At 37.8% G+C, this 1,153,433-nt stretch overlaps 10 protein-coding genes, 1 non-coding gene and 3 pseudogenes across 29 annotated transcripts in view; 9 read left to right on the top strand and 5 right to left on the bottom strand.

Annotated features, from left to right (window-relative positions):
* KIAA0825 (KIAA0825 ortholog) overlaps nt 1-79,476 on the bottom strand; it is a 362,939-nt gene extending 283,463 nt beyond the window's left edge. Inside the window, exons 1-5 of the mRNA XM_032846384.1 lie at nt 79,368-79,476; nt 54,625-54,756; nt 41,373-41,541; nt 37,689-38,358; nt 1,932-2,093 (exon numbers count right to left, since the gene is read on the bottom strand). Coding sequence (XP_032702275.1) covers nt 1,932-2,093; nt 37,689-38,358; nt 41,373-41,541; nt 54,625-54,755 — 1,132 coding nt within the window. The 5' untranslated portion in view covers nt 54,756; nt 79,368-79,476. The remainder of the gene's footprint in view (nt 1-1,931; nt 2,094-37,688; nt 38,359-41,372; nt 41,542-54,624; nt 54,757-79,367) is intronic.
* Nucleotides 79,477-102,652: 23,176 nt separating this feature from the next.
* LOC116860396 lies at nt 102,653-103,452 on the top strand (annotated as a pseudogene).
* A 10,890-nt stretch (nt 103,453-114,342) lies between these two features.
* Nucleotides 114,343-189,066, top strand: SLF1 (SMC5-SMC6 complex localization factor 1). The gene is made up of 21 exons (XM_032846392.1): nt 114,343-114,460; nt 123,622-123,735; nt 123,892-123,967; nt 125,121-125,361; nt 130,769-130,931; nt 136,971-137,114; nt 139,514-139,660; nt 140,503-140,649; nt 141,742-141,864; nt 143,649-143,702; nt 144,717-144,875; nt 146,480-146,643; nt 154,962-155,093; nt 156,132-156,297; nt 162,947-163,094; nt 180,680-180,825; nt 181,815-181,978; nt 182,747-182,877; nt 184,819-184,911; nt 185,312-185,494; nt 188,084-189,066. The coding sequence occupies exons 2-21, from the start codon at nt 123,622-123,624 to the stop codon at nt 188,563-188,565; spliced, it is 3,177 nt and encodes a 1,058-aa protein (XP_032702283.1). The 5' UTR covers nt 114,343-114,460; the 3' UTR covers nt 188,566-189,066.
* Nucleotides 189,067-199,532: 10,466 nt separating this feature from the next.
* On the bottom strand, nt 199,533-719,432 carry MCTP1 (multiple C2 and transmembrane domain containing 1). 9 transcript variants are annotated; one of them, XM_032846299.1, is made up of 23 exons: nt 718,698-719,432; nt 488,098-488,212; nt 443,582-443,724; nt 434,265-434,344; nt 430,046-430,157; nt 420,538-420,576; nt 411,872-411,931; nt 406,191-406,268; nt 400,553-400,723; nt 397,481-397,611; nt 380,918-381,104; nt 375,625-375,718; nt 356,423-356,525; nt 354,541-354,643; nt 354,099-354,200; nt 353,643-353,717; nt 351,502-351,621; nt 292,886-293,005; nt 271,227-271,280; nt 215,708-215,817; nt 211,624-211,733; nt 201,758-201,855; nt 199,533-200,705 (listed from the first exon to the last, which is right to left on the bottom strand). In XM_032846299.1, the coding sequence occupies exons 1-23, from the start codon at nt 719,415-719,417 to the stop codon at nt 200,634-200,636; spliced, it is 2,997 nt and encodes a 998-aa protein (XP_032702190.1). In that variant the 5' UTR covers nt 719,418-719,432; the 3' UTR covers nt 199,533-200,633. The 9 variants fall into 9 exon arrangements, 8 of the variants coding, with proteins under 8 accessions (XP_032702190.1, XP_032702253.1, XP_032702206.1 ...); XM_032846362.1 differs by lacking the exon at nt 718,698-719,432 and adding an exon at nt 544,613-544,871; XM_032846315.1 differs by lacking the exon at nt 354,099-354,200.
* Nucleotides 700,883-701,161, bottom strand: LOC116860337 (annotated as a pseudogene).
* A 70,602-nt stretch (nt 719,433-790,034) lies between the features above and the next one.
* On the top strand, nt 790,035-790,724 carry LOC116858814 (annotated as a pseudogene).
* A 14,123-nt stretch (nt 790,725-804,847) lies between these two features.
* On the top strand, nt 804,848-855,379 carry FAM81B (family with sequence similarity 81 member B). The gene is made up of 10 exons (XM_032843719.1): nt 804,848-804,972; nt 805,414-805,511; nt 808,365-808,429; nt 820,160-820,403; nt 825,041-825,159; nt 833,033-833,162; nt 843,083-843,189; nt 851,393-851,519; nt 853,182-853,377; nt 855,079-855,379. Exons 1-10 carry the CDS (start codon nt 804,963-804,965, stop codon nt 855,210-855,212), a joined length of 1,230 nt encoding a protein of 409 aa, XP_032699610.1. The 5' UTR covers nt 804,848-804,962; the 3' UTR covers nt 855,213-855,379.
* A 3,145-nt stretch (nt 855,380-858,524) lies between these two features.
* TTC37 (tetratricopeptide repeat domain 37) lies at nt 858,525-947,136 on the bottom strand. Of its 5 annotated transcripts, none has more exons than XM_032846285.1 (44): nt 947,073-947,136; nt 941,750-941,816; nt 938,809-938,972; nt 936,959-937,049; nt 934,750-934,893; nt 933,376-933,467; nt 932,863-932,938; nt 932,182-932,322; nt 929,526-929,624; nt 929,309-929,417; nt 922,919-923,059; nt 921,236-921,337; nt 920,286-920,425; nt 917,903-917,989; nt 917,536-917,639; nt 916,946-917,072; nt 915,894-916,073; nt 915,458-915,582; nt 913,316-913,569; nt 912,059-912,161; nt 909,810-909,986; nt 909,576-909,720; nt 909,328-909,406; nt 909,182-909,243; nt 909,013-909,069; nt 907,348-907,416; nt 905,327-905,401; nt 904,552-904,693; nt 901,621-901,714; nt 898,935-899,012; nt 895,734-895,858; nt 894,752-894,875; nt 893,684-893,905; nt 892,573-892,645; nt 890,828-890,881; nt 890,527-890,638; nt 887,048-887,176; nt 883,555-883,676; nt 881,613-881,771; nt 876,200-876,352; nt 872,409-872,539; nt 870,271-870,394; nt 868,314-868,390; nt 858,525-858,546 (listed from the first exon to the last, which is right to left on the bottom strand). In XM_032846285.1, exons 4-43 carry the CDS (start codon nt 937,046-937,048, stop codon nt 868,316-868,318), a joined length of 4,695 nt encoding a protein of 1,564 aa, XP_032702176.1. In that variant the 5' UTR covers nt 937,049; nt 938,809-938,972; nt 941,750-941,816; nt 947,073-947,136; the 3' UTR covers nt 858,525-858,546; nt 868,314-868,315. The 5 variants fall into 5 exon arrangements, with proteins under 5 accessions (XP_032702176.1, XP_032702167.1, XP_032702145.1 ...); XM_032846276.1 differs by lacking the exon at nt 858,525-858,546 and adding an exon at nt 866,445-867,077; XM_032846254.1 differs by lacking the exon at nt 858,525-858,546 and having other exon boundaries at nt 866,445-868,390.
* A 147-nt stretch (nt 947,137-947,283) lies between these two features.
* On the top strand, nt 947,284-990,070 carry ARSK (arylsulfatase family member K). The gene is made up of 8 exons (XM_032846245.1): nt 947,284-947,515; nt 950,654-950,783; nt 956,495-956,654; nt 972,386-972,668; nt 975,249-975,420; nt 978,762-978,986; nt 987,030-987,254; nt 989,599-990,070. The coding sequence occupies exons 1-8, from the start codon at nt 947,378-947,380 to the stop codon at nt 989,904-989,906; spliced, it is 1,641 nt and encodes a 546-aa protein (XP_032702136.1). The 5' UTR covers nt 947,284-947,377; the 3' UTR covers nt 989,907-990,070.
* A 10,540-nt stretch (nt 990,071-1,000,610) lies between these two features.
* On the top strand, nt 1,000,611-1,002,137 carry GPR150 (G protein-coupled receptor 150). Its single transcript, XM_032846235.1, has one exon. It carries the CDS (start codon nt 1,000,745-1,000,747, stop codon nt 1,002,041-1,002,043), a length of 1,299 nt encoding a protein of 432 aa, XP_032702126.1. The 5' UTR covers nt 1,000,611-1,000,744; the 3' UTR covers nt 1,002,044-1,002,137.
* Nucleotides 1,002,138-1,020,285: 18,148 nt separating this feature from the next.
* Nucleotides 1,020,286-1,030,443, top strand: RFESD (Rieske Fe-S domain containing). The gene is given in 6 exon segments (XM_032846222.1): nt 1,020,286-1,020,313; nt 1,020,316-1,020,385; nt 1,020,387-1,020,542; nt 1,027,881-1,028,056; nt 1,028,181-1,028,215; nt 1,029,749-1,030,443. Coding segments are annotated over 6 exon segments (729 nt in total). The 3' UTR covers nt 1,030,013-1,030,443.
* Nucleotides 1,030,444-1,032,548: 2,105 nt separating this feature from the next.
* SPATA9 (spermatogenesis associated 9) lies at nt 1,032,549-1,066,831 on the bottom strand. Of its 7 annotated transcripts, XM_032846201.1 has the most exons (7): nt 1,066,518-1,066,831; nt 1,065,149-1,065,270; nt 1,063,866-1,063,960; nt 1,054,941-1,055,029; nt 1,047,175-1,047,402; nt 1,038,165-1,038,260; nt 1,032,549-1,032,949 (listed from the first exon to the last, which is right to left on the bottom strand). In XM_032846201.1, the coding sequence occupies exons 4-7, from the start codon at nt 1,055,004-1,055,006 to the stop codon at nt 1,032,662-1,032,664; spliced, it is 678 nt and encodes a 225-aa protein (XP_032702092.1). In that variant the 5' UTR covers nt 1,055,007-1,055,029; nt 1,063,866-1,063,960; nt 1,065,149-1,065,270; nt 1,066,518-1,066,831; the 3' UTR covers nt 1,032,549-1,032,661. The 7 variants fall into 7 exon arrangements, with proteins under 7 accessions (XP_032702092.1, XP_032702101.1, XP_032702087.1 ...); XM_032846210.1 differs by lacking the exons at nt 1,063,866-1,063,960; nt 1,065,149-1,065,270; nt 1,066,518-1,066,831 and adding an exon at nt 1,056,385-1,056,403; XM_032846196.1 differs by lacking the exons at nt 1,063,866-1,063,960; nt 1,065,149-1,065,270; nt 1,066,518-1,066,831 and adding an exon at nt 1,055,368-1,055,394.
* A 31,392-nt stretch (nt 1,066,832-1,098,223) lies between these two features.
* RHOBTB3 (Rho related BTB domain containing 3) lies at nt 1,098,224-1,151,093 on the top strand. The gene is made up of 12 exons (XM_032846150.1): nt 1,098,224-1,098,841; nt 1,099,019-1,099,244; nt 1,103,988-1,104,174; nt 1,114,066-1,114,220; nt 1,117,713-1,117,824; nt 1,120,247-1,120,612; nt 1,128,771-1,128,883; nt 1,131,790-1,131,910; nt 1,136,339-1,136,512; nt 1,138,687-1,138,853; nt 1,144,069-1,144,165; nt 1,149,503-1,151,093. Coding segments are annotated over exons 1-12 (1,836 nt in total). The 5' UTR covers nt 1,098,224-1,098,839; the 3' UTR covers nt 1,149,619-1,151,093.
* Nucleotides 1,140,391-1,140,543, top strand: LOC116863985. The gene has a single exon (XR_004381887.1). It is a non-coding gene; the product is annotated as a small nucleolar RNA SNORA62/SNORA6 family (small nucleolar RNA).
* Nucleotides 1,151,094-1,153,433: the final 2,340 nt, after the last annotated feature.

The following is a 1,153,433-nucleotide window of genomic DNA, read 5'->3' as shown; positions in this document are numbered from 1 at the left end:
GGAAGACATATATCACATGGGGATGATTTAGTACTTAAGACATTTCTTATACCTGTGCTTTAAGATTCCTTCCACGTACATTGTTCAATAACCCACAACTATATTTCTATAATACATTCTTATTAATATGAATTTGAAGTTACTTTTATCTGCCATGCTGCTTATATAATGATAAATCTGGGTAAGGCAATATATTGTAGCATAATTATATATTTTCTCTGTTGGTTTTATTCAGTAATGGTAACTATTTCCCTCAAATATATAGCATTTGTAAGTCTCAGCATCGTTTGATCTTAATCTGAATGAGTTGAACCAGTTTTTTCTTTTTCTGAAATCAGTATATCAAACCTTTGCTTCAATTGTTGGTCATTTGAGTTTTGTATTTTTATAATACTTCTCTCATACAATTTAATTTTCAACCTATGCTGCCTTTAAAGGAATAAAGTTCTTAAAATTCACCTAATTTCACTAGAGTCTAGTCTAGGACCAAAACAATATAAGTTTCAAGAGGTAAGAGTCTAGATGTGTTGTGGTCTGCTCTGTTTCTTGATCCACACTTCAGAAGAGAACTGCTAGAGATGTGGACGGGAGACACAAACCCTTCACCAGGCATGATGGATGTTGAGGAGCAAAACCAAGTGTCAACTGCTTGAAACACCAACATGTCAGTCAAAAATTAGGATGGCATATTTATCCCTTCAACCCAGTCAGTTTAATCTAGAAGACCCTCTAGGGTTTGCATTATCTCCTAATTAAATCTACTTTTCCATTGTCTTGTAATTTTCATACTTTCTTATATTTTTATTATTTTCTTACTGGACTTTTTGACAGCTTTAGAACCCTGAAATCCACCTTCATTTTTTCTTCAAATTATCTCCAAGTTTGAGAAAAATGATCCACTTGATAACTTAGTAGTGCTACTTAAACTTAATAGGACACCTAGAAGGCCAGTAAGCTATGCTTAATATAAAAGAAACTTCAAGTCTTTAACTTTTTCAACATTATTTACTCAGGCAAAATAAATAAGGAAATACAAAAGTCAACATAATAAAGTAAATGTAATTCCTTACTAAGAAATCGGGTTTTAAAATTTTCTGATTGTTAATCATTCGGTTCCCTCACTTCATTTTGTAAATGCAGTCACAAGCTGTATTTATTGTTCTTAAATTGATACATGATACCATGTAAAAGAGAACTTTGTGTAGTTCATTCTGATATAGATGAAAATATCTGTAAGTATAGATATGAACACAGAGAACATATTTTAACTGTTATGCCTCTGAATTCCACCTATGGCATAGCTTTCTTCAAAAGGATTTTGTTAAGATTAACTAAACTTCAAACAACATATTATATAATTTGAATTGCTTTTATAAAGCTCAAGTTTATTGCTTGTTACCTACTACCTACTTGTTACATTCTTTTAAATACATACACTAAATTGTTTAATTCTCACAACCTTACATAACATACTGAGATTTGAAGCACATAACAGTAAAAGAAAACAAAGAGAAAGTTAGTTTAGTCCTACACCATCATTTTGAAGATGAGTAAATGGCGTCTAAGGAAACTAAATATTTTGCCCAAGGTCATCTGGCCGCTAGAAGCAGAAGAAGAGCTACTAGGTCATCCAGTCTGCTTGTTTTCTTCCATAAGCCTGGCTTATGAATTAAATGAATTAAAAAAAAAATTAATCTGATTTTATCTAAAGATTATTATCCAGAATTGATTTATAATGATTTTTCCCTTGGAATTATAGAATTTGCCATATATAAAGGATGAAAATGTAATTTTATGGTGTGCATTATAGTCAACATTTATTTAAGGAATTCTATCTTTTTTTTTTTTTTCCAAGTAATAGTATAGATTCAGTGGCAGGAAGTGAAAACACAGAGAATAGGTATATAAATTTAAACAAAAGAGCATGTTACCTGAAATATTTCTGGGTGTTTTGAGAGATACTAATATTTCTTCCAATAATTCTTCAACATTTTTTTCCAGCTTCAAGAAGGATTTTATGAGTTGTGATAAGAATTTGAGTTTATCAAAGGAGAGGAAAAAGTTTCTTCCTTTCTGTGGGCATTCAGGAGTTACTGTGAAAAGAGAAGATGAATACTATTACATTTGTACATTTTATTTGTTTTCTCAGTAAATACTGAAATAATCTATGTGATTCCATAAGCCATCAAAACGAATAAAATCAGCAATTAAACAAAGTTTATTCTTTAAGAAATACATATAAAATCTCCTATGAGTTTCTTTTCTTTTGGGAAGCTGGAGATGAGTATTCTGTTTAATACAAATATGACAATTAAATAATTATATTGATTCTCAGAGTTTATAAACTGGTAATTGATTTGTAAAATCACATCTTCTATAATTCTATTTTTTTAAAAAGTCTGGGACAACTTTAAAAAGTCTGGGAATCTAGTCACGAGAAAACATCAGGCAAACCCAAATTGACAGAAATTCTATAAAATAGCTGGTCTGTACTCTTTAAAAGTGGTATGTCACAAAACACAAAGATTAGGAAATGTTCTAGTCAAAAGGAGTAAAAAAAGACATGACAACTAAAATCAATATATGATTGGTATTTTATTTACTTTATTATAAAGACTGTTATTGGGTTAATTTGGTGAAATCTGCATAAGGTCTACAGTCTCATGCTCTTATTTCATGATTATTTATTTTCTGATATGGGTAACTATACTGCGATTATTAAAGAGAATGCCCTTGTTTGTTTTTTATCCAAAGTCTACTGATTTTTTTTTTATTTTATTAACATATAATGTATTTTCTTCAGGGGTACAGATCTGTGAATCCTTGGTCTTACACAATTCAAAGCACTCACGATAGCACATACCCTCCCCAGTGTCCATAACCTTGCAGGGGAGAATGCCCTTGTTTTTAAGAAATACACACTGGGAATGTCTGGGTGTCTCAGTCAGTTAAGCATCTGCCATCAGTTCAGGTCATGATCTCAGGGTCCTGGGATCAAGCGTCACATCAGGCTCCCTGCTCAGCAAGGAGTCTGCTTCTTCCTCTCTCTCTGTCTGCTTCTCCCTCTCCCTCTGCCTGTTACTCCCCCTGCTTGTACCTTCTGTGTCAAAATCTTGAAAAAAAAAAAAAAGAAATACACACTGAAGTATATAAGAACAAATATATGTAATCTACTCTCAGTTCAGGAAAAAAGTGGTTTTCAGAGAGTGAATGCAAATGTGGAAATATGGTAAAATATTAGTATTTGAGGAATCTTGATGTTTTTTGTTAGTCTGAAATTAAAATAAAAATTTAACTTAAAAGAGAAAATGACTAGACAAAGGATATGAGTTTTTAAGGTCTTAGAAGCATTCCTCCTATAGCATTAAAGAGAAGCAACTTAATTGTTGAATCTAGAATATATAATTCATGAAATCATGTTTAAAAATAACTTCTATCTAAATAATTGTGATATCAGTTTCTTTCAGGAGAACAAAAAGAAACTTAAAATAAACAAAGATTGATTTTGCTTTTATAATTAATGTTTTTTCTTTTAAAATTGTAATATACTACCATTTGAATATAGAAAAATATCTTACACTCTAAGCATGTGGAGAATAGAACCAACCTCACCAAATGTCACTTGGGATGAAGTTTTCAAGAATTTAAGGAATTCATCCTTTATTATTGTCACTTCTTTAAATATGTATTTAAGAACTACCTTGAGGCTTAATGACAAATTGGAAAATTCGTAAACTCTTATCAAGTAAGCACAAAGTGCATTTTGTGAGAAAATGCTGAGAATGCCACTTAGACAAAATGTAAGGCCTGGTGATTCCTTGTGAAAAAAACATTACCTTCATCACATGGATTTAAAAAGAAGTTTCGAAAAAACAAACCAACTTAATGGGCAATCCACTTCACCTCAGTTAACCTTTAAAATGTTGGCATCAGACCTGTAACCATATGATAGAGGTTTTAAGTGACGACCACAAATTTGAGAGAGATCTGTCAGACAACTTAAACTGTGGAATTGAGTCCTATTCTTAAAGAGTAAAATAAGGCTTAAAAAAAAAATTCACAAGTACCTACAAAAACTCTATTTCATCTCTAAATTGATGTTAGGCCCACAAACATTAAAGTCTATGTCTAAACAGCCCTGCTCACACCCATCGTTCTTCCACAGGTGTGCCACAGAATACAAACATACATAATCAGTGTATAACTAAGGTTTGACCATGAAAATCATGACCTAAAAATGAAAAGAAAAGAGAATAAATATATTGTGTTTATTTAGTTGTTGCTTGATTCTCATTTTGCCTGTTTGATTTCTTTTAAGCTCTGCTCATATGGTTGGAGGGGCTAGTATAACCTTCTAAACCTTAAAGATGTCCCTTTGAAACTAAATATTTATAAGCCGAAATTCTGGACTTTGAGAATTCTTCCTCATTCTTGAAGCAAACCATGAGACTCTGGACTCCAGGAAACAAACTGAGGGTTACAGAAGGGTGGCGGGTAGGGGAATGGAGTAACCAGGTGATGGGTATTAAGGAGGGTATGTGTTGGGATGAGCACTGGGTGTTATATGCAAATAAGGATTTGTTGAACATTTACACAAAAACTTATAATGTACTATATGCTGGCTAACTGAACATTAAAAAAAAAACACAAAAAAGAATTCTTCCTCGTTCTTTAATTGCTTAGCTAGAAATTAAGAAGGCTTTGTGCATCCCCATTCTAATACAAGTACTGTATTTATAAAGCAAGCAAAGAATCAAAAAATCTTGGAGAATCAAAACAGTGTAATCTAATAGAGCTACTTGTTTAAAAATTATGTAGGGTCTGAGGATTCTATATGAAGAGGTCTTACCTTCATGACCTGGATTTAGAATAATCTTGTATTCCAGAAGTGTAACAATATTGAATGGTAAATCCATTTCAATTCAATGCATCTTTATGACTTAATAATGAAAGAGGACAGAATAATATGTATGACCTAAATCTAATCATTTTTGTTCAAAAGAAGCAATGATTATGGTAGAGGTCCATTAATTAGCAATCCTTATTTCCTATTAGTATTAGCTCAGTGTTCTCCCAAGGGCTATTGTGAAGGTTCTTAATTTATGGAACAATAATTCTGTGATAAGTTCATTTTTTGAAAGTCCAATTAAAGCAAAATTAAACAAAAAGGATGAAATAGCATAGCCCAAACTTGTCTTATTTCCCCCATAGTATCTCCCAGGACTAGAGTTCTAATCGTCACGTCTTAGGTCACTAATTCTTATTTGCCTACACATAGCTATTTTTCTGTTCCTTAGACTCTGAACTGTCAACCAAATTAGGAAAAGATTTCCCCTTTTACTCTTGCTTTCACTCAATTAATCTTTCTTTCCTTCTTTCACCATTCTGTTTATTCCTCTCTTCCAACTCATCTCCCCAGAAAACCTGATCTGGATACAATCAATTCACCTTCTCCTCTAAACTAATCTGGTATCTGTTCTTTCCTAAACACTGTGCAAAGTGTCTTCTGTCAGGAAATTTTGGACACACAGGCTTATACACAGGCGACTGTGTTTAGCTGGCCACCAATTACTGCTATAAAAGACCTGAAATAATGATTATCACTCTATTACATAGGATGGGCTCGATGTTTCTTAGGAAATACAAAATTCCCCTAAATCCTAATAATACTATAGATAAAAGTTAAACTGACATTTTACAGTAAGTCTTCAATTTACCATCAACTAACAGAATAAATCCATGTTGAGGGTCTCCCCCATATTATTTTAATAAAAATGTTTCTAAAGTACAATATAAAATTCTCTGCTTTCTTATTTAGTGTTTAGAACAAAATTTAATTTTCTTCATAACAGAGTTATGCTAAAAGTTACTTTTTATATGCTGCACTGAAAGATGATTATCTGTCCCTCAGCAAAGGGCGTTTCTCAAACTCATTTGAAGAGGATTTTATGATCAAATAGGTTTAGGAATCACTATATACTAAATACTTCTTAAAGTGACTCACAATGCATATTAGCATATTAAACTCTCCATTTAATTTTATAATACTGTAAATTTTTAAAAAACAATGTTTCTCAAGCTTTTTTTGACCAATGAACACCAGTTTACTAACAAATCTATTAACTTCTGGAACTTTCTCAAAGAGCAGTGTTGTTGAGGGCACCCCGCTCTAGATGACAACCCTACGTGAGTATGTCACCTTGTAATTCCCCCCCCCCATTGTTAGACCTTCAGTTGGCGGGGGGGGGGGGATCTTATTGCTGGCTATGTGACTGATTTTACCAGTATTTGCTTCTGCTTGTAAACTACTGTTCCTAACAGCATTATAGTATTCTGCTGACCCCTTTGAGAAACTAATTAAAGCCTTCTAAATCCCTATAGACCCTCTTTTTGAAAAAAAAAATCTATGCAGTCATAGATTCAGGGCTGACCAGAGCCATCTGAAGTCCATTATGGCTCTCATTGGGCACTGTGGTCCAGGACCATCTGAATGGTTAAAAATGCATAATCCTTGCCTTCACCAGACCCTTTTTAAGCAAGCGCCCCAACTGAGTTCTCTGCCCTCTGGAGTTTGAGACCATGACCCATGGGGCCCATGAATTCTAGTTAAAAACTGTTATAGTAGATTATGGACATTGGGGAGGGCATGTGCTATGGTGAGTGCTGTGAAGTGTGTAAACCTGGCGATTCACAGACCTGTACCCCTGGGGCTAATAATACATTATATGTTTATAAAAAAATTAAAAAATAAAAAAAAACTGTTATGGTAGAAATTACTCTCTGGGCATTAGAAAATCTGGGGATTTTGGTCTTAGGAAGTCAACCAAAGAGGTGCTGTTATGTAAAATATCAATAACTTCAAAAGGAAATGTTCCTTTTTTTCCTCTGATTTCTGTTTTTTTAAGAAATTTCTGGAAGAAATATGGAACAATTGTAGATAATTTCTAAGAGCAGATCCTACACATTTGCCCTGGGCAAAAGTACTGCTCCCAGGAAAACACCCAAAGAATAGCTATAGTTTTATAGGCACATTCATCAGAAATGTGAAAAGATTTCCATGAGGCCATACATTATTTCTAGTGTATTCACAATAGTATGTCAAGAACACACCATAATTTCTTACACAGAGTGGGCACTAAAAACAAACAACAACAACAACAAAACTGGTTAAAGAAATAAATATATGAAATCCCACAGGTCCTAGAAATAGCTAGGTTTGGCTCAGAACAGAGAAAGATTTTACACCTATTCCTAAGATGAATTCTTCAAAATAAGAAATATAGATTTAAGTCAATGAATAAGTAAACACATATATAAATAAATACAGTACTATACATTGTTTTTAGTATGTAGTTAGACAAAAGAAATTTGGAGATTATTTCTAAAATAGAAAATGTGTGCAAAAAATATGAAATCAATGATGAACTGGGGATTTGATAAAGCATGTTGATACAACTGACTTTAAAATAGGATTTTTTGTGTGAGTTTAAAAAAATAAAATTATACTTCAGGTAACATTATTGTAAACTATACTCAAATTAAAAAAAGAGTATACTTTAGAAATGTATTTCACTATGAAATAATATGCACGGATATTCATAGAACTAATGTTCTAAAATTAAATGAAACCCTTTCTCTTCTCTCTCCAAATATATATGTATATACATATTCATCATAATATACATCCTTATGGATGTATCACTCATAAATAATATAGACTACAGACTACACTGAAAGGTGTTTTTCATCTCAGGACTAATAGTTACAATATTAACTCTATTCTCTTGAGCAAAATTAAGGACATTGAAAATAAATCTTGAGGGACATTAGGGCTCCTCACATTTGATCCACAACAAAACAGTATTTGGAATAATTATCAAAGTCCAGCTAAATCAGACAAACCATAAAAGTACAGGTAGTTGCTGAAAGCACACATATTATTTTTCAAAACCATTAGCAACAGAATTCTTGTTAATAATAGCATTAAGATACAGGAGAAAATGAGAAGCTCGAAAATCAGATAATCTGAAGGTGGTAGATCAGTATAATAGGATAAAAGGAACGTATTTTCGTTTTCCCAAGAAAAATGAACACTAGCCATTCTGTTATTGACTGTAAATGGATCCATCTTCAGTGAGGAAATATTCTTGGTGCTACCAGACCAATGATGTAAAAAAGAGGTAATGTGCAAAAGCTATTGGAAGTCTCATTATTCCAGATGAAATTCATGACATAATCAAATGGAATATATTTCCTCCAGTAGAGAAAACTATTAAACAACATTACAATAAGAAGTCAGCAGGGACCACACAGGAACAAATAATAAGCAGTACTTTTCCCAGTACCCAAGTCACTTCCTGAGAGCAGGTAGGGCTTTGGAGCACACTGCAGTGTTCCAGAAGCCCAAAGGAAGGCTATACCTCCCCTCAGTGCCAGCTTCCACAAGCCACATACCTGGGGAAGGAACAGAAGGAAAACACTATGTCCCCAAGTGTGTAAAGAACCTTCTTTATCATGTTAGCCTAGTAAGTACACGGAGAATCATGGACAACCACAGGCATTGCTTTTTTGTCACATTAAGAAAGAAACTAAAGCTACTTCCCCTTTTTTCTTCAGCATTATCTGGGTAACTTTTAGTTATTTTTCAACAACTGAAATTTTTAAAAAATATTTTTCAAGTATTTTTCACATATACAGAACTAGAAAAGCATTTGAAGTAAAACTATGAAAGTAGCATTTCCACCTTAGTTTTCAAAGCTGAATTTATGATTTCTTATCTCTAGTCAGGGAACTTCCATAGGTAGGACCTGAATCAGATGGGGTAAAACTTCAAAATTAACCGAGTAAACGAATGAGGGACAAAAGAAATTATTGAAAGGATGAAGTGTTTATCTTTTTTTTAATTTAAGATTTTATTTATTTATTTATTTGACAGACAGAGATCACAAGTAGACAGAGAGGCAGGCAAGGCGGGGTGGGGGGAGCAGGCTCCCCGCTGAGCAGAGAGCCCGATGCGGGGCTCGATCCCAGGACCCTGAGATCATGAAGGCAGAAGCTTCACACACTGAGCCACCCAGGCGCCCCAGGTGTTTATCTTTGAAGTGAAAATGCAACCCAACAGAAGCTGAGTGTGTGGAAATTTAGATGCCCCACTGACAAGTGTCAGGACCCCTCTTCTATATGATGAGAAAATGGAGAAGGAACTCTAGGGAAGGCTGAGCCTCATAAAGGTTCAGGGATCTGGGGCGCCAGGCTACTTCGGTCAGTGGAGCATGCGACTCTTGATCTCGGGGCTGTAGATTTGAGCCTCACCTTCGGTTTAGAAATTACTTAAAATCTTTTTGTTTTCCTTTTTAGATTTATTTATTTATTTATTTGAGAGAGAGAGACAGAGACAGAGACAGAGAAAGAGAGAGAATGAGCACATGAGCGCACAAATAGAGGGAAGGGGCAGAGGGACAAGCAGATTCTGGGTTGAGCAGGGAGCCTGACAACGAGGACTCCATGGAGCTGGATCCCAGGACCCTGAGATCATGACCTGAGCCAAAGGCAGACACTTACCTGATGGAGACATTAAGGCACCCCAAAATTACTTAAAATCTTAAAAATAAAATCTTGTGAAAGTTAATGAATCTGAACTTGAAATCAGAGAACATTTAACTCTTAGAAACTGGATGTTGGACTACTCTGCGTCTCTCTGTCTCTCCCCACTTCCGTTTCTCCCGCATGTTTTATTATATGGAATACTGTTTATAGTTAGGCTACCTGAAGCACAAGAGGTGATAGAGTAGAGAAGCTAACATGTAGAATTATGAGCCATATGGCATGGGTTCAAATCCTGCCCCTCCTCCCTACCAGCCATGTGACTTGGGACAGTTACTTAGTCTGTGACTCAATAGTGCGTAGGTTGAACTGAGTTAACATATTAGAGCAGTAATTGAGAGGCAGTAAGTGCTATATAATTATTAGATATTATTACCATCTTCTCTGAGAAGCCTGCCCTCAGATCCTAGGCCAACTTCGTTTCCTATTCTACATGCTCCTTCCTATTTTACCTCACACATAGCTTCATTTTAGCACTAAGTAGGTCACATTGTAATTATCAGTTTGGGAAATGTGTCCTTTAATCTCCTAAAGGCTGAGATCCTTTTTCCCTAGTACTGCATTCCCACTACTCAACAGGATGGTTACATGAATGAATGATTTCAAAATGATACATATGGCTTAGTGTCAGAGACAAAACCAACTGCTTTTAACTCATTTTATTTTGTTTTTTCTCTTTGCCATAAACATATGTCTTTAGTAAAATACTAATACTAAAAGAGTTTAACAGTTATTTTATGCCAATTTGAACAGGAAATGTTTGGGGAGAAAGAACTATAAACATATCAGAGATCTTGATTCACTATAAACCACTTTAAATATTACTATTTTTTAATGGACTCAGCCATCTCTAAGCTTAAACACTCACAAAGTTGCATGTAGACCACTCTAAGACCTTTCACTGTTCCTTTGCTATATGGATCCTTCAAAGCATTGGTTTTGCTTTTGTGTGGGTCATTTATCTTTTCTTTTCTTTTCTTTTCACATCTAAGCTATGCGCCCGTGTTCACAGAAACAATGTTTTGAATATAACTCTGGGAGGTTCCCAGATCCTTTAGGCCTTATGGTTCTACTGATCATCAGCTTGAAGCCCTCTGCCTGTCTGCTTGACTTTATGAGAATAGGCGTCACAGGTCTCCCTTCCACTATGAAGAGCTGTAGCCCCTAGAAATTCTACTTCCCTTTGCAAGCAGAGTAGGTTTAGTCCAGTTTCTACCCTACAGTCTCCTCTTCACACTTCACATGTGATAAAATAAAAGGTCTCAACATTTACAGACAACAAACTCTCTTGCCTACCACGACATAGGCCTTAGGCAAGGTAAGGAGAGAAACTGAGGAATAACTAATACTCCATCCTTTTAGGAACTTAGACAAACACGCAGGTCATACTAACTGACCACCGTGATGATAGGGGAACATGACAACCAAAACATTCTATTATAAAAGACTGAGTTGCTAAGCATATGCTTCATCTGCATTTTTAAAAAGATTTTTATTTACTTATTTGAGCAAGAGAGAGAAAGCACAAGTGGGAGGCAGGAAGTGGCAGAGAGAGAGGGAGAAGCTGATTCCCTGCTCAGCAGGGAGCCCAAGTGCGGCTCAATCCCAGGACCCTGAGACTATGACCAAAGCCAAAGGCAGACACTTAACCGACTGAGCCACCCAGGCGTCCCACTCTGCATTTTTTAAATCTTCTTCCTTTGAGTGTTTTAGGCCAAGATAATTGTTATACTTAATTTTGTGTCCACTGATAGGACCATAATTCCTGGTCTAAAGGCAGGTAGACAGGGGCGCCTCGGTGGTATAGTGGGTTGAGCATCTGACTTTTGGTTTCAGCTCTGGTCATGATCACAGGGGTCATGAGATCGAACTTAGCGCAAAGTCTGCTTGAGATTCTCTCTCCCTCTGCCCCGCCCACTCTTGCTCGTTCCCACCCCTCTTTCTAAAATAAATTTTAAAATCTTTAAAAATAATAATAATAAAGGCAGGTAGACAAACGGACAGAGAGAACTGCTGCATTTGGAATAAACCCTGACAACCCAACAAAACCCCCACATGACAAGGTTTGCTCACACAAGAAACACATCCTTGCTTCACATAACAAGAAAAGCCTAACCGATGAAAGAGGATGGAGGCACGTTGAAGCTATTCTTCTAGGTCAGTGAAAAAACTGAAAAGAAACTGCTTCTTTGATTACCTTTATGATTCCCAGGCCGACACTGGCTCCACTGGATGTCACCTAAACGTACGGCTAAATGATAACAAATTCTCCCACACTCCATTCCATCTTCTTTGGCAGAAGCTGGCTGTATTACATTAACAAGGGATCAGGCTTCTTGTTCATTTGCCAAGGGCTTAATGCTTGTAGCCCTCTCCTATTTTCTACCTTTCTAATTTTGTTTTCTTTTGACTGAGAACATGAGAGAGGATATCTGACTCATGATGTGGCCACTGTTAGTTGAAGATGCTAATCAAAGAATTTGATTCCAGCCAAATTTGAATCCACATTTGAATCCAGCCAAAATTGAGAACCGTACCCAGGGCAAATTTCTGAATATTTTCTCAGCTGGCTTCTGTTTTATGCTGATTTAACTCCTAGTAATAAATACTTAGATATGCTGACCCTTTCAGGGAACATCTTAAATAAAAAGACATTTCTAGTGTAATGAAATGAGGTTTGAATTCTAAGTACTGTATGCTAATGGCACATTATTAATGAAGTATCTTCCTAATATCCCTTTCTTAGCCTCAAGTTTTGCTAAAGTTCAGATAATTGTATCTTTTATCATACGTGTTACTTTCTATCATCATGACCCAAAATTAACTAACAGAAAAAACTTAAACTAAATTAACAATTCATTTTTACTACAGTCTAAGGTTGTATCTGAGAATTGATATTTCATCTTTAAAGGAACGTACCATGACAGAGATGTTACATTATCGGCTCTTAATATAACATGTTAGAAATTAATTTTAAAAATATAACACTGGAATAAAAATAATGCCATCATCAAAAAGACGGATATAAGTTAAGACACCTGCTGAGTGTGTGTGCCTCCTAATATATTTTCTAATTAAATCCTAACCTTTCAAAAGAGTTGAACATTTTTCCTCTTTTATACTAAAAAATAAAAAATAAAAAATAAAGGATTCTCTTCGCACTACCAGGTAGGCAAATTATAATGCCTATGAATATATGTTAAAATTAATATGAAAAGAGATAGCCATGGTGATAAGTGCAATCTCTCATACTAACCACAGGAAGCTGTAGTCATGAGCTCATTATTGTAACAGAGACTAGGGCAGATCTTAGACTTTGGGAAGCCATTTCCCAGGCGTGACAGCACCTCACACAGCAAATTTTATGGTTAATTTTATCCTTACAGCTGCCTTCCTCATCTAAGAAATAGTTATTCAGACATAAAGGCAAAGTTATATTTCCTTCAAACTTCAAATAGGACTTTGGAGAATCTTGGTGGCAGATATCATCTTTTAGTCTTCCCTCAAGACCTATGAGCTACAAAAACCACCTTTAAGTGGGTTTTGCTTGCTAATTCGACCAAAGATTTGCCTTGTGCCTACAATGCACAAGGTACAATGCAACTTATCACTCACGATAACTGATAATCAGAGGAACAGAGTGAGATCCCAAAGCAAGATGGGAGTGACTAACACGGGTCATACCTCAGACCTGTCACCATCAGCTCCGGTGGCCCTTCCTGTCTCTTCAGAGTAAATTCATCTCCCCTTATTTAAGTTCAGGCAAGAAGAAAAACACTAGGTTCAATATATAAGAAAAAATTAGAGCTAAGACAAGTCCATGGATTAAAAAACTAATTGAAGAAATTATCAGAGTTGATGGGTCATCCTATTTTGATATAGATGGTCAATGCTGGGCTCTGTTTTCCTGTTCATGTTTGTTTCATGGGAATATTTTCTAACTGAAAGTAAAAAATATATGAAAATCAAACAACTGGATTTAGTTTTTTTGAGTGTGCAAATCTTAGATGTATTTGATTTGGATATACTAAAAACCATAAAATTGTTCAATAAAAACAGTATTTTAGAATTCAACTTGCATTGCATTTTGGGTCCAGGGTTACTAGTGACTGAGCTGTGTCACCAGTCCTTCCTGAGGAAGGAAGGGAGACAAGAGGAGCTGGAAGGAAAGACAGTAAGACATTAGCAGAATACAGTTTCCTCAAACAGTGGCTGGTGTATTATAGTTTGTGGACAGATTTGGCCCATAGCCTATCTTGGATGGTCTGTGAGCTAAGCTGGCACTTTCTTCATAAACGGATAAAGGAAAAGTCAAAAGAAGGAGAGTATTTAATGGTACGTAAAATTATATGAAATCCAAGTTTCAGTGTCCACAAATCAAGTTTCGTTAGAGCACAGCCACGCTGATTCACTTAACTATTGTCTGTGTCTGTCCTGAGCTACGATGCGTGGTGAGTAGTGGAGACACAGGCTATACAGCCTGCAGAGCCTAAAATATTAACTTTATCCCTTCACAGAAAGGGACAATTCAGCCCTGGAGAAGTAGGAAGGATGTGAAAAAGAGCAACAGTCACAGACAAGTTGATACACGAAGGCAGAAACAAGGTTAGAAAGGGACAGGCAAGATGAAAATGGTCTTCTAGGTGGATTCTTTATATACTTCTTTCCGTTAGGTAATCTTACCTACTACACAGGTCTATTTCTTCAACACTTTCCTCAAGTTACTTTTCTGCTCTAAAACACTTAACAAGAATCATATCTAATTTAAACATCAATGACTGTTTTTCAAGACTATGTAGTCTGTCCTCATGCTACGCATCTCATCATTCATTCAATCCACCATTTTTCTGGCATCTTAATTTTCATCTGCCCAACAGTCTTTGTCCCCTTCTTAACAAGCTCAGGGTTCCTTGGCCAATCAGAGGCTTTCCCTAGACTTTTTGAATTGAAGTGGGAGGGAAGCAGGAAACTCTAAGGGTGCATGTACTTCAGACACTGGTCTGAGAACAAAGTCACCATATAGGAAGAAACCAAGATAACAGATGATGAAATACACTGGAAAGCTAAGTTCCGGCTGCTCACATTTCCAGAAATCCTCCAATTCCTATCTTCCTAGAGGTTTAAATGTTTAGCTCTTTCTTCTCTCATGTAAACTACCACATTCTTTTTAAATAAGTGCTTCTCTCTCTTTCTCATTTTCTCTCTGCATAAGAAACAGAGATGAGGTGGCGCCTGGGCATCATAGTTGGTTAAGTGTCTGACTCTTAGTTTCAACTCAGGTCATGATCTTAGGATTGTGAGATGGAGCCCTGCTTTGGGCTTCCACGTCCAAGTAGATTCCCTTCCACAGCAGGGAATCTACTTAAGACACTCTCTCCCTGCCCTCTGCCCTTCACCCTCACCTCTCAAATAAATAAATAAATCTTAAAAATAAATAAATAAATAAATCTTTAAAAAAAGAAGCAGCAGCAGCAGCAGCAGAGATGAGGACTGGAAAAACAAAGCTGTCATTTGCAAGTTCAGAGTCCTGGCTAATGCCTTCATCAATGATATATAGAATATCTCATATATCAGACACAGTTATCTTCACTATCTCCAACAGTAACCTCTACTATACTGCTCAAATGCAAGGAAACCCCTTTCTCCTTCCATCTGCCTACACAAGGTCTACTCATACTTCAAGGCCAAATTCAAGTCCATATTCTTTTCTTTTTTTTTTAAGATCTTATTCATTTATTTGAGAGAGAGAGAGAAAGAGTGGGGTACAGGGCAGAGGGAGAAGCAGACTTCTCCATTGAGTAGGGAGCCTGACGCGGGGCTCTATCCCAGGACCCCAGGATCATGACCTGAGCCAAAGGCAAACATTCAACCGACTGAGCCACCCAGGTGCCCCCAAGTCCATATTCTTCATGTAGTTTTTCTAGCTTGCTCTCCCTTATGTGAAAACCTCCCTTTTGTGAATTCCTGATATATTTAAAGACTTAGACAAATTAGTTGGTAATTAATTTAATACAGTATTAAATGATTTTTTCCCTCTCATATGGCTTTGTGGGTTAGTCTTTTTCAGCCCTAGATTTGAAAGTACTTGAAGACACCAAGTAACATTAGATTTTAAATTGATTTCAAACTTCAGAAAAATTTGCCTCGAGGAAAGTAGGCATTCTCAAAAGAAATATTATTAGTTGCTCCAGAGTTGAGCTGGGGGTGTGAGTGGGTGGTAGAAAGTAAAAACAGAGTAAGGTATCTTGTCAGAATTTTTGGGATGGAATAATGAGATGGGAGAAGCCATAAGACCTGAGAAACCAGGCCCTGGTTTTCTTGTGTTGTGTCTTCCAAATAAACCCTCTATTCTGTATACATCCCCTACTGTGTGTTATAGGAAAGCACCAGAAAGTGAACAGTGGTTCACCTCTTCCCACTTTCTCCTTCTCCAGAACCTGTCCACCCTGCAACCAACAGAATTCCATTTCATCTTCATCACCCTGGACAGCAGAAGAGGCCCCCACCTGCTGGAATCCCTCTCTCAGAATTCAGCAACTGCTTGTCTGCATAACTTCCAGCAGCTTTTCACATATTCATATTTTATTTCTCAATCTAATAGAAAGTAAGGTTCATATACTTTTTGGAATCCCCATTAATCCTAGCACAATATTTTTAAAATATTGTAGGGGCTCAATTAGTAAGTTGATAAGTGGGCAACTACATTATACCTCCAAAGACTGATTTATTTCGAGAAAATGATGCAGTTAAAAAAATATTCATTGAACTCCTGTTGTGTGTTAGGCAGTAGATTGGGTGCTGGGGAAAATAAATAATACTTGCCCTTGAGGTGCTTAGAGTCCATATGGGGAGACAGACCCCTAATTAGATATTTTAATAGAATATGCTAAGAGCTTTGAGAAAGGCATACGGAGATGCTGCGGGAGCATGGATTAGGGGATCTAGCTCACAGAAAGCATCCTGGAAGAAATAACACATGAGGTGTCATAAAGGATAGATGGGAATTAGGCAAAGAGGAGGAAGAGGGTAAGGAGGTGAGAGCACAGCACGAGCAATGGTTTCTGTCAGTTCCGTGTTACCAGAGAGTGAAAAATATAAGGTGTGCAGAGGCATGAGATAAGGCTGAAGAAGGCAGGTGCTAGGTCTCAACTTCGTTTCTAATACTGAGTGTTGCTGGGGCTTTATGCCAACAGTGGTGGGGAGCCACTGAAAAGCCTAAAAAAGGGGAGTGGCATGTTATCTTGTCAGAATAAGGGTAAGGATCCAATAAAAAAACAAAACAGAAAACTATTTTATGAGTCCAAGTGAGAGATAATAAAGTCCCAAATTGGGTCTTGATGGCAGAAAGGGACAAGGGATAGACTTGAAAACATTTAGGTGGTGCGGCAAAACAAACAACCTTGGTGATTCTTTTGATGGTGGGGAGGTGGGCACAACGGGAAAATGAGTCACGGTTTCTGCTTGAGTGATTATTAGTGACATTAACTTTGGTTGGGGAAGAGGATCAGGGATCAGGGGAAGGAGGAGGAGCTCTGTTTTATCCATGCTCTGTTTGGACTATCTGTGGAATATCCCATAGACCAGAATAAGCAGGCATTTAGCTCCAGAAATACTCAAGTTCCAGGGTGGGATCAGTGTTGGACCTACATCTGGTAGTCATTCAAACTCAATGATGGCTGGAGTCAAAAGGATAAACAAGACAATATCTACATGCATCTCTTATTTTAACTTAGTCTTATTTCATTATTATTGTTTATTTTTAAGTTGAAAGAAATTAGTATAGCACTTCCAGGGAATATCATATAAACGATTCTAAAGATAAAATATTCAATGAGAAATTGATGAAAACAACAAATAACCAGCCCTTTGTCATATACAGGTATTCAAGAACACCATCTTAATATAGGACAAGTCACCTTTTTGGTTTAAAGCAATGTATATACATAGTATATGTTTAAAATCATGGTAACAAAGTGCATAGTTTGTGCCAAACACTATGTAGGATATCTATATTAATACTGAGGCACTATGAGATGGGTTTTATTATCATCTCCATCTTACAGATTAAATGACTGACACTAAAAGAAGATAAGCAACCTATCCAACGCCAGGTAGCTGCCCAGTAGTAAAGCTGGAATGCAAAGCCAAGTCTGTGGAGCTACAAAACTCTTACAAGACCTTGAGCATTAAACACCGCCCCCCTTTACCCCCTTCCCTTCACCAAGGGCCTTTGTCGGCAGCAATGAGAGGACAGCTGACAAGACAGCAATAGCCTTGATAATCCAGAAGGAGGCAGGCAAGCACAGAAATTTTAACACCTGAAAAAAGTGGTTTATAATGAATAGATGTTTAAATGAATTAACGCATTAATTTAGATATTCATGCTTCTGAATAGTTGTAGTTAAAATCCAGTGAGTGTATTAATTTTCGAGGACTATTTGAGTTCACATACCAAAATTTAATCAGCTTACTCTCTGGCCCAGGGATCTCTTCCGAGAAAAAAACTTTAAAAGATATTCACATGAGCATACAAAAAAGAAAGAAAGAAAGAAAGAAAGAAAGAAAGAAAGAAAGAAAGAAAGAAAGAAAGAAAGAAACTGGGAAAACCCCAGTACCTATCAACAGGAAGTGGTTAATTAAATAATGACATAATCATACAACCCAGTAGGTTATAGCCCATGTGTATATATGTATATGTCTTTATATAAAAGTGGGCACGTTGCTTCTGGGAAGACAAAAATTAAGATTTTCTAAACCCAGTGAGTCAACAACCTGATGAGATCAATTTAAATTTAGTCACATGCAAATAAATCATGCTACATCCCTATTATGGGATATTTTCAGCGCTGCTGAAAAGAATGCCAGACCAGATTGCACTGATGTGGGAGGAGGTCATGAAATAGTAATTGAAAAAAGCACATTGCAGAATAATATGTCTAGTTTGATCTCATTTTGAAAAGTACAAATTTGTATATTAATTTTCACATGTGCGTAAGGAAAATTCTAGGCTGTTCAACAAAGTGTGAATGAGGATTGGGGAATGGGGATTAGAATTGGGAGGGAAGGAAATGTGAGGACCCTGACTTTCTTCTTAATATGTATTTTCTGTTTTAATTTTTATAATGAAAATTCATTACTCTGATAATTTTTTTAAGGACTAAGAACATTGCTAACAAAATACAGCCTTAGCAGTGGATTAGTGGATCGCTTTATTTCCACTTTATTTCAGAGCTTAAATATTTGGTATCACAACATGCACAACTGTACCCTAGAAAAAATTTGGATCCATAATGTTTATGAAATACATAATTTAGCATAATTTTTCATGTTTAATAGTGCACTAAAGACTGATTAAAATGTAAAAATACTCTAATATATTTTCAAAACCTCAGTTTCTCTCCTTCTTCCCATTCTCACAATATAAATCTAGGCAGAAATGTCCCTGGTGTTCAGTTTGGATGTGGAGCCACCTCCCCTCTGGTCCCACCCCCCCCTTTCTGAAAAGGTACAAATTTAACTGGCAAGACCCCTAGTGAGACCCTCCCCCGCCCTGCCTTAGAAGTCAGGATGCATGTCCTTCTCACTTCTGTTCTATCTCTTCCCATACTCTTCCCTCACACTACTTCTCCATTATCTGACAGTCTCATTCCTGACTCTGAGCTCTTGCTCGTCCCCTTAAGCACTCTTCTTCTCCTTGGTTATCTTTAAAGACCAATTTGAGAACCTCTCTGATTTCTCGTAAAGATTCGGAAAAAAAGTCCTGCCACTTGAGAAGCAAACATGTGTATCTTGCTAATAATGAGGAATCATCTACTCTGCTTTTTCCAACCTCTGACATCCTCCAGGGAGCCAGATATCTCAGAGCCAGACTTCATGACCTTTAGACCACCGTAGCAGAGTGCTGCAAGGCCATGATGTGGAAGATGCCTAGGATTCTAGCCTGTGTACCAACGATTATGATCATGAACATGTACCTGAATTCAAAGGGGCCCATGGAAGAAAGACCTCAATCAGATTAGCTTATGAACCGCCCTGCTTTTAACAAATAAGAAAGAGAGTATTGTTAAGAGTCCTTTAGATATCTTACCCAAGCCATTTGTTGGAAAGATTGTAGTTCTCCAAGGTTTTTGGTTACAAGTAACATTAAAGTAAATTTGAACAAGAAATGGGAAAATACTGTGTAATCTCAGAGCTGTCCTGTGTTCTCTGTCTCATATGGGTCGAGACAGAATGGACAATCAGCTGGAGGGAGAGTTGTAAAGTCCCTCTCTTAATCCTCAGCTGAGTCTGCTTCCACTCATGCCAAGCAAGATGATCGGAAAGCAGCCATTTACAGTTGTTGGGAGAGCCAAGATTTCCAGTTTGCCAAAGTGAGACTTATATGCTTGGAATTCACTTGGAGGCTAGAAGGCTCCAAAAGGCTTGTGATAAATTGGGGAAGCAGCTGTGCCCCTTTGTTTTTATCACAAAGTGGCATGAGTGATTCCAAAGTGATATTAGACGAACAATCTTATTTTTGCGAGTGATTCAACATGGAGATCAGATTTTATCTCAGTGTGTGTAAACTCTAACTATTGAAAAAATACAAATCTGTTCTTTCTCTGAGAAATCAAAATCTATATTAGCAGAAGCTGGCTTTTTAGAATTCACTTATATTAATTACAAATCAAATTAACATTTAGAATTATGTCTACCTGATATTTAAAAGTTAGTCTCAGTATTCAAATTTTTATTTTGTGTAGACATCAACTTAAAATATCTTAAATGCTAATTTTCAAGAAAAAATCTAAATTACGGCATAATAACTAAGAACATAAAATATGTCAGCTCCACCACATCACCAACTAAAGATTAGATGCTTCAAATTGTGAAAAACAGGGACGCCTTGGGTGGCTCAGTCAGTTAAGCATCTGCCTTCAGCTCAGGTCCTGATCCCAGGGTCCTGGGATCAAGTCCCACATCGGGCTCCTTGCCCAACAGGGAGCCTGCTTCTCCCTCTGCCTACAGCTCTCCACCCCATGCCCCCATGCTTTCTCTCTCTCTCTGACAAATATATAAATCTTAAAAAAAAAAAATTGTGAAAACATAAATAACTTAGCAACTCTCATTTGATGACTGTGAAAGCTAATATCCTTCAAGTTTTTTTTTTAAATTAATATAGAGGATGACATATATCCTCTTTTCAAAGATTTATCTTAAATAAATAAAAGGAAATAAAACTATAACTGAATAGAGACTTCAAGATCTTGAAGGAAAATGCCAAATTAATGATAAACATGCTGCATGTAAACAAATAATCATGCATAGGAAAAGCCCTACAATAACACTAATTTAGCAGAAAATTCAAATTTTATTACAAGATTTCGATACAGAAACTTTGCTATGGAGTTGAGCAACCTCCTGACATTTAGTATGACTTTGCGGGATTTGAGAAATACAATTAGTTATCAGCAATCAATTTGTTGACTCTATTGTCCCCAGATAGCCTTTGCTACCAGTGGGAAAATACTGCTTACGCTCTCAGTACTATTGTACACTTCATAACCTGCTAATTAGCACTTAATTTTCCCTTTGCTTGGGGAATAATGATTATTGCTTTCACCTAATACAACAAGCGCTACCTTTAACAATCAATTTTTTAAAAGTAGCTAATGATCCATAGACAATACCCATCCCCCAATGAGTGCCTTCCACATTCCATCAGGACAGAACCACTACGATTTTTCAAGCTCTGGTGAGAGATAGTTAACTTTAATGCTAACATAAATGCAGAATAGTCGCTTTGATTATTTCAGGAACAATAAACCTCTGAACATTTGACCTTTGGTATGAAAATTTCGGTCATAAGTTTTAAACTTGAATACTAAATGATTAGGCTGTGATTTAAAATATTTAACATGAGTGGGCAAGAATGAGACGTTAATTCCTGTCCAATAGAAGTTAAAGAGGCAAAGCACAAACAACTGAAGCCAAAGCCTTTCACTCTTAAGTTCTTTAAATTTGTAGAGGTATTTGGTAACATGTGACTTTGGTAAAGGAAATAATTATAAAAGGTGAAAGCTGACTTCTAAAAGTTGTCTATGGTTTTCAATGGTAGATTCTAATCTGGAGACAAAATTTTGCATTGAAAAGATATTTTCTTAGTGTTCAATGTTATTTCAGTTTTACTGAATCATATACATGTCATAATAGAATGGATGAATAAAGTTAGTTCTCTCACTTTCGATAGAATATATACTTTAAAAAAACATACACACTTAAAAAACACTTCTCTAGTTTCTAATCCTCAAAACATGCTGTACCTTCAATCAAACAAGTGAGTTTTAAGTGCAAATTTAAAAAATATGAATTGTAATTCGGATAATGATGAAAGCATCAAAATCTAGATATTCCAGGTGATAACAATGAATTTACAATGTACATATAACTTGTGGCTGTATGTATATTACCACATATTAATTAATATCATACACAGGGATGGAAAGACAAATACATGAATATGCAGGCAAGAAAATGAAGTCAAGACACTTTTTATAGCAATAGGAGTATGAAAGATATGATTATCCAAATTTCCAAATTCTTAATTCTTTTTAGATTTATTTAATAAAAAATACGATAAACTTAAAAAAAATGTTAGTAAAGTAATTCAGACAAGTGAAATAGCAAAATGATTGCCAAAAAAAAAAATTGAAAAATTCACACCAAAGTCTTAGGACATACAAAATTTTAAAAAGACAAGGGAATGTAAATCTTGACTAAGTAACCCAATCAAACAATTCCCAAATTTTATTTGTGGTTTACGGTAAGCCAACGAAAGATTGACAAAAACTAATGGAAAACCTTAAGATTTAATGCTTATAAGTAAAAACAGAAGAAAACAAAAAGAGGGTTAAATCAGATATGAAGTAGTTTAATAAACTAAAAACAAAGCAACTTAGCAATTGTGTAGGGGGAAATTTCAAGGAGTAAGTTTTCGAAGTAGTGCATGGGGAGATCTATGCCTAAATCCTATCAGTAATAATGTGCTCCTCGGATCTTGGCGATACTCACTTTTAAGTGATACCATAACTATTGTAACAATCCTGCATTTATGACAACATTCATCTACTCAGTCCCTGAAGACAGTGAACTTAAAAGTAGTTATTCTTTCCTTTGCACTTACTAACAATATATTTAGTTTTATAGGCACTAGTCACAGATCGACCCTTTTTTATGTCTCACTGTGGTGTGTAAATTTTTTTTAATAACTGTATGTTTAAAATAATTAGTACTGCTGGATATAATCACTAATTTCCTAAAACTGCAAAAGGCAACTTAATATTTCTACATAGCAGCTGTAATACACAATATTGCACAGAACTAAATTATTACAAACATTGCCAGCAGTTTTCTATACACAGTACTTAAGATAATTATAAAAAATCATCTTCATTACTGCTTGCTAGCATTTTTTTAACAGTTTAATTTGGATAGGTTACAAAATACATTCAAATCACACAGATATAATTACTGTAAACCCAAGAAGCTATAAAATGTTCCCAACCAAATCCCTTTGACCCTGTTAATGTCTGTTCCTTGTTAATCTAAGGCAAACATTGTTTGTAGTGTGCATTTGTTATAGAATATAAAAAAAAGAAGGGGGGGGCTAGGAAATCCCTTAAGGGTTGTTATTGATTCCAGCATTTACCGACTGAGAGTTAAGTGCTGTTTACAAAACAGAACAGATGCAGATGCTGACAAAAAGGTAAACAATTGTTGCATGGCTTCCTGCCAGATTGTGAACCGATATATTAAACTCCAAGTGAAGCACATTTCCCCTATGGATTGCACTTATTGCCACTTCATTTCCTATGTGCTCCATCTCTCTCTTGCCGTGCCTGGCACTAAGCTATTTCCAGTTCTTTGCTGACCCCTGAGGCCTGGTGCTACCACACACAGCCATTAGAGAAGGGAATTGCATGTGTCTGACACGGCCTGAAACCAATTATTTGATATTTTCTTCAGAATGATGCCTAACTCTGTTGGGAATGAGCAATCATGAAATAATTTACCTCCTGATTTAATTTTTTCCTGCACAAATTAGTTGTAGACTGAGCTGGCTATACACAGATGCCTCTGACATGGCTGTCTTATCAAGATGATACTTGAAATGAAGCAGGGGGGTCTGAATTGAATAGGTTGGGGAATCCTGCTTTAAAGAGGCATTGACAAGTTTATCAGATATACTGATCACACGTACTCTCTGTTGATTGAAAATGACAGAACCTTAAAGAACTATCAGGATAGCAGAGAAAACCGCAAGGATGCAAACCTTACCAGAGTATTTAATGTTTTTAAACATCTGTCCAATTTTTGGTTTCCTCTTTGTATCCCAGAAACCTTGGCACATGATCAAAATCTAACAAAACCAAACCAAACCAAACCAAACCAAAAACTCACTTTGGTTCATGACTGCATGATCTTAACCAAATTTAGTATTCATTGATTCTGTTTTTAGATATACCCATAATGTCAAGAAACTATGCATTTTTCTGTAAGTCAAATCCCTACAAGTGCCTTTCATAAAAATATAAAGGATGTGTGCTTTATAATTTGTTCTCAGTATGTCACAGAAACAAGGCCAAACACAAGATGATCACTTATCAATAAAGAGAAAGCTTGTATAATTAACACAGGTTTAATCTGAATAATGAGATATTGAGGCCAACTGCTCGAGCTCAATAAAGACAACACAAGTCTCTTTATAGAGGAACTCACTGAACATAAAGCTTTAACCAAATATGTGTGGTAATAGCTTGTCCATAAAGTTGGGCAAAGATTTTTCTCACTTTCACATACTGATTCCACATTAAACCTTGGCCATCAATTCTTAAAGGGACTGTGATTGCTGCATCTTCCTATCTCTTTTCATGGTTCAGGCTTTCCTAATTAGATCACATACCAATAACTGTGAACTTTATAGCTTTTGTAACCATGACTAGGAAAAACTATAAGAAAAATGTCCATTAAAAGTATACCCTCTTAAGGGGCGGCTGGGCGGCTCACTTGGTTAAGCGTCTGCCTTCAGCTCAGGTCATGATCCCAGGGTCCTGGGATGGAGCCCTGCATCAGGCTCCCTGCTCAGGTATTAGTTGGCTTCTCCCTCTCACTCTCCCTCTGCCCCATCTCTTCCCCCTACTCAAGTGTACTCTTTCCCTCTCTCAAATAAATTAATCAATCTTCAAAAAAATATATTTTTTTCAAATAGCTGAAGGATCACTGTTTTATTATGCTACAAAAACATCAGTAATGATGATCATAAGTGATTTCTATACAGTTTGGAAAAAAGATAAAGGCACTACAAAACAATTTTACAATATAACTTTTTCTGACAATGATCATTATAAAATGTAGAAGTAATTTCTCTTTTTGGGACAGACTATTTTGCAAACCTGGGTATCCACTCCAGTAATTACTACAAGAACTAATACTGTGTGGCTTCTGCAATGGAAATGCTAATACTGAGTTTTAAACTTAATTTCTGGGTGCCTGGGTGGCTCAGTGGGTTAAAGCCTCTGCTTTCAGCTCAGGTCATGGTCCCAGGGTCTAATGCCAGCTATTCTAAAATCAATTCAATATGATCATGTTATAGAGGTCTAGAAAATCAAAACTTCAAAATATTTAGTCTTTTATATTTCACTGGCATGATAATTACAAAGGCAAAGAGTATTGGGGCACCCGACTGGCTCAGTCAGTTGAGCATACAATGCTTAATTGGGGTTGTAAGTTCAAGCTCCACATTGGGTGTAGAGATTACTCCAAAAAATAAAATCTTTAAAATGAACCAACCAACCAACCAACCAAACAACCAACCAACCTATCTTACCTTTTAAAAAAATACCACACACACAAAGGCCAAGATTATTATCTCTCATTAGTACTTATCTGTTAACTTGGTACTTCCTACTGTTGTTCTATTACAGAAGAGATTAAACTAACAATAGGGTAAACTACACTTTTCTAAATAACAGACATAGGTTTTTACTCAGGGTTAAAAGGATTTACAAAAACAAACACTGACTTTGCTTTTGAGATTTTTCTTCTGAGGCAATATACTGTCCTTCATTTTAAATAACTTTTCATTTCCTTACATGAACAAATTTAGATCTCCATTTAGATACCCGACCATCAAAATTCTTATGAATGCTTTGGTAACAGTAGAAGAAAATTAAAAATATATACATAAACAAAAACAGAAATTCAATTTTAAGAATGATGGAGGCAAAAGAATTTCTGACTGGAAATCCATTAGGACTTTAAACATTTTACCAAAAGCTAAGGATTGATTGTTCATTTCCACAATGGGAGATTAACTGGTCTAACACTCAAAGCTACTAGCAGTTTCTCCTTTATAAATCCCTACACAGAGATCCGCCCATACTCGAAAAACGCTACTTCAGACAAAGAATTTTAACAGTCCCAAGTGTAAAAGACAGATTTCTCCTGAGTTCAAAAAAATAGGTGGAGATGTTAAATAATGACTGCTTTGAGGCAGAAATAAAATTTTATACCAAACACCTGACTTCACAGATGCAACACTGATGGTCAAAGATTTTCATACATACATATATAAATACTGAAAATGAAAATGTTGTACCATAATGAACATTTTTCAAATTGAATTTTATGATAAAAGAATAACTATTAAAATTTTCAGTTGTTAAAATGATTACATCTTAAAGGAATGCTTATTAAATGCTTATTAAACTTTACTTACTGAACATTTATGAAAAATAATGTGTTGGATACTCATAACCAGAAGTTACCTGTTACATTTTCTGAGAACCTGAGAAAGAAATATGTTAATTAGACAAAATTCAACATTATAATAGTCCACTGGAAAATGGACTATTTTTAAACAAAATTTAGGGATTTATGACCTATAAATGTAAAATTTCACAAATGTTTTCATATAAAACAATACAACTAAGCATTCACATTTACTATTATGTTCATAAAACAAGACAGAGAATAACAAATAATTTCAGCAGGGTAAACATAAGTTACAAAAGTTTTAGGAAGATTGCAAAGTGAGTTAGCAACTCACTTTTTATAGAATATTAATTTCTGGCTTGCCACAACCTCATGTTTATCACTTTTATATCTTTGCTCAATATAAAATAGCTCCAAAATAAATTTGTTTACTTTAGAATAATTTTGTTTTAAACTTTGCCATGATTTTTTTTTAAATTATTTTCACCTTGTTCCAAATATTTCACTTATATTTTTAGTTAGAAATTTTATTTTTCCAAGTACAAAAATGAGTGTTAAAATTTCAATGTTTTAATCTTTGGGTTTTTTTCTTTCAGTTTTTAAAATGTTACTGAATGGTTCGTAAGGCATATAAATCTGAAACTGGCTTATGACTGTTCATGAGAAACCAGTAAGTCATTTCATCTCTCATCCTTAGTATTTGAATGTCATAATTAGAGGACGTAGCAAGTGAAATATTCTTTCCATTCTTTGAAAAACACACAGGTGTTCCATGGAGGGAGGGAATAAGAATAACAGTGAGTGCTATTTTGTACTTGCTAATTGTTGCTGTATGAAAGCAAAATTACTAAAACAATCTATCCACGTTCTCTCTTACGGAATATACTTTCCATCTTTGTTGCCCTACTCTCTTCAGAACAAAGACTCAGAGGTCTTAGAACATTTAACGGTGAATAATGGGTCAGAAAAACTGATTCCATGCAGCAGAAAACATGTTTAAGGTAAATAAAGATAAGTAGGCATAAGCCACGTAACTACCCTTCACTCATATACCTACATATCCAGTCATTTTTCTTAGTTCTTCATCAAATAATTTTCACAGATGATACAACCTTCAGTAGGAAGAACTGGAAATAAAAACACCATCATTTCCTCAGGGAAGAAACATCCTGGTGCCGAGCTTTTCATTTATTTTCTTACGAGGCATTGAGATACGATGGGAAGACTCTTCTAATCTTAGTTCTGTTTCAGAATTGATTTGCTAACCAGCCAAAATGACTTGATTTTCACCCAAAACACAAGAACTGAAAATATTGCACTAATTTCAGAGTAGCGATGCAGCAAAGATAACAAAAAACAGAAAACAAACAAACAAACAAAAACACCGAGGAAGCCACTTGCAAACATAATGCTAACTAATGGTATTGTTATTAATTAGTCCAAAAAGGATCTCAAACCTGCTAATAACTGTTTCCATGTCTCTTTTACTTTTAGCTTAACTTTGACAAAAAGCTTAAATGTAAGCAGCTTAATTGCATCTCTATGAATAAAATGAGAGTCTCCTTCTAGACACATTAAAAAATATATATTAAGTAAAAAATCAGTATAACTTTCCTTTTCATGTGTTATTATGTAAAGTCTTGGGTAACTTTTTTCTTTCCAAATCTTTCCCATAGAGAAAATCTAGTGATACAGATTTGTACTCTACTACTTTGTTCCTTCCAAAACTCAAGTTTGTTTAATTTTACATGTAGAGAAATAAATACATGTGTTGCAAATCCAGAAAGTTCAGAACAGAAATCAGAACTGTGGCTAAAAGGGAATTACTCTTCAAATTACACATAAAAGGATTATTTATCTTACAAAGGAATCCATTTAGCAAATGACAAAAATTACAGTAGTTGAAAGAGAATGAGTTTAGTCATGATTCAGAAATGGACTTGAATACCAGCTCAAGTAGTTCCTATAGTGGGACTTTTGGCAAGCTACTCAACTTGTCCAAACTCCATTTCTTTATCTATAAAATAGGGATAATAACTAATTTTTGAGAGATGTTGTATAAATGGCATATCAGTATATAAAGTCCTTAGCACAGTACGTGATAAACTAGAACTTATAACTTAAACTTCTGACTTTATGTATTTGTAAACAGATAACAAGGAAGAGTGAAAATGATCAATAGAGAAATACTAATGAAAACTAATGTTGAATTCACGTTCTGAGTAGCATCCTTTGCCAAGTATCTACTTTATTCAAGTATTTCCCACAGAATAGATCCTAAGTGATATGTGCCTTACCAAAATTCAAGAATTAGCATGGCTGAAAATGACTTTTAAACACACAAAACACAATCTTAAATTGCTTGAAGAATTTGTCCTATTCTGGCTCATACATAAAGGATGAAATTAAAATGAAATTGTTCTAGTTTTTACCCTCACCCTGATGGATTACCTTGTATACTTCTACTAAGGAAAGATCAACAGTACAGAAAGAAATTAGGTTCAATGGAGAGAGAATGCCCTCCTGGCTCAGAAAAGGGGAAGACAAGCCCCAAACCCCCTTTTCTCAGCTGCCCTAGCATATTCTAGAAGTCTCAAAAAGGCACTGAATATGCTATGTAACAGAATTGGCTGCAGCAAAGGCTTTAGGATGAGTGATGCCAAAACCCAAATCATCACTTTGACATTCTTTACATGTGGAAAAAAAATACTGAAATTATTTACAAAAGTTTAACATGTGTAATAGTTTCATTATAGTATGGCTCATCAAATTTTTACCCACAGACTTTTAGGACAAGATCACTCTTCTATGCCTTCCAGGCTTAATTCTGAGGCTTTCATTTTGTACTTATATAAGGATTTGTATGGAAACAGAGAGGTTTTTAGTAAAAAAGTATTGTCCATGCCTACTGTCTGTAGCTTTGCAGAAATGAGCATGTTCTTCCTCGGAACACCACCCCCAACACCACCAACACACACACACACACACACACACACACACACACACACACACACAAGCCATTATTAAATCCCTGCCTTGTCTGCTTTAAATACATGCCAGAAAAAAGGAATAGGGATTTTTTTTAAATCGACAGTACAGAATAATAATTGCATTTCCAGTTCTTGCCTGTGATCTTAATTTTCAACTATCTGACTAAAAATGCCCCTGAAGTAAATAAATAAATAAATAAATAAATAAATAAATAAAAGAAACTAAAAATAAAACAAATAAAAACACTTGATTGTGGAATCAAAGGGGGAACCCCCAAAATAATTACTAGGAATAGCTTCAGATGTTAGCTGGAAGAAGAGACTCTACTTCTTCTTTTTGCTTAACTACCTACTGCCCTCTTCACCATTCCATCCAGACAAAAAAATACAAACATAGGAGGTGGGCAGTTTTTGTATTGTTATTTTCAAGTTTCACTTGAGGAAGAAAAATCGTATAGATAAATATCTAAAACAAGTTTTTGTATCTGCTTTTGTGGCAAACAAAACCATATCCTTAGCCAGTTAACACATCTGTACTGTCAGCAGGGAAATAAATGTGGCAGCTTCCAGTGACAAATTGTAGGTATAAAATCTGGGTGTGGAATGATTTCCATGACACTTAGTCAGAGAAAATGTAGACTTTAGACACCACCTAATATAACCCTTTAATTTTATCTATTGCAAGAATTTGAAAAGGTTAAATAACTTACCTAAGGCCACAAAACAAGGGGGTGGGAGATGTAGGACCACCATCCTTGAATCCCAGTAAGCACACTTTTCACCTTCTGAGAGCCAAGTTCATTGTAAATAAGGAATGCACCAGTATTTCATTAAAAAATGGTATTCATGATAAAGCAGTGGGGAAAAAAAATTGAGCAACAGTATCATTTTCTAGAATTCAACGATGCTATGAAACCTGAGACTACATTATTATTTTAAAGGAACTTGTAATAACTGAATAAACCTATTACTTTCTCTTATGAATTCTTTTTGCCCATTACTGTTTTGTATTATTTGAAATTTCAGCTTCTACTAGTGTGGAATTAGAAGGCATAATTGTCATTAGAGATTTAACAAAGCTCTTCATTTCTGCCTCAGAAGCACATGACAGGGTGAAAAGATGCGGTGTCCTTCCAGAAGGCTTGGAATCTTCTCTAACAATATTCATACAAATGCTTCTTTTTGTACACATTTTGCATGCTGATCTCAAGATACTTCATCTTTCCTGAGTGATCTTCATCACTCAACTAATCAGAGCTAGTGGAGGAGCACGAGAGAAACTGGGGTGAATTTAACATTGGCCTACTTTCCAACTGTGATCTGAGCCTCCTTAGTCGAGAATTTCTACCTTTATTTGGTTTCAAGGTCTTCTTTACCCTGAAGGATTTTTTCTTCCCTTGAAGGATTCTGTTTTCCCCACTCTCTACCTTCCTTAAACAAAATAGCAAGGGACTATGAATGCGAAGTGGCCTTAGATGCCACTTAGTTTCAACCTCGCACCCACTATAGATCTTTAGACACCTTCCAAATATTCAAAGACATGTGTTGTATTCTCTTATGTCTTTCCTTTTCTAGCTAACAATAACCTTGAAAAAATTCAGAGTAAGATATACAGGGACCAGGAAATTTATCCTATGAATAAAATCTCCTAATGTATCATTGCATAATAAAATACAGAGGATTGATATGCCTGAAATTTACTACACATAAACAAATCCTCTTTTTTTAAACATTGAGAAAAATGGCAATAATTTTCCTTAAATATAAAGAAAATACAATTTTAAAAACTAAAAGTAATTTGATCAATTAACCACTCCAAATGTAGATATAAAAAATGTTTCAATATAAGGAGGGGACTATTTTGAAATATGGATGACACCCATACATGAGTAAATATGGATCTGACATCCCAGATAATGAGCTATCAGGTTATAATAAAAATGCTGAAAGGTGGATTTCTAGCTTTATGAAAGTTGTTTGACTTTAAATGAAAATTTAAAGCCTTATAAATTAAATGAAACAACACTATTATAGCATAAATTGTTATAAAATAATTGATAATTTTCTCCAAAAATTGTAAGAGAAACTATGAGAACACAGATGAACAAAATCAGAATTATTGAGGAAATCTTGGTTCTTAAGTCATTTTTGAAACACTGTAAAAGAATATCTGAATAAATAATATGGTTCTTTTCTAGACAGATCATCAAATCACAAAGATTCAATAATATGTATATTAACATGAATTCATCATTTTCTTCAAATTGCAAAACATACAAGCTATATACTTTAAAACTTTTTTAAAATTTTATTTATTTATTTGACAGAGAGAGAGACTGGGCAAGTGGGAGCAGCAGACAGAGAAGCAAATTCCCTGCTGAGCAGGGAGTCCGAGGCAGAGCTTGATCCCAGGATCCTGGGATCATGACCTGAACAGAAGGCAGACACTTAAGACTGAGGCACGCAGGGACGCAAAGCTATATACTTCTAAATGTATTATAATACTAAAATAGCAAATGGTCTCAAAGAAATTAAAATTACAAACTCAGAGGAATATCAAGGAGAAAAAAATGTCAAGAAGTGGAATTCAAGTCAAGGGATTAACTTATTCAACGTAAATTAAGTGTCTGCCTGGTACTTTGTCTTTGGAAAATGGCTGGAGAGATTGTTACTGTATTTTAAAAGCATGTACCAGAGAACTTGAGTCAATACCCAGCTGCATGGTGCAGGTAGAATTTACTCTGCGGTGCTCAGGTGAACACCAAACCACCAGAAAGGCCAGCTGGTAAAATCAAATAAAATAGCATAAAAAGTGCCTCTCGTCATTTTCTAAGTTAATAAGCACATGCAAATCATGAGTCAGTTATGAATCACTGTTAATTAAAAAAGAAAAGCAAAAAATTTGAGTGTAGAACACAGGAATGTTAAAATAAAAAAGAAAATATGAAAGTGCCTGGTAAATTATTTTTATGCTAGTTGCCATAGTGCTTTATGCAGTTTTTGCCATGGAATTTAGCAACATATCAAAATAATATACCAAATAACTGCAAACAACAAAATTCTCTTTCTGTGGATTTTTAGAAAATAATTATGTGAGGCCTTAGAAAATAGTTACCTTTATAGTCTCAGTTTTCTCACATTTAAAATATGAATAAGGTTCAAAGGTTAAATGAAATCATATATGTAAAACATACATAATAAAAAGCTGTAATTATTTTTGATACTCAAGAAATGTTATCTCTATATATATATCCATATTACAAATACAGATATAAATATACATTGATTTATATGTACACATAAATAATTTATAGATCATTCTGGGGAAAAAACAACCAATCCTCAATCTACCTAGAAAAATCAAAGGTGATTAAGGATTCAGTAGATCCAAATTGCCTTAGCTCATCAAGTATGTAGTAGTATATGCAGAAACAGATAGCACATCAGTTCATTAATTAGCTGATTAAAAACTGAAGAGAAGCAGCACTCTCAAACATAGCTAGCAAGGCCAAACATTAACAGATACTAAAGCCAGATAAGGACACTACATGAAAATAAAATTACAGGCCAGTATTCTCAATGAATATAGATGTAAAAATTCTAAACAAACTATTAGCAAACTGAATTTAACACCATATTAAAAGGATCATACACCATGACCAAGTGGGATTTATATCTAGGATGCCAGGATGGTTTAATATATGCAACCAACATGATACACCACATTAATAAAAGATAAAAATCATACGATCACTTCCATAGATACAGAAAAGGCATTTGACAAAATACAACATCCTTTCATGATTAAAAACTTGCAGCGAATTTGGTGTAGAGGGAACATACCTTAACACAGTAAAGACCACTTATAACAAGCCCACAGCTACCATCAAACTCAAAGGTAAAAGGCTGAAACATTTTCCTCTAAGATCAATAGGACAAAGATGCCCATTCTCACCACTCTTACCAACATATACTAGAAGTCCTAGCCAGGACAATCAGACAAGAAAAAGAAATAAAAGGCATTCAAATGAGGAAAAAAAAAAAAAAGAGTGAAATTGTCTTTGCAAATGATATGATCTTATATAAATAATTCTAAAGATTCCACTAAAGAGCTGTTAGAATTAAAATCAATGAACTCAGTAGTTTCAGGATATAAATCAACATACAGAAAGCAGTTGCATTTCTTTATACTAACAATGAAATATCTGATAAAGAAATAAAACAATCCCACTCACAACAGCACCAAAAACAATAAAATATTGAGCAATACATTAAACCAACTGAGTTAAATATCTGTATACTGAAAAATGTAAGAGTTTGAAGAAAGAAATGAAGAAGATACAAATAAATGGGAAAATACTGGATGTTCATGCATTGAAAGAATTTAAACTGCTAAAACTCCATTTTACCCAGAGCCATCTAGATTCAATGCAACCTCTATGAGAATTTCAGTGCAGGGGTGCCTGGCTGCTCAGTCAGTAGAGTGTGCAAACCTTGATCTTGGACTTATGAATTCAAGCCCCATAATGGGTGCAGAGATTACTTAAAAAAATAAAATTAAAAATAAATTTCAATATGGTTTGTCACAGAAATAGAAAAAAATAATCCTCAAATTTGTATGGAACTACAAAGAATTCAAATAGCCAAAGCAATCTTGAGAAAGAACAAAGCTAAAGATATCACACTTCCTGATTTCAAGCTATACTGCAAGCCTATAAATCAAAACACAGAGACCAAGGAACAAAATAGAGAACTCAGAAATAAACTCTCACGTGTCTGGTCAACTAGTATTTGACAAGAGAACCAAGAATATTCCATGGGGAAAGGATTAAATAAATGGTGCTGGGAACACTGGATAATCACATGCAGAAGAATGAAATTGTACCCTATCTTACAACACTCTTAAAAATTAATTCAAAATGGATTAAAGACTTAAATATAAGTTCTGTAAAACTGTAAAACCTTGAGAAGGAAGCATTGACACTGGTCTTGGCAATGATTTTTTAGATATGACACCAGAAGCACAAGCAACAAAATAAAAAATTTTCATATATATATATATAAATATATATATACATATATGATGGAATATTATTCAGCCACGATAAAGAAGGAAATCCTGCAATGTTCAACAACATGGATGGACCCTGAAGGTATTCTAAGTGAAATAACTCAGAGAAAAGACATGTGAAATCTAAATAAAAATGAATTCATAGAAATTAAGTATTATGGTGTTTACCAGGGGATGGGGAAAGGGGGAAGTGGAAATATGTTAATCAAAGGTTACAAATTTCTAGTTAGATTAATAATTTCTAGGGATCCAATATGAATATATCTAACAATAGTATATGATACACTTGGAAGTTGTTAAGAGAGTAAATCTTAAATGTTCGCACCATAGTGAAGTAATGGTAATTATGTGACATGATGGAGATATTAACTAATGCTATGGTGGTGGTGGTGGTGATTTTATAAAAACATATGTATATCCAATCAATACAATGTACATTTTAAATTTACATTGTTAAATGTCCATTATATCTCAATAAAGCTGGAAGAAAAAAGGCTCCTATACACACCCCAACTGCTAAAGATACATCTGTAGATTACAGGAATCATAAGCAGGACACTTTCAAATTGGTATTACATAGTCATCAGATGAGAATAGGATGGGATAATTTTGAAAAAAGTAAAACAACGACTACACTAGAGTTAACAATACAGAGGATTCAGAGCAGTATTTTGTTTTGTTTTAAGATTTTATTTCTTTATTTGACAGAAAGATAGAGAGCACAAGTAGGCAGAGCAGCCGGCAGAGCAGCTGGCAGAGGCAGAAGCAGGCTCTCCGCCGAGGAAGCCCAATGTAGGGCTCGATCCCAGAAACCTGGGATCATGACCTGAGCCGAAGGCAGACGCTTAACCAACTGAGCCACCCAGGCACTTCTGGAGCAATGTTTTCAATAGAATGAGCTATTTCTATCCTGTTCTTTCAGGCAGTAGAGCACAGCAATAGAGTAGAGGATCTGCAGTCAGACAAACCTCAGTTTGAATCCTGGCTTCACTCTGTAACCTTGACCAAATTACTTACTATCTCTCTGCCTCAGTTTCCTCACTGTATAATAGAGATAACAAATAATGGCACCTACCTTGTTGGTTCGTTAGAAGGATTAAATGAGATAATGCACATCAATGTTTGGTGCAATGAATGTTAGCTATTGTTACCTAATGAAAATCTTTTCTATGGTTTCAGGCAAAATACTGGAAGACTTGGCGAACATAAAAACACAGATCTATACTAAAGATAACATAATGTACAACCCATTCAAGTCAATGTAGATTCATTATAATAAGAATATAAATTATTATACTTGTATTAATATTTACTATTAATACTATTATGCTATTTCACCATCTCAAACTGTATTTCCTTAGTAAATAAAATTTGGTCACTAGGTCAAATATTAGTGGAAAGTATGGTGGATCCATTAAGAGTTAGTTTAGCAGTTCTTGAAAACAGCAGTTATTCATTTAGTTTTCCTTCCCTTACCGCATCTAGCTCAGTACCTTAAAAATGGTAGCTGCTAAATCCCTTGCCTGTGGTAGGTGCACAATAAAGCTGAACTGAATTGATTTTCTGGTAGTCTGCCTGAAAAGTGCTGTTTGAAATTTCTTTTGCAAGTGACAAAGCACTTTATTCTACACCTTAAGACAAGGTCCACTACCATGATAATTAAATTCATCGGTCTTGGAGACATAAAGACCTACATATGAATCCTGACTCTGTACAACATGACCCAGGGCAAGTTAATGTTTCTAAGCTTCTGTCTTTGTTTATGAAATTAGGGTAGTAAGAAAAAGAATGTATATGGCACAGTGCTGGCACATGGAAAGCATTCATTTAACAAGTGAGTCATACCAACATTTAGATAAATGAGCTTGAGAAAGATCAGTGCACCTAGACTTGTAGAAAATGTTTCAAATTTTGGTGTTAAAGCCTACACACATAGTTTTCTCTCACGAATGAGAAAACACCTCAATATCAGCCCTAAAGACTCCATAGCAACTTACACATATTTTCAACCATATGGATCTTTTCTTCTGTTATAAACTATATTTAGCATATATAAAACTTTCATGTTGAAAACACTTTACAAGTAAGCAGGAATTATTTTAGAGACTATATTAGAAAATAAGTATACTCATGAAATGCATTTAAAATTTATGTAACAATTAAAATGAAAATCTATTTGCTTTGAGCAAAACTGTAATGTTCCTAAATTAACTTTTTATTCTGCCATAACCTAAACTTGGCTGATGCATGTCTGTTCTGTGATGTGATATAGTTTCCAGAGGAAAATAAAAAATATAAAAGAAAATAACAAGCTATTTGAGAATTCATGTATCCTAGTATTTTGGTATTCTGGCATTTTATTAAGAAAGGTATGTAAAACTATAGTGAGCTATGGAAATATTTATAAAGTGATCATAAATTCAAAGATAGCAATTCACCAAATGATAATTTTCAAATGCTTAAAAATATAGCTTATGCACCCATTTAGAAATATACCTCAGAGTTTTTACATAAAAGCATGACTAATAATTTTCAAAAATATTATTTCCTACCTTGATTTTTCTCCACTAGTAGGAAATTAAAATGGTGACAGGAGAAATTTTATTATATCACAAGAGTTTCTTTCTTTTTTCCTTTATCTTTTAAATAAAATTAGAAACTTTCAAATCACTTTTTCTTTGTGTATATTCTTATAGAAATAATACTAGAGAAGTTCCTCTAAAATCATTTATAGCTAAAATGTTATATCTATGAGCAATTCTAATAATATAGTTGCCATTTCATAATAGCTCTTTATTGGATTTGGCTGACAAAAGGAATACAATTCTAGACTTCCAATTTCAGTTCATGCAAATTTCAACAAATTTCTAGCAATTCTTTTTCCCTAATAAGGTTTCAGCTTTGGAAGTTACAATTAATTAAAAACTATCCTTTTCTGTTACATATATATGAATATTGGTGGATATATTCATATATACATACAATTTCACAGGGTAACTCATGCAATCAAAAAAACCAAAACTTTTATTGGCAAACTTTTGGCTTAGGTTTTTCGGTATCTTTAATAATTCAAATAACAGGGACTAAAAAGCTCTTCTACTAATGTACTTACAGAAAAAGAAATGCAGAAGAAATGTGCACTGCAAAAATTACGTAACATTTATTTTCTGATTTCAAGTTTGCAATTAAGTCTCACCAAAAAGAAAAATGTTAGAGAATTAAAGATATCAAAAGGCTTAAATTGAACCAAACAAATTTAAAAGCTCACTAACCCAAAGCATGCACTGCTCCTCTATGCCTGCTGGAGCTCTTGCTTGTTCTAATCACGGGGACAGCACTTTCTTCAAACTGCAGCTCACAAAAACTTTCAAGAAATTTTGCCATTTCTTCTGTAACAGTATCCAGGTAAGTTTCTTTAATGAATTTCACTGTTGAGGTTGGAGCTAAAATTTCATGTAGTGTGTTAAAATCCTCTTTTATCATCGCATATAACTTAAGCATCATACTTTGGTATCCATGAACCATGTCGTCCAAATTTGATTCTCTGCTGTAAGAAGGAAAATAGTTCTGCAGCAGTTTGGCCAACACTTTATTCTGTATGCTTTGGTACTTGACTATAACTTCTGATTCTGGATAAAGAAACAAGAGTTGTTGTATGCACTGATTTTTCAACCAAATCTTGTGCTGTGAATGGCTTATTTCATTAAGGCTTTGTAATCTGTTCACTAAGAAGCGCCGGAGATGGAGTCTTATATTATCCCAGAGAGACTTTACATCCATAGAGGAATAATCTTCGACAGAATGGAGAGAAGTCCTAGAGAGGAAATGGAAAGACGCTCCACTTAGCAGTGATGGGAATGAAATGCGGCTCTGGCAGGAGAGGTCCCAAAGTAAATCCAGTGTCATTTCCTCTTGATTTAGTTCACTCTTCAACAAATCTTGCTAATACAAGTAAATTATAACATTAGAAATGGTATTAACTGTAAGAGGAAAAGAAAAAAACATTTCTACAGCCCCACAATTTCACAATACCTCAGGTCTATTTAGAACCAACGCTCTTCAAGTCTTGTTCTGTTTTGTTTTTGCCTTTGGAATGTAATCAATTTAGGTATTTTAGAAGGTTAGTTTTATGATCTGTTAAATTTTGTAAACCCAGGTGATGATCTGTATTTTCGGTTAGTTTTCCAGACATAGTCTAGCTTCCAGGCCTCATTGTTATCCATTCCCAATACAACCTGAGCTGCAGCTTAAAAATTCTAAACAAAAATGTGTTACAAACATCGGTTGAAATGTATTACTCAGACAAAATAAATTCAAGACCACGCCCCTAAGTAATTCCTGGTAGAAAATCTTCATGTCTGAATGAGTACATCTATTCTTAGAGAACCCCAAATGAACATACAAAAGAGAGACCTTTAAATAACAGTATGTGCCTGGAGGTTACTAATAGCTGTCATCCTGAGGAATAAAATTTAAGACATTTAAAGAATTTAACTTTCATTTAAATTCCTTTTTGAGAGGCACGTTAAGAAAGATTTTACCTTGGAAACTAATCTGAGAATATTTCAGTGCTCTCCAAAAAGATAACTAAGTCAACATGGGGAAAAATACTCTCAGAATCATTTCCCCAAAAGATGATATGAAATTATTCCTTTTTTCTTTCTGTGCTGACAGGAAACAATGGTGGCTATAATTATGAATAGTAAAGGGACAAAAAGTTACTTTCTTTTTGGACTTTGTATTACATGCACACATTCTCCTTACATGCTGACTTTCCTAATTATGTCTCTTTCAGCTAATACTGAAATTAGTTCATATTCTCTGAGTAGCAACAAGCTGATTGTAAGAAAACTGGAAGCAAAATTCGGGTGGCATAAAATCAGGCTGGCTTTGAAATTTCTTACTGACAGAGATATCAGAGGTATTATCTGTGATTCAGAATTATAAAGAACTCCTAGGCAAATTCCAGGAATTTGCTCTCAAGTCATTCTAAGCATTGTCATGTCCATTTTAATGTTCAATCTGTAATAAATAATATTCAGTATCTATATAGTATCTTATTATATAAAAAGCACTTTCCTAACAAATTTATTCATAATAAAAACTCTGTGACATAGATATTTAAAAACTCAATTTACAGATACGGACACTAACGTGCAACATGTTTAAGCTACCTTCCAAATGCCATGTACATTAAGCACAAAACCAAGAATGAATCCCTGGTTTCCTTCTTCTCATCCACGTTCTTTCTACTAGACTCCAGAGAGCCACAAAGTGCACTGATCTTTCTGAAACTTTCTCTCTCTCTTTCTCTCTCTCTCATCCCCCTCTATTTAGCTCTCTTGGGACTTCTGGAAAAGAAATGTCCTTACATAGAATTCAGAACGCCAGCATTATGGTAAATATTATGAAACAACCAAGTCATATTTATGTCTCTATCTTCGTTTTTTTAGATCAGTCTAAAACTGTAAATATTTGATCAAGCAAGATTTAAAGGATAATAGGTTACAAAAGTTTAAGACATGTGTTTACTATGACTACTTAAATTTAAGAATAACTTCAGTAAAAGTGCCATAATGAGGCTCTCTTAAGTATTTACATAATTAATAAATAAAAATGTTTCTATTAAAAAAAGAGAGCTATGAAAAATGACTGTTAAGATTGACACTTTTAGCATGTGAAAACTTGATAATAAGGTTGGTTTAATCTGAATCTGTTTTAATAATGTGGTTCTTTTCCTCAAAATAACGTGATCAATTATGTAAGAAAACCTAGGTCTGGAACAACCCTATCAGTCTAATGAATTTGAGCAAAACTAAAGTGGCCTTTGCCCTGCAGTGAATAGAGAATGACTTATGTGTGACAGATTAAAAGATAATTAAAAGCTTTTGCTTTTAATTAAATGAGAAAGCATTATTACATCAATATTAATGAAATTCAATACACATGGCTCTTAATAGAAATTAAAGGAATAACTATATCCATATTTATTCTTCAGGGCTGCACCTTCAAGAGATAATGGGTGAGAGGATTTTCTTGAAAGAATAAGGCTTCAGGGCGCACAGGCTTCCTTTCTCTTCCTTTTATTACTTTGCAAACATTAAAGAGACATCTGCAATAATAATGATAGCCAAGAACTTTCCATCTGATTCTGTCATCCTCAGCCATCTACAACCTCAAGATATTTTCCACATCTGCCTTTGTCAATGTTTGATGTTTAGACAAAAACAGTGCCTTTTCCCCCCCAAATTAAATTAAAACCATAGCTACAGGCCTACTGCTTTCTAACAATTGTGCTGCTTCTCTGGGAAACTGTTGTTGTAAGCTAGCTACCCCTCGTAGATGCAGGTGTAACGAAGTAAGCGTTTCCACTGAAGGCTACTAACACATCCCTCACATAGAGAGTGGGCAGTATCAAAAAATGACCCATGTAGTAGTTCTCCATCAATTAAGAGTGGTCTTGTAGAAATTACTGACTTGATTGAAAACAAAACAAAACAAAACAAAACTGGGTATGCCGGCAGCTTGGGAAAGCAGGGAATGATAGACAAGGAGACTTAAAACATATAATCAGTGGTGATCTTTTTATACTTAACAATAAGCACAGAGAAAAGGAGTAGTTGTGAAGGGGAGAAAACACAATAAATACGAACTTTTCTGGTAGACAAAGTGTATGGTACATATCAATCAACACACTCTGGAATTAGAATATTTAATCTCCATTTCTATAAAACTACTTTTTATTGATATAACTCATTATAAAAAGTAAAGACAATAGCCCACTAGATTTCACTGGGGATATATAAACAAAACAAAAGCCCAGCCCCTAGATATGGCAGGGCAATATGGACACTAAAATAAATATTTACATATTTACATATAGAAACTGAAGAACTGTATTCCTGTTTACCCACCCCACTTTGCTATAAAACAAGGATTATTATGATTTTTTTTACCAGTGTTTTGAGGAATTTTATCAAATCTCCATGGGGAATGGACGGTGACTTGGATGGATTATAATTATAGTTATCTAGCCATTCAAGGCAGTCAGTTGTTGTTCGCAGCTGCACATCTGGACACTGTTTGTTAACTTCATACTGTATTTTTTTAATGCAATGTTCTATGCTATAAAAAAGAAAAGAAAAAATTACTTTGGTAGGAAATAGGTAATGGTTCCACCTCCTAATATTACAGGCCCTGAGATGTTTATATGTATTACCTGGTTGCACACAATTTAGAAAATTATAAAAATTTTTTATGACATAAAAACAATAACAAAGAGACTACATATTTTCATTCATAATTGAAAATGGAATGCTCAGATTTCCTGGCAGTTTCCTTTCAAATACAATGGAGGAAATATAAAATATCTAGCTACTCTGAGATGAATTAGAAATCATTCTGCGTTAAAACAAAAATCAAGCATGGATGCAATAAAATGATGGTCCTCTCAACCGGCAATAGCTGGAAAGCAGAGATAAAATACTCTTTTTTTTTTTTTAAGATTTTATTTATTTATTTGACAGACAGAAATCACAAGTAGGCAGAGAGGCGGGGGGAGGGGGGCAGCACGCTCCCTGCTGAGCAGAGAGCCCTATGCGGGGCTCGATCCTAGGACCCTGAGATCATGACCTGAGCAGAAGGCAGAGGCCTAACCCACTGAGCCACCCAGGTACTCCAGAGATAAAACACTCTAAAAATAATCTTGATGACTGATGATCATAAACATACATTGTCTACCAATAGGTGAATGACTATATAAATTATGGAAAACTTCGATCAATGGAACATTAAAATGTCACAAAGCAGTTACAAAAACCTTGTATTTTCAAAAATTGTAAAAGACAGGTACACGCTGCATGTACACTGTTAACAACAGCTAAGTATCTTTTCTTGCTATAGAACTCCACTCCAAAAAGCAAAAACAAAAGCATACTTAACATTGCACATTAAAAAAAAAAAAAAAAAAGCCTGGAAGGAAATGAAACAAAAGGTTAATAGCAATTATCCTTGGGTAATGAAATTTGATGTTTTAAATTTTACTCTTCTATAATTTTCCAAATTTTTAGAAGGTATATAATACTCTTACCAAAAACTAAAATAAATAAATAAGAACAGAAAAAACTTGCCCAGTTGAATCTTCCAATACGTATCTGTTTTAAAGATTATATACAAAGTAACCTTAATTCTGATACTAAATGGATATACTATGTTATTTTAATTTTCATATGAAAATCTGTGGATTCATGGTCATAAATCTTTGTGGGGTAAACTGGTGACCTTAAGCAGCATGTCATCTGTGGAGCCACATGGATATGACATATTACTACCACCTGATGGCAGCATATCTAAACTGCAAGAAAGCTTATAAACAGGAAAATTCTTTTGAAGCTGAATGCCCTCATCCAAAATTGACAGCTATGCATTTGCTCCTTAATGGTATTAAGAAATAACTGTTGCTAAAAAGCCTACTACTGTTTTGAAAACATCACTGCTATTAAATTATATATTCCATGTGACAGAATTATTTAAGCTTTGAAAACTAAGTTCTGATTATTCAAACTGATGTCATATGAATGACTCTTCAAAACTCATCAGGTGTGAGTTGCCTATAAAACATACACTGTAAACTTTAAGGAAGGCTTTTCAGGACACTTCTGAGCATGAATGAATTCAAACTGAATTACCTTGAAACAAATACATTCTGAGAATCAAAGAGCCTTTTCATGAAAACAAAGAACTTACAAGAAAAATAATACCTCCTTAGGCTACAGTCCACGCAATTTCCTGATGGGACAGTCTTATGCAGGAATACCAGTTACCAGTTCTAAGTCTGACTTGAGATTGGCATATATTTTTTTAACTTATGTAAGCATATCTATGCACTAAGAAACATGACACCCAAAGCATACACCTTGACTCGAGGGACCCTTTATCAAAGGTTTTTATTACAGCATCCTCATGTGGCTCATTCAGTGAAACCTAATAGATTACAGCAACGTGAATTGGAAAGGCTCAGTGCTGTGTCTACTTAAATCTGTTTCAATCAGGACTCAGCTTTTAGGCTAATCTCTAACATCTGAATCTGGGTAGAGGCCAGTAACTACAACTTATAAATAGGGTAAAGCCTTCAGAGGGTTAGATATTTTTAGTAATTTGTCCAAACGCTGATAAAGGGACTGTACAGTTGCATTTCAGACAACCTCCCTCACCAACACAAACTAAGACAGTTGAACTGGCTTTTAAAATCTGATTTTTGTCACAAAATTTTAAATGTCGGAACTCCTGATTTTGTTTTTTTGGCTAAATATCTTGTCATTCTGCCATCCACCACTGTCTATACACCTTGCTCTAAAAGAGCAAGAGTTTGAAGTCTAGAGAGTTATTGCCCGATTACTATTACAAAGGTATTATTTTCCAAATTTAAGATCAAAGTCAGTTTGGTATGTTACCTGACAATTTATCTTTCTTAATTGAGGTCAAAGTTAAGTTCAAAATTAATTTTTAACATCAAAAAGGTAACATTATTTTCATATATGTGTAGTGGCAATAATGCTGATGGGCATAGTAATTTTGGGTGAGAGGAGGTCTATTAACTTTAGAGGTAGATGATACAAGATCCTAGTCTAGGTTTTCTGAAATAACCTGAAACTTGTCTTTATTCTGGTTTAAGTGTCTTCTGATTAACTGTAAGATGCTTCAAATATTCCTTAGAAGCAAGGTCAGTCATGAGAAAATAACCAAGATAATTAAACAAATAGAAATCCAATTAACACATTTATTGTTCGATCCCAAACATTAGGCTAAAAATGTAAACATTCTAAAAATAGATGCAGAATCTCTTCCCTCAACAGTTTAAATTCCCAAATTTACACCATTAGTTGGATTAGCAAGAAGTTTCTAAAGCATCTTGTTAGCTTTATCCACTGAAAACATCTAACATTTCTGTCAACAGGAAAATTATTAAATAGTTAATTCACTAAATGGAATAGAGCTATGAAAATAAAGGAGAAATACAGTTATCAACATGAAAGAATCGAACAAATATACCTGTTGAGGGCAAAAGGTACAAATGAATATACACAGTATGATATTATCCCTGTAATAGTTGGAAAATATGCAATACAACAGTACATTTTGTTCAGGATTACAAGCATGGGTATTAAAGTGTAAGAAAATGTCCCCAAATGACCAACATCATGAAATCCAGGGTGGAGATGAAAGTGGGATGAGACAGGACAGGTACGTAATGAGCCTTAGCAGTACCGGTACTGTTTTATTCCTTAAACTGGGTGGTGGGTACTCAAATGTTTATCATAATACACTATATGCCTTTTCATATGTCTCAATATTTTTTAATAAATTTGAACCCAATGTGCTCAATTATAATGACTCTGAATTATCCAACTTAACGATGTGTACAAGTAGATGCACTACTGACAGGCTGTGTGTAAATCAATTTATAAAAACCATTTTTATAATACAATATGCAGTATGCTTTTTTTAAAGGATATCTGTGGTAATTTTCTCATTCAACATTCACTCCTGGGTACCTTTGAGTGTACAAATGACTTATTGAATGAAGGCATGTTCGATAAACATTAACTGAATGCTGACTATGTGGCAGGTACTGTGATATATACTCGGGAACCAAAGGTGAAGAAGACACGGTCCCATCCCTAAAGGAATCTGTCTAAGAAGGGACAGACCTGCAAATTAAAAACTACTTTACATTAAAACTTGGTAAGAGATGTGTACAGTGCTAAGGGAATACACAGGCGCAATCTGCTAAGGGATCTACTAAATGTGTCTGTGGGAGGTATAGAAAACTTTAGAAAAGGAGATTATATGCAAGGATATTGATGCTTTAAGAAAATGAATGGAATCACTGTACTTAGAATTCCCTGACACCTGACTTGTGAGAATTTAGGGCCGATCATCTAATCTTACTGCCATGTCACTTTAAAACTATATTGATTTGAATAATAAAAAATAGGAGTTTATTTTTACAGTCACAAGTATATTTATGCATGTATGTAGGTGTGTATGTATATATGCATTATTTTACTTCCAAAAGAACTGAGGTGTCCTACAGTTAAACAGACAGCATTAAATACCAACAGCACAAGAGTCTATTGTTATCAGGCTGGTGCAGCCAAAGACAGGAAGAGGAACTGAGAAAAAGAGAAGAGAATATTTATGACATAAAATCTAGAAACCAATTTTATTGTATTCAAGATTTAAAACACACAGTCCCCATCGCTTCTCAGCCTTTTGGCTAAGATCAAGTGTAAAACACACAGTCCTTATTATTCCACCACAAAACAGTTCAAATGAAAAAGAGTATGTTTCACTGTGAAAAATTATGAGAACTGTTTGATGTTAAGGTTGTAGAAAACATTTATATATGCTCTCATAGAAAGCTAGAATTTCTTTAAAAAAAAAAAAAGGAAGGTTAGAATTTCTATTTTTATTTTTAAAATCAGGGTAGAGGTATCACAGTAGAGATTAAGAACTTTTTACAGTATGGGATAGCTAAACATCAAGAAAATTTTTAATTTTCTATTTTTGATGCTCTTATTTATACTATATAAGGAACATAAATTCAAAGTAAGGAAAATGCTTTTGTAATCAACTATTACAATTTTAAAAGCACAAAGAAATAGTTGTGAGATAAATAGTTTTCCAATTTTTAGGTTAAGTCCAGCTTATCTAACTAGATTACTAAAATTCCCTGGAATTAACAGATAATTAATGGGGATGAGGGCTGATGTATAAAAATTAGTGTGTAGGGGCGCCTGGGTGGCTCAGTGGGTTAAAGCCTCTGCCTTCGGCTCAGGTCATGATCCCAGGGTCCTGGGATCGAGCCCCACATCGGGCTCTCTGCTCAGCAGGGAGCCTGCTTTCCCCCTCTCTCTCTGCCTGACTCTCTGACTACTTGTGATCTCTGTCTGTCAAATAAATAAATAAAATCTTTAAAAATTAGTGTGTAATTAAAGTATAAGTTAGCCATGAAATAAAAACTTATTTTCTTAAAACAAATATATTTATGGATAGTGTTTTTTAAAAGGCTGAGAAAAGGATTCATAGAACAATTACTTTAATGGCTAAAAAGTACAGTAAGAAATTCAACATTTATGCCAAACTGTCTTTTTTATTTCCAAGAGTTTTTGGTCCTTAAGTATACTTTCAAGGAAAAAAAATCCTCAACACCAAATCCTGTTGACACTCTCTTTCAATCTTTCTTAAATAGATCCTCCCCTTTCCATTCCAATTGTGAAAGACTGGGTTCAGGTTGTTCTTATCTTTCATATGAAATATATTAATAGCCTCCCAAGATGCATGTCTATTGTTAATCCACCTTTTGTTCATTTATTCTATGAGGAAGATAGTAAGCAAGAAACTTCTGAGTTAGAACCCTCTGTTATTTGTTGCTTTATACACCAATCCTCATAACAGCAGTTCAGAGAGGCTCTTGAATGGTCCAGACTGCTTCAAGAAAGTTCAGACCCGAGGTAGGGGATATGCTGACTTAAAAGTCTATAGTGCTTTCGAAAAACTTCAGATGTGAAGTATTCGCCCAACTTCCAAGCCAGACAATAGGTTTGACTAGACCTTACAAAGTGAAGGTTTTAAGAACACTGACGGTCATATTGTGAGGAGGCAGGACAGACAGCATGCCTTCTCATACACTGCCTACGGGAGAGAAGACAGTTTTAGCATTGCAGGAAAACAACTCTGCAACAGCTAAGTGTACAAATTCTATGAAATCATCTCATAGATAAACTCTCATAAGGAAGGAAGAATATACACATGCGTGCATGTATGAAGTAATGGCAGAAAGACTGCAAATAATGTAATGTTTATCAAGAGAGAATTGGCTTAATAAATTGTTGCACATCCACACCAGTAAAATCTTAAAGATGAGATATAATCACATGGAGAGATTTTAAAAATATATTAAGTAAAAACATCTAACTGCAGTATATCATTTAATTCCCATTTATATAAAAAAGTAATATAGTTTTGGGTACATGCATATCTATGCAGAGACTATTTCTGGATAGTTATGCAATAATTTATGAACATAGGTTACCTGTGAAGAATAAAACTAGGAGGGTCAGCGGAGTACTGTTCCTCATCTCTGCCCTGCTGTGCTAAACTCTTCCTCACATATGCCTTTCTCTACTGTCAGAAATTTTATGTATTACTTTTATTAAATTTATGTATTACTTTTGTAATGTAAAAATAGTCAATGGAAAAGAAAACTAGCATTTGATAACAGCTTCTTCTATCACATTCTACTCACCTAACTTCACAGTAGCTAAAGATACAGCAAACAAAAGACATGCCTAACAAGCATGCCCAACACACACTTATTGACTATCTTCTAACCTACTCTGTGCCAGGACTGTTTAGGCAGTGTTGAACGATTCAAGTCTTTAAAGTAAAAATGAAGGAAGTAATAGTCCCAGCTTTCAAATTCCCTCCACCCACCCCTCAGCTCCCATACCATCCCAAAGAAGGATATTCTTAGTCATGACATTCTAGAATTAGGACTGTGATTAGAAAACGCTATGATGTTAGTGACTCCTTTTTTTTTTTTTAAGATTTTATTTATTTGTTTATTTGACAGAGATCACAAGTAGGCAGAGAGGCAGGCAGAGAGAGAGAGGAAGGGAAGCAGGCTCCCTACTGAGCAGAGAGCTCGATGCGGGGCTCGATCCCATGAACCTGGGATCATGACCTGAGCAGAAGGCAGAGGCTTAACCCACTGAGCCACCCAGGCACCCCCAGTGACTCTTTTTTTATTTAAGTTTATTTATTTAAGTCATCTCTACACCCAGCTTGGGGCCCAAACTCATGCCCTGAGATCAAGAGTTGCACGCTCCTCTGACTGAGCCAGTCAGTTGCTCCTCTTGGTGACTCTTTTTAGACAAAGTGCTGTCTCTGCTAAATCCCTAAGGAGGCTCTTTTCCAGGGAAAACTGGCATGGTTGGGTTAGATCTCAAGGTATTAACTATGTAAGAGGAAAGATGAGCCAGCCACAGCATGCGCATCTCATTACCATCATTCAGTTCTCTTTTAGTATCTGCTTCCTTCCTAGTATCTCCTTCTTCCTCTCAGAGTTGGGCCAGAGCTTCACCAGGCACCCCTGGTTTTTACCTTAAAAGTGAATCCCTCCCAAGGGCCAATTAACTATCATCCTTCCTGGGAAAGAATGGCCTAACTATGGTTGGCCCAATCTTACCAGGTGTGGTTTTTTAGTATACTATTATTCACATTTATAAACAGGCAGACACTTGCTTCCCTTTATCTCCCACGGAAAGATCATTATAATAATATTCTTTAAAAATATCCTCAAATAAAAATTTGTTATTGCCTTATACATATTTGAGCAAGAACGGGTGAAGCTAACACAAACAAAAATAAAAATTACACTTTAAAATAATGTCAAACACTTATAATACCATTATATATTAGTTGAAACAATCATTTTATAACCATCTAATGGCACTATTGGCCCCAAAATTTACCCTACTACTCACCCTCCTAAAGCAGACATTGAGGGCACACAACACAGGACTATGGAGAAAAGAGTCAGGAACACCACAGACATTCAAATTGTAGAGCTAGTAGTGACAGAAAATGATGAGAAGAAAGTGGCTCCATAGGCTACCACGAAACACAGGATGACCCCTCACCTTCTCCTTTACCTCACTTCTACCTGCATGCATCACAGAACTGCAGGTGGAAAGCTTCAGTGGGAGGTCTGCATACATTTAAAAGGTAGAAAATGTAAATGGGGTGAGGCAAAGTCTAAGGCTGCTGAGCTGCTGAGGCCCAGGATGCTGTCTGTCTGCTTGGAAGCATTATCAATCCTGAGGAGGACAAGAGTAGTGAGGAGGGCCCAGGTGGGGGAAACTGGAAAGTACCTATTTAAGTCTTACTTTGGTTTCAAGGACAGATGGGGAAACCTTCCAGGTTTCTTTCCATGTAGCCTAATCATGTCCAATAATTTAGGAGAAGAGGTAGGAATTCTATCAGATGAAATATAGAAGAATGGAGAACACAAAAGAGAATTAACTACACACACTGAAGTCTAAAAAGTATTAATTTGCGGGCCCCCTGGGTGGCTCAGTGGGTTAAAGCCTCTGTCTTCGGCTCAGGTCATGATCCCAGGGTCCTGAGATCAAGCCCCACATCAGGCTCTCTGCTCAGCAAGGAGACTGCTTCCCTTCCTCTCTCTCTGCCTGATCTCTGTCACTCAAATAAATAAATAAAATCTTTTAAAAAGAAGTATTAATTTGTATCCTCTTGTTATTACTAAATAAGTGCCAAAATAATGCCAGAAATAATCATACTCCACTCAGTCTGAAATGACTAATTTTCATTTAATATAATTTGCTATGGCCATAAAATATATTAATGTGAATGTGTATGTCCACTGGCATGGTTCTACCATGACAAGCTCTAAGTTGATAGATTATCTGAAGATTTCTTTTGGTTACTTCATTCATAACTTTAGGCCATCATGTGGAAAACCCCCCCAATTTCATATATAAATACACACAAAAATAAGCATTACGTGAAAAGTAAATGTAATCTATGGAATATGTATCCTCTGTAAATAAGCATGATCAAATTTATAGAAACCATGTATCCAATGTTCTGTGACAATTTCATGCCTCTCATCCTTGCCCCCATCTCCTGGATTAAGACAAGTCTTATCCATAACACTTTCTATTCTTTCTTTGGGTTAAAAAAGGGAGGGGCAGTAATCCTGTACCAATAACAGGAAAAACTTAGGTCTTGAGGGACACCCATAGACTGTCTATATTTAGAAAACAGAGGGGCACTTGGGTGGCACAGTCATTTCAGTGTCTGCTTTTTTGTGTGTGTGTGTGTGTGTTCTTTGCCTAAGAATGCCTATTTTTTAAAAAATTTTATTTTATTTTATTTTATTTTTTATAAACATATAATACATTTTTATCCCCCCACGGGTACAGGTCTGTGAATCGCCAGGTTTACACATTTCACAGCACTCACCTTAGCACATACCCTCCCCAATGTCCATAACCCCACCCCCCTAACCCCCCTCCCCCCATCAACCCTCAGTTTGTTTTGTGAGATGAAGAGTCACTTATGGTTTGTCTCCCTCCCAATCCCATCTTGTTTCATTTACTCTTCTTCTACCCCCTTAACCCCCCATGTTGCATCTCCTCTCAGTGTCTGCTTTTGGCTCAGGTCATGATCCCAGGCTCCTGGGATGAAGCCCGACATTGGGCTCCCTGCTCAGAGTGGAGCCTACTTCTCCCTCTGCCTCTGTCTCTGCTCTTCCCCCAGCTTGTGCTCTATTTTTCAAATAAATAAATAAAGTCTTAAAAAAAAAAGAAACTTTAAATAAAATCTTAAAAAAAAACTTTAGAAAACAGAAAGGTAAAATAAACTTTTAATGATATAATTTTATCTAACTGAACATTAAGAGAAAATCATTCTATGTCATATAGTGATCCTAGTAAAACTTATACACCTCAGTATCTTGTTCAACTATTAAGTTCCATTTAGCTCAAAATACATTTCAATGCCATGTGCAGTTTTCAGTTACTGAACTAAGTTGAGTTTGTGGCTACGACATACATAGTATCCCTCTTTGGCAGGTTATTTACCTTCCTGTTACCAATTCTGATATGTATTAGAAGTAAATGATTCACCATCACTGAGTTCCACAGTCAGACCCAAGCATCACCCAGCTCTGACTTGAATGGAAATGACGGTGTTAAAGGGAAAATGGTCTGAGAGAAGGACAGCCTCTCTTGAAGGGTAAGGGAAGGTTCACTGACCTCTGGGCACTCTACTTCATTGTGGTGAATCACTGCTTTGGGGAAGCAAAAGACCCTATGGCCCATAAAACCTGATGATATTAAGAAGAGGAAAGGAATTTACACTTAGAATCCAGGGTCACTGCTAGAAATACAACTTTAAAAATTCAAGGGTAAGGAAAAATACTATATTTAAAAATGAATTACTAATGTTCTTTCCTTTAAAAAGTATCTGGTAAACCCAAATCATACAGATGTTTATTACTTATTCAATGTACACCATTGAGAGATAAATAGAACTGTTAGAATACAAAAATGCCAAGGGTAATTCAACTATTGCAGTGTAAGTGTGGCATAACTGATTCGTCATGACATACAATTTTCTAAAAGCTGTTCTGTTAGAAGGCAATAAATGAGTGCATAAATGATTTACATTCTTCTGAACCATGGTTATTATTCAGTATTTTATTCTTAAAAATATATACACCCTCTACTATTATGTTTATTCTCTAGAGTATAATAAAAACATAATTGAATTTGATGAAAAATAGACTTTATTCTAAATGTAGCATAGCGCACATACAACTACTCCCTTATTTTATCCCTCGTGAAGATCAATGGTCACTTGAGGTGGTTATGTTCTAGGTTTGTTTTAATATATGGGCAATAAAATATCTTTAATTTAAAAATTATATCCTTATATTCCATGTCATATTTTCTTTTTAATAACATCTGAGTTTTGACCTAAATAACAACTTACGAATGCAAAATACAATATTTTAATCACTGTTTTACTTCTAAGCATGATTTCTTATTGACCAGGTAGGGCAAGAAATTAACTATAGATGGTTTAGCAAATAAAAACGAAGCAGTCTATAACAAAAGAGTCAGAGTTCAGTGATTTGTTTTGTTTTGAAAAACCCTAAATGCTATTATGAAGACAGATTACCTCTTAACAAATATTTAAAATTTGTTTTAATATAACCATTTCTGGAATTTAGATAAATGACTTGTAAATATATTTAAGCTAGTATTACTTTCATTTATAAGTTTCTTTGGGTTAAGAATTGTGCCATAAAATATATTAATATATAATATATAAATTATATAAATATCCAATTTCACTAAAGTTTAATACAGTTATTTATATATAAATTATAATTCATAGGCTATAATATGTTAAATCATACATATGCTATCTTTATAAAAACATACATAAACACACATGTGTATGTACGTATGTGTGTGTGTGCATATATATATACATATATATGTATATATATAGACAATGCAAATGCAAATTCAAAATAAGAGGCTTAATTCTCCCTGTTGAAAATAAGGGAACAGATTTCTCTTTCTTCCTTTTTCTTAAAGTATCTTAGAAATCTGTAATTTTAAGAATTTTTTCAACTCTATGAAATGTGTCCCTTGAAAGACTAGAGAGACCTTTCATCAGCTTTCTCAGCCAGGACTATATTTCCTAAGAACCTAAAAGCCATCTTTTCGAAATGCAAACAACCAAGGGAGACGGTTCCCTGGCTCCGAATTCCTACCCAAGAATAGGAGCCTAACTTCAGTACATGCTTTGTTCAAAGCTGCAAAATCACATCTTGTCACAAGGATATGAGAAGTGTGTTTCTTCTCAGGATAAAACCAATTAGCTAACACAGGTATCCTTTAACCCAGGTAAAGTTATAATGAACTATGCATGGAAATGTGCTACCAAATCCTCCACTTGAAGCCTAACTATCACTTAGCTCGAAACCATGTTTGTAATGAGTTGTACCTACTAGGTTATATAAAGGGGTGAGATTCCCAGCTCTGTCTTTGCATTCTCTTAGCAGAATGCCTGTGATAGGCACTGCACCCTAGTTTAATTCCTGTTGAATAACAGCAGTGTTTTTGTTCTCTTCTGCCTTTTTGGAGAGAATATCTGGGATGGGAGATTTTGTTTTTAATTATAATTCCCCAACATTATGCTTTCTTTTGAATTTAAGTTATTTATGCCCTTTGTTATGACAAAAAATTGACTGCATTCTTAAATAAAACATAAGGAAAAGAAATCACAGGAACATTTCACTTGCTTGGTTTAGTTTCTTTGACAATTCAATACAACTAGTCCTTAAATTTTAAAAAAGGAAATGCTATGAATCATTCTACACTAGAAATTTTTACTGTAGTTTGCATATTTATAATCTACACGAGGTGACTTATTAGAACATTTAACTAAAAGGATTCAAATAAGTGAACTGACTTGACTGATTCTAAGATCCACAAACATATAAAGACAAAGTCCTTTCTGTCAAAAAACATATACTAATGGCAAACTCCTTAGCTGTCCTTGCCACACTTAGTGTTTGGTAGCACTAACTTTAGGAGCAGGTGATGAAGACTAACCTTGCATACCAATTCCCTGTGGGGTCTCTAGCCTTCCAAGTGAAAAAGGGACTTACAATGACAAATGTTACATAAAAATAATATATTTTTCATGTTCTGTTTTCAACAACTCAAGCAATCCATGGCCTTATACTAAACCATTTTATTTTAACACCTTAATTTCAAATTTTTAATTTCTATGCTTATCTCTCAAGTGAGGATGCATAATGCTAAGCATATTAATGAAAATCCAGGCCATCAATATCGGCAAACTCTAAGAAATTAATAGAAATTCAATAAACTTTAATTTACCTATTTGAAAGCAGTGCCTAAAGTTTTGAGTCTGAGAAGAGTAAATGAAACAAGTTGGGATTGGAGGGAGACAAACCATAAGTGACTCTTAATCTCACAAAACAAACTGAGGGTTGCTGGGGGGAGGGGGGTTGGGAGAGGTGGGGTGGGGTTATGGACATTGGGTAGGGTATGTGCTATGGTGAGTGCTGTGAAGTGTGTAAACCTGGAGATTCACAGACCTGTACCCCTGGGGGGGAAAAATATATATGTTTATAAAAAATAAAATTAAAAAAAAAAGATATGAATAAAATGAATTATATTTGAAGTAAAAAAAAGTACTAAGCAGTTGGTTAAGTGTCCATCTTTGGCTTAAGTGGTGATCCCAGGATTCTGGGATAGAGAGGGGCTCCCTGCTTCTCTCTCTGCCCCACCCCATCGTGTGTGTGTGTGTGTGTGTGTGTGCGCGTGTGTGTGTGTCTGTGCTCTTTCTCTCAAAAAAATAAATAAAATCTTAAAAAAAATAAAGTATTAATCAGATAAAGAAAAATCATGTTAAATTCTTGCGGGGGGAGGTTTAATCAATTTTTTTTCAGGAGAATTAATGATACTAAACCTAAAATGATCTAAAAGTAGTTAACACTAAAACTAGACTAGATAAAAGTATGTGTGAATGAAATATGAAACCAACTTATTTTAAGTAATTAGCAGTATTTACCTTGTAGCATTTTGTTCTATCTTTTCATCAATGTCACTGAAGATCTGCTTAAACTCCAAGTCTCCAGGAAATGAATCTAACAGACAATGTAGGTCAAAAGAATTATGGGAATATTCATCTCCGCAATCCATTCTGAGGAATAAGAATAAAAAACACGTCAGTTCCTCTAAAATAAAGAAAAAAGAAAAAAACAACCCTCCAGTTGTGATACTAAACCAAAATAGAAATTTCTACTTATAGGTAAAAAGAAATATAGCAATAGGAAAACTAGGGTACTATTAAACTAGGCAGAATGTTTGGTTATTTAATTTTCATGAGGTGTGACCTAATTTTCATACCCCTCTATGGTTTGAAAGCTGTACAAAACAGCACCCCTCAGAGTAATTAAGCATCCTGCTGCTTCTCACTGTAAACAAGAGCTCCAAAGGAAATCATAAAGCCTCCTAGACCACTGTGACCAAGGGTGGTGGCAGCAGAATTCAACTTCTTCCCTCTACTCTTATTGAATACTGACTGACCCGAAGTCTTAACTTCAGAATTTTAAGTGTCATCCCCTAGCCCTGTTTGTGTGTGAAGAAGGCAAAATTTTCCTTGAGTTCCTCTATCACCCCTGTCAACCTAAATAACTATAACTAACTAAAACTTACATATGCCACTCTTCCTAGAGAGAGATGCATTTTTCCACTATGAGATCATTCAGTCAGTCAGTCCATATATACTCTTGAATGCTTGATATATAAAAGGCACTGCTCCTGAAGCCAGGATAGAGTTGTAACAAGTCAAAGCCCCTGCCCTCATGGAGTTTTTAATCTGTTTTAAGAGCACATAAGCAGGGGCGCCTGGGTGGCTCAGTGGGTTAAAGCCTCTGCCTTCGGCTGGGTCATGGTCCTGGGGTCCTGGGATTGGGCCCGCATTGGGCTCTCTGCTCGGCCGGGAGCCTGCCTCCCCACCACCTCTGCCTGCTTCTCTGCCTACTTGTGATCTCTGTCTGTCAAATGAATAAATAAAATCTTTAAAAAAAAAAGAGCACATAAACAGATATACTTCATAAAAGATCACATGGTAAGAAGTACTATGAGCACAAGTAGAGCAGGGCAATGGGACAGACTAAAAATAATGGAGATGGGGCAGAATGTGAACCATTTTGTTTAGGAATATGTTATTTTTGGACATAAAATAGTGCTTATAAGTTATGTAATGACTGATGGTATAAATGAATAAGAAATTTAAACATTACATCATTAAAAATATACAAGGAATAAATATTAACAAGATAAAGGCCAAGGGGATGTGGTTTTAGTTGGATAAATACAAAAATACCTGAAAAATTATCTAAAAAATTTTACAGAGGCTAGCTACAACACTAATGGGCTTCCTCATCTTCAATTATTTAATTACAACAAATTCAGCTAATTTATTATCCTATAATGAAATAGCTGAAGATTTCTCATAGGCATCATCTGGAACTTCAATGAAGTAGCCTTGGGGTAAAGCTTTTTTTTTAATTTAATTTTTTTAGAGATTTTATTTTAAAAGGAAAATATCCAACCAAAACATTTTAATATAAAAGCCTATGGCATCACAAGGTTTTTCATTTATAAACTCAATTAGTTCCAAAAACAGAATAATCACAAAAATAAAATATCAAAATTTTCATACATTTAGATCATCCTACACTTAGATCATCCTTTCAAAATATTTTGCAGTACAAGGTGTAATATCTCATTGTGAACAAATAATTACTTATAATGTGTCATAATAAATACTAATTTGAAAACAGGCTAAAAAATAGCTAAAAAATTATAAGCTAAATGGTAGAATACTGTATATACATCACAAGTTCTACATCTTGAGTGGATAATATATTTATATATAGATATATGGTATATATATACATAAATACATACATAGATATATCTATAGATACATATATAGATACATAGATCTATACAGAGACACATAGATATATAGAGAGAGATACATATATAGATAGTATTTATATAAATATAAATACTACACAGCCATCAAAAACCAAAATCTTGCCATTTGCAACAACGTGGATGGAACTAGAGGGTATTATGCTAAGCAAAATAAGTCAATCAGAGAAAGACAATTATCATATGATCTCACTGATACAAGCAACTTGAGAAGACATAGGATCTTAGGGGAAGGGAGGGAAAAACAAAACAAGATGAAACCAGAGGGAGAGAAAAACCATCTTTCTCAGGAAACAAACTGAGGGTTGCTGGAGGGAGGGGGTGGGAGGGATGGGGTGGCTGGGTGATGAACATTGGGGACAGTATGTGCTATGGTGAGAAAATAAATAATAATAATAATAATAATAATAAAAGAAGAAGTTCTACATCTTTAGGGCACCAAAATTTCAATACTTCCATATAACCAATGAGTCTGAGATCCTCTTGTCTCCCTAGCAGCTCAACTAGTTACAGCTATTATCATAATATTTTCTTTATACTAAATCCAATGGTCAATATTACTAATAATGAGTTCAGCTTCTATGTTTGCATATTTTTAATCTCTTGGGGTAGTTAAGATGATGAGCCATTCAACAATTGTTATAAGAAAGTAAAACCTCACTTTTGCTATGAAAAAAATTGATTGGCTGAGGGCTTTGTAGGAAACTCAAACTTAGTAAACACGTTGTAGCTAGCCTCTCTAATAAAACCAGGTGCATATCAATACTCTGTTCAGACTTGTCTTAATTTGTCAATACTATAAAGCCCCATTAGTTCAAATTCTACATATTCAAAACAAGAAAAAAGGTATAGATGTCAGCTTAAGTATAAGAGCAAAATAGCAATATGATTGATTATGTATCTACTATGTACAAAATAATATACATCATCTTCTTTACTCCTCATAATAACTCTATAAAATAGTTATTATCCTCATTGATAGGGGAAGGAATGTGAGCCCAGAGATTGACTAACATGCACATGTTTCATAGCAGCTACCTAGTGTTAAGAGTAGAATTTGAATGGGTCTATTTGGTTTTAAAATTTAAGGGTCTGGTTTCTTGAGAAATGAATCACTTACTGCATACAAAACACAGTTTTGTAGAAATATTAGCCAAAATGTTAAAATGGTTATCCCTCAATATTTAGACTACAGTTGATATTTATTTTCTTCTTAATACTTAGCATTTTCCTATATTTTGGCAGTAAGTACTTATTTTTGCATGTTAAAAAGTAAAATTCAACCAAGTGAATTTGAAGATCTAATTCACTTTGCTAAATGATGACTCAGCAGCACCACATCTAGCAAATAGAGAAGGATTCCCAAGAGTTGTACAAAATGGAAGGATTTTATTGAACAGGGTAGGGGCATAACAGTAATTAGTAAAAGAAAACGACTGTTCCAGACCAGGCTGTTTTCTAGGGGAAATAGCAAGGGGTTTTATCATGCAGATAACCTACTCTTTCTTTACGGGATGGAGAGGACACAGGTGACGGGACTTATTGGCACTGATGGAAAGAAAAGCTTCCTGATTGACCAGTTAAGGCCACATTTCTGATGGAAGTTGAAATTGCAATTAGATTGGATATTAAACCCCAGTTTGGGAAGTTGGTCTGACAGACATCTTTTTGGGCCTGTGGATTTCTTTTTTCAAATATGTAATTAGGAAAAATACTTAAAGGATGAATTATGCCCGCTCTCAAGGGGCTTTTAATCTCTTATTTTACATTTTGTCTTCATTTGAAACATCTTCCAATCTTAAAACCTCTCTTGCCAATTTCAGTTTCATTCCTCTCGAAATCTAACTCAAAACTCACATAATTCCTAAATACCTCTTGACTAACTGTGAATATTTCACCAAACTTCTCGTATTATTTTGTGGGTTTTGTGCTTGCAAATGCTGTTAAAAGAAATCTGTTCTTCTGTGTTATTGTGGTATTAAATGTGTGTTATACCTTTCATTGAAATGAGTTCTGGAGTAAAAACAATAATGGGCTGAAACATGTTGAGCATTCAGATGGGGTTTGGGACATGATTTTGAAGGATACCCAATATATACAGTTGTGTGATTTTCTCTATCTAACCTCAGTAGAGAAGTTAATCAATAAATACAACGAATACATTAAGGGAATGCCATTTGACAACAGAGTACCAGAATGAGGATGGTTCAGAGCTTTCACATGACTAGCATCCACCTGTGATGTTTCTGTATTTAAGGATACCGTTCTAAGGTGATGAAGGACAATAGAAAAGTAAAGAGGTAAAGAGGCAGCAGGTTTAAAATCCTGTGTGATAGGATAAGAGAAAACTTCATGGGCAAAATAGAATAGGATGAGGAAATTAACCAGAATGAAGAGAGATTCACAGGACCAACAAGAGAAATAAAAGGGGAAAGTAGGCTGTGGTAAGTAATGCTCAAGTTTGAACTTAAAAGTTCAAACTTGAGTGATAGAACAGAATTGCAGTGATCCCTGCAGGACTGTGGTGACAAAAAGCACACACTGAATGGGAATGAATACAGGCACTAGTCCTCTCACTTCACCCCATGCACTCCATGGTGTGACACTGTGCCTGGGCATCATGAGCGGGGCAGGGAGGAAGGAGGAGAAGAGGGAGATTGGATAGTCTCTCCTCTAAAGGAGTAGAGGCAGTAAAGAAAAATAAGGCAATAAGCAAAGGAGCCAGTAGAAAGAGCACTGTTATTCTCTAAGTAAAAATAACTATGACCTTCACAACAAAAAAGTGAATAATTAAGGGACTAACGTAACTTGACAATTATCTCAGTGGTACGTCGGAAATGCAGAAAAACCTTCAGAAAATTTGGAGGGGAGGGAAGGAAGTGGCTGTGGAGCTGTGGGTCAAGATTGAGCTTCACGTTCTGTTTATGTTTCTGTACTACTATTATCCTATTGTCATAATGAATGAAGTCTCTTATCCTAATCCGTGATCAACCAAAAATGGGAGTTGAAACTTAATTTAAAGTACAGTAACTTTGTTTTTGAAATTATCATCCCACACTACTATTTTTAAATATTCATTCTCCTGTAATGTTTCTGACCATTTTTAACATAAGATTAAAAAAAAGTGCTTAATATTTCAAACAAGTATTAATAGCCAATCTAATATTAATTATTGCCTTTTAAAAATGAGTAATGTTTGAAGAATTATATCTAAGCCAAACATCTGCAAATCAAGTTTCAGCCACAGGCAAATTGTAACAGTTGAGTTATAAATTCCTAAGAACAGTGACTATAATAAAATATGTACATATTATAAGCACAGCCAGAAAACATTAAAATAAAGCAATAAAAAAAAGTCAAACCTCATGTGATCAAAAGAAAGCCCACAAAAGTAATTTTGGAATATCACTTGTCTTTTAACATATTTTAAGATGATACCTTTCTAACCTAGGGTCTCTTTTTCATTATTTAAACACATATAATGATTAGAATCCTCATTTTATCTTTTTTTCCCCTGTGTCTTCAATAATAAATATCCAGAGTGCCATGTTTCTTATAACCAACCAAATGTATGCTTTCTCTTAATCATCTATACACTTAGAAAAAGTGAAAAAAGATAGACCAACCATTGGGAAAAAATCCACACTGCAAATGAATTAGTAAAGGGGAAACATTAGGACCACGTGACTTCTCCTCCATGGAAAAGCCCAGAAAGGAAGGTTTCTGAAAAGCTGCCTTTTCAGACCTATGCACAAACTGTGGACTTAATCTGTCCACCAGCTCTAGTTTACCTTAAGTCCTACTGTCTAGCCTAAATAAACACTTTTAAAGAGCATGGTAAGGAAATATTTTAATTAATTAAAAATTTATGTTCCACATTTAACTAAACAAGTTTCAAAATGTTCCACGATACTAAAAGACATTTAACTCTAAACACCACTGAATCAAGAATCAATAGATTTGAGTTCTGATCCCAGCTCCGTTAATGTGACTTTAAATCACTTGATCTCTCAAGAGGGACAGAGCTCACATTCCTCATTTATAAAATGAGATGGATGGATTTATTAGGCTCTGAGGTTTCTTCTAGCTATAAATTTGCTGTATTCTATAAGGAATGGTAGGAGGAGGAAATATTTCTGAACCCCCCCAAATTAACTCTTCCAATGGACTATTTCAATCATTAATACTATCATTCTTCCTGTGTCATGCACTCAGAGCAAATTTTAATTATTTCCTTTTCCCTTCCCCAGGACTGTTACATGAAAAGCTAACATTGAATCTATAGCTTAGCAAGAAATAAGATGTGAAAAGAGGAAATGTGAGGCAGCAAGTAATAGATGCTCATACTGATGTTTCACCCCAAGCCCCCAGATTTCTAAAATATTCTAAGAAGCAGCTAGCCCATGTTTCTGAGCTCCCTTAACTTGGCATACTCTTTACTTAACAAAAGATGTATAAGACCAACTGACTTTGGGTATTACGCCTCCACAAGGAACAGGATGACATTAGAGAATCACACCTTCACAGACATCACATATCCCTGACCTATTATTTTTTGTATTTTTTTTTAATTCTTTGTATTATTATTGCTGGTTTGATTTGAGTTGCTGGTTTGAAGAAAAAAAAAAGCAGACTGAAAACAAATTTTGTCCAGTTTTTTTCCCTCTAGTCTGGCTCATTTTTACTTTTCCATCCATACCTAGTCACAAAGTAGTTCTAAATCATTCACAAAGTCCTGCCAATATCATAAATATTATAACTTTGCTAAAAACCAGTATCATAACTTTCCCTAAGTCTTGAAAATTTCATCAGTGTATTCATTTATTGAGACATGGATTAAAGGTATGGTGGCTAAATAGTGATCTTAATGATAATTACAGCTGACTTTTACATAGGATTTTTATGGACCATAGACTGTTCTAAGTACTTTATATGTATGAACACTTTTAATTCTTACCATAATTCTATGGGATAGGTACTATTATATTCTCCACATGAAAGATGTACAAACGGAGGCACAGAGAGGTTTCTTTGAGTCGCCCAAGATTACTTGGATAGGAAGTGGCAAAGCTGGGATTCCAACTGTTTCAAATGGTGTCCTTAATCCCAATGCTATAAACCGCCCCCTGAATAGACTTGTACTTTAAAAAAAAATCATTTTACATCTTATATGTATTGACTTATTTACCATCATATGTATTTGACAGCTTTCCCTAGGACCATTATAAATTTCCTTCATTATGAAACCAATTTCCAAAAATAAATTTTTAAGGCAATATCTTCCCCCTGTGATACTTCAAAGTCACCAGAAATTTATTTCTTTTCATCAATTACTAGAAGTTGAAATTTTAATGTTTTAGCCTCTCCAAAGACTGAGAAACAACCCAAATGGATCTCAATTTGTTGATAGTCATTTAAAATACCTTATGCATTAAAGTCTTATATTAGGAAATATAGAACTTGATATTCTTTTCTTTATTTTCTCAACTTTCATCTATGTATTAGGATTCCTACCACAGACTGGTGTGCTTTCTATTAATAATTATGCAAATTCTGATTAATTAATTAATTAATTTAGTTGTATGAGTGGGACTGTTAATATTCATCCAATAAGTAAGCATATTAACATGTTATGGCTATTAAAATCCCCTTTGTAATTCCCCTGTAAGTAATTTAAATATGTGTATGTATGAGGTAGAAATTGACAGGATCAGTCAGAATACACTTATTGTAGCTTGACAAGCAAACAGAATTAATTGTCATATGTTTTACCCACAAACCTGACACTACTTTATTTTTTAATGCACTTCTCTTTCTAGAAAATATTTTTATTTATTAACTCTATAATCTTTAATATGCAATCCTAGCTATCTCTTGCTTTAATCCAACAGTGAAACCAAGATAATGTGAAACCAAATTTTAATTTCCACATTCTTTTATAACTTAGCACTCACACATTTCACATCAATTAAAAGTCATAAAGTTATTATATATTTTTAGATTAGACCTAAAGATAGTCACAAATCACGGGGTTAAGGATTAACTAATGAATTTCCAGGCAGAGTAAAAACCTTATTAACTTGGAAAGTAGTACAGTAGAAAGTTTAAGTTATGGAGTACTTTTAAAAAGGAACTGTACTGCATATCAACTAGAAATAATAAAGACAGCTTATAAGATGTGTTGATTACATTTTTAAGGAATTTTCTTTGAATAACTAGGTAAGAATGATTTGAACTTAGTATGCACTTTGTATTTAAATTGGTTCTTCAAAAGAATGTAGGTCTTAAAGTATGTTCCAAGGATTTAAGAATTTCTCCTAAAATGCTGTTAATAATATTAATAGTATTACTAGTATATTCACTAACTAGTCCTCTGTCATCAATATCCCTTTCGTCTGCCTGTAAACATGTTCGTTTCTTGCTTTTTAGAAACCAACAAAACCTTCCCTAGAACCGCCTTCTATTCATAGCCCAACATCTGCAAACAGTAGCCCATATTTCTTCATCTTTTATCTCCTCTCTTATTCACTTCTCAATTCAGAGCAATCTGGTTTCTGCCTCTATCCTTGCACTGAAAGTGACAAAATATTTTTCCATTCCTGTCATACTTAATCTCTGCACTATTTGGTACAGACAGCTACTCCTTCCTTGACATTCCTCTCTTGCCAATCTTCCTAAGTATTATGGCTTCCTAGTACCTTTCTGGTCCCTTACACATTAATTCACAGGCTCCTGGTAGGAGTTCCCAATTTAGGTAGCTGTCCAGCTCAAGTTTCTCTTTATAATCTGATAGACAATTCAGGGATATAGAATGGTGGTCAATTTCTATGCTAGAGGATCCAGCTTTCCTGTCATAACTAATTATCCAAGATTAGACATCTGACCAAACTGAACCATCAGATGCAAAGAAATCCTGAAATTTAGAATAAAGTGTGGAACAGGGAACCATTTAGTGGTATACCAACCAAGTTAAATCCAGCCTCCCAAGAGAAAGTACATGGATTTTTTCCTGAGGGCCTGTAATTGCCCACTTCCTTTCCTTCTGAAATTAAAAGTTCATATAGTTGCTTTGGGGGTTTTTTTTTGGTTTGATTCTGTCAGAGACACACAATAAATCTATTCCACTGAACAAGAGCCACTGTTTTTTTCTTTGCTTAAATTAACCAGACTAGTTTTGTGTGATATTCACAGAGTTCTCTCTAGAATCTGCTTCTCATTTTAACTACTTTCCCTAAACATTCTTCTTTCAAAACTACTGTTTCTTTTTGATTTAACCAGAGTAGATTTTGTTTTTTTCTAAAGTATTTTAATTTTTAGATAATCTGTTTTACTTTTATTTATTTGGATTTTGTCCTTCTCAAATCTCAAAAAATCGATTCCTATTATTTCTCAGGCTGTAGTCTTCCCATATATCCTTAATCCCCTTGTCTGATGTGGGAAAGAAAATACAGAAAGTTTTCCTCCCTTTCTCTTCCAGTCCATTTCAGGCTGGAATCTTCTTATTCTACATTTTTTTTTAATTGATTAACCTCATCCATCTATTTTCCCTATGCTGAAAATTTAAAGTCTATATCACTAACCTAGTTCTTCCTCCAAAACCTCAACACATAATTCCAAACATTTGTGAGGCATATTGCTATTTCAAAGGTCCTTTGAACACAACAAGTCCAAAATTTAATATAAAATATTTTCTGTAAACTGGCTCCTCTTCCTATATTACAGGGTCACTGCCTCCCCTAATCTCTCTCCTCTTCCTTGCCTTACTAACTTCAATCAGGTGTCAGTCGAGTATAGCACCGTCTGTGTTTTCTATGGCCAGCAAACTATGAATGGTCTTTACATTTCTAAAGAGTTGTAAAATTAAAAAGAAACAAAAAGAATATGCCACCGTGGCCAAATGCAGTTCATAAACCCTAAAATATTTACTATCTGGCTCTTAAGAGAAAAAGTTTGCTGACTTCTGTCTCAAATGATCACCAAATTCTTTGACCCTTTCAATTCCCTAATATATTAAATGGTAACCAAATGCTCTCAAATTTGATTTCTTCCTCTGTGTGGATCCAGTATCTTAAATCTGACATTATTTCTTGCTGAAAAAAAGGAAAAAACCTCCTATCTGGCATCCAAGACTCACACCTTGTGGTTTAATAAGAAATACATATTTGGTTATTGCTCCTTTGTCTCCCCCTACCTCCCACCTCACTTTTCTAAGGATCTCTTCCATTTGGCCCTTCCTGAGTTGCATCCTTTCTAAAAATATTGTAACCAGAACTACAGCACTTTCTTGAGTTCTGTGAGCCATTCTAATGACTTACTGAACCTGAGTAGGGGGCTGTGGGACCCTCAAATCTGTAGTCGGCGGGGCACAAGTAGGCATCCCTTGGAGATGCCATTTGAGGCTCTCATGTAATGTAGGGGCAATCTTGTGGGACAGAGCCATTAACTTGTAGGGTCTGTGCTAACTACAGATAGTGTCAGAATTGAATTAAACTGAACTGTAGGACACCGAGTTTGTGTCCAACATGCATATCAGCATTGAACTTTTTGTCTTATGAACCAAACTGGATCATTTCACTACCTGGCTTAAATACCACTGAAGGTTTCCACAATGTGTAAGACAACTCCAGGCATTTTACTTTGTTTACATATATAGTTCTTCATATTTAAATATATTTTTCTGCCATAATAGTCCTTGATTAGCAACTTGAAATAGCATCCTAGCTGTAACTCCCTCTACTAAGGACATTTTCAGTAGAAAATTATATTTATGGGAGGTATTTACTTCATCAGTGTCCACAGTATTATTTATAGGCCACTAGTATTATTTATAGGCCACATATAAGTATAACATAATTTGTTTATGATCTTTAAACAAAAAAGTTACCTACCATGGTGGCTTAAACCATTTTTAAATGATTCTCAACAATTTAAGCCATTTTTTTAAAAATTGTGAAGAGGTAAGAAAATATACTAGTGAAAAATCAAGATTCAACATTTAAGCTATCAAATAATATTTAAATATGATACTCTTTCCAGTTTCCATCTACAAAAAAAAAAAAAAGAAATTAGATGAAAATTATCTTTAGGGACCCTTTTAATTTTAAAATTCTATTATTTTAATCATGTGATCTATTTCTCTAATATTTAATCTTCTATTTTATTGTCTTTGCAGTTTATTTTTTAATTCTATAGTTTAATAGAAAGAAAATTTGTTGTCGGTTAAAGCAAATTCATATCAAATGACCTGAAAAGCTATTTAAAAAGCAATCAGTGAAAATAAATATAGGATTTCTTCATGTTAAATCTGAAAATCCATCACTATACCTGCTTTTTACTTTATTTGCTGCTTAACATATCTCAACAGTGAATCTTTCATATCAACATAGTCATCATGATCCAAGCTGCAAATAATAGAGAGTGTCAGTGTCAATTTTCCTTTCTCACACTTGCTTCCCTTCAGTTCATCTGATTTTAATAATCCCTGTCAAACCACAAACAGTCCAAATTACCTTCATGACACAGAAGCTTTCAAAGAGCAGACAGAATCTCAACTTTCATTTAGCAACTACAAAAGAAAGCTGTCCAGCTGGACAAATATTATTTCCACACTTGACAATCTCTACAGTTGAGCATGCATTTTAATTTTAACTAAACCTGCCAGGAGTTTGATGTGAGCTTCTTGTTTTGTGTAGATTGACTCACAGGATTATCAGACCAATGACTGTAATTGTGATGAAAGAACCCAGTATTTTTCTACTAAAAGAGAAATCATATACCAAAGCTGAAGGATCAAAATGAACATGTAAGATATAATGTGGCATACATTACAGGAGGAAAACTACTTAAATTAGATGGTTTAATCACTAAATAAAGTGTATACATACAGAATACATTTTTTTTTTTAATAGTAGGCTCCATACCCAATGTGAGGGTTGAACTCACAACCGTGAGATCAAGCATCATGCGTTCCACTGACAGAGCCAGACAGGCACCGCCAGAATATATTCTTGATATAATTTTAAAAAGAAAACGCTAGTAAGTAAAAATAAAATGTAAGAAAGTTAAAATTTTGTCTATGGATAACATTGAAAAACAGGTTCTAAGAATAAAATAAAAAGAGATTTTTAAAATTGTTTTGGGCTGACTCAGTGAATATTTATTTATATAATAAATATAATATTTATATTTATATATTATATATTATAATAAATATAATAATTATATTTATATTAATATATATTTATTTCTAGAACAGGTCTATGTATCAAATTATTTAATAGAACTGATGTTCTTGGCAAGATATTAAGAAGTCCACTCTAAACTAATTAACATGTCCTTGTACAAGATAAAACTTTAAAAAAAGTCACCGTAAAAATAAATAAAGATACTGAGTTTGTAGAAAAGTATTAAAATAAAAGTTAGAGTATACAACTATATGAAAGACTTATATCTTAGAAGTTTATTAAATTTAAGTATAAAAGTTTCAAATGTTAAACTATTTCTGGGAACTTTTCCTGTCTCAGCAAGGCCTAAATTCCTCCTATAGCTAATCCACTGATTATTAGAGCTCTGTTTCTCCCTCAACTCTATCTTGGACAACACAGCTGTTTTCTTTACCAACTCCTCTCTTTTTCTCTTCCTGTTAGTCTTTGTACTGGACAGATTAATCCACATCCACGTCTTCTGCTACAATGTGTATGCTGGAGCAGCTGTTCTAACCGTCCAACTCCATACTGGGTAACCTCGGATGTTCCACAGGTACCTCAAACTCAACATGACCCCAGAAAATCTTATCATCTGCCCTCTGAAACTTCCTTTTTTCCTTGAGGTCCCTATGATAGTTAACAGCACCACTAGCAACTCAGGTATTCATGTCACCGAGTGGGAGTCATCTTCCACATTCTAACTTTCTCTCACTAAGTGCACAGCCAAATAAATGATCAGTTTTTTCTGTAATCTCTAGTCATCCATTTCCTACTGCTCCTGTGTAGTTTCAAACTCCATCATCTCCTTCTACTTCATTTTCCATCCTACCACTAGACAGATCTTTGTAAAACAGAGACGGAAGTCAGTGTTCACAGCAAGATTTTAAGTCTACAGGACTGGGAGAAAAGTCATATTCTTAAGAGAAAGAAAAATCAGAAGGAATTAATTTGTAGAGTAGATCACCCAAACCAGGATGTGTTTTAGAATAAAACAGTTAGTGAAAGTAACTAAAATTATATCATTTTTCAAATCTTATTAACCAGTTAAATGGTTTTATTTTATCTGTGGATCTACATAATATTTAAAAACAATTTTCAAAAATAACTTATTTTCAAAAAAATCTTATAGCTGTGCTCACTAAAGTAAAAAGCCTATATTCTTTAAATATTAAAAGTATACACAGATTCATTTTCATATACTTTTTAAAAATATTTATTTATTTTAGAGAGAGAGAGAGAGCACACATGCTGGGGGGGAGGGGAGAGAGGGAGAGAGAGACAATCTCAAGCAGACTCTTGGCTGACAAGGAGCCGGACTTGGGTTTTGATCTCATTAGCCTGAGATCATAATATCATAACCTGAGTGGAAATCAAGAATTGGATGCTTAGTTGACTGAGCCACCCAGGCATCCCTCATTTTCATACACTTTAAACAATTTCTTAGTTGTATCTGTCAAAGATATTTTTCTGAGGAAAGTAGTTTTTTATGATTATATTATTTTTATATTTTTCCAAATTGCACTTCAGGGTTAGTAAATCTCATTTTTTTTATGGTAGCATTGACTTTTTTTTTTTTTTTTTAAGATTTATTTGAGAGAGAGCAAGAGAGCACAAGCAGGCAAGTGAGGGGAGGGGCAGGGGAGAGATAGAAAATCCTCAAGCAGACTCCCCAGAGTGCAGAACCCCACATGGGCTCAATCTCAGGACGCCAAGATCATGACCTAGCCAAAACTAAGAGCTGGCTGCTTAACCAACTGAGCCACCCAGGCATCCCAAGGGCAAGTAAATTGTAGATTGTTGACACCTATATCGTCTTACTCAGGTGTTAAGTTACCTGGTGAATTTATTAAGTTCACAGCAAATTTTGCTAAATGAAGAATATCCTCAATTTTAATTTTTAATAATAAAGTATATGAATATTTAACCCAAGTATTCTTAAAATTACTAGTTTTTGGTTTTTTTGTCTCCAGGCAGAGTGACTTTTTTTGGACCAATAATTAAAAAAAAAAACAAAAAAACATCAAATACCTATAAATTAAATTTCTGAAATTAAAAAAAAATCCTCATCAAATATTTATAGTTATTTTTTAATGTTTTGCTAAATTTAGATGCTGCAGAATTATAGGACTTCCCAGTGCAACTTTACTCTGAACTAGAATATCAATTTATACAATTTTTAAAAATGTAAGCTCCATGAAAAGATTTTTCTCATAAGTCTATGTATTTCAAAACACAATTACGGAATTCTACAACTAAATCTTGTACATGGGGCACCTGGGTGGCTCAGTCGTTAAGCCTCTGTCTTTGGCTCAGGTCATGATCCCAGTGTCCTGGGATAGAGGCCCGCATTGGGCTCCTTGCTCAGCGGGAAGCCTGCTTCTTCCTCTCCCACTTCCCATGCTTGTGTTCCCGCTCTCACTGTGTCTCTCTCTGTCAAATAAACAAATAAAAATCTTTAAAAAATAATAAAAAATAAAAGAAAAATAAATAAATCTTGTACACCATTTGAGTTCTCATCATTTAATTTGTTCAGTTTCTCTTTTAATTTCATGGGGATACATTTCAAGGTCTTCCTATATGTGAGCTTTGTTTTCAACAATTCCCTAAATGTTTCACATAAAATGATTTTTTTTTTTTTTGCCCACCATTTGTTCAACACTTTCATTAAAGATTTCTAACAGATTTTGAAGACAGTAACACAAAAAAATTGAGAATAATTTTACAAGAGTATTTAATACTGGGCACCCGAGTGGCTCAGTTGGTTAAGTGTGTATCTTTGGCTCAGGTCATGATCCCAAGGTCCCGGGATGGAGCCCCATGTTGGGCTTTCTACTCAGTGGGGAGTCTGCTTCTCCCTCTTCCTCTGCCTTTTCCCCTGCTTGTGCACACTGTCTCTGCACACTGTCTCATGCTCTTTCTCTCTCTCTCAAATAAATAAATAAATAAATAAAATCCTAAAAAAAAGAAAATTTAATATCATAATAGGTACTTAAAGTCAATTTTAAAGTACAGTAATTCTTCAACGTTTCAAGCATTTCTAAAATCCAAAAAGAAAAAGTATATATTACCATGCTTAAGTTATTTCTGTTTTCTTCAAAAGCAGTCTAATAATAAAAAGTTAAGGCTGGGGGTGCCTGGGTGGCTCAGTGGGTTAAGCCGCTGCCTTCGGCTCAGGTCATGATCTTGGGGTCCTGGGATTGAGTCCCGCATCGGGCTCTCTGCTCGGCAGGGAGCCTGCTTCTCTCTCTCTCTCTCTCTCTCTCTCTCTCTCTGCCTGCCTCTCCATCTACTTGTGATCTCTCTCTGTCAAATAAATAAATAAAATCTTTAAAAAAAAAAAAGTTAAGGCTGGTTATCTTATGTACATAAATCTTATGTACATATAAATCTTATGTTCATATAAATATTTATACTTTTTGACAAGCACATCTCCTAGTTAGATTGGTAGATTTTGCAGATTTGGGGGGTGTAATTACAAATTATCATGTCATCACAACATATTTCAAGTGTAATTCTCTTCATAGGTTCTATTTAAAAATTGTTATGACGTTATGTTCCACCACAAGATTTTTTAATATCACCAAGACTAAAAATTTATCATATTGCAGTTTGGAATTCAATTTGTAATAGCATCCATAATAATGCCAAGTAGTTCATCTTTTTACAAAATAAACTTCTAAATGCTTTACACTGATTCCATGAATTAGACATGAAACTTGAACCATTATTGGAATTAATTCCTTTTTTATTAGAAGTATCCAAGGATACTGATGTAAAACTGGCATTATCTAACTGCTGATAAAGTTCTATTAATGGAGCCAATACATTAACGGCTATTGATTCACCTTTTATATATGAACAAGAAAACTCATAATTGCAAATGAGAGAAATTAATTTAGAACAGCCACCAGATCTAAGTGAAAAGTAAAGTTTCACAGAGTGGTACACAAATGTACCTTTTGCACCTAAGTATTAAAGGTAGCTTTTTCAGGCACAATCTTAAAATATGACTGTGCAAGAAATGTTGATTCTTCAACAGATAGACATCTTATTTTCATGTGATCAATGATGTTATTATAGCTCCACTGTGTGAGTTACACATCAATTCATTTCAGCAATTCAAAGGAAATTCAGTGCTTTGTGTGTGTGTTACTCAACAATAAACAAGTAGCTGTAGATTTATAATACATGATAAAGACCTCATAGTAATAGAGTTTAGACTGCATTTACTCTATGGCAAGACTGAACAAAGGCTGGGAAACATTGTGCAGGCCAAAGGCAAGGGCATGGGCATAGCACAAGTGGCTGACACGTTAAGTGGTGAGCAGAGGTAGCAGCATCGAATACTTCTGCCACCAGCATCACCCAAGACTTGGAAAAGTTAGCTGTACCTAAGTGCTCATGCCAGAGTACACTCACTTTATCAACAAACACCCTCCTGCTGCCCTTGAGAAAGATGTGTTAGCTATTATTACTTCCGGAATGGATCTGGAAAAGGGAAATGGGCTATTGCCAATTTAACCATATGTTAAAGTGAGAATTCTGTTTATTACACTGGCATCTCAAATATGATATGATGTCAGAATGTAGAAGTACAAAATGAAGGTCTTCCTAAACCTAAGCTTGGTTTAATGACATGCAATTATTAAGTAAGACTTCATTCAAAAATGAAAAATCTGAGGGGCACCTGGGTGGCTAAGTGGCTAAGGGTCTGTCTTTGGTTCAGGTCATGATCCCAGGGTTCTGGGATCGAGCCCCTCATCAGGCTCGCTCCTCAGTGAGGAGTCTGCTTCTCCCTCTCTCTTTCCCCACTGTTGCTCACTCCCGCTCTCTCTCTCAAATAAATAAAATCTTTAAAATATAAAAATAAAAAAATGATAAATCTGAGAGAAATGCTAAGCCAGATGAAATATGACAAAAGAAAATGATACTATCTTGGGCAAACTGGATATATGATATGATATCAGAATACATGATATTTCAAATAAAAATATAACGTAAATAAAATGGACCTCATGTATACATAAAAATGGTAATCCAGCCCTGTATGGCATGACATGAAAATATTTCCAGAGAGCTGTATTATTTCATTAAAAAAAATAAGTTATAGAACTATATACACACCATGATACAGTAAAATATTTTTGAAACAAACAAACCAACCCAAAATATTAGGAAGGAAATTTAACAAACTATTAGTGCTAATCTGTGGGCAGTGGAACTAAAATGGCACAGGAAAAAAGGAAATTTTTACTCTTAATAACTTCCTATATTTATTTGAACTTAGTATAATGAACATGTCTTAATTTTTACACAAAAGGCAAAAACAAATATAAAAAATACAAAAAATATTATAAGACCTCAACTAATTTAGTATCCTCTGAGTGGTATAAGTAACAAATGACCTAGAAACCTGCAATGGGAACTTCCTTCAAGGCAGAGGAAATCGAGACAGCAAGCCACCCAGAAAAAGAAAGATGAATGCGTTCCTAAAGGGAGGAGCCCAGCGATCTCCAAAATTCATAGCCTCAAGGCCCCACAGTTGAAGACATTTAATCTCTCACTCTACGTAGGTTCAAGCCCTCTGCTATTCTGGGAATGATCCAACAAGTAGTGAAGAAAAGACACTGGAAGCCTCGGCCGGATAGTAACTTGAGAAGTGAATAATGAGTTTGGCTCCTGCTTATGTCTGTCCTCTTCCACAACCTGGGCTCTTACTAAGTTGCTTATTACCAGTATACAATTACATCTCCATCTCGAGATTTCTTTGTATGCACCGGGATCCCACTCTTAAACCCCAGCCACAGCTACCAGCTCCAGGTTTATGAACCACCACCAACGGCGGACCATGGTAAGGAAAATGGTGAGAACATCTCTAGAACACAGATGGGATTATTTGGGGGAGGCAGAGCAGAAAACTCATGGATGAAAATAGTGAAAGATAAAACTGAAGACATATGGGGCAGTCGGCTGGCTCAGTCCATACAGCATGCAACTCTTGATCTCAAGGTTATGAATTCAAGCATAATGTTGGGCTTAGAGCTTATTTAAAACAAACAAAAAAACTGAAGAGGTATGCTATGGATTATTTAAAACAAACAAACAAACAAACAAAAAACTGAAGAGGTATGCTAAAGCCTTTTTTCCCTCTAGAAAGAAAATATTTGAATTTTATCCTATTCAAAACAGTGAGTCAGAGTTTTTGGTTTTTGTGTTTGTTTTACTAAGGCAATACTAACTAATGTTGTAAAAATGATTTTCAAATGGAGTGTTAAGAAGGTTTGAGATAACAGAGGTAGGAAGATCAATCGGGACAGCGAATTAATCCACATGAAGGTGATGAAGAATAGGAAGAGGATGAGCCACAAGAAAAGGAAAGATGGCCTTTGAAATGACTTTCCAGAATATACGTAGCTAGGGATTATTGAATGAAGAAGGCAATCATAGTTGAAAGAAAACCAGGCAGGTGTTACAAGTCCCAGGTATACATAAGCTTTGATTTTAAACCCAGGTGATCAGAGAAACCAAATAGGACACCTTGAAAATTATAAAGTCACCCTAAGAGAAAGGTAACTTGTGGATGTGTCATTAGAAGCTGGCAAAGAGTGAAGCCAAGGTGTGGGGTCTTCCTGGGCAATAAAACTCAGTGGAGGAAAAGACCAATTATGACAGTGGCTAAGAAAGCGAGATGGGCATCATACAGAGCAGAGCATGCTTGTGGTCAGAGGCTCCCAACAGTCTTGCTGAGGCTGTTAGAGATATCATTCAGTGCATGTCCACGCTAGCCTTATAGAAGCTAGCTGAGGAGTGGGTTACTAGTACAGTCCCCATAAACTTGTTTGCTGGTTAGGGCCTAAGGACAGAACAGGGTAGTGAGATGAGGCTACATGACAGTTTATGTAAAAAGAGCTAATTATTACAAAGGAAATTCTGAAAGTTTCATCTGGATGACAGTTATGAGTAGATTTTTTTTTTTAAATATAGGAGTTAAATGGTGACAGGACAGCATGGCAAATGCAGTTTTACACAGATGATTTTGAGTGTATTATACAAATGAAAATGTCTGGGATAGAGATGGAGGCAATATATAAGGGGAATGCATGAGAAAACATATAGTTCCTAATGTCACACTGAAGTTCAAAGGCCCAGGACTCAGAGAGTATCTTTCAAAATTTTTAGACTATGACCTATGGTTAAAAAGTGCATTCTAATCTCATGTATGTGTGTACACACCTATCTTCAAAGTTTCATGAAACATTGCTTACCCTTAATGCTTGCTTTGATATTTCCTACTCTACTCTATTCCTTTTTCTTTCTTCTTTATTTTTTAATGCACCCACAGCCTCTAACTTGATTTAAGCACCTGCATTTTGGCTTAAATTATTTAGATTAAAAAGAGGCCCCTGTGATCATTATGTAGAACCATCTGCAAAGACATGACTAATAAATCTGGAAGAGATGTTTTTGAGAAAGGGTAAAAAAATTTTTTTTTTTTAGGGACTGGCATGGGACCACTAACAGAGAGTAGGGAGTAAGACCAAGGAAGATAAAGAAAATGGAAAAAAACTGCATCAAATTCATGTCTTTGTCTTTACTGCAGTGTTTCTCAAAGTCTACTCCAAGACCAACTGAAGCAGAACTACCCTCCCCACTGTTAGAAATTCAAATACCTGGGCCTCATCCCAGGCCTGGTGAAGAGAACTCTCTACGTGTGGGTCTTGGAATGGGCAATTTAAAAGTTTTTCAGGGCATTCTTTTCACCAACTATTTTTATCTCAGTGCCTTTCACGAATAAGCTTTCAAAATGGCACTTACTTTCCAGGAACATGCAATCTCACTTCACACATTAGATATACTCTTGAAAAGTTAACTGAGTACTTCCCCTAAAGACTACAATGATTAATTTCAGAATTATGTGCACCCAGAAGGAAACAAAGAAGCTACTGGAGCACTCAGTCTTTAAATAAACATTCTTTATCCACTTAATTTTTCTGTATTAATTATGCAAGTGGCTAGCCAAATGGGCTTATAATCCTTATTATCTTTATTCAGTTTAAAAGCACATATATTTAAAAATTCAATACGTTAACACATTTCATTATAATTTTGAATTGATTTCACTGGACTTAACTGGTTAAGTACCACAATCAAATGGCATTTAGCAGTACTCACAGGCCAGGAAATGCGTCAGTGAGACATTTTTCAGAAAAACACAAATACTGAAGTTTATGGTTTGGACTCTTAACAGCAAAGATACCCCTTTATGTGGTGAGTTCTGCTAACAAGAATATTTGCCAATTTTTTACCAATTGACAACCAAGAAGTATGAGATATAAATCTATTCTAAGATGGAAATGATAGCTAACAACACTAAAGTATAGAAGCTAACGTTTATTCACTTGCCTCATATCAGACTCTGTTCTAGATCCTTTGCATGGCTTACTCATTTCATCTTGACTGTAATCCTGTGTAGTAAGTATCATGTAGGCCTAATATCCCCAGTGATGAAGCTGAGGTACAGAGAGCTGTTTAACTTTCCTGAGGTCCCAAAAATTAGAAATAGGAGCTGAAACAGGCAGCCAGTCTCTAGAGTTCATACTCACTGTGCTACACAGGAATTTAGGAGTTTCAGCCCTTGAAGAAGTTAGCTGCTTTGTGGAGAGAAAGACTTCCTGCTGTTCACACTCTGGAAGGTTTCCCACCCTACTTGCTTTTTTTCTTTCTCTTTCGCTCTCTCTCTCTCTTTCTTTCTTCCAAGAGACAGAGAAAGAGAATCTTAAGCAGGCTTCACGCCCAGCTGGAGCCTGACATGGGTCTCCACCTCACAACCGTGGGATCATGACCTGAGCCAAACTCAAAAGTTGCATGCCTAACCAAATGAGCCACCCAGATGCCCCTCCTATTCTTTACACAATTGATTTTAAGGTAACTTGGGTCTACATAGGATCCCTGCTCATATATACTTATCAGATTTCATTATAATATACTTTATATAGGATAGGAATACCCCAAATAGTATAAAGATGACAATTTAGCATTACACTGCAGAAAAAAGGAGCAATCAGTTTTTAAAAAATTCATTCTGTATATAAGGGCAGGAGAGCATAGTGGTTTAGAATCATGCTCTCAAATGCAATGAACCAATAACCTAGAAATCTTATTAAAAATGTAGATTTTCAATAGGTCTGGGGTAGAGCTTGAGATTTTCCATTTCTAACAAGTTCCCAGGTAATGGGTCCCTGTGGCCCAAGGACCACATTTTGAGTAGTGAGGGTTTAGTATGCAAGCTTTGGAGTCACCCTGCTGGTGTGTGACTTCAAGCTGCATTGCTTACTAGTTTTGCAACCTTCTTGTGAGCCTCTACTACACCTGTAAAATAGCAAGGTCATTAAAGTGTTGTTATGAGGATTACATGAGATAATCCATAAATAATATGTAAAATAGTTGCCGGCATATAGAAAGCACTCAAAAAATATTACAGAAAACTATTAAAAGTGTATACTGCAACTCATTAGAAAGTCATTTGTAGAACTGACTGATCCAGCAGAAACACTAAATAAAATTTCATCATTCTTTCCCAGGCAGTCACTAGAACATCACTGTTCACTGAAGGACATTAAATATATAAGTTAGATCCACTACCTAGCTTTATTAAATACATAAATCTGAAACTGCTCTAAATGAATTTGCATATGAAGCTGGCTTGGCCTATAATATTTAAAAAGAATATTTTGTTTCTCTGCCAGAAAACTTTTTTATATCGCAGGTATACAGTGAGTTCTAATTCATTTATTTGAATAGCTTCCTCTGAATTTAGAAACAGCCATTTTTGTTTAAAACTTTTCATTTGTATCAAATCCAAGTCAGAACTAGTATTAGTATGAATAATAGTCATGTTTTCAAAACATGTTCACAGGTGGGTGGCTGTTTCATGTTTCAAAACACCTGTTCACAGGTGGGTGGCTGGCTCCGTTGGTGGAGCATGCAACTCTTGATCTCGGGGTTGTGAGTTCGAGCCCCAGTGTAGGGTGTAGAGATTACTTAAAAATAAAATCTTAAAAAAAGAAAAAGGACCACTTTTTATTCTGGGGGGAAAAAAAGTTGTTCAAACAAGGGCACTAGTAGAGTTTCAATGAGTTTAAAGGATTTAGCCCAAACCTTCACAAATGTATACATTTCAAACCATTACACAATGCAGCATAATTCCCTCTCACTGTTGAAGATGGGCTTAGAAAGAATATTACTTGTCAGAATTGTGATGATTTAATAATGATGTGACATGGGAGGGTCCAGTGGGTAGGAAAAGTAAAATTAGGACTAGAAGTGAAGATAACATTCCATAGCATCATCCCAAATGAAAACTATTAAAAATTTCTAAAATTCAAAACTGCTCAACAAATAGAGTTAATGGAGTGGAGTACACTAGAAAAGAAAGATTAATGTTTGTTCAGTCACTGCTAAAAACCAGGAAGGGTAAAACCTGGTGGTTCAATCAAGGAGGAGTTGAGACTTAAGTGGTATTTTAGGTTGGTCAGTATCTTTGAGTCAGCAAGAAAAGATCCATAGGTAATTTGCTTCTCTTTTAATCTTTCGTATCTCTAACTGAGGTGATGAAAAAGACAACTATGAGACAGATTCTAATATGTTTATTTTTCTAAATCAAAACTAGATTCAGCATAGAGGTGCCTGAGTGCTCAGTTGGTCAAGCATCTGCCTTCGACTCAGGTCATGATCCCAGGGTCAGCAGGGAACCTGCTTCTCCCTCTCCCCTTAGCTCGCCAGCTTTCTCTCTCTCTCTCTTTCTCTCTGTCAAATAAATAAATAAAATCTTAAAAACAGAAAACAAAACAAAACAAAAAGCTAGATTCAGCATAGACATTGCAGACCTGAGCTGTGAGATTATGACAGTTAAGAATCCAGGAAAAGAAAGGAATGTGGGTGAATAGATGATTGTTTTCCTCCTCTCTCTTTCCTTTTGCTCTTTCCGGGCAGAATGCTCCTGGTTGCCCCTTTAATGAGTGGAGGGGTAATAGAAAATTTTTTAACACACAATACAACATACCAGATTTTACTTTACATTTTACTTTCTGTAACAAGTTACTTTTAAAAAAAAGCAAGATTTTGCCCTCTCCTCTAGAAAATCTGCATAGAAGTCTTTTATAGAAAGGACTTCCACATGAAGTTTTAAGGCAGGCTTTACATATACTCACATACACTGAGAAAGGATTGTTCAAATGAAATAACCATAAAGCTTAACTCAGTACTTTTAGTGAAAAAAACATTAAGCGTGGGAATTGTGATTTTCAACATCTAGAGAGGTAATAAACAACAAGATGGGATGGGTTAGGATGAGAGGTACAAGAAGAACAGATTGTGAACAGAATTATATCAACAGCTCATGTTTTGTTATTTCAATCTATACTGGCCTGAATCAAATTCCTGGGAAAAAAAAATTTACTAAAATGCCTGAGCTAACTTTTCCACTTACGAGGCAGGTATAATCTGTCTTTCAACAGCAGAGAAGCAAGGAATTCCACTTCAGTGTGACCTATTTCTGCCTCTTAGATTTATCATATGCATTTTTTAATGACCCCAAACCAAAGGAAACGTAGAAACCTATTCGAAAAGCTGACATTAAGGTTGTGACACCAACAAAACAACAAGAGAATTTAAAGGTAAATTGACACACAATCCCCAAATGAGTTTGTTGCACTCCTAATTTAAAAAGCAGTTTCTGTGTGAATATAGTGATGGCATGTCAGTGTCTGCTTTGAAACTCTGGAATTTTGTCATTTGGTGTTTGTGTCACAACCTTAATATTATTTAAATATACTTTTTAATATCTATTATTTAAAAAATATCTTTGAATTGAAGATATTCCTAAGGCTTTGAAGAAGCCAACCTCAAAGCACCGCATTCCAAGCATGCCACTTTTATTAGAAGTGGTGCATAAAACATTTGCTGTTGACAAATCTAATTCATTAAAAGGTGAGATGGATGCATTTTAAAATAACTGGCTGGCATCATTATCTGCAGCACCTTTTATAAATTATTCCTCTTTTCCCTTCTGACTGAACTTGTCACAGTTCCCTTTCAGAGTCTGAATGTTATGCCTTAGAGTCAATGCTTTCAACATGTTTAGACAAGTCATAACTTAAACAAGCAGGGGTACTTTATTTTCTAGAAATGAGAAAGAGGAGCAGAAATACTTACAGATTATTTCATTCGATTCATTGATTTTTAACTAAAGACAAATAAAGTCAGTTAGTGGTGGTTTTATCTCACACAAAGGATTTAAAAATAAAACTATGCTGGCTTGGGTAGAAGGCAGGATTTCAAAGAAAGGTACATAAAAAGAGATGCTGGCAGCCTTGTTGCACTGTTGTGCAGAAGACTTACTTTAAAATTGAATTGTGCTTCCCCTGACACGGGAGATCAGGTACATCATAAGGCTGACAGCTGGCTGGCATGGTAACTTCCTCAAGGAAAATGCTAACTGTATTTCTCTTGGAGGCCAAAGGAAAAGAAATAGAGAAGCCTTCAAGGAGACAGAGCAGGCAGAGAACAAATTATTCAAAATATGAAGAAAAACATTTCTTACCTAATTTTGTTTCGGAAGATTCTGAGAATGAGCTGGTCTTCTAATCCCAAATAAGTGGGAAATTATTTCCTTCCAAGTGGTCAGTAGAAGAGCTGCCTTTTCTTTATTATCTTCAATTGAGGTTTTTTTTTCCCCAACATATATAAAATATACCTATAAAATAATTAAATAAAACTTAATCACTGTCACAATGGAGGGTACAGAGTCACAATACTTCTCTACATTGGTAGTGACAGTACTATCATTAAGTTCTGACATACAGGCAGGAGTTGAGAGTTGCTGGAAATGTATAAAGACATGCTAAAGTTGGAGTACCTAAGAAAAGCTTATTAACAAGAAGATCCATAGATTATAGGCACATGAAATAACAGAGGTACCTAGGAAAATGTACATTCAAAACATCCATTTTCACTGATTTTTCAAATGTTCCTCAGTAAATGTAAATTATATAGAATAAAGGATGGATGCAGTGCATAAAACAAGCAATGCCTTTCGATATAATTCCTTTCTTCCTGTTTAGTTACCAGTTTAATTTCCAGAATAGTTTATTAAAATCCATTTTTTTCTCACTCTTCTGGATTATCTTATTAAAATAGATTCTAATTCAGTTGATCCGTGGCTGGTGCCTGGGATTCTGTATTTCTAAGAAGCCTCTAGGTAACGCCACCAATGCTGAGGAGCTATGGACCACTCTTGCCAATCTATTTGTCTTTCCCTCCATCCAAGTACACTGGCCTTTTGTCTTTCCAGGTAATTTTAGACTCTATTGTCAAGTATTTTAGACTCTATTGTCAAGTATTCCCCCTTCCCCACCATATGAGACAGGAATTTGAGACTGTGTTGATTAAACTGAGCATCTGCAAAGTTGAGTTTTGCAAACCATGTCTATGGTGTATCATTTCACTTCTGAGTTCTTATTGTCCCACAATAAAGCTTTACTATGTTCCCCACGGGAGTTTCATATCTCTCTTGTTATGTCAGATATATTCCTAGGGACTTCATATTGTCAATATTAGTGTAAACATTATCTCTTTGCAAAAGCATTTTCATTTTTGGTTTAAATAGGTATTTATATAATTTTTGTATACTGATGTTCTTACCCAGGATATATGCCCAACTCTTATTCTTGTATTTTTTCTCTAAATTTACATCATGCACAAATAGCTTTACTTATTTGCTTGAAAACCTATGCTTTTTATTCTTTATGTTGCCTCACCAAAGGAAAAAAGTTAAACAATAAATGAATTGCTTAATAGAAAAGACTATTTTGTTATCTTTAATCTGTAAGACTCATCTCTTGGTTAGGCCTCCATTAACCAGAAAACTGCTATGAAGAAGCTCCCAAATGTTTCTTTTGACATTTACTGACTGCCCTCATACTTCTTGCCTTTCTCTGATGACTAATATGCAAATGGGTAAGTGTTACTAACACCCACTATCCCAAACTGACTTCCAGTTGTTATTACATCAGAAACAAACACCCTCATAATCAAAAGAACCACTCTAGGAACTGCATTTGAACAAAAGGGGAAACGGGAATTATAAAGAGAGAAATGGTTCAGTTCCATCTAAGAATTAAGATGAAGATGCCAAGCTAGGATGCCATTAAAGAGATATAACATGTCATCTGCATTTCATAGCCGAAATCACAAGATTTCTTGGAAAACCCATAAGTAACTGAAATTGCCTTTTTTTTTTAATCTTTTTTTTTTTAAGATTTTATTTATTTATTTGACAGAGAGAGAGATCACAAGTAGGCAGAGAGTCAGGCAGAGAGAGAAGGGGAAGCAGACTCCCTGCTGAGCAGAGAGCCCGATGTGGGGCTCGATCCCAGGACACTGAGATCATGACCTGAGCCGAAAGCAGCGGCTTAATCCACTGAGCCACCCAGGAGCCCCTGAAATTGCCTTTTTGATGTGATGTCAGCCTGTTCCAGATCAAATTGCCCTTCTTGATAGCTTTCAGCCAATCAGCTTGACCAAAGGAAAAAAATTAAGATTTCCTACTTCACAAACTGTCAATGTTGTTATCATTGGTTACCCAAGGAAAAGTAAATGGCATGATGGCAGGATGCAGAAAAGGGTAAAGAAAAGGAGGTAGTAACTAAAATATAATCATGTAATCATGAAAATACCACAAACCGCTTCTTTAAAAATGTGTTCAAATTCCACTACAAACAATAATTATAAAGACTTATGGCAATGTAGAAAATGCTTAAATGGTGAAGTGAAAACAGGACCCAAGAGAGCATGTACGCATTCTATTGCAACAGTTTAAAAATATGTGGACAAGGCATGCCTGGCTGGCTCCATCAGTTTAGCATGGGACTCTTAATCTTGGGGTCCTGAGTTTGAGGCCCACACTGGGGTAGAGTTTACGTTAAAAATTTTTGAAAAAATATGGACAATATTTTTGTTTAGGAAAGTCAATCAGCATGCATTTTCCCTCATCTCCAAGAGGCCGCCTTAAAAGATAATAAAGGTATGTGTTGGTTGGGGGAGAGGATGTAAACCATTGAGATGAAGAGACTGAGAAAGTCATTACTACAAATTTACAGAAAATGACAGAGGTAAGAGCATTCATGGAAGAAAGACAGTAGGAAAAGTCAAACCCTAGAAGGTGTGCAGAGTGCTGCAATTAAAGGAATGACTTGATACCCCTGACAGAAGTGGTGACTGAGAAGTGAAGCTAAAATATCCTGAATCTCCCTCTCTTACCTTTTTGTAGGAGCAGCTATGTACTTTGTCTTTTACTTGCTCATAGCTAAATATAGGACTATGAGAAAAAAAAAATAAGTAGATGGGAGAAGTACTGTTTTTGAAGAAATGATTTGACAGTCTAGAAAATGAGGAAAAGCCACATGGGTAAGGATGTCCCCAAAGAAAAGCTGGCCTCATTCAGGCCTTTAGCTGACTTCCAGCATGCTTGAATTTCTCTTTTCTAGCAGGAATGTACAGTCAAGAACCATTGGGCATTTGAAGAAAACCTTTTTTTCCCCCACACTGGAAATCAATTTAAAACAAAATTTACTCCAAGAAAAAGAGAGACAACACAATTAACATGTAAATTTTCCATCACTGTAAGGAAGTAAAGGAAAAAAATGTATACATAATACAAAACCAGAAATAGGACTTCCAGCTATGGCTGAGTGCAATCTGCAAATATTCTTCCAAAATGAAACTAAAGAGCCAGACAAAATTGACAAATACAATCACTTCAGTGCTCTAGAAATTAACCAAAGGGATATAACAATTCGAGAAGCATGTTTATTTGAAAGACTGCTAATTTTTAGATAAGAACACTAGGACATTGTCACGTTCTGGTCTGGCCTCTCTCATCACCATCAACCACAATTCAGTCAGTACGGAGGTTATTCCAGGATGGGAAGATCATTAAGACTGTAAACATCTGGGACTCTGGGTGGCTCAGCTGACTAAGTGTCTGTCTTCAGCTCAGGTCATGAACCCAGGGTCCTGGGATCAAGCCCAGCATCGGGGAGCCTGCTTCTCCCTCTTCCTCTAGCTGCTGCTCTCCTTGTTTATGCTCTTTGTCTCTCTCTCAGTCAAATGAATGAATAAAATCTTAAAAAAAAAAAAGACTGGAAACATCTTTGTTGTGGTCAAAGATGGGGTAACTTGAACTTCAGGGGCAGGTTATGCCCATGTCTAGCAGTGTTTCAGGGGAAGTGATGATCTTAGAAACTGGCAAGCAAGGAGAGTAAACAGCTCCATTAGTCCAAGGTCATGGTCATAAATGGGGCAGACATATTCTTGGCTAAGGTTGAGAGAATGTGCAAGGGAGACCAGAGAGAAACAAAGCTAGTCACATATTCCCGAGGCCAAATAATCACATACATAGAGCAAATGTGAAAGAGGCCAGCAGAGACTGAAAGCCAGAACACACCTGAAAACTATGTAAACTTTAAATGCATTCTCTACAGAGATCCATGGATAGATGACAGAAGACTTTATGACTCTATGTATTTAAACACAAGCAGTGTCCAACAATCAGTTCATAATTTAAGATATACAGACACAGGAGCAAGTCCTAGAAAGCCAAATGCAAAACTCAAACCAAAATATTAAAACTCGAAAACCAACCCAAACGAAAACAAAAAAACAGATTTTATCAGTGTCACACATCACAAGGGAGACAGATGCCACTGTACTTAGTTAGGCAAATTACTAAGCCAAGAAACAAACAAATGAACGAAGCAACAACAACCTTAAGAGGGGGAAAAAAATCAGAACCCAGAATTCCTATAATAGGTGATCTAATATACCCAGTTTTCAACAAGAAATTATGAAACATGCAAAGAAATAGGGGAAACCATTTGAGTGTCGCTAAATGTTAGATTTAAACAAACACCTCAAAGCAGTTATTACCAATATATTCAAAGAACCAAAGGTGATCTTACTTAAAGAATGAAAGCAAGAAACAATAAATAAAAGAGGTTCTCAACAAGGAAACAAATTAAAAAAAAAATCAAATGGAATTTTGAAGTTGAAAAGTACAATCAGAAAATTCACTAGAGATGGGGGACTTTGGGTGGCTCTGTCAGTTAAGCATCCAGTTCTTGATTTCTGCTCAGGTCATAATCTCAGGGTCATGGGATTAAGCTCTGTGTGGCATCAGGTTCCAAGCTCAAGTTTGCTTGAGATAATATCCCTCTCCCTCTTCTACTCTCCCTCCCCCACTCATGCTCTCTCTTGCTCTCTAAAATAAATAAATCTTTAACAAAAAAGAAAGAAAGAAAACTGACTAGAGGGGAATGACAGCAGATTCAAGATAAACTGATGAAAGAATCAGTGAATCTAAGATAGATAAATAGAAAAATAGATAAAAAAAACCTTTTTTGTTTTTGTTTTTGTTTTTTGTTTTAATAAACAAAGACTCAGAGACATTTGGGACTATCAAAACCATATAATGAAACATGTAATGAGGGGCTCCTGGGTGGTTCAGCTGGTTAACTGTCTGCCTTTGGCTCAGATCATGTTCCCCAAGGTCCTGGGATAGGGCCCTGCATTGGGCTCCCTGCTAAGTGGGCAGCCTGCATTTCCCTCTCCTCCCTTCTCCTGAACTCTGTCAGTACCTCTGTATGTATGTATGTATGTCAGACATACATACATACATACATACATATAATGAGTATCCCAGGAGTGAAGACAGAGGGATAGAAAAAATACATGAAGAAATAAAGGACAAAAACATACCAATTTGAAGCAAATTAGTCTACTTATCAAAGAAATTTGATAGTCACAAAGTAGGACAATTATAAAGAGATCAATATCTAGACATAGCATAATCAAACTACTGAATTACAAAGACAAACAGAAAATCTTGGAAGCAACAAAACTAACTCATCCCATACAACGAAGTACCAATAAAACAATGGAGGCCAGCAGTCAGTCACTGAGAAATTCTAAATGGTCAGAAAAAAAAACTGCCCACTATATATTCCATAGCAAGAATAGATATCCTTTAAATCGAAGATGAAATAAAGCGATCACTTTAAAAACTGAAGATGAAATAAAGACTGAGACTTTGTTGCTAGGAGACCTGTATTAAATACTAAAGGAAATTTTTCAGCTTAAAGAAAATGACACCACATGTTAATTTAAGTGCAGAGTAGGAAATGGAGAGGTCCGAAAATGGTAAATATGTGGGTTAATATAAAAGACTGCCTGGGAGGCTCAGCTAGTAGACCATGTGACCCTTGGTCTCGGGGTTGTGAGATCAATCCCCATGCTGGACATAGCACTTCCAAAAACATCCCCACAAAGCTAAAAGTATTACATTTATTTTCATTGATTGCATTAAAAATTATAACAATACATTGTTCAGTTTATAACATGGCATATGTTAATACATATTACAATAACAGCAGAAAAGATGAGGAAGGAATAGAACTATATTAAAATAAAGTTTCTATATTTTATCAAAATTAAGTTGGTAGGATCTGGTTGGTATTAAGTTGGTTGTGATAAATTAAGATGTACATTATATTGTCTAGAGCAAACATGAAGAAATTAATTAAAATGTAAAGTTACACTAAAAATAAAAATGTGCATTTGATTTCTTTAATACAAAAGAAGGCAGCCAAGGTAGAAAAAAGAAATTAAAAAGACAGAAATCACTTCCAAAAAACTATTAGAAGTAATAAATTAATTCTGTAAAGTAGGAGGTTACAAAATTAATACTCAGAAATCAGCTGCATTTGTATACACTAATAATAAAGTAGCAGAAAGAAAATTTAAGATAAATGTACCTATTACATTTACATTCCAGTTATAATTCCACCAAAAATCCAAAAACAAAACAAAACAAAAAACCTAAACATACCAAAACCTAGGGATAAACTTAACCAAGGAGGTAAAAGACCTGTACTCTGAAAATTATAAAACATGAAGAAATTGAAGAAAAAGATATCACATGCTTATGGATTAGAAGATTAATAATGTTAAAATGTTCGTACTTTTCAAAATGACCTACAGATTTAATGCATGCTCTATCAAAATACTAACAGCATTTTTCACAGAACTAGAACAAATACTACTAAAATCTGTATGGGACCACAAAAGACTCTGAGGGGCCAAAGCAATCTTGAGAAAGAAGAACAAAACTAGAAATAGCAAAATTCCAGATTTCAAGATATATTACAAAGCCATAATCAAAACAATATGGTACTAGCACAAATATAGACACATAGATCAATAGAACAGAGCAGAGAGCCCAGAAATATACCAACAATTATATGGCCAATTAATCTATGGCAAAGGAGGCAAGAATATACAATAGAGAAAAGACAGTCTCTTCAACAAATGATGCTGGGAAAACTGGACAGCAACATGCAAAAGAATGAAGCTGGACCACTTTCCAACACCACATACAAAAATAAACTCCAGATGGATTAAAGATCTAAATGTGAGACTTGAAACCATAAAACGTCTAAAAAAAAAAAAACTATAGGCAGTGATTTCCTTGACATTGGCCTTAGCAATACTTCTCTGGCTGTATCTCCTAAGGCAAGGGGAACAAAAGCAAAATTAAACTATTGGGACTATATAAAAAAAAGCTTTTGTACAGTGAAAGAAAACATCAACAAAACAAAAAGGAAACCTACTGGATAAAAGAAGATATTTGACAAAGGGTTAATATCCAAAATACGTAAAGAATTCATATAACTCAGCACCAAAAAAGCCAAATAATCCAATTAAAAATGGGCAGAAGTTCTGAAAAGATATTTTTCCAAAGACATACAGATGTCTAACAGACCCATGAAAAGATGCTCAACATTACTCATCATCAGAGACATGCAAATCAAAAACCACAAAATCATAATGAGGTATCACCGCACACCTGTCAGAATGGCTAAAATCAAAAAGACAAGAAATAAGAAGGGTTGGCAAAGATACGGAGAAAAAGGAATCTTGGGCATTGTTGGTGGGAATGTAAATTGATACAGCCACTGTGGGAGACCGTATGAGGTTCCTCAAAAAACTTAAAACAGAAAAACAATATGATCCAATAACTCTACTCCTGGGTTTTTATCCAAAGAAAATGGTAACACTAATTTGAAAATATATATGCACCCCTGTTTACTGCATCATTATTTACAATAGCCAAGATATGGAAGCAGCCCAAGTGTCCATATAGATGAATGGATAAAGAAGATGTGGTATATACATATATATATACATACACAAACAAACACATACACACACACACACACACACACACACACACAGAGTGGAATATCACTTAGTCATAAAAAAAGATGAGATCTTACTCTCTGCGACATCAATGGACCTATAATGCTAAGTGAAATAAGTCAGATAGAGAAAGACTAATGCCATATGATTTCAGTTATACGTGCAATCTAAAAAAACCAAATGAATGAATAAACAACAATAAAAGATGAATATGCAATCAGACCTATAAATATACAGAATAAAATGATGGCTGCCAGAGGGGAGAAGGTGGAGGGATGGACAAAATGGGTGAAGGGGAGTGGGAGATACAGGTTTCCAGCTATGGGTAAGTCAGAGAAATAAAATGTACAGTATAAGAAATATAGTCAATGGTACTGTAACAGCACTGCATGGTGACAGATGAAAACTACACTTATGGGGAGCATAACATAATGCATAGACTTATCAAATCACTATGCTATACACCTGACAGTAGCACTGTGTATCAGTTATAATCCAATTCAAAATAAAATAAAATGGGCTACTGGGTACCTGGGGGGACTAGTTCACTGAGCATCCAATTCTTGGATTTGGCTCAGGTCGTGATTTCAGGATCCTGGGATTGAGCCCTGGATGCAGCTCTGCTCCCAGCATGGAGTCTACTTAGGGTTCTTTCTCTCTTTACCTCTGCCTCTGCCCGCAGCAATCACACACTTGCTCTCCCCCTATTGCTCTAAAATAAATGTATCTTTAAAAAATGAAATAAGCCCTGGGAGTAGGAGGTCTAAATATCATCAGGCCCCAGGGGTTCAGATAGTTACCAAATCAATCTGAAACCCTGATAAAAGAGAAGAAGAGCAGCAATTCTAGGAACAGAAAATTGACCACTTTCCAGAAGGCAGGACGTGCAGAGAAGTGATTCCGAAGTGATGTTCGGGAAGAGAGACCACGGGGGGAGAGGCCAGCTCCCAGCAAGCGGTAGAGAAGTGGAGCACAAAATTGGAAATTTTAGAAGTCTGCTCCACTAAGAAAGGTCACTCTAGTGGTTAAACAGGGGTGGAACCCTTGTGGGCACAGTGTGGTCTTAGGACCCTCAGGGTCACAGAAAGACCAGTGCTGCCTGAGTGTGGCAGAGCTCCCAGGTATCAGAGTGGGGAAGCAAGCTGAGACGGAGCCAAGGAGGGGGCGCAGAGCTTGGGGTTACCTTAAACTGTGATCCAGGGACAGTCAGACCACTGCTCTTTGAGCAGGAACCCCACACGTGGCAGATCCAGAGAGACCCCCTCCTTCTTCCATTGGGATGAGTGGTGGAGGAGCATACTGCAAGAATCTGCTGGGTTTGGAGATTCCAAAGGGGACTGTGAGCCAGAAATAAAAACTCAGGCACAGGCTGGGTGAGCTCAGAGTGCGGCTGGAGACCAGGAAGATGGGAGGGATTGAATGCTTTTCTCTGAGGGCACACTGGGAAGTGGGTCCATGAGCTCTTGGCTCCTATGAGGCCCGAGATTGGGAGGCCACCATTTTCATTGGCATCCACGAAAGCTGAAAAGAAAGCATTCAAGGAACAAAAGCTATGGAGAGCAAAACAGAAAAGATTACTTAGGCCGGCCCCAGGCAAGGGCAGTGTAATTCCACCTCAGGCAAAAACATTTGAGAATCACTTCAACAGGCCCCTCCCACAGAAGATCAGCAAGAACATCAGCCAAGACCAAGTTCACCAATCAAGGAGAACTGCAGAACTCTAGAGCTAGAGGAATACAGCACACAGAATTCATGGATTTTTCACACGATCCTTTAGTTTTTCAAGTTAATTTTTTTATTTTATTTTTTTCTTATTCTATTTTTAAAATTTTTCCTCTCCTATTTAATATTTTTAACTATTTTATCTTATCAATACTTTTTTTTAAATCATTTTAAATTTTCATTGTTATAGTCCTATTTTATCCCTACATTGTATTTAACCTTACTTTTTTGATACATATAGGTTTTCTTTTTCTTTAAAATTTTGGGATACAGGGGCGCCTGGGTGGCTCAGTGGGTTAGGGCCTCTGCCTTCGGCTCAGGTCGTGATTTCGGGGTCCTGGGATCGAGCCCTGTGTCGGGCTGTCTGCTCAGCGGGGAGCCTGCTTCCCTTCCTCTCTCTCTGCCTGCCTCTTTGCCTGCTTGTGATCTGTCTGTCAAATGAATGAATAAAATCTTAAAAAAAAAAAAAATTTGGGATACAGTTTCTTCTAATAGATCAAAATATACCCTAAATCTAGAACATGGCTTTGTTCTAGTCTCCAGCCTAATCACATTCTTTCCTCCTTTTTTCTTTAACCAACTTCTTATCTTATCAATTACTTTTTTAGAATCTTTTTTAATTTTCATCTTTACAATCTTTTCCATCCCTTCATTGTGTTGAACCTTATTTTTGTATATATAAATAAGTTTTTCTTTCTTTAAGATTTTGGGAGGTAGTTTCATCTAAGACAAAAATACACCCAAAATCAAGTGTGCATGTCTGTTCTATTCACTAGTCCTATATATATATATATATATATATATATATAATGTTTTATACGTATAATATATATAATATTTACATATTATGTATCTATTTTTTTTCTTTTTTCCCCTTCTTCTCCCCCCAGTTTTGGGTTTCCTCTGATTTGGTTAGTGTGTATTTTTCTGGGGTCAATGCTACCTTTTTACTATTTTGTTCTCTCACTCATCTATTCTTATCTGGATAAAATGAAAGTGAGTTTTTCACCACACACACACAAAAAGAACAAGAGGCTATACCGACAGCTAGGAACCTAATCAATATGGACATTAGTAAGATGTCAGAACTAGAGTTCAGGATGATGATTATCAAGGTGCTAGCTGGCTTGACAAGACATGGAAGATACTAGAGAATCCCTTTATGGAGAAATGAACTCCCTTTCTGGAGAAATAAATCTAAAATCTAGCCAAGTTGAAATAAAAAAAGCTGTAAAATAAATGGAGGCTCTTACTGCTAGGATAAATTAGGCAAAAGAGAAAACTAGTGATATAGAAGGCCAAATGATGGAGAATTAAGAAGCTGAGTAAAAGAGAAAAACAACTACTGGACCAAGAGGGGAGAATTCGAGAGATAAGTGATACCATAAGACAAAACAATATTAGAATAATTGGGATCCCAGAGGAAGAAGGGAAGGGGGGCAGGAGATAAATTGGAGCAAATTATAGCAGAGAATTTTCCTAATTTGGCAAAGGAACAAGCATCAAAATCCAGGAGGCATGGGGCGCCTGGGTGGCTCAGTGGGTTGAGGCCTCTGCCTTTGGCTCGGGTCATGATCCCAGGGGTCCTGGGATCGAGCCCCACATTGGGCTCTCTGCTCCACAGGGAGGCTGCTTTCTCCTCTCTCTCTCTGCCTGCCTCTTTGCCCACTCATGATCTCTGTCTGTCAAATAAATAAATAAAATCTTAAAAAAACAAAACAAGACAAAATCCAGGAGGCACAGAGAATCCCCCTCAAAATCAATAAAAATAGGTCCACACCCTGTAATCTAATAGTAAACTTACAAGTCTCAGTGACAAAGAGAAAATCCTGAAAGCAGCTCAGAACAAGAGATCTATAACATACAACAGTAGAAATATTAGATTGGCAGCAGACCTATCCACACTGACCTGGCAGGCCAGAAAGGACTGGCATGATATATTCTGAGCACTAAAAGAGAAAAATATGCAGCCAAGAATACGATATCCAGCTAGACTGTCACCGAAAATAGAAGAAGAGATTAAAAAGCTTCCAGGACAAACAAAAACTAAAAGAATTAGCAAACACCAAACCAATCCTACAAGAAATATTGAAAGGGGTCCTCTAAGTAAAGAGAGAACCTGAAAGTAACAGACCAGAGACAATATAGAGTAACAGTAACCTTAAAGGCAATACAATGGCACTAAATTCATATCTCTCAATAGTTACCCTGAATGTAAATGGGCTAAATCCCACAATTCAAAGACACAGGGTATCAGAATGGATAAAAAAAACAATACGCATCGATATGCTGTCTACAAGAAACTCATTTTAGACCCGAAGACACCTCCAGATTTAAAGTGAGGGGTTGGAAAACAATGTACCATGCTAATGGACATCAGAAGAAAGCTGAGGTGGCAATCCTTATATCAGATCAATTAGATTTGAAGCCAAAGACTATAATAAGAGATGAGGAAGGACACTATATCATATTCAAAGGGTCTGCCCAACAAGACCACCTAACAATTTTAAATATCTATGCCCCTAATATGGGAACAGCCAATTATATAAACCAATTAATAACAAAATCAAAGAAATACATCAACAATAATACAATAATAGTAGGGGACTTTAACACTCCCCTCACTGAAATGGACAGATGATCTAGCAAAAGATCAATAAGGAAATAAAAGCCTTAAATGACACAATGGACCAGATGGACATCACAGATATATTTAGAAAATTCCATCCCAAAACAACAGAATACATATTCCTCTGTAGTGCACAAGGAACATTCCCCAGAACAGATCACATCCTAGGTCACAAAGCAGGTCTCAACCAGTACCAAAAGACTGTGATAATTCCCTGCATATTTTCAGCCAACAATGCTCTGAAGCTAGAACTCAATCACAAGAAGAAAGTTGGAAAGAACGCAAATACAGGGAGGCTAAAGAGCATCCTACTAAAGAATGAACGGGTCAACCAGGAAATTAAAGAAGAAATTAAAAAATTCATGGAAACAAATGAAAATGAAAACACAACTGTTCAAAATCTCTGAGGCACAGCAAAGGAGGTCCTGAGAGGAAAGTATACAGCAATACAAGCCCTTCTCAAGAAACAAGAAAGGTCTCAAGCACACAACCTAACCCTGCCCCTAAAGAAGCTGGACAAAGAAGAGCAAAGAAAGTATAAACCCAGCAGGAGAAGAAATAATAAAAGATCAGAGCAGAAATCAATGAAATAGAAACCAAATGAACAGGGACGCCTGGGTGGCTCAGTGGGTTAAGCCTCTGCCTTCGGCTAAGGTCATGATCCCCGGGTCCTGGGATTGAGCCCCGCATCGGGCTCTCTGCTCAGTGGGAAGCCTACTTCCCCCCTCTCTCTGCCCACCTCCCTGCTTACTTGTGATCTCTCTCTGTCAAATAAATTAATAAAATATTAAAAAAAAAAAAAAAGAAACCAAAAGAACAGTAGAACAAATCAACGAAACTAGGAGCTGGTTTATTTAAAGAATTAATAAGATTGATAAACTCCTGGCCAGCCTTATCAAAAAGAAAAGAAAAAGGCCCCAAATTAATAAAATCATGAAGGAAAGAGAAACGATCAAAACCAACACCAAAGAAATACAAACAATTATAAGAACATATTATGAGCAACTATATGCCAGCATATTTGACAATCTGGAAGAAATGGATGCATTCCTAGAGACATATAACCTATGAAAACTGAACCACAAAGAAAGCAAACCTGAACACATAACCAGTAAGGAGATTGAACCAGTCATCAAACATCTCCCAACAAACAAGAGCCGAGGGCCAGACGGCTTCCCAGGGGAATTCTACCAAACATTTAAAGAAGAATTAATACCTATTCTCCTGAAACTGTCCCAAAAAATCGAGATGAAAGGAAAACTTCCAAACTCATTTTATGAGGCCAGAATTACCTTGAACCCAAAACCAGACAAAGACCCCATCAAAAAGGAGAATTACAGACCAATATCCCTGATGAACATGGAAGCAAAAATTCTTTTTTCTTTTTTTTTTCTTTTATAAATTTTATTTTTTTAAACATATAATATATTTTTACCCCCAGGGGTACATGTCTGTGAATTGCCAAGTTTACACATTTCACAGCACTCACCATAGCACATACCCTCCCCAATGTCCATAACCCCACCCCCCCTCCTAACCCCCCTCCCCTCAGCAACCCTCAGTTTGTTTTGTGAGATTAAGAGTCACTTATGGTTTGTCTCCCTCCCGATCCCATCTTGTTTCATTTACTCTTCTCCTATCCCCTTAACCCCCCATGTTGCATCTCCTCTCCCTCATATCAGGGAGATCATATGATAGTTGTCTTTCTCCGATTGACTTATTTCGCTAAGCATCATACCCTCTAGTTCCATCCACGTCGTCGCAAATGGCAAGATTTCATTTCTTTTGATGGCTGCATAGTATCCCATTGTGTATATATACCACTTTTTCTTTATCCATTCATCTGTGGATGGACATCTAGGTTCTTTCCATAGTTTGGCTATTGTAGACATTGCTGCTATAAACATTCGGGTGCACGTGCCCCTTCGGATCACGACATTTGTATTGTTAGGGTAAATACCCAGTAGTGCAATTGCTGGGTCATAGGGTAGTTCTATTTTCAACATTTTGAGGAACCTCCATGTTGTTTTCCAGAGTGGTTGCACCAGCTTGCATTCCCACCAACAGTGTAGGAGGGTTCCCCTTTCTCTGCATCCTCGCCAGCATCTGTCATTTCCTGACTTGTTAATTTTAGCCATTCTGACTGCTGTGAGGTGATATCTCATTGTGGTTTTGATTTGTACTTCCCTGATACCGAGTGATATGGAGCACTTTTTCATGTGTCTGTTGGCCATCTGGATGTCTTCTTTGCAGAAATGTCTGTTCATGTCCTCTGTCCATTTCGTGATGGGATTATTTGTTCTTTGGGTGTTGAGTTTGCTAAGTTCCTTATAGATTTTGGACACTAGCCCTTTATCTGATATGTTGTTTGAAAATATCTTCTCCCATTCTGTCAGTTGTCTTTTGGTTTTGTTAACTGTTTCCTTTGCTGTGCAAAAGCTTTTGATCTTGATAAAATCCCAATAGTTCATTTTTGCCCTTGCTTCCCTTGCCTTTGGCGATGTTCCTAGGAAGATGTTGCTGCGGATGAGGTCGAAGAGGTTGCTGCCTGTGTTCTCCTCAAGGATTTTGATGGATTCCTGTCTCACATTGAGGTCCTTCATCCATTTTGAATCTATTCTCGTGTGTGGTGTAAGGAAATGATTCAATTTCATTTTTCTGCATGTGGCTGTCCAATTTTCCCAACACCATTTATTGAAGAGGCTGTCTTTTTTCCATTGGACATTCTTTCCTGCTTTGTCGAAGATTAGTTGACCATAGAGTTGAGGGTCTATTTCTGGGCTCTCTATTCTGTTCCATTGATCTATGTGTCTGCTTTTGTGCCAGTACTATGCTGTCTTGATAATGACAGCTTTGTAATAGAGCTTTAAATCCGGAATTGTGATGCCACCAACTTTGGCTTTCTTTTCAATATTCCTTTGGCTATTTGAGGTCTTTTCTGGTTCCATATAAATTTTAGGATTATTTGTTCCATTTCTTTGAAAAAAATGGATGGAACTTTGATAGGAATTGCATGAAATGTATAGATTGCTTTAGGTAGCATAGACATTTTCACAATATTTATTCTTCCAATCCAGGAGCATGGAACATTTTTCCATTTCTTTGTGTTTTCCTCAATTTCTTTCATGAGTACTTTATAGTTTTCTGAGTATAGATTCTTAGCCTCTTTGGTTAGGTTTATTCCTAGGTATCTTATAGTTTTGGGTGCAATTGTAAATGGGATTGACTCCTTAATTTCTCTTTCTTCTGTCTTGTTGTTGGTGTAGAGAAATGCAACTGATTTCTGTGCATTGATTTTATATCCTGACACTTTACTGAATTCCTGCACAAGTTCAAGCAGTTTTGGAGTGGAGTCTTTTGGGTTTTCCACATATAGTATCACATCATCTGCGAAGAGTGATATTTTGACTTCTTCTTTGCCGATATGGATGCCTTTAATTTCCTTTTGTTGTCTGATTGCTGAGGCTAGGTTGTACTATGTTGAATAGCAGTGGTGATAATGGATATCCCTGCCGTGTTCCTGACCTTCGTGGAAAAGCTTTCAGTGATTCTCCATTGAGAATGATATTTGCGGTGGGTTTTTCATAGATGGCTTTGATAATATTGAGGTATGTGCCCTCTATTCCTTATGTCCCACAGATTTTGAACCGTTTGTGTTTTCATTATCATTTGTTTCCATGAATTTTTTCAATTCTTTACTTTTCTCGTTGACCCATTCATTCTTTAGAAAGACGCTGTTTAGTCTCCATGTATTTGGGTTCTTTCCAAATTTCCTCTTGTGATTGAGTTCTAGCTTCAGAGCATTGTGGTCTGAAAATATGCAGGGAATGATCCCAATCTTTTGATACCAGTTGAGACCTGATTTAGGACCGAGTATGTGATCTATTCTGGAGAATGTTCCATGTCCACTAGAGAAGAATGTGTATTCTGTTGCTTTGGGATGAAATGTTCTGAATATATCTGTGATGTCCATCTGGCCCAGTGTGTCATTTAAGGCCTTTATTTCCTTGTTGATCTTTTGCTTGGATGATCTGTCCATTTCAGTGAAGGGAGTGTTAAAGTCCCCTACTATTATTGTATGATTGTCGATGTGTTTCTTTGATTTTGTTATTAATTGGTTTATATAGTTGGCTGCTCCCACGTTAGGGGCATAGATATTTACAATTGTTAGATCTTCTTGTTGGACAGATCCTTTGAGTATGATATAGTGTCCTTCCTCATCTCTTATTATAGTCTTTGGCTTAAAATCTAATTGATCTGATATAAGGATTGCCACTCCTGCTTTCTTCTGATGTCCATTAGCATGGTAAATTCTTTTCCACCCCCTCACTTTAAATCAGGAGGTGTCTTCGGGTTTAAAATGAGTTTCTTGTAGGCAACATATAGATGGGTTTTGTTTTTTTATCCATTCTGATACCCTGTGTCTTTTGATTGGGGCATTTAGCCCATTAACATTCAGGGTAACTATTGAGAGATATGAATTTAATGCCATTGTATTGCCTGTAAAGTGACTGTTATTGTATATCGTCTCTGTTCCTTTCTGATCTACTACTTTTAGTGTCTCTTTGCTTAGAGGACCCCTTTCAATATTTCCTGTAGAGCTGGTTTGGTGTTTGCAAATTCTTTCAGATTTTGTTTGTCCTGGAAGCTTTTAATCTCTCCTTCTATTTTCAATGATAGCCTAGCTGGATATAGTATTCTTGGCTGCATGTTTTTCTCATTTAGTGCTCTGAATATATCATGCCAGCTCTTTCTGGCCTGCCAGGTCTCTGTAGATAAGTCCGCTGCCAATCTAATATTTTTACCATTGTATGTTACAGACTTCTTTTCCCGGGCTGCTTTCAGGATTTTCTCTTTGTCACTAAGACTTGTAAATTTTACTATTAGGTGACGGGGTGTGGACCTATTCTTATTGATTTTGAGGGGGGGTGGTTCTCTGAACCTCCTGGATTTTGATGCTTGTTCCCTTTGCCATATTGGGGAAATTCTCTCCAATAATTCTCTCCAATATACCTTCTGCTCCCCTCTCTCTTTCTTCTTCTTCTGGAATCCCAATTATTCTAATGTTGTTTCGTCTTATGGTGTCACTTATCTCTCGAATTCTCCCCCTCATGGTCCAGTAGCTGTTTGTCCCTCTTTTGCTCAGCTTCTTTATTCTCTGTCATTTGGTCTTCTATATCGCTAATTCTTTCTTCTGCCTCATTTATCCTAGCAGTGAGAGCCTCCATTTTTGATTGCACCTCATTAATAGCTTTTTTGATTTCAACTTGGTTAGATTTTAGTTCTTTTATTTCTCCAGAAAGGGCTTTTATATCTCCCGAGAGGGTTTCTCTAATATCTTCCATGCCTTTTTCGAGCCCGGCTAGAACCTTGAAAATCGTCATTCTGAACTCTAGGTCTTACATATTACCAATGTCTGTATTGATCAGGTCCCTAGCCTTTGGTACTGCCTCTTGTTCTTTTTTTTGTGGTGAATTTTTCCACCTTGTCATTTTGTCCAGATAAGAGTATATGAAGGAGCAAGTAAAATACTAAAAGGGTGGCAACAACCCCAGGAAAATATGCTTTAACCAAATCAGAAGAGATCCCAAATCGTGAGGGGGGAGAAAGGGGATAAAAAGAGGTTCAGAAAGAAAAAAAAAATGAGACAATTAAAAGAAAATGAATAAAGAAAAAATATAAAAAGGAAAAAAATGTATATATATATTAGATAAACTAGTTAAAAAACGTTAAAAAAGAAAAGGGCAAAAGTTAAAAAGAAATTTTAGCAGAAGAAGAGAGAAAAAAATTGAAAAAGAAAAAAAATTAAATTAACTGCAAGGCTAAAGAATCATGGGGAGAAAGCCATGAGTTCCGTGCTTTGCTTTCTCCTCCTCTGGAATTCTGCTGCTCCCCTTGGTATCGAAACTGCACTCCCTGGTGGGTGAACTTGGTCCTGGCTGGATTTCTTGTTGATCTTCTGGGGGAGGGGCCTGTTGTAGTGATTCTCAAGTGTTTTTGCCCCAAGCGGAGTTGTACCTCCCTTATCAGGGGCCGGGCTGAGTAATCCACTCGGGTTTGCTTTCGGGAGCTTTTGGTCCCTGAGCACTTTCCGTAGAGTTCCAGTGAACAGGAATGAAGATGGCGGTCTCCTGGTCTCTGGCCTATAGGAGCCGAGAGCCCGGGGCCCCACTCCTCAGTGCGTCCTCAGAGAACAGCGCCCAATTACTCCCGTCACCCTGGCCTCCGGCCGTGCTCCAAGCTGACCAAGCCTGCGACTGGTTCAAGGTAACCCCGAGCTTAGAGCTCACTCCTTGGCTCTGTCTCTGTAGCCGGCTTCCCTGTTCTAATACCTGTAAGCTCTGCGACACTCAGACACCCCCGATCCTTCCGTGACCCTGCGGGACCTGAGGCCACGCTGACCCCGCGTGGGCTTCACCCCGGTTAAGCCTCTGGAGCGATGTCCCTCAGCGGGACAGACTTTTAAAAGTCCTGATTTTGTGCTCCGTTGTTCCGCCGCTTGCCGGGAGCCGGCCCCTCCCCCCATGGTCTATCTTCCCGTCGCTTTGGATTCACTTCTCCGCCAGTCCTATCGTTCAGAAAGTGGTTGATTTTCTGTTTCTAGAATTGCTGTTCTTCTCTTCAATCTCCCGTTAGATTTGTAGGTGTTTGCCATCTTTAGATAAGGTATCTAGCTGATCTTCCGCTACCTGAAGTAGTCTCAGCCTGCTACTTCTCCACCATCTTGACTCCTCCGGATGCAAAAATTCTTACCAAAATACTAGCCAATAGGATCCAACAGTACATTCAAAAGATTATTCACCATGACCAACTGGGTTTTATTCCTGGGCTGCAAGGTTGGTTCAACATCCATAAATCAATCAATGTGATACAATACATTAATAAAAGAAAGAACTAGAACCATATGATACTCCCAATAGATGTTGAAAAAGCATTTGACAAAGTACACCATCCTTTTTTTAAATTTTATTTTCATTTTTATTTATTTATTTGACAGAGAGAGAGATCACAAGTAGACAGAGAGGCAGGCAGAGAGAAGGGAGAAGCAGGCCCCCTGCCGAGCAGAGAGCCCAATGTGGGGCTTCATTCCAGGGCCCTGAGATCATGACCTGAGCTAAAGGCAGAGGCTTAACCCACTGAGCCACCCAGGCACCCCTACACCATTCTTTTTTGATCAAAACTCTTCAGAGCTTAGGCATAGAGGGTACACACCTCAGTATCATCAAAGCCATCTATGAAAAACCCACAGCGAATATCATCCTTAATGGGGAAAATCTGAGAGCTTTTCACCTAAGGTCAGGAACATGGCAGGGATGTCCACTATCACCACTGCTATTCAACATAGTACTAAAAGTACTAGAAGTACTAGCCAAAGCAAACAGACAACAAAAAGAAATTAAAGGCATCTGAATTGGCAAACTCTCACCCTTTGCAATGATACGATACTTTATGTGGAAAACTCAAGAGATTCCACTCTAAAACTTCTAGAACTCATACAGGAATTCAGTAAAGTGTCAGGATATAAAATCAATGCCCAGAAATCAGTTGCATTTCTATACACCAACAGCAAGAAAGAAGAAAGAGAAATTAAGGAGTTGATCCCATTTGTAATTGCTCCCAAAACCATAAGATACCTAGGAATAAACCTAATCAAAGAGGCAAAGAATCTGTACTCAGAAAACTATAAAGTACTCATAAAAGAAAATGAGGAACACAAAAACAAATAGAAGAGTGTTCCATGCTCATGGATTGGAAGAACAAATATTGTGAAAATGTCTATGCTAGCTAAAGCAATCTATACATTTAATGTAATCCCTATCAATTTACCATAAATTTTTTTCTAAGAAATGGAACAAATTATCCTAAAATTTATTTGGAATCAGAAAAAAACCCGAACAGCCAGAGGAATGTTGAAAAAGAAAGCCAAAGTTGGTGGCATCACAATTCCAGACTTAAAGCTCTATGACAAAGCTATCATCATCAAGACAGTATGGTACTGGCACAACAACAGACACAGAGATCAATCAAGCAGAATAGAGAGTCCAGAAATAGACCCTCAACTCTATGGTCAACTAATCTTGGACAAAGCAGGAAAGAATCTCCAATGGAAAAAAGACAGTTTTCTTTAACAAATGGTGTTGGGAAAATTGGACAGCCACATGCAAAAGAATGAAATTGGACCGTTTCCTTACAACCCACACACAAACATAGACTGAAAATGGATGAGAGACCTCAATGTGAGACAGGAATCCCTCACAATCCTTCAGGAGAACACAGGCAGCAACCTCTTCAATCTCAGCCGCAGCAACTTCTTCCTAGAAACATCACCAAAGGCAAGGGAAACAAGGGCAAAAATGAGCTATTGGGACTTCATCAAAATAAAAAGGTTTTGCACAGTGAAGGAAACAGTCAACAAAACCAAAAGACAACTGACAGAATGGGAGAAGATATTTGCAAATAACATATCAGATAAAGGGCTAGTATCCAAAATCTATAAAGAATTCATCAAACTCAACACCCAAAGAACAAATAATCCAATCAAGAAATGGGCAGAAGACATGAACAGACATTTCTGCAAAGAAGACATCCAAATGGCCAACAGACACATGAAAAAGTGCTCAATATCACTCAGCATCAGAGAAATACAAATCAAAACCACAGTAAGATACCACCTCACACCAAGAAGACTAAAATTAACAAGTCAAGAAATGACAGATGCTGGCGAGGATGCAGAGAAAGGGATCCCTCATACACTGTTAGTGGGAATGCAAGCTAGTGCAGCCACTCTGAAAAACAGTATGAAGGTTCCTCAAAAAGTTGAAAATAGAGGTACCTACGACCCAGCAATCGCACTACTGGGTATTTATCCTAAAGACACAAATGTAGTGATCCGAAGGGGCACATGGACCCGAATGTTTATAGCAGCAATGTTCACAATAGCCAAACTATGGAAAGAACCTAGATGTCCATCCACAGATGAATGGATAAAGAAGATGAGGTATATATACACACAATGGAATATAACGTAGCCATCCAAAAAAATGAAATCATGTCATTTGCAATGACGTGGATAGAACCAGAGGGTATTATGCTAAGTGAAATAAGTCAATCAGAAAAAGCCAATTATCATATAATCTCTTTGATATGAAGAATTTGAAAGGCAAGGCAGGTGGTCGTGGGGGTAGGGAAGGAAAAAATGAAACAAGATGGGATTGGGAGGGTGACAAACCATAAGAGACTCTGAATCTCATGAAACAAATTGAGAGCTGCTGGGGGATGAGGGAGGAGGGATAGGGTAGCTGCATTATGGACATTGGGGAGGGTATGTGCTATGGTGAATGTTGTGAAATGTGTAAGCCTGATGATTCACAGACCTGTACCCCTGAGGCAAATAACACATTACATATTAATTTAAAAATCTAAAAATAAATAAATAAAATAAAATAAGCCTCAAAGAAAAAAACACAGGAATCATTAAAAATATAGCAAAATGGAAAAGGTACACCAAACCATACTAATAAGTATATTAAATATGAATGGTCTAAACACCTAAATCAAAAGGCAGAAATTATCAATGTAAGAGGTGCCTGGCTTGTTCAGTCAGTACAGCATGTGACTCTTCATCTCAGGGTTGTGAGTTTGAGCTCCATGTTTGATGTAGACATTACTGAAAAATAAAAATCTTAAAAAAATTTAAAATTAGGGTCCCTGGGTAGCTAAGTCACATAAGCGTCTGCCTTCAGTTCAGGTCATGATCCCAGCGTACTGGGATCAAGACCTCCATCAGGCTCTCTGCTTAGCATGGAGTCTGCTTCTCCCTCTACCCCTCACCCCCTGCTTGTGCTCTCTCTCTCTCATACTCTCTCTCAAATAAATAAAAAATAACTTAAAAATTTAAAATTAAAATAAGAAAGAAATCATCAAAGTAGATAAAGAAGCAACATCCCACCATGTGTCATCTACAAAGATGTATCTTACATTCAGTGACAAAAAACAGATTCAAAGTAAAAGAACCGAAAAAGGTATTCCATGCAAACAGTAACTTTATTATAGCTAGAGTTTCTGCACTTATATTAAACAAAATAGGCTTTAAAAAATAGTATTTGAGGGGCACCAGGCTGGCTAGTTGGTAGAACATGCAACTCTTAATTTCAGGGTCATGAATTTGACCCCCACATTGGGCCTGGAGCCTACTTAAGAAGAATATATAAATTTTTAAGAAATGGTATTTGAGAAAAATAGTATATTTCAAAATGATCAAAGGGTTAGTACATCAGAAAAAAATTTAATGCTTATGAATATGTATGCACCTAAAACAAAGCATCAAAATCAGTGAAGCAAAAAATGACATAACTGAAAAAAGAAATAACCCATTTAGCAACTAGAGTTGGATATTTGAATAGTCTCCTATCAAAAACTGATAGAACAGAAAATAAGCAAGAGTATTAGAAAATATTATTCACCTACTCAACATAACTCTCATATAGTCACTCAGTCAGATGGCACAATACATATTTTCTTTCAAATATCAAAAACTATTTTCTAAAATAGACCATATACCAAGTCATAAAATAAGTCTAAATATATTTTAAATAGGATCATAAGAAGTATATTCTATGAGTACAACACAATTAGAGGGGCGCCTGGGTGGCTCAGTGGGTTAAGCCTCTTCCTTCAGCTCAGGTCACGATCCCAGGGTCCTGGGATGGAGCCCCGCATCGGGCTCTCTGCTCAGCATGGAGCCTGCTTCCCCCTCTCTCTCTGCCTGCCTCTCTGCCTACTTGTGATCTCTGTCTGTCAAATAAATAAATAAAATCTTTAAAAAAAAAAAAGAACATAATTAGAAATCAGTAAATGAAAGAAATTTGCAAAATCCTCAATATTTAGAAGTTAAAGAATACACTTCTAAAGAAGTCAAAAAAGAAATCACAAGGGATTGAAAAAAATTTTACTGAATGATAGTCAAAACACAACATGTCACATATCATGGGATACAGAGAAAGCAGTGTATAGGGCATCCTGACACAGAGCGGATTGGTGGGAGGCGCAGCTAGCGGGTTGGCGTGGGTACCCAGAGGGGGTGCTGCTCATTTCCCACCATCCCCAGTCCCCTCCTCCTCTGGCACAAGCCCTGCCCCTCTGGAGGCCAGGCTCACCTGGCAGAACTATTCTCTGTGGCACGGTGACCCCAGAGTGTGGGCACGCCAGCAGAATCCCCCATCATGGGCAGCCAGAACTCCAAGGCTCCCTGAGGCAACGTGACCACCAAGGTGGCAGCAGGCGTTCCCCACCTAAGGCCAAAGGACAGGAGAATGACCAGGTGAAAAGCAATAGAGACTTATACCCCAAGGGTGTAGGGTAATCTCCCCCTGTGAACAGAGCAGTTAGCCAGGGCCACTGGTGACATCATCCAGCCAGCAACCCCTAGCCAGGGTGCTGAAGTCAAGGGGGTTGCCCCTGCCAAGAACACCCTTGAAAGAAATTCTCTTTCAAGAAGCCTTTCAAGGGCACCTGGGTGGCTCAGTGGGTTGAGCCTCTGCCTTCAGCTCAGGTCATAGTCTCGGGGTCCTGGGACGGAGCCCCACATCGGGCTCTCTGATCAGCAAGGAGCCTGCTTCCCCCTCTCTCTCTGCCTGCCTCTCTGCCTACTTGTGATCTCTCTCTCTCTCTGTCAAATAAATAAAATCTTTAAAAAAGAAGAAGAAGAAGAAGCCTTTCAAATTGAGTACTCTGTCCTTTAAGAGAAATCTGAAGTGTGGAGGGGGGGTGATTTGTGTGCTTCCTCACCCACAGAGGAAGAACAGGAACAGGGGAGATCGGTCCCTGCAGTGAAGAAGTCACAGCCCAGGAAGGGAAGGCTATTGTCACCCATGAGGGCCAGGAGCCCCAGGCCAAGGGGGTAGAGGCTAGTGTTGCCTCCAAGGGAGGGGACACAGAAGAGGTAGGGCCCCACGCTACAGAGCCGTCCACTCACTCCAGGCAGAAGAATGGCCATATAACTGCCAGGGAGCAGAAGGAGTAGCTGGGTAAGGGCAAGTGGGTGATCTCTAAGCTTCAAAGACTGTGCTGTCCTTGTGAGGTCACTGCCTGCACGTGGTGCAATACCCTTTCATGGTGAAAAACACTCAACAAATTAGGAATAGAACCCACAGTTGACCTCATACTTAATGGTAAAAGGCTGAAAGCTTTGCCCTTAACATCAGGAAAAAGACAAGAAGGTCCATTTTTAACTCTTCTATTCAACACTGTCCTGGAAGTTCTAGTCAAGGCCATTAGGCAAGAAAGTAAATAAAAGGCATCCAGATTTGAAAGGAAGAAGTAAAAATATCTTCATTTATAGATGACATGATCTCATATGTAGAAAAATCTAAGGAATTCTTTTAAAAAAAATCCAAAATACTGGAATTAAATACATTTAACAAAGTTTGTAAAACATCAGACTAATAAACAAAAATCAATTTTATTTCTATATGCTAGCACTGAAGTGAACTGAATTTGAAAAAGTTAGGAAAACAATTTCATTTACAACAGCATCAAGTAGAATAAAATAGTTTGGAAAAATTTAACAAAAGGGGTGCAAAACATTCATTTCATAGTACAAAACCTCATTTCAAAAACCTGACATAGACCTAAATAAATGAAAAGTCCATGTCTTATGGACTGAAAGATATAATGTTAAAGTGGCAAAACCTCCTAAATCAACGTACAGAATGAATGCAATCCCTATCAAAATCTCAGCTGCTTATTTTGCAGAAATTAACAAACTGGTCTTAAAATTCAGATGGAAATGCCCGGAACCCAGAATAGCAAAAACAGTCTTGAAAAAGAACAAAGAGAAGTCACATTTCCCATTTTTCCAAGCTTACCATAGAGCTGCATAATCAAGACTTAAGGAGAGACATATAATGAATGGAATAGAATTTATAGTCCAGTATTAAACCCCTGCATGTCCAGTTGACTTTTTATGAGAATTTCAAGAAAATTCAATAGGAAAAGGTAAGTCTTTTCAAAAAATGTTGGTGAGACAACTAAATATCAACATCCAAAAGAACTGTCAGACTCTTCGATCACAAGGTATACAAAAATTAACTCAAAATTGACCAAACACCTAAATATAAGCACTGAAGAACAGAAAATTTTTAAAAGAAATCACTGGTAAAACTCTCCTTGACCTTAGGTTAGGCAATGGTTTCTTAAATAAAACACCAAAAGCAGAATCAACAAAAGAAAAAAACAGGTAAACTGGATTTCATAAAAATTAAAACTCTGTGCTTCAAAGGACACCATCAATAAAGTGAAACAATAATCTGTAGAATGGGTGAAAATGTTTGTGAATCAAATATTTGATAAGGGAATAGTATCCCAGGACCTCCAAAGATTATAGCTCAACAATAAAATGACAAGTAATTCAATTTAAAAAAGGCAAAGGATTTGAACAGACATTTCTCCAAGGATATAAAAATGGCCAATAAGTAAGTTAAATGATGCTCACCATTATTAGCTAAAAGTAAATTGAGACCACGAAAGATACCACTTCACAACCCACTAGAACGGCTATAATCAAAAGAAAGACAATAACAAGTATTGGGGAAGATGTGGAGAAACCAAAACCCTCAGAATCTGCTAGTGGGAAAGTAAACATCTCTCCCTCATCCTGTCCGTGGGAATATTTCCTTAACAGCACTTTGAGTTTTGTAATTATTTTTGTAATATCTCCCGTTAAGACTGAAAGTACATGAAAACTCTTTACTTCACTTAAGTGTACTAGTTAGGGCGCCAGTCATTCTGTGCTATCTGTAATCACTGATTTGCTTACAACTCCCAACCCACTAAAGTGAATCTCTTTTTTAAGATTTTGTTTGAGAGGGGCACCTGGGTGGCTCAGTGGGTTAAAGCCTCTGCCTTCGACTCAGGTCATGGTCCCAGGGTTCTGGGATTGAGCCCTACATCGGGCTCTCTGCTCAGTGGGAAGCCTGCTTCCTCTTCTTTCTCTGCCTGTCTCTCTGCCTACTTGTGATCTCTGTCTGTTAAATAAGTAAATAAAATCTTTAAAAAAATTTTTTGTTTGAGAGAAAGAGAGCACCAGTGAGTATGCGTGTGCTTGCATGAGTGAGGGGGAGGAACAGAGGGAGAGAATCTTTAAACAGACTCCCCAGTGTGTGTGTGGCGGGGGTGGGGGTGGGGTGCACTGGATGCCATGACCCATGAGATCATGGCCTAGCTGAGGCCAAGAGTCTAACACTTAACCGATTGAGGCACCCAGGTGCCCTTAAACTGAATCTTCGTAAGATCGGACTGTGCCATCTTAATTTTTGCATCTTAGTACCAAATCAAGTGGTACACAAAGGAAGCACAAAAGAGAAGTTAAAGTGATGCTAAAGTGTGGTACACAGATTTTTGATGGAGTCCCAGTATTCTTTCATGGGATTCAAAAGTTCAAAACTGTTTTCATAATAATACGACATATGCCATTCACTAGGTTTGACATTTGTACTAATCATGCAAAAGCAATGATGCCCGGGCCCAGACTGCTATCCCCAAACTGTGTTAGTTGTATGTTTTCTATTGCTGTTATAATTACTTCCCACAAATTTACTGTCAGAAAACCACAGAAATACATTATCTTACAGTTCTCTAGGTTAGAAGTCTTAAAATGGGTCTCACCAGGCTAAAAGGAAATGGTCAGGAGAGTTGCATTCCTTTTGGGAAGCTCTGAAGAGGATGCATTGTTTCCTTGCATTTGTAGCTTTTAGAAGCTGCTCTCCATTCCTTGGCTCATGGCCCACTTCCTTCATTTTCTATTTAGCTCTGTGGGTTGAGTCCTTTTCATATTGGATTACTGTGAATTCCTCTTCAGCCTCCTTCTTCCACTTTTGAGAACCACTGTGATTACACTGGACCGATTTGGATAATCCAGGATAATCTCAATATTTTAAGGTAAACTGATTAGCATCTTAAATTCAGTGTAAAATTGTGCTATAACCTAACATAGTCACAGGTTCCAGGGATCAGGATGTAGGCATCTGGGGGCAGGGGGGGGACATTATCCTGCTTACCACGTCGTCATATTTTTTCACAGCTATAATAAAAAGCAAAGCCAGGTTTACTTAGCAATGTCTTCAATGAGGCAGTAAAAATTAGTAATGTTATTAGATCAACCTTTGAGTACACCACACATTTTTTTCAAAATTAACCAATTTGAGCTCTCACTTCAAGGAAAACTTTAGACAGCATTTGTTGTCAATCTGAAATTAGTTTTCAAAGCAAAAGTAAGAAGTCTGGAAAATTCACATATTGTCAGATGGACAGATTCCTAATATTTTTAAATTTTCCTGATGAGACTGCAGATAATATCAATAGGATTTTTTGATAACATAATGAAATGTATTATGATTTGGAAGATCAGCTTACCTCAATGAATCAGTATTTGCACATGGCCAGTGCATTATATAACAAAAATCACATGATTGTAAAAGAGTCATTAAAAATGCAAGATGGACCAAGGACATTTTAAAGTTACAGACTACAAAAAGTTCAGTGATAGGGTTTCAGATATCACATTGTAATTCAACTTTAAGAAACCACCACTTAGTAAATTTAGGTATAGGATCAAAGAAAAACATTCCACAATTATCTGAAAAGGCCACTAAAATACTCCTTCTTTTCCAACTGCAGTCTGTATATGGTTGGATTTTGTTCATTTACTTCAACTCAAAACAACATATCACAACAGTGTGAATAGAAGAGCAGATCTGAGAATTCAGCTCTCTTCTTTAAACCAGACATTAAAGACAACGCAAAAAACATGGAATGATGTCACTCTTCCACAAAAACTTTCTTTGGGAAAATATTATCATTTTTTAAAAATGCTCTATATGTTAACACATATGGCTTTATTTATTTGAATTAACTACTTTTTAAAAAGTTAATGTTAATTTATAATATAATAAAGGTAAGTAGAAAGAATTACATACATAAAAACTCTTTGAGGTCAATAGTAATTTTTAAGAGTGTAAAAGCCTCCTAAACTAAAAGTTTGAGAACTGCTGAGGAAGACAAATGATAAAGTCCCAGAAAGGTCATGATCAGATAAAAGCTCATCAAAGGAATAAGCTTAGGCAGCCTCACTGATACCAGGGTAGAGAAGGTCACGTAAGAAGAGGGCATGGAAAGAGGGCTCCATACACAAAGAGCCCCAAACTCTTTTCTAGTCAAATCTGTGATTAGCAGACAGAGTTCACCCCTGAGGAGCTAAAGAGCCCACAGGCATTTTTGAGAGCAGTTATGAATAGAAAATGAAATAATTGATGCTTTACCAAATTACAAAGGAATAAATCATCACCTGGATTATACAACAAATTTCCATTTAAAAATATTATTTAGTGAACTAAAGTCTAAAAAAACAAGGAACATGGGTAAAGAATGTCATGACAATGAAACAAAGAATAATATTCACTGGTATTAGTAAAACCGAAGACTTCTTCAGTGGAATGCACCTCAAAATAGCTCGTATCACTCCTCAGTTTATATTAGGTAAACTTCAGACTTACACTGTTGGGATTAGCTGCGGTCCCCAAAGGGAACATGGAAAGTAATTTCAGGTGATATGGCATGGCTGCTAACTGCTAGAAACAACTTCAGCTGTACAACCTCTGAATGGTCAGAGTCAGAGAAGAGTCTTTTCAGTAAATCTTAGCAAGCAAATAATGTAAGTGACAGAAAAGGATCGCCATATTAACCAACTAGAAAATAGAGTAATTATGTCCCCTAAATAGAGCAAACAATAAGTCTTTTCTTGGAAGCATGATGAAAAAGAGCCCTAAATTTAGATTCTTAAGACCTTTTGGCTCAAGACACGTTTCCTGAGTTATCTGGTCAAGTTAAAATACCTCTTTAATCTTCATTTCCTCGTGTAGGGTATGAAAGTTAGTCTAAATCTCTTGCTTTAAAATTCAACTCTAATTCACAGTAACAAACACATTTTATATTCAAGTCCTAAAGCCACTTTATATCTAAAATAAAAATGCAGGCTAGTAGTCACCAAATTGATGGATTATAACCTGCCATTTGAAAAGCACCGAACTGACTGATGTCTACAGTTGCTTATTAAGAACAACAAAAGAGTATAGAGGTGACCTAGTAAAGCATAATATCATGATCTTTTTAACCACAGAAGTATCTTTGGGGAGGAAGAAAAATGGATATTCACATTTGGGCTAATGTTTAAACTATGGACATTAACATTACTCAGGTTTTGGGGATTTTGTATTTACTGGCTACCTGAATTTAGAAATGTAAACAGCATATTGTCTACCCCATGTCAAAAAATCAGTTGCTTAGGTAATGTTTTATTTCTAACTGTTATTTGGAACCTTTGATTGCTTAGCTGCTCTCTGGCTAACAAAAGTATACTACAAAATATAAGAAGTTGTTCATCTAAGAACATGTGCCTCTGAGACTGTACCTTTCTTAGAAGTTGGGGCAAACCCTAAAAGTCTAGAGTTGAAATTTAAACACACCTGTGAATGTTAGCATGTGACAACTACTAGTTATTTTTACTAACAGCTATCATCATATTGAGCACTGTGGAAGCATGGGATTCCTCTAATAGATGATTTTGGAACACATATTCCCCATTGACCCACTGAAGCTTTTCTCGAATGGTGTGGCAGTTTGACATTCTTTTCACTTTCTTTCCACCTCTCCCTTTCTCCTTTCCTGCTCTTCTTCACAGGTTGTCTGACCTGCCTTGAGGCCTGGAGGCACTTCCATCCTGCTCTTGCTCCCTTCTCTTTTATCCTTCACAGGCCTTTTCCCCAGTAAGCGTCTAGCACATCTAATCCCCTCTTAGTATCTGCTTCTCTGGGAATCTGAGTCAACAAAGAAAGCGTTTACAACACCAACCACCTTATTAAACTGTATGCATCATTATTTAATCTTCACACAAGGCTTATGAATACCTTATTACTATTTCCATTTTACAAATAAGGAAACAAACACTAAGAGCAAAACGTAACTTTCCCAGAGTCTGTCACAACTAGTGACAAATATAGGATTTGAATTGTTTGACTTCACAGTTGGAGCCCCAGACCTTATTTTATTTAAGTAGCAACTATACCCAGTGTGGAGCCCAACACGGGGCTCAAAATCACGACCCTAAGATCAAGTTCTGAGCTAAAATCAAGAGTTGGTGACTTAATCGACTGAGCCACCCAGGTGTCCCCCACCTTATTTTAAAGTAATTAGGTTATATTAAACCACAACAAAACTAGACAAATCCCTAATAACATTTTTCTGATGCCTGTGTGCTTTCACACACTATCACACTTAATTCTAATAAATTTGTAAAGTTGATATTACCACTTGACAAATGAACAAATTGGGGCTCAAAGAACGTAAGTAACTCTTCCCAGAACATATGTAAGTCCATGAATTTGAGCTTATATGCGTGTCTTCTCTGAATTCAGGTACTTCACATTGTACTGCTTTCCCTAATTAATCAAAATGACACTGTCTTTTGTCTGTTAGTTTTAGCTAATTTTCTTGAGGATGTTATTCAGCAAAGAATCCACCAAATGATTTAAACAGCTAGGTATGTTTCATAGACGTACACATTACAGATACACTATTAGCAATTTATTTCCTGAGCCACCTCTCTCCTTATCTACTTGTTCTTTAACCAAAATTTATAAGGAAATAGCTGGAGCACTGTTTCAAAACCTGTCTCCAATAACATATCAGCAGTTGAGCCTGGGAGACAGTGTTCTTTTCATACTTCCGGAGGCTTTTTAATATTACTATGCTGATTTTTACCTTTATCCTTGATTCAACTGCAGTCTTTCCACTGTACCACTCAAACACTTTCCTTAACCAGAATCACCTGATGTGATGAGGTGAGTCAGAAGTCTGCAGATTCATCACTTCTAATGATTAATTCCTGGTTGTTTCCCAACTTCTAATGATTAATTCCTGGTTGTTTCTCAGCCTCTAAAAAGGAACAACAGCCTCGCAGTAGTGGGCAGTATGTCAGTCAGAGCCGGAGGTCTGGAGTAACTCAGCGCTGTTCTCAAATACTGAAAGGCAGGTGAGGCATTTGTTTGTTTGTTTTCGTGGTGTTGTTTGCTTTTTTTTCCCTGTAGATAAGGCACGTGGAAGATATTTCCAGAAGGGGCAATACTGGGAATCTGGGCACGAGCAGGTCAGGAAGAGGAGACCCAGGACTGACCCCGTCATGGAGGTCCTGGAGCCACTTGTGGGAAGAGAAAGCCAAGAAAACCAACCTAATCCACGGTGTGACTTCAGATGGGGAAAGTGGTGCTTAGAGAGGGGCAGGTAGCTGTTCGGAGTCACAGAAAGGGACAGGAGCCATGGAGAAAACAAGAGGACCTCACAGCCCAAGAGAATCCCCACCCCCAGAAAAACCAAAACCCTAGCGCCATCTCCACTAGGTGTCAGTGCCCAGCCCCCACCTTATCAGAACAAGGTGTTTATAAACCAATCCCCCATTCAGCGATGTGACTCCACGTCCTCTCAGAGTGGAGCCCCAGAAATAGGAAGCTAGATGGCCCCTCACGGTCTCTCCTAGTTTTGATTGGGCCTGAACCCTGAGTCACAGGCGTCCATTCAGTAGGAAGGAAAGGATTGCTCCCTAATCAGATGAACAGACTAGGGGGAAGGCTAGTAGGCAGGTGCTGGGCTGTGGCTGGAGTAGAATCATGGGCAATTTTTCACTTCTTTTTCCTTTTAGCTTTGTATATTCTCAAATTTTTAATCCATAATACCTTTAGGGTTAGATTCTATAAGATCCCTTCAGGTGTAAAATCCTCTGACTTTAGCTGACTCTCAAGTATTACTCTGAATATTTGAGAAATGTTCCTCAGAAAAAATTTCCCTGAGTATACACCTAGTTAGATGAACTAGGATTAAAATTCATTTGGAGGCAGTATAGCAGAGTGATTATGATAGTGGCCTCTGAAGTGAACAATGGTTGACATCATAGCTCTGGCAATTAATGACTGGTAACAGAATGATTTACAAAGTGTATCTTTTCTCATCTGTAAAACAAGGATAATAATACCCTATAGTTCTGTGAGGATAATATAACACTACATAGCAGAGTGTAAGCAATAATCAATACTAGGTATTCTCTTATCTCCTATTTCACTGTCTAGTTTTCCTTGCAGGTGACCACATACCATTTTATGGATGACTATAGAGTGGACATTACATTTCAGCATCAAAGTGAGTAACGATAAATAAGTATGCATTGATTTATATAAAACCCTCTTTAAAAAGTGCATGTACAAATACTTCTCTATGGGTAAATAACGTTTTAAAAAGTAATCATCATTCCTTCAATTTATGTTTATTGAGCCCCTACTACATGCCAGACACAGAGCTAAATGCTAGATATGAGATAATGGACAAAACAGATACAATCTCCATCTTTATAAGCAGAAATTTGATTGAAAACAAAATATCCCTGAGATCTACCCACGGGAGAGGTAAAGCAAATATCTTTCAGATAGTGAAGTTGATAAATGTAAAAAACAAAACAAAACAAAAAAAAAACCACATCGATGTTTGAGACTAGCTATACATAATATACTTGTGTCTATACAAGATACTCTTTATAAATTGTTATAATACACAAATAGTATGTATTTTAATGAAATTTTATTCTCATTTATTCTCAGGCAAAGTAATTCCCTGACAATTAGACTATTTCTATTTCTCTACATAAAATAGAATACTGAAATGGGTATGTTTAATTAAGAATACTCCTTAAAACGTGTGATAAGCACCATCTGTCTGAGGGTTACAAGAATGAAATATAACAGTTTTGCTAATAACCAGTAAATAATAATTCCTTACAGGCATTACGAAGTTCAATTTTTATTAAGTTTGTTCTCATTCACTCATTTTTTTCTTTTTCTCCATACACATCATACAGGTGTGTGTGTGTGTGTGTGTGTGTGTGTCCCCTCATGTGCGTGCAAAGCTGACTAAAGAGACCTCTGATATTCTGGACTTAGAGTCACCTATATACACTGATGGTCTTGAGATTATTTATATTTGTTTGAGTGATGATGATAAAACTGGCCAAGAAAAATTGGATTACTCATATGTCAAACTTACCCTGGTAATATCTTAAATACTTATCACATTCCTTAATTCTTAATACATTAACTTAAGGAATTCCTTAACCCATTAACACATCCCTAAAATTACTTAAGTTTTGCTATACATTTGACTTTTGAATGTGACCTATTACCTATCCAGTTTCATCTGTGTGAAAAGAATGATTCATGTTAGGGATATTTATGAGTATAAAGAACAGTAAAAAGAGCCAAAGTTTGGAGTCCGGTCGACTGTGTTCAAATCTCAGTGGTGTCACTTAATTATATAATTTGTTAAAATATCTTTCAGTCTCAGTCGTGTCTTTGAGTCTCAGTACAAAATGTTTGCAAAATAGGGGTAACGTGATTTTTCTTATAGGACAGTGGTAACTTTAAGGAATGTAAAGTGCCTGGCAAACTGCAGCTATATTTGTGGTATTAGTCGTTGGCTGTGTTAATTTGAAAGAACAAGAATCAAGAGCAAGAATACAAAACAAAACAAAACAAAACCCTGTCTCCCTTAAATTATTTATAATCCTTTCAACCAGAGAAATAACACAAGATTAAATAAACATGGCAAAATTGGGACCAAAGGAGATTATAAAAGTTGGCTGAACTATTATCCAACAAGATTAGAGTATCAATGTGCTGTCCTCAGTATGCTTGCATTACTCAAAAGGTAATAAGGAACTGGACTAATGCATCAGGGGCTTTAAACTGAACACACTCCATTTTTCTTCATGGTACAGTAATTTCGAGAACTCTTTTGGAACTGGCTTTTTGGGGATCAAAATGAGCTGCCTTTGAAGGGGACAGTGATGATTTTAATACAAGGTGGAGTGGGAACACCACCTGAAGAAACTGCATTACACAAGAGAAATAGCTACGGTTTCCTACATCGCTTAAATCTTCGTTTGAAAGAACACATTTTCTCACATTATTCTTCCATCCAAAGCAATATTCTCTATAAAAGTATTGTGGTTACCTCAGACCTTCCTCCCAAATTCTCCTGAATCCTTCATTAGCTAGGAAACCTGGAGCAGAGCACAAGCACTCGTTCTGAAAGCACATCTACTTCTTGACCACAGGTTTCCAAAAGCTAAAACGTGTACGTAAAGCCCCTTAGCTCAGGTAGTGAGGAAAACAAAGCCCCTTCTTACCCAATTCAAAGAGCGGCGGGAACGTTTAATTCTAAACATGAACGACTCCCTCATCCCACGTCTGAAATGTTTGTAAAAGGTGCGACCCAGGTCAATGGAAACAGTACTCAGGACAAGGATGGTAAAGTAGCTCTCGGGAATCAAGGGTGACTAAACCCTGCCAATGGGAGAGTAATGACACTCCTCGAACACTGGAAAAAAGACTCGGTACTACAAGTCGCGGTATACGTGGTCTTCGCCTCACTTGGGGATCGGACGTCGAGTTCCAAGTTGGAGACAGACAATGCTAGTGCAGAAGGCGGTAAGCCGGAATCCTAGGGCCTTTTCCAGCAGCAGTGGGTCAAGAGCCATGGGGTTGGATGCAGACTCCTCCCGGTTCAACCCTCTGCCGTTCACTTCTTGGTCCGGCCAAGACGCTACACGGCGCTCCGACCGGCCGGAAATATCAGGCCCAAGAGGCAACGTAGAAAAATCACTTACCAGTCTCCCAAGTCTGGCGCAGATCTGCAGGAGCCTGGCCCGCCCGCCAGAATCCAACCAGGCACCCGCTCAGACCACCCTGACGACGGCTCGAGAGCGTCACTGACAACCACCCGGAAATGGTCCAATAGCTTCCGGGGCCGCCTAGCGCGCGGCGGGAAATTATTTCCCAGAGCCCGGATTAGTGAGGCTGCGAGTGCTGCAGCGGCAGTCATCTCCCCAGTCACCACCGCCACCCGAGGGAAGCATCCCAGACTCTCCGGCAGGGAAGGTAAAGGGCCTCATCTTGGAAGACAACAGTGTACCCTGACTTTCTCGGGTTGTTTCCTCCATGCCCCCAAAGTTTCTGCGGCTCCCGGTTTTGAGATTGGGAAAGGGTTGGGGTTGAGCGCCGGCGGTGCCCGCTTCTCCTGCCTTCCCAGCCACAGTTCGTTCCCACTGGCCCGGACTAGCTGAGCTCTGCGCCCGCGTTGGTGGGCTGCGGTCGCAGACCCCGCCCCGCCCCGCCCCGCCCTTGCCGCGGCTGGGACCGCCGCCGAGCGTCTCTGCAGTGCGGGCTTGAGCGGCTTCCCCCGCCTCCTGTTTGCGCAGCTCCGCAGGTCGATCTCCTGCCAGGAAGGCGCTAGGCCACCCGCGTCTCCCGTTTCCATAGAACCGACTGGGACGCCTCTCGCGGAGTCTCTTGGCTGCTTTACATAATTTAGCGTCAGTGCAGGTGGCTGGGATCCCCCAGGCCCACCTACCAGTGACGGGGAATATAGTGTCATTCTTTTCTCCCTAGCAGATTTTTTTTTTTTTTTTTAACATACCCAAGTGGTGATGATTATATCTCTGCGGCTACTGTATGCCTTTAAACATAAACGCACTCTTTTCCTTAAAGAAGGGTGTATGCTCCTGGGGATTATAATGTACCAGCTGCCTGAAGGCAGGGAACAAGACTAAGTGATTATCCTGAGATTTCTTTCGTTTCCAAAGCCTCTGATTAAATATTGAAAAAAAAATTGTTTTGTCATGGATACTCCCTATCAGGATTTGACCCAGAAATGAAATGGAGCTTGGTTTTGGAAGCGACAAACTCTTTTTTAGACGAGTGACTATCCTATCCCTACTCCCCAATTTTTTTTCGCTGAGACCTTAAGAATGAATATTTAAACTGAATTTACAGCATCCGTATCTTATGACAGAATGCCTTTAGAACTTTTTGGTTTATGTCGCTATGTTATGCCTCAGTTCCTTGAAGTATCTATTGATGTGCAAGATGTTCCCGTTTTAGGGAACATTGCAGGTGTTTGGAACATAAGTTGAGTGTTGGGGTGGATTTTTATAAGGGAATTAATTTGATTATGTTTAACTTAAAGAGAATTCTTAATTTAAATGAGCCAGGATGTTTTAAATACTTGAATGTATAAGTTGTGGAGACAGCCTTGGATAATACGAATGAGCCCTCTTTAGATCTGATTTACATTTCCTAAATCCCTATTTTTTTTCACCTTACTGACTTGGGTTCAGTTGTATGATTTGATATTTTCTTGCTTCCTTAGAGTAGAAAGCATAAATCATGTGAAACAGCCATTGAAACTGTGGTTAAAGGTGGTTACTTTTCATAAACAAAATTCAAACCTTTTATGATTTCATAACAGTATGCACAGTCTTTTTTTCTTTTGGAAACCAATAGTATAGCATTATTAACTAGACAGTTTTTCCGATTAATTATTCTAAGATAGTCTTTTCAGTGCTTAAACAATAATTGTTCATAGATAATGTTCATAGACTGAATAAAATCTAAAGAAAGCGAAGAACCCTATTTCTCAATAATATAACTATAATGGAATATTACGTGACTCTTATTGACTCTCCAAAAATATGTTAATGGAGAAGGTATGCTGCACAATGTAGTATGTACTATTTTTTTTTTTAAGATTATTTATTTATTTGACAGACAGAGATCACAAGTAGGCAGAGGCAGGCAGAGAGAGAGGAGGAAGCAAGCTCCCTGCTGAGCAGAGAGCCCGATGAGGGGCTCGATCCCAGGACCCCGGGATCATGACCTGAGCTGAAGGCAGAGGATTTAACCCACTGAGCCACCCAGGCGCCCCATATGTACTATTTTTAATCTGAGGATGTGTTACTGCTTTAAAGTAAAATATCACTGAAACTTTTTTTTTTTTTTAAGATTTATTTATTTATTTATTTATTTGACAGAGATTACCAGTAGGCAGAGAGAGAGAGAGGAGGAAGCAGGCTCCCTGCTGAGCAGAGAGCCCGATGCGGGGCTCGATCCCAGGACCCCAGGATTATGACCTCAGCCGAAGGCAGAGGCTTTAACCCACTGAGCCACCCAGGCACCCCTATCACGAAAAGTTTTAAGTCAACTTGGTTTTTACTTTCTTTATATTGAAATTACTTTGATGTAGGCTGTTTTGTTACTCTTGATGAAGTCCATATGAATTAGTCTAATGAGTAATTCACATAAGATGCATTTTGAGGGGAAAACAATGAAAATTTCCTTTTTTTTCATAAGAAATGGCAGTCTTAAGATAATTCTTAGAAATACTTTGAAATTTTAGACATTAGTTAATTTTATAATGATGCTTAGATATTTTCAGTAATATTGCTTTTCTAAATATCTCCTCACCCTCATAGTAGATCCCTTTACCTGCAGTGTATTTTTCTCTTGCATTAGCTAAAAATAGATTATTTAGTAAAATTATAATATGGTTAAAAATATTAGACTAAATTCTGAAATTTAAGTCAAAGTGATATAGAAAAGGCATGTAACTTTTGCAGAAACAGACAGGTCTTTGCACTGAACCTTGATTTCACTATTTTGCTAGCTACGTTTCCTTGAGCAAGTTTCTTAATAGCTAAGGTTCCCCAGTATCCTCATCTGTATAAGAAGGGTAAACACTTAAATTGTCTGTAAGGAAGCAAACTAACATGTATGCCTAGACCATAGTAGGTCCTCAATAGAAGTGAACTCCTGCTTTTTCAACCTTACATTCTTATGCTCCTACGAAGTAGTGAAGTAATACAGAGTTCCTAATACAAACTTAAAGCAGATTTGACTTTCATCCCCTATGGCTAACCAACATAGACTGTCTAGCCATTCTTTTTTCCCCGAACATTTTGTTCATATTGCTTCCTTAAGGGACCCTTTGTCCATAAAAGTAGCATCTCCAGTTCAGCCTGTTCATTGTATGTTCCTGCATAGATTGAACGCTTCCATAAGTCCTCTTAGCCTGTGTCATTTTTTCCTTACCACAGTCACTTGGCTGCAACTGCTCCATTTCCTCCCTCTGCTCAAAGAGACTGAGCATGACTGCTCCTTCCCCAAACAAATAATGCCATTGAAGTAAGAGCATCCCTCAGGTCTCTCCACTGGAGACCCCAATCAAATAACTATACACACACACACACACACACACACACACACACTCCGTGTTTTTAAAGGATGAGGCAGGAAACGGACACTACATCTTTAAGAAAAAAATTCCAAAGTCCAGCTGAATGAAATTAAGCCAAAGGCCTAATTTGGCTCCTAAGCCAGGAGGGTACAGAATTCCTAAACTCCACCTGCTGTTTCAGCATTCAGAGCCCCCAGTTTACTCAATATGAATATGGTGATTTGTATCTACCTTTTGCAATATTGGGTAAAACAGTGATCCAACACTTTGACCCTTTTCATTTATTTACTTTGCCAGTTAAATGCTTTAGATAAGAGAAACCATGAAAATCTTAAAATTCTTGAATTCAAAGCAGCATATTGATTGTATTTAAGGGTTGATACATCTTTTCGATAAAAGGGAATTATTAAAGGTGATTTTCTTTAGACTTAAAATCAAGGTAGGAGTAGGTTTAAAATCAAAATAGTTCACTAGCATAACATTAGAAACCATTAGTTTTCAACCTGGTGACCTTGAAACAATGAAGAATATTCACTGGAATGGAAAAATGATCACAGTGTAATTTTAAATAAAAGTAAGATACAGAACTATATAATAACTTCAATTTTGTGATATATATGTGTTTTCACACACATACATAAAATGCTTAGGTCATACCCTTCCCCCTGCCCCCAGATGTTAACAGTGGTATTAATGGGTGCGGGGATTACAGGTGATTTTAATCTTTCTATATACTTAGTAGTATTTTTTAAATTTTCTATAATCATGGATTAATTACAATTGACAGTAAAAGTTACTTTAGGGAAATTTTTAGTTCTTAAATGCAAATAAATAATTTTTTCAATAAGTCCTTTATTTATCTTAGTTATCAGCATACAACTTATAGGGTGCATTGTGTTTTCAAAGTCCTGTGAAGCCCTATGGCTGATCATAAAATCACTTGTAATACAGAGTAGCATTTCCTACCACAAACCTTGTTAAGCATCCCTGCTCCTGTTTTTTGCAGTAGTTTCTTCTTGCAGTCAGCTGTTAGACCCTGTTCTTTTATCCTCCCTCCTGAACCAGACTTTTGCATTCATCTCTATTCCTGCCTCTACTTTTCCCTGACTTCTCTTTTCAGCATACTCTGTGTGTCATATTCAAATACGTTCCAGCTCTGTGTCATATTGTAAAGAATTCATAGGACCTAAAAAGCTAGTACATAATAAAGTGTTCTTAATTATGATGAGTGCTATAGGTTTATTTGCATTTCTAACTAGCACCAACTGCAGAGGAATTTCAGGCATCAGGGATAGGCCCATGTGGGAGATATTTTGGGAAAGTCCACACCACAGAAACAGTTGCTTTCTCTGCATAAATGCCAGCTCTGTTCACAGTCATTATATCCTTAGTTGTATTATATGGTTCGAGGTAAGTAACTAAATATTTTTTTAATTACTACAACATTTTAAAAATCACTACAGAAGCATTTTCTTGTAACTAAGAATCTAGTATATAATTTTTCACTTTTTGACAGTAAAGATAAAACCTTTAACTTTAATTGAATGCTTTCATTTTTGTTTTCCTTTTGTTGTGCTAGATATGTTCTGATGAATGCCTGAAGGAACGCCCCCTACAAGTTTTAAAAAAGTTAGAATTGCCCTAGAAATACCAATGATAGAATTAAATTGCAGTGTTTTTACTTACTTTCTTGTGCTAGAAGAGTTCTAACCGTTAGCCCTTGATCCCCATATCCCAGAATACATTTACTACAATAAACGTAGTAAGTAATATAAATATGGTTAAAACACTTGTGTTCCTCTGATAAAAGTGGCTTTCAAGAACTATAAAAACAATTAGATTGCCTTTCCATTAGAATACCAAGATATTCACAGATATGTTGAATTTCACTTATCTTTTATTTCTTGAAAGACCTACCATTTTATTTTTTAATTCTTTATTTTCTTAAATGTTTTTATTTAAATTACAGCTAACTTACAGTGTAGTATTGGTTTCAGGTGTACAGTATAGTGATTGAGTACTTCCATACATCACCTGGTGCTCTTCAAGTGCACTCCTTAATACCCATCACCTATTTAACCCATTTCCAGATCCTTTCCCTGTAGTAACCAACAGTTCTCTATAGTTGAGAGTCTTTTTCTTGGTTTGCCTCACTCTTTTCTTCTCCCTCACCCCTTGGCTTATTTATTTTGTTTCTTAAATTCCACATATGAGTGAAATCATATGGTATTTGTCTTTTTCTGACTGACTTCTTTCACTTGGCATAATGCTTTCTAGCTCCATTCATCTCATTGCCAATGGCAAGATTTCATTCTTTCTGATGGCCAAGTAATATCCCATTCTGTGTGTGTGTGTGTATGTGTGTATTTATATATTTCTATATATCTTTTTGTATATATACCACATTCACTTATCAGTTGATGGATACCTAGGCTGTTTACAAAATTTGGCTGTTGTAGACAGTGCCGCTGTAAACATCAGGGTGCATGTATCCCTTTGAATTGGTATTTTTTTTTTTAATTCTTTAGGTTAATATCTAATAATGTGATTCCTGGATCATAGGGTAGTTCCATTTTTTACTTCTTGAGAAACCTTCATACTGTTTTCCACAGTGGTTTCACCCATTTCCATTCCCACCAAGAGAGCAGAGGTTCCCCTTTCTCCACATCCTTGCCAACACCTGTTGTTTCCTGTGCTTTTTATTTTAGCAATTCTGACGGGTGAGGTGATATCTCCTTATAGTTTTGATTTGTATTCCCCTGATGATCAGTTCTGTTGATGATCTTTTCATGTGTCTCTTGGCCATCTGGATGTCTTCTTTGGAAAAAATGTCTATTCATGTCTTCTGCCCATTTTTAAAGTGGATTATTTGGGGGAGTATTTTGATAAGTTCTTTATATATTTTGGATATTAACCCTTTAACCTATATGTCATTTGCAAATGTCTTCTCCCATTCCTAGGTTGCCTTTTAGTTTTGTTGATTGTTTCCTTAGCTGTGCAGAAGCTTTTATTTTGATGAAGTTCCAATAGTTTATTTTTAGCTTTTGTTTGCCTTGCCTCAGGAGACCTGTCTAGAAAGAGGTTATAGCCTGTGTTCTCCTCTAGGATTTTTATGGTTTCAAGTCTCACATTTAGGTCTTTAATCATTTTGAATATTTTTGTGTATTCTATCAGAAAGTAGTCCAGTTTCATTCTTTTGCCTCTTACTGTCCAGTTTTCCCAACACTGTTTGTTGAAGAGACAGTCTTTTTCCCATTGGACATTCTTTCCTGCTGTGTGGAAGATGATGTGACCGGATAGTTGTAGGCTTATTTCTGGTTTTTCTCTTCTTTTCCACTGATCTATGTATCTGTTTTTGTGCCAGTACCGTAATGTTTTGATCACCACACCTATGTAATATAACTTGAAGTCCGAAATTATGATTCCTCCAGCTTTGCTTTGGCTTTTCAAGGAGGACCTGCCATTTCTAAAGGAAGTTTGCTTAAAGCATTTATTTATATCCCTAGAATTAATACAAGCAACATTTCTCCCTCATATGGCCTTATGACTTATAACCCACTTGTGGCTTTATTGTATATGTGTTAATATGTGCTCTGCATCAGACTAAATCCTTATTTCAAATAACAGCATATTCTTTGTAAAGTTTTTATATATTACCAGTCTATATTAATGGATATTATCATTCAGGATATATGTCATATATCCCATAAAGTTTAAAAAATTTGATGATTAATACAGGAAAGAATTCCTTTTGCAAGAAGCCACTCAGCATTTTATGTACTGATGATAGAATTTTACATGAGTGATTTTTCATAAGATGCCAAGCTCTGTTATGTACGTTTTATAATTTTGTATCAGAATCTTTTGACTTTTATTTTTTTAAGATTTATTTTTTTATTTAGAGAGAGAGAGAGAGAGAGAGAGAGAATGCGCTGTGCCAACAGGGGAAAGGGCGGGAGGAGAGGAAGAGAGAATCCTCAAGTAGACTCCGTGCTGGGTGTGGATTCCCAACTCAGGATTCAGTTCCAGGACCTTGAGATCATGACCTGGGCCAAAATCAAGAGTTGTCTGATAAAGCAACTGAGCTACCCAGATGCCCCAGAACCTTTTAACTTTAAAAAAAAAAAAAAAAAGTTTCATTGAAGAGTCTTATCCTTAAAGACTCTTTATGTTCTGTGCCTTCAAATTTTAGGATTTTAGAGGGTTAATGCATTATATCCCTTTCCCTCTTTTGGAGCCAATAGAGAAATAAGAAAGTCTGATATTTTGGGTCAAAATAACAGCTCTTTTACTGAAAAAAATTGGTTTGGACAAGGTAGCTTTATGCAACTCCAGTGTGCTCCTTAATACATAATCTCTGAATTCATTTACCCAAGAGCCTGCAGGACTGCTATTCTTCTTAGGACATGTCAGAAAGCATTACTATGAGCTGTCTTTGCAAGTATGCAGCTCTATCTATCAAAGCATATCCATTTAATGTTCTCAGGTAACTTCTCCCAAATTGAGTGATGAAGGGTAGAGAAAGCAGATATACTGTTAGCTGATGTTACTCCTCGTAGAAGCCTTAAGGAAAGGAAATAAAGTTCATCTTAACCCTGAGTAATGCTTTAAACTGTTCATAGTGAAACTTTCATTGAGGTTTTACTCAAAAATGAATCTTAGTTTTTACATAAACACATATATGTATGTACTTCATATGTTTTTTGTATCTATCTCTATATATTTGGTCTTTGACAATAGAATTTCTGTAAAGAACTCTTTATGAACTTGTCTGGTTCTGTGTTAACACTTGTCACCAATTGTCTGTTACAATTCCTGAGCTCAAACAGGTATGGTTTTTTAGTTTCATTTTAATTACCTTTAAAGAGGTCAACTGCTTTTGCTCTTTAACATTAATTAAACACTGTTCTACAGCTGTAATGACAAAATTGTTAGAGAATGGAAAATTACCAATTTCTGAAGTTCCTGTTTTCCCAATCTATAAAAAGAAACTAGATTTTCTTTAAAATGCTATCAGTTCTGAAGTTCTAATGTCATGTGAACAAACAAAACCCTGTATTCTCATTAAAAATACTGTGAGGTGTTGTCTTTCTTGCTTAATAAATGTGCCAGTTCAAGTACAAGTGCTTTATGAACTACATTTGTATATGGATTAAGGTCTCTATTTACATAAATTTGAAAACTGATTTTTTTTCAGTCTACTTTATAGGTGATAAAATTAACGTATAGCAGAGTTAAGAAATGTAGATTGGGAGTAGAATCCAGATTCATTAAGTGCCTCATATCCTAAGTTATTTGGTGTAAATGCTTTGGGAATAGGAGTTCTATCAACTTCTGTAATGACTTTTAGGTACTCTTCAATATTTGTCCATATTTTAAAATTCAGTGTTTTAAAAATTGTTATAAAATTTGATTAGATTTCATTGTCCACAGTGTACTTGTTTCAGAAGCTCTTAGCAAAAAGGTGCTTTTAAAATGAATTTAGTATTACTATGCTAATATTTATGTAAATAATCCTTTCTGAAGAATTGTATTCATCAGTGTGTTTTAGTGTCAAGTAATAGGAACACAAACATTCAATTTTAAAACCACCAAAAAAATCTCTTTACAGTCACATTTTGGGAAGATAACTTTATTTTTTTTTTTAAGTTTTATTAATTTTTGAGAGAGAAAGAGAGCATGTGAGTTATAGGGCAGAGGGAGAGCGAAAATCCTCAAGGAGAGTCACCGCTGAGTGGGGAGCCCAACTCAGGGCTCAATCCCAGGACTCTTAAGAGATCATGACCTGAGCTGAAATTGAGTTGGCTGCTTAACTGACTGAGCTACCCAGGCACCCTGGGAAGATAACCTGATAAACCAATTTCTATTGCACATAAGCAGTCTTAACATTGGTATTTACAATAAAGCCTTATATGTTTAATTCATTAATTTTTTTTTTTACTTTTAATACTCATTGTTAAGAAAAAATGTCAATCCTGTGAATATTACCTTTAACATGTGTTATCTTCTTTATGTGTATTTATGTTAGATGGAAGATGGTGCTCCAAAGCATATCATCCAAATGACAGGATTTAAGATGGAAGAAAAGGAAGCTCTAGGCAAATTGCTTTTAAAACTAGATTGCACTTTTATTAAGAGTGAGGTGAGTACAAAAACTTATAAAATATTCACGATTGACTTGAAAAATAATACTGGTCCAAGAATGATAAAATACCCTCTTGATATAAGAATAAAGTAAATGTGCTGTAAGGAAATCTTACCTTAGTAACATTTTTTTCATTTGCATTTTTCCTTCTAGAAGTACAAAAATTGTACACATCTTATAGCTGAACGCCTGTGTAAGAGTGAAAAGTTTTTAGCAGCTTGTGCAGCAGGTAAATTAACTACCTTTCTCCTTTGGGGGAAAAAAAAAAACCTTCATGTTAAAAAAGAAGTACCTTAATCTCCTAAAGATAGATAGTATTATTATTATATCAAACATAAATGTGGTTTTATCTGAATATATTTCTGAAAATATTTGTTACGAATTTTTTGTCTAAGTTTTCTAAGTAAAACTTTAACACATGAAAACTTGCCAAAGAGCAGGAATACTTACTCAACCAAAGATTTAATGTAAGTATTTTATATCAGAAAAAAATTTTTAACAGAAAAGCTGGGTACAACAATGCCCCCCCTTAAAAAAACTGCTTTAGCCAAAATCTCAGCTATTCTCAGCAAATTTGCTTTCTTTGATCTGTCATTGGAAAGAATCTGTTTTTATTCTCCTTCTACTGTATCCCTTCCCATACATGCTATGAAGCTGTGATCACCCTATTGTGTTTTTCTAAGATTTTAAATTCCATAAACCCAGATAAGGACTTAGTGTCTTCCCTTCTCTGTCACCCTTGATGTTTCTTTTATAGTTTCTTCTACTGTGATTGAGCTAGCATATCATTAGTTCACTGTTTGTCCAAAAATACATATATATGTTTAATGCAGTAAATTTGTTATTTTTTAGAGTAATATGCTAGAAAGATACTTGGATTTATTATTATTTCCACAAAGAAAAACATATATTGTCCCTGCTTGAGAAAAATTAGTGATTCCCAGATAAAGGAACTACAGAATGTCATTAGATATTCTGAAAAATTCCCTAGCTCAATAAACTTGTTTTACAAAGTGTAACATTGTGTAAACATAATTACAGTTGTTAGCATAAGAAGAATAATATAAATCTTAGCCAAAACTATAATAATAGTAGGCATAGCTTTAGTAATACCACATTTATTTTAGTAAGTCTTAAATTTGTATTTAGGAACGTTTAGATTTAGAATCATTATGGGAAAGGTTACATACAATGTTCAGTGACATCATAGACCTCTACCAAAAATTTGGGGAAAAAAAACATAATGCCAAGATAATATTAGCATTGTAGCCTAAGAATCTCATGATGATGAAGGTTAAACTTTATTTGATATTTGGTCTTTATTGTTGAGCATTCATTAGGACCAAAATTCTTCTGTGACTGACAGGTGATTTACTTTCTAGGAAAGTGGGTACTAACTAAGGACTACATAATTCATAGTGCCAAAAGTGGCAGATGGCTTGATGAAACAACTTATGAATGGGGCTACAAAATTGAAAAAGACTCCCATTATTCTCCTCAAATGCAATCTGCACCTAAAAGATGGCGTGAAGAACTGAAACGCACTGGTGCCCCAGGAGCCTTCCACAAGTGGAAAGTTGTTCTCCTTGTTAGAGCTGATAAACGAAGTGATTCTCTTGTAAGGTAAGATGAGATCTCATAAAAGCTAAGCAATGAATAGAAAAAAAATTTTTGGTTTACTTGAATACCTGTCTTTCTTTGAAATTATTGATTTCATCCAAATGAGCCATGGTGATTTGCTCTAATCTCTAAGTGATTCTGTACTTAATTAAGTATATGTGTCTAATAGAATAAAATCTACTTTATAGTATTGCTTTAAATTATTCTTGGGTCTCTGTTTAACTTTCCATGTTAATTCTTTTGGCTAACTCAAGAAAAATAAAAACTTGGAAGATTTTTGTTTTCATTTTTGAAGCAATTTTAAATTTTTATAAGTATTTATCACAAAGCCTTTCTTTCCCAGTTCATATGGTGCAGTCTTCATGATTCATAATGCTTCCTTCATTATTTCATTTCTTTCTAAATTTTACATCATATTTTTAAAATAATTATTATTTGGTAAACTATATTCTGAGACTGCAATGACTTTTAGGGGGCTGCAAAGGCCCTTTGTCACCTTTATAGAAGTATAATTTATAGGCAAGTAAAATGCACATATTTTAACTATACATTTTGATAAATTTGAACAAATTTATATGCCTGTTTTACCACCCCCACACTACAGTCAAGATCTGCAACATTTATGTAATCTTACAATGTTCTTGTCATTACACATTTACTAGTGCCTACCAATACAAGACAACCATTGATTTCCTTTCTGTCACCATACAATAGATTTATCTTTTCTTTAAAGTTCATGTAAATGGAATTATTCTGTATATACTCCTTTGATATAGTTTCATTTGCTTAACTCATTACTTCTGAGATTCATCCAGGTTATTGTGTGTTTTAGGAGTTTGTTCCTTTTTCTTGCTGAGTAGTATTCCATTTTGCAGATGTATCACTGTTTATTCACCCATTGATAGACATTTGTTTTTTGTTTTCGTTTTTTTGTTTTTTTCTCTTATGCTAATATAAATAAAGCTGCTCTGAACATTTGAGTACAAGTCTTCATGTATATTTGTTTTCCTCTTTCTCGGGTAAATACCAAGAATGAAATTTCTGGCTCAGATGGCAGTTGTGTATTTAACATTATAAGGGAATGCTGAACTGTTTTCTGAAGTAGTTGTACTATTTTACATTTCCTCCTAGCAATGTGCAAGATTTCAATTGCTATGCAATTACTTTGGTGCTATTGTCCAAAAATCACTTGAGCATATTTGTGTGGTCTATTTCTGGGTTTCTTACTGCATTGGTATCTGTCTACCTTATACTAAAAGCACATAGTTTTGGTTACTATAGTTTTATAATGAGTCTTGAAATCTTATAGGTTGGGTGAGCCTCCTAACTTTGTGTTGTTCAAAACTGTTTTGGTGATTCTGGAATTTCTGTATTTCCATATACGTTTTAGAAGCACTATGTCAATTTCTACAACAAAGCAAGCTCAGGTTTTGATTGCAATTGTATTGAATCAATAGGTCAAATTGGGGAGAATTGAGGTCTTAACAATGTCAAGTTGTCCTATTTATAGACTCCTTTTATCTCTTCAGGTCTTTAATTTCTGCCATTAATGTATTAGTTTTCACTATATAAATCTAGTACATATTTTGCTAAGTTTAATACTATGCACTTCATGTTTTAGGATGCAATTATAAATGGATTGATTGCTTTGAATGTTTTTATGTGCATCTGTTGAGATTATTGGCTTTTCTCCTTTATTCTGTCAATATGGTAAATTATTTTGATGAATTTTAAATGTTAAACAAAACTTGTATTCCTGAGATAAACTGTACTTCATCATAGTATATTACCATTTTTAATAATTACAGATTCTGTCTGCAAATATTTTGTTAAGAATTTTTGTGTCTTCAGTCTGAGCAACTGACAACTGTAAAAATATATAAATTTAATATCATGGATTGTTTTTTCTTCCATAATTAGGAATTAAGAAATGGTTGCTCGCTCTGACCTTTTCTTTTTTTTTTTTTTTTTTTTTTAAGAGAAAGCGAGAGCTCCGGTACTTGAGGGTGGGGATCTTAAGCAGGCTCCACCCCTGGTTCAGAGCCTGGCATGGGGTTCAATCTCAAGACACTGAGGTCGTGACCTGCGCTGAAATCAATAGTTGGACACTTAACTGACTAAGCCACCCAGGTGCCCTGCACTCTAACCTTTTCTATTCAGCATTTTACTAGAGGTACTAGACAGTACAATAAGGCAAAGAAAATAAATAAGAAACATAGAATTAGATAGAAAGAAATAAAAGTAATTATCTTTATTTCCAAAAGATATGGCTAAATACTAAGTAATTTATCCAGAAAAGCTATTAGAAGTAATTATTGATTTCAGCAGGATGGCAGAGTAGTAAGTCATTACATAAAAATTACTGTTTTTTATATGCTAGTAATGAACAATTGGAAATTAAAATCTTAAAAACAAGATATTGGGGCGCCTGGGTGCCTCAGTGGGTTAAAGCCTCTGCCTTTGGCTCAGGTCATGGTCCCAGAGTCCTGAGATCGAGCCCCGCATCGGGCTCCTTGCTCGGTGGGGAGCCTGCTTCTCCCTCTCTCTCTGCCTGCCTCTCTCTCTCTCCCTGCCTCTCTGCCTACTTGTGATCTCTCTCTGTCAAATAAATAAATAAAATATTAAAAAAAAAAACAACCAAGATATTACCTGTGGTTTTTAGCAGTTTGATAATGTATCCAAATGTGTGTGTGTGTCTTACGTATTATCTGTTACTTATTTGTTCATGTTATTTGCATGGAGTTTCTGACCTTGGATGTGTGGCTTTTTATCTTTTGTTAATTATGGAACATTCTCAGCCATTATGTTTTAAATTCTATTGTCTTTTTCTTGTGCTCTATTACCTGTGTTTTAGGCCAATTCTTTTCCACAGTTTTTGTATGTTCTATTTTGTTTTGTTTTTAACTTTCTTCCCATTTTTTGTTCCAGTTGGATAATTTCTATTGACCTATCATTAAGTTCATTGATTCCATCCTCAGTTGCATGTAGTCTATTCTTAAGCCTGTCAAAGATTATTTGTTGATATCGTAACTTTTATTTCTACCATTTTTATATACTCAGTTCCTGATCTCCTTTTTTTTTTTTTTTAAATATTTTATTTATTTATTTGTCAGAGACAGAGGGAGAGAGAGTGAGCAAGCACAGGCAGACAGAGAGGCAGGCAAAGGCAGAGGGAGAAGCAGGCTCCCCGCCGAGCAAGGAGCCCGATGTGGGACTCGATCCCAGGACGCTGGGATCATGACCTGAGCCGAAGGCAGCCGCTTAACCAACTGAGCCACCCAGGCGTCCCAGTTCCTGATCTCTTAATGCAATTTATTCAGTTTTTTCCTTTGTATCTTCAAACATTTCAATCATAGTTATTTAAAAATCACTTTCTGATAATTTTAGCAAATGTGCTTTATATTCCTCTATCTCTTGACAGTGGTTTGGTTTGGTTTCTTCCCTTTTGTGTATGTCTTGTATTGTTTTCTTGCATGTATAGATTTCACATTTAGATCAGTGGAGGCTCAAATAAATATTTATGTCCAAAAATGGGCTTACTTTTTTTCTTTAAAGCAGTTAGTTGAGTTAATCTTGTCAGTTTTTGAGCAGGTTTTGGATTTTGTTAGTGCTATAGATACCTTCAGTGCATCCTTTCTGGTTACTTCTGCAGTTGAGTATAGTTTCTTTTTGCTTGGCCTGGTTCTTGTTTTTTTTTTTTTAAGATTTTTTTTTTTTTTTAATTTATTTGACAGACAGATCACAAGTAGGCAGAGAGAGACAGGAGAAGGAGGCAGGCTCCTTGCTGAGCAGAGAGCCCGATGCGGGACTCGATCCCAGGACCCTGAGATCATGACCCGAGCCGAAGGCAGAGGCTTTAACCACTGAACCACCCAGGCGCCCCAGTTCTTGGGGTTTTTAATCGATGTTTTTGCTTCACTGTCAGCTTTCCGTAGTCCCTGCATGGGTGGGTCACAGGAGGACTGTCTTGTCATTCTCTTCCTCTCTTGCTTGTTACTCCTCTCTAGTTTGAAGCTAAGAGTAAGGTGTGTTTTGGTTCTGCTGGTAGACTTCAGTCTTAAACATTCTTTGTGTTCTTGTTCTCTGGGGTTGGCACTTTCTCAGTACTTGTGTCTCAGTTACCCGTGACAGCCAAATTCTGCTTTGTATCTGTGGGCAGGGTTTTGGCAAGAGACCGTTTCCAGCCTCTGCCCCAGTGTTAGATTTCTGCTTTGTATTGATGCAGAAACCTATGTTTGAGTGGCATTTCTTCTGCCCCTTGTCCAGGGACAGATGGATTTTGCCTTTATCCCTCGTCCAGAAACGGTATATCCTTTTTCGGGCGATGCAGCAGGAGGTTTTCCTGCCCCTTTCTCAGGGCACGTAGATTTTACTTATGTTCTCCCAACAGAAGCAGTGCATCTTTTCCTGGATTCTAAAAGTATATTAAGACCTTACCCAAATAACTTAGGACATTTTCTTCATATGAGCGAAGGATCCAAGGAAGTGGACCAGGTTTAATGTCTATCTCTTGGTGGGCAGCTGGTCCTCACTGGCCCACTTGTGCTACCCAGTAGGGAATCTTCTCTGCCCTTAATCTTTTTCATGACTACTAAGGCAAAGAGGTTTCAAGTGAGGGCAGACTTTCCTTGAGTCAGTGACTCCCAGATATTATAAATGGTCATGGTACTTGCCTTTGGCCCTTATATTTGTTACAGTTTTACCTACTTTTATGATAGCTACTTCTCTCCTGCACCCTGGCAAAATGAAATAGTTTTTTGAGTATCCAGTCTCTTCACAAAGGGGCTTATCATTATCACTCTTACGGAAGTTAAGTTTCTTGGTTGGTTATTATATTTGTTCTCTGATGGGTTTGTGAAAAGTTTAGATATTATAGATCATTTGGCTTTTTCTTAATGTTAAGTGATAATAGTGTTCTCTAGTGACTTTCTAAATCCTAAGCAGCCACAGAACTTTCATGAAACTTTTGGGATGTCAAAAGTTAATCAAGAATTAATTTTTTATAAGAATGCTGGCAACTGTAGTTCCTTTTCTGTAGTTTAGAATGATTTCCTTGGAGGTGGTTGCCTTCTGAAGTAGCTACTTTCCTAAACTTCTTTCATTATTCTTTTGGCTTATGGAGGTGATTTTTTCCTTAAGGAATAAATTCAACATGCTTGATTCTTAAAAAGTCTTTCCGTATCAAGAAATGGGTAAACAGAAGAGCATGATTTCTTTAACATCTTCTCTGAGCAAGTTATAATTTAAGAAATCACTGCAGTAGTTATTCTCCATGGCACTCAACCCAGGGGGACTTAATTCTTTCAGAAAGTTCCACGCCTACTCCTAGGAAGTAATTGATTTAGATAATTTGACTGAATATGCTTTTTTTTTTTTAAGTACTTTTTGTACTCTTTACATTTTTATTTAGAGTTCTGGAGGCTGGAAAAGCAAATGTTATTTTACCAAAAAGTTCACCAAGTGGAATAACTCATGTGATTGCCAGTAATGCAAGAATCAAGGCTGAGCAAGAAAAAGACCATTTTAAGGCTCCATTTTATCCAATTCAGTATCTAGGGGATTTTCTTTTAGAGGTAAGTAAAATAAGTAAAAAACAATTTTTAGTGTTTATAGAATATCCATACTGTGAAATATGTTAAAAATTAAAATATGTTCTAAAGTTTAAAAATGCAGTGATTAGAAGTATAGTTGACCTTTGAACTGTATGCATCCACTTATAAACAGATTTAATAATTCAGTACAATACTGTCAATGTATTCTCTTTTCATGATTTTCTTAGTAACATTTTCTTTTTTTAAGCTTACCTTATTATAAGAATGGAGTATGTAATCCATATATAAAATATGTTTTTCAGCTATTGCTAAGATTTCTGATCAACAGTAGGCTATTAAGTTTTGGGGGAGGGCTACAAGTTATATGTAGATTTTAGACTGGGGGTGGTATTGGTGCCCCAATCCCCACGTTCTTCAAAGGTCAGCTATAATTAAAGTGACATATTTTTAAAGGCAGTTGCTTTCAATTATTTAAATATTTGAGAATATTTCTAATAAATATGGAAGAAGCTTGCTTGTTGAATTTAAAATGTCTTATTTTTGAGTCTCTATTTTAGTTTTCTATGTTTTAGTGATGTTTACTACAAACTAATTTTAGCATTTTATGTCAGACTATAAATAAAATAGCAGTGGACCATGATGTGATTTAAGAATTTGTAGGTATTTTTCCCATGGAAAAAAAGATTTAGAAGTAAGTCTTTCTAAATCTTTTTTGTAAGGATTTAGAAATATTTTCCTGTCCTGTTCCTCTACCTCCTTATTCCCATTTGGTACAAAGACCACTTAAGTTGTTTGAATGGGAACAGTCCTAGAAGAAATTCTCTGGAAATAAAAGAATTTTTAAGAAGGGTCACTCAAGGTAGAGAAACCTTAGTATGTCTAAAAATGCCACCTTGATCTTGTAGGAAAAACTGACTCCTTAAATGTTTCCATCTCAATAGATGCTATGACCTTTTATCTAACTTATGTAGAGACCTGTTAATAACTCTTGAAACCTTCCTCTCCCTTATTCCCCACATTTTGTCAATCAAGTCCCCTTGATTTTATCATCTTATATACTACTCAAATCACAGTGCTTCCCTCTTCCTGTATTAACATCATACTGAGTTCATCATCTTTCCTCTGCCCTCCTGAAATAGACTCTTAAGTGCTCTCTACCTTTTAACTCTTGATAGTGTACTAATTACTCTTACCTTTTTCTTCTCTAGTCTATTCTGCATCATTCAGAAGGAGTATCCAAAATGTTCTGTGCAAAACAATTCTAATCTTATCACTGTCCTACTTAAACTCTCCAGTGGCTTCCCATTGCTTTTAGGATAAAGTCCTAAACTTCCAACATGGCTTTAAAGTTCCCCACAGAATTCTTGTCAGTCTTGCCTTTCGGGTATATCCTGCTCAATTTTTTTCTGTGCTCAACTATAGTGTAACAAAACTGCCTTCTCCCAATTTCTTAAACAGGCTAAGTTACTTCCTATCTCAGTGTCTTCTCAAAAGCTGATTTTTCTCCCTGGAAAGATCCTCCCCAGTACTCTCACCCTCTGTGCCTGCCTGCCTTCTGTTCATCATTCAAATTCCAGTTATAATGATGCCTCTTCAAGGAATCAACTGGCTGATTACGTGGTTAAAATCTGTTTTCCCCATCTAAACCAAAAGGACTGTGTCATGAGGATGATACCTCTCTTTTCCATAGTTATATCTGAATAATCTAGCGTAAAGCCTGGCACATGAGTTCTCATTTTGTGTTAAATTAATAGAGCAATTATGAAATTTCTTTGAGTCTTCTAAGAGTAGGTATAATACATCGTTCTGTAGTTACCTTTCCGTACTGAGTAGCAGCAATGTAGATTGGAAATATAACCTTATTTCAGGGGATGGATCTGCTTGGACTACAGAAGATCTTGTGCCTTTGACAACGATGGGTCTTGGAATGGGCATGTCAATCAGTTCTGATCTGTGGGAGATGAAGAGTAATATGTAAGAAGTTCTGGGAAGTTTCTTCATCCTTCTGATGAGATAGCCTCTGGCAGCCTGGCTCCTATTAGATAAGAACATGGGAGAATGTAATCTAAATTATTACTAGCAGCCAATTTTTGACCATAAGGGGAAGCATCCTCAAGATGAAACCAACCCTGTAAATAAAAAATGTAGACACACAATGTGAATCCTTGCAAAGATACTTAGCCAACCCTGAAACCTGTCTTAGCACTGGACCACATTACCATGCTGTGAGGTAATAAAACATCCATATTATTTACATTACTTTGAGTTGGTTTTCTATTACTTGCTGCCAAAAGCCTCTGAACAGTTTAACTGTTAATAGAATGTAATGAATAAAATAGTATGTAATGAATAATAAATAGAATGACTCGATTAGTAAAAATATCTGAATTTTCTTTTTTCTATGGAAACAAATGAATAAAGTATAAACTATGATATACTTTATCCATAGTCTTATTTTATTGTAGTAATTTGATGGCATTCAGATTCAGTTGCTGAAATATTGGAGGGCAGCAATAGTATATCAATAAAAGCAGATACTCTATAACTTACATTTGTTTTAGAATACATTGTTTTATGAATTCTGGATTAGGCAGCTGGGAGTTCATAACTACATTCCAAATAAGGAAGGCATTTTGTGATAACTTCTGAGAAGAAAATAGTTAACTTTATGGTAATGTCTTTCTTTTCTTTTACCACTTTGGCATATAGCATATCACATTCCTCATTAGATGGATTCTGAAGTATCCTCTGAGAGTTGCTGTATAAGATGACAGAGTTAAAAATAACAAGCAATTGTTTAAAAAAAAGTTTTGTTTAACCTGCTTATACTCTTTTTTTTTTTTTTTTTTTTAAGAGAGCTCCTGAGTAACAGAATTAGGAATCTATTCAGGTTTATAGATATTTATTGAAGACTTTTGATGTACCAGGCACGATGCTGTGCACTAGGCAAAATGAGTAAGACCACATGTCAGGCTTCAAGGTGCTTACTATTTCGTGGTGAAAACAGAACACAAAAACTTAATTTAATGTGTATTGTGCATTGGCAAATTCAAATGTAAGGTACAGGAATGTAGAGGAACAAATGACTAATGTATCTCAATTGTTTGGCCCAAGGAAGGCCTTGCTCCCAAAAAAAGGAGGATACTTAGGATTACTGAAAACTTCTTTTGACTGTCTGCCTAAGAAAGAAAATTAAAATTGAACTGCAGAAACGTCTTAAATACAGTAGGAATGATAGAAGAAAACATTCATTTTTTTAATGGCAGATCAACTGATTTGTGACCCAGATTTATAATTGATTAGTTTTCTGAGCACAGGAAAGTCCTCTATCCTGAGACTGAATTTCTTCCTTTGTACATAGAAGCTAATACTATCTTACTTTGGTTGTTGTGAGAACTATTACAATTGTTACTGTGGACTAATATTTATTGAGTGATTACTATGTGCCAGGCTCTCTGCTAAGCATTATGCACCCTTAATCAATCTCTCTGTTTACTTATGTTTCTTTTCTTTCCTTTCCATCCCACCCTTCTGTCCTTCCTTTCTTTGTACACCCAACATGAGGCTTGAACTCACATCCCAAGGTCAGGAGTTGCATGTTCTCCCGATGAAGCCAGCCAGGCACTCTTATATACCATTAACCTTACTTTAATAAAACATCATATTCCTGTGTATATGTATTATAGCCTCATTTTATAGTTGGTAAAATGAAGTACAATCAGCTTCAAGTATTTGCCCATGTTCCTGTAACTGACATGTGTTAGACCAAAAATTTAAGGTCAAGTACTGAGTAAAATTTAAGACTTCTCTCCTCAAATGCCCTTTCCTAAACACATTTGGTTATTAGTAGGTAACCTTGCGTTTGTAGGTGTATTAGCAGGTAACCTTCATATTCACCTGGTCTCTTTCTGGGTAGTTAAAAATACCTAATGCTGTTAACAGTGCCATAACTAGTAGTAAATCTTAAGATCTTCAGATACCATTTAAGAATCAGGGTATGGATACTAGCTAAGAACCATGTAGAGCACTCTTTGCTTACCTCTCTGATTTTGTATCCTGTGTCATGAATTGTGTGGTGAATGCCATGGCAGAATCAAGGAAAAAGACCCAGGGACCAGAGTCTTTCTATACGTAGTGTAAAACAATAAACCCCATCAAATATCTGAATCAGAAGCCAGGCCGACTGTCATTGCCACGCTATGCTACTCTACTCCTAGATGATAGAATAATTTACTGAATAAGTAGGCTTTGGTCATCTATTTGGAACACAAAATTTCACTATATAAGAGAGACTAGACATGGCCTTTTCTTCCTAGGTCATATAGGAGACAAACACTTAACACAATGCCTAGTATATAGTTGGCACCAAAGAAATATTTATAAAATGCGGAATAAGAGGGGTGCCTGGGCGGCTCAGTTGCTTAAGCAACTTAAGCCTTAGGCTCAGGTCATGATCCCAGCGTCCTGGGATCGAGCCCCACCTTGGGCTCCCTACTCAGGAAGGAGTCTGCTTCTTATGTTTGCTCGCTCGTGTGCTCTCTCTCTCTCTCTTTGAAATAAAAAAAAAATTACAAAATTTTTTTTCAAAGAAATAAGGAATAAGCAATGAATATTTACAGATAAAGAAAATAACTTCCTATATATTTCATTAAAGTATTCAATTAGAGTATTAGTGATTTGGAGAAAAATACATATCGATCATTTAACTCTATAAAAAATATATTCTAAAAAGCTTCCAAATGTCCTCATTTGTCAGGTTCTGGTTTTTAATTAGTTAATTTATGTAAGGTACTTGCTTTGTACATTTTATTTCACAGGTCAATATCTAACATCTTGAAATGGATATATAAGTAAATATATCTAAGATTAGAAAACAGTATGTTTTGCCTAGTTAATGATAATGGAATGTTCTTTTGCTTTACTGGGTCATAGTAGATTACTGAAATCTATGTAGGATTAATTCATCCTGTATTTTAGACCTTTCTTAATGCTCTGGGCTGTAAGGATTTATCCTCCCATTGTCCATCAGTTTTAAATTTAAAGCTAGAAAGTCACTTTTATCCCACTTCAAGTAGTCCTTAACAATAATTATGGTTTGTACATTCAGAGTAATTCTTTCTTTGATGCCTGGAATAGGAAGAAGGAAAGTTCTTCATTTTTCATAGTTTTCAGTTTTACTTTCTTGAATAAAAAGAAAGTCAGTCAAGTACTCTCAGGAATTGTTCTTTGATTGGAGGATTGCAGCCTGCTAAAAGACCCTCACATCACATAGGAATCCCAGTACAGGTGAAAGGGAACCAAAGATGACACCATAGGCCTTACACATTTCATTTTATATCATAACTGTTCCCTAAGAGGACAGTGATTCTCTCATTTCTTTGTAAAGATAATGAATCTCTGAATACCATTCCTTAAGTGCATTGTAGTATATGTCATGAACTCATTTTTATTTCCATCTCTATTTTGCTGAACTTTTAGAATTCTATATATAGGTACATATGCAGATGTCTTAAACATCATTAGTAGGTGGTTTAGAATTCAGTTTGTTTTTCTTGGCAAGAAAAATTTAAATATTTGAGATAGAGTTAGGCAAAAATAATTGTTTATTGCTATTCAAGTAAAATAAGAGCTGTGAATTCTTCTTTTAGGCCTCTTTTCCTCTGTGTATGTAGTAGACATACAGATGAGAAGTCTTATCGGTAAAAACCTGAAAAATAATCAGAAGTACTCTAATCTGAAACTTACTTTTATCTATATTGTGCCTTTAACTTGGACTGGAACGAGGTAAAATATTTCTGTTCATGATTATTCATGAAAAGGCTTGATTGTTACTAGGCCAACAAAGCATTATATTTTTTGAAGATACACAGAAATCACTTTGTTATTCAGGACCTTTGTTTTGAATTATTTTCCTTGAAAGAATTTGCTACCATTTAATAACTTTATTCAGGAGGAGGAATTTTACCTTCTTTTGCAGTTAGATAATGTTGGATAATGTAAAGTACATGTTGTTAATATTATACTTAATTGATTGTCTGAACCATTTATATATACATACAGAAAGAAATTCAGAATGATGAAGATTCCCAGATCCATTCTGTTTGGAATAAACACAGCAATCAGGAAAAAAACAAAGATTTCTGGAAAGATAAGGGATTTCTTAAAATGAAAGGTGCCTTAAAAGAGACCATGTGTAGGACCCAGGTAAAACTTTATGGGCAAAAATAAAAAAATGTACATTTCTGGTTCTTACATCATTATTTTGGGGGAGCATATGGTAGAAATTACACAAATTTTGAAATCAGAGCTAGTATTTGAACCCAGCTCTGTGTTTTTATTATCTGTGATTTGAGCTTGTTCAAGATATTGCCATATGTCCCAGTTTTTGAGACTTTTATTAAAATAACACATATATGCATATAAGAACACACAGTTCCTAATGTGTAGTACGTTTTCAACACATGAGAATTACTTATAATTCCCTTGATGTTTAACATAAATGTATTTCTTATAAAGGATTCTTCTCTTTCAGCAATTATGTATATTCATGATTCATGATCTAAAGTCTAGTATTTTGCTGCATATTGAACAAATTTTTTAAGTGATACAAATGAATTCTATTTTGATTTAATAAGAAAAACAAACAGGAAGGACTTTGAACTTGAACCAATGAAAAGTAGATTAAGAAAGCATATATGTGGCTCTTGTATAAAACTTTTCAAATAGCAGCAACCAAAAAAAGGCATTATTACTTCTACCCTAGAATAGCTAATGTTTAATTATGCTCAATTTCATACTGTGCTTTATGAAACAGACTATTTGATTTACCAGATCACTGGCCTATTATTATTACTTAGTCTAAACTAAATATTTTTTTTAAAGATTTATTTATTTATTTGACAGACAAAGATCACAAGTAGGCAGAGTGGCAGACAGAGAGAGGAGGAAGCAGGCTCCCTGCTGAGCAGACAGCCCGATGGGGCTGGATCCCAGAACCCTGGGACCATGACCTGAGCCAAAAGCATAGGCTTTAACCCACTGAGCCACCCAGGCGCCCCAAACTAAATTTTTTTAAAGATTTATTTATTTGAGAGTGAAAGAGGGCACGTGAGGTGGGGGGGCGGGGGCAGAGGGGAAGGAAAAGGGAAACTAGCAGATTTCCCGCAGGCACACGGTGACTCTGAGATCACGACCTGAGCTGACCTGAGCTGAAACCAAGGGTCACAACTGAGAGTCAGACCTTTAACAGACTGAGCCACCCAGCTTAACAAGAGGCTTTTTGAGCTAATCTGTCTGAGAAAAATGCATCATAAGCCACAGTATAAAAATTTGACTTTCAGAAAGGAATGTAAAATAATGGGAGTTACTAAAATAAACAGTTTTTTTTTAACATGGAAAAAAGAATCAAATGGAGATTACACAAAAGATACGGGAATTATGAAAATACATCAATTTATATTGTATAACACTAAAATTCAGGTACAAATTTCTATTTTTAAAAATCAGTTTCTTTGTACAAAAAACCAGACTCCTAATCATAGAGAACTGATGGTCACCTGAGGGACGGTAGGGGGGATGGATGAGGTAGGTGATGGGGATTAAGAGTACACTTACCATGATGATCACTGAGTAATGTATAGAATTGTTGAATCACTATATTGTATGCCTGTAACTAATATAATACTATATATGATATATAATGCATATATAATTTTGTATAATGAATAAACAGTATGGTTTTAATACTCCTTAACCTTATTAAAATTTTATGTTCTGTAAAAAGATTTTTTTTTAAGCTTTCATTTATTTATTAGAGAGAGAGTGAGAGAGAGCGTGAGAGGGGAGAAGGTCAGAAGGAGAATTAGCCTCCCCATTGAGCTGGGAGCCCGATGCAGGACTCAATCCCAGGACTCCAGGATCATGACCTGAGCCAAAGGCAGTTGCTCAACCAACTGAGCCACCCAGGCCCCCTGTGAAAAGATTTTTTGAGATGTTTTTATCTGATATGTCTAATAATCACAAGATTCTATTTGGCCTACAGTCTAAAACTATTTTTAGAAATATTTGGAAAAATAGGAGCACCTGCGTGGCTCAGTTGGTTGAGCATCTGCCTTTGACTCAGGTCATGATCTTGGGATCCTGGGATTGAGCCCCCCATTGGGCTCTCTGCTTAGTGGGGAGTCTGCTTCTCTCCCTCTGTGGTCTCTCTCTCTCTCTCGATCTCTCTCAAGTAAATTAATAAAAATCTTCAAAAATTTTTGGAAATTTTGGAAAAATAAAAACCAAATTGTGTTTTTGACTAATCGTATGACAAATAGCGGGGGGGAAAGTAGAGATTCCAAGAAAGATTAATAAAAGTACCTACATGAAATGTATATGTGAACACAATATAAACCTTCCTGAACAAAAATCTACATTTCTCTGCTTCATTTTAATGTAGCTAAGATGTAATACAATTTCAAGGCTCTTTACTATAGTTAATCTTGTATGTATGTTTTAGAAAGCCTACCTTCCTGAATGGGTTTTTCTGTTGTGGCTTGCATTGCTTGTGTTAAGGCTATGTTCATTCATAGTCTAATTCAAGTTTTCTTCCATACATGTAGAAAGAAATGAAAAATCATGATGAAGATGTTAATGTTAGTTCTCTTTTGACTGAACATCACAAAAAAGAAAAATTCAGGGATTCCAGTAGAGATTTGAAACTGGTTAAAATGAGAGATACCTTTAGAAGGCACACATGCAAAAGTCAGGTAAGACCTTCCAAATGAAAAATGATTTATATTTTTCAGCCCTTTTCTAAGTCTATCAAATGTAATGATATTCATAACATTGTTCCTTCTGAATTACATTTACAGAAATGTTTATAAGGCATTTGTGTACAATTTTAAAGACTATAAAAGAGTGTTATGTATGCACCAGCTAGGTTAAGAAATAGAGCATTACTAGTTTAAGAGCCTACTCTGTCCTCTCCAAACTATCCTCTTTTTATCTCTCTTCCCATGGGTGACCTCTATCTTGGCATTTTTGTTGTTTTCTTGTTTTTCATTATAGTTTTGCCGGCAATGTCCTTATCTCTAGCAATATATTGTTTAGTTTTGCCTGTTAACGAACTTTTTGTAGTTGATGGTGTTCATAGTCATGCTTTTTTTTTTTTAATGGCATATATAATCTTTTATCCATTGATTTGCAACTATATCTTTAACCGTTTTACTTACTGATATAAGTAAATTTGGATTTCATTTTCTTGGTTTGTGTTTGCTTGCTTGGTTTTTGCAGTTATGAATAGTTGTGCCATGAACAATGTGAACGTTCTCTTACACGACTCTTGGTGCACATATACAAGAGTTTGTCTAACTTAGGATATATTCCTTAGGGTGGATTTGCTAGGTTGTAATAGGTAATGCCCAGCTGTGTTCCAAAATGTTTCACTAATTTATACCAACTTTAACAATGGATGAGGTTTCGTTTTTGATAAAACTATTATTTTTTAACGTTGTATACTTGTGTTGTAAGTCATATTCTTGAGGTTTTTTTGGATTTTGTAACATCTGTCATTCATGTTGAGATTTAATGGTGTTCTGAATACTTGTAGAAGGAAATAAAGAAAAGGGATGAAGATATCCAAAGGAGTTACACTTTGAGGAAAAAACGCAAAAAAGAAAATGAAAGAGATTCCAGGAAAGACATTGAACATAACAAACTTAAAAGTACCTCCAGAAAGCACATATATAGAGATCAGGTAAAACTTTCTAAGCTAAGCTAAACAGTTCATTTTCTTTGGCTTCCATAATATAATCTAGACATAAAATCTTATTTTATAATTGCTTGCTGTGTCAAATATAACCTGCACACCTTGAAAAAAATGGTTTTCAGTTGATCTGGTGTGATATTCATAACTAATGTTGTAATTAACTTTAGTTTATAAAGACCGTATTTTTTACATACATACACAAGGAAATTTAAATTAATAATCAGGATATTCAAATATATTATGATTTGCCTGAATGTCACAAAAAATGAAAAAGAAATAAAGGTTCTGAAAAAAGAGGCTAAAATTCCTAAAATAAAAATCCCTTAGGACTGCCTGTGTATGAAAGTTTGGGTAATACATTCTAATCTAAATTTTAGTTTTTGTCTTGTTCTTCCCTGGTATAATACAGATCATTTTTAATAAGATAGCTTGTCTTTTGGTTGGGATCCTTCTTGAGTTAATTATTCTAGAGTATAACTTGATTTTATCTAAACCACAGCATGTTTATATGCATATATCCAGAAGGATCTTCAGAAAAATGATAAAGGTAAATAAATAATGAATCATGTAATATGTGACCATGGCAACAACAGGGTTGAGGGAAGGAAAGTTTGGGATTGAAAGGAAAATTATCCTAGGTAAAACTTTCCAAATTAAAACATTTGCTTTTTTTTTTAAACTTTTTATTTCCTTGTATAATTTTTTTTTTTTTTTTTTTTTAAAGATTTTATTTATTTTTTTGTCAGAGAGAGAGAGAGCATGAGAGTGAGCACAGGCAGATAGAGTGGCAGGCAGAGGCAGAGCGAGAAGCAGGCTCCCCGCTGAGCAAGGAGCCCGATGTGGGACTCGATCCCAGGACTTTGGGATCATGACCTGAGCCGAAGGCAGCTGCTTAACCAACTGAGCCACTCAGGCGTCCCTCCTTGTATAATTTTTATAAAGTATGATTATAAGGATCTTTGTTGAAGTTAATGCTGCATGAATGTGTTCTTCTTGTATTCTGTTGTTTATTATGATACTTAACATTTGTGGTAATATTGTCTTTAGTACACTGTCTAAAATACTTCTACATGTATGCAGAAAGAAATGAAGAGTTCTGTTTTTGCTGATCGTGCCAAAGAATCAAAAACCAAGGATGTCAGAACAGATGTGGATATTGCTGAAATAAAAAATGAGTTAAGGAAGCACATATATAGAGCTCAGGTAGAACTTGGCATACTGAAATTTTCTGTAGTTTCTTATTCTTCTCTAGTAGAACCAAAATATAACAATAACAGTAATGACTCATTATGATGTTTAATGTGTCTTAAAATTTTCTCAATTTATTAATTTGTTATGAACAGAAATGTACTTGTACATTTAATAAATAAGCTGAATTCTCTGCTGTTTATAGCTCAGTGAAGCTACAGATAAATTAGGTGTTTATAGACTGCTGTATCTTTTTTTTTTTTTTAAGATTTTATTTATTTATTTGACAGAGATCACAAGTAGGCAGGCAGGCAGGCAAAAAGAGAGAGGAGGAAGCAGGCTACCTGCAGAGCAGAGAGCCTGATGCAGGACTCGATCCCAGGACTCTGATATCATGACCTGAGCCAAAGGCAGAGGCTTAACCCACTGAGCCACCTAGGTGCCCAACAATGATAGCTAATTTTTTTTTTAAGTTTTTATTTATTTGTCAAAGAGAGAGCACAAGCAGGGGGAGCAGAAGAGGGAAAGGGAGAAGTAGGCTCCCTGATGAGTAAGGAGCCCCATGTGGGACTCTATCCTAGGACCCTGGAATCATGACCTGAGCGGAGGCAGACACTTAACTGACTGAACCATCCAGGGGCTCTAGACTGCTGTATCTTAGTGCTAAATGCTTGCTAGCTTGGGGCGCCTGGGTGGCTCAGTCTGTTAAGCATCCAACTCTTGATTTCTGCTCATGGTTGTGAGATCAATCCAAGAGAGAGATTTTTTTTCTCCCTCTACTTCTCCCTCTGTCCCTTACCCCTCTCTCCCTCCCTCTTGCTTTCCCTCTCCCTCTCTTAAAAAAAAAAAATTAATAAAATTAAAAAGAAAAATAAAATGCTTGCTAGCCAGATATTTGACATTGGGGCCCTTTTATGATGTCCTGGGTAAGCCTCAGTCTTATGCAGCCCTTTAGGGTTGGGGGGCGGGGGGGACTTTCTCAGTGATCTTGCCCTGCCCCCAGTGGTAGGGGATTGCTAATGCTCTGGGACCATGATCTTTTCTTTCCCTTTTCCAGGGGTAAAGATTTTGTTTTCCATTCCCTTACCCTTACAGAGGGTTGTGGGTATTTGCTTCTACATCCTAAGTGGAAGCCAGAGCTTTATTGTTGTTCTAATTTGTATTTCCTTTGGCAGTAGTAAGTTTGAACATATTTTATACCCTCACTTGCCATTTGTATGTTTCTGTCTTTGTCACCTGCTTACTTATATTCTTTTTCAGTTTTCCATTAGCTTATTTTATATCATTGTATCTAGAACTCCTTATATAATCAGAACATTGTCTCTTTTTTTATTGGTTACAAATATTTTTCCAGTATAATCTTTTAAGTAAATACACAATTATAGGTATTTTAAAACAATAGAGGAAGATTCCACATGTTATTATATAGAAAACATGACCACATGTTTTTCTTCTGTCGACTTTTATACAAAATGTTCTCCTTGTTTATATTTCTAATTATTAAAATACTAAGGACAGTAGACCTCCTCAGGTCTTCAAAATGAAAATGACTTTATTTTTTAAGTTAGTTTAGAAAGAGAAAATAGACAATGTTCACACACATGAGTGTGCTATTACTTGAAAATAGTGGAAGATACTAATCTGAGTAAATGTGTATCAGTATCAGATCAATTATGGCTATTAAAGTGCTCCTGAGTCTATTATGTAATTTTGCCCAAGGTTTTATTTTTTGTACACTGAAATGTAATTTTCTACCTAAAAAGATGCTTAATTTTGGTAATATGGTTGCTGTTTTATAGGCTATCAGATACAGCTGCATTAGAATAGATAAACAACCAGTGTACAATATTGAGGTAAGGGGCTTGGACTAGGGTGGTGATGGAGTCAAAAAAATAAGCTTTGTGTTTTGATGTTTTTAGTTACTTTGATATAAAGGAATGTGTTGTCTGCATAACAGAGCCTCCTATCAAATTTGAAATGTACTTTCTCTAATCAGAAATGAAAAAGAAAAATAATACTCTATCAAAGCTCCAAAAAAATTATATATGGTAGTACAAACTGATAACAAGAATTAAAAACTTACCTTGTGCTCATCATGGATGAGTTATGTACCACTGTTACCACATTTTGTAACTTTCATAATTACTACTTCTAGATGAAAGTTTCAGTATAATATTTTTAAAAGTATATTATTTCCTTTGTATCATTTGTCTTTCCTTTAAGATTTGTTTCATGTAGTCTTTCAGAGTATTTTAATTCTCTGCTAGTTTAATGTAGTTATTTTTGCTGTTAAAAATACTTTGACCCAAAAAAAAAAAAAAAAAAACCTTTGACCAAGGGGAATGTATTTCATGGAACTCTTAGAGTTTATATAATGGGCATCCTCAGAGTGACTCTATGACACTATAGCAGATATTGTGCTTGATGACTTCTTAATATATTTAGTATATCTTAATGGATATAGTTAGCTTATATGTTTAAAAGAAAACCAAGAAATAATTTTGCCCCTAAAGAACTATGTATAATCGTAGCTCTGCCTAAGGTCTCCTCATTGTCAGGCATACTTTGCAAATGCCTTTTCAAATTTTCTTTTAGTGACAGTATTTCCCCTTACTATTTGGGGCAACAGAGAATAATACATAAATCAAGTAATAATGTGTATTTTTGTAGTGCCCTGTAGCTATAAAACACATTCGTATAAATAATCTTTTTGTGAACCATATAACAATCCTATGAAGTCGTGAGGACAGGAATTACCTTCATTTTACAGATGAGAAAATTTTAAATCTCCTTACTAATTTAAAATTTACTCCCAGAGTTTTTTTTTTCTTCTTTGAGTCATAGAATCTTTATTTTTTTTTTTTTAGGTTAAAAATGCTGAATTTCCCAGAGGTATATTAAATTTAATTGAAAGTCTCATAGAAGGGCAGTTTTTTAAAGAAGCAATTGAGGAACTTTCCTCTTTACAAGCACATTATATCCCCCCTGTATGCCTTCTTCATGCTCTACTAGAGAACATTCTACAGGTAAGAGCAGTCTTAAGAGGTTATGATCTTTAAGAAAATGTTAAAATATGAACATTCTCATTTTTTATATATTTACAGTTAATTTCTCTTTTCAGTATTTTTTCCCTTGTTTTAATAGGAAATGCAGTACCCACTTACAATTTCTTCTTTCTTTTTTAGTTTTTTGTGGGTTTTTTTTTTTGTGTATTTTGTATTTGGAGTTACTAGAGAACATTTACTAAAAATTCACAGTTTACTAGATAGTTGTCATAATACAACTAACCCAGCAATGAGAGACAAAATGGGACCTTAATGAATTTATAGGAATTTGAAGTTACACAGTGGGGACTGGGTGTCACAAAAGCAAGGATTGATTGAGTGCTAAAGGATCATCTCACAGGGTTATTTGTCTTGATGAGATCACCAGGATCTAGTCCATGGCCTTCAAGTCTTAGACGTCTACAGCCTGATCTTGGTTGTGTCCCAGAATTCATCCAAATTCAGGAGGTGAAATTATGCTGATTATATGATAAGATTTATAAAACACAATTACCTGGTGCAGGATGTCAGAAAAAGCAGGGCAGCATTGTTAGTAATCTTCCTTGTCTTCACTGGGTGAACTGTTTTATGAATGCACGAGGAAACGGAGTCATTCTGCAGTCCCTCGGAGGCTGGTTTGGAGTGGAAGAAGTATATTCTACTAGTACTCTGGAGGAGGAGGGTACATGTTCAGGACGGTTGATGAAGAAGAAGATACAGAGGGGAGAGGAGGACTACCCCCCCATTAGGGGTTCATTCTGAATAATCCCATTGTGGAACTAAGAGCCAGTACTTTTGTGAAAGCCTGTTTTCCTGTGTGTGTCCAGGTGGGAGCATGGATCTCCCCCCATAATGATTATGAGACTGGGCATCAGCTCTCTAGGGGGCCCCAGTGAGGTCAAGACCTTAGATGCCCATTTCTATTTTTAAATTATTTTCTAGGTGCTACTCTGATTTAATTTATTTTCTTGGAATCTCTAAGATAATTTTCTCTTGGGAAAAATTTATCTGATTTTTTTTCTGTGGCAGTAAATTATTTAATGTAAAAACCTGACAACAGTGATCTAGAAAGGCATTCATACAGTGATAATTATTTTTATTCACAGTATACACAGACAATAAACATTCCTTAAACTGTGAAAGCTAGTAAGAACAGCTTTTCAAAGGTAGCTTTCTAATTGTTTTCTTTATCACAGTGCCAATTTGAAGAAATAACAGGTGGAAGCTATGTCAGACTAATGGTGATAACTAGCTTATTACATGAAATCTTCATACCTTTAATTCCTTTCAGGTCACATTTGAGAACTCTTAATCTCACTATAATCATGAAAAGTAAAATGGACATTTCATGTAAGTCTCAATAGCTGGGATTACCTAAATGTATAAATACATATTAAGAATGTGCCTTTCTCAGTTGTAGTATTTCACTAAGTAAATATGATAACTTCCATTGATCTCCTTTGTTTAAACACACATATTTGGCAAGAAAGTTAGGTCAGAGTTACTACAATTTTTGACTAAAGTAACTCGTCAAAGTATACTCTTAGCTATACTGTTTTATTTGTTTGTTTATTTTTAAATCATAGGATAACATAGATACATTCTCTGGCCGATACTTTCATATATTGTCAGCTCTTCTTCACCTGCATCCTCCTTGGAAGTCCCCAGCCATGTCGCGATATTACTTAGAGCTGTTTCAGTGCCCAACTTGCATGAAAGGAGCATGGTCTCTAATAGAAGTGCTTATCAGGTAAGGAATTTGATGTGTGAGGATGTTAAATTTCATCTCCTAGTTCTGCTGTGTATGTTTTAGATATAAATGAAAGAAGTAAATTCCATTTTAGAAAATGTGTGTGTATAGTATGTATATTGTATTTATTTTAAAACTCATAAAAAAGGGCCAAGTCTAGGGGCACCTGGATGACTCAGTTAAGCGTCTGACTGTCGATTTCAGCTCAGATCATGATCTCATGGTCAAGCCCAATGTTGGAATAGGCAATGAGAAATAGTTTAGTCACTGGGTACATTTGGGAAAATAATGAAGATGAAAATGGAGACACATACAACATCTAAATCATGAAAAGTCTTACATGTTTTGCTAAGGAATTTCAAATGTCTTTTACGCATGGTGTGTAAGTTAACTGAAAACTTTCATCTGGGAAATGACAACATCACTTTGGAAAGGATGTGGAGCCTGCTTGGGATTCTCTCTCTCCCTCTACCCCCTGCTTGTGTGTTCTCTCCCTTTCATTAAAAAACAATAAAAGAAAAAAGAAAAGGCCAAGTCTAGATTGGTCATATTTGTCATTTAGTTTTATTTGCAAAAAAAAAGTTTAATGAATACATGAAATAAACAGGAAAGCCAAATCATTGTTTTTATTTTTTATTGTTTTTAGTTAATGATATCTGTGCATATTAAAATCTAATTAACATTTATTGAATATGGCTATCAAATTTTGGTAATCAAAAGTATAGACATTTATAACTATATATATTATCTCATTTAGTGTTTTTTTGTTCCTTTTTTTTTTCCAGCTAGAAATCAGAATTTTGAAACGATTTCCTAAATATTCATTCCATTTGTGTCTCTTTCTGCATGTCATCTTCCTAGATTTTTTCCTTTGTCTTGAAAATGTTTCTCTGGAAGTCCTTTGTATTGCTCTTTCTACCAAATCCACAAATTGTTTTTCTTCTCTGATAACCCTCTGTATCTGACAGAACCTGCCTTTGCCCAGAAGGTACTTTCTTTTTATCCAAGTGCTCAGTTTTAAGGCTCCACAGTAGTGAGAGAATGGATACTTGACGAGCCAGGCAAAGGCTAGTCCTTCAGTTATCTCTGAGATCCACATAGATTCATTTTCTGTCTTAGTTGTGATATATTTGAGATGAGCTAATCATCTAGATAGTATGCATTTATTCATTCTTTCAGCAGTTGTTTATTGAGACTTATTGGGAGCCAGGCACTGTGCTACACCCTGGGGATAAAATGACCAATAAAAAGCAGTTCCTTTACTTTTGTAGGCAACCAATATGTAAACACAATTCTAAAACAACAGTACTAGCCCAGCATTGGGCACAGAATATGAGGATATATGGGTTATGTGGCTGACATGCTTTCTAATTTCCAAATCTGCTTCTTTCTTTACTGTCTGTCTTTCTTTCCTGTCATCAAGCTTTCATTGCTCCTTAGGTAAATGATTGCAATACCTGCTTTATTGATCTTGATTCTGCTTTTTTCCCTTTAACTTATCTCCCAAAGTACCTCAGTATACTCTTTCCAAAGTGATGTTGTCATTTCCCAGATGAAAGTTTTCAGTTAGCTTACACACCATGCGTAAAAGACATTTGAAATTCTTTAGCAAAACATGTAAGACTTTTCATGATTTAGATGCTGTATGTGTCTCCATTTTCATCTTCATTATTTTCCCAAATGTACCCAGTGACTAAACTATTTCTCATTGCCTATTCCTTTGCTCTTATGTTTTCTCTGTCTAATATATCTCCATTCTTACATCCTATGAATACCTGGCCAACTCCTAATTATACTTTAACTTGTAACTCATGTCACTACATAATTTTTGACCTTTTCAGTTCAGTTTGTTACTCATGTCAGCTTCTTAGTTTCTGAAAAGTACTCTTTTTTTAAGTTTTTAAAAATTCAGTTATAATTAATATACAGTGTTCTTTTAGTTTCAGATACAACAATATAAGGATTCAACAATTCTGTACATTACTCATTGCTCCTCATGATGAATTTTGCTTTAATTCCCATCACCAATTTGAGTCATCCTCCTCTCTGGCAACCCCCAGTTTGTTCTCTGTCTTTAAGAGTTTGGTTTATTTTGTCTCTTCTTTTCTTTATTTTGTTTCTTAAATTCCATATATGAGTGAAATTATGTGGTATTTGGCTTTCTCTGGCTTATTTCACTTAACTTTATATCCTCTAGCTTCATCCATGTTGTCACAAATGGCAAGATTTTATATTTTTTATGGCTGAATAATATTCCTTTGTGTATATCTACCACATCTTCTTTAATCATTCATGTCTGGATGCATACTTGGGTTGCTTCCATACTGTGGCTATTGTAAATAATGCTGTAGTAAACATACTGCATATATCTTTTCCATTTAGTGTTTTCATTTCCCTTGGGCAAATGCCCAGTAGTAAAATTACTGGATCATAATTTTTAGTTTTTAATTTTTTTTGAGTTATTAATTTTTTGAGTAACCTCCATACTATTTTACACATTTGCTGCACCAGCTTGAATTACCACCAGTTTCATGAGGGTTCCTTTTTCTCCATGTCCTTGTGAAACTTGTTTCTTGTGTTTCTGGTTTTGGGCATTCTGATAGGTGTGAGGTGATAATCTCATTGTAGTTTTGATTTGCATTTCTCTGATAATTAGTGATGTTGAGCATCTTTTCATGTGTCTCTCGGCCATCTGGATGTCTTCTTTGGAGAAATGTCTGTTCATATCTTCTGCCCATTTTTAATGAATTATTTGTTTTTTTAGCTGTTTAAGTTCTTTATAATTTCGGATGTTAGTCTCTTATCAGATACATCATTTTCATATATTTTCTCCAATTCGGTAGGTTGTCTTTTTGTTTTGTTGATGGTTTTCTTTGCTGGACAAAAGGATTTTATTTTGGTGTAGTTCCATTAGTTTAATTTTGCTTTTTCCTTCCTTAGGAGACATACCTAGACAAATGTTACTCCAGCTGATGTTAGATATTACTGCCTGTGTTTTCTTCTAGAAATTTTATGATTTCAGGTCTCACCTTTAGGTCTTGAGTCCATTTTGAGTTTATTTTTGTTTATGGTATAAGAAAGTGGTCCAGTTTTGTTCTTTCTCATGAAACTGTCCAGTTTTCCCAGTACCATTTGTTTAAGAGATGGTCTTTTTCTCATATATTCTTGCCTTCTTTGCCATGGATTAATTGACATATAATTGTGGGTTTATTTCTGAGCTTTCTGTTCTGTTCCATTGATCAATGTGTCTAATTTTGTGCCGGTAGTATACTGTTTTGATTAATGTAGCTTTGTAATACTATAGGATTGTAATGCCTCTAGTTTTGGTTTATTTTTTAAGGTTTTACTCACTTATTTTAGAGAGAGACCGAGCATGCAAGTGAAGCACAGGGCAGAGGTGTAGGGAGAGAATCTCAAGCACACTGTGTGTTGAGCCTGAATTCCAGTGCAGGGCTCAGTCTCACAATCGGGAGATCATATCTGATCCAAAACCCAAGAGTTGGACGTGGGACTGACTGAGCATCCAGGCATCCTGGGATATCTCCATATTTTTATTTTTCTTAGGATTTCTTTGGCTATTTGGGGTCTTCTGTGGTTGTGTATAAATTTTAGTATTTTTTGTTCTAGTTTCAGGGAAAATGCTGTTGATATTTTGATAGGGATTGCATTAAATCTGTAGATTGCTTTGAATAGCATGGACATTTTAACAAAATTAGTTCTCCCAATGCATGAGCATGGACTGTCTTTCCATTTCTTTGTATCTTCTTCAGTATCTTTCATCAGTGTCGTACAGTTTTCGAAGTACAGGTCTTTTACTTCCTTGATTCAGTTTATTCGTAGCATTTGAGTCTTTTTGGTATGTTCCGAAATGGAGTTGATTTCCTAAGTTTTCTTTCTGCTAATTCACTAATAATGTACAGAAATACAACAGGTCTTTGTATATTGAATTTGTATCCTACAACTTGACTGAATTAATTTATCACTTCTAACAGTTTTTTGGTGGACTCTTTAGGGTTTTTTGTTTTGTTTTGTTTTTTGTTTTAAAGAAACCTTTTTGTCTTTTTTTTTTTTTTTTTTTAGATTTTATTTATTTGACAGACAGAGATCACAAGTAGGCAAAGAGGCAGGCAGAGAGAGAGGAGGAAGCAGGCTCCCCGCTGACAGAGAGCCCAATGTGGTGCTCGATCCCAGGACCCTGAGATCATGACCTGAGCCGAAGGCAGAGGCTTTAACCCACTGAGCCACCCAGCCGCCCTCCTTGCCTTGTTCTTGATAATAGAAGTAAAGCGCTCAGTTTTTCACCCTTAAGGATGATGTTAACTGTGGGTTCTTCATAAATGGCCTCTATTATATTGACTTATGTTCCTGCTAAACCTACTTTGTTAAGGGTTTTTTTCCATGAATCTATATTATAATTTATGAATGCTTTTTCTGCATCTATTGAATGAGCATACGGTTTTATCCTTTCTCTTGTTGATGTAATGTGTCATGTTGATTGATTTGAGAATATTGAACCACTCTTGTATCCTGCAGATAAATCCCATTTGATGGTGAATTGTATTTTTAATGTACTGTTGGATTTAGTTTAGTAGTATTTTGTTGATAATTTTTACATCTATGTTCATCACTTACTGGCCGGTACTTTTTTGTGCGTGTAATATTTTGGGTTTGTTTTTTTTTTTAAGATTTTATTTACTTGAGAGACAGAGCATGAGCAGTGGGGAGAAGGCAGAGGGAGAAGGAGAAGCAGATTCCCCGCTAAGTAGGGATCCGGATGTGGGGCTCAATCCCAGGCCCTGGAGATCATGACCTGCCCCCAACGCAGAAGCTTAACTCACATTGCCACCCAGGCGTTCTATTTGTGTGTTAATCCAATTTTGGTATCAAGGTAGTGCTGGCCTCAGAATGAATTTGGAAGCTTTTTTTCCTCTTCTATTTTTTGAAATAGTTTAAGAAGAATAAGTTTTTTTGTTTGTTTTTTGTTTTTTTTTTTAAAGATTTTATTTATTTATTTGACAGAAATCACAAGTAGGCAGAGAAGCAGGCAGAGAGAGAGGAGGAAGCAGGCTCCCTGCTGAGCAGAGAGCCCGATGTGGGGCTCGATCCCAGGACCCTGAGACCATGACCTGAGCCGAAGGCAGAGGCTTTAACCCACTGAGCCACCCAGGCGCCCCTAAGAAGAATAAGTTTTAAATCCTCTTTAAATGTTTTGTAGAATTCACTGGGAAGTCATATGATCTTGGACTTGTTTGTTGGAAGATTTTTGAATACTGGTTCAATTTCATTGCTAGTATTCATTGTGTTCAGATTTTCTCTTTTTTCCTGATTCAGTTTTACATGCTTATACATTTTAGGAATTTATCCATTTCTTTTAGGTTGTCCAATTTGTTGGCATATAATTTTTCATATTTTCTCATAATCCTTTGTATTTCTGTGGTATAAATTGTTGTTTCTCCCCTCCTTCATTTCTGAAATTGAGTCCTCTTTCTCTCTTAAATGAATCTAGCTAAAGGTGTTTCAGTTTTGTTCATCTTTTTAAAAAACCAGCTCCTGGTTTCACTGATCTGTTCTATTGTTTTTTTTAGTTTATCTCATTTATTTCTGCTCTAATCTTTATTATTTCCTTTGTTCTATTGGTGTTAGGCTTAGTTTATTGTTCTTCCTCTGGCTCCTTAGGTGTAAGGTTAAGCCCTTAATTTGAGATCTTTCTTTCTTGAGTTGGACCTGTATTGCTCTAATCTTCCCTCTTAGAACATCTTTTGCTTTATCCCAAAGATTTTGGACCATTGTATTTTCATTTTCATTTGTCTCCATGTATTTTTTGTTTCCTCTTCAATTTTTTGGTTGACCCATTCATCATTTAGTAGCATGTTGTTTAACCTCCATGTATTTTTATTGTTTCCAGATTTCTTTTTGTGGTTGGTTTCTAGATTTGTACTGTGTGGTTGGAAAAGATACATGATACGATTTAAGTCTTTCTCAATTTGTTGAGACTTGTTTTGTAGCCTAATACGGGATTTGTTCTGCAGAATGTCTATGTACGTTTGAGAAGAAGGTGTATTTTACTGGTTTTGGATGGAATGTTCTGAATATACCTGTTAGATCCATCTGGTCCAATGTGTCATTCAGTGACACTGTTTATTTGTTGATTTTCTGTCTGATCTATCCATTGATGTAAGTGGGGTATTAAAGTCCCCTGCCGCTATTGTATTACTCCCAATTTCTTGCTTTATGTCTGTTTGAACAGTTGCTTTATGTATTTGGAGACTCCTATGTTGGGTGCATAAATAATTATAAGTGTTAAATCTTTTTTTTGGAGTATGTCCTTTATGGTTATGTAATGATCCTTGTCTCTTGTTGTAGTCTTTGTTTTAAAGTCCATTTTGTCTGATAGATGTATTACTCTCCCAGCTTTTCACTTCCATTTGCATGATAACTGTTTTTCCATCTCTTCACATGGTTGCTCAGTTTTAAGCATCTCTATTCTCAGTGCTTAATATAATACCTAGACCATAATATATGTTTAGTAAATATTTGGGTGAATTAATGCAACAGGAGGTAGAATTAAAAGTAAACTTAAATAAATAGAAATACCAAATTTCATGCCAAAATAATTGGGTTCGTTGGGAGTCAGAGGTGTCTAGGGAAGTGGTAAGCATATATATGAGCTGGATAATATTAGTCTACTTTCAAACATATTTGAAATATTCCATAATATATTGGGTTTTTTAAAGATTTTATTTGGGAAGGAGAGAGAGAGAGAAAGCACAAGTTGGTGGAAGACAGAGGGAGTGGAGAAGCAGACCCCTGCTAAGTGGCGAACCCCACATGGTGTTCATTCCCAGGACCCTGAGATCATAACCCAAGCTGAAGGCAGACGCTTAACCGACTGAGCCACCCAGGCACGCTGTTCTATACACACAGACACACATACATACATATTCATATACTTTTTTTTTAATAAAAAATACTATGGTATCCATCTCTGGCAGTTTTCAGAGAGACTACCTATATAGACATAGAACATCCTCTAGAAGAGATTTGGGTATTAAATATTGTTAAGTTTAATAGTCATTAAGGACCCTCCTAACCTGACAGTGTGTTACTCAAAAAGAAGATGGGAAAGATGGAGACAGAAGTAGAAAGTTTCAAGTATACTGTTTATATAATTGGTAATAAAATTAGAAATTATTATAAAACATATTGTTACCTAGAATTTCTTTCTTAGGCCTAGACTTCTGAGTAATTTGTATGTTCTTTAAAAAAAAAAAAATAATATACAGCTTTGCTATCCAACCCAGTAGCCAGTAGCCACATTTGACAATGTTTAAAAAAATTAAAAATTCAGGGTGCCTGGGGGGCTCAGTGGGTTAAGCCTCTGCCTTCGGCTCAGATCATGTCTCAGGTCCTAGGATCGAGCCCCACATTGGGCTCTATGCTCAGCAGGGAGCCTGCTTCCCGCTCTCTCTCTTTGCCTGCTGCTCTGCCTACTTGTGATCTCTCTTTCTCTGTGTCAAATAAATAAATAAAAATCTTTGAAAAAAAATAAAAAATTCAAGTCCTTAGTTATACAATCTACATTTCATGTGTTCAGTAGAACATATTCGTCATCACTGAAAGTTCTGTTGGACAGGACCGCTATAGTAGATGGAAAGAAAATAAATATTGAATTTTTTAAACTCTTAGAAAATAGCCCTAAATGGGGTGCCTGGGTGGCTCATTTAGTTAAGCATCCAACTCTTGATTGACTCAGGTCAGGATCTCCATCATGAGATTGAGCCCCATATCAGTGTCCATGCTGCGTATGGCGCCTGCTTGGGATTCTATCTCCCTCTCCCTCTGTCCCCACCCCAACATGCTTGCTTGCTCTCTCGCTCAAAAAAAAAAAAAAAAAAAAAAAAAAATAGAGCCCATAATCACCTTCATTTTACTAAAAAAATAGTGACCAAAATTTTTGAGTAAGAAGAGGACTATAGAGAGTATTTATAAATTCAGTGTATAACTGGTAACCTCAAATGAAAGCATTTAATGTAATAATTTTTTTGTTCTTTGGCAGTGAAATAATACAAAGAGTGCCATTAGGCTATTAAACATTACAGTCAATGAAAAAATAGAGAAATTAGATCTGTATTGCTAAAAATTCAATGTCATGAGATATTTTCTTTTTAAAGAAAATATATTGATAAGATTTTGTTGGTTAGCTTTATATTTTGTTGAAGGAAATTTCATTAGAATCTAATATCCTGAAAGAGTATTCGTCCACAGAATATTCATTGATTTGTTTGTATGTCACAAATTACTGGGTTCATGTTTTTCAGGTCTTGCCTTTACAATGAAAGTTTTTGCCATCAAATTTCAAAAAATATTATTGGCACTAAGGTGCTCCACCTGACCCTGCTCAAATTTTTCTTTAATTTAGTGGAAAGTGAAGTGCGACATCTGAGCCAAAAGTAAGTTTAATCACAAAGAATTTTTCTATGTTTATATTGTTTCATGTACCATTTTTCTAATTTATTTACATACTGCTAAGGAGTCACCTTGTTTTCCGGTTTAGATTTATGTTTTGTTTTGTTTTTAAGATTTTATTTATTTGACAGATTGCTCAAGAGAGCATAGACAGGGAGAGCAGCAGAGGGAGAGGCAGAAGCATGCTCCCTGCTAAGCAGGGAGCCTCATGTGGGACTGGATCCTGGGACTCTGGGATCATGACCTGAGCTGAGGGCAGAAGCCCAACCGACTGAGACACCCAAGTGCCCCTAGTTTAGATTTATTTTTAAAACACAGTTGCAGGGGCGCCTGGGTGGCTCAGTGGGTTAAAGCCTCTGCCTTCTGCTCGGGTCATGATCCCAGGGTCCTGGGATAGAGCCCCATATCGGGCTCTTCGCTCAGCGGGGAGCCTGCTTCCTCCACTCTCTCTGCCTGCCTCTCTGCATACTTGTGATCTCTGTCTGTCAAATAAATAAATAAAATCTTTAAAAACAAAACAAAACAAAAAAACACACAGTTGCAGACATAGTTCTTCAGTGACAATGAAGTTTTTTGTGTTCTTTTTGTGTCTTTAGTCCACATGTTTATTTTTTACTAACTTAGACATTTGGATAGGTAAAATTACGTTACATTTTTCAGGGTTTATGTTTTTTTTTAATTCTTAAGTAATCAAATAGTTAAGTAAAAGTTCCACTAGGTTTTCTTTTCCCCCACTAGGTTTTATAACATTGAATCTGTAATATCCATGATAAATTTTGTGTATGCCCTAAAACATGCAGTTAGATTACTCTGTGTGTGTATTTGTTGGTCATTAAATTGAATTGTGGCCTTTTTTATATTTTGTTCTTTATTATAACTGTACATTGTAATATTTATATATTATGGCCTTTCTATATTTAGAAACCACTAGATCTTTTTGTATTATGGCAAGAGATATTATGTCTAATAACTATAGGGATCTAGTTGGCATAAAGATATACTTTGATTCATATTTTCATTAGGTTGTATGACTGGTCAGATTCTCAGAGTCTGAAAATAACAGGAAAGGCAATTCTTCTTGAAATCTTTTGGTCAGGAAATGAGGCCTCTGGGCTTTTGACCAAACCAGTAAATATGCTTTTGGAGTGGACTATATATTCTCACAAGGAAAAATGCAAGTCTAATGATGTAAGTAGCATTGATTTACAAACGAATAATTGCCTATGAAAAACTACATTTTTGAGTTATGCTTCTTTTGTGTTTATTCTTTGAACAATTTGAATAAAACTAATATCTACCCAAATGTATCATTGTTTTCTGTTTAGTTTATTAAGTTTTATTGTAAAAGATCCTTAGAGGGTGGCTTCTTCATCAACACATATTTGGATATAGTAGCTAGGGACAGTTATTTGATCATTAGTGCTAAGAAATCTGTATTCATTTATCATTCTAGGTTTTTTACTTTTGTACATTTCAATTCATAAAGAACCTAGGATTTTAAAAATTGAGTCCATCCAGTTTTTGTGTATATAAATGAAATGTTCGACTTGTTTTTAAAATTGCCTTTGGTTGTTAGCAGTTATTTCTTCATAAGTGTATCTTGCTTGTCATTAGAAATTTAATGTACAGTGATTTTAGTGTATTACCTACCAGAGGGTAGTTGGGAAGATTAAATGCACTGAAATATGTAAAGTGCATAGCAACATACTCTGCCATGTTTTGGGTTTATAATTACTACTAGTCACCTTTCTCCTCTTCAAAATAATTGCCTTTGGGACTTTATTTTCTGCTTTTTTGTGTTCTATCATTGTTTTTAATTCTTTCATTTTACTTTTATGTCTTGATCATTTGGATCTTTTTTTCATTTTAATCTTTATTTCTAATAAGTATACTCAAAATAAATTGCCTTTGAATACAAATTGAGATTTATGTACAGGTTTTGATACCTAAATCTCGTGTGCTATTTATGTTTTTTTTCAACGTTTTTTATTGTCACTTAAGAATTCTCCTTTGATTCAAGAAATACTTTAGGATGTTTTAAAACTTCTAAATGAGTGTATTTTTGTTATGATTAATGGATTTTGTTTGCCTATGCTTTTTTAAATTTCTAATAGTAAATTACATTTTAAAGATGTGCCCTATAATGATTTCTGCCTTCTGAAGTTAACTGAACTTTCCTTTTTGACTCCATGTGTGGTTACACAATGTGTTTTCTCTGTTTTACATTGCTTTCTATCATTTTTTAAGAATATTTATTTGAGGGAGAGAGAGAGCATGTTTGGGGAGGAACAGAGGGAAAGAGAGGGAGAGAAACAGACTCGATCCCAATACCAGGCCTGATCCCAGGACCCTGAGATCATAACCTGAGCCAAAATCAAGAGTCTGACGCTCAACCGACTGAGCCACCTAGGTGCCCTACTCTCTGTCATCTTTTATGACAGGTTTAATAATTGAGATTTAGTCAGACTCTTAGGAATCTACTTCATGAATTTATCCTCCTCCCTTTTTTAAAAACCATCTGTACTTTGTATATAGTAATGCATGGCGTTTGGGTGGAGAATTCTGGTGTCAGATGAGCCATAAAGTATTCCTTGTCAAGGAAAATCATACATAGTTTATCTTCTCATATTTCCTCTGATCTGTTTTCTCTGCTTGACTTTTTTTAGTTCCAATTAAACTTATGTTACAACTTCTCTTTTTTACTCTGCTTTTCCCCCCTCTCATCTAGATTATCAGGGTTTTTTCTATATTTGGAGCATTCTGGGTAGTGTCTTTTCATTTAATTTTTAGTTCACTAGTCTCTTTTCAGCTGTATCTAATATGTTATTAAACATGTCTGTTGCGTTTTTGCCAGTTTTAGACTTTTTTACTTCCTAATTACTAAAGCATGTTTTTTTCTGGTTTCTTGTTCCCTACAAAATTTTTAAGGTTTTCTTTTGTCTTTTTATGTGGCAGTAATAGTTAATTTATAGTTTATGTATGACTGTTTCATATTTGAAGTCTTTTGAGTCTATTTCTGTTGTTTCTCCTTTTTCCTTCTCTTGTGTTTTTTATATTCTCTTACAAGCTAGTTACCATTTACTGTATGCCATAAATTGCATTTGAAAAATTATTTGTACAAACAGTAACATGGCAAATGTGCTGAATATCTTTCTCTAGAGAGAATTTCTGTTGCCAGGTTTGAGGGCCCCTGGATAGTCCCATGTGAAGTACAGGGCTACAAATACATGTTTTTTTCTATTGTGTATTAGGCCTTGGACTATGACTTTTATACTCCTTTTCCTCTAGACTCCAAAAACCACATTTTGGTCTCTCAGCTCTTTCTTTGTGGTCAGTCATCAAGTGTCCTTAGGGCAAAGTCAGCTAGTTTTGAGTGCCTCATTTGTCTCCTTACCTTCTCCTAGGTCTTGGCTTAGCAATTCTTTGTAACTTTCCAGAAGTTATGTTTTACATAACAAGTTATCTTTCCAGAAGATGTTTTACATATTGTATTCAACATCTTCAGTTTTCTTTTATAAGGTCATTTATTTGAATTAGTTAAGCCTCCATTATCAGAAACAGAAGCCCTTGCTGGCTTAGGGGGTGCCTGAGGCTAACAAAAAGAAAATTCTTTTGAGTGTCCTAATTTTTCTTTAACTTGGAATTAAAAAGGGAGAATTATTTCTGGGTATAACTAGTCTTTGTGTTCAAATAATTGTATAATGTGGCAGTAATCAAGTGAGTAGTGATTATTTTGTACATGTGTCTTATTTAAAAAGAAATATGATTATACACACGTGTAAATTGAAAATACTCAACATAAATAAAACTATACTTCATTGCCAGTTGGGTTTAATACTTGTATAATACTTCTAAGATAAAACTAATATTCTTATTAATTAAAATCTCTCTATTTATGTACTTTTTAGACCATAGAATCATTGGGGATAGAAAAAGTTTTCTCATTATGGAGTATTTCTTTTTTATCCATTTGATTATATAAATGAAATTGCTCATTTATAACTGAAAACAATAATAAAACTGACATTTTCACAATTTTACTAAATCACCAAAGGACTGTCAAAGAGAAGAATTTACTCAGGAAATACTGATGTAAATAATAACAGATTTATCCATGATTAACTTGAAGGTTTTTGTTCAAATTTATAAATAAATTAAACATATTTTGTAAAGCAATCTGTAATAATTGTAGCATCAGTTGTAATATTAGAACCACCTTAAAACTTAGCAAATCGGTATTTTTATTAAACATTTGAATTGTGTAAATTCATAAAAACGGTTTTGTGTCTGTGTGTGTGTATGTGTTACCTTATCTGCTAGAATTCATTCTTGTACCTAATTAAATCTTTTTGGCAGTTTCCAATTTCAAGAATTCCATGCATGTTCACAGACATCATTTTCTGTACCGTAAAGCATTTGTTTCTTGATTTGCTGAGTTGAAGCATTCAATTTAAGTCATTAGCTAAACAGAAGTCCTCAGTTTATGCTAATATTGTTTTGTCATAATGTCAATCAGCAAGTGTTGCAGAGTGACACAAAGGCAGTGAATTTCATTGTCATTAATCTGAGAAAGCTTTGGGCTTTCCTTGGCAAAGAGCAGAGGTGAGCTGTGTCAAGGTTATGAAGGAGGTACAAATTTTGCTAAGCTTGGTGGTTAGTCCTGTTTTTCTTTGTGATGTCCTTAAGTGCTATTTAATGATAACCCTACAAGTGTAGGTAGAAATGGAAGTTTCTTTGTATTTAAAGATAGGAAAATTGAGGCCAAAGAATTTAGTCAAGGTGTCACACCTTGTTAGGGTAAAGCCTTGCTTAGAGGCCAAGTCTCCACTGCAGCATACTTGCTCTTGTTTCAAATGCCAGTGTTTTCAACAGGAAGAGGCACGTTGTGTGTATTATGTTTGCATCTTTCTGACAAGGGTATAGCAGAGCCTTGTGTCATCTGTTGCCGGGGATATTGCTTAAAGCCCTAACCTGGAAGTCTGAAGGCCCAGATCGTAGTTCTGCATTATATACTAGTCAGTTTTTGGAAGATCACGAAATTTATTAAATGGAGATTACTTGTACTGGCAGATAATAGAGAACTATATCGACAGAATGTCTGATAATAGACTCTAACACATTAAAGAGATGTTCTAATGTAAATATGTGTCATGTGTGCATCATGTCTCTGATTTCTTTAATTCTCAGAGTTTTCTGTTCTTTCAGCTTTAACATACTTTTCAGTATTCCAGGAAAGCTTTTCTCCCTTCATGGTTTATTTGCCATTTTCTCACTAATCCACTTCTAAATCATAAATATATATATCTACTATGCAAGAAACGGTAGCATTATTTATACACTGTTAAATTCGCAGTGAGTACAATCCATAATGCAGGGTCTTGGCCTTGTGGTTATAGTGAATAGTAGATAAGAATATATCATAAAAGGATCCAAGAACCTAATTTGAAAATGTCTTTTTATATAAAATTTACTATATGAATATATGGTAGTATGGAAGTATAGGAAATGTCACACAGATAAGAATAATTTTGATGTATCTTTATCAAGATAAGGAGGCTGTAGTCATTCCTTGAGAGTACTGTAAGGGCTACGCATCTCTGTTTAATAGTCATAATATCAAAGTGAGTTGAATAATAGGCAATATTGATTTTAATTTGTGGTATCAGGTGTGTATACATAAATTTGTGTAAGGAAAGAGAAAGGTCCCAGCTGGTTGATTTTCTGAGATTATTTTTTTAATTGTTGAGGTATTGGATTGTGGTTTATATGAAGTTTAGCTCTATGGGCTTAGCTCCTTTTTCCCTGTCCAGAGCCTTGGGATCAGGGATCTGAAGTGCCTGATTTACTCTACTCTCAGGTTGGGGAACATTTCGAGAAATCAAAATTTACTAGTCTCTTGCATCCTTCTTGAGTAGTGTCATTGGTGATACTCAGATATATATGTTGTTGCTAGAAGCATTTTGTGGTGTGGATCTTGATAGGTTCAATTTTTAGTTTAAATGTAGCTTTTCACTCTACTGTTTTATGTTCTCTTGATAAGTTGAACCATAAGAAATAAAACTTTCTCAAAGCGACTGTCTCCTTTACGAAATAAGAATTTTACAAAGTAAGAACTTGGCTTCCTGCAGACTACTTTGAAGACTAGCTAAGACTCAATGCTTAAGGGAGTGAGTTCTGGTCAGTTGATGGCTTTGATCCTACCAGAGTACTAGGGGAGGACTTGGTACTTTCCCAGCCAGCTGATAGAGCCAGTCCTGCTGCTGCTTCCCAAGTCCGAAAGCTGCACTGGGAAGACTTAAACCCAGCTCTCTAATCAGGGTGGGAGACAGGGTGCTGCTGATGCCCACTGATGAGTCCTGACCTGGCAGGATCAGGCTGTGGTCAAGTTCTGTATCATAGCCCCTGATGATATTAGAGGAAAGGCATCCCTATTCGTGCCCCTTAAAATCCCTCCAGCCCCATTCTTCACAGTCTCTCAAATTCTAATGTCCAGCCCAGCCTTAATGCAGTGTATTGCCACACAGTATGATAGAGCAAGGGGGAACTTGTACACCTCAGCGTCCTGACTCTAGGTTTTTTCCTTGGTAAAAACTATTTCAGCAGCAGGCCTGACATATGTGCTGCTTGACAATTTACCCTTGTTTGGACAACAAACCAGAACTAGAACTTCAGTTTTGAAATCACTTAACTAAGAGCTTCTTCCAGTAAGGAATGATGATGCCCTCATGAAATATTGTATACCATAAGAACCTTGTCTGCTGAAGGTAGAAGAAAGAAATCCACTAGTCACTGGTGGTTAGAGATTTCTCTGTCCCTAATCCCACATTAGGCATAGTATGGTTGCAGAACATAGCACTCAAAATCTATTCGGATACTATAATATTTATTGATTATAACCTTTTCACATGTTTTCTACCCAGTTGTTAATTTGATGATTTTTCACGTATCCAACATGCCTAAAAAACAAATAACAAAAATAAAAGAATTTCAACTAGTTTTAATGTCTTTGTAGAAATGTGAAGTAGTTTTAATGTCTTCATCAGAGGTGTTTAAAAAATATTTTTTTACCTCTTCACCTTCATATTTATGGATTAGAAAGATATTTTCCACATTAAGGTAAAGCACACTTACTATAATTAAAACTTTGTATGCTTGCTATATTTTCTATGAGAATTTAATAATGTTTATTGTAGAAGTGATGATAGAGAACAGTATTCGTTCTCTAAAAATTAATCTTTATACATCTCTAAGTTAGGTAATGGCATTTGATATAATTTAATAATTACAATTTGATCCAACCTGTTTCTTCATTTACAACAAAAAGGACAGTTACCTGCTAAAATTTTTATTGAATATGCCATTTGGATAAATGTAAAGGTTAATTTTATATATAAACACTAGGTGTGGCGAAGTCCATCTTTTTTTATAATCCTGTATTCCTGTTAACAGAAATCCACAGAAGCCAGATACTTCCTCATCGGTGTGATGGAATTATTGCCATACTGAAGCACTTGACACTACTGAATAATGTTATTTCAGAAGTTTATTATAAGCTATCCATATATTAAGTCCTGGAGGTTTTGTTTTATTAACTGTTTTCATCATGTGGATGTAAATATGTAGGTATGGATGGGGGAAGAAGGAGAAGAGAAAGAAGGAGAAACAGAGAATAGAGAGATGGAGTTAACTTGCTAGGGTTCTCAGGAATACCTTTTAGTATGAGCATACCCCGTATTAAATAACTAAGCTTTGTCTCAACAAGTATTCAAAATAAACACTGATTAAAGAAAAGATAATTTAATATGTTTTACTAATATTTCTCCCATCTTAATGTTAGGTCTTCAAACACGAGCTAGCTTATTTATTGACTGGAATTCTTGGAGCAGCGATAGATTATTGGATCTTCCTTGGTCTTAAGAGGGGTAAAAATGTGATGCGACACATGACTGATGACTTAGGAAGTTATGTTTCCCTTTCGTGTGATGGTAAGTGCATCTGTACTGTGTTTTTCATAGACCTATTGTGTGCTTTTCCTTTAGGCAGTTTGTAATCTTCAACATACATTCATATGAAGTTTTTGAAAAATACTTACATATACACTTACTTATGTAGGTATATATACATAGATACACATACATGCAGATATATGTATAAACATGCATACACATGAGTATAAAGTAGGTAAAAATTACTCATAATGAATGCTCTCATACAGATAAACACTTTTTCATCATTTTCTTTCTAGTAATTTCTAAGTATTTTTACATAGTTGAACTCATGTAATTTGTATTCTTATTTCCTTCTTAATATTACATGAGCATGAGCCTTCACCCCATACACATCATTTATTATTCAAAGTATTATTTTGATGATGATTTCATAAAAGTTGAGTTACAAAAAATAGTTTCTGGAAATAAATCATTATATATATACATATAATAATATTGTTTTCTTTAATCCTATAACTAAAATTATAGGTAAACTACCCTATGCAAGTAAACATTTAACTAGACAAATTTATTTATTTTTATTAACTAGACAAATTTAAATCTGTTCTCTATTCATTGAAGAAATAGTTTAGCTTTTTAGGTATGGTGTTTTGGAATCTTATATGGTAAGAACTATTTCTGGTCCCTTTAATACTTGTAATCATTCGGGGCGCCTGGGTGGCTCAATGGGTTAAAGCCTCTGCCTTTGGCTCGGGTCATGATCCCAGGGTCCTGGGATCGAGCCCTGCACCAGGCTCCTGCTCTGTGGGGAGCCTGCTTCCTCCTCTCTCTGGCTGCCTCTCTGCCTGCTTGTGATCGCTGTCAAATGAATAAATGAAATCTTTAAAAAAAAAAAAAAAAACTTGTTATCATTCGACTAGAAAGCATTATCTTTTATATGGGGCAGGAAGCCCAGTGTAGGACTTCTCAGGTCTCTTCCTGCATAAATACTTAAAAAGAGACAATGAAATTCATTGACTCAGAATACTTATGTTATAAAGCCACTTGGATTAATTTGGGTTATATCACTATTTAAAAAACATTTGGGGAAAAAAAAATTTGTCCCGTGTACCTGTTGCTTTATATTTTCCTTATTATAAAAAGCTGCTACTATTTCCCATTGAGTCTGGTGATACAGAAATGAGCGTGGAAAAAGCAAAAATAAGTAATTTCTATATAATTTTCTCACTCTTTCTCCTCCCCTCCAATCATCAATTCTGATTTTATTTCCTTAGAATAAATGGGTGGAGGAGTATTATTTAGGCAGTGTGATAATAGAACTCATTTTCATGTGCTTACCTTATGAAAGGTTCTGCTAAACTCTTTTGGTTTCCTAAGTGAAGAGGGCTTCCAAAAGACGTAAGGTACATTCCTGAACTTTAAAGTCAGTTTGGGAAGCTGTGAATCTTTTTATTTCTCTCTCTCTTATATCCTAACTTCCTAAAATGAACGTGTTGTTTAAAACAAGTGAGTTTGTGGCCCTCCAATATAAAAGATCATTTTCATATACTTTAAAAATTTTAGATTGTTAATCTTTTTTGTTACACTTGTGTTTCAGTGAATCTAGGTTTTATGTAAAAGAAAAAATTCCTGAATATGCTGTCAATCACTTTAATGCTTTGAAGAGAGATTCTAGAATAGGAATCGAGGATTAAAACTAGGTTCAGGATTTATTCGATGATGCCCTCTGCAAAGAGAGGTCTCTTTTTATACTACTGAAGTTAGAAGATTTTTTATCTAAAGCATTTTATCTTCTTTTTTTTTTTCTTTTTCATTGAGCTGAGGGGTGATTACTGTTCCTTTTGTGGAGTAGCTGTCCTTTGTTGAATGACTTTTTAACATTTCTTAGCTCAATTCAATTTTCCTTTAGAATCTTTTCTTATTATTTCTTTCACACAATTCCTACTGGGTGGTTCTTTTGTTACTGTTGTTGTTTTAGAAAAGCAAATTTCTGTCATCATTTGCTAGCATCAGAACTAAACATTCAGCTAAAAGGATTCCCCTGCTTTTATTCCATAATGAAACTTCTTTGAGTTGGGGCACCCAGGACAGGATTAGCAGTGGCTTTATAGACTTCAATGACTTCAGAGTCAGTATATTTATAGGTGTTGTTTCAGGTATGTATTTGGTCACCTTTACAGAAATATAATTTATCTTGTAGTTTAGCCAAATGCAGGAAATACAAGCCTATACTAATTGAGTTCTCCATACATGAGCTTCAGTGGTTGCTTCTCTCATATTCTGAATTTTCCTTTACTTTAAAGCAAAGTATTGTTATCCAGTCTTATTTTCACCTTTCATATGGCAAGTTTAAATCCAGCAAGTTTTAGTCTGACTAACTTCAGCTAAATCTAGAATTAATGTTACCGTTACAATTCTTCTTTTCTTCCTTTTAAGAATTTATTAATTTATTTTTGCAAGAGAGGGAGAGTATATAAGCACACATGTGCTTATGAGCCCAGGTTAAGGGGAGGAGGGACAGAGGGAGAAGCAGACTCCCACCCAGGGAGTGGGGTTCAATCCCAGGATCCTGACCCAAGCCAAAGACAGACACTCAGCCTACTGAGACACTCACACTCCCCACCATTGCAATTCTTTCGACATACTGAGCAATGACTTTGCTTCCCCAGATACATTAGATCATTTAACACTCTAATTGAGATTTAAACTATATCCATGTTTGAAATTATTTTTTTTTATTTCTTCTCAAAGCACATAAAATTGGTCCCTTAGGCTTCTTAATTTAGCTACAGGTAGGTGGTTTTAAAAATTTATTTCTAAAATGGTTCAATTTACTATCTTTATAATTTTTTGTTGTTAGTATGTCTTGATTTTTTACCTTTGTCAAGAGAAAAATCAGGTGAACAGTTTGTCTTTAAGAGAGCAGTAGCTTTTCTATATAATATGTAAAATTAAAGTGTTTATTATAGACTTTATAGTATAATACTTTTATCTGCACAAGTGGACCAGGTATTCTAATAATGTCTTTTTTTGTCAGCATGTTGATACTTTGGTGAAGAACCATTCCTTTTTCTCTATTGCTACCCCTGCCATCCCACCCCCCCCTTTTTTTTTTTTTTTTTTTTTTTTTTTGGCTTTTTTTTTTTTTTTTTTTTTTTTCCTAAGATTGATTGATTTGAAAGGGAGTGAGAGTCCCAAGCAGACTCTGCAGTAGCTGGGTAGCCTGACATAAGGCTCAATCCCACAACCCTGAGATCAGGACCTGAGCTAAAACCAAGAGTTGGTCACTTAACCCACTGAGCTACCCAGGTGCTCCTCTTTGCATTATTCTTTAGCTCAGTTACTATTTTTTGCTTTTCCTAAGTCACTAGTAAAAATGTTATAGTTTGACTGTTACATGACATCCAAATGAAGATAATGGTCCATCTTTCTCATTTATGGCCAAGAGTACATTCTTGGGTTGTTTTCTTTGTTTGTTTTTAATTTAAATTTTTTTTCAGTGTTCCTAGATTCATTGTTTATGCACCACACCCAGTGCTCCACACAATATGTGCCTTCCTTAATACCCACCACCAGGCTCACCCAACCCCGCATCCTTCTCCCCTCTGAAACCCTCAGTTTGTTTCTCAAGAGTCCACAGTCTCATGGTTTGTCTCCCCTCCAATTTCTCCCAACTCACTTCTCTCCAACTCCCAATGTCCTCTGTGATATTCCTTATGCTCCACAAGTGAAACCATATGATAACTGACTCTCTCCGCTTGACTTATTTCACTCAGCATAATCTCCTTCAGTCCCATCCATGTTGATACAAAAGTTGGGTATTCATACTTTCTGATGGAGGCATAATACTCCGTTGTATATATGGACCATATCTTCTTTATCCATTCGTCTGTTGAAGGCATCTTGTCTCTTTCCACAGTTTGGCGACTGTGGCCATTGCTGCTATGAACATTGGGGTACAGATGGCCCTTCTTTTCACTACATCTGTATCTTTGGGGTAAATAGCCAGTAGTGCAATTGCAGGGTCATAGGGTAGCTCATTTTTGTTTTTCTTAGTGCAAAAGTATAAAATTCATATTGTGATGCTACTCAGATTCAAATCTATTAATTTTAGTTTAGTAAAACTGTTGTTAGTTTTTGTAGAAAATTAAGGCAGAAGATCTTTCACTAGGTAAGTAAAATCCTTTCTCCTTTCCATCAGATCTCATGTCTGTCAACCCACATTGACGCCATTCTCTTTTATTTCTGAACACTTTGAACAGAAAGTTTTCTTATCTCCTTTTCTGTATTTTAAGATAAAGTGATCTGAAAGGGGTATTTTTATGGCTAATTGAAATTCCTGGTAAATTGGCTTAAACTAAGGGTTTGCAAATTTTTGTGTGTGTGGTAGCACATAGTAAGTATTATTGGCTCTACAGACTCACAGTCTATCCTCAGCTCTGCAGTTGTAGGAAGAGCAGCCATACACAATATGTAAATGGACATGGCTGTGTTCCAGTAAAACTTTATTTATAAAGATAGACAACAAGACATTGTTTTCTAACTTAAACTTCTCCTGTTTTTAGTGGAAAGAAAACATGTCATCACAATCTACAGTAAGATTTTTGATATCTTTAGAGAACTTTAATAAAGCTTCCTATGCCCTTCTCCATCTACATCATTATCCTGATAGTTTTTCAAAATCTTTATTCACTTTCATTTTTTAAATCTCTATTATAATCCCTCTGCATGCTTCAGGCCTCTTTTCATCAGTATTTTTTCATAATTTTACTAAGGATCTCATCAAAATGTTTCTATTCTCTTCATTTATTCAGCAATTTTTTATTTCCACTCTACCAGGTGTTGGTCTAAATGCCATGTACACTGGAAGGAGGTGAAACAAAACATGGTTCTTAAATTTTTGGAGCTTTTGGTGGGAGAAATAGACTACAAGTAGATGCACATACATCATTTAAAAATGCCAAGTGAGGGGCACCTGGGTGGCCCAGTGGGTTAAGCCTCTACCTTAGTGTCAGGTCATAATCTCAGGGTCCTGGGATCAAGCCCTACATCGGGATCTCTGCTTGGCAGGGAGCCTGTTCTGCCCCTTTTCCCCACACTGCCTCTCTGCCTATTTGTGATCTCTGTCTGTCAAATAAATAAATAAAATCTTAAAAAAAAAAAAGCCAAGTGATTCAAACAAAAGCCAGGTGTTGAGATGAGTGAACTTACACTTTATACCAGGTAGTCAAGGAAAGCAGTCCTACAGGATAAGTAGGAGTTGGGCAGAGTCAGGGAAACATCTCCCATTAGAAAACACATTTGCCAAAACTGAGAAAGGAAAAAGTGGGGCCTGTGTGAAATCTTACAGTAGCTGGCTGTTGGCAAGATGCAAGGAGAAGAGTAAATAAAGGCAAAGAAAGAGTTAGAAGCCATTTTAATGAGGAGTGGCATGATGTGATAAACTTTTGAAAAGATGATCTAGGTTTTGCTCTCTACAGTTATTGGTCTCTGCCATTCATTCATGCATTCAAGTATCTTTCAAATACTAAATGTTTGTTATCTGCAAGTCAGTGACCTATAACCTGTAAGGGATTCAAAAATGATCCTGTCCTTAAAGGGCTTACAGTCCTGTGGCTTAGTTTCTTGTGTTCTATTTTTCATCTATTTATTAGTCCCTTTAAATGTATTATCTGGTAAAATGTGGATCCTTTATGATTTTAGTGTTTTCTGTTTTGTTTTTTTTTAAGCTATCAAATGCTCTTTCTGGATGAATAATTTCATTTGGATTATCTCTTTTGAACTGTACAGTGAAAGTTATTTCTACTTTCTTTTTGTCTCCTCTTAGAGGTGATAAGTTAAGAGATCAATCAATTGGTTGTAGTAAAGGCTATGATGATAGGCTTTTTAAAAAAATGTGTAACCAGGGACACCTGGGTGGCTCAGTTGGTTAAGCTGCTGCCTTCGGCTCAGGTCATGATCCAGGTGTCCTGGGATCGAGTCCCACATGGGGCTCCTTGCTCAGCAGGGAGCCTGCTTCTCTCTCTCTCTGCCTCTCCCACTGCTTGTGTGCTCTCCCTCTCTTTTTCTCTCTGACAAATAAACCAATAAAATCTTTAAAAAAAAAATATGTAACCAGACATTTTATGTTCAAAAGAATTGTTTCAGAATAGAAAAAAGTTTTTGCGAACCATGTATCAGATGAGGGGTTATGGGGTATCTAGGTAACTCAGTTGTTAAGTATCTGCCTTCGGCTACTGTCATGATCCCAGGGTCCTGAGATCAAGCCCTGCATTGGGCTCCCTGCTCAGTGGGAGGCTGCTTTTCCAAACTCTCTCACTCTCCCCACTTGTGTTCCCTCTCTCACTGTCTCTGTCAAATAAATAAATGAAATCTTGAAAAGGAAAAAAAAAGTGAGGGGTTAATATTCAAAATATACAAAGAACTAACAAAACTTAATAGCAGACAAACAATCTTTTAAAAAATTTGGGCAGAGGAGCTAAAGAGACATTTTTCCAAAGAGGACATCAAAATGGCTAACAGGCACATGAAAAGATGCTCAGCATCACTAATCATCAGGAAGATGCAAATTAAAATGACAGTGAGATAACGCCTCACCAGTTAGAATGGACATTATCAAGAAGACAAGAGCTGATGTGTTTAAAAGGATGTGTTTAGGGGCGCCTGGGTGGCTCAGTGGGTTAAGCCGCTGCCTTCGGCTCAGGTCATGATCTCAGGGTCCTGGGATCGAGTCCCGCATTGGGCTCTCTGCTCAGCAGGGAGCCTGCTTCCCTCTCTCTCTCTGCCTGCCTCTCTGTCTACTTGTGATCTCTGTCTGTCAAATCAATAAATAAAAAAATCTTAAAAAATTTAAAAAAAAAAAAAGGATGTGTTTAATAAAAGGAGGGGAGACCTTTATGCACTGTTAGTGGAAATGTAGAATAATCCAAATATAATGAACGATAATATGGAGGTTCCTCAAAAAATTAAAATTAATCTACCATACAATTAAGCGATACCACCTTTGGGTTCATACCCAGAGGAAGTGAAAATAGCATTTTGATGAGGTTTATGCACACCCATTGTCACAGCATTATTCACAATAGCCAAGATATGAAAAAACCCAAATGCCTGTCATTGGATGAATGGATAAAAAAGATGTGGTGTACCTACACAATGAAATATTATTCAGCCATGACAAAGGAGGATATTCATTTGAAACAACATTGATGGACCTTGCGTGCATTATGCTAAGTGAGATAAGTCACACAGAGAGAGACAAGTACCATATGATACTGCTAACGTGCAGGATCTTAAAAGTCAACCCTGTAAAACCAACACCACCGCCTAAAACAACAACAACAAAAAGAGTGAAATTGATATGGTGTGATGTTGGGGTGGCTGGAGCGAATGGTCCAGAAAGAATTCTTGAGACCTCTTCGGTGCAAAAAGATGTTTCTGTTTTGTTTTGGTTTTTTTAAGCACAGGGATCTTAACCTTGGACAGAAGGCGCTTCCCTGGGGTTATGAGGAGGGACTGATTTTGTAGTTTTAAGTTGGGAGGGGTTAAGGATAGGATTTAAGTCTCTAAGGAATTTGGAAGCAAGGCTTTTAGGACCTTGAGGGGCTAGCTGTTTATAGGAAAAGGTCATTCATTTACTACAGTCTATTAAAACCTTGGTCATGAGACCCTTCAGAGGTTTATCAGCGAGCCATATGTTTGGAGGATGACTGCTAATATACATCTTTTTTGGGAGGATAGAGATAAAGGAAGTTTCCAAAGGGATTTTGTATGTTAAAGAATTACAGGATCCTGGAAGTTGGGCTAATGTCTAGCTAATGTTGTCTTGAGCCTCTGGCAAAGCATTAACATTGAGGCAATTGAGTTCCTTGAGGAAGGTCACTCTGCCTATCTCAACTACTTGTCAATGGGCTACAAAGGAAACTTAATTTCTCTTATACATTTATTTTGCCTTTGTTCTCCACCTCAAAATGGTGTACTATAGGATGGGAAGTGGGAGGTAGGATTGATTTGTGTTTAGGGGTACAAACTTAAAAAGAGTAGTAAATAAGCCACAGAGATCTAATATACAGTATAATGAATACAGATAATATTATACTATAATGATGTTATATAATGTTACTTCAATGGCAGTCATGTTACAGTATGTAAATGTATCAAAGTGACTTGGCTGTACATCTTAAATTTATAAAATGTAACATTTCAAGGTGATTAAAATCTTCTGATTATCATTCTTCAGTTCACTGCTTATACAGTTTCAGTAATACTTATAGTCTGGTAGGTTGTGACTAGTCAGTTGTAACAAAAGGTTATAAATAACTCCTTTCTATTTTCCAGTTGTTATAGATTATATTGCAGTTGAGGCCATTTTGGAAAGGATTATTTGAATTCATCAATCTCCTGTCTTTGTGGGACTAATTGGATCTGCTTAACATCTGACTGGAGCCATTTGCCCAGATGGCAGTGTGCCTCAAGGCAAGAACGTCAGGTCTTTAGGCAAGGCAGAGTTTCTAACTTAGCCTGGGCACTTTCTATATTTTGGGCTGAATAATTCTTTATTGTTGGGGACTCTCCTGTGAACTGTGAATTATAGGGAATTTAGTAGTTTCCAAGGCTTTGACCACTGGATGCCAGTAACACCTCTTACCCTTGTTGTGACAACCAAACCTTGCCAAATATTCCCTGGGGGGAAATTCTCCACCCACTTAGTCCATTCTTTTTCATTGCTCCCCCTCTTTTACCCTCCTCCCCCCAATTGAACAGATCAAACAATCAAGGAATGTAAGGATACCATCCCTTAGCCTTTTGGTAAAGCGTCTGAATAGGAAAGAACTTTAATTGGTTGTCAGGTGTCTTTTCAGCCTAAAGAAACTCAGCCCCTGACTACAGAGGTCAAGTTTTATGCTTTATATTGATAATTAGTTTATCATTCTCTTCAATTTTTAAAATGCATTTAACCTGTTATGTTTATTTTGCTAATTTTATTGACTTTTCCTACTTCTTATTTTTCCAGTGTTAGTAGTGATAGGGGAACCGAAGATGATACTCCAAAATGTGCCACCTTGGCACGTGGATTAATTTGAGCTAAAGACAGTTGAAGACCAATAGACTTCAGGAAGAGCAAAAATTTTTCCTCCCCTACAGTTGACCACAGAGAGAGTAATTTTACTGCTTCCTCTGGGGCTGCTCATGCTGAGATCCTGGGACCATTGACAGAAAGCCAGCAGAAGGTAAGAATTCTTACCATGTCAGTGTCCCAGATCTCTGCCTATGTGGTCCGGTGGAAACAAGAATGGTGAGAGTCCTTTTTTTCCTTTTCTAAATACAGATTAGCGGGAGGAAGTATTTGTGAAACTAGTTCCTTGTGTATAGTGACTCTGTTCAGGGTTTGTTATGAGTAATCTTGATTTTTATTGATCATTTTCCTCTCAGAGATGGTCACTGTTTTTCTTTGTCTTTCTGCTTTGTCGTTGGTCATAAGGAGGAAAACCATAGGGTATAACACAAGCATAAACCCCATAAACCTACTTTTTTGAACCACTGGCCACACGGACTGGTGAGTTCATGTTCTCATCAAACGGTGTATGTTTAGACAAACTTTGTTGTGCATCAACATGCACATAAAGTAAAGTCAATGCAAAATTGAGAGGCACAGGTCAATCATTTAAAGGCTATTAGAGTGCCCATTGCCTAATTGAGGACTCTCATATTAGGATAAATTGCCCTAGAGCAGGTTAGATTGAAACTAGGCCACCCACCAACCTCAAGGCAATTTCTGTGCCATGAGATACTTGGTAAAAAAAACACGCAATTCCCCGAAATGAACATCCCTATGAAGTGTTACTCTGGCTCTGAGAGACCCAAGTCTCAGTTAGTGTACATGTAAGAGAACCTGGATGAGGTTTTCCTTTTGTCTTGTTCTATGTCCTGAGAGCTTGACTCAAGTGAGAATATTCTTCCATTGTTTCTGCCAGCTGGAAGGTGCACATACCAGCATGCCGATTGGTGGCCAGTTGAATAGACTAGGGTTCCAAGACATGAAGTCATAAGTAGCACTCCCTTTGTCTGACTGTGCAAGCTGTGAGGAGAGTTTGTCATGAGAGGCCCTAGTCCAGAAGAGGCCTTGGTCATCTCAGCCTATGTTGTTTTAGTACTGCTAGAAAAGTCCCATTCCAGTAGTGTCTGCCCATTTTCACAGATTAGCATGTCTGTGACTGGAGGCACAGTTTTCACTATACCTTTTTTACTCTTAACAACCAAGGTAGACTCTGAATGATCTTGGATCATAGGGGCTGCATCTTCTATACCTTGCCTCTTGTGTCCATGGTAAAGATTGACTCTTTTTTTTTTAATGATTTTATTTATTTGACAGAGAGATCACAGTAGGCAGAGAAGCAGGCAGAGAGAGGGAAGAAGCAGGCTCCCTGCTGAGCAGAGAGCCCAACGCGGGGCTCGATCCCAGGACCCTGAGATCATGACCTGAGCCGAAGGCAGAGGCCCAACCCACTGAGCCACCCAGGTGCCCCGTAAAGATTGATTCTAAGGATGTTTTCTTGATCTTTCCACAAAAAGGTTTACTGGTTTGAATTGCTATTAAGATTAGTATAAGATCCCTCATGTCAATGGACAGGCAATAAATCCTTTGTAATACAAAAATATACAATTGGTTATATATAAAAGGAAAAATTTTAGAGAGCTTTTTTGTCTTGTTGGTACCGTGTAAAGACCAGATTTAAAAAGAGAGACCCACAAGAATATAAAAGCTAACCTTAGGGACTCCCTTAATAAGATTAAAGAAGAGAAATTCGAACAAAAATTAAAGTCCACATCCCATATAAACTTCCCATCTTAAATTCCAGCCCCATCTCCTCAGCAGATTTCTTTAACTTCCCAAATTGCCCTGTCTTCCCCCAAAATTCCTTAAACACCCAGGAAACTGCATTTCCTTCTACTAAAAGATTTACCTACAACTTTCCAGCCTCATCTGCAAGCTCAAAGTGTACTGGTTAATAGTGTAAATGCTGAAGGCTAAGAAGTAAATTTAGACAGTAGCACCTGTTATGAGTAGTAGGCCTCCTTTGCAATTTCTTAAAATTCCGCCTGCTTCACAGGGGGTCTGTAATCAGCCCCTGCTAGCTTCAGACCTTCCTGTGCAGTGTCCCTTGAGGATGTTCCTGACCCATGAACACCAGTAAATCTTTAACATAATAAAGCCCTCTTACCTCTACTTTCAAAAGACCTACCAAATTTAGTGAACAGAAATATTAGTGGCCATTCATAACTCCACTAGGGGGGACCTTGATTAGCTGCAAAAGAGTATTCACCAGACCCATAGTTGTGCTGTAGTTAACTGACGAGCCAGATGGATCCCTTAGGAAAAATCCATCTCTCTGAGGAAACAGGACCAGAGTATCTCTTAGACTCTCTTAGAAATGATCAACTGACGGCCTAAAGGCTAATGTTCATGGTCTCATAGAAGCAACAGTAGAGGCTTTTTCCCCTAAGATGAATTGGTCCAAGGTTGGATTGTGCAATCAGAAGGCCTTTGAGTTTTGAAACATTACAGAAAATTTACCAAGGGTATATTGCACTAAACCCTAAAACTGTAGATACAGAAATCCTTAGGTTTCTATCTTAGTTGGAAATCTTTTCCATGATATCCTACAGATCTTTGCAAAACCAGAAATGAAGTCCTAGAAAAAATTACCGTCCCCCAGATCTTCCCTATAAATCTTAAAATGCTGGTAGATATGGTAAAAGATCGGAACATTGAAAATAGAATTGACCTGCACTTAAGAAAAGGAAAGAAAAGTTTGAATAGCAATCACCCTACGTTCCTGACAAATCATAGGCACATATGCCCCAGATCTCCATTCTGGAGAAAACTTGGATACTTGGTGTGTTTGCAATATAAGTTTTCAACAGCCACATACTCTAAGACCTAAGGTCCATTCTTTGAAATGTAACCTTTAAGGAGAAGTTCTTTTTATCTGAAGGAATAAGCAAAAGAACTATTTGGAAATAAAGCTAATAAAAAATCTTAAATATCATCTCCATAAATACTGAAGAGCTTTAGTCATCTGAGCAGGTGAATTTAACTTATTCCAACTGTCAGAACAAAATTTGGATCCAACTGCTCTTTTATCAACTAATGAGTTTTACATTATCATGCCTATCTCCATGACTAAAAATTTAAAACAAAACCTGTGAGGGCTGTTTGCAGGTGTGTGGGGGCGGGGTGGGGCAGCAGGTAGATGTATAATATTATTCTACCTCTGGATAGTATTGCTAAAATTATAAATACTCTAAATAATCTTAACATTCTCAGAAATACATCCGACTAATGCAAATGCCTTTAAGGTCCACATCATCTGGGAAAGTATTTAGTATTAAAGCTAGTTTAAGTTCACTGGTTTAATTACAATAAACATGTCTTTAAAATTGCCAACATTGAATATAATGCAGACATATAATTTTTACTCTACCTGACTTTATTAGTGAAATAAGTTCACATTATCTTTTAAAAAAAAGTTGTGAGCAAGAAAAATAGGTTGGTTGATGCCTGGCTTTGTCTAATGTCTTATGACAGTTTCATGGGTAATCTAAACATAATTGTTAGGAGCAAGTGATTTAGGCAGATGTAAATGGGATAAGAGTTTTTAGGTGAGTTTTTTCTACAGTAGTTTTGTTTTATGGTATGTGTAATTGAATAGCTTTTCCAAATCTCTTTGGTAACTTCTTAAACCCTTAGAGTTTTGCTAAGTCAAGTTAAATGATAGCAATTCATTGAATACCTAGATCATTTCTAAATTGATGAAATAGTGAAACATAAATTACTGTTTAAAGGTTTTTCCACTTCTGGTTTCCTTTTACAGAGGAACTAAAGATATTTGGTGTGTTAGTGAACTTGTCTTTTGTCTCTTTGGCACATTTACTAAGAGGAACAGTATACTTCCAGAGATTGTAGAGTGTACTCAGAATTTATTGGTAATACCGCAATTGTCTACTTCCTAATTTTCACAAGAAATTAAATATTCTGAGAGTTAAGAATTGTAATTAATATATGTAATTAAAAACTATTGGAAATAATAGGGGAAATAACTGCATGCAAGGAAAGTAAGTTGAATTTTTTACTAAAAGAAGGTAAGAGGTATGGAGATGTGGTTTTGGTAAGGAAGAAACAAATAGTTTTGTCTTGATTGTTTCATAATCTGAAGGAGAAAGAATTTTTACCTTGTGTGCGCAAATTGGCTAAAAGTAAATGTATTCATTGTCATTTTTCTAAATAATCTTTTTTTTTTTTTAAGATTTTATTTATTTATTTGACAGAGAGAGATCATAAGTAGGCAGAGAGGCAGGCAGAGAGAAGGGGGAAATAGGCTCACTGCTGAGCAGAGAGCCAGATGCAGGGCTCGATCCTAGGACCCTGAGATCATGACCTGAGCCGAAGGCAGAGGCTTAACCCACTGAGCCACCCAGATGCCCCTTAAATAATCTTTGATATCAATAATGTACTTTATCTTTAAGTAATACTAAAAGTATTCTTAAATCTGCTAAAAGGACAATGTTTTCATGGAAGATCCATTTGCTTTTGATAATATAAAAGGTTTTTTTTCACCTTTAAAATAATCTGCCTAGAAAACAAAGATTCACTGTATTATCAAAATAATTTCTTACGTTGTCTTTGTCAAGTCTTTGATTATGTAAGAAAATAGTCTTCTCTTAAGAGCTAAGGTTTTGTTTTTTGCTTTGTTTTTTTCCCCAGCTAAATTTCTATATTTGAGTGCAAAGTTTTTGTCACTTTTGTGAAATTATTTCACAGTGGCTTATGATCCTATTTGACCAAGTGTTGTAAAATCTTTTGATATTCTTGACAAACTCCCCCAAATCAAATTCTAAATGAAATCTTTTTTTACTTTGAATTAAATTTGGGATTTTGCAGAGGATGTCTAGAATATTATAAAAGGTCTGTTCTCTCTCCTTGTCAAATGAGCGATTTTAAACTAATTAGGTTTAAATCACATGGGGAAATATTGTCAAATAAGAAGTAATACCTAAGCCTTCTTTATGTTGTATTTATATAGGTGTATGTAAGTGTTCCAAAAATAATAGAAAATTCCCAGATATCTGATACGCCCTGGTATATGTTATCACTTGTAATTCTAGCTATCATTTTCAGGAGTATGCCACAGGAGTAACTACATTTTCTTGTTAATTGAATTGTAATGAACTCTTAACAGACCCTTTTTAAGGGTCTTAAGCCATTTTTAAGTCTGTTGTTTACAGAATGTTATTGCTCTTCTCTCTTGCCTCTGCGAATACATTTCATCCTCCAAGAGATTCATGGAAAAGACCCTGACAAATACTCTAGAATACATGTTTCTGATCATTTTAAGATCATAACATTTAACTGGGTAAGAATTTGCACAACTCTGATGAAGAAACATAGCTTCATAAAACTGCAAAGATTAAGATCAATAAGAATTAATTTTATGAGACTGAATGAACTACTGAGAATGGTAATTTTTATGACTTTGTTTGCAACATTGCTGGGTAAATGTTATGTTTTTCCACTTTTAAGGAAACTTTACAACAAATTGGTAAAGTATACTATCCTTTGTAAACAAAGATGAAGTGCGTACTTTCCTCCCTACCCGATCTCTCTGGAAGTCAGAAGCTTCTTAGCATTCTTATTTTCATGGCAGTATAGCTATTTGCATAAGTTCAATAAGAGTCTGTTCTCCTTAAAACAGGACACAATTGGAAACATTGATTGTATTGCCAAAACTTTGGCTGAAATGTCATATTTGAGAATGTGCATAGAATCAGATATGACCAGACAGCTTTAAGGAACTAAAGCTGACTTCATGGAGCCATTAAATCCCCTTGGAAAAACAGCCAAGGGTTCCCAGCAGCCATACCAGGTAAACAAGGTCACTTGCTGGCAGGCTCAGAAATCTGGATGTTTGGGAGACCTCAAGAAAAGAGGAGTTTATCCCCATCTGTAGGTATAACAGACAAAATCTGATGACAGGACCTTGGCTTGGCTTCCTATTCTCAAGATCTTCTGAAAATTCAGTCTGAGGGGTGCCTTTTTGGCTCAGTTGGTAGGTCATACAACTCTTGATCTAGGGGTCATGAATTCAAGCCCCACACTGGGGGTAGAGATTACTAAAAAAAAATACACAAAACTTAAAAAAAAAAAAGTTTAATCTAAGATTCATTATGAAAAGTTCCAACAAAGCAGATTTAGAAGAGCCTGTATGATCAGTAACTATTCTTGCTGCACTTATGTAAATAATCAGGCCAAGTTTACTGAAACTGAACTTAATTTTCAAATGACTTAGTCTTACTGTGGTTGAAATTGATTAAATGGAGGGGACTGTAGAGAGAAAAATTGTTTCAGTACCATACACGTTTATGGATATCAAATTCTATTGCCATTCATCGTCTTTGAAGTCTTGTTTTCTGCCCATAAACTGGACTAGATCCTGAATTCTTCTAGTGCCTCCAGTATTTGGCTATAACTGTTCAAACGGACACTTCTAAATTTTCTTCCACCTTTCTGACTTGGAAACTCTGAGAACTGAAACTCCCCTTTTCCAGAAGCTGTGCAAGCAAAAGCTGGACAACTAGAGAAATTACCACAGCAGCTTATGCATGGACTGTCTTTATGCCTCTTGCTGTGTGGCCCCTCAGAAAACTCACCAGAGACAGTGAAACTGCAAACCATGAAAATCTTTCAGATTACCATTGCCTGCCCTTATTACATCTGAAGATGTTTTGAGCCAGACATGTAGAAATCCTGACTGGCTGCCTTCAGAACTTAGAGATTTAGATTATAGTCTGCCCCAACCATTAGCATTTGCTATTCTTTTGTTTCCATAGCAATAACTCTTAGTAGATTCCTGATATTTTGTACAATGTGGACCTAACTTTGGGAGCCCACCAGCATCACTATGTTCTGAAAAGAGACACAGCTCTTTTAATTGAGCTGACCCTTTCTCAGGGCTAAGATACTGGTTCAGTGAGATGGAGCAATCTACCAACTCAAATTCTACAATGTGAAACTTCTTGGGAAGTTCCAAAGGCAGAAATGAAGGGAAGCAGAATGTGCCACGTTAGCATGTGGGTTATTTTGAGCTGAAGACAATCAAGGATCATAAGACTCAGGAAGGACTCTTCGTTACTCCCTAAACTGCCTAAAAGAATTTAGATAGAGGGACTGGTACAGGAAGAGAGCCACCACCAGAGATAACTACAAAATGTATAAGATAGATGTGGTAAGCTCGGTCAAGTTTGGCAGAGCCTGTTTGTTCAGATTACTCTCTGTGTTTCATTGTATTTTACATAGCATGTCAAATACTTGTTAACCAAACATTTGCTTTTCTCATCTTCCTAAAAATTGTCTTCCTTTCCTTTGAAGCCCCAGACTCCAACTGTCCTTCTCCTTAACTCAGGAGGGCATATAAACTTCACTTACCTGTCTTTGAACCTTTCATGTCTATAAGGGTCCCATATGAAAGGAATCAAATTTGTTTTTCTCCTATTAATCTGTCTTATGTCAGTTTAATTAATAGACCAGCCAAAAGAACCTAAGAGGATAGAGGAAAAAATTTTTCTTCCCTCTAGTAGTGAATCTGCTGTGCTGTATAATAACATCACAACTTTTTTCTCCTGTTTTAGTTTTAGCTCTTGTAGTGTCTTGTTGATTGGTCTTATTTATTCTTTATAGTCCACTTTATCATCCATTCTGTTACTTATGCAGAGAGTATCAATGGAGAATTCATAACAGCAAATAGATTATTTTATGTGACAAATAGTCATTCCAGTTTTTCATTACTTTCAGTTCTTTCGTATATGCAGAACTTGAGGTTTTTGGAAGAAGAGATTTAGGCTCTTGGGTTTTTTTGGGTTTTGTTATTTAAAATTTTAGTTCCCTCCCCTTAATTCCTGTAGTAGAGTGGGTACAGACTTCTAAGGAAGTCCTTATACATTCTCTTGTCTTAAATTTTCCTTTCCTGTACATTTATTCCTCCTCTGCAGTGATAGGATTCATGGATGTTGTCAGGGGAAAGGGTCTAATTTCTTTCTTCTTTTCAGCTCAAATTAAATAACATGTGTCCATTAAAAAAACTAAGTATTTGTTGGCAAAAGGCACAACACTTTGTGGGAAAAGATCTTTAACATTAATCAGAAAATACAGTAATACACAGACTTGTACCCCTGGGGCTAATAATGTATTATATGTTAATAAAATAAAATTAAAAAGTTAAAATTAAAGAAGATACAGTAATTAAAACCTCATACCTATCTATTCATATATTATCTATTGATTCATGTGTGTATGTATCTAATGTCAAGATTTCTATTTAAAATAATAAAAAGAAATGATTGTTTCGAATATGAGAATATGTGCCATAAATTTTTTTTTTTTTTTTTTCTTGAAAGGCAAGGAATAGGAGTATTAACCCTTATGGGGGTTGAAAATTATGGGGCTGAATCCTACTGGTATAAGAATCATCATTTGAATGAATAAAAACCCATGAAGAAAATATTCTATAAACAGAACTTTTATAGGGTATAGCTGTAACTATATTTACTTTTCTTGTTTTGTCCAGACTTTTCTTCACAGGAATTAGAGATTTTCATTTGTTCCTTTTCCTCCTCCTGGCTTCAAATGTTTGTTGCAGAGGCAGTCTTTAAAAAGTTGTGTTTACAGAGTTCCATCAGTGTTTCTTCTGAGCCACTCTCTCTTCAGAAAATGGTAAGACCACTCTATTCTTCTAATTGCCAAGAAGTGAGTTCATAAATTCAACTTTCAAATGTGTTTTGTGATTTCTAATAATTGGACAGAAAGTGTTAACCTTAAATCTTTCAAATTTATGTAAATCTTTGTAATCTTTCAAATCTATGTAAGAGTGGTTATTTTTCAACACCCAAAATGAAGTGTAATTAGTGATAGAAATTTTAATTACTTGAGAGTAATTAAGGCTTGATATCAGAAAAACAATGCAGAAACTTGGTTTCCTAATCATTTGCCGTAGCACATAAGATAATTATTTTGAAAAGATCTAGATCCAGAAAATTTTTATGTAGTATTTAATGGTATTCAAAAAGCAAAATTTGTAAATGATGCCAAAGGTTATTTGTTTTTATCTTTATATACACATATGTAAACTGCATGTGACTCAAAGTTTTCCAGTTTTATCTTGGCCATCTTTGATTACTATCTACTGTCTTCAGCAGTTTCTTCAACAAAAGAGAAATATGCTTGTTCATTAATCGGATTGGGCAAAAACTGTTTTGCAGCAATCTTTTGTCCTTAACAACTTTTGCTCTTCTTAGTCCACTCATTCTAGACTTGTTTTCTGTCAAAGGAAGGCATTACCAAAATGGAAATGACAAAATACAGGTTGTACATAAATCATAAATATTTAAAATATGCAAACAAACCATAACAAGTTGGGCATTAGACTAATCCAAATGAGAACTTTGCTGAAAGAGTATCAAAAGTGAATTTGAAAAAATAATTATTTTCAAGAAGATATTTTTCTTTTTGTATCTGTCATGTTAACGACCTGGAACTAGAAACTTTCTTATTGTTCTAGCATGTTCAAATGAGAAAGGATAACAATGGTGATAAAACCAAGAAAATATAACTGATTGTAATGTTGAAATGAATCAGGTAATTTCTTTTGACTGCTTTCCAGGTCTTCATAGTTGAGAAAGCAATATAATACTATTTTGCAACAGGTATATTCCTATTTGCCAGCTTTGGGGAAGACTGGTGTGCATGGGATTGGAAAGACGCAGATACCAAAGAAAATAGGACAGCGGCCTTGCCTTGAATCTCAGAGAGCCTTATTAATGCTGAACGGTGTGAAACAGAAACAAGTTGAAGGGCTGCCAGAGTTACCGTAAGTGATGCTTATATATCAACTTTTTTTTTTTTAAAGTACAGTCCTTTTTTGGAGACATTCCTTAAACTTTATACTTACATTGTCTGAATTATACTGAGTAGCAGAAAACTGAGTTTGAGACTTATTAAAAAAATACATATGATCAACATTATTGCTTTAATTCAAGGTACCTGTTTTCTTTGTGTTAAGACCAAGTGCTTTCCAAAAGAAATACAACTGTTTTTCAGATTCTTTCACACTATTTTTGCCTGTGTTTTAAATCACTATTTGTATATAATAAAGATTGGTTTTCAGAATGCATACGCATGTAAGATACTCTGAATTGTTGCAGTAGCTTCCCCCACATGCAAAACCTTTTCTAAAAGTATGCTGTAAAAATTTCAGAAAACCTTAACATGTTTTTAGGAAGAATAGGATCAGAATATGAAAATAAGAATGGGGAGCAGGAGCCTGCATTTGGAGCTTAGCATTTTGCTTTTTTATCTTTGCCAAATGTAGTTTACTTGGGCTCTTCCTCTGCAAGACATTCCATATTCATAAACTTTTCAGTGAGCAATTGGGGGTACAAGGTTAATAAAAATGAATGCATAAAAATTTGTTTCAGCACATTTGGAATAAATATAAAAAGCAAGCAATAAAGGTTTGAGTGAATAAGGGGGTTTAAATGAACAGGAGGCTAGATTTTAAAAAGTACTCACTATGTAATGTACACTGCCATGCCTTGGTGAAAAACAAGCTTTGATTTTTTTCTTACTTTATTTTCAGAGAGCTGAACCTTGCTAAATGTTCATCGTTAAAAAGATTGAAAAAGAAGTCAGAAGGAGAATTATCATGTTCCAAGGAGAATTGCCCCTCTTTAGTTACAAAGATGAATTTTCACAAGACTAATCTGAAAGGTATTGCAAGTATCTAAGTTAATTTATGCTAAGAACTTCTCATGGTTGTGGTCAGTATTTATTAAGTTTTACACACTGGCCCCAATGAATCCTTGAACTTGGTATTTTGTTCCGGAAAATACCTTCTTCGTTGGAATATTAGTTTTTTTTTTTTGAACTGTCATGTGTGCAGAGAATGTGATTATTTAATATTCAGTATAATAGAACATTCCCCCCCCTTCTTTATCCCCCTCCCCTCCAGATATTAGCTCATATTGAGCTCATTCCAGACTTGCCCGCCTTACTTTTCTATTCCACCTCAACCTGTGCAGCTTGGGATTAGAGTCTTTTGATTTGAAAGTATAATTCAGTCTTCATCTCTTTTAGTCCTAGACATTTTGTGAACAAAGAATGAGGAGTAGGCTATGTTACATAGCTGTGTTAAGCATATGGACTCTTTTCTCCTAGGCATTGAGCCCAGACTATGAAATGTGTTTGGCTTTTGGTTCTAACTATACTGGAACCTAAGTACCTAAAGGATGGAGTAACAAGAATAGTGCAGTAATAATTCACTTCGGCACCTCTTTTGCTTCATAACCTCTTAACTCACAAATAGAAGTTACCTTCCACAAGTCTATACCTGACCAAAGGAAGTTACGGAATCTCTTGTTAATGAGCGGTATTGCACTTTTAATACAAAAATTATCATTGGGACACCAATGTAAACAGAAGGAGTGACGCTCTTATAATCTCTCCACATGATAAAAGTTCATAATTGGCATTTGATGAATTCACAGTAGCTGCCCATTTAGCTCAAAATGTGAAAAATGTATTAAAGTGGAACTCTGGTATTAACTACACGAACAGTGTCCTTTTTCTTTGTTTATTGTGTCAGAAAGTAAAATGAATATGAATGACTTTAGCCTGAACAGCAGAGGGAACTGGGAGGGAGGAAGAGAACTGAGAAACAGTAGAGAAAAAACTTCAAAAGCCTTTCCCTGCATGTAAAAGAAATGTTTTGGTAGAAGTTACAAAGATAATCTATAAAATTGAACACTGTAAAAATGTGCTACTTAGTATGTTATAGCAAGAAAGGGTTTGATTCAGTATTTCATTTGTTTTCTAAGCAATTGCTTATTGTAAGTTTTTTTAAATTCCCTTTACATCACATTATCACTTACATCTTATTAATCTTGGTTACAACAGAGATGGATATAGACCCTTTTAGCCAACAGGCACTAATTGCATCCCTCCTAGAAAAAACTTTACCATTTCATTTGTCACTCTTATTCAGCTTTAAATGGTACTACATTTTTCCCCCGTGTGCGTGCGTGCGTGCGTGTGTGTGTGTGTGTGTGTTTATATTAAGATTCCCCCATTTCTCCTTCTCTGTGCTGCTGTAGCCAAGCCAGACAGCCTATTGAGAAGCAGCAAACCATCTGTTAATGGATTTGAAGTTCTGAATTATACTTGAGTGTGTAGAGGCACTCGTGCTTAGCCAGAAACATTCATTTGAATTAAGCTATAAATGCTGTATAAAAAAGAGCCATACATTTAACGTAGGTTCATGAATAAATTTAAGAGAGGGCAATTGCACTCTAAACTTTTATTGCTTCAAAACCCAGTATTTTTGGTGTTCTCTGATCATTTGGGGCTTTTATAGCGGGATTGAAGCCTTAAACCTTGAACTAGGGGGAGACAATGCCTGTATTAAACCTTTTGCAGTAGAATTTCATTGCGGAATTGCTGATAGAACAGAAGCTCCATGGATTGGTGGGTATCCCTCCCCCTCTTTTTTTTTTTTTTTTTTTTTAATGCAAGAGATGTTTAAACCAGTCAAAAGGAAAACTCAATAAATAATTTTCTGGCATGTGGCCAGATCTCCTAGTTCATGCCCTTTGATTATTTTCTTTAGTTGATATCTTGTCTTCTCTGGAATAATCTATTAATTTTTTATGGCAGGAGAAACAGCCCTCCATAGAGCTTGCATAAATAACCAAGTGGAGAAATTGATTCTTCTTCTCTCTTTGCCAGGAATAGACATCAATGTTAAAGGTAAGTTCTGTATTTTTGTAGTCTGATCCAGTGTCTTAGTGTTTGTGGTATTAGTGTTATGTCAACATTAAGAAAAATCATTTAAGTATATTTACCTAACATATCTTTAGAATATTACCAGTTACAAAACCAGGAAATCATCATATAGTGATTTGTAACTAATAGCACAGAAACATTTTTTTGTCCATATTTTGATAGATCTCAAAATCATTATTTTAAAATTGTTTTAATTTATTTTTCTTACAATTAGAAATATGACCTTAGGCATTTTTATCAGAACATGCTATTTCTATATGAAGCACCTAGAAAGTCACACTGATAAAGGAAGTAGAATATCAATACTTTACTGCCAGAAGTCCTACTTTTGCTATTTTAAAACTTGCCTTGGTTTCTAATTTAGACAATGCTGGCTGGACGCCTTTGCATGAAGCCTGTAACTATGGCAACACAGTGTGTGTCCAGGAAATTTTGCAACGTTGTCCAGAGGTAGATCTGCTCACTCAAGTGGACGGGGTGACTCCTTTGCATGATGCACTGTCAAACGGACATGTAGAAATTGGCAAGCTGCTACTACAGCATGGGGGTGAGTGCATTTATGCTAAACGGGTTTTGATAAATTATCCAGTTTTTTGATGAATTCCCTCAGAGGTAGATAGCATTTTATGTTTAAGGTCTGTAAGGAAAAACACCCTTATTTCATATTAGTGAAAAAGATTAAAAAGTCTCCTAGAATGAAAGCATTTTATTTAATAGGGATACCTTTCCATAATATGTAAATATTTATTTATTCATTTTCATTAATTATAAAGCCTATTTAGGTTTGTGTATGAGAGTGTATTTTGAATTGAGTGGGTTGGTTTTAAATATTAATCCTCTTAAAGTGTGTAATGTCTTTGTGAACCAGCCATTTCTGAAAGCTTATTAATAAATGAATGTAAGTGTTCCATTGTAGTTACTTGGGTTTTCCATTCTTGTTTCATTTCTTATATGTAACTGTTAACTCGATTAATCTTTTTTTTTAAATGAGTCATTTCTTTACAGACTACAAAAAGATATCCTAGAATATCTCCATTCACATTTTGCAGTCAATTAAGTTATAGTGGAAAGATTTTTTCAAATGGTGGTAACTGTTGTGCAGGGGTTTTGTGATGGAGATAATTTGAACTTAATATTTATCTGCTGCTTTTTTTGATTTTTGATCTCTTTATTTTAGAAAGCACCCCCACTCCCCTCTTCAGTGCCATTCTTCTTACATGTGAACTGAATAATATAAATTTTATGTTAAATTTTGCTGATAACTGATTTGTGTTTTAGAAGAGAAACAAAGGAAAAGTGATGACTAGTTTATAATGCAGAAATAAAAATTTGTGTATATTTCCTGTTACTTTTATTTGTCCTGATTTTAACTGGAAATTTAAAATTATTTTCTCCTGTAATTAAAGCTGTTTCATTCTGCATAAAAATAAAATGCAAATTTTCTTTAGCCCTCCCCCTCCCCCCCCATATATATACATATGTGAAAGGCTGTATAGCTTGGTAGCAGAAGCATTTTGGTTATTTATAGTCTTCTCCTGCCCCCTAAAGGCCTTAGTGTGTCTGTTTTACTGACACCATTTCATAATCAATATATTTTTCAGTTCTACTTTTTTTCATATTATATGTTTACTAAACCATAATGTTCTGTCTCCTGTGTTTTATTTTTCTACTCAGTCATGTAGTGACATTTGAAGCCTATATTTGGCCTTGCTTCAAATGATCTAAGCAATATAAGAGCCATTGCTGTATTAAGTCCAACTCTTTAGAGAGTGGGATTATACTGACCAAAGTGAATTTTTCCAGGGCTCTTGTTGGAGAATAGTATGTGGGTGAGTTCATTGTCGTAAAAGAAGAAACCTACTTGCAGTTGAATTTACTGAGGTCCTTTGGCAACTGTACAGCTTAAGCTTTGCCTTAGTCATATTCTGTTTGGACCTGTCATATCGTTTAACATTTAACAGCGTCATTATAGTAGCTACATCATTCTTCTTTGTGAGTTACTCAGACTTGAAAGAAGTGATATCGGTTATTTATGTCTCTAAAACTTTTGTTTACTTTTGGTATCTTGTCCATAATTTTTGTTTGTTTGTCTGTTTGTTTTTGTAAGAGGAGTCACTTGGTACAACTTTTTGAAATATAATGAAAAGAGACCTAGTTTTAGAATTTTATTTTTTCCCATAAAATTAAATTACATATTATCAGTCATTGACCTTTTTATATTAAACATATTTTATAAACTAGGCCTTTACATATGTTGCATCAGCTTCATCATTAGGAATTTTTGCACCTATGATGTGTTTTCAGACAGTATCTCTTATGTTGTATAGTAGGATCTTCTGATTATGTCTTCTAGTACAAAAAATCTTAGATCTTTCATAACATTTTTATGGCAGAGTACATAAATAATGACAGGACTTGACAGAGGGGTAAAAATACTCAGTGCTATGTGACCAAATACTGAGTCATTGTTGTTTTGCCCCTCCCATATTATCCTTTACTACCTAGGGGATAAACTCTTCAGTGTTTGCTATGTATATAAATTAGATTTAGCTAGGACAGAAAGATGAAATCTAACTTTTGACTCAGAGCAGTTAACATTTAATTTTTTGTAAATCAGTTATGTATGCTAAAAATTGAACATAAGCGAAGGTTAATGGAAAGTGTGATCTATGTCTGTGCATGGTTTTATACTCTGTTCTGTCACAGTCACCTGTTAGCAATGGAAGGAGATAGTGCTTCTTTCCCCTTGGTGAAATTATAAGATACATTTAAGACTTGTATACATATTGAGGAAGAACACATTTTGTTAATATCTTCTGGGAACACTGAAATTCTTATTTCAACATGACAATTTATGAAGTTTGATATGCTTTTTTAAAATTTGTAATTACAGTATTTATTGAACTAAGGCGTGTGTTTTTAGGCAAACCTAATTAGGTATTGACTAGAATTCTTGGTTTTTTTAGTGTACCTTTATTAGGCAGTCAATATGTATGGCCAGTTAATTTTGTCAACATGAATTTGTACAAAATATGATTGTAAACAAGAGACTTGGGTGCTTTGGAGAAATAGAGAAAACAACTGTTCAGCTGCCAAAATAAAAATGTTTTGACATTGTGCATTTTCTTTTTCACAGGCCCAGTGCTTTTACAGCAGAGGAACTCTAAGGGAGAATTGCCCTTGGATTATGTGGTATCATCTCAAATCAAGGAAGAACTATTTGCTATTACAAAAATAGAAGATACAGTGGAGAACTTTCATGCCCAAGCAGAGAAACATTTTTACCACCAGCAACTTGAATTTGGCTCATTTTTACTTAGTAGGATGTTGCTAAATTTTTGTTCAATTTTTGATTTATCTTCGGAGTTCCTCTTAGCTTTCAAAGGGTTAACTCACCTAAATGAGCTGCTTGTGGCTTGTAAGAATTATAAAGAAACCACCAGTGCTCATACTGACTGGTTATTGGATCTGTATGCCAGAAATATAAAGACATTGCAGATGCTCCCAAATATTCTGAAGGAACTGCCTGAGAATTTAAAAGTGTGTCCTGGAGTGCACACTGAGGCCTTATTGGTGACATTGGAAATGATGTGCCGTTCAGTCACAGAGTTTTCATGATGGTGCCAAAAAATATGAGTCAACTTTCTAACACACTTAGCTTGCTTTGTCTTTTCTTACACACCTCATAGCTTATTAACAAATATTAATTTGATTTATTTATTGACAGAATTTGTAGCTTTGCTAACTTTCAAAAGCACTTAAAGAACTTCTGCAAACCTGTAATGTAGGCTTCTGTCTTTTTCCATGTTCTAGAATTTGACTCAAAAGTAAAGAGTTTCATTTGGTATGCACTGCTTTCCTTAATCTTTATTATTTCTTGATCTGAAAGTGATATTTATTTATATTGTACATGTAAAACATTTTAATTTAAATATTTTTTGAAATCAAAATGTTCTGTCCTCTCTTCCAGGGATTTAAGGTCTTAGAATCATGGCAAGGATATTAATGCAAATGTGCAACTACAAGCATGTAGCTCCCTGTTTATTCTCTGTAGGCTGTTGGACTAAAATACTCATTTTAGTTTTATGTGTTTGTAAAATAAACATTTCTAAAATTTATAATAATAACACTGTTGGTTTTTAAATGCAGTGAATGTGCCAAGTTTGACAGTTTGATCCTTTGATCTACTTTAACAGTTCACGTACAAAGTTTATTTCTACTCCATGTAACCACTGTTCTGTAAGCAAAAACATACTGCTACATAGTCAGTTTTGCCAAATATTAAGATATAAGTGGTAACTAATAGATTTGAGATTATCTAAAATCTTAATGTGTAGTATGAATTTATGTTTCAATTTGCAGGTTTTTTTCCTTAACAGCAGTTTATAGTAAAACTAAAAGAAAGGGTATGGCTAATAACCACTTTTGAAATTAGAGTTGCTTTCCTAGTGGGAATAAGTTACATTGTGGTACAGCTGGAAAAGAATCATTAAAATTTCCATTTAGCTTTTATGTAACTAAAGTGATGATCTCACAGCAATTAATCTGCTAAAGAAGCACACTTTAGTTTTATCTTGGAAATAGATCTTTTAACAAGATACAAATTCTGAGTGTTTTATTACTGGGTTTATAATCTAAACTGAAAACTGCTACATTAGTATATCAGTGCTGAATAAAAATCAAAGATTTTTTTTTTCTTGGTAAGTTTTTATACACACTGTAAGAAATATTAATTGTTTCTAGTTAGCCTTCAAATGTGAAATCCTAAAAGTCTCGGTAATACATACTTAGTCTTAAAGAGTATCAGAGAAACCATGACGTAGCAGAGACTATCTAAGGAACGTTAAAATGCTCAGAAAGAGTCAGTAAAGTGTTTCCCAACATGACAAATGAGAACATTTTTATTCTGAACAATAGCCCCTTTACTTCACTTGTGAAGGCATTGAGAATAATGTTTACTAGGTTAACTAATACAAACTTAAAAACATAGTTTTGACATCTAACAGGCACAGTTGTGTCTAACTTCTGATTAAATTATAAAACAGGTTCGTTTCTGAGCTTTTGCTTTCTTACTTGTCAAATGGAAATAACACCGGGTATTATCTGTGCCAGACTTCTTAGCCTGTCACCTTATATAGCACTTAAATAAATGTTGCTTCTTTTCTAATTCTTACCTCCTCTTTTTAGTTATAACAAATTATTTAAGCAAGAGAGTAATTGCTCCAGTTGGTAATAATTCTAAGTTAATAAAATAACCAACATCATGAGTTAGGGTTTTGCACTGCTAAGAAAAGTAGTTTTCTAAATTAAATGTTCTTAAGGAATATTCATCTAGTTGCAATTAGAATTAATGTTTCATAACTGTTCTATCTGCCAACTTCTACAACTCATGATGGTAAGAAGTATTAAACACTAAAAAATGCCATTGAGGTCCCTGCCTATTTCAGTAAGGTGTCATTGTAGTTTTGCATTTATTCAAAAGTGCCACTTAGCAAGCAGATTACTGTGTTCTGTGTCCTAGTTAACAATAGCAATATATGTACATGAATTTAAACAAATGTATATGAAATTTAAACCTTCAGTGAGAAACTTTTTTTTCTAATATTATTGCCTAAGTTTTATTTTAGAAAATATAATAATTGCTTCAGATTGCTTAGAGGTAGGGGAAATAGAAATATTAATAAATAAAATTCATAGGCTTTTTGAGTCCTGGCTTTTAGTTGTAAATGGCTCAGAGTTCCAGCAACTGAAGGCAAGGCTGAGTTATGCTATTTTTTCTTGTACTTTGCTAGATTTCATATCTGTAGCTCAGTAGATCTGTTTTGTTTTTTTTTTTTTTTTAAAGCCCAGCAAGGCCTTTATTACAAATGTAAATAAAGGCTGGAATAAGATTTCTTAGCTGTTAAGATGCAGCTTTCCACATATGTAATCCATAGAAATATTGGGAATATAAAAGATTTTAGAATTTTTACTGGCAGCTCCTTAGGAAGGGTCTTTTCAAAGTTAAGAGTTTTCTAGCTTGTTATTAGTTTTCCTATGCAGAATAAAGTGGTCAATTTATATACATTTTCTGTCATTTCCTTAATTCCAAGATGACCAGGAAAACATTCTTCCTTGTATAAATAAAATGCGAAATCGGTGTTTTTATAGTTTCTTGAACACCTACTATATTCCAGGTGGTGTGTGGCAGGCTGATTACGATAAAAGGAAGAGCTTACAGTCTAGGGAGGTAAATTAGATTGAAATATTGTTACTCTGATTTCCTTCTGTATAGGCTATTGAAAAAAAATTCAGTTTTATGTGTTTCTAAAATTTACAGTAATAATTGGTTTTCTGTTTTAGTTTTTAAATGTGAATATTAAACAGATCTAATAGTTTACTTCTTTGATCTTTATGATTTTCGCAATTATGTTTCAGAGAGAGTAGAATGCAGGGTTTGCAGTCTTTGCAAACTAATACGCATTCCCAGGTAGACACAAATGCCTTAATGCTAGGATACTTTATATAAATGCCAGGAAGCATTTGCCATTTTTGTCTACGCTGTTACAGAGTTAAATGAATACCTTCACATGAAAACACTATTGCTGGAATGTGCAATCCATATGCCTTTACACACCTTTCCAGTTAAGTTATGAACTTGATGAGAGCCTGTCACTGTTGCTCCTGAAGCAGTAGGAAGGGGTCATCTTTGAGTGACATGAGGCACTCTTTCCCTCAGGCATTTATCACGTAGCTTCCACACCAATCGCTGACGTGGAGCTTGCAAAGTTCTGAATGATAATTGTTTTTATAACAAATGTGGATTGAGTTAGAAAGGTCAGCAATGGCATTATTGGAATTAGTCTGTGCCTGGTGTTGTCAAAACTGCAGACATCAGTTCCATGGAAACATGGAATGGTTAACTCTTTCCTGTAAATCAAATTATGTTATCAAAAAATTCACGCTGTAGGTTGGAAGGAATTGTGGGAGGAGGATATATTCTGACAATTATTTCCTCTGATGCAGAATTAGAAGTTACTGGACTAACTTAATGAGAAAATGTTGTGGTATTGTTTTTGCTGGTTCCAAAGCCTGTATCTTTCAAGGTATTGCAAATTTTACAAAAAGACCTTTTCAGATGAAATAAACAAAAGATAATTTTAACATCATTGATCACTAGATTTTTTTAAGTTTTTCCTCTTAAGTAAATGCTAGTCTTCATATAGTGCTTTCCAGTTTATGAAAGCCTCAAGCAATGAAGACTTATAAACATGAATTTATGTGAATTGTTAGGGGGAAATAGATTAAATTACTTGAAAAAGAGGCTTCTTAACATTTTCCAATCACAAATCCAAATGATTCACTTTTAGGGCAGTTGGCTATTTGGGAGTACTTTGTGTGATAAGCAAAATGATAATTTGTATATTTGATATACAAGTTATTTTCCAATATCTTATATATTTGAATTCATTACTATAAGCCTTTTTATAAGTATAGATATGTACTTTTTGATATGAATTCATTTAAACTATGTGTTTTAAAAAAAAAACCTAAACTATAACTCAGTACTAGATAGAAGTGATTTTTTTTCAAATATTGTCTTTGTACTGTTAGATATATATTTATGTTTTTCTTTTTAAAAGCAAATATTGTGAACTTTTCTGGATTTTTAAACTACTTCCTGAATTAAGATCCAATAGTATTAAATCAGCAAAGTAACCAACAAATTGTTATTGAAAGAATTTTAAACAACATTGTTTTGTTGTTATAAAAACAATACTTCTAATAAAACAAGTATATAGTATTATTTATATATGTAATTTGTAACATATAATATTGCCCTTAACATAGACCAAAAAATAAAAGTTCCTTATTCAAGCATTTACAATTAGCCTTCTTCAGTTAGAATTGAAACAAATATTTCCACCAATTTTTACTTTTATTATGGCCCCCAAATCTTTTTAGAATAGTAAACCCAGATTTGGTTATTCTGATCTTCCTCTCAAAAGCATCTGAATTGGAGCAAATGAAAATTTATGCATAGTGGGTGTTAAACAGTAATAGAGAATGGCTAACTACTCTTTGGAACATAGAATTTAGTTCTACTGAAGAAAGGAAGTTTTTTAAAAATTTGCTTAGCAATTCCAGTAGGTAAGTTGCACTGAACAGAAAATCTGGAATCAAACTTTGAATTTACACCTATTATACTATCATTTATCTTAATAGTAGATGAACTAAAATTCCAATGATTCTCCATTTTTCTGTCCTCAAAATAGTCATGTTGAAAAAAATCATTAATCTTAAAGTGGTGACAGATAAAAAGAACTTAGTTTGTTGTCAGTACTTCTCAACTTAAAGGTTAGGTCAGCAATGGTTTATGTCATGACACTGATAAATTTTTCTAATGACCAGAATAGTTTGATTTATAATAGTTTTTTGTTTTTGTGTTAGCAAATATGTATCTTTGGTATCTGACTTCATCCCAAAGATGCATTTCTGTTTTGCATTTTTTCTTGTTTTTCCTACATAGAGATAAAATTACAGAGCAATAAATAATACTCAGTAAAATTAAAATGAAACCTTACAAGCAGAATTACAAAGTTGAAAACTGGGCAAAGGGATGAGGGGGAAAATGCTTAGGGGTCATTCTAGTTTAAAAAATCAAGAGAGTTATTAATAGCTTGATTGAAAAAAGTTAATGAAAGTATACAAATCAGACAAAAGGCATATAGGCAGCTTCTCTACTCTCACAAATAAACTTTTTGAAAGTTTTTTATAATGTTCAATAAACCAAATGGTTGAGATAATTGTTTTATGGAAGGTTTTTTAGTTGAAACTCAAAAAGAAGAATAAAATTACCGGTTTTACTGGTATTTTCAGAAACAAACTATGGGACCAGCAGTACTCAGTCCTTCCCTCAAGGTTAAGCAAATCTAGTTTCCTTCTGCATGACTTTAGTTCCCTTATTCGTTCTTTCAAACAATGTGTAAGTTCATACAAAGTCATGTTATTGGAGGAAATGGGCTTAAGGAGAAGTTAAGAGCCATTTATAAAAAGTGGTTAGAGTGGGTTTCCCAAAGCTATTTTTATTGACTAATTTTAGTTCTTTTTTAAAAAATGGGATGTAATTAAAAATTACTTAAAATATAATTACATAGTGGGAAAAATTATAGGCAAATACATTGCTAATAGTGATGTATTTATGATAGAATTTCGAATAGTCACTTCTCCAAGTTTCTCTGTAACATGATTTATATTTATAATGCCAGTAATTCTTCTTTTTGAAAGTAGTGCTCGTAAGAAAAATGTGAATCAAGTCTTGAAAATTTTCTAAAGCTCTATTTAAACTGACATATAACTGGATTTTTAAAATATAAAGTACATTTTAAAATATGCCATTTTTCTTCAGGGAAGGTTGTAATTAAACATAGCACCATCTAATGCGTATCTCTAAAATATATACCTGCACTATATGCCCCCTCCTTTAAGAGTGAATCTGGCTCATCATTTTACTGGCAGGCTTCTTCAGTCTTCTTTTTAACCGCCTTCCAAGTAGTGTGTAACCGTGTTGGGGTCATTGCTCTAGGAAGATTCTTCAATTACCAAAGATGAAACTTCCTCCATGTAATTATCATGGGGAGTCATGAAAACATAGCTTCACTATTGGCCTTTTAGCATTTTAGAAGTATTCGTAGGACCTAAAGAATTGCTTGTCTGATTTTTTTTTTTTTTTCCAGATTCGACACCAAAATGCAGGGAGAACACTCAGATTGAATAAAGGCTACATTTGAATCTATTTGAAGAGAGGTTGCTACTGTGTTACCAAGAATTTTTTTCTTATATCATCACAGACCTGGAAAAAATTCCCTTTTTTACTATTGATTTTATTATTTACAACACTATGGCAGATAAAGGCAGCCAGTTGTTCACTGAGAGAATTCTGAGTGAAAGTGTCTTGCCACTATTCTCCAGAGCATATTATTTGGCACCTCTTCTGTGAAGGCCAGGAAAATGGTTTCTTGTAAGGTATTGTTTTAAGGAGTACAATTGAAATAGAATATTTTAACAATGATTTTATATAAACTCATTGGATACCAGTAATGTAACTACAGTACACCAGGGAATATCACATTAATGTGTTTGAGGGGGGAGGATTTCTCACCTGCTTGTTGGGGGGTTGTCACAGTTATGGGAGATCATGGAGTATCAGAACACTTATGTGTTCTCTGCATTAACATCATAGTGCCACAAGAATGGTGTGTACCTGCTGCCCCACCCCGGGAGAGTTGGTGTGCCTGACTCCTGGTTATCAAGTGCCAGATGTTTTGTGTTGACCCTCCCCCCCCAAAAAAAAGGTTTTCTCTATTATATCTGAAGATGCTTTTTTTTTTTTTTTTTTTTTTTTTTGCCTAATCCTACAGGGAAATTTTTAAAGTAATGTTCAACTTCAAACAAATAAAACGGACCACCACATTGATCTATTTTAAAAGTAGGTTTTCAAACGAAACAAGTATTTGACTTTTCCCAGTGGGTTCCCAGGTGCTTCAAAGACCCTGCTGTAAGTTTGCTAGTTCTCTATGTTAACAGAATCTGCTGTGTAAGAGTTCCAGATCAAAGGTAAGGGGTAAGAATACCATTGTGTAAGGTCCAGTCAGAACTTGAGTTAGTTGCCTCCCGTGATACACAACAGTCAACAAAAACACAAACATTATCCCTCTGTATAATAGATAATAGACACTTAAGTCTTGATCAGAGTTTTTCAAGAGTTTATTCTTGACTGAAGTAAACTATTTTCCATGATTTCACTATTATAGTTTATACACAGATTTGGGCTTATAATTATCATCATTGCTATACAAAGGAGGGATGTTTTGAGGGAATTATGTCAAGTTGAGTTGTAAGGTTTCTAATAAAGCCAAGAAGTGATACCCTTCCTCTCAGCTCCCTTCTGTAGTCTAGCTGCCTCTCTAATTACTGTTGACTTGTCTCAGCTGGGTCTCCTGTGATCAAGAGCTGGTAAGAGTGGTTGGGGCCAAGTGTGCTCCTTTCTTTATGCAATCGGCATTTCCCCAAAACTTGTTACTATTTGAATTCTAGCAATATAAAATGTTGCCTCATGCCATTGTGAAGCTTGTCTTTAGTAGGAACTGGAACTGAGCCTATCCTGCCGTCTTGCCACAGTAGCAGTAACAAGCCAGGTCTTAGGATCTCTAACGCATTCCTCCTGAGAAGATGTGCTTTGCAGGTTTCTTCACTGACTCAGGTTGGTTGATCCTTTTCTCTTGAAGGAGCACAGGAAAATCTTCGGCATGGGAGAATTATGTTGCATGTTTACTTTTGCTATAGACTGAGAAAACTTTGGCAAAGCTACTTACCTATTTCTGTTTTTAATACAAATAAAGCTTTCAGCTTAATATAGTCATGCTATTAATTGCCTAGAAGAGAACAGCAGTGCCTCTATTTTTTTTTTTAATGGAGTTTTATAATTGTTCGGTAACGTGTGAAGACACAAGCATCATATAAATAAAAAAGCCTGTCTACAAAAATACAGCTTGTGCATTTGAGGGACCACTTCTTTGTTATTAATTTAGAATGTGAAAAAAGGAAGATCTCAATAAATTAAAGCTCATTTGAGACCATTTATGTACTTGTTACACTTATTTTGGTTCTTAGCACAAATCCCCTAGGGAAAGTGTATACATAATCATTACCTTCCAGCAAACCTTTCACAGTGGTGTTAGCTTCCGCGGCACGTGACCACTTTGTACATTTACTGTTTTGGGAGTTTTTTGCATAGGATTCTTACATAATGAGACATTTTGTTTAGTGTTTCTTAAATCTCTAGACTCAGCTGATATAAATTCTACAATGTGACTGCCACTGTACAAACGTAGAAACTAAGGCATAAGATCTAACATTTTCACCCCAAAAAAGGTTTTATGTTTTTTCTTTCAGTGAGTTACACCAGTCATCCCAGGGAAGAGAAGTATAATTGCAAGGAATGACACTATTGTAAGTATTCATTACATTTTTTATGTGGTTTTAATTCATACTTGACTGAACAGTTAGAAAAGGCTGATTCTGGATACTGTAATCAAACAAATGAATTGGCATCTGTACACATACACATACTCACACTCAACATTTAAAGCCCCAGAATTTAAATAAGCATTCCTTTAACAATACCTGAAGCTTTTGTAAGAAGTTTAACAGTCGATTTCTTTACTTGTCTGGAACATCAATTGCCTGATAGTAGAGTTTTTTTATTTGCTTTTAAAGATGAGTACAAAACTTAGAAATACTGAGGGTACATTTAATAAGTGTATAAACTGAAATTAAAGCCTCTGAATAAGACTAGTTAACACAAAATTAGATCACTTACAGCATTACAGACATTTGGATATTAAGGTCAAAGTGGGAAAAAAAAGTTCCTACGGTCCCTGAATAAGAGAGCTTTCTACCGAATTTTTTTTCACTTTTATATATAGAATAAAATTCTTAAATAGTGCAGAGAGCCTACTCTTGACTCTGGGAAACAGAGTTGCAGAGGGGAGGTGGGTGGGTATTAAGGAGGGCACGTGATGTGACGAACACTGGCTTATACGCAGCCAATGAATCAATGAATACTACATCAAAAATTAATGATGTATTACTATATGTTGGCTAATTGAATTAAAAAAATTTTAAATTATAAATTTAATAAATTGGGCTACTCAGAAAAAATAAATAGAATAAAATTCAATAAAGGATACTTTCAAAAACCTATTGATTAAATTTTGTTATTATACTTTAGCTCCAGATTTGATTTTAATATACTGTCACTGGTTTAATCATTGCCTGTGACAGGGCAAGTCATATTCAATAAATCACAAAGCAAAGTCGTTTAAAAAAAAGTCTTTTCAGTTTGGGGTCCTGGCTGGCTCATTCGGTGGAGCATGAGACTCTTGATCTCAGGGTTGGGAGTTCAAGCCCCACTTAGGACATGGAGAGCACTTCAATTTTTTTTTTTTTTTAATCTTTCAGTTCAGATTATCCTAGTATTTAGTATGGTTCAAATATAATTTGAAATCCATATAGCATCTGTCAGCTTGAATCCAAAATGAGCAAGTATTATGTTTTTTTGGCAAATGAAAAGTTTAAAATATGCCTTGCTTAGGAATTACCACAATTAATAGCAACAATAGTACTTTGTCATGTGAATTTACTCACTGAAAGACACTGAGGAATATATTTAATAGTTGACAATATTACCAGATTTAGCAGTCTCACACCTATTTGTAGTGACATTGAATCTCATAAAGATCTCTTAAAATATTTAAATGGAAAATCTTTGAAAACTAAATCAAGGTAAACAGCTTTCAAAAGGCAAAACTGTACCTATGTGAAAAGGGAAAAGAGTTAAAATTTTATTAGACAGTTTCTTTTCAGCCTGTGAATATAGTAGTTTTTAAAACAGCAAAGTTTCCTCTGAATATCATTTCATGCCTCAAGATAGTTCTTACTCTTCTATCAACGTCATTGCATGCTCACTCCTTCGAAAGTAGTCCGTTTCATACGATAGTCAAGGTTTCAGAAAAGGCTTTTTTTGTCCAAACAAAACCTAATTTCTCAAGTGAAGTATCATTTATAAGAATATACAAACAATCCTCCAGCAGGTCTCTCTCAAACCACTCCCACCCCCACAAAAAAAGGAAAGGAAAAGAAAGGAGTACTGATTATACTTAGAAAAGATTTTTTTTTTTATTTAATGCAGTGAATGTAGGATCAACATTACCACTGAATTTAACATCTGAAAGTTGGTAGAATGAAACAAAAAAATTAGGCATCTGTTAATGGTTACTATGCACTAGGTACATCTGAGGTTGTACAATATCAGGCTTGTAGACATTTGAGTAGACACTGTCAGCACGGAACATAAATCTCACACAAGGTATAATCAAAAGGTATTTCAAACAAATTATCCCATCACTAAACTTTCTCTGGTAACATCAGCTTCATGGAGTATTATGTCTAAGCCACAAACAGTGATGGTATGCAGATAGAAGCATGTCATTATAAACACGGTGAGCTAAATAGAGCATATTGAGGTCAAACCCTTTCTGTAGAAAGGGAATTTCATTGACATTCTCTTTCAAGCATAGTGTATAAACAGATCAAAATAGTTCTATCATAAGAAATAGTATTTAACAACGTTGCTTTAAAATAAAAATACTTTAAAAATTAGCTTTGATGAGATTAAATTTATTTTTAAAGTCTCTTCCTTTAGAGTGAAATATATATTTCTGGCTTCTGGCTTTTCTATGTTTTTCCATCATAACTCCCCCCTTCACCCTTTCCCAGTCTATTAATAAAGTAGTGCAAAACATTTTCTACAGCATTTTCAGCCAAGCTTAATCCCCTACCCAGTCAGGGAAGTAAAACATTCTTACCGAATTATTTCTCTCTCCAGAGGTATACTCCCTTGATTTATCAGGGAGCTAGGTACAAAAACTACCATAAGTCTTGGGAATGCAATTTTTAAGTATAGATTCTCTGGTAAGTAGTGAAACGTTTTTTTAAAGGCAAACTCTCCCCTCCCCATAAGCAGTTTTGTTTTTTGGTTTTTGTTTTTTTTTTTTTTTTTTAAACAAATTAGGTTTCATGCATTCATATTATCAAGAATGATTAGTTTTTCTATAAATGAATGTAATGAAACACTGGCATATCACTTAGCACACTAGCATTCTTTACATTAAAATTCACACTAACAAAAATCATACTATGCATTAAAGCATTTCAGTAATCTATGAGAAAGAAGATACTTTTTTGTGTGTGTGATAACACTTGAGTATTAAGTATTTTTAGATGCATAGAGACACCAAAAGCAACACGGATTTAGTTTGCTAGTATTCTTGACAACTGAACGGGGTTGCTAACTTGCTAACTCGGTACAAATTAAAGAAGTGGTAGGTATAAAAATTCAGATAGGCAATCATTTATAAACCTGGCAGTATTTATGTGTAATCCTGTGGAGATTTTAAGGTTTTAGATGGAATGATAGAAGGTTTGAAAGTTTTCTTTGTAGAGTGTGGAAGATTATCCTGACAGAGTGAATGTACCTTCGCTCATTAGCTTAAAATAAGCCGAGTCATATCTCAGTAATTTGCACGGGAATGAAAGTCAGAATCTGAAGTCAGCATCTATGTTAAATTGAAATGCATCTGTTCCATAATTCAGATTTTGGGATTCCCCCTTCGCTTTTGAAATGTATAAAACATAGAAAACTGTAATGGATTACTTTTCAGATAAAAAATAGTCACATAAAAAAAAAACTTTAAAAATCAAATTGACATTTACATTTTATGTAGATTTAATCAGAACACAGCTGAGCATTTAATGTAATATTCTAGTGCTTCTACTCGTAATTAGAGAAGTACATATCTCCCAATGTTACCATTCTTCTGTTTGTTGTTCCAGTGTGTTATAATATTATCCGCAGCCAACAAGGCTTTCACACAGCAACAGCTAAACCTTTATCAAATTGAGTCTGTACAATGGAAGTATATTTTCAAAGACATATGCCTTTGTACACTATTTACAAATTCTCTCGATCATGATAAAAAGGCAAAATAAATAAAAAGCAGGAAGAAAGGAAATGCTGCTGAGGCTGAAGGCTTTTTCTTTTATCTTCCCAAACAGATGCTGGTCTCCTCAGTGCTGGGAGCTGGCTAGCCAAGATTGTTTTTCTTCCTTTTACATGGACTGTGAGAAGGATCTGGTTTCAGTTCTTGGTATTGCACCTGTTTAAACAGAGTTCAGAGAAAGACTGGTCAGGTGGTCACTTTCTGGCAAAGGAAGGAAAAGCAAAGGAATGAGAGACTGCTTGGAGGCAGGGGTGGGAAGAGCACTCACCCTGGAAGGTCTATGGGATCTGCAGCTGGGATGCAGAAAACAATAGAATGATAGAGCAAGAATCATAAGGGAAATCCTGCCAGAAATTACGTGAGAGCACTGCTGTGAACATTGGTAAGAGGCTGCCTCTTCACTGTCAGTAACACATTAGATTAAAAGCAAAACCATCTTAATTTGAAAGGCTGAATAATGGTTCTTTGCAATTTACTGTTTGTTTAGTTTAGGCTTAATCTCCCTCCAGCCTATGCTCATGTCGGGATACCAAATCAAAAATTCAGCTGAAACAAAGGAAGAAAGGTATTGCTCCAACATAGTGTCAAGATTTTGATAAAAATATTGCTCATTTATTCAGAAAATAGCTGATGACTAATGGGCATGAGTAGTTAACCTCAAAGAATTTTGAAAGACTGAGATGTGCCCCAGTCTTGAAAATGCAGTTACTCTCCACCCTGTCCCCTAACGGTCTCCAAAAGCTGCATTTTTAAAATTCACTTATTTCCTGCAAATTATGCAAAGAAGTGTTTTTGTTGTTTTGGTTTTTTTTTTTTTGGTTTTTTTTTTGTTTTTTTTTTTCAGATGTTCACTGGCACCGTTTGCTTTCATCATCTATATTCCCCTTTCCTCTCTTCAGGTAATGATGACTTCCCTTCACAAATCAGGTGAACCTTCCTTGGAGGAAAATTGCCCTTTGAGCTCTGGTAGGTTCTTGATGCAACCCTCTCTCATTCTCTATTCCCCATGCTTTATAAAAGTTCTTCTTGGGTAACACCCCAAGTGGGCTAAATTCCTGAAAGGCAAAATCTGCTACAGCTTTAAACTTTAAGTAGCTTAACTTTTTAACTTTAACTGGCTCTTCTAAAACCTTTGAAATTAAAAGGATAAAAAGTGAAAACCCAATTCCATTCTTTGTTAAATAAGAGTAATAGTGAAACCTACATACCACTTGTACATCTGAAGGGACTCTGGAAAGGAAGTCAAGTAGTTCATTGTTATCAATTGCATATGGACTCCGAAGCTTTTTTGTAAATTTATTGATGCCTGAAAAAGTGATCGGTCAAACATTATTGAAACTCCAGAGTTAGGAATTACAAAAATCACATACATTTCCATATGTTGCAGTGATTCGAAGATCTAGATTAGGCTTCTCTTCAGTCTCCACTGAATGAACCAATACCCTCTGTTTCCTCCCTCTCCCCTTTCCTGTTTTTCTCTCTCTCCTTTCCTTTGTCCCCTTCCTCACTCCATCCCAACACAATGGCAGATCTAGTTTTCTCTCTGTACTTCAGTGGCTTCTTCCCATAGGAAAGGCTTTTTATTTGAGAAACAAACCTGGCAAGGATGTACAAGGTTGTGTCTTGCTTTGCCACTCAGTGTCATATTACTTAGAAGGCTTGCTTTAGTATTTCATCTGTGATGAAACTTTTCAAGGCAAAAAGTCTGATTTACTGGTTTTCCCTTTTTCAAAAGAGAAACGGTTCTGTTTTTTTGGAGTGGGGGGAGGTGTTAATGTTATGCAAACCGAATGTTTAGAAGACAGCTGTCCTTGTGGGGTTTTTTTGTTTTTTGTTTTTTTTAATGACCTGAAGTGAGAAAGAGTTTACCACCAGCTTTAAAAAAAAATAAATAAACAGCTTTAAAGATGGTGACGCAAGAGGATCCTGAACTCTCCTCCCACATATCTGGTGCTCAGGGAAGTCTCACTCTGAAGCAGGTAGGAGAGGCTGGGACCTAAACTCAGCATCAACCTTACTCCCAGTGTGGCAACCAGGGTCAGGAGGGAACTCAAAAGCTGTAGCTTCTTGAAGAGTGAAGGGTTTGAGCCCCACATCAGGCAGCCCCAGCTTTTAACACGTGCACCTATGAGGGGACTCTCCAAAATATCTACCTTTGAAAAGCAATGGGGCTCAGGTCCACAAGACCCGCAAGGCTATGGTGATCTGAGAAATGGTTCTTAAAGGACTTGTGTGCTTGGCGTCACCCCAGGACCCAACATAGAAACAGTTAACTGAGGGTTACCTGGACTTCAGGAGAGACTCATTTGCTTGTCTTGGAACATTAGCCTGAGGGATGGGCCTCTGGTTAAACATACATTCAAGGGACTGCTGGAGTGCTCTCTGGAGCCAGAGACTGGGGTGCCATCTCTGCACTTTCCCTCTGCCTTGCTCCAGCTGGTGCATGCTATCTCCACATGCTCCCTGTGCCACACTCCACAGATGGTCAGCATCTCCCTGAGGGGAGACTTGACATGTGTATGGTGCCCCAGTTTTATGTCTGGTTTTACATCTAGGAGGTGGCTCAATAGGGCAAGGTAGGAAGGTCTTGAGCTCACCTCCTCCCATGTATACACCAAACCTGCAGCTACATATGGAACAGTTCCCTCTGAGACAGACCTGAAAACTAGCTGAGTGACTTCACGTCAGAGAAACAAGCAAAAGGCCAATGGAAGGGAGTAGGAGAGGCTGTGACAAAAGCTCATTATAAATCCTACCCCAGCAAGACAACCCACGATTACAACGTAACTCACAAACATGGAGCTTCTTTCTGAAGAGCAGCAGGTTATACCCTCCATCAGGCACCCCAGCTTTTAAGTCCTGCACCTGAGGGGTGAGCTGGCTTTGAAAATCATGACATAAAGAGCTGTAGTGAACTGAAACATGGCTCAGAGGGCTCAGGTGAAAACTCACTTTCCCGAGGGTACAGCACAGAAGCAGCCATTAGAAAAGCACCCAGACTTTAGCAAATGAATCTCTTTCATATACCCTTAAAGCTTCAGCTGGAGGGGCCGGGGCCTACTAGGATACTCTGCTCCCTCTATCTGCCTTGTAAAGCTGGCGGTGCCATTTTTACCCTCCAGCTGGCAGGCACCAGTTCACGCTGTCCCTCTGCCATGCTTCAGAGCACCAACATTTTCTGGAGGGGAGCTTTTATGCACATCTAGTGCTTTGGTTTTTGTGGCTGCCAGCAAAGGGACACCCCTCGATTGCTGGGCTCAGTAGGCCAGGGCTGCTTCCATTCCTGAGTTGCACGGGACTCTAACACTCAGACCATTCTTGGCAGACTGCCATCCCCAGGACACTGTACAGATAGACTGTTAGACACCCCCACTCTTTCTGAGAAAGAAGCCGATTTGCTTATGGAGGAGTTTTGAGCTGCTGCTCAACCCTCTGGTCTGGCACATTTTAAGAGTTTATGGGCTTCTCAGGGAACAGAGTCTGCTAGATACAGTCTTTGCACTCTCTGCCTCACTATAGCTTATAAATATCTCCCAGTACTGAGCTTCTGTCCTTGTTTGATACCCCTGACTTTTGTAGCTGCTGCTGGGGGACACCGGTTTATCACCTGGCTGTGGTGGCTAACGTGGTTATGCTCACAGGTCCCACAGGACTGTAACCAAAGCAAAAAGAGTTTTTAAATAGCCACAACCCTGAGGACATAGCTAGAGGCAACAGACTCAGATGCTCAGCCTTTGTCACAAACCCCTAAGCTCACCATCTCAGTTCTTGCCTAAGGGGCAGGCTTCTAATTAAACACACATGTTAGGGCTGACTGTAGACTTCTCCAGAAACCTTGGTGAGCAGGCTCTATTCCATGCTCTGGAACAACAGTCTCTCTCAGAGGGGAGGTTTTACATATCCCTGGTGCCCTGGTTTTTACAGCTGCCACTGAGGGAGTAGCCCTTGATCTCCGAGCTCTTGTATTTCAGGGTCCCACACGACTGATAACAGTTACAGAGAGAGTTTTTGGAAGGCTCCCACCCCCGGGGCACTGCACAGACATTAGGCTAAAACACATCCACAGTCTGTGAAAGAGACCTATTAGATTGTCCTGGAGCTTCAAGCCTGGCACACATTTAGAGGCTTAGGAAAGTGCTCTGAGGAAACGTATGCTGCGGGATACCATCGCTACACCACATTGACATCTCCTTGAAAAGAACTTAGATACTCAGGAGGAGCCCCCCAAATATAACTATAGTAATTAGTTAAGGAATTCATAAGATTAAAATATGTTAAATGTAACCTCAAAAACAGAACATGGGGGGTGAAGAGTTAAAACGTAGAGCTTTAGAACGCAGCCAGCCTTACATTGTTACCAACTTAAAATGGACTATTACAAGTTCTAATATGTAAGCCTCCTGGTAACTGTAAGGCAAAAACCTAATCTAGATACACAAAAGATAATAAAGCAGTCAAAGCATACCAGCAAGGAAAGTCATCAAATCACAAAAGAAGAAAGGAACACAGGAACTACAAAACAGAAAACATTAACAAAATGCCAATAGGTACCTACCTATCAGTAATTGGTTTAAACAAGATAAATTCTCCAGTCAAAGGTATCAGATGGCTGAATGTATAAAAAAACAAGACCCATCCACCTGTCTGTCTATACTGCCTAGAAGAGATGCACGTCAGATGCAAAGATACACAGACTGAAAGTGAAGGAATGGAAAAACCTACTCCATGCATATGAAAACTAAAAGCAAGCTGGAGTAGGTAGCTATGCTTACATTGGACAAACAAAAACTGTAATAAGAGACTAAGAAAGGTATTACATAATGATAAAGGGGCCAACCCAGCAAAAGGATGTAATATTTTACAATATTTATATAGCCAACACAGGAACACCTGAACTTACAAAGCAAATATTAAAAGACATAAAGGGAGAAATAGCAATATAATACTAGAGTACTTTAAAACTTCCCATCACCACCTAGATCATCAAGGCAGAAAACCAGTAAGGAAACATCAGCCTTAAATGACATGTTAGACCATATGGACCTAACAGACATTGATAGAACATTCTATCCAAAAGCAGGAGACTATACATTCTTTCCCAAGTGCACATAGAACATTCTCTAGGACAGGGGCACCTGAGTGGCTCAGTGGGTTAATAAGCCTCTGCCTTCGGCTCAGGTCATGATCTCAGGGTCCTGGGATCGAGCCCCGCATTGGGCTCTCTGCTCATCAGGGAGCCTGCTTCCCCCTCTATCTCTGCCTGCTGCTCTGCCCACTTGTGATCTCTCTCTCTCTCTCTGTCAAATAAATAAAATCTTTAAAACAAAAACATTCTCTAGGACAGCTCATATGTTAAGTCACAAAATAGGTCTTAATAAAGAAGACTGAAATCATATCATGCATCCAATGGAAGGAATCTAGAAATCAATTACAAGAAGAAAACTGGAAAATTCACTAGTATGGGGAGACTGAATAACATTCTACTAAAACCAATGCATTAATGAAGAAATAAAAGAATACCTTGAGAAAAATGAAAACAGAAATACAACATACCAAAATGTATGGAGTACAACCAAAGCAGTTCTATAAGGTAACTTTATACCAATAAATGCCTACCTCGATAAAAAAAAAGAAAAAAGATGTCAACCTAACTTTTTATTTCAAAGAAATAAAAAAGGAACAATAAACAAAACCCAAAGTTATAGAATGAACAGAATAATAAAGTTCAGAGCTGATTCTTAGGAAAAAAAATGAGTAAATGGCAAACCTTTAGCTAGAGACTTGCCAAGAAAAAAAGATTCAAATAAAATCAGAACTGAAAGAGAGGATATGATAAACCTGAAACCACAGAAGTGTAAAGGATCCTAAGAGACTAATATGAACAATTACATGCCAACGAATGGAAACCTAAAAGAAATGGTTAAGTTACTAGATATATACAATCTTCTAAGACTGAATCATGAAGAAATAGAAAATTTCTATTCAGACTGATTACCAGGAAGGCAGCTGAATCAGTAATCAAAAACCTCCCAACAAACACAACCAGACAGCTTCACTGGTGAATTCTACCAAACACTCAAAGAAGAGCAATTTTTCTTACTCTTCCAAAAACTAGAAGAGGAGGGAACATTTCCAAACTCATTTTATGAGGCCAGCTTTACTCTCTTTCCAAAACTTGACAAGGACACCACACACACACACACACACACACACACACACAAATATAAGCCAATATTTCTGATGAACAGAAGTGAAAAAATCCTCAACAAAATATTAGTAAACTGCATTGAACAATTAAAAGTCTTGTTCACTTTTATTCCAGGGATGCAAGGATGGTACATCACCTGCAAATCAAACATGGTGATAACACCATGTTACGAAAATGAAGGATAAAAATCAGGTGATCATGTCAATGGATGCAGAAAAGCATTTGACAAAATTCAACATCCACTGATGACAAAAACTCTCCACCAAGTGGATACAGAGGGGACGTACCTCAGTATAATAAAGGCCATACATGACAGCCCATAGCTAACATCATACTTGGTGGTGAAAAGCTGAAATCTTTTAACATAAGTTCAGCAACAAGACAAGTATGTCCACTCTCACCATTTTTATTCAACAGAGTCCTGGAATTCCTAGCCTGAGCAATCAGGCAAGAAAAAGAAATAAAAACACACAAATTGGAAAGAAAAATTGAATATGTGCAAATGACATCATGTTATATATAGAAAACTCTAAAGATTATATACACATACACAAAGGAATGAGTGAATTCAATGAAGCTTCAGGATTTGAGGGAAGAGGTAATGGAGAAGATTGGAGGGGATATCACCTATGGTTGACCTGGTTGCTGAACTCTGGCAATTAGAGGCTTCTCACACTTTGGGTTTTGAAATATATATTCTGCTCACAGTTCCCACAGTGGGAACTGCTCCAAGGATGTAGCCTTGAAAGAGTAAGGTGTTATTAGGACCAGCTGAACAGTTTATGGGACTGAGCCCAGTTAATTATTCTATGTAAACTTTTAGATTTTGGTGGGCAGGGGTGGAGATTTACTTGCCTGTAGCCACCCAAAACAAGCCTCATAAGTAAGTTCCCTTGTATATTAAATCTGTCACCTACCAGTCTGAAATGGTCTGCCTCTTTCTTCAGTCTATGCACTTTGTGTTTGAGGGCCAATTTGCAAACCAAGGATACAAAATCAATAAAAATCTGTTTTCGTTTCTATATACTAATAATGAGCTATCAGAGAAATTAAGAACAGTACCATTCATAATCAAATAAAAAAGAATAAAATACCTATGAATAAATTTAAAGAAGGAAGTGAAAGACCTATACACTGAAAACTATAAGACATAAAGAAATTGAAGACAACACACATAAATGGAAAGATAGTCCATGTTCATGGATAGGAAGAATCATGTTAAAATGTTCATACTACCCAAAAGTAGTCTACAGATGCAATGCAATCCTTATCAAAATTTCAATGGCATTTTTCACAGGAGTAGAACAAACCAACCTAAAATTTATATGGAACCACAAATGATCCCAAACAACCAAAGCAATCTTGAGAAAGAACCAGAAAGCCAGAGGCATTACATTCCCTGTTATCACAGTATGATACTGGCATTAAAAACAGACACATGGATCAATGGAACAGAGTAGAAAGGGTGGAAGTAGTAAACCCACACATATATGATCAATAAATTTATGACAAAATAAAACTATACAATGGAGGAAGGACAGTCTCATAAATGGTGTTGGAAAACTGAACAACCACATGCAAAAGAATGAAAGTGGACTACTACCTCATATCCAAAAATTAACTCAAAATGGATTAGAGATTTGAATGTAAGACCAGAAGCCATAAAACTCCCAAGAAGAAAATAAAGGCAGTAAGCTTCCTGACATTGGTCTTGGCAACATTTCAGATTTGACCCCAAAAAGAAAAACAAGAAAAGTAAAAATAAACAAGACTACATCCTACTAAAAACCTTCTGCACAGCAAAGGAAACCATCAATAAAATGAAAAGCAACCTGCTGAATGGGAGACGATATTTGCAAATCTTACCTCTGCTGTGGGCTAATATCCAAAATACATAAAGAACAATACAACTCACTAGCAAAAACAAAAACAATCCACTTAAACAGGCAGAGGATCTGAATAGACATTTTTCCAAATAAGACCTACAGATGGCCACGTGGATTGTGAAAAGATACTCAACATAACTAATTATCAGGGGACTGCAAATCAAGAACACCTTGAGATATCACCTCACACCTGTTAGAATGGCTGTTATCAAAAAGACAAGGAATACAAGTATTGGCAAACATGTAGAGAAATGGAAATGCTCTTTCACTATTGGTGAAAATGTAACCTGGTGCACTATGAAAAACAATGGACAGTCCTAAAAAAAAAGAAAAATGGAACTGCCCTATGTTCTTGCAATTCTTTTTCTGGATATTTATCCAAAGAAAACAAAAACACAAACTCAGAAATACACTTTCCTGGCCCATGCCCACTGCAGCACTGTTTCTAATAGCCAAGACACAGAAACAACCTCAGCGTCCACTGACACATGAGCGGATAAAGGAACTAGGGTGTATGTGTGTATGTACACACAGTGGGCTGGCAACCATGAAAAGCAAGGAAATCTTGCCATTTGCAACAGCATAGGTGGGCCTTGAGAGCATTACGCTAGCTGGAATGAGTCTAAGACAAACACCTGAAGACCTTACTTGTGTGTGGAATTAAAAAAAAAATAATAAGCCAATCTCATAGATCCAGATTGGTAGTTACCAGGGGCCGGAGGTGGGAGTAATGGAGGGATGGGTGAAAATGGGTGAGCAGCTCCACATTTTCAGCTACAAAAGAAGTGATGGGATGTAATGTGCAGCATGATTATAGTTAATATTACATTGCATTTCCTAAAGTTGCTAAGAGAGTAGATCTTAAAAGTTCTCACAATGGGGGCGGGGAGGGAGGGTAGGGGCATGAAATGTTTCCATTTCTACAGCTCTGGCATTGAGATTTTCAGGAAGCAATTTCCTTTTAAATTACACAAAATTTAAATGTAATGCTTGCAGAAGATGCTGTGATTGATTTACTTACATCACTTTTGGAATAGAACAGCCAAGAACCATTACAGATGAGCCATATCTACTCATACTAAATTATTCAACAGTTAATCCTCTATAGTACCTGAAGAGTACATGTGGTTGAAGGATAACTGCAGGTGAAATTAGAGCTATTATAGAAACAAAAAACTTAATGAGCTAGAAATGTCGAGACAATGTATAAAAAACCAGAAGTACCTATTCTGCATATTCTATTAGAGAGAATTTCAATGGGATAAGTCTACTCTTCAAAATTTATCTTGCACTTAATAAATGACCAACATATTCATATATACGAAGTAAATTAACAGCTTTATAGGAAGTCAACAAACTTGTAAAAACTGGGCCATAACTTAGAACATCTTGGCTCTTCTTCAGGAAGTTCAGCAGAATAAACTTTCTTTTGCATTCTTGATTTTGGTCTGTCTCCCCATGTGAGACCCATGTCTTAAATTTCCAGTTAACATTTCAGCAATCACCTAACACTACAGAAATACTGTTCTTGTTTTATTTCATTTGATGAAACAAGAGGCCCAAACACATTCTCTAAGAATTACGTGTAAGACCGAGCCAGTGAGGCCACCCCAGGTTACCGAGCCAGATGTCTGCCATGGGTTCCAGTTTCTGAGAGCCCTGGGAAGCCATACCGAGAGTCATCACCTATCACAACCGAGATGGCAGATCTGACCCTAAGAAGGTTAGAGATAATAAACTGCCACACCTCATGCCCTACCCTAATTCCTTCAAGAAAACAGCATCTGTTTTTTATATCAAAGGAAGGAATGAAAGATGAGGGCTTGAACAGACAGAGGAAGAAAGGCCTCTCTCCCTGTGTAGTGCAAGTACTATCTTACTTGAAATTGTTTAAATTATAACAAGGGGAAAAAACCATCATTCCCCCATCCTCTCCTCCCTACCCAAGCTGTAAAGGTAAGCAGAGTGACGGTAAAGGGTAAGAGGGCTTACTGAGGATCTGGCAGGACAGACCAAAAAAAATAGGGAGAAAGGAATCTTAAGACCAGAGGGTGTGGGGATCTCAGACCTCTTTGTCACTTTTCTAAGTCTTAAAATCTTTTTGCATTTAGTGTAAACATGTGTTTTCTGGAATCCGTACCCATTTTGGTCCTTTGCATTTTGTACATGCTTAGTAATCTTAAGTGTGTGCAGGCCAGAGGCAAGTAGAGAATCCTATGTCTCCCCAGTCTTGTTTAATTATATCATAATGTAGTTTTATATGTGAGTGCACCGTAGAGACTGACCGTTTTTCTCAGGGCACGGATTCTCTCAGATAAGGAGTAGAAACCCTAAAACAATGAAGAATCCTGAAACTATCATCGAAGTGCCATTTAGGGCCGTAGGAACGGTTGGCATGCAGCTTAAGGGCATTACAAAACGAGGACTGGAAAATAGCACCTTTAACGTGGATTCTTGCAGAAGCGCTTTTGTTTAATACACATAAAGCAGGTTTCTTATTCCTAAGCAGCCTGTCAGGGCCAGGGACCCTTTTCCTGCATCCTAAAGGTGACCTCTTAAACAGGCGGCCGAATATAGTCCCGTGTTTACAGACGCTTCCACGAGATAAAGTACCACAGCACAAAAGCATATTGTCCTAAATGCAGCGTATGGATCGAAATGCCTCTGTTTTCGTATAAGTGGTGAAAATAAATCAGAATGATATCTAGGCAAAGCTACACTTTGATAGATGAAGAATCTGCACAACTACATGTTTACAGGATGATGGAGCCTATGGTGCCAGATAAGAGAAATGCATTTTGTAGGTAGACCTAAATCTTTATCCTGTTGCGATTTTTAACTGACCTCTTTTCATCATGGAGTAGCTTCATGATCATAAATACAGGGAACTACCGACAGTATAACTCATCCCTTAAAAATAGTTTGTTCCTGGAATATCTAAGACCGTTTAAAAAAAAAAAAAAAAAAAGGCTTTACTTACCCCAGACAAGGACAATGTATCTCAGTGGAATGAAGTACAGGATGACTGTGAACACACAGAAGGCTACAATGGCCAGCCAGCTTAAGAATGGGACAGTCCAGTTGAAAGTACTGAATGAGAAATTAACACATCAGCAATCGGAGCACTTCATACTCTTTTCAAACAAAGGTTAAAATAAATGTGGTTCTGACTCAGACTCTGGACGAGGGATCAAGTAAGACTGCATTTCTCTCTCGAACAGAAGGCGATTGTAGTGAGCCTATCAGAGGACACAGGTGAGTCACAATGTGCTGAGTTTCACGAAAGCAGGGCCCACGAAAGCAAGTCTTGCCTCCAGCCCTTCCAGATGGTCCCAGGTGACTCCAGCATCTGAAGTTGCACTAGTTGGGGGACTCCTTATGTGGTTATAAAAAAAATTTTTTTTTAAATGTGTTTTTCTACTTCTAGAACAAGTAGCCAATCTTGTCTTTTCCCACTTTTCATAGAGGAGAATGCCCCTGGGCCTGACATTGTTTTCTTCTGTCAACTCACACTGGATTCCAGACACTAGAAATGAAATGTCAGCAACTATCTGTAGACCTGACTCTTACACTGTTGTGTAAATCCTCCCTGGTTTAGAATTCCTTTGACGAATACTCCCTTTTCACTTCTGTTACATTTCAAATGGATCTAGAGGTCGGGAAGGGGGAATAGAGTTGTCAGCCTTGTAAAAATTCACCTGCCATCATTATCCTTCCCAGAAATAAGGAGATAATTAAGAAATAAAGTCAGTATTGACTACTGTTCTCCCTGTGTTATTTCTGGCGAAGGAGAGCACATGGTGGATGTGTTGGAAAGACTGAAAATAGAGTGTAAGCTGGCCAAGTGGGTTAGAGCAGGGCCTGGCTCATGGGGCCACAGCGTTCCCATACTGCAGATGATCAGTAATGCAGGTGGTCGGGGAAGGTGGCAAGACTGCCTGTCGACAGGGAGGGAACATGAGAACAAAGAACAAAAATAGGATCAGTGAACAGAAGTGGGGGAAGTTACCAAAAAAGACTACTAAAGACGGGAAGGAACATAGTGGGACAAAAAGAAAAATGAAAGAGAAGGTTAAAAAAAAAGGATGTAGAAAATCAGGGAAATGGAACATGGAAAGATTGTAATCATTTAGGGGGTTTTGTGTAGAAATTCTGTAGTGAATCTCATACTTTATACGAGGGGATGTCAAAATAATAAAACAGAAGCATTGCATGGAGTCGTCAGTGTTGGGTATATAACTGTTACCATTTAACGGGCATCCTGTTGCCTCAACAACCAGCCTCTGAGCAGGACCTAACATACACCGCTGAGGGACACTTGAGCACAATTTAATGAAAAGAGTGAAGAAAGTATCCAATCTCCATTCAAAGCCTAGATTCTGCCATATGACTTCAGAGGAATCAATCTTGCTATATACCTCACCTTCCATGTTTAAAAATGAGGACAACTTTTATTGTTTCGAGGCGGACTGGTAGAGATGGTAACACGTGAATCAAAGCGAAATTTTTGGAGCTAAGTCAACTCTGGGAGTCTGTTGCTATGACAGTGGCCTCAGAAACACCTCAAGAAATTGTGAAATTATATGTGAGATGGATAAATGTGAATATTTTTAATTTTCTCTCATTTCCTGGTCATGTATGTTATGTGCACCTGGGGTGGGGTTTGTCCTGGGCCATTTTTGATCCAGTAAAGGATGATTAAGAGATTTTCTTCCTATATTTTGCTTCAGCTTAACACCTAGGAGTGAATCCTTACCTTTGTGGGCATATAGCTTGCCTTTTGTGTCTGCTTAAGGTCCAGTGTTCTCTAAAACTATTTTTCCTAATAAAAGACCCCAAATTAGATCAGTCTCGTTGTCTTGTTTTCGGTAACTCTTGGGGGCTAGCTTTTCTGTCTTTTTCCTCCCATGGCCAGAGTGAGTGCCCTGTTTAACTGATACCTGAGAAAGGATCATGCCTTCCTTCCTTCACTTGACACTTGTGGAGAAACAGAAGGCTGTGGGTCTGCTTGCTTTCCTGGGGCTCAGCTCAGAGCCATCCATCAGCACTCCTCACTGTGCAAGGGCACTGGCTCCTCAGTCAGAAAACCCTTTTATTTTCTTTTCTTGGGGCAGCCTCCTTGAAGGGCTCCCTGTGTTCTGCTTTTTCCTCTTAGAAGAATAAATGGCAAGGAATCCTTACCAATGTAGCTAATGTCAAAAAGAAGACTGCCCTTTTCTATTTCCACAGTGCATCATGAAAACTAAATCTAGACTATGATCTTCCCCCCCAAAAAGATGCAATTCAAGAAAGTTCTGGAATGATTATTTAGTAACGAGATGTAATTATAGAGGCTTTTCACTTTGTAGTTAATGATTGCTTCTGAATTTGCTTTCTGGTTAGATGCATTTTAATCTCATGCGACCCCAGGAGACTTTCTCGATTTTAATATTTTTAAAATTGTGCATAAAAGATGGGTCCTGTAAGACTCAGTGGACACTATTCATGTTTCTATACCTCACCCTATACCTATACCTCTGTCTATACCTGTGGAAGGTTTTATAAAACTCAGTTTTTCCCAAGGCTGCTCCACAGCCAGGATCTGGCCATATCCTTCAACTGACTATGATGTCTTCTGACCAAGCACCTAAAGTCCTCTACCACTCAGAAAGAAGCTTATGAAGAAGCTTCTTCTTCTCAGGCATAAATTTGCCTGACCTCAGCGCTGACCCAGCATCTTATGATATAAATGAGATACTTCCATCAGGTATCAAAACACAGTGTACCTCAGAGAAAGGACAGCACTCAAAAGGGAAATGCCCTATTTAGGACTTCACACAATGCTCCAGTAGATAGGGTGTACAGAACAAAGGAACGTTCTTAGAAATGGAAATAACGTGAAGAGGAAGAAGAAAAAAGATGTAGGAATCAGTCTTCAGAAGTCTGAGACTGAGGGCTGCTGTACATTTGGAGTGAGAGGGAGGCTGTTCTAATATGATATTTAAAAAATGGAAACTCAGCACCTATGCGTATGTGGAAATATATTAAAAATTATACAAAGTAAAATGCATTATTCCCTGAAACATGAAAAGCATTAAGTAAGTGTCTCACACCTTTAGTTTAAATAATTTACTCCTTTTAAATGTGTATGCCCAAATATTCAAATCTGTGGAACACTTTTGGTGAAGAATAATATAAATAATAAACAATGAATTGATACATTAAACAAGGAATATGTAGGCTTATCCGTATATATCGCACCTGTCTTGACTTGACTACTGAGCAATCATTATGTAGCCCATTTTCACATGCTTTAGTAGTATGGGGCCTCAATATATTTTTAATGGATCATCAATACTTGTAAATCCACCGTATCGAATTTACAGTTTTTTAAAGTTCATTAGTAAAGTTATTTCAGGTAAAATACAAGTAATGCAAAATTAAGACTATATACTCATGAAAAATATTCTTAAGAATATTCTTGTATTCTTAATTTTACATTAGCTTTCAGTGAAGCTATATTTTAAATTAGGAAAGGGGATTCCTTTTTTTAAATTATTAAAAGTGCATTACTTTAGTTCATCTGTAACTATGATTTTCAACTAAATACATAAATTTGAAAAATTTTACAGGATGCTACATAAAATAGGATTTTTTAAAAAAATTTAAGAATTCCTCAATGACTGTATAAGACAACCAGTAATAAAATGAAGATATGTCTTGATTACCTGAAATTCTCATCTAGCTTGGCTTATTTTTTTCGTATCACGATTTCATATTCCATTTAAGAACAAAGTCTTTCACATGGAAATGTGCTAAAATTTAGGACGGTGTTATTTCTTCAAAGCTACAAGTAGGACTTCTTTCCAACCAATATGTTCTAAATTTCAGGAAGCAAATTGACAGAACTTTTCATAAAACCAAAGACTGACAGAAACAAAGTAAATAATGAAGAAACTGAGCAATAGATCACCCAGAAGGAGTCTCCCCTGCCAAAAACAATATGGCATTTCACCCTCTGAAAAACAAGTGGACACTCTGTCCCACAGAAGGCCAGGGCTCACATGTCAGCATCACTCACTCACTTCTTTATCCTTTCGCCAAAGGAAGCCACTTCATCTAGGATGTTCTGGACACTGATACAAACCTCCTGGATGGCATAGATTTTATTTATAAATCCCTTTTTTTCACTGTCCTAAAATACAATTAAGAAAAAAGAGAGATTCTGTGTGAGTAAAGGTATTCTTCAGTGCTTGAATTCTTGAATTGTCCCTCTCACATTTTTAAACCTAAAGTTCATCTGTGTGTATGTGTATATGTGTGTATACACATACACACACACTTGGAACCAATGAAAATTTCAGGATATACAGGGAGATGGAGGAGAAAGGGCACACAGCATCATGGACCTCTGCCAATATAAAGGCGGTTGCAAAGTACCAGACTCAGATTCTGATGATATTGCCCTGATGAACAATGACATTTTAGCCAGAGTTGGGGGGTGGGGAAGCATGTAAAGGCGTAGGAGAGAGGGCAGGTCTTGGAATGACCAAATCTGGAATACCTGTGAGCAACGAAAGCTGAAAATGAAAAAAAGAAAAGAAAGGAAGGAAAAAAAGAAAAGACCAGGTCAACTGAAATCCGTTAAATAGACACTTCCTAAATTGTAGTTTAGGAAGATCAGATACAGTGTAAGCCTGGCCCACCTCTTCAGTGTAACAGTCACATAGTTGATAGAATAGCATAGGCTATTTTAGGATTCTAACTAACCATTTTTCTCTTGGTCCTTAGTTCTTCATTTTAAAACTTGTCCTGGATTTAAGCAAAGCTGGTGTGCTCCAGGGAATGGGTGGGTGGGATTGAGTATAAAGCACCCAGAGAATGGTGTGAGCCTGGGGGAAATGTGCACATTCTGTAATTTTAGACCCAGAGGAAGAAATAGTGGTGGCCTTTCACGATTGAAATTTCTGCTTAGTAGCCTGGCATCACAGGCACTTGCCTAGGCTGTTTGGTGGAGACCATCCAACCCTGATTCCATGACTCCATTCCTCCATGCCAGCTTGAATCTCTATGGAAATGTAGATCCAATTTCATTACTTTAACTTCTTTTGAACACTTCCACACTGTGCCAGAACACTTGAGACCTCATGTGGCAGTCAGTGCTTGCTGAAAGCAGCCAGAAAGCTAGAATAATAATGTCGTCATGTTGCACATTTACATACTGACTTTCACTTCAGAAAAGTCTAAAGCACTTTGCACTGTGGGCACGGCTGGGCGTGGCATCCTGCCACCTTGGAAACCAAGGGCAAGTGAGTGACAGGTGGATGTGCAGCCTCCAAGAGCAGGGTACAGTGGGGCTGAAGACATGGAGGCCAGTTCTAAACATGACCTTTAGGTAGAAGTTACTTAGAGCCTTCATTTTAAATATAATTCTTATGGGAGACAACTGTCAACATTATTCATCTTGCTTATAAAAGTCGGACTGTCAGACAATGAGGTACAGGAGATGCGAAGGCTCAGAGTATATAGAACAATTATGTACTCTCAGGGTCCCTGCTGTCTCCAGAAGTCACCCTTCACTTGTCATTACGGACATGAATGCATCAATTTCTTGTTTTTTTTCCCTCCCCAGCAATAAAACAAAGTGCATTAATTTCACCTATGCAGTTGTACTCTTAGGAAAAAAAAAAAAAAAAAAAAAAAAAGGATATCCAGTGCCTCCTTCTGTTCTTTCCTAATTATAAAGCTGGTCTGTTCTAATCATCTCCATGGCCTTCAGTGTCTTCTCTCCCAAGCGTGGGCTAAATTCATTTATGTCTATGAAGTAAAGTGCTCTTAACAGATATTTTTCTGCATACAGAATAAATCAAGCTGGACTTGAAGGGGGCTGGTTATGCAATCAACATTCATTGAGAATACTATCTTACCAGTTTGAAATGATCATGTGAAAAAATATTTTTCACAATAGCAATAAAATCTAGACTCGCTTAAGCATAGCCTTAATAAGAAATGTACAGAATCTACATTAAGGAAATAGAGATATGGTGTCTCTGCACTGGAACACTGATTATTAAAAGAATGTATTCTTTTTTTCTGTTGAACGTACAGGTTTAGTGCATTTTCAAGCAAATCCTAATGTGTTTGGAGTGCAGTGAAATGGGGAGAATTTGATAAATTTGTTTGGAAAAATAAATTGAGAGCTATAGCCAAGAAATTTTTGCAAAATAGAAATAATGAGAAAGCATTTATTGTACCAGATATTTAAGTAATTAAAATATGAAAGATGAACATTTAAAGAGAGCTTGTTTTATGATCAAGCACCATCATAAATCCACCATACAGATGAACGTAGTATGTTACTGGGTACTTGTGTTAACTATTTGCAGAAAATTATGTTAAATCCTACCTAAATAGACTCTCAGATCTATTCGAGGTAGCCCGATTCTACCTCAGATCTATCTTAAATACATAGCCCCAAATACATTCTAGGCTATTTAAAAAGCAAAAAACTAAAGGTGAATTATAAAAACAGAAGAAAATATAGATAAGTTATCTAGTGGCCTTGGAATAGGAAATGGCTTTTTAAACAAAATGAAGGGAGTCACAAAGGAAAAAAATTGATAGCAGGAGTTACATAAAATAAAAAAGTTATGGTGTTAAAACTTATCATAAATTTATAAGGGTGATAGGAAAAACTTGCAACAAATATGACAAATCAAGAGATGGGATTTCCAATATATTCAATAAACATCTGAAAAAACTATTACTGCAGTTTTGCTTATAATAACCAAAAAAAAAAAATCACTGACATGTTGGGTGGAATTAATTATGGTACGTACAACTGATATACTATAATGAAATTACAAAGTATTATTTAAAGAGAATAATTAATGACAACAAAAAACCTTATTATCTAATAGAAACTGCGGCGGGGGGAATGTAAACATGAGATGGGGTATAATCCTAACTTTTTTTTTAATGGGTAGGCTAGAAAATGAATGAAGAAAATGTGTCAAAATATTAAAGGTAATGGAAGTTTATTTTCTTCTTCATACCTTCCTATAATATAATTCTTTGCAATTAACAAGTTTCATTTTTGTCACCAGATCATTTCCCTGATTTTCTCCAATATTATTATTGAAGGAAACTGAGAAGAAATAAAGGAATTGGTACTCGTTGATCATATTAGGTGGTTTATCTATCTCTTTCTTATATTTTTGTATAAAAGCCTATTTAAAATTATTTTTAGAAAGCAGCATATAAACACTCATTAAGCATTATAACGTGCATTTCACGTGGTTCATTTGGTCTTCACAACCATCCTAAAATGTAGTTATTTTTCTGTACTCTCCAGAAGAAGAAACATAGGATCTGAGAAAAGTGACAGCTTGGATTAGGACTATGACAGGCCAACTCCAGGTCTATCCTTTCCATAATATACCATGTTACCTTACTGTCCTAACCAGGAAGCTTTCCGTTCCTACCCAGAATCCCTGCGTGATCAACAAGAACAACAGACTTGAACATTTAGAAACTTACATTGTAGGCACCACAATCAGCAAGATAATAAAATCTGGAAACTTAATTTAATAGTAGAAATCACCAGATGTAATGTCAATAAGCCAGTATGCGAATATCAAATACAAGATATTTGTTAGTAAGGTGTGTCCCTGAAGGCATCTACAAAAACTATTTTTAGTAGATACTTTAAAATCTATGTGCTGACGATGTTCGATTACTAGCTAAGGAATTTAAAAAATTTTCTCACTCTTAATTTTCTATTTCTTTTGTACTCCCACTCCACTACCCAGCCCCTCACCCCCAAACACCAAAAACCAAAATAAGATGGTCTGTAATGTTGACAAAGTTTTGAAAAGCAAATGCTTTGGGATAAAATTTTTATTTTAAAATATCTTTCATCAAATCCTATATTCCTCCACTGTGGTCCCCAACCAATGAAGTAATTACTCTTTATATACAGTATATGACCCAAAACTGCAATGGGTAATGGAATTGCTCTGTGTTGCATTCCAATATTTCACACTTTTTTCACTAATGTTCAATACTTTATTAGTAGAGAATAAATTGGTACATTTCTTTTATTGTCGTTTTTGCTTTCCTTTATAAACCAGCTTGGATGAAAGAAATATCATAGGGTAGTTAATCATCCAAAGGCTTGGTAGTGACACTGGTTTTTTTTTTTTTTTTTAATGCATTATTAAGGTTTCTTTTGAAGATGTAAAAAAAAAAAAATACCCATAAAAAAGAGCTATAACTATAAATCTGCGAACATGTGAGATTTATATCATACAACTTTTTCTAATGGCTCTATATAATTTTTAAAAATCTTATTATGTTTTAAATAGTCCACAAAACATCAATAACTGCAAACTTGAAATACAGTGATTCTTTCATATTCAGCTATTTTACAATCACATATCACAACAGAAAGTTAACTGGATTTTTCCAAAGATCTACCTCCCAGCTTTGAAATATTTAGGAAAAACTAAAGTTCTAAGGAATTAGTAGGAGTACCTTCCATATCTAGAAAATCCTGTCCATTGACTTTCAAACCCAAGTGACAAGTGTCCCATTCATTGGTTCTGTTCTGAATGGGAGCGAGAACTCAAAGTGATAGGTGTCAGGGGCTATGCACTGTGTGGCTGGGTTCCTCGGGCATCTGGCTGCATCCCACTCCAGTGACAAATGCAACTTAAGGGGCCTTGCCGAAGTAGTCACTGTCAGCCCTGTTACATGATAGAAAAGGGGTCTGTTGGACACCTGTATTGTATCGATCACAAGTATGTAGAATATATTGACTCAAAATATTTGTTCTGGAATTAATATTTCTGTTACTTTCTAGAGTGAGAGAATGTCTTAAGAATGCAAGGGAGGGGGGAAAAAAGATGCAAGGAAGCTCTTAGGCCAGGAGAAGCATAAAGCAGAACTGACCATCAGACCAGGGCATATGATCACTTTATTATTTCCTGAAGGAAGCACTCAGATTTTCCACCCCAAAGAGCTATTCTTGATTATAATTTTGCTTTTTCTTTAAAGCCTTGATATGTAACCTCTGAAAAACCATAAGCAGTAAGATTGATATTTGCTATGAGACATAATTGGTACAGTTTACTATTGACTATAGCTCTTCTGTGAGTAAATATAGTCTCGCATAGCACAGAGTGTACAATTGTGTTTGGAATATGTCTATGTTTCATGTGATTTATTTTTTATGCTAAAGATGGTTTTGGTGTACAACTTGCTTGGTTCATTCAGTAAAATGCCTTGCAAAACAAACTCCTCTCAGAGCTATACTTCTAACATATGGAAAATATATTAGATAGGAGCTAGAGATTGAATAAAGGCACACAAAGTGATGAAATATTTTCTCTGTGCCAATACTCCTTTCTTTTTCAGATCGAGAAAATACGTCTCAGAATACTGAAACTCTCACAGCAGCTTGGCAAGTCACAGAGTCCCTTGACTACTGAATGGTATCTCCAATCTTACTCAGTTCTTAGGATATCAAATCTCACCCAGGTTACTTAACGCCTTGGTTCTTCTCCTCATATTAACCTTAAGAATAAGAACCCTCCATTGAGACATTAAAGGATTCTGAGATAATATTTAAGGTTAAGAGGGCAGATGTACACCATTTCAGACAGAATATTTTTCTCTTAAAAAGTAAACAGATCTCTAGAACCTTTACATTTCAGAGTTATAAAGCGGACCAAATTAAGTAAGACACATAGAGCTCTTAGTACAATGCCTGGTACAAATAAACCGTCTATAATTAGTAGTAGTAGTAGTAATAAAATTATGGACATAGTTTCTTATTAAAAGAATTCAAATTATGTTTATCTATTTTTGCTTATATTAAAAACAAAACTTCGAAATATTAGGCAGAATTCCCCCAAAATATGCAGCCTTCTTATGCATGTTTAGTTATGCCCCAGAGGACTTAGTGTTAATTTGTCAAATTTCATTTTTGAAAATGATGGTAGATTCTTTATAATGTTACACTGAGAAGATCTACCCCTCCACCCGCTCCTGCTGACTCCGCACATGTTTTTCTGCCGAATGAGCATTTACCTGGTCTTAATTTTTTTGCTTGGTAACCCTGGGCTTTTCAGTATTCGTTTTCTACGGTGCAACTTTTAATCGCATTTAGTTGAGCCTCGCTGTGTTCGTTAAACGTTCTACATTTTGCATGGATCTATAAAAGTGACTGTAAAGTAGCAAATTTGGAGAGAAATGGCCTCTGGGCGAAGCAATGTAAACAAAAGGCATTTTAAAAATGGCAACTGGTGCTCCTAAAAATTATGACAAAAGCCAGGAAGGAAAGGAAAGGAAAAGGAGGAAAGGAAGAGAGAAGATAGCAGGGGAAGAAAAAGAAAAGCAAGAAAAAGAAGAAAGAGAGAGGAGGAGACTGAGGGGAAGAGAAAGAAGAGGGACTCAGAGGTGCCTCAAGGCCCTGAAGGAAGCTGGAGCATGGGGACCAAGAGCTCCTGGGCAAACATGAAGAAAGGAAGGGAAAGATCTTCGATTATCAACAAAAATGACCTAAAACCAAAGCACAATCTGTCGACTGTGTTAATTTCTAATTAAACAATCAAAATATTTGTCAAAGTCTGTACGTCCATGTTTCAATTCCATTCCACACCAATGTAAATAAATCTTACAGAACGCACCCAGGAATGCGTGTGTACCTGTGGTCAGGAGGGAGACTTCCCTGGACCCCAACTGCTTGCTACTCCCAACGGTCATCAGCAGGACCTAAGGGACGTGCAAATCTCCCTCTTCCTAATGATTTAAGAAAACTCCTTATAACTGTCCTGCTAGTGCTTGAAAGCTCTTAAAAGATTAGGACCATATATCAATATCAAAGCCTTTGACTTAATCTCCTTGCCAGCAGGCAGGAAGTGCACTTTCCAGAGAGTGGCTTTATAGATCATCCCATCTCAGGCTCTGGTCCTGTGGGAAGTTCCGTTTTCAGACGAACTCCCCAGTGAAAGGGCCAGAAGGCCTAGCTCCAGGCTAACCTTCACGGGAGCCACATCAGAAACTGTGAGGTTGCTGTTCCCAAGGAACCTGATGGGAAAATACGCGACGAGGGATCCTTTCACCCAGAAGAGTAACAACACAGGTTTTGAGAGAAGAATCTGTAGGCCTCACAAGGTTTTCCAGCAAGGTCAAAACCAACAGACCGTGGAAAGGTTTTGAAAACACAAAAACACGCTCAGGATTACAGTGGCCCAGGCCCTGTCCTTAGACCTTGTGAAATACGATAACACAAAACAAACACCACCCCCACTCCTGCCCCCCCCCCCCAAAAAAAAACTGTTCAATAAAACGTGTCCTAAAATCCCTTCTGGTTCCAAACAAGCCATTTTACCGAGAAGATAAGGGCTGTGGAATCGCTTCTGCCCCTCAGACCCATTTGAAAGCTAACGTGAGGAGCTGGCTGGTGGCTTGGATTTCTCCTGATCCATGTGTGGGCTCCCTGGTGGGAGGTTCTGTGACAACAGGGAACAGAAACACCCTGCTTGTTTCTGAATCCAGACAGCAAATGCTGGGCTACTTTGTCTTTACCTTAACTTGTAATGAAAAGTTGGGTGTCCATGTGTGTGTTTAAAAAAAAAAAAAAAAACTCTTGTCAAATCGTTTATTTTCAAATGTGTGTTTCAGGAAGGTTGGAATTCAAATGCAGAGATGTGAAGGCAAGCTGAGAATTTAGAGAAGCTGTGAGCTCTCTTTTAATCTACTCGCCTCCAGTCTGATTTAGAAGATGATTAGATTTCTAACTGGCTCTACTGTTAAGCCTGGTTCAAATCCTGCCTCCAGTATTTCCTTAGCTATGTGCTTGTGAGCAATTTACTGACCTTCATCTGTAAAATGGGGGTAATGATGGAACCTACTTTTGTGATGGTTATAGAATTAAATGAATTTAATCCACTTAAAGCCTTTACCACTCATGTCTGGAACACAGGAAGTGCTCAATACATGTGAGTCATTAATACTATTACCCATTTGAAGAACCTGACAAAATACTATGAAACTTCCGAATGTTCAATTGTATTAAATCTTCATGAAGATGACAGGATTTTCTCCCTACTTATTTATGATATGTTTCAAGAATCCTGTGTTTGTACAAATTATCTAATATAACCATAGATTATCTTAAACGGATCACCCTGCAAAGTCCTTACGACAGTCACACAAGGATGATGGGTATTATGGTTTTCATTCCCTCTACATGGAAACTGAAGCCCAGTGGTCTACCATCCCAACTCAGACTTCTATCCCATTCTGTGCTCACTCCCCTCTGGTGCCTGCAGCCGTATCTGTTCTCATCGAAGACAGCAGATTTGAAAAATTAGCCGAAAGTTGACCAGTCTACAGTATGTCCTCCCCACTGAAAGTTATGCATCCTCCAAAGGCCAAAGCTAGTCATACCCATGCAGGACACACGCCTTTTCCGTCATGTGATTTTTATCTGTTGGTGTTTATGCAGGTAAAACTTCCCTGAGAATCAGTGATTAGCTCCTCAACAAGCTTCATGGCTCAATCAGAGTCAGAATTTATTACTTCATCTTAAACAGCACAAGCTTCTGTGCTAACCTACCTACTAGTATAGCTCTTGATAATAATTTGAAGTTTCCTTTTATTATATATACAAAGGGGCATATACATAAAGGTGTGGAACCCACGAAGATTTTTTTCTTGAGTAGATTTGTTATGAAAATACTCCTGGACCTTTATCTAGGACTTTATGGTTTAGTAAGCATTTTTAAATATATCTTCCCACTTGGATGGCAGGGGTAAGTGAATTCCTCCATTTTACAGATAAACAAACTGAGGCTTGGAGAAGTTAACAATCTCATTTTTTGTTAAAAAGTGTTCCTAGGACTTTAACCCATGTCTCCTGACTGAAATCGGGCTCCCTTCAGGTCACTGTCTAAAAGCCATCAAGTCACATATGGTATTTCTTCACTACACTGTTTTAGATATTTAAACTTGACTCTTCCCAAACACTAATCTTGAGTTATAATCAAATTGTGTGAGAAAAGAATTATATTAGTACTATAAAAACAATGCTCTTTGTGACATCTCCAAAACCAAGCGAGGATTACTTTGTGAAATCCGGAGGCTATTTTTCTTTACAAATATTTTACAAGACAAACTTGTACCTTTCTAAAAAAGCACATCTGTTGCAAATTACACCCTTACCGAAACAGAGAGAATCACCATCCTTTCTTTCCCATCTGAGTTTAAAAGAGATTTGTTGACATACTCAAAGGCCAGTATAGACAAAACAGCACAGGAAAGAGGAGGCGGTCAGCAAGACCAGGGCTCGGCTTTGCTTAAACTAATTCCACATGCCCCATGAACCATTAGCTGTTTTTTATTTCCTGCTCTAAAGATCTCTAGTGAAAATAATCTGGGGTAGGGAAAAGCTGTTCTTATTATTTTTTTTCCCCCAACAAGATGCTGTGTTAGCAAATAGAACATATGAGCCACCTTCAGCAAACCAAGGTCTTTAATAATCCATTTTTCAAACACTACTGGTATTTCCTTTCCAAACAAAGATGGACTGTAACTGGAATCAATTTCATTATTTGTATGGTACAATTGCCAAGTTTCTGTAAATAATAGCCATTTAAATACTGGATAATATTTTTTATATGAATCCAACAACAGTTTTATTGCTATTTAATTTCCATGATTTGTTTGTTTGCTGTAAGTTATCAGGGTTCTGAGAGCACGATGTCTGGGGATAGGGAGAAGCCTTTCAGAATGGCTCAGGGAAAAAGCAATGTCAGAGTCATGTTAAAATACTTGGCTCAATGAAACAAGGGAAATAATAAGTTGGAAAAAACGATTTGCTCGACCATTTTGGGCTTTTCTCCCTCAGTTTCCCTATACCCTGCGTAGTATAACATCACCCACCATCTTCAGACCTTGGCATAATATAGGAAATCAAGGACAAGACTGAGAACTCGCTTATCCCCATTATGAAGAGAATGGGGCTCTTCAATGAAATCCGACAAAACAGAGGCAATGGTACAAATAAAGGCCTGGTGACTTTGAAGGGAATTGGGCCATCTTTCTCTATTGATGCCATATGTAGCACATACCTGAATAACAACTTCATGCTCTATGGGAGGCTGCTGATATATGGGGTGGGCCTATCCCCTGAACCCCTTCCTTACTACAGATTAAATCACTAAAACAGGCTCATTCTGAGGTCAACCTGGAAGAAAATGTCAGTGGCCTATTTTCCGGAGCTGAGGGCAATATTTTTATTTACTTAGTGGTATGGCTCCTGGTCTGCCTTTCGACTCATTGAGCGAGGAGGCGGAGGGAGTAGGAAAGGCAAGAAAAACTTGGGAATCGATTTGCAAAAATATCTCAAATTCCTTCCCGGGGATGGCCATGGGGTTTAATAAGATAAAATAAGCGGTTCAGAAATGGTTTACATATCTGCATTTAAGTCTTGTGCATTTAAACTAGTTGTAGGACGGGCACGGGTGGAAGCTATGATGTACTTTCCTGGGCTGGTCCTACCCGACACACTGTGGGCTTGAATCCTGTTGTACATTTTACAGCCTTGTGATCTTGTAGAAGTTCACCGCTCAGATGCTTAGTTTTCCCAACAGTGAAATGGGAATGTCTCTCCTCGATAGTGCTGATGTGGGAACAGAATGAAATCATGTATATAAAGCAACTGGCACATTAGTGGATATAAAAAATAAATATGTTTTTTCCCTACTAATTATCTCTCTTGCCAAAGGGTAACATTTTCCATTTTTGCCTAATTTTCCTCTCTTTCTCTCATACTCCTTTCTTTATCATGGATTTTGTAGAAGTCTGATTATCATTCATTTACATCACCTCCCCATTTAAGTAATGTTTGGTTTAGCCAAAACTCAGTCCACTCTTCTTATTCATTTATTTAATAAATATTCACCAAGTGCCACTTATGTATCAGACACCATTCTAGGCTCTGGAAACAGCACCACACAAATATATAAATAAAGAAAAATTAGCAGAAAATGAAAAGGGCAATGAAGAGACTCAGAACAGGTACGTGTGCTGGCGAGTGACCCCAGGGGTCAGGGAAGGGGGCTCTGAGGATGATCTTCGTGGCTGAGAATTGTTTTGGTCAGAAAGGAAGAAGCTGCTGTGGGTATTTCATGCAAATGAATTTAAGACCCTGAAGTGGCTATGGTGGTGTTGGAAGCACCCAGAGAGGGAGAGACAGACATTAGCAAGGCAGGAAGCTGCTCCCAGAGGAGGGGGCGTTCCTGCGGCCCAGAGCCTAGACCACACAAATGGACTGGGGCAGGAGCTGGAGCCGAAGGACAGGGCTGCTCGTCAGTATTTGTGATGATGGTGGACAGGCTGCCTCTGTGTGGTGGGCAACTGAACCACTGAGGCGAACGAGCACCCAGTCACCGCTGGGAAATGCCCCCAGAAGCAGAGGTGGGGTCGGGGGAATGAAGAAAGGCAAGCACAAAGGGGAGGAGAAAGAGGAAAGAGAGTGAAAGACATGGTTCCATTTTTTTTTTCCTTCTTCCCTCCTTCCACCATCTCCCATTGGGCAAATCCCCCAACAGCCATCATTGGGGAGCTGGGAACTGTGGCTTGCAGGAGAAAGGTGGGTGGGGATCAGCCTGGAAGCCAAAAGGCAGTAAGTAGAACACGGTGCACACCCCCACAAGGAGCTAACCGGGACGAGATCTGGGAAACCGATACAGGTAATGCAAGTGCTCTACTGGAGAAAACATGCCGGTTCACAGCAGCCAGGTGGAGGGGAGAGCTGCCCAGGAAGAGGTCGAAGGAGCAGGCAGGGCCAGAGGGCCTTGGGAACCAGAATCGAGTGCGAATTTTATTACAAGTGTGATGGGAATCCAGGGACATAACATGATCCAGTTGACATTTTTAAAAGACCATTTAGGCAAAATGGATTGTCAAAGAAAAGATAAGAGGTTATTGTGGTAATTGAAAGAAGAGTTGTTAGCTTAGACCACACTGGCCATAGGCAGAATATTCTGTAAGGAGAGTCACCGCAGGCAAGTGAATGGACGGAGTTCTCTTTTTCTCACCTCCCAGATACGAAGACCTGCCTACATTTTTGGCTTGAACCACTAGGTAAATGAATGCTGGTGTTACTGAGCTACGGAAGAGTAGAGAAAGAACAAGTGTGGGCAAAGAGGAGATGAAGAGCTGTCTTAGGGCCGTGAAAAAGCAGGAGCCGCCTCCTGGCCATCAGGAGTCACTGTCCGCAGGTGGACGGATGGAGGGGTCAGGGCTGGAGCTGCAGATGTGAAAGCCCTTGGCGTTTAGAAGACCCTTAGAGACAAGGGAATAGAAGGAGTCACATGGGGAAAGAATCCAAAGGGGGGCAGCATGGAGCCCCAAGGCACAACAAAACTTAGTAGCTGAACGGTTAAGGAGGAGCCAACTAAGGATACTGAAAAAGACAGGGGGAAGAAAACCTAGGAAGAGGCCTCGCCAAAGTCAAAAGGAAGGCGTTTTAAGAAGGAGGGAAAGATAACCTCTCCAAAACTCTGCTGTGAGGTCAAGAAGTACCGGCGGATTTGGCAAGTAGAGTACACGGACAAGAACATGGGCAGGGCAGTGTGGGGCATAGAAGCTTTGGATAGACTGAGCAGGGAATTTCAGGGAAAACTGGACACACTGTCTGCAGCCCCCCCTCACTAAGCGTTGCTGTATAGGGTGGCCAAAGGGAGGGAGAGAAGGAGGGAGGTGGGGTGGGAAGGGAAGGGAAAGGTAGGGTAGGGCAGGGTGGAGAGCAGGGATGTGAAGTTAAAAGAGGGGATTGTTTATTTAAACATGGAAAGTACAGCCTGAGTCCTCCAATAATGATCTGCGTTTTAACAAGATCCCTGGGCACGTTTGAGAAGGGCTACACCTTAACTCACTCTTGGAATGATCAAGGGCAGAGGACGGACGGAGGGGGCAGAAAGAGGCACTACCTGTCACAGCCGTGTGTCTGGGAAGAGGTGGGACAGAGTTTGGGAAGTGGAGGGGAGAAGCAGGGACACCTCTTCCCCCCGTGACCCAAGGGAAGGCAGGAGAGCGGTGCAGATGGAATTAGGTCTTCGATCTGGCAGAAGAGAGACATGAAGATGTGCCAGTTCCTAATGGCTGCTGTTTTCTCGATGACGCAAGAGGCAAAATCACTGGCTGAGAGCGAGCAGGGGCTGGTGGAGCAGGTGTGAAACTGTCTTGTCACTGGGACAGACGTCGTCCAAGTGCTCGGGTCTGTTCACATGCCTGCAAGGGTGATTTAGAGGATCTCTGCACTGTCCTACTTGCTATTGATTTTGCATTTCATTCTCTTTCTCTGCCTTAATAAAATTAAGAATTTTCCCAGCTTGCCTAGCCAGTCTTTTATTTAGCTCCTTTTTATAAAGCTTAAAAGGATGCCACATAACCTACTGTTAAAACGCCTTAACCAGAATTGTGTTTAACAGGTATGATTTGCTCCTAAAAGGAAAAAAGCAAAAAACAAAACAAAACAAAAAAACCCCCCAAATCAAAAAAACCCTTTTTCTGGACAAAGACAACCTCTCCAGGCCCTGCCCTGGGAGACCTGCCTTGCACCTGCGCCAAAAGCGTGCCCCTGAGGGCAAGAAGCTATTTTGGTTTCTTTCTCACTGATTCCTGCTTCTGGTTCCAGGCTCTTTGGCCTTCTAAGGGACACCACAGACATTCTCTGCTAAGTGACTGGATAAGCAATCTAGAAACAATCTAGAACTTAGCCAGGTTGCGGGTAATTGAGGTTGGTTTCATGATGCTGGAATGGTCGGCAGAAAACCAGTCCCTCACGTTGTCTGTCAGGGAAGTGTTTGCTGTTGGCCTGAGAGATCTCTGTGGACCTCTAGGCGCGTCTGCACGCAATTGCTCAGAGTAAAGAAAACCCACCAAACAGAAAAACAGTTATGACCATGCCACCACGAGATGCTCGGGTTTGAGGGAAATGTGCTATCCCTGTCCAGGTTCTTTAACCAAACATCCATCAAGGCAAAACTCAGAGAACCTTTCAGCCCAGTCTTGTTCGTGCCAGAGATTCCAGGATCAAGTAAGGAGGAATTGTTTTCACTGTAAACTGGCAAGATTTGGGGCCAAAGGAGGCCTCGCACATAGGTGGTGACCCGGAGGCGAGTTTCCAAGACATCCTGTGTAGGAGGAGCAGCTACCTGGGCATCTCACCAACGTGCTCTTGCCAGCTGCCTCGAAGCAGCTCTCGTGTCACCCCGGGACGTCTGCTCTTCCCTGCCGCCCCCATCCCCAAAGGTTTCAGAAAGGAATTAGAAATTGATGCTCGCCACCGTGTGGGAACCTGAGCCAGAGAGTCAGAAATGCTGAGTTCTGGACTACGGTTAATATTAGCAGCTCCGGGGGCCCCTGGGTTCAGAGGGTTAAAGCCTTTGCCTTCGGCTCAGGTCATGATCCCAGGGTCCTGGGATAGAGCCCCACATCGGGCTCTCTCCTTGGTGGGGAGCCTGCTGCCTCCTCTCGCTCTCTGCCTGCCTCTCTGCCTACTTGTGATCTCTGTCGAAAAAATAAATAAAATATTAAAAAAAAAATATTAGCAGCTCCGGCCACACATACACACCTAAGTGCTGGAGAAGTCGACCAACATGAAATCAAATACCTGTGTCACAGATGTAGGAAGGAAGCCTCCAATGGGAAGGAATCCGGACACGGTGGCAAGGCAATGGACTTCCAGCACTTTTTGTTGAGGACGCATTCCAGAAGGACAGGGAAAATCATTTTCGGTAGGTTTGCCTGCACAGCTTAATAAATCGCCACATACTTTGGTGGATTTAAAACTGTTCTGACCTTAATCTGATAAATTAATCCTGAATTTGTCAAGCATTCTGCCTGCTGCTTGGGATATAGTGAGTTCTCAAAAATGTGACTTATTTATCATTTAAATATTTTTGCTACCATTTTTGTTCCTCTCACGGAGTGGTGGAAGATAGAGGATAATATATGTTGACTGCCCCTACCTGATTTTTTAGGTTTCTGGGATATCAGATATACACAAACATTTAAATGCCTCTGTTTATGAATGTGTTCTAATTGTAAGCACGAGAGTTACAACAATCTGCTCTTCCTCAAACACGCTATGCAGAGTTGATAGAAATTATTTTTAACCTTCTGGTTTATGTGACTTTTTGGCACATCTACCAGTATTATGAATTAGAAATTTCATCTGAGCCAAACTGCTGCTATGCAAAAATACAAATAGAAGGAGCATTCCCCAGAAAGACAGAGAGCTGGGGGAAACACACAACATGAGTAATTAATTGATTTTTAAAAGAACCTATTATTCACTTACTTAGTTCAAATGCTGACATTTTCCTTCTAGTTTCTGCATTCCTGTTTTTCTATTTGTGAGAATCTTTAAAATACTTTTCTAAAAAAAGTGAATAGGCATTTACTTCTTCTAACTCAGCAGATATAACCAACAATACCAATTTAAAAAGTAAGATTAGTGATGCCAGGTAGCAATGGAAGGTCGTATTGTGGAAGAGCCCCCTAGTGGCAGGCGTCTGGTGTTTCACCAGTGTGGCGGGGGCCCAAATTAGACTAGCTTTGAGAAACAAGGTTTTAAGAAATAGTAAAAGGTAGTGTCATCACTATACAGAAGGATTTGTTGCCAGAATATTTTTTTTAAAGATTCTATTTATTTGACAGAGAGAGAGAGAGAAATTAGAAGTAGGCAGAGAGAGGGGCAGAAGCAGGCTCCCTGCTGAGCAAAGAGCCAGATGTGGGACTCGATCCCAGGACCCTGAGATCATGACCTGAGACGAAGGCAGAGGCTTAACCCACTGAGCCACGCAGGCGCCCCAACAGAATCTTTTTTACATTGCTGATGGCTAGGATTTTTTTTCTGCCAGCGTGAAATGTTCACCCATCTACAAGTTTATATATTTCTCCTGTCTACACACCCTCAGCTTGATCAAGAAAGTTAATCAACATTAAAAAGTTAGATCATCCAGGTATGGCTTACACAATGGTTTTTATATATGAACATTTAACTATAGCATTGGCATTTAAAGTTGAATTTTGCATAATTACCTATAATTTTATCTCTTCCAAATACAAACTTGTGATCATTCTCATCTATTCTGTTATTTAAGAAAGTGTCTTGTGTTAGAAGGTGTTGCAATTACTTGGCACACCCAGTGAAGAGTTATTTTGTGAAATTAATATTTAAAAAAAATGTCTAAGGCAATTGAAGTCGGAAAGCAAGAAGGAACAGAGAATTTTCCATTAAAAATCCTGCTTTATCTTATTTGCGGGCATTATATGAGTGATGAGGAATTTCTCAGGGCTGGAAGGTGGACATCAAAAGGTTTGTGGCTTTAGGCAAACATCCAAAACCCATACTAATGTAATAAGTTCTCCAGTGTCCTCAGGCACAGCAATACGATCAATAGAGGATTTCCATCTTCTTTCCTTAGAACAAATTCTAGAGGTCATAGAAAAGCTCTGTGTATACTGTGTATCAGCATATCATAGGTGCTAATCATTAGGATGTCAGGATGGTCCCAGCTTCTCTGGCAATACTCCCCCTCCATGAGTGAAAATGGGATGATTCTATCTTAAAGGAGCAACGGCAGGATTAAGAAGAATGTTTGCTTAAAAATTTAGTCCCTTCCCCATTTCAAAACCACCTTTTTGCTCTTCATTCACATGCGGACACACTGACAAATGTGGGAGAGGCAAAGGCGGGGGGGAGGGGGGGCATCCAGAGAGTCTAACTGAGCTAACGAGGCTCCTCACTTGTGTTAGGAACACACTTCATGAGCAGCCCAGCAAAGACCAGGCTCTTCGCCTCCTCTTGCAGATGGAGATAGATAATCTTAGAAAAATCACAGAGTGTGTAAGTGGCCGGGTGGGGACTAGAACCTAGAACTGCCTCTAGTCCAAAACAGGGGAAAAAACCAAGAATCAGTTCTAATGTTACAGAAGAGATCTTAATGCGTATTTAACTCTGTTCAGTTGAATAACTCCAGCCCCAGTTCTCTGATCCCTCCTAAGTACAGAGTGATATTGTAATTAGCATTCAAATTATCCCCTCATGCACCTCCAATACTCACTAAATGTACCAGCTGCCACTTACACACCACTACCATCCTTTCCAGAATTTCTGTAAGCACTGCTGAGCGAATGCAAACACTCACTAGTACTCATTTCAATAGCTGTTCGTTCCTCCACTGATAGACATAGCATGAAAAATCTGAATTTCTTTTTGGGATGCAGTCTTACCACACTTATTGTATTTCTTTCCAGTCATAAAAATAGTACATGTTCATTGAGGAAAACTTGGAAAACAAAAATCTCCAGTAAACGTTGTCAAAATTTAAGGGTATATCCTGCCAGCCCCCCCCTTTTAATTGCTTTTTCTATAATTATTAACCATGTGATTGTTATGTGTCAAGCATTGTGTCAGACATGTGGATCCAATGAACAAGGCAGACTGCTCTTAATCCATGATGATGAACATAAAAATGTGTTGCATTTTACATAGGTGTGCACTGTGCACACTTAGGCATTTATTTCTTGCCTTAAGTTTCCAAATGCAAACATTTTATTGAATATCCCCTATTTTACCATTATAAATAGTGATGCAGAGAACATCTTTGGACACAAGTCCTTGGTAACTCTTTCATAGTATCCTCAAGCTAAAGTCCTAGATTTTGAAATGCAGGATTAAAAGATATACATGTTTTGTGAGGTACCTGGGTGGCTCAGTTGTTAAGTGCCTGCTTCAGCTCAGGTCAGGATCCCAGGGTCTTGGGATCTAGCACAAGTCCTGCTCCTTGCTCAGTGGGAAGGCTGCTTCCCCCCTTCCTCTGCCCCTACCCCTGCTTGTGTTCCCTCTCTCACGCTCTCTGTCAAATAAATAAATAAAATCCTTTAAAAAGATTAAATAAGAAGATATACAGATTTTTTAAACATTTTAGAATTAAAATAGGTTTTTTTTTTCAAAGAGATTTTGTTCATTTATCTGACAGAGATCACAAGTAGGCATAGAATCAGGCAGAGAGAGGAGGAAGCAGGCTCCCCACTGAGCAGAGAGCCCAATGTGGGGCTTGATCCCAGGACCCTGGGATCATAATCTGAGCTGAAGGCAGAGGCTTTAACCCACTGAGCCACCTAGGTGCCCCTAAAATAGAAGGTTTTTAAGAAGAGAAAATATATGTTTAAATGTACAGAAAAGCCTCTTTTACTCCCTGGGTCCCAGGCAGTTTGCTCCCGTCCCTGGACATTTAACAGTGTTACCAATTTCTAGTATATTCTTTTAGAGATTATTATATGCATAGTCAAGCAAGTAAAGTCATGAATAGGTGTGTGTATTTTTTGTTTTCCTTTTTTTTTTTTTAAGATTCTATTTTTAAGTTATCTCTACACCCAATGTGGGGCTTTCAACTTTGAAATCAAGAGGGGTATATTCTACTGACGGAGACAGCCAGGCACCCCTGCTTCCCTTTTAAGACATAAATAGTATCTTCTTCTTCTTCTTCTTTTTTTTTTTTTTAAGATTCCATCTATTTAGTTGAGAGAGAGAGCGCAAGAGTAGGGAATGGGGGAAGGACAGAGGGAGAAGCAAGCTCCCCACTCAGCAGGGAGCCAGATGTGGGGATCCATACCAGGTAGACACTTAACTGACTTCGCCGCCAGGCGTCCCTAACTTGTACCTTCTTATAACATTGCCATGCCCTTTTTTCCTACTTAAAAACAACAAAAAATATATATACATAATTGTTTCTTATCAGTGCTAAAAAAACTTCCTCACTCTTACAGCTGCATGAGAGCCCACTGTATGGATGTACTGTAATCTATTTGATCAGTTTTTCTTTAATGAATGTTTAGGTTTTTTTAATTGAAGTATATTAACATAGAGTTCCAGGTGTACAACGTAATGATTCAGTGATTCCATGCACGATGCTCAGGTTCCTTACCAATGTTGTGCTATTACGAGGAAGTAAAGCAAAGAATACCTTGTGTACATAACCATTTTACGCCTGTGTAAGTGTATCTGGAGGGTAAACTTCTAAAAGTGGAATTGTTTGGGCACAGGATTTGTGTTTTTGTAATTTCGATGCCTACTGCCAAACCGCCTTCCAAAAGAGATTGTATGCCTTCCACTCCCACCAGGAAGACATAGCCGTGCCCGATTCCTTGCCAGTCTGTGTCAGAGATACGCTTCCTCTCTTCCCTGAGCTTCCAAGACTATCTGGAGACCCAGACTAGTTGTTGTGGGGGCCCCAGAGGGTCAGCTTTTACTTTTTTGCCAAATATTTGTCTACATTATCTTTTAAATTAAGTGATCATTGCTTTGATTTATAGGATTATTGAGTCCATAGGATATATTAGACAAGAGGACAGTTTCCCTGTAGCTATGCAAATGACCAGACCGGTGGAATATTTTGCAGTAGAAGAGGGTCAGGAATAATTTCCAAACGACTAGTAAGCAGAGTTTTTCTTGCTAAATGGCAATTTCCACAAAAACGGATGAACTGAAAGAGATTTTAGTATTATTTACATATTCTGTCTGAGGTATATAACCCCGTAGGGATGTTTGAAGAAATAGTTTTTTTTCCCACTGCTTTGTATGGGTTTTCAAGCAGGAAAATTCAACACAGTAACGGAGACAGGAAGCAGATCGCATCCTGGTGAAGGATGTAGGCTGTGTTGCCAAACAGCTCCAGGGTTGGACCCCGGTTCGCTAACTACATGTCCCCGTGTATCTAATTTATCCCATCTGAGCTTCAGCTCCTTTAGCTAGAAAATGTGGCTCATAATACTGATTATTGCAAATATTCAGTGACAAATACAAAATACTCAAGAAATCGCTATTACTACCACTTGCCATACTGCTGTGAAAGCAGAGTTCCAAATCCAAGCATTCTATCCCATTGTGAGATGTGTTCCCACACTCCTAAAGATAAACAGAAGCAATAGAAATACCGTCACCCGAAGAATTAAGCGTAACAAAATCATAATCTTGTTGAGTTAATCTGTTAATCAAGAAAGATTAATGCCAAAGTACCAGGACCCTTCAACACACACACACACACACACACACACACACACACGTACGCACGCATGCGTGTCCACGTGAACATTTTAAATGAAACAATGCAAGTGACAAAAGAACCCCTGAAAATCTTTGTGTGAACTTATTTTGAATCATTCTCAGAGAATAATAGAGGTAAGCTCTGATTGCCTCATTGGCAACAATATCCTATGCAGTTGTATTTGACTTACGGAGATCAGGTGAAAAGTCCTCTGCATTATTTTTTCGACTAGCAGAAAAAGTTCATTAACTTCCTGAGGGTCTAGTCGGTGCGTGACACTGTACTGGGCACTGGAATGAGTGCTAAGCCCAATAAACACGGTCCCTGCCTTCCTCATGCTTACAGTCAGTAAAACGTCCTGAAGGAAACAGTGGAAGCAATAGACACTCTCAAGGAGCTTCCTGGTAATAGCAGAAGTGCTGTGAGATAAGGGCATTATGTAACACATTAGTAACAGCTGGGTAGGAAGGAATAGGCTGTAACCCAGAGGAATGAGCTCAGATATTAGAATGGGGCACAATTTCCAAATCCCTAAACACCCAAATAGTTTGGTGTCATTCATTACCAAAGATACCTTGCTGCTACTTGAATACTAAGTGAGGAAGTTTTCCGAGGGGGCAACACAGTAGAAAAATTAAAATAAAATGGGGACTCCTGCAGGAGTCTTATTTGGATAGATCCAGTGTTGTACACAGGTGGTTATATGCCTGACGTAACCACCGCTGAGTAATATTTCAATTTCCTCTATCGATTAATAACCAGTTATAGGAGTTATAAAAGCTCTATTTCACTAACAGAAATCGAATCTGACTCAATTAGAACTTGAATCCTCAAAATTAGCAAAACCCGTTTCACCAGAAGGGAAGCCAACGACTAATCTAAAGCTTCGGATAATGCACGTTCACCACCTAGCGGCCCCTTCAGCAAACTACAGGCACCTTCCGCTAAAAACGGTTTCTTGGGCTAATTCGACTCAAGGGTAACGTCAGAAACTTTACAGATAACTTCTGTGTTGCAGGTCATGTATGATGTTTTGGCCCCTAGTGGTGCAGACTGACTTCTCTTCTTACTCCTTCCCAATCCCCGCCACGCGGTCTAGACCAGATAATGCTCACCTTATCCTGGCATTGTGGTACGAGCCACCTCACTAAATTCTCCAACCCCTTTAAAACACTGCCCTTCATAACATTCCTCTGCTTAAGAAATAAGAACAAACTCCTCTGTAGTACGTCCAGTAGAAGCACCTGGGCCTGATGCAAAGTGCCCGATTTTGAACTTGCGCCGCAAGGTGAATTCCAGCAAGCGGTTCAAGTGTGACTGTTCGGTGAGCACACATCTCACACAGCTTCCAGGCTGTCCCCTTCCTGAACTCACCACCTGAGGCCTCTTCCCTCCCTGCCCTCCACCTGGAGAATTCATGTTCTTTCAAGATTTAGCTCAAAGCCTCGTGCCGGCAAAATGCCTTTCTCCTTGACTGCAGTCCATTCGTCTCTCCCGTGATGACTTTTAAGAATGATCGTCTGTGGCCTGAGATTTCCCTTTGACTGGTTTTTGCTGCCCTCTTATTAGTGTCCATTCTATCTGTGGACTAGTAGACGAGACAGTTTCTCTACTGACTTGGAAAACATCTTGCAAGCAGAGATGATTGTTCTTTTGTGATTTTAAAGACCCCCGTTCTCCCACTGCCCCCAGCTCAGTGAAGAACACAGAACTCAATAAATACTGAGGTTACGTCCGCCAATCCATACGAGCATTTCATTATTCTGATCTGTTAGGCTACAGATGACTCCCAGGTGTGGCTTCTGATCAGCCTGTCATCTTTCTCTGTAGTTAAAACACATGTGATCTTTTCAACAGCAGAGGCACCTTCCACGTCAGGCATCTGCATATCCAGGGAGGAGGAGAACCGGCATGATGTTTCCTAGTAATTTCGGCCACAAGAACAGCTCTTCTTTGATTATGTGGGTATTTAAGGTAAAGTTAGGGCTCCTATTGGCAAGGATTTGTCTCATTTATTCATTTCACTTTGTATTTGCAGGTTGGTTGTAAGTGATTTATGAATACCTTTCAAAGGTCACTATCCATCTTTAAAATACATCCATCTTCAACAGCAACCTTCCACTTTGAAGAAAGAAACTTACTGTTTCACAAACACGTTAGATGAGAATGTGGTCTGATCAACAGGGCACAGGACTCGTGAAATCAACATTTATTCACATGACATCACCTGAGGCAGCCAGGACTTCTGGTTCTAATTAAAAGTACTGCAGCAACAACGGATGGATCTAGGAGAACACTTTGTTCTTAAATTAATTTAAATATATCCTGGAATAACAAAAGGCATTGCACTTTGCCACATGTGCCCTCCATGACATGGCATTCGAATGAGAAGACGCGGGTCTTAATCAAATGGAGAATCCAGGGAGAGCACAGCCAGCCCCCGGCATCTCTAACCTCCAGTTTCACCCTGGAGTCGTGAGTGTACAACAGGATCTTAATGTTCTTTAATTTAGAGGAAGGTTTAAGACCGTTTTAAATACATTTTTCTAAGGCTCAAATCTCTTCATCACATAAAGCGCTGCAGCAATTACTTGCCAGACACAATATTTTCTTGAATCATACACATATTGAAAATATATGTATATGTACATTACAAAAAATAAAATTCATGTTGACTTATCATTCCTAAAATAACTCTCTCTACTCATATCCATTTATCTCTAGACAGTCACTGAAAATATGATTTGCCAAGGATTTGGATTTGTGTATCTACAGGCTGCATATTCTTATAATAAAAAAAGTAGGAAAATCAACTTACATGCCTTCAGTTATCTTTGTTGAATTTGATGTTTTAGATCTAAATAACCAAACTCTCTCGGTGTAAGCCTGACACCGATAATGAGTATGTTTCAGATGGCAACAGGAAAACATACCACCGCTGCAATTAAATGCAAATGCTTGGAGAGTATGCAGTTTTAGAGTCAAGTTTAAGCCCCTGAATGAGGGAATTCAAAAGTTAAGTGGTTCAAAAGGAATAATTTAAACCTGCTGAGTCAGGTTTTCCCAGTGAACAAGCCGCCCTTCGGGAGCATATCTGGCGTGGCCCTGTATGATAGAAATTCTGTCTGTTGGGTTCCATAGTTTTCATATAAATGAAGAGGTTATTCCTGGTATCTCGGCAATTTTTATGCAAAGCCCTTAGGGCTTTGGTTTGAACGAGGCCTTGCCTCTGTTTATTGGTCAGTCAATCCGTACATCCTGAATACCCATGGTGGGTACAGTGTCACAAACCCAGCATTCAGATAGATACTGGACTTTCGTGCCCTCGAGGAGCTGAACAGTCCATACATGAAAATGCCTTTAAATATGTGAGAATGCCAAATCCATTAGCTCTAGGGGGAGTGATTCATCAGGTAGGTAGGATTAATCAAAGAAGACTTCAAAGAGAAGGTGAAGACACAGAATGTGCAAATATATAAGTTACTGTATGATGAAGAGACATCAGTGTGCTGAATTCAAGCTAAGAATCTCTGTCAAGGAGAACTGAAGGGAGAGGAAGGTGGTCGGGATGCTGCCCAGGACACCTGTTCAGCCATCTCGGTACCATCTCCTTCCTCTCTGAAGTTCACTATCTCCGATATGTGCATCACACGAGAGAACGCTGATAAATAAGTTCATTGGGGTCTTCTTTGTAACTCTATTGCCCAAAGTTTCACAGAAAATACTTGGCTTCTGGAGACACTTTCACATAATACCTTAGCAAATAAAATTATTAAATTAAAAATAGGAAATAATGAGTCTCAGAATAGAAATATAAAAATGGAATGCTGGTTTATGCATTTCTTTTTTCTTTTTTAAAGATTTTATTTATTTGACAGAGAGAGATCACAAGCAGCAGAGAGGCAGGCAGAGAGGGAGAGGGGGAAGCAGGCTCCCCGCTGAGCAGAGAGCCCGATGCGGGACTGGGGCTCGACCCTGGGATCATGACCTGAGCCGAAGGCAGAGGCTTTAACCCACTGAGCCACCCAGGCGCCCCTGGTTTATGCATTTCTAATTGTACTTTGCTTCTTAAACCAAAGTATGAGAGAAAACATTATGGGACAGTCTTGTTTCCAACAGTCTCGAGTCCAATACAAAACAACCCTAGATGATACAAAGGAAATCGTGCAAGCTTGAAGATTTTGCTAATGCTACTCTGTGCCTAACTTAAAAATGAATTTAATGTGTGTCTAGCTTCCTCTCATGTACTTCAGTCAGAGTTGAGTAACAGCAGCCCATGTCACCTAGTTAGCAGCCTCCTTTGGTAAGAGCCAGCTGCATTTTCTGGATGGGGAATTTCTGCAAAGCTACCCATGAGCAAAGAATGCTGGGAGAGCAGAGGAGCAAATGCTTGCATGGCTTGAACTGGAATTCCACTCTGTGGTTTTACCAGGTGAGACTTTGAGTTCTTTAACCATACTTAAACCTCAGCTTCCTCAAATGTAAGATCTGGGTTAATAGGAATACGTATTCCTTAGGGTTCTCGTAAGGATTAGATATGATGATCCAATGAGGAGGCTTGCCCCAGGGTTTGGCCCACGCAGCAATGCTCCATCAATGTTAACCCTTAGTTTATTTCCAAAATGTTTAAATGACATCACATAAGCTGCAGAGTTCAAGGCAAAAAAATCTTGAGTGTCAGTAAGGAAGTAAAATAGCCAAGGGAAAGCCCTGGAAAGGGGAGAGCTAGGACTCTGGAGCACTTCTACTGTAGCCCAACAGCGGAAAAGAAAGAGAAGGTATGTCTTTTTTTTTTTTTTTTTAAGTCAGTGTCAAATATTTCTACTGACTTTTAATTTCTTGGGCCCAGTGATATGAGGAAAACGGAGTACCATGGCTGTCATTTGCTTTGGTCAATGAAGTCAGAGCTGGACCAGGAAATGCAGCTGCTGACAGATCAAACATCCAGGCCCTCCACGGGGTCTCAGGGCTGGCCCCCAAAGGCCACGACAGAAGCACAGGCTAATGAACCCAATTACTGCCTGTGAAGACCGCTTCCAAAGAAGAAAGAATGAGTAATTGCTGAAGCCTCTTGATTTTACCAAGAATTCCAGAACAACATATCCCTTTGGTCTTCAAGAACTTCATGTTAAAATTTTTAACTGGAAAGAAGTATAAAGGAAAATACTATATTAAATTATCAATACCATTGATTAACTTGAGGAAGTAGTGCCAATGACTCTTCATGTCAGACTTAAGAAACTTCAATTGAGATCATCTATCTATTGTGCATGTACTTCAGGCAATAATTCAGTCAATGAAACCGTATCGAACACCTATCACATGCCAGTCAGTATGCTGAGTACGAGAGGTACGAAGATGAGGAATACTGAGTCCCTGCCAGGAAGAGAGCCGGCGAGTTAACAAATCCTTAGGGTTCTATCTGAGAAATTCTACACTAGAGGCATAGAAAGGGGAGGACATGGCTAACTGGTGGAAGCAGGGATGACTTCCCAGGGAAAGCAAAACGATTTCATCATCTACCAAAGAGCACAATCAAAAGCAAGGATCTAATGAGAATCTGATGAAAACATCAAGGTAATGCAATGTAAAAAACAAACAAAACCAAAAAACCTCAGCATTATTCAGTGGTTTTTCACTCATACTACTTTCTACAAGTGGGATGAAGTGAGAGTTGACTCTACTAAAATTAACTCAAAAGTGGTATTTATCTATTTATTTAAATTTAGATTCAATTAGCCAACATATAGTACATCATTGGTTTCAGATGTAGAGTTCAGTAATTCATCCAGCTGCATGTAGAATCCAGTGTTCATCACATCATGTGTCCTCCTTAATGTCCATCACCCAATTACCCAATCCCCCACCCACCTCCCTTTCCACAACACTCAGTTTGTTTCCTACAGCTAAGGGTCCCTCATGGTTTATCTTCCTCTTGGAAGACTTCCCATTCAGTTTTCCGTTCCTTCCCCTATGATCCTCTGTGCGGTTTCTTATATTCCACATATGAGTGAAACCATATGGTAACTGTTTCTAATTGACTTTTTTGCTCAGCATAATACCCTTCAGTTACATCCATGTCGATGTAAAAAGTATTCATCCTTTCTGATGGCTGCATAGTATTCCATTGTATATATATACCACATCCTTTTTATCCATTCATCTGTTGATGGATATCTTGGCTCCTCTCACAGTTTGGTTATTATGGCCATTGCTGTTATAATCATTGGGGTGCAGGTGCCCCTTCGGATCACCATATTTTTATTCCCAAAAGCTGTATTTAGAGAAGTATTCAAAGTTGGGTTTATTAGTAAACCTGCAAACTTGCCTCTATTCAATTTCATAAAAAGGTAATTGAGGTTTCACAACATGCCAAGCACTGATTTCATGCTAGAGAGAGAAAACACAGAGTAAAGAAGACAGAAACAAAGGGGAAGGCTTGGAGACTCAGAAAGGTGGAATGAGTTAAGGGGAATATTTGAAAAATGCTCTATGACCGGTGCCAACAACGTGCTATCAGGGACACAGACTCATATGGCTGCCTCGGCCAGACTAAGTGAGAGTCCAAGTCCTACATGGAGGGGCACCTACGACCCAGCTCCCCGGTTCACAGCCATGTGGGAACCCCCCGCCAGTGTTGCCAGAACTTCCTCATTTTCAAGGGAAGTTCAAAATCCAACATTTCTGATCTTCTAATTTTGGAAGATAGTTTTCAAATCCTCTCCATAGCTGGATTTAACCCCTCGGCTGCCGGTTTGTAGCTTCTGTGCCTCAAAAATGCATCAGGAGCAATTACAGTGGATGACAGGATAACAGCAGGCAGGGTGAGGGGAGCGGCTTTAGCACTGGATTCAAATCCTACCCTGCCCGTGCCGTGCAAACGCAGGCAGATCCTTAAAATGGCTCTGAGTTTCAGTGTTGCTATCTTTAAACTGGGGATAAATACATCTGCCTCCTAGGGTTTTTGTGAGAAGGCAATGTGAGCTAGCACAAAGTAAGCTCTCCAAAAAACTGACATGTTTATTATTATTTTTAGAAAAGCCTTCACGGAGGAAAGTTCTCAAGGGAGAGGTAGGATTTAGGACTTGGATTGGCAGGGAGGGCCTCCAGGGCTTTTCAGGTATTCCAGGGAGAGGGAGAGAAGGCTCAGACACTGGAAGGAGGCACAGAGATTCTGTCTTGGAAAAGCAATGCCACTTGGTTTGGTTGGAACAGAGAGTAGATGACAGAATGCAGAGGGATGAATGCAAGAATGTCAGACTGTCACCCAAGTTCTGGAGCTCCTGAATGCCACCCCACGGGGGCCTAGACTTTATACCATTGGAAATGAGGAGGCAATAAGGTTTTAGTAGAGGACAGAAATCAGATCAGGTTGTTCTGTGTGATGCATTCATCCAACCACGGTTTATCGAGGGCTAACTATGTGCTAGGCATTGCGTTTGGTTCTAGGAAGGCAATGGGGTACAAGGCAAAGGAACAAGGTCCCTGCTCCATGGATCTTACACACTAGAGGACACAAGAAGCAGATGTGGGTTGGATTCAAGAGCCTGGAGTTGAGGAGACTAGCAATGAGGTCATTGCTATTTCCAGCAGGAGGTCGTGATGGCCTAATTTAAGGCAGAGGCAGTGACGTGATCCAGGAGGAGAGGAGTCCAGAGACGGCAGGGAGAAGGAAGCACTGTAAGTTGTTGGTGGGACTCAGGGTCCTGAGCTGCAGTGACAGGGCAGTTATAATGACATTAGCAGCAATGAGAAAGACAAAAGGAGACACTGGTGTGCTGGCAAGAATGAGGAGTTGACTTTATCCTAGCAGAGTTTTGGTAAATGGCTCACTAGTCCGTGGCTGTCCTCATCCCTACAGCATCTTAGCCACATGATCATTGCTGAAGCAATTAGGTTTTCTTACCAGAAGCTAATTGTTGATCGGATTATATTCAGAGATTGGATGCTGTTTGTTACTATGTTCAGCTCATTTCCCAAAATACAATTTCAAAAGGAGAGACCGAACCAAAGCATTTCCTGTCAGATAACCTTTGCTTTTAAGATGGTGAAAAACGAGATGAGAAGGAAGACTTCAGAGCATTCTTGTGATATACTCCCACCTGTGTAGAATAAAAACATTCTCCAGCCACATCTCATGCTTGTGGATTTCTTTTTGCATAAGTCCCAGCCAGGCAAGGATCAAGAGGGAGTTTAGGGGCTCCCACTTAGTGACCACCTTTCTTATGGGGAGTAGTATACCCACACGTGAACTAACCTTTTTCCCAAATGGGTCTGTTACAATGTCTAGATGAAGAACCCACAGCCAAGCTAGAGCTCAGAGTGCGCTCTTTGGGCCAAGATATGAGGTAGAATAAACGAGTTGTATTGGCTTTCTTGACCTCTTCTTACAGCATGGTCATTTCTTTCTATTTCTTCTGAGGGAATGCAGAGAAGGCATGTATAATACATATATTCCTCAGGCCTCCTTTTCACTTTTTGTCTTTTTGTTTCTTTTTTTTTTTAAAGATTTTATTTATTTGACAGAGAGAGCACAAGCAGGGGGAGTGGGAGGGAGAAGGAGAAGCAGCCTGCCTGGCTGAGCAGGGAGCCCAGTGTGGGACTCGATCCCAGGACCCCACGATCATGACCTGAGCCAAAGGCAGATGCTTAACTGACTGAGCCACCCAGGTATTATTTTTGTTTCTTTTGCAGGAAAAAGATAGAGAGAAGCTAGAGTGATATGAAAGATAGAGATGGACAGAAAAGAGGCCTTCTGTTGTTCTCCACTTGAGTATCTTTAACAAAATTACCAGGTATTTGTGCACAGTGGAATTAAGGGTAGAATCATTCTATTTGTAATCCTAGCCTCTCGCACAGTGCCTGACAGATACTAGGTACTTCAAAGTACTCGAAGAAATACAAGAGTTAAATAAATAAAGAGTTGCATAAGTGAATAAACACAAAATCAACTTTTCTCAGTGAATCTTCTAGCATTCAGCTGTTTGCAACAGAATATTCAACTTTCAGTAGTATAGGTCATAGAACAAATTTTCCCATAAAATAGGAAGTGCAGAAGTCAGTGATTACAAATGTTGTTCCAGACGTTCAATGATATCATTGGGGCCCCAAAAACTTTCTATCTTTTCATTCCATCATCTTCTTTTATTGCCTTATGGTGGTAGGATGGCTGCCCCAGCCCTAGGCATTGCATCCACATTCAAGACTAGATAGAGGAAGAATGGAGCCAACAATATCTGTCCTCTTTTATCAAGACAGTAAAAAGGTTTTCTAGAAATATCCAGCAATGTTCTCTCTCAGATCTTTAGTCAAAACTATATTATAGAAAACCATGCATAGCTGTAATGAAATCTTAAAAAATTAATATTTAGCCAGGTTCTTTGCTGTTATACATAACATTAGCCTTCTACTAGCAGGGGAAAAGGGGGAAATGGGCATTGGGTAGATAATTAACAGTGTCTATGATGCTTTTATAGCCCATCTTGCCCCGTGCTCCTTTTGAATACTCAAATCACTTATGGCATTTTATTTATGTCACTTATTTCCCTTCTAGATTGAGAACAGAATCCATGTTTTACTCATTTTCCCCTATCTTTAATGCAGTAGGCCCTTCTTAGTAAGTATTGTTGAATAAATTGAAAACATTGCAAATTTTTTTTGAAGTACATGTAAAATAATGTTTTTTAAGTAGCATTTTTAAAGAAAAAAATATGAATTCATTTTTACATTTGTGCATTAGCTACAACTCCATTTTAAACACACTAGGTAAAGTAGGGTTAAGTGAAGCTTCAGAAAAGGAATATAAGAACAAACAGAAACAACAAATATAAAACATTCTGATAATTATAACAACAATGCAGACAAAACCGTCATTGATCTCTATAAAATGAAGTTAATTTCCTATTTCTTTGTCCTCTAATGCATTCTATACTACCAAGATACATTATTCTAGAAGCACAAATTCAGGTCCAGAGACCTTCAGTGGATCTCAATACACACAAAAAAAACTCTCCACATTCCTTGCTCCAGTGGTCAAAACTTTGTACGCTGGTCCCAACCAACCTTCCTGGCCCTGCCACTCAAAATTCTTGTATCAGAATATGTTGTTCCAACTAAATTTTTCTACTCACTGCTCCTCCTGCCTCTTTGGCATTCAACTCCCCTCACCCTGGAATACCTTCAGCTCCTCTCGTGGCTAGTCTTAATCATAGCCTTCGAAGGTTGGCTTAAGAGTCAAGTAGATATTTACATAATGTGTGTTTCTAGAACTCTTTAGGCTAGAAATAGAGGTTTCCTGTGGCCTATCTTTTGACCATGTTGGGTTTTGTCACCCCAGCTGTCCCAGAGTCACATGCCTCAACTGCCATTCTTTCCTTTCCATGCAGTATCTTCCTCAGAGCACTGCAGCAGCAACTGTTTCTTCTGTAATAGGAAACTGCTAGAATTCTGAGAGTGATTATGCTCACCACTTAATTAGCACTGATATAATTATGTTAGTGAACATTTACTAAAAAGGAATTGTATTAAGAACTATCATTTGATTCTTCTAATCTTACAAGGTACTATTTTTATTTCCACTTCGCAGACGAGGAAAGGGAGGCTATAGATAGCTTCCAACCTAGGAGTTAGTAAATTTTTCTGTAAAGGGCTGTATAGTAAATATTTTCAGCTTTACAGGCCATATGGTCTCTGCTATAACTACTTAACTCTGCTGTTGTAGCATGAAAACAGTCACAGATACTAAATACGTGAATGGATGTAGTTGTGTTCCAATAAAACTTTATTTACAAAAACAGGCAGTAGGCTGGATGTGGCACATTGACTGTTGTTCGCTAATCTCTGTTCTAGTCCAAATAACCAATTTATATATTAGGCCAAGAGAGGTAAAGCCACTTGCTCAAGACAGCACTAGAGGCAGATCTAGAATACAGGTCTTCTGATTGGTTGTTTAACAGTCTTTAATATTAAATGAATTGGGATAATTATTCTGTAATAAATTGAGACTTTGAAGCTGTAAAGTTGACCTGATACTACTGAAAAACTAGATTATTTTCACCCAGATGATTAGATTCATGTAATTGATGGGGACTTTATTCTATCTACTGGATCTCCTAAAGGTGTATGAATGATAAAGCCAGTTTCCTTGTTTATCTTAGAGAGGAAAGTGTTTTCCAGATCAGCTGAACACATGACACAACTGCATGTAGAGTTAGGACTTAGTATGTGATGAAAAGCAGGATTTGGTGGGTTTCGAACTACTGAAATGTCAAGACAGAATTCCTTTGACAAGATTCCTCAGAATGCTTCTGAATGTACATGGCACCCTGCCAACTTTTTAATTCAGCTTCCTATTTTGCCAGGGGACATTCTGACATGGTTAGAAGCGGAAGGGACAAAACCCATGACTTCCCGACCTCCTTAGCCCCATGCCCTAAGAAATTTAGTTCTGCGTTGTTGATTCAGATCTGTGATGGGAAATAAAACTTATGTGGGGCAAGCTGCTATTCTGTGACTTTCATTCCTTCCATTAATAGCCTTGTAATATCATGGAAAATATAGTTAACATCCCCTTGCACATCTACTTCTCGAGCACTGTTATCAGCAAAGTAAATATGAGAGGTGATGCTGTTACCCTGCCTGTTCACAGTAGACTAATCGTTGGCAGACTGGCCAGCCTATTCAGGAGCACTCAACACAATCTGAAGGCTGCAAGATGAGCTGACTCTACAAGGTCAAGTACAGGTATCCTTCATGCTTCTGCTGTAATTGTGGCCCCACAGCGTTCTTGTCCTTGACTTATGTCATGACCTAGGGTTATGTTTTGATTCTCAGCCTCCGTGTCTTATTAGGTTATGTGCATCATATTTAAATACTTAGATCGACCTTGAAAGAAATTCAGAATCCTCACCAGCCTATGTAATTCTTGTAGTCCACTTTACCATCAAGGTGACTAAAGAAAAAAAAATTGAGTGACAGAAGTATTTACTGTGGATGACTGGTCAAAAGATACCTACAAGTCTTTCTTATTTATTGAGACCTTCTAGCACTTCAGATGTACCCTGAAACCTGATTTTGAAGAATGAGGAATATTTAAAGTATTTTATCAAAGCAATGGAAAATGAGTGAGTTTCTCCCATTTTCAGAATCTTTAAGTATTATATTAAAATAAATATAAAAAAATTATAAGTGATCTCATGTTATGGATAACATTTATGGAGTCTTGGGCCAAGAGCTATGAATATATTTTATCCATGCTATGAAGTAAATACTATTATTATATCCATAATGCAGATGAGGAAACTGGGGCCATAGAGAGGTGAAGCAATTTATCCAAGGTGTTTTTTTAAAAAATATATTTACTTATTTTTTAAAATATTTTATTTTTAAGTAATCTCTACACCCACTGTGGGGCTTGAACTCACAACATGATATCAAGAAGGGCTTGCTCCATCTACTGAGCCAGCCAGGTGTCCCTATCCAAGGTCTTTTAGCTAGTAAATGATGGAGCTGGGATGCAGATTGAGGAAGTGTGACTTCGGAGGCTGAGTAAACCATTACTCTAATGGCACCATCACCTGGTAAAATCTAGATCCCTTGGTGGAGACTTGGTGAATGAGAGAAGAGCAGAAAAAGGAGACCACCTGTTCTAGTTGCCGTATTGCCCAGATCGCTGCTGATGTATTACAGAGAACATCCCACCTTGTGCTCCTGTCCCTGCCCAGGCTGTCATAAAGGGAGATACCAGCGACAGGACTCCGTGATCAGATCTTAATATTGCTGTTTCCCAATAACTACCAAAGTCTGTGCCTTGCTTTTGTAATGTTACTGAAGTGCAGGGGGGAAGCACTAAATTCTTAATGGTTCAGATTACATATGTTTGGGTAGACATTTTTTACAGTCATGTCTTTCATTATTTTAGGCTCATGAACCTACTGGACTCTTGTAGTAATCATTAAGGCCATGCACAAATATTCTGGCTCTCTCTTTTGGGCCTGCAGTAGGATTGCACTTTTCCAGCTACCGGAAGTGATTTGCTTTGGCCAACGAAAGGTCAACACAAGTGGTCTATGTTTCTTCAAGGAGGACGCTTTAAGAGTCAATGTGTGCTTTGCCAACTTTCTTTTTCAGGGAATTGGTAACTGGCAATATTCCAAATAGTGGCTGCTCTGTCAGCCTAGGGCTCAAGGTGAGGGTGACGGCAAAGCTCCCTGTGGGCTAAGGTGGACAAAGATTATAAAGAAGAAATAAAGCCGGTGGTTTTAAGCTACCAAGATTTGAATTCATTACTGCAGCAACACCTTGCCTATTCTGACTGGTCCACTCTTACAGAAAATATTAATGCCTACTTCAAAGCAGCAACATAGAGAATATGGCAGAAGAAGGGGACCGGAATCCTGGCTGCCATGAAGACCACCCCCAACAGGAAATACCCAGGCACTGCCAAAACCAGTGGAGATGGAAGTACAGAAAGAAAAAGTCCTCATCATCCAGGACTGAAACCTGGTCAGGGTTTCTTGAGACGGAGAAATATGGGAATTTCCAGTTCTTGCAACAGACCTGAACCATCCGGGGCCCCCAAGGAGCCCATCTTTCCCATGTACCCTGATGCCTGAATAAGCACACAGTGAAAGTGACATGGAGTTTTCACAAAAAAAACTGGCTAGGCTGGAGGAACCACTCGGAAGCACACTATTTTAACTTTCCTGACAGATAGGATCCGTCAGAAGCGCAACCAAGGGCTTTTCTCTCTCCTTTTCTCCTTTCAGTAATAAGCGAAAGAGCGATGCTGTGAGTTAGAGGTTTAAACAGAAAGAAATTGAAATCCGTGACAGTGATGACTTAATAATACTGCAAATTATAGTTTTTAGTTCAGGTAATTTAGCATACCAAATCACAGCTTAATTTCTTTCTACAGAGCCCAGGCACGCAGGATAGTGTACGGGAGAAGGGGCAAGGTGGGTGGGAGGAGGGGGCAAAGATGAGAGTGATGAGAAGACATCTTGAGACCCCTCAAATGCAGGTGCCCTTGAAAGCCTAATAAAAATGATCCAGGGAATGTAAACGGCAGTCGGTTAATAAGTGCAACTGTCGGGAGCCCTGATCTTTGGGAGGCCAAGAGTCCTTGCTTCTCTTTGTGTAGGTGCCTGCTTCCCCTGCTCCGTGGAATGGAGCATCAACTGCCCAGAAGGAAAGCATAACGTGTGCAGAGCCCTGACAGCTGCAAAAGCAAAGAATGACTTTGAGAGTGTCAGCAAAGCAGAACGGGCGGGTTGAATGGCATGTGTCCTTGACTGCGCACAGCACATTGCCTTGGGGAGGAACAGGCTTGGGGGTGGGGGCGCTGCTTTGCTTCCCAATTTGCTTTTTTGTTCTAGGATCCACCTTCCAGAAACAAACCACGATTCAATCCATACTCACCATTCACCCTTAACAATATTCAAAATACCTTCCTCGCGTTTGCCTGTTAATTCACCTGGCTGAAGCAGCGTCTGTGTGCTTGACCAGAGAGACTCAGAAAAGAAGTCTCCCAGTGAAACTTCCTCTGAAATGATCACCTGAGTTCCAGGCACGAGAAGGCACTGAGGACAAGCCCTCCGCACCAGCTTGCGGGGGGGTAGTGGCTGTTTCAGCCCGTCAGCATTACCTAGCTAGACTGCCGCTGACAAGCCTGACCTGATGTTCACCCCGGTACCTGTGGTAGCTATGTCCCCTTGCATGTACCCGAGTTCGGAATTTAGGGGTCAAATAGCCAGGCTGAGTTTGTCGGTGCTTGATACCGAAGTACCTGAGAATTGACCCCACAGTACCTGAGAATCACCTAGGTTAAAAAACAACAACAACAAAAGATTCCTGCGAACCACCCCGTCCTTACTGAGCAGGAATTTCTTGAGGTGGACCTGAGGAACCTACATTTTAATATGGATCCTAGGGTTTCCTGACGAAAAGGAGGGTCTTTTTATTCATCTCCTCAAATTTACCTGAATGGCTAAAAAGAAAAAGTAACGCCTCATGAACACAAAAAGTACAAACACATCGGAAGAACTCATGTAAGGAGAGAGATCATATCCTTTCTCATCCAAGGCAAGACACTTCTGAAAGCAAAACTGGGCGATGTTAATAATCACAGCAGGATAACAGCTAGACGCTGGGACTCCGCTAGGCAAACCAGGACTCATGGTTACCTGAATTCTAAGACTCATCTGACAGGAAAGCTGGTTAGGATTTAGGCCACTAGCCCCACCTAAAGCCCTCATCCAATCTTGAAGTTTAGCAATCACTGCAAATATTTTAATAGGGAGGGTTGTATAAGCCCTAAACCTAGAGGATCTGGTATAGAGGCCTGTACGAGCTTGGACAGGTTGGATGAACCCTCAGGTCCCAATTACACAGACTAGGAAGAGACCAGTAGACATCTTGACCTCCCGGTGGAAGAGTGCATACAGCGGTAACATTTATCCACAACTTGGGAAGCTAATCTCATGAAACATAGAGGATTATTCCTCAGAGGCAAAGAGGAGGAGAAACAAACCAGGCATTATTCTATTCGTTACATTCATCTTACAGTTTCTAGGAAATACCTTTCCCCCAAGTTTTTAGTTTTACTCTCACGTGGTCAGCACAAACCACCTAACAATTACTGTCACACGGATTTCCTATGACTTTCTTCCTGGGGGAACTATTGCAGTATTCTTGGAGGACAAAGGAAGAATGGGTTGTGCATTTTCATTATTCAATCTGTGCAAAGAAATCAATGTGTAAAGGATGTTTCGGAAGTACAGACTAGCTAAATGAGAAAGCATTTTTTCCTAGGAAATTTCATTTGTTTCTTTGGTTTTCATAATGATTGTGGTATATAGTGGCTTTGGCAAATAATTACCGGGGTGTTATTGCCCATTTCCTTTCAGATATTCCATCCATTTTTTAAGACAAGCTCAAAATACAGTGTTCATTCAATTAGGCATCTCTTAGCAAAAGAAATTTTAAATCCTCCTCTTGTTCTATGGGCTAATGCCTCAATATTGAAACTCCTTCTTAAAATGTGAAAACCAAAGAAGTTGTACATGAAGAATCTGGATCTTAAAAGTAACTTTTCTCCTAGAAATTATATGTAGGGTAGGCTATGACTCTTCCATGTAGAGTTACCAGTGCATGGAATGGAAGGAAAGCGTAATTGGTGTGCTGGTCCCTGAGAGAAAAGCAGTATCTGAGGAAACATTGAAATAATTACTAAATATGTGTATAAAAGAGGCATGGTGATAGTTACAGGAGAAGGGAAAGAGAAGGAAAGGAAGAGAGAAATCGTTCTTAGATGATTATAAAATATATCTTATTTACCTGAGAGAGTTAAAGTGCATTGGCTATGCTTTTTAAAAACTGGTCTTAATTACCCTCGAGACCAGAATTCCATATGAGGTAAATATGTTTTTAGATAGTTTTCTAAAATATGTATAATTTACTCAAGGAAAAAAGGACTGTGTCCTCTGGAGCCAATCTAGCCTCACAGGTAAATACAAATTTAAGTAGATTCCTAAGAAGTATATTATGTACAGTGGCTGATGGAGTGGGATGTCTATGAAGAAGCTGGGAAGGTCCGTCAGTTAAGTACATAATAAAAATGTATTGGAAAAATACATCATTTTCTCAGTGGACTATAATTGGCTATGCATAGTAAAAAGTCTTATTTTCAAAAATGTATTCTGCATCCACAGAGTTTTAAATCTCAATAACTGTGTTATTTTTAAAACTCAGAATGCTAAGGAATATTAGGGAGAGTGACAGAAGAACTGCATGGTAGATGTCATTCTATAATTTACAACTCTTTTTGACATCTTTTTTTTTTTTCCTTCTTCTTCTTTTCAAGCAGGCTTTGTCTAAAGCCAAAGGTGAAAAGTTAAAGAAGACGGAGAACAAAATTCCACTTTCCTTATCAAACAGTTTGACTGATGCCTTTGGAAGTGTCCCTGTACATTCACCTTTAAAATATATCTCTTTTTTATTATCTGGGAAGAGTTTTCTATTATAAACAAGATGAGAATTAAGAAAGAGAGAGAGAAAGAAATAAAGAGGGAGGGAGGAAGGAAGAGGGAAGGAAAGAAAGAGAAAGAAAAAGAAAGAGGGAGGGAGGGAAGAAGGAAAAGAAAGGAAAGGAAGAAGAGAAAGAGAGGGAGGGAAGAAGGAAGAGAAAGAGGGGAGGGAATGTAAAGTGTCTTGAGTAATGCAACAATTTAGTTCTCTCACTTACATCTAAATTTGGTGGGCAAGCCTTTCCTATCCTGCTGATTAAGAGGCTTCCTCCTTCCAACATCTCACCATTCCCCCAGCCCATCAACTCAATTCTAGCTTCACTTGTCATCTTTCTTTGTAACTTGTCCTATGTCCTTTCTGTTTTATCCAGTTTGTGTACAAATCACAGTTGTTGAGCTGTGAACTGTTGTGTTTGTTACTACACACTCATGTTATGTCACGTAGCCTGAGCTGAGCCTTCACTGTTAACTTGACCATCTGGTCATTCTGGTGTTGACTATCACATTCCTTTCAACTACTCTTTCAAACTTCCTCCCTTCTCCAAAGTCTCCTTCATCTCACAACAGTGACCATTTCTCCTACTTTGCTGAAAGAGAGAAGCCACATGTGCCTCCTCAAACCTGCCGTTCCTCCCTGAATCTCACCATGGAATTCCATCCTTTCTCTTGTGTTCTTCCACCCACCCTATCTCTTTTGAGACCTTCTAGCATCTTCCAGCTCTGCTCTGTAAACCCAACTTCCCCCACTTGTTCCTTCTAAAATATTATGAACTCCCATGACAAAAACAAATTCCAAGTTCCTGCCAACACCCTAAGTTCCTGTCCTTCCCCCTCTCCCCTTTCAGAGTTAGACCACTCTGAGGGCAGTCCTTACAAGCTGCCTCTGGTGTACCCTGTGCTTTCTCTGTCACCACTCTAGGGAAACTACAAGCAGTGGGGTCATGACTGATTGAATCGTCAATGTTCATGACTTTTTTCCCTCAGTTCTCATCTTCCATGAGCATTTGCCATATTTATTCTAGTGTTACGTTTCCCAAAACTCTTGGTTCCCATAACAGCAACCCTTCTGATTCCCCTCCTACCACTCTTATGATTCCTTCTCAGCCATATGCTCTGTTCTTCATCCTGTCTTGCCCCTTAAATAGAGGCATTCTCCACAGAACTGTCCTTGGCCCTCTTCCCCACTCTCAACAGCCTCCATCTCAGTAATTACTTTAATCTCTAATTAGTACTGCTCAAATTTAACTCTCTGGCCATAACCTCTTCTTTGAATTCCAGATTTATATTTCTAGTATCTACTGGAATTCCTCATTTGATGGCCTGGTGACATTTCAAACTCAACATGTTAGAACAGAAGCAATTTCTTCCCCTCTAAAATCTATCCCTATTTAGACTCTGTTCCATTTAGTGACATGACAACCTTCCTGGTTGCCCATGACTGATTCGTGCTGCTGCTGCTGCTAACAATAATGATAATACCACTCTAATACTGTTATACGTATGAAATTTGTTCTGTGATATAGACATCATTCTAAGTTTTATACATATTTACTTATATTATTCATTTAATTCTTTTAAGGAAGGAACTATCACTACCCCATTTACAGATGAGGAAATAGAGGTATAGAGGTGGAGTACTTTGCCTAACATCACACAGAGGCCTGGTTCAAGAACTAATACTCTTAATCATTAAGCTACTCTGCTTCAAGAAATCTAAAGGGATTTCTGAAGGCATTCGTAAGAATGTGTTACAGCTGAGAGTGGCTGGAAGGTGACTCATTTGAGGTGTGGGGTACTTGAAATCAAGTGGTGGTTTTAGGAATGGATAGGAGAGCGACTGAGGGCAACTCCCTGGGGCTCGGTGATGACAGGAACCGCACTCAGCTCTGCATCATCTAAGGCACCACAGGCAATGACTGGATTTCAGAGACCAGTGAATGGGGATAGGAGCAAATTCTATGAATAGGGAACAGAAAGTTTTTTCTATTATACTGGCAAAGGTAGTTCCAACTCTGTTTCCATATGGGAAGTGTGAATGTTAGACAAATGATCAGAAAGATATGGGCAAAGTGAAGATCATATGACAATCACATTTCTTTTGCTAAGTACTATCCAGTATACAACATAGCTAGTTGGAGTGGTTGTGGCACTCTGACACCTGAATTGCTGTTTTCCATTCATACACATATAGCTTTCTCTTCATTGAGTATTTAACCAAAAGCTGGTATAACATTGTGCATCATGTGTATCATACTCCTCAGTTTTTGTCACTAGAGTTTATAACGTTTTTGTGGAGACAGGACACATTAAAATTGAATAAGATCATGAATTAATAATTAATATGTAAATGTCATAAGATTGTGGCATAATGGTTTAGATCATGGGCTTTGGAGTCTAGACAGAAGTGAATTCTAGTTTCAGTCTTTATCTGTGACTTTGGACAAGTCACTGAGCCCAGCACAGTAGATGATAGAACCTATTTGACAGTGTTGTCATGAACAAGAAATGAGATGATGTATGTGTGGTGCTCAGCATAGGGTGCGTAATTCAAAAGAAAAAAAAAAGGAAGGGAAAAATAGATGAATATTAACTGAGGAGAACAAATACATTATTCTATGTTTTGAAGTACAGTTCACTATTAGCTCAAGAGTTAAATGGCAGGATGCAGGGAGGGGAGTGTATTCCAGGTGCATTTTAAAGGGCGAATGGGTCTTAAATAAGCAGGAAGGGCATTTCATGTAGATAGCAAGATAGAGCACATCAAGAATCTGAGAGGAAGATACAAAGTAAGGAATAGCACACCTGCCCTATCTATGGAATTTTTATTACAGATTAGAGAAACCACCAAAAGATGGTTTGAGTTTTTACACCTTCATAAGATACTATGCTACTGCCAGAAATCTATTAGCTACAAATGGAAGCTATTTTGAGAGGAAGAATACAAGTTCAGATTGAAATATACAGAGTTAGGGTTTATGCTGAGACAACTTTTAGTGTACAAAAGTGTGGAAAGACACAATAGACTTGGGACAAAAGTCATAACCAGAGAGGGTTAGCTCCTCAAGTAGTGGAATTAGATCTCATTTCTTTTGGTATCCTTCAGAGACACATAGCATAGCACTTTGAATATTATGAGTACATAATACTTGTTGCATGGATGACTGAATAAGTGAATGAAAGTAAAGATTTTGGGGTTATGCTCCCTGAAGGGATAGTTAAAATTGTGGGCATAGATTTTTTTTTTTTAAAGATTTTTATTTATTTGAGACAGAACTTGAGCAGGGGAGGGGCAGAGGGAGAGAGAAAGAGAGAGAGAGAGAGAGAGAGAAGACTCCCCATTGAGCAGGAAGCCCAGACATGGGGCTTGATCTCAGGACCTGGAGATCTCAACCTGAGCCTAAGACAGATGCCTAACCGACTGAGACACCCAGGTGCCCCCATAGATTAGTTTTGTAAGAAAGAACAAAATAGGGAGATACCCAAACATTGGAGACAAAAGATGAAAACCAAAGTGTTAGAGTAAAAAAACCCTGAGTGCGCAGGGAGATGGAAGAGGATATTAAATGGTGGTTAAGATAGCACTGAGCTAAATGCTCTAAGAAGGTAGAAGATCCAGTGAAGTTATTAATGTCTTCAGGGAACAAGTTTAGTACAGTGTTATAAATGGAAGCCACGAAGGGAAGAATTAAGATTGAACAAGAGAGGGGAGTAAATGGAGGCAACAGATGTAGAGCGTGTCTCAGATTGATGGTGAAGGAAGGAAAAGTAATCTTACTATTTTTTGAAAATGTGTCCACATAGGATGCAAGAACAGACATTTGCCATAGGTACACAAGTATTTATTACGTGCATGTATGCATGACTATGGGAGTGAATGAATGAATTCCATGAATCATTCATACTGAATATGAGAAAAATACCCTATCTTGATTCCTTTTTTCTTAATCAGAATATTTCCCCCTTCACTTTTGTGCTATGAGTATGCGTCTAGATGCAAACACACTTACAGGTGACAACGCTGGTCCACCCTCATAAAATGAAAACTGATCTCTTTCTAACATATTACTTTCACTTGTTATGGGAAAAGATTCACACAGGAAGTCCTATCGTTATGATTTAGATTGTAGGAAGGGAAATATTTAGAAATAAATACAAGGAATTTTAATTGTCACATCACTTGTTCTAGTAGAAGCTATAACTTTCCAAGTGTTCCCATCTGGATAGTCTCTTGTATTAAAAACTAATTGTTGGTGTGCCTGGGTGGCTCAGTGGGTTAAAGCCTCTGCATTCGGCTCAGGCTTAGGTCATGATCCCAGGTCCTGGGATCGAGCCCCACATCGGGCTCTCTGCTCAGCAGGGAGCCTGCTTCCTCCTCTCTCTCTGCCTGCTTCTCTGCCTACTTGTGATCTCTGCCTGTCCAATAAATAAATAAAATCTTAAAAAAAAATGAATTGTTTTGCAGGTTTGGAAAATGCCCAATTTTATCATTATGGAGAAAAGTCTGCATAATACCTTTATAAAATAAAACAAACAAACATGACTTATGGAAACAAACAAATAAACAAAACACGTGAAATCAGTAAGCATCTATTTACTTCATATCTATGAAAACAGGTATCAAGAAAAGATTTTAGTTACGGGTTTACCTTTTTTTAATGCTATAAAATTCATGCCGAGGGGAGAAAACTCATGCTTGATACATTCAACTTATAGTACATTTTCAAGGTGAATTACTAAATCCTCAGAACCTGACCTTCTAATGAAGGCACTGAAGCAAGCACAAGTTGGTGAAGAAAACCACAAAGATATAAAAATGCATAGATATATGATCAACTAGGGACAAATTTTGATGGAATTATCACCAGATCTCTACAGACAAGGTCTATCTATCAAATATGCCTACCATAAGCTTTGATTCCATTAATTTCCTGAGAAAAGACATCAGGTAGAGTTCTGGATACCAGGTGTGTAAACACTGCAAGATTCTGATATTATGATATCTTTCGTGTAGAAACCCACACACAACCCAACCAGATGCAGAAACGAGTTTTCCATTGGGAAAGCAACCTACCCTTTCACTACAGATACCATTATTTAAACGTTTAATGTAGGAGAAACTGAAGGCCAAAAAAGAACATGCTTGCACTTAATTTCAAGTGACAGCTCACACAGTGTATTAAAGGTGTAATACTATACACATGGTAGTTATATATAAATAGTAACATTAAAAAGGGGTTACAACATCCCTAAGACATCCTAAGTCTAAAACACTTAAAAAGCATATTTGCAGTACAACTTCTCTTAAATTATTTTAATTGGTTTCAAGATGACTTCAGATTAGGGATGGGCTTTGATTTTTACTGATTATAAAAGAGAAACACAGATGAATGCTTTTTAGGCAGCCTAATATCATTCCAAGGTAGACAACCACCTAACCTGTGTTACTTAAATGCCATTAACTATCAACGAGTGTTATTTTTACATAAGTGTTTTATGTAAATTTTGTTTTCCTAAAGTTGTTAGTTCTCTTAATAAATATAGCTAATGCAAATAATTTTTTTTTTTGTTTTTTCTTTGCACTCATTATCCAGGAACTTTTTCAAAAAAGAAGAGGTGGGGGTAGGCAGAGTGACAGAGTTTGAATACTTAGCAACCATTTTACTGTTAAGAGTCTTTTTTTTTTAATAGTATGAAAAATAATCCAGTTATATTCTTTAGCTTGATTACTTACAAATAACCTATCTGAAAAAAAAAATCAAGTAAATCTGTCAGTTGTGGAAGTTTATTCTTCCATGTGTTATCTAGAGATAAGCTAGCCCATACTATTAGATTTCCACTGACATAATTGTGCATGCATTTTGATCTGATTTGGTATTACATGGTGCAAAAGGTGACACATTTTCTCTAATATACCCCATTAGAAAGGAAAGAAATTGCCAAAGTATGAAATCTGAGGACCTTGATTCAGAAACTATGTGGCTTTGAGGTCAGCTCAGTGGAATAAAAAGAACTTGTTCAACTACCCCAGGCACTGAAGGTTGTGACAAGCAAGCCTAATATGCAGGGTGGTTACTCTGTTGGATAATCAATAAAATCTTACATTATCAGACTGCAACAGCTGTATATTCGTTTATTATACTACCTTGTACGTCTCCAAAATATTCTAGTGTGGAATTGCAGAGAATACAGATGCTGTCCCCATTCCCAGATCATTGCTGATCAGAATACATGGTCAAGATATTGGAACCAGGAAACAGTATATATGTGCATAATGTGCTGAATATTGATTTTAATATCCACATAATGCTGCCTCACTCCAGCAGAAAAACATTAGCTCCAGCGGTCCTGGAAAAGAGTGTTGACTGAGCTACTTAGAGTTTGTACATCAAAATTTTTAGAGTTATTAATGATCTTTTAAATCCCCTGAGAAATGTCCTTGAACGAAATAGTAAAATACCAGATGTGAACTGTTCACAATTTCGAATTACATTTTCTGAAAAGGAGAAAACCCTATGTTTTAAGAAGGAAGTATTCTGCAATCTCCTTTCCTCACTTGACTTTTTATTTTTGGCAGCCAGTCAGAGCAAGTACAGACTGACTTCTAGGACACAGGACAGTGGCATCTTGTCCTCCTTCCTTGGTGGAGGACAATGGATGCCCATTACGGTTTGAAGAGGAATTAAAGAAGGATTTTTTTTTTTACAACTCCTTTCCACCCACCAACTAGCTTCCATGGAGAGTTCAGCTAGATGGTGGAATTTCTGGACAGAATCCTTATCTATGGACAAAGCAGAAGAAGGGAGACTTTAGGTTGTATAATTTTGAGGTTTTAGTGAAGTGGAGATGACAACTCAGTCAGTCCTTTGTTTCTTTTCAATTTGCAAATCAAAAACAAAAAGTGAAGTAAGTAAGTAAATAAAAATATTTGGATATACCTGGCCATTTGAAGGTGCTTTGCTTGTTTAATTTTTGAGATAACCTACTCAAGTACTATGTGCTGATAAACCTTAGATAAAGAGATACTCTCCTGTTAAAGCAACAGTGTTCACATTCCTTAATGCTACAGGATGTCTATTAAAAGCTTTTCTCCTTTAGAAATGGAGGCTGATTTTATTTTCCAAAGATGGCCGCATAACGTCTCCCATCCCTTATATTCTTATGCAATAGGACCCTGACACTCCTGAGTAAGAGGTAGAGCTAAATTCATCCTCTCCTTGAATCTGGGCTGTGCTTAGTGACTTGCTTGACCAACAGAACATGACAGAAGGGACATTCTTGGACTTCTAAGGCTGTATCATAAGAAGCCTTGCAGCTCCTGCTTGGTCTCTTGAAACCCTCACTTTCGGATCTCTTTTCCCTGTCAGAACTGAGCTGCCATGTTATGAGAAGCCAGCAACAACCTCCAGTCTTCTGATTGAGCCATCTTGAATATCCAGCCCACGTCCACCCTTAAGAAGACCAAAGCCCCAGACATCTGGCTAGACCCACAAGAGAGATTCAAGTAGGAACTGACTAGGTGAGCCCAGTCAACCCACTGAATAATAAAGAGTGATAAACATTATTGCTTTAGGTCACTAAGTGGGTTTGTGGGGGGTGTGTATGGGGAGACTGTTATACAGTCCAAAATGGTGGACTTTGGATGCAGACAAAAGTTTGGAGTCTGATTGTTTCACTTCTTTTGTGACTTTGAGTGAGTTACTCTATGTCTCAGAGGTTTCAGTCTTTTGATTTTAAAAAATAGTGACAAAAGAAAGGGCTTCTCAACTGACCCATGATCCTCCTGCATCATAGTTTCCTCAAGACTTTCAGATCAAAGCCAGAATCAGCATGGTTACTATATTCCTTTCCCTCCGAACCAGCTTTTGAGGTATCAAAAATATTTTGCCTCCTTGTACATGGATACTTCTTGCTTCCACATTGGATCTGTGTTTACTTAGTGAAAGCACACTGAATGGGGAAAAGGCACTGAATATGGACCTGTTACCATCATTTTCCAAACGTTCTCTCTTGAGAACTAGTGCCCAGGGAGAGGACAGCTGGGCAGGCACAGATGACACTCTCTGTCTATACTGACCAGAACAGGTTATGACTCTGCAAAACTGCATACCAAGTGACCTAGGTGTCATTTCTAGGTGGGCCAATGGGCTTTGCTACAACATGACCAGAAGAAAAGTTAATTAGAGGGTTTGTTTTCTGATCTCAGTTTCTTCTTCATTAGGCAAGTTACCTAATTCCTAGACTTAGCTTCTTTTTGGAGAAGTTAACTTTTTAGGCTCAACTACTTTCCTATTGTAGTCACATTATCTGGTTTCTAATCTTAGCTACTTCCCCACTAGCCAAGTTAATCTTCCCGATACTGAAGCATGGGAATGATACCTGATAAGCCAATACGCAGAGTTATTGTGAACATTAAATTAAGGTACGGGAGGGAAGGTACTTTGAAGCATTTGAAGTGCTACACAAATACAAAGATATCTCAACCAGGCATCTTCTAGTTTTCCCTTAGTCTATACAACATAAATTGTTTCAATAATCTTACTACATTTACTATTAAAAAATCTCTCAAATTTGTTTCTTTCTGATTATCACAATTGCTGGTATAGCACAGGCCGCCATTATTTCCTGCTGGGGCGACCAGGGCACCTCCTAGCATACTTCTCTACTTCAAATCTCATTTCCTTCTTATTCCATCACCTGCCCCTTGCCAGAGTTTTCTTCTAAAAGCACAAATGTCATCATGACAATTCCCTATTTCAGAACTGCCTCTGAGTCCTCACTGCTTGAAGATAATTCAGATTCCTTAGAAGATGGCTAAAGCCTTCACAGTCTTAAATTTACCTTTCCCAGTGTCATCGTCCTCTGCTTCATGCTCCCACTGTCCCACATTCTCCTTGACTTTACATACCACACTTCCTTCTATGTTCTCATTCGTCCCTCAAGACCTAAACTAAATGCCACCTCCTCTGTGCAACATTTGCTATCAATTCTGGGAAGATGGTCATCTTTCTGTTTTTCCCAAACTCTTTTTAACTTTACTGTAACATGTTTCTCACCGTATTATAATTATTAGTTTACATAATCAAGGGTCCCAGCAGACAGTGACTCTTGAAAGGTCCATATTCTGCCTGATTTATCTTTGTCTACCCTCACAGTGTCTTGTCCTCACTATAAGCTTACGGGGAAAAAGAAATCAATTTCCAATGAGAGAGCCCCAACAGCAAGTTGGTTCAACCTGTATCTGATAGTGGGCCTCAAGGGCTGTGGATAGATCTGTGCTTTTAGGAAGAAATAATTATTCTAAATTTCCCTTTCTGAGACCCTGATTAGTTTTACTAAAAAAACTCATGTTTTATTTCAAATTATAATATTAGCACATTGATTCACACAGAGTAATATGGGATGGAGGCTGTATGCAGCAGCCTGGACGAAATTATGTTGCAGCAATGAAGACCTCAAAATCACAAAGGCTCCTCAAAACAAGGATTGGGTTTATTTTTTGTTCATACCACATGCCCTTCTGGGTTGGCTCCACATCATCTTTATTCTAGAACTCAAGCTAAAGAAGGATCTCCTGTGTGAATGGTTACAGCTATGTTTCAGAAGGAAAAGAGAGATGGCAGAGCCAAGGATAGTTCTTGAGCCTTTGGCTGCAACGTGGCACAGGTCAGCCAGAGTGAGTTACAGGCACAAGCCTGAGATCAGTAAGCAGCAAAGAATATTGTGAACAGAGAGCAATCTGCTATTGAAGGTAGACAGGTAATGTTGTCACTGCCATGTTAAGACCCTAGCATAGTCTGCTTTTGAGAGGAATCTGAGAAAACACCCCCTGCTAACATGATTATAGCCATACATCTTTGTTTACTTTGAGTCTAGCTTAAGTTGGAAAATTTCAAAGGAAAAATAAATAATACCATAAGGTTTTCATATCTATTGATTTTCTATTAATTCTGGAGTGTGATGGAACACAGGAAGTGCAGGATTCTGGCCAACAGAAGTATGCAACCAATCCCATTAAAGGGAGTAGCTCAGGCTGCCTACTCTGAAAATCTATTAGACATTGTGGATTTTTTCCTTTATATAAAAATATCTTGGTTATTAAAGACTGGGACTTTACCTGGTTTTGGATTTTTCCCCAAGGGGGAAAAAAAAAGACTTGTATTAAAATATTTTTTTCGGTTCATCATACCACCACACAAAATAACCCACGTCACTGGAAATATTTTGGTGAAGCTACACAGGTCTTCAAGTTGTGTTCTCATCCAGTGAGGTCAACATTACAGAATTCCTGACATTTCTCTAATATCTCTCTTTGGCATGTCACAATTCAAATTGATACCTCTGTTTGCATAGCCAACTCCTGTTGGCAAGATCTTATAATCAAAGAAGAATTCCTCTGTCGTGAACTTCTTTTAGAATCTGCAGAGTCAATGCCTCTAGCATGGTGAAGAATTTCTTTGCCAAACAAATTTTCAGGCAGAATAAAAATCTTGGCACTCTGGGCTCTGATAGAGCATCTGTGATGCTTGGCAACACATCTGGTTCTGCTGCTTTGGTGAAGAAACCTGCTCCTCGTCTCAACATGCAATGGTGTCAGCCAGTGTCAACGATTCTGCCAGGGAGCCTGAAAAAAGCGTGTCTATTTCTATGAACGTTGTCAACCCCTTGAGAGCCAGGGCTGACACACTATTTCAAGAGGTTTTGTCAAGAAATGGAAGTCTAAGAGTAAGTTCGTTGCTGCAATACAGACGTTAACTAGTTTTCCAGAGGACCTGTCTCAAAACATGTGATTGACTTTCAAATACAAGTTCTGCTTTTCTGAGGCAAAGGAAATCCAATGACTAGAAGAAAGCAACAGGAAAGAGTCCGTTCACAGTTTGCTTTACCTGATGGCTATCCTTGTCAAATGATCCAACTAAATCTTTCTATTTCAATTCTTTTCCCTCTAACTGCCATGCTGGAAGGGCATGTTGGGGCACTTATGTACACATTCCAAGGCTGGAGAAGTGCTTCTGGAAAGGAACAAGGAGTGACAAAGCTTTCCAATTTGTTTACAGGTAGAAACCCACAGACAGTTGGAATCATTATAGAACTCTTTAAAAGCTAACTCTGTCTCCCATGACTTCACAGGACTGTGACCATCTAATCCTTTTTGTTTGTTTTAAATGATGAGGCATTAATGACGCAGACATGTTAAAAGATGATCTACTCAACACAACAGAACATAAATTCAACCAGGACTTTGGAGAACTGGAGGAATTCCTCTGTGCTTAACCCTCATCGAATAAAGCCACAGCAGCTCCCATTCTGTTTGCTACTGTTTTCTCTTGCCACGTCGGTGTTTTAAGCACGTATTGCCATGCAACTGAAAAGTCATAGTCAAACAGATGTCAAAAATAACAAGCCTACTGCTATGTCAAAAACCACTCACAATTTCAATATCAAAGCCAAACATCAGCCTTCTTGTAGAGGCTTACTTCTGAGCTGAACTGAACTTTATTTTTACTTGGAAAATTTGCATTTATCTCCGGTGTTTGAAGATACCAGGCATTAATGTCAAGAGGAAGGTAGTGAGAGCCACAGAGATAGGACTTTATAAAGAAATTTTATAGTCTCTGTAAAAATCATTCTATTTCCATTGCAATAAAAAAGGCATGAGAAAGTTTTTGTGTATGTGTTTATGTGTCCCCCTCCCCATCCCCAGCAAGGAAAAAGTCTACAGCTTTCTTCAGATTTTCAAAGGGTCTGTGACCTGAGTAGGGCTAATACCCTCTGCCCTGATGCTTTATGGAGTGAACTGTTTTGAGGGATAGAATGAATGTTCTGAGGAAGCGGAATTCTTCTGTGGAAAAGCAAGTTAACCATGACTTGGTGCCGCACTCACCAATGAAGAATACAGGCTCCTACGCAGGAAAGTAACCAAGTGCACAGACATGGGTACAAACCCACGCTTATTTCTAGGCAAGCTTTTCTGAATAAAAACTAAGGCAATTTGGATAAAAACATTTGCTTTAGTGGTAGGTATTAAGGAGGGCACGTATTGCATGGAGCACTGGGTGTGGTGCATAAACAATGAATCTTGGGACACTGAAAAAATAAAAGAAAAAGAAAAAAAGAAAAAAATTGCTTTGTTACATGTTCTTAGTTTCCATATTGAATGAAAAACCGCATAGCCATATTCATACAGAAAAGTAGGGTTAAGTTAATAAGGAAAAAATTAGGAGCTCAGATCTAGTGCTTTAAAATGTACTATTATAAGTGTGGAAAATACAGTTGGAAGGCACCTGTATTAGTTCCTATTGCCACTATAAAGGATAAACCTTAACAACACAAATTGCTTAAACAACACAAATTTATTAACTTACAGTTCTGCAATCTAGAAGTCAGAAATGAGTCTCACTGGGCTAAATTCAAGATGTGGGTAGGGCCGCATTTCTTTCTGGAGGCTCTAGGGGAGAATCCATTTCCTTGCCCTTTCCAGCTTCTAAAGGCTGCCCACATTTCTTGGTTTGTGGCCACCCTCCTCCATCTTCAAGGCCCAGAGAGCAGCTCAACCCTCTAACACCACCCTGCCCTCCCCATCAGTTTGTTGGATTAATGTCAGGGCTCTGGCCTTGACTCCATCCACTCCCACACTAGATACTGTACAGCTGGTCCTTCTGCTGCTGTTTCTTCACCTTCAGCTTCTCCTAGTGCTCGTTGAGCCTATGGGACAGGGCGCACCTTTTCTTGGGACTGTAGAATTTCCTGAGGTTCTCCTTCTGAGTCTGGTGAATGATGGTGAGAACAAGGGTGAGGGGCTTATAGACAGCTCAGATATTGGAGACCTTGGATCCTGCACGGACCGTAATGTTGGTGACTTGCAGCTGGAGGAGCTCTACCTTCGGGTCCTCCAGATGTCTCAGCAGCTCTCCCTTCTGGCCAGGAAGGTCCCGAGCACTGGCTTGGGCCATAGCTGGACAAGGGGTGGCCACTTTGATGGCTTCTTAGGCTTTTAAGGATGCTTACTATTAAATTGGGTCCACTCAGAGAATCCAGCATAATCCAACTCTTAGAAGTCAGCTGATCAGCAACCTTCACCTCATTGGCTACCTCGGGGCCTCTTTGCCATGCAGTGTAATAGAGGTTCCAGGGATTAGGATGAGAACATCTTTGAGCAGTTATTATTCTGCCCACCACACCACGGCTTAGCTGGGAGAGTGGGAAAGGGCCGAAAGCACAGGAAGAGTGCGAGGAACTGGAAACCTAGAAGAGCACCTCGCTGGTTTGGATGGTATACTCCCTGATTATGCTACCAGAATACCTGAAGATCAGGTCTAAGGTAATCTGCATCTGTTCTTTAACTTTCATTCTGGAAAACTTAGTTTCTAAGAATGGTAAAGATGCCTAACTTGGGAAAACCTGAGTGTCAGCCCTGGCTCTGCCACTCATTGTCAATATCACTTTTGGCAATGCACCTATGTTTGGCTGAAGCACAATTTCCCCATTTAAAATAAATTCGAACTAGTAGGTCTAGATGATTGTAGTAGGCAGAATTCTAAGATGACTGCCAAGATTCTCACTTCCTGGTGTACATGTTCTGTATAATCCCCTCCCCTTGTATGTGAAGGGAGTTAAGAATACAATGGGATGGTCATCCTGTGATTAGGTTATGTTATACGGCAGAGTGGACTTTAAGAAAGGATTGCCTTTGGTGGGCCTGGCCTAATCAGGTGAACCTTTAACAGGTCATCTTCCTGATGAGAGTTCAAGTGTGAAAGAGATTTGCCAGGAGGGAGATTCTCTATTGATGGATACAAAGATAGAAAGGACCATGGAAAGTGACCACAAGGAGTGAAAAGCCAACAAGAAAAATAAGGGCTTTAGTCCTCCAAATACAAGGAACTGAATTCTACCAACAGCCCAAGTGACATTGGAAGTGGATTCTTCTGCAGAGCTTCAAATGAGAACTCAGCCCGACTGACGGCTTGAGAATTAGACTGAGCACAGAACCCAGTTGAGCTATGCCTACACTTCTGACCTACCCAGCTGAGAGCTAATACATGCGACTTGTTGTAAGCCTCCGAGATTGTGGCCATTCGTTATGTAGTAGTAGGAAACCAATAAACGAATACAATGCTATTTCAGTTAAATGTGAGTTAAGATTTCTTTTTAAGAATTTTTTTCTTGATTCCTCTTTCCCTGACTTTCTCCAAAGCTTTGATCGGCTTCCCCACCATGTAATTATTTCATTGAATATAACTAGAAAATGCCATTTTTTTCTGATTAAAATCTTCTCTCCTCTCACACATTGGAGTTATCTCCTTCCCCCCATGCTTGATTTCAGATGCAGAGATGTATGCATCTTGGGTATATTATATACATGTTTAGGTCTGGAGAATCAAACCAGATAACACAGATTTTGAGAATTAAAGCAAACAATCTTCGTATTTTGAAGTAAGTCAGATAAGTTTCACTCACTGCATCTAGTTATCTTGAAACACAGTAACCTTGACCTAATAGTTGAAGAAAAAGGCAAAGCAATGTAAGCATAAATGTCTGAACATTTTAATATCTTTTATCAATAAACATTAGTACTATGCCATGCATTTGAATCCATGCTTATCCTGAGGAAAACCTGCATTCTATCTTCTGCTTCCTCATACTGCAGCTGGGTCCCATTACGAGGGTAGGACACACCATGGGAAGCATGCCTAAACTTTTTAAGCCACAAAACGAAAGCTGATCTTCATTAATTAGATGTCTAGATTATGCAGATCGACCACTGTATTACTATAAATAATGTGGTCAGAAACACTATTATATGGCTTTTTGATACCTCCACTGGGGTAATTTAGTTAAGCCTTAATTACTAAGACATTCTATTAACCACAAAGGCAGGGTTTGGTGTCAGGTCAAAAATCAGATCCAATTGTGACTTTGTGGTCGGTGGCAGAGAGAAAGTTCTACAGCAAAGGGAACTGAGAACACAGGGTGATGTCTTCCTAACATTCAATTCAGGAGAAATATCATCTCCAGCACACCTTCACAGAGCGCTGCTATGTAATGCAGATAAAGTGAAAGTATTAGCAAGCCAATGATTCATAACTAAGACCCACCATTTAAAACCCATCTTCTCTGCCTTTGTGAAAACCATGGAACTGGATGAAGACAGGAGTCGCCTAATTTTAGATTAAAGCCAATGTGGACAGTGGATTCTGGAATGAAGGCGAAGTCTGGGGATCACACCCCCTCACCCGAATAAGGATCAGCTGTTTTAATAAAAAGGGAGAACACATGACAAAAAGAATGCTCCAAAGCCCACGGTGTGGAAAAGCTTCCAGATCTGGGGATCCAAGTGAATCATGACTTAGCTTTTACCAACTTCAACCAAAGTCTTCCCAGGTGCTGAAGTCAGCACTAAAGAAAAGCTCTCACACAACTGTGATGCAGAGTAATTACCATCTTTGTCTGCTTCACCTTTTTGTACCTGTGTCTTTAACCATCTACATAATGATGGGGAGGGAAAACACTTCGAGCCGAAATGAAATAAACGACATCGGTTTATGCCCACACGGACCTTGTCAAGTAGCCAATGACTCGCCCTTTCATTGTGAGTGACTAATATCAATGCTGGCTCTAAAGAAAGACACTTTTCATAATCGCCCAACAATCTGCTAAGTGAAAACATATGGATAGGCTTAGGCAAAGCCTGCCAGGGGTCTTTGCTGAATGGAAAACAGGTGTTCTCATTCTGTGCCACGTAATACCCCATTTACCCCCAAGTCCAAAGGTTAGAGGACTAATAGCTGCCTTGTGGTAATCAGGGAAAGCCAAGAAACTAGCCCTGGTGAAACATCTGGGACATATTTTACATACTTGCAACATATGCTTCAGGTTCAATTAAAGTGAGGCTTTGGCACATTTATTAATCTTTTTTACTTTTATCCTATAAGAGGACTCACTGACCTGACCCCACTCTTATACCATATGAGAAAACAGAGAAATAATGAGAGCTAGGGGTCAGTACCTGCTCATATGGCAAAAAACCACATTTGTTTTCTCCTGAAATTCCATTACGCATGACTCTACACACAAACTTTAAACAGAAGAACCAATGAATTTTTTAAGTAGGAAATTACCCTTCTCCCACTCAGACACACTGATAGCCAAGACTTAAAACCTTTACCACTGTGACAGCCAGTCCAGAGACGGAGGCTACTAAATGGGAACTTGAAGGATCCTTTCATAATTCCATTGCTTATAGGAAAAACTTTATATTTTAACACATCCACTCTAGGATTCTTCCATTATGCAAGCCCCTAAAAGTCTTTTGTAAATTATTATACTTGAGATTTTCCTTTTTTTTTTTTTTTTTTTTGGTTCAGATACGATTTTTATGCTATCAATTCCATTACGAGTAGAAAAGAAAAGCCTCCTTATAGATCACTTGAATAAAGAGTCGGATTTATGAAAATCAGCTCACCGTCTTTTCATATGGAAAACACACTGTTTGCCAGCACCCTGTGCGCAAGAATACAGCTGAATTCACACAGTAATTTAAGCACTCACTTTCAATCACCTTCGGTAACTAGATCTGAAAATGTATTAGAACCCGGGTGTCAGTTTCAGACACCTAAACACTAGATTACAATAGATACCACTCCAGAGGCTTGGTGCTCTTTCCACCTGGCATGTTCCACTTGACATCTAGGTTTTGGTGAGCTGGTTAACCAGGTGCGTTATTCGCTCCCCACTCCTAACATCCTCTCTATTAAAAAAATGACCATCAAGTGGAGAAGAGTGGTTTGGAGTATCAACAAACTGCCTTAAAAAAAAGAAAAAGAAAAAAAAACCCAGGTTGACCTCAAGCAGGGACACTGAAGTACTAGACTTCACTAAGGGTTTCCATTTATTAACATTTTGGAGGGAACGCCTGCTGCTGGAATGAATCTTTATGGTAGCTTTAATAATAAAGTAGCAACAAGCAAGGGAAAATGGCCATAAATGGATGGCAGCTCAGTGTTTATCAGCAGAGAAATGATGATTCAGAGCTGGCATGTTGAGTTAAAATACAAGCTCTCTACAGCTCTACAACTGACCTTAACAATAAATCATCTCATTTATTGCCAGAAGTGTATGTTCATGTTATTTAACATTAAAAACAAGCACATATGTGTTTTTGTAGAAAGGAGATTTTGTTAGTGTATGTTTGGTGATGTTGCTAATGACTAAATGATGTACAGAAGGAAAATTTCACCTAAAAGCTCTATCAATTTCAAAATGTTTGGAATGGTATTAGAAGGCAGAAAGTGTGTATGTGTGTGTCTATGCTTTCATTTTCCTTCTAGCATTGAATATTAGGCAAGAAAAAAAATCATTTGGGAGTTTGACTCTCACAGTTTGTGATTTTTTTTTTATTACATTTCTAATGCTTGGTTCCAGCATGCAAATTCTTATACCAGGATATAACTGTACATCTCTACTAGAATCAAAGGCCAAGGGCATAAATTAAGATACACTGTTGTTCTCCTTTATTTAAAAAAAAAAAAATCACTTCTTTACTATAAGAACTCTGGTTCCAGTGAAAGTCAAAATCTGGTTTTATATCCTAAATAATTTGGGAATAATGAAAAATGAGTGATATTCTCTTTTCCCTCCCAATCTTACTCTAGCTCTTTTAAGATTTTTTGATCTAGAAATGCCCAAGGATTTCGATAAATCAGCATCACTCTCCTCCTTGTCATAAAAAGCCTTTCTTCTCACCCCAGACACCACTACAGTCATACCAGATCATTCTAATTTGTCTTCCAAGGGGACAACCATACCAAGAAATCCCAGAAACTAGCTGTTTTTTTTTTTTTCTTTTTACTGTGGTCACCATTCCCATGCCAACCAGTGATCAGAAAACAACCTCTCAGCAGGCTTTCCTGACCAAGAAGCCATAGAGTCATTCCAAGTCAAGTCTAGGCAAGGGCCCTGAACACTGGGATTATTTAAATGCCCTCCTGAGCCCTCCCCACACATGTGTGTTCTTTTGCTGCACAATTCCTTGAAAATTACAGATGACAATATTCATGTTCAACTTAAGCAGGCTGCTCTTTTTTTCCTTTCTCCCTTCCTCTGAAGTGTAGCCCGATTTGTAATACTCAAGATAGGACAAATTTTTGCCCTTCAAAAACAGTTGTCACTGCTGTTATCTTCACGAGAGCTATCAAGTTCCAGACAAGCTGAATTATTTTTTTTTGTTCCTGGCAGAAAAATATTTGACCCAGCACTGGACAAAAGCGAAGAGGATTTATAGCCCTCTCTCCTTCTTTGCAACATGCAGTGGCATTGTTAGGATGATAAACAGCACTGTCCAATTTTCTGGACTCAAACACTTCAACTCCTTTTTTTAACTGTCTGTGAAAACAGTGTCATGTCTACATTTCCCCATCCCCTGGTACCCAAGTGCTGGGAAAGATAATTACCTTGTCATCTTTGTCATCTTCTTCTTCCTCGTCCTCCAGCATGTCCTCCACTACCTGCAGACAGAAACAGAAGTCATTTTTGTGCTCTTAAAGCAGAGAATTTTGTTCTGTCATTTTCAACCTTTTGGAAATGAAAACTTCATTAACATTTGAAACAGATGCACAGAGAGGGAACATTTGATCTAGAGATAGGGATTAGGAAAATACAGTGACTTTAATTGATTAATACCAGGGAACTGAATCCCAGTCAGGGGAACCCTACTTGTGTGACAACCTAAAGAATCTGAAATATGCATCAGGTAAACTAACATTAATTTCAGAGATGCTTTCGATCAGGAGATTTCCTTTTTACCTGCTCCACTTTCTGTATTAATCAGACACTTTAAGTTCAGAATCAGATAACTAAGCAGAAAACAGCTCTGCTATTTCTGATTTACTTTTCACCAAACTCTAAGGTAAAGTAACTTCCTCATCACTGATTTATGCCGGTGGCTTATGGTATAAAACTAATAGCTTTCATGGCTGAAATTCTACTTATTTTTAAATTTTTATTGAATAAATTTGATACATAACATTGGTTAAGTCAAGTATACTATGAGTTACTTGGATACATTTATATATTGTAAAATGATTGCTAATGTGGCAATATTTTACCTTATTACATGATTATAGTACACTATTATTGTCTATGTTCATTACACTGTGCATCAGATCTCTATGGCTTATTTAATACCTGTCCTGTATTTGTATGCTATCCCTACCCTCCATGCCCCCTGGTGACTGCCTTTTTGCTATTTTTTTTTTTTATCGTTTAACTTTTTTAGAATCCATAAATAAGTGATATCATATAGTACTACACTTAACTCTGACTCATCTTGCTTTTAATGCATTCAAGGTCCATCCATGATGTCACAAAAGGGATACTATCTTCCTTCCTTTTAACTGAGTAATATTCTGTGTATATATACCATATCCTTTTCACCCGTTCATCCACTGATGGGCATTTGGGTTGTCTCCATATGTTGGCTTTTGTGAATAATACTGTGGCAAACATGGTAGTGCAGGTAACTTTTCTATACCTTGTTTTCATTTCCTTTGGGTATATACCCAGAAGTGTAATTGTTCAATCATAGGGCAGATCTGTTTTTATTTTTGGGGGAATCTCCATATTGTTTTCCACAGTGTCTGGACCAATTTGCGTTTCCGCCAACAATATGGGTTCTCCAGTCACCGCTCTCTATTCACCATTCTCAACACCATTTATTGTCTGTTCCTGACGACAGCCATTCTAACAGATGTTAGCTAACTCAGTGGTCCACTGATACAGAGGTGACACGGCATTGTGGTTCTGACTTGTGTTTCCTTGATACTAGTGATGTTAAGCATAAATTCATCTATCTGTTGGCCATTTCTATATCCTCTGTAGAAAATTGTTTAGTTCTTCTGCTATTTTTAAATTGGATTGCTTTTTTTGTTAGGGAGTTGACTGAATTCTGTAGATATTTTGGATGTTAACCCTGTATCTGAGAGATGGTTTGCAAAACTTTTCTCCCATTCTGCAGGTTGTCTTTTTATTGTTTGTTTTGCTGTGCAGAAGCTTTTGAGTTTGATTAGCCCCATTCGTTAATTTTTTGTCATTTGTGATTTTGGTGCCATCAAGTCTCGTTTTAATTCTTGTAGATAAATGTCAACTTTTGACTATCTCTGTATTACTTCTTTTTCTTACTTTTTTTTTTTTTTTGTGAATTGCCAGAGACTCTAATTTTAAATCTCTGATTTTACACAAGGGTTACATTATGAGAATGGACACTGAAAATTAGAAATGTATTCAATAATCAAATGTATGTAATATGTATATATAATCCAGGTAGGTGGGTATGCATGAATGTATTTTTTAATGACTCCTAGTGTACTTACTTCAGCATAATGGAATAGTCATTTTGGATTTGCTCAATAATTTACCCCTTCCTTGATTACTGTGTAACTGTGGCATTACAAATGGGAGTTCCCCCTGTTTCAGGTGTTTTACTATGGTTTTATACACCTTCTGTCTCTCTCCTTCTCTCTCTCTCTCTCCATAGAAACCAAAAATTTAAAAAAACTTTGGGGAGGGTTGCTATTCAGTTAAGTGCCAACTTCTGATTGCATTGATGCCATTTCATATAATTTCTAATTCTTGTGGTGCTTTTCTTTTTTTAATCCAGTCTGTATCTTTATTTCTGAATAAACTTGATAGAATCATGGTTATTAAATATTTTTAAATCTTTCTCCCCAAGCTCATAACTTTAAAAGTTAGAGACAGTGAGTGCTTCTTTCATGTGGCTTATGATACAGACGGGAATATGTTATGAGTGAAAACTTCAATAGCTAAGACTGTGTTATGCCAAGAGCTACACAAACTGAGATAACATGTCGGGACTCTTGGTGATCTAATAATTGTTCTCAAATATTCGAAAAGCATTAGCCGACTTAAAAGAATAGCCCAAACGCAAACCTCCTTTTCTCATAAACCAAAATAGGACCAAAAGCATCTGACAACCTGTGAGATTGTTCCTAATTTAAGGTCATACTTTAAATCTTCTGTTACATGGTAGAATTTTGTGGTCTTTGCTTTGGACATTCAGCATTTCAAAAGAACCATAGTAGCACAATGTGCTGTTTCCAATATCTGGTGAGAGTTTACACTTATTCTGAAGGCCTATAAAGCAATTCAGCCTCAGCAAGAAAGAAGGACTCTTAACATTCTAACACTATTCAGCAACTCTGTAAGCATTTATTGTTAAGCCCCTTGGTCCAGAAACACAGTGCTAGGTACTGTGGGAATACAAAGATGAATAACACAGATATTTCATCTATACTCATGTCAGCCCTCAAGAGGATTATAATTCAGTAAAATTTAAATGGAGACTATAAGCTAATCTTTCACGTTGGGTTTTAATTTCCTGAAAATTTGAAGTATTGGAAGTATATAGACAATAATAGCAACAACATATAATCACGGTGCTCTATACCAGGCAATTTCAAACTGGGTTGTTTTTGATGGAGGTTTTAATGGGAGAAGCAGCCACAGTATTTCAGTACTTTGTATTTCTTCAAAAGCATTCACCTAACACAGCAAATGGCTGAAACAGAACTCAAACCCAGACAGTGGGACAACTCAGAGACAGCTCTCATTCCCTGCCCAGTTCTTGGGGGTGGGGAGGGAAGAATTCACCCAACTCTCCTAAGTTTTGTTTAAATGATTATAATTTTGTATCTCTAATAAGATGACAAATTTAGATTAAGTAATTTGTTAGGTTGGTCATTATGATCCATTTTATTTTTCAGATAAAAGTTGTATATACGGGAGGTATAAAACAGGATAATTTGGTTAAGTAATGTTTTACTAAAATTACCTGCACAAAGTCATTTATCAAACATGTCAAGGAAAAAGAAACAAATACTACAAGTATACTTTTACTCCCATGCATAAATTCGAACAATGTTTTTGCTGGTTATGATTAAAAATGTATTGCATGCTTCTCCTCTTCAGTACTTATGATCATGCTGCAGGTGCTAGGAAGCAAGAAGGGTGTTGGATTCTGCCTAGCAGATTGCAAGGTGCATAATAGGTGTTCTAGAACCATTTGTTGATAGAATGAACAGATGAAAGCATCATCTATTCTTGATAGCCCTCAACAAGATTTTATGGGAAGGAAGTGAACTAGCTTGCAGAACTGAACTAGCTTATCTGGAAAGACGTATACTTAATCAGGGATGCAGATTAATAAAAGCAAATTTTCAAAATGCCTTCCAATATCTGCCCGGAAACAGAAAGCATACCCATTTAACCTTTAAGATTTGGAGATTTCTACTTCCTTCAAGTTAATTTTCTACAAATCCAAAATATCATTGAAACAGCAAACAAGCCAATAGCTTCATTTACACATTTTCCAAATCAGCTGCAGATCTTATGTTCGAGAACGACTCAAAGAGGTCTACAAAATCAGGCTCTTCATTTGCAAAACCCAAACTGTTCTTCCCCTGCACAAGTGGGTAATTGGCTACGCACAATTGCTCTACAAATGTGCAGCCAGAACCACCCAATACAACAATTTGCTCTTACATTTGGCAGAAAAGTGTTGTGTTAGCGAGAGGCCGTTGTGTTGTGTTTTAGCGCTCTAGCGAGGGCTTTTCCCCTCCTCCAGTGCCTTTTTAATGTTACATCATAAACATCTACAAGTGAGGATTTATAATACAGATGCTTTCCTATGGATGTTTTGAAGCTGCTTCAGAATGTATCCCACTATTAACGTTTCGTTCAGGTGGGGTTTAAGGTGCCCTGGAAACTGGAGATAATAGCACCTATCCCAAAGTGTTGATTAAGGACGCAATGAAATAGTGTATAAAGTACTTAACACAGTTCTCGTATCGAAGTAAATGTTCAAAAAGGTTAGCTATTAGTGAAAAGAAAACTAACATGAATTTAATAATATTTTAAACATTATTTTTTAAAAGATTTAAAACATTTATTAGACAGGGAAAGAGAGTACAAGCAGGGGAAGTGACAGGCAGAGGGAGAGGGAGACTGATATGGGGCTCAAACCCAGGGCCCTGGGATCATGACCCGAGCTGAAGACAGATGCTTAACTGACTGAGCCACCCAGGTGCCCCTCAACATACATTTTTAAAAAAATTATTTTTTTTTTTGTCCTGGGCAAAATATTCAGTGTTCTTTAGGACATATAAAATTCCAATTCATGTTTAACAGACACTAAGAAACACATAAAGGGACACAGGTAGAGGCGTGAATCAAGACCCTCCCTTAAAATGATAATGATTTTACTACTTTGCAGGCTTTAAGGGACCAAAGCAATGGACGGCTATGAAGGCAAGAGTGTTTCAGAAGTGGGGCGGTGCTTGAAGACATGAGCCCTGGCCAAATTCAATGAATACAGAAACTGCAACTAAGGTGTTAAAAACAAACTGTACGTATCCCTGAAGTGCATTTAGTGACTTCAAGAAACTGCAACCTTTCCCAGAGAACTCACGTAACATTTCTTAATGTTACTCACGTAACATTTCTTAATGGTATTAAGAAAGAGTGTGGAGGAGTTTAATACCCAGCAAAGAAAAACAAAATAAAGGAGTCCTGTCTCAAACTCCAGCTCTTTCCTCGTCAATAAAACCACATAAAGACTACATAGTTTTGTTTTCAAGTATATGAAGTCAAACTGACCAAACATTTGTCAACAATAATTTAATAACACATATGCAGAATTTCCTTGAGGAAAAAAAAATAAGTGTTGAAAAAAATGCATGTGTTAGAAAAGATACATTTCTCCAAAGTTGTGTTTTTCTTTTCTTTTTTCTTTCCCTTTTCTTGAGGGGGGATCTCTCAGTTTGGCTCTAGAATTCTCTTTCCAAATTATGCTTTCTGATACCTTGCTTGAAAGCAAGTAGTATTAATCAAACAAAGGAAGGGCACTAGGGAAATCAGAAAGATGTAATGCAAGCAGTTAAAAGTGACACGACCTTCTGTAATGTCGCTCGTCACAGACTTATATGCCACACACCGGAGGAAGGTCTTGAAAGAAACTGATTCTTGGTACTATTCCTTGAATGTAATACTAATAAAGATGACATTTTTAAAAACACACGTAGACAGCCCCAAATGCAGCATGCCAGCTACATTACAGCTAAAGAATAAGCAAATAACATTATTTTTAAAAGCGTAATATTTCTTTTTCCACAGTCCCTATTTGCTAAGCATTTGTCATTAACATATAAAATAGAATATGTGGCAATACTTTTTAAAAATACATTTTCAAATGGAGCCAAACTCATCTGTAGAATCTGTATATTATATAGTCGCACAGGAGCTCTTTTCATATTATGACTTTCAATTATAATTCAACACAACTTAAATATCTTATGATTTGCAAGGAAATAAAATTTTATTTGGCTGAAAATATTAATAATGGTGTTGGTAATCTGAATACAAGTACAACATGTTTTTAATATTACTGCCCCAGACAATGATGTATAAGGGAGGAGACCTGAGGATGCAGAATAGAACACCAAGACAGTGAAGGGATGAGAAAAAGTAGATTCAGGTAAACTTCATTGTTAAAGTCCTCATGGGACAGTGAATACTAATTACTGCTTTTTAATGCCAAGTTAGGGGGTGTGTCTTAAAACAAAGTGACCAAAGGGAATTAAAAGGCCTACCAATAATTGTTAAAACACTTTGTATTTTTGGATTTGCCCAGGAATGAGGTCCTCCACTTACTACTCCTCAAAGAAAAAGGAACCGAGAAAGAATCCTGGTCATGTCACCCTTGTAAGATAAGTACTGAGTACCACGAAGCCAAAAACTCCCCAAGCCAAAGCTGAGACAAACCAGTTTCTCTCATATGTTTACTTTTTTCCTTGGAAATAATCTTTGAATATAATAGATGTTTTGCTAAGTTCAGAATGAATAGTTGCACAATTCAAATTGCTTTACTCAAACACGGTCTATAAAAAAGCAACACATTTAAATTAAAGAAGAAATCACTGCTGTCCAGATGTGCAACTGCATGTTAAAAAATTAAAGAAAGAAAATTGTCACAAAAGAAAGAAGTTTCATATTTAATTTCATATTCAAAGAACATCCAAATGTGTACAGATGCTTACATTTGGACACATTACAAACTAAATGCCTATTTCCACCCTAGAGATACAGAGGAATTTGGAGAGAGCAGAATTCTTCAACATGGTCTGGAGTTCATTTATATCATTTTGTGTGTGCATAAACCAAGCAAAGCATGCATTTGTGTGCCAGTGAATTTATTACATGTGTAAATATCATATGAAATTATTGGAAGCCAATGGGTTGAGAAGATGCATATAAACACTCTCTTTCGGATGGCTGAAAAGAACCAGAGCTGACCTCTGGTCCACCAAAGTCAGCTAAAGTGCCAAATAAAACATGTCTGCTTCTCACGAAATTTTTGAGAAGGAACTTTTACAAAATGAACGGCATAATTAAGCTGTACATATAATTTACTCCACATTTGGAAGAATAATAAGACTCATAAACAGGTCTGGAATACACGGTTTCATCCAGTATATCTCAAAAGCAACTGGATGTATGATGGCTGCTTAGTTTGATTCACGCTATTAAGGATTTGACCTTGGCGTATTTCAGCTACAGTAGTCATCAAGATAACTGAACCACTAGATGTAATAATAATTAGTGTGATAGGCTTGCCATGAGGTTGAATATATTGCAACACAAAAGAAGGCAGACTAAAAAGAAAAGCATTATTACTTACTGCTAAGAGACTTCCTGATTTTTACAGAGACACTCAAATACAATTATTTCTTCTCGCAGAATGCATTTCCTTGGCTCATTCTGGGAAGTGCCATGTTGTAATTTAGTCTGATTCTTAATAGGAAATGTGGCTTTAATGTGGTTATCAGATGACTTTTGATGCATGCCACTGATTACATACAGTCTGTATTCTGCATCATCAACAACAACATTCTTATTTGCAGTGTAATATGCTTTGCTGTAAGGTGCAAGCGTGGTAAATTTACTTTACTGGCCAAGAAGATGTAACCTTTTATTTTTTTTAAGTGTCAGCTTAATATGCAGAAAACCTCTTCCATTATAAAAGACTAAATATAATATAAATTCTATAATCAGTATAAGCATCTGAAATGAATTTCTTTTCATATTTCCTTCTGAGTATTCTTAAATGTTCATTCTTACATTTACACAAAGCCCTGGGAACAGAATTCTAGTGTTTATTTGAACTATGTCTCCATCTAAAGGCTTCCCCATGTATTGTATTTTCGCTGGCAGGGAAAATTCTGAGCTTGGTGTCTTTAGGATATCGCATATTAATTTGAGCAGGGAAAAATAGGTCAACTGTTAGCCTACAATGTGCTTTCCGAATAATAATGCTTTTTTGAAACTATTTTTTGGTCATGTTAGAAAAAAATATATACAAAAAGCCAAAAAGAAAGGGAAAAAAAAAAAACCCCACAAACCTAAAACACTGGAGTTGTTTAATGTGCTTTGCAAAGTGAGATTAAAAGATAACTAGACTTGCTACTAATGGATGTTATAAAATTTAGTATTTTCAAAGGAAAATATTTTTTGCCAATTAAAAGTAAACAGATTTCAAATAAAGAAGAAAATTATGCACTCAAGCCTCTTATAAAACCAGATTTCCATTCCAGAACCACGAATTTGTTATTTTTTTAAAAAGGCACAATTTTAAATGTTTAAAATCCAAAACAACCTTGGGAATTTTCATTTTTTAAGTATGTCATGAAGAGTCCACATTATCTATTTAAAACATTTTCTGCAAAGCCAGAGGAGTGACAGGTGTGACCTCCAGTCTCCTCAGAAACGTGCAATGCTCTAACCCCTGAAGATAGGCTTGGGGAGCATTAAAGCGGCAGTAGTCAAGAAGTTCCCTTTCAGGTAAGTGTATAGTTTTAGGACATGGACTAGAGAAAAATGTTACACTTTTGGAACAACAGAATTGGAAAACAAGACAAAAAATCATTTATATTGGAGATTAACATTAGCAAACTTTTGGACCATACTGCTCTGCTACGTTCGATCCATTTTTTACAGAAATTCTCAGCTACTCACTATGTTAAGCAGAATGCGGGAGATAATGGAAGGGGTGAGGGGAATCGGTGGACATTTGTAGAGAAAAACATTCTGGCACTAATTTGATTCTCTTTTTCTTTTGTTCCTCTCGGTCCTAGAATATTTCGAGGCCTGAGAACATTATGTGAAAAAAATCTAAAAATAGACTGAGTTTTGAATGTCAGGAAATCATAGAGTCCGAAAACTTGAGTTTTTTTCTTTATATCCCTTTTCTATAAATAATAATGATAAAAATATTTTTTAATCTCTTTTTGATAAAGAATAATCACCTCACAAAAGAAAGCCCATGTGGGTTTAGACCTACATTTGAACTGGAAAGAATGTGTATGGTGAATGGTGAATTGTAGCATAAAAGCCTGAATGAAAAGAATGTTCACGAAACCTCACACAAAACCTCCGGAACCGTTTTATCACGAGCTTCCCACAATATAACACAAGAGCTCTATATTCTAGGAAAAGCTTGCTGGGTCCACTTATCATTTCTGCTTTATGTAGTGTACTGTATGATTGCTAAATTAGTGCATAATGTATTTATAATATTTATAGTACCAACATTTAGTTAAATAACCTTTATGTAAGATTTATGTTGATTTTTTTTATTTCTCATTTAATGGCAAATTATGAAGAGCATGTTTCATAAAGATAATTCTCCATTTAAATTCATCAGTCCATTAAATATTAAAATTATGTTTCTGATGCAATCGAGAACAAATTTGTCCAGCTTCAGTGATTATTTGCACTCATAAAAATTAGGCTTGATTAATAAAATTTAAATGCTTGATTAAGTTGACATTTTCATGTTCTAGTCTGATTTATTAAAATTAGTCTCCTTGCCCAGGCCTGGTATGCTATGTAGGTTTACCTTTCTCCTTCTCTTAGTCGACATCCAGAGTGAGGCTGTCAGGAAGGAGTATTGTGCTTTTGCACTCAAAGACGGTTTAGACAGTTTCAGGAAAATGTCCTGTTCTTTTCTCAGAGTGCTGCTGGCCTCTGTCTTTATGCATTGTGCTTGCTGGAGGTTTGAATTACAATAAACAAGAAAAATGTTTCTTTCAAATATCTATTGATATGATCTAGAAAATGGCATTTATTTATGGTATTTCTGTAAAATTCAGTTACCAAGAAGTTTTCATCTGTAGAGGACTGGTCAAATTTCTTCATCTGCTTTTTTTTTTTTCCTGATAAAAATACAGTTTTTATTATTGTGGGACTTCCGCACACATAGCAGGCGGGATTATAGACATGGGAAAACTTTCTGTGGCAATGTTACTGTCTTTATCTACAAGCTTAAAACCAAGACTGATGGTCATGGAAAACCATCCTCTTCAAGAGCACTTACAAGGGAACTTTTCAAAAGAGGAAGTGATGTACAACGTCTAAACCTTCATTACACCCTTGCTGGTTTGTCCTGTTTTCTACATGCGCGGGTGCCTAGTTGTCATTGACTAAGCCCTTGCTGTATGGTTAAGACAGTATGTTGTCTCTTTAATCGTCACAAAACCTCAACAAGGTAAGGTTATTATCCCTGTCTTATTGGTGAGGAAACTGAGGCTCAGGGGAATGAATAAATTTGCATGGCTAACAAGAGGAAGTTCTGCAATTAAATCCCAGATCTTCCTAATTTCAAAGTTTGGGCTTTTAACTTCTACCAACTGGAAATGAGTCGTGGTAACAGTCATTTTTAAGATGTTTTTGAGGCTATCCGTGGGAGTGTAACTCACTTGGAAACTTTTAGATGAACCGACTTTCTCTCATTTAAGCATGCTAACAGAATATTTGGTTATTTTTTAAAAAATAAACGATGTTGCATGATAGTTATTTTTTTTCCTGCATAATGGAATAAATTCAGTGATGAATGACAGAAAATGCCCTTGAAGGCATATTTTAGTGTGGTTACCTACATGTACTATTAAAGTTCTACATAGAAGAAGACGGAAAGACTTTAGAATTGCGTGCTCTTGATAATGTATACCACGTAACACTAAACAAACAAACAAAAAAAATGAACACAAACCTCTCCGAGTTACTAGACCCCTATCAGAGTTCAGATTTACGAACATTTTCCACAAGCCGATAAAGACATACCATTTAGTTTCCACTTTTAGCTTGTTAACTGAGGTCTTGTACTTTCTTACCACTTTTCTGAACCAGGGACAAAAAATCTTCGCAAATATCATAGGAAACTCTGTGCCAACACCAATCACTACAGAGGGCATGATGATTAGGACCAGTAATGCAAACTAGTCATGAGGTCATGAGTCAGCCACAAGGTGCTTCTGTTGGTCCTATATCCTACCTCCCTCACTATAAAGTTCAAAGGAGTTTTGGCTAGCTACAAGGAGAATGAAAAGTCTTTAAGAAGGAACAAACAGGCTATCACTAAAAGCAGGGAGAGTAAAAATAACACAGCCACCCTGAGAACTGAGACCAAAATGATGAGTACCCTTCCCCTCCCTTCTCCATCCCCTTCTTCCGTTACAGAAGCAACAAAATTGTGGGGGCAGACCTTTTGGAAGAATGGAGATAATAAAACCATTTGGTTGACATACAGGTAAATGCTGGGGTTGGACACTTTGGAGAACCATCTAGGTGATGAATTCTTTGGATCCAAGGGAGGCTTTGAAGGGAGTTTTAGAAAGCTGGTTTTACAAGGAGTTTCTAGGGCTCCAGGGGTCATCTGGGGCCCAAATAAGAGGATATAGTTTATTTATGGGGGCAAGAGCTTCAGGTTTCTCTCAAATTTGCCCAGGCAGTTCATTTATTGGGAAAGGAGCAAGATTTCAGGGCAGAAATACTCTAGAAGAATGAAGCTCAGCTCTTTACCTTGTTATATTCTCACATGTGTCTTTGGAGAATCTGAGCAAGTTGGGAAGGATTTAGGCAAAATTGGAGAGTAACTGGAAACATCCTCTACGGGGATTGCCCCTAACTTTAAATTCTGTCTTCTGAGTCCTCACAGATCCAAAGCAAGCAGTATGCCTTCCACTGAGGAGAATCCTCAGTAAATTGACTTTTAAAAATAGAAACGCTTTCCTTTACATCTTTCTCTATAGGAATGGACATGTCACGTACAGGTGACATTCATCTTCCACCATTCTATAATTTTATCTTTCCAATTTGAAGTTTAGATGCAGTCTGAGAAGACAGCAAAAGGCTAGCCAATAAACTGAAGAAGTATGAAAGGCAAACACGGAGTTAGGGAGCGAAATGGACAGACTGAAGGGTAGAATGGGAGCTGTGGTCACAGATAAACAACCCTTTTCTTTATGTATGCAGCACACGCACAGACATCTGGGGTGATCTAAATGTCTTTTGGTTGTACACGTGGCATATCACCTACCCGCCTCTATTAGCACACCTATTATGTTCACGCACTCGATTTAGTTGTTCGTTTCCCTCACTAGACCACAAACTGGCCTGGGCAAGGATCCTGTCTTAATCGTCTTTGGAACAAGAGTTAGCACTGTGCCTGGAGATGTTCAATAAACTTTCACTGAATGGAAATACTTATGCATAAAAATTAGACAATTTTTGATTTGGAAAGATTAGACTAAAATATTTGTTCATTCATCACAGTTTTTGAGCAACTACTACACTGCCATGTCTGCGACATCTCGTTCTGTGCTGGGATTAAATACACAAATGCGAAATATGATGAGAACAATTTTAGGCTGGTAAGGAAGACCCACAGTGGTGTGACTATTACCATACAGTGAGAGGGATATGGGGTCTGAGAGGGGTGAGGGTACATGTTGGCAAGGGTAGGCTGGTCATAGGGGTCAAGAGTAGGAGGGAAGTCAGGGATGACTCTCCGGAAAAAATGATAAAAATGCTAGGTAGTTACCCAGGAACATATACACAAAATATTAAAATCCTACTGACTGGCAAATTAGTATTAATTTAGTAAGCCAAAATACTCAAAATGCACAGGAGCTCTGACCCAGAAACTCTCCTACAAGGATTGCCTCAAAGGGCATTACCAGAGACCACATAGAAGATCTGGTCAAAAGATTTCTCTACAGCATTATTTGAGATGGCAAAAATCTTTGAAACATTTCTAATGTGTTTAAGAAAAAATTAAGTAGTCACATGGTGAAAACTATGCAATCACTAAAAATCCTGTGGTTTTCCAGTGATTTAAGGGATATTTCTAAATAGCGTTGATATAAAGAGTAGGTATACTAACAGTACATTTAATGTGATCCAATTTTTGTAAAAAACAAAATATGCCTGACGAAAAACAGTAAATTTATTTTAGTAAATTTATTTTTTGAGAAAAGAATAGATGGCATAGAGAGAAGGTATCACTATCTGGGAAACCACAAACAGCCTCCACTCCCGGTAACTGCTGCTCCCAAAGCAGCTACCATGCTGGCTACCCTCAGTCCCCATCTCCTATATCCACCAGCTCTCAAAGCTTCCCTTTTCCCCAAGGTGGAAGGGGAGAGCTACTGTTGCTGCTCCCCCCCCCCCTTCTAGCCTAGTCCCCACCTCATGATCCCCTGGTGACCCCCAGGACCAGGACACGCCCTCCTCCTCCTAGTTGTCAAGGCAATCAAGGTCCCCCATAGCCTGAGGAGGAGCCTCAGGGGCTGCCCCAGCGTGAGCACCAGGAGAGCCCACCTCAGGGACTGCAGAACCACCATATATTGTACTTGCAGGTCAAGCCCTTTGTGCGCAGCTCTTTGGGCAAGCACTTCAGGAGATCCAGCCACCTGTCACGTCATCACATCACACACTGTGCCAACCTGCACGTCCCTGCCCCCGCTCCCCGCCCCCCCCCCCGACAACTCGCAGCTGGTACAGCCATGTGCTTCCGTGAAGTTGGAGACCTGGCCTGTGCTGCCCCTCCCTGGGCCACCATGTCTGTCCCACACACACTGACTGGCTGGCTCTGCAGAGGTTACCGACTTATCCTGAGCCTCAGTTTCCACATCTACATGATGAGAAGGACATCATCCCTTCTTTCCCTGCTTCTTACTGTGTTTTATGGACCAAGCCTTTGCTCTCTCAGGGCCTGCTGAATGGGTGCCAGAGGAATGGAAGACAGGGTTCTGGTCCAGCCTTGCTGTGTGAGTCTTTACAAGTGGCATGACCTAGGTTTCCTGCTCTCCCAAGTGTTGAACACTTGTTTTGCAGGTTAAAGAGATGACAAAAGAGCAGGGACACTGTCTAGTTCATTTTTGTGGTCTTCCCCTCCCCAACCTTTTACCCAGGACCCTCACCTATTGTTCAATAAACATGCTGCCCTTGAACACAAAACTAAAAAACAAAACAAAACAAAACAAAACAAAAATCATACAAACAATTCTGCTGGAATCCAGGGAAAGTAAAGCTGAAGTTATCTATGGTTTGGGTGGGGCCTGCTCATGAGGCTGTCTTCTATAAGATTCTTGAAGAGGTTGGAGAAAGACCAAAATAGCCAGAAAATCAGAATATTGTTTCAGAACAGATCACCTTCCTAAAGCTCTTGAGAAAAATAAACAACAACAAAAAATGTGCAACTGAAATAAAGTTACCAAATAAATACAGAACATCTAGTTACATTCGAATGTCAGATAAATAATGAGTATTATTTTAGGATAAACATCTGTTTATCTGAAATTCTAATTTAACTGGGCATCTGTATCTCTACTTGCTAAATCTGGGAACCCTAAATTGGGGGTGAATTCAGAGAGTTTTAGGAGCTGAAGTTTGAGAGAAATCTGTAGGGTGGAAGGCCTTGTCAGCTACCAAGACGGAGGGGATAGTAAATAACATGGCAGTCAGGTGGGGGACATTTGAACAGTGTCGAAAAATTGTGGAAATCTGTTGGTCAATGTCCAGAGCCTGATGAGGTGATGATCACTGATGTCTGGGGACACCAATCTATACGGTGAGTGATTATCTGGCACAGCTAAGCGGTTGGTGAACAGTTTTCAGAGGAGTCATAGGGGATGAACTTTTGTACTGACATCTGATTGGCTGTTGGTTTCTACTTTTTTTTTTTTTTTTTTTAAATACTAGTGACAGTGTTAGAAAACGAAAGGTCTGGTTCTTTTCATGGTCCTTCTCAGATTTTTGCAAGCTGGTGACCTTCTGAAAAAATTGAGAAAATTGCTGTTGAAATAAGCAGGAAGAAGAAAAAAGTGATCATCCATTTTTAGATGTGTTTACAGGCTGTATGACTCAGTGCTGCTTCTGTTAAGAGCAAGTATGTGGTCTTTTTTGGTACTGAGATGCAAACAGAGGAGGCTTGTGGTCTATGCTACTTTCTGTGAATGATCAAGTATTGAAGTAGAAAAGGTCTAACTGTACATTCAAAGTGTTTTGCTTATGGAGTCCTCTCTCCTCTCCATTTTGGACAGCCTCTAGATTCTGTCAGCAATATCTCGCTTGTTCAGTAAGCTACACATTCAAATATTGCACCATGGACTTCTTTGAGACCAGCCGAGAAAATGATCAATCTACCCGATTCACAAGAACTCAAGTCAAACAAGCAGATGATTCTTGGCTGGCTTGTATTTGGTGGGCCATCCCACATTGTCCCATCACCAGCATTTCTAGCAGCAAAGAACATTCTCTCCTCACAAGCTTTGTTTCTAGAAATAAGTACTCTGGGCCTAACCGAACCAGATCCAACAAGAAACAATATCCAGTACCATTCTAATGGGTGAAAGCAGAATCGAGGGTTTTGCCATTTGAGGAAGCCAACAAAACATTTCAGTATTTACTGAAATAAGTATTTTAGCAACACAGACTTTGGCTCAATTTGTGTCACAGATCATGAATCAGAGAATGATTTCATTGATTTACCCTACTCTTTAGTCTTTTAATGCCTCCATTGATTAGGCAAGTGAGACTGCTATGTGGGAGGAATATCATGACAGTGAAACTGAATGTTCTTTTAAAGTGTAATTAAAAAACACCTCTTGAAGAATCTTTGTATGTCAAAAATATTCAAAGATTTTCTTCACTAATGTGAAAGATTCTCCACTTTGGTTTATTCTTCCTATCCATGCTCACCTGGGTTGAGTGAAGGTAGTCCTACAGTTCATGAGCAATCTTGAAATTAGTGGGGTCACCTGGGATCAAACAAGGGACCAATGCAAATTCTTGAGAGGTCACTGGGAACTTCATAAGGATTTGGGGGAATACTTGGGATTCCACGTCAGGCTCTCAACATTTAGAAAGTAAGCCCTTGGGAGAGGCACGACCAAGCATATACCATGAAAATAGTTTGGGCTTCAGAACAGGGAAGAGCTGGGTTCACATCCCACTTCCTCTATGGAACTCATTATTTATTTTCTTTGGTTTTGAATTTCCTCGTTTGTAAAATGATGATAAAACTAGTTAGAACAATCTACTTGATAAGGTTATTGTAAAGAATTAAAATAGATGATGTGTCTAAAAAGGCTTAGCAGGATACCTGATACATAGAAGTTGCTTAATAAATACCTGCTCTATTTCCCTGAAGGCAGGGAGGAACTGGAGGACGGAAGTGGAGTGGGGGGCAATGAGGGTTTTCCATCAGTCTGTGTTCTTGAAGGTGGAGTTAATGCTGCTGGATCTTCTAAAACTCGAGGGAGAAACTTGCTCTAAAGCTGCCCAGGGAGACATGGGATGCATCAAAATGAAGTCTTAAGAGTCATGCACTTGACCGGTGGTTAGGGGTCATATTTCAGACGGATCAACAGACTCTAATACCCATTCTGCTACTTTCTAACTGCATGCCTTTTCTAACTGCGTGCCTTCGGGTAAATTATTAAATCTCTCTGGCCAGTTTCCCTATTTGTAAAGCAGTGAGGAAACCCATCTCCTAGGGGGTGCAAGAGGCCCCTGGTTTGCTTAGCCAACACAGGTCTTCCCTTCTCTGAGCCTTGGAGCCTACTCTGTAGCTTGTACCTTCCCCCAACCAATGTGAGTGGGTTCCTGGATCAAGGCTGTACATCATAAGGGCTGGAGGCTTAGAGGCAGAACCCCACTGTCTCACAGAGAGACAAGTGTGTCCTCTTGCCCCTTCCTCAGCTGTGTCCAGGGAAGTCCGCGCCTTGCCTGCCTCAGGGTCAGGCCGAAGGGGAGGTGGGTAGACAGACAGATGTGCTCGTGGCCCAGGAGTGGAGGACAGCAGTGGTTAGGTCTTCTCATGGTTCTGCTTGAGCTGGATTAGCTGAAAGGTGATGAAGTTTAAGCCCCTTTCTGTTCCTGTTCTAAATAAATGCTTTTGAACAAGGACAACAAAAAAGACTTCTCTGAGACTTGGAGACTTGATTCCCTCCTCTCAAGGAAGGGCTCTTGTGGCCGGGCTCATTCCACCTGTGCTTGTCTCCTCGATTGCCACAGAGGAAGAGACCGGGCGGCACTTGACTTAGGAGGACCCAAAGTATTGGCTGGGCTGATAAAATCAGCTTTTCTCTCCTGGGGGCTGAGATGAAGCTCACGCTGAAACAAAGTGCCTAACAGGGAGCCCAGGGAAATAAGGATTAAGTGGTTTTTATTTATTTATTTATTTATTTTTAATTTTTATTTTTTAGATATTTTATTAATTCATTTCAGAGAGAGAGAGCACAAGGAGGGGGAGAGGGAGAGGGAGAAGCAGACTCTCCGCTGAGCAGGGAGCCCAATGCGGGACTTGATCCCAGGACCCTGGGATCATGACCTGAGCCGAAGGCAGACACTTAACAGTCTGAGCCATCCAGGCGTCCCGATTCAGTGGTTTTTAAACCCAATGCAAAGGCAACATCCTGGCATCTGCTCCTTAACTTTAAAAAAACTTCAGTCCTTGGGGTGCCTGGGTGGCTCAGTTGTTAGGCATCTGCCTTTGCCTCAGGTCATAATCCCAGGCTTCTGGGATGGAGCCCTACTCCAGGCTCCCTGCTCGGTGGGAAGCCTGCTTCTCCCTCTCCCACTCTCCCTCCTTGTGTTCCCTTTCTGTGTCTCTCTGTCAAATAATAAAATATTTTAAAAACAAAAACAAAACAAACCAACAAAAAACTTCAGTCCTCAGTAGCTACAATGTGGATAGTTGTACAAGCCTAATGGGCACTGTGGGTGTGGCCAGGAGTGGGAGGTGAGGTGGGGAATTTTCCTCAGGTTTTGAAGTGACAGTTCCAAACAAGACAAGCGTGACATTGCTGTCTCTATAACCCCTTCATGCCAAAGACATTTCTCAACGAAACATGTATTTATTAAATAGTTCTCCCCCCAACCCAGAAAAGCCTAACAATTCTCATGCCAGAAATTTTAATGTCATGGTGTGAGTGTAGGTAGATTCAGATGTAGGAGTGCTTATTTTTAACAAGTCCAATTGGGAAACAGCAGAGGTGAGATACCATTTCGAACCACGCCTCTTTCTCACGTGCACATTCAAGTCTATAGCATTAGCCTCATGACCAGCTGTTTCCTCACCCCGTCCTCAAAGGGTTCAGCTCATTAAATGCAGCAAAACTTCCTCAGCAAAGATTACATCTCATTTTTCTCATTAAACCGGCACCATGGCAGGGAAAAGACGGGATTTAGCTCCTGCGATCTTACATATCCAAGAAAGGATATGGTCTCCATAATAAACAACAAACACACAAAGAAATCCTTTCCTATTTTAGTATTAATCTCAACCATCAACCCATACGGTGAAGATAGAATTTTTGCCCATCTGTGAACTTCTCATCTTTCCCCGTATTTTCGTTTTTCTTTGAATTTTTCAGGTCATGAAAATGTTATTCCTTTTTTTCTCTTGCTATACAAAGCTCAAGGTCAATTTGACGTGTTTTTCTTTTATCATTTTCATCCTAATTGAATGTTCTCAGCTAAATGTACAAATGATTTTTCTTTTCCCCATGAGAGGAAATTTGCCTGCCCGCCCACTTTCCCTCCTTCTCTCGCTCTCTTTTAAAACAAGAAAGTTTCTGGAATCACGCAGTGGTGTGATTAATGCACTTCAGAGATTACCTAAAGTTTGCACACATGCTGAAAGATTCTGCATGATTTTGGGGACGGCAATAAGGACTTAGGGCAGAACACCATTCCTCCAGTGCTATGCACTATGGCGTAAAGCCAATTAGACACAGCATGGGAGCCCCCATCAATATTTGGCCTTGATTTACATATATATGTATGCACGTGTATATGAATGTATAGGTATATGCATAGATGCGTGTGTGTGTATAATAATCTATAACCAGCAAGGTGTAATCCAGGCTTGTTTGCAAAAGGAGCCATAAATTCAAATGCATAGCTAGGTATAGGAGAAGACACTTAGTTAGACAAAATGAATTTAAGAGTTTTATATTGTCTCAACTGAACCACTGCATAAAAAACTGAATGAAGTGTTGTGATTGCTGCTCTGGTGTCTAGGAAGAACAGACTACGTGGACAGTGTGTTTTGGGCCAATAAAAGGCAGTTACTGAGAGTTATGGAGTATAGCCAACATTCCATGAAACTTGGACTATGGACTGTTACACCGTGGACTGTGCTGAGGAATCAAATGTCCATAGTTAGAGGGGGAGCTCTGTTAGAGATGTGCCTAAAAGAAAAGATTCGGTAAATACAAGTTTGGAATTATATTTTGAGGAAAAAAAGGGCAGTAGAGAAATTTACATAGTCTGTAACTTTTCTTTCTTTCTTTCTTTCTTTCCTTCTTTCCTTCTTCCTTCCTTCAGCTTTTATTTATTTGACAGAGACAGCAATAGAAGGAATACAAGCAAGGGGAGTAGGAGAGGGAGAAGGAGGCTTCCAGACAAGCAGGGAGCCCGACCGATGCAGGGCTCGATCCCAGAACCCTGGGATCATGACCAGAGTCAAAGGCAGAGGCTTAACAACTGAGCCACCTAGGCAACCCTGGAACTCTTCAATAAAAATAAAAATTCTTAGAGATTTGGAAGCACAAGGGGATATATTATATGTGACTCTTTTCCCTCTACAAGTGTACCTTTCCAGCCAAGGCAGGTATATTCTGGAGAAGATAAGTAAAATCTATAGTTACAGAATTTTTCAGTAAGAATACTCAAACCAATGACTAAGTATTGACGATAAACCCCCTCATAGGATTAAGAAGCTGAAACTAAATTACCACTTTTTCTTATTTGCAAATAATCTTATTTGCAAATTTGTCTCAAGGCAACTGAATGAAAAGTAGATATTCTTCTCTCTCGACAATCTCCCTGAAATAAATGGTACAAAAAAGCAATTGTCTGAGAGAGTCCCATTTTCTTAAAGAAAACATCCTGGATTAATTGACAAAAGTACCTATTTGTCCCCATGACACCAATGCTTATGGCATTGGGGCTTGTCTCTCAGTGTGCAATTTAAATATATACCCATAAAATCTTTGCCAGTAATAACTTCTTGTCTGTTGATACTGCCTAACCATTAAAATCTCTATTAACAATCTCACGTTGGATTTGATGAACCTTACAGAAAATGTTTTCAACACTTCAGACTCGCAAGACACTTGCTAGGTAAAGTGGGAAATGCAATGATGAACTAAGAGTCCCCTCCCCCAAATTTACAATCACATGCGAGAAACAAACATATATAAATAAAAGAGTAAAATAAACATGGTGTGTTGTTGGCAACTTTGCTATGTGCTTGGTGGCTATGCCTCAGGATTTTTCTTTTATTTTGACGATAAAATTTTTCTGAAGAAGTATATTCACCTGGTGTTACCACTTGAAGTGTAGTTTGCTTGAATTATTTAGTAAAGATTTTATTTATTTATTTATTTATTTATTTATTTATTTAGAGACCAAGCTTGTGCATGTGAGCAGGGGGAGGGGTAGAGAGCGAGAGGGAAAGAGAGTCTCCAGCAGACTGAGCGTTGAGCATGGAGTACAATGCGGGGCTCGACCTCAGGACCCAGAGTCCATGCCCTGAGCAAAAATCAAGAGCTGGATGCCTAACTGACTGAGCCACCCAGGCACCCCTGCTTGAGTTATGTAAAAGGGAGAAGTCTTAGGTCACAGGTATGTCTGTGCAAACATTATGCTGCTGTTATAATGAAGTATTATATAATACTGTTAAACTGATGATCAGATAACTTTGGTTCCTGCACCATTATGGACATGTAGATGGCAAAACCTCCCGATTATAAATCAAATGTAGACCCTCAATGGAAAAAAAAAAATCTATGTAATCTGATGAAGACAAACAGCCACCAAATAGATTCTCACATTTCTACAAACCTTTAAATTCTTCTCAATAGCTATCTATGAAGTTATCAAATTGCAAATATCCTATTTGGAGAGGACACCTCCCTTCCATTCCTTTATATATTGGAAAGCTTTTTGAAGTAGTATGTTCACTAAGGGTGTTGTGACTGAGGTACTGTAAGGGGAGTGAAAGTTGGCAGAAGAACAAGAGATACCATTATTATGTGGCTAGCTTCTGCTTGCTCTAAAACTCTTTTTGAGAGAGAAGTGGTCTTACAGATTCTAAAAATTTTCAAAAATGCCAGAGAGGGCAGGTGGGTTCAGTATAACTTTCCCTACTTTATCCTCCAGCTGTACTCCTGATACGCCCCTGACACCAAGACGGATATTTGCTGTTATGCAGTGAATTTTCATTGAATTAAGGTACTTTATGAACTTTCCCAGGCCAACAAATCATCAATCTTTTCTTCCTTCCAATGATAGACTACAGAGAAAGGTCTTAAATAAAATACATTCATTTGGTCTGATCATAAATAATTTTATGACATTACATCTTAACTCAAGATTAAGACATAAAAACAAATGACAGTAAAAGAAATACTCATTTGAAATAACCCATTTATAATTAAAAGTCATAGCTCATTCTTTGGTATGCTCTCGATTTTAGTGCCTACCAAGATGAGTCATGTTAGAAACAGGTGAATACTTTCTCTTATGTTAGGGCCAAAGGGTTGTTATTTTTGAACTGATTAAGACTTTCCTCTAAACTCGAGTGTTTATGAACAGAATTTCTGGTTTGTAAAATTAAATCAATGTTGATTCTGTCAGAGGGAAGAAGAATAACAACAAAACACATACAAATAAGAAAGCAGAAACTTACTGTATCACGTTGTCTGTTATCTTTCCCTGATATTATCAAGAAGTAGTTCCATGTCAATAGTAACAACAGAACCAGTGGTATCATGTAGAGCTCAAAGTTCCAGACAACAAAGAGAAAGAGCTGGAGGAGAAGGAGAGAAAAAAAGATGAGTCAATTCTGACTTTCATTACATGGACTCTCTTATCCACACCCCACTTCAAAAACACAAAACTAAATGCTTCAGAATGGAAAGATTTATCTGGAAAACAAAGCCTTGAGAACTTGTTAGGCATTGTTCTAAAAGCACCACGGATCCCCGGAAAGTTAGTGTTAAGATTTTTACTTTGCTTAATTTCTATGAAGGAAAACCAATATCATTACCCTGACAACAGATAATTTTAATTTTTTTCATCTAGTGAAATTATTGGCAGGTTGGACAAAATAGAGGTTTTTTTTTTTTTTTTTAAAAGGCTGCCAAATGAGCTTCACTACATTGTCAGACATAACTGGTCTATATGCCTTAATGATAAAGAAGGAATCACTGTTTAATATCATGGACTTTTTTTTTAAATCTCACAATGCAACACACATAATAGGCAGATTAAAATACCAAGTCTGCACCACAGAGCCAAAGAGCTCACATTATGAATAAAAGCACTGCTACCAATAAGTCTAAAAATAGGTTGGCTTAACATTTAACACTACCATAGAAATCAAATAGCTATTTAAAAAATAGAATAAGTTTGTCAAAGGAAATTTTTAAATGTCTATGCATATTAAATTTGAAAACTACCAACTCTCTATGTATATAAATTATTTTTTAATTGTAAGACAATTAGATTATGAACTCACCTAGCCTGGCAGGAGGAGCCACTCTAAGATCATCTGCATTGTAAAATCAGCAGCAATGTGTACAAAGTATGTCTTGCCCTTGTGACTGCATGCCATCCCCCCCATCCCCCACCTCAACTCTCTTATAATTCTGCAGAGATCATCTAAACTCTCTAGATCTGTGGCTCCAGCTGCCAAGCAAGGCAACATTAAGTCAAATGATTTCGTGGAGGTACTGAAGAGCTGGATTCCATTCTGTTCAACTCCTAATGCATCCTCCCCTCAGTTTCTGCCTCTGTAAAATGGGGCTGAGAAGAGTATCCACCTGACAGGTTGTGAAAACTAAATAGCTGGCCCGTGTTAGGTTAACACACTGCGTGGTACCCAGTCAGTGCTCCAAAAATATTTGTGTTGTTGTGTAAATGTTTATTGATCACTTACGAAATTCAGAAAGTTAACTAGGGATAATCCTTAGTCCATGACTGAAAACTGGAAAGTCATCTGCCTACTGAGATTAAGCTGGACCATAGTGTGAGTGGGAATTTCAGTCGGGTGGTTGAGGTAACACAGACATCAGGCGTTTGACAGGCCAGGAGGGTTAGGAGCAGTGCCCTGAGAACACTCATGTCAGGCAGGGCAGCATGGACCATTTACAGCCTTCTTAATACGCTTCAGCCAAGCCTACCACCTAGCAAGATGGTGGAGAAAATCAACCTGTACAGAGGGGTAGAGAAACCCATGGCCTAAGGACTGGAAGACAGATTCTAGGCGTTAGAAAGTCACTCTGCCTCCATGTTTTCGTTTCTAAACACACGGGTCTATAGACCCCATAATCTTTAACATCCCTTCCCTAATATCTAAAATGATTTCATGGCATTACTGTGACATCTGTTGCTATTGTTCTTGTTTTATGTGACATTAAATCCTGAATTCTTGGGATATTTATAACCCAGATGGACACCAACAAATAATGATTTAGTAACCCAAGAAATGACTTCTGGACAGAATTACATGGTAACTATAGATTCAAGTTCCTGAATAAGAAAAATCTCAAATATATCAGTGCATGAGACACAAGTCTCATCTTTACTTTCACAAGTAGAAGGATTTCCAGAAAAATAAAATATTTCTATTTAATTTTTGAAATTTATGCAATATATATAAAGATGATACAAATTATAATTGATGGTTATGATTATTTTATTAAAATGTGTTTTTAAAAGATAATTCTTTATTCAGGAAATGAATTAAGGCAAATTTGACAGACATGAACACATGTGAAAGGGAAAATTATTTTTGGCTAGAATCCATATTAATTCTTTACATATTTATTTGCAAAATTTAGGCAGTTACTAGAATATAAGCTCTTTAAGGATAAGGACTTTTTCTTTCTGTTCACTCTTCTACCCCCAGAGCACAGAACAGTGCTTAGGAATAGAAGGTGTTCAATAAATATATATTTGTTGCATTAATGAATAAATGGGCACTGGGTTCTCAAGTCTTTTAACATAAGTCTACTTTATTATTGTTTTAGTAAAAGTGCTATATAGCCACTATATGACATCAAGTAACTTTGTGAAAGTGTATTCAGAATTACAGCCTGGGATGACACTAACTAATTTCTCACTGAGGCACATAAAGATTCTCTTTCTATTCTGGCCACGAAGTTATAAACAGACTTGCACATTATGGTCTGACCACTGTCTTTCCTTTTCGAACTTTCTCTATGTTTGTCTTTTCTGAGGAAGTTCACATGACTTGGTGTGTTCTGGCATCACAGATGGGACTCAGATGATTCCATAACAATATGTCACCAATCGTATTCATTTGAAATTTATTAAGCGCAGATATTCCATCTTGTAGTGTCCACTCACTGGTGTTAATTAGAGTTCTGAGGTCACCCAGAATAAAGTTACTTGGAATGTCTATATGTTGGTGTTAGTTGGAGGACAGGTATTGCATAGAAAAAACTTTCTAGATGATAACCAAGTAATCAAGACACCTATCATGCCTTTTTCTTCTCTAGATACAACATCACTAGTTGCTTAAAGCACCAGTCCACAAGGTATAATTTCTGGGGACGTCTCCATTGTGGACATCATCCTCTCATCACATCTAAATTCATAAGCAAGCAATAGCTTTCTTAAAATACAGTGCTCAGAACTGACATGACACATTAATACCTGTGGTATTTATAAACTTAACAACATGGGCAGCAGAACATAAGATGGGGAAAGATACAGAAGAGAGAGAGAGAAAAAGGTAGAATTACATTAGTTTCATAGATCTTGGTAATGCAAAAATAATCTTCCCTATTTCTTTTTCTTTAAGAATCTAATATTTAGGTAACTAAGTAGGGAGCTCTGCTGTTGAGAATATCTTTAAAAAAAAAACAAGAGAGCTTTGAATAAACTCTAAGTATGAAAGTATTCATTTTTTAAATTCAATATCTAACCAGAGATTTCAAAAGGTCAAAGTAAAAAAGAACATAAAGACCGATTAACAATAAAATATACTTACTGAACATTTACTATGTGATACACAATAGTTGATGTTCAGAATTAAGATGTGGCATGGTCTTTAGATTCAGATTGCTATAGTGAATGGTTGCATTCACTACAGTGTTAGTGATTATTATAATACTTATTAGCAGGAGAGGATTGTCTAAAAAAGCCCTCAGAGGAGGAAGGGTGCCTTTTAGCTTATTGTCTCCACATGCAAGCTTCCCTTCACTCAGGGCCCACCTGCATTGAGCTTGATGCTTTCCTACCAAAAAGCCACAATAACACTCAAGACCAAGTCCTCAGTGTCGTCCGAGGGCAGCATGTGAAAGACCTCTCAGAGAAAACCCCGGAAAGCCAAGACACTATAGGAACTATCCTTGGTCCTGACTTCACTTATTCCTAAGTTTGAGAGAAAAAAGTCAGATATCGTAACAGGCTAAAATGGGGTGGAAAAAGAAATCTAGGTACAATTAAAAAAAAAAAAACCCTGGCACATTCACAGAATATAAATACAAACCATAAAAATCCTAACATTTATCCAGACACATACTTCTAGAACCCAAACTGAAGCTGGCCCAAACTGCTGAACCACAGAATCATCACTAAATAAATGGTAATTGCTTTAAGCTACTAATTATGGGGTGGTTATACAGCAAAAGCTAACTGATACATATTCTTTTCCCCAAGAGACAATGGTGTATAATAAATATGCTCTGGACCAGAAGACTGAAGAAGTGCTTTGAGTTCCATTTCTGCTGTTTGATCATCTCAGGACTTTGAGCAGGTCAGTTATTCTCTTTTATTTGAGTATTATTTATCAAATGGAGATGGAAACACCTGCCTATTTCACAAGCTGGCTGTGGGGAATAACTCCTGTAATGTATGTGGAAACGCTTTATCACAATGTACTCAGTAAGTTCAAGTATTATCAATTTGATGCTTTTTCATATTTAAAATTGTTTCTGAAAAATTCAGAGACTTTATAAACTAATACTCCAAGAATGGTCATTATCATAACTTCAAGCAGTTATAGAAGATGCGTGGTATCTTCAGAGGGATCTGTGTGCGAAAAGGATATGTTGGAAGGAAATCATAAGTGTTCAATAGCAGGGTTGCTGTTAAAGTTTTCGCTAATAGCTGAAACAAGAAAAATCCAGGTCTTCACATAAACTCATGATTTCTAATTAATGACATTATCCCACACTGGAGTTCACACAGTGTGAACTCCAGCCTTAATCAGGCTTTTAAACATCAACCATTTTAAACAACCTCATGCTCCTGGTTATAAAAGAATCTTGTTCTGAACTAGCAGTTTTTTGACGGTCAATTCCTGTTGATTTTTTTTTTTTTGCTTTTAAATCCTAATACTTTTTATCTAAATCAATGTTATCTTGCTTATGACAGTAGTATCAACATCAGAGAAAGCAATTATTCAGTGTCTATTTGGGCTAGACTTTAAAAGCTATCTAAATTTAATCATAAATATTCAGAGTAGCTTTTTTGAAAATCTATAATTTATTAAAAGGTAAATAATGTAATTCATCCTAACAAATGTCTCATATCACATTAGGTAAAACAAACTTTAGGGAAAAAGTCCAGAGAGCCAGGCTAGGAAGGCAGAGATTACTGTGCTTGTTTTGCAAGTAGGTAAACTGAGGCTCAAATTTGAGACTTGTCTATATACACCTGCTACTGGGTGGCAGAGCCAGGTCTTCTGATCTCCAGTTCAGTGTGTTTTTCCACCAGTACTCCACTGTCTCTCAGGGGAAGGATTTTTATAGTGAATATTGATGCTCGAAAGTTATCAATTATTTACAGACTGATCATTCAGTTTGTAGATTTTCTGTATGTCTATTTCTTTCCTTCCTCTTGCTCTGGGATAACTACTTTTGCATTAGTGCAAAGAAACAGAATACCACTCTTAGGCATTCTGGTAAAGGTCTTGCATGGCAGAGAGGTCAACAAATAATGGTCAAAATGAGGTTTGTGGAGCCCAATTTCATTCTTCCCCTTTCTATCTTGCATGGCTCTGAATCATCAAAAGTTGGCTATTCACAAGGTTTCTATTAAACAGGGTTTTCTTCTGTCCAAAATGTTTAGAAGAGGTTAGCAAGGTGCCGGTCCAGCCATAGATTAGAAAATGAATGAGCCAATTACATTTTTACAGATAAAAAAAGAAAAAGCCTTACTTTTTCACATGAAGATTAAACAAAAAAAGAAAACCTTTTTCACTCAGAAGCTAGATGAAGATGGGCTGAGGCTTTTCACTCCTATTTAAACAAGGCAAATTATGTCAAGTAGAGTGAATGATTCAAAATATTAAGATTGTAGAGCAACACCATTTCTTAGGAGGTGCAAGACATGCATGATTTTTCTTTCTTTGAGCCTAGGGTCTTAAGAGTCCCAGGCAGGACAGGGCCATTCACATCATCCCATCAATTGATGCTCTCATTGAAGAGCAGTGGAAGATGCCTGCTTTCAATGATCACTCAGTGCAACACATGACCGCGTCCCTGGGGGAGAACACTTCAAAAAAATCATTTAAGTTGGAATATTGAATATCCTATTCTTTTGCAAACTACAGTATATTTTAAAAAGAAATCTCATCCAAAATGATTAACACTTCCTACTGTTCAGGAAAAAAGCCTGCCCTTTCAGACTAACAGCTGTGGATCATTAGCTCTCTAGTGATGAGATGTGTTTGATGAGTATTTTTCTTTCTAATTAAGAGATGAGATTCTCTATTTGACTGTCTCTTCAGAACGAAGTGAAGAAAAAAACTCCTTGCCTACATGGAAAGGCCCTCTCCTACAAAACAATTAATTATTTCACGGCCCTTTTAGAAAATCCTTTCCCTCCCTAATTTCAATTCATTTTTTTTTTTCTTAAACTTAACACATTCACACTCAGGCCTTCACAGTATTAACCCATTTTTCACCCAGCATTCCCTCTTTGGTGTCTTCCTGCTTGTTTCACCACCCAATAATATCTACTTCAGGTAAAAGGGAATGAGGAAATGTATCAAAAGTACATATATGCTTAACCTAACAGAGAACATCTGGTATGGGAATATTCTCCGATCCGAGAGAGGCCTCAAATTACAGAGATGATAAATACATAACATTTGCTTGTTGAGGAACTAGGCAGTGCTTTAAAACAAACCAAGAACAACAGCAAAAAACTCTAAGGTGTTTAGCAGTACATTTAAAAAAACAAAAAAACAAAGCACAAATAAACAGCCACCATCACCACCACCACCACCAAAAACTGTTTAAGGTAATCTGTCCTTAAAAGGAAAGTATTTCAGGATGCCTGGGTGGCTCAGTGGTTAAGCAGGTGTCTGCCTTCAGGCTCAGGTCATGATCCCAAGGTCCTGGGATCAAATCTTATGTCTGGTTCCTTGCTCACCGGGGACCCTGCTTCTCTCTCTGCCTGCTGTTCCCCCCTGCTTGTGCTCTCTTTCTTTTTGACAACTAAAAAAATAAAATCTTAAGAAAAAAGGGAAGTATTTCAACTCTACCAATAAGACTGGCCTTAAAGAAGAAAGCTAGGAAATGTAAAGTGGGACCTAAAAATACAGTTTTTCTTGTTGAAAAAACCATCAGCAAGGTTATAAAATTCTCAAATTAAAAATATGATTCAAGAGTATAGTAAAAAGCAAATGAAAGAACTTTTGGCAAATTAATCCCATCAAATGCTTCTTTAAATCCTTTTAGGTGCAGGGAGAGAAAGGAGGGAAGGAAGGGAAGAGGGTCCACTTTCAAACATTTGGGTAATGTGCCGCCACATCCTTCCCCCATGGTTCATTTGGAACTATGCAGCAGTATTTTTCATTGCCACAGCGGAGTAGTGGGAGAGGGGAGAGTGGCATTTAGTGAAACGCCTTCTCCTATGTGGAAGAGTGCTGCCCAGTGAAAAACTTTCCTGTCCCAAATGTTACCACAACTCCTTTGAGAAACACTGTCAATTCTCTCACACAGACAATAGGTCATCCTCAACTTAGCAAAGAAGAAACAGTATGTATATCAACAAATGTACAGAACGGAGTGCCTGGGTGGCTCAGTCAGATCCCCAATTCTTGGTTCTGACTTAGGTCATGACCTCAGGGTCAGGGGATTGAGCTCTACCTCAGGGCTCTGCACTTGGCGGGGGAGAGTCTGCTTGGAATCCTCTCTCCCTTTCCCCTACAACCCTACCCCAGCTCACTCTCTCTAAATAAAATCCTCAAAAGAAGTATATACAAAAGAAGGGTAGGTGTATTTTCCAGATGATGGCATGAATTCTGACTTAAGGAGTTAGGGTTAGAGAGGAGTATAGAAAAAAACTTCACTCACTCATTAGCATTTTCTCTAGTCTCTTTCACACCATCTATTAGCATTTAACATTTCTTAAAAATATGGCTAAAGAAGAACTAGAGGTTAACCCACTCTGCCCATTTAGTCTCCCTCGGATTAAGTCAGACCAGTCTTCAGAACTTCATCTTCTGGGAAGGGGTTGGTTTTGCCTTGATTTAAATAGCCAGATGGCTCACCACCTGCTCTGAAGTCTTTATTTCTGGTTGGTTCCACTACAGCCCTTGCTACCACCTCCAATGAAAAGAGGAGAGACGATAGGCAAAATGAACCTGATTAATTCCCAGCGGAGCGACAGCTTTTTCAAGGTGGTTTCAAAGTAGGAGATGTTGTTCTTTTGAGGAGAGGTTTTGCTTGGTTTGGACTGTTTTTAAAAAAAAACAGCAGGGAAAGGGTGACAACCTCAGACCCACTGGATTGCTCCAACTTGTTTTGCTGTTTTCTGGGATCATTCATTCCACAGTGATATTAGGAGTCTTACCACATCCAAAAGAGACTCTTATGAATGTTCATATACCGTGGCTTCTCTTCCCTTCTCTCAACTAGAATGAGAATGATGACAGTTCCCTCTACTTTTTTTTTTTTGAGTAGTTTCACCCAGACACCAAACTGACAAGACCATTGGTGTGTTGTGTTTTGTCGTGCTTTGGTGTGTGTCTGTGTGTTTTGTGTGTTCAGACCAAAAAAAAAAAAAAAAAAGTCAAAACACACTCTCCATTAAATGATCCCTTATACTGACTAGGCATAATACATCAAGAGAACCATCTACCTCTTTTCTGATGACAGGAGGAATATATGGTTAGGAGTAGGGAAAAAAAAAAGAGAGAGAGAAACTGGTTGCTGTGTTGGCAAAGCTTTGAATTGAATGTATATACTCTAACTTAGGTTATTATTTGCTTATAGTGTTGCAAATTCATCGTTTCTTCAGATTTACTTAGACTAATTATAAATACAGACCAGTAACTTCCAATTCCATACTTCGTGAAACCATACCCTGGGTTTTTAAATCGCTTCCTAAAACTTAAAGTCCATAATCTCAGTATACCCAGATCCTTTTGAAAAGCATAGCTTGACTCTCCGTCTATTAAGAAGCACATGTGACAAGGAGATAGAACTCATTTGAGGATGTCTTATGTACGACCCACAGGAACACCTACTGAAGATGGACCCAAACCACCTCAAAGATGGTGCTATCAACCAATCGTAGCATAGTGCACACCACTTTCCTTGATAGAACTATTCTATCTGTAGAAACTGCCAGCCAGGAGGCTTGGGAACTTATTTATTTAGATTTTTTTTTCTTTTTCAGCTTACAACTTGTACTGATATTTCATGTCATTTTTATCAAAGTCAGAGATGAAAGGCTCTGGCTTTGCTTTGAGAACACTGACAACTCCAAAATGTAAAACCCAGAGTACGTCCAACTGAAGCATCACACCAACCACACAGGAAGAACTGATAAGAAACCCCTGCAATGTTTCGAGTCTAATATTTAGAACAGTTGGGATGTAGAATCAAAGTGACAAATGCTTATCGATGCCTGGAGACTGGATTCTCTGAGGCCCCCTTCATTAGAAATTAGTACATTATCCAGTAGTTTGTAATGCCCACCATAGGATCCGATACAGTTATGTTTTTAGTTTTAATAGCCTTATTAGTCACAGAAGTTCTGCTCGTTCAAAATCAGGCTGCATGCGAAGTCATCTCTTGCAGATTGCAAATCAACACATATTTTCTGTATTGTTTTAAATGACCAAACATAAATAATGAAGAGGACTTGGTACTGTGTTGTCCATGAAGAGGTTGTTGATAGCAAGTAATGACTGCTTTTAAAGATACTGAAGGACTAGCCAAAGAAACATGGAAGAATGTGTTAAGGCTGTTAAGCTCCCTGAAGCTTATCCTTCTCTAGGGTCACATTTCTCTGGCTGCAGCTGGTTCTGAAAGGACCCATGACTGTCTCACTAGTAAAGGGAAAGAACATTCCATGCTTTAATTAAAAAAAAAATTACTTTAATGTTGGTTCTCAATTTATTTTTGCCTTATCTATGCCTCCAGTGCCAATGAAAAAGGCATCTTTTTTCATGATATTCAAGTCATGATATAATGTTCTGGTATCTCTTCCTCTTGTTATTTTTTTATTTTTATTTTTTAAAGATTTTATTTATTTGACAGAGAGATCACAAGTAGGCAGAGAGGCAGGCAGAGAGACAGAGGGAAGCAGACTCCCTAGTGAGCAGAGAGCATGTTGTGGGGTTCAATCCCAGGACCCTGAGATCATGATCTGAGCCGAACGCAGAGGCTTAACCCACTGAGCCACCCAGGCGCCTCTCTTCCTCTTTTTAAATTCTTAAACTATTACTTAACAAATTACTGGATTAAACGTGTAAGTAATATCATTTGGGGATACTGTCACAAGAATATGCCATTTTTATATATTTCTATATATTTTCTAAATAATATGATTTGGGGATATTGTCATACACATGTCATTTAGGTTTTCTAGTCTTTAGAAGTGCTGTAGGTTTGTTAAGGCTTATTAAAGATACTCATCTTTTACATTTTTAATTTACTTTTTAAAAAGTTATTAGAGAGAGAGGGAAACCACATGTGTACACATGAGTGAGGGAAGGAGCAGAGAGGGATGAGGAGTCTCCATGCTGAGCACCGAGGCTGATGTGGGCCCTGATCTCCTAACCCTGAGATCCTGACCTGAGCCGAAATCAAGAGTCAGATGCTTAACGGATTGAGCCACCCAGGTGCCCCATCTTTTAAGTTTTTAAAGAAGTGAATCTGTTACCATTACCCTTTTTGAAGTATATGCCTCATCAACTCCCTTCTTTGTGTGTGTAAATGCTGTAACTAGACTTACAAATCCAATACCAATGTTTGCTGATGTACAAAATGTAAAATTTTCCCTAAGCTTGAAATCTGGCTTTAAAGCTATCTCCATCATGAACAGGTACAATATTTAGGGCAACAGCTGGCACTTCAGTTGCTCATGGGGGGAAACTCCCTCTGTTCTCCATACTGTGCCAGAAAATAGGATACTCAGCCAAACACATGTTAGTAAAGTCTGCGATACAAGTTACTTTCAAAATTAGTACTGTCGTCTTTATAGTCCCCATTCTATGTCACTGAACAAGAATGCCTTAAAAGAAGTTTTCAGTGAGTGGTTTTTTTTTTTTTTTTTTAATACAGTAGATGATGTGCAGAGGGTTGCACTTTGCCATATTTGGGGATGTTTGGTACCATTCTGATTCATCGCCACTCAAATGATCTCACTCAGACTTACTCAGTTTATCATGAATATCCTCCCCAGCCTATTGATTTCTGATCGTTTTTTAATCCACCATGCTATAACCTAGCTGTTGGTGACTACTTTGTCCAGATTTAATAACTTCATTTCAATCTTAAAATCACAGAGCTTAAGTCAGAAAGCATGCTTTAAAATGTTCACCTTTATAAATATATTTAAGACCTAATAATATCATGTATTTCAGCTATCTTACCAGCTTCGGAAACTTCATCTCCCATTCTGTCTTATAATTTTCTAATTTTCTCCTTCACTGGTCTCATTCCCCCCAATCCCTCTGTTCTGGAAAAACTTCAAGAGTTATGTTTAGCAGCTCTAGCTATGTCTGAACATTTCTCTTTGCAATTCAAATAATCATCTTAGGCTGATTTTAACAGCCTTCTTTACTCCATTCCATCTTTTACCCTTGCTGTGTAATGTTTACTGATGAATGCCTTTCTCCCGTTTCTTAACAGATCTAAGTGGTATAGTTACTGCACGGGAAGCCTAGAGGTTTGAACACTAAGTAGACATTTCTCTTGGCTATTTTCCACACCTCCAAACATTCTCTTAAATGCAACAGGGCTTGTGTTTCAATGGTAACAGAAGTTATCAGAGAACACTAGTTTAGACAGCAAGCAAGCTGAACTCCAACTGTTCCAACAGCCTGACTTTTACAGTAAAAGGAAAGGCCCTGGGCCAAGACCACTGAGATGAGCAGGTATTTTTAGTTCACTTGTAGGCCAGCTCTAATGTAATTCTGAAATGTTTTCTTCAAACCAAACCCAACTTTTTCAGGGCTGTCCAAATCTGTTTTCTTTTATAGCAAGTACAAATTCTTGGAGCAAGGGAAGCATGCGTATCATTTGCAATGCTGCTGCATGTCTATGGTGTTGATGCCCGATGGCTCAAATTAGTCCGCCAAGCAGATGAGCGCATTGTAATTAGCTCTTGTCAAACTGTTAGAAATACAAAAACCATTTCCACTGTAATAAAAATTATGAAAAGGAAAAATCTCTCATATCATTTTCAGCCAAAATAGTTCCTGAAATGTCTGGTAGTTTAGGATTCCAGAGTTCTAAAAGAAGGCCATTTCATTTTCAGAAAAGCTTTCACTTCATTGACATGGAGATGCTGACATGTATTATCTTTCAGGCATTTTTGTTGTTGTATTTGACTGCCTGTAAAACCTCATTTCTAAAAATAACTTGTCCAGAGTGGGCACATTTTCTTGAGCCACATGGTACTGGTGTAGGATTTTCAAACATTTATACTTCTTCAAGTACTTTTTTGAATCAAGATTTTCGGACTTTTTCTACTAGTGTGTTATTATTACCGTTTTCCTGAATAACTACATATCGCATTCTCTCAAGAGGACATTAAGGAGACATGATTGATTATAGGTTCAGATGGGATAACCCTGATGTAAACTCCCAAGTGATGAACACTAATTTCTTCCAGACAACTTATTTGGACATTCATTAGTGGGACAGTGACTCAAAGACTACTTTGCTCAATATTTAAATTCTTCACCAGCGTGAGGAGGGTTCTTGAGCTCTCTGGAATTTAATGTCCTCTCAAGGAAAAATGTGAGCTACTAGTAGGTGGCTATTTCAAAATGTAAATTTAAATACTAACCAAAAGATAAATCAGCTTGGAATTAGGTTAGATATATCAAAAAACCACCCCCCTTCTACTTGCCTTCAGAACCTTCCCAAAGATACCTTTAAGTATAGTTGTGGAAATTAGTAGGATGTTATAAATGAATCTGTCTTTAAAAGTAGTAAAATTACCATATACAAAACTTAACACAAAATTGATCACAGAGCGAAAACTATAAAACTATTTCTAGAAGGAAACAAGGAGAGAGTAGTTATGGTCTTGGGCTAGGCAAAGAATTCACAGATATAACACCAAAAGCATGATCTAAACATGCATCTAAAAATTAGACTTCATTAAAGTTAAAAACTTTTGTGCTTCAAAAGATACTATTAAGGAAAAAAAAAAGAGATACTATTAAGCAAGTGAGGGGTATCTGGGTGGCTTAGTCAGTTAAGCATCTGCCTTTGGCTCAGGTCATGCTCCCAGGGTCCTGGGATCAAGTCCCACATCAGGCTCCCTGCTCAGTGGGGAGTTGGGTCCCTGTGCTCCTCCCCTGCTTGTTCTCTCACTCTCTCTCAAATCAATCACTCACTCAATCAATCAAAGAAAATGAAAGAAAAGCCATATACTAGGAAAAAATAATTGCAAATCATGTATCCAATGTAGGATTTGTATCCAGTGTATATAAAGAGCACTTAAAAGTAATACAAAGACAAAACCCCAATTAAAAATTGGGTAAAAGATTTGAATAGATGTTTTACCAAAGAAAACATGCAAATGGCTAATAAGCATATGAAAAGATGCTCAGCATCATCAGACACTAGAGAAACCTAAATTAAACTGCAAGGCAATTCCACTTCAAACCCACTAGAATGGCTTAATCAAGGCAGAAAGTACTGAATGGTCAAGATATAGAGAAACTGGAACTCATAACATGTTGATGAGCATGTAAAATGGTGTACTCATTTTGGAAAATAGTTTGGAAGTTACTTAAAAAGGTAAACAGACCTAAACTTAATGTGTGAATCAACACGTCTACTCCATAGTTGTCACAGAAAAGAAATGAAAACATACGCCCCCATCAAGTGTTCATAAAGCCTTGTAACATGAATGCTTATATATAGCACCATTATCCATGATACCTCCCAAATGAAAATAACCCAATTGTTTATAACCTGGCAAAGGGAAGATGAAAATGTGCCACATCCATACACTGAAACACGACAACAATAAAAAGAAGACACTACTGACAAATTCTGTGTCATGGACTCAGAATCATTATGCTAAATGAAACAAGTCAGATGTCCAAGACTACTTTTGCACCATTCCATTTATGTGAAAAGTCCAGAAAAAGCAAATCGCTAGACATAAAAAGTGGACAAGTGGTTGCTAGGGGCTGGAGGTGGGAACAGGGAGTGGCTGTAACTGGCATGAGTGATCTTTTTGGGATGGTGGTTGTACAACTCTGTATATTTACTAAAAACCAGTGAATTATACATTTAAACTGATGAATTTTATGGCATATAAATTACACTTTAGTCCAGTTGTGTTAAAATAAAAATGGTTTATCTTCTGGGTAGGTAAACTCCAAAACAAAGAACTGAGAACTAGGCTAAGTCAATGAATGATCATAGATCTTCGGTATAGCTTGCCAATACTCACAATATGTTTATACTCTCAAATGTTTAAAATGCTAGCTGATGAGACTACATGATTCTTTGGACAGTTGTTTGTCCTTTGAGTTCAGAGAAGTTGTGCAAGACAATTAACAAATAGTTAAGGCAAACATCAGTCTCAATCACTGTTAATTATAATGGGAAATGCAAAGCCCCAGAGGCAGGCTATGTGGATGGTAATAAGATACCAGGCTCAGTCGGTTAAGGGGCTGCCTTCGGCCCAGATCATGATCCCAGGGTCCTGGATCAAGCCCCATGTCAGGCTTCCTGCTCAGTGGAGAGCCTGCTTCTGCCTCTCCCTCTGCCTGCCGCTCTGCCTACTTGTGCACACTCTCTCTGTTAAATAAATAGAATCTTAAAAAAAAAAAAATACTACCACCCTAAGGTGAGGCTATTATGCAGTATTTCTAAATTCCCATGAAAAATATGATCAATTTGGGGAAAGAAAATGTTGAATTCCTCCTGGTGGTAAAGAGATAGCTGACAGCATGAGAAAAAGATTCTAAGGAAAACTTAGAGAAGATGTGGAAAAAAAAGAAAAGGAAGGAAGGACAGTGAAGAGCAACAGGCTGAAAAAAATAAGTTGAATAAAGGAGAAGAGAAGCAAATCTTCATACAGGAGGATGAGGACAGAGCAGGCAAGGTCAGCCTCCTTCCCAGAAGAAAGCATTACTGGATAAACAGGACAATGTTTTCTACTTTGTAATCATGCTGGGGAGCCCTTTGAATTTGGTCCTAGAGTCTTAGGTTTTCGGGTGGATTCCTCAGTGATCTCTACCCCAAGTTACGGTGCCACCTATTAGGAAATAAAACTTCTCACTTCCCCACCCCTGGCCCCCATCCACCAAAATGGCAGGGAAATGTTAAGAGGCAATTGCTTTATTTTTCTGGTCAGCAATAGTCAGCAGCTCCCTTTGGTTGGTTGGGTTTGTTTTTCTCAGTATATTACATCAAGAAAATAGAAATGAAAACTGCTGAACGCAGCAGGAAAAGTGAAATAAATCTGAACACTGCTTCCAACTGTTTTTATTTGAGCACTTCTAAAACTCTAGGAAAATCCTCCATCTTCCTAAACTACTGCATACTTTTCTTTTTTTTTTTTTTAAAGATTTTATTTATTTGAAAGACAGAGATCACAAGTAGACAAAGAGGCAGAGGCAGGCAGAGAGAGACAGAGCTCCCCGTTGAGCAGAGAGCCTGATGTGGGGCTCTATCCCAGGACCCTGAGATCATGACCTGAGCCGAGGGCAGAGACTTAACCCACTTAGCCACCCAGGTGTCCCCATACTGCATACTTTAATTTTTTTTTTCCCCAAAGCATAATCCATGTGTTTGGAAGTTAATTCTATCCAGCATGGACAAGCAGGTGAACCCTGGCAGATTTCCCGTTGTTTTTACAGTCCTGTTGCCTATCTATCAATTGCCGCAATCGAAACTTATTCCCTGTTCCACGGTCAGTGCCCCCAGAGCGATTCTAGCTCCCAGGGCGACAGGTGTGGCTTTGTCCTCTAAGTGAATGACACTGGGCAGAATCCAGCTCACCTTTCAGAGGTTCACTATTGTGGCAACACTGCCTTTCTTTCATTTCAGAGGTGTTTGACCACACTTCTGTCCAGAAGCGTTGGTCATGTTTCTTGCTCTATGAAAGACACTGACTCAGAGGCAACTCCCAAATAAGTGTTTACTAGTGTCACAAAGGTGGATGACAGGTTTCTCTTTCCTAGCCACGGCTTGGTCTGGAGAAGGCAGGAAGAGGTATATGGCTTCTGTATATCAATCAGAAAAGGGCACCTCATGGCAGATTACAACAAAAGTAAAAGGGTTGGGCTGGTGTGAAGGGGGGGGTCAATATACCCATTGAAAACAAAATAACATTTCACACCAACTGTCATGGACCCTCTAGACTGTTTATAGCTGTGTTTCTCTTCTTTATGCCTGGTCTATGCAAAATAAAGGGTAACTGGCATACAGATAGAGAGACAGAACCTAAAAATGAACACAGTAAAAGATTAAAAAGGGCTGAAAATGTGTTCTAACATTTCTCCTATATAACAATTTAGACTTTTTTTTCTATTGAGAAATTTTATGGATAATGAGAGCCCCAAAACAGCTGCAACATTTTAGTACTCAGAGTAAAATAGTTTATGTATAAATAAATTTACCAAGTGTGTGTCTGCATATAACAGAAGATGTGTGTATAGAAGTTTATATTGTATCTAGATTTATCCATACTTTTATTTATTCATCCCATGGGAAGTGTGGGTCCTTAGCTATTAAGTGATTATTTATGGTCCCTTCATCCTCAACTGTAGAATGGAAATATTATAATGTGAAAGTTCATTACATGCTGTTAATGATACAGTTTATCTCACTTCTTAAGAAATAATTTTACATGGGATTAATAGCATACTATTAATATATTTAAGAAATTTTATTATTTTGAAATCTCAATAAGAACTGAAAATGAAGTCAGCTTTAAATAATTTTAATAAAATTATTACCACAGAAGAGTAATTATATCTCAGTAATTCTATGTCCCAAGAGACCATTTAATTTTTTTCACCTTTGTAATTTTTAATTATTTTTATTCCCATCTTGCAGATAGGAAAATTGAGTTGAGGGTGAAGCAAGCATTTTCTGACATAATTTTTAAACTCTACTTCGCGATCTTATTTCCAGAAACAAGATGGTAAAGTTTGACAGGATTTTAAGACAATTTTTGTAGCCTCTCTTCCAGATCATACGAAAAGATATATTTTTAAAGCTTGTTAAATGTAAAAGGGTATTCCTATATTATGGGACTTAAATACATCATTTTATTAATCTGCCCTAATTCTCCTTCCCCATTTTAAAATTCATTTTAAAGATTGTGTTAAAGATAAAAGGTGTCAAAGATAAGAAATGTGCTTGATAACTGGTCCTGAAAACCTGTAACAGAGAAACGTTATACCTTACTGAAAACCTCTTATCTTCTCACACCTCCAAGACTCACCCAGTATCCTGGTGCACCTAAAATGCGTCTGGCCTCCCATATAGAAGTAGTTGAAATTTGCTACATAATAACCTTTCAATTCCACCATCTTTTTGACAATGACAATGGGATTAGTGTCCTGATGCTCTGGTTACTTAAAGTATAGTGATGGCCCCTTTTGGGGGGCTTGCTTTCACTGTTGATTCTTTTGATATACTTCTACCTCAATCTTAGTCAAGTTCTAGTGGGAGAAGTATGACTTGATCTGCAACACAAGATACTGAGTAGGAAGAACAGGGCGAGAAGGCTCCCTGCCCCAGCAAAAGTTATGCTAATCAGTTTATTATTTTGTGTGGTAATTCTTCTCAGAAGTGATTCAATTCTATGATAATTACCAACTTTATTAATAACTGTTGGCCCATTCACCATCAATGTACTGTTGATATCCTTCATCTTTTTTAAGATTTTAAAAAATATACTTATTTGATGGACAGAGATCACAAGTAGGCAGAGAGGCAGGCAGAGAGAGAGGAGGAAGCAGGCTCCCTGCTGAGCAGAGACCCCCCCCCCCCACCCATGCAGGGCTTGATCCCAGACCCTGGGAACATAACCTGAGCTGAAGGCAGAGGCTTTAACCCACTGAGCCACCCATGCGCCCCCTTCATCTCTTTATTCAGCACTCTGAGTTTTCTTGTGGAAATCTTCCACCACTACCAGGTGATGGTTTCTGGTGGAATGGATACTGCCTCTGGCTGCAGGTGGATGGACATTTTAGCTAGACCGAGTTGATGACAGCATCACCAGCTTCTGGTGATAGTAGTGGGTTCAAGGATAGATGGGTCAGAATAAGTGAGACTCAACTCTGGGTCTTTCGGTCTACTGCAAAAGAGAATCTTTTTCCTGACCGAAGCTAGCAGACTGTAAGCCTGGGGGTGCTGACTGCCACTTAGGGGACAGCTCTGCTTGGGATCAGTGTTGACACAAATGGAAACCAAGCCAAGAAATAGCTAGAAAATGAGTTCTAATTCCATCATGTGAGCTCCCAGATCCAGACAGGTCTATAAGTATAATTTGGCTTTCCATACATACACATGTAAAAGTAGGTTAAAAGGACAATTCAAACACCTTCAGTGTAATTTTTATAGCTTTTGAAAAATATAGAATTTATCCACTACTATTGGCACCTACCAGCCTAAGAATCTCTGGCAGTGGGGCCTTGGAGTCTGTAATATTATCTATTTTCTCAGCATTTCTACTGCTCCGCTAATTTAGGGAAGCATTATGGGCATTCATTAAAGGTTCTCACTCTTTTTCTAATACCATCAACAGGTTAGGTGAAATTCACATAATGCCTCCGTAGCTTCCCAGAAAGCAGACTATAAAATCAAATAGGCTGAGGGCCACAGTTACTCTCATTCTGGGAGCTATAATGCCACCACCCCTTTTCTCCTCCAGTGAAGAAAGAGAAGAGATTGCCATCATGTGGGACAGACGTTAAGGATTTTTATATTTTTTTACTTGAGAGACAGAGAGCCAGGATCTGCACTAGTTGGGGGGATGGGCAGATGGCGAGGAAGAGGCAGACAATCTCAAGCAGGGTCCGCCTGATCAGAGGCTGATGTGAGGGGCTCCATCATCTCACAGCCCTGAGATCATGACCTGAGCCAAAACCAAGAATCAGGCACAAGCCACCTAGGTGCCCCATGTGGGAGACACTTTGATAGAAGGAGGTCTCCTTTCTTCCTTTCCAATAACCTCCTGGTAAATTTATACAGTCTCTAATCCCTCTGTGTTCTGGAAGATGTGTGGCTTACTTTCCTGGTAATTGTTTAATTAGGCAAGTAGGAGAAGCAGACAAAATGTAATTTGAAATTCAACACCCAAATTCAATTTTTCTCATGGTCTTAGTAAATTCAGGTAACCCACATTGAAGGAACTAAGGTTGTCTGTTGGATCTTAGAATTCAGGACAAGGAATCATCTTGAGACATCATCTCCTGATGTGTAAATGGAGGGAGAGCTCAACTGCTATGCCTTGTAAAATGGGGAAAAGATGCCTACCCTGAGAAATTTTTCCAAATCTACTGTGTTTCCAGTTGGTTTCCAGCAACACCTTTCACATAGCACAGTTGTTTAGAAAAGTTGAGATAAACAAAATCTTCAGAGAAGATTTCCTGGCCTCAGATCTGCTTAAGGGTGGTTTCCAGCCCTGCACGCTTGTTCACTTGTATCAACGCTAACGGTAGCCAACAGGTCACTAAACAAGCCAACCCACTAAAAAGAATTGATTATTTTCAAAATTTATCAACCTTTTTGTGTTAGATATTTTAGGCTAGTTTTCCCCTTAGTAATTTGCAATTCAACCTTCTCAGGTCAAAATTTTACCTAAGGAGCAGGCAGGTTCTAAGCATGGCATTGTACCAATGACCACTGCTCCTTTCAGGGAATTGGCCTCAAACCCTATGATTTCAGATAGGTCATTCTGAGATGTCTCAAAATGGACAAGAATTGGCTATGAAGAAGCTGCAGGAGGTTCTCTGGGTCTTCAGCCATTAATGATCCTACAAAACCTTGTTGCTTTGTGTCATCTTGAGTGGGGTTTTGTGGGCAAGTTGTCTTGGTGGATAGGAATTCCATTGAGATGATATGGGCTATGTTCTTCCCATCTTTGCACCAACCTGCATCTCCTCTTAAAATTGTATGTTAAAGACTTGTTATTTTTGACTAAGCTGTACACAGGGCAAGAAGAGGAGAGAAAAAGGATTTCGTAATGTATTGATGTCCTAGCTTTATTATCACAAGATTGGTGTGAGCTGAAGAAACAAACCTACTATTTAATTAGTACTAAAAAATAGTGTTAAGATCGATCATGTTAAAACCCAAATAATTATTTTTGGCAGATGCTCTGTTACAATTAACTTGCCTGGGAAGTAAACCACCCTGAACAGGACTTTGTCACCTAAGGGTAGCAGGTTTTGCTGGAGGACTCATAGGAAGTTAGGTTAGCTAGGCTGTGAGTGCTCTAATGGGACCTTCCTTATGCCTAAGGCAGTGGGCGTTTCACAGCACTCTAACATTTCTGCAGGCTAAAATAATCACAGTCATGCTCTTTGGCATAGAATTTTGAGGTTTGTGAGAAAAATCCTGTCCCATTCTCAGCCCATGTCCATGTGGAGGCGAGGTGGCATTTTACAGACGTATGTTTTGGTTAGACTTCTCAACTTTTAAAAGAGTTGTCAACTATATTCCCATCTCAGCCGAGGCTTAAAGCATGGTCTGTCCCTAATTGGCAACAGAATATTTGCACTCCAAGTACTTGTCAAAAGAGGATAACGCTGAATGCTCGCTGCCCAGTGCCTATCAAAAATCAGTCATGAGAAATTGTATTTATGGAAGGTTGCCTGAAGGACACGCATTCCCGTTTAGATCTTCAATTTTATTTTTGGATTTAGCCAAACCATTTGAGAGTAATATACTTAAACCCCATGGCTATGCTACCTCAAATAATAGTTATTATCTGTGGTCATGTGCCTAGACCCGAGTTAGGTGCTTTTCATACATTAGCAATCATCTTTCAAATAGTCATGTGGAGTCGGGGTTAATAGCCATTTTCCCGGGGAGGAAACAATCTAAGTACCATCGAATTGCTTGCTCGGGACCACCCAGCAAGTCAATGGCAGAGGCACAATCCAAACTAAAGTCTGTCTGGCTCCCAATTTCATACCCTGTAGAGCCAGAGTTGCTTTTACTGAATTGCATTTTGGTGTTACAGCAGCCTCTATTGAGGGAAATTAAAAGAGTGAATTCTATGAAGCACAGAATCGTATTTCACTCTAGAGATTTTTGTTCAACTTTATGGAGGCTCTTGAGTAAGAATTTCTGTGATCTTAATACTGGATGTAATTGGGCTTTCACTAAGCAACTAATAGGCTTCATATAAAAATATTAAGAAGATTCTGAAACATGAGAGTCTTTCCCTTCATCTGCTTTCTGGGAAGCCCAGATCCCAAGTTCTGATCTCCCTCTGTCTCACACTTGAGCTCTGCATTTTACGGGGCACCTTCACCACTGGTATCTGACTTGCCTTCCTACTCTCTGGCCACCGGTGGGATATCTTCACTTACATATTCACTTGTTACACTGCATGTATTCTTGCCATCTACTTCCATTATTTTTCTGGAAGGACAGAAGACACATGAAAACTCAAACAAAAAGTCTGCACTTATTAAGCATCTAGTTTCAGAAACGGTCCTAAATGGCACTGGATAGCATTTTCTTTTTGAATGCTATGGTAAATGTGTATTAGGCTCTATTATTAGCCGCCATTTTACAGAAGAGAAAAATGAGACTCGGAGATGCTGAATGAAAGGCCCGTACGGTAGAGCCAGATTTCTGTCTGACTGGAGAATCTGAACTCCTGACCACTGCTTGAATCTCCTCACTTCCACACCTTGGTGAGTTAATGGGAACCAGTGGATGTGATAGGATGGGAATAAAAGCAGAGTGGCCGGTGAGGGGTGGGGATGAAAAAGCAAAGGCAGAGAACAGATTCCCCGACAGGAAGGAAAGGAATAAATTAAAATAGAAGGGAGAAAAAGAAGAGAAAACAAAGAGCACAGGACAGAGATAGAGTATGTTCACAACTCTGCCTCCGAAGTGTGTAACTGAACCGTCAGAAGGAAGTTTTCATCGTCAACCCCCGAGTATTAGCGAAATGCAAACACCAACTCTTCTGTACCTCTTCTTGTCTGAGCCACTCCTTTCCACAAAGGATCTGTTATTCTTTCTTGCTAGTGATCCTGTTTTCTGTTTCTGCTCCCAACCAAGTAAATTCTACCCATGCATGGAAAATGGGGCCACCCTCTTTATAGCATTGGATGTAGTTTATTTCCAGGAAAGAGCCTGGTGGCTTTCTCATTCCAAATAAATTCCTCTCTTGGGGCACCTGGGTGGCTCAGTGGGTTGGGCCTCTGCCATCTGCTCGGGTCATGATCTCAGGGTCCTGGGATGGAGCCCCACATCGGGCTCTCTGCTCAGCAGGGAGCCTGCTTCCCCTTCTCTTTGCCTGCCTCTCTGCCTACTTGTGACCTGTCTCTTTTTCTCTCTGTTAAATAAATATTTTAAAACAAACAAACAAAAAACCAAATAAATTCCTCTCTATTGCCATCCATACAAGTAAACAAAAAGAAGACTTAAGTGCACAAATGAACAAAATCAAAATTAAACTCTTTTGTTTTTCTAACCCCCTGGGCAAGAAATCATCATTGTTTGGTTTCCTCCCACAGCAGGGGACGTGAAAGGTGAATGCGAAACCAACCATAACAACAACAAAACTCCTGAGAAGTAGAGCTATTCACATGGACTTCTATAGGTGGCAATGAGTTATCCCTGGAATTTGAATTTGTAATTAACTCTCCAAAACACTTTAGAAGTAGCTCTTGCTGTATTAGAAAAGAGCTTGCTTCCCTGCTTTTACTTTCACATTAAAAAAGTAATAAATGAAAAATAAAAATAAATTTTAAAGATTTCACTTGTTTTAGGCAGCGAGAAAACACAACTGGGGGACAGAGAGGGACAGACTCCATACTGAGCTTGATAGAGGGCTTGATCTCAGGATGCTGAGATCATGACCTGAGCTGAAATTAAGAGTCATGCTCAACCACCAACTGAGCCACCCAGGTGCCCCTTCAGATTTATTTTTAAAATGAAAGTATTTTTCCCCCCATTAAATTTTAAAGAATCTGTTATAGATTAAGAAATGGTAGGAGTTTCAAAAGTTTCTACTGGAACTGGCTAGATGTCTGTGATTTTCTGAGCTGGAAATAGCTTTAGAATTTATTGTCATAATGACCGTCTTTGAGACAATTAGGCTATGTAATTGATTTCTGTAGGTCCCGTTTGGATTCAACATTTCAAGCAGGAGAATGAGTTGATGGTCTAGATCAAATCTAGTGTTTGATTAAGATCATTCCTCATAGAGGAAAGATAAATTTGGTGGGGGTGAACATTCTTTGTGTTTCCACATGGAAGCACTACTTGAGGGTCATCCTCTGGGCATCTTTCCCTAGTCTTTCCTCCTTTTGTGGCAAAGATTTCTAAAAACAGGTAAGTGGAGTCATTTCTAGAGTTGTCTTGACTCTTCTTAAATTCAGAGGAGCTATAAAATGGTGAAGCAAGCTCTGCTCCCAGCGTTTGCCCCAAATCCAACACCCATGATGGAGGAGGCCACTGTGCACTATGGCTCAACCCATCAGGCAAGATTGTTCTGAAAATAATGTATGTGAACATGCTTTGTAAATGGTAAAACATTAACAAATTAAAGATAATTATATCCAGATCCAGGTCCGTATCTAGCTATCAATAAAAGAGACTAGATTTTCATCTGCTGCTGCCAATTAGCTAACATTTCCTGAGTGCTGTTAGATTATGCCACAAGACAGTGCTGTAGGCTTCTTCAGAAAGAGAAGGCTATTGAAATGCAGGGTCCTATTACGAGCTCAACACCAGTATTAGTAAAACAGCATTGGCAGTAGACTGGAGACAGAGAATTACATTGACAAATGGGAATACCAAGAAAAATTCTACACTATGATTATAGGATAATGTAGCTCAGAGTTGATGACATTAAGCCAAGGATATTCCTAAACAGGTCCAAATGGGCCTACGTAGGACTTTCTGGTTCATCCAATTTTCTATCACTAGGAATCCAGTAAGACCCTCCAAACCAGTGCTCTGTGCTTCCACCAGATTATAAAACATTTGTCTTTTGTAACCATACACAAAAATATGCTTACAAAGAATTTTTATGAGATCCTTGTTTAGATTTTAAGCTCCCATATTTAATGCCAGCAGTAATCTTGGAATGTCCTTTAAGGATACACTTAAAATTTGCTTCACAGCTGACAGACACCGGACATTTTAGCCACTGAGCATGGTGTTCCATCTTGTCTATAGGATTTATTTTTGGGAGTCAAAAGTGTTTAAAATAAGAATCCTTTGTGTAATGCAATTAATCTAAGCTTTAATGAGTTTTCTTTTCAATGCTCTTTCAAATTATACTGAAGATGTTTAAGAGTGTAAATGTCCACAAGGATTACATGGGAAGGATATATCCATTTTCTGGAGGCAAATAAATAGGTATTCAGTTATTTCAAATAATCAAAAAGAGGAGAAGAACTTTGTTAATGTCAATATTTATATTAGAGTGAAGGAGAAGAGTGAAGTCTTAAAGAACACATACTTCTTTGGAATTTTTACTGATCGAGCAACAACCTAGGATGGTTTCTTTAATGAGCTCATTAATGTTTGATTAGTGTATTAAAAGATTTCTAAAAGCTAGGGCAATCTCAAGGTTTCTGCCGTTTCTACGTGAGTTCATGATTCAACAACAGTTTTAGGAAAATATAAGGTCTCCATCTCTTTACACAAAATCGGGAGTCATATTATAATATAGTCCCTCCTCGCAGAAGCTATTTGTTCTAAAGTAGATGAAGAGGAGATATAAAGAAAAGCTACTTACATTGCCAAAGAGTGAGAAAACTTGCCCAGTTCTACCTCTGCTTACTCCAGTGTAAGAGAAGAAGGTTTGCAAGTAATCCCCACACTCTCAGAAGACAGAGCCATTTTCTCCCTTGCTTTCAAAGCTTAATTTCTACCCAAGGTAATTTTCACCAGGGAAATATACCAGTGTTTCTTTGATCGACAGCTAAAACATTTAGATCTCCCTCTACAAAATGCTTTGAAAAAAGTGCATTTGTCTTCTTTGACTCACAGTCCACGGTTTATCCTTTGACTTCTTCCCTCAGTCATTCTGACACAGGCTTTGGGCTATCTGAGTGCGCACGTGCACACACACGTGTACACACGCCCCTTCAGAATGACTTTATGACAAGTGGTCTGATTCTGAACACTACCTTAAATTTCAGCTGCCCTGTTGGCTCCCGTACTTACAAAGTCTGAATTTACTGGGGGCCCTTGTAGTGCTATTTTTGACACATCATTAAGCTCCCTTTTCATTGGGAGCCTAAGGGCATATTCAGGCTCACCGCGAAGAGCTAGCCTAAATAACGGTTAAAACACGTGTCACGAGCTGCAAGGGGCTTGTTTGCCAGCAGGGCCAACGGTTCAGTGCAGCTCAAGCAATACCCTACAACAGAGTGGGTAGAGATAATGAGATAACCACACACCACAAGTGAGTTGTCCATCTTTGTCTTCAAGCATCTTAAGAACACAGTTATCTCAGTAGGCTGGTGCACCCTGGGGAGTTATAAATATCTTTCAGAAGGTAAAGAAAAACTGTCAAAGAAAACACACCCAGAAAATACAAGCAAAAGAAGAGTTGTGAGCCATTTTTTAAAGCAAAATTTCAGCACTATGAGAACTTACTGAATCAGGCCAATTTAGTTCTCTGTGCTTTTTTTTCCTGCAATGTTTTATTTTAATTGTATGCAGATTTATTCTAATGTTATGATGCTAATCAACCTTTGTAGCTATAATAAAATAAAGGCAATGTCAACACCTCATCAACTAATCACACGGCTTCTTTTATCCTAGAGACTGTATCCTCCCTACACAACACCTAAGTACTATAAAAATTATTTATACAAATAAACTATTATCTAAAGACTGAAAAGGCGTAATAAATTATGCGTAATATGGCCCAATTATGTGGTAATTTCTTTGTTTTAATTATTTGTATAGTTTTAATGAAGGGGTTGCTAGAAGGTGGAACCATTTTTATATTTAATGGAAAAAACAAATTTGTTTTAAAGAATGAAAACAAAGATAATTGGCTCTTAAATTAGAGGCCTACTAATGTATGCATGTTCCTAAATTATTACCAGTATTATTACTTTGTTTGTGCTATCAAAACTTTTTTATCTGGAGCTCTGATGTTGGCTATTCAAGTTATTTTTCCCACTTCTGTTAAATGTATTAATATCTTGCTGCTCATCAAGTGTCAAAATAAAGGTTAAAAAAGTTCCCCAGATTATCTACAGAAGAAAAATTGGGGAGGGTGATGACAACTATGATCTTTCAAGATGCAGTTTACGAATGCATCATAACTTAAGAAAGTGAGAAAAAAAATAGATTTATCAAGAAAAGAGAGAACGATCCTAAATTCAACACAGCAAATCAGCAAATTTCTTCAGGGAAAGACATCAAATTTGAAAGGCATCAATACTTTTCTGCTGTCACCAAACTGTTATTTATGCTCATGCGCCAGCTGGATTTGTGTATGTGCGTGCATAATCTTTTTCTCACCACTGATGTCATCATTAAAGCTGTGCAAGAATTTTGATTTTCGCTTTGCACAATCTTCAGGAGAGACTTGGACATTATGGTGAAAGTTTGTGACAAGTTTGTAAAAGTAAGAAACGCGGGCTTTACGGCAGTAAGATTTCACCACTGCAAAAAGAGAGGAAAGCCTGCCTAACTGTGTACTCTTTGGCCAGTCCGAACAGCACTGAAGAAACCGCATAGAGCAATTCCAGAGAAAAGAGGTAGCTCACCATTTGGGGGAAAAGAGACGTCTAGTACTACCCCTATAACGCTTCCCAGAAGGAGCGGTCCTTTTGGAGTCGTCAAGCCCACTGTAGAATTAGTTCAAGACTACCGATTTGGGGACACGCAGAAAGATACCAATCACTGGACGTCCATCTCTCAAAGCAGAAATTAGTACTGCTTTTGCTTGCTGTCAGCCTCGTCTCTGAGGTTGATAAAAGCTTTGAGATATAAAGGCTTTTAAGTATTTTCATTTGCGAAATCTCAAAGTTGTGATGAATTAGTTTTCAGAGCAGGAGGCAATAACCAAGAACAAAGAGACCTCATACAGCAGTCCAGAGGCAGCGGAGTGTAGAGATCTCTGGTTGCACAGGTGACAAGCTGACAGAGGCCAGAGAGTGGGGTCTAGGAAAGGGGCCCATTCCCAAAGCAGGGACATGGCTTTGCTCAGTACTCTTATTTCTGACCAGCAGGACAGTTCCTTAAGTCAGACACCTGTCCTTCTCTTTTGGCAAGGTCTCAGGTTTTCCAGAAACAACCTAGCCCAAGATAACCTATCGCCAACCAAACTTCATCGGGACACCTCCCAACTGCATTTGATGATGGTGTGCTATTAGTTTCGTTAGCAGTTAAAACTGCAGAGGCTTGAGGGACTGGGTGCTGGGGATTTTGAAAGAGAAGGTAAATAGCCGGTTATCTATGGTCTTTTGGGGGGGGGGGTGGTTCAGTGAATACACCCTTTTCTTCTGTTTTCTTACTTTATTCTCACAAAACCCTACCAGGAAGGTAGGAGTTTCCCTCTTCTGACAAAGGCAGAACTGAAGGGCAGAGCAGCTAGAGAACTTGTCCAAGGCAAGAAATTTAACAGAAAAAACGGTGTGCCAGGGCCTGGGTTTGAACCCTGGCTCTGCTCTACTAGCTCGACAGCACTGGGCAAGAGAGCTCCCATGTCCAGGCCTTACGTCCTCATCTACAGGGCTGTTGTTTGTCGAGAGCAGAGATGCTATCTATGTGTGGCAATTCAGTGGGTACCTGACCCCATGTGCGGCCACTGAAAACCTTGCATTAGCCCAAGCTGCGATCCTGATGGGGACTTCTCATAAAAGTCAGAGAGTCACAATCTGCATCCCGGCTGTCTTACTTTAAAGCTCCTGCCCTTCCCTCAAGATCATTCTTCCAACTGGATTCTGGGAAGAAATGAATGAAGCAACAAACCTTCATCTGTATTATCTCCATTGTGTCACTGAGAGGTGACAAAGGTATACAACTGACAGCCCTCGAGGGCTTACTGTCCAGCAGGGAAGAGAAAACATACACAGAGAACCAATTTAATACATAAAACATGATCCCGTGTTAAGCAACAGAAGGACGGTCAAGACAAAAAGCACTTCAGGAGTTGAGGGATTTTCCATGATGGAGTCTCTTCACCTTCTCCAGTCTCCTGTGCTCTTCTGGTTACCATGGTGGCTGCCGTCAACTGAGATTCTTTATAAAGACACTCAGGGTTGAGACTTATTGCTGGGAGGCTTGTACTCCAAAATTCCCTTTCTCCAGGGATTTTATAATTTCACAGTCTGAGCCTGTGTCTTTGGAATAGATTTAAACGACCTACCTGATTGCTCACAGTTTTGTCCTCCTATAGCAACCCTAGTGTCTTCTGTCAACTGGAGGTGATAAAATTTGCCATTTCTTATTTATAACATCTTTGCTTCTTTTAGACAAAAGGACAAGATAAGCCAGGTTATTATTGGTTCCTGCTCTGCCATTTAAAAAAAATCATGGACTTAGAAATTATGGGGCCATACGCATGCCAGGAAGCAAAATGGTTTTTACTAGGAATATTCTCTTTGTAATATAGGACCATTAATAGTGCCTATGAGGGCTTTTTCCCTAAAAGCTTTTTCCCTAAAAGCAAATCTTGCTGAAAACCTATTTCTTCCTAGAAAGATTCTATTTTTTTTAAAGATTTTATTTATATCAGAGAGCAAGAGTGAAAGAAAGAGAGCACAAGAAGGTCAGAGAGGGAAGCAGACTCCCTGCTGAGCAGGGAGCCCAATGTGGGACTTGATCCCATGACCCTGGGATCAGGACCTGAGCCAAAGGCAGATTCTTAACCAACTGAGCCACCCAGGTGCCCGAAGATTTTTTACAGAAGCAAAAATGAGTCCCATGGTCCCTGGAGATGTATCAGAGCACAGTGGTTAGGAACAGAGCTGGGAGCTAGTCTGGGTAAGAGGTCCACCACTTAACAGCTATGGGTCCCTGGGCAAATTACTTCACTTCTCAGTCTGTCCCTTAGTCTCTTCTTCTGTAAGGATAGTAGGAGGAACCAGTTTATGAGATTGTTAGGAGGGTTAGATGAGCTGCATTTATAAACCCCTTAGAACAAAGCCTGGTCCATGGTGAGCACAACTAGAGCACAGGTTCAGTGGGTCAAGAGGGTTGAGCTTGCTTGCCCATTCTCTTTAAGCTTCTCTCTCGTTAGAGGGAGGAGAAAGGGAATATCTGAAATCTGAAGCCCTTGGATTTGAGGGTACAGATGGGGGCACTGGTTAATTGATCGGTCATCTCTTAACGTACAAGGAGTCTTAAGGGCCCCCAAATCAGATTACTCTTCATGCTCAAGTAAGGGTAAAGTATTAATCTGTGTATTTAACATCATTTTACGCTCACGAGGAGTCAGAAAGGCAGATATCCTGAGGCACAGCGCTTGGACGGGACTTTTGGCAATGGTATTTAAACATTCCTTCGCATACCACGGTTTGATTTAAGGCAGTGATTTGTTAACTGGGTCATCTGTAACACAGATCCTTTCCTTTTTTTGGAAATACACCTGTTTCTGGGATTTGATTTGGCTCCTAATTCAAACAGACCTCCAAGTGCTCTGAAACAAAATCAACCTAAAATTACACACTTATCTAGAGTTACATTTAGGCCATATGGTTTAAGTTGTCCAAATGTCACAGAAGCAACAGCAGCAGCCATCATCATGCTTTGCACTTACCCAGCATCTTTCCTGCCAGAATATTATGTAAGTTATAAAAGTTTCATTAAGGCAGAGGTGTTAACCCTAATTCCAAAAGGACAGTCACTTAACTGCTATGTTTTGTTTTGGCTCCGTTTCCTGGTGAATTGTTACATAGGAGTTTCTTCAAGACCATAATGGTTTCATGATGGCATTCTTATAACTCATAATGTCTCCAGTGTGAACCCCTATGATATGGAAGACAGATGGGAAGCATGTAGGACAAAGACCTTTTCCCTGGCTCTTTGAATAGACTCTTAACTAAGTTACTCGACTTGCTGCGTTTCAGTCAGAAGACAATGGCTAGACTGTCTTTACCAGAAACTCCTGTAAAAAGCTTTGGAAAAGTCTGGGCAGTGAAGCGAACTCAGTGCATCACCTTAAGTCTTTGCCCACTTGAACTTGAAATCCTCTATCAGATTACAAGCCCTACTTCTTAGCATCCACCATCACGCCATATGCATAGCAAGTGGTTGACAAATGAATATTGAGTGGATAAATAAATGCATTAAATGCATAATTAGCTTACTGCAACCACCACAAAAAGTTTTACAGTAGGTATCTGCGGCAGATGTGACGGATACAGGCAGAGAAAAAGCAGGAAGAGGACGCGGGATAAGAAAGAGGATGACAGGGCTGTCTAGGGGACGTATTAAATGCTTGAACTAAAGGATCCTCAGAGTTGTTTGTATTAACTTCTCTAAGTAATGCAGTACGATTCAAGATGAAACTCCATCAATGGTTTGCCTAGAATCAGTCCTATGGTATTGGGTACCTCTGGAATTATCTAGGCTGAAATCAATGAAGATCTATGCTTCCCTCATCATTAACCAAATAACCTTTCAATGAACTGACCAGCCAGGTCGTGTGCCAGTCGCTGGGTGCTGGGACAGAGTACTTCTCAGAGAGGCCCTCCCTGTAGTCAGCAAACTTACAGTAAAATTCAAGAACTGAAAAATTCAATCTTTAAAAATATAGCCAGCTTTCTCCCACTACCAGTGCTTGGCTCTCACCTTCACATTGAAGTCATCAGATCTAAATATCCAGAAAGTTTTATTATTAACTATAACCATGCCTCTGGGCAAATACCCCACTACCACCAGAGTCCGCTTTACCTGCTAACTATGAATAGGAAGACAGTAACCCAATAAGGAGTATTGTCCTCATAGTTGAGTTTTTATATCTCACTATACTAAGAAATTCTAGGGCTTAGTCCACAGTTTGCTGAAGTTAAGGAGAGAGAAGACCAAACAAGATAGGAAACGTTTTTGTTTGATTGGTAGTTACTATAAGGAAGTGTAATATAAGCACGAATAGGTTTCAGAATAGAAGGGCTAAGTTCTATTCATTTAAAAATAATAGAAGAGGGGGTGCCTAAGTGGTTTAATCAGTTAAGCATCTGCCTTTGGCTCAGGTCATGATCTCAGGGTCCTGGGATGGAGCCCTGTGTTGGGCTCCCTGCTTGGCGGGAAGCCTGTTTCTCTTTCACCCTCTGTGCGCTCTTCTCTCCCTCTCCCTCTGTTCTCACTCTCAAGTAAATAAATAAAATCCAAAAAAAAAAAAATATAGAGACTTCAACTATTTCTTGCCCACCACAGTCTCTCTCAGGCTGGGAGACCCAAGTCTCGTTGGGATGGATGTTGACTCTTTTGTGCAGATGACGGCGTAGCCTGGAATCACCAAGGTGCAAGACCAAACCATGGGTTTGAATCCTGGCTCTAGCACATTCTAACTCTATGATCTCAGACAAATTTCACTTTTAGAGATGTGATTTCCTCTTCCATGAAGCACTAAAATAATAGCACCTTCCTTAAGAAAGGATTATAAAGATCACATGATGACATTTGCACATTGCCAGGCATGTAATATATGCTCAATAAATATTCATCCTCCCTAATTGAAAGAAACTAATTCACACATCAAACTCTAGGACTTCATATACCTTCAATTCAGTATTTAATTATGTCCTCTGGTAATAATTAGACATCTAGAGTAATGACCTCAGGCTAAGCACTAGAAATATGGCTGCATCTGACCCCCACAAGGGATACAAAGCCAAGTCCTTTGAATCAACCTTGTACCACCATGAATGAATTCCATATGCTAAAACTGGGTTTGGTTTAAAGCGACACCCATCCTAAACTCAAATAATGTAGCTAGGGAAAAGCCCCCATTCCCCAAACTTCAGGGGGATTCTTGAAGCTATCTAAGTTAGTCTGAGAATGGAAAAGAACAATTGAGAGAAAACCTCCTTCAAGATTATGAATGGTATTAATAGAAAACAGGACAAAATTGCAAAGCATGGGGTACACAGAGAGGAACGGAGATGACAAATAGCATTCTCTTCTCTCCTTTCTCACCCCTTAGCTGGAACACTAGGGGCCTGGGAAGAAGAGTGTGAGAGAAGAATTTTGCTTGTATCTTCTTAGAGAAGAACTCACAGTATGAGAAGAGATTTTGACCCTACACGAACCAGGTAATTGGGGCTTTTGGTCTCCTGGGATGCTCTGTATTTCTTATGGCTCTCATGCTTTCCCTTAACCTTTGTATCCTATTTCTTATTTTGGGCGGGGAGAGGTAAATACCCAGGGTGGTCTGGGCTTACCAGCCCTGTGCTATTGTGCTATTGAGTAAGTGATTTTCACCTCACTGGACTTAGTTTCCATTTCTGAAATAAAGAGTATTATAAGACTAAAGTATTCTTGTAAAAACCAAATAGTATAATATTCGCAATGCAATCAAGATAGCTATGCTTCCTGATCTCTAGAGAGGCAGTACTGCTACACGGATGGTGGATGGACTTGTTTTGAAATAGAATTTGAGTATTTTATTTATTTTGACAGAGAGAGACACAGAGAGAGAGGGCACACAAGCAGGGGGAGTGGGAGATGCAGGCTTCCTGCTGAGCAGAGAGCCAATGTGGGGCCTCCATCCCAGGACCCTGGGATCATGACCTGAGCCAAAAGCAGACCTTTAACGACTGAGCCACCTGGTGACCCAAATCTGAGTATGAAGCAAGCAGCTTAACCGAGCGTCTATTTGATTTAAGGGGGATTTTTGTGTGTGGAGGGGAGATTGTTGGTGGAGTAGCACCCTCACGTACAGCCATTTTAGACACAACAGCTAAGTATTTGGCACACAGTAGGTGCTCGATATGCAAGCATCCTTGGTATCTGAGTACCACAGCAGACAAAACAGCACAAGAGTTGGCTGTTTCACTCATCCTTGTCTTCAAAGAGAGAAGCAGATGGGTCCTTCCCTTGTCCTAGATTACCAGCCCAGTTCACCAGGGAATAACAATAGGGATTCAAGGACACATCGCTGAGGCAGAAAGTGCCCCTGGAAAATCAAACAGTGGAGCTCCCAAAGAAGCACTTAATGGGCTGGCCATCACAGAGAAAACGGAGGCAAAAAGTAGCTTAAGTCACAAATCTATGGTCAATCACAAAGATTGGCACTCAGATTAGAAACACTCTTAGGACCTAACTTTTTCTATCAGAAAGAGCTGAAAAACAAAGCTGATTTTCTATGCCATTGCTCCTCACCATTTCCTAGTGGCACAACTCCCACCCCAAATGCTGTAGAATTACATTCGGTATAGATTTGTTTATCAGTTCTTCTACCCTATCCATTTTTCAGCAGCTGATTAGTCTCCCTGGGATGTAGACACATCTCTGATCAAGAGCTGCTTGACTCTTTCCCATCCTCACACATGCATCCCAGTATCCACATTACTTATAATAAATGTGCTTATATGTACATATATAAACACATTTGTATGCATATAGGTTCCCAACGCTGCATTCAAAGACCCATTCTGAACGGATGTATATATGCACTCATATACATATAGGAATCCAACTGGATTCCCAGAGGGAAATGTGGAACACATTGTTAAAATGTCTGTCATCCATGTAAGAGAAACAGAAATGAGCTGGGCATTAAATTTGCATACAGCCCCGAGCACAGAGGTTCCTGTATGTGTACCGTTCTCCTGTTCTTGATGATGGGCATATCTGACAGAAAGATTCTGTCAGGATTAGCTCAGGAAAAACACCCCCAAGGAGATAATTTGAAGACATACTGAGAATTTGCCTCAATACATGAAAATAAACATGAAATCCTCAGCACTCTCTGCACATTGAGAAGTTCCCACCAACACCGTGATGCACACCGGGGGATAATCTACTGGAGCTAATTAACACACAGTCATACACAACGCCGTTAGAAGTGGTTGCCACTTAGGATTGATTTAGTTGCTGCAGTGCTTAAAAGAGACTTGAGAAGGTTTTTGTGTAAATGTGGGAGGAAAGGAGAGGAAATAAAAGTGTAAAAACAGCTGCAAAATTAAAAGGTGCTAAGGTCTTTTTTTTCCCCTGAAGACACTAGAGAAACTTATTGAGAAACTATTAGTATTCCAGTAAAGCTTTTGACTTGATTTTACGTTTTCTACCACATCAAAATTACATACACACACACACATGCACGATGCACAGTCTATAGATTGTGGCTATGAAAAAGGGTATGTTTTACTTTATAAGCAAACAAGCTCTTCATTAACTGCTAACATATGGATTGTGTCACCTAAAAAAACAATTTTCTCTCTCCATGTCTACTCACTTATCTTCCTGATTTACGGAGATTTTCCACAACTTTATTAATTAGTAATAGGTCTTGGGAAAAATCATCCCGGAAGAGAGGGCCACAATTTTTTCTTTGCTGTATGAGAAAGACAAAACCAGCCTAACTACTTAAAAATGTTTTTCCTCAAAGTCCACGTTCTGAAGGCTATCTTAGGAATCAACAACATCCCTAATCATCAAGATAGTGCAAGATCACAACTGAGTAAATAATGAGGTTTTACTAAACTGCTCCTTATTACTGAAACATAATAGAAATAATCTAGAAAAGGCCATTAGTGTAAACCCCATATCAGGCTTTATGAAAATTTAGAGTTGCGAATGATCGTCTGCCCAGATATATTGGGTTTACTAAAGAAAATGATAGTAACATAAAAGTGATTTCAGCGGGGAGAGTGTTTACTCTGGAGTTGGCAGGCTACTTTTTATTTTAGCTGTATTGTTTGTATCCAAAATAGCTAGCAATCATTCTTGATTCAGGCTAATTTTATTTGGCTGTATTTTGCTTTCCTTTACTTGAGAGAGTTTATTAAGGATAATAAGAACTAGGACAAAAAATTCTGTCAATATATCTTTCCATTAGTTTAGACTAGCCTACAAAATAAAAAATTCAACAACAATGTACCCACCGAGGATCTACTACATCCAAAGCCTTTTGTAGAAGGCTACTACATCCACATCTTATGTAGAACACATAGACCAATGAAACCTATGCTCTATCCTTCAGAGGCTCAATGCCAGAAGGGAAGGCAGACACAATCACAGAGTCCTCACACATGGGAAATACTGGTGGTGGCTACATGGACTGGTTTAGACTCACGTGGGTGCTTGCACACGTGCTGTAACCCATTAATGCTGCCTGCCAAGAGAAAGGGCAACAGAGGTGGCAGAATGAATGTACATGAGGTCTCTGCCAGCTCTGGCCTCAACTTGTTATCCAGGGGTGGGATGGGAGTTTATGGAAGAAATGAGGTTAGAATGGTTAGTGAGGTTTTATTTTCTGCATCTTTCAAAAAAAAAAAAAAAACCCAAACAACAACAACAAAAAACCCCTAACCAATTATTAACAATGGTTTTGAGACCAGTGATTAGGCCTCATGTAAATTTTAGAGTGGTTTATGTGTAAAATAAAGTCATTCACAAAATATTCAATACTAAAGCTGAAGTACACAAGTTTACAAGTGTTCTGTAAATTGGGGGGGAGTATGGCTGGCTCATTTGGAGAAGTAGGAGACTCTTGAGGTTGTGGGTTCGAGGCCCACTTTCGGTATAGAGAATACTTAAAAATGAAATCTTAAAAATAAAACAAGAACAAGAGACTCTTAATCTCATGAAACAAAATGAGGGTTGCTGGGGAATAGGGGGTAGGAATAGGGTGGCTGGGTGATGGACACTGGGAAGGGTATGTGCTATGGTGAGTGCTGTGAAGGGTGTAAGCCTGATGAGTCACAGACCTGTACCCCTGGGGCTAATAATACATTGTATATCATTATAAATAAACAAACTACTAATTTAAAAAATTTAAAAAAAAAGTAAGAACAAACATCTCTGTAAATGCAAGTTAAGAGACTGCTTTAACTGGACAAAGTACCAGAGAAAAATTCAGTTTCTGGGAATTTGCAATGTGGGCCCAGCACGTCTGAATGAAGCCAAGAGACTGATTTTTACATAAAAAGGTTGTATCCTTGTAAAAAATAGTTTTTGTTTGTTTTTTGCTCTATCTCCAAACATTAGCCAGAAAACAATAGCTGGAGGTAGCTAGTCGGTCTACTCTGTGTAGAACAGATACGAAATAACCAAAAAGGACCAGGAGAGATCACCCTTCTCCTAGATTTCCCCTCATTCTGCTTCTTGCATGATCCCCCAATGACACTAACACCAAATAATGTTGGGAACAGACAAGGGTTTTGTTCATTGTTCTTTAAGAGAGTTGGAAAGATAAGGAAATCCTTAAAATATTAAACAAACCTGTGGACATTTCATTTTTATGCATTTCATTGACCTCTACAGCTACACTCATCTACTCCCAGAGCTCGGGAGACCAACAGACGTTCCTTGCAGAGCCTGCTTTTCCTTCTGGATTGAAGGGAGCAGAGAAGCACACAGGAAGCACAGGAGGAGAAAGATGGATTGAAAAGTGTCAGGATGTCAGTCTCAACGCGATGCTGGCAGCCTCCCAACTGCCAGTCCTAGGAACGTTTTTCTGAACCTCCTTCACTCACAAATTTCATTTTATATTGATTAAAAGAGAAACCTTTACCGTTTCCCACCCTTCTCCTCCTTCAGCAAGTTCTGGCTTTTCTCTTTGGTCTTCTCCAACATCATCTATTTTCTTTTCCCGATGCAGTACTTCCTTTCTCAATGCATTATGGATCCTTTCATGGAAGGAACCCAGTTAGATCTTATAACCTGACTTTGCATTAAAATCACCTGAGGAGTAATGATCTCAGGGTCCTGGGGTCGAGTCCCGCATTGAGCTTTCTGCTCAAACAGGGAGCCTGCTTCCTCCTCTCTCTGCCTGCCTCTCTGCCTACTTGTGATCTCTGTCTGTCAAATAAATAAATAAATAAATAATATTTTAAAAAAAAAAAAATAACCTCAGGAGTATTGGATTTTACTCATCATACCTGGGCCTTCTCCGAGACCAGTTAAATCAGAATCACGAAAGGCAGAAACTGGTGTGTGAGTGCATGTCCCATTGCATTCCTGGTGATTTTAACAAGCATTTAGTAGAGTAGATTGTAGATGGCTGGCTCCCATTGTGGAGCCTGGCCCAGCATGAGTGGCATCACCTGTGGACTTGTTAAAAATGCAAATCCTTGGGCCGGCCCTTATCCCAATACATCAAAAATCTTGGGATCAGGGCTCAGATTTCTGTGTTTCTAAGAGGCTTCCAGATGATTTTGAAACACACTAAACTTCAGAAGCCTATGCGCTAGATCACGGACATTTTAATTTTCTAAGTTAAGACAGCAAAATCTTCTTAAAAATGTGGTCTCTAAACCATAAGTGACTCTTAATCTCACAAAACAAACTGAGGGTTGCTGGGGGGAGGGGGGCCAAGAGAGGGAGGTGGGGTTATGGACATTAGGGAGGGTATGTGCTATGGTGAGGGCTGTGAAGTGTGTAAACCTGGCAATTCACAGACCTGTACCCCTGGGGATAAAAATACATTATATGTTTATAAAAAATAAAAAAAAATTAATTAAAAAAAAAGTGTGGTCTCTGATCGGCAATATCAGGATCACCTACATCTACACCTACATCTACACTTGGCTTACTGGGGTTTTTAATAAGATCCCCAGGTGACGTGTATATACATCAAAGGCTGAGAAGCACTGTTCTAAGAACTTACTGAAAATTCCATGGACTCTGCCAATAGCTGGCTGTTAGGATCTTATCAATACGTGTAATAATAATTATTATTATGTGTATATTACAAGTATTAATACATGTAATAATTATTCATTTCTCAAAAACGGAACCTATTTATTCTTCAGCTATTAAAACATAAAGTTGTTTTTCCTATGTGGTGCCAGGTCTAAGCTTTTTTCTGTGCTTCTGTTTTTGTTCTAAGGGTATTTTCACATCTCCTGAGAAAGATGAAAGAAGAAAATGTCAAAATCCCTGATGTTTTCCTTAGTTCTGAGATGTATCCATTTTATTCCTCTGGAAATGGGATCTAAGGTTTGACAGAGAACAAAGATGGATTCTTTGATTTGTGTCCACTCCCACACACAGGAAGGGATCTCTGGGGGTAGAAAATAAAATAAAAACACCCAACCTTATTGACCGTATTAAGAGGCAGCAATGTGTGTATTTGTATACACATCTACTGGAGTGGGTAAATTAGAGGGAGAGGGAAATGTCATTTCTAGCAAGTCAAGTTCATCACCCCTAGGGGTCAAGCCCTGGTGTGAGGATGCCCCAGATTTCTCTATAACAGAGGGAGCTCTGTTGCTTCTTGTGATTATTCTAAAACATGACTGTGAGAACTGAAGTAATGGCAAAAGGTCACAAGCCCACCTGCCCCAGCACCTGTTTTTCCACTCATCTTCTTTCATCTGCAACTCCAGCCTCATTTAGCTCAGATAAGAACTGATCCCGTGAAAACTGCAGGTCCTTCCCTGTTTGGTATCCTAACCTAAGCCTTGATTTGGAAGGGGTGGTAAGCAGGTGGAGAAAAGGGCTCTCAGACAATCTACATTTGCAGCGAAGTAAAAGAACACTTTCAGAGTTGAAAAGAGCATACTAAAAAATAATGATTTCAAACTGCCTGAATCTGATCAAAACCAACATGTACATCAACTACACTCAGTAAAGGAATATGCCCCTGAATCGTGGAAAGTCTTGAAAAAATGTAGAAAGATTCAAAATCAAAGGAGTAACATTAAGAAATGAAGACACCTCCCTACCCCATTAACGTTAGTGGTCCCAGTTTGACCAGTCTGTTCAAAACTTATTAGTTAAGTTACTTCTTTTGCAGCTTCCCCACTCCCTCCGCCTGGGGGTGGAGGGGGGGGAGGTCACCCTGTAAGAAAATGACTTCTCTAACCACTTAAGATGGGAATATTTGTCGTAACCAGCTGCAGCTCTAATAACCACTGATCCATGGAATCAAAGCCTATGCCTCACAAACAATAAGCTCTTCTTGTTCCAGAAACTGCACGCTGTAACCTTCTCAAGTATTACAAAAAGTAGGCATGGGGGATCCCAGTGCAATTACAGCCATAAGTTTCTTATGATTGGATTAATTTCAAACTTCAGAAAAGTAGTTGAAGTTTTATCAACAGAGGTGGTAACTGATAACATACAACTGCTAAGACTATGGGATTTATTATTATTTTTTAAAATTTTTTCAAAATGCAGTGTATTGCCAATTTGGTCAACAGTTGAAACTAAAAATGCTGACGGTTTGAATTATGTTGACATATCAGTGATGATCAAAGGTTTGCATTTCTCCTACCTAAATATAATTTTCCATAACAAGAACTACAATAATTCAGAAACAATTTATTCAAAGGATCCCTAAAGTAAATAAACCAAGTTCCATCTTCCATACCAGTTCCTTGGTAGAAAAGGAACACAGGAATGAGGGTTTATAATTTTTATTTTTAACCGCCACCAAGACATCATGGAATTAGACATTTTCAGGTGTGACATATTACCTAAAAGTTAAGTATATTAATAAGATTTCAGTGTAATCAAAATCCCTGTCCTTCCTCAGTGAAGTAAGATTTTAATAAAATATAAATGTTTCCACTCAGCTCCTAACCACTTGGGCCTCCCGATCTAGACGAGAACGTGGACATGTAGTGGGCACTCAGCCAGTGTGAGGAAGGAAGGAACGAAGGTGAGTACATCAAAACTGGACAAATACCCCTGCTGAGAGAAGAAAATTATCTCTCTGAAATAAATCAGAAGTTACATTTCTAAAAATATCATGTACTATTTTCAACTCATGCATGAGAAATAAAGGTGCATTTTGGTATGAAACACATGCTCCGCAACTATTTGAATTAATACATTGCTACCAGTTATTCCAAAAAACAGCTGAGAAGGAAGGCAACGATCTTCATTTTTGCTTCAGAAATACATATGCAATGGCACTTTGTAGTATTAGTTTAAAAATAACAAGTCACAATGAGAACGCTGGTCCTTCTGGCTTTGAACTATTCTTAACAGAAGTAAAATTAAACAGGTCTAACCTGGTAAAGGCTCAGAGGTGCTAACAGTAATCGCCTCGTTGCTTGAGAGAGTGCCTGACTTCCAGAAGCACTTTTCTGGTGATATCTGCTACACAGTCCTAAAATATTATTCTATATTTTAGAAGATTTGTGGATTAATTTTTTATCTGAAGGGCCGTATGAGAATCAAAGCATTATGTTTCCAACAAGAGGCCTCATGATTTTCAAGATTCCGGGTTATGCACTCAGCCGTTCAGCTGTCTCCCACCTACATGGGGTCACAATGCAAAGAAAAGTCACCTCTGAGCAAAATCGTGAACTTCAAGGCCAAACAACTGCATAAATAATCTGTAGGCCACAGACCATCATCAAAGTCTGGAATTTATGCAAATAACACCGCTTACATTGAACAGATCTGTAACAGTGCAAGCTTTTCCAGCCTAAATCAGTGAGAAAGTAGGGAGCTTTTACGGTGCAAGATTGCTACCTACAGGCCAAAAGGCAGAATGACATACAAGGCAATTAGGGTGGAGGGAAAATAGGCAAACTGTTCTATCACGGCGATGTAACTTATATATTGATAAGCAGACAAACCCAGGAGCAGGTCAATTTGCATAACATGCCGTGGGATGCTTATGGACAATTTCTGTTTTAAAACTACAACCCACGTTCAGCGTTTTCTGTTATTTCCCATTTCTTTGTTTTTCTTTTGGAGGGTCCTTTATCTTCTGAAAAATGTAAATTGCTTTTCTGAGAGGGATGAAGTTCTGTCTCAATAATGTATATTCTAATACCTCTGCATGTATATTGAATATACGTATATGCATATATATACACACGATAAATATATATATTCTATGTAGAATCTATATTGATAATTTAAATTGGTTTTCGTAGAGCAATCGATTACAAAATTTGGAATAAGCTTCTATGGTTCAAGCAAATCTCATAAGGCAGCAGTGGCTGGAGGAGGGAACAGTTTATTCTACATTCTCCCTGACTCTATACAGCTTTTAAAATTCATTTGTTCAACACTCTCTACTTTCCATATTTAAAGATTACGTGTATTTTAAACTGTACTTCTTCTTTAAGAAAATACCAAATACTTCAGTTATGAAACTCAGATGATAGTTCATCTTACAATAAAAGAATCTGATTTTCACTGACAAAAAATATGATTAACACTGAATTCTCAGTAATTTATATAGCAGCCACATTTTCTGAAATATGGAGGGTGATTTTTAAAATACGGATCTTTGAGACTCTAAGACAAGTTATTAGAAATGCATTTTTCTTTCAACTGTAAAGAAATTCCAACTCTAAAGAGAGTAGGTTTCAAAACTGAATAATATATTATGGTTAAAACACATCAACAATCTGTCCCACCATATGTACAAACAAACATATCCCACCGTCACTGCAAATGCCATAAATGAGGCCAATGAAACATCTGAAAAGGTAGGGCAAATTCTTCCTCAGACTGTTACAGATGCTAAGTAACATTGTCAACATTTTCCAAGATATGCCTAAACGAAAGTTATCTTTCTGTAATACAGCTATTTATATAGTTCAAACATTCTGCTTGCCCATCAGATGATGCTCCCCACATCTTTAATTTTAAACACAATTTAGAACATATTCAGTTCGAGGGAGGAAAGAACGCTATTCTTTATAATTGGATTTTGGCTTTGAATAATAAAATATTAACCATAATATATCCTTGAAATATTTAGAAGTAATAATCTTAGGTGAAATTCAATTAATTAAAGAGGGCAAATATAACAGGCTCATCAAAGAGAAGGCAATGTAGTAGCAATAAATATGCTAGTTTATTCTGATTTGTAGCCAACTGCATATTTTTCAGCATTTTCCCCCAACCAGAGTATGAATGTTGAGCAATTAGATGATGTAACAATGTGTGTAAAAGAACCTATAACTTTAGAAGTGGAAGTGATGAACACATTAACCTACAGGTGTTTTTTATTTTTTTCTTCCACTACTATTAGTGTCTCCTAAAGAGCAAATGTTTTATATATGGTGTTTAATTGTATATAATCATAATATAATTATGCAATGATTAAATGATCTCAATTTTATTTTAATTAAGTAGATAATATTTTTATTAGAAATAGTTTTCTATAATTGAATTATTCAGGAGAAATTTTAATAAAGACTGAAGACAAACCGTATAATTTCTAAAAGCAAATTCATAATGAGTTTTCTGTGAAATTAATACTTAATTTACTGAACGGTATTTTTCCTCATATAGTTCTCCACAAACTGAGTTGTTACTTTTTCAACTGATTTACACTTTGTCAGTCAGTACAACTTGTGAACAGAATTAGTGAAAGCGTTCAGGATGTGTGAGAGAATTATTAATTAAGGGTAAGAAAAAATGTTTAACTCTGCCCTCTCAGGCAAAATAGATTTTCGAGTCCTTATTATTATTTACCTGAGGCAAATAAATTCATATGTAGAGCTCTAATTCTACCATAACATAGTTACAAACCATAATAAAGAGTAAGAATTTTCCTGTTGCATTTAAGAAGGTTTTAGGAACAAAATATAAAGCTGAATCATAAAAATTATATTATGGTTGATGGATACTTATCCTAAGGCTATTTATCAAAATCAACTAAAATTACTGATCATAAGAAATAGTGTCATTATTCTGTTGGTATAATTGTAATGCTCATAACAAGGTAGCCTACTGTGTTTGTGTGTCATTCTAATGTGGACTGTGTATCAGAAAAATTGTCCAAATATACAACAAGATCATTTTTTTCTCAGCTCACAGGACTATATTCGGCATTTCTTTCTTATTGGTGTATTTTTATTGTTCTCATGCTAAATATGAATGCATTCTAAGACTACATTCACGTTATCAACATGAATTCTAGACCTATGGGGTATCTTTCTAGCAGGGTAGTTACTTTTATCTTTGTTACATTCTCTGCAAAACTTATTGGTAACATACTTTCAGAAACGCCCGCCAATAAACGACACTAAAATAATTTTCTTTATAAAAGCACAGTGATCTTTGGCATCGTTCACTACTTTCAAAGCCACGAAAGAACAGATAACAAATATATGACTCACAAATTATCAATTATGAAAAATAATCTGGTTCAGAAAGCTGCACTAATGTAAAAAGATGGATCACTTGTCACAAACCAATAAAGGCTATTGTTTGCGAATCCAATATTTGATTTTATCGTTTATGTTAGGCAACTTAAATGATTTTTAAACCACATTACCTTGTGGAAAAAAATGTTATAAAGGTGAACACAGGGGTTGGGGGAGAAGAAACCAGATGTGCAATCTGTCATCCTTGAAACAATTTATACTCTTACATTGAACCCAGCCTGCAAATCTAAATTGCCAAGACCTGGTCAGCAAGGATGGATGTCTTAGAAAGGACCCTACCATGTTCCAGAGAATGGACAGTAGCAGGACCGTTAGGATGACTTTGATTTTGTTTTTCCTTTTCATGTGCCATTCTGAGGGCAAAACTTTGCAGCTATGCTGCTTGGTTATGCAAGGAAGCTGAAACCCTGTGTTTTTTGAGGTAAGTGTAGTTACACTTCTTAGGAGGGTAGGTTTTTTTGCTTTTTTGGCCATACACAGAGCAAAATGAGGCTGCCAAGCCACCAAGCTCAAAAAACCTTTATGACCAGTTCTCTTCCAGATTTTTTTCAAATTTATGATTTTATAATGAAGAGAGAGGAACAATTTCACCAGTCATCTAGAAGAGCATACTTGTGAGTGGCTGGGGCCAGAGATTTCCTACATGGTGTTATCTGAGGACCACTTCCTGCTCTACCTGCTCTCTGATATTCCAGTTACAACCTTTTCTACATGCTTGGCAATAAGGATTGGGATGCCTAAGAAAATCAGAATATCTTGTCCACGAGGCCAGTAATAAAATGTGCATAAACGGGAAGGTGGCTCATTCCCGCCCCTAGATAACAAATTTGATCATTAGATGATACAGGGCACAGATGAGATTCCCTGACATAAAATATGGCAGACACGGGCAGAGGGGAGCAGATAATGGGGAGCAATCTTAGGATAATGACATGCTCAGATGGGTATCTGGTGGGAAGACCGAAAAACGGTCAAGGAAGGGATGGGTCTAAGGTCAGAAAGGGGTTCACATTCCAGGGACATTACGACACAACGGGCTTTTACTATAGACTTCTTCCCACTCCTTACTCAGTAAGGAAATAATAGCAACCCTGAAACCAAAAAAGGAAGAGACCAAGGGCCTGGTTATCTATGCCAACTCATAGTAAGAAAAATTAAGTATTCAACCCTGGATCAACCTTTAATAGCTTGTTTGAGGTGAGGGTCATGAATTTTGCTTGAAATGGGGCTCATGAACGTTCTTGGATATATTCCTACTTGGACTCTGTAAAGAAGTGAAAATGAGGTTGGGGGACGGAGATAATTGAGTAACTATTCAATTATGGCAACTGCTAGCTAATGAAGACCTATTACAACTAAGTTTTTAATAGAAAATGTGCTAATTGACTAGGTTGGAGCTCAGAACAAGCATATGGCTAAGATGTTTGATTACCTAGTCTGGTTCCATGTCAGTGATCAACTCTAACACTGTAAAAATGAGTGTTTCTATGACAACTACTGAGCTTGCTGACTAAGTAGTGGGTGACCAACTTGAGGGATGAATTTCTCCAAATAATATATGATCCATTAGTCCCCACACTCTGTAACCTGGAGGCTCATCAGCTGAAGCATGCTTTTTCTTGTCCCTTACTCAAAACATTCATCTTGCTCTCAGCCTTGGCAAAGCTTAAAGTAGCCTCTCACATGAAGAATATTGCATAGGATTTCCTTTTTAATTGGAAAGGGTCTATAAAGCTATAAATCTAATCTTCTCATAAAAGCGAAACAAGTCAACACCCTCCGACTAGGTCCGAGTCTAACACTCAACCTCAGGGGGAGTGATTATAATAATTCTGGAAGTTTCTGGACAGGGCCAGCCTCTGGGTGAAAGGCAGCTGGTACAGCAACTTTCAGGAGATAGGTATTTCATCACCCACAGTTTCAGACAAAAACTTTCTTCTCCAGTGTCATTCTAAACTAAAATTTCAAACAGGTGTTCGATGCTAAGGCTGTAACCAAATTATTCTCCCTTATAACCTGCAACTCTGATAAGACTTCCCTCGGAAATATAATGGTTACATAGCCCTTGTATGGCTTTAACAAACCCCTATTTTCTTCTTTCTGAACCATACAATGTGTAGTCTATTTGCACCCATTCAGGACTAAATTACAGATAAAGTTACAGCAAATTTGTTTTCTCAAAAAAGCAGTCAGCCCTAATATCCCTTGAGTAATAAAAGCCTTGTCTTTCATTCAGAACTAGAACTGGCATAATTTTCTCCCAGAAACAAACTCTACTTCCTGCGACAATGGACCTGTTCTTGAAATTCTGAATGGGGTACAGCTCAATTTGCAGGTGTTCGGGTATAAAGGTAAAAGGGCATTTGACCCCCCAACTGGCTACTGTTGCTGTGGTAGGTAACTTCAGTCTCCGAGTTATATCATTCTAGTAGATAAGCTGCCAGAATTTTCAGCTCTGAATTACAGAGGTAGGCTCAAGTGAATCAATAATTTATACAGATATATCTCATTCGTTCTGATGGTATAAAGATACATACTAACAGCCTGCTGCAGCCACAGAACAAAGCCAGAAAGACATTATTTAAAAAGAGAGACAGAAAAAGAAACCCATTTATCTATGGGAGCAGAAACGTTACGTAATAATGACCTAATGGCTTATTAATTTTATTTTTCAACTGTTTAAACAAATGCCGTGATGAGATAAATAAGCTCTTTATGAATCCCAATAAGGTGAATGTTAAACTAACATTTAAAACTTTCGGGTTGACTTTAAAACAGAGTGATATTTTACATAGCAGTTTAATACAAATCATTCAAAAGATTCATGTACCTGAGAAGTTTACATTCACTAGCTTAACTAAATCCTTCAAATATTTTATTACTGAATTTCAGTATAAAATTACTTTCTAAAAGATGAGGATCAAATACATTTAGGGACTGTACACTAAGAGTATTGTTAATATAGCTTTATGCTGTTAATCATTACCTGGGGAAAATTACATAGTGTTTTATTCGCTAATACTATGACATTTTTATTAACTCATAATCCCTGTGCTAACAGTGGTGCATTAAACAAGTTATATTAAGAGGGCAGCAAATATTAAAAATGCCTATTTAAAATTCTTCAATCATGTTAAAGGGAATCCTCTCACACACGAGCCTCTCTAAAGGAAAGCAGCACCCCAAACGGTGTGGCTACAGTATAAATTAATAATCAATAGCCCGGAGAGCTTAAACAATATTTCTGTAAGTTCCTGCTATCTTGTCCCTAAGGATGAAGGGAATCTGTGATCTAAAAACATGATAAAAATCTGTCCTAGCAACTTCAGTTATAAATAGTGACTGTTTCTTGACAGATCTGAAAATTTATGTGAGGATAAGATGCATTAGAAGTTGGTCCCTTGCCCATTTTACCTCTTCCCGTTCAAGGCCGGACATATCGTCTGGCTCGGACATAGGAACCAAGGGCGTTCAGAACCGGTTTAAGAAGACTGGGCACAAAATTAATTAAGGCAATAGACCCAATGAGAAGGGAAATAGGAATCAGAGGTAATACTCAGGTACCCTATTTTCCTCCTCACAGAGAAATTATCGTTTCCTCTCTTTTCCGAGCCAACTCCTTGGGAAATAGGGCAGAGGATAAAAATCTGAAAGAAAATAAAAACACATGCAGGAGTGAAAAGGAGAGGGCGAGGGAGAGCGCAAGAAAGACTTCGGCTGCGGTCCCTACCCGAGTCCTTAAGCATTTCCATGCAATACACTGCGGCTGTCTGCTGTAACCGGTTAACATTTCTGGCCTTCCATGAAAATATAACTCGTCCCTTAAAGTAGAGAGAGGAAGAAGAAATAATGGAGTGTCCCATTTCTGACAGTCAAGAGGAAAAGGAGAGAAATGTTCCCACACTGATCTCATTAAGATGACGAGAATAATGAGTGTGAATCTTATATATGAATCTTCTAGTAGATAGAGGAAGGCATAAATGTATCCCACGTTCACTCTTTTATGATGCCTGATATACTACATTTATTCTCAGCTTCATCTGATACTACTGTTGGGGGCTTCTGTGACAACATTACAGCTTTAACTTCAAGTTTTGCTGCTGAAGTCATCAGAGTCAGTCATTCAACACAGCTTTATTGAGTGTGCATGAAAACGGGGAAGATCTGTTAATGGCAACTGAAATGCATCTCAGGCAGAACTGCCTGGATTTATTTCCTGTCACTGGTTCTAGTAATGGATTAAAAATACTCACAAATGGCATTTTTCAGTTTATAATCTATTTTATTTCCCAGTTCCTTAAACTTAGGTTAAACATTCTACTCAATAAGAAATAGCACCCCGGTATTACCGAACATGCCTAAATATTATTGAATATTTTTGGACAGAGAGGCACACGTTTTTCAGCCAATACTGATGAGACGGTTTCTCTGGTGATTTATTTCTCTTTCTTTGATTCGGGAGGAGATATTTTCAAACAGTAATTTTAAGTTATATCAGTTTTCAGGACTGATACAAATTCTGAAACACAACATCGCTCGCAGAAACCAAACCCATGCTATGATCGTGTGCAGCATTCAAGCCTAAATGATCCACAGGCCCTTGTATTTCAGGACTTCAAAACATTTCATACAGGGGATTTAATTTGCTCTCTTTACTCCAATAGCCTTAATAGCAATAAATTGGTGCACCAAGCTTACAGCACAGAATTTATATAACGAAGGCGGCAATACCCTACAAAATCTAAGGATATCTCAACATAGGCTCAAATTATTATTTTAGTACTTCTACTGCTTTGTAAAAGGATAGACTATTCCACTAGGTTGCTCAATTATAGCTAGAAAATCTTTGATTTACAGACTTCTGAAGGACATTTGGAAGGAGAGCAATATGGTGAAGCTGGATCACCAATTTTTCCAGAAAACTTAAAATACGTACACTTTCTTCCTGACATTTATTTAGTCTAATGAACATTTAGGCCATGGACAGCTTCATCTTAGCTACCGTTAAATCAATATGAATCAATAGAGATGGTTTAAACTGTTTAAGTAACTCAAGGAAAATATATGTTTGAAACCTGGAAAATATATTCTTAATGAGTCTACATCGACTTTTGGGAATAAGTAGTTTATACTACTTGGAGGCCTAATGACATTACTCGTCTAATATGTACCCCACTTAGACACAGAGTGAGCCCTTCAAGGGTTCTGTATTACCAGACACTCATCTCAGCAGTGGGTTGGAGCGTGATAGTGTGATGTGATCTCAACTAACAGAAAAGATCATTAAAACATAAGATGCACACTTATTAACCTCAGGAAGAATGCTAAGCAAAGTGCATGCAAGTTAACTCTTTCCAATAGGCAATGCCAACCCTCTCAGATCAACATACAACTTAACAGGAAATATCAAGGATTGGAAGTCCAATTTCTTACTCTTAGAATTCTATAGGACAACGTCTGACACTTGGTGTTCCTTAATTCAGGACAATTGACACATAAACTTCAGGATAGCAAGGTAGATATTTCTATCTTTCGCTCTTTCTCTTTCTGCCCCTCTTATCTTTTCAATGTTGCAGTCTTTGAAACATCGACTCCCAGCCACGGGGGGAGAAGGAGAGTTAGTATCTCAGTAAGTCCCTTCAAATTACAGCACTTTCATCTCCTTTACCCTAAAATGGTCTCCAAGCTCCCTTCCAACTGTAACATTCTGCAACTTCATCAGCATCCTCCAAAGCCCTTACACTCTCCACCTTTGTAGGCCCCTTGTCTTTGCCATGAGGCAGGTGCTCCATGCTGATGGTAGGACAGGGATAGGTGGGTTGCTGGCATCCTGAGCACCAAGCCATGATCGCACCAAACCTACTTCCTACATGCAATGGGTCTACTCTACAGCTAGAACTCCATCAAGGGATTGATAGGTTTTGTTAGTGGCTCTGTGTCATTATTTATGACATTGCTCCTGTGGAGAAATGTCTTCTAAAGTCTAACCAAGTGTCTTACAAAGCAGACTTTGATATCTTATTTGAAGGTTGGGACACTATTGGAAAAATATTTAGTTTTAACTACACAGCAATAGAGATTTAAGACTTAGAAATTGTGGTAGGAGTCTCATATACTGAGAATTGAAAAAAAAAAAAAAAGAAGAAGAAAAGAAATAGTACACTGCCAGAGAAGCCAGTGGAACCTAGGTTACAGGTTTCCTTTATAAATACCAGCCTCCTGGCTGAGGCACCCTAGACGCTCTTACCATGAAAAATCAAACCATTTAAAATAATTTAAACACAACCACAAAAATGCCCAATTTGCCACCTGGCCAAGAAAAGAGAATGCTGGTATCTGAACTTCTACATTTATAAATTAATTTTCTCTGAGTAGCAGTCACCACTTTACTAATATTACTCCAAAATGTAACACCTCCTTCATAGAACCTCAGTATATTAAGTTGTGGATAATTAATGAACTACTTTTAACATTGTCAATCTATTATTTTATTTTAAAAGTTTTTTTTGAAGATTTTATTTATTTATTTGAGAGAGAGGGCACGAGCAGGGGAGAGGGCAAAGAGAGAGGGCAAAAGCAGGATCCCCACTGAGCAGGGAGCCTGATGTAGGACTTGATCCCAGGACCCTGGAATCATGACCTGGGCTGAAGGCAGACACTTAACTGACTGAGCCATCCAGGCACCCAACAATCTATTATTTTAAGTTAAATCTAAAAGATTTAGATTTATTTGTAATTGACTAAGGAAAGTAATATTTACTTCACCAATGTTTTATGACAAAACTGAATGATAGATTTCTTTTTTCAAACATGTAAGCATTGCCTGAAGTCTACTTGGCAAGAAATGTATAGAATTCTAACAATGGAAAGTACCCTAGAATTATTTGTGTAGAGCTAAGTGGAATATAAAACATCATATATTTATATATTGTTGATAAATTGCAATAGTAAAAGTTTTTTTATTTCTACGGGGAATTAGACAACTTGACATGCAAAATAGCCAGTAAAATCTGTATCTTCACTGTTTTAAATGACTTTCCTATTCCTCAACCTTTTTCCTTCCCTTCCAATGAAGATCTAATAGGTAATCAAGCCTAACGAAGTATGCTTTTATATCTCTGATATAATGATATTCATTTAAGAATATAAAGATTATCTACTAGTCATAAATACAGTGCAATGTATAGACAAAACCCATCAAACCCTCATAATGATGGAGGTTATATTACTTAGGCCAGAATTAATGTTCACCCCACTTCTCCATTTCAGTGAACCGCAACAATATACCCTTGGAATTGGTATAGAGAAGAAAACTCTCATATGGGTTTTCTTAAGGGAAAGATGCAATTCGTTAATTTCTATGAAGCCAAACAAAATCCTTTCTTCAATTGGACTCTAATGTAGTTCAATAATTTTGTGTAGAGATCACAAATTATCTTTCTCTAGCCTGATTACCTACGGGAATAATTTCTATTGCATGCAAACTACAGAAAATCCAAACTAGACTTCACTACCAAAAGCACAAAAATAAAACATAGTTAACCTCACATTAAACCTCATTTATAAGCATGCATTCTCAGTGGGGGGGGGCAATATGGTACCCATGGGGACAAAAATTGGTTCATAGGGGAGAATTAAAAAAAATTAGATATTACAATGATTTGTGACCTTCCAAAAGCCAACATTCCCTGAGAAAATCTTATTCCTTAGCATTTATTTTCTCTCATTTAACAAAAATTTTCTTCTTAAGGGGTTGAATATGGGGGGAAAAAACCCACTGAGAAATACTGACTTAAGATAAAATAAAAACCAAGTTTTATCTCTAACATTTATTTTCCATTCTTAAAATCAAGGTTGCCTTTCATTTTCACCCAAATATCTACTGACACTTCAATATAATTTCCATCTTTCCTTGCTTGTTAGCTTTGCTCTGATTTTCTCTTCATTACGTCCCTTTGAGCCTATAGCTGATGACTGGCGTGAACATGAGAACTGGTTACTCCTTCATTTTTCCTCTTACTGATCGCTGATGTTACCCCTTGCTGAGTGTTGGACCTCTGTTGTCATAGCAAAGGAGAAGGCACAATGTGGAGTCGTAACTCCCAGAACTGTTAACGGCAAGTCTGGCTACTAGGTGTATAACCAATTCTGACTGTAACGGTCAACGTTGTAAAATGAGGGCAAGAGAAGGAGCCACAACAACAACAACAAAAACAACAAAAGCAACCAGAAACAACTTTCTTAACATTTCAGGTCGGCTTCTCCCTTGGCAAATTAACTCTTTTTTTTTTTAAACATTTTTATTAACAAGGCAAATTAGTTCTTAATACATTCATAATTCTAAGGTATATCTTCATGACTGGCCAAAATAGAAAAATAGGACAAAAGAAAGCATTCTATGCCTATTTCTTAATATTTACCTGATACAAGGGGGCATGAAAATATGTGCAGAGTAAACTTACTGACTGAAGTATTTTAATGACCCCATTTCTGTGAAAATTTACAATCTTTCAGAGGAGTTATTACTTACTTTATAAAATCTTAGTGAAATAAATTATATAATTATCTCCTTCATTTAAAAGTTTTTCTTTGCAAAAACACTTTACATGATAATATTTCACAACACAACGTGGCTTGCTCTTTTGTCACAAACAATTTAAAATTGAAGCTGGAAGGTAGAAAATTCTTCAGAGGACAAAAACACTGGTTTAGGAATCTGAGGACAGATCATGATTTCATTGTTTTATAATTTTTGATCCTTAAGTCAACTCAGTTATAAAATCTGGACCAAGCTGCATATTTGTAAAGGGTATCATTAAGATCCTGAGGCTGAAACTACCTCAGAAGTAATGCTTGCGGCAAAGTGGGACAACAGCCATACAGCCAGGAGGAGACCACACTGAGCCCCTGGTGTCCCCGACTACCCCAGCGTTTGTTACACAAACCATGAAGATTCACCAGAAGGCTAATTCCTGATTTCAATAAGATATCACGGTTATGTTCGTGATGTCTGCAGTTTATGTTTGATTATAAAATAGTGCAATAGCACTCCACCTGAGAAAAAGTGAAATAGTTTTAATTTTCCCCAAACCATCCATAGAAGAACATGTCCCAGATGACAGCATTTTACTATTCCCTACTTCTGGGCCAAAGGAAGGAAACTAGACTAGAGATAAGAGAAAAATGTGTGTGTGACATGCTGTAAGAATTAAATTCTTCTCTTTGTAAATAGACAATGAAATTTCAGAGGAATAAGCTTTTCAGAGAGTAGTAGACTCTGTGTCTTAGGTGATTATCTCCCTCCAAAGATAGGGAGGCCATTTTGCTGACATCTATGAAAACAGACAACAACAAAAAAAAGGGTGTTGGCATCATTTAAAGAGAACGATGCACTGATTTGAGGAGGTGCTGCCTTTGTAGATGGAACAGCTCAAATATGAAACAAAAAACTACACATTTAAATAGATCTATCAACTGAGCTAGAGCATCACTCCTCAAGAAGGATTAGAGAAATCTAGTCAAAATGTTTCATTCCATTAATCCTGATTTGCTATGTTTCCTAAGATTCATGGTTGATTTCTAGCTAACTGTGATCAATCCTAAAACTCAACCCACTTCTAAATTGTGGTTCTTGAGGGGCTTTTATGCAATTCCCAAAATTTATATGCAGTGCTTTGTGAAAGGTACCACCTAAGAAAACCCAATTTTGTATAAGCCAATGCTTGAAAATTTTTTTTGAAAATTTCTTTTCTTCCTTGGAATTCAGATAAATTTTGGGGAAAGATGTAGAGTTTGAGTATCAACTTAAAGTATCAGTATATCCATATGAACTGGACACACAATCTATTTACTGAAAAGGAATTTGTGGTACTGAAGTCTTCAAGTTTCAATAGTCTTTGACCATGTGGAAGGAATTTTAGGTCATTTTGGAGGCATACTATCTTGTAAATCAGCAAAGTTCCAAATAGGCTTCCTTCTTTCTTCACACATTCGTAAAGGAAATGTTTAATGTACCTTTAAGCTTCGTATAATTAGATGGGAAGTATTGTTTAGTAAACTTAATAAGTGTTTTCAGAGGAAAGCATAAATGAAGAAGGGCGGACAAAAGGAAAGTCTGATTTACATAATTTTAGGAAAATGAGAGAATGCAAGGATAGGACCATGAGTTATAGATCATTTTGCTTTAGTACTTGTTTCTTTGATTTTCGAGGGTCCTTCTGTTTTTGTTGTTGCAGGGAAAATAACAACAATTATGCCTGGAACATTTCCAATTTTTCTGCTTAGCTTAAAAAAATAATTGTAGCAACAACAACAACAACAAAGGCTTCTATAAAAATCATTTGAAAACTGCCATAGACTCGGAGTGTAATTTTGTTGGTGGGGTATTACTGGTGTCTCTTAAAAGATGAAAACAGAAATTTCTGTTGGAATCTTAAAGTTACCTTCGCTATGTCCAGTACAGTACAATACCCCCACACTGCTTACTAACATGAATGCTGAGACTCGAACTACATGCAGATGTAGATAGGCTTTTGTTTTCACGTTGATATTTCTTCTTAAGCAGCGTCCCCTTTTTTAGTCCTTGAACGTGAAGGCCACTGAAAACGTCCTTATTGTTTGTAATAACTTTTAGAAAAATCCATATGTTGTTTGATAGCAGCAGGCTTTCTCCACAGAAAATACTCGATACGGTATCCTCGCGAGCCTATTGTCCTCAGATCGTTGTATCATATTCCCAATGCCTGTGCAAGTTCAGGTCTTCCTCCCTTGCTGATGTTTCCTCCATTTTTTTTTTTTTAAATCATTTGGCTACACAGAGCTGCTTCATGTCATTCCTTGCATACATCATCTCTGTTTTTTTCTCTTTTCCTGAATAATGGCCCAGCTTTTCTGAGAGTAGCTGTTGTCCCGAGTGTGATCCTTTACTAAAATGGGGATTGAATGAAGGTGAAACACAAATTATCTGGAAGCAAAGGAAAACCAGGCATTTGAAAGGGACCCAGAAAGGAATGAGTAATGAACCAGAGTGGCCTGGATGAATTGTTGGAAAGGGAATTCTCAGTTTTGACACAAAAGGAACACCGGGGATACCAAGGCAAACCCAGGTGGGGGGAGAGTCTCCATAGGAAGCCTGCCTCATAGGCTGGTCAGCAGAGAGCGTGGAAGCCAGCAGCCTTCCAGATATGAACAGAAACAAATGTATTTTATGAGTAAGAGTTAGGCATTCAAACATGCCCGTTCTGGAACACAAGGTACTCTGAGGGGTTGACATCCCTTCATAATTCATGTTCATTGTTTCTCTAAGTAAAATATGTGTCTCCCCGTAGTTATTCTGTTAGGAATTGTACTTTAAAGGCAAGAGGACATTTTTGATAATGCACATCTTAAACTTTTCATTAAACTACCAAATTTAAATTCTACCTTTTTGTGCACTCTGACATTTTTGTCTGGCATTTTCATTAATTTTGCGACATACATAAATGTAGCTGAAATGTTAACTGATCAATACTTTGTCTCTCTCATGTAGCACTAGCGTTCCATTCCCTAAGGACCACACAGCAGAACAGAAATTAAATGTGTAAAATATCAAATGTTACTGTTAAACACAGCGGCACTCACTGTACAACGACAGAAAAGGCTAAAACAATTCCAAATGGACAGATGGTACCACAAATTATCTACAATCACATTTAAAGATTAAAGTTTGTCCTGTAAAATAATTCTCTGACACACACTGAAGTGTGTCCTTTTACTGATAGCTCAGTTGTCCAATTATTTTTGTGCTCATTACAGTGAGAAATGACAGTACTGAAGAGAAAGAGAGTGTGCACTCTGGTTTTTTTTCCGTGTTGCACCCACTGACATCCACGAGAACACAAATGTCTGGTCAAGAGCCTAATGAAAATTAGACCCAATTTATGAGACATTTCCACGTCTACAATAGATGATTCCAAAAGATGAGCAGGGCCTTCCGCGCCACACACGTCTGTGTGTGCTCTTAGGCATACAATATTCATAGTAAAATTTAAAAACCTAATTCACAGCACACAATAACAAGGACATTCCCAGGAACATGCTCGCCTCTATTTATCCCTCACCTCCCAGGCTGACTGCAGCGTCTAATCTCGGCGGCCGGCTCTGCCTCTTCCCCAGAACACATAGGCAGTGCCAGGGAGGCCGCAGCAGCGTTAACCCTGCATTTCTTACGCTTTCCACTTTAATGGACACTGGGACCAAAAAAATGATTGTTTTTCCATTTTGATTTCATTATTCTACATTTATTTTTGGATAGAAAATTAGCAAAGAAAAAGAAAACGGAATAGGGGGAAAAAAAAGGCACTTAAACATTATAAAGTTTAGCGATCTGGGCCTAAAACCAAGCCACATAATGGTCCAAATGCATGTGCTCCATGAAGCAGCTGCATTTATGAAAAAGTGGGCCAAGTGGAACCAATATTATAATAATAGACCCGAGATCCATCAACAGGGAATGATGGGAACAATATGTTTGTAACAATGGGGTGCTGCTTATACTCCTCTCTTAATGGAAAGCAGTTCTTTTCAATAAACTGGCCTAAAAAGGCTCCAGTTATGCAATGAGATCTTTGAAACATTTCGTTTTTAAATACATTTCATATCTGTAAGACGAAACAAAATCCTACAACAGTTTTTTTTTTTCCTGAACTGTTATGATACTTAAATTACAAGGTGTATATTTTAAAAGCCCCTTTGGAAAGAAAATAGTATCTGTTATGCAACTTTGGGCAAGGTTCGTTTCTGTGCCTCAGTTTTTTCCTCTGTATATCGGGAAAATAGTAGTATCTCTCTTATAATTAGATTAGTAGGGAATATTAGATTTATTTATGCATGAAAAGCACTTTCATGCCTTAGCGCCTATAGAACAATTTCCTGGCACATAAATGCTCAGCAAGTATGAGTTGTTGTTGTTATTATATAGAGGATTATTATATTATATATACATTACATATATATTTGTTGTTATATATATAACATATATAACATATTATGATATGTTAGTTGTTATTATATAGAGGATTGTATTACTACATATGAGTTGTTATATATATGACACGTATAACATATACCTAGCATATATGACATATTATTATATATGAGTTGTTATTATATAGAGGATTATTATATTATTATTTAGAGGATTCAATTCATTATAATTTAATTGAAGGTCTAGGGAAAATTGCTGCAGAGCATTAATCTGTGCCTATCATCATTTAATAACCAGCTTTACTAGAGCAAAGCCTTATCATTCAAGAAGACTTACTCCACTTTAGAAAAAATTTTCGCTGGTTACTGGCTGGCCTACTGATTCAGATAGCCATTTATATTGGAAGCCTGCCAAGTGCTAGATACTCTGCAGGTGATGCTGGAGTACCAAGATGAAAAAGGCAGGCCCCCCTTCTCATGGAATGCCCAGCTCAGGTCTAGATAAACGCAGGCCAGTTCTGCCATTCGTGATTCCAATCACATTCAGTAGAGTGTGATTCGGTGCTTCTACTCAATGAAACAGTTAATACTACCGTTTCCTCTCGAAAGTACTCTTACTGCCCATTCACATGCAGCTTGTGAGGCCTCTTTTCTCACTGGCAGTGTCTGCAGGGCCCTTTCCTACCTTCGCGCTGGCCTCCCCCTCTCTTTCGCAAGCATCTTGCGTTCAGTTTGTGTTTTGTAAGACCAAGGCTGTTGATAGATGATATTATCATCTTCCCTCCCCGGTGAACTTTGATTCCCTTACTGAGAAACCACTCAGGTATTATCAGATAACTGTACTGAAGTTTCTCGGACTTTCAGTGCCTGATTTTTTTTTTTTTTTAATCAGAAGAAAATTGGGGGAAAATGTCTGCCATCTTGAATTCATTTCAAGTGACCTCGAGAAGCCAGAGGGAGTTTATGAAGACTTACACAACACACTGTCATATTAAAGCATTTAAAATGAATGTTCCTGAACAAATGATATAATTACAGAGATTTCTCTGTTTTCAAATTTCGCCAACTGTTGTGGGGAATGACTTTGGAAAGAGTGAATCAAAGATGGCATCATGGCATTTTCAGGAGAATACTACTGCGTCTGTTACAAGGCCCTGTGGAACCTGGAAGTAATGGCATAAAATACGCACAGAAACTCAGTATCATTTTTCCCCATTAACATCACGGTGCCCCTATGATAGTGAAAAATCATAATAAAGTTTGCTTAACTGTACTTCAATGTATTTATTTCATAAAGGCACGAAATAAAAGAATATTGAAAGAGGCAGATTTTCTTTTCTAAATCTTAATGATGGCAATCGCTTTCTTTAAGGAGACAACAGCATGTCTATGGGAGGCTGGCTGCCTAACTTTCTGGTAACTTACAACACAAAGGGACATACTCACTCTTTGTTCCATGTGCTCAGACATTAATGAAAGTCCCATACAAGGCCCGAGAGGAGGACAGAACTCAGAGTGCTAAACAGATGTGCATACACTCATTTGAATGGTAATACTAAAATGTTGATTTGTTACTATAATTAAGGCTCTTCTTGTAAGGCCCCATAACAAAGTCATATTCTGCTAACCTGGAAACTATAAGAAAGCACAAGGTACTCACATTCTAACAAATATGACAATAAAAGAAAGGATTTCGAAAGAAGGACTCCACTTAAACTTCAGACTGAAATCCTGAATAAGCAAAACTCATGTGAGAGCAGAAAATCCCAGCTAAAGCTCAGAGGAAAGTATTCTCTCAGATTTTCGAGCTCTGCAAGTTGGTCCCATCAGCAGTTTTTAAATAACCAAAGTAAAAGGCCACAAGATGAGCATTGTTAAAGGACTATTTGGATCTATCAAATTCTCACTTGTGCCTTTTTAAAAACTGAAAATCTAAGAAACAATAAAAGGTCTCTTAAATAGGTCACATCCACTTCCAATTGACTCATGTAAATTTACATTACCAACCAACATCCTACTGCCAACGATTTTCCTATTTTGAGGAAAAAAAAATCTGTAGAACAGTAAAATTAAAATGAGGGTGGTCAAGATTATTAATTTTTTTTTTTAACATGAAGGACTTTTCTTGGCTCTGTTATTGGGATTTGGAATTATGCAATATGTAAAATTTTCCTTTTTAACTGTCACGGAGAAAAGTATATATTGGCTGAGATATCTTGCCTTCCGGAAGTCTGGCGGGGGAGGGGGGGATGTGTATTCTTGGACTCGGACCTTGAACGATCCATCAGGTTCCTGCCCACGGCAAATCTGTCCAGTCAAGTCTTAAAATAGGAGTTTTAAAATGGCCACATGCACATAACTGTTACTATAGCCACAGAAACATGCAGCTATGATTACTGAATTTAATGAATAACAATGTAAGTAATAAAGAATTATCATACCACAAAAGCAGCGAGGCTCCTTGGGGGTGAGTCCCAGTCAAAGCAACTATTAACGAAGTATGCAGCGTTTACAAGCACCATGACACAGCGCTTCATTCTGATAAAGTTTCTTAGTAGCAGCTGTAAGGAAGATGAAAATATTATCAGAATTTGCAAGACCAAAAACCATCAGATATGGTACAAAATTCTTCAAGCTTAGTGTGATTTAAAAAGGATTCAGAAAGTTAATAAATTTGTAAAAGTATACCAAGCAATTTGGCTCACGAGTTAAAGGAATAGAAGTATGTCTGGAGAGAGTAGAAAGAACTGAATTACAAGAGCAATTTCTTAGCGAAATATGTTTTCTTAAATAATATTATTATGTGGGTTGGGCTACCTTTGTTCAAAAGGAAAAAAAATCTCTGATAGATTAAAAACATTTATATACTGTGAACCTTTAATACATTTTCTAACTCTTCAATCTCATTGTGATTTTAAGATTCTTTAAATGCTTTTTAACTTCAAGATATTTCACAGTGAAATGATAACGGGAAATGTTTTAATTTCATGTCTGGAGAAAAACCTGTCAAGTATTGCTTTATTATAGAAAACAAAATTTTCACCATTTTTGTAAGAATCTCCCTTATTTACTATCAATTTTTCAGTCTCTGTCTCTTGGTCTCTCTCTCAGACTCTCTCTCTTTTCCACAAACAATTTAACCTATATTTTCTCATTGCTTTTTCATAACTTTGGAGTTAGAAAAAAATTTATGGTACCCAATTGCTTTACAAAATCTTTCATTAAAAAGGTGCATGAGAACTGATAGCATCTAAATCTAACATTTAAAACAAGACGTGACTACAACTATAAAAAGAATAGCCCCTATACTAGATGATGGTACAAAAAATGATCTACAGTTCTGTTAATAATTAGAATATTACATCTGCAGGTTAATAATTTGCTAATGCCAAATACACTTCAATACTGGTGTGGTATTTTAAAGAAGTAGTTATGTAAAGCCTCCTGAGGTCATTTGGAAAAAATACATATATGTGTGTGTATAAATATAGATGCATGGACAGGCATACCAGTTTTAACAAGTTGTTAAAATTGAAATTCTTTCACGAAAAGAGTCACCCTATTGTTTCCTTCTTTGCTTCCTCCGCTGATCACCTTCCTTTTAGAGCTACTTTTATTACTTTTATCTATAATTGTGAAAAAAATGTAATCTGTATTTCTATTTAGATAGATATTACATTTGTAATTCATGCACTGTCTTTAAACAACCCAAGATCCCACTGTTTATGGTGAATTGATTAGATTAAAAAAAAAACTAATTTTAGTCTTCTAATAGCACAGAAAATTGTTAAATATTTTAACACACACAAATGAGTTCTGTAAACTTTATAGCCATAGCAAAAACATTTTATTTTATCTGCGTTAATTGGAAGTAAACATCTTTTTAAGGAGGTAGCTTAGCACCCTTTCTTAACTTGATATCAAACCTAATTTAAATCTCCATCTAATTACGAGATATAGAGCCTTACTTAAAATGTCGTCATGACAGAAAAATCAGAGGTGCTGATTTTCCATTTTCTTAGCTAAAAGTGCCAATAAAAGTTCACTTCTAAAAGTCCATAGTCAAAATCTAATTAACAGGAAGGTTTCCCTTAAAAGATGGAGCCCCCTCTCTTGTGGATTAGAGGGAAGAGCATTACCCAGGGCTCGATTTACACACACCTGCATCATACCTGTGGGTGGTCTGGACATTTATTTGAACCTCAGACTTTGGTGTTCTCATTTACACATTCCATGGCAATCAGACAGTATTTTATGTTCAAAATGATCAGTCTTTGGCTAATGCATGAATACATATCCGTTCTATGCAACACTTACAGTATCCCCTCTCCATTCTGACCACCCCCATCCAATTTATTAGTATGGTATTGTCCTTGTTTGATCTCTTACGGAAAGGAAGGGAAGAGAGAGAGAAAGAAAAAAGAAAAGAAAAGAAAGAAAGAGCCATTTCCCATAAGTAGATGATCAAAAATCCCCTAGTCTTCCCCCCTCCACACTTCCAAAGTTTATTTGAATTTACCTAGATGTTTTTACAGATATAATCAGGTCTTCCCAGAGGGATTAATCTTGCCTTGCTTTTTACCTGTTTAGAGAGTCTGTTTTCCTCTTCAATGTACTTCTGTTCTTTGGGTATTAATGTTCGTAAGCTGGCTTTCACCTATACATCAACATATGTGTCTGTTATGGATTCATATATTACAAATGTTTACAAGTTTTTTCACGCAGTTCAATTTGCAATAATTTCTAAAGTTTCAAAGTCCTGGCTGCTGTGCTCATAAAATATAAATGTATACAGTGGCACATGCACGCGCTTCCATTTCTTACGCCGGCAGGCAGCGGCCGCGGCACAGCCGCAGTGGCAGCCGCCAACTATAACAGAAAGTGTGGCTGTGCCAGCCCGTGGCAGAAGCGTATTCTCCAGGATACATCAAGGTTTAGAGAAAATGAGGAATGACAGAAATTCTCTACAAATCAGGAACAAAAGCTTTCATGAAACTGAACTCTTTAGCAGTACAAAAAAGCCAAAGTTAAGACTTACAGCATTAAAAATCACATCTATTTCAAGATAGATGACCCCCTTTGTTGGCCCTGTCAGCTGCTTGTTTTTCAAGACGTAGGCTTTCTGTTCACCATTTTGAATCTGCGGGAAAAGGACATGACAGCCGTCTGTCTCGCGGTCTCTACTGAATACACTCCCTCGGTGACCTTTGACCCCCAGCTGCTGAAACTGACAGAGAACCCAAAACAACTGTGGCAATTCTGACAAGTACCTGTTCATTACCAGGATCAAGTCTGTCAGGAAAAATTAACTATCATGGGATTCAACATGGCCGTGAATTGAGTATGTTAAAATTTTTAGTGTTCTTATTACAGACCTTGGTTGAGAAATGACAGATACAGAGCTGAGTTTTTTTTTTTTTTTTTTTTTTTTCCTTGAGCAAAAGCAACACAGAGCAGTGTGTCAGGTGAATAAAACTTACAGACAGCAATGGTATAGCAACTTTGCCCAGAAAGTCAGCACTTCGATCCCGATCTTCATCATAAACTGTCACTTCAAGAACTGAATGGATATCTTTAATGTTGCTGCATAATAAATATATGTAAGAAGAAAAGACTTCATCAGTGGGGGACAAGAACAGAAACGCTTTTGAAAATTTAGATGGCTCCAGCTGATTTTGTGTGTATGCGTTTTTATGTATGCTATTTGCATATACACATATACAAGGTAGCTTGGTATCTGACAGATTTTCCCATAATGCACCTTTGTAGACTATAGTGATGGTTCTATTATCTGGAACTTTGAACACTTTTGTAATTTCAAGTTATAATTTTTTAATGAAATATAATTTTCCATCTGGATGGGCACAGAATTAGTGTAAAAAAAATCAATGAGTGGCACAGACGTTTTTGAGACTTTTCCCTCTCATTATTATCACAATAATTCCTACTTCCTATTAACTCCATGCAAAACTCCACCAAATTTGATATCAGCAAGAGTCACAGTATATTTCATACAATTTTTTTTGTTGTTGTTTGTAATAGTAGGACATCTCCCTTGTTTACATTTCTTACCAAAACATTGACTTATTTCTGGTAGATTTATGGTAAAAATTAACCAATACAGAAAACAAAATGGAGAAAATGTAACATTGATAGCTATTGTACCACCCCAGAGTTTAGAAATTAAATATGTCCCATTATGTTCCAAAGACAACGTATGTTAATAAACAACTGTGTGAGCTCTTCATTTTTGTTTCTGGAAAAATAAACCCCGATTGCTGGCAGCATTTATTCTTTGATCAAACTGTTTACCAAGAAAACATGAATTAAGAGAAAACAAAAAAAAAATGAATATATTCATTACTGAAAGACTGCAACCACATGTGAGAAGAGGCTTTATCGGGGCACAATCAATTAATGGCTTTGATAATAATCAAACCTATTCATTCAATTATGCATTCCAGAGAAAAACACTCTCAACAACCTTCTTAGGAGTGCAAGTCTCCTGACCAGGCTTTCATCTCTTATAAAAATGTGGAATTCCTTAAAGATAAATTGGTCAGATAATTAAATCTGATTAGTTACTCACTCTTAAGCAGAGACATTGTAAGACATTAATGAGGAATTTAGCAGTTTTCATATACAAAAAAATAAAACCATGTTAGAAAACTTTTAAGAAGGACTCTGTTTGGAGAGTTTTCCTTTGTTCAGGGTTCATTTCTAAAGCCCAGTTTAAAACACACACACACACACACACACACACACACACACACTCTGTCTCTCTCTCTCTGAATTTAGGAGATACTATGGTGTAGAACAGCAGCTTTTATAGTGTGTGGTCAAAAGATTTATAAACTTTTTTAAAACAAAAGGAAAATTAACCCAAATGGTGTTCTGATAACTAGGACAATACTTAATATTCTTATTGTACCAAAATGCAACAAAGCAAAACCAAAGCATCTCTGAATTCGAGACTGGATTGTTTGCTGATTTGAGCAATGGAACAAATAGAGCTTTGTCCTCCCTGGTGTCAATGCAGTTGGGGAGAATTTCAATAGAAAGTGTAAAAGGAGGAAGCGGTATGGCAATTCAGTTAATGGGAGCAAAATCCTTCATCAAACCATATAAAAATCGCAGTTAAAAAACAAAACCAAAAACTGTGAAAACAAAGAAAAATGGCATACTCCCTCCCCAGGTTTCCCTGTCAGAAAGGTACTACAATTGTGATAGTCGCTGTTGCTAGCAGAGGCAGGACAGATGCAGAGCTGCTCATCAGTTAAGAATAAACACACACACAAATATCTCAAAAATAAATATTATTAGCTCCATTTTTGAAAGGAGCTCAAGGTAACAATTACTTACAACGTGAAGATTTTGTTCCACTCGGGATTGAGATTTTTGTAGACGGTATGTGTCAGCAGCCTATCATTGTTCAGCTCAACTACACAAAATGGGTCACTTTTACCTACAAGAGATTTAGGGGGAACATTTTTAGTATAAATAACACCCACAGTTCACAGTGTCATGATCATGGCCACATCGCTTTCCTGAAAATTTTTATGAAAAATGAAAAGTAACGTGCAACTTAAAAAATTTAAACATCAAAATAGAGTTAGATGTAACTGGAGGGCATTAACAATAGGTGTGATTCACAGCAAATTAGAACCTGAAAAAAAGGAGGAGAGAGGAAATTATACAACTGATATTTCAATTTGTACTTTTTTTTTTTACAAAAAAAGAAATAATTATTATGAGAGAAAATAGGATGCACGTCCATCCCTCACTCAGTTTTTCTTTAGTGCTAGAAAGATCATTTGAAAGGGTCAACCCCTTCACTTCTACGCATATATTTTCCAACTCCGCCGACTCATTAGTAACTCTTAACAGAAATTTCTTAACAAGTTTATGTTGCAAAAACTGCTATGTTATGGAATGACACCACTGTAAGGTGACTTTAAATTCCCTCCTAAAATATCTCTGGCATCACAAGAAGGTAAATTAGACCCTCGGAGGCAGAAAAAATTCCGCAATTTGAAACTTAACCTCAACAACCAATCTGCATGTTAAACAGCAATATTTTTTTTTTGTCCACTGAGAGTAAAGAACTCGAAAGTTATCATCTGTTTACAGTGAGTCTGTTCTGCCATAATCAAATCTTGTCCATTTGGCAATTATATTTTGTGATATTCTCAATATTTTGTAATGTCATGTCTTGTATTATAAGAACCCCATAAAGTCAGAAACTCTATGGGGGCAGCATTAATGATATTAGTGCAGCATGTAATTTGTTTGATACCTTATACAAATGACAATGAAATCAATATTTAGACAAAGCTGTCCAGAGGTCATATCTTTTAAACTACAATATTGATTTAGACTACATACGAGGTTAATGTGCATATTATTAACTTTAATGATAAAGAATAATTGTTTTAAATGCATTGTGAATTGTAGTCACAGTAGTTTACACTTCCACGAAAGCTTAAATATCATTGAAGATTTTCAATTAAATTTTAATAGGAAGGAATCCATTAGCTATCAGCGACAGAGAAGCCACATATTCCCACACAGCAGTGTATTTACTTTCCATATTGCAATTCTTAAAATGAGCCGTACAAACTTTGACTCACCTTTAATCTAATTTATTAGTTATATAATAATTAAAAAAAGGAGTAAATATATGTATGTTAGTTCAGGCGTCTCATATACCCCAGGATGCTTGCATAATTTAGCAATATGGTAGTCTTCTCAATTTTTGGTCTTGGGAACAATTTTGAGTAAAGAATAGAGAATTGAAAGTCTTTGGGGTCTGTTGACATTTTTATTTCTGTCTTCGGATCTGCATTATCCCTTTTTTTTTTTTTAAACTCATACACACATACACATCATCGACAACAGAACTCATAAAGAAGAGTTTGTTCATTAAAACACAATGCAAAAGGCTTTATTTGCTACATCAAGAATTTTATTGTCTTCCATAGAATTCAGGTACAAACATGAAAAGTAGATTCAAACAATTTTGAAAACCTTATTCTTAAGGTCCATATTAAGTCTTTTTCACCTAGCTTTGTACTGGGTGATATGCATACCATAAGAAAGAGGACACACACCACCACATCAAATAATTTATAAAAGGGTTGGAGAGATAAGACATATCTACCTCTGATGATCAAAGAGAAAATTAAAGCCATATTTAATAGAAATTCATGTCAAAAACATCACTATTCTGTCATCACGTAGACAGAACTTTAGAGTAAGTGATTAGTTTTGGTAACTTTTATTTAAAAGACAAGGGGAACATTCATACTCTTCCTGGGACCTCCTTTTAATTTTTCTCATATATGTGTACATTCATGTAAATCTTAATTTAGTAAAAAAGCAAAACAAAACAAAACAAAAAACCAACTATAGAATGATAGCACTTCTGAGCATTTCCGTTTCCTCATTTTCACTTGCTTTAACTTCAATTACTATTGTATTTCAATTGACTTGGTTTTACTTGCCCTCAAGTGATCAGCAATGTGTAACAGACTCAGTCAAAACTGTCCCAATTCTTCAATAGAAAAACAAAAGAACAAACTCCAGAGACTAATATCTAGTGGGAAAACATTTTACTTTATTTTTATTGCCCAGCATGGAGCCCAACACGGGGCTCGAACTCATGACTGTGAGATCGAGACCGGAGCTGAGATCAAGAGTCCAACACCTAACCAACTGAGCCACTCAGGTGCCCTGAAAAAAATTTTACTTAAAACTTCTACCAGCAGGGGCGCCTGGGTGCCTCAGTGGGTTAAGCCTCTGCCTTCAGCTCAGGTCATGATCTCAGGGTCCTGGGATAGAGCCCACCATTGGGCTCTCTGCTCAGCAGGGAATCTGCTTCCCCGCCCCTCTCTCTGCTTGCCTCTCTGCCTACTTGTAATCTCCATCTGTCAAATAAATAAATAAAATATTTAAAACAACAACAACAACAATAACAACAACAACAAACTTCTACCAGCAGAGGATGAAAAACTTTACTTGATTTTTTTCTTCCTATACACAATTGTGTAAGAGACTTTCAACCACATGGAAAGTCTCTTAAATCACAACTTTCTTTATTATGCTATCTATATTTGCTGACAAAAAATCTGGAGTCTTAAAGAAATGAAGACACTGAAGCCCTAGAGACAATGCCACACCCATCAAAAATAGTGCGAGCGCCTTCTGAGGCCAATTCTCAGTCATTTAGCTAGATTAAATTCAGGGGCATTCCATCATTGGCAAAAATATTCTCTTACACGTACCTGCTTTTAACTTGAAATGGGTAAGCAAGGTAATTTTTTTTTTAAGATTTTATTTATTTGCCAGAGATAGAGAGAGAGAATACACACAAGCAGGCAGAGAGGCAGGCAAAGGCAGCGAGAGAAGCAGGCTCCCTGCCGAGCAAGGAGCCCGATGCGGGACTCGACCCCAGGACCCTGGGATCATGACCTGAGCTGAAGGCAGCGGCTTAACCAACTGAGCCACCCAGGCATCCCAAGCAAGGTAATTTTTAAGAGATCATATTAGACACTGTACCAAGTGTAATGGTACTTACATTAAAAAAAAAGAGAGACTTCTACCTTAGACCAAATTACCATTTAACATAGCTCTAATAAAATATATTTAAATGTGGGGTGCCTGGGTGGCTCAGTCGGTTAAGTGTTGACTCTTTGACTCTTGATTTCAGCTTAGGTCATGATCTCAGGGTCCTGAGATTGAGCCCCGCCTTGGGCTCTGCACTCGGCGTGGAATCTCCTTGATATTTTCCTTCTCCCTCTCCCTCTGCCCCTCCCTGCACACTCTCTGTCTAAATAAATAAATAAAATCTTTTAAAAAAATTATCTATATGTATATGTGTGTGTGTGTGTGTGTGTGTGTGTGTGTATTTAAATATAAGGCACCAGGCAAGACCTTTCCCAATAACTGTGTCATAGTAGTTAGTAGGGCATACACAAAGGAAGAGTTAGCTAATGTTTGACCACAGACTCATTTACTCAACAAGTAATTATTACTTACCATGTACCAGACAGTGTTCTATGTATTGAGGAGACAGAAGTGCATAAAACAACAAAAATGAAAAGCCTGGCCTCATGCTGTTTACCTTGTGGAAAAAGACAAGGAATACACACATTTTATGGTATTTTAGAAGGTGATAAGTACTACAGAGAAAAATATAGGAATGGCGATGAGGAGTGCTGCTATGTTTGTGCAATTTTTAAAAGAAACATCAGAGAAGGTCTCACTGAGGAAGTGCTATATGGGCAAAGAAATAAAAAAAGACAGGGGAATGAGCTCTGGGCTACCTAGAACAACAAGTCATGGAAAAGTCAGAGAAATGGCCATGCCTGATATGTCTAGAAGGAAGGAATCAATTGGGGGAAGGGGAAGAGTATTGGGTGAGGTATGGGGTGGGTGGCAGGTCTCTGTAGGATATGGCTTTCTCTCCAAGTGCTAGGAGAAGCTTTTGGGCTGAGGTGTGACATGACCTGAGGGCTGCTATTTGGAGAATAAGGTGGAGAGAAGCCACTGGAGAAGGTAGAGTGGGAAGAGTTAGGAGGATATTACAGACAATCCAGATGATGGAAAGTGCTTAGATTCTGAATATACTCTGAAGGTAGAACCAACAGGGTTTGAAGATGCCAATAGTGAATGATCTCTTACGCCTGATACTGTTATTTGCTAATAGAAAAACAATTCCTTGAGCTTCACCAAGTCAGTCTTTTTTCCCCACCAGGACAAGAAACATTCAACAAAGTACTCAGGGGAGCTTTCTCTAGAATCTGGCAGAGAGGAAAATTTACGTCAGGAGAGAGCAGCCAATTTTGTATTTAATTTCTATTCATCTTTTCCTTCTAAAAAGTTATGTTTTTACAGTTATCAGTAATGGATGCCAACATCAGGTCTTTACACACTATGTTATTTTCGACTAATTTAGAAAGTATCCTTCTGCCACTGCACGATTCAAGGGTAATTAAAAATTAACAGCAATTTCAACCAAAATAATAGTAAATGTACAATATCAAATTCTATAAACTTACCACTAAAAAGCATTCACCATAGTTTTATTTTTTTTTATTTTTTTTTTAAAGATTTTATTTATTTATTTGACACAGAGAGATCACAAGTAAACAGAGAGGCAGGCAGAGAGAGAGAGGGAAGCAGGCTCCCTGCTGAGCAGAGAGCCCGATGCGGGACTCGATCCCAGGACCCTGAGATCATGACCTGAGCCGAAGGCAGCGGCTTAACCCACTGAGCCACCCAGGCGCCCACCATAGTTTTATTTTAAAGAAGTGGCTACACATAGTTAATGTGCTTATCTGGCTTGCTAAATGATGCTTTAAATGACTGGCTTTTCAGTTCCTACATCTTGCAGCCTTGATTACTTGCCACTTAAACAACCAAAAACAATCACAGAAATACCAGGGATGGGCCTAACCATTAATTACCTCCTTAATTATTCCTTCCTTTCATCCTTTTATCATTCTAGTTAGACCCGTGATAATGCTGCTATGCTTGCCGAGAGAGTATCTGAGGAGTGGGACTGACGACGGGATGCAGTGTTGATGTCTACCAAGTACTCCGTGTTCTGCAAAGCTCTAAAGAGTGAGGCGAAGCTGCTCCTGGTGAGGATTTCACTCAATACTGCATGGGCAGAAGTGCAAGGAATTAAGGCAGCACCCCAAGTTGAACTGTATTTTGTTTCTGATACTACTTGGCTCTTTAAACAGCCTAAATGTATGGGAACAGATTATATAATCTCTCGTCTCCCTCTTAGTCATTCTTGTCCTAAGACTAAAGCTGACCTGTGGGTACCAACTGGCTTTCCCTTAACTTCCACCGTTTGGGCTAAAAGGTGCCTAGCCATCTCTCTTGCAGTGCAGGAAAATGATTTGGGTTTGGATACAAGATAGAAATTGCAGCGGTGCTTGGTAAGGATCGGAGAAGCGGGGCTGATTGTGGTAACTGCCATGACAGCTAAAGGAGTCTCAGCCTTGCTTGAGAACATTGCCATTTTCCATGTTGACCATTTTCTAGAGAGAAGTAAGAATACTTCTGAAGCGTTCATTATTTGTGGAATGCCTTCTCCTCTCACCCCGGAATTATAAGTATGATTAAGACATAGTCCCCCACTCAAGGCATGCACAGTTTAGTGGGCACGATAAGCATGTAAATACAATTATAATGCAGGACTGCAAGTGCCATAGTAAAGGTAAGTGAAGGGTGCGACGGGAGCAACGAGAAAGACGCACATCATTCTCTCTCTCTAGAACAAGAAGGGAAAATGAGGCGAAGACTTTTCCTCAGTGGAGGAGATGACCCTGGCGATCTATGGTGATTACATATCTCTTTTGCCAACAGTTTTAGAGGAGAAGGACGATTATCTAAAAAGAAGATGTTACAATTTATCATAAATATTTAGCTTAAATTTGTTTCTTTATCCTTTTGATAGGGACTCTATAACACAGCAACTTGGATATATGTTATGGAGTGATGATGAAATAGATACTTTAAAATATGAGGACAGGACTAATGCTCATTTATCCATAATCTAGTTAAATACTAGGGGCTATTTATTCTCCCTATGGGTTTTTATAGCGGAAAAATTCTCCCACGGGCTTTAAAATTAGAGATTCTTCTATTTGAACTTAAAAGTAAATCTATAATAAGTTTTAAAGCATATACTCTAACACCTAAATTCTTGTGGCGAAAAGCCATTCCTACAACAGTAAAAACAGAGGTCAGAATCATCTCCGATGGGCATCTTTGCTGGGTGTCTTCAAAGCAGCACTGAGGAATGAATGGGATAGGCTGACTGGCTAATTCTCTCTCACTCTTAGCCCTTGCTCTTTGAGGTCACAACACTGACACATTTCTAAAGAACTGTGGGAAAGTCTGCACCACCCCTGCTTGCTTGTTACCTGTTATGTGGGCAAGTGGACGGCTTCAGTTTGTGCAAACTACTGGTTTGAGCATTAAAGTCACTCAAAAGATACTGAATGATATTCTTGCTCCCGGAATAGAAAGTTAATCCTGATCCATCAGTGGTGGGCTTTGTCTGGGGTCATTTTGCTGCTGACAAGCTGCACACTTTGCTGGATGGGATGTGTTCTAGAAATGTGTGGGCAGGGGGATACCCAGTGACCACCTCTTTGTTGTCCTGTCTCTGAAAACACAGAAGGCTTTCAAAAGCATGGAAAGCAATTCATATCCATTGGGGCCTTTTATTTGGGGCCTACCTTGCTCAAATTAAGCCCCTTGGTTTAATTTCCTCAGGTGTCACAGTTTGAAATGGCTACACTTTAATCTTTTTTTTTTTTAATTATAATCGAGATTGCCATCTGTCCTTTCCACAAACTGGAATTTCAATCATAACATACAACAATGTTGTACGTAGATGAGGGAATTCCACAGGGTCCACCAAAACAAAAGGCCACATACGTTGGCTATATCTTCCAATCCTTCCCTTATCACTAGAGATGGGGTTTTCCCTTTGCTTTTTTCATCAACTGACCTAAACATATTTTAAACATCTGACTGGTACAAATACATTAACTGACATTCCTCACTAGTTTCCCACTGGATCTGATTCTGGGACTGAGTAATAATAACTGGGTTTTCCTCTTCTCCCTAAATCATGTGTTAGGATACCTTGTGGCAGGAAAATCAACCCCCTAAAGTTGTGGCTTTCAGCCCATTAGACCCAATATATCCTTTCTCATATTGAAGATTTTGTAATGCCTTCCTCACTGTTTTGAAATAAAACTGAGTCAGTCATGACTTTGGAATTTCATATAATGTCTTCATGCCATAATAAAGAAGAACTACATCAAAAGTTGCTTATAATAAAATCATATGTTCATTTATTCAACAAATATTTATGGAGTGCTGCTATATGCCAGATTATGTAAACAAAAAAGGAAAGGTCCCTGTTCTTTTAGATTCTATTTGTAGTGGGGAGGGAGAAAAAAAGGACTAAATATTGAACACAATTATATTGTATGTTGGGGACTGATACATGTTAACAAAAAATAGAAAAAAATAGTGCAGGATAAGGGTTTTGAGGAATGTGGGGGAGAGGCATCGTTTATAAATGTAACTAGTGTGGTTGGAGTACAGGCCTCATTGAGAAGGTGAGATGTGAGCAAACACCTGAAGGAAGTGAAGGAGTAGGCAAATGGATATCTGGAAAGAAGTATCCCAGGCGTCGGCTCAGGTCGTGATCCCGGGGTCCTGGGATCAAGCGCCGCATCAGGCTCCCTGGTCAGTGGGAGGCCTGCTCCCTCTCTCCCTGTGTCTCTCTGTGTCAGATAAATAAATCAATCTTTAAAAAAAGAAAAAGAAAGTATCTCAGGCAGAGGTGAGAGCTAGAGCAAAGGCCTGGTGTGCTCAGGGACCCTGCTAGTGTGGGGCACAGTGGGCATAGGGAACAATGGTGGAACAAGTCAGAGAAGCAATGGGGAAACAGATCATGATTCATATGGCTGTGGAGGCGATCTTAAGGTCTTTGGAGATTACCGTGTAAAATGGCAGCCATTTGCAGGCTCGAGTAAATAATATGTATTTCAGAATGCAACCTAGGCTCAGAGAATCATGAAATAGATTTAAAACCAATATCTATGTCTATGATTAATCCTGCAGGACTTGGGACAATTTTCACTATTTAAGATTGTCTAATACTTTGTAGACATTTAGCATCCTTGTCCCACTCCCACCAAATTCTAATAGCATTCCCCCCAAAAACTGTGGCAACTAAATTCTTCCACAAAGCTCTAAAAATGCTCATGAGGGCAATACTGCCTTTTCCAAATGAAGATCATTGCCCTACAGCAACAGTTCTTAAACATTTTCATCTTTAGGAACTCTTAAAAATTTTTGAGGATGGGCGCCTGGGTGGGTTAAGTGGGTTAAGCCTCTGCCTTCGGCTCAGGTCATGATCCCAGGGTCCTGGGAGCGAGCCCCGCATTGGGCTCTCTGCTCAGCAGGGAGCCTGCTTTCCCCTCTCTCTCTGCCTGTCTCTCTGCCTACTTGTGATCTCTGTCAAATAAATAAATAAAATATTTAAAAAACTTTTTTTGAGGACATCAAAAAGCTTTTGTCTATATAAATTAGATCTATCAGTTCACCATTTTAGAAATTAAAAATGAGAGCATGTAAAACCATCATTCATTTGAAAATGACATAATAAATCCATGACATGGTAACATCAGAGCAATCCAATATACAGCCTTTGAAAAATTTCATTGTACATTCATGAAAGAACAAGAGTGAGAAAAGAAAATAATGTCCTAGGATTATTATGAAAATAGTTTTGACCTTAAAAGATCCTTGAAAGGTTTTTGGGGATCCCTGGAAGTTCCTGGGCCACACTTTGAGAACCACAACTAAGAGCAATGGGAATGAAGCACAATGTAAATATGAATTTATTTCCCTTGGGATCCAGAACGAGATGAAAAAGAATATATATAGTATTGTGTGTAACACGATGTGTTCTTGAGTCCTAAAATTGAACCATCTTGGTATATGCTGTGAAGCTTTAAATTTATGAGAGAAGAGCAAGAAATAAAATGAAACAGATAAGAAACTGGAAAAGAAAGAAAAGGGAGACTATAGAATCTACAAAATGAGAAGAAGCTATGAAAAATTTATGTCCAAGCTTTTAAGCATTTAGATAAATTATGGTAAAAACATTTAAGGATTTTATTTCAGCTAATATTTAATACAGAAACTATATGCAAGTGATTTAATTATAAGATTGGAAACACAAAAGTCATTTGTCTCAAATATAAGTATAAATATTTATTCTAAACTCCTCTGTTTTTGAGAGTTCTCATAGATACTTTGGGACCTACAGTAAATATATATTCAATTAGTCTTCCCACAGAAAAGCATGAGGTTTCAGATAACCTCCCTTATAAGTAAGTTAATTAGCTGGAGAGATCCTTTGCAGTAGAATAAAATCTTTAGACTGAAAATATTAAGTACTCTATTAGGTGATTAAACCTTTTTTTTTTAAATATTTTTAGGCAATAAAACTGAAAATTGTCATCTGTCAAGCCTTTGTCTTTAAAAATACCTTTGTCTTTTACTCTCTCTTCTACAAAATATCTACTCATTCAAGAGTCTGTTATTCATCTTGGCACCTACTGGGGGATCTCTAATTCTGAGGGCTGGGAGAAAAGCCCAGAGGCCAAGTTCAAAAGCTGATCTAGGGCTTAACTCCTCTCTGCTACCAGGTAGTCTCACAGGCTCTGGTTTAAACCAACAGGGCCAGCGATGGGGAAATCGCCACCTCCACGGGTCTAGTCTGATATATTTCTTGGCAATTATAATTTTGGGGAAGTGCTTCTTTACGCGGCACACAAAATTACGTCTCTGTAACTTGTACCGATTTTAGGATTTGCCCTCTGTAGTCATTTTTAAACTTTAAATGAATTAATGGGTGAAAAGCGAGGGCATAGCACCTGTCACTTAGATTATCTGATTAATGTTCATGACCTGCCTCCCTGAGCTGGGTAATGTAGATGGCTTGCTGAGCTTGTATTCTAACTTCTGTCATCTCTTCCTGAACTAGAGAGACTGCAAAGGCCACGGTCACATCTTTAGACTCCAGCTAGGGTGGGAGATCTGAATTTGGTTGCACCAACCAGGTGTACTTGCCTAAGATTTGATATTAGTTCCCCGAGAGCCTGTGCAGCCCATTTTGCTGGGGCAGACTGCAAACAGGGGTAGTGTAAGTAGTTCTCACCGTGTCTTCTCAACATGCTCATGTGGCCAGTTGTTTCATTAACCTCTGCACATCTCAGTTTTCTAATTTGCAAAGTGGGGAGAACAACAGTAACTAATTAGGTTGTGGTGAGATTTGTGATAATCCTTGTTCTAAGCTCAGGGCAGTGTCCGACATGTGATAAGGTTTCAATAAATGTTACTGCCACCACTGTTACTAGGATTAGTATCGTTTTTCATGGGTTATTCTCAACTGACTTGATTTTAAAACATCAGATAACCTAACTGAGAATAAATTCTGTTTTGTCAATGTCCTTGTTTAAAGAATCGCTTCCAACACTGAATTCATACCCCCGTGTGGTCGATGAGTCCAGAAGTGAGTGTCATTCTCGATAACTGCCCTTTATAATTTGTAGACCGAAAAACAACGGAACAAAGTTGACATGTGCATAACTCATTTTCACAGAGCTTAAACTCAACTCAAACCCTAAACTTTTTTCTATATTTCCTACTCTAAAGCAAGACATTACTGTTTTGTATCCTGGTAAGGCTTTTTATGTACACTCTCCAATGTCCACCTTGTTGAACTAACCCTATTATTTCAGTCTGAACTAAGTTTATTACACACATATATGCATATGTATATATATTATATATAAATACTGTAATAATATATAAATATTTAAAAGTGTAAATATATACTACATACCTATAGTATACATGTATATGTAATATGCACATATAGTGTATAGTTAACAATCCCCTATAGTTAATATGCACATATAGTGTATAGTTAACGATACACTTCCCTATTAGCAAGTTTGATAAGGAAGCCATCCATTATTTCCTCTGAGTCACTAGGAAATAGGTTGACCAGGTTAGACCAAGTACAGAGCCATAAATTCCTCCATTTGGCATTCCCGTTGACATCAATCCTTTACAACAATCACTCTTCGGGCTTAGCCACGCAGTCATTTAGGCACCTAAGTTTACTGTCATATAACCCGAGTATTCCTGTAGTAAGGTTTTTTTTTTTTTTTTTCTTCAGAAGTCAGGTTGAATCCAGATCCTCTCTGTTTACACCCGTTCCCTAATCCATTGTTCTAGGAAATGTATTGCTTATTGACACAACGATATCAGAACAAACAATAAAGAACATTTTAATTTTAAACAATACAATTCTAGCATCGGAAAGCATTTCTTCAAGTACTGAGTAGAATCAGGGAGTTAGCCCTCCAAGCCAGATCAGCAAACCTCTATTTCTTTACTAAAAGGCTCATTTTGTAATCTTACTTGCACAGAACTCAGTTAATTACTTTATAGTATTTCTCTTTCCCCCACATCCCATTGATAGTGGGACCACTACTTTCTCAGCCCATAGTCCTTCACCTCTAGAGCATATCATACCCCATTATTAATCTCTTCTGTCATCCCACCTATTCTTCCAAAGCAGTAACTTCCAATCATGTGACCTGCACATGAATCACACATGAGTCCTGTCATTCCATCTAAAACACTAGCTCAGTGTTTTAGACTCAGCCTCACTAGCCCTTGAGTTAAATTATCATTTTAATTCCTCTTTTCACAAATATCTCATATCATCTGTTTGGTTTTAGAACAACACTTTTGTATTTCTAAAATTTTAGAATAGGATTTAGTTTTGTAAAGATGCAAGTAGTAAAAGGAAGCCACTTTTATTTCTCTGTGAACTATGATGACATAAAAGAATGAAGAGCAAAAAAATAAAAAAATAAAAATGAAGAGCAATGATTTGCTTTCTGTCCTTGTGATAGCTTCATTTGTTTAGTCTCATTCTTAAGGAAGGTATTTATATGGTGTTAAGACATTTAACATGCATGCGTATAAGGTTGTTTTCTAAACTAGGCATGTTACAATGATAAGACTGTCAGCTGTTGGGTATTTTTTTTTAAAGATTTTTAAAAATTTATTGATTTGACAGAGAGATCACAAGTAGGCAGAGAGGCAGGCAGAGAGAGAGGGGGAAGCAGGCTCCCTGCTGAGCAGAGAGCCCGATGTGGGGCTCTATCCCAAGACCCTGAGATCATGACCTGAGCTAAAGGCACAGGCTTTAACCCACTGAGACTTCCAGGTGCCCCAGCTGTGGGGTATTTTTAGTGCTTTATAAATTGGATGAAATTTCTTCTCAAACTATACTATTTTTGATAAAGAGCAAATAAGGACATCATTACTTTTTACAATGGAAATAAAGCACGCTTTGCTTGGGAAATTTTCAATACGTTTTGTGTAAAACTGAGGTATTTTTGTTTCGAGCAATATAATTTTAAGGTTTAATGATTAGCAAAGGTTAAAAAATTAGGAGTGACATCTATGCCTAACCCCCTTTTATTTGGTAAATAATTTTAACTCTGATAATTCAGAAATATGAAGGATTTGCACCATATTTTATATATAATATCATCAGTGGAACTCTATAGAGTTTAAAGGATATATATTTTCTCATCTTTCAACATAGGTTTTAAATAATGATCATAAAATCTAAGGCTGCATTTATCAGATATCATGAATGTTCTTGAATACGATGATGTAATTAAAGCCACATGCTATCAAAAATTCAGACTGCTACAGTTCTTTAAAAGAAGCAACATACCCACTTTTTCCAGTAGTGCTCTTGTACTCTGAGGCCCACTCAAGCAACAACTGCATATATCTTACGCAGTTTGTTTGGGTAACCCACAAAAAGTTAGTTTTTTTAAAGGACGATATCTTATCTATGTTATATATATGTGTGCTCGGCATTTCTCCAACCGTATATAAAACTTTGAAAGAATAGACTTGCCCTTTTTCTGTACAACCACCCTTTCATTTTCTTTCTTTGAATAGACCCATAATGTTCAGGGAAAATACCAAGAATAATAAATCCAAATCTCTGTATAAAATATAACTTCATGACATACTCAAGCTGGAAATCACAGGAACCAATAAAAATGCAAGCAGCCTACTGATAATGAGGTCAGAAATACAAATAAATTTACTTTTAATGAAGACTGGAAGCACAGTAATCAAAGTGTTAAAATTCATTTCATGCATATCTCATTTGCTTCTTAGCTGATATTTACCACACAATTCTGTGAGAAAGTAGAGGCCTAAGATGCTCCAGATAAATGGCTCAATTAATTGTACAGAGGTAGACCTCTTTGAGCTGAGCCAGAGCTGTGAGCTCTTTATTAAAAGGACTATTCTGTAGCCCATAACCTTGTTCCTTGACTCCTCTCTGGTTTCCAATTTAAACAAGTCCCCATGCGGCCTGCTCTAAAGGGCTTTGTCTCCCTGTCATTGTTAAGAGAGCTGAGGCATCCTGGAAGTGTGAAATCAGACCTCATGAGTTGAACGGTTCCCCAGGGAACGCAGGACTGTGCAGAAGGTCAAAGTCATGGGCCGGACCGTCTAAAAGTGTCTGATCGCCGGTCTGTGACACAGCAAGGTTGCGGGGAGGGGTGGGGGGGGCGGCGCTAGACTGAAGAGGACTGAAATTGAACACATCTTAATTAAAGCCCACAGACAGCAAAACAAAATGTTTTCTAGGCAGCCTGTCAAATGGGGCTTAAATTTAGCTCTGCTAATGAATCTGAGCTGCTAACTGTTATTTCTTAAGATAATAAGACTCTCTCGGAAGCTGATAAAAAAAACTGTAGCATGTCTTTTTCTGCTGTTTTGTTACTTAAATATTTTCCAACAATGAAGACAGTTTTCCTAAAGAAAAACATGGGAAAAGTCTATGCAAATAAAGGGGTAGTAAACATCTCCCTTAATAACTAGTAGGTTTCCAGCCTATGGGGCTGGTGAGTCATGGGTCTTTAGGCGTAGCCTTGTTTTAGAAAAAGATATGCTCATTTAATGGGACTGTTTCAGTGACAGAGTATGTTAATTGTAAAATTCTCTCCCTCTTCCTTTTTTCTCTCCCTCGCCCTCTATTGTTTCCTGAAAGAGATGGTGCATTAATTTGAGAGATCAATTCACCTGGGGTGGAGAAGTTTTATATTAGTGTTCCTTTTAATACAGTGAAAAGGTAGGGCATCTTTTGAAAGGCTTTCACAGTTCTCCCATATCACCGTTTCTGAACCCGAGTGGCTGTATCCCGGGGGAGGCTGTGACCTCTTCCTCGGGAACTCAAAAAAACAACCCAGGGGAAAATGCAGGGGAGGGGCTGAAGAGAAGAACCCTTTTCTCTTTCTTCTCTTAGAACTTGAAAGAACCAATAGGCCAGGTCTAATACTCGGTGAAGAAAGCCTCACTCGATATAGAGGACTTTAAATGTCCCGTGGAAAGCAGAAATTAGGTCCCATCCAAGGAAGACGATAATTAGAAGCCAGAAAAGACAAATTCCAACATGAACTGTTTCCTACCACCTTCAAAAAAATATATTTTTTTTCCCACCAGTGGTCTTTCTCTCCTCACAAACTGTCCAGTTTTCAGGAATACTTGATTTAGCGGTAGAGAGAAATTTTCCCCCGTGAACACAGAGCCAGACAGTCTCTAGGCTTTGCTTTGATGGTACAGAGAGACATTCACCTTTTCACTGCTTAGTTGAAAGGTAAGTAAGTTGTACTGCGAAGTATTTTTCACTTAATCAAACTTTTTTTTTCCTCACGAAGACTTTAGCTGATCATCTTTGAAAACCAGAGTGCCACTTTCTCAGGCTGTGAAAGGCTGCCCACAATTTGACTGAAATTTCAATCCACTCTTGTGCCTTGCTCAATGCATGTGTATGTGTGGGAGTTGTAAATTGAGGCCTTAACCACCAGAGTTAATCTCTTTTTTAAATCTGTATTAACCTTAATGATTTGAAGTGCACTGTCCAACACTGGGCTATTGAGACCGAAGAAAAAACTACCCTCAACTATCAACAGTTTATTAGGAGCTTAACTGAAGTGACCTACTGTAGTAGTGTTCAGCTGAACAAGGCTATAGGCTTTTTGTGGAAAGGGAAAGAATTGAGGGTTTCATTAAAAAGTAATTTGTGCTTTGTACTCACTCATTCAAAGAGAGTCTCAATTGCTCTTTATTCACACAGAGTTAATACAGTATCACAATGTTTCTCAATGAATGTGTTGTAACAAAAGAAAAATTTTACATTTTGAAAGGAAAAAAATTCTTTGTAACTGCAGTAAGATTGATGGCTACTTAAAAGATTATAGAATCTCTTGTTCCTGGGCTCATGTTAAATGATGGAATGCTGTAATTTAAAATTTTTTGCTTAAACTATGGAAGTTTGACTTTATGTTCTGATCATTAAAAATAGTTTTAAAATAGAGCAAAGTTGGTCAAATAGAAGTTTGTCTTGTGAGGCTCACCGAGAAAAAAAGTGTTCTGAAGCCAACTAAATATCTTAGAGCGATAGCCTCATTTATAGCAGGCCAGAAGATACTCTGCTTAGCTCAGAGAGCCATCAGGGATTTAAAATCTCCCCCTCGCCATCCACAACACTCCTAAATGGTTGCTAATTTGAGGATTTGAAGACAGCACCATTGACTCAATTTCCGTTTTTCTAACTGTTGCTCGGTGTGTTGTAGAGCCCAACTATGATTCTTTGAACAAGTAAAAAAGAAAGTATTCAAAGAGCTTATTTGTGCTCCAGATTTAAGGGTAAAGACCAGGAAGGATCAGTTTACACATAAATATTTATCCTTTTTACAAGCAAAGATTATTAAAAAAATTAGTAGTATATTCAGACATTTCTCACTTAAATATATGGTCCTCAGTTTCTGCCACCATCACAAATGTCATAAAGACCACAAAAGGTCCATGAGTGAGCAAGGTCAAAGACTGAATTATCCTCTTGCCCCTGAATAGTTCAACATCTCTCTTGTTCAATTCAGAACACATTAGATTATAAGGTTAGTGTGGAATGAGGAATCATGAGATTTATATCCCTAAAACTGGAGGGAAAAAAATGGAGAATCTGTTATTTAGTATTCCCCGAATTAAAGTTCATTTTATCAGATCAAAATTATGTCTCATTGAATACCTAGGGAATAGAATATTGTTATTCACATTAATTTACATAGAGCCATTAGGAAAGAAATATATCTATTTTTTACAGCTTTGAAAGAACATGTACTTTCACTTCCATAGTGGCATATAGGCCAAGTAGGTTAACATAGTTTACATATTCATGAAGTTTTAAAAGCAACGGCAGCTTCTCTCTAAGAGAAACAAACTTATATAATTACATTCAACTTGTGTAATGGGCAGGTATCTAAGCTTTTGAAGTAAAGGGGACTTGAATATTTGTATAAGAAATTATGGTGTCCCCTACAAATGTTCAGTAATAATTTTTAGCTCTTAGGTCCCCCCCAAGGTATTGATTCTTTTAGGCCTTTTTCCCCATCTTCAGAGGTTTTCAGCTCAACACTGGGGGCTCCCCTCCCTACAGAAAATCCCAGGGAAAACTGAAGGTGCCTCCCGTGATGGTGAATGTCACTACCTTGAATGTCACATTCTGAATTGACCTGCTGCGGAGAATCAGAGACTAGGCGTGACCTCTGAATGAGAAAGCAATACTGGGTTCCTATTCCAGTCTTTAAGTTAATGTCCACAGTGAACCAAAAAAAAGAGCAATTACTGGGGCACCTGGATGGCACAGCTGGTTAAGCATCAGACTCTTGGTTTCAGCCCAGGTCATGATCTCAGGATCACGAGACTGAGCCCCGAGTTGGGCTCTGTGCTCAGGGTGGACTCTGCTTGAGTTTCCCTCTCCCTCTGCTCCTCATTCCCCATTCTCTTTCTCTCTCAAATAAATGAATAAATAAATAAATAAATCTGAAAGAAAAAAGAGCAGTTAATCAATCATTCATTGTTGAATTACTGGTTCTAAGACTTAATGCAACATAAAAGAAAAAAAAAAGAAATTATTATGCCCAGATTAATTTGAGTATAACCACAACAGAAGTAAAAAAGAAAATGAATAAACTTAACATTCACTAATTGTTTAGCATGAAGAACCAAGTCATCATACATGCAAAATGATTATAAACTACCTTCTCTCCTCAGACTTTCAAGTATGCCTGTTTTGAAAGAATATTTGACAGTTGTTACTATCTTCCTGGTTACAAATGAGTTGACAATCACCTGTTTAAAGAAACTGTAAACTCTCAACATTTTTATCACACAATAAACAGTCACTTGATACTATGCAAATATTAAAATTTTAAAAATATTACCGTTCTGGAGCAGACATCTGCTATTTTAATTTTAATGCATGTCATTTTTAAATTTGGTTTTGATTCTGTTCTGTTTATATTTGATGAATTAAAGAAGGGCACCATACATCATGTAATGGATTTACAAGCTCTTAGGTGGTAGGAAAAGTGAGTTTCTCCCTTTTAGATTAAGTCCACTACCTTACTAGGATCAACTTGTTGAACATTCACGATGGTAAGCATGTTTCTAAAAAATAATAAGCGGATGCTTTCTTTCAGGAGGAGCAAAATTTACCAAAAAATTGGCCAAGCCAGTGCTATTTGTTATCCATCTTGAGTTAGACAATTTAAGGAATGGTATAAGTATGCCCCAAACCCATGAAACTAAAGAGTAAATGAATGGTCATATAACTGCAAATTCAAAACAATGATTTCATTCTGGAAATTGATGAAATAATTACCATTAGTGAATCAATACATTGCAGAAACAGCGGTATCCAAATCAGGAAGTTTTAATAGATAAGACTGATTTCAGCATTTTTTAAAAAAAATATTTTATTTGTTTATTTGACAGAGAGCTAGAGAGAGAGCACAAGTAAGCAGGGTGGCAGGGAGAGGGGGAGAGAGAGAAGCAGGCTCTCTGCTGAGCAGGGAGCCCGATGCGGGGCTCGATCCCAGGACCCTGGAATCATGACCTGAGCTGAAGGCAGCCACGTAACCAACTGAGCCACCCGGGCGCCCCTGATTTCAGCATTTTTGTAGGTTCATTTCTTGGTTAAAAAATTTAGAACAACGTAGATGCTTAATTCAGATCCAGAATTCTCTCTGGGATGTGCTAAGGAATTTTAACAACAAAAAAATTGGACCAGCAACCCAGATGCCAGGAGTTCATACCAAGTAATCAAATATTTTGCACCTAAAATTTTCAGTAAACTATGCAACAGAGTTGCTGTGTGTTGGACTTTTAAGTGTTGATGTTATGATATCATCTGAGGGAAGCTGATACTGCCTGAGAGAAGATGTAGCATTACTCCAAAATACCAAAATGGTGAAACCTGGAAGAAATATTCCCACTACGTTGGACAAACTTTGGAAAAGGCAACAATTTGAAAGCTATTTTACTCTCTATTATTTGTTTGTTTTTTAAAGATTTTATTTAGCTATTCAACAGAGATAGACAGTGAGAGAGGGAACACAAGCAGGGGGAGTGGGAGAGGGAGAAGCAGGCTTCCCGCTGAGCAGGGAGCCAGATGCGGGGCTCGATCCCAGGACCCTGAGATCATGACCTGAGCCGAAGGCAGATATTTAACAACTGAGCCACCCAGGCACCCCTCTACTGTTTGTTTTTAATACATTACCTTTCTTTCAAAAAGCAGAAACAGTGTAAAAGTTGGGTGGGGCAATTCTTACAAGATCAAACCTGAAACCTTATATTTATATTAGTTATTTTGATGATCCAGTCAGGTAAAATGAAGAGTTTAGTCATTAAATAGTGTGAGACCTGCACGCTGCTCAATATGTATATATCATATACAATAATGATTATAAATATATATATTACACATTAAATATTATATTATATATATTAGAGTAATATACATAAATAAGTACAGACAATAGAATTGCCTCATTTCTTACCTGTGACATCAGCAACCATCAATCCTTCTGCTCTGATTACTTTCACCTGGAGAAATCCCACATCTTTCAGGTTGTGAAATATCCTCAATGGGCTCTGAAAGACCCCAACATCAGTGTTAGAAAAGAAAGGTCCTAGAGGGTCTCAAAGAGTATGTGAGGAAACACCAAGTTTTTGTTTTTCTTTTAAGATTTTATTTATTTATTTGACAGAGATCATAAGTAGGCAGAGAGGCAGGCAGAGAGAGAGGAAGGGAAGCAGGCTCCCCACTGAACAGAGAGCCTGATGTGGGGCTCCATCCCAGGATTCTGGGATCATGACCTGAGCGGAAGGCAGAGGCTTCAACCCACTGAGCCACCCAGGGGCCCCGAAACACCAAGTTTTATCATTGATCTCAGGATGCCACTTAAGCGATTCAAAGGGATATTTGTGTTTCATCATTGCAGATTACTCTTCCACCATCATTAACGTGCACCCACACATAGGCACACACGTATGTATTGACGTAGATAATTGCTGCTATATGAAACTTTTTGAAAGAATAAAAAAAACACATTTCTTCCCCATAATTATTGGTGAACAATGGTGAACAATAAGTTATAGAATAGGATATGCCTACTTTTTCCCTTCAATCTCCTTTACCGAAGCACTCCAAAGAATCTGTCGTCTATGGGCACAATGGTTTGGAGACTAATAATCGTTAGTACTGAGTCTTAGGTTGTTGATCATGAAACACACGTCAGCCTTTAGGATTAAGAAAGTCAGTATTTTTTTTTTTTTAACTATTTTCTTCTTGGTGAGTTTGGAAATTGCTTGTGCTAGATGAGGGCTGAATTACTGAAATACTATTTTCTAATATTTGATTCAAAAGATTTACATAGTTCTATGAATGTTTTAGGAAAAAAATCATATATAACTTCTAAAAGAAGTCAAATTGATCACTAAGAACAAATTCAAAAGTGATGAATAATTTTTCTTAAGTTTGTAATTTTATTTGCCATTGTAGTGTATATAGAAGTAGGGAAATTATGGGGCACCTGGGTGGCTCAGATGGTTAAGCATCTGCCTTTGGCTCAGGTCATGATCCCAGCTCCTGGGATCAAGCCCCACATCAGGCTCCCTGCTCAGCCGAGAGCCTGCTTCACCCTCTCCCTCTGTGCTCCCCCTGCTTGTGCTCTCTCGCTCTCTCTATCAAATAAATAAATAAAGTCTTTTAAAAATTTTAAAATAAAAAAAAGAAGTAGGGAAATTTTAATAGAAGAATCAGATCCAAAGGATAAAACCTATTTAATTTTACAAATTAATAATGGTAGTGTTTGAGGAAATATAGTACCTGAAGGCATTAAAAGAGAGATACCAATGTAATAATTCATAAATGCTTAAAGAGTAAGTATTGATGGAGAACACTGATATGCATTTGTTTGTTTACACTTCCTAGCATTTTACTTATAACAAGACCAGCATTTCTACTCAGTACAGAATAATACAGTAAGATATTTCAGTATACTTCAGTATAATACAGAAAGGTACTTCTGTATTATAATCCCTAAAATGCTTTAAGACCAGGGAGCATAACATAACAAAGTAATCAAACTGTTCCTAAACAACGTTCCCATCCTTGTATTAAGGATGTGAGAATACTGACAGGCAGGAACTTACTGAGATATTAACCTTATCAGTCCTGTATGATAGCCATTGTGTACACTAAAGCTATGACCTTGGTATGCTGAGAGGAGGAAATGCAGATACACGGGTGATCTCAGAGCCTAACTTTTAAGAGTGTTGAGCACAGGATTATCTCTTAAGCTTGTATTATTTTTAAGCAGTGGTTTATCACCCAAAATCTGTTGAAACTACCCAGATGACAGGGTTCAGGAAAAATGCACCTCTCTTTCCTTTTAAATTCGTGTAAGCGAAGGGTTTAACGGTGGCAACTTGAGACAAGTGTTATAATTCGGAGGTTTGTAGGCATGTTGTTTTCCTGATGCAGTAACCTCAGGTTTGAGAAGCTTCTCCTTATCTCTGAGCTTCCTGAGTGTTATAAACCAGGTAAGTCTCCTATCTTAATGATAGAAAAGGGTTTTATCAAAAGATTTCTGTCCTTTAATTGTCGGGTGCAATTGAAACCAAGTTTCGCTGTGTCTGAAACAAATCTCATCAGTCCTCGGGCTGAGAATTGTTTCATACGAGTAACCTCCCTGCCCAGACATGTAGCTTCTAATGCTTCAGCTCCGATGTTCTGCTTCTCATTTGGAGGGGTAATTATTGTTTGAAGGGTTTCTTTCCCCCAGTCAGCTGACACTCAGGAATTTATTGCCAACTTCAACTGTTTAGGCCAGTGACACATCGCTTATAATAAGAATTCCAAAGGAAAAAAAAAAAGGCAAAAAAACCTTAAATATATCAGTTTAAAAATAGACCTTTCAGGAATGCTTCATCAAGAGGTACTCCTGCCCTGTTATTTATGGTTATTTTAGAAGGCCTCAAAACCTGGATGCCTTCTGAAGCCAGAAATTTCCATAGCAGAGGAATCTATGATTTGCTGTGAATCCTTTCAGCCCTCAATAGATGGGAAAAGATTGAAATGCTCTGGAGAGGAGTCCTCTTTATTTTTTTAATGAAAGGCTGTATAATATATTTTCTCTATGGCTGCAGCAGCTGTCAGGGAGAGCATCTCAGTTCAGCTCTATTACGGGAGAGGCAATACCCCATCCTATGGCATCGAGATGCTCTGAGGGGCCGGCGCTGATTGACAGCTTGTCACCATGACGTCTTATTCCATCTCTGTTATGGAGAAAATTAATGTCACACCACCAGCCTTATGACTCGCTGTCATCTTAGAACCGCTCACCTTTTATCAATGCTCTAAATAACATTTCAAGCCCATCGTCTCACGGTGGACAATCCGGTCAAGGGACATTAAATCAGATGACTGTGAAATGTCATAATAAAAATGGAATGCTAACAACTTCTTCTCTAAACTAGCTCCTCTGGTTTTTAAACTGTGACAAGGGGGAGCAAGGGTTCAGCATACCCGTTCTGAAAAGGTCATACAATCGCTCTTGGTCTACTACCCATTACTACCCGCCCCCTAGTGACCTTCCCTGCCTTCCTCTCCCCAAAAGAAAAAAAGAAAAAAGAAAAATGGAATTAGCCATCTTTTCAGAATGAGGTGATCAAATAATGGCTCACACAGTAATGTCTGTTTAATTTGTGGGGCTTCAAAGCGTCACAATGAACAACTGAACCACAGAAACGGAGAGCTTTTCCAGGGGCCAGTTCATTTACTTTCCTCACTATGGCCAGGGCCAAATCACATTCTTAAGTTTTGCCTAAAATTTAAAAAATAAACACGTTCTCCCAGGAAAACATATAAATTAATTCCCCAAATAAACTCTTCTGTATGTTTCTCTGAAACAAGTGATGTTTCAGACATGATACGGCATTCATTCATTTCATAATCTGTGTAATAAAAAGGAAACACGCGGAAACAACCCAGTATGGGTCTCTGTCCTTGTATTACTATAAGCAATTATAATATATGTGCTATACTGCCTACAGTAGCTTTGTAGCAACGAGGTCTCCAGAGGGAGATACAGGCCTATGCTTGAAATGCAGGGCTAAAACAAAAACAAAAACAAAAACAAAACAAACAAACCAAAAAACACATTTAAATATGGTTCACTTTTTAATATGTCGAGCAGCTTGTAATCGGAGAATCAGCTGGGGCATGCACACAGTATTTTACATTTTATTCGAATAATAACTAACATTTGAAAGAAACTGCGGAAACAAATATTCAAATCCTGAATGGAAATGGCCGATTTAAGGAAGACCGTCCGGCAAAAAAAAAAAAAAAAAAAAAATCAATAATAGTTGGATTATTCCTAATTACCTAGCCTAGCACTATCATTCTAATATATGGGATAGCATCAAATATTAATCCACAAAATACAGTCTCATAATACCCAGAATTTTTATATTAATATACCAATTAACTCCTTTAAAATTGTTTCCACTCACAAGGCTCACCCCTGGTAACAGGAGTGGGTACCAAAATGTGAAATGATTCTCATAATTGCAATCACATGTTAGAAGACGCCCAACAATACGCTGGGCTCTTAGGTGGTTTAAAAATATATAGTATTCAGCCTTGCTAAGTCACCTCTATTAAACTGTTTATGATAACAGCATTGGTGGATGAGTTGTACAAGCATTAGCAGACAGCTGATTCTGTGGAGATAGCCAGAATAAATTTGCTGAAACGTACATCCTGCTAATCTGTTTGAAGAATATTGTAGAGCATTAGTACCAGTACTTCATGTTATCTGCACAGCCCGATAAGGTACATCTTTATTAAATTCAGTTATTGGAAGGATGTCAGTCAGCAAATAGGAATATTTTAGAATCTAAAAAAAAAAAAAAAAAATTAAGCAGTTCTTTGTTAGTCTGGGCTTGGTTTCATGGCTGAATGTCTAGAGAAGCCTTCTAAACACCTGGCAGCATTGTACAATACAAGCTTTGTCATTTTAAGTGGAAAAGCTGTTTTCCCCCCAGCTTCGTGGGTACTGAGGCATTCACTTTTTCGAGCCGCCATTGAGAGAGAATGGTGGAGTAAGAGCTCCCCTCTCTGTTGATTCAAGAAAACTACAGGTTGGAAAACGCACAGGGGGAGGATGCTGGGAAATAGGTAGATTGGGGTGTGGAGATTTTGGTTTGGTGAAATTTGAGGATGCCTACTATAATGACTCACTATCCCACCACTTCACGCCACAAGTGATCAAAAGGTAAGGAGGCTTCCTTTTAATTATATTTCACATTCAATTAAAACAAGATAAAGGAATGAAGTGAGGCTTTTCTAAGCAGTTGAAATAAAAATTCGTTCTGTGAATATCCTCTCGTTACCAAGCTACTAATTAATGTAGGTGTCATTAATTCCATTTCAAACTTGGAAAGACAAAGAACTCTTAATTGCAATTACGAAGGGTCAATGAATTAATTTTGAGGTAATATTCTGTATGCTTGACTTTGCTTTATGAGAAGTTGCCTTGCATGATAGTTGAGCTGCGTGACAAGATCACTGCGGGAGGCTCAGAATCTAGAACTTGGTTTGGAAGAGACTCTAGAGAGGAGCAGGTATGCGGACCTCAGGGCAACGGCATCTGCATTTGTCCAGCTCTCTGTTTCTGATGACTCAATGGTCACACAGCCCTTCAGATGTAATTCTTTCACTCCAGATAAATCATTTACCAACTCATCACACATGACCCTGAATTAGGAGGGTTACATACGTACATATCTCCTTAAGATCTCCTCCCGTTCTTTCTGGTCCTCCAGGGAGTTGACGGAGAGGTCAGAGATGCTGACTGTGGCCGAAGCTGTCAGGGTGACCAGCAGTACCAGGTGCCCCTCACCCTCTTCCAGCTGCAACTCCAACTTGTGTGTCTGCTCCCTACTGAGGGACGACAGGTCCACCTGGCACCTGGAAACAAATGTTTTGAATTAGCAAATGGCTACTTCTTTTCCTTTCCTTTTCTTTCTTTTTTTTTTTTTTTTTTTTGCTTTTCATTTCTCTTCTCTTCTTTTCTTTCCCCATCCCTCCCTCCTTTTTTCTTCCTTCTTTCCTTCCTTTTTTTGTCACATCAAACAGTGAAAGTGCAGGCTGGTCAGAGCTATGTGAAAAATAAATCAATAGAAACACTGTTTGAACCACTGGAAGGATGTATCTTCCATTTGGCACACTCTCTTCGAAAATTTAGATCCTGATTATTTTTAGTGTCTAATTTCTTATTTCTGTAAGATACAAAAAACGTGTTTATCTGATTCTATTACTACCCACTGTCACTGTATTTATAAATCGGGAGGCACTTTCAATCCCTGGATGGCCTAGTTAAGTGGAGCTTTGCCTACAGAAAGATTAACATGAGCTGTCTGGAGAGGCAAACCACTGAGAATGTGAGTTCTTGTGTAGGATTTAAAACAATGGGTGTTCTTCATTCATGAATTTTATTAAGCAATGAATAAAATATGTACTTTGATGATGCCATAAGGTTTTACATTTTAAAAACCAAGCCACTTTATTCATAGAATATCACACATAAGTCTAAATAAAAAACCAAATCCTCCAAAAAATTATACCTCAAGGGTTATGTACCAGCATTTTACTAAGAGAGATTTCACAACATGGCAACCCATGCTTGATAAGCTCTTCTCTCAGAGCTAAACACCTTGCAAATTCATTTCATAAAAATGTCAATTGATTTGGATGAGACAGATACTAAGGTGATTGCAAAGCCAATAAACTGAGAGAAAGGGGGGGAAATGAACAAAAGACATTTAAAGCAGGAAATAGACAATTTTAAGCATAGACGTGGCAACATATCATAAACGGGAGTCAGCTATTAGAGACTGATTAAATTTTTGTTCTTCCTTCTTCTTCTTCTTCTTTTTTTTTTTAAAGATTTTATTTATTTATTTGACAGACAGAGAGAAATCACAAGTAGGCAGAGAGGCAGGCAGAGAGAGAGGGAGCAGGGAGCCTGATGTTGGACTCGATCCCAGGACTCTGAGATCATGACCTGAGCCAAAGGCAAAGGCTTAACCCACTGAGCCACCCAGGTGCCCTGTTCTTCCTTATTCTTTACTCCACTTATTGTCTATTGCTTTGCTTTTTTCTTTTTCTTAAGATAGTTTGTTTGTTTATTTATTTATTTGACAGACAGAGATGCAGAGAGAGAGGGAGCATAAGCAGGGGGAGTGGGAGAGGGAGAAACAGTCTTCCAACCAAGCAGGGAGCTGGAAGTGGACCTCAATTCCAGAATCAGGATCATGACCTGAGCCAAAGGCAGACGCTTAACAACTGAGCCACCCAGACATGCTATTGCTTTGCCTTTAAATTAAATTTCTATGAATAGGGCTTCAATGCTAATAGTTGGGTTCAAACATCTCCTTAGTATGAGTAAATTTAGAAATGAACCAAAGTCTGCATTTTCGTTCTATTTGTGCCTATCAAAAATGACAAGAGAGATAGCTGGGACTGAAACAACTGAGAGGAAGAGGAGTACAGATGCAAGAAATGAAAAGAAAAAGCAACACCCTGGTCAGGGACAGAAAGTCCATGTGTGTCAATGCTAACTACTGAAAGAGAGCAGGAAATCAGAGTCTGTAGCAAGTCTGGAAAAGATCTTCCTAAAGGGAGAACGTATATCAAATAACTTCATTGTTTCTGCAAATACAACAAGCATTTCAAAATACTTTCACGCTGTTCCCTTAAACTCTGAAGGCTGAAGAAACATACCAAATCCCTGTCTAAAATTCTAATTTTAATTAGAATTGAAAGTTCTTGTCAATAACACTTGGACCAAATTGAGGAGAAAGATGCGATGGTGGCAACCAACCCATCAAATGCATTCTCTAAGAAAAAGGAAAAATGTCATTATGATTTTCTACAGATCTTTCCAGCAACTGGCAGAGTGTCTCACCTGTAGTTTGTTGAATATGAATTCATCTTTGGATTAGATTGGGAGTATGATACTGGAGAATCAAACATGTGTTACAATTCACACAGTACTTTTGGTTTGATAAAGTTGGGAACAAGAAAGTTTTTTCACTTATTTGGATCCTGCATTTCTCAATCCCATCCTTGCTTTACTCTTTCATGTGACACTGCACCACTCTTAAAATACATTGACACATTCTGGAAGGTTTCTTCCTATGGCTATTACCATTTTACACAGGTCATATGGATGCTGGCTTACTCTTCATTTATGTTAGAGTCATTGTGTTGGGTGCTTTAGAGTTGGGGAAGGTGCTATAAAGATGATTTAGTCCAAGAGTTTCCAACTGGCAACTTTCAGATCACATCTGGTCCATGGATGTGTCCTCTGACTTAACTGCTGTCCCTTATACTATCTATTATTTACACAACCTCACTTAACTCTATATCTGGTTCAAACTTGCATAGGTATTTGTGATCCTCACAATCTCCTTCATTTAGCAACAAGAAAACTGAAGGCCAGAGAAGTGATATGACTTAATGGAGATAGATATACAGTTAGTTGTTAGCAAAACGAGGAACTGAACATGGAAGAGTGGAATCGAAGGTATAGGATTTTTTCCCGGGCTAGTTTTCATTAAGTAACTGTATCCCAGGACAAAGTATGTCTATTTGCAATGGTTCTTAAACTGGGTGAAATCTGGGCTTGTTTCTAACAGAAAAAATTATCTCAGTTTTCAAGCATAGAATTATGTAATTTTTGTACTTTTAAAATATATACAAACTATAGAAGAAGACTGTAAGTTATTGCTCTTGTAAGAAGATAAACTTAGAAAGATATACAAATTGAATTTAAAAAACTGAAGCTAAAAATAAAATTTAACTTGGTAAGTTGTAGGGAGGATTATGCTTTTTTGCTGCAACTCAAGTTTCAAAATGTTTGTGTAGAAATAGTTTCAGATCCTGTCCTATATGTAATGTTTCAGAATTTTGACTTTAATAATTCCAATATAGGGGTACCTGGGTGGCTCAATGGGTTAAAGCCTCTGCCTTCAGCTCAGGTCATGATCCCAGGGTTCTGGGATCGAGCCCCGTATCAGGATCCCTGCTCAGCAGGAAGCCTGCTTCCTCCTCTCTCTCTGCCTGCCTCTCTGCCTACTTGTGATCTCTATCTGTCAAATAAATAAATCTTAAAAAAAAATTCCAATATAGAAAATGCCTATTAATATAAATATATTAGAAGAGAGTATTAATGACTCCAAGGTTCTTTTTGCTAGTTTGGGGTCAGCTCTCCTATTCGTCTAAAAACTCTGCTGAGGAGCGAGGCTCAGATGCCATTTTAAATGAAATGTCATCTGATAATTGAGCAAAATTGTCTTGTTAACTTGAGAAAAAAGTTAGCATTATAGCATCACTGATACTGCAGTAAATGGGTATTAAATCAAATTATTGCTGGAATTTGCTGAAACAAAAAAAAAAAAGGTTCTGTGGCTGTTGAATAAATATATACAAAGATGGAACTCCTACAAAAGAGTCTATTGCAAAGTGACCCCAGTACTTATCCCTATAGGTCAGTGCTATGGTTTGAATGTTTGTCTCAAAATTCGTATGTTGAAACCTATTGGTCAATGTTATGGTATTAGGAATGGGGCCTTTGGGTGGTGATTAGATCCTCAGGGTGAGGCTTTCATGAATGAGATTAGCGCCTCATAGAAGAGGCCCCAGAAAGATCCCTCACCCCTCTGCCATGTAAGGACACAGAGAAAATGCAATAGTCTATGAACCAAGAAGCCAAACACAGAATCTGCTGGTGTCTTGATCTTGGACTCACCAGCTTCTAGAACTGTGAGGAATAAATTTCTGTTGTTTACAACCACGTAGTCTGTGGTGATCTGGCATAGCAGTGCAACAGGCAGATTCACCTGTATTGAGCTCATCTGTTCTGTTAAAACCGAAAGAAAGAAGGGTTCACTACATTTTGGATATAGAAGTCCTCAGTGGTCATCTGGGTGGTCAGAATAGGCATAAATTAATAGTTTCAAACTGATATCAACGTGAGAATGCAAGGGGCGCCTGGGTGGCTCAGTGGGTTAAAGCCTTTGCCTTCGGCTCAGGTCATGATCCCAGGGTCCTGGGATTGAGCCCTGCATCGGGCTCTCTGCTCAGCGGGGAGCCCGCTTCCTCCTCTCTCTCTCTCTCTCTCTCTGCCTGCCTCTTTGCCTACTTGTGATCTCTGTCTGTCAAATAAATAAATAAGTTCTTTAAAAAAAAATGAGAATGCAAAATTTAAAAAGTACAGAAGCAAACTCATGGAGTACATATATCCGACGTGTACACAGGATAAAGAGCTCAGGATCGGGAGTCAGATTTCCTTGGTTTAAGCCATCTGTCACTAATTAGTTTTATGACCTTTCCCAAGACAACATACCCCCTTGAATTCCAGTTCTCACATCTGTGATATGAGGTAATTGAACTAGATGAACTTACAAATTCCTGCAAACCCCAAATTTCACACTTCACTACAACTCTATCCATGCTTATGCTTGTTTACATCTTCCTTTCTTTGCAATTCCACAAGCCAAACAACTAAGAGACCAAATTCATCTTACAGGCAATGAAATGTTGTTATTCCTCAAATGTATTATCCGCCCCCCACACAAAGTCTCAGTTTGATGCTAGAAGGCAGATAATCTCATCTCTTCTAAATTGCCTCTCAAAGAACACTAAGGGGTACCTCAAAAGTCACCATGGAAGGGAGAACGCTGAAGAACTAATGTGTGGACTCCTTTCTGGTTCAAAGAATAGCTCCTCTTGCATCTGTTTCATATTGATGTTCCACATGTAGGTCTGAAAACTTATTGGATATGTATACCATCCCCTTAGATTCTCCTGGAGTCATGGCCTCCTGGCTCTTCTGCTGCCTACTTTGCTACAGCTGTGACTTTGGCTGTGCCTTCTCAAGGGACAGCTTTTCATCCCACCACCATGACCAATTAATTAACTGTGGTTGGGTCCTCATGGGGCTTCCACCTAGGACTGGCTCAACAATCACTTGCCAAAATAAGCTGGGCTCTCCCCTGGCTGCCACTGTGCATTGAGGCCCAATGGCCACATGCCCCAAGTTTCTGGCTTCTAAGATTGCCTCTATGTTTGGATAAAAAGCCACACTGTGGGTTGTGGGATCTGGTTCCTTGGTCACCTGTCAAAGTAACCAGATGAAACAATGCAGAAGTTGTCTTCTTGTGGGGTGAACTGAGATTGATGAAAGAGGAGATGGGAAAGTAATTCCTCACACCTCCTTCCTTCTCACAGAGTGCCTCAAAGTATGATTCTCCATATTGCCTGTCCACATGCAGCCAAGTGGGTGCACAGCAACCTGCTATGTCTCTGAAACACAGGAAGCAGGGGGCCTCCCCATAACATACTGCCTTGTGTTGCCTCCTAGTCTTCCCTGCTTTATGTTCTTTCTCTCCCCTTCAGTGCTTGGAATTGTACCTCCCAATGATCAGCACTTAATCATTGCCTCAAGCTCTGTTCTCAGGGAATCTGGTAAAGGCAAAAACCATTGATACAAGTCAATCCCCTCAGTTACAGCTGTCTACAACACAAACCTACCGTGCTCCTCTTCTCAGTTCCCACCACCCACAGAATCTCCTTGGCAAGGCCGTGGTGACCTTTCTGACCTACCATCAGCTTGTGTGTCACTGGCTGACTCACACTGACTACTGCAGTCATTCTAGACAGCTTATGATTCTCCCACCATCCAGGCTAGGCCTTACCTTTTTCTTTGTGTTTGCACAAGGCAAACACACCTCTGCCTGATATGATGCATCTATCTTTGCTTGTCAAATTTTTACTCATTCTTGACAAAATACCCTGCGGTTGTCCTTCTCTATACCAGTATCCTGAGACACCTCAATGGCAGGTGCCTAGCCTAGCCCCTGGGATGTAGCTGGTGCTCTATAAGTACTGGAGTAGTTACGGACAAAACAGAAATCAAGAGAGACCAAAAATTTACCCATGCTGACAGCGGCAGAGTCACAGCTAGCATGCAAGGTGCTCGTTCTACCATCTTATATTGTCTTCCTAGAAAGTGGTTTGATTTCTTTTCAACACTTGTTGCAATCACTCTTTAACTAATTTATGCATTAATTGCTTTTAAAGTGCTTTATGTGGCAGGCCTCTGTTGGATTTTGCATTAAAATCCAACAGATTTTGATCTGATCTGTTGCATCGGCCATTGCTAAGCCTTCTAGTTTCTCATTTCCTTTTCCCCAGAAATACCACAGACTCAGCATGTTGCTTTGAACAAAGTTCGAATGGCTTCAGGGTCCATAGCTAAGGGTTTAGAATACTGAGGTTTTAATAAAGCTAATTTATTAGGATTCTGAGATTATGCAAGTCACTTTAAGTACTTGTACATCAGTTTTCCTCATTTATCAAGTGGAATTAAAAAAAAATACCCTCACTTGGGGTGCCTGGGTGACTCAGTCGGTTAAGCATCCGACTCTTGGTTTTGGCTCAGGGTGGTGAGATCCAGCCTCACGTCAGGCCCTGTGCTCAGCACAGAGTCTGCTCGAGATCGTATTTCCTTCTCCCTCCCCTTCTCCCCTTCACCTCTCCCTCTAAAGTAAATAAATAAATAAATAAGCAAACAAATAGATTATCTTTTTTAAAAAAATGCCTTCTTTTTGCATAGAGTTGTAAGAACACAGACATAATAGATGAGAAAGTATTTTGAAAAGTTGAAAGTATGATCTAAGTATAATGTGTGATCTTTCTATCAAACATGCCTTGGTTTAATGCTGGAAAATTTTAAAACTTACTATCCCTGCTGAACCCAATTTGTCAATCTATCAATCAATAAGTCAATCAGAGAAAGACAATTATCCTATGGTTTCACTCATACATGGAACATAAGAAATAGTGCAGAGGACCATAGTAAAATTTCAGTGTTCTTATCACCTTTTTTCTCTTTTACCTTTCTATCTGCCATTTCTGAATCAGTAACCAATGCTATTCCTCCCAGATGAAACAGACTTGCGCTTGGATACATACATGTACATACATGTGAGTACGCTGGGGTATAGGAAGTAAATGTAGTGTTCAGTAATTCATCAGCTGCATATAACACACAGCACCCATCACATCATGTGCCCTCCTTAATGCCCATCACATAGTTACCCCATCCTCCCCATCCCATCCCCTTCAGCCACCCTCAGTTTGTTTCCTAGAGTTAAGAGTCTCTTACGGTTTTTCTCCCTCTGATGATTTCCCATTCAGTTTCCCCTAACTTCCACTATGGTCCTCTGCACCTCCTGTTTTTATTTATTTATTTATTTTTTATTTTTTTAAAGATTTTATTTATTTATTTGACAGAGAGAGATCACAAGTAGGCAGAGAGGCAGGCAGAGAGAGAGGAGGAAGCAGGCTACCTGCTGAGCAGAGAGCCCGACGCGGGACTCTATCCCAGGACCCTGAGATCATGACCTGAGCCGAAGGCAGAGGCTTAACCCACTGAGCCACCCAGGCGCCCAGCACCGCCTGTTTTTAAATTACAAAAAACAAAAAACAAAAACAAAAACAAAAACAAAAACCCTAAATCATCCTGCACAGGACAAGAATCAAGCTTTAAAAATATTTGATATATGCATTAACACAGCCGGCCCATGCACCAGATACATAACTTCTGGCCTGCAAGGTTTTTAGAAAAGAGTAGGAGCTGCATAACATAGAGGGGCTGGCGGTGGCCCCCTTACTTGCTGACTTGCTTTCACTGAATTGCAGTTCATATATGCCTTGTTAAGTGGATTTACGGATTATATAATCTAGTTTTAACTGAACTAATCCCCACAAAATGGACAATTGGCTTTAAAAGATCCCAGTAAAGAAACTGTGGATGGAAGATAATGCTAATTGAACAAGCACAAGTGAGCAGAATGATAAACAAGCATACGCAGAACCACCCCTTCTCCTGGCGGAGCTCCGGGTCAGCGACGTTCGGAGTCACTAACCAGCGGCGGTATAATCAGATCTCACAAGAATTCAGCCAAAACAACCCTGAAGTATCAAGAATAATACCTGCAACTGAAATTTACATCTACATTAACAATAAACTCCTAAGTGTGTGCTGTGTCTTGACGAGTTAGCTCGTGATACTATGAAGCCATCATGATTAGCAAGACATTCAAAAACAAAGCCTTCAGAACTGGAAGACAAACCTCAACAGGATTTCTTGGGTGGGGTTTTTTTTTTTTAAAGATTTTATTTATTTATTTGACAGACAGAGATCACAAGGAGGCAGAGAGGCAGGCAGGGGTGGGGGGAGCAGGCTCCCTGCTGAGCAGAGAGCCCCATGAAGGGCTCGATCCCAGGACCCTGGGATCATGACCTGAGCTGAAGGCAGAGGCTTTAACCCACTGAGCCACCCAGGTGTCCTGGGTGGGGGTAATTTTTAAAAAACACTTATTTTATAATTCTGACCTAATTTCACAATAAAATGATGAAGCTTTTTGAGAGTTTGTAATGCATGAGAACTATTTTTACATTAGTAAAACTAATGATACATAACAGATTGTACAATTTTATACTGTAAATCAATATAATATGTGATTCTTTAGAATCTCTGTGTTTTAAAGAATTCAATACATAACCACTACGTGGTTTTAAAGTTTCACAATTATGCACACTTTACACCATCTCTCACATTACAAAATGCTAATATTCTTGTCTTTCTGTTGACAGAAGTTGTCACTGTTTAACTATCTTTGGGGAGACTGTGTTATCAGAGCATACTTCCACAAACTTGTGAAATTCTTCATTCACTGACTTGAAGGTAAACCATTCAATATACACAGGGTGGTGCATGAAAACCGTCCTTGAAAACTTAGCCCACTGTGTAAGAAACATTGCACTGAGTATAAACTTTTGCAAGAAATCTTCACAAGAAAAGAATAGTAACCCATAAAAGAAAATAGATTGAAATCTTAATATATTTGGCTTGGGTTGATTTTATGAAAAACTAAGACAAGAATCAATGACACATTCCATTCTCTCCTTAAATATTGTCGATCTCCCTAAGGAAATATTTCACTCAATCCTTAGTAAGAAAAATAGTGAAATACAATGATTTCATGAAAAAACTCTCTTCAGTTTAGAATTTTCTGACTAGCTGTCTTTGTGCTTCCAAATTACTGATGCAGGAGGATTGTTTCCATTTTATATAGGAAGTAAAAGAGTCATTGACAAATTGGTATCATAAATAAGAAACATTGCAAGTCAGGACCTACAGAGTGTCAAATGCAATGACCTTCAACCTACAGAGAACGCTACTTTTGTTAATAGGGAAAGTCAAAGGCTATTTTCCCTGTTTGCCACACTATACTTACACATCTCATATTCTCCTTCCTTCTGCATTAAATACAGAGTCACAGATTTATTTTTTATGCTTATAGAATTTGGAAGCATTTGTTCTTTATCCTGAACTTGCCCATTTGGAATAGATTTTTCTTATCAAACACCATCAATAATTAATAATAATTAACAATTAGATATGAAATAAATTAATTTGATTATTAATTATTAATAACCAATTAATAATTAATAATCAGATAACAATTAATTTTTGATGAACTATAGCTCTCTAGCGAAGCTTACATCTATAGCACTTGGCTGTCATGGGCAGTTCCAATGCCCTAGCCCTCATAACAATGCAACAAATAAAGTCAGTAGCAATTCACCAACCTAAAATATATGTACCCCAAATCAATGCCACTTTAAAGATAAATGAGCATTTTGCACACTAATAAATAACATTATAAATCTTGCTATATTGGATTGCAAACAACTCCAACTGAATAAGATTGCTTGACACGGGATTTACTTATCCTGCACGTTCATAAAAACAAGTTGTTCTCTGACAGCACTCATTCTTGGCAATTTACTGCCGCTGTCAGCAGCCAATTTGTTCAGATTACCGCTCTGCATAAAAGTGTAACAATCATGAGGATTTATTAGCTGATTATCGTAAAGGTGGCAGTCCGTCTTGCCTGCCAAAATGCAGGTGATCAGAAAGTTAAATAATTACATGCAGATTAACATTATTTCACCCTCATTTGATTGTTGTAGTTCAGCGACAGGTAGAATTTCTTGTTCAAACTTGCACTATTGTGTACACCACCTAAGTTGGTTTACTGACTCCTTGGCATTTTATTGAGCGCTTAATGGCTTCAGACCATTTTGAATATAAGAATGAAGTGAAAGGAGTGTGGACTTCAGCGTCAGGAGTCCTGGATTTGAATCTCATATCAATCACCCCAGATTCGTACTAGCTGAGAGACCTCTCTGCCTCTTCTCCCACCTCCCTTTTTGCATCTGCAAAACTGGCACAATATGAACCACTCTGTTTATCCCCTAATATTGAGCTAATGTATCAGTGTCCTATTGTAGGGCATTGATGTTATTGTTTCTCTCTACTCACGGTAAATTTATTTTTTGCATGTAAAGTTTACACCAGATGGCATTCACTTCCTGGATATTGGAATGATGAAGAAGTTATAAGTATCTTGGTAAATGTATAGGCTACTTTTTTAAAAATGCAAAAATTCAGTATTTTTTTAAGTATTACTCAGATACTTCCATACTCTAACTCATTAATATTCCCTTTTGAGTTATGTATAAATACACTGAAATTTTGTACCTGCCACTGAGTCATGTTGTTCTAATTGCCTTTGAATTAACACCTACTGTCAAATATGCATTTATAGTTGACCCTTGAACAATATCACTGCACAACTGAACTTCCATGTAAAACTTTAACTACTTCCAGTTAAAACTTTAACCAAATTTAACTACTATTGGCCTACTTTGACCAGAAGCTGTGCCAATAATACAAATAGATGATTAACAGATATTTTATATAAGTATTATATATCATAGTCTTACAATAAAGAAGGCTAGAGAAAGGAAAATGTCATTAAGGAAATCATAAGGAAGAGAAAATACATTTCTAGTACTGCATTTATTGGAAAAAATCTGTGTATAAGTGCATGTGTGCAGTTCAAGCCCATGTTAACCAAGGGTCAACTGTACTAAGAGAAGGAGGAGCCATATTCCTATTATTAAATCAAACTTCAGGTATTTCAGTTAAAATCTGGCAAATATTTATAAAACACCTCTTGTATGCCATATACTTTTCTAGGTATTGGGGATGTGACAGTGAACAACAACAACAACAACAACAAAAAAAAACCACTTAAAAATCTCTGCCCTCATGAAGTATGGGCATCATTCTAGCAACGGGAAATAAATGATAAAATAAGTAAATGAAATGCATATGTGTCAAATGGTGATGACGTTTATGGAGAAGAACAAAGCAGGATAGGGGAAAGGGGATGACAAAGAAAGGGGGTTTGCGTTTAAAATAGGGTTGGTATGGATGCTTCCCTGATGTGACTTTTGTGCACAAACCTAAAGAAGGTAAAGAATCAAGCCAGGGGGAGCACGGATGGTGGGGAAGGTTGTGAGGTGGAAGGTGTCTGATGTGCTTGAGGAAGAGTGAAGAGTGTGGAATGGAACAGAGGAAGGGAAGGGCAGAACAGCAGAAGTTCAGGGTAGAGTGGTAAGAGGGCTAGATCATGTGAAGCACTATAGGCCATTATAAAAAGTTACCCAAGTTTTGCCCAAATTAAGATGGGAAACAACTGAAGAGATTTGAGCAGAGGAGTTAAATTATTTTATTTCTGTTATGTGGAAGGAAGAACAGGAGGCTATAGCTATTGTCCACACGAGAGCTGATGATGGCTTCAATCAGAATGATAATGATCAAGATAATGAAAGGAGTGGACTCTGAGTATATTTGGAAGGAAAAATTGGTGGGTTGTCGATGGATTTGATAAGAGTGAGAGAAAGAACAGAAGCAAATAAGACTCCATGCTTTTTGGCATTAACAACAAGCAAGGGAGAGTTTGAAAGGAAGAACTAATTTGGGGATATTGGGCATCAGAAATTTGGTTTTGGACCTGGAGAAGGCTATCAGACATTCTAGTGGAGATATCTAGCCGACAGGGGGTGTGAAGTCTCGAGTTCAGAGAAGAGTTATGAAGAGGAGCTGTTTGTTACTATCAATCTCAGGCAATATCGGAAAGTATAGGAGTGGATGGAGACAATACAGGAGCAGGTGTAGACAGACAAGATGCCCAAGGAGGGGGCTCTGAAGCTCTCCAGAACTAAAACAGGAGAGGTAAATTCTGTGAGTAAGACCAAGAAGGAATATGTGATGTGGTAAGAGAAAAACAAAGAGTGTGGTATCCTAGAAGCAAGTGACAAACCCAGTACTGCTGCTGAGTCAGGTAAGATGAAGGCTGGAAACCGGCTCTTGGAGTTAATGTCTTGGTGGTCACAGGTGACTTTGACAAGAACAGTGTGGGTGGCTTGTAGCGGGGAGGGGTATAAGCCTGACTGCCTGGGCTCAAATGGGAATGGCAGTGGGTAATGCTCAGTGTTAAATGTTTTTCACTGTATCAACACTCCAAATTTGCAAGTGGCCCTTTCATTCATAGCCAGCCTTGTATTTATAATGACAAAAAAAAAAAAAAAAGCCTATTAGTGAGCATACATTTACAAAACACATTTAAAAAAATCATTATATTTGACCAAAACTGGAAAATAAAGTGGGACAATAACAAAATTCTAACACAATAAACTAGTCTATGTAGATAATCCAACCTATACAAGCATTCTCAAGTTTAGGACTGAATTTAGATAGCACCCTTAAAAAAACGTTATTAGCCATTCAAGGGACAGTGCTATCCTTCATGGCCAACTTTAAAATTCATTCACCAACCACCAGCCAACTCCCAGAATTGTTTCTAATTTTTAAGTTAATACAGACATATCTTAATTATTGTCATTACAAAAAAAAATAATGGTGTGATGTGATAGAGGTGCTCACTAGAGCTACAAGGACAATCATGTTACAATGTATAAGTGTATCAAATCAACACTTTAAATTTACATTAGTTACATGTAAAAAGTATTTCTAAGTAAATGATAAAAAGTTAATAAGACATAAAAAAATGTTGCAATGATAGCTTGCAAAACAAGACAGAAGGATGAATTTTGCTCTTGTTACTTTACTCCCAGAAATTTCACTTAATGGAAGGTAAGTCAATTCTCATCTAAACTACCCAAGGAACCAAGGAATTCTATTACAATCTGCATTATTTCCACCATTACCATACAACCTTCACGTAAACACCGTGACTTTACTCTACCTACCACTTAAGATATAATAACACTTTGCTTTTAAGTGGCAAGATGTGTTTAAAGTACAATTTAACATATTATACTAACCAAATAAGTCAATCAGAGAAAGACAATTATATGATCTCACTCATATGTGGAATTTAAGAAACAACAGAGGATATTTGGGAAGGGAGGGAAAATTAAAACAAGATGAAACCAGAGAGGGAGACAAACCATAAGAGACTCTTAATCATGGGAAACAAACTGAGGGTTGCTGGAGAGCAGAGGGATGGGGATGGAGTAATTGATTGATAGATAGTAGGAAGGCACGTGATGTAATGAGCACTGGGTATTATATAAGACTGATGAATCACTGACCTATACTTCTGAACTTAATAACACACTATATGTTAATTAATTGAATTTAAATAGAAAAATAAAGTACAACTTAATAAATATAAAGTTAGGAACCTAGAGTTTGTGGTGCTGTCTGGACACTGAATAGATTTTAAGTGATGATTTACCATAGCCATTTCCTTCTTCTGCAATGGGCATCTTGGTTAAATTAGCAGATTGAGTGTACAAAAAGGTTTTACTGAACATTTGTGATTACCTCAAAATTTGACAATAACTCCCTTTATTGTGTAAATGGGCTTTCACTGATACTCAGAAGCTGCCCCAGGAGTTATCCTGTCTACACCTGAACTGTGATGTACTTTTAAATTTTTTGGCTCAAATTGATTTTATGGGCTATTATGTTTAGCATATGATCAAAAATGTACTTAAAAAAAAAAAACTGACGTTGATGCCAGGTAAGTTTTTTTTATTATACTTAGAACAAAACGTGACTTGAAATAAAAGTAATTCATTCAAAATGAATGAGAATTAAAAAAAAAACAACAACCAAACCTATAACTCTTCAGTGGTAGCATTTGAAATCACCACCCAAGCCAGTTAATAGAACCAAGACACCGGGAAGCAGAGCATAAAGTTGTGTCCGTCAAAGCAGTGAAAGTGATTCTACTCGCTGGGTTCTCCTGTGTAATAACTGTGAATATAAACAACTCATTTAACAATCCAGGCAAAGCTCAAGTCAGACACTATACATAGCTGGTAATACTTCCGAGAGCTAGAAAAAGTGAAAAGGGAGAACACACATCCAACTAGATTGCTAGTTTATTATAAAAGGAGATAATTCAGGAGCAGCCAGATGAGAACTACTCAGGTAAGGTATGGGGTTAGGGCCCTGAGTTTCCATGTCCTCTCAGGCATGCCACTCGCCTAGCCCCTCCACATGCCCGCCAACCACAAAGCTCCAAAGATGGTTTTCTTCTCTCCCAAATTTCAGAACACTTCCTTAGCACCCTCCCCCATTATCTAGAACAATCCCTATTTTCTTCGTATCAGCTAATTGTCACTGCTCTCTCAAAATTTGCGAAATTATGGACAAACCCATAGCAACAAGGTGAGACGAGAAAAACTAGTTCACCTCTCTGCCAACCATTTCTGTAATATAATTAGCCATGGCCTTGAAGAATTCACAATATTATCAAGTGAGGAAAAGGGAAAGGTCAATACCAGATGGGCTGAGAAATTAAAGTAAGAAAAAAATACATAAAAGTATACCTGTTATTATGGGAAAAAATAGAAAAAGGTATGATAAGTTATACTTCATGTGATATGAACTCAGAAGTACAGGAAGGCAGTACATGGTAGCAATTACTTCCTTATATTACTAACATAACAAAGTATGGATATAAAATAATGAGACTGAGGCAGCAAGTTACACATGACAATCATTCTGGTTATCTCATGGTAACCAAATATGGCTAATGTTGCTCTAAATTATGAAAATGAATTAGTTCTTTAAGGAACAGCTAGACAGCACTCACTTGAATAAGCTCATAGCATGTTGAGGAAGACAGAAACATAGACATATAACCATAAGGAAATGTAGTCAGTGTATTAACACATGTATACTTAAGCAACTTAAGCTGGTGATACATTCCAAAAAGAACAAGTTAGAGCTTAAAGAAAACTCTGAAAATAATGTTTTACTAAAGGGGGGGAAATGCAATGAAGTCTCATCATTTTAAAAGACTTAAAATGTAACACAGTATTAGGTTATAACAGTTTTTTCTGTTTCATTTTATAAGTAAAACATTATGGGTTAAGTGAAGCTACTCTTTAACCTCTCACTTTATAATCCTATAAAGAAAGCCAATGTTTAAAAAATATATCTCAGAATTACAAAAAAACAAAGAGATAAACACGTTAGGTTGAATTCTTGCTTTTCTAGCATACAATGACCTTGATTATTGTTGGTGTGTATGCATTTCTTCAGGCTGTATGTTTAGAGACTTGGAATTCATGTGAACTGCAATGAAAAAAGACTATTCTAAACTACCAAGCTCTTCTGTACACTATGTTTTATTTTAATATTGGCGGGTCTCGATGTATTTTGCCACAAAGGAACATACATATAAAAAAAATAGAAATAGCTTTTAAAGGAAGAAAACAATTCATGGAATTCAAGCAGCAATTCGAAATAAACTTGTCCTTGTGGAGAGATGTCATTAAACCTCATAAAACCCCTTTCTTCACTGCATTATTAGATTAATATGGATCTGTCTCACTTACATTTGCCATCACTAAAACTTGAGAAATCTACAGATTTATGAACTCCTACGAGTTTGGTTCTCTACCTTGTAGGGAGTAGTAGGAAACAATGCATTTTATGGTCTCACAATATGCTTTATGAAAAGTAGTATTATCTCAGATCACTTTACAATGACTGCGCTCTTTGTTTAGGTATCTTACATCAAATGAGATTCCTCTTTCTCAATTCCCGTAACTTTTACGCACAATGTTCTGACACCTGGAAAAAATTTCTAGGTACCAAATTCTGATAGCCTATCCATCAACTGGTCAAAACTGCCACCTACTGGTCAGTCTTCAAATCTATTTTTCCCTTCACCCAAGCATTGTTTTACCATGGTCAGATCCCTTCCTTCAAAATATTAACGATCAATTGCAATAACCATAAAGGATAAAGCAGTTATCCTTTTAACAACCTTCACCATCTCTGGGGTGATCCAAAGATACCAAATCATACAAACCTGCCAATAAAATCATCCCTTTTCCCAGCATCTTTGTCCCAGGCAGTGATATCGATGATTCCGCCTCTTTCTTCGTAGAGATGAAAATCAAATTGTTCCCTCCACTGAGGATTCAAAGTTTTTGGCATAATCTGGAAAAAAAAAGAATTGTTGTCTCATCAATATCAGTCTTTCAAAAAAATTAACTTAAGTCATTGAATAAAAATTAAGGTGCTATCTAGAAAAGCACATGTGAGATTTGAACAAAAGCTTCCAGAAATTATGGAAATGAGTCATTAGATGTCTAGCATCTTCAATGCATATCATCTGAAGGAACCCTCGAGGATATGTCCTGAAAACCAAAGGGCACCCTTTCGTCATCTTGAATAAGAGATGAGACATATGAATTATACAGAAAAGGCAAGTAGTCTATAAGTGAAATAGCTCACTCAGATACTAGCATTTATTTTACATAATTGGTTAATGCACAAAGATATAACTCACAGTCTGTCATCTCACAATAAAGGGAGATGTGGATTCCCAGGTTTTTTTTTTTTTTCCCCTTACTCCCCACACACATGGGAATTCTGAGCTGAATACATGAAAAAATCCCAGACCATGAAGTTCTATGGGAGCAGGGTGAAACAGAAAGTAACTTTGGGGTGGTCAGGCAAATATTTATGTTAGAATTAGAACATTTATGTTTCATCCCCATTTGATATCTGGAGAAACTGAGACCTAGAGTTGAAGTGACTGATGCTTTAGTATCTAGGCTCAGGTCTTTGATTAAACCCTCAGGTCTCTTTCCCCAAAGCAATATGTCAAAAATGTCTGTGAATTAATACGAGTGTGTGTGTATAACCTGTATGTTGCAAATACGAAAAAGATATCTTATCCAAAGTGCAATTTTGTAACTTCAAGTATTCAGATAAGACATCTGGTAGAATCAAGGAATAAAGTGACCCATATCGAGGTGCTTTGAAATTTCATTCACCATTGGGTTAAACAACCTTCATATTTGTTTCCCTCTTCTTTCTTTTTAGCAGGAGGGCATGCAGTGGCCTTTTCTCTTTTGAATGTATGAGACAAATCTTCAGATGTAAAGACTTTGAAAGCAATGAAGTATGTTATGTGCAAAGGTAATACAAATGAATCATAATTTTTAAAGTTCATAATCTGAAATTAATCAGCAATATATCATGAAAGAAAGAGCAAAGAGAGACATGTGTCCATAGCTGGGTTTCATATTTCATACTTAAAGAGCAGAACTATAAAAATAAGTGATGTTTTAAGCCTACCAGAACATGGAGATGATGTTAATTGATAAAGGACAAGATAGAAATGGTCATAGGAAGCTATTTTTGGAATCAGTAGTTTCTTTAAAATATGTTATTAAGTTCATGGCAGAAAAAAAAAGATGGCACTTGAGGATCCTATGATAATTCAAACCTCTCATTATTGGGCTCAAATGCACTTCTATGGTATTTTGGGGAATGGTCTGTCTTACTTATTTGGCCATTAAGAGCCTAATTTTTCAGTTTCTTTTTAAAGGATTGTCTTCCCTATATGATTTCCTTGAGGCCCAAAGTGGTGCCTTCTCCCTCCACGTGGGCACTTGATAAGGAAACCAATCAGCGTGAGAGTAGTTTTCACTGACTACCAACAAATCAGCTCCGTGATATTTCTAATTACCTAGCGACTGATGAAAACTTCCTGTGCCAGAAGGAACCTTGTCAGGCTATTTATCAAAAGTTCTTGAAAATGGTAATGTCAAAGTGAAGACATTCCCATCAAAGTAGAATGTGATTTTTCGTACAAGACAGATATGATGCTTGTCCCAAGTGAGGAATGCCAGCTGTAGAAGGTGACCATTTAGGAGGTTTTTTTTTTTAGTTTTTGTTTATTTACATAAGTAACCTCTATACCCAATGTGGGGCTCAAACTCAGGAACCCAAGACTGAGAGCCACATGTTCTTCTGGCTGAACCAGACAGGCCCCCCAAAAGGTTGTATTTGGATAAACACAAATAAGACATGTGCCCCAAATAGAACTATGACCACACTGACCTTTACTAAGTATTATTACTTCTATCAATAATATGATACTAAGATGATTATTTAATATATTACTACTACTAATATAATTGTTATTACACAATATACTTACTACTGCTGATAATCTTTCCGTTACTACCATTTATTATTTATTATGGATGAGGCAGTATTCCAAGCCCTTGACATGTATAACATAAATTTTTCAATCTTCTCAATAACTTTATTAGGTAGATATTATTTTATTTTTTATATATATTTTCAAAAGATTTTATTTTATCTATTTGCCAAAGAGAGAGCGAGCACAAGCAGGGGGAGTGGCAAGAAGAAGGAGAAGCAGGCTCCCTGAAAAGCAAGGAGCTCAACATGGGACTCTATCCCAGGATCCTGGGATCATAACTGAGCTGGAGACAGATGCTTAACCAACTGAGCCACCCAGGCGTCCCTAGGCATTATCTTAATTCACGTTTTTACAGATGGGGAAATTGGGACATGGAGAGTTAGAGTAACCATGGCACGCTGCTAGTATGGGCAACAGAAATTTGGTCCTTTGTTTTCCAAATAAATAAAGGAAAAAAATGTAATCTGCATTGGTGCAAGTCAGTTGTAATAAAATGTTTCAGAGTAATGTACAAAGATTTTTTGATATGGAAAATAATGCTATTTGTAGTACTGATACCAGTACTAATTGTAGTAATAATAGTAGCCAACATTCAGCATGTTATGTGCCAGGCATTAACTTAGGTTTGTTGCGGCTTTTCTTTTTCTTTTTCTTTTTTTAAATAGGTAAGTTCAACTCCTGTGTTAGAGATGGAGAAGTTGAGACACAGTAGTGGTTTACGCCAGGTCACAGAGCACATTAAGTAAGAAATGCAACAGTACAGTTATTGGTCGGGTTTGCTGACCTGATGTTCGAAAGAAGCTCTGTTAAGCATTTAAGAAGCATCTTCATCTCCCAGAGCATGGCCATTAACTCACCACTGCCTTCCCAATACTGACAGGAACACGAAAGGGATATGAAACATGAAAGGGATATGGTTACCTTGCTCTTGTACTTCTGATGCCCAAGCCGGAACTTCACATAGGGGTCACTCAACCCATTTGAATCCATTGCCTTGAGATCTCGCCCCTCAATCAACGTGATGCTGACTATTCCTCTCCAAAGCTGTGATTTTCTGTGGACGTCTGATAGACGTAAACTTTGGGTCTGAAACTTTTGGTAAAGGAAAACAGAGTTAGCCTCTTGAGTTTTAAACTGAAATACCTCATTTGGTATTACCCTTTGTCCTGTTACAATTTTTTGAAAATTAAAAAAAAGTAGATAGTTACAATTGAAAAAAAAACCCATAATTTACAGATTATTATTAATTCATTGAAAAAAAATCAATAAATGTGAAATTATCACCTCATGATAAATTTAAGGTTGCTGTTTACAAGAGGTGAATGCTCAAAATAAAGTCGTTTTCCAACTCTTAAAGTCACGAGATGTAGATACTTGAAGATTATCAGAGAATATCTGTCTATGTGTCAAAGATGCCAGTGTCAAAATACGTAAAAAATAAATATTATAAATACCAAAGACCTCAACCACATTTTAAATATAAAAATATTTAATTAGTTATGGTTTTTGAAGCTCTCTTTATCAGGTTACAAGTTGGTTTTAGTAGTGGGTTTTAGTTGTAAGATTACGAGCTCTGTGCAGACAATTTAAAAAAATTCTTCATTGCTAAGTTAGGAGACAACAGAGGTTCAGCTCTCTAGAGAGGGTACCGTGGAACAGAAGACGAAATCAATATGCCCATCGGAGGTGTCTCGTTTATGCTGAAACTTGTGTCACAAATTTTACAAATTATGTATGTGATTTATATTGGTGGGTATGTTTCTGAAATTACTTTGCATTCTAGTTCTTGAACATGTTCCTTAATGATTTTTATCATGCTCTACCATAAATCACAATATTCAAGCTGGGGAACAAAGTCGCAATTTTTGAAAATTAGGAAATTAAAAACGGCTGCATAATCTCTTTGAACTAAACAGCACATACAACAAATCAAAGTCGCCAAAATGTTAAAATCTTTTCAATTTGGATTCAGAAACAAGCAGTACTATAAAAACTGCTGTTTCCTTCATATTGTCAAGCATGTTGTCTTCACTTATAGTCATTTCATGAAGAAATTCAACACGTCTCTCCGCCTCAAAGTGCTCCATTTCTAAATTATAGACTAACTCTACTTTCAGCCCAATTCCTTCAACATCAACAGTATAAAGTCATAGCCTATTTTGTGTAACTCCCTCTCTCACTTTGAATTCCTGCTTTTTTCCTTTACCACACTAATGCCATCACTGTTTTTAATCTATCCTTATGAAAAACAATGCATTTCAGGTTGCTTTTATTAGGAAAAGAAGAACTACATTTTTCAAAAGACAATACTTTTTATATTTGAACATTTTAATGTAAATTTTTCTAAATCACATTGCCTACTTCCCTGTCTTGGTGATAAGTAAATTGTGAACCATACAGCCTGATGGCTCTGCCTTATTAACACCAACACAGGCCTGCGTCTACACACCCCACACCCCACACTGCTGTGAGCTCCGAGAGCAGTGGTCAAGTGTGTTCTGGGGTGCATCACACTTTCAGGGAACACCTGTAACCTCCACAGGACTCCATGCCCCACTTCAGCTAGAGTCCCTCTGCCCTTGTCTGTCTTACACATTGACCTTCTGCATTGGCTTTTGCTTGAACCAAGGATTTATCAGACGAGAAAAGTTGAGTGCACCAAGTGACTTTGAAGGGTTTCTAAGATTTCAGGCTACTTATTAGTATATAATGCAGCAATAGATAACTGCATTTTTATTTATTTATTTTCTATCTATCTTCTATCTATCCAGTTCTGCTGCTCTTGAGATCACCTCTGACTACAGACTCTAGAAAAACAGATTCTAAACTTTGGGTCTGAACATTTGTTAAGGAATATGAGTGGCAAAGAAGGAAAGAAGAAAAATGAATTTGGGGTAAGTAAGAAGAAATAATTATCTTAGCAAAAGCCAAGGAGTTATTAGCGACCCATTTATACAGAGCTGTATAATTTCAAAGTGTGTATGTGTGCCTTATATCACTTGATTTCCACTAAAACCCTCTGAAGGAGCAAGACAAGACAAAGCCTGCTACTTCCATTTTAATGATGAGGAATTTGAGGCTCAGTGTGGTTTGTGCTAACAGATGTTGGATGTGTGACTAGAACCCGGTATTTCTGACCTTTATTCTTGAGCTTCTCCCCATATTGGTCTTTGGGGTAGAGACTCTCTCCTCGGTCTAAAAGTAATCATGATTTAAGTATTATGTTCCTAATGTTCCTATAATGTTCCAGGGAGGTGAGTTGTTATACCTGAATGACATTCCAGTCTAGATTTTCCTGCATGGTTAATATGTGAAATCATCTTCTACTTTTCTCTTGTAGGAGCACATGCATTCATACTTACAAGATTTCAGATTGTTGATGGATATACTTAGTAACATTTTCTGGGCACTCTAGAAGTAGAAGTTGTGCATGGCACTCAGTCACATTATACCTGGGTACAATCTAGGCTATGTACCACCCTCAATTACCAAGGCCAAGTTAGCTTCTCGAATGGTACCATGTCTGAAACCCTCCCTAGCTTGCCCCCCACCCCTCTTTCCATTTCTCACATGGGAATAGGAACTTTACTTACAGGATGGGAAGGAGAAACAATGCTTTCCATGGGATCCTTCATGCTTTCACAGAAATAAAATAAACTTCATGAAGGCTTTATCTACTGCCATTTGTTACAAAATGCTTTTTTATAACCTGGAAGAACATTCCTAAAACGAGTTGGAAAGCCAAAGGGGAGGAAGAGGGGGAATATTACTTCACACAAAAAATGTTAATGAATGTGGGAATTAAGGTGATCTGCATAAAAGGTTAAAAGGATAGGGGTGCCTGGGTGGCTCAGTGGGTTAAAGCCTCTGCCTTCAGCTCAGGTCATGATCCCAGTGTCCTGGGATCGAGCCCCGCATCGGGCTCTCTGCTCGGCGGGGAGCCTTCTTCCCCCTCTCTCTCTCTGCCTGTCTCTCTGCCTACTTGTGATCTCTGTCTGTCAAATAAATGAACAAAATCTTTAACAATAAATAAAAGGATAAAGGAGAGGGGTCCCAAAGGGATACTAAACAGATACCATTTTAAGAGGAATTTTTCCTTCTTCAATGTTTTAATTTGTTAAAAATGGTACTTTTCTTTTTTTTTTTTTAAGATTTTATTTATTTATTTGACAGACAGAGATCACAAGCAGGCAGAGAGGCAGGCAGAGAGAGAGGAGGAAGCTGAGCAGAGAGCCCGATGCAGGACTTGATCCCAGGACCCTGAGATCATGACCTGAGCTGAAGGCAGAGGCTTTAACCCACTGAGCCACCCAGGCGCCCCAAAAATGGTACTTTTCTAAAAAGAAGCCCCGTAAGGGATGCCTGGGTGGCTCAATTGGTTAAGCAACTGCCTTTGGCTCAGGTCATGATCTTGGGGTCCTGGGGTCAAGTCCTATATCAGGCTTTCTGCTCAGTGGGGAGCCTGCTTCTCCTTTTCCCTCTGCTCCCCCCACCTTGTGCTTGCTCTCAAATAAATAAATAAATAAAAATCTTAGAGAAAAGAAGCTCCATAATTCATTTGTGATTTGATTAATGCATAGTCATGAAATAGATAAATATTTAGTCTAAGTATAAAGAATAGGAACTTGAAATAAAATTATAAGGTAAAGGGGGGAAGATAGAAACTTACAAAACCAGTCCTAGGAGAGACAATGACTTAACCTAAGGACCCAGTTGCATCTTTCTAGCAATTTCTGACTATGTGACTTGGACGTGTTGCTCCCTTCCTGGGCCTCAGTTTCCATTCCTTCCTTTTAAAGATTTTCTTTGTTTAAATGTCAGAGAGAGAGAAGAGAGAGCATAAGCAGGGGGAGCTGCAGGAAGAAGGAGAAGCAGACTCTCTGCTGAGCAGGAGGCCTGATGTGGGACTCGATCCCATGACCCTGGGATCATGACCTGTGCCAAAGGCAGATGCTTAAACAACTGAACCACCTAGGTGTCCCTGGACCTCAGTTTTCTTACCTATCGTTCTCCAGACTGTACTCCAGAGCTCCAAGTGCACTAAGAACACTAGTCTGTGTGTGGAGGTGTAGAGGGGATGGAGGGGGTTTCAGCGTATCTGCAGGTGGGGGGGCCTGAATAGAAGACAGTATATTCCATAAACAGAAAAGATTTAACCTGCTGAAGATGGTCATTGATCCCTTTTATTAATTTTTTAAATCAAATTTTAGGGAGCACATTGAAGGATGTTGACAAATGGAATTCCACAACTATTAAAAAAAATGAAACTCTGAAAACCACTAGTGTTAATGCTCTTCAAGATACTTGCCGAGTCACTTGCTGCTCTGTTTAAAGTTCCCTTCCTCTGTATAGCAAAGTTCTCAAAGTGTGGGCCACAGACCAATGGTATCAGTGTCACCTGGGAGCTGGCCAGAAATTCAAATTCTTTAGCCGCACCCCAGACCAAAAGAATCAGAAGATCTGGTTTATTCAGCCTTCACTCAAGGTCACTGTGATGCGTGCTCAAGGATGCGAACCCCTGCTTTAAAGGTTCTCAGGGTCATAGGCACTGGCCTCCTCCTATGTTCTAATTAGTATTATTAATTACTGTAATTGTGAATATTATCCATTCTTTTGCATGGATAGCATATAAGCTAATTAAAGTCTTTTAGTCCTATTTCTAAATTTACTGATTAGGAAAGCAGGTTGGTCTGGATATTTGGAGAATTTAAAGAGAGAAGCAGGAGCCTACTGCAAAATTGTGTGAAGTTCATTTATTACTTCTTTCCTTTAGTTTTTTTTTTTTTTTTAGGATGTACTTAAATAGTATGTACTAATTGCAGTATTGATAATTACTCCATCAGAAATTGCTTATTGAGCACCTAAATGGAAAAGAGTATTAGATCTAAGATACCCCTCTCAATGAAATTAACATATTAGAGATGGGACTTATTTATCTGAGGTCATGTTTTCAGTTATGTCCTTGCTGAAACAGAATTCTGTTTGAAGAGGAAAAGAAATAGGAAGGAAGAAAAAAAAAGGAAAACAACCTCGCTTCAAAGCAAAGAACCGACACTGCACAAGGAAGAAATAACCTTTGAACTTTTGAAGGAGTAATTCCTGAATTTTAGTGGGGAGTTTGTTGACATCAGTGGGCCTGACCATCCTGGATGAGATTCAGTTCTCGTGCAGCAAAGCCACTTGCCTATTTCCAACGTGCGCCCCACGTGATCCACACACCCGCTCAAGTTTGAGACCATCCTCATAAGGAATATTCATCCAAGCTCAGACTTAACCCAGACTATCAGGACATCAGCTATCAATACCAATTTGAAATTCTGAGGCAATTAGTCAATGACCTGCATCGTTAGTAAGATTTTAGATGGGTGAGTTGGCATCTTAAGGAGAATATTAGTTTATGCATATTATTCCTTGAAATGGAATTCAAGATTCAATTCCTCTTCATACATATAAAAGAGGTTAGGATCGGGAATAGGTTTTCAGAACAGTGAGTCAGCCATGAGAGTTCACAGCTCATGCAAGCTTAGAAGGAATAAACAAACCGGACGGTTGAACTTACTTGTGCATTTTGGTCATACGTACTCTGAAGCTCTGCTCTGCAGAAGCCCAGGATGGGAAGAGAAGGCCTGCTGTATGTCTGGATGGAGAGGAACGGTCAGAGCTGTTCAGGAAAGCTTTGTGCTACTATCGACAACTCATTTCAACCAGCATTTAGCATTACTTTTCAAAACCACATGATTTGAAGAAAAAAAAAAAGGATCAGCTCCCCAAGTCACTTTCAGAAAATGTCTTCTAGCACAATGAAGATAAATGCCAGTGCAATCATATAATTTCCAGCCACCATTTTCTTTAGTGGCATAACACCACAGTGGTCAAAAAAAAAAAAAAAAATAGAAGGACAGAGATTAAACAGTGATGGACCCTGCTGGAGTGTTTTTCGTTCATAACCATGGTACCTAAAAGAAACATTGGAAGAGAAATCATGGAAAGAATCCTTTCTCCAAGGCTGCAGCTTCAGAATGTTTAGGAGACTGTTTCCAGTGTCAAAAAATGGATACGGCCCCAGAAGAATACATGTTACATGGTTACATGTTACATGGATATGATCGCGTTAACTGCATCCCACAGGCAAATCCTTTGTAGTGATTAAAGAGATAGCTCTAAAGTAACAGAGAAATCTTACTCCATGTGACTTGCTCCTTTTTCTCTTTGTTGCCCTTGGACCTAAGAAAGCAGCCAAAAAACCTCTGTTACTAAGACCAAGAGCAGCCAGAGATGGATTCAGAAAGACACAGCTGAACAAGAAATACTGGGAGGAAATTATCATGACAAGCTAAGAGTTTGTATTAAATGACTAGAGCATCTAGACAGTTTCCGAACAGCAGTATGATCGTGAGATAAGAACATCAACAGGGAGGGTTAGACTCGGCCAATCTGGAAGATCGGTGAGAGCATACACTAAGAAATGAGCATGCATTGAGCAACTTCTAAGTGCTAGTGTGTTCATTCTCCAGTGTTTTTCATAACAGACATTTTTCAGGTAAAGAATCTGAGGCACAGAGATGATAAATCCCCTACTCAAAGCCAAACGGTTAGTGATTGGCAAGGCTGAGATTAGAATCTGTGGTTGCTGATACGTAACTGATCATTTTTCTCAGTATATTTCACATTTTGGACAAAGCCTAAGAAGTCCATAATACAAAAACAAAAAAGGGAAATAACGTGTACAGAATTTGTTGAAATACTTTGACTCCCATGTAGATAAAATATATCCATGAGGATCAGTTATTGAGGAAGTCTAATCAGGGGCTTGGAGGAAGCAAAAGTTGGCAGGTGGTAATAATTCTAGCATACAGTGTTCAGGAAAGCCTAGGAGAGTTAACTGTGCTCCATCATGAATTATCATCTAACGTCTATTAACAAGGAGGGCAAGTTGTAGAATCTCGTAAGTAAATTCAGAACACTTCTATTTTTCAATTCCAGTTTTTAGGGTTTATTAATTCAATTCCTTGAAAAACCGGATCACTAATAGAAGGAGCTAGCCTATTATTCTAAATTCTGATTAAAAAACAGATCAAAACCAAACCAATCTATCCAGATTTAACATGTGGCTAAAAACCACTCAGTCATATTAATCTTCTCCCTGACATGTGCAAATAATCCTCGGCTTTTGTTACCTTGGATTTTATAACCTGTATACAACCTAATCCTTCCAAATGAGACCCAGACCCAGGGAAACTGGAGTGAAAGCCATCAGTGTGTCTTTACAATAGCTGTGTGTGCAGACAGCTCACCTCTATTTTCAGCACAGAGGTGCACAGGCTTTTATTTAATCAAATGATCCACGAGACACTACAAAGAACAGATAATGACAGCCTAGAATGGCTGTTTTGTGCTGCAAAGCCTGGAGCGTGGAGCCATTATTAGCTCAATCCCAGGCACAGGCATGTGCTATCTTTTCCTTTGCCTGCTCAGTTTATTTCAGTGAATTGCACCTAGGTGATGAAGTCCAACGAGTAGATTTGCTCTACGGTCCAGCTGCCGTCTCAGAGCAGGATTGCCTTTACAGAAACCCTCCCAGGGCTTTGTCCAGCCTAGTTTAAAGTGTCTCATGTAATAATAAGGCTTCGATCCTTTTTTTTTTCTTAGATGATTCACGGCACTATAATCCTTACAGAAATTCTCCTGGTTTTTATCCTTACACTTTCTTTCTTATTTCCGTCGTTTCTTGAAACAACTTACGGTGTCAGGATGGTATTTATGCTTACTAAAAGAAGCTTTAACTACCGTCTCTAAACTGAACTGTGGCCAAACAAAAGTTCTTAAGCTTTTCCAATGTTTGCTCAAACTATATACTAGTAAAAAAATCATCATATATGTTGTAATCTTAATTGGTTTGCTCAAGTAATGTATGGGTTTCCACCAATGATGTAAAGAAATAAGGAGTGCTGGGTTTGACTTACACTTTTTCTTTTGAGATTTTCAATTAAATATTACAAATACTTTGTTTTCTGAGGGTCTTACTTTCTTATCTAAAGATATAAATAATAACTCCACTTTTCTTGGGTATATGTCAAACATGGTTGAGTTGTTCAGAACGTAAGTACTTCAGCACAGGATAACATTCTTGTTTGATAGAACCAATACTTCTCTTTGGTCTGCAGGGTCTCCCTTCCACCACACTTTGACTTGACCCTACCCTATGATGACGCTCTGACAATCTCTAAATGTTCTGTATTCTGTGCACTCTCTTGGGTGCATTTCATATCATGAACCATTTCTCCATTTTTCTATATGAGGTATCTTGGTATAGCCTAGCCTTCTCCATTTAAACAATCTCAGCTTTTCTCTTTAATTCACTATAGTGTTCTCAGAACGTGGCTTGTTCAATTACCTCTCAGTCATGAAAATCTAAATGTCTGGTCAATGGAGTTAACTGGGAAAACGTATATGTATTAACTATCTGAAGCACCTGCATTAAGTTATCATCCTTTACTGGGAAGTTAAAAATCCTCAGTGAAATTCTTAGAGGCATCCAGGTGACTTCACAAAATGTTTGTTGCTTTCACGAGAAACTTGGTAATCACCATACCCATTGCTTAATGTTTTGTGTCCTAAGATATCATGTTTTGATGAATTATAAATGTCATGGCTTTGGAAAATTACAGTTATCTATCACTTCCGGCTTTTCTATTATTTTCCTCTCAGGAAAGTTAAGATCTCTCAAGTAGCCCTGACATTTACTAAGCAAGTTCTCACCAGGATTCAGTTTCACTCAATGTAATTCAGTTGTTTCTTCCAGAACACCAGTACTGATCCTTATAAATAAGCTGATAAAAACTCACAAAACACCACATATGCTCCTCAGGTAAGATTTTATCTATATTTAGGTTTTCTGCATATCTGAAAATGTTTGTGAAAATCTCCCTTCATCCACATCTTCTCTAGGAGTTAATCACAGTATAAATGGTACCTGGGCAAAGAGCAATGAGGTTGGTCATGAGAGTGACCTTGGAATGTGAATATGAAGGATGCTACTCATCCAAGGTAGACTGGATCACTGATTTCCTGCTTCTGTAAGAATTCTGAGTCTCAAACATAGCAACACCTCGGCCCTTCAACACATCCATCTATCAGTGGGGTAAGGAGCTGTGGGGGAGAAGGGTTATAAATGCAAGAAGAATCTGAAAGGGGGTCACTGAAGACAAATAAGGGAAGGGCTCTATTTTTACATCACATTTGTATTCATCATTGACTCAAAAAGGAACTCAGTTGCTTTAAACAATTGTATCTATGATATTCATAGAAAGAAAAATATAGGTCCTGGTGTGTCATCCCATTCTCCGGTACATAAGGTCAGTGGGATCACTTCTCTGGGCCTTAGTCTCCTCAGTGATAAAACAAATGACCCCTAAAAGGTTCTGCCTTCATGACTCACTTTGTTAGTTACTCAACAAATGCTCAGAAGAAAAGACATTAGATCTCTGTGCCTAAAATACAAAAAGGTTATATTTTAAATTTGTGTATTTCTTATTCTAAAATGAGACAGTTCAAGAGATTGAGAAAGGTTAGTAAGGAGCATTTAAGGATTAAAAAAAGAATATTTAAGGAGGAACATAACCACATGGAAAGTACTGGTACGTGGAATACTAATTTGGAAGTTGCAAAGTGGAAAGATGTTGAAAGAACCATTGGGTGGGAAACCCTTAAAAATGATTATCCATGCAATTGATCCTGGTAGTAAGGCTTCGTTCATATGATCAGTTTGCAAGCTGGCTGCATACAGAACAAATTCAACACAGAACACTCCTAAATTCTGTTCTCTTGGCAAAGAAGTATACAGTATGAATTCACCATATTTGTGGGGCTCAAGAAAACAGAGACTAAATTTTTGCCAAAAGCCAAATTCCATTTAAGGTAATGTGACATTTCAAGAGCAGTCGTTCTGCGTTTTCATGGATAATGCATGAACATATCAAAGAAATTATTATTATTTTAGCAAAGACACAGAATGACATCGTGAAGGCAGCCATCAGTAGACTGAAAGGAAATGAAGATGTTATAATCTTTTTTTTTTTTTTAAGATTTTACTTATTTATTTGACAGAGAGAGAGATCACAAGTAGGCAGAGAGGCAGGCAGAGAGAGAGATGGGGAAGCAGGCTCCCTGCCGAGCAGAGAGTCCGATGCGGGGCTCGATCCCAGAATCCTGGGATCAAGACCTGAGCTGAAGGCAGAGGCTTTAACCCACTGAGCCGCCCAGGCGCCCCAAGATGCTATAAATCATTAAAATAAGCTCCCACCAATAAAAGGCTGAAAAAAAAAAAGTGTGCGTGGAGGGAGCATAGGATGAAAACAGGTGGTTTATACTGGCTCGATGCATGACTTAATCCAGTGCTGGCCAGCCTGCTTAAAAGGCCCTGCAACAAATCTTAAAGTTCTAAAGGGGAAAGGTAGTTTTCTGTCATGAGCAGTTTCATAGCCTAGGAAAGAAAATGGCAAGACCTGACGAGTGTAGCATTTTCACTGCAGTATCTAATGCTAGGTAATCATGTACCAAGTGTGAATTTTCAAAGAAAGAAGGAAACTCTAGGCAAACTAGTAAGAGCATTTGTAATAAATTGTGCTGCACATGATGCAGAATTAGAGAAGAGCAAAAAGGATGACAGAGCTCGTTATGTGTAAGTCATGAAAGAGTAAATCACATTAAATTGCAATGGCATTTAAAACAAATTCTCTGTAGAATTTTCACTTTTTTTTCTGTATTTAAATCAAAAGCAGAGTTGCTGTTTTCTAATTCATAAGTTTTTTTTCCAAAGAAAGAACACTGATTATCTAGTATGTATATAGTATAAGATCACTGTAAGGGAAGTAAATCTCTCTCTAACAGATGGAGCAGATTTTACAAGAAGGGAAAAAAAGAAACTGAATGGACCCTATAGACAGCACCCTCATCTTTCTGGAAGGGCTGTGGGCCTCTAGTTGGCAAGATTTGGGGATAAACTTGTCCCACAAGGAACTGACTTCAAAGCAATATATTCAGTATATGAAGTTCTTAGTTTTTACACATGAAGAAGAGTCACCCTAATGGCTTGGAATAAAAGTTAATAAAGAAGGCCAATTGAATACATTTTTCTGAGAGCTTATTTTAAAAAGTGAATTTCCTATTCCATATTTAACTTTCAAAATTACTATTCAAAACCAAAGTCAAAAATATTAATATAAAGGGTGTAGACATTACCCTCCAAAAGAAAGACTTCACAGAGAAATAAGATCCAACCACTTCATTTTCTGAGAGATCCTAAAAACAAACAAATATTTAGCTACATTTTGAAGTGTTTTTGAGAAGAATTAATAAACCCAACAAAACAAAATGAACAAAACCCCAACGTTATTCCCTTGAGTAAATTAAAGATTATTTGTTTGTTTGTTTGTTTTTTTTGGTCTTATTCTTATCTGGTATCAATGGTAGTAAGTTTGGAAAGGATTCTTTCTGTCATTTTTAAAGAATCTACTTACCTCTTTATTCTTAAATTATTATTACATCTCAGACTCTAACACATTATTTTAGAAAGTAGGATTGTTCAAACACACTGTAAGATTCTGAAGGAAGTCAGATGATATCTTCCTTTTAACAAAACAAGTTAACAGCATAGACCTTCAGAGCATTTTTAAAGAATGAGCATAGAAATCTTATTTAACAACACACACATAGTCAAATTTGGTTTAATGCCTTATAAAACTTCCCAGTTTTATGATATAATATAGAATACAGATAATATAAGTTAACGTAAGCTCCGTAAAAGTAATTTTGGCAAGAAATGAATACTGAGCAGAGTGGCAACCGGGCTGAGAACGAAGTCACAGATTCATGTTGGATATTTTATTACTAATCCCCAGACTTTCATAAAGTGAAATCAAGTTGACTTTAGGAAATCAAAACCATAGTTGCTCATTTTAAGGAGAACATTTGCATTTACATGCATCCTTTACCTTGAATGCTTTGCATCCTGTCTCTGGATGTCAGTTATGGTAAAATTATGGGGACACTGATGGGGCAGGATGACTGTGGACACCATGATGAAGAGGATGAGGTTTTGTAACTTATTTGATTACTCCATGATTTTGTGTTAGCAACTAAGATAGTGGTCCAGCACCCCACATGATGCCTATTGTATAGTAGATTCTCAATAAATAATCTGTTGACTTTAGTCACTTGGAGTTTCATTTGGTTAGGCATAGATATTCCTTCCAGACATGATACCAAAAGTCATACCAGAAAATAATAGTGAACTAAATATTTAAGGTGTGCAGCAAGTTGAAAAAATTTAGGACTACAGTTACACCAGAGATCATCTATATAATCTGCCTGTTTTTTTTTTTTAATATGAAACCTATTTCTCAAGAAAATTATTTCAGTTGTCCAAGGTCCCTGCATAGGATTTGGTTAGGTAGCATGGCCAATATCAGAGGTGACTGGGAAAAAGTCTGGAGTTTAAGACATCATTTTACTGTCATTGATAAGATATAATTCATTTTTACAGCTTTGGTTCTCATCTGTCACACTTAGCACACTGTCATATCAGTATCTAAAAAAATAAAACAAAACAAACAAAAAAACCAAATCTCTTAAAAAACACATTTACATTTGGACATTGGGGCATGAAACTTAGATGGAATGATTGCAGGCTTTTTCAATGCTGAACATGGTTTAACTAAAAAAAATCTCATTCTAGCTTTTACAAAAGATGTGTGCTTTTCCTTTTGCATTGCCCATTCTCTCCTTCCTTTGATTTCCAACTCTTTTGTAATTAAGCAGCATGTTTAGCAACATGTGGGAAATTTAATTTAAAAGTATCATATTAAAGACACTGAAATCTTGGAGTCTCCTTACACAAGTAATTTCCCCAGAGCCAATAACACAAGTTATGTAACTAACAGTGAGTTTTATCTCAATGTAAAATGTGTTAAGGCAATACTAAGGCAACTTAAATGGGTGTGAAAGTATTGGCTTTAGACTCAAGACAGTTATAACAAACAATATGACCACCAAACATTTAAAAGTCTTGTTAATTCATTTAAAGGTTAGGTGGTCTAAAGTGACTAATGTTGAAACTGTACCGATTCCGTACTCCCCATTCTTCCTCAGGTGAATACAGAAGTTAATGACCTAATTCTGTGAGTAGTATGAAAGAGCAAGAGGAGATTGATGAATTTTGTCTGTGTGTGTGTTGGTTGGGGGTTTAATGATCAAGATTTAGAACTTAGGTTTCTCTGTTAAAATTTGAGAAACAAAAATATTAGCCACATTTGGATCCACTGAAGTCTCTAGGCTGTGCTTTTCATGCCATGTTTAATTACTTCTGCCATTATTCATCAACTAAAATTTATATTTCATTTTACAACCTGCATTCTCATGTAAATTTAGGCCTTTATTTCAAATGGAACAACTTAATCTTCCTCTGGACCCTTATGCCATCCATTGCCCTGATGAATATGAACTCCACAGCAGACGAGGCAAGGCTTTCCTTTCATGAGAGTTTCTAATAAGAACAACAACAACAATAAGACACCTGGCATTATGATAAAGAGTTCTAAAAAAAAAAAAAAGTGATTTTATTATGAGGGCAAGAAAAACCAAATGTGAATTTCAGAGAAGACCGGTCTTTCATCATGATTGGAGAAATTTAGTTATGCTTCAGTCTCCACTGAGACAAGAAGTTGATAAGTGAGGGAAAGTACCATTTTAAAAGTGCTAAAATTATAAAGTAAGAGCAAAAGGAAGCCAAACACAAAAAAACCAGAGGCATCAAGTTAATAAAGGAAAATTACTAATGTTATCCTGAATAATGAATTGCTGTCTATTTCCGCCGAGGCTTTGAATTTATGAAAGGAACAAGATCCAACGGTAATACCTTATTTAAATCCATTTTTTGCCTCTAAAACACTAAGAACATTTATCCTCAAAGATCAAAAATCCCACTATGAATCTAAAAAATAACAAGATTTTAAATTTAAAAATCTAAAAGATACACTTTTTCCCTAGAGAAATAAAACAAAAGAACAGTTAACTTCTTTCCTAACAAAATGAATATGATGCTGTTTTCAGCCTTGTATTTAAATAAATCATAAAAACCTTTAAGGACTTTGTCATCAGATGAACAAAGATTAGCCACTAAATTTCAATTAATAGTGTTTTTTTTTAATCAGCCTTAATGTGTACAGGCCTTTAAACATTTTGCTTGCTTATTATAATTCAGCAATTCTTTCATACTCGAACACTCACTACAGATTTGAAGCCCGAGATTCAAGGGTGGGAGTCAAGCCAGGTTGCACTCACATTCCACAACATATTTTAATAGGAACGCAATTTCCTTTTATCAATAACTCTCTGGGCATTTACAAGGTTAAAAATAAGTAAATCCATAAGTAAATAATTTTTGTAGGCTTCCCTGGTCTGACTGCAATCACTGTTTATCAAAGCTACGGCTTTTAGATGCTCTCCCATCAAGTTGAATATGCCCATTGGTTGTCATGTAACTGAAAACAGGGGCATGAAGTAAATAGAAATCGTGCTGAAATGCTGTTTTCCTGTTTTCTTGGTTACTCAAATTGGGGTTCATATCAGTTATACTAATTAAACACAAACATGAGTCACTCTGTAACTCCAACTGTCCATCTAAATATTTCTGACAAGAGAGACAATCTCAGCTCCCCAGAGGACACGTCCTATAACTGAAAACTGGCTTTGCTTTGTCTTTCATTTTCCTAGAAATTTTAACTTAAATCTGCTATGTGTGTGTGAGTGTGTGTATAAACACATACATACACGCATGTATACTGCTGTCAACCAGGGCTTCGAAAGCGGAATCTTCACAAAATGATTTATTTTCGTTGTGGATATTTCGGGCACTTTAAAACCAATAAATCTCCTCCCAGTCGCATTCAATTGAACATATATATATACATATACCACATATATACATATATAAGTTAGAGATATCTGATATATATTATATATAGAAATGTATTTCTTTGAATTAGGAGGTGGTGTAATCTTGCAAACCAACCCTTAGCTCCATTATGCTGGAGCCAAGTTGTATTGGTTCCCGCCCTTTGATTAGTCCAGAAAGCATCTTGGGAAATTATCAGCTTGCTGGGTAACACATGTTAGCAATGTGGCGACCAACCAATGACCCACAATTAACCATCTTAGAGCTAGCACGCAGGTGTCACGGCATCCATGCCCTGCCCGAGATTACGTGTTGTCCTTTTGCTTATGCCAACTCACTCAGATTTGCTCCCTCAAAGACCCACAACATTTTAAAAATTCAACAAGAGTGGTCACATACATGTAAAGCCACTGTTACAGCAAATCCCTGGAGTTATGAATTTTAATATGTAAAAATGTATGATATTTTATACCTATGGGAAAATATTGTCAAAAACAGCAAGGAAAAATGTCATCTCCACATAAAACTTAACTGTGGCTCTGTGTATTTTGTGGGATAATCAGATATTTTACTGGCATGATGCTATCTCGATGTTAAATAAACTTACAAAACTTACAAATTTTAGGAGTTTAGTGATTGAGGTAAAAATAGTCTTTTATAGTAGAAATGCTCATGCTATTTGCCCTTTGGAATCTCAAAAGCCTTAATTATGAGGTTGTCTTGATAGCATTCCCAAATAATACAGATTTGGGAGTATAAGCAGTGGTAGGGATTTCTAAAGGAATTACATATTTCCTTTGAAAATCTATAAACCATCTATTTTTTCCCGAGGCATATGCATAATAATTTGAAACGAGACCCCAAAGAAAAGCCCTTTGGGTGACTCACAGTTGAGAGAGCCAATGACCAAGAAAGTTTGCATGTTTTGCAAGTTTTAAAAAATCATCTATTTATTATCAGGATACGAGGCCTTTGGAGAAAGAACCTGATAATTATTAAATGATGACTTTTTTTTTCCCCACTATGTCAGACTGACTGTGTGAGATACTTAAAAATGCGTTAATCTGTTTCTCTGGCGTTTCTTAAATTAAAGCACTTAGAGGTTTTCACTGATGCATTTTTAATGTGTCATCCAAGGTGTCAGCTTTAACTACGCCCTGCAGACTTAGAGTTGAAAGTGTTCTCTAGTTTAAATTAACAATATCCTTGCCAAAAGTCTTATTAAAAATTGCTTCATTCACCAGTGAATAAAGTGTTTTATAGTTCATTAAAATTATGCTAAATGATTATAATAAAATCTTTATAAAAAAGATATATTACTAAAAAAATAAGCCATCAAGTAACAGAAGATATGCTAATGAGACATGATCACATAGTCCATATTACATTATTCAAAGAATGAACTCTTCTTAAAACATTTCTAAACTGTTATTGTTGAGAATATGAATTGCGGTGTGTATATCTTTGTATTATCACAATGGCTATGTCTCATGTAATTAAAGTGATTTATTGAAAGCGCATAAGTTTATTATCACACTCATCGATAAACCAATTCTTCTCCATTAAAACACACACACACACACACAATGTAGTATAAAATCATTTCTGCTTATTGTCTGTCTTATAGAGGCAATTTTTTCATTATTATTTTCTATTTTTTGTTTGACTCCACAAAATTTATTCATAAAACACATATACTTCTTCTCTTCTGAGCTCATGAAACTTTCTTGTTGAATAATTTAATCTTAGAATAAATTATCAATGATAAGCCTCTTCTAAAGAATAAAATATTGCAATAATTCAAAGCATTACCATTTCTCTGCCAAAATGCATTTTGTCATGTAAGTATAACTCTTTGACCAGGATAATTATTCAGTTGCCCAAGTTTAGGGAGACATTGATCCCTTTCTTCTTAAAATAACGTTTTTCTTTAACAGCTGAGTGTGAGGCAGGATTACAGATGTGTAGCATGGAAAGTAAGTTTGTGGAAAACCAGAAGGAGAATTTTAAAGGATGTTATCGTCCCCAGAAGAGGAGATATGATGGAATTCATAATTATTTACTGGTTAACATACCATTCAAATATAGCAAATATTTAATCTTAATATTTAGTCTTGCTTCTCAGAGGTAAACACAGGTGTATTTCTTTTCCTACTTGTCTTTGGATGGTAACATAATTATGCCAAATAATATGTAAGCCAGTCTTGAACAGCAGTTATAATTCCCTGCCCTCAAGATGGCTATTCAGCTCTTGTTTTCAATAGTATATACAATCCTGCATTGTAAGAGTGCCACCAATAATATAATTTCCATGGAAATTGACCATCAGCAAGATGATGAAAATGAACAGATATTTAAGTAATGGGAAACCCCATGAGCTGATTCATTTGTATATGGGGGAGATGTGCATATTTAAAAAATAACTATGCCAACTTAGTTTTCCCTGTCTTTGGTTATGTCACTTCTGAAAACAAAAGAAAACTCATTCCTAGAGAGAATATCTAGCAATGTTAACTGACTTTGTTTAAGTCTTGGCCAGAAAGTTCATAATTCTCAGGCTTTATAATCACCATGGTACTCGCAGACAGGCTTCATATCAAAGCCCTGCTATAGAAAAGCAGGAGACCTCATTCTCATAAATCAAGGTTCCAAAGATGAAAATGACCTGTTTATATGAAAAATTCACCTTTGGATTTGAGGACAGTTGTATCAAATATAAAATACCTATATTTAAAGGTAATACAAATAAACCATATCTTTTTTCCAAAAATAGAAGAAAAAGATGTAGACACAAGGACATTTAAGGGGAAGGTTGAAATAATTAGAAAAGGGATACATAATAGTAACTTAGTAGTTCATAATGCTACAGAGTATGGTTACTCATCCCTGAGTTTCTCCAGAAGCACAATTTGCTTGAACATCATCCTTCCTCCTTTAATCCTTGGAGGATGGAACTAGGGAAGCAGTTTCAGGGTGTGTGTGAAGGATGGCGGACGATGTGGTCATTGAAGTTATAAACTTTCCCCAGATTTTGATTTTGACACTTTGTTCTTATCATACTAATATGAATGAACACAGCAAATGTTTTAGGGGACAGTGATGATTTGAATGAATTACCAGGTGTTCAGTACGTTCTCATAGAAAAAAACCAAATGAGTGAACAGATTTTCCTTTACTCAGCATTCAATATCCCTATTAAATTTATACAACTGAAACTCCCTTAGGCTAAAAACCCAAAAGACATATTACCATATGAACTAAAAATAATCTGCCAAGGACCCCAACAAGTGCAGAGCTAGACACAGGGAATTCTATATCTTCAACGGTGAGCCAGAAAAATGTACCAGTCTAAATGTACAAATAGATTACTAATAGTAAATTAAAACTTCAAGAACTTTAGATGTAAAAATAGTGTTGAACAGATATTTATTATTCATTTTATTTTTTTGTTGAGCAAAGGAAAAGATGTGGATTTATGTTTATTTAATGTTTAAAATTAAATTTAAATATGAACTAAAGTCTTTAAAGAAGAATCTTTACATTTGTTCCTTCTTTTATACTACAATAAAATGGACCATTCTTACTAATTAATACTAAATACTATATAACATCCTGCTCTAGTATTATGTCTTAACTATATCTGGAAGAGAAATATTGATATATATTAAGGTATTACATCATTTTTACGCACATTTGTCATAATATAGACACAGAATGAGGAAAGTAAAATTACATGACTTTTAAAAAATTCATATTTTTCAGATAATACTAACTTTGAAGTAAATTACAAAGAAAAACATGTAATACAAACATGAACAGTGCAAACTTCTTTTTTAAGACTCTTTGAAACTTTATTTTGGTCAATAAAAAACACAGTGAATACTAAGTCAGAAATACTCAGTAATTTTCTTTAATAGATGCTTTTCACTTTATTAAAATGTAAAGGTGATTTTTAACATGGCCCTGACCTTTTTGTGAGCCAAGTTATCTTTCAGTCATTAATACTATAAGAATTAAGAGGAAACTGTACAGTAAGAAATACTTATTAGAGAAAATTCAGAATTATCATAAATATAAAAACATTTTGATGTATTTTCTAAATTCACAGTTATTAAAAATGACAAAATTAAAGAAAAATTTAAGTAATAGCATGATTCAATCAGAATGGGAAAAAAAAAAGATCATCATGTTCCAGGGTCTAAAAAAATTACCCACTATTAAAAATGAATAGTGACCTTATAAATAGAAATTTGAACAAAACAGATCTTTGCAAATAAAATCCCTTTATTTCAAGGACTTTGCATATAAAAGTCAGTTTCATCTTGGTTTTTATTTATGTCCAAGAGTGGTACGGCCACTGAACAAATGAGATGCTTAGTTTATATCTTATGTATTTTACAAGTTATAAGAAGAGCCAGGTCTTTGAAAGTTACAGGAACCACAAACTCCTCTCACTCCCAAGAGCCATTTATTTCTTGAAGTGGCCATGATGGAAAGCTCTTCTCAGTATAGACTCCAAAGACGTAGCACTGGAGGGATTTTGAGTTTAGAAAACCTCAGACTCCATTCTCAGTGAACAACGACAGAGAGTTACATGAATCTTCCTTCTTTCTGGAGTGGCCTCTACCCTAATCCAACCATTTAACTCCTGATCTGGAGCAAAGGCATTTTCTAGACCCTGTGGCACACACAACAGAAACCAGATGCTGAGAATGATGCTGAGAAGGGACCAGGCATTAGCAAGAGGATGATGTGGATATGAGTGAGTTGATCAGTGTGATTTCTAGTTACTTAAGAAGCATCACATGATTTACTTGAAGTTTATGAGAAAAAAAAATAACAAGAGTGATGAAATCCTGTAGTACGGTTTGAAGAGGTGTGAGACAGATTTGGAAATGCAGCTGATAGTTCTTCTCAACAAGAAAAGCTGAAAGATCACATGCTAAGCCATTACCTTACTTGATCTTTTCCAGCTCTTCCTCATTAGCATTGTCTGTAAACGAAATAAAGCATTTTCATTATCTTATCACTCAAGTACAGAATAGGGCAGCCAGTGGTTTTCTAGAGGAAGCTTAACATTTAAACAGCAGTTTCCAGCAACGAGTATACAAGACAAAACTTGTTTATCACAGACACACACACACAGCTAGAAGAAGCACCTTTAACATTCAAGCAGTCTTTCTGGTGAGAGTTCACTTGCTTTATTCTTTTGTAGAGAGAAATGAGACAGTATTTTTAAATAGAATGGAAATTTTGAGATATCTTAATTATTGGTTGGGAAAAAAAAAAAACAACCTTATTGAGTCTCATGATTGGCAATTGTTCCCTTTGGTGGTGGAGGCTGACAGTGTACAATGACTTTACCAGGTAACTTTTCTCTTCAAATATGTTTAAGAGTCTGTTGCTTTGGTGGCATCCTAGCATTAGCTCTGCTTCCAGTTAATCTTTAACTATATTGGGGTCTACAAATGCTTTCAGTTGTGAAAACCATTGCATTAGTCGATCTTCTTGCTAAATGTTCAGCCATAACATGTCCTTTAAATCAGTTTTTTCTGTGTGTTTCATAGTAAGAAGTAATTATGGCTATAAGTTTAATTTAAGGCTAATGGAAATCTTTAATGAGTGCCCAAGATCAGTGGTCTCTTGCATAAAGTAAGTCGTAAAAATCCAAAGATCTTTTATTCACTCTTCAGTTTTAAATTTTTCTCCGTGAATGCTGCGGTATTAACTTCCTGATTAACCTCTTTACCCTCTCTTATCTTTAAGGCCGATGAAGTGGAGAATAGGGAGTTTGGAGCAAAGAATATGGCTCATAGAAATGCTTGTCATATTTGTACATCAAGGAAGCATACTGGTGCTTATAAGAACCATACCTCCTTAAGCAGAATTCACTATGAGGCAGGTCCATTTCAGAAACTACTCATAAATTACAAAAATACAACAAAGAAAAGATTTTAATATAAAATTAAGTCAATAGAAGACAACTTTTGGCCTAAACCAAGACAATGGAACCAAAGAAATGAGAAAAATCATAAAATTGTCAAAGATATGGGATTCATTCCTCTTCTTTGTAGATAGTGGTTTTATAAGTTGTATTTTTCCTGTATATCCTCTGTGTTAAACATTGACCAAAATATGGGAGAGTGATAGTTTTCCTAAGGTTGCCATAATTCCTGATATATATATACATATATATATATCTTAAAGTTTATATATATATATATATATTTTTTTTTTTTTTTGGAATGGAGCCAGGAAACAGTAAAGCATTGTTATCAAATACTATTTATAGAAACATTTTATATGTTTCCTAAGCACTAATGTGCAATTTATTTTGAAGCAACAAAACCCACCATTGGGGTGTAATCCTGATGATTCACAGACCTGTAACCCTGGGACAAATAGTACATTATATGTTAATTAAAAAAAAAAAAAAACAGGGGCGCCTGGGTGGCTCAGTGGGTTAAAGCTTCTGCCTTCGGCTCAGGTCATGGTCCCAGAGTCCTGGGATCGAGCCCTGCATCGGGCTCTCTGCTCGGTGGGGAGTCTGCTTCCTCCTCTCTCTCTGCCTGCCTCTCTGCCTACTTGTCATCTTTGTCTGTCAAATAAATAAATAAAATCTTAAAAAAAAAAAAAAACCACCAGTGACTTGGTTAAAAAAAAAACAAACACCATTGGGTTGTGGAGAGTGCTATGTAGTGGTCATGTAATCAATGTTCGTTGTTGATCTTAAGCGAGTTATTGTTCTCAGCATCAACACCAACATTACCACCTTCTCCCTGATCACTGAAAGGCAAGTGGAAACCAAATACTTCCATGGTATGCCATATTCATAGAAACTCCACCAGCAGATGTAAGATAATAAATGCTCAACTTTCTCAGAAAGCAGAGTTTCAATGAACAAAGAATGGTACTTCCTAGAGGCAATGTTTTGAGTCAAATCAAGTGAGAACAATTAAGTCAGAAAGTCAAATCTCTTAGCTCTTGGCTATTTATCATCACCTTCTGCTTCCTAAGAATCTCCTAAAATTCCATTCTGTAAGAAATGCTATACTATGAAGAAGGGGATAAGAACATGAGGACGAGTTGAATCTCAGGGCAACACTACTCAGAATGACACACATTCACCACTGCTGCTCAAAACCACATTCCCTGACTTAGAGCCACTGCATGCAATAAACCTTCAAGACATAAATCTAACTATAGGGTTGGTATTTTTTCCCGTCTCTCAAAACTGGCTTTACAAATGGGCTGCATGGTATCATTTTTCAGAGTTGAGACACTGACATAAACAAACAAAAAAAAAAATCAATGATTTCCCAGAGCATAAGTGTGAAAGATCTGGCAGTTATGGGCATAAATCCATTATTTTCCTGATTTGGTTTCTAGAAATCTATTATTAGATCCACTGACTCTCTAAGTGTCCCTAGATTTTTAAAATTATTATTTTATTTATTTTTTTCATCATGACAAGTGTATTCTTTAATCCCTATTCCTATTTCACCTAACTCCCCCACCCAGCCCCCCCCTGGTAACCATTAAGTTTGTTCTCTATAGTTAAGAGTCTGTTTCTCGGTTTGTCTCTCTCTCTCTCTTTTTTTCTTTGCCCATTTGTGTTGTTTCTGAAATTCCACATAGAAGTGAGGTTATATGTTATTTGTTTCTCTCTTGACTGACTTACTTTTGTTTAACATTTGTACTCTCTAGCTTTAAATGTGTTGTTGCAAATGGCAAGATTTCATTCCTTTATATGACTGAATAATATTCCACTATGTATATATATACCACATCACCTTTATTCATTTATCAATTGATAGACATTCAGACTGCTTCCATAGTTATACTATTGTAAATAATGCTGCTATAGACAAGGGGTGCATGTATCCTTTTGAATGAGTGTTTTTGTATTTTGGGGGTAAATATCCAGTAGTGCAATTACCGGATGATAGGGTAGTTCTATTTTTAACTTTTTGAGAAACTTCCATATGGTTTTCCATAATGTCTGCAGCAGTTTGCATTCCCACCAACAGGGCAAGAGGGTTCCTTCTTCTCCACATTCTCATCAACACATGTTGTTTCTCGTGTACATATCTAGAAAAATGTTCCCACGGCTGATGTCAGGGACATTACTGCCTGTGTTCTCTTCAAGGATTTTTATAGTTTTGGGTCTCACAGTCAGGTCTTAAATCCATTTTGAGTTTATTTTAGTGTATGGTGAAAGAAAGTGGTCCCTAGATTTTATAACAAGGTTTCTGCTTCTTGAGCAAAGCCAACTAGCTAAGTATTGGGTTTAAGTATCCCCTTCCCAAGTTTCTTTTTCTTTTTAGATGGTTGGGTTAAGAAAGATTCAATAAAACTGGAAACAGTAGAAGAGTTTTAAAAAAGGCAAATTTAACAAACACAGTATTACTACTAATACCTTTGCTATCTGTGAGATATTAGAGAAGAAAGATTGTTTGGGGAATGTTAAAGATAGGAGATAAAGCAAATTATAGAAAAATAAGATTTACTTTTTGCTCTACGATCTTAATTTCAGCTGAGAAACATATGAATTTGTTTTTGAAAGCACCATTATCTAATATTATTACAGGATAATCAAACTTCATTAGTAGCTCAACTTTTTTTGAAACCAGTGAAAGAAATAAGTAGTATAAAAATATGGCCTGTGATAGAGCTGTAGAGCTGATTATGTTTTCATGAGGTTCCACATTCTCAATCCATTTTTTAGCTTTATTTTTTATTGTAGTAGTTTTTAGGCAATTACATGGCTACTAAAGATACAATAATCAGATAATAGCTAGATATTATTGTATAGACATATTATAAAACATTAAATTTTTATAAGTGGATTTTAAAAAAAGTTAGCTATGAAATAATTCAGAAAAACTTGCAAAATAAACCAACATGAAAAAAGTATTTTTTTAATTTGCTAAAGGCCAAATGGGGTCAATTCATATGTTTCTTACAATCCTCTATTTTTTTTTAGCTTTAGCCAAGCAATTTGTAGGTCTAGGTTATCTAAGAAAGTGTGCAACACAAATTAACTCACTTTTATTTCACAAATTCTCCAATGAAGAAAGCTGTGGATTGAACTCTGCTAGAAAAAGAGCCAGAAAGAACTCAAACACACTATCAGACCAAAATACCATATACAGGACACACATGGATGCACGACACACTTTTGTAGGTTCAAAAACAAGACATGCATTCAAAACAGAAATGACAGCTGTGTCATGCAACTCATCAGCATGCCCCTGCCCCCCATGAAGACTGTGGTTTCTCATACACACAATGCTGGAAACTTAAGAAAATATGTATCTCTATATATCCGTTCACATCTGAGATTTTTTTTTTTTAAGACTCAATGATGAGCTCAATGGAGAAGACTTTAGTATAAGCAATTTTGAAATACTATTGCTATTACTCATACTATACTCCTTAAATTGCTATAATTAGACATTGCATGTTTTAGAGGCTTTTGTAGATTCAGGAGGCTGCTGGGATTTTCAACTCCTTCTTCAGTTTTACTGATTTCCAGAACTGGCAATCAACACAAGGAGAAATCATTCCAACTGCATTATTCATGGCATGTATTGTCAGTATTAAGAGTGCATAAAAAAAACCAAAACAACAAACACAACCCACAAGATAACTGATTTAGAAACTTTAGCACTTTGTGATGCTAAGTACTCTGTATTTCCATTTTATTCCTACTTTCGATAGCATTTTTTTAACATTAATATTCTATTGCCTATTTGATAGACTTTGTCACTAGCTCTTGAAAGTCACGCCTTCCATTCTCTATTTTAACACATATAAAATATTTAGCAAAGCTTTGTAAATACAGGCACAAGCATAAACATGTGGTTCTTGGGCTTAAGTCTTAAATCCCAAAAGTTTAACATAGATTATTTCTGTTCTAATAACCAGAGAGTAGAACTCATAATTTTGGTGTGTGAGGATCAATGCAAAAATCATCCTCTATTCCTTTCCTATATATCATGTTAATATTAAATGGAATTGTGAAGACTTTAGTAACTGATTTCTGGCCTGCTGCATTTGAATTTTTCTAAACAAGATTTGTTCCCTGGATAATTTGTGAAAATTCGGTATACCATTTTCAAGACAGAAATATGTTTTATATTTCAGACATATAAAAATTTAATTTAAAGATCCATTGGATCCCTGATTGTTTTTAACGAAAAAGCTTCAAATATATTCCAGGGAAACATATGGAGCTAATACTAGACATGGTACAAAATGGAGGAGATACAGTGATATGCTTCTAATGCGTTGTCATCATCAAATATCTTCATATTCGATTTTAAGCAGAAGATCATTAATGTACTAATTTTAAGAACTCAAAAGGAAATTAAGTAAGTACTTAATATTGTTTGCGACAATCTCAGGAACTTGAATATTGAGAAGAAGAAAAAAAACCTTAAAATACCTTTCCCTGGATCTTTAAAGTGTCCCTTCAAATCCTCATAGACATTCATCTGCAACTCATTGAACAACCACTGGTACAGAAAGCTGGACTATCTTTGAAAGCAGTCCTCAAAGAAAGGTAATCAAAAGCAATATTTTACATATATATAATTATATGTATTTATATGTGTGTGTATATATTACACATATGTATATATGTATATATATATTTATTAATTTTTACCAGAAGTGATAAGATAAAGGATGGAGGTGAGGTGCGGTATGTCAGGTAGGACAAGGGACAGGGAAGAAAGCCTAGACTAGAGAGAAGGTGAGCTCTGCCAGAGTTTGTATGACTGGGGCAGAGGTTACCAGTGAGGGCACACACGATGCTCATTGGAGAGCTTTAAAGTCCCTCATCAGAAATTTCCATTGAATTAGAGAAATAAACACAGGTCACTGAACTCTTAGAAGAAGAATAAAGAGGACATTATAAGACCTGGCACAATGTTTACAGATGATCAGTAAATGTTTTTTGATGTTTCTTCAACCAACAAATGGTCCTTGTTCAGTCTCAAAATCTCATAATTAGTGTTGGTTCAAAGTTTTAGAGACTTTAATGAAATAGCTATAAAACTGCTATATAGAATAAAAAGAAAAGAAAAGAAAAGAAAAGAGAATTTATGTCTTTGTTAGAAATTTTCATCCTGTAAGCATATGCTTAGAAGCCCTGTTTCAAATCTAGGACATCAGACAAGCCAGGATACTGGGGATGCCACGAGAATGTCAGTAGGGGATCTTTCCTGCTTTCTGCCCTCCACATGAGTCAGTTCACTTCTCCACAACCAGCCCCATACTCCTCGCTCTTGATCACATTCCCAAGGAGGAGCAAGTGAAACCACACTGGACACCCTTCCTCCACTCCTCATGTGTGACTGGAGGTCAGGATGGTCACCACCCAGAAGCTGGCTCTGGTATATGCTTCAGCTGTTGTGCTTTTCTGAGGCACTGAGTCCTCACTAAGCTACTTGCTTCTCTGGTGAGAGAGAAGCCAGGTAAAAGTCAAGGCTAGTGTGGGGGTGGAGGGGAAGAAGACATCCTTTCTCAGTTGCCACGGAGGGATGAATCCAGGGCTGTTCAGGACTCTGAAGGGGGAGGGCGCGAAGTAAAGCAGTGAATGAAAAAATACTTGGCAGTAAAGGCTTTTCTTTCAAAAAGCTGGGTAGTCAAAGGAATTTGAGTCAAGAAAACGGCATGAAGATTTCAGAAAGAACTCTTTGTCTTAAGGGTAAATGGGGCTGGAGAGAGACGATGAGGAAAACAGAAAAGGAAGAAAAGATGAACAATACCAGATTTTTGATGAGCAACTGTTTCATATAACCCACCTGTTCCTATTCATGTTTGATAAATCACTGACGATCAGCAACCAGGCACTATAATACTTTTAAAGGATGTTTTTCTAATTAGAAAGACATTGTGCTGAAATAATAAATTTGAGCAACTGTGGAGATTGAAAGATTTTTACAGGAATTGTTAAAGGACAAATAATGCTGGGAACCTCTTTGCCTGTGCTAATAATCTGACGACTCATTTCTGTGCAATTCAGGACAACTTAGCGGCTTCATCTTGGTCCTAACTTGATCTCTCAAGCCCTCAGTTTGATGTTAGAGCACTTAATAAATATCCCTTTTCTGCAAAAATTCAACAGACTCTCCATCACCAAATCACCCAAATAACTATATCAGCCACCATATCCTTCTACTTTACAGTCATGTTGCCAGTTGGGATGGTTTGGGAGACATAAGACCTCAGGCACTTAGGTATTTTCATTTATAAAGTGCTGTTATTCATTAAAAGAGCAAAGAATCTCAAAATAAGATTCTATCACTAAGTTTTGTTGATTTTTCCTCTTATACATAAACCTGCTGATTTCTTTCCATCTCTACCTTGAACAATCCTAATCCAAACCTCTATCATCTTCCAGCAGGATTTTGGCAATAGTTGGTCCTAATGATCTCAATGTATCCATTCTCACCCTTTCATCTGTTTTCCACAATGTAGCTACACAGCTATTTTCAAAAGGTGAAAATGATTATGCCACTTCTGATTTATAGACTCCCCCTTGCTCTTCGGGGAATGACAACAAACCTTAACATGGCCTACAGTCCCTACACAATCTGGGTATCCCCTTTCCACTGTCATCACATGTCATGATCCCCCACACTCTCCTTTGCCTCCACCTTTCCTAAGCTCCAGGAATTTTTCAGTTCCTGGAGTGCGACCTATTTTCTCTAGCCACAGGATCTTTGGACACAGTTTCCTCTGCTTGAATACTCTCTTTCCCTGGTTTTTGTCTTATTAACCCCTGTTCACACTTCAGATCTCAGGTCCCCTTTGACTTCCTTAGAGAATTCCTGTTCCCCTAACTAGACCAAATTCTATTGTATTATCTTAACAGCAACACACACCTCTCTTTCACTGAATTCAAAATAGTCGTCACTAAATTTCCTTCAGTAATTATTTTATCCCTAAGTTCTCCACTGGATAGAAGTTCTACAGTCTAACAAGGGAACTGCATAGAACCTGGCTTACAGTAGGCTTTGGCCAATACTAGGATTATTTAGATAAAGCAATAAACAACAAAATTCAATAAAATATGAATAAACACAATTTATTCCTATGTATGGATTAGCCAGCTAGGATATACTCCTTGGCCTGTCCTGGGTTGATGTATTGTGCTGTACTTATTCCTTGTGCTGTATAATACATTCTGGATTGGTGACTTCTACAATAATGGGCTTCCATTTCTAAATATTATCTGTAAAAAAGTTTCCTTACCTACCCTTCCATTCGCACACGTGGGCCTGTGCATATGCACACTCACATGCATTTTGTTTATGGTGCTAAGTTCTCACAGTAGGTTTTGGTAGTACTTGTTAAAAAAGACAAATTTATACCTCACTGAATTAAGTATGGATACTTAAACCATACTTAACAAATATAGTATATGAACATGTGTGCTCATTGCTTAATTTTTGGAAAGGATAGAGAAAAATATTTGTTGAAAGGGTGAATTTTTCAATGAGTTTAAGGAGGTTCCAAATTTGAAGTTGGGATTCACTATTTTAATCTACAACCTTGGGGAAAATGTCAATAACACCTTTCCGGCAGACGACACACACCAACTTATAATCATGCATCATTTTAAGACAACAATACACACATTGCTGAAATAGGGTACTTGAACTTGCCAAAAAAATTATGTTTACTCCTCAAATGTGTTCTAACCAAAACTAGTGGGAGCAGCTCCCAGTACATGAAAGCACACTAAGTCTAACAGATAATCTCCAATAAATTGTGGCAGGAAGTGCACTGGCAAGCATACCGGTGCAGGTCGACCTGATATTTTTTAATGTCACTTAACATGCTGGAGTAATTGGTGCCTCTGTATCCCTTGTCAGTCTCTCACAGCAGCATGGTGTGCAAGGAAGTACAGACAGCCAGTGCTGGAAAATGTGTAACATCGACATGGAAACCCATCAAGAAGATGAAAAGTATTCACTTATCATTCAGCAAACAAATACCAGAATGCACAAACTCTATTATAATTTCACCTCATTTTTCTTTGTTATGGTACACCAGACAATACAGTCAAAACAGTAGAGTCTGGATACCTCAGTGCGGAATTCCAAATATTCAATTCAGTAGCAAATGTATTCCCTGAATGAATGCTACCATTTGCCTACAGCGTAACATGTCTGAAATTCGGAAATGAAATTATAATAAAAATTGCAAACGTGTCCCTTATTTACAACAAGAGGTTCCGATCTGGAGCACAGAACAGGAAATTTGAGTCGAAAAAGATATAAAATGCAGGGACTAAGGAATACCCAGGATACTTACGGAAACAAAGAACAGGCCCGACTTTCATACGCAGCTTGTCTTTATTATAACCTCTGGGTTCAAAGAAGACCCATGACATTTCACCAAGTGAGCGCAAGAAAGCACTCCTACAAGGCTGTGGGGCAACTTACCACATCCCTGTGTTCTCCTTCTTTAGGGGTAAGGATGACAGAGAGCAAAATGATTCCAAGATAATGGTCAGGATAATGGGGATCTTTCAATGTTAGGGTCACATCTGTGGGCCTATGATATAAAATATTAAGATTGTGAGCAGTCATTAAATGGATAAGCCAAAAATATATTTTATATTGACAATTTATTATATTAATATTTTGCATTTAAAAAAAATAATATATAATGTATTATTAGCCCTAGAGGTACAGGTCTGTGAATTGCCAGGTTTACACACTTCACAGCACTCACCATAGCACATACCTTCCCCAATGTCTATAACCCCACCACTCTCTCCCTACTCCCCTCCCCCCGGCCCCCCTCAGTTTGTTTTGTGAGATTAAGAGTCTCTTATGGTTGGTCTCCCTCCCGATCCCACCTTGTTTCATTTATTCTTTTCCTACTCCCCAAACCCCCCACGTTGCCTCTCAACTTCCTCATATCAGGGAGATCATATGATAGACAATTTATTATTTTTAAGAGGAAAGCCAATTTTGTTTTCTTTACTTTTCCGGTATAACTTCTGTTGCTATTGAAATATCATCAAATCACTAAATTATCCAATTGATTGTGGACCAGATGGAAATACTTGGGTTCATTGCAGATGTCTCAGTCCTGCCTGGGGTTCTAGAAGGCTGGGAAACTATAACAGTATTGAGAAATCCACAAGTCCTTTTTTTTTTTTTTTTTTTTTTTAGGATCTCTAAACACACAGAAAGCAAAGCCACTATTTTCTATAAATTTGAGACTAAAAAGTAAGTGAGGGTCATTTACAGATCACTACATGATTTAGAGTGAATGGATGAGTGGGGAAAAAAGGAAAGGATAAAATATAACTCATCTAATATACATCATAGACATAATTTTTATTTTTTTTATATTTTTAACAGACTCCATTGTTTAAAGTGCTTCTATATACTTTGGCTGTTTAAACCTATGTCTAAACAATTTTTAGGTTTAGAAACACGAGGAAATCCATTGTCAGTGGATTCAGAGTTAGTGCATACTTAGAAAGGTTTAGAATTATGTATGTCTGAGGAAGAGATTATGAATTACTCGGTATTACCCAAATTCACTTTTACAAATAATACAAAACACACATTCAACTGACAATGGGTAGGTAATATCTTATTTCCATATTTCAGTTAAACAAATATTTCAGTTTTAATAAATGCATGTTAAGTTTTATAGTATATGTGTATTTATGATACATACATAAATATATTTTATATAGAATTTGATTTGGTTCATTTTGTTAATCAAACAGGGGTTCATGCACTCTGTAAACTTAAGGGACTGTGGAATATTCAATACAAACTTAAATCTTTAAATGTTGTCAAATTAGGCATGTTCCCTTACTTGTTCGGTCACTTGTTCTTTTCATTCACAAAACGTGTATTAAGCACATATGAAATACCGCACACTGTGCTAAGCTCTGGGTAAAAAACAGACGTCAAGATCAAAGATAACATTATCTTCAGGGAGCTTAACAATTAGTAAATGATACAGTTGGAGTCTAGTTTTGGGGAGAGGGCTTGGTGGGAAAAGCTGGTCCAAATAAGAATTTTCAATTCTGTTGGCACATCAGAATCCATTGGGGAGCTTTTAAAAAGTGCCTATTCCCTAATTCTACCCATGATGACCCTGGTTCTATAGATAAAGGGTGGGGTGTGGAAATTTATATTGCTTGTAAAGCTCTTGAATGATTTTCCCATACAACCAGGATTGAGAAATGCAGATACTTTTTATTGCTAAGATAAAGTACTGGGAGATTCTTTCACATGATGCTTAATTTTTACCAAGTCAAGGAATAATGTCATGAGAAAAAATGAACAGTTTCCTGACGTCAGAGGTTTTAACTGAAATATGAAAAATTAGACTGATAATACACATTATAATAGTTGTGATCCAAATTGCTTCACGATCAATTTAGTTACAACTGATCACTGTGGTTTGACAGTTTGTTCCTTTTATCTTAAGAAATTCATGTTAAGCATTATAGAAGATATGTACATATTATACATACATATATGTTTTTATATGGGGTTACAATTTGATTTGGTTCATTTCCCTGAAATGATTAAATATAAAATTAATAGAAACAACTTCATTACATTTTTATAATGATTACACGATAAAAGATTTAAGAACATTTGCAATTGTTTTATGATGATTACCTATTTTTTTTTTTTAAGGATTTTATATTTATTTGAGAAAGAGAGAGAGCTTGAGAGGGGAGAAGGTCAGAGGGAGAAGTAGACTCCCCATGGAGCTGGGAGCTGAATGTGGGACTTGATTCGGGGACTCCAGGATCATGACCTGAGCAGAAGGCAGTCGCTTAACCAACTGAGCCACCCAGGCGCCCTGATTATGTATTATTTTCTTTTAATGTAAAACCTTAATGCATTATATAGTAAGATAAGTATTTATATGGCTACTACCATTATCCATTTATCTGCACCCAGGGACTACTGATTTATACATAGAATGTAATGGTATATACCAGCTAGTGATTTTAAAAAGTAGTTTGTTTAGAACTTTTTGTTTAAAGAGTAGGATGTTTATGTGGTTTTGAGAGGAAGGAATGGTTAAATACAAAAAATAAGTAATGTGTCAAAATAAATACCAAATGCTTGTATATAATCTCTTTTTATTTTCTTAATCATCTCATATTTTTTCCATTTAAAGTTATTTTTCACCAGTGATTTATCTTTAATAAAGAACAAGGGAAATTTATGAATTGAACTGATTGGAATTTAGGAGTTGAATCTGTAATTCAATCCAGCAATTTGCATATCCTTTAGCAGAAGTCCACAGAGAAAATAACTGTGGCCTTTATAAAAGAACACCACAGTCCATTCTAGTTGGAACTCAGTTTTCATGATGATGGACTACCTAAAACACCGTCTAACACATGTCCTTCCACTGTGGTGAGGGAGGGGAGTCAGCAATCACTATGCCTATCATTAGCTCAGCCCGCAGGAAGCTGTAGGTTGAAATGGAGGACATGCAGGAGGTACAGAGAAGTCTGCCCTTTTGTCCAGTCCATGACAAAAATGACTATTGGAAGTCATTTGTCAGAACAAGTTGTCGGTGTGCTCAAACGTAGTTGACTGTAATAGGTAAGGCGATTCTACCGTTTCTATTTCATTTGCTCTTAACATATAAAATAGCCATCTGGTCTATTACTCTGCTTTCTGGCTTTCCATGACTCCTGCCACATGATGTACATAATCAACTAAAACATCTTAAAACCATCAAAGATCTCACAGCTTCCTTTGCAATCAATCCCAGCACTGCTTGATCCTTTAAAGACATATTTTTTCCCTTTCTAGTATTAATTCAAAGCTCCCAGTTGAAATGTATTTTTTAAAAACATAAGCCCAGGGTCGCCTAGGTGGCTCAGTGGGTTGAAGCCTCTGCCTTCGGCTCAGGTCATGATCTCAGGGTCCTGGGATCGAGCCCCGCATCAGGCTCTCTGCTAGGCAGGAAGCCTGCTTTCTGCCTCTCTGCCTACTTGTGATCTCTGTCTGTCAAATAAATAAATAAAATCTTAAAAAAAAACAAAAAAAAACCAAAAATATAAGCCCATAATTAGGTATGAGGAATGACTAATATTAGTAATAATTATATAACTTTACAAATAGTCAAGCAATGATGAACTAATCTGAGAAGATACAACTAATCTTCCTCCATGTTTGAGGCACTCTTAGATAACCTAGGATTACCAGTGATAGCAAAATTAGAGTGTACGTGGGCTCAGGTGATAAGGGAGTGGCTGGTTTTGAAGCAAGGTACACGTTTTATTTCTTATACGGTGGCCTGATTCTTAAATTAATAATTTTGATTAACATGGATAATCTGCTTTATGTCCCACTACAACCATACAAGTTGTGTGAAAAGTAAGGGATGTGTCTTTTATCTTTATTGTTGGGAGACAAAGCAGGTGTCCAAGAATTTTTCTCCTGAATAATGGTTGTTGAATGAGAGAATCAAGGAAGATGCTAGTATTTCCACTGGGTAGATAAGAAAGATGAACTTGAAAAAGACTGGCTAATATGAAGGCTCACAACAACAAATGAGAGAACACTGACTAGACAACGGATCTGCTGACATTTTCTATTACACAGGCCTAGCTTCACAACAAGATGTAGCAATATTATAATGGTTCAAAGTTACCTGTTCAACTCCAATTGTGTGAGATCCAGAAACGCCGAGCCCATAAAGTCATCCTGTAGTCCAAAATCATAGTCAAACACCTAAGAAGCCAAAGAGAAAAGGCAATTATTAGAAATAATTCTATATAAGCTTTAAATGAAAATATCTTGATTATAAAATACTGGCTATGTCACCAAAACCAATGAAACTTCTTAATGTTTTTAAAAATCACTGTTTGAAATGTTAGGGTCTTGCAAAACATACAAAGGAAACTACCTTTAACTTTGTACTTAAAATTGCTGTTTTATATCAAATGGAACTTTAAGGAAGATGAAAAACAAAATCAAATAAATATAGTAAATCACCAAAAATCTGAGGAATACAGGCTTAGAATATTTCCCCCATATTATTAGCATTCCTGAAAGGAAAACGAAGTTGGTATGAAAGTCAACAAATACGTCTTCTCTAGTGGGTTACTGGTGATGAGAATATAATTCTAATCTCTGTATTTTTCAGGTCACTGAAGATAAATTCTCTGCTATTATAGGAAAATGCTGTTTTAAATATACAAATAAGTAAAAATTGAGGTGTTGTTATTAAAGCAGTTTCTAAAGTTATATTAAGGTTAAGTCAAATTAAGTTTTTATCATCACAAGCAAGGCTAGGAAATAATATTAACATAACTACCAACAACAAATAGAAAGGAAAAGAGAGAATATACTACTTCTTCCTTCTTACAAAACTATTTATCCAGTATCTTCTCTATGCCTTTCATTTTTCTTATTCATCCTATGAGGAATAGGGTGAATAAGAAAGCAGTGCCCCTGATCTCTTGGGACGTGCATTTAGGAGCTGAGATGGTTCATTAAAACCCAAATAGATACATCCAGGTCAGTGAGGAGTGCTATGGACACACATGTCTGAGGGGGTGTGTTGGGAGCTGCTATTTTAGACTGGAAGTCCAGGAAGGCCTTTTGGAAGAAATATGCATGAAGAGCCTGGAATAATGACAAGGATTAAGCCAGTTTGGGAAAATCACTCCCAGGCAGAAGAAAGAGCAGTTGATTAGCATACTCAAGGGTTCTCCAGAAGCCAGTGTGCTTGAAGCCCACTGAGAAAGATGGAGAGGGAAAGAAGGCTGGAGAAGATGGCTGAGGGCAAGGTCACTTAGGGCCATGTGCAAAAAACTCTAAGTAAATGAGAGTTGGCTAACTTCCAACCATTGATTAATTTTCTTTACTCAGTCAACCCTTCTGCCAGTATTGATCAAGTATTAATAATGTACAAGACAATATGCTTGGCACTGTGTCAGCAGTGGTGAGCAAAGCGGACACCGTCGAGGCTTACAATTTAGTGAGGGAGACAGACGCTAAATAAGGAAGGGCACAGGGAATACGTAATTACAAATTGTGGTAAGGGTTGTAAAGAACAGAGTGTGAAAAGAATAAAAATAACAGTAGAGAGCAGGGAAAACTTTTAAGGTGGAGGAAAGACATAAAGTTGGGAGTTGTGCTTCCTGACCTTTTCTTTTTTTTTTTAAAGATTTTATTTATTTATTTGACAGACAGAGATCATAAGTAGGCAGGGAGGCAGGTAGAGAGAGAGGAGGAAACAGGCTCCATGCTGAGCAGAGAGCCTGATGTGGGGCTCGATGTGGGGCTCGATGTAGGGCTCTATCCCAGGACCCCGGGATCATGACCGGAGCCGAAGGCAGAGGCTTTAACCCACTGAGCCACCCAGGCGCCCTCTTCCCGACCTTTTCATATAGAAAGTCTTTGGAATCCATAGCCCAGCACTCCTGAACCCAAATCAGCATGACTGGCCTCAACAGTTAGAAAGTTTGAAGGAGAGGGAACAGTGTGTACAGAGCCTTGAATGATTTTTTTTTCCTCTAGAATAAGTAGAGTTTGAGTTAAGCAAACTTACTATGTAAAAAAATTGATATATAAACAGAAAGATAAACACTTTGCATTACAAAAGGATTCTTAAATTGGAAGAGCCCCAAGGGGATTTATTTAAGTGATAAGTTCCCCTAATGTCTTCTAAATTATTCAATTTACAGTCATTTGATTTACACAAACCTTTCAGGAGTACATTTGTTATAGACAGCACAGTGCTCCTATAATAAATATTCTCCTTGATCAATTGCACTTCTGAGCTCTAGTCATCAGCTCAGTGGCGTATCACATGAGTATATTACAACATCTCAGGCAAAGGACACGTCAGTGTTTGCAAGTGACTGCAGAAGGGTATTTTACAACAAAAAAATTACACTAACGATTAAATAAATTTCTCTTACACAACCTCTTCTAACCGTACCACCCTAAAGCTTAAAATCTTGGAGACCCTAGTGATAATCAATGAGACCATCTGGGCTACATCCAGACATGTGAAGTGGAGAGCTGAGAATTCAGTGACTTGACTAGAAGAGACAGCCCAGCCGAGTGATGGGCTATTCGAACTCTCTTTACTCTCATGGTGAAAGTCTTTCCCACAGCAATAATGCTAGGTGCTTACTTAAGTTCTCTTATTACTTAGCAAGGGCATACATATGGGAAAGAACGGAACCACCAGAATCCATTCATTAATGAAGTTATTAGCTATGCTACTTAGTTCTAAGCTTCATAAACTACTTGTCAGAAGGAGCATCGCTGTAGGGGGAGTTTCAGAAATACAGAGCACAGAGAAGAGATAAAATAGGGAAACATACTCCCACTGCAATAAGAACACGCACAATTAACACTGATTAATGTTTATTCAATATTTGCTATCCTGTTAGGAACTGCTATTTGTTAAACACATTGCGGAAATTTTTTTTTTCAAGATTTTATTTACTTACTAGTCAGAGAGAGATTGAGAACACAAGCAGGGGGACTGGCAGGCAGAGGGAGAAGCAGGCTCCCTGCCGCACAAGGACTCACCGCCCCCCCACAACTGATGTGGGACTCCATCCCAGGATCCTAGGATCATGACCTGAGCTGAAGGCAGACACTTAATCAACTGAGCCACCCAGGTGCCCCTGTTGCGGAGATTTAAAAATTTATGTCTTACACAACTCAGTGAACAGGGTATCGTGTCCATTTTTCAGATGAGGAATCCAAAGCTTGAAAAGTTTATGTCACTTCCTCCCAAAACTCAGCACTTACAAGAGGTCAGATTCAGATTCTATTGTGTGGGATGTTTTGTTCAGAACAGAACATATTGAAATTTAACAAATATGACTTAGCCACCCACTGCGAGTGAAGGCCTGTGAATTCATACCTAAACAGTTTTGATGGGATCCTTGCTTTCATGGAATCTCCCCTGGGAGAAGAGGAATCCTTAGGTAACATTAGATAAAAGTTGCTCTGGCTCAGTTAACAACTCTCTTCATTCTCATGCAAGTTTAGAACAACACGTGCTTCATTCTAATCAACGAATTTATTTAACATCTTGATTCCATCGTCTTCCCAGAAAAATTGCATCAGGAAGCACACCAGCTAAGATGTTTTTGGGGTATAAGTAACAGAAAACTCATCTCCCACAAATGGGACTTTGTTAGCTTGGATGACTGAAATGCCCATAGGTGCTTAAGACTTCAGCAGAGTTTTTAACTGCCAGCTCAAAAGATTAATAAATTTATTCATTCAGTTACTTGAGAAATATTTGGTCGGCATCTACAATGTGCCAAATAGTATTCTAGGCACTGAAAATATGGCAGTGAATGGGACAAAGTCTCTGATTTCTTGGGGCTTACAAATGGGGGGGATATAGACAATAAACAATTACACATTAGGTAGTAGTAAATGTCATGAAGGAAAATATCTCAGGGTATGGGAGTGATGGGAAGTGCTATTTACAGAAGATGTTTAGGAGGACAATCAGAGAGAGTAGCATTCGAATAAAGAGGCATAGTGGGAATAGGATGTGGAAAAGGGGGTACCTGGGTGGCTCAGTGGGTTAAGCCTCTGCTTTCGGCTCAGTTCATGGTCTCAGGGTCCTGGGATCGAGCCCCACATTGGGATCTCTACTCAGCAGGGAGCTTGCTTCCCCCTCTCTCTCTCTGCCTGCCTCTCTGCCTACTTGTGATCTCTCTCTCTCTGTCAAATAAATAAATACAATCTTTTTTTATTTTAAAGGATATGGAGAAGGATCTAAATCACATGGTATAACCCAAGATGTAAGATTCTACTCAAATATGTCCATAACTCATTTTCATGTCCAGGAAGCTTCAAAATAATCATTTCACTATACAAGAATAATTAAACTCTGAATTATAGGATTGACATTGTAAAACAAAGAAAATAAAATTTAACCGTGGCCACAGCAATTAGTCAACTTTAGTGGAATAAAGATGTTATGTGGCACAATTGCTGGGTGGACATAGGAAACGCTGAGTCTAAGTCTCACTCACCTATATAATGGGGATGAGGATAGTTACTTGTCAGGTATTGTGAGGCTTACATGAGATAAAGTAGGCCTGGCACCCAGCATGGTGCTTAAGAAATGGTAGTTATTATTATTATTATTATTACTAATATTATTATTATTATTATTACAATGAAGATGTGGCTACAGATCCCATCTTCCCAAGATTCAGTAGCTTCATATGTTCTTTGCCTATAAGCCAAAAGCAAGTATGGTTACACATGCTTATTTCCTTGTTTGTTTTGCTGTTGACTTTTTTGTTGTTGTTGTCTAAAATAGTTGAGATTCTTGATTCATGCATTTAGGAAGTATCATTGAACCACATAAGACAAAATGTCTAAGATAATATAAGCATCTAATTTTGGAATAATTTAGTTTGGATGCTGTTCAGTTCAGGGCTGGAAACATTTTCATTCCAATTACTTCGTTGTTCCTATTTAAAAGTCTAGAAAAGTGGCTCCCTACCCAAGCAGTGCATCAGAATAACCTACTGTGTTTCAAAAATACAAAAGATGGGACTCTACCTTCGAGGTCCTGGATCAGAGTCTTTAGGGAAGACACTTGAACACCTAGATTCTTAAAAAACAAAACAAAACAACCCAAAAAGTCCACACATAAACAGAAACAAAACAAAACACAAAACCTTTTATGGTAACTCTGATACACAGCCAGGGTTGTTGATCATTGGTATATGACATTCTTTTTTTTTTTTTAAGGTTATTTATTTATTTGACAGAGAGAGAGAGATCACAAGTAGGCAGAGGGGCAAGCAGAGAGAGAAGGGGAAGCAAGCTCCCTGCTGAGCAGAGAGCCCGATGCGGGGCTCGATCCCAGGATCCTGAGATCATGACCTGAGAGCCAAAGGCAGAGGCTTAACCCACTGAGCCACCCAGGAGCCCCAGGTATATGACATTCTTTTAGAGACCTTAAAACCTAGGGAGAAATAATTTTGCATAAGATGGTAATATGGTCTTTAACTTGAACCATGTTTAAGGACTTTTTTTTTTTGAGAAGAGAAAGCGCATGTGTGAGCGTGGGGCCAGGGGTAGTGGAGAGGGAAAGAGAGAATCTTCAAGCAGACATCCTGCTGAGCGTAGAGCCACACAAGACTTGATCTCACCACCATGAGATCATGAGCTGAGCTGAGATCAAAAGTCATATGCTTAACCAACTGAGCCACCCTGGCACTGCAAGGACTTCTTGATTTCAAATCTTAAGCTTGGATGGATATGAGTTACTGAAGGAACTGTCAATTTTGGTAAAATAACAGAAACAGTAATCTGACCCCAAAGATAATCACCTACCTAATTATCAAAAATTTTCTATTATTTAGAAAAGACTCCAATCTAATACAGATTTCTAGCCTATGATTAGGCCAAACAAGTAGCAATTTACAGAAACATTTCCCCTTTCTATTACATTTCTCTCTTCTACTGTAACTCTTGGTGTTCACTGTGTACCTTGGCAAATAGTGTCAGTGAGATGAAAATCGAGAATTTAAGTCAATCAACTGAAATGGATGACGAATTTACCCTATTCTCTAAGATGTGTGCAGGAGCATCCCTGTGGCAGGCTCCAGTGGCTCTCACCTCTGTTAACAGCATCGTATTTAGGGTGGCTAAGTTGGTTAAGCATTTGCTTTCAGCTCAGGTCATGATCCCAGGGTCCTAGAGTTGAGCCCCACGTCAGGCTCCCTGCTCAGCAGGGAGCCTGCTTCTTCCTCTGCCTCTGCCCCTCTTCTTGCTTATGGACTTTCTCTCTCTGTCAAATAAATAAAATCTTAAAAAAAAAAAAGCACTGCATTTAAACCCCCAGCCTCTACTACTACCTTATAAATATATTTCAAGTTCATGCCTATAAACTTGTTTTCACCTGCCCTTACTATAAAATCATTTGGAGTTGAAGGAATATTCTCATTAAAATTAAAATCTATATGAACTCCAACCAATTGGAAAGTATGTTATTATTTATTTTGTGTCTAGTTTTTTTAATATGGCAATTCCAAGAAAAGTCTGTTTTTTTTCTAGAATTGGTAAAAGCACAGCAACTTTAATGCAATTTCATAACCTTGGCTCAGAACTGACTTTTGTTTCCCTTGGTAATCCTTACATTGATAGAAACCAGATTACAGGGTACATATGGACTTCTTTTTCCTTTAACTGTAGATGGGAGGATTGTAGACAATATTTTTTAACCATCCAATACATGGATGCATTTTCATATCATCTGTCACTATAGAATCAGTTCGTCCCTAAGAGATCTTTCAGGCACGATTAATCTCCCAGCATGGAGGACGTGGGTATCATATCAAAATCAAGTCAGTCAATCACACAAGGCTGTGTAGAGACAATGAAAATGATGCAATGTTCATGAAATTCTAGTAACTCAAAGTATTTCTGCCCATGTATTTTGTTTAGGTCGCTGTGTGTACAAGATTAGGCAAAAAGTAGATAACATAACATAACAAACAGAAAAAAGAAGCAAAAACTTATAGATTTTTCTAAAAAGAAGTCCTATGCATTTCACAGAAAGTGAAAATCGAAGGAAAAATAGGAAAGCATATTTAAAAGCACAAAGTAGTGCATTAAAATATCATCATTTTAATGTTTGTATGTGTAGTATTTGGAAAGCCAGTGTGATTCCTACTTAATCATTTTTCTTATGTAGACATGTATAAAAGTGACAAATATTTTACAGTTCACTATTTTTTTCTGCCTAGTGGAAGCTAGGTTGTGGCTACATGATGTCATACTTTGAAAACTCCAAGTGGTAAACAAACAAAAAAACACACAACAAAACCTTTGGGGTCTCTTACCTAGCTTCTTAGTTTATAGTGCAGCGGTAGCCAAGGCCTTTGGCCAGCATGCAGTCTCACCGTCTCCATGACAGTGGGAAGATAGGCACATACACATTCTTGCTCTCTCAGACCACAACAAAAGTTTTTGCCACGATTTTTCTGTGTAGGTCAGATTTTGGCTTATTTTTGAGCCTACTAAGATATTCCTTTTCGCAGATGCATTTTGACATTTAGGTTTCCACGGAGATGAATAATCATTCTTGAGCACAAGAGTCTAGGAAGTTCATTTTGTAACCCTTTCAGAGATTGGAGAAAGACCTTTCAAAGACCTGGTTCTGTGGTAGAGTAATATTCCAGAAAAGAGAGAGATCCACAGGAAAAGTAATTAAAAATAAATCCTTTTCATTCCATGATTTTCCTTTTATAAGACCTTAAACAAGATGCCAATGGTCCAGTACAATCCTTACTACCACCTGCTTTCTTTCCTTTTTTTTTTTTTAAAGATTTTATTTATTTATTTGACAGACAGAGATCACAAGTAGGCAGAGAGGCAGGCAGAGAGAGAGGAGGGAAGCAGGCTCCACGCTGAGCAGAGGAGCCCGATGCAGGGCTTGATCCCAGGACCCTGGGATCATGACCTGAGCTGAAGGCAGAGACTCAACCCACTGAGCCACCCAGGCGCCCCTAACACCTGCTTTCTTTCCTCTCCTGTCCATCGTCCCTGTGGCTGTAGCTGCTCTAACTCATCACTTCCAAACCTCCCTGGAAATAAAATTTCCTTTACATCCCACTTGTCTTTTTTTTTTTTTTTTCCAATTCCTTTTTCATCTTCTATCTCAGTTCTTTACTATGAAGTTATTTTCTTTTTTCTCATGCACATATTTCTTTCTCTCTGGAAGTGGGGAGCAGGGAAAAAAAATCTCTGACCCAGAAGATCTCCCCTTTGGTGGGAGGAGGGTTGGCTTGAATATTCCCACATTCATAATTCTTATACCATCATACATTACATATTAAAAGATAGTTCATGAATTCTATTTAATTGATTTTCTTTAGCCAATGTCCTCTTGAGACTATTTTTATGCAAATACAGATCTATTTCCCTATGATGACTTCTAGAAACATATCAACTCTGTACCTAGGAAATTCTCTTTTCATCAATCTTATACTGTTTTGGCATGATTTTTTTTTTTTTTAAGACCAGTCAAGTGTAGTAGTGAGAAGGGGGAAAGAGCGGAATAAGGAGTTCATTCTGTAACTATGAATAATCAATTGAGATAACTCACTACCTTTGGACCAGCCAGTTCTGCTTGATTAATACTTTTTCTTTCTGTGGAAAAGAGAAACATCTGGAGGCAATATAAATGAAGAGTGGAGGGGAAGGAGGATGAGTAGAGATTGCTTAATTATATGAGATTTTTGGTTCATGTGCCAGTTGTGACAATATAGAAAAAAGGAGGAGGCGTGTGGTTATTATGGTAAAAGTAGAAAAAAGTTTAGGCACTGAATGGATAGTCAGACAAAAGGAGCCACAAAGAGTATCTGTGGAGATATGAATTAGATACAGAAAAAAGTATCTAGAGATACGGGTTAAAGAGAATTTAGATCGGGAAATAAAACAAGGTTTTACGGTTGCAATGATCTCCTTAAGCACTTCTTTTTTTTTTTTTTTTAAACTGCATCAAGTGAGAAGAAATACTTTTTCTCCCTTCGTTTTTGGTAATATAATAGAGACAGGAAATCTGCTCCCCCCCCGCTTTTACCCGTAGCCTTCTCATTTTCCAAGGAAAATATTATTTTTTGCAACCAGTTAATGGCAGAAATCCTGACAGAATTCTTGAACAGCATATTTCACGGAGACTTGTTTTAGAGAGCAATAAGTCAGTTAACTATACCAAACAGGAGAAGATAGACTTCATAATCCTCCTAAATGACCAGCAATAGAACTGTGCTGAAGAGAAATGCTCCCGAGCTTCCCCTCCCCTCGGTCTCCTCTCTGTCGCACCATCCACCAACTAGAGTTGTGCACAACAGAATTTATCTTTGGCGAAAAATCTCATGAGACAGGGAGATGATAGAAAACCACTAAACAGGGCGTCTTAGGTCACTGAATTAGCAAAAAACATAACTGGCTCACCTTGATATACAAAGGTTCCCTCAGATGTTCAACAAAAATGCAGGCTTTCTCCTCCCACACAGGATTGAGGTTCTTGTGTATTATTTTACTTCTAAAAACTTCTTTTCTTCCAATTTTAAACTTCACGTAGGGATCACTTGTCCCTGTTAAAGAGAGAGATTGATTCATGTTAGTCACAGTATTTGCTGGGAAGCAAGAGATTAGCTCATTTAAACAACAGGAAGTATTTAAAGGAATCAAAATGAAATAAAGCTTATCACATGGGAAAATAAAAGTTAAGTGTTTTTTCCCAAAATTTTCCTTAAATTTTAAAGTGACTGTAAATATTAATAATAATTATTATATCTAAGTAATAACAATAGTAATCATTATTATTGTATCTTCTTATCTTAATACAGTAACTCTGTCCGGTATTTAAAAACCTCTATTGTTGGGGCACCTGGGTGGCTCAGTGATTAAAGCCTCTGCCTTCGGCTCAGGTCATGATCTCAGGGTCCTGGGATCGAGTCCCGCATCGGGCTCTCTGCTCAGCAGGGAGCCTGCCTCCTCCTCCTGTCTCTCTCTGCCTGCCTCTCTGCCTACTTGTGATCTGTCTGTCAAATAAATTAAAAAAAAAATCTTAAAAAAAAAAGAAAAAAAACCCTCTATTGCATATTGCATATGTAAGTTTAATTCATATTATGAATGATAGAGATTAATCTGACATTTCTCTTGGTATCATCCAGTCAACTATAAAAAGATGATCCATGATCTTGGCTGACTTCACTAGTTTCAGACTTACAAAGGCTGCTCAAAGCTCAGGCCAGTCTGATGGGCTTAAGGAAAAGTGAGTCTCAGATTGGGCTTTCATTTCATCCTTGGTCCCATATTCTCTCTAGCTGAGAAGTTGCAATTTTAGAACTCGAGGAAAGGATGGAGGTCTCAGAGGAAGGCATGAGGGGAAGGGGACAACTGTTTACTAAGTAATCTGCAAACTTCATATTATCCCCTCACACCTCCCAAGCTCATTATGATGATAAAGCAAATCAGAGCTGTCAAGTAAGTTGCTCACGATACACAGCTCACAGGAGATGCAGTTCAAATGCCAACCAAGCTTGTCTGACTCTAATATCTGTGCTTTTTCTACCGCACCTGCAAGGGGGAAGGGCTTTGACATACTTCCATAGATACCACATCATTTCTCCTTGTGTCTGATGAATGAGGCCAATTGATCTAATGAGTGCATGCTATTATTAAGGATTCCTAGAGAAGGTGAATCAGAGACATCCCCAAGTAAGTCATCCCAGTGTGATAACCTTCCTCCCCAGGAAATAATTCTTTATACAACACCTGACTCCCTTATAATAAGATTTTGTTGGGGTGCCTAGGTGGTTCAGTTGGTTAAGCATCTACTTTCAGCTCAGGTCATGATCCCAGGGTCCTAGGATCTAGCCCTGCATCGGGCTTCTGGCTCAGTGGGGAGCCTGCTTGTCCCTCTGCCCCCGCAACGCATGCTGTCTCTCTCTCTCATAAATATACAAAATCTTTAAAAAAGATTTTGTTTAATTCTTTTTTTGTTGTCTAAACTGAAGCTATAGATGATAACTACGGTCAGTATGAGTTAAAGAAGAATGTGAGTGGAGGTCTATAAACTGTAAAGCATGATATAAATGTTAGGCATTACAACTACGACGCTGATATCCTTAAGCTCTCTATTCATATCACTTCTCAATAATCCACTCACTGTCCTGACACATAGATATCGATGCAACATACAAGGACTGCCATATAGGATCTTGTTTTTCTTATTTAATCTTTTGGGGGCTCTGTTGAAACCCTCCACACTTATGAAGTAAACATAATACCTTGCTCTTTGTATGGCTACGTCTGGGTATATTAAAATAATGATGCCAGTTTCTCATTGCGAAACTCCCACCTTGAAAGTTTGATTTTATCATCATGGTACAAACTTTAAAATTTTTATAAATATAAATATAGGCTATTATATGGTTGTCCATTATAATGAATGCATTCTTTTGGGGCCTCAATGCAATGGAAATGTTAAAAATTGCTCTTTTTAACACAGTGGTTCCCAGCTATGGGCTGAGGACCCTGTGCACTGAGGGTTTTATAGCACAAATCTGGAGGTTATTAAAATCCATGTACCTATTTGAAATTTCTCAGTCATGTCCCAGATCAAGTTTTCTCTTTGATTCTGAAATTCATCTATGTAACTATTACCAACGGCTAAAATGTAATCTCCATAATATCAGAGCCATTTGGATCATCTTTTTAAAAAATCTCCAGCATTTAGTACAGAATCAGACGTACTGTTGGTCCTCAATAAACATGTGGTGAATAATTGGATACATTAATGACTTAATTAGCGTGGGTGGCAGACCTCTGTTCCTGCTGACTCTTGTTCCCCCCACGTGGATATCTATAGACATTCCAGCGTCCACAATGTCCAGAACTTAAGTTTCAATCCTCTCTCTTGCTAAGCCTGCTCCTCCCTTTGGCTTTGTCAGGTCAGTCAATGAATGACTTCAACGTCTGACAGTTCCTCAAGCATGACACCTGGAAAGTGCTCTCAAAACCTTCTTCTTCTCCATGCGTTGCACCCAGGACACCATTAAGTCTGATAAATTCCGAAATACACCTTATCCATCTTCTCTGTCTCCAACCTAGTTAAGCCTCCATGATTTCTTTGCCGTTCTACTCTAATTATAGCCTCCTAATTGGGCTCTCCACATCTTCTGTGTCCTCCTCCATTAATTCACTATATGGCAGACAGACTGACCTTTTAAAAATGCAAATTTAATCTTCCCCCTTCTTTGCTTAACACATCTCAACAGCTTTCAACTACATCTACAGGAAAATTCAAACCGTGTAACATGGTAAAAAGGACCTGTCATTTCTCCAACGCCAGGTTTGGCCCCTTGGCATGTTCCAGCTAGCCTGTTACTGAAAGTTATTTTCCGCTTCCAGTTTTTGCACATTCTAGCTGGACTCTCTGCTTGAAAAGTCCCTCCCTCCCATTCTCTTCCCCTTTTGCCTGGCTGACATTTTATTATCCTTCTGGTCTTAGTTTAAATATAATTTGCTCAGGGATGCCCTTCTTAACCTCCCAATTTGAATTAGGTCTCATCATTACTTTCTCTTGGCATTTGCTCTCTGCTTAGTACCACTAATCATCATGTTACTTACAGGTTGATTTGTATTCTGCCTGTTTATTGTGTGAATTTCCCCACTGGCTATGACCCCCATTAAGGCCAAGTGTCTGGAGTGGAGGAGGCACTCGGAAAGTATTTGCTTAATAGATGAGTCAATGAACGACTACAGAGTTTATAGTGTACGGAGTACTGTTAAATGCATCCTCTGAGATATTGATAAGGGCATACCTGATCAACCTATATCGAAGGTGAGAAAAAAATCTGAGATTCAGTGTGACTTGCTGCAAATCACATGACAAATAAACCAGGAAAGTAACAGGATAGAAGCAAACTTAGACTTTCAGAATCCAGATGCAGTGTTCCTTCTATTTAGCTTTTAGGAAGCCCAAACATCCATATTTTCCAACTTTTCCTCTAAAATACCATCAGAGAATTATCATGGAAAGATGTTGAATAATCAGTAAATACTGTAAATAATACTAGTATGAACAAGTAGCCTCCTTTGGTCTCTAGAACACTCACACTCATTATTTTTCTAACCACCTTATGTCTCTGTGAGTCTCCTATTGTCTCCATTTTATAGATGTGGAAACCAGGACAGGTGCTTATTCTAAGTCAGATGAGAATTCACATCTGGAGACAAGTCCGGTTAGTGCTTTTTCTGTCACGTCATCATGGAGCACTTGTTTCGGGATGCAACAATGCTCAATTTCTGTTATTCAAAAAGAATAACTCTTTACAAGAAAAGTGATGTCAAGAAACTTGGCCTTGTGTCTCTAAATAGTGTTTCACTCCATTTGGTTTAGCTATTCTGTAAAAGGACAAAACTTCTAGTAATTCAGCACAGAAGCCCATACACACAAACGCAAATTCTTTTGAGAGGCAGTCTGGCTCTTTCTTGCTCCTTCCCAGAAATATTTTCTTCACCTACTCTATAAGCGAACTGTCAAAATTCCCTCTGAGTTAGATATACCCAGGTCCCAGAATCCTGCTGGGTGGTTCTAAGGGCTCAATGATAGACCTTAAATCACAAAAAGAAATCTAGATCACTCGAGCTAACACGTGCTGAGCTCTTACTACATCATATAACATACCACCACCTAACAAGCCTGAGAGATGACTTCTGGTGCTATCTTGAGGTGATGGTTGCAGAAACTACAGCAACAGGTGAGCAAGTTTTCCAAAGTCACACAGCGAGGATGTTGGGGCTTAAATTAATCGCTACACTAGGTGCCCTCTCTCTCGAAAAAAAAGAAAAGAACAGAAAAGGAAAAAACAAAGAAAAGAGAAAAGATGCACTCAAGAAAAATAAGCCCCATGGTCAAAGAAGCCTGGAAAATGCTGCATGTCATAACCCTTCTTGGACAATCATGGTGCACACTCACTTATTTAAAGGCGATGAAAAATGAACCTATTTAATTCATGGGTTAGTGCTGCTTTGTTGCAATCCTGCATTCAACCACAAGATGGCACTAGCACTTATCAAATTGTTGTGAGGTCTGTGGTTCTGTTCAAAACGAGGGCCTCTCTACTACACACACACTTTGTGGTTTTCAAGCATTTTTTAAGCCACCCGTGCTTTGCTGTTATTAGCTGAGCCAGGATGCTCATTAAAACATTTTCTATGACACTAATGAAATGAAAACAGGCCAACTAAGTATGGGAGAAGAAAGTAAGATGTGTTAGCCCTAAAATAAAATTCTGGTTTTATTGTTATTAACGTCATATTCAAGAGCAAACTTCTTCACAGGTGCACTTTATCGGTGTTACCTTCAGAATTTATTTTTCAACATTAATCCTCTTATTTTATAATTATAAATTTTATGCTTTAAAAATTGAAGAGTATTCTAGATCTAGGGATTAGTAATTGTTTCTGAACCTTAGGATCAAATTGTTTCAAAAAGACGATTTAGATGGCATGTAAGATATTTCCTCAGGTAGTAAAGGAACACAGTGCGATACTTTTTTTTTTTTTTTGGAGTCAGGTCCCTGATGAGCACTTCAACCAACGTACTACTCTGTGCTGGTTTAGCCTTTAGTGTAATTTAGGTTGAACACAGAAAATTTTGAATGGGTCCACTTTTGTATGCAATAAACACAGTTTTCACAAGATGGCAGCCTCTCTTTCCTTAAAAACAGTATTTAAGCTATTTCAGTGTAAATAAGGGGTTTCTCTCCTTAGAAAAAATGAGCCTCCTGGTTAACAAGTTTAAATCAATCTTATCCCAAACCTAGTATGTAAAGAAACAGAAACCACTACTCCTGTTTTGGGAACCTCTAGACAGTCGATAATGCTACCTCCTAGTCAAAAACAATGCCAAATTGAAACTTGGTCTCCTATTGGAAGTAGGGAAAGAAAAGGAAGGGGGGAGGAAGAGAAGAGCAAAACAGGACAATAGAGAAAGGTAAATGTAAATATTGAGTGTAGACCATTAAAAATAATTTAAATTTACTTTGGACCTTCCTGAAGGTACTAGTTTTTCTACAAATATTTTAAGCTGGCCATCTTTCCTGTCCAAATGCAACAAAGTAAGTGTGTATTGTATAACAATGTCCTTCACCCTTGAAAGATGTCTGTAAAAGTAATCTTTAAAGCATACTCAGAGCAATAGGTTATGTCTTTGTGTACATTTATTAACGATTTAAAAATCTACAAAGTAGAGATCTTATTTATGTATTAAAATTATCTCCCTAGGCTCTCCCATTCCTTCATTTTCTGTTGGAGATTTGGAATGCCCTACAATTGATATACTATATAGGGCAAAATAAATAAAAATATTAAAATTCAAGTGTGTGAGGTTTCTAACAGCATATGGCATACTACAATAAAATAAGGATAAACTAACGTTTTTTTCATAATGAGTACTATGAATATTCCAATGAATCTGAAATTTATGGCTAATGAAATTACATGATATGGGACATACATGAATTAAAAATAATACTGTGATGCAACACAGCACAGGGCTGAACTAGTAAATTTCTTCCTTTGAAGCATAGAAGGTGCTTCCAGACAGGCTATAGGCAGAAGGCATATGTGACAGGAATAGGCTATTGATTTATATGAGTAATATTTTGGCTTGTTTTTCTCTGGTAAATGCAGAGCTCAGGGTATGTGAGAAAAACTCTACATTCATATTTGGGATAAATACAGCTTGCTCAATTCCCTCTCATATATGGCATAAATTACAGAGGGTATCTTCATACGATTTCCTGATAATGTCTCGGAGTATAGGTAGACTAAAATATGGAAGGGCAGTGCTCATTACATTTTTCCCCACACTGCTTTAGATAAATATACTTTAATTTTTAATATAAATTATATAAATATAAATTATATATTAATTTGTGATAACCACAATAGAGGAGTGTCCTGGACGTCATTTTTTTCTAAGGGCTTTTCTTCCTCTGCCTCTGGAAGCTCCATCTCTGACCAGTAATTAAGGCACTGGCTAGATACAATAGATATTCTTCACCATTCACAATTTCTTTTGTCCCCCAGAGGGAAACAGTTTTCCCTGGAATTGTGCTAGAATATATTATTATGTTTATTCAGCCAGCAAAACTCCCTAAAAACTCAAATAGAAGGAAATTTTTAAAAATTTAAGTACTTTAACTTTCTTATTTAAAAAATCAGAATGTTAAAAAATTATACCCTTAAGTTTCTATGCTCTTCTCAATCTTTTTTCATCTGGTTATCCCAATACTTCTCTGAAATTGTTTCCTTGATTGTCACCCATAACTTTAACCACCAAGTCCAATGGGCTTTTCTTAGTCTTCAGCCCCTTCTATCTGTGGGTCACATTGAATGTAGTTAACTCCACTGACTGGAATTTCTCTCCTCCCTTCCTCTCCCCTTCCTTTCTTTCCGATTCTATGACTCCACTTGGATTAATCCTATCTTGAAAAGAATATCCACCACAGTCAGTTTTGCTTTTTGTAGGCAGTGTGGTCTTAGCAAGGTCACTTAAACTCTCTTGTCTATAGTTTTTTGATCTTTAAAGTGAGAGAATTTCCCAAATTTCTCTGAGGAGAGTAAAGCATCTCTAACGAGATTTCACTTACATGCCACTGACAGAGAACAAACCGTTTCACATAAATGAATTTTTCAGTACACTAAAAATCACCATGTCAAATACCAAGACCTGTTTAATTAATATTGAATAAAGTATTCCTAAAATTTATTGTTTTTCTCCTTTTTAGGTAAATAATGAATGTGACTTAAAGAAATGGTTCAGTGCCTCATACATTGATTATATATGTCTAGGAAATTATCACTAAGGTTCCAGGAAAACTAAGTTAAATCTTCTGTAGAAAACTGATGAAACTTGGCAGAAATCTTTCAATTTCTGGAACTCCCAAGGGAATGCTGCTAAAAGTCAGAAGATATCTCACAGAGAGATATATATCACAGAAAGACCCCCCCACAAGCATTTCCATAATCTCTAATATATTCTATATATTCTTAGTTTGCTCTATTCCTTTCAATTTAGAGTTGTTATAAATTCAGTATGAACGACAGTAATATTTCTATTACATGTGCCAGTGACTAAAAAGTGGTTCTTAAAATATAACAAGTTAAAAGTGACTTGAGGTGTAAGGAGCCTTAATTCCTGGATCACTGTGTGGAGGGGAGCCATCTGCCAGCCAGAGGCACGTGCCTTGGACTATTGTGTGGATGAGGAATAAGCTTCTATTACATTTGAGCCATTAAATATCTCAAAGACGTGTTCATAGCAGCAGCTCAGCCTACCTTAACCAACACAGATGTCTGCATCTTGTGAATTTTAATTATTACAATTTGACTTACAACCACAGTTTAACCTGTCCCACTGCAGAAATGCACCTAAACGCTCTGGTTCTAATTCTTAAAATAGCTCTTGAAATTATCTCTGCCGGTATTGCCTCACCATTCTTTATCTATATCATTCTTAGAGACTTCTCCCTGGTCTCCCTGCTTCCCTTCAAATCTCTTCCCCAAGTACTGCCAGAGGTCTCTTTGTCATGTACAAATCAGGCTCTTGATTCATTCAAAACTGTTTCACTCCATCTTTCCCACCCACAAGCATTGCTGTAGGCAACCCAGGCCCCAGAACTCATGCTCAGGGTCAGTTCTCAAGGCTTCTCTTGTCCAGGGAATTTTGCATAGACGGGGTATATTTTTATTATTTTATACTCTTACCACAGGGCCTTCTGATCCTAAGTTGGCTTCTCTGTCAGATTGAAGCCTAACGTCCATTTCTTTCATTTTTGTTTTAGTAATGGAGCTTCTGTGAGTTTAGCAGCACATGTGATCCCCTCAATAGAGAATTTCTTATCCTCCAAGCAACAGGAGTGGCCACAGGATAAGTCCTTGCTGGTAAATGGGAGCAGAAGTGACATAACAAAACTTCTGGATCTTCTGGTGAAAGGCAAAACAGTTGCTTTGAATCAGAAGAGGAAGTATGAGGGATGCAGGCAAAGACCCTTCACCAGCCTGTGATCTCTCCTTTTTGGATTCAATATGGGACCACCCATCTTTTTGAAGCCACTGTACCCATGGATCTCGTTTTACCAGAAGTTTGGCTTGCACTCTCAGACACCTTTCCAAATAGAGTTTGCTTCTTGAGGAAAATGTTTCTTATTAGAATGATTTATTTGACTTTGTACAGCTAATCCATCTTATTTGAGTTCTCTTCGATCCATTTCATAATATCAGGTGATATGAACTCACATTTCCCACAGCCTGGCCATTCCCGAGATGGGGACTTCTCACTTACAGAACTGGAAGGTAAAATCCAGTCCAGAAAAGAACAAAGGTCAAGGTGGGAAGGAGCAAACTTACCTGAATACTTACAAGGTGCCTGGGGATTTTCAACAATATTTCATATAGTTATAACTATAGCCCTGTGAGGTGAGATAAACCAGCACACAGGAGGCTTCCAAAAGATGGTTGCTGAATATATTAATAAATTGATATTCTTAGTAATTTACAGATGAGTAAACTGTTCAGAGAGGTTAGGCTGCTTGACCTGATTATGGAATCTATTTGATTCTAGATTCCAAATGTACTCCACTATACCATGATGTCTACCTACCATAAGATTTTCCAACCAACTGACATGTCCCTATCTCAAGCTATCATTTTTGACCTCCATCCTTCCATATGGTGACCCCCTTCAGAGACTGGATTCTATACTAGGAAGCCATAGAGCTGACTGAACTTGGCAATCTTTAATTCTGAAACATAATCATAGCAGAGTAGTAGTTAGACAAACATGGGTGAATGTGACTGGGGAGCTGGTTCATTTAGTGTCATTTGCCTTCATCTGACAGAAAATCTCATGAGAGCAAGAATTCTTGGGTATCCCAGAACCTACCATGAACCTACCAGGTTCTCAACTGATCAATAAATATTTGTTGACTTGTATGAATAACATACATTACCATTAATATACTGGCTTTGCTAAGGGAATTACTCAGATGCCTAAAACTGGGGTTCTCTGCAAAGAAGGAAATTGTTCAATGGTACTCCACAGAAAAATCTAATTAAAAAGCATAAAATTACTTAATGCATTTTGAAGGGGATGAAAGCTTATTTTCACTCCCATCTACAACAGAGGTAGTTCGGTGCCACATAGGGTGGTGGTAGAAAGCTTGACCTCCAAGTTAGAAAGCCTGGGTTCTAATGTCAGCTCCAGTACTTACTAGCTGTATAAATTGCAAAAAGTCACTTAACTCAGAGGAAAATGAAGATGGTATTAAAACCTCATGAAGGTCATTTTGAGAGTTTAATTACTTAATTTGTATTAGGTACTTAGCACAGTTACTGGTACAAACTAAACATTCAATAACACTTAGCCATTATTCTTAATCTTATCCAACACGGAGACAAAGTAATATAATTACATCACAACTTGAAAACCTGAAGATAACAAAACCGAAATAAAGAACTACAAACATATTAAAAATGGGTATCACATCTCTGACTTCCCATGCTGAATGATTCATTTCAGTTGAGATAAGAGTTACAACTTAGCTACTTTCCTTAATCATTTAAGAACACATAAACACATAGCAGAAAAATAACTATTATTTTCTGAGATTTCTCCTTTCCAGTTATGTTAGATATAGCAACTCTATCAGATTTTTTAAGAAGAAAAAATAGCCTAGAAATAATTATAAACACTGCATGAATAAATATAAGTATAAGGAAGTATCATAAAATATGACATTAAGGGTGCCTGGGTGGCTCAGTGGGTTAAGCCTCTGCCTTCAGCTTAGGTCATGATCTCAGAGTTCTGGGATCGAGTCCCGCATCGGGCTCTCTGCTCGGCAGGGAGCCTGCTTCCTCCCCTCTCTCTCTCTCTCTCTACTATCTCTCTCTCTCTCTGTGCCTACTTGTGATCTCTCTCTGTCAAATAAATAAAATCTTTAAAAAAAATGACATTAAAATAACTGGAGTCCATAGTACATAGCCACTAAAAAAAGAAAAGAGTTACTGCAACTCTGAGAAGAAAACAGAATCTTCGCCATCAATCAAAATAGTAAGTAAAAGCAATGTAAGTAGTTTTATGACTCTTGTTGATTGATTACCATCATTAACTGAATTTCAAGACAACTATATTACAATGTGATTAAAATGCATCACAGATGCCAGGCCATGGAATTATATATCCCGTGGCATATTCTCAAATTCAATTTGAGAAAAAAGACAAGTCAGTGGTCTCCTACTTGTCTCCCTGCTTCTTGTCTTCCCCACTCCAACTCATTCTCCACAATCCTCTGCCTAGGATTTTGTTTTTTGACACAACAGTCTGCTGTCACTCCCTTGCTTTAACTTCCTCATTGCTTTCTCATGGATTTCAGAACACAGTTCAAACTCCTTGGCAGGTCATACCAACCTTTCTTTGTGAATTTCTCCAGACTCCTGTTTTACCAGAACAAAACTCACAGCACCTCAAATTTACAGCTTCTTTCCCAGGCCTGTCTGTGCCCTTCCTTATCACTTTCCCTTTGCCTTGAACTTGACAGTCCTCACCATTCTCAGTCCTCTTCTGGTACCAGATGCAAGTCTCCCTGCTGTGTGGACATCTTTCCTGCCATCATGTGGATACTATTTGGCCCTTTTCTTTTCCCAAATATCCACTGCAACAGCACTTGTCCCTGGGAGAACCTGTTCACTTTTTTTTTTTTTTAAAGATTTTATTTATTTATTTGACAGAGAGAGATCACAGGTAGGCAGAGAAGAAGGCAGAGATGGGGGGTGGCTAAGCAGGCTCCCTGCTGAGCAGAGAGACCGATGTGGGGCTGGATCCCAGGACCCTGAGATCATGACCTGAGCTGAAGGCAGAGGCTTAATCCGCTGACCCACCTAGGCACCCGACCTATTTACTTCTGATGGCTGGTGTCAGTCAGGACTCCCGGGTTTTCATCTGTGATCAAGAAATGTTGCTTGACTGACAACGCTCATTTTACCTGAATAAAGGAATGTCTGTCTCATGTCAAAATCAGAGAAACTAGTAAGGAAACCAGTATGTAAGTTGTCTAACCTTTATTTCCTGCTCTTCCCCACTCCCTTATTCACTAGGATCCCAAGAGTCTCATTCGGATTTTATTTTCAAATACTGAATCCGAACTATGAGAAGTTTAATATCAAACCAGCACTGAGCCACCACTTCCACCACAGCAAGCATTCTGCCATTGCCACTTTCCCACACGATGGCGATGGATAGGCACTGTAATTCCTAAAAATGGTCAAGATGTCCCAGTTTTACAAAGTCCTTTTAGACAATCTCCTGTTAGTAGCAATCTACTTAGAGTGTTTATTTATTTGATAGATAGACTGATTTGGATTTATTCAGAACCATCGACTAGAAATTGTCCCAGAATAAAGGTGAATGAATATGCTTGTGACACGTCTTCCATTATTACATGAAATGTCCAATAAATAAACTGTACAGTAAACAGCACCACATTTTCATGCAAAATCTTAGAAGAAAGATTATTTTTCTCTGTACAGAGAAATGACGGCTGACAATGCTACCTTTCACTGACATCTGTGTTTTCCTCTCCTTTACAGGTAAGCAGCTAAACTACATTTTCTCCTCTTTTTCTTTAGGTGGGGCCATGGGACTAAGGACTAGGTTCTGGCCAAGAAATGAGAACTGAAGTGGTAGCCTAGGCCATGACATCTTCCCGTATGTAACCTTCTCTCTTTTTTCCCAATCCTGAGAGAGCAGGACCATAGGAGAGAGAAGGGCAGGACCACAAGATAGAAAGAGTCTGGAGTTCCTGAATGAAACAGAAGCACTACCAACAACTACAATGGACTACGAAGTGATAAATAAATTTTTATTTTGTTAAACCACTGAGATTGGGGTGTTCATCTTTTACAGGTCCTAACACTACTTACCTTAACTGATACAAAAATTGATTACAAGAATGGGCTCTGCCATTAAAAAAAAATCTCTAAAATATGTAACATTGACTTAGCAATTAGGTGGTAGACAGCAAGGTAACACTGAAAGGCTGAAGAGACTTGTTAGGCCACCGTCAACATTTGGTAAAACTATTCTTGTGATGACCGGCAACGCAAACTACCTGCTATCGAACCTAACCTTGAGGGGACACTGTCGGAAAGAGCCAGAATGCAGGTGTGTATTTTCTACAAGTGACTGCTTTTGTAAGTAATCATAAGAAAGAGATGAGTTCAGATGAAAATAGGCTGATTCACAAGTAGAAATGAAAGGAAGTGAAGAACTGAAAAAGCTCTTTTTAGACCCCAAATAATAGAAAAATAATATTGAAAAGCCCTTGAACAACAAAAGCTCATTAACACAGCCTAGAGGCAAATGTTAGATTGGCTTTCCCATGCAAGCACCACAGCCTTAAGGTACATGTCTTTGTGTTAAAAGGGAGAAGTAAAGAAATAAATCATGTCTAAGGAGTCTAAGAAAGAACACTGGGTATGGTTGTCGGCACCTGGAAAACAACGAAGTTTTTGAGAGAAAGAACTTGGTGGAGCTACTTGATCTTGCACCAGCAGGAAGCAGGAGATCAGTCCACTTCTTATCAATTTCAGATATGGCTATTGAGGATAAAGAACTTCTCACGTGGTGGAGACAGTTGTTACAGAGAACAAGCAACAAGAAGATTCTCCCCAAATGGTAGAATTCTACTCCGGCAACTTCCCTACCCTCCAGCTAAGTGGCCTTCATAAAGTCTGTCCATGGAGATTTCAGAATTGCTATGGACAAGGAACTGCTATGTGTCTCCCATACTCTTCATTTTGGTCATTATCTGCTGGATGTCTATGGTGAGGTGGTAGACAGATTTATATTTCAAAGGGCTACAAGGAGCCATTATTGGATCTGATAAGGATTTCCTTTCATTCAGAGATCCTGCACTTGGAGCTGGACACAGTGACCATAAGGAGGGACTCTGGGCTGTTTCCTTTGGGGGAAGGGTGAATGTCTTCTTTGTGCAGAAGGAAGCATGAACCTGATATCTGTTGACCAGAAAACTGGAATGCAGCCAGGACTGCTACTTCTTGGCCATATACACGTTTTCTTCTTCTTCCTGAGCACATAGCTTGCCTATAGCTCCCAGCTTCCTGTAAAATTGGGAATGGACGAGTATCTGCATTTTGGTCAGTTGAATATAAGCCAAGAAGATGATGTGTCACTTTGAAGCCTGGCATAGGAAAAACCTCCCATATGTGACTCTTATTCTATTTTCTCATCCACTGACTGAAGAGAAAAGGCTTGAGGACCAAAAGGAGTAAAAGGTGTTTCTCAGGGAGAAACTTAGTATATCGGACTCCATTTTGCTTCTCTGCCTCTTGATGCTGTGACCTACACCTTAGGAACTTCTGCTTAGCCCTGCATTTAGGCATGTTAATAATTGAAGGAATTTTGCATACAGCTGAGATTTGCAAAAACCACGCTTTACCCAAAGCCTACCTCACCTAAAGAGATAAGGAAGTAGCCAGAGAAGTCATCTCAATTCCTTTAAGACTGAGGAATGATCATGACTCAGGAGGGATTGAAACCATTCCCCATGAGGTTAATGAGATTGAAACTAGCAGAAAAGATAAAGCTTATTTTTCAGAGAACTGTTTCTCCCTAATCAGCTATTTTGTCTTTTCAGACCCCATTAGCAAACCCACTAGCTGTCTTGGCAGAATCCTGGACTCAAGGTCAGCTTGAATTGATAAGATTCCAGCCTGTGAACAAGCAAGATCCTGAGTTCCTTACCTGAGATAATGAGCCTAAGACTGTAGTTTATACCAGCTCTCGGAGCATGCCCATAACCCCTTCCCTTGACCTAAGATAACTTTCTCAAAACAGGAGCTGAATTTTGACCCATTCTGCTGTTGTCTCTACCGTAAAGTGAACATGGAATATATTTCCTCTGTTTGCTCAGTGCACATGCTCCATCTGTCCTCATGAATAGTCAGAAGTTTTCCTGCCCTTTTCATCAATATGTATGTAATCTCAACCCCTAGGATTATAAAAATCTTGCTCCCAGTGTATTCAGGGAGGTGGAGTCCTTTTGTCTCTTCCTTTGGCTGCCTCTGGAATAAACTCCTTGCTTACTGTGTATCTGCGGTCTCAGTGATGGACTTTGCTGTGCATTAGGCAGATGAACTTGGGTTTGGTTACAAAGGGAATTAATAATACTAGATAATAATACTAGTCCCCTAATGACTATGTGGAGCAGAGTTGAGGCCCCACTCTCCAACGCTGACCCCTACTGGGCTATGATAAGAGCAGGAGATAAGATTCTATCATGTTGGGGCACCTGGGTGGCTCAGTGGTTTAAGCCTCTGCCTTCGGCTCAGGTCATAGTCTCAGGATCCTGGGATCAAGTCCCACATCAGGCTCTCTGCTCAGCAGGGAACATGCTTCCCCCTCTCTCTCTGTCAAATAAATAAATAAAATATTTAAAAAGTATATGTATTTTTTTAAAAAGAGTCTACTATGTTAAATCACTGCCATTCACCAGTGTTTTCCCTTCAAAACTGAGTGATGATAATAGTCTTATAGAAAATGAAGTCTTAGAATTGGAAGGGGACTTTGTTCAGTCTTTCCCTGAAAACAAGAATCCCAGCTACAAAACTGTCAGTTGACAGATGGTCATGGAATGTAGAGGTAGTTAGAATACCATCAGCTCAGCACTTCAAAATTAAATTCAGTATTTGTTGAACACACACACTGTGTGAAATAGTATTTCATTTTGGCCAAATTATAAAAAGTTACAAAATGTATGTTATAGAGCTAACCTACTTCCTCTGAATCTTTAAAGCGACAAGAAAATAGCCAGTCCCTGTTTCACAGAAACCCCCTCCAAGCATGTGCAGTCCCTAATGCCTTTTTCATTGGCCTAATTATATCTCTAAGGTCATTAAAATAAAGATACAATAAGCTAATCTCATTGATTATTTTTCAAAGAAAGATTTTTAAAGGATATGCTTTTACAGGTAAACAATAAAAGGGAAAGATTTTCTTATTTTCAAAGTACAGGTATGATTACAGAATGATTACAGTTACCTCCATATCCCTGGATTATCAATTAAAGGCTTTTCTTCAATTATCATATTTGATATGGTCAATGTTTATATAAGATTTATAAGCAAGTAAAAAAGACAAGCAAAGTAAAATGTTAACACCTACAACATAACTAAAATACTTGAACAATGAAAAAACCTTCACCCCTTATGCTAAAAACAGTTAACAAGTGTTTAAAGTGACAAGTGACTTCAAAACTTGCAATTATCCTGCCAAAGGATGTCGTCACCAACAGAGGCAAAGATGGCAGGTACAGGACAGTAGGAATTGTTGTGCATCCTTGTTCCTATCCTCAACACCGTCTTCCCTTCTCTTCTCTGCCAGGGTATGGAAAAGCCCAGGACCTGCACTGGCAAGTTTCACAAAAACTGTAGAACCAACCTAATCACTACATTTCCTTGTGATCCACTCTTCCTTGGCTTCTGCCTTTTTGCCGAACTTGCTATTTTTTCCATTCCCATTAATATTCTGTTACTTTTTAAAGGAAGGCAGGGCTTTTTCCTAATAAAAGATTTGAGCTAGTTTGCAGAGTGAATGAATTCCCCAGCTGGTATACTTTTCCTTTTCTGAAATACATTAATGCGTTCAACAATATTTACTGCAGCCTACGATGTGCTAGGCATTGGGGATTCGGTAGAGCAGAAAACTAAGTCTCTATTCCCAAGGAGCTTTCATTCTAGGGGAGGTAAACTGCTAATAAGGTGGCGGATAATATGTTATGTGCTGATCGGTCTGTGCAACAACATAAAGCCATGGGTAGGGGATGGTGATCAGAGGGGCCTTGTATTTTAGACGGGATGCAGACAGAAAGCCTGCACTGGAAGGAAATATTTGAAAAGGGACCCAAAGGAACGAGGAAGAATTTCAGACAGAGGAAGAAGCAGGTATGGAGGCCCTGAAGAATTCTAATGTGGACCAAGACCACACTAGTGTGGACCACTAGAATTCTAGTGAATGATCAAGAAAGTGAGTGGGAGGAGAGGAAATCAGAGCTTATTGAAAAAACAGATCGTGTGGGGCCTTACAAAACCTTGGTAAAGCCTTGGAGTCTTTCTTAAGTGAGTTAAAATAGAAGAGCAAGTGAATAAACAGACTAAAATTATTAAGATTTTCCTGTCTGATGTCAAAAGACCCATCTTTGATTAGAGAATACACCAACACCTGAAAAATAGGATGTACTCAAAGGGCCAATTATAAAAGGGCAAGTATATTGTTTTCTTCAGTTACTCAAAGTAATTTTTAGGTTTAAGACTAGCTCGTCTGCAATATACGGACAAAGGCAACCTAAAGGTTAATAATGCATATAAAACAAATGTGAATTTTTATACTTCTCATCTTCATGTCTACACTATATCCTTTAAAATTTAGATTTCTAAGCTATATATGATACAGTATAATTGGATATAAAGTATATTCAGATTCTGTCATGACTCCTGTTGATGTTGAAATTATCTTATTTTGAAATTAGTATAAAAATAAAATAGATTTGGCAATCAACATTCACCACTAGACTATCGTATTTAAGATAATGAGAACTCATTTAATGTTAATGGTCTGCTCAGCACATAATGAGAGTCATTACTGGAAGCTGGTGGTAAATGTCCTCCCTTCTGCGGCAGTAAGAATTCTGAAACATACCCCCAAGATTTCTCATCTCAATCCCTAGACTGTGAGTATGATGAGATCTCATTTCTGTGATTATGCTGTTTATAGGACAAAAGGGATTCTGCACATGTAAGTAAGGTTACTAATCAGTTGATTCTGAGTTCATCAAAAGGGAGACTGCCAGGGAAGAACCAATCTCATCTCATTTCCTTTAAAAGCATAGTGTTTTCTCTACTTGGTAGCAGAAAGTCACATTTGAAGCATGAGGGGTTTTTGACATCCTATTGCTGGACTGAATATAAAGGGAGCCAAATGACCTGAGGCTAGCTTCTAGCAGCTCAAAGAAAACCCTGACTGACAGAGAGCAAGAAAACAGGGGCTTTACTCCAATAGCCACAAAGAAACGAATTCTGCTAATACCAAGAATAAACTTGGAAGTGGACCCTGAGCTCCAGGTATGTGTTCAGCCCAGCTGACAACTTGATTCTGACCTTGTGAGACTCTGATCAGGGAACCCAGTCATGACGAGCTGATTCCTGACCTACAGAACATGGAACTGTTAAATGGGTATTATTTTAAGCTGCTAAACTTGTGTACATTAGTTTCAAAGCAATGGAAAACTAATGAGTCGACCTTGTAAAATATAGTATAGCCAGAGAAATTTAAAAAAAAAAAGCCAGAAGGAAACATAGTTGAACCTAATAAAAGCCTTCTTTATATTACAAAGAGTATCAGTGTATTAGCTAGAGGGCTAAGATATCGAAACAAAGCAATTAGAAAAATATAGTGGATTAAACTGGAGAGAAATTAATTCTCCTTTTGCAAAACCATAGAGCAAGAAGTAACTCTAAGGCAATTTAACAATTTTGCCATTCTCAACTTGTGGCTTCTGACCTTTGGTCCAAGACAGTTACTCCCCCCCAACCCCCCAGTTTTACTGAGATATAATTGTGTAAGATTAAAGATGTATAGTATTTCTCTGCTTTCCATGTCTCATATTAAAGTATCCACTTTGGTTTGACCTATCAGGACCTTGGCTAAACTTTAGTCCTTTGATCATGATCAGGTTTACTAAGAATATAATACAGGTTTTTTGTTTTTTCTTCACTAAGGACCAACAGTTCACACTTCAGAACACTTGAGCACGGCACTTAGGTCTATTTGCGATTATTATTTTCATTTAAAGAGTTAAGACATGTTGAAAGGCATTGCCCTTGTCACTTTGCATGTCTTAACTCAGCAAATCCTCAAAATAATTTTATACTATGTTCTCTTATTATTTTATACTATATATTCTCTAATTGTAATTATCATGAGTGCCACCGTCGTCTGTATCACTACCAATACAGGACTTCGCAGGGCTGCTGTGTTGCAGAACTCAGTGGATCCCTGGAACTGACGATGTGCTAGGTGCTGTTCAGGCTAGCTGCTCTGTAAATGCTCACGGATAGGAATTTTTAACACTTGTGCACTTTGTGCTTTTTGTGTCCCTTTTCATATCCGTGGTGTTCTGAGCAGTTCTGACTTAGGCTGAAGATCAATTCTGCAAAACGCATTACTTATAGAGTTTCAAAAGGGAGTACAAATTGAAAATAGAATCTGTCTTAGGCTGGAACAGGGAATAATATTTCAGGGGCAAGGGACACGTGGGTGGCTCAGTTGGTTAAGCCTCTGTCTTTGGCTCAGATCACGATTCCCGGATCTTGGGACTGAGTCCTGCACTGGGCTCCTTGCTCAGTGGGGAGGCTGCTTCTCCCTCTGCCTGCTGCTCCCCCTACTTGTGCTCTCTTTCTGACAAATAAGTAAATAAAATCTTTAAAAAAATTTGAGGGGCAAAAGAGCATAAGAGAAGTCTTTTAATGATGGATTAATTCAGGGTATACCTTGGGACTTCCTCCGGATAGTCTCCAGAACAATTTGCATAACCTGAACAAATAACTTAATGAGTATGCATAGAGAATAAGAGCTACACTCCCTCATTTGTGTTTACAACATCGCGCACTATTTTTGATAAGTCAGAGGCATGACTTCATGAAAGCCTAAAAGCTTTCCCTGTTGAATATAAGACAGTTTGGAAAGCTTCTTAATGTTGAGTGTGGTTTTTCTCAGAGACTTTTATGGGCTTCCTCTGTTTGCTTAAGACTTTCCCATTTAATTATGCTCTCATTATGAAAGGAAGTAAAAATTATAAAGTCCAAAAAACTTGATTTTCTCTTTGCTACTATCAGAGACATCGATCCTGTTTGACACAGACACTGAACCTTGTGACGAGGCTCTGTAGAAGCTCAAGAATTACATTCCAGTTCCAGCAGCATTGTTCTCCTCGGCTAGAGCTGCGTGTTTATTTTTACATTCAACTTGTTTATTTTCTTTAAAGTTGTTTCCCTATAAATTTATTCAAGTAGTCTCTTCCAAGCTAAGGCAAATCTACTTTTCATAGATACCAAAAGCACAGAAGGTTCATATTAATATTTATTCTTGAGATAGAGATATAGCTTTTAAAAATACTTTAATGTTAAGAGATATTGAGATAATGTTAAGAGTTACTTTTTTTCTGGGCTGATTTACAAGTCTTCACAGAATAGCGATGTATCTTTTGAGTCATTTCAATCTTCCCTAACCTCTCCGTTTCCTCTTAGAAATGTGACAATTGATTTCTATTGCATTCAAATGATTGCTGTCTCAAGAATTAATGAATATATTTTCCAAATGCTAATGCTTTAGTAAAACGAAAGTGCTCTTTAGCAATTTTGTGTGTTGGATGTTGCAAAAATGATTTTTGGAAGGAGGTTTTTGAAAACGACTTGGCATCTGATAATTTTTTATGTTCATTTATCTGGTTCCCTACCTTCTAACCTCATTAAGGGAAATTATCTTAAGATTTGATTAAGTCCAATGGCTCAAAGAGTGGTTTGTGTGTGTGTGTGTGTGTGTGTGTGTGTGTGTGTGGTTTTTTTATTTGTTTGTTTTTTGTTTTTTTAGTAATATTTTCCAGGAAAGCTGATGGACAATCAGGACAGAAAGACACAGATCCCTTTTGTTTCTTTTTAACTTAGACCCCATATTAGTTTTCTCATACAGTGTAACAAATTACCATGAACATAAGGACTTGCACGACACACATTTGTTGTCTCGAGGTTTCTGTAGGTCAGGTTTGGCTTAACTGAGAGCTCTGATCAGAGCCTCAGAAGGCTGCAGTCAAGGTGTGAGCTGGGCTGAGCTCTCATCTGGACCTTGTAATCTTTAGGTTGTTGGTAGAATTCAGTCCCTTACAGATCTAAGACTGAAGCCCTTGGCTCTTAGAGATCATTTCTCTCCATTGTTAGTTCACAATATGGCTGCTGGCTTCTTCAGAGTCAGCAAGAGGATCTCATTATCTCAGGGAGGGCTCCAGTTCCTTTCAGAGGTCTCACCTGATTAGGCCAGACTCACCAAAGATCATAGTCCTTTGATTAACTTAAAGTCAATTGACTGGGAACATTTACTAAATTTGTAAAAATCCCTTCACGATTGCTATATAACAAAATATACCATAATCACAGGAGTGATAGCCCCTCATGCCCACAGATTCCACCCATACTAACAGGGAGTGAATTAATAAAAGGACATAGATCATTAGGGGTCAATTTAATTCTGCTTACACCACATGCCTTAAATCCAATTTTCTTGGACTAGAACAGATCAAGATGCACACAAATGTAAACATTAAATTAGAACAGACATTGGTTCAATGCATAATTTACTATATTCCAGTCCTCATCACAGGCTCTCCAGCTAGAGGCCCAAAGCACAGATAAATTACAGAATTTTACCAACCTGAAGCCTCCCTTGGCATGGCCCAGATCAGATTCCCCAGGGATTTCCTCTATTACTCTTCCTACCAATTATGCTGAACTTTATGCTTTGTCTTCACAAAGCCATAAACCAGATCCTACCATCCACTCCCAAGCATGACACCTAATCAAAGCATAGGAAGAGCTTCATAAATGTATCACAAATTTGAAACCTATGAAGTGAAATTACATGTGGTATTAAGCAATGGTAAATCTGAGATGTTCTTATTTTTGTGAATAAAATTTTAAAAACAATTTCTTATGTTCTTGTGACAAATTAAAATGTTAACCTTGTTCAGTTTTTTTTCCCATTACCAATACTCTACATCAATATATTTCAAGAGTAATAATTATCCATTTGAGTTGTGTTGTCTATATATGCTACTGATTTTTTGGTACATATGAGTCAAAAGAAAAACCTATCAACTTCCTCTATGATATCTATTATTCATAACAGCAAAGAACATTTTTGTTTCTCAAGGTTGTTGAATCAGAATAGTGAATGTGAAATCAGTAAAAATAAATTTCAAATAATTTTAAATACTCTGAAGTATGAATTGCTTTCTCTAGCTTTATTTTTCTTGCCATCTTGAAAACTGATAATGATTTCTTTCCAGAATTACATTTTAATGGTCTCTGAGTTCAATTCCAACATGATTAAGGAAATATGGTTATATTTAAGGAGAAAATACAAGCTTTGTGCATTTAAAAGTAAAAAAAAAAAAAGAGACATAGCCTCAGCATCACAAAAGCAATTGCCTTTTTAAAATTTAGCAAGAACCCTGCTTTTCTCTCCCTATGAGACAGAGTGGCCATTGGTGCTGGAATAAATAGAACAAAGACATACAATGAGCAGACTGTCGATAGCATAAGTTGAATAAAAGAGAAATCCTTAGAAAACAAAAACTGTAAAGCTGAATATCAGAACCAATTAGAATATATAATACTGACTAAAAATAGTAGTGAGAAAAGTCTTTGCAGCTCTCATTCAGAAATATTCACTAATTTGACCAATACTACTTCAGTTAATATCATGCTAATAGTAATTTGTTGGTAGGGATGATGGAAATACAGATATATCCTGTTTTATTGCACTCTGCAGATATTGCATTTTTTACAAATTGAAGGTTCTGGCAATCTTGCCTTGAGCAAGTCTATTGGAGCCATTTTTCCAACAGCACAGGCTCACTTCGTGTCTCTGTGTTGCATCTGGTAATTTTCACAATGTTTCAAATTTTTTCATTATTACTATAGTTACAGTTATGGTGATCTGTGACCAGTGATCCTTAATTTTATTATTGTAATTGTACTGGGGTGACATGAACTGTGTCTATATAAGACAGTGAATGTAAGTGATAAGTGTGTGTGTTCTGACTATTCCACTGACTGGCTGTTTCTCCATTTCTCTCCTTCTCCTCTGTCTCCCTATTCCCTGAGACAACAATAATGAAATTAGGCCAGTTAATAGCCCTTCAATGGGTTCTAAGTGTTCAAGTGAAAGGAATAGGTTCACAACTTTCATTTTAAATCAAAAGCTAGAAATGATTAAGCTCCGTGAAGAAGGTATGTTCAAAGGTGACACAGGCCAAGAGCAAGGCCTCTTGTGTCAAACAGCCAGCCAAGTTATACATGCAAAGTAAAAGTTCTTAGAAGTTAAAAGTGCTACTCCAGCAAACGTAAGATTGATAAGAAAGTGGAATAGACCGACGGCTGATACTGAAAAAGTTTTAGTAGTCTGGATAGAAGATCAAACCAGCTACAACAGGCCCTTAAGCCAAGGGCTAAAACAGAGTAAGGCCATACCTCTCTTCAATTCTATCGAGGCTGAGAGGTGTGGAAGCTGAAGAAGAAAGGCTGGAAGCTAGCGGAGATTAGCTCATGAGGTTTAAGGGAAGACGCTGTCTCTATAACACACAAGTGCAAGGTGAAGAGGGAAGTGCTAATGGAGAAGCTACAGCAGGTTATCCCCAAGACCTAGCTAAGAGAATGTATTAAGGGGGCTACCTTCAGCAACAGATGTTCCACGTAGATGAAACAGCCTCATATTGAAAGAAAATGCCATCTTGGATTTTTATAGCTATTTTTATAGCTTCTTGAGAGAAGAAATCAATGTCTGCCTTCAAAGTTTCAAAGGATGGGGTACCTGGCTGGTTCAGTCAGAAGAGCATGTGACTTTTGATCTCAGAGTCATGAGTTTAAGCCCCATATTGGAGGTAGAGTTTACTTAAATAAATTTAAAAAAAAAAGAGAGAGAGAAAGAAAAAAAATCTCAAAGGACAGGCTGACTCTCTTATTAGGGGCAATGTGGCTGGTGACTTTAAGTTGAAATCAATGTTCATTTACCATTTGGGAAGCCCTGGGGCTCTTAAGAAATATGCTAAATCTTCTGCCTCTGCTCTGTAAGTGGAACCAAAAAACCTAGATGACAGAATATATGCTTACATAATATAGTTTACTGACTATTTTAAGCCCACTGTTTAGGCCTACTTCTCAGAAAAAAAATATTCCTTTCAAAATATTAATGCTCATTGACAATGCACCCAGTCACCCAAGAGCTCTGATGGAGAGAGATGTACAATGAGATTCATGTTGTTTTCAGGACTGTTAACACAATGTCCATTTTGCAACATGTGGATCACGGTGTGATTTCAACTTTCAAGCCTCATTATTTAAGAAATACATTTTGTAAAGCTATAGTTGCCATACGTACTGATTCCTCTCATGGATCTGGGCAAAGTAAGTTAAAAACCTTCTGGAAAGGATGCATCAGCCTAAATGCCATTAAAAAATTTGTGATTTGCGGGAATGGGCTAAAAGCTCAACTTGAATAGGAGTTTGGAAGAAGTTGATTTCAATGCTCTGGGATGACTTTAAAGGCTCTTCAAGACTTCAGTGGAAGAAGTCACTGCAGATGTGGTGGAAACAGCAAGGGAACTTGAATTAGAAGTGGAGCCTGAAGATGGGGCTGAATTGTTGCATTCTCATGATAAAACTAATAGATGAAGAGTTGCTTCTTCAGGATGAGCAAAGAAAGTGGTTTCTTGAGACAGAATCTGCTCCTGGTGGAGATGCCGTGAAGACTGTTGAAATGACAAAAGAGACAGAATATGACAGAAACTTAGTTGATGAAGCAGCTTCAGGATTTGAGAGGATTGACTCCAATTCTGAAAGAAGTTCTACTGTGAATAAACCGTTATCAAGCAGCTACAGAGAAATTATTTGTGAAAGGAAGAGTCAATCAACTTTGCAAACTTCACTGTTGTCCTATTTTAATAAATTATCACAACCATCCCAAATCTCAGCAACCACCACCCTGATCAGTAGCAACCATCAACATGGAGGCAAGGGCCTGAACCAGCAAAAAGATTACAAATAGCTGAAAGCTCAGATGACTAGCATTTTTTAGTAATTTTTTTTTTTTTTTTGAGAGAGTGAGAGAATATGAGGGGAACGGGGCAGCATAGAGAGAATCTTAAGTAGGCTCCACGCCTGGCATGGAGCCCACTGCGAAGCTCAATCTCATGACCCTGAGATCATAACCTGAGCTGAAACCAAGAGCTGGAAACTGAAAATGCCAAGCCACCCAAGCACCCCTAGCAATAAACTATTTTTATATATTTTTTTAATTTTTAAAAGATTTTATTTATTTATTTGACAGAGATCACAAGTAGGCAGAGAGGCAGGCGGAGAGAGAGGGAGAAGCAGGCTCCCCGCTGAGCAGAGAGCCTGATGCGGGGCTCGATCCCAGGACCCTGGGATCATGACCTGAGCCGAAGGCAGAGGCTTAATCCACTGAGCCATCCACATGCCCCCAATAAACTATTTTTAAATTAAGGTGTGTACATTGTTGTCTGTTCAGACGTAATGCTATTGCACACTTCATGGACTGGAATGTAGTGTAAACATAACTTTTACACGCAATGGGAAATGAAAAAGTTCCTTTGACTCTCTTTACTGCGATATTCACTTTATTGCAGTGAAACCCAAACCCACAGTATCTCGGAGTTATGCCTTGCAGATGATCAGAGAGCTTACTCTGTGTCTTCCTCTAAAACATTATATGTAGAATCCTATTAAACCTTTAGAACAAGCCTAGGAGAAAGACGCTCTTGTTACCATATTTTACATGCGAGGCTTAGCTCTTAAGTGACCCACTTTTGTCTTTCTGATGCCCACCGTACGCTGTGGCAGAGGCTGCCACTGTCTGGTCATATCCCATCTGCACTCTCAGCTTTCCTAAACACCAAAGACTTTCTCCCTCCATTCCTTCCTCAAGCACCTGTGACTTTCTGCAGTCACAGGAGCGTGCTTCATGCATACGTGGCTCAGACCGATACACCTTGGAGAGCAGGCCTGAGCGGATGGCAAATGGGAACTGCTAAATGAATAGTCCATCTTAATGGTTACTCATCAGGACTTGCTGGGGACATTCTACGCCATGTCTCAGAGGTCCCAGAGGTAACCTGATTTTTCACTCTCCCTGTACTGACCTCCTTCCGTTTCCTGTGCTATTCTCACCCCCTCCCACTGCCTCATGGGGTTATCCCCCAGAGAAACCCAAATCCATGTCTCAGGCTCTGCTTCCACATAACCTAACCTAAAAAAACATGGTCTTTTCTTCTATGACAGACTGCTAATAAGATATTATTTAAAATAACTGATTAAAGTTTGAGAACTTTTAAACTTGAACGTACTTTTTAGAAAAGCAATTTATTTTATTCTTATAATTTATACTCAAAATTTTCTTTAATAAAGTACAAAGCTTTGTTCATTGTTTTCTAAATTTAACTAGGAATTATTCTCTGATAACTTTTTTCAATAGGTACTAGGTTCTCGAAACAATGGAAAATTTAGAAAAGCTTAAATACACAATTTTGTAGTCAATGTCTCTTGGTACATTTGTTACAAAAACAATCCTTTAATATTTAAGACTACTCCTCAGTCTACCTTTGAAAGATGTTTGTGGGTGACACGTTGGTCATTCTTCAACTGCTGGGATCATTTCACTTTAGACCATAAAGCAGAGCAACTACACATATTCACGATGGGCAAAATCCACGCTTAACACAAAGGGGAGATGAATAACTGACATAATAAACGATGAAATGCAATAGAAGCTATAAAGATAGAGAATGTCCTCTTTTCCCCTTTCATATGGTAGGGCTTGCTTGATAGACTTCGAGCCATGAGTTTACATTTCAAATGATTGTGAAGATCCAGGAGTCTTTCCTTTTCTCAAGAAAGGATCTGTTCACTTCAGAAAGACACGCTCTTTTTCTCTCTTAAGCGGGGAGGAGGGCCCACTGTGCCCCTGTGTTATAAAACTCCCCAGTTGTGTAATTCTGGTTCTTCTCCACAGTACAGAGCCTCTGGAAATGCAGCCGACATTTGTTCTCATGGAATCTCTCTGAAGGCAGAGAGTGAAATGTGGGAAACCAATACTATAAGGAATAATGTCTGATCTTTGATCTAGAAACCTCATGTTTGCTCTCAGAATAAAATAAAGATAGATGCTAAATCTTTGATATGGCCTGGAGGGAGGCTTTTTACTTGCAAAAAAAAATTGTGAGGTATTTCTGATATATATTCATAATTAAATTGAAATATTTTCTTTCCACTGTTCTTGGAGGACCCACACCTGGAGGGTGGAGACCAGCAGTGCAGATGGTGAGAGAATTCACCTGAGGCAGAACAAAGGTGATAGACATTTACTGAATAGACTGCAAGGGAGCAGTGGGCAAGGCAGCAGAGGACAGACTATGCCAGGAGGCAGTGGTGGGAGGCTATAGTTAAGGGGGAAGGTGAGGAGGTATGGGAACGTACGGAATTTTCTTTTTTTTGGTACCCGTGTCCATTGGTCAGCTAGGGCTTATGGCTATTTTGAGGCGGGTTTCCTAATGGGCCTGCTTGTGTTCAGCCTGGTGGTCGCTGTGGGCCATTCTACCTTACTCAGTCTTCCATCAGTCAAGTTGGTTGCCTAAAAGCAGCCTCTACACCACAGAGAAACTCTGCGTCATAGGAACATCAAAGTCAGCAGACAACAGCCTTTGTGTTTGCCTGACCTTGCTCTTTAAGAGTAGCTACAACTGACAAAATACTAGATTTTTCAAAGACATGACAGTTATAGCTTGTGTTCAGAGCTCTCTCCTGTCAAAGTCGAAGGGCCCTTTGAAGGGCCTCTTGTTCTGTGGTATTGTGGCATCTTGCCATCTAACATGAGTCCTGAGAGAAGTGGGATGGGCCTGAAGGCCTGAGAGAGACTGGAGGGAGAGTTTGGGACGCAGGGTACCTCAGGAGTTCCAGGAAGGGAAGCTCAGAATGGTTTCACAGATTTCTAAAGTATGTTTCAGACCTGAGAAATTGTGTGGTCTTTGTTTTGAATTTGAGGAATTCCATGTGGTTGTCTGCTGTCACTGAACAGTGATCCAAACCCCCAGAAAGAAACTCGAGGGTGAGTGAGTACCCCCTCACTGATATCTTTCGGCTGAAGTACAGTTTGCCCTGGGAGGTTGTTGTACACATGGTTTGTGACCACAATTTCATTGACTTATGAGTCAAAATTACATATAGTGTTAAAAAAGAAAAAAAAAAAGGCCAAATTGGAGTCATTTCCCCCCACACCAACAAACCAAGACCAAGTTTCAACCTACTCCAGGAATGTGACCTTTTACGAGTCAGTCTGAAACTTCCTGCTCAACCCTTGTGTGGCCCTCCACAGGATAGAAACCATGGCATTCCTTTTCCTTCCAAAAGAGGTCCTGGCTGAAACAATCTTTTTCTTTTTTTTGCTAATAACTTCTTGCCTCACCCTCCTTCCTATTAAAATCTTCTATTTTATACAACTCCTGAGAACAGCTCTCTACTTGCTAGATAGGATGGTGCCTGATTAATGAATTGTTGAATAAAGCCAATCAGATCTTCAAATTTACTTGGTTGATGTTGCTGTTTTTTAAATAATTTTTTTATTTTGTTATGTTAGTTTTTAATTAGTGGGGTGATTTTCCGTGTGACTGTGGCTGTGATTGTGCGTGTGTGTGTGTGTGTGTCCAGTGAGATTCTTAGGACATTTATGTGAATGGTTCTCAAACTTTAGCAGCATCAGAATCACCTAGTTTTCATAAAACACACATGAATGGGCCCCACACCCAGAGCTTATGAATCAGTACGTGTCTGGAGTGGGGGCCCAAGGATTTGTAAGTTCCCAAGTGATATTAATGCTACTCTTCTGGGACCAAACTCTGAGAATTATTGCTCTATATCCACACACACCCGCATTTTTTTTAAAGATTTTATTTATTTATTTGACAGAGATCACAAGTAGGCAGAGAGGCAGGCAGAGAGAGAGAGGGGAGAAGCAGGCTCCCTGCCACCCCTGCATTTTTAAAGAGCATTTCTAAAAATTAAGGGTGGTTGTGCCCATTATAAGAACATGGAGTTAAATGAGTAAGTCTACTTAAAACATGAAAGGAGAAGAGAGAATCTGATTGCTAATTTCACAAGAACTTGAAAAAAGAAAGGTGTACTTTCCTCAGCCAGTGAACTAAGGAAATAGTTCTAATTCATTTTATTTTTTAATTTTTTTCTTTTAAAGATTTTATTTATTTATTTGAGAGAGAGAGAGAGTGTGCACATGAGTGAGCAGGGGGAGGAGCAGAAGGGGAGAGAATGAGAACAGAGCCAAAGTAGAGCTCGATCACTGGACCACAAGATCATAACCTGAGCTCAAACTAACACTGGGGCGTTCAGCTGATAGAGCCACCAGGTGCCCCAGAAATAGTTCTAATTTTAAAAAGACAGAACAAACAATTGAGCAAGATAACTTTATCTCAAGGGCAAAAGAGCTATCCCCTAAACAATGTTAACACATATTTTTCTTTTTTTTGAAAAGGTACCTTCGCCTGCCTCCAAAGGAAAATCAACAAGATTATATAGTCAGTATCAAAAATTTAATTGAGCTCATATTTTGATTGGTTTTGAGATTAACAAATGCACATAAGTTTAGAATAAGGAGTCTCAAAACATAAATGGAAGAAGAAAGTGCTCAAAGGGATGGCAGAGTTCTAGTTCATGGGTGTCTTCGTCACTAAGACAAAGTAAAGAACAAAAAAAAAAATATGCTAATGGCACAGCCTTAATTAAGAAAACTTTTTGTCTTTTAAGACCTCGAATAGCCAAAGGAATATTGAAAAAGAAAGCCAAAGTTGGTGGCATCACAATTCCGGACTTCAAGCTCTATTACAAAGCTGTCATCATCAAGACAGCATGGTATTGGCACAAAAACAGACAAATAGATCAATGGAACAGAATAGAGAGCCCAGAAATAGACCCCCAACTCTATGGTCAACTAATCTTCGACAAAGCAGGAAAGAATGTCCAATGGAAAAAAGACAGCCTCTTCAATAAATGGTGCTGGGAAAATTGGACAGCCACATGCAGAAAAATGAAATTGGACCATTTCCTTACACCACACACGAAAATAGACTCAAAATGGATGAAGGACCTCAATGTGAGAAAGGAATCCATCAAAATCCTTGAGGAGAACACAGGCAGCAACCTCTTCAACCTCAGCCGCAGCAGCATCTTCCTAGGAACATCGCCAAAGGCAAGGGAAGAAGGGCAAAAACGAACTATTGGGATTTCATCAAGTTCAAAAGCTTTTGCATGGCAAAGGAAACAGTTAACAAAACCAAAAGACAACTGACAGAATAGGAGAAGATTATTTGCAAACGACATATCAGATAAAGGGCTAGTGTCCAAAATCTATAAAGAATTTAGCAAACTCAACACCCAAAGAACAAATAATCCAATCAAGAAATGGGCAGAAGACATGAACAGACATTTCTGCAAAGAAGACATCCAGATGGCCAACAGACACATGAAAAAGTGCTCCATATCACTTGGCATCAGGGAAATACAAATCAAAACCACAATGAGATATCACCTCACGCCAGTCAGAATGGCTAAAATTAACAATTCAGGAAATGACAGATGCTGGCGAGGATGCAGAGAAAGGGGAACCCTCCTACACTGTTGGTGGGAATGCAAGCTGGTGCAACCACTCTGGAAAACAGCATGGAGGTTCCTCAAAATGTTGAAAATAGAACTACCCTATGACCCAGCAATTGCACTACTGGGTATTTACCCTAAAGATACAAACGTAGTGATCCGAAGGGGCATGTGCACCCGAATGTTTATAGCAGCAATGTCTACAATAGCCAAACTATTGGAAGAACCTAGATGTCCATCAACAGATGAATGGATAAAGACGAAGTGGTATATATACACAATGGAATACTATGCAGCCATCAAAAGAAATGAAATCTTGCCATTTGCGACGACGTGGATGGAACTAGAGGGTATCATGCTTAGCGAAATAAGTCAATCAGAGAAAGACAACTGTCATATGATCTCCCTGTTATGAGGAAGTGGAGATGCAACATGGGGGGTTAAGGGGGTAGGAGAAGAATAAATGAAACAAGATGGGATTGGGAGGGAGACAAACCATAAGTGACTCTTAATCTCACAAAACAAACTGAGGGCTGCTGGGGGGAGGGGGGTTGGGAGAAGGGGGTGGGGTTATGGACACTGGGGAAGGTATGTGCTATGGTGAGTGTGTGAAGTGTGTAAACCTGGCAATTCACAGACCTGTACCCCTGGGGATAAAAATATATGTTTATAAAAAATAAAAAATAAAATAAAATAAAATAAAAAACTTTTTGTCTTTTAAGATTTTAAACCAAGAGTTAAAGATAGTATTACGTGGTAAATAAATATTAAGCAGTTATTAAAAAGTTCTTAAAGTTGACTATTATAATTGAAGACTCTTAATTTGCTTGATCACCGAAAATACTTGAACGACTTAAATTGTTTATTAAATTTGGCTAAATAGACAGCTAAATGTATTCTCTTTGTCTATATCAGAGCAAGATATATAACATAACACTTAGTCCATGTAAATCAGATTGATTTTATAATAAGAGGTCTAATTAATGGGAAAATTTGTATACTTGTCTTATGGAATGGGTAAATTATCACTAAAATTTAAGACTGTGGATATAAATATGTATGCAATTAAACTGAATTAGAATAAGTAGCATCTTTATTTAAAAAATAGGTTTTTCTTGTATTTTTTAAAAAATTTTATTTTACCTCTCTGCAAATTTTTAAGGTCTACATTTTTCTAAAGATTTTATTTAGTTATTTGAGAGTGAGAGAGTGCAAAAGCAGGAGGGATGGGCAGAGGCAGAAGCAGACTCCCTGCTGAACGGGGAGCCCAATGTATAACTCTGGGATCATGACCTGAACTGAAGGCAGACGTTTAACTGACTGAGGCACCCAGGAGCCCCAGGCATTCTATTTCCATCCGTTTACTAGTTATTCTTGACAAGTTTAACATACCTCCTTATATCAACAGTTCTGAAGATCATACCTGCTCCTCTGCTGACTAATACAGTCTGTAGAATATTTCTTTCTTCTTTTCATTTTTTAATTTAAATTAATTAACATATAGTGTATTGTTAGTTTCAGCGGCAGAGTTCAGTGATTCATCACTCTTATGTAACCCCCAGTGCTCATTACATCTTGTTGTAGAATATTTCTTAAACCCTCCACTCCTGACTCATAAGTTGTTACCCAGTATTTTCATTTAGTCCTTTAAAAAAAAATCACATACCTTAACAAGTTTTACTTCATATAATGCTTATTTAATGTTACCTGTATGTTTACCAATTCCTTTGCTCACTGTTACTCACTAGACCTCATGTCCGAGATTCTTCTTCCTGAAGTCATTTTTCAGAAGATCTTTGGGTGAAGCTTGGCAGTGGCAAATTCTCTCAGATACAAATTTCAAAATAGCTTTATTCTGCCTTCAGTCTCAGAAGATTATTTTGCTAGGTAGATAACTCGAAGTGTACAATTATTTTCTAATTCCAGATTGATAGATTCTTTCAGCCCTTCACAGAGTTTTTTTAATTTTATTTTTTTAAAGATTTTATTTATTTATTTGACAGAGATCACAGGGAGGCAGAGAGGCAAAGAGAGAGAGGAGGAAGTAGGCTCCCTGCTGAGCAGAGAGCCCAATGTGGGGCTCGATCCCAGGACCCTGAGATCATGACCTGAGCCGAAGGCAGAGGCTTTAACCCACTGAGCCACCCAGGCGCCCCCACAGAGATTTTTGATAACTATGTTTTCTGAGTCCTTATTGTGAAACCTGCAGTCGAATTGTCATTTGTGTGTAGATCTTTTTTTTCCTTAAGCTGCTTTTAAAATATTTTTGCCTTTGTGTTCTGGAGTTTTACTATAATGTATCTGGATCTAGAGTTTTGTTATTTATCAAGCTTGCTAGAAGTCATATTTTGGACACTTACGGATTTATATCCTTCGTCGGAATTGAAAAATTATCCTCCATTAACTCGGTAACTATTTCTCCTCCTCTATTCCATGGAAATTCATAAATGAGATTTATTATTCTTTTCCCACATCTCTCAGTCCCAGTTGCAGAATTTCTATCTCCTTGTTTTCTTATATTACATTCTGGGTTATTTATTTATTTATTTATTTATTGATGTATAATAAGCATACAGTGTTATATTAGTTTCAGGTGAAACACCATATTGATTCAATGAGTCTTTGCGCAGTGGTCATCATAACTGTAGTCACCATCTGTCACCAAACGTTATTACAATATTAACAACATATTCCCTATGCGGTACTTTTCATCTCCATGGCTTATTTATTTTATAACTGGAAGTTGGTACTTCTTAATCTCCTTTATCTATTTCTCCCATTTTCCAGCACACTTCCCCTCTGGAAACAACCAGTTTGTTCTCTGTATTTAAGCATCTGTTTATTTCTTTGTTTGTTTTTTTTAAGACTCCATGTATAAGTGAAATCACATGGTACTTGTCTTTCTCTGTCTGATTTAGCATAATATCCTCTCGGTCCATCCATGTTGTTGCAAATGGCAAGATCTCATTCTTTTTTTTATAGCTGAATAGTACTCATTAAACACACACACACACACCCACACACACCCCACATGTTTATTCATTCATTTATTTACTTCCGTATCTTGGCTATTGTAAATAATTCTGCAATAAATATAGGGGTGCATACGTCTCTTTGAATTAGTGTTTTCATTTTCTTCAACTAAATACCCAATAGTGGAATTATTGCATCATATGGTAGTTCTATTTTTTTTTCATTTTTCGAGGAAATTTCATACTATTTTTCATAGTGGCTGCACCAATTTACATTCCCACCAACCATGTGCAAGGGCTCCTTTTTTCCTACATCTTTGCCAACATTTATTTCTTATCTTTTTGATTGTAGCTGTTCTGACCAGTCTAAGGTGGTATCTCATTGTGATTTTGAAAGGATAGCTGTTTTAAACTTCAGACAATGCTGCATGCTATTCCACTTGGATTCTTCCTTGAATAAAATTTTACAGTTCCAGTAAAGTTCTAGTATCACCCATAGTTGTATTACTTTATATACTTATGCTAAATTAAAATGGAGACAGAGCAAAATACTTGATCTCCATAGAGTAGTGTTGTTTTTTTTAATAGACTTTGATTTTTAGAGACGTTTTAGTTTCATAGCAAAGTTGACTGGAAAATAAGAGAGTTTATACTCTTTGCTCCCCACACAAGCCTAGCTTCCCTCACCATCAATATCCTCCCCCACAATGATAACATTCCCATCAGTAAATCTACAATGATCCATCATTTTCACTTAAAGTCCATAGTTTCCATCAGGGTCACTGAGTAATTTTTGTTTACATATTTTGTCAACACGTAAATATATCTGAAATGTAAAAAGCATCAAATTATAAGGATAACATCAACAAAGTAAAAAGAGTGTCTTATGCTTTACAAAATTAATTATACTCAATCTCTAAAATGTATCACCTATCATTTCATATATACAGATGTATGTTGAAGATACATACATATTGAGGAAATTTAAAATTGTTTTTTACAGATACCAGATTAGTTGTTGCCTAAAGTGTAAGGAGAAAATTTACCACAAAAGATCATAAGGGAACTTTCTGAGGTGCTAGAAATTTTATATATATGTACATATATTTGGTGCTAGTTATGACTACATTTTTCTGTCAAAGTCATTAAACTGTGTAAGTTTGGACTCTATGTAAATTATACCTCAATGGATATAATTTGAAAAAAAAATACAATTATTTGTTAAAGAGATTTGTGTAATAGAGGACTGGTAATCCAGAAAGAAAAACGGTCACTGAGTATAGCATCTGTTCTCAACATAAGGTAGTAAAGCATGACTGACTTTTTGGATAGATGGAAGGTTTTGTCTCACCCAAACTGAACACATCCTCTCAAAAAGGGTCTGCTTTTATTCTGCTTTTGAGTATTTTATGACTATGGTCAATTGTTGAAAAAAAGAAAAAAAGACCAAGAAAACAGAAAGAGTAGTAAGAGGTGGTCATATCTAGACAACTTAAGACAGCTAAACGATTTCTTGTTCTACCTTTGTTGTTACGGTTGCTATAAAGGGCTGTGACTTTGGTTAATAACACAGGCGAGGCTGTATCTACTTCTCAACTTTTCTGAGTACTTCTGTGCCTGACCAAAAATTCTTCTGATTTTGCTGTTCTCCAGGGTCAGGTCCTAAATTCAGACTTATAAAACTGACAAGGCGTTTTTTTTTTTTATACTGACTCTGGTGCTTCCTAAACAACTCCTAGGTCACTCTAAAGGCTTGGAATCACATCGCCTTGAACCTCTTCCTGTGACACTGACGAGCAAGGAAGAACTGTCTGATAAAATTAGGCACAACTGGAATACTCTGTACTTTCTTAATTTTCCCAATCTTGCTCCCTCTTCTTGAGAATATGACCTCAAGGCTATTCTAGTTCTCTATTAAACTGAAGAGATGGTATGTCAACTATGTTCCTAGGAAGCAAACGGTAAAAACGATCTCCTAGTTGGTGAATTTTATCTGGCATGGGAGGAGACATAGAAACACGTGACAGGAAGCTCTATCTTTTGGCTTCCCTGAGTGTAATGACTCTTGGAACTGGGCATGTCCACAAATAGCTATGTCTACAGAGCACCTGGGCAGCTCAGTCAAACATCTGCCTCAGTTGGGCAGTGATCTCAGGGTCCTGGGATTGAGCCCCTAGTTGGGTTCCCTGCTCAGTGGGTAGTCTGCTTGTCCTTTTCCCTCTGCCCACCACCCCCAACACTGCCCAGGCTCATGCTCTCTCTCAAATAAATAAAATCTTAAAAAAAAAAAAAAAAGCTACATCTATGAAGTAGTTATAAGAGATACCGGCTCCTGTGAGAAATGAGGCATTTATACCAGAGTGGTTCTCACACCAGCTCAATGTGATCCTGTCTTCTTCCATCTGCACCTTGTCACCTGCAGGGCCAAGGAAGACAGCTCCCAGATGGCGTGTGGGGGTTGCCACGTGGACTGCAACAAGGGATAGCTGTGCCATTCTGCTGTTGAGTTGTGGTCCCTGCCCTGTATCTTCCTGAAGAGATATCAAGTATGGCCTTGGATAGTCTTGTGAGGCTGATGTTCAGTTGAACCTAAGGGTCATATTGGGTGTGGGATACTGTTTTTCTGGGATAGGGACTTAGCCAAGGCCAATTTTGTATAGATGATAAGGTATTATTCTTCAATATGCTATTACATGCCCTATTGGGATAAGGGGAAGCATGTTCATAGTCATGCACATGACACAATGGATGTCAATAAATTACCTCGAGGAAGATTTTATTTGTAGTTTTAAAATGCTTTTATCAACTGGATTTGATTTTGGTGCACACACTACTGTACTGATTGTAAGGCTTTGGAGATTTGCCAATGTCTTCATTGTATGTAATACATTTCCCCCCCTCAGGGTAATCCATCACCTAAATGATAGTTATCCCCAATTGCTTATGTCATCACTTCCAGCAGGGGAGTCTACTGTCTTCTATACTGAGATGATTGGTTTCTATAATAAACTCATCACAAGCATTCAGTGTGTCATCAACAGGTGGCCTCTGTTCTCCCCTCATGCTTGTCTCAAGGTCCCTACTGTAAGTTAAGACTAGACATGTCTTCTGAAAAAATTACACAGTGAGTCCCAGATCTTGACAGAAATGACTATTGACACTGCTCGGAATCAGCCCATGGGTACAGGTTTCTAAGTGTAAGCTGAAACTGCCACCATGAGTGAAAACCTCATCAATGTGCCAGGAGACTTAAAAGTTGGGATTTCCAGAACTATTTTGCTCCAAAGACAGATGATTTTGTGAAAGCAGATTATCAAGTAGGTTACCTAGATCAGCAACAGAAGAAATAGGATCTTGGGGAAATGAACAGACATGGTTTTAAATATTGGTATTCTTTTTAGTGGCTTATTTTATATAAGGCCTTTACTCAACCCCACATTTAGAAGACTAAATTAGTGCTAATTAGAATAAATGCCTCTTTTTAAATAATCTTATTCAATGGGCCTATAACCTTGTAAGTTTTGGAGATACCAAACAGTTGTACCAAAAATGTAAACTCATTCTTAATTAGGGTGTTTTGCCAATTTGACATTTCAAAATTTGTGGAAAGGATAATTTTGATTACTTCATATGATTCAATTTCAGGGACTATATAACTAAATTCTGAGAATATTTTTCTCTATGAGCACAATACATCAAAATTCAGGAACACATTAAATTTCCTTTATTCTAATATCAAGAAGGAACATAATTTATAAGAAGTCTGAATATGGAAAACTATGAATATGAGCTAATTAACCTCTGGTGAATTGAGGACAATGTCTAATAAATGGAGCTCAGAGACCCATTTTTAAAATTACTTAAGCTTAAAATCATCTTTTGTTAACAGATGCTGAATTAAATTATGTTTATTTTAAATCAAATTCATCTATAGAAAATCAAATCAGATTTCCAAAAAACCCACCATTGGCAAAGTCTGTGCAGATTCTGAGGGAAATATGATGCATATTGATTGACTTTGTGGATAGACTCCTGAGAACAACATCAGATATTGTACACACTGCCTTTCCTGGGTCCTTTTACTTTTTGTGACATGCACTTACTTGCAAAGGTTCAATAAGAATTGAACCTTCTTCCTATCTAAATATAATTAAGAAAAGTAAATCTGTAGGCGTAGTAATATAAGAAATAGCACACTTAAAAGTAGATATTATTTAGTTAAATGTGATATGAATGTATTTCATGTACAGAAACATTATCTTCAGAGTCTTTTCCAGAGATGGGTGCAGTCGTGGCTGTGTGGCTTAAAGAGTTTCAGATTTGTATTTGGTAAAGAATGTCACTTCTTGGCCAACCATGGGAATTTTGAAGAAAGGAACAGCCTGGTGTATACAGCGCTGCAGACCACCTGGGGAAGAGCTACTAGACTCTTTGCTCTGGCTCAGGATAAATGGAATGTTAACAACCAGTGTTAAAATCTTTCTAGGACAGTGGTGAAGTCCTGGAGTCATTTACAAAATCTCAGGTAGAAGTTCATTGTCAGGGTTCAGTAATTGTAAGGCTTTAGTTATATTAACATGTAGCAAGGGAATCTTTGCATGTCAATGAATGATGTTTTTTGCACTTATGAAAATAAGACGGGAAAAACAGGACAGAATACATGTGTTCTGCAGAAGCTTACTTATCTATATATGTATGTATGTATATACATACATACATATATAGATAGATACATACATACATATATACATATATACCAAAAGGTGGGTGAATGTGTTGGGGTGGCGGCTGCCCTTATAGCCAAATCCTGTGAAGATGAGAGGAAATATATGTAAACACCAAATATTGTCCCTGAGGCATAATTCACACTCAGAGACTAACTCTCTTGAAAACTTCTCATAAATTACATCTAATGACAAAATTGCTGGCAGGTCCTCCAACTTGAAAAGGGCTTGTTTATACTTAGAATACAAAATATGTTTCAGTTTTGTAAAATTGAATTTATTTTGGGAAAAAAAGTGATTTCCAATCATTTCCTCAGAACTGGCTGTCTGTTACTGCTGTTACTGATATAAGGTGTTGGTTAGGCAGGTTTCACTAAACTGTGAGGCAAGTGGAGCTTGCAGGGTTAAACCTTCTAGATCCTTTCCCATCCCCAGGTTTCTAGAATTCTTACTCCAGCCTGAAAACATTGTTCTTAGAGCACTCGGAAACTTTCCTTTGGCGGTGACACATCACACTCAAGAGTAGAGTGACTGGAATTCTCGAACTCTACTCAGCATAGGGACTTCTAACATGGTTATAGATAGAGTCACAATAAACAATTCACATAGATCACTTTTTTTTCCCTGCCGACGATCTAATGTGTCATTCAAATGTTAAATGCCATAGTTTACTTCTAAGACCTTCTTTATTTTTTTTTTTTTAAGATTTTCCTTATTTATTTGACAGACAGAGATGACAAGTAGGCAGAGAAGCAGGCAGAGAGAGAGGAGGAAGCAGGCTCCCTGCTGAGCAGAGAGCCCTATGCAGGGCTTGATCCTAAGACTCTGGGATCATGACCTGAGCTGAAGGCAGAGGCTTTAACCCACTGAGCCACCCAGGCACACCCTAAGACTGTCTTTAAATGACATAAAACATGGATCACTTCTTTGATTATTTAAATTTGTTCCTAGTATTTGAAGAGAATCAGTTGTCCTCTGTAGTGGAATTACTTGGGTTCTCCTGAATATATGTCTAAGTCCTAATCCCATGCCTGTGAATGTGACCTTATTTGGAAATAGGGTCTTTATAGGTGTACTGCCGGTATGAATCATGAGATGAGATCATCCTGGATTTAGGGTAAAAACACTAAATCCAACGACTGTCCTTATGAAAGAAAGGGGCAGAGACTGGAGGTGTGGAGAGACAGAGGGAAATTCCCTGTGGGGATGGAAACAGGGTCGGAGTGATGCTGCCACAAACCAAGGAATGTCTGGGATCAACAGAAACTAGTGGAGTCCAGGAAGAACTTTTCCCAAGGGCTTCTGGAGGGAGTGTTGCCCTACCACATCCTTGATTGCTTGACTCCTGGACTCCAGAGCTGTGAGATAATAAATTTCTGTTGTTTTAAGCCACCAAGTTTGCACTAATTTGTTAAAGCAACCCTAGGAAATTAATACATCTTCCACTGTACAAATTACAAGAAATCGAATTGTAAAAGGCAATTGCTATCACCGGACATAAGTACACTGATAGCTCTTACTTTTCTAACAATGCAAATAATCATGTCAGGACATTAATTCAAATGTGATAGATTATAATATGGTCCCCCCAAACCTAATCCAATTAAAATATAAATGGTGTTTTTCTAATAATAACCAGACATTGTGATTGTCACAAGGCTGCCAGATAAGATAAGGAACTCAGTTAAACTGAAATTTCAGATAAACAATATATAACATTTTAGTAAATTATGTCTTAAATATTACATTAAATATATTTATTTATTTGACAAATTTTTATTATTTTTTATTAAATAAAGTTGACATGTAACATTGTGTAAGTTTGAGGAGTTGGGCATGTTACTCTGATAAATTTATAAACTGTCACATGTTGTCATTGTAGCAATATATTACATAGTTACAGTACAATATTATTATCTGTATTCATTGTACTGTGGATCAGCTGAGATGTATTTATACTAAAAGTAATGTGTTGTTCATCCAAAATTCAAATTTAATGAGGCATCCTGTATTTTTATTTGCTAACTCTGGAACCTTATGATTGCAGCAGAGAGATTGTACATAACACTTCAAATCACATAGCTAATAAAATGTTGAGCTTGACTTTGAAATTATGTGCATCAGTCTCTTTAAGATCATGTGTTTTTAGTTCATCAGGTTGCTTAAAGCAGACATGATAAAACTTAGCAAGAGGCAGTAGCATTTCTAGAAGTCATCTTTGTTGTTCTGTAAAAAAGGTTATAAAAATGGAAAAATAATGGCCAGTTTTGACTGCTAAGCCCAACTCCATGTCCATCATGCATGAGGGAAGATTCTGGAGATGAGAAGTTCAAACAACACTCTAGCTATGGCAGTGATGGTCAAGTGATTTCCCATCCCACTAATTCCATGCCAGGGTGATATGGGACAGAGCGGGGATAAGCATTTGGTTTTGCTGGGCAGTAGGTGAGGGCATCAATGTAATAAATGATAAAAGTACAATTTATGCTAGTTCCAAGAGTTATAAAAATATTTCTGCTGACAGTCACCTTTTTCCAAAAGCCACATGGCTCCCAGGTACTATGACTCTTAAATCTCAATAGTTCTTTTGCGCTCCCTCATTCACGATGCTACCAGACATTCCCCTAGGTGCCTCTGATATTTTCCTTTCCTTCTCCATTTCCCCACCCACAAACCCAGTTCAGTGCCTCAAAACTGTACCCACACATCCCTGAAGCATTTCTTAGCTTGTTTTCTCCCTTCCAATGATCTATCTCCATTTAACTGTTTTCTATGTATACAAATTCACAAGTGTGAAGTCACCCAATACGACCTATTCAATCACAGGCTTAACATATCTGTCATTCACAGGTGGGTCCAAGATCAATTTTAATCAATCTGATACTTGACTCAGGTTGTTTCCTTTGTTTAAGTATCTCCTCTCATATCTACTCAATAAAAACCTCATAAATGTTAGGCCAGGTAAGTAAGCAGTGAAGTTGGATTGGAGTTTGCACTTTAAACACACCGGGATATTCTTCACTTCCACAGAATATTTTTTTCCCATTTTTAGTAAGAATATGGCCCTCGTGCCGACTTCAAAAATTCCTCTTTGAGGCAGAGACACCTCTTGAGAGTGATTTGCAACCGTAGGAAAGACAGCATGTGCGGACAGTGCCATCCTGACTGACAACTGTGGAGACAGGGAACGGTGGGATGAGATCATGCAGCCCTGTCCACAGGGCAGCTGCTACTTAGGTCAGACACTGGCAGAGTATGTCTGATCAGTGTGATCATGTTTTCTCATGATCACACTGACTTGATGCATTTTTTGACAAGACTGTCAGAGAAATGATGTGCCTTTCTCAGTGGAACATATCAGGAGGTCCATGTTGTCTCTCTCATTACACATTGATAAGATGGTATCTTCCAAGTTTCTCCACTGTAAAGTCACTATTTCCCCCTTTGTAATTCCTATGTATGTTGTTAGGAAATGCTTTGAAATGATGCAAATATACCATGTCTCATCACAATTTTGCACCTATAATTTTAGCATCTATTGATGACTTTTGCCAGGAAAATATTACTGTTGTTTGTTAAAAGGTGATTTTCTATTTTTATTTCCCCTTCTACATTTGTTCATTGGAATTCCACCATAAGGAAAAGCTGTACCTTCTCCCCCACTTATTTATTTATTCGGTTATTTACTTACCAGCATGAACCCATATTTATATTATTTGATGGATTAGAATTCATTATTACCATCATTTATTTTGTTGATGAAATTGCTCACATTTTGCTCACTAGGAGCTCTTTTAAGTTGGCTTCTATGTTGTTTTGACATCACGCCATCAATTTTTTTTAATTAATTCCTTACTGTCTGGAACTGCAAAATATTTCAGGCTCATCTTGTATTATCCCTGGCCTAGATCTGCAATCAACCATTTCTCCAGGAGCAATGTTTACTTTTCTTGGGAAAATTGTATTTAGAAACTAAAATCTGGGCCCAACACGTATCTCGTGCTACTCTGTCATTACATGTTTGCAATTGTTTCTAGGCCCTCTTAGCACATAGATATAGGAAACACACACATGCGTGCACACACACACACACACACAACTCTACCCATTTAATTTCTGTCTATCTGTATATGTATTAAAAACCGTTAGTTCATGGGGCACCAGGGTGGCTCAGTGGGTTAAAGCCTCTGCCTTCGGCTCAGGTCATGATCCCAGAGTCCTGGGATCGAGACCCGCATCCAGCTCTCTGCTCAGCAGGGAGTCTGCTTCCTCCTCTCTCTCTGCCTGCTTGTGATCTCTGTTAAATAAGTAAATAAAATCTTTAAAAACAAAACAACCTGTTAGTTCATACTGATGCGTCTCTAAAACCAGAAGGTTCATTGCAGCTTTACCTTGTTCTGTTTGTAACTTTTTTCTCCAACAGTGGAGAAACTGGCTCTCATCATCTACAATATATTTATGAATTTGTTCAGTCCCATTATACACATTAAGTGGTTTCACAATTGATAGTCATGCTCTAGAGTACATCATGTATAGAGTTTTTTGTTTTGTTTAGTTTTGAGTTTTATGGTGTATAATCCAAATACTGTTTTACGTGGTCACTTAGATTAGTTGTTTTATTCCTCATTCCCCAAGGAATGGTTTTAGTCACCATCAATTTTGGGTTCCTCCTACATTCTAATTGATATTTACTTATTTATTTAGTTAGTTGGTTCTGAAATATTGCCATAGTTAAAGGATTAGAACTATACAAGTTTTGCTCAGAGAAAAATCTCTTCCTCCTTTTTACCCCATTCCCATCACTCATTCTTGACACCTGTTCTTACCTACATTATGTGTGTTATTAATGTCATTAGTTTCTGGATTTTACTTCCGATATTTCTTTTTGAACAAATGAACAGATATAATACTCCCTTCATTCTTTCATTCCATACTGTCAATAATCTTTTGTATTTTGTCTTGGCACTTAATAATATCCTGTGACTCTTTTCTTTTTTTTTCTTTTTAAAGATTTATTTATTGGAGGGTTGCTGAGGGAGAGGGGGAGAGACTGTCTCAAGCAGACTCCATGCTGAGCAAGGAGCTTGATGAGAGGCTCAGTCCCTCGACACTGAGATCACGACCTGAGACAGAATAAAGAGTCAGAGACTTAATCAACTGAGCCACCCAGGCACCCCCTATAACTCTTGTCATATCAATTCCTAGAGATTTTCCTTATTCTTCATTTTATAGCTGCATAACATTTCATCATGTGGATGTACCATATTTTATTTAACCACCTCTCCTATGGATAGGTATTTTATAATTGCAAACAATGTATTAAATAATTATGTGCATATGTATTTAACATTGTTGGGAGGGCATATCTAGGACTAAGATTTTGATCTCCTGATGGCTGATTTAATTCTGTTTTAAATCAAATGATGTAACAGAATGTAACTAAGAATACTCCTCAAACTAAAAAAAAAGTAGTATACATATATACAACAAAATAATACTGTTAATATCATTATTTTCTTTCTCTAATCTAATTATAACTGTTTTTGAGACAAGCAGTTCAATTCAATAAAAATTTGTCTTCAGCTACTTAACCAGATGGTTAATTTTGAAAAATAAATGTGTTAAAATTCAACATTTGACACCTTCATTCACTGTCTTTTACTCAAAAATTAAATCTATTAGTTGTAAAATTTCTAGTCTTAAAAAAACCCACTATTATACTAAATTATTTTCTCCATTTTATTCTTGTAGAGACAAGAGACAGAATTATAAACTGTCACCCTAATTTGGTTTCTTCTGCACCTGAAGTGTGGATGTCACATAGGGTGGGAGCAGAAAAACAAGACTGCATGAGGTCAGGAGCCCTTTTCAGGTGGTCTGACAACTGTTAGAGGCTCAGGGGCTCCCTCCTTTCCTTCCTGGAGGAGTTACACTCAAATTCAGCTTCCTTTGGAATTGGAATTGTGGGTCCTTAGGGCCCTCAGGCCACCCCATCCTGAATAGCGAGGATTTTGAGCTGTGTACAGGCTGCTCCACAGTCCACCTCTGATCCATCCCTGGGGCTACCTCCAATGTGGGTTCAAGGAATCCCTAACGTAGCCCAAGGCTAGTTCACCAGGAGACTGCCCTGAGATTTGGAGTCCAGAAACCAGAGAGTATTTTCCTTGTCTCTTCTTCCGTCATGGCCTACTGTGAGACTACTGCCAGTTCCAACCAACACTCAGAAAATCGTTGGTGGGAACCTCCAAAGTTTTGGCAAAATGTTTGCCATGGATTCTGCAATTTCAGCAGATTTAACCGGCAAATCTATGCAGCAAGCATTTCAGGTCTGCCAAATGGTTTACTTCTGATAGGGTTCCAAGTATGTGCCTCATCTACTAACCAATTATGTCACTGGTAATATATAAGGTGGAGTCTGATTTGTCAACAGTTTGGTAGGGACCATACTGTTTGGGTCATGACCAATTCAGAGTTTTTGAATTTGCATCATAACCTCTTCCTCCATGGTCTCAGGGGACAAATAAAGCTTCAAACCTTATTGTTGAACCCAACCTTCTAAAAATCATAATATTAAAATTGATTTTTTTTTGAAGTTAAGCAACCATAAGGAAAGCAAAATTTGCCAAAAACACGTAGAATAAATTTCCAGGTGATGTTATTCTTATGTTCTTACCTCCTCGATCTCGGGCAGCTAAACTTTGACCCCTTCTTAATGTAATGTCCAATTGGTACATTCCGGGATCAGCCAGGGGGACATCTGCATTACTGGTTCCAGCAGTATTTATTTTCTGAAAAACAAGAAATATTACAAAATATTAAATTTATTACCTCTTTCCTATTTCCTCCAGTGGGGGACCATATATAGCTTCTCTCAAACTGGAAGAATTAGTCAATAAAATGAATCATCTTGTGCATTACCATGCCATAATCACCCAGTTCTCTGAAAGTTTTTAAATTCATGAAATTCTTTAGAGTCAAAATAAAAACATGGCACTTATAAGAATTCTTGTTTTAACTCAGATTTGAGATAACAAATATAATATGAAAAACATTCTCCATGGATAAACCCACATAATTCAACTAAGGAAGACTACACAGGAATAGTGTCTGAAATAAAAATACGACCAGTGATGAATGGATGGAGAATAAAGGTATGCGAGAGCAGCCGATTTCCATACAAGTGAGCTGAAAATTAAAGTGATTTATTCAGGTAACTGTGTTAACTCATTTGTCTATGCAAAACGGTCATACTGATGGATTACACACTACTATTTCATTCCCGGCATAAAATATGATGTAATTATACAGAAATAAATGTATCCAGCATTTCAACAGTATTTGTAAGAAATAAGTACTCAGTGGGGCTAAATTTCTAGTACTGCTTTCTGTAGAATTAGAGTGCACAAGCTATTTCTAGAACTAAAAATTTTTGCAAGGCTGCCCCTATAGAATATCTTTGTAACAATATACTATTAATTTACAAGCATTAAGTTAAATAAACACTTGCAAGGAGAATAACTATATTAAAACAACACAAAAGAAACAGAGTAAAAATTGTATAGGTCATATTTTATACTCGATGCCACTTTGAATACAACAGGAAAACTGACTTTACACATTTGATTTGATTTTACATTCCTATAATTTTTCTTCCAATTCAAAAAAGAAATATTCTTGGGGCACCTGGGTGGCTCAGTGGGTTAAGCCTCTGCCTTCAGCTCAGGTCATGATCCCAGGGTCCTGGGATCGAGCCCCCGCATCGGGCTCTCTGCTCAGCAGGGAGCCTGCTTCCCCTCCCCCCCGCCCCGCCTGCTGCTCTGCCTACTTGTGATCTCTCTCTCTGTGTCAAATAAATAAAATCTTAAAAAAAAAAAAGATATTCTTTTGTTTTGGAATAATACGCATGGATAAAGTAAAAATGTAGATGCCAGTCTGGCTCTTCTACAGTTCATATGAAATACAATTATAAAGCAAGGTTTTTTCCCCCATGCTTCAAGACCAAGTAAGAAGCTTTCCTATAGGAGCAATTATCATTTAAAATAAGAAGCAGCACAACTTTGACAGATAACCCAAACTCCTCATTTCTCCTCTGGTAACAATAAAAAAGATTTCACTTCTCTTCACGGTACCCCTGTGCCTATGTATGAAAGCACGGTGCCCGCAGTGGCTCAGGCTAGAAATCATAGAGTTCTCCTTGACTTCCTCATTTCCCTCTCCACCACAGGTGAAAAGTTGCCATATCCCATCCACTCCATTTCCACCTCCATTCCATCTCCCAATTGTCTTTTTCTTTTAAGTCCTATTACCCCTAATTTGGATCTGGCTTTGAGACAAGAGAGGAACAAAGGTGAGATGATAGTCTTGCTCTTCCCTCAAACATTGGCTCGCCCCACCTCCTTGGCGTTACCAATTCTAGCAATTTAGGGTATATCCTTCCATACTTTTGAAGGGCTTGTATAAACACTGATACCTGTAGGTTTATTTTTCTTTCAGGTTGCAGTTACTGTCTTTTAAAAATATAGTACTTGGGGCGCCTGGGTGGCTCAGTGGGTTAACTCTCTGCCTTAAGCTCAGGTCATGATCCCAGGGTCCTGGGATCGAGCCCCACATTGGGCTCTCTGCTCAGCAATGAGCCTGCTTCCCTGCTCTCTCTCTGCCTGCCTCTCTGCCTACTTATGATCTCTATCTGTCAAGTAAATAAATAAAATCTTTAAAAAAAAGATAGTACTAATATTTTGCCTATTATGTCACAAGTTATTGAATTTTAAAATGTCATAGGCACTTTGTTAATCAATACATACGGACCTATCTAGTTTTTCGTTCAAGGTACCTCATTTTCCACATGTGGGGGTACCATAATTTCTTCAATTATTGCTCTATGGAGGAACATGTGAGCTGGTTTTGGTACTTGCCACTGTAAGGACTTCTACTTTTATTTCACTGACAGGATGAATTTTTCCAAAAAAATTTATATAGTTCACACTACTATTGTTAAGTATACAAGACATGTATTTCCCCATCCTAGTTAACATTGGATGTTACTAATTTTCAAGCTTGGAGAACAAAAACCCTTTAATATAAATTTCCAGAATTATGGTAGGGTGTCTTATAACTAGTGTAAATGGCAAGAGTGACAACTGTTCACTGCACCACAGAGAAGATGCCAACCTGGGAAGATAGTGTTGGGTCCCCAATGTTGGGTCCAATAATGGGTCCATGGTCAAAGGAGAGAGACTGATACAAAGCTAAGGTCAAGCAAAGCTTTATTTACCGCCAAGCATCAAGAATCAAACCAACCATCAAACAGACCGGGCAGGGCCACCCCTTACAGAGAGGATGACCCCTCCCTGACTCACAGACTAACTTTTATAGAACAAAGGCCGTGTGGTTGAGCCTGGCCACACACAGGTGGCCAATGAGATTGCAACACACAGAGAAACCTGCACAGTCATGCTAGGTCACACATGGACGGCCAGTTGAACTACAAGTCACCCCATAGTAGACATTTGCACTAGGCTATCACCTTGGTGAGAATTGGCCCCCAAAAGGCGGGGCCCACACTCCTTGGTAGCTAGGGAGACAGTATATGCACCCTACTGATTGGATGTCTCCACCTGACCCGACTCATCCCTGCATTCTGGCTGTTATCTCTACCTGACATGACCCACCCTTGTATTTGGGCTTTGTTACCTGGGACTTGTTTTAAATAAGTTCCCCTGGGGGGTGGCGGGTAGGGTCAATTTAAGTTTTACTGCATAGACAACAAAATGGCTGTTCAACGGAGGTGGGGCCGCTCTGGCTAAATAGGCCCTTACAATAGGAAGCCAAGTGAGGTCTTCTAAACAACTTTTTGAAAAACAGTTTGAATGTGAGTCTAATAAGCAAAATTTAAATTAAAATCCAGAAAACATTTGTTAGGCTTCAAGTATGTTCTGAACCTTTCATTAAGTTCTTGTATGTACATTATTTTGAAATAAACGAGCCCATGAGTAAATATTTACTGTAGATAGATTTACCACTTTTTAAGAAATGGAATAAAATCTACAGGGAAAGAGACATTTTCTACTCACTCTACATCCTCCTCTAGTATTTCGACAGGTATTTTAAGGGCAGAAAAGTTTGAATGCTCAGTTGGCTGCATACTTGGTAGTTTTCATTGTTCTATGCAATGCCTCTTGAAGTTTAGAGTTAATGATTTATAGGTACCTGGTTAATATTTTAAAATGTACATTATGTTATATGGCAAGGAAGGAATTTTCAAAGGTAATTTTAACAATATTAGGTTTTTCACTTTCATTGTTTTAGAATTTAACTCCCAGTTAAGAGATAACTTCACTGGACTTATATTTACTGGCTTTTTAAAGCCTGAAAAATATTCTTCTGTGAGTGTGTGCGCATGTGTGTGCATGTGTGTGTGCGTGTGTGTGACATTTCCTTTATCCATTCATCCAATGACAAACATTTAATTTGTTTCTGTATCCTGGCTATTGTGAATAATGCTGTAATGAACTTGGGAATGTAGATGTCTCTCCAAGATAATGATTTCATTTCCTTTGAATAAATACCTGCCCTCCCCCTCTTGTTCTCCATGTCTTCCTTCCCAGTCTTCAGGGGTCATTTCATTAGCACTTATATCTTTCTTGTCCATTATCACATTCTATCTCAAATGTCATATTTGCATTCTATATTGCAAGTTTTTAAAATCAGGGAATGGAGTGTTAAAGAATCAAATTGAACACAAATTTTGACAGAGGCAATGAAAATAGATGTCTTTAAGGACACATGATCTAGCTGAGTAGACACAGACATGGAAGTAAATAACAAAGTTGGGTTTCATAGGCAGTTTGTTTCTTCTCTTTTTCTTTCTTTCTTTTTTTTTTAAAGATTTTATTTATTTATTAGACAGACAGAGATCACAAGTATGCAGAACAGCAGGTAGAGAGAGAGAGCTCCCTGCTGTGCAGGGAGCCTGATGTGGGGCTTGATCCCAGGACCCTGTGACCATGACCTAAGCCAAAGGCAGAGGCTTAACCCACTGAGCCACCCAGGCACCCCATTGTTTCCTCTCTTTTTCTGTACTCAGGGATGGCATCTGATCTGTTTTGGCACTTTCTGTCATGAGGAACTTAAGAATACCCTCAGAATATTTTTCTAATATATAGTGCTATAGGCTGCCATTACCAATTAGTCAAAATTGGCACTTATAATCAAACTCTGTCCAGTCAAGACCTTTAATTAAAGACAGACTGCCACAATGGAGTAATTAAGTCATTGGGAGAGGAGGAAAGAAAGACCAGTTATTATGTGAGAAGAAACTGAGGTGGCTTCAGAGAGAGGTAAATGGATCAGAGTGTGAAAATACGGGTAGGACTTTGACAAGTGAAGATTTGGAAGAAGAGAGGATGGAAAAATCAGCAGGAGTCCAATGGTGAGTAGTCACCAGAGGGGGCATCACTGGATAGTGTGAGAAAGGAAGTGTGAGGTGGAAAGGAAGACTCACATGCAGTGACACCAGGCTGAGGAGAGTTTCAATCCATGGGCAACACAAAACCATCCCAGGTTTTGAAGAGAGAAGCAGTAAAATCAGGCCTTGTTTAACAAATATTTCTTATCTACCTGCTCTGGCCTAAGTGCTTAGATTACAGAAATTAAAAAAACAACAACAAAAAAAACAGGCCTTTTCTTTCCATAGGATAGAAGACAGAAGAGAAATCCTGTGGATATAGAAGATATTTAAAAGGTTTTATAACACTCGAGTTTAAGTCACAAGGGTCTGATCTGGTCGGTGGTAATGGAAATAAAAAGTGAATTTGAGAGATATTGAAGAGATTCAATCAACTAAATTTGTCAACTGACAAGATGTGGGAGATAGGGAAATGGACGGATGAGTCAGTCACACGGAAGGTCTAAGCTGAGGCCCTGGGAGAATAGTGGTGCCAGAAGTGTGAGAGGAGAAGCAAGCTCCAAGCCACCACAGTGGAAACTTCCAACACCTCCAACTCTCTAAAAGAAGAATGTCAAGAACTTAGGAAGACCTAGAGAGTCATCTCTCCTCAGGCTCAATGAAGTGGTTCCAAGAAGAAAACTGGGAGGCTGAGTACAGATACTAGAAATATAATTTTTTTATTATACAGTATCTTTCTAAACATGTTATCGAGTCCCCAAATGTTAACATGTATTAGGAAAGGTATATTTCAAGTGATAGGTATATATACATCTCTAAAACAAACTTTGTCATTTTAAACACCTTTTTATTTTCAAATTTAATATTTATTTAGTGACTATTATGGGAACTTCAAATGGATCCTTCTCCTCCCTAAACTGTCATGCTCCACACTTAGTCGCTATGCTTAAACTACTTTATTGAGGTATGATTAATGTGTAAAAAGCTATACATACTTAATACACAATTTGATGAGTTTGGGGTAAGTATACATCTGTGTAACCATCACCGCCATCAAGACCTCCAGCATATCCAGCACCTCCCAAAGTTTCCTCCCACCTCCTTTATTCTTATTATCATTTTTTTTGTTTGTGGTAAGAACACTTAATAAGAGATCCACCCTCAGAGAATTTTAAATATATGATATAGTATTGTTAGCCAAAGGCATTATGCTATACAGCAGATCTCCAAAATTTATTGGTCCTGCATAACTGAAACTTTGTACCCTTTCATCCCTACCTCCCCACTTTCCCCTCTCCCCTGCCCCTGGAAATCACCATTCTCTGCTTCTGTAAGTTTGACTATTTTAGATTCTATATGTAAGTGAAATCACACAATATTTGTCTTTCTATGTTTGGCTTATTTCACTCAGCATAATGTTCTTCAGGGCTATTTGTGTTGTCACAAATGGAAGATTTTCCTTTTTTAAAAAAGTGTGGTATTATTATTATTATTATTATTATTATTATTATTTGACAGAGAGAGATCACAAGTAGGCAGAGAGGCAGGCAGAGAGAGAGAGAGGAGGAAGAAGGCTCTCCGCGGAGCAGAGAGTCCGATGTAGGGCTCAATCCCAGGACCCTGGGATCATGACCTGAGTCAAAGGCAGAGGCTTTAACCCACTGAGCCACCCAGGAACAGCCCCCCCCCCTTTTTTTAAGATGGAATGTTATTCTACTATATACAAACAATAAATTTCCTTTATCCATTCATCCATCAATGGGCATTTAGGTCATAACCATATTTTGTCTATACTACAGTAAACTTGAGAATGCAGGTAACTCTTCACAATCTTGACTTAAATTCCTTTGCACAAATTTCCAGAAGTGTGATTGCTGGGTCATATGGAACCACAAAAGATCCCAAATCACCAACACAATCTTGAGAAAGAACAAATCTGGAGGCAAGACATTTCCCGATTTCAAGCTATACTACAAAGCTACAGTGATCAAAACAGTATGGTACTGGCATGAAAAGAGATACATGAACCAATGGAAAAAATAAAAGGCCCAGAAAGAAACTCATACATCAGAGAAGAATCCCAAGGTCAGCTAATCTTCTGTAAAGGCACCAAGAACACAAAGTGGGGCAAGGATAGCCTCTTCAGTACATGGTGTTTTTAAAACCAGATATCCACATGCAAAAGAATGAAATTAATCCTTACCTTACACCACATGTGAAAATCAGCTCAAAATGGAGGAAAGACTTAACTACAAGACCTGAAGTTTTAAAACTCCCAGAAAAAAAACATGGGAAAAAGTTCCTCAGTATTGGTCTTGGCAATGAATTTTTGGATATGACACCAAAACCATAGGCAACAAAAGCAGAAATAGACCAGTAGGCCTACATCTAATTAAAAAGCTTTTGCAGAGCAAAAGAAGCAATCAGCAAAATGAAGACAACCTATGGAATGGGAAAAATATTTATAAATCATATACCCAGTAAAGGATTAATATCCAGAGTATATGAGGAACTCATACAACTCAATAGTAAAAAAACACACAAACTGACTAAAAATTGGGCAAAGACCTGAATGGACATTTCTCCAAGGAAGACATACAAATGGTCAACAGATATTTGAAAAGGTGCTCAGCATCACTATCAGGAAAAGCTAATCAAAACCACAATGAAATTTTACATTATGCTTTTGGGATGGCTATTATTAAATAAAATAAAAGATAACAAATGCTGGTAAGAGTATGGAGAAGAGGGAATCCTTGTGCCCCTTCAGTGGGAGTGTAAAATAAATGCCTTGCTCAAAGTCTGAAATTCTGAGTTCTAACCACAAATGATTGGGGAAGTTTCTGTGACTATACTCAAAGTTTTGGGACTGAGGAAGCCAAAAAACAGATGCCATGTTTGAAGTTGTAAATTCTGAGTGAAAGTCAGAACTTTATCAGGTCACTTATGGGAAAGTCAAAAAGAATGTGGAAGAGAGGGTCTCCAAGAATTTGAAAGTAAGTATTTGGAAGGATTTTGTCTAGAGCACCACATCTTCTACTCCACCCAGCCACTATTTTGGCAGAAGCCCTTCCTCCATGTTCTTGGCTTGCTTGAAGCAGGGCAGCCACCTTCAATGGTGATGTCAAATTTACCAACATTTCTTTCCTTCATTTAAACATATAATTGGTTTTCAACCTTGAGGGCTTTGGCTGGGCACCCAGAAACTCTGGGGGTAGAACCCAGGCAGCAGTATTTTCTCTAACAGGTCCTCAGATGAGCTCAATATGCAGCCTAGCCTGGCCCATTGTGCTAATTATAAAAGCAAGTCTTTGAAAAGGCTCATATACATAGAATTTCCAGACTTTTAAAATGTACATCATGAAACAATTATGAAGCACATTGGGGGAATCACTCTAAGGGTTCATGTTACTTCAAGCTCTGCTGCTTGGGAGGCCTTTTTACCCAGGTGAATAAAGCTTCCACCAGAAGATATAAGGGTGCTGATGGAATGAAAGTTGAGAGTGCCACCTTGCTTTTTTGAGATTTCCATTATAGACAAAAAATGGGGTTACTCTGTTAGCTGGGGTGGTTGATCATTACCATCAACAGGAAGTGAAGTATTGTAGCAGTGTACATACAGGGAGGGAGAAAAACATCTGCATTCTAGATTTTCTTGAATGCTCCTAGAACCGCCATGTGCTATGGATTGTAGGTTGGCTCAGTTTTTCAGTAGGTGATTCATACACTCAGGCCATGCTCAGTGCAGCTCTAACTTTGTCTCTCAACAAAACCCACTTAAAGTTAGAACTTCATGAAAGCTTTCACATTTTTAACTTTGCAAATTTAACAACTCTGTCAAGGATATCAAGAGGCATCATTGAGGATTTCTACTTAGTCATTACCAATTTCTACTTAGTCATCTCTCCTAGTTTCTATGACACTGAAGATATTTGCACAGTGGAAATCTCCATCATATCAAAAATTTTTTAAACTGAATTCTCAAAAACAGAACTCAAAAACCACTGAGGTATTCTCAGTTCAGTGAAGCACCCTGATTCATCTACCATGGCAACATTATGAATAGCTGGAGGTCAACTGAGTAAATGACTTTGGAAACTGAAACCACACAGAATGGGGAAAATCCATGGCAATCAATGGGCATGCCCCACTAGGTATGTCAGTCACAATGTATGTCTGACTAATCCACAGCCTGCCCTGAAAGAGAGGCCCATGCTAGATGTGAACTTAACTTCCTTGCCTCTTGTTCCTAGCTGATTAGACCTGTAGCTGGTTCTCTGAGCTAAGGGCAGACAGTACCAGGCTAGTCATGATAGGTTGTTATTAACATAGGTGTTATTAGGCAAAAGGTGTATTAAGAGTCAAAGGTGTATCAAGAGTCAAAGGTGTATCAAGTTCAAAGAGAAGAGAAAATTAAAAGTGGCTGCTGAAGCCAAAGGGTCATGACAGAGAGACTGGAGAGGCCATGATGGCCCATGTATAGTCCCAAACCAAGAAAGGGGTGCTGTAGCTAAGCAGAAGTATGGGGTGTACATGCAGAAGTATGGGGAAAAGTACATGCAGTAGAAAGTAGAATGCCACCTTGTAGCAGGGTGTATAACCAACTAACCAAAGTATGACAACAGCTGGGCAGGGGAGTGATGTGATGTTATATATCATGTAGTGTGATGAGCACTGGGTGTTCGTTACATGTAACTGGTAAATTATTGAACAATACACTTGAAACTAATAATGTACTCTATGTTGGCTAATTAAATTTAAATTAAATTTTTTTTTAAAAAGGAGACTGAGTATCTATGAGTTATTACTGTTGAAGCCCTGGACTGGCTCTGGGACTTGAGAGGGAGCTGCTCTGGGCTCTGTGCTCTTGGATGGCTATGGTCTCTGATCACCTTCTTACCTTCCTTGGCTTTGTATGAGACAGGTGAAGGAAGCCTTTAACTCTTACAACACAATAGAGCAAGAAAAGAAAAGAGCAACAAGAATGAGCAAAAGAAGCACAGAAATAAGAAAGCAGTCAGGTAGCATGGGAAAACCATGAGCACTCAGAATGTAGTAATATAGGAGAACGTAAGCTGCACAGAGAGGCTGCAGATAGACAGAAATTGCCCCATTCCTTGACTTCCTCTTCCCCCGTACTGTGCAGTGTTCACTGATGTTCACATACAGATGCCTCCCAAGATGTTAGCTCCCCAGTCACAGGTCAAATAAGGTCAAGGCTCTGCAATTACAAAGTGAGGCTAACGTCAGGTTTTTATTAATATTTGCAGCAAGAACTGGGGGGAAAGTCTTATGGTTAGGGTAATCATATAATTTATCATTCAAATCGAAAGTCAAAGGGAGTGCTCTTAATAATTACAGGCAAAACCAGGCATTAACAAAACCGTCTCAGAGGAAGAAGGACGCGTGTTATAGTACTTAACAAGTTAGCCACGGATTAACTAGAAAGACACACTAAGCTTCTTTCTACTGATCATCTGGTCACATCAAAGCTTTATGGCAGTTGGTTCTAGAACCAACTACAACCCTGGGTTGAATTCTGAGATTTTGATTTTGCAGTAGCCCAAACCAAACAAAATGGGCCTATAAATACTCAAGCCCACTAAATGGCAATATTTAACCACTGCTGAAAACAGTACAAAATTCAGTACTCCAGAATGTCTCTTCTGGGACTCCCACAACACTGATTACTCACCCTTGACTTGTCTGCTAAATTGACTTTTGTGGAGCATCACTTCATTACCACAGATAACTTTTCCCGCCCATGCATACAGCATATAAAATAACTTCAGCCAGAGGAAAGCAGATGAAATTCTCTTTTCTCAATCTTACATACACGGACCACTCCTTTTTGGAATCAGACCCTGGAACCAGCCTTCCTGCTAACCAGACACAGACTCGATGATGATAGGCAGGTGTGAGGTCAATTATTTCCCTTACTTATCCCCTCTGTACCTTTGTTTTCTCTTTAACATGGAGCAATATATACCTTACAAAGGGCTATTTCGATGGTGGGATATGTAAAAGTGCTTTGTTAAGTGTAAGAAATTAACTAGAAGTAGTTATTTGGGGGCAAGAGTTGAGGGGAGCTATTCTAAAATGGAGGGAAGATTACAGGAGTCAAAACACAAAGACCCGTACACAAGGCTCAATTATACTATCAACTCTGCTATGAGGCAGAGGAGAAGTGTTTGGACCTCCAGGGACCTCATTTTCTTCCTTAAAAAAAGAAGCTTGTGAAAAGTAAAAGAAATAATGCAATTTACAGTGTTTGTCTAGAATCAAGTGATTTACAAAAGTAAAGTAGGGTTGTTCTGCCTTTTAAAAAGTATTATATATATTGTGTATACACCGCTGCTAGTGTTCACTGATGGCTAATCAGAGATTACAAAGTATGTCGTGCTTAAGGGTGCCTGGGTGGCTCAGTCCGTTAAGCGTCTGCCTTCGGCTTAGGTCATGATCCCTGGGTTCTGGGATGGAGCCCCATGTTGGGCTCCCCACTCAGTGGGGAGTCTGCTTTTCCTTCAGTCCCACCTTTACTCATATCTTCTCTCTCTCTCAAATAAATAAATAAAATCTTTAAAAAAAAAAAAAAGCAAGTACATCAGCCTTATGGTGAATCTTCTGCTTTCAGTGCTATTATATTACTTGATGACTGTTATCTTCATTATTTCACCAAAATATTTGTTAGACCTGAGAGCATGATAGATTTTATGTGTGTTTAACTCTCCCAAACTCTCATCTTTTGGTGAGTTCCCAAGCACACTCTTTCTTCACCAGAGAAAATCAACCTTCAATAAAGTATGGAGCTACCAGCAAAGAAACCATCTCCAGGAAGAAAAAATTTGTCAGAAAAAGGCATCATGTACAATAAAAAATTTATTGATTTTTATCTTCCTTGCCATGAATGCTTTTGCCAATAAGTGTTTTAATAAATTAGACCAGGTCTATGACTTCCAAAATTTGAGCAATATGTGCAAGGAAAACATTTTGTTTCAGAGGATTTGAATTTCTGACATTCCAACAAACTGAGAGACAGAAGCTTGTGTAACAGATGTTATGCCTGATGCTAAACATTTGGGAAAATACTTGTAGTGTTTCTATGTGCTCATATCTATAAAACTGGCAGTGCAGGGATCCATAGCCACATAGCTTTTATGATGAACAAAACTTCTTATAGACTGAAAAGCATTTTTCTACATCTTTTGGGACAATCCTACAGTTTTTACATTTTTTTCTCTGGAGCACAAACATTTTTTATTTGGGTTTCTTTTTGAGAACTCTATTATTTCCCTCAAAGTTAACTCCAGAAGACAACAAAGAATGAGTAATATTTTAGTGCTTCTATCAGGTGTTAATTTTGTTGGAATAGCCTATCAATCTTTATGGTAAAATTATACAGGAATCTTCCCAAAGAAAAATAAAAAGCTCTAGGCAACATAAACTCTATTTTCTTTATTTCAACACTTGGTTTTCTTGGGAGAAAAGAAAGGAGATGGTGGTTTTTCTGAATGGGAAATTAACAAATTTTAGTAATTAATCTCCAGCCACACACTGGCCCGAACACCCAAAGTTGATCTCATCCCCATTCAGCATTTCCCTCCTTCACTCATCCCTCTCCTCCCCCTCTCTCTTCCTCCCTCGCCTACTGTTTTTTAATCTCCTACTAGATGCCCAGCACAGAATTAATGCTATGGAGAACATCGATGTTTGATTATAGTCTGCATTCCAAGACTACCACTGGAACAGTTTTGCATGTAAAGCTTAAATGCCACCATGGAAAAACAAGACAAAGTGTTTCATGGCAAAAACTGAGAAGTCCTCTCCTCCTCCAACCTGCTTCTTTTCTGTTTTGCTCTGGATGTGGGTTTGAGACATCATTATGGAATGCCTAGCCACCTAAATTCAAAAACCTACACCTATTTCTCCTGGGCCCCCAGGACGCAACCATGAAATCCTACCCATTACCTCTAAAAAACATTTCTTTGGTCAACCTTTTCCACCACTCCAGTCTATGTCTCATCTACCGCACAGGCCAACTTCCAAGACTTCCTGCCTGCTCTCAGACTCTGGTTTCTTCTGTTCATGGATTCTTTGAAATGATTCTTATGGAGCATTTTTAATCATATGGGCAAATGCTTAGGAAAAGGTGGCGAGGTGGAAATTACAACAAAAAACCTGCATACCAAATGATACTAATTAGGTTAAATATATCTATGCACTGAGAAAGATACAGGAAGGGAATATGACATGTTAATCGGGGTTATTCCTACAGAAAATGAGATGAAAAGCAATTTTACGTTCTTCCTGTTTTTCAAAAATTTTCAAATTTTTCTACAAATGTATAGTATTTTTCTAACAATTCAAGACTTAAAAATAATACTGATTTCTTCCCTTCCTACCCTTTGATTAACAGTATTAATCAAAGGATGGAGTTCTATAAATTTGCTTTGATTCAATAAATGCCTTTACATGAGGTAAAGCACACCCATGTGCCACTCCCATTTACATTTAAGATGAAACTCATGTATATTTTATCACTTTTAAACAATCTCGTGGCTTCAGGTGCACCAGTGTGGTGGAAGCAGGATCTCCTACGCTCAGCCGTGCAAATAGCAAGGTATTCCTCACAGGTAAGACCAAAGCACACACATGGAGCTGCACTGGAGTCTGGCAAAAAGGCGTCCTCCGTGAATACTGTGCTTTTATTTCATTATTTTCCATCTTTGCAAACCCTGGCAGAAGAAGTTACTGGGAGTTTTCAAGCAACAAAATAAAAAACATAGTATTGGATTATAGCACAGAGTATAAAATAAATACCCATGATTCCATACTGACATAAACAAATGATTTGAATAAATAATATGAATAAGGAAATAAATGTCTGGAAGGGCACCTGGGTGGTTCAGTCAGTTAAGTGTCTGCCTTTGGCTCAGGTTATGATCCCCAGGTCCTGGGATAGAGTCCCAAGTCCAGCTTCCTGACCAGCAGGGAGTCTGCTTCTCCTTCTCCTTCTGCCCTTTCCCCAGCTTGTGCTCTGTCTTAAATAAATAAATAAAATATTTTTAAAAAGAAAGAAATGGGGTGAATAGACAAATCTGTGGTGCAGAAGAATTCAAAATCATTTATGTAGATACTGCTCCTCAAGGAGTTTGACCATAACACCCCAGCTCTTAAATGTGGGCTGCACAGAGTGGCTTCCAAAGAGGAGAGGAAGGAGAATCCTGAAAAACCTCAACCAGGGGATCAAGGTTAAAATTAATGCAGAGAAGTCATGTTGATAGCATATTCCCTTTGTACTCTGTGATGAGAATAGCACTTTACCTCTGTCATCTTCTTCCCAAAACACACAAGCTCTGCTTAACCATGAGAAAGACACCAGACAAACCCAAATTGAAGGATATTCTATAAAATATCTGACCAGTATGACCAAAACTATCAAGGTCATCAAAAATAGGTAAAGTCTGAAAAGTGCTCACAGCCATGAGGAGCCTAAGGAAACATGAAAACATTATAAATGAAAGGTGGTATCCTTGATGAGATCCTTAAACAGAAAATGGAACTTCAGTGAAAACTAAGGGTCTGAATAAAGTATGGACTTTAGTTAATAGTAATGTATCAAGACTGGTTCATCTACTGGGACAAGTGTGCCCTACTAATGAACATAATATGTAAGCAGCAGGGGAAATTGTGTGGGCGATATATGGAAGTCACCTGTTCTATGTTCATAACCTTTCTGTACATCTAAAAATACTCTAAAGTGAAAAGTTTTAAAAAAGTTTTTACACAGCTAACTCTTTTGTGTAAATAACCTAGTCTTTACTAGGGGGCAAGTATTCTACTTTGGTTTTTGCTTAGTAAGTATAATGATACACTTCATAGAAGGCATGTCAGTGATAAATTAACCTAACCTGCCTCACCATTCCCTTTCCTTCCCACATTTCACAGACGAGAAAGCAGAATGAGGTGTAAAGGATACAGTCATATATTAGTTATGTTTAATCAAAGTAATTTTGGAATAGGACTTTTATGACCATTTCAACTGCAGGTAACTGAGAAGGATGGTAACAGTGACCACGCATTAGGTTAGAAGTCACAAGACTTGGGTCTTCTTCCTATCCCTCCATAAAACGAGCTTTACTATCTCAGCCAAACAACTACCCTCTTTGATGCTCAATTCCTCACCTGTAGAAAGAGGAGTTTCATCTATATTACTCTCAAATTTTCTGCTCACTTGATCAAAGGGAAAGAGAGTAGATTCTAGTTAGACTTTTTTTCTTTCAAATTTTGCCGAATCATCCAATAGCTTAGGTTCTCACCTTACAAAATTAGGACAAAAATAGCACCTACCTGAAAGAATTGTTGTGAAAGTTAAATAAAATAATCTCTGTGAAACAGTATCCTGTCTTTGTGCTCTTCGGAAGACAGTCTGATAACAGATAAGAACATAAACTAAATGGTATGAAAAATAGATTAGTATCTAGTTGAGACTTAATGGTTGAGACATTCACAAAGGAAGCACTTCAAAGGAAAAAAGTCTGAACAGTTGTAGAAAGTCATTTGTCAGGGATAAATATGGACATTTCTCAATTTTCACAGATTTTCAGAATCCTTCATCCATGAATAGAAATGCTCTCATCTGAGCACAATTTTGGGAGCAAAGTGTATTTGCAAATATTCTTACAGTGGGTGAGAGGGCTATGAGCAGAGGTATGAATTTAAAAAAAGACAAGAAATAAAAAATACATTTCTATTTCTTTTGCAACATGCTTTTACACTTGATTGTGAGATTTCAAATTCTGAAATGTTACCACAGGACTGTTAATTTTATTTAATTGGCACATAGTCTGTCATAGAGAAAGGTATTTTATGAGGGTTTTCCATATACAAATAAAATCTATTGGATTAATAAATGTTAAATTAGGATCTGCTATAAATAAATAGTAGATCCTAGATATTATCAAGAGTTGACTGTAGCAGTGAAGTAAATACAATGAAAATAAATGCTTAAGTTATTCAATTAACTGATATTCTTTAAGAATTCCAAAGACATTGCAAGAACAAAGTGAAAAACAGCTTAAGTGTTCTCAGTACTAATTGCAAAAAAAGACATCTTCTAAACTGCCAAAACTTGAGTGGTATCATATGAGTAGATAATGATGCTGGGTGTCTCTTAGAATTTTTGAAAACTTCCTCACAATTTAGGATTAAATTAAAAATCCAAAATGGTCAAATATCTCTCAGTAATAGGTATTCAGTAAAGGGAAGCTTTGATTTATTACAGAAATATATACTATTCAACTTGGCAAGCAGTTGTGTGTGTGTGTGTGTGTGCGCGCACGCACACGCGCACATGTGCGTTTCCTGAAATCACTCTGTTTCTAAAAGAAATTTTACAAGGTTTTTTTTTGTTTGTTTGTTTTGTTGTGGTGGTGGTGATTCTTGGTGTTTTGTTGTTTTTGTTGTTGTTGTTTTGCATAAGTATTCCAGGAGCCCACACAAGGGCACAGGTAACTTCCAGTTCCTGCCTGGGCACTGGATAGCCCTTTCTGTGGTGGCTGACAGCAGTGATCACAATGCTATATGTACTGATTACTTTCCAAGCAGGGGTTTCTACTTTTCTCCTCCTAATAGTTCTGTAGTTCTCAATTTCCTCTTGGTAATCACTGTGGTTGTGGGATGCTAACTTGGTCTTCATCTCGAGGGTGGAGAATGTCACAAAGATTAGGCCCATCCAATGCCCTGACTAAAAAACTGGTTCAGGGTTAGGAGTGTGGCTGAACCTCTTCCATTCAGGGTAACTCTTTGGTCTTGGTTGAGAATGCTGGAATAGGCTCAGTCATTCCTCTGGGATGAGAATGAGGAAACATGTAGCTGGCTGTGGGAGTGTTGGCAGCCATGTTGGGCTCATGAGAGGAATTAGCCTAGGATGAAGATAATAATGGAGAAGGCTAAGTGGATAGGCAGAAATACACTAAATTCTCATGATGTGATTAAACCACTGAGTTAAACTCTAGATTTTCTAGTTATATGAGCCAATAAATTCCCTTTATAATTGTAGTCTATTTGGGTTGTACTTTTTGTTACTTGCAACCCGAAGTATTTCAACTGATGACATAGCTAACACTGATGGAGCACAGACATTGTCTCATTTATCGTGCATAAAAACCTAAGGAATAATTACTCTTATTACTCTAGAAATACAGTGTGAAACCTGAGGATTAGGAAGGATGAATTACAAGCTTCTGCTAGAAAATGCTAGAAGTAGGATTCAAACTTGCCCAATACCAAAACCCCATGCTCTCAGCCACTATGCAAATATCTCCTCCAGATTAAAAAGAAAAAAAATCAGAAAGTGAACTTGACATCTGAAACTACATGGCAATTTTAACTACTCAGGCCCCAGTTATATAAGTTTTCTTAACTAAAAGTTCACGTCAAAAGGAAAGGGTGGGTTGTGGTTAAAGAAAAAGTACTTTAAATTTCTAATATCCAGGGTTTCTAAATCACAGACTCACAATCTTTCTTATGGAAAAGATATTTTTCTCTGCCTTTTATTACCTTAAGCAATCTGTAGGGCATTTGTTTGATTCTGATCAAACCTCTTCAGTGCCGTTAACTAGACAAAATAGCTGAATACCACTATTTCAGGATAAAGTCCTTATTCCCTGTATACACAACTCAGGTGCTTATAATTAGTGAAGAGGATACAATCACACATATTACCTTTATGCCAGTTCATGTAGTATAGAAATCATATATAACTTTCTCCATCTAGAAGGTGAAGAAAAAAATCTTCCCCAAAGAAGTAGATGTAATTATAAATTTATTTTTAGATACCAAAGATGAAAACGCACTCCTTCATTTTACAGAAAAATGTTGTTCATTTCTTTAATCTCCTGAGTCTCCATGCCATCAGCTGACTCTGTCCCATTTGTCGTAGTTGAAAAGGCTACCGATGAGCACAGCACCTCACTTTCCACAGGAGTGCTAGTTCCAATTGCGAAAAGTCTAAAGACCTGAGGTATTAGTGAGGGTTCTGAATCGCACTGCCTCATCAACTGAGGTATTAGACCAGCTGCTTTTGCTGGTTCACTGCAGTACTTTGAGAAGTTCCCAGTTATCGATAATTGGCATACCTATGCTTATGTTCACAGCCAAGGACCCGTTTTCCAATGCTATTCAGAAAGACTGTTTATACCACCAAATCCAACAGGTATGAGGTCTATTTACAGAGCCAATAAATGAATCACTCAGTGTATTAGACAGGCACTGTACAAAGGGTATTTGGCAATTCAAGCTGCTTCTTATGGAACTATCAGTTCTGAACACTAAACAATTAGAAATGAAATCACATGGCCAGAAAACAGTGGGAAGATTCAGAAATTTGCTGTCTACTTGGTGACATGGTTTATGGATGGTGATAGGTAAGCCAACACCAGAGTAATACCATCATACACCATCCTGTCGTTAGTGACAAACCAGAGCTTACACAACACAGCTGATAGCACTGTGTGTAGAATTCCCAGTAACGTCTACACCAGGTGTCATTTCTTTAAAACATACCCACAGACATAAAAGTAAAAGTAAGAAGTAAAATCTTCCACTTCCCACCCAAACCCCTGCTTCTCCACCATGGTAACCACCATTAACATTTTCTTGAGTATTCTCGCGTTGGTGGTATAGTGGTGAGCATAGCTGCCTTCCATTTTCTTGAGTATTCTCCAAAACGAAAAATTAGCACATAGCTTTTTAAAAAATACAGATATAAGAATGAATATATTGCATGCATTATTATGCACTTAAAAAAAGATTTTATTTATTTATTTGTGAGAGAGAGAGAGCATGTACAAGCAGGGGGAGCAGCAGGCAGAGGTAGAAGCAGGCTCCCACTGAGCAGGGACCCTGATGTGGGACTTGATCTCAGGACCCTAGGATCATGACCTGAGCCAAAGGCAGACACTTAAACAAATGAGCCACCCAGGTGTCCCTTATGTATTTTTTTCGTATAGTAATTTATTTTTTTTTATAAAGATTTTATTTACTTACTTGAGAGAGAAAGGGAGAGAGCACAAGAAGGGGGTGGGTCAGAGGAAGAAACAGACCCCCCTGAGCAGGTAGCCCAATGCAGGACTCCAGGATCATGACCTGAACTGAAGGCAGACACTTAATCAACTGAGCCACCCAGGTGCCCCAATGTCAGGACATTTAGATTGACCTCGTCCTTCATAAGAGACCAACAGAATTCTATTAAATGTGTATACCAAAATTTATTTAATCAGCTTTTTACTGATGGTTCTTAGGTTTCTATTTTTCCCCCTTTTTCGATACTGTTACAAACAATGCTGCCATGTGTTTCATCTTACGCACATTGTGGCATGCACTTTTAGGAGGGTTTAATGGGTAAATTCCTACCAATGGAATTGCTAGATAAAAGTGCTGTGTTTTTAATTTTGAGAGATGTTGTGAAATCACCAACCCTCCAAAAATATCCTACCAATTTACATTTCCACTAATGGTGATTGAGAGTTTCCCATATATCCACTCCAAAAATAGGTATTATCAGATAATTCAAATAAGCCAACATTCTACAGATGGTCACATTTAAAGACGCATAGTGCAAAAGTTAAACAAGAAACTTCATTATTTGCTTGCTTTTCTCATTTAAAAAATTTAACCCAACTTATAACCTAGCTTAGCACTTCTCAAAATTGCCTTCTTCTCCCTCCAAAACTCCTAACCAAAGATCTGCCCCTAGATTCTGTCTTACGTTCAACCAACACCAGCGTTCTCTACCCCAGCCAGCAGGGTTTTCCTTTTCTTGAGCCCTACATCTGTTTCACATTCCTACCCTTCCACTTAGCCCTTTTCCTATTTTCCTCTGTAGTTGTGAAGAGGAAGAAACTGAGCATGAAAATGTTGCAAATGCAGGTGGGAACTCATAAAGTCATACCTTCAGCATTGTCTGACTGTCCTACAAATTGTAAAATGTTTGCCATTCTGACAGATTAAAACAGGCATCTCCTTCTGTGTTACATGCATTTAATTACTAGTTAGACTGTCTTTCACGTCTGTGAGCCATTTATACTTCTTTTTGGGGAACTGCCTGTGCAAATCCTGGACTCATTTTTATTTTATGTTGAGCTCTTTTTAATTGGCTGGAAGGTGCTCTTTGTATGTTAAGGAAATTAGCAAGGGCTGCATTCTAAAGGATGTGGCTTGTGTGCATGGAGCCAGGAACCAGGGAGTACACTCTGTTAATTCTAACCGAGTATTCTCACCATCTCGGTTCTGCCTGCTAAACTCTGTATGCTCACAGGCTTCTAGCACAATGTCTTTATGCCAGAAGCTATTTGTTAGATTTTTTCTGTGCAGCACAAAATAATTTAATGTTCTTACAGGGAAAAATACGGTAAAGGAACCTGGATGTTCTGTCCTTTTCTGCATATAGGTGGGATTATTCTGTGTCCTAGAGGGAGGGCAGGACCCATCCGAGTACTCTGTTGTTGTCAGTGGTGTGGGACCATATGATGGAGTAAGTTTCTGGGAGGGCCAGCTCAGAGGTAAAGTCCAGGTGAGAAAGAAGGGACTCTAGGGAGAGAAGGATGGAAGCAGTGGCATTAATTTCATCCCACCTGTAGAATTCAGCTGGTGTTCTGCTATGGGCAGCCCTAGGAAAAGAGCAGGACAGATGGCCTGGCCATTTCTGCCTGTCCAGCAGGCAACAGAGAAAGAGCAGTTGTGCTCAGGAAAGGAGAGAGCATTGTCTTCTCTCTCCAAATGTCAGTGTAAAGAGTGCCGCAGGTTGTGATCTTCAGCCTGCTCCACACTGATCTTGGCATTCTGTACCTGAGCCAGTACAGCAATTTCTAGTGCTTTAGGGAACACCCATGCACTGGGGCTCAGACTTTTCTGAGTTTCAGGCCCACATAGCCAACCACTTATGTGACATTTCCATTTGAATGATTCATGAGCAACTCAGACTTAACATGTCTAAAATCATCTCTTGATTGTCCCATTCGACCTGTCCCCATCCTTCCACTCCAGCAAAGCAGTCCCCATCTGTCTTGTTGCTCAGCACCATCCTTTCCTCTCTTTTCTCTTCAACCTCCTCATCAGACCCATCAACAAGTGGCATGAAGTACCCTTCCAAGATGTGTCTTAGCTCTGTCTTCTTTGCCAAATCCATCATCACCACCCTCTAGTACATGCCCCATCATTCCTAACCTGAATTCATCCAGGAACTTTCTAGTGATGTTGCATTCATGTCTACAAAAGCATCTGAAGTGATCATCAAACATAAAAATGATCATGCTCCTCTCCTGCCTAAACCTTTTTCAAGGGATTTCCAAACACAGAGAACTCCTTATCGTGGCTTACAAAATCTTGCACAATCTTCATCACCAATTTCTCCAGTGGCCTCTCCAGCCACTTTCTCCCTCTTCGTTACCCGCTAGCCACACCAGCCCTGTGTGGTTGCTTGACAGGGCTAGGCTCTTGTCTACTAGGAGATTCATACGGGCTGTTAGTTTTGCATGGAGACTTCTTCCCCAGGTTATTTGCATGACTACCTCCTCATCCTGGAGGTGTCAGGTCCTATCATCCCGGAGGAGCCTTCCCTGACCCACCCACTGAAAGAATTCTCTATCTGCTATTCTTTTTTTTTCCCTTAAGATTTATTTAATTATTTATTTATCTGAGAGAGAAAGCAAGAGCACAAGGGGCAGAGGGAGAGGTGGAGAAAATCTCAAAGGGACTCCACCTGAGCACGGAGCCCAACGTGGGGCTCGATCTCAGGACCCTGAGTTCACGACCTGAACAGAAACCAAGAGTTGGATGCTTACTGCTTAACCCACTGTGCCACCCAGGTTCCCCTCCATCGGCTGTTCTTTACCATGGTAACCTGCTGTGTCCTCCATGTAATTCATCATAATTTGGAAATATTCTGTTTGTGAACTGACCTGGTTTTAGTGGATTTTATATCTCTGTATGGTATATCCTCATGACTCCTGCTTTTAACAGAGTATTTGGCACACAGAGGTACTCAATATACTTCTGATGAATGGATGAATGAATGAAGAACGGTTCGTAGATGCAGTGAAAGTCACAGGGCTAGCCCTCAGCAAGAGGAAAGCACAGTTTAAGAAGGGAACAAAAGCCTCGGCATCTGACGAAGGATCTCAGGATCTAGTGAAGGGAGGCTTGAGTCATGTGCCAAGCAGGAGCATCAGTAAAAGGGATTTGTAGTCACTGGTTGTATATCAGCCAAACGGGATTCAAAGGCTATAGGGAACCTCATCATCGGCTATGGAATTTGTATTTAATACGCAAACACATACTTAATGTCGGGTATGTGATAGATGGTCATCTTGGATATTTAAAGGTCTCAAAAATAATACCATGACAAGAATGCTTATTCTTTTTTTTAGAAACAGCGTGGCATAATGGTTAGGAAGGCAACTCTGTGGCCTGACTGCTTGCATTTGCATCCTGGCTCTGGTATTTTCCAACTCTGGGACCTTGGGCAAGAGGCTTAACCCCTTTATACCTCAGTTTTCCTTTCTGTGAAATAAAGACAGTAACAGGTCATGCCTCATCGGGTTGTGAGCATGTGTGGAGTTAATAATTGCGCCGTGCTTATGGTAGTGTCAGGTACACAGTAAATACTATAGAAATGTTAGCTATTAGTGTTATATTTCCAGAAACAGCAGGAAAGGTTGTATATGGAGATGAACTCTGAGAACATGTCTCCCAGCAATACAGTATTCTGTGGATCCAACCACATGCAGCAATTCATGAAAATTTGCACAGATAGAGATGCTATAATTTCATTGCTATTATTACCTTGAAAAGAATTCATTTGAAAGGCTAATTAAGCCGCATATGCAATTCTTTAGAAGATGCTCAGAAACCTTGTACAAAGCTACGGTCAACTAAATGAATGTGAAATCTATATCAGCTCTAAGAGCTAATTTCACAATTTGACTCCCCCTCAAAACCTCCAGAGAGAGAACTCTTAAAAATAAATGTGCCTCTTTTATTAACTTTTATCTTGGATGTTATTTCATTATGCTAATAGTCTCCCTATTGATCAAGTCTATTCTTCATTTCTCTCAAGCCTCAGGAAGAAATGCTAAAATATTCAAGGATGAAAGAATGAATGAATAAGAGCATCAATACTATCTCAACACTTTTATTTTACAATTCAAGTTATGAGTGTTTTATTTTATTTTACTTTATTGTGTGTACATGTTCAATTTTATTTTAATAAAGTGACTGAGATACTCTTAACATTTAAAACTGAGTATCGTCTTTCCTCTCCAGTGAAACAAAAAGAAAATTTAAAAATAAACAGGAAAAAATTACAATAGAGAATGTCAATTTCCAATGGGATCTTACAGGTTCTGCTGATCTCCCATCAAGTGGTAGCTCTCAAGAGTTAGGAGGGTTTTAAAGGATTATTAGGAGTTCAGCAGAGAGGATCACATTGCAGAAGTCCTCCTGACCATCCCTATCCTAACATTCTCTTTTTTTGTTTCCTTTTCTCACTGAAACTAGTTCCCTCCACTCTGTGCAATGGCAGTATCTCCCTACGTTACTGTCTCACTGTATATTAACTCTTGAATGCACATATCTGTTTCCTCCACGAGACTGTGAATGCCTAGATATGACAACCAAGACTGACTCATCTTTGCAGGTTCCTTGCTGAAGTTTTACCAGATTGATTTGCATTTCACAAAAGACTATAATCATGTTTAATATTTGACGCTAATGCAGTATTTTGAATGGCATTCCTGCTGAGAGACAAGCTCTTTGAGGGTACTAATTTCTATCTATTTGGTTCACTGCACTATGTATCTAGAACAGTATATGACATGGTGGGCCACTCGGTATGTATTAAGGGAGTGAAGAGAGGAGATACCTATAACCTAAAGTACTAGATTTACGGTTTATGGATCCTGCATCAGAAGAGACCTGAGAATTAACCAGAGGCCACAACAACTGTATGGAAGTAGATGATGAGACCATTTATTTTTCTCGTAGACTAACCTCCATTTCAAATTGTAGATCATTTATGAATGTGAATACAGTCCAACACTGAGATCTGTATAGGTTACGAGAATTCAAATTGACAGTGTTTTCATTTAATACTCTTGTTGTGGGTTAATTTATACAGTACCTGGTTTATTTATTCCCAAGACTAGATTATATTTCCAAGGCCTTCAAAACAACTATGTGCCAACTTGGCATCCGGCCACCATGATGTTGTCTTTGTAGGTGTGTATTTGGCACAGGTTGTCCGAAGTTGTCTTGGCTGAAAACTCAGAATTTGCTTGTTAAAAGCAGAGATTGTGCTCCATGTCCCTTTTGTTGGAGACCTCTTTAACATTTTTACCTTCCTACTGATTGTGTGAAGAGAACTTTAAAAATCAGTGTCATGGGGTGCCTGGGTGGCTCAGTGGGTTAAGCCTCTGCCCTCAGCTCAGGTCATAATCTCAGGGTCCTGGGATCGAGCCCTGCATCAGGCACTCTGCTCAGCAGGGAGCCTGCTTCCTCCTCTCTCTGCCTGCCTCTCTGCCTACCTGTGATCTCTGTCTGTCAAATAAATAAATAAAACCTTAAAAAAAAAAAAAACAGTGTCATTTGGCACCAACTGGAGAGATATTTTCATTGTTCAGGAAGATGCCTACTGTGGCTGCAAAGTGAGGCCTGGTCCTGTACCACCATGGCCTCTGGGACATCTGTTCTTCCTAGTGCCTCATATAACCCTGGTTAAGTGGTCTGTGAGGCACTATGTGGGTACCATGGTACAGACTCACACTATTCCCTACAAACAGTGAATGCTTCTCCTTGGCATAGACAATGTATCCTTTGAAAGTCAAGTCCTAGGAAGACATTTGGTTCCCTGAGTGCCTAACTGGTAGCATATGGTATGTCATAACTGGTTGGCCACTCTCAAAGTATTATGTCATTGAATTAATAAAAATAAGGAACTTTAGAAATATTTCCATTTTAATAAAAACTAGTTTTTTTGACTCAATAATAATTTAATATAAGTTTCAAAGAATAAAGAAAATAAAAGGCCATTGCTATTGAGTTTTCTCTTCCTATGAAGAGAGTACCTCTATAAAATTAACAATGGTGGTGTTTTAGTAGTCTGATACTGAATCAAGGAATTCATATAATTATTTCTGAGGAACAGGATTTCTGAATACCAAACATGTTACCCACCCCTCTATCCTTTTCCTCCCATCTCCTACCTCTCTTTCATATCCATCAGTCCATCCGTCCATCCATCCATCCATCCATCCATCCATCCATCCATCCATCCATCTTTCCATTAGGGAATGGATGGATACACAAAAATAGGTTAAGACATGGCTCCCATCCATTAGGGAACACATAAATTTGGAGTTACTGTAATGTAATGAGATATTAAGCAGAAAGTTATTAAATTGCATAGTGTATTCAAAGAAAGTTTTCTTATAATGACTGCACATAAAATACGTTAAGTACAGGGAGCTGTTCTATACTTGTGCTTGAGTAACACAAACGGACTAACATAACTACAGCATAATTGCTTTTCCTCTCTTCCCAACAGATCAAAGGAATAGAATTTGCTGGGTTTTTTTTTTTTTCAATTAGATTATTTAGGAGCCAGAGTATGAGTAATTTACTGATGTACTTTTAATCTTTGTCTGCCATTAGTTGTAACTGCTGCCATAAACTAAAGATGGCAAAGAAGAAGCATAACATACGGTTTATATAAAACTTTTTACATGAAAAATATTATTTCGACTGACTTAATATTTACTAGAATTTGCACCCTATGGAAGACAAAACAGATCATTATAATGACAAATCCTTTGTCACTGAGATTAATTTCATAAAAATTTTATGTCCTTTGTTGTCATGCTGAGAATACCAAATAATGATGATAAATAGTGTTACAGATTCTAGTCAGAATGTCACTTATCTCCCCTGAGGGAAGACGAGAAGCTACTAAAATAGATAAATCATTGTCAGAAGTAAGAGTTCACCGTTGCCCAAAACATGTATTAATGCCCCACTTACGAAGCAGCTGAGGTAATACCAAGGAAATACGTGGGAATAGTCCAGCTGTTAGATACCCTGGTCTAAAGACCAGGGGCACGCCATGGCTGCTCACTGAAAGACTGACTGGAGGGTCCAACTCAGTTCCCTCAGTTGAGAAGAGTATTCACTGTAACAATACAATAACTACCAGAATTCTGCAATTTGATCCGCCATTATCAAAGGGCAGGAGATGTGGAGAGAGGAAGAGTGACAAAGGATCAATGTTATCATCTTCCTCCTGGCAAAACAGAAAGAGGAATTCACATTTTATAGCAAAGAGCTCTTGATGGTGGCTGCTTGAGCCCACTTACAAAGAACACCAGTCTAGACTTCAGAAAAGGAAGTTGCACTAATGGAAAATTCTTCTGTGGACTGGAACAGACTGAATTCTAAAAGGCATCGGTGGCAAAGCTTCCCGTGTTGGCATTAGCCGCTTTGTTCTCCCAACTCTAAAATCTTTAATGGCATCATCTTTAATTAAACAGCATTGCCTCTGAATCTCCAGAGTCTTACTTTCCTCCTCAAACTCAAGTTTGAGGAGCTGACAATGCTGAGGCTAAACCTTCGCTCCTTTCTCTGCAAAACAAGAAAATGCCAGCAAGGCACTTCTGAGTTTAGCACTTCCCAGTAAGTTTCTTAATATTTGCCTCCTATGGAGCAACACTCTCATTCAAGGAAAACAGCCTCACAGTTGGATGCCAAGACTCTTTTGAAGACATCAGAATTACTGCCCACTAATGAGAGCAAAGTTTGTTGAAGCAGAAACCTCGAATGAACAAATCAAAATCTGGAATAGCATAAAGGCTACAGAATTGGTCTAAAATAGTTGACACAAGTGAAATGATACCAAATGAGAAAGAGAAAGAAGGAATAAAATTGCATCCAGAGGCGCAGAAACTAAAAAGACTAACATGCAGAAGAGTGGTCAGGAAAGGACGGGCCTCCCGGGAGAGTGGCGATCAGGCCACCCTGCATGGGCCACGTTGTCATGTTGATTATTTTATATAAAAGTTGCTTAAGAGACAGCCTGTGCCGACCACCTGAGACCCTCCTCAGCCTCTCCCCCACCAGAGCAGGAAATAAACCTCCCCCGTAAAAGGTACTCTGCAGCAGGAGGTAGAGAGACATCCTTCTCACCATAAACCGGATGTGTAGAGCTGAGGAGGCTGTGTAAACAAGCCTTGCCCCTCTTCAATGATTTACTACCCCCGCCCAAACTCTGCTTAGCATTCCTTATTCCTGAAAGCTTCCAAAGTTAAGTGCTCTTTGGTCAATTCCTCAAAGACTTACTGTCTTATTCTCTAAAAAGTATATATAAAAATTGCCACCTCGGTCATTTCTGTAGGTCTCAATTTCATTATTGGGTCCCTGTCTGCACATAACAAAACTCTGTTGTTGTTGTTGTTTTTCTCCTGTTATTCTGTCTCATGTAAATCTAATTCTTAGTCCAGCTGAAGACCTAGAAGGTTAGAAAAGAATTCTTCCTTCCCTTCACCCACTGCATTTAAGTAGTTCCCCCCAGCTAAAAGAAATTTCTCACCTCACTTCTCATTCTTCTATATGGTTTTCAACAATTCATTAATAATTATTAAACTGTGTTGTCCTTTACAATAACACACAAAGATGCTATTTTCAAATTAATCAAATGGACACCAACGCTAGGACCAAGTAGAATAAAAAAACCCAGAATAATAAACCTCCCTTCACAATTTATACCACCTGAAACAGGATAAAAGAGACTTAGCCATGACTGCAAGGTTAAAAAAACTCTGTTAGCACCCAGTCTTCTCTCTAAAGTCATACAGGTCAAAATCCAAATAAATATAGTAGAAAAAAAAATTGAGTTCAAAATAAACATTTGAAAATCATCATTCCCATTTCCTTTTAAGGCCCTCAGAGAGATGGACAGCAGGCACGGCCCCAGAGGACCCTTATCCCCACCCCTCAAAAGATGTGAGGCAGCCATCCAAATGTTGTGGCAGTCCTTATGCCACCAAAGTAACATCTGGGGGACATTGTTTCGTAACACTAGGATTAAATTCTCCTTTTATATAAAGCTGAAGAAGACATAGGTAATATGATATGAAGGCGGGTGCCAGATTTAGAACAACAGGATGTCCAACTAAACTGGAATTTCTGATAAATAAATAATTCTCTAGTGTGAGTATTTTATGGGTAATAATATACTGAAATATAAATATAAATATATATATGTATGTATATATATATCTATTTTGTCTTTTATCTGAAATTCTAATTTAACTGGGATTCTTGTATTTTATCTGGCAATCATATTTCCTGGAGTAGGATGGACCCCTAATCCAATATGACTAGTGCCCTTATTATAAAGGGGAATTTGGACACAGACACATACACACAGGGGGAACACCATGTGCACATTGGAGATAGTCTGTCACAGGCCAAGGAACTTCCAGAAGCTGTGAGAGAAGCTGAAATAGATCCTTCCCTTGTGACTTCAGAAGGAGCATGGTTCTACTAACACCTTAATCTTGAATTTCCAGCCTCCACCCTCTAAGACAACACATTGTTATTCTTTAAACCACTCATTTTGTAGGATGTTATTAGGGCAGACCTAGGAAACTAACATATATACAAAATCAGCATTCTATTGTCTTCTTTCTTTTTCTTTCTTTCTTTCTTTCTTTCTTTCTTTCTTTTTCCCCATTTTTTACTTTAGCTATAGGAATTGTATTCTGGGTTAATTGCTTTGGCCAAAGCATGCCTTGTACCCAGTTCTATCCCATCTCACCCCAAGCCTGAGGCATTGCATATATTCACTACATGAGACTCTCAAAAACTGGGGTCCTATAGAATCCCCAGTCACTTAGAAAGTACAGGTCAGCTCATAAATTTAAATACTCTCTCTAAATATATTGTCAGTCCTGTGACAGTGAATTTCTCTACCTACTGAGCTGACCACCCATTGCCTAGCTCAGGACCTCCCTGCCAGCATTTCCTTATTCACCAGAACTTCCTCCTTAGCTTATCGGACATGTGACCTCTCTTTGTTCTATGAAAGTTAGTCTCATGGGTTAGTCTCACCCATCCCCTCTCCTTGACCAAGTGGCCTATCTACCTTAGGTAGATCTATGATAAAATATATATTTGAGAAACATATTTCTACACATATCAAAAAAGCACAAATTGACAGATAAAGAGGGGAACTCCAAGAAAGTAACCTAAAAGCAGTGCATTTATGTGTAATATTGAGAAAGTTTTGTCTGAAAATTTGGCAAAGAATGTAGGTTACTTGCTAAGTCAATCCTGTGACATTTGCAAAGACAGTTCAGCACTTCCTGGGTCAGTCTTAATGTCAGTTCAGATTACTTCCAAACATTTTATTTTATTTTTTTTAAAGATTATTTATTTATTTATTTGACAGACAGAGATCACAAGTAGGCAGAGAGGCAGGCAGAGAGAGAGAGAGGAGGAAGCAGGCTCCCTGCTAAGAAGAGAGCCCGATGCAGGGTTTGATCCCAGGACTCTGGGGTCATGACCTGAGCTGAAGGCAGAGGCTTTAACCTACTGAGCCACCCAGTCACCCCACTTCCAAACATTTTAAAAAGGAATTTCTCAAAATGTGATCTACAAAGACTTCATTGGCTTGTTACCATGGCAATGCCCTGGGTTCTACCTTAGAGCTCATGAGTCATTCAGACTCTTGGAGGATGGGTCCCCAAGATTTGTCCAGAGAAATTCCTATGTATATTACATGTGAGATTTGAAATAATTTAAAGTGTTTTGGTGGTTGGTTTAAACTCAAAACATTCTGCTATCACTCGTTTTCTACATTTTTACAAACTGGATTCTTATTTTCCAGTCCCCAATCAAAGAGCTATAATCTTAGGACCTGAAGCTCTTCCAAAAGCCCCCTGCTTCTAGTTGCAACAGGGGTATGGGGGTGGGGGGTGGGGGCTCCACTGTGGCCTTGGTGGGAGGTGGTTTCCAGGAATCAAGTGAATAATGAATAAAGAAAGTGCTATTCCACCTGTGAGCTTAGGGGCCCGAGATTAAATTAATGATACTGATGATGATATAGACATTTTAATGTATGGTTTCTAAACACATAAAATTTCACTAAGCTTGTTTTATGAAGGTGGCTGTCCAGTTGAACCAAGTTTTAGTACTAAGACAAACACCCTGACCATTTAAAATTCAATTCTGGCCATGCAACATTTAAATTAAAGGAAACTAATGCCTGAACAGGGAAAAACATTTTACAGCTTGCTTTACTACAGAAAGTTACTACAGCAAGTAAAGTGTGACAAAGAAATACCTTTAACCCTAAAATAATTCTACTTATTATCAAAAAGTAATGGATTTATTTTTAGGCACAAAACTGTTTGTTTGTAAGTGCTCCACATTTTTACATGTAAATCAGGGAAATAAAATAATACTTAGGAGAACTGCAGACCAAAGTTTGAAATGACAGAATTATTTCCAGATATTACCAACAACATATGAAGCATGAGCTCTTTTCATGGATTTAAATAAGCATATCTCCACCCTGTTTAAATCAGAATGACAGGCTTCTCAGTCCTTATAAAACCACACACTCCAAAACAGACATTAATTCAAGGTGCTGTTGAGCTCATGAGTGGGCTGTTCACATGTGAATATAAATCTAGGACTACATATAAATCCAGAGCTTCAGGGCATTTTGGAGTAGGAGGGAGGCTTGTAAACGCTGCCATCCAGTCTCTACCTCCTGCTTCTCTGATCCTACTGTGCACAGGAATTGAGGGCACCTAGTCAAAATGTACTTGGGGATTCCAAGGTCTGAGCTGAGGCCAGAGTTCCCATGACATTTAAACTCTGAGAAAGCAAAGCTCTAACCTGCATTTCTTTGTGTCAGAAAGAAAAGGAAGAACCAAGAAACTAAAGGAAACCCAAAAAGAAGGAAAGCAACCTTCACTGAGTACCTACTAGATGCCAAGCACAGGGCGGTGGACTTTGACTCAATGCCTTCTGATTGATGGCGTGCCCAAGTGTGGTCTCCACAGCTCAACAGACAGGAGAATTCAAGGAGATGTCAACTGCTCACAAAATGTTTGACGCTGAAAAGCAGAACCTTGATAAGAAGATTGAGGGAACAACCACGTGATAATAATAAGATTGAACATAAGCCTAAAAGAGATTAGGCAGTGGATAAAAATAAACTGTCTTCTATGTCCATGATTATATGCTCCGAATTTGTCCTCTGTACAAATCATCTGGGTCCTCTGGTAGAGTAAAGCTCTCAGGCTCCGCCTGACCTGCTGATCATCCCAGGTTGATTCTGGTCATTCTTCTACTCTCGAAGTTCAGGAAATATGGGATTTTTATTTTATTTTGCTTTTAGGAGCTTGCATATTTAAAGCTTAAAAGTAATCTCATTCTGCTCCAATGTTTATGAGTAATAAGACACAATAGAATGGATGAGAACAGTAAGGCTCCCAGAGCTCCAAGGGCCTGTCCAAGATCACCCAGTTCATTTTAGTGGAGCTAGGACTTGTTTCCCTGTTTCTAGAAGCCAAACTCAATACATCTCAACTACAAAACTAAATACAATCATTTTAAAGCAGAGAATTTCCATGCCAAAGATCACCTTCTTGGGATTCAGTTTAGTAATCATTATCTATTCTGTGCAGGAGATAGTACTCGATCCCACAGAAGATATAAAAAGAGACAAAACAAAAATTCCTTCCAGTTCTTACACAGCTCTGAGCACTTGGTATCACCCATCTGACAAATGTGGGTCTCCAAGTCTCTCTAGCAAGTGCCGGGACACTTTGTCTCACATGACATTCCAATTCCAGCACTGGGATCTGTATGCTTATATCCTTCATTGACAGTAATAATTCCTAGCTTAGTGACCTTGCTCTTGTCAGTTCTCTGAGGAAGTACACTTCCTAAATCCCCAAATATTGCTGCTCTGCTCTACACTTTCCATTAAGAGGAGTGAACTCCCTCATCCCTTCTCGCCCCCTTCCAAAGACTGATCGCAAAGACATAATAGTGAGTACGAAAACCATGTTACAGGAAAATAGGTAGTATAATTATCATTTAGATACTTTTAAATAGATACATTTAAATAGGTAGTATGAGTATCATTTAGATACTCAGTTTTACTCATGGACACATATATATTTATCTAAAAAGATGAAAATGTGATTGAAAGAATACTAGATTCATGGCCACAAGGGATCTCTAATCATATCTATAATATTTTACTTCTTGGGGTAAAACAAGACCAGAACCAAGTATCACAAAATATTACTAACATTTGTTAATTACAAAGACTAAAAACCTAAGTGTTTGTTATTATTTGTATTTTCTGTATGTTGGAAAACATCTTTTAAAAAAAGAATAAAATAAACCTGTATGCAAGTTACAATTATGTCACAGGTGTTGTTGAAGTATAAAATGTTCAGCTGGGCAGTAAAAACTATTTTAAGAAAAAATTCTCTTCATTTTGAAAACTGATTCTGTGATGTGATGTGAAAGCGAAATGAATCATTTGGCAACGTAGAGGTCAGCGAGAATAATTTAGTTGTTATGAGTTAGAATTAGTAACTCTTTCTATATTAGATAGAATTTACCAAAAAATTTAACATCAGATTGCGGGCCACACAAGTCCCTTAGAAATAAGAGAGGCATTGAACAGAAATTTCTACAACTAATAAAAATGAATTAAAAAATGTATATACTTAAAGAGATTGAGATAGTCTCTCAGAAGTTAATAACTCTGTTTTGTTTAGCAAATAACTCCCAACTTCTTGATAATTTCAGATGGGGATGGCTTCAAATTACAAACACTTCCAAACTTCATCTTAGTATATACCTTTCGGTGGCTCTTGGTTCCCCCACCCCTACATTTTTCTTCAGAACAGTCAATGCAGTGATAAGTGGCGCTCTCTGAGCTCTGTTTCATACTAGGCTTGGTTTTTGTTTTGTTTCCCTTTTCAACCACTGGAGCACCACAGAGCAGCGAAATGTCAAAATGAAGAAGAATGGGAAGCAAGGGCAGAGATAATCAAACCTAGATAATCTCCCCTGAACAACATTTATTGTGCATCTCCATTTCATGGGACTTAGTTCAATGACTAGAAGCTTGTTCATGATAAAAGAGTAACTTTATTTCTGTTAACTGGGTTTGTTTTAATTAAATTGCAAGAAAAAAAAAAAACAGACTTCTCAAGACAGATCAGTGCTCAGATCGAAATCATTTTCAACCCAGCAATTTTTACAGCCTTTGGTTCGCTATTCATATTCTAATAGAATAAATTAGCTGAGGCCTAAGCTCTTTTCTCTTATTCTATTAAAGCTCTTCCAAATAATTAAAAAACATAAATTATGTATGGTTGATTCTTAGAAAATGGTAGAATTTAATGTAATGTCACAATGTTAAAGAAGAAATAATGAAGGAAAAATACTTTCCTGTTTTAGTCTAGGCTATGGATAGTTCAGATTTGACTTATAAAGATTTTCATGAAATATAAAACACTGAACTTACTGTATTTTCACATTCCTGTAGTTTTGCTAATCCCATGAGTCAAGGCCAAGACAAGAGAAAGACTATGCTGAGTGAAATAAGTCAAGCTGAGAGAATCAATTATATGGTTTCAGTTATTTGTGGAGCATAAGGAATAACATGGAGGACATTGGGAGATGGAGAGGAGAAGTGAGCTGGGAGAAATTGGAGAGGAGACAAACCATGAGAGACTGTGGATTCTAAGAAATAAACTGAGGGTTTTGGAGGGGAGAGGGGTGGGGGGTTTTGTGAGCCTGGTGGTGGGTATTGTGAAGGGCATGTATTGCATGGAGCACTGGGTGTGGTACATAAACAATGAATTTTGGAACACTGAAATAAAATAAAATTAAAGGAAAAAAAAAGAGAAAGACTCTAATTCAAAGGAAAACAGTGATCAAATAATTCAATTCTTTGCCTGGGTCTGTACTATATCCTCTGTGTATGACCTGGGGCATCTCAATCTTTCTGGGCCCTTTTGTCTTTAATAAAAATAAGACTTCTAAGACCTCTTTTGCCTACCTTATAACTGTTCAAATGAAATACTGTACAGGAAAGTACTATTAGGCCTTATGCAGACTTAAAATAAGCTACTCTAACACGAACTTAAATAAAAATAAATGAAAGGGTAGGGATGAAAGATTTCCATGTAGGGAAGATTGAGGATTTTTTCCTGTCCTGCTACATGCTGTGTCCTGGTACTTGGGACAATTTATTCCTGTGTACCTTACCTCAGAGAGAACTCCAAACAGGGTTTTCCAAGGACTAGGAGAGCAAAATGCTCTGGAATTTCTTTGACACTCTCTTCTGAAAAGGCCCATAGTTTTTTGACCCCAATGCTGGCCCACTTGACAGTGTCTACACCTCCCATCCCAGACCCCTGTGTCTCAGTCCACCCTCTTCATTAGGACACGGGGGCTCAGAAACTCTGGCCATTGCAGTGACAAGCATATGCATATGACTGTTAAGATGGTTCTATGAAACCTTGCAGAAATCTCAGTTGAGTCCAATTTGTACCCAGAGTTTTATATTGGAGCCTTATCTCCAGCAGATCACAGGGAAGAGGAGAGGAGAAAAAGGGGAGGTGTACAGGGTGGTGAGAGCAGTAGTGGGTAAGCATAACAAGGACACTTTTTCATTTCTAGTCAGCTTTCTTTTATTCCTTAGAATGAAATTTCTTACCCTTTCTCAAAAGGCAGGGGAGAGGGAACTTGAGAGACTATTTTATTCTGTGTGGTCAAGACTGAGGGAAACCCTGGTCAGAAGAAAGAAATTAAGGTAATGGAAAAGGACATGGGTGACCTAACCCTGGAATCTCTGATGCAACAGAAAAGAGGGGGTAATTTAGAAATAAGGAGCATGTTTTGTAGGTCTCAGGTCTGAAATCTCTGGCTATTTTCTGCTTATGCTTAGCCTGCTCCCCAGCTCCACGTTCTCCTAGCACCCCAGTCTCAGAGCAGCAATCATACTCCTCTCCCCTGTCTCATCCCTGCCTCTTTGGAACATCTACTCCAGGTTCCGCAAGATGGAGGGGCCCCTAATTCTGCCTCTACTCAAGGGAAGTGAAGTTAAGACCCCATCCCTGTGTTAGCAGGGCGTCTCTGGATGACCAGCTCCTACAGAGCTGTTAGAACCTCATGCGTTAATTATTGGTGGGTTAAACAGATTTGTGGAAGTTGGTCATTATTCATAAAATTCTTTCTGTTGGAAAATGCACTCTAACTCCTAATAAACAACCTTACAGAGCTTACTTACAGAGAGTTTCCTCCTAAACTTTAAGAAGGCTAAAGAAATAAAAAAGAAAAAAAATTGAAAAATAAATGGCCATATCTGCAAATGTATCAAAGCTTATGAATAAAAAAGGACTAACATGAATCTTTTTCTTTTTTTGTAATAATTTAAAAATTCATTTTCCTCTGTTGGTAGTTGATGGCTCTATTTAAACTGACTTTGTTCTCTGAAGAATTCCAGATGACAGATTACAATGGAATTTAAAGAAGAATCTACCCTTAAACCTTTGTTTGTTTCTGCATTCTTAATTCCCAGCAAAAGGTCCTCAGGCTGTTGTTACCCCTTCCCATTGTCTGGCAACTCATTAGGCAAATGGGGGTAAATGCTTGTTGTGGAAGATGATTGACATGGATAGAGCCACTTTAACTCTCTGACATCTTCATCTTTCCCATTATGCCAAATTCAGAAAAAGAAAAGACTACAAAATCATGGGCTGAATGCTCATAAACAGGGAATAACTATTGAGGAAAGACATAAATCAAGGAAAAACATAGTAATTGGAAAGAGAATTCTTAAAAATGGAGACGGCTTTTCAAAGTCATATGGATAAATGATTCCCTGGGCTCTCTTTATAGATGGCTTTTCTCCTTCCAATGCATGGCCAATGTACTTACCTATCCATTTTCACAAACCCTCTTCAAGGTGGTTTTTAATAACATTTACTGAGTGCTTTTCTTTGTGGAAGACACTGTGTTTAGTGCTTGGCACCTGCTGTTTTATTTGAAACTCATGACAACACCAGGAGGCAGTTTTATGGCAATTATCATTTGACCCATAAGGACACTCCGTCACACCGAGGCAAACATGCCTTGGATTGAACAGCGGCAAGTGAGGGGCAGGGCACAGAGCTTCAATTGCAGGCAGACTCCAGAGCCTGTGCAGTTCCTCAATGTGCTAATCCTGTTTCCTGAGGAAGAACACGAGGTTCAGAGGTTGGGTTTACTTACACCAGCTAGTGGTTAGCAAATTCAGATTAAAAATGGGAAGTAAAGCCATCAATGGCCACAAGACTTGGATTTAAGAATGACTATTTCCTAAGTCAATCAGAGAAAGACAATTATCATATGATTTCACTGGTATGAGGAATTTGAGAAACAAGACAGAGGATCATAGTGGAAGGGAGGGAAAAATGAAACAAGATGAAACCAGAGAGGGAGTCAAACCATAAGAGACTCTTAATCTCGGGAAACGAACAGGGTTGCTGGAGGGGAGGGGGTGAGAAGGATGGGGTGGCTGGGTGATGGACATTGGGGAGGGTATGTGCTATGGTGAGTGCTGTGAATTGTGTAAGACTGATGAATCACAGACCTGTATCCTTGAAACAAATAATACATTACATGTTAATAAAAAATAAAATAAAATAAAGGCCATGCATTTAAAAAAAAGAGAGAGAAAGAGAAAGAATGACAATTTCCCCAGTTTGATCAATGAATGGGGTGTGGTCACAGCACGGATTCAGTATTATTTAATTCTTCATAATATTTGATTTTGTTTAGCTTCTGATATGTTTGTAGATGAAAACTTTACTACGGCAAGATTTCAGAGAATCTATGCCTTTATGATTTTTATTGAAGAGCATATATTTTGATGAAAAAACCTAGATACTAGAAAACCCATCATAGTTACTGTCTTCACGTACAGATAGCCCACTTCAAGTGGAACTGAAAACTGATGGCAGTTTTTACAGGAAGAGCTACAGCTGACAGACACAATCAACTAAAAATGATACTGATGTCCTCCTGACTTCCACCGCTTGGTTGGTAGCCATCTCTTGGGTGGTACTGTCTTTATCTTTGGGCTCAGAGCAGCATCCAGGCCAGCTGAGACTATAAGAAAAAGTTCCTTCCCATGCTCAGACTCAACTTCCTTTCCAGAGATGGTAAACCCTACAAGCAGTGGAACAAGATGAAGAGTCTGGTATTTTGATCCCATCCAAGAGTCCCCTCAGCATAAAATGGGCCAAGAGAACTGAACAGCCTCCATAGACTCTTCTGGCATCTGCATTATTTAATTTCAGTAATTGCAAATTCTCTCAAAGCCAGAAAAATCCGCCCACATGCAAATAATTCCAATGTGCACTACAAATGATGGCGACTGTCAAGACAATGTTATCTTATTATTTCTGGGTCCAGGAATTGATCTTTTAAAAAGAACTTCCTTTGCATAATTTTTAAACAAGTTTCCCCAGCATTTGTAAGAAATGAGCTCTCCTGCCGATGAAGAAAGAAGATGTGTGCCAGATTTATATTGTGGAATATGACTGCACTGGGAAAGTCAACCCTCTCATCCTCAACACTAGAGATCAGGGATCTTTTCATTTTCATTTCTATCTCTGTTTCCACTTCATTGAACTCTCTCTCTCCTGTGAAATCTTTTTTTATTAGAGCAAACTCATCAGTAGTGCCAATATGGCCATTCATTCTTCTAACAAAAGTCTAAACTTCAGGACTCCCAACTTCTCTGTCCAAATTAAAAAATTATACATTAGCACAAAAGTTAATTCCAGAAGAAGGCTCACTTGCGGAGACAGGACACAAGGAAACATTCATTTAATCTATATTTTTAAGAGAGGATAAAAAAGAATTTTCTATGAAAGATGTTTACTGGTAACCACTTTATTTTTTTATCACAAGGTGGTACACCTATATCCTTCTAAATTGTAATCCACAAAAGGTTGTTATCTTGGCCCCATTATAACAAGGCAAATAGCTCCAAAGTCAACGGACCCCAGCCATTCCCAATTCCCAGTGGGAGACAGGGAGATGGAGGTGCAAGGAAGACTGATAACAGCAAAACATCACAGTGGATCGAACTGCATAAACATCTACGTTCATATCAAGTGTATACATACTTCATAATCAAGCTACAACAGATATCTTAAGGTCCATCTTACCACCTGACAGTTATTCATACATACATGTATCCTATCCACTACAGGGTTAACCAGATAACCCATAAAAATGGAACTGACATAAAGCAAAACTGAGGCCAGTTTATGTAACAGCTGCAACAACCAAACATAATCAACTAAAAATAACATTAATGATATACTAATACTAATACTTGCGGCACCTGGGTGGTTCAGTAGGTTAAACATCTGCCTTCCGCTCAGGTCATGATCCCAGGGTGCTGGGATGGGACCCGCATCGGGCTCTCTGCTCCGTGGGGAGCCTGCTTCTCCCTCTCCCTCTAATGCTCTCCCTGCTTGTGGGCTCTCTCACTGCATCTCTCTCTCTCTCTCTCAAGTAAATAAATAAAGTCTTTAAAAAAATACGCACAGAAATCTGTGAAGACTCTATGCGTGTACACAGTAGGAGCTTGCCAAAGCTTCTGGTTGTGGTATTAATAGCTGGACTTCTTGGGATTATACTAATTTTGTATCCTCAGAATCTGGTACCATAATAACAAGTTATTTTTATTTTCAGATACCAAATTTTAGTTTCCCTTAATAACTCACATAGTTGGCTACTAGTAAATACCCCATACATGTAGACAAAAATGAATATTCTTTGATTCTAAGAATAAAAACCTTACTCTGGTATTTTGGATAAGTTCTCAGTCCATGAGGAGAATGGCCGGGGTCCATCACGGGTTCTATAGACTCTAGTTGGAGAAACTCTGAGATAGGGCCATATACAGAGGCCCACAGGAGTACCAAAATGACATATAACATTGGAACCACTGTATGGAACCACTGAGTATGGTTCCACTGACCATATGGAACCACTGACAACTTTCCTTTAAAATGTGACAAGACATTTTAAACCAACAGACAACCATCTTATAAGATGAAATTTTATAGAGTTAATAAAGTTGAGTGAAAAAGTCAATAATTTTGTTAATGGGTAGAGATGATGAAGCCAAGTATGACCATTTTAGAAGACTCTGAATGTAACCATTTAAATAGCTGACCAATGAGGAGTTATACTTTCCAATCCTAATCCAGCTCATCTTGCATAACATCTCTGAATCCAGTACCATTTTTTTCTATTCAGAAATCTTCAATGCTTCTGAATTTTCTACAAAGCACTGCCAATTCATCCGAAATTTATGCAAAATGGACTTAGATCTGGAAATACTATCTGTTAAAATGAATTAAAAAAGAAGTAGAAAATTTGGACATTACTAAAACTATTTAAGAAATGTTTTAAATAGTTAAAATCTTCCTTATCTAAGAATCATTTTAGGATTATGCATTATTACAGAGTATACGAATATAATCATTTATTGGGGATTAATACCTTAATAACAAAATGTAACAAAAGGATTATAAGAAAGGAAAAAATACTGGTCAATGTGACTCAAAAACATCCATGCAAAAATTCCAAACAAAATACTGACAAACTAAATACAGCAGTGTGTATAAAGGATAAAATGTTATGACTAATATGGGTTTATCTCATGAATTCAAAGGCGGGTTGCCATCAGAAAATCACAGTATAACTCACCAATTAGTATTAAAGGCAAAATTCACTTGATCACCTCAAATGATATAGAAAAAGCGTCTTATAAAATTTAATATCTATTATTTATTTATTTGGGGGTGCAGAAGGAGAGGGACAGGGTGGAATCTTAAGCAGGCTCCATGCCCAGTGCTGAGTCTGACATGGGCCTCGATCTCACACCCCTGAGATCACAACCTGAGCCAAAATCAAGAGTCTGATGCTTAACTGACTGAGCCACCCAGGCACCCCAATATCTATTAATTTTTAAATCAATCATCGTAAGTCAGAAATAAAAGAAAACTCTTAATCTCATAAAACTAATTAACAAATATCATTGTACTTCATGGTAAAACATGAACTCTTCCCCTCTGAGATCACAAAAAAGGGTATTTACCATCACTATCATTGACTTCAACATTTTGCTAGAGGTACTGATCAGAGGAGTAAAGGTGAAAATGGAATACAAAATATATGACTTAGAAGGAAGAAATAAAATGGACAACACTCATAGATTGTCTCTCTCTATAATCTATTGTTTCTACAAAAAATTCAAAAGGATGTACAAATAAAAAATACATTAAAATTAATAACTTGCTGAAAAATAGTTACACAAAAGTAAGATATATTTACTATTAAGCTTCAAAATATATTTACATGTATTTTCAAATATTTTATATCCATGTTTTATTAGAATATAGTTTAAATAATCTTAGCTTCAGCTAAAAAAATAAATCATTAAATTATTTAATATTTCAATAAGTTCTTTTATGACAGAGAAAAAGGCAATTACTCTATCTTATTAAATTTATTACTATTCTATTCCTCTCAAATTAAAATGAGTTATATGGTCAGCAAGAACAGGAAATGAACTGAGCCATACTTGACTGTAAGTTTCTCAAAGTCAGAGAGAAGGTCTTGGTTAGGTTTGCCCTAAGAAAATTCAATAAAAGAACATGGATTTAATGTACAGCAAAGAGAAAGAGAAAGAGACTGTGGATAGAAGAAGGAAAACATTTCATTCCCAGGGACAGTAAATGCAGGAATTAGGCCACAATGATTTTTAGAAAGGAAGTAATCATCAAAGAAAACAAAAAACCAGAGAGTCTAGTCTAATATGTCAACAGCCCCAGTGGCAGGTGGCAGTTCCATGGGCCCTTGCAGATTTATGGGTTAATCTCTTATAGTGTCCAGCACTCTGGGGACACTTGGTGAGTGATAAATATTTCGAATCTTACTGGCCAATCAGCCGGAATCTGTTTTTTACTTAGTGCACTTCCATTGCCTTTGTTGTTCCCAGCAGCTTTCCAGGTGTCAGTTTGCATTACTTTGGTTTTCACAATGGGGTCAAAAAGATAAAGCTTCTGTGCCTAATTACACACTGTGCTCACGTACTTTGGCAGTCATTCCTATGCAGAAATTTATATTGACCATTTTTGGTCTGTCCTATCCCATTCTTACCAGTGTAGGCTCTGCAATAATAATTATAAATTTAAGGGGTTTTTTTTAGATTTTATTTATTTATTTGACAGACAGAGATCACAAGTAGGCAGAGAGGCAGGCAGGTGGGGGGGGGGGGAAGCAGACTCCCCGCTGAGCAGAGAGCTGGATGCGGGCTCGATCCCAGGACCCTGGGATCATGACCTGAGCTGAAGGCAGAGGCTTTAACCCACTGAGCCACCCAGATGCCCCAAGAGTTATAAAAATTTCACATAATATTTGCATGTCGGAACATGATTTAATATCAATAGTAGCATTTTGGAGCTAAAAGCAAATTAGACTTAGGAGATGGTAAGAGACTAGCAGGTAACTTCTCTTTTCTTTTCTTTTCTTTTCTTTTCTTTTCTTTTCTTTTCTTTTCTTTTCTTTTCCTTTTCTTTTCTTTTCTTTTCTTTTCCTTTCCCCTGAGAGAAACTGTGAAACAACAGAACAGTCTGTGCTACATACATAATTAAAACAGATGTTCTCAATCTTAATTTTCATAGCTAATTCTGACAGCCAAAGAAATGCACTTGTCTTTTGTATAGTCACCTATTTTCTCTCAAATGTTCTATTTCATCGCCCACTGGCGATGCTCAGAAAGAAAAGGATAATGTGATGGGAGGCATTCATGCAACAGCAAGAACTCTGCTATGTTACTGGTAGGTCAGGAAACAGGAACAGCTATCCCAGACAGTGATCAAAGATCATTTTAAAGTCCACACAGTCTGAGCATTTTTATGCACCAACCTTGAAGATCACAGTTTTCACTGGCTTTCTGTGGTCTTTCGTGACAGAACCACACAGAAAACACAGAGAGAGGAGAGAACTGTCACCCAGTGCTTGGTGGCGGCATCTGTCATTTTCACACCCATGTCGGGGCACCGTCTGATTGGCACCTAAGCTCTCTTCTTACACATCTGTCAACAACCGATCTGTGAAAGGTCGTGAGCCAGCTCTGCTTCTTCCCTGAGGAGGGGAAGGTGCTGGAACAATCTGAGGGAGGCACCCCCGCTCTCTGTTGCCCCAACCAAAAAGCCCCCTCCCTCTCCTCTAGTTCCCTTCCTCTTGCTGGGGAGAGGCTGGGACGTCCTCCAATCCTACAGTACAGATTGGGGAATACCTCCAGGGAGCTCCAAACCCCCCCAGCATCCACAGTAACTCTGGTTGCTTCATAGTTACGCTGGGATCCTCTGACAACTAACTCAAACATAGCCCATTTCCAGCCCACTGTAGGTGGTGGTTTCATTTTCCCTGAGGAACCCAGTGTGGGATGATCCAATTGAAGACCCATGACTGGTCCCTCGGTGGTGGGAGCTGTCCTGGATTGCTGCGGCCCAGGAAGCAACTCTCTGGGTCCTTACTGATTGCACAATACTCTGGTTATGTTCAAGGAAGGGTCATCAAGGGCAGCTGGTGTTGGTTTCATGCAGCCTGTGAATTCATGTAGCAGGAGACCACCCCTCCCCCCCAGGAGTGATGCACAAGGAGGAACCACAAAGTCTAAGGGGCAAATAAAGCTCATTCGGATCTGAACGATGGGCCGTATTGAGGGGGTGTGATCTGGTTAAAGTGGTTTGAGGGGATGGAGAGGGAACAAGCTGACATCCCTCCCTGGGAAGATGGTAATGTCTTGGTTCAGGGAAGTTCCACAGGTTTGGGGTTCCAGGAGATGGACTACTTCCAAGGAGAGGAGACAGGAAATCAGAAACAAGCTGATTGGACTAGAACATGGAGTAAGGGAGGGAAGGGTGCTCGACTCTTCAGAGAAATGTTGAACAAAGCAGATTTGTGTGGAATTCACACACAGAGCGTGCTCAGTGAAAGTAAAGGTCAGAAAGGCTGTGGGCCAAGTGGGTCCACAATGAACCTGGGGTTTACCCACAATTTGGCAAATCCATGATGAAGGCAGCATAGGCAGCGCAGCAGCTGGGCTCTGAGGCACTGTCTGGCTCCATATTCAGAGGTCAGGAAACAGGATCTATCTGAACCTTCTGAATAACTTTGCTACCAAATACTAGGCTGGGTACCTGACATAGGTTTTCCCTAATCCTCACAAACTTCCACACAACAGGGAAACCAAAGTTAACTCTACATCTCTAGTCTCAGCTTAAAACTCACTTTCTCAGAGTAGACTTCCCTGAGACCATTATCTAAATTAACTTTCCTCATTATGCTCTCAGTTATCTTCTACCTCATCTCGTGTCACTCAGCACAGCATATAATTTGATATTCATGAGAGTGATTAACGCTCCTTGTTAGCATACATTGTTTCATTTTATCTGCTAAATGTGTCCCCACAGTTTCTGGCACACAGGCTCTCAGAAAATATTTTTGCACCTTTGACTACGTGGAAAGGAATGCGTTGAAACAACCAGTGAATTGCATGTGAGCTCCAGAGGCCCTTGTGGGTTCAAAGTTCCACTCATTGGACTTGTGGTCACTTCACAGACTAATGTACCTAAAAATCAGAATGGCATTCATCATCACATAAATGATATTGGTTTTTTTTTTTTTTTAAGATTTTATTTACTTGTCAGAGAAGGAGAGAGAGAGAGAACAAGTAGGGGGAGTAGCAGGCAGAGGGAGAGGCAGGCTCCCCACTGAGCAGAGAGCCCGATGCAGGACTCGATCCCAGGACTCTGGGGTCATGACCTGAGTCAAAGGCAGATGCTTAACTGACTAAGCCACCCAGGCATCCTGAGATTGTTTTAAATAATCAAAATTTAACATTGACTAGGTTTTCCTAAAATCTGGCAATAATATGAGAGATGAATTTTGTTATTTCACTTCTCTGCTGGACTTCCAAGAAAAAAGAATAGACAGAAATATGCACTTGTGGAAGTCCATCTACTTGTGCTTGTTTACACCATTTCTGTTAGGAACACTGTTAAGAGAGATTTCCATAGGTCCATGAGAAAAAGAAGGCTTCCTTTAGAGTAAATGTGCTTGACTGAGATACAGGCTTCTTTACTATTGGGCTTCTCAGAGACACTAATGTGGAACTATTCATTATAGTTCTCCTCTGTGTGGTGGGGGGGGTGCAGTGGGGCTGGGTTGGCATACAAACATGGATACTAAGCATAGCGTTCTGGAGGTACCAATGGACTCCATGCCCGTCCCCACAGAGAGAACAGAGTTTGTCAAGTTGCTCTTGTGTTCAGGTAAAATCAGTTATCAAGAAGCATTTGATCAGCTCTGTGGTACCTTAAATCCCATCTTCCTAATCCTGGCTGGGCAAACCCTGAACACAACAAATCATCCAAGGATATATAAACAAGAGCTTGCAAACAGGAGACCCATCAATCACTCTACTGTCAAGTTTACCCTGCACTGTAGAGGCTTTTTCAATTTCTGCCCAAGACTGTCTCATCTGAGTTGATTGCTCCACACACCACTAGATGAGAATATGTCTGCATTTTAAGAACTTGAAAGGGCCTTGGCACTGGCAAGATCTACATTATACTCCGCAGCTGACCTATGTTAACTAGCTCCAAAGAAGGTACTCTTATTTTCTTTTTAGGAACAGGAAACTGAAGGCCAAAGATGCCAAGTAATGTTCTCAAGGTCACATCATATGTGGTGGGGTTGGATTTGAACTTGGGTCCTCTTGCTCCAGCTGTTTTCATGGAATGTACTGAGAGACTTTTTCTCAAGTCCTGTTCCCCATGCCCTTTCTGTCCCTCAGGATAGCTTATCCCACTATCCCACAGTCACACCACAGTTCACAAGGTCCTCTTTGATCATGTATAGCTGGATCATCATCCTTTTCAAGGAGTTCCCCAAGCCCCACACTGAGGGGCCTCTTAATTCTCTCTTAGCCTTGGCAGAGAAGGGCCAAGCCCACGTTATGGCTCCTGCCGAAGTTATTTTTGGTAAATGCGGTTGCCCAGCAGAATCTCAGCTTCCTCACTTCATCTGTTTTCTTTTCATCCAGACTCCTGGCTCAACTCCACTCTGCTGCTCAGGCTTGGCTGGGAGACTTTGACTCAGGACCGAGGACATCCATTCATGGCTGCATTTTTGATGATCATCCTCTCACACCTCCTGACTACCCCACCTCCTCAACCTCCCTGAGTATGGAGTGGGAAAGTAGCTGATGGCAGCCTTGACCAGATTCACAGGGTAGGTATTCTGTGATGAGCACTCCCACAAACATCCTTCATTCACCTATGTCTCCCCAAATGGTTATTCTCATCCTCAGAGGATTTCTCCAAGAGCCCTCTCAGTCCTAGGACAGCTCTGCCAGTAGATCAGGGTCTTTTTGGTGTTTTCTCAACAGGGAGGTGCTCAGCAGCTCGGAATGTCTGACGGTTGCAAATTTACGAAGAAGCTGCCAGTGCGGTAGGTTGGGAGCATGCTAGACATGACACAAGGTAGCAAAGGTGGAGATGGAAGAAGAGGGAAGAAGTGGGAGCTCATGTGCATCCGTTCAGCGTTTCCTGCCATGACTGTCGGCTTCATCAAGCCAGAAACCTGGACACTTCTCACTCGCCCTTATGGTGAACCACCAAACACCAGATCGAAATCTACACCCATTCTGGGACTCCCATCCTCTCTACTCCATTCCCATATTAATTGCCTTTGTTTTCTCTAGCTGTTTTTTGCCCAGACTAATATAAGAGCCTCCAAATGGGTTTCCTGGACTCTGAAATCATTCCTCCCACAAACCTTCCTCCTCAAAGCCTTCAAAATTCCAATGACAACATTTACCTCCTCGAAACACTTTTTTGATGCCTCATCTTGGAGTGCTCATCTTGGAGTTAACATTGCAATCACTTGGGTGCTTTTCTCCAGATTTACATTCTTAAGCTCTACCCATAACATCATCAATCAGAGTCACTTGGGCATAGGGCCCGGGTACACATAATTTGGAAAAGGATTCTGGTGAATCTGATACACATCCTGTTGAAAAATCACTGGCCTCTCAGGTGAAGGCCAAGCTTTGTAACATGGCATTGAAAGACCTTTATGCGCCGACTTGCTTCAACCTGCCTCATCAGCCATTCCCCTCTATCTACCTTAGGCTCCAAAAATGCTGCTTTGCTTTCTTCTTCTTAAACAAGTTTCCTAAACTGGTATGCTGAGCCATGCCTCTGTGCCTGTGCTCTTACCCATGGGGAAAATGACAATACATCCTTCTAGATCCAGCTTAAGGAGCATTTCTGTGAAATCATCCCTACCTCTCGCTTCAGAGTTTCATCACTCCCTGCCTTGAGCTTTCATTGTTTCTTGAACATATCAGTTCAGAAATACAGTATTTTAGATGGTTCTGATATTATTCAATGAGGTAAAAATATCAAAGTCAAAATCACTGTTAAGGGGGGGTGGGGTTATGGACATTGGGGAGGGTATGTGCTATGGTGAGGGCTGTGAAGTGTGTAAACCTGGCGATTCACAGACCTGCTCCCCTGGGGAAAAAAATATATGTTTATAAAAAATAAAATTAAAAAAAAAATCACTGTTAAAAATTCCTTAAATCGGGGGGCGCCTGGGTGGCTCAGTGGGTTAAAGCCTCTGCCTTCGGCTCAGGTCATGATCCCAGGGTCCTGGGATTGAGCCCCACATCGGGCTCTCTGCTCTGCAGGGAGCCTGCTTCCTCCCCTCTCTCTCTCTGCCTGCCTCTCTGCCTACTTGTGATCTCTGTCAAATGGATAAATAAAAAATCTTAAAAAAAAAGAAAATTCCTTAAATCAGGGCACCTGAGTGGCTCAGTGGGTTAAAGCCTCTGCCTTCGGCTCAGGTCACGATCCCAGGGTCCTGGGATCGAGCCCCACATAGGGCGCTCTGCTCCATGGGGAGCCTGCTTCCTCCTCTCTCTCTCTCTGCCTGCCTCTCTGCCTGCTTGTGATCTCTGCCTGTCAAATAAATAAATAAAATATTAAAAAAAATTCCTTAAATCATTAATGAACAGTTTGATCTAAACAAAGATAGTAATATGTGTATGTAGGTATACACACACACATAGAAAATATAACTATAAATAAAATATAAAATATAACTATGCAGTATTGTTTAAACACTTTTTATACTTGGTAGTGAGCTCACATTGTGGTCCTATAGGGACAAGATCCCAAGGGAAGAGCAAATTCATATGTCCCATTCAACCCTCTTTTTAAGATGTTCGGTCCCCAAGGAGAATGTTTCATCTGTGTTTCTCAAGAGTGTTCCATGATGTCAGTAGGTAATATTTTGAACATAGGTCTGTTTGAGAAATACCAGATTAGAGCGTATTAAACAAATCCCCCCCCCCTTTTTTTTAAAGATTTTATTTATTTATTTGACAGACAGAGATCACAAGTAGGCAGAGAGGCAGGCAGAGAGAGAGAGAGGAGGAAGCAGGCTCCCCATGGAGCAGAGCGCCCTATGTGGGGCTCGATCCCAGGATCCTGGGATCGTGACCTGAGCCGAAGGCAGAGGCTTTAACCCACTGAGCCACCCAGGCGCCCCTAAACAAATCCCCTTTTAAGGCGTTTAAACATGCCTGTCGTTTGCCTCCAGTGTGAATATGCAAAAAGAGAACAGAATATATCACATTTCCCAAAGTTATTTGATTATAGAATGTCATTTTCGTAGAACTAGCATTCCGAAGAATACTCCGGAAAAAAGGTCTGCCTTCCTCATTGCTCACTGAAGTTGCAAATGAGAAGCCAAATGAGACAGGACTGCTCTGGTTCTTACCCAAAAAGAAGGAAGGCAGACCACAGCACCTGGAATGGCCTTCATCTGGGCCATTTTTTAAGGGGATCTCCCCCCTGGAGTTGTGCCTGCCTCCTGAGAGCTCCTGCCTGGGTGTGGCCTCCCAGCTCCCCAGGGGCCACCAAGAGAGAAGCAATGAGGCTTGGACTTCCAGGGCATTACTCACTCTAAGGACAAAAGTGTAGTTACTAGGACAGGGCATTGTCTAGAAATTGTTGTCACTTACTTGGTAAAACGATTCAAATAAATACATATGTTGTTTACTAACACAATAATTTGCATTTATGAAGTTTGCTGTCAGTTTGGTGTAGGCATTCATTTGGAAGATCTGGAACACTGGTGGGGGTGGAAAAGTGCAACTTAGATGCACACAAGTGGTTATATGTGGACCTATCCCCATAATTACAAGTGCATCTGCAAAGGCCAAGTAAGTAGAGATAAACTCTCAGGGAGGGGGTCAGGAGAAGCTTCTACATAAGACTCTGTGATTAAAATCTGCCCTTTCAAAAAATATGGTGAAAAAACCCACAAAACTGCTTAGTGGTCAAAAAGAAATTAGGCCAAATTTAAACTGACTTGTGCTGTGCACAACTAACGTTTTAATAAGAGGCACAAATCCAATGTGCTATTTGAATACTAAATTCAGATCATGATGCTCTCATTGACTCATGCAGTGAAAGGAGCCCAGAGCTGTGTGTTAGGAACCCCATGCCCAGCTTGGCTCTGTCGAGAGCCGATGTATATAACCTTGGAAAAGTCATTTAATTTGTCTGCGCCAGAATATTTTTCATTTGCAAAAAGAGAGTTGTGCTAGTTGATCTCTAAGGCACCTTTCAATTACAAAATTTTGTGAACATGAATGATGTGTTGCTGGGATAAAAGGAGGAATTGTGGAAATTTTACTTGGAACTACTTTGACTCAACTGACCTACACTTTTTAAATAAAGCTGATGTTTAGTTTTTAATTAACTTTCTCCTAATGTGTTGTTTAAAAGATATAATTAGAATAGAAAAACATAATAGTAATCTTTTATGGAAACAAACCAAAATAATAGATGCAGTGAGAAAGAGTTCAAGATACGATGAGAAAAGGATTTTTATGCAGCAAATATAGTTTTCAGACCTTAGTTGATTTCTGGAAAAAAAATATACATATATTAGTGTCTGATATATAAAAAAACATGCAAATGGGAACTTTGCCCTTTGTTGTAAAGCATCTGCCAAAGAACAGGACTGCTTTTCCAATAGATTTGTTTCCACTGTCTAAAATTGATATTTCGACCCTAAAAGTTACGTGTGATCAAGTATTTGTACAGGAAAATTTTCAGTTCGTTTTTCCCTGGGAAAGCCTGAAACAATGATCACCTTAATTCCTTCTCCTAACAATAACGATAAGAAGTCTATTCCTGCTGTTATCAGTAGCTTGCTGGTAGTAATCTGCATACTTTTGGAACTGTGATGTACTTTTCAAAAACTTTTGAACATTAATATATTGTGTAATTTATCAAATATTTAAAAGAGGTAATAAAACTACAAATCCTTATGGATGGTGTATTCATGATTTTTTGTAGCAATTTACACACCTGGAGTACACAGTCGCCATGAGGCATTCATTCATTCATCTCTCCATCCACATTATCTATTTATATCATGAACATTTCTCAATCTCTAGGCATGAACTTAGCAGAAATTTTTCAGCCACTTTGGCTAGATAAACTTGGAAGTAATTGCTTCAGAACTGATTTGAAAATAAAAAGCCACCACTGACTTGCAAATGAAAAAGAAAGGAAACAATCTTCTCCAAAAATAATTCCTAGTCTTTGGGAAATGAGAGAGGGCTAGAGGATCCCTTTATTTGAGGGATATTAAAACTGAAGCCCAGACTGTACAGTGTAGAATTCAGGTCTGCTGTGGTAAGGTAATGCTTTCCACTGATTGTTGACTTGGAAAATGTTATTTCTAAGGTAGGAAAATCACCACCAGTGACAGTGAGCCTTAGGAATCAAATGCATTTCAAATAATACAAGGCACCTGTATACCAAGGAACAGAATTTCCTCAAATAATGAATATATGCTGTTGTATTTAGGACCAGGAAAAAGAAAATTCAGCCAATGACTTTTTTGGTGCTGATTGGGATTTTCTCTGTGTGTGTGTGTTTCATTTTTAATGATTGCTTTGGGCCAAAGCCAACTGTGTAATTTTCCCAATAGAGTTGCTCCCATTGTCTAAAACTTGCATATATTTTGCATTTGATGAAATGTTTTTACAGGAAATTTCTCTGTGTTTTCCCCCCTTGGAAAAGTTGAAACAATAATCACCTTAATACCCTCTCTCGAAATCTGCAGTATTATCTAACCCAACTCCTTAGTCACTATCCTCATTCTGGAAATCATCCTTCACAAGTAAGTGGTGATGCCAAATAAATTTTGGTTCCCAGACTTCTTAGTTTGAGCTCTCTAATGAAATTTGTGGGGAAAAAAAAAAAAACAAAACTTTTCTTCTAAGATTGAAAGAAATAGGTATTTTTATAAATAAGCAATTAAAAATGACTTTTTAAAATACTTTTCTTCAATACTCTGCCTCAATTGTTTCTTCTACACTTGATTTTTCACAAAAAATCCTAAAATAGTCAATCCTAAAATTTGACAATACCTTGTTAATTTAGGTATTCAAATTATTTTGATCTTTTGATTTTATCTAGTTTTCTCTGCATATGTATAATGTATATAAATTATGTATGTATATATCCACATACATTTAGCTTTTGAATCAAGGGAGTAAAGCATTGATGCTTCCTATGTGTAATTAAAGAAACTCTAATACGAAACAGCGGGAAAGGCTTGTGGCAAGAAATGACATATTGCTATACCAGTTCCATGTTGAAAATCATCAGATGATAAAGTATGAGATTGAGATAAACTCTTCCACATGTTATACTCACTATACTTCATTCCCTTGTGTCCACATCCCCAGTGGTAGTCTGGTCTCAAACCAGTCTCAGCTACATGAGTCATGACTCAGAGCAGATCTATAGAAGTCCTAGTTCATCCCCTCCACCCATCCATTCATCCATCCACCAATCCATCTTGCCGGACAGCCTGTCTACTATGTATTAGCCATCATGTTAGCACTAAGCGTACACAGCATTGTAAAGAGAGTCCTTGTTTATAAAACTTAAAGAAGGTTTGACAACCACCCAAGAATCTCAAACATAACGTGTGCAGTCTCTGGAGAAAGCAGATCAAAATGTACCCAGTTGCAAAACAGACCTAAACTCCTACTATTCATTCAATGTCCTCCTTCCCCAAAGAATACGTTTCCTAAGGAAATGTTTTTGGAGTGTACAGAGAAAAGGAGACGTGACATTAATCTTCCCTCAAGACACAAAAATTTCCACAAGCTTTTCCAGAACTGTAGAAGTTGATTATGTGTACACTGAAAGCTATCTACTCCACACCTAAAAAAAAAAAAAAAAAAAAATCTTTTCATATTGCTGAAGACCAGGATCACCATTATGGAGATCTCTCCATTAAGGAGAACTCTCCATTATGTCTACTCATTCTAGACCCATTTTGCAATATTGCTGGTCTCATTTTAACATGAGTTCCTGAGTAAATTTAATATATTTCTGGTTCATAAAGGCCTGGGTTTCACTAAGAATGAGAACGTTGGAGTCATCAAAATGATTAAGTGCATTGACAGTAAAAAGATTTATTTTCCTCTATATGGCACACTGTAACAGCCAATTCCTATTACTGGGGTCAAGTGATTCTAACTGGTAGCAGAGAACGTAGTCAAGTAATGTGGCTCTGAAGCCTGACAGCCTTGGTTCAATTCTGGTCTTTCTACAACCATTTGTATGATCTCGGGGATGAGTCACCTAACTTCTAACTATCTCAGTTTCTCCATCTTTGATAGATGGAGAACAGGAATAATAACAGTGCCCAAATTTCATAAGGTGGTTTTAAGAAATTAATTTAGATAGTTCTTAAAAAGGTATGATACAGCCTGAATTAAGTGTTAGCCATTACTGTTACTTTTATCTTGTACAAAAACACTTGTGGGGTGAGGGATCTAGGACTTGATTTGTTACTTTTGGGGATGCTGTAAATTGCTGGGAATAAATATTCTTAATCCCATTCTACTAGTGAAATGACTCAAACAAAGGAAGACCAAGTGACTAATTTTGAGCATCTTTGCTAAATTGATATGGAATTAAAACCCCAACAAACCAACTCCAAGCATTCTTCCTTGGGCTTCTCCTAAGGGGATGTTTTACAAACCTTGGCACTTATACCAATGGCACATTGACAGATGCTTCAAATGAGTTCAAAGTGCTTCACCCTCCTTAATGTTCACAGGATCATTAATCAATATTTACCAAGTACCTATGGGATATGTGGGATGATTGTCTGGCTTTCCTGTGTTTCCTGAGCCTTGTAGACAGAAAAACAAAATCAAAAGAAGACTGTTACCTCCAAAAGCATTGGAGGGGTCAATATCGCAGAGAAGTATTGATTCCTACCACTACACTCCTAGAGCCCAGGGCTCTGTCCCTTAAACCACACACACCATCACTTTGCATTTCTATTTAGCAAAGTTTTTAAAGACCTTTACCTCTCTATCCCATCTATTTTTCTTTGTTTCCTAACAATTATATAGCAGACTCATATAGTGCTAGGAATCAAAATAAGCAGTGAACTTTATTCCAAGCAGGACTAGGATTTGTTCATAAGATAGCATGATGATAAATTTCACTTATTTACTGAAGCTGTAAGTTGGAGGATAGGATATGCAGATAGCATGTATCTTTCATAGGAGTACACTTTTACTAAACAAAATGGTGATTATATATGTTGGTTTTGGGGGGAAAAACATAACTTTTGTTAATACCACCAACACAACAAATTTTTTAATTAATCTGTGTTTCGATCTAAATACTAAGAGGTTTTAAAGAAATTTTTTTCTTTATAAACTCACTGTCTTCCTGGGTATAGTAAGACATATGTCATTAACTTTTGTAATTTGAAAAATCATCTTTCTCCCATCTCATGTCCCTGAGAAAGAAAAGAGTTTCATAAATGTAAAACAGCCAGATCAGTTCTAACAAAAATGGTTGTGAGTCTTATTGGCTGTTTAAATTTTCCTAATCTCTTTTTAAGAGTAAGTGTCTGGAGAATCTCTTTTTGCTAACCACCTTCAAAAAACATCAAAACCATCTACCATACTACCTATAACTTTAAAAGCTACAAAATCTACCCCTGTCCAATATGCATGTATACTTTTATGAGTACAAGGCTTGGACACTTTGTGGCAGAAGCTAAAAGACTGCAAGAGTCAGATGTTATAGTCTGAGAATCATTCCAAAAAAATTCATGCTCTGTTAAACTAGATCCAACAGAGACTCCTCAACCCACGAAACCTATAGACAAGGCCATATGTCTTCTGCAAAACATTCTCCAAGGATATAGCTTCCAATAAAAATGTTCATCTATATTAAAAAAAATACTATTTATTGTTTAAAAAAAAAAAAAACCTAATAGTGTAACTCAAGAAACAGCTAGGCTGCTGATCAATTTCTAGCTAACTGAGCAGACAGAAAGACCCAGGTTTGGATTTTGACTCAGATCCCAGCTTGAGTGAAGCAAAGCACCTTTTTAACTCTTGTGGATCTTACCTCCCTTCTTTGTGAAATGAGAATTTGTGAGATGACCTCAAGTTCTGTTCCAAAAACACAATTCTGTGTATCTCACTTAGTGATAGTGTTATCTGTAAGCTCTATGGAGTTTACAAGGACTCTCACACCCACAGTCTCATTTGATCCTCAAACCTGATTTCCAGAAGTAGGTGGAGGAGTTAGCACTGCCCCTTTTTGCCAGCAAGCGAGCTACTTTTGATATCCAGCAGGATTCACTAGAGATAGTAGGATCTAAAGCATCTTCCAGAAAGATTTAGTTTTCAGGAGTCGGAATGAATACTTTATAATTTTTTTTTTTTGGAATTGTCAAAGCCTTACTTAAAAGAAAAATCTTTAAAAACAAAGAAAAAAATGTCATGCTTTGTCCTTCTACTGATCAGTCCTCAGTGGAGGGACATCATGTTGCTTTTACGTTGAAAATTAAATTTAGTTGCTACTTGATAAATCTCTTTTGAGTGAGGACAAGTTTCCTTGAGGTATGTGAAATTTTAAAGGAGCACCAGGACTGAGGTAAAATTGATTTTTTTTGGGGGGGGGGTTTATTTCCAGAGCTCATCCTTGCAAAATATTTTTATATAAATTGGAAATTAACCAGTAAAGTAGTTTACAAAGAGGAGAAAATGGAGGCTTTTATTACTGAAAAAGAAATACTCTGAATCCAGAGTGGACTTCTGAGTATCTCTGATGATTTCAAAAATATGTGTTTTCAAGTTTTCAAAAATATGTGTCACACTTTACAGCTAATAAAATACAGCAACAGATGTGGAATTATTTCACCTTCGCAACCAATCCTGTAAGGCCAAACGGTTTTCTTAACCAAGCTCCCAATTATTCTTCACCTCAGAGGGCAAGGCATTTCCTGAGTAACTAAGATCCACAGGTTATAGAAAGACTTGTTTCAGTCATCTATCTGGCCTCTTTCCTCATCAAACCCATTTTGATAGGTTAGAAATAGAAAGAGTACATTATGTGTGTTTGTTTTCTTTCCTTCTCTTTCTCCATGCATTTCCCAAACCCCTTCTGGAAGTGTAAAGAATATAGCCAAAGAATGGGGACCCCAGCAATGAAGGCGGGGAAACAAGGTGCCTCAGTTATCCAACCAGGTAATTACCAGCTGACTGAACAATGTCATCAATAACAAAGTCCATATTATAATTAGAGCAGACTGTAAAGACTTGATTTCACAACATTTGTCGATCTGAGTTTTAATTCATAATAACAGTTCGTGTCGCCATTATAATCCATATTTAAGAATCTGAAACTATGCAAAGTGTCATAACACATTTCTGTCTTGAGGTAGATGCAGTCTATTCTTTCTGTGGACATTTAGTAATTCTCGTACAGCATACGGAAAAATTCTCAAGCAGAATTCTCAACTAACCAGAATAGTTCCCCTTCTTCCCAGGCAAAAAAAAGGGGGGGGGTGTGTGTGGAGAGTTTGATACAGATTTGGCATCAGGACATTCTATGTATAATAGTTTGGGTTTTAATCTTTTGGGATATGTGCCTTTTCACTATGCAAGTTCCAAAGTCTCTCACAGTGCTAAGTAATTTCCCTATTATTATTTTCTCAATTTGGAATACCACCTTCAAAGATGTCTGGAAGTTGGACTTTCTTCCTTTCTCTCTCTCTCTCTCTCTCTCTTTCTTTCTTTCCTGATTTGTTCCTGATTTTATTAGTTTATTTGATGGAGAGTGAGAATGAGGCAAGTGGTGGTGGGGAGAAGGAGAGGGAGAAGCAGGCTTCCCACCAAGCAGGGCAAGGAGCCAAGGATGCAGAGACTGATCCCAGGACCCCGGGATTATGACCTGAGCCGAAGGCAGATGGTTAACTAACTGAGCCACCCAGGTGCCCCTGGAAGTTGGACTAATTTTAATTTTGCCTTCAAAGAAGAGGAAAACCACATACATTCCAACAGTTCATTGACCCCCAACCTTTGTGAAAACATGAATTATTCAATATATACCTAACGAAATGTAATTTCTACATCAGAGTTAGAATCAAGCAATTTTGTAATGAGTATAATTTTGAATAGAAATGAAACAATCTATAAGCATGACAGTGGATCCATCAAGAAGAAAGTAGTCTAATGCGAACTCATTAGTATCTTACAAATTCACAGCTATTCCCAGCTCAAAATCAAATTAACCTTTTCTACCTCGAGAGAATTCCTAGGCCTTAAATATGAGCATCCAAAGTTTTGTGACACCAGACACCCACAATCAGTTCTGATTTGATGTCATTTCTTTCATCAATAAAAAAACAAGACAGCCTTCTTGTCATTTGCCCCAACCTCTCACAGCAGCAAGCTTTAAGAATTTGAAAACAGACCAATCATTCACTTTTCTAGCCACAGATTCTTCTACCCATATAATTTGGATATGACTGTCTCTAAGAGCAACTGAGGAGCTTGTGATTTAACATTTAATCTAGCTTGGGATAAACTCATACACATTTTAAAGCGAACAGAGCAATCAGAAGTTTATGAATATGATGGCCTTTCACTTATACAGAAAAGGCCAAATATGAAAGTACAAATGCTCTCATTATTTCTCAACTCTAAACTTCCTAATAATTATTAATGCCACTTCTTATTTCAGAGGAGAAATACAGTTGCAAGCTATGGTTATTTAGACTAAGATCCAAACATAATCATATGAATTTCATGCATGTTTCACCTTTAACTGAGATCAGAGAATAGGAAATAGGTAGGGAAGAGGCTGGTACTATCTAATCCTTAAAAAAAAAAGAAAAAGAAAAGAAAAGAAAAGAAAAACTGAAATGATAAGAAACTACGAGAATGTTTCCGCCTCTCAGGTATTGCATTCTTTATAAGAAACTATTACAAAGGATCCTATCAACCTATTAAATTAAGTATCTCGCAAATGGATTGTGCTGTAAGTTTCACATGACTTGCGTTAGAATCTCAAATGCCACCTTCAGTACTTGTGAGAAGGCATTTTCTGAAGCATAATCACATACGAAAACTGTCACGTTCATTCCAGGCTGACCCGATGCAATGAGTAAAACAAAACGTGGAACTTACCTTATTATAAACAAATGGCAAATTGCAGGCACCTTTGAGCTTGCAGGTGTCTAGCATCGTTGATTAGAAATAAACAAAACATCTTTCATTCCAGTGAGACAACTGCATATTCAGACTTGGCTCTCCCTCCCGAATCCTTACAAGAGAGGCTGCTCCCCTCCAAGGACTAGTAACAGCCTCTTTTTACAGAGAACACTTGCTGCTCTCAACTGCAGCCACTTAGAACGAAAGTCAGAGGAACCCGTGCTGCTTAAATACCCTGGCTTCACATTCACAGGATATGACTCAACTCCCTCTCAAACCAGTAAGGGTAGTGTTTCTCCTTGCAAAACTGTCAGATTACATAACGAGCGTCCCATCTGCGGCAGAAAACTGTTTGCAAACTAAAAGGCAAACGTTTCAGCTCGTAAATCAAAGGTGCATTTTCAAAGTAATTAACCCCTTCCCCCTGGCACAAGCCCCAAGTGGGAATGGGCATGGCAGGGCACAAAGAAAACTCTTGCGCTTGCTCTCTGCAAGGGAATGAATGTAATGTTGTTAAGTGCATGTGAACTTGGTATCATCGCCCTGGCAGAGAGATAGCAAAGAGGCGCATGGAAGTCACTGCCATTCCCGTCAGTTCAAAAACAATGTGTAGAACAAAACTCTATTTTAATGTGCAAGAAATGGCAGTTCTATACAACACAACAGAATCTCCTTCACCAAGTAGAGGATGGAAATAGATCTTGGTGGTTTGCTGTCGCTGATTCCCACAGAAATCCTGTCCCACGCTGTCATTACCTTGTGAAGCTTGCTCTGCCTACCTCTCCAACTCAGAGCCCTCCTTTATCTGTTTTGTGAACATTTCTAAAGGAACATGACTAATGACACAACTCCTTTAGTAAATGTGGCAATTTTCTGTGCTTTCTCCACCACCCACCACCTCTTAACTCTGAGCTGTGTTAAGCTTGATCACACATTGAATTATTATATTTATACACCTTAGTCAATGAATATTATAGACTTAGATCCTTGAAGAAAAATCTACTATATAAATTCAATTTCCACCGGCATGATCGAGGACAGAAAGATGAAAAAGCACATGTCATTTATAGCAAATTGAAATCACATAGACTAGGACTGTGCGATAGACATATAAGATAACCCACATACATCATTTTGAACTCTTAGTGGTTAAGAAAGTGAAGAGACATACGTAAAATTAATTTTAATAATGCTTACCCCAATGTATCTACAATATTATAATTTCATCACATAATCAACATAAAAATTTTTTATTATTTTACAATTTCTGTTCTAATCTTAGAGAGCCAATGTACATTTTACATTTATAGCATATTTTAATCAAACTAACAACCAATGGATGCTCAATAGCCATATATGGCTAGTGGCTACTGTAGCTTGCAGCACAGGGCTAGAATTTGGGGTTCACTCTTCATCTCCAACTTGTACTTCAAACATTCTCTCTTCAGATAGGTCTTCCCTTACCACCTTAGCTGAGATAACCTTCCCTAATGACTTTCCACATCATGATGCTTTTTACTTCCTCCATACTGAGCACAGCCTAGAATTTTCTCCTAATTCATTCATTTACTTTTTTATAGTCTGTGGTCCCTAACAATATTGTTAAGAAATGTGAGGGCAGAGACCTTGTAATTAATATTTTATCCCCAGCTTCTGGCATGGTGATGAGTACATAGCAGAATTTCATAAACATTGTTTAATAAATAAATAAATAAAATATAGAATTTAGGCTACAGTTTGGCAAATAATACAATATTTTAAAAGGTATTCTAAGACAAGGTATTTATTGGGATGCCTGGGTGGCTCAGTTGGTTAAGCGTCTGTTTTGGGCTCAGGTCATGATCCCAGTGTCCTGGGATCAAGTCCCACATTGGGCTCCTTGTTCAGTGGGGAACTTGCTTCTCCCTCTGCCTGCCATTCCCTCTGCTTGTGCTCTCTCCCTCTGACGAATAAATAAATAAAATCTTAAAAAAAGAAAAACAAGGTATTTATCATAGAAAAGATATCACTGAACTTTAAGCAAATGTATTGAATGACACATTCTAAACAGGAAAAACTACATCTTTTTCATGATGTTAATGATCTTCGACCTATAACATGCTTCACTTTCATTTACAATAGTATAAGAAACATGCTTGTTTCATTATACTAGCAAAGATTTGGAAAGATACTTATAAGACTACTTTGGTCCTTTAAGATAAATCAGGATACCATTAGGATGTCTATTCATCTCCTACCCACAGAACCATAAAATATTATCTATAGGACATTTGTAGGAGACACTGGTGTATTTGCCTGGCATATGTTCCTCCTCCTTCTGGTATCATCATCCTGATTTTTATTTGGCAAGTCACCCATATGTCCGTTCCTTTCAATGCATACCATTTGGGTCATGCTGACCTGGCCCCGGAAGTGGTCATGTGACCCAGGCCTGACCAATGAGTGTACTATCCACAGAGTTTCAGTGATGGGGTCAAGGTTGGACACATAACCCAAGCCGGTCCACTGACAGTCAACACTCTACTTTGGCTGCTAATGTGAAAGAGGTTGTTAAGTTCATAGAATGTAAGCCTAGAACTGCCAGTTGACATATGTGCTATAACCTGGTATGCATTGCCTAAAAATGAATCTGATAAAGAGAAAAAAAAAGTCGAAGATGTGAAAGGCAGATTCCTGGTGCTATTTACTTCCTGGATCTGGCCATGCCATTAAGCCACATCTGCTCTCTGTGCAACGATGGATATACTAGAATATTCCCTGCAGTACTGTTTGCAATGTGAAAAAAGGGAAACTTTGCAATGGGTCATGGAGAGCAGAAGGGTTAGATAAAAAAATGGGGACACTATACTAAGGAATATTATGAAATTATTAAAAAGAACTATATTATCTAGTTGGGCTGCCCTGCAAAACTCCCTAAAAGACATTATGTGAAATGACACGTTGCAGAAATATACATTATCCCAGTTACAGGTACATGAATTTTTACATGCAAATTCATAGAAAAGAACCTGGATGGACTGTGTACCAATTGTGGACAAGTCATTAATTCTGGGAAGGAGGTTTGAACTAAGGAAATGATGAGTGACAAAGACAGATCTAATCATTTAGTTCAAGGTATTCCTTATTTCATAAATCTTACAAAAATAAAGTCACGTATTCGGTAGGTAATTTGAAAAGAACATGCTATTTTTTACAACCAAATCACAATTTGATATTTTATATGTCTATATTTTACTATATTATTCTCACTCTAAGTGGCCTACTCCTCTCTATTATTATTTTTAAAATAATGTAACACAAGTAAAAGTGCTCTTTTCTACCTCACTCTGTCTTTTGCTATTTATTATGTTTAAATTTAGGATTTGTGTTTTTTAATTTAAAGGTCCACTTTTTTCAGTTATTTATCTCTATTTCTTGAGTCAGAAATATGGCAAAGAGTAAGTGTTCCTCAGTCATTACCCCTGAGGCCTTCCCAGACATAATGTCAGATTGCATAGCAAAGGGGGAACCCAGGAGAACTCCTATTTCTAATGAGCACTTCTGCTCAGCATTTCCAAAGCATCTGCTGGGTGCCTGTATTGTGTTACAAAGTAAAAACAAGAAGCAGTCCACTCAACCAAGAAATATACAGTCTAATTGAGGAAGAAAAGTTATAGCAGATGATGATGATGATGATGATGAAATGAAGAAATAACCATGTGCCGGAAACTGTGATAATTCATTATTTAATAGTAGTTTAAATAAGATGGAGTAAAAGCTGCTGTAAGAGATATATACAAGGTGCTTCAGAAGCAGAGAGAAGAGAATATGTGATCACCTTGTACCCCAAAGATCATTCAAAACATGAGATGTTTTGAGGTAGTATGGACCTGAGAGGTAGCAAGATCTAGACCTGATGTTTCTATGTTCCCAAACAGATCATGCATAAATTAATACTAATTTAGTTAGAAACTAATAGCAATTAAGGTCTGGGTTATTTGTTTGAAAAAAGTGCTTCCTTAGGAAACAGCTTCATTTTTATAATCAGTGATCTGATCACATAATGACATTTTCTTCATTCATTAGAGACAGAGTTAAAAAAAAAAAAGGCCAATAGTTGTTAGCAATCCTAAGAAATGGCACATCTACTTATACGAGATTATTAATAATTTATAACACTGAAGTTAAAAATAAACTCTTGTTCCTTGAAGAAATCCACTGGTGAACACATTTTTGTTTGGGCATCTAAATGTATGTCTTCTGCAAATACAAATGTTCGCATTCTGTTTCTCTCAGTCTAGGTAATATCTATGCTTCATTAAAAAGTACAGAAGGGGCGCCTGGGTGGCTCAGTGGGTTAAAGCCTCTGCCTTCGGCTCAGGTCATGATCCCAGGGTCCTGGGATCGAGCCCCGCATCGGGCTCTCTGCTCAGCAGGAAGCCTGCTTCCCTTCCTCTCTCTCTGCCTGCCTCTCTGCCTACTGTGATCTCTCTCTGTCAAATAAATAAATAAAAATCTTAAAAAAAAAAAAAGTACAGAATATGAGAGTACTCAATATTCTTCACCTAGGAGGAAGAAAATACTGTTTAGCTAGAAAGAGAAAAGGCTGGCCAGCAGCATCCCGAATTTCCTGAGGAATGGTTAAGGGTATCGCACCTCCTTGAAGCTATGAATTCACTTCACTGTAACCCAATAGGGCTTACCAACTAAAATGTGTTTTTAGCACTTGAGGGTGACAGTGAAATGAATCTGGAAATGAGAAAGTAAGACTGTTGTCTGAGAATTAAATGAGAAAGTAAAAATAGAGTAAGTCAGAGCATACCTAAATGAGGGCAACTTTAAGAGTCAAAATGATGCAAATTCTTGCCTAAAGGCATTCCTGGTACAAGCAGGTAATGCTGCTCAGTGCCAGGGACCTGGTAGGGACCACAGTGAAGGGAATACAGAGCAGGCCTCAAGCCTCACTCAAAGGGGACAGTCACCGCTCAGCCCCAGGGAACTGACTCAATGGGGAGAAAGTCCAGGAAGGCCAGACCTTCTTCAAAAGAGGCTAGAGCTCTGGATGCTTAAGTGAATACTCCTGATTTTTAAACCTTACCCTCTATAAGAGAGGAACAAAAGCTTTAGAAGGCCAGATGTGCCCCAGAGACTCTCAGTCTTGGACCCTCAGGCATGACAATAATCTGACTGAGCAAAGCAACTTTATTAACAGAAAAACAGAGTCCAAACCAAAAAAAAAAAAAAAAGAAAAGAAAAGAAAAGAAAAGGTGCAAAGCAGTCTCAAAAGCAAGCACAGGAAATGGCTGTTCAAACCCTGAGAGAGGGTGCTCTGGGCTCATGGGATATCCCTTCCTCCCAAGGATTTTCCCCTCTAATCCCAATAAACCTGAGCTGAGGAATAAATTGCCCTTCTGATGCCATGCTCCCCAAGGGGCTTTCTGATTGGAATGTAGCATCCTGTCAGCCTTCAGGAAGAACTTGCTGGAAATGTGAGGGACTTGACGGGCAACTCAGTCGCTAGGTCCTCATTACAAATTAAAAAACTGACAGCCTGGGGAGAGACATATCCTGTCTCCAGGCACAAACAGGCTGGGTGGGAACATGAACCGCCAAGCCCGGGAGTTTCACTTCTTGGAAACGGAAACACTGGCTTTCTGATCCTGTACAGAAGTCGTCAGAGCTTCAGTACTATGAGCAAAGCTCTGGGGGACAGATGGGCTCTGGAACTGCTGACCAGTGTGGTTTCTAGGCCCGCAAGGCTTCAGGCCAGACCACAGAGAGTGGCAAGTCCACCTGCAAAGTCCACCTGCAAAGCCTCTCAGGACCCTAAGTAATTCATCTCGCAGCCTCGCTTCCCCTATATTCTGCCCCAGTGGTCATCCCTTTTAAAGGATCCCTATCTGGTTCTCAGAAGATCTAGAAGTGACCCAGAAGTGTGATGCGAAGAATTAAAGATAAAACCCAATGAACACAAAGGGACAGAAAGTTCATGGCGGCAGGGGCGGTGGGGGGTGGGAATCAAGGGAGGGGGAGGGGAAAAAAAGGGAAAAAAATTTTAAAAGATCATAGGAATTAAAATATTTGCAATCACTGATGTTAGGAAGCAGACGCTGGGCTCTGAGATTGCCATGTACTATCCCATGAAATCCTGAGAAACTGTGAGGCAGGCACTACTCTTGGCAATTGTTCTGCTTCACAAAGGAGGAAACTGAGGCCTAATGAGAAAGTCACTTGAGCACGCTTAACACAGCTAACAAGTGGTGGAGTGAGGGTTAGAACCTGTAACCTCAAACACTACACTATGTTGTCTGAATATTTTATCACTCTTGTTTTTAAACACTAAACATACATTTTGCACTTTTTACATGCCAGACACTGTTCTAACTACTTCACCAATATTAGCTAATTACTTCCTAATAAACTTATGAATTGGGCACTAAAACATCCCTGTTCTGAAAAGGAAACTGAGTCAGAGAGGAGGTAAGAATCTTTCTCAAGATTATATAGCTGGCAGGTGGCCTAGCCAGGATTCGGACCCAGGTTGTCAGCTCCAGGGCCCAGCTCTGTCTCTAAGCTGCCCTCACCAGGCTGCCCGGGAAAAACTGGTAAAGATTCCAATTTTAAATATTCATTTTAGTGTTATTTTAAGTGCAGTTTTTCAGGAGGGTGGACAGAAATACTGAGGAAAGACACTGCTTACATTTTTATTTATTATATACCAAATAGAAAAACTGCAATTCTTTTGTGTTTAAGAAACACAGGGCAAGTAAACACCACAGCAGACGACAGGCCTGGGTATGATTATTCTTAGGAGATACAGCCAAAGAGGGTAACAAATTAAATGCTACATCTCTTTCGCCTCACTACTATAGAGGGAATAAAGGGATACTTCTTGGGAAGTAAAAATTGGAATACTTTTGAGAAATGTAAGATGAAGGAAATATTTCAGAGTTTAATTTGAAGGACGTTTTCTTTTAGAAACAGAGCAAGTTTAATATGAGAATAAAAATTCTTTGAGCATAGGGATGCCGGGGTGGCTCAGTGGGTTAAGCCTCTGCCTTCATCTCAGGTCATGATCTCAGGGTCCTGGGATCAAGCCCCACATAGGGCTCTCTGCTCAGCAGGGAGCCTGCTTCCTTCTCTCTCCCTGCCTGCCTCTCTGCCTACTTGTGATCTCTGTCAAATAAATAAATAAGTAAAATCTTTGGGGGAAAAAAAAAGTTCTTTGAGCTTAAAAAAATTGATGTGTTTACTTCCTACTTTACTTTAAAAAAACAAAAACAAAAACCCTAATGTGTATTTTTGTTAAAGAAACTATGTACTTTGTAAAACAAAAAACTCAAAACACTACGAAGAGTATTAAGCACAGTTTAAAAGTTCTTGTTCCTGCTTCCCCATTACCTAAAGCTGACCACTCTTAGTTTTGCGATTTCCTCATTTCCCAAGCATATGTGATCATATATGTGATATAGGCACACACTTTCACACCACAAAGAGAAATACTCTTTCCATATTATTCTGTAACACTCTTCTCTCTGAACATAATTTCTCTTTTCATGGCAAGATATACACACATTTACATATATGTTTATTTTCTGTGTATTATTTTTACCATTTTAACAATTTTACTTATTTTTTATTTAAAGTATAGTTGACATATAATATATTGGGTTCAATATTGGTTTCAGGCATGCAACACACACAGTGATTCCATAATTCGATATATCACTCAGGGCTCACCATGATATTACTACAATACTGTTGACTATATTCCCCATTCTATACTTTTCATCCTCATGACTTATTTATTCTATAACTAGAAATCTGTGCCACTTAATCTCCTTTGCCTATTTTGTCCATCCCCCACCCTTCCTCTCTCTGGTAACCATCCAGTTTACTCTATATATGTGAGTCTATTTCCACATTTTTTGTTATTATTGTGTGTTTGCTTATTTGCTTCTTTTTCAGATTCCACATATAACTGTAATTATATAGTTGTCTTTCTCTGTCTTACTTCACTTAGCATAATACCCTCTAAGTTTATCTATGCTGTCACAAATGGCAAGATTTTAGTCTTTCTTATGGCTGAGTAATACTTCATTTTACACACACACACACACACACACACACACACCCCATATCTCTTTTATCCATTCATCTATCAGTGGACACTTAGGTTGCTTCCATATCTTGGATATCGTAAACAATGCTGCAATAAACATGGGAGTGTCTAAATCTTTTTGAATTAGTATTTCTGATTTCCTCAGGTAAACACCCAGAAGTCAAATTACTAGATCATAGGATATTGTCGTTTTTAATTGCTTGGGGAATCTCCATACTATTTTTTATAGTAGTTGCCCAAATTTACATTCCCACCAACAGTGCACAAGGTTCTCTCTTCTCCACATCCTCGCCAACACTTGTTATTTCTAGATACCTCCTACTTTAAACCAAACTTTCCATTCAACTTAAAATGCAACTTTCAGATCCATAAATTATAGACTTTTATTAAAAATTTTACTTGGGAATTGATTTGTTAAAAATAACTCCCTGTGACTCATACTGTAAATGTGAGGGGAACTTTTTTATTTAAATAATAAGAAAAGGCCTTCATTGGTTCCTATAACAATTAGACAATCCAATTTAGACCTTCTGAGCCAGGGTCTAAAAAGTTAGCTCCATCCTGAATCTAGGTAGCCTGTTTTTAAGTCCTGGATCTGTTTTGTTTCCCTACAAGTCTCTGTTGTTTGATTCAGTTCATAAACTCTTTCCAGGGACCATCATCTTGGAGAACAGAACATGCTACTCCACCAGCTCATAAAACAGCACTGAACAAAAAGGAAAAATACCTACAAACTTTTCTTTCTTTCAGCTATCTATTCTCCCAAACAATCCAAACTTCTTTGCTCAATACAATTTACATGATCTGGTAAGCAAACATAGCTTATTTCCCTGGCAATACTCCTTCCTCATCCTATATCTGAAAGTTCTCAACACAGCCCCCACTCAAATTGGGCTTGTTTGAAATTGTATTTATCACTGCCACTCTCCTCCATGCCTCCTGTTCCTTTGTGTTGCGGAAAATCTGAGGTGACCGAGGAAACCCAAACGGCACCCGGAGAGATGGGAGAACACAGCTTTATTAACGCTAGCGGGCTCAGTGGAATCGTTCCCAAAGACTGACCACCGGACAAGGTTAGGATTGCGTTTTTATGGTTACAGGCAATGGGGGATGGTAACAGGGTGTTTTCGAGGTCTCTCAAGGCCCAAAGGCTTTCCAGGCTCTCAAGGCCAAACGGCCCTTTCACTTGGAAGTATAATCTATGTGGAGGTAAGTCAGGAGAGTGCTAAATCACCTAGGGAGCTGTTTCACTTTCTTTTCTTATTCAAACAGGAGTGGGCACCTGGTCTTTTTCTTCTGTCTCAGCAGGAGCAATGACTTGTTATCTTATCTTAGTCAAATGGGATGGCTATTTGGTCTTTCCTTGGCCCCAGCAGGAGCAAACGGAAAGGGGCTGGAGCCAGAGTTTCTATCCGCCTCACTTTGCTCCCTTTACCACCACAAACATACTTTCTTTAGTGCCTCCTGCCTTTTGTCCTTAGAAGACTAGGTTAAAAAGCAAACAAAAACAAAAACATGTGCTTCTTATTCTCAGCCTCTCCACACAGTAAACAATTCTCAACTTGAGAAATGGCTTGAGGGCAAAGAATAATCCAGAGCTGAATTATAAAATCCTTTGTTAGGAGTTCAGAGAAGAATGGAAGGCAGTGGCTCCTAGAACTTTTTACATACACAAAGACCCTCTAAGCCTCTTAAGAGTAAGCTTTCCAAATCCTCTCCATTAAAGGACTGGGCTTCTGTGAATCATGAGAATGTTATCTTGAGGTATTTCATTGGGATCTGAAAGTAGAGAAAAAATACATTTGTGTTTGTGGACTCATAGGAAACCCACAAAGGTTTTAAGAGAATTGTTCTGGAGTAGGAACCACCAACTTGGATTAAAAAACTGGAGATAGTACAAAATGAAAAGTAGACTTTGAACCCCCAGGACTATAGACAGTAAACAGGCAAAGAGAGAAGGCTATTTAGTTGCAAATAAAGCCCTTCTCCCCCCTCCCCATCCCACCCCCAATACCATATAAACAGAGATTCAGAAGGCAGAGCCAAGAGCCAAGAGCCTACAGGGTAAAAACAAGAGCCAGGAAGGACAATTCCCAGGAGCAGGACTACACCCTAATGAAGAAACTGGCATCATGAACCTGGCTGGATTTCTTGATTGTGGTGGGCCAGCGATTGCTTTGAGGCTCCTGCTTTCCCCCCATTTTAAATGGGTGAGTCGATAGCAGTTTACCTATGTATGTCCTGTCACTGAAAGTTGGGTTTTATGGGGAGTGGGGGAGATGGTAGGTAAAGGGTACAGAGTCTCACTTATGTAGGGTAAATGAGTTCTGGGGATCTAATGTATAGCATGGTGACTACGGTTAATACTATGTTGTACACCTGAAATCTATTAAGAAAATGTATCCTAAAATGTTCTCACCGAACACAAAAAGTGATAACTGAGAGGTGACAGATATGTTAATCAAGTTGGTTGTGGTAATCATTTCACAATGTATACCTGTGTCAAAGCACCATACTGCACACCATGAATATATATGTAATTTCTATTTGTCAATTATACCTCAATAAAACGGGGGGAAAAAAATCTTTCCTATTCCACATGCTGTTCTTGCAATGCGACTGCATTCCTCCCATCAAGAGATGGTGGGAGGTTCCTTCTCCTTGAACAGAAGTAGGACTATAGCAGAAATGAAGTTATGTGACTTCTGAAGATAGGCCATAAAATCTGGCTCATAATCCATCTAGTCTCCTGAAGGGCTTGTTCTTTGAATCCAGCTACCATGCCATAAGAAGCCCAAGCAGCCCATGGTGAGGCTCACATGGAGAAAAACTAGGCCTATAGCCCCAGCTGAGCTCCTGGCCAATGGGCAGCACCAACTTGAACAAACCATCTTGCAAGTGGATCTTCTAGGCTCCAACTGAGTGATGTTGCAGGGAACGGAAACGACTTGATCTTGCCAAGCTCTGCCCAATTTGCATGTCAATGAACAATATAAATGACTGATGCTGTCTTAAGCCACTAACCTTGGATCAGTATGTTGTGCAGCAATATATAACCGAAGTACCTTTTTATTGCTTTCCTTGCATGCTGCCTTCTATTTCTCCTCATTTCCCATGAATTTTCTAGAAGATAAAGCTGATCGAATTATGGCCCAGATTCCACCCCCAACTTTTTTTTTTTTTTTTTTTGCCATTAGGATCTTTGCCACTAAACTGTAATCACTTTGAGGTCATGAACAATTGCTTAACTTTATAGTCGCATTAAACCTTTACTGAATAGGGCACCTGTGTGGCTCAGGTCAGGATCCCAGGGTCCTGGGATTGAGTCCCACATCAGGCTCCCTGCTCATTGGGAAATCTGCTTCTCTCTCACCTTCCCCCCCCAACTCATTCTCTCTCTCGCTCTCAAAAATAAATAAAAATACTTTAAAACACACACACACACATTTACTGAGTAAATCTATTATCAAAATGTTTTGTTCCTGTAAGTTCAATAGATCTAAACTGGAATCTTGACTTATAACATGTAAATTTTGTGAAACTGAATTGCCAAATTAATATTGTTGAATTCTCTCTTGCCATTTGCGACGGTGTGGATGGAAGTAGAGGGTATTATGCTTAGTGAAATAAGTCAATCGGAGAAAGACAACTATCATATGATCTCCCTGATATGAGGAAGTGGAGATGCAACATGGGGGGTTTGGGGAGTAGGAAAAGAATAAATGAAACAAGATGGGATCGGGAGGGAGACAAACCATAAGAGACTCTTAATCTCACAAAAAAAACTGAGGGTTGATGGGGGGAGGGGGTTTGGGAGAGGGGGGTGGGGTTATGAACATTGGGGAAGGTATGTGCTATGGTGAGTGCTGTGAAGTGTGTAAACCTGGCGATTCACAGACCTGTACCCCTGGGGCTAATAATACATTGTATGTTAATAAAAAAATATATTGTTGATTTCTCTTTAATGAGCATAAGGGCAAAAATTTTAAAGAATTCACTTTCCAATATTAAAATAATATGTGCTTACAAATCAAGAGATATCCTTGATGAAAACATCTTATGACTAAGAAAATATGGTGTGAAAAATTGACACATATTTCTTTAAAAGCAAAAGGTAGACTGTTTTGTCTAAACCTTAGCAGTCTGATTTGGTTAAGTCCAGAAATAGTTTTGCTTTATCAAATAAAAGTACAAAATTATAAGCAGTTCTTAATATCATACCAAGTTACATATTTATTTTTACCATTTCTAAGAATTTCCAAATTTTATGTTAACATAAAATACTTTATATTTTTTTCTGAATATTCCTTTAGTCCTTCTGTTAGTACACAACTACTCCCAAATTCCCTCTGTAACAAATTCTTGGTATTTGTACTTTTTTCTTTTTTTCTTTTTGCATCCTAGTGATTGCTTCTTCTGAAGGCAGACTGTTTATTATTTATGTTAAATTTTTATAAAACCCACTTCCTCCAAGGCGTGTGAAGTGCTTGACATACAGAGGATTTTTTTGTATTTTGTTTGTTTTAATGAACATCTTCCAAGCCTTGAAACGGCAAAGAAAAACACCACCAAAGTTAGAGGAAAGGATCACAGAGCAGGGGACAGAGCAGCAAGGTCAGAAGTAAGTAGGAATTGGTTTATTTATAGAATAGTGAGATCTCAGGGAATTGTGAAAATAATTAGGTTCAAACCACAGTCAACTTTATAGTGCTACCCTTGGGAAAGGAAGGTGTGCTGATCTCTCTTTTTTTTTTTTTTAATTTTATTTACTTATTTGACAGAGGGAAAGAGATCACAAGTAGGCAGAGAGGCAGGCAGAGAGAGAGGAGGAAGCAGGCTCCCTGCTGAGCAGAAAGCCTGATGCGGGCTGATCCCAGGACCCTGAGATCATGACCTGAAATGAAGGCAGAGGCTTAACCCACTGAGCCACCCAGGCGCCCCTGATCTCTCATTTTTAAGTTGACTGCAGGATCCGTAGTTCCACGCTACCTTCCTTTAGCCAGTCTCTTCTTTGTGTGTCAAGATAACTGATTAGAAATTAGAAATTAGAAATAGTAGTCCCTGCTCTTTGTATATTATGCTGGATTTGGACAAAAGTAAAGGCAGAAACAGACTAAAATCAATGAGTTTCTCATTGATTTATTGAAGAAATTAGTTGATATATGACTTGGGGAGGGGACAGTGCATTTGAAATAAAAGGAGGCACAGGGGACAGTGAAGAGACTTCTGGGGTTTCTGGTGATTAGACCTCTAAGAGGAAGGCTGGCAGGTCACATCCTTTAAAGTGGGATCTCAGACACTTTTGAATGGAGACTGAGAATTAAAACTAAGCTGCTTTATAAAGAGCGAAGAAAAGTGGTATTTATTACACACTGATTTTGTGGGCAAAGACTTCTTCAAAAGGGCCAGGTCTTTGGCAAAACGAATGTAGAACACTCAGTGTGCCATCTGGGCCGCACAAGAACTACCCAATATTTCCACTGTGCAGACTGTGATTTTCCAAGAGAAATGTTCAATAGGGAACAACCACAACAACAGCAACAACAAGCCCAAGTATTTCAGCAGCTTCTGTATGAGGGTATTAATGACCACATGAGAATTGGTGGGCAAAACACCAAAGAACTTTTTCATCCTTTGGAAGGCATAAGTGAAATTTTTTTCTTTTTTTTTTTTTTTTAAGATTTTATTTATTTATTTGACACAGAGAGTAAGAGCACAAGCAGGAGTAGCCAGTGGAGGGAAAGAGAGAAGCAGGCTCCCCAAGGAGCAGGAAACCCGACGTGGAACTCGATCCCAGGACTCTGGGATCATGACCTGAGCCGAAGGCAGCTGCTTAACTAACTGAGCCACCCAAGTGCCCCGGCATAAGTAAAATTCTGTTTTTTTTTTTTTTTTTTTAAGATTTTATTCATTTATTTGACAGATCAGAAGTAGGCAGAGAGGCAGGCAGAGAGAGGGGGGAAGCAGGTTCCCCGCTGAGCAGACAGCCCGATGCGGGGCCCGACCTGAAGACTCTGGGATCATCACCTGAGCCAAAGGCAGAGGCTTTAACCCACTGAGCCACCCAGGCGCCCCATAAGTGAAATTCTTAAGTGCATGTTCAGTTTGATACATTTACACGTTGCAAAAGGAATAAACCTCTTACAACCAATATAGCTTCAGTGAGAAACTTCCAAGAGCAGGGGTTATAGGCTACTCAGCTTCTGCTTTGCTGAGAGCCTTAAGGAAAAGGAAGACAGAGAACACAGGTGAAGCAAGGAAAGGGAAAGAAAAAAAAGGCAAAAACGGGAAAAGCAAAGAGTTGTCTCAAAATCTGCTTGAGATAATAGGTCTGCTTAAGAGAGTTTCCATAAATGGAAGAAGCTTTAATTCTTGCAGTATGCTAAAGCACAGAAGCTTTCAGTGTCTTACAGAGTTAGAGGAGATAAATGGAAGCAAAACTTCAGGAACAAAAGCTAAATACCATAAAAGTCCTGAAATCTCTTTTCTTATAAAGTACAAGATTTTAACTCTAAAGTCTTTTCATGAATACTGAATGGGGCAGAGAAAGAATCTGTTGAATCATCAAAATAATTCCCTAACCCATCAGTGAGTATTAATATCATTCTAAAATTTATATTACATACATTATTATTCTAAAGAGCTCTAATGGGAGCCCCTGGTATATAATTTTGTACAATTCCATTATGGTTCTTGCTTTTTCATGGTGTTTAAATGCATTATAAATGTTCAAACACACATATGTGGTAGGACTTGGGGTCTTCTACCATGATGGTAAATCATTATTTTTAGTAGCTTTTTCTCTGATTATAGTGGTAATTGATGTTTATTTTTACATATTAGGAAAATTCTAAAAAGTAAAGATTTCAAAACCTGTCTATAATACCAGCTCTTATAAATAACCGACGTTAACATATTTATGTCCTTAACGAGTATTTTTTGATACTTTGTGCCAGGTCCTTTGTGCCAGGTCCTTGTCTTAGAATAAAGACACAGTAAAATTTCCATCCTTCTAAATGAGAAGAGACAGAAAATAACCCTATTAACAAATAAATAATATTAAACACTAAGATATAACATGAAGAAAATAGATTAGGCTAATGTGATAGGGAATAAATGACAGGTAGGAAAAGGGAAGAGCTTAAGCTAGCAGGAAAGCCTTTCTCACTTTGACAAGGCAGCACTTGTGTGGAGAACCAACTGGAGATCAGGAAGCAAGTGTGGCAAAATCCAGGGGAAGACTGTTTTGGGAACATGGACCGACACAACTAAAGTCCCTGGGATAGAAATGATCTTGTGCTGTGGGAGAGACACAAGAAGGCCAGCGCATAGAGAAAGAGAGGCAGAGATGAGGGAGAGAATGCTGGAGAGTTGGGTGGGGTCCTCACGGTGTAAGTTCTTGGAAGCAATGCAAAAGGTATGCGAACTTTGGTATGATTTCCATCATGGGAGTCACATGACCTCTTTTAGAAAGAACACTCCTACTGCTACATGCGGGTTAGATAAAGGAGACAAAAGAGTAAACATGGGTGTACCTGTCAGGAGGTTGTTTCAGGATTCCTGTGGCTTGAATGAAGGTGTGCTAAGATTCAGGATGTGTTCTGGGCAAAGGGGATATAAACTGCTAATAGAATAGATGAAGTAAAAAGAAAAGAAAGGAATTAAAAAGGGGGAGATCAAAGATGATTCCTAGGTTTCTGGTCTAATGGTGCTTCTATTTACTGAGTTCTATTTACTATTGGTTCTCTTTACTGAGTAAAATGGTTCTATTTACTGAGTAGTGAAGTTTCATATATAAAGGTGCTTTTTTTTTAAGATTTTATTTATTTATTTATTTATTTATTTATTTATTTATTTGATAGACAGAGATCACAAGTAGGCAGAGAGGCAGGCAGAGAGAGAGGGGGAAGCAGGCTCCCTGCTGAGCAGGGAGCCCGATGCGGTGCTCGATCCCAGGACCCTAGGATCATGACCTAAGCCGAAGGCAGAGGCTTTAACCCACTGAGCCACCCAGGCGCCCCTATAAAGGTGCTTTTATCCCACAGTAAGAATACATTGTCAAAATTTTTCCCGTTTTTGAATAGCTGCTAAAAAGCTCAGAAAAACAATTAGTTTTAAATGATAGCAACTGGTATTTGAGATTTCTGACATTTTTCTTTATACAACTAAATAATTTCTGATTTCATTGTTTATTTAGGGTCCTATTTTTTAGGTCAATGCTAGGTTTACTTTTTTTTAAATAGTGTAATGTTATTTATTATAAAAAAAATGTTTGTTCCTAACCCAAACATAACCCAGATCCTGACACTGACCAATATTTATAGCCATTGGCCACATTTATTTCTTCTTTTGTTATGGCGGACTTAGCTACTGTGCCTTTTTTTTAAATATGTGTGTATCTGTGTTTTTCCCCATTAATTTAAAAACATATTTCTTTTAGATGTGGTATATATACATAATGGAATACTACTCAGCTATCGAAATAAATGAAATCTTGCCATTTGCAATGATGTGGTTGGACCTAAAGTGTATTACGCAAGCAAAACAAGTCAGTGAGAGAAAGACCTATGATTTCACTCATACGTGGAATCTAAGAAACAAAACAGAGGGACATATGGGAGGGGAAAAAAAGAGAGAGAGAACTAAACTATGAGAGACTCTTTAAAGGAGGTGCCTGGGTGGCCCAGTTGGTTAAGCATCTGACTCTTGGTTTCTGCTCAGGTCATGATCTCATAAGATCCAGTCCTGAGATGGGCTCCATGCACAGTGTGGAGTCTGCTTGAAATTCTCTCACTCCCTCTCCCTCTGGACCTCCCTTTGGTTTCTCTCTCAAATAAATAAATAAAATCTTTTTTTTTTTTTTTTTTAAAGAGAGAGATTCTTAAAGATAGAGAGCAAACTGAGGGATGATGGAGAAAGTGAGTGGGGGTTAGGTGGGGGATGGGTATTAAAGAGGGCATTTGATAGGATGAGCAATGGGTGTTATGTGTAAGTGATACATCGCTGAATTCCACTCCTGAAATCCACATTGCACTGTATGTTAACTAAACTGGAATTTAAATAAAGATTTTTTAAAAAATAAAAATACATTTCCTTTTATATTAAGAATAGTAACCCTTGGTCTGGATGTAATTTTGATTTGTCATTTGCCTTTCCATTTTGTTTTCTTATACAAGTAGTATACAAGAAGTATTTTTTTTAAAGATTTTATTCATTTGAGAGTGAGAGAGCATGAGATGAGAGGGGAGGGTCAGAGGGAGAAGCCGACTACCTGCTGAGCAGGGAGCCGGATGTGGGACTCAATTCTGGGACTCCAGGATCATGACCTAAGCCAAAGGCAGTCACTTAACCAACTGAGCCACCCAGGCACCCAAGAAGTATTTTATTTTTACACAGAAATTTATTAGTATTTTCCTACATGATTTTGTGTGACTATAATACCATCCTAATATTTTTGTACTTATCTTTTCAACCTACAAAAAACCCCACAAACAAAACAAAACAAAACAAAAAACAAAAACGGCAAAGTGACCAGATGAAGCCGTGGCATTGCTCATACGTGCATACAAACAGAAAAGAGTAGAAGGCTACAAACGAAACTGCTCAGGAAAATGGGGTTGCATTAGGGGAGGGGCAGATGATGAACTAAGTGTGGCTCCGCTAACAGCTGCGTGGACCTCCGCTCTCACTCCCGCTAGGAGTCTCCCTTTCCTCCTCCGCAAAGCAGGACCTGACCGGCGCTTGGCCCATGGAAGCTTTCTGAGCAATCAATCAGGTAACCTACACAAAGCGCATGCCCAGTGCCGGCATGCCCTGGCTACCTCATCAAGCCTATCTATGACTACTGAGTTTGCTGTCTTATTACCATAGGCATATATTTCTTTGGATTTACATACATTTCAACAAAGTAGGAAATAAATCTTTGAAAAATAAATTGTTCCTTGAATGCTATAAATACAGATGTTAGCCTTGAAAAGAAGCAAATTCTTCACCTGAATCTTTATGTTCTGTGCTTCTGTAATAAATCAAATAAATAAAATAAAAGCAGAGAAAAGGTTTCCCAGGTAGAAAGAACACTGAGTATAAATTTAGCACGTTGGGGACGCCTGGGTGGCTCAGTTGGTTAAACAGCTGCCTTCGGCTCAGGTCATGATCCCAGCGTCCTAGGATCGAGTCCCGCATCAGGCTCCTTGCTCGGCGGGGAGCCTGCTTCTCCCTCTGCCTCTGCCTGCCACTCTGTCTGCCTGTGCTCGCTCTCTCTCCCTCTCTCTCTGACAAATAAATAAAATCTTAAAAAAAAAAAAATTAGCACGTTGTGAAACAGTTGGACATATATATGGGATGGCAAATGCCAAATCTGACCAAAATACGATGTGCTGGGGACATAGCTGGATAGGTGGAGCAGAGTGAATGGCCAGAGGCGGGTCACGAAGGACCTCACATGGACAGCAGAGTTTGGAGTTCATGCACCGGCCGTGGGGAGCCACTGTGCCTCTTATTTGGAAGGGATGTAAGCGGCAGTCTTCTTAGAAAATAAAGTATCATTTAAGTAGGAGTAAGGAAACCACTTCCCTCATTCAGCTTTATCCAACAGTAATTTTGGGATGCCTTCCACAGATCACTGCTTCTCCACTACAGGCGAGTCCAAATAAGTTCCGGTTCCGGCTCGCAGAGGGTTTCTAGGTTAGTACGTAAGATAGCCTGGGAAGCAAAGGCTACATACAACTCAGTATACTAGGTTGTAAATGGGAAAGGAATCAAGTTCTACGTTATAATGGGACAGGACGACTAATTCTGGGAGATGGGGAGGGGCAGGAATGTTAAGGATAAAGCTTTTGGAGGTAAGATTTCAGTGAAATGAAAATGAATTAAATGAAAAATGATCCATCTCTGTCCATTCCTGGGATCTCCAGTTTCTCTACAGGCCACCCCTTTCTATAACCCTCTCCACCCTGTCAGAGTACCATTTCCATTTCTCTATCTGCTGCCTTCCACTGCCAATGTAAACACCTTGGGCACCAATTATCAAAGAACTAATGCAATTATTCATAATATTATATAAATTGGACCCAACAGTATTAAATCATAAACATTGCATATTTAAGTTTACCCCATTCCCAAGTTGCAGAAGGGAAAGTTGGCAACTTTCCCCTTTTATTAATGAGATCCAAACTTAAAATAGCTCTCCAAAACTCCTATTAACCGACCACATGATTCAGCAAAAATCCAAGTGGATTACTTTGAACCCTGTGGCTCTCAATTTCATAAGATTGAGATTTTTGTTCAATGTTAGATCACACATTAAAAGTCATGTTATAATTTATACCATAAAATTTGAATGTTTGGTAAAACAGAATCCATAGTGAAAACTTTTAAGTAGTAAAATCCAACATGAAAACCCTTAATTAACTTTTATTACTGTATGGGCTCTATAGCTTGTTCAGCACAAGCAACTGATCCCCAGGCTTAAGCAGCCACTGAAGACGGTGGCACGCAGTGACCCTTCATATGCGGTGCTCTCATCAATGGATCCATATTTTCAGGATTTATATTTGTGTTCAGTTTGTGTTCACCTACACCACAATGTGCACTTTTATTACATTGATTGTCTTAAATTTAGTTGCTCTGCCAAAGTCTACCGCAAGAACATGTATACATTGAAGAGTAGATAGTCTGGGTTTCCTTATAACACAAGAAAACTTTCTCAGCAGTTACCAAATTTATGACTAGTTTGGGAAAGTTAAACCATCACCTTCAACATCTATTGATCCTTTCTCGATTTCATAAAGCCTCTCTCATCAGCAGCACATTTAGATAGGCAGGGCTACAGATGAGATTCATATAAAATAATGTTCTTTTTGATGACTGAAATCCCCTCGGCTCTTTCACTATGATGTATTATGAAAACATTTATTTCTACATATTCATGTGCCCCATTGAAAGCTACTTCAAGTGGTACTAAAAACGGTTCCTAAAAATAGATTTGGAACAATATATTCCAGCATGCTGTATATATTCCATGTGATTTCATACTTGAATACTCTCAGTGAACGAGAGCCACTTTAGCAGGTCTTAGCCAATTAGTAAGTTACGGAAGTAGGATCTAAACCCAGCCAGACCAGCTGCAGAGTCTGTGCTCTTAATCACCACATTATATGCCTCACTACCATTGAAATTGAGGCTGATGTCCTAACACATGAAAAGTAGTATGTGTTAGCTATTATTACTTTTGTTTGACTTGAGCTATACATATGTAATACATAGATATATATGTGTATATACACGTATATCTGTGATATATATATATATATATATGGCATTCAATATACAAATATCTTTGATCATTAAAAAATCAATGAATGGGGGAGCCTGGGTGGCTCAGCGGGTTAGGCCTCTGCCTTCGGCTCAGGTCATGATCTTAGGGTCCTGGGATCGAGGCCCACATCAGGCTCTCTGCTCAGCAGGGAGCCTGCTTCCTTCTCTCTCTCTCTTTGCCTCTCTGCCTACTTGTCATCTCTATCTGTCAAATAAATAAATAAATAAGTAAAATCTTTAAAAAAATCAATGAATGAAAACAACAAAAAAGAGACAAAACATTACAAGTAAATTAGGAAGTAAAAGATAAAAGCTGTATTTCTGGCATATGTTTTCTTTGATCTACTATGGCTATTTATTTTGTGTTGGTGAGCCATTTTAACCCATAATGAAATAGTACAAAAGTGATAGTACTCAAACAGATCTTCCCCAAAGAAATAAAAGAAGAATATCATGCTGAGTGTTAAGGTGAAATAGTATGGAAGCCCAAGTAACCTTCTAAGAAACCCAGGAAACAAAATAATTAATAATAATAATAATAACAACAACAACAACAACACTGATAATCAAGGAACAGCAAGATAATCAAGGAATCAAGTATGCCTTTCATAGAAGGCGTACCCAGCACTACACGTTTAACAACCATAACTTCAGATGGGTCTTAATGCATCCATGTATGAATTCAAGTGCCAATATGAAGACTCACTATATCGATTTTATGGGAAAAGTTCTGTGGAACATAGAAGGTGCTTGCTAGCATATGAATTAATTTGCTAAAAGAGCACTTTCTTAATGTATTACTATTTTAATATGGATATGAATATTTAGAAAGTTAATTTTTAGATAAGAATACAAACAAAACAATATTATTTAGTTATTACTATATATTCTATCACAATTGGTGAGAGCTTATTTATATTCAATTAATAACTGATATGAAATTCTTTAAAGGACAATGAATCTTCTCCAATAAATAAAAATATTAATAAAATGAAATAAGAATAGCACACTGACAAGTGAATTTACTCAACATCTCAGTATAATGTAAATAAGATTTTTAAAAATATTCATGGAAATTTTTGTTATATTCTGCTAGAGCAGAATCTTACTTTCCAATGTTCTTAATTAGTATCATTTCTCTAGACATTCACAAAAACACAATATGGGTCAACGTCACCAGGAAGTAATATCTAAGGAATAAAAGGGCCTCAGATAGCTTACAAGTCCATCTTGTATTTGAGGACCAAGGGGAGGAAGAGGAAAGTAGGCTGTTAGGGTTACAAGAGGTTTGATATGACTGGCAAGCTTCAACCTCTACTTGTCCTCACCTTATGAACCTACAGCATCACCTTGTAAGGAGATTTTAGCCTAGTGTTAACTCAGAAATGGACTTTCTCGTGAAACTTGGGGTCATTATAGGGCCTCATCTGCTGTCTTGGGGAACTCTGGACCCACAAAACTGTTCACAGGAATCAATTTGAATGTGACTATTAGTAAGCCAAAAAAGGCATTCAAAAAGAATACGAGGAACTTTTTCCAAGTGCCCTGGAGACTTGGGCTGGGATGCAAAGAAGGCATCTCTACTCCAAACTCCAAGAGAATCCTCTTGGAAAGAATGGGACAGGCATGGAGTTTCTGCCACCATGATGAACCCTGGGAGCATGTCTAAGAAACCCAGGAATTGGCTCTTACAAGAGCTACCTACCATCAGGAGTGGCAGGAACAAATATTAGGCTAAACAAAACTTGTGCCAGGAGGTATCTACTCCAGCATGATTCATTTTTAAGAGAAAAATAATTCAGTCACCAATGGGCCTAATGTCCAGGACAATTATAATTGTTAAACTTTTAATATATGCCATATTGAGGACAGTGAATACATTTTTCCTATCACATGTTGTAGGTTTAGAGACAGAAACTCTAAGAGGCTTAAATCTACTACTGATCCCCTAAAACACCTAGTCTACCAGAAGTATACAGTCCAACGGAAGGAGGTTAATCTTGTTTCAGACTTCTAGTATGTTGGTTTGTGATCTGCTGCCAACAGTTACCATTCCTCATTTTCCTGGGGCCGTGCTCATTTGCTGGCATCTTTGTGGGGAACCACCACTCTCCATTCTTAGAACATATGCTTTGGGTGGAGTTGACCACCAGTGGGCTGCCCCCGTCCCTGATCTGGCCACAGTATACTTCTTCCCCTCCATAAAGTGGTGGATTCAGGGGTGGGGAGGCCACCTAAGCCAGACCACTGAGACTCAGAGGGTCAGACCCACTACTTAAGCAGAAGATATCTGCAAGAACACTTCTCTTCCTGAGAAGGCTAGCTGTCAGGGCAACATAAGTCTGAAGCTGCTGGTAACCTCCTTTGCCTCCACATACAGGGAGTCTGCCAACAGGGAGGATAATAGAGTCTGGAGCAGAAAGAAGAAGGGAGAAGCACAGTGTTTCTAATGACACAAGGGGGACCCTTGGATCCTGCCAAGACTGAGGCCATGTGTATCCTTGGATATCACAGACATTTGAACCAGTAAGTTTCTATCTTGTATAGGCTGGCTTGCTCTGGCTTGGTTTTTCTTTCTTCCTTCCTTCCTTCCTTCCTTCCTTTCTTTCTTTTTAACACTTTATTTATTAGAGAGAGAGAGAGAGAGAGAATATGGGGGTAGGGAGAGAGGGAGAAGCAGGCTCCCTGCTGAGCAAGGAGCCCAATGTGTAGCTCCATCCCAGGACCCTGAGATCATGAGCTGAAGGTAGATGCTTAACCGACTGAGCCACCCAGGCACCCCTGAGCTGGCTTTTCTTTCACATGAAAGCCTTAGAGTCTTGACTTACTTGCCTGTATTTCTATTTACTTGGATTCAACAAACATTGGTTGAGGACCTACTGAGGGCCAGGCACTGGGCTACCTGCTTAGGCTACAAATATGAATGAAACATAGTTGCTAATCTCCTGAGAGTTCTGTGCTGGGTAGTAAACCTAACTTCTAGTGATTCTCTACAGGTTAGCAGGCCACATGCTATTTTGAAACCACGGACCCACAGATCTCTATCCTAACCAGAACAGCCTCACTGGACCAGAACAGTCATTTTGAAGGACAAGGAAAGGGAATAACATCCAATTGGTAAGTGTTTTTTTTTTTTTTAAACCATAAAACTGGCAGTATATTTTTACAGACTAATAATCAAAAAAATTATCCTTGAAAAGCTATTCAACGAGAATCAGAATATCATCTAAAAACAGTATTCTAGAACATAATAGTAAATACTTTATTCGAAGCTTACTGTGCCAAAAATCACAATGAGAAAAATAAACTCTTACTAAATTTAGTTGAGTGTTAACAATGATAGGGATAAAAGAAATGAACCCAGAGAAAGCCTGAAACGTGGCTATACAATAAGTTAGGAGTTCATTTGAATAGTTTTATATTTAAAATAGTGTATTTTAATACCTTTTATCAATACTCATTTTTAACCCCAAAATGCAGCAGAAAAGAGATTACCTTCTCTAAGAGATCTAATGTTACTTCGTGCATGGCATGACAGCACAGGTGTTCTGGAGGACACAGTATTGAAAAGCTGTAGGGCATTTACTTTCAACAAGTGAAGAGTTGCATTTCCTCCTAAGAATATAGCAACGCCTCCTGTAAAACTAGATGAGCACCCTAAGAGGAGTCAAAGTAGTGACCTTTTCCTAAGATCTTGGATAGGCCTCACTCACCAGTTAGAGATAAAAGTAACACTTTGTTACAAGTGTTTTCAGTAGGTCATAACAAAAAGATAAAATAGTATTTGCATTTCACTTTTATAGAAATAAATCTGATAGGAATCTCGAGGCTGTCATGTAGAGCAATCCCTAAATAAATCTGAGAAATAAGTGAAGTTTTGGGTTTTCACTTTCCTGAGCTCTCAATTGTGTTAAACTATTCTTCAGAGGCCATCTACCCTTAACCTCCATTAATCTGGAATTTCCCCAAATTCTAAAGGTATGTCTCTCCTTTTGTCCAAGTACCAACAGGGAAGAATGAGTTGGCACAGAGCTTGAAAAGCAATTTTCTTACAGTGGGACAGAGCTAGGAAAACTTCAGTCAATTTTCAGGCAAGATGACAATATTGTACCAAACAGGAATTTTGGAGTTCACCTCCCAATGACACACCGAAGGCAAGGTCAAGGAATCAACCAAACCCATCTGAGCATGCAAAGCTATTAAGAAGGTGAGGAAACCTGTGCTCTGCATTGCTCTTTACTTTCCTTTTTCCACAGTCTCCTGGTAACAATTTCTTTAAAAGACCAAACCTTATCCAACCTGCCCTACACGAAAGAGATTTTTCAGACTTTTTTCAAGTACTCTTTGTTCCAGGCACAGTTGTAAGAACAGCCAGCCAGACTCTGGGCCCCACAAGGAGGACCAGATGGAAACCAAGAACCTTTGTTAAAAGTCAGGGCAGATCCCTCCTACCAGGTCTCAGGCCCTTGACACACATTATTAACCAGCACAGAGCAATCTCAAAAAATAATTCACAGCGAGGTGTTAATGATTAATAAAAAGCTTAACATGTTATGGCTCAAACACAAGCCAGTAACATATTTTAAAATAAAAAAGCAAGGGGATGGAATAGTATAATGAAATCTCAAATGTCTAGACAGCTTATAAAATTTTTAGACCAATAAGGTCCTCGAATCAATATAAGTTCATAACATTGATTCCATCTGTCATAAAGGAAAGCTGGCTTTGCTAACAACTGGTAAATCACCCATATCAAGACATCTTTCCCAATTGTACCATCTGATACTCTTCCCCTATGTGTAATAATATCCACCTATGCATGTGGTAAGGTCCTCCTTACCGAGCAGATGCTAATAAATATTTGTGAAGGGACCATAGCGTGGGGTAAAAGGAATCCAGAATAAAGACAGCCTTCGAAGGATGAAAATCTAGGAAAAATACTAATAAGTAGAAAAAATACGTAGCTACCTATTGTTCTGTATCTTCTACATAATAGATGCTCTATTTTTTAAGAAAAATTAAAATAATACTTAACATGCCATGCAAAGAAATCACCAAAAAGTGGTATTAAGTAGAAGTAAAATTATTTGCCTTGTAAAACTAGTCAAAATCTGGCACATAAGGGTTATCTGATAAGGGCAAATTCAGCATTATTTATAAGTTTACCAAGAGTCCGAACTAACCAATACACAGCCTGAGGTCAATGTCATTTTTCCTTCAGGGGGCTGTGCCTGGATGGATCATCCAGAATTCAGGATATTCATGTTCAGCAAATTCAGTCTTGACCATTTAGGTTTGCCCTAAGCCAGTACCTGTATTTCCTAACATAGGAGGATGCACTCTTTAAGCAAAAGGAAAGCAGGATATCACTGGAAAGGTAAGAACAATACAATGCTGAGAGGCCCAATAAAATTCTAAAAAGTCTCTCAGATGCAGAGAGAATTACAAAACAAATTAATTTAGATTTTAAATATCTTTTTCTTGAATATAAATTCTCAGGAGATGGGGACTTTTTTGCTCACTGAGTGAAGTACTTGATATGCTGGCAATAGTCTCTTTACTCTTAACTCTTGAGACTTTTACCTATCAAGTGAACTCTGGAATATGACTTCTCTCCTCTTTAGATTCCAGAGTCTTTAAACTATAGATTGAAAAAGTGTCTTAGTACAGAAAGAGTCAGAGATTGGACACCAGATTTAAGTCTAATTTTATAGTTGAGGATGGTAAGGACTGGCCTATGGTCACAAAGAAGCAGAAAATGAGAGCAGAAGACAATCTACTGACCTTAACGAGGGAACTATGTCTTACGCACCTATTCTGTGTCCCTGAATCCAACGATTCTTACTCATTACATTCTGCTGCAGGTTAATACCTTTGACAGAAGACAATTTCTTTGTATCAATACTTCATCAGCTCAAAACAAGTCAAAAGTACTTTTGCATAAATTCCCATTTCCTTTTTGAAGGAATAGGCAAAATTTAAAAAGAAAAGAGTAGGCAGGTTTATTGGATTCACAAAATCCAGTATAGACCAAAATCCATTCATAGACCATACCTAGAAAAGTTAATCACAACTTGTGTGTGGTAGACTAGTGTTTATTACCAACATAACCTAGGGATCACTTTCAAGGAATTTTTACAATCAACTGGTAAGTGTAAAATATTTTTCCCTAAGAAGCACAGCTTTTCAAAACAAATTACAACAGAACTTTTCACAGCATCTTCTTTAATAAGCTTTGGGCAGACAGAATTTATGCTCTCACAAAACTTATGGGCTCTCTGCCATAATACAGATTCTATAAACCTGGCAAAACTTAACCACTCTTTTGTTGTGTGTTTCTCTGGAAAGCAGTTGCCCTGGCAGTGACATTTCCCAGCAATCCTTGCACCTAAATGAGGCCATATTACTGGCTCTCAGCAGTGGAATGTAGATATAAGAGACATGGTTCATTTAGTAACTAAGGTCATTGAAAGGAGGTTGTGTCTTCACTTCTCCGTCCTCTCTCATTCTTTCTGTCTGAACCCAAAGGACTCCAAGACTCTTAGGAAATAGCACAGTCCCAGTATAGAAGGAGCCTGGATCCTAGGAACGCTCAGAAACACACATAATTGATGTAATGTGAGTGAGAAATAAAATCCTATTGTGTTAAGCTACTGAAATTTTGGAGTTTACTTTTTTAAGCCACTAGCAAAACCCTAAGTGACACACTGACCTAACTGGATAGAACCATAGGCAAAACAGACATCCAGATGATAGTAAATGCCAATAAATGTGACACAGAATATGTAAATTTTATGATTAAATTTCCCCTCTCTCTAGCCCGCTCCTATATCACAGTGGCTGACTAGGCTAAGTTCAACCCCAAAGCAAAAGTTCTATGGTCAAGCTGAGCATTTAAAAAGACTTTTTCTTCTACCAATATGGTGGGTGATAAGATTTACTAAGATGGCCCCTAACTTCAGATATCTGTTGTCACTTATGTCTCAGTAGGTTTCCGAAACACAAGAGGACTTGGTATTCTTTAAGATCTGAGTGAAACAACTCCCCATTCATAGCCTTTATGTGAGAGGACATATTATTTTTAAGGAGGAAGAAGTATCAATTTCTGATGCTAAGGTGCAGGATTATTTTTGAGACACTTGACAGTCTGCAATAAAAAAGGTTCTAAACCATGTTCAAATGTCCAAGTTTCTGACTAAAAAGATGAATCTCCTTTTTCATTTAAAAAATATATACAAGGGATAAATCTCCTATGGCCAATAAATCTTTGTTCAAGTGATGAGTTAAATTCCAATGGAAATGTCTACTGTCTATTCTGCACCTGTTCTTGTAGTAACTAGTGATGGTGGTTCCTTCTTAAAAGAAAGCAAGGAGTACACTAGAGCTACATGTTGATTATGAACTAAATTGGGGAAATGTGATCATGAAGGTTCATTCTTATCAGTGGCATGCTGAAAAACAAAGACTTGAACAAGTGGGAAGTACATAGTTGCACAAAGTTTTTATCAGAGCTTATGGGACAGACAACATGATGAAATTTGAGATCTTTTATTTCATATGAAGCCAAAATTATGTTTTCAGCTTAGTTTGTCATTGCTTATTCTCAGATGTTGCTCACATAGCTCTCACTATCAAACCTTTTAGCAATTTTACACATTTTAACTTTGTGTTATACTTGTCAAATAAGGTGAGATTACCCAAAGAGTGTTTTGATTTGGACAAAACTTATAACTTAAAACCATACATACAAAAGACACTATTATTATTGTGGAAAGGGGCCTATTTCAACTGAGCTGAACAAGAGAAATCAATGAAATGGATTTTTCTAATAACAAGTAACTAATTTCCTATGTTAATTTTTAATCAGTTTTATAAGAATACCTTTTTTTATGAAGATTTCCTTATCTTTCTCTGGTGGGTATAATATCTTTTTCCTTATCTATGTACCTTTTATGGCACTGATTACTCTCTAATTTGTTTTTCTAGCTATTTACGCATTTTCCACACTATTTACTTATGCTAATAGACTCAAGCTCTGAGGAAGCATCCACATCTGATTTACCTTGATCTTTCCCATACTTCAGTACCTACTAGAATGCCAGGCATGTAGAAAGAACACAACATGTTTCAAAAGAAGCACACACAGCACAGAACACTGCCCATGGATTCCTCACTGTAATATCTTAAGGAAATAAAGCTCATTTGGGCATGTCAATACACGTGAGGATATCATTTCTGTACCTTCTATTACAAAGCAGTTACACTGAGGTGCTGCTGAACATTTTTCTAATAACTTAACTCTCCTCTGAATAATGCAAAGCCAGTTCTCAAGTTAACCTCAGTGGAACTGTACTTAGAATAAATGCCCAAACACTAGCATTTAAAAGCTATATAGACTTAATCACCTCATTAAACATTGTGCTTAAACTACTCCATAGCATTTCCTCATCCACATGATGGAATAACATTTGAAAATCAGAATATTGTATTTTTAAAAATGCTAGTTCCATCCATCACAACATAGCCTAAAGTCTAAAAACAATAAATAACTGGGGATAAACTTTAAAGCATTTTAAATTTTCTTTTGGAGGTCTAAATAAAGCCTAGCAACCACGTCTTCCTTTATTTTACCCCCATAATTCCAATTTGTCATTTATATTTAAAAAAAATCAGATGACAAAAATTATATTCCACCTAATCTGAGAAACATAATTAGTTTGTGTCATACATATGTCATACATATTTATTGTTCTATTAAGAAATAAAAACATTGCCAGTTACTTCTAAAATGACAATTACAAGAAGCATTTTAATTTCTGGAATGTTAAGATATGAAATAAAAAGTTCATCTTAAAATCAAAAAAGTCTGGTTCTCCCTCTCCTTCTGCCCCTTCCCACTGCTCATGCTCGCTCTCTCTCTCTCTCTCTTGCTTTCTCTCTCTCAAATAAAGAAAATATTAAAAAAAAAAAAAAGCAGCAGCAGCAGTTTTAAAAAATATCTGAGATACATGAAAGGCAATTATGTTTACTAATCTCAGAGCATGTGCTGGAGGTGCAGGGATCATTGGAGGATTCCTCTAGGAACAAAGGAGCTGGCAAGTGCCATTTTCCCTCTCAACACCCCAACCTAGATACACGGACACCTACGAAAACCAGTGCAGCACAAATGTTCATTACCTAGCTTGCTAGCACCATGCACCCTGATTCAGCATTCTCCTGCAGACCTGCTCCCTCCTATATACGCTAGGCTGGAGCTCATCAAAGTGGTGACATAAACCTGCCTGTGTGGGAGCAGCCCCGACAGGGGCCAGCACCACTCCAAAGTGACTCCTGCCCTGGGGATAGGGGAAGATAACCATACACACCAATCCAACAACAGCGCCAGCAGTGGCCTGGGGGCAGACATATGATCTGATTACAGGCCCTATACAATGACAAAAGTTTCTCATAGGATAGCACAAGGGAAGCATCCTGCAGTTTAGTGTTGCTGCATCTCAAGCAAATGCCCAATCTAACTCAACTCAAGGTGGCTCAAGACTGGCCTACTAACAAAATAGGGACAAAGGCCTCCTACAATAGGCAAAGAGAGCCATTGCTGATGACTGGACTGAAGGCAAAAGTGGCTCAGCCACAATAGTAGGGTGCACACATCACAAACAGGAGATACCCTGAAGCTCCAGGTTCTGGTGAACAGGAGACATTGCACTGCAGAGCACTATAGGACCTCTTCTTCATAAGGCCACTACTTTTAAGATCAGAACATATAGCTGACTTTCCTAATACATGGAAATAGACACAGAGACTTAGACAAAATGAGAAGTCAGAGGAATATGTCCTAAATGAAAAAACAACACATTACAGAAAGAGAACTAAATGAAACAGAGATAAGTAATATAGCTGAGAGAATTTAAAGTAATGGTTATAAAGAGATAACCTAGAGAAAAGAGTGAAGGACCTCAGTGGGACCCTTAGCAAAGAAAAAGAAACAAACAAAAAAGCCCTATCAGAGATGAAGAACTCAATAAATGAAATTAAAAATACACTAGATGGAGTAAATAGTAGATTAGAAAAACAGAATGAATCAGTGTCTTGGAGGACAGAGTAATTGAAAGCAATAAAGCTGAACGGGAGAGGAAAAAAATAATAAAAAATAAAAATAGACTTATGGAATTTGGTGATGACATCAACCATAATAAGATTTGCATTATAAGGATCCCAGAAGGAAAAGAGAGTAAAAAGGGGGGCACAACATTTATTTAAAGAAATAATAGCTGAACACTTCCCATATCTGAGGAAGGAAACAGAAATCCAGATCCAGGAGACACAAAGGTCCATACCAAGACACAAAGCAATTAGAATGGCAAAAAGTAGTGATAAAGAGAGAATTTTAAAGGCAGCAAGAAAAGAGAAATTAGTCACATATAAGGGAAACCCCTGAAGGCTATCAACTAATTTTTCAGCAGAAACTTTGCAGGCCAGAAGACAGAGGCATGATATGTGGAGCTATTCTTAGAAAGTATATTTTAAGCCCTGAGGGGTGACTGTGGAAGCAGCTGAAATGTCAGTGGTGTTCCTATTCTCAGGCTATTGAATGTAATATCCTTATACAAACAGGATGCCATGATTCCCTGGGGCAAGGCACAGGTTAAGAGCTAAGAAAGAATGTAACCTTCAGTCCCCCTTCCTGCAGCTGGTGATTGCTAGCACAAACATCCCACTCCTCCATTATCCCATGACTGCCTCCCTGCATGCCAGTGCATAGGTGGAAGGCTGCTTTTCAGCTTCAAGATAGTTACCATCCCTTCGTACTCCTTTCCCACACTTTGATGCATCTGTCCTTTCTTTTCTGATAAAGTAAATAAAATAAAAACTATGTGCAAAATCCAGCTGTTGCTGCTCTCTCCCTTCCAGAAGCAGTTCTGCACGGCTGGCTCAGATCGGTATCTGAAAACTTTATTTCAGTTTGTGACAACACGATATATTTAAAATGCTGAAAGAAGTAAACCCGCAACCAAAAATAGTCTGTACCAGTGGTACTACTCAGAAGAGAAGGAGAGATAAAGAATTTCCCAGACAAACAAAAACTAAGAAATTCATGACCACTAAACCAGCCCTACTAGACATGTTAAAGGAAAGAAACTCTCTGAGTGGAAAGGAAAGACCATAAGTAAGAGTAAGAAAAGTAGGAAGCTCAAAAGCAGTAAAATTAAGTATATCTATAAAAATCAGTCAAGGGAGTCACCAAATAAAAGGATTAAGTTATGATATCATATACTAAAAGGTAGGGAGGGGAGAGAAGTATCAAATGGGTTCAAATTTAAATGACATCAACTTAACCTAGACTGTTACATGCACTGGATGTTATGTACAAACCTAATGGTAACCACAAATCAAAAACTGGTAAGAGAGGCAAAAAATAAAGACCAAAGAATCCAAATATATCACTAAAGAAAACCAGCAGACTTTGAGAGAAAAGAGCAAGAAAAGAAAGGAACAGCATAAAACTACAAAAATAATCATAAGACAAGTAATGAAATGGCAATAAGTATATACCTACCAATAATTACTTCGTATGTAAATGGGTTAAATCCTCCATCAGAAGATATAGGGAAACAGAATTGATTAAAAAAAGCAAGACACATCTATATCTGCCTCCAGATTTTAGACCTGGTCTGAAGTCAGATGCACACCGAAAGCAAAAGAATGGAAAACCATTTATCATGCAAATGGAAGTGAAAAGAAAGCCAGGATAGCAATATTTCTATTGGACAAAACAGACTCTAAGACAAAGACTAACAAGAGACAAAGAAGGACACTATATAATCATAAAGGGAACAAGTGAACAAGAAGATATAACAATTTTAAATATTTATGTCCCCAACATGGGAGCACCCAAATACATAAAGCACCTATTAAGATAAAGTGTGTCATTGATAGTAATACAATAATAGTAGGGGACTTTCACACCTCCCTTACAGCAGCAGATAGATCACCGAAAAAGAAAATCAACAAGGAAACAATGGCTTTGAATAAAACATTGGGCCAGATGAGTCTTAACAGATACATTCGGAACATTTCATCCTAAAACAGCAGAATATACGTTCTTTTCAGGTGTATATGTAATATCCTCCAGAACAGATCACATATTAGGTGACAAAACAAATCTCAGCAAATTCAAAAAGAATGAAGTCATACCATGCATCTTTTCTGACATAATACTAATGAAACTAGAACTTGACCACAGGAAAAAATCCAGAAAGAAAATAAATACATGGAATGCAAACATCATACTACTAAACAATGAATAGGTCAACTAAGAAATCAAAGAAGAAATAAAAAAATACATGGAGACAAATGGAAACAAAAACACAATGGTCCAAAATCTTTGGGGTGCAGTGAAGTTTGTACTAATACAGACCTACCTCAACAAGTAAGAAAATGAACAACCCAATCTTACACCCAAAGGAGCTAGAAAAAGAACAAACAAAGCTCAAAGCCAGTAGAAAAGAGAAATAACAAAGGTTAAAGCAAAAACAAACAAAAAAGAAATGAAAAAAACAATAGAACATCAATGAAATCAGGAGCTGGCTCTTTGAAAAGATCAACAAAACTGATAGACCTCGGGGTGCCTGGGTGGCTCAGTGGGTTAAAGCCTCTGCCTTAGGCTCAGGTCATGATCCCAGGGTCCTGGGATCAAGCCCCACATTGGGCTCTCTGCTCTGTGGGGAGCCTGCTTCCTCCTCTCTCTCTCTCTGCCTGCCTCTCTGCCTATTTGTGATCTCTGTCAAATAAATAAATAAAATCTTAAAAAAAAAAAACAAAACTGATAGACCTCAAGCCAGACTCACAGAGAGAGAGAAAGAAAAAATACTCAAATGAACAAAATTGGAAATGAAAGAGGAGAAATAATAACCAAAACCACAGAAATACAATCATAAGAGAATACTATGAAAAAATTATCTGCCAACAAATTGGACAACATAGAAGAAATAAATTCCTAGAAACATAAAATCTCCCTAAACCAAATCAAATCAGGAAGAAACAGAAAATTTGAACATATCAATTACCAGGAATGAAATTGAATCATTAAACAAAAAACTTCCAATAAACAAATATCCAGGGCCAGATGTCTTCAGAAGTAAATTCTACCAAATATATAAAGAGTGATTAATATCTATTCTTCTCAAACTATTCAAAAGAATAGAAAAGGAAGGAAATTCCCAAACTTATTCTATGAGGCCAGCATTACCCTGATTCTAAAACCAGATAAAGATACCACAGAAAAGAGAACTACAGGCCTGAACATCTATGTTCAGAAGAATCTATGAATCTATGTTCTGAAGAACATAGATGCAAAAATCCTCAACAAAATACTAGCAATCCAAAGCCAACAATACATTAAAAATATCATTCACCACAATCAAGTGGGATTTATTCTTGGTATCCAAGGGTGGTTCAATAATTCACAGATCAATCAATGTAATGTATTACATCAACCAGAGAGAGGATGAAGACCGCATGATCACTTTAAAACATGCAGAAAAAGCATTTGACAAAGTTCAATATCCATTCATGATACAAACCCTCAGCAATGTAGGGTTAGAGGGAACAGACCTCAACGTAATAAAGGCCATATACAAAAAGTCCACTGCTAACAACATACTCAATCGTGAAAAACTGAGAGCTTTTCCCGTAAGATCAGAAACAAGACAAGGATGCTCACTCTCACCACTTTCATTCAACATAGTACTGGAAGTTCTAGCCACAGAAATTAGATAAGAAAAAGAAATAAGAGGCATCCAAAATTGTAAGGAAGAAGTAAAACTCACTATTTGCAGATGATATGATACTATATATAGAAAACCTTAAGGACTCCACCAAAAATCTACTAGGATTGTCAAACAAATTCAATAAGTTCACAGGATACAAAATCAATATGTAGAAATCCATTCCATTTCTATGTACTAATAATGAAGCTGCAGAAAAAGAAATTAAGAAAATAATCTCATTTACAATTGCACCAAAAAGAATGAAATACCTAGGAATAAATTTAACCAGGGAGGTGAAAGTCCCATACTCTGTTAAGCTGTAAAACACTAATGAAAGAAATTGAAGATAACACACACACACAAATGGAAAGATGTTCCATGCTCATGGATTGGAAGAATAAATATTGTTAAAATGTCCATACAACCTAAAACTTTACAGATTTAATGCAATCCCTATCAAAATAGCAACTGTATTTTTCACGGAACTAGAACAAACAATTCTAAAATTTGTTTGGAACCTGAGAAGACCTTAAATAGCCAAAGCAGCCTTGGGGCCAGGCGGATAAAACCCAAAACCAGAGATATCACAATCCCAAATTTCAAAATATACTACAAAGCTGTAGTAATCAAAAGAGTATGGTACTGGTACAAAAATAGACATATAGATCAACAGAACAGAATAGAGAGCCCACAAATAAACCCACAATTATATGGTCAATTAATCTTTAGCAAAGGAGGAAAAAATGTGCAATGGGAAAAAAGACAGTCTTGGCACTGCCTGCACATTTGAGTCTCCACTATAACTTTTTTCACCAGTCCACCTCATTCTAACCCTACCTCAGCAGAGAGTATGCCAACCTAAGCCCTCCATTGGGTTAGGTGTCCACCTACATGGGTATACTGCTCTGCATGTCCCTGGAAGCTCAGCAAGGACCCCAGCTTGACTTCTTTTGCCTTGTTGCAATGGCATCCACCATGGCAGTTGGAGGATGGCCACTGGTAGACACCATGCCATCTGACTGTACTACTTTCCTCTAAGTCTGTCCAGGTTTTAGCCAGGCAGGGGTCCAGCATGGATGTCTTCCTATAATGTCATCAGCATCCCCAGGTCTGCCCGTGAGGTCACACCCTTACTGCCAATGCCATGGGGTCAGGGAGTATTTGCCTTTGACAGATGGGGTTGGATTCCTTCAGGAATAGTGTGTTTCCCCCTCCTACCTGCCATGGAATTCAGTGATCAAGCTCTTGGGAGACTATCTAGAAGGGATCGTGCATTTATTAATCCCATCAAGCATTTGGAGAATCCCTTTGCCAAAAGCAATTGAATACATAGTTCTATTAAAGCACTTGAAGACAACCCTTCAAAAAAAAAAAAATTATACAAGTCAACATCCAAAACCCAAATAATCCAATTAAAAAATGGGCAGAAGACATGAATAGGCATTTCTCCAAAGAACACATACTGAGGGCCAACAGGCATATGAAAAGATGCTCACCATCATTCAATATAAGGGAAATGGAAATCAGAACCACAATGAGATATCACCTCACACCTGTTGGAATGGTTAAAATCAAACCAAAAGAAACAAGTATTGGCAAGGATGCAGAGAAAAAGGAACCCTCATTATCTGTTGGTGAGAGTGCAAACTATTGCAGCCAATGTAGAAGACAGTACACAGGTTCCTCAAATAATTAAAAGTAGATTTACCACATAATCCAGGGGTGTCTGAGGGGCTTAGTTGGTTAAGCATCCGACTCTTGATTTCAGCTCAGGTCATGATCTCAAGGTCATGAACTTGACCCCCCACGTTGGGCTCCACACTCAGCATGGAGTCTGCTCGGGGTGATCTCTCTCCCACTCCCTCTGCCCCTCCTCCTGCTCATGCTTTCTCTCTCTCATAAATAAATAAATAAATAAATAAATAAATAAAAGAATTATCACATGATCCAGTAATTCCACTCCTGGCTATTATATGTATGTGTGTGTGTGTGTGTGTGTGTGTGTGTGTGTATATATATGTATATATATATATATATATATATATCACCAACCCATAAAAAAGAATGAAATCTTGCCATTTGCAACAACATGAATGAATCTATAGAGTATAATGCTATATGAAATAAGTCAGTTAAAGACATATACCATGTGATTTCACTCATATGGGGAATTTTAGAAACAAAACAAATGAACAAAGAAAAGGAGACAAACCAAGACAGAATTAACTATTAACTATAAAAAACGAAGTGATGGTTACCAGAGCGGAGGTAGGCAGGGAAATGAGTGAAACAGGTAAAGGTGACTAAGAGTACACTTACCTTGATGAGCACTGAGTTATGTATAGAATTGTTGAATCACTCTATTGTATACCTGAAACTAATACAACACCGTGTGTTAACTATACTGGGATTACAATTCAAAAATAACTAAAATCATTAAAATAGGCTTTACTCTTTGCACTATTGAAGGAATAGAAAATAACATATAAAGAATTTGAATTTTCTAATTTACTGGTTTAGAAAAAAAACCTGAACAAGATTTATGAGTTTAGACTAACTGTAGGCTTCACCCAAATTTAGAGATCACTGAGGATTCATAATGTGTATTTCCAAAGAGAAAATACCTTTCTTTTAAGAGATGACATCTATCTTGGGATTTGCAAGAAAAACACCCACCTCTTTGCCTATGAAATGTTTGTCATGCCCCTTCACTAAAGACATCATCGAGCTTCTTCAGAGAGGTAGAATTTACCATGCAGGACAAGATCACACTTTTACTTTCCAGGAAAGCATTCGGATTGTAACAAGATCTCATCTGTTTGGATAAAGCCATGTAGCAACATACAAATAAAGGTATTCTGAGACATTCTTGGATGTCTAAATGCATAGCGGAAAAAAGATTTGGTCACATACACAAATGTCAGAGTTTGTGTGTATCTATCCTGTTTGTGTACCCAACCTGGAGCCCAAGAGACCCACAGAGGCTCTGGGCTTTATCCATCTAGCAGTTACTCATACGGTGCAGCTTAGGATCCCAGATTAATGAAGGCTGATGATGAATTTTTACTTTTACTTTTGAGTTTTCATCCAACTGCCTCTAGCTGACTGGCATTCTCTGCTTCAGAAACTTTTCAAATTTGAACCATAGGTGGGTGTGGTAGATAAAGATGAGTGAACTGACAGATTTGTGTGGGAAAGCACACATTATCTGTCAGAGTATTTTATAAAATGGAAAAAGGCCCTTTATAAAATGGGAAAATCTGATTCCAAAATGTATAGATTAAACAAAGGACTCGAAAATGATGCTTTAAAACTTTCCTTTTACCTTAAAAACTACGCTCAGCTTTTGATTCCCAGTCCCCTCCTGACAGTGTGCTATGATATTGCGACCAAGCAACTATGTGGGTAGCTGCCTGGAACATGCATGTAGAAAAGAAAGGCAGATTCCATGTTACATGCGCTAGCTCTCTTACCACAGCACTTCTATAGGCTTCCAGAATCTCTCCACAGATTGACCATGGGAATCCAAAATAACACTTCAAAGAGAATATGGTTCCATTTTCACTGAATACAGATATGTACTTTCCATGGCCTTTCTGTCATTAATTGAGAGTTGAGATATTGTGGGATGGGGGTTTTGCAGGAATGGGTAGTGGAAAGACTCAACGGTTTTGTCTTGGCCAATGTTCAGTTTCAGATCCCTATCAGAAATCAAAGTACAGATGCTGGGTAGGATATTGACTCTGCTAAGTCTGGAGCTCATGGGAAAAGGCCAACTTAGAGATATTCATTTGAAAGTCAGCAGTGTAGAGATGGTATTTTATGCAATGATGGTAGGGTGTGAGAGAGGAAGAGGGTTGAGGACAGAACTCTAGGGAACTACAACCTTTAAAGGGTTTATGGAGGAGGAAGAGGCAGCAAATGCAACTCAGAGAGAAGAGCCAAGAAAGCAAGAAATGAAAATTCATTAATTAAAATAAACTTGAAAACTCTGCATAGTTCAGAGGCCTAGAGATGAAGTGGTTCATGAAGGATATTATTAATCATGTTAAGGGCTGCTGAGATGGGAAGTAAGCTATGGATAATAGTGAATGTTCTGAGAAGAAATCCTGAACCAGGAAGCTCAGTTTCAAATCCTGGTTCCACCACTTACCAAAAGTGAGACTTTTATCAAGTTATTTAACCTTCAGGTGTCCTCATTTGTAAAATGGGTGTTCTAATAGTACCTACCTTATACAGGTGGTTGTAAGAATTAAATGAGTTAGTATCTATTAACCACTTAAAATAGTGCCTGAAGCATAGTAAACTATAGAGGTCTTTTACTATTATCACCACCACCATCATCAGCATTACTTCTGATGCTGCAAAGATGTTGACCTTGATGGAAGTCATTATGAGGAGTAGTAAGAATGAAAACCTGCTTAAATAGGATCAAAAAATGATGAGATGAAGAAAAGCATAAAACAAAACAAAAAAAAACACTTTAAGGTGTGAAGGGAATGGGAGAGTACTTGGAAGATGACAAGGACTGGAAGAGAAGTTTTTGCTTCTTTAATTATAAATGTGTGACATGAATGCTTGTTTATATGCCAAATGGGAATTATCCAGTAAAAAGGAAAAAAAAAAAATCCAGAAACAGGAGAGAAGAGAGATGACTGCAAGAAATGGGCCTCTGAGCTGTGGCTGGGAGGCAGGGCCCTGAGGGCAGATGTGGCCTTAGATAGAGCAGGAATATGACAGCCATTCTATAAGGCTACTGGCCAAGGTCAATAGATTTTGGTAGTGGAAGAAGAAGTACAAGTTGCCCAACTCTGTTTATTTTCTCTGTATTTGGAGAAATATCTAACTAAGAGAACTTGCAGAAGATTTGAGAGGAAAGAGCTGAGAGTGAAAACTTTATCCCAGAGGAGGTGACTTTATTTGAGAGAGAAAGAAGTATCACCCTGAAGAGCTAAGCACCTACTTCTAATCTGTAGTTATAAATCTGTAGCCAGTTGAGTCTGTGTTATTCCAAATACCCTTTCAAAAGCACTTCCAGTGCTTCATAAAAAGAAAATACATATTCTCCTCCTGTATCCTCTGTGTATTCAACAGTTGCATTTTAATATAATTTGTTAAAAAAAATTACTATTTAACTTATATATTGACTTAAGAATCTGAGTGTATCTTTACTGAATATAAATTTTTTTTATTCAGTGAGAATATTTATTTTCATCCTGGAAGGTGAGAATTCCAAAGATGATGACTTTTTGAAGTCATCAATAAATTAACACTAGAGGCATATCCATACTGAGAATGTATGTTAAGCCAGCAGTAACTGGGTATCTGTTAGGTATTAAGTTCTGAAATGCAGTACTTCCTTGTTTGAATTCAAGAGATCCTAGAACTGCATCCTGATTTGCTTTCCCTTTATTTTTTTTTTTTTTTTTAAGATTTTACTTATTTATTTGAGAGAGAGAGAGCATGAGAGAAGAGAGGTCAGTGGGAGCAGGGAGCCCAATGTGGTACTTGATCCCGGGACTCCAGGATCATGACCTGAGCCAAAGGTAGTCGCTTAACCAATTGAGCCACCCAGGTGCCCCTGATTTGCTTTCCCTTTAAAATGACCCTTCAATATTTGCAATCCTTAATCATTCCATCATTATCAATTATAATGCATACACTGAAATTATTCTTCTAGTTTTTATAAGAAAGCAAAAGCATAATCCCTATATTTGTAGAAATTACACACTGCATTATTTTCCATAAATATATGATTTTGCTATCCTGGATTTTGTGATGATTAAACCACTTAGTCAAATTATCTAATAAAATCTAAAGAGTTAAGACCGTAAAGATATTTATCCCAATTTTTTCCAACTCTGCTGCCACCTTTTGCATGTCTTTTTATTTTGTTTTATTAGAACTTAAAAGTGCTTCCATATGCATATTAAAGGTATCACTTCACCTAGAACAGGTTATAGTTAACTCATAAGATCTTTCTTTGAATATCCTTCAGGGATCAGCAATCAAGAATCTGAATGAATTGATTTTTTATCCTTGAAAAGCAAAATGTTCTAAAAGGTTAAGTAATTTTTAACACTGAATTGCATATAAACATTAGGATGTGTATGTTTTGTGTGGAAGGGAGGGGAGTAATGATCAACTATGAGAAATCATTCTAATGTGCAATTTTGAATTCTGTCCCTTCCAATCTAACTGCTTACTTAACTGATGTAGTTAGTTACCTTTTTAAGGTGTTCAAATGACTCAAGAATTGTTATGGGCTGAATTGAGTTCTCCCAAAATTCCTATGTTTAAGTCCTAACCTCCAATGTGATGGTATTTGGAAATGGGGCCTTTAGGTAGGCAATTAGGATTAAATGAAATAATAAATATGGAACCCTAATTCAAGGTTAGTGGTGTCCCTTTAGGCAGAGGAAGAGACACCAGAAAGCTCTCTCTTTGAATGCCCAGAGGAAAGACCATGTAAATACACAGCAAGGAGACTCTTCTTTAAGTCAGAAAGAGAGCTCCTACCAGAAACCAAAATGTGCTGACACTTTCCTCTCGTACTTCAGGTCTGTAGAAATGTAACAACATAAATTTCTGTCCTTACATCTACCTAGTCTGTGGTATTTGGTTATGGGAGCCCAAGCAGACTAATGAAGTATATATGTGTTTACTTCCAAGTAGATCCAATTGTCTGTTCTTATGAAACAATTTTAAACATATAAATTGTTATATTGAAAAAAGAGTAATAATATCAAAATACAACTCTCTGCAATTAACTAATTAACCCATGCTACCACCTGAGTCTCAGTGCCTTTGTCCTATTGACCCGGAATTTGATAGCTCCAGTTCTTCATCTGGCTGTGCCTTCATCTTTTAAATATCAACTCAAAGGGGTGCCTGGGTGGCTCCGTCATTAAGTGTCTGACTTAAGTTCAGTTCCTGATCTCAGAGTCCTGGGATCGGGCTCCCTACTGGGCTGGGAGCCTGCTTCTCCCCCTCCCACTACCCCTGCTTGTGTCCCTTTCTCACTTTGTCTCCCTTTGTCAAATAAGTAAATAAAATGTTAAATAAATAAATAAATATCAACTCAAAGTTTGCCAGTTCAAGAAGGCTTTCTCATCCATCTAAATTTTCCTTACCTCCGTACAATGACACAATGAAATCAGATTGTCCCGCTTACTCCTCACACTCATTGTTTATTGTTTATTATTTTTTATTGTTTTTCTTAATGAAAATTAATTAAAAAAACTTAATAAAAAGTAAACTGAGGACAGTCATATTGTGTTATTGACTGGTGTATCCCCAGGGTTTAAAATAGCAATCAGCACATAGTAGGTGCTCAATCAACTCTGAATGAGTAAATGAATAAAACCATGTATATAAAGTAAACTTGCCTTGAAGTTAGTGTTCACAGCTTATCAGTTCTGGAAAAACTGATTCAATTTACTCATTCTGCACTGATCTAACCATGCATACTAAGTGTCTAATTATCCAAAAATCTTCTTTATCTTTTATGCCAACAAATCTTCTCCAACTACTCTCCAGATTACTTAAAAACTGTATGCATCCTTCAATTCTTTATCTTTAAAATTATATTGAACATCCAAAACCTCAGGATAGAAATACCTAGACTGCCCAGAGGCAGTAGACATGTACAATTTAAGTCCAAAGATTGAAGCATGATATCTGAGGGGAACCAGAGCCACTAGGTGATGCTGGAACTGAAAATGGGAAGCAGAGAGTGGAGCAAGACAAAGCTGGAGAGAAGGAGAGCAGACAGATGGTTGGCACTCCTATACATCTTGTTATAGAGGGCTTGGACTTAACCAGGTGATAACCGAAAGGCACTGGAGGGCTAAAACAGGGAAATGACACAATTGGATAAGCTTAGACAATTCATTCTGGTGCCTATGCAAGGACTGGTTTGAGGAAGAAAAGGCCGGCCAGGTAGGAAAAAGTATGGTTAGCAGTGAGTTCTCCGCACTTATCTAAAGCTCTATGACAAGCACCCACAGCTAGTTATGAGGGATGGTTCAAACCACAAGTGTGGATGAGTGCTGTGGAAAATATTCTGGCAGTTCTTCAAACCATTACTCAAATGGTTAAATATAGAGTTACTGTATGACCCAGCAATTCTGCTCCTAGGAATTTCACTCAAGAAGAAGGGAAAACATGTATCCATACAAAAACTGGTACATGAATGTTTACAGCAGCATTATTCATAATAGCCAAATAGTAGAAACTCACATGTCCATCAGCTAGTGAATGGATAAAATGTGGTATATCCATAGAATGGAATATCATTTAGCAGAGGAAGTAAAGTACTAACACATGTTATGCCATGGATGAATCTTGAAAACATTATGCTAAGAGAAACAAGTCAGTCATGGAGGACTACATATTGCTTAATTCCATTGATATGAAATATCCAGAGTAGGCAAATCTGCAGAGGCAGAAAGTAGATTAGCAGTTGTCTATGCCAGAGTGGGGGCGGGGGGTGGTGCTTGGGAAGGGGAGAAGTAAGAAGGATGGAGAAATCAGAGGTGATGACTAAGGGGCACAGGATTTCTTTTTGGGTTAATTAAAATGTTCTGAAATTGATCATGTAACAAATGCACAATTTTGTGATTACATTTAAAGGTATGGAATTATATCCTTTAAATATATGTATGAATTGTGTGGTATAGGACATATATCTCAATAAAGCTGTTTAAAAAGAAACAGTAAGAGCTCCCACAATACAAACATTGTTAGATGGCCCTACAGGGGCCACCTGGAAAACCCTATCAGAAGTCAAGGGTGAAAAACATCTAAAAAAATGACGGCTCATGTTTATTCTATTGGGATTACAAAATTATATCCATATTATAAAGCATTATAAGGAAAATAAAGTGTCCAGTTTCTTCCGGAGATCAAAGAAATCCTCTTTACTAAAACATGTAAGTTTAACATAAATACTAGTTTAGGGACATCTTAGAGGAGAGAGAGCATTGGGTAGAAAGGACCAGTTACAGGCCTTGTATTTTTCAGCTCACAACTTAAACGTTTCATGGTTCTCACCTAGTGCTTCAAATCCCTGTAACTCAATAAACTCACTAACTGCAATGTGTTTTCTTAGATGGCTCATCACAGTTGTCTCACTTAACTCTATCGGTAACAGTTACCTAAGTTACAAAATAAAAGGCACAAAGCATACTGGGATCTCTAATCTTTTTGTGGGGAAAAGTGTGTTTTCCCCCCAGACAGTCTGAGATAACTGATCTGGGATGGGCCATAAGCAAAGCATAGGTGCTTTGTTTCCACCGGGAAGAGACTTTTTGGCTCGGTACCAGGAAATAGAATTGAAGGGTACAAATTATTCATTCAATAAATTATTAGGGTGCCTGGGTGGCTCAGTCAGTTAAGCATCCAGCTCTTGATTTTAGCTCAGGTTATGATCTCAGGGTCTCAGGATCAAGCTCTGCACTCAGTGGGGAGTCTGCTTGAGGTTTTTCCTCTCCCTCTGCCCCCACTCCCGATCATACTTTCTCTCTCTCAAATAAATATATAAATCTTTTTTAAAAATTAAAACATAAATTATTATCTTTAAACTTGTTTGAGGAAAATTCTGGATTTGTTTGTTCCTCTTGTTACTACTGTTTTGTTTTAATTGTAATTAATTCCAATGTTCACTCTATATTCAACTCACTCTGGCAAACTACTGGTAGTCAAAATTTGTGTCAATTATTTCCCTTTCCCTTGCTGAAATGGTCTCATGTTCTCTGGGGATAACAGAGGAACAAATAGAGCTGCTTTTCCAAATCTTGATGTTGTCAGAGTCGCCTCTAAAAATAAGGAAGGAAACCCTGCCCTTCTCCTACCACTTCTGCTTAACTCTCAGATCTAAGACACTGCAGTCAGAAGAGAGAAAGGCCAAGACCTACCCTTTGAGAGACAGGGTTATTAATAAGCTGACTGAGCTCCAGAAAATGTGATTTAGGGAATGGGTTTGACTCAATGGATCTATTTCTATTCGTGTGACTCAGTTTTGATGCTGAGGGCTTTTCCCTTACTCACTGGATCAAAAAACTTTAAGAGTTGTTAGTATAACCCTAAAATTTGACTACTTAGTGGCCAAGGTTGTGATAATGAAATGGAATTTTAGACAAGGACCTCAAGCAGGGTCAGGCTTTTTAATGATAAAGATAAAATTAAAAAGCAATCTCATTATTTACTATGATTTAGGTCTCATTTACAATTTTATAATGGTAGGTACATTGGTCTAGGTACATTCCTAATCCCCTTACTCTGCTCTACTTTTTCTTTTTTTATCATAGTAATTATCACTTCTAACATACTATACAACTTACTTAACTTCTTTTACTTTTGATTGTCTATCTATACCACCCTAAAATGTAAATTCCTTTAGGGCAAGGATTTCCGCCTTTTTTACTCACTGATGTATCCCAAGCACTTGGAATAAAACTGGTCTCATAGTATACATTCAATAAAGAATGGTTGGGGCACCTGCGTAGCTCAGTTGGTTGAACATCCAACTCTTGCTTTCGGCTCAGGTCATAGTCTCAAGGTTGTGAGATCCAGCCCCATATCTGGTTCTGTGCTCAGTGGGGAGTCTGCTTGAGATTCTCTCTCTTCCTTTCCCTCCCCCTACTCATACTCACTTTCTCTCTCTCAAATAAATAAATAAATATTTAAAAAAAAAGAATGCTTGGATGAGTGAATGAATGAATTAATGAATATATATGAGTTTCATTAGGGGCAAGTTAATTTTTGTAAGCATGCATTCCAGAATTCATAACTTTATGTATAAGTATACAGGCTCTTAAAATATCCTACAGGGCTCTATCCTCATTCCAGTTATGCCATTACTCAAAAAACATTTAGGATTTCTTAAGCTGTGGTTTATGACCCACACAAGAAGTTACTCTTGTTACCTTATATTTTATTTTTCAATATAATTATACTTTTTCAGTGCAATCATCTATTTCCTTTATTAAACTCTGTTCTAAATGACTTAGTTTTTGTCTCCAAGTGAGATTCTACCTGAAAGGATGAAGATTTGTGACAAATCCACAGACAATTAACAACAACATCTCTCACCGCACAATCAGCAGAATGGAAGAACAAGAACCCTAGGAACAGCCTATCCTGCTATTAATGTCAGTAGAGACTGCATAAAACATTTTGGGCAGGACACATAACTCTTGCTCCTAAGAGGCATTTGGATGATCACATTTGACAGCATGTTTGTTCTTTTATATCTATGAGTTCTGCGGTCTTTTGCTAATTTAATTGAATTTTTAAATTAAGTACTCTGAGCTGACGTTAAGTACAACAAGAAGCAAAGCCATGAAAAATTAGCAAAGTGATACTTCTTTACAAGATATTTCATGGGACTACCTTTTGTAAACAATTCCCCCCAATACAAATAGTTATTATGCTCTTAATGGAGAAAACTCAAAAAATACAGACAAAAAACAATAGTGTCTCGATGGAATTTCTCTGGGTCCAAGAAGTAAGTGCGAGGAAGGCCTGATGGACCATGGACTTGGGCCTCATCTCAGACCACACTCCAGAGCTCTGCTCACCAGGCACAAAGCCTTCCTTGCTGACTGCTCTGTGCTCCTGCTGTCTCAGCACTCTTGCAAAAAGGCCCTCTTTTTCTGCCAGGTGTGCTTTCCCCCTTCGTCCCTTCCTTCATCTGGTGGGACCGCCTGATCAAGTAGATCCCAGCTCTAACACTGCTTCCGCAAAGCAGCCTTCCGTTACTCCCACAAGGGTTAGGACCCTTGTGTTTTGGCTTTGAAGCACTGATCACAGTAGCTGGTTATGCCCTGGAAGGCTGGGATTCACACCTGTCTCCACAGTTACCAAAGTGCAGGGGTTAGGGGCAGGGCTGTTCTGCTCACGGTAGTCCCTCCAGAGCTCCCTTCTGAGCCCAGGCAAGCAGGTGCTCCATAAACACATTCGTTCATTCTGCACACACTCTTTAAGTAGAGAATGCCTGACAGAAATCAGGTGAGCTGCTAGGAAAAGTGGGCATAAATGTTTCTGGATTCCAATCAAGGTCTGACTTATATGAAAATCATCCCACTTAATTATTCTAAGGAAGTCATGAGCTGATTTAAGATTTGATTATGTGTATTAAGCTTCTTATAAGAGACAATAAGAAATGTCCATTAGAATAATATTTTTGTAACTTCTGCAAAACAGTAGTCAAAAATCTACTGTCTGCAACTAAGATCCACGTACTAAATTTCTCCAAAGGGGGGGATGGTGCTGGATTTGTTCTTCGGGTGAATTTGTGTGCTTACTACTTGAATAAGAACTGTATAATCTGAAAATGTTTTACATTTTCTAGGCTACCCAGGAGGTCAGACTGAAGTTGAGCTCCCGATAATAATAATTAGTACATTCTGGGCATTTACTTTTCATCTGTTTCTCTTTCTACCAAATTTATTTTCATTCTACTCTTGTTTTTAATTACCTGCAAAATGTTTCAATTCTGTTCATAAATAGGTGAGATTATAAATAATAAGTAAATAATTTTTAGATAATCAAGTTTTCCAATGTCAAGTGTTTTAATAATTTTAGTATATGCCTTTTGATGCTGTTTTTCATATCTTGAGTTATTAAATATTATTCCACTAAAAGCACTTAAAGACTTAATCTAGTTTCAACTCTATATATACATCTATCTATGATCTCATGGTATAAGTGATATTATGTGTTAGAGTGGCATGCATTGTTTAAATATTGTTGTGAAACAAGCCTCCCCAACTTCGTAATTTTAAAACAACAATTGCCCTACTAGCTCAAAACTCAGTGGGTTGGCAGTTTGCACTGGGTTCAGCTAGACAGTTCTTCTGTGGGACTCATTCAAGCCACTGCTATTATGCAGCACTTCAGCTGGGACTAGAGATTCCAATATGATCTCATCTCATACATTGGTGCTGGCTGTTAGCTGGGCCACAGATCTCCAGCAGACTAGACAGGGTTTCCTCACACAGCAGATGGATTCCAAAAGCAGCAAGAAAAAGACAACCCCCCAGTGCTTTTCAAGGCTCTGCGAGCAGCACTTTGCTAATATCATAGTCATCAAAGCAAATCACATGGTCAAGTCAAAGCAAATCACATGGTCAAGTCAAAGCAAATCACATGGTCAAGCTCAAAGTCAGAGTGGGGCACTGATAAAGGGAGGTGTGATTAATTGGAAACTATCACGGTAACAATTTACTACAGAATATAATTAATTAAAATAACCTTTCTTCTCAGTTTTCAAAATACCATTGCTGCTACTATCTTTGACTAAATAGCAAGCATTCTATAAGACAGCAATTGTCATTTATTATAACCTCGATGTTACATTGTTTTTCTGGGATCTTAATTCACTTTTGCCTGATGGCAAAGGCAAAATCCTTTTTTTCTCCCTCAAGTTATAAAAAAGGTTACACTCAGACACTGAGGGATGTGAAAATCAATATTTCATTAGATCAAGCATAGTTCCAATACCAGTGTGGAGAAATAAAATGAAGAAAAAATTGTTTGCAGAACAAATACGAACAGTTTCTATAATTATGAAAAAATACAGTCAATAATAATACATATTCTCAACTTTTCAGTCAGGGGTCATAAATATCAAAAGATCACACAGAAAGAAAGGAAAATATATAGCAAGTTGGTAAGCTGAGAATATTAATAACAATTATGGCTTAATGTTTATAATTTGAGTTCAAAAAATCCTGTGAAATGAACAAGTTATCAAGCCAAATGAAATATCACTGGGTTCAGTGAACATTATAGTATTCTGGTTCAATAAACCAAGAAAAAATTATAGCCTTGTTTATTGTTTTAAACCAATTTACTAAACATTTTCTATTTCAGAAAATAAACATATTAAGCATCAGGTTTTAGCATCCACTTGGAAGTTTGCAGTTAGACTGGATTTCAGTGTGATTGAAGTAGGTTTCAAAAATCTGTCCCTAAACCACTTTATTGTCCTAAAACACTTGATTCTTTCATATGTATAGGGATTGAAAGGATGATTTCTATGCCTTGACATCCCTTCCCTCTCTTTGTGATCTCACCCATTCTTTTCTTTCTGATGACCCAGAGAAATGTCAGTTCCTGGGTGAATGCCCCCAAGCAGAGGTAACTGCTCACACACTTTTGTGTGCTCCCAAAGGGCTATAGGTCCTTTGTCCTCCCAGACAGTTCTTATTACCCACTGGGCTGCTTTCCTGGGTGGATGGCTCTGTCCACTCAGGAAGAGGCCAGCTAAGATGCCTCAGGCTCATGACAAGTTGTCAGCTATTTGCTCAAAGATGGGAGGATGAATGGGGATGAAGGAGAGGAGGAGAGGAAAGATGGAAAATGGGAAGTTGACAAGAGGGAAAGGATGGGGAGGAAGGAAGTTAGGGAGAAAGAAGATCAAGAAGGGAGAAGTGGGGAAGGAAGAAAGTCTAGGAAGAGGGAAGTGAGGGAGAAGGAGAAGTGAACAGAAGCAGCAGCACTGGCTCGGAGACAGCTTACAGTATACCCAGCTCTTTGTTTTTACATACATTAATTTTTGGGGGGTTTTTTTTGTTGGTTTTTTTTAAGATTTTATTTATTTATCTGACAGACAGAGATCACAAGTAGGCAGAGAGGCAGGCCGGAGGGGCGGCGGTGGGGTCGGGAAACAGACTCCCCGCTGAGCAGAGAGCCCGCCGCGGGGCTCCATCCCAGGACCCTGAGATCATGACCTGAGCCGAAGGCAGAGGCTTAACCCACTGAGCTCCCCAGGTGCCCCTACATACGTTAGTTTTATAAATGTTTATAATAATCTTATAAGCTAACTACTGTTATTATCCTTATGTAATGGATAAAGAAACTGAGATATTCAGCACCAGAATCTGACAGGAAGAGACCAGGCAAGAGAATTCATAAAGACCCACAACACCTAAGCCAGAGAAATCCCCACCAAGTCTTCCTGCCTCACACCGATCTGCCCTCGAATCAACAGAGTAAATCCAGACTTGTGCCTGGACCTGTCTCCTGATCAATTTCATCAAGCCCACATGGAGGGAGATAACATTTTGCAGATTGCTCGTGAAGCACATTCCATGTATTCCTCGAAATAGCCTAGATTTTAAACCTCAGTGAACAAAAACTTTCTAAGCCAAGCGTTTGACACTCGTTCTCAGTTTGCAGCAGAAATTTTTCCTGAATTCCTTTAGCACGATGGCCCCTGCTGACCCTCAGAGATGTTGTAAGCAGCAGCTTTATGAGCTCTCGTGCTGTATTTGTGGCTGGCTTGCTGGTTATGACCCTGCTCCCCGCTGGAGAAGGCAGGGAGCATTGCACAAGGGAGGTGTAAGGTCGTGAGGACAAAGACAACTCCTACAGTTGTCCAGGCCCTCCCTCAACTGTTAGAAACTATGTGGCATGTAAAGTTTATTGGATTCTCAAAGGTTTGGTTTTGTTATCAATAACACGGTAGTCTTTAGTTCACAGAGTTGTTGTGAAGATTGTATGAGAAAATGTTTATAAAACCCTTAGGATGCCCAGCACATAGAAAGTGTACAATGAATGTCCCAAGGTACCATGCAATTACTTTAAGATGTGCATTCTAGGGAAAGCTTTGCCCCTCCTGAAGAGTCAACTTTTTCATGGATGTGGAGCTTCTCTTTTAGCTTTGGTCACTGTGAAGACCAGAGCTGAAATTGCCCCTCAACCTTGGGGCTCTGTGGAATTCTGTTACTTGCTTATCCCTCATCAAACCCTGCTTTTCCACTCCATCTGTGTTTACTTCATCTAGACCATTTATTCCTATTGATATATACATTATTATAAGCTGCTTCAAACGCTTGTGGGGTAAAAGAGAAAGAATAATTAATTTTGTTTGTATGTGCAGGCAACTACCAGGAAAGACTGCTCCCCTAAAGTTGGTAACATGTTGGTCCCCCCACAAGAAAACTGAATGTGATGATTTGTATGCAACACAGTCTCAGAAAATGTTCACTGAATTAATACATGAATATTGAATTACCGGGAATATGATAATGAAAGTCCCATTGAAAACATTAAAACTCCAGTTCTAGATAATACTCATGCAAGTTTAAATATTTTCAAATTACTTTGAATTTACTTTTTGATGAGAAGCATTTTCCCCATTTTTTTAGACATCTTTCACAATAATTTCATTTGGTATCCCATCCTTGTTCTCCCAGGAGAAGGTCTGAGCTATGTCTGTGAGTGAGCTCACCGTGAATGAATGATGTGGGCACAGACCTTTCTTTTAGACCCTCATGATAGTGGTGATGTTCTGGGGGCTGCATAGGAATGTAAAAAGCACTGAAGCCAGCTGTGTTACTTTTTAGAGAAAGTCCAGGGAGTTTCTATGATATGAGGATAGTAGCAGCAGAGTTGAACAAGAACCTGGGTTCTTCATTCCCCATCCACTATCTTTGCACTGGACTCAACCTGTATCTTTCTAGAAGAGTAGGAATATTATGACAGAAGACTAGAGTAGTAACATAGACAAAGAAAAGAATCATCGGTTCTTTCAGTGCAAGCTTCCTTTCTAAATTGCCTCATTATACAAACAAATCATTAAACAGAAATGCCATGGAACTGGTACATTGATCTGGTAGGGCCTCTGAAAAGTTTAGGAAAAGGTCTCCTAACAGAAGGAACAGTCAATCAGCCTTCTTACCTCACAAAATGACTATCACCTCTTCATGGAGACCTTCTCTGACAATCCATCAAGCTGCTGTCCTCAAACTGCCCTCACCCCGCGAGCTGTTCGCTATCCTATCACTCTATTGAGTCCTCATCATGGCGTATAATTGTCTTCTCTATTTCTCACTTGATCTTTTAACTGGCACTGCCTCTAGAGTATGAAATTTAGAACTTGCCTATTATCTGAATGACAATTTTTGACTAGCAGCTGTAATGTTTATAGACAAAGTAATGAAGAGTACATTTTACGATATACATATAAAAATAACAGTATATTTTGTCCAGTATCTTATAATGACAATCCTAATGTCAGTTATTTTCAATTAGATCCTTTTCTGGAGTGCTGAATTGGTCAGAGTTTTTATTTATATCTTCTATGTATAGATATATTTAAGAACTATTTAGAGTGTGATCTTAAAATTATCGTTTTTTAAAAAGCTTTTATTTATTTATGTATTTATGTATTTATTTTATTATTTATTTTTATTTATTTATTTATTTTATTTATAGAGAGAGAAAGCACAAGCATGGGGAGCTGTGGGCAGAGGGAGAGGGAGAAGCAGGCTCCCCCCTAAGCAGGGAGCCCAAGGCAGAACTCGATCCTGGGACCCCGGGATCATGACCTGAGCCAAAGGCAGAAGCTTAACTGACTTAGCCACTCAGGGTCCTAAAAATACAGTTTTAAAAATTTAGTACTTGTTCAAAGCCTTTAGAATTCTCTTTCACTATTCATATTATTTGAGTATCAATTAAGAAATAAAACCATGATTTAATACATTCACCAAAAAAGGTAGCTCTTCATGTCAAAGCCCAAAATATAAATGCCAAGAATAGAAGAATGAATGCGTGTGTGCTAATAGCCAGAAACATGTGCAGCTCAAACAAAGAAAACAGAACTAGACTGACTATATTATTCTTACAGTCTTGGTAACCTAGGAACATTTGGAGAATACACCCAACAGGAAGAAACATGGTTCGAGATTTAGAGATATTTGCATGGTATTCTTTCCGGCAAATGCAAATTCCTTAAGGAAATAAAAAGATCTAGAAACTGCAGCGTGCCCCATGACAACGCGTGCAGGTGAGAGCAGGATTTGCCTGTTGCATACCTGTGCCTCTTCTCCTGGGGACAGGAGAGTTTCTTTTTATGTTTTTCTCTTTTTTTCCCCAAACTATTTTAAGTCAAAGGAATTTTTTTTATTTTTTTTTAAGATTTTATTTATTTATTTGACAGAGATCACACGTAGGCAGAGAGGGAGGCAGAGAGAGGGAGGGGGAAGCAGGATCCCTGCTGAGCAGAGAGCCCGATGCGGGGCTCGATCCCAGGACCCTGAGATCATGACTTGAGCTGAAGGCAGAGGCTTAACAGACTGAGTAACCCAGGTGCCCCAAGTAAAAGGAATTTTAAATGGACTCTCAAAATGAACCTCATTAAGATATAAAAAAGTTAAAGATATTTTGAGCCTGATACTAGATAAGAGGAATTCTTGCTACTCACAGATCAGTTTCTAGACAAAACATTCCTATTTGTAGCTCCTTATCCGGGCCTACAGGCCAAAAACTAAATAGCTACAGAGCCACAGAAGCTGTCTCTGTCTGGGCAACGTTGAGTGCTTATTGGTCCCACTCCCCACTAACTGTGATCTCCTCAAAAGTGAAATTATCCTTAACTTTTGTGTTATTATCTAGCACCTAACCTGGCACATAGTAGGACTTAATAAATTATTATGTTGCACACCTGAAAGTAATATAATGTAAAAAATGATTTAATAAATGTATAAGGGAATTTTAATCAGCTTTCACATTTGTAAACTTGGCTTAAAGAAATAAGATAATCTGGAGAAGAATGGGCACATATCTTCAAATAACAAAACTGAATGCTTAAAGGGACCTTACTGTCACTGGGCCCAGGCTCCTCTTCAACACAGTCTCCTTATCAAGAACTAAATCACCTTCTACTTCTGCCTGGCATTCTGCTGGCTTCCGTGCCTCCTACTCCCATATGCATGGATGATTTGAGATGGCAGGAAACTGTTTCAAGTCTACAAAGTTTAGACAGGATTCTGCCTTCAGGAGAATAATCACACATTCCTTTAAAAAATTGATATTTGCCAAAACTGTGTTTTGGGGAAGCCGTTCCATTGATCCCAGTCCTGTTTTCAAAAGCTCTAGCTATATTCATGTCCTTGTCTACAATCTGGCACTGGTCACGTGATATGGAAGGTATTCTAGGCCAATAAGTAACAGGAAAAAATATGTGAACACAATTGGTTCATTTATTATTTCTCCATCCTCCAAAAGTAACCTTGAGAGGACAAAAGAATCTTTCATCAAACAGGAAATTATTCTATGTACAAACTTTTAAAACAAACTAGTATACTGAGGATTTGAAATCTTCACAAAGTAAAAACTTTTTTTGGAAGGGAGAATCTGAAAAACAGTTGCCACAATAGACCTTTGGACCATAATTTTGCTGTAAGAACAATTTAATGAGAATGTGCTAGAAAAAGCTACGGATACCTCCAATGACTGGCAATTTCAGAGCGGAGGTGTTTTCCCACAGAGGAAGCACGAGACAAAGCCAAGAGGCCTGGATTATCTAACCTCATTAAGAAAGTCACTGACAGCCCTTCTCACTGAGGCAGAGTGATATACCCCTGCTATTTCTCTCTCCTAAAAACTTAAGAGATGGGACTGTACCACGTTGAAACTTTTTTTCACAGAAACTTAGGCCTGCTAATGAAAAGCGGGCATTTTTACATTTTAATAAAATCTCATTAGTCTGATTCCTACAAATTTGGGACCTATTATTGGAAAATTAACCTTTGCTTTCATGATGGACATTTGAAAGGATCTGACCAAGCAAACAAAAAGTGTGAGAAGACTATAATGGATATATGCTGGTTACTCAAGAGAACAAGTCTTTTTTTATTCCCCCCAATACTTTTGAAACACACTAACTGCCTATGTTACTTTATGGATTAAATCAATGATTAAATCAAAGACACCTGTTTTACTTGATAACCACTCCCCCCCCCACCCCCCGCCACAGTCTAGCACTTATTCACATGGTTGGGGGACCCTTGGATCCCGGTTCAGTTCTGATCATAGCTAGTAATGTGCAAGAGCTGAGATTTGGTTTTTATTTTTTTTTCCCTGAAGAGCAAAGGCCCACACATCTGTCTTGTGTTTTGCTCCTTGTTGCCATCTGATATCAAATTGGCGAGAGAGTTTCTTCACCTCCCAGGATCTGGCAATCAGAGCTTCTGCTCATCCTCACTGTCCTATTGATTCCCCCTTCCCTCCCTCTTTCCTGCTTTTCTTTCTTTTTTTGTGGGGGGGCTAGGTTCCTGGGGGACAGGCACCAGTGTGTGTTTTCATATTAGAATTTAACTTATACCTTCATTTAAGTCGATATTTTGATTAGACCAGATCAGATACACTTACGTGAGGCAGTAAGTTGTCAGCTAAAAGGTTTTTCTTTAAAAAAATTATTTGTGAAGACTTTAAGAAAAACTACCTGAGTAGTAGACAGTAAGATGTCATATATACTGCTAGTCTCCATTTTCAACACTACTAAAAACAGTTGTCTATTGCACACTTAAAAAAAGTTTTTGTACAAGAGTTACTGTGAACTAAAAGAACTAAAACTTCATTTCTTTTCTTTTTTTTTTTTTTTTAAAGATTCTATTTATTTATGTGTCAGACAGAGAGAGAACAAGCAGGGAGAGCAGCAAGCAGAGGGAGAAGCCAGTTTCCTTGTGGAGCAGTGAGCCTGATATGGGACTCGATCCCAGGACCCTGGGATCATAACCTGAGCCAAAGGCTGATGCTTAACCAACTGAGCCACCCAGGCATCCCAAACTGTATTTTTTTAAATATACTCAAAATTTCTTTCTTCATCATTGACTCAGAATGATTTGTCATTAGAATTATCCTCATCTTTTTTTTTTTTTAATTAGATAACTGTCTAAAAGCTCTAAGGCAGGTCTCATGAAGGCTCTGTACAGAGTTAACTCTAGTGATTAGGAATTTTCATAACACAAGACTTTAGCTTGGTCACTGTCTCCAGAAAGGCACCACGTGATTCTCCTAATTGCCAAGTCTCCAGTTAATAAGAACCATGGCTTACCATGTGTCCCTATTGTTAGTACTAATTTGAACTCCCTGCCAAGAAATAAAGCTAACAGGAAAAATAATAACTTTTAAAAATAGAACTTGTGCTTATAATTAGGAATCAAACATGAGATTTCTGGACAAGGAACAACTCCTCAGCATGCTTGGAAATTTCATTACAGATTAGACCTTATGTCACATTTCCTTGCAGACATATATAATCAAAGCCTTCAGTTCCTGGAAAACTGAAAATTATCATTGTTTTTTTCTATTATTACAGTCACTATGGATAAAGAAACAAAATAAATATAAGCAGGAACTGTGGACCAAGGACACAGTCACTAAAAGTTATACATTTAACTCCTATTTAAGAAAAAACTTAAAAAGGACTGTTTCCATTTTTTAAAAATATATTACTTATATTCAAGTGAGTTAATGTATAGTGTATTACTTGATTCAGGGAAGAGTTCAGTGATTCATCAGTTGTATATAACACCCAGTGCTCATTACATCAAGTCCCGTCTTTAATGCCCATCACCCAATTATCCCCATTCCCCCACCCACCTCCCCTCCAGCAATCCTCAGTTTGTTACCCAAAGTTAAGAGTCTCTTATGGTTTGCCTCCTTTTCTGTTTTTATCTTATTTTATTTTCCCAAATGACCATTTCCAGTCAAAATTCAGCATCTAGTTGCACAGAACCAATAAGAATGAAAAGAGCTCTTTGGGTCCTGGTCCAGGATTGTTCTGGACGGTTGACCTTGGGCCCAGTGTGTTTAACATGAAAACCTGATAGTTTGCTAACAGGAAATAACATTTTAAAAAGCAGGAAGAGCAATGGTAAGGTAAATGATAGTTAACTACGCAGCTTCAAGTCATGGAGTGACCCAAGCTTGTGAAGACAAATCTAGTGCTTTAAGCGTGATGAAAGATGTGGAAGAGAAATATAAACTAAAAACATCCTGTGCAAATGAAAGGCAGTCTATTTCCTAATGACAAGAAAATTAAAATTCTAAAAGGACAGACAAGGGTCAATGCCAAAAAGCAACAAAACCATGGGTTACTGAGAATGCTCTTTCGCCCGCCTGCCGTGACTCCCCTATATCAGAGGCAGTCCCTTCTTGCTCAAGATCCCTGCCCACAGGGACACTGTCCCACCCTTGACAGAAGGACACACAGAGAAACCAGAGGCGGCTCAAGACAGCTGACAGGCTCCATCCTCACCAACAGGCTCATAGGTTTTAACAACAAGTTTTCTGTTTGACAGACCCCAAATTGGCCCAGTTCTCCAGGAACAAAACATTTTACTATAAATTTCAAGAGTGAAATGTTACACTTAAGTAAGTAAAAGTTCTAGGAAACAGGACCTCAACTTCTCAGGTCACAGAAATAGCATTTCCATATTCTAACCAATTTTTTAAGGAGGCTCCATGCTGGGAGCCAACACGGGGCCTGAACTCACAACCCTGAGATCAAGCCCTGAACTGAGATCAAGAGTGGGATGCTTAACAAACTAAGACACAGACACCCCTTTATTTTAACCATTTTTGATGAAAGTGTCCTAAAATGAGTATCCCTTCACAATATTTGTTTTCAGTATATAACCTAATGATAATTCAAACTTCTGTTGATGACTGGAATGTTATAAGCATCTTTATTTTCATAACTAATGCAATAATTATGTCTCTGCTTTCTGCTTTTGCTTTTCCCTCAATATCAGACTGTACTTTCAGCTGTCAAGGAGACAACCTCTCCCTCCATACTACTGGTTCTGATCAGCTGTGGAAGAGGAAGTAATTAAATTTTATACTTTTGGTCCCTAAGTAAGAATTCACAAATCATATGTGAGGCCTAAGAGCAGAAATTTTGATTTTTAGCTAAGAGGTTTTCTTATTAGTAGTCTTATCTAACTATTTTTGGATTAAAACACAGACTTAAAGTTAACAACAACAACAACAAAATTCAATTTATGAACAAACTGAGTATTATTCTACTAGGAAATAAGGTTACCAAATAATTTTCAATTACCACAAAAGTATTAGAATTACTTAACATTTCTTCTAAGAAAGTAAAACAAAACAAAAACACTCAAGTTAACTGAGATTCTGTTTCACATGTCTAAAGGCTATGGGATCTAAAAATGATGCCACAGAAAGAATATATACATATATATATTTAAATGTAATATTACTGCATTAAGCTTATCATCATGTGATAGCATCTGGAAGCACATTATTTTACAGTTCCACCAGAGAAGGACCTAATAGTTAAATATAACTCATTACTGACACCACCTTGGACTCTCCCTAATGCTGTATTTCCATAATGCTATCAACCTACTCTCCCACTTACCCATCTTTCCCTCTGGCTTAGCTATTAGGATTAGGAGATCCTACGATGTGCCACTTGTTTCAATGTTCAGGCAAAATCCTTTCCCCTCACCAGGAGTGGTCTCTTACTCTTCTTCTTTTTTTTAAGATTTTATTTATTTATTTACAGACAGAGATCACAAGTAGGCAGAGAGGCAGGCAGAGAGAGAGGAGGAAGCAGGCTCCCTGCTGAGCAGAGAGCCCGATGCGGGGCTCGATCCCAGGACCCTGGGATCATGACCTGAGCCGAAGGCAGAGGCTTTAACCCACTGAGCCACCTAGGCACCTAGTGGTCTCTTACTCTTAACTGACATCTCCTCTCTGCTCTATCCTTTGACTCAACACCTCCAACCAGAAAGGCTAGCACTCCTAGAACAGCCCCTGACCACCTTCACGTGTGTGCACGTGCGTGCGTGCACACACACACAAACAACCTAGCAATAACCCTAGTCTCCTTCCCTAGACAACCAGCAATTTCAAATACCAGCACTTGTTTAGATCTTTACTGATGAATATTCTGGGTTATACCAAAGAAAATACTTTGCCATTTATCTTTCCTTTAAACGGTATGGGAGGGGAAAAAAAAGCTCTGGAATATGAATGCAATTTACACCAGTTTTTAACATCTAAAATCACTTAATATAGCCAAAAGAGTAACGAAAGAAAAACTGAAATAAAGCCTAAAAATAATGTCACTTGCCCTCCACCACCCTAGTGAGATTCAATGGATATTCAAAAATGAGAGATGATTTGGATTTATTCCTCATTTAAATCTGATCAAAACATCAAGATCATTCCAAATTCTATTCCACCATTTTTGCATCTTCAAATTAGGCATGCAAGGGAGATGAGCTTGGGCAGCAAGCCTCAGGCACATCACATCGCACTGAAAGCCAAAAGCCAGAAAATTGCCTTCTATAGGAAGGGTACAAGATTTCTCACATATTCTTAACTCTAGGCTCTTCTCTTTGGAGCTTCATCACAAGGCATATAGATAATATGGAGGATAATTCTCCATTTGGAAACTAGAGAATATTGCCAGAGACAGGGAAAAATACTAACTTTACAAAGTGGGTTAAGTTCGGACCCAGAAAGCAAATCTAGACCTATTCAGCTTCACTAATGATGATTGCAACTCAATTTCATTCCTTTGTTTTGTTCCTTTGGCAAATATTCCTTCACAGAAGGGTGGGGGTGCTGGGGAAGATAACTTTCCATTGGAGGGGAAAGAAAAGAAAACGTGTTCACATCCGTTAACATAACACTATGCCATTATGGTAATCACTGTAAACACAGGGGAAGATCAAGGAACCCAGACTGAATCCTGAGCAGTTCAACTAACCAGCTCAGCAGGCCAGATAAAGGGTGAACTGTACCCCTGAGAGCATGCTCAGGCACTGTGGTCTTGACGATTGGCCACCGGACCCTCGGGGACCTGAGTGCGGGGACAAAGGGACAGGATGAAATGAGAGAAAATGCTCCCAAACGTCAAAGATTGCACAGAAGTTTGAAAAGCTCCCTGTAATGTCAATACACTTTGGAAGCAGTGAAAAATGTGTCCCAAAATCTGCCCCGTGGTTCTCTCTGAGGAGCAATCAGGGAGGTACCGAGCCAAAATGCTTTCCCATAAAGAGGAAATGGAGCTCTCAGTTGCCAGAATGGTCTTCAGGATTCTGACGCCTCATTGGGAGCAGTCTTTGTGTTTAAGGATTTTTTTTTTTTCCTCTCCAAAGAGAATGAGTAATTAAAGGCCTTTAAATTATCCATGCTCGTCTTTCTAAAATCAAAGATTTTTATTATATTTCTTAAAATATTAAGAGACTATATTTTTATCTCTCTTCTCTAAAAATCGTGCCTGAAAGAAATGCTAAATAGTTTTTAAGGATGCAAGAAATATTCCTTTGTGGTAAAATACGTTTAACATTTTATTCACTTAGAATTGACATCATAACAATGATGCTGTCAACAGAAACCTTCAAGTTGTCGGTGCTGTTGTTTTTGCTCTATTGTTGATGTATTTGTGCACATCTTGTCACTCAGCTACCAAGAGTTATTGAACACACTGTGTCCCCCACCAAAGGTGAGCTAGAAGCATGGCTAGGACTTAGCTCTTACTAAAAACTATTATGTTAGCTTCTTTTTAGGAAGAGAAAAAAATTAGAGCATCTGATGAAAATTAGAGCTAGTGAAAATTGGAGCACCAAGAATACTGGAAAAATTAACTTAAACCATGATGTATCTTTTACACTAGAAAGAAGCTCACAGGGTTTAGGGTAACACAATTGAAAGTGTGGGGCACTGGAGCAGCAAAATGGATATTTTATGCCAACAGAAACCTGAGGCCAGGGAACCATTCCGGAAGTTTGAATGCATTTCCACTGGATGTTAATTCCCTCAGGAGTCATTTCTTTATCTGTGAATAAAGGAATAGAATCAGACGAACTGTAAGTCCCATTTTAGCTCTAAAATTCTAGCGTCCAACACAAAGAATAAGACAGCTGCCACCACATTTACATACTAATTAAGTATTTTTTGGCTTACAAAAATTAACTTCCTCAAAATGAAATTATACCGGATCCTAACTAAAAAACCAAAAGATTGGGCTCTGTGTAATTATGGCAAACAACTGATTCAATCATGTAACTAAAAGTCTGAAAATGTTGCCCAAAATTCCTACATAGAGCAATTTTTAAAATAAATGCAACAACAAAGAAAGATAATGAAATTTAGAATACCTAGAATATTAGAAAAATTAAACATGATATACCTTTCATAATAATTTTAAATACCAGAATTGTTTTGTTTTGTTTTTTTTAAGGAAAAGTGTGACCATGATGAATAAATTTTGTGAAAATTCTGCCTTTCCCATTATTTATTAGAGGGAACATTGATGGTGAGATCCTACTTAGAGAAGTTTTCCTTTTCAATACATAAAGGAATGTTTGTTAAAATGAGAATATAATGAGTTGCATGGGGTTTATAGAGAAGACAGAGGTCACCACAATTTAAGCACTATGTTGGGTAGCTATGTTTGGTAAATAGAAAATATAAGCCTGCCTAATTTTATAGTTACTATATCCAATGAATATGAATAGAAACAAAATAGATGGCATTAGGGATATAAACACACCATTATTAATAAAATCAAATTTTCCTTTTAAGGCTTTCTTTAAAGAAAATTACTAGCTAGTTAAGAGTTCTACTCATATGCAGTATATATTAAAGAATGATTAGAAGATAAGCAAGGATTTGCATGATTCGAACATAAAGACACGGGTGAGGAGAAGTTGAGCTAAAGTTAAAGGTATTTTGCAGAGGTCAATGTTATAAGGAGGGAAAAGCAGGAAAAAGCATATAATTTACAGAAAACCAGGCTCAGCACATTCCTGTGTTCTAAGGAAGAGTTTCAGTAAGATGTTTGAACTCTTACTCACGTAATCGCCTTGCATATAAAATTTGCTGAAGTATATAATTAACATTTGAAGCCAATCTGTATGTGTATGATTATGATTATTTTGTTTTTTAATAGCTGAGAGGTAAAGCTAAGGTAGAAGTGTTATTTTTTTGCAAACTGACCCCTTAACCTTGAAATAGTTAACTTTGAACCCCAAACGGAGCCTGTAACAAAGACAAAAAGTAAATACTGGCAATCAATTTTAGGATTTTAATCATATTCCAAGATTGCAACCTACAAACAAGATGGGTAGAATCCATTAAACTACACAGACCCCAAAGCCATGGATGGAGACCAAAACTGCACATTAACCATAGTAGACAGAATTGTGGCCCCCAAAATTCTTGCCCCCGGTGCTCATGCCCCATATAATGCCTTTCCCTTGAGTGTAGGAGATCTGTGAATATGATAGAACCGGCTTGCCCTTGCTTTGCTTCCACTGTCTGACAGGGGATGGAGGTGGTCCCTCCCTTGCTTATGCTATACACTACACAAGGCCGGCTTTGAAGACAGAAGCTGCCAAACTGTGAGACAGCTACATGGCTGGGCCTTCAAGTGGTCTTCAGGAGCTGAGAGCAAGCCCTGGGTGACAGCCATCAGAACAGCAGGGACTCAGTCCTATAGACACAAGGAACCGAATTCTGCCAATAACCTCACTGGGCCTGGAAAAGTACCCTGAGCCCAGGTGAGAACCACAGCGTAGCAAATACCCTAATACAGTCTAGTGAGATTCTGAGCAGAGCTCCTGGAGAAATGCTAACCTGACTCCAGACCCATGGAAAGTGTGAGATACTAAATTCGTGCTGCTTTAAATTAAGCGGATGGTAATTTATTACATAGCAAAAGAAACTAATGACCAACACCTGGCTGTCTATGTGACCTTTCAAGTCCAACAACTACAACTCCTAATTGATGGGCTGAACTGCAAAGTGAATTAGGGATCAAATGCCCGAACACTTTGGAAAACCTCTTTTGTGGGTTTTAATTACACTGCATATGCGTTATATAGCAGTGTGGATAAGTCAGCTTCAGTTTCCACAATGATTTCTGTTCCCCGCCTGTCTCAGCTCAAACCAGACTTGTTCACAAACACTACTTTCCTGGCACTGTATATTTTACAATATTTCCTTAAAATTCTCCTCTGCTTTCTTCACAGCCACACTCCTACTGTTTCTGAAGACAAAGAGTAAAGAGACGTAGATTAAATGACTCACTAACAAAGGCATTCCTAATGAGATTCCAAGTTGAGAAACATGGGCTTTTGTCACAATCTGTACATTTACTGTAAATGTCTTTGCCTCCACCTATAATTAACTATAAATGTTTGTACAAAAAAAATTGAGATTTTTATATCCATGTCGCTGGTCAGCTGAAGCCACAAAACCAAATATTTCAGCACACTGATCTAACAATAAAATGTATGTCCCTGAAACTTTAATAATTCATATACTCTCATGCATTCCTGGCTGGACCTTTATTAATTCATATTTTCTCATGCATTCTGCCTTCCCAGAGCAGCTACGCTCACTGGGAAGTTTTATTTGAAGAGTAACTAAATGCTAACCACAGAGCTCTCATACCACCTCAGCAAGGAGCCCAGTGCTGCTATCATTAAGATGGACTCTGGGCTCCCAATAGTTTTTTGAAGTACATGTGTGAAAATTCTAAATAAGAGCACATACGTATATAAATAAATGAGAGTTCCATTTTTGGGGAGTTAAAATTACCTTAAGAAAGCCTATGGAAATCCAAATACATTACAAAGTAGGTGATAGATATTAGACTATATTAACCAATGGACTAGCTTCTGTCTTGCTAGAAGAAGGTACTGCTATCGGAGGACCTGGAGAGTGAAGAGACAGGGTAAAGGCCCTGGGCCCCAGGGTGCCCTGCAGATAAACTGAATACTTCAGGAACTTACTTGCACTGCCTCTAGATATAAAGATGACACTGAAAGTTAATTTTCTAGTGCATGTTATTCTATCAAAATTATTCAACTGCCCATATAGAAACCCCAGGAAGAGAAAACTTTAGCACCTTAACCAACAGTCAGTGATGTAGGAGAGCCTAGAGGAGGCAAGTGATTAGCATTTAATTTATTTTTCCAATTAAGACATAACAGCTAAATAATACATCATGAAAAGCACTGGAAAAAATATTTAAGATTTCTAGTTATGATAAGCAATGAACAAACAAAGCCATGGCCACCACTGCCTATCCTAGTTTCTCATTTTTGGAATAAAAAACATGCTTCTGTAGAGCAGGGATCAGCAAACTCTGGCTCATGGCCAATTCAGCCAGCTGCGTGTTTTTGAGAATAAAAATGTACTGAAACATGGCCATGCCCTTTCCTTTATGTATTGCTTGTGGCTGCTTTCCTGCAATGGTGACAAAATTGAGCAGTCATGACAGACACTGCGTGGCCTGCAAAGCCTAAAATGTTTACTATCTAACCCTTTATAGAAAATGCCAACCCCTGTTTTACTTTGTCAAACATTAGCATTTGGTCTAAGCCTGTATCTTCGATACCTACAATACCTAGAAGAAATTATGTATGATCCAATTTAAAGAAAGTCCTTGGTGAAGTAAATAAGTGGAACTGACAGTAAGTGTGCAAAATTAACTTGTTATATGTTGAGCCTAGCTGTTGATTCCACAAAGACCCAAACCATCTGAACTGTGACCGCTTGCTCTTTTTTGGTAAGCCTTTCTGAAGCCGTAAACACATCCCATTGGTATTTTCAGTCCTTACCTATCATTTATTTACTGCAAATCTCATCTGGAGATTTTAGTCATGAGACATATTTTGACGGATTTCACTTTTCCACACACCTCTGTGTAACAAAGCTCTATATAAAAATTTTATAATCTTCTGCATATAAATTAATTCTAGAACTTGGCTGAGAAGAAAAAAACAGAAAGTAGAAATTTTAAAAGGCCATGATAGCTCTTGACATTATAGGATAGGCTTTTGCAATAAATATTACATCTAGTATGTTCTAAGGACACTATTGTCAGGGATCCAGAAAAAAAAAAATTATGGCAAACTTATTCCCAGCGTTTTCCAAAAGCTGTATAATTTAAACAGCACATGTAATTTTAGAGAAATGGCTAAACTCAAATGATTAAAACTCAGATATATCTTTTTTCTTATAGTGTAGAATTTTTGAGTTTCTGATGAATGTTTATCCATATCCTTGAGATGATTGTTTTTTGTAAAAGTATTTGATGTTATCTGTACACAACCATCCCAGTTTACCATCATGTGAAAGTAGAATGACACCCTGTCTACAGAAGAATTCAAGTCAGAGTACCTGATTTTTTATGACAGGTTGTCAATTTTATAAAAGAATCTGTCTACTCATCTAGTATAAAAACTTCCAAACCACAGTACCATGTCTCCAAATATGCCTTCAGACAGATCAACCATTACTTCAAATCTTAACTACTCAAAAGTTCAGATAACACACCTGACATTTGCAATTTGAGAGATTCAATGGGCTATGAGAATGGTTTCCCTAGATTCTCTGAGCTCTTTTCATTCATTCACTCACTCATTCATTCATTCATTCATATCACCCAATAGCACACACTTTCTGATGACCTACTATTTGCCAGATATGTTAGCTGCTCTATCACTATGCAAGTTAGCTCAACAGAAACAGAATGCCGTAATTTTATTTCCAACAAGCATCTGGTAGGTACCATAATATATTGCTAGGTACTATACTAGATTCTAAGGATAAAGTAATGAGTAAAACACAAGAATGGTCTAAAACACTGATGTGTACAGATACATCTGGGAATTTCACAAACATAGAGAGGCATGGCTCCAAGTGGTCCACTGGTTTAGAATTTCTGATGGTGGGATCCATAACTGAATTTTTGCGAGTTCTAGTGGCATGCAACAAAGACTTTGAGAGTCATTTGTCTGGAAGATGCACCATAGAGAAAAGAAATAAGGAAAGTACCAGGAATAAAAAAACAAAAGACGAGGAAAGCAGCAAACTCTACTGGAGAGATCAGAGAGCTCTTCTGTGAAGAAGTAGCCTTGAAGCTAAGTCTTAATAAATGAGAAATGCACCAAGCAGATAAACATGGAGACGTAGCTCATGTGCAAAAGAGATAATCCATGTGGGAAAAAATGAATGCATGAGAATATCATGGTATGTTTGGGGAATTGCAAATAGCTAAGTCGCGATGGAAAGCATGCGTGGGAAAAGTCCAGGAGAAGAAATTAGAAAAGCAAGCAGAAGAAGCAAGACTATGAAGGACCCTGTATGCACTGCTAAAAATTTTTATTCTATCTTGTGGACCATAAGGAAGTTACTGAAGTTTTAAAATCGAAGAATCAATTCTTAAACAAATTGCAGATAGTAAAGTAGAATTCGATAGAAACAGGAAGATAGGTTATTCTAGGTGAGAAATGATGGGTACCTTAACTAAAATGGTCGTGTTAGGGGGAAAAGGAAGGACAGATAAAATAGATTTTCAGGGAGCAGTAATGATTTATCCAGATTATAAAATAAATTGTGAAGGGAGAAAGAGGAAATTTGCTAGTTTCTAATTTGAGAAACTGACTAGATCGTGCGTGTATTGGAAACAATAATAAAAGCTAACATTTAGAGAACATAAGCTACATTCTAGGACTGCTGAGAGATTGTCCATTCATTTCTCATTCAACACCCAGAGACAGGTATTTCACCTGCTTTAATGATCAGGAAAGTGAGGACAGAAAGGTTGAATAACTTGCCCAAGGTCACCAACTAGAGGGTGACAAAGTCCAGATTTGAAGACAGTCTGATTTCACAGCCTATGCTCTTAATTACTTTGTTATACTCGCATATATGGATAATCTAGAGAAGCATAGGGGAATTTAAGCATTACAGTTAGTTTTGTAGGAAAGGTGCTGTGGTCCACTTGGGAGACTTGTTGAGATGTCAGGTGAGCAGCGGAGAAGTGCACCTGGGGTCAGTTGTCTCTAGGCATGTAGAGTTGGAAGTCATTTTGTATGTAGACGGTCTGGCATTCCTGGTATAAGGAGGTGCCCAAGGAAGAATGTGTGATGGGAGAAGAGAAGTAGCCTAAGAAGAGCACCAAGAGTATTTTAGAGGAAGATAAGCCCATGACATTTCTAATGTATGGTTATATTTAGATACATGTAGATCTATATCTACTTCTCCATATTTTCCATGATAAACAGAATTTCATTTCTTGGAGAAGGCTGCCTCTTCATTTATAAGATAATAAAAATTCTATTTTTGGAAAAGAAATGAGACAATTACTGGACAGCATTTTTTGACACTTCAGGGTTGGCCTAAAATTACAGGAGAGGGAAGCCATGAGGGGGAAGAGGGTTAAGTGAAAACAAAGCAACATAACTTCTTCTTTCAGATCATTTACAGTTTGGGGGTTAACAGTCAGGTTACCACACATGTGGCTAAGCCTACAGACTACTAAGTCAGCAAGAATTTATCAAACTATTTTTTTAAAGATTTTATTTATTTATTTGACAGAGAGAGATCACAAGTAGGCAGAGATGCAGGCAGAAAGAGAGAGGAAGAAGCAGGCTCCCTGCTGAGCAGAGAACCCGATGCGGGACTCCATCCCAGGACCCTGAGATCATGACCAGAGCTAAAGGCAGAGGCGTTAACCCACTGAGCCATCCAGGCTCCCTATCAATCTATTTTTAAAGGATTATTTTTAAAAGACTCACTCTATTGCTATGAGACACTGTAGCCAAAATATTAATGGAATGCCCCGATCCAATCAGAAACTGAAAGCTGTATGCACATCATTTTGGTGGCAAGGAAAATTTTAGATTACTTTCATTTCTCCAAGCTTCAATAATAGCTTACTTCATCCTCCAACAGTGAGATTCCTTGTCACTATTACCATTTATCTGTCAAGTATGAACATTACTTGACTTCGTGCTTTTCCTGAGGATTTACATATAAACCTGACAGCATCATCTGGGACCATTTTCTGGCTCCACTCAGCAAAGGTGCAATATTAGCAGAAGGAGGGTTGAATATTAAGTCACACCTTCAAAATGGCCTAAACCAGAAAACAATATTAGCAATATCATTCTTACTCTTTGAACAAGGTTATGCTACCCACACTTTCAGAATTTCAATTTTATTGGCTATTAAAATATACTTGAGTTTTTAAAAATGTGTATTTTCAAAAAATTGTTTTCTCCGTATATGAACATACCCAAAGTACACTTTTGTAAATGCTATTTTCCCCCCAAATGTCCTAATTTCGTGTTTATTTTTAAGGAGTTAAAGATTTACTACAGTGAAGTGGAAAGAATGAGAAAAGCCCTCATTTGTGCCCCGGTGCCTATTTCCCAGTAGATGATCAACAACTATTGAATGAGCAGCATGGCCTCAGTTGATATTGGTATATATTTGTATATTTTATATATATATATATATATATATATATATATATATATATATAATATATATTTTATATATTTGTACATGATAGGTACAAATGACCTTTTGGGTTTGACAGATATTGTATGTTAACTGTGCTAGAGTCCTAATACATACGCCATGGATTGATGTTTCTTAGTTGGCATTAACTTAAGAGTAAAAATCTATCCTTTCTTATGGAAGTATTCTAAATAGTCTTTTTGTTCATTCTTGCAGAGCAAATCCCTTCACTATTTCGAATGAAAGGAAAAACAAAACAAAACACTGACATATAAAATGTTATCATTATATAGAGTAGTAGTATTCCTTAACAGGTGTTGAGCAATACTGTGTATTCAGTCCTGTACAAAACTTGTCTTGACATTTAAATATCTAGAATCTGTATGATTTGAAAAGATGTGTCATTTAACAGAAGTTGTACTTTTGTGCTTTAAGGCAATGAAATGTAGGTACTGTTCTCTTAATGATGAAATCGATTTTTTTTTTTTTTGAAATCGGAATTTTGGTGAAACAGAATTTGGTCTCTATTCCTAGTTTTCTTTGATTGCAAGAATATCTTTGTAGGAGAAAGAGATGAACATTAAAAAAACACATGGCTGCGTTTTGTAGCACTAATTAGTTGTGTGTCTTGAGACATATTCATAACTTTTTGGGTCTCCGTTCCTTCTCTGTAAAAAAAGGGATTCAATTAAATGATAGTAGAGAATCACTAATTTTCTCTTAATTTAAATCTGTGACATTCATTATCTCCTGCTTTTATTTTGAAAAGGCACTTTTCTTACAGCTTTTCTACTTTATGCTAAGAAGTTTTGATTACGATACCATAACATCAATCAGTTTTTTATTTTCTCTAATTAGTAACTCTCTGAAATTCTTTGTATCTAAGATTTTTTACTTCTGCATGTGAATTCATATATTCTATTTTCCATGACTTCATAGTGAGGCAGAAAAGAAACCAGCCCACCATGCAGCGATGGTGTTCCTGAGCTTGGCATAATTTACTTTGAAAAATACAGTGAGCTTTTTTCCTTTATCTCTATCAAAAGGGTATGAAACTAAAGTGGTAGAATTATTGGTCTCCATAAAAAAAAAAATCTACTTGTGTAAAACATTTAACTCATGTTTAATTCCCATTTTATTTTTTTACCACTTCCCTTTATTATTCATTTTCAGGATAGCTTTACAAGCAGCCCCTTAGCAAATTCTCACTTCACATTATCTGCAACAGTAAAAGCCTTAGGGTTTTAAACTCTGAAATCCCCTATATAGGGTAGGATTAAAGAAAACATTTGCTAATAAACAAATCTCTTCCAAAATAAAAGGTTTCAGTGCTTACTTTGGCAGCACATATACCAAAATAAAAGGTTTCATACAACAAAGTCATACTTAATGATCAAAACACAGTTATGTCACCAACTCTTTAATTTGCTGACTCATAATTCTAGGGTTATCAGATAAAATACAGAATGTCTAGTTAAATTTGGATTTCAGATGAACAGTGAGTAAAGTTTTAGTATAATATGCATGCAATTTTTACAATATACTTAAGTTTATTCTTATAAATTATTAAAGTATTAAAATACTTATAAAGTATTAAAAATATTGCTATTTATCTAAAATCTAAATTTAATTGGATGCCATATATATATATGGTTTGGTTTGGGGTTTCTTAGGGCATGTATGATACTACAATAGTGGTAGGTAAACATCTTTATACAATTATCAAAATCCATAGAATGTACAACACCAAGAGTGAACCCTAATAAAAACCATGGACTTCGGATGATATGTCAATGTACTTTCCTCATTTAAAACAAATGTGTCACTCTGATGAGGGATGTTGTCAGGGAAGTTTCTGGGAAGGGGGGACAGCAGGGAGAGGGGATGGAACTCTCTCTCTACTTCCACCTCAATTTTGCTTTAAACCTAAAACGATTCTAATAAAATAAAGTTTTCAAAAAGAATCTGTTGCAAGACACATTTAAAGATGAAAGGAATAAGGAGTATTTAAATGAATATGCAAGAGGCAAAAAACTATTCCACAAAGGAGAAGAAAATCCAATTGAATCTCTACTGGATAGAAGAGAATGTGCCTGTATATAGTTATTCTGCACTGCTCTCAGATATCTGTAATGCAGAGTTCTAACTAGACTTCATGGAATCAGGCTCAAGTGACCCTGAAAGGTATCCTCTAGAATTTAAAAAAATGCACTGAGACACAAATATCATTCTACTCTGTTTCCTTGTTTCCTTTCATAGTTTCTACAGAGCTAATTCCAGGAGGGGAAACCAGTAAGTAGCTCATGCTGATTCACCTTTTCCTGGCAGTCAGAATTAGAGGTGAACCCAATCTGCTTCAGTAACTTTTGCAAATTTATCATTATTTCTCTTCTATTCGTGACACCCTTTTTTGTTTTCCAGCAATATTATGGAATTTTTGTTAAAAAAAAAAAAAAGTAATAGCAATGTTTTCCCATTCTTCCAAGGGGTTAGGAATTCATGCTCAGTAAGCCATGTTTAAAATAATCAAGTATTTTTTTTAACTTTTTTACTTTTTTAAAAAATGGAACACAATTATAAATACACTTTTTGACATAATCTAATAATTTTGGATTTCCGTTTTTTTAAATGCTCTATGTTACTGCATTTAGATATAAAGACTTGCATACTTCACTTTAAATTTACATTGATAACATTAGATATTGTTTTAGGACTGAGAATATTTTACCTAAATAATAATGGCTAAATATCTGAATGTTGTAAATTCTCAAATCTATTATCAATTTGCTATATTACATATTGAGTATCACCATTTGATGATTCAGTATTCCGCTTGATTGATTTAATGTCTTTTATAGTTACAATTTATATATATATATAAAACAACAAACCCAAAATATATATGTTATATATGTATAGTATGCTAATGGTCTTCACTTGCTCACACTTGTGGCTTTAGTCACTTAATGTCCTATATTTTTATTAACTAAATCTGGCAAATCTTTTAAATTCCCATTTGTAAAAGGAATTACATAGGGTGATGACAAATACTGAACATAAACCCTGAGTGGCCTAACTCAACATAAATCTGTTCCTCAATTTTTCATGTCAGTGTTTGTAGTTGGCAGGTGGCTTTTCTCCAGGTGGCCAATCAAGGGCCCAATCTCCCCCCATTTGGTGGCTCTGCCATCCCAAGGGCCTTAGAGGGAATCCCTTGCATCCAGCTAACAGGAAGAGAGAGAAGGGTTAAAGTGTACCCACTTCTTATCTGCCCTGACCCAGAAGTGAGATAGTTTCTACTCATGAGTTATTGGTATAAACTAGTCATATATCCCCACTTAGATTAAACAAAGGCTGATAAATATAACTCCTTGTTGAGTAGTGACTTCGCAGAGACAACTCTACATAATGGAATAGAGCTGACATTTTGGTGAAAAGTTAGTCATTTGTGCCTCAGTTTGAAACCAAAGGAAATAAACACAACAATATGCATAATATTTCTAATCTGATATATTCTTTAAGTATTCTGATAGGTGTATCAAAATCTCACTGGGATTATAATTTATATTTCATAATGAAATTAAGCCCCTTTTACGGTTGTTGACAATTTAGATATCTCCCAAACCCCACCTCTGCTTTTTTCCAATTTTTCATTGGGTTATTTCTTTGTTTGGATTTTTTAGTTTAAGCTGTAGGAGCATGCATACATGTGTGTTCTGAATACATGGAATGCTTTGTCAGAAATACACAGGAAAAAAAATGTCCTCTCCAGCTGTATAGGTTGTCTTTCAGTTGCTTAGTGATTTTTAATAAAATCTTATTTATCGTTTAAATGAATAAATAAATAAATAAACACAACCATCACCTTCAACCATTCCACTTTGTTTTCTGGAAAGACAAAACACTGAACAATATTCAGAGCCTTCCCTCTTTGCGTAAGTGGCACAAAATCTGTGATATTTAATAGTAGAAATGAAGCTGGCCAGGTTGATGGTTTTGTGTGGAATCACTTTTCCTGATACAAAAAAAAAAAAAAAATCAGGATTATGTATCTAGACCAATCTGTCAAAGATCTATCTTGAGATCAGCAAGATAATAGGTGTGAATTGCTCTGAGAAATTCAGATGCCATTCACACATAAAATCAAAATCCAAGTGACAACTGCAGACTCCTCAGAGGATCTGTCTGCAGCAAAGACCACCAGCCACCAAACTCACCCTCACTGGCTTGTGACACGAACATTAGCCCTTGATGGCTGCTAGGAAGTCAACCACAGAATTAACCATGACCTTTGTCCTAACTGTGAGTCTCTGTGATTCAAGCTCTGAGGACTCAGTGCCTACTTGCTTGCTCCTGGTCTGAACTGAGATGAAGACATGGTTATATATTTTCTGATTCTGTTGGCTATTTCCTGTGTCTTTGCCCAAGTTAGATTTCTACCCACTGCCTCTGACCTCTCCATTTGGTCCAGAATTCCACACTTCACCTGCCTCCCTTTCAGGACTCATAAGAACCACAGTAATACCCCTTTTCTTGTAACTGGGTTCCTGGTCAAAGTTTCCATTACCCCACTCTTACCATTTCTCTTGGTAGCTTCAGTCCCTCTGCACACTGATATTCAGTCTATAGCCACTGTTGCTAAACTGCATTCCCTAAACTAAGTGCTTATAAAAGCATTCTCCGGACATATGGGAAATGACAGAAGGTCACCTCTTGCCCTCTGGAACCCTAACAATGAGCTCCCATCTTACATGGAGGTGAAAATTGTTCAGACTCCTCAAGATCTAGCTTTCACACTTCTTCCCCCAAGGAGAGAATGGAATCAGCGTGTTTACTTTTCTCCATGCCACTCAAAGGAATTCCTCTCTCATTTTTCTTCTTTCATAAGAGCTTTAAGCATTCCAAAGAGGTGAGCCTGCTCCATAAGCACTCATCTCTTTAGAGCAAAACATTCCTCCCAATAGTAATGTAATCAAAATGTAAGTAAGTGTGTTTTTCATGAAAACACTTAAAAAGTAGACTCTTGCAACATTCCATGGTCCCTGGGCTAGATTCTTACCTCTCTTGTCAAAAACAGCTCATAATTCTTGTTACTTTTAAGACTCTCTCCTGTGTTGGTAGCTTCACTGAGGATTTTATTCTATTTAACAGCCAGAGCGCTAGAAAGCCCTCCCTGACCTTCTTCACAGGCATAGATGAATTACCATTCTTCATCATCCGACATTTATTTGGTGCCTGTATGATGTCTTGCTCTATAGAAGGAAGAGCAGAGATTTACCAAGATGTAAAATTTGCCTTTTGTTAGTGGTGCCTGATCCATAATCTACACAAATTATCTATGTGCTGAATGAATAATGAAATGAATGGAGAGAAGTATGGGATATTCTGGGCTACTGCGTGCCATCTTCTTGCATGGAGGCTGACAACCCCACTGCTTAACCTTATCATCCCATTGGTTGGGGCTATATTACCAGAGGGCAAATCTCCAAAATCTCATGGGACTGCAATAAACAGCTTCAAACCCTAACAATAAAAAAGTATATATATTCACTGAACAGGAACTTTGTTTCTACTTTGTTCACATAAATTGTAATTTATGTAATTTATTGTAATTTATGTGTAATTCACATAAATTGTATACCACATACTGAAACATTTTTCAGCCATTTTTCTTAAGGAAAAGAAATTGTGTCTTAAGGTATGCTATTTCTATAAATTGTTGAACTGAACACTATCACTTATTTTACCTGGCATTATAACTGACCCTTGAACAACATAAGTTTAAACTGCACAGTCCACGTACATGTGGATTTTTTTTTCAATAAATATCCTACAGTACTATAAATACATTTTTTCTTTCTTATGATTTTCTTTTTTTTTTTTTTAAAGATTTTATTTATTTATTTGACAGACAGAGATCACAAGTAGGCAGAGAGGCAGGCAGAGAGAGAGAGGTGGAAGCAGGCTCCCCGCTGAGCAGAGAGCCTGACGCGGGGCTCGATCCCAGGACCCTGGGATCATGACCTGAGCTGAAGGCAGAGGCTTTAACCCACTGAGCCACCCAGGCGCCCCCTTACGATTTTCTTAACAACATTTTCTTTTCTCTAGCTTACTTTATTGTAAGAATATACCACATGATACATATACCACACAAAGTATGTGTGTTAATTGACTATTTGTTATCAGTAAGCCTTTCCGTCAACAGTAGGCTATTTGTGGTTAACTTTTGGGGAGTCAGAAGTTATACACGGACTTCTGACTGTGCAGTGGGTTGGCACCCCTCCCCTCCATGTTTTACAAGAGTCAGCTATACTTTGAACAAATAAAAGTTATTATGTACTATGGAACAAAGACTGACAACGTTACTTTTTTAAAATTTGTTAAAACATATACCCAAAAAATATACCTGTTGATTCACTGACACTGGGGCCAATGAGGCTGTAACTGATTTCAGTGAATTAGAACTCATCACTTCTCTAGACAGCAACCGTATAACTGGGTAGAGTTGTTACTTGATGCTTATATTCAAAATGCAAGAACTGGGGGGATCTGTGTGGCTCAGTCAGTTAAGCATCTGCCTTCAGCTCCAGTCATGATCCCAGGATCCTGGGATCAAGTCCCACATCAGGCTCCCTGCTCAGTGGGGAGCCTGCATTTCCCTCTCCCTCTGCAGCTACCCCTGCTTGTGTTCTTTTTTTTCCTCTCTCTGTCAAATAAATAAATAATATCTAAAAAAAAAAAAAAAGAACAAAACTCCCAAAAGAACAAAATGCAAGAATGAATTACATTACAATAGATAGAGCAATTAAGAGCAATAGAGTAATATTTGGTCACTAATATTAAATTATATCATGGCTAGAAGAAATATTTATGAGACTATGGAACAAAGACTGGAAATTTGTATCTAAAGGAAGTAACTGCAGGGTGTCTGGGTGCCTCAGTCAGTTAAGCATGGGATTCTTGATGTCAGCTCAGGTCATGATCCCAGAGTCTTAAGCTCAAGCCCTGCAATGGGCTCCACACCCAGCAACATAGGCTGCTTGGAATTCTCTCTCTCTCTTCTTTTGCCCCTCCCTCCTACTTGTGTGCATGGGCATTCTCACTCTCTCTCTCATACACTCTCTCTCTAAAATAAATAAATAAATAAAACCTTTAAAGAGAGTAAATGCAAAAACTCACCTAACATGAACATCATTTAGATTATAAGTGTTTATAGAATAAAGCTTAAACTGCTTTTCTGGGGTACACAAGGCACACTACACTCTGATCCCAGTGATCGGGTCCAGTACTGGTTCCACTTCCTCTTCTCTCTTGACTCCTGGCCACATAATTTAACAGACGATAAATCCACACATATAGGCCAAGTATCTAATTAGCATTTTAGTGCTTAACTCTTAAATACTAACACATAGACAAGGATCATCACACATTTAGGGAAAGCCACCAACAAGAAAGAGACTCAAACAAATAAACCACAAAAGCAGTTTAGAGTAAATAGAGACCATACGAGAACAGAAGAGTATGTTAAATTTTTTTTGTTTTAATTGATTTCCTCAGAGACAGAGAAACAAACAAACAAACAAACAAACAAAAAAACATAGGATACTATAAAAAAGAAATAATCAGAGAAGAAGAAGAAGCAACTAGAAAAAAAAGAAAAGAAAAGAATTAAAATTAAAAATCAGTAAAACATCTGGAAGATAAAGCCAAGGACATCTTCCAGAAAGTTATGCAAAGTAGATGAACAGATGGACTACAATAAAAAGAAAATTAAAGGCTCAGTTGAGGGGCACCTGGGTGGCTCAGTGGGTTAAAGCCTCTGCCTTCGGCTCAGGTCATGATCCCGGGGTCCTGAGATCGGGCCCCACATCGGGCTCTCTGCTTGGTGGAGAGACTGCTCCCCCCCCCCACTTGCCTCTCTGTCTACTTGTGATCTTTGTCAAATATATAAATAAAATCTTAAAAAATAATAAAAATAATAAAAATAAATAAATAAAGGCTCAGTTGAGAAGGCCCAACGTCCAACTAACTTCCTCAGTGTAAGCAATGCTTTCACGGCTGCAAACTTAAGCACAGAATCACAATGCCTAGCACAGAGAAAGTGCTTAATAACTCTATTTGTTGAATATATAAATAAATGCTCCAAAGAGAACAGGGAGCTAACAATGGAAGCAAAAGAAGAACCAAACATTTCCAAAAATGAAGAACATCCGTCCTATGAAACAGTTCCCAAAGTGATCAGCACAACTACTAAAAAAAAAACAACAACAAACAAACAAACAAAAAAAAAACAAAACTTCACATAGATGCTCATTTTCATGCAATTTCAGAATCAGGTACAAAGTAAAAATCCTAAACCAAGAAAAAAAAAAATCAGGTCAAATACAAAGAATCAGAGACCAAAAGGGCTTGAACTTCTCAAAGAAATATTAGAAGTGAGAAGTCAAAAGAATCACATCTTCAAATTTTAAGAGAAAATTATTTCTTGGCCCAGTACTATAAACCCAACGGCAGGTAAGACATTTTTGTATGTGAAGGGTAACAGAAAATTCATCTCAAGTATTTTTTCTCAGTAAACTACTGGAGGTTATGTTCCACCAAAATCAAGAAGTAAACAGAGGAAGAGTTGTACATGGACTCTGAAGTGGGATCCAACCCAAGGGGGTCGCAATACGAAGTCCAGGTTGACAGCAAATGGAGTCCCTGGATGACAGTGGTTCAGCAAGCCTAAAGAGCAACGGGTCCAGATGGAAGCCAGGGATGGAGAATTCCAGCAAGAACGTCTCCAAGGGGCGCCTGGGTGGTTCAGTTTGTTGAGAGACTGCCTTCGGCTCAGGTCACGATCCTGGAGTCCTGGGATCAAGTCCCACATCAGGCTCCCTGCTTGGCAGGGAGTCTCCTTCTCCCACTGACCTCTCTCCTCTCTTGTTTTCTCTCTCTCTCTCAAGTAAATAAATAAAATCTTTAAAAACAAACAAAAAGAATGTCTCCAAGAAAAAAAAAAGGAGCAGTAGATTTGACAAGTAGGACAACATGGAAAATTACAGTTACTAGAGAATGTAGAAAGATATAATATAAATTCAAAGAAAACTGAACAAAAAAAATTAGGAAAATAAGTTACACATGAAAAAACATTAATTATGATGTAGCTGAGAAATACATTTACATAGTCATAAAACTAAAAACATTGACAATGCAGGGCACCCCGGTGGCTCAGTCGGTTAAGCAGCTGCCTTCCACTCAGGCCATGATCTCAGGGTCCTGGGATCGAGTCCCATATCAGGTCCCCTGCTGAGCGGGGAGTCTGCTTCTCCCTCTCCCTTTGCTCCTACCCCCTTCTCGTTCTCTCTCTCAAATAAAAAAATAAAATCTTTTAAAAAATAAAGTAAAATAAAATAAACACATTGACAATGCACTGAATGAAAATTTAACCTAAGTATATGAGGAATGCGAGAACTAGAATCCTTGGTTTAGGTAAAGTTGGCGGGGGGGAGCTGCATGTGTACCAAGAAAGTTAAGGAGAGATCACAGCTTTTAAGCAATGGTTCATTATGTGACCTTCTAATCTATATAAATGGATTATTTTGCTCATACTGTTTAAAGCTAAATGAAAACATTTTTTTTAAAAAGTGGTATAATGTAATTAACACACTGGCAACACTAATATTTAAAAAATCCTATTTAATCACCGAATTTGGTATCTGTTAGACTTAGAAATTAGAAGGTTCATTGAGCTTAGTCAGAAATGGCCTAGCTGGAGCACCTGTGTGGCTCAGTCCTTAAGCATCTGCCTTTGGCTCAGGTCTAGATCCCAGGGTCCTGGGATGGAGCTCTGCGTCAGGCTCCCTGCTCAGCGGGAAGCCTGCTTCTCCCTCTCCCACTCTCCCTGCTTGTGTTCCCTCTCTGCTGTGTCTCTCTCTGTTAAATAAATAAAATCTTCGAAAAAAATGGCTTAGCCAAACAATTTTGAAATAGTTGTTTGTTTTCTGAAAGAGTACCAATGTGACAAACAATGATACCACAAGCCCTGTCGGGCAGAGCGCAGTATTAACCTTGTTCAGTCTGGAGCTGGGCAGCCTTCCACCACTTACTAACATTGTAGCCTTAGGCAAGTGACCTCATCTCTCCTGCCTTACTGAATTCATATGCAAAATGGGGACAGTTCTGGTAGTTACTTCCTGTGTTGCTGTGCAGATTCTGAAACTTATTTCATGGACAGCAGGGAGAACAGAACCAGGCATAAAGTAAGCACTCAATAAATTGTCAGTTACCATTTTTCATTATTCTAAAATACAAAAAAACAAAACAAAACAAAACAAAAAACCATTATACAAACCAGGGGGATTTTTACTAAAATATATACACATTTTATTTGGTTATTAGAAAGCCATTCATTTTTTTTCTTTTAGCCCCATTATGTTAGCCATACATTGAGTTCTTTATTTTTTTCCCATTTTGTCCCCCTGTCTTTCTTACTTCAACATTTCTTATATTATCGGGACAAATGTTAAGTTTTTGGTAAGTGAAGAGAAAATGGTTATGCTTAAGTCAAGATCCAGGCTTTAGCAAATAATAGGTAAATATTACTTAAACAAGTAATAAAGAAATAACTTTAATACCATTGAAGACAAGAGTATAATAAAAACTTGTTTTTTCAGATACAATGGGGAAAAATGGAAATTAAACTCATGTTGTGATTTTAAACCCATTTTTTAATTTAAACATTACAAGCTAAAATCATCCTGTCAGACTGCAATTCATTCATCGGTGTTGAATACAGGCATTGAAACATCTCCAGCTCTTAGTGCCACCCTGAACTGACAAGCTTCAAGATTGTCAGGTGAGTTTTAAACCAAGAGGAAGAGTTTCAAACACTGGCTGCTCTTCAGCACAGCAAGCAAATGGCACAACAAGCTTGAAGCCAACCTCCTGTTCTTAAACTCTGTCCTTTGGGATGGCTGAGAGTACCTGTTCAACAGATATCGGTACCCTCAGCACTATTTTTCATAAAGCTGTATTTTCAACTGAGGAGAAAACAGAAGAACATTTTGGAGTGGGGGCACATGGAAGAAACGAGAATTTCCAAAGCAAAATCCTCCTACCGTGCCAAAAAAAAAAAATCCAAACCAAACAATATCCCCCAACTCCTGTCCTAGAGAAAATTCCACTTTTCAATCAAATTCTAAAATAATTCTAAAGGATGACTTTTGATAAAGACTGCTTGAAATAGCTTCTGAGTAAATCTAGAGTTGCAGTACAATTGCATGTTAAGTGTAAGGGGAAATGCTTTCTTTTTTTACATTTTTTTTATGTTAAGTTAGCCACTATACAGTAAATCATGAGTTTTTTGATACAGTGTTCAGTGATTCATTAGTTGTGTATATCACACAGTGCTCATCACATCACATGCCCCCCCCCCCAATACCCATCACCCTGTTACTCTATCCCTCACCACCCTCCCTTCTGTAACCCTCAGTTTGTTTCCTGGAGTCTCTCATGGTTTGTCTCCCTCTCTGATTTCCCCCGCCTTCAGTTTTCTCTCCCTTCCCCTGTGGTCCTCCTCTACACTATTTCTTATGTTCCACCTATGAGTGAAAGCATATGATAACTGACTTTCTCTTCTTGACCCATTCCACTCAGCATAATCCCCTCCAGTTCCATTCATGTCAATGCAAATGGTGGGTATTCATCCTTTCTGATGGCTGAGTAATATTCCATTGTATATATGAAACCGTAAGATACCAAGGAACAAACCTAACCAAAGAGGTAAAGGATCCATACTCTAGAAACTACAGAACATTCTTGTTTTCTAGTTACTCCCTACAGGACCCTGATATTCAGTTTTGGCTTCTAAGTAACATCTCTACATTGGGGATGTACCTCTCACCCACATCCCTTCCCTGGTCTCTCAATCGGTGGTGACAAGCATTTTAACTTACCAGGTCCAAGAGAACTTTGTATCCCCCATTTCCATCTATCGTTTCCCCATCTTTGTACATGATACTATCATACCCTACCCTCATTGCCCTAGCCAAAAACTAGAAATGATATTTAATCCCTGTTTTTTCTCATAGCCCACACCCAATCTAGTAACACATCTATTTAGTTTTGTCATATTTATAGACTATAGAGATATATAGAGATATTCACTTTCTCTATATATAGCCTGGAGCTGGCTTCTTCTCTCTCTCTTTTGCTGAAACTCTGACCCAAGCCATAATTTTCCCTCACCTGAACTGTTTCAGAAACCTCCCAACTGGTTTCCTTGCTTTCACTGTAGCTGCCCCACAGCCAATTTTTATAGTTCAGCTGTCAGAATGATCTAAGAATGCACATAAAATTATATCACTCCTCTGCTTAAAACTCTCTGGTGGATTCCCATCACACAAAGTATAAAATCCAAAGTTCTCATTACGGCTTATAACACTTTCTATGATCTGTCCTCTGCGTACCTCTCCAAGCTAATCTTCTGATGACTCTCCTCGCTCATGCTAGCTGCACTGGCCGACATTCTGTTCTCTGAACGCTGCAAGTTCATTCCTGCCTCTGGGGTTTGGCTTTTGTTATCCCTTACACATAACATTTTCTTCACCCTGATCTTAGCAATGCTTTATTTCTTCACTTCATTTGGATATTTTTGATCAAACGTTAGCTCATCAAGAGGAGTTCCATAATTACATAAAAGAGCACTTCCCCAAGCACACTCAATATCTCCATTCTTTCTTTATTTTACTTCATAACAATTATCAGACATCTTGGCCTTGTATTACACACACACACACACACACACACACACACACACAGGCAGTCGCACTTCACACACTTCTAATAATGCATGGGGTTCAGTCACCATGCTTCAGTTACAAACACCAGTCCCTCAACAACATAGTTCAGATTTTAGTTACCATAATAGATGAATTGTAAGTAATTGCAAAAAATGCAAACTTTGCTGTTGGCCCTTCAGTCCACAAATCACTACATAAAGAACAGATGCAGATGATAATCAGTAACTGATCACATCACTTATGTTTAAATCTGTCCATGATTGGTAATGGTGTGTCTGTTATCCAGTTTTCATTCACAGAAGCAAAGCATCGACTTGTGATGTTTCCCTGTCTCCCACTGATAAATACATGTGCTATTTTATAAAAATGGATAAATGAAAGAGAGAACTGGCCAACAAAGAGGAAAAGGTATTAGAGATCAAAAAATGACAACACTGGAAGTGAAACGTAGTCAAATGTAAATGAGGTTATAGAAGAAATAGTCAACGGTAGGAATGTAGACACTGCCACAATTCAAGAAACTTGATTAGCTCGTAGAGGAACTTTTTTTTTTTTTAAAAGATTTTATTTATTTATTTGACAGAGATCACAAGTAGTCAGAGAGGTAGGCGGTGGGGGAGGAAGCAAGCTCCCTGCTGAGCAGAGAGCCCGATGTGGGGCTCCATCCCAGGACCCTCGGATCATGACCGAGTCGAAGGCAGAGGCTTTAACGCACTGAGCCACCCAGGTGCCCCAGGAACTTTTGATATAAATGAGAAAAGCAGTTCTGATGGAAAAGGTGATGATGTCCCAGAAGTCACCCTTGCCAAAAACTTCCTCTTAACATTACTCTCAGAGATATTTTATGACATTAAAGGCACACAGATTAAAACACTGGAAGCTGATCTAAACACAGAAAGGAGTATGACAATTTGTTAATACATAAGAAGATGTTCGCTGTATATCATAGGTTATACAATGAGAAGGAGGCAAGCACTGTGCAAAAGAGTTCTGATACTTTTTTTCCCAGAAAATAACACTATTTAGGATCACTTTAAATAAAATTAAATGCTTAAGTATAAAATCAACAAATATGTATGGGAGCTCATGCTCAAAACTGCAAAACACAGGATGCCTGGGTGGCTCAGCTGGTTAAGCGTCCAAATCTTGGTTTCAGCTCAGGTCATTATCTCAATGTTGTGAGATCAAGCTTTGCGTCAGGTTCCATGATGAGGCATGCAGTCTGCGTAAGATTCTCTCTCCCTTTCCCTCTGTTCCTCCCCACGAGCACTCTCTGTCTCTCAAAAACAACTTTTTTAAATTGCAAAATGCTGATGAAATAAATGACTTAAATAAATAGAGAGACATATCTTGCTTGTGGATTGAAAAACTCAACATACTAAAAGTCTTAACTGTCCCCAAATTGGTATACAGTGTTAATATAATTCCTATCAAAATTCCATCTTTGTGGACATTGACAATCTTACTCTAAAATTTATGTGGAAAATTATAGTGCCTAGAATAGCTGAAATAGTCTTGATGAAGAAGAATAAAGTAAGGAGAAAAACCATTTTATCTCATAATAAGGCTTACTGTATACCCACAATAATCAAGTCAGTGTGGTATTGGTGGAGGTAAAGACAGGAGCTCAAAGGCAAAGGATAGAGAACCCAAAAATAGACACACAAAATATGTAGCTGACTTTGACAAAGAGGCAAATGAAATTCAGTGGAAGAAGCAGAGCCATTTACATCACCCCCTCCCCCCGCCTAGTGCTGGAGCAACTGGACATCTTTGGTCCAAAAAAAAAAAAAAAGTAACGAGCCTTGATTAAGGTTCACACATCTCTTTATACAAAATTTTACTCAAAATGATCACAGACTTAAATGTAAAATAGCCTTTGGGGGGAAAAAAACTCACATTTTAGAAATAAACTTTGGAGAAAATCCATGAGATCCAGAACTAAGCAAATACTCTGACAGCAAACACATGATCTGCAAAAGGAAAAATTGGTAAAATGAACTTGCTTAAAATTAAGAATGGCTGCTCTGTGAAAAGACCCTTGTAAGAGGATGAAAAGACAAACTACAGTGGGAGAAAATACCCAATAAAGGACTAGTCCCTACATATATGAAGAATTCCCAAAAGTGAACAGTAAAGAAACAAAAAATCCAAACAGAAAACGGACCAAAGACATGAAGAGATACTTCACCAAAACAGATACACAGATGACAAACAGGCACATGACATGATGTTCAGCATCATTAGCTGTTAAAGACACAAATTAAGCCACAATGAGATATCACTACAAAATAAAGAATGGCTAAAATTTTAAAAGTAACAACATCAAACGCTGATGAGGATTTGCATCATTCATACTCTGCTGCTGGAAATGTAAAATGGTACAGACTAGAAAACAGGCTAGAAGTTTCTTGAAATCAAACTTACTGTTACCGCATGACCCAGCAATTGTGCTCTGGAGCACATATGCCACAGAAATGAAAGTTTACGTTCACTGGAAAGCCACTACTCTAATGTTCATGACAGCTTTTTAATAATAGCCCCAAATCGGAAACCACCTCCAATAGGAAGTAACAACCACTGGTAGAGGTAAAACTTAGATGAATCTCAGAGGAATTAGGGTGAGTAAAACATTCCAATCTCAAAAGTTACATACTGTGTGATTCCATTTATATCACAAACTTGAGGGGACAAAATTATAAAGGTGGAGAGCAGATTTGTGGTTTCCAGGGGTTAGGGATGGGGGAGATGCTTGTGGGTATAAAAAGGCAACATGAGACATCTCCATGGTAATAGAACTGCATCCGACTGCAGGGGTGGATATACAAAACTACACCCAGAATAAATTGCCTGGAAAGAAATGCACACACATACGTGCACACACATGCACAAACACACCTGCACACACACAAATCAGTAAAACTGGGAAATCTGAATGAGATCTGTGAGTTGTTATCAATGCCAATTTCCTGGTGGTGATAACATACTATAATTTTGCAAGCTGTTATCATTGGAGAATACTGAATACATGGTACATGGAATTTCTCCATATTACTTCTTAAAATTGCATGTGACTCTATAATTATCTCAAAATAAAGTTTTATTAAAACAAAAAGACTTGTATACATAATCTCATACGGCCTTGTTTATAAGAGTCCTAAACTGGGAACAACCCAAACGTTCATCAACAGGTGAATGGAGAAACAACTTATGGTAGAGTGATATGATGAAATCTCACTCAGAAATAGAAATGAAGAAATTGCTTATACATGCAACACCACAGATAATCTCACAAACATTATTTTGAATGAAAAGTCAGTATTTCATTTACATAAAGTTCTAGAGCGAACAGAACCTATCTATTGTGCTCAAAATTAGACCAGTGGATGCCTGAATGAAAAAGAGGGGTAAAAGTCATTGCAAAGGGACACAAGGGAGTGTTCTGGGATGATGGAAATACTCTGCATCTTGATTAGTGTGGTTATGTGGTATACGCATTAGTCAAAACCACAAAACTGTACTCTTAAGATCTGAGCTTTTTACTATATGCAGGTTATACCTCAATAAGTTATTTTAAAAACTAAGTATGCACATGGTTGTAGGGCAGATAGAAAAGGTGGTTAGGAAATTAAGAATAGAAGCAATGAAGTATTAGGGGAGGTCCTGGTGCTGGCATCTTAGATGCTGGTTAGATGGCCTTAAAGGGCAGGCTACCCCAGTCCGGGCAAGAACATGCATTGTTTATAATAGCCAAGACTTGGAAACAATCTAAGTGTCCATAGATGGATGAATGGATAAAGTGTGTTACACATGCACACGCATTCAGCCATAAAAAAGAAAGCAATCCTGCCTTTTATGACAGGATTTTATTGATCTTAAGGACTATGCTACATAAAATATATGAGACAAAGAAAGACTAATACTGTATGACCTCACTTATATGTATAATCTAAAAATATCAAACTCAGAGAAACATAAAGCAGAATGGTGGTTGGTTACCAGGGGCTGAGGGTTTGGGGAAATGGAGAGATGTTGGTCAAAGGTTACAAACTTTAAGTTATAAAATGAGTAAGTTCTGGGGATCTAACATAGAGCATGGCGACTAGAGTTAACAATTAGTGAAAGCTGCTACAAGAGTAGAGCTTTAATGCTCTCACTGTCCCAACAATAAAATGCAGAGATGCCTGGGTGGCTCAGTTGGTTAAGGTCTGCCTTTGGCTCAGGTCATGATCCCGGGATCCTGGGATCAAGTCCCACATCAGGATCCTTGCTTAGTGGAGAGCCTGCTTCTCCTCCTGCTTGTGTGAATTCCCTCTCTTGCTCTCTCTCTGACAAATAAGTAAATAATATCTTTTAAAAACAATAAGAAAATGCTAATTATGTGAGGTAAAGGATGCATTAACTAACCTTATTATGGTAAACATCTGGTAATAGATATGTGTATCAAATCATCACACTGTACACCTTAAATTTACACAGTGTTGTATCTCAATTACATCTCAATAAGGCTGGAGGGAAAAAAAACAAGCCAAGAAATCAGTGAGAGATAAAGCCTCTTTCCTGTTACCTTTCTACAATATAGGGCGTGTGGGAAAATGGAAACCTACAGTTCAGTGAGATATTATTGATGGTGACATAATTTACAAAGGCTTTAATTTGCATTTTTCCTAATATGCTAAATCAGTGTTACGTTTAAGGTTTAAATAAATAAACTTGTCAATTCGGAACACATCTAACTAACATTCTCTCCCTTGACTATGCGCTTTTGACTACCAAGCACTTTCAGAGAATCAATAAATAGATGGGGAGACTAAATGACATGGAAAACAGTGGCTTTGATATCCATACCTGGCAGGAGTGACATAGATGCAAAAATGTTGAAGTATATGCTAGAGAAAATTAAGTTTAAAAGATGAAGCTATCAGCCCTTTGTTAATGGCCTTCAACTCCCTTAATTTGTGCAGTGTTTTTCAAGCAACAGAATGTGTTTCTAACACACATCCTCCAGCAGCACACCACAGCTTAGAAGGGAAACCTGGTAAGGATACAAACACCTCTCTACCTTTTACATCTTCTGGAACTGGCACTGAATCCTGATGCCCAGATACTTGGAATCTCCAACTAGCCTGCAGAGAAGTCAATTCTAGAAAATAGCATCACCATCTTAATTAAAAAAATAATAATAATAAGACATGGGGAAAATGTGTCTGAGATGCTGAGTATAAAGACAGCATTTAGTTATTCTGGAGTTGGTTATTTATAGGATCAATTATTCACCCTAAAAGCAATACACCAAGCTCTTTCTGATTTATTTTTCTGCTAAACCTCTTCTTTTTAGACATTTATATTCTACAGATATTGACTTTCTATTCTCTTCCCATTCAAAATTGGAAGGAAATCTACTAAGGGCATTCCAATATGGAACCCAGGAAAGAGCTGAGCTATTGAAACCTGTAATACATGACCCTTACCAGCTATCTGCTCCCCAGTTTCCTTACTGGAAAACAGAGATAAAAATAATTCCTTTCTTATTCTCTTGGCAAGTCTGGAGGGTCAAATAAAATGCAAAGCATGTTCCATGTATTAAGTATTGTATAAGTACTATTTCACACATATTTGGGGAAAAACTTGACAAAAGAGATAGATTTATCATACAGATATTTGATAAAGTTTGAGAATGAACTTTTGTTTTGACAACATAAGCAACCAAATATAAATAAAACTCTTCCAGGAACTAAAATTCAGAAATCTTCAAAATTCCAAAAGAGTTGAAAATTAACTTATATATTTGGTTTTACAGAGTGTGGTAATGGAGTGAAACCAGCATGAAACACAAAGTGTTGTACAATTAACTATCTTCCAGCTAGTTCATGAATTTCCACAACTTTATTACAAGTTATTTGATTCTGAAGATCAAAGTACATAATAGACAGAAATAAAGATAAATTGTTACGTAAATGTTCTCTATGCTTTCCATTTTACTTTTCATAATGAAATAATAAAATCTACTCATTATGATATATTAAGATATGCCAGGGAGCATTACTTAAATATCTGTACAAAGGGTTCACATTAAAAATGTCCGTGTTCAGACCACAACCTAATTTAAGCAGAATGACACTTTTCTAAACCTTCTAAATGTCCCTAGGTTTCAAAAAGAAGTTTAGTAATGCTGACAAAAATACAACAGTATGCCAATCTACACATTGCTTCTTATTCTACATATGAATCTGAAAAGGAGGCCATTAATCTAAGAAGCCATCTGCCAGAGTCTTCATCCTTTTACCCAGAGGAGAAATTTTTTTATTTTCTACCCTTACACCTTCTCACTTAATTCATGGCTCTCAGTTATGATCCCTATGAGTTGCTTTCTTTTGCTTCATTTTTTTCAAACATTTTTAGAAAGATAAAAATAAATATATTGGTTTGCCTGAAAGTATTTTATCTACTGTTTTTCAAATGATCAATATATGTCACTAACAACCAAGAAGAATATATGCTTCTTAAACCAACTCCAACCCCTGCTCCAAGTTACAGTACTATAGTTGAATAATCCATTGTCTTTCCCTTCTATTGCTTAAAAATTGCTTTTTCCTAAGCTAAGTTTTTTAAAGGGCTTTGTGCTTTGGGAATCAAATTCCAAGTAGCTATAGTGAAAATAAAGGTCTTCATTTTCTAGACAAATTCCGAACTCTGAAATCAATTTCTTTTTATTTAACTTTACTTCCCAATTATTGATATAGTTAGTTACTGTACAACCAGTCAGAATCCTACTTATATAGCCAATATTCTAAAAATTAGATAAACTCAAAATTTTAACTTTTTTCTCTACAGCACAATTTTCCCTATCACCCATATTCAATTCTACCCAAAACTGTGTGTACAGAGAGAATATGCCTAAGAAATGAAAAAAAGCTTTTATGTCAACCTAAATGAAGTAATTAAAAACATAAATAGTAAAAAAGGCATATGTTGTGTGTTGGCAAGTCTGTTCCCATGTGATGAATCATGTATGTATAATCACATTCATAATACAGTACACAAAAAATTAGACATATTTTTTCCTTTATGACATCGAGAATTTCTATTTCAGCCTATTTTCATTTTTCCCCTGGCTTCCAGGAAGCTGAGAGTCAAATAAATCAGCTACTCATTACATAACTATATTAGCCTCTTGAACAAATTTGCTTCCTTTTCTTCCCCAAGTTGTAGAGTAATGCCTATTAAAATTCATTAGCTTTACTGTACCTATGTTATATATCAAGTTCTTTTTCAAATCTCTTTTAGGGAACCAGTAGGATACAATGCAAGTGCATACATATGTACTCACATGTTAAAATCAAGGGTGTAACTTTTGATTTTAGTAAAAATTAACAGAAGTTGACAAATATTCTTATGCGTCTTGAAAAAGCATTTAAGACCACATTCCATAAAAGAGTACATTTTATTTTAGCTTACATATTTGCCATTTTCAGACCTCCCGGGAGGGCTGGGAGACCTTTAATTAAAGACTACCAGAGGACATAAGAGCACAAAGGCTGTTTGTATCAATATGGAAACCAAAATTTACAAAAGCCTAATACGGTTCCAGTGACATTTCTTTCCTATTTTTCCACATCAGCAGGAATATCTTGAGTGAATGAACTGCTCTCTGCTGGTGAGCTCTTCTGACAGTGAGTAGGCTAAGTGAGAAATTAGAAAATAAAGAATTTTCAAATGAAAGCATATAACATTTCAGCAGTTATGTAAGTGGATTTTTCTTGAGCCTGAGAAGAAGGGTCATTTCTTTTCCTCAAAACTGTACAAAGTTAGTTAGTGGCCAATAAAATTATGCTCTAGTAATCTCAATATATTAAAAAATTATGTTAAGCATGGTTAAAATTTAACAAACATCTGAAGACAGTTAACAAGCAAATAAATAACTGTACCATTGATCACCAAATTAGAGGCAAACATCTTGTGCACTTTTTATAATATTCAAGGCCTTTTTGACTGTGTGCATCTAACCACACCTGCCTTATTTTCACCTGAAGACAACTATTTTTGAGTCCATAAAACTACTTACTATTAATATATTTTATATTTGCATACCATTTTTCTGTTTACAAAGGATTTTCATTCACAGATGACCTCGCTCATGCCTCACCATTCTGGGAGTTCAAATTACATTTACATAAAAAGCAGAGGAATGAAGTTCACAAGGAGACCAAATATATAAATCATTAAATCTGGCTGATTAAGACCCTAGGATTTAAATATTTTGAAAGCTTTGCAAACCCAACACTCTAAGATAAACTATAAGGCATTAATATGGACAAACATACTAGGAACATAGAGGTAGAGAATAAAGACATGATAAATGTACCTAACTTCAGGAAAAAAATTTAGTCTTTCATCAGTTCAAGCTCAGACAAATGAGAAGCGAATTTATCACTTAGTTTTTTGGTTTAAGATAATAATAAGATAAGCTTTAATTTATGTAATCCCTACTAGAACCCTGTGAGGGAGGCACTATCATGGGTCCATTTTATACATGGGGAAACTCTGGAATGGAGATGAAGAGACATCAGCCAAGATCACACCCGTAAGAAGTGGCCAGGATGAGATGCAAACCAAGGTACTCTGGCTCCCTACAGTTTGCCCCAACCCAACTCTTCTGTCATAAGAAGTTGTCTATTACTATAAACAGGAATTTGAAACTGTGTGAAGGAAAGGGGAGGGCAAGGTTTACCTTATGATCAGATGGTAGCCAAAAGCATGATTTGAGAACAAAACAAGAAAGACACCTCTTTAAAATATTCACCTCACTTACTTTCTACCATTAGAAGTTTGCTTCTTAGGATCTGTTCTCAAAAATCTTCTATTTGATGCAGGAATTCAGGGACATGAACAGTCACTATCCAACATATTAACATTCAACTAATATCATGGAGATAATAATGACTCTTATGAACACACACAAACAACCATGTTCAGGGTCATACCAAGACCTGAACCCATCAAGAGGAAAGAATAACCAAAATATCCCATTCTACATTTGGTCTGGGAACCAGGGCAGAAAGTGGATGGCACGGAGAGGAACCTTCCAAACACGTAGAGGAACCTTCAGAACACATAGAAAAGTACCCAAAGAAATGGGATCCTGGCCACAAGCAAGGTCATTGATCTAATGAGGCCAGAGGTATAAAAGGGAAAATGCAGCCTTAAGGCTTTAAAACTGGGGACAGAGACCTTGGCAATAAGAAACTGCTGGAAAGCTTTCAGAGAAGGTTCAAAATAGAAAGGCAGATTGGCTACTTTGGCACCAGCAAGAGAAGTAGAAAGTGGAGTCAAGCCAAGCCTATAAGACCTTGAATCCCAAGACTAGAAAGATGGCAGACAACCAAAGTGCGGGAGGTAGCACCAAGAGCATCCTTATTCATAGCACATTCTAGAATACACTCCAGGGATTCAGAAGGACAGATGACAGAGAAGTTCTTGCTTATGACATTTCCAGGAAAGATCTGGGACACAGTAGCCTCACAGAATCTTGAGTTTTGCCCCAGAGGTAGCTTGACTGGTAGAGACAATTTTAATACACACTATCTGCCTTCCTTTTACCATCACCTGTGGAGGCTCAGATGGATGCAGAAATTTAAAAAAAAAAAAAAAAAACTCCCCTTTTTTTTTTTTTTTTTTTGAAGTAAGTTCCATGCTCCAAGTGAAGCTGATGCAGGGCTTGAACTCATGACACTGAGATCAGGATCTGAGCTGAGATCAAGAGTTAAGAAGTTTAACTGACTGAGCCACCCAGGCACCCCCCCAAAAAAATTCCCTCTTAAAAAAAAGAATGAGATAATATTTCATATCTATTTTTAATAGAAGAGAGAGAAGGAGAAAGAGACAAAGAGAAGCTATTGTGACAGAAGACAAAAGGAAATAAAAAGTAGATGTTCAGCAATGGTGGGGAGCATAGGAAATGGAGCTCCCTGGTCAGCACGTTCATAGAAAGAGCCTCTCTACTAGTGACCTACATTTTTTTAAAAGATTTTATTTATTTATTTGACTAAGATCACAAGCAGGCAGAGAGGCAGGCAGAGAGAGAGGGAAGCAGGCTCCCCGCTGTGCAGAGAACCCGATGCCGGGGCTCGATCCCAGGACCCTGGAATCATGACCTGAGCCGAAGGCAGAGGCTTTAACCCACTGAGCCACCCAGGGGCCCTGTGAACTACAATTTTTGAGAAGGAAAAAGAGAATTAAAGAATCACACAAAGTCAGAAAAGAAAAGGAGGGACCAGAAAGCGCTTCAGGAGCAGACAGTACATTAAATACCAATTTGACAGGCAGACACTATAAAGAGTACAGGTTTGGATCCAAATAACCAGTTAACAGAGCAATGGGGCTTTCTGAAATAAATGACACATGGAAGAGTGAGCATTAAATGATGACACTCAGAAGTAAATAATAATTCCTAGATCCAGATTTCAATGGTAGCAGTATGACTCATTGTGGGAAGAATATTTTATATATATAAAAGTTAGAGGGAGGGATGCCTGGGTGGCTCAGTTGGTTAAGCAGCTGCCTTGGGCTCAAGTCATGATCCCAGGTCTAGGATCAAGCCCCACATCAGGTTCCCTGCTCAGCAAGAAGCCTGCTTCTCCCTCTCCCGCTTCCCCGGCTTATGTTCCCTCTCTCGATGTTTCTCTGTGTCAAATAAATAAATAAAATCTTAAAAAAAAAAAAAGAGTAAGTGCTGTGCCCTCTGTCAAATTTTTATAGTGACTGATTGTCTTGGTAACCTGACCATATTTTAAAGATTTTTGTTCATTTATTTGTTTGAATGATAGAGAGAGAGAGAGAGGACACAAGCACAAGAAGGGGAGAGGCAGAGGGAGAAGCAGACTGCCCATAGAGCAGGGAGGTGAATATGGAACTAGATCCTAGGATGCTGGGATCACAACCTGAGTCAAAAGCAGACGCTTAACTGACCAAACCACCCAGGCGCGCTCTGACCATATTTTACATTGAGCTCTCTAAGTCTGTGCTGAATAAATGCAGAGAGATGCAGATTTTACTAGATGAAAATAGAAGTGACTCACATCTATACACTATATTAGAAAATTTAAAAGACCGGTAAATTTGGGTTACATTTTTGTAATAAATTATCTTTCTTTTATTTAGTCTTAACAGTTTTTCTTACATATTTCTTCTTAAACTATATTTCAACAACAATAATCATGATAATAGCAGTTATCATTTTACTGTTTATACTGTGCTAAGAATAAAAATATTAAAATTATTCCTCCCCAAGAAGCCTTTCAGGTAGATAGCTCCAATTTACAGATAAAGAAACTGGGACATAGGTGTCTTGAGCTAAAAAAGAGCTATGGAGACCTAGGGTTAGAAAGTATCCAGCCAGGAGAGCCAATGACCAGCTGATTGAATCATTCTAAACATCCCTGGAACGCATCATTGGACAGTACCACCAATGACGAAGATCCTAGTTTTAATGGTGACTTTTCTAAAATAGCCCAAGGTCCCCATTATTCTTAAACTATGCTTGATCATTGTACATTTCAATGTTCCTACGTTCACTAGTAAGAAAACTATGTAATTCCAACCCAAATCTTCATTTCCAATATATTGCTTTTCTTCCTTTCCCCTTATATAGAGGGCTATAGTTTGTTGTTGAGGAAATTAAACTGAGCAGGAACAAGATGTTTTTCACAAGACCCACTTTTAAAATTAAATACTTCATAATATCCAAAAGATTAGATCTGCACAAGCAAATTAATTTAGCAATTTAAAAGTGTCTACCAAACAAATTGCTCTATAATAGAGCAATCTCTATAACACTCTGCCCCTCCATGGTTACCCTACAGAAATCTCCACATAGGTGGGCACAATGAAGCATGCCCAAAACTGTTCAATGCAGACTAGAGGTTTAAGGGCAAAAGCTGGAAGCAAAATAACTGATCTCCTAACAGGCAGTTATTAAATAGGGTTGAATCCTGTGTAGCAGTTAAAAACAATCAGGTAAATCATTATGGACTAACACAGTAAGATCTCTAACACATGTTAATGGAAAGAACCAAGTTGTGCTATACGTGTAGTAAGACACCAGTTATGTAGAAATATCACACACTCAAAACACAAATGTATTTACATAGGGATCACTCTTATCTATTGACATGTACACTACATATACATAACACATATACATATATGTATAATGCATAGGGATTGGGGCTGGGAAAGTATTCAAAGAAATCTTTGTCCCATTTGCTTATTTCTATAAAAATAATGAATTTTGGGCACCTGGGTGGTTTAGTCGTTAAGCGGCTGCCTTCGGCCCAGGTCATGATTCCAGGGTCCTGGGATGGAGCCTACATCAGGCTCCCGGCTCAGCAGGAAGCCTACTTCTCCCTCTCCCACTCCCCCTGCTTGTGTTCCCTCTCTCTCTGTGTCTCTCTCTGTGTCAAATAAATAAATAAAATCTTAAAAAAAGATAAATAATGAATTTCTACATTACTTGTATAATTTTAAAAAATAGTTTTAAAAATTTTTACACAAAAAATAAAATATATCTTCAATTTGCTATAAATTAATTTGCTGCATTTCATTTTTAACCAACTTATTAAACTTAGCTAGCCTGTAATTTTTTGAATTTTAGATTTTGATAAGTGGAGGAGGCTCTGTATAGATGGAAGAGGGAGATAATGGGAAATCTCTCTACTTTCCTCTCAATTTTGTTGTAAATCTAAAACTGTCATTAATGACAATAACAACAACAAAATACAAAAGTGCATAAAATGGAAAGTATTCCTCTCCTTTTCCAGAAACTGTGAATAAGAAGTTTCTTTCTTATTGTTATTACTTTTTTTGCCTAAATTTTCTGAGAGTTAATTGAAGATACTGCTATTTTGAGTTCTATCATCTGATATTAGGATAAAAATCTGATTCATATTTCCAACATTCTTTGATAGGTAAAAAAACATTTATTTTCATTGGAAGATTTTCAGATTTTCCCTTATTCTTAGGGTTAGGGAGTTTTTCCTAGGAAATATCCAAACTAATTTCTCCTAAGTATTTTGTTTTGTTTTCCATGTCTCTTGTTTGATATTTACTGGACTCCTTCAAAGTTAAGAATTAACCTTTCTTAAACCTAAAGAAATTTTCTTCTACTAATTCTTTGATTTTTTTTCCCTCTGCTCCACAGCCCCTATCCTCCACTTTGCAATCCTGGGCTAATGTTTAGTTAGCATCAATTCTGAAAGGATAGCTTTCCAGTCTGACCAATCTATGCCTATGCCACACCATGGGTTAAATATTTTGAATAGTACCTTTAGCTGGATTTATTCTTTGATTCATTAAAGACTAACGATTTAATATATTTTCCATTTCTGTGATATGTTTCTGCAGTGGATGAAAAGATATGTTCACCTGGAACCTCAAAATATAAACTTGACTTGATTTCAAACTCCTAGTTTCCAGAACTGTGGAGGAATAGAATTCTGTTGTTTCAGCATTGACTTTGTAGTAATTTATTCTTAGGAAATTTATATAGTTTCCTTGGCTTTATCTTTCAGATTCTTACTTTATTTTCAACTACAAGTAACTTGTGACTCACTCAATTCAAATTTTATTATAATTTATTTCTATATATTTAAATTTCCAATTTATTTTCTTAATTTTATCATATCACATTTGCCTTACCTTATAGATATAAAAAATTAGGAAATATCAATTGAACATTCTTCATTTCTATTTCATTCTCTAACTTCTCTTTTTTGGTCTAGAATCATTCCTACTGATTCATCTTTCATTTTGCTGGCCTTCCAAACATATAGTAATATTGTGTGTCCATTTATGTTCATGAGTCACAGAATCTATTGGTTAGCATCAATAACAAACTTAAATTTATTCTATGTTGTATCTGTTTTCCCATATTGCGTCCTCTTTGTGCTGATGTGTGTAAGTCCATGTGTGTGTGTGTGTGTGTGTGTGTGTGTGTGTGTGTCTATGTTAAGGCAAAGGGTAGCTGACACAGGTACTTACGCTGCCGTATTGAACTGGAAGTCCATGTTATGTTATTTTCTCCATAAATTATAAATTTCTGCAGAACAAGGATTTCTGTTTTTATTTACATCTCCTGCAGAAATTAGTATAAATGCACACTTTAAAAATTAATTGAATAAATGAATTGCTAAGGAAGTGAATGAGTGAGTTAAAGAAAGCCAGTAAAACAATGTTAAAAGCTAACCTGCCCAAGTGAAGGAAAAGCTCAACACTTTCACTCTTTGAGAAGAAAAGTGGCAGAAGTGAATTGTGACTTAATATGCAAGCAAGTAAAAATCATTAATCTTCAGGTTTCAATTAATATGCCATCTTACTAAAAAGTTTATGTCACTGGATCAGATAGTTCACAATCTCTTTTCTCCTGAAGGATATTCAATATTTATCACTTTAGATCTTGTATGTCCAGGACATAGTAATATTAGAATTTTGCAAATGCATTGATTACTAACTTCACAAACAGATGTACATAAATTTGTACTTTGCAAATGCATTTCTGCTTATGCAAATCCACGGAGTTCTGTGCTTGAAAATCACATGACAGGTTAATCACATGACAGTTATCTGTGAGGGCTCTGGATCTTCAAGACTTGAATTCAAAATTGGACATTTTCTAAATTGAATAAAGTCTTTTAAAAGTTAATCAAAGTCAGTTTCTTCCGTTCCTTTATGACTTATAACCCTACAAGCCAGAAGCAGAAAAAAGGAGAGGATTAGCTTTATTGAATGGAGACATTTAAGCCAGTATTAGAGAATCTGAGAAAATTTAGGAGGTAGAAGAGAGAAGAAGGGCATTTCAGGCAGAATAAACAAAGAAAGGCTCGACAAACCAAGATTAAAAGGGAACAAACTTACTATAATAAAGGGCATCTATGAAAAACCCATAGCTAGCACCATACTTAATGGTGAGAGACTGAATACTTTTCCCCTATGATCAGGAACAAGCAAGGACATCTTCTTCTTTACTTCTATTCAGCTTTGCACTGGGGATTCTTCCAGCACAATTAATAAGAAAAGAAAAGAAAAAGCATCCAGGCTAGAAAGAAGGTAGTGAAACTATCTCAATTTGTAGATGACATAAACTTCTATATAGAAAATCCTAAGGAACTCACTACAACACTATTAGAACTACTAAGTTCAGCAAGGTTTTAAGATACAAGATTAATATACAAGGTTTTAAGATACAATTGTATTTCTATACAGTAGCAATGAGTAACTCAAAAATTATATTATTAAAACAGTACCATTTACAATGACATCAAAAGGACTAAAATACTTAGGAATAAATACATAAAATAAATGTAAAATTTATACTCTGAAAACTATACAACATTGTTGAAAGAAATTAAGAAGACCTAAATAAATGGAAGCTATCTCATGTTCATGAATCAGATTAGTATTGTTAAGATGGCAATATACTTCAAATTGCTCTAGGATTCATTACCATGTCTATAAGAATCCCAGTTAGCTTCTTCACAAAAATTGGTAAGCTAATCCTAAAATTCATACAGAAATTCAAATAGACTAAAATATCCAAGTGATTTTGAAAAAGAAGAAATGTGAACTACTCACACTTCCTAATTTCAAAAGTCACTACAAAGATGCAGTAATCAAGATAGTGTAGTACTGGGGCACCTGGGTGGCTCAGTGGGCTAAAGCGTAGGTCATGGTCCCTAGGTGCGCTAAAGCCTAGGTCATGGTCCTGGGATGGGGCCCCGCATCAGGATGTCTGCTCAGCAGGGAGCCTGCTTCCCTTCCTCTCTCTCTGTCTGGCTCTCTGTCAAATAAATAAATAAATAAAATATTAAAAATTAAAAAAAAAGAGAGTGTAGTACTGTTATGATAGAAATAGTTAAATAGAATAAAATTGAGAGTCTAGAGATAAACCCTTATATTTATGGTCACTTAATTTTTGATAGGAGGAAAAATAGTCTACTTAACAAATGGTGCAGAGGTAAACCAGATATCTATAGACAAAAGAATAAATTGTACCTCTGCCTCACACCAAATAACAAAAATTAACTCAAAATGGATCACAGACCTAAATGTAAGAGCTAAAACCATAAAACTCTTAGAAGAAAACACAGGTATAAGTCTTCCTGACTTTAGATTAGGCAATGATTTCTTAGGACATCAAAAGCACAAGCAAGAAAAGAAAAATAAGTATACTTCATCAAACTTAAAATCTTTTGTGTTTCAAAAGATATCATCAAGAAAGTGAAAAGATAACCCACAAAAGAGGGAAAGATACTTACAAATCATGTTTGATAAGGAACTTGTATCTAGAATAAAGAAAAAAAACTTTATAACTCAATAATAAAAACTAAACTATAGAAAGACAATGAGCCAATTAAAATTAGGCAGGGGATATGAATAGAGATTTCTCTAAGAAAATATACAATGGGTGTCTGTCTGGCTGTCAATAGAACATGCAACTTTTGATCTCAGGGTTGTGAGCTCAAGCCCCACATTAGGTGGAGACATTGCTTAAAAATAAAATCTTTTGGGGTTGCCTGGGTGGCTCAGTGGGTTAAAGCCTCTGCCTTCGGCTCAGGTCATGATCCCAGGGTCCTGGGATCAAGACCCGCATCGAGCCCCGCATCAGGCTCTCTGCCCTGCAGGGAGCCTGCTTCCTCCTCTCTCTCTGCCTGCTTCTCTGCCTACTTGTGATCGCTGTCTGTCAAATAAAAAAAAAATAAATAAATAAAATCATTTGGAAGGAAAGAAGGAAGAAAGAAGGAGGGAGGGAAGGAGGGACGAAAGATGGGGGGGAGGAAGAAAGAGGGGAAGGGAGGGAGGAAAGAAGGAAGGAAGGAAGGAAGGAAGGAAGGAAGGAAGGAATACACATGACCAATAAACACACAAAAAGACGCACAACATCATTATCCATGAGGGAAATGCAAACCAAACCCCCATGAGATGCCATTTCACACCAAGATGGCTATAATCAAGAAGACAGAAATAACAAATGTTGGTAATGATGAGGAGAAAGTAGAATCTTCATACACTGCTGGTGGGAATGTAAAATGATGCTTCACTTTGGGAAACTGGGAATTTTAAGTTTAAACAAGGAGATACAATATGACCCAGAAATTCTACTCTTAGTTATATATCCTAGAGAATGAAAATGCATATACAAATGAACACAAATGTTCAGAACATTATTTCTAATAGCCAAATAGTGGAAACAACCCAAATGGTCAACAATTAATGAATGGAAAAAAATAAAGTGTGAAATATCCATATAATGGAATATTATTTGGCAATAAAAATTAATGAAATATTGATACATGCTAAAACACGGGTAAATCTTGGAAATATTATGCTAAATGAAAGATGCCAGACACAAAAGACAACATACTATATAATTCCACTTACAGGAAAGCTCAGAATAGGGAAAGCTATACTAACTGAATGTAGATTAGTGGTTACCTAAGGGTCAGGAGAATGAGTGTTAATGGATATGGGGTTTCTTTTAGGAATGATAAAAATGTTCCCAAATTATGATGACAGTAGGACAACTCTACCAGTATATTAAAACCAACGAATTCTACACTTAAAATGGAGGAATTGTATGATATGTGAATTAGGTCTCAATGAAGCTTTTACTATAAGAAAAAAATTATAAGAAAAAAAATCAGAAGAATCCCTAACTAGCAGGAATCATGGAATTACAAAGATAAAAAGACATTTATATCCTTCATTTTATAGATTCTTTTTAAAAATACACTTGGTAGATTTTATATTATGTCAGAGAACTTGAATTGTATCTACATTTACTATTTAAGTATTTAATTTACTAAATGTCATTATATGTGACTTAAGAAATCTGTTTATATACATCAAATTATATATCTATACCCAATGACATGTACACAATCATACAATCTCTATCCAACCAACCAATGAGTCTCAGCCTTTTTTCTTTCACTAATTCTAACATACTGAAGAATTTGACCAATTTTCATCAGAAATATTCCTCAGTACAGGACAATAAAGGTGGGGGGTAAAGACTGTACTTCTGGAATATGGGAGGGAGACAGAAGTTTGACTTCCTGGCTGAAATATCTATTTCAAAGCTTTTCCCCCTCAAATTCTAACAAACACATACAGGGAGATATATGTATCCTGATCTAATGAAAATCACTGTAAAGATGATATTAGAAACTTTCTGCCCATTCTTCAGATTGCTATATAAATATCTCAGCTAATTCTGATTAAATTGATCAGAGTCTAGAAAAAATGAATTAGATCAGAAATAGTTAGCCTAAAGTAAGCTGAGGTCTACCATATGAATAATTAGCGCTGTCAGAATGAGATAGAGTAACTGAGAGGGTTAAATGCAGATTCTCATAAAACTGTCTGGTAAACACACATAAATACAAAGACTGCAGACTAGCATATGCTCAGATCCCCAAAAGAATTCCTAGCATATAGTAGATGCTCAACAAATATTTACTGAATACATTAATAAAATTATGATTGAAGAGGAGAGAGAAGGTGAAGGAGAAAAATAAGAATGAAAGTAAAAGAAAAGAAAGAACAAAATTTAATGATTAGAAAACCCAGGGAGACAGGAGAGACCAGAAACACAACCCCAGAAATTTTCCTACATAAAGTAAGACATGGAATCACTTTCTAACACATCCAAAAGTACGAAAAAGAAGAATCACTCCTTGGAACAACAAGAAACAGATTAAGTCTGTCATTCTGTATCCACCACTTCATCAAGAGTCCATGCAGATTTTTTAACAGCAACATTTGTATAGGCCTTACTTTACAATTCATAAACCGTTTTCACATGCATTAATAATTCCCAATATTCTCTGAGGTAGACATTACCTGATTTCCATTTAGCTGATGAAGAAACTTAGGCTTTGAGAGCTTTAATGACATGAATAGGAACATACAAGTAGAGGAACTGGAACTTCAGCCAATCCTAAAGCCATGCATCTCTAATGGATGTCAGGAGCAAGAACCATAGTGAGACATAGAATTAGGTACCACATGTGTTCATCTCGAAACTTTCCTAAGTAAGTAAACACATCTAAAAAGTACTTATCATCCCCAATTAGAATGTTCTAGCCTACCTAAAAATTACTTTCTTATAAGGCACTGATGATATATTCATCAGAAAAGTCAATGAATTCTCAAGTTTCAATCCACTTTTCAATCTATAGCATTAATCATTGTGAACCACTCCTTCTTTGTTTTCATGAGCCTGTTCTCTGTCATCTCCTCTTTGCTTTTATAGATTTTATTTCTTTATTTGACAGAGAGAGAGATCACAAGTAGGCAGAGAGGCAAGCAGGAAGAGAGAGGGGGAAACTGGCTCCCCGCCAAGCAGAGGGCCCAATGTGGGGCTTGATCCCAGGACCCTGAGAGATCATGACCCAAGCCAAAGGCAGAGGTTCAACCACTGAGCCACCCAGGTGCCCCTCCTCTTTGCTTTTATTTTGCTGTAATTGTTCCCTATATATATGTGTGTGTGTGTTTTCTTCAACTATAAGGAGACATTTAACTTATCTAGACCTTCATCACTATTACTTCTATCACAGTGTATGACTGTTCCACAAGGACATACCACTAATTCCCATGTACGGTATGACCAAAGTGGAATTTTTTATTCACCCATTGTCTTCCAAAATTCCTACCTTTAGCTAAAAGCTCCCAGTCCAAATGCCCAGAAGATATTTTTTGGCTCCTCTCTTTTCCTCTTTCCCCCTTCTCCTTGATGGTCAATCAGCCATCAAACCTCAGCTAAAATACTCCAAAACCCATTATCACCATGAAATTCTCATTTTAATACACTGTCCCTCTCTGAACTAATGTTAGTCTCCCAATAAATATCTCCGTGTGTCTGGGCCCCTCCTCCTTCCTCCTTTCTCATTCTCCCTACATCTCCCCTATTGCCATCAGTTACTGTCCTTAAAGATGATTCCTCTTTTCAAAAGCCTTCAGAGAATCCCTAATATTCACAGAATGAAGTCAAGATACCTCAGCACGGCCTTCAATCGCTTGCATAGTCTAGCCTCAATTTACCAATATATGGATTATTTAATGATTCCAAATATACCTGAAACTCACCGATGGCCACACTTTAATTTATGTCAGGCAATTTCCAACCACCAACCCACATCTAGAAAGCTCCCACCCCTATCCTATTTGTCTTTTCAGGGTCCTGTTTACACAATTACTTCCTCTGGGAACTTCCTTTTAATGTCACCTACACTCCAAAGCCTCAGTCAATTAATGCTATATTCCTTAATCATCTATTTTGTTTGCCTCTCTTACCCATTTCACCAATGCTTTTTCATGTTACTGTCACCAAATATAGACATTTCCCCTGCTAAATTACAATCTCCTATTATTTCTTTTCCACATAGCTCTTAGCATATAAATGCTGCACAAATGTTCACTGAATTGTGGCATCACCAAGTAAAGAGCACTTAAATTTAAAAATAAGCAATAAACTGATAGGTAGCTTATGATATTATACAACATTAAATTAACTTCTAGCCAAAAAACAATTTTATTGCTAGATAAAATGCATGGTGTAGCAGAAGTTACAAGGAAATAAACATTTGAATAGAAATCTTGAGGTTAAAATATAGCTAATAAGGCAAACAATAAAATTGTTCCATCTCTCTTTTTTTTTTTTACAGTACAAAAAAAAAGTAACCACCTTAGTTCTACTTGTACACTCTTGTATATTCAGAATGAGCTCTATAAGGAGTACACAAGCTTGAGGGACTAAAAGAAGACCAGTTATGATGCTGTTTCCCCTCAAAGTTTCTAGCTACAACCCTCAGCTACAATCCATAGAATGTCCTAGAAGCTTAACTCCACCTGCTTGATTTCCCTCAATGACCTGCAACTTATGATGTATGGGCTTAGGAATGTTTTCTAGATCTACTATAGATGAATTAAATAAATGAATTAAGGTCCTTCTAATTTTTGCCACTTTGATGCAGCATAAGTCAGTAGGGTTTTTTTGTTTTTTTTTTTTCTTTTTGTTTTTAAAGACTTCATTTATTTATTGACAGAGGGAGACAACACAAGAGGTGTAGTGGGAGAGGTAGAAGCAGGCTTCTCACTGAGCAGGGAGCCTGAGGTGGGGCTTGATCCCAGGAAACTGGGATCATGACCTGAGCCAAAAGCAGATGCTTAACCGACTGAGCCACCCAGGAGCCCCAAGACTGAGTTTTTAAAAGGATAAAATGAGGTCAGAAAAAAAATAGTTGTGCTATGTGAACTTCTCCCTTTGCCAAAAAGAGCACAAGAAAATATCTTAGCAGTGCATGAAAATGAGAAAGCACAAAATATCAAACAGGAACATCCTGTCCTATACATGTCTGATTCTCAAATATAAAGAAATTTAGTTTGTACCAGTCTGAAAGGGGAAAAGACTAATTGCAAGCACTAATTGCCATTAGTTTATGTCCATTTAGAAAACTGAAACCCTCTGCTATATCAAAGGATATTATAAGGTTATTATTACACAAAAAGTGAATAAACTCTCACCAAGTGTGTTAATTTTCTCATTGAAATGAAAACGTAGGAGTTTCTAAGATATCACTGGCATAAATTCCATAAATTTCCTGAAATCAATCACCATTTGAATTATCTCGACTGATAACTCACCACTAGAGAAAAACTAACACTCCAATGAAGTAATTCATGTTAAATTATCTATTGTAAATTAATCACACAGCAGATTTTTCTTTGAATTACAGGGAGTTCATTGGTTTGATGATTATCTTTATTTTTAGTATTTTTGTCAGGGATAATGTTATTCATCTATTCTCCCACTTTCCAAATAACATATGATTCTTAAAATAACAAAACATAGTTACATAATAATTTTCTTTATGTATAAAAATTTTTAAGTCTTCACATGGGAAATCAACCTCATTTTCCTATTAAAAAGAAATTTAAACATGCCTAAAACCTTATCATTCATAAATTCTCTGAATGTAAAGTACATAACTAGAAAATCCGTTCTCTAAAATAAAAATAGATTTTCTTTGGTGCTTATATAAATCATTCTCGACAAAGCATATTAATTTTTTAAGGACTGCTTCAGAATATTCAATTAAATGAAAGAAAATAAAAATGAAAAAAGAAAGTATAAATAAAGACTAATTTTGGTAATATTTTCTTTCATATATTGCTTCTAGGAGAGATGATTATCGCACTATAATCTATAGTTAGTAAGTTACAATAAATTTTAGTTTTAAGGGGCGCCTGGGTAGCTCAGTGGGTTAAACCCTCTGCCTTTGGCTCAGGTCATGATCTCAGGGTCCTGGGATCGAGCCCCGCATCGGGCTCTCTGCTCAGCAGGGAGCCTGCTTCCTCCTCTCTCTCTGCCTGCCTCTCTGCCTACTTGTGATCTCTGTCTGTCAAATAAATAAATAAAATCTTTAAAAAAAATTTAGTTTTAGTAAAAACCTAAAACTCTCCAGTTCTTTCAAGTTCTACAAGCACACTATAATACAAATGGGTATTCAATATATAAGTTATGTCTAAAGAAAAGATTTATAATAATATAGACTACAGGTGAGAGCTGACCCCTTCCAAGAGAGGCTAACCATTCCCTCTTCTTACAGCAAACAGACTACATTGCTAACTCCTACAACCAAATAACCCACTCACACTGTACGCTAACACCACACATACATTTTGATGCAAAGGTTGAACTCCTATAGCATAAAACTATTAGCAGCTCAGCCCTCTAGAAGGTAGAAGACAGATCAGATTCATGTATAAAATGCTGGACTTAACAACCTGAAACAATTACAATATGTAATTGATGATTCTTAGAAAGCCACCAAATTTGATACTTGTTAGTGTACATTAGTGAAATAATTTTCAAGGAGTCAGGTTTTCAGAAATTCATTCTCTCTCTGCCTCTCTTTTGAAAAACTTACTTGGAAAGAAAAACATTAACTTCAGTTTAAACTATCAAAAATAACTGTGCCCAGCCACAGGAAATGACAGCTTTTCTACTTATTATTTCTAAGACCTCCTAATGGATATTACTTTCCTGATTCCACAATCACATGGGTTACTTTTCCCCACTGACGGGCAGTTCACACCAGTTAGGCCCCCACGAACAACCTTGCTGCGTAGGGTCATCCAAGTTTCCCTGACTGTTGGTAGACTGGTCGGCCCTTGGACACGGAAGAACCTAAAGCCAAACGTGGGCTGTAGCAGGTGCTCAATGCAAAACCATTCTTCATCTCTCTTCAGTGAAGCAAGCAGAACAGAGTGGCGGGGCCAGGGGTGAGGGGGTGGGATAGGGGATAAAAGGATTTTGTGAGAAAGGAGAATTTCTTCTTGTCCCTTCAATTCTAATCTCCTCAATACATCTCAGGCCCCCACATAGATCCTATAACCTTGAGTTAACTTGCAGCCTCCAGATGCTCCTTATCCAATTCAAGGGCAGTGCTATGTCCTTCCCCCTCACCCAAATAAAGCTCTACTGTATTCAGGGGCAGAAAGTGGAGGTTTGTATCCATTTACCCTACTTCTTAAAAACCTCAGTTTTCCACGGAGCTATGACTCAGAAACACAGTAGAGGTTACCATAGATAATATTCAAATCCTCCAATGGAGGATTTCTAAATTAATCAGAATTTTAAAAAGTCCTTTTCCTCTAAACATTTGTAATGCTATTACACAGAGGACTTCCATAAGCCAACACCACACCAAACCAAGTTATATGACCCTGATGATGGTAGTTCTTTTGACCTTTATTCGTCCTCTCAGACAGCTGCTTACACTAAGCCACAGGGGAAACACCTTCTACTGTGATTAGTGCTTGTTTTGAAACATCCCTGGATTCACTCTGATGAACCACTCAAGGTCAAATTTAGCTCATGCGTTAATTCTCATCCAGCAGACTAAGGAAGTGATTGCAATATCTGTGCTAAGACCAAAAGTCTCAGAACAATAGAGAAGGTAGCTCATAACCACGGTTTTGTGGTATTTTACTAAACACACTTCTGATTGGTCCCTACAGAACCTTCTAACTTTCCTAATAGAAAAGGTGGAAAATTCACTTATACCCTTCTATCCTACATTATTAGAGCTTCTAAGATTGGATGAATTGTGATAATTAATTGGACTAATATGTTCTTAATAGTAGATTATGACAGTCTACATGAACTTCAGAGATGATAAGGACTTTCATTTTTAAAAAGACTTCACTATCAATTCTCTAATTTTCAGATATGAGTAGTGATACTTACCATGCAAGAATAAGATGGTTGGAATGTGGTTGCACTGATTGTAAACTGTCAATTAAAAAGATACAATGTATCAATAGTACATCCTCTTTTAAATGTAATCTTATCACTCTAATCGGGATAGAGAGAAATATTATTAAAATATGTTTCTGTCTTAGTCAAGCATAACTGATAGCAAGAAAGATGCTAGTCTAAGAAAAGAAAACTTACTGAAAGGGCACTAGGTTTTCACTGAAGGAAAAATAAAGTCAAGCCAAACCTCTAAGAACTGGAAACTCTGACGTTTTTGGTGTGACACCTTTCCATTTGCTACTCTTTGTAGTTTTTCTCCATGCAGAACTGCTTCCTCTGATTATTCCCGATTTATGGCCTCCCCTCCCCCTTGGATCTGCTTGTCAGTGACCCTATTTCCAGATAGGTAGTTCTGTTACTGAGACTGAGATTATGAAGACTCAGAAATCCTTACATTCTCAAGAGAAAATATAGTTGGTTCACATCATCTACTGTGAATGAGTTTCCTTTGACTCAGGTGATCTATGAAAAAAAGACATGTATGGAGGAATCAGCATGGCAGCCTACACCTGACCCTTCAGCAAGAGCCACGGGCCATTCCCAAAAATACTGGTGAGCAGGCGGAAATTCATTTTAATTTGATTCTGTACATATGCGAGTACATCCTATGTTCCAGGAAGGTGATGAACTATAAATTACCCTAAAAACTTAGAAAATTCAAGGTGGCCTCAAAGATAACAAGTATAGAAATGGAAAATGCTTATTACATAGCTATTGATGGAGGCTACATTGAGTGATGAGTTTCCTTTTTTTTCAGACTTCAAGAATTAGAGCTTCTCTTACAGTATAATTTGGATTGCTTCATGTGTCTCTTCACAATGCTATATAGCAACCAGATCTGAGTATCTTACACGGTTCTTTCCATCCAATCTACTTTTTAAAGAAATACCTCCAAGATTTTCCAAACATCTCAGCTCATGCAAGTCTGATCTCCTAATAGTCTCTTTGCCCATAACCATAATCACACTCATATGTATGATGATCACTTCCATCCTGGGGCTTTTATTTCTTCTTTCCTTCTGCTTAGAATTCATACCCTATTTTCTTCTCCAAATGATAACTCCATAACTCATAGCCAAATCTCACATCCTCATGATTCACTCTCTGATCAATTCAATTAACTGATATCTTCTCTTCCCTAATTTGTTAAATAAGGTAACAGAGAAATAAAGAAATATGAATAGATTTGAGAATTATTTGAGGTTAACATTAATAGGATTTTTATGACTAATTTCCTACAATTTCCATTTTCCTTTCTAAGAGAATGTCAATTTAGCGAGTGAGGACTAGTAATTTTCTCATCCAGAAAACAATAATCACCTTCTCTGACAAACAGAAGATGTCCTGCAACACAGTCTTGGCCAATGAGATACAAGCAGATTGAGCAGTTTTTTGAAAAGGGAATAAATTCATGCTAACTTAGCATGAGTCCTTTACCCTTTTCCCTCCTGTTCTTCCTGCCTAGAAAATGGATGTGATGTTGGAGATGGAGCAGCTGTCTTACAACCATAAGACCACAAAGAAAAGGGCAAGAGATTTGCAGGACACAGATTCTGGAATCCTTGAGCCAATAACTACCTACATCCCAGCTTTTAGTTTGGTGAGAAAAATAAAATTTCTATAATATTTAAGCCACTAGGTTTTTCTTCAGTAGGAGTGGAGAGGGGTTGGAGGGGTCTGTTAGGTGAAGAACACAATTCCTAACTGGTTCATGGCTCCTCTTACATATATCCCTGTTGGAACAGAGTGGACCTAAGTCAGCACAAACTACCTGGACCTTGTCCCAGCTTAGTGTAGTTACCCATTTTATTCCCTTACTTTCAGAGTTATTTACTATTAAGAGAGTTGAGAAAGGGCAACTCACATACTAGTTAGTTTCTCCCCAGTCTTAAGCTCAAACTTGCTCTAGACTTGTTATTTAAAGTTGTAGCTCAACTCATGGCTCAATTGTCTTATTTACCCTTCCAGGAATATCTTTTTACATAAAGAAAAATGGAAAGCAAGCCTTCAAGTCCAATACAATGGAAGTCTTTGATAATAAGAATTAAAATTGCCCCAGACTTCACTTATTTCTCCCATCCTTCAATCAACTCCCTCACTGGTGATGGTTTTTCAAGGACAACTGAAGGATTCTTTGAAAAATGTTTAAGGCAAATGACCATGAAAATCCACTGTCACTTTGCTATCAAGACCTCTCCTGGACTCACCCAACTTCACTTTCAGTGCAGATTAGCCCCAGGTGCATTCGATCGACAACTACCATCTTCAACACCCCAAATTTAAATTCTTACATGCTCATATTTATTTCTAAATAAAGAGGAGTATATACTCTGAGAATTCCTCAATACATTGACTAATATTAGCTTGTGCATACTGTTAAGACCTAAAGAATTGGGGCGCCTGGGTGGCTCAGTCATTAAGCACTTGCCCTCAGCTAAGGTCATTATCCCAGGGTCCTGGGATGGAGCCCTGCATGGGGCTCCCTGATCAGCAAGGAGCCTGCTTCTCCCTCTCCCACTCACCTTCCCTCTCTCGCTGTATCTCTCTCTGTCAAATAAATAAATAAAATCTTAAAAAAAAAAAAAAAGGCCTGAAGAATTAAAAAGCAAAACAAAAAGCACAAACAAAAACTTTTATACTACCCAAAGGATGACATTTTGGGAACAATTCAATATTTTCTTGATATCTTTGAAATTAAATATTTCAAATAATTTTTAGATTAATATACTTAATATGCTAGTTTATTAATTTAATTACATGAACATATTTCTCAATTTGATAAATCAAGAATTTACCTTTTTTGATTTGAATGGAAACAAATCACCAGTAAATTAATTCTTTGATCTTTGTTTGACATTTGTTGTTAACACGTTTTTCACAGTAATCTAAGAAATCCTATGGTAAACAGAGATTCCTTTTCCAATGAGAAAATACATACACTAAATGTTATCTAAAAATAGTCATTACTTTGTCATTGCCCTTGTGTCAATGTCCTTCCTATTCATAGATGCCTCTGTAAGTGTATGCTGGCATAATTGAGACCCCGCTATGTTGCCAGGAATTCTTGCTATGGTATGTCCATAGGAAGCCTGGGCTTTAGTCCAAAGAACTAGTGCTGGGAAATCATCTTTTGCCTTTCCAGAGAATTACTGAGAAACTACTCCATCTTACAGACCGTCCTTTTTCCACAGCTACCCATAGCGAGAATATATTTTCTTGGCATGATTCCTCTGACACTGTGTTCTACTGGCATTTTTCCAGCTCAAAAGAGCATGAGGCTCCCCAGCCTGACAGGTACCTGCTGGGATGCCCCAAAAGAAATGCCTACATGAGTTTCTCTTAAGATGTTTAGAGGAAACTCCACCAGATGTCAAAGCCCCTCCATCATCACAGCACTCAGAAAACAGCCATTACAAGAAACGTAAGTCACACACACTGAGGAGTGAGATGGGAGAAATATAAATTCTTGTTATAAACACGCTGTTAGGGCAAAGTGAGAAATTGCAGAGTTGCATTAAGCTGATGGATAATCTGGCAGCAAACAAACACATACTTATTGTCTTTCCAATCTAAGCTGTGTGACTGTTCCCTGTTGTCTTCCATGCCACGCGAAGACTTCGTTTCCAAATTACTATCATTAATAAAGTACAAGAGGGCAGCCTGTATCATCTTTCCTGAAGAAAAAGACAAATAAAAAGAGAGCAATTCAACTCTTCTCAGTTAACATTTTTATTGACTACTGTGATGGGGACATGACTCTAGTTAGCAGACGTATATGGTTACATACAGCCTCAGTGGAGTTTACAATTGAAGGCACACACAATAAAGCTTTCAGAAAGCAACAAGACAGATTCCCTTTCCATAAGACCACAGATGCATGCTCACTGATGCCATTGCAAACTTTAAAAAAAAATACGTATTACTCATGCATTCTAGCACATTCATATTTCCTAGTATTGTTTCTAAATATTCCTAGCATACACTGTAAATAGTTTTTCTTTCCTGGAATTTACCACTGCCATTACTTATTAAATTTACTCACGGGTTTGTTTTCATCAGAGTTTTTAAGATTTTTTTCCTCCCCTGGAGGATGCCAAAATTTATCATATCTAAATTCAGAAAGCTTAATGGAATAGGTATACCCCCCTTCTCAAAACACTTTCTATAATTATACCGAAGTTTAGTCAGAATAACAAAGGGAATTTGGAGTTTCCACATTCTAACTACAGAGAGCTCTTTATATTTGTTCCAGTAAAGATGAGGGGGACCTATTAACACAGCTGGTCTTGGCCATAACTGCTTTCCTCTGACAAATGGAACATGAAGCCATAATCCTTGTTATTAAATTCTCATGACATCAGCTAATCTACAATGAGATTAAGTTCCATGGGGAAAATTGACAGTTAACTGGGGAGATCACAGGTATTAACTCTGAAGATGTTCTCAGTCTTCATGATAACGCTGAAGGCAAGATTTTACATGGAAACCTAGAAAAGCACTTACTAGCATATTAAACCATATTAATAAAATAAATGTCTTTTCTATGAACCACCTTCAGTGAAGTAATTTTACCAGGTGATGTTTAGATACTTGATGTGACCTAATTGTTTAGTCTAGGCCCCAGAGTACATTTTTGGATTAAAACTAACTCACTACCATAGAGCAGCACAAATGGGAAAAAATGACCAGGACCCTGGACCTCATATTTATTAGATGTGTCTCCTGGCCTTCTCATTCTTCTGATCTTATAGGGATTGCAGGAATGGCATAAGAAACATGAAATACTATTTAAATTTGCTAGAGATTTGGAGAAGTTCTGCCTGTGGACAAGATCGAGGTGTATTCCAAGGTTGAGCCTTAGACGAAAGGAACAGACTGATTGTCAGAAGAGATAAAGAGTTTCTAGTCGCCACGGTAAAATTGCATGGGACTGGGGTAACAAGCAGGAAGAGTTGGGACAGAAAACAAGGACGTGCTTGGAGCGGGGTGGACAGGACTGTTTGAATGAGAGAAGAGGTTGAAAGGAAAGCTCTGGGCTTCATGGTAAGTCCTCGGAGACAAGGATTTGTGTGCTTTGGTCAATTGCATCTCAGTTTGGGGCACATGATAAGTTGAATGAATAAATGAATTATTGAGTTCACTAGGCTTTCAGATCCATGTTCTTTATTTGATTTTTTTTTAACCCTATTATTTCTCAAAACATGATCTGGGCTATTATTTTAGGTGGTAACAGTACATTAAAAATCTCTGACCCAGGGATTGACAAGGTTTTCACCTTTCAATTTCCTAATATCAATGAGAAAAATCTCAGCCTGGTGCTAGCAGGTCTTTAACATCCCTCCATTCTTGTCTTAACAGAAGAAAGAAGTTCTCAGGCACTGAGCCTCCAGGTAACATCATCTAGCTTTATCATCTAGCTTTTTTTGGTTTTCAGTCTACTTATTTTTATAGTTACCACCTATTTTCAAAGAGGGTTTTTATGGTTTGTGGGTAGTAATATAAAATTTCCTTTTAAAATAATTTAAGTCCCCAAACTGTGGATTTAAGGGAGAATGAGTAAGTTAAGAATGAAAGTTGTGGAGAGGGGAGGAGTCAAGATGGCGGAGAAGTAGCAGCTGAGACTACTACAGGTTGCGGGAGATCAGCTAGATAGCTTATGTAAAGATTGCAAACACCTACAAATCCAACACGAGACCGAAGAGATGAAGAACAGCAATTCTAGAAACAGAAAATCAACCACTTTCTGAAAGGTAGGACTGGCGGAGAAGTTAATCCAAAGGGACGGGAAGATAGACCCCGGGGGGAGGGGCTGACTCCCGGCGAGCGGCGGAGCAACGGAGCACAAAATCAGGACTTTCAAAAGTCTGTTCCGCTGAGGGACATCGCTCCAGAGGCTTAACTGGGGTGAAGCCCACGCGGGGCCAGTGTGGCCTCAGGTCCCGCAGGGTCACAGAAGGATCGGGGTGTCTGAGTGTCGCAGAGCTTGCAGGTATTAGAACGGGGAAGCCGGCTACAGAGACGGAGCCGAGGAGTGAGCTCTAAGCTCGGGTTTACCTTGAACAGGTCGCAGGCTCGGTTGGCTCGGAGCACGGCTGGAGGCCAGGGTGACGGGAGTAATTGGGCGCTGTTCTCTGAGGGCGCACTGAGGAGTGAGGCCCCGAGCTCCTGGCTCCTCCGGGCCGGAGACTGGGAGGCCGCCATCTTCATTCCCGTCCTCCGGAACTCTACGGAAAGCGCTCAGGGAACAAAAGCTCCCAAAAGCAAACCCGAGCAGATTACTCAGCCCGGCCCCTGGTAAGGGCGGTGCAACTCCGCCTGGGGCAAAGACACTTGAGAATCACTACAACAGGCCCCTCCCCCAGAAGATCAACAAGAAACCCAGCCAGGACCAAGTTCACTTACGAGGAGTGCAGTTTCAATACCAAGGAGAGCCGCGGAATTCCAGAGGAGAAGAAAGCAAAGCACGGAACTCATGGCTTTCTCCCCATGATTCTTTAGTCTTGCAGTTAATTTAATTTTTTTTTTCTTTTTCAATTTTTTTCTCTTCTTCTGCTAAATTTTTTTAACTTTTACCCTTTTCTTTTTTAAAGTTTTTTAACTAGTTTATCTAATATATATATATTTTTTTCCTTTTTGTATTATTTTCATTATTGGTTTTCTTTTTTTATTTGTTTCTTTTTTCTTTTTTCTTTTTTTTTTTTTTCTTTCTGAACCTCTTTTTATCCCCTTCCCCCACCCCCTCAAGATTTGGGATCTCTTTTGATTTGGCTAAAGCATATTTTCCTGGGGTTGTTGCCACCCTTTTAGTATTTTATTTACTCCTTCATATACTCTTATCTGGACAAAATGACAAGGCGGAAAAATTCACCACAAAAAAAAGAACAAGAGGCAGTACCAAAGGCTAGGGACCTAATCAATACAGACATTGGTAATATGTCAGATCTAGAGTTCAGAATGACGATTCTCAAGGTTCTAGCTGGGCTCGAAAAAGGCATGGAAGATATTAGAGAAACCCTCTCGGGAGATATAAAAGCCCTTTCTGGAGAAATAAAAGAACTAAAATCTAATCAAGTTGAAATCAAAAAAGCTATTAATGAGGTGCAATCAAAAATGGAGGCTCTCACTGCTGGAATAAATGAGGCAGAATAAAGAATTAGCGATATAGAAGACCAAATGACAGAGAATAAAGAAGCTGAGCAAAAGAGGGACAAACAGCTACTGGACCACGAGGGCAGAATTCGAGAGATAAGTGACACCATAAGACGAAACAACATTAGAATAATTGGGATTCCAGAAGAAGAAGAAAGAGAGAGGGGAGCAGAAGGTATATTGGAGAGAATTATTGGAGAGAATTTCCCCAATATGGCAAAGGGAACTAGCATCAAAATCCAGGAGGTTCAGAGAACCCCCCTCAAAATCAATAAGAACAGGTCCACACCCCGTCACCTAATAGTAAAATTTACAAGTCTTAGTGACAAAGAGAAAATCCTGAAAGCAGCCCGGGAGAAGAAGTCTGTAACATACAACGGTAAAAATATTAGATTGGCAGCGGACTTATCCACAGAGACCTGGCAGGCCAGAAAGAGCTGGCATGATATATTCAGAGTACTAAACAAGAAAAACATGCAGCCAAGAATACTATATCCAGCTAGGCTATCATTGAAAATAGAAGGAGAGATTAAAAGCTTCCAGGACAAACAAAAACTGAAAGAATTTGCAAACACCAAGCCAGCTCTACAGGAAATATTGAAAGGGGTCCTCTAAGCAAAGAGAGAGCCTAAAAGTAGTAGATCAGAAAGGAACAGAAACAATATACAATAACAGTCACCTTACAGGCAATACAATGGCACTAAATTCATATCTCTCAATAGTTACCCTGAATGTTAATGGGCTAAATGCCCCAATCAAAAGACACAGGGTATCAGAATGGATAAAAAAACAAAACCCATCTATATGTTGCCTACAAGAAACTCATTTTAAACCCGTAGACACCTCCAGATTTAAAGTGAGGGGGTGGAAAAGAATTTACCATGCTAATGGACATCAGAAGAAAGCAGGAGTGGCAATCCTTATATCAGATCAATTAGATTTTAAACCAAAGACTATAATAAGAGATGAAGAAGGACACTATATCATACTCAAAGGATCTGTCCAACAAGAAGATCTAACAATTCTAAATATCTATGCCCCTAACGTGGGAGCAGCCAACTATACAAACCAATTAATAACAAAATCAAAGAAACACATCGACAATAATACAATAATAGTAGGGGACTTTAACACTCCCCTCACTGAAATGGACAGATCATCCAAGCAAAAGATCAACAAGGAAATAAAGGCCTTAAATGACACACTGGACCAGATGGACATCACAGATATATTCAGAACATTTCATCCCAAAGCAACAGAATACACATTCTTCTCTAGTGCACATGGAACATTCTCCAGAATAGATCACATCCTTGGTTCTAAATCAGGTCTCAACCGGTATCAAAAGATTGGGATCATTCCCTGCATATTTTCAGACCACAATGCTCTGAAGCTAGAACTCAATCGCAAGAGGAAAACACAACTAACACCAAAGAAATACAGACAATTATAAGAACATATTATGAGCAACACTATGCCAACAAATTTGACAATCTGGAAGAAATGGATGCATTCCTAGAGACATATAAACTACCACAACTGAACCAGGAAGAAATAGAAAGCCTGAACAGACCCATAACCAGTAAGGAGATTGAAACAGTCATCAAAAATCTCCAAACAAACAAAAGCCCAGGGCCAGACGGCTTCCCGGGGGAATTCTACCAAACATTTAAAGAAGAACTAATTCCTATTCTCCTGAGACTGTTCCAAAAAATAGAAATGGAAGGAAAACTTCCAAACTCATTTTATGAGGCCAGCATCACCTTGATCCCCAAACCAGAAAAGGATCCCATCAAAAAAGAGAATTACAGACCAATATCCTTGATGAACACAGATGCAAAAATTCTCACCAAAATACTAGCCAATAGGATTCAACAGTACATTAAAAGGATTATTCACCACGACCAAGTGGGATTTATTCCAGGGCTGCAAGGTTGGTTCAACATCCACAAATCAATCAATGTGATAAAACACATTAATAAAAGAAAGAACAGGAACCATATGATACTCTCAATAGATGCTGAAAAAACATTTGACAAAGTACAGCATCCCTTCCTGATCAAAACCCTTCAAAGTGTAGGGATAGAGGGCACATACCTCAATATTATCAAAGCCATCTATGAAAAACCCATCGCAAATATCATTCTCAATGGAGAAAAACTGAAAGCTTTTCCGCTAAGGTCAGGAACACGGCAGGGATGTCCGTTATCACCACTGCTATTCAACATAGTACTAGAAGTCCTAGCCTCAGCAATCAGACAACAAAAAGAAATTAAAGGCATCCAAATCGGCAAAGAAGAAGTCAAACTATCACTCTTCGCAGATGATATGATACTCTATGTGGAAAACCCAAACGACTCCACTCCAAAACTGCTAGAACTTGTACAGGAATTCAGTAAAGTGTCAGGATATAAAATCAATGCACAGAAATCAGTCGCATTTCTCTACACCAACAACAAGACAGAAGAAAGAGAAATTAAGGAGTCCATCCCATTTACAATTGCACCCAAAACTATAAGATACCTGGGAATAAACCTAACCAAAGAGACTAAGAATCTATACACAGAAAACTATAAAGTACTCATGAAAGAAATTGAGGAAGACACAAAGAAATGGAAAAATGTTCCATGCTCCTGGATTGGAAGAATAAATATTGTGAAAATGTCTATGCTACCTAAAGCAATCTACACATTTAATGCAATTCCTATCAAAGTACCATCCATTTTTTTCAAAGAAATGGGACAAGTAATCCTAAAATTTATATGGAACCAGAAAAGACCACGAATAGCCAAAGGAATATTGAAAAAGAAAGCCAAAGTTGGTGGCATCACAATTCCGGACTTCAAGCTCTATTACAAAGCTGTCATCATCAAGACAGCATGGTACTGGCACAAAAACAGACACATAGACCAATGGAACAGAATAGAGAGCCCAGAAATAGACCCTCAACTCTATGGTCAACTAATCTTCAACAAAGCAGGAAAGAATGTCCAATGGAAAAAAGACAGCCTCTTCAATAAATGGTGTTGGGAAAATTGGATAGCCACATGCAGAAAAATGAAATTGGATCATTTCCTTACACCACACACGAAAATAGACTCAAAATGGATGAAGGACCTCAATGTGAGAAAGGAATCCATCAACATCCTTGAGGAGAACACAGGCAGCAACCTCTTTGACCTCAGCCGCAGCAACATCTTCCTAGGAACATCGCCAAAGGCAAGGGAAGCAAGGGCAAAAATGAACGATTGGGATTTTATCAAGATCAAAAGCTTTTGCACAGCAAAGGAAACAGTTAACAAAACCAAAAGACAACTGACAGAATGGGAGAAGATATTTGCAAACGACATATCAGATAAAGGGCTAGTGTCCAGAATCTATAAAGAACTTAGCAAACTCAACACCCAAAGAACAAATAATCCAATCAAGAAATGGGCAGAAGACATGAATAGACATTTCTGCAAAGAAGACATCCAGATGGCCAACAGACACATGAAAAAGTGCTCCATATCACTCGGCATCAGGGAAATACAAATCAAAACCACAATGAGATACCACCTCACACCAGTCAGAATGGCTAAAATTAACAAGTCACGAAATGACAGATGCTGGAGAGGATGCGGAGAAAGGGGAACCCTCCTACACTGTTGGTGGGAATGCAAGCTGGTGCAACCACTCTGGAAAACAGCATGGAGGTTCCTCAAAATGTTGAAAATAGAACTACCCTATGACCCAGCAATTGCACTGCTGGGTATTTACCCTAAAGATACAAACGTAGTGATCAGAAGGGGCACGTGCACCCGAATGTTTATAGCAGCAATGTCTACAATAGCCAAACTATGGAAAGAACCTAGATGTCCATCAACAGACGAATGGATAAAGAAGATGTGGTATATATACACAATGGAATACTATGCAGCCATCAAAAGAAATGAAATCTTGCCATTTGCGACAACGTGGATGGAACTAGAGGGTATCATGCTTAGCGAAATAAGTCAATCAGAGAAAGACAACTATCATATGATCTCCCTGATATGAGGGAGAGGAGATGCAACATGGGGGGTTAATGGGGTAGGAGAAGAGTAAATGAAACAAGTTGGGATTGGGAGGGAGACAAACCATAAGTGACTCTTAATCTCACAAAACAAACTGAGGGTTGCTGGGGGGAGGGGGGTTTGGAGAGGGGGGTGGGGTTATGGACATTGGGGAGGGTATGTGCTATGGTGAGTGCTGTGAAGTGTGTAAACCTGGAGATTCACAGACCTGTACCCCTGGGGAAAAAATAAATATATGTTTATAAAAAAAAAAAAAAAGGAATGAAAGTTGTGAATACATATGGCAAAAATGAGACGAGAATACTCAAATGAATTAAATTTGGGAGGCTCTATTCTAATTGCCTTGGGGCTCACATGGGCTTTAGGTCTCACTGCTGTTCTAATAACAAAAACTTAATGTCAGCTTTCAGTGGTCTTCACTGAGCCCTCTCTCAGTGCACCTGGACTAGCCTTAGGTCCAGAAGCCGCTGCCTCACCCAGCAGACACAGAAAATTGAGACAAAATTCCATCAAACAAATCCACATGTATCCTTCAGTCTCCTGGGGAGCAACTGAAATGAAAATACAGAAACTCCACTTTCCCAAATTTGCCATAAACTTTATATTCTTATTGAGAAAGATGCCTAGAGCTGCCCCCTCATTTTTGTTCATTTGATTCTCCACTATTAAGCTCATTTATCAACAAAACTTGAGCAGATTAATGAACTTAAGAAGAGAAAATATAAATTACAAAGTCAAATAGCAGCCAGAATTCTGTTAAACACCATATACTCTTTTGGATGATCCTAACTTTAATTCCATAATAAATACCGGATAGATCCCAAACTCAATTCAGCAACAGCCTGCGTCATCTAAATTGGGAGCCCAAAGTTCTTGAACTAACTTACAGAGGTGGTATGAGTTGCTAACAGAGGACATTTCATTTCTGACATTCAAAACCAGGCATAGAAAAAGGACTAACCCAGAACTGAGGTTCCTTATGTACCTGCTATTGGTCTAGGCTATTGGGTAGTCAGTAAAAGTACTAAGAAACTACAGAAGGGATTGCTGTCTGTGCTAACCAAGCACGACTAGCTTGCCACAGTACAACACTACTTTAAATAAAATAAAATACCTTCAGCAATGGAACTGGATTCTCCTCTTCGGCAATTTCACAAAGGACTCTTTGGTCTGCAGGCTGTCTAAACATTGATGATGTCATAATTTAAAAGGAAGAGAGATAATACGGAGAAACTTCTTATCATCCTTAATAATTAATTGTATCTAATTCTTTTGTTTCTCCTTCTTCCTCTAACATTATTGGCCTGTTGCCACTTCACAATAATTAAGATTTTGATTCTGAGGCCAAGAGGGAACTGGGAGAAAAGTAAAACTCATTCATTAATCTAAGACAATGCCTCCCAATCTCATGTCATTACACAACCTACCAGAAACACTATAATAACTTCCTAATGGCTCAAAGCAACAAGAATACCTAATAACAGACATACCTAGACTCTGACATCCCTGAAATACTTCCTTCTATTTGAAGTAAGTCCTACTAGTGTTGAAATGCTCTCTTACTGTAAAAGTCTTTACCTCACATGGGTGCCATTGTTTAATACAATAACTTTATAAATATACTTTGAGTTTTCTGGAAAAGTGACATGTAAATAAAGCATTATTGCCATAACATCTCCCTTAATGATCGAAAAGAGGCAGTAAATAGCAAGCTGATGGGTTCACAGATGGTACTCAATTGAGAAGTGTTGCAAACATCAGTAAAGGCAGGAAAAATTATGCAAAAGAGACCTAACTTGCTTTAAATAAAAGCAGAATATTTTTAACTTTATGGGGGAAAGAAAGTGGCATTCTTTTAGAGAGCCCAAAAATACACTGTCCAGGAGAGATGCTACAACCAGCCTGTGAAAACCTACCAGCCAGAACCACTTTCAACCCCTCAAAATCAGCTAACATGTCAAAATACTTTGCAGGGGGACCAGCAGTCACATACGCTTATCATAAATTGGGGGGGGGGGACTATGATTTCATTAGGAAGTACCAATGAGAAGTTTGGGTTTGTATGTTTATAACTTCAAAAGAATACAAGAGTCCACTTAGGAAATAAATCTGCTTTACCCGAAGCCTTTTCAGAAGACTAAATTTGTCTCCCATTTAGACAAAGCCATCTGTCTGGACAGATTTTGCATATGGACCAAAAGAGAAATAATGCTTCTTGAGAGCTGTGTTTAGGGTTGCACTTGGCTTTGAGTTTGTCCTCTACTTCCCGTGGTGACTGATGGGGTCCATCTGAGACACGTTGTTAGAAATATCATCTGTAATAGTGGTGACAACTAAAGCCGACACCAAAGACACGGACACCACCACCATCACCACGCCTCTGTTTTCTGTGCTCTGACCTGTGCCTTCTGAAAAATTTAGACCCATTTCTAATATGGAAACATTCTATATCAAAATATATTTATACATGTGTTGGTCATTCCATTTGTTCAGGTGACAGACAGTAGTTGCCTAATATATAAAGTCTTGATGAGCTTAGTGTAGGTTCTTTTTATAGGAGCCAGACCCATTCACATGTTAGCCAAATGAGTTTTCTGATCCCTGAGGACTGACACATGAGGTCTTATTGTCAACCAGGCCTTCAAAGCTGTCATTGATCTGGGAATGTGTCACTGAATTTTACTAACCTGAAGAATCTGTTTGCACAGCAAATCATCTCCCAAGGGATCAAAAAGAAAAATAAGTTCATGTATCTTCTAAAGTTAACTTCAGTAAACTTGGACTCTAAAAAGGGATCTCAGATGAGTAACTGAAAATAAGCTGATTCAACACAATAGTTTATTTCTATTGAAAAAAGAGGGCCATCTGGGTGGCTCATTCATTAAGTGTCTGCCTCCGGCTCAGGCCATGATCCCAGGTACTGGGATGGAGCCCAGCATCGGGGCTCCCTACTCAGCTGGGAGTCTGGGTCTCCTTTTCCCTCTGTTCCTCCCCCTGCTCATGCTCACTCTCACTCTCTCCATCTCAATAAATCAATAAAAATCTTTAAAAAGAGAGAGAGAGAGAAGAGAAAAGAACAGAAAAAAAAAAAAAAAAAGAAAGAAAAGGACTGGAGGTCATCATCAGGCAGGGTCCAGTATGGCATCCCCTGTTGTCAGATACCCAGGTTCTGCCCACTTTGCTGCTTTGCCATCTTCGACATGTGCTTCTCCCCAACAGTCCAAGAGGGCTGTTTGTGTTCTAACTTCTTGTCCAAACAGGACTTATTCAGGGGGCGATAGCTGGCTGCAAGCTGCCTGGAAAATAAGGTCTTTATTCCAAGCACCCAGGTACCAGGTAGTAATTAGGGGTTCTTTTATGTCTCTTACTGAGTAAGAACGAGAGAACGGATTCTGGAGAATAAAAAGTGTCAATTAAGAATCCTATTTTAACATTCAAAGTTTGCTAATGCTAACGACTCATCTAGCATCAGCCCTTGGTTAACAAAATAAGCATTGATTCTCGACTCTTCATTCCTCTGTTTCCTTGAGCTTAGTAACTGAAGGAAACTGCCTATTTTTTCTCAACTTTTAAAGAACTCTGCTGCATGGGTTTACAGTTGCTGTTCCACACCGATGTTGTCATGCACACTATCACAAAATACGAGGGGAAATGAAAAATGTTTATAAAATGATAAAAGGTAAACTTCAAGCTTTTCCTTGTTCTGCTCAGGCCGTTACCTTTTTTTTTTTTTCAGGCAGAGTTCAAGGACCCGTTAAAATAATCATTTTAGCTTTGTCCATTTTAAATACTTTAGTCACACTGAAAAGGGGTGCCTGGGTGGCTCAGTGGGTTAAAGCCTCTGCCTTTGGCTCAGGTCATGATCCCAGGGTCCTGGGATCAAGTCCCCCATCAGGCTCTCTGCTCAGCAGGGAGCCTGCTTCCCTTCCTCACTCTCTGCTTACCTGTGATCTCTACCTGTCAAATAAATAAATAGAATCTTTTTAAAAAATTGTATTAGTTATTATTCATTATTGATTCCACAAGCTTTCCTTGCATATTTCTAGAAACTGAAAAAAAGGAGTGCAGTAATAGAAAGTCTAAATTCAGAAATACTCGCGAGGGGACTTAGGTGAAAGGAATATGAAACCCCGCAACACTTAGAAGGAATTTTCTTCAGGTGTCGCAGTTCCTCTTTCCAGTTGGCTTGAGTCTACATCTAAAATCCACTTCTAAAATCTTGGAGCCATCCCGCATACTCTGCCTAAAAACTATTCATCTGCATGTTTTTTAAAGACCATACCAAACATTTGTGATCAGCTTGACTGGAAATGCTTTTCTGTTTTTCTAGGTCTTTTTCATAATAAACAATGAGGCTATTTGAAAACATTTCTGAGAAATCTATCTAAATAGCAGGAAATCATGTGTAAACTTTGGGAAACACAGTACAAATAAAGGAAATTCTGATATTTAGCAACATGAGAAACGCAACGGCTCTGGTGAAGTAACCTCAGGTCCTATGAAGAGCATGTTCTGAAACTGAATTCTCCAGTGTTACCCAGTTCCTGTGGGACTGGAGAGCAGTGAGCTTTTGCTGCCTGGAATAAGGTTTCTACACATACAAGCCCCTCAGGGATGGGAATTCGTCTTGTAGACATCTTCCTGATAAAACCAAAAGAACTTTCAAGACTCACTCTTGCTTTATCAACATCTACGGGGATATTTAGATTCTGCTATTGGTAAATCATGCACAGCACTCAGGCATCCAAAGAATCAGTCCCCAGTCCGATTTCCCTGCATTTAAACAACTGTCTAAACCAACCAGGAAGTCAATGACCCTGATTCAGCACAATTTCAGGTGCAGAGGGATGGGTCTAAAGGAAGGCACAAGTTTTACTTTGCCTCCAAGAAAAACGAAATGAGATAAATGAATTTTTTCTTAATCCCTTACCCAGTTACTATTTCTTATGTCCAAAGAGTGCACCCCCTTTATTTTTTTTTTAAGATTTTATTTATGTATTTGACAGAGAGAGAACAAATAGGGGGAGCTACAGAGAGAGAGGGAGAAGCAGACTCCCTGCTGAGCAGGGAGCCTGATGTGGGGCTCCATTGCAGCACACTGGGATCATGACCTGAGCTGAAGGCAGACACTTAACCAACTGAGCCACCCAGGGACCCAGGTGTGCCCCCTTTAAATCGAAAAGTAGTATCTGTGCACTTATATCCCAATTAATAAAAAGGAGGACGACCTCCAGACAATGCTCTACAACTTATCGTTGTGGTTTTCACACTCAGAGGAATAATATTTATGAACAATTATCAATTATGTTCGTTCTCTTTCTCTATATGTGTGTCTCTGTCTCTCTCCATCTCTCTGACTCCCAGCTCTCTGTGACTCTTTCTTTTACACACACACACACACACACACACACACACACATAGAGTCCCTACTCCCTCATGGCTCAGAAACACTAAAAAGCCATGATGGTTCCAAGACAGAAAATTCTGTGTCTCCAGATGCCAACTGAAATCAGGAAATAAAGCTTTCCCCCACTACCTATGTTATAGAAACTAGCGAAGAGCAGCCTTGGACTTCAGATGTAATTCTAGCTCTGCAGGGTTGGGTATAAAGCTTTAACCTCTCTAGACTTCCATTTCCTTTGCCTTAAAATTAGGGTAATGCCCAACTCCCATGCATTTGATAAGGACTAAATGAAGTATGACTTTCAGGAGCCTAGCCCAGAGGATCTAGCACATTAGCTGGTGTAACTTTCCACTCTCCACTTAGGCAGCAAAATTCTCGGCACCACTGTAAATTCTGGGGTGAAGCTCCCAGTGCCAACTCAGAGAAACTAAGCAGTCAAATGAAACAGAGTTTACCCAGGCGCAGGCTCTCCAGACTTCTGCCCCAGGCTCACCAGACTCAGACCCCAGGCTCACTAGACCCAGGCACCGAAGTTAAACTACTAAATGCTATCATCTGTTCTTTCCTTTTCCTTTTTTTCAGGATCCATTTGAAAAGCAAACCACATAGGTATTTGAGAAGTGACCAGCAGTTATGAAGCAAAATGAAAGCTGTCTACTCATTCATTATGAAGACAGAAACCCGATACCCGGTGTGGCCTCAAACAACAGTATCTAGTATCTTCAAAAACCCTAACAAAAATTCTTCCTACTCAGGTCCCATAGCAGAGATAAAAGTGCCTGGGGAGCCATGTCTCCCCAGAAGCAACAGTTAACCAAATGCCCAGAGGATGGACGAGTACAATCATACCAGCCCCCTGCTCTGATAGGACCTTCCAGGGCATGGCCTGTTTTGTCTCCAGGGCCCCCTGCAAGCCTGAGCCAGCTGCACCTCTGACACTTGGCTTGATGTCACTCACACCCTTGCTGGGCCTGCTGCCTCTCTGGTCCTGGCTTCCCAACATTCTACCAGGTTTTCTGAGCAAAATTCCTAATAAATAACGTTCATGGAAACAAATGCTGTCAAGGTCAGCTTCTAGGGAACACAGCCTAAGATAGGCATCCCTGCTGGGACACATCAGGGTAAAAACAAGGGGCTGGGCCTATTCACTCAAGAACATGGGGATGATTATCCAGAGGCAGATAGGAACAATCCATACATAGATTAAAAAAAAAAATGAGAGATCACTGTCTGCACTCATGTGTGATAAGAATCCTAACTGACCCATACCTGTGTTTACTCCAACCCATTTAATCCCCCCAACAACCTCATGAGAGGTGGTTATTATTATTATTATCTGTTTTGTAGGCCAAAGAAGTGAGTTGCCCATATTCACACAGCTAATAGGTGGTAAGACCTCAGATTCAGACCTCCACAGTGCACACTTTTAACCTCCCTGCCATACAGCCTCTATAGATAAATAACTTACACTAACTGTGGTTGGCCAGAGGATGAAAGTAGATAATATTTAATGCTTTGTCACAGGATGTGTAGTATTTCAAAAGGGAAAAACTTATTAACAGGAATATTTAAACGATAATTCCATTTTAATTTGACAGCTTTATAAATTTACATTCTAAAATGAATTACATGCCAATGAGTATGATTTCCATTTTCCTTCATTGTATGGCCCTAATTTTTCAACTCAACTTTTAATTTTTGTTTATCAAGTACATAGCTGCTCCTTAATGTCCTACTAGATTAAAGGAGTCACGCTACCTAATCTTGATTTTTTTAAAATTTACTCTTGAAAGCAGTAATCCAAACTTGATTTCCCAATAAAATATTGTAACTTCATATATACTCTAGGCAAGACTTCTGATGTTCTAAGTCAGAAGATTTCACCTCAATAAATATCATATGGATGATGCCTTGTCTCAAATGTATCTTGGAGGAAGTTTTGTATTCTGTTAACCACTGATATTTTAGCAGAAAAAAATTTGAACTTTTTTTTCTGAAAATATATTGGAAATAAAATGCCATGAGGTAAAGAATCTAGATCTACCATAAATATCCTATGTCATCATCACAAATGTCTGGACTGACATAATTTCATATTGCGTCAGAAGAAGCTGACAATTTCATGATACAGAAATGCATAAGACTTTGGTCTGAACAATATATAAAGGGTGTCTATGTTAGGTTAGTCATCGACCTCCAGAATCCCACAGCTGAAATTTTTCTGAAGTAGACGACATAAACTTAATTGTTCCTATTCCTATACTCATTTTCTAGCAATTACAAGGAAACATAATGAAACAAATGATAACAGAAATAAGAAAGATACCAATGACAAAGCAACAAGGAAAGAGCATAGCTATGAGATGTTACTTTATTACAATCGCTCCAAATTTAAAGAGGGTAGCATCGCCCTCTAGGGTGCATTTGGAGGTAACAGGGCAGTTCTGATTAAGTATTTAGATATCAGTATATATATTTTACCAGAAATTGCTTTTCTCTTATTTCTCCTTTAAAATAGACCATATTAATCTTTTGAAAGTATACATTTTAACACATTACGTGAGTCATTCAAGTTACCCGTTATTAAAAAAGGGTATTTTCTGATAGAATTGAGAATCACTTCTTTATAATAATCACAAATACAGAAAAGACACCGTCAAATGGCCTGTTTGTACAAATGGACCCTCAGAATTGGATGGGATCTTAGTGGCATCATCTGAGGACATCTGTCTGGTATGTAAATTGCTTCTATAATACACCCAAGTCATGTGTCCTCTTCTGGATCACCTCTTCTACTCAAACATTTAAAGAGAAAAACATAGGTCTTTAACTTTTCAATTGAGAAGACATGCAATTACTTCTTTCTACTTCCTCTTTGCCATATATGAATGAGAACATGCATCAGAAGGTGCTCCAGAATGGAAGCATACACCTTAAAAGGCTTTGGCTGGAAAGAGAACGTAAATTAAAACCTGAAAATTAAACCAGTCAACTACAGGTTTTTGTTTGTTTGTTTTTATTTTTTGTTTGTTTGTTTGTTTTTAGCTTACCAAAAGAACTTTTTCCTCATTTCTCAGATAAATGTGCCGTAATAGCTCATGGCATCTCATACCAGTAGACTAATGCAGCTCTCACATGGTAATGGTTCCTCTGCCTTCCCTAGGAACTCAGGCTTCCTACTATTCATAATAGCTGACAGCCTATTTATTTGCTACTATTTAAAAAGACCAATGGAGCCTGGTGGCTCAGTCCCTTAAGTGTCCAACACTTGATCTCAACTCAGGTCTTGTGTCGGGTCATGAGTTTAGGCCCTGCATTGGGCTTCATGCTGGGCGTGGAGCCTACTTTAAAAAAAAAAAAAAAAAAAAAAATTTAATAAAAAATAAAAAGCCCCACAAAAACACGTCAATTAAAAGGTCAGGTTATTCAGTACCTGATATGAGCATCAGTAGTACAGGTATTAGAGATGTTGGAATAATTCAACTGATTGCCTTCTAAACAAAAATTCTGACAATACTTTGGGCGACTCCATATACAGCCATGATGGTTTCTGACCTGGGATGTGAGAGCATACAGGAATTTAAGGTACCAGCTCCAAAAGAGATTGGCTGCCAGCAGGCACATATAAACTTCAACACCCCAATGAATGAGTATACATATATTTGTCTATACTATTAATTAGCTCTTAACATTTCCAAGAGTGGGAAATAAGTTCAAGCGAGAAAGAACACTTCAGGCTTTCGTTCCCACCCTAGATTCCAGTGAGACTCCCCAGTGCCTGCTGCCACCTTCTCTTCTTTCCTCAGGGTTCTCTCTCTCTCTCTCTCTCTCTCTCTCTCTCTCTCTCCTAAAGCTGCTTTGCTCTGTTCCTGGGGTTTTGTTTTATTTTTCTCTGTGTCTATGGGTCTTTCCCTCTCCAACTTCTCCTCCCTCCACCTCTTTTCCTGCCCTCCCTCTTCTCTCCACCATTTCTCCTTGGCCATCACCTGAACCTGTGACATATTTATTGTTAATATATTTGTGCTTATTGTTGTCTTTAGAAAAGTAAGTTGTATATATTCGAGTAGGGTATCACAGCTATGTCATTTTTATAGTTATTTAATTGAGAGAGGACCTTTCCTCCTCTTTTGAGTTTCCCACCTCTTGCCTTGAACAAATATTCCAGTCCACCAAAGCAACACCAACAAATATTTTGTAGGCTGTCAAGTCAGCACAAAAAGCTTGAGAATTTCTTTGTGACATTTGCAGGTGTTTTCTTGCTTGGAGTGAATCTGTCCGTGGCTTACATGCCCACAGTAAATATCTTCTATAGTTATTCCCCGTTAACCAAACCTTCCCTCACCATTTGTTACACCCTCAAAAACACTCCTTTTTCAAAACTCAACATGTATTCTATTCCTTCCCCAATCTTCCATGAAAGAATTTTGCTAAGTTTTGTAAATTTGGGATTTTTAAAAAATTTGTGAATTGTGAAAATACTTACTGTTGAGGGGAAAAATGCAATTTAAAAAAAAATTCCAAATATACCAAAACCTAATAACTTTCTTTTAAAGTGCAATCTCATTTTAAACTACACTAATTTTAAGAAGAATTGAAGGTGAATTTTTGAAGCAAAGAAGAAAATTAATTTGCGGTCATTTTCTATCTGAGGTCATTAAGTACAAACACTTTATTTTCTGAGGCAATTTATAAAACACAAGTCTAGACAGATGCTGGGTTATAAAATACAATAGGACTTCCAGCTATTCAGAGAAGAAGAGATTAGATAGCTGTGAAGAAAAAGGCTCTGAATTAAATGTCTCTAAAACCACTTCCAGTCTTTCCCTTCCTTCTGGAAAAATTGACTAAGACAAGCCCACCAAGCCTCACAGACCACAGGGGAAGGGTTTGATGCACTTCTTCAGTTTTAAAAAAGAAATCAGTTTTAGAAAAGAAATTCAAACAGACAGTTTGAATCCTGGTTTCATGTGAATAGCATGTGATTTTGTGGGGGCATTTTTCTTCTCTCCTTGGCTCTTTTATCTCCTCCTCACTCCTGGCCTCTAATAGGTAAAGCAGAGTAGAGATAATGTCTTTCTTTTAATACACAAATCCCTTAAAGTTATGCTCTGAATGATGGTAGGATATTAGTAAAGGAAAAGCATGTTATGGGCACAGATGTTCTAGTCACCAAAGGCATTTTTCTATGAGCACTGAGAGAAACACTCATCACCTCTTCTTAGATGAAACCAAAACCAAAACTGAGAACCTTAAAATGAGAACAGCCAGAAATGAGATCAGACTCCAATCTGAGACAGACTTTTTACCAGCTAAAAGCCAACTTAATAGGAGCATAAAAAATAGTCTATACCTTCTTCTAGAATCTGTGCGAATGTCAAGGGGTAACATTACTTTCCTTCTGGTGTTGAGCTGTGTCTACATACATTTTCAAGGACAGGGCTCAGTGGAAGGATAACATTTTAAAATACACATCATACTATTTTTCATCAGTAGATTACTGTCTTATATTAACATTATCAATTAATTAAGTCTTTGTTTCAAAAATAAGAATACAAAGTGTTTATCAAATTGTAAAAAATACAAAAAAGTATAAGGCATGCCTCAACCCTCAAGAAGCTTTTGATCTAGTTGTGTAGAAAGCTCAGTGTATATCAACCAAAACAGTTCAGACAATGAATGCTCAAAGAGCTCAAAAGAAGGCAAAATCATATTGTTATTCATATAAATATATACTTAAAATATACTACATATTAGACACTATGACTAGTACTTTTTCAGTTGTGCCTGTTTTGTTTTTTTTTTAAAGTTTAGGATCTAGTGAAACAGAAAAGACATATACACAGAAAACACTAAGAATAAGTAGATTCTAAGAAATTACTGTAATAGTTCAAACAAAACCTATAAACATTGAGATGTTTCCTCCCCCCCTCTTTCCAAGGAGAATTTACAAAGAAAAATTACAAAGAAAAAATTAAGTGTCTTTCTTTCTCTTTTAGGATGGTAAATGTCAACATATATATAGGTTCTCGGATTCAAATTTTTGCAGTTCCTTATGCACAGTTCAAACCCCAGTATATGTTGGGTACCTGGGTGACTTCTGACTCTCATCCCCCAAGAAAGGAGAAATTTTAAGGCTAGGGGAACCAATGTAGTTATTGCTATGAGTAATAATATCTTGTCCTTGTCTCAGAAAGCTTTGTCTACTTTCAGGATAATGTGAATAAATGTAGAGATTTAAAACACATCAGTGACATAATTACACATTCTATGAATACTGAAAGGATAATGCGTGAATATTGTGAATGACAATCCCAAACAAAACTGACAACTTAACCAATTTCTTGAATTTCCTTGAAAGACACAAACTACTAAAGCTGACTCAAGAAGAAATAGATAACCAGAATAGCCTTGAACTAGTAAATAAATTCAATTTGTAAAAAAGACCTTACCACAAAGAAAATTGAAGGCTCAGATGGCTTCACTGGTGAATTCCAGCACCATTTAAGAAGAAATAATACAAATTCTACACAAATACTTACCAAAAACCTGAGGAAGAGGAAATAATTCCCAGCCAATTCTAGAGGCCAGCATTTTTCTGAGACCATACCAGAAAAAAACATAACAAGAAAATAAAACCACAGTGTCATGAGCATAGATATAGAAGTTTAAAACAAAATTCTAGCATATCAAGCCCAACATTATATAAAAATTAATATATCAAGTGGGGTTCCCCCAAGAATGCAAGGTTGATTTAACATTTTTAAAAAACAAGCAATGTAATCACTATAGTGACAAACTCAAAAAGAAACCACATTTGATCTTTTCAGCAGATGCAAAAATAGCAACTGACAAAAATCCAACATTTCTCTGATAGAAACTCTTATGAAACTAAGAATAAATAGAAATTCTCTCAACTTAATAAAGGGCATTTTCCCAAAAATGTAAAAATCCTTACAGCTAACATCATAAAGATGAAACACTAAGTGTTCTTATCCTAAGATCATAAATAAAACAAATGTGATTACCTTTACCTTTAGTCAGTATTTTGTTGGAAGGTCAAGCTAGCATAATAAGGAAAGAAAAGGCATCTAGAATAGAAAGTAGAAATAAAATTGTCCTTATTCAAAAATGACATAATCTTCTATGTAAAAAAAACAATGAATCTACAAAAAAGCTACTGGACATAATATCAGAAATGAGCAAGATTTCAGGATTCAACATCAATATTCACAAATCTATCGTGATCTTCATATACGAGCAACAACCAATAGGAAATTTAAATTCTAAAATACTATAATTAAAAAGTATTCTAAGTAATAGTCTCAATACATGAAGTATCTGGATACCAACCTGACAAAAGATGAGCAGGACCTTAATACTGAAAGCTGTAAACCACTGCTGAGAGAAATTAAAAATCTGAATAAACAGAGAGGCAAACTGATTTCATGTATGGGAAGATTTAATGTTGATAGGAAGCCAATTCTCTCTAAATTGGTCTAGAGATTCAATACAACCCAATCAAAATCCGAGCAGGAAATTTTTTGTAGAATTTAACAAACTGAACCTAAAATTCATATCAAAATGCAAATGACCTAGAATCGCAAAAAAAAAAAAAAAAACAAAAAAACTTGGAAAAAGAAAAATAGTTAAAGGACTACTACTATCTGGTTTCAAGATGTCCACAAATCTATAGCACTCAAGACAGCATAGTACCAATGTAAAAATAGAGAACAAGATCAATGGATTAAAATAGAAAGTCCAGAAATAGCCCACACTTACAAGGAAGGCTAATATTCCAGGTGGAAAGGTAATTAATTCAGTGAAAAAAAGGATAATCTTTCAATAAGTGGTGCTACAACAATTGGATATCCATATGCAAAACAGGGAGCTTGCACAACATGCAAAAATTAACTAGAAATAGGCCTAAATATAGACTCTAAAACTATAAAACTTCCTGAAAAAAAAAAAACACAGGATAAAATCTTTATGAATCTGTGTCAGACAAAGACTTCCTAGATACATCAATAAAAATATCATACACAACATTTTTTAACTTATAAATTGGAGTGCATCAAAATTAAAACTCCTATTCTTTGAAAGACATAGTTTTAAAAAATGAAAAGACAAACTACTTCTTGGGGGGGGGAATATTTGCAAATCATGCATGTGGTCAAGGACTTGAATCCAGACACAGAAAGAACCCTCAAAACTCAGTAATAATTTTTTTAATCTTGTATTCAAAAAGTGGGCAAGAGAGACAGTTCAGCAAAAAAAAAAAAAAAATATATATATATATATATGATAAAAATAATGCATATGTAAAGATGCTCAACATAATTAGTCTTTAGAGAAATGCATGTTAAAACCATTAGCTACCACTACATACCTATGAGAGCATCTCAAAGGTAAGACTGACCATACCAGCTGTTGCTGGATGTGGAGGATCCGCACTCTCATGCATTCTCATGCTGCTGGAAGTGTAAAACGTTACAACACTTTGGAAAGCAGTTTCACCGCTTAATTAAATATATACTTACCACATGATCTAGTCATGCCACTCCTAAATACTTAACCAGGAAAAGTAAAAGCCTATGTCCATACAAAGGTGTCTATTGGAATGTTCGCAGTTAACTTTATTTACAATGGCCAAAATCTGGACACAACCCAAGTCTCCATCAATGAGTGAATAAATAAAAACATTATTGCACATCCATACAGCAGAATACTGTTTGCAATAAAAAGAAATGAAAGACAGATACAGGCTACATGAATGAATCTCAAATAATCAGGTGAAGTCAAAGAAGCCAGAACAAAAGTAAAAATGAAAAAAATACAAGAAAAAGTATCCTCATTGCAGCCAAGGAGGAGGAAAACGGTTACTGGGTAAAACACCAGAGTATTTGCCATAAAATCAAACATTTCCACCACACACCCTGTGTTTATTTCATATAAACATGCCAAATAAACCAGGCAGTCTTCTAACAACATCCTCCTGACCTTCAAGGCAGGGGGCGTGAAAAAGAGTAAAAAACTGAACATGATTCTTTATAGCCATCAAGCAGTCCAGAGTCTAACCTAGAGTTAAACATACAGATCTCACCACATGACTGACCCATTACTATATTCTCTAGACCCTGGAAATGTAAGTGATCATTTGTCACTTACAATAGCAATTTGACTCAAAATTGCATCAATTTGTTTATCCACATTGTTTCGCTCTCTTTCTAAGACTTTGAGCTCCAAGGGGTTTGATTTAATCCCCCAAAATAGCTGTGACCCTGTTTCAGCAAGAGCACTTTACCCAAATTGTGAGCTGCATCAGAATCTTAGGAGGAATTTGTTAAACATGATGATACCGGAGTCCCACATCAGATACACTATAGTTGCCAGAACTCTCAGATGTTCTCACAATATCTCATGATATCCATCCCCTGGTACCACATACTCAATAATATGTGACATGGCAAAAGGATTTTGTACATGTAATTAAAGTTACTATTCAGTTAAATTAAACTGGAGAGATTACCCAGGTGGGATTAACCTAACCATGCAAGCTGTTTAAAAGCAGAGGGTTGGGGCACCTGGGTGGCTCAGTGGGTTAAGCCTCTGCCTTCAGCTCAGGTCATGATCCCAGTGTCCTGGGATTGAGCCCCCCATCGGGCTCTCTGCTCAGTAGGGAGCTTGCTTCCTCCTCTCTCTCTGCCTGCTTCTCTGCCTACTTGTGATCTGTCTGTCAAATAAATAAATAAAATCTTTTAAATAAAATAAAAGCAGAGGGTTCCTCTAGCCAGCTGCCGTAGGAAAAGTCATGGAGCTTGAAATGTGAGAGGGATAGGATATGAGAGAGGTTCTCTGCCACAGCCATGGAGGGGGCCATGTGGCAAGGCCTGAGAGCAGCCTGTAGAGCCTGAGAGGGTTCTTCAGTTAACAGCAGGGGAGACAAAAGTTCTCAGCCCTATGACCACAAGAAAGTCAATTCTACCAACAACAGGACGGAGCTCGAAAGCAGATGGTTACCCAGAGCCTTCAGCTAAGAGCCCACGCCAATCGATACCTTGACTTCAACCTTGCAAGATCCTAAGTGGAAAACTCACTTGAGCCCACCAAAAACTACTTCTGACTAAAGAACTATGAAATACTAAGTAGGTAATACTAGTTTTATGTGCCTGAGTTTGATCATCGGTTGTGCAGCAATAGAAAATTAATAACACTTTCAGAATCAACACCTCTGAAAAGTGGTGCCTAAGAATGTATGTATTTAACAAGCTCCCAATTTATTTGTGTACACAGTAAAATATGAAACCAATCGAACCGGAAAAATAGGATCACAGAAATGAAACACATTATGCTTCTGAACCTGTTTTTCAAAGCCTGAGAGGCCAAACCCACTTACGATCGGAATACAGCTCTTACTTCATTCCTTGTTGATGACATTATTCCTTATCAACATGAGGAAAACTCTTAAGTCACTTAATTCATCTCCCAGACTCCAAGCAAGGCCTAAATATGTTCTAGTCAAAATCCATTCATTCGATTTTCAGAAAATCTTGAGGGATAAATATGTTCACTGCCAATAATATGATCCAGGGCACAATACCACTTTCCTGTCTGCACATTGTTCCTTTAGAGGCATTCTAAATTCTCTTTCATGTCTTTTAAGTCAATTTTCTCTTTTCCAATCTTGGCAAAGTAGTTAAAAGCTAGCTATCTTCCTTTCAGGTTACGTCTTTTATTTCCTAGGAGACTGGTGAGTAGCAATGCGCCTTTTCCTAGGAGGCCAGCTGTGATTGGTCTAGCTTGAAGCTAAATATCATCTGGGCCGATAACTGGATAGAAGACGGGCGCGCAGTCTGGTTCCGAATGAACGACCTAAGAGCAGCCTGCTGGATGGCGGGAAAGATTTTCCTCCCTGGTCAAAAGGGTGATGCAGAGAGACACCACTTTTTCCCTCCCCAAAATTACCAAAACAAACAAACAAAAAATGCATGCAGATGCCAAACTGATGTGTATTCATTCACGTCAGGATTCCTTTGCTCAAATCCCTACCACGCAGGAGCCTCACAGGGGTTAGATCACATCTGCATATTATGCACGTGATTACTGAAGTTGCTGGAGTCATCCCACAACATGAGAGAAAACTTCAGTGACATGCTGATGATCCCAAGGGAAATATGAAGAATGCTTAAGCTGCCAAGCTGACCCTGGAGTCTCGAAATCTCTCATTGAGTGCAATGTAAAATGGCCTTCTCATGGAAGCCATTTTAGCTGGGTATTCTGATGCGTCCTTACCACCTGTGCAATCTAAGCCACTTTCACATCAGGTAACATCCCCAGAAAGTCTTAGGAATGCTTCGTGTGTGGTAATTACCTCTAGTCCCTCTTCTTGGCATGTTCCTTGGCATGTTCCAGAAATCCCAAAGATCCTCTAAGGATCGGCAAGGTGGCGCTCTGCCAGGCAAGACACCCCATACCCAGGCATTCTAGAGGAGATGCTGGCTGCTGCCTCTCTGCCCCTTAGTCCTTCCCCAGACCCAGTGGGCACCCCTGCTGAGCCCAGACTGAAGTTTCCAGAAATACATGCTGAAGGTGTCTTCATAATAGGCTGTTAGGGACACAGTGAGTTGGAGCAAGCTTGGACTCCACCCAGAAGAGAATAACTCCAGTAGGATGGACCCACAGTCCGTGAGTAAAGGAACTGCTTCAGTTCCTCTAGGCATGACCAAGGTAGGGATCCAGAGAGCTAAGTGCCTTGAGAGCTATTCTCTGCCTACACAGAAGCCTCTACTAGACATTGTGGCTGTTGTTTCATAGAAAAAAAAAAAAAAATCAGGCTTCCAAGGAAGAGAGATTTCCACTTTATTTTCTAGGCAAACCGCAGTGGAACACAACTGTGTAAAAAACACACAATGTTAAGCACAGAGTAAATGCTCACTAAACTCTTTCTTTGATTCATGAATAAAATACTTTAAGAAAATTTTATAATTACAATGCTTGGTATTTCCTTTTTAGGACTAGTTTTTTATGGGTTTTATTTTTTTTTCCTGGTCACGGCATTTCTTTCTGATTTACTCTGTGAAATATTTAGTGGGATGTGTAGAGACTGGAAGGAAAAGGAACAGTGAGAAGCATCACCATGACAGGCCCATGGGAAAGCTGCGAAGAGCCAAAGAAAGTGCCATATAGCTTGATGAACCTGCCATGGCCCAGAGCCTTGTTCTCAACTCTGCTGGCTCAGAACCTGATTGCTCCCTGCACACAAGGCTGCGAACCGTTGTGAAAAGCAGTCCTGACAAGTGGATCTGAACGTGCAGACTGATTATGACCAGCATATTCTTTGCAACAGGCAAAGCAATAAAAGGCCAAATCATAGACCAAATGTAGTCGAACAAGCATGACATCAGAACAAGGAGAATTCACTGACAATTCAAAGTCACAGGGGCATGATGGTGGGGAAGTGAAAGGACTGCAGTTGCCATGCCAGCCTTCTTGAACAGTTCTTAGCCAAGCCCTTCCAGTTTCTTTCTCATACTTTCCACTAATCCTACGTAGGTGGCAGGCTGAGAAGTCATCTCCCTTCCAACTGGCACATTATTTCTTTAAATACGCTAATTTTTCAATCAGTTTGTAGTTGTGTCTTACCCAGTCAGGGAAAGCCATTCTGGTGTTTCCCTCTCTCTGCCTTGTGCTCATTTTATACTTTCCCTTAGGGGCCAACACTGTCTCTCGGTTATTTGCAGAACGCCTCATTGTTACCCCCTCATTGTTATGCCTCAAACTACTGCAAAAGAAATCACATGTGTGCCAAACTGATGGAGAACCCACAACAGAATTCCTTTGCTCAATCTGTGCTCCAGTCATGCGTATCTGGACCCCATACGCATGTACCACATCCAGGGGAAGATTTGCAATCTCAGTCTTTACGACAAAACACCCAACAACTACTGGAACCATCCATGAGCACTATTTCCCACTCTCTCTTATATCCTTTCAATCTGTCCTTTAAAATATTCCCACCTCCACCCCAAAACCATCAATCCTATAATTCCTGGGCATGCAGAGCTGTCAGCACCCCCACACCTCTCTTCCACACTGCCACCAGCACGCACGCACAAGCACACCACGGGAGCACATGTACATGCAGAAAGCCTTGCTCAATGTCATCCCAATTCCCTTGTATTGTTTGGGAGAGAGGTGAGTGGGGCCTATTTGATTTCAGTTTCTAAATAGCAAGGGCAAGACTTCCCATCTTTGAAATTTATGAAATTTCCATTTATGAAAGCATTTGGCAGAACTGACACAGACGCTTAGGTACCTAAATGTATCCCCTCCCTTAAAAAAACAAAACACAAAAAAACAAAAAACAAATACAAAAACGATTTTTTCAGAAGAGGGAGAAAATTTTTTGTATCTAAGTCTTCCTGTGGCACCAACGTAACATTTGGTTCTTAAAAGACGAGAAAAAGGCCACTGAGCCCTCCAGTGGTAAAATTATGAAAATGATACAAGGCACATCCAAGCACCCTGAAGAACTCTCACCTAAAGACAGGTGGAAAGAGAAGAGACAAAATACGTCAATTTAGGGATTTTAGGTTTTTAGAACACCTCTCAAATTTGTTTACTGTGCTTTGAGGTTCATTTACATTCACAGTTGTAGGTTTTAATAAAGAGTTTAATTAAAGGCGTGTCACAAGATCTATCTGGCAAATCTCCCTCCAGGTTTGAATTACAACACTTGTGAAAATCAAACATAAAATGCAAACAGCAGTCATGGCTTGAGGTCTGTAATCAAATGTTTCAACTCATGGAACATCTGGCCTAAGTTAAAGATGTTCAGTGAAATTGCTAATTATTTTCTCTTGCCATAGGCATTTTCCTGCATTGAGTTACATAGATTGTTGGGTACATGTTTACAACTCTCTGCTTTGCTTTTCTAGTTTCTAGAAGACTAAGCGAATAGAGAGAGGCAAAGGGCGTGTGTTTTTGATGGCTGGTCAGAGGCTTAGAGTCTTCCTTCCATCTAAATTTTTAATCCATTCAATCATCCATTTATTCATTCACAACTTATCCAGCAAATACTTGTTGAGTGCCATAGGTATCTGTCCTCATAGCATACAGATTTTTCACAGAGTGAAGACTCCAAGAAATCTATAAAGACTCATTTAATCATATAGTTACAAACAAGCTCCAAGAGGGAAAATCACTAAGAGTCTTGAGAATATATAACAATGGGAACCTAATGTAGTCAGAAATGATCAGGGAAGACATCTTTTTTTACTAAGTGGTATTTAAAAGGGATCTAAAAGAGCAGGCAGGGTAAGTTAGGCAAAGATAAACAGCAAGGAAGATAGTTTATAAGAAGATTGGCCTGTGCAAAGGCCCTGAGGTTAAGAGAGGAGCATATATGCAATGAGCCCAGGGTTCAGCAGGAGATAAGGCTAGAAGCTTTCTATGAGTTGCTGTATCAGCTTCCTTACGATCTTTGCTTACCCTCTTGTCTACTCTCAGTCTATTCCCAGCCCAGCATCCACAATGATTCCTTAAAAATCTAAGTCATGTCATGCTATCACTTTGCTCAAACCCTGCAATACTTCACATGTCCCTCCCAGCTTCTCTGGCCTCCTCCATATTCCTACCACACTGTAGACAGGTTCCTAAGTCAAGGCTCTTGCCATGGCCATTCCCTCTGGCCTGCAATACTCATCTTCTGGACATGCACATGACTGACTGCTTCATATCCTTCAAATCTGTGCTCCAATATCACCCTCCCAATTAAGCCCACCCTGTCTACTCAGTTTACACATCAAACCCTTTCCAAGCCCTCTTCATTCTTCTGACCATTTTCTGGTTTTCTTTTAACCAAATCACTTATCACCTTCTAACACTCTGCTGTTCTTCTCAAATGATCCACCCTCTTCCATCACTTTATCCATCATCCACCTGTGGATGGGTCTCAAACCTACAGCTCCCTTAGGGTGTGCCCCACTCTTGAGAGCTTTAGATGCATGCATCCAGATCTCTGGTGGCCTCCATCTGGATAGCTCATTGGCACAAAGCTCAATTATCACACCTTCTCTCACCATAGACTTCACCTCCCCCTGCATTCACATCTCTAAACCTACCACAGTTTAGTTGGCTACTCCTCTACACAGCTGAGGCAGTTGCTAAGAACCCCCTCAGGCTCCCCAAACCCAATAAACAACACATTTACTGAGTTTATGTCTGAAACATTTCTCAACTCTGCCAGTGTCTCATTTGGGTTCTCCTCACCTTGTCCCTTCGCCATCCCAGTAACTTCCTAAACTCTGTCAAATCCAACCACACGTTGCTGCCACTCAAACCATCAAGAATGATACAACTTTGAGCAAGTCATTCCTCTCCTTACGTTTTTTTCAGAAGGGAAAGCCTAAACCATCCAGCCTGGCAGAGAAATCCTGCAAGACCCAGTTCCTCCCCAGTTTCACCAGCCACAATCCTAGCCTCAAGCTTGGCCTCAGTAATGCTGAACATCCGGGGATCCATTCTCCTTCTTTGTAGTTACCACACCCCTCCCTTCTTTACCTCACGAACTCCCACTCATCCTTTGAGACAACTCAGGAAAACTCCCCTGACCCAAACTGAGCTAAAGACCTTCCTTCTATGGTCTACTAATCCCTGTGTGCACCTCCGTCGAATGGAGGTTAAGTCCTAAAATCCACATTTAGCCAAAGCTGAGGCTGAAGTCAATTTCACCAAAATTGGTGGTTTATGGACAGTACGAGTAACTGTGAAACTTTGTGTAATTGGTGTTACAATTATCATAATCTCATGTAAAAATTATTTTACATTTTTTTCTCAGCCCCACCTGTCATTAGATTGTTCCTAGAGTTTCTATGCTACTATATGACCCATCTGCCTTACTAAATAGATGTTCACTTTCAACTGAGATTTTGAGGTACGTCACTCTTTCTAATACTTTTTATTTCACACTTTGTGTATTATTTATTACATCTGATTAAAGATTGCAAAGTCTAAAACATAGTTTCACGATCATACCTCAAAGAACAATTTTAGAGTTCACTGCACACATCTTTCAGTTTCTAATTCACCCATTTTCATGAGACTTTATTAAGTACATGTTATATGTAAGGTGCCACTCTAGGCACTGTTATAAATTAAGAAAACACATAATTAACCAGGTATTTACTACATGTAATTGTGCTTCATATGTAATATATCCTATCCATGTGGGAATTGTGCCTAAAAAGCACTCAACCAGTCTTTCTATAGAGATAAAGACCATTCTTGTGTCTCAGTATGGTAGCTATTTTGTAGGACAATGTACTATTTGCAATGCAACTTCTTATGGTCTCTGAAATGAGGACGATGCCATTATTTTTAGAACATTAAGAAGTCTGTGGAGGAAGATACTGCACAACTCACTTCCTCATTTCTTGTACCACAGCAGTCTGAAAAACACATGGACGTGGAGATTTCTGTAAATTCACAACAGTCAGAAATCTTGAAAACTGATCTGGCATTAAGGAGGGCATGTGATGTGATGAGCACTGGGTGTTATTCACAACTGATGAATTATTGAACACTACATCTGAAACTAATGATGCATTATATGTTGGCTAATTGAATTTAAACTAAAAAAATGATCTAGGTTGATCTGACACATCAGGCCCATAATATACTGGGGGTATCATCCTGCCCAAACTTGCACAATCCCCAAAAATATTTTGGGGGGCAAAACATCTCAAAGAACATGCCATTCTTCCATTAGGCCATTGGTAAATTCTTAACATCCATACCACTTTTTAGTTTGCCCAAAGAACATTAAGCCCTTACCAACGTCTGAAGTTATTGTCCCTCAATTTAAATTCCCAAGAAAATTAAAATCCTTCAGATTTTCATAGCTGTAAAACTCCATTTACACTGGCATTCCAGTCTATTTCTACCTGGCAGCAACATTCATCAAACACCTACACACTACTGTATAGAAATGACTCATTTCCTCTTCTGGAGGAGATTTAAAGCACAGCCACGCAAAGCAAAATGGACTGAAGAGCTAGAAAGTTACAAACTTACAAAAAAGGAAACCCTAAACAACAGTTTCTCACTGAGAGAAAATAGGTAGAGAAATAAAAATATTCATCGACTATAAGGTTTAATGAATATCAAGACCTTTATGAATCAAAACGCCTATGCAAAAGGCTTAGTGAGAAAAAGAAGTCCTCAGAGAAATGCTTAATCATTTCACTCAAATTATGTGACCCTTACTCATTTAAATCACAGCCCTGGGGCTATTTTTGACTAAGAAATGAACAGGTTTATCTTTAACAAACAAAACTAGATATTTCTAAATTGTCGTATTACTCTTTACCTTCTCTCTCTCTCTCACTCTCTTCCTCTCTCTCTTTCCCACTTCTGGTGAGGCATTTAATTTTAAAAAAAAGAAAGGAAGGAAAGAAAGAAAGAAAGAAAGAAAGAAAGAAAGAAAGAAAGAAAGAAAGAAAGAAAGAAAGAAAGAAAGAAAGAAGGAAAGAAAGATCAAAGAGGAAAATTACTATAAAACTCAGTCATTTGGAGATTTAATTGGATCTCTGAAAATTTTCTAATGGTTGGCATCTTTTTTTTTTTTTTTTTTTTTTTTTTTTGCTACAGTTTATTACTACAGCAGGAGTTGCAGGACACAGGAGGGCACCCTCCAAACATAACACAGTGGTCACAGTCCCCCAAAACAGCCCTTTCCACCCCTATGCCTAGCCCCAAGCAGCCCTGCCCCAGCTTAGCTCCCTCCCCCTTCCACTCTAGGCATGGCTAGATAGCTACAAAAGTTAGTGCAACAATCCTTCCTGCTCCAATCCTTCCCGCTCCAATCCTTCCCTCATATTTGTTGATTGTCTACTGCATTCCATGCCAAGTTCCATTTCACACACTGGATATTTCTGCTACATCCTGAGGACTACTGACCCACCAGCAAGCCTCCCCTGACACACATTCATTTAGGTGTAAACTCTTCCAGAGATCTGAAGGAATGAGAGGCCATACCAGCTTTGGTGAATGGAGTTCCAGCCCCAAGTCCCCTCCCCTTGCAATGGGATAAGTAGAGATTCTGGTGGAGGCACCATAGGCATTACAACAACCTCTTATCCCTTATCTACTGACCCCTGGATTAGGGAAAAGAGACATATGCCCTTTCTACCTCCCAAAATGAGGGAGAGGGATGATTAGGGGTCTGGTTCCCTAAGAGATTGTGGACATCTCTCCCAGGAGTTGAGGGAAATCACAGGTTAGAGGCCAATGTTAGGGTAGTAATCCAAGATCAAACTCCTCTCCCCACATGATCTGCCCCTTTCCCTTACTCTAGCCTAACGCCTTATGTCGCGTTAGTGTGAGGGGAGAGGGGCTGGTCCTACACCAGAGCAACAAGGGTCATTCAACAGGACACCTCTGTGATATGCCCCAGGGGTCCTGATGGGAGAGCCCCAGACTTGCTGCTCTGAGCCAGGGTGTGAAAACGTGACCCGAGGCCATCAATGGATGCTGCGCTGGTCAGGGAGTCAGGAGACAGGTGAGTCATGCAGGATAAGGCCATATAGCCCAGCCTTGCAAGAATTACCGGAAGGCCTTGGTCAGCTTGGGTTGGCACCTTTTAAAAGTCAGTGGGTTTTTTTTGTTTTTTTTGTTTTTGTTTTTTAAAGATTTTATTTATTTATTTGACAGAGAGAGATCACAAGCAGGCAGAGAGGCAGGCAGAGAGAGAGGAGGAAGCAGGCTCCCTGCTGAGCAGAGAGCCCGATGCGGGGCTCGATCCCAGGACTCTGAGATCACGACCTGAGCCGAAGGCAGCGGCTTAACCCACTGAGCCACCCAGGCGCCCCTAAAAGTCAGTTTTTTAAACAAAAGTCCCTAAATTACTAAATTGTGAGAAGCAATCACAGACTATTTTACTGGAAGCAATAACAGATTTTACATTTCCAGCCTTATCTGTAAGAGCTCAAAAGTGGAAATAACCCGAATGCTCACTAACAGACATAATGAACAAATTGAAATATATCCATATGATCCGCAATAAGAAGGAATTAACTCCTAATACCTGAAACAACACGAATAGATCTTTAAAATATACTGAGTGAAAAAACCCAGGCCCCTCCAAAATGCATAGTATAGGATCTCCCTTAGATAAAATTCTAGAAAATACAAAGTAAAGCTATTATTACATAAATCAGATCAGCGGTAATATAGGCTAGTGGTTGGAGGAGTGGAAGGACTAAAACTGTCATAAGGAAACTTCCTGGATCTGTGGAAATTATTATAATGAGGATTTTACCGATGTGTACATATTTCAAAACTCATCAAACTGTACACACTTTTAACATGTGAAATTTATTACATGACAATTAAGCTTCAATAAAGCTGTTTTTTAAAAATGTCATAAAGCACTACTCTCGAAAAGAAGTCATTGAACTTCCTGTCGAAATTAGAATTTCTGGTTCAGGATGGCAATGTAAGAGGACCCTGACCTCACCTACTCCCCCCGCCCCCAACAAATACAGAGAATCTATAACTACATATGGCACAACTTCCTCTGAAAAAAGTCAGAACCAGCTGAGCAACTCCTATGCACTGGGTGAGCCAGAGAAAGCACACAACAAAGCAGTAGGAGAGGCTGGCACACAGTCTCACCATAAACCACCTCTGGTGCAGCGAACCATAATCCAGAGGGAACAAAAAACCCCAAGCTTCTCCTTAAGGAGCAAAGGCTTTGAACCCTGTATCAGCCACCCCAATTTTTAAGACCTGCACCGGGGAAATGAGCCCCCAAAACCCCTAACTCTGAAAACCAACACGGCTCACATCCGTAAGACGTACAAGGCTATAACAAACTAAGACATGGCTCTTAAGGGGCTTGAACAGTTGGACTCACCCACCTCAGGGCATAGCGTGGAAATAGTCAAGGAGTGCCTGGACGTTGTGTGGGAAGAGCCCAACGGCTTGTCTTGGAACATCAGCCTGAGGGAAAGCATCTGATTTGACACACATTTTGGGAGCCTTCTGGGGTGCTTTCTGGGGATAGAGACTGGTGGGTGCCATCTTTACACTCTCCTTCTGTCTTGCTGCAGCCAGTGGATGCCATCTTTAAAACAAAACAAAACTCTATGCTTTATTTTTTTCCTTTTCTTGCTTTTTTTCTCCTCTGGTAAGCATTATCTCTATACTCTCCCTCTACCTCTGCCTCCCTCTCCCTCTGTCTCCCTACAGCTTGCCAGTATCTCCCAGAAAGGAGCTCATACACTCATCTGGACCCCAAATGCTACCCAGTGGACTGCTTTCAGATTGCCTGCACTGGTGACTGGTGGGGTTTATGCTTTTCATCCCATAGGACTATATATACTTGTATACTTAAAAGTTGCTGCTTGAGAGTCTGGCTTCCAATCAGTCTGAATCTATGTGTTAAGTGAACTCTTCCCCTTTGGGGAAGAACTTGGCACCCTCAACAACTGGAAGCTATGAAAAATAAAATAAAATAAGCTGCTTAGATAATCACAAAGGTTTAAAAAAGTCAACTAAGACCTAGAGCAAGGTTGAATGATAAGGTTCATCTCCTACATGACACCACTCCTTCAAGACTAAGGCTGTTCATCTAATGCACAGAAGCTAACACAGAGAGTCAAGGAAAATGCAGAAACAGAGGAAGATGTTTCAAATGAGAGGACAAGATAAAAACCTAAAAAAAAAAAAAAAACCTTTAATGAAATAAGTACAACTATAGCTATTGAGAATGTGTAAATCAATGAACAAGGTGAATCCCAGCTCTTAGAAGATATGTGTGCATATATATGTATCATATATATATGTATGATGCATATACATATATGACATGAGGACTTTGATTCTCCTTATAATTATGAGAACAAGGGAAATTTAGTTTTATTAAACATGCACCTCACCTCTTGATGATGTAATAATGAGGAACTGTAAAAGCAATGGATAAATAAAACTCATGGAAACATCTCTTATGATAAGAAAAGATATGGCTCGTTTAAAACAGACAAAGGAAGAGACAACTAGAAAATGGGCACATATAAGAGCTTACTGTTTTTGAACCACCACCACCACCCCCCCAAAAAAGGTAGCATACAACTGTGGTTCTGGAAAGAAGAGAAACCTAGAGTTAGTCCAGGATTGGCCTTTACTGGGGCAGTGCAGGATAAGAGATACCAAGTGGAGCAGGGATCATAGTAAGCCAAAGAGGCAGAGAGAAAAGAATCCCAAGCTTCAGAGGGTGGGAAGAGAGCAGGCTAGAAGTCATTATGGGAATTTATAATGAGTTTTTGGTGTAAATAAAGACGTCTAGCAGACATCATCTAATACAGAGGTGAGAGCTGAACGAAGTCATACAAAGGTTGAACAGGGCTGGAAGATGGAGTTCTGGCACAAACAGAATGAAGAGATCTTGCTGAAAACTTGAGATATTCAGTTGAGCCCCCATGCCTTGGACTAAAAAGTATGCTCGAGAGTAGAAAAGGAGATAACTCGGATTGCATACAATATATCATCTACGGTGTACAGCATAAAATAAGAAAATTACTAGACATAAGAAGAAACAGCAAACACAACTCACAGTCAAGCAATAAGGCAGTCAAGAGAAACAAACCATGAAATGATGATTCGGGTGTTAGAATTATTAAACAAAGATTGCAAAGCAGCTATTATAAATCTACTCAAGGACTCAGTGGAACAGATGGCAACAAGGAGTGAACTGATGGGGAAGTTCCTATATTTCTGCGTTTGTTTCCTCATCTAAAAAGTGGGAATTAAAAATAATACCTACCTCAGATTATATGTAAGTGCTTACAATAATGCCTGACTCATCATAAGCACTTAGTGAAGGTTTAAAGTGATCATGTGACTTGGGGCATTTTATGTTCCTATTTGACCCTCAACTTCTTCATTAGGAGGAAGAGGAAATTAACTTTATCTTCTTAGGATTCTTTATTTAACTTAATGAATATATTTATTTGTCAGAGAGAGAGAAAGAGCACGAGCCCCTGCTTGAAGGGCAGGCAAGCCTGGAGTGGCAGGCAGAGGAAGAAGCAGGCTCCCCACCGTGTGGGGAGCCTGATGCGGGACTTGATCCCAGGACCTGGATCATGAACTGAGCTGAAGACAGTTGCTTAACTGACTGAACCACCTGGGCATCCCTTCTTAGGACTATTATAAAGATTAAATGAATTATAAAAGTGTGGAGAAAACCTAACACAATGCGTGGTAGACAATAACGATTTGACATCAGCTCTCTTTACCTTCCAGATACATCATTTTAAACTTAAGATTATAGAAAAGGTAACGTGTGATAACTCTTCTTCTTTCTTTTTTTTCTAAAACAGAACTAATTAGGGATCAAAGCAATACTATAAGACATTCCTACATTTCTTCCACTAGAACATATAGCTATCCAAATGTAAATAAAATGTTATAACAATTAGGTCATCCTTGCTCTCCCTAATCTGGAAGTCCTCAGTCACTAACTCCTGAATTCCTCCCTTATTTACTCTCCATTTGCTCTTTCACCAAACGGCTATGAGAGTCAGCTCAGGGCCAGGTTCTGTGCTGGTCCTAGGCATAAACCTAAAAACACAAGATAGTGCCTGCCTTCTGGGAACATAAAAATAATGAAAAGGAAACTATAACAACTACGCCAAGTACTGAGAGAGGGACGGGTACAGAAAGAGAATAGTAACAGAAAATACAGACGGAAAGTTAAGGCTCATTTGTGTTAGAAGAGGTGATATGACTAGAAGAGGTGAGACTTAAAGGAGAGAAAGAGGTAAATATGTCAAGAAAAGGGAGAAAGACATCTCAAGCAGAGGGAGAAGACTGAAAGCACCTGAAATGAGTAAGCATGCAATCTGGAGAACTACAGTATGAACAGAGAGAGCATAGTTTGACTACGGAACTGTTGAGAGATGAGGTATGCAGGGGTCACAGAGGGCCTAATATTTATTTCCTATTAAGGGCTTTCGACTTTATTGTGTGAGCAATGAAGAATCAGTGACACCAATGAGAAGCAAAAGAAGACAGATATATAATAAAGCTCATCTGCTATGTCATAAATCATAAAGTCCTTTGTCTCTGACCCAGGGTACTAGTGTCTTCTGTCAACATCCATGAAACTATGGCAACTAACTGGTTGACTTGTAAGAGTAGTAAAATCTCGGACCCAGTTTTTGATAGAGGATGGGGTTTTCATTTTTAGTACCATAAAAAGAAAATGTAAGTTTGAATTTTGACCCATCCATTCACAAGCTACCTAATAACTTCTGCAGGTCTTTTCCTCTTCTACAAAAATGAATATAACAACACTTAAATGTGAAAGTATGTGTTAACATAATGCTTAACCCAGAGGTCTTTCTTTTTTATATTTCCATTTCCCACTTTTTCTTTAAAGGTGTGTAGTTCTGGGGCTCCTGGGTGGCTCAGTGGTTAAAGCCTCTGCCTTCGGCTCAGGTCATGATCTCAGGGTCCTGGGATCGAGTCCCGCATCGGGCCCTCTGCTCAGCGGGGAGCCTGCCTCCTCCTCCTCTCTCTCTCTGCCTGCCTCTCTGCCTACTTGTGATCTGTCTGTCAAATAAATAAACAAAAAATCTTTAAAAAAAAAAAAAAAAAGGTGTGTAGTTCTACAGTTTTATATTTTTAAAGTTCCTGCCACAGTGAACTGAATCTTTGTCTTTGCTCTTTCCCAATGAAAATTCATGAAAAGAATTACTTAAAAAAGGGCCAAATTGCCATATATCCTTTTATAACCACAGGACACATAATTAGTCTAACATAAAGGTATAAGTACTAAGAAAATAATAAATCTGTAAATTCAAACTAACACACAAAGACAGGACTATTAATCGTTCTGAAAAGAAGACATTTCATTTCATTGCATATGAAACTGTGGAGGGGACAGAGAATTGTAAATTTGCTCATTTGAAAGCATAATCCAATATCCTAAAACAGACACCTTATTGTTTAGTTTGCACTTTTCATGATTACTAAACATACTTGTAGTGTGGGCCATAAAATACCTATTATTATATTAACATTTTATTGAACCGGCAATAAATTCCTAGATGTTTTAACTCACTAGACAAGTTTACTATGCCTGCTAAAAATTCAGTCAGTAAAAATGTGAATAACTTAGTCTCCCAAACCATAAACTATTGGAGCATTCCATTCATAACCACACAGTAAATGCTGAAGCCAGAATTCCAACCAATGAACTAGGTCCAGAGTTTATATCTTAACCTGAAGTTTAACTATTAGTAAAGCCTGTTGTCCTTTCTGATCATCTACAAAGGAAGTCTTTCAGTATCTAATCTCAAATAAAACTAACACCGACTCTTCCATATAAGTTATTATGGTGAGTCACGTGGGGCTCTAAAGAAACACAGACATGCTATATTGAGATGCTTAGTAATACTCAAAAAAATTTAATTAGTGCTTAAGACAATAGAAGAATATGCTTCAAAACCCCACTGCATATATTTAATTGCCAAGTTAATTATCTATATAGGTGCTATTGAAATTTAGAGGCAAGAGAGAAAACTCTAGGATGTTGCACTCTTAGCTCTGATTCAGCCAAGTCAATTAATCATCTTCTGGGAGCATGGCTATCCTAATTTGTATAACATTTCCAAATTTTATTGATATCAGCTTTTAACAAATTGCGGGTTACAACCCATCTGTGGGTCATAAAATCGACACAATGGTCAAAACCGGCAACTCTACTAAAAAATGGACTGGAATGGAAAATATCAGAGGTTACCTTGTGAAGTGTCTTGAATTTTAAACCGTGCGTGTGTACATGGGTGTGTGTGCAGAGTCTGCTATAAAATGTGATTCTTAATATGGCCATAATCATGAAAAGTTGAAAGCCAATGTTGTGTTCCAAACTTAAAGAGGTTGCAGGAGATTATAGGAGTTAAACATTCTTGTTCCAATACAGATATTTCCAAAGGTGAACAAGTGACTATTCTAGGCTATCAACTCAAGAGTGGTAACCAGGTCTTCCTACCACTGTCTGTACTCCCAGCATGAGCCCAGTGTCTGACAGAGAGCCAGTCTTCACCACATGATGGAGAGAGAAAACCCTAAATGGAAATAGCCAGAGACATTTGAGGATATCAGCACCTTCCTCAACTTTAAAGAATTCGTAGAATTTCGATAACTTAAAGAATTGAATAGGGGTCCTTCTTAGAATTCATTCTTTCATTTCCTGACCATATACTAGGGCTGGGAAGGAAATAAAACTACAAGCTTTCTACTCAGAGCAGGGAGATAATGAACTGAATGACACTGCAAAGCCACGATGGGATCCTCCCCTCCCCTACAGAGCACTGATCCCACCCCCAGCCCTATGAAGAACAGGAAAAATATAGGTCCTAGAGCCCGAGGCGAAAAGTACGTTGAGGACACTAACAAGAGCTGGTGTTAACCCTTTTCTCGGAAAGTTAAAATTAGAGTCTGTGATTCATGCTTCCTATTTTAAACAGGAACCCAAAGAACAAAGGTTAGATATTACATATAAAGCAGAGAGTCAGAGAACCAGGAATTAATACAGACTAATTCCCTCAGCATCAAAATGCAGACTGCCTTTAAGGATTGGGCTCCAGAACTTCTCAACAATTCTTCTCCACAAATCAGTGAGTCATTGCCCTCCCTAAGCAATGTATGCATTCTAGCACTGAATCAGGAAGAAGTACAGCCATAAACCCGTGCAAGGGAAGGTGGTTCATCTGTAGCTCGGGGCATGGAGAGCGAATCAGAAGTATCAGATGCTCTTTAATAAAGAGCTGAAAACCGTACTTAATGGAGCTCTTCCAGTAAAAATGCACATCAGGTTCTGCCACATGGTTACTTATAGGGGGAGAACCCTAGTTTGAGTCACCTTATGCCTTTCTCATTTTGCTTTGTTACTTGATTTACTCTTTGATATTTTTCAAAAAAAGAAGGATGAGAGAGAGGGAGGAAGGAAAGGAGAGAAAGAGGGAATAAAGACATAAAAAAGGAAAATACGCTGGCCAACTGAACACAATAAAAAAATACAAAAAAATACTTCTAATAAATAAATAAATAAAATTAATTTAATTTAATTAAAAAAAAAAAAGAAGGAAAATAAATGAGAGTTTCTTTTCTAGCAAGGTGTTAGGAAACTATCCTGGGTGCGCCCAACACTATCTGGGCTAGTCTAGGGCCCGTCTGCCAGCAGACCATTCCCAGCACGCCCAGACTGGTCTACATCTTAGGCTGTGGGCCATACTGACTCCTAGGATTTGATAGTAAAAGACTATTGCAAATTTATTTTACTGAAGAAATCACTTTATTACCAGCACAGTGGTGTACAAGCTTGCTTGTTTTCTCCTCTTTTTAGCCAGATTTCTGAAGAAATCAGGGTCCCAGAAGGGAAATACACACCACTCTGAATATTTGAAGCAAAGGGAGTATATAACGTGGGGACCTGGCTACACAGATGGTGGACAAGCCGAGAAGCCAAACAGGGGATCACAAGGCAACCCAGAGTTTGGCAAAAAGTCAAGGGTGAGCTGAACTCACCCTTAGGAGGGATAGACAAAGGGAGCAGGTGGCTACAGCCCAGTGGTTGAGGTCCCCCAGTGAGGAAGGTATCACACTGCAACGAGTTGGGGGTGTGGGGCTTGGAGGCATAGGAGACGTAATACCCTTGCCAGAGCCTCTCTAAGAGGCAGAGCAGTGTCAGAACAAATACTCTGGCTTCTCTCTCTTCCAACCCACCTCTCACTGCTGAACCCAGATGGACGTCAGCTGCCAGCCAGCAGGAGTCTGAGATGAGTAAGGAGGAGGACAAGGCTTGAACCTTAAAATCCTTCTCAGGGTCACAAAAAGCTAGTTGGTGTTTATTCCTATCCCTCATCATTAGTCAAATTCAACATGACCTGGGGTGGGGCGGGGGGCTACAAATTAAGAGGAGAGGAAAAATACGACACTCACAAGTGATATTTGGAATTCACCAATCATAATGTCAAACACCTAGGGAGTGTTATATTCGATTATTCATACATTTCAGTATTTAGTGAGTTCCTATAGGCTAGGCACAATCCAACATGCTTGGAATACAACAGTGTGTCCAGATCCACACCCTCATGGAGGACACTAAAACGATGGGCACTCAAACAACTATTATAATATCCCAACTGGGAACAGTGCTCCAAAGCAGAGTATATGAAGGAAAGAACCATAACTGGAGATTTGATCAAGTCAGGAAGACAGAGAATGGCTTCCTTGAGGATGAGTTGATAGCTGGCAAATGAACAGACATGAACTAAATTCTCCAGGCAGAAGAAACAGCATAACAGGGAGACTGGTAACCAATAAAAAGCTCTAAGTTAAGGACAGTGCAGCTTAGTTGGAAGGAGCAAAAAAAGCAAGATGAGGTGCTGAAATAGGTCCAAAACCATAAAGAAATTTTAGACCATATTTTTAACACGCTGACTTTACTACAGCACACCCTTCACTTTATTTTTTTTTTAACTTTAATGATTGTTTTGTTCCAATGTAATTTGTTTTGTGTTCATATTCTATTCATGATAGATTTTTACTTTGGGGAGTGAAAAAAAATTTTTTTTTCTTTCTTAAGTGTACCTAGGGGCGCCTGGGTGGCTCAGTGGGTTAAAGCCTCTGCCTTCGGCTCAGGTCATGATCTCAGGGTTCTCGGATAGAACCCCGCATCAGGCTCTCTGCTTGGCAAATAAATAAAATCTTAAAAAAAAAAAAGTGTACCTAAAGTCTAAAAAAAGTCAGTTTAGAGAAAACCATTAAACATATATTGTACAGGTGGTAGGTAGGTATGGCAGATACTATGACTTACTGAAGTTTCAGAAATCCCAACATAAGAATAATGCTGTTGAATTATTTTAATACTGTAAGTACATCTCAACACACTGTGGTCACTGGGAAATTTCCCTCATTACATTAACTGTCCTCAAATTCTCCTCAGAACAGATGTTGATAACAACTTCTGATTCAATTCTTGGTATATACCTTGATGATTAATGATTTGTAAGATACAGTCTGAGGAGCTGGGTAAGATCTGCCTCATTTTAGCATGTATGTATGTATTTATTTATTTGACACAGAGAAAGAGAGAAAGAGAATCTTAAGCAAGTTCCAGGCTCGGCGTGGAACTGGACATGGGGATTGATCTTACAACCCTGAGATCATGACCTAAGTTGAAATCAAGAGGCAGATGTGTAACCAAAGGAGCCACCCAGGTGCCCTGTGCCTCATTTTACTTTTAAAAAAATAATTTAGGGGGCACTTTGATGGCTCAGATGGTTGAGAGGCTGCCTTCAGCTCAGGTTTTGATCTCAGGTCCAGATATTGAGCCCCATGTCGGACTCCCTGCTCAGCAAGGAGTTTCCTTCTCATTCTCCCTCTGCTTCTCTGTTTGTGTGCTCTCTCTTTCAAATGAATAAATAAAAAATTAAAAACAATTTTAATTTTTAAAAATCTTAAATTTAAATTTTTAATTTAAATTTAAACTTTTTAACTTAAATATTTTTAAAAATTTAAAAGACTTTTAAAAAATAAAAAACAATTTTAATGTTAAAAAAAAGCACTAGTTGCTGTTTCTTTTCTATAATTGCCAGATACATGATTCATGAGCCAGAAATGGGGTGGGGAGGAGGGAAGAAAAGTATAAAAATCTAAAAATCCTACAGTCCTTTGATAAATAAACTGTTGCTATTTTGGTCTTTGCTCTTTAACTCTTCTCTGAACTTATATTTATAGCTTTTACATATACACAATTGATATCACTATTTATCTAACTTTACATATTTTTAAAATCTCAGATTATAATAAACATTGTCCTATACCACTAACAATGCTTCCCAATAGCAAAGAGCACACCTGGTGCCTAGATCTTGGTTTCTTTCTTTTTTTTTAAAAGATTTTATTTATTTATTTGACAGACAGAGATCACAAGTAAGCAGAGAGGCAGGCAGAGAGACAGGGGGAAGCAGGCTCCCCCTGAGCAGAGAGCTCATGTGGGGCTTGATCCCAGGACCCCGAGATCACGACCTGAGCCGAAGGCAGAGGCTTAACACACTGAGCCACCCAGGTGCCCCCAGATCTCAGTTTCTAATACCATTCTCCAGTAAAAGGAACTAGGGATTCTTTGAGAAATAGTTATTTCCAGGACTAGGACAGGAAACATAAGAGATGAGCCTTGTGCATCTTCGAGTAAAAAAGTGAGGAAATACTGCAGAAAATAAATACACATACAAAGATGGGAGTAAGCCAAAGGCATACGGCGGCCAGCTGAACGAGCTCTCTATAGCCAAAGCTGGAGCAATCTGAGCAAAAGAGTAAATACATTAGTGTTGGGTTAAACACAAAGTATAAAATGAATACCCGTGAGTCCATCCTGCCATAAATCAATGATTGAATAAATAAATAATGGGGAGACTAGATAAATTGTTTCTGCTGAATTTCAAACAATTTATGTCAATATTCCACCCTCGCATAAGTGGAATATAACTTCCCACTCCCTAAGGATAAGCTGCGCGTGATGACCTCCTTCCAAGGAATACAGTATGGAACGTGGGGGGCGGGAGGAATAACTTTACAGAAGCCTGCTACATGCTACCTCCGGCAAGTGACCAAGGTTCACATTGACGGCAACGAGGCAGGTGGGGTGTGTGCGCCCTTGATAAGATCTGATGAGAATGGTACTCTTCCTCTGTGGCTTTTCCCCCACAAAACCCATAACCCCGGTCTAATAATGAGAAAAACATCAGACAAATCCCAATTGAGAAACAGTCTGCAAAATATCTGACTATACTCCTCAAACCTATCAAGGACATCGAAAAGAAGGAATGTCTGAAAAACTGTCATACTCAATAGGAGTTTAAGGAAACATGACAAAATATCACTGGTATACTGGATGGGATCCCAGAACAAACAAATGACATTAGGTAAAATCTAAGGAGACCTGAATGAAGGCTTTAAGTTGATAATAATGTCAGTTCATTAACTATAACAAATGCACCATAATAATGCTGAATGTTAATGATAGGGGAAACTGAGTGTTGAATATATGGGAATTTGCTGTACCATCTTTGTAATTTTTTTGTAATTACAAAATTGTTCTAAAAATAAAGTTCATTTAAAATGAATACTCAAATATTTTGAAAGTATTTTAAATGATCACATAATGACATAAATATTTTGAAAGTATTTTAAATGATCACATAATGACTTACAGAGTTTATTAAATTCTTTAAGCATTTCCCTATTGTTGAATATATGAGCCACTGACAATTTTTCCCTGTTAAAAGTAACTGTAATGAGCAAATATCTACATGGAGATTTGGTTCATACCTTTGATTATGTCTTACCACTAGATTCCTAGAAGTTCATCCTATGTTTTTAAGAAAGTCAAAATGACATATTTATCTAATTGCAATAATAACCAATAATATTGGAAGACCCGTTAGATTGTACAGCTTTTTTTCTTTTTTAAATTTAATTTATTTATTTATTTGACAGAGAGAGAGAGAGAAACAGCGAGAGAGGGAACACAAGCAGGGGGAGTGGGAGAGGGAGAAGCAGGCTTCCCGCTGAGTAGGGAGCCCCATGGGGGGCTGGATCCCAGGACCATAGGATCATGACCTGAGCTGAAGGCAGACGCTTAACTGACTGAGCCACCTAGACACGCCAGATTGTGCAGCTTCTCTGAACTAAGTTCCATTCCTCTCAGTAGTAAAAATAAAACAAAACAAAACAAAATAAAATAAATAGATAAATCCAGAATTTGCATTCAACTCCCAATCTTATCCACCAATTCTTGCATTCATTCAATAAACACTTGAGTGGCTGCTATACTCCAGGCAAATGTACTATCAGGAATGATATTTAACCACGTTAAGACCTTATTATTTTATAAATCATAGAAGAACACCTAATTCAGAGAATTCTTCAGTTGACAGCTAATGATCATTTCCGGATCTCTGTAGTTAGAGAGTATAGGAATAGTAAGTGGTAGGCTCTTTTCAACTAATTTTTTGCAACATTTGAATCTCCAGGCCAGAGTGTGATTCTGTAGCTAAAAAAGATTGCTCCCACGTTAGCATTTGGTGATTTCTTAAAAACACTTATTTAAAAACTTAAAATTTTTACTCTATAATAAATGATTTCCTGTAGTATTTCTCTCCTTTTAACTTTGCTGCCCTCTGGTGCCCCCTAATGCCCATCCCTCTGGCAGGTTTGTATTTCTTCATCCTCCCATAAATGTTATTTTAAGCCTGGGTGTAACCACACCAGGAAAACTTCCCTTGATTGTCTTCAAAATGTCCATGTATCACCAAACTTCAAAACCATTGCCATTGTTTCCATGACATCTAACTGTTTCTTCCTAAAACTTAGAGATCACTTCAAGAAATCCAACAATAGTGTCTGTTAGAAGAGTTTCTTAGAAATATTCTCTATGATGAAGAGCTGCGTCAGATGGGTTTTTGGGGTGAAGGCGGTACCCCTTAAGATGTACCTGTAAAGATGTGAGGGGGGCAGGATTGGGAGGGAGGGAGAAGGTGGACCACAATGTGGTTTCAACAGCTTCAAAATAGATCCCACAGGGAGCCTGGACTGCAGAGGTGCCCTCAATAGAGGCAAGAGGGCTGGGCCTTTGTAACCTCTCATCAAGCAGTCATTGGCTCTCAGCACCCCACTTGGAGGGAGCCAACCTTGGGAGAGGCAGTTTCCCACGGTCTAGGGCAATGCCCAGTGAGGGACACAGCTGTGGAGCCATCACAACCCACAGCTCTAGGGGTGGGAGCAAGGGCACATCCCCAGAGAAGGGGATGTGGCTGGAGCACGGAAGTTTCCACAATGGCTCTGTTCTCACTAAGTCTTTGCCTGGAAGACGACGACAACAACTACTACTACTACTACTACTACTACTACTACTACTACTACATTTTCCTCTTGTCATAGGTCTTAAAAGGACCAAACTCTTCTTTTTTTTTAAAGATTTTATTTATTTATTTGACAGAGAGAGACACACTGAGAGAGGGAACACAAGCAGGGGGAGCGAGAGAGAGAGAAGCAGCCTCCCTGTTGAGCAGGGAGCCAGACTGGATCCCAGGACTCTGGGATCATGACCTGAGCCCAAGGCAGACACTTAACTGACTGAGCCACCCAGGTGCCCCAAGATGATCAAATTCTTGAAAATGAAGTCCACAGTCCAAGGACACTTTTTTTTAATCAAGGAGACTTCTGAGAGACTGCCGTGAAACAGTGTAGGCGAGCGGGCACCCCTACATTGCTGCTCCTCGCATAGTGTCTAGGTAGGCACTCTGCAAATATCTTCGGAGGATAGCCAAAGCACCACTATTGTTAGGCATTACACCCACTTTTAGGAAGTGAAAAGGAATGACACCTCAAAATAAAAATGTAAATAATATAAAAGGACCAACACTGAGATGAAGATGCCTAAGTTAGTTCTTGGCAAAAACCTGAGGGAGGACTATGTGGAAAGCTGTGAGTAGAGACCGGTTCGGAATCACATCCTAAATCTGTATTTGAGAAATTGATGATTTCTGTCTTTACTTAACCTTGAAAAATAAAATACCTGTAGTAGTTGTAGCAATGAGATCCTCAGGGGAGTAAGAGGTAGCATCACTGAAAAACTTATGATTTTGTGAACAAAAGTTTGCATTTAACTTTCTTATGTTGATTTCACCTGTTTGTTTTTTCCAGACGTTATGTAATTGTTCTGAATCTGACAATTTAAAACATGGTAATTAAATCCTTTCTTTAAAAACAGAAATTTGGACTAATGCAGTGTTTTATTTGAAAAAGTTCACTGTTGCATTAAATATTAAGAAATTGATAAAGAAGTATTAAATGTTTTTTTAAAAACTTGCAGCTAAATAGCTCCTTGAGATATTCTTTTAATAAATGACCAAAGCTATTCAATAAATATCAGAAAACTAAAAGATAAAGTTCATTTACGTCATACCATATCACTTATCCCTAATTATTCTCCTAATGCTTTAAAAATTAAAAGTTTTTCTTGGGGCACCTGAGTGGCTCAGTCGGTTAAGCATCTACCTTTGGCTCAGGTCACGATCTGGAGTCCCACATCAAGTGCCCTGCTCAGTGGGGAGTCTACTTCCCCCTCTGTCCTTCACCTTGCTTGTGCTTGCTCTCACTCACTCACTCTCCCTCTTAATAAAATCTTAAAAATATTAAAATAAAAATTAAAATTAAAACTTTTCTTCAATTAATAGGAAAATTATTAATTATTCAATTTGATTTCACATTTGTGGAGTATTTGCTATGTGCAAGGCATATATTAAGCAAAGGAAGGAACTAAAGCTGATCCCTTCAGAGACACTCCACTTGGGCTGTGGTGAAGAAACATTATCGAGTGTAGGAAGGCCAATCATCACAAAACTATTATCTGTAAAGTGCAGGCAGCCCCTCATTTCCTGAACTGGTGAGGTTCCAGAAAGCTGTTTACTGACTTCGTTGGCCCAGGGAAGCAATATCACAAATGGGGCTGGTTTCCAGATGAGACCTCCTAATACGGTCCTAGGAGCTCCGGCCCAAGTTCTGGGGGCAAGAAATTACTAGGGACAGGAGAACATGGGAAGTTCTTCACTCCTTTGCCAGGTCCATTCATTCTGTAGCAAAGCTCTGAATCAAAGAAAGTCTTCAGATAGCATTCTCCCTTCCGCACACCTCCATTCAAAGCTCTACTATTTTCCAGCCTCGTGGCATGCTCGCCAACAACTAAGTCCAGCAGCAACCCCTCAGGCCCAGGTCACTGCCCCAAATTCTACAGACCGAGCTAATTCATTGGGCTCCCACCAACTCCACCCATCCCCATCGAAATGTATATCTATCTATCAAAAATGTAAATCTTTTCTATCCAGGAATGAGGAGGAAAGACTAACTGAATTCATTCATGTTAAAGTAGGAATGATCAGTCCTTAAGACTGTGTGCCAAGGGCTGCTGGAGGAAAACACCTGAGAAGCTCCAGAAGACAAGGGTGTAAATTCTAAAGAAAATACCTATTAAGTCAAAGTGGAGAATAACAGCCCATTAACAGTGACTGAGGAGGGGGAGGGGGGCAGGCAATATAGGAGAATAATGACTGTGTGTTGAGTGTTTACCATGTGGCAGGAACTCACTCTAAAGGACACCATCGGGTAAGTATGTTATTAGCCCAGTTTTACAGAAGAGAAATGTGGGGTTTGGAGAGGCTAGCACTTGAGTGAGCTCTGGAAGACTGTCTGCCCAGTCCTCTCTCCACCATGGCAAAACCAGTAGGATCCTGACTCCGGAGGTGGGCAGCTCGCTCTTTTGCATGATTCCTTCTCTTCTTTTCTACTGAAACCAGAGATCCTATAAAGGCAAATTTTTTCCAGAGTGTGACAGTCAGGACAGCAGAGAAACTGAGGCAGTAATGGATGGATACTACCAAAGCATATTTGTAAAAATGAAACTGCTTCTAAGTGGGGTGTGAATGAGGACCTGCTCATGACTAGACCCTGTAAAAGGAGAAGACAGTATCTTAACTTCCTCAGTGCATTTATCCCCCAAGCATCAGTATCTACCTATGGAAAGTATGATTTATAGGGTCTTTTCCAACATTCTAGGCCTCAATTAACGAGAGAGCCTTGAAGTTAACTCAAGTGTTATCATTTGTACCAAAGCTGACTTTAAGATTACTCATCTCATTACTATGGCTCTACAATAGTATAGAAGGGCATTAAAAAATGAATCTGATGTACTTTTCCATTCCATACACTATGCTCGTTTTACATTAAAAACACAGGGAAAACACTCTTCTCCAGCAGGGCTGGTGAGAGCCCTATGCCCCACACCAGAAGCTAGGCCCAGCAGCTCACAGATCAATGTTTCAGGTGCCTGATCATTCATCTTCCCAACTGCTGATTATTGACAGAACCCTAAGAGCACATGAGCAATTTTTGCTTGCCCACGGCAATATTTTTCTAATAGAAACAATCCCACAGCATGTATTTTCATCTGATAATAACATGAAGGCAATCAAAACAATTAATTATTCAATTAATGAACAAATGTTTTGGAAAAATGCTCCCAACAATGGCCGTCTGAAAAAACAAACTACATGGCCTTCTCATTGATCACGTCTAGTTGGAGACACTTTGGAGCAGGGTAATACCGTCTTCTTCTAGCATGATCCGACCCACTTGTTTTCTTGACTTTGTTTTAGAATGAATCTCTTCTGCTCTACCTAATACAAGGTTCATGCACTCATCCAAACCAATGACACAGCCCTCTGTCTGCATGGTCATTTGTACCTTATGCCATACCTGAATCTGAGATCTGTTTTGCAAGTATCTGAAGATGAGGTTGTTGGGCTGCACCATCACCTTCTAGGTTTTCTGGCTCCAGCCACCATATGCCATGGTGGGTGCCGACAAAGACCACATGCTAGCTCAGAAAATGGCCAGAACAATCCGATTTGCCTTTAAGGGCCTGCTTCTCTCTCACTTTCAGTCCCTATGGTTTGGGTTGGATTACCCTCATTGTGGGGCACTAAGGTACACCTATGATGTGGCCAAGCAGCTCATCCCCTGGCCACAAGGAGTAGAGTAAGAGCCCAATCATTCCAGTGAGACTCACTTCAAAAAACTGTGTGCCAAGGGCTGCTGGAGGAAACCACCCGAGAGGGAAGATGCCCAGAGCCAAGCAGTTCTGAGGGAACGTAAGAAGGAGGGGAAGGGCAGAAACAGAGAGAGCTGATGGCATAGTTTGAAGCTCTGCATCCAGCCTGCTCTGGGTCTTTTCAGGGGTGAGCCGATATACTCTCTGTTGAAGCCACATCAGGAAGAATTGAGCTTCTGTCGCTCATAAGGAAAGAGTCCTGAATAAGACATCTCTGTGTCTGGGCTCCACTCATCTCATTAGACACCTGCATTCCTGCCCGTGTCTCCCCAGATGTTCCTGTTATTATGATGGGAACCACTGTGTGCTCCTGGGCCTGGCCCACCTGGCAGAACCCGCAGGCCCGGCCTCAGTAGCAGGTACATCTCCTGGGTCCTGACAAACCAGGCCTCAGTTCTCCAGCAGGCACTCACACTCCCCACTCGCTCTACCTGCCCTCCTCCTCACAGGCTGCTGCCCCAAAGAGAGACTCAGGCTTCCAGGAAGGGAGCTCCAGGTTAGGTCTATGGCTGGCTTCTTTTAGAGGGAGTTAAGGGTGATTCCATTTGTCAAGGCCCAGAGGTCAGAGCACAGATCCACATCCCTCTGAACTAGACAACTCTCAGGTTTGAGAGCTGCCTTCTAACTTAAACAAAGCTCTTTCTTCAGAATAACTCCATATGTGGGCTTTTACCTTTTTTACCACATTTCTTTTTTTTTAAAGATTTTATTTATTCATTTGACAGACATAAATCACAAGTAGGCAGAGAAGCAGTCAGAGAGAGAGGAAGGGAAGCAGGCTCCCCGCTGAGCAGAGAGCCCAACACGGGGCTTGATCCCAGGACCCTGAGATTATGACCTGAGCCAAAGGCAAAGGCTTTAACCCACTGAGCCACCCAGGTGCCCCAGCATATTTATTTCTAAAACACAGACATGGGATCACTGAGAGAAATGAGTATAGCTAAGGGGACAAAAGTCTAGTGGTGGTGCAAAGTAGACCAACAGCACTTTCCATGAGGTAACTGAGCCTCTGTATCTCCTGTGAAGAGGAGTCCCCATGGCTTCATTCACTTAACAGTGGGGTGTCCACACTACCTGACAGTGACATTTATCTTCGATGTATATTTACTATTTCCCCAGCTAAGAGGACAAATCTCTGGAGGGCAGAGCCATGGGTCCACAGAAGCCAGAACAGAGACATGTGAGTATAGCCCACAGGCAGCAAATATTGACCCCTGAGGAGGATAACTAAGAGGATTCCGTATCCTATTTTCTAGGAAAGACATCTTTCTTTTCAGTGGTTCAGTCCCAAAGAAGACTCTATACAAGGGAAGAGAAATCAACTTTCAGGAAACAGAATCCAATATTAACAATAAATTCCAGTTATGACCAAATTAGGGTTCCAATTATATACTGGTCACAGTAAATGCTGCAGGCCACAACTGGCTATTTATTTCTGGGCACATCTGCTTGTCTTTCCAGGAAGCCAGTCTATAGTTCTTTCTTTCTAAGGACCAATCCATGTCACCTGCAAGTTTCTGGGATAAATGATTATAAAATTTGAAAATTTAAAGATTCAAGTTTTGACTTTTTTTTTTTTTTTTCTAGTGCTAATGGGGCCATCTTACTTCATGAGAGCTATCACTGAGTCTTCCTTTTGACCCAAGAGTACTAATGGAGGTTTTTGGAGTCCATGGGTTGGAAGTCATTGACTTCCTTGCTTGAAGGTGAATCAACAATGATGGATTTGTGTCCATTTGTATTTCTTTCTTTTTTTTTTTTTTTTTAAGATTGTACTTATTTATTTGACAGACAGAGATTACAAGCAGGCAGAGAGATAAGCAGAGAGAGAAGGGGAAGCAGGCTCCATGCTGAGCAGAGAGCCCAATGCTGGGCTTGATCCCAGGACCCTAGGATCATGACCTGAGCTGAAAGCAGAGGCTTTAATCCACTGAGCCACCCAGGCGCCCCTCATTTGTATTTTTTTATGAAGAGAATGAAGGTAATCACTGTGGTTGCCTGGGGAGATCAAAGCTTGATAGGCAGGCCTCACTTGGGTGGGTGTTGGTATAATTTCTGGGCCCTAATCTGCTAGAAACGCTAGAATCCATACCCTGAGCTTTCATAAAGTAGCAAATAGGCTGCTAATACTACTACTTTAGGTTTGATTGATGGACTAGAGTCTCATTGAGGAGTTTTGATATTTCCTTTTTTTTCCTACTATAACACTGTATCATAAATGTCATGGTTGAGGTTTTATGCCCTTTAAGCTTTCCTTGTTGCTTAGGCACAACTGTCAATCTGTTTCACAAATGTGAATATTGGCTGTACATGAAAATACAAAACTTAGATTTTATATCTAAGAAAATACATAGTAAAATAGAAAACTTAAAACTCCCTCACCACACTTCAGATCTGTTCAACAAGCAGTCTTCCTAATTAACCAAGATTACGTTAACAAAATATACAGATTTAAATGTATATTGTATACCTCCTTACAGAATCCCTTCCCAAGGTTCTTCATTTCTTTTCCCCATCCTAACTTCAGGAAAGAAACTGGAAGCTCACAAAATGTATGTCTTCCATAATTTACAGCTGTAACATCTAAATCACCGGGCTTTATCTCATTTTCATCTCTACTTAGCCTGGAAATGTGCTGTCTCTGAGAATCTCTCCCCTGAGTACTGACAAAGGGAGATTAGATTGCATTTCCTGCCTTCATTTACCTTCCAATAGTGTGCAATAAAAAGGCAATAGGAAGAATAAAATGGCCTGTTTTTCCAGGGGGAAAGATATTTTCATCTTTCATATTTCTGTTTCTTACAGACATTTTTAAAATACAACATCTTGGGAGAGGGAAGTAGCCCCAACCAACATTGTTACCTCCTTATGAAGCACGTCTGTGAGCATAGTGTGGCTCCACAGGGAGCAGTAAAGAACAGCTATTCCCAGACCAAAGTCATGAACTTCTTGCAGATGGTTCTCCTCTTCATGGAGGAGCATCGGAGCTCTCATGACGGCTTTAGAACTTGTGAAAGTCCACAACTCCCCATGGCCCACAAGGTCCTGCGTAACCTGGCCCCAGCCAACCATTCCACACTGAGCCTCCATACTTGCCTTCTTACCAAATTCTAGCTGTGCAGGCAAAACTTCTCTAAGTGCCTGCTGTAGTGTCCTGTGCCCAGAACTATTTGCTACATCCCTTCCTTCCTTCTGTTCCCCCAAATCTGGCCAAATCCTGTTCATTCTTTTCCTCTCATCCTAAAGATCACTTCTTCAGGAAAGCCTTCCCTGCCCCTCCCCTTCCTGCAAGCTCAGGTTGGGACCACTTAGAACTGGCTATCTGTATTTCTCTGTACTCCTCTGAATCCATTATTACAATTATAATGGAGTGTGACTTGTGATATTTTAAAAACTGTAATGGAAATTTCTCCTACTAGATCATAAACTCTCCAAGAGCAGGAACTGATGTGTCTTCTCTAGCAAGGTATTTACAAGAAACCATGTCTACTGTAGGGTAGATATTTCATAAATATGTGAGGAAGGGAGAGAGAAAGGAAGAGAGATATATTACCAAAATTGTTAGTACTGTAGCAGAAGGAGATCTTCCAGCTACATAGGTATATCTGGGGCTGGTTCATTATAGAGAACATTGAACCAAATCTTTTCACCACTCCAAGACTTCTAGAAAAGTCTGAGCTCATGAGCCGATGTAGCAGCTTTAGTGTGGGGAGAGTGATACACCATGGCAGTTAGACTCAAGAGTTTTGGAGCCAGCCACATACTTAGGTACAAAAATCCCAGCTCTGCCACTTACCGCCCTTTCTGAGCAATTTCCTCACCCTTTCTGAGCCTCCACTGAATCATCCATAAAATGAGGCTAAGAATTCTGGCCCCTTTTACAGTTGTCTCAAAGGCTAGAAGTAATGACTGCCAAGCACTCATGACAAAGATTTTAGTGCTGTTATTACTGTTACCAAGAAACATTAGAAGTCGTGCTAGATTCAGAAGATATTATATCTTGCCTTTCTCCTTGCTAAAGGAATATACCCCAACCAGGCATAGTCACCAACAACTAGTTGCTTAGAAAACAAGGTGTTTTCCTGTCCCGAGATCCTGACACCTAGACTAACTGCAGAATGCATAGCTTTATTTTTCACAGGCATTTAACAATATGACTGGAAGTTCAGATACATGTACAGAATTCACAACAAGAATGATCTGAAAAAGATTCACCAAGAATGATCTGAAAAATCTCAGGATCTGAAAAATATTCGCTGAGCATGCCAAGAAATAAACTAACCCATTCACACTCACTCTATATTTCTGGACACTTTTCTCCAAAAAATAATGGCACATTCTTCCAGTTGTATCTCCAAAACAAACTGGAGACTCGGACCCTTTGGTAAGACTGGTGTTAGAGGAATGCCAGATTGCCAGAATCAACCACAAATCAATGGTTTGGGTAGCAGTCACACACCCATTACGGGTGTGCAGATGTGGCCTTGCTAACAAGCAGAGTGGGGGTTTCTGGAAACTATGGCCTGGCACAAATCAGACATCAGTTACCCAAGCTCTGCCATTCACTAGCTAAGGACAGAAGCTGGACTGCAAACAAGTTAGCCTCTCCAAACATTTCCCAGGTATAAAATGCACTGATAATACCTCTCTGTCAAAACTGCTGTGAGGTTTGGAGTGAGATAATGTACATAATCTGTAATGATTATTTGAGATACCATGTAAAGAATGCCTAGCAAATACATCTATTTCATGTCATATCCTTTCCCTAATACCATGCCTTTCACAGAACAGGAAAGCCTTAATGAGAGAAGCCAGGGGAGCTTGTCAAACATAGATGCTATATCATTATAAGGGTATTATAACTTATAAAGCATTCCTAATAAGAATATCAATAACAGAAATAGTGATGATCTCTCAGGATACCTGATGCAGAAGAATTTTTTTTTTTAAGTAAGACTAACATTTAAAAGATGCCAGCAAGATCTTTATCTAGCAGTCAAAGAGAGCTAAGAGGACTTAGCACCAGTAAGAACTAAGTGGGAGAGCTAGGAGTCTGCATGACCTCAAAATCTTCTGTTACATTAAGTCTGTCTTTATTAAACTTACTTGTTATGAGACAACCTTCCAATTAGAAAGATAGGAAGGAGACGGTGGAAGAGCTGTAATGTTACTACTGAGATGGGGAAAAAGACAAGGCTTTAAAACTTTGTTTGAACTTCTCCCTGCAGTTCTGTTTCCCTAGGTTGGGCTCCTCGGGCACAACCTCCTTCAGACAGCCTTCCTTTGTAGGATCCAAATTATACTGAAGTGTGACTTTGGAGCAGTCCCTTAATCTCCTATAGCTTAGTCTCCTCACCTGGAAAATGCAAAAGATAATCAACGTACTTCAGAAAGTACCGTAGTCGACAAATGAACTAATACAAACAAAGCACCCAGAATAGTGCCAATACATCATAAGTATTCTGTAGCTTTAGGGATTTTTTTTTCTTTTTACAGATTTTATTTATTTATTTGATAGAGAGAGACACAGCAAGAGAGGGAACACGAGCAGGGGGAGTGGGAGAGGGAGAAACAGGCTTCCCGCAGAGCGGGGAGCCCGATGTGGGGCTCGATGCGGGGCTCGATGCGGGGCTCAATCCTAGGACCTTGGAACCATGACCTGAGCCAAAGGCAGATGCTCAACAACTGAGCCACCCAGGTGCCCCTCTGAGTGAGGTTTTTTTTGTTTTGTTTTGTTTTGTTTTAATTTTTATTTTTTATAAACATAGGGATTTTTAATAGTAGGTATAAAGTGTCATTTTAAAATGGCACCAGTGTGAGAGGCCCTTGGTTGGTGGTCCACACGTCAGAAGTGAGAGGGTACAATTACAAAGAGAGCCCAGCCCTGGTGGGCAGGGGAAGACCACACTCATCATGTCCTACCTCATGTGACCTAACTTCAGCAGACGGACCACGTACTGTGATTTTACAAACGTTAATTTCAAATGCAGGGTCATAAAGCCAAGCCCTACCACTATAAAGAAGTTCATGGGCTTACTTAAGAAAACTAATTTGCATGAGAAATTCCTAGCACCAAATACATACAAAATTTGTGTAGCTACTAAAAACTCACATTGGATTTAACTCAGTTATTCTCTGACTCGTCTTTTGAGGTGATTTCACAAAATGAGCTCCTCATCAGTATCAGGAGTACCCTTGGCTGAGAATACATCTTTACAATCCTGAAAGTATCCCTTTTTCTCTAATTACAACTTGAACTATATCAATAAAGAAGTTCACCCAAACACCTCCCTATTTTTAACTGTAAGATCTCTTTGTGAGGGCAAAATCGGGCCAGGCTTGAAAACGCTAATGGTAGATATTGGTTATTGTGACTTCTAGGTTTCAAAAGCTTAAGGGAATGAATCTTTTCTGTGGTGGCTGTAAATAAGATAGCTACTTAGGAAAGAAAAACCATTCTGCTAAGAAAAGACATTCCTTATACATTAGTTCAAATTCAAAGTAAGAGTAGTCATTTCCTTTACAGAACACACCCCATAGTAAATCACCAAAAGGGTCTATTGATTGTTTTTTTTTCCTTCTCTCTTTGGCTGAGCTGGTTTTTATACAACTACTCAGACTACATAGACTTAAACCAGTTATTGTAAAGACAATGTTATCATTGATATTTAGTATTATCACATTACGTTTGGAAGTGGAAGAATATTGGGGTGCTTGGAGGGCTCAGTCAGTAGAGCATGTGATTCTTAATCTCAGGGTCGTCAGTTCAAGCCCCATGTTGGACAAGGAGTTTTTATTTTAAGTAGTTAAAATAAAAATAAAAACAAAAACAAAACAACAGTAATAAAATAAAATAAGGAAGTAGGAAAAGTATTGGAGTTGTGGTCATCTTTGACCCCAGGGGAAAATAGTATGTATGTGAAAGAATAAGTATATGTATACAGCATACCTGGTAAAGGCATAATTGTGTTTGGGTGTGTGTGTGTGTACACATGTGTCAAAGCAGTACAGAATGTCAAAACATCATGGGAGCTAATTATTTAAACTTCACTATGGAAGAAAATTACAAAAGCTTCTAATGAAAAATAATGCCTGACTTTCCTCTTTTATTTTCCTGCCCATGTTCCTAGAAGGAAAGAGAAGTAAAATAGTGAAAGGGAGAGAACAGCAGGTCAGAGAATGAAGAGCCAAAACCCACATAATATCCCACCCAGAGAGTCCTGTGAGAGGTAAACAGCCTAACCATGGTTGATAATCCAAAATACACAAAAATCCCCTCATAGTAAGTTCCACATACTTCCTCCTGTTCTGGCATACTTCTGCCAGTACTTCTTACTGACATAGTAAGTTCCACATACTTCTTCCTCCTGTTCTGGCATATCCCAAAAGGGGTGGGGGGGGGGATCAAGTCAAAGAAAGTGAAAACGTCAAGCAGAAAGGAATAAATATAAGACCACTTAATAAAGCTCCATCTTCCTTGACAAGAGGCAGAGGGCATGGGGCCTGGGAAACTGGAAAATGCAGGCTTCCCTCCACGTCTGCCCAGTCCCCTGTCTCACTCCCCAGATCCTCACAGAGCAGGCCAGAGAGTCACAAAAACACCAGCTGGGTCTGGAGTAAATGAATGCAATGAGGCCTTGGGGGGCGAGAGAGGGGAAAGGACTGAAGGGTGACAACCAAACTGGTTAGGTAAATGCTTTTTTTTACTTTTTTACTTGAAACTATGGTGTTGAATTGGTATATATGCAAGGCCAGTCACAGTCACAGCTGGACGCCCTCCGGGTCCCTCAGACCCAGCTTCTATCTAAAAGCAGAGGGAAGCAAAGAAAGGAGGGGAAAGTGCAGTCGTGCCTGCACTCAACGGGGAGGATGGGGAGGGGGAGGGGGGGAAACATGCTGAGTCAGGGTTTCCCACCTCTAGGGAGCAGGAGGCTTGGCAACTGCTCTGTAGCGACAGAGCGCTTCTCTCCAAAATCTATTCTAATCTCAAAAGATACTTTAGGAAAACAGACTTCTAATTTGGTGTGGTGAAAATACTATTTAAAAGCAACCATAGAAATGTTGAATTTTTCTGTTATGAAAAGCTATTTTACCCTTCAACAAAAGAACGGGAGTCAGATATGGCTTAGGGGTCTGGATAGAATACGGTTTCTATTTTGGGAAGATATCTATTTGCCATTTTCAGAAATTGATCATTTGCCACTCACGGATCGATCTTTCGTCTGAGAAAGAAAGCATATTTTAATATGTTTGAAGCACAAAACTCCTCAAGAATGAAAATTTTCGACAGAGCCCATGGATTCTAAAACTTTCCATTCTAAGGATTCTCCAAATATTTAGCCACTCTGACATCAGGTGTGTAAGAATCTATGAAACAGAGTCATGTGGGAGGTTTTCTTCTTTTACCTGATTTTGTTTAACTCACGTTTACCCTTTCTCTTACTCCATTAACGCTACTTTCAGTGCTTAATGCTGCAGGAGAAAAGAAAAACTGTTTTATTCAGGATGAATTCAAAATAACTATAAAGAATATGGGCTATTCCGGTAAACAAGTGACAACCTGGTTCTCAGGAGTCTGGCACCCTCAGCAGTAAACGCAAATTCAAAACTCAACTTTCCCTCTCCCCTCCCCAAAAAAAGACTTTAATAAAAAAGCATTTTTTTTTTTAACAGAACCAAGAAAAACCGAAGACATAAGTAAAAGGGAAAACATGGTGTGATTATTTCCTTCCACTCTCCCTTTCTTTGAAGGTTCAGCCAAATCCCTGGTCTTTCTAATCTTTCTCTCCTCCCATCACCAAGGTCGGGTCACTGCCCAGGTTCAGGCTCTCCCTAGGACTCTTGGCCTCTCCTACTAACTATGCCCTTCTGATTCTCACTTGGCCCTCTCTCCCCTGCTCAGGTGCCTCCAGGGTTCCCTACAACGGCCCCGATGCCCTGCTCAGCCCCCACAGTCTGGCCACAGCTTCATCTTCATCTCTACTTCCCATACCTTCCTTCCTGAACCCCAGGCCTCAGTCCCACCACTGACTCCCATGTTTTGAATACACAGCACACTTACCTGTCTCCGTGACCATGGCAGTATCCACCCCCCAGCCCCCACCCCGCCCAGCCTTGCCACCACCACCACCATCTCCCTATGCCCAAATCCTAACCACACTCCAGTATAAGGCAGAAGCCATGGTGGGGGGGGTAGGAACACCCCTGAATTGCTAACACCAAACCTACTACTTATCTACATCTACATCCACAGTGTCTCCTTCCATTTGCAAAGGAAGAGGAACGCTTCTTCAGGCTGAGGCTACCACGTCCCCTGGACTCTGGGGCCCACTCGGACCCATGCCCTGAGGTACCTCACCCCTTCATTTATCCCTCTGTTCTCCTTAAACCACTCCCTCCTCATAGGCTCCTACTGATCAACCCACTCAGGTGAGACCCATTAAAAACCAAAAAGCTTCCAAAGATCCCATCCCAACAGAGTTTCTACTCTCCTACTACCACTTTCTTTTATCCCCTAAAGAGCCAAACTGCTTGGCTTCTTTCCCTGTCTGGGGCTCCTCTTTCTCACACCCCTCAGCCCACTGCCTTCTGGCTTCAATCTCATCACTCCTGATTCCATTGTTTTGTAAAATGTTTTGACACTTCTTATATCCCAGATAACGCCTGGCACTGGGAGTGGAGAGGAGAAATCAGACCTGAGCTCTCTGAGCCAGAAGTTCAAACTGGTCATTAAATTCAGCATAAAAACATATTTTATTTGGACTATAGCTTAAAAAATTTTTTTTTCAAATAATTTGCCAAAAATTCAAGAACCTGAAGATTTCACATGAAAATCCAGGTTTCTGGCTTGTTTTAAAGAATCCAGAAATTCTGGCCATAATGCTTCTTTTACTACAAGACAATAACCCGCTGAAGCTGAAAAGCAGCCGCCCTTCAATGGGACAGGAGCTCTCTGGTTCACCATGGACCCCACCAAACCCTCTCTGCTCATGTTCTTTTCTCTGATGGTCCCCGTGTGCAGTGAAGTTTGAATCCCTGTTCTAGATCGGTGCTATCCACTAGAAATAAAAATGTGAGCCGCATACATATTTTTAAATATTCTGGTAGTCATTTTTTTAGAAAATGGAAAGGAACAGGTAAAAATTAACTTTAATAATATATTCCATTTAATTCAACATATCCAAAATATTATTTTGATGTACAAGGACCATAAAAAATTAATGAGATATTTTACCTTCTTTTCTCTGTGCTAAGCCTTCACAATCCAGTGTGCCTCTAACACCCATAGCACATCTCAAATCGAATTTGCCATATTTCCAACGTTCAAGAGCCAAGTGTGGCTAGTGGCTCCATCTGAGCCAGCAGACTCCAGATGCTTAATGATTCACTATGAAAATCATCTTGCAAGTAGAAAGAGGGAGAGAGAATTTTAAGGGGAAAGAAGAAAGCAGGCAGGACTGAGGAAAAGGGTGATGACATTAAAGAGCAGGTATGGTGAGGACTTCAAGTCAGGAGGGGAACAAAGCAGGATCACAGAGACAATGAACAGTGCTCCCCAAAAAGATCAGCTGTAGTCTAGCACTCCGGGTATAAAGACACCCTTTATAGGCAAATGCAGTTAACTGGCAATGCAGATTTTCTGGAGGGAGGCTTTAATCTTTCATAAATAGGCTTAGCATTAAACATGTGGTCACTGTGAAAAGCAATTGACCAAAAGTCTGACCCAGAGTTCACACACTTGGCATTCAAGAGGCAACAGAGTGGACCAGGCTAGTGAGGACAGGATTCTTGGTCCAGGCCAGGATTTTAATCTAGTTCAAGGGGATGGGTTTGAGGAGAAGTGGCAGTGATGCAGGCAGCAAATTCTCTTGAGCTGAGATCCAAGCAGAGATCAAGACTTAGAGAATCATAAGTGAGTGAGACTATGTCAGCAAAGTGTTGGAAATCCAGATGTGGGAGTGCAACATCAGAAGTCAGGAAAAGAGATTGGGTGCCAAAAAAGGATACCCATAGTCAGAGACTGGCACCTAGAAATGAATCCCTGAGCCACAGAACTCAGAAGCAGAAATCACTCCTCCATTCTCCACATGAATACAATATGGTGGCCAGTTAGTAGGTGTCCTGTCCTCTCCTCACACCCATAGACACGAACAAGAATTAAAGTACAGGCTGAGAAAAGCCCAGCCACAAGCTAGGGGAGAGGAGAAGGTCAAACAGATCTGCCAGACTTAAAAGGACTTGGAAACAAGACGGGAGGAACATCATTATATAACTAAAAGTGCTTTTGAAACTTTTCCAGAGAATTCTGAATAGCTCTGGCCCATCCATTCATCCCTTCATTCACTCAGCAACCACTTATTGAGTAGTCTTTCCTCTCCAATGCTGATTAGACAGGTCAATTGTACTGAGGCTTGCCAAATTCTACTCTAGAAGTGCCGGTGAAGGGAGCTCAGGCTGAAGCAAAGTAGGGTGAGCTCACTGAATAAAACCTGCGGGATTAGGAGGACATATTGATCCCAACACATCCAGAGGTCCATTTGTCTATCATGTGTTGTAATTCTTCCCAAAAGGATGAGAAATCAGGCTAGCATAAAATATCTCAAGAGACTTCACAGGAATACCGTTCTCTCAAGAAGGCAGCATACAGGACTTTGAAATCTCATTACGTGGAAAATATGGGGTTTTTTGCATTGTTTGCATTCAGATTAATGTTAAATACAATTATTTGGAGACATGAGGAAAATTGTGGCCTGATATTCTGCTGAAAAAAAAAAAAAAATTCTCCTGTAAGAAACTGGTCCACATTGGAGAGGGAAACCATTCGCATAAAATCTTCAGTTGTTGAGGGATAGTAATCACTTTCCATAAAGTGCTTTTATAAAATTTTATAAATTGCTTTTATAAAAAGCAATGTAAGTTGGAAGAAATGGTTGACAGTGACAAAGAAGGCAAAATGGCACATAAAGTTAATCTTGCAGGGGAAAAAAATGTATGATTGGCGACAGTTCAAACAAGTCAAAAATCACCAATTAAAAACAGTAGAGATTATTTAGCAACAGAAAAAAATGACATGTGAGGATGCCTCACACCTTTCAATAATTAGCTTTATAGAAAGAAATGTTGTCTTAAGTAGATATGCTTTATACCATAATTTTAAGAAAAACAAGTTTATCTAAAGCAAGTTCTAGCACAATATTTACTTCATTCGCATTAAAGAACAAACAAACAAACAAAAAACAGTATTCAAACAATAACCCTCAGTTACCAAGAGAAGGTTTTATTTAGGACCCTTGGTTTATGGAGGCAAGAAAATATATCATGTTTAGTAAGTTTTCCAGGGGAAAAGAAAAAAAGAAGTCAAACCAAAAAGCTCCAGATTTCAAAAACGTCATTTCTGTTTTTCTAAAACATGCAACTATGATACTGCAAATAGCTATGAATTAACAGAAAAAAATACATGATCCTAACTTTGGAATATGCAGACTTCATCAATGCTTACAGTATTATCTAGACATATTATTTACTCTTTGTCAATCTAGAGTTAACAAACATTTTGACAACCATCATGAGCCAAGAAACCACACTACATATTTCCGAGTTATAAAACATATATTATTAACCTTTAATTTTGTGAAATCATCCCTTATTTCCAAATGATAGGGCAAAAGAGAAAAAGGGAGAGTGTCCTATTGTCTTTATAAATCTATCAATCTTATTTTGTCGCTCTAAGTATTTATTTCACTTTTCCAGAATAATGTGCACACACTTGCCAAAAGTAATATAAGATTTTTTTTCATTACTCTGTGAAATTGTGATGTCGCCAGGACCACCTTGGTTAATCTGAGGCTACTTTATGCCACCCAAGCAAGTAAAATAATTTACATCTTAAATAAGAAGGATGAGCAAAGTTCCCTGTTCATTTTTTTTCCAGCCACCCACATACTTGTAATGGTGGCAGTGGCAAAATTTAATATACTGTTATACTATCATATACTAGCCATTGCTAGGGTTTATTGAGCTCCCATAATATTTACTTGATAACATTTCCATATATACAAGATTCATAGCTGTACTCAAATCTTCCAGATATACAGTATAGAACATAAAAGTCATAGGAAAAATAATTCCACTCCAAAGTAAACCTGTCACTGTTGACTCTCTTCCTCTGCAACAAGCTGAGGATCCCAGTATTTTTTAGAATGCTATCACACATCAAACTTCATGCCCTGTTCCAAAATGTCCTAACATCTCAACCTTCCTCTCTCACTTTAAAAAACCTTTGAAAAAGTTATTAACATTGCCTGTAGGGCTTGTTTTTGAGAGTATTCGTGTTTTGGTGATTTTAAGTCATTCACGTTAGGAATTACATTTCCTTAAATCTGTGTCTTCCCCAAGATTAAGTTATGTTCTTTGGAGTAATATTAAAGACACCCGGAAAATAGATAGCAAAAATTAACCCACATCACATTTTTAACTCGTTTTTGAGAACATAAGCTTTCTCTACAAGGTCAAATAATTAATGAACCAAGTGGCACTTCATGTATAGATTCATCTTAGAAAATATTTTTCTACTTTTTGTTGGAGCTTACATATATATTTTAGGAGTTTTATCCCAATGAACGAATATTCCTCTTACTATGTTTTGTAATATTTCTATCATACCCTGAATAATGTAGCCACATTTTTTACAAAAATTTTTTTGCTTCTCTATGGAAGCAATTTTAACAACATGAATTTAAAAGAAAAAAACAATAAAAGTTTAACATTCATAAACTTCACACTTTTGTTAAGACTCTAAAAAATGGGACATATTCATTCTTCACTCTTTATCTTAAAATACTGGCTTCCTGATTCCAGCAAAACATAATTTTAGTAACTCATCAAGACAGAATACATAAAATTGGCATATTTTTGATAGGCACACAAATTGAGAAAGCATCTTTCCCAACTGTGTTGCAGAAAATGAAATGCATCTGGTATGACAATATGGCCAAGCACGTGAACTAGAATCAGTGGGAAGAAATGTTGGATTTTTTTTTCTTTTTCTCAAAGCGGAACATTTTGAGTAATGTACTTGCCCCAACAACAAGGCATTATTAAGTCTGTTCAAGTGCCTTCCAGAGATGTATTGGGTTGAAGACAACAGAGTAGCAAGAAGGGGCTGGCAGGGGCCTGGGAGGCAGCATGGTTAGTTCAGTGTTAGTCACTGTAGGTCAGTGATTTCCAAATCTCTTCCCCCCAGCAGTTCAACCTGATGTCCTTGTTTCTTTTTTTCTTTTTTCTTTTTTTTTTTTTTTAAATTTTCTTGCTTTTGCTTTTGCTTAACACCTCCACCCAGAGTCAGAGTTTATGCACATATGTTGTTGTGGCCTCATGCTGAGCTGGAGGGGGAAGTGGAGAGGTAGGGAGGTGTTGGAGAAGAGGGCCAATGCCAGGATCAAGCAGAGAAAAAGTGAGACATTTGCGTTATTTTTGCAATGCATTTTCTTTCTTGTTTGAAAGAAAGTTCTTTTTACCTAGGCAGTCGGGAGATGTATTTAATGCTCTTATTGTCTTTGCTTTCATGTGTACCTATCTGGCTTGGTGACCAACACAGAAATCTGCATCTGCTACACACTCCCTCCCCCCAGCCCAAGTATGTTCTGAGGCCAGGGGCTGGGAGAGCAAAGAAAGACATCTGAGTGACACAGGAAGCTTGCAAGGGTGCCACACAGCTCAGCCTACTCCTGGACACCTCAGGGAGCCCTCTTCTACTTCCAGCTTCCAACCCAATATCTTCCTCTTCCTCATCACAAGGTGAGACAGCTGGGCTCCTGGAGTTGGGCAGAGGAGCCATGCCATGAGAGGACCAAGGAATCTTGCTTCTGCACTGGCGAGAGAGTGCTGCTGAAAGCCCGATTTGTGACTCCTAACAGAAGGCTGTCCAGTTCTCAAGGAACAGATTCCAAGAGCAGCAGATGCAGGGAACCAGCAATGCTGCCTCTTCCCGGGACTGTGTGTGGCCTCAAACAAGCGCCTCGGGGCTACTGTGCTGTCTACACCCTACCTTTCACCTATTCTTTCAAAGGTATTTTAGCTTTGTTATTCTTTTTATGTCTTCATTGAAATTCTGGTTCCTCATAAGGAAAAGCTTCTTTAGGACGTTAGATGGTATGATTAATAACGTCACTGGTAAATGTGATGTCATAGTTAGGAAATAATGTATCACAGAGAAAAGAACAAAACAATAGAGCTAATACATCACGGAACTGATTCTAGGGTGGGGGGAACCCCCCAGAATGTACGTAAACTTACAAGCATTAATCATAGGATTGAAGTCATCTCAGAAACACAACAAGCTCTAAAAGTTGTCAAAAGCAGTTATGGTAACGTAAAAAGACTGGGGAGAATTTTAGTACAAAACCTCTGTCATTTACTAACCATGTGACCCTAGAAAGGTTACTTAATGTCTTTGAGCATAGGTTTCCTAATCCATAAAATGGCAACAAGAACTTCTGTCCTGTAGGGCTGCTGGAATGATCAAATCCAGCAAGGCTGTGAGGCATATGATGAGGGCACACATAATGTTAGTCTAGTATGCTCTCCAAAAATAGGCTGAGGTCTTTGGTATACAAAATTCATAATTACATGGCAGTATTTCTTAAAGATTGAGTGTCAGAAAACTTTCTGGTAATAACTAACATAAAGATTAATTCAGAATTTTCTGCATTTGCTTTGAGAATCTTGGTCCAATAAACTGCAAACAATTTTGGGGGGGGTAAATAAAATATCAACCTTCACAATAATTCAATCATTTGTTGTTGTATTATTCTTGATCATTGAAGTTAATAAAAACAAATGTAAACAGTACTCCAACTCTAAAGTTCTTATACCTTAGGTTTAGGTACACATCCAAAAGTAAATCCTATTAAATATGTAGCATTCATCTACATTGAATTTAAAACACCCTTTTAAAACCACTTTTTACTTTACTTTTGAAACCAGAAACAGGACTTCTACTCAATTATCTTTCAAGATAAAAGAAAACATAGAGTTATCTAGACTCTTCCTCAGTGTTATCTCTACCTACTCTTCTGAGAAAGAACTTTTTCTAGAACGTCGGGAGTCTTCTAGAACTTCAGTAACATCAGGCTACCCACCTGTATTCTGGCTTGTTTTCTGAAACTGTACTAATTAGCTAACAAACTATAAAAATTTTCAATCGATAGCCCATCCATTCCTTCACCTTGCTGTTCAAAACATGGCCTTATGGTTTCGTAGCTCAACTTTTAATCTAACTAAAAATTAACATTTAAATTAATTAAAGATTAATTAATCAGAGTAAAATAATGAGAATTTACATAAGCTAAGATGTATTAGAGGAAAAGAGTTCTTTAGGTCACTGATAGACTAGAACTTTCAAAATGCTTGCTAGCATTAACACAATTTGTAAGTATTAACAAAAGGAGCGCATCTCCTCTCCAAAACCGAGGAGTAAGATCAGCAGCTCAGTGGAACCCCTTAAGAATCCTACAAGTTCATTTTTACTTGACTCTTGCCAGACCAAACTTAACTCTGGCCTGAACGCAGAGACAACATGATGTACATCAAGCAGCATAGTTAAAACGCAACCGCTTCCGATGAGGACTATTAAAACTTAGAAAAGGCCATAGGAACGAGTCTAACTTGGCTGAGACGCTCACGCTGTCCACTTGTTGGGCAGCGATCTACTTGCAGCCGGGACTTTGAAGAAGGGAGTGCGAGAAAACAAGCAGACTTCTGCCTTAAGCGTTTCTCCAATAAATGGCTTCACGTTTGCCAATGATTCACCTCCCCGCTTTACAGTTCCTTTACAGTTCCGCAAGCCATTGATTTCCAATGATGGCCCCTCCGCCCCCTCATACATGGCTGCACTTTTTTTTTCTTTAAGTTGCTGAATTTGTTTTTCTTTAGAGAAGGTGAGACTTAGCTCTTCTAGGAGACCTCCAAAAACAGCATCCATTTCATGTCTAACTTTATTCCTCTCCCATTTGGCTACTATAAATACTTCCATTTTCATTGGCAACGCATAAAGCTACCCAAACAGCTTCTGGTGGTAAGCGTTATTTCTACCAGAAGTAAGTTCAGGGTGCAAGTCAGAGCTGTATCTTTACTGAGCAGGATCAGACTGTTTGCTTTTCGCTATTTGATTTACTTGGTAGTACCTCCACTCCCCGGCCTGTCCCGGGGTAGCGACAGCCCGAGGCCGGGGGCGTGTCCCGTGCACCTAGGCTCCCGCCGCGCGCACGGGTCGCTCACCTGGCTGCTGCCGAGCTCCTCGCCCTTCTCCGGGGTCCGCGGCTGCACGGGGCTCTGAGCTGGCTCTGCGGGAGGCGGCGGCGGTTCCAGCAGCTGCTCCAGGCACGCAGTGCCCGGCAGGGATGAACTCTTTTGATGGCACAAGTGCGCCTCGGGGCCCCGACGCCGTGCACCCTCATCTCGGGCGCGGTCCCCCCTCGCGGGCGGCTGGGGCGAGGAGGACAGGGAGGATGAGGCGGAGGACGAAGAGGGAGCCGAGTCCGGGGAGCGTCCGCCAGGAGGCGTCCCTCCCGCTGCTCCGGCGGTCGTCGTCTGCCCCTTTCCCGCGGGGAGCAAATGCTCACGGATCCGGCGGCGCAGGGTGGACCCCTGCTCGGTTCTGCCGGCGCCGCCGGGCTCGAGGGGCTCCGGCGAGGAGCAGCACAGGTTGGGCTGGGAGGAGGAGAAGACGCGGTCCAGCACTTGCTTGCGCTTCTTGAAGCCGCTCCACCTGCTGCCCGCGCCACCCACGCCGGCCAGTGCGTCCCGCCTGCCCCTCGGGAGTGGCGGGGAGGGCGATGGGGTGTCCGCAGTGCGGCGCTCTGGGCCCCCTGCGCGCGCGCCCCCGCCGCCCTTGCTCTTGCCCACCCCCAGCTGCAGGTTCTTCCAGAGCCGGGCCTGGAAAGAGGAGGACGCCGCCGCGGGCTCGGGCGACCCCGCCGCGGCTGCCCGGGGCTCCATCCTCCACCCCCTGCTCCTCCTCTCCACTCCTCCTCCTCCTCCACCTCCTCCTCCTCCTTCTTCTTCTTCTCCTCCGCCCTCTCCGGCTGCACCTCCTCCCGGAGCCCCGCGGTGGCGGCGGCGGCGGCGGGCGCAGCAGCAGAAGCCGGGAGTGCCCGGCGGCTTCAGGACAGCGCGGGGGAAAGCCGCCGCCGCCGCCGCCGCCTCCAAGGTTCTTCGGCCGCTGGACTCCGGCGCTGCCTCTTCCTCCCACACCTGCCGAGGTGGGCTGGCGCTGCCACCGAATCCTGGCCGCCGCGCCTGCAAAGTTTCTAGCTCCGAGCTCCGCAGCTCCAGTCCCCTGGAGTCCCCCAGGCCGCGCCCTGGCTCCCTCTCCTCGCGGGCTTTGGGCTAGAGAAGCTACAAGCGCCGGAGCGTGCGCGTCCAGCTGCGCCAGGGGCCGCACCCTGCGCCCTCAGGGCAGCACCTGTCAGCGGCGGGGGCGGCTGCCTCCCAACTGGGCGCGCGCGCGACTCACACAACAGGGCGGATCGGGCTGAAGACAAGCGCGACCAGCAGCCCCGCGGGAGCACCCCGGGACCATCCTCCAGCTCCTGGGTGGGAGGGTGAGCAAGCGAGAGCCGAGCGGAGATGAGTAGGGACCAGAGCCAGGTTGCTCCCCAGGATCTGGCCACAGCTCCCCACGTAGCTCCCTTTGGGCGGACGGCTGGACGCGCGCGCCGGCTCGTGTCTGGGTCCAATGAAGTGAGCCAGAGAGAAGATTATGCGCCTTGGGTGGGTCCTGTGGGGCACACAGCGTCCATATCGAGAGAGGTGAACCTGACCGAATTCTGGGACTGAACACTGCTGCTCTCGCCGCGTTGTGTGCCCTGGACCCGACAGGAGACTTTGATTTCTTCTGTCTTGACTTCATCCCACCCACCCTCCTTGCTCTTTATCTGCGTGTACACCCGTAGTTCCTTTTGTGATCCAGGTCAAGAGGTTTCCGGAGTTGGACAGTAAATGAGGCAGTCCTAAAGTTGCAGGGAGTTTATGGTGGACGGAGATGTGGAGGCTGTCCAGTGACTCTCACACCATTCCAAATGCAGAGAATCTTGTTTGCTTTCAAGTGCGTTTACTTCCTTTGCTTTGTTGCAAGGCAAATGGAAAAGGGTCTGTTTAGCTCGCTCAGACCTTGCTTCTCCCTAAATCTATGGATCCAAGGGTTTTGTGATTCTACTAAGAGTGCTTCTTGAAAAGCAGGTGACACCATGTCCTTCCCTCCTCCACTGCCCTCCACGCCATGAATGTGGAAAATTGAAAGAGTTCGCTGGGGGCACCATACTGATTCCAGTCCCTTCCAGCTAGCAGTCTGCCCTTGAGGTGATACCATCCTGGCTTTTTAGTCTTTTTTTTTTTCTTTTTACCTTTATAACAAATACTTTAATATTTATTGAGCACTTACTATGTGCCAGAGTATGAGACTGTGAGGATGAAGCTGTGGACAAGGCAGATGAGGTCCCACACTCATGGACTGTTTGACTCTCTGACTCTTCCGGTCAGAGAGTCAAACAGTAAACAGAATTTTGAAAAGGAAAACAAACTCCCATGGAGCAAATAAAACAGGGTACTATAACAGAGTGGCTATGGAGGTAGGGTTGCCAGATAAATTGCAGGACATCCAGTTAAGTTTAAATTGTAGACACTAAAAAACAAATTGCAGATACTTTTGAGTATACGTTTGTCCAGGATATTGTACACGATACACTAAAATACCATTTGTTGCTTATCTGATATTCAAGTTTAACTCAGTTTTGTATTTTTTATTTGCTAAATGTGACAACCCCAAACAAAGGGTTTTTGGTTGCTGTTTTTTTTCTTTTTTTTTTTTTTAAGATTTTATTTATTTATTTATTTCACAGTCAGAAATCACAAGTAGGCAGAGAGACAGGCACAGAGAGAGGGGGAGGCAGGCTCCTTGCCAAGCAGAGAGCCCGATGCAGGGCTTGATCCCAGGACCCTGGGATCATGACCTGAGCCGAAGGCAGAGGCTTTAACCCACTGAGCCACCCAGGCGCCCCTGGTTGCTGTTTTTTCTTAAACCAAAAGTCTATTGAGAAACTAAAATTTAAAGTGAGATTTAGTGAGGACAAAGAGATAGTCATTGAAAGACCTGATTACAGCATGCCAGGCAGAAGGAATAGCAGGGACAAGGGCCCCTTGTCAGGAAGTAGCTTAGTTAGGCATGTTCAAGCACACATGGAGACCAGGCCATATAGCATGGAGCAGGGTGGAAGGGTTGTTGAGCGATGGAGGGAACAAAATGGACAGGGTCCTCGTGGGGCAGGTCCCATAGACACAGTAAGAGTTTGAGTTTCCTGTAAGTGAAATGGGGAGCCATTAGAGAGTTTTTAAACATGAAAGTAACATGTGATTATCTATTACCTACCTGCCCCATAGAGCTGTTTTAAGAATTAAGAGAAAAAGGACAGGTCAGTCCCTGAGGCTTTTCCACACAAGATAATCCAGCTGAAAGTACCATGGTCACAGAAAATGATCTCAGTACAGAGCCACTGTCATCGTTTAAGAAGAACTGCAATATACAGGTCTTTTTTTTTTTTTTTTTCTATAGCACAGGGACATTATTTGGTTACTTATATTTCTAAGACATGGTTAAAAAAAAGCATAGGGAAAATAAGAAACATAGAATTACTGTAAAGAATTAAGAAGACTGACCACCACTTCTTACCAAAACTTTTATAAATATGTTTTATATTTACATAAATATATTTATTTATATATAAATTTATTTATATTTTGTTATAACAAAATATATATTTGTTTTATATTTTGTTATATTTATATTTGTTATATTTATATAACATGGATCTGTGGACCCATGGAAATAATGCCATACAATTCAGCCCTATATTCATATAGTCTTTTAATGATGCATTTAATTGACTTTTGTAGTTTAATATTTTCATTTTTTCTCCTCCACCTGATTTTGCCTAGAAAAATACTAACTCTGAGATTATGGGTTCTAGGCTCTATGATCCATCCCAAATAACACTTATCCATCAAGGTGAATTCACTTATACAACTTGAATATGTGTATCTATGTAATTTGAGTATGTAACTTTTCCTAAATATCTAAAGTGGTTTATAAAATGAGAGGCTGTCCTACAAGTTTTGCATTCTATAAAGTTGTACATGATATGTCCAATGTCTTATTATATTTAAGAGGAGATACTTATAAAAACGACAACACAAGGGAAAAGGGAATGGTACAAATTGATCACTGAGAAGTGAAGAATCACTTCTGGCCTGACTGATCAAGGAAGATTTCTTGCTGGAGGCATCATCTGAGCTAAGATCTATGGCAGGCGACAGAGTATACCAAGAAGATAGATTGCCACCCACCAGGGAAAGCAAAATTCATGGCACATAGCTGTTCTTTTTGTTATAATTTACTAACCATCTTAAATATTGATAGAGCATCTGTTGCTTGGATTAACAGGAAATGATTAGATGCATCACACACTGATATACAGGAGGTTGGGAAGGGGATGGGTAAGGAAATAATTCAGCACAAACCCAAAGGAAGTGAGGGAATGAACCAAGCAGTGAATTTGAAGGAAAATTTTTCCAGGAAGAGGGAACAATAAATATGAAGAGGCTGAGGCAGGAACTTGTTCAGACTGAGATATGGCAAAGATGACAAAGTAGCCAGAACAGAGAAAGCAAGAGGAGAAGGTGAGGGGAAGAAATTGCAGAGATGGCCGAGGGCCAAGTCCTGTAGGATTCTGTAGGCCCCAGTGAGGACTTTGGATTTGGGTGGATGGGAAGCCACTAGAGGGCTTTGAGGAGAGTTTTCTTATCTAATTTGCATTTCAAAAGATTCACTCTGGTCTTTTTGTTGACAAGAGAGTGGAGAAAAGGAATGAGTGGAAACAGAGTTTACTTTTTTTTTTTTTTTAAAGATTTTACTTATTTATTTGACAGAGCACAAGGCAGGGGATGGCTCCCGCTGAGCAGAGAGCCCAACAGGGGGCTCAGTCCCAGGATGGGGGATCATGACCTGAGCCAAAGGCAGGCGCTTAACTGGCTGAGCCAACAAGCTCCCTGGAAACGAAGTTTAGAAAGGAGCTGTCACTCACTATAATACCCTAGGGACGAGGGTGGCTTTGAGCTTTAGCTGAGGAGCCATGAGAGTGCTTAAATTCTAGATACACCGTGTTTGGTGGATAGAAGCAACAGGACTAGCCATAGTCTAGATATGGACTACTTGAACATTGTGCTAAATGCTTTGTACCATTTACTAATCTGTAATTCTCACAGCAACCTATTTTATAAATGCAGGAACCAAGTGTGAGGCACGTGACATGATCTTGCAAGGTCCCTCACTGAGTAGTTAGCAGATCCTAGATCTAGGGATTCTGAAACCAGTTTTAAAATGGAAGCATATAGAAAATAAAATAATTGAAAGAGGCTTCAAAAAGATGCCCAGATCCATGTCCTTGCCTTGGATAAGCAGCAAGACGGTCTTGGACAGAACCACCACTTCCACTTGATGAGATCAAGGACATAAATGCGAGCATAAAAACAATATTTGGGAGACAAATTGGGTTAAAGGCCAACTGAATGGCACTTAGGGAGTCCTCCTGTCAGTGGAGCTCTGGCTGCTGTCCCAGCCAGCTCCCAGCCTGGAGCCAGATGTCTTCAAGCCCTCATTTCCTCTATCGGTCTCTAAAATGGGGATAAGAATGTCTATTGGCCTGGCCCACCTCGCAAGGATCCAATGCAAAGCTAATGTAGGCAGTGTTTGTGATGAGTAAAGCCTGTCTACAGGAGAGACTTTATCATCACTTTGTAATCAAAAAGAAGAAAAACTGCGGGACTGACTTGTCCCAACTTACATGGAAAACCCCTGCCTGTGTGGAGAGAAGCAGGGTGAACCTTTTCAAAGCAAGAACCCAGTCATCACAGTTCCACATGTTGAGACGGCTGCTGACTATATAGTCAGCTCAACAGGAAAAAACCCTGCTCAGGTGTGAAGTATTTTTGGACTTTTTCTTCTCTGCATGTTTTCTCGACAGTTCTCAGATGCAGCTTAATGTTTAAGTAACTTCAGAGAAGCTATTTCTGTTAACTTTGTTTAACCTAAGCCATCCCCTATTTTCTTCTCAACCAGAGTGTTAAAAATTCTAGCATCCTAGACCAAGACATGCTCTGGAATGTCTATGTTGGAAGGTCATAGGTCTGTCACATACTTTGAATGGGGGAGGAGGGAGATTGAAGCTGTCTTTGCATAACTTTTTTTTTTTTTTTTAATCAATTGTCCTTGTAAAAGAAGAGAAGAAGGAGTTCAGTGGGGATTTGGGGCGAGAAAAGCCTTCCGCGGCCCACCTCTCAATGCCAGTCTGCATTGCACAAAGTCAGAAGATGTAGGCATCTGCCTGGTGATGCTCTTAAGTGCTCTGTAATCATAGGCAACCCGGAGAGCCTCAGTTTTTCACTAGTAAAATGAAGAAATAGAACTAGTTTCCCTCCAAGTCCCTTTCAGGTTAAAAAAATATGTAAGCTTCTGAAACAATTCTGCCATGTGGGATATAACCTGTCTACCCATTCCTGGTCTGATGTCCTGCTTTCACTAGTACATGCAAAGGCAGGTATTACTGGATGGGCATGTAAATAACCCTCTTTGAATATACACCATATCACAGAAGCTCCCAGGGCCCTTCTCCTACCCCTCAAGCCTCAGCTCTTCAAAGCGGGTATCTGATCTCTCTACTACAGCTTCCCCAAGTGCCTGGAAGAGTCCTAAACCAGTGAGTTCCAGGAGATGATGTGCAGATGTTTTGATCTCCCTCAGAGAGGGGGTCAGGTAGGATAATTCAAAGGAGGGGATTCTATCTTCTTCCTAGTTCCGGGTCCTTGGTACCATTTGGGTTGACAGCACACCCTTTCTGAGCTTCCTTCCCTTCCTGTCTCACATGCCTCCTCCCCTAACACTGTGCCCTGCACTTCACAAATAAACTGCTTGTATCTGAGTCCTTGTGGCTAAGTTGGCTTGTGGGGGAACCCAAACTAAAACACATGCGATGGACATTTCAGTCTTCAGCTAACTGAGGTCCCTGATTTGACCATTCAGTGAAAACAAAAGTAGTGTTCTCCAGCAAGATTCCTTTGGGCCGTACAATTCCCTCACAGGAGACTATAAAGACAAAATTTATCCCCCAGCCTACAATCTATCCCCTAAAACTGAGACCCCTTGAGAACCAGAGTTTTCATCTATAATTTACCTCCTAGAGTAGACAATTAGGTGGACTTCTCGGCGTCCATCATACCCTAGAAGATCGGTCGCAACTGATCATGGTCATTTCATCCCTTTTGTGTGATCTTATAACCAATCCTGGAAGCTCTAAGTGTGTATTACTTGGGATTGGATTCCACTATGAGTAACACATAAACCTTCAATGTGTTCAAGAAGTCTGCCTTAACTGAAGAGAACAAACTGATGTCACCAGAAGGGAGGTGGGTGGGGGATGGCACGTGCCATCACCTGTTGTATGGATGTGTAAAATCACTAAATTCTACACCCCAAACTAATAATACAGCCCATGTGTTGAAAGCTTAAAAGGAAAAAAAAAATGTTCAAGAAGTCGTAAGGTTGTCACTCAGATAGAGCAGGACGCTCCTCTCTTGTTGCTCCACGGCATAGGCCTACCATCCTCAAAGTCACTCGTGCTTCGCCATCATCAGTGGAGGTCCAGTCATTACATTCACCTTCCAGCAAACAGGACTAAAGGGTAAAGAAGCGTCTGCCCCCACCTTTAAATTCCTTCCCAACTCTTCTTATATCCCGGGCTTAGAACTCAGGTACATGGCCTTGTCCAGCCATAAAATCTTTATTTTATGGATTTTTTATGGCTTATGTATTATAAAATCTTTGGTCATGTGTCCATCTAAGAAATCATGGGGTTTCCTTATTGAGGAAGAAGGGGCAGGTGGATATTGGGGGACAACAAGAAGACTCTGACACAGAAAAGTAGTCATTTGAGGGATTCCCTCACTCATAAAGAAAGGGCACAAAATAATGATCTCCTTTTTTTATCCACGTATTTCAGTGTTTGGGGTGATGTCTGGAACTGCTGCCTCATCTCCTTCTGAACCTGAGGATAAAGTGAACACCAGTGCTGGCAGAGGAGAGAGAACCAACCTCAGTTCTGGAAGTCATCTTGCTATACAACCAGTCCATCCTTGAGACCTTCCTTAACTCTGCTCCTCTCCTTATGTAGTTATCTACCTATTAATTATTAAGTAGGAAATTAATTTATCTAGATGTTTAGCCAGTTTTAGCCGAGTTTTAGGTTTTTTTATTGCTCTCATAACAAATGTAACTGCTTAAGACAAATATTCATTTATTGTCTCACAGTGTCTGTGGGAGCCTGGCTCTATGGTTCTTCTGCTTCAGGTCTTACAAAACTGAAATCAGAGTGTTGGCAGGCCTGTGCTCCTTTCCGAAGACTCTGGAAAAGAATTTGTTTCTAAGCACATTCAGATGGTTGGCCAAATTAAGTTCTGTGTCCTTGTAGGACTGAGATCCCTGTTTCCTTGCCAGCTGTCCAGAGGAGCAAGGGTGAGGAGTCATACTTAGATTCTAAAGACTGCCTGTGTTCCTCATCTCCTGGCCCTCTTCCTCATCTTCAAAGCCAACAATGGCAGACTAGGTCCTTCTCACATTTGAGACGTCAATCACCTCCCCTTCTGCCTCATCTCTCTTACTGACTCTTCAGTTGGCTTCTAGTTTGAAGTGCTCACGTGATCACACTGGAAAACTCCATTACACCTACAAAACCCCTTCATACCTATAACTCTACTAGCAACTGTTTGAATAACTAAAGACCAGGAATCTTCAGGAGGACATCTAGTTACTACAAGTTTCCTAGAAGTCAATGTGTTCTGAGTGGCACACCTTCCTTGTAGACCAGAAGATAAAACACATCTCCCCATGTTGCCTCATTCACAGTAGGGCATTAGAGGAACTGGGTCCGTATTACAAATAACTGAGACACATCAGCATTCACCAGCACTGAGGGACAGCTAAACAGGGCAGATCTTTCCTCTTTGCTGTGTTATTTCAAATCTGGCCATTCCGCTAATGAGAATCACACTGCTCCCCTATTTTCACCTAACATCATGCTTTCCCAGGTTGCAATCAGCTTTGGGTTTGTTTCAAATCCAGTCCCCTCACCCATTTTTCTCTGAGCTAAAATGGTTATTTAAAAAACACACATTATTGATTTCAAACTAGTGCCTAAAATTGAGCTGCCTTTCTGGCAAACTCTGTCTTAAAATTGACTGCTTAGAGAATACATGAGCAAACACTAGTCAGAAAAAACTTTTATAGAGTTTTATTCTGAGATGATCTTCTGTCTGAATCCCATAGGGGAAGTAGGCAAAGGAAGAAAAGATGGAGTAACTAAATGTGCACAACCATCCTTGGAAAAATAAAATCGGGAATAATGTATCTTATGAAGAATATTACTTTGAATGAAACTACGTTGGCTAAAATGGATTTCTCAGACCCTGATTTTTAGCCTAGAAGTCTGTCCCCCTGGTTTGTTCTTAATCTTGACATCTGCCACAATTATAGTTAAACCTCCAAATTCTGTCCATATAATTACATATGTAGGACAGATATTGTTTTCCCCCTTTGACAGAACACCTAAGAAACCAGGGTATGAGGGGACTTCGGCCAGGTCTCATATAAAGCCAGTGGTGAGATCAGTGAGGTGATTACAGGTAGCATCATCTTTCAGAGTTTGGGCCATCCTTACTCCCTACCACTCCCAGTGTACCTGGATCTATTTCTCATTCAATTCTACAATTCATCAGATTAGATCCAAGCACAATTTAACCACTCCAAGATCAAGAATTATCTGTCTCTGTCGGGATACATCAGAAAACAGCCTAAATTCCAAAGACATCAGATCTGGCACTGCAAAGTCTTGGCTCAAGCCAGAAGGCAGCACCTGGAAACTCGGCACATTTTTCCCAGCCTTGGGTTAAGAAATGAATTTGAGGCAGAAAAATTGCTGCCATCAATAAACAAAATGGCATGCACCATTTATGGGGGCTGCCGTCTATAAATAAATCCTCTGAGCACTAATGAGATTGGATATATGGCAAGAGGCTAGGGACTGTAGGGAGAGGGAGACTCTGACATTGCAAAAAGGAGTATATTGGAATAAAAAACCAGTCCAGCGAACTTCTGTACAGATGGAGAGAAAAATATAGCTCCTTTATATTTTCTGTAACGAATCTGGTCTTCCTTTAGAGTATTGTCACTCAACCAGAAGTTAATGGAGGAAAAAGAATGAAATATCCAACCCAACTTTCATAATCACCAAGATTGAATCATTTAGATAATCCCTTTAGGAAATGCCTACAGTCTTCCTGGGATAAAAATGTCTCTCACGTAGGCTTCTCTCCCTTGTTACTCTCCCTAGGAAGGTGTCTGGGTAACTGGGGAGAGGCTGTGTCTTTCACATCTTCATGAAAGCAGGAAACAGGGCGATGTCATCTGCCTCTTCTGCTCTGGGAGGGATGTCACTTGTCCACTTGTTTTGCCTGCTAGCATTCATGAGCTAGTCTGTACTCATAAGATCTGGTGTTTCCCATAGCCCAGAAAAGCTCCCAGAAGACTCAACATTTCCTTGGCTCCCACTGGCTGGGGACCCTGACATCTATCTGTCATTTCTCTTATCCAGCTGGGGCCTAATTACTCATACTAAGCTTCTACTGTGAGGCCACTTAGGCTCACTGACACTTGACTCGGCATCCATAACACAAGAGATGAGTCAGGCTCAGAAAAGCTGAATGTCAGGGCCCTCTCCTGTCTGCTCTAGAGTGCCACCTGGTCTTTGTTAGTGCATCTGCACCCTAAATGCGTTTGCCAGGGTTCTGTCCTCTGGGAGTAAAGAGAACTTCCTCTTCCCTCTCTCTCCCTCTCCCTCCTTCCCTCCCTCTCCCTCCCTCCCTGTCTCTATTGCTATCCCTATCCCAATCTCCCCTACCTTCCCTCCATCCCCTCGGACTGTCCTTTGGTATCCAGACAGGATAGATTTATCATTCCAGATTATAGCAGGAAATAGATACCACATTCAAATAAGGATATTTTGATATAAATTTAATAAATATAATTACCTTTGTTGGGTCCCCCAATAATGGGTCCATGGTCAAAAGAGCGAGACTGATACAAAGCGAAGGTCAAGCAAAGCTTTATTTCTCGCCAAGCATCAAGAATCAAACTGACTGTCAAACAGACCGGTCGGGACTGCCCCTTACAGAGAGGGCGACCCCTCTCTTCTTTACAGACTAGCTTTTAAGGGTAAAGGCCATGTAGTTGGGCGTGGCCACACACAGGTGACCAATGAGATTGTAACACAGAGAAAGCTACACAGTCCTGCTAGGTCACACATAAGTGACCAACTGAATTATAATTCACCCCATAGTAACTATTGGAACTAGCCTATCACCTTGGTCAGAATTGGCGCCCAAAGGTCACCCAAAGGGCGGAGCCTGCACTCCTTGGTAACTAGGGAGACAGTATGCCCGCTTTACTGATTGGATGTCTCCAATTGCCCTGACCCACCCTTGTATTTGGGCTTTGTTACCTGGGACTGGTTTCCTGGACTTGCTTTTAAGTAAGTTCCCCTGGGGGGGGGGGCAGGGTCAATTTAAGTTTTACTGCATAAACAACAAAATGGCTATTTAACTGGGGTAGGGCCGCTCTGGCTGAATAGGTCCTTACACTTTCAAAGGTGTGGCAATGTTTAGAGCAGTGCCTCTCAGAATCTGATCTGGAGACCCTGAGATCCTTTCAAGCCAAAGCTATTTTCCCAATAATTCTGAGACATCATGTGCCTTTTTCATAGTCTTCTACAAGTGTAGAGCAGAGGTTTCCAAAGGCTACACAGTATGTACTATTTATGAGAAAGGACATCATAAACAAGGTAAGAGATTTAAAAAAATGGGGAAGGGGAAATAACTGTAAAATATATAACAGGCAAGAGATTAAAATACAGAGGTTATAAGGAACTCCTCAAACTGATACAAAAAAGACAAACCACCCAATGGACAAGGCAAAGAACATGAATGGGAAATTCACAAAATAGCAAAAAGGAAAAATGCAAATTGTAACCCCATGAAGATACTTTAAAAAAATTTATTACAGAGATTAGTAAAATATAAAATTGCTTGAGGGTATCAGCTTTGGTATTGGTGTCGGGAATAGATATCACAATCATTACTAATGACAGTGTGAATTGTTATAGCCATTTAAGAGGTCAGTTTGGGGGCACCTGGGTGGCTCAGTCAGGTAAGTATTTGCCTTTGGGTTAGGTCATAATCCCAGGGTCCTAGGATCAAGGTCTGCATCAGGCTCCCTGCTAAGCGGAGAGTCTCTTTCTCCCTCTCCTTCTGCCCCTCCCCTCTGCTTGTTCTCTCTCTTTCTTACTCTCTCTCTCAAATAAATAAATAAAATCTTAAAAAAAAAAAAAGAGGTCAGTTTGGCGATACGTATTTAAATGCATGTAATTCATGACTCAGGAATTCTACTCCTACATATCTTTCTCACCCACACCCCCAAACTCTGCACATAAGTTAGACTATATATGTAAAGATCACATTGTAACATTGTTAGAAATACCAATAATGGTTAGTAACACCCAAATAAAAAAACAAGAAGGAGAAATTTGAATGTCCTTCAACAAAGGAGTGACTATAGAAATTGTAACTTATCCATGATATGAAAATTCATGCAACAAAAAAAAGAAAAGGGTAAATCAATATGTTCACATAAGAAAAATCACCAAAACATTGCTGAGTCAAAAAAAAGCAAGTTGTAAGTAAATATTTATGCTATAATATCATATTTCCATTTGTAAATAAATAAATTCACAAATAGAAATCAGTAGTACATTAAAAAACAATGCACCACGACATAGTTAGATTCATCTCCACTTTGGAAAAATAATTGTTTAATATTAAGGAATTACTAAAATAGTATGTCCTATTAATTGGTCAAATGAGATTGAATAATACAAAGCATGTAACAAAATTTGACATCCTTTTCTAATCTAAAAATCCTAGTGAACTAGAAAGAGATGCAGGAGCACCTGTGTGGCTCAGTTGGCTAAGCATCAACCCTTGGTTTTGTTCAGGTTGTGATCTCAGTGGTCATGGGATCTAGGCCCAAGTGGGACTGCACTTGGGAGTTGGCTAGAGATTCTTTCCTTCTGCCTCTCCCCTTGTTCATGCTCTCTTTCTCTCACTTTCTCTTATATAAATAAATCTTAAAAAAAAAAAGAAAAAGATGGATAATTCTTTAATATGATATAATAATATATGCATAAACCCCAAAGCCAGCAATAATATTCATAGAAAAACAGTAATAAAGGCAATTCTGTATAAGTCAAGATGCAAACAAGGATCCCAAATATCAGCATATCTATTTGTAAGTGTTCTGCAAGAGTGAGCCAGTGCATTTAAGTAAGAAAATAAAATAAGGTATAAATATTGGAAAGAATGAAGCAAATTTTTCATTATTTATAGATGACAATCATTATGTACTTGAAAAACTAAAGAAAAACATAAAAACAATGGAAAACAGTAAAGGAAAAACAGTAAAGGAGTAAGTTGCAAAATTAATCTACGAAAGTCAAATGTTCTTTCTACAGAGATTATAAAATAAAATAGGAAAAATAATATTATTAAAAATAATAACCAAGATATTAAAAACCAAGTACACAAAATAAGATAAACCCAAGAGCTGTATGAAGAAAGCTTTAAAACTTTATTGTGGGACATGAAAGAAGACTTGAATAAATAAAAACGAGCTGGGTGAGGAGATTTGGTATTGGATAGTGATCATTTATACTTAAATGAATCCATGAAGTCAATGTGATCCCAATCACAATACCAAGAATTTTTAAAACATGACAAAAGAGCTATAAAGTTTATTTGGAAAACTACATATGTTGTAAAAGTCAGAAAAATAAATCTGTAAAACAAGAGTTTCAAGGGGAAATTAGTTCCTTCAGAAATCAAAATTCATTACAAACTACAGTAATTTTAAAATTATAGCATTCGTTCATCTTCAATATCAGCCACAGCAACTTCTTTCAAGATATGTCTCCAAAGGCAAAGGAAACAAAAGCAAAATGAACTTTTGGGACTTCATCAAGATCAAAAGCTTCCGCACAGCAAAGGAAACAGTCAACAAAACAAAGAGGCAACCCACGGAATGGGAGAAGATATTTGCAAACAACAGTACAGACAAAAGGTTGATATCCAGGATCTATAAAGAACTTCTCAGACTCAACACACACAAAACAGATAATCATGTCAAAAAATGGGCAGAAGATATGAACAAACTTTTCTCCAATGAAGACATATGAATGGCTATCAGACACATGAAAAAATGTTCATCATCACTAGCCATCAGGGAGATTCAAATTAAAACCACATTGAGATACCACCTTACACCAGTTAGAATGGCCAAAATTAGCAAGACAGGAAACAACGTGTGTTGGAGAAGATGTGCAGAAAGGGGAACCCTCTTACACTGTTGGTGGGAATGCAAGTTGGTGCAGCCACTTTGGAGAACAGTGTGGAGATTCCTTAAAAAATTAAAAATAGAGCTTCCCTATGACCCTGCAATTGCACTACTGGGTATTTACCCCAAAGATACAGAGGTAGTGAAAAGAAGGGCCATCTGTACCCCAATGTTTATAGCAGCAATGGCCACGGTCGCCAAACTGTGGCAAGAACCAAGATGTCCTTCAATGGATGAATGGATAAGGAAGATGTGGTCCATATACACTATGGAGTATTATGCCTCCATCAGAAAGGATGAGGGACACCTGGGTGGCTCAGTGGGTTAGGGCCTCTGCCTTCGGCTCGGGTCATGATCCCAGGGTCCTGGGATCGAGCCCCACGTCGGGCTCTCTGCTCGGCAGAGAGCCTGCTTCCTCCTCTCTCTCTGCTTGCCTCTCTGCCTACCTGTGATCTCTGTCTGTCATATAAATAAATAAAATCTTAAAAAAAAAAAAAAAGAAAAGAAAGGATGAATACCCAACTTTTGTATCAACATGGACGGGACTGGAAGAAATTATGCTGAGTGAAATAAGTCAAGCAGAGAGAGTCAATTATCATATGGTTTCACTTATTTGTGGAGCATAACAAATAACATGGAGGATATAGGGAGATGGAGAAGAGAAGGGAGTTGAGGGAAATTGGAAGGGGAGATGAACCATGAGAGACTATGGACTCTGAAAAACAACCTGAGGGTTTTGAAGGGGCGGGGGGTGTGAGGTTCGGAGAGCCAGGTGGTGGGTATTATGGAGGGCACGTATTGCATGGAGCACTGGGTGTGGTATGTAAACAATGAATTCTGTTACTCTGAAAATAAATAAAAAATAAAAAATAAAAAAAATTATAGTATTGGTTCAGAAAAAGACACAATGGACCAATGTTCAGAATGGAGTTTAGAAATAAACCCCAGTACCTACAGGTACTTAGTTTTGCATAAGGACACTACTTGAAAACCAACAGTAAAAGAGAAATATTTAGTTGAGTTAAATAGGAAGTCCTACAAAGGAAAACAAAACAAGAATGTGTTTCTACCTCATTCCTGTTATCAAAATAATTTTCATATAGATCCACTGCTAATCCAATGCTAATATAATTAACAATATTATAGCAAATTGAATTGAGTATATTAAAAGAATATCTGAGTGGATCAAACATTATTCCATGAATGCAGACATTTTTGTCTGTTTTATTCACTAACGTAAGATGTCTGACACACAGCTAGTATACCATAAATATTTGTTTGGTGGATGCATGAATCATAGACCAAAACATTAATAAAGTTAAAAACTACAAAAGAAAATATAAACGATTTTTTAAAAATCTCTGAATTAGAAGGATGCATGCATGGCTTAGTCAGTTAAGCATTCACTCTTGCTTTCAGCTCTGGTCATGATCTCGGCGTCATAAGATCTAGCCCCACCTGGGGCTCTGTGCTCCGAGGGGTTGCCGGGACCTGCTTGAGATTTTCTCCCTCTGTCCCTCCTTCCTTCAAATGGATAAATAAATCTTAAAAAAAATTTTTTTTTAATTAGGAAGGTCTTTTTTTCATTGTAAAAGGAAATCCAGGAACCACTGAGGAGAGTAAAGACTGATGAACCTGGTCAAATGAAAATTAAATTGTCCACTCAACCAAATTCCCACATATAAAAAATATACATGAGTGGCAAAAGACAAACCTTTTAACATTCAGAATGAATTTCCTAATCAATGCTGACAACCCAAAAGGAAAAAAGTGGATGGAGAATAAGCTATACAGAGAAAGAATATAGTCAACAATGATTTCATCATTAAGTAACTAAATATAAGTTTTTTAAATGCCACATTTTCTTTTTTTTTTAATTTTTAAATTTATTTTTTTATTTTTTATAAACATATATTTTTATCCCCAGGGGTACAGGTCTGTGAATCGCCCGGTTTACACACTTCACAGCACTCACCTTAGCCCATACCCTCCCCAATGTCCATAACCCACCCCCCAACCCTCCTCCCCCCAGCAACCCTCAGTTTGTTTTGTGAGATTACGAGTCACTTATAGTTTGTCTCCCTCCCAATCCCATCTTGTTTCTAAATGCCACATTTTCTAACCAATAATATTGGAAAAGATAAATTAAATGGATTATACCTAGTGTTCATATGTGTTACTTATTTTAAAAGGAGTTCTCATGCACTATTAGTGAAAATATAAAATGGAACACATTCATTAAGGTAATTCGGCAATGTATATCAAAATGCTGAAAAAGTTTACCATTTGACCCAATGTTGGTCTACCATCTTGGGGAGTTTCCTGGACGAAATTCATTATTCAAATTTTGTATTATTTATAGGTAGTATCAAATCGGCCCCCCTACACAGATTCAATAAGCAAAGGAGCTTATGCAGACTGTCTGAAGTGGCTACGAGACTAATCAGTCTCCATACCCATCCACCAGAACCTTAAAAGTTTACAGAGAGGCCTTAAGTGGGTTCAGTCAAATATTCAGTGCACCTGAATTCAGTCAACAACACCTTACTCTCTGAAGGCCATGTCCTTGAAACAGCTGGTAGTATGGGCATAGTAGACAGAACATACATTTTAAGTACAAGAAGCTGTCATACAATAGTAGGTAGAACATACAGTCTATCCACAGACCAGCTTTCTGGTCAACCTGCAGTCACATCTTATGACCTCCTTTAATTAGGTTTTCCTATTAATTTATCTGACAGATAGGCTGTCATAAATGTTCAAAGATTTGTATTCATTACAGCGTGTTTATAATAGTGAAATTTTAAAACAATAATTATTCATCAGTATGGATCTGGCTAAACTGCAATGCATAAAAACAAGGGAATACAACATAGTCATTAAAATAAACTGCAAGATATGAAAAATAACTGTAATATAGATATAAAGTTAAAAGAAAATCACAAAACAGCATGAGAATGTCATTTTTTTTAAATCTTTAAAAGTGTATAGGCAAGTAAATATATACTCCATGTGAGTACTTAGGGCATCTGGAAGGAAATATGCTTTTTTTTTTTTTTTTTTTTTTAAGTAGGCTCCATGCCCAGTGTGGAGGCCAACACAAGGCTTGAACTCATGACCCTGAGATCAGGACCTGAGCTGAGATCAGGAGTCAGATGCTCAACCAGCTGAGCTATCCAGGGACCCTGGATATATATACCTAACTCTAAATAGCAGTTACTTCTGGTTTGGGGCCACAAAGCATTTCTCACATCACACAACTTTGAGTTGTCAGATCTTTACAACTATTTGTTGGATTTATAATAAAAACCATTTAATAACTAGTTAAGCTTTTAAAACAATATGGTAAAGCCATAAGATTTCTAAAATAATGAATTTAATATAGGACACATAATATATTAACATTAATTAATATCACATTAATTAATATTGACTCTATATAGGACATAATGTACTAGGCATTAGAAGGCTTGGAATTAGAAGATCTGTGTTTGAATTCAGCTTTATCCCTTACTATCTTACTAATAATTTATCAAACCCATATTTACTGGGATACTAGTACCTCTGCACTAGTTACTAGATTCTAGCAACTAATGAGGCAGAACAGAACTTTCCTTTATGGAGGCAACAACCACGAGTTACATTACTTGACCTACCTGGAGTACAGTTTTCCCATCTGTAAAATGGGAGTAGCAATGCGGGCTTCCCGGATTATTGTGACAATTAAATGAGTTAATGCATGTGAAATATCTAGCTTGTGCCTGGAACATAATAAGCTCTCAGGACATATTTGCTGAATGTAAAGTGTGTGCAGTCACAGATGACTTCACTAGCCTGAGTTTTTAGTGAAAAATAAAAAAAGACAACAAAAGTGCCTTTGTTTGGAAAACAAATTAGATAGATACTGTCTTACTTCAGCCTGCTTTAACAAAATATCACAGACTACGTAGGTTCAAAAGCAGACATTTATTTATGGTAGTTCTGGAGGCTGGGAAACCTGAGGTCAAGGTGCCTGGAGATTCTGTTTCTGACCAGAGTTCTCCTGTTTTGCACATGGTCACCTTCTTACTGTTTCCCACAAGGTGGAGAAAGACTCTGGTCTCCTTTCTTATAAGGACACCAATCCCATCATGAAGGCCTCACATTCAAGCCTTCATCCAGTTTAACCACGTTGCAAAGACCCACGCTTAAATACCATCACAGTAGGAGACATAGTTTCAATATATAAATCTGGGGAAGGACACAAATATTCAGTCCATGAGAGGATATTGCTCCCTCCTCAGAATCAGCCAGGATAGGTAAATATTTCATTTTAGTAAATCTGTCAGTGGTCCTGTGAACAAACAATAGTTCTGATATATCAAACTAGTATATATAAAACTAGTATATGTCATCACAGGAAAAGCTCTTGGGGTATGTTTGGATTTGCTAATTATTGCCAAACTCACATCCTGGCATTCCCAGCTTGAATCTGTAAATCAAAGATGATGGAATTGGTATTATATAATTTCATTCAAATATTGACTAATCTGACTTTGGTTTTAAAATATTTATTTTAAATGAATTTTAACAATTTTTGTTTATGATACAATAGCAAAGAATTTTGGAGCAACTTTTTTTATTGGTTCCCTCAACTAAATTAAGTTGGCAGTGAAAAGAGATGAAATCGATAATAAGGAGGTAAAGGGTAAGGGAAAATAGATAATACTTATGTTGAACCCGTTGAGAGCAATAAGAGACGTACTGCTTTTCTGTCAATCCAATTTTTATAAATAATGACTGAAAAGGCATTTCAGTTTCAAAATCACTTGGTCAACTTGAATTAGGCATGACTCTGCTATTTTACCGTAGTAGGCTTGAAGGCGGATTGCATCAATTCCAGCCAAGGCATTTTTGTTTTTTGTAGTTTTGGATCATTCTTGGGATTTATTCTCTCTGGTAGTAATATGAACAACTAAGAAGATCAAATGACATAAGTAACTTTTAAGACAATAACTTCAATTTTAAAACCAAAAAATGCAATAAATGGACCCAATAATTCAATTCAACATACACATTATGAGTACTTCCAAAGTACCAAGTCTGTCCTAAATGCTAACTGAACACAAAGATCGATCATGCTTATCTTTGTCCTTGCAGAGCATATATTCTACAAAGGGAGCTCTGACACATTCATAAATGATTATTAAACAGTAAAGAATGATTTCTGTTCTTTAAAAGAAATAAAAGATACTTTAGGGATAGATGGATAGATAGATGATAGATAGATAGATAAATAGATAGATAGATAGAGGAGAGAGAAATTTTTTGGTTGGCAGATGGGATAGGTGATGTGGATCAGAAAGTCTCCATGACCAACATGGCATTTAAGCTAAGCCTTGAAAAATGAATAAGGTTTTGATTGACAGGTGGAGATGAGGAACAGGAACACCAAATGGAAGGAAGAGCATAAGCAAAAGTACAATGTAAGATCGTGCACAGGAATCAACAAATGGTCTCATTTGCCCTGCTTACTCTGGCAAATTCTGGGGCGGGGATGGGGGAAGCTCTACCTATTATGCAGGAGCAAAACGTTGCCATTATTTTTATAGTATGTTAGGCTTTATTCTAGGTAATGGAGAGTAAGTAAAAATTATTTTTAGTTGTAGAAGTGATACGGCTTAAAATCTGGATTAAGGAGATAAATCTGAATGTGTATTAGACAAGGGAAAATGGGAAGCTGGAGGAAACATTATAAATTATGTTGACAAAAAGATAAGTAATAATAACCTTGGTGTCTAGGGCTAAGGCTGTGCCAAAAAGGAAGAGGTCTTAAAACCCTTGAATGACAAGGAGGAAAATAACACATTTTGAGATCTTGTTTTGTTCTAGATGCTTTATATATGAGCATATGTATTTTTTATTATTTTATATCAAATATATTTTATTTTTATATATTATGTATATCATCTATATTTTAAAAATATATATGACCATATATATGATCAGCACATATATAATATATATTTTAATATATAAAATATGTTACATATAAACTATATATCTAATATATAAACTATGTATATATATATATATATATATATATATATATATATGATCACCACAAGGATCCCAGGTGGTAAATAATATTATCCTCCTTAAGTGAGGCTAAGAGAGCAAATAATTTGCTAACTAGGTGTGTCTGATTTTAAAGTACATATTTTATCTAGTGTACTTTTCTGTAAAGTTTACTTGCTAGTTGATTAATGTGGGGGAATAAGAGAGAAATAAACAAAGATTTGGCTTTGACCATGAGTAATTGAGAGAATGCAGGCGCCACCAACAAAAATAAAACATCCTGAGAAAGAATAGCTTAAAGAGGATAATAGTCAAGTTTTAGACACTTTGAGTTTGAATCAATATGCATTGTTTCTTCTCACCCCACTTGTTCACTCACTCAGATCAGGCTTTCATCCCTACTATTTTACCAAAACTGCTCATGTGAGGGTCACCAATGATGGACTCATTGTTAAATCCAATGACCAATTCCCTTCTGCCATCTTAAATTAACAACAGCGTTGGACACAACTGTGCTCTTTCCTTCCTGATAATTTTTTTTGCACTTTCTAAGACTTTGTGCTCTCTTGCTTTTCCTCCTACCTCACAGATAAACTTGTTAGTCTCCTTTCTTTGGCTCTTCCTCTTTTCCTCAAGCTTGTGATGTTGTCATGCCTTGGAGATCAGTTCTTGGTCCTTTTGTCTTCTCCATCCATGCTCATTCTCATGGTGGTCTTGTCCAGTCATGACTTTAAACACCATATATATGGCACCAACAGTCACATTCATATTTCCAGCTCACTATCATTCCAGAATCCCAGAATCCTATCCAATGACTCCATTTAAACATCAAACAGATGCCTCAGATTTATCATGTTCAAATGTGATCTCCTGATGCTCCCCCACTGAACCTGTTTCACCTTTCCAGTTTCAGCAACTCCATTCTTCTAGTTGTTCATGCTAAACATATCGAATACATCAGGATATTCCAATGGCTCTATATTCAAAATATATCCACAAGTTGACCATCTCCCATCAACTCAACTCTCCACTATCACACTTTGCCCAAATTGGAAAATACCTTTACAGTTGTTCTCTCAGAACTATCCTTACCACCCTATACCTGTTTTCAGCACAGTCACCAGAATAATCCATTAAAATTGTAAAATACATCGTGTCATTGCTCTGTTCAAAACTCTCCAATAGCTTCCCATTTCACAAAGGACAAAAGCCAAAGCCTGACACGACCCTAAACAATCCTACTTCTCATTTCTTCTCTGACCCTCTCTCTTACCACTATTATTTGAATATATCAGATATATTCATGCTTTAAAGTCTTTGCAGTGGCTATTCCTCTACCTAAAATCCATTTCCCCTGGAGATTTTCAAAGCTAACCCCCTCACATCCTTTAAGACTTCTACAAATGTTTTTGTCTGAGCCAGGCCAGCCCTGACCACACTATACAAGAGGGCAATCAATTTTCCTATCATCACCCCGGCTAACTACACTCTGATTCTCTTTATCCTGTCCTTTTCTCTTCTTTTGCATAGTGCTTCTCATATACAATCTACTTTTTATATTTTTTATGCTTATGGTTTCTTGTCTCTCTTCTGCCACTAAAAAGTAAGTACCATGAGGAAGGATGACTTTGCTTTATTCACTGATATATCCCAAGCACCTAGAATATTATCTGATACCTAGTAGCCACTCAGTAAATATTTCTGCAATAAATGAGATGGTATGCAAATGGAAATTTAATTCAAGAAATATTTAGTGAGTATCTAGAGTGTATTCTGAATAGATCTGGAATTCAGGGGAAGAGGTGGAGATATATCTCAGAGTGATCAGAATAATTCTAATAACTGAAATTGTGGAAATGTATGTATTTCCAAGCAGAAATCTATGAAAACAAAAGGAAGGCAATTATAGACATATCTTTGGTATGGAAGGATAAAAAGGACCCAGCGAAGCATAGATGAATCACAAACATGCCACTTCATGGAAAGAAATTTTCAGGAAGAAAGGAGGTTTTTTATCAGTGCCAAGTACTGGGAAGAGAAGGGGAGAAGGATGGGAAATGGTACTGGATTTAATAATTATATTTTGAAAGTTACTATGACCTTAAAAGTTACTACGACCTTAAAAACAACTATCTCGGGGCACCTGGTGACTCATAGGGTTAAGAATCTGACTCTTGGTTTCAGGTCAGGTCATGATCTCAGGGTTGTGAGATTGAGCTCTGCCTCAGGCTCTGAGCTCAGCAGCGAGTCTGCTTGAGATTCTCTCTCTCTCCCCCTCTGCCCCACCCCTCCACTCGTGCTCTCTCTCACTCTCTCTCAAATAAATAAATAAATTCTTTAAAATAAAATAAGATAAATAAAATCTTTTTAAAAAACTGTCTCATAAGAAGTTTTATGATACTCAGTTATAAAAATAGGACAGGGAATCAAGAAATGATTTTATTTGCTACACTAGTGAGAAAGCCAGACCTACATAAGAATCATGTTATGGTATAAGCATAATTTATTAAATAGGAAGCAATAAAAAATTGAAAAAAGATTCATACTTCATTGGTCCTTCTTCATTTGTTAGTCATTTGGATAGTAGGAAAAAGTAGACAACAGGCAGCACTTGGACTTGAAAAACCTGAGTTTGAGTCCTGGTTCTGCCACTTTCTGGCTTACAGCTTTGGGCAATTCACTTCAACCGTCTGAGTCTCAGTTTGCTCCTCTGTCAGGTAGATTTAATACTACTTGCCTTGTCTACCTCACAGGATTATGGGAAGAATAAATGAGATAACATAGGAAAAGGAGTAAGCTATAAATCTAATCATTCCACAGCCCAATATTATTCCTAGGCAACATGCTGTGTTAAGAGCTTTTGAGCTCTGCTATGGTTTGATCAAGACATTGGGCATTACAGGGAAACCTGGGTGGTACAGTCTGTTAAGTGTCCAACTCTTGGTTTTGGCTCAGTTTGTGATCCCAGAGTCATGAGATCGAGCCCTGTATCTGGCTCTGCACTCAGCACAGAGTCTGCTTATATTCCTCTCTCCTTCTCCCTCCGCTCTTCCCTGCCCCATCTAAAACAAACAAACAAACAAACAAAAAAACAAACAAATCTTTTTTAAAAATGGCATTACAGATACCCATTATCTCCACTCATAAAATAAAATGTCAATACCTACCTTGTTTATCTCATTTTATTCTTCTAGAGATCTAATGAGCTGCTGCATAAAAGCACTTTGCAAACTTCTTAAACAAGTGTTTAAGATCCTTGAAACAGCAGGTCTCATACTGCAGTGTAAGAATCACTGGGGGACCTTGGTAAAATTGTGGATTCCAGAGACCCCTCTCCAGAAATTCCCCATCAGTGATCTTACAGGGACCTGGGATCTATATCTGGAACAAGTTCCCAGAGTAATTCTTTTGTACAGTCTACCTGTCTTAAGACAGAGAGTAGCTCGACTGGGACTATGGAGCAGGTATAAAAAAGGGTATAAAGAATGCTAGAAAGAAGGTGAGGCCCCTTCTTCATTCCTGTTAATGGAGACCTGGAGGTATGGGAAGGAATGGGCTTATTCTGACCCCTGGTCTCAGTCTTTTTTTTTTTTTAATTAATTATTCTTACTAACACATAATATATTATTTGCCCCAGGGGTGCAGGTCTGTGAATCATCAGGCTTACACATTTCACAGTACTCCCTGGTCTCACTCTTGATGCCCATTGGGGAAGGATGGTTTTTCCTCCAAGGAGGCAAGAAAGTTCTATAAGTTCTTTATCTAACTGCAAGAGTTTCATCAGAAAGTGAACAACTAACACCGCTGATTATTTTATTAGTTTGAAATTGGACTAGATACTTAGACGTGGAGAACACATTAGTATAATGGGATATGGGATAATTTTATACCAAAATGTTAGCCTTTCCCATCCTTGATGCCAAGAATCACTGGGCATGAACACTCAAGATCAGTATGAAAACAAACAAGTACTTCTCCCCTACTGGCCACAAAGATACTCCTTCTCCCAGATCTCTCTGTAAGTGCATCTCAGCCTTTTGATTCATAGGATGCCTAACACCTCAGTTTGAAAGGAGTCTAGCCAGCTTCACCCTTCACTGATTGAGTTCACATAGCTGAAACTTTCCCTGGAAATTATTGCTGTTTCCCTACAAAAGTCCCCTTTCTGCCATTAAGCTTTATCATTTGTTTAAGTGTAGGACAGTTCTTTTCCCACAATTAACCTGGAGTAATGTTATAGTTCTACATAACAACACAAAGATAATGCAGATGGTTGCTAAAATAAAAACAATGAATGAAACAAATCCATGTGCAATTAAAAACTAAGTTCATACTTCCTTGCATTGAAGTAATTCCCAATGATAAAAATAAAAATCTTCTGCACAGCAAAGGAAACAGTCAGCAAAACTAAAAGTCAAACTACTGAATGGGAGAAGATATGCAAATGGCATATTTGATAAGGGTTAGTATCCAAAATATATAAAGAACTGATAAACCCCCCAAAATGAATAATTCAATTAAACACCCCCCATAATGAATAATTCAATTAAAAAATGGGCAGAAGACACAAATAGACTTGTTCCCAAAAGACATACAGATGACTGATAGACGCATGAAAAAATGCTCAACATCACTCATCATCTGGGAAATACAAATCAAAATCACAAAGAGATATCACCTCACACCTGTCAGAATGGTTAAAATCAGCAACACAAGAAACAAAAGGTGTTGGAAATGATGTGGAAAAGGGGGAACCCTCTTATGCCCTTGGTGGGAATGCAAACTGGTACAACTACTCTGGAAAACAGTGCAGAGTTAACTCAGAAAGTTAAAAAAAAAAGAATTACCATATGATCCAGCAATTGTACTACTAAGTATTTGCCCAAAGAATACAAAAACACGAATTCAAAGGGATACATGCACTCTGATGTTTACTGCAGCATTATCTACAATAGCCAAAGTTTGGAAGTAGCCCAAGCATCCATCAGTGGATGAATGGATAAAGAGGAGGTGATACACAAATATATATAATGAAATATTACTTGGCCATAAAAAAGAATGAAGGGGGGTCTGGGTGGCTCAGTCAGTTACGCATCTGCCTTCTGCTTGGGTCATGATCCCCGGGTCCTGGGATCAAGCCTTGCATCACGCTCCCTGCCCTGCAGGAAGCCTGCTTGTCCCTCTCCCACTCCCTTGCTTGTGTTCCCTCTCTCTTTGTCTCTCTCTCAGTCAAATAAATAAATAAAATCTTAAAAAAAAAAAAAAAAAAGAATGAAATCTTGCCATTTGCAATAACATAGATGGAGCTCGACTGTATTATTAAGCAAAATCAGTCAGAGAAAGACAACTACCAAATGATTTCACTCATATGTGGATTTTAAGAAACAAAACAAACGCGCAAAGAGGGGTGGAGAAAGGAGACAGAGAGAGGGAGAAGAAGAAAAGAAAAAGACTTAATTATAGAGAACAAACTGATAGTTACCTGAGGGAAGGTGGGTGCGGGTTGGGGGAATAGGTGATGGGGATTCAAGAGGGCACCTGTGGTGATGAGCTCCCGGGGCTGTATGGAGGTATGGACTCCCTATGCCATACACCTGAAACTAACGTTGCACCATATGTTAACTAACTGGAATTGAAATAAAAACCTGAAAAAAATTTTTTCAAATAATTTTCATCATCTTTGAAATATTTCCAGTGTTTATCATAGATCATCAAGAAACTTGAAATAAATTTCAGGGAAGATTAAAAAAACCCTGTCCCTCAAGAGTGTATACCTTCCACAAACTTTTACTCAAAAACATTCACGTTCCCTGGTTCAACCTGAAGAGTGTCTGTAGTTTCCTCTTGAGAAATAGTCCCAAGAGTCTTATTTTACTTTTATCTTTCACTCTTTTTCCCCTGCAATACTATTATGCTACTTCACGTCCCAGTTTTATAATTTGAAACAGGACCATTCCCATCTTCGGGAGTACATACAAGCATACAAGCATTTATTTTCCCTAGCTGAAGATCTCTATGTGATGGCTTTGCTTCTAGCACATCATGAAAAAAATATTCAAGTACATAATTTAAGATTAAATGTGGCAGCTAATATGTTTAATGGTAATAATCATTCTTTTCATGAAACCTGTGTACTACAGCTGTGCTTTCACATGGGATGAAAGAATATGGTTAAACAAATTATGATACATCAGCCAGTGAAATACAGCATTCTCACTGAAATTACAAGTATGTAAATTATATTAATATTGCAAATATAAACACATATACAAAAGGGTGTTCATTTTTAAAGTAACTACAAACTATAATGTGCATCCTGTTTGAAACTATTATAGTTTATTTATTTAAACTCTGCCTTCTTTAAAAAATATTTGGTCACTTTGAAGGCTATCTAGCATATAACACAGAGATATAAATTAGAAGAAATTTTAAAAGTAAAGAAATAAAGCACAACTATGCAAACATGTATTTCTAAACTGACAAAGGTCAGAAGTTAATTTCATGAAATATAAAGTCTTAGGTCCCATGAGTTGTTTTTTTCTGTAAAGTTGAGTACATGATAAAATATTTTTCAGCCATAGTTCATTGAAAATGCCCAAAATAGTTCCATGAAAGAAGTTGTCTCACTGAGACAGAAACTCGTTAAGACTAGTTTCTCTAGGATATGTCATTGGAACATCAGGGGACTAAGGACATTGGTCTAAGTATAATTCTTTGGCTTCTGATTCCTGCTTTTGGAATGTAAATTCCACCAATCTCAATCAGCAAACATGAGAACCCATTATATACAAGAAACTCAACTTCCCTCTTATAAAAAAATGTCCTTAATAATGATTAGTGTCTGCTTCACCCTTTGGACTAATTATTCCCCCTTTGCTGAAACTAACTTTCCTGATTCCAACAAAGCACAGCACATTTCGAGGTAAATTACAATTACCTGAGCAAATCAGATTGAGGGCTAAAACAACTAATAGGAAATAAATGTTTCTAGCTCTTAAGAAGTAGGATTCTCAATACCTCAGCAAAGTATTTTAACACAAGGAAAGGGTTGCAGAGAAGTGAGACTGAAACATGTATCACCATAATCTTGGCATTTATTCTATACTAATTGCATTTTCGTCAAATTAAGTATGAGAAGAAAATGATTCAAAGCTTCTAATATATTTAACTGTGTACAGATCACTAAGCCCCCTTGGGTTTGTTTCTTGCCTTTAATAAATTAGCATCATTTTCCTTTGAAGAAGCCAGTTTGGCACTTGGGAAAACTGAGAGAAGAATAAGATCTTGTCAGAAAGTTCAGCATCCTCCCATATACATCCTTCTGGTGCCAGGAAAACAACAGAAAAAGGACAGCAGCGTGGCTGAGAGTCAAAGCAAGGACTTCAGATAGGAAGCCAGCAGGAGACAGTGGGCAGGTTTGGTCTCCTTCCGCCAGAGTCCCATTGGTCTCACTTAAGGTGATCCAATGCGCCTGACAACAGAACACTCCCCCACCCCCACCCCCACCCTCACCCCCACTTCCACTCCAGCCCCGGGCAACATCCCTTGCAATTCATTTCTGGATCAAGCAAACAGAGAGGAAAACTACCCCGCTGATACCAGTCTCAGGCATCTCCCTGAACACCAACATGTTCACTGGTTACATTTGCTTGAGTTCTCTGAACTTTTTCAATTGCAGACTAGTCCTTTCTTCTTTTTCTTTTTCCTTGTCTTTTAAGTTGTTTTGTTTTTCCTCTGATATCAAGGTTAACACCCATCCTTTCCAAGAAATTTAAAACATGTGGTTTCCACTATACTTAATATGAAAAATGTCTGTGAGAGAGCCATGATTTAATTTCTGTCTTAAAGGGCAGGTCTCATTCACGATTGTTGCTCTAAATTTTACAACTAAAAAAAAACAAAAAACAACAACAAAAAAAACCCTGTTAGACTTTAAGCTCTGGGACAACAGGGATCATGGTATAAGAATCAGAGTTTTGCTATAACAGTGGCCCAGGATTTAGATTCTTGAATAAACCTGCCCGTTCGAATACTAATGTCATGAGCTACATAATTCTGGACAAGTTAGGGGAGCTCTCTTGGGCTTAATTACCTCATCAACAAAATTGGAATAATAATAACAGTGTCTATCTCAAACAACTGTACTGCATATATTAAATGGAATAACCCATATAAAACATTTATCACAATGCCTGTGATAACTATATAACAAATGTTTAATAAATACGATAAGTAATTATTATATAGTGGCCATTGACTAAGTATTTTAAAGAGTTTGAATAGGGCTACTTGATGTTCTTTGTTGCAAATAAACTAGGTCAATATTGCAGACATACCTCAAAGCATACTCACTGATTTATTGTTATCTTCAAGTCTGCTTCCTATTGGGTTTTGGGACATGTGGTTCAATTCTCTTTTCATTAATCTTCATTATACTGAGGATTACAAAACACTGACTTTGAGCTACTCTTCCCTGGTTATTGTTTCACTATTTTTTTAGTTGCATAATGCATGATGTGTCTGGAAGAAAAAGTTTATACTCAAGACATTGATTCAAGAGTTCTTATTTTTACTTTGAGTGATTTTCTATTTCTTTGGGACTATTTTAAGTGTTTCCTCTGTTAAAATTGCCTTTCTCCTCTTGGAGTAAAATTAATTCTAATTTTAGTATACTTTTATATCTTAAAATATGACATCTTACTTTTCTTTTTCCTTTCTTTTTTTTTTTTTTTTTAATTTACTTCTACAAGAAAAACCTGATAGGTAGTAGGGAGAACATCTTTGGCTTTTTCCTTACTAGATTTGGTCATAAGAGCTGGTTTCCTTGTCTTCGTGTTCACAGTACCCTGGCCTCTTTTTAGCAATTTTCTGATTTTCTTTTAATGTTTTCTGAGTTGCTTCAACATATATAGTAAGAAGAACTAATCTTCACAATTTCCTCTACATTTGAAAAATTAAAATATTTTCATAAGAAGGAATAACTAATTGTTTATATTGTTGCCAGCAAATTAGAACCTAAGGCATTCTTGGTTCTCTAAGCTTTTCACTATCTTTCCTGTTATTATTACTCTGGTTTTTATATTCTTCTCTACATCATATTTTATATAGAACTTAGAGAAGTTGGATTAAATTTAAATAAAATCTTATTTTTGACCCTTTTGGAGGGTGGAAATGATAGGAATAAAAGGGATTCTAACAGTCCTGACTACACTGAAACCTAGTCATGCCATGCTCGGGTATCACAGTCGTAGCATGAATTCCAGCTCTGTCTTGTCCTCTCCAAGGTAAGACATATATCTCAAAGTCCCTGGGCCTTGGCTTTCTTTATTTGGTTTTGTTTTGTTTCTGTAAGAAGAGGTTGAATGAATGAGCTGTAAGTTTTCCTACAGATACAAAATTTGTCTTCAGATGAATACACCCTTAAAAATACAACCATTTATATTATTGTGACACTTAAAAGAAATAGCACAGAGTGATGAAACAACAAAATATACTTTAACCAGTGATCTTTCTGTAGGGAAAAATAAAAGCCAACTAAAAGATGTACTTCCCTTTTTTTTTTTTTTTTAAGATTTCATTTATTTTGATAGCGAGAGCACCAGCAGGGGTAGGGGCAGAGAGAGAGGAAGAAGCAAGTGGGGAGCCCAAAGAGATGGTGGGGGCGGAGGAGGGAGCTCAATCCCAGGAGCCCGAGATCATCATCCAAGCTGAAGTCAGATGCTTAACCGACTGAGCCACCCAGGGGCCCCTGAAAAATGTACTTCCTTGAAAGAAACTTTCTTTTCCCTCAATATCAGATGCCTATTTCTTAAGCATATATTTTTTTAGATTATTGGTATTTTAAAACTTGATAAAGTATGAGCACTTTAACAATAATAACACTTCTTGGCCATTGATGAGGGTTCAAATTTTATAATACATTAAACCTCAACCCAATATCTATTTTCTCATAAAACAAAATAGAAAATTTTGTTATATAAAACTGCACCTTGGGTATTTTTGTCATCATCCTTGCTCCTGGTTCCCTTTTTTCCATTAGTGCGGAATGACACCCTTGCATTGTCTAGTCCCTCCTAGGGGGAGGAGAAGTACCCAAAGTGACTACTCTTTCGAGGAGTATTTGCCTTTGCCCTAGACACTGGAGGAACTGGACGAATGAGAAATACAGGTCTTTGGTATCACTGTCGCCAAGTAACAAATTATCCTGCCCTCAGCATTGACTGTGAACGGGACAGTCTCCTATTTCAGCTGAAGTAGGAGGAAGCTGCTCATTTGTTTGAAAAAAGGCACTGACAAAAAATAGGATGTCTGTTATTATAAAGGGAGATGTAAATGTGTGCATAAATAAACTGATTTTATTGTTTCCCTTGAACATGAAAGTTTATTAAACAATAGAGTGTGTTCTGGTTAAAACAACAGCTGAGTTTTTTTTAAAAAATAAGATTTTACATAATGGTTTCTACATTTTTATCATCCCCAAAAGAGGCTTCAGAAAAATATTCTCATGTTTTCACTCATAAAAGCAGTCCCACAGTTTCCACTTTCAATATTTTACTCCTCATTTTAAGGTCTAAACCAAAATTGAGGTAATTATGAAATGACCCCTACTCCTTCTTTGAGTATCCAAGTAAGAGCACAAAGAGAGGAAATTGTTTCAGAAAACTGGGTCTTCATCTTAATTCTTAAAGCAACCAACTGTGTGTTCCTGGGCAAGTCACTTGACCTTTCTGTGCCTCAGTTTCCACCTCTGCAAAATGCAAGCATTGGGACTTGATCCTTAAGTGCTACACCTGTAGCTATAAAAATCCAAAGCTCTAAAACAAACAAGTTTTGACAGCCAGTTTGTGAAACAACTCCACTTATGGATTCAATCAAGTCAGTCTCTGATTTGGATATTAGAAAGAATTTATCTGATCAGGTTGGGAGGACAGAGTATGAGACTGGGGACCTGAGAGAAAAGAAGAACTCAGTGACTATGTTGACTTGCAAGAAAGTATATTAATATTGGGATCTAGAACTAATAGAGATTGGCAAGATGCCATCATTAGTGGTCCTTCTCTATCACTGACACTGAGTTTGAATGGTGGGACACTGACCAAGTTTAGATCCCATCACTGACCCCGTGATGCTTTATGTAGGTTAGAATGTTTGGATTAGAGCTTCAGTCTAGGAGGCCTCCATACTGTGCCCCCAACTACTTCAGCAGTTCCTGAGTCTTCCAACTGCTCCGCTCATTGAATGACAGGTGCAGGTTATTACAGTAACTTAATACAATCTTTTCTATCCAAACTCAAACATCCCAAGATGAGACGATACTCATTTTTTTTCCAACTGCACTTAAGTTTTTAGACCCTTTCCCCCAGGTAACATTTTGATGAGGAAAGAAAAAAAAGAGAGAGAGAGAGAGAGAGAGAGAGTACTGTCCCATCAGGGGTTAAAAAGCGAGTAACCAAGAAGGTAGAATGCAGAGGCAAATTGGCTGGAAATCCAGACTTTCAGGAGAAACAAATCTGTTCCACTGCCATGGTAGTCTCTAGGTCTTATTCAGCAAAAGACAAGAATAGCTTAAAACCCAGCTTGGAGAATGGTGAGAATTCACCTTGAAGCAAAGAAATTTGGTAATAAGTCTGAGTAAGAAAAGTACTGACAAACTAAAATCCGACCACTGCCATTATCAGGGAATAAGGGGTGGGAATTTACCAAATAACTCAACTCTCGTTTAAATTCCAATACATCTCTTGATCTTAACAAGTTTGACTGTAATCTTTCCAAGCTATTAACAGAGCAACTATATAATTTATCAACCAAATGGGGAAACTTTCAAGAGTAAAAGAAATACTATTTTTAACAGTGCTAGACAACATATTTATAGCAAGACTGTCCCAGGAAAACCAGCTATATGGTCACGGTTGGTAACTTTCCTATCTTCTTGGGTGAGGTTGTCTTTTTTTTTTTTTTTTTTTTTAAAGATTTTATTTATTTATTTGACAGAGAGAGAGAGAGCACAAGCAGGGGGAGCAGCAGGTGGGGGTGGGGAGAAGCAGATTCCCTGCTAAACAGGGAGCCCTAGGTATGGGACCCCATCATTCCAGGAACCTGAGAACATGACCTGAGTTGAAGGCAGATACTTAACTGTCTGAGCCATGTAGGCCCCTAGGGGGCCTTTCTATATAAAGTAACTTTTTCACTATTATCCAAGTCATGAACACCCATTTCACTGTGTTGAAACACACTGACACCCTCTGGATGTAGAGGACCTAACCACCAGGGGACCTCACCCTCTACTGGGCACCAAAATCACTGGAGGGTTTGTCAGATTGTCGAGCTCCACCCTCAGAGTTTCTCACAGAGTAGTTTTGGGGTGGGGCCTGAGTACTTGTATTTCTAAATTTCCAAGGGATCCTGACACTGGTCCAGGGACCACACTTTGAGAAACATGCCCTAACTTCTATCTCAAGTAGCGGTGCCTTTCTTTTATCTTCTGTCTTCATGCTGTAGTCCTTCAGCACCAGAATTTAGCTCTCCCTCTCCCCACTTTTTGTTTTGTTTTGTTTTTGTTTTGGTCAGCTCTAGGTATACCTGTCCCTCACAGTCTTCTAATTCCTTTAGTTCCTTCTGAACTGCTTCTCCTTTTCTGCTGACTGGGAAAAGCAATCTGCAAGTTATTTACAACTATCTCTTTTTTTTTTTTAAGATTTTATTTATTTATTTGACTGAGATAGATCAGAAGTAGGCAGAGAGGCAGGCAGAGAGAGAGGAGGAAACAGGCTCCCCACTGACCCTGGGATCACGACCTGAGCCGAAGGCAGAGGCTTTAACCCACTGAGCCACCCAGGCACCGCCTACAACTGTCTTTAAAATAAGTGCATCTACAGGCTTGTTCATGCATTTATTCACTGAGCCAACATGTATTTTTCTTCTCTGGACCATCACTCAGGGGAAAGGACTGAGTTGTGTGGGTTCAGGTAACTCACATGCCTTGCTTCCTTTATTTTCTGTCTCCCAGCTGGACTTCAAGGAAATCTATTTTCTGCATAAATGTAGACTACGTGATGGCTAACTGCAATAGCTACTTGGAGAATGTGGAATATAAAAGCTATCTATTAAGTTTTTGAAAGGACATTGCCATGGAGACTTTGCTCCATAAGATGCCTTTATAGATAGAATGACTAATTTTTTAACCAAGATTTTTTTTTTGGTAAAATCTTTATAAAAAGATGCCATTAATTCATAATATCCTTCCCTTTTGTTGATGATTTGTCATCAACCCTACTCTTAGGAAATTATCTGTTATCCTTACAATACTATCATCAAGTTATCCTTATCCTCTTGGCCCATCCATGCCGTATGGCCGTGTCCCTTCATACTTTACTGAGATACACGGATTCTGCTAGAAATATAAGGGAACAAACTCATCTTTAAAGGAGGCCTGTCTCACAGACAGGAAATCCTCATTTAGTAAAGAAATCTCCTCTCGCTAATCTGAGAACTTCGTGACTGTTAAGCTCTGAGTATTTCTTCTGTTTTTCATTGCCCTCCAATTGATACTCCTCAACACCAGACAGTTGTTCTAAATAAAACTGACTATGGAGTAGTGGGTGAAAACACAACTCTACAAGCCAAGATGGAAAGGAGAAGCCCCAGTGTTGGGTCCACCCCAGCCTGGACACCAGGACAAAGTGGGAGACCGCACAATGGAATCACCTGCCTTTCATACTGTGCCTGTGCTGTCAGCACAGGGCAAGGGCAGTGAGCTACTAGGAAGGAGCTGGGCTTTATGGTCAAGTACACCTGGCCTCAAGATTCTTCTCTGTCACCAAAGCAATATGAACAAAGAGCCCCAAGACTCTTACTTTCCAAGATTCTCCTTTCCTCTGTTATCTAAATAAAATGATTCACACTCTGAGAGAGGTTCAACACTATCGCAACATTTCTGAAGATTGTAGGAGGAAGGACCTATAGGTTTCCATTCCTTCTTGCTCCCAGTTTGATTCTTAATCCCTACTCATTTTTCTGCCCTGTATCTGCTTTCCTTTCTCTTCCTCACTTCACCCTAAGCATGGACCACACAATGAAAATGCTATCAATGCAAGACTCTTCAGGGTAACAAGGTTTTACCAAGCTTTGACTGCCACTGAGAATAATCGCACACGGTGCAAAAAGCCGCTTTGAATTCAATGCAGATCTCACTGTCCTGCAAAATATATCCACAATTTCCAATCAGCTGGTCTTTTTCTTCCTCAGGTTCTGACTTGCTGCTAGGTAACTGACCGCACTAGTGACCTAGGGACAAGGTGACACACTGGGCACTCTCCATTCCATTCATTCCTCTGTCTTCCAGAAATCCTGTCCTCTTCTCAGATCACGAGCGTGCAGTCTAAAAACTTCTGTTCCCTTATTATGCAGAGCTGTTTGGTTTCTCAAACTCCATTCTGGACTGGTTGTTGGTTTCTTCATGTAACCAAAAACCAAGTGCTTCTCCCCTGAAATGCATTTTGTTGCTGTCTTCGAATGTTAATCAATGACTCTAGTCATCTGTTTGAATTGTGTTTTTCCTGTCCAAGACAAAGACTGCAGGAATGTGTGTAAGCCAATTGGTTTAGCTGATCTTCAGTTAACTCATCTACTTCATGTGGTTTTTATCAAGATTACATGTTATATATATGTACATCTGTACAACATAACACTTGCCAAAAGGTAACTGATAACCTTGAGAAATTCCCATCAGAAAGGATAATCAGGAATGGCATCGCTTGGGTAGTATGAGCCAACACCCACAGCCAGTAGCTGACATGCCAGGCTCAAGCTGAGGGTCCCACACTCTGGCACCAGGGACTGCTTTTCCTGATGTCCTGGATGCTACATTTTCTGGAAAATACACAGCTTAAAATATTAAGCAAATCATCACACCCAAGAGCTAAATATGTCACCATTACCCCCCAGCAGCAAGGGATGGTGTTCTATCTTGCTTATGTTGTTTACTTCTTTCTCCAGAGAGGAGAACAGAGCTGGACAGAGACCCAGTTATGTGCTACACGCTTCTGCAATCCATTGCCTGCCATTAGATATCTGCTCTGAGAAAAAACTGCAGTCACACTTTTACAAGGATTTAATTTCCCAATGAAACCAAAATTGGTCTATAGATAATCTGCAAATCATTTAAACTGACAGATGAGTTAATGTCAGTTAATGTCAATGAAATGAGTTAATGTCAGTGAAAAAGGAGCCAAATTTAAGGTGACTACTGGGGCGAGGGAGCGACTTGAATCAGGTCCCACCAGCCCACCCCTTTTCCCCAGGTTACCCTCACATCAAAGTGGTCCATGGCCTTCTCTGAAGAAAGAGACCCTCACCCCCATCTCTTTTCCTGTTTTACATTACCAAGGTGACTCCTACTCATACAGACCTTTCCCAGAATCACAACCTAAGCACTCCTCTGCAAAGGAGGTGTGGCCTAAGTCATTTGGGCTGTCTGTGGTGCATGTTCTGGGCACCAGCTATGTGCCAGGCTCTCCGCTATGCGCTTCACACATGCCCTCTCAATTACCTTCCCACACAATGAGGTAGGTAGTACACCCATTTTAAAGACAGAAAACTCATACTCAGAGAAGGTAAGGTACTTGAGCATGGCCGCAGGATCAGTAAATGAATAAAGGGGATGCAAATCTAGGTCTGTCAGATGTCAAGTCTCAAGATTTTCACCACAAAATCCTCCCTGTGTGAGACCGTCAGCCTACCATCCCCTCAAAGAAGATTTCTACTTAGTCTAAAGAATTCAAGAATTCATAGTTTGGAACTGCTCACAGCCTAAAATATTTCCAAATACATTCATCTCCACCCAACTGGAAACAGTGTGACGTTGCTTATTCCACCATTTTGGGCTAACTTGACAAAATATAAGGAGCTATTGCACAATACCTGAGTGATTAATATATTTATACCGAGCCCTAGAACTACCTCAACAATGGAGTATTCATTTCCAGCCTTTGTTCTTCCCAGTTCAGCCTACGTCATCGTACCCTCTACTGTTCTAGTTCCCAACTCCCATTATGGCATTCTTTCCTTAAAAACTATCTTTCACCCTCTGATGTGCCTCTGCTTAGTGTTCAATACCCTGTTCATCCTGGATGCAATGTAATGTTTCAGCTTCACCTTCCACTGACCCTCACATTTCAGTACCCCCCTCCCCGGTCAAATGAAACCACTAAGGGGTCCGCTCACATGCCCTGACCCTTTGCTAGCTCAGGGCGGAAGTTGAGAGTAAATTTCTCACAGTAAGAAGTAACAGAACAATGAGATACCACTTCACATCTACTATGAGATTGGCTGTATTATAGGATAGCTATAATTTAAAAAGTGGAAAATAGAGGCGCCTGGGAGGCTCAGTGGGTTAAAGCCTCTGCCTTTGGCTCAGGTCATGATCCCAGGGTCCTGGGATTGAGCCCCACATCGGGCTCTCTGCTCAGCGGGGAGCCTGCTTCCTCCTCTCTCTCTCTGCCTGCCTCTCTGCCTACTTGTGATCTCTGTCAAATAAATAAATAAAATCTTAAAAAAAAAAAGTGGAAAATAGCACATGTTGATGAGTATGTGGAGAGACCAGAACCCTCATGCACTGCTAGGGAATGTGAAATGGTACAGCCACCATGGAAACAGTTCAGTGGTTTCTGAAACAATTAGACATAGATCTACCATATTATCCAGAAATTCCAAGCCTAGGTACATATACCAAAAAATCGAAAGGAGGGACTCGAACAGATATGAGTACACAAATATTCATAGCAGCTTCATTCACAATAGCCAAAAGGCGACAACAATCTAAATGTTCATTAATACCTGAATGGATAAACAAAATGTGGTATATACATGCAATGGAATTTTATACAGCATTAAGAAGGAATGAAATTCTGATACATGCTGCATCATGGATAGACTTTGAAAACATTATGTTCAGTGAAATAAACCAGATATGAAGGCTACATATTGTCTGATTTCATCTTTATGTAATATCCAGAATGGGTAAATCCATAGAGAGAATAGGGAATTAGCAGTTGCCAAGGGCTAGAATATAGGGGAATGGAGAGTGACTGCTTAGTGGGGATGGAGTTTCCTTTTGGGGTTATGATAACATTCTGGAACTAGATATTGCTAATGGTTGCACATTGTAAATGTTCTAAATGCCACTGGATTTTATACTTCAAAATACTTAAAATGATAAATTTTGTCATGTGTATTTTATCACAATAAAATATACAAACTATAGAAATGGCAGGGCACCTGGGTAGCTCAGAGGGTTAAGCCTCTGCCTTCAGCTCGGGTCATGGTCTCAGAGTCCTGGGATCAACCCCTCATCGGGCTCTCTGCTTGGCAGGGAACCTGCTTCCCCCTCTCTCTCTCTGCCTGCCTCTCTGCCTACTTGTGATCTCTTTCTCTGGGTCAAATAAATAAATAAAGTCTTAAACAAAAAAAGAAATGACAAAAAAACAGCTCTATCATATTTCTTAAAATAACTCATTCAATAACTCATTTATTCAAGGACACTTGCCTTGAGGACAAATGAGGTTCCAATCCTAATGCAATAAATGTTTATCTGGAATTGCAAAAAACAAAAAATTACCCTCAAGCAGATGTCAAAATGAAAGAACTAGGTACCCTTTTTTTGCTATCAAAACTCCAGGCATAATGATTTTTTTATTAATTTCTTTTCAGCATAACAGAAGTCATTGTTTATGCACCACACCCAGTGCTCCATGCCATACGTGCCCTCCATAATACCCACCACCTGGCTCTCCCAACCTCCCACCCCCTCACCCCTTCAAAACCCTCAAATTGTTTTTCAGAGTCCATAGTCTCTCATGGTTCATCTCCCCTTCCAATTTCCCTCAACTCCCTTCTCCTCTCCATCTCCCTATGCCCTCCATGTTGTTTGTTATCAGGCATAATGATTGACATGATGTGTGATTGTGATTTGGGAAGTATTAATGTTTTGAGAAATTTATCAGTTTGGTCAAGATGTCCTAGATTCAAGTCAATTCAGTCAATTCAAGTCAATAATCATCCCTGAGACATAGCAAAAGGGTTTTTAAATGTTTACATCTATATTCCTGAGAAGCTTCATGAAAGAAATTCTGGAGCCCAGTCCAAACACTAAAACTTGCAGTTCAGACATTTATCCATAACTACCAACTATCTTTTAATCTATTAATCAATCAGTGGTGAGGAATGAAAAACACTTTGCAATCTCTGCCAGCCCAAAGGGAAGGACAGCCTTGGTAGATCCTCACCTTTCGGTACTGGTAACCAAGTAGAAAAATTGTTCAGTCTATCAAATCTTGCAGTTTAGTTTCTATAGAAACAGATTTAATATCCAGGTAACTTAAATGGATAATACAATCAAAAGAGAAAATGTGCATTCCTCCTACCATTTGGGGCAATGATTTATGTAAAATTTGCAGTTTTTTCAGCTTCAGCCATTTATTGGAAAATATAATTTATTCCTGGAGTCATTAGAGACAATCAGTTGGAATAGAGTTGCTAGGAAAAAACATTGTACAATTTAATTTTGGGCACTCTTCCACTTTTTTTTTTTTCTTTCAGCTATTGCTTTTTGAATAACAGTTCTGACTCCAGGACCTTTCAAACTTTTTCCTTCATATATCAGTGTCTCAAGTCCTGGGGCTGGTCAAGATGGAGCACAGATTGCATGGTGGACACAGCAGTGACTTTTGAAGCTAGAAGATTCAGATAAAAATCTCTTCTCTGCTTCTTTCTAGTTGGAAAAAATGAGTCCCTTAAGCTTTGTCCCTCTTGATCCCCATCTATAAAATAGGAATGATTAAATCATCTGTCCTCCCTACTTCAGGAGGTTGCTTTGAAGATTAAAATGAAGTGCTGATTGCGAAAGTAAATTGTAAGGAGTGATGTTGAAAACAGTGAGGACAATCAGCAATGACAACTGTTTACTACCTGGTCGTTACTTAAAACGAATCCAACCACTCGCACTCGTCATACCCTCTTCTCTATGGTTGTCAAATTGACTTTCCTGGGAGATTGTAAAAAAAAAAAAAATGGACAAGATGAGCAGACTTATTTTTATTTTGATACCAGTGCCAACAAAAAGGGGAGAAAGCAAAGACCAAAAGATCTAAGATACTTAGATCTAAGTATCTAAGTATACAAAGATCTAAGATACTTAGCTCCACAGAGAAAAGGGTTGGAGAGACGAGACTTAAATTTAAGAGTTAGCATGGAGACCCTAGGCCACCTGTGTTTGCTCATTGGATTCACCCAAAAGAAAAGTAAAATTTCTCATATCTTCATGACAAAAGGAGTTCTCCAACTTGAAGCAGGGAGGTGGAGGAAGTGAGGCTCCTCCCCTCCCAGGAGACTGGGAGAGAGGAGCGCTATAATAGCATTTCATAGGGTGACTCTCTGGGTGGCTCAGTCAGTTAAGTGTCTGTCTTCACATCAGGTCATGATCCCAGAGTCCTGGGATCCAGTCCCACATGGCTCCTTCTTTAGCAGGGAACCTACTTCTCCTTCTGCCTGCTGTTCCCCCTGCTTGTGCTCGCTCTCTCGCACTCTCTCTGACAAATAAATAAATAAAATAGTTTTTAAAATTAAAAACAAAACAAAACAGTGGCTTTCAGGCCCTTGAGAAAGACATTTCTGGGTTGTAAAACTGGCAAGAGGCAGTTTGAAAGGTTTACGTCTCAACGGAGTGGAGTAAAGCATATACAATAACAACTTCCCTAAAGTAAATGCTCTAGGAAAAGGGAGATCAGGGGCTAATAGTCAGGAAGAAGCCTGTCTAAAGTTAGTGAAGCTAAAGGGTACTTTAAAGCCACCTCAGTCAAGACCTATGAGAAAATAGCAGCAAAGTGATTTTTTACAATTCACATACCATGTGCCAAAGTGTTCTAATTTCACCAGATTTCCTCATAAGAGTGATTAAAAACAATTTTATTCAGGAAAAAAATTGGGAATTAAACAGCAGAATTTACGTTCCCCTGGGTTATGCCTCCTAGTCTTCTTGGGACACAGTGAGATCTGTACTGACGAGAATACAAAATCTCTCAACCTATATGACCTGCCACAGAAACTACCTGTAAGCTCAAACACTGGCTACTATAACCTGAAAACAACAATCTTTGGATGTTACCAATAAAGATGAAAGATTCTGTAACGGAAATCAAAATGCTTTCACTGCAGCCTTTCAGAAACTCTTTCAAGGGGGAAGCTAATAAAATGTAAAAGCCGTATCAAAAAGGAGATAGAGTTAAGAAGTTGAAGAATAATCTCACTCTTCTCTCAAGCTACCAAACCCTCCTGGGCTTCCTTCCCTCCCTACCAGGCCCCTTAATCAATCAACTTAATAACATCTACTGCTTCTTTCTTTCACTAAGCTTCTCGTCCTTATACCCTAACCCTACCTAACAATCCCTGAACTTGTATCAATTCAACAATTTACTTTCTCTACCATCACTGCTGTGAAGTTGAGTACTCTTGGAGAAATCTCAAAATTTTACCTACTGGCAGTAATTCATAGGTTCAATTTCTGTAGACAGAATAATGCCCTCCACAAAGATGCTCACGTCCTTCCCCCCAGAATCGGGGAATATGTGACCTTACATGGAAAAAGGAACTTTGCAGATGTGATTAAGTTGGGGATCTCAATGTTGGGAGATTATCCTGGATTATCTAAGTGAGCTCAAGGGTCAAGATCAAAGGAAAAGATGTGAACAACAGACCCAAGGAGATGGGCTGATGAGCTTTGAAGATGGAGGACGAGGCCATGAAACTGAAAATACAGGTGTCTTCTAGAAAGCTGGAAAGGGCAAGGATACAAATCCTCTCCTGGATCCTCCAGAAGAAACACAGCTGTGCAGACACCTTAATTCTAGTCCCACAAGAATCATTTTAGATTTCTGAAATCAGAACCGTAAGGCAATAAACATGTTGGCTTTCCCAGGGGGCTGCCAACCACGACAGAGCAGATCCTAGTGTTTGGTGGCCAATGCCATCTCTTGGCCACCCAGCAAACATCGTGTCCAAGGAGGTACTCTTGGTGGGGAGGTGGTACACCTGCACTAGCAGGGCATCAAGGTCTCTGGCAATGTCTACAGAAGCAAGGGCAGACCTGTTGGGGTGTGCTGCCCCACAAGACCACTCGAAGCCCAGGCTGCCCTGTGTCCCCTCTAGGTGTTTGGTGGATCCCATCACCTTATGACAAGTAAAAGTGGATGGGACTTCCTGCCTCTCTGAAGCCTATGTGAAAGGAAGGCGAGCTCTATGGTGCCAGAAGGCTGGCTGGTTGTACCCAAGGATAACAGCCTCCCTGGAAGAGAAAAGGAAGGAGAAAGCCAAGATCCATTACTGGGAGGAAAATAACCCAGCTCATGAGTCATGGAAATAGGACACACACACACACACAAAAAAAAAAACAGGGCAAAGAAAACTGATAAACACACAGAGGTGTTTATTAAGCCCCATGGACTCCTGGCCTGAGCATGATAAAGACTGTTTGTTCTTCATGCTTGGCCTGGTCTGCCCTTTTCCATCCCTGTCCTGGATGGGGGTGGTGGGATCTAGGGGCAGCCATCCAGGTGCCAAGGCAGCATGGGACTTAGAGAACTGAGGCACAGAAGCAGCCTTTGTCACTGCACCTGTTTAAAAAAGAACTGACTGCCTTCTACGAATGTACTTCAAATGTACTTTAAACCGCTCTAACAGTTGCGCAGAGGAAATTTGTCTGTGATCTACTAGTTCATGAAGGAGTTTAAAAAAATGGAGAGGAGGGACAACCAGTTACTTTGGTTCTGATATTTGCACAAGTGAGCTGGAAAACTGATTGGAACAAGGCGTCGTGAACAAGGCATCTGTTTCCACTTCCCACATGTCAGATACTGCATGCCGCGCCTGTCGGGGAGTTGCTGGTGGGGCAGTGGGAGTCTGGGGTTGCACAAAGGCGTTCACAGTTATAGACTGGGCAGACACACAGTAGAGGCATTGCCCCTGCTGCTTCCCTGTATTCTGTGATTAGAAATGAATATGTTATTTCAAAGTTAATGAGTAAATTGTGTTGTGTTAAGCCAACTAAGTTTGTAGTGGTATGTTTGGGTGGCAGTAGAAAATGGATACAGTTTCCAGCCTGAGGTGGGTCTTCAAAGCCTCAGAAATTGTGGTGGAGAGACCTCAAAGACCACCGCTTTCAGTTCCCTTCAGCCCTATTGGTGCCTGCTGCTCCTGATTTCAACAGGTGCGATTTCTTTGCCTTCCCTGTAAGTCTGGGCTGGCTTCATCGCTTGTGTTGACCAACAGGGCGAGATGGAAGGGACACACTGCCTGTTCTGGGCCTGCCCTTTCAGCAGCTTTTTGCTTTCTCTGCCTTGGTGGCCGGCCACCATGTCGGAAGTCTGACTGTCCTGAGACGGTTATGCTGCAAGGAAGCCCGCACTGTTCCAGGCATTCCAGCTGAGGCAGCAGACACCGGAGTGCGGAAACCATCTTGCATGATCCAGCTGGCACCACAGGAGAAGAACTGCCCAACTGAGCCTAGCTCAGATATCAGAATCATAAATCATACATGGCTGTTTTTTAAGCCACCAAATTTGGGGTGGTTTGTTACCAAGCAAGAAATAGTTGAAACCAAAATATTTCTCACTTGCCATTGTCAACTACTACTACTACTACTACTACTACTACTACTTCTTCGTCTTCTTCTTCTTCTTTTTTAAGATTTTATTTCACAGAGAGTGAGACAGGGAGAGAGGGAACACAAGCAGGGGGAGTGGGAGAGGGAGAAGCAGGCTTTCCGCTAAGCAGGGATCCTGATGCAGGGCTCAATCCCAGGACCCTGGGATCTCGACCTGAGCCAAAGGCAGATGCATAAGGACTGAGCCACCCAGGCGCCCCACCATTAGTCAACTTCTTCTCCCATCCCCTTCCCTCTCTGAAGATGAACTTTCCCACTATTTCAGAGGAATTCTGGTCTTTCCAGCATATTTTCCATTGGCTTCAACCCTAATCTCCCCTACCATATCTGTAGCCACATTGGCATTCTGGTTAATCCCGTCCCGCATCTCAAAGTTTCAATCTTTCGGCAGATTCCTCCGCTGTCATCCTCCCCTGGCTCTTTTCTTCAGGTGGTAGGCACAACCAGGTTGATCCTAATCCCTTTAATTACAGCTTCAAGTTACTGCTCTCCTTTTTGAGTCCAGACGTTTTAAAAAAGAGTCTGCACCTGTCGTGTTGACATTGAACCGACAGTCAGATAGTGAGCTAAACCAGTGGAAGGACCTAATACGAGAGGATCAGAGACAATAGTGTATGTGGGAGTGGGGCAGAGGGGACTGGGGAGGAAGGTCTATCATTTAAACAGAATCCAGTTGTCAACACCAGTAAGTAAAGGTGGGTTTATGACCAGTAGTGGCAGAATCAGGGAGAGGACAAATGTGTAGAGCTAAATGTATTCTGCAGGCTGGGTATAAGTTCCAGGCAAGGCACAGGGAGGGGACTCAGTCCGGTCAGACCAGGAGAAGGTGTGAGGTTGGAGCCTCGCTTGTCCAGCGACACATGGTTACTCTTGCTCAGGTGGACAAACAGGCCGTCAGAGAAGGACTTGCCTGCCCCCAGAATTTTCTATTCAGTGGTGAGGTCTCCGTCTCCATACAATTAATGGATCATTCTCAGAAAACAGTTAATGCTTAGATACCTACCAACAAAGCCACATTTTCAAATAAAGTAACACTGAGGTAAAATTACCAAGTTAATTATTTCAAATTAGTTTTCCCTGAAGAGATACTTTCTTTGGACCACACATAACTAAAAATCTGCAGACCAGCTTTCCCAAAATAACAAATGAACAACATTTTGGCATTCCACTAGTAGGGGTGAATTGTTAAGAGCATGAGCTTTGGGATCAGAGAAGAGGACACATGCATACCGAAACAACAGTCTATGTCTTCATGCTGGAAACAGTGAAGATATTATCTTATTTACGCACATGTGGTGATGAGCACAGGGTGTTTTACACAACTAATGAATCATCGAACACTATGTCAAAAACTAATGATGTGCTATATGCTGGCTAATTGAACATAATAATAAAAATATGCCTTCAAAAAATAGTGAGTAATCATAGCAACATATCCCTCAATAAATGGTAAATTATAATAAATTATTAAAATGGAACAATATACAGCCATTAAAAAATCATTGAGGTTGTTCTATGCTTACTAACATGTTCAATGCTTATATAGCAAAAGGGAGAAAAGCAAGTTTTCAAATAGAGTGTACATCATAATTGAATTCTTATAACTACATACTTACACAGAAACATTTTGTAAGGTTATTCACTGATGTGTTAACAGTGGCACTATTCGACTGACATGATTATGAATAATTTAAATTTTGTTTCCAAAAAAAATAGTACATTACAACCTTGCCCTTTGAATGCAAAATATGGAAGAATTTAAAGAGAATCTACCATAAAATATACTATAAGATTTAGAACTTTTTTAAAAAGCAAAGGGAAATTAAAGTTGCAGATAGAATTAAGATTGCTTATCAGCTGACCTTAAAACAGCGGGGAGAATCCTGGTATAAACAGGGAGGCAATGTTATCACAAGGGCCCTTCAAAGTATCTGAGGGAGACAAAGGTAAGATTGTTGCAGTATAAGGATTCAATTTGCCTTTGCTGGCTCTGAAGTTGGAGGAAGGGGCCAGGAGCCATGGAAGACAGGAAGCCTCTAGAAGCTGGAGATAGCACGGAAACATCCTCCCCAAGAGCCTTGCTTTTAGTCCAGTGAGACCGTCGTCAGACTTGTTACTTCCGGAAATATAAGGTAGGAAACGTGTCATTTAAGCTGCTAAATTTGTGACAAATTGTTAATGGCAGCAGTAGAAAACTAATAGTGGCTATATCGTTCAAATCCTGACTATCACTTACCACTGGTGGGACTTGGACTTGGGAAGCATTACTTAATTTTTCTATTCTTATTTATTTATCTGTAAAATGAGACTAATAAAATGAGATGAGACAATACATATAATATTTAGAGTAATGCCAGACACACAGTAAGTGCTCAGTGTGAGTGTTGCCATTGTTGTTTCATTGTTGTTTTGTATTTACCTTTCTCTTTCATTTTTGTCACCAGATTTTACCTGAGAACCGTACTCCAAATATGTCTTTCCTTCAACACCACAAGGCCCCTGCCCGCTGAAGGATTAGTACCCTGAAAGTCCCGAATTGCCTGGAGTACCTTCTTAGAATGTTTTGTTTTTAGCTTCGAATGTCTAACCCATCTTGCTTGTTTCTAGCTTGCTGGAACAAGCCGTACCAACACCATCTTTTAAAAAGAACTTTGCTACTTCTTGAGGACTTAATTACAGTGCTGCTGGTTGATGAGTTTGCATTTTAAACCGAGACCTTGAAATAAACACAGTCATTTCAGTTCTGGATACAAGGCAGAGAAAGTGCATTCTCTGATTAGCCTGTCGTCTTAGGACTGCACCATGACAATGGGATAAAATTAGCCACACTTGCCAATGACCTGATACCCATTACAGATTTTGGCAGTTTCTGAACTCTTAATTCTTTTTAAAGTACATTGTATTTGATATATTGGGGGTATTTACAGTACATCCAGCTATTTTATCTGAAAAATGTAGTAAGTGTTTGCAGTATTTGATTAACTTAAATAATTTACATTTCCACAAAAGGAAAGTTTTGTTACACACGTAAAACATAAAGTCCTTTTATTTTTACTAAGTTCTGGGATCCCCTAAGAAAACACAATCTTCAACAATGTCCATCTTCAGCCTACAAAGCATGAAAAAGAGCTTTGCATTAGGGTCTTGCTTTAGTCTGAAAAGTCCCACCCTCCTACTCTTAATGCTTAACCACAGGAGCCCTTTTTATTAGCATTGACAGAAATATACATAAGAAGTATCAAAGAACATTGTTCAGATAAAAGGTTTTTGGGATGCCTGGGTGACTCAGTTAAGTGTCTGCCTTTGGCTCCGGTCATGATGCCAGGGTCTGGCATGCAGTCCCACGTAGACTCCTTGCTCAGTAGGGAGCATTCTCCCTCTGCCAGCCACTCCCCTTTCTTCTGCTCTCCATATATATATGTGTGTGTATATATATGTATATATTTCATATATATATGGAATATATATAGGATATTAGGATCTATATATATATGATCTATCTATCTATCTATATATGTATATGATTAAATGGCTTTTAAAACCCACAAAATTCAAAACAGTACCCCCTCTGGAGGAGTAGGGAGATGGGAAGGGTGAGGATAGTCAAAAGGCAAGTTTCTAGACCCAGTTCTAACACTACCTCACTGCATGAATTTATGCAAGTAAATAAATATTTTGTGGGTTTTTAAAAAAATTTATCAGTGTCAAAATGCTCACAGATATAACCATCTCCCCAGACCCATGAAATATAATTACAAATATGAAAGCATTTTGAAAAGTTAAGTGCTACATTAAAATTGAATATTATTATAAGTATTCTTACTGTAAGTATGTCAATTTAAGAAACATTTATAAAGAAATGCGTGGCTATAAGAAAATTGTGCCTGAATATCAACAAAACTGAAAAGATAGAAGGGCATAGTGGGGCAGAGAAAAGGTAGGTTTATAGCCAGACAAGCTTGGCTTCAAACCTTGAGTCTGTTTGTTATTAGCTGTGATATCTTGTATCAAGTACGTTTATTCCTTTGAACCTCTGTTTCTTCACCTGTAGAATGGGATAATAATACTAGTTTTATAGGATTGTGGGAAAGATTAATTAACATATAACAGTAAATCCTATCACTGTGCTGGTGGGAATGAAAACTGGCACCGTATCTGAGGAGAGATACATGGCGATATCCATCACATCAAGCTGATATATCTTTGGAACAAGAAATCCCACTTCAACAAGTTTGTCACAGTCTCACACAATTATGAACTGATAATTCAAGGTTGTATAATTACAGAGGCTTAGAGATCATCTAAATACACAGACATAATGCACATCCATATAGTAGAAAATTATAAAACTATAGAAAAAGTGAGCAAGTTCTTTGTATATGTATATGGAATGATCCTTGGGATAACTTGTTCAGTGAAAAACCAAGGTGCAAAAGGAAAAGTATGCCATATACCACAATTTGTGCTTTTTTTAAAAAAGAAAAAAATATTAGTTTCATATGCATGAAATATTTATTCAAGGACACACAGGATCGTATCACTTTGGTGACCTTTGAGGAGGGAAACTGGAGGACTGGGGTGGGGAGGGGAGGCTCCGTGCATACTCTTCTGGAACTTTCAAATTTTGAATCAACAAATATATCACCTATTTGAAAAAGTTGAAAGGAAGTATGGATGGATGGATGAATCACTGTAAGGACCTACTTAGCAAGACGCTTTCATTAAAGTTTAACTGTCCCTGCTCCCCTTCCCCCAGGGGATTCACTTAAAAACAAGTCCCAGAAATGAGCTCCAGGTAACAAAGTCCAGATACAAGGGTGGGTCAGGCCAGGAGGAGACATCGATCAGTGGGGGGTTGCATACTGTCTCTCTAGCTACCAAGGAGTATGGGCCCCTGCCCTTTGGGAGCCTTTTTGGCGCCAATCCTAATCAAGGTGTAATAGGCTTGTTCAAATGTCTACTAGGGTAAATTGTAACTCAGTTGGTCACCTAGCATCACTGTGGAGTTTCCCGTGTGTGTTACAATCTCATTGGCCACCTGTGCGTGGCCAGGCCCGACCGCATGGCCTTTGCCCTTAAAAGCTAGTTTGTGAAACAGAGAAGGGTCGCCCTCTCTTGTAAGAGGTGCATCCCCAAACGTTCGGTTAGATTCTTGATGCTTGGCGCGAAATAAAGCTTTGCTTGATCTTTGCTTTATATCAGTCTCGCTCCTTTAATCACGGACCCATTATTGGGGCATAACAATCACAATATCTGGCATAAAATAAATGCTCAAAAACTCCCAGATTTCATTCCCTGCTCCTCTCCTCCTAAATTATCTTAAAACTAAATGTATAAATTTTAACCCTTTCCCAATATCACCCAATGATTTCAAAAATTCAATTCTTTAGTTTAAATAAAATAAACAGTAAGTCTGCCAGTTAAAAAAAATCCATATTTCCCTACGGCATCAATTATAGAAAATGAAATAGAACACTCTATCTTTCAGCAGATTCTTTAAAAACAGCAGCAACACACAAAGGCCCATTTCAAACCCAAAGTGAGCTCAAGACTCAAGGACATTAGAAATGAGAGAACAAGCTCAAACACCTCTGTACCTCCCTCCCCAAAGGGAACAAGGTGAACTTTCTTCCTGCAGAGCCTGAGCCACGTCATCCTTCGAATTCAGCCTCCTTCGAATTCAGCCTCCTCTCCCACCTGACCTTCACAGCTACTTTCAAGCAGCAGAAAGAAATTCCCTGATTGAAGCGCCAATGGGGAAGAAAATGTTCCAGGGAAGGGAAGAGGCCAACAAATTCAATAACCCAAGTAGGTGGGAGGACAAAGCAATTTGACTTTATTAACCTTTCCATTTTTCTGTATGATTAAAGCAATCCCAGTTACCTACAACTTTCCAACTGTGTTCTTCGGACCACTTTTAGAATCCTTTTGGAGTCCTGAGATACAAGAATAAGTTTGATCTCAGGTGGTATTTCCTGCTTCAATTCTCAGATTACCCCCCTCTTCGTCACCTTCCCATCGTCAAGGGCTGGTTCTTCAAAAAAAAAAAAAAAAAATGTGATATCATTGTTTGTTTTTTCTTTTGATCTCATTTACTGCACTGGTCATGCTTTTGCTGCTCAATAAGTGTTTAATCATGACAATGAGCGTAAGGGTATAGAGATGTACATGACATAGGACAATGGAAAAGAAATAATAACCCCAGACAAGAATGCTGAAGGGGAAGCAATGTGGGCTGCCATAAAAGTCAAAAGAATGAGGACAGTAGGTGCCATATGCCCATTAAGGAGAGAATCACTGTGGTCTGAAGGGACTGGAAAGATTTTAGCACTGTTGGGTACTAGAGAATTTGGATAATCTAATGAAGAGGGAAGGACATCCCAGGTAGGAGAAATTGTAAGTGAAGGTATGGAGATGGAAAATCTAAACCACATTCAATAAACACAGATTTTTAAATTAATTAATTAAAATAAAAGTAAAACATATTCGGGCAGGAGTTGTCAGTTTGAGGTAGTATTTCCCAAAGTGTGTACCAGGTAACATTGGAATACTGAAAGATTTTAGATGATACAAGGAAAACCATTTTATATTTTAACTTTTTTTTTTTTTTTTTTAAAGAGAGAGAGAGAGAGGTGGGGAAGGAGAGAGGGGGGAGGTAGAGAGAGAATCTCAAGCCAGCTCCACACTTAGCCCGGAGCCTGATACAGGGCTCAATCTCATGACCTAAGATCATGACCTGAGCCTAAATCAAGAGTCACACGCTTAACCGACTGAGCCACTCAGGCACCCCTATAGCTGTGCTATTTTGAGCAAATCAGTTAATCTTCTGCAGTTAAGTTTTCTATTTATCAGATGAAGAAATTAAACTAGATTAGTGGTTACTATTTTTTTTTTGAGATTCTGTGAACTATTAAAATTTCAAAGAACAAAAGGAAACATGACAGAAGGATTGAAATTTAATTTTGCCAAATGTGGCAGGGATTGGCTAATTTGTCACTAATTCTGCTTCTTCTTCCTCCTGAGTGTGTAGCTAACCTGTATTTCCCAGCCTCATTTGCTGAGAAGTTTGGCCACATAGTGAGCTCTGGACCATCTAATGGAGCAGACCCACAAGATGAAAGGGGTGTGGGTCCCTACATGAATGTGAGTAATGATCCTTATATTCAGATTTTACTTGAGGGATACATGAACTTTATTGGGTTAATCCACTAATATCTGGGGATTATAGCAGCTGTCATTACTTATCATGAGTCACATGCTAAGTAAAGACATTTTAAAATTATCATCTCCTATCACAAAGAAAGGACATTTTAACATCAAAATTATAGGAAGCATACAATCTTAGAAACTGAAACAGTCCTTCAGATTGAAGAGCTAACTTCCTGAAAAACCCATTGCCTTGAACCTGCTTTTTCTCATTTCACCATGAATGCATGAAAACTTCATTATTGACAGTCATTGGCCCTTGAACAAACATTAATCTTTAGGACAGATGATTCTCCACTCAATCAGAACTCAAGTAACATGCTGAATTCACCTGCTCAAATAAAGCTGTCAAGAAGCAGCCTCTCTCCATCTCCTGGCTCTGTCACCCTGTGTTGCTTCCTTTCCAACAGGGTAAATGCTCATGGTGGGCTTCATTCCTCCAGGCTAACATGAGCATTATTCCAGGTCCAGAGGGGAGAGAAGCCTTCTTCCTCTTGTTTCATGGAAAGTCCCAGCATCAGTTCTGCTCGGATCATCTTGGGTCATGTGCCCACCACCAACCAAAACCTGCAGCCAAGAGGCCGGGATGGGCTCCATGGCCACGCCTGGGTCACATCCAGGGGTGCATCCCCAAGAAAAAACATGTGTGTTCTATTACCCAAAGGAAAGAGAATAAGTTCCATAAGGCCAAAACAGCAGATACTGCAACTTCCAATGCCTCTCCACACTGAAATTTGTAACTGGGTCAATCTGGTTTGAAGAAGCATACAGAATATCAAAGTAGCCATGGTATTCCTCACAGCTGGGTACCATAATGCAGTGGATGACCTTAAGCAAGGATTCTGACCAGCTTTTCAGAGGGATTTAAAACAAAGTAGGGGAGGGGTGCCCAGGTGTCCCAGCTGGTTAAGAGTTAGACTCTTGGTTTCCACTCAGATTGTGATCTCAAGGTTGTAAGATGGAGCCCCATGAAGCCCAGGGCTCAGTGCCCAACGGGGAGTCTGCTTGAGATTCTCTCTCTCCCTCTCTCTCTGGCCCTCCCCCTCACTTATTCTCTCTCTATATAATAAATAAATAAACAAACAAATAAATAAATCTTTTTTTTTTTTAAGATTTTATTTATTTATTAGTTAGAGAGAGACAGAGAGAGAGAGCATGAGCACAGGCAGACACAGTGGTAGGCAGAGACAGAGGGAGAAGCAGACTCCCCGCCGAGCAAGGAGCCCAATGTGGGACTCGATCCCAGGACGCTGGGATCATGACCTGAGCCGAAGGCAGCCGCTTAACCAACTGAGCCACCCAGGCATCCCTAAATAAATCTTTTTAAAAGGAAAGAAAGTGTAGAAGAATCAGTTTACAAAGAAGCACTGTGAGGATCAAAGAGTAAATGAATAATAATCAAGAAGGCACTTATTTCCCAAAATGTGTTATTATCCATATGAAGATAGATGTAGATGCCAAATTCTTGGGCTTAGGCAGGCTTACCAATTTCAAATGTGAGCTTTGCTTTTTATTTGGAGCATAAGAACAAATGAGATAAATTTGGGATAATTAAAAACTCAGTTTCTCCATCTATCATAGTATTTTTATATGCTATTAGTGTCAGTCCATCTGTGAGAAAAGACTCGAAGACATCCAGCACTCAGTATCATCAAGGCCACATCATTTTTTCCCCTTCTCAATCTAGTGCCCCCCTCCCTTAAGCGGGTGATTCTTGGTATCATTTAATGTATCATTTAATTTTACTTTACCCAGATTAGCACGAAGTTTCATTCTTTCAGTCTAAGGACTTTTGAATTTAGTATCTCCAAATCCTTTGAAAGACCTGTGCCATCATTTTGGTTCCTCTTATTCTAATTATACAAGAAGGCTGGATTTATTTTCCTATTTTTCAACAATCTAGCCAAGTCTCATAAAATGTAACCCAAGCATAAGCCTCCAGAAATAACTGGAAAATGACGAACTTTCAAACCTAGTGCAGATTAAAACTATAATATCATTCTCCATTACCTGATATTTTTCTTTTCATCTCTGTTATCATTAATTCAGTCAAGAGCCCTTCAATATGAATTCTCCACACAGCAATGGATTTGTTTCTGTTCTTTCTGTCCATATTTGTCTCTCTCAGGCAGATGTGAAGGCCAATGTCTGCTTTTATTGCTTCAAGGCTATTCTCTGCCCTGAATCACCACTTAACACAGCACTTTCATTTTTTTTTCCCCTCAATGATTACAAAAAAATCCATAGGCCCCCACATTCACTTGCTATTTCTCATATATCATAATGTGTGAGGTCAATTGTATTGTTGAAATATTGGAAATTTTGAAAACATTCACTATTATTAAGATGAAAATTAAATGTATGGATAAAATCTAGAGGTTTTTTTTTGTTGTTGTTGTTTTTCTAAAGAGAGCTGGTATTTTTAAAGTACTGTCAGATATCAAGGGATAGGGATGCCTGGGTGGCTCAGTGGCTTAAGCGTCTGCCTTTGGCTCAGGTCATGATCTTAGGGTCCTGGGATTGTGTCCTGCATGGGGCTCCTTTCTCCACAGGGAGCCTGCTTCTCCCTCTGCCTGCCCCTTCCCCTGTTCGTGCTTTCTCTCTCTCACTGACAAATAAAGAAATAAAATCTTTAAAAAAAAAAAAAATCGAGGGACAGGCAATCACTCATTCTTTTAACAAATACTTATTGAATCCCTGAATGTGTCAGTCAGTGTGGTCTGGGAGCTGAGGACACAGCACTGACCCAAGCACTAGCTCTCGCCCTTACAGAGATTATATCCCAAAGGAGGAGCAGGAAAGAAACACCAACACAATTGTTAGAAAAACTGGGTCAAAAGGTAGAGACTGCCTGACGGAGAACACTGTTTTGGAAGTCTTCTTTCAGGATGTAATATCTCAGCTGAGAGCAGGGTATGAGAAAAAGAGAGTCGTGCTGTGGTGTTGGATGGGGACAAATATCCAGGAAGAGGGAACCCATATGCAAAAGTCTGGAGGTTGGAAAATGTTCCCCTAAGTTAGAGGCTAGAAAGGAGGTTGGTGTGGTTCAATCATTATTTTCACTCATCTCCGTAAATACCCCATTCAGAGACATTCTTTCTTGTCTTCACTTAACACACCATTTTAGTTTCATGGTTAAGTCACTCACTTCTTAACTTTAATTATGATTTATTTTACTTATGCATTTAGGTCATTGTGACTTCTCTGAATGAGTTTGTCTTCACCACTAGAAAAGCCTTTTGAGAGTCAGTGTATTAAAAGCATCAGCTACCAGGCCAGTGGTCAGGAAGAGTTAATAGACCTCCCCCAAAGAGCTGGTTTACTGCCAAGAAATCCTGTATACCCAGAGGGAATCTGGCTGGGTATTTGTAGCCATCTGGTATTTAAAACAAAACCCATTGTGCAGAAATGGCCAGTATTTTAAACATACAATACGCCCCATCTAGGTTTTAAATGTATATGTATTTGAATTAGGCTGCGCTCATCTTTGCCTTCGAGTGCCCTGGTTTTAGTAACATTCCAACCTAACAAAATGTCATGTAAAAAAGATGGAAGGAGCAGGGCTTGATTGTCTCTTTTGAGCTCTGCAGGATCCTGGTGTCTGCTCCATCTGCTTCCTGTAAGCACGGGGCCAATCACAAATCAGCTGGTCTGAAGATGACAAAATGTTGACTGCTCGACCTAGCTCTGCTCCAGCTCTCTGGGCAAGTGGGAGGAGAGGCTTCCTTGGCAAGGATGGAGTAACCATTGAGAGGATGGACTATGATGTCAGAAAGACCTGACTATAAATTCTAGGCTGCTATTCACCAGCATGAAGAGCTTAGTCCCTCGGTGACTTACCTAATCTCTCTGAGCTTCACTTCTAGCAATTATACAAGAAGGATAATAACTATGTATTTGAGGGGCCCCTGGGTGGTTCAGTGGGTTAAAGCCTCTGCCTTTGGCTCAGGTCATGATCCCAGGGTCCTGGGATCGAGCCCTGCGTCAGGCTTTCTGCTCAGCAGGGAGCCTGCTTCTCCCCCTCTCTCTCTGCCTACCTCTCTGCCTACTTGTGATCTCTGTCAAATAAATAAATAAAATCTCAAAAAAAAAACTATGTATTTGATTTGTTGTGAGAATTAAGTACAAGAACGTATATACAGTTTGTGGCACACAGTAGGTGTTTAACTGTAGCAGATGTCATTTTTATTAGCCTTTATAGTCCATTCTTCAAGTGAGAAACACCTGCTAACCAATTATCAATCCACAAAGAGGGAGCAGGTACAGAGGGTATACAAGTTAAGCAAACTACCAAGACCATATTGTACCAGTTCCAGTCCTGTCCCCCTTATCTAAGGCTAGGGACCTGTCCTGTCCCCCTTATCTAAGGCTAGGGACCTCAGTAGGACCATTTACCTAGGGGCCCTCACTGATAAGGGACCTCCTATTTAGATACTGTTTGATAGATACCTTATAAGGTGATTCCAACATGAACTTCCTACCTCCTTGTGCCTCCTTTTCAAGGGTCTTTAAGTCTTTTTTGGATTCCCACATGGGGGAAAAAAAAAAAAGAGTAACAGGTAGCAACATTCACTTCCCCTACCAATTCTAAGAAAGGTCCGTTAAACCCCTATCTCATGGGTACCTGGTGACCTCAAAATTTTAGAGAAATAAAAAATAGCTGCTTCAACACAATAGAAGGGTCTAGAATGTCCTGTTGGAGATATAATGCAAAACACCTGAAACTTACAAATGATTTCAGGTGCTCATCACTTGATGGCACTATTTGGTATTTGTAACTTAGTAATAGCCAACCAGAGTTATAAATGCCTCTCTCTTACTCGTCACACCAGAGTAGACTCTATTAGAATGACAGATTTTCTACAAAGAAATAATACTGGACTTGAAATATTACATTAAAGCAAGAACATAGAGAAAAACAATTCCTAGGTATTTTGCAGATCCCTCTACTTGATGTATAAGCCTTCCTGAGGCCCTGACGGGACGCTTCTGGAGGCTAAATCCCAGCAATGGCCCCAGTGAGCTCTCCCTCTGCTTGGACATGAGAATATCAACAGGAAGCCTCAAGGCACTAGCTGTCTTCTGACCTTTGTTATCTCTTGTTGACCTGTGTCCCAAGGCTTGAGACCCAGTTTGGTGATGGGTTATCTGAAAAGCATCCACTGCTCCGGGAGAACTTCTCAAGGATGTGGTCCTGGGGCCACTTGAGTTTATGGCAGTGGCAAGAGTCTACTTCCTCAGCTGCCAGATCTTCTGCCTCCCCCGACCTCACTTCCTGCCACTCGGCTCCTTACTCCTTCTTGGCCTTCTTTCAGCTCTCCTCATACAACCTGTTCTTCCCTTCCTCAAGTCTGAGCACATGCTGTTTTTTCCTAATTGAAACTTTTCCCCAGACCAGCTACACTCTTTCAAGGTCTACTGCAAAATTAAAAAGCAGGTGTTCTTATTCAAAACTCGTTAATAATTTCAAGTTGGTGACAGCAAAGCTTTACACCAAGCGTGGGACCCTTCTAAGCATGGGGACCTAAGCAAGTAAACAGGGCTTACACAACAAAAACTGGCCCCACTTTTCTTTTGTTCTTTACATAGCTGGCTGTTCATCACTGAGGTCATCATTTCTAATTATGCTCTTTCAGTTTCTTTTTTGTTTTCTTTATGGCACTTATCAAAATTTTAGATGTTAAATGACGAGCTCACTTTTTTGGGTCTAGCTCCCCCCACTCAACCTCCTTTTACACTATAAGCTGCATAAGGGCAGAGGCTACATTTAGCCTTGACCACATGGATCTCCAGTGCCTCCAACTGTGTCTGGCATAGTGGACACTTACTAAATACATGTCCTGGAGCACCTGGGTGGCTCAGTTGGTTAAGCGTCCAACTCCTGATTTTTGTCTCAGGTCATGGTCTCAGGGTGGTGAGATCAAGCCCCACATCAGGCTCCCCACTCATCGGGGAGTCTGCTTGAGAGTCTCTCCATCTGCCTCTCCCCCCGCACTTGAAGGCACTTTCTCTCTCTCTCTCCAAAATAAATGAATAAACCTTTTAATAAATAAATAAATGCATGTTGCATGGTTAGATTAATTTATGTTTCTTTGCTTTCAGCTACAAGCTACTTTTAGCAATTGAAATCTTTGGTGCATAAAACAGCTGTAGACTTGTCAGAGAGAAAGCAGGAACCTCTAAGAGTGATCAGTGCTTGAGCTGAGTCAGGGTAATGGTAGTCTCCCTTCCTCTGAGAAACTGTGTCTTGTTTCCCCAAAGATGGCTTGCTTTCTAGAATCATCTCATTGCTTTTAAGATTTCTGATCTACCCAAATTTTCATATTTTTCTTGTGTAAAGAAAACCTCCCAGTCATTCTATGAGGCATATTTGGAAATGGAAAAGATGGATAGGATGATGTCTCTGTGCGAGAAGTGAATAAGGAGTTATTCTGACACCGACTGGTGTGGTACAGACTGTGGTGAATTCAGACACCAACCACCCAGTCTTAGCACAGACCCCACAGGTTGAAGAGCCCGGTACCCAACCACACACTCTTCACACACCAGCTGTAAGTGGAGTCCCCAGGCCACCCACACTTCCATCCAACTGGCTGTCTACTTGAGTTCTCTGGGGGAGAGGACAGGCCTTTCAGGCAGGTTTGGAGTGGCTTGATGGAGCAAAGAAAGGAGAATGGCCCAGGTTTTTATTGCAGTCAGGAGCTTAAATCTCCTGCAAGTACCAAAGGAGAGAAGGTTTTCTTATTAGCTGGTAGAGATGTGGGGGCACGACAGGAAGAGGGAAGGTGACACGTAAATGTTGGCAGTCAAATACCAAAATACGGAGTCAGACTCATCACTGTACATACTAAAGAAGACAGAATGTACTACACTTCCCCACTCACACATCACAGAGCTTCAAAAACTATCATGCAAGTTTTTGTTTCTTCTAAACTTCTTCCCACTTCCCTACACCCAACAGATTATTTTGAGGTAAAACCTAAGCATCAGACCATTTTATTTACCAATATCTTACTTCATGTCTCCAAAATACAGACGCTCCTTTTAAAAATACAACTATATTTTCATCATCAAACACAAACAAATCAACAATAATTCCTTAATATTATCAAATATTCATTATGTGTTCATATTTCTACAACTGGCCTATATTATTTTCAAAGCTTCTTTTATTGGAATTTGGATCCAAAGCACATAATTCCATTTAGTTAATATGACTCTTCTTTAATAATTTATAGGTTCCTACTATATCGAATTATTTTTTCCTTGCAATTTTATTGCTAAGGAAACTGGGTTGTCTGTCTTATGGATTTTCCCCAAGTCTAACTTCTGCTGTTTGTATTCTCAGTATGTCTTTCAACATGGTCCTCTCTGACTCTGCCCCTCCTGCCTCCCCCTTATAAGGAAACTTGCAAACTAACACCGGATAACTTCCCCATCACAAAATCCTTAATCACATCTGCAAAGTCCCTTTTGTTTAGTATGGTAGCACATTCACTAATTCCAGGAATTCGGCCTACCACACTGGGAGTTGGGATGCCAATAGCCCTGGCCACAGAGATTTCTGAAGAATGAGCGTACAGTCCAATCAGAGACAATGAGAGAATTTTCTAAGGTTGGTATGTGGATGTTGAGAGATTCCTCTCTTCCTACCATGGTTGTTTATCAAAAATGCTGTGAATGGCCATCTTGCCTGACACACAGAAAGAAATTGACGCAGACTCAAATAAGCCTGGAACAGTTAGAAGCAAGGAATAGACAGGTGTGTGGGAGAGAGTGGGAAAGGCCCACACCTCTAGCAATATCCTTAAAGTCCCCTTATGTAGTACATTCTGAAAATAGTGCCTCCACCCATGAATATCTCAGTACCATGGTTCAATTCATTCTCTTATTAATTAAGCTAATTTAAGCAAGGATTATTTTTTTCCATACTAATGAAATTGCTTATCTGTCCACTGATCTCTAATCTCTATTTCTCTGGCTTAAAGGCTTCAAACGAATCATTGGGAAGAACTTATTTTATACTCAAGCTTTTTGTGGTTAGAATTTCTGCTGCTTTTTTCCACATGAGAAAAAAAGGAAAAGAAAAGGCTGCATGTGGCATTTTTCCAATGAGAATATAACACCTTTCCTCCTGTGCCACAGTTCTCCTCAATGGCAGACTTCTTTACCAAATATCTTTGGTTTTTTAAGCCTTAATTTTCTTTTCAAAAGGACTCATTTGTTTAATTATCTGCTAACACTCACTTCTGCAAACTGAGTTGAGACACGGGCTACACGGAGCTGAAGTGATTTCTTAAAAGAGCTGTGTATTCTTTGTAGAAAACAGAATTCTAAACAAAATTTAAACATGAATTTTTTTTTTTTTTTTTTTTTTTTTGGAGAGACATCAAAATTTTGCACTCACCATAAGGTACAACATTATTTTTCTCAATTTGGGGGCCTTTTTCACAGACCAGCTTACTTCATGGAGAAATAAACGTCTTCAGTGTGGATCAGTAATTAGTTACATAGATCCATGAGCCTCTCCCCATCCCAACACACACACACACACATCAAATTTTTAGCATTCTATATTCTTACACTTCTAACTCAGGATTAATTTCCACTTGTGATTTCTTTCTAAGGCTTATTATATAATCAGCTTAATAAATCTACTTCAAAATTTAAGCCACTGAGGGTTGTCAAGAGGTCCAGCCTGCCTTCTGTGGTGAGTCTGGAGACTGCTTAGCACAGACAACCGGTCACTGCCACCAATGGTTTTGGCTCCATTGCCAGCGTGTTTGCTATGAGGTGACAACATTTTTATCTGACTTCTGCTAAAATTAACCTCACTTGGAATACAGTCTTTCTGTTTCATCAGTATAATTACTGGCCCTAGAGTGCCTTTCCAAAGCTGTTGTTTATAATGATTCATGTAGCAGAAAATATACAACTTCGTTCTCGAGAGCCAAGCAATGACAATTTCATCCTGTGGCAGAGAAAATGCAAAAACAATCAGTATGAAAACCCAAAGGTCAAGATCTCTTCCTCTTCGAGTGAATCATTTTTTTGGTGAAGGAAGCACACGTACATAACACGTACACACAGAGAAGCCTGCACTTTGAAACACCTCTCATTTTTAAAAATCAATGACCAACATCTGTTTGGTGGCTCATCTCATCCAGGTTGATTAGAAACTGGGTGAACCATAGGCAAGAGCAAAAGGAGGGACCCCTTCTGGTATTGCTTCTAGAACCAGGAGAAGACCCTGACCTTTCTCCAAATGCTGGTAAGTGACAGACATGTCCCTATTACTGCTCTATTCCTCTAGCATAACAGTTGGATGTGGCCAAAATGCAACACCCCTGAGGCAGGTTAGTGTCCAAACTTCTTTCTTCCTCTGTGTGCAGGCTGGACAGGTTCTTCCCAGCATCAAGTTTAGCTTGAAACAGCAGCTCTCAACCTCACCTGTACATCAAAATCTCCTAGGAAGCTTTAACAAAGCACAACTGAAAAGGTTCTACTTTAGACAAGTGAATCAGAGTCTCTGGGGGTGGGGCTTAGGCACAAGTATTTTTTATTTCCGTTGCCTCCGGAGAGTCGTTGCAGTGGATGACGACAAAGAGGTTGCTGCCTATGTTCTCCTTTAGGATTTTCATGGATTACTATCTCACATTTAGATCTTTCATCCATTTTGAGTTTATTTTAGTGGATGGTATAAGAAAGGGGTCCAGTTTCATTCTTCTGCACGTGGCTGTCCAGTTTTCCCAATACCATTTGTTGAAGAAACTGTCTTTCTTCCACTGGATCTTTTTTCCAGCACCAGTATTTTTTCAAGTTCAAGTGCCCCAGAACTCCCAACATGAGGTTATTATTGTGAAGCTAGAGGTATTGGATATGAGAAAGGAATGGAGAAGATAGGAGCTAGGTGTCCAACGTGCAGGCACAGTGTGTGTCACTGAGAAACCCCACCCAGGAAGAAGGAAAAAAAGAGGGACAGACCTGACAAGGCTGTCCACATATGAAGGAGAACTTGCTACACTCAAAACACCCCCTCTACCCCAAAGTCTGCATATATTCACTCTAGGTCTACCTGACCAGTGGGCTTGGTCCTCCATCTGTTGGTGGGGAAGGGAGATCTGACCTAGGTAGAACTTGGCAATTGGAGCACCGAAGCCCTCAGAAAAGTGATTGGCTTGAGAAACCCAAACTGTGCCAGTCGGAACTTAGAACCCTTCAGATACAGAACTTTTACGAGAACTACTAGGGAAGAAGTTCTCTTTCCACTGAGACTGCTAAACTGCCCAAAATCTAAGTCTAGACCTGCTCCTGCTAGCTGCCATACTGGGGAAGAAGCTGCCTGAGAATGAAGCTAACATGGAGGAAAACACTCCAGGATGAAGAGAGCTGATCCTAATGGCATTCTACGAACACTGGATCTTTTTTTTTTTTTTTAAGATTTTATTTATTTATTTGAGAGAGAGAGATCACAAGTAGACGGAGAGGCAGGCAGAGAGAGAGGGAAGCAGGCTCCCTGCTGAGCAGAGAGCCCGATGCAGGACTTGATCCCAGGACCCCGAGATCAGGACCTGAGTCGAAGGCAGCGGCTTAACCCACTGAGCCACCCAGACACCCCCGAACACTGGATCTTACCTCACATATTGCCTAGACTGTGGTGATAGGAGTTAATAAACTCATATGCTTGAGTCATTTTGAGTTGAATTATCTATAAATTACAATAAAGAAGAATTCTGAATAGTTGACAAGTACAGAAGCCCAATGAGTCAATGAAATCTCTAGGTCAGATCTGCTATTGTCCCACTCTTAAGGTAGACCAGGTTGAATCAAAAGCAGTAAAGATTACAGTTAGCCAAAGAAACGAAATTGAGATTCTCAAAGTGTTTCAAAGTTAATAGGTTAATAGACTTCTCACTTTAGTTGTAAATAAATATCACAAAGAAGAGTTGTGCCTTTAACTGTGTTCCTAACTTTAAGAAAATCTACTCAGTATTTTTTTTTTCTTTTTTGCTATTTGGGTTAATCTGAGTTGGATTAATTATAGCATCAGTTCATTATTACCAACACTTAACCCCCATGGTGAATCAACCTCTCATGAAAAACTAGTTTACAACTTTAAGCAGAAAAAGAAAACAAAACCAGTTTTCTGCAATACACATTCTAATAAGTTGGGTTTCTATGTACATCATAGTCTAGTCTGGAGCTACAAATCAATAATCTTCAAAAATACTAAAATCAGCATTATAATATTTTAGGAAAGCTGAATGCCCTTCATAGCAAACAGAGACAAGTATACACTTTCATGATAAGATATAGAATAAGTTTATTTTTAACTTAAGTTTTATAGTCACGGTTTTGAAAATATTTGTCACCTTCACCTTATCCATCTAACATGTAATGGACGATTCAAGTCTTGTCATGCAAATCTCATGTGTCAACAGACTCAGGGTCCTTCCCAGCTCTTTGTAAATAATGTCTAGTTGGAACTGGACATCCATCAAATTCAGTTACACTTTTTAACCAAACTTGATTTAAATAAGGGATTATTATTTCCTAATTTTACAGGTCTGTGGTTGAAATGCCCCAATCTTGTGCTCCCCTGTGAAGCAAGCAAGTAAGACTTTTGGATAAGGTGTTAGGGAGAAGATTCCACAAGGGGGGAGGAATGAGCTTAGAGCCAAACCATGTGAGTCAACGGGTTTCAGGCACAAAGCTAAACCACAACATGTGGATGTGGGTGTCACAGGTCAAACCAATGATCTGGCCTCTATCCTAACTGCACTCTTTAAATGTGTTCAACGTTTAGTGATGTGTGATCTGCCAGCATGCAGTTTTTGTTTATTGGCTGTTTGGTTCCATGTTGTGATCGCTGTTGTTGTTTTATTTATTTGACAGGCAGAGATCACAAGTAGGCAGAGAGGCAGGCAGCGGCGAGGGGGTGAAGCAGGCTCCCTGCCAAGCAGAGAGCCCGATGTGGGACTCGATCCTATGATCCCGAGACCATGACCTGAGCCGAAGGCAGAGGCTTAACCCACTGAGCCACCCAGGTGCCCAATTGCTGTTGTTTTAATTTCCACTCTAGAGGTCACTGCTTTCTTCAGCAGGAATGGGACTAATTAATGTTTCCATCATTATGTAAGAGGTTGCATATGGAAACCTGAAGTAACTGGTTCTGCCTTATCCCAAACATATCTTAACATATCTTAAAAACTAGTCACTTGACTGACCTGCTTTCTGATCCTGCCTTTAGCCCATCTCTTCTGGCTTGGAGTAGACCATTGTGGGACTGAATCCTAGTACTGGGGTAGCTGTTGTCCTTGAGGCTTGGGGTGTTTGCTCTGAGATTTTACTTCCTGAGGTATGTGCATTCTGCCACTAATCGAAAGGGAGAGAGCTCACAGCGCTCTAACTTGAGGTCATGTTCAGTTCCTCTCATCTTGACCTGAGCCTTTTATCCCAACCCATAGGCTCAGTCAGACCATAGCACATCATCAGCCCACCTCTCACTCTGAAATTTCTTAGGTAGGAGTCAGACACCAGTGCACTGTGTCCTCCTAACTTTTGGGGAAACATAACAAGTTCTCCAAGTGAGAGATAGCATGGAAGTCTTGAAGCCCCTTTCTCTTGACTTGGCCTACAGAGAAGTAGCTACACACAGAACTTTTTCCCCTTAGGGGCTAGGTCTCTGAGGACATCCTCCTCATAAATTCTCCTTGATCCTAAATAACTGATTTTTTTAATCGTGGAGGTGGATGAGATATAGAATCCTATAACTGATGTGTATGTAACTGATTTTTGGACACTTACTTGGAAATTCCTACAAGATGCTCTGTCTCACAGATCATACTGTTATCTATCACCTGAAGATTCATTCAAAACTTCCTTTTTAGTTTCCTGTTTTAGCATGGACTAATATAGTTAGCCTACAGCAGCATCAAAACCCCTTAAAGTCATCCAGATAAAAAGTTAATAGATCCTTTCTCAAGTATATTTAGGGCAACGACCCTTCATCATGTCTCACCTGGAAAACAATCAGATCATGACCACCTTGTGCTCCATTTCTCATCTCTGAGGTTACATGCCATTTTTAGGAAAGCTTGGCAAATAACACTGCTTTAACTCCTACTAAAGGCAGAACCACCTTGGCTGCCTGAAATAACTCCCTCCTTGATCTACCCATAATAGTGTCCGATTCATTCCCCAAAGCGTGCTTCACGTACTACAGACTGAAAAGGCAAATAGTTCAGCTCAGCGGGACTTTGAGAGTCAAAACTACTATAAATAAATACAAGTCACTTTTCCACTCTGGGGGTTTGAGAACTTCAGTCAACGCACCTTTGCAATTCTGTCTTCTAAGTAACAGGACAGATAAATCCATGGTTGACATGAGATGAGGTGTACGAATATTCTCAAAACTTACAGAGGCCGAATGTTCTTTAATTATTCGGGGAGAGCAACTTTAAAAATAACACATCCTCATATTATTAAGAATTAATACCAACCAGAATAAAGAGCAGAGTCTTAAGATCACTATTTTTTTTAATTTGGCCTTGTCTTATTGATCCTTTTACTTACATTAAAGATAAAATTTTGCCTGTGAATACCCGTGGACGTATTTTCAACAGAAAACATTTGCCAAAGGATCTATCAGTTGCTGGAGATGCAGAGATGAACCCAAGGCCAGCTGTATACCCAAGATATCTCCAGTTCCCCTGAGGAAGCCGCACAGCGAGCCAGGGAGGGTAGGATGCACTCAGTCCTAGAATGAAGTCACTTACAGAGGGCTAGCAGAACAGAAAAATGAAGAAAGTCGCTTTGTCTGAGAGCTTCCAGCAGACAGAGCAGTCTGTGAAGAAGATATGAGAAGTACAATTCATGATTTATTTCTGGAATGTAGACCGGTTCCACAGGCAGAGGAGGCTGCCCTGTCAGCGTCCCTGTCTGGGTTTGCTTGAGTCTCACATGCACACCAACCGGCTGCCGTCGATTTGGGATTTGGTAAGCAGAGTAAAAAGAAAAGGAAACTGTCTGTGAGGGCTTACTGCGGACCAAGCAAGTAACTGAGACATCCTGAGGCCATCTTGGTATTCAGGTTAAACCTGCGTCACGGGGATGCCTGGGTGGCTCAGGCGGTTAAGCGTCTGCCTTCGGCTCAGGTCATGATCCCAGGGTCCTGGGACCAAGCCCCCATTGGGCACCCTGCTCAGCGTGTGCTTGCTTTGCTCTCTCTCTCAAAGAAATAAAAAATAAACATGCTTCACAGAGAAAGCCCTCCCACTTCCTTGTCTAATTCATCAGAGAAACCATGAACCTGCTCTGTGTGGCAGACCGGAGCCCACAGAAAACAATACACGTTCTCCTCCCCACACGCCCTCCGACCCAAGCACACCCCCACCCCCCGCAACCATCAGTCTCCTCATTTGCTCCTTCTTACAGCAACTGGTGAAATCATGTTTTCATTGTTTTTTAAAGAAATGCGTTTTAAAATTTTGACTCAAAGGTATCCTTGAGAAGCCTTCAAAACACTTTTCTAAGAATTTTGGAAGAGGGGAGAAAAAGGAAGTTCAAAACACTTACAGAAACTGAAAAACACCTTCTCCTAACCTGGATATTTTCTTGAGGCATATTTCTTCCTGACCACCAGCACGGCCCAGAACCTGTTCGAAAGGCAGTTTCTCCCGCCCCACCCCAGCCCCGCTGAGTCAGAAACTCAGCGCTGGGGCCCAGCGGTCTACACTCTAACAAGGCTCCAGGTGATTCCTATGCAGGCTCGAGTTTGAGAACCATCGTCCTAGAGGGATACGTAAGGGACTTCCAGTTATGTCAACAAAAATGTCTATTGTTTAAATGTATCCCTTGGGATTAATTCTTACAAGCCCCTGACAGTGACCATATCTTTCTTGGGGAAATCACGGCCATACACTCACCAGAGAGTTACCTCAGGGGGCATCTTTCTGCCCCCCCAAACCTCTTCTTTTCTTGATGAGAACAATGAGGCCTGGAGAGGCCAAGAAACACATTCACAGTCCAAGAGTTGATCAGCAGAGGGTGAGGTCTAGTCTTCAGACTTCTCAACAAAAAAATTCAAGGTCTGTGCCACAGATACTAACATAATTGCACAAATAAACTCAGTTCCTCTAGCAAAAACCAGGGATTCAAAAAATATGGACCACAGTGAAAATAGTTCTATTATTTCTAAGCATTTTTATTTTTTTGTGTTAGGAAACTAATCCACATTTGTGTAGGGAATTTGGAATTAATATAACTCATAAAAAGGACAAAAAATCAACTATGATTATACCAAAAGAAAAGTGCTATTAACATTTTAGTGTGTGTACATGTATGTGCAAATATGTGTGTATAAAGACTATTTTGGGGGTGCCTGGGTGGCTCAGTGGGTTAAGACTCTGCCTTCAGCTCAGGTCATGATCCCAGGGTCCTAGGATCGAACCCTACATCGGGCTCTCTGCTCCTCAGGGAGCCTGCTTCCTTTCATCTCTCTCTGCCTTTCAAATAAGTAAATAATCTGATCTCTGTCTTTCAAATAAGTAAATAAAATCTTAAAAAAAAAGACTATTTTGTGTAACAACATTTTTTGCACATACATGGGGCATCCTGAGATCATGTTGGTACTCATGTTTAATGCGTTCAGTGGAACGTTTTCAAATAAATGTGTTTTAAATTAAAAGTGGGGCACCTGGGTGACTCAGTCAGTTAAGGGTCTGCCCTCTGCTCAGGTCATGATCCCAGGGTCCTGAGATTGAGACTGGTGTCAGGCTCCCTGCTCAGTGAGAAGTCTGCTTCTCCTTCTCCCTCTGGCCCACCCCCACCCCAACTCATGCTCTCTCTCTCAGATAAATAAATAAAGTCTTTAAAAAATAAATAAATAAAATTAAAAGTAACTCAAATATATGTATGGAGAGAGAGAAATCAGAGAAAATATACATACAGAGAGAATTTATACATAAGGAGTATATAACACATAAAATTTCTATATTTTTTCACTTAACATTTCTTTAGAGAACAAAATCACCATTTTAATGATTGACTTGTATTTCATCGGAATCTATTTTTTATGTTTTCTTATTTTTTACAATTACATTGTTTCCAATCCTTTGCTCTAGAAATAGGAAAGAGGGACCTTCACCAGTTGGAGAACTGAAAGCCCCTGAGCCCCTGTGGAGATACTAAGATAGACAGGAGGAGTACTTTGGGAGATGTGGAAATCCCTAAGAAAAACTGACCATGCTCCATTTTCCCAGACATGGTACCATGTACAGTTGTGGCTATCTTAGAAAGAGCGTATAGCTTCACCCAAAGCTAACACGTCCACTCACCTCTCTGTCTCTTGTAACTCTGACAAGCTGCTTTTCTAGAACTTCAGTCAAGTGATAACAAACCTCTTCTGTGTTTCATTTAACTTAGAAATGGTGATTCAATTAAAGCAAATCTTCATAAGAAGTCTGCAAAGATAATACAATACACCATTTTTCTAAATATTTTTAATCCACGCTTGTTGTTTCCTCTCATCCGAATAAAATTCCCCTTTTTTTTTAAACTCAGTACAAAAACAAGGTTCTCAGATAATGATGGATGACCTATTTATAGCATATGAAAAAGAGTATATTGCTTCTAACCTAAAAGGCTATGTTTAGGTTGCTCAGCTAAAATGTTCTCTAGTTATAAAATATTTATGAAGTAATTTTCCTACGTTTTGCCCTTTCAACAGGTTTGCAATTTTAAGCACAGTATAGCATTCGTGTAGGAACAACTACATTTATATCTTACCAGTTTGACCATTTTCCCAAACAAATAGCAGTCTTTTCCCAATGGGTCCTTACTCAAAGTGATAATCTTTATTCTTAATTCCAGAATTTCAATGCCTGTTTTAAGTGGCACATTTTTTTTTTTAAATTGAAATACTCTGATTGTCAAATGGCCATTTTCATTTTCACACTTGCCTTTTCAACTCTTGGCAACATTTCTAAAGATTTGGATTTTAAAATGTCTGTTCGAAAAGAAGATTCACAGAGATTCAGTCACGCAGAGCTCCAGTGAAAGAATACGATGCTTCTTTTCTGAAAGGCCATGTATTCCAATGTCAAATTTGAGTCTTAGTGGAAGAACCCATCTCCTTACCAGTTGGTACTGACCCGGACCCTAGGTTGGGGGAAGGCACTGTCTTAGGCAAGTCCACCAATGAAGATGCTCCTTTACCTCTAAAAATATTTCAAGGAAATTCCTTTCTGAGCTTTTCACTGGGACTATTCTCAAAAACAAACTTTCTGAGGCAGTATTTCTGAAAGTGGTTGACTATTACCCTGGGATGATACTAATCGTTTCTCAATTTAAAATAAAACCAGAATCTAACTATATAACATTTGGAAATGGTTAGACATGCTAGAGAGGGGGGTACCTGCTAGAGAGAGGGGAGGAAGGGCAACAGTGGTTCACAAGCTTATGTGACCATGAACTCTTTCGTAAAAAACAAAACAAACCAAACAAACAAACAAACAAAAAATTGTTAAATGTCCCAATGAAGATTTGAAGCTACCAAGGTCAAAGGTCAATCATCCGTTCTTCCATGTCCTCTTCCAACATTACCTCCACAGCTGTTACTGACAATTCTGTAGATATTTCTACCTCTTCATCTCTATTCTTTATGAATTTACATCAGCAGGTGTTCACCCCGTGTTTTGGAGGGTCTTTACTATAATGAAAGAGTGTCACTGCTTTATTTTCTAACTCCTGCAAAAGGACAGGTCATGGCTCCTGATGTGGTTCACAGAACTACTTTATCTCCTCATACCTTTCCACAGGGGTCTTTTCCTCATGTACACACATTTTGAGTTGCAATCAGTGGAAATTTTTTGGTAACATAATTTGCCTCACCCATATTTATTTTCAAAAAGTGATGGCTTCTTGCATCAGGAACTATGGAATGTGCTTTGCTTCCTATCAGGAGAAAGTTATTAAACAGCCAGCTTCTTGCTGTGGCAAGCGGGGGTAGGAAGACACCTACTCCACTGCCAAGCCTCTGGGGCCACCCCACAGCACCTCTTATTCTAATCCCTTTATCTCTGTCCCCAGAACAAGTAGTCAGGTCTGTTGGCCTCCTGATACCTCACTGTGATCAGGAAACTTAGTGGTGACAGCTCTGTCCTTTCTTTGGATCAAGGGATCCTGGAATCCAGTTTGAAATGAGAGAAGAGTCAGTGTCCTATGTAAAACACACTTTCCAAACTTGCTTCCATTGTGCCTCCTTGGACCTGCCCTGGTACCAGTGTTGAGTCCCAGAGACCACCCCTTCTTGCAAGGTCCCTAACCACTAGCCCCACATCAAGTTCCAAAGGACTCTAGGGCAACCGACCACCCAAGAAGAGCTTTCCAAAACTTAGGACTTTCAGGACTAAAGCTGGGAAAGTCCTGAACAAACTGGAATTGGGAACTCTGTTCTCAAAGCACCTTTGACAGCAGTCTTTCCTGGTAAGAGCACAGAGGCAGAGTAACAGAACCTTCTTTCTAGTGACTCCTTCTTGTCTCTAGGGACCTAGGAAGCAGCTGGAGCCAGGCCAAGATAATGATCCAGTGAGGAGTCTGGCTTTGTGACCAGTGCAGTGAAAACCCTCCAGGTCTAAAACAGTTTCTTCCAGAATCATTTGGCTGACTCACAGCTTCCTGACCTAAGCTCTAAAGAGTATGGTCTACACACAGGGAAACAATACTCTCTTTATTGCTTGTATTGGTTAGAATGTTTCTACCACAAGTAACAGACAACTCTATTCCAAATGATTTATAAAATAAAGGGATTGTATTGTTTCATAAAGTGGAAAAGTCTAAAATAAGGAAGTTCTCAAAAGATGTTTGGCTGGATGCTCTGTGAAGTCACCTAGGATTTAAAGTTTTCATTGTCTCCCTTACTTTTCATAGTTTTGCTCTGTCACAAGACAGGAGTCATAACCTCCAACAAAGTTTTGCTTTTTGTCACAAACTGGATCAAGCGAAATCTACAAGGCTGACTTCTTATGTCTAGCTCCTATATTTGTGCCTGGATCTCTGGTTCCACCAGTGTAAACCACTCACAAAACCCTGACTGTTCATTGATTTCCAAAAACAAAGGGGCAAACAAAAATATCATTCTCCCCCAGCATTTAAGGAATCTAGCAAGGACTAAAAATTTGCAGGTAAAGGAGGGTCACCTCAAGACTTAAATGCTCCACACCTGGATACTCTCTCAATCTCCCACACACATCCCAGCAATTTTCCTCCCTTTCAGGAACAAACCAGTCCTCTCTGGCTTTTTCCCTTCTGTCAAAAGCCAGGGCACTAGTGGGCATGCTCCCCAGTGGGTAATAGAAGTATTTTCCTTTAAAAGGTGATTTATCCCAAGTTGGGGCATACTCCCACACCACACTCAACCAATAGGAGAAGGGCCCCTGCAGGGACTGAGGGATATCATGGGGCAATATAATCCCCTACTCCACCACCAAGTGTGGCCTCAGGATCCAGATCCTTCCACTGCAGTGTGTCACCTGGAGAGATGTTAAGAACAAACTCTTCTTGGATATTTCAATGACTTTTTGCAGTTTTCAACATTTATTCAGTTCCATTATTACACATTTTAACTGTTGTAATGTAAATGTTTTTTGTTTTCTTTCTCTCAATTCGAATACATTCATACTACCTTATCGAACATGTAGTTTTATTCTATTAAGCGTGCAGTTGGATTTATGTATTATTCATTTATTACTTAAACAAACTAGGCTAACAAAGAATTATCCAGTGGCACTCCCAAGGACTTTTTGAAGAGACTTTAAAATAAATAAGTAAATACATACATACCAGTTATACATATATAAATCCATTCTTCTTTCTTCAAAGTAGTGAGGCTTTTCCTCATAAGTATCATCAATGTCCCTCTTCAATTTTCAATTTTATTTATACAGATGGCATTATTATCTAGGCTCTTAACCTTTTTAAAAAGAGTTTACAAAAAGATTACCAAAAACTTCAACCCTCAGAAAGGATGAATACCCAACTTTTGTATCAACATGGACGGGACTGGAGGAGATTATGCTGAGTGAAATAAGTCAAGCAGAGAGAGTCAATTATCATATGGTTTCATTTATTTGTGGAGCATAAGAAATAACACGGAGGACATGGGGAGATGGAGAGAAGAAGGGAGTTGGGGGAAATCAGAGGGGGAGATGAACCATGAGAGAATATGGACTCTGAAAAACAATCTGAGGGTTTTGGAGGGGTGGGGGGGTGGGAAGTTGGGTGAGCCTGGTGGTGGGTATTATGGAGGGCACAAATGGCATGGAGCTCTGGGTGTGGTGCATAAACAATGAATGCTGGAACACTGAAAAGAAATTAAAAAATTAAAATTTTTTTTTTTTTTGCTTTTTGTTTAGATTTTATTTATCTGACAGAATGAGAGATCACAAGTAGGCAGAGAAGTAGACAGGCAGAGAGAGAGGGGAAAGCAGGCTCCCCACTGCACAGAGAGCCCGATACCGGGCTCAATCTCAGGACCCTGAGATCATGACCTGAGCTGAAGGCAGAGGCTTAACCCACTGAGCCACCCGGGTGCCCCTGAAAAATTAAAAATTTAAAAAATATATTAATGAGAATCATTGGCACAAGATAAATATCTATATGTTTATTTTCCATATGGTGAATTTTAATTTATTTTACAACTAGTACATTTTTATCATTTCTAAAAACTAGAAAAACAGATAAAAATAAAATGTTTTATATTTAAAAAAAAACAAACAAACTTCAACCCTGGGAACACCTGGGTGGCTCAGTCAGTTAAGCATCTGCCTTCGGCTCAGGTCATGATCCCAGGGTCCTGAGATGGAACCAGGCATGGGGCTCCCTGCTCAGCGGAGAGCCTGCTTCTCCCTCTGCCTGTGGCTCCCCCTGCTTCCCCTACTTGTGCCCTCTCTTTCTCTCTGACAAATAAATAAATACAATCTTGGAGAAAAAGAAAAACCTTCAATCCTGGGACAAAGTGGCCAATGGCTTGCAGAGCAACATGCTTAAGTTTTATTGTGACTGCTGTGACACATACTTCACTCATGACTCTCCATCCGTGAGAAAGACACGCAGCAGTGGGAGGAAACACAAAAAGAACGTGAAAGACTACTATCAGAAATGGGTGGAAGATGGGGCACCTGGGTGGCTCAGTGGGTTAAGCCTCTGCCTTCGGCTCAGGTCATGATCTCGGGGTCCTGGGATCGAGCCCTGCATCGGGCTCTCTGCTCAGTGGGGAGCCTGCTTCCTCCTCTCTCGCTGCCGGCCTCTCTGCCTACTTGTGATCTCTGTCTGTGAAATAAGTAAATAAAATCTTCTAAAAAAAAAAAAAGAAAGGAAAGGAAAAGTGTGGAAGAGCACTCAGAGAGTGATGGACAAAACAACCTCTGCATTTCGACAAGGAGAGATACCTCCTACTCCATTCTCTGCTCCTCTTCTGCAGGGCAATGATCCCACCTCCCCCCAGTCTCCTGGCTCCTTGCCCTGGCATAAGGCCAGAGCCCCATATGGGGGGTCCTCCCATGATGCCAGTGATGGACCCTCCTGGATGATCCCAGTGGGACCTGCTCCTGGAATGAGACCACCTATGGGAGGGCACATGCCAATGATGCCTGGGCCCCCAAAGATGAAACTGCCTGCTCGTCTCATGATGGTGCCCACTCAGCCAGGAATGACTTTACCAGACAGATAGGACAGACAGGAACCTCTTTACATTCATTTTACATTTGTTCTAGTTAACCAGGAAGCCATGGTGCTGTGACTGGGTGTTTTCTAACAGGAGGATAGGGAAGACTTGTACCCCCTTCCTATCAAAGAGAGTAGTTTTTGCAGGGGAGTAGTGGGACCAAAAAAAAAAAAAAAAAGCAATTTTCATTTGTATTATGAAATGTGAAAATAAAATTTTCAACTGTCTTACTTAAAAAAAGGAAAAAACTTCAATCCAACTCTCATGAGCTATCTTAGATTTCACACAATGAATTTGAATTAGTCAAGTTTTACTCAGTGTCATTTACATAAATTCACTCATTCATTGTTAAAAACCTAGTATGAGGTTACATTTGCACTGTCTCTTAAAAATTGCATTCTTAAACTGAATTTGCGGATATTAAAAAGTAAGTTTGAAACATGGTTTAACGTTGGAGACAAAGATGACTGGAGACATTTTGGTGGAAAGCGTGCTTTCACACACAGGTGACAGGCTCGCCCACGCACTCCTGTACCGTTGCCAGACCAGGCCAGCCTGGCTCCCCATCAGACAGACCCTCTCCCTGTCACGCCTTGCACATTTCCTAGCTGTGCACAGTCCCCTCCCCAGTGAACACTACTCCGGCCTCTGCTTGTGGCCAGGGCTAGAATGAACAAACCCTCCGTGGGACTTGGTAATACAAGTGAAGAGTGCACGTGACCAACCAGCTTTGCAGCATTTAACATGAAGCAAGATGCAGATGGAAGGCTGGGTCTCCCTGACAACAGACAGCTTCAACAACGGTGTCCAATATAAGGCCAAGTGTTGGCAAGGGTGTGTAATGAAGTAATCTGCTTTGTCCATTTCATAGTCTAAATTGTACTCTCTAACCAAGGGTACTTTAGCCATTTTTATCATCACCAGGATTAAAGTAAACAATAGGAAAAAAAATCATAGTTAAGTTTGGCCCAAACCTGCCCTAAGAGAGACCTGAACAAGCACCTGGAGAGTTGCTTGGCCCAGAAATAGTGTTGTTTCTTTTAACACATACCTATCGCTCTGTCTGACCCATGTTTGATACAGTCTTGAAAGAGAGAGAGAAGAGACAGAAATATTGAGACAGAGAATTGGACTCTGTTTCCATGATACCAAATCAAGAACTGCCTCCTTTGGGGTGCCTGGGTGGCTCAGTTGTTAGGTGTCTGCCTTTGGCTCAGGTCAGGATCCCATGGTCCTGAGATGGAGTCCCACATCGGACTTCCTGCCCGGCGGGAAGCCTGGTTCTCCCTCTCCTACTCCCCCTGCTTGTGTTCTCTCTCTCGTTCTCTGTGTCAAATAAATAAATAAAATCTTACTTAAAAAAAAAAAAAAAAAAAGAACTGCCTCCTTCTACATCTTTCATCACCACCTGGGAGATGCTGTTGGCACACCCCAGAGCAGAGTGGCTTCTGTGGCAGAATGAGGCTGTGATGCCAAAAGCTCTGATGACATTTCCTTGAGTGGTGCTCTGTCACCTGCAAAGCCACTTCTGTTCTCCATCACACCCCAGTCCTAAGACGGCGACCTAGAATAAATCATCTGAAACCTACATGTCCTCACAGATGGGAGAGGGGTGAGGACTGAAGAGATAAATGACAATGTCTTCGCAGCAAGTTCAAAGGCCACAGTTGAAGTGAATAGATACGCTTTTGTCTGATCAACTTCATTTAGGTAGAGTTCACCTCCAGTAAAATGGCCCCATTTTAAGCATATAGCTCAGTAGTGTTTGACAAATGCTATGCACCTATATAATCATCATCACAGTCAAGATATAGAACATTTCTGTCACTCCAGAAAGTTCCTTGCACCCCTGCCTGGAAATGCCCACAGGAAGTCTTTTTTAACTTTTAAGGCATAGAACATCTATTTGAACATTTTTAAACTGGAGTAGCATAAAAAAGAATCTGTTCACTTACCAGAAACAACATTTAGGTCTTAAATTCCTAATGTAAAATCAGATAATGCTTCCCACAGTATAGTTTAAGCATGGACTAGCTACTAATGAGAAGCCATTGCCATAGCCCTTTCATACCTGGGTAACATTTGAGGTATAACATTCGAGGTATAACATTCACCCAAAAATCTGAGTGTGAAAGGGGTGTTTTAAGCTACTTGATATATTTTGAAGTTATAAAGTTATGAAGTTATAAAGGTCTCCCACTAAGGCTACATGGTAGGTCACTCACATGGGTAAGAGGGTTGGGTGAGGGAGGAAGCAGAAATGGAAAGAAAAAAGACTTCACTTAAAATAAGTGCTTAAGTGATACTTATTTTAAGTGAAGCCTTTTTTCTTTCCATTTTTTTTCTTTCCACCCAGGTGGCTCAGTTGGTTAAGCTGCAGCCTTCAGCTCAGGTCATGATCCCAGGGTCCTAGGATCGAGTCCTGCACAGGGCTCCTTGCTCTGCAGGGAACCTGCTTCTCTCTCTACCTCTGCCTGCCCTCTGCCTGCTTGTTCGCTCTCTCTCTCTCTCTGACAAATAAGTAAATAAATAAAATATTTAAAAAAATCATTTACATATTTATTTAAAATCATATATATGTGTGTATGTGGAAATTGAATTTAAAATACAAAAAAGTAATTTCAGAGATACCTCAATTCTTGCAAAAAATTTAGAAGCTTTCTAGTGAATTCCCCTCAAAACATTTCCTGTTTTATGTCACATCAAATAATTTTCTTTTCCCTCTTCAAGAATAAAAAAAATTCAATCTAGAGCAAATTATTGACTGATGGAAATAGAGTCGAATTTGGAGTGAAAAGTGCTTTCTCAGCTAAACATTCTGCTCTGAAAGTGCTTCCCTCCTGACTTCTCCACAAATCAATAATAGATCAGACAAGAACTTTCTCTGCTGCTACTTTCTAAGAGATGTAGAGAATTGGGCAAGTCAGGAACCCAACGAGATTTCCTGATTCTAAACCCCATATCCATCTCTGTAAAGTGCAGTCTGTGAAAACATTCTGCAACGAGAAGGCACTTTCAACCTTCTCACTTCAAAGCAGGCTGCAGCTGGGAGATTCTAGTGATTTCTAGTATGACTTCTTAAGAAAATGTTGAAATTCATGCACACCAATAGAAAATGAAATTATGGCTGAAATTTTACCCAAAAACTGACATTGGTAAGGAGGAAACTGACGTTTCCAGGAGGAAAAAAAAACACAATTGCACAACAAAGGAAGACTTGCCCTTGTCATTTTTTAAAAATATAAAAACAATTCATGCTAATAAAAATACAGCAAGCTAGGAAGAAGGAAAAAATTACCCATAATTCTACCTCCCATAAAGCTCAGATAAAATTTCTCTTGGAAATTTTCCTTAACATAGTTGAAATCAAACTATATATAACATTTTGTGTCCCAATTTCCCACTTAACAATTTTAATGTGTACACTTTACATATCATAAATAATTAATGAACTTTTTAATGGTTGTCATTAATATGTCCAAAAAAGTAATACTTTTACATTTCCCAGTGTTGAACAATTAAGCTGGTTCCAATTTTTTGTTAACTCTGTGGTTAACATGTTTGTATGTAGGTCTTTTTCTGTATTTTGGGATATTTCCCTAGAATATATTGTAAGAAGTTCAGTCTCTCCAGTTGGGTATAAAAGTTTTACCTCTCTTGTGACATATTTTCAATTTGCTTTACAAAAATCTAATAGTCTCTTTTTAGGGCACGTTGGCAGTGTGCATCAAGATCCTCGCAAATATTCCAAACCTTTGTTCCATTATTTTCTTAGAGAACAACCAGAGATCTATAAAGTGGTTTTGTTTGAAATATGATGGCAGTATCATTTCCATTTCCAAGAGTTGGTCACAATCTAACTGTCCAAAACTAAAAAAGTAGGTAGAATAAAATTATGGTAGCCATAGAATATGTTTGTACATCGCATGGATGGAACTGGAGGGGGTTATGCTGAGTGAAATAAGTCAGGCAGAGAAACACAATTATCATATGGTTTCACTCATATGTGGAACATAAGGAATAGCGCAGAGGACCAAAGCAGAAGGGAGGGAAAACCGAAGGGGGAGAAACCATGAGAGACTCTGGACTCTAGGAAACAAACTGAGGGTTACAGAAGGGAGCGGGGTGTGGGGGGATGGAGTAAACAGGTGATGGATATTAAGGAGGGCACGTGTAGTGATGAGCGCTGGGTGTTATATCCAACTAATGAATCATGGAACACGACATCAAGAACTAGTGATGTACTGTATATTACCTAATGGAACATAATAAAAAATCCTATTTTCAAAAAAATATGTAAAAACACGTGAAATGTCAAAATATACGTATAATTAAGATTAAATGAAAAAGTAAGAATATAAAATTATATGTATAATATGATGTCAATTAAATACCTAATTATCATAATTATCTATAATTATAATATATTATATAATTACGATTACATAATAATTACAATTATTATAATTACATATGTATGTGTTCATAGAAAAGAGTTTAGAAAGAAACACATCAAAATGTGTATAATGGTATTTTTCAATGACGATTTCATAAGGGATGTTTATAAGTGTTCCTCGCTGTGTACCTTGGTATATATATTTTTACATATTCAGAATGTTAATCCTTTATTGTATTTCTATGATCTATTACATTTATGTAAAAGTATATGTGTATACATATAAGTGCAGATTGAGTAGAACACTTAAAACATAAAAATAGAGACCCTCCAATTCTTACAAAATAAATTTTTAAGGCTTATTTTTTTGTCTACTTTGTTTGAAAAGAAAAATTGATTAATTTTTCAGGCTGGGTTTGAACATTTAAACACATCAACAACACTCCAGAACTCAGTAAACACTCCCTATGTGACCACTCATCTCTCCATCACCTACAGGGTACATTCCAAACTCCTCAAATGCCCAAAGAGATACAAGATCACTCAGCATCTGGCTTCTACTCACCTATACAAACCTCAGCTGTGATTATCAGAGAGCAGGCCTCCCCATTCCCACCACTCTCCCCCCTGGCCATGGGGATGGGCATTCACTGAGCAGAAACATACTTCATCCACTCAATGGGGGCAATTTCCACAAGGCCACAAGACTCCCCTTAGGTGTCACTTCTTCTGGGAAGTCTTCCGTTTCCTCCTTCCCAGCAGGCGGCTGCATGTCCTTCCACTGGGCTGCCACCGTGCCTTTGCTTGTCTCGATAATTGTACTCATCACACTTCCTCTTGAACGCCTGGATATTTATTGCACACTTGCTTTTAAAATGTCCATGAGGGCAGAATTTTGTTTCCTGTTTTGCTTATTGCTGTAGGCCGGCTGTCCAGAAGAGTACTTACAGGGACCCAAACAATGTTCAAATGTTTATATGTCTGACTGACAGAATAAATGAGTGAAGGAGTAATTGAAGAGACTCAGCAGAAAACCCGAGTATCTAAAACACAAGGTATCTGCCAAGGGACAGAAGTCATGTCAAAAAGGAAGCAGGAAAGGATGAAGATATCGAGAGACTTCAAAGATAAGGAGTGTGGCAAGGTGGAAAGAACACAGACTTGAGTCAGAAATACTGCTATCTGACTTGGAGAAAGTTCCTCAGTTTGCACCTGTGAAACAGGATATTATACTCATTTGATTGTTGTGAGAATTAACTTAATGACAGATATGAACACACACACACACACACACACACACACACACACACACACACAGAGCCTTGAGTGTCGTAAGCATCCAGTCAATGTTTGGCCTTTCTCCTATCTCCTTAACATCAGAGTTTGGTCTAGTTATTTCTATGTCTATGAAAAAGTGATCACGGGGGCACCTGGGTGGCTCAGCAGGTTAAAGCCTCTGCCTTCAGCTCAGGTCGTGATCCCAGGGTCCTGGGATCAAGCCCCACATCGGGCTCTCTGCTCAGCAGGGAGCCTGCTTCCTACTCTCTCTGCCTGCTTCTCTGCCTACTTGTGATCTCTGTCTGTCAAAAATAAAATCTTAAAAAAAAAAAGTGATCACGAATTTCTAAGAAAAAATGTCCTGGACAGAATTATTTTTACTGTAATTTTTTCAAAGATAAATCATTCTAGAAGAAGGGCAAAAGGGAAGACGGCCGAACTCTTACAATGTTAAGCATCCTAACCATAAGGAGATGTGCATACGTGACCCATACGGCAGGTGGGGGCCCCAGAGGTTACTCAGAGGGGAGTTTCATACACAACAGAATCTTATATATTTTAGTGATGGGACAAAGAAGTATTCTCAGAGCTCAGGAAAACTTCTCTCTTACAGATTTCATTACCCTTTCTATGGATGAGATAAACACATACAATATTAAATTCTGTCCTAGAGCCATTTGGCTAAATGTGTGGGTGTCTAGGGCCCAAAATACATTCATTGATTTGGGAATTAGACTCTATTAATATACTTTTCAAACAGATATTTCTATTCACCTTGAAGAGCTGGTGCTTATGTTCAGCTCGAAGGTTGGAAACACTGGTCTCACGATACAGCAAAAATAAGCTCCTCACGATCATTAGGACTGCAAATGGGATGGCTGCCCACCCCAGCCCGTTCCTGGTGAGCTGACACTATCAGGGATATTGGGCTGACTTTTCTAGAGCAGACCGCTAGATCCACAAGACTCACTCGGACCTCCTGGCAGACTGAGAAACGACCCACAGCAAAAGGGATTTTTGCTCAGAAATGGTTTAAAATAGGATTAGAGCAGCAAGAATAAATATTCCACTGCCAATATCATAAAGACTCTTTAACAAGGAGCACAAGCTTTTATCGCTTCCTCAAAAACTCATGGGTCCTCTATCTAGTAACAACACAGTTAGTTGTCACTCAGATTGGCATTGTCTTGGAATTTTCAGCTTACCTACTTAGGTACTGCATCATCAGCCACATGGGATTTTTGTCAATATCTTCAGTGGTTGTGCTTCACATCTGTTTGTGAGGGCTCCATTTGCGAGTGTGACTATGTGGGATAGGCTGATCCAAAGAGGAATCCATTTGCCCTGAGTGTGTTTTCCCTCTGGCATTTTTCACTGCAATCATCAAAGTTCCTTTATTTTAAGGTATTGCACTTCTTCTTTTTTATTTTGTTTTTTTTTTTTGAAAGATTTTATTTATTTATTTGACAGAGAGACACACAGCTAGAGAGGGAACAGAAGTAGGGGGAGTGGGAGAGGGAGAAGAAGGCTTCCCATCAAGCAGGGAGCCTGACACGGGGCTCGATCCCAGGACCCCAGGATCATGATCTGAGCCAAAGGCAGCTGCTTAACGACTGAGTCACCCAGGCACTCCAAGGTATTGCACTTCTTAATTTGGTTAGTCGACTTACTTGACTGCCATGGACCAAAGCCAGAGGAAGGGCAGTGGGACTAATAGGCAGGAAACAGAGCTAAGGGAGGTGGGAATTCACCATAGCAGCATGGCTACAATTAGGTATCTGGGGAGAAGGTGTTTGTTCAGAAGTAGGGGAGACAGAAGGGGTAACAGGAAACCAAAGAGTGGGAAAAGGGAGCCTCATGGGCAAGTGGAAGGAGGAGGAGTAGAAAGACACAAACACAAGGTAGTAATGATAGCAAATTCCTGGTGGGCACCTGAGAGCAGACTTTCTGGTAGGATGTGGCTTGGTCCTGGGGGAGGTACAGATGGTAATTAGGACCCGAGGCAGTTGTTTCAAAAGGATAAATCTCCTCCAGCCCTGTTACCCTGTAGGAAAATTCACACAGACACAATATCTAAGGCAAAGATGGAGGGAGGCAGGGTGGACTGGGTGGACGGATGCATGGGCTGACAGGCAGGCAGCTGGACGAACAGAAAGATGGACAGTTTGATGATTGTTTGTGGTAATACAGTAGCAATTATTAGGAACATCAGAGAGGTCCACTGACCAAAATTATGTTCTCTGTAGAACTTTAGGAATGCCAACGTTAGAAATTCTTTCCTTTCGTGCTTGGATCTCTAGATCAAAATGAGCTATTTAGAAATGAGTTGGGGAGGGTCACAGAAATCTAGGCTTAAGAAGCTCTCCAGGTGAGTTTTATATACACCAATGTTTGAACTAAGGCATCATCCCTTGTCCAGTGTAAAGTCCGTAATGGATTAATCAGATCCTTCCTTTTTTTTTTTTAAGGGTTTTATTTATTTATTTGAGAGAGAGAGAGAGAATAAGTGGTGGGGAGGGGCAGAGGAAGAGAGAGAGAGGGAGAGAGAGAGAGAGAGAAGCAGGCTCATGGGACCTGGGATCATGACATGAGCGGAAGGCAGATGCTTAACCGGTTGAGCCACCCAGGTGTCCCTAATCAGAGCCTTCCTAACAGGCAACTGGCAGAAAGTAAGATCACAGGAGAACAGGACAAGAAATATTTGATGGTGGAGAGAGAGGTCTTTCCTTTCTCCAACTGCCAGTACAGAGTCCTAGGCAGGAAGAGTGCATGAAAATGTTCTGAGGGCTCTTAGTACAGCAGAGAGAAGAGTCAAACCATAGGGAACACCATTCAGACCTTAGGAACTACCCGTCATGCATTTTTGTTAAGATTTAAATAGAATGACGGCTCCTTCAACAATTTGTGCCATGTTCACCACCTAAACCCAGAGGAAAGTCACCTGGACTTCTGCATTCCTCTGTATTTATTCCTCCTCTGTTATTTATACATCCTGATGGCCTTCACTTATTCATTCATTTAAAAAATATTTATTGAGCAATTACCATGTACCAGACCATGTTCCAGGCATTGAGGCAGAGCAGTAAACAAAAGAGACAAAGATTTCTGCCCTCATGGAGCTTAGATTCTATTAGGAAAAAACAATAAGAAAGGTATATGTATATATCATATGTATATGATACAGGTATATACCAAGGGGGAAATGCAGCAGGAAACAGTAATATGAAATATATAGTTTTTATTTTTATAAAGATTTATTTATTTGAGAGAAAGAGAAAGAAAGAGGCAGGGGAAGGGGGAAGCAGACTCCCCACTGAGTGTGGAGCCTGATATGGGGCCCAATGTGGGGTCCCAGGACCCTGGGATCATAACGAATTCAGTAAAGTCACAGGATACATAATCAAGTTACAGAAACCTGCCACATTTCTATACATCACTAATGAAGCAGCACAAAGAGAAGTCAAGGAATCGATCCCATTTACAAGTGCACTAAAAACCATGATACCTAGGAATAAATCTAACCAGAGGTGAAAGACCTGTGCTCTAAAAATCAGAAAACACTGATGAAGGAAATTGAAGATTGCATAGAGAAATGGAAGGATATCCCATGTTCATGGATTGGAAGAACAAACATTGTTTAATTGTCTATAGTACTCCATGCAATCTACACATTTAATTCAACCTCTATCAAAATACCGCCAGCACTTTTCACAGGTACTTTAAGCAGAGGCAACGGTGAGATGAAAAGTGAAGAAACAAGAGCCTGCCAGTGTGATGGAGGAGTGCACCAGGGCGGCCTCTGTGGCTGGAGGAGAGTAACCAAGGGAAAGAGATGTAGGAGATGAAGTCAGATAGCTATAGGAGGACCCTATCACATACATCTCAAAAAGATTCTGTAGATATTACAAAGGGTTCATCTTTTACAAGATGGAAAACTATTGAAGGATTTTGAGCAGATGAGTTTCATGATCACTCTTTGACAACATCACTGGCTATTTTGTTGAAAATACTTTTTGGGTGGCAAGTTTGGCAGAAGGGATGTTGATTTTAGAAAGCTTTGTTGACAGCCTTAGGGAAAAACAATGGTTATTTGGACCCATGGGGCAGCAAGAAGGAATGAGAAGTGACCCATTCTGGATATTTTTTTAAGGTGGGGCAAACATTGGGTTTGAAAGAAAAAGAGAAACGTGGAATTCCAAGATCTGGGATCTGAGCAACTGGAAAAGAGATGTTGCCATTTATGTGGTAGGGAAGGCTACATGGGCAGCAGCTCCGGGGGAAAGGGGACCTGCAGGATCACCAGCTTACAGCATGAGATTAGGTGAGCTCATCAAGGTGATGAGTGTCCAAGTGCAAGGACTGAGCTCTGGGCCACAATATTCACCAGTAGGGTGACCAGCTTTCCTGGTTTGCCCCAGGCTGATTCCCAGGACAAGGGACATTTAGGAAAGCTCTGAGAATACTGAAACCATTGACGCACTATTCAGAGGTGAGGGAGATGAATGAGAAACCCATGAGAAGGAAGAACAGAGTCCTGGGAGATGCGGTGCCCTGAGAGCCAAGTAAGGAACAAGCTTCAGGGAAAAGACAGCCTTCAAATCTGTCAAATGCTGCTGCATGATGGGGCAAGTGGCAGGAAGACAGAGAGACAGAGACAGAGAGCTGACCCCGGACATACAACAGAGAAGTCGCAGAGGACTCTGACAAGGGCAGTTTTAGGGGAAGGTGCCTGGGACAGAAAGCCGGATTCCAGTGTTTCAAGAGCATCTTAGTCTGACCAGGCGGCCCTAACAAAATACCATAGTCTGTGTGGTATAAATGACAGAAATTAATTTCTCACAGTTCTGGAAGCTGCTAAGTCCAAGATCAAAGTGCTGACAGATCCGGTTCCTGGTGAGGATCCTCCACCTGGCTTCTCCTGTTGTCCTTGCTTACCTCAGTGTGTGTGTGTGTGTGTGTGTGTGTGTGTGTGTGCAGAGACAGAGAGAGGTTGAGATCCCTTTCTCTGAGGCCATCAATCCTATCAGGTTAGGGCCTGACCCTCTGATTTCATTTAACCTTAATTACCTCCTAAAACACCTTATCTCCAAATATAGTCACATTCAGGGTTAGGGCATTAACATAGGGGGGGTGTACAATTTAGATCATAGCAAACAAAGAAATTAGAAAGAGAAAAATAAAAATAACACTTTGAGGGAGTTTTTCTTTGTAGAAAAGGGGGGGCGAGTAGCAGTTAAAGGGATATATAGGATCAAAAGAAGGTTGTTTGTTTTAAAATGGGTAGAAGGAAAAATAAAACATGTTTGTGTGCTGATGAGAATGATCTAGATAGGAAGAAAGAGAAGTCCTTGAATAGTTGAGAGTGAGTGGGACCTATGGCCAGCTAGGGGTTGGGCCTAAACAAGGAGCACAGATAGTTCATTCACTGAAACAGGACCAGAGACAAAATTTAGGGACAGAGATGCCCGTAGGTTTATAGACATAGCATGTGTACACATCAAAATTCTCTTCTGATCATTTCTGCTTTCTTGGTTAAATGGAAAGTAAAAGTCATGAGCTGAAAGTGGGGATTGGGGTAGCTGCTGGCAGTTTGAGGGGTGAGGAAGAGTAGGAGAGTCATCTAGGAGAGTAGGAGAGTCCTGTGGTAAGGAAATGTAATGTGATTGCCAGAGAGAGTCGAGCGCTCCTTCAGAGTGGAAGACAAACACCTACACCTCAACAGAATCCAGAACGGTTATGCCAGGAGGGCTGGTACACAAGGCTAAGGGTTAGCGGACCTGGGGACTAGTCAGTCAGGGTTTCACAATTCACTCATGTGTGTCACTTCATCTCTCTAAACCTTCTTGTGCTTTTAATCTGTAAAACTGGGATGCTGTGTCTGCACTGTCTTCCTTAGAAGAATCATGAGATGGAACTTGAGGAACATCTTCTAAAATGTAAAGTGTTAAACACATCAGAGATTGCTAGAAGACCAAAGCAGGTAAAACTGGAATAGCACGAGGAAAGGTCCTCAGGTCCAAAAGAGGTCTTTCCAGGAAGGATGGCCTAAGGGCACTCTGGAGAACAGGTCAGAGGTGACATACGGGAAAAGGAAGTTGAATACTTTTTCTTTGTTTTTGTTTTTTTTTTAAGATTTTATTTATTTATTTGACAGAGAGAGATCACAAGTAGGCAGAAAGGCAGGCAGAGAGAGGGGTAAACAGGCTCCCCACTGAGCAGAGAGCCCAATGCGGGGCTCGATCCCAGAACCCCAAAATCATGACCTAAGCCAAAGGCAGAGGCTTAACTCACTGAGACACCCAGGTGCCCCAGGAAAAGGAAGTTGAACAGGATACACTCTGCCAATGACTACTGGTTGCTGTGGCCTAGGGCTGGTTGAAGCTAGTTAGCTGAGGACATGGCACTCCACAGACGCCCAGGATCAGGGCTGCCTCTGGTCCATGTACACTTCTTGTGGTGAGTTAGAAATGGGCGCCCCCTTGCCTGTGTGGGTCAGTCAGTTAGGTGGCCAACTCTGGATTTTGGCTTAGGTCATGATCTCGGGGTCATGAGTCTGAGCCCCAAGTCTGGCTCCACACTGAGCTGAGCTCGGAGTCTGCTTGTCCCTCTCCCTCTACTTCCCTCCAAACCCTCTTCTCTCTTGTGTGTGCTTTCTTTTTTTCTCTCAAAAAAATAAATAAAATCTTAAAAAAAAAGAGAAAGAAATAGGTACCCCCTTCCTCAAGAACCTTTACTTCCACATATCAGAAAAGTCCCAATATACTTGGCTTGTTAGAATATTTTCTTGACATACACTTGAAAACTTATAACAAACATGGAAATCTACAATGTTTTTGTGTGAAAGGTGTCCCCTAGGGTTGTGGAGTGCGCAACACAGCAGTTGTCTCAGCTGACCCTCAACACTCACCAAACCCTTCACTGACCACCGCCACAAGATTATTTCCTTATGCCTATATTTAAAGTAATATCGAATATAATGTCATTTGTAAATTTTCAAAATAAAAAATGAACATTATAGGCCTTTGTGCTTTAGGCTCTATTTTTGGTGGGCCTGGATTAGAAGAGGTCTTGGTAGATTTTTGACTTCCAGGAAGGATTTGACACATGCATTCAGCAGTTGGGAATCCAATGGTACAAATATATTGTGTGCACTGTTCAAGCAACCATTTAGAGAACAAACAAGTTAGATTCTCATTTCACTGAAGTCCATTTTTCTAGCCAAATGCTATGGACCAGCAGCTGAATTTAAGGAAAGAGAGAACCAAGGAGAGAGAGAGGGAAAAAAAAAAAAAAGTTTCTTAGCAAGGTCAAAGCCAGTTTTCCTTTCTCACACAGACCCTATATCTACTTCTTGGATAATTGCCACCTTGTGAAAAATCACTAATAATAGCTACCTTTTAGTGGACTCCCACCCTGGCACTCAGCTGACAGTTGAAGTGTATCATTGCATTTAATCCTCTCAACCACCTTAGGAAATCAATATTATTAGCTCAATTTACAGATGAGAAAACGGAGTCTTGAAGAAGTGAGGTGATTTTGCCCAAAACAAAGAGCCAGTTGGTTGAAGAGTCAGGGTTCAGTATCTATGGCCACTTCCTGTCACGCATGGTGTGCCAGTCCCCCTTGGTGCTTGATAAAATGATGACCAGGATGGTGTAATGAGCCTTTTGGACAGCTTACAAACCATGAAATACTGTATTTCTAAGTTTAAGAGCTCAGCTTAGCACTAGAAGACATACTGTTGAAGCCAAAAATCATGGAGGTTTTTATCTGTGGGATCTAAGTTTGTCATTTGGCATCCTGAACGTTACGTGTCCCCAGAGCAAGGCAAACCTGGCACCATAATTTGAAAAATAACTCAACCAATAATATAATTTCTATACAAGAGGGCCAGGTAGTATTACCAAAATCTGTAGATTCCAATTTTAGAACTCAGGAAGATATTTCAGAGCTGAAACAATCAACATCTCTTTGACTGAATAACCAAACAAAAATTTCTCTACAAAGCCAAACTTCAATATTTGAATTCATTTTAAAGCCCAGACCCACCACACCAATAATTATTGCCACGTTCTCTATGAGACTCCCCCCTAGTGGCCCACAGAGTTAGCTTCCTGACTGGGCACACTTGGGAGGAAGATAGGGGAGTTCCCTAAAAGTTCATTCTCTTTGTCTAATTTGATGGAAACTGGTCTCCTATCAAAAGTGAAGGTGCAATCAGGGGAAGGGTGTGAAATGTCAGCCTAACCACCCACCCACCCCCACCCAATGGGACCATGAGACGAAGAACCTAATGATCTTACAACAGTGAGTATTAAGAAAAACCTTTGAAGTTCTGAAATCCCAGACTTAAGTGTGAAGGCCAACCCCACTGACGTCACAGATCTTTCCTGCAGTCACAATGCTCCTGAGCCACCTTGGGAAGATGCCCCAGAAACATAAAGACTTTAGTCAGATTGCAACCAGGTTTCCTTAGAGCTTTGGCTTTCTGTAAAAGAAAATTTAAAAAATCTCTGCTCCCTCTCAAAAAAGTCAAATCAACAAAAAATAAAGCCAGGAAATCAAGCATCATGAGCTCAGGTATTTATCGCATGGATTTTTCAAAGTCTCTAAATTCTCATCCTTGACAACCTTACTTACATTTCTTACTACATATAAACAAGGTAATAAATCCCAAAGGAGATCCTTGGATGGCTTGGGCACAATAGAGTGAGAAATCATTTCCTATTATTTTATAACAGTTTGATCTAAGTGGCTGCATCTCAACAAAATTTCCTAAGCATCTAATGGAAGTATCTGGGATGATAAACTCTTCTAGCTGATGATGGGTGTGATGGGGGTTTGTGAAGCTTTGAAGTAGGGGAGGACAGAAGAGGGGAGTGTAAAATAAATGAGAAGCCTCCCTTAACCTTCACTGTATGTACAGAAACTGCCCTTAATTAAAAAAAAAAAAATTTAACCACTAGGGCAAAAATTAACTTGCCTTAGTTCCTGATCTGATTCAGCATTCTGGTTGCCTAGATACAGATGTAAACAAAAGTGCCTCCCTGACTGCAGAGGAACAGCAGAAGGAAACTGATGGTCCCCTTCCTGGCTCAGTCAATGACCAAGAAAAGAAAGCAAGTACTTTTAGATATTCATAGTAAAAATAGAATATTTTGTTCAGCTTCTTTAAGGTTTAGTGTTGTTCAGAGAGTTCTAAGGAGTCCTAGAAGAGTTGTTTTTCTTCTCATTCTACCTACATTTCTTGCTTGTTTTGCTTTGATAAAGTCGCTGGTGACCACACAAGCTGAAAGGAAAAGGGGTCTCGATATGTGAATACATTCATTGGACTGACTTTTAATATGCAGAGCTAAATAGGAGAAATTTTTTGATAATTATTATTTATAAAGATTGAAAAGAAACTATGAAAAATTCAAGATACAGACTTCATCTCTACCATGAAAAAGAGAATAGCTAAATAAGTTTCTCTTATTGGTACTTGTCATTAATGAAAAAGAACATTCGAAGAAGCAGTATTTTTAGATCTCACCAGGGGATGCAGCCTCTGGTGATGGAAAGAGCACTGGAAAGCGAGCCCAGTATCTAGCACTGGTTTTTGCGTCTTGTTGGCTGTAGCACCCACTGGCTGGCTGTGTGACTTCCAGCAATTACTTAACCTCTCTGTTTCCTCCTCTATGAAATGGGCTAATTAGGCCTATCATCCAAAGATGTGAGGTTTGAATGAACCACTAAGATAAAAAGGGTTTAGCAAGTAAGAGGGCCTCAGTCAGTTGCTATAAAGATGATTATTATCATCATGTATATGATCTTGAGTAAGTCTGCTATTTCTCTAATCTTCAGATTTCCTCACCTATAAAAATAATCATCTTAAATTTTTTGTGCAATATGGTAGGATTTCAGTAAAGACAATGATTCCCACCTTATAGGACATCCTATATGTGAAAGTATTTTATAGGCCTTAACCAAGCCATAAAGGAACACAGCATTTTAAGGTATTGTTGGAAGACAGGTGAAAATTGATACATGTAAAAAGTCCATGAGCAGCCACCAAGTTGTTTGTGGGAATTGTTAGATAATTACTTTCTAGCTTGTAGGAACAGAGATGAAACAGAGCTGTCTCCTATAAGCAATTAGCAAAGATATAAAAACTTACATACTATCTTAGATACATCAAAAATTGATAGAAAAGAAGATGAACAGGATGCAATGTTAACAGCTTTTTCTCTGTATAGCCAGTACAATTACAATGAGAATTTCTTTTTTCTGTATCTTTCACTTTTCTATATTTTTCCAAATTTCCCTCCGTTTTCAGGTTTAATGTGTGCTACTTTAAAAGTGGATGAATTGTAGCTGTGTTTTTAAGAGGATGCTATTTGCAGTCTTCAAAATAAAGCTTAAAAGTACCGTTAGAGTAAAAGATATATATCCAACAGTTCCACTTGAGAAGGGGAGAGGAGATAATCACCCAGTAATTTGGTGTCCTTGGACTCAGTATTCACAGAGCCTTTCATGCCACAGAAGGGAATGAAAGTCTCCTAGGTGTCAGACATGGAAGGCCAGGGAGCAGCTAGTGCTGATCGAATACCACAGCCAGACCAGTTCAGAGTCACCGTGGAGAGGTGAGAAGGAAAAGCAGGTACCGAGTAGGCCATGAGCCCAGAGCCCAGCTCTGTTCCAGCTTGAAACTGGAGTCAAACACAAAGCAGGGCAGAAGGCCAGTCATGTTCTGTAGGTATTTAGGATGGTTTCCCTCATATGGGCCCCTGGGTGCCCAGGGATCAGTGTATCCATCCTCTAGGGGAAGACCTGGCTTTGGAGCCTCAAAGCCCACTCAGCAATGGGGAGAGAGGGCCTAAGGCATGATTATGGTGGTCACTGGCTCCATTATGAGCAGCCTTGAACCATGCCAGTTGTCCACCGCCAAGAGGGCAGGGTCAGGAGAGGCTAACAATTGTCAGGGGTTGATATTAGCTTCCTTGATAATAGACTTACTTTTTTTTTTTTTTTTTAAGCTTTAGTGGAGGAGAGAGCTTTCCAATTAAGTCTCTTGGGTGCTAAATTAAGAAGTAAGACATGGTAATTTTGAAAAAGGAGTGATTTCTATTTGTGGATCTTATCTACTCTGTCACCATGGTGGTGTACAATAACGTAAACTAAGAAAAATACCCCAGGAAACGATTTTGTTTAAGTTTTAAACTGAGGCACAATACCACTCATAGTCTTCTGATTGAATCCAGTTCAGTGATGGGCTATTAAAATGAGCATAAATCTATGTCCTGTTTTTGATCTTAAAAATGAAGAACATTGGCATTTAGAACAGTTTTAGTGTATGTCAAACAGTGAGTGATTGGACAGTCTCATTCCTCCTAGAAATGCTGCCATATTATAAACTTTGGTACAAGGGGAACTTCTTAGTAGTTATCAAATTAGTTAAGAGTTCGTTTGGCCAACTATGTTCAATACTAATAAGTTATGTACAAAACTCTCTTCTGCTTTCATTTCTCATTGACGGTAATAAACTGACATCCAGTTTTCTTAGAAAACAAAATTATCTGGATAGACTAGATTTCTAGTTTTGGACTCCGTTTTTGAAAACTAGTGATTCCCCTCAGAAATTAGCTCGTCAGAGTAAATTCACTCTGTGAGAACTTCTTTAGTAACTCACTCAATAATCATTGGATATTTCATTAAAAATTTTTCTAAGAATAGTCCATGGTTTTGACTCGTCCAAAAAGTTTCTCCTGATTGTGATACCAACATACAAAATGAGGCCCTCTAGTATCTTTCTAGAACTTGATTTTTGTTTTAGTCTCTAGAAATACTAGACAGAACATGTGCAAGTTTAACTGGGTGATGGTCTATAGTGTATATTTTGTTTAAAGTTAAAATAGTTATATAAAAATAAGATGGATAAGACCTACCTATAAAGTAGATGATGATACATTTTAAACCCATGACCTTTGTTTCAGGTAAGATTTTCTCCTGCCACAATGTCAACCAAGAACTCTACAGATCTAGTTCAGTATGTTGACAAGTAAGTCTGAAAATTACAACCAGTTTTAACTGTTTACTACGCTTAATGATTCGGCTAGAGATTAAAGTGCCTGACTAAGATCTTTGAGTTCATCTAAACTGGTTCTCTGCTTTTAGAAGAGACAGCATAAGCAACTTCAGAAGATGACCTTCTCTATGCTATTCCTTTCTTTTTGACAAAACAAGCCAGTTTTATAGCCTTCTCTTTAGGTAACTTCTATAGATTCCTATAGATTATGAATCATACAATGCAGGCAATGAATGACATGGAAAGATTAGATAGAGTTAATGATGACTTTCAAAATACACCAAATAAATCTATTAACATTTCATTATAAAAACTCAGAAAATTTTAAGTATATTAAATGAATCATCAGAAAATTTTGTTTCTGCTGCTTACAGTGCCATACCTGGAACTCATCCAGAGATGGTCTTAGAGATATAACATATTATTGATACATATACAATGTCCAAAGACCCTCTAATTCCAGTTGGTAAAGGTGGGATCACAGAAGCAATGCATATTCAATTGAGTTGTTTTCTATTTTGTATGTCGGAAGGAGGATTTGGTCGAAGCAACAATGAATGCATGAACAATGAATGAATGAATGAATGTTTTAGGGCACTTGGGATTTCATCTCTGTATGAGCTCAGTCAGTCAGTCCCATGTCTCTTGGCTTTGGTTCTTCCATTGCCAAATGAAAAGGTTAGATTAGAAGCTCTCTTGGACCCACTGTAGCTTTAAAATAATTCTGATTCTGGGGAATCTGGGTGGCTCAGTCACTTAAGCATCTGCCTTTGGCTCAGGTCTTAATCCCAGAGTCCCTGGGATTGAGCCCTGCATCAGGCTCCCTGCTCAGTGGAGAATCTGCTTCTCCTTCTGCCTCTCACCCTGCTCATGCTCTCTCTCTCTCTCTCTCTCAAATAAATAAATAAAATCTTTAAAAAATAAAATAAAAATAACTCTGATCCTAAAATATACATTATGACTGGAGAAGAAGAGTTATCAAACAAATGAAATGAGTCAATGAGAAGAGAAAGATCTAAATACTAAGAGAAAGATCTAAAAAAAATTTTCATTTTTTATATTACTTTTAACAATGAAGATGATAAAAATTTTAAACTCACAGATTTTTATTACAATCTGTTCACAATTAAGAGTTTCCCTGATCCTTAGCCAACTGAATTAACACACCACAAATACTCCAACCACAGCATTTCGGCCCCTCTTTTCATGCTGCCCATACTTCTATTTATTTATGAGACAATAAGGCCAATAATTTAGGGAAAATGAAACCAAACAAGACAAAAGAATTTTTTTAATGTTTAAAAATACAATACTTGGATCAGTGACTTTTCTCTAAGTGAAGGAAAATGAATGTGGTATACATAGAAATAATTATTTTTACATGGATATATCAGCTAACCTTGCCATCTGAGGAAGAAAGGGAGACTTTTTCCTCCCTGCCTCTACATATGATAAATGGAAAATAGAAATCATTCTTCTGATCTATCAAATTCCAATATGAACCCAAGTGGATTTCTTTAGCCTGGGCTGCTGACCTACATCCTGGGAGATGACAGAACAAATTCCTGGAGGACTGTAATAAACTTGAAAAGAAATCCAGGGAAATTTTTGCCATTTCTTGGATTCCAGAGAAACTAAAATTAAGACAAAGGGGGAGAAATAGTCTATAAGTCAAAGCAAAAGCATAATGAAGATTTTCTAGTCCCAAAATTCATTTCTACCTTGATCTTCCCCCAAACCTCTCATGTTCTAAGCCATATATCTAGAATTTCTATGTGCCACCTGAGATAGTTAATTATTTTTGTTTTGTTTTGTTTTTGACCTTTCCCCTGTGATCTCCCAGAGCAGGCTCCGAACTCTCAAAAGGCAAAGATTGTATAACCTTATGTTTTTTGATAACCCTACAAGCAGTAGCCTATCATGGTGCACTGAATATCGGTTCCTGTGGAAACATAGCTGATAGACTTAATGGAGAGTCGTGGGAAACTACTGAATGTTTACAAGTCTGCTTAGTGCAGCAAACTCCTAGGTAGCTGTTTAACTGGAAAAGCAAAATGGCATTCCGGCATTTCAATCTTCAGCGCAGATAACTTCGAACTCACCGATTAAATGCAATAAAATAAATGTAAAAACAATTTTTTAAAAATTGCTTCATCCTTCAAGTCATACTACTCATTGAGCTGCAACACATTTATTGATATGCAAACAGGGTACTTACACAAGCAAAAGTCATTATCAACTCATTAAGCTGCCTGAATATATATTGCATTTTCACAGAGGTTCTGCCTTATAAATCTATATGGGAATATTTATAGGAAATACAAAAAAACAAATACTAACCACAACTGAAAAAAGTAAAAATCCAACAAGAAAAGAGGCAATATGTACCCCACAGGGATGAAGAAGGTTTGTCTAGAGATACGCACAATAAAGGACTGGCAGGACCCAGTGCTTAAAGGGCTCTGCTCAGCCTCAGGCAGTTGGAATGACACCCACACATTATTAGTGCTTGTTAAATGTTAGGTCATATTATTAATCCATGGAGCAGGGGGAGGCGGAATGCTTGCAATCATTTATAGGACAATTATGGTGACATTATATTAAAAGCGGTAAATAATTCTGATTGCCCCATGTGTTCGTTGATTCACAATGATGGTGTAAGCCAGTGCTCATTGAAGCTTGAATTGATGGAAAGCACCAAAGTCTTTTTCCTTTTCCTTCCTTTTTTTTTTTTTTTTTTTTTTTTTTTTCTGCTGGTGGAAGGAGCACTGTGTGGAGGCCAAGACCTCTCTGGTCCACTCTTGAATCCGCCCCTAATCAGCTTTGGGACTTGAGAAAAAAGATGTCTTTTCTTTGTGGGCAGTCTCTGCCTCTTCCATAAAACAGGGTGGCGTTTTCAGTGATGATGAGCAGCGGAATCCCGAGGGCTGCCGGTGCTCACGATCAAATCCAGATTTCGTTTCCGGGAGGCAGATGAGAAACCCGCCTTGGTTTGCTATTTCCCAACTCTGGTCACAATTTCTCTTGAACATTCTTTTATATCATAGAGTAAGTGGCTAAGATTTAAGAACATAGATTATTCTTCCATGGGATTTAATTTTGAATATAAAAAAAAATTGGCACTAAATCTTTTTCTATTTTTCTTCACTTGACCCTACTGAAAAAGAAAAATTCTTGCCTCTGGATCAAATAATTTCTAAGGTCTCTTCCATCCCTAAAATTCTTTGGTCTTCTAAAACTGGCTATTTGCCTTTTACTCACTTTACAAACACTTACTGAGCATTTACTATGTGCTAGGCACAATGCCAGGCACTTAGAGAGTCATCAGGGAACAGGACAGACTAAGCCCCCTGCCCTCATGGACTTTCCATTTGAGCAGGAGGAAGAGACACTCATTGTTGAATGGCCTGTCAGGGCAGGCCTCACTAAGAAATCGGATATGAGCAAAACCTGGGAGATGAGTGAGCTGGCCCTCTGCACGTGTGTGCAAACAGCAAAGTTTCTAAGCAGGACGTTCCTTAGGTGGCTGAAAAGACATGGGGGAAAAGATGGCTGGAATGGAAAAGAGAAAAGTATAAACTTCAAATCTCATGTCCCTAGGCCAGGGAAATGAAGTTGTTTGGTACTGAGGAATTGTCCAGCCTGGGCTCTAGCCAGTATATATCTCGGGAATTCTCTCAGGAGTACCCTCTAGGAGGATGAGGGGTCTGGCTGACAGCCAAAGAAGGGTTTTTAAAATTTGGATCCATAAAACTATCAGTAAGTGAAATAGGCAAAATAAGACATGATTGATGCTTTCTCCTTGTGAGTAGAATATGACATTCGGGGTCTGGGAAGTATTTATTTTCAAGGTTTTCTCTTAGTACATGGTGGACATTTTATTAGACCATGATGCATCGCTTTTGCTCCATGATGAAGGCAGATATTGTACGGTACAGGACATGAGAAAGGAAGACAAAACGCTGTTGGTTGAGCTTTCTGTGGGGTAGGTCATGCTACCTTGGACAACTTCTGGGTTTTATTTTGCAATATCATTTCCATCCATGAGGGCAACCAGCTCCCAGGAGAGAAAGTTCTAAACCGTGTTTGTTAGCAAGGATCTTAGGACCTGACAAACCTTCTCGCACCCAGCACAGCCGCCTGGTCCCACTGACCATATTCATGGTTAAAGCTTCCAGCTCTTAGCCCTTGGCAGTCTTCTCATTTCATTCTCTTCTCATTTTATCCTCTCAATAACCCAGACAGAGGCAGAGTCGCTATTTTAAAGACAAAGACCCTGGGGTTCAAAGGAGTCAAGTATTTGTCCACACACAATACTGTGACAGAACCAAGATTCTAACTCTGAAATCTATGTTCCAGTTACTCCGATGCCTGTTTTCTTGACCATTCCTCTATCCACATGCCCTGCCAGCAATCTTCTCAATACGTGTGGGTCAACCACAACAACCAGGGACATTTCACCCGCAGTCCACCCCTGGAGCAGGAAAGATGTGATACAACCTTAGACTTCTGATCTTCCTCCATGCGGGTCCCTCTGCAAGGTGTAGCAGGTCTGGACTCCCAGCATCTTAGCTGTGCTTGGGAGACACCCTCATCAGCCTCAGTACAGTCTCTTATTCTTCTCTAGAATCTTCTAGATTCTATCTCTAGCCCTCTGACTGTGATGGATGAGACTCTGGCTGTGGATGCGCACAGCTGCAGGAATGGGGCATGACCCACAGCACCTCCCCATCCCCCAAACTGGTCAGGGCAGTGGCTGCCCTGATGAAGCTCAGCACTTCCCCGCCACCTCCAAGAGGCCCTCTGGGTTCTTGCCACAGGTAGGAGCTTCTGCTCAAGTGAGAGAACTTAGAGCAGAGAGGGAGCCCCTCCAGCCTCTGAGCCTCAGAGAGGACCCTTAGAACTGAGAGAAAAGCCAGCCAAGCCGAGGAAAGGGAACTGGGAGTTACATAATTATCCTGAGAAAACACAATGTAACAGGAAGCGCTTCCAACTGGCCTGAGCAAAGTTGCTATGATGTAGGAAAAAGAGTCAAAGAAGCAGCTTAAAACGTTTCTCAGCCAGAGTTACTGCCAACCTCCAATTGAGAATTGAGAAAAATTTTACCTTTGTCGTGGTGGGGATAAAATGAAATAATTTTTGTGGAAGTGATGTGTCTTGACTATAAGCATTTTATGGAGAGAAGTTTGTATAGTAGTAAGTTCCTTACATTTGTCCTGGGTTAGGAATTTCCCTTAAGTAATTTACCATCTCTTTTAGTTTCCGAGGGCTGCCAGAGCACAGTCTCATAAACTGGGGAGCTTAAAACCACAGGTACTTATTGCCTCACGAATGGAGGTCAGCAGTCTGAAATCAAGGTGTTGGCAGGGTTGGTTTCATCTGAGGGCTCTGAGGAGAATCTGTTTCATTTCTCTCTCTTTGCTTCTGGTGACAGCTGGCAATCTCTGGTGTTCCTTGGCTTCTAGATGCACTGCTTCAATCTCTACTACCATCTTTACATGGTGTTCTTGTGTCTCCATCTTTACATGGTCATTTTCTTATAGGGGTGTCAGTCATGCTGGATTGTGGGCCCACCTTACCCTATCTTCCCCACTAATTACATCTGCAGTGACCTTATTTCCAAACAGTTACATTTTAAGCTACTAAGAGTTAAGTCTTAAACATTTTTTTAAAAGATTTTATTTATTTATTTGAGAGAGTGAGAGAGGGGTCAGAAGTAGGCAGAGAGGCAGGCGGGGGGTGGGGGAGGAGTAGGCTCCCCACTGAGCAGACAGCCCAATCCGGGGTTCAATCTCCTGACCTTGAGATCATGACCCAAGCCGAAGGCAAACACTTAACCAACTGAGCCACCCAGGAGCTCCTCAGCATATCATTTGGAGGGATACAATTCAGTCCGTAATTCCATCTAATAATGACTAATAATCATCATAAGAACATAAGTATATGATACTTATTTGACATTACAATCATTTCAAGTACATTAAGTAAATTGCTATCCTTCAATGAACTGGGTCAGGCACGAGTCATGATCTCCAAGGACACAAAGAGCTCTCTTCTAGACAACCTAAGAAAGGTTCAAGACAGTAATTGTCAAAGATAGCACTGGAACCCCTGTCTTCAGGTTCCAAATACAGTGTTCTTTACCCTGGAGACTCCCATAAATAAAATGTATACCCCCCCAAATAGCCAGGCAATATGGAAAAGCATCACAAAAGCACTACAAAACGCAGTAAGAACTCCAAATATCTCAAAAAACTTGCTGCTGTAGTTCGCACACGCTTTGCCTGTAAGTGTGACCTATCCCATCTCCATTCACACAGAGACTCTGGAACACCTGAACGCCTCCCACAAGAAAGCCAATCACTGCAAGGACATCATTCATGCTGGATTTCATTGAAAATTTTACTAACATGAGGTGTTAGTATGCAGTATATTATATATAATTTTTCATTCATATGTTTATAACTTTTCACTAGAAACTAGCCACAACCAGTCACCTTCTACAGTCTCTTCTCAACTATGCCCCTGTTTAGAGTCCTGTCCTTTCCAGGCTCTTCCATGCAGACCTTGAGCTGGTGCCTCCCACTGGCTTTGGTCTACACCTTCCCAGACTGTACCCATGAAACTGGAGCTGCCTCCCTTAGAGCCCTGGAGCATTTGGTATTTTATAAAACTCAGCAATGGAGGCTTCTCTAGCTGCCAAAATCCAACCGGTTAGAAACAAGCAACAAGAGAAACTACAGAAAACATCTTTTCAGTTGCATTGTTCCACAACCACTTACAGGTTATTTTTGTGAGGCACCAAAAATGTTCCCTAAAATGTCACTTTATATGTACATTGTTTGCAGGACTCTAGGCACCAAGAATGGAACTGGTCCTAATAGATCACACACAAGCCAAAACTTTCTTCAGTTCTGCTCCTCATTGGTCTAGAAAAGGCCTTCAACTCTCCCATTTTTGTGTCTTGAGTATTACAGGTTGCCAAAATGTTTATCAGAATCTCCTGAGTAAATTTAGTGCTTTATTCACAAGAACAGAGCAGGCAGAGAAGTGAGAGGCTCTGTGCTGAGGCATCTGCCAGCAACAGCACAGCTGGTCCAAGTCACACGGAATTGCAGAGAAATAGAACTCGGAGTTTGTGGAAAATCTGTTCTGATTCCGTTGTCAGCTCCATAATCAATGATTTATGTAAAACCCAAATATCTCTCTGAAAAGGCCCCCCTGGGAATTCTTTCTCCTGTGGTTAGTAACTCCATCTGGACTAGTCTGGAATATCCAGTCATTTCTTTGTTTTCACAGTTAAATTTAGGTATAAGTCCCACTGATAGAATACACTAATAAAAACAACGGGCTTGTTCTTGTTTTTAACTGACTGAAAGAATCCGAGTGGCCACATCTTGTTATTCAGGTTTTAACCATTTTGATGGCCTGATGCTTTGAACCACGGTATCTGGAATCTCTCTTCGAAGATTGAGAATGTTCCTATGGGCGTGTTTCTGGTGGTTGATTTAGAAAGCTCACTTGCAGAACAGTCTTCTCTTTTATTACGGTAATGGAAGTGGGAAAATATATAAGCTCTATGTTTATCTTGCAGGAAACATGTAAATAGAACTAAACAGAGCATTATCTAGAGCTTCATTAGGCATCATTAATAAATAATAATAAAATCCCAATCTATAGTAAACCTTCAGCATGAAAAGAAATCACAAAAAGGAGGGACGCCTGGGTGGCTCAGTGGGTTAAAGCCTCTGCCTTCGGCTCAGGTCATGATCCCAGGGTCCTGGGATCGGGCCCGAGTGGGGATCTCTGATGGGCAGGGAGCCTGCTTCCCCCTGGCCCCCTAGCCTGCCTCTCCGCCTCCTTGTGATCTCTGTCAAATAAGTAAATAAATAAATCTTAAAAAAAAAAAAAGAAAAGAAAAGAAAGAAATCACCAAAAGGAATGTTTTTCATTTAGGTGTAAAAGAACTTCTAAAAATAAACTTTAAAAGGTAGAAGAAATCATAAAGTCCATCATTCATATAAATCAGTTACTGTCCCTGGGTTTGCAGGAAAATATACTTGCATAGCACGAAGGTGCTGCCCTCCCTAGAAGCTTCCTTCAGTGGGCCAAATTGCAGGACCACAGACAGGCATCTGAGCAGAGGCGGTGGTCCTGTCCCCCTGGCCCTCTGCTGGCTTCGGTCTGATTCCTCATGCTTCTCTCTGGATACAGTCTTGACACCGGCCAATAGCACCCCCCGAAGCATGAGAAAACATGGGCTCCTCATAACCCTGCAGCTCTCTGGTTTCACCACACCCACCCTGTGCCTCTCACAAGAACCATCCAGAACTTCACAACCATACAGCCTAGCAGGCCTGGGGGCCCCATGCAAGGATGAATTAATTGGAACACTTGGTTGGTAAATGGCAGGACCCATATTCTACCCTCGGTCTATCTTGTCTACCACCTTGCCGACTGCTTCTGACATGACTTGAGAGCTCATAGTCTCTGTTTTGTACATCAGTACTTCATTATATTCTGCCTTATATCGTTCACTGATTCCTTTGACCAGTCTTTAATCAATGACGTTCAACATTTAGAAGACATTTAGAAACACCTAAGTGCTCATTTAAAATATACATTCTTGCGGTGACCCTCCCAACCCTCAAGGTGATGATCGAATGCATCTATGGTTGAGCCAAGGAATCTGCATTGTAACAACTTCCCTCCCTTCTCCACCCCCATGGTACTAATTCAAGTTTCTTTATAAGAAACACTGAATTAGACTAAGTTCCTTGTGGGATAGACCATTATATACTAAGCATGGACTAGAGTAGACATTTAGTAAATACTTACTGGCATTTTTATTTCAACTGTCATTTTTATTGGTAGATTATTAGGTATATATACAGTGCCTTCAGCTACACATAACACAAACTCCAGCCAAAATGGTTGATTAGCTCACATTTTTAACAATCCAGAGTTTGATTTAGAGACTTAATGTCATTAAGCAGGTGTTTTCCATCCTTCCTCCCTGCCATCCTTTTCTCCCTCATGATCACAAGATGGCTTCAGCAGCTCCAGACACCACACACAGACATGACAACATCCAGCAAAGAAGTGGGAAGTTTCTTCTTATGTATCTCTTCTTGAAAGCAAAGAAACCTTGCCCAGAAACCCCACAAAAGTTTTCTCCTTTCACCACACTGGCCAGAATTGTTTCACATGCGCCTACTTAAACCAATTACATCTCAACCCAGAAGGAGACCACCATGATTATCATGCCCAGCTGAAGGATATGGGGGATGGGAGGATCAACCAAATTAGGTAGAAGCAGTGGGGGTGGGGGAAGGGTGGCTGTGAGTTCACTGACAATGTCTGCCACACTGGGAACACCTAAGAGTACCACAAATACTCAATTTTGAGAGGAATGCAACGTCATTCACAAGTGTTTATGTGGGATAGAAGACTAGGAGCCAAACACTTTCACTGGCACATTTAGGCTGCAGAATGTTGAGAGGCCAGAAAGAAGCGCTCACTCAAGGAAGATCACAAGTAAATCTGCAGTCTGCCACTAGGCTATGTGTCACCATCGGCAGGGCCTGACATCCTCTTCCCTTCCGCCTGTGACTCACACAGCCAATCCAGGGGAGCACCATCAGCATGCAGGGGTTTTAAAGGAATGGAATGTGTGTGTGTGTGTGTGATATATCTATATATCTATAGATATACAGATATATTTATATATAAATATATATATTTCTGGAAAATACCAAGTGGAAATATATATATAATTAATTATAAATTAGAAAATTTATAATTAAATTTATAATTAATTATAAATTTATAATAAAATTATATAAATAAATATATTTAGTCTGTATTTATATACATAAATAAATATATAGTCTGTATTATATATAAATATATAATATACATAATATTATATATAAATGTATAGTCTGTATTTATATATAAATAAATATATAAATAAATAAATATAAAGTTATAATAAAATTAATTATAAATTTATAATTAGATTATGAATTACAATTATGAATTGTAAATATATTTATATTATTATATTTTATATTATTATAAATTATAATATTATATTTTTATATTATTATAAATTATAATATTATATTTATATTACATATATTTCTAATTAATTATAAATTATAAATATATATAATTTCCAAATGAAAAAAAATATATATATTTCCATGTGGTATTTTCCAGAAGAACATACTTGAGTCAAATGAGTGGTAGAGAGAATTTAATGGAACCCTTAGCAAAGCCTTCTTTGTGCCTCAGATGTGCAGGTGAAAGGAAAGAAGAGCCTCACCCAGGCTGAGGCTACTTTATACTGCTTAAGAGGAGAAACTTGTAAACCTTGACGCTCTTCCAACCTGTAGCTTTATGGCACCATTCCCATCCCCCCATTTCCAACAACTGAGCCTTAATGGAACAAACCTTCTAGCTAGAAACAAAAACAGTCAATAAATATTTATTGAGTACGTACTACATATCAGGCATTCTTCTCAGTGTTGGAGACAATGTGGAAAACAAGTTAGATAAAGTCCCTGCCCACAGGAAGCTTTCATTCTAGTGATAGAGGGCAGAAAATAAACACAAAGAAGTAAGATAACTTTAGATAAGGACAAATGTTGGGGAGAAAATGAAATGGGGTCTTATGATAGAAAGTGAGTGAGGAGGGGACGCCTGGGAGGCTTAGTCGGTTAAGCGCCTGCCTTGGGCTCAGGTCATGATCCCAGGGTCTTGGGATTGAGCCCCACGTCAGGCTCCTTGCTCGGGGTGAGCCTGCTTCTCCCTCTGCCTGCTGCTCCCCCTTGCTGTGCTCTCTCTCTGACAAATAAATAATAAAAAAAATTTAAAAAAAGAAAGAAAGAAAATGACTGAGGAGAAGACGCCCTACAACATTCACCAGTTTAAAATAACCCTCACGGCACAAGGGTTTTTCACAGTTTTCTAAGTTTCCTTTCTAGATCCTCCAAGGTTTTAGGAGGGAGAGAGGATAGGAAGCCCGCTATCATGCTAGGTCAGCATTTGGGTCAAGACCATAGTGCGCCCGCAAATTTTACCCCTGAGCAACTATGTAACTCATTTCCTTTCAAAGTAAATTCAATAAAGAAAATTTTTAAAAAGACAAATCAAAAGTAGCCTGTCCTTCAAGAGCTTATCTGTGAAAGGAAAGAGGAATATATTCATGCCAGTAGGGGCTACCAGGATCTTGCATGTTTCTTTACCCTAATACTAAAGAGCCCTAGACTTTCGCTCTCTTCCTTTAATTTACTGTGTTTACTCTTCCACTAAAATTCTGGGTTCTTTGAGCTATCTGCCTTTGAGCTATCATTTCTTCCAGCTTAGAAGGCAACACTCCCTTCAATGTGGAATTTTCAGGCATTGAATTTTTATGGATCTAACTTTGGTTTGTTAGAATAGGTGGGTAAAGTATGAAATGATTCCTTCTTAGGGAACATGTAAAATGCATAATGTAAGACCAAGGCCAAAGTTAGATCTTCTTAGATGAGATGCAAACCAGGATCTAACCAGGCAGGTGCTTAGAGTCCTCCCAAAGTTCCAAACTTCCCTACAGGGGAGACAAGACTGGAGTAGAAGTGAAGATGCAAGTTCTGCTTCCGGTTCCTCCAATTCGTTCTTGTAACGCCACTGGTGTTGTTTCCTTTTCCTGACCAGGGGTCATTCTTTTCTTCCTGTGATTCCAAACATGCAGAGAAGTCAGCTAGAAGACAGACTGAACAACCAGGAGCGCACCATCGCATTCCTCCTTGAACAAGCCTTCCGCATCAAGGAGGACATCTCTGCTTGTCTTCAGGGGACCCACGGCTTTCAAAAAGAGGAGTTGCTTGCCAGGAAGCTACTGGAAAACCATATCCAGACCATCACCAGCATTGTCAAAAAACTCAGCCAAAATATTGAGGTAGTTCTTTATTTTCCAATATCAACCACCAATATCATCTTTCAATTATAGAAATGGGTCCCTATAGCTGAAGTTTTAAATGATTATAACAAGTGGCCCCAGAGGATAATGGTTCAACTTTTCAACTGCTCATTTATGTCAAAAAGTAGAAGGAAATTCTGTTCAAAAAGCATTTAGTGTTATTCTGTGACAGAAGAGAGAATTGTTTAACAATATATCAGATAATGTTTTTAGGTGCTCATTTGAATCTAAATCTCCAAGATTCTTTTCATGTAATTGTAAAAAGATCTTAGTGAACTTTTAAAAGATATTTTATTGGTATTTAGCACATAATGAATTGATCCCTAAAAACTCAGTGCACTTCTCAAAGTGGTCAAAGATGTTTCTAGGCATAACAGTGTTAAGAAAGTGACAAGAGGTTAGTGGCTCATTGCCTTTGAGATAATGACAAAATCAAGTACAGCACTAGTGCTAAAATAAAATACCAATTTAAAAGTCAAAACTTGTTGGTAATTAAGAAGAAAATAGCATTCTCAGAAATACCAAAATGCTTCTAGAATGGTCTATATTTTTATCTGGGTGGTTGTTACATGGTTGATTATATTTGTCAAAATCCATCCAGACATACACTCTGACTTGTACCTTTTAATACATATTAATTATACCTCAATAAAATGTTCTTGACCTTAAGGAGGGAAAAGTTTCCAGATCAATAGAAATCTTGCTAAGAGTTTCTTTTCCCAGAATAATTGACTGTCATAGATTAGCTGTGAAAAAAGACAAAACATTTTCTAAAAACTATAAAATCCCAAAATATTTGCACTCCTTTTAAGGGGTTGCCACTTATAGGGAAAATCAGGAGAACCGGTCTGTGTAGTAAACTAAATTAGAAAATATTTTAAAGTCTGTAGATAACATAGTTAAAACATTATCAAGAAGATTGGGATGCCTGGGTGGCTCAGTCATTAAGCGTCCGGCTTCAGCTCAGGTCATGAGCTCAGGGTCCTGAGATTGAGCCCCACACTGAGGGGGCTCAGGCTTCTCCCTCTCCCACTCCTCCTGCTTGTGTTCCCTCTCTCGCTGTGTGTCTCTCTGTCAAATAAATATATAAAATCTTTAAAAAAATTATCAAGAAGAAACTATTAGGCTACCTTTAGTAAATATTTAAGACTATAAAGTGGCAATCACTTTACAGAGAAATAGAGGTTATTCAGTGTTTTGTTTTTTTTTTAAATGTAAAGTCATTAGCCTGGTCAGCCCTTGCAGACTGACCAGCAAGATAGGTTTGAGTATGAGCTGAAGCTTGACTTGGGCCTTTGAAAGGGATGAAAAAAAATTGTTTTTAAACAACCATAATGGTAACACTTAAGTTGCTATTCTTTTTGATAACCAAATTATCTGTTTTTCAAGCTGGTAGCTAATTACAAATTTTAAAATTAATTTAAACTCAAGAAAAGAATTTTATGTATAACATTGCTTTCTTGTGTTTTTTTTTCCCCCAACAATTTATAAAAGCATATAATCATTGTGAAAACTTAGAAAAAAATTTTAAAACGGGGGGGGGGGCAAAAAATTCTCATAATTCTACCAGCAAATGGCAATCTTTACAAACAGCCAAAGTCATGTCCCTCAAGTCCTTCCACATTTCCCATTCAGGCTGAGACTACATTTATAAGCACCGTTTTAATATCAAATTACATGTAAACTCTCACATGTCATTAAAGGTTCTTTGCATGGAGCATGCACCATGATTTCCCAACTTATTATCTTAATATTAAAGTAACTTTGTGCATAAATGTATGTCTGTATTTAGCTTATTTCCATAGTGTATATTCTTAGAAGTGGAACTCCAGGGTGTGAACATTGGAAAAGCTCTTGATGCAGGCTGCCAAATAGGTTTCCGGAAAGTTGATACTAACTTACACTTCCATTAGCATTATATGAGAATGCTTTTTCACTGTGCCGATGCCAGCGTTGAGATTTGCTGTTTTAACTTTGCTAAACTGATGGGATAGAAATGAGATCTTTTTTTTTTTTTCCCCACTTTCTAAAAGTGCCTATAACCATTTGCATTCTCTCTGTCAGTCATCTACTAATGCCTTTTGCCAGTTTAATTTTTGGAGTTTTAATGCTTTTTAATTCTTATTGATTTGTTGAGATTTTTTTTACTAGTTAAGGATAATAGTTGGTGGTACCTTGGCAAAAGTTTAAAACCAGCAGTGAAATATTTTCTGGCAGATAAAAACTTGGTTTGTCGTGTTTACCCGTTTCCATGGTATTAATACTCTCACTGTGATTGATTTCAAACACCCAAACACCAAACACAAAGATGGGAAAAGATAGACCTAATTGGCTTTCACCAGCAAGTCGGTGTTGATTGAAGAACAGAACTGAAATCCTTGGCCATAACATTTACTATAAATGTTTTTCCAGTTTGTTGTTTACACCTTAGTTGTATTTACAATGTTTCTATCAACTTTTACACAAGGTTAAACATTCCAGTATTTTGCTCTGAGATTTCTCTCATTATTTTTTAAGAATCAAAATATCTTCATTTAGAACTGACATAATCACCTGTACTGTTATTTTTATGGTGTAACCTTTTATTTATATTTTTAGTCAACTTTTCTAAAATCTGTATTGATGTCTGTCGGTAAGGATCTAAATTGATTGTTTTCTGAATAGATAACCAGAGATCCCAACACCATCTGTAAAACTCTCCCCCCCTCCCCACTGATTTGTGAGCCTCAAGGATAGCGCCTTTCTTTCTTACCTTTACCAAGGCCTTCATTACATTACATTGATCTATTTAGGTATGTATATCTACTTAGCTACACTGATGCATTTATCCTTGTCTCATATGTTTCAGTGTTCAGTAGGGCAACTTCCCTTTCATTGCAATTCTTTACCAAAACAAAACCAAATAATATCTATTCTTCGGTCTGAATGTCTGTGTCTCTCCCCTCTCCCCCAAAATTCACATTTTGAAATCTCACGCCCAATGTGATGGTATTAGGAGGTGGGGGTCTCACGAATAGGACTAGTGCCCTCCTAATAAAAAAAACAAAAACAAAACAAAACACCCACAGATCTCCCTAGCCCCTTCTACCATGTGAAGACATGGTAAGAAGTAGGCAGGCAGTCTGCAACCCAGAAGAGGGCTCTCACCAGAGGGGGGCCATGCCGGCACCCTGACCTTGGACCTTCAGCCTCCAGAACGGTGAGAAATAAATTCCCGCTCTTTAGCAGCTTCCCAGTCTGTGATATTTTGTTAGATCAGGCTGAATGGACTAAGACACCCACACACATGCAAAAACAAATAAAAACAAAAAACTCTAGCTAGTGTTCTGGACACTTCTATGTTTTCAATTAAAATTTTATTTGCCCTTGAGTCTTCTCAGTCTGCCGAGTTTACGAATGAGAAAGATCCTGTGTATGGTCTTTAAAATTTCTATCATTCATTTGTTACAAAAATCCTCCTTTTCCTCAAAAAAAAAAATCATAAACATAAATTTAAACATAGTTCAGGCCCTATTCAAATAGGGCAACTAAAACATTTCCCCAAATCATGAACTTGTCTTATACTCTCACTTTTTATGAATAAATTCAAATTATTTTATATATCTTCACTTTACATTAGAATTTGAATGTCAAGTAAGATAGAAATTTTGTCAATGGACAAGTAGAATTATTTTTAAATTTTTAACTTAATACTTACATATGAGTGTGAAAAAATTTAAACTACTATGCTTGGAACCACCAACCTGGTAGTGTAAGACACTTAGCTCTATGTCAGAACTACTAAAGACATGACTAAGGATACTCAAGGGCAAAATCTGAACACACTTCAAACCACCCATCTCTAGTGCTCTCTAAAAAACCAAGAAAATAAATCTTTTTCACTCCATGTGATTTTGCTTGTGTTGTATTAGCTTCATTTTGTTTCTGAGTCAATCTGTAAAGGGTATTGCCTGATGCCATACAAAGATCCCTTTTTCCAAACCTTCCACCAATTCTGAAATAGGTTTTTGTGGAAAAACTTTTATATCGGTCATGGCCGAATGGCACTCAAGGCCTTTACAGCACAAGAAATATGTTTTATTTGGCCCATATCGTGTTTATAAAAGATTTTGACTAAGATGTCAATCTTTAAAAATTGAAAGATTTAGGGGTGCCTTTGTGGCTCAGTCGGTTAAGCTTCTGACTCAGTTCTGGCTCTAGTCATAGTCTCAGGGTCAGGAGATCGGCCCGGTATCAGGCTCCACATTCAGCAAGGAGTCTGCTAGGATTCTGTCTCTTTCTCTGCCCCTCCCCTCATTCATGCTTGTGCTCACTCTCTCTCTTAAATAAATCTTTTTTTAAAAATTGAAATGTTTAACTTAAAATCTAGATTTCTGGCTTGTGTTGAAATACTACTGAGCTGTTATTCCTACCTGGCAACAGTCTGTTGAGATCAGGCCATCCCTGCCCCTCAGGTAAGGCAGGGACTGCATCTCTCTCTGACATAGGACTCTCTCACTCATTTACACTATCATCCTAGTTAGGAAAGGCATTCAATTTGATAGCCTCTGCTTTAAACTATATTTTCTTATCATGTGTGATGGGAAATTAATGGGAATTTTCACTCAAATTTACAGGTTTTGGAAGACCAAATAAGAGCTCGAGACCAGGTGGCCACAGGAACTAATTTTGCAGTACAGGAGCTAAACACCAAACACGTTCAAGGAGTTGGAGATCTTCGAGGAAGAGTAGCCAGGTGAGAAGAAACATGCAGCAGATAGTCAGTTCTTGCCCACAGAATTCTCATTCCCAAATAAGTTCCATGTAGTAGAAAAGTAGATAATGTCTTTACATGAAGCTAAACTGACAAGGTGGTAATTGAGAAAGTGTATGCTAGAATTTGAAAGCCTCTCACCACCTGTGAGACTCGAGGGTTTTATAAGAGACCCCTTCTACACAACGTCCAGTTTGGTTCCATCTGAAAGTGACAAGGATGGTATGTCTTTATAGCCCTTGACTGTCCAAATACCAACATCTTATACAAAGACACAGCCCTCATAGCCACAAACAAAATTCCAAGATGTGTCAAATTCTAATTCTTCAAACATTTAAAATATATAAGAATGATGTATAAAAAGCTAACAAAAAGGATTTGCTTCCTAATAGATAAAATTTTGAGGAACATCTTTCAAATGCTATTTCTGAATCAAAAGAATTAATGCTATACAGGTTAGCAAAAATTTGTGGGTCTTGACAATGGCAGGACCACTTTAATAGGCATATAAAAGATCACTTGTGAATGGCTGACTATAGATACCTGTGCAACACTACATCTTCTTTCCTCCTTCCTCTCTCTTGGAATACCCAGACTCCATTTTGTTAATCTGCTCTGAGATGTTAATGACCAAATAAGGATTAGTTGATCAATACCTAGGACAATCTTCTCTTAGAGTATCTATCCGTTCGACTTAACAACAACAAAAAATGCATTAAGCTCTATGTCGTATGCCAGGCTATGCTTGGATTCAGGGATTCAGCAACATGGTCCACTTTCAATTCCCCATGGCCCCAGGTTTATGATCTACCTGGGGAAACAAGCTCCAAATGTAAGGAATAAGATTAATGCTACAATGAGAGACTGTGGTGCCATGGGAATATCCAAATCAGATTGAGGCATAGGGAAGTCTTCCTGAAGGAGGTGACACTTGAGATGAGTTTTGAAGGATCTATAGAAGTTTGCTAGATAAGGAAGGATGGGAAATGCCCTTCATATAGGAGGAATAATACATGCAAAAGAACTGAGAGATGAATTACTGTGACAGGTTCAAAGGGATACCTGTGAGAAGTGTGTTTTAGTTTTGGTATCTGGGGCTTGCATTTAGGGAGAGATGGGAGATGGGGAGATGAAGCTCACAGGTGGTCCAGATTGGATGCTGAGGGATCTTGTGGGCCAAGGTAAGAGATAGGAATTTCATGTAGAAGGTTATAAGGAACGATGGGAAGATCGTGAGTAAGGAGATGAGATATTTAGTGACATTCTAGTATTAGTCGAATTGCTGGGGTACAGAAAGGAAGCGTGAAAATGAAAGGGAGCCTATTATAGCAATCAAGGTGCCAAATGTCAAGGGCTGAAACTAAAGCACTAGCCATGAAAGTCCAGAGCAAGTACCAGACATTAGGAAAACAGAATCTACAGGAATAGTACCTATGTGTGTACACACACACACACAGAGATGTAATTATATTATTTATAAATATATGTTTATATGTCTAAAATATACAAACTTCTCGGGGCACCTGGGTGGCTCAGTGGGTTAAGCCTCTGCCTTCGGCTCAGGTCATGATCTCAGGGTCCCGGGATCAAGCCCCGCATCGGGCTCTCTGCTCAGCAGGGAGCCTGCTTCCCCCTCTCTCTCTGCCTGCCTCTCTGCCTACTTGTGATCTCTCTCTCTGTGTCAAATAAATAAATAAAATCTCTTAAAAAAATAAAATATAAAACCTTCTCTATTTCATTATATCATATTTGATACACATGAAGGAAATTTTATAATATTTGGGTAAGTCATGAAGCAAGATGATAAAACAAACACGAGCAAACCCACCATCAGATCTAGACGTGCCATGATTTTGCAAAGATAAACACCAAACATCTGTTTTGAAAAAACTTGGAATTTGGTTTCCTTTGGTGGTGTGCTGATGATGCCTCAACTATTTATTCTTTCTGCAAACTGCTCACAAACCTACTCTTCAATTTCTGTAAATCCTGCTTTACAAATAAGACAAAATAACAGATTTAAATGAAACTATGACATGAATGGAATAATATCAAGAACGAGATATGCAACTCTTTCTGCTCTGCTCTAATTTTTTTGTCTCCTTTCTTAAAAATAAAATCTATTTATATTTAAAGTCTACAACATGATGATTTGACATATATATATGCATACTCAAATGATTACTACAGTCAAGCTCATTAATATACCTTCTCCTCACGTAGTTACCATTTTACGTGTGTGACTAGAGCATCTGAAATCTACTTTCTTACTATATTTCTATTCTTCAATACAACATTATTAACGATAGTCATCACAGTGTATATTAGGTCTCTAGGCATATTCTTCCTATCTAATTGCAAGTTTGTACTCTTTGACCAGTATTTTCCCATTTCCCCCAACTCCTCACCCTGGATAAGTACTATTCTACCCTCTGCTTCAGTGTATTTTACATTTTCAGATTCTATATGAGATGATGTATTTTTTTTTTCTTCCTGTGTCTACCTTCATTAACTTAGCATAATGTCCTCCGGTTTTATCCACATATTCGCGAATGGCAATGTTTCATTTCTTGAGTCTAAGTAATAATCAGAATGTGTGCATGTGTGTGCCTGTGTGTGTGTGTGTATCTCACAATTTCTTTATCGATTCATCTGTCAACAGACAGGTTGTTTCCATTTCTTGGCTATTATGAGTATTGCTGCAATGAATGTGGGAGTTCAGATATTTCTTCCAAGTACTGATTTCATTTCCTTTGGATATATATCCAGAAGAGGGGTTGCTGGATGATGTAATAGTTCTATTTTCAGTTTCCTGAAGAACTTTCATCCTGTTTTCTACAATGGCTGTACCATTTACATTCTTACAAACACTATACAAGAGTTTTCTTTTCTCCACATACTAGTCACCGTTTGTTATCTTTTTATTATTTTGATAATAGCCATCGTAACAGGTGTAAGATGATATCTCATTGTGGTTTTGATCTGCAGCTTCGTGATGATCAGTGATGTCAAGTACCTCTCATTGTACCTGTTGGTCCTTTGTATGTCATCTTTACATAAATGTCTACTCAGATTCTTTGTCGATTTTTAAATTTTGGTGGTTGTTTTAAACTAACTCTTTGTTTTCTATGGTCCCAAGGGACTAGCAAATGAGCCCCATAAGCTCTTAGAATTGGGTGATTTGGAAGCCAGTCTCTCGAGTGACTGTGTGGTTCAAACCCATCACTCCTCAGGGAGAAGCTGGGATTTCAGGGGTCCCCCCACCAATTGTAAGGAAGGCCCTGTGCCAAGAAAGGTGTTTACAGCATGAGTGTGTCTCAGCTTTTCCTACCTATTTCAGTATTTTCTTAGTTGCCTGATACATGGGAGTCTTTGTATTAGTTTCTGGATTTTTCTCAGAGGTACCTCATCTGTGTGTAGCTGTTTATTTGGTGCATCCAGAGGAGAAGGGGAAACCAAGGGCCTCCTAGTCCTCCATCTTACTCTTCAATTGCTTAATTATCTTCCCCATGAATCTTAAGTAGTGATTTTAGGACAAGGTCTTATTTTTCCTTGAAAGGTCTGCCTTTTAGGAAAATTTCTTAAATCTATTTGTTAATCTGAGACAGAACCTGGCTAAAAGCCATGAGACTTAAACTCGCCAATCCTCTCCCATTTTGTGTATTTTTGCCAGGCATGTGACAAATGGACAAGCTGAGACCGAATTAATGACTGTCTTTCCACATATATTGACCTTTGTTCTAATTATATTTTGGCATAACTGAGATTAAGTTGATTATTCTAACATAATTCCTAGCAAACTTTCTACTGCCGAATAATTCAAACTCAGTATTTAATAATGGCAATGTGCTTTGAATTTTGCAACTTAGTTCCTATTCTAAAAGAAGTGGCAGTTTAAAAGCAAGTACTTGCAATGAGATGAGGTTCTCAAAGTTGTCTGGCCTGCTTTTGATACCCTCTCCTCTATGTGGTAGATGAGAGTCTCAAGGGCAAATGAGGAAAAGCAAATATGTAAAGAATTTCCATAGGGATGGCTATGATTTATAGTCTGTAGCCGCAGCCAGAGGGAGGCCAAACTTCCAGCTACATTTGGTGATTTGGGACTCAAAGAAAGATTTGCTTATGAAAAAATAATAAATTCTGTTGGTAGGTGACTAAAAACAAAAGTCATATTCTTTGGAGAACACTAACAATATCATGGATATTGTTAACTTTTTAAACCTGTGTGAGTAGGAACTTCTGATTAAAGATAGTTGAATAAAAATATTTTCACGTCACTTCTCTCACTCGAGACAACTTAAACCCAGTTAAAAACGTAGGAAAGGAAACAAAAACTCTATCTTTAATATAACTTGGAGGTTGCCACAACAGCAGACCATAAAGTCCACTTACCAAATACTGTGATGTCTGGACCAATGGAGTCCTCCCCCAACCTTAAACATAATGATTTGCTCCAAATCAAGAGTCAAAGTCCTAATAGGCCAAATAATTTAAACAGAGCAATATTACCTAGGAGCTCAGATGGGAAATAGGAGAGAGAGGAAATGGCCGTTTAGGGATTCAGGTCAGTAACACAGAGTGGCTGGGGAGTGGAGCTGAGGATGCAATCATCCAGGACTTACCTCTGTGTTTGCAAATTCACACCTGAGAGACATACTGACCCATTATAGGCAGAATTGGCGGAGGCCTATAGCGTCACAACAGAGAATCCTAGGACTCAATGATGGGCTGTGAAATATACCAGTCTAGTATTTGAGGACAAAAAGGCCTAGAGAAATAACAGATTTCATATCACAAACCTACGTGGAGGATGTGGCCTCACCAAAACACACTTGGCGACCTGCAGGTGGTCAGAATCATTCAGAGATGTAAGAGTGATAATTAGGAAGAATCTAGGCTCTGCATAAAAATTGCCACCACCACCACCATCAATAGACAGAGAAAAATGTAAGATTGCTAAACATACCCCAGTGAGAAGAATTAACCAGAAAAACATAGGATGACTTCAAACCAAAAGTTCTCCTGGTTTCAAAGAAGTTAAGAACAAAAGAAAGAGATAAAAGATTGCTGATTGAATAGTCACGTGTACTCTTGCTCCTTCCCCAAGTCCCACTAAACCCACAGCAAAAATAATGTTTCTCTTTAAAACATACCCACAAAGACAGAGGATATCAGCATAGAAATCTTGAACCTAGAAAACAGGCAGACATGTGGAAACTGACTTAGAAGACATAATAAAACCAATTTTAAACCTGTGCGATAAGCTGAGAATGATGTGGTTTTACAGCACAGAATTCTCAAAAGGCATAGGAGTTGGCCACACCAGGACCCTTTGAAACTGGGGGCAAAGACAGGCCCCTGTGTCCGGGGAGACCTGAGAGCAGCAGGAAGGAGCCACTATGGTTTGTTATTAGCCTTTTAGTTTTTACTGGCTTCTAAACTATAGGCATGTTTTAGTTTCATAAAGTAAAAATAATTAAAAAAAAAAGAAATAAAAAGTGCTTCCCCCAAAAAGAGATGATCACATAAAAGAATGAGATAGAAGATGAACTAGAATTGCTCAGGATTAAGGTGGAGAAAAAAAAAAAACAACATAACCCTGAAATATCACAGAGATTAAATATGCTTTGGAAGCCCTCCAAATAGAATAAATACAACTAAAAATAACACTAATTTATTTTTTAAAAAGCAAACATGAGCAAACCATAAAAAACGAAAAGAAAACGTTTTTCAATACAAAAATGACTATCAAAAATTGATATATACAGCAGACAGGTAAAACTCATTCAACATAGACCCTACAGGAACTTCCTCAAGAAGAAAGAAGGGATCCTTCAGGAAAAAACTGTTCATGGGTGTAAGAGAAGAAAGCTTACTTAAAACAGAGATTTGAGCCTGTAGATCAAGACTGTAATCCCAGAAACATTGCTATAAGAACAATTCAGTCAAGATATCCTGGTCGAAGTGACTGGACATCAGGAATAAAGAATCATTAGACAACCAGGTAGACAAAACAAATCAGCGTGTGGCGTCAGGTTGGCGGTGAGTGTGTCTGCGTGGGAAGGCAGGAAAGAATAAATAAAGCTGTTGATCGGGTAGGGGAGCTTCCTCTGTGCCAGGTTCTGGCTAAATCCTGTCTATTTGTTCCTCCTTTCATCCTTGAATAACGTATCAAGCTACAGTCATTGTGACACCAGAGACTACTTCTTAACCATTAGGCTACAAGGCACAGACCAGTTGTCTCTGACGGTCGGACAAGGAGGGAGGGCATTGGGTGAGGAGTGGCATGGAGCCGTGACAGCACCCACCGTTTCTGTGTAATCTTTGGGGATCTTAATGTCGATTCACATAAGATTATCCTAACTAGCCACCCCCAGAACTTGTTTTGACAACAACGGTTTCTACTACCAAATGGCTTTTGCCTATCACTGGTGCATTACAAGCCAGTTCCCATTTTTGATCAGATTTAATTCGTAATTTTTGTTCCCAGCATTCTCTCCCCACCACCCCCTCCCACCCCCATCACAACAGTCCCCTGGTATCTCTTGAAGGGATTTCTCAGGCAAAATTACCATCTTACTCATTTCTGTCTCAGCTTTGGCACCAAAAATCTTAAGAAAAACAAATCCATTTCCAGATTCTAAAAAATATTGATAGCTATAAAACAAACAGTATTTATAGCACTCAGCATGACAACATGAAAATGTACTTCCTAATAAATATTATTTGAGGACAGTCAAAAGAGTTATTTTATAAAATCACAAACCTCAAAGTGATCTCTGATAACTTTGTATAAAAGACACTGTCTCTCAGCGTTCTACATCCTATCTTTCATGCATATATGCGTGGATTGAAAGGATAATACAATATGCAACCCATCCTCTCCCAGGAGAAGCCTTGAGTGATAATAATGCAGTGGGGTCCCCTGACACGTTGGGAAGATGGTTCATCTTCAACTCCAACCCCACTTCACTGGAGTTCCTTCCTCAAGATACCAATGCAATTGAGGGACTAAAACTTTATTCCCATGTTAGTGTGAATTGTTTTTGTCCTAATGGAAGACAACACTTGACTGAGACCCCTGGAGGGACAGGAGTTTTGATTGGCACTGAGAGGAGGCAAATGGTTTTTAATTTTTATTTATTTATTTTTTAAAGATTGTATTTGTTTGTTTGACAGACAGAGATCACAAGTAGGCAGAGAGGCAGGCAGAGAGAGAGAGAGGAGGAAGCAGGCTCCCTGCTGAGCAGAGAGCCTGACGCGAGGCTTGATCCCAGGACCCCGACATCATGACCCGAGCCAAAGGCAGAGGCTTTAACCCACTGAACCACCCAGGCACCCCTGGAAACTGCTTTCTAAAGATGGGTTGGAAGATGATGGCGACTTGGGACTCTGTAGCCAGAAGAGAATTGACAATCTTGGAGTCAACAAAAGAAACTAAATGGAGGAAAAGTGTGACTCAGAAGGCAATATAGAACAGGAAAAACTTCCGATTTTGCCTCACCACAGGCAGCAGGGAGTACTCCCAAAACATTAAAATCTGTTGGAACTCCTATGACCAAATTAATATATCAGACTGAAAATCTAAAATTCTCCCCATTTTCTCCCAATGTCTTCATCTACTTCCATGCAGTTCTTTGATTTTAATCAATGTTATCATTATCCAAAGTGGTTCTTCTCCCATCAGGGAAAAAAGAGAAAAAGGAAGATTTCTGCATTTGCTCCTCTATCTACTAACTCATCATTCAAAGAACTTTAGAACTTCTGTCATCAGGTCAATGCACATACCCTACTGTAGTATTAAAAAAATGTTTGAGCCCATTGATCTCACAACCCATTTTCATCTTGCTGCTAGATGTGACTCCAGCATTGTGAAGCTTTCTGGAGACATTCACTTCATCAGACACGAGCAGCGGAAAACTGAAAAAACAATTCAAGATTTTATGTCTGCCCTAGAAACTGTTTCTAAGAACTTGGATGTGAAGGTAACTGAAAATATTTGGAACTCTTATGTTACATGTTACTGCCAGAAGATTGTTATAGCTTATCAAAATGCCTAGTCAAGTGGTAATATTTCAAAAGAACCCTTTTCTTCCAAAGAGTTTAAATATGACAGCTCGTGCATAGACCCCCATGAGCGCTGTCAGTTGAATTGACAAATATTTAATGAGCGCTGCCTTTGTTCCAACACAGCTGCCAACTGCAAGCCCATGGTTCTTGATTCTCCTGTTGCTCTTATTGCCTTACTCTCTGGGTTTTCCTCAAAGATTGTAGAACCAAAGATTATAAGCAAAGCAATTTCTCATGGAAGCTATCATTATTAAAGATAGGAGCTAAATGTGAGTTGATTATGTTACATCCCTACAGTAGTCTATGTCTCTCACAAAGTAATATACAAATCCCTCATTGGCCTGGTTTTAAAGGCTACCTCCACACTGGCCTCTGCTTAGCTCGCAGCTCACCCCAGGCTTCCTGGCTCACCCTTCACACCCAGTGATACTGAACAACGAGCAGGTAGGTCCCAACTCATTCTAAGATATTGTATGGCCTCCATATGATCTGTGTTCTTTTCTGCCTGAAATGCCTCTCCTTTCTCATCTTCCCAGTCAATGGCTTAACTAAAGGAGCTAATGCAAAATCTTCTGTGTCCTACTTTGTCCCATTCCCTCCCCCTCCCACCCCCCTTTCTTCCTTCCTTCCTTCAAGAGAAAGCCTGCAAGCAGAGGACAAGGGTAGGGGCAGAGGGAGAGGGAGAGAGAGAATCTTAAGCAAGCTTCATGCTCAGTGTGGACCCCAATATGGGGCTCAATCTTAGGACTCTGAGATCATGACCTGAGCCAAAATTAAGAAGGGAGCTTCTCTCGTTTCTGATTATACAGGAGATGTCTTTGTTGTTTGCTGTTGGCTGTTGGTTTGATACATGTTAAAGCACATTAAGGAAGTATCCATCAATTCCTACTTACTTGCATTAGTTTTTATTAGTATTTAGTTTTTATTAGGACTGAATATTTAACTGTACAAGTTGCCTTGTAGATATGAACAAATGCCTAAATCATCATATTGGTTGTTTTCTGGTTTGGGTTTTTATTTGTTCACTTGTTTACCTGTTTGGACTTCTAATGTACTTTGTCAATACATTTCCCCAAACTGAAACATTGCAGCATTTTCTGCTATACGGTCATCTATAATCACTCAGCATCTGACTTTGCATCTAAGTTCAAAAGTGACATTGACTATAGTTCATCCTTTGTTTTTTTTAAGGTGATACATACGATATGTATCATTCACAAACCAAAACTATATAAGAAAATACAGGGGCGCCTGGGCGGCTCAGTCAGTTAAGCATCCAAGTTTTGATTTCAGCTCAGGTCATGATCTCAGGGTCGTGCGAATGAGCCCTGCATTGAGCTCCACGCTCAGCAAGGAGTCTGCTTGAGATTCTCTCTCTTCTGCTCCCTCTCCCTTCGCAACAACCCCTCCCCCCACCCTGGGGCACTCTCTCTCTCAAATAGATAAATAAATCTTTTTTAAAAAAAAGTGTACACTGAGAATTTTCATGCCACTTCTGTCATCAATTCTCACGTTCTTCATTTCCTCACTGAAACCATTTTTATTATGCTGTTGGGGAGACTTTCAGTATGCCTTTGTGCAGACAGAAGCAAATGAAAATATATTATTTCCCCCTCTTTACAAAATAGACAGCATTTTATATATATTACTATGCACCTATTTTATCTTCTTTTTTTAAATGCCAAATTTTACTGATTTAACGTACAGTGCAATATCGGTTTCTGGAATAGAGTTCAGTGATTCATCACTTACATACAACACCAAGGGATCATCGCAAAAAGTACCCTCCTTAATACACTTCAGTCATCTATCCCACTCCCCCCACCACCTCCCTCCATCAACCCTCAGTTTGTTCTCTATCGTTATGACTCTCTTATGGTTCACTTCCCTCTCTCCCTCCCCTCTCTTCCCATATGTTCTTCTGTTTTCTTTCTTAAATTCCACATATGAGTGAGATCATATGGTATTTGACTTTCTCTGACTGACTTATTTCACTTAGCATAACACAGTCTAGCTGCATCCACATCATTGCAAATGGCTAGATATCATTCTTTTTATGGCCGAGTAATATTCCATTGTGTGTGTGTGTGTGTGTGTGTGTGTGTGTGTGTCCCACATCTTCTTTATCCATTCATCAATTGATGGACATTTGGGCTCTCTCCACAGTTCAGCTATTGTTGGTAATGCTGCTATAAACACCAGGGTGCATGTACCCCTTTGAACCAGGGTGAATGTACCCCTTTTGAATTTTGTATCCTTTGGGTAAGTGCCTGATAGTGCAATTGCTGGGTCATAGGGTAGGTAGTTCTATTTTAAACTTTCTGAGAAACCTCCATATTGTTCTCCAGAGTGGCCACACCAGTTTGCATTCCCACCAACAGTGCAAGAGGGATCCCCTTACCCTGCATCCTTGCCAACACCTGTTGTTTCTTGAGTTGTTAATGTTAGCCATTCTGATAGGTGTGAAGTGGCATCTCGTCGTGGTTTTGATTTGTACTTCCCTGATGATGAGTGATGTGGAGCATCTTCTCATGTGTCTGTTGGCCATCTGATGTCTTCTTTGGAAAAGCATCTATTCATGTCTTCTGCCCATTTCTTAACTGGATTATTTGGTTTGAGGGGCATTGATTTGATAATTTTCCTTACAGATTTTGGATACTAACCCTTTCTCCGATATGTCGTTTACAAATATCTTCTTCTATTCCGTAGGCTGCCTTGTAGTTTTGTTGATTGTTTCCTTTACTGTGCAGAAGTTTCTTATTTTGATGAAGTCCCAGTAGTTCATTTTTGCCTTTGTTTCTTGCTTCTGGCAACATGTCTAGTAAGAAGTTGCTATAGCTGAGGTTGAAGAGGTTTCTGCCTATTTTCTCCCTGAGGATTTTGATGGATTCCTCTCTCATGTTTAAGCCTTTCATCCTATTTTTTCTAAGTAAGCAAATATATCCTGGAGATCAGCCATATTAGTACATGGAGAGCTTCTTCATTCCTTTTTACAACTGTGTACTCTTCCTGTCTGTATAGTGGCTCATTTAACCAATCTCTCACAGATGGACATTTGGGCTATTTTTAATATTTCTCTCTTTCAAATCAATGCTGCAATGTATAACCTTGCACTTATGTCATTGTGTGTTTGTGCGTGTATGTGTGTACATATGTTTGTACGATCCCAACATTCAGAAGTGTGATTGCTGGGTCAAAGTACAATGTTGCTATTTTGAAAGATCTTGCTCTCTGTGGAGATTTGACCATACTGCACAGCCGCCAAAAATATGTAAAAATATGTAAAAGGTCCCCATTCCTCCCCAGTGGTGTTGACTTTTGAATTTGACTCTTCTTATAGGAAAAAGATGGCCATGGTCTCTGTGTTTCATTTAGTCTTTCTTATTGTGAATGAGGCTCATATCTTGAAGAGTTATTTGTATCTCTTATTCGGTGAGCTATCCATTCCTCTCTTTTATCCATTTCCTTATTGGTCTCTTTTTCTTTTTCTTCTCAATGTCTAGGAGTTCTTTATATATTAAGGAGATGAGCCCTTCTCTATGATATGATCTGTGAATATATCTTCCCAGGTTGTCTTCTGTCTTTTGACTTTTGGCACGCTTATGTTCTCTATTTGTAGCTAAATTAATCAGTCTTTTCTTTTGTGGGTCCTTTTAAGTAACACTTAGAAAGAAAATCCCCATACAAAGGCCTGAATTACTCATACTTTCTTCTGGCACTTTCATGGCTTTACTATTTATATTTAAATTCTTGATCCATTTGGAGTTTTTTCTAATAATGTGTCTTAATTATTATTTTAGTCATTGAGGCCTTGTAGTACTTTAATTTTTTAAAATTTATTTCTTCATTTCAGAGAGAGAAGGGGAGAGAGAGAGGGTTTGTGTGAGGGGGTGGGGAGGGCGAAGGAGACAATCTGGAGCAGTCTCCCCACTGAGAACAGAGTCTGATGCAGGGCTCAGTCTCAGGACCCGTGAGATCATGATCTGAGCAGAAACCAAGAATCTGATGTTAACCCAACAGAACCACCCATGTGCCCCCAAACTTTCAATACCTGGTACAGTGAGTCCCTTTCATTGCTTTCTTTTCTCCTTTGTCCTGGTGATAGTTGTTTCTTTTCACATATGATTTTAAAATCAGTCTGTCTAGTCCCAGCAAATAAATCAACAAACTCAATTTTAATTTTTATTAAAATCACGTTAAATTTATCAGTTTAGAATTGACAAAGTAGGGGCATCTGGGTGGCTCAGCCAGTTCAGCATCTGCTTTGGGGTCAGGTCATGATCCCAGGGTCCTGGGATTGAGCCCCACCTCAGGCTCCCTGCTCTTCAGGGAGCCTGCTTCTCCCTCTGCCTCTGCCACTCCTGCTGTTTGTGCTCTTTCTCTCTCTTAAATAAATAAAATATTTAGAATTGAAAGAGTGATAATGCTGAGTGTTTTATCCAAGAACACTGCGTGCTTCTTATTTGTGCAAGTTTGCTTTTACATCCTTTAGGAGTCATTTCAGATTTTCCTCAAGCATGCATCATCTTCAGTGTATTTTGAAATTTTGTTATCTTTTTTCTTTTGACTTTATTGTAATGAAGTTTCATTATATCTCCTGACTAGTTGTTAGTTGTACATAACGAAGGCGATATTAATTTTAAATTTTACTAATTTAGCGAATTCTTGTCTTGATTGAAGAAATTTTTCAGTTTGTTGCTGTTGCTGTTTTCCAGGCACACAATCATATGATTTTTCAGTAATAAGTTTACTCGTCTTTTCCCATTTTTCACACACATAATTTCTCTCCATGTTCTAGCTGTTTTAATAACTCCAGTGTGATATTAAATAGTAGCATCGGGACAGTGGTCATCCTGCTCTTGTTCCTGATGTTAACAGAAATACCCTCTGCTTCCCTCATGGTGAGAGATATGTTTCCTCAATAAACATGTTTGATGCACAACTATTCCTATTTTATTGAGTTTTTGTTTTAATTAAGAGTGATTATGAATTTGGCAAATGCCTTTTCAGCATTTGTGGAGATAATCATGTGAGTTTTCTCTTAAACTATACTAGCATAATTATTTGGATCAATATATTTCTTATTAAACAATTCTTGTTCTAAAAAATAAATTGCACTTATTATTTTTTCTTTTTAAGTTGTGCTGCTGGATACTGTTCGCTGATATTTTATTTGAGAAGTTCTCACCAATGTTTATAAACAAGATTAGTCTTTTTGTGCAAACTTTTTCAGATTTTAGAATCGATGTTTCACTCAATTCATACAAATAATTTGGAAGCTTCCCTTCTTTTTCTATGCTCTGAAATAGTTTAAAGAGCATTGCAATCATCTATTCTTTAAAGATTTGGTAGTTTTCCCTCTGAAGTCATATGGGTGTACTGATTTAGTGGGAAGGAAAGAACTTTGATAGCTTTGCTCAGTTTTTTCTGTGGAAATTGGTCTATTTAAAGGCGTCCTCTCTTCAAGTATCTTGGGGAAAAGTACGCTTTTCATTCAGATTTTGAAATTAATTTCCATAAAATTATTCAAAATACTCATAGGATTGTTTTAATTCTTCCTGCTTTTGTATTTTTTCTCTTTGCCATTTTATTTGTGCTTTTTCTCCCCCACTTTGATTAGTTAGGTTAGTGGAATCTTAACGATATTGATTGCTCTCCAATGAGCCAGTCTTTTTATGTATTTTTAAGTTCTGCTTCTCTTTTGTTTGTCATGTATTCTCAACAATTCAAGCTTTTGACTTCATCTTTTTCTTTTTCTTGTGATTTCTTTTGCTGCTCATTTTCTAACTTTTTGAACCACATATATTTGTAGTCTTTGTTTTACTGATGTAAGCACTTTGACTATGAATTTTCCCTGAGCATTCGTCTACTTCCCTGTATTCTGTAGGGTTGATATTGTGTTCTCATCATTGTTTCCTAGAAATTCTGCAGTTGTATATTGAATTATTCCTTTGACTGAACAGCTTAAGAGGGGCTGTTGGCGTCACTGAGTTAAGGATTTTCTGTTGTCCTGGTATTCATTTTAAGTTTTATCTCATCGTAATTGAAAGTTTTATTGTATATGCCAGTTTCTATTTTCGGAATTTTTTTTATAGTATTTTTGAAATTTTTATTTATTTGACACAGAGAGAGAGAGAGAGAGAGAGAGAGAGACATCACAAGCTGGCAGAGAGGCAGGCAGAGACACAGAGGGAAGCAGGCTCCCTGCTGAGCAGAGAGCCAGATGCCCAGCTGGATCCCAGGACCCTGAGATCATGACCCGAGTGAAGGCAGAGGCTTAACCCACTGAGCCATCCAGGCGCCCCTATTTTTGGAATATCTTACGGGCTTTATTTGGTGGCTGGATAGTAAAATTTTGCACATGTTCTAAAAAGAATATGTCCTGTATTTTTAAGGAAAATGTACAGTTAAGGGTCTAAAAAATTGCTTAAATCAACAAACTCAAACCTTTTGATTGGTCTTTGTATTCCTACTTATTTTCTTGGTCTTTTCTTCTGTCTTGGATTGTGAGAGATGAATTAAAATCTATAATTATTTGGCTTCCACTTTATCTATAATTTCAGCTTTGTGAATATATTCACTACATTATTTGGTTCATACTTATAACTACTCTATCTTTTCTTATTCCCAATTTTAGTGTCTATGTGTTTTCTTTACATTTAGACTGAGAAAAACTTTGCCTCTTACCTTTTCAAAGAAGTGACTCTTGGATTCACATATCAAACCTATATTTTTTCTTGCTCATGAATTTTTAATATCTGTGTATTAGTTCTCTATTGCCATCATAACAAATTACCACACACTTAGTGGTTTATAGCTATGTGTGTGTGTGTGTGTGTGTGTGTGTGTGTGTGTGTGTGTGAATATATATATAAATAAAATCTCATAGTTTCTGCAGGTCAAGTCTAGAGTAGACTCCCTACTTAAGGTTCCACAAGACAGAAATTAGGATATTAGTACAGCTGTGTTCCTTTGAGGTGATGCTGGGAATTAGTCCTCTTGCAGACTCATTCAAGCTTTTGGCCAAATTCAGTTTCTTGCAGTCGTGCTACAGGGGTTCTTGCTGCTGTCAGTTTGAGACCAACATTCCCCCAGCTGCCAGCCTTCTTTCTCACATGTTTTCCATGTGGCCTCTCTCCAGGAACAGGATAAGACCATGTCAGGCTTTAAGTCTCTCTGACTCTAGCTAGAGAAAGTTCTCTGCTTTTAGAGGCTCATGTGATTAAATTGGGTCCACTTGAATAAAACAGAATAATCTCCCTATTTCAAGGTCTGTAACCTTAATTATAGTTGCAAATCTCTTTGGCCATCTAACATATCATATTCACAGGTTCCTGGGATTAGGATGTGGACATCTTAAAGGAGCCATCCCATCTATTACAATTTGTCAGTTTGTTCATTCTGCTTTCCCTTGATTAGGTTTGTTATTTTTAACCTTGTGAAATGAATGATTAGTTTATATAGATTTATTCTGTCTTATATAATTATGGAAACATTTAATGCCACAAATTTATCTCTGATCATAGATGTGGCTGTGTCCTGTCAATATATAATGTTATTATCCTTTCCTAAGTAAATTGTAATTGCTGAGTAGAGTTATTCTTTGACACTAGGGTTAGTCCTTTGAGAAGCAAATTCCATAAAGGAACTGATATGCAAGAGATTAACTGGGAGGGAGGGGTGTGCCTGGGTGGCACAGACACTTAAGTGTTCAACTCTTGTTTTCTGCTTAGGTCATGATCTCATGGGTCATGGGATAGAGCCCCACAGGCTCTCAGTCTCCCCACTGAGAGCAGAGCCCCCCCCCCCCACCGTGGGGCTCTGCTCTCAGTGGGGAGACTGCACGAAGAGTCTCTTTCTGCCCCCTTCCCGCAACTCGTGCACACTCTCTCTAAAACAAAATTTTAAAAATCTTTAAAAAAAGAGAGAGAGAGGAAAGAGATTAATTGAGGGGGAAAATTTTTGAAGGAAAATGAGGAGGTTCCTAGAAAAGATAGAGAGAGCTGTCAGGTTACAAACAGGTCTGACTCCTGTGAAAAAGAAAAGGAAGGTCTGAGACAGACATTCTATTAGTTTCATCCAGTTCTTTGAACCAAAGTCACTCATCAAAGTAAAACTATTAAGACACTGGCTGGGAGCAGCCAATGGGAAGCACAGTATCCACACACAGTTATGCATTTTAAACACAGCCGGCAGGGCCCTTGGCCAGTTATATTCCTCTGAGTAGATCTGAGAGGCAAATTTCCATGTAAAACACTGGAATTAAACAACAGAATTAAAAGAGGTTACTTCACTCAAATGGTTAGGTTTTTGTGTCTTTACACTTTTCCTGTTAATTTCTAGTTTTCGTGAAGTGCTTTTCCTGCTTTGTGGAATAATTTCAGGGTTTTTTTGTTTGTTTTTGGGGGGTGGGAGGTAGAGAGAGAAAGAGAGCTCTTGAGGCTTGATCTCATGACCCTGAGATCATGACCTGAGCTGAACTCAAGAGTCTGACGCTTAACTGACAGAGACACCCAGACGCCCCTACTTTGAGTTCTTCATAGTCACATGTGTGCTTAGTTGTTATAAATGCTCACTGGGCACTGGGAAAGAATGAGTGTTTCTTGCTGTTTGCAAGTTAGATTGCTTGGTATATAAATCTACTAAATAAACCATATTTTTCATGTCTTCCCGTATCTCTTTTTATATTTTACTTGACTTTTATGGGTCAAAGAAAAGTCATTTAAAATCATTAATATATCATCTCAGTTTATCTTTGTAATTCAAAATATAACATAAATAAAGGTTCAAAACTCTTTTCACTGGGGATTCTAGTCTTCATCTGCAAAAATGACCACCTTTGTCCCATTTAACACATTTTGCCTTGAATAATATTTTGTCTAACAATATTGTTCTGCCAGCTTTCTTTTCCTTTGCTTTTGCCGGGGATATATGTGCCTAATATTTTATTGCTAACAATTCTGCCTTGAAGTATACCTCCTCTAAATAGTCCGTTTTAAGTGTATCTCCTATAAATAGCCATTCACGGGCAACTGGATGCCCACCCAACATTTATCTGTTCAAACTCTTCTGTCATTCACTTCTTTGGGAACTTAGATTTTGTTAACTGCGCACTCCTCCACGTGACTGACTGTGTCAGAGTTGAATTCTGTTTGGCCAAAGCCCATTGAATTGTTTCATTGCCCTGGACAGTGATTACTGTAGGAGTGATTACGTGTTGTAGCTCTGTTCTATTTTTCAATCCAGTCCTTTCACCTAAAGGAACTTCCTCAATGTTTCTGGCTGTGTGGAAGACACTCTTCTAAAGTCATTTCTCTTGGAATTCACTTGCCGTCATGTCAGACTGCTCTCTGGGAATTCCTGAAGCCTAGTCTTTGGCCACTCGTGCATTTCCCTCAGAGTCTAATTAATGGTGCGTTTAAACATTCATTCAATAAGCATTTGGTGAATATTTACCATTGGCCACCTAATGGGCACTAAGGCTAAAATGGTGATAGAACATATATACTGACTTATACTATAATTGGGGAAAAAGAAGTCATTAAAATTAACAAAATGATAAACTAATATCAATTCTATGTTTTTGTTATATCATTACATAGCCTATTAAGAAGAATATTAGAGACAACAAAATGGAATGCTTCCCTATAACTCTTTCCCTGACGATAGCTCTATAACTATTGCATTGTTCCTTTAGAAAAAATCATTTTCAGATGCAAATATGGTTTAGGCTCAAGTCTGTTTCTTGGCTCTTTAAGGAATAAAATATAATTAATGTAAGTGCTAGTGATTTTGTTCACACACACACAAAAACTCCCTTTTGTACTTTCATTAGGTAACGCAGCTCTTAGGAAAGATCGAGGCTTCCAGTTCTGAGCAAATCTCAAATTTAAAGATGGTCCAGGGAGATCATCGCCATGAAATGAACCTTTTGGAGTTCAAGTAAGTGAATGGGAGATTTTTAATTCTGTTAAGTACATTCCAAAAGGTTTTGCCTCAAGAAAGTATTGGCATTAAATGAGAACCCACTATGGTGAGTGCTGTGAAGTGTGTAAACCTGGCGATTCACAGACCCGTACCCCTGGGGCTAAAAATACATTATATATTTATAAAAAAATTATAAAAAATTATAAAAAAAAATGAGAACCCATCCCAGGAATTTGAAACTAGCCAAGACATAAAGCAACAAACTGATAGAATACGCTACACTAAAGCTACTTATACAGTATTCATAATAAAGGAGATAGGAGGGGAGATGGGTGGGGGGGATGGATGAAACAGGTGATAGGGATCAAGGGGGTCACTGGGTGAACACCAGGTGTTGTAAGGAAGAGTGGAATCACTGTGTGTCTGTCGTACACCTGAAACTAATATTACACTGTATGTTAACTAACTGGAATTTAAATAAAAAGCTAACAAAAGGAAATATGAATATTAATTTTGTCATTCTCTTTGTATATTACAACTGAATTGATATACAGCCTGACCTTTCCTATAGAATAATTTTAACTTATCATCAGTTATATATTAAAATGCCTCAATGTAATACACTTCACTGAATATATATCAATTCCACAAGACTACCCGATAACTTTTAAAATAACTGATTTACAAGCTTCCCTTCTAAAATTTCTTCTGAGACTCTCTACTTGCTCCTTTACATTCTCCCTCTTTTAAGACTGGTCTCTGTCCCTTCATCACTGAGTTTTCCCCTATGCAATAGAGAAGACGGTAAAGAAGATAAGACCCCACAAACATTCCAATCACTGACCTCCGTATTCCCAAATCCTCCTTTCTTGTTTAAGTGACCACCATTTCCTGTAGTCCTGGTGCAGACAGAGGAAAATTCTAGTCATTTGGGCGATACCATATTACTTCTCCTTCTCGCCTTTTTCTTTTCCCTCTCTGTCCCACAGCCCCATGGGTTTAATGACTTGGTCATATCCAGGACTCTGAATATACTCTGCTTGCTCCATTTTCATGTCTTTACAGTACTTCATTAAATCTAAGTGCCACAGATTATAAGACATATGATTATTTTTTTTTCCTCTAAAATGTGATGCTAACAATTAAACCATAGCACACCGTCATTTTCAAGACACCTTCCGATTTCAGAGATGTTAAATTGGGAAATAGGTGTGTCCTAGAAATTGGTGAAAAACTAGTTATCCCTAAAATTCAAAGAAGTAAATGTCTTGGGTAAAAAGAAAATGCCAGTCTAAAAAAGCATGTCTAAGTGCTTAAATTCTAGTGCAGTGCAGATGCTCAGTTAAAATCTGTGTGGTGCTTGATCTAATCCCGTTAACTTAGAATTAAATAAAATTAAATAAAGTGTCCAAAGGAGAAGTAGAAAAGTAAACTGTTTCTAGGAGTACACCTTAAGAACTGATTTTACTTGGAGAGAAAGGGGATTTATAATCCAGAATGAAATACTGGCTTAAAGGAATGAAATGTATTAACAAAGAGCAAATCAAGGAAAGGAAAGGTTTGAGAATCAGGGTTAATGTCTTATTGATGGTGTGGTGTGCTTTTCCGTCCTCAGTCCTGTGAAAAATTGGCTTATATTTGAGTCATCTAAATAGTTAAATATGAATCTGGACACTTTTGTAATAATATAAACTTGAATCATTTTCCCACTTGAAATAATAAAGTCTAAAAATTTCATTAGTATTACAGTAGGTAATGCTGAATTTATAAACCAAAATTTTCCACAAATACCTATGAGCTCTAATAACTCATTTAAGTACACAACTGACTCATTTCTAGTTAAATCTTCATCAATTTTTTAAAATTAGAGTAATAAAATAAAACAAAGATGGGAAAAAAAGGTTTTCATCTCAGCTTCCTAATGTAACCAATGTTAACACCAAGGAGTGTCCTTCCTTACTTTCCTCCTTGTTGATATATAGATATAAAAGAAAAAGGATGTTTATATATATATTATACAAATCATATGTGTATACATAGAGCATGGCTTTTAAAAATACATCCTAGTCACATTCCTCAATAATTTGCTTTTTACAGTAGATCTTGGTTATCTCTCCAGATCAGTGAATATTATTTTAAAACTATTTTTAATAGTTGAATAATATTTAAACTTATAGATATCTTATAATTAATTCAATCATTTATTCTATTGATGTATAGATTCTTTCCAGTTTCCAGCTACCACAAACAAACCAAAAAATTTTTGTATAGATATACATATATATGTCTATACCAAATTTATATATATATATCCTTATATATATATATATAATATGTAATTTTATATATATATATATATATATATATATCCTTAAATATTCTTAAGTGCAGATGTTTTTATTTCTTCAGGCAAGATTCTTAGGTTAAAGAGCTTATTTATTAATGTTTATAAATTTCTTTTTTTAGTAGCATTCACACTTCCACCAGCAATATATTAAAAGACCTTTCTATACATTCTTACCAATACTGGATTTTTTTGTTAATACTTGCCAATTAAAGGATGAAGACTGCATGTCTTGTTTTCTTTTGCAGTCCCTTCATCATTTGAATTTCCTTTTCTGTGAATTGCCCATTTTATCATTTGTCAGTTTGTATTGTGGTTTTCATCATTTTCTTATCATTTGTAGGATTCCGTCAAGTTAGGGATATTAACCCTTTGACTGAGATATGTATTGCAAATATATTTTCCTCAAAGGGAAAGTAAGGTGGGCAGGGCTTTCCTTTTTTCTCTTTTCCATTCAGAGAATATCTCAAATTAAAGTGAATGAGGTAGATTATTTGCTTTTTTTTTTTTTAAGAAACAACTATCTCTGAATAAAGGAATTAAAAGCATTTTAATGACATTCAAAAGTATGTTTAATTGAACAACTTTACCAGTTAGAAACTTTAACGATTTCAAGTTTAACAGTCATATATCTTATATAGAATATTAAAGTCCCAATACTGTCTGTGGTTTTTAGTGATTTCCTGGCCCTTTGGCACTGATCACTAGAACTGACAAAGGAGACGTACTGGCTTTTTCATCTGAATCCCTGCACTGAGCCTCCTTTTTCCAGAAGGGTCTTAGTCAGATGGTCAGTTAAGTCATGTCCTCAGTCAACAACTTAGTGCTTATAGAGTGAGAGTCTGAGTCATCATAAAACACAGCTGTTCTTTAGCAAGGGTTTGGCAGGGAAAGTACATGCCATTCACTCCCTCAATAGTTCTTGCTGCTGACAATGTTTCATTGACAGTGATTTATAAGAAAAGAAAAATTATTCGATCAATGAGGCAAATGCATGGACTCAAATCTCCCCACACAGCTTTGAAAAATGCTACCACGGTATTAAATTACAAACTATTCGAAAGTCAGGGATATATCTCCTCCATCTCTGTATTCTCAGCACACAGCACATTCAGTAACAAATGGAAGCCCGTGAGTGAATGAATGACTATTTTGAGGACCAGTAACATGTAAGTTGTGTTTTAGAATACTCAAGGACGAAAATCATAGCCACATAGAGTTGGGGGGAAGTCCATAAATAAGTAAAAAGCTTAACACAGGTAAAGTAAAAGTTAAGACAAGGTTAAATGAGGTGTATCTGTAGGCAGAAATAATAAATACACTAATTGTTTTTTATAAATCTCTACCAATCACTAAGTGATCAACACAGCCAGGTACATCCAGCTCTTATTCCCATTTTAGTGATGGGGAAACGCAATCATGGAAATTTAAAAATTTACCCCAAGTCATATACTTAGAAAGTGTCTGACTCCAAATCTCAGGTTATTTTGCCGATCCAGGACTCCTCCATCTCCCAATTCCAACCAGTAGTAAACTAACTGTGCTACAGAAATTTAGGGAATGGAAAGATCACATCCGCTTGAAACTATGAAGGTATGAGGCCAGGAAAGCATTGGGATTTAAGCTCTAGTACAACATGGAATGATAAACAGAAGTCTTCCTATCAGCTCTTTCGAGTTCGAGTTGCTCTTTATTAGTGTCCCTAATTAGGAACCACAGGACCTAAAGAAGAAACGAGTTTAAGTACATACGTAAAAATTTAGTAAGGAAAAAAAATGTTTCTTGGAATTACTTTCTTTCTTCTAAATGTGAAACTTAAAATCTTAGATTCAGTCTCCAAAGACTGACTTTGTTAAAGCCATTATCTGAATTCTTGAGAGTCTGTTCATGGTAAGAGCATCCAAGAATTTAAATTTTTCATGTCTTCCAGAAAAGTTCAATCACTTATTGAATGCAAGACAATGAATTTGAGACATAAGTGAAATGGTTTAAAAAAAAAAAAAAAAAGGCCCAGAATAGGGCTATGTCCTCATTCACGTATGTCTACCATAACCACAGTGATCACTAGGATGATTGTTGCAAGCCCTACACTCTCCCTCACCATTCAAATCCAGCACAGCTATCTGCTATGTCTATAGATCCCTATTAAATTTTATTTTACCCTTTTGTAACTTTCTCCCTTGTTATTGTCCTTAGTATGTATATTAACTTGATTCCACCAATATAAACATTTTGCAAAACCTGTATCTCACATTATCCTAGCAAGGTCTCCATAATTTAAAAGTCTGACTTTTGTGTTTTTTGAAAAAGGAAAAAAAAAAGCTATCTATCCATCCGTGCATCTACCTACTTTGCTCCCTCCCTATCTTCCTATCTATGTCTACCTGGATCTGATAGAAATGCAACCATAACTATTGGAATAGAGGATCTGGGAACTAAAATGCGAATGTCATCCAAGATAAATTCGTCCCATTGAAATTTTAACTGTAAATTCTGTAATTCATAGAAAAGTAATTCCTTCCTGGAAAATCACATCCATTGTGTTAGGGTAAAGACTAAGGAAAGAAAAAGATTTATATAAACCTTTATTTTAGCTAATCCTTTTTCTCTCTCAAAGAGAATTCTTTTTAAAAAATGCTTTCACATTTTCATAAACTACCCAGAGTCCGACTTTTGATGCTTACCAGGAAAGTGAGTCTCCAACTACAGGCAAAACCTTGGAGTAAAATGAACATAAGTAGTCACTCATTCTTTATGACTTTATTTTAATTTCAGAATTCTAATTACTGATATGCACTTCTAAAGATATTACTTGGGCACGTTTAATGGTTCCCTGGTGTTCAGAGGGATGTTAATACTGTATCAGTAATGAGAGTAAATGCTCACATTCATATACACAGTACAGCTGAACAGTGAAGTCTGGATTCCCAACTGCAAAGCTACCCCTTGATTTTCTGGGGATTTACTGTCCCTCTAACCATCACCCTTAATTAATATTTCCACCAGAGATAGGAAAGGGAAGATGAAAACTGAAGATCAGATCTCAAAATACCTTGGCAAGTGTACGAATTATTATTTGTGAACAGCCCTAGTAAAAGGTATCAAATGAGAAGGAATGAATCATTTATCCATTTATTCAACTATTCATTGAGCACCTACATTCCAACCATTGTTCACGGCCGTGAACAAAGCAAAATGCTTTCGTGGAGCTTAGGTTCTAGTGAAGCAGACAGCACACAAATTACAGATATATATATATATATATATATATATATATATATATACACACACATACATACATACATACATATCACACATGGTGATAAGCATTTTGGAGAAAACTGAAGTATGGTAAAGGAATAGGGAGAGTCAGATGGGGAAAATGAAAGCTTTTGTTTTTTTTAAGTGCGGTTTAAAAAATGTCCTATGCTCGACGTGGATGGAACTAGAGGGTATTATGCTTAGCGAAATAAGTCGATCAGAGAAAGACAACTATCATATGACCTCCCTGATATGAGGAAGTGGAGATGCAACATGGGTGGTTTGGGGGGTAGGAAAGGAATAAATGAAACAAGATGGGATCGGGAGGGAGACAAACCATAAGTGACTCTTAATCTCACAAAACAAACTTAGTGTTGCCGGGGGGAGGGAGGTATGGAGAGGGTGGTTGGGTTATGGACATTGGGGAGGGTATGTGCTATGGCGAGTGCTGTGAAGTGTGTAAACCTGGCGATTCACAGACCTGTACCCCTGGGGATAAAAATATATTATATGTTTATAAAGAAATAAAAAAATTTAAAAAAAGTCCTATGCTAAGGTGGTAAGTGGTGCTTGAATAGAAATCTGAATGAAATGAGGGCAAGAGCCACTGTACATTCTAAGAAAGACTGTTCCAGACACAGGAAACAGTTGGCTAAAATGAGGTTGTCCATATATCAGTTGGGAACTGTATTTGAGCTGCTTCAGCTGTTAGCCAGCAGCATAGGTGTTTGGAAATCATGATTGGATTAAGAACAGGAAGCGTGGCCAAAGCTATCTTCCGCATTGTTGAAGTACTCCCCTGAATCAAGGTATGCTTTCTACGTGAAAAATCTCTCCGTATCAAAAAATGTGATAATTCACGGAGATGAAGATCAGAATTCGGCTACCATACTACAACTAACATAACTATTGGAAAATTAACTTTTCCCATTCCTTGACTTCATCATCTAAATCCTGGTTTCCCAACGTGGGCACTATTGGCATTCGGGCTGGATAATTCTTTATTGTGAGGCTGTCCCGTGCTCTGTAGAATGCTTAGCAGTATTTCTGGCCTCTACCCTCTGCATATCAGTAACACCTCCAAGTTGTGACAACCAAAAACGTCTCTGTACATTGTTAGAAGCCCACTGGTCTAAATAAAAATGTGACCAGTCTTTTCCAAATACCAGTTCAAACTGTTTTTCAGGGAAGTTAAAGAGGCAGAGACATGCAATGTATGTCCTGCATGTCTTAAGCAGTTTCCAATGAGAAACACCACAAACAAATGAAATTATCTGCATATAATTGGCCCTAAAAACATCCCAGCAATGATTATTTCAAGCCACCCACTTGTAGGGCGGTCTGAATATTTTCAGTAACCAACACTGGGCACTGCGCCTTTCTAACATACTGCCTATTCCAAAAGGCGATTCTCAGACCCGTAGCTCTCAGCCGTGCCAGCTGTGGATTCTCCTTGCCACTTACACCCTCAGCCACTCTACGGTGACTTTTCAAATTGACGACATATGATTTCAAACCTTTAATCTCTGTAATAACAGCCACTCCCATTTTTAAAAATCCTTCATTCTCCATTTCATGTTCCCACGGTGTATCATCTCGCTGGCAGCAGTCGCTTCCAGCCCCTTAAGTCTATTAGGACTGTTTCTGTTGCACATGAGTAACTCAGTTACCTCTTTCGTCCCTTCCTGCCCCCCCCCCAAAGAATCCACAGAGACCCTCAGGAAGCAATGGCGACAGAAAACACAAGCCAGGACCGTCTCCCATGGACATTCTGCTCTCCCAAGTCCTCTTGAGCTCCCTTCCCCACTCCCCACCTGCGACTCTTCTGCGGGTTTGCGGGGGGTGGGGGGGGGGCGGCGCGGGGGCTCCTCCCCCAGCCGGGCAGTGACACTTGTAGAACAGGGATTCCCCAAACTACCACCCTTAGCCAAATCTGCCCACTACTAAGGATGATTTGCACACTTTCTGCTAATTTTAACAAAAATATGTATTTGAAGACATGTGATGATAGGCTATCTAGATTTCAGCATCTATCGAGTTAGATCAGACCACAAACATGTTCATTCTTTGTTTATAAGTAAGCCATGCTTATTTGTGTCATATGTGGCTGCTTTCTCACTGCAAGGGCAGTACTGAGCCCTTCTAGAACTGAGTGGTTGCCACGGAGACCAAGTGGCCCACAAAGCCCAAAATATTTACTACCCGAGCCTTTATAGAAAGTTTGCTGATCCCTACCGCAGAGTGCTGTCCCCATCCCAAGTGACTTATCATTGTTTCTTCCACACAGACAATGTACCCCGGGCCCTAAGAGGAAATCTGCATGAATGATGCTTGCGTTTCTGTGTATCTGTGTGCCTGTCACTGTGCGTATGAGTAATTCAAGGTATGAGGAGGGGTGTTGTCAGCAGCTGGGTTGAATGCAAGCTCGGGGCAGGGACCTGGATTGTACTCCCTCTCCCCCCACCTTCCACATCAAACTGTAAGCACCCACTAGACATCTTGAGCCTTAACATCTGAAAAAAGAAAAAAAAAAACCAAACTGAGTTTTTCAATATTAAATTTTGGTTTTATGCTTACATTTACCTATTAAAATAGAAATGTTTTCCCCCTTAGATTTAATTCACTTTCAAATAATCTATATGAAGAAGTGGAGAACCATAAAAAATGGACAGAAAGCCGGTTCATCACCTATGAAAAAGACCACCTTGGGCATATAAATCAATGTCTGAAGGAGAAACTGGTAAGGGCTTCTGTCATTCCTGAAGTAAACAGCTGCAGAGTCACGGTCTGGACGTTACCAGTGAGCCAAGGTCTGGAAAGTTTCATTGTGACATTCACAGTCACAGCCACTGTGTCAGTAACTTCCCTTTCCTGCACTGGGATAAGAATTGAGGGCCCTGCCTCTTGGTCCTGTGTGCTACTCTCCAGCTCCATGAATGCATACTTCTGAGTCTGCTCTACTTATGACAGAAAAACCTAAGGAGAGGTGCTGGGTTTTTTTTTTTGTTTGTTTGTTTTTGTTGTTTTTTTGTTTTGTTTTGTTTTAAATACAGATTCCTGGTCCCAACCCAGAGCAGCATCAGACCCCCAGGGTCCTCCTCTGGGGATCTGTGCTTCCAGGCAAGCTCCCTGGCTGATGCTTGGACACAATAAAGCCTAAAAATTTCTGCCATAGACAAGTCAGTTTACCTCTCCGAAGATCCATTAGTAGATCAAAGGTTTTCAAAACTCCTTTTCCAGATCCAATCTTGCAGAGAATCCCCAGCTCTGAGGCAAGACTACGAAGATGGAGGGGAAATCTGTTCATTGCACGTTCCTTTCCACTCCAGCCCGCTCAGCCAGCCAGCTGCTAACCCCCATAGAAATGCAGCACAGGGCCAGCTGTGTCCCCAGGGACTGCCAGCCTTGCTGATGATTCAGATAAGATGTTTCTGGAACTTTGGTAGAGGGTCTTTGGGCAGCTGACAGAGGCAGGAGTCCAAGAGATGGAGAGAACCATGACAGCTTTATCACTGATAAAGCTACTGAAGTCTGTGTGGTGTGATGTGCAGCCAAGAGGGCCTGCTAGTTCTCCTGGAGTTAGACTCATCCACCAGTTCTAGGCAGTACTAGGTGACCACAGGGTCACCTGCAGGCAGAAGCTTCCCACCACAAGTAAGAGACAGGCTGAGGTCCGCCTCCCTCAAGCAGGCAGGGCCAAAGACAGGAGAACCAAAGGGGCTCCAAGTCAGTCTTTTCCAGCAGCTGCTTGCAAATTCCCTGTGCAGGCTGAGAAGGAGCAGAGCAGCTAATGAAACTTGGGCTGCCCAGGAGTCCTCATCTCTCTGCAATTAGAATTACTTGGAGAGTTTCTAAACTAGATACATTCATGAGCTCCACCGTGGACCAATTAAATCAGAGTTTGGGGCGGGGGAGTGGGTGTGATGGTCCTGGTGATATGAATGGACAACAGGGGTCAAGAATCACTATTCTAGCTGAACTCTGTCCACGTGGAGATACTAAGCTCGAGAGAATATGGACACCTAATAGGAGCATGTCCAAGGACCTTAGGTCAAGCAGCATCTGTAATGCCTTCCTTGGCCACACTGCTTTAAACACTAGACTATAATTCCAAGTGCTCAGGGCGTTTCAGCAAGACCACAAGGCCCTTTCTTTTTCTTTCTTTTCTTTCTCTTTCTTTTCTTTCTTGTGTTTCTCCCAACACACGCAGAATTCTAGAAACTACAAACAAGGCCAAAGGGATGAACTCACAACTGTGAACACAGTTCTAGATAAGAGGGAACTTGGTGAGATTTTTCATGTTTAACGTGGAAAAGTGAACTTGTTAAAAACCTCTCTAAGTGGAAATACAAATCCATGTAAGTTTTCTTTTCTGCAGTGTTTTATCACATATCTTTTACAGGAAAAGTCTGAAAATAAAATGGAAGAAAACTTACTGAAGCTTTCAAGCAAATTAGAGAACCTCATTAACACAGAGAAACAGGAAGGAGGACTAAGCAAAGTAAAGCATGTAGAAAATAAACTGTCCAAAAAGATGAACCAACTGGAAAAGCACATCTGGGGTGAATTAGAGAAAATGCAGAGTGAATATCAATCAGGTGAGCAGACACCTTTGGTTAAAAACACTAGTCCTCGCTATCCAATCCCTCAGAGCTGTCTACTTTGAGCTCATGGTCATGGATCAGTCTTGTCATTATGGATATCCTTTTGTATTTAATTGGACTTTTCTAAATATCCCACAGAATGTCAGCATACCGTTGGAAGGTAGGTAAACAAGCTCACTTCCCTCATTCAGACTTGGCAGCATCACGAGCTTGCCAAGCCTGTGAGGTTGTTTTTTTTTTTTTTTTTAATGAAGATCATAGAATCATAGAATTGTTAGACTTGCAAAGTCCTTGAGATCAAGGTCCGATTTGTGGTAGATCATGAAATTAGGACCTGAAATCAAATGTCCCTCATTGAACTGCAGGTAATGAGCCTGGACAGATGTCAGACTGGAGACCTGACCTTTAGAAGTGACAGAGAGAGATGAATTAACAGAGTCCAGTATAATGACTGCTTTTCTTCTTAAGGAGGCTAATGGCAGCAGTGTCAAGCTGCGCTAACATCAAAGAGGATTAATTTGAAAGGCTCATCTAATTTGTCAAAGGGAAGGACATGGGATAGGTGCTGTGGAGCCACCATCTGCCTCGAGTCACAGTCCTGAGGGAATTACCAGGAACCAGAGGTTCCTTTATTAAAGAAAGACCTATCTCATTTTCTGTCTTCTAGTTAGCCAATCCAAAAATTCATGCAAATGCTCCCAAATTTTGGTACAGAAATGCTTTGCTGGTGTCTTGGGAAGATATTATGGTCTCATTTTGCCAGCTGTTCCTAGCATATCAGTAAAATTTACTGCCTGGAAATCTGACCCACACTGCCCTTAGCCCCCATCTCCCACCACCAAATCAAGAGAATGAATTATCTGTCCAGGAATCGTATCTCAAACTTAAGTGACCCTTCTTTTAGGGCACTGTTTTCTACCATAGCACCAGAGATTTAATTATATTCATTCCATTAGTACATCCCCAGAATGAGCTAAAAAAGGAATTTTCAATATCTGTTTCTTCATTTTACTAACCTGGAGTTCTAGCAAAGGGTAATTCCAAATCAATGGTGTGCTCCTTTAAGCGTTTAATAAAAATGTGTTGAGAAATGACTGTGTGAAAGGCCCAATGAGTAAGAAATGGGCTGTACTCTAAGAAGCTCGAGGTCTGGTAGGTCTGGTAGTAGCTTGAATCACGAGTGACTAGACTTCCATAAGAGAGGGATAAAGCCCTGAGAGGGGAGGTCCAGGAGGAACAGCTGGTGGCCACTACTTAGGTCCCTCAACAGGATACTTTTTGAGAAGTTTAAAAATCTCACCTGTGTTCTTTATCTTCAATTTGGTAACAAGAATTAAAAAAAAAAAAGAGCATCAAAATTTCTTATCAAAATACACAGAGAGAAGAAAATATTTTAAATTTCTTTCTTGAAATATAGAACTATTTTGTTATGCAATATATTTGGGCAAGAAGAACCAAACTGAATTTTCACAATGAAGCCAGACACAAACTGAAACATTGCCAATAATGTGTCTTTATGACATATAAGAAATGGATCATTGTACATTTTTAGACTGATCTTTATGGAAATTAATGTGGTTTTAATTAAATGATCAGTTACGGCAGAACTGCTGTTCTGCAACTTTTGTTTTTTTTAAAAAAAAGTTCCAATGCACTGTTTAATTTAAGTATACCTATTCTCATATCCTCTTCCAGGATTTCAATCAATTCATGACTCTCTCAGCTCCCTCCAACAAATACAGAAAACAAAGATGGATTTAGAAAAATATAAAGTACAGAAAGACCTAAAGAAATTACAGCGCAAGATAGTGGAACTCCAGGAGATATAAAACTTTTCAGTCATCTTTTTCTCCAGCTAATATAGCGGCTTGCTGGTAAACGTTGGAAAGAAGTTAGTATCTCTGGGGTGTTTGCTGCTTCTTATATCTCTGTATTTCTTACCACCTTTTTAAGGAGATTAATGTGCCAGAAAAATCCAATAAAACAAAGAAATTTATGATGTCTTCATTAATTTGTTCATGAAAAAGTTAAGGAATTTTTTTTACATGCCTTCTTGTATTTTTTTTTGCCTACAAATAAAAAAGACAAAAATTTGCCTACAAATAAAAAAGAGCAGTGTACAAAATGTCCAACGATGAGTGACAGGGCCTGGTGTAAACTACAAGGGCAGGAACTGCGGCAAACTGAAGACCACTTACCCTGTCTATAGAAGACTAGCCACCACGCAGTTCTACTTCATTATCAATAAGTACCTCATCCATTAGTGCCCAAAGTTTAGTTTTCAAGAGAAACTAGAAATCAGGTTTTATAGGAAACCATTTATAAGCATTAGCAGCTAGTTCAAAACATTGACTGTATCTGCGGGGCAGATACAACCAGCAGGCTGCCACACTGCAACTTCGGATCCAGAGATTTCTGTCTTCTAACGATCCCAGTATTTAGAGCAAGTCTAGCCTCTGCATATAAAATTATTGATTCATTTGTGCTCACTATGTATCAGAACTATGAGCAAGTCAGAGCTAACCATGCCAAATAAGAAAATACACCAGATTCTATGAAAAACATCCAATATAATTTGATCTAGGAGCCAAATACAAATTAATTTTCTATAAAATTATACTATTTCTAACTTTTCTATATAAATATTAGATGTAGAGCCTGGTATTGGGTAGTAAAATCATTAAAAATAAAAATAAGCTATTCAAGTCATATGCTATCTGCTAAAAGACTAACTTCTAATCACAGAGTTTTTTGTAATCTGGCAAGAGAACCCTTGCTTCAGACTTAGTCTGTTTCCTTGGTTTAGGAAGAAGTGACAACTTCTCCCCTAGTAAAACACAAATTTACCCTCCAAATAAGTTTTTGACCACTGTCCACCTAATTTTTTAGTTATACAAAGCCTCTACATTTATTTTTATTAATTTACATACAGCATCCTTGACTATATTGCAAAGGGTATTTTTAAAAGATTTTATTCATTTATTTGAGAGAGAGAGTGAGAGAGCATGAGGAGGGTGGTCAGAGGGAGAAGCAGACTCCCTGATGAGCAGAGAGCCCCATGTAGGACTTGATTCTGGGACTCAGGGATTATGACCTGAGCCAAAGGCAGTCACTTAACCAACTGAGCCACCCAGGCACCTGCAAAGAATTTTCATAGCAGAATTTAAGAGTTTCAAATGCAATAGCAAGTATTCTTTGCAATCAAGTGTCATGCTAAGACAAAGGGCTAATATCTCAAGTAATCCTAAACTCTTATATGTGGGTAAGAAAATAATGATAATGAACAGGCAAGTCATTGAATACAATAAGAAATGAAGATATAAAAAGGCATTCAACATATTAAATACAACTTAAAGGAACCCTTAGGTACTATTTGCAGATCACTGCAAATAGTACCTAAAATGATTGACAAGCCTGTTGAGAAATGTGCACTCCTATCTCACTGGTGAGTCTATGAATTGGTACTAAAAGAGAACAATTTGGAAACATCTACTAAAATTTTTAAATTTATTTATTCCTTGACCCTGGACTTTTACTATTTGAAATTTATATTACAAAAAAATTCAAAATTTATATTACAGAGAATAAAAATATCTTCCAAAATGTGGAAAGATATGGCACCATTTGTTATAGTAAAAACCAAACAAAACACTTGAAAACAACCTAAATATTGGGAAGGGACTAGATTAATGATATCACTAGTAATGATATCACTAAATTAATGATATCTCCAACCCTTAAAAAGAACACATAAAGATAGCAAGATACACTAGTAGTGAAAAAGCAAGTTGCAAAGCAATATGGATATGATCCCAATTGTGTAAAAAAATATTTTGAAATATGTTAAATAGAATACGCATACCGTATAGTATGCAAAAAAGTAGGAATTTACAACAAACATACCAGTGACTGAATTATGAAGAATTTTGTTTTCTACAAAAGAATTTATTGTTTTTACATTATATTTTTGTTTCCAGTAAAAATGTATTTTAAAAAATCACCACCACAGCAAATATACTACACCAGGCTGAAACAGTAACTCTTTGTAATGAAGCAAATAAGTGGTTATAAGAAGGTGAAATTAGAAATTCATACAGACCAAGAGCCATGTCACCTCATTAATATCCATTTTTTACTTTACATTTGTTTTTTCCTTGTAAGCAAAAATGCTCTGAATTGTAGTTCAAATAATAGTGTAGGATCAAGGCAAAGGCTGTGCAGAATGGGATCTCATTGGTAGTGACAGGGTAGTACCATGTAGAAGTGAATGTAATACCAGAGGATAGGAGGGGAATCCAAGGGTCTTCTGTCCGTGTTCTTGCTTGGAATCCCAAGTTGGGGTGTTCGCAGGTTTGCATAGACTCGGGATGACCTGAGAGCTACGCCTAGAGAGAAGGTGGATCCAGGTTTTGTTAGGGCCTAAAGCTTATACAATTTTGACTTACTGTTAATGTCCTATCCCAATGAATTGGCACCAAAGTCTGCAGGAATATTCCTGAAAGCCACGGCTACCTCAGGACAGCCATAACTTACCTCCATACAGAAGTGACCATGAACAACAGAAGCATAATCCTCTAACCCAAATGTATCCCCAAGTCAACTTCTCTTTTGCTGAATCCAAAGATGGCCATAGCCACTCCAGGGGTACCTGACATCAATGGAAAGAGGAGTGGAGACAACGATCTTAATCAATGGTCTTATCGGTCATTAAAATGCCTTCGTTCTGCAAATTTTCCATCGACCTTGTAAACACACAGCTAGTGCTCAGTGAGCAAGGGGTCGTGGAGCTTAACAGCTGTCATTTCACCACAAATTCACCTCTGCTCCGGACCTGCCTCCCTTTGCATAGATTATAACGTGGATCCAAGAAGATGATAAGGACAGTCTCCCTAGAGAAGCTCAACATGCATAGCACTTTATTTTGTATCAAACACCAACACTTAATCCCTTGGGAAATGTCAGACTTGTGTCCCACTAATACAGGAAGACGTCTGAACATCACAGAATCTGCACTGCAGGCCCACCCAGTGGACTTGAGGCATATGTTAGATCACCTCTGAGAGTTCTCAGTTTAGGCGCCAACACCATCTGAACAGGTTCAGTCCCTGGGTCCTCTGCCGCCCAGTGTTTCCTGCCATTTCCTTCCTCTTGTCAAAACCTGCACTGAGGAGTAAAAATCATATGAAATTATTTATACTAAGGACCAAATGGTAATGTGCAAAGGATTTTGCTTCTTTGCTGAAGATGAAGGACAAATTCCTCACTTAATGCCACAAAGGCAAGCACCTTCTCAGTCCCATCGTGAGGTGATATGATCACCACCGCAGAGTCAGGACAGCAGTAAGGCCCAAGGTGAAAGAAAAAGCACCCCCGGCATTCCCTGGACAGTAGCAGTTTTCCCTTCTTCTACAGACACCTCACAAAGGTCTGGTACTTCTATTGGCGTCACCCCCAAAACACTAGGGGGATACTTGATCTATAATGCGTACAAACACATAAATATCTGTGTTTTTACCTCTGCGGTGGGGGGTCTCCAAACTTCTGTGAGATATTACTTTTTACATCTTTGCAGCCTCCCTTCATGCAGGTGCTAGGCATTGGGAATGCCATGTTGAGCAAACTAAACACGGACCCTACTCTTGGGGAACTTACTAGTAGAAAAGACCAATAATCAAACGTTGAAAAACACAGGCAAGTAAAAAGTGTGATGGCACACCTGAGAAAGGTACTTAGGAAGAATTGGGAAATAAGGCAAAGCGGTCTTCCAGAAGAAGGGATATCTAAATTGAGACCTCTACAGTATAAGCAGACATTAGCCAAGGGAAAAGGGCTATGTTTGGTAGAGGCTGGCACTCAGGGAGATAGAGCAGCCTGGACAAAAGGCCCAGAGGCCAAGAGAATGGAACACATGCCAGGAACTGCAAGGTATGGTCAGAACCTAAAGGGTATGCATGGGAGGTGGGAGAGAAGGTTTGAGGAGGTAAATAATGAAAAGAAGGCTGGAAACATTAGGGAGTACAAGATGTCTGATCACAAAGGGCTTTATAACTCTTGTTGAGGAACTTGGACTTTATCTTCAAGACCCACAGTAGCTTTGAAGGATTTTAAATAGGATAGTGACTGTTATCAGATTTGCATTTTCAGGAGATCCCTCTGGCTATAGTGTGGAGCCCAGAATACAGATAAAGTGTGGGAAGCAAATTTGGATGGGAAAAGAGGGAGATAATAGAGAAGAATGTAGATAATGCGCTCAGTTTTAAACTAATTGATTTTGAATTACCTATCTATGAGATGCCCAAGTGGAGATATCCAGTGGTGATTGAGAAATATGACCTGGAGCAAAAGAAAGATCTAAACTGAAGATCTAGCATAGAAACAGGACCCTGAGATCATGACCCGAGCTGAAGGCAGAGGCTTTAACCGACTGAGCCACCCAGGCGCCCTAGCATAGAAACAGGAAATGGACTCATGGATGAAGAAGGAAAAGACCACTTGGGGGTGGGAGGGGTGGGAGTGGAGGACACGAAGACTACTGTGAGAAACAGAGACCATGGAAAATCCCTGAGGACACCGAACACTGAGGGCACAGGCAAAGGAGGAATCTAGAAGTTTCTAGGTGACTATCTGATAACAGTACCAGCGAAGTAGGAGAGGAAGTATCATCTTTTGAGGATTTCAGTCTTCCCTGTGAGTTCCTGCTAGCAGATGGCATCAGCTTGGAGTTTTTCCAGTAATGCTTTCAGACCCAGCATTAAATCCCCACCTATTGAAGAGGACACTGTCCAAAAGTGGGTACATTACACAATTCAGTAGAACAGTCGTAAATGCTTTTCTGACTCCACTTCCAGCCTTAAAAAAATTAAAAATAAATTTAAAAATGTGTTGCATCTTCTCAGATGCAGAAAGGGTGCTGAGCTCTCCCAGAGAGAGGCAGGATTGTTGTCAGGAAAAATATTAGACTGCTTTGGCCCTTGCTCAGTTTGGCATTTCCCTCTCCAAGAGATTAGAGTCACAGTCAGTTGTGGTAAAGATTTGTTATTTCAGATCCTTCCCTTAACATACAATTGTGAAATTTTCTAACTTCATAGACTAAATTTTCCAGAAACCCATTCCCTGGTCCTGTTACTTCATTTTCAGAAGCTATTTACACATGTGATAAACGGTGTGAGTAAAAAATGACTGATGTGTCCAGGAGTATGTCAGAAACCAGGTCCTCTTATAGTTCCAAAAGACACAAACTGAGAAAACTGAAAAATAATTTAAAGATCTATGCTGAGAATTCTTGAGGATTTTTGAGGCATGACCTTAGTTTAAAACCAGTATGCCACCAGTTACTACCCGTGTGACTTTGGATATGTTCTCTAAATTGGAGTCTTAGTTTCCTCTCTTCAAATGGGGATAATAATACACCTACCTTATTATCAGAGACTTCTCTAACCCACTTTACCTGGATTAACTCATTGAATCTTCCAAAGAGATGTCTACTATTAAGGCACAGAGAGATGAGGTCGTTTTTGTGAGGTTACACCACTAATCAGAAGTGCAGTCAGAATTTGAACTCATTAGTCCAGAGAAGGGCTCTTAAGCATTCTACTGTACTATTTCTCTAAATATATGTAGACCATCTAATGTCGTATCTGATACACGGTAGGTACTGTGCTTGACAATTGGTACAGATTAATAATAATAAACAGAGATTTCGATTTTGATGGGAAAGAAAAGTTCCATGGCACTCTTTCATCTAACTCTGATTCAGATTAGTATCTAAAAATACTCGAGTTTATAAAGGTCCTTGCACTGTGTATGAGGAGAAATACCTTGGCTTGCAATAATCTTAGCAATGGACCAAAGCAGAAAGAAGTACAAAATACAGATTTCTCCTGGAACAAAATTATAATAAGCAAGTCTTTCTCTGCGTTAAAAGCATTTCCTTCTCTTGTCTCTGGGGAGGGAGGCTAACATAATGAAGAAACATTAGAGACATTGCCTGGAGAGGGGCAAGGTGTTGATGCCAACGTGCGGTGAAGCGTATTTCCTCTGTAAGTTCTGGCCATCAAAGTAAACCCAACAGCCATTACTGTCAGGTCAAAGTCATTAGTATTCAACTGTCAGATGTTTCTCCAAGAAATAATGCACTGCTTTCACAAGGGAAACATTCAGGGATGGACTTCAAGTGTATGCAGCCTTTTTGGAGACATGAGAATGGTGGAACCTACGTGTGCAACTCAGAACAACTCCCATACCAAGGAATCTATCTAGCCCTTGTGCCTAAATCCCACTGCTTAGCACTTAAAGGCTTTTAAGCACTCACAACACCAACATAAAACTCTCAGAAAGGAACAAAAACACAACCAAGAGCTTTTATTGACTACCTCCTCTGCAGGCATTCGGTGGTAAGTAAGTAAAACAAGGTCTTTTTAAAAAACTAAGAAAGTGTTAGGTGCCTAAGACATGTGGAGGGCCAAAAGAAAGTTCATGAAAGAGAGATTAATAACGCCAAAGAGGAAACTAAGGTTTGGCACCCATGATGTTATGAAACAATTAGCTCACTGCAGGTCTCAATTTCTATTAAGTTCAAAATCGAACAAGGGTGGAGTACTCCTCATCACTGCGTGCGTAGGTTTAAATTTGCAAATACAGCTGGGGGAAAACTAAATTTGCCAAGTTAGTCTTTTGGAGGAGTTTCCTTCTTCCTAAGGTTCTTTCCAGAATTCAGATAGTGGCACTCGGTAAATGGCAGTATCAGAATACAACTTGGCAGGATGACGGAGTCAGTCCCAAAGACGCATACTTCAACTCATTGACATCTGATGTGTCAGCAGTTATTAATAAAATTAGACAACAGTACTGGAATTCCATTTACTTAAGAATATGGAGAAAAGTAATCTCTCTGCAGTTTTTTTTTTTTTTTTTTTTTTTGGCCTGTAAAATGAGGATAGTACCTACCATAAAAAATGATGTGAGACTTAAACGAGGTAACAGTATGAAGAGCCTGGCACAGAGCCGGCACTCTATCTATCCCTGTCTGGGCCTGCTGGGTTGCCGAAGCCCTGGTGGGCAATGATCACCACTCCTGTGCACAGAAAGCTCCTCTGCGGAAGCAAGTCACAGTACCACGATGCTCAGCAATGCTGGGTCTTACTCGGCTTTGTTAGACACTACTTGACTTGCGTGAAAGCTTCTTCCTGCTTACATATTTTCCAGTGTTCACAAAGCATTCACCACTGCTTATCATAAATCTGATTCTAGTGGTTCATAAATCATTCTGAGCCTCGTCCTTAGACACAGAAGCCTTCCAAACATATATAAATAGCACTTGTTCTGAGGCACTATGGGTTGGCCTCAGGAAATTCAGAAATAAATATTGAAGCTGTTTATGACAATATAAATTTGCCTTCTCAGCAGTATACATCCTCTCTAATCTCCTTCTTTGCACACAAAAAATCTTCTGCTCCATCTGGCTTTTCTCTTGTGCCCAGAAACACATAACTCAGCCTGCAAAGATAGAACATATAACCATATCTTTTTTTTTCCACAACACCTGACTTTTTAGGTTAATTTCCAAACTTTGGAAGACAGTAAATAATCTTTTTGTAAAGACTATTTGTATACTATTTCTTGATCTATTAAACAGAACAATTAAGATTAGAACTTTAAAACCCATATATACCGGTTTTTCAAAAAAAAAAAAAAATATATATATATGCCACATAGGGGCACCTGGGTGACTCAGTGGGTTAAGCCTCTGGCTTTGGCTCAGGTCATGATCTCAGAGTCCTGGGATCACGCCCCACATCGGGCTCTCCGCTCAGCGGGGAGCCTGCTTCCCCCTCTCTCTCTGCCTGCTGCTCTGCCTACTTGTGACTTCTGTCTGTCAAATAAATAAATAAAATCTTTAAAAAAAAATATGCCACATCGTTTCGTATCAGGCACTTACCTGATACGAAACGATGTGGCATATTATCTCCATAGAGAAAGCAACCACCATAATTTTGTATGATCAAAGGGGAGGGAATGGCATTTACAAAGTCAGGGTCTTAGAAACAAGTTACTTAAGGCACCTGGGATTCAGATAATCAAACAGTGTGCTTATTTTATTTAATGTAGGTGCTCTCTCTGTATGAGGTACTAACTACTCGGCACATAGAAGGCACATGTAATTACACTCAGCCATTCACAGATGTTGCTTTCCATTACAATATTCTGAGTATAGGTTTGCTTTTCTTCTCAGAGTCTTAATATCTACCACTGATTAACTACTGATGAAGTACTCCTTTACAGTGGAGGTCTCTTTGGAAAGGGGTTCTACTCTCGGGTTTGTAAGCATGAGTGGGCCCTGTTTAGTGGAAACCAGAGTTGCTGCTTCACAGGGGCTGACCAAGCAGTTTCAGTAATTTTTTCCAGCTCATTTTGGACCTAGAAAATTTTGGCGAATGTAGAATAACAGAATGCTGCCATTAGAAATCTATCTCAAGACCCCTACTTTACAATTTTACATAAAAATTCAAGGCCAAGACATAAGACTTACCCAGTTACATATCCATTAAATATGGAAACCCAGATTGAGTCACCCTACTTAGGTTTTATGAGTATGATTTAATGCAGTTCTTTTAAAGAGAATGAGTGAAGTATTTGATCAACTATATGGTGACACCGTGCACCAAGCAGCGTGTTCAGTGAGCATACCTCAGATACTATTACAGAAATAAACTGCCACATGTTCTTAAGAGTCAAATGCTTAGGACATTTGTATTTTCACAGTAACCGTTTTTAATAACTCATCATCTTTATCTGATGACCACTTTTCTGGGCAACAATTAAGACGATAATCCTCAATTTCAGTGATCTAGTGAAATTCGAATTCAAAGGAATGTGTATTCATTTTACCAATATACACAGTGAGCAATGCACTCATTTTCTATGCAGCCATAACAAATTACCACAAACTTAGTGGCTTAAAAACAACATAAATTTATTATCTTACAGTTCTGTAAGTCAGATGTCCAACATGGGTCTCAGCAGGTCACAATCAAGGTGACCGCAGGGCTGTTTCCCTCTCTGGGAACTCCACGGGAAAAAAGCTGCCTTGCTTTTTCCAGTTTCTAGAGCCTGCCTTTAGTCCATGGCTGGAACCACCTTCTTCCATCTTCAAAGCCAGCAGTGTCGAACCTCTGACCTTCCACTGTCACTCTTGGAAAGTCTCTCCACGTTTAAGGACTTCTGTGATTAAATCGGGTCTCTTCAAATAATCCAGGATAATTCTCCATGTCAAGGTCACATCTGCATAGCACCTTTGCCACATACTCACAGGTTCTGGTGCTTAGGGCATGACATGTTTGGGGAACCATTATTCTGCCTCCCATATAAGCAGAAATAGCAAGATAAACATTTTTTTAGTGCCTATCTTCTCTTCAAAAAAATTAATATAATTTAAATATGTTTTTATAATAGGTACTATATACAGGGGAAGTATGTAGCCTAAATGAACTTTTGTACTAATTCAAACTCAGGAGAGATGATGACATGCAAATTATCTCAACACTCCAGTAATGTAATATGAAACCCAACCCCTTTTCCAAGGGATACTCCAATTCTAATTATCCCTCTCCTGGCATGACATCCCTTCATTAAAACAAATACGTATTTTCAATTCTAAACTGAAAATATTAAAAAAGGATTTCAAATGTTTCATGACAGCTGTTTGTTAAAGAGACCCTACTCTTAAGTTTGCTCAAAACATTTTGAGGTCTGAAGATAATTTAGCATTTATTTTAAAAAATCATAGTTGTACAAGATTTTTTTAAGGTAAATTAGAATTTAAAACACTGCTATTCAAAAACTTCCTATTTTAGTCAGCCCAAAAGAGGAAAAAGCCCATTATTACACAGCAAGGGGACAGCCAGACACCTTGAGTGGATTTTCAGAGCAACAGAGCTTAAGTGACTCTATTTTCAAAACTAAAAATAAGATATATACTCTAAATAAGGGAATTTACTGACTTTTTTTTTTACATTCTCTGTATAAAAAGTCTTAAAAAATTCATATATGCAGAGATCACTGTACTTATATCTGATACACAAATGTATCTTTCTAATGGAAAAAATCTAAACCAAACAAAAAAACCTCTCTTGCAAATTGACAGTCAGTTTATAAGCAGCAGCTTATAATATTGATATTATAATTATATATATATATCATATATATGTATATGATATATATATATATATATATCTACACATGGGCATCTGAGAAGCTTTCTATCCATTGGCAACTAAAGTGGAAGAAAGGAAGACCTGTAGAGAGACAAGGGTCAACTATGCCAAAATAAAGTTCCACATTTTTTAAAGTGTGCAAAAATTGAAATAGATCTGCAAGTCCCTCTGACTCATATATAAAATATCCTTCATTTCTGTGTTCCTATAAAATATCCCCCAAACAAGCTTTTCTATGAAACCAAACATGTATCTTTTCATATTCACATATTACACATCAGTAAATATTTACCTAATGTTTCAGAGTAGTTTATTTATTTATGCTAGTTTAGGTGACCGAATCTTTTAATTCCCTTAATGCAGAACCTGAGCATTTCTGCCCAATCCTGTTCTGTGTAGATTCCCAAATGAAAGGAAATTTGTTGACTCATTTTATAAACTGAAAAAAGAGCATAGCATTTTAAACTATGTTTTGTGTTTTGTTTTTTTTTTAATTCTGACCAGACATTAATGCAAGGGACATTCTAGAAATATGGCAAGTGACCCCGAACAAAGAGATTGTGTCCTGAAAGTTTACTCATAAGCTGGAAGATATTTTTCCCATGGAAAATGGTTATTAGATGTCTAGCTGGACTACAAACACCTAATTAATCAACAAGAGCCAAAATGTGGATAGAAATTAGCAAAAATGCACTATAATTCTCAAAGAAATACTGAATATGAATGCTAAATATTGACGCTTCTGGAAATAACTTTTAATGTAATTTCTCTAAACTTACATATAAAATGAAGGGAAATTTTGCCTACTTTAAAGTTCCTAGAATCTGATAATATTGATTGCATTTCAGGTTTTTCTTTAAGCATGCTGCTTAGCACTTTTCCTTTACTTATTAATATTAAATGACAATGTATAAAACACTTAACAAAGGTCTGGCATGAAGTAAGCTCTGTAAAAATTGTACATTTGTGATTTGAGCCTCACAGTAACCAGGCAGGAGTCTTAAGAGAAGATAACAAAGAGAGGATGTATGTACATCCATGCAAAAAAAATTACCTGAGATGGTATGAACTATAGTGTTTTTGAACCTTCCTGTCTAGAAAACCTGATTCTGAGGTTCTCAGAGGCTAGAACTAGGCAATTTAGTCAAAAGGTTGCTCCTTGGCTACAGGCCTGGGGCAAAGCCTAACCAAGTCCACACAGCAGGAGAAAGTAACCTTGTGAAGCACGTGACACCCCAGAAAGCAGATGGAAAATAAGAACTGACTCATAAGCATTTAAGCAGATAGATTCAGTCCATCCTGGGGTAAAGGCTAAAGTGCTTTCCAGAGGAAGCAGGAAGGCACAGGCACCAGAGAGGCACAGACAACCTTTTGCAGCTCATCTCTGGCTAAGTCTGTGGGCCAGGCTGTTGAAAGCACTGAATCGGTTGGGCAGTTGTGAGGATAAGGAAGAAATGGGCAGAGAATGGCAAGTGCTTGATCCTGTTAAAGAAAAAAGTAAAGGGAAGAATCATCAACGGGTTAATCCAGTGGTTCACCAACCTGAATGAACATTAGAATCTCTTAGGCATGCCTCCATAATGCAGAGCCCTAGGTCCTTATCCTTAAAGATTCTGATTGTATAGGTCTGAATGATGACAAAATTCAGCCGAATTTGGTAATACACCAAATTATAGTTAGTTCAATAGATTAACCTTTGGAGTGAAATTTAATTACAGAATATTATCAATTTATATTATCTCACAAAATAACACCATAAAGCTGATTTAGAAAAACTATATACATAAATTGTACAACCAACACATTTACATACAACGAATAATAAATGTAAATATCTGAAAATATTTTTTAAAACCACAAATCCAAAGTAAGCAACATACAGTTTTTTCAGAGATATAAAAAGTTTTTTGAAAAACTAAAATAGGTAAATGTGTTTTCAGGTTTTAAAATTTGAAATGTAGAAATTATATCTGATATTAATCAATAAAGAAAATAAGACACTATGTTTTTTCTTATTTCAGAAAGTTCAAGTCTTTTTGTCATAATTGAAGAAATTGCATGATCAATTAAACACTGTCAGCATTATTTTCCAAAATTTTCCATTGATTTTTTTAATGTAGCCATACACCTGAGTGTTTTGAACTATACAAACATATCCACTAGCAGTCTAAACTCACCAACATTTACATTATACTTCTTCAACAGAATCTGAGATGAACCACTAGTAAAACAGGCTCTAAGATTATTCAGATGTTATGATGAGTTGGTCTACTGAACTCCAGAATTCATAGAAGAAATTATATCTTTCAATTTATTTTTTAATAAGTAAAATTCTGCACCATGCTCATCTGCTTTTACATATTATTTGGAAAATGGCTATTAAGGCTTTATTGTAAAGGGGTACAAAAAATATTACTATGCAAAATGCAAGATGGAGAAAAGAGTGGTTTACAAATTACTGATGAACACCTAAGGGAATCATGTTTTTTCCTTTCATTATGGGCTTCTCAAAATCAAACATACTTTTCAAATTAAAGTCATATTAAGAGTTGTTGAAAAATTAAACCCCTAGCTTAAGAACTTAAATGTCCTTAGATTTAAAATAGGAATGGATGATTATAACTATGGTTTTTTAAAATGTTGCTTTGGGGGAAAGTCTTGATTCATTGATTCTTTCTAGTAACTTTTTCTTTGCTTGCTTACTATAAAATAACATACTATTACTGTGAAGACAATTTCTGATTCAGTTCCAATGCTCTTGTATCTCCATGAGTTTTGGCATTGTTTACCAGCACCTATGGGAAATCACATATAGGAACATTAGTATTTTGTTAATTAGCAATAACCATATTTAAATTCATAGAAGCCAAGTATGCCACAAGGCAGCAAGCAATATCAAACAACACAAGAAAAAGTGACTATTGTGAAATCTTTTCAGTCATTTTTGCTGAAATAAATTGTTTGGCCAAAAGCAACATCAAAGATAAGCACAATTTATTCAAATGCTCAATTAGTACAAATGTAACATTTTGACTGCTACCCTTCTGTATAAAATGGAAGTGGGGGTTTTGGTTACAATACTGTCATCTTTAAATCCTTATCCGAAAGACCATTTCATACACAGAACTGTGCAAGTGACACTCTTCTCCTTTATTATTATTTTTTAAAAGATCTTTATTATTTATATGAGAGAGAGAGCGAGGGAAAGAGAGGAACATGAGCGAGGGGTGGGGGGGGTGAGGAAGAGGCAGGCTCTCCGCTGAGCAGGAAGCCCGATGCGGGGCTCCATCCCTGAAATCTAGGATCATGACCTGAGCTTAAGGCAGACACTTAACCGACTGAGAACCAAGGTGCCTCAATACTCCTTTCCTTTAAAACTGAAGCTTAGAATTGAGGTTCCAGATTCTAGGCTCTATCAACAAGCTTTGCAAGGTTTTCACCAATTCCATAGAATGTAAGATTTAATTTCAGTTGCTCAATTGACTAATAAAACTTTTTGGTTGTTCATTTTTGAACACTGTGAAGGGTCTGAGACTTTGCTTTACTTGCAAGATAACAAGTCAGCCTGCACAACTTCATGGATACTGCCAAAAGACATGATTCTCCTGGGTCAGAGACAAAGGTCTTTACCACTCAGGGTACAACAAACTTTGAGCATCAAGACATTTACACTTATTCCCCTTGGTCCTAAGACTCACATAGGTGACAGGGTTGCTAGTATACAGATTCCCACATCTGTACTGGTTTGCATTACAAGAGAGGAACCCTGAGCCCAGGAGACCTGAATCTTTTATATGGGCCAACCCTTTACTCTAAAGGGAGACACTTATGTCTGTCTCCCAAGGCTCACTATAAAAACATCCTTGAAAAGACAGTCTGGAACAAAGAGCAGTCAGGCCATCTGCTCACAGAATGCTTAGAAATCCAAGGAAAGCATGGAAAACTGTCTCCAACAAACTGTCTCCAACACAAGTTCTATCTTTTTGATTTGCAATACATTAATTAGAATGCCTTTCTCCAAGCATTGCTTTTGTTAATATTTCTTCAATGCTGTTTCACTGAAAAGCAAACAGTATTTCAAGTGCTTTAGATATTTAAAAAGCTTCTCATTAATATTCATATTTTGTAAAAAGCTCAAGTTATGAGAATCTTAAACTATTTTAAAAAGAATTTTAGATACACATTCATACGTTTATGTACTTAGATACCAGAGCCAGCCCATGAGGAGCAGAAACTGTCACATGCATCTTATAGAAAAGACAGGTAAACATAATTTCCAAAGACAATATTAAGATCCCATTAAATCCTGCTACTTCCAAACCTACCCTATATATTATACCTCCAGTTCAATGGTCATAAAAAATACCATAACCAGCACCTAGCACCTTTGTCTAACTTTCTTATTCTACATAGCACATCAGGAGAATGTATTTCCTACAGGCTAAATCAGTGGTTCTTAATGAGGGGCAATTACTGTTATCATTTGGCATATCTAAAAACATGTCTGGCTGTCACAAGTTGGGTGGCGGGAAGAGGAGAGTGCCACTGGCACCTAGCGTTTGGAGTGGTTGGGAATGCTGCTAGATATCCTATAATGAACAGAACAGCAACCTTCACCACCACCCCCCAAACAAAGGTCCAAAATGAAATATTGTGAATAAAATCAACGCCTTACATCAATAAGCTCGTAGTCATTTTTGGCATGTAAGTGTCTCAGTAGATACCAACGTGCGGTTGATACAATAGACTTGGGATACCCAGGCTGATACACCACTCTTTCCAAAAGTCGCCGTGTCTCTCTGAAAAAGATACTTATATTTAGTCCAAAGCATCTAAGTTAACATATTTCTTCCTCTTCTTGTTTAAGATTTTATTTATTTATTTGAGAGTGAGTCAGTGAGAGAGGGAGAGAGAGAGAGAGCATGAGCAGGGGGAAGGGACAGAGGGACAGGGAGAAGCAGACTCCCTGCTGAGCAAGAAGCCGGATGTGGAACTCAATCCCAGGACACTGGAATCATGACCTGAGCTGAAGGCAGAAGCTTAACCAACTGAGCCACCCAGGCGCCCCAAACATATTTCATATAATAGTCTCACACAAGTTATCTTTCTCAATCTTTTGCATACATGGTACTGATTCCTTCATGAATTTTTTTTTCATAGACTAAAGGTAGTAATAATGGCTAATAATTATTAAGTGTTTATTATGTGTTGGGTACTACACTAAATATTTTACACATATGGTCACATTTAATATTTGTAACCTTGTAAGGTTAGGTTGCTGTTACTATTCTCATTTTATTTTGCAAATAAGTAAATTAAAGCTCATTCCAAGTAGAAGAGGGGAAGGCTCCTATTTTATGAGCACTTCTGAGTGCTCTACCTGTAATCCTTTTTGAAAACAGACCTGAAAACAAATCCATAAAGAATACAAAGATAATCTACACCAGACTCAACGTGTATAATATAAAGCTTTTTAGTATATGCCTTAATGGATGTGTACAATATGCAAACCCTTGTAATAAAAGGATGATTTACAATTGTGTTCTAATTTTTTCTTTCCTTATTTACTAACATCCACGACTCCAGAGACTTCCATACTAATAGACACAACACAAATTGTGGTAACTTCAGAAGTGCTGAATAGGAGGATTTATAAATAGTAATTGGTTTGAAGCAGAAACTAAAGAACTTGTCTTGAAGATGTTTCTACATAGGAATCTTCACACAGTAAGCACGCTGTTTTTTTCTTTGCGTGTGTGTTGATTTGGGTCTATTTTTTTGTGGTGATAAAAATTATGGGAGGTGCTAACAGATTTTAGGGAGGTAGAGGTTAAGGCCCTCTAAGTCATCCACTCTGAGCTTCCGCAGAACGAGTTCATTAGGACGTATAAACTACAGCCCAAAACATTTCTGGGTGAAATGAGCCATACAAAAAACTGACCAAAAGTAAATAAATAACAAATGCTTCTGGAATTGCTGATTAGCCACAGCCTTAATTCATCCTTCACTCTTATTTTGGGATGCTGATGTGACCTTTGCCACATACTTATATGTATTAAGCTCTTTGTTTACAATATCTATCCTGTTGCAGTAACATAATGCTCCTAAACCACTGTTTTACTTACAGTTGCTCTGTATTATGTGTAATATCCATTAAAGTTAGATATTATTCTCAGAATTTTAAAATATTCTTGCTTGTTTTTTCACCCATACGAGCTTTAAGTAATTTTTTTTTTCAAATTTATTTCTGACTCCACTGCCACCCTCCAATGAAAAGATCACTGAAATTTGTATATTTTAATCTCAGAAGCTTTGGGATTTTCTAGATAGAAAAACCTCATTACTTATAAACAACTGAAGATATGTTTAATAAATATAGTGCTTATTGGAAATAAAGAAAAAATTGGTTTTTTTTTTTTTTCAATATTCACTATTTTTTTTTCCATAGTTGAGTACCTTGCATGAACGTAAGTCAATCTAGCTTTGAACTTCAGTATTTTTTATCTTGTTTCTGGCATCCACATTACACTGATGGTGCACCTGAAGACAGCAAAACTTTAAGCCCTTCTTCACCTACAATGCTATCATGCCCACTCTCTCATATTCTTTATCTGTGTCCCAAATTATTTTTTGTAAAACAAATGTGAGACTTTACTTTTTTCATTATTTGGTTACTTCAACAGCCTTTCCAAAGTAGTAACGGATATATATAACACCAAGTTTGTTACACTAACTCTAAATCTTTGTTTCCTTGAGGAACTGAAAGTGAAGAAACATATCCAAGAAAAAAAAGTGAAAAAGAATTGTTCATACCTTGCCCCCATTTTGCGGTTGAATTGTAACAAGGCTTGTAAAAAGACAGCCAATGGACAAAAACAAAGTTTTAAGGCCTCAGTTGTAGCTTCTTGAACCAAAGATGACCAGTGATCACTGGAAATATTAGCCTGTAAAAATAAAAGGCATATATTAAATAGAGACTTTCAACATGTTTACCTTAAAAGAATGAAATTCAACTCTCATTTATTAAGTGCCTACTTGTCTGAGTCACCATGTAAATGCGATAGAAGCCATGGTTCTGCAAAATGATTACAATCTGATTCCTGCTCTTAAAGAGCTACAGAATAGGGCAGACTGGAAAAAAAGAAAGTTTCAAAGAGGAATATCACTTAAAACACTAAAATATTTCTTAAAAGAAAATGCACTATTCTACTATACAGGTGAATAAAATCTATTAGTCACTAAGCCTCTGGGATCTACCAAGTATACAAAGTTCAATTTAACGTGACCCTTTAGTGGTTGTAATAAAGTCCCACATTTCAAAAATTATCTAAGGAGAGAAAGCTGAAATTAAATATTTTAATAAAATCCCAAAATAGAAAAAAAGGTACAAAGCAGATCACAGATAAATCAACTCATCAATATTGAGAACTTTTTAAAGAATTTCACTTTATAAGGAAAATGTTAAGGTATCTATCTACATATCACTTATGTTGCAAACTTTAGTTTTTTACATATACTGACTCAGAAATAACAGATAAGTGTGTTCCTAATGAACAATAACATGAAGATAAAATTATGAATAGTCTGCTAAATTATGCTAGAAGAAAAAATGCACTTAAAATCTTTCATTAAAAACCTCAAACTTTCATTAAAAACTAAGATTTCATATTTACAGGTATCTAGAGTACACATTTTAATAAAGTCAATAGGATGAGTCCATTTCAAACACTAAATTATAAACAAAATTTAGAGCAATAAACTGAGTGCAGTACAAGCAATAATAATGTATGTAATCAAGAAAGAGAAAGCTGTAAAGACAAAAAATTTGAAAATAAATTGTAAGGCATCTTCTATAAAGATGGAAGCAATGAGACCTCAGGTACATTTGGCAAAGAAAAAAAGGCAAAGCCCAAAAGTAGTAAGTAAAAAATAAATAAGTAAAAAATACATTTTTATTTTTTATATATATTTTTTTAAAGATTTATTATTTTTTTTTATTTTAGAGTGGGTAGGGGGAGCAGAAGGAGAAGGAGGGCAAACGAATGTTAAGCAGACTCTGTGCTAAGCACAGAGCCCGACAGAGGGCTCCATCTCACAATACCTAGATCATGACCGGAGCCAAAACCAAGAGTCAGACACTCAACTGAGTCGCCCAGGCGCCTCATTCCTAAATATTTTTAAAAACCAAGAACATGGAACTCTCAGTGGTTGCTTTTATAATGTACTCTCCTATAAAACATTCTGTAAAGTTAGTTCAAAGATTATTATATAAGGAAAAAGTTTCTGTATGTACCTGGTATACTAAACAACAGAAGACACATTTTTGTCTTCCATTGTGTCTTTAAAATTTACTATATGAGGAAGCACTTCTCCTCTGTCCCTGGATGTATGTTATAGTAGGCTCCATGATTCTGATACCTATTTTTCTTAGAGTCATCAAAAACAATTTTAATTAGAATATCTTCTTCCTTTCAATACTTCGAACTTCATTCAAAGGTAGTATTTGCACCCTGCTCCAACAGCTCCCAGATAGAGTATGGTTACAGAGAGCAGCAGATGGCTTGCTCCTTGTCCCAACACACATCTTTTCTTGCTAATTGTAGCTTAAGACAGCTACTGAAATGCCAGAAGTCTGTATTTGACTGATGCCACTCTATGAGGATACCTTGCTCTCTAGGCCTGATAGATATTTCAATCTCCTTTTCTCATCCAGGCATTCCTGGCTTTATCAGAGACTCCTAATTTCATGGGTGGTCTCTCACCGGCAGGACCAGCTATGTAATCTGTGGGGGCCCAAAGCAAACTAAAAATGCATGGCCCTTTGTTCAAAAATAATGAGGAATTTCAAGATGGTGACTGGAGAGCATTAGACCAAGTGTGGAACCGTGAGCAACTGCACACGATGCACGCTGTGAGGCAGTCCTGCTCATCTGCAGCCCCACTAACCTGGACAACTGTACTCTATTTCACTTACTGCCCACACCCTCTGAGCAATCTGGAAGCTCTAGCTTCCTTTTTGCCAAGATCCCATCACTCCTCCAGGTGGCCCTACTGGATAGGAACTAAGGCAACTCCGATGCCGATCCATTTTCGCACTGGCACCACTCGTTCCAACAAACTCTAGGAGTGCCACCAAGCCCACGTCATAGCAACTCTCCTTCACTCCCTCCATTCTGCACCCAAGCATATACTCCTACCCACCTCTGGGATTTACCCACTGCAGACCGCTCTCTGCCAGGGCATGTGCTCACTTTCCAAAATACTCCCTTTTCCTCTGTCCTAACACAGCAGGTGGAGAGCCACAAGCTTCTGACGTTATGTCATTACCTGTCCATGTGCTTCTAGACATGTGCCTCCAGAACCTCAGAGGCCACACACCAAAACCTCCCTTTCTCTGACAGAATCCAGACAGATTCTTTTATTTATTTATTTATTTACTCTTCGGCTGTTTATCTCATAAACCTTGGAGGATGAAACTCAACTGTGCACAGAATGAAAGCAAAAATATATGCTTTCTCCCTTCCTCACCTTAGTGGGCATCTGTGTGTGGAAATGTGCCACAGAGATGGGGGACAAACAGAATAGCTCTTTCCAAAAAATTTTTTTCATAATCCTCCAACTTCTAATCCTTTTACAGCTTCCTTATAGGCTGGGCTTCTACTCACTTTAGAAGTCTGTACCTTGATCTTATATCTCACTTTGGAATCTATTATCTCTGAAATCTAGTATTTAATATCTCAGCTGAACCTCTCAGCTTAATATCCTATTTACATATTATAACACATATAGGAGCCTCTCATAAAAGTATAATTTTACTCTACTTTTCCTCTGTACACTGCCAGCTGTTTACCCTAGAAATATGACATCTCATATTCTTTCTTAAATGGCTTAACTTTTCACACATAGCAAATGGTAGAACCAGAACCCAAACTATTAGAGAAAATACTTCTTGTTGTTGTAGTGGGTGGTGGGAGGAGATGGGTGTATTACTACACTGCGAGCTGATTTCTTCAACTGTCAAACAGGATTACTATGCATATGAAATAAGTTAGTATGTGTCACACATACATACACTCAAATAGAGTATCATATACACTATTCGACAGTTTGCCCCCCCAAAGCACACACACACTTAAACATTTATCTTAAAGAGTTTTCATACTAGTACTGACAACTTCTAGAATATACCTTTGTATCAAAATACAGATGTTAAATCAAAAATTGCTAGAAGTCCTTCTTACAGAATGTCAAATTTAACTGAGAAATGACTGAAATGCTAAATCACTGGCACCTTTCTCACAGATGAGTACCTAGGTTAATTCTAATTTATCAACAGATAACAATTATATACATTCTGCTATAATTCAACTTTTAAATTGCAATCTTTGTTTTTTTTTTTTTTTCCTTCCCCAAACAATGACAACGTTCTGTGGGATCTATGGATTTACATTACTCTTACTTCCATCAAAAGCCCAAATACAAAGTCTATGAGGAGGCCACAAGAGAAGGTGATGAAACAACAGGAACTCAACAGGAAGCACTATCATCTTAAAGAAAAACAAAAGAATCAGTTTTTCATGATCGTAATTATAGTATGATCTTACCATGCAGGCTTTTAAAGCAAGAAGGGCTAGTCTCAACAGACTCGACAGCTTCCCACTCCAACTGCCCTGTTGGGATGCTACTTGCAGGCTCTTTCTATAACACATTTCTGCAGCACCCATCATTCCTTGGGACTGATAAATGTGTGCCAGCCACTGAGGAACAGAAAGAGAATAGAACCAAAAAATTTTTAATTTTGTACATAGTCTGGTACTCTACTTCCAAGAAATTAAATACACTTTGATGAAGCTAAATGTTTAATTTAATTATTGGTAAGTTTTGTGCCACCCCCCCCCCCCGCCCAATTCAAAAATCACAGGTTAAGAAAGGAGTAGACATCTTGCCCATAGTATCAGCAATAGCTCACTGGCCATACCACTTGAAAATGTTGAAGAGTCTTCCATGAACAAAATCAAAATGGAATGTAAAAACAGATATATCATGTAAATACTGATCAAAAAGAAACTTGTATAGCTGTATTAACCTCCAACAAAGTAGACGTCAAGACAAGAAATACTCAGAGCTAAAGGGGTCTCTTGTAATGATGAGAATCAATTAATTGGAAGATATAACACTGCTACATTTGTATTCACCTAATATAGACACAGAATTTATGAAGCAGAAGTTGGCAGAAATAAAAGAAAAAAAAACCACTCAAATGCAGAATCGAAGTTAGAGATTTTTATTTATTTATTTATTTAAAGATTTTACTTATTTATTTGACAGAGAGAGAGAGATCACAAGTAGGCAGAGAGGCAGGCAGAGGGAGAGGAAGGGAAGCAGGCTCTCTGCTGAGCAAAGAGCCCGATGCGGGGCTCGATCCCAGGACTCTGAGATCATGACCTGAGCTGAAGGCAGAGGCTTAACCCACTGAGCTATCCAGGCACCCCTAGAGATTTTTATACACCTATTTCTGCAATGGTAAAAGAAACAGATAAAAAATTCAATAAATATACAGAAGATTTAAACATAATTAATCAGCTTGACTTATATGATATATTTAGAAGACTATACTCAAGAACTGCAACATTTTCTAAATCTGACCATATGCTGGGTCATGTCTCAAACAACTGAAATTAAACCCTCCTCTTTCATATTTCATATTTCATATTAGAAATTTTACAACATGCTTCAGAAAAAAAAACATGAATGAGGGTTCCTAGGTAGCTCAGGTGGTTAAGTGTCCAACACTTGATTTCAGCTCAGGTCATGATCTCACGGTTGTACTGAAGATTCTCTCTCTCCCACCCTCTCCCTCCCCCTGATTTGCTCTGACTTGCACACTCTCTCTCAAAACAAATAAACAAACAAAAACTCCTCCCCCCAAAATGAAAAAACAAACAGAAAAAACCTACATGGATCAAAGAAATCCCAATGGAAATTAGAAAACATTTTCAAATGAATGACAATGAAAGCGCTACCTAAAATCTTGGGGAATGCATATATTGGAGAAAGATGGAAAATCTATGCTATAAGTTTCTATCTCAAGAAGCTAGGGGAAAAAAAGATATCTAAATCCAGAGAAAGCAAAAATAACAGAAAAGAAAGTATAATGAAGAAAATCAAAAACAAAACATTGGTTCTTTGAAAAGTTAATAAAACTGATTATCAAGAAAAAATTTAGAAATATACCTATATAAGAATGAAAAAGGAAAAAGCTTTAAGGATTTTCCAAACATTACAAAGAAGTTATCATGAATAACTTTGTGCTGATAAAACAGAAACTGAGATGTGCTGGACAAATTCCCTATAGTTCAACAATGCCAAGGAAAGAGGAAATCTTTTCTAAATTTTATTTTATTTTTTCAGTGTTCCAAGATTCACTGTTCATGCACGACACCCAGTGCTCCATGCAACAGGTGCCCTCCTTAATACCCACCACTAGGATCACCTACCCCCCACACTACCACCCTCCAAAACCCTCAGTTTCTCAGAGTCCACAGTCTCTCATGGTTCATCTCCCCCTCCAATTTCCTCCAATTCACTTTTCCAAGAAAGAGGAAATCTTAAAAAAACCTTTCCCATAAAGAAAATTGTTGGCCCAAATGGCTTCAATGATGAATTCTTTCAAACATTAAAGAAATAAATGTCACTCTCATACAAACTCTTTCAGGAAATAAAGAAAAGGAGAATTAAAAACATAGATAACAAAACCTAACATAGACCTTATGAGAATGAAAAATTACAAGCCATTCTCTCTCATGAATATAGGTATTAAAAATTCTTTTAAAAATGATTAACCAAGTTATTCCAGCAATAAATATAAAAGGAATAATACATCATAACCAAGTAGAATTTCCTCTAAGAATGCAAGGTTAGCATAGCATTTGAAAATCAACGCAGTCCACCACATTAACAGAATAATTAAAAAATAGTCATTCTGATAGATGTCCCCTCAAAAGATCGGTTAAAACTCAACATCCATTCATGATAGGAAACAAATATTTTATCTTTTAATCAATTTAGAATAGAAGAAAACTTCCTTAATCTGGTATATATATATATCAGATAAAACCTACAGAAAAAAAAACTTAATTATGAAATACTTAATTATGAAATTATGAATAGTAAATGCTTTCTGCGTTAGGTTGAGAATAAGAACATTCACTTGTCTTACCACCACTTCCATTTAACACTCTATTCAAGGTTCTAAACAGTGCATTATGGCAAGAGAAAAAAATCAATATACAAATACTGGAAAGAAAAAGTAGAACTTTATTATTCACAAATGGCCTAATTGTGTATACAGAAAACTTAAATCATTTCCAAAAAATAGGTGAATTCAGCAAGGTTGTTGAGGGTCAACATATAAATTATATCAACTGAATTTCCAAGTGTTTGGGGTTGACATACAAGAAAAAAATACCATTTGTAATCAAACAAAAAATATCAACTACCTATACAATGAAAATTATAAAACACCACTGAGAAAAATTTAGAACCCAAATAATTTGAGGAAAATACCACATTTGTGGATAAACTCAGTAGTATTACTTTATCAATCCTCCCCAAATTAAGCCACAGGTTCATACAATTCCAATCAAGAGCCTAGTGGGGCTTTTGTTGTGGGGGAAGGAGGCAGGGTAATTGACAATTTATACATAATTGCGACAATCCTAAAATGACTTTAGGCACATGAAGGAGAACAAAAAAAGTCGGAGGTCTTAATATTACCTCCACACATAAAAACTAATCATAAAGTTATAAGCATGAAAAAAAATAGATAAAGGAAGAGGGAACCTTATAAGACCTACAGATACAGTCAGCTGATTTATGACAAAAGCATCACTATAGTTCAGTGGGGACAGAATGGTCTTTTCAAGGAATGATGCTGGGACAATGTGATACACCTAAGAAAGGAATGGACCTGGATCCTGCAACATGGACAAAAATTAATCCTGGATGGATTATATACCTAACATATGAAAGGGAAAACAGAAATTTCTAAAGGAAAACAGAAAAATATCTTTAGGCACTTAAGTAAGCAAAGCGTTCTTAAATAGAACATTTCAATAAAGCATTGACCATTAAAAAATGGTGAGCTAGACATCATTAAAATTAATAACTATTCATCAAAAAATAATATTGACAGAGTGCTAAGCCAAGGTACAGACATGAGAAAATACATGCAACACAAAGACCCAAAATGTGCTTCAATCCAGGAAATACAATGAATTCCAAAAATCACCCAAAAAACAGCCCATGAAAAATAAAAAGAAAAGGCACTTTATAAAGAGGATATCCAAAGGTTCAAGAAGCATATGAAAAGTGGCTCAACATCATTAGGTAAATTCAAGTTAAAACTACCACAGGATATTATTACCTACCTATCTACTGAAAAGGGAAAAATTAACCACATCTAGCTATATCAGCATTGGAATGCTTGGAATCTGCTGGTGGGAACATCAGATGCACAATCATTTCAGAAGACTGTTTGACAGCATCTACTAGAGTAAACACACATATCCCTTATTACCCACTGAAAGACATAGGTAAGGAGGGACATAACATTACTCATGATAGCCAAAACCTGGTAAAAAAAACAAATATCCACCAAGGGTATATTCATAAGATGAAATGGAAAAATTATGGCTACATGAAACTAAAAGAGTCCCATACATATGACGCTGAAAGAAACTAACCAGATACAAAAGAATCGTCCGTTTACGTGACGTTCAAAAACAGGCAAAACTAGAAAGAAGTGACAGAAGTCAAAATAGTTCTCCTTTTTATTTGAAGTAGGGAAAAATCAAAGAGAAAGGCACTAGGTTATTGGAAATAGGAAACTAGGAAAAACCTAGGTTATTGGAAATAACCTAGAGAGGCAACTAGGTTATTGGAAATGTTCTGTATCTTGGCATAGGTGGCAGTTAAGGCATATATGTAAGTAAAAAAAAATGTAATGAATGGTACTTTTAGGATTCTTATACTCTATACTTTGTGAATTACATTATAATATGAAAGAAAACACACGTTATCTCTTAAGACTTGACTTCCTATAGAGTTTATCTTTTAATTTTTCCCTTTTAGTTTGACAAGGTATTTTTCCTCTTGATGAAGAACAGGAAATCATCAGTATCCATCTGACCTTAGAATTAAATTATCTTAACTCTCCTATGGCAAACTTTAAGAAAGGGAGGGGAAAAAGCACCATCTTTCTCCAGTGATTGGAGTAAAATACCAGGTTTAGCTTGTGTAATCCAACTCATTATGCTACTAGATAATCTTTTAAAGCAGGAACATCAAAAAGTTGTTTATGATGAAAGATCAAAATAAAGAACAAATTATAGTAAAATAAGTTACTATTAAATCAACATAAAAAAAAACCCTTTGATACTTTCTCTGGAGCACAGAGGAAACTACAGTAAGCTGGATACAGTAATTACATGTTTTTGTGTTTTAACATCAATAAGAATAAAGTACATGGTGATCATCATGTGTTTGTCATTGTAGATAACCAGAGGCAGCTAAAAGGAAGCTCTGTTGACTGAGGCATCAATAACTATTTCAAAAAAACACTAAATAACCATAAAAATCCTATATATGAGTTGAGAAAAACCATATAAATCCTCTCTAAACGGAGAGTTAACACCATTATGACAAAATGTTTGAGACACTCTTTAGCTTTCTTACATCAACACCATGTAAAAGACAGTATTCTCAATATTATTTTAAATGGAGGAAATTATAATCAACAACTTAAAAAGCTTTGAAGTACTGTAGCAGCAGATCCTAAATTAGTATTAAACTTCCTTAGTCTCCCTAATCACAATACAATGTACTTTAAATCTTGAAAATGAAAGATATATGGTAAGTTTAAAGGCAAGACAACTAAAATGGGGCTTAATGCCTGCCTTCATCTAGAATCATGAAGTATTCTAACTCAGGCCTCATGTAAGGAAGGAGGGAATTTACCTGCCATGCTGGAACAGAAGTTGAGTTGGACATGACTGTTTTTTGCAGCTCTTCAAGGACGGCATCTGGGAGAGGGTTTTGTGACTCGAGGAGTAGTTTACACTGAACTTGTCTCAAAAGTAAGATAACAGCTGGCTGATCAGGGTTACTTTTTAAATTCTAAAAATTAAACACCAAAATAGAAATAGATCAAATAGATTCTTGAATGTTAAGTGGCAATTAAGCTATTCTCCATGTTGGAAAAAAAAAAAATCTGAATTTAACCTTCCCTTAATAAAAAATAAAGAACTGCAAAAGTAAAATAAAACAATGAACATTTTGAAAATATCAAACTCCACATTTAAATTAAAATTGATAATGCTATTATTGTAGTTTTAAGGTCATTTTAGATTCAGTTTGTCTCTTTGACTTGTTTTATTCTCAGGTGATATCCTGAAAACCTTGAGTTCTGAATGTAAATGGGTGAATTAAGAAAACATGAAATTAACAGTGAAGGCTAACACTATTCCTTATTGGAAGGAACTCTACCAGAAAAGCTATAGTTTTTTGTTTTTTTGTTTGTTTTGGTTACTGTGGTTTTTTTTTCCTTTTTCAATCTCTTCACAAAGATATTCATTAGATGTCCTTCTCTAGGCATACACTTTCCAAACACTGTTAAGAGAAACGACCCATTTACCCACCTCCCTAAGCCATTATTTATCCACAAACACATATATATAGAATTATATATGTGTATCTCCTTGCTAAATATATGTATACAGATGGATATATGTATATGGACAGATATACATATACTTCAAAGAAGTTTACGGAAGTTCTCTAAACAAGCCTTCCACTATTGTTCTAAACATTTCTTTCGTTATTGCTTGTCCCTCAATAACATACTTTACTTTTTTAAATTAAGTCATAGTCTTAAATATATGTGGTTGCTTTCTTCTAAGAAACTGGAACAAAAAAATGATAAGATTCATAAACGTATCCCTTATTCTGTCAGAGAGAGTATAGCAACAGTCAGTTGCTTATTAAACACTAACTGCATAATACTAATCTGTCCTGAATTTAGATGGAATTTCATAAATAAAAGAGAAAATTTACCACTCTGCTTTTCAGAGAATTCAAACACCAAAGGGATCTTCAAAGATCCATTCTTCCTTCTCCATAAAATTCATCTCCTCCCACACCCCTGCCCCCCCACCAAAAAAACTTCTAGAAAGAAAATACAACTCGACTTGGTAAATATTTATGAAAAAAGGCATTTTCAGAAAAAGTGATGTTTAAAACTTGCATTATCCACTCAATTATTTCTGAATAGGTTTATGAAACTGATTTATTCATTGAATACATATTTATTGAGCCCCTACTATGTGTTAGGCAAGGTGCTAAGGATTTACACACAGAGCCTACAATCCAGGTATGTAAAAGGTTACTACTAGGTAGCACCAGTTGCTCACTTACTTTTCATTGTCTTTATGTGGTTCAGAGCTTTAGAAAAATACAGAGATGATAGAAAATAGACCAATCTGAAGGCAGTAACCAGAAATCAAAGGAAAATATGGCCTCCATAATGGTATCCTCCTCAACAAAGATCTCTGTTAAGTCCTTGAGTCCTAGAGTCACACAAAAGTGAGTTCAAATGGCAACTCAATCATTTTCTAACTGTGAACTCTTGTGCAAATTACTTGCCGTCTCTAAGCCTTGGTCTACTCATTTATAAAAAGGGGATAATAGTATTTATGTCATATATTCCTGGGAAGTTCAAATACAAACTGCTAAATGGACTGACTGGCTTACAGGTTGTCGTTGTCATCGTCATCATCATCATCACCAACACCACCACCGCCACCACCATATGCCCTTTAAATAACGTGCATTCCATGTTTAATGTTATCTTCAGAGTAGGATAAGAATCCATACATCTCAATGCTCAATTTCACAGTCATACCTTCGTGCAGAGGGCTTCAGCTTCAGATATTCTTCCCGTGTCTATTAGACCAGTGACAGCCTGGGAGAGACACCACTTTTCCAGAGATTGGTTATAATCCTTAAGGAATTCTTTGTCTTTAACTGTTAACAAAAATGTTAATGTTACTTTCTTCTGCGATTTATAATGTGTTCTCAGCGGAGAAATTTGTTGCTAAGAAATATTACAATTAGACTTATCATCATAGACAATATTTTAAAACTTACAATTTTTTAAAACTTAATTAAAACTTACAGGAATACCATAGACTACCCTAGTAGGTGCCAGGTTCTGAAAAGTTTCATGGTAGGAGCATTTGTGGTTGAGGAAGTTAAAACTTTATAGACTTGTGATTTACATAAAAAATCACTTTACAGTAAAACTAAAAATAATTAACTGAAAAAATTAAATATTTACTGCGATATAATTGACATACGATAAATTAAACATTTGCACATATTCAAACTATGCAACTATGAACCATCACTATAATCAAGATAATGAACATATTCATCAACATGGAGAGTTTCACCCTATCTCTTTGTAATCGCTTCTGTCCCCAGCATACCTTTCCTTTTACGTCTGTCCCAGGCAACCACTAATTATTTTCAGACACAATGGATTTGCATTTTCTAAAATTTCACATAAATGGAATCATAAAGTATAGATACTTTGTCTAGCACCTTCACAACTATAAACATAGTAAATTACATTTCTACAGGTAAAGCGGCTTTACATTCCTAGGATAAACCCCACCTGATCATGAGGTATTGTTATCTTTTTTATGTGTTGTTGGATTTGAATTGCTATGGTTTGTTACAAATTTCTGCATGTGTAGTTCCTTCCACAGTATTCCTGTTAAAGTCTTTGCCTGGTTTTGGTGACAGAGTAAATGCTGGCCTCACAGAAGAACTACCAACTTTTCTATTTTGGGAAAGGGTTTGTATAGAAGTGGTATTATTTCTTCCTCAAATATTTGGAAGAATTAATCAATGAAGCCTTCTGGTCCTGGAATTTTCTTTGTGGAAAGATTTTTATCTATAAATTCAGTGTCTTTAACAGATACAAAGCTGTTCAGTTTATTTACTTCTTCTTAAGTGAGATTTGTATCTTTTAAGGAATTTGTCCATTTCATCCAAATTGCCAAATTTAACGGTGTAAACTTGTTCACAAGGTCCTCTGATTAGCCTTTAAATATCGCTATAGTGATGTACCCACTTTCATTCCTGATGTCTGGCTAGAGGCTTATCAATTCTACTGATCTTCTAAAAGAACTAGTTTTTTAAAAAAATTATTTTTATTAACATTTAATGTATTATTAGCCCCAGGGGTACAGGTCTGTGAATCATCAGGCTTACACATTTCACAGCACTCACCATATCACATACCCTCCCCCAATGTCTATAACCCAACCACCCTCTCACTACCCCCCTCCCCGCAGCAATCCTCAGTTTTGTGAGATTAAGAGTTTCCCTCCTGATCCCATCTTGTTTTCATTTTTTCCTTCCCTACCCCTGCACTGCCTCTAATTCCTCGTATCAGAGAGATTGAAAGAACTAGTTCTCACTTTTGTTGATTATGTTTCTACTTCCATTTATTATTTCTTTTCTTTTGCTTACTTTGAGTATAAATTCTTCCTCCTTTTTCTAATTCTTAAGGAGAAGCTGAGATCACTGACTTGAAGGCTTTCTTATTTTCTAATGTAGACATCTAATCTATAAATTTCCTGGGAGCAGTGCTTTAATAGCACTGCAGAACTTTGAAATGTCTTTTTCCTTCTCACTCAGTTCAAAGTATCTTCTAACTTCCTTTCTGGCTTATTCTTTGAACTGGATTACTTACTTTCTAAATATTTGGGAATTTCCCAGGTATTTTTCTGCTACTGCTTTTTAAATGAATTCTATTATATTAAGATAATGTTTTCTACATATGATTTGAAGCCTTTTAAATTTATTTAGAACTTATTATGGCCCATAAGACATGTAGGTTAGATGTTCTGTGTGCAGTTGACAATGCCGTTATTAGAAGTATTCCATAAATGTCAATTAGGTCAATTTAGTTGACAGCGTTGTTCAAGTCTTTATTATACCTTTACTGATTTTTTTGTTCAACTGTTCTGTCAATTACCAAAAGAAGAGCACTGACTCTCTAACTATGTAACTGTGGATCTGTCTGTCCCTCCTTTCAATTCTGTAAATTTTTAGTTCATACATTTTTCCACAAGTTTCTTTTTTTCTACCTATCTTAGTGTGAAATGCAATGCTGATTTTGTGTGTTTTGAAACTCTGTTACTTAGCACATAAATGCTTAGCACTGTTATGTCCTCTCGATGAATTGATTCCATTATGAAATGACCTTTCTTATCATTGGCAATATCATTCGCTCTGAAATCCCCTTTGTCTGAACTTAGCACTGCCATTCCAACCCTCTTTTGATTAGCGTTGGCATGGTGTATCTTTTTCCAACCTTTTACTTTTTAGGCTATTTTTGTCTTTACATTTAAATATAAATGTATATTTTGTCTATGTTTCTTTTAGGCAGTATATAGTTGGCTCTTGCTTTTTTATTCAATCTGAGAGTTTCTGCCTTTTAACTGGGGTGTTTAGGCCATTTAACTTGACTATAGATATGCCTGGGCTTAACTCTAATGTGTTACTTGTTTTCTATTTGTCTTATCTAAAGTCTTTTTTCCCTTTTCCTCTTCTTGGAATTATTTTTTACGATTTCCCTTTTATCTACCTTGGTGGTTTATTAGCTATAACTTTATTTATTTAGTATCTACTTTACATTTTAAAGTATTCATCTTTAATCTGCCACAGTCTACTTTAAGTAATATTATACCATTTCACGTACAGTATAAAAATCTTACAACAGAGTATTTCCGTTTCCCCTACTGTTCTTTGAATTATTGTTGTAATATGTGCTTTATACAGTCAATTACATTTTAAAGAGATTTCTAATGTGTCATGCGTGGATCTGTTTTTTGTTTTTTTTTTTTAATTATTTTCAGTGTTCCAAAATTAATTGTGCACCACACCTAGTGCTCCATGCAGTATGTGCTCTCCACAATACCCACCACAAGGCTCACCCCACTCCTCACCCTCCACCTCCCAAACCCTCAGTTTGTCTCTCAGAGTCCACAGTCTCTCATTGTGGATCTGTTTCTATTGATTGATTGATTTCATTATGGGTGGTACTTTTCTATCTCTTTGCATGGGTATTAAGTTTTAACTGAATACGAGACATTGTAGAATTCTGAACATTTTTGTATTCCTGTAATGTTCTGGAGCTTTGTTCTATATGCAGCTCAGCCTCTAGAACATGATTTCATCTTTTCAAGACTTGTTTTTAAGCTTTGTCAGATGAGATCATTCAGCCTTTAGCGTGGGGCTAATTATGCCCACTACTTTTTGCAATATCCTTCTGAGTACTGTAGCCTGAATTCATTATGTATAAAACGTGTTTGTAAACTTACTTGAAGCGGAAACAGCAGATAACAGTGCCAAGTACAGATCCATTCTCTTTGGCTGAGTATTGTTCACTAGAGCCAGTTTATCATCAGCATGACAGGCTGCCATCAGCCCAGCCCAGACAGCAGGATCACCTAAACATAAAGAATATGGTTAGAGGTCTTGTTAATATCAACATATTGCTAAAAAATTATCCAAAGTGAGACTAAGAGTTTATAGATACCAAAAAATTAAATTAAAATTAAAAATGAATTGTATCTGTAGAAAAAAAAATCCATTTTCTATATTTTTTTAAAAAGATTTTATTTATTTATTTGACAGAGAGAAATCACAAGTAGGCAGAGGGGCAGGCAGAGAGAGAGAGAGAGAGAGAGAGAGGAGAAAGCAGGCTCCCTGCTGAGCAGAAAGCCCAATGTGGGACTTGATCCCAGGACGCTGGAATCATGACCTGAGACAAAGGCAGAGGCTTCAACCCTCTGAGCCACCCAGGCACCCCCCCAAAAATCCATTTTCTTAAAGGAAACTAATTTATACTTCTTTTCAGACAATATATTACTATCCTTCAAGATCTGCCTTTTTTTTCAAAATACAGCAAGAATAAGAAATATTCTATTAAGTTCTCCCATGGCTGGTTAGCTCAGATGCCTAGAGTACTGTGCTACTGTGGAAAAGTCAATTATATTTACTTTCATTGGACACCAACGGCAAGTCTCAAAGAGACACATATGGTCATCATTCAAACCCTGTATTAAAGGTTCAATCATAGAAAAAGCAAGATAATACTATTTCTCAGTTTTTAAGAAAAGTTCGAGCCAAGGGAAAAGCTCACAACAACTCCATTTACCTATGTTCTAACAGCCAAGCATAAAGTCATTTTATCATTCCAAGTGAAGCAATTCTAGGATTATACAGCTGTTCACGGATTTGATCTTTCCTTTCCTTCACACCTTGACAGCAGCTTCAGGGGAGGGGGGCAAGTAGCAGACTGAGGTAGTACTAATATAGATTATGCATACAGGTGCCTCTTTTTTAAAAAAGGTACTTGCAAAAAGAAGGTGAAAAAGAATTTAGAACTTAGATGAGTTTTTATTTTTTGGTCTCTTATAAGTCATATTTTGTAGGTTAATATCTGCACGGTCAATATCTTAGTTCTGTTATGCTAAAAAAAAAAAATAATAATAATAATTTTGGGGTCCCTGGATGGTTCAGTCGGTGGAGCATGCAACTCTTGATCTCAAGATTGAGAGTTTGAGCCCCACAATAGGTGCAGAGATTACTTTGAAATCTTCAAAAACAAATAAACAACAACAACAACAAACAGACAACTAATTTTAAAATCCCACAGGGGTGCAAGTTAACAATATAGTCATTTAAACAAAAATTTTAGCTTAAGTTTTACATTTTTCCTATTTAACTGTTCCATCTAGTATATACCTCTATTAAATGTCTGAAATGTCTATCTATTTTACTTACAGAAGATCAGTATTGTGTTAATAGTACAGGAGTCATTAGAAATCTTAGATAAAAAATCTTTATAAAAAATTAAATGCGTATCTCCATATTATAAAATAATTTCTACCCAAAACAATGACTACCTTATTTTAAATAATGAAAGACAGAATCAAACTCCAGAGTAAGGAAATGAGGACCACTCCTTAGAATTCATGAGATCTGATTATTGTATAATGAAACGCAAGTGACTAAGTCTTAGATCTGAGATTTTAGTTTTAACAATGCAACTAATTAAATGTGTGCCAGCCTTCTCTTTGGGACTCATTTTTCTATAAAACAAGGCAAGTGAACTAGATGATGGCTCAGGTGTCATCAGGTCTAAAACCCAAAATTCCAAATGAAGTGGACTCAATTTCTGAATATTAACTTATTTCTAAGATTAAGTGAAGAACTCCCTTTAGGGATCTTAAGGTATAGTTTTAATTTCAGGAGGAAGGAAATGGATATTAGCTGGCTGTAATTTCTCCTGTCACAATTCAGAAGAATCATTGCTTTCATTAGCTTTTCTGTAAGTAATCAGCAAATCAAATTCCTTATGAAACCAAGTGATAATATAAATATATGTATATACTATGAGCCTAAAATTTTTTAAATATAATTTGCTAAAAATACCTTCTAACATCACAGAAGCACTAACCTAGCAGAAAATGGATTTTTCTAATTTAATTCTAAATTCTTGGGATTGTTTAAATTTCTGAAAAGATTCCTTTGAATACCATCTATCAAAACTATACTTTGATATAGTTCTACAAATTCTACAAGGACAAAGATCTATGAGGATTAGGTATATAGCTACTACACATAACTACAATTAAATTTACTTTCACTGGATGCCAAAAACAAGTCTCAAATAGGAACTCATCTTCATTAGTCAATCCCTGTTTTAAGCATCTTATATGATGACTCTAATTCCTTGAGTATGTGTTTCTCCAGATAATATGGGAAAAGAAGAAGATTACAGAAGACCTGATCTGGGCAATCTCACCTTTCTAAAGTTTATGCCACTCACACAATCAAAAGCTAACAGATCTTTTATCATTCTAGATCCATGGTAAAAATCCTTGAGAGTAATTCTATCTAATACTTTATTGAAATAACCTCTAAAAATCAAAAACTTATCCAATGTGTAACAAAGACAAATCCAAATGTTTAGGGTCTTTTTTTGTTCTATTGCATAAATGAAACAAAGAATAAACCACAAGATCTTGGTCTGTTTACTTGTTTTACAAAATAATCTCTGATTTATTAAATATTTTGCCTTTAGGGCCTTTCCAATTTATTGTGAAGATAACATTGGACTTATTTTGTACGATTTGTTTCCCAACAGTTCCTAGCCAAAAGCAAAAGTTTTCTGACTTGAAGTGCTCTGCAGGAAAAAAATTATTTAATTCAATATCTCATATTAAAAATACTATTATATAAAAATACACACTCATAGGTATTCCAGTCCTCTAGGAATGATAATGGAAGTATATTGATGTGGTCATAGGTACTTGTTCAGTGATCACTGTGATCAAAGACACAAAGAAGAGCTAGCTCAGGTGAGGTCATCACCTTGACATTCCAACAATTACCCCAGAAGACATATCTCCACTCTTTAAGGAGCTAACTACCCATAACAATAACTAAATAACTAAATACGTTCATTAAATAATTTAGTAGCTATAAGGTAAACCTCATTAAACCAGATGATGGAAAACAAAAAGAAAATTACTTCTTGAAAATACACAATTCAGAGTTTCAATAAAGAGTAATAAAGTATCTTTATGCAGATATTCCTTTTAGCCTGCTTCAAGAATTGGTTATTTCTTAATTATTAGCAGTCAAATGCAAGATAATCAAATAATATGCAAAAGCTTAGAATATTTTCTTAAAATTCCCTTATTTCATGAAATGCAAACTTTGTACCTACAGGTCACAAATGCAAAACCAGAAGAATCTGAATTAATGAAATGGATTATATTATATTCACCTGGAGAAAGAAAAGCTGCTTTCTGAATGGTCTTTAGTGCAATATTTTTTTCAGTTTCTGCTGAACTGCTTCCCATAGCTAATTCATTTACTGCAGTGTACAGTAATGCCTTCTGCAAAAAGGAAAAAGAAGAGTATTAACCAATTATCTTTGTAGCTCTGTGACTTTCAAACTGACTAAAAATAGGACTATATCAAGTATGATGTGACTTCCTAAACCTAGGAAGAAAAATTATTTTACGGTTTCATAAATAATATTATTTAACAAGTAGGACATTTCCTTTGTACTGGAGAAAACTAACCTTTCCATGATTTGAGTCCAAAATATGAGCCACATTTCCTGCTATAGCACCTCCCTATAATAGAAAAAAATTATTTAGATAAATGTAAAAACTTTCACAAATAAAAATTAATACTGATAAAAATCTTCCCATTTAATTATTTGAAAAGCTGTTTAATCACATTCATAACTTCCAAACTCCTGAAATATCAAATGATTACTGCTTTAAGAGACAAGTTTAGTATTTTTTTAAATTTAGTATTTTAAAAAAAAATCTTTTCTACTATGATCATTTCAACTCTACTCTTTTAAAATACTCATTAATGGTGCAAAAGTTACACAGTTTTATATCAAACACAAGGACATATTTCCTAACAATATAAAATAAAGTGAAAGAAAGAAAGAAAGAGAAAGAGAATCAGAATCCCAGAACTTATTTTAGGATTAACATGGTTTTACTCCACGGAAATATGGTATTTTAAAGTCTTCTGTAGTGCCTATTAAAATGAATAGAGCACCCTGAAGCAAATGATGGCTTCAGTAACAGTCAGCTCAAAACTGAAAATGACAAAAACATATACATCATAATTTTCGTGTAGTAAATCTGAAATCCTTAATTTTTATACTCAGTTAGACATTTTACCTGAAAGAAAGTGAAAGCGAAATAAAGTGAATTATGAGAATGATTTCATTTTAATTCAGAAGTACACTGTTCTCCTAATTTCACATCGGAATTGTATCAGAAATGTCTTGCACATCATAGTTAGCATATAAAGAATGCTAAGAATAACCTTTAAAAATATGTCAATATAAAACAAATAGAAGACGGATTAAAAAGAAAACAGAAAACACAGCGGAATAGAAGGAGGATTCAAGAATTAGATCTGGGATGATCCAACACCACAAATACTAACTGGTTTTTGCACAAGTTGTTTATTCTCTGTCTCAAGTGTTCTCTATAAAATGGACATTAATTGCAGCTACTTCATGCGGTTGTTGGAATTAAATGACAAAATATATATAATGGTTGGCACATAGTAAGTACTTCAGTCTAGTGTCTAATAATGATGTTCTTTTAGGTTTTCTGAACTACTATGTGCAAAAACGGGTAGGAATAACAAATAAAATCAGACCCACACAGACTTCAGACAGTGGAATTATTAGATATAATAAGTGTTCAAAACATATCAGCTACTACCATTATGTTTACCCACTAATTAAGCAACTATGAAAGGACATAGTAACCACAGAAATTAACAAAATACTTTATAGACCCCCGAAAATATCTGGCTACTATGAACTAAAATACATAATCTCTCTTATAGAACATCAATGACTTCATGTTGCAATTCACCTTTTTAGATGTTAGACATTAACAATGTCCTAGTTCTTATTTTCTTATCTTTGAAGAGCTTTTAAATAAAACTATCTTTTGGGATTCAAAAAACCCAACAGTTATTTCTTCCTAAATGGCAACATTATAAACATAACCTAATCACACAGCCATTAACATAATTTGTATGTATTGAAAAAAAAGCCCACCTACTTCTTTGTATCTTTCATAATGCCCAGAACAGTTCAATAGTACAGGAAAGAAACTCGATGTACTACTTATCAAATGACTAATAGCAAATCTGGTGAAAGAACAGAACTCCCTTGTTGCATTAGTTGTTTCCCAGAAGGATAATGCTAATATTCTAAAAATTGTATTACTTACTACATCACAAGTTACTTTATCTTTTTGCCAGAATTTAGAACATTACTTACCTTTGCACTTCGGTTAGTATACTGAGCAATTACTCGGGACAACAGAGACCAAAGAGCTGGATCAGCTGGATTACTATAGAGATCATCAAAAGCAAAAGGCTTAGATAGGGGAGTTACTTTAAACCATGAAAAGTAAAAGCAACCAACATTCTATTTAGTACCTAAGTTCAAAATCTTGTAGACATCTAAAACAAGTTCGTATTAATTGTCTATGTGTGAATGAAAGTGCTTTTAATTTTCAGAAAACGTATCTTCTAGATACACCAAGAGTTCTTATGAAAATAAGAAGGAAAAATCAGCAACATGATAATTACAAAGCCTAATCTAATTAAGAAAAGCTAAGGAAATTTAGTACATTGTGTTCAAGGAAAACACAGAGATGAAAACTGTGAAAGGAAAATAAATTTCATTTAGAACACTTTACTGCTGGGGTGCCTGAGTGGTTCAGTTGGTCAAGTGTCTCACTTTTGGTTTTGGTTCAGTTCGTGACCTCAGGGTTGGTGATCAAGCCCGGCCTGGGGCTCCTCACTCAGCACAGTCTGCTTGAATTTCTCTCCTGCGGCCCCTCCCACACCATTCATGCACACACTCTCTCTCTCTCCAAAATAAATAACTCTTTAAAAAAAAGAACACTTAACTGCTGAAAATAAAACAAATAACCACTACTGCTAGTAATAAGTGCTTTCTATTTTCTAAATTTGGAAGACATTAGTGAATGTTTGAGTGGCCAAAAAATTCCTAAAACCATCAAGGTAGATAGCATCAAATAACAAACGGACCATATCACTAACTTGAGAATAAGGAAGGACTTTTGTATTAAAATAACTTTCAGGCCTTAACTTACTGAATAAGAGCAAACTTATTCAAACCTAATGCGTAAGTGCAAAATTTCTGTTCTCTTATCTTCTTATCAACTGATTTTTTTAAAAAAATCTTTATAGATGAAATAATGTGTATAGTCAGCTACCTGGTCCTAAGTGCAATTTCAGAAAACTACATTCTGGTTTACAAAAACATATGCTTCACTCATTTTATATTCTTAGTAAGGTCCAAATGTCAAAGATTAGCCCATCAAGTGTAATTACCCCAAGTTCACAAGTACAGAATTTACCTGTGAACAGCTTTAGATGCTTGTCTCTGCACTGCCACACTGCGGCCTTGCAGTGCATAAATCGCTGAAATGAGAAGGCACTTTGGATAATCACTGTCTTTCTGTTTGATGTGCTTCAGCAATTCATTAAGTGCCGCTTTTGAAAGTGTAGCATCCTGCATTGTCAATCCAAGAGCACACAGGGCTTGAAGGCTTTCTGTGGTTGGTTCCTTTAAGATGGAGCTGTAAATATTTTTAGTTGTCTATTAGCCATAGTACAGTAGTCTGTAACTATTCAAACATATTTAACATTTAGTTAAAAAAAGCAATTTACTTAAGGATTTACCAAACTAAGCCCAGCTATAAGATAAATACAAAACAGATTCCTTGGCTTCTGGGGACGGCAATTTTCCTAAATGTCTAAAGGAATTAAAAATTCCAAGGGCCTTTCTTTTCTGTTCATTATATCTAAGCTTTAGAAACAAATATAAATAGTGTTTTGGGGGCCTGGGTTTTAGAAAAATAACTAACCAGATAACCATATAAATAACCACAGATATCATAGGTTATTATTTTACTAATTTATTCCAAAAACATAGAAATAGTTACAAGTTATACTGGTATATATTTTTAAAGCTTTAATTTAAAATGAAATTTATCAGGTTAACTTGAAAAATAAAGACGAAAAAAACTCTTTGGGGACCAAAGAGCTCAAAAAATAAGCTCTTATTTTTGAATAATAATATTATTTTTGAATAATAATAATAATGAAGGGAGTTCTATTGAGTAGAACTCCCTTCATTAAAATTTTAAGATTCTACTAGATCAGATGATCAATTACTCTTTTAAACAAATAAATAATACACACAGAGTACAGGATGGTTTTGAAGAACTGGATGGACCCAGAGCTAAGAATTAAGCCATGATCTCTAGTTCCACCTATGACCGTCAGTTCACGATCAGGTCAGTCCAATTCCTTTTATTCACCAAAAAGTTCCTACAACATTAAAAACCTCCTCTTACATTGTTCCAATTTTTAATCCAATGTTTAATCTGGTCATGTTAAGTGCTGATGTCAACTATACATACCATTTAAATAGCAATGTCTTGGCTATGTCCATTTTTCCTTGTTTATACTCCGTTATTGCCAGAGCTGTCAAGATATGGGCTTTGTCCCGCTCTGATTCAACAACAGACAAGGCCCTCTCATAGGCTATTATACAGAGTTGGAAACAAAACAAAACAAAATAAACACAATCCTGATTGACAAACAGTGAAATTTCTGCCTTCTTAATTCTATTTTTTTTTAAAGATCTAACTAAAAATATATCTTATTATTTCCTTATTTTAAAGTGGATGGAAAAATTTTTTAGATAATCTAACTTGGTTTAATTGGTCCAAGGTGATACTGGGGATATCGTTAGGATTATTATGAGGCATCTCCTAACTTCTATCTTCAGAATCTGTAGGGGAGTCTTCAAGGGATGTGAAGGCCTGCAGCCATTGAGATACCACAAAAACTTCCACATGCATACCAGTAACTCCACCAAGCTAGATACTTAACAGTGAGTACTGTTAAGTACTAGCGCGCACACACACACACACACACACACACATATATATGAAAATGTATGTATGTGTATATATATATATATATATATATATATGAAAATGTACTCAATGAGCATTTTTGGAGAAAACAAAACACACTATTACCAATAATGGTCAAGGTCTTTACTTATCAGAAATTTCCATTTAAGCAAAGACCTCCTTTCAAATGCTAACTCTACTTTAAGTGATCTTGGGCCTCAGTTTCCTTGTGTAAATAATTTAAGATAACACTCAGCTCATAACATGCTCTAAGGACTATTCACATAATAATGTACTAAAGGAGGGAACAGATAAAAAGTACCTAATATCATTCCTGACTCCTAGTTGGATTTTAATAAACATTGCAACCCCTACTCCTATTTTAATGTTCCATCTTTCTGCATGTAATCTTGTTGCGATTAAATTCCACTCAGCCCTGGAAAAGTAAGATGTGTCCTTTAGCTTCAAGCAACACACTCACCTTTGCTGCTTTCTTTATATAGACCTTTCATAAATAAAGCCAATGCAAAACCTATGATGTCTTCTAACTCTTCAAGAGGTGTTGACTTAAAAGCCTGGATAGCTTTATCATATTCACCAATGGAACTAAGAAGCAAAACACAACTTACTTTTAATAATAAAAACAATTTTGGCTTGTATCATAAGAATACAGAGAGATTATTATACCAAGCTTCTTCTACCTTCACATACTTCGTCTATCAGTGCTAAAGCTGAAGAAAAGACATGTTAAAATAGAAGGCATATCATTTATTTCAAATTAGATGTACTGGGGAAATTTAATTCCACGCTTTGTTTCTTTTAAATTACATGTGAAAATGATTAGTTCTGCTAAATTACAAAGTGTCTTTCTTATTAACAAACTTGAACTAAAATCCCAAGGCATAAAAATAATTTCAAGTTGACTTTTTTTAAAAAGATTTTATTTATTTATTTTACAGAGAGAGAGAGAGAGAGAGAGAGAGAGAGAGACATCACAAGTAGGCAGAGAGGCAGGCAGAGAGAGAGGGGGAAGCAGGCTCCTCGCTGAGCAAAGAGACGGATGCAGGGCTCAATCCCAGGACCCTGAGATCATGACCTGAGCGGAAGGCAGAGGCCTAACCCACTGAGCCACCCAGGTGCCCCCAAGTTGACTTTTATACAGAACCCTTTAAGCTTAATATATTGGTTGAATACTACCCTGTAAGTATGGTTTTAGCATCTCTGAGAAGCTTAACAAGCATAAAATACTTAATTAAAATCAAACCTAGCCTCTGTATAAACTGTTTACCTGCACGTCCTTTTTTTTTTGAGAGTATAAAGATAAACTGAATTTCACAGACAAAACTATAGATTATCTTTTCTGTATTTAATAGGAAGAAAAGTAAAAATTATTACATATGATACTAAAGTACAATACTTCTTTTCAAAGTTTATTTCATTTTATTTTTTGGAGAGAGTGCATGGCACATAAGCAGCATGGGTTGGGGGGGTGTGGTGGAGAGCAGGGAGAAAGAGAGAGACCATGAAAGAGAATCTTGACCAAGCTCCACACTCAGTGGGGAGCCCTCCACAGCGTTCAACCTCAAGACTCGGAGATAGTGACCTGAGCTGAATCAAGAGTCAGATGCTCTCCCAAAAGAACCACCCAGGCGCCCCTAAACTATAATCCTTTTTAATAACAAAAAAAATAATTGCTTTGCTTATTTATTTGCCATCACCTGCACAGGATGCACTGTGCCCTTGAGATTCTTATTTTTCATATCCATCACTATAATCAGAAGCTGTTTCTATTTTATTGTGTTATTAGAACTCTTTTTAGAAAATCCTTTTAATCTTGGGGGGGTGTGGGATCTAAAAATACAGGCAGCCTTTGATTCTAAAATTAGTCTCATAAAGGTGAAATATTTTAAAAATAAAAAAAATTTAAGGTTTTTAAAGTCAAAAACCCTCAAATTTTGATAAATATTTTGGTGAAGGAAAGAGGGCTACCTCAGATTGTACAAGGATACATACATGTATTAGAAGCTTTTTTTAAAATAAACACTATCTTCAAACATGTGATTACTTTTGTAGAGAATAGACTAGAACTAGGAAAAGCACAAGGGGCTTCAATTTTATTTGTAACTTTTCCTTTGGGAAAAAACCCTGAAGACAATGGGCAATTTTAAGATCTGTTATATTTGAGCATGACTATCATTAAATTATGCTGTAAACTACTTACTGCATTTTGCATGCTTAATATATTTCATAATAAAAACAAATTTTAAAAGACATGATCTACTCTCAGTAGAAGATACAGATTTTTTTCTAAAATATTTACATTATATGGTGGGGCATCTGGGTGGCTCAGTTGGTGAAGCGTCCAAATCTTGATTTTGGCTCAGGTCATGATCTCAGGGTTGTGAGATCGAGCCCTATGTCAGGCTCTGTGCCGAGCATGGAGCCTGCTTAAGACTCTCTTTTTCTCCCTCTGCCTCTGCCTTACCCCCTTCCTAAAAAATAAATAAATAAATAAAAATAAAATATTTACATTACATGAAACCCAAACTAAAAACAAACATGATACTTGTTCCATATAATTTCTTACAACCTATCTTCCACTACAACAAAACCTTAGAAATGACAAAATTATCAACTCCTAACCACAACAGTTTAAAAATACAGGAGGGAATAGCAGTCGGAACAGTCATATTTTCCTGTCTATGAATATGATTTAGTTACATGGTTATAAAAGAAAATAACTGGCTACCACAGATCTCTACTCTGTACCTCTTTAAAAAAATGTAGGCACTAATCCCAAAATATCAAACTACAATGTTAACAATGTATTTCCATCTGGACCATTCCATTTGGGGTCAGTTCTCAGCTTGAGGAACACTTCCCTAAGTTGAACCAAAAACCTTCCCCACATAATACTTCTATTCTCTGGACCCTGAAGATAATGGAAAATCCTATAGATTTTTGTTTTCTTCATTTCATTCTAATTTTTTAATGCTGTCATAACAACTTGTTCACAACAAATTGCTACAACAAAAGCACTTAATATTTAGATTTTAGACTGTCAGGAAAATTACTTTAATAAGGTGATCTCTTACTAAGTGAAATCATTGATCATACTTGAGTTTTTAATTCTAACTTCTAAAATAACTGGGTTTTAATCTTCTTTCTTTCTTTCTTTCTTTCTTTTTAACTCTTTTTGAAGTAAAAAGTCTTGGAAAACCTGAAGAAAGCTAAATGGCTCTCTCTCCATCCCAAAATGCTCATACACAAAAATTTTTTTATACTATTTCTAAACAGTTTCTAGACCCTCAATGGCCATTCCCCAGGTAAGTATAAGCAGCAAACGAATCAGAATAAATCCAATTCCTCTTCCAATTAACTAGGGTTCTATTATAACAGACAGCACGTGCCTCTCTTTGAAATGTTCTCTTGTACAGTCCACAACCATCAGTTCTAAATCTGCTTCTCACTAAAGCACAGTGGCCTTAGATATCGATGTAGGAACAGGAAACTATTAACAAAGCCCAGTATTGAGGGAATTATGTATCGTTGGGAGATTTTCAGCCCACTCATCTATAAATGTCCCACTACTCTGGAAATTCGTCACCGCCTCACTAGTCCCATAGCTTTCGACAGAAAAATCTAATAAAGTCACAGAATTAATGGGAAAAAATGTACTTACCATAACAATCTTCCATAATTTCTTACTGTAACATTGTAAGTATCTTGGTCTTCCGCAGTCTGTAACAATAACATTGCCCTTAAAAAGGACAAGGTTTTTTAAGTTATATATGTATAATAGCATTCTTTTCCTCTTCCTCCCTAACAGAGATTTTGTAACTTTTTCTTTGGGAAAAAACCCTGAAGACAATGGACAATCCTATAGATTTTTGTTTTCTTCATTTCATTCTAACTTTTTAATGCTGTCATAACAACTTGTACACAACAAATTGCTACAACAAAAGCACTTAATATTTAGATTTTAGACTGTCAGGAAAATTACTTTAATAAGGTGATCTCTTACTAAGTGAAATCATTATCATACTTAAGTTTTAAATATTCCAAAAAACTTGATCTAAATATGGGAAACAATGGTGTCACGATTTTAAGTTTTGACATTATTTCAAGAATACAGCAAACAATCTTAAAAGTATTTATGCCAGTAGTTTGAATTAGGAAGCCAGGAAATTTGAGTGCTTTCATGTGCCCTTACCTGTTACATACAGAAAAATATTTAAGCCGTACTTAGTTAAGAAAGAAAACAATCATAAGGAGTCCCTAAAGGCCTTATTATTTTTTTAAAAGATTTTATTTATTTGACAGACAGAGATCACAAGTAGGCAGAGAGGCAGGCAGAGAGAGAGAGAGGAGGAAGCAGGCTCCCTGCTAAGCAGAGAGCCCTATGTGAGGCTCAGTCCCAGGACATTGGGATCATGTCCCGAGCTGACGGCAGAGGCTATAACCCACTGAGCCACCCAGGCGCCCCTAAAGACCTTATTTTTATCTTCTTGTGTTCAGTCCCTTTAGGACAATCAGAAAAATTTCTTAATAACTAACAGGAGTTGGATATTTAGTAAGATTTTTGTTTTTACTTTTCTGCTTTTTTTAAAAATAATTTTTATTTATTTATTTGACAGAGAGAGAGCACAAGCAGGCGGAGTAGCAGGGAGAGGGAGAGGGAGAAGCAGGCTTCCTGCTGAGCAAGGAGCCTGATGTGGGGCTGGATCCCAGGACCCTGGGATCACAACCCGAGCCAAAGGTAGTTACTTAATCAACTGAGCCATCTAGGTACCCCACTTTTCTTTTCTGTTTAAAACGGATTATCTAGGAATAAATACCCAAGGAAATTTTTTAATATGCATGATGTTAAATGAAAAGCAAATATTTGCCAAAGCAGTCTAAAAGACAGTATTATATAGTATATTAAAAACTGTAATGGTTAGATTTATACCTACTTTGTGGTTTTGAGCTTCAAATAGTTGTTTAAAGCGAAAAACAACAGCAGTATCAGTCAAGGAGGAGGGGTGCCTATCCACTTGCCTGTGGAGCTGCTATTTTAAGTTAAAGGTATAACTAGTGTTAGATTCACGGTGTTTGTGATTATAGTACGTAGAAAAAAATAGCAAGTGCTGTAAAGCTTTCTGGTTTCTTTGTTTAAAAATCCTGCTCACTGTTGCGTTCTACCATATTTCTACAGTTTATTTACACATAGGCTTATTGTAACATTGAAAGAAACAGACTTGTGGTTTTTTTATAAATCTCCACATACACCTGGAAAAAATATCCCCTTGATCAGGCAGCCTCCAGTACCATCTAGTGATGGCTCCTTTGAACTACCAAGAGATCCATAAAAGGACGTGGCAAAGCATTTCGGGCACCTCAATTATTTTTTATCTGACAAGCCTTCTTCTATGTATTTTTCAGATTTAGGGCAATGATATGTGCAATCAGGACTTTAAACTTTTCACTTAGTGCTCACAGTATTAAGAGGAATTTTCTTATTTACCAATCTATTCATTTGCAGAGAATAAACCTTCAAGTTGACTTCATTTCCTATGCTCCTGGTTGGTCATTTTACTGAGCACACTGTCCTCATTTCTTCGACGTGCCACGTCCACTCCTGTGTCAGACCACTTGCTCTTGCTGTTCCTTACGCCTGGATGCTCTCGCCTCTTAACCAAATGGCTTCGAGCCTCACTTCATTCACGCCAATCGTCACCTGCCTCCTTAGGAAACCTCTAACTCTTAAACCTCTCTCAAACTCACTACCTGCCTTCATGTTCCCTGGGCCTTTACCCCATTTTGATTTTCTTTCTTAGCAATTATTACCATCACTGATGTTGATAAGCTCATCACATGTCTCCCCACCATCAGAACGGGCGCTCCATGAGAATGGAGTCTGTGTCTGTTTTATTTCACTGCTAAATTGCCAGTGCCAAGGACAATGCTTGGCACAAAGCAGTTCAAAAGCTATTGAATGAATAAAATACAGAACTTAAATTCAAACAAATATATCCTAATTTTCTCATTTCTTCTCTGAATGAACCTACGTGTTTTTTAATAAAGCTAAACAAAGTCTAAAGTGAAAGATTTTTCTAAAACAAAATCTGAGAGGTTTTTTAGTTTGTTTTTTGTTTTTTTTTTCCCCCTCTCTGTCTCTCTCTTGGATTGAGCCACAGAAACCCAAATATAGCTGAAAATTTAAAATTGCATCTTTCCATCTTACATTCAAAGATATAATAATAGATAATATGAGATCAGGAAAGGAATCAGAGCTTTTGTTTAGTACCTTCTTCATGAACTGAGACTAAATTAAAAAAAAGCCAACTAATAAATAAGGACCGCTTTTAATTAAATGTAGAGTTTACCTCTGGTATGCCTCTGTGGCTTCCTTTTTCAGTTGTAGATGTTCATTTAAGTAACCCAACATTGTGAAAGCTGGAGCATAATTCTGAATTCTCTCTGAAAATCCAAAAAAATCTTTTATTTACATGTGCATGGTGGTTGTCGTAAAATGTTAATTTTCAATATCTTACATGCTAGATTACCTCCTAAAATCACTAGCATTCTTAAGAATAATCTGATATTTATCTTCACTATAAAATACTAGTAATCATTTTATAACTTCTAAATGATTGAGTATTTTATACTTATTTACTTCTAGTTGCACCTGAAAGTCTAAACATTTTTATCCCCAAAGTGCAATAATTTGAAATTGTAGTTCATGTTAACACTAGTCATAAGATTTATAAGGAAATTCAGTTCCTTGGCTAACGAAGCTTTCCTGCAATTTTCTTGATGGTTCTGTTCCAATTTCTAGGTGTTAAAAAAAATGAACTCAGTACTGTACACTAGAAACCCAGGATGACTTGGACACTTTCAATGCAGTATTTTGAAATTTTAATGTCAGAAAACATCATGTATGTGCTAGCATACAGAGAAACACATCTGATTTACTTAAAAGTAGTATTGGGAAATAAGCCTTCAAATCCCTTAAATTGTTTGTTTGGTTTTTATTTTTGTTTTAAGATTTTATTTATTTATTTGACAGAGAGAGAGATCACAAGCAGGCAGAGAGGCAGGCAAAGAGAGAGGGGGAAGCAGTCTCCCCGCTGAGCAGAGAACCCAATGTGGGGCTAGATCCCAGGACCCTGAGATCATGACCTGAGCTGAAGGCAGAGGCTTAACCCTCTGAGCCACCCAGGTGCCCCAAATTGTTTAACAAAGTGCAGTGCAATCACAATTTATGTGGGGAGACTCTAAAGTTAAAGCACAAAGTGAAAAATCACATAGTCAAAGTTATTCTTGAAAACTCCCGAAGTCACAAAAGAGAGGAACACCAATACTGAGTCAAACTAAGAAGAGATTCATGCCTTCCAAGCACACTCTGAGGAAAACCGTCAGCAAGACAGAGACTGCCTGCATTCTCCCTGCTCCCCTCACCCTTTTCTCCTCCTTTCTTCCTTCCTTCCTTTCTCTCTTTCTTATTCATTTGTTCATTCATTCATTTATGGCAAAGTCACATAGAGTTGAATTTAAATATGACATATTAATATCACATATAGTGATATGGTATCACTATAGGATAAAAAAACTGGGATCTTCATAACTGTCAGGAATTCTGTGTTCATTGTTCTAGGTATCTGAATTTTGTAGAAAGCTAAGATTTACATCTCTGTATAAATCCTTTACACGTTACCCATTCTAACGGAAACTTCAGAGTAAAATTTCTGATCTATACATGCTCACAAAGGCTCTAGATATTCTTTAGTCATTCATTTTGGCATATTGTCTAACAAGTAGTGCTCTGAAGTGCTGGGATTTGTTTGTCAACTAACTGCCTTCTGCTCAAGTATCCCAGGCTCAATGCAGGAAGAGTATTAGAATCCTCTCCATTCCTATGATGAGAAATTTTCTCCTCTGCTTTTCAGTTTATCTGATTCTTCATAATATGCAGTGTCCCTGTACCTGCTTAAACTTCTCACTTCTTTATTTGTCAAGGAATAAATAAAAGACTAGTGAAACTAACATTTCTTGAGCATCTAGGCTATGCCAAGTACTCTGCAAAACATTTTGTATAAATCATCCCATTTAAACTCTAAGTAAAAGAAACTTTCATTCTTGGATTATGGATGAGAAAACTTAAATTCAATTGTACAATGTGCCCAAGGTTTCATCATAGCTACTAAGAGATTAAAACATACTGGTACTTTTCCACCCTCCAGCCACCATCACAAGTGCACTCCTTAATCTCCTTATCTCACTCATCCCCTCTCTACACCTCCCCTCTAGTAACCACCAGTTTGTTCTCTATAGTTCTTGGTTTGTCATCTCCCTTATTTTTTTTTTTTTAAGATTTTTTTTTTATTTGAGAGAGAGAATGAGAGAGAGCATAAGAGGGGAGAAGGTCAGAGGGAGAAGCAGACTCCCCATGGATCTGGGAGCCCAATTCGGGACTCGATCCCAGGACTCCAGGATCATGACCTGAGCTGAAGCAGTTGCTTAACCAACTGAGCCACCCAGGTGCCCACTCTCTTGCTTTTTAACTTTGTTCGTTTGTTCTGTTTCTAAAATACCACACTTGAGTGTAATCACATGGTATTTTAGTCTTTCTCTTTTGACTTGACTCTGTCTCTATTTGACTTATTTTATTTAGTATTATACACTGAAGCTCCATTCATGTTGCTGCAAATGGCAAGATTAAACTGGTAAAAAAACTAGTAGGTTTATTAAGGAAGAAAGAAAATTATTACAACAGAAGGTTAATGAAACTTCACCATTCTGTCCTTTTCCTAAACCTAAATGTGTTTTTCCAGTATCTTGAAGAAAAATCAGGTGCTAAAGTAGGAGGTTAAACACACTAGTTTTGGAAAACAAAACAAAACAAAACCACTAGTTTTGGAATTTAAAGCAGATTATAACATTTAATGTTCACACGTCTACCACCTAGCAATTATCATTTCTACTTTACGAGGCTAATAGAAGTTAAGAGAATAAAATACTCGGCCTAAGACTGCAGAGAAATAAATGGCAGAGAGAGAACAGCAGCAACTCAGGCCCATTAGGTTCCAAAATGCTTTCCACTACAACGTGGAATCAGTTTTATTGGAAGCATTAGGTAACAGCAATTTTCATTACTCTTCAGAAGTCATTTCTATAATTTGAAAAGAACACTGCTTGGCCACTGGGAGAAAAAAAGGGCAAATTCATGTCTTAAGGAACACTAATATTTAATTTAGAATTAACTAATTTAAAAAACTGAATTGTTTCAATGGTTATTCAAATACTGAACACCTTACCTATGTATTTACTCAAAACAACTTGTGCTGCTGGAATAGCATTCATCTGAACAATGTTGTACCGGTACAGCTCTGTATCTCTGTTGCTTTTGTCTTGCAGTGTCGTACAGACCCAGTACGCATAACCTATTGCTCCCTCAGTCTATAAAAAGAGACAAAGTTAACAAGTAAACATAGGATAATAAATATACCAATAAAAATTATAAAACAGTAGACTTCAACACAGTAAATATCACATCTTAGTCTTAAGTCCACCCCTAAGTGCCTCTAAATGAAGACTCACTATGATTCAGTACAACTAAGAGCATATTTAAATTACTTGCTCCAACCCTAAGTAGAAGAATCAAATGGGATTTAAATAAAGTGCAGAAAACAGTGCCACCCAATGGGGTTGATTTTCTTCCTCTCAGTACTGCTCTTACAGATGAAACTAATAATTACCAATCTAAAGGGTTCTAAAACACTTTCATAAATAATCAAGAAATGTCAACCAAGTCTAGTCCTTATCTCACGCTGGTTTTTTCCTAGAGTCTCAGTTTCAATTCTGAATGACTACTTTATCTATTAAATTCTATGTCATTTCTTCATCAACTTTTGAAAGATAACAGAAGACAAAAATGAGAAGTTCTTTAAAGACAGCGTATCTGTTTCTAAGACAGAATAAAGAGTAGAGACAACTGCCATTATTAACATCTGATACCACTCTGTATTCATTTTCTCAACAAGCATAATACTTAATTCATTAACGAATCCTTAAGAATGGTCAAATTCTTACATGCATACTGAGTTCTGTAGTGTGCCTGAAAAGATCCATAGTGTCATAACTTCCAACTGTCTCTGCAATAAGAGCCTATAAAAGGAAAAAAGAGGCTCTTAATGTGTTTAAAAGGAATAATAACATAAGAGAAACTATTTGGAAGAATCAAAGGTATACTAGCTATGCTTAAAAGCAGAGCTAATTAAAAAAAAAAAAAAGCAGAGCTAATTTCTTTTTTAATTTGTTCCCATGGCTCAAAGGACCAGAATGACTTATTTTTTTGTTTTTGTTTTTTTTAAGATTTTACTTATTTATTTGACAGAAGGAGACAGCAAGAGAGGGAATACAAGCAGGGGGAGTGGGAGAGGGAGAAGCAGGCTTCCCACCAAGCAGGGACTCCAATGTGGGGCTCCATCCTAAGACCCTGTGATCACGACCTTAGCCGAAGGCAGATGCTTAACAACTGAGCCACCCAGGTGCCTCCCAGAATGACTTGTTAAATTGGCCCTCAAACTGGAAAATGCTTTCAGAATTCCATCTGCAATCGGGTAGTAGTGGAATAATCCACATAAAATTCCTCAGAATGCTGATGAAGTTGCACTACCTTCTCCCTTCCCTTTCACCCTTGATCCGTTCATACCAGTGTTTGTCTGGAGTAGGGTTCTTAATCATAAGATCACCTTAGATTCACCTAGATAAGCTTTTTTTTTTTTTTTTTTTAAAGGAGGTCCTTACCGCCAGACTTCTAGTTTCCATGGATCTGAAGTAGAGTCTCAGCATATTTATTTTTTGAAGTGCCTCAGAATTTTAAATAACATACCTGTATCTTTAAATTTATAGACTATGAGGTAAGTTAAAATTTCTTTCAAACTCATCTATCTTTTATAAAAAAAAATCATATATCACTAATATTATTTAAGAAATAATATTAAGTCTCACTTTTACTGTTACCATTTAATTAAACCTACCAGTTAATGTCTGAAATAAATTATTTTTAAAAATAAAAAGAATTGAAAAATTTAAAAAAATTACTTAGATGGCTCTGATTAGCATCCAAAATCTCCTAACCCAGAGCAGTACTACAAAGTCAAGTACCTGGACCAGCACCAGCACCTGGGAACAGTTAGAAATGCAAACTCTTGGGCCCCCTGAATCCAGTAACTTACACAGAGATTAGTAGTAATGCCATTGCTCCCAGATGCTACCACAGTTCATAGAGTTACCTTTCTAACTCTACTTGCTTCACCAATTAACTAGAATTTGACCCAAAAATCAAAAGTAGAATAAAACATATCTAAATTCTGATTATTAATTTCCTGAGATGGGTGATGCTCCTGCTATTCTCTGAACCAAAACAATCAACCACTTACTCATTCATTACAACTTCTCAACTAGGTAAGACCCTGGGGGCCATCAGCCAAGCCCCTTCTTTTTCAAGGTAGAAAAATGAAATCTAGCAGTGATATGTTCAGATAAAACAATCAGGTCAGCGATGGACTCGCATTTGTAACCAAGTATCCTGATTCCTATTTGGCAATACACAAATCTAGAGTGTGAACAGAAGAACAATACTCATAAACCACCATCAAATCAAATATGAAGGTTTTACAGAAAATGGGAAAACATAATCAGAATGATCTTTGTCAATGTTAATGTTTTTGGTAAATGTGCACTTAAATAACAGAATTCTGAGTTTTTTGTTTTTTGTTTTTTTTTTTTTTAGCTCAAAGCCTCCCCCACCCCAGGCCAAAGCTTAATCATACAAGTTGTAGGACCCTACGCACAATACTTAGGATCTCTAAACTTTAATTTCCCCATCCATGAAAAGTTTAATAACAACCACCATCTCAAAGCACTGATGGAAGATTAACTGAAATAACATATACAAAGAGACTAGCGCAGTGACTAGCACAAAGGAAGTCCTCAAATGTTACCTGTTATCATTATTATCATTGTTATTTGAATTAATAGTTACTTATACCACTTTACATTAATAGGTTGTTTATATCCTGGATTATTAATAAACATATATATCTTACTTGTCCAATCCAGCACATTAAATAAGATGGATCAAGAGATTGAGCCATTTTGAAAGCTTCATGAGCTTGCTAGGAAAAAAAGTAAAAAAAAATAACATGTCATTTTATTAACTTAGTATTAAACTGCTAGTGTTTAAAAAGCATAAGAGAATACGATAAGTCACACTTGTCAACATAAAACACTTATAAATCTAAGATTTCATTGTTTAAACAAAACTAGCAATGTTTAAAACCGTGTTTTAACTACCTAGTTTTTAAAACCTCTAGGTACAATAGATCTCTCTACCAGCTTAGGGGTTCCGGTTCCCACTGAAAGGGCAATACAGGGGTTCACCTCATAGTTTGTAGAACCTCTAACCAATCACCCATCCATTTGCCAGCCACAGTTTGACAGAAGTACCTACTATCCCCTCCTGAAGCTTAACTGGTAGGATAAAAACTAACAAACAATGACACATATCTGCTACTGGGCGAAAAAAGAATGAGCAACATAAACCTGTGTCAAGCAGTCAGGAAACTTTAAAGATACCTCACTTGGACTCATTAAGTTACGTGCTCATTTTTCTGCTCCAAATACTTATAGTTACATGCTGCCTGATACTCTACTCAGTAATCTGAACGTGATGGCAAACAGTCTTATTTTTCTTAAGAAAAAGGTAGCTCATGGACAGCAACTGAGTTGTGCTATCATAAAACTACATTCATAGCTTATTAACTAAGATTTAGCTTTGTTTAAATTTTTAAAAAATATTTTCACATTTTAAGATCCAAATTAATATTCTCCTTCATTCTGTTTACAGTTTTTGAAGCAATCTAGGAGTGATTTAATTTATCCCTGAAAATATTACTGAAGCTATTTTAAAAGGATGATATTCAATATAACAGCCGAAACAAAAAATGGTACAGATGTGCTATTATCTACAGATTTATGGAAACTTTCTTTTTAAAAGATTTTATTTATTTATTCGACGCAGAGAGGCAGGAAGAGAGAGAGGGGGAAGCAGGCTCCCCGCTGAGCAGAGAGCCCAATGCAGGGCTCGAACCCAGGACCCTGAGATCATGACCTGAGCCAAAAGCAGAGGCTTAACCCACTGAGCCACCCAGGAGTCCCAAATTTATGGAAACTTTTAAACATGACCTATAGACACATTTCCAATTACTGTATTTTGCATTCTCTAATATATAACTCTTCAGGCATGACAAATTACATTGTGGCATCTAAAGGAATTAATATACGCCACAGGCCCAATCGAAATCACCCAAGCGGAGATTAAACTTAAGCTAAAAAACAGTACTAATCATCCCCAGGACTTCCTCTCCCCACCCCTAACAGATCCTATACCAAGCTCTTCTTATATGTGTACGGATAAAAAGAAAAACACCCAAATATTTCACAACAGAACTGTTATAATCTTTAAATGAAAACGCAACATAATCATAAAACCAGAATTTCTTCAGTTGTGTGGAAAGGAAAATAAATCTTACCCGTTCACTATTCATATCTATAATAAACTAAATGTCATCAATTATCTAGCATACAGGAGAGCATACTGAATAGACAATAATATTCAAAGTAATTCCCCACAAGAAGATGAGCGATTACAAAGAGGTCATAAATAAAGAACGTTTTTACTTTTAATATGACAAAACAGAAAATACATTTACCTCAATGTTTTCATTTGCAAGGTATAACACTCCCAAGTTGGTCCATGCAACAGCATTCTAAAAAACATATATATACACAATTAGGTTCCTGCCTACATGGCAGTCTCAGAAAATTATTAACACTAAATTCTTAAGTTCTTTATCATTGATAGACACAAAGAACACCCACAATTTGTTCCGACTGGATAGACTTGATGAAACAGTGTTGAGCAAGGGCATAATTTCTAATACCTGAAAAATACAGAATTTGATGAAACTGAACTTTATTACCTAAAACCATCTTCTAAAAATATTGAAATGTTACTCAGTTCTTACCATTGTGACATGAAACCACTCCAAGAGCATTCCAGTATAAGTGATTTTTACTGTCAAGTCTCACTGCCTTTTTCAGACACTGAAAAGTAAAACTGGATTAATTTTTATATCTTGGAACATCAGCATTTATATCAAGATAAATGTGGTTTTACATGAAAACACAATAGTATCTACTTTATCAAAAACATCTATCAGAAAAGCACTTTGTTTTTTTAAAAAGCTTATAAAAAAATTTCTCAAAACCATACATGTAAAGATTTCTCCAGCAATTCTTTAGGATCATTTGTATTGCTGCCTGTTTCTGCTAGATGTTGTGCTTGGCGATAATAATTAATTCCAAGGTCACACCATGTATTAGATGTAGACATCAGTTTTAATGCACGACCATAACACCTATGGAAATATAAAAATAAATGTTACATTTTGTTAAAAATGTCCTATTTCAAAGTGAATGTCATTAACTAGCAATCTTTGTAAATTACCTTCCTCCAAGATGGAGGAGCTCATTCTTCTTTAATACTTGTTTGCCTTCTTTCTGACCTAAAAGGACTCCTAAAACAGTAACATTCACTTTAGATGGTGAGACAGCATACAGACTGGTACAAGCATCCCCAACTAGCTTCCAAAGGCAAGAGACATCAGCTTGATGTTGCAGAGCCCTAAAGAAAACAAACAGTGTGATTCTTATAAATTTTTTCCAAACAATGGGAAATTTATCTCTCTCATTATAATCTTAATTTTCAACTACTTCCTTGGTTTGGTGCAGTGAATGCTTTACTAAATTCTTTCTAAATGGATCACATTTTATCATCTCCCTATTAGGAAAAAGAAAGGAAGGGAGGGAAGGGGAAGAATTGATCATTTTAAATGCCAGACATTTTGCAAACATGTGAAGACCCATATTTACTGAAGCAAATAAGACTGAATGCACAAGCTTAAAAGAGTAAGTAAAAATATTAATTATGGTGATAAAGGTCACTTCTTTTTAGAATGCGAAAAATCTCATTCTAATGGATGGAAATGGAAAAATTCATTTCTCTTCAGTTTTCTCTTCTCAAGATCTTAGAAATAAAACACGACAATTTCACTTAAGCCAAATCTCAATAATCAGCTATCAAACAGCTATGTTACTGGCAGATGGACAAGCAGATGGAACATTTCTCATAGCCTTTTCTACTAAAAAAGTCCAGCCAAAAATCATTTTCCAATATCTTCCTGAGAAATAAGATTAATTACGGCAGTCATTGCTGAAAGCCCACTGTGAGGATCAGGAGGAAGGACAACACCATGTAGTTCCTCTGCCCAAATACCTTAGCATAATTTCTAAAATTGACAGCATGATAGCATAATACTAAGTGAAATAAGTCAGTCAGAGAAAAGCAAATACCATATGATTTTATTCATATGTGAGATACAAGAAACAAAACAAACGAGCAAAGGGGAAAAAAAAAAAAAGAGGGACAGACCAAGAAACAGACTCTTAGCTAAAGAAAACAAACTGATGGTTACCAGAGGGGTCGTAGGTAGGGGAATGGGGAAATAGGGGAGGAGAATTAAATAGTACACTAGTTGTGGGGAAAAGAGGTAAAATAAAGTAAAATAAAAAATGCCTAAAAATAAAAAATAAAATTGAAAGTATGAAAGAAGAAAATAGAGTGGAAAGAGAAACAGAGGTAATTTCAACAGCCTAAATTCTTATTTTCTTTAAAGCTCAATAAAAAAATAAAATATCTGTAAAGTGAAATAACTTCTATCACGCTTACATAAGAATTATGGTAATATGAACTTTTAAGTCTAGAAGTAAACATAAATTTGGGAATTATCACTTAAAAAGTTTCATAGATCTCCATTTAATTGGCCATGAATGCTATAGGCTACCCAGAACACAATTTCCCATTGTCAGAAAGGCAGTATTTGCATTTCAAATATCATCACTGAAAGGTTCACATTTACTCTTAAATAGTAGTTCAAAGGAAGCATGCCCTCTTCACAATATCCTGTCCTCTTTGGAAAGATCTCTATTATGTGAGACTTGAAAAGCAGCAATAAAAATCTGTGGGAGAGAAAAGGCTAAGGTTTTCTTTTCATATTTGGTTCATACTCAAAATCAATTCTGGAGCAACCAAATCAACAGGAACCACAAGAGAAGGCAAGTAGGAAAAGAAAGGAAGGGGAGCACGAGAAAGATGTCTAAGAAAAGAATAATTCAAATATATGTGTAACAGACTTTTAAAGATCATCTAACACAACACTTCTATTTAGCTAATGACTTTATAGTTCTATAAAATACCAGATTTACTCAGATTTTTCTGATTCCCTTAATATTAGATATCACTTTTTTGTCTACACAGATTCTCTTCAGGAAAAATGAGATTGTTCATTTCCCCTCAACTGCACCCCTACCAATATACCTAAAACAGGCCCTACTATCAAATATAACACTGATACGTTGTATCCAAGCAGCCACTTCCCTGACAGACCGCTCCCCACCCCTCCCTAGCATCTAGCATGTCAGCTGCTACTAAGAACAAGAAATTCTATCTGTTCCCCAATGCAAAATTAATACAATATGTATGGTACAGAATTCATCGGCTAGTCCCTTATTCTTTGTGTTTGATATTCTGAATAATGATTGCTTTACCTAACAGAATAAACACAGAAAAATTTTCTAACTTTGGCTTTATTATAATTCTAGAAAATAAATACAATGAATAATAAGAATAATACTAACCAAGTAAAATATTCCAGTGCTTTTTCGATGTAGTCTACAGCTTTCCCATCAAGATAATCGACGAGAGCTGCTTTTGCCATCATGAGATGGCATTCGCCCAAACCTAAAACCAGGTTAAGTTTTTAGTTATTAAAACACATACAAGAAACACTCAAAATAAAGTTGAAAAAAAAAGAAAAACATAGTGGTGTGATATTAAAGCCACTTTCCAAAAACAAAACTCAGTAGTATTGTATAAAAATTATCTTTAAGATTGGTCTTGCATACATTTAGTATGGAATTCAAATGGGAAGGCTCTGTTGGAGTAAACTGTACTAAAAGTGATAAAAATCTATGGAAAAGAATTTCCTTGGCTTTGGGCAAGTTACTTAACTCAAAACCTCAGCTTTGAAAATGCTACTGAATGCTTCTCTCCTTTGTCTTACTATTTATTAATTATTATGAAACAAGATTTGATCTTTTTATATTCAAAACTGGATAGCAAACTACACTGTAAAATTTAAATGAAACAGCAATCTCCTCAAGTGCCCAGTAAAGATTTAATAATTAATAAATTAATTTCACTTGAGGAAAGTTTTTCAAAATTTAAAAAGAAGTTTTCAAGATCTAAGTCACGTATTACTTTCAACATACACTATTTCTGACTTAAACCATAATTGTTTCATTTAAAAAAAAAAAAGAAATGGAGTAAAGGACACGTAATGGGCTCCAGGTTTTTAAAAATGGTTAGATAAAATCATATAAAATTTAGATTATATATGGATGGTGGCATTTTACTTTATATTACCAAAAATCATTTGTTCAGAAGGAGTAGATATATATGGACAAACTGAAATTAATTTAGATAATAACAAAACAATATAAGTTGTCCCTGAAGTTCAAAAAATGAAAAAAAATCTGTAAGTTAAAAAGTAATTAAAATGTATTGAAATATTTTGAAGATATAGTAAATTAATTATTAAAATATAAGAGCAGGGAAACTCTTGTTTTAGAGATCCACCAAATAGCTATCATACTATTTGATCTACAAGTTAAATGTTTATCATATTACTATTTATTTACTGTTATGAGACAAGATTTGATTTTTCTATATTCAAATCTATATAACAAGTCATACTATAAGAGGTCCATGAAAAAAGACACCTTGCTGTTGACAAAAGAAATCCTTTTCAGGTTACAAAATACATTCTGGAAGACATTTACTCAAGGATTTTAAACTCCAGTATCACAAAAATCAAGGGGGTATTAAAAAATTACCTTTCAAAGCTGGCACATAATCTTCTTTCTTTTTAATGATCAGCTGGTACTGAGCTACCGCCTCCTTGTATTTGCCTAGGATTTGCTGTATTGCTGCAACCTTAAACACACTGTATGTGGATTCTGGGTTCAGCTCACTGGCTTTTGTGAAGGATTTCAAGGCTGTCGTATAGCCACCTCTGCTTAAGTATGCCTCTCCTAATGACTCCCAACAATTGAAGTCCTTTGGGTCTGCCCTTAATGCTGCCTGTAAACTAAAATTTCAGTAAATAGTAAGTGAACTAAAGGTAAAAGAACTACTTCCACATCTGAAAGGAAAATAAAAAATAAATAATTCAATTGAATCACATATATCCATGGTTCCTTCTATTTATAAAAGTGCTATTTAAAACAGGTATATGGGACAACTGGGTGGCTCAGTCAGCTGAGTGACAACTCTTGATTTCAGCTCAGGTCATGATCTTGGGATTGTGGGATGGAGCCCTGTCTTGGGCTCCACACTCAGAAGGAAGTCTGCTAGAGATCCTCTCTCTCTCTCTCTGCTCCTCCCTCCTCCCTTTATGCATTCTGTCTCTCAAATAAATAAATAAATCTTTAAAAAAAAAAAAGCAGTTATACCTTTTTCTTTTACAACTTGAACATATATTTTTATAACTTGAATATTTTAATACTAAGAAATTTTATCATAAATTAGGAATGAATAAGAACAAAATAACTTTTCAAACAAGTGCTGGTCAGAATTTTTTTCCTTGACTATCTGGAAGAATTCCAGTTTCCCACCAGAATAGGTATGTATCTCCATATGCCTCATGACAATTAATAATCCCCCACTGATCCTTCCACCAAGACAGAAATATCACAGTATCCTAGGTATTGATATAAATCAGAAACTTTATTTTAGTCCAAATATATATATATTTATATACATAAAAAATATAAAATATATGTATATTTATATATATATACTATATATATATATATATATATTTGTTAATGTTCTCACAAATTGGAGGGAAAAAAAAACTGCTACAACAATTTGTTAGGTTCAGAAAAAAGGTACTTTCTAATCCTTCTAAAAAGAAAATATACAAGGCTTATAATTAATTGTGATCATTCACATTTAAGTACTTACATTTTAATTTTTCAGTATAACTGTAGTAATGAAATTTATCTCTTGCAGTATAACCAAAAAACTTTATATACAGACTGAGGTCTTATAAACTTAATTAAATTGATAGAGAGATGCTGTATTCTCATTACTAGGAAATGCTAAGGCTCTGTTATACTTCCTTATAAATAGTCTTTGTTCTTCATTTTTTTAAATTGAAGTACAGCTGACGTACAATATTATATTAGTTTCAGGTATATAACACGCTGATTTGAAACTTACAGACACTATGAAATGTTCACCATGATAAGTGTAGTTGATAAATATATCTACCCTCTGTCACCAAACAAAGTTATTACAACACAATTGACTATATTCCGTATGCTGTACTTTTCATCCCTGTGACTTATTTATTTTATAATGCTAAGGCTGTATCACTTAACCCCCTTCCCCTACATCTTCTTTTTATTACGTATTTGTTATTATTAAATATATTTTATTTATTCTTTTTTTTTAAAGTAAGCTCTGTGCCCAACATGGGGCTTAAATTCATGACCCTGAGATCAAGAGTCGCATGCTCCACCAACTGAGCCAGCCAGGCTCCTCTATTTCATTTATTCTTAAGTATAGTTCAAACCAAATGACTAAAAATGAGCTGCACCACATGCACATGAAGCTGGCAAATATATCTCCTGCCCCAAAACAAAGCATGTCGCCGGGAGAACAACAAAGGTATCAGCCTCAGCTTGTTAGCATTCCTGAAGTTTCCACCGAGCCCCTATCATATGTGTAACACTAGGTAGACTTCACTTCATTAGAATGGCTACCTCCTTAACAAATGGACATCATTTAATTTATTTTTGCAATTTCAGTGTCTTGCACATAAAAAGAACCAATCAACTATAAACAAATTTTGCTATTCCTTCTCTCAAAATATAACCTGGAATGAGGCAACTTGTGAAGTCCACTTCAGGTATACAAAGAGTTTAATTTAAAAAAAAAATTAATAGTTTAAATGTAATAAGGTGCCTTACTCAGCCACAGCCTGAGAATGCTGACCAGCTTTCAAATAGTATAGTCCTCGCCTAAGCCAGGCCCATTTTGCCGTTCCAGCACTTGCCTTTTGAGTTACTGCTGTTAGGATAGCTAAGGCAGTTTCCTGAAATTAAGAAAAGACTAGTATTAGAGATCTCAAATACCATAAAAGTACGCAACACCTATGTAAAGTACCCAAACATATTTCCATTTACCGCTTCTGATTTTTTAAACTTACACCAGTATATACTCAAACTACAGTTTCAAAAATAAGTGATGAGTAATGTCATGTCTGCCAATGAAAAGAAAATTTACCCCCTCACAGTGGCAAAAATATTTCTATTGCGTCTACAAAGAAAAATTTAAAAAAAAAATAGTAACTTTCAAGTACACACATATAAAAATATTTCTAAGGGTTTAAGTTATTAGACATACCATCTCTTCAAGCTCCACACTTAGGTCAACTGCCGCAGCCCCAGATTCAGCATCAGTATCATCTAATTCAAAAGCTTTCCTGTAACAGCCACGGGCTCTGTTTTTATCTCCTACCACATCTCTGTAGTAATGACCTAAATAGCGGAAAACTCTGCCCATGTATGGATCCAGTCTGGCAGCCTTTGAAATAAATATTGATAGCAACACATGATTAAAGCTTGTCTGTGTGGTTCTCTTTAAAAACATGAAAGATAAATACATAGGTTAAAAGAAAAATGGAACATCTTTGTTAACCATAGAAAAATATGCCAACATGTCCCTTAATGTAAGATTTAAAGCAACAGGAGAGCTGGTTGTTACTACTTACAGAATGTAAATAAGTGTAAAAACATTATTTCTTTGTTAAAAATAAATGTGAAATTAGAGTTATTATTACATTAACCTTCTTTTATGCATCAAGGTAAGAATGTAAGACTTCAGATCTTTAAAATCTAAAATATGAGAAATTAAACATATGGAAGTATATATGCCCATATTATAGTGGAAATTACCTAAAAACAGTATTTTTCTCCAGAGATAATTATGTCCCATCTTCTATAATGTGTGTTTCTGAAATAAGTAACTTTTACATTTTTTATTTTCTCCTTGAAAACCCACATAACATTCTCACAAAACCTAATGTGTGAGAGATGAAACACCAAAAAACCCCAGTTTAAAAAAAAAAAAAAAAAGTTCAGGGCTGTCTAGGTGGTGCAGTGGGTTAACTGTCTGACTCCTGGTTTTGGCTCAGGTCATGGTCTCATGGTTGTGAGATGAAGCCCTGCGTTGGGCTCTGCACTCAGCATGACGTCTGCTTGAGATTCTCTCTCCCTCTCTCCCTCTGCCCCTCCCACTCATGCCCTTGCTCTCTCTCTAAAATAAATAAATTTTAAAAAATAAATAAAAACAGTTCAGAAAACAGTAATTTTAAGTGCCTAACTTACATGATTATTATTTATTATTTTATTACAAATCCATTTCAACTAAGACTTGAATAGTAGCATTTGTTTTACCTTTAGAAAGTGGGTAAGAGTCTTTGTTTTATCTTTTCTTGTTTCTTCATTCATGAACCAATATGTTAACCCAAGTTGGTAATGATATTCAGCAACTTCAGCATCTTTCTCAATAGCTCTCTGAAAACTAAGTCACCAAAGGAAGTAAGAAGATACACAGAACACACACACATGCACACAATGTAAGAAACTCCTGGTTGGGACAAAGTTGGAGTTATTCAAAGATACTAAATCAGAAGTAAGTTATTACTTTAGAATTTAGATCACAATGAGAAAAAAAAAATTTGAAGAGAAGCTTATAAAAGCACAATGCCTTTTAGCTTTAGCAGTGTGCTAAGCATTTAGGAGAACACATCAAACATTGTTCTACTCACTGACCATTATGATCAGCTAGTTAAATTTCATACCCATTAAAGAATTTTCTTACAGGTACTGTGCTACATGTTACATACATTTCTTAAAAATACTAATGCTTATGCAGATCATATTACACAAAATAGATCTTTATCAAACTACTCATTTTGAATTTTTGAGAAATACAGTAACTTAAGATATGACTAGATCTATGTGCAGTCTAAACATATCTTTACCATTTCTCTGCTTGTAGATAGTCCTTTTTGGTAAAATGAATCAAAGCTTCCAGGGCATGAACTTCAGCTAGGTCAGGGTAAGAAGAGAGAAGGTCTTCCATAATCTATAAAGTAGATATCTGTCAACTCTTTATCCAAATTAAGTCATTTGTAGCTTAAAAAAAATTCCCAATTTAGGGAACCTGGGTGGCTCAGCTGTTTAAGCATCTGACTCTTGATTCTGGCTCAGGGCATGACCTCAAGGTTATGAGACAGAGCCCCAGTCAGGCTTTGTGTTAGGAGTGGGTCTGCTTGAGATTCTCTCTCTCCCTCTCCCTTTGCCCCTCCCCCACCAAAAAAATCCCAGTTTGAATGAAAAAAAACCAACCTTTGAAGCTTCATCTAATGAACCTTTGTTCAGATAGGCCAAGCTTTTAAGAACCAAAAGTCCTGGGATATTATTTGCATCAGAAACCTAGAAAATAATTGTAAAGAGATTAAGTCTCTTTCAACACAGAGCAGCAATGTTTGCTTCAATTAAAGAATGACCATAGAAGAACACAGAGTAAAGACACACAGGTCCTTATTTTTAACACTATGAACACACTCATTCTTTATAACCTTTTTATTAGAGAAAATTTCAAAAACATTTCAAAAAAATTAGAGAATAGTATAAATAATCCCACATGTACTCATTATCCAGCTTCAAAATTATAAACTCAAAGTCAATCTTTTCTCATCCATACCTCCACCCATTTCACTACACTCCTTCTTAGATTACCCCAGATATTATAACTTTTCATCTGATACTTTACAACATATATCTAAAAAGTTCATTTTGATATAACATAATTGTACTACCATTATAAACACCTCGCCAAAACCAACAATACATCCTTACTATCATCAAAAAATTATCAAGTGTTCAAATTTCTCAGTTGGCTCATAAAATATTTAAGATTTTGTTTTAATCAAAATCTGAATAAGGTATATGCATTTCAAGAGACGATCTCTTAAGTCTCAATCTATAGGGCTCCCTTCCATTCTTTTTTCCTCTCTTACAATTTAATTGTTGAAAAATATGGGCCGCTTGTCACAATTTCTGAGTCTGGATTTTACTGAATGTATTCCCATGGTCCTGACATGTCCTTTGGTCCCCCATATCTTCTATAAATTAGTAGTTATGCCTCAACACGTTACGTGATTCAGTTTTGATGCTTTGTCAGGAATACTTCACGCGTACACGCACTTGGTTATGTACAGTTCTTTCTCTTGGGTAATGTTGGTTAGCAACCACTGATCTTCAAATTCTGCATTCCTTCTTTCCTTATTGATGGAATATTTCAACAATAAAAAATCCCCCCCCCATTATCTATTTGATTATTCTGAGCAACAGTTCATAAAGGAAAGGCAAGATAAATACTTTGAATCTTGCCAAACGGTTCCTTAGCATCCTCCAAAGAGTTTTTAATTGAGGATTTTATTGATTTTTTTTGTGCCATCTGGAATACATGAATTTAAACTTAAAACCTATTTGATATCTTTCCACTCACAGTAGTTACTGGTGCTCAAACTACCCTTTAGACAGTGACAACCAACCCATGGTAGTTCCTAAGCCTTTCTAGTATAATTCTAGAAGTCTTTTATAGTTTCCTTGCTTTCTAGCATTCTGAGATGTCCTGGGCTCATCCTGTATATTTTCTGTTTCAGACATGGACTTTATCAGCTCTCCAAGAAACTTTTCTGTGTCTGTGTGTGTGTGTGGGGGGGGGGGGAGAACAAACAAAAAGATTGAAAAGACCTCCTCAAATCATTCACACAAAATACATTACTGGTAGAAGGCAAGTAGAAAATAAGAAATTAAGATAATAGTTCTTGAAGGATGATGACAAATGTTCTAATTTTAATGAAATATTATGAAATGCAAAGTCCTTTGAAATATACAAAACAATGATATTTTAAAAATTCAAAACTCCGCAATAGCTGAGTGATATAATTTTAATTTTAGACCAAAATAGCCTTTAGCCAACAAAAATTTTAAAAGCACCATGTTGTTATAATTCACAATTTACTAGTTTTTTGCCAGGGATTTTCAAATTGCTTGAACAAAAAACATTAAGAAATAGGATTCCTAGGGCACCTGGGTGGCTCAGTCGTTGAGCATCTACCTTCAGCTTAGGGCATGATCCCAGGGTCCTGGGATTGAGCCCTACATCAGGCTCCCTGCTTGGCGGGAAGCCTGCTTCTCCTTCTCTCCCTCCCCCTGCTTGTGTTCCTGCTCTCGCTGTGTCTCTATCAAATAAATAAATAAAATAAAATAAAAAAAATAGGATTCCTTCTTAAATATCAATCTCCTTCTGTTTTATTAGACTGAAAAACAAATAAATAATACTATCTACAATGAAGCTACTGTGTCCTTCATTGTTCTCATCAGTAATCTATAAACTCCAAAGGAGGAAAAAGTTTAGAATCTCAAATTACTAATAATCAAGTAGTAACAGCCTTAGAGGTCCAAAAGAGAAAAGGAGAATAAGAACAAGACTAAAGAAAGAAATTGCATCATATGAAGAACACTGTAAGTACTTAACCAAAAGGTAAACGAATAACTTCAGTAGTTTCCAAGTGTGTGAATGATTTGGAAAATGCTGATGTGATGAATTCATACCTCTAACGTAAAATCTGTTTAAAAATAAATACTTACAAGGAGAGAGTGGTTGATGCCTGATTGACTGGAAAAAATAAAGTTGGAGGGAAAAACCTGGTAAGACTACCTGATTAAGAGTACAAATTGCTTCCACTGAAGATTCATAATCCGAGAGTTTAATCAAAGCCTCTGCTTTCAAACGGAGACAAAGATTCTTCTGATGCAGACTGCCACCAGACACACCAAGACTGTCTATGTTCTTCAGAGCTGACAAAATGAAGGACATCTGAATGAAGACAACCATATTACTTCATTTGTTTCTTCTTACGGGTGACAAATAATAAATTGGAGACACAATAAGAATAAATTGCCAAAACAACATACATGAAGAATAATTCAGAGCCACATATAAATTCTTCCCTGAATTCTTTATGGAAATATTTGCATTTAAAACAGAACAGAACTAAATTTAAAATCTCTATCTTTATGTGACGTGAACATCCTGAAATACAATGGCTATCTATATCTGCTACACAACAAAGGTTAGCCAAAGCATCAGTGTACAACTTAGCAAATGAGGGTTACTGAGGGAAAAGAAGTTGAATTCATATGGACCAGGATGAACTCTTTCTCAACCACAGAGGCGAGGCCAACGGCTGGGTCAAGAGCAGTGAACCACTTTTTATGATTTCCTATCCCCTCACATGGCTCATCTGACCACATTCAAATAGGCTCCAGATGCCTGAGACTTCTCTCATTTACATCAGAGAAATCAAAAGCTCCTGAAGTTCTGGACGCACTAGAAACTGCCTTATTACAGACAGAGCACCTCCATACAAGCCTAAACTGACTGTCAAAATTCCAACTACAGGGATCCTTTGAAAAATACTGTTAGTTTAAAAGATCATCCACAACATGCACATACACTTGGCATTATTTAACCATCTCAATGAAATTGAAATTGGTCAGTAAATTAAAATACAAAATAAAGCATGTAAGTTTCTTTAAGCCACTATCTTTTTCTTCTTTAATATGAAAAGAAACAGGGTTGGCCACCCTTACAGATGTCAGTAATACCTTGATTGCATGAAAGAACAGCTTCCTTAGGTCTATGCATTTTAACTTGGACTTCTGCCAGATGATACCATCCAGCCGTGCAAAGAGGGCTTTCCTTTAACCCTAAAAGGATAAAAGCAATCACAAAATCCAAGCTTTCTATGACTACTAAGTGGCAACACCATCTACTCCCCAAATCAGACCCCTCCTCTCCCTTGTCTCTCATATATAATTATTTGCAACATTGATTCCATGCCCCAATCCATTTCTCTACAACTGCTACTTCAGCTTCCATCTCCACCATCTTTATCCCAGACCACTGCAAGTACTTGCCACCCACTCCAATTAATTCTCTACACTGTAGCTAGAATATCTCTACAAATACAAATGGAATTATGGAATTCCCATGTTTAAAACCTTCCACAGGTTCCCAGCTGCCCTTAGGATAACATGCAAACTCCTTCACAAAGTGTGCAAGGCCCCTCTTCAGTCTCCTTTCTTCACTCTTACTGCTCCCATAGGTCATTCTCAATGTCGTTGAACTACCCTGAATTCCAGCTGTGCTCTCAGTCTCAGGCTATTTGACTCTTGGCTTAAAATGCTCCTCCTACCCTAAGCTGGTATTTGTTACTCATATCTCTATTCGAATGTGAGTTCATCCACAAACATCATACATACTAAAGTAAGTTAAAGATTCCTAAGGATGGGGGGGGCATAGATATAAAATAATTATGTTATATCTATATCTATGTCTATATCTTTATTTTACAAATGAAAACATTGAGACAAAGAATTTACTTAGTTTTCTCAAGGTCTTGAAATTAGTTGGAATCCAGACCTAAGCAAACTCCAGAGTATATATTTTTTTCCACTTCTATCTTAAATATACATTCCTCATAGAAAGGCCCAAAGATAACTGCCTACTGACTATGCTAGCTAGGATGTGAGGGAGAATTATTCAGATCAGAGGGCTGAAAGTTATGAGCAGAAGGGAGAAGGGGAAGGGACAAAAACAAGGAAGGAATATGTTTTGTTTCACACAACCAACAGATCCGACGCAGGAACCTGCTAGATGTTTTAACTGATAGCCTTTTGCATGAGCCAATTTGAGACACTTTGGAGCTGAGGGCTGCACCAAAGCCCACCTGAGTAATCCTGAAGTTATGTTTAGCTCACTATAATAGTAAGATTTATTGCTGTGGATGAGGTTTTCAGCCATTTTTGGAACAATCAATGTATGCACTAGCATGCTAACAAGACAGACACATGTAACTCAACCAAAGTGCCTAATTAGTAGCATATGGACTCATTATCTTTGAAAATGAAGCATGGGAGCAAGAAAGGGCAAAAAATCAGACTCGAGAGGTTTGCAAACCTTGTGAAGGAGTTTGTATGTTATCCTAGGAGCAGCTGAAAACCCGTGGAAGGTTTTAAGCAGGGGAAGAGAGTACGTATATATTAAGTTTCTTAATGTGTACACCAGCTCTCTACCCACACCCCCTAATACACTGAATAAAAGCTTCCTGTATTAATCCCACAGGGAGATGCTGCCTTGAGGGCTATTTCCCTGTCTTCTTACTTGTGACAGATGTTGCTTCAACACTTCCTTGGGTTGTGTTCAATTTAATGCACCCCAAGCAGTTATACCCTTGAGTTTGTTCACAACTTAAACCTCAAGTTACATGCTTTATACTGTACACTTACCTTCTGTTAGGTTACTAACAGCATCTTCATACTTTTTGTCTTGTAATGCTTTAATGCCTAAACCAATGAAGCCTGGACCACTTCTGGAATCCATTTCCATTAATCTGCAACAATACTGCTGTCCTTCATCAGTAAGACTGCCTAGAAAAAAAAAGAGAAGTTATTAGCATACATACTCCAAATTTCCAATTGCCTAAACTTATATACTTTAAGCTCAAATGCTGTCTTACACATCCTCTAACATATCCTGACTCCAGGAATTCGAAACTTAAGTAGACCAACAATACAAAAAAATACTAACATATCATTAAAAAAATTATGCTTCTTCATCTTCTTAAATATTGGAGGTAGAAACCACTTTACCTACTGTGGTATGGGTAAACTGAACCTAAAGTCAGGCTCAAACAAGAAACCTACTCCTACTTGCCACTGCTCTGAGACACATAGCCTCCTGCTTGCCAGCTCTCCTTTTCCTATTCCACAGTAACTTCGCCAGCCTCTCTCCTTGGGCAACTGTGCTGCTAAAGATGTAGCAGCCAGGATGTCAAATTGGGTGGATTCTTCCAGAATCCTACGACCAAAAGACAGACTACTTGTCAAGATACTGTACAAAAACTTAGTTACATTTTCTTAGGTTTACAAGTTCAGCAGTACTTTTCTGCATTCTTTCAAAAACTTTCTTTTCCTATATAAGTTAATGGTTAAACCTATGTAATAGTCATCCAATGCCTACATTTGTTTCAAATTTATTTTGGTAAAATAATTTAGTTTAGAAAACACTATTTATTTTGTTATGTTTCCGTTTTCTCCAAACTCAATCTCAGGATTTCCATTCCCAGAAAAGCACAAAAACAAGTAGAAAATATGATTTCTGCTTTGAGAATAAACTGTTAAGAGTACTCAGCATTTTAATAAGTTGCTTAATCACATAGGAAAATTCTTAAAAACTAATTAAGACAAATTATAGCTTGAAGCAGTAAATACGGAGAACAAATAAAAATAATTTGTTTGAAAAAGCAGGTTGATGCTTTACTATCTATTTAAAACTTGTGCTCCCAGACCACGTGGGGAACCACTCTTTCAGTCTCAGATGTCAAAGATAAATTCCTTGCATATTACCATTTAGGTTATACATTTCAAATTTTTCAAAACCAGATACACTCCAATGCATAATCTATGATATTATACATTGATTTATAAATCCAAATTAGTACCAAAAATTCAAGGAATTCTTAATGGCTAAAGAATTAAAACTTCAATACTGTTTGGTGAGCTTTGAAAACAAACTGGAAGAAATACTACTTTTCTGAGTTAGCCAGTAAAAAGGACCTCAACCAACAATTATTATGCTTCTAGACATGAATTACCTTCTGTCAATATGTTCTCACTATGGCCTCCATAAATGTAATTTCCAAAAGCAGACACACCTAGTAACATACACCCTCCTCTTCCCAAGCAAACCAGTGTTTTTTTTTTCCCCCTTCCTTTTTCAACCAGTGGTATTGTCTCAACTAGACATCAGAATCACCTGGAGAATGCTAAGCCCCACTCTCAAAGTTTCTGATTTCAATGTCAGACCTGAAAGCTGGGACTTCAAAGAAGTTCCCAGATAATACGACTGCTACAAGTTCAGATACCATATCTGAAGAACCACAGGCCTATAGTATTTACCAACACCATATACCGCCTTTATTGTTAGTCTTATATATGCACTGCAGTTAGTACCTCTACAGCTAAACAGTAACTTCTGGAGGGTAGGGACTAGCATGGCATCTTGTACGCAGTAGGCATCCATTAAATACTGCAATGATCCTTTAAGAATACCATTATGAATTGATGTACTAAAAGGCTTAGTCTATTAATAAATAATGCTTGAGAATTACTATGGAAAATTAAAAACATCATTCTAAAAAAGAAAACAAAATGGCTATTAAAATTTTACCTTCAACTTCTAGCTATGAGTCAAAACTATCTTACCCCATAGAAACGTAATTCCTAAGAGTCCCTTGGCTACATAAACCACCCTTATTATAGAAAACACACCTGTGATGGAAAGAAAAGTCAGTCGTGCGTCATCCCAATGATTACCCATACGCAGGGTACCTAAAAACTCACACAGGTAGACAAACGGGGGGTAGGCAGAGGAAAACTGTTTCTAAAAGGCTAAGATGAACATGAAAAACTTCTAGATAAGATAAATCTTCCTTACTATCTGGGAGCACAATGACAGAAACCGAAAGAGATTTGGAGAGCCAATGTTCTAGTCCTTGGGAAATGTACTCTCTACATACGACCAAGAACAAATGATACTTAGAGGAATCTTCTCTAGTGTTCCCCAAAACTGTCAAGTAGTAACAACATCACTGATCCTTTGTAGAGACAAGGGATATTCCAAAGCTTCAGTTTTCAATCCTCTTCTCCAGATTAACTCTTGCTGAGAACTCATACTAGCTAAATAGTATGTGGAGGATAGAAACAGAGAGGAAATAGAATTGATTTCTTTTTCAATAGAAAATCATTTCTTTAATTTACCTGCTCTTTTTAAAATTTAAAAGATTCTAAGATTCCAGACTTAAAAACTTTAAAACAAGTTTGACAATATTATTTTTGTCTGTCAATAGGCAAGCTAGATTTGGGGCTGATGAATGCTAAATCTCTAAGAATGAAAGGTGTTCTGAAGAGATTCAGGGTAGATGCCAAGTAATACCCCTGAGAATCCTGTTTCCTAAAGCTTACCACAAAAAAAGATGATTTTTAAAAATAGCTAATTAATTGCTGACATCACAAAGAAACTGATCACTACTGTAGAATTTTTCTTTTAAATAAACCTAGCCTGGGGTGGGGGTGGGGGGGACAAAACAGCATGTATTCATTTTTTTATTTTCATCTGGATTTTCTAATATTCCAGAGCACAAAATTATAAGCTCTTTCATGTTTGGATTTGAAGAACCAAGCTTTCTTATTCTCCCCATTTCAAATATAAAGCAAAATAAAATAACCCAAAAAGGTCATTTAGCATGAAATAACATTTCATCAGCTGACAACCGTGAAAGCTATTCACTACTGGTTATGTGAAGCTTTATAAACTGACTCATTTTGAAAATGAATCTTCAAGTCTCAACATGCAAAGGAGGACAAAGGAGAATGAAATACATTTGTTCCCAGTGGAAGAGAACCCAGTGATTAACTGCTGTGAAGTAGAAAATTCTGCAGAAACTAAAGCACGCTGGGGGAGGATAGGTCAGCCTTTAAATACCTTATAGTTTCAGAAGTTCTTCATACACAGAAAGTTTGGTTTAAAGGAGCAATGAAAAGAAAAAGAAATCATTAAGCACAGCTTCCTACTGTCTGGCAGTTTAAGTGTTTAACTTTTACCCCCAGAATAATGCTTTACCTTAGAAAGTACCTAAGCCTGATCGGCTCCATCCCACAGATTCTCACAACAAATGATTCCACAGAAAAAAACCCTCTTCCTTGGTGTACCATGTATGTAAATATCCACCTACCTACTCCCCTTTACCAGGATATAAAGCTTTCTTTCTTTCAATTCTGCAAAATACCCTCTCCAGGAATGATTATTTTCATATAAACCAACACACTCTCTAATCATCCAGCATAACCCATTTGCTATCTGTATATTCTAGAATGCATTGTCAAATACTTAATTCATGTGCAAAACTCTACAGACTTTGTTGGCTTAGTTTCTTCTATAATTTTGTAGCTGTTTTTTGTTTTTTTTTTTTTTTTTAATATGGGGACCATACTTATTCAACAAATCCACATTATAGGCATATGTGTGCTAACTGATAAAGGACACAATCAGTCCTCAAAAAGAAATTTCAAGTATCCTCTTGTGTCACTTGGCATGGGACCAGGTCAAAAATGAGGGAACGGATCATTAATAGCTGAAAGAAAATAGAGAAGAAAACGGTAACACCGGCCATTAGTTTCTCAACAGCAATTGTAATAGTAGAAAAAGGGTGGAGGAATGGGTACCAGAGACTAATTATGAAATCAACACATTTATCTTGGGAATGTAATGGGAATCATATTAAAATTGGGAAAAACTAGATGAATCTTGGAACTATTCCCTGTCAATGGGGGAAAAAAACCCACAAAAATTCACAAGCCTGCTCCTCATTTTGAAAGTCTCTTACTATGTCTCATCCTCCTTGACCTCAACATGAAGTTCACAGTGTTAACTAGCCCTCTCTTCTTGAACCTCTCTTCCCAGGCAACACTACCACAATTCTTCTACTCCTCTAAAAGCTTACCAACCCCTTTGCATGCTTCTTCTTCCTCTCCCTTAATTGAAGCCAGCCAAATCCCTGGATTATTGTTTTAATACCTGCTACCCACTTCTTCCTACTCTTTTCCCATCACTGAAATCTAAGTTCTAATTCAATCACTTCAGTTAGAAAATACAGCCCTAAAAAAAAAAAAAAAAAAAAAAAAAAAAAAAAAAATTTCCTCATTTTTTGAGGTTAGTTGCTCAAACTGTCAGTACAGATCTCCTTTCTGAAATGCCCTTTTCTTGCCTTCTCTGTTGCTTCATATCAGGTTCCACCACCTTCCTGTCTGACCTCTCTGCTTCTCTGTTTCCTACTTTCCTCTTTCCCTGCCCTTCCCTTCAAGCCAGCCAGCACCACCCAAGACATAGTTTTCAGCTTTTTGCTCCCTAGTCATCCTCTGAAGTCACCCACTACACTTCACTTGGATCTACACGCAAGTTATTTCCAAACCTTATGTCTAGCCTTAGTACTCATCTCTCACCTGCAAGCCAGACAGGCATTTCCCTTTGAATGTCTACTAACCTCTCCTCTCCACAACTCAACTTTCTTACGGATGATCATTCCACAGTAGGCCAACTCTTCAAGAGAGCTAAAAGTAAAATAATAATCTCCCTCCCTTTACCTCTTAACAAATCTCTTCTAATTTTTTCATTCACCTGTTACTTTCTATTGCCACTGTCATAGTCCCAGTATATTCATTCACAAAATCATTTAGTCTACCCAATCTAGTCTACTTTCTATACAATCTATCCCACAAACCCTATTAGTTTGACTTTATACTTCATAAATTGATTCACTACAACATTTGGTATTTCTTATCTCACATTAGTAAAAAGTACTCTCACAAGTCTATCTCTGACTCAGTTAAAGTAAAGGGGATCCACTTACTTCTTACCAAAAAAACCCAACTCTTAAGATAATAGTGAATTTTAATTCAGACACAGCGTCGGGGGGGAATACAAGTAGGACTTAGAAGGGAAAGCTAAAGTGGGGAGAGCCAAGGTAGATGCAACAATACTTTTCCAACAGGCATTCTCCCTCCGTTACCTCTATCACTAGTTTTCAACAATTTTTCTATTATGAAACCTGCGATGGTCATTCACACACAAAGCATTCCCAGGTGTATATTCCTTTAGCAACAAAATGAAAACAATTAAATTGGTAAAGCTCTGCAAAATTTATAATCATTAACACATCGGTGCTGGTACTGTTGATCTATTTCAATGACTGATTTCTGTGAATTTTGTTCATCAGATGAATACAGGCATGGACATGAGCGACGGTTAAATTATGTAAAAATCTATTCAGCACAGATACTGACAAAGAGGACAGAGGCCAGTGTGAAAACCATGGAGGTCAATCTCCTGTAAACTAACTGAACACCAGCCCTGGGCATGCGATATCACAGGCACAGGTTCTGACAACTCCCAGCATGCTAGCTGTCATCAGCTCTCTCTCCTCCCCCCTCCAAGAAAGAACACAAAGAAGAGCACCAGGCATAAACTTAGACATACACTCTGACTTGAATCTGCTCTATTTCATTAAACAAGTAGATCCTTCACAAACTTCGTTACTTTACAGTACCACAGCATCTATAACCATGAACTTGTGACACTGTAACATCAATGCTGAGAATGTATGACATTTATAGCCGTAGGCAAGATAATTCAACTTACTCAACCAAAATCCATCTTACTTATTCCTTCCACTAGAGCAAATAAAACTATTCTACTAGTCCTAAAAACTGCAGCCTAGCTCCATAATTCTGCTCATGCCATCTGCGTACCTTTCACCTCTTCCTGTTTATCTAATTTCTGAGGAAAATTTAAGACTCTCTTCAATTCCTATCTTCCAAAAGCCTTCACTGATCAACAATGAACTCAGTTATTCATTATTCCTCTGTATTATTATACTTTTCTACATTAATTAGCCTCTTCATGTGCACAAAGATAACACACTGTACTTCCTTGTATGTCCAGAATTATTCAAACAACACCTTACACAGGGTAAGCACTGAAACAATTTTTGACTGATAGCAACAACATTCCCATATGTTCATATACCTCAAGAACATACAATATAATAGGGAAGAACTTACCTGATTCAATTAAATGCAAACAAAGCACTTCTAATGGATATTGTACAGTAGGATAGATGTTTATCATTCCTTCACAGGCCTTCTTCAATCTAGCGGTCTCATGAGGAAGCTCGAAAATATAAAAGTAAAATAAACTAAGTAATAGTAAAATATGCTTGTGAACACCTTCCTAATTACAATGTAAAAGTCACATTAGAGATTTTTAAAATCAACTTACTTTGGATAAACAGTGAATGAACTGTCTATAAAGTACTTGGTGATCTTCACTAGGAATCTTATCTGATAAGTCCAGTGCATTCTCAAAAGCAGCTAAAAGCTGAAACAAACAAAAAAGCTATCATCTTTAGCATACTGAAATGACAAATGTAATAAATAGCTGAATGTATATGACTCACTTATACAATATACCACCTCAACTAACGAACTGCAAATGTATTTTACTATCTCATGTTTTCCTGTACTATATATTGTCTGGACCTGACAATTTTTTATGAGGAAAAAAATGTCTATGCATTTAGAATACAATCTAATTCCATCTGGCAGGAGACTGCACTGAACTAATGAGGGATAACTTAAATTAGTATCATGAATTTAACAAAACATTCTTTAAGTGGTCACTGTTCCCTAGGAAGTAGTCAACTGGAGAGGTATAGTCTTCTTTATATACCTGTGTAAGTGCAACTAATCAGACCATTTTTAAAACATCTCTACTGAAATCACCAGTATGTTCCTTGGAATATTTTCAGTGGTAGCAAATCTTTAATCTTAAATAAATTTGTGAAGTTAAACTTTTAAAAAGGAAACCAGAAATATGACTGAACTATAATAAAATCACTTCTTATCCAGTATTACTAAATGACTTTGAAGAAAATTCCAAAAGAAGCTTTCTAAATATGTTTTGAGCAAGAACAATACTAAAACCCAGATCAAGCACTTTAAAGAATATCATTCATTTAGTTACACAAGTCCTACTTTTTTAAAAAAATGAATTTCCATGACTTCATTTATTTTTATTTTTATTTTTTAAAGTAACTCCATGCCCAGTGGGGCTTGAAATCATGACCCTGATATCAAGACCTTAGCTGAGATCAAAACTTGTATGTTTTGACAGAGCCACCCACAAGCCCCTCCATGACATTGAAATGAAAACTCATAGTTCACTGCCTCCAAATTTCTTTATGAAGTATGATATAAAGTCTACACAAATGAAGAAAATTTTACTCCTCTGATAAAGTTAATGACCTTGCAAAAAAGGAAGCCTAACGTATGCAGTTTAGCACAAGGGTTTCAAAAAATAGTAGTGCAATCAATCCATCTGGAAATCAGGTGACATATTTTTTCCTGAACACACTTAAATAAGCAAAATTATCATTAGAATTCAAGATGGAAATAACTCCACCCCGAAATCCTCTTACTATTTTTAACAGTTAAAAATCAATTCTTAAAGGGGCGCCTGGGTGGCTCAGTGGGTTAAAGCCTCTGCCTTCGGCTCAGGTCATGATCCCAGGGTCCTGGGATCGAGCCCCGCATCGGGCTCTCTGCTCAGAGGAGAGCCTGCTTCCTCCTCTCTCTGTTTGCCTCTCTGCCTACTTGTGATCTCTGTTAAATAAATAAATAAATTTTTTTTTAATCAATTCTTAAAATGACAAGCATAATTAGTTCTCTTTCATGGAGGAACACAGAACAGGTAATTAAAAAAAAATTACTTATTTTGGCATTTGGTATATGTTTGATATTCTGATAACCTATAGTTTTTCAATGAAAATAATGAAGTCATGTGAAGATATGATTTAAGTTTGCAATTCACCTAATCTTGTCACTGTCCAACTTTTTTCCACAACTAAACCTATACACAGATAAACCAACACACAAACAAATGCAAATCATAGTCTTCTATTTTTATCTTCAGCATTTATTTAGGACACTGCCTGACATGTATAATAGAGTCTACATAAAACAAATATTTTCTGAAAAAAGGATTAATAAGTGAATGAATGAACAAACATACAAAAAATGTACTTCTTCGAAGTACAAAAATGTACTTCAGTCTATAATTGCTTATATTCAAAAAGTCCATCCAATTGCACAAATATACACTGAATGCCTATATACAATAATAAGAAATTAAGCTGACTTTTAAACTTACAAATATAAAAAAGTAGAATGGAGATATTTTTTAATATTATCCCAATATATTTCTAGATATAAGTACCCTAAATAAATACTTTAAACAAAATGCTCTGAGTTGCTAAACTTCAAAGTAATTTAGTACTCTTACTTCATGAACTTAAAGAAACATACCTTTACACATACCTTTAAGTAAGTACAACTTTTTAGAAATTACAGCAGTTTTGTGAAAGCCAAGTTCACGTTTCTTTTTCACAGTGATTAAATAACTGATTTACTGGATTAGTATGAACCCAGGGAAGTAAACTGCGATCCCTGAAAACCAATTCCACTCTGTCCAGACTTAGTATGAGACTGCAGGGAAATAATTCTGACTTTAACAGCAAGAACCGCTATGAATTTAAAACTGAACATGTAGGGGCGCCTGGGTGGCTCAGTCAGTTAAGCATCTGCCTTCAGCTCAAGTCATGATCCCTGGGATCAAGCCCCACCTCAGGCTCCTCACTCAGCAGGGAGTCTGCTTTTCCCTCTCCCGCTTCCCTGCTTGTGCTCTCTCTCTTTCTCTTTCGAATAAATAAAATCTTTTAAAAACACATAAAAAAATAAATAAAATAAATTGAATACTTACAAAATATCAATTTTAACATATGGTACTTTTCTATATTATTCTATTTCCATTTGCTAAATTCGATTAAATGATCAATAATATTCATGATACAAACTGCAGGGAATAAACAGGTCAATACCAATTGCTGGGTCTCATTATTCTGATCCTTAGTACTTTCAGCCAGCAACTGAGTCAATTTCTTCCACAGCTGGTGAAGCTCTTGGCTGTCTGCACCTTCCTCCTGCCGTGTCTTTATCAACTTGTGCCATGTTCGGGCCACCTATCAAGGAGATTTAAATTTTTTTTTATCTTAAATATCAAAAACACCAGTTAGAAATATAAAATCTACAAATAAAAACATTTTTCATCTGCTAATACATAAAAATAGCAAAACCACAGAACTTCGTCTATTATGAACTCCACAAGAACTATGGTGACTGGGCAAATGCAGACAGCCATTCTATTAGAAGTACAGCTAATGTAACAGAGTGGAAACAGAAATAATGACTACATGCCCCAACCCTTGTAACTATAGCATCAGCTACAGATGCACCACAAATATGTCACTAAATTCTACAATGATGCTTTTACTTATTTTATTTATCCCTGCCCAGTTTCAAAAAGGTCTGGAAGTTAGAATAACTAAAACCTGAAATTTAATTTAGTTTCAAAACACTATAATTTGTAATATCTCTCTATATTCTTTTAATATCACACTACATACTAATTGTTTAAATTTTCCCTTAAGCTAAATGAAAGCTTTCTTCTAATAATGGCTTTAGTAAAAGAAGTCTACTACCCCACCAAAACATTAACCAACCTCTACGTGTTTCTTTTCTTGGTAATATAGATCCACAAGTTTCTTACAGACATCGCACCACTTCTGTTTGTCAACACTTAGAATAAAAAATTAAAAAAAAAAAAAAAAGGATTTTGAATCTGATTAATGAAAACAACCAAGGGCTTAAGATACTAAAATTACAATATCCCAATAATACTACTGTCAGGTACTATTTTAAATCAGAACATATCCTCTTTCATACCACAGGAAAATTTTATAAAATAAGCCTCTCATTAAAAAAGAGGTTTAAGAAATAATATCTTCCATCATATTACCTGAAAATTATATCAAAGTTCCCAAATTAGTCAATCCTCTTACTATTAGTGTTTTGATTTTATTTCAATCACAAGCAAAAGATTTTGTAACAACAGTATGAAAGAAAAATGCTTCTCAATTCCCAGTAAATGTTTGGAGTACTTCTATGGAAGTTTTAATCAGTTTATTCAAATTAAAGCTTTTAAAGACATTGGCCTTTCCCCATACAATGATTACCTTTCATAAAGATCCAGGAGCTTCTGGTAAACACCAGGCAAGTCATCCTTAGCATTTATGTGGTTACATTTCTCATATAAGCTTGCTAACCCCTAAAATAGGAAACAGTAGAGATTATTCTAAAAAGTCTAATGCTCTCACATTCATTTTGCTAAATAAAGTGACGATATATAAAGGTTATTTACGATAAAGAAAATTATAACTTAAAAATAAAATAATGTCTGGGATTTGCCTCCAAATAATTAGGGTGGGAGAAAGTAGATCAAAGCATAGATGAAAAAATACTGGCCATGTGTGGATTTTTACAGAAGCTAGGTGATAGCCAGAGGGGCTCACTTTACCATTCTCTTTACTTCTGAAAATATATTTGAAGTGGGGCATCTTGGCGGCTCAGTCGGTTAAGCGTGCAACTCTTGATTTTAGTTTGGGTCATCATCTCAAGGTCTTGGGACAGAGGCCTGAGTCAAGCTCCATGCTCAGCAGGGAATCTGCCTGATTCTCTCTCCCTCTTCCTCTGCCCCTCCCTGCTCATGCATGTGTACAAGCATGCACTCTCTCTCTCTCTTTCTCTGTCTCAAATAAACTGGTCTTTAAAAAGAGCTTTGAAAATGTATTTGAAGTGTTTCACAACAAAAAATCTTACCTCTTATTACTATATGACACTACTTCTATATGGTCAAAAAAAAAATCTAAGTATTTTGTAGAAACTGTCATCTTTGCTTCAAAGAAAGATCAGGTATCTTAAATCAATCAATACATAATAAAAGCAGGCATCTCTCTAGGTGTGTTACCAGATACCCCCTCTCATGTTCTTGTTCACATAAATGTGAGAAAAACAGGTTCATGTTCTCCCAAGCCTACTGCCTATTAATCACAGTTTCTAAGACGTAATTGAGATATGAAACAAACTTATTAAAGATGAAAAAGCTGGAGAAGCCAACATAGAATATGAAGAACTTTAAATAAGAGAAAAGAATTTCACTCAAATACATAGATTTGCAGATTTTTTATATCTTACCTTTAGAAAACATATTAATATGCATTTCTTTTCCCTTGAATAAGCATAAGGAATATTCTTGGTAAGTCTTTCATATACACACATAATTAGAGATTTACATAATCATATTTGAATTCCAATCCTCACCTCTGAAAATAATCCATTGGGTTGGATGTCAAATAATGTTAAATAGCATCACAGGCATTTTTTTTTTTAACTAATAATGTTCAGGTTTAGAAGATCAATACATTTAAAACTTTTTTCTTCTATGGGGTAAATAATAGTTTAAATGACTTTTTTAAAAGCTGCTACCTATATTTTTTTTAAATGTGGCAAAAATATTACCATAATACAGGGGAAAAAAAAAATCTACATACCTGCCAAGCCAGTAATTGATCTGGCTCTAGTTCAGCAGCTTTTTTATAGGCACCCTGAGCCTGATCAGGTTGTTCTAATTCAGCTGCAGCAACACCAATAAAAACCCAGGCGTTATAGTTATTTTTCTCTTGTTTTAACACTGTCTGGCGGAAAAAAATTAAAAGAACGGGTCATTAAATTTTGAAAGCTAATGAACAAACAACTAAAAGACTACTTGAGTGTTAGGAAATCTGGATCTACCACTAACTGGGCGATCTTAAGAACACCACTCAACCTCTCTGGTCTTCAGTTTCCTCGAGGAGAGAAGGAGGTGAATTGGATTGATAATTGTAAGGAGTCTAAAATATGAGGTATATATTTTAAAAGCTGCCCAAGCAATGCTGATGCCTCCCCATCCTCCTTGAAAATGAAAATATTATGTATAAAAAGAACACTAAGACTATTCATATCACCTGACCATCTTGCTGCCTCCACTCCACACTGCCACCAGTAAACTCACAAAACTGTTTTCTCTATCGTTTCACTCGAATCAACACCCACATTGTCCTGCACTGTGGTAACATTTCCAACTATCAGACATATTTTTCATCGAAATAACAAGGTAGGGAGGTAGACTGACCCCAATGTGACTATACCGCATATGTTCAAAATAAATAGAGGCAATGAATGTTTAAATACCACCTGTCAATGAGAATAAAAATTATATGTAGAGCTACTGCTTTCAGAAAGAACAGGTACTCGCTAAAGTGAAAGTCTGAAACAGAAAACTAAGATTGTTCTAGTGACAGAAAACAAAACTAATAGCTAATTAAATCTAGTAGATAATTAGCTCTTAAGATTTTACCTATTCTAGGGAAAATAAGAATATTTCCATGAGCTGTGACAGTCAGATTATTGTGTTTCTATGCATCCACATGACACTTTTAGACATCTCTCATCATTCTACAACACAAATTCCATTCTATCCAACAATGTTTTCTGCCAAAAAAACTAACAATGTGGTAACTACCAAAGCTGACAATTGTTTAACCACTGATATGTCCAATTAGTTGACCCCCCTCTTATTCTACTATCGCCCCACTTCTCAGTTCTTATCCCTCCTTTTCCAGCTTAGATTCCAATGACCCATCACTGTCATCCCTCTCTTGCAAATATCCTCAACTCCTTCACCTCTCTTCTCCATCATCTTTCTCAACATCCATACTTGAACCCCAACATGCCCATTACTAAGCTTGAGAAGCTGAACATGAAGGGAGAAACCACACAACTCAGTTCACTGATTTCACTTCAATAACATGAAACTTCAGATGGACATTCAGTAGGGCCCGGCAGTCCTTTCAATCCCCACTAGTAAGTTAAATAACAACTACTTCATACCTTTTTTTATCTCAAACCTCCTATACAATTCTTCTTCCACTCTTAGCTTATGCCTTACTAAAAAAATAGAAGACATCAGAGGGGAACATTCCTCTCTTCCTACCCCCAAATCTACAAATCTGACAGTATTTACACCTATCTTCCCCACTGCTAAGATGGGAAAAGTATCAAAAACTCCACTTCGGGGTGCCTGGGTGGCTCAGTGGGTTAAGGCCTCTGCCTTCGGCTCAGGTCATGATCTCAGGGTCCTGGGATCGAACCCCGCATCGGGGTCTCTGCTTGGCGGGGAGCCTGCTTCCTCCTCTCTCTCTGCCTGCCTCTCTGCCTACTTGTGATCTCTATCTGTCAAATAAATAAATAAATAAATCTTAAAAAAGAAAAAGAAAAAGAAAAACAAAACTCCACTTAAAGCTCAGGATCCCAACCTTTCTCATTCCTATCCCTACACTCTCTCTCCTCCACATTCAATTTCTCCCTCTGGACAGGGACATTCCCCTCAGCACCTTACAAAGGAGCTTTAGAATCGTGAGCTCCCATTCACAAACCAAACAGAATGATAGTGTCAACATACCAGTAAGAAAGAAAACTTTATGATACAGTAGTGCTCCATAATACGCCCCATCAAAAGATATCTGATATTCATATTTTGAGAGTGTGACTTTGCGTATGGCCAGTGTAGTTTATCCTAGCACAACCACTCTAATGGTCTACTAAATAATCTAACCACTTTCATTAATGTTAAGACAAAAAATGATACACATGTTACAAATCCATAACGCTTGTAAATGGGTAACATAATTTTACTGTGGAATAAAAAAATGTATCAGTTACCTTACAATGTTTCAAAGCTTCTTTGTATTCTTTGTTTCTGATTGCATCTCTAGCACTTTTTAGAGCAGTTTTTACTTCCTTGCTAGACATTCTGTAGAAATAAAAAGCTTGAGAGAACCTACAATAATACCAACAAACTTAACCATCTGAAAAATGCACATGTAATTCCTTCTACCTGGAATACTCTTTCCACTCTAAGATCCCGATACTGTATTCCCTCACCTCTTCAAATTTTTAATCAAATGTCACTTGCTCAGTGAAACCTTGGCTGGTCACACTACTTAAAATTTCAACCCTTCCTCCCCCCTCAAACCCAACTACACAATATTCTCTTAACCCCACCCTAACATTTAGCATCTTCTACACTATATATTTTACTTATTTTATTTATTTCCTGTTCTCCAAACCCACTAGTATGTGAGTGCCATGTAGGCAGGGTTTTTTGTCTGTGGTTGTTATTGTGAACTGCTATACTGCCAGGGCCGAGTATCTAACTGTATACATTAATAAATATTTGTTGAAAGTAAGTTGTATTTGAGTTATACTCATTGTTCATATAGTAGATGATTTAAAAGGCTAGGATTTAAAATACATATCAATCTCAACCTAATTCTACATGAAGCAAGTTTTAGTAGAATAAGCCCAAATCACAAAGTAAAAACACTAACACAAATTAATTTCAGTAACTTTGATGTAAGAGCATAGGAAAGCAATCTGCTTTAATGCTCGTTTCTATAAAATATAAATCAGGATATTAACTTTGTTCACAGCAAAGGTCACTGTCAAGTTATAGCAATACTGTATTCTTTGAAGAGAAGTAAATGCAAAGTTTACACTTGAATGAAGGTGATAAATATGCTAGAGGATTATTTCTACAATAAGAAGATATTTCAATTGGGAGACAAAGTATTTCTTCATTGAACTTAAGCTATGTTAACATAATTTTAAATAAACTAATGTATCGTAAGATTTTACAACTTATTCTGATTTACCAGTAAACAAGTCAAATTCAATCACACCTCAATGGTGAAAACAGAGACACTTGTATTTTTTGACAACTTCATTGAACTCTAATCTCATCAGGAAACAAATCTGGGTAAATTTTAATCCATTCTAGACTGCAGACGTTCATGGCAGCAAAATGAACCAAGAAGATGGCTTGTTGACTCAGTGTACTGATGTCCATTATATCCAAAGAGGCTGAGGTACAAGGGCAGATCAAAGAAGTTTAAGAAAGTAGGGAAAGGTGGCTGGGTGGCTCAGTGGGTTAAAGCCTCTGCCTTCGGCTCAGGTCATGATCCCAGAGTCCTGGGATCGAACCCACATTGGGCTCTCTGCTCAGCGGGGAACATGCTTCCTCCTCTCTCTCTCTCTGCCTGCCTCTTAGCCTACTTGTAATCTCTGTATGTCAAATAAATAAATAAATAATTTTTTTAAAAAGTAGGGAAATAAAATAACAATAATAATAAGTGTCTTGACTTAAAGAATGTTAGATTCATGGGGCGCCTGGGTGGCTCAGTGGGTTAAAGCCTCTGCCTTCGGCTCAGGTCATGATCTCAGGGTCCTGGGATCGAGTCCTGCATCGGGCTCTCTGCTCAGCAGGGAGCCTGCTTCCTCCTCTCTCTCTCTCTCTGCCTGCCTCTCTGCCAACTTGTAAAATAAATAAAATATTTTAAAAAAAGAATGTTAGATTCAAAATAATAAAAACATTAATATATAAAATCAATTTATTTGCAGCTACAATCAGATTCCTTAAATAGGCAGAAAAGTAACATTTTGCTTAGTTACATTAATTATACAATTAAAGCTACACAGTTCATATGCTCTTATTTTAGAAATTGTTCTCTTACCTGAAATTATCTTCGTATAAATTTATAGCTGCAAACGTCTGGATTTTTTTTTTTTTTTTTTTTTTTTGTAGCTTACAAACTGATGAGCAGGCACCAAATTTCAATGCTGATTTCAAATTAAATTTTCTCACACCAAAGTTATCTTGGGTAGATAAATCTGTAGACTACAAAGAAGAGAAATAAAAAATCAACAGTGATAACAACTAGGGTCCCTGGGTGGCTCAGTCATTAAGTGTCTGCCTTCAGCTCAGGTCATGATCCCAGAATCCTGGGATCAAGCCCCAAGTCAGGCTCCCTGCTCAGCAGAAGTCTTCTTCTCCCTCTCCTACTCCCCCTGCTTGTGTTCCCTCTCTCACTGTCTCTCTCTCTCTGTCAAATAAATAAATGAAGTCTTAAAAAAAAATTATGGTGACAACTAATCTGGACCAATAGAAAGGGATAAAAAAAGACATCCAAGGGGAAAAATTAAGTTAAAAAAGAACAAAAACAGTTTCAAGATATGACCAAGCAAAAACAAACAAGAATTCAGATTAGTGAAAAGAAAGATCACCATCTTTATCACCCAGGATTTGAGTGGAAGCACATTCAAACAAGGCAGAACCAGCCACCACCAACTGTACATGCAACCCCCAAGCCATGCACTTCATATGACATAAAAGAAATAGAAAAGGCGGCTCCTGCTCTAAAGAATATAATTTAAACCAAACCTAAGAGATACGAGTCATTAGAGAACCAAATGCTGAACTAAGGATAATGAGTACAACTGCAAGAGATGTTTCAAGGAAAGAAGTATGGTGTGAGGTAATGAGGAGATACCAGAAGACAGGATTTAAGAATGGAGGGAAGAAGGAAAACTGCTCCAGTCAGAAACAACTGCATTAGCTAAGACAGAGAAATAGGAATGAACGTGGCATGCGGAGGATTCAAGGAGAAATGTGGGCTCCGTGAAGCAGAAGAGACTTGCTGAAAACAGAAGAAAATGAAGCTCACTGGACAAATGAGAACACTAGACTACAGAAGACGGTAAAAGTCAGTCATACAGGGATGCCTGGGTGGCTCAGTCAGTTAAACGCCTGCCTTCGGCTCAGGTCATGATCCCAGAGTCTTGGGGTCAGGTCTCACATTGGGCTCCTTGCTCAGTGGGGAGCCTGCTTCTCCCTCTGCCTGCCTTTCCGCCCGCTTGTGCATGCTCTCTCCGACAAATAAATAAAATCTTTAAAAAAAAAAAAAAAAGTCATTAAGAAAAAAAAAGACACACAGACAGGTGTAGACTTAAATACAGCAGCAAAAACAGAGCTGTTAAATGCCTCTACATAAGTTATTTTTAAAGACCACAATAAATAAACTCCACTCTTTCCTTGGTAACCAACTAATAATGTTCAACACCCTTCCATATCCCCAGATGTCTCCACCTGTAATGGCAATTACCCTTGCTGCAGTGGGATCTTCTATTCCTCCCCTCCTATTCCTTCTTCATTTGATTTGGCATTTAGCATAAGAGGCTAGCACTTAGGCCCTCCCTCTACACCTAACAATTACACGACGAGAAATATACGGATACAGAAATAGACACTATAGATACATAGAGACAGATCAGTTTTAGGGGATTAACTAATTTTTGAAAAGACAAAATAATCTGCCCCTTTCTAACTCTAAAAACTTCTTTCTATTTTGGGAGATGGAGTGGAGAAGAGAGAGACTCATTCATTTACTTTCTAAACATAGCTTTCCTATGTACTAACCTACCAGGTATCCTCAAACTCACTTCCTTTCATAGAGCAAAAACCTACGAACAAAAATGATGCACCTCTCTTTGGGACACTTCCCTCTATTGCAAGCATTTCCAACATTTCAAAGAAAAATCTAGCTCTTTTACAAGTGTCCTCAATGTTATTCCACAGCCCCACCCACTTTCCCCAGATAATTTGTATTTTTTCTCCTCAATTTTGAGTCATTTTTTTTAAGATTTTATTTATTTATTTGACAGAGAGAGATCACAAGTAGGCAGAGAGGCAGGCAGAGAGAGAGAGAGAGAGATAGAGAGAGAGAGGAGGAGGAAGCAGGCCCCCTGCAGAGCAGAGAGCCTGATGTGGGGCTCGATCCCAGGACCCTGGGATCATGACCTGAGCTGAAGGAAGAGGCTTTAACCCACTGAGCCACCCAGGTGCCCCATGTCATTTTTATTTTTTCAATAAGAGCACTTATTTTGTACATTTTCTTTCTTTCTTTCTTTCTTTCTTTCTTTCTTTTTTTTTTTTTTTTTGAAGATTTTATTTATTTATTTATTTGAGAGAGAGTGAGAGAGAGAGAGATAGCACAAGTAGGGGAAGGGGCAGAGGGAGGAGCAGACTCCCCGCTGAGTGGGGAGCCAGATGCAGGGCTTGATCCCAGAACTCCAGGATCATGACCTGAGACAAAGGAAGACACTTAACTGACTGAGCCACCCAGAAACCCCAGTTTGTACTTCCAACTCAGTGAAAGGATTTCTACTACCAAACTAAAAGGGTCTTTATGCAACATAGCAAGCATAAAAAGTAGCAACAACTGCACTTAAAAAAAAGATAGAAAGTGACACACATGCCAAAATGATAAATCGCAAAAGTAACAAATGCAGGCGGATGAATTACTATGTCCTACTCGCCCCAGCTAAAGCTATGGAACCTTAAGTTACATTCTGTTGTGTAGATACAAAGACTCCACAAAGCAAAAAAACCCAACAATATAAATAATAATAACAATAATAACAATGGAAGTTAACTACAGAAAAGCAAACTATGGTACGTTTAAATCCAATAACAAAAATCTAAAGGTGTTTGATGACCTATAGTCTGGCATTAACAACCTACACCATCACACCCTTCTTCTGAAATGAACTGGTAAAAGCAATTACTAAGTAAAAACAGACTCCAATTACCTATTACTTAGGATTCTAGACACTTACCTTTTACCTATTATCTTCTTTCTTCTTTTTGAATTGAATTTCAGATTGTCCCTTAACCATTATTCATCTAAATTAAGCAAAATATGAGAGGCAAATAAAAAGCATGATAAACAGCCCAAAACTCAGTGAATTTATTAACACATCAGATTCAGGTTTAATTTTCACAATCACAATTTAAAACACAAGAAATAATTAGGTACAATTTTTCATCTTTTTTTCCTAAAATTTCCAAATCGGTCTGTGTTCCCATAGCCTCAGATAATAAAAGAAACTTCCATAAGCAATCAGAAGAAGTTCCAAAAAACATTCCAGAAACTCAAAATACATAAACTTCAATATAAAAAAAAAAATGAGCCAAAAAAGGGTATCAACTATTTCTATGCTACTTTGTTATGAATCAAGGACAATCAACAGTACTTATTTACTCCCTATTTGCAGCCTAACTACACTAAAGTGAATCTGTTTTAAACCATAAAAAGAATTATAAATATGTAAAATGTTGACCACATCATGTAACTAGATTAATTTATAATCTATTGAAAAGAGAGAAAACTTTCTTTAAATGTCAAAAACCCAGCTAAATAACCATCTGAAATATTAACACAAATTCTACATAATATAATCCTAAGTATCTTTTGATGGGATCTCTGGAATAAATTCTGTCAAACAAAATTAATCTAGAATGCTTCATGGAGAGAATGGAAGCAGTTCCAAAACACTGAATAAAAAATAGCAATGCCGGGGCACGTGGGTGGCTCAGTGGGTTAAGCCTCTCCCTTCGGCTCAGGTCATGATCTCAGGGTCCTCGGATGGAGCCCCACATCAGGCTCTCTGCTCAGCAGGGAGCCTGCTTCCCCCCCCACCCCCGCCTACTTGTGATATCTCTCTCTCTCTCTCTCTCTCTCTGTCAAATAAATCAAATCTTTAAAAAATATTTTGAAAAATAGCAATGCCACTTAAACTAGGAAATGAACAAAATTTAGATGAAGCAGGTGGAGATGGACAAAAAAGAGAAAGTGAGCTTACTGGACTAAAACATGCACTGGCAATATACTTAAATAGAATGGTTAGTTCCAGAGAAAAGGATCCAACTGTTAAGGAAAAAAGTACCTTTCTACCATCTTTCTATGCTGCCATAATGGTGCATGCGAATGTACTGGAAGATGTTCTTAAGGTCATTAACAATGCGGAAAAGCGAGGCAACCACCAGGTTCTTACTAGGCCATTCTCCAAAGTCATCAGCCAGTTTCTAAACCAAAATGCTGAAGCATGGTGACACTGGCAAATTTGAAATCACTGATGGTCACAGACCTGGAAAAATTGCTGTGAGCCCAGGGGCAGGTTAAACAAGTATGGAGTGATCAGTCCCAGATTTGATATACAACTCAATGATGTAGAAGAATGGCAAAATAATCTGCTCCCATCCTGCCAGACGGGTTTCACTGTGCTGACCACCTCAGCTGGCATGACGGACCATGAAGAAGCAAGATGAAAATACACAGGAGGGAAAATCCTGGGATTTTTTTTTCCTAGGGATGTAATACTTACATGCAAATAAAATGCCTCAATGGAAAAAACAGTACTTTGATCTAAATAATGTTTAAGAAAGTACAATAAAAGTTAAAACAAGGTTACCCTTGTTTGGAGGGAAGGTAAAATGAAAGTGAAAAAACTGACTCTATTCATTACACTAACTTTTTTAAGCCCCAAACCACCCTGATGGTAATTAGTCACTTCAACTCTGTTCTTAAAAAACACCCCAGGTTTTGTCAGCCCCTTCGCTCTGCCATACCCACCCACCAAGCCAAAACTTGAACATGTTCAGAATGTGCTTAGGAATCAGATACATCTAGGTTCAAATAGAATCGGAATTTGGACACCTTACTTCACTACTCTAAGCCTATTTCTTCACTGGTAAAGTGAAGATTTTATCACTTACTTGATATCCACATAAATGGAGTGCCTGAACGTAAGACACAGTTGACCCTCACACAACATGGGCTCGAGGTCCACTTATACGTGGATTTTTTTCAACCCTCTGAATAACTTCACTACTTTTTTTTTCTATTTCTAATCCACATGGTTACTACAAACTTTCTCTACACATTTACAATCCCCAATCCCGCCTTCCTTAATCTCTCAAGTAGTAACCTTCTTGCCAGTGTTCTTCAAAAGATGGCTATCATCACACAAAAGTACCCTCTTTCAATACGTGAAAAACATTCCAGGGCAAATCCTGTAAAAGAGACCACTCCAGCCTCTGAACCAATGGAACATTAGTTGAGTTATTCAATTTAAATTTAATCGATAATTTTTACCATGCTATATCGATATGCCCTGTCTCTCAAGTCAATAAAACCCTAAACAATTGTATTGTATCTTTGGAGTTTCTTACATGTTCAACACTAGAGTAATATGTACTCAATAAATGGCTGATTGTCCAGCTTCCAAAGCCTACTCTAAACATTCAGCTTCCCCACTGCCAAAAGGCAGTAATTCTCAATCTGCTAAACTGAGAAAGGAAGACTCTCTTTTTGAGTATCAGCTCACACAACTTTTTTTTCACTGTCCCCCACTACTTTCCACTTTACATTTTTGCCTCTCTTATTCAGCCTGGTCACACTGCTTCTATCTACTCAAATGGTACACATAACTGAAAGCCAAATTCAAGCGTCAAGCATAATACCTTCCCAGATGAATCTACCTACTCTCAACTTCTAACACTTTCAATTTAAACCAACATTTCCAAAAAACATTCCAAGAAACAATAACATGCTTAAAGGTATTAACACACCATCTAGTAATTTTGTGAATATTTCACATATATCTCACTCTCTTCTAAAGTCATTCTAAATGTATATGAGCACTCTAAAAGCTCTGAGGAGTCCTAAAGATCCAAAGATAGTTTAACCTAGCATTTGTAAAACTTATGTTACTACGAATATTTATGTTAATGAATGGCAATTAACATTCTGAAGCCACATCAGCATTTTCCAAAGTATAATTTGGGATGTTCTGATTTTCTTTTTGTATGTTTGGCATTTAACTATATTTTTAATGTCTTTTATACTGTTATTAAATTTACAGGGGTGTGAGTGTGTTTGTTTCCCACAACTACACTGGAAGTTCCTTAGGAGCAAAGACTACTTCTATTATTCTCTTTTATTTCCTGCAGTGTCTAGTACATTGCAGATAATCAACAAATATTCACAGAATCACAGCTGCTAAAGACAACACTGAATTTCTTCCACATAGTCACTAACTTCACATTTAGCCTCCCTCTCCTAAAGCAGAATATAGTGCTGTGGGTATACTGGACATTAAAAGAACTATAAAGAATCAAAATCTATCCCAAGACCTTTCAATTGAAGATCTTTCTAGACTGCAGTTAAGTATCTCACAAAAGCAAGCAATCTCTAACATACAAATCTTTGACTGATGATTTAAATGTACATGTAATAAAGTGCCTACCCTCAATGCAACACATACATAGGCATGAACAAACATAAAGATACACACAAACACACCTCAAAAGTACCTTTTCAGATAATGATTAGCAAAAATGTTTTATGTCCAGAAAAGAGTGACAAAAATAATGAAGTAACCTGCAATTATATAATTAGCAAAGGAAACTGGGAAAGCCTTGGGTGGGGGGGACTGGAGGAGGAGGAGGCGAAAAGGGTTGTTGAAAAGGGGAGATTACTCACATAAAAATAAAGAGAAAGGGAACAATGAATGATTAAAAGTAGAGGGAGACAGACCTCAGCTCAAAATAAGAACTTTTAATAATCAGGCATGGCAAATGTGGAATGGGCTACTCAAAGGAAGTACATGCCCATCACTAGAGATTAAAAAGCACAGACTGGACCATTCACTTGGGAGAAATGTTGTAGGACAAACTGAATGTCAGATGGGTAGTAGGACTAGAAGCCCCTTAGATTCTTCCAGTGCTATGTCTCTGGGGTCTTAAAATACCCATCTTCCTCCAAATCACTGCAGCACCTGCTTGCACTGACATGCCAAGGAGAAAGAGAGCGGAGGAAAGGATGTGTTCCTGTCATTCTGACTGGGAACTGAGAATACAAGCCCTGTGAAAACAAAGCCAAAGAAAGTAAACATAGTTCACAGAAATAGTAGCAACACCACAGATAAAGTTGGACATAGCTTCACAAATCTAAAAGTCAGTTAACAATGTTTTTATGGTGAAATGATTTCCACACTCCAAATTAACTCAAAATACATTTTTTAATCATAACCTGATCACTACGTAGCTTACCTACATTATCTCCCATGCTATAAGGCTGCAATGCCAAGTATGTTAGCTTTGTTTCCCTAGAGTTTAAGTTCCTTGTGATCAGGAACTATTGTTCATATATTTGAATCCTCACAAAGAGCTTTAACACATTTCTTGATTAAGAATTTGTCTACACTAAGAGTTTAAGCTCATCAGAATGTCATAAAATGTTATTATCAACTAGGGACAGAGAACTGTAGTGAGTTTAGGGCACAGACTACTAAAGTTAAAGTCCTGCTCAGACTGGGTCCCTGTATAGTCTTCGGTAAATTATTTAACCTGCCCAAGTCTCAGTTTTCCCATTTGCAAAATGGTCAAAGTAAGGATTACAGAAAGTATTAGAATTGAGTTGATTTTATGTTAGGTTACAGCAACTCCCTTTTCCTGTCAAAATATTCACATGACTAACGTGATGAACAAATTATGTATCTGAAACTATGATAATGAAATGAGAACTTGGCTTTGGGACAGAAATCGGCTTCTTCCAGAACCCTCCAAAGTAGCTCAACAGTCAAGTGGGAGCAATGATTTTCCTGCAGCCAAACAATGATATTCTGAACCTGTCAATTAACCGAACTCATCACACAGCTCAGTACGTCTTCCCTTAGGAGCCTGTTTGGTTTCTCACCTTTGCACTCCGCGGACGAGATGCACCTAAGCTCTTCCTAGAACATGAAACTGACTAGGCCCCGTTCCTCACTCCACCGGAGCACGATAAACCCTTCCTGCACTGACAGTAAGATGAGGCAGGCTAGAAATTTCTTTGGGGAAATGTATTCGAGGAGCCCCCCGAATCCACACTGCACCTGAGACGGTCCAGCCAGAGGCCCCACAAAGAACCGCCCCACCTAACTTAAGTGACAGACGTGCTGCCACCTCATCATTGCCCAGTTCACGGTCCTAATACTCGGCCATGCTTGCGCGGCACAAAATGACCAGCCCTCGCCCCTGACCTTCTCTCTCTGTAGGTACCATTTCAACCACGTATTGGCTCCAACTTCTGCAAAAGCTACAGCGACCCTAACCCACCTGGGACAGATGCTTCGCCTCCAAACGCCAAGGCTGGAGTCCGAGCGCATGCGCATTCACCAGACATCGTTCACGTGACTGCAAGTGACTGAGTTTTTAGTTCGCTCGGTATTTGCTTAAAAGGTCTTAACGTGATTTAAGGCCGGGAATTCCTCCCTTTGCGCATGTGCGTACGCCCAGCCTGCTGGGAATTGTAGTTCTATGGGAAAAGCGCTAGGAGAGTGTGATCCCCGCCCTCTTTCCAGAGGCGTTCCTAGAAGCAGGCGGCGGGCCGAGCGCCGAGAGTTTCTGAACGGCTCCTTGCGATGCTGCTCCTGTGGGTGTCGGTGGTCGCAGCCTCGGCGCTGGCAGCACCAGACCCCCGGGCAGGTGGACAGAGACGAGGAGCTGCTCGGGTTTGGTCCGCTGCACCCAACGTGGTGCTAGTCGTGAGCGACTCCTTCGTAAGTACCGAGAAGCAAGAAAGTGGGTGTCCCACTCCAGACTAGCAACCGGCCCCCAGCTTTTCCTGTGCTGCAGGCTTTGAGGAGCAGAATCGGAGACTGCCTAATTTATCCTATCCCGATGCAAAGTAAAAAATGCATTTTATTTTGAGGCCCCGCATACACCCGTAAACTGCGTACATATAAAACAATAATCTAGTAAATACAATGTATCTGACAGCACCTTTGCATTTTTTTTTTTAATGCTTGCCTCGACCCACTAATTTTATCACTACTGATGCACTTTAAATCTGTACCCCGGTTTGAGTCTATTGTGGGGGAAAATAACATTCTGCGTCTTCATAAAAGCATGTTAGCTTCCCAGGGGTCATTTCCCACTTCAGATTTACAGGAATTCATGTTTGGGTGAGAAACGAAGAAAGTTAACAATTACTCAGGTATCTGATAATCCTGTTAGTGCTGATTTAAGTGCGTTAGTTGATGTAATTTGATTCACTCCCTCAGGTTCCAAGTGAATTGTGTGGGTGTGTTATTGTGGTTTAATCACAAACTGGAACAGGCTTTGGAACTTTGCCAAGACGTCATCCGAAAGAATACTTGTATCAACATTACCTGAAACTTCTAGTATTATCCGTGATTTAAACACTACTGCTTAGACAAATGTTCTGTTATGAGTTACAATACTAGTTTATTACCACTGGATGTTACTTCGGTCACATAGATTGTTGGTGTTAAGCATGTCTGCACCAAAAGAGTACAAATCACTGTTCTATTGCCTTTCTCATTGATTAACCTGTGATGATTAAAATTAGGATATGCCCATCGGACTTGTTGAGAAAATTATTCAAAGTAATCTTTACAATTATCTAAATTAAGGGAACAAACAGTATTGGAGATCAACATGAAAAATTTTCTTAGGGAGTGCTCCTGAGATCAAAGGGAAAGGAAGGAAGGAAGGATTGTGCAAAGAGAGAGAAATTGAGTTTTGTCACTATCTCAATAGAAGCCTCCCAGCTGACTTTATGGGTAATTCTCAAACAAGTTTGATGCTTCAGAACTGTTTCCATTTGGGGTGAGGGGGCTAGGGCTTTATACTTAATGTTGGATGGCCATTAGTTGTGCACTGCTCCCAGAAAGAGGCAGGATTTTGGGCAAGGAAACTCTCATTAGTGGAGGCATTCTTTCATCCCTAAAGGTAATTTGGGTGGTGTATCAAAGCATCCTAGGAACTTCCAAAGATGACTGAAATATTTTGGGAGGTTTGCTTTTTTTTTTTTTTTTTCAGTATAGTATGAATACATAGGTTTTTATATATTTGTGTTTAAATGCTTTGCAATCATTTTACTTATTGATGTTAAAAAATGTCCCATTTTGGTTAGTGAAAGACCCTCCAGGTTGTTCCTAAGTTTTTTTTAATCCATTCCTAATAATCTTCAGCAGCTTACTTTGATAGACTTCCCTGTCCATCTTGTGTATTTCTTGTCCTATCCTGTGTTTTGACTATAATCTAGGTGTTCCGATTTTTCATTGCTTTTAGACCCTTTCAATGGACAGATCTAGAAAGTACATATATTAGAAAGATAAAGAAAACCTGAGATCATGTTGATAGTTTCAACTCAAATTTAAGATTACAAGGTTATTAATACTTTGATTTTTGCTCTTGTATCTCTTTTACACCAAATATTTTGGTTGCTAACTATAGTAACATGATTGTTTGGTTTCTTTATCCATATATATGGATAAATATATATATATGGATATATATGTTAAATATATATATTATGTATAAATATATTTATACATACTAATTTTATACATATTTGGATAAATGTATATAGTATATAAACATATATGTAGCAACTTAGGGCCCCAATCACTCTTGCCCTAGCTCACTAGTAGGGGAAAGGTTCAATGCCAGATAAGACAAATCAAAAGACTAGACAAACTTCTGCAAAGCAAGCAAAAAGAAAGAAATAATAAGGGTTGGAGCAGAAATTGATATCAATACCTAAATACATTTTCTTATTTTATATAGCCTCTCAACACAGCTGACATTTCCTGTCACCTTTCTCGACATACCATTTCTCTCAGCATCATGGGGCTCGATCTCCTCTATCATCTTCCTCCCTTGCTGGCCATTCTCAGCTTCCCATCACACCTCTCCCCTTATCTGGGACTCCTCGAATTCATTTCTTTCCTCCCTTTTTACTGTCTGCCTGAAACATTTCTTTCACTATCACAGTTTTAAATACCATGAATATGCTAAAGACGCCCATGTTGATTTCACCAGGGTAGACTTTCCAAGCTCCAGATTCCTGTCTGTGATCAACAGCCTACTTTATATATACATTTGGAAATCTCAGACATATCAAGGTTTTATGTATATCCCAGATTTGGAATAACTTATTTTTAAGACTGTATTTTTGTTTATAATTATATTGAAAATATAGAATAGATATAACTCCAGGCCTAAAATATTCTTTTTTTCTGTCTTTGCTCTTTACCGAGAACAGTTCTTTAGTTCCAAAATGCATATCTCCAGCCCAAACACCTCTTCTAATATTCAGGTTCATTTATCCGGTAACCACTGACCTCTTCTCTTATGTCCGGCCTAAAGAACTGCTGGATCTTTCTTACCCTTTAGGTCTCACACTTCCCAGAGAAGCTTTCCCTGTTCACTCTGTGTAAAGTACATCTCCTTTATTATTCTGTATTTAGGGGTTTTTTTTCAAAGCACATATCACAATTTGTAATTATTAATGCTTTATTCTCCCACTAAGCTCCAAGGATCCAGGGACTCTGTTTTTCTCACTGTTGAATTTCAAGATCTTTCACAGTACCTGGTACATAGTAAATGCTTAATAAATATTTGTTCCATCAGTCCATCATGCCCCAGAAGAACTTTCCAGAAAGTCATTTAGTTTATTTACTATATTCAAATGAATCCACGTGTAACATTAAATTCTTAATATTATAAGCTAGTTATAGGTAACACTCTTGAAACTCGTTTTATTTTTTGAAGATCCTTGGGATCATCTTGGAGTCTTTTCTACTTAACAAATTTTATGGTTAAAATGAAAGGAAATAATTTTCTTCTTTTCTAATGCAATCAGTGTTAATTAAATTTCTTTATTCCAGGATGGAAGGCTAACATTTTATCCAGGAAGTCAGGTAGTGAAACTTCCTTTTATCAACTTCATGAAAGCCCATGGAACTTCCTTTCTGAATGCCTACACAAACTCTCCAATCTGTTGCCCATCACGCGCAGGTAAGAACATGCTTAATATTAGTGGAAGTGGCCACACACGTAAACATGTTCTCACAGTTTAAAAGATTATACCCAAAAGTACAACAGTAAGTTATATTTGTCATCTAATAAAAAAAATTTAATACAAGTGATGCATATTTTAAGCCATGTATTGGGGTTATTGGAATTTCTACTTTATTTTTCAAGAGCAGGAATTTTTATCATCCAAAGTGGTGTTTAGTTCATGTCTTATTGTTTCATTTCCTTATGACTGGTGACTAAAAGTCTTTTGCCTATCCAAGCAAATGAGGAATTAAACATATTTCCTGGAAGAGTTGTATCTTCAAGAAAATTTTCAGTAAGAGTAGAGGGGATTGGGAGGGAACTTGAAAGCATACCACAAAGTTGTTAGCATTTTCATACGTCAGGTTACTCTGACTTTTTCCATATTATTTCAGATTATAGACTTTATCTGTTTCTCTTCAGTCTGACTTCTAGCCCAGATCTGTTTGTTCATCTTTATTAGTGTAATCCAGGCATAGTTTTAATGCCAAAATGTCAGCAGTATTAATCCATCAGTAATGGAGAAGTGGGGGGAAATGTCATTTTTAAAAATAAACTGTCTGTTCTCTGACAGAATTATTTTCCTTCCTGCCTTTCTAAAGTCTGTTTGCTTTGGAGTACATAAAACACACATCTGTCAGGACATACATGACATGATCTTCCCTGTGATTTGAGTCCCAAGTCCCTTAACCACCAGCATAATCACCTATGTAACCGCTAGTGAGTAAAGGAAACTGACTACCCTAAATGAAATTTCAGGGATGAAGGCCCAGGGATATTAAAATACTTTTGTTTGTTTTTTATTCCCTATTGAGCAAGTGAAATGAGCAGAGCACTCGGGTGAGGTGTTGTTCTGGATTCTTATCCTCAGTGGGCCAAGCAAGTCCCTCAGTTTCCTTATCTACAGGGTTGGATATCTGCCTATCCTTAGATATTTGCCTATCTGTCTATTCCTATCTATCTCGCAGGGTTGTTCCCAGCATCAAATGAAATAATGAATAAAAAGGTGATGAATGAACTCTAAAGGTTTCAAATATGTTAGATGATGCTTTTCCTAGAACTGTATTTTGGAGAGTTTGAAAAAAGCAAAGGAATAATAATAACACAAACTAATGCTTGTTGCATTCTTACCCTGTGCCTGGCAATATTCTAAGTGCCTTACATGTCTTAATTTATATAATAATAACATGTCCATAAAGTAAATATTGTTACTGTCCCCATTTTGCATATGAAAACAAAAGTGCTAAAAGGTTAAGTAACTTATCAAAGGCCATTCAGTAAGTGGCATTATTGGGGTTCAAACCCAGGTAATCCTCAACCCACTCCTCAAAAAGAAAACATTTTGATAGATGAAAAAAGAAATCTTATCAACCCTACCCAGAAATGGAAAAGGAAAAGGATTTTTTCCCCAGTTTTATCAAGATAATTGAAATATAACATTGTATTAATTTAGGTATACAATATGTTATTATATATGTATATGTTATGAAATAATTTTAAGTGTCATTAATATCCATCACCTCCCATAGTTAAAAACATTTGTCTTATGATACGATCTTTTAAGATCTATTCTCTTAGCAACTTTTAAATATATAATCCAGTATTGTTAACTGTAGCCACTGTGCTATACACTATATCCCCAGAACTTACTTAGTACTGGAAATTTGTACATTTTTACCATATTCACCCATTTTCCCCACCTCCCAACCCCCACTTCTGACAGTCACACTTATGTTTCTATGAGTTCTGTTTTTTTAGATTCCACAAATACGTAAAATCATATGCTGCTTTTCTCTGACTTCTTTCTCTTAATGCCCACAAGGTCCATCCATGTTGTCAAATAAGACAGGGTTTCCTTTTTCTGTGTTTGTATGTGTGTGTGTGTGTGTGTGTGTGTGTATCACATATACATATATATATGTAAATATATATGAGATATGTGAGATATATATATATATATATTTACAAATATAAAATCACATTTATCCATCTATCATTGGACAGTTAGGGTGCTTCCATGTCTTGGCTATTGTAAATAATGCTGCAGTGAACATGGGGGATGCAGATATCTCTGAGATAATGATTTGTCTCCTTTGGATGTATAGCTAGAAGTGGGATTGCTGGACTGGATGACAGTTCTAGTTCTGATTTTTTGAGAAACCTCCATACTGGTTTCTGCAGTGGCCTCATCAATTTACATTTGCAACAGCATTGTGCAAGGATTATCTTTTCTCCATATCTTCACCATGACTGACCATCTCTTGTCTTTTGACAATCATTCTAACACGTGTGAGGTAATATCTCACTGGGCTTTGATTTGCATTTCCCTGATAATTAGTGATACTGGGCATCTTCTCAAGTAGCTGTTGGACCATTTCTGTGTCTTCAGAAAAATAGTTATTCAGTTCCTCTGCTCATTTTCTAATCAGATTTTTTTGTAGAATTCTTTGTATATTTTGGATATTAATTATCAAATAGATGTTTTGCGAATATTTTCTCCCATTCCATAGATTGCCTTTGCATTTTGTTGATAGTTTCCTTTGCTCTGCAGGAGCTTTCAAGTTTGACGTAGTAGGTCTACTTGTTGATTTTACTTGTTTTGCCTTTGCTTTTAGGGTCAAATATAAAAAAATTATTGTCAAGTCTGATATCAAGGAGCTTACCCCCTGTTTTCTTCTAGTAGTTTCATGGTTTCAGGTCTCATGTTCAGTGTTTAATCTATTTTGAGTTGATTTTCATGTATGGTATAAGATAAGAGTCCAGTTTTCCCAATATCAGTTTTTGAAGAGTCTGTCCTTTCCCCATTATATATTCTTGGCTCCTTTGTTTTACATTAATTGACCATATATGCATGGATTCATTTCTGGGCTCTCTTTTGTTTCATCGAAATGTGTGTCTGCTTTCATGCCAAATACCATGCTGTTTTGGTGGTTATAGTTTTGTAATATAGTTTGAAATCATGGAGTGGGATATCTTCTTTCCCAAGAATGCTTTGGCTATTTGGGGTCTTATATGGTTCCATACAAATTTTAGAATTGTTTGTTCTGTTTCAGAGAAGAATGCCATTGGAATAAGGATTGCATTGAATCTGTAGGCTGCTTTAAGTGGTATGGACATTTTAACAACTTCAATTCTTCTTATCCATGAGCACAGAGTATCTTTCCATTTATTTGTGTCTTCTTCAGTTTCTCTCACCAGTGTCTTATAATATAGGGATCTTTCCCCTCCTTGGTTAAATTTTTTTCTAGGTAATTTATTCCTTTTTGATGAAATCATAAATGGGATTCTATTATTAATTTCTCAGATAGTTTGTTTGTTCTTAGTATACAGAAACGCAACTGGTTTTTGTATATTGATTTTATATCCTACAACTTTACTCAATATGTTGATTAGTTCCAACAGTTTCTTGGTGGAATCTTCAGGGTTTTCTTTATATCTCATCTGAAAATAGAGACAGTTTTACTTCTTTCTAACTTGGATGCCTTTTATTTCTTCTTCTTGCCTAACTTCTCTATATATAGGATGTCTACTACTGTGTTGAGTAAGAAGAGTGGGCGTTCTGGTCTTGTTCCTGATCTTAGAGGAAGAGCTTTCAGCTTCTCACCCCTGAATGTAAGGTCAGCTGTGGCTTGTCATATATGACTTTTATTATGTTGAGTTACCTTCCTTTTATACCCAGTTTGTTGAGAATTTTTATCATGAACGGATATTCAATTTTGTCAAATGCTTTCTCTGCATCTATTGAGATGAGATGGTTTTTAATCCCTCATTTGTTAATGTGGTATATCATGTTGATTGATTTGCAGATGTTGAATCTTTGCATCCCTGGAATAAGTCCCAGTTGATCGTGATGTATGACCCTTTTATATTGTTTAAATCAGTTTGCTAATATTTGTTGACAATTTTACACTATGTTCATCAAGGATATTGGTCTGTCATTTTCTTCTTTTGGGTGTCCTCTTCTGGTTTTGGTGTCAGGGTAATGTTGGCTTTCTAAAATGAGTTTGGAAGTGTTTCCTCCTCTTCTTTTTTTTAGAAGACTTTGGAGAGAGGGATTCATATTAATTATTCTTTTTTTTTTTGGTATTAATTATTCTATAAATATTTGGTAGAATTTACCAGGAAAGCTTTCTGGTCCTAGACTTATTCTTTCTTGGGAGGTATTTGGTTACTGATTCAGTCTCCTTACTCCTAATTGGTTTGTTGGATTTTCTATGTCTTCATGATTCAGTCTTGGTGGGTTGTATAGTTCTAGGAACATATCCATTACTAGGTCTTCTAATTTGTTGGCATATAATTATTCGTAGTAGTCTTATAAGTCTTTGTATTTCTGTGTTATCAGTTCTAACTTCTCTTTCATTTCTGATTTTTTAATCATTTCTTTTCTTGGCAAGTCTAGCTAAATGTTTGTCTTTTTTTATCTTTTTTTAAAAAACAGGTCTTAATTTTATTGATCTTTACTATGTTCTTTCTTAGTCTCTATTTATCTTCATTCTAATCTTTGTTATTTCCTTTCTTCTATTAACTTTGGGCTTAGTTTGTTCATTTTCTAGTTCTTAAAGATGAAAAATTAGGTTGTTTATTTGAGCTCTTTTTTCTTAAGGTAGGCATTTAACTCTATGAACTTAGCCCTTAAAATTGCTTTTTCTGCATGCTATTAGTTTTAGTATGTTAAACTTCCATTTTCATTTGTCTCAAGATATTTTTTTATTTCTCTTTTGACTTCTGCGCTTTGACCCATTGGTGTTCAGTGCCGTGTTGTTTAATCTCCACATATTTGTGAATTTTCCAGTTTTCTCAAAATGACCTCAAAATGACTTCTAGTTTCGTGCCTTTGTAGTTAGAAAAAATGCCCAATATTTCAACTTCTTAAATTAATTATGACTTATTTTGTGGCCTAACATATGATCTGTCCTAGTAAATGTTCCGTGTGCACTTAAGAAGAGTATGTATTCTGTTGCTTTTGGATGGAATGTTCTGTAAATGTCTCTTAAGTCCATCTGCTCCAGGATGTAGTTTTTAAGTCCATTGTTACTTTAATTGATTTTCTGTCTGGATGATCTATCCATTGTTGAAACTGGGGTATTGAAGTCTCCTACTATTATAGTATTGCTGCCTATTTCCCCCTTTGGGTCTGTTAATACATGAAGAAAGATATATTGGATACAATCATACTTGTAGAAAATAACAGCGAAGGTGTAGTACACTTTTTTGTAGGTGTAGTAAATTTTTTGTGGAAAGCCGGTACAAAGACAACATCCTTAAGGATGTTGGAAAAGGATCTGTAATTCACTTGACTGGCCTGGAAAATAAATAAATACTTAGTGATTATTTTATGAAATATTATTTTTATGAAAAAATATTTTTATGAAAGCAGACTCCAGAGTCTGACAGGCTTTCTACATAATTCCAGCTGTATTTACCTTAAACAACTTAACCTGTAAGCCTTGAGGACTCACCTGTAAAATGGAAATAGTAACTCCTTGCCAAGTTTTCCCCTTGATAACACGAGGTAACAGAAATGTTAGGTAAAGCTCCTAATGCAGGTTTTGTTTACTCCAGGGCATGAGCTTCAAACTAGGAGATTCTTTCTCTTGCTGTAATTGTCTTCATAGTTAAAACAAATCGATACGCTTTACGCTAATCCCAGTTTCTCCCTCCACCCCTAGCAATATGGAGTGGCCTCTTCACTCACTTAACAGAATCCTGGAATAACTTTAAGGGCCTAGATCCAAATTATACAACATGGATGGATATCATGGAGAAGCATGGCTACCGAACACAAAAATTTGGAAAACTGGACTACACTTCGGGACATCACTCCATTAGGTAAAAAAGTAGAACAAAATAATGCTAACATGCTACCCTCTGCTTCAGCACATACATGTACTCTTTTTTGACTTTTGTCACTTCTCCGCCAAGGTGAAAGTAAAGCTCTTAATCCCTCAATTGTGTTAATTTGGCTAAAACTTCACATTTCTTTAATCTTCTTAAAAGATTAAAATTGCTAATATGCTGGTAATTTTTGTTTTTCTTAAACATTAAAGGTCTGTAAAATCATTTACTTCAAAATTTATTTTGAGTTTTTTTTATGCAATGTCTACTACATACTGAAGACAGTTTATAATCTTTTTTAAAGACCATAATCTTGATGCTTGCTTTTGTCAGTTATCTCCTTTCAGTCTATTATAACTTTTTTTTTTTTCATTTTACTAAGTCCTCAAACCAGGCAGCCAAGCATAGTCGTTATAAGCAGAGATCTAGAATCAGAATGCCTACTTGAGAATCTTAGTTTCTCTATTTACTCCTGACCTCTAATTTCTTTTCTGTGAGGATTAAATGGAATGAGATCTGCAGGAAAAAAACTAACACACAGTGTGTCTGGGACAGCTGTCCTTAGAAAGGCCTGCTTTCAAGATTGGCCCTCAGGTTTTAATGACTTGAATATCAGGAATATTTTCCATCTATTCCCTGATAAAAGTGACTTACTCTCTACCTAGAATGTACAATGTGGTTTATGCTGAAACACCTACTTTCCTTCTGAGAGTCTGGGATTTTGGTATGTGGTAAGCAGAGGGTATCTGCATGATCAGCTGCCATGAACAACTTGGGTACTGCTTGCCTAATCAATTCTTACATGTGTATTGTCATGTTTGGTGTTGGATGAATTAAGTGTGCCCTTTAGGACTCCACTTGGAAACTTGAAAATGGTTTGCTCTGGACTTACCCTAAATATCGTTCCCTTTGCTGATTTTGCTTTGCGTCCTTTCACTATAATCATAGCCATGTGTACAACTAAATGCCGAGTCCCATGAGTTCTCCTAGTGAACTTGGGTATGCTCTTGGAGTCTCTCAACACTCGTGCCTCTTGGCACAAATACGTATTAAAGCCTTAGAACAGAACCCCTTGCCTAACAGGTGCTAATTGAGGGCTATGGTAGTGGTAGTAGTGATGATGATGATGCTAATGATTATGGTAAGAACCAGAAAAATAAATTCAGTCAAAATAATGGTGAATGTGGTGGGAAGGATAGCGTTCCCCACAACTTCATGTCCACCTGGAACTACAGAATGTCACCTTATTTGGAAACAGATCCTTCTTACAGATGCAATTAGTTAAGGGTTGAAGATGAAGCCATCCTGAATTTAAAATAAGTCCTAGGGGCACCTGGGTGGCTCAGTGGGTTAAAGCCGCTGCCTTCAACTCAGGTCATGATCCCAGGGTCCTGGGATCGAGCCCCACATTGGGCTCTCTGCTCAGTGGCAAGCCCACTTCCCCCCTCTCACTCTGCCTGCCTCTCTGCCTACTTGTGGTCTCTGTCTGTCAAATAAATAAATAAAATCTTAAAAAAAAATAAAATAAAATAAAATAAAATAAGTCCTAAATCCAATGACTTTTGGTCTCATTAGAAAAGAAAAGGGCATAGACACACGAAGAAGGCAGGGTGAAGACAGAAGCAGAGATGAAAGTGATCACAGGTACAAACCAAAGAATGTAAGAAGCCAGGAAAATGGAAGAATTCTTCCTGAGAGCCTTCCGAGGGAGCATGGCCCAGCCAATAGCTTGACTTCTGATTTCTAGCCTCTAGAACCATCAGAGAATAGATTTCTGTTGTTTTAAGCCTTCCTGTTTGCAGTAATTTATGATTGCAGCCCTAGAAAACTAATAGAATGAGTTTCAGATGAACAGATACTAAAATAATCTAGAGTAATCTGAGTATTAGTCTTGCTCTTCTGGGTAATATTAAATTTCTTTCCTCTTCTGTCTTCCAAAATCTAAAAGATACCAATCCCGCAAACCCAGAAGGGACCTTTACATCTCTTCCCCATCTCTGCCTTCTAATCCCATTCCCAGATGTTGTCACTTCTACTTCTAAAATCTCTCTTCAGTTTATTCACTTACCAATCTCCACCAAAGCCTCTGCTTCCCAGGGTACTGAAGTGGCCCTCTAACTTGTCTTCTATCTGATCCATTTTCAAGAGGCAGACACAGTGATCTTTTTAAAATAGTCATCTGATCAAGTGCCTGACCTGCTTAAAATCTTCCAGTGTTGTGTTTTTTTTTTTTTTTCCTCTGTAGGTAGACTAAAATCCCAAACCCACAACATGGTTTTTATAAGACCCTACATTTTCTAGTCCCTGCATACCCCCTGTCTCCTTTCACAACACTCTCTCTCCCCCCTCAGGATGCATTTGCTCTTTCATTTCTGTCACATGCTTTTCACTAGCTCTGGACCACTGCACAAACTAGTCTCGTGCAAAAAGCTCTTCCCTCACTCTACTCAGTAGCACAGAAGAAGAAAAGGGTGGAAGCAGAAGTAGAAGGAACAGAGGCTTTGAGTCCATCAGAACTGTTAAATGTCCAGCTTTCCTTCTTACCATCCTTGATGGTAAGTGACCTTGGGCAAGCTACCTCACTTCTGTAAGTGTCAGTGTCCTTATCTGAAAACTGGAATTGATAATACCCACCTCGGGGTGCCTGGCTGGCTTGGTCAGTGGAGCATGCGACCCTTGATCTCAGGGTTGTGAGTTTGAGCCCCATGTTGGGTATAGAGATTACTTAAAATTTTAAAAAATCTTAAAAATATAATACATCATTGGATGATTAGGAGGAGTTTTAAATGAGTTAATCTAAGAGATCATGTAAAAAGATTAAATGAAATAATATGAGGTACTTACTAATGCCTGGCACAGAATAAGCATTTAATTAAGGGGAAAAATTATTAATTGTAAAAATGGCTTAATCAGAATTATAGTTTAGTATTAATATAACCCATTCATTTTCTTTTTTGTGGGGGGAGGGAAGGACAGAGGGAAAGGGAGAGAGAGAGAGAGAATCCACCCCTCCCCCCCCAGCAGGGAGCCCGATGCAGGGCTCAAGGTCACAACCCTGAGATCATTATCTGAGCAGAAATCAAGAGTTGGACATTTAACTGAGCCACCCAGCACCTAAAACCCTTTACTTTCCTCAAGTGTGTTGCAAGTCCTAATTATTTCATGCAGTTTCACAAATTTCTCTTTAAAATTCTTCTGCTTCTTAGAAAGTAAGTTTAATTCAAAGTAAAATGTAACTATTCTTATTATCCTATCCTATACTATTACCCTGTTTCATGCTATTATCCTATTGTTTTCTCAGTTTCCTCAGCCAATCCAGTAATGGAAAGAATCTAAGATCAAACAGCTCGTACTCCCTGTAATTATCATTCTATATGTATGCCATGGTTAAAATCTGATCTGAATTTTATTCTCCGGAATAAGGACCCTGTTTCTCTTTTTCATTGTTTTATTCCCATTGCCAATATTATGCCAGTGCATAATATTAATTACCTGAATTAATTACCTGATTGAATGGCATAGGAAGTTACATTCATCTAGCTATAGCTTATTGTTTGATAAACATTAATGTTCTATTTAACCTATGGTTTAAAATCAGTAAAAGGAAAAAGGCCCCTTAAATGTTGACATTTGGGACACCGAAGATGATTTTTGGTGTAGTAATTGCTTATAGATAATTTTCCTATCTCCCCAGAGCTTAAGAAATTGAAATAAGCCCTCAAGACTGTTTGTATTAGTGCTGTATGTACCCACACAGTCATTTAGCTGACAAATAGGTCACGTTTGCTACTAATAGCATATCTGCAAAGGTTATATGAATTATGGCACATTATCTTTTAGATTTTTCTGTGCAATTTGAAAAATGGGTCTCAAACTTAATAGAGGTACTCAGTGTTCTGACAGACTGACTCTCAAAATCAGAAGCTATCTTTATAACTCTTTCTGCTACGTTTTCCACTGAGATTGGCTGTTTTCTGAACCTGCTTGGCTTTCCAGCCAGAATTAAAGTTTCTTTACTTTATTACAATAATACTCCACCTGTCTAATTTTTTAAGCCTCAAGTGATACTTTCTTCTTGTATCAGTTTAAGAACACGGGTCCAGCTATGTTTCCATTCTTTGTATAATATACTACACTTTACTAGGATCATTAAGGGCTACACACTTGTTTCTTCCAGACAACTGTTAAACACGTAGTGGTGGTAGTACTTATTACCATTCTACTTACCAAATGGAAGTCTTTGGGCAAGTTATGTATCTCTTCACCCCACCCCACCCCACGTTGTAGGTGTTACAATAGGTTTGATTAGGTTCAAATTTGCTGTATTAGCAGCTGAAAGGAAACATTTGTATTTAATCCACAGAGTGTTCTGGTAATTTTTACTATCAAATAAAACTGTTTTGCCTGTATGTTCACAATATGGAAAACAGTGGTTCTCAACCAAGGGCACTTTTGATACAACCCGTGCCCCTCGAAGACGTCTGACAAGGACTTGGGGGGGGGGGAATGCTGCTGACTTCCAGAGGGTGGAGGCCAGGCTGCTGCTAAACAGTCTGCAATGCACAGAACAGCGACCCCCCCATCATCCCCTCCCCCACCATCTGCCTCTACCCTGCAGCAAAGACTTATCAAGCCTAAAACATCAACAGTGCAGAGACTAAGGAAACATGATCTAAAGCTAAATATTATAAATATTTCTAAATCAACAAAACCAAAGAGCATGTTAATCTGGAAGTGTGTAGAATTAGGAGGTTTTTTATATAGACATTTTAAAAACTAGATTTCTAAGATCAGCACAATTTAATAAAGAAATTGAGTATTAAATAATATTCCTTAAAATACTAAGACTGAAGATGATCCTTATTGAAGTTACAAAAGTATAGTCCAGTGTATTTTATTCAGCCAATACTTAATGGATCCAGCTACTATGTACCAGACACTATTTTTAAATGATGGGAATAGACAAGTGATCAAAACACAAAAATCTCTAAACTCAGGGAACTTACATTCTAATGGCATCAGAAGCCAATATAAATAAGCTGCTGTCTTCTCTGTCCAAGCTAAAAGTTTAAAACCTAAAATCAAATCCTCTGTCATCCTACTTCCACTGAAATTTATCTATGTTCTCAATTCATGTTTTTCTGAAGCCAAGTCACACTAGGCAATTTTCACTCCTCTGAAACAAATGAAAAATAAAGGCCTGCTTCCAAAATGAGAGAATTGCTTTGGGGAATTCCTGAGCTTGAACCTCTTGGCAAACAGCAAAGTGAAGCAAACCACGAGCTGTTTACACCACTCTTCCTGTCCCTGTCGGGCCTCCAGACTAGAAAGAAGCACAGGCTTTCTCAGTAGAATCGGAGGGACTAAGAAGGAAGGGACAGAACTCAAAACAGCAAGCATAGAGCCCTCCTCTCTCAGTCCCTTTCAATTCTGCCGCCTAGTGGTAAGTATGTGTACATCTCATCCATATCCACATTTTATTATCTAAGATCATATATGCCTTTAGATTTGTTTTCTACCATAATTACTAGAAAAGTTTCTTGAGACATTAGTGGATCGCTCTGAGCCTACAATCTCATTATTATCCTTGGATTTTTACCCCATGTAATTATTTGTATTTAATGTTATTAGGGTTTAGCTGCGTATAATGAAGTTTGTATCTCCTGCTTTGGCCAGTGTTAGCCATTTGTGGAAACTGATTTCAGTCTATTTGAGAAGAGTCTGAAGCTATCTAATAATAGGGAGATTTAAATTTTCAATTTAACATTAGCATTAGCCAGATATGACCTAGCTGAAGAGACTTATGATTTTAAAAAGGAGGTTTAAAAAAAAAATAAGTCTAGTTATCTGAACTACAGTACAGGGCAAAATATGTTGCATTCTGTCTATAGGAGGAAGTGATCACATCCAGATGTTTTTTTCCAGGGGATGGCAGTAAAGGCTGTAAAGTGCTGTATTTAATTTATTCTAAGGTGGCACTTCTTTCTTTTTCACAGTTTAAGATATCTCTGAAATTGCAACCCCTCTTATTATTGAGATTATAAAATTCTATTATAGTCTAATTTGCAGTATTTTTCTTAATTTTATAATTAAGAATCAATTTCTTAATGTTTCTTAATTATATATAATATATATATATATACTATATATACATTTAAATAGTATATATAGTTTTAATAGCATTTTAGATTTGATGAGCTTTCATAGAAGTAGAATATTACTGGGCTAAAATGGACAGGAAGGGGAAACTTCTGAACAAAGTCACCCAAGGAGGAAAGTACAAACCTTTTGGAGAAAGAACATTGGATAAACCAGAATTCTTGTAGGGAAGCAATAAAAAGTAAAATTTTCATATGTGAAAAGGACTTCAGTAATACGTTCAGGCAGCTGGCAAAAATACCCCTGCATGATTCATCTGGTAAGCTGAATTTGAGAATCTCCACAAAGTTTCTATTCTGTTTAAAAAAAAAAATAGTTTCATCCTTGAACAGATTTTTTGCTCTCTGGTCAAGTCCCATAATTATTTTACATGAACTTTTTGAGTTCATGTAATTTCTTTTTTTTTTTTAAGATTTTATTTATTTGTCAGAAAGAGAGAACACAAGCAGGGGGAGTGGCTGGTGGAGGGAGAAGCAGACTCCCCACTGAACAGGGAGCCCAATGTGGGGCTCAATCCCACGACCCTGGGATCATGACCTGAGCCACCTGGGCTCAGATGTTTAACCAACTGAGCCACCTGGGCGTCCCTCATTCATGTAATTTTATGATTGATCTAATTTGTTATCCATTCAGAGGTTTCCTGTGTTCTTCTAAGTATTTCCATCCTTCCAGGTGGCTCTTTTATTACCTACATTCTATTGTAGTGAGCCATGAAAAATAGAGCATTTCTTTACTATGCATTTAATAGTATTATATAAAATATATTTATAATAAAAACTAATTATGAAATATTTAAAATATAAAGTATTATGTTAACATTATTTTAATTTATTTAAGTATAGTAATAATAAATTATATAATTTAGTGAAAATCCATGATTTTCATCTTATTTACAAATAGCTCTATGAATTAAAAAAAAGATTAAGGAGCACCGGCCACTTTAATTTCACCAAAAAAAGTGGTTGGAATTAATAAAATTAATCAATGAGAAAGCATGCATATATTCAGCATTTAAATAATGTATATTGAAAAGTAATGTTCCAACCTGAGTTTGCTAGAGTTTATTCATTCCACTAAAACAGACTGTTCTTTGAGTGTCCACATATGTGAGGAAGATAGATGACAGCCTTATTAAGTTCTTTAAAAAATGGTGTGTGTATTTCCCACAACATTGAAAGAAGAATATCTAATGGAAAGGAGTATGGATTTCTTTTTTCTTTTATAGAATATGTTAGGCTGATACCAGAATTTGCAAGGTCATTATTCAGAACTGTAAAGTTTTCATTCAGGAGACTTCTCTAAGATACATCTAGCTGTTTAAATCCCATCAGAAACAATAATTGTGTATGTGTAAGAGAGAGAGAAAAACAGATAGCCACAAAACTCTTGAAGACTGAGAGTTAATTAAGACTGCAGGTTAAGTCTAACCTCTGAATTCATCTTGAAGGGAAATGGTCATGTGATCATTTGTAATGTGCCATATTTTTTCAGAAGAGATTACTACTATGTTAATTAATCCTGTGCTTTCTGCAGACCCAACAATGCTGCTGCAGAATTTGGCATATTGGCACAGAAAACCCACACAGCTATTGCATATATGCAAATTTATGCATTAATTAGTTAGTAATGTGTTAGATAGGGGTTTTTCCATTCATATTAGGAGGATATTTTATTATTAAAAAGAATTAATCAGACTCCTGATTGTTTGATAGTGCATTTGGCCATCAACTTATTTTCTGGCATTGAACCAAGGTAGCCCACTTATGGGCTACTGAAGTACTAATTTGATGATCCTATCTAAAAATTGACAAGTTTTTGCATAAAAGATTTCTTAGACTGTTATATAGAACAATGCTTTAATGTGCATACAGATCACCTGGGCATCATGTTAAATACCCTTTCTTATTTGGTGGGTCTGGGATGGGACCTGAGATTCTGTTTCTGTCTCAAGCTTCCAGATGATGCTGATGCCCTTGGTCCACAGACCACTTCCAGTAGCAAGGGTATAAAGAACCAGAGTTCAGGTAGAGGTAGGACAGGCTTTAATCTATCATGAATGCCTTTATCAGAAACATGGTAATTTTGTGTCCCTTTGTCCACTCATGTGAGATTGAGTGTGAAAAAGGCATATAGCATCTTGCTAATATGACAATAGTTTTGATCTCATGGACCCCCGAAGGCCTCTCAGGGACCTCCCCAAGATCCCTGGGCCACGCTTCGAGAAATGCTGGCATATAGGAAACTATACATTGTATGTTTGTGCTTATTGCAAGTAACACATCAATGTAAATAACCCAGAAAACAACCCAAAGGCTGGTAGAACAAACTCCACAGGAATGTACAGGAAAGGCCACACTGAAGAGGATAGGAAAGGTAGAGATATAGAGGGGAGCTAAACCCTGCAAGTCTGGCCGCTGGAGGCAGGGAGCCGGGGGCATGGAGAGGGTAAGAGATGGAGTAGAGAAACCGAATCCCCACAGCATCTGCCTCTTTGAAAATAAAAGTGGCCAAATTTAACCAATTCTTAGGACCAGCAGGTCTTAAACTTTAAAAATCAGCAGGTTCCATGCTGGGATAGCTTACAGGGTAATGGGAAGCCAAGTCCCTGCCCTTAAAGAGAAAGTAAGACAAACAGCCTGTGGAGATAGAGCATAGGAGCAGCATTTAGAAAAGCACCTGGAGCATATAGGAGGGAGAGTTATTTACCAAGCTGAGTTCTGCGAGTACTTCTCCAGGAGCAAGGGAGCTGGCAGTCACCATTTTGCTCCCCCACCTCGCAGCATAAGCACACAGCCACCTGTGGAAACCGGTGTGGCATTAAGCATTCACCACGTAACTTGCTTACACCGTGCCCCTCCCCCTCCAGCTGGGCCTGCTTCAGTCCCAGCACTGTGGGTCCCCCTCCCCCAGATAACCAGTGCAAACCTTGCCAATACCATATCTCCCAACTCTGCCCTTTGCATGGCCTGGATTCTGGTGACAGTAACTTGTCAGCTTCCTTGGAACACACACAGACCTTGTTAAAACGGCACGCCCCACTGGCACACACTTTACAGAGTAGACCAGGTAAGCCTCAGTCTCCACCACGGCTGCACACCCCCTGTGGAAGGGGACCAGCCTGCCCCCCTTGGCACTGCAACCCAGCTTGCTTGTGCTTTCCGGAGTGGCCCCAGCTGGGAAGATCTCTGCAGGAGCTGTAAATCCCCCGTGGAAGAGAACCAGCACCGCCCAGTTCAAAGTGCGAGCCCCACCCACTACTTTTAAGAGCAAGAGACCTAGCTCACTTTCCTAACACACAGAAACAGACACAGAAAGTTAGGCCAAATGAGGAGCCAGAGAAATATGCCCCAAATGAAAGAAGAGGACAAAATTACCGTAAGACACCTAAGTGAAACAGAGCTAAGTAATACGCCTAACAGAGAATTTAAAGTAATGATCATGAAGATACTCACTGGACTTGAGAAAAAAGTGGAGGACATCTTAAAAAGAATAATCAGGGACAAAAAAAGAAACAATCAGAGAGGAAGAACACAATAATTTTAATTAAAAATATACTTAGATGGAATAAATAGCAGGCTACAAGAAGCAGAAGAACAAATCAATGACCTGGTGGGCAGAGTAATGGAAAGTAATCAATCTGACCAGAAAGTGCAGAATAAAAACAGATTTAGGGAACTCACTGACTCCATCAAGCATTATAACATTTGCATTGTAGGTATCCCAGAAAAGAAGAAAGAAAAGCGGACAGAGACTCTATTTGAAGAAATAATAGCTGAAAACTTCCCAAATATGGGAAAGGAAATAAATTCAGATCCAGGAACCACAGAGCTCCCCCAACTAAATCAACCCAAGGAGGTCCACACCAAGACACATAGTAATTAAAATGGCAAAAAAGCAGTGATAAAAAAAGGTTTTAAAAGAAGCAAGAGAAAAGAGAACAGTTACATATGAGGGGAAACCCCATAAAGCTATTAGCAGACGTTTTCAACAGAAACTTTGCAGGCCAGAGGTGAGTGGCATGATATATTCAAAGTACTGAAAGGAAAAAAATCTGCAGCCAAGAAGACTCTATCCAGCAAGGCTTTCATTCAGAATAGAAGGAGAGATAAAGAGTTTCCCAGACAAACAAAAACTAAAGTAGCTCATGTCCAGTAACCCAGCCCTACAGGAAACATTAAAGGGGACTCTGAATGGAAAAGAGAGACCATGAGTAAGTAGGAAACACCAAAGTAGTAAAAAATAAGTATATCAGTAAAACTCAAGTCAGGGACTCACAAATGGATGTAAGTATGATACCTGTAGACTTAAAACATGGAAAGGAGATGAGTAAAGAATGGGTTCAAACTTGAGTGACCACTGGGGCACCTGTGTGGCTCAGTTGGTTAAGTGTCCAACTCAATTTCAGCTCAGGTCATGATCTCAGGGTTGTGAGCTTGAGCCCTGCACTGGGCTGGGTGTGGAGCCTACTTATGATTCTCTCTCTCCTTCTCCCTCTGCTCCTACCTATTATCCACCCCCCCAAAAAAGAAACAAAACAAAATTTAAATGACCATCAACTTAAGATAGACTGCTATAAGCAGATGTTATATACTAACTTAATAGTAACCACAAACCAAAACCCAGGAATAGATATGCAAAAAAAAATAAAGAGAAAGGAATCAAAGTAAATCACTAAAGAAAGCCAGCTTATGGTGAGAGAAGAGAGCAAGGGAAGAAAGGAACAGAGAAGATCCACAAACACAAAAATCAAATAACTAAGTGGCAATAAATACATGCCTAATTATATTTGAATATATAATTACTTTGAATGCAAATGAACTAAGTGCTCCAATCAAAATCCAGTGGGTGATGGAGTGGATAAAATAACAAGAGCCACCCAAATGCTGCTTACAAGAGACACACTTCAGACCTAAAGACACATGCAAGGATGGGTGGCTCAGACAGTTAAGCGTCTGCCTTCAGCTCAGGTCATGATCCAAGGGCCCTGGGATGGAGCCCCACATTGGGCTCCCTGCTCAGCAGTGAGCCTACTTCCCCTCTCTCTGTCGCTTCCCCTGCTTGTGTTCTCTCACTTACTCTTTCTCTCCAAATAAATAAATCTTAAAAAAAAAAAAAAAAGACATGCAGTTTGAAAGTGAGGGGATGGAGAAACATTTGTCATGCAAATGGTAGCAGTATTTATATCGGACAAAATTGACTTTAAAACAAAGACTGTAACAAGAGACACAGAAGGATATTATATAATCATTAAGAGAACAATCCAACAAGAAGATATAATAACTGTAAATATTTATGCACCTAACATGGGAGCACTCACATATAAAATAGTTAATAGCAAATATAAAGGAACTAATTAATAGCAATACAGTAATAATAGACTTCAACACTCCAATTATATCATTGGACTGATCATCTAAATGGGTAATCAACAAGGAAATAGTGGCTTTGGATGACCCTGGGCCAGATGGATGGATTTAATACATATATTCATATGGATTTAATACATATATTCAGAACATCCCATCCTAAAACATCAGAATACACATTCTTTTCAAGTGTACAAGGAACATCCACCAGAAGATATCACATATTAGATCAAAAAATAAATCTGGACAGTTTCAAAAAGATAGAAGTTATACCATGCATCTTTTCTGACCATAATGCAGTGAAATTAGAAATCAACCACAAGAAAAAATCTGGAAAGAGCACAAATTTATGGAGGTTAAATAACATGCTACTAAACAATGAATGGGTCAACCAAGAAATTAAAGAAGACATCAAAAAATACATGGAGACAGGGGCACCTGGGTGGCTCGGTGGGTTAAAGCCTCTGCCTTCGGCTCAGGTCATGATCCCAGGGTCCTGGGATTGAGACCCGCATCGGGCTCTCTGCTCAGTGGGGAGCCTGCTTCCTCCTCTCTCTCTCTGCCTGCCTCTCTGCCTACTTGTGATCTGTCTGTCAAATAAATAAAAAAAAATTAAAATACATGGAGACAAATGAGAATGAAAAACACAACAGTCCAAAATCTTTGTGATGCAGGAAAAGCAGTTCTGAGAAGTTTAGCAATACAGGCCTATCTCAAGAAGCAAGAAAAATCTCAAATAAACAACTAGACCTTACACCGAAAAGAGCTAGGGAAACAAGAACAAACAAAACCCAAAACCAGCAGAAGGAAGAAACTAATAAATATTAGAACAGAAATAAATGATATAGAAACTTAAAAAAGCAACAGATTAATGATACCAGGAGCTGGTTCTTTGGAAATATCAATAAAATTGCTAAACTCATCGAGAGAGAGAGAGAGAGGACTCAAAACAAAATAAGAAAAAAAAAAAGATGAGAAATAACCAACACCACAGAAATGCAAAGAATTGTAATACAATATTATGAAAATTTATATGCCAACAAACTGGACAATCTAGAAGAAATGGGTAAATTAGAAACATATAACCTACCAAAACTGAAACAGGAAGAAATTGAAAATTTGAACAGACCAATTGCCAACAATGAAGTTGAATTAATAACCAAAAAACATGAGTCCAGGACCTGACAGCTTCATAGGTGAATTCTACCAAATATTTAAAGAAGAGTCAGTATCTATTCTCAAACTTTTTTAAAAAAATAGAAGAGGAAGGAAAATTTCCAAGTTCATTCTATGAGGCCAGCATTTTTCTGATACCAAAACCACATAAAGATACAACAACAAAAAAAGAACTACAGGCCAATATCTTTGATGAACATAGATGCAAAAATCCTCAAGAAAATATTAGCAAACCAAATCCAACAATACATTAAGAAAAATCATTCACCGTGATCAAATGAGATTTATTCCTGGGATGCAAGGGTGTTTCAGTATAAACAGATCAATCAATGTGATACAGTACATCAATAAGAGAAAGGATAAAATCATATCATTTCAATAGATGCAGAAAAAAGCATTTGACAAAAGTTCAACGTCCATTCATAATGGGAAAAAAAAAAAACCCTCAATGTACCTCAACATAATAAATGCCTTATGTGAAAAACCCACAGTGAACATCATACTCATTGGTGAAAAATTGAGAGCTTTTCCTCTACGGTCAAATAACAGGCAGGAATGTCCACTCTCACCACTGTTATTTAAAATGTAGTACTGGACGTTCTAGCCACAACAATCGGATAAGAAAAAGGAATAAAAGGCATCCAAATTGGTAAGGAAGAAGTAAAACTTTCACTCTGCAGATGACATGATACTATATATAGAAAATCCTAAAGACTCCACTAAAAAGCTACTAGCACTGATAAATTAATTCAGTAAAGTTACAGGATACAAAACCCATTGCATTTCTGTACATTAATGATGAAACAGAAGAGAAATGAAGAAAACAATCCCATTTACAATTGCACCAAAAATAATAAAATACTTAGGAATAAACCTAATCAAAGAGGTGAAAGACCTGTACTCTGAAAACTATAAAGCACTGATGAAAGAAATCAAAGACGACACAAAGAAATGGAAGGACATTCGATGTTCGTGGATTAGAAGAACATACATTATAAAACATCTATAGTACTCAAAGAAATCTACAGATTTAATGAAATCCCTATCAAAATACTAACAGCATTTTTCATAATACCAAAAATTTGAATGGAACCATAAAAGGCCCTGAATAGCCAAAGCAATCTTGAAAAAGAAATACAAAACTGGATTCCAGATTTCAAGTTATAACAAAAACCATACAATAGTATAAAAAACTATGATAATCATAAAACTATATTACAAAACTATATATAAAACTATAATCATCAAAACAACAAGATACTGGCATAAAAACAGACACATAGATCAACAGAACAGAGAGCCCAGAAATAAACCCACAATTATACGGTCAATTAACCTTCAATAGAGGAGGCAAGAATATGAAATGGGAAAAAGACAATGTCTTCAACTAATGGTGTTGGGGAACTGGACAGCTACCTACAAAAGAATGAACCTGGATCACTTTCATACACCATACACAAAAATCAAAAATAAATCCCAAATGGATTAAAGACCTAAATGTGAGACTGAGACCATAAAAATCCTAGAAGAGAGCTGAGGCAGTCATATCTCTGACATTGATCATAAGAACGTCTTTCTAGATACATCTGAGACCAGAGAAACAAGAGCAAAAATAAGCTATTGGGACTGCATGAAAGTAAAAAGCTTCTGCACAGCAAAGGTAACAACCAACAAAACTAACCTACTGAATGGGAGAAGACATTTGCAAATGACATATCCAATAAAAGGTTAGTGTACAAAATCTATAAGACCAAAACCCAAATAATCCAATTAAGAATGGGCGGAAGACACGGACACGTATTTCTCCAAAGAAGACATCCCAATGCCAACAGATACATGAAAAGATGCGCAGTATCACTCATTATCAGGAAAATGCAAACCAAAACCACAATGAGCTATCACCTCAAACCTGCCAGAATGGCTAAAATCAAAAGAAACAAGCATTGGTGAAGATGTGGAGAAACAGGTGCCCTCGTGCACTGTTGATAGGAATGCAAGCTGGTGCAGCCACTGTGGAAGACAGTATGGAGGTTCCTCTAAAAGTTAAAAATAGAACTACTCTACAGTCCAGTAATCAAACTACTGGGGATTTATGCAAAAAAACACAAAAACACTAATTCAAAGGGATACATGCACCCATTTGTTTATTATAGCAATATATGTAATAGCGAAATTATGGAAGCAACCTGTGTCCATCGATAGATGAATGGATAAAGCAGATGTGTGTGTCTGTCTGTCTGTCTCTCTCTCTCTCTCTCACACACACACACACACACACACACACACACACACACACACAGTGGAATACTACTCAGTCCTAAAAAAATAAGATCTTACCATTTGCAACCACATGGATGTAATTAGAGGGTATTACGCTAAGTGAAATAAGTCAGTCAGAGAAAGACAAAGGCATATGATTTCACTCATATGTAGAATTTAAGAAACAAATAAAGAGGGGGGATAAAGGGACAAACCAAAAAACAGAATCTTAACTGTAGAGAATAAACTGATGGTTGTCAGAGGAGGGGTTGGGGGGTTGAGTGAGACAAGAGTACACTTATCTTGATGAGCACTGAGTAATATATGGAATTATTGAATCATTCTATTGTACACCTGAAACAAATGTAACATTTTATATTAACTATACTGGAATAAAAATAAAAACCTCTCTTCCTTCTGACAGAAAATAAGACAAGTTGGCAGAATATTTAGGAGAAATACCAGGAACTTGAACTATTTTTTATATTATTAAATGTGTTGTTACAAGAAAAAGTAACCCTTCTAAATAATCTTAGTTTTAAAGAACACATAAGTGAATATTTGGTTCTCATCATTTTTTTCCCTGGATTTTGTGTTTGCAAGTTTCAGTAATTCTCTTAATGAGATCTAGTGTAGTGAACCTGAATATTTACATGACTGAGTCTAAAAACTGTTTTCCATATTGCTTTCTTATATCTATGCTTAGTCAGTTTTTTCTTATCTTTTTTAGTACCTTATAATACACCTGTCTTTTTGCCTCCTCAGCAACCGTGTTGAAGCATGGACAAGAGATGTTGCTTTCTTACTCAGACAAGAAGGCAGACCTGTGGTTAATCTTATCCCTAAAAAGACTAAAGTAAGAGTAATGGAAGGGGACTGGAAGAATACAGACAGAGCAGTGAATTGGTTAAGAAAGGAAGCAAGTAATTACACTCAACCATTTGTTCTCTACTTGGGATTAAATTTACCACATCCATATCCTTCCCCATCTTCAGGAGAAAATTTTGGATCTTCAACATTTCACACATCTCTTTATTGGCTTAAAAAGGTAAGTACACTATAGTGTGCTCAAAAGTACAAGTTAACATAAACTGTATGTTATTGGTACTTGGCCACTGCTTCTTTGATCACTTTTAAAGACAAATTTGAAAATTCTGTAGCTTAGTAAATCAAATATGTCCAATAACTAGTTGACAAAAAACAAAGGGGCAATTTTACAGAGATAAAATAAGTATTAAAAATCAGTAATCTGATGGGTATTAAGGAGGGCACAGATTGCATGGAGCAAACAATGAATCATGGAACACCACATCAAAAACTAATGATGTACTGTACGGTGACTAACATAACAAAACAATAAAAGAAGCAGTAAAGATAGGATCCCAAAAAGAGAAAAAAAAAAGCCCTAGTAATCTACTTCTGAGTTGAACTCATTTGTATATAATGTGTCTATAAAAAAAGAAACTGGGGCACCTGGATGGCTCAGGTTATGTTTCCAAGGTCCTGGGATTGAGCCCCGGGTCAGGCTCTTTGCTCACTGCAGAGTCTGCTCAGAATTTTCTCTCTCTCTCTCTCCCTCTTTCCTGTGCCCCCAGCTTGTTAGCTCTCAAATAAATAAAATCTTTTAAAAAAAGAAAAGAAACTAAAAGGCATTCTCTTTAAGAGTGCCGGCAGTCTTCACTTGGCAGAGTGCAGGTTAGTAAAAGTGACCATGCAAGTTGAAACTGTACAAAGAGATCTCAACAATCAATTGAGACAATGACCATTTTTCTAGGACTCTTAAAAACATTTGTCAAAATGTTAAACCTTTTATTTTGGGTTATAAATGTGCAGGGAAATGAAAAACCAGGAAAACTAATGTTGAATGCACTGTAACTGGAAACACTAGAAATATTGAGGATTAAAGTGTTTTGGGTTTTTGAAAAAAAAATCAAGAATTTGGGCAGTGCTTGTCTTCTCACTGTATAACAAGATAATGGAGCAAGCATCTTCTCTAAGTCTTGGCAGACCATCCTATCCCTTTCTAAATGTGGATCGCCTTCCAACATTTTACCCTTTGAACTCCCAATGTCATAATGTATTTCTGAGAATTCTTTTAACCTATGGATTTTTGCCAGTGTCACTTTCTCTAGATTATGTTCATCCTTCTGTGTTGCAATGAACTTCCTATTTTTATCAATGAGTTTATCTACATTAAGTTCCTCTGGCTGCATAGCTAGAATGTATCAAATGGTGGCAGTGTAGGGACACCTGGGTGGCTCAGTGGGTTAAAGCCTCTGCCTTCGTCCTAGGGTCCTGGGATAGAGCCCTGCATCAGCCTCTCTGCTAAGCAGGGAGCCTGCTTCCCTCTCTCTCTCTGCCTGCCTCTCTGTCGACTTATGATCTGTCTGTCCAATAAATAAAATCTTTTTTAAAAAATGGTGGCAGTGTCAACATGCCCAGGTTGGCTTTTTTTTCTATGACTCTAGTTAATGTTTGATTCAGATTTCACGTACAGTGTTACCACTTTTTTATTTCTTTACTGTACATTCATCTTTATAAATCCCCTCTTTTGATTATCCATTTTTGTAAAATGCCACATGGAGTTCTTACTGGGAGACAAGGAGGCAGCCCAACTACACGCTTGGCTATACGTATCCATACTGAAAAACCGATTTACAGGGACCAATCACTGGTAGGCTTTGAAAAAAATAACATGATTAGTCACAGATTGAGACACACACCTGTAATATACAGGGATTTGTAGATTAAAGAGCTAGCAGTATTTGTGAAAGTTTGTACTTTATGCAGTAACTCACAGTTAATATGCTTTGGTAATTAAAATTTGTGTTGTTGGGGGACTGGTATTATTTAACTCAACCTTGGCAAATGAAATCCATGCCCATCTGAGCCATGCAAACAAGAACCACCTGTGTTTTGTTTGAAAGGCATCAACTTAAATTGAATTTAAGTTGCTTTAAAAACTCTAATCAGAAATGCTGTTTAGTGAACCCTGTTTCAAAGGAAACAATATCAAAATTGTAGATACTTCATGTCTTCTGAAAAAGTTGTAACTGGCTCCATCTTGAAAAATGAGTACTAGCCTAATGAACTGAATCAAATAACTTATAAGTAAGAAGTAAGTAGACATCTGAATTTTTTAAGTTACATGACTGAAAGAAGTATATGACTTACGTTTAGTCTTGTTTTCACCAAAGCTATAAGCATTCATATGTATTAAAAAGTTGTACTTTTTCTTAGCAAACATTTGGCTGTCTCACTAGATACTGGAAGTTTTACTAGCCAACTATTGGGAAACACAGTCTAGATTCTGAGGTTGTTGATTCTGGAATTTTGAATTGGTCACACCAATTAAAAGCTTGGATACTTTTTCTGGACTAGAATACTGTCTAAGATAGCTCGTATTTTTCTTTGTCATGTGTAATTATAAAAACAATTTTCATGACTCTATATATGGATATTAATCATATCTTTTGTTGTCCCTAGGAATATTGTTCTAATTGTGTATTTGATTTACTATTTTCTTTACATACCTCTACAATCCTAAGTAATTAAGTACTGTCTTGTTCACCATACATACTTGTTGGAAGAGAGAATATTAACTACCTTGTTTTTCTCTCCTTTTTAGGTTTCTTATGATGCCATCAAAATCCCAAAGTGGCCACCTCTGTCAGAAATGCACCCTATAGATTATTACTCTTCTTATACAAAAAACTGCACTGGAAAGTTTACAGAAAAAGAAATTAAAAACATTAGGGCCTTTTATTATGCTATGTGTGCTGAGACAGATGCCATGCTTGGTAGGTGGTATATTTAATAAGCAATTAAATGAAGAAAAAGTATAATATTTTTCCAACAAACTGTGATCATGCTGGTTGTTGACTTGTATGAACTTCCTCAGACAATGTTTTACAACAGTTGCTGGGTGCTAAAGGCTTAGAATTATAAAAATCTTGACCCATATAAAAATTGGATAATTTGTATTATTAATCATGGAATAAGAAGTCTTTTCCATCTTAATTATTCATAAATTAATAAATGTGCAGGTTTGTTCGTACAAAAAGACAGGACCATAGAAGGCTATTTATTATCTGCTTGGCACAAGACTTTTTTCCTGCTTTAAACAGGAATCAGTACATATGTGACACAGGTACACATGTAATTGTAAGGCAGCTTAGATTCTGAGAGAGATGAATTTAGTTACAGAATCTTGTGAATTCTCCCAGACTTGTAATAATTAGAAAACAAAAACATTCTTCCCAGGCCCTTTAGAGTTTAACTAAAACTGACATCAGTTTTTTTATATGTATTTCTGGTCCAGTATCATACCAGTTTCCTTCCCTAGTTCAGCTCAAAACCCTACCTGCTTCCATAAGATGAGTGTCAAGAAAGCGTTTTGCCTACTCACTTATAGAGTTAATGGCATTTTCCACTTTAGATTGAAGAACCCTTGGTTTAAAAAAAAAAAAAATCAATTTTTCTAACAAGTTATTTTCATAGTTTGCTATACTTTGGAGTGGAGCAAACCATGTTAGTGAAGTGTGGGAAGCACACTTCTGTACAAAGGGAATTTTGAGAGTGAACGGGTGGCTGATTCTTAAAAAGCATTATTGGGCAAAAATAGAAAAGTATAAAGCAGAAAGCAAAAAAAAATGGGTGTATTATTTATAATATATCAAGTATAATATGAATTAAAAGTCCTAAGGATTTTCTAAATACTCAATCTTAAATGCATTTGATATTTAAAGCAAATTTCTTTAATCCTGAATCCACACAAATGTTGAATTGTTTTTCAAATTTTCTGTTAGTCAGTATTCACCCATTGCACCCTGGAAATCACTTAGGAAAGTTTGCAGTCATCCATTCACCCGTGTCTACTAAGGTATAATATTATATATATAATGTTGCTGCAGGAAGTATGGGAATAGCTCTTGAAGTCTCTTAGATTAAAAAAAAAAAATGCAGCAGCTCACTTCAACTACCGAGTTTATGAAATAGGTCATACCTTGTTATATCCACACTACTCTCACCTCCAAATAGTATTTCTCACTGTTCACTGTATTTGTTCTACAAATATTTAGTGCCCACTAGCTAGCTATCAGGCACTATCTGGGGCATTGGAGGTACTAATTGAATATTATTAAGAAATCACACTTTAATTAAAAACACTAAGCTCTTTCTCCACCTCAGGGTCTTTATATGTGCTTTTCCCTGGGCCTGGGATGCTCTTCCCTTTGCTGTTTACATGGCTGGTTATTCTCAGTCTTTAGCTCTCAGTTCATGTATCTCCTCAGGGATGTCTTCCCAGCCACCGCAAGTTAGTATACCATCCTACCTATTCTCTGCCTTGTCATCTTGATTATTTACATCATAATTGTCAATTATTTTGTCTATTTGCTTGTTTACTGTCTGCTTCCCTTGAGCAAGGGGAGCCTCATGAGAGCAGGGATTTCAGTCTTTTTTTTTTTTTTTTAAGGATTTTATTTATTTATTTGACAGTGAGAGATCACAAGTAGGCAGAGAGGCAGGCAAGGGGTGGAGGTGGAGCAGGCTCCCTGCTGAGCAGAGAGCCCGCTGCGGGGCTTGATCCTGACCTGGCTGGAATCATGACCTGAGCCGAAGGCAGAGGCTTAACCCACTGAGCACCCAGGTGCCCCAAAGGATTTCAGTCTTAACCAAGATCATGTCCCAGGTGCTTCGCTTTGGATCCATGGTGCCTGGCACATAGTAAGAACTCAGCAAACATGTACAAGATGAGGACAAACACCAGCCCTTGTAACGTGAGTTGCAACTACGGCTGTAGAGGCCTTGGAGGACAGCGATTCAGTCTACCTGGAGGAGCAGGCAGTGTTTCACCAGGGAGATAATGCTTGAGCTAGGTCCTAGAGGAAGAATGGGAATCTGCCAAGTAGAAGGTGGGAGAAAAGGCATTCCACACAGAAGAAAGCAGACAACGTACAGAGGCAAGAAAATCTAACCTAATTATGACTAGTTTAGGAATTCTAAGTTGTTTAGGACTCTAAGAAGTATAGGTCTAGAGGGTAGTTGAGGGTGCTGAGCTTGCTGAAGAATTAGACAATGGGAAGTTTTTAAAAAGTTTTAAGCTGGGGTATGACATGATCAAATATTTTAAAAAGACAGCCACCCCAGTGGTACAAGAGTTAGAGAAGAAAGAGGTATAGGGGCAAGACCAATTTGGAAGCCATTATATTTGTCCAGTTGAAAGATCCTGATGGTCTGTGCTTTGTAAATAACTCCATAGAAAGTGGGTCTCAGTTTGATGGGACCTCAGAATCACCTGTGGGTTTTATATTCATAATACAGACCCCTGTAGGCCATGATTGGGGAACTGGCAAAATAGGGATGATTCTTCTCTCTGGACTGTGCCTTCCTGTGATTCTCTTAATTACAACGAGGAGGACACTAAAGAGACAGGGACTGGTCAGAGGAATTTTATTGTCCAGTTATTCCCTACCCAAGAATATGCTAAGCCTGACCTGCCTATTGGGGGTGTGGGAGAAAGGGTAGCAGGGAGGAGGATTCTGACCTCCCATGGGGCATAAATTGTGGCTTGGTGGTAATACCAGTCCTTTCATTGGGACACACCACAGCGCTGACATCTAGAGTTGTCTTTCTTTTTTCATTTAAGTCACGAAGGGGAAAAACATTTTCCCCAATCTCTGATAGGAACATAGAAACCAAGCCAGCGTCATCTCCAAATATCAGTACTGTATTTTCTCCTTCCTCTGTCTTGTCTGTCAGGGGAAGAGCAGGCACATGAAGTGTGGCTTAACTTACTTAAGAACACTGGCTGAGGGCGCCTGGGTGGCTCAGTGGGTTAAAGCCTCTGCCTTTGGCTCAGGTCATGATCCCAGGGTCCTGGGATCGAGCCCCGAATTGGGCTCTCTGCACAGCAGGGAGCCTGTTTCCTCCTCTCTCTCTCTCTGCCTGCCTCTCTGCCTACTTGTGATCTCTGTCTGTCAAATAAATAAATAAATAATATTTAAAAAAAAAAAAAAAGAACACCAGCTGACATTCAGATGTTAACAATCACCCTCTTTCGAGGTCGAGTTGTTATGAGCTCACTGTGATAGAACACAAACTAAAAGCTAATTAAGGCTTATCTTGATTCGTGTTGTAGGAGAAATTATTTTAGCTCTCCGCCAGCTAGATCTTCTTCAGAAAACTATTGTCATATACACCTCAGACCACGGAGAGCTGGCCATGGAGCATCGTCAGTTTTATAAAATGAGTATGTATGAAGCGAGTGCCCACGTTCCACTCTTGATGATGGGACCAGGAATTAAGGCCAACCTACAAGTACCCAGTGTGGTTTCTCTTGTGGATATTTACCCGACTATGCTTGGTAAGTAAAACAATCCTGTAAGTATTTATTTGTAGTAATGTTGGAAAAGGAATAAGCGAAGTAGGGAGGGACTTGGCTGACCTGTTCATAACCTTGAGCAATTCTAACTGTGAGTCAGATCCACATCTGAAAAAATGAGGATGATAACTCCTCAGGTTCCTGTAGCATACAGTCGTTTTTTCCTTCAAAACATTCACAGTCATGGCATGGCTATAACGTAAGCGACAGAAGATATTCAGGTTCATAACCTCACAGATAGGATTTGCGCAACATGTGATTCTCTGCCACCACCTCTCAGAAGTGTAAGTAGTTCCCTTCTGGATTATTTTATCCACTTGGAAACTACTAATCTTGTACAGTGTTAGAAAAGCCTCTTAATCTAACGTATGAACCCGTTTCTCCTCAGAATCTTTAGATTATTCTGTGCTAAGAACTTCACTAGCTTCTTAATGTCTATAAACACAACCATACGTCTAGAACAGCAACATATGGATAGGGGTAGTTAACAGTTTTGTTGAAGGTAATAGAACAACACCATCAGTAAATTCAGAGGAAATTATACAGCATTGTTAGCCTCTATCTAATTTAGCAGACTACTTTAAATTCAGTAACATTTAAATACTGAAATTCTTCTGTTTTAAGGCACCATCAATTACAAAAAGTACCATCTATTTATAAATAGATTTTAGTGAAAGAAAACATGACATAAGATATATATGTTTCATATGTATATATCGAAATGTGAAAGAAACATGTATCTGAAAACCAAAGACGTTAAGAAATTCCTTTTTTATCTCCTTCCTCCTGCTACAAAGTCCTTCCCTTCATTTAACTGAAGACTATTCCAGGGTCTTAAAATTCTTCAGGGTTAATTTTTTTCAATGCCTTTTCACTTTCTCTTTTATTTTATATCACTTCTTGTATATTTGAACACAATTCTTCTTTGTTCTTTTGCCTGATGGTATTTTTAATCTCTTCAGTTTCTTAGTTGTCATTTGCTGGTTCCCCTATATCCCAAAGCAATTATCACACTTAGCTGTATCTCTGCCACTTTCTGGCTCCCTCACTTTTCAGGCAATCCTGACTACTTCTTCATTTCTGTTTTGATAAGAAGTGTATGTATGATTATGTATGTTTGTGTCTCTCTTATTATAAACTTTATAGTTTTAGGAAAGGTGCTTTTTTTTTAGATTTTATGTATTTATTTGACATACACACACACACACACACACACAGAGAGAGAGAGAGAGAGAGAGAGAGAACAAGCAGGGGGAACAGGAGAGGGAGAAGTAGGGTCCCTGCTGAGCGGGGCTTAATCCCAGGACCATGGGATCATGACCTGAACAGAAGGTGGATACTTAACCAACTGAGCCACCTAGGTGCCATTAGGAAAAGGTGCTTCTTGATGGTGGCATCTCTTTGTAGTTTCCTCCCCTAGTTTTTCCTCAGGTAGAAATCCCCCCCACCCCATTTCCAAATTTGCTGAACTCTTTAGCCTTGTTCTGTTTTCTAGAAGGACAGTGACCAGAACTGCAAACCAATCACGAAAGGTTGAGCTGATTCTTTCTCAGTATCCCCTTGCTATATTTGCTAGTGGTATTTGACATTTTGCCTGTCTTTCCGACTCTAGCAGCTCAACTGACCGTTATGTACAGGGAGATGTCTGCAGTGAGTCCTACTCTATCTATGCTTTGTCAGCCTATCACCTGATATGTAAAGCGATTATTATGCATATTTCAGTGATTTTTCTTTAAATATTGTTTTATATTTGCCTACAATGCAAATTCTCTACATTTTTGATCCACCATTAACACTACTTGCCATTTTATACATCATAAGAGTTAAAAGGCATCTGCAAGATTTCCCAATGTATTTAGCTAACAGATTATATAAGAAAACACTAAATAAAACTGCTTAGGTTGAGGGAATTTATTATCCACCTAGGAGACTACCTGCCTATCCCTGGATTTCTGTTGCATGACAATAAGCATTTCATTAGCCAAAACCAAACATTCCCAGAAACTCCTCCCATTCCTTCCCTACTCTTCTGGAAATTATGTAGGTGCTCTCCAATTTCTTTTTTTCCTGCAATTGGTTAATTATTACAGTTTTCTAAAACTCACAGTTCTCTGTAGATTTTTACTTATTTTTATCTTTCACTGATTCTTCGTTATAGACTTCTGAGTCACATTTCCCTACAGAATATATTAACAGCATTTACATCATGTGTTGATTAGATCTGCCCAACTAGAGTAAAGGAAATTAAGCCAAAAATCAGTGTCTCTCTAATTCTAAACTGGAAATTAGCCTCTTCAGGCTTAGCACAGCTTGTAATATGTTTCATTACAAATATTTTTATCACCAAAAGGGAAAAGTTACATTTATGTGTTTGGGGCAGGAAGGAGAATATCCGTGCATGGGTCTTTTTATATAAAGCACTGAAACATCCTACTGACCAGATGTTAACCAGAGATAAGGTAGAAAGAGAATGATGAGGGGGTACAGCAAGAATCTTATGTTGGAGCCAGGAAACAGCATGGAAATATTATCATTTATCTAAAATTAACCTTTTTGCAAATGATAAAGTATTAATATTAATAGAGCTCTTACAAATCTATAGGAAAAAGAAAAAAGGGGGTACAGCAAGAATCTTATGTTGGAGCCAGGAAACAGCATGGTAATATTATCATTTATCTAAAATTAACCTTTTTGCAAATGATAAAGCGTTAATATTAATAGAGCTCTTACAAATCTATAGGAAAAAGAGAAAAGTGACTGAAAGAAACAAACAATTCACAAGAGAAGATACTCAAATGGCCAAGATATTTTAAAGGTTCAAACTCGGTAATCAGAAAAATATTAAAACAAGAAAATACCAATTTTCTTGCATGTATGAAGTTTTCAAAGATTAAAAAGAATTAGAAAATCTTATATTGGAATTAGGCCTTTCCTTATTCTGCTTCTGGGAGTATAAACTGGCACAGATTTTCTGGAGGCAATGTGGCAGTTTGTTCCAAATTACTCAGAAATACACATACTTTTTGACCTAGAAATTCCAATTTTAGAAAATAACCTATAGCTATGTACAAAGATTTATCTCCATGGATATTTATTGTAATATCATATTAACCTAAAGAATTAGAAACACTATGAATACCGAGTAGAAACAGATTGAGTAAAAAATAGTCAATTTTATTTTAAATGGTGAAATGATACGTGAAAATGGTCCCCATGAATTACTGAAAAGGAAATGATGGCTTTAAACTGTATAAACAGGCTTTTTTTGTTTTATTTATTCAGATAGGGTGTATCTAATATATTGTCCAAATCACAGTTTTGAGACTATTAATAATTGCACCAGGATCAATAGCCATAAACGGAGTCTGTAGCCTTGTTGAACACTCACCAGCCAACAGGGCAAAGCTGTTTTGATAGTCTGTGTTTAATCTGATGTTTCCATCTATCTTTTAAAATGAAATTGTTTGGGGCGCCTGGGTGGCTCAGTGGTTAAACCTCTGCCTTCGGCTAGAGCCCCGCAGCATCACATCGGGCTCTCTGCTCAGCAGGGAGCCTCCTTCCTCCTCTCTCTCTGCCTGCCTCTCTGACTACTTGTGATCTCTGTCTGTCAAATAAATAAATAAAATCTTAAAAAAAAAAAGTTAAAAGAAAATGAAATTGCTCAGTACTGAGAGTTAAAAGCTCCTTCAGTGAAGATTAACTCAAAAATCAGACCTATAGGACAGTATGTTCTATTTTAACTCTGCTTAATAAATAACGCATATAGATTGTGATAACACATCTACAATGGACTTTTTATTTTGCGATTCTTCTAGCCAATTAGGAGTTTACAACAGATATAAAACATAATGTATTCTTAGGATTCTAAAGGCCCTTTCTTTATTAGCTTAGCCATAGCTGTATTATTTTATATGAATTTAAGTTACACCCAGAGTATGGGATTAAATTTCTTAGATCAAAGCCTCAAACCAGACCTCCTCTTCCCTACGTCATAGGATCTCATAAATAGCATATAAAAGATGGTGATTAAAAACACCTCAGAGAGAAGAATATTAAATAGGAAAAACCAATTGGGATTCCTGTTCTATTAAACCTACCTTACTATGAAGAGCCTTTCAAATTTTAAGAGGCTACAATGCTTTTATTAAAAAGTCTGAATTTACAAATAGTTTTTAAAAGGCATTTTAACTACACCTGAAACTAATATTGCACAGCATAATAAAATTAATAAAAAACTTGGGGAAAAATACAAAAGGTATTTTAAGAGTTCTTTTTCTTTCCTATAAAATGGTATTTTATGATAAAGTAGAAAGTGTATTCTTAACCTGTTTATCTTAATAGTCCTTTGTGGTATACCATCACATTATCATTTTCTAATACTGGCAGAAGAGTGCCATTTTTATGAACAGGAATTCTTTATACTATTAAAGTTGATAGCACTTCAGAGATTATTCTTTAAAAATTACCCCCCTGTATCTTTTCTTCTCTAATAACCTATTAGCAGCATCTTTTGGCTCAGTTAGAAATAAAGGGAGTCTCACTTTAAAATTAAAATAGTTTTTATTTTCTCTTCTAAACATATTTTAATGTGTTTTTTCTTTTAATAATTGATCTTTTTTGTAAAACACCTGCCTTCCTCTCACATAAAAGATAAATCCATATTTTTGAATTATGAAAATGTAATTATATAAAAATACACTTGTGTGTAAAAGGATGCTTATTGTAAAGGATTCAGATTGCAAAACACTACCTGCTACAAGATCTAGTGGAGGGTTGGGAGAAGCATTCTACACAGACTATTTTATTTTTATTATCTAAAAAACATCGTGAAGTTGAGTAACTACAGTAAAGCAAGACTTGTGTTGTAGTACTAAAGAATCCAGAAGACCTGGCATCAGACTGCCTAATTCAAATCCCTCCTTCAGTTTTGGCCTTGGGCAAGTTACTTAACATCTCTGGTCTTCAATTTTCTTATCAATAACATGTAAATAATAGCAGCTATTGTAAAGCTTAAAACAATGACTGGAACATGGCAAACAATTAAATGTTAGGCTATCATTGTTAGTTTTTATTCTTTGGTATGCCCTAAAAAATGTATATAGTTTGCATCATTGCCATACCAGTCTAATCTTTAACTTCTCCTATGCTCAGGAAGAAATATAAACTTATCTCTCTTCAGGAAACCATCCTATATATCCAGGTCTGCATTTTTCCCCATTTGTTGACTGTTTTAAATTCAAGGCACTTTGTTGAGAATCCTGCAGTTAACTTTTTGTCTTTGCTTATACTACCAAGAAAGATCAAACTTACTTAAAACAGTATTAAAATGACAGATCTGCCAGAAGAAAAAACACATGAAAATGGTTTTAAACAAAGATCAAAGAGCTTTTTGAAATGCAGTTTAAGCTAAAGTGCTTTTAAGGAAATCATTGATAAATAGATGAGAAGTGAATACCCTGTTTCCTAAAGCACATAAAAGTTAATAAATATGTAAAGTAGTTAGTTATTAAATACTGTGAATATTTGACATTGGTTTCATTCTCCATCAGTTTACAAAGGTATAGGATACTACTACTATTAGACTGGCAACAAGTCACCGTTCTCTCTTGCCCGGACTGTTGCAGTACCTTCTTGCTCCCACCTTCTGCTCAGACCACTTTCAGTCAATTCACTCGGCGGTCGTTAGCAACGGGCGTGGCAGGCTTCTACTCAAAAGTCTCTGCTGGTTTCCCTTTCACAAAGAGTAAAATTCAAAATCTCTCCTTGCACCTGAGATTCCAACATGATCTCTCACTCCTCTTTTACCGTTGTTCCCCTCACCTACTCTGCTCCAGCCTATTCAGGGCTCCCTGGTGTCTGGGACTGGACTCAGCAGGCTCCCCCGCCTCAGGGTCTGTACATTTGCTCTTTCTGTGGGGCAGCCCTTCCCCAGGGATCTAAGGACTTGCCCTGGCCCTTCCTTAGGGTTTAAATGTCACCTCATCAGAGAAGCCTTCCCCTGACCACACTATATGAAACAGCACCTGAACACATACTCGCCATCACTCTGTCTCCTTTGCCCTGCTTTTTTTTTTTTTTCATTGCACTTAGTGCTGTATGCCATGTTTGTCCATCTGTCTCCCCTCATTAGAATATAAGCTCCAGGAGAGCTTACCTGCCTTCTCCACTGTTGTTTCCTTACACCTAGAACAGCACCTAGGTTGTTGAATGAATAAAAAAAAAAATACCTAACTGCAACTCTTATCCCAGTTTACTACTGACTTACCATATAAACACAGAACCATGTCCAATTTTCTTTTAGGAAGATTAGGCTAAGAATAGATCTAAAATAAGGCATTGCTAAGTTTCAGAGGTTATTAAAATGCTGAATACAGGAACTTCCCAGTCCTGGGTATATACCAGTTGGTCCCTGCCTCCCAATCATCTTCAAAGTCCTCTTCTCTCCCTTCCTACACCTCACTAGTGGTGCCGCATGACGGCTGCCAGGCAGACCAGCCTGACCCAGTCTGCTCCCTCACTACCTGCGTTCCTGACGGTACACCTCACAGTAGTGGCCTATTGTCTTGTAGCTCAAATGAGTTTTATTTAGGGCAGTCTCTTTCTCTCACGCACATCCCCTTTAATGTCTTTACTCCTTTGTTTTTAACCAGTTACCTCCGATCTTTCTTTCTTTCTCCAAAAAGTCCGCAGTTATGATTGTTTGGCAGAAGATTAGTACTTGTACTATGCCCCTTCCAAGGAAATGGGAGACGGACTTTTACATTGTTATATGTAAAACATGTACCTTCGGAAGATTTATAAAGGTCTTTCTCTACCTCCTTATTTTCCTGAAATTAGCCTATTAGTCCTCAAATACTTAGTCATGTTAATTTTCTTATTCAATTTTGTTTAAGTTCTAGCATGTCAGATATGTTATTTCCTATTTTTCATTGGAAATGTTTAATTATACTTAACCATGGAACGCGGAAACCAGAAAAGGGGTGGAAAAGCAACTGCAGACTCATTTGGAACTATCCCAAGTAGCCAGTCATAATTAATGGTAATTTTTTTATAGGAAAAACATCATTTGAATTCCAAATACCTTAAAAGCAATTTTTAAAAATGCCTCTTTTTAAGTTAGACATTTCTCATGTTATAGTTTATCTGTTTATATTTGATAAGGGGAAATAAATTATTTTTCCCTAGATCAGTATAATCCAAGATTATATATATGTTCTGCAAAACACTAGCCCCTCAATATGCTACTTGAGGGTAAAAATGTATGTCATCAAATAACTTTGGGACAAATGGCATACTATTATTACCACCCTTACAGGTTTATGAAAAGTATCAGCAAAAAACTTTCACTGACAATAAAATAACCTAGTTTTTTTTTTTTTAAAGATTTATTTATTTATTTATTTGACAGACAGAGATCACAAGTAGGCAGAGAGGCAGGCAGAGAGAGACGGGGAAGCAGGCTCCCGCTGAGCAGAGAGCCCGATGCGGGGCTCGATCCCAGGACTCTAGGATCATGACCCGAGCTGAAGGCAGAGGCTTTAACCCACTGAGCCACCCAGGTGCCCCTAACCTACCTACTTTTAATCATTGTTTGCAAACATATATATGACTACTAAACCCCTTTCTCATATAGGTCTTTTACCTTAATATCTAGTGGAACAAATGGGAGAAACAACTGTAATTATTTGTCACTCAGAAATAAAGGACTGATTAATATCTGTTGAGGGTTTCCCATCAGGTACTATTCTCAGAACCTTACATAAATTATCATATTTAAACCTAAAATAAGCATATGAGGTAGAGGTATGATTGTTATTCTCCTTTTACAGATGAGGAAACTGAGGTTCAGAGTAGTTAACAATCATGTTGAAAGGGCATATGGCTAATGAAGTGAGCATTTGGACCTAGGCAGTCTTACCAAATCCATATATGGTCTTTGGTCTCCACACCTTCTAACGATGTCATTTATGAGTATTTCAACTAGTGGAAGAATAAGTTATTTAAAAATATTATTCTGTTACATAGATATTGCTGGAGCTCCTCTGCCTCAGAACCTGAGTGGATACTCTTTGCTGCCTTTAGCATCAGAAACATTTAAGAATGAACATAAATCCAAAAACCTACGTCCGCCCTGGATTCTGAGTCAGTTCCATGGATGCAATGTGAATGCTTCCACCTACATGCTGCGGACTAACCGATGGAAGTATATCACCTACTCCGATGGCACTGCAGTACTGCCTCAACTCTTTGGTAAATCTGTTGGTGTCTTTTTAAGTGTGGTAGTATACAGAATGAGCTGTCCTCCATAGTGTTGCTCAAGAGGCCCAGTCATCCATGGTTAAATAAATATCTGCCGCTTCTCATGCCAGGACCATCTATAAAAGGTTGCCCATGTGAGAGCAGCTTCTTTGCAGATCCTCTGAATACCAGAGCAAGTGTCTGAAGACTTTTGATCAGGGTCTCAAGATTGAAACCGTGGTTTTCGCTGATCAAGGTGTCTTCTAAGATTCGTGGTTATCTTTCCCAAACAGTAGTCCACACCCTCTCATTATCCCTTGGTTTCAGCTGTTCTGGATATTAACCCCTATATCTTGTGAAGCCTGACATTCTTTTTTTTTTTTTAAGATTTTATTTATTTGACAGAGAGAGAGAGATCACAAGTAGGCAGAGAGGCAGGTGGAGAGAGAGGGAGAAGCAAGCTCCTTGCTGAGCAGAGAGTCCGATGCGGGGCTCGATCCCAGGACGCTGAGATCATGACCTGAGCCGAAGGCAGAGGCTTAACCCATTGAGCCACCCAGGCACCCCAAGCCTGACATTCTGATTTATTATTTAAGATGATACCAATATCCTCATTTTATAGAGAAGACTAGAAGTCAGAGGGATTCAAATACCTGTACAAGATCTCACAGCTAATGACAGAGCTGGGATTTTAACCCAGGTCTAACTTCAAAATCCATGCTCCTTCTCCACAAAGATGCCTGCTAGCTTCACTACTCTATGAATTAATTTTAATTTTTTAAAGATTTATTTATTTATTTTGGAGAGAGGGAGAAAGAGCATGCATAGGAGGGAGGGGCACAGGGAGCGGGAAAGAGAAAATTCTCAAGCAGACTCCCCCTCTCAGCACAGAGCCCCATATGGGGTGAGATCCAGGACCCTGAGATCATGACCTGAGCCAAAATCAAGAGTCAGATGCTTAACCGATGGAGCCACCCGGGCGCTCCTCTATGAATTAATTTTAAAGCAACATTATTAAATTCAGGTTTTACTTATCCCTTGCCCCTCTTTTTCACATATAACATGCCATTATTAATATTCATTTCTCCCTAAGTTTCCTTTCCAGTTAGAAATGTCAAAATCGTTAACTCCAAATAATTCTTTAGGGGCTAAACTGATTGACCTCCCCCTCTCCCCTTTACCCTAAGAGCAGGAGATTCTTGGCTTCAAAAGGAAGTCCTTCAGGGAGCCTGGGTGACTCAGTGGGTTAAGCCTCTGCCTTCGGCTCAGGTCATGATCTTGGGGTCCTGGGATCGAGCCCCGAATCGGGCTCTCTGCTCAGCGGGGAGTCTGCTTCCCCCTCCCTCTCTCTGCCTGCCTCTCTGCCTACTTGTAATCTCTCTCTGTTAAATAAAAAAAATTAAAAAAAAAAGGGAAGTCCTTCAGTTTTCATCCTGATGTGTAATGGGCATGTCTTGCTCATTCACTGGACATGTTCTGCAAAAAGCAGATGTGACTGTCAAAGCATCAGGGGGTGAGCCTGCCTTTCCTGTATTCTCTGGGATTTATTCACTGACTTCCCTTTCCCAAAGATGTACCATCTGAAATCATCTAACAAAGTCATAAATGTCTTCAGGGCCCTTCTGGCAAATGCACCACATAGGCCCACAGAGGTTTTTGTTCATTTATTATCTTAAGTAAATTGTCATAAGATCTTTGATTTGCTATTTTTCCAATTAGATTGACATACAGTTATATTTTGTCTTCCTTTGACCTAGGTAAAAAGGGTATTTATGTTCTGAAATATTTATTGTTATTTTCTTGGTGGTAGCAATGAGATACATTCTTATTTCTGTGGCTCTTTGCTCAAATGGACAGTGTTGATGCACCGAACTTTCAAAAATCCAAGCACAAGATGCTAAAATATATAGAAAACTAAGAGTAAGTGAACTTACAAGACTATGACTTGACTATGTAAAGAATTCTTACATCTAGAAAGTTTGGAGCTGTTGAAATGGGAGAATATAAGCATTACTATTTCTTTTCTCTGTGTGTCAAAACGAGGCATGAGAACCAGGAAGAATTAGGGCAAAGCCAGCTTACTAGTGACATCTATTTCTGCCATCTAGGAAAGGATAAGAAAAAAAATGAGATAGCAGGATGATGGTAGGAAGGTAATTTGGACATACATTTAGAAGAGTGTTTAACCTTTGGTATATTATTTTACCATTTATATTGTCCTTCATCTTATTATGCTAACAGGAACTGAAAATAAAAATAAATTCAAATACATTATCTGTCACAGAGTAATGACATTCTAAAATGTGTTTTTGTAACTGGTAACTATTTTGATAGCTATTCCCATTTTTTCTTCCAGATCTTTCCTCAGATCCAGATGAACTAACAAATATTGCTACAAAATTTCCAGAAGTTACATATTCTTTGGATCAGAAGCTTCGTTCCATTATTAACTACCCTAAGGTTTCTGCCGCTGTCCACCAATACAATAAAGAGCAGTTTATCAAGTGGAAAAAAAGTGTAGGGCAGAACTATTCAAATGTTATAGCGAACCTCAGGTGGCATCAGGACTGGCTGCAAGAACCAAGGAAGTATGAAAGTGCGATTGATCGGTGGCTGAACACCCCCGCTAATCTTAACAAAATCCGAACTGAAGTTAGAAAATAATGTTCTAGAGCAGTATATATAGAGACATGGTAAGAGATCATGATTCGCTTTTGTATGTTTTAATAATTACTGATTTTTAGTTACTTTTAAAGAATGTATTCTGTTTTAAAATAAAATATAGGGTACCTGGGTGGCTCGGTGGGTTAGAGCCTCTGCCTTCAGCTTGGGTCATGATCCCAGGATCCTGGGATCAAGCCCCACATCGGGCTCTCTGCCCGGCAGGGAGCCTACTTCCTCCTCTCTCTCTGCGTGCCTTTCTGCCTACTTGTGATCTCTCTCTGTCTGTCAAATAAATAAATAAAATCTTTAAAAATATATATATAATCATTATGCAATTAGATATTTTCAAAAGTGATTACTATCAAGACCTCATTCTTATGAACTTGTAACAACTTAATGGAGGTGTTAAAAGGATGGAAGCAAATAGTATAATATAAAGTTATGTTTCTCTGAATAATATGGAATATAGACAATTTTAACAATTATTTTATGACTTATGAACCATAAAATAGTTATTTGTATTTGATGGTGTCTGCTGAGTTATTTGCATTTGATGGGCCATACATTTTTTGGATATATTTGATGGGACACAGATCCCAGATCTGGCTGACTTTATTACAATTTTTTTTTTTTTTTACATCGGTAATATATGCACAAACTACCAAAGAGTGAACAAATGAGCATGAAGTGTCCCTCCTTTCCCAGTTTCCCTTTCTGGGGCAACTACTGTAACCACCTTCCTAAGTATCCTTTTAAAGACACACAGTGTATCTAACAAACAAACTTTGTATTTCCCCCCAACACACAAAAGGTAGCTTACTCTGCAAAATGTTCACATCTTGCTCTTTCTTTTTTTCCCCCCACTTAAAAATACCTAGAAATAAAATTACTGGGGCAAGACTGTATCTAGCACAAGTATACCAAATTACCTCCAAAGAAGTTATATCAATTTTAAATTCTCACCAGTGATGTACTTCCTCACATCCTTCACCAACCTGATAAATAAAAATATATTTAAAAAGTGTTTTTAGTGAGTGCTGTGAAGTGCGTAAAGCTGGCAATTCACAGACCTGTACCCCTGGGGATAAAAATATATGTTTATAAAAAATTAAAAATTAAAAATTAAAAAAAAATTAAATTAAATTAAAAAAAAGTGTTTTTATTTTGAGTAAGATCATATTTTCATATACTTAATAGCCATTTGAATTTCCTTCACTGTGACTTTTACTATTTCTATTCTTTGCCTATTTTTCTATTGCTTGTCTTTTTTATTACAGGCGTGGCTTTGGATCTTAGCTTTTTGTCTGTGAGAGAAGCCTCCATGTTTTTGTTTTTGTTTTCCTTTTTGTAATTTGTCTTTTGACTTTGTTCTGGTGTTTTAAACTGTGGCAATTGGTATTTTCATGCAATCAAATTTATGAATCTTTGCATTTATGGCTTTGGGATTTTTGTGTCATACATATTCAGCATGGTGTCCCCCCACTTCCCTTCTAGAGTTTTATTTTTTGACCTTAGATCTTTGCCCCACCTGGAATGTATCCCATATTAGAAATCCTTTAGTTTGTTGTTCTAAGATGGCTACGCAAATGACCTTTTATTGAATAAACTTAACATTTGTGCCCTTGGTTAGAAAATGCTACTTCAGGGCACCTGGGTGGCTCAGTGGGTTAAAGCCTCTGCCTTCGGCTCAGGTCATGATCTCAGGGTCCTGGGATTGAGCCCTGAATCAGGCTCTCTGCTCAGCAGGGAGCCTGCTTCCCCCTCTCTCTCTCTGCCTGCCTCTCTGCCCACTTGTGATCTCTCTCTCTCTCTCTCAAATAGATAAGTAAAATCATTAAAAAATAAAAAAAGCCGCTTCATTACATAATACCTTTTATTGAAATAATATCTTTTTCTCTATTGATTTGAAATGTCGTTTTATTATATTCCAAAATTGCATTTACATTTGGGTCCTTTCAGAACATTTGTTATCTTCCAGTGGACCAATCCACCTTTGCTTACTGATGCAGTAGTCCATCTCTGGTCAGACAAGTTCCTTGCCAACATTTTCCTTTTTCAGAGTTATCCTGGCTACTCTTGCTCACTTAGGTTTTCCACACAAATTTAGAATAAGTTTGCCTAGCTCGGAAATGAAAAATCTTGTTAGTCTTTTTATGAAACCGTATTAAGTTTATAGCCTATTTTAGGGAGAAGTAAACTCTTTATAATCTTCAGTCATTTTTCCCTTTTTTTCAAGGTTTCTTTGATCTCATAGTATTATTCTAAGTTTGCTTCATATGGATCAGTTTCTTTAGAGATTTTTGGAGAAGTAAGGACCTCTAAGAAAACACTGCCTAGGCCCCACCCCAGGCCAATGAAATTAGAATTCTGGGGATGGCACCTGGGCACTGTTCTTTCTTATTGTTCCGTTAAGCTCTCTAGCTGATGGTCCCAAAGTGTAAGCAGAGGGGAGTTTTTCCTAGTTGTTTCATCATTTGTTGGCAGTGTGCTATTTTAAGTGGATCTTTCTTCCATTACATCTTCTCTTTGTTTATATATGCAGGTTCTTTCTCTATATATTAATTTTGTGCCAATAATACAGTATTTTTGGTACCAGTAGTTTTTTGATTGGTATCTCATATTTTTCAGCTATAAAAAGCTGATCTGCAAATAATGATTTTACCTAACTTCCTCTTCAAGCTGTCTTTGACGTTTTCCTGAAGAGCCACTTCATCTCCTGTGTTTACTCTTCTTCAGTAAATTTGTAGAAGCTTATCTTTGCAGCTATATATGAATTTCTGAGAAAGAAATGTCACTGCAGATACATTCTGAAACAAAACCCTTAAGGAAAAGAGCTCAATATTGGACTATGACAATTAAAATGAAAATACACAAATCTACCTCCCATCTCCTAGTTAAACCTAAAGAACATGAAATAGCTCGTGTGTGGGTGTGTATGCTAATTATAGGGGGAAAATAAAGCAATAATAATAGAAATGTGGTTCTGAAAACATAGGCTTATGAAGATAAATACAGTCCATCTTGTTCTACCCAAGCCCTTCGAGGTGCATTCATTGTTAGAACTTACCAAGCATCCACAGCGTTTTAAATATATGGGCTATAGGATCATACTTAGGTACAACTGAGTTTTTAGGAAAAAATCTGATTCAAGCTGGTATCAACCGTGAAAACAGAAAAAGAAGAAAAACCTGGAAAATTAAGAAATGAGTGCCAGAATCTGAGAGAAACGGACACTAATTATAAACTGAATTGAGGACAGTCTCCAGGATTCAGTTTTACTAACTCTGCTGCTCCACCCTGTTCCAGTCTACCATAATCTCCTGTTTGGAATTCTGCGGTAGCCTCCTAAGAGGTCTCCCTGAGCCTGCCCTTGGCTTTCTTCAGTCTTTTCTCAATGTAGCAGCCAGACTGATGCTGTTGTAGATACATCACCTCAGGGGCACCTGGGTAGCTCAGTCATTAAGCATCTGCCTTTGGCTCAGGTCATGGTCCCAGGGTCCTGGGATCAAGCTCCCCCCATTGAAGGGGTCCCTGCTTAGCGAGAAGCCTGCTTCTCCCTCTGCCACTCTCCCTGCTTGTGTTCCTGCTCTCACTGTGCCTCGGTCACTCTGCCTCAATAAATAAATTCTTTTTTTTTTTTTTTTAACGATCTATCACATCACTTCACTGGATCCTCAAAACCTTCCACTGGTTTCCCATCTTCCTCTGTTAAAGCCAAAATCATCACAAAGGCCTACAGGACCCTGGACTATTCGGCTGCTCCCTCTCTCACAGATCCCCTCTCCTCCCACACTCCCACTTCGTTCACTCTCTTCCAGCCACACTGGCATCCCTGTTGTTTCCTAGCAACCCAGGCATGCACCACCTTAGCACCTTTGTTCTTGTCAGTGCCTTCTGCTGGGAAGACGGTTCTTTCCTCAGATTTTGACCTGGCTTACTCTGCTACCTCCTTCAAATTACTGCTCCAATGCTACCCTCTCACAAGGACTTCTCTGCTTTATTTTCTCCGTGGTAATCATTACCATCTAATGCAGGGTGTATTTCCCATATTTAACTTGTTTATACTGTCCCCCACCCCCACACCCCACTAGGATGAAAGCTGTCCGTACAGGCATGGCTTTTTGTCCTTTTTGTTTCCTTAAGTATTCCAAGTGCCTGGCACATAAAAGATTAGTAAATATTTGTTGAATTAATTTGCTGGGAATTCGAGTTTTTCAGATAACACACTGGATTAGAAAAACCAATGCATTTGGCCATGGCAGGGCAGATTTGAAAAGGAGTAGCCTTCTCAATAAAGTAGAGCCTTCCAGAAACAGTAATTTCTAGCAAAGTCCCACCCAGGAGAGTTGACAAGGGGACTCTATTCTTCTTTGTCTTTTTCTATGAAAAAGGCCAGATACTGAATATTTTAGGCTTTGTGAACCATATGGTCTTTTTCACAAGTACTCAGTACTACCAAGTAGCGTGAAAATAGCAATAAAACAATATGTAAACATGAGTATGGCTGCTTTCCAATGAAATTTTGTTTACAAAAACACAGGATTTGGCCTGTTGTGGACCACAGTTTGCTAACCCCTAGTCTAGAACAGTGGTTCACAGCTTTGCAGCAAACTGGAATTACTTGAGACTGTTCAAAAACTATTAATGCCTGGCTCCCACCTCTAAGCTCTGAGGTTTTTAAAAGCTTCCCAGATGCCTCTAATGTGCAACAAAATCTGGGAATCAAGGTTCTGGAACCTTGTTATTCAAACTATGGTCCTTGGACCAGAAGCATCCACATCATCAGGGAACCTTATATGTTTTTATTAGTCTCTGTTAAAAATAAAATAAAAGGATGTATTTTGTATTTATCCTTCTACTCTATGTGGTTTTACATCTCATGAAACCCAGGGCATCCTAATGAAAACTACTAGAATTGATGAAATTTGTTAAATAGCTACATATACAAAATAAATAAACACCTATAAGAATGCTCACTAGGTAAGAGTGGAGATTAGGAAAAGTATCTCACATTATGAGAGAGAATAAAATAAATTTTAACAAGAGGCACAACCAAGATGAAAAAATGTTTAGGTTCTACTGAAGTACACTAACAAGATATGAACATGAAATGAAAGCAAGTTCGTGGATGTAAGGATCTTTTATTAAAATGTCACTTCCCCAGAATTAATGTATAAATTTTGTACAATTCCTATTTTAACCTGAATAGCGTTTGGTGTTGGTTTTTTTTTTTCTTAATTGGACTGAACAGTCAAATTTTCATGGAAAAAAAGTCCAAAATACCCAATAAAATTATGGGAAAAGAAAATTCTTATTGGCTATTAATTCATACTATAAATCACTGAATCAAGCTAAGAACTTGACAATGAGGGGCCAGGAGAAGGAATGATATGTCTCAATACAAACTAGGTGGAAGAAAATCGGTGTAGAAAACAGGAAAGATCGAGACCTCTGATAGAACTCTTCCCTTGTACACCAATCATATACTGTGGATATGTGTGTGTGTTATTTATAATTATACATACTAAGATCTTAGGTGAGAATTTTAGCCCTTTTAAAACACATTTTTAGGCCTTTTAAAACACATTTAAAGTTACAAAGCTGAGCGGTGCCTTGGTGGCTCAGATGGGTAAGCCTCTGCCTTCCGCTCAGGTCATGATCCCAGGGTCCAGAGATCAAGCCCCATGTGGCTCCCAGCTCAGCAGGGAGTCAGCTTCTCCCTCTCCCTCTACTGCTCCCCCTGCTTGTGCTCTCTCTGCCTCTCTCTGTCACAAATGAGTAAATAAAATCATTTAAAAAATAAAGTTATAAAGCAGAATCTTAAATAATTCTTAGGTAAAAAAATTAGAGTTCTATCCTATTTTTGAAATAAAGAAAAGGAGAAAACTCAGAACATGTGACACACAACCAGAACTTAGAATATTTTTAGCCTCAAAAAAAAAAAAAGAATATTTTTAGCCTCAAACTTTTTATTATTAAGAGGAAATAAACTGTTCAAGAAGTTAGACAACAAAATAAGCATCAATTTTATAATAGTTATAGCAAAGTATTGGTATCCTTAAATAATGTTTTAGATTTCTGCTTTCACATAGGATAGGGACGTTGGTTGCAAGGGAATATTCCTCCCATGTTAACAACAACAACAAAAAGCTAGATAATGTAAGCTTTTTTTTGAGGCTATCAGAAAGGCTTGAGGCTGCAAGACAACAGGTAACCAGAATTCAAAAGGGTGGCAAGCTCCTCTGAGAAGAAGTGGGCACTCAAACTGGGTCACCTGTGACAGAACATGGCAGGGAAGGGAACTAGCAACCAAAAGAATGGGTAACAAAACAACTGATACTATGACAAATCCTTAAAAGTCCAATGTGTGTGAAAGTAACAATAGAAACTCTGGGAGCACATCACTTGGCATCAGGGAAATACAAATCAAAACCACAATGAGATACCACCTCACACCAGTCAGAATGGCTAAAATTAACAAATCAGAAAACGACAGATGCTGGCGAGGATGCGGAGAAAGGGGAACCTTCCTACACTGTTGGTGGGAATGCAAGCAGGTGCAGCCAGTCTGGAAAACGCATGCAGGTTCCTCAAAAAGTCGAAAATAGAGCTACCCTACAACCCAGCAATTGTACTACTGGGTATTTACCCTAAAGATACAAATGTGATCCAAAGGGGCACGTGCACCCAAATGTTTATAACAGCAATGGCCACAATAGCCAAACTATGGAAAGAACCTAGATGTCCATCAACAGATGAATGGATAAAGAAGATGTGGTGTGTATATATATATATATATTCCATTGTATATACAATGGAATACTATGCATCCATCAGAAGAAATGAAATCTTGCAATTTGTGACGACGTGGATGGAACTAGAGGGTATTATGCTTAGCGAAATAAGCCAATCAGAGAAAGACAATTATCATATGATCTCCCTGATATGAGGAAGTGGAGATGCAACGTGTGGGTTTGGGGGTCAAGAAAAGAATAAATGAAACAAGATGGATCGGGAGGGAGACAAACCATAAGAGACTCTTAATCTCATAAAACAAACTGAGGGTTGCCGGGGGGAGGGGGTTAGGGAAAAGGTGGTGGGGTTATGGACATTGGGGAAGGTATGTGCTATGGTAAGTGCTGTGAAGTGTGTAAACCTGGTGATTCACAGACCTGTACCCCTGGGGCTAATAATTCATTATATGTTAATTAAAAAATTTAAAAAATGAAAAAAAGAGACTCTGGGAGCCCCCCACACAAGGGAAACCCCCATGAACTTTTTTTCATGGACCTCAAGCAGCACTCATGAGAAAGACTGGGGGCAGGGCTAGACATCTAATGGAGCCCCTTCAGTGGACCAGGTGGATAGTGACCATGGACTGGCTACCTCTGGAGAATGAGCACAGAGCCCAAAACCTTATGTGTTAAAAACGTATGTCAAGCTTAACATCTAGTTTGTATTGAGACAAACTAGACTGATAATATGATAAACTGAGAACACAGTATTAGCCCTATAGTATTTCAGACCAAAAACTCTAATCCAAATTTAATTATGTGGAAACAAATACAACTTTAGAGACATTCGTGGACTCTTCAGACCTGTCAGAGTCAGGAAAGGAAAAAGAAAGGCTGGGCAATTTTTCTAGACTGAAGGCCACTAGAGAAATAATGCAGTTAAATACCATCCATGCAGTGGATCCAACTAAACACATCCTTGGGAAATTGTCACAGACAAGAGAACAATCAAGTTCTAGAATGGAAAAAACAATGATCACATTTATACAAATCAGGAACCAGAGTGACTTTATGCTTCTCAACACAAACACTTAGAAGCCAGAAGGCAATGGAGCAATGCCATCAAAATTCAGAAGGAAAGCATTTCCAGTGCAGAATTTTAACCCCAGCAAGTCATCATTTAAGCATGATGGTAAAATAAAGAAATGTTCAGACATGCAAGAGCCCCAAAATTTATCCTTTCTCAAGAAGCCACTGAAGGATGCTTTCTACCCAACCAGGGAAATAAACCAAGAAGAAAAACCAAAAACAAAACACACATGAAATTTGAAAGCAGGAAACCCAGCATGAGATAATGAAAGGAGTCTCCAGGATAATGGTAAAGGGAGATGCCTGGGTAACAGCTGTCCTGGAGGGCAACATGACCGATTCTACGTGACTACAAGACTCCCACCGCTATGTCCTCAGCCTCTGCACCATTTTTTTAACCTTATGACGTGTTGGATGATGTGTTCTACCCAAAGAGAAAGAAACCAAGAAAAAAGACCAGAGATTCAAGAAACAAGAATTCCAACCCAAAAGAAAGGCAGAGTTTCAGTGATGACGACACTCTAAGATGATAGTTGTATGGTAGGCCTAGAGAGAAACCAGCCCACATGGAGAGGGGGCGGGGATGGAGGTCTCTGGTAAGAAAATTTCCAAGAAAAATAAACTGGAATTGCTACATTATGTTACAAAACTGAACTGAGGGACTAAGAGGTATAGGAAAAATTAGCTATGTGACAATGAAATTCAATGCAATTATTAATTTCAAGAAAAAGAAAATGATATTCATAATATCTATAACACTCACCTGAGAATATTTTTATTTCATAATAATGTATACACTAAATGTAAATCTAACCCAAAATTACAATATTGCTGTAATAAGTATGGGAAAGGAGAAATTATCTAATGAGAAGCTAATAGTTACTACATTATGCATTTACTATTTAGAATTCTGGAATGAAGTAAATGCCAGAAGAAACAGCAAATCGATTCTAAATTGGTTCCACTCAGAAGATGGGAGGGAGGAGTGAGGATATGTAGACAGGAAAACTATATTGTTGCCAGCCCTCTAGTTCTAGTGGACTTTCCAAACGAGGTGTACATACTGTATTGAGAAGAATTAGTTTTTTTCAATCAATGATCTATCAGGTCTTAGTAATGTTAAGTTGTGTGGAATGTAATTTTGCTGGTAGAGTCCTGTTATATGAGACCATTTCACCAAAGTGAGACAAATTATAGAATTATCTTGAGAAACATGAAACTGATATTGGCTAGAGAAATCATTGAATTATGGGTATTGCTCAGAAAGAGCTGCCTGGAAGAAGACAATCGTAAGCTGGAATGATGTATGTTACAAAGAAAAAGGCCTCCGCAAAACCCTCTGGGGGGAGAATGTGAAAATTAAACCACGAGTTTGATTTCCCAGGGCTCTAGCTCTACCTCTTTTTTCACCAAGAATGGCTCTCCCTCCATCTCTCCAGAGCCTCCCCTCTGGGTGATACTGGCCTAGGTATGAAAGACATTTCTTTTCCTCAGGTTGATGGATTTATCGTCAAATCAGGAACATTTGCTCAAAGTTCTCTGAAATGCATCATATATCCATTAGTTCAGCAATTTGAAACATATTTCCTGATATCTAGATTGGTCAAGCCCAGTGCTAGGCTCTGGGGAGAGGATAATAAAAATGACAAAGTTCTCTGGCCAAAGGACACTGGTTTGGGATTAGGGTTCCTCAAGGCAAGAAAAGGACTGTCAACCACACCCACCAAACCCTCTTCTCTGGAGCAGCTTAAAGTGCCAAATATGTCCTCAGCCTGGGACAGTGAATCCCAGCAGATGCCAGGACGAGGAAACCCAGGAAATCCACTTGCACAGAGATCATGTGGAGGGTCCACCCTGCTTCCAACAGGAAAACTGAAATTTGTTTGTGAGGAGATAGGGCTAAAATAAAAGAGACAGCATTGAATCGAAACCATTTCCTGTGACTTGGATTTCTTTTTTAAAAATTGGCCATCTTATCATTTTGTTAGTCACCTTTTCTCTAGGCTTGTTGGGGGCGTAGTCCCTCCCTCCCAGCAATTTCCATCTGCTTGGAAAACAGAGAATGAAGAGCCATGATGACACATCCGTCACTGGATGGAAATATTAAGAGAAGAATCAACAAATGTACTACCATTTGCATAAAACCTATTAATGCCCTCTTCAGACTAATGCAGTGAATTTTACATAGCTGAGAGAGCAGCTGTGATCCACTGCTTTAGTAATGAGGAGTGTTTGAAACATCTGCAAATCGCTGCTCCTCCTAAATGCCAAGCAATATCATCACTTTAGCTCTCTGCAAGTAAATACTCTCATTGTTGGTCAGAGGAAGGCATATCTTTATCAAAGATTCATCTAGTGGGCCCCTCTTTGCCCCGAACGCTGTTGGGTTTCTTGTGTTTCCTGTTTTTCTCATGCTAGTACATGCTGATCCATGGCATTTTCGAGTTTTTATTTTATTTTTTTAATGAAAACTAGTGTCTGTTCTTCCCCCCCCCCCCCCCCCCGCCTACTGGTAATCCATAACCATTTTGAGAGGTACAATGTCGGTCAGAACCTTCCTCTCTGGTATGTTGGTCCCAGCTAACAGGAGCTTTTTGCAAAGGCCAGGCAAGGCGAGTTTCTGCCCCTCAGAGCTGTGCTCTACGCGTAAATAGCTAACCCGAGAGGCTCCAGAGCTCTGTACTCCGGAGCTACGCCGAGCGCACGGTGGGAGCCACCGCAGACCGGAGGGGCATCCAGCGGGATTGGGAGGAGAGACACGGAGAAGGTGGAGAATAAGAATCATGTGTGTTGCTCGAGTGTACAACCCACATTTGAGTGACAAATGACGAGGACCACCTATAAAAACAACTAAGCGCAAGTCTACCCGAATCCATTTTCCTGTGTGTGCGCGCGTTTTCAACTAACTTTGGGAACTCGTAGACCAGGCGTCGTGCCCCTCGCAGCCTCGACTCCACCCGGGTTTCCCGCGCCCTGCCCGCCCGCTTCCGTACCTCCTTCTCCCCCAGGCTAAGGATGGAGGATCCCTTCGGCCCCTCAACTTTCTCGCCAGCGCCCAACGTCTCCGTACCTGTCTCTCCTGGCTGGGGTCTCAACTTCACTTCCGGACAGGGGGCCCCAGTGCCCGGGCCGCCGCCGCCGCCGCCTCCCGGACCACCCAGCCGCAGCATCCGCCTGGTCTTCCTGGGGGTCATCCTGGTGGTGGCGGTGGCCGGCAACGCCACGGTGCTGTGCCGCCTATGCGGGGGTGGCGGGCCCTGGGCGGGTCCCAAGCGTCGCAAGATGGACTTCCTGCTGGTGCAGCTGGCCCTGGCTGACCTGTACGCGAGCGGAGGCACCGCGCTGTCGCAGCTGGCCTGGGAGCTGCTGGGCGAGCCGCGCCGGGCGGCGGGAGACCTTTCGTGCCGCTTCGTGCAGCTGCTGCAGGCGTCCGGCCGCGGCGCTTCTGCCCATCTCGTGGTGCTCATTGCCCTCGAACGCCAGCGCGCAGTGCGCCGGCCGCAGGGCCAGCCGCTGCCCGCGCGCGCCCTCGCCGCGCTGGGCTGGCTGCTGGCGCTGCTGCTGGCGCTGCCCCCAGCCTTCGTGGTGCACGGGGGCGCCCCCTCGCCGCCTCCCGCCGCGCCCTCGGCCGCCCGCTCCTGGCCGGGCGAGCGTCGCTGTCGCGACATCTTCGCGCCCCTACCGCGCTGGCACCTGCAGGTGTACGCGCTCTACGAGGCCGTCGCGGGCTTCGTGGCGCCGGTCGCGGTCATGGGCGTAGCATGCAGCCGCCTGCTCTGCGCCTGGTGGCAGCGCCTGCCCCACGCCCCACGGCCTTCAGCGCCCTGGTCCGCGACTCCCAGCCGCGCCCCTGCGCCCAGCGCGCTGCCCCGCGCGAAGGTCCAGAGCCTGAAGATGAGCCTGGCGCTGGCGCTGCTGTTCGTGAGTTGCGAGCTTCCTTACTTCGCGGCACGACTGGCGGCCGCGTGGTCGTCCGGACAGGTGGGAGACTGGGAGACCGAGGACCTGGCGGCGGCGCTGCACCTCGTGGGGGTGGCCAACAGCGCCCTCAATCCCTTCGTCTACCTCTTCTTCCAGGCGGGCGACTGCCAGCTTCTGCGGCGTTTGCGAAGGCGCCTGGGCGCAGTCTGCTGCTCGTGGGAGGGAAGAGCGGAGGACGATGAGGGGGCCGGGGGCCACCAAGCGCTTCACCGCCACCGCTGGCCCCACCCCCACTACCACCACGCTAGACGCGAGCAGCCGGTGGAGGGCGGCTTGCGCCCACCCCCGCCGCGCCCCCGGCCGCTGCCCTGCTCCTGCGAAAGCGCTTTCTAGTTGCTCGGTGGCCAGACGGGTCATCTGTCGCCGCCACACAGCCTCCGCGTAACCTGAGGCTGGCCGGGTTCTATCTAGATCAAAACCAGCAGGAGAGTCTCTGATATTGGCCCTGAAGTTGTCCCCATGCTAAACTGTTTCTTTCTAATGTTTACATTTTCCTACTCTTCCAGCTTCTTCTCACATTTCCCAGTTTGGAGACGAGAGAGTTTGAGCCACTGGGAAGTTGTAAAAACAGTCGAAGATACAGAGTTATTTTTGCAGTTCTCTTTGACGCTCCCATAGTGTTCTGGATAGGATCTTTTGGTTTAGCTAAATTGTCAAGTTTTCATTATTTGCTGTGCTATCATCCGTTTTTACTTATTTTGAGTCGTGTTTAAATCAAGTGTACCTTGGAGACCAGAGAATTTGCCTTTCTTTCCTGGAGGAAAAAATCCCGGTACTGCTCTCCCTGAGGAGCCTGGAGATTGTACCAGTGATGCTGTCAGAAATGTAATCGTGCTGTCACTGCAGAACCAGAGTATTTGTAAAATAAAAACAGTACCCACAGAGCAATTAGTACTTTTTCCCCATGGTAATGTGTTTTCCCAGAAGAAAATCAGTGTGGCCTTTATTTCTAGTCATCACTTCAACAGAAGCTGGGGGTTGTAGGAGGGACACATAAAAGCTTCCCTTTAGACACTTCCAAACACGCCCAGTTTCTGCAGGAAACTGTGCCTGTGCCCAAACTAGCCTTTACAGCTAAGGTGTTGTGCTCAGGTGGAGCTTCTCAGTGCAGAGTCCCCAGCAAACTAGAAAAGCGAAACACCGAGGTGGTGGGCTCACTGTCCCAGATGGAGCCTCATGGAAATTTGTGGCTGGGAAGAAAGCTGCACCCTCCCCATGTTGCAAGTATCTATACAACTCCTTTTTTTGAAAAATGAAGGCAATGCCTATTGGTGGGGATTGCTGAGAACAAAGGCAAGAAGCAGATTTAATCAGTGACCTCCTCCTCTTAACTGTCCTTGGTTCTAGAAAGAAGTGGCAGCACTTACCAACACGGTATCCACGTGTTTACCAGTGTCTTTCATCTGAGAATCTGCGAGATTTCCATGACTGTGCCTCCTGTTGGTGCACAAATGCCAAACTAAGATGGAGAAAGGGGAAATGATTGCTAGAGTTCACTTGTAGAGCCAATGCTCTTTGAGGGCTTTCTTTGTTTACTCCACTGAGGTATCCCAAAGTCTTAATGCTTGACCTGTACTAGGCACTCAACACATATTTGTTGAATAATTCATCATATGAGTCAGGCAAAGATAGAATGGATACAAGATTTACAAAATCTCCACTAAGCTTGATTTACCTTTTGCCCAAATTCTGTCAAAAAATGTTGGAGTTAAAGGTTTTCCTTCATCTTTTTACTCCTCCGCACCCTGCTTAGGATACTAGGGAGTGTGATATACCAAGAATAAGTTAGCCAAAAAGAGAACACAGTTGTCTTCATGACATTATTTTTATTCATTAGCATGGGATATTTATTGGCATTTTTCTTTATTAATAAACACTAATTCCTTATCTTGTGCCAAGCAATGTGTTAGGCATTGGACATACTAAGATGAATAACACACATCTTTCCCTCAAAGACCTTAAAATCAATCTGACAATTACTGCAAGATAGCACATGTGCTTTCATAAGGGTTCCAGTCAGGGTGTTGGGTCACTGAAAAAGAACATCTGACAACCTCAGGAGACTGAAGCAGTCATTCCAATGATGACCAACTAATGGGAAGCGGGGAATGGGCAAAGGCAGCGATGGAGGCAGAAGCACAGAGAGACTCAAAATATGACCTGGTGTGTCTCTTTGAATGCTCCCAACTAAGAATTTAAGACAGCTGAGTTGCTGTTTCTGTTGCTGCAATTGAGCACACCCTAACAGAAAAATGGGTTCAGCTGGTTTAAATTTATTTTCTCACATAAGAAGTCCAGTGGTAGAGCTGTTCCAAAGTTGGTTAGTTGAGTAGCTTCATAACTTCATCATCAAAACCTAGCTCCTTCTCATTTTTCTTTTTTTCTTTTTTTCTTTTTTAAGTGAACAGCCACAGCCTTACTGCTTTGAGTGAGGGAGGGAACGTGATCACCTTTTTTTTTTTTTTTTTAAAGATTTTCTTTCTTTCTTTATTTGTCAGAGAGAGAGACAGAGAGAAAGCACACAAGCAGGCAGAGGTGGAGAGAGAAGCAGGTTCCCTGCCGAGCAAGGAGCCGGATGCGGGACTCAATCTCAGAACTCTGGGATCATGACCTGAGCTGAAGGCAGCAGCCTGTCCAGAAAAGGAAGGAAAAATTTCTCTCTCTCTCTCATTTTTAACTCTTTATACGAAAGAAGAAACATTTCACAGACATCCTGAGCAGATGTTCCTGCATGGCTCATTGGCCAGAACCATATCATATATCCATAAGCAGACCACCGCAAGGGAAATGGGGCCACTATGATGGCCTAGACATGGAGCTGAAGATATGAGTTGCACGGTAAAAGGGTGAAAAAAAAAATAAGACTTCTATTTTTTCTTTTAAGAAAAGAAGAGGAAATGCTTATGGGAGGGCAAGTCTAAACTTTTATCCAATTGCCAAACTGGGGGTTGATTTTTATAATCTATTAGAGATTTTCATCTGTGCCATCTAGAAATTTTAAGACATCTCCATCTGGGTCAAAAATACAGAATACATATGCATGTAGTTAATTTGAAATTAAACTATATTTTCTTGAGATTTTGTGGAAGAGTTGGTTAAGCCCAATTCATAGTGAAATACTTCCATGGCTAAGGAACTTTCTCTAATCTTAACTAAATCTGACACTTGAAGGTAGATCTAGGTGACCTCGTTTTCATCTTCAGAGGCACTTGTAGGTTAAGAAATTCAGAGCATCACCTCAGAATTTAATCCCCAGAAACTGCATTGCTATAAGCAACTCAAAGATTCATTTTTGTCCCCATCAAGGAAGCCCCCAAAGGTTATTTTAAATTTAGACTCTTGCTCGAGTGGAAGATACTATTCAAATTTCACAGGAAAGGTATATGAACAGTTGACCCTGAACTTGATCTATTTCCCAGGTATCACCCAAATAGTATATGACTAGAGAAGAAACCAGACCACACATTTGGAATTGAGGAGGAATCAAATAACATACCCTCACCCACTGCACATTTCCCCTTGGAGTTAGATTTTAAGGAAGCTGCCACACACAGGCCTAGACTATAGGACTCTAGGAGGTACTATTCATATACACGACAATGTAAATGTCACCACCAGAACTTTAAAGCCTAGATACAAAGAATTCTATATTTAAAAAAAAAAATAACTGTCTGCATGGTAACATACAGCTAAAATAAGTAAACATGACCTATTACATAATTTGAAGCAGAGATTATGTAGCAAACAGCCAGGAGTGGAAGTAAAACCACAATTTATGACTAGCTAGAACTCATTTACTAAAAATAGAATAGTAGAGCTGATTTGTGGAAGAGGAGGTAGATTTTTTCGAAGCTTCCTAGGAAGCTTCCTGGGAAACACAAAAGTCGAAAATTGGAGAAGCCACCCCCCCATTCCTAAAATGTTTGGACTTGATCAATGGGAAGATATTATAATGAAAATGAAGTCTAATTAAATTAAACAGATGTTTTGCTAAGTTGTGAGGCAGTATAATGAAAAGATCAGTCTTTAGAACCTACAGACCTGGACTTAAATTTCATCTCTACCATCTTACCACTTAGTAGCTGAGTGACTTTAGGCTGTTTGCTGAATCTTTCTGAGTCTTGGTTTCTTTTTTTTTCTTTTTCTTTTCTTCTCTCTCTTTTTCTTTCTTTCTTTTCTTTTCTTTCTTTTTTTTTTTTTTTAGTCTTGGTTTTCTTATCAGAAAAATGGGGTTTATATTAGCTACTTCATAGGACTGATGTAGGTAAAAATGTAAAATACTTGATGTGGGGAAGGGGAGCCTGTCAGTCTGTCCCTTCAGACTATGCCTATTGGATGTCCATTTTCTTATTGTTTAAGGCAGTTGAGCTGGATTTTCTGTTATTTGTGACAGCAAGCATCCTCTAATTGAAGACGTTTGGCAAGAAGAACAGTCTCATTTTAGCTTACTGCATGTTCTTTATCAAAGAAATAAGAACATTCCAAGTGTACTTTTATTTAGCCCATCAGCCAGTATGTATTGAAGAACCATATTTGACACTATATTGGGGCAAAGGGAAGAAAATCAAAGATGTACCTCTTGTATTTAAAAAATTTGCATTCTATGAAAAACCAGCTTTCATGGTAAGGAGTTTGTTGAGAAATCTCAACCTATGATTTTTAATGTTATAGGACATTTGCAAATTCTTACCATTAATGATATGACTCATTCATTCATTCATGGGGTATTTATTAAAGAGCCACATGTGCAAAGTACAAATGAAGTTTTAGATATATATATAATACATATCACTTATCATAGATATATATTCCATTTAAAATTTAGGTTTTGGGTGGAAACTTTGGGCCAACTATTACTGGTTGGCCAAACCTGGAATTGATAACCACAAAATGGGTTGGAGTGATTATATAATAGCCTCCAGCGAATCATTCTTCTTGATATGCACCCCTTGTATAATCTTTTCCTACAGAGTCTGGGCTTGGTCATGTCATCCACCTTGACAGCGGTCATCACAAGATCGTTCACAAGCAGAGTGTTGAAAAGCACATACACATGGGGCTTGTCCTCTCAGAAAAGCTGCCCTAACATCACCATGGCATGAAGAAGCCAAGAATGAAAGAGCATATGGAAAGGGAGTCCCAGCTACTCAGCCATCATAGCGGAGCCCAGTTCCCAACTGACTCTCCAGCTAAATGCAACCACGTGAGTGAGCCCAGGGGAGACAAACAGAGGAATTGCTGAGCTAACCCACAGACCTGTGAGAAGCAAGAATTCACAGCCATTGAGTTTGGGGGTTGGTTTGCTTTACCACACTAAATGACTAAATCATGTCTGAGTAGTAAAATGCTGAGTAGTAAAATGGTGTTGGATACATTGAAAATGGAAGTCAAATGACCTACATATTAGACCATATGGGTTCTACTCTTCCACCACATGTCAAATTGGGGTATTTAACTGCTCACCATGTAATCTGATGAGACTTCACACCAACTTGAAGTGCAGAGAACCCCAAGGGGAATATCAAGCTCAAGGGAAAAGGTCAACACTTTTCCATGTGGTAAAATCTATTGCCAAACCCTGGCAGTTCTGGCTATGGTTTTATTAAGTAAGGTACTACTGTGTGCCTTACAAAATATCATAAGATAAAAATTGACAACCATAATAATGATGGCTAATTTTTTTTTTTTTAGCAGTGGGTAGCAAAGCAAAGTTTATTGAGTGATAGAACTGACAGATATTACATACCTCCCAAGAGAGAGGGGCCCCAACAAGGTTGCCCTAAATAATTTCTGTGAAGCTTGGCACTTTACAAGCATCAATTTAATTAATCCTCACAACAACTTAAAGTGATACATCATAATCCTCTCTACCTTATAGATAAGAAAACTGAGGCTAAGGATAACTTGCCCATGGTCAAAGAGTTAGTAAGTGGCAGAGGTAAAGCTGTGAGGGCTTCTTCATTGACATTGGTGTTGTTTGTCATTTGAACAGGTAACAGGCAAGGAGTTAGCATCTGAGCCCAAAATACAGGTCTTGCTTTATGTAAGATGTGTCTCTTAGAGCCACAGCCTGGATGCAGAAGGTGAGGTGGGAGACAACATGATAGATTTAAAAAAAAAAAAAATGGCTATGCGAAGAATTAAATGCATTTCAGAAAAACTATACAATTACATCAGAGTTTCATCATTTTAGCCTCCAAATTATCCAAGTAAAGAATTAACTTGCTAGAAATGGTGGAGATTGCCAGCTATTCACCAAAATCCATTTTCCCCTTCTTAACTGGCTGCTCAGTCAGAGACTACATTTCCCAGCCTCCTCTGCCTCCAGTTAGAGCCATGTGACCACATTCCTAGCAACAGAATGTGAGCAAAAGTGACATGGCTGGCTTCCAGACTTGGCTTAAAACACAGGGCTTGGGCTCCTCCATGTTATCGTTCCCCTTCCTGTTGGCTGGAAAGTATGATGTGACAATCACACAATGTACCAATGATCAGGTTTAGCCAGGCAGATGAGGACAACATCCTAGGGGGTGGCAGAGCAACAAGATGAAAGGAATCTGGGTCCTTTCTGGATCTTGTGAGACAAAGATAGACTTAACTGAACAGAAGATTATGTGAGAGGAAAATAAATTTCTTTAGGTCACTGAATTTTGTGACTCTCCTTATTACGGCTAACCTTTAACTCAACTTGTATTTTAAGGTTGTATTAGAGTAGACTATGGAATGGCTTTGCTTCTCATTTTTTGTTCCACAGGGCTTCTGTGTTTCCAGAGGAGCTTAGTGTTAATTTGGATGGACCAAGTCTAGAATGTGACTCTTCAGAGGCTTGAGGAAGGACCCTAGGTCCAAAATGTCTGAACCAAATCATGCATGTGAGACGTCTTTTTTTTTTTAAGATTTTATTTATTTATTTGAGAGAGAGAGAGAGAGAGAGAGAGAGATAACAACAGAGATAATAAGAGACAGCATGAACCTGGAGGAGAGGGAGAAGCAGGCTCTCCACTGAGCACAGAGCCCTAGGTGGGGTTTGATCCCAGTACCCTGGGATTATGACGTAAGCCGAAGGCATATGCTTCACTAACTGAGCCACCCAGACACACTGGGATGTCTTTTATTTGCCTCAAAGGATGTCACTTAACCTCAGGAGACACTTTTTGTTTAAAAAAAAAAAATCTAAAGTATGTTAGAGAAACCCAATGTCCGTGAACATCATCAGTACAAGAGCCAGCATCAGAAATGGAGCAGGCTCTGCAGCTGTCCACAATAACATCCACTATTCTCTTGCCTTATTAAAACAATCCTAATTTTGTCCCGGACCAACATGTTCTAGTTATCTATTGTTATGCAACAACCTATCCCAAATTTTGTGCTGTAAGATAACCACCACTTAATTACACTTAGGGATTTTGTGGGTTAGGACATGGACAGAGTATAGGAGGGCTGACTTGTCTCTCTACTTTGATGCCTGGGGCTTTAGTGGGGGAAGACTCAAGTGACTGGGGTCTACAATTTCCTGGGAGCTTCTTTACTCCTATGTCTGCTGCCTTGGTTAGAATATTCAAAAGTGGGGCTCATCAGGAACTACTGACTAGAGTCTCTAAACCTGGCCCTCCACGTGGCTTTGACTTTCTTACTGCATAGTAGCCTTAGAGCAGTCAAACTTCTCCTAAGGCAGCTCAAGTTTTCAAGAACAAATGTTCTAGTGAGCAAGGTGGAAGCCACATGGCTTTGTATGGCCTTGTCTCTTAAGTCTATACTCTACTGGTTGAAGCAGTCACAACCCTGCCCAGATTTTAAAGGCGTACACCCTCCCTTCTAATGGAAGAAGTGTCAAAGAATTTGGTGTCATATTTTGCAACTGCCACTCCACCCATCAAGGAAGATAATGCTTCCCCCAGCCTGGGAGATATCTAAGTCAACTATGGTCAACCCATTCTGGTTGACCATAATGGTTGATTGGTTTTGGACAATGAAACAGCATAATGGTTTCTTGCAAAGGTTTCCTAACCTTAAATAGAAGATATGAGTTGAGGCAATAATTTCTCTTCCTCTGGATCATGTAGTTTATAAATGTGACCTAAAACTCTTACAGACATCTTGTAACCCACAGAGGGGAGATAACCTTAAGAGAAGGCCAACATCATACAGCTCAAAGAGTGCAAAAGTAAAAAATCCAAGTCTTTGATTATGTAGTTGAGCAGCTGAATTAACCAAGTTGGAGTCATCCAACCTCAGACTCTTATGCAAAATAGTCAATTTTCTCATTGTTTAATGGTTTGAATTGTTGTCTTCTCTAAAGCCATCCAAGTGGGTATAAGGAATATATTAGTCAAGATTCTCCACAGAAACAGAAGCAATAGTGTGTCTGTACACATGTATTTACTTATTATAAGGAACTGGCTCAAGCAGTTATAGAGGCTGAGAAATCCCATGATGTGCTGTCTACAAGCTAGAAACCCAGGAGAGCTGGTGATGCAGTTCCAGTCAAAGAGCTGAGGACCAATATCCCAGCACAGTCAGGTAGAGAGAGTGAATTCTCCCTTTCTCCAGTGTGGTGTTCCGTTGTTCTTTTGTTCTACTGAAGCCCCTAATGGATTTTGTTCTATTGAAGCCCCTAATGGATTAGATGATGTGCCCAGATATATTGGGGAAAGCAATTTGCTTTAGTCAGTCTACCAATTCAAATGCTAATCTCATCCAGAAACACCCTCACAGACATACTCAAAAATGATGTTTAACCAAATATCTGGGCATTCCTTGGCCCAGTGAATCTGATACATAGACTTAACCATCAGGAGAGACTATAGAGTTTCCTTATAACTTCATCCCAGATAGTAAGTGTCAATTATGCCTGCAAATTTTTGTTTCTCTTTCTTCCCGAAAGTACTCTAAGCCATCTATCATTTCATTTAATTCTTTAAGCAAGGAAGGATATGGCTGATTGAGAATTTAGCCTGGATCATTCAGAAGGTAACATTTAAACAAAGGATTTGGATAATGCAATCCCAGACATTCAAGAACCACTCTACAAGCTGTGAACTTCATTCCTCTGGCCAGTGAAGTCACACCACTGTGTTAAAATGATTAGAAATAAAATTATTAGAACTGCTTCACTGTAGACAAGGTAGCAAACATGTAGCAAACATTTCCTCAGCTAGCTGGATGGAGTTTTTGAGGGCATTTTGAATTTTTAAAAAAGATTTGTATTCTTCACTGAGCAATTATCATTACTGCATATTTTTTAAATGTAGCCACTGAAAGCCTGACCAAGGCCAACATGTTCCAGAGTATACTTTGTGAAGCAACAGATGCTTCCGTATTAATGTATCATAAAGGAAAAAAAAGAGTTTCAGAGTTAGATGTTTAGAACACTAGGTTAAATAGATTTATTTTTAGTTTTTTATTATAAAATACACAGAAAAGTTGAAGAATAATACAAAAGAACACCCACACATTCATCACTGAGATTCAACAGTCGTTAACATTTTGCCATCTTTTCTTTTATACATCTATATTTATTTTTCTGGTTTTTGAGTAACTTGGAAATTAGCTTCACACACAGTATCCTTACCCTTCAGCTCTGACTACTTGAGCATGCATCTCCTAAGACATTCTTGCATGATCACAAGGGCAGTACCACATTTAAGGAAGTTAACAATCCCCTAGAATCACTTAATACTCAGTCCATATACAGATTTTCCCTTTTGTCCTCAACATAACTTGAACACTTTCCTTTTGAGCCAAAATCTAATTACAGTGTACACTCTGTCTTTGATTGTTACAACTTTTTAGTTTATTTTATTCCAAAATAGCCCCCCCGAACTTTTAAAAAGTTATTGTATTTTTTAAAAAGACCAAGCCAGTTGTCTTGCCGAATATCCCACATTCTGATTTTTTCTGAGTACTTCCTCATGATACCTTCTATTTTATTCCTCTCTTCCCAACCAGGTTTCTTGAAAGCAGGACCTCTCAGAACCTTCAACACACCAAATGCAAAAGAACCCTCCAAGTGAACACGCTTTAGGAACTTCTGTCCTCTTTGCAATAACCCTTTGTTTGGGAATTGTCCCACTTCTACACACACATACACACACACACACACACAGAGAGGGCTTCCAGCAGTCACATATGGACTTTGTAGCATAGGGAGAAGATCCACCTATACATTTATACTATACATTTATACATACATCTATACATTAGAAGCATCTCCTTGAAGACAAATACAGATTTAAAGGAGAAAGCTAGGAAAATCAGGATAAAATACTCAGTCTCGGTGAGTTCAAAAGTGATACCAAAAGCAGGGTATTGGTAATGCCTACACTTCAAGGGAATAAGCAGTAGAAATGTGTTGAGTTAGGGCCCTAAAGAAGGCACAACCAAGATGACACACACTAAAGTGAAGCCAGCTTGGACAAAACCAGAGCAAGCAGAAGTCTGGCTGAGATGTTGAGCTGATGGAAGGTTATCTTCTCTTGGGATAGTCCGACCAAAGGAAATTTTGTTTTTTGCACAGTGCCTCTTTTGGGAAGAGCTGGGGGAAAAAGCCTCAGCTAGAAAGCAAGGAGAAAGTTAAAGGAAGGAAAGTAGGCACTCAGTTTGGCACACAGTGCATATGGCAGATAAAGAGACCAACCTAAGAAGCAAGTTAACCCGTTACAAACTCACCCAAGCCTTCCTAGAAGGAACAGGGGCATATCAGAAGGGACTGAAGCATTGCAGATACATTCTACCATATATAGGCAAAGGCCAGAATATTCCAGAGTTGACGTCAGGCAACAGTTCTGAAGAGTATGTGGCAGAGGTATTTTTGCTCCCTAAGGCCTGAGGCTACCAGATTCAGAAGCAGCAGCAGCAGCTTCAGAACTGTGCCACAGAGGATACCCCAGGTGGAGCAAAGGTGAGGAATACTGACGAGTCATCCTGGGCAGCATTTTGCATGAACCTAATCCATTCTATTACAAGATGAGGAGAAGTCAGACCATGTGTCAAGACTTAAAATGCTGCTCTCAAGAAATGTGGAGACCCTGACGCTAGACAGAGGCACCTTTAATGCAGCACACACACGCCAGAAACACTGGGCTCAGCAGAGTGTTAGATAGGAACACACGGCCCTTACCCCGTGGCCTTGTGTGAAGGGACTTCAACTAGGCCGGCACTCCTGGACTCTCTCCACTGCTGGGGTGAGAGGGGCCAAGTGAAAAATAAAACCAACAACAACAATCAAGACCAAAATAAACATTCTCCCTATTTGGGTTCTAAACCAATGTCTAGGGAGAAACTGAGGTTCAGAGATTAAATCCTCTTATAGGTTAAAGCCCAAAGATAACAAAATCCAAAGAACGGCAGTTCAAAAATCAAAATTTCTTCTCTTGTATGAAAAAGTCAAAGACCTCCTTGATTGCCAATTCCACGTAGCCTCTGCTGGAGAGCCCCCTGAGGCAGGGGATTTGGCAGAACTTTGTTGCAGCACTGGCTCCTCATCCATCTATCTCACTCAGGAAACAAGCCACCCCCCACTCCCAGAACAATGGCCAAGCAAAACTGTGCTCCGAGAACCCAGTACTTGCTGTTACCAAAGACTCTCTAGAAGAGGGTTAGGATAAGAGATAAGAAAGGCACTTGGTCTTGGCTTCCCCAGGGTGGATGCCAGTGGATGGAGGCAGGCAGGCTGTCCAAATCTATACCTTGGATGTAAACTTAATAGTGAGAAATCTGCTCATGAAATGTTAATTTAGCATCATGTTTAACAACTCTGGGCATGGGGAGAAGATCCATCCATACATTTACCTGAGACAGAGGCAACTGAATCTGCCTTCTTGCAAGTTTAGAAATTTGCAAAGATGGGGGTCCCCATCTCTTTCTCTTCTTACAGATCAAAAATCTCTTCCTTGTCATTTCCATTCTGAATCCTCTTACTTAACTGAGCAAGGCCTCTATGTGGGGCCATGGGGCTCTCTTGGAGCATGTATTTTCAGTACTGTGCCCCAGTGACTGTTTCCAGTGACTTTGGCTAAGCAATCTGCCCTTAGGTATGCTTTCTCCAGCACCATCTGGATTCAACGAGATGGTGTGGAATGACTTTGAGGATGTGACATCTACACGAGTCCAAGGCTAGTTCTGCCATGCTTCCCTTTCTGGGCCAGAATGCAAATGGAATTTGGAGCAGCCCAGGCAGTGCCGCCTACCCATGCTGTCATGGACAATTTCCAGCTAGATACTCATTAGTGCTCTGTGGTGGGCACTGAGCTCAGCCGCCCCGCAGTTTAAATGTAGCTCAGGGCAGATCCAGGTCATGGTGGGTGGTGGTGGGAGAGAGGCTCTCTTCAAGAAAAAGAACATAAAATAATAAACTAAAAAATTAGGGGGACGCCTGGGTGGCTCAGTTGGTTGGACGACTGCCTTCGGCTCAGGTCATGATCCCGGGGTCCCGGGATCGAGTCCCACATCGGGCTCCCAGCTCCATGGGGAGTCTGCTTCTCCCTCTGACCTTCTCCTCGCTCATGTTCTCTCTCACTGTCTCTTTCTCAAATAAATAAATAAAATCTTAAAAAAAAAAATTAGGTATGAAAGTGAATATTCAGAATGGGCAAATAATCACAAAAAATACAAATATTCAAAACCAAATATAATAGCAAACATTTATTAATTTCTAGACACACCACTATCATACTTTCTGCCAATAATTTTTGTCTCTCTACTCTTTCCTCATCCCTTCACATGATAACAATTTAAAAATATTTTACATAAAGAGAATTGAAAGATAACTCGATCTTTCCTATAGCATAGTTAATCTTTCTTTCATCGGCCAAAAGCATAAAACAAATGATAGTCCTAGTATAGGTCTGTGTATTTATAGACATAGGAATTATGATAAATTCTACTTCATGTGATTCTCATCAAGAAACATGTATGAATTTACAGTTTACAGGCTGTATTATTGAATACATTGCATGTGTACCATCTATGAGAACAGAATCCTATACTTACAATTTTACCAAAAGTCTAATGATAAGACAAATTTTCCATAGAATAGTTAGTGGATCCACCTGTTCAAATCTTTTTTCTCCTCCAAGACTTCCATATTCCCTAGGGCAGACATCACAGCCCATACTCACTCTGACAGAACCCTGGCCTGCATGCTAGCATCTAAGGAGAGCCATCACAGTGGGCACTGGGAGTATTTTCAGAGGCTGTTTTTACTCTGGGACGGCCAGCAAAAACTTGACTATACACCACAATTGACTGCAAACCATGTAAGTATATCCCACAAACACAAATTAAATACATTTCCAACTCAAATACGTCTTAGCCAAATCCCAAAAATGCCCGTGTGACAGACAGAAAAGAGACAAGTGCCTTCATCCACTGAAGTTAAATCATCTTACTTTTGCACATTTTTACAAAAACATATGACAATTGTTCCTTTCTCTCTTCGCCTTCCCTTGTGAACAATTCAGGCCTAAAGCCAGCAGGGAGGACAGGGCAGGGTAGACACCTATGCTGGCTAGGGGCTGGAGGGGACGTTTGGGGGCTTAGAGAGGAGAGACGGAGGCCAGGTGTGGCTGGATGGCAACCTGGTAGTGTAGTGAGTCTCCCTCAAGCTGCGAGAGAAGGGAAGTGAAGTACAGCCCTACACGTGCTCTGAATCTAGTCTATGTGAATTTCCTGCCGAAGAGGCATGACCTGAATGTCATCATAAAGACATGTCAGACAAACTGCAGTTGGGGGCGGTCGTAGCAGTTATAAAATATACGGCCTATAATCTTTGAAAATGTGAATATCATGAATGTTAGTGAAAGACTGAGAAACTGTCCAGGACGAGGAAGGGAAACAGACATGACAACTAAATCTACTTGGTTCTGAACTGGATTTGAGGACCAGATGTCAGGGTTAACTTCCTGACTCCGACTGCTGTATTGTGGTCATGTTGAAGAATGTCCTTGTTTGCAGGAAATGCAAACAAAGCATTAGAGGCTCATGTGGCATCGGATTAGCAACCTACTTTCAAATGGCTGTTGCAAAAGAGTTCCCTGTACTACTTTTGTGTAGTTTTGTGTGCTTTCAAATTACAGGAAAAGGATAGAAAGGATGACCATGGGAACACATTACTCGAGTTGCTCAGGACCTTGGAAAGGGGCCCACATATGTGAGGGGACCTGAAGCTTATGTTTTGTTAAATTCACTATCTCTAATTGCAGTAAATGGTATTCTGTGTATATACCAAAAGACATTTTTCCTGTAATTTAATCCTTGCTTTAGCTATGTCTTCTTTCTGAGGTTTTTTTTGACCTTCCTACCTTTGCTGAGAATGAATGTGTAGAATGATTATGTTCTAAACACACTTCAAGGTCAAGGAGCAGCAGCCTGCACCCTGAGACCCACATTACCTAACGCCCTTCGCTGGGCCCACATAGCTCTGTGCCTACTTTTTTAGCCTGACTTGGTACTAATGGCCAGTGTATTGCTTAAGGCTCACTATAGACACTGCGGCGTTCACTGACCACACTCCCTTCTCCACTGCCTACTTATGGTCAGCATGTATATCATTTGCTTAATGCACAGGATTTGGTGTTCCACTTGGAAGATAAATTCACAGTGGGCAAGAAATCTTAAAATATCCAACTTTCACTCCCTTTTTTTGTATGCTCAGCTCAGCCCCTCCCTTCTCCTTTCTATAAAACGGTGTGCCTAATGAAAGTACAATCTGGTCCATCCTCTCAAGATGGACAACTCTAAGGTGGAAGGCAGTGATTGGGGCATGAATTTAACTAAGGACATGTTAGCAAATCCATTTGGCTGCACACTTACGCTACCCCGATCTAGATTTTAATGATTAAATAAAGTTTCCACTTCATTCTCTTATTGTATCTCTCAGTTGGTTCCAAACTCAGACAGGAAAAAAAGGGGGGGGGGCGTGTTTTTTATTGGGTCCTGTTAAAGGACAATACAAATAAAAAATGATAGCAACTTCCAAAGTGATGAAAACAAATAATGAAAAGCAGCACAATATTGTGAAGTATAGGGAGCGCCTGGGTGGCTCAGTGGCTTAAAGCTTCTGCCTTCAGCTCGGGTCATGATCTCAGGGTCCTGGGATCGAGCCCCACATCGGGCTCTCTGCTCAGCGGGGAGCCTGCTTCCTCCTCTCTCTCGCTCTCTGCCTGCCTGCCTACTTGTGATCTCTGTCTGTCAAATAAATAAATAAAATTAAAAAAAAATAATGTGAAGTATATTTTAGGAAGTAGAATCGACAGGACTCAGTGCTGGATTAGATATGGGGGGATACATACAGGGGTCCCTAAGACCATATCATGTTGGGAATTCACTAGAATGACTCATGGAATTTATTATATAGTTCTTCTCATGCTAATATTATTACAAGATATTATAAGGGTACACATCTGGATAATAAGGAAAAAGGACACAGGTGGAAAATGGGAGAATCTAGGCACAGGCCTCCTTATGTTGTCTCCCTCTCTGGAGGGGTAACACGGAGCTCACTCTTCTATCAGCAATGAAAATGCAGAAACAGGTGTGCAGTGTTTTTGCCTAGGGAATCTTGTTAAAGACTCAAGCACCCAAAGTTTTTATTGGGGGCTGGTCATGTTGGAACCTCTGCCTAACATGTACCAAAGTCCTAGAGTCCCAGAAGGAAAGCAGGTCATGGTCAGCATAAACCATATTGTTTGTACAAACAGTTTAGGCCTAGCGAGGCATCCTTATTATTTAGAGAAAATCTTACATCAATGTAGGGAACTATTTGCCAGCCAGATTCCCAGACGCCAGCCAGGGGCCAACCTTACAGGCAGAGCTTTACCAGTCTTAGCTCAGTTCTATCAACTCTTTTCTGCACAGGAGAAGTGACAAAAGCGGAGATGTGGAGATGTGAGTATGGTATCCAGGTTTCTCCCTTAAACATGTAGATGAACAGCAGGTAGTTGTCACTTATGGAGATGGAGGGAACAAAGGAAGTATAAGTTTACAGGAGAACATTAATATTTCAATCTTGAACACATAAAACTGAAGGTAGCAATGAGCTGTTAGGTTAAATTGTGCTTTGGTGCAACCATAAACAACCTTAGAACTTCAGTGGGTTAAGGGGTGCCTGGGTGGCTCAGTGGGTTAAGCTCTGCCTTTGGCTCAGGTCATGATCCCAGGGTGCTGGGATCGAGCCCCGCATCGGACTCTCTGCTCAGTGGGGAGCCTGCTTCCTCCTCTCTCTCTGCCTGCCTCTCTGCCTACTTGTGATCTCTCTGTCCAATAAATAAATAAAATCTTTAGGAAAAAAAAAAAAGAACTTCAGTGGGTTAACACAACAACTGTTTATTTCTCACTTGTTACATTTCTTTCATGGCTTGGTGGAAGGTAGTGACTGGTGGGTGGTCTCTGTTCCACATGGTCACTCAGGGACCCAGGCTGGTAGAGGTTCATCGTCTAGAATGTCTGTGGTTGTGAAAAAGAGAGAGAGGGAGAGAGAGATGGAGAGGTGGAATTGGAGCTCTTCTATGCTTCCATCTAGGAGTGTCACACTGCATATTCACCCATTGACCACTGGCCAAAAGTGGTCACAGAGCCTCAACCAACTGTAAATGGGGTGGGAAATGTGGGGCAGTAGATGGGATATTTGGTGAACACCACTGTTTCTGCCACAATATCCAGGCAGGAATCACACAGAGGCACCCACAATGAATGGATATTACGGAGACTTTCAGTTAGGAGTCATAAGCAGATAGGTTGTATTTAAAGCTACCCTCACATTCTCATTATCTGAATCCCAAGAACCTAGTAAGAGCAATGTTGTCACCCTTTTCCGGTTTGAGAGAATAGGAAATCCAGTGCCGCTGATACTCTTCAGACCTCCCTGTAGTGAACTTATCAGCACACTGATGTCTTCATAAGCTCACAAAACAGATTATAGTTTAGGATTGAAGGCAGCTTTTGAACTCCTCTAAGAGAAAGGGCTGGTCCTCAAAATACCTGCCTCGGCACAGCCTGAGGCTCAGAGCACAGGAAAGGGGCCCACAGAGGTGAAAGGGGGCATTTAAAACTATTTTTAGACAAAGATACTGATAAGCAAGTTCACAGAGGAAAAGTTGCTTTCCGTGGTAGGTAACAAAACTCACGCCAGGGCTACCACTAGGTGTCAATAGTAGGAAAGGAAAAGATGAAAGAAAAAATCAAGGAAGGTTCTAGAGGAAGATGTAGCTTGGTTCCAAGGAGAGAAAAGGTAGAAAGTGTCCCCACACTCCCCCTAAAGTTTTCTAGGCATTTCATATTACATGATTAACCCCATTAATACTTTAGGTAGAGATAAAAGAAACCTTCCATTTCTCTCCCTTTTATGTATATATGGGTACATAACAAATGTCTTCAGTTTATTAGAAATCAGATTTAAGGTCAGTGAATCTAAAGTGTGTCTTATTTTAATGTCCAGATTATGCCAAGGCAAGAAAGAAGGATTTTTCATTAGATACAGCAAACCTTATTAGTCCTTCCATGACACAAGCTAAAGACTGCTAATATCTTCCATGTGCCATAAAATAATTTGGATGGCTAACTGATAATGTAAATTATAATAATCCAAATATATTTTATTATCACTTTGGTAAAGCAGTTCATCAAAACTAGATGGTTAGTGTTTGCTTGGTTCAGTGAAATAAATGGTCAAGAGGGAAATTATTATTTAATTACATTAAATATAGATTGTGTTTTTCAACCTTGAGTTCACACTGGAGTCATTTGGGAAGTTAGAAAAAATATATTGACTCCTCCTACCCCCACCCCTACCCCACCCCCCAGGTTTCATTGGTCTGGGCATCATGACTGTCTAAAACCCCCAGGTACTCTAAGGCATAGCCCGAGTTAAGAAGTACAGCATTAGAAGACAGTCACGAACACTTTAAAAACATACCAGACTCAAGTATTTCCAGCTTGGAACACAAGTAGGAAGTGGATTTTTGTCAGGGTTTTTTGTTTTTGTTTTTGTTTTTGATTTTAACTCGGAAAGTACAGAAAAAAAGTTGCAATGTTCAAGAAAAATAAAGTGAAAACCAACCACCATCTCCAATGCAACCACTGTGAAGTTTAAAAAAATTTTTCTTTTATAAAAACCTTATGTACAAACATACCTATTTGGATCCTTAGAAATAATTTTTATTTACACGAAAGAATTGTGTATTGTATACTTTCCTTTTTAACACTCAATACATTCATGAAAGCTAGTCTGTATCTGGCTACGAAGTAATTCACATGTCCACACGATTTTATTTAACCTTCCTTCCCTGTTGCTGATCTTCAGCTATCCTCATTCTTTGCTTGAAGTAAGCGTCCTTATACATGGATCATATGCACTTTGAGGAACTTTTGGAAATATTATTAGGTACATTTCTGAGAGTGAGATTGGTGGGCGCATTTAAAATGTGTACGTGGCGGGGACCTGGCTAGCTCCGTTGGAAGAGCCTGAGACTCGACCTCTAGCCCCAGGCTGAGTGTAGAGATTGCTTAAATAAGCAAATAAACTTAAAATAAAATGTGGATAAATGTAGTGACAGTAACAAACATTCCAAAATAAATAGATGCCACCTACGTTTTGTCAGCACACTTTCACGACTATCAGTGCGGAGGTCGCAGCGGAACACGGTTCACGGGGTGGGGAGAGTGGAGGTCATACGCCTGCAGTCTCCGGGGCCGGGCGCTCTCGGGTCACGTGGGCGACCTCGCTCCGCCCCGCGGAGGCTCAGCACGGTGCTCAGAACCCTGGCAGGCGCTGTAGGGTCACGCGGGCTCCGCGGCTGGCTGGTCTCGCGGAGGCGGAGCGAGGAACTGGAGGAAGGTAAGTTCTGTTCTCGCGCGGGGTTGGGCGGTGCTCGCGAGCGCCGCTGCTTCCGCCTGGGCGGCCGGCCGGAGCTCGGGTTTCCGGTGGCGGCGGCTGGGAGCGGTCGAGGGGCATGTCGTTGGCCCTTGCTCCCGGCCTTTCTCAGGAGGGGCACGCGTTCCTTAACCGTTAACCTCCAGGCCCCTTCCGCCCAGAGGCCTGCCGAGCTTGTTCACCTTGGAGTCTGGGCCCACGCGGGACTCGCCTCCTGGATGAGGCAGGAGGGGCGTTTTTTGTGTTTTGTGTTTTGTTTTTTTAAATTAGCTTTCCTGGCATTGGTGCGCGCTAAACCTGCCCAGGGGTATTTGCAGCTCCGGCCGTCCTAGAGACTCGTCTCCCGAAGTCTGTAGGTGGGACAGTCCACCGCATCAGGACAGCCACATGTAGACGGTGCCTCTGGTTCCTGGGCGCCTCTCCCTGTAACCGTCTTTACTCAAGTGTTTAATGCAGCTTGAAGCTATGCGTTGATAAATTGTCAGAGCTGGAAGGACCTTAGAGATGACAGCTGACATGATTGGAGCGTTTCCCGCGGGCGGTCCTGCTCTAAAACACTTGATTTATAGTGAAGCGTGTGCTCCCCACCGTAGCTCTATGTGGCAGACCGTTTTTTACGTGCAACTGCAGCGCGGTGAAGTTAAGCAACTTGCCCCAATTCACACACAGCAAGGATTCAAACCCATAGGAACTCACCTGTGATCACAGATCTCTAATAGCAGGGACATGGTAGCGGACCCCAGAGCAGCTACGTGACTTTATTAAATGATTAGGGAACTATTCGGTTTTAAACATCTGGTGACGCAACTACTTGCACCTTAGCATTCCTAATTAAAAAAAATTCAGAACGATGTTTGGTGATACACATATACATATATACGTTCACAGATATCTTTATTTTGCTAAAAGGTTTTGTACTTTTAGGGCAGTTTATTTGCAGGCAAGGTGTTTTTATAAACCTGTGGGTGCTACTTGGATGAAATGTTAAGATTTTACCAATATTCACCAAATTGCGACTCAGAAGATAGAGGTTTGAATCTTGACTGCTACTTGGTGGTTTTAGGAAACTTTTCGTTAAAAAGGATCCTTTACCCCTAGTTTACTCATCTGGAAAATAAATATACTATTTACCCCTTGGAGGTTTTGTGAGGATTAGTGAACTCAGGTCTGCAAACAGTCCAAGAGCTTGGCACTCACTGAAGGATAGTTTTATCTACTATTATTCTGCCATCCAAAGAGATATCTAAGGCATTTCTTTTCTTTGAACTAAAAGCAAGGGTGTCACCCCAGAGTTATGCTTTCTGATAATGTGTAGACCAAGGCCCCAGACTTAGTAAAAGTGCCTTTGTCGGAGCTCAAGAGGACTAACAAGTAAGTTCCTATTTTCATGTCTCTCTTGTTTCCAATGGTTTATGGAAACTTTTTTTTTTTTTAATTCAACCTGTGCTGGAAATGTATCTGATAGAGATTGATGATCCATTTAGCTAAACTGTAATTTTATATGGTGTTAGCACCTTTAGAAACCTATTTGAGGCATAGGCCAAAAAACATTAAGAGGAAAATCGAGCAAAATGGCTAAATTTTTCAGAAGTAACTTTTCTTCATCTAGCCCCAAACTGTATAGATCAGTTAACTTTTCACCTTCTTTTTATTTTTAAGATTTGATATCTTAAAGTTGACTCAAAATAAAGGAAATGTGTGGGTGCATCTGAATAGTGCATCAAAGTAATAGTAATTACAATACATACATACAATACAATAAATTGACTTTTGTTACTGTCTGAATGGACCGTGATATTCACAATATTTAATTAAGTATAATGTGGGTGTTAATTATAAATATTACCAGATATCATAAGTAAATATGACCATTATTTGAGAGATATGATAATATTTTCCTAAGCAAAATGCAAGACTCTAATCATAGTTCTCTGAAACCTTTATCATTGAGTGCAGCGTTCTCTGCTCTTTTCTTATCAGCCCCTGCAAAGTTCACTGCAGTTTTCCTTGCTTGGGGTGCAAAACCTGCTGAAACTCAGTTTAAAGAGACTGAAATTTGAAGGATTGTATTTTGTTCTCATTTATTTGTAAGTGGGGGAGAACTTAATTAACTTTTGATGCTATTCCACATCTCATGTATTTTGTTACTTGCTTGATACTAGTATTTTCTAATTTTTTGGCCTAGAAAAAGAAAATATTCATTTATTTCCTCTTCTAGTGCCAACTTTTTAAATAAGCTGAATAAATTCTCAAATAGTCCCCTCATGACCTAAGTCCACAGACACATTTTCTTGGTTTTTGGATCATTTGCTACACAAATATAGGATACAACTTAAATATTAAAAGAGTAATTTTAAATATAAGACTAAGTGTGATATTTTGAGACATTAAGAAATTTTGTGTTTACTATCACCTTGCTTTTCTTTATAAATTTACTTTATCTGTACATATCCATTATAGATTGTTTTTGTTTTGCCTGTTTTTGCACTTGGTAAAATAGAAGCATACTCTGAATTCTTGAAAAAAAATTTTCCTTTAAAGTTATATTTTTGAAATTAATCCAACTTGATATACCCATTTTTTTTACTACTATGTAGCATTCCACTGAATGAACATAAAAATTCTACATTCTACGGTTGATGCATTTTGAGTTTTTTTCCTGTGTTTTGCTTGTCTTGTGCATGTCTCCTGGTGTACCTGTGCATGTTTCTCTGGAATATACTTAATGGGGGATTAATGGGTCATGGATATGTTAGAAGAGTCTAGGTAATGCCAAATTGTGGTATTGCTAATTGATGTCATCACTACCAATTTCTCCATATCTTCACCAATACTTGGTATAATTTTTGCCAGTCAACTGAATAGAAAATAGTATCCCATTTGTGACTTTGCCTTGCATTTCTTGTATTTTTTCCTACTGATGAGGTTGAGCATCTTTACGTGTGATCACTGGCCATTCAGACTTCTTCATCTATGAAATGTTTGTCTCTTTTGCCCATTTTTTTTTGCACTTTCTTACTGGTTTATAGAATTTCTTCATCTATTCTGAATCATAATCCTTTGTTGGTTATACGTGTTGCAAATTTTGTTTTTTTTTTTTCAGCTTATTTCAGTTCATCTGTTCCCATTTTTTTTTGTCTTTACTGTTCCTCTATCTGTCCTGTCACAAAATGTTATAAAAGCTGCACACCCAATACTGTGGAGGTAAATACTTCCACCTGAGCCATTTGTATACTTTCGTACCTGCCAGTACGAAGCAAAACAAGATAACTGTTTAGAGTTATAGTAATGCAGCCTTCTGTCAGCCATAGCTAATCCAGAAAATCATGGCATGGTCCTCATTGACTTTTCGTAAAAATACTGTATTTTTGTTTTTCATTGTAAACTAATTTTTAACTTTTTTGTTTGAGTATAGTTGACACATGATGTTTTATAAGTTTTGGGTGTAAAACATAGTGATTCAACTTCTCTATACTTTATGCTATGCTCACCACAAGTGTAGCTACCATCTGTCACCATACAACCTATTACAATGTTACTGACTGTATTCCCTTTGCTGTGTCTTATTCTCTTGACTTATTCATTCTGTAACTGGAAGCCCATATCTCCCACTCCCCTTTACGGATTTGCCACTCCCCCCCCCACCACTTCCTTCCCTTTGGCAGCCATCAGTTCTCTGTATTTACAGGTATGATTCTGCCTTTTATTACTTTGTTTATTCATTTGACTGAAATCACATATTGTTTGTCTTTCTCAGTTTGACTTACTTATGTGAAAGTTTTTTTTAATATCATGTTCTTTTTTCCATAATTTAAAAAGTAACTAGGTTAGTTAGAGCAAGAGTTAACAGTGCAAACTCCAGAGTACAAATTTGACATCTCTGTAATTTCCTAAACTTGGTTTGTGTAATGCTTTCCTTTATACCTTGAATTCAAAGTTCCTTCCTGCCTCTCCCCATCAACACACACACACACACACACACACACACACACACACACGCCACTTGCTACACTTCAGTTTTGGAGCCCAGGCTTATATTGTAAGATCTAATACCTGTCTTTGTTATGGCTCAGAATTACCCTTCTCAAAATTGTAGCCTATAAATTCCTTCTTTCAAAAGCTCACTCCTAACACATTCACATAGAGATTTTTACTTATAAATAGTAATTTCTATTTTACAAATTTATTTTTTAAATGATCCATGCTCTTTTCCTCCCAATATTTCTAGACTTCCAATCAGTCATAGAAGATTAAATATTTAGAGAAGCCATCAGAAGGCCTGGAGACTCTTGGTCTTGCCACATAGCAAATTTTCCCTCTTGCTGTGGGGTAGGGATTGAGTCTATGGTTTATAACTGTTCTAAGCTAGGTTCATCAAGGTCCAAGTGCCCCTTTTAAAGAAGTTGCATATATATGTTTTTATGTGAAATGTTAAACTAAGACGAGTGAAATTTAAAAAGTAGTTCCCTGTTATTAACAAAATGTATATCGTCATTCTGTACAACTTCCTGTGAATATGACAATATTACCATATTTGAAGAGAACATGGATTTGGAAGGATCATCTTTCAAAATTAGAATATTTGAAGTTGACATGTGATTTATCATTTTGTTAAATATCTTAAATTATAGACAGTTGTATTTTGTTTAATATCATGGACATTCCATGGCAACCTTCCTGATGTTTAACACCATCTGGGTCTCTACAACTATCATGGGCCATCACTTGGATTCATTTCCTTTTCCTTTTCTATATGTAATTCCTTATCTTGTGTAAGGCAGAGTTGGATGCCTCTCAAGTTATCTGGAACTTTCTCTAGTTTCCCAATCTGATGAAATCCATAAATTAATACACTTGTTAAAATGGACCACTGCAATAGCTTTCTGATTTCTGTGTTTCCTTCTTATTTTGCTACAATCTATTCACACAGTGAGGGCATTATTTTAAAAATAGATCATGTCACCCTTCCCTGCTTTACACCCTTCAGTGCCTTCCCATTGCTCTTAGAGTAAAATCATACACAGTGAGGCATGACCTGGCTTCTGTCTAACCAGACTCACTCGTTGTGCTCCAGTCTCCTATCTGTTCCTCAAATTAACCAAGTCTCCTCCCTCCACCCCCCTCTTTCCTCAGGCTTTCATATTTGTTATTCCTTCAGCCTGGAATGCTCTTCCTTCAGCTCTTAAAATGTCTAGTTCATTTGCATTTTTAGATTCCAGCTCAACTATCCATCCAAAGTCACCTTCCCAGGCTTTTCTTTGCAAAATGGCCTCCCTTTTCTCTCTCATATTGCCCAGTTCATTTTCTTCATGGCTTTTAAGGTAGTGTATAATTACCTCATTTGCGTATTTGTTTACTGGCGTTTGTTGTTGATCTCACCAACTAGAATATAATATCTAAAGGACAGAGACCTGATCTGATTTACTTCCCTGAAGTGCCAGTCACATAACATGTGTTCAGAAAATACTTATTCAACGAATGATAATCTCCAACAAGAGAACTTGGCAAAAGGAGAATTTGAAGATCTATTGTTGAAATTTTTCTTTTGAAATTCTGTAATTCTGTGCTAAAGATTATTGTCAGTAGTTACTTCTTGAGAATTTTGTTTGCTTTTTAGACATATATTCCTCCCTAAATAGATTACAGAGAAACTTGTCCATCAGTGACCAAAGAAAAAAAGTATCTTGTGATTAGATGTTACCGTGAACTTTTAATTTCTTTCATATAATTTTTTTCATATAATTTCTTTCATATAATTGAAGTAGTGCTGCTCCAAGATAATGGTCAAGGTACACATAAGATCTCATGCCCAAATGCTGCAGGCAGCCTCTTTCCTGTCCACTCATATCGGGGAGTGAACTTGCCTAATGCCTGTTGTGAAGCTGGGTATTATCCAGATGGTTGAAGATCCCTACTCTCCAGCAGAGGGCAGAAACCATGCAGGGATATCTGAAAATTTAATTACTTTAAAAATAAAGTCAGTTGAGTAATCTCAGTTTGTGTCTTGTGATTTTTATTTCACTACATGCAAAGATTGAAAATGTGCTCTCGCCTAGGGAAGAAGGTTCTTGCCAACCCTAAAATAATAATATACAACGTTCTTTGCACTTTCTGGAAGTTATAGACCACCACAGTCTCTACCCCGAGATAGGGAGGAAAAGCAGGAATGTTTCCAGAAAATTTGGGATTAACTCTAATGGAAAGAGGGTGGGGATAAGAAGAAAGAGTTGGAATTAGGAGTGGAGTACGAAAAAATATAGCAGTTCTTGCCAAAACAGGATGTATAATTTTATTCAGAAACTGTCCTAGCATAAAACAAAAACCCCCAAATGGAAGGCCCTCAGGAAAATCCTCTACAAGGCCCGACAGTCCTGACACTGATGTATCTTGATGTTTCCTTCTCACAGGAATTAACAGACCATGACCATGTTCTTAAAGTATTATATAAGGTCTCTTTGAAACAGTTGCTTTCAAAAAAGTAGCCTGAATATCTGTGCTGATAAAAAAATATATTTAGAGTACCTGAAAATTCTCCACGAAGACTTCTTTGTTTAGAAATATGGGTTTATATACTTACATAAATTAATTGAAGAGAAAGCCATCTCTTTGAATTCCCAAATAAGGCAGAAGAAAGTGATGTTAATTTCTGAGTTAAGAAAATGAAATGCGCCCATACATACCTCTCCTCTTGTACTGGAATAGTTATCTGGTTGATTTCTAAGACAGATCCAGGCAAAATCAAATGAGTCACCTCAACCAGGAGATACAAGACTATTCAGACTGTCAAAGAATCCTACCTTTAGGAGAAGGCTGAAAATAACACTGATAACTGGGTGTTGTATAGCACTGAAATGATGGGAAATAAAAGAACAGTGAAACTTCAGTCTCTGGGTCTTGGGACTTCTGAAATATCCATTTTACACAATGAAATGAATTTGAGTCCAGCCTCAAAATGGGGAGTCTTCCCTAACTTGGACAAGCTTTAAGAGTCTCTAACTCAAAATCATGACTAACTATAACCCAGTATTTATGAATATTTTATTTTATATAGCTATAAAAAAGCCTTTATCAATCTTAGAGATCTAAATATATATATATAAATATGTATATTTATATATATATATAAATATGTATATTTATATATTTGTATATTATGTATTTTATATATTTGTATATTATATATTTATATAAATATACATATGTGTGTGTGTATATATATATATAAAAAATATCTCTGTGAGTTAAGTTGTAGCCAAATTTGTGAAGACTACTTGTTTTTTCTTTTTTCTTTTGTTCAACTAGCATGGATGTTGATGGCTCTGAACAAGATCCCGAAATGAAGGAATATTCTTCTGTCTATGTTGGCAGAGAAGAGGACATTAAAAAATCTGAAAGAATGACAGCTGTTGTGCATGATAGAGAAGTGGTCATTTTCTACCACAAAGGAGAGTATCATGCTATGGATATTCGCTGTTACCGTAAGAGTTGATTTTTCATTTGTAAACCTTGTATATTTGTTTGCTAACCACACAACTATCAAAATTTCAGGCTTTTTTTATTTTTTTTTTTAGTGACTAGATATAATATTTAATTTCTTTTCAGACTCAGGAGGACCTTTACATTTGGGAGATATAGAGGTATGTAAAATTAAGTCTATCCCCTACAAATTCATGTTTCTTTTTATAGTCTATATTTCATTCTGTATGCAAAAATCATTTATATTTGGGTTTGAACTGTATTTTAATGCTTTGAGTATATTGCTGGTATTCCAGGAATTCACAGTCCTACAATGTAAAGAAAACTATTTCACAGATGAATAGAGGAAGTATGCATGGCTTCCGATCTAGCAATTATACTCTGAGATATCTATCCTACAGATGCCATTGCACAAATGTTCAAGTATATATATGGGAGAGGTTTACTGTGGCATTATTTGTTGCAATGAAAAATTGAAGGCCACCTAAATGTTTTAACAATAGGAAACCGTTTAAATAAACTGAATAGCCATAGCCATGCTATGGAAAACTATGTAACCACTGCCTCATTAATTTGTGAGGCAGATCTGTATGTGTTGGTATGGAGGGATGTCAGCAATATATTTTTGAGTAAAAAAAGCAAGTCATGGGATGATAGGTCTAATGAGATCCCACTTTTAAAATAAAAAATATTCACTTTGTTACTTTATACATTTCTACACAGTTTGTTGTCAGTGAGTATATATTACGTGAATAATGTAGTAAAAATATAAATTTGTATATTTTAAAAAGGAAACCACACATTGAATGCTTATTTCAGGAAGGAATAGGGAACTTACTTCCTTGCTTTCCAAAACTAGCTAGCTGCCTTATTTCTTGTTTTCTACTTCATAAAACTGAATGCTATATCCCTCTCCTTCCTGTCACCAGCGCCCCGCGCCCCCCCCCCCCCGCCACCACTGGTACAAAATACAAACTGAAACAAAATGTAAACACCTAGTGATCATAATGTGAAAGAATTTCCTTCAGTTTTCAACCATAATGAGACCTATAAGACTTTGTACTTAAAGTGTGGGCCACAGACCAGCAACATCGATGTCACCTGGGAGCTTCTTAGAAATACATAATCTTGTGCCCTACCTTAGGACTACTGAATTTAAGCAAGATCTGCATTTAAACAAGATCCAGGTGATTCCCATGCTCTTTAAAATTTGAGAAGCACCAATTTAAGGCCGTTAAAAAGTTGGGAATTGACTACTTTGGATTACAAATTGCTCTTCAGTTAACATATACACTCATGCCTTTAGTAACTCTTTATATTTGAAACTTACCATTCTTCCAGCAGCTAGTGAAAGTTCCTTTAGAAACACTTGATGCCCTTGCCCCATTTCTGTCACGGAAATGACATTAACATCTAATAGATAACATCATAGCTTAAATCACATGGTACAGTTGCCCAAGCTCATTTCCTGATAAAGTTCTAACAGGCTGCGTTTCTAATCAAATGCAGCAGGAACTTGATGACTGCTAAGATTAGGTTCCACCTTATGCTGAATAATTTGTAAATGGAAGGAAAAAAGAGAAACTGGCCTATTCTTTAACCTGGCTTTTCTGCAATAGAATCTGTTCTGAGCCTGAGATTTATTGTGAATGTTGGAAATGTCAGACTATTAAATCATTTATTTTCTTCCCCAGGATTTTGATGGACGACCATGTATAGTTTGCCCCTGGCATAAATACAAAATTACTTTGGCAACAGGAGAAGGACTATATCAGTCTATAAACCCTAGAGATCCATCAGCAAAACCCAAGTGGTGCTCCAAAGGAGTAAAGCAAAGGATTCATACAGTGACAGTGGACAATGGGAATATTTATGTGACTCTTTCTAATGAACCTTTTAAGTGTGACTCTGATTTTTATGCCACTGGAAACTTCAAAGTTATTCGGAGTTCTTTCTGATAAAACTATATGGCAATGAAAAATGTTGTGTATGTTTTGAATGTATTAGAATAATCATACTTCAATACCAAAGAGTATTAATTTTTCCAACATAGGCACATTTATTACTTATCTTTAAAAATCATATAAAGCTGAACAGTTCAAAATTATACATATTTACTGTGATGTAAGGATTATCAGGATATATAAAATACATTTCATCCAGTCCTCTGGATTGACTGGAACCTGAAGGCTATAGGTTTGGAATGTACATTTTAAGAAGGGTGGAAATATTTGCAATAACCACAATGAAGAAAAGGTAGAAAATTAAATTTATTAAGAAATATGGGGGTAATCCCTATTTTGATGTAGCAGACTTTATCATGCAAAAGTTTTAATATACACAAACTAAACAGAGTAGCATAATAAACTTTCATCACCCACTTCAACAATCATCAGTATTCTTCCATTCTTCTATTCTCGTATTCTTGTTTCACTGGCTGGACACACTCTCCACCTCTGCCCCATTTGGTTGTTATTCTTACTTTTTAAAGGTAAAATTTAAATACACTGAAATGCTTCAATCTCAATTATTCAGTTTTTCCAAATATATAGCAGACTTTTGACACTTAAAATGCTGCCTTCAAAATGGGATCAATTTACAATGCTTCTTTTAAAAATAAGACACTTATTCGACATTTCCATAGAACACCTGGTGCTCACCACAAGTGCACTCCTTAATCTTCCTGTACTGCACATTGAAACCAAATAAATCTTGGCTCAGTTTCTCTCAGGCCAAAGCAAACACTCTCACAAGCAAGGAAGACACACAGAGCTGCTGTCCAGCCATGAGAGATGTGAAGTCTCTTACACAGTGAGCCAATGTGCTTTGAATGTCCCATGTGAAATTTTCAAGCAAAGGTTTGTTTTTGTTTTGCTTTGTTTTTGAGAATGTTGTGATGTGTGTAGAACTAAGTGTTTTATGTAACTGTTACAGAGAAGAGATAGAGGGTGTTGTTCCTCAGTCCTTCCTGCTGAGTTCACAGGCAGGGTGGATGTGAAGTCGGCCCACCCTGCTTTCACAGGCCTGTTATTTACGAACAGCACTATTCTGGTTGCCTGGTGCCCACACCGTACTGTAACACTCTGGGTGCTCACCATCTAAAACTTGGCAGCAAATAGTAGAAAATAAGAAGTAGAATCAGAACCAGATGATCACATTATGAATTCAGAGTGCAAAAAACTGTCAAAATTGGAACTTTGTCTCTAAGCACAGTAATCTTCTTAATGGCCTAGGTTTTAATTAAAGCCCCAAACCTAATACTGAACATTCTAGGGGGACCACCTGGACTCTTTTCCTTGGTTATTGTATAAATAATAAATGAATTAAGTACCTATCATTAAGGGTCTGCTTACGAGACCTTTGCTACACATTATTACATTACCTTTTCTGATGGAATATGGGTAACATGAAGTGATACACTTGTTACTCATTTCTCAGACTACTGAAAATCCAAGGTTTGATTTTTATAAATACTTTTCTGGCAGTAGCTATTTACCTGGTACAGGAAATGTACCATCACTCGATGGGTAAATCCTAGCCAATTATCTCAGGGGCTAACATTCCAATGACCAGTCAGGCCTTAACACGTGTCCAGAATTTAAGACATGTGGAAGAAACCAAAGTTTCTTGCCTGCCTTCTGCAGGCAAAACAATGGCCCTCATTTGCTGGCCAGTTACAGAAGCATTTTCTCTCAGGACACAGTGGCAATAATGAGGAATATGGACTTGATTTCTGGTTCTAAATGTGTTCCTTCAGATCTGGAAATAAAAAATGTCATGTCATATCCTACCCTCACTTACAGAACTCTCTTATAAGATTTGTAAATAATATTTTGTTTTAAAATGTATTATGTCTGTGAATTACAAGTCCTTCATAACTTTATAGATGAGTTTAAAAAAGGATCGATAAAAGGCAGATTCAAACTATACAGCCTGTTGATAGAAAATAAATATCCTTTTATTATCTCTGAAAAAGATATGTAGCATTTTGATATGGAGGTACTTTCCCCCCAGATGAATACAGTTGACCCTTGAACATTGCAGGGGGGTGGGATGCCAACCCCACTCACAGTTGGAAATCCACATATAACTTTGGGCTCCCCCAAAACTTAACTACTAATAGTCTACTGTTGACTGGAAGCCTGACTTGATTATATACACAGTTGATTAACACATATTTTGAATGTTCTATGTAAAATCATAAGCAAGTGAATATACATTTCCAGTACTATAATTCATTTATCAAAAAAGATCTGCGTATAAGTGGATCTGCACTATTCAAACCCATGTTCAAGGGCCAACTATAATGGAAAGGTACTTGAAATAGGTTTTAATAAAAACATAAATGTATTATAAATATGCCCATGTTATAAATGATAGCATAAAGTCTAACCCTCCAAAGGGTACACTTTCTTGTTCATTAAAAAAATATCATAGTCATACTTTTACATCAAGATTCACTTTATTTTCTCTATCATATAAATACTTGTGACATTTTAAAGCAGAGCAGTCAATATATGAAAACTAGTTTCCTGGTTTTGTGAGATGAAATGCGATTAGATAATAACTCTCAAGCTCCACTCAGTAATACTTATGTTCCAATTTGCTCATTCATTCATTTCAGCTGATTGGTCAAACACAGAATGTAAAACCTGGATCTTATTATTCAACTTATTAGCAGGAAGTTTGGGGCGATCTGCAATATTGTCTGGTTTCTCCGGTAATGACCTGTAAGGTTTTGCTTTGATTTCACCTTCAGGAAAGGCAGGCTCAGAAAGCACAGGCTCAGAAAAGGCTTTTCTAAGATTTTCACTCTCTTCTCTCTTTTGCCTTATGGATTCTTCTTCTTGGAAAATTTTCTTTACCTTCTCCAACACAGCATTAACACAGATGGTCTAAAAATAAAAAAAAAAATTTTGAAAAGTTTCTTTTTAAGCGACTGAACTTCCAATAATAAGTCCAATAAAATGTGTAACATAAAGTCATTAATCTACTTATTCTAATAAAGAAGCACTTCCTTTCCTGGCATATGATAAACATCAGGAGGTTGATTCCTTGTTCTAAATATATTACAACACCATCTAGAAAGAAAATTAAAGCATAGTATGCTTCAATAAATACATGCTTTGCTCTTTTCGACCCAATTCATTAAATGTTTTATATCTTTACTCTCTGATTTAATTAAATGAGACTCCTTTCTTCTCCTGAATTAAATGAAACACTTTCTGGGAGATTGAATTTGTCCCCAAATGTGTTAATATCTCAAAGTTGGCTTCTAGTTTTTACTTTCTCCCCCTACACTTTGCTTATACCTATGTGTACAATTGAAGGGGCGTAAACACATTAGGTAGAATTTAGTAAGCTAGTTGATCAATGATTTCTAAGCAAGCACATGATCCATTTTCCCTCAAAAAATGCCAGTCAGTACTTTGAGTGTCAAAACAAAACACACAGAGAAATATAACTGAAAATTGGGAATCACTAAGAACTGTAATGATGAAGACGATGATGATGCTATTTAAGGCAAGCAACAAGAATAATACAATCCATAAAATATAAGAAGACCTAAACTAGCTTATCTTAACAAAGCAATGCGTAAAGCTCACATAATAGGCTATAAACTCTTAGAAGGTTTTCCTAAAGAAGGTAATAGAGAAAGGATTGAGGGCCTCAGTTTCTTCCTGATCTCCTGCCTCCTCTTTTTCCTGGCCTGCACTGCACTATAGAATGAGGGAATACCAGATGCTTTCCTTCACTTCCCTACAGTTAGTACATGGTCATGTGACACTGTTTTAGCCAACAAAATAAAATATATCTGCCAGGGAGGAGGTCAGGAGGGATTTTTGAAAGTTTTTCTCCTACATGAAAAGAAAGATTCTTTTGTCTTTTGCCTCAATAACTATCCCCTCCTCCCTGCTTTGAACTCTGATATAGATAGGATGCCTGAGCATGAGGCAGCAAACCTAAGGACCAAAACAATAAACAAGATAGCATAGGAGGAAGGTGGGAAGGTCCTGGATTTAGATGACATTGTAGACCCACTGTGCAAACCTGGGAACCACCTAACTCTAGACTTCTGATTAAGTGAGATTTTTAAATGTCTTCATCAGTTGGGGCACCTGGGTGGCTCAGTGGTTAAAGCCTCTGCCTTCGGCTCAGGTCATGATCTCAGGATCCTGGGATCTCAGGGTCCTGGGTCCTGGTCCTGGGTCCAGAGCCCCGCATCGGGCTCTCTGCTCAGCAGGAAGCCTGCCTCCTCCTCCTGTCTCTCTCTGCCTGCCTCTCTGCCTATTTGTGATCTGTCAAATAAATTAAAAAAAAAATCTTTAAAAAATAAATGTCTTCATCAGTTAAGGCACTGCCAGCTATTTTTTGTTACTTGCATCCAAGTGTATCCCAACCTAGAGCTATAAATCTTGAGGTCCATCACTTCCAGCTGCAAACAGCTTCATCCGTTTATCCCCCAGTTGGGTCATTTTTTATGTATGCCGTGTTGTGAAAAAAGATTAGGGGAGCACCTGGGTAGCTCAGTCCATTAAGCATCTGACTCTTGATTTTGGCTTAGGTCATGATCTCGGGATCATGAGATCGAGTTCCCTGTGGCAGGATCTATGCAGGGTATGGAACCTGCTTAAGATTCTCTCTCTCCCTCTCCCTCTCCCTCTCCCTCTGCCCCTCCCCAGCTTGCCTGATCCTGTACATGCTCTCTCTCTCTCTCCCTTCCCCTCCCCCCAAAAACAGATCAGGAAGCCCTGTCCTATTTGATATATTTCTTCTTCCCTCACCTACAAAATTTTATCTGTGTCCATTCTAACCACTTCTACCTCAGTCACAGAAAATAAAATGTCTTGACTGAAGTCAGTGTCTCTGTGTCTATTTGTAATCTATACCCTACCTCTTCTCTACCAATTATTCCCTGCCTTTTCAGCCTCTCCTTCTTGACTGCTTCTTGCCCTGAAACTTATGTGTTCAAGTATCTCCCATCTTAAAATAAAAGTCCCTGGAACCCTGTTTCTCTCTTTGACTGCTACATATGCTTGCTTTTCTTGATCAAACCAGGGTTTATATTCATGGCTTTGATATTATCATCTCCTCTTCACTGAAACCTGCATATTTCTGTCTTCCTTATTCTATCACACCACTGAGATAGTTATGAGATGGTTGACTCCAACATCTTTACTACTAGATCTAATGAACACTTTTCAAATCTTTTATTTTACTTGATTTTTTTCTCCTGGTAATTGACATTTAACTGCTCAAAACTTCCCAAGTCTCTATTTCCTTGATATTTTGTCTCCTGATTTTCTTCCTACTTCTTTCTTCTTATATTTCTTCTTAGATTTCTTAGGATTTCTTCTTAGCTCACCTTAAATGTTGCTGTCTTTTACATTCTCATTGATTTTCCACTCTTCTCACTTCCAGACTTTTCACTCTTTCCACAATGGTTCCACTCACAGGACGTTAACTTCCAACATATAATTATTTGCTTTCGAAATCATAATTCCAGCCCTGACCTCTCCTAGACCTTGGGTGCATACATGACCAATTATCAGGTCACCAAAAAACTGTTTCTAATACCTACTTAGAAAATTTATAGAATGACAAGTCATGTGGGATAATTTCAAATGCCTTCAAGAAATTAGTTTAATTTTGGTTTTAGTCTTATTTGTTTTAGTTTCATCACAGCTATTTCATCCCACCCATTTTTTTTTTTGCAGCATTTTGCATCCAAGATCAGTTGGATGTCATTTTTGTATGAGATTCACATTTAAGATATTGAACACGTCTCAAAAATTTTAAACACTTGCAAAATATAAGTTTGGCTCTTTAAAAAACTATTGCTATGTTTATAAAAGTAAGTTCCTTTACTTTTTTTTCAAGGATGTCTTAGCTATTCTTGACCTTTTTCACTTCCCTGTAAATCTTAAAATAAATTAGTCAACTTACACACCTGCTCATATTTTAATTGGGACCATAACCAATCTATAAATAATGGTAAAAAGAATCTTTATTATTGTGTATCTCAATATGATTTTAAAAATTAACAAAACTGTGTAAGACCAGCTAACAAAAAAGCTGTAAGAATTATTAAGAAAAATTAATGAGGACCTAAATAAATAGAGGGATATACCATGCTCATGAATTGAAGGGTGGACTTATTCTACTACTTATCAAGACTTATAAAGCTCTTGTAAATAATACAATGTTGAATCAGTGTAAAAATAGAAAAATAGATTAATTGAATATAACAGAGGGTCAATAAACAGACCTACACATAAAAACACACTTGATTTAGACAAAATAAATGTTCTGGGGCAATTGGAAAAGTATTTTCTCCCCAGCAAAGTGAGTTGGATCAATGGAATACCCATGGAGGAAAAATTTGTTCCTTACTTCATAGCAATTCCAGGCGAATTATAAAAGCGAAAGGTAAAATAATAAACCTCCTACAATATATCAGAGGGAACCATTTCATGACCTTGGATATAGGTCAAGCTGCCCTAATTAAGATATAAAAAGCACCTAACATAAAGAAAAGATTAATACATTGGACAACATTAAAACTAAAAATGTCTGGTTTAAAGATACTGCTAAAAGGGCAAAAGAAAATCACAGAATAAAAGAAATAACCAAAAGAGGGTTTATGCCTAGAGTATATTTTAAAAGTAGAAATCAATAATAAAAAAGATAGAATAGAAAAACAGAAGAGACTTTAACAGAAATTCACAAAAGATCCCAATGTCTGCTTAATGCATAAAAGGAACTCAGTCTGATTAATAATCAAGGAAATGTAAATTCAAGCACAATGTGATAATACTACATACTCACAAGAATGGCTAAAATGGAAAAGACAGACAATAGCAGCTATTGGGCAGTATCTACTAGAGATGAATACCTACATATGCTGTGGTCCAGAAATATTACTAAAACATATGTACAAGAATATTCATAGAAAGCATATTCACAGTTGCCAAAACTGTAAATAATATAAAATTTCAACCATAGTGTGGATAGTAACATATATATAGGATATATATTGAATTATTTATGCATTCAATCAATGAAATTCTACACAGCAATGAAAACCAACAAACTATTGATGTAGGCGATGAATGAATCTCATTAATGGCAAGTGAGCAAAAAAAGACAAATACAAAAGAATATATAGTATATTATTTAATTTATATACAATTTAAACTGTCTATGGTATTTGAAGTCAAAATAGTGGTTGCCCTTTATAGATGAGGTTCATGATTGTGAAAGAAGTGAGAAAGAGGTTTCTAGAATCATGGTTACATTTTTTTTCTTGATGTGTGTGAAAAATAGATTTTGTGATAATTCATCAAGCTGTGTACTTTTCTCTCTGTATTATACTTTTTTGAAAAAAAATTGAGAGGTAAGTATAAATAGCAATGGAGTAAAAGAAAATAACCCCTTATAATTTATAAAATCCTTTATATTTTTACCACACTTTGTTTTTATTTTATTTTATTTTATTTTAATTTTGAGAGAGATAGAAAGTACGTTTGTGAAAGGCGGTGGAAAAGTAAAGGGAGAGTGAGAGAATCCCAAGCAGGCTCCACACTGGGTGCAGAGCCTTTATGTGGATAAAGATCATGACCTGAGCTGAAATCAAGAGTTGGATGCTTAACCAACTGAGCCACCCAGGTGCTCCTTCTGTCATACTTTGTAATGAACACTTTTGAATTACAGAACTTATAATTCAAAATACACTAATATTTGTGTTCCCCAATATCATAGACTTAAATGATGGAATACTGAACTTCAGCCAACCATGGCACAATGGCTTAAACAAAACAACCATATCTATGAAAATAAAACCAAAATGTTTTGACCAAATAATAACAAACTTTACAAAAATAATTTTATTCAAGTAAATTTGGTTTTGATGGATTGACTTGCCTCAGAAATGGATTGAGTGTACCTCAGAAAAGTAATTTTTTTAGAAAAGTAAATTTCTAATGTAAAATTATTTTGTGTAACAAGAGAACAGTACCTTGGCTTATGAATTTACTTTGTATCTATATCTTTAACATTACATGAAATAAGTACATTTATACCTAGATTCTAGTAATTTTCTTAACTTACCAGATAAATTAGTGCTGCATATGAAGCACATATTATGCTAGTTAAAGCAGTCTTTGCCGGAAAAGAAATGATTTCAAACAAAGAACCCCTTCTGACCTGCGAAAACAAAAAAGAGTTTTCTAATTACAATAAAAGTTTTCAGTGTTACAATGATAAATTTTAAAATATTACTGTAAAATGAGAATTTAAATATTTCTTTCTAAAGAAAATTATCTGCTGGGTCTATCTCGGTTTTTTTCACATTCTGAAAATATATTGGTTTATTTATTTATTTATTTTTACAAAAAGGTGCTTTGTTTTGCTATGACAGATCTATTAAAACCTATGAAAGATCAATAAAAAACCTTGCATTTCCAAAATCTAAATTACTTTAACTTTTTTACATTTAACAAGTGTGCTCACTAGGGGGTGCCACTGTGCATATTAGAAAAACAGTCTCTTCTTTGTTCAAATTCATGTAATCATCCTTTACTAAATTTTTCACTTCTTCATTAAGCAAACAGCAATCGAAATACAAAGCATTTCCTGCAGATTAATGACCTGATTGGAAATGTTAATCATGAGACTGCTGAAGGCCAGCATTAACCTTAGGTGAACATTAAGCTTCGGGAAATGCTCCGCGCTCACATCCAGCATGCTTCTTTGAAACAGAGGTTTACACCAAAAATGAATTTGTCTCTCAGATGTTTCTAGTTTCTGGTAATAGGTGTCTCTGCCTCAAACAACAATATGTTTAGTTTAGGGGAATCATACTCTCTTCTAGGTCACCTCTGTTGCCTTGAGTAGGATATGAAAGGAGGGCATTGGGAAAAACATTCCCTTCCCATTCAGCAGTGAAGTGGCAGTTAGCCATGCTCCTCTGAAGTATGTGCCAAGACACTCAATGGCTTCAATAACTCCTGAAGGTACAGGCCGCAGCTAATAAAATCATGTAAATGCACAGTAAAAATGCACACACACTAGAAAGAACAATATGTATGTGTAAAGTTATTTATGACTCTGAAAAATGGAAACAATTGATAGCAGAATGGTTAGGTAAATTAAGCAATATCCACTCAATGGCGTATTACAGCCTCTTAAAAGGTGCTTCTGAAGAATGCCTCATAACATTTTATCGAACAAATGTTTGTATGGCACTGGGTTTTAAGTGTCTGTTGCAGTATATTCAGTTTTTGCTTACTGCTGCCACTGCTGAATGAAGAACAAAGTCGCCCATCACCATTGACCTTCTTTTCTCTTAAGCGATTAATGGAATGCTAAAGCCAAGAACACTATCTAGCCAATCAGCGAAGAGATGGAGTTGTGGGGAGCAGTGCAGGGCGGGGAAGGGTGGAGGGCAGGAGTAGGGCAGGGAGGCATTCCTTCTTATTTCCTGTCTTTCAGGCCCTACTGACTCCTAGATAGGGGAATAGGGATGGGCAGTTTTAGCCCACTCTCTCCATAAGCTGGTCTGGAAAATTTCCCAGAGTTCCTGGCTTCTGGAAAGAGTTTCCAGGAACTAAAGCAGTTGCTGCTCTTTCCCTCTTGCTAGAAGAATCAAACTGATAGCATGCTTTTGCATCTCACTGTTAGGCTACAAGAAGACAAACAGATAAGTAGAGAGCAGATGTTAGGAAAGAAAGCAGATATACTCCCAACAAAATGCCTCCTAGGAGAATAAAAGATTCATGAGTTTGTGAATATATGGATGCACAGTGGGAAGTCCATATCCAATAACTGGTAGGCCATATACAGTAAAAATAAAAGTGGCGTCTGCATGCATGAGAAATTACTCTGTTTCTATTTCACTGCATCTTTTTTTTTGCATTTTGCCCTTCACCTGAGGTAATTAAAACTGATTATTTTTCAAAGTTTCAAAATAAGTTATATATCTGATATATGTTACACTTCTGAATGATGAATCTAATATTGCCTAAGGTCACTTTTTCACCATTTTAATGCTTTCAATAAATACTTGCTATTCCTGTAACAAATCATTCCTATAGAAAATGCATTTCCTCCAAAATTTATGTGGCTCCTGGCAAGTAGCCAATTTTCAATTTCATGCCCTACTTCCAATACATGTTTTTCATATTATAAACCACACTGTTTCATTTTTGGCTTGCTATAAGCAGGAATAGTATATCATAAAACAAAAAAAACAAAAAAAATATGATAAAACAAAATATGATAAAAAAAACAACAACAACCTGAGTGTTGCCGATGGGAGGGGAATAGGGAGAGGTGGTGGGGTTATGGACATTGGGGAGGGTATATGTTATGGTGAGTGCTGTGAAGTGTGTAAACCTGGCGATTCACAGACCTGTACCCCTGGGGCTAATAATACATTATATGTTTATAAAAAAATAAAAAAATAATAAATAAATAAATAGGAGAGATTTGTAAATCAAAAGTTGTATTTAGATCATCTCAACCAATTACAAAAATTTATCTAAACTTATATTAATTTTTTTGAAATTTAAGTTAAAATAATCTTGATATCAATATTATGCCCATATATTCCTTTCTTGAATTTTTAATATTAATATATATGTATATATAAGATATGTGGATGTGTTATATGCTCATAGTAACATCTCAGCTATATGGGTATTTCAACAGTAAAAACATTTCAATCTTTAACAAAATTTCTTTGACATAATTTTGAGTTCCATCTCTGTCATATAGTTTTGACTGCCTCATAAAAGAAGTATCTCATAAAAGAAGTATCTTTGTTTATCTTATTTTCATTAAAATTGAGATAAATCACAGAAAAAGCAAACCATAAGCAGTTTAGAAAATAAAAAAGATCCACTTATAGATGACTTAAAGGTTAAAGGATCACCAGGCCCAACTTAGTTTATGTTGTTCAAAGGATACTAGGGGAAGTAATAGAGAAACTTTAACTCCGTGATTCACAAGTAAGTGTTGCAAGGAGCAATGACTGGTTAATAGGCCCAGAAGAAAGTATTTCCTGTAGGTTTGGAAAAGTTACATGACTCTGTCTTTGCTTGAACCACTCACAGTACTCAAGAACCCAGGAAGGACTCCTAGCAGTCCACAGTAAAGAAAATTAATTGACTTCATATAGGCAGAGACGCCTATTACCATGCTGTGGAACACTGTTCTTGAATAAGCTCTTACTCACAAGGTCCTATAAAAGTTCAAATGGCCCAACCTCTTGACCGACCTGGAGAAGTTATGTCATCAAGATTCCAAGGATTCTACTTTCTAGGAATTGTCCTTTTCCCCCAGCTCTTGAATTATACCACCCAAGATAACCTCATGGCAGGCCCATCCAGGACCTGTAGAAGCTCTTGATGTTTTTGAGGTTTACATATATTTTTTTACACAAAATATGTGAAGTTTGAGTTTAAACCCCAGTCTACATTGAAGTGCTGGGGGTGAGGAAGAAATTATATTTGGAAAAATACCTGATCTTCTTCCTGAAAAAGGGAGCACAAGGGCACTGGGATCCACATAAGTCATAGGCACTGTAGATAGTGAGGGTTTTCTTCACTTTCGCCCGTATCTGGCCTACACCACTTCACAGTGCCTGTACCAAGGATAAATAGTCATCTCCCATGCCATTATAAGGAGGATTGTGACATATATAAGGATGATTCTATCATAGCAAGAGCTCCTGTGGCCCTGCATTGCCCTGCCAAAGTCAACAACTATGTCTGGGAGCTGACGTGTCTTGGCTGAAGTCAGCATTCAAGCTGATTATCTAGGTCACTGCAGCCTAGAGCAGCTGTAAGCTTTACTCATCCAGACAGCTCATAAGGCTAAGCAGATGCACCATTCTGTAAGTACTGATGCTGGGGTTGTTGAAAACCACTGAGAAATGATCTAACCAGAGTTTTCCATTCCTGAGGCCCTTTTAGAAATAGCAGATAACTTGCTATAATCTCAGCGCTGCATAAACTGGAAGGGTTTGAGAACCAACCCGACTCAGCAGCCGTGAAGACAGGTGCAATGGAAGTCTCTTTTATCAAGCTGGAGAAGACCGACTCCAACTATGCTCATGTTACAACAAGCCTTCGGATCTCTTCAGGTCGCTTGTATCAGTTGGGTCTTTGGATAATTCATATTGGGCTCAATATCTTTGAATATGCTAACATAAATAGGACTTGCTCTAGGGCTGAGTATATAATCAGAAAGGCCCAGTCGTACTGTCAAGGAGCTCCTGTAACAACATTCATATTCTAATTATCTTGAGGAGACTATTACTATATGCTTCATCTCAGACCACTTTAGAGGGCTGACATACTATCCTAGTCATAGGTAGTGTCCTAATGAAAATGCTCCTCTATTACCTGTTCCTGAATGAGTAAACTGCCGGACTGGCATCCCCAGCTACATAATATCCAACAGAGTTTTGGTAGAACCATTTAAGGTGCTCTATGTACAAAAGTATCTTCCTATCATTAATTATTCTCAGATCAGTGACAAGTCAGACATATGAAGATCAGGATCTTTAATACCTCCCAATAGGTTAAGTAGGCTGCTTACCTTCCTACATAAAGTGATGTCCTCCATGCATCTACAAAGCATATCCCCTTGCATTGGCAATTTCAGATTTCCCTTTTTTTTTTTAATTTTTTTTAACTTCTGCACACCAGAAAGCTCCACTTTGACAAAGGCAGCCTGACAATCCTTGAAGGAATTCATGCTGGAATCCACTCTGGGTGAGCGAAACTCTGTCACTATGGGAAGACAGCCAAGCACTGTATGTACCAGGGCTGGTGTAGCTCCCTCAGGTTATGCCACTTATCTCTCTGCTACACTGGTACTCTGGAAAATTCCATTCACAGACCAATCCATTGACCTCTGCCACATCTCTTAATTACTCTGTTGTTCTTTGACTCTCCAGGCCATTATCTTCACTATAATGTAATTCCTCTTAGTAGCGATTCTGATTCTCCACCCTAGCTAATACATATCATCTGAGTAAAGCTTATTTCTCATTCCTAACCCTCAAGGACCCTGGGATCTCTGATCTGAGACTGTTCCCACTTGTCTCACTCTAGCCATATGAACTGCTTACATTTCCTAAATAACTTATGTTCTCTCTGACCTCAATATCTTAATTACAATGTTCACTTCCAGGAATAATTCTCCTAATTCTTTACCTAGCTAATATCTCCTCTCTCAAGATTCAGTATTATCTTCTAGAAAGTCAACACTGACTATTCGGTGGAATTCTATGCCTCTTGTTGATGCTTCCATAGTACACTTTGCACACACTGATCATGAACTTGCTATACTCCACTAACACTGCCTATTTGCCTATCATCCACACAGTCCATTCAGGGCAAGAGTGAGACATCTATGAATCCTAGTATCCAACCTAGTGATTTTACATGTCAATGTTCAATAAATATATGTTGAATAAATGAAAAGGTAGAATAATACTTCACTTACTTCCAGAGAGAAATGTAACCATCTTATATTAAAATTTGTAAAAGATACCAGAGAAGGACGTCTGGTTCCAGTAGTAAGGCAGACTGAACTAATGTGGACCCCTCTAAAAATTCCATATAAATACCCCTAGAAATTCCATAAAAAATCAAACTCCAAAGTCTAATAAAAGACTGAGTTTACAAAAAAGAAAAAAAGAGGGAGGGAGGGAAGAAGGAGGAAGGAATGAAGGAAGGAAAGAAGGAAGGAAATTTCTCTGTGCCAGGAACTAAAGTGAAGAACATAAGTGTGTGAGTATATGTCCCAGGAAATATAAAAAAGAGATAAGTAAAAGGAAAATATGAGGAAGGTAAATAGACATAAAGAATAAAATGAAAAGGTCCAAAGTATGTTTCACAGATACTCCAGAAACAGCGATTAGAGTAAATAAGAGGTAATATTTGAACAAACAATGGCTAAGAACATTCCAGAACTAAAGAAATTCTCCTCAGATTCAAGAATCACTATGATTCTTGAATTTTGAAAATGAAAAACATTTTGACAACAGCTAATAAAATTGAAGATGTGCAACTCTCATGACCCAGTAATCCCTCTTTTAGACATATACGGATACCTGGAGAATGTCTCTCACACACAGAATAAGGAGGCAATTACAAGAGTGTTCAAAGAAATACAGTTTGGAAAACAAAAAAATGGGAAACTAAATTAGCCATCTGTCCAGTAATAAACTATGGATTATTTTTTCTTACAATGGGATAGAATAAAGAAGATAAAATAATAAACCATAGCTACACATTTCAAAATGTTGAGTAAAAAAAGAAAGTTCCAGAAGGATGCGTACAGTATATCATTTATATAAATTTTAAATATATGGAGAATAATAGATGTATACAAATGTAGTGAAACTGTAAAAGTATGCACACAAATGCTCACATCAACCTCAGAATAATGATTACATTTGGTAGAGAAAAAAACAGGGAATGGTTCAGGACATGGTTAATTATTTTTCTTTTTAAAAGGAGATATCCAAAGTTTATACTGCAAAATATTACTACCAATTTACATTTGGATGGGACTTCTGATAAACTACCTTTCATATATTTTGAAATATTTTATTGATAAGAATTTTAAAAATTAAAGCTGGGTTCTAAGACAATTAGAATAAGAGCACAGGAGAAGAAATTTCATGGGTGTTGATTTTGAACTGATGTCATAGAGACTGTCACAGTCAGCACAAGGACCTTGGATAGGTCAAGTACTCCCTCCACCTGGTTCTTTCACGTCAGGTTCCTGGAAAACATCATCACAATTAAGCTCTAAATTTACCTGTGAAACAGTGCAAAATGGCAAATGTGTTTTGTTTTGTTTCACTTCTCTTTATTGGATAAAAGGAAACATAAATTCAACTGGAAAAACAGATTATTTTCCTGCCACTGAATTTTCATGAGTACTGGGAAGCATTTCTCTGTGGATGTCTCTCATTCCTGTACCAATCGGGCCCTCTGAACAAAGGACATGGTTGACTAACTAACAGCTTTAGAAGCTAGAGAAAGCATATTTATCCAGGGAGATCTAGAGATGTACTTCCCAAGACATGTCTTAGGGCACTGTAAACCCTCTAGAAACATTTACTTCTCTCCCTCAAACCCTTCTTACTTTTTCTCCCTTTATTTATCTGTCCCTTTCTCTCAGGCTGGGCCAGTAGGTCAGCACTCCTAAAAAAGCTGTCTGCTAATTTCAGGCTCCTCTCCTGTGATGCAACTTACTACATGCATAGGTAACATGTGGCTCTCACTGCATTGCCCTGTGGGAACTGAGGGGTTAGGGAAATGACACAAAATATTGCTCTGGCTGCTGCTTTTGAAGTTAATAATAAACAGTCTCAGTCTCTAATTCAAGGGAGTCTTGTGTCTTCTATCGGTGTGTGTGTTTGTACAGCTGTGGCAGGCTAACTTGTTAGCTCGTAAATAGTGTAAAACCTTAGATTCTTCAGTTCTGACTTAGCAAAGAGAAGCAAAAAGAAAGCCTGTATAATATAATGGACAGTGTCTTTAAATGTGATTTCGTAATACATACAGAAATATTCTTCAAAGGACATTTCTTATATCAACCCTGTATAAAAAATAAGGGTTAACAATGCAAGGGAAAAAACATCAAGGTAAAAAGGTTCATTTTAGAAATGTATTTCAGTCGAAATTATACATCTCAGCTGTATTTCTTTTTGACAAACTAAAGATACAGGAATAACGTTTATACTGCTTAGAGAATGCAGCAGGTAATAAACACAAAACATTTTTTACTTTCTCAAACATCAGGTATTATAACGGAGCCTTTTATAATTGCTTTCTCAGGCAATTCATAGCTGGACCTATCCCATGATTTCTGGAAATGTTAAAATCTTTGATGAAAGAGAGATTCCTATGTAATGGATATTTTGTTTATTTTAGCCATCCATCATCCATTTTCTCATCTTTTCAAAATAACCCAAATTTTGTTTGAGGATTCATCCTCTCCCCATTCTCTGGTCATGTGGTCTGGATGGCAATCAGGTCTTAGGTCAAACAGCGCATCCCATTCCCCTGCTTTAGAGGTACGCCTTTCTCTGAGAACCCCAGGACTTGGCCAGGAATGCTGGCTCAAGGACTGTCATTCTTTGGGGCTGTATTGAACCTGGAAGGATGGAGTCCTGGGAACAGCTGCAAATCATCTTGTAACCAAGAAGGGAAGGTCAGTCTGTGGATGGCATCAATACAGAGGAAGCAGAGCCAGGATGGGTGGAAAGAGAACAACAGGCCCTGAAGGCATCTTTTGAGTACCTATACCCTGAAACCTTATCAACTCTGAATTGTTCAACTACATGAACTAATACATATTTTTGGCTTCACTCCCTTTGAGCCAGGGTTCTTCTCCCTTCAACAACAAAATGATTCACTCTCGGGCTTAGGTGCCAGGCTTGCAGGATTCCCAATCGTTTGTAACAAACATTTAGAATGCTTTGAATAATGCTCAAGTGGAAAAATCCAGAGTTCTATGCCACAAAGTTTAGAAAAAAAGAAACTGGTCCTGAAAAAGTTTTAAGAGCTGTTGCCCTTAACAAAATATAACAGAGCCTCAATAAAACAATGTAGAACCTGTAATTTGAAATACACTGGATGTTGGTGGATCTACCAAAATGAGTTTATGGTTGAATATATTCAAATATGTTAAGTCGAATAAAGATTGTCTTGGAAACACAGCAAAGTTATGGGGGGGGAAGAACAAAACAATCATTTTTAAGGCTTACGGGATTTCTTTTAGGTTTGACATAAGTTTGACATAAGTAATCTGTATGCTGATATTTAGGTTGAATCATTTGAAATTTAGTTTCATAAAGCTCAATCAAATAAACAAGTAGGGAAAAAAAGCCCACATTACCACCTCTTTCATATTTATTTAAATCAGAATATATATACTATATTGAAAAAAGACCAAACCATTCATTTCTTATCCAACTATTCTTGTCTCATATCTAAGATAACCAAATGAGCTACATTTTCAAATCTTGCTATTTCAAAACAGTTTCTTAAAAAAGAGGCTGTATCTTGTGCAAATGTTAATATGAGCTCACCTGCACGTTATAGAGAGGTTGTTTTGGTGCATTAACTTCCCTCAGCAAACGATGTGATATGTCCCTTAACTCTAGAAGTCTACAAGCAAGCTGGGGATGCAGAAGTTTGGCCACTGATTTGGAGGATCTGGATATGGTGTTTAATCCTTGAATCAATGTTCCTCGGTTGATCCTTGCTAAGGCGACAGCCATTCTGATTCTGGACGTTTTCTGCATGGGTTCTCTTTTCTGGAAAATAAGCCTCTAAAAAGTGACTGATGTGTGATTCTCGCATGAATTATTACAACCTACTCCAGACTGAGACCAAGTACGACCTAACTGCACATTATGCATGGGCCTATGCACATTCAGTGTCCAGTAATTATATCCCACCCCCCATGTACCTAAAATCTTTGAATAAATGTAGGATTTTTGCCTCAGCATAAATATCCAGAATTTAAGTTACTAGCCAAAAGACCTAAAATTTTCATTTTTCTCTCTGGGTTTATTTTTGCATTGATTTTTTTTTTTAAAGAGCACTTTCAAAAGTAAGCAGTTCTTATTCAAATATTACTCAATGTTTGAATTATTCAAACATTAAATATCCTTATTCAAAACTGTTACAAATATTTCCTGTTTATTTTAAAAATGTAAATGATTAAAGCATTCATACATAATGCATGGTACAATTTAAAAAAAAATAAAACAAATCCCCTATATACTAATTAACAAGCTTAAGGAACTTTCATTTCTAAAAACTTCAAAACTTGTGAGCATTCTGACAGAAAAAATTTGTAGCATTAGCAAAACATATGACATGTAGATCCTTCCTTGCTGTACCAGACAGTGAACCGCAGAGAAATTACTTATAATGTGGTCAGACTGCATTCCAGGCAACAGCAAGGATAGTTGCCATTATTCATTTAAGCAATTTTATGGGCTATTCTGGCTTTTTCATATATGACTTGGCGGGGGGGACTAATGGTTTATAACACAAATAAGCAACTTCGAGTCTCTATTTATTGAATCCAAATATATGTATAAGTACAAAACATCTTTTAGATGGATTGTTTTGGCCTACAATGAGCAACATATAGTTGCATTAAGAGCTAATGTACTGTGTATGGCCTTTAAATGCCTCAGCCATCATCCTGAAGATATAATTTTATTATCGCTGTTTTTGTCATTGAAGTTCAGTGCTTCTCTTACCGTTTTAGCCTTTGTGACTGGAGATCACCCAAAATTGTACTAGTCTGTCAATGAGGATGTACATCTGCAGCGCCTGGTGTCACATTATGATTTCATCTGTTAACGTGACTGAAAAAGTCCCATTATCCCACCTTTGGTCTCAGCCCTCCTAGTCAATACGAACAGGAGAAGGCCATTGGAGCTGTGGGCTGCTAGAATTGTGGCAATTCCAAGCCAATTTAGAGCAGAGCGACCCCTAAAAGCAGTTACGTGGTACGTAAAACAAGCAAAATAAGACACGGGTGCAATCACTTGATACTGTATCTTGGTTTCCAGCACACTGGTGAGAGAAACCACAATGATCTGCACTATCCAGAGCTCCTACACACAGATTCAATTTCTCTTGTGATCTTATACTTTGCTTCACCGATCTGACCTCCCAACTCCTCCTGAAATTGGAGCAGCTAGAATGTTTGGTTTTACTTCTGATTTAGCTTACTGTGTTTTCTCTCATAATTTACAGTCAAAAGGTGAGGGCCATATTGCCAAAGCGAACAAGAGTGAGATGTGGACAGTTCCACCACGCTGAAATTTTGTCTACACAGTCATTCAGTGTTTTAAGGATTCTTCATTTTTGCAGATGAAGCACTAACTTTATGAAATTTCCCTCTCCTTGTTTTGTGTCTTTACAAAATCTTGGTGATCCGTACTTGTTTGCCTGGATTCACTGACTTTACTCAGGTATTTCTGTTAACTAATCTTGATTCATTTCCCCAAACACTATACTAGATTGATCCACTGAACCTTCCCCTCTTTTACAAGATTGTCTTTCTAAATATTTACCTGTGTAGAGAAATAAGCCTATTTGTATTTGATAATCCATGAATCAAAACCTTCCTGTAGGATCATATAACTTGTGTTGACAAAAATATAGCATTTATGATAAACAATATTTTTAAAAATTCAGGTGTGCATTATAATAACATGTCAGTGCACTTTATATTGTATTTCTCATTTTAGAATTGTCATAAATTCATAGCTTTTTCCAACAGACTCAACTTGTTCCTAGTTAACATCATCTTTGTTTCCTTTTAATGCTGAAATCATTACAATTTGATGACTGTGCTTCCCTTTATGGTTTTTTTTTTTTTTAAGATTTTACTTATTTATTTGACAGAGAGAGAGAGAGATAGCACAAGCAGGGGAAGCGGCAGGCAGAGAGAGTGGGAGAAGCAGACTCCCGCTGAGCAGGAAGCCCACTGTGGAACTCTATCCCACGACTCTGGGATCATGACCTGAGCCAAAGGCAAACGCTTAACCGACTGAGCCATTCAGGTACCTCTACCTTCATGGTTTTTAAAATACTCTCCTTTTTCAGTACTTTCATAGATACCTCTGAATCTCTGAAAGAATTATTTCCTCTAGCAACAAAATATTTCTGACCATCTTTATTTTCCTAACATAAAACATATAATCAACTTGTTCCCTAGAAGACCATTACTGCTTTTCAGAACAGTATTAGAAACCAAATCTAGACCCTGAGGTGCATGTAAAGTAGTTTTGTGTGGGGGGGGGCGGGGTGGGGGGGAGGCTCTGAGACTAGAAAGGAAACAACAGAGGAGAAGCTACATACAGTCCTGGAGATGCAGAATGAGATTTTCCTCTTTAAAAAAAAAAATTAGTCACCAGTTTATAGTGATGATTCTAATTCACTCTTGCCTTCAGTGAATTTTTGAAATAGGCTCTGGTAGAAAATTTGTTAAATAAAAGGGGTTTTTTCCCCCTTTTTTTGAGCTATCAGCTTTTCCCTTTGTCTACTATGTATGTTACATATTTTTCTACCAAGCCATGTGTCTAAATTTAAATGCTGACCCCAAAAGAAGAAGTACCCATTTCTTTCCCCTGGTTTATCTTGTTTTGACTCTTGTCCTAAGCATACTGGAATTGGCTGCAAAATGTGCAAGTTTACATGATTCTTCTTGTCATCATTATCACCTGAGTATGTTACCGAATGTGAGAAAAGAAATTCCACTCCCCCCGCCGCCACCTCCATCTCAGAGACACACAAAGACAATGATGATTTACTACAAGAAACCCAGTATCAATTAATCAGATTGTTTCAAGAATCCTGCTCCAAATTTCACTATTTGAGCCCCATTCTTCGAATATATCCTGCTTTCCTATTTTCTTTTTTTTTTAGAGACATACCCATCTCTCTATCATCAGCAGTTTTAATGCTGAACTCCAATTTCTATTACATCAGCTTTTTACTACTCTACATCCAAAAAACCAGCCTGTCAGCAAATCTTATTTAATTCTTTCTCTGAACAGTCCTAGAATTTGACCACTTCTCACTACCTCCAATACCAACACTCAGTCCACTGCATTTATATACCATCTCTTTTCCAGATCAGTAAATTAGCCTCCTCAAGGGTCTTTCTGCTTCTGTCCTCGTCTATGTTCATTCTATTCCTCAATGCCTCCGCAAAAGAGATACAAATAAAACTTAGATCCTATCCTGCTTTTCTGCTCTGCTGTTCTAGTGGCTTCCTACTGCACTCAGTGTAAAAGCCAAATTACAAACAGTGGTCTGCAAAGCCCTACAAGAGTTGTCTTTTCTTTTTTTTTTTTTTTAAGATTTTATTTATTTATTTGACAGACAGAGATCACAAGCAGGCAGAGAGGCAGGCAGAGAGGGAGGAGGAAGCAAACTCCCTGCTGAGCAGAGAGCCCGATGCGGGGCTCGATCCCAGGACCCCGAGATCATGACCTGAGCCGAAGGCAGAGGCTTAACCCACTGAGCCACCCAGGTGCCCCAAGAGTTGTCTTTTCTTTACCTCCCTAACCTCATTGTCTTTTTCTCTCCTTTTCCTCCTCACTATTTGTTGAGCTTGTTAAATATACTCTAACCTCAGGGATTTAGCACTAGCTACTATGCCATTTGATTCTTCAAGATACTGAGGTTTACTCCCTTGCTTCCCTCAAGTCTTAATTCAAGAATTACTTTCTCACTAAGACCCTCTTGGTCACCCTACCTTAATGGTCAATTGTTCTCCTTGTCCCTACCCTTATTTCATATCTCTTCTAAATTTCTTCTTTTTCTTAAGACCTACTATTAACATAATATATAGTTTATTTTCCTTGTTTCTTGTTTTCTTACTTGGCTAGGATGTAAGTTCTATGACAACAGTGTTTTATATCTATTTGGATCACTGATCTTTCCCCAGTATCTAGAATAGGGTCTGGTGCATAGTAGGGTACTCTATAAATATTTGTTGAATGAATGAATGAAGAGTATCAGAAAATAAAACAAGTTAACATGGAGAAACAGAGAAATATACCAAATATTAAATTAGAAACCACCCTGAAAGTTTTCAGTGTACAATGTGCTCTGTAACTTTCACAATTATGTTGGTGCCCCACTAGAAACAACTCACCAAAAACAAAAATATAACTGAATTACAGAACACAGTCCTATTCTCATCATATTTAGAAATTCTATACCAATAAGAGTAATTTCCAGACGTCACTGGTGCAGCCTCAAGAGTTTAGTCCTACATGTTAAAAAAAAAAAGAAGAAGAAGAAGCCAAGAGAATTCAGAAAAGTATATATACAGTTATAAAAATCCAAAGTTTTGTATGGATTCTAATATGTTCTGCTTACAACTCCGTATTTTATTTTATCTTATTTTAAAGATTTTATACATTTGTCAGAGAGAAGGAGAGAGAGCACAAGCAGGAGGAGCAGCAGGCAGAGGAAGAAGACTCCCCACTGGGTGAGGAGCCCAATGTGGGACTTGATCCCTGAGCCAAAGACAGATGCTTAACTGAGTGAGCCATCGAGGCATCCCGCAACTCCTAATTTTATAGTATAAGGTTAATTGCAACATAATTACAGAATAAAACACATAATTACTTTTCATAATTAAAACCACAAAAATTGACCTTATTTACCACAAAAGATTTCTCGCATTCAAGTAAAGATCTTCTAAATTTAAACTTTTTAGTTTCGTAATTGTAAAATACATTTTTTCATTTGTTCAAATGTAAAAGCTTAATACTTTTAAATCCTCATATGGAAATCATTTGTAACTTGCAAATGAAAACCTTTAAAAATCACTTTTTTGCTAAAGGAAGTGGATACTGATGGTACTGGGGTCTGTGTTGGACTGGGAAGTACATGACGTCAGAAGCCATGACCTCAAACCAAGACTCTAAAATTAACTTCCCTCAGTCCCAGGAAGAAAATTTCCTTCAAAATCATTAGTCATGAAGAACTATTTAATAACCATTATTCTGGATATATCCCTCTATAAAAATCCCACCATTACTCCCACCAATCTTTTGTTTGTTTCTGGACAACAAGATGGCCTTTTCCTAAATAAATAAATGCCTACAACTTCTTAAAAAGTTTTAAATACTAATTATGAAATTTAGAGATTTAAAATCCAATCCAATTAATTAAAATCCTCTAAGTATTCTTAAAACCACTCCTTTCAGTATGTTTGGGAATTATGGATCATCTCCAAAATAATCAGATTTGTAGCATTTACAATCCAACCTTTTAAAAATAATTTCGTTATTGGAGTATTAGCATTGTTTTCTGAATGATTTATTTTTGAAGTACAAGTAACTTCACTCTGTTACAATACCCCCTAAGAACTTGGATTTCTTGCCAATGTCAGGGTGGAAAAAGAACAATGTGAGTGTGTTGAAAATGAGAAATAAAGTAACTATGTTTATATTATTCTCTGAATGAGGTAAAGTTCTTGTAAGTAAATAACTTCAATGAGTTGGAAAGAGGAACTCAGAGTTCTTTCTTTGGGATCGGAGTATCAACCCATTTCACTATTAAACCAAATTTGCTGCTCTAATGATAATGAGGCTATTCAGGGGGTAGGAAGAGATGAAGACAATTACAAAGAAAATTGCAACTTCTTACATTATTAAACCCAGTTCCTTTAATGTTGCCAATGGTGAAAGAATCACAGTCTTGAAGGGGAAACAGGGCTTTCCAGACTGTGCCAGTCTTAGCCATTTTACATCCTAGATCAAGCACGGTCACCGGCCCATTCCTTCTCTAACACTCCAGTGCATACTCAAGAAAAATCTCCAACAGTTAAAAAGACTTTATACTAAAACTGGGGGAATGAAATAGGGGGAAGCAATTAGACACCGAGTCTAAGATACAGATTTATAAAATCTGGTTTGAGGTCTGGAGCTTTTAAGCCTCATTCTATCCTACTTAGTGGACCACCATTGGGATGCCATCTTACCACTAGGTATCCAGTTATCTACACTTCAGTATCAGCCTTCCCCTAAGTCTAGACTCAAGGCTCATGCCATTCGTTCATATTTACGTGATATTCTGGGAACATGCTACGCTGTTTCACACTTTTTATCCTGACACTGCTTCCTCTGCTCCTGTACACTTATCCTATCTCTTTTTTAATTAGAAAATTCATATTCATTCTCTGAAACCCAATTTAAGCATCCTTCCTCCAAAAAGCGTTCTCTGACCATCCTAGCTAGAGCAATTCATTCCTCTAAGTTGGATTTACCTCTTACCATATTCTAAAAACAATTAGTTGTTTACAGTTCTGTCTTGATTACATTAAGCTAATTGGCTGAAAGCATCCTGTCTTTTCTCTCTATTCCCTCTCCCCAGTCCCAAACAATAGCAAAGTATTTCGTAAATGTTTGATGCCTGGTTGTTTGGATGAATGGTTAAAAGTGGCTCTAATATTTCTCCTTTGGAATAAAATATATAGACTCTGTGATTACTGTGTTACTCAGAGAGCTTTTTTGTTTACTTCCAGGTTTTGGCTATGTTCCTCATGTTTGACATTGCCAAAACTCTGATATCTGGATGAGGAAATTATTACTTACTGTACCATGTAACTTTACAACATATTCTATTCCAACTGTGGTCTAGATGATTAAATATACTTTTCCATTAAGAGCTGTGTACTTTAAAGTAAATTAGGTTACAAGATATTACTTTTTCCTGATCAAATGTCTCAGAATTCTTTACCTATTCCCTCTTTCATTCCCAATATTTTATCTGCCTCAAATCCTTTTGGGAACAAACATTATATAAAACATATGCACATATGCTTTGTTTAATGTGTTTTCTTCCGCATGAAAACATACACTCATACCACATTTGTCTTTCCATTATTATAATTTATGTCAGTTATTTTTTTCCAGTGATTTAATTGCCATAGATTTTAGTTAAAATACATCTAGGTGTTTTCCTGATTTTATATTAAGCAAATCTTTTTATTTTTAAATATTAAGCAAATCTTAAGCAAATGTAGCAAACCACATACATTACTATTGTGGCTATGAGAGAGCTCCACATTTCCAATCTAACAGCACGGTGATTTTCTTTAAACTTAATTTATCTACCTCATTTCTTTGTCCATCTCTCTGCTTTTCATAGACCCACCCAGTAAGATTTGAAATTGTTCTTCTGAGGCAAAATTAATTTCTTCCTAAGCCTCAGGCACTGATCTCAAAGTCAAGCATTAAATAATGGATATTAAAAATACAATGTACTTTTTATAATCCTTTTCAAAGTTATGAAATCGCATTACCTGATTAGACTGTGATAATCTTAGGATGGTAGGGAATTCATCTTTAAACTCATCCATAAGGTCCATGATGACTTTCTGGATCCCTTCCACTGAAACAAAGAGAAATTAGGGGGACAAAAGAGCTTAGCAAAAATCATCACCTAACCATAATTCAAAAGAACCTGGGATGCTGGGTCCACTTTGTAAGTGCCTGGGAAAGCAAGTAAACCCTAGGGGACGTTATTCCCCATTGTATCCCACACCCATATCCCCTTTACAACAAGATTACATATACTTCTTCCAGAAAAGTTCTTCAACACCTGCCCACATATCCACCCAACAGGTTTGATTGGCATGACAAATTCTTGCTTGGGTTCCTAGTGCTTGGAAAGTTTGCAGGCCAGGGCAACACTTGTCCTACTCTGCCATTAGTGAGGGATGAAGGTACCCTTCCACCCAGGAAAGCAGGCAAGGACAGAACCTACAGCTCATTGACAGAATTCTTTGTTACTGCACAATGGGACTCTGAGTGCTTGTTACAGAATCTTCTGAAATCACTCTGGCAGTGAGAAGAGGAAGAAATGTGTTTGAAGGCGTAAGGGGAGGAGAAAGGAGAAAGAAAAATAAACCATACTAAGGAGTTCTGCATTATGTGGAATTTTGCCCCAACTTCTACAATGATACCTCAATTAATGGATCACCTGAGAACAAAGCTCCCTTTGAAAAGAGTTGGCATATGGTTTAAAAGAAATGCTTCACATATGATGCCAAGAAGAAAAGAAAACCAGCAGTTATTTCAGAAAGACTTCTGAACAGACTGTTTTCCTTCACTCAAATAAAGATCACTAGGTCAACCACAGGCAAAATTATAAAATCTAAAATCCGCTTCCTCCTCCTCCTTCCTCTTCCACCTCTTCCTCATCTTTTCCCCTCCTAGTATTATCCTACTTCACTCTTTTCCATTTATCAAATATAGGAAGAACTTCATATCATGTGGATTTGATTGAATACCTAGTTAATATTTTAGTGTGGATGAATTCAGAGTTGATTAACACAAATCCCATTTTAATTTGAAGACTTTACATCTGATTGTATCTAGACCACTGTCTTTAGCAAGCATAAGCTGTGGGTGCTAGAGGTTTGTTCATTGGAGCTGTCTTGGAAAGAGAACAATGTCCATTAGAAAACTTCTCTATCATGTGAAGCCCGCCAGATCCCCACCTTCAGTTTGCCTTTAGTCCTAATTTGTCTGAGAACACTCTTCACCGCACCACAAACACTTCACTTAACATTAGAAGAACATGCTTCCCTCCATCATGACCCTAATGTTTAAGATAATTATACTCTTAATGTGTTGAAACTGCAATCCACTGCCAGAAAGAAAATTTATTAGACAATGATGAAAGTCTGTAAGAAATGTAACCCTTTATTTGTCCTATTACGATATGTGCCTATCAGAATTTACCCCATAGGAAGAGTTGGCTGTCCCTTCTCTCATTGGTCTTCTTCCCTGTTCTCCACTCTCACTGACACCCCTATGTTCTTTTCACCCAACTGCCCATCTCCTGATGTCTATCCTAGTTCCCAATTGGTTTCATCCAGTTTTTTTTCTCTTTTTATTAGCTCTCACCTTCCTCAGTATCTTATGAAATTAACAAATCTAAAAGAAAAAAACAGGTTCTCATGCTAATATTGTCCACACCTAGAACATAACCAGACTCGGTGTCATGTTAACAAATTTCTTTTTGTCTTTGCTTTCTCAATGACTCTGCTTGAGAGACGAATGATGAAAAAAAGACAGAGGGTCATGAGATTTCAAGAAATCCCACCCTGCCACACTTATTTTATATTTGTGGCCGTATCTGATCATATTACAGGTTTGACTTAATTTAATTATACCCATATCCTTATGTATCTTATGTTATTTCAGGTAATAAAGTTAGACAAAATAAATAATGTTAATGGTTATCTTCTTTAGCTATAATGTTATTCTTTTTTTTTTTTTTAAAGATTTTATTTATTTATTTGACAGAGAGAGATCACAGTAGACAGAGAGGCAGGCAGAGAGAGAGAGAGGGAAGCAGGCTCCCTGCTGAGCAGAGAGCCCGATGCGGGACTCAATCCCAGGACCCCGAGATCATGACCTGAGCCGAAGGCAGCGGCTCAACCCACTGAGCCACCCAGGCGCCCCTATAATGTTATTCTTTATAGCTCATAATACAGGGCTCCATACTTACAAAAATTAGCTGGAAAAGGTTACAAATACCTCCAAATTTTGTAACAGCCCTTCAAATTTATTTATATTTAAAAGGCTTTAATACAGAAAGAAGAGAATCTCTGATTTGCACAAAGCTTGGAAGAAAATGAACATTTTACACACTGTAAGTGAAAGCAATAGAAGCTTAATTAGAATATAAAGAGTTCTGGGACTCAGTCAGACTCCGATTTGAATTCCAACTCTATCACTTACCTACCTACTAGGCTGTGTAATCTTGGGCAAATTTCTTAACCTAAATTTTACTTTTCAAAAGGTGACAGGATTTAACAGACCAGATATGTTCGATAAATGTCAGCCATTGGTAAATATACAACAGCTACTTTGCTTTTAAAAGATTTTATTTATTTATTTGAAACAGAATGAGAGCTAGAGAGAGAGAGAGAGAGAGTGAGCAGGGTGGGGGAAAAGGGAGAAGGAAAAGCAGGCTCTCCACTGAGCAGGGAGCTGGACCCAGGGTTCCATCCCAGGACCCTGAGATCATAACCAGAGCTGAAGGCAGACTCCTAAACGACTGAGCCATTCTGGTGCCCCTACCTACAACAGCTACTTTGCTTTGAGAAAGTTTGCAAAATTTGGGTGAAAAGTCAATACTGAGTTTTCCCTGTTCACATGGGTTTCAGCCTGTTTTGATTTTGCACACAACTGGCTAGAATCCTGATAACCATCCTAACTGGATCCTTCCCTCAAACCTACTTCAAATGCAAATGATACGGACCTATACTTCCGATTTCAAGTAATATGTCAAGTCTCAAGAACAACTTCTTTGGGCGCCTGGGTGGCTCAGTGGGTTAAGCCTCTGCCTTCGGCTCAGGTCATGATCTCAGGGTCCTGGGATCGAGCCCCGCATCGGGCTCTCTGCTCAGCGGGGAGCCTGCTTCCTCCTCTGTCTCTCTCTCTGCCTGCCTCTCTGCCTGCTTGTGATCTCTCTCTGGGAAATAAAATAAATAAAATCTTTAAAAAAAAAAAAAAAAAAAAAAAGAACAACTTTAAGATTCATCCTTGGCCCAGTCAAGGATTTGGACTGGAAGCCACCTCCTTTGGGTGCCAACTCACAAGTGGATTAGTTCTGTCAGTTCCAGTGCTAAGTTCCTCCAGCTCACAGCATGCTCTGAGACTATGTACATCTCAGTTGGTGGTAAGTGCTTAATAATGTCAAAATAATTTTTTAAGATTGATGATTTATTTGAGAGAGAGCACGTGTGAGCAGGGGGATAGAGAGAGAGAGAGAGAGAATCTATATGTAGACTTCCCACTGAGCATGACTGGGACAAGATCCCAGGACCCTGAAATCATGACCTGAGCCGAAACAGTTTCGACCGAGCCACCCAGGTGCCCCTCAAAGTAATTTTAAAAATCATTATCTGAAGGAAGGGTACTGGCACTTACTGAAGGCCAAATATGTACTAGTTAACTGTTGTTAAAGGATAAACTGAGGGACATTAAAACTTTTAAGAGTTTATTTGAACAAAAATTTATTTGCATCAGGCATCACCAAACCAGAGTGATTAGAAGCACGCCACAGACTGTAGCTAAAGGCAAGGCTTTTATACGGAAGACATGGAAGCAAAGCAAGAAAATTATTTGATTGGGTATAGCTCAGGGGGTTGCATTCTTTAGGAAAGCCTAGTTGACTGTGACGGGTCGTCCTTAGGTATAGACCGCATAATCTTGAGGCATTTACAGGCTTAGGTTTTGGTTTGCTTCTGTAGGCTGCTAAAGAATTGGAGCCACCTCAGTCTAATGGCCTCCTTACTTAATTAATTTAACACTGTGCTATGAGCTAGGTTACCCCACTTATCTCTTAATTCTCATAGTAACTAACGCTGAGAGGTAAGAATGTTTTGAAAGCAGTCTGAAAATATCAAACAATACCAATACATTATTATTACCCATACCAACCATCATCCTGGGAATATATCCCAATTTGAAAAATCCTCAATTATATATATATATATATATATATATATATGGTTTTTTTATCAGTCTGCTGCATCAGTTGTCCAACATCTGAGGACCTGTCTGAGCCTTTAACAGTCTTGTATATACAAGACTGCAGGATCCTTCTGGGAGAGAACCCAGATTTAATTACATTGGCCAGCTCTGACAAAGCCAGTCAAGTAATAATGCCTTAATTATCTTGGGAGAAGAGTGATTTTGAGCATAGGATGGTGTATGTCACTCAGATCTATCCTTAGTCTCACATTCAATAGGGATTCAGAGTAGATGGAATGAAAAGAGACACCTTAAACAGTCTTACTAAGCTTTCCTAAGGCAGTACTCACAAATTAGCTGTACAGTTAGTGTACTGCTCCCACAGGAAAAAAAAAAAAAAAAGGAGGGGAAGGAGGCATTTTCAGGATGACTTTGCCAAAGATCTTTGGCTCTTTGTGTCTTTGCATTAGCAGTGGTCCTTATTGTGAGGATGCAGTGTCCAGAACAGAGCCAAAACAGAAGCAGTGCCCAAGGGAGACATAGTGATATCCACAGAAGTAGTTACAAGTGCCAAGCAGAGGCTACCTGCAAGGCAGCTGACCAGATTTGTTCTTAATAATTAGATGCTCTTTGGGAATACCCAAAAATGTTTGGAAGGAAGGGAGCAGATTCAAGCCTTTGGAGAGATTGGAAGCTCTGCAGGTGGGGCAAAGCCAGCGAAGTACAGGTTACTATTATTCTTGTGATCCCTCTTGTAATCATAAATTGACCAAGCTTGGGAAATCCTGGGTCACAAGAGAAATTGTATAGACTTTCTCATTATAGTAAGAATTTGAAGCAGCTTGTGTATAAACAAGATGTTTTTAACTTTAATCATTTGAAATGTGCTAGGACATTAATTATATTCTAAACTTTCAGTTGGGTCCCATTTATATAGCCTTGGCAAGCCCAATGGAAGTCTTCAAATGATTATTAAAAAGTGGCAAGACATATAGGAGACAGAATGCAACGTTAGCATTACTGCACAATTGTGGGAATTGCTGAGACTGGTTAGATGGTAGGAAGCTGAGAAGGTCAGACTTATTTGTGATCTGTTTCCCTATCACAATATCAGCTCCATGAGTTCAGGGTCTTTGGTTAGCTCAAGGCTATAGTCCCCAAACCAGGACGGTGCTTTTATGTACTTTTATAATTTTTCAGCATTATAATGAATATTTACTGAATGAATATAATTAAATCTATTATTTACATCTCAGGTAGGATGAAAAATTTTACCATTAACAAATTCACCATGGAGTCAACCAACTGACATGTAAATACAGGACACATAAGACATATTACACATACACACATGTTTATCACACATTATGGGAAGAACATGCTTTCCCATATACAAAGCACTACATTTTTATTTATTTTACCCATTATAGTGAATACTAGATCATGTGACATGTCCTAATTAACTGAAACAATTATTTTAATATGATCTCAATCATTAAGAAATAGAAAACAGAAATGATGAGAACATTTTTTTGACTTCCCTTTCTGCTTTTTTTGGTAAATAATGCTGGGTAGATTAACTGCAGTCAATTATACTGTATATCTGAGAATAGAAAATAAAAGTGTAGCACATTAATGGGTGCAGTAGTGACAAATGTGTGGGTAAAGTAAATGAAAATATCTAAAGCAGTAGAGATCAAAAGAATATACACATAAAAACTTTCAAAATACTTATTTTTAAAAACTAATCCCCCAAATTGAAAAAAATAGCTGTATATCAAATTTTTTTATAACACATAGAAATTATTTATTCCAGTGACTTTAGAACACAGTTCAGAACACTGCAAGGACAAAAAGAACTAAACACGACATTTTAAATTTCATTCAGTCATTTTCTTGGTACTATTATTATTAGTTTTGTTATTTGAAATTATTTTCCTTATAGTGCAGGATAAACACATTTTTGAGTTAATAACATTAAGAATCAAGGATTTCAGTATAAGAGAATAAAAAGACCTAATCAGAAAATCAAAGAACAAAGTAAAACACTGTAATGGTAAACAATTGAAAATGATCGTTAAAAATGCATTTTTTCTTGGTGTACAGACTGGAATGGCTAGAAACATTGCCAATCCTGTAGAAAAGAATACTCCTAGTACCTAGAATCTGGGCTTTAATATCATTCCTCACTACAATGAACTAGGACTCCTTGAATAAACAGCTGATACCAGGTCTGGGGCAGGAGAAGTACAAGATGAACCAGGGAGATCTCAAGCCAAAAAGGAAAACAGTTTTTGAATATTAATGGAATCTCATTAAAAGAACACAGAAGGAGCGCCTGGGTGGCTCAGTCATTTGGGTGTCTGCCTTTGGCTTGGGTCATGATGCCAGGGTCCTGAGGTCGAGCCCTGTGTCGGGCTCCCTGATCAGCAAGAGGCCTGCTTCTCCCTCTACCACTCCTCCTGCTCATGTTCCCTCTTCGACTGTTTCTCTCTCTGTCAAAAAAATAAAAAAAAAATAAATAAATAAACAAACACAGAGGCCAGTTTAAAGGGACTCCCGCTGGTCTCAAAGCAATCAGCCATTATCATACTAATGCAGTGGTTAATACAGCATTATTATTTATAGGATGAACAGATATTCTGTGTCTCCTAAAATCATGCAAGTTTAAGTACATATCATCTATGACATACTATAGCCAAAAATGTTCCAACTTAATCTAACTTTAAATGTATCTTCTAGTTTCTCAGAAATATAGGCAACGCACAACTTACATCAGTACTTCTCGAACTGCAGTGAAAATCCAATACCTTTATAAATTAAAAGTAAATTATCTTAAAAAATAAAATTTATATTCAAGAAAGGATTTTTTATTTTTCAATATTTATATAGTCAAATTAAACTATTTTTCTTTATAAAACTTATGGTTTTCCTGTCAATGACGTTTTTTCAGGCCCTAAATTAGACATAGTCTCCCAAATTTTCTTCAGTTTTCTTTCTTTATAAATTAATTTTTAAAAATTTTAATTCATCTTTGCTTCATTTTTAATAGGTTATGGTTTCCTTCCATCTGACTATCCAGTTGTTTTGGTATTACTGATTAAACTATTGTTCTCACTGATACGAAATACCACTACTACCACATACACATATATTGAGAACTATTGCTGGACTTTCTCTTCTGGTCTACTGATCTATTTCTATGTCATTATAATACTAATTTGATTATACTGACTTTGTAGTATGTTTTGTTTTCTGTTAAGGAAAGTCTCTGCTACTCTTCTTTTTTATTCTATTATTTCTAGTGGAGTTCCTCATCCCCTGCTCCCCAGCTCAGTTATTCCATTAATCTCTTAGATTTTCCATGTTTTCACTGTCATCAAGGGGCAAAAAATAATTTAATCTTTCTTTTTCCATGTCCATACCAATTATTTTATTATCTTATTTAACTGCATTCACTAGGACTTCCAAAAATAATGTTGAGTAACAATGATTATAAAGGGACACCTAGCTTGTTCCTGTTTTCAATTAAAACATCTTCAATATTTTCCTGCTTACCAAAAAACCAATAACAAGTGTTATTCTAAACAATCTTTATCATATTTCTATGCCCCTTCTGGTTTTGTTCTTTCTTACTGGGAATGGTTGTTGAATTTTATCAACTTCCATCTCATAATCTATGGGCATGATCACTTTTTTCCCCCCTCAGTGTGTTGATATGAGAAATTCAGCATTAGCTTTCCTGATATTGGAATCATCTTTGCATTCCTGGAAAAGAATGTGTACTTGTTGATAGCATATAATTCCTTTGATATTTTGTAGAATGAAGATGATAATTGTAGAATGAAGAAAATGTAAGCAACTCCAACATCTATTAACTATGGAATAAATAAATAAATAAATATCCATAATTGTTACTATACAGCAGTAAAAATGAATAAATTACAACTACACGCAATATCATGAATAACTCTTAGGAATGTAATTAATTTTGAATGAGGAAAACATACAGAAAAAACAGCTAGATTCATTTATATAAAGTTCAAAAATATTCAAAACTCAGCAATATATTAGGAGCACAGATATGTGTGGTAAAACTATAAAGAAAAAGAAAGGGAACAATAAACATAAAATTCAAAATAGGGTGGGACAAAGACGTTGAATTGGACCAAGGGCATATGACAATTGCAAACGTAATGGTAATGTAGTTTTTCTAAAACTTAATCATGTGTACAAATATCAATGTCCCATAATTATTTATACCTTACAACAATTTATATGTGATTTCTCAATATTTAATCAAGGCAATAAAATGAAATAACCTGATGAGCAAATTTCCATAACAACTTCTGTGAAGAATTACCATCAATAGCTATTCTAGTAATAACAGTAAGGGGATTTCTTTCACTCATTACTATTTATTGAGCACGTACTAGGTGCTATTGCTGCTCAGCAGTGGGTGAGCAAAACAGACAAAAGCCTTACTCTGTTGGAGCTTGCATACAGTGGAACAGAATCAAACTACTTATTGCTATTTTCTATACCTAGAAAAGCTATCTTGTTCACTAGCAGTTTGCTCAAATTTAAGGTGAGTGTTTCACAACTACATTCTCTATTAACAATTGAAAAAATTACATATATTACATACTCCTCTGATTGAAAAGTAGATCTTATTTTAGCCTTTGCAAACTTCATTATAAATCTATGGTTTACAATTAAAATCATTCTTTTCTTACATATTGTTCCTCAAGTTTGTAGTCATCACTGTCAGTAAGGGTTTTTGAGCAGCTGCGTATCTTCTGATAGATTCTTCCACCTCGAAACAGGCAATCTTAATTGTAGCATGTCAAGAAAAGCAAAGAAATACATATTAAATACATTTAAGTATTCACAATCCATGTTTTTTATGGCCTTTGGTTACAAGTCTTAGACTTATTTACTTCTGCAGTAACTTTTGCAGGAACCAATAGAGATTGGGTATTTTAGTCCCTTCCCTTAGGGTCATAGAATGTACAGATACTTATGTTAAGATCTCTCTGGCCAAACCAATAATGTTCAAGCATAATGAAAAAGATAACTAGTTATTCCGGGCGCCTGGGTGGCTCAGTGGGTTGAGCCGCTGCCTTCGGCTCGGGTCATGATCTCAGGGTCCTGGGATCGAGTCCCGCATCGGGCTCTCTGCTCAGCAGGGAGCCTGCTTTCCCCCCCCCCCGCCCCCTCTCTCTGCCTGCCTCTCCATCTACTTGTGATCTCTCTCTGTCAAATAAATAAAAAAATAAAATCTAAAAAAAAAAAAAAAAAAAAAAAAAAAGATAACTAGTTATTCCATGTAATTCTACATAATTATAGAAAAGAAAATTATGTTCACTCAACAGTGCCAAAAATGAATACAGTAAGTGATGCAATCTACTTTTTATTCTGACCCAAAACTTTAACAGCAAGTTGATGACATGTCTTTGAAGTGGAGCCCAGACAAGACTTAATTCACCAAGTGTGAATATATGTAAACTCGCCATGAGACTACATTTATTTTCAGCCAGTACCAAGCAATCCTCTTAGGTATTTCTAAGCTATTTTATACACAAATAATTCTTACATGTTAAAAGACTAAAGTTGCCCACCGTCCTAAATTATGAAGATTATATATAACATTTATATAAGTAATAATGCTCTTAATTTAAAATAAGGTCTTTCTGACCAATGATTTAAATTGTATCTGCCTAATTTGTGGTTTTCAATCATTTTTTACATGAATAAGTAAGTTTCAATAAACCTCAAAACTAAATATGTCCAATATGTGTTATGTAGGCAGAGGATGGGAAAGTGGAGAACTCTTTGTTTTTTTCTTTTAAAGAGGTGTATTAAAGCCAGATTTTATTTTTCATTCTATACAAAGAGATAGAATGGTTACATAGGCCATATGTAAGTATTACTATCTCAATCTACAAATGATAAGCCAGGATCTGAAAACTTTACAGAGTATCTGCAAACCAGCAAATGATAGAACAAAGACTCTTACCTATTTTCTGTATCCCAAATTTTTAATTCTTTCACCACACATATTACTTTCTTCAGTTAGAGTGAGTGGCTTTCAATATCAGGGCAAAAACACCATCAAGAGGAGAAATATTCTGAGATAGTCTAAGAAGTGTAGAAAAGATAGAGATTATCAGAATTCTATTATGGGGGACGCCTGGGTGGCTCAGTTGGTTAAGCGGCTGCCTTCGGCTCAGGTCATGATCCCAGAGTCCTGGGACAGAGTCCCACATGGGGCTCCTTGCTCAGCAGGGAGCCTGCTTCTCCCTCTGCCTCTGCCTGTCACTCTATCTGCCTGTGCTCACTCTCTCTCTCTCTCTCTCTCTCTGACAAATAAATAAATAAAATCTTAAAAAAAAAAAAAAGAATTCTATTATGGATAGCTTTCACCTTTTCAAGCAAAATCTGAGAGTCCATTTCATCCCAGGCACCTGGGTTAAAAAAATGAACAAAGAAAGTCCTTATTCTTTTTTTTTTTTTTAAGATTTTATTTATTTATTTGACAGAGAGAGAGAGATCACAAGGAGGCAGAGAGGCAGGCGGAGGGGGGGGGGGGAAGCAGGCTCCCTGCTGAGCAGAGAGCCCAAGGACCCTGAGACTATGACCTGAGCCGAAGGCAGAGGCTTAAACCACTGAGCCACACAGGTGCCCAGAAAGCCCATATTCTAAATAAAGGAGCACACAGTATAACACAGACATATTCAGGGACGATTATGATAAAATATAAATGCAATAAGACAGAAATATACAGGATGTTGTTCCTTGCAAGCAAGAGGCAGGGCACCGGCTTTGGGTGGCCAAAGAGTCATAAAAGATTTCTTCTAATTAACAAACATCAGGCACTGTGATAAAAGCTGGAGATGATAATAAAACAGATTGGATCACAGCTCTCCTTGACTTTGCATAAGAAAATACTATAAACAAGCAAATAAATGAGGTCATCCCATGTACTAATAAGTGCTATACTGGAAATGAAATACATCAATATGCAGATAAGACTGGGTTACTATAAGCGTTAAGGAAGAACTCCCATGAGAAAATGAAAAGGACCTGAGATGTCGAGGGGGTATACCACTTCGAATAGCCACTGCTCAGTGTTTAGGGGCAAAATCAGTACTTCAAAAACAAACTAACTAACTAAATATCTTTATCTTCTACATAAAGTTTACTTTCTAGGTAATGGTATAATTTCGCCCAAACTCACAATCTCTTGATTCAAGTTCCATCCTTCCCCAGTTTAAAAAATAGTAAGAAGCATCCCTTTTCCTTTCAATAAACAAAGCTGCCCTCCGCAGAGACTAGCGGGGGGTTAGAGACTACGGAATGCTAATGGCCCTGAGGGCTGTCCTCACCTCCACCTGCTCTCCAGGAGGTGTCCAGTCCGGAGGAGGCTGCCGTGCATGTCACGCAGGTGCAGGTGCAGATGCCAGGTGCAGGCTGCCTCCTTGCCGTCCGCGCTGAGTCGCTATCTCCCCCAAGCCCCTCCTGGCCTTCTGGGCTGCAGCCTCCGCCTCCACCAGCTGCCTCCCACCCGGAAATGAAAGACCAGCGGCCTAAAGGTCCAACTACTCCCACTTCCAATCACGTGTAACCATGAGCCTCTGCGCTACTCCTCGCAGACCTCGCGGAACGTGCCATCACGTGCGACGTCAACACGTCCTGCGCGAAGCCGAGCGTCGCCAGCGGAGCCTGGGACAGACACTGGGCTCCAGGCACAGAGAAGCTCCCGAGTTGCGTGGTGGCATGGTGGTATTCAGAACTTCTCGAAGGTCCCAGATGCGGCGCAGGCGCAGAGGGGGAGTCTTGGCATCTCCAACTCACTCTCCAACTTTGGACATGCTTAGTGTCCTGGCACCTGAGACTCAAATGTCGGTACGGAGAATGGCACTCCTGCCTCAAATCGGAGATCCTCTGGCCCTAGCGGTTTGGAGTTTTGCCTGTGGAGAAGAGCAAGTGGTGCAGAATGTGGTTGATTTGTTTGTGATGAAAACGAAGCCCCAAGACACAAGGTCTTGCCATACATCATTTTGAAGAAAAGGGATGATGGTTTTAGGAAGCCCAAGAATAGCACCAGGGAGCAGAAAAATTTAATCCTAAAAGGTAAACACCTTTTAATTTTTGTCAAGCCACTATCCCTTGTTATTCAGAGGTTTCTTCACCCTCAAACCCTCTCTTCCAAAATATCAAATTTCTGTTAAAATCACACCAGTAGGGGCACCTGGGTGGCTCAGTGGGTGAAGCCTCTGCCTGTCCCTGAGGTCGTGATCCCAGGGTTCTGGGATTGAGCTCTGCGTGGGGCTCCTTGCTTAGTAGGGATCGGCTTCTCCCTCTCCCTCTGTCCCTACCCCCACACCCACTCATGAGCATGCCCTCTCTCCCTTTTAAATAAATAAATAAAATCTTCTTAAAAAACACACCAGTAATAATTTAGGAAAATACTGTCAAAAGTAATGTAGCATCATATGATGTCAATAAGATACCCCAGGATTAGAAGTCAAAAGATCCTGGGATATTAGTGCCAGGCTTGATCTGGCTGTCTGTAAGAACTACAATCTCTTGGCTCAAATAGATGAATCAGTAAAGTAAAGGAGTTGAAACAGAGATCTCCAAAATTTTGTTTAACCTTAGCGATTGTCCAACATTATCACAGATGGTCATTGTATATTTTTGTAACTGTAATTTTTCCAGGATCAAACCAGATATTAGGGGCACTTAGTACAGGGGAAAAAAATCAAGGATCTAGATATAACATATTGTCAAGAAAAAAAAATAGAAAAATTCTTAGTCCAAACAAAATTTTAAAATTTAGTTTATTAAGATATTCTGTTTTAAAATTATAACAAATATAATTCAAAATTGGCCCTTCCTGGTTTGCATAAAGAATACAGGCTGTCCATAAAATTCTTCAGTGCTGAAAGTAGTAAACAGTAGGAAGACACGTATTTAGATTTTCTGTTCCTTAGATCTTGCAACCTTCTTTTGTTACCAACCAAAATTTTCTTTTCCCTTTATTGTCTCAGCTTTCTTACTTCATATTTAGATGTGCATTCTGGCCCTCTGGGAGATTTTCTTTAAACTCTCATCACCAAATCTAAGCCTTTTTCAGTCTTCATTCTTTTTGAGCTTTATAGTATCTGATGCTATTAATAGTCCGTATTTCTTAACATAGCCTTCTTTTTCTTTCATAAGACAGTTTTGTATTTTATTTCTGGTTATTCTCCATGTCTTGTCTTCCTTCTTTCTATTCTTTCTCCACACCCCAAAGTCTTGTACTTTATTCATTCTATCATTAAATTATGTGTCATGGCAATCACATCTGAATATTGGCTTAAATTATTAATCTTGCTAGGAACTTCATATATCTCTAACTCTAGTACTATTCTTTGTTCAGAGTTTCCCAAATACTTGCTGATAAACAATAATAAATATATAATTTATATTTATAAATAATAAATAAATAATAATAAAAATAATAAAATAAAATCAATTATTGAGTACTCACAATCTAAGCACTTAATATATTGTATATAAGTATTATCATTGTTATAAGCATTACTAAAATTTGTAAATGAAGTATTCTTGGTATTGATAAATATACAGTACATACAGTACTTATAAGTCTTGATACTACACCTACTGGATATTTACTTGTGGTAGAGGCCACTATATTTCACTATGCATTTGTGTATCTATAATGCTATTATAAATACTATCATTTTGGGGAAAAGAATTTACAATTATGAATGATAATAAAAGTAAGACATGAATTATCAACTCTTGAATAATGCTCTTTATCTCTACCATGTGGAAAGCCAATATTTGTCTTATGAGAAAAGCAGTTCTCTAAGTTTTTGGTCTCAAAACCTATTTGCACTCTTACAAATTACTGAGGACCCCAAATAGCTTTTGTTTATGTGATTTGTATCTATTGATAATACCTTATTAGAAATTAATAATAAGAAATGTATAAAAATACATATTAATTCATATGGTAGGCAATCTTTAAAATGGCCCCCAATGATTCCTGCTTTGTGGTATTCATGCCCATATGTAATCCCCTCCCCTTGAGTATGGGCTCAATTCATTGACTTAAAAAAAAAAAAGAACACAGCCAAAATGATGGGATGCCACTTTCAAGATTAGGTTACAGAAAGACTGTGTCTTCTGTCTTGATTGTGCATGCGCTCTCTCTCTTTCTGAGGGAAGCCAGCTGCCATGTTGTAACTTTCCTGTGGAGAGACTCGTATGACCAAAGAACTGATGTCTCTGGCCAACAGCAGTATGGAACTGGGTCCTGTTGATAGCTCTGTAAGTGAGCTGAGAAGCTAATCCTACCCCAGTCTAGCCCTAAGATGACTGCAGCTCTACTCATACCTTGAATATAGCTTTGTGAGAGATCCTGAACCAGAGGAACCAAAAGAAGCTACATGTGGATTCCTGACCCATAGTCATGGTGAGATAATAAATACTCTTAAGCTGCTAAATTTTGGCCTAACTGCTGACACAATATATAACAAATACAAGTCATTTAAAAAATGACAATAACAATCTTTCCTATGAAAAATAACTGTTTTTCAAAATAAACATGAAGGGAGATGAGTGATCTTGTTTTCATTTTTGCTATCTCTCTAATGTTTAGTTTCATTAAAAACATATGGCTTCTCATATCTGCCTCTGAGTTTAATCTGTTGCAGCACATTGTTTTGGTTGAAATACATGAAGAAAATCCAGCCTTAGAGAGATAATGTAGTTGTAAAAGTAAGGAATATTTTAATATTCTTTCCTGGTATGCTCACTTTGGCAGCCCATATATTACATAATACTCTTTTCTGGTAAGCCTGGATAGTCTTCTTTGATACTATACCATCTTTCAATAAGTGGTAGTTTCCCAAAGGTTAGTTGCAACCTTTAGCTACATTAGTAACTAAATGTTAGTTAGTTTAGTCAGTTTAGTTAGGGTAGTCTGTTACATTAAAATTTATCGGTCTGTCTTGTACTTTGACTGAATCTTCTACTAATGCATGATTTTGTAACATCATGCATTGATCACTTGGATATTGGTCCTCTGATTTTGGTAGATCTTCCACTGACATGTTTCATCATAAAACAGCCTGTTGTCCTCCCACACACCTCCCCCCCCCCCCACCAAAACCCTTTGCTAATATTATCATTTCTCTTATCAGAAAAGTCTTTAAGTTTGGGGAAACTATTGTATTACATATTATTGCATAGTATTACCCAAATTTGGCAACTTAGAACAACAAGTTTTTACTGTCTCACAGTCTCTGTAGATCAGGAATCCAGAGTGGCTTAGCTGGGTGGTTCAGGGTCAGGTCGTTCAAGAGGTTGCAGTCAAGCTGTTGGCTGGGCTGCAGTCATTTTAAGGCTCAATAGAGAGACAGTCTACTTCCAAACTCATTCATATGCTATTTGGCAAGCTTCAGAAGATCCACTTCCAAGTTTACTCACATGTTTGCTTGCAAGCCTCAGTTCCTTGCCAAGTGGACCTTTCCATTAGGCTGCTTGCATGTTCTCAAGATGTAGCAGTTGGCTTTCCTCTACCAGGGCTACCTCACATCCTGGCATCTTGTCCCAGATGAGTGGTGAGAGAGAGAAAGAGAGAAAAAGAGACAGGGAATGTGACTATAAAGGAGCTCACCTAAGACAGAAGCATAATTATTTTACAACCTAGTCTCAGTATGATAACTCATCACTTCAGCCATATTTGTTCAGTAGAAATGGTCCAGCCCACAATCAAGGGGTGGGGAACTAAGCCCCATCTCTTGAGGAGAACTGGATCAAAGAATATGGGGGCATACCTACCAAACCACCACAAGCTGTCAAATTCATGATGCCAGATGCAAGTTTTCCCAAATTTTAGTTTTTGTTTTAAATTTATCATTGACAATAAACACTGCCACTTGTTTTCCTTGAAATGACAGCCTAACATCTTTCATTTTTAGGAAAAATCTTGCCTAACACTCAACTCTGTATAACCATAATTTCTCTGTCAGTTGTTCTTTCAAGTGAAAATGATATTCAATGAAAAAAGCTACTAATTCAGGTCACAGGTCAGGACAAGTATACTATTGCTTTTTCCTTGAGGCAGTCATGTATTTCAGTATGCAGCAACAGGGCTTTACGCATACTTCCTATTAACTCACACAATATTAAAATGATATATACCTAAGGGTCAATATTTAATAAGATTAATCATTTTTCTTGCTTCATCCAGGATACTCTTAGGTAAAACTGACCTTCAGGAGGGGGCAGAGTATAGTGCTCGGGACTTTAGACTGGGAAAATCATTGTAGAAAGAAGTAACTCAGGAAAAGCTTCATGGGGAAAGGTGTGTGTTGAGATTAGCTGGGAGTTACATTTCAACTGGCAGAGAACCAGAAAGGTGGGAGAGGCAAATAAGCAGATCCAGTGGGGCTGGAATGAAAGGAGCATATGACATTCAAGAGGAGAGAGAGGGAAAGCTATTTAGGAGCAAACTCTGGGCTAGATCTGGGCATCTGTGGAGGGACCCAAATGGACACCTGAAGAGGCAGTGTGAGGGATGAAGGCTGCTGCTAGACCACTCAGGGTCTTCTCAGGATGGTAATCTAGCTGGAAATGCAGTAGGAGGTTCCCAGCAGGGTTCCATATGATATAGTCACCTTTGACTGTTGTTCCTGAGGGCACCAATGTTGGTCACAACCACGTAGTTAAGTACGAGCTTCTCCCATCTGCCCTAACCCCACCCCAGCAGCAAAACTCAGCCAGGAAAGGGAAATTTTAAAAGGAACGGGATTAGAGTTTGGATTATGACACTGGACTGGACTCTAAGTACTAAAACTTGATTTAGTACATGAGAACAAGCACAAAACCATAAAATTGCCCTGAGATTTCAACGTAGTGGAGGTGGAGCACCAAGATTTGGAACAGAGTGATAGTGCGCATTTGAAGGACAGTGGGAACAAAAGAGATCCTTACCTTTAGCTTGCACCCTCCAGAGTTCTACTCCTTTAATAAAGTGGTTTCAGTAACTATTCACTGAGGTTTATTTTTGCCAGGCCAAAGTTCAGCTGTGCATGTTTTGATGAGTGGGCAAGATGTATACATATTTAGGAGAAATGGTATTTTCAGAGTGATTGGAACCAGGCTAACCTGTTCATGTCTCAGCTCTGCTGCTTAAAAAATGTGACAGACACATTGTTAATCTCCTGAATTCTCCGTTTCCTCATCTATAAAATGGAGATACATAATGCCTCCTTCACAGCGTTGTTGTAAAGAGTTAATAGTGAGCATTCAATAAATGGTAGGCAGTGATTAGGATTACCACAATCTTGGTTGGTACTGACAAAAATAGTAGTTTGGAAAAATTTACCAGGCATTAGCATGGAAGATAGATTGAAGGTAAATCAAGATTAGGAGGAGGCAGAAAACTTAGAATCATTGAGTAAAAAAATGAAGCTAAATGGTAGCTATAGGGATGAAATAGAGGTCAAGGTCAGTAGAGGTCAATACATCCTTACAAATGTAAGGGATATTTGAGAAGCAAATGAACAGAAGAGGTAACTGCTTAGATACAATAAGGTAAATAAAGGAGAAGGAAGAATCAAAGCCACTTTAAATTGTTAGATCTTGGTTGGATGGGAGAATAGTAGAAAAGGGAGTGATACAAACATTAGCAGAATGAGCAGGTTAGGTGGGTGAGTGGTGGGAAGAAAATACTAGTTTTGTTTTGCTGCATTTTAGATGTAGGCAATGATGTAACTTCCAAAGGCAAACATCCTATAGATATTTGGAAAATCATTTATTTATTCATTCTTCTATTGAATGTATGTCTTGAGTGCCAAGTTGGTGTCGCTCTAGTGAGGGTCTAGTGAAAACAATTTAGTAAAGTTGGAGTTTAAATGGGACCTCTGGGCTGGTAGAAAGATTTGGGGCCTCCAACATACAGCTGGTCCCCCAAATCATGAATTTTAATCAGTTTTCTAATAGTGTGAAGAAAACACAATTTCTAGGAATATTTCCAGTTAAGAAATGGGTAAACTTGGGGCACTTGGGTGGCTCATTCAGTTAAGAAATGGACAAACAGGTAAGAACTAAACCAGGATCATAATTATTTTTATATTAAATGCCAGTCATGTATTGTTTCTAAATATTTAATTATAAAAAAACATTTGTACAGTGGTGTTCATATTTTAAAACTTTTTATTTTGGAGTAATTATAGATTCACAGAAGTTGCAAAAATAGTATATAGGTCTCATTTACCCTTCCCCCAGGGTCCCCCAGTGACTGTAGTTTACATAGCTAGAGTACAATGTGAAAACAAGGAAATTAGCATTGGTATAATCCACTGACTTTATTCAGTTTTCACCCATTTTACATGCACTCATTTGTGTATATGTGTGTTCCTAATTTTATGCCATGTTATCACATGTATGGATTCATATAATCTTTTATCCTTAATTGTTAAATTGTTTTCTTTTTCCTCACTCCAATTAATTATACGATATGAAGAATCTACACCATTGGATTTTGTTAAAGTATTTTTTGTGTGTTATTGATAATCTCTAATGTTCAAACAGCAACTACAGCAAAAATCACAAAGATTTTTAAAATATCTAATTAACAAGGTATTTATACATTTTTTATACTATTGAATATATTGAGCCAGATTCTTCTAAGAACTTTAGACAGTCCCTCACTGCTTCCTAAGTTCTTTATCAGTAAAATGTGAGTTATGATTTCTAAAACCCTGCAATTCTACAATTTTAGAATTCCAGTTATTAGGTCACTTGGTCTCATGATCTAAATCATAAAGTTTCTGCCTTAGTTCTTTTTGGCTCAGGGTCAGTCTCTTATCTTATTAGGCCAGTGGCCACTGGGGCACAGTTAATAACTCTCTAATTGTAGTAAATAATACCCTGTTAGCTGGAAAGATTCTAGCATACCTTCCACAAGTGGCTGCTTCCTCAAAAGGCTTGTATATATTAGGTAATGTGATAATACACTAATAACTGTCCTAACAAAAATAACATATATTTTGAATGAAAATATTTGTTACCCCATTATTTTTAATAATAATTTAACTAAAACATCATGAACCATTTCTATTCTGATAACAAACAGCATATCACCAGTGAGCTTCATTCATACTTAAACAAATAAAAATTTCTGATACTCTGACCTGGGCTAGACAAGGAGGAGGTTTCTGCTCTTTATGAAGAGAATAGTATTAGGCCAGTTGCCAAGAAAATTAATCCTTATAAATGGATTCACCTCCTCACCCCCCAAGAAAGATATAGAATTAATTTCATGAAAATAGATGAGCTTTTATGCTTGGACAAAACTGTTAGTAGAAGATCAACGTAAGTAAGATCAATGTTAAAGTAAATATTTGTAGGCTGAGTAAATACCACTTTGTAAAAGTGGCCATGAGATGTAGACTTTGTACAGTAGTCATTTTAGAAAGCTTGGCAATTTAACATATTGATGGTAACACAGCAATGGTAAAGTTAGATTTCTAATTCAGTAATATTCTAATAAAAATACCCCAAAACAGTGGACTAAAATACTTCATGATGTTACTTTTACTGAACTAAAGTTAATGGAGCATATTTAAACCCTCAAAGGATTGTTCAGTAGCTTGTTCCACTTACAACTGTACTAGTAGTTCCATTTCATGATACCAAGATTCTCTCAAGGGAAAATTTAAGAACACAAAGTACTTGCTTTTAGTCAACAGAGTTGTTAGAGGAAAAGAAAAAAAAAAAACAAAGCAAAAACACAACTTCTCTGCAAGAAGTATTAAACCCAAGTGTTTAGAATTAATTATGGCAAAACCAAAAATAGAACATATAAAACATATATATTTTTTCACATTATCTTCAAATTTTTGGCAGAGAACCTAAGGCTGATTTGGGGCTCTGATATGCTTCATTCTCATATTTAAGAATAAATATCCATTTTGGAAATATCTGTTAAGGGATCATCTACAGAATAGACACCATTAACTTACAGATCCTTAGAGCAGTAAGTGATTTTTCCCTTCTCACTCAGCTGCTGAGGGGCAGGAATGGGATAAGAACCAAGTCTTCCTGACTCAAAAATTTACTACTCTTTGGCATACTCAGCACTAATATCTATAAATCATTCCCATAACTTTATTTAAATGGAGGGGAACCTCTAGTGAGGAGCAGTTAGCACTTTGCTCCTCTATATTGCATTTACTTCATTTATTTCTTTAAAAGTTGCAATAAAGTACCAATTGTATTAAACCAGGTACCCTTTTTATTCAATGAAATTAAGCTATATGTTGAAATATTATTTTCTATTCTTTTGGAAAAGGAAAACTAAAATTAAGTGTAAGTAGGGGAAAACAGCATTTGTAACATATATAACAAAGAGCTAAAATTCTCACTTCATATGGGACTCATAAATAAATATATAAGCATGCCAAAGGGAAAAATATTACTAAAGACAGTCATAAAGGATTCCTCCATTTATTTAAAAAATATTTTCTTAATGCTTTCAATATACCCTGTACTCTGCTATGTATTAGGAATAGAACGAACAAGTATTTATTGACTTCATGCCATATTGCTTTAAAAAAAAAAGATATATTTAGAATAATCCCATTTTGCAAAAAAATGTATGTATACATTCATAAAGATATCTGAGGATATAAAGTGGTTATCAGTGGGTGGCCAGATTTGTTTATTTGAAACTTATACAATAATAAGCATGCATTTCTTTTATAATGAATTTTATTAAAATGTTTAAAACTTATAGACATAAAATTATTCAATTATTTCACCTATTGTCAAGAATTTTTTGGCAATAAGAATACATATTTTTTTGGTTATCTAGTGGAAGATGGGTTCCAGCAGAAATGGATTCCTTCCTTTCCTTTTTAATTTTTTAATTTTTAAAAAAATTTTTAGGGGGCGCCTGGGTGGCTCAGTGGGTTAAACCCTCTGCCTTCGGTACAGGTCATGATCCCAGGGTCCTGGGATCGAGCCCCACATTGGGCTTTCTGCTCAGCAGGGAGCCTGTTTCCTCCTCTCTCTGCCTGCCTCTCTGCCTACTTGTGATCTCTGTCAAATAAATAAATAAAATCTTTAAAAAAAATTTTTTTTTAAAGATTTTATTTGAGAGAGAGACAGATAATGACAAAAGATAGAGAGAGAGAGCACAAGCAGGAAGGAGAGGGGGGAGCAGGCTCCTGTTAAGCAGAGAACCCAACATGGGGCTTGATCCCAGAACTCTGGGATCATGACCTGAGCCAAAGGCAGACACTTAACCACCTGAGTACCCAGCCAGGCGCCCCTCCCTTTTTAAAAAAGATTTTATTTATTTATTTATTTGAGAGAGAGACAGTGACAAGAGATAGTCCTTTTATACCACTATAACATGATAATAATAATTTTATAATGATTTTATTCCTTTTTTCCATTTTTAACATTTCTGTGTTATTTTTTGTTTCTATTTGTTTTCAGTAAGTTAAGTTTTATGGAGGCTGAGTTTGCATAAATTTATTATTTTTAGTTAAGGTTATCAGACTTTTATGAGTATGTTTCCTGAGGCATGAACCAAATGAAGATGCCTAGGAAATTGGATACTCAGACCATATGCTCAGGAGAGAAATATGGAATCTAAGTGTTTGAAATGTGAGAACCATCAATATATATATAATTGTAGAAGCCGTGAGAATACCTTAGCCCTTTTAATTTTTTAATTTAAATTGAATTATTTAACATATAATGTATTATTGGTTTCAGAGATACAGGCCTGTGATTTATCAGTCTTAGATAATACCCAGCACTCTTTACATCACAGGCCCTCCTTAATGTCTATCACCCAGTTACCCCATCCCTCTGCCCCCCTCCCCTCCACCAACCCTCAGTTTGTTTCCCTTGATTAAGAGTCTCCTATGGGGAACCCTCCTACACTGTTGGTGGGAATACAAGCTGGTGCAACCACTCTGGAAAACAGCATGGAGGTTCCTCAAAAAGTTGAAAATAGAGCTACCCTATGACCTAGCAATTGCACCACTGGGTATTTACCCTAAAGGTATAGATGTAGTGATCCGAAGGGGCACATGCACCCAAATGTTTATAGCAGCAATGTCCACAATAGCCAAACTATGGAAAGAATCTAGATGTCCATCAACAGATGAATGGATAAAGAAGATGTGGTATATATACACAATGGAATACTATGCAGACATCAAAAGAAATGAAATCTTGCCATTTGCGACAACGTGGATGGAACTAGAGGGTATTATGCTTAGTGGAATAAGTCAATCAGAGAAAGACAATTATTGTATGATCTCCCTGATATGAGGAAGTTGAGAGGCAACATGGGGGGATTTGGGGGGTAGGAAAAGAATAAATGAAACAAGATGGGATTGGGAGGGAGACAAATCATAAGAGACTCTTAATCTCACAAAACAAACTTAGTGTTGCCGGGGGTAGAGGGGTAGGGAGAGGGTGGTGGGGTTATGGACATTGCGGAGGGTATGTGCTATGGTGAGTGCTGTGAAGTATGTAAACCTGGCGATTCACAGACCTCTACCCCTGGGGCTAATAATACATTATATATTAATTTAAAAAATAAGAAATTATTAAAAAATGAAAATAAAATAAAACACACACACACACACACACACACACACACACAAGAGTCTCCTATGGTTTGTCTCCCTTTCTGGTTTCATCTTGTTTTATTTTTTTCCTCTCTTCCCCTATGATCTTCTGTTTTGTTTTGTATGTTCCAGTATCAGTGAGATCATAAATAATTATCTTTCTCTGACTGACTTTGCTTAACATAGTACCTTCTAGTTCCATCCACATCATCGCAAATGGAAGGATTTCTCTTTTTTTTTTTTATGGCTGAGCAATATTGCATTGTATATATATACACCACATCTCTTTATCCATTTGTCGATGGAATCTTTCCATAGTTTGGCTATTGTGGACATTGGTGCTATAAACATTGGGGTGCAGGTGCCCTTGCGGATGACTACATTTGTATCTTTGAGGTAAATACCCAGTAGTGCAATTGCTGGGTCATAGGGTAGCTCTTTTCAAATTTTGAGGAACTTCCCTACTGTTTTCCAGAGTGGCTACACCAGCTTGCATTCCCACCAACAGTGTAAGAGGGTTCCCCTTCTTCTGAATTTTTGCCAACATCCATCATTTCCAAACCTGTTAATTTTAGCCATTCTGACTGGTGTGAAGTGATATCTCATTGTGGTTTTGATTTGTATTTCCCTGATGCTGGGTGTTGTGGAGCACTTTTTCATGTGTCTTTGGCCGTCTGGATGTCTTCTTTGGAAAAATGTCTGTTCATGTCCTCTGCCCATTTTTTGATTGGATTATTTGTTCTTTGGGTGTTGAGTTTGAGAAGTTCTTTATACATTTTGGATGCTAGCCCTTTATCTGATATGTCATTTGCAAATATCTTCTCCCATTCTATCTGTTGTCTTTTGGGGTTTTTTTTTTTTTTTACTGTTTCCTTTGCTGTGCAAAAGTTTTTATTTTGATAAAGACCCCGTAGTACATTTTTCCTTTGTTTCCCTTGCCTTTGGAGACATGTCTAGCAAGAAGGTCCTGCAGCTGAGGACACAGAGGTTGCTGTCTGTGCAGGCTTCTAGGATTTGGATGGATCCCTGTCTCACACTTAGATCTTTCATCCATTTTGAGTCTATTTTTGTGTATTGTGTAAGAAAATTGTCCAGTTTCATTCTTCTGCATGTGGCTGTCCAATTTTCCCAACAACATTTGTTGAAGAGACTGTCTTTTCTCCATTGGATATTCATTCCTGATTTATCAAAGATTAGTTGACCATAAAGTTGAAGGTCCATTTCTGGGTTCTGTATCTGTTATGTTGATCTATGTGTCTGTTTTTGTGCTAGTACCGTACTGTCTTGATTACAGCTTTGTAATAGAGTTTGAAGTCTGGAATTGTGATGCTGCCAGTTTTGGTTTTCCTTTTCAACATTCCTTTGGCTATTTGGGGTCTTTTCTAGTTCCATACTAATTTTAGGATTATTTGTTCCAGCTCTCTGGAGAAAATATTTTGATAGGGATTGCATTGAATTTGTAGATTGCTCTCAATAGTGTAGAGATTTTAACAATATTTGTTCTTCCAATCCATGAGCATGGAACGTTTTCCTATTTTTTTGTACCTTCCTCAATTTCTTTCATGAGTGTTCTAGAGTTTTCTGAGTATCTTTGCCTCTTTGGTTAGGTTTATTCCTAAATATTTAATGGTTTTGGGTGCAATTATAAATGGGATAAACTCCTTAATTTCTTTCTTCTGTCTCACTGTTGTTGTATAGAAATGAGGTTGATTTTTGTTCATTGATTTTATATCCTGACACTTTGCTGAATTCCTTTATGGGTTCTAGCAATTTTGTGATGGAGTCTTTTGGGTTTTCCACATGGAGTATGATGTCATCTGCAAAGAGTGAGAGTTTGACTTCTTTGCTGATTTGGATGTCTTTTATTTCTTTTTGTTTTCTGGATTGCTGAGACTAAGACTTCTAGTATTATGTTGAACAGCAGTGGTGATAGTGGACAATCCTGCTGTGTTCCTGACCTTAGGGGAAAAGCTGTCAGTTTTTGCCCATTGAGAATGATATTCGCTGTGGGCTTTTCATATACAGCTTTTATAATATTGAGATATGTTCCCTCTATCTCTACACTATGAAGGTTTTTAAAAAATTTTTATTTTTTTAAAATTTCTTTTCAGTGTTCCAGAATTTATTGTTTATGCACCACACCCAGTGCTCTATGCAATATGTGCCCTCCATAATACCTACCACTAAGAGTTTTAATCAAGAAAGAATGCTGTACTTTGTCAAATGCTTTTTTGTCATCTATTGAGAGGATCATGTGGTTCTTGTCCTTTTTTTGTATTTCTGTAGTGTATCACATTAATTTATTTGTAGATGTTGAACCACCCTTGCAGCCCAGGAATAAATCCCACTTGGTCGTGGTGAATAGCCTTTCTAATACACTGCTGGATCCTACTGACTAGTATTTTGGTGAGAATTTTTCCATCATATTCATCAGGGATATTGGTCTATAATTCTCCTTTTTGGTGGGCAATTTTCTGGTTTGGGGATCAATGTAATGCTGGCCTCATAGAAATAATTTGAAAGTTTTCTTTCCATTTCTAGTTTTAGCTTCAGAAGAATAGGTGTTATTTCTTCTTTAAATGTTTGGTAGGGGGCATCTGGGTGGCTCAGATGGTTGAGCTTCTGCCTTCAGCTCAGGTCATGATCCCAGGGTCCTGGGATTGAGCCCCACTTCAGACTCCCTGCTTAGCAGGGGGCTTGCTTCTCCCTCTCCTTCTACTGCTGCCCCTGCCTGCTTTTGCTCTCTCACTCTGTCAAATAAATAAACAAGATCTTTCAAAAAATAAAAAAAAAAATATTTAAATGTTTGGTAGAATTCCCCTGGGAAGTCATCTTGCCCTGGGCTCTTGTTTATTGGGAAATTTTTGATTACTGTTTCAATTTCCTTGCTGGTTATGGCTTTGTTCAGGGTTTCTACTGCTTTCTCTTTCAGTTAGGTAGTTTATAAGTCTCTAGGAATGCATCCATTTCTTCCAGACTGACTCATTTGTTGGCATATAATTGCTCATAATATATTCTTACAATTGTTTCTATTTCTCCAGTGTTGATTATGATCTCTCCTCTTTCACTCATGATTTTATTTATTTGTGTCCTTTCTCTTTTCTTTTTGATAAGTCTGGCCAGGGGTTTGTCAACTTTATTAATTCTTTTAAAGAACCAGTTCCTGGATTTGTTGATCTGTTCTACTATTCTTTTGGTTTCTATTTCATTGATTTCTGCTCTAATCTTTATTATTTCTCTTATCCTGCTGGGTTTATGCTTTATTTGCTGTTCTTTCCCCAGCTCCTTTAGGTGTAAGGTTAGGTTGTGTATTTGAGACCCTTCTTGTTTCTTGAGAAAGACTTATATTTCTATATACTTCCTTCTTAGGACAGCCTTCCCTGCATCCCAAAGATTTTGAACTGCTGTGTTTTCATTTTTGTTTCCATGAAATTTTAAATTCTTCTTTAATTTCCTGGTTGACCCATTCATTCTTCAGTAGGTTGTGCTTTAGCCTCCACATATTTGCGTTCTTTCCAAATTTCCTCTTGTGATTGAATTCCAATTTCAAAGCATTGTGGTCTAAAAATATGCAGGGAATGATCCCAGCCTTTTGGTACTGGTGGAGACCTGACTTGTGACCCAGTATGTCATCTATTCTGGAGAATGTTCCAAGTTCCAGAGAAGAATGTGTATTCTTTTCCTTAGTATGGAATGTTCTGAATATATCTGTGAAGTCCATCTGGTCCAGTATTTCATTCAAAGCCCTTATTTCCTTTTTGATCTTCTGCTGAAATGATCTGTCCATTGCAGTGAGGGAGGTGCTAAAATCCCCTACTATAATAATACTATTATTATATTATTATCAATGTTTTTTTTATTTTGTTATTAATTGGCTTATATATTTGGCTGTCCCATGTTAGGGGTGTAAATATTTTCAATGATTAGATCTTGTTGGATGACCCTTTAATTATGATGTAGTGTCCTTCCTCATCTCTTATTACAGTCTTTGCTTTAAAATCAAATTTGTCTGATACAAGGATTGCCACCCAAGCTTTCTTTTGGTGTCCATTAGCTTGATAAATGGTTTTCCACTCCCTCACTTGAAATTTGGAGGTGTCTTTGGGTCTAAAGTGAGTCTCTTGCAGACAGCATATTAATGGGTCTTGCTTTTTTATCCAGTCTGATACCCTGTGTCTTTTGATTGGGGCATTTAGCCCATTTACATTCAGAGTAACTATTGAAAGATACTAATTTAGTGCCATTGTATTACCTGTAAAGTCACTGTTTCTGTATATTGTCTCTGTTCCTTTTTGGTCTATGTTACTTTTGGGATCTCTCTTAGCTTAGAGGATCATTTTTAATAGTTCTTGTAGGGCTGGTTTGGTGATCACAAATTATTTAAGTTTCTGTTTGTCCTAGAAGCTTTTAATCTCTCCTTCTATTTTGAATGACATCCTAGCTGGATAAAGTATTCTTGGCTGCATATTTTTCTCATTTAGCACCCTGTGACAGTGTATTTCTAAAATTTACATAAGATTGTAAAGAGCCAATGACAAGCATGAGACTTTTGAAGAAGCAAACTTGAGTAGAAGTAGTTATTCTAACACTATAATAATTTTTTTTCCTAATACCATAATATTTAAGACAGCATGATATTGATAGGACAAGCCAAATACACCAGTGGAAAAGCATAGATCCATGCATTTATTGATACTTACTATGTGAAATAGGTAGCATCACAGAGCAGTGGGAAAAGAACAGTCTTTTAAAAAAAATGATGTTTGAACAGTTGGCTATCCATATGGAGAAAAGTAAAATTGCATCATATACAATTCATTTCCAGATATATTAAAGACCTACATGTGAAAGGCAAAATATAAAACTTACAAAAATAATATAGAAATAAATTGTGATTTTAGTCTAGAGAGGAATTTTTTTTAAAATTTTATTTATTTATTTGACAGAGATCACAAGTAGGCAGGGAGGCAGGCAGAGAGAGAGAAGGAAGCAGGCTCCCCGTGGAGCAGAGAGCCTGATGCAGGGCTCGATTCCAGGACCCTGGGATCACGACCCGAGCTGAAGGCAGATGCTTTAACCCACTGAGCCACCCAGGCACCCCTAGAGAGGAATTTCTTTTTTTTTTTTTTAAAGATTTTATTTATTTGACAGAGATCACAAGTAGGCAGAGAAGCAGGCAGAGAGAGAGGAGGAAGCAGGCTCCCCGCTGAGCAGAGACCCCCGATGTGGGGCTCAATCCCGGAACCCTGGGATCATGACCTGAGCTGAAGGCAGAGGCTTTAACCCGCTGAGCCACCCAGGCGCCCCTAGAGAGGAATTTCTTAAACAAGACAGAAAAAGTTCTAACTATAAAGGAAATTTGACATCCTAAAATTGAAGGACTTCATAAAAACAAAGAAAAAGATAACCCACAGGATGTGAAGACATATTTCTCGCAGAGATAGCTAACCAATGGCTATAGGATAAAGAAATAATTCATTCAGATCAAGGGCAAAAGACTACTCAATGTAAAAACGGACAAAAAACTTCAACAGATACCTATGAAAGAAGAAATCCAAATATACAATAAAATCAATCATCGTATTTGTTAGAGAAATATAAATTAAAACCACAATGACTTACTTCCCACCAGAAGTGACAAAAATTCAAAGGTATGAAAATAACAAGATGGTTACTTTACTGACAATATAGAGTAACAGAATCACTCATGTGTGTATATAAGTTGGAGTTAGCACTTTAGAAAATTGGCATTATCTCATCAAATTAAATATGTGCATATTTTATTATGTATAACCTCAGTCCCATGTATATACTGTAGAGAAGATTGCATACATAGATACATGTAAAGAATATCCATAATAGTATTATTTATGATAGACCCAAGCTGGAAACAACACCTATATTCATCAACCCTAGAATGGATATATAAATAATGGTACTTTCATGTATTCAAATTCTATACAGCACTGAAAGTGAACAAACTGTTGCTACATGGGTGAAACTTCTGTAAATACCCCTAAACAAAGGAAGCATGACACAATGGAACACACACACCATGGCTTTACTTACATCAAGTTCTAAAACAGGCAACTCTGTTTTCTAAGATTACACACGTGGGTAGTTCTATTGATATTCTCAAGCTAGATAATTGAATATTGTTTAATAAAAGGTATGGGCAAGGTTTAGGAAAAGCTATGAGGAATGTAAGGAATGGTACAGTGTTTAGTGCTGATAACAGCAGGAACCATAACTATTCTTGAGTCATAAGGGTAACCAGAAGGAACCCAGAGGGCAAGAGTTGCACAAAGAGTTAAGAGTTAATGGCCTTTGGTTGTTGTGATGGTTAATTTTGTGTATCAGTTTGACTGGGCCATGGTGTTCATGTGTTTTTCAAACTTATTCTGGATTTCTTTGATGGTATATTCAAATATGAAATTAACATTTATTTAAATTTTTTTATTTGAGTAGAATTGGCACACAATGTTAAGTTAGTTTCAGGTGTACAACATAGTGATTCAGTTTCTTTATATTTTATGCTGTGCTCATCACAAGTGTAGTTACCATCTGTCACCATACAGCACTATTACAATATTACTATATTCCCTATGTTGTGTCTTTTATTCCTCTGACTTTTTCATTCTAGAGTAACATTTAAATCAGTGAATTTTGAGCAAAGCAGATTACCTTCCATAATGTGGGTGGGCCTCACCCAATCATTTGAAGGCCTTAATAGAACAGATTGCCCCTAAGCAAAAGGAATTCTGCCAGCAGACAGTCTTTGGACTTGAACTACAACTCTACCCCACATCTCCAGCCTGCTGGCTTACCATTCAGGTTTTGGATTTACCAAACCTCTATAATCGCATGAGCCAATTCTTTAAAATAAATCTCTCTCTCTCCTTCTCTCTCATATATATGTATGTTTTATATATATACAACATATATATCAGGGCAGTATCTATAACAATATTACATATATAAACACATGTGCATGCTCTCTCTGTCTCTCTCTCTCTCTCTCTCTCTCACACACACACACACACACACCCTGTTGATTACGTTTCTCTGCCTACACTTATGAATACAGCTGGGAATAAAACCAACCCGGCTAGCCCTTAGGGAGACCTCTAGGGGAGGAGGCAAGGGGGGAAAATATCCTGTTTTATTCCACTCCCTCTAATCTCTCTGTCGATAAATGCAAGTGGAAGCCAGAGGCCAAAGGAACCTGTTGATACAGTTCATACAAGCTAGCTTCCCAGTATATTGAGCAGGGTGGAGAAGAGAGAAGAGTGGGCCTAGATAAGCAGAGAAAGAGTTAAACTTTACAAAGAAAAGCTGGGAAATTATTACCATAAAAATCAGAATAGTGGTTCCCTAGGAGGGTGAGAAAGTAACTATCCAGAAGGGACCCAGTGTTGGGGTATTTCCTTATCTGAATGATGGTTAAATGGGTGTTTGTTTTATAATTATTCATTAAACCGTGCATTTATATTTTATGCTTTTTGTATATTTCATAATTTAAATATTTAAAGAAGAAAATAATACTGAACAGTAGGAAATTGTATAATACTTGAGTTTTAAAAGTCATAACAATTTTTCAGGTGAGCAAGTTTGTGGCACTTAAAATAGTCTGTTTAAAACACTAGAAATTTGTGGGGTGCCTGGGTGGCCCCGTTGGTTAAGTGTCTGTCTTCGGCTCAGGTAATTATCCTGAGGTCCTGAATTTGAGCCCCATGTCAGGCTCTCTGCTCATTGGGGAGCCTGCTTCTCCCTTCCCTCTACTGCTCCCCCTGCTTGTGCCCTCTCTCTTTCTGTCAGGTAAATAAATAAAATCTTTAAAAAAGAAAACACTAGAAATTTGTTATAAACAACCATACAAGTCTGGACAAGTGAAATGATTAAATAACTCAGGACTAAAAGATATTTTCTTCTTAAAAAAAAAAAAGTTGCTTTGAGCCAAATGGGGAAGAAAAAATAGTGGCTAGAGACTTGGACATGTGTAAAAACTGACAGTAATGAATAGTATAGAGGTAAATGTTGAAGATACCAGAGAAGAAATGGGAAACAGATGGAGTGAGGTTCCTCAAATGGCAAAAGGGGAAGCACACACAGCACTACCAGAGGGATTAGCCTTAAATAATATGAGGGATATTTATTGCACTGTGACTGAGGGAAAAAGAGAAAGATGTATGTGGCTGCATATAAATTTGTTGGCTTAGTAGAGGGAAGCTGAGGGGAGTTCCCCATCTGATGTTTCCTTCTTCTCTGGGACAAAAACCATGAAGGAAGAGAAGGAGGGGAAGAGATGTCAAATCTGAGACAGAAGACAGGGAGAAGGTTTGAACTACTTTGGAGAACAAGAACAATAACCAGGAGGCGCCTGGGTGGCTCAGTGGGTTAAGCCTCTTCCTTCTGCTCAGGTCATGATCTCAGGGTCCTGGGATCGAGCCCTGCATCGGGCTCTCTGCTCAGCAGGGACCCTGCTCCCCCTCCCTCCACCTCCCTGTCTACCTGTGATCTCTCTCTCTCTCTGTCAAATAAATAAATAAAATCTTAAAAAAAAAAAAAAGAATAATAACCACGTTTTTCCAAGAAGTACCAAATACCCAATTGAAGTTGGAGACCATGAATTTGTAGCACCATCAATCTGATGGTGACTTACATAGCATTATTTAGCAACTCACATACAGTTATAGAAAAATCAGACACCTGGATTGATCCCTGCAGGGTTGGGATTTTGGACTGAAGGACAACAGAACAAGGAATGTGAGTCTAAGGACAAAGAGAAACACCATAGGATCTCAAATGTATAGGACAAGAAATGAAGGCAGAAGAGGGCTAGCAGAGGAGGAGAACATGGAAGGGTCAAGGATTTGGATGTTATATAAGAGCATGGTAGGGAGCAAATGAATGATGGAAATGGAAGGATGGAAGGTTGTATGTCCAGGTTGTAGAATATCTGAATAGGAAATAGTTGCAGGTATTGATAATACCTAAAGACTGGCCATGGGAAGGGAGGGATGAAGTGGAATGGAGGTGAAGATCATCAAAGATGAAGAGGCTGAGAAGTTGAAAGAGTAGTTCATGTGGACACTGACATCACAGAGGATCATAGATGTGTTTGAAATAGAAAAAGAGTGGACATTGTATGAATCAAAGGTCGGGTTGACTGAGATGTTGTTAAATGACAGCACTAGGTCTGGTAGAAGGAAGTGGAGTAAATGGCTCTTTGGGTCAGATGAATGGCTCTTCAGGAGAATAGAGCAATAATGGTCTGGTTTTCCCCTCTACCCCATTTGGAATTCCAGAAGGTAAACTAGAAAAGTTTTGCAGGAAAAAAAATGCATAGGCAAACCTAGATGACCGGGATAAGCTATAGTTGGGCCTAGTGATAAGAATATCAGGGAATGGGTGCCTGGGTGGCTTAGTGGGTTAAGCCTCTGCCTTCAGCTCAGGTTGTGATCTTGGGGTCCTGGGATCGAGCCCCACATCAAACTCTCTGCACGGCAGGGAGCCTGCTTCCCCTTCTTTCTCTGCCTGCTTCTCTGCCTACTTGTGATCTCTCTCTCTGTTGAATAAATAAATAAAATCTTATTTTAAAAAAAAGAATATCAGGGAATAGGGTATATTAGGTTAAATTGGCTATAAAGCTTTCAAGAATTCACTCTAGATGCCCTGATTTTGAATAATGAGTCGTACTGGTATCCCAGGTTGCCCAGGCTGGCTCTGGAAGAGTCCAAGTTTTTAGGTCACTCCCTGATATGAGAATCTAGTAGTAAAGAACACATGTGCATTAAACACAAATGTTTGCATACTCGTTAGTGGGTTATGAGATTTCTTCGAAGCTCTAGGTTAAGAACCATAGTTAGAAGGTAGTTTTGTTAATATGGCTATTGGATAATTCCATTATGTAGACAGATACTAGTTTTTCCTAAGGCTGAACTTGCCAATCAGAAGAGAAAACTTTAGAAAATTGAGCAAGTTATAAATCAGTACAAATTTCCAGTTTTTTTCTGGAAAAGAATGTCTCCTTAACAATTCATTGCTGGCGTAACTCCATTTAAAATGTTTGTTTAAATATACAAAACATCCTTGGGATCAAAATGACCTGTACCTTAGGTGCTTAATAAACGTTTGCTGAACTGAAAGGATAAGAGCAGACTTTCCATGTAGACTTTCCTGCAAGGAAAAGAAGGTGTTGGCTACATGTCAGGTTTCTAGGCCCTTTGATAGTTACCCTTCTCATTATAAATGAGCAAACTGGTGTTCTAGTTTATACACTGTCCTCTTGTGCATTGAGTTAGCACAAACCTCATCCTTTGAGTATGATGAACTCTGGGCACCCTGACAAAATTGAGCTTCTGGACTTGCAAAACTGAGAAATGAGCCCAGGAAAATGTGACTTAACTGTGGCAGTATTATCCTGAACCCAGCCTGTGCGGCCCAGCTGTCCTCTCCTTATGACACTTCTAACTTGGTTGTAGAACAGCAACCCTGTTGAAATCATTTTTTAACCTCCTGCAATAAAAATCTTTGAGACCATGATGGAGTTGTTAGGAAAACACTCTGGTAATCTCAGTTAATGCAAGAGGACTAAGTAATGTATTAGAAATCATAGTGAGTTAATAAAATACAGTGGCTGAAAATGTCTCCTAATTCTAGAGTCTAGCACAGGGAGTTATTAACAGTGTATATAATTTGTGACTGTTCATGGGTAGTGACCTAGTAACAGACTGTTCCATTTTTTTAAGGCTACAGTCTGTGAGTACTAAAATGCTTGTAACAAAACAAAGCAGACTCTGCTCTTTTGACTGGTTTGTTTTGTTTGTATTATACTTCACTGCTTCTTGTGTTATGCCAGAGTAGCATATTTCTGAGTGTCTCATTCTTCTTGTTCTTAGACTCATAAACTTTTCCCATTACTCTGAAGAGTGGGACATAATGACTGGTAAAAACAGGTTTTTTTTCCAACATGGCAACCATTCCAATAACAATTACTGATTATTCTTTTGTTTCTGTTCACCTATAAAAAGATAACTATCCTAAGTTCAACAAAATGTCATTTCTTGCTAGATTTCACTAGAAGAAAAGAGTTTTCTTGTCCCTCAGAATTTCATAAGTTCTCCTAATGATTTGTCAATTTGGTATGTGAAAAAAAAAAGTCACAGTATAAACATGCACATACTTTAATTTTACCTGATGGTAAGTAATTTAATCCTTGTTTTTATATTAAATCAGCAAGGATATACTATGGCCCAAGGCAAAACTTGAGAATTTAAACAAAGCCCTGGGCTTGCAGTGGGGAGGGATGGGAGTTTAAGGATGTATGTTGGGGATGGTTGTTTAGGCTCCTTTCTTTTGGGGGACATTTCAGTGGAAACTTTGAGAAGCTCTGCTTCTCAATAACTGGGATTAGTCCAGAATCATCTTTGCTTTGTTTCTCCTACTTAGTACTTTCCTGAGAAAGGTCTAGATACTTTTGAATGAAAATACTGAATATTTTAAGTAGATTGAATTGCCCTTGTTCCACTCTGGTCCTAAAACTGGAAGGAGCTTGTAACACTAGAACATCTTGAGGAAGAACACTGGACATGCCCCCTTATTAGCAGAAATAGTACTGGACCTGTAGGAGTGGGGGCAGTTACTGGCTGGGAAAGGAGTTTGGATCTGGCTTCAGTGGGGGAAAAAAACTGGTAGTATAACTGGAAAGATTATAAAAACTATACAAGTCTAGATATTTTAATTTGAAGATGAGAAGAGAGAGTATCAACCAAAAATAATACTGAAGTTTCATACTAAGATTTAAAATGTTGAATGGGCTCTAAATTATGGAGATGACTGTCAGTAAAAATATACCCAGGGAATCTGGTGAGAGTCAAGGTGAGAGTCAAGACAAAAGAAGAGAAAAAAATATCCCTAAGTTAAGCTGAAAATTTTAAATTCCCATTAGGTGATGTTAGGATGCCAAAAGGACTATTCACCAAGGATACAAGCCGTTTACTTAATATTTAATGGTATAAGCTGGGCTTTTCTTAGGAAAAAAAAAAAAAAGCTTCTAAGAAAATTTCAGATGTTCACTATAAAATAGTGTTTTTAACTGCAGACAGGATTATAGACTTGGGAGTGGAAAGTAAAATCAAGGTGAGAAAAATAAGGATCAGAAGTATTATATGAGAGCAGAAGTCAGGTGAATTGGTTTGTCCAAGCTATTGAATAAAAAAGGAGAACATTTCAAAGCACGCTTGTGAAATGCCCAGTTGGGATAATGCCCAGCGGATGGTCATAGCAGGGATGCATAGCAGAGAAGGAGTAAGAAATGAGGAAGACTTAAGAACAATTTACTGTTGAAAATAGCATAAATTTTAGTACAGTTAACCCTAGAGCCAGATTATAGTAATATTGAAAAAATTCTATTTTCTAATGTATTAGAGATCTTCAAAAAGGTCTATCAGCAAAGTGTTAAACTGTTTAAATCTAATGTTCCATATTTCTGTATGGCTACAAATGGAAATATTCACAAATATTATGCATAAATAAATTATATCATCAATAATGTTTTATAACAATACTTGTATAGATATTTTTCAATAACTAAATGACAAAGCAGGAATATTAAAGGATGAACAACCAGATTTCTTTGAAGTTCAATCCTTTGAAAAATGCTGGTAGAAAGCAGTCCTGGTTCAAAGGAACATATATGCTCTGTTATTTTTAAGTAACATTTTAACTGGAAAACAGAAAGGTTGTTTGAAAAACACAATTGGGCACAATGATAGAGGTGGGTGGATAGTATCTATTCAAACAAACATTTGAACATTTTAGACCTGTGGTTAGATTTGACAAATAAGTATCACTCTGATTTTCACCTTGATTTCTCCAAACAGAATTGACAATATAGCAACCTTGCTGTTTAGAAGAAATCCTCTAGAAGAAATCTGTCAGCTACTTCTCTAGGAAGAATTATACAGGTAATAAAAGGAATAAAGTCAACTTTTCTTATTATTGACTGTGTCATTACTGACCCTGGTAAGTAACATTGCTTACGTTATTCTGTGTGAAGTACACGCAAGCTCTTGTTTTTAAAAAATGCTAATCTTGAATTTTATGATTTTGTGTAAATTTCCAAGCTTTATCTCTTCCTAGATAAGTTAATACAATACAAATACATTTTTTACCAGGCTGATTTCTAGGCCCGTAGGTCCACAGTTTATCAGTGTTGCCTTCTCCTATCTCTTCTTTGCTTCCTCTCTCCCAGCCTCCCTCACCCCAGCAGCCAGCCCTGATGCCCTGTTCTGCATCCTGGCAGCTCAGGACTCCGCTACCATATCTCTCTGAGCTCGTTCTCTAGAGCACAGCCCAAGCCACCAGATCCATAGTCTCCAAACTGTTTTTGACAGAGTAACCTAAAAGAAAGAATTTTGAGCACACCCTTAGTATTGTCATAAATTACATGCATGTATTTCTGTTAATACATTAAGAATACAATATAACATACTGAAACAGAAAAATTTCAGTAGATGAGATTAAGATGAAGTAAATCATACTTTAAATAAATGTAAACTATATTAATAATATAAAATACATTTTCTCTAAAATGTTACTTTTAATAAAGCTTTTTAGAGAGAGCAATAATTAAATGTGCCTCAGTACTTTTTAATGATTTAACATTTTTGTGATACAGCAACACAGATGTCTACTTTTTTTTTTTAAGATTTATTTATTTATTTGAGAGAGAGAGAGAGAGAACAAAAACAAGCTAGAGGAGGGGCAGAGGGAGAGGGAGAGATAGAAACCTGAAGCAGGCTTCGTGCTAAGCAGGGAACTCATTGTAGGGCTGATCCCAAGACCTCGAGATGATGACCTGAGCCAAAACCAAGAGTTGGATGCTTAACTGACTGAGCCACCCAACCACCACCAGATGTTTACTTTTACATTCAGTTTATTTAAAGGTTCTCTGAAAAGAGCTTACAAAGATATATGGATTTAAATGGAAGACCTGTTTCCTTAAATGGGTTACTAAATCACAATACTTATTTTTCAGTACCACTTGCTGTGTAAACGTTTTGGTTAATATATAATGAAGACATTTCAAGTTTGCCTGTTACTCATTTGTTTCTACACTCTAATGAGAGTGTTGTAAATGTTTATATTTTTAACAAATGGCTTCAAACTGCATGGAAAATTTATTTAGAAAATGACTGGGTTTAAAAAATCTTAAGAGAGGGGCGCCTGGGTGGCTCAGTGGGTTAAAGCCTCTGCCTTTGGCTCAGGTCATGATCCCAGGGTCCTGGGATCGAGCCCCACATCGGGCTCTCTGCTCAGCAGGGAGCCTGCTTCCCTTCCTCTCTCTCTGGCTGCCTCTCTACCTACCTGTGATCTCTGTCTGTCAAATAAATAAATAAAAATCTTTAAAAAAAATCTTAAGAGATATGAGTTTTTATAGGTTATGATTTTTTTATAGGTTGTGTTTTTCATCACAAAATTACATAATAAAGGAAATATTTTCAAACATCAATATAGCATAGTGGGTAAAGGCATAGACTTGATCCAGTCTACTAAGATGGAATCCCAACTCCTCCACTCATTGCTTATGTAGCCTTGGGCAAGTTACTTAGTCTCTTTGTGCCTCAATTTTCTCTCCTGGGAATTAGAATGGTAATAGAACCTACTTGACAAGGCCATTACGAAAACTGAATAACAATTTTAGTCAAGTGCTGAATATAATATCTGACATAGAGTAAATATACTTAAATATATAAAGGATTAGGGGGAGAATTCTCATGCCCTGCTGTTAGAAGAATGTAATAATTAAAATTACTTTTAAAGTCAGTTGGGTATTACCTACTCAAGTTGGACATACATATACCCTGTGCCCTAACATACCCACAAATATATTTAATGAAAGTGGTCCTCAAGGCATTGTTTGTCATCGGCAAAAACTACAAATAACCCACATGCACATCTACAAAGGGATGGATAAGTAAATGGCTTTGTATATATCCACTGGATGCTATTCAGCAATAAAAATGAATGGGAGGAGCAAACCACAGCTACATTCACATGAATGAACCTGGCAAATGGTGATGATTATAAGAACCAAGGCACGAAACTGTATATATACTGTGGTGCCACTTATAAAAAGTTCAAAAAGAAGCAAAACAAAAATGTTTGCTTAGGAATACACAGATAGTAAAATTATATAGAAAAATTAATAAATAATCATCACAGAAGTCAGGCTCATGATTATCTCTTAAAAAAAAGAAGAGGACTGTAACTGAGGAGGGGCACCTGAGGTGGATGCGTGAGCATGTACGCCTGTACCGTTGCTTGAATGCTGATAGTTCCCTATTTTCTGATTTGGGAGCTGTTCAGGAATGTTTATTTTATAATTATTAACTTATGATAAGTTTTATGCACTTTTCTATGGATGTGTGTTATATTTCAGGATGAACATTTTTTTAAAAAACTCACACAAGTCTTGTTTGCACAAAATTAACTGCTTTAACATCTTATAGTACTATGTATTCTGGCCCCAATTTCTTTGCTGGAATAACTGCCTGTAAGATGTGCCATGAATGAATTTCACGTGGTTGTGCTCACTGTAACCTTAGCTTGGAATCCTCCCTTTATTTTTTTTAATAAAAAGTTTTTGTGAAAACAACTAATCAATCAGTGTTTATATTTACACATGTTTTGCATAAAATATAGTTTTTGCTTTTAAAAATTCAATTATTACTTAAAATACCATTTAAAGAAGTAGCAGAGAAAGATTATCTTCTCTATTGTAGCGTTCCTTTAATGGCTCATAAAAAAATGTCATTTTAAGTTGTATTTCATTATTGAAACACAGTCTAGTAAATAACCACACTGAAACAGAATCTAGCTATCATAACAGAATCTATCTACCATAATGTGAGACATATTAAAAACATCTGTGCCTTCAGTTTTAAGTTTATGGTAAACTTCCCACATTGTGCAACTTGTTCCAATACTTGTGTCTTGGGGTCTTTAGCAGTGTTTTAGATGCATTTTCTCAAGGTATTCACTGTCAAAGGAATGCAGTCGTTTTTTTCCATTTGTGTTCCATGTATAATTTCAGATATTTTCATCTTGGCAAGAAGAAAATTGTTTTCCCAAACGTATGTTGCTTTTTGACTTTCATTGTTAAGAAAGCTCAGAAGAGGTTTTTTAGCATTTATAATATATGAATTTTCTTTAAAATATTGGCTTAAATAGTACATTACTAAGTATGCTGGAGATATTGTGGAGTTTTGCCTTCATGTTTGGATACCTAGTTTTTAAATGGCTAACTAATTGTAATCAATTCAGAATATCATCATTGATTAATCCTGATATGCACTTAGGGTAAAATCAGTAAAAGTAGGTGTAAATTCATATTTAAAACAATGTTCTTTCTAATTTCAGTGATTATGGCCACCTTGTCAGATCTGATTAGTCATTAGTTTTTACTTTGCAATGCAGCTTCCGAAGGGCTTCAGGAATGTCAGCTCAGTGAATTGTGTTTGCCTATTCTTGCACTATGAACACTACCTCCATTGGTCCATGCAGTAACAATTAGTTTACTTAAATACAATAAATAGGGCGCCTGAGTGGCTCAGTCTTTAAGCATCTGCCTTCAGCTCAGTTCATGATCCCAGAGTCCTGGGATCAAGCCCTGCATCAGGCTCCCTGCTCAGCAGGAAGCCTGCTTCTCCCTCTCGAATTCCCCCTGCTCGTATTCCCTCTCTCACTGTCTCTGTCAAATAAATAAAATCTTTAAAAATAAATAAATATCATAAATAAATTCACTTAGATACAGAAATTGCACCATGTGGCAATGTGTTGAAAACAAACAAGGGAGACGGCCCTCCCCTCCCCTGTTATGTGCTGCTGTGCTTTCCCCTTCTCCCGAGAGCACTCCAGGTGCTTGCCCACTTATGGATCGGGTGTGGATGCTGGTGTTAGTCCTCACATTCAATATGAGTAAAGCTTAATTTCTTCCCCTCTTTTTTGGTAAAAAAATATATGTGTTTATACATAGAAGTTCAAATGCTTACTCTAAAATGTCATCTTCTGAACCCCGCTTTGGAGACCCTTGCTCTAGATAAGTGTTTTAGAATTTTGGGTTTTTCAAATGTTAGAAATACCCTCTTTTTACTGAAAATGAAACTAACGTATTTTTTAAAATTAGGTAACAATAACAATGGTCTGATTGACTTTGAGATGGGAGAAGGTGGTGCTCAGCCCTCTCTAGATATCCATCTTTCTCCCCAACCTCCTCAAGTGGAAAACTAGTTTCCATGAAACACAGTTGGGAAAATCTTATGCTTCCTCTCTAGTCATTAAGGAATCAAGATATTTTTCAAAGGCTGGTATGTTAATATTCATGATCTGGAGATCAGTAATAACTTATTGGGTTACCTCATACATACCTGACACACATATGTGGCTACATTTTATCTGGGGATGAGAACATCTGTTAGAATGAATATAAAATAGTGGCATTTCAGCTGTGAAAATAGGAAAACATATTGTTTGGACTACAGGTGCTTGCTTTTGTGTTCCCCAGTGACCTTGAGATTGGAGAACATAATGATAATCGAATTTGTTACATCCTGGTAGAAGTAAATATTTTATTAAATGCTACTGAGGGAAACTACAGATATATAAACCAAATAAACATTGTAAATAAAAGGAAAATAAGTATAAAAAAGTAGTATTAAGATAATTTTGAAAATAATCTTTAAGATATCAGGAAATGGACCATCTGTGATCTTGTATTAGCCAAGATAAGTAACACTAGCTACCGTAATAATTGACCACAAAATGTCCTGCTTAACTCAATAAGGATCCATCTTCTCGCTCATGTCTCAAGTCAGTGTATGCTGTGAGGCAGCTCTGCTATAACCAGTCGTTCAGGAATCCAGCCTTCCTCCATGCTGCAGACCAACAATTTCAAAAACATGGCTTCCACATCAACCTGGCTTCCTCCAGTTAGCAGAAAGAGGGATAAAAGAGAGTGGAGCAGGCATACTTTTCTTAACTGTTCAACGGGGATTATATTCTACTGCCAAAAATGAATTGTCTGGCCCTATTTACATGTAAAAACTATGGAAATGTAGTTTAGCTATGTAGTTTAGTTTACCTGGAAGAGAAGATGGGTTTGGTGAGCATCTAGCTGAGTTCTATTGTATATACAGATGAATTTCTAATCTATAATTATCATCAGGTCTGACTTTGGAAATCTCTCGGGAAATCAGTCTCTTTTTTTGCTTGTTGTAATAAAGGCATATGCACCCCAGCATGAATTTCAACTCTTGATATTTTCTGAACAAGACATGATCTTCCATGTCTCTACACCTTTACATGTGATTTGCATATGATGTCTGTCCATTCTTTCTAAAACTCTTTGCCTTTCCTCCTCCCTCCTCTTCTTCCACATCTAGCAATTCCTCCTCATCCTTTAAGATGCAAGACAATGTTTACTTCCTCTATGAACCTCTCTCTGATGACACACAGGCACAGATCTCTTCCTAATGTTCACTGAACTTTATCCTTGTACTTTGTACCTACCTCTATTACTGCATGTGTGAGCCTGTATTATAATTATTTAAAGGAACCTGTATGTTTTCAAAGAATTGGGTGATTAATATTTATAATATAGTGACCTTTAATTATAGAACTTAGTTTCTCAAGGTTAACACTTGTGTCTTATGTATCTTAGTATCTCCCAGGCCTGCCTAACATACTCAGTAACAGAGGAGAAAAATGAATGTTCTCTTCCTGCCAGTTTCCAATCCCCCCCCTTTTCATATTGTGGCAAAAACATATAAAATGTATCATCTTCACCATATTTAAGTGTGCATTACAGTAGTGTTAACTATATGTGTCTTGTTTGCAATAGATCTCTAGAACTTCTTCATCTTGCAAAACTGAAACTCTGCTCGTTGAACAACTCTCCATTTCCTCCTACCCCCAGTCCCTGGTAAACACAGTTCTTTCTGTTTCTAAGAATTTGACTAGCTTAGATACCTGATGTAAGTGGAATAATGCAGTATTTGTCTTTTTGTGACTGACATTTCACTTAGCCTCAAGATAATTTCACATAACCCTCAAGATTCATTCATGTTGTAACAGATGACAGGATTTCCTTCTTTTTCAAGTCCAAATGTTTCATTGTAGGTACATACCACATTTTCTTTATCCATTCATTGTTAGTGTCTGTCTTTTTGACCTGTGCTTGATTACTAGAGGGGGAAAATATATTTTCTATTGACCAAGAGAAAAGGTGATCCTAAACTCTTAAATATTTCAGGATGGTTTATGTTCTAGAGACTAAAGGAGAAATTTTACTTAGTGCAAGGGAAACTAGATTTAAAAAAAAAATCAGTGACTACAGAATGAATGCCTCTTGTCATAACCTATGAGCATGAGAAACTATATTATACTGCTTCCAACTGAGCAGCAAGGGCCCATAATAAAAAGCTGTTCACATTCCAAAGGCCTCTTACCCTAGTCTTGTCACTGCCCTACTCAGCACCTCAGTACCTCTTCAGTACCTCATGCCCTCAAAATAGCTCTTTTGAGAAAAGAAATTTTAAAGTAGGGCAAAATAAATAAGGGAAAGGATAAATAAGGACTCTTAAAACACAGAGCACTTGTGAGGATTTTTATGTTTATGGAGAAGCTGAGTCCTACAGTAACCTCTGGCCCTTCTTCTTGGTGTTAGTGGATTCCAGTGTTCATTTGCATTAAGGTAGTTCGAGGCCGTTTAGAGACCTTCATAACCTTTACATTAGTGCATTATCATGAAAGAATCTGAAGTATCCTTGCATTAGCATGATCGTTATTATTTCACTTGGTCTAAGAAGCTACTATTAAATGTGTAGCCATTATGTGTACTGAAAGATCTCCAAGTAAACGAGCATTTAGCTTGTAAACACCTCACACGTAACTTCTTTTTTAAACTATCACAATAAGAACCCCAGCACTTAAAACAAAAAAAAAAAAAAAAACCTTGCAGTTTTTGGTAAAATATGCCAAATATAGCTTGAAATAGTAAATAATCCCTCAAAAGCGATATTAGCAAATTAATTGGTGTGTGAACAAAGATCCCTTTCTGCACCAGCATGAATGTTGCCTTTATTTTTTCCTCACAAGTATGATTTTAGAAAACAGCTGTAGTGCATGTTGACAAATGACAAAGCGGCAGACATGGTAAAACACTTTCCATCAAAGCCAAGAGGGGAAAAAAAAATTGGGCTGCCAGAGCGGCCAACGGGTTTGAATGCCTAGCTTCCCTAACCTCTTTTTTCCCTAGTCTTTAGGGAGCGGAGGCCTCACCGCCCCACCCCCCTTTCCCTGGCTCTGGTTACAGCCTTTCGAGTTGAACAAACTTGCTGCAGGCGGATTGGCGATCAGGAGCTCTCAGGCTTGGACGTTGTATTTATTAATTTATATTCCGCGGGGCCCTGTGCGGGCTGGCCCTTTGTATCCCGCCTCCGCTGCCTGGGCTTGGGGGCCCCGGCGGGAGCGCGCCCCCGCGTCCGCCCTACCCTCAAGGCCAGCACGTGCTACGCCCGCCAGCCTGGCCGGCCGAGGGGGCGGAGGCCCCGGCTTTTTTCCTAAGCCACTGTCGGCCAGAAGGAGGAGCAGCAGCAGCAGAAGGCGACAGCTGCCCTGCCCAGAGAGCGCGGCGGAGAGGGGGCTGCAGCGCCCGGGCTCCTGGCCACTCTTAGCAGCGGCGGCGGCGGCGGCCGGGAGGCGGGGAGCGGCGGGCCGCTCGGGATGTTCCCGGGCACTTCCTGACTGGTTGGCAGCGCGCACACGGCCCGACTCGCACGTCCCCGGCCCCCTTGTCGCTCGCTCGCTCGCGCGGGCCCGCTCTGCGTCGGCCGCGCCGCGGTGGAGGCGCGCGAGGGGGACGCGGCCGGGGATGAGCTGATTGCGGGTAAATACGCCGTCGCCTGGCCCCGAGAGGCCGCGAGGAGCAGCTTTTCTCCGAGTCTCCGCCCTGCCCTTGGATTTGAGATCATGTACGTACGCGTCGCGGTCCTGCCATTGTCTCTACCCCAACGCGTGTCGTGCGCCCCAGCGCGAGGGGCTCTTGCTCATCCTCGCCGCGCGCTGCCCCCCGCCCTTCCTGTTCGGATTAAAGTGATCCTCGCGCTGACCACGCGCCTCTCTCCCCCTCGCCCCTCTCTGTCGTGTAGGTCCATTCACATCGTGGCGCTGGGGAACGAGGGGGACACGTTTCACCAGGACAATCGGCCGTCGGGGCTCATCCGCACTTACCTGGGGAGAAGCCCGCTGGTCTCGGGGGACGAAAGCAGCTTGTTGCTGAACGCGACCAGCACGGTCGCACGTCCGGTGTTCACCGAGTATCAGGCCAGCGCTTTTGGCAATGTCAAGCTGGTGGTCCACGACTGTCCCGTCTGGGTAAGGGATGGCAGCTGCTCGGTGTCGAGGCTGACGGAGATTTTCTTTCATTTCCCCCCCCCTTCCTCTCCCTTTCCCCCCTTTTATGCTGTGGACCGTCTGGGTCACCTGCGTAGAGTTTTTAAACATTTGGGGGGAAATCTTTATTTTCCTTTGTTTCATTAGGCAGGGGGCAGCCCAGTCAGAGAACACTCTTAGAAGGCAAAAAGTCCCAGTGGCAACATGGAGCACTTACTCATGGGCTTCAGGACTGTAGGTTGTCCCTTGGTAGCTGGCAGTTGAATGTGACAACCCCAAGGGACGGGGTCACTAAGTTTCACCAAGAGAGAGCAATGTTTTTTCATGCCTACCCTGTGGGTGAGAGTGTAATATTAGTGTTCTAAAAATAAAGTCCTCTGAAAGCTCAACACAAGCAAAAATAAATTTCACTGGGACAGTTCAGGAATAGGACCCCTGGAAAGGAGAGAAAGAGAGAGCGACTGAGAATTAATTTTAAACCACTCGTTTATAATACTATCCACTTTTGAAAATTTTAATTCTTGTTTTTAATTTTAATAATGCAGATACTCTTAATATAGTAGCTATTTGTTTTCAGTGACTAATAAATCAGAAATAATGATACTGCTTGGAATTTTTAAAAAGCTTTAAAATTTGTAATAATTAAAAGAAATTGTAATGAAGTTGATAAAATTCTAGTCTGATTCTTGAGTGCTTGATAAAAGGAGAAAGAAATCTACTCTCTGACACATACATATTTTCAGTACATTATAATATAATAATTATAATGTAATACACAAGAACAGTAGTTATTTTAATGTTTTCATTTAATTTTATTTGAAAATTTCTGATTCTATACTGGTATTGGAGTTAAAATAGTATAACTAAAGCTGAAGATTATATTTTATAACAGATGAAAGCTTTAGTGTCTGAAAAAGATTACAAATTATCATGTGAGATTTTATGTTTAAACATCAATTGTAAAAACCTGAATTGTGTGCTATAGGGAACTAATACATCTTTCTAAAGGAATGTATGGAATGTGCCTAGAAAAATTACTTATGCAAATTACAAGATGAAAAGATCACTAGCTCAAGGAAATTTTCAGTTAAAGGATATTTATGTTAATGGGCTAAAATAAATAAAACAGGTTTTTTTTCAATAACCAGGTTTAAACTCCTATTTATCACAGTGACGATGCCAATCACAAGAAGCATCGGTAAGGAACTTACTGGCTGGAGTCCATGCAAACAAGTGAAACACTTCTTTTACTTTGATCATTTCATTGTGAAAGATGGTACAATTTAAAAACTTACCGGTTTTACACGCAGTTGAACAAACGTGGAGTGAATAGAGTAAATAAATTTAAGGAAAATAAAATAAGCTGAATTAGGATGTTAGGATTACTTTTCCTGTTTTTTCTTCAAGCTGTTAACTCTTTACTGTTCATGTTGTTAATTTAGCAAAAAACAATACTTATGATGCCAGGTACTGTAGTAAATGAAATTTTCCAAAGGATTAAAATAAGCCTCTGTAGTCTAGATTTTTGCCATATACTGATTATTGTGCTTTATTGTACTAACCACATTTTGTTTGTTTAGATTCTGGTCCTGTTTAAAGCACTGAGTTTTGGTACACTTTTTTGGGTTATAATGATCTTCAAATCTAAGGGAATACATTTGTAAACCTTCTCTTTATAAGATGCTTTTCTTTTCTTGGTGGTAAGTAAAAGTCCTTCAGAGATACTCAGGTTGGTTGTGTTTATCAGCTAATACTTGACGTGTACCAGAACAGAATATTCAGTATAGCAAAGCAGATAGAGCACAGGTTTTGATAGCAAAAGGACCTGATTTCAGATCCCCACATTGCTGCTTAGTGGTTTTTTCTGGTGAGTCACTATCTTCTCTTAGCCTTGTTTTTCCCTATGTATAAAATAAGACTCTGCCTCCTAAAGACTCCCTGGCTCCTAGAGCTGTGCTGAAGAGTAGATGAGATGATACATGTAAAGTTCTTAAGATAGAAACTGACATGCTCTAGTAGGTAGTCCAGGTGGTAGCTACTCTAGTAATACAATGTTTATTGCAACATCAGTCTAACCATGTATCCCTTATACTAAGCAAAGTAAAGTGTTCCTAATCATTCAAGATTTACACAAATACAATACATTGAGGTAGCAGTGCTGGTACTTAGTAGGTGCTGTATTTGCAGTGCCAGCAAGTGGAATAAAATTGTTGTTTTGCTCTAAAATTTTAGATTATTTTTAAAAAGATGAGTTCCATTCTCCCAGTGTGGCTCCAAGTGTTGCATTGCATAACCTCCCAGAGGAAATCCTGGAACTGATTTACAAGGGGTGGGAGAATTTGATTTCCTTCGTATTTCTAGAAACCAGGAGAGCATTTTCTCTTTGACATAGCTTGATTAGAAATGTGGTGTTCGTTCCTCCTTGGAATCAGAATGAGATAGTTTTGCTTCTCTTTTCTAGTTTCTTCTGTAGATCTGTAGCCTCACTCTGGATCCTTGCTGTATATACTTGACACTTTTAACATAAATGTGTTTCAAATTCATTTTATGTAGTTCATTATTATTATGTCTCTCTCAAGCCCACCCTCCCTTTTTTTGTGCAGTTACATTATTTTATTTCTAGATCTTTTCCTGTTTACCAAAAATATTCCACAAAAAGCACTGAGGTAATGTGTGCACAGTTTTCTTGTGCAGGGTTTGAAACTCTGATTTGTGTTAAAAACAAAATTATTTTTAGTTTTAATATCCTCAGTACAACAGTGATAATGTTGCCAACACCCATTTTCTCATGATATTTTCCTCTAAATGTCTCCTCTCCTCCCAGTACACCTCTCTAGTTACTCTGGAATTTTAAACTGTTTGGAATGCAAAGAGTAGTTACTTTTGATTTGTTCTCTCAGAGTTAAATGGCTGTTTAATGTTGGTCCCACCTCTGTTTAGTTTTTGTTTTTTATTCCATTCATCTGACTTTGTTCTTTTTCTTTGTTGTACTTGTGTACCCTTGTTATGCTTGTATACTTTGAGCTTGGATATTACAACAGATACAATTGGAACTGAATGGATTTGTGGTTTGGGATTTGGAAATTAGGGTAGAGCTCTGCTGGGAAGCTTTCACATTTTCTTGATCTGTGTCCCACTTCACTTCTCCCCTGGCTGAGTTCAAGTTCAAGACTGCCTTTGGCGTTTATATTCCTGTAGTTTGCCTATTTTTCTTTTTTGGTCCTTTTATTTTTCCTTTTTAAATACCCCTGTTTTCAGGAGGGTAGTTATATCTAAAAATCTTGCTGTTCTTGTTACTCTGAGTGTACTTCTAGGAAGTGGGTGGATTGGGGTGGATGTAGGGAATTGGGAGAGGCTTTGCTGGACACTGTGGAAGTACTGGTGAGAAGCAGCTCTCTGCAAAAGGGGATTGCTGTGTAACACTTCTCTAGAACTTTCCATCATACAGTAGAAGCTCTGTCACATGGCTCTTGATTGACTCATTCCAGCATTATTAACCTGTTTTGGACTCATATTTCAAAGTGTGAACTTTCATAGCCCAGCAGTTTTTAGACCTTTTAGCCACATCTAACTGTTTTCTTAATCTAGCTTTAATATATCCTGGAAATACATACCAAAGGCTGCATGAAATGACAAATAATGATTAGTAATTAACTAGAATATGAGAAGAAACCTACTAATGCATATTTAGCAATGGTATTAAGATACATATTTTTCTTATGCTATTATTCACATAGAAACTTTGAAAAAATACTTTTAAAATACCAAAGCTTTTAAAGATTAGGCTTCATAATAAATTACTTTTGACCCTGATTCTAAATATAAATGTTATTAATTGTAGTCCAGAAGTAAAAATTTTAAAATTGAAAGACTTATCCTGAATTTTTAATTTATATAAGCTAGATACACAAATTGAAAAATTGGTTCATTACAATGTTCACACTTTATAATATACAGTGTCTTTTTATGAAACATACATCCCTTCACATACATATACACTATATGTATACACTACTGTCCAAAGGGTGGATAAAGTTGAAAAGTATACATACATTTTGAAAATATGTATATAATATGTGCAACTCCACAGAATTCACAGTGTATTGCAGTTTAAAACACTGAACAATCCTGCAGTTTCTAATTGGGTCACAGAAAATCCTTTGAAGCTTCCTTACTCATACTGATGCTCTGGCATCTAAGGCTGTGGTGTTAACATTTTCAAAATTAGGAGTGCCTGGGTGGCTCAGTTGGTTAAGTCTCTGCCTTCAGCTCAGGTCATGATCTCAGGGTCCTGGTATCAAGCCCCACATTGGGATTCCTGCTCAGGGGAGAGCCTGCTTATCCCTCTCCTTCTGCCTGTCCTCCTTGCTCTTGCTCTATCTCAAAGAAATAAATAAAAATGTTAAAAAAATTTTTCAAAATTATTAGGTGATAAAAGTATGACATAATTTGAAAACAAAGTGCTTATTTGTACTCTCAGTAATTCTCTAGATTTCCTTTATAGTACAACAACTACACTGTGGTCTAGGTTAAATGAATACACAAAAATAGAAGAGTTGGTAGGCTTCAGACATTTTTATTTTAGGTAATTACTTATTTAAAAATCAATTCTTTTTATGAATTCCAAAAAGTAAACTACAGCAAAAAATGGTGTGTGTCCCATTTTATTTCATGACTGATTTGAAGACAAGTAGACTAACGAGTGCTCTTTGCATTTTGGTTTAGGACATTTTTGACAGTGATTGGTATACCTCTAGAAACCTAATCGGGAGTGCCGACATCATTGTGATCAAATACAACGTAAATGACAAGTTCTCATTCCACGAAGTAAAGGATAATTATATCCCAGTGATAAAAAGGGCATTAAATTCAGTTCCAGTCATCATTGCCGCTGTTGGTACCAGACAAAATGGTAAGTATCTAATTTTTTTTTCTTACGATAAGAGTGCAGGTACCAAACTAATTTTAAATAGTGTTAAGTTTATTAATGATTGATATGGGTTTTTTTTTGGAAAAAAGATGACTGTGTTCAAATGCCAGCTGTTATCTCTTCATCACTGGGTATGATAGTGAGACATCAAAGGAAAGTGTCACAGACGACTGCTGGGATTCTGATGGGTACAAATTTGTCTTCTAAATTGCTCTTTTACAGAAGTGAAGGAAGTCAGTGATTGTGTTCTTTTGATCTAAGAGAGGTATTAGGCTGGTGCTGAGCTCTGGAAGACTCTTTTCGACATTCTAAAGGCCTGTCCAGTGGGAAGGATAGATTGCCTGCAAAAGGATTGGGCTTGGGCTTGGGAGCAGGATTTTTACATAGCTAGGAACGAGTGAGGTGGAGACACTGACACTCGTGCCTGAGAGAGGGGCTCATTTCCTCCATGGCCGATGGATTCAGTTGGTTCAGTCCGTTCCAGCCGTTGCTGCTACGCATATCGTCGTCAGATATCCTTGGGCCGACACAGAAGTCACTTTGATTTGGTGGTATTTTGATAGTTCTCTTTAGTGGTGTTTCCTCAGTGAAGCTGGCTTGGAAATTTTATTCTTTTTTTTTCTTCTCCCTTTTCATTAAGGTACAGCAAAGGAAAGGACATAAAGTTCACGAGGTACCATGAGTGCAGCTTAATGCATTTTTAAATATATATACCTCCCTGCAGCCATCTTACAGGTCAGGATAGAGAACATTTGCCTCACTTTGGAAGGCTCTCTCATGCCTCTTCCCAGTCACTAGCCCCCCTTCCATGAGATGACCACTGTTCTGACTTCTCACCATATAAATTAGTTCTATCTATTCTAGAAATTTACATACTTGGAATTATACTGTATGTAGTATCTTGTGTCTAATTTCAATTAGCATAATACTGACATTCATCTCTGTTGTGCTTGTCTACAATTTGTTATTTTGCTGTGTATTTTTCATTTGTGTCAATGTGCTGTACTACATTTATTCATTCTCCTTTTCATGGTTGTTTCATAGGAATAGGATTTTGGGTCATAGTCATAGGGTAGGTATATTAGAAGACACAAATAAAGTGGGCTTGACCCTTCCTTGACCCCACATCCTCTCTACTCCCCTGTGTTTCTTTTTATTACTGGCCTCAATTCTTGAAAGAGTCATCCACACTTCCTGAGTCCACTTCCTGACTTCCCATTTATTCTTCAGTCTACTCTAGTCTGACTTTGACTTTCACAATTACATTGTATTTGTTCTCACTCAAGGTTACCAGTTAAATGCTTCTTGCCAAATTTGATTTCCCTTTCCATTTAATTTACACTTTAACTTATATTTTAATACCAATTCGCCCTTTGAGGTTATTTGAACACATCTCTTCCTCCATTTAAAAAAGCTACTCTTTCTTTCATGGTTGTTCCCATTCTTTGTCTTGTTACTGGTCAACACCCCCTCCCCCATACACATATTGAAGCACTGCATCCTTAGTTGTTGCCAGGGTTCCATCCTTTGGCTTCACCAATTTCTTGCTATTTTGAATCTGTTAATCTCCTGTTCTCCCTTTCCCTGTGTAGTCACTGATGAATACCCAGTCTCTTTCTCCAGCTTTAGTTTCTCTTCCAACCTGTGTCACCACAAAATCTTCCCCTTTCTGCTGAATTCCATGTCTTGGTGAATGATGTCAAACCTATCCATTCACCCCTACTAGAATCATCCAACCCAACTTTCCTCCCATTCCCCATATCTAGTGCACTAGAAGCTCTTTTGGTTTCACATTTCAAATAAACCTCAAATTCATTGCTTTCCCTTTATCTTCATTGGATTTTAGATCCTAGTCATTCAATTATCTGTCATAGTAACCTTCCTTTTGGCTTAAAGGGGCAGTTCCTGATCTTGTAGGATCTGAAACTTACAGAGTTCTAGAGGTCCTTTGTAAGGGAAAAAAAACCAACATTACAGACACACACACACACACACACACACAAATAAGCATGACAATTTGCAAATCTAAAAAGCTATCAAATAAAACCACAATGAAATGCTACTTTACACCAGTCAGAATGGCTAAAATTAGCAAGACAGGAAACAACAAATGTTGGTAAGGATGCAGAGAAGGGGAAACCTTCTTACAGTGTTGGTGGGAATGCAAGCTGGTGCAGCTACTCTGGAAAAGGGTATGGAGGTTCCTCAAGAAGTTAAAAATAGAGCTACCCTGTGACCCAGCAATTGCACTACGAGGTATTTACCCTAAAGATATAAATGTAGTGATTCAGAGGAGCACCTGCACCCCGGTGTTCATAGCAGCAATGTCCATAATAGCCAAACTCTGGAAAGAGCCAAGAAGTCCATCTACAGACGGATGGATAAAGAAGATGTGGTATGTATATACAATGGAATATTACTCAGCCATCAGAAAGGATGAATACTTACCATTTACATTGATATAGGTGGAACTGGAGGCTGTTATGCTGAGCGAAATAAATCAATCAGAGAAAGACAATTATATGATTTCACTCATATGTAGAATATAAGAAACAGCACAGAGGATTGTAGGGGAAAGGAGGGAAAACTAAATGGGAAGTCATCAGAGAGGGAAAAAAACCATGAGAGACTTAACCATAGGAAACAAAAAGGGTTGCTGGAGGGGAAGAGGGTAAGGGGATGGGGTAATTGGGTGATGGGCATTAAGGAGGGCATGTGTTGTGATGAGCACTGGGTGTTATACACAACTGATGAATTATTGAATACTGTATCTGAAACTACTGATGTACTATGTGTTGGCTAATTGAATTTAAATAGAAAAAGAGAATAAATAAAAAAACTGTCAAATACCAGGCACCTGGGTGGCTCAGTGGGTTACAGCCTCTGCCTTTGGCTCAGGTCATGATCCCAGCATCCTGGGATGGAGCCCCACATCGGACTCTCTGCTCATCAGGGAGCCTGCTTCCTCCTCTCTCTCTGCCTGTCTCTCTGCCTACTTGTGATCTCTGTCAAATAAATAAATAGAATCTTTAAAAAAAATCTGTCAAATATCATAAACATTTAAAAAATATTTCTATTATTTAACAGCTTGACATTTCTTTAATTTTTCTTATATTCTTTGGCTGCATAGTCTTTGATTACTTCTTCATATGATAACCACTTTTGCTATTTTCTATATAGAGAAGAAAATTATAGTGTTTCTTCCAGTGTATTTCTTCACATTTCATATGTTTCTGGTGACGGGCACTGTCGTTTGTGTTGTGTTCCTCTTTCAGCCTGGCATCTTTGTTTCACAACACCAAACAAGTCTACAATGTAGGTGGCAGAAGCATTCCTCAAGGCTATTCGTGTACCAGGACAGTTCTCAAACATTTAACTGTACAAGGAAGTGACTCCAAACCACAAATAATATCTCACTAAACCTAAACTTAAATTCACATTAGCAGGATCCCAAAAATGCCTGTCATTACTCCCAGACTGCCTGACATAAAAGTGAGTTGGAGTGGAAAGAGGCAGTGGTCTTTACCAAGTATAGTTAGAGGATCGTATTTTGCAAATCTTACAAAAGCATATGACTGTGTTTCTCCCAAGGCTTTGGAAAAGACTCACACACAAGGGCCCTGACACTTAGGCTTCATCAGCTTTGTGGTGAATTGACCTATGGTCTCCTGTTCCATCTTTGATTCTTTCTGAAATAAATCCACTCAGAATAATCATCCTAGAATATAGGTCAGATCATGATAGTCAATGCTTTCAATTCTTTAGAAACTTACTTCTTTTTCCCTTCTATTTGCAAAATTTCAAACCCAAGAAAATTGACCAGAACAGTGAACTCCAGAGATTACACACACACACACACGCGCGTGCACACACACACACACACACACACAGACACACACAGAGACACACAAAGAGAGACTCTCTCTTTTTTCATTTGGGAGTGAATTATAAAATTATGGTATTTCTTCAGTGCTGATTACTTAAGCATGTATTGTCTAAGACAGAACCATTTTCCTATCAACCATAATCCAACCATCATTCAAGATATGTGACATACTATTATCTATGATCCTATTACTTTAAACATAACCCACATTCACATTTTCCCAATTGTTCCAAAGCTATTTTTTTTTAATCCAGAATGAAATTAAGGACTACACATTGCATTTAAATGTAATGTGTCTCGGGGTGCCTGGGTGGCTCAGTGGGTTAAAGCCTCTGCCTTCGGCTCAGGTCATTATCTCAGGGTCCTGGGATCGAGCCCCGCATCGGGCTCTCTGCTCTGCAGGGAGCCTGCTTCCCTCTCTCTCTGCCTGCCTGTCTGCCTACTTGTGATCTCTCTCTGTCAAATGAATAAATAAAATCTTTAAAAATAAATAAATAAATAAATAAATGTAATGTGTCTCTAATATCTCTCTGGTCTCTTTTAATCTAGAACAGTTCCCCAGCCTTCCTCCGCCCCCTGCTCCCCCGGTCTTTCATGACACTGACATTTTTAAAGAATCCAAGCCCATTATTCTGCATAATTCCTTTAGTTGTAGTGGTTGCAAAATAGTGATTTTCTGTCATTCCACCTACACTTATAGTTGGTATTCTTCTGTAAATAGAGCTTATCCTTCTCTCTGCTCCCACGTTTCTTTTAGAATCATTATAATTCATGGATTTGTTTTTTTAAATTCAATATTTTATAATCTGTTCTTATCCTTATCCTTTCTGTTGCTCATATTACTCCAAATTTGCATGGAGGGAGTCTTTTCAATTTAGTTCCAATTAGTTTTTGAGTGTTTCCTTATTTTATGGCATAAGATGTCCCAGGCTCACCTGGAATCAATCAGTCATTTCTTCAGGGAGCCCTGGTTCCATTTAGTGAGCAATGACATTAAGAAACTAAGATCGGGGCTTTAGGGGTGCTCATAACTTTGTCATTGCTTCAAGGCCCATTCATTGGAGATAGATACATAGATACATAGATATGTTAAATATATGTCTTTTAATCATGAGTTCCCATTGATACTTTTTCCAATCCAGTATTGTATCTCCCTTCAGTAATTTTCTCTTGTAATGCTTTACCTAAAAGTCATAATCATTCATGATCTATCTCCTGACTACTTTTGCAACCTTGTAGGCACAGTCTTTTGTATCTGATGTACCTGACACACTGAACTCCTTGAACTTAATGTCTGTCTTTAGATCTGGGGACGTCTCAACTTCATGATTTCTTCAGATATCACCTTCCCTCCATTTTTTCTATTCTGTCCTTTTCGGACTCTTATTAGACTGATGTTGAAACTTCTGGATCTCTCCTCTGTTTCTTCTATCTTTCTTTTATATTTCCTAAGCTTTCTTTCTCTGTGTTGTGTTAGAGGAGAATTCTGTGGTCTTCTTTTCCCAACTCACAAATCATTTCCACAGGGTCTGTCCTACTCTTTTGCTTTATTACGCTTTAAAAAATTCCCACAGCTTTTCATATCCGAGATCTCTAGCTGGTTGTTTTTCATAATTTCTTCTACCTGTTTTAAACATGTATACTTTAAGAAGAAAACCTCTCTCAAGTAATTATATTTATTTTAAATTCTATTTTGGTAGGTCTATTAAATCTTGCCTTAAGGAGGACAATCTAAGTCTTGTTATTTAATATTTTATTTCATAGTATGGAGGCTTCTTAAATGTTCGGTAATTCTTAAATTGCCTAGTTTGCAGTTTAGATTCTCTGTTGGATTAACGCCTTTCTCCTCCTCTGCCCAGCTGCTTTCTGAGGTTGGGGTGGGAGTGAGAGCTCATATGAGATCTGTAAGCCTTGCTGCTTCCACAGGGGTCTGCAACTGATCTCCACTCAGTTGTCCATGGGCCTCCTTATTGCTCCCCCATGATTGAGCAGTGAGTATTCTTGATGTTGCCCAGTGTGTGACTTCCCACCTGTCCTCTGAGCTTCAGCTTCTCTCGTTGGTCCTGTGCTATCTGCCTTCAGCCTTTAGGCACTCCTCCTTTCTGGGTGATGAGTTTCTCTCCTCTTAATTTTTGAGCCTTGCTGTATATGCACATCTCCCTTCCTCCTTCCCCGGCCCCTCCCTTTCTTCCTTCCTTCCATTTCTCTCTCCTCCCTTCTCCCTCCCCTCTCCTTCCCCTCTTTGTTCAATCATTTCTTTGATTTGACAGGGAGAAGAGTTGCAATGTGGGCTTAGCTTGCCATTTCGAAACTGGAAGCTAATGTGTTGTTGTTTTTTCTTACACCCAGACCTCTTCATGTGCTATGCCCTCTGATGGGAGTGCCCAGCCCTGCACAACTCCTGTCATATCAGCATGGCAAATTCATACCTATCCAGTAAATCACTACCTTTTCTATGAAGTCTTCCATAATCCCCAGGCAGAGTTAATTTCTTCCCTTCTGTTCCCTTCCCTTCTGTTCTAAAATAAGGTATGCAAAATGTTCCCATTTTGCATACCTTATTTTAGTATTTATTATATTTATTATATTATAATTTTCAGTCATGTCTATGTTGGCTTAGTTGACTATGAGCTTTTATCTATGTATATTTCTTGTTTGATACGTGGTAGGTACTCAAGAAACATTTGTTCAGTTAGTGGATGAATGGTTTTAAACAAGATGAAATTCATTTCACATATAGATGTGATTGCAAAGTAATTACCAAGCTAAATCTGTTATTCAACCCGAGGATTTTTATTGCTTCCCTTTCCCAGTCCCTTGTAATACATGAAGCTGTGCTGTGTGTTCTCCTGATAATTCCTCTCTTGAGCTCTTTTTAGAATTAGTTCAGCAAACACAATCAGTCTCATCATTTTCCTTTGTTACATATGTTTTGACAAGCTTGACTTGTATGTCTTCTTCATCACATTCGGCTTTGAACAAATTTTTGGCTTTTACTAAATATTGAACCCATCTTTAAAAGAGAATTTTTTTCTCTGAACACACCTAGGGGTATTCATAGCCTTACGTTCCCAAAAATGGGCATCCTTTCTTCTTTTCTTTTTGAAGTTCTGATAGAGTTGAGTACATCGCTAGGCTAGAATTCTTAAAAGGATTTCTAAAACTTTCAAGCACTTCGCAACATTGTAAGAATCACCTTACAGATTCTGAAAACCACTGCTTTGAAAGAGATACCATTCATTTGAATTCCAGAGTTACAACGTGTTTGCTTTAGAAAAAAAAAAATAGACACTTGTGATAACACCTTAAAAGGTATCACATAAGAGAAAGAAAAAAGACTATAGTGTTAACTAGAAGTGTAACACTGATGTCCAGAGTCGCTGTGACCCTGAGGTGGGCTCACAGAAGTGATATCCTGAAGAAGGCACTGCAATTTAAAATATTTTGAGTCCTTTTATGGTTACTGGTGAAATGCATAATACAGGTTTATTTTTTTCTAAAAGTGTTTTGTTGCTTTTCCTGCTATATCCACCACATAATGACGAGACATTTTTTTTTCCTCTTGGGTACATGTGAACAAAAAGCAATGTCTTCTGTGTCACAGAGATGTGAAGACTAGATGTGAAGAGGGATTTTCTAGGCGTGTGTGTCCGTAAAGGGCCATGGTTACAACATAGTGGAAAACCATGCTTAGCAGGGTTGAACCTGAAATTAGTTGGATTTTCCTTCAAATCAAGATTATTTCTTAAAATTGTTTTACATTATGTTCATTTAATTTTTCACTTGAAACACTTTGCTTTATTTTTGTTTAGAAATGCAGTTTAATAAGATGGACTGCCTTCTCACCCCATCCCATCAACATAAGGAGAGCTTTGTAGGCATAAGAAGGCCTCTGTCTTCAGAAAATCAAAGGCACTGTTTATGAATTTTTGTAAAGAATGCGAAATACCAATGTGTTATTTTTCAAGATAGGCTAAATTCTGTTCAAAAACTTTATGTGCTCCAAACCAAGATAATCTTGGAAAAAGTAAAAGCAAAAACTCAAAATTCATGGCTTAATTTTGAGAACCCAAGCTTAACTTTTAAATCACTGTGTCTTTACTTAAACTGAATTGTTATCTTATCTTTTGATATCACTTTACTTGTCAAATAGAGCAAGTAACAGTTTTATCATTGTTTTTCCATCTCTGACACACAAAGAGACTTGGACAAGTCACTTATCTTCCCTGAGCCCCAGTTTCCTCTTCTGCAGAAGGAGGTTGTAAATTCCTGGTTTCTGAGCTCTAAAATGCTTTCAATGAGGCTAAAATTATCTACATAGTTACATACGTAGCACACGCATGCATTGAATATCCTATGTGTACCTATATATGGCCCACCTATATGCAGTTCATTGGTAAGGAATTTGTTGTGTAGGCTGTGGAAGTTGCCCAAATGTCTTTTAAAAAATTTTTTTTTAGATTTTATTTGTTTATTTTAGAGAGAGGAGAGGGAAAAGCAGAGGACAAGGGAAGGGGGAATGATCTTAAACAGAACACACGCTGAGTGTAGAGCCTCCCATAGGGCTTGATCTCACGACCTTGAGATCATGACCTGAGCCGAAATCAAGTCAACTGCTTAACCGACAGAGCCACGAAGGTGCCCCACAAATGCCCTTTGAGGGCCACTGTACTTACTCTCTCAGTTACCAGACTGTTGGGTGCTCATGGTGCACGGCGGAGTCCCTTGCCGGGTATTACCTTTAGCTCATAGAAGCTGCTTGCTCAAGGTTCTGCCTCCTCCACAGCAGCCCTCATCTAACCACTGATTATCTTGATCGATGAAGGGGCACAAAGACACAGCTGCCTTTCTCCAAATGGGGAACCATTCTAAAAGGCCATCAAAGCTCCAGACCCCCCAGTAAGATCTGCTAAGATCTTTGTTATAGCTATATTGCAGTTTGAATTTTTCCTCTGCGCAGTCCCACTTCCCTCACCCCTGAAAACATTTATTCCCACGATCACTCCCTCAGTAAACCTCCTGCACTCCAGTCTCCACTTCAGCGTTTGCTTCCCAGGGAAACTATAACAACATGCATTTCTAAAAATGGACTTATCCCTGTTTAATTTGGCTGCCATTTAAACAATGATATATCTGATGTGTCATGAAACAAAACAAAGCTTTCTGCTGAATCTAGAGTTGAACATAAATTTTTAACTTTATTGAGGAGTGTCCTAATAGGTATGTTGGTCTCTCACCTGCCCAGCCATGCATCTGTACACAGTACAACCATGATGTTCACATTTAGGACAGTTCACATTTTTTTATCACATACTTTTTATTCCTTTAGTTTATGATTTTTTAGTCTTGAAGAGAAAGATAAGTGATTCAATTTGGTTTCTGCAGTTGAATACTTTAGAGTCTAATAATTGAAATGTCTGGATTAATAAGAATGTACTTCATATGAAATCTACAAAATTTTGCAGCCTTGAGGATTCAGATCTAGTCAACTTGGTGAATGTATTTCAAGTTTATAAAAAAAAAAAAGGAAGGAAGAAAGGGTAGAAAGAAGGAAGGAAAGGAAAAAAGAAAAGAATAAAAAGCTAACCCACTGTTTTCCATGGTTTCTATGGGCAATTATGTTGTTAATTTGTATTGATACTCAGGATGTCAGGGGTGTATAAAGAGAAACATGTCCTCCATTACTAGCTGGTTGGTTTAATTACTATAAAAATCTTGGTAATATATATTAACTTATTTTTAAGTTCTTATGTTTTCTAAAATACTGTTTATTCTTCTTGCACTCAAAGCTTGTTTACTTGAAAGACCTTTCTATTAACACTGATGCTTTTTATTCAGAGTCTGGTGGATAGTGGACGTACTACATGCTCCTGAACTATGGTTCTTGTATGAATTGTTAATTTGTTGTTGAATGTTCAGGTTGCCCGTGTATATTTCTTTTCCTGTTAAGTTTCAAAGCTCTTTGTTACTCCTATTTCTTTCCTCAGAAGAATTACCTTGTACATGCCCGCTATGTACCTCAGACAGAGGGAGCTGTGTCAGTACCACTGAAGGAATCCAACTTGCTAAAGAACTGGGAGCTACCTATCTTGAACTACACAGCCTTGATGACTTCTATATAGGAAAATATTTTGGAGGAGTGGTGAGTGGTAATCCCTGTTACATAACTTAAAGTCATTTGTCAGGCTGGCTGTGGTAGCTATTTTCTAGACCCTCAATTAGAACTTTAGTTTTAAAAGCATGATTGGTCTTAACTTTGAGAAACAAACTGAGAGTAGAAGTAAGACTTTGTCAGAATAAAATTATAATTTTATTTTTCTCTCCAAATGAAGCGTTTTCTATTGTCTAACAAGATAGTTTAGAATTTTCCATTTGGTGATACTGTTGTTTTTTGTTGAACATATCAAAACTATACTTACTTACACAAATCTGTGATGCCAGTTTTATTCCTAATCTTTGTATAGTTCAATGAGCCTTGCAACCTGAACCATTGGGCCATGGAAGTTCTCCTTCATTTCTATTTATTATTTGAAAAGAATGATTTTTCTTCCTCGATGTGTGTTTTGGCAAGATTTTGTATACTCCTAAATGATTCCACTCAGAAGTATCCATAGCAACTACTCCTACAAATAGTTTGTTGGGCCACCTAGGTGGCCTAGTTGATTAAGTGTTGGACTCTTGATTTCTGCTCAGGTTATGATCTCAGGGTCATGAGATCGAGCCCTCAGCCTCCACTCACCAGGGAGACTGCTTCTCTCCTCTCCTTCTCCTTGTGCCTCTTTCCCTGCTTGCGTTCATATGCTCTCTGTCTCTCAAGTAAATAAATAAATCTTAAAAAATACATTTGGAGTTTGCTTGGTCTGTAGCTATGGCATTTATTGGGTCCTATAGGCATTTTGAGGCCTGTCTTAGCACACAGCCCCTACCTTACACTATTAAGACTGCATGGTCCTTGGGAAATACTATGGAGTTTTATCATGTAAGTATTAACTCACTTTGGAGCTAGCTTTTCAATGCTGTAAGAAGTGACTCCACTCAAGGACAAATTTGGTAAACATGGATAAGAGGTTTACACCAAAGTAAACCCTGCATTAAGCAGGAGCACTTTGAACTTCTCCATTAGTTCCCTGGCTCTTTGTCAAGTACACTTTCCATTATACTAGAATATTCATTATGTAGATTCATGTCAAAATGTTGAGGTCTCCACAGATGACTGTAGAAATTTCATTTGTTCTGGACAGTTACCAAACTCCAAATAAGAACCAAAGATAAAATAAAACCCAAATATAAATGGTTCTGATTTCTGTCATGTATATCATGGCTATTATATAGCCCAGTAATGAAAAGAAACATTAATAATATAGCAATAAGGAAGATATACTCACAATATTGGTATCATAATAACTGTGAGAAACTTTTGTCTTTTTTTTAATAGTGATAAATAAAAAAGTAGAAATGGTAGAAAGGTAGAGAGGACTGAAATGTAATTTTCCTGTCAAAGACATTATATTGTAGTGGATTTTTTAAAAATCTTAATTTAGTCTAAGAATCTTGCATTTCCCTGAAATATTTAGGAAACTGAGGAAAAATGATAGTTTGGCTTCATTTGTTGGAGAGGAGGGGGCTGGTTCTCTTGGAGTGAGGTGGTCTCCTTGTTCCCTGCTCCACTTCCTGAACCTGAAATCTCAGGGTCACTCTTCCCACCTTCCAACTCCCACTTTTCTCTGCTTGCTTCTGCTTCCTCCCCCTTGTTTCTCTTTGTTCCTAACACTTGGTGTTGCAGTTAGAATCGGACACTTGATAAGGATTGAAGATGTGGTCAAGGATTGGAAGAAAGACACGGCAGTTTCTTTATTCCCTAAGACTTGGTGAGAATATGGAAAGAAGATCAGAATGATCCCTTATGGGATTGTTGAATAGTTAAGTATAGCTTTGATCTTGAGTGTAAGAAATAGTGGCATTTGCAGGAATATAGATGGAGATGATAATGTCAGAGTGAAAGGAGCATTTAAAGTCTTGTGTTTAAGGGTCAGAGATGAACACCTGGGCAAGAGGGGTGTGGGCCCTTTAGCTCTAGAGAGCCCCATCTGGTCCTCCTCCAGTTGCACCCCCATTACACAAGTTGATGGAGCCAAGAGTGTACGCCCCCCTGGAGCTAGTAGCCCTTCTAGACCTGCGCCATCCATGATGGTGGTCACTAGCCACAGGCCACTATTTGTGTTTAAATTAACTGAAGAAAGTTCAGTTCCTTAGGTGTACTACCCACATCTCAGGTGCTTAATAGCCACACGTGGCTTGTGCCTACTCTCTTCAATAGCACGGATATACAGAGCATTTTCATCAACACAGAACAGAAGGTTCCATTGTACAGTGCTACAACCGTGTTCCAAAACCCAGGACCCCAGAAGTCTCTGACCGGCGACACTCAGGCTGTTTCTCAGGCCTTTTTCCTGGGTCAGTCCACCTGAAGGTGAATTGCATTAGTAGTGTGTGTGTCCCTAGGTCTGAAGAGTGGCCAAAGGATGACTGCATATGAGGACTGGGGAAGGGGAGAGTAGAGTCTTCTTGTACACATAAAGCTCCTCAAGGCATGGGCTGGAGCAGGGGATGAGAAGAGAAGGGGCAGTCTTGGGGCCCAGGAGTCAGGCGCCAGTTCTCCCTGTGCTACATGAAGCTCTGAGAAGGCTGAGAATTTAAAGCTAAGCCTGGCTTCTACATAATAGTTTGTTTTCTTGATTTACAAAGTTTGAATATTTGTGTATGTGATACATAGACCTTTATCTATTCTTTTGCCCCAAGCCTTACAGCATAAGGCATAGGTCTGGCACTGTGTAAGTGCATGTGGTTAGGATTTTTTAAAGATTTTACTTATTTTTATTTTTATTTTTTAAAAGATTTTATTTATTTACTTGAGAGAGGGATAGCAAAAGAAAGCATGGGGGGGGGGAGGTGAGCAGGGAGAAAGAGAATCAGGCTCCCTGCTAAGCAGGGAGCCTGATGTGGGGCTGGATACCAGAACCTGAGATCATGACCTGAGCCGAAGGTAGATGCTTAACCCACTGAGCCACACAGGCGCCCCTGAGGTTTTATTTTTAAGTAATCTTTACACCTAATGTGGGGCTCGAACATACAACACCGAGATCAAGAGTTGTATGCTCTACTGACTGAGACAGCCAGGTGCCCCAAGATTTTTAATTTATTACATAAAGGATGTATTTCAATGAAATTTATTCAAGAAAAAAATAGAGCACGTGCAAACACTCCTAGTTGATATGAGCATCTGTGACCTAGAGCCAGATCTGTCCTGCCCTGAGTTTCTCTAGTGTTAACTGCTGTGGTTGCCCACAAGATAGTTATTGATAGACACATAGTTGCACTGCTGGACTTTCTTGATTATTCAAGAGAATAAACAGTTCCTTTTTGAATGAATAGTTTATTTATGCTTAGACAAGCCACAGTCTGTTCTACTTAATACATTTTTTAAATAAAAAATTATTTAGAAGTGTTTGCTAAAGCTTACATGTAGATGGTACTGGCATTGAAAACATTTGGCAAATGTGATTTGGGGTACCAATAATCTTGTCAGAGACATAATTTTGTTGAAGCTTTAATTAAAATTCACTTCATGTTTTAGTTGGAGTATTTTATGATTCAAGCCTTAAATCAGAAGACAAGTGAAAAAATGAAGAAAAGGAAAATGAGCAACTCATTTCATGGAATTAGACCACCTCAGCTTGAACAACCAGGTGCATTTATTAACCAATGTCTAGACATTCAACTGATATTTGTTATAGATCACTTCACAAGTCTTAGAGCAGTTGTCCCCAAATTTGAGTATGTTGAGGACTCACCTGACATTCTCATTCAGTAAATCTGGGGTGGGGTGTAGAATCTGATTTTAAAATTAGTCTCCAAGTGATTCTGAAGCAGGTGGTACTTGGACCCATTTTGAGGAATACCATCTTAAACTTGATTCTATAGCTTCTTTAAAAAATAATTTCTATGGTGAAGAGCTATCCTATATAAAAGTCTAGGAGAAATAACAACCAAATGCAATGCATGAACCTTACTTAGTTCAATAAAAACATCTCAAAGACCTTCTTAAGGCAACTGGGTAAAATTTTAATATGGACTGGAAATTAGATGACATGAGGGAATTGTTAATTTTTTGTGTATATGGTAATGGTTCTGTGATTAATGGGACAATGTCCTTATTCCTTGGAAATGAACACGACATTATTTAGAGCTGAAATATCTTGATGATTCAACCTACTTTTAAGTGGTTCAGCGTGATAAGTGTGTTCTTGTGTATCTGGCTAGAGATAAGGCAAACATAAAATGTTAATTGTAGAATCCAGGTGAAGGATATGTGTGTGCTTATTGTATTATTCTTTCAACTTTTTGAATGTTTGAAAATGTTCACAACACAAGGTTAGTGGAAAATAAAGTTAAAAAACATAAATACAATTCTATCAAAATTAACTTTTATCAAAATTTTTGAATAATTGTGTCATAGAAATATAGTAGTACTGTATGCAGGCCAATTTGTTATGGAAATGGTTTTAAAATGTAGGTACTTTTTAAGTACTTGTTAAATAAATCTATATAAATTAAAAAGCAGGAAAACATAAGTTAGTATGGGAAGTCAATTCCAGGTTGTTGTTTTTTTAAATGCAGATAGATTCTAAGTGATGATACACAATTTGGCTTTGAACTTCATGGTGTGCAAAGGAAGAGGGGAGACTTGGTCTGTTATATAGCAAATCTGCTGGTTTAAGTACTTTCTAGATGAGAAGATGTGTGAGGAATAGCCAAATAAACAATGAAGATAGATAATTTCTTGGTTCTTACTATTCAAGAAGAGAAAACACAATAGTACCTCTGAGAAAACAAAGCTGTTCATGCCATTTAGCAATAGGAAAAGTTTCTCATGTGGGTTCCGCTTGGGGCACTAGGTGACCTAATGGACAGGCCTTTCCAAAGTGTCTGGTCAGCAAATGCAGTTTTCATTCTCACAGGTGGTACCCTGTGCCCTTCTGTTAGGTATCACTCTGAACATTTGTTCTGGTGCTCATTTGTTCTAAGGATACATGCTGGTCTCTGGGGCATGTGGCTTTCAGATTGTTCTTAAGCCATTAAGGGTCTGTGAGATGTCTTCGGCATTGGAGGGAAGGGTGAGTGGGGGTATAGTTCAGTAAAAGCCTAGCCACCAGAGCACCTTTTTATTTTCAGTTCTAGAGACTAGAGTTTTGCTTTAGAGTAAAGAGTTTTCATTCCTAAAGCAATTTGACTTCTACTGAATTCAAGGTTGAATTCTACTTTCCTCAGCTCAGTTTGGGATAAAGCTAGCCAGCAGATATTTTACAGTTAGGGTCTATGATGAGGGCCTAGGGTATGATCCTCTGTGGGGATATTCTGACTTAACTGAGGGCTAATTTATCTTTGTTAGTGATCAAACTAGGAAATGGAAGGTTGCATCCTTATTTTGAAAATTAGGGAGTCTAACCAACACTCTACCTACGGTGTGCTGAGGGGAAAGACTGGTATTTGTTTTACTAGGAGGAAAAAAACAATATTAATTTTAGGATCAAAATAAAATGGTCAAGATGGTTTCCAACAATGGAGTCCCAAGACTCAGAGCCCTGGCTTTGAGGGATTACAGTTTTAACAATTTAATTTTAACAATTTCTTCCCCCTTCCATTTCCAAACCCAGGAGGAAAGTGACTTCCAATGTGAGGTTAGGTTCTTCAGAACTTGTTCAGTAATTTATTTGAATTTTTATCAGGTGAAAGTAAGGACCTATAACTACCAACATATTAAAATGTAATATTTGGAGAGAGATTTTATTTGGGGACAACAAAAAGTGAGCAGTAGTATTATATTGCTGTTAATGGCATTAGTACAATTTTCATTTTCGCTAAAAAAAATACTGTGTATTTCTGTGACTGTTATCTCAGGATAATTAATTTATATGTGTTTATAATTAGATTAGGTTATACAAAATTGCTGTTTTCATAGGGTCACAAATGGTCAAGTATTGGCAATTTTATATGGTTCAACTTAATAACATTAAGAAAATACTCTCTTGTGTTTAAAAGAAACCTGAAATATCCAGGTCTATAGACGTAAAGAAGAATTTATCACTTTTATTTTCTTTTTTGAAACAGAAAAAATGCCTGTCTTAAAGGCTGAAGCATCACATTATAACTCTGATTTAAATAATTTGCTGTTCTGCTGCCAGTGTGTGGATGTGGTGTTTTACAACCCAGATTTAAAGGAAGTTGCCGAGGCCCACAAGATTGTTCTGTGTGCCGTAAGCCATGTTTTCATGCTCCTTTTCAATGTGAAGAGTCCCGCTGACATTCAGGATTCCAGTATCATCCGAACTACCCAGGACCTCTTTGCTATCAACAGAGACCCTGCATTTCCAGGTGCTAGCCAGGACTCTCCAGGCAACCCACCATTACGTGTCGTTGTCAAAGACGCCCTCTTCTGTTCTTGTTTGTCGGACATTCTGCGCTTCATTTATTCAGGTATCTTGTTAAATGGTTCTGGTAGGTTCTCTTAAGCTTTTGAAAGGAACTGTGCCTGTGGGCCTCAGGTGTATTGATTAGTTTCACATTTATCTTCTTTCTACCATCTGAGGTAAGGATTATACATGAAATAATCTTTACTTTATATACAGGAATTGGTCTAAGCTTTCCATCTTCCTTATTAAGTTTACTTGCCTTGGTTTTAAATCTACTTGTGAAAATAATTTCTTTTCCTACTGAGCAGATATATTTTATTATGTATGTATTATGTATTTTATTTAAACAAAAATATCCAAAATGTGAAAATTTGAGAATTTATTGTCTAGTCTAACTCTAAAGAAACAAAATTTTCAAAATGTGAATGAAATTAAATATCTGCATCTTTTTTGGAAAGATTTATTTACTTGAGAGATTGAGATAGCAAGAGAAAGCAGGAGCCCACGCTAGAGAGAGCATGAGCAGAGGCGGGGGCAGAGGGAGAGCGGAAGCAGACTGCCTGCTGAGTGGGGAGCCCAAAATGGGGGCTCTCGGTCTCAGAACCCTGAGATCATGACCTGAGCTGAAACTAAGATTCATATGCTTAACAGACTGAACCACCCAGGTACCCTAGTGTCTGCATTTTAAAAGCTGACCATTTATTCACTTTTCTGTCTTACTCTTAGATTTTGGAGGGAACTGAGAGAAATTAGCAGGGTTCTTATATTCAATTTAGTAACTGGAAACAGTCTCCAAAGCTAGTTTAGTCTGAGATCTAAATTAATTATTTTGTTTGTTTGTTTTTTTAAGATTTTACTTATTTATTTGACAACAGAGATCACAAGTAGGCAGAGAGGCAGGCAGAGAGAGAGGGGAAGCAGGCTCCCCAATGAGCAGAGAGCCCGATGCGGGCTCAATCCCAGGACCCTGGGATCATGATCTGAGCCGAAGGCAGAGGCTTTAACCCACTGAGCCACCCAGGCGCCCCTATTTTGTTTTAAGATTTTATTTTTAAGTAATCTCTACACTCAGTGTGGGGCTTGAACCCACAACCCCAAGATCAAGAGTCACACGCTCCACCAACTGAGTCAGCCAGGCACCCTGACTTTGACTATATTAGATTTTACTATTTTTTCTTACCATGCACTTATCTTTTTAACATAGAGCTTCCCAATTATTTTTCTTGTTGCCCTTTTAAATACTTATAGCTACTACATTTTAAAAAATAGAGATTTTATCTGAGTCATTTAGCCAGTGAATTGACGGTGTCACATCTAAGTGTCCCATATAAGAATGGAAAAGAATTAATGTAAGTGACTTTTAAAGTAAGCATCTAAGTAAGAATTTTCCGAGAATGTCTCTCTTCTTTAATTTTGCACTTGGAATCATGTTCTGATGAAATATTAAGTTAAAGTAACTCCTCTGGAGTGTGGCTCTGGAGAAACATTATAATCTGCTTTTAGACTTCAGAATGGGGGACAGACAAGTTTACAAAGGTTTGCAGATAAAGCGCTGTCTCATATTTATAAGAAACTTTTGGATAGTTGAAATAAATGAAATTAAGATTTTACTTTTTCTCATTTGGGCTGTGGTTATATAATTTTACTATAAGTTAAAGTAAAATGTAAAGTTTTTGAAAAGTACAGTTGCAATATGAAGATTTAAGTGGATTGAAATGTATGTGTGTGTGTGTGTATAGATATATATGTATCTATACACACAAACACACACACACACACACACACACACACACACATATATATATATATATATTTATATATATATATATATGGGTGCCTGCCTGCCTCAGTCAGTAGAGCATGTGCCTCCTGATCTCGGGGTCATGAGTTCAAGCCCCAGGTTGGGTGTAGAGATTACTTTAAAAAAGTTTTAAAAACATCTCTCTATAAAAATACACATACAGAAGTAGAACGGTAGTGGTAGGCCTTAAACCCATTATTCAGTGAATATTGGCTTGGGGAAGGCATAAATAACCACTCCCACAGAGCACTCCAGCACAGTGCATTCAGCATGGCAGGTTTTGTGTTGGTTGAATTAGTGAGTAGACTTCAGTAGCTGTGAATCATCATATGAATAAAGCAGACTAAACACCTCATTTACTACTACAGATTTTTATGTTTAAACTTTGAACCTCACAGTTTAGAATTTAAGGCTAGATCTGAAAAACAAAAATATTTACATGTTAAAAAAATGTCTTTAATGATGTTTAGAGAACTACACAGGAAGTGTTAGACTTTTCTTTTTAGTGATGTTACTGTTGAAATTATGAGTTACTCAGTAAGTTTACGACAATATCTATCGAATACTTTCGAAGACACATGAACACTTTGAGGTCAGTTATATCTTCTTTAATAAGGTAGCAGTAATAGCTAGCTGTATCTCCAGTGACAGAACCTACTTGTCTTTCTCATAGGGAGTGATCTTTTAAATTGCAAAATTAATATATGCAGATGGAAGAAAAGGGCAAAGAAAAATAAAGTTCTTTCCTCAGCCCCCTTATGTGTTGGCCCTAATGCTATTTGAAAGAAATAAATTTATTGGGAAATATACATTAAGGAAAATGTAATCTTTAGTAAGTGTTGTTTTCTGGGAACTGGCTGGAGCATAGAGTGGGAGGTGAAGGCTTGCAGGAGATGAGGCTGGCAAGCCATATGGAAGCTGCTCATAAAAGCTGTTCCAGAATGCTGAGCATGATCAGACTGGGCTTTGGCATGCTCATCTTTGGTGATAGTAGAGGGACGGAATAGAGCAGGCAAGACAGAGTTTAATAAGGAAGCTGCATTACTCTGGAGATCAGCCAAAGGCCATTATTCTGACAACAGGTGGCTGGTGCTACAGCTTATCCATCATTTGGACCAGTGTTTCTCAAACTCAATGTGCATGCAAGTCAGCTGGGGATCTTGTTCATGTGCAGATTTTTTTTTTTTAAAGATTTGATTTATCTGAGAGTGAGAGGGAGGGAGGAGGAGCACAAGCAGGGGGAGGGGCACAGGGAGAAACAGATGCCCCGTCGAGCAGGGAGCCCAATGCCAGGCTCCTGGGATCATGACTTGAGCTGAAGGCAGACACTTAACTAACTGAGGCACCCAGGTGCCTCTCAAGTGCAGATTCTGATTCAGTAGGCCAGGGGTGAGGCCTGAGAGTCTGCATTTCCCGCAGTCTCCCAGGTCAGGCTGCTGCTCGGGACTACACGCAGCTGCGCCGCCTGCTCTCGGAAGAACCACACGCCAGCCATGGCCAGGTGGATAAGAGCCTGGCATTCAGTCCAGAGGCCCGGGGAAGAACCCAGTCTACCAGTCCTAGGGCACAAAGTCAAAATGGGGTCAGCTGTAAGACTGACTGATGTGAGCTCTTCGGACCTGGAGCAGTTGGTGGTGCTCCGGGTAGCCTCTGCCTGAGGGTGGGGCGGGAGATGATCTGTGGCTGGGTGAAACGAAGTGAGCCTGGGAAGAGCAGTGGGAGGCAGAGGTACATCATGGCATGCAGAGCTTTCTTCAAGCCCTTGACCAGCTCAGAGCACAGGCTTCCTCACCTGACACTGAGCTGCTGCATTTCTGCTCTGTGCTTTCTCTCCTTGTATGTCAAGACCCAGAGAAGAGGAGGTGTCAGGTAAGGGCTGGGCCACAGGCCATTGACCTGGGGCTGTAGGGAGACCCTGATGCTTTGAGGAGAAGGGAAATGAAACGCTTCAGCAGGTACCTGTTACTCTGCATTTATAGAGTATAACCTCAGGCTCAAACAAAAGTTATATTGCATTTAAATAATGTTTATGGGACACCTGGGTGGCTCTGGCTCAGTGGGTTAAGCCTCTGCCTTCAGCTCAGGTCAAGATCTCAGGGTCCTGAGATCGAGGCCCACATCGGGCTCTCTGCTCAGCGGGGGGCCTGCTTCACCCTCTCCCTCTGCCTGCCTTTCTGTCTACTTGAGATTTCTCTGTCAAATAAATAAATAAAATATTTTTTTAAATAATGTTTAAAAAGATACTAAAGCTGTATTTGTACAGTAAAGACAATTTTGAAAAAATTGAGAAAATTTGTTAAGAGAAAAAAAATCAACCCAATTCCTACTCTCGAATGTTGAAACACTTACTGATGTTTTGTTTTATCCTCTAGTCTTTGTGCTTAGGGTTACCATTTATTTAGAAAATATTTTTTTATCGGGGGTACCTGGGTGGCTCAGTCTGTTTCACGTCTGCCTTTGGCTCAGGTAATAGTCTGGGGTACTGGGATGGAGCCCCATGTTGGGCTCCCTCCTCAGCAGGGAGTCTGCTTCTCCCTCTCTCTCTCTACCTCTCACCGCTGCTCATGCTCTCTTTCTTAATAAATAAAAAAAGAAAATGTTTTTTTATCAAATTAAAGAAAGGTTTTAAACATATATATATGTAAATACAGATTTACAGATATATATTAAACAATTATTACATATATGCTTATATAATTGTGTGTGTGTGTGTATGTATATACACACACAGAGAGAAAGAGAGACTTCAGTGAAGAGGACAGGCTTATGGAATTTTTGTTTTGCTTTGTTTTTTGCTGTTGTTGAGCACTTTAAAACTTTTGACCCAAGCACAAGTTTTAAGACCCAATTATGCAGAGCTTTCCTCACAGAAGCCCTGGCTTACCCACAGATTATGTTAGGGGGCAATGAAGACAGGAGCTGTTTGTACTCGCATCTTTTGGGTCTACGCAGAGGTAGAAGTCCACAACACGGCATGCTCAGGAATGTTTGCCCTGAGCAAACGTAGACTGAAAAACTGTCTTCAGTCTATCTCCTGCTTTTTTTTTTTAAAAAACCAAATTACAAAGAATGTCTTAATTCTCTCTAAATAGCATACTTCTTTTTAATTTTTAGGAATTTCAAATTTTGGATATATTGTGTCACCATGGACATTTGGGTCCTGTATTTAGGAAGGGTCTGGATAATGGTATAGTTAACATAAAGCTTCGATATATTCTCCAATGCAAATTCCTAAATAAATAGACACAGTAAAAGTATGTGTTTTTTGTATGTTACTTTTCTCATGGGTAACAGCTAACACTTTAGACTGTGTAAGTACTGAAAGTCTGTTACTCAGAGAGAAGGAGCGAGGCCAGCAGGTTCTGGGTCTCCATTGAGTCATCCTTTATTGGCATACAGTTGTGACATTCTTATAATACTCGATAGTCCTTATGCTTGCAAATTCCTGACGCACACAGTTTCAGATGGTTAGGAATTGAAATGTATGTCAGAGCCTCAAGAATTTTGCTTTGAGCTCTTCATACCACAGATGGCCCTTAGAGTTTCACATCGCTTATTGAAATGCCGCCAGAGTAAACGAACATGTGGAAAGGAGCTTTCCTCTTCAGCTTGTCTCATATCTTCCGGCTCTTGGAATTATTCTGTGGTATGCTCTTTTCTGCTCTGCCTAAAAGCACAGCTTGTGTGCATGAGTACACCATGCTCCCTAAGAACCTCAGTCAACTCCATCAGTGCTCTGAGAAGTTAACTGAAGAGAAAATCCCAGTCAGTTATGCAAGAGAAGTTCTAGAGATCTGTATGGTATCATGTCTATTGTTAACAGTACTGTAATATACACCTAAAATTCTGCCAAAAAGATAAACCACATGTTACATGTTCTTTTTTTTTAAGGATTTATTTTTTTATCTTAGAAGGAGGGAGAAAGAGAGAGAGAGCAAGTGAGAGGAGGAGTGGAGGGAGAGAGAGAAAGAATCCACAAGCAGACACCACACTGAGCATAGAACCTGACAGGGGCTCAATCCCAGGTACCTGAGATCATGACCTGAGCCGAAATCAAGAGTTGGACACTTAGCCAACTGAGCCATGCAGGCGCCCCACATGTTAAATGTTTTCACAACTTGGTTAGCATTTCTAATTCTATGAACAGCCCAATCCTTATAGTACTCTATGAACTATTCTTACATTCGTCTTTAGTTATTGGATCCTTCTGTGTCTGTTCTCAGACAATGAATGGCATGTAAGGATTTACCTGCTGTTCATCCCATGTACTTTGACTTAATTTTTGCTCTCTCTCAAATAATATTCTGAATGGGATATTGTGTAGGTATTCGTTAGTTAATACAGTTTATTTTTAACAGCTAGTATCTGTTCTCCTTTAGCCTGTGTAAGTGTAGATGATCAAAATATACCTACTGTTTGCTACATACCACTGATCCTGGGTTTTGATCAGGGGTGAAATGTCTGGAAGAAGAGCAGTGATGATCAACACTCAGTGCTGATCAACACTTAAAATCACTTGGGAGGCTTTTACTTCAGCCCCAGAAATTCTAATTTAATTGGCCTGGGACTGATACCTCCTTGATGGTGTTTTATGAAAGATGTCCAGGTAAATGTAATGAAATGCACGGCTATAGTTGAGAACCACTGGCATAAATTCTTTTGGTCTGAGTTCTGTCGGCTTCTCAGGGGTTCCTTCACTTCTGACATTGTAATGTAGACTGTAATGTTTGTGAGTGTATGGGAAATTTCCTGGAGAGATTATGCAAAGAATTTATCAGATTGTACAAAGAGTGCGGGACCTTAAAGTTAAAAATCTTTAGTGCTAAAAAATGAAAAAAAAAAAAAATCTGGACATTTCTAGACTGCAAACCTTTGGGAATTTGAGGAGGAAGAGGAGTTAACAGTGAAGTCAGAAAAAGAGCAGCAAAGGTAGGAAGAAACAGTGGGGTTGCTGGAGCTGGAGGCACCACCTTGTGAGAGCTGTTTGTGTTTATCCCTTCCCAGCTCCATGCTCTGTGATGTCCCGTCAGAGGCCTGAATGTGGCCATGGTGTGAGTATGTGTACCACCGAGGTAGCAAATGGCCCAGATCAGGGCTCTCCTTCCCCTTCCCCCACTCCTCAACATACACTGTACTAATCATGAAGGTTAGGTAAGGAGAAGTTCAAAGATATTCTAGAGTGCCCAGTACTACAGGGCTCTACTATCACGTGACTCTTCAGAGTAGCTTTGGATCCGGTTGGCTCAGGCTGGCTGCAATTGCCTGATATCATTGGTTCAGTAAACGTTTATTATGAGCTCTCCCCATCCCTGATGTCCATGAAGGTATCTGGCAAAGCTCTGGATACAGAAAGTGGGACATCAGAAGAAACAGATTGAGAGATTAAAAAGGATCTTGAGTGACATAGAGGTGAGATGATTTGTTCCAAGTCACATTAGCAATTAATGGAAGAGGTAGAACTACAGCTTAGGTCTCTCAATTATGCCTGCCCACATTACACCTTGGTTAATTTTATTTTTAGGAGTTAGGACTTTGTGTAAGCCATGGGCTAGATAGGGATTGTCTCTTCAAATATCATCATCAGAATCGTACTTTTGGAAACTTATCAGCATTAAGTTTTGGGATTGATTCAGTGAGGAGAGGGCCGCTGAGCAGCAGGTAGGCTGTATACGAGACTGCTATAAACCAAGTGAGAGAAGCGCCTGGAGAAAGGAGAACTTCTGCTGACCTTCAAACAGTTTTGTAAGACACAGAGGACTGGAGCTGAAAGTGTAGACAGAGTAAAATGAGCCTAAGAAGAGATAGCTTGGAAGGAAATGGGTTGGGTGAGGACAAAGGAAGGAAGGGACCAGGTGCTATGATTTCCCTCCAGTGCTCTGGTCATATAGTTCATCAGGACAATATACCTCCCTTCTTCAGGTTGGGTCTGTAGAGGTGGCTGTTGAACATCCTTATCCGACCCTGGCAATGCACGAGATTTTCTGAATGCATTCTGTTCCTGCTGCTCATTCTTCTACCTGATGTTTGTTGCTGCCTTCCTTGATTAGTATGATTTAATTTAATTTGGAAAAGCCACATCTGCCTTCTTACCCAGGGCAAATAAATACTTTGAGTGTGGGAAGGACTGCTAGTGATGGCAACTTAATATTCTGGCTATTGCTGTCATTTTTAGATGACCATCTATTATAAAGAGGTGGCAGCTGTCCAGGGAGGCAGACTTCAGGTTTCAAGAAGTACATTAGGGGAAGGCAAACTGATTTTTTTTAAATGTGAGAACTGTTTAAATGTTTTAGTGTAATTACAAGGATATGTATTTGGTAAGGAAAAAAGAAAATAATAAAAGAATGAACAGTAATAAGATATTTATTTTAGTACTTCCTGTTTTAACATAAAAATCCAACATATATTAATTTGTTTACAGGTGCTTTTCAGTGGGAAGAATTGGAAGACGACATCAGAAAGAAAGTGAAAGATTCTGGAGATGTTTCAAGTGTAATTGAGAAAGTTAAATGCATTTTAAAAACACCAGGAAAGGTAAATTCCTTTATTGAAAATCAGTTTACCTTGATGTTCTCTGAATTTTAACAAATATACGATAGTAAAATGATAATATTGAGTCATGAGAAGAGTCAACAGTATAGAAATGTGTTTTTCTTGAGTCTGTTTCTGCCATTTGAATATTTTAAACACAAACATGTATTTCTCACTACCTCAGATTTTAATTCATGTAAGAATTGAAATATGTGTGAGTCATGTCTTTAAAATGTTGGTTTGTGAATTCCACCCTCCAAAACATTCCCGTAGAGCTCCAGGAATATGCAATCTATGTGAGGAATGAAGGGCTGTTGAATCTGTCCATTTCCAGTTAAGCTTGTTAAAGGGGATGCTTTCTCACTTCTCCAAATTTAAGTCCAAGTAGTTTTTAGGAACAAGGCAGTTTCTCTGCGTACCTTTTTCAAGATTCCTGAGAAGTCCATTTGATCAGGTGGACAGTTAAGGATTTCTCATCTTTTGTAGGTTTAAAATTATAAACAAGGTCAAAGGTTATAAAATACAGACTTTGTACACAGTCCAAAATGTGTGCATATTAAAACTCTAGTCCCTTAGACTGTCCAGTCTGTAAGGGCTATAAAAATACATTTGTTAGTTTTAGAGACAAGTACATTACACAGTTGAGCCAGTGTATTCTTATTTCAGATTCTGTGCTAAACAGATTGGCTATAGTAGACAAAAAGGTAAGCTATGTACAGTGCCTAGCAGAAAATAGACTTAAGTTAAATGTAAGAGAAATTATTATTCCTTTAGTTATTTTATATGGGTGACTTTGTCAATTCTACAACCTAAGACTTTTTAAGTTAATATTTTTAAGTTAATATTTTAAAACTGTACTAGCTTTTAATGAAGATTTCTGACTTATTTGAGAAAAAATGTAAACAGAGTAATATGGAATTAAGGGGCAAGACTTTTCTTATCTCCATCACACACAGAAGCAGCCACACAGAACTGTCCGGTTTTCCAGGGGATGGCAGAGTAGTAGCTCTCTCTTAGCAGTCTAATTCAACTAAATAATGCTTTCATAGAATTGTGCACATAAACCTGCATTCTATTTGCCAAAAGTTCTCTAGATTACTTGTGTATAGACCAGTGAAAATGTATACCACGTATATCAGTGTTGTGTCCAAACTACTATCTTCCTATCTTTTTTGCATTCAAATTCAAGGCATAGGTGACAAAGGACTCATGGTCAATCGATCTATCTATTCATGAAAAATATACATCTACATAGTATTCATGATATACAAATTTATAACCTTTATATTAATGGTGAGGACCGAAGTGTTGCTTTTTGTTCTAAGTCTGCGCCTTTTCTTGAGTGTGATTTTAAATGGTCATTCCTTTGAGTACTGAGAAAAAAATGAATTCTTGGGGAAGAGGCTGGAGGTTCTTCGATTCTGTGATACTGAACTAAATTACCTCCTTTGTACAGGAGGAGAGATGAATTCTGCACATTCTTCCTTTGCTTTCCTGGGGTAAAGTCTCTCTCATTCACGGAGTACAGCATCGAGCTGTAGCCCCGAGTTAGGAATGAGCAAATGTGCATTTGAATTGTGAGTTGTCCACGAATTACTCTTGGCTCTGAGCAAGTCTCCTCAGGACTTTCTGTAAAATGAGGCAGAGATGATGATTTCTAAAGCCCTTGCTGGTTCTCAGATTATGTGCTGCTTTTTGACTTGCTCTGCTTTGCATGTGGCATTTGCCTGAATCCTCTCCACCAGTTCCTCTAACGTGTGTTAAGGGAGGTTGTGTACAGGATCTGAGAACGTGCTTTATAGGAGCAGGATTTGTGTGACCTTGTTTTGCTTCTCTGCCTTGCTCATGAAAATCATTCTGGAGTGTGTTTTCTTCTTCCTTGTGAGGAAGGATCATATTTTGTTTCCCTCTTAACAAAGATTCTAATTTCCCACCAGAGTGCGTTAATTCCAAGTGGAGAGTAGGTGCCGTTTATTCTTACTGGTGCAGTTGTATGCTTGACTATTTTGGGGGGATGAAGCTTTCCATATTCCCTGGATAGCCAAGTAGAGGTTAGAGTGCTGATGCAGGCAGAAGTCCTGAGACTCATCTAAGGAAACCGGAGGGTGAGGGAAGAGGGGCTGGTTCTCGAATTCTGGGGCTGGAACAAAGGAATGTCTGAAAGATCACAGGAAGGATAAACAAAGCCCCAAAGCTGAAGTGGGATGTAGTAGGGGCTAGAGACCGCTGAGTCGGACAGAGGCACTATTAGGCACTATTATGGGAGGCCACCCCCTAGAGTGAGCAGGTGTGTGAGCATAGATAGGTGTGGTCTGGAATGCTGGAGTGGAGATCCAGGCAACCATTGATTGATTCCAGGAATCCCAGCTGTGGGTAGGATTGTAAGACTGTACATTAAGATGGAGATGAATCAATTCACCACTCTCCAGTATTTTAATGTTCATCTAGTAAGTAGTAGGACATGATGTGCTGGGCGGAAATGCATGTTTTTTTAAAATGACAGATTCAATTTGCGTGTGTGTACCTTTCTAGTTAGTGAACACACTAACAGGTTGTATATGTGAACATATGTTACCAGGCATTTCTTTGAGGTTGACCGTTGTCTGCTTCCAGCTAACGGGCACGTGCGTGGATTCAGAACCCTGCCCTTCTCAGCCAGAGAGCTGAGTTTGCCCTTAGTTCGCTCACTGCTGAGAATGTGACAGAGAGCCGTGCTGCTGCCTCTCGTGTAGCGCGTGTCATTCTTGAGGACAAGTTCCCACGGCAGCTATGAGCACAGGTGCTGTGGAGGAGGGACTCATTATTTCTTTAGACGTTTAGTGTCGTTTTCCAAATTCTCTAACCAACCTATGTATTTATTACCAGAGTGTATTGTACATTTCCTCTTGTATTTCTGTTTTCCGTTATAGATTAATTGTCTAAGGAATTGCAAAACTTACCAAGCCAGAAAACCTCTGTGGTTTTATAACACTTCCCTCAAGTTTTTCCTTAATAAACCAATGCTTGCTGATGTTGTCTTCGAAATACAAGGTATGGTGCAATTTTTACGAAGTTCAATACTCATTTTTCTTTCTTATTTTCTTACCTAACTTTCTATTTCAGCTTTGAATATTTTGGGTGAAGAAAATACTATTCTCTAATGCAGGATATAGATGACTGGCTGACCCTCAGCAAAATCTAGGGAAATGAAGTACTTTTTTAAGACTAGGAAAGCAGTTTATATTTTCCTAGTTTTTCCCCCCCTAACCATATGCTTCACTAGTTCTTAGGGACTAGTGTGGAATGGAATGATCTATAATATCACCTCATTGTATACTTTTGTCTGTGTATTTCCTTAAGATACTAGTTGTTGAATCATCTGAAACCAGCCCCCTTCACATTTTATTACCTGTAACTCATTCAGTTCTCTTCTTTCTGTTTGAGCAAAAGGAATTAAGCATTCATTGAGGGTCATGCCTGGCTCACATTAGGCCTGGGTAGGTATTGCTACATTTATTCCTCATGGCACTCTGAGAATTATCACCAGAGCAACTGAGAGCCGCTTTTTATCTCTGTAGGAAAGTAATGCTACCTAATTTTAATAATGATAAGCTGTTTTAATGCCCATTATTGATTATTCGCTTGGGTAATTTTGCCACTTCAGTAGATTGAAAGCATAGTCTTACAAGTGAATTTTTAAGTACCTTGCAACTATGCAAGAAGGCTAGGAGTTGTTTCCACATGCATTAAGTAGAATTTCAAGTAGGCTATTAATAGAAGCAAGATAAAATTATAGTTTTATGATAGAAATGTATGGCAGCTAACAGTTGTTTGCTTTTTAAAATTTTCCTCAGAAAGATTCATTTTAACTTTGGCCACTTGCCAAAACAAGCAGTGAATTGGAAACTTCCCAGGTGCCCTCTGATAAGCTCCAGTCAGCACTGTTTGAAATATAGCATGAGACACTGAGAATGGGACAATAAGAGTGACCTTGAAACACATAAAAAGTGATGGGAGGGGGGAAGAGAAAGCTACAAGAGCCTATATTTGGTTATAATTTGCATAGGAGGCCTTCACACCAAACATCAAGCTAGTGTAACCTACTGAAAAGCTTTTCATAAGGAATATGCCACATATGAAAATATATGTTGAGAGCCAAGAAATAACCAGTGATGTGGAGAGTTATTTCTCCTTATAATCTCGTGCTTTCCTCTCACAATCTCACCTGCCAGCTCTTCTGTGGACACCTGCCCGTGTTCCCGAGCTATGTGGAGGCTGGGCGTGCGCGGGCTGTTTGGGGGATGTGCGGACATTCAGCTGCTGTGCTGCTCTTTGTAGCCCCCTCAGCTCAGAAACCAAGGCCTTCCAACATCCAAGCTGAGACGAGCCGGCAGGGGTGGAAGCCGGGTCTAGTAGCAGCTTCTCTGCCAAGTGTGGGCAGAGAGGTGAGCCCAGCTTCTGGAGTTTGGGGAGGGAGCTCTAGTGTGCAGAAGGGAGCACTGTTGTCTCCTCCAGAGGCTCGCTGTGGAGACTCGCTAATGCAACCTGGCATTAGCCTTGGCTTTGCCTTCCAACCACATGTGTCATTAGACCTGTCACTTAATGCGGCACCCTTGATGAAGTCTTCTTATTTCCGGAGTGAAGAAGGTGAACCTGATAGCTTCTAAAAGGTCATTTTTAGTGTTAAGCTTGCTGAGGCAGTAGTGACCAGGACTAGAAAGACCCCAGTTGGGCTCTTGTGTGGGTGCAGATATACCGTACTGGTGTGGCTGTGCTCCTTTACCTTCCCGATCCTTGGTCTTTTTGTCTGTAACACGGGGATACTGATTTCTACCTGGTAGACTGGTCGTGAGGATAGGGACGGTGCAGGTAAGGGTATACATGAAGACTTGATGGTACAGATTCTAAATCTCTCTTGAACTAGGCAACTTTCCTGTTATATAAGAATAAAACAAAACAAAAATGCTAAAAATTCCATCTTTGAAACCTGGAAAGTTAATTAAAGAAGGTAGGACAAATATAGGATTTTATTAGGAAACTTGGGCTTTCAAGTTCTATTTCATTCTTAAGCATTTTCCTTTAAAAAAAAAAGTTTCTAAAACTGTAACAGCAGTTGAATTTTACAAAGGAAAGATACTTTAGGCCTTAACATTTTCAAAGAACATGTTTATCTTTAAAGTAGATAATTGATGCCCCCCCTTTCATTCTTCAGCTTTATCTTATTGCTGGTTGGTATAAGAACACTGGATTGTGTTCATTTGGCATATTTGATACAGAGTTTATGTATTTATACAGTATGTATACTATGTTGAAAATGTGACTATACTGAGATATTGCATTATGGTTTCATAATGGAACAGTTTATGATACCAAACAGTAGTCAGCGAAGGTGAGAAACAGAAGCAATGATTTTCTGAACTGGAGGTATAATGGTTTTCCAAACAAATGCAAAGCTTGATCAAGTTTGACAGTGTTTTCTTTGCTGGTCTTGTAACTCCATTATAATGGAGTTATAAATGGAAAATTTCTGTTAAAATTCCAAGGTTACTTATCACATTCCTTCCCCATCTATTGTCCATTTGGTATTTTGGGTCAATCCAAAATTCCTCTGCTTAACCCAAACGAGAGGCTGTCTAGTTTGTTTAAGCCATGCTTCTGCTTTTCCTTTTCATTTTTTCAGTAGTCCTACTTCAGGTGTTAAAACTTTAGAATTACAAGCCCAGTTGCATTATCTGTTTGAATTCTTGGTGAATTGATGCGTACAAAGATAACCAGCATATTTAATCATGGAAACTGGTCATGCCCCTCAGTGGACCCTGCTCCACTGAGAGCAGGTGGCCCAACGGCAGAAGCGTAGAGAAGGGAAAGAGCCCAGAGGGGGGAGGATGACGCCTGCTAGCAGGTGTGTGATGACTCAGCGGTGTTCACTGTAGGTAGTCTGTTCTTCCTGCTCCTCTGGAAGGTGCATTTGTACAAATCATAGTTCTAAGCATTGAGCTCAGAGCTGGCAATGCTGGGCCTTGTTAGTGAATCCTAAAGGGATTATTGGCCTTGGAGGAAGTCACCAGGCTTAGGTGGAACTCTTCTTTTTTGAATCAGAAGATGTTTTGCTTGGATTTAAAGAAGCTGAAGAATCCAATCATTGTAAATATTTATTTATACCTTTTTAAAAGATTTATTGATTTATTTGAGAGAGAGGGAGAGGGGGAGAGAGTCCTTTAAGCAGACTCCATGCTGAGCGCAGAGCCCGATGGAGGGCTCGATTTCATGACACTGAGATCATGACCTGAGCATGAAACCAAGACTCAGACACTTAACTGACTCTGCCACCCAGGTGCCTCTCATTGTAAAATATTTTAGAATACTTCATGTAGCATAGAATGTATGCTTCTGAGAGGTCTGAGATTGTAGGGATGTATAGGTGAGGACTCTTGAGCGGAGCAGAGTGATTTGACTCACAGAGTTAACTCTTTGGAAGGTTTCGTCATTCACATTGGCTGTGGTGTCTTCCACCAGACTAAAAGCTTGACTGCTCCCAAGCAGGGGAGTTTGTCTTTTTCATCTTTGTATCTTTAATGCATAACATAGTGATTAGCACATGGTAGGTGCTCAGTAACGATGTGTCAAACTGATCTAGACTGAACTGAAGGCTCCCTGGGGATTCGTGGTTTCCTAGGTGCTGGCAATGGTGAGAACTGCTTCCTCACACATGTGCCATCTGGTGCTGCTTTGGTGGGATGGCCCAGGAGCTGGAGAGCTCAGCAGACTTGTGCTAGAGACTCAGTTTAGTTTGGTGAGCTTCAGAGAAGGGTATGGGCTGAGGGGCCTTTAAAATTTAAAGTAACTCTGGCTTTCCCAGAAGCAGCCCTGTTCCCTGAGGAGGTGATACCCTGGAGAGACATCTGGGGACTAGGTCTTCCCCTTCCAAATTTTCCATCATATCTGAAACCCCCTCCTGGCTCTGCAAAAGAGTCCCTTGCCATGCTTGCTGTAACATATGGATTGCTTAGGCCAAGGGGTAGTTTACATTCTACAGTTTCCTCTTTCTCACAAGGGGAAACGGGCCCAGGACCTGTTCTTTAAGTGTGTCCAAGAAGGAAAGTGGCACTGTTTTCTTGGGAGGTACATGCGTAAGAATGGGTGATGGTATTTCAAGCCAATTGCAAAGGATACATGTTTCATTATAAAAACAGGAAGCAAAATATTTCATTTCAGTGTTTTTATCTTCAGAAACTATAAACTGAGTAACAAATAATTGCCTGTCTTATAAATTGTTGGTTTCCAAATCAACTTTTGAACTCTCTGTTTTTCAAATTAAAAACTAAAAAGTTTCTGGTTAATGCTGGTTATCTCCCCAGACTTTGCTTTCTGACATAGGCTTAGCTGTGCCTAATACAATACCCCACTAACTGACAGGGAGATTGTTAGAATAACAGCTCTGCAAGTTTATGTAGCTTATTTAACTTTTGAACCTTGCAGGTACAACGGTGCCAGCCCACAGGGCTATCCTGGTGGCCCGCTGTGAAGTGATGGCAGCCATGTTTAATGGGAACTACATGGAAGCAAAGAGTGTTCTGATTCCAGTTTACGGTGTTTCCAAAGAAACTTTCTTGTCATTCTTAGAATACCTATACACAGACTCCTGTTGCCCAGGTGAGCAGTCTGAATATCTCACAATTTATCTTCCTTGTTACTCATTTTGATGCATTGCTTTCTATGAGATTTGTTTTCGCTTAAGATTGATCGAAGTTGACATCATGGAATGTGCTGGTCAGGTGAGGTAGTATTGGGATGACAATTAATTTTCAGTCAGTTTTCACATCCCAGCTAGCCCCCAAAGTGTGGTGATTATGTGGACACCCTGGAAATGGAGGTGTTTTGTGGTACCCAGTGACTAATTTGACAGACTGGGACATCCCTTCCATAAAGAGAAGAGGTTTGAGCAGCTGCTTTTATGGCTCTAACTTGTGATTGAGGCTCTTTTAAGGACTTTGAATATTCTGAGACCCCTTGGTCATCTCTGTAGCTCAGAGAATGTGGGGTTTTTTAAAGTCTTCTTCTGACTACTCCTAAAGTTATACTGTCCTTAAACTAACTTCTCCAAAAACTTCCTGAGATGTTTAGGATGCTCAGCGGACTGTGGGATTTATTTCCCTATTCACTGACTTAGGGCTATCTTTGACTAAAAACCATCATCTTTGGAAGCTGTAAGTTGGAACAGATCTTGCAGGGTTTGTTTGTTTGTTTGTTTGTTTGTTTTCTAGCTGGGGGTCTCCTTGGAGAAATTGCTAAATCCTTTCTACCATCTTAGAGCCTTGGGACACCCGCACAGAAGCCCCTTGAATTCATCTTCATCCTCTGGCCACTAGATGGCTCCCACCGCAAACACAACGAACACACACACACACACACACACACACACACACACACACACACACCCCCCCCCCCCCCCCCCCCCCCAGAATAAATTTACTCAGTCAGGGAGCCCAAGACCTTGATTAGAGAACCTGGCAATGTGTTCTAGCAAATGCAAAAAGAAAACACACATTTCAGACCATCCCTCTCTTCAAATTTATTACTTTCACTTTTATTTTAGGAAGATTTCCAATCTTTGTCATTAAAACCTCTTAAATTTTAAACAAGTCAGGAGCCCTCTAGTGAAAGGTTTTAGAAGTTCAGAAAGAAAATTCTTTTTTTAACAGAGCTAGTTCTGGTCTTGCAGCCAGTTAGAGTTGTTATGGTCAGTGTTAAAGACTGGCTTATTATATGTGCCTAATAAAAATGAAAGCATTGAGTCTCATCAAAATGTGTGTTACTGTTTATTTTATATTTAATACTGGTGAATCTGTATGGTATGTTAAATAAAAATTTTGAGCCAGACATAAAATAATAAGAAAGTTTAGTTGCTCAGTTGTCCTCCCACTAGTGTAACTGAAGCTTCAAATTTTAGGTTTTCTCTTGCTAATTAGAAAAAAAATGCTCAGAGAAGCACTAATAACTGTAGGACAGAGCCCTTTAAAATTTGGTAAAAGGTGTGGGGAGAAAATGAGTCAAAGGGAATAATCAGAAAGAAGATCAGTATTAGAATGTTTGCACTGAGAAATTGCAGAAAGGTGATCTATTCATTGTGTTAAGGATTGATCATACAGTGTTCATGGTTCCTGGCTACAAAAAACAATGCAAGGAATTTAAGGAGGGCTTAGAAAAAGAATTGCCTTAGAAAAAGATTACAAATCACTTCTAGGCATGTTTACACACACACACACACACACACACACACACACACACACACACACACAACCTGAGCGATTACCAGGGGTTAAGAGAAGGTGGAAATGGGGAGTTATTGTTTAACGGATATAGAGTTTCAGTTTGGGAAGAAGAAAAAAGTTCTGGAGATGGAAGATGGCGATGGTTGCACCACAATGTGAGTGTGCCTTAATGCCACCGAACCGTACACTTGAAAGTGGTTAGTGATAAATTTTATGTCATGTCTGTTTTACCACAACAAAAACAACAAAAAAACCTGGGGACTAAAGGAAAATTTGCAGGGATTTGATTTAGCTGGCACAGAGTTATGTAACAGCCTCAGGACTGATTATTTAAGGGCAATCATAGAATTGCCTTCTCTGAAGACTTAAAAACAACAACAACAAAAAGAGTCACTTTAGAGTGTGAAGGCCTGAATTAATTCTTTCTAAAATGGCACGACAGGGGCACCTACTGATAGGGGCTCCCGTGGCGAAGCGCGCCACTCTGGATTTCAGGGTTGTGAGTTCGTGGCCTGACTTCACTGTCCACCTTCTTTTCTTTCCCTTCCTTGTCAGCTGGCATTTTCCAGGCTATGTGTCTTCTGATCTGTGCTGAGATGTACCAGGTGTCCAGGCTGCAGCACATCTGTGAGCTCTTCATCATCACGCAGCTGCAGAGCATGCCTAGCAGGGAGCTGGCGTCTATGAACCTGGATATCGTCGACCTGCTCAAAAAAGCCAAGGTACTCACCCCTTTGTATCTGCTTGCTGGATTTAAAAAAAAAAGATTCTGTTTCTTGAAAGAAACATCCATGTTTGTCTCAGTTTAGAAGTTTGGCCAAATGAGGTTAAAAGGCCCTCGCAGCAGTTTCTGGGACTGGATCATTTTGAAGCATCAGATGTTTGAGCACTATTTTCCAGGGTGGTAGAATTTGCTGATGGGAAATTTTTCACCTGCATGGCAGCCTGTTTTAGTCTCATCTGAGTGTGGTGCTTTATTGTGCCATATCAGCATTGTAGGAAGTAGAACTTAGGTTGAATTTCCCCAGAGCTGTCCCATCTTAGGGTTCATGAAAGAAAAATGACAGAACTGGTCCATGCATATTGACAGAGATAGTTAGGCTAAACTCATTTATGTGTTCATTCATTCATCTTTCACTTCATGGACGTGTTTTAGAGTTCCCTGTTGTTTGTAGGATGTACCAGTGTACTTCATTTATCCTTTCAAAATGCCTTTTTTTTTTTTTTAAGATTTTATTTATTTGACAGACAGAGATCACAAGGAGGCAGAGAGGCAGGGAGAGAGAGAGAGAGGAAGGGAAGCAGGCTCCCTGCTGAGCAGAGAGCCCAATGCGGGGCTCAATCCCAGGACCCGGAGACCATGACCTGAGCCAAAAGCAGAGGCTTAACCCACTGAGCCACCCAGGCGCCCCTCAAAATGCCTTTTGTTGATGGGTCTCATGTACCTTCAGTAAAAGCAGAGTTGAGAATCACTACAGTACACCACACTTTCTGACTTCTTCTAAGCTTAGGGCATTTATATTTTTAAGAATTGGATTTCTCCACATTCTAGGGAATAGAGTTTGCACAGTTAAGCAAGTTGTGAGGAACTGCAGTCACAAAGAGCCTAGAATCTGAATCTGACAAAGGACTGGGCTGATCTATAAGTAAAGTAGGTTTGCAGTCTTGAAGTCTTCTGGAGCCTGCAGATGTTGTGCCAGTCAAAAATCGGTTATTTCCTCATTCCCACTAAAGGGGGGCAGGAAGTTTATTCAAACGTGTCATCCTATCCCTGGTTATTCTACTATTCCATCCTCTGCCCTGTGACAGTTTTAGGGCTTCCGGGTGTCATGGAGTATAATGGTCTATATGAACTTGCCGTAAGCTGAAACTTCTAGGTCTTTTTTACAGGAATATATTTGATCCATCATTGGTGACTATCAGGACTTCGTAAAATGTTATCTGTCTTACAGCATTTGGCGATCCCTATCAACTTGGAGAGAAATTAGAAAAATAGGACAACTCTGTCTTCAAGTTGCTGAAATGGAGCCACATAAAGTGGCAAAGGACAGACCGCTAAAAGCTTGCCTCCACGTTGAGATGAATTCATAAATCAATAATGTGTATTTCTGGGCAAAGAAGGGAATTCATTTAAAGCCTCTAGGTCTTCTCTTACTGTCTTCTTAACTATTTTGGAGTTTGTTTCTTTCATAATCAAGTCTTAAAACCTTATATATTTAATTTTAAGGATAAAAACAAATTAAAAGAATTGAGTAACCTTCTACACAGTGTTGGAGCTTGGAGCTGGGGCCACTGGCTGGCCATTGAGCTCACAAGTGTAGGCAGTGTGCACACGAGGGCTAAGCCCTTTGCTAACACCACAAGGGCCTCTGGCCCAGCCAGGGCAGTGTGATAGTAATTCTTGCTACAAGAACAAAACAAAACCAGAAAAAAAAAAAAAAAAAAAAAACTGAGTAACCTTGATCTCTCTTTGTAATTTATTTACATTGAGCCTGGGATAAATAGCTAACTTCTAGATTTAGTTTAAAATTTCTTTTTCATTCTCTCTGGCATTTTTTACAGCCTCTGTTCATATTTGTTGTATCATTTCCATACTATTCTACCAAGTCTGTCATACTTTAAAAGAATGATCAGAAGCTTCTCTTTCCTTATCTCCTCGTGTCCTTTTAGTAGCTGCATCCAAGAACTTCCTGTCCGGTTGCACTGACGTTTCAGGTAGCACGTGTGCACACGCGTACAGGTCTCCTCACTGGTGTCATTTATGATTGCGTTGTCAGTGGTTCTTCCTGACCTGTTTTCCCTGACTCTGTGCTTTCTCATTGTGTAATTATCCTTATTTATTTCTCTTTAATTTTAAAAGTTTAAGATACCAGACCTTTTTGAATTTTACTTTTTGTTTCTGAAGACTTTTTTAATTTATAGGATTAAGCCTCCAATTACCAGTTTTTCTTTATTCTCTTCCTGGTGGTCCCCAATTTGACAATTACAAATCCAAGATAACAGGATCATTTTCGTTGCCAGTTCTCTTGGAAGTTCCTAGTTTGAGGCTTTAGTTCACTAGCCAGTTCATACTGTTGGTCAGAATTTAGGTAATTTTTCCTTCATTGTTTCTCTGACTTCTGGGAGGTGAAACTGTCTTTTAGCAGAATTAGACTTGGAGTAGTTTTTTTGAATAATCAAAATCTCCAAGGGCTCCACTGTCATCTCTGCTAGTTTTTCATTGTTTATCAGGAAAGCATCTTTCATACTTTTGATACAGTGGAGCACTTTGGTATTCTCTCACTTCTGCTTCCTCCTTTCCCTTCCCCTAATGTTTCTCAATTCCTTATCATGATTCTACCTTCAAGTTCATCTATTTCCATCAAGTTGGACTTTTATTTGGCAGAGAAAGACACAGTGAGAGAGGGAACACCAATAGGGGGAGCGGGAGAGGGAGAAGCAGGCTTCCCGCTGAGCAGGAGCCTGGTAAGGGGCTGGATCCCAGGACTCTGGGATCCTGTTCTGAGCTAATCCCAGACACTTAACTATGGAGCCACCCAGCCCCAAGTTGGACTTTGAACATGCAAGAGAAGCTTCTTTCCCTTAATCAGATTCAGTCCTTTGAACTCAGGTAGACCGCTCCTTATCTCTCCTCCCTTTTCTGTCCTAACTAGCCAAACTTTGGTGATTCCTCTGAAGTCCTGCTAACCATATTACAGTTTCAAACTCAGTATCTTACTTATAAAAACTCAATGTTTTATAATCTGTACGTTAATACTTGGCTGCTGCAGGCTACCAGTTTTCTGATCTTTTTCTTGTGAGTTTCTGGGTATTTCTTCCACTACTGTTATTCTTTACAGACCTGTTAAATGCATTGTGTTTATGGTATTTTTAAAGCCTTTCTTTTTTGTTTTGTTGTTTATTTCATTTTTTGTTTCATTTTTTTTGTATTTCATGCAAAATACATTTTGTATTACATTTTTGTATTTCATATTTTTGTTGTTTAAACCTGCTTTGTCAGGGGCACCTGGGTGCCGCAGTCAGATAAGCATCCAATTCTTGGTTTCTCCTGAGGTTGGATCTTGGAGTTATGAGATTGAGCCCCCAAGTAGCTTCGGGCTCATGCTCAGTGGGGAGTCTGCTTAGGATTCTCTCTCGCTCTTCCTCTGCTCCCCCACTCGTGCTTGTGTGTGATGGTTATGATACCTTGAATCTTGGTCAAAACTAAAATTCTGCATTTTAACCATGTTTCTGTAGCTAGCTATTCATTTCTGTGATCGACCTTTTCCTTAAAGTCACAGCCCTTAGGTGATGTCCTGAACATTTCTTTGTAGGTTATCTACTTTGGGTTAATCATCTGATCGTGCTGGTGGCTTCTGTTAAAATAGCTACACATTCTTGTTCTATCTCTTTGAGATCACTCACATTTATCGGCTTAAAGTTAGGGCGAATAAAAATTGGTAAAATGTGATGTGGGATCCAAGGAACCATAAAGTATCTTACAATTCAAAAATTTTGATTTTGTATAATGAAAAGTAGAGGAACCTGTGGATTTAACATGTGAAAATATTCCCACATTATAACTTTTTAAAAGAGCAATATGTGAGTTTCTTCTTTAAGATTTGAGATTATAAATCTTTCTTCGATTTAGCATTATTTCTTATATAAATCTTTAGAGTTTCCTTAAAAGAGGTATATTTAGCTTAAAGGTGCAGACAACCTAAATGTCCATCAACAGGTGAATGGATAAATAAAATGTGGTATATACATACAGTGGAATATTACTCAGTCTTAAAAAGGAATGATGTAATATGTGCTGCAACATGGATGGTACTTGAGGACATTATTCTAAGTATGATAAACCAGGCAGAATAAGCATACCTATTGTATAAGTCACGGTCTGTGAGGTATCTAGAATAGTCAAATTCAGAGAAAGAATACTAGAATAGTGGCTATCAGGGACTAGGGGAAGGGATAGAAGGGGAGTTATTATTTAGTGAGTGTAGAGTTTCAGTTTGGGATGATAAAAACATTCTGGAAATAGATAGTGGTGGTGATGATTGCATGATAATGTGAATGTACTTAATGCCACTGGTACCCTTAAAGAAGGTTAAAATGGTAAATTTTATATTTTGTGCATTTTAACCACAATAATAAAAAAAAGAACTGTACTCATGTATCAAATTGGCCTGCCAGCACGTTATGTAGTCTGAGTTGAGTGGTTAGATGGATCGGTGAGCATCACTGGACAACTGGCACCAAGGTGAGGATGTCATGGCCACAGTGCTCTCAATTTCCCTTCCATTAGCTATTGAAATTCAGAATGAGAAATGTGCTGGAAATCCGGCTCACCATAAGAGCATATAACTACATCCTAGTCAAAAGCATCCTCTTAACTATATCCTAGATAAAACCAACTGCTCAGACATAACCTTCTCATAGAGGTATGTATACATTGAAACCCATGCCCTTAGGTTGATGACATTTCCTTCACAAAATATATTTCAGTTTGCCCCTTGGGTGAACTTGTTTAGATATGGCCAAGGATGTACCTTCGCTAACCATAATCATATCTCTGTTACACAGCCATAAGTGCAATTAGTGACAGCCATGACCTTAGATTAAAAGCTTAAAGGAAATCCTTAAGAACCTCAAGGAGTCTCTTAACCACTGATGCAGTGTGCCTCTGTTCAAGACATTGAGATGCTCTAGCACCAGTGGCTTATTATTCATTTGATCCTGTCCCTTCCCTGATGTAATTTTATTATTACATGCAAATAATCTCCCTTTTCCTTTCTGCTCTCAGAGCAGGCAGAAGGCTGCGTCACATGCGGACACAGTCAATATGGAGTCCCGCTCTACACAAATCCTGCCAGACCGTTCTCTCCACCTATTCATCATCTGGAAGTCTGCATGGTGATTAGTACAACATTGTTTCACTTTCCATTTTTCTTGCAGTTTCACCACTCGGATTGCCTTTCAACCTGGCTGCTTCATTTCATTGCTACTAACTACCTCATCTTCAGCCAAAAGCCTGAATTTCAGGATCTTTCAGGTAGGTTCCCAATTACTCTTTTGAAAAGAAAACTTCGTTCTTTGCTCTTAGGTTTAAGAAATAGTTTGTAGGAATAGTAGTTGTTAAAAAACAAAAAGTAAAAAAAAAAAAAGTCAATGTAATACCTTCCTCTTAACTACACAGTGTGGTAAATGAGGACACTTTAACTTACAGTCACCTGGTTATAAAAATAACTTGACCTGTGTTACACAAGAAGCTTTCTAATGATTGTTTTATAGCTCCCATCCATTTTTAAGGGTGCCTTATTTTCTGAAGTAAAGTGATAAGGTAGCCTCAGGTGGAATTTGATTGTGACAAACAATATTTTGGTTTTCACTACCTAAATCAGAAGCAAAATTTTAACAGTACAGATTTAAATTTTTTTCTTATGAAGAAAATTGTAACTGCCATTTATTATTTATAATATGTAGTTTAATTGTTCTGATATGTACATTTATTTAAGCATATCTGTATAGGGATCCATTATATTCCTCGGGAATAACAGTTTTTTAATTGGTCAGAAAATGTTGCAAAACTTACTGAACAGAAAGTGTACATAATGTGATCTTTAAGGTGAATTGTGAAGATTAAAACCAATCAAAGTGTGAGCTCCTGAATGCTGCATAAGAAGAAAGAAAATGAGAGCCGAATAGTCATCAGAGTAGACGGTCAGTTTAGATAGGATGGTTTGCTCATGTTACTTAGAATAGGCTCAGGAAATAATTTTTTTAAAAATCGCCTACTTAAGTAGTTTTAAACTCTAAGCAGGGATGTCCATAGAGACACCTGAAGGTTTTCTGAGGTGGGGGCTGAGAGCAGGGAGAGGCTGAGGGAGGAGGAGGGAAGGAAGAAGAGAAGGCTGAAGTCTGTAGTTCTTAGACCCCCTGGCCCTTTAGCCTTTAGTTTTTATCTTCTGTTTTATCTGCTGTTCTCCATAAAATTTTACTTGTAAAAGATAATCTGCTGCTAAAATATTTGAAAGTCTCTGGTTTCTTTCATCTTCTTAGACAGATAAGGAAACCAGGAAACAGTCTATTTTTGGCAGATATATTCAGTTGGTTGACAAAGATCGTATGCCTATTGAGAGCCTTCTTACATAGAACTTATTAGTGCAGTAGAGAAACATAGTAAAGCAGAATAAAGATATTTACTAAACCATCTGCTCTGTGCAAGAAAGAAAGAAACTAATTCCGTTCATAAAGAGAAGGCATGCTTCTTGCCATTAGTAGGGACATTCTAATACAGTCATTTTTTAAGAAATCAATTCATAATGAAACAAGTGGACATTGCGATTTTAGAACCACCTTTGTTATGCTGCCTTAGGTTCCCTTCATTTGTAAAAGAAAAATAAGATTACTTTCCATTTACTGTCTTGTATAGATGAACGCTACACATGGAGTACTAGTACAAGCTTAGGAGAATGTACTCTGTAAATCCTTTGTGTTATAAATTTTTATTTTATTTTATTTTATTACTTACACAATTGACTATAAAGTGTGTTATGACTACCTGGCATAGTGAGAAGCTGGACTCCAGGGTGTAATTTGAGAAGGCAGGGTAACAAGATGAGACTGTATTCTTGATTGTCATCTGTTCCTTTGATGAAGACTAGAAGCGTCTTCTGAATGTTGCAGTTCAATTGGTACCTGTTTATGTTCAGGACTTGCTGTGATATGTCCTTGGGGGCAGAGAATAAAAGCCCCTGGTGGATAGGGAAGAGTTAGATAGTCTAACTGAGTGGTCACAAACTGGGAATCTGGGGTTTGAAAGGAACTGAATACAGTCTGCCAACAGGTTTTATTTGGGCTACACGGTATTACCTTTTTTTAGTGTCACCATTTAAAAATTGTAACATGGCACATCTTAAAAATCAAATTTCTGGCTTCTTTGGAAAAGTTGGAAGATCTGGCTGCCCTGGGCCCATCTTCCCACATGGAAGCAATCTGGACCTAAGCAGTAACTCAGCCCATTTACAGGAGCACGTGTCCTGCCGAAGGTCCTAGTCAGCTCTCCTCCCTGTTGTCTCACACTTGAACTGCCTCACATGGTTGCTTGAAGTTGGAAGGGTTCTTGTCACTGTTTACAGCTCCCTTCGATGATTTTCCACCTTTGGTTTCAAAAATTACCAAGTTATCATTGGAATTCTGTGAACCGTTTTCTCTTGTCTGAGAATTCTTCTTCTTTAAAGGTGTTTAGGAATTGAAAAGTGAGACTAGACAAGATGTTGTGTTAATGCTGGCATTGATAGAGCAGAACTCAGTTGAAGAGCTCATTCAGTGTTGGGTATGTTTTATATGTTGGACTCTTTGAACACAAACAGCAATGCATAGGAATATAAGTTACTCTTGGCATTTGTGGATTCAATATTCTCACAGTTTAATTTAGCTTGATATTATGTTACATATTATATATGTGGAGTTTTTTGTCTTGTTTTGGTTTTTGCTGGCCACCAGAGCTCATCTGTGATAACTTTTCTCTCTCTCTTTTTAAATTTTAACCAAGAGAGTAGTCTTATGTCACGTTTGCTTACTAATGAATCCTACAGCTAACTTCCCTGAGCTGGTAGGTCATTTCTTTTTGTCCAAGTCCTGCAGCCTGGATCATGACCTCATTAGTCCAAATTATAATATATGTGGTCACACAATAGATGGGGAAGTGGGAACTGACTTAGCAGAAGGAAAGCTAAGTACCCACAGAAGGGAATGCTGATGAGAAGCAAGCTGACTCACTCAGCAGAGTACCAAGACGTCTTAGAAATGTGAGGGACCAGGTATTTCAGAAAGCAGAATAAAGCTTGGGGCTGAAAGCAGTAGAACCGGTTGAAAGATGTGAAGAAGGGAGTGCCTGGGTGGCTCAGTCAGTTGAGCATCAGACTCTGGGGCTTGGCCTAGGTCTTGGTCTTGGTGTTGAACCCCGCGTCAGGCTGTGCGCTCAGCATGGAGTCTGCTTGAGATTCTCTCCCTCTTCCCTGGCTCGTGTGTGCTCTTTCTCTACAATAAATAAATAAAAACTTTAAAGATTATTAAAATCTTTTAAAAAAAGAAGAAGAAAGTTATGAACTATGAACTTGCTGCACTCCATCCCACTCGGGCAGGCAACTCCTTCTCTTTCATCGTTGTTGCGATGGGACATTTATTCCTGGAGAAATTAAACCAAAAGAATTCTAGAATCACAAACTCCAGGTATAGCTAAGATTAGGTGAAGGAGCTGAGCTGAAGGAACACCTGGGTGCCTTAGTCATTATGTGGCCGCCTTCGGTCAGGTCATGATCCCAGAGTCCTGGGATCAAGTCCCACATCGAGCTCCCTGCTCAGCGGGGGATCTACTGCTCCCTCTCCAGCTCCCTGGGCTTGTGTTCCCTCTCTTGCTGTCTCTCTGTCAGACAAATAAATAAAATCTTAAAAAAAAAAAAAAGCTGAACTGAAAACATGGGGATCATGCAGAAGTGTACACATTGTATAGTAAGCCGCCAACCTCCTTCCTGTATCCAGGTTCTAGAATTCCAGCACCAGGTATTGCTGCCTTGACTCCCACACTCTGAGCATGAGATTGAAGCATCTTTCTCTGGCCCTGGAGAAAAAATATGTAGGTGCAGTCATTTGGAAATCCTGTCTGTGAACCCAACAGATATCTTCTCAATTATTCCAACAGTCAGTAAGTCCTACCCATGACCACAAGATACCCAAACAGCCATCTGGTATCTCACTCTCAAACGTAAGGATATAACTGAGGATCTTCAGATATTTTAGGCAATACCTAACATGAAAGATAGATACCAAAACCAAAATAAAATTGATAAAACAGAAGAGAAAGCATTTAGAGGAACAAAAAATAGGAAAAAATCCTTTAAAAATCTTGAAGTTAATATCGTCAGTGATTAAGAGATACAATTCATAAAGCAGGAGAGAATGTTATTTAAAAAAAAAAACAATATTCACAAAGACAGTAGAATGACGGTTGCCAGGGATGGGGAAATGGGGAATTGTTAATGGGTATAGAGTTTTAGTTTTGCAAGATGAAAAGAGTTCTGGAAATTGGTTGTACCATAATGTGAATGTACATGACAATACTGAACTATATACCTAAAAATTGTTAAGATAGTAAATTTTATGTTATGTATGCTTTATCATAGTGTAGAAAACAGTACCAAAAAAAAGTTGTTCTTGGAAATTACAAATATGGTAGCAAAAAACCAAAAACAACAACAAAACAACAAAATAACAACAACAAAAAACCCTAAATAAATAGAAGAGTTTAAACAAGTACATAAAAGTTGAAAGATAAGGATGAGGACATCTTCCAAAAGTGAGACAAAAAGATTAAGAGGAGAGAAAGTTTTTTAAATAAATTTGGGGCTCAATCCAGGAGATGAAGTATCTGAGTTAAAGAAGTTAATGCAGAATAAAACAGTGAAGAGGAAAATATCAAGGAAGTAATACAAGAAATTATCCTAGTCCTAAAGGACCCGAGTCTTAAGACTGAAAGGACCTGCTAGGCACTCAGCGGTATGAGTGAACAAAGTCCATCCCTGGGACGTGCAAGAACACCCAACTATAAATAGAAAAATATGAAAGTTTTAAAAGAACAGAGATGACTAGCCAAGAGCTATAAATCTGAATGGTAGAGGAGTGTTTAATAACCTTGAAAACTAGAATGCAGAGGAATTCTGTCTTCAACATTCTGAGGAAAGTTTTCCACCTAGAATTCTGTACCAAACCAAATTATCAATCGTGTGTGAGGAGGATAAAGATGTTTCATCACACGCAGGGTCTCAAAAATACTTCAGACCTACCCTCCTTTTTTCAGGGAGCTAATAAAGGTAGTGCTTCACCAGAAGGGAAAAACAAACTGAGTGAAGGGCTTGGAGCCCGAGAGCAGAGCGATCCGACACGGAGGCAGGAAGCAGGCCTTGAAAGCCGGAGAGTGCGGGGCTGTGAGGAGAAGGGGCCAGCAGCTGCTTCAGGAGTGGTTAGCTTGCCCGGTGACTGCGGCTGGGTGGAAGATAGACTTGAGAGGGCCTTAGAGTTTGCGAGGGCAAGGTGGCTACAAAGAAAACTAAATGAAAAACAAGTCTGTTATCATCTCCAAGACAAATGAGTCGCATTTGGAAAAAGCAAAAGAATATGCGTAGTACTTGATGAAGCAGTGTATTGTTGCAAATCACGTAATAATTTAAATCCTGATGACTGATTTAACCGAAAGCATTGAGGGAAAGGTAGGGCATATATAGGCGAGCACAGATCTCCTCTATCAAATATGAAATCAGTAATAGTTAATATCTAAACTTGATCCAAAATAAAATATATGCAATTAACATTCTTTTTCTAAAAATTTTAGTGGAAGAACGCAGTTTTGTTGAAAAGCACAGATGGCCTTCGAATATGTACTTGAAGCAGCTTGCGGAATACAGGAAGTATATTCACTCCCGGAAATGTCGTTGCTTAGTAATGTAACCCGGAGCTTTTATATGCATATGCTTTTTATTATTATTATTATTATTATTATTATTATTATTACTATCATTATGAAGCAGAAGAATGGGATACCTCTGTGTTCCAGTAAAATTCTGTGACTGAAACCAATACGGGCGTTAAAAAAAAATTACCATACAGCTTAATGTGTTTGTTAGTTCTCTGAAAAAAACTACTACTGTGATCTTAAAAGGGAACAAAATAGACCACAGGCTAAAACCAAGGCTTCACTATCATAGTATGTAAAGCTGTCCTACAGCTTCTTTTTCCCTTTAAGATGCCCTGTTGCTTTAGTAATATTAATACCCCTCCCAGTTAAGTAATGTTTAAACTTAAAAACAAAATCATGTAGTATTAATTAAAAATGTTCACTATGTCTGATAAATTGCTCTATTAAAATAAGGGGCATTTTAAAGACCAAGTATGACTATTTCAATAACAAAAAATCTAGGGTAAAGCTGATCAATCTGAAATCTTAGAAATAGAAATTTGCATGGGATTTTGAAAGTGAAACGCCACATGGTTTCAAATCAGTGACAGTATTCAAACCATCATGAAAAAAAATTTTTTTTTTTTAATGTGGACTACCGAACTGAGCCACCTTGTCTCTTCTGTGGGATTCTGATTGGGCAGGAAACCTAAACAGGGCTGGCTTTAAGGCTGTGTAACTTGTGTTGTCACACAGGGCCCCGTGCTTGGTTCAAGGCTCTGCTCTTGCCATTTTGAAATTCTTAATAATGTTTAAAGAAAGGCCCTGCATTTTCACCTTATACTGGGCTCCCCAAATTATGTGTGTCTCCTAGCAGGATATGTACTATATTTTCTTGCTAACCACCATTCTCACTGAAAGCAAAAAAGAGGCACTGACATGGAGGGAACAGAAGGAGGCTTGCTGGAGGGAAGAGATCACGAGGGGTTTCCCAACCTTGAGGACCTCTTGAGGGAGTGGAGGGTTACGAGGGGGGATTCTCTGCTGCCACCTCAGCAGGCAAGGGAGACATGCCTTGTGTTTACTCAGCTTTAAAACACTCACAGTTCTAGCTCTATCACAGTGGAAGAAATGCTTTCTTGCTCATTCTAAAACCCGGATGTTGGTAAAAGCGACTGACCAGTGTGAATTTAAAACGCATTTATAAAGATGCTCCTAGGAAGAGTTGCCTTCTAGAGAAATTGTAATCAGTGGCTTAAGAGTTTTTTGTTTCGTGTACTTACTAAGCTTAGGAGACCGGCGGCTTGAATTGTTTGAATTCTTTCTGAGGACCGCAAAGTTATTTAATGAGGAGTAGCAGGAATCTTGTCGTTCAAGATAACCCAGTAAGTTAAGAGAAAGGTTATAAATCAAAGACTCAGTACATAGAGAGAAAATGGTACTAGGATAGAATTATAGTTTCTCTTGTATCACATGTCAACAGAAATAATTACATTGGAAGCTTGTAAGCCGAGAGATGGAAAACCAGATTACTGTAATTCAGTACTGGGATATATTTTTCTTCTAATTTCTAATGACTTTCAAGAACACCGAATTTTCCCAGCTATTCAAAGGTTTGATTAAATAGTTTTATATCACAGTATTAAACATACTGCTATACAGTTAGTCCTTGAATGTATGTCAACACTGTTAGAGTACAACAGTAAAAACACCCCATATATATCTTCCAAGAACCCTGACTTTAATTAGATTGTATTGCTGCAGGTTACCGGAATGCATTTTATGTTTTTTGTATTTTAACCACTTGAGTTAATCAACTCTTGGCAAATCCCATTTGATAAGGATAAACATTGTAAAGAATAAATACTGTAGTAGATTTCTAGAAATTCATCACATTTGAGATCTTTTAAAACACAGTGATAGCCTTATGTTCTTCTTAAGGTAGTCTTTCCCCTATGTGAATTACAGCACTTAAAATTCTAAATCAGTAACTTTTGAGCTAGGAAATTGAAAAACATTAAGTTCTAAGGCAAAATAAAGTATTTGCTTGAAAATACTATTTCACATTTACATAGACCATAGATACTTTTGAGGTTGTTTGACCGGAGTGGAAGTTGAATTTGAAAGCTGGGGCTCCGTGGAGGTTGAGCATGTAGATTTTATTATGAAAAGTCCTTTACAACCTGTGTGAGTGACTCCACCACCCTGATGCCGTGGCTTTTTAGAGCTAGTCAGAACAGTAATCAAATTAGTTTTTAAACCTAGACTCTTCAGTACCTTTGAATTAACTCAATTTAAAATAACAAGAAATTTAGAAATACTTACAAACTCTCTCAGAGAAATGAGTGCTCTTTTTGAGTTTTTTTTTTAATTGAAAGATTATTTCTAGATGAATGTATGCTTTGTGTTCATCTCTGCTTCAATATATTTACCAAACATTTTAATTAGAGAAGATACTGTGTGATAGAATTAAGGCCTCTTCTTTCTGGGCCAGGTTTTCACCTTATATAACCCTTTGTATACTTCTGACTGCTCTCTGTTCCTATTATAAGAGAGTAGGCTTATAAAATAGAAGTTTCAGTAATGTAAGTGAAATTCACCCTGTCCAGAAAGCCTGGCAGCTTCACACTGGGCAGTGGCGGAAAACCAAACAGTTGGATAAATGGAACTTCCAAGACAGCTAAACTTTTCAATTCCAATTTTAAAAACTACACTACATTGACATACTTAATTAGAAAAACAAAATTTCCTCAAGAGTACTTTATTTTATTTAAAGCATCTGTTTAATTCAGTCTTTAATAATTTTGCTAAGAAGGGTATGTGTGTATTTTAATATAGCCTGACCTGAATTTATATGTTTTTAGTTTTAGTATTTAACATTTTGTAACAAATAAACCGTTTTTAAAACAAGCTTAACACAGTGTCCTGCAATTATTTTACCTCGGATGTTGAAATGTTGGAATAAATTTGGGAATACTGCCTGTGTTTCTCAAGCATAATTATGTTTCACAGATAATTTCCATTACACATAAGGTATATAGAGTATTGCTGATGTTGTAGATGCCTGAGATCAGATAAAGACATTTATATTACCTTTACCAGCTGGTACCAGAATTTCTCTTCACAAAATAACTGTCTTTATTTAGAAAAATACTTCGATAATTGTTTAGCATAGAAGTGAGCCCTGTGGGCTCGAATGTTGCCAGAGCCAAGACTTCTGAGAAGTAGAGAAGCTGTTCTGCATAATAAAGGGTTAAGAAGTTGGAAGTTTCCAACAAAATGAAAAGGCAAGCTACTGAAGGGGAGAAAATAAAAATCATTTAACTTATAATGAGTTAATACCAAAATTTGTAAAGAACTGATACATCTCAGCAGCAACAAAAGAAAATAAAACATGGACAGAGAATCTGAACAGAGATTTTTTTTTTCCAAAGAAGACATAGACATGGTCAACAGGCCCATGAAAAGATGCTCAGCTGACAAACGCAGGTCAGAACCTCGATGAAGTATCACCTCGTACCTGTTAGAATGGCTGTTATCAAAAGATGAGATAACAGATGTTGGCAAGGGTGTGGAAAAAAGGGAACCCTCATGCGGTGCTGGTGGAAATGTAGATTGGTGCAGCCACTATGGAAAACAGTGGAGATGTTCCTCAAAAAATTAAAAATGAGACTACCATATGATCTAGCAATTCCACATTTGGGTATTTATCTGAAAAAAAAAGAAAAAAAAACTAACTTGAAAAGCTCTCCGCACCTCCATGTTTATTGCAGCAGTATTTACAATAGCCGAGACATGGAAACAACCTAAGTCTCAATTAATGGGTGAAGGGATAAGGCAAATGCGGTGTATATATACAATGGAATAT

This window comes from Lontra canadensis, unplaced genomic scaffold (genome assembly GCF_010015895.1).
Source record: "Lontra canadensis isolate GAN:19392208 unplaced genomic scaffold, GSC_riverotter_1.0 scaffold4, whole genome shotgun sequence".
NCBI lineage: Eukaryota > Metazoa > Chordata > Mammalia > Carnivora > Mustelidae > Lontra > Lontra canadensis.
Note: the sequence above shows the minus strand (reverse complement) of the source record. Positions and strands in the feature narration are given on the sequence as shown.

Excerpts from the sequence above, each read along its gene's own strand:
- SLF1 (XM_032846392.1), top strand. The coding sequence starts at position 123,622 with ATGGAAGATGGTGCTCCAAAGCATATCATCCAAATGACAGGATTTAAG. Across the intron at positions 137,115-139,513 it reads AGACCATGTGTAGGACCCAG|AAAGAAATGAAAAATCATGA; the intron begins GTAAAACTTTAT and ends CCATACATGTAG. Across the intron at positions 141,865-143,648 it reads AGCACATATATAGAGCTCAG|GCTATCAGATACAGCTGCAT; the intron begins GTAGAACTTGGC and ends GCTGTTTTATAG.
- MCTP1 (XM_032846299.1), bottom strand. The coding sequence starts at position 719,417 with ATGGAGCCCCGGGCAGCCGCGGCGGGGTCGCCCGAGCCCGCGGCGGCG. Across the intron at positions 381,105-397,480 it reads AGGGATGATTTTATTGGCAG|GTGCCAGGTGGACCTGTCGT; the intron begins GTTTGTATGATT and ends ATTTGTTTCCAG. Across the intron at positions 215,818-271,226 it reads AAGATGACAAAGATGACAAG|GACAGTGAAAAAAAGGGATT; the intron begins GTAATTATCTTT and ends ATTGTATTTTAG.
- FAM81B (XM_032843719.1), top strand. Across the intron at positions 805,512-808,364 it reads TCAATGACCAAGAAAAGAAA|GTAAGATTTTCTCCTGCCAC; the intron begins GCAAGTACTTTT and ends CCTTTGTTTCAG. Across the intron at positions 808,430-820,159 it reads CTAGTTCAGTATGTTGACAA|GGGTCATTCTTTTCTTCCTG; the intron begins GTAAGTCTGAAA and ends TTTCCTGACCAG.
- TTC37 (XM_032846285.1), bottom strand. The coding sequence starts at position 937,048 with ATGTCTAGCAAGGAAGTAAAAACTGCTCTAAAAAGTGCTAGAGATGCA. Across the intron at positions 912,162-913,315 it reads TTATGTGCCAGCTTTGAAAG|GTTTGGGCGAATGCCATCTC; the intron begins GTAATTTTTTAA and ends ACCTGGTTTTAG. Across the intron at positions 870,395-872,408 it reads AACCGCAAAATGGGGGCAAG|AGAGACACGGCGACTTTTGG; the intron begins GTATGAACAATT and ends TATCTTTTTCAG.
- ARSK (XM_032846245.1), top strand. The coding sequence starts at position 947,378 with ATGCTGCTCCTGTGGGTGTCGGTGGTCGCAGCCTCGGCGCTGGCAGCA. Across the intron at positions 956,655-972,385 it reads TCGGGACATCACTCCATTAG|CAACCGTGTTGAAGCATGGA; the intron begins GTAAAAAAGTAG and ends TTGCCTCCTCAG. Across the intron at positions 978,987-987,029 it reads TATTTACCCGACTATGCTTG|ATATTGCTGGAGCTCCTCTG; the intron begins GTAAGTAAAACA and ends TCTGTTACATAG.
- GPR150 (XM_032846235.1), top strand. The coding sequence starts at position 1,000,745 with ATGGAGGATCCCTTCGGCCCCTCAACTTTCTCGCCAGCGCCCAACGTC.
- SPATA9 (XM_032846164.1), bottom strand. The coding sequence starts at position 1,055,275 with ATGCCAATCAAACCTGTTGGGTGGATATGTGGGCAGGTGTTGAAGAAC. Across the intron at positions 1,047,403-1,054,940 it reads GATTATCACAGTCTAATCAG|AAAAGAGAACCCATGCAGAA; the intron begins GTAATGCGATTT and ends CTTATTTTCCAG. Across the intron at positions 1,032,950-1,038,164 it reads ATGCAGCACTAATTTATCTG|ACCATCTGTGTTAATGCTGT; the intron begins GTAAGTTAAGAA and ends TTTTATTTTTAG.
- RHOBTB3 (XM_032846150.1), top strand. Across the intron at positions 1,138,854-1,144,068 it reads ACCTGCTCAAAAAAGCCAAG|TTTCACCACTCGGATTGCCT; the intron begins GTACTCACCCCT and ends TTTTTCTTGCAG. Across the intron at positions 1,144,166-1,149,502 it reads TGAATTTCAGGATCTTTCAG|TGGAAGAACGCAGTTTTGTT; the intron begins GTAGGTTCCCAA and ends TAAAAATTTTAG.